We start from the raw sequence: 1,059,940 nt of genomic DNA, 5'->3' as shown, positions 1-1,059,940 counted from the left end.
AATACCATTGCATCACATCCTATTTTACTTGGAAGTCTGCTTCCTGAAGTCTTAACTTCACTGAACAAGATTTGTTCCAGATTCCTGTTTTTGTTCCTGGACTTGAGTGTCTTTGTTGAGGACCTGTCCCTCTCCCAGAGGACTGCGTTGAACCTGGTATCCCTTGAGATCCAAAATCCAACATTCACTGTTACTTTAACTTTCGAGCAACGTACCAGCAATCTGCTAGTATATCAGTTAGTTTTGAACTGCTTCCTTTACCTTCAGAACATAATCACCAACTGAACTAAGAACTGCTGTTCCGTCTCTCTGGGGTCCCTTCTCTAGACTCGTAGACAATAGCATAACTTTTTTCAACTTGCTTTTTTTAGCTTCAACTACTTTGATTCGTAAAACCTCATTACAAATGCAGCTATACAAACAGCTCCAGACCTGTTGTCTCCACTCTAAAATTAAACTGGACCCAGAATTCACCTTTGTAACTCACACGGTAGCACAGGAGTTAGCACAGTTGCTTCACAACTCCAGGGTCCCAGGTTCGAGTCCCGGCTTGGGTCACTGTTTGTGCAGAGTCCGCACATGCTCCCCGTGTCTGCGTGGGTTTCCTCCGGGTGCTCCGGTTTCCTCCCACAGTCCAAAGATGTGCAGGTTAGATGGATTGGCCGTGATAAATTGCCCTTAGTGTCCAAAAGGATTGGGTGGGGTTACTGGGATAGGGTAGAGGTATGGGCTTAGGTAGGGTGCTCTGTCCAAGGGCCGTGCAGACTCGATTGGCCAAATGGCCTCCTTCTGCATTGTAAATTCTATTCTATGAAACAAAGAATATCCAATTAAACTTCAACATAAAGCTAAAACATTTTTCTAATACTCACAAAAACAAACTTCCTAACAGTGTTCAGTCATCCACAGATGTATTATAATGGATGAGAAGGATGCCTTCATGAAGGGATACACCTGCAGACACAAAGACAGCTCCATGATATGCACAGACCCACTACTATCTAGGAGCTGCCTGTATTATGCCACTCTACCAGGACATATCAAAGACAATTTATTTTCAACATCTCTGCTCCTGGCAGGTGCAGTTACCAAGCTTATGCCATCTGTTGCAACAGATGACATGATACCAAGCTAGCAACAGAGACAGCATGTTTCTAAAATAGCAATCGTACCAGTCCACTGTGTGAATTCACTGACAGGTAATCCAATCTGCAGTTCATACTTGCATCAAGTGTTAGATTCATACAACACGAAAGGAAATCTAGCACTGTGCTGGCAGAAGTTCCTAGCCAGCGGCACAACTGTCAACAAACCGTGGTGATGTTGGACACTTTCCCCCTCTCTCTCCATCAGCAGCCACGACGCCGATTTCATGATTTTTAAAAGCATAAATGAACCACGCTATCGGGAACTCGACCCTCCTGAGGCGAAGAATCGCAGAGACCCCGGAAAATTCCAGGTCAGGCCTGCTAGTGATATGCAAGCGTGTTTACTGTGCGTGCATTCTGGACCGCATTGACGCCGCTGCCGAGGTGATGGAGAATTGCGGTTTGGTGTCAAATCGACACCCACCGCGATTTTGGCGTCAGAACCTATTCTCCGTCCAATCGCATTTCCCGATTTCGGCATCAGCCAACGGAGAATCAGTTTCTGTGATTCTTGTAAAAATCCTCCTCTGCATGTGTGAGTGGGTGGAATGGAAACTTGCAAACACTCCTTCCTCAGACTTTGCATGTGAAATAAGCTAACCAAGGCATTGGGAAAACACACCACCAAATACTTTCGAAACTTCAAAACACCTTCTGCTTACAGACAGGGCATAAGAGGAAATAGCTAGTTTACCTGTTCCCCTCCTTTCTGTGAAGGAAGCAAGCGACTAATGTCATGTTTGTCAGGGAAACCAATTTTATCAGTTTGAGCAGAGAATACTTTCACCTGTGTCATGATATGCATACACGCAACCAATGGGTCATCAGAACAGGACACAACCAATGGGTAATCAGGACACACAGAGGTGGCATTACCACAAGGGGGCACTACACGACCACTATAAAAAGGACAAGGCACACAGGCTCTGCCTCTTTCACCGGCAGAAAGCTAGAGAGCAAGACAGGGTTGTTTTTAAAAAATATATATTTTATTGAAATTTTTTTCCCTGAGCAACATTTTTCCCGCTTACAAAACAAGCGAAACGATAACAGTAACAAAACAGAAATTTTTAAACTTTTTAACAATAATAATAGTAGCAATAATATACAAGTAACAAAACCTCGTACTCTATTGCCCTATACTCAACTGCCTCCCCCCCCCTTCCCCCCTGGGTTGCTGCTGCTGGTCATCCGTCTTCCCTCTAACGTTCCCCGAGGTAGTCGAGAAATGGCTGCCACCGCCTGGTGAACCCTTGAGCCGATCCTCTCAGGGCAAACTTTATCTGCTCCAGTTTAATAAACCCCGCCATATTGTTTACCCAGGCCTCCAGTCCGGGGGGTTTCGCCTCCTTCCGCATGAGTAGGATCCTGCGCCGGGCTACGAGGGACGCAAAGGCCACGACATCGGCCTCTTTCGCCTCCTGCACTCCCGGCTCTTCCGCAACTCCAAATAGAGCTAACCCCCAGCCTGGTTTGACCCGGGCCTTCACCACCTGCGAAATCACTCCCGTCACTCCCTTCCAATACCCTTCCAGTGCCGGGCACGCCCAAAACATATGTGCATGGTTTGCCGGGCTCCCGCCACACCTCCCACATTTGTCCTCCACTCCAAAGAACCTGCTCAATCTTGCCCCCGTTATGTGTGCTCTATGTAGCACCTTAAATTGAATCAGGCTAAGCCTGGCGCATGAGGAAGAGGAATTTACCCTGCTTAGGGCATCAGCCCACATACCCTCCTCTATCTCCTCCCCTAATTCTTCTTCCCACTTTCTTTTTAGTTCGCCCACCGACTCCTCCCCCTCTTCCCTCATCTCTCTATAAATCTCTGACACCTTGCCCTCTCCGACCCACACCCCTGAAAGCACCCTGTCCTGTATCCCCTGTGTCGGGAGCCGCGGAAATTCTCTCACCTGTTGTCTAGTAAACGCCCTCACCTGCATATATCTCAAGAAATTCCCCCGGGGTAACTTATACTTTTCCTCCAGTGCTCCCAAGCTCGCAAAAGTCCCATCTATGAATAAATCTCCCACCTTCCTAATTCCCAACTGGTACCAGCTCTGAAATCCTCCATCCATTCTTCCTGGGGCGAACCTATGGTTGTTCCTGATAGGGGACCCCACCAGGGCTCCCCGCACCCCTCTCTGTCGCCTCCACTGTCCCCATATGTTCAGTGTTGCCGCCACCACCGGGTTCGTGGTGTACTTTTTCGGTGAGAACGGTAGCGGCGCCGTCACCAGCGCCTCTAGACTCGTCCCTTTACAGGACCTTCTCTCCAGCCTTTTCCATGCCGCTCCCTCACCCTCCATCATCCATCTACGTATCATTGCCACATTGGCGGCCCAATAATAATCTCCCAAGTTCGGTAGTGCCAGTCCTCCTCTGTCCCTACTGCGCTGCAGGAACCCCCTCCTTACTCTCAGAACTTTCCCTGCCCACACAAAGCTCGTAATGCTCCTATCTATTTTATTAAAAAAGGTCCTGGTGATTAAAATAGGGAGACATTGAAATACAAATAAGAACCTCGGGAGGACCATCATCTTAATTGCCTGCACCCTGCCCGCCAGCGATAAAGGCTGCATGTCCCACCTCTTAAAGTCCTCCTCCATTTGTTCTACCAGCCGTGTCAGATTAAGTCTGTGCAAGGTTCCCCAGCTCCTAGCGATCTGAATCCCCAAGTATCGGAAGTTTCTTTCCACTTTCCTTAGCGGTAAGCCTTCTATCTCTCTACTCTGGTCCCCTGGATGTATCACATATAATTCACTCTTCCCCATGTTTAACCTATACCCCGAAAATTCCCCGAACCTCCTCAAGATTCGCATAACCTCTATCATCCCCCCCGCTGGGTCCGACACGTATAGCAATAGGTCATCCGTGTATAACGAGACTCGGTGTCCTTCTTCCCCTCTAGTCACCCCTCTCCATTTCCTGGAGTCTCTCAGCGCCATGGCCAGAGGTTCAATTGCCAGCGCAAACAACAATGGAGACAGCGGGCATCCCTGTCTTGTTCCCCTATATAATCGGAAATACTCCGATCTATGTCGACCTGTAACTACGCTTGCCGTTGGTGCCCCATAAAGTAGTCTAACCCAGCGAATAAATCCGTTCCCAAACCCAAACCTCCTTAACACTTCCCATAAATACTCCCACTCCACCCTATCAAATGCCTTCTCTGCGTCCATTGCCGCCACTATCTCTGCCTCCCCTCCACTGAGGGCATCATTATCACCCCTAATAGCCGTCGCACGTTAACATTCAATTGTCTCCCTTTTACGAACCCTGTCTGGTCTTCGTGCACCACCCCTGGGACACAGTCCTCTATCCTCGATGCCAGCACCTTTGCTAGCAGTTTGGCGTCCACGTTCAATAGTGAAATAGGTCTATAGGACCCACACTGCATCGGATCTTTGTCCCTCTTCAAAATTAGCGATATCGTCGCCTCCGACATTGTCGGGGGTAGTGTCCCCCCTTCCCTGGCCTCATTGAACGTCCTCGCCAACAACGGGGCCAACAAGTCCACATATTTTCTGTAGAATTCCACTGGGAACCCGTCTGGCTCCGGGGCCTTCCCTGCTTGCATGCTTCCCAGTCCCTTAATAACCTCGTCCACCTCAATTGCCGCCCCCAGGCCTGCCACCGCCTGCTCCTCCACTTTCGGGAACCTCAACTGGTCCAGGAACTGCCGCATCCCCTCCTCTCCCTCTGGGGGCTGAGACCTATACAGTTCTTCATAAAAGGTCTTAAACACCTCATTTATCTTTCCTGCCCTTCGCACGGTGTCTCCCCTTTCATCCCTAATTCCTCCTATCTCCCTCGCTGCTGCCCTCTTTCGCAGTTGGTGCGCCAACAGGCGACTAGCCTTTTCCCCATATTCATACCTCCTCCCCTGTGCCTTCCTCCACAGTACCTCCGCCTTTCTGGTGGTCAGAAGGTCAAACTCGGTCTGGAGTCGTCTCCTCTCCCTGTACAGCTCCTCCTCAGGGGTCTCTGCAAATTCCCTGTCCACCCTTAAAATCTCCCCCAGTAATCTATCCCTTTCCTTGGCCTCTGTTTTCCTTTTGTGGGCCCCAATAGAAATCAGCTCTCCTCTGACCACTGCTTTTAGTGCTTCCCAGACCACTCCCACAGGGACCTCGCCGTCGTCATTGACCTCCAGGTATCTCTTGATACACCCCCTCACTCTTGCACACACTCCCTCATCCGCCATCAGTCCCGCATCTAATCGCCAGAGTGTTCTCTGCTCCCTGTCCTCTCCTACTTCCAGGTCCACCCAATGTGGGGCATGATCCGAAACCGCTATGGCTGAGTATTCAGCTTCTTCCACCCTAGAGATCAACGACCTTCCTAGAACAAAAAAATCAATCCGGGAGTACACTTTATGGACGTGGGAGAAGAAGGAATACTCCCTAGCTCTGGGTCTAAGAAATCGCCATGGATCCACTCCCCCCATTTGGTCCATAAACCCCTTAAGTACCTTGGCCGCTGCCGGCCTTCTTCCAGTCCTTGAGCTGGATCTATCTAGCCCCGGGTCCAGCACCGTATTGAAGTCCCCTCCTAAAATCAAATTTCCTGCCTCCAGGTCCGGAATACGCCCCAGCATCCGTCTCATGAACCCCGCATCGTCCCAATTTGGGGCATACACATTAACCAACACGACCTTCATTCCCTCCAGCCTACCACTCACCATTACATATCTACCTCCACTATCTGCTACGATGTTCTTTGCTTCAAATGCTACCTGTTTCCCCACCAAAATGGCCACCCCTCTGTTCTTTGCGTCCAGTCCTGAGTGGAACACCTGTCCCACCCATCCTTTCCTTAGCCTAACTTGGTCCGCCGCCTTTAGGTGTGTCTCTTGGAGCATAACCACCTCTGCCCTTAGTCCTTTCAAATGCGCGAGCGCTCGGGCCCTTTTTATTGGCCCATTCAGGCCTCTCACGTTCCACGTTATCAGCCTCACTGGGGGGCTACCTGCCCCCCTCCCGTGTCGACTAGCCATTACCTTTTGAAGGACTCCTCATGACAATCCCAGCGCATACATCACCATCATGGTACACTTCTTTCAAAGTAGTTTGCCTGTCAGTGCAGCTAATCCTGGAGTTCCCACAATGCTTGCAATCCACAATAGTGCCATTGTTTGACAGTGCAACAGTATACCTGATTGTTGAAGAACCTGTTAGTCTCCTTCACAACACTTCCCAATTAGAAACGGCAACACCGCAGTAGGGTCGAGCTCCAACCACGCTCGTGGCACCACAGGTCAATGTTGGAACACTCCATTTGAAAGCTGAATTAATAGTACTATTTACTGAACAAGTCAGATGGGATGCAACAGTATGGTTTACCTGAGCTGTGCAAAACCATTATTGCATGCTGCATCATTCCGAGGCGATTATATATGCTGCAGGCCCAGATCAAAAGGGAAAGAATGAGGCAAACATGTAGAATCATAATATTCTAGCAAATAATAATCTTTATTCTTGTCACAAGTGGGCTTACATTAATACTGCAATGAAGTTACTGTGATAGGGGCGGCACGGTGGCACTGCTACCTCACAGCGCCAGAGACCCGGATTCAATTCCGGCCTTGGGTGACCATCTTTGTGGAGTTTGCACGTTGTCCCCATGTCTGCATGGGTCTCCTCCAGTTGCTCCAATCCTCTCACAGTCCAAAGATGTGTAGGTTAGATGGATTGGCCATGCTAAATTGCTCTTAGTGTCCATAGATGTGTGGGTTAGGTGAGGTGATGGCAATAAGGCAAGGGAGTGGGCCTAGGTAGGGAGCTCTTTCAGAGGATCGGTGCAGACTCGATGGGCAGAATGGCCTCCTTTTGTGCAGTAGGGATTCTATGATGAACAAGTTGACAACCACTGATTGTAATTGACACTGATTTCCCATATCATCTTTCACTCAGCTATGATATCCCAAACACTGCTGACTGCATAACTCACACATTTTATATTCCCATATTACACTGGCAATTCCACATATATGCCTGCATTTGTGCGATCTGCTTTGTACTCGCCAAACAAAATCATAAAAATGTCAAACAAAGGGAAACAATGAACAGTTGATATAATTTATTGAAGTGTATTTTTAACATCCTCCGTTTGCTACACTAAGACAATTGTATAATGAGTGCAGTATCTGTTTCTTAATCTTAGAGTCACCTTACACATTGACGAAATGCTACCTGAGTTTCAATGTTGTTTTCCAATGAGAAAAATGACAGTGCTTTAAGGGAGAGCAATTATCCCTGGAGAGAACCATTTAAATTGATGATATCATACTGACATCCAATATGAGGAAGCAAGCATGACTCTTTCTCATAACATGCTCAAGATCACCCTTAAGATCAACAGATTCTTGAATTAAATTGAACCATCCAAGGAATTTTGAAATAATTTTAAAAATAATTTTTTTGAAGAATCATTACTTCATAATTCCTTGGATGGTTGCCTTCATAAGGCTAAAACAGATACTAGAATTCAAAACAACAGGAATAATGATAACAACATGAAAACCCTCCACTATTTTGAGTAAGGAGTTAACATTTTCAGAGCCAAGAAGAAACTGGATAGATCCTAAATCCATCAGTCATGGATTCACTGATTTTCTAAGGTTTTCTATATCTTCAACAGGGCTCACCACCTCGCTGTGCCATGCTGCGGTTCCAGTTGTCACCTTCATAGCTACACGAACAGAAACCTGAGAATAAACCTCCTATTGAATATCGGAATTCTTAGTAAAGGGATCAGAGGGTAATGGGAGAAGTCAGGAGAATGGGGATGAGGAACATATTAGCCATGATAGAATGGTGGAGCAGACTCTCACAATATATGGATATTGTAAGGAACATAAAGGGTTAAGATAATGTTACTACTCTAGTCACTAGATGGTGATATAGAGCAACAATATAAATATCACACGCCTCCTTGACTTCTGGGCGAGAGTGGAAGGGAGCCAGACTGAGTAGATGTGAAATAGCATAGTTTAGTATTGTAGAAGTGTAGTGTATTCCTTACTTATCTAATTCCTTAGCAAATGTTCAAATCCAATTAAGAGTAGTGTATTAAATTAGCTTTGTTTATTAAATCCTGCTTGCTGTTCTTTGTCAACACTACAACCTTCACCATCCTGAAGAACAATACAAAGAACACATCAGACTCAATGGGCCGAATGGCCAAATTCTGCTCTTCTATCTTATGATCTTTTCTTCCAGGCAAAGCAGAACTGGGCCTGGCATCTGCAAATTTAAAAAAAACATTCAAAAACATTCATTCTCTCACATTTGTCATGTCAGTCAGTGTATTGTAGCTTTCATTTTAGTTTGTGCCAGCAGCTAAAAAAAGCATTGCAAAAAGAAAACTTGTAACATAGCTGGCCATGAAGAGAGGAGGGAGGAAATAGTAGCAATTAAATTTGCAAAAAAAATCAAAGGGATACAACTACTTGAAGGTAAGTGACTGCATTTTAGTCTTCAATAAGATTGTAAATGTTTGTAATGTACAGTTCAGCCTTTTCAATGCTGTTCGGGAAAAATAAAGTGGCTGGAAAATGAAAGTAAAGGCAAAAACGGTATTTAGAATCATAGAATCCCTGCAGTGCACTCCACCACACCCACCCTAGGTTCCATGTGAAGCTTTTGAGGGATGTTTTCCGATGCTGAGAGCTCTAAGTAATCGCAAATAGTTGTGTGATTGCATGCCCGGTGCTAGTTTGGAAATCAGACCTTATCATAAAATCCCCACAGTGCAGAAGGAGGCCATTCAGCTCATCCACTGCACTAACCCTCCAAAACTGCACCCTACCTAGACCCAAACCCCTCTCTACCCCTGTAACCCCACCGAACATTTTGGACACGATAGGGCAGTTTAGCATGGCCATTCCACCTAAACCTGCACATCTTTGGACTGTGGGAGGAAACCGGAGCACCCGGAGGAAACTCGCGCAGATATGGGGAGAAACTGCGAACTCCACACAGACAGTGACCCAAGGCCAGTGTGGTGATCTCTATGTGTGCATGTACACAAGGGGTTAATGTGTGATCTGTAGCACCACATGATCACTAGAGGGCCGGACCAACAGGGGTATAAAAGGCAGCCACATTGGCTCTCTCTCTCTCTCTCTTTCTTGGGTGCACGGTGATCAAAGTAACAGCAGACTAGTTTAGATGACCAGTGCAGTTACGGATAGTTACCATAGTTAGATCTTGTTAACCTTATCATTAGTGTAAAAGTTAAAGTAAAGAATTCATGTAAATATTGTTTTTTTAATTTTTATAAATTTAGAGTATCCTATTCATTTTTATTCCAATTAAGGGGCAATTTAGCATGGCCAATCCACCTAGCCTGCACATCTTTGGGTTGTGGGGGTGAAACCCATGCAGACACGGGTAGAATGTGCAAACTCCAAACGGGCAGTGACCCAGCGCCGGGATCGAACCTGGGACCTCGGCGCCGTAAGGCATCAGGGCTAACCCACTGCGCCACCGTGCTGCTCCCTTTTAAATATTGTTGTAGTTACTCAATAAACCTTTTGTTACGATTGGAAGAGTTCAAATCTTCTTCATCAGGATTCAGAATACCTCATCACTAACCAAGGATTGTGTAGCACATGTTACCTACCAGACAGGTGACAAAACATGGTACCACTCGAGTGGCTTTAACAGAACTAGTTAGAGAAGGTTAGACAAAAAGAGAAGAAAAAGAGAAGACTGGACATTCGACTGCGGAGGACTTCGCAGCAAATGGATCCTCGACGACGAACTATGGGACTCATTGGACCTCTAGGGCAGCTGGAAACAACTGGTAATTTAAGTTATGACTGGAAAACATTTGCACAGATATTCCAAATATTTATCGCAGCTAATGGTTTAAGCACGGTCTCTAACACAATGAAAATAGCACTACTACTCTCAATAGGAGGGCATGTAGCTGGAGAAATCTATAATTGCTTTAATTAATTAGAAGGTGAAGACAACGCCAAAATAGAAGTAATACTCAAAATTTTTGATGAACACTGTAAGAGTCACTCTGGTGAGATGCTGGAAAGATTTAACAATTGTCATAAATGCCAGAGAAACGGAGGGCCCATCACTGATTTTATTACAAATTCAAGTTAATACCACAAGGCTGTGATTATGCTGATTTCAGAGACACTGTGATAATGAATCAATTAATTTCTGGACTATCTGATAAAAATTTGAGGGAAGAACTATCACAAAATAAGCATCTAACTCTAGAAATCGCTATACAAAAATGTCTTTGTTAATGACAAAAACAAAATCAATACTTTGAGTCTCTACAAAACAGAAGAATTATTTAGAAAAGAAAATCGGAACATACGGCGCCAAAACTTACCATGAGGCAGAGGCAGGGTTGAAACAGAAGAAGATGGAAGTTCTGAGCGGTAGTCACCTTGAGAAAGGAGCCGTACATGCGCAGTTGTGCAAAGATCGCACAGTAAAGGAAACTCGAATTGCGCATGCGCAACCGAGTCCAACACATGACGTCACGAGTGTCATGACGTCAGAGGACCAGGACCATGCCCACTTAAAAGGGAAATGCACAAAAATGAACAAAAAGAAATTTAAAGCTGCAAAACCCAATTTTTTTTACCTCAAAATACAGAACAATGCCCAAACTTACACCAGCAGTTGAAAATAACTCTCACAACACCCTGGAACAAGCAGCCTGCACCACCCAAAGTGAAGAGCATAATGAAAAATCCAAAACCAAAGATAATGATTTGTTCATTGAACATGAAGAGAACAAAAAGGGATGATTTGTCTATCGAACAATACACACAGTACTACTCAGACATGGCTGAGTTATTCGGAGATCCTGATCACAGCATCAGCAACACGGTTGAAAAGCTCAACACGACTCTTCTCATGGTAGATGAATCCAATACCATGGTACCATGGCAGATCGTCGATATATTGGATGACAGCAATACCCAAGACAAAGACGACGCTACACAGAGAGCACAGAACGACTCCGTTGAGAGAGCACAGATCGACGCCACAGCGAAAACACTGCACGCCTCCACAGAGAGTGATGACAGGCTCCACAGAGAGTGATGACAGACTCCACAGAGAGAGCGATGACAGACTCCGCAGAAAGAGCGATGAAAAACTCCACAGAGAGAGCATTGAAAAACTCCATAAAGAGAGTGACGCAAGCCTCCACAGACAGCTCGGTTTCAGACTCAAAAATGGAATCAAGCAAACACTCCATAACGAACGCCATGCATGAACAAGACCATGAAGATCTATCAAGCTTATTTGAGCCACAAGAAGAAGACTATGACAGTCTACCCAGCTTATTTGAGCCACCAGAAGACACTGAATGTCTACCCACTGTATGTGAGACAAGTGGTGAAGAAATCACAATTCCCATACAGGATGTGCAGGATCACAGCGAGACTGACATATCTCAGCTCGTCTGCACAGAAGCATTCAATAATCAGAGGACGGCCACCCATGAGTCCAGAGAGACCACGTCAATAGAAATCCTGAAGATTTTGACTCCAGAAGAGGAGCACCAAGAGTCCAGAGAGACCACGTCAATTGAAATCTTGAAGATTGTGACTCCAGAAGAGGAGGACCAAGAAACCAAAGGTGATTCAAATGAACCAGAAATAATTCCAGAAGAGGAGCACAAGGAGATCACAGATGATTCAAGTGAACCAAAAATAACTCTAGAAGAGGAGTACCAAGGAAGCAAAGCGGAGGAATCAAATCTACCACAAATGACTGATGTCACCAACATCAATGCAACATCAGATCATTCTCACAATTCTCAAGAAGAAACGCTCAATGTAACAGATACCACAAAGGACATTGACACCAATAACTGTGACAATGACTCACATCATCCACACAGAACACTCATTGAGCGCAACAGCAACAACAAAAACAACATGCAGCGCAACAAGAGCAACACCACAAAGCACTGCAGAAATAAGAACGACAGCAACATCAAGAACTACAAGCACAACAAAAACTACAAGAACAACAACAAACACAACACGAAGCATAACAAAAACAGAAACAACGCGCACAACAAGAAAAACAACAAGAACAACAGCAAAAACAAAAACAGAAACAACCAGCATGATGAAAACAACAAGAACGACAACAACAAGAACAACAACGAAAACGACCAAGCCAGAAACGAAAACAATGAAACAATGACCTGTACAACATGGTACAACTCTGCATATGAAGGACAATGCCACAGCACACTGCAAAACAATGGCAAAAGTACAAACATGCCATGGCATGGCAACAAATCTCATGAATTCACATTGGCTCCACAACAAACAAGCAAACCAGCTGTCAAGAAAGATGACATGCAGAATCAATACCACAAACACAAGAAAAAGTCCAGGTCAGACAACAAAGATGACATACAGAATCAATACCACAAACACAGGAAAAAGTCCAGGTCAGACAACAAAGATGACATACAGAATCAACACCACAAACACAGGAAAAAGTCCAGGTCAGACAACAAAGATGACATACAGAATCAACACCACAAACATAGAAAAGAAAAAGCAAGCATAAATCAGACAACAAAGTGATTCGACCATTTAAATACTCATTGATGACTTCTTGGCTACTTAAACACAGGAACACTGACAACGTTCACAAAGACATAACAACATTAATATCACCACTTCAACAACAGAAGACGAAAGCAACTCGACCGAACAAACTCATAAAGTATCGACTCACAAAAACTTTTTTAAAATTAAGATTGGACTCATAAATATTAATTGACTTTGTATAATCATCAAGATCATCACAACTTGTACCTAACATCATTTGTCTACCTAGTTCACGCAAGCAAAAAAAAACTTGAGACTGGATGTATCAATATTTGACAGACTAACCCGTTGATTTTATGTCATGCATTTGCAAACTGCATCCATTGGATTGGACTGGATTGGATTTGTTTATTGTCACGTGTACCGAGGTACAGTGAAAAGTATTTTTCTGCGAGCAGCTCAACAGATCATTAAGTACATGAGAAGAAAAGGGAATAAAAGAAAATACATAATAGGGCAACGCAACATATACAATGTAATTATATAAGCACTGGCATCGGATGAAGCATACAGGGTGTAGTGTTAATGAAAATAAGAGGGTCATTTAGGAGTCTGGTGACAGTGGGGAAGAAGCTGTTTTTGAGTCTGTTTGTGCGTGTTCTCAGACTTCTGTATCTCCTGCCCGATGGAAGAAGTTGGAAGAGTGAGTAAGCCGGGTGGGAGGGATCTTTGATTATACTGCCCGCTTTCCCCAGGCAGCGGGAGGTGTAGATGGAGTCAATGGATGGGAGGCAGGTTTGTGTGATGGACTGGGCGGTGTTCACGGCTCTCTGAAGTTTCTTGCGGTCCTGGGCCAAGCAGTTGCCATACCAGGCCGTGATGCAGCCAGATTGGATGCTTTCTATGGTGCATCTGTAAAAGTTGGTAAGAGTCAATGTGGACATGCCGAATTTCCTTAGTTTCTTGAGGAAGTATAGGCGCTGTTGTGCTTTCTTGGTGGTAACGTCGACGTGGGTGGAACAGGACAGATTTTTGGAGATGTGCACCCCTAGGAATTTAAAACTGCTAACCATCTCCACCTCGGCCCTGGTGATGCTGACAGGGGTGTGTACAGTACTTTGCTTCCTGAAGTCAATGACCAGCTCTTTAGTTTTGCTGGCATTGAGGGAGAGATTGTTGTCGCTACACCACTCCACTAGGTTCTCTATCTCCCTCCTGTATTCGGACTCATCGTTATTCGAGATCCGGCCCACTATGGTCGTATCGGCAGCAAACTTGTAGATGGAGTTGGAACCAAGTTTTGCCACGCAGTCGTGTGTGTACAGGGAGTAGAATAGGGGGCTAAGTACGCAGCCTTGCGGGGCGCCGGTGTTGAGGACTATTGTGGAGGAGGTGTTGTTGTTCATTCTTACTGATTGTGGTCTGTTGGTCAGAAAATCGAGGATCCAGTTGCAGAGTGGGGAGCCAAGTCCTAGGTTTTGGAGCTTTGATATGAGCTTGGCTGGGATTATGGTGTTGAAGGCGGAGCTGTGGTCAATAAATAGGAGTCTAATGTAGGAGTCCTTGTTTTCGAGATGCTCTAGGGATGAGTGTAGGGCCAGGGAAATGGTGTCTGATGTGGACCGGTTGCAGCGGTATGCGAATTGCAGTGGATCAAGGCATTCTGGGAGTATGGAGGTGATGTGCTTCATGATCAACCTCTCAAAGCACTTCATTACGACTGAAGTCAGGGCCACTGGTCGGTAGTCATTGAGGCACGTTGCCTGGTTCTTCTTTGGTACCGGTATGATGGTGGTCTTCTTGAAGCAGGTGGGGACCTCGGAGTGGAGTAGGGACAGGTTAAAGATGTCGGTGAATACCTCTGCCAGCTGGTCCTCGCAGGCTCTGAGTGCACGACCAGGGATCCCGTTTGGGCCCATCGCCTTCCGAGGGTTCACTTTCAGGAAGGCCATTGTTTTGTTCAATTTTCTTTACAACATACAGAAAATATGTAACACGAAAAAAAGGGGAATGTGGTGATCTCTATGTGTGCATGTACTCAAGGGGTTAATGTGTCATCAGTAGCCCCACATGATCACTAGAGGGCCGGACCAACAGGTGCATAAAGGGCAGCCACATTGGCTCTCTCTCTCGGGTGCATGGTGATCAAAGTAACAGCAGACTAGTTTAGATGGCTAGTGGAGTTACGGATAGTTACCATAGTTAGATCTTGTTAACCTTATCATTAGCATCAAAGTTAAAGTAAAGAACTCAGGTAAATATTGTTGTAGTTATTCAATAAACCTTTTGTTACTACTGGAAGAGTTTGAATCTTCTTCATCGGGATTCAGAATACCTCATCACTAACCAAGGATTGAGTAGCACATGTTACCTACCACACAGGTGACAAAACAGCCAGAATGGAACCTGGGTCCTTGGCGCTGTGAGGCAGTAGCGCTAACCATTGTGCCGGTCACTTACTGAAATTAAAACAGAAATCGCTGGTCAGTCTCAGCAGGTCTGACAGCATCGGTGGATGGCTCTTTGGCAAAGGGTTTTTGTCAAAGCTCCGTTCTCTCTCTCCATGGAGAAAGATGTCAGACCTGCTGAGATTGTCCAGCATTTTGGTTTCAGATTCCAGCATCTGCAGTCATTTGCTTTTAACTTACTGGAAATGATTAGTTCGCTGAAAGATTTTTTTCTAAATTCTGAATTGGGAAGGAAAGCAACCTGGGAGAGTGAGAGAGGGTTGGTGTTGCCTGTGAATAAGAGGTTATTTGGCTGTGTTTAAAAAAAAATACAGTTGTGGTGTGTGTGTGGGGAGTGGGGGGGGGGGGGGGGGGGGTAGAGGCTTTGCCTTTAAGAGCTGCTGCGTGTCTTCAGCAGCCAGACTGCGGAGTAACAACGGCAGCCGCTCCGCTGCCCAGGCCTTTTAATGTCAGCGCAAGGATCCCGCAGACAGGCAGCAGCAGGTAAGTTCAGGCAGCTCCCTGAGCCTCTCAGCATCCCGCCCATACACTGGCCAGGGAACAAAGGGGCTTGTACCTGCATTGCGCACCATTTCACCCAGTGCACGCACTCATTACAGCCCAATTGCAAATTCTGCCTCCTTCTCTGTCGTCAACGACAGTTTTTAATATCAAACTTTTCTGCTGCAGCGGCCCCGCTTTCGGCCCTGGGCGCTCAGTTCACCCTCTGCCAACGCGGAAGCGCAACAGCATAATCGCCTCGATTTAAAGGGGCAATGTTTCAATGTAACAAAATAAAAGGCGTTGGCCGAATTATATTTGGAAAGTAAGGGCACTGCTCGACGTGGACCCATTTCTCTCAGAGAGGCACCTCACATAAGTCATGCAATCCTGTAGTGTTTTTTTTAAACCGCTGAGTATATTTTCATGAAGGACTCTGGCTCTGACCATGTCTTGGATTTATCATCACTAAAATTCAAAGGCCATGTGGGTTCTTCGCTATCCAACTGACAGGAGCCATGAATAAATTGGAGGTATTCATCATGGGTTGCTTCGAGTATATATTCTAAACCTCTGGATTAAAGTTTCCTTCTGACCCTGAGGAATAACTGCTACCATTTACATAGAATGTACAGTGCAGAAGGAGGCCATTCGGCCCATGGAGTCTGCACCGGCCCTTGGAAAGAGCACCCTGCTTAAACCCATGCCTCCACCTTATCTCCATAACCCAGTAATCTCACCTAACTTTTTTGAACACTAAATGACAATTTATCATGGCCAATCCACCTAACCTACAAATTTCTGGACTGTGGGGGAAAAACTGGAGCACCCGGAGGAAACCCATGCAGACACGGGGAGAACGTGTAGACTCCGCACAGACAGTGACCCAAGCCTGGAATCGAACCCAGGTGCCTGGCACCGTGAAGCGACAGTGCTAACCACTGTGCTATTGTGCTGCCCCAAGACTGACTTTTGTCATGGCTTTAAGTGTTTTTTGAGTAACGGTGCCCTCACTTGCATCAAAAGATTGTAAAAACTCCTCTCAAGTAATTTTAGCGGCTTTTGCTGCAGCCATTTGTACTGTTATTGACTATCACCCTCAGCGAGAGGATGCACTGATAGAGCCATTGCAGCACAAAAATTGACCATTTGGCCCTTTGAGTCCATACTATCTCCCTGTATAGCAAGTGACAACCAACATTATAAATGAGCACACAAAAATGACAGGTGAAAACTTGCCAGCCCACATTCACATTGGCTGGAGTATGACCAATTTACAATGCTTACAGGACCTGCTTGCGAACCACAAAACATTGGGTATTCAGGATATTTGGTGTACTTTTTTTGTCTCAAGCTTTCAACCATCCTTATTTCATTTTTGGCTATCTTACTCTTTTGCTAACCACCTGAGAGATACCTTGGATTTGCTTTTGGGTACCTCTGTAGCAGAAATTCTGGAAACATTTGCATTAGCCGCTAAAGAACGTAAGCCCGCAGAAGGGGAGGGGACGGCAGAAGAGGCTATATTTTCACTGGGGACCTTTCCAGAGAAAAACCAGCGAGCTGCCATTCACTCGGCTGTACGCCAGAAATTCCCCTTCCTAAAGACTGTTACCAACAGTGCCGAAATACTTTTGCTAACCACCTCTGAGTAATTTTTCTTTTCTTTGCAGCTATCAATAAAGCCTTGACATGAAGGAATTCCCTGGTAGCAGAATGGATGGTTTACCCTTTCACTGGGTCAGTGATCACACCGGCTTCTGTGGCACAATTAAGAATTCTGCCAGTGACTTTATGGTAACTGAGATTGATGTGCACGGACAGCTAGTCAGTGATGCTGGATCTGACCGTAGCCAGGATTCTTGTGACACTGAATACGAGCAAGAAATGGTCCATCCATCATGCAACAAGAGACTGAAGAGACAAGAGAAAACACTGGAAAACTTTCCTGAATTGCCAAAAGTTGACAAATCCAAGGATGCTAAAGTTGAGCACAGCAAAATTAACCAGACTGCTGATCGAAATTTGTCAGAATCTTCACTGAACTCTCCTTCAGTGCAAGCATCCGAAACACTGGAAGATACCTTGGATTTGCTTTTGGGTACCTCTGTAGCAGAAATGCTGGAAACATTTGCATTAGCCGCTAAAGAACGTAAGCCCGCAGAAGGGGAGGGGACGGCAGAAGAGGCTATATTTTCACTGGGGACCTTTCCAGAGAAAAGCCAGCGAGCTGCCATTCACTCAGCTGTACGCCAGAAATTCCCCTTCCTAAAGACTGTTACCAACAGTGCCGAAATTCAGGCCATACCTGACCCTCAGTATTTAGAGCTCTGCCAGCTGGTGACTGAAGAAGAAGTCAATGGCCTTTTCTGTTTCTTGGATTCAAAAGATCGAAGTTCAAAGTTCATGTTTCATCCTGATGGCAGTAAGGAGCACCGGAAGGCCGTCCACCACCTTGTCAGCAAGTACTTTGGGAAACTGGTGGAAACGAAAAGTTTTTCGGCACAAGACGGCGACGGTCACCAAGGTGCAGTGATCACTGTGAGGTTTCGAGACAAAATTATATCCGGCAGGAAGCGACATGCCAATGATTGTGGGGCAGTGCCAATGATTTACACAGGTATTGGAGGTTACTTTGTGCTTTTGAACAACGTGTGACGCTGATCTTTATTTTCATGTGATATTTGAAAAAGTTTGCGCAAATTATTTTAAATATTTTAGATAATTTTAGAGGGAAAGGGGAGGGGAATATTGATTTTCTGAAGGATACGGAAACATCAGACGTTCTACAATGTGGATTGGAATTGAATTGAGATTGAAGGGGGTGAACGTTATCGTGAGGGCCACAAGGAGCTCAAATGAAATGGTTCTAGAGGCGTGAATAACAGCGGCAGAGACATTGATAAGGAAATAACAGGAAGACTTTATTCAGTCACCTTGTAACACAATGCATCTCCTCTGAGTCTAACACAAACACAGGAATATGAGTGTATGTTGATGGGGGCAGATGAAGAAGGGTGGCAGAAAACTTGCCTGGTGTACAAAATGTAGCGTAGACTTCGAGGTCAAATGGCCTTTTCTGTGCCTTAAATACAATGTAACAGGGCAACACGGTGACACAGTGGTTAGCACTGCTGCCTCACGTCGCCGAGGACCCGGGTTCGAACCCGGCCCCGGGTCTCTGTCCGTGTGGACTTTGCACATTCTCCCTGTATCTGCAGGGTAGGTGGATTGACTATGCTAGATTGCCCCTTAATTGGGAAAAAAAATGAATTTGGTACTCTAAATTAAAAAAAGAAAAGCTTGCAGTATTATAGAGCCTTTTACTCCCTCAGTACCTCCCAAGGCCCTTAGCAGTAAATGAAGGATATTTGCAGTGTTGTCACCGTTGTAATGAGGTTAGAGTTTGTGGGTAACCATAATTGAGATTGAGGCCAGTTGATTAACGGCCAGGGGTTGACAACAGAAGTTGTCCATATTGGACACAAATGGTGAGTGAGGGGCTGGTGTCTGCCAAGACCCCCTCACGTCTGCTTAGAATGCTGGAAGTATTAATTCAATCAAATTATTATTTTCTAGATGGATAGTTATCCAGGAGTGAATAATGAGGGGGAAGAATTTATAGTTATACCTGATGTGATTGGGCCGCAGATTAAAAAATATATATTTTGTACATTCTTGAAGCATTTACCCTGCATAAGGTGAATATGGAAACACTTGAGGCAGTCGCTTGCCTGGCCTCAGAACTTGGCGTGGTGCCATCGGATTTCAGCTACGCGGGTATCAAAGACAAGAAGGCCATTACTTCCCAAACTATGGTAGTGAAGAATGTGACAATCAACAGGCAAGTTCAGAATTCTGTTATTTTCTTAATTCATCCTCGGAATGCTGGTGCCAACGGCAAAGCTGACAATTACCGTCCATTCCTATGTGTTCTGAGAAAGTGATGATCAAATGAGTGATCCACTTCGGGGGGACAGTTGAGAATCACCAATGTTGATATGGGACTCGAGCCATATATAGGCCAGACCAGGTAAAGATAATCGGTTTCCTGGTCTGTCTATCTTCCACCCTCTGTAAGCTCATCCAACATTCTGCTGCCTGTGTTCTAACTTGGACCAAGTCCAGTTCACCCATTATCCTTGCACTTAATGCCCCGCATTGGCATTTGCCCATTTTGAAATTCTCAACCTTGAGTTCAAAATCCCTCTATGCCTTCACCCCATGCTATCTCTTTAACTCCCTGCGAAATCTGCATTCCGCCACCTCTGGCCTCTTTTACATCCCCTACTTCCTCTGTCCCACCATCGGCAGCCGTGCGTTTAGCGACTAGGCCCTAAGCTCTGAAATTCCCTCCACAAATCTCTTTGCTTCTCCAACTCCCTTCAAGCCCATTTTAAAAACATCTCATACTAAATATTTGGTCAGCTGTTCTAATTGGTTGGTTCAGTATCGATTTTTTGTCTGCTTCCCATCCTATAAAACACTGTTTTTCAAACTTTTTTTCCTGGGACCCACGTTTGCCACCGGCCAACCTTTGTGACCATGTCAGCCAGCCTTCGTGACCCACGCCGGCCGACTTTTGCAACCCACGCTGGCCGACCTTTGCGACCCCCGTCTTCTGACCTTCACGACAAACGCCATGTTTGCTTACCTTCAATGCGAAAGGCGAGCGTGCTTGGTCCTCACGATCCCATTCCAATCAGGTGCAAAAGAGGAGAGGGCATTGCATATATCAGGTGCAGTCTTCAGCCAATTCCTTTGTGCCGTCTAGGTCGTTGTGAAGGGCAATAGCAACAAAATGTGTGTTTTACTCAGCACTGGATACTCCTGGGAGATGCAAATACAGAATGCTGATGTCCTCACAAGCTTTTGACATGTTTTTAATGTTGGATTACAGGTTAGCTACAGCAGTATAGTCTTTTAATTTGGAGGACACTCTAAATTAAATAATAGTAATAGGGGACTCTATAGTCAGGGGCACAGATAGGCGCTTCTGTGGACGTGAAAGAGACTCCAGGATGGTATGTTGCCTCCCTGGTGCCAGGGTCCAGGATGTCTCCGAACGGGTAGAGGGAATCCTGAAGGGGGAGGGCAAACAGGCAGAGGTCGTTGTACATATTGGTACTAACGACATAGGCAGGAAGGGGCATAAGGTCCTGCAGCAGGAGTTCAGGGAGCTAGGCAGAAAGTTAAAAGACAGGACCTCGAGGGTTGTAATCTCGGGATTACTCCCTGTGCCACGTGCCAGTGAGGCTAGAAATAGGAAGATAGAGCAGACAAACACGTGGCTAAACAGCTGGTGTAGGAGGGAGGGTTTCCGTTATCTGGACCACTGGGAGCTCTTCCGGGGCAGGTGTGACCTGTATAAGATGTACGGGTTGCATCTAAACCGGAGAGGCATAAATATCCTGGCCGCGAGGTTTGCTAGTGTCACACGGGAGGGTTTAAACTAGTATGGCAGGGGGGTGGGCACGGGAGCAATAGGTCAGAAGGTGAGAGCATTGAGGGAGAACTAGGGAATAGGGACAGTGTGGCTCTGAGGCAGAGCAGACGGGGAGAAGTTGCTGAACACAGCGGGTCTGGTGGCCTGAAGTGCATATGTTTTAATGCAAGGAGCATTACGGGTAAGGCAGATGAACTTAGAGCTTGGATTACTACTTGGAACTATGATGTTGTTGCCATTACAGAGACCTGGTTGAGGGAAGGGCAGGATTGGCAGCTAAACGTTCCAGGATTTAGATGTTTCAGGCGGGATAGAGGGGGATGTAAAAGGGGAGGCGGAGTTGCGCTACTTGTTCGGGAGAATATCACAGCTATACTGCGAGAGGACACCTCAGAGGGCAGTGAGGCTATATGGGTAGAGATCAGGAATAAGAAGGGTGCAGTCACAATGTTGGGGGTATACTACAGGCCTCCCAACAGCCAGCGGGAGATAGAGGAGCAGATAGGTAGACAGATTTTGGAAAAGAGTAAAAACAACAGGGTTGTGGTGATGGGAGACTTCAACTTCCCCAATATTGACTGGGACTCACTTAGTGCCAGGGGCTTAGACGGGGCGGTGTTTGTAAGGAGCATCCAGGAGGGCTTCTTAAAACAATATGTAAACAGTCCAACTAGGGAAGGGGCGGTACTGGACCTGGTATTGGGGAATGAGCCCGGCCAGGTGGTAGATTTTTCAGTAGGGGAGCATTTCGGTAACAGTGACCACAATTCAGTAAGTTTTAAAGTACTGGTGGACAAGGATAAGAGTGGTCCGAGGATGAATGTGCTAAATTGGGGGAAGGCTAATTATAACAATATTAGGCGGGAACTGAAGAACATAGATTGGGGGCGGATGTTTGAGGGCAAATCAACATCTGACATGTGGGAGGCTTTCAAGTGTCAGTTGAAAGGAATACAGGACAGGCATGTTCCTGTGAGGAAGAAAGATAAATACGGCAATTTTCGGGAACCTTGGATGACGAGTGATATTGTAGGACTCGTCAAAAAGAAAAAGGAGGCATTTGTCAGGGCTAAAAGGCTGGGAACAGACGAAGCCTGTGTGGCATATAAGGAAAGTAGGAAGGAACTTAAGCAAGGAGTCAGGAGGGCTAGAAGGGGTCATGAAAAGTCATTGGCAAATAGGGTTAAGGAAAATCCCAAGGCTTTTTACACGTACATAAAAAGCAAGAGGGTAGCCAGGGAAAGGGTTGGCCCACTGAAGGATAGGCAAGGGAATCTATGTGTGGAGCCAGAGGAAATGGGCGAGGTACTAAATGAATACTTTGCATCAGTATTCACCAAAGAGAAGGAATTGGTAGATGTTGAGTCTGGAGAAGGGGGTGTAGATAGCCTGGGTCACATTGTGATCCAAAAAGACGAGGTGTTGGGTGTCTTAAAAAATATTAAGGTAGATAAGTCCCCAGGGCCTGATGGGATCTACCCCAGAATACTGAAGGAGGCTGGAGAGGAAATTGCTGAGGCCTTGACAGAAATCTTTGGATCCTCGCTGTCTTCAGGTGATGTCCCGGAGGACTGGAGAATAGCCAATATTGTTCCTCTGTTTAAGAAGGGTAGCAAGGATAATCCCGGGAACTACAGGCCGGTGAGCCTTACTTCAGTGGTAGGGAAATTACTGGAGAGAATTCTTCGAGACAGGATCTACTCCCATTTGGAAGCAAATGGACGTATTAGTGAGAGGCAGCACGGTTTTGTGAAGGGGAGGTCGTGTCTCACTAACTTGATAGAGTTTTTCGAGGAGGTCACTAAGATGATTGATGCAGGTAGGGCAGTGGATGTTGTCTATATGGACTTCAGTAAGGCCTTTGACAAAGTCCCTCATGGTAGACTAGTACAAAAGGTGAAGTCACACGGGATCAGGGTGAGCTGGCAAGGTGGATACAGAACTGGCTAGGCCATAGAAGGCAGAGGGTAGCAATGGAGGGATGCTTTTCTAATTGGAGGGCTGTGACCAGTGGTGTTCCACAGGGATCAGTGCTGGGACCTTTGCTCTTTGTAGTATATATAAATGATTTGGAGGAAAATGTAACTGGTCTGATTAGTAAGTTTACAGACGACACAAAGGTTGGTGGAATTGCGGATAGCGATGAGGACTGTCTGAGGATACAGCAGGATTTAGATTGTCTGGAGACTTGGGCGGAGAGATGGCAGATGGAGTTTAATCCGGACAAATGTGAGGTAATGCATTTTGGAAGGGCTAATGCAGGTAGGGAATATACAGTGAATGGTAGAACCCTCAAGAGTATTGAAAGTCAAAGAGATCTAGGAGTACAGGTCCACAGGTCATTGAAAGGGGCAACACAGGTGGAGAAGGTAGTCAAGAAGGCATACGGCATGCTTGCCTTCATTGGCCGGGGCATTGAGTATAAGAATTGGCAAGTCATGTTGCAGCTGTATAGAACCTTAGTTAGGCCACACTTGGAGTATAGTGTTCAATTCTGGTTGCCACACTACCAGAAGGATGTGGAGGCTTTAGAGAGGGTGCAGAAGAGATTTACCAGAATGTTGCCTGGTATGGAGGGCATAAGCTATGAGGAGCGATTGAATAAACTCGGTTTGTTCTCACTGGAACGAAGGAGGTTGAGGGGCGACCTGATAGAGGTATACAAAATTATGAGGGGCATAGACAGAGTGGATAGTCAGAGGCTTTTCCCCAGGGTAGAGGGGTCAATTACTAGGGGGCATAGGTTTAAGGTGAGAGGGGCAAGGTTTAGAGTAGATGTACGAGGCAAGTTTTTTACGCAGAGGGTAGTGGGTGCCTGGAACTCACTACCGGAGGAGGTAGTGGAAGCAGGGACGATAGGGACATTTAAGGGGCATCTTGACAAATATATGAATAGGATGGGAATAGAAGGATACGGACCCAGGAAGTGTAGAAGATTGTAGTTTAGTCGGGCAGTATGGTCGGCACGGGCTTGGAGGGCCGAAGGGCCTGTTCCTGTGCTGTACATTTCTTTGTTCTTTGTTCTTTGTTCTTGTAAAGTTAATAGCTGACTCTGGGGTCTTAACCTCAAAACTAATTTTTCACCCACCGCTTCTCTTTCAAAATCTGAAACTTCTCCTCTCATTTGCCAGTGCTTCCCTGCATATAACGCACATGGACTTTGCATCCTTATTTGCATTGGCACAATTGACAAAACCATACCTCAAGAAGAAATCATCTTAATACTCCTTTGTTCCCGAGTTAAGTTTCTTCTTTGTAGGCTGTTAATCAGAGGCCTCGGAGTTGTGTGTAGAACTGTGTGCACAGTTTGTCCTGTTCTGGACTCTCCTGAGAAGCTCTGACGAGCAGATTCTGTTGTAAGATCCTGTCCAATAGGTAGACTGTCTATTTGAGTCTCCGGCCGTCTCTTACTTTTAAGAAAACCATTCATCTTCAAAGTTCACTTGCCATGCTTGCCAGCAGCTGGAAAATGGAAGCAACGCTGTTCTGTGATTTGGCACCAAAAGCGCATACCTGGAGGGTGATTAACATCAAGTGTGCGTGCAGGACATGTAACCTGCTCCCTGCTGCCATCTCCTTCTGGAAAACTTCACACAGCCCAATGTATTTTCATTTAAAAGTTGGCAGCGGACGCTATTCTCTTTTTCTTTGTTTGCAATAAGTATTTTATTTTGCAGATTGGCACCAGAAAGCCCAACATAACCAATACTAAAGAGCACGATTTCAGATGGTATCACAATCGAGCTTTAAAAGTCCATCATTTTTCCAAAATGGTAAATTTCTTCAAGATAGCAATTTCAAATCGTGACACAGAAGTTTAATGATCGAGAACGTGCACCACTGAAGCCTGCATTCTCCAAACATTGTGATCTCCTGCTCGAATACCAAAATAAGCTAAACACTTTTCAGGGTTCATGTCCTTTTTCCACAAAAGTTCGGTTTTGGTTTATATCATAAGAGGGGAGTCCTTCTCAGTAGAGACAGGGACTTATTTTCAAAATGGGACTTCAGATACTAAAATAAAATGTAAAAAGCTGTGGACACAACTCCTGAGATTAATCACGCTGACTGTCATTTCCGAGCCCGGCACTCAGTGTGGCTCAGGGCTTTAACAAGTACAACCCCCAGCCCAGACCCCTCCCCCCAAAATAAATCCCGGTGCCCAGTAACCCCCAAACCCAAACCACAAACCAAGGCTGGGTCTCACCCCAAGTGGGGGGTGGGGGGGGGGGGGGGGGGGGGGGAGTGGGACCTCAGTCACCAGGGCCTGTCTCAACAGATGAACTCGGGCCTGCACAAGCCTAATTTGGTGGATAAATCACCAAGAGGAGCTGCTCCGGGGGCGAGGGGAGGGGGGGTGGGCGAGCAGCACACGAGCCTCGGGCACACGTGCACTGGGAATCGGATCAAAGCACTCGCAAGATGGCGGAATCTTCCTCCTAATAATAATCTTTATTGTCATAAGTAGGCTTACATTAACACTGCAACAAAGTTACTGTGAAAAGCCCCTAGTCGCCACATTCCGGCGCCTGTTCGGGTACATGGAGGGAGAATTCAGAATGCTTAAGTTACCTAACAAGCACGTCTTTTGGGACTTGTGGCGGGAAACCGGAGCACCCGGTGGAAACCCAAGCAGACACGGGGAGAACGTGCAGACTCCGCACGGTGACCCAAGCCGGGAATTGAACCTGGGACCCTGGAGCTGTGAAGCAACAGTGCTAACCACTGTGCTACCGTGCTGCCCCGACAGTGGGGTGGCTTCACCCCCCTCTCAATCACTGGGTCTCACTCACCCCGAACGCTCGGCACAAAATCTCCCGGACAACAGCCGACACTCGAATGTCTTGACACAAACCGGGGGGTGAGGCCCGAGCCCTGGACATTTAAGTTTCTCTCTCCACCCCGCTGACCATCCCCATTTCTGACTCGCCCATACCTCCGGAGCCGTGGACGTTTTCAAACTTTGTTGCCATTCTCAAAGTAAAAGACGGGCGTTCTTCCCGCGATCGGGACCACCGCAGAATCGGCGTGACCGATCGTTCTGCGACCCTTCCAATGACAACCCTGGATTGCGCTCTGACGTTGAAAAACCCTGCTGTAAAATGTTTGAGTAAGCAATTATATGAAAGGAAAGTTGTTGTTCCTTCCTTAATGGACATTAGTGGTTTTTTAATGATAATCTGTCAGATTTATCACCATTTATTCTGGCCTTGAAAAGCTTTAAATGAGTAACAAAAAGACTTATGAGAAAAGTATGGCACAATAGGCTCCTGTTTTCTCACTAGCAGCTCTGGCCTGGAAATGCCGCTGGCCCAGGGGTTAACATTCTGCACGTGCTTCTTTTTGCTGGTCGGAAAAGGAGCCATTGTAATCCTTTTCCTCTTGACTGGCCTGCTGCGTCTGCCCTCCTCGCCTGCAAAATCACCCTCGTCCCTATCACCCCAAGAAGACAGATTCCCAGGAAGTCTGGTAAAGATCAATCCTTTCAAGAATAATTGCGTGTGTTGAACTGTTAAACGGGTGAATATCCATTTACCGAATTAGGCGGCAGCAGAAGTTCTGATAGTTCACAACTGTTTTAATGCGACACTCTCGTTCTGCCTCTCCCTCCCCAGAAGCAACTACCGCAATGGGAGAAAACCCAGCCCCTAAGTCCAGGTTTCACCGACTCTCAATTCACTCTGAAGCTAGCCCTGGGCCACTCTTAACATTTCTCACATGGTCAGAACTGCATCAGGAGCTTTTTTTGCTTCGGGGATGAGACTTAAATCTAAATGAGGTTGATGTTTACGAGGACTGCGTTCATCTTTTGTGCCTTGGGCGCTCGTGACCTTGAATTCCCAGGTCTGCCGCATGTTGCCCTTGTTTAGTAACTGTTCAAAAAAAAAATATATATATATATTTCATGATCACAGATACCTTTTTAAAATTCTGTGTTTGTAAATTATGAGCTGTCCAGTTTTGGCATGATTTGATGAGGCTATCTCAATGTACTTGCCTCACTGACCCTGACCCCATGGACCTTCTTTCAAGGGCAGTAAACATGCTGCTATTGCTGTGGGATGGATGCAGTCCCAGTAGTGGCCACCACTCCCAGTGGCGCTGCTGGGACTGGCAGCCATCTGATTGGCCAGCAATTCTTGCCAGGGATATGGGGGCTGGATGAATCTCAAGCCTTAAAAGAGAGCATGATGTGAGGGGGTGGAGCAGCAATGAAGCAGTGTGTAAGGAAATATACCGGTTGGGGGATGGGAGATCGTTTTGCCAGATGTCACATATGCTATTCTTGGAACTGAATTTTGTCAGGGCAGCGGGGACTCCAACGGTGGGCTGGGTCATGGGGCACAGCCCAACTTGGCCATTTTGGCTCCTGTGGCAGTTAGGTAGCTGATGAATTGCTATTGGCAGATCCGGTCCCTTTTTTTAAGGGATGAAATCCCCCCCTTTCCCTTCCCCGCCCCTATCCCTCCCTCCCCACTCTTCCCGATGCTGGCTCCCTTGATAAGGCACTGAGTGCCTTTGGGTGAGGGACCACCCCTCACCGGCACAGTGGTTAGCACTGCTGCCTCACAGCTCCAGGACCCGGGTTCGATTCCGTCCTTGGGTGACTGTCTGTGTGGAGTTTGCACTTTCTCCCCAGGTCTGCGTGAGTTTCCTCTGGGTGTTCAGGTTATCTCCCACAGACCACAGATGTGCAGGTTGGGTGGATTGGCCGTGCTAAATTGCCTCTTAGTGTCCAAAAGTTTAGGTGAGGTTACTTGGTTTTGGGGATAGGGTGGAGGCGTGGGCTTAAGTAGGGTGCTCGTTCCAAGGGCTGGCGCAGACTCGATGGGCCGAATGGCCTCCTTCTGCACTATAAATTCTATGATTGTATGATTTACAACCCCCTCCTCGGGAGCCCAGAAGGACGTATTCCAGGATTTGCTTATCTTTCTCCCCCACCACTTGGTGAGCACCAACACCCACTGCATATTCCGCTCAGCCCCTCTCCTGCCTGCACTCACCTGTCCCTCCTCCATTCGAGGCCTCAAGTGGGTATCATACCGGCAGCAGCTACTGCCTCCTTGGTGCCCGCTGCTGAGTACGGAAGAGCAGCTGACCTCATTGGCTGGCAGCTCTCAGTGGGTGGGACCTCTGCCCTCAGGGTTCTTAATCCTGGGGAAGGCCTACTGCTGGCCTGTCAAGTGCCTGAATGCCATTTAATTTGGCAGAAGTTCCCAAAATGAGGCAACACGGGGCCCCTGATATCCATCCGGCAGGTGAGATGGTTGCCTTCATAAATACCGCCCTGCGTTTCACAGCATGATTTGGTGAATCAAGAACTGAATGAACTTAGAATCCATTACCATTTCATGGGATAATCTCAAAGTTACGCCAGAAGATCCTTTTTCTATCTAAAGGGCATCCATGGCTTTGATTCTTAAGGCAAGTTTTAAAACAAATAACAGCATACGAGTTCCTATGGCCCTTCTTCAGAGCTGGAGGGCTAGAAATGTGATGAATTATATTGCTGGAAAAGGACATTAAGTCAACCTATCCTTAATTATCAGATGCAATAATTTCCCTCTATCAGATGTTAGGCTAACTGGTGTATAAACATCCTGGGTTCTCGTTTTCACCTTTCCTAAATAATAGAGTAGCATATACAATTTTCTGATCTAAAGGAATGATTTTGAGAATCACCAGAACTTTCACCACCGGGCCATCTGGCACTTGTTCGTTTGTTTTGCCTTTATTGAGCACTGGCCTTTGTCCTCCCATTAGCACATTCTGGCACTATCAGCCTAATTTAGTTCTTAATGCTACCATTGAAGCTCCCTTTCTCTTGTGTCCATGACATCTTGGCCAAACTCTTCTTAGCTCCGACCGATCCCTGACCTATTCTGCCCCACCTCCTCCACCCCCTTTTCCAGCGATATAATTCAGCACATTTCTAGCCCTCTTCAGCTCTGAAGAAGGGCCACAGGGACTCAAAACATTAGCTCTGTTTCTCTCCCCATAGATGCTGCCAAACCTGCCGAGTCTATCCAGCATTTTCTGTTTTCATTTTGGAAGATTATAATTCGGGCATCTGCTATGTCTTCACTTCCTTCCTAAAATCATCTGGGATGGAAGCCCATCTGGCCCTGGCAACCTGGCTTTCCCGAGGCTATCGCAAACACAGTTGTTTGGGCCATCCTGCCTCCGATTCTGGTTCTTCACCTCCCCACAGCATTACGAGCCGTATGCTGTTATTTGTTGACAGTAACTTCAATCAAAGAACGAGGACGACCATACTAAAAGTCACTGATCTAACTCGGGTTACTTAAAACATTTTAGTTTAGGTTGGCAGTGTGTGTAAGAATGAAATCAATGTTTGCGCTCCACCCGATGAGCTGTGGTCATACGTAATAATTTGTTCCCCACATCAAGGTTAAAAGCGAAGCAATTGTCAATCCAGAGCAAAGGCTTGAAAGTGTATAATCTGCGCCATGCAACTCAGCACTTGCACATCGGTCAGCTAAAAGGAAACCATTTCAGCATCGTGATAAGAAACATCAGCAAGCACCAGGAAGACGATCCCGAGGCAAGCCTTGCTGATAGGGTGTTGGAAGCAATTGAGAAAGTCAAGGTAAAGTCCCATTAAATGCATTGAGTTTTAAACCACATTGTTGCATCATGAAGACTAAACGCCTGACCAAGTGATTGCTTTCTGAGGAGGAGATTAAAAAGTCATCACTATGATCATCTGGCAGCCAATTAACATTCATCTACCGACATTTTCCTTACTTCGTTTTTCCTTCTACAAGCTTGTCCTGTTTTTCCGATAGTGCTACATAATTCCACCTGCGTAGAACCATGGAATCCCTGCAGGGCAGATGGAGGCCATTTTGCACCGTTCTGAAACGGCACCCGACCTAGGCCCAGTCCCCCACCTTATCGCCGTAACTCCACTCCCTGGCCTCACAACAATGTTATCTTTAAGAAGGTTTCTTGTAACTGGCACATCATCCAACAGCAGTGATTATGCTGCAGTTTTTAAATATCTTGAGTTAGACATCTCACCCATCAAGTCTGTTGCCCATTAGCATTTGCGACCACACAAACAACAAGGCAAATAAAAAGGCTATTGCCCCATTATCTCCAGGTTAAGATGAGGATTCCAGACCATTACAGTTGATTTAATTTAAATTCTTATGTGAGACACCTAATAGCATAATTTTATTTTTTATTTATACGGCAAGTAGAATGCCCTTCTGCTGACACTGTGACATTAGTGCCGAAAGCTCCGTTTATAAAAGATCGTCGTGCTTTTCCACATCAATAAGTAAATTTAGTTCTTTTAACTACAGGAAAAAGGATTTGTGAACTATTACGGACCTCAGCGATTTGGCCTGGGACAGAATGTTCAGACAGATCAAATCGGTTTGGCTCTCCTCAAGGGAACATTGGTAAGGCTCCTTTCACATTAAGCATTCTATGACCTTAGCATGGACACGGGTCAGGAGCTAACAATGCTTTGTGCAGTTCTCGAGACTTAGTTCCTGCTTCTGTTGCCAGCCACGTACTGAAGTGTTCCCAAAAGGGCTGGGAGGTTGAGATTTTTAAAGCATCAATGAATCCTTATCACAGGCAACAGAAATGTGCAGCCAGCCTGAAACTAGAGTTAACATTTAACCTCTCTGAATGTTTCTGGAATGGCGAATGGTGTCATGTGATCAGTCAGTATCTTATCAGAGACTATGCAGAACTGAGTGTGCAACATTCCAAAAATAGTTGGCTTATTGTGTCACGAGGGGACACAAGTTCAAGGCGAGGGACAAGAGGTTTAGGGGCAATGTGAGGAGAAACATTTTTTACCTAGAAGGTGGTGACAATCTGGAAGGCACTCCCTGGGAGGCTGATAGAGGCGGGTTGCCTCACATGCTTTAAAAGTACCTGAATGAGCACTTGGCATGTCATAACATTCAAGGCTATGAATCATAAAATCATCATAGAATTTACAGTGCAGAAGGAGGCCATTCGGCCCATCGAGTCTGCACCGGCTCTTGGAAAGAGCACCCTACCCAAGGTCCACACCTCCACCCTATCCCCACAACCCAGTAACCCCACCCAACACTAAGGGCAATTTTGGACACTAAGGGCAATTTATCATGGCCAATCTACCTAACCGGCCCATCTTTGGATTGTGGGAGGAAACCGGAGCACCCGGATGAAACCCACGCACACACGGGGAGGATGTGCAGACTCCGCAGTGAGTCAGAGGGTGTTTTTCACATGTCAGTGCAGGCTCGATGGGCCGTAGGGTCTCTTCTGCACTCTGTGAGAAATTTATTAGGTAAGAGTTAATTGAGATGGTGCATCTGAAAAGTGCTACGACACCCTGGGCTAGTGCCGCGGTCAATTTCAGCCCCAACTTGATCTGGAGTCGCAACACTGTCTCTATTTCCGATTTTCAGCAACTGCGCTATTTTGCTTTTTGTATTGGAGAATAAACCCCATTGCCACTTCAGCGGAGGCAGTGTTTGGCTGATACTGTCAACCTCCCTGTGCCAGTGAAAAATGGTGCTTTTTCTTTTCTTGGCTTTTGGATCGAGAAGTTGTTGGTTGCCATGGATCTCAAGGAAAGAAAGAAGTTGTGTTTATATTTGGGCCTTTTGTGAGCCAAGGACACCCCACAGAGCTTAGCAATCAGTGAGGTACTTCAGTCACTGCGCTAATGTAGGCAAATTCAGCAGTCAGTTTGTACAGAAGGTTCCTACAAACAGGAATGAGATACGTAAGGAACATTTTGTTTTAGGGCTGCTGGTTGAGGTATAAATTTTCAGGCCGGACACCCTGCTCTTCAAGCCGTGCTGTGGGGCCTTTGTAGATGGGGCCTGGGTTTAATATTTACAATGCAGACAATTCAATATTACCACATAATTTGTTTCTTGTTTAAAAAAAAAAAAGAAACAACAGATCTGTTTTTTTTCACTGATAAGCTTCCTGTCATCTTCCTGTCAGTTTGCAGATAAGGGGTTGGATTACATTTTTTTTCTGTCAGTGACCCCTTGTGGTGCAGTACTTCAAACTTTTTTTCCAGGGACCCATTTTTTTCCAACCGGCCAACCTTCGGGAGCCATGCCGGCTGACCTTTGTGACCCACCATTTTCACTTACCTTTAATGCAACAGGTGAGCCTGCTTGGTCCTCACGATCTCACTTGCTTTGTTATTCAATGTTACATTTCTGTATGGGTTGTTCATCAGAGGTCGTGGAGCTCACACCAGCATTGCTTTGTCCTGTTGCGGACCCTCCTAAACAGCTCACACCACCACTGTTTTGTCCTCTGTGGATTTTCCTGAGGCACTTGTGGTAAATGTAAATACAGTTAATTCACCAGTTATGTTCTATGTTATTAACCCTGTGGGTTTTATCTGTGGGCCATCGTATGGCTTCACCCACAGGGGGAGATATTGGAGGATGTTGGAGCATGTACGGGCTCAGCCCATGGCTCCGCCCCTTTGAAGGAGTATAAGAATAGCTGGCTTGTGGGTCTGTCCTCAGTATATACCAGTCGCAGGCAGGCAAAGTTGATAGTTAATTAAAACCACTGTTTTACTCCGACACGAGTCCTTGAGTGAATTGATGGTCGCATCACCACTCTCCCCAGCAGATTTAATGATGTGATCCTGGCCTCTTTGTGTCTCTGGCCCTCTCTTCCTTACTACAAAACGACCCATTTTAAATTTTCAGTCCTATTGCTTGTTTGCTGCTGACAAAATGGAGGCATCGCAATCGCGCCCAGAGCACGTGACGTCAGTGTTCGAGGTGCATGACCTGCTCTCTGCTGTCGCTTCAGGCAGGAAGACTGCATTGAATTTAAAATAAACCGTCTCCTGGGTCAGCGAGCTGACGTCAGGAGGGGGCGAAGTTTCTTCAAGCAGGTGCATTGATGAATGGGCAGGCATGCGCAGCACGCCCGCATTCTGAAAGCCGGTCGCGGCCGTCATTTTTAAAGCCGGCTGCTCCGGGTCATTGCGCATTAATTTCCGTGATCGGGAACGCCGCGATGGATGGATCCACGACCCTCCAGACACCCACCCGCGACCCCGACTTTGAAAATGACTGCAAATTAGGAACTCTGGATTGGGGGGGGGACAGGAATAACAAGCCAGTTGTAGAATTGGCAGCTGCTTTAATAAATACAAAGTTTCAGTTACTAATAAAGGCTGCCGGGAACTTGCTCACTCACATTAATGGTGACTGCCAAGACAGCTGCGCATTACCTGGCTACCACTACAAGGTATAAATTAAGGGACAATGACCCCGAAGGAAAAAAACAAAAAAAAGGGAGAAATAAGGATACTGGTCTTAACTGGTCTTGTATACTTGACATGCCATCAATCAAGACGGAAATCGCAGAGTGAATTAACTATGCTTTAATTGACTTACAACAGAACTGGCAGCGTGACCCAGAATGAGGCAGTGTGAGAGGTCAGCAGCCTATATACCCGGGCCCTAGGGGGAGGAGCCACAGGCAGAGCCAAAACCGTACAACATGTAATATAGTGGCAGTACTGTACAAAACGTAATACTGTGGCAGCACAATACAACACAGTGGTTTCACCACATTCACCCCCTGTTTAAAAAAAAAAGTCCGGCGGGGGCGAAGTGAACACTGATGGGGTCTTTGATTGTCCGCCGTGACCACCTTAGTTCCGGCAGTGGTGTGGGCATTGGCGGAAGCGTTGAAGCCGGCATGTCCGGGAGCAAGACAGCTTCTGTGTGCCCAGACGGGTGGGCAGCAAGGGGGGAAGGGGGTAAAGGGTCGGGTCGAGTAGTAGTAGGGAGGGGAGGAATAGGGTCGGGAGCGCCGGTGACAGCCGCTGGGGAACCTACGGGTGCCAAATCTCGAAGGTCGGGTCGAGTAGTAGTAGAGAGGGGAGGAATAGGGTCGAGAGCGCTGGTGACAGTCGCTGGGGAACCTGCGGGTGCCAAATCTCGAAGGGAGACTGTGTCCTCCTGCCCGTCATGGTGAGCCACGTAGGTGTACTGGGGATTCGCATGGAGAAGAAGAACCGTCTCGACCAGAGGATCCGACTTATGAGTCCCCACATGCCGTCGGAGGAGGACGGGCCCCGGAACCGTCAGCCAGGTCGGGAGCGAGAACCCCGAGGTGGACCTTCTGGGGAAGGCAAACATCCTCTCATGGGGGGTCACATTAGTAGCGGTGCAGTGAAGCGACCGGATGGATTGGTGCGCCTCGAGAAGGACCTCCTGCCAGTGGGAGACTGGGAGACCTCTAGACCGTAGGGCAAGAAGGACGGCCTTCCAGACCGTCGTGTTCTCCCTCTCCACCTGTCCGTTCCCCCGGGGATTGTAGCTGGTAGTCCTGCTTGAGGCGATGCCCTTGCTAAGCAGGCAATGATGCAGCTCATCACTCATGAAGGAGGAACCCCGATCGCTTTGGATGTAGGTGGGGAAACCGAACAAGGTGAAGACACTGCTCAGGGCCTTGATGACTGTGGCAGAGGTCATGTCAGGGCATGGGATGGCGAAAGGGAAGTGTGAGTACTCGTCAAGGATGTTGAGGAAGTACACGTCATGGTTAGTGGAGGGGAGGGGCCGTTTGAAATCCACGCTGAGGCATTCAAAGGGGTGTGAGGCCCTTACCAAGCGTGCTCTGTCTGGCCGATAGAAGTGCGGTTTGCACTCCGCGCAGACCTGGCAGTCCCTGGTCATAGCTCTGACCTCCTCGACGGAGTAAGGCAGGTTGCGGGCCTTGATATAATGGAAAAGCCGGGTGACCCCCGGGTGACAGAGGCCATTGTGGAGGGCCCGCAGTTGGTCTACTTGTGCGCTGGCACAAGTACCGCGGGAAGGGGCATCTGGGGGCTCATTAAACTTCCCAGGACGATACTGGATATCATAGCTGTGGGTGGAGAGTTCGATCCTCCACCTCAGTATCTTATCGTTTTTGATTTTTCCCTGTTGTGCGTTGTCAAACATACAGGTTACCGACCGTTGGTCGGTGATGAGGGTGAACCTATCAGCTAGGTAGTGCCTCCAATGCTGCACAGCTTCCACGATGGCTTGTGCTTCTTTCTCGACAGAGGAGTGTCAAATCTCGGAAGCATTGAGGGTTCTAGAGAAGAAGGCTACTGGCCTGCCTGCCTGGTTGAGGGTAGCAGCCAGGGCAAAGTCTGACGCATCGCTCTCGACCTGGAAGGGGATGGACTCGTCAACCGCGTGCATGGCGGCCTTAGTGATATCGGCCTTGATGCGGCCGAAGGCTGAGCGGGCCTCAGCCGTCAGGGGGAATGTAGTAGTTTTAATAAGTGGGCGGGCTTTGTCCGCAGAGTTGGGGACCCACTGGGCATAGTAGGAGAAAAGCCCCAGGCATCGTTTGAGGACCGTGAGGCTGTGGGGAAGAGGAAGTTCTGTGAGGGGGCGCATGCGGTCGGGGTCGGGCCCTAGGACTCCATTTTCCACGACATAGCCGAGGATGGCTAGCCGGGTTGTGCGGAAAAAACACTTCTCCATGTTGTAGGTCAGGTTAAGGAGCTGGGCAGTGTGGAGGAATTTCTTGATGTTCACGTCGTGGTCCTGCTGATCATGGCCGCAGATGGTGACATTATCTAAGTACGGGTATGTAGCCCGCAGCCCGTACTGGTCCACCATTCAGTCCATCGCTCGCTGGAAGACCGAGACCCCATTGGTGATGCCGAAGGGAACCCGGAGAAAGTGGTAGAGGCGGCCAGCTGCCTCGAGGCCGTGTACTGGCGGTCCTCCGGGCCTCGAGGCAGTGTACTGGCGGTCCCCCGGGCGGATAGGGAGCTGGTGGTACGCGGACCTCAGGTCCACGGTGGAGAAGACTCGATACTGCGCAATCTGACTGACCATGTCAGATATGCGGGGAAGGGGGTACGCATCGAGCTCGTGTACCGGTTGATGGTCTGACTGAAGTCGATGACCATCCGGTGCTTCTCCCCAGTCTTGACGACCACCACCTGAGCTCTCCAGGGGATGTTACTGGCCTCTATGACCCCTTCTCTCAGGAGTCGCTGAACCTCCGACTTGATGAAGGTCATGTCCCGAGCACTGTATCGTCTGCTCTTAGTGCCGACAGGCTTACAGTCTGGGGTGAGGTTGGCGAAGAGCGAGGGAGGGGTGACCCTATGGGTCGAGAGGCTACAGACGGTGAGAAGGGGCAGGGGTCCATCGAACATCAGAGTGATACTCTGGGGGTTGCACTGGAAGTCGAGACCCAGAAGAATTGCCGCGCAGAGGTGTGGGAGGACAAATAGCTTAAACGTTTTGAAAGATACGCCCCGTACCGTGAGGGTCACGACACAATACCCACGGTTTTGAACGGGATGCGACCCAGAGGCCAGGTGGATTTTCTGGGCTGTGGGTAAAACGGGAATGGAGTAGCGCCGTACCGTGTCCGGGTGTATGAAGCTGTCTGTGCCGTCTCCTGGCCGTTGATCCGGACAGCCGTCGTAGATTTAGCGAGGCCGCGATTGGTCTAGGTGATGGAGGCGGCCACCGGACAGCGGGCTGGCTTCGGACGGCAGGCGGGTTTCGGACAGCAGGCGGGCCGGCCATGAGTAGTGGAGGCCAGCTGACGGACGGGCGAACCGGAGTTCCGGGAGGCGGCGGTGGATTTCAAAAATAGCGTCGAAGATGGTGGACCCCACGGGTCGCACATGGCGGGTGGCGTCGAAGATGGCGTCCCCCGCATCCCCAAGGGTGCCGCGTGGTCGGAGGCATAGGCACCCATGTCACGGAAGGCCACCTCCAGCGATTCAGCAAGCTGCACCGTTTCCCGGAGGTCGAGTGTCTCCCTCCCTAGCAGGTGCTGGCGAACGCAGTGTGAGTCAATGCCGGCAACATAAGCGTCCCGAATCAGGGGTTCGGTGTGTTTAGCAGCCGACACCGCCTCGCAGTTGCAGGCCCCGCCGAGCACCCACAAAACGCCAGCGACTCTCCTGGGCGCTGACGCCGTGTGGCAAGGAGGTGCCTGGCGAACAGTCCATTAATCCACTTCACATACCGTCCTTTCAAGAGAGTAATGGCTTCATCAAACGAGGCCGCGTCCCGGAAGATGAGAAAAATTTGCGGGCTCACCCGGGAGATGAGGACTCGCAGCTTGTGTTCCTCGGAGACGGCGACGGCAGCAGAATTGATGAAGGATTCTAGACAGCGAAGCCACTGTGCGAAGAAGACATCGGCGTCGGCTGATTGGGGGTCGACCTGCAGGAGGTCTGGTTTGAGACCCGGATCCATGTTAATCAGCTCTTTGATTTAATGTAAGTCAATTAAATTGACATGCCATCAATCAAGACGGAGAACGCAGAGTGAATTAACTATGTCTTTAATTGACTTGCAACAGAACTGGCAGCGTGACCCAGAATGAGGCAGTGTGAAAGGTCAGCAGCCTATATACCTAGGCCCGAGGCCAGGAGTGCAGGAGGCGAAAGAGGCCGGTATTCTGGCCTTTGCGTCCCTGGTAGCCCGGCGGAGGATTTTGTTACTGTGGAAAGATGCGAAGCCCCCAAGTGTGGAAGCTTGGATCAATGACATGGCAGGGTTCATCAAGCTGGAGAGGATAAAGTTTGCCTTGCGAGGGTCTGTGCAAGGGTTCCTCAGGCGGTGGCAACCGTTCCTAGACTATCTCACGGAGCGTTAGGAGGAGGTCAGCAGCAGCCCGGGGGGGAGGGGAGGGGGGGGGGGTTCTTTTGGGGTGGCGTTTGGGTTAAGGTGGGGTGTTTCCCTATTTGTGTTTTCTACTGTTATATGTGGGGTTATTATATCTGGGGGAAATCCTATGTATAATTTCTGCTTGTTGTGTTTTGTTTCTTTTTCTTGTTGGAGGGGGGGAGGGGTTAGTTGAAAATTTGTTGAAAAATTTGAATAAATATATTTTCCAAAAAAAAACAGGTCCTAGGGGGAGGAGCCACGGGCAGAGCCAAAACTGTACAACATGTAATATAGTGGCAATACTGTACAACACGTAATACTGTGGCAGCACAATACAACACAGTGGTTTCACCACAATACTTTAAAAGGGAAGACCAGTGAAACGGGGAAATAAGAATGCTGGTTGGAACTGCTTTTTAATATTTTCCTTCTGGGAATGTTTGTCCAGGGGAGTCTCCATCCTTTTTTGAAGTTTAAACACAAAAAGGGTCAAATGATTATTTGCCAAAACTCTGCCGCTGGTATTGAAACTTGTAACGAGTTTCCGCCACCCATCGTCTCCTGTGCTCCTGGAGCTACACTGGCGACTGGTCCAACAACACCTCGATTTAAAATTCCTTATCCTTGTTTTCAAATCCCTCCATGCCCTCTGCAATCGCCTGGAGCTCGAGAACCCTTCAGGACACCTGCCTCTCGCACATTCCTGATTTTCCCGGTTCCTCTTTTGGAAGGTGTGCCTTCAGTTGTCCAAGGCACTGAACTCTGAAATTCTCTTGTTAAACCCCTTCACCGCTTCACCTCTCCATCTCTCTCCCTCTCTCTCTCTCTCGCTCCCTATAACCCACTTAATATCATAGATTATCATAGAATTTACAGTGCAGAAGGAGGCCATTCGGCCCATCGAGTCTACACCGGCCCCCGGAAAGAGCACCCTACCCAAGGTCAACACCTCCACCCTATCCCCATAACCCAGTAACCCCACATAACACTAAGGGCAATTTTTGGACACTAAGGGCAATTTATCATGGCCAATCCACCTAACCTGCACATCTTTGGACTGTGGGAGGAAACCGGAGAACCCGGAGGAAACCCACGCACACACGGGGAGGATGTGCAGACTCCGCACAGACAGTGACCCAAGCCAGAATCGAACCTGGGACCCTGGAGCTGTGAAGCAATTGTGCTATCCACAATGCTACCGTGCTGCCTATGTTTAAGCATTTGGCTATTTACCCAAATATCGCCCTTTCTTAAGTTAATGTCATGGTGGCAGGGGCTGGTTTAGCACAGGGCTAAATAGCTGGCTTTTAAAACAGACCATGGCAGGCCAGCAGCGCGGGTTCAATTCCCGTACCAGCCTCCCCGAACAGGCGCCGGAATGTGGCGACTAGGGGCATTTCACAGTAACTTCATTTGAAGCCTACTTGTGACAATAAGCGATTTTCATTTCATTTCTTGGCGCCTGGAAATCACCTTGGGATGCGTTGCTGTGATACCAGTGCAATATAAATGTTAGTGTTGTTGTTGTCAGCGTACTGGATTATGGAATTCCTGTCCGGCCTTTTATATTTGTATTCTGTTTAGGTGAAGGCCGTGCATTTATTCTTTACACCCGAAGAAGGAAATGACCCTGTCAATAAGGCCAAGAGACATTTTATTCAGACTGGTAAGTGTCAGCAGCCATGATCAGAAATATTTCAGAACAATTTGGAACGTGATCTGCTCTTGTTTAAAGAACCAACTCGATATCAAACATATTATAAACAGAATCTTACAGTTTGGAGGACGGCTATTTGGACCATCATGCTCTGTGCTATTCATTTAGACCCACTGGCTGGGATTTCTCGGCTCTTCCCGCCTGCGGCATCTTTTGGTCCCACTGATAGTGACCCCGCCCCCAACCCACGGCGGTACAGCTGGTGAGCAACGCAAATGGCCATCGGCTTCAGCGGCACTGGAAGATCCCGCCAACAGCCAATGGCGGAAAACCTGCCGCGAGGGGGGGGGGGCAGAAAATCCCAGCCAGTCTTTTCCCATAGCCCTGTTAATATTTCCTTTTCAAATCTATATTGATCCATCTTAACGTTATTCACCATTGATGTAAGCAGTGCAGTCCAGATCATCATCTCATTGTATATTTAAACAAAAATATCTAAACTTTGGTTCTTTTATCAATTGCTTAAAATCTGTATCCTCTGGTTAACCATCCATATATAATGGATTGTTATCAGTCAGAAAAAAACCTATATTGAAACAGCATCTGACCTTCGGGATGTTCCAAAACTCAACAACCATTCCATCATTTCCATTTTTTTTTTTTTTGATCGTCCATCAGCTTATTCTGGAGAAAATGCACAACAATGTTCTTTAATTTACAAACAGCCTTGGCTTCCTTGATGAGTCAGTGTTAAGGTGTTTGAGGAGAAAAATTATTCAGCATCTTTTGAAGATACTCTGTTTCCTCCCATTGGTCAGAAGTTCATGTCTGAGTGCTGTCCCTCTGATTTCATTAACTTGAGCCGCTCGTCAAATGACGAAGGAAGCCAATATTTTTTTTGTTCTTAAGATGTGAGCGTTGCTGGCGTCTATCACTCATCCTTAACAGCTTTTGTGCAGGTGGTGGTGAGTTGCTCGGACATTTCGGAAGGCAGTTAAGATAACCATATCAGTTTGAGTCTAGATTTACATGTAGGCCAGGCTGGGTTAAGGACAGCAGATTTCCTTCCCTGCAAGGCATTGGTCAACCAGATGGGTTTTTACGATAATCTGGTAGTTTAATGATCATTATTAATGAAACTAGCATTTATTCCAGATTTATGAACTAATTGCCTGTTTTGGGATTTGAACTCCAAATACCTGGATTCCTCGTCTAGTAGCATTATCACCATGCTGCTGTCGTCTGGGCTAAAGCCTGAGACATTAATTGCTGGTGTTCTCGACACACACTGACTGACCTGTTTTGTGTTTCCAGTTTTTATTTTCTATTTTATTTGATGAATTTTATTTTGCTGTTTTTTTTTTTAATGATTGGTTCATTCATCCTAAGGAGCATCATATGTGGTTACTCAGCACTTTGTAAATGCAGCAAAATAAACCCCAGCTGAAAGTGTAACCACGTTTCTTGCAGGTGATACCATTGGCTCCTGAAATGTAGTACACAATAAAGTTTGCCAAACATGTCCACCCCCCCCTCCCACACACCACCACAAACCACCCAATCATGAAACCGCCCCTTTAATTATGTGGGGAACTTATTGTGTGCGCAAGAGCCCTGCACACACCTTTGTCACTAATTTGTATTATCCCCGTGCCAGAGGACGGTAAGTTCTTGGCTCACAGTGTGCAGTTATCCCATTGTGAAGAAATGCAGATGAGGATAAGGTTTCCTACACAAGATACTCAATCAGCCTCTTATTCAATCACTCACTCAGTCCAAGTTACTGTCCTTACCCAGTGGTTGGCAAGAGACAAGTTTTGCTGCGTTCAGGAAGCAAGTGATCTTTGTATTCATTCTACGGATGTGAAGGCATTAGAGCGACTGAAGAAATGGTTCATGGGAATGGTTCCAGGGATAAGTAACTTCAGTTATGAAGATAGATTGGAGAAGTTTGTTTTCCTTGGAGAAAAGAAAGTTGAGAGGAGATTTGATTAAAGGTATTCAAAATCGCGAGGGGTCTGCACAGAGCAGATTGGGGGTGGGGGGAGAAGAGAAGCTATTCCCACTCGGGAAAGGGTAGAGAATGAGAGGACACAGATTTAAAGTAAGTAGTAAATGAAGCAAAAGTGATGAGGAGAAGCTTTTCCACAGAGCGAGTGGTTGGGGTCTGGAATGCAGCCTACGATGACACCATTGTTTACTACCAGTAGCCGATAGTCTTGGACATTAGCGTGGGGTAACCAAGGGATCAATATCTGTTGGGTGTTTCTCACACAAAAGTTTAAATACCACTGGAATACACTCTGCCACTGAAAGTTCTTTGACATTATACCAATACTGTTTTCTCTTCTTCAGAGGATGTCAAGGGGACGCTTGCCCTGATGCCAGAGTACAAAACAAGAGAGCGGTTGGTGCTGCGCGCATTAAATCGCTATGGCAATGACCAGGAGGGTTGTGCCCGGGCTTGGTTTAGTTTGCCACACTCCATGCGTGTTCTTTACATCCATTCGTATTGCAGTAAGATCTGGAATAAAGCTGTCACTTTTCGCCTAGAGACTTACGGCTTGAAGGTTGTCGAGGGAGACTTGGTTACCTGTGATAATCCCGCGTGGGATCTGTCATCTCAAAATAACACGGTACGGTGAAAAATTTTCTTTTTACAGGTATATTTTTATTAGAATTTTTCCATTTTTTGGAAAAATGTTTTGATTACATTTTTTTTAAATAAATGTTTTTTATTGGATTTTTGAACAGAGTATATTTGCCGTTATGTACACAGGATATATATAAATTTCTAAGTAGGCATCTGTTTGTGCCGGCGAGACAATTCCGGAGGGCAATCCTTGAATAGGTCTGGTTCTGGTGTTGCCCCTCTCTTCTCCCGGACGGATTTCGCTGCCGTTGCCGTCTCGTGCTCGCTTCCGCTTCAGCCGGCCCTCCCGTCTTCCGCCTGGATTCTCCTTTTTCTCTGTACCTGTGGATGTCAAATTGGTTAACGTTTCCCTTCTCCCCCCCCACCTACCTCCCTGGCTCTCATCTATTGTTCCCTGTCTCTTCCCTCCTCCTCCTGCCCCCCCACCCCCCCTGTGGTTCGCCTTTCCTTCCACTTAATTGAGTACCGCCCCCCCCCCCCCCTCCCACCCCCACCCCCGGTCTATCTCTCCCTCTCATGCATTGGCTGCTTTCCCCTGGTTCTTGGCTACCTGGCTATTCTTCTGCTTGTTCGTTGGCCACAAACAGGTCCCGGAACAATTGCGTGAATGGCTCCCACGTTCTGTGGAAGCCGTCGTCTGACCCTCGGATGGCGAATTTGATTTTCTCCATTTGGAGAGATTCCGAGAGGTCGGACAGCCAGTCTGCAGCTTTGGGTGGTGCTGCTGACCGCCAGCCGAACAGGATTCTACGGCGGGCGATCAGGGAGGCAAAGGCAAGGGCGTCCGCCCTCCTCCCCAGGAATAGATCTGGCTGGTCTGATACCCCGAGGACCCTGAAGACCGCCACTTTCGGGCATGGCTCCACCCTTACCCCCATCACCTTGGACATTGCCTCGAAGAAGGCTGTCCAGTACTCCACAAGTCTCGGGCAAGACCAGAACATGTGGGCGTGGTTGGCTGGGCCTCCTTGGCACCGTTCACATCTATCCTCCACCTCTGGGAAGAACCTACTCATACGAGTTCTTGTTATGTGGGCTCTATGTACCACGTTTAGTTGCGTCAGGTTGAGCCTTGCGCAGGTGGAGGTGGAGTTGACCCTATGCAGTGCTTCGCTCCAGAGTCCCCACCCTATTTTGATCCCCAGGTCCTCCTCCCATTTCATTCTTGTTGCGTCCAGTACAGTGTCGGCCCCTTCTACCAGTACATGTCGCTACAGTTTCCTCTCTAATATGCTTGCGTCCAGTAACTCTTCCAGTAATGTCTATCTTGGCAGTTGTGGGTAAGTCCTTGTCTCCTTTCGTAGGAAGTTTTTGAGTTGCAGGTACCTTAGCTCGTTCCCCCTGGCTAGCTGGAATTTCTCCGTCAGTTCGTCCAGTGTCGCGACCCTGCCGTCCGTGTATAGGTCCCTGACTGTCAGTGTCCTTCTGTCCTATCCCCACCTTTTGAAGGTGGCGTCAGTCAGCGCTGGTGTGAACCTATGGTTGTTACAGATGGGAGCTTTACCCAACATTTTGATCAGGCCAAATTGCTGCCGTAGTTGGTTCCAGGACTGGAGGGTGGCTATCACCACCGGGCTGCTGGAATGTTTTTTGGGTGGGGATAGGAGTGCCGCCGTTGCGAGGACCCAGAGGGAGGTCCCCTTACAGGAGGCCTCCTCCGCGCGCACCCACTCGGCTTCTGGCTCCTTGATCCACCCCCTTATTCGCTCTGCCGTCGCCGCCCAGTGGTAGAATTGTAGGTTTGGGAGGGCTAGCCCCCCCCTGGATTTTGTTTTTTGTAAGACCTTCTTTGGGATCCTAGCATTCTTCCCCCTCCCCCATATGAACGCCATGATTAGTTTGTCGAATGCTTTGAAAAAGGCCTTGGGGATGTAGATCGGGATGGATCTGAATAGGAAGGGGTACCTGGGCAACACCTTCATTTTGATCGTCTGGACTCTCCCCGCGAGGGAGAGTGGGAGTGTGCTCCATCTTTGCAGGTCCTTTTTTACTTCCTCTTCAGACTGGTGAGGCTCCATTTGTGGATCCCTTTCCAGTCATGGGCTATTTGGATCCCCAGGTAGCGGAATTTGTGTCGGGCTTGTTTAAACGGCAGTCCGGTTAGTGCTGCCCCACCTACTTGTGGGTGTACCGGGAAGATCTCGCTTTTGCTCATGTTGAGTTTGTAGCCCGAGAAGGCGCCAAACTCTTTCAGGAGCGCGATGATTCCGTCCATGCTGCTCTGTGGATCCGAAATGTAGAGGAGCAGGTCATCTGCATAGAGGGAGACTCTGTGCTCTCTGCCTCCCCTTCGGATCCCCCTCCAGCTTTTTGCCGCTCTGAGCGCAGTTGCTAGTGGCTCGATCGCTAGGGCGAACAGCAGCGGGGACAGTGGGCATCCTTGTCTGGTGCCCCTGTGCAGCTGGAAGTATCGGGAGTTGGTGTTGTTTGTCCATACGCTCGCCATGGGAGCGTTGTATCGGTGTTTTGCCCAGCTGGTGAATCCTGTTGCAAACCCGAACCGCTCCAGTACCTCTATGAGGTATTTACATTCGACCCTGTCAAAGGCCTTTTCTTCGTCTAGGGAGACGATCACCTCTGGTGTTCTCACCGGATGGGGGTCATTATCACGTTCAGCAGGCGCCTAATGTTGGAGGTAAGCTGTCCACCTTTGACAAAGCCCATCTGGTCCTCTGTGACCACCTCTGGCACGCAGTCTTCTAGCCTTTTAGCTTGAATCCTGGCCAGTATTTTGGCGTCTGCGTTCAGCAGTGAGATGGGTCTGTATGACCCACATTCCGTTGGGTCTTTATCTTTCTTAGGTATCAGCGAGATTGAGGCCTGGGCGAGCGTGGGTGGCGGTGTGCCCCTAGCTAGCGAGTCTGTGAACATCTCCCGCAGGTGCGGGGCCAGTGCTGTCGCAAACTTTTTGTAGAAGTCCGCCGGGAATCCGTCTGGTCCCGGTGCCTTCCCCGCCTGCATGGAGCTTATACTGTCCATGATCTCTCCCAGTGCTAGTGGTGCTTCCAGGCCCTGTTTTCTGCCCTCCCCCGCGACTGGTATGTTCAGTCCATCAAGGAACCGTTTCCCCCATTGGGGGCTCTGAGGTGTACAGCCCTTGTAAAATTCCCTGAAGGCTTTGTTGATCTTTTCTGCATCTGTTTGTAATAAGAACATAAGAACTAGGAGCAGGAGTAGGCCATCTGGCCCGTCGAGCCTGCTCCACCATTCAATGAGATCATGGCTGATCTTTTGTGGACTCAGCTCCACTTTCCGGCCCGAACACCATAACCCTTAATCCCTTTATTCTTCAAAATACTATCTATCTTTATCTTAAAAACATTTAATGAAGGAGCCTCTACTGCTTCACTGGGCAAGGAATTCCATAGATTCACAACCCTTTGGGTGAAGAAGTTCCTTCTAAACTCAGTCCTAAATCTACTTCCCCTTATTTTGAGGCTATGCCCCCTAGTTCTGCTTTCACCCGCCAGTGGAAACAACCTGCCCGCATCTATCCTATCTATTCCCTTCATAATTTTATATGTTTCTATAAGATCCCCCCCTCATCCTTCTAAATTCCAACGAGTACAGTCCCAGTCTACTCAACCTCTCCTCGTAATCCAACCCCTTCAGCTCTGGGATTAACCTAGTGAATCTCCTCTGCACACCCTCCAGTGCCAGTACATCCTTTCTCCAGGTGTGGCCTCACTAACACCTTATACAATTGCAGCATAACCTCCCTAGTCTTAAACTCCATCCCACTAGCAATGAAGGACAAAATTCCATTTGCCTTCTTAATCGCCTGTTGCACCTGTAAACTAACTTTTTGCGACTCATGCACTAGCACACCCAGGTCTCTCTGCACAGCAGCATGTCTTAATATTTTATCATTTAAATAATAATCCCTTTTGCTGTTATTCCTACCAAAATGGATAACCTCACATTTGTCAACATTGTATTCCATCTGCCAGACCCTCGCCCATTCACTTAGCCTATCCAAATCCCTCTGCAGACTTCCAGTATCCTCTGCACTTTTTGCTTTACCACTCATCTTAGTGTCATCTGCAAACTTGGACACATTGCCCTTGGTCCCCAATTCCAAATCATCTATGTAAATTGTGAACAGTTGTGGGCCCAACACTGATCCCTGAGGGACACCACTAGCTACTGATTGCCAACCAGAGAAACAGCCATTAATCCCCACTCTTTGCTTTCTATTAATTAACCAATCCTCTATCCATGCTACTACGTTCCCCTTAATGTCATGCATCTTTATCTTATGCAGCAACCTCTTGTGTGGCACCTTGTCAAAGGCTTTCTGGAAATCCAGATATACCACATCCATTGGTCTCCCCGTTATCTACCGCACTGGTAATGTCCTCAAAAAATTCCACTAAATTAGTTAGGCACGACCTGCCCTTGATGAACACATGCTGCGTCTGCCCAATGAGACAATTTCCATCCAGATACCTCGCTATTTCTTCCTTGATGATAGATTCCAGCATCTTCCCTACTACCGAAGTTAAGCTCACTGGCCTATAATTACCCGCTTTCCGCCTACCTCCTTTTTTAAACAGTGGTGTCACGTTTGCTAATTTCCAATCCACCGGGACCACCCCAGAGTCTAGTGAATTTTGGTAAATTATCACTAGTGCATTTGTAATTTCCCTAGCCATCTCTTTTAGCACTCTGGGATGCATTCCATCAGGTCCAGGAGACCTGTCTACCTTTAGCCCCATTAGTTTGCCCATCACTACCTCCTTAGTGATAACAATCCTCTCAAGGTCCTCACCTGTCATAGCCTCATTTCCATCAGTCACTGGCATGTTATTTGTGTCTTCCTCTGTGAAGACCGACCTAAAACCTGTTCAGTTCCTCAGCCATTTCCTCATCCCCCATTATTAAATCTCCCTTCTCATCCTCTAAAGGACCAATATTTACCTTAGCCTCTAGTATCCCTGATTTGTGCATTTTCTCTGGTGGCTGCCTGCTTTCTCAGCTGGTGTGCCAGCAGGCGGCTGGCTTTGTCGCCGTGTTCGTCTCGGGTCCCACATGCTTGGCGGAGTTGAAGCACTGCTTTCCTGGTGGAGAACAGATCAAAGTTCCTTTGTAACTCTTCCTCTCCGCCAGGAGCTCTACGGTCGGGGTCTCGGAATATTTACGGTCTACCTCCAGTATGGAGTCGACCAGCTGCTGCCTAGCCACCCTTTCCTCCCTATCTCTTCGCGCTTTGAAAGTGATGATTTCCCCTCTTAGTATGGTCTTTAGCGCTTCCCAGAATGTGGAGGGTGAGACCTCCCCGTTCTGATTGTTCTCCGTGTATTCTGCCATGGCCCGCGATATCTTTTCATTGAAAGCCTTGTCAGCTAGTAGGGCAATGTCCAACCTCCATGTGGGGCGTTGGGCCCTGCCCGTCTCCAGCTTCACGTCCATGTAGTGTGGAGCGTTGTCTGATATCACAATTGCGGAGGATTCCACTTTGTCTATCCCCGGAAGCACCGTTTTCCCCACCACAAAGAAGTCAGTTCTGGTGTATATGTTGTATACTGGGGAGAAGAAGGAAAACTCCTTCTCCCCTGGGTGGGTGAACCTCCAGGGGTCCACCCACTCCCATCTGCTCCATAAAGTGACCGAGTTCCCTTGCCATGTTTGAGGTTTTCCCCGTTTTGGGGTTTGATCTGTCAGTCGTTGGATCCTGTACACAGTTGAAGTCCCGTCCCCCCCGTCCCCATGATTAGCCGGTGCGTCACTATGTCAGGGATTTCTGCCATGGTCTTCTTGATGAAGCTCGTGTTGTCCCAGTTGGGTGCGTACACGTTAACTAGTACTACCGGGCCCCAACCAGGGTCCCGGTAACCTTGACGTAACGTCCCCCTGGGTCCGTAACCATCTTTGACGCCCTGAACATCGTCCATTTGCTGATCAGTATTGCCATCCCTCTGGCCCTCGTCCCATAGCAGGAATGGTAGGTCTGTCCCACCCAGCCCTTTCTTACCCGCAGCCGGTCCTGCTCTCTCAGGTGCGTCTCTTGAAGGAAGATTATGTCTGCCTTCATGTTTCTTAGGTGGTTGAGGACTCTGGATCTTTACACTGGGCCGTGAGTCCCCTTACGTTCCAGGTGACTATCTTGGTGGGGGGCTTCTGTCCCCTCGCTCCCGTGGGATTAACCATATTTACCTGGTGGACACGCCCCTGCCCTCCAGGGTTCCCCCTTGTTAGGGGGCCTTCCAGGATGGCCGCTGTCACTGCTCTCTCCATGCGGTCAGGCCCCTGCTCTCTGGGGCTTCCCTCCGTCCAGGGGACCCCTGCCATGGTCGCCCGCTGGGCAGCAGCCCCGCGGGTAGCCCCATTCACTCTGGGGTCTCCCTTCGCCCAGAGGCCGTACTGGGTTGTTGCTTGCAGCGATTCCTTGTTCCGAGCCCTTGGTTGTGGCACTTTGTAGCCCTATTGCTATTCCTTTTCTAGCCTTGTTTGTCCCTCCGTCCCTGTGTTCCGCCCCCCCCCCCCCCCCCCCCCCCCCCCCCCGCCATCCCCCCCATGCCTTTTAGCATGTCCCCGGTGCTAGCTCTCTTGCTAGTGCGGTGACCCCTCTCTAGGGAGTTACTGTCTCGCTTCTCCACTGCCCAGCCTCTGCGTTTTTCTGCCCGCTCTTCCCCCATCCTACCCTGCGCTCCTCTCGTTTGCTCACCCTTCTCCGCTACTCTCGTGCCCTTGTGCTGGGGCCTGGTTTCCCACCTGTGGTGGTTCGTTGGGTAGCGGTTTGCTTTTTGTTCAGGGTGCGCTCGCCATGTTGGGGGTGGGGGTGGGGGGGCCTGGCATTGCCTCACCGCCTCCCCATCGGCATGTTGTTGCCCCTTGCCAGGGGCCCTGTGTTTTTACCCTCGTTGTTGGTTTTCCAGCCCGTGTTCCTCGATGAACTTGTTTGCGTCGGCGGGGGCTGTAAAGAAATACTCTCTTCCTTGGTATGTGACCCACAGTTTCGCTGGGTACAGCATACCAAAGCGCACCTTGTTCCTGTGAAGGGCTGCTTTCGCTCTGTTGAATTCGGCCTGTATCCTGGCGAGGTCTGTCCCAATGTCCTCGTAAATTCTAATGAGGTGTCCTTCCCATTTGCAGGTTCTGTTCTGCCTGGCCCAGCGCAGGATTGTTTCCCTGTCTTTGTACCGGTGCAGTTTGGCTATAACTGCCCTCGGGTGTTCCCCCGTCCTGGGCTTCGGGCACAGCGACCGGTGTGCTCTGTCCATTTCTGGTGGGTTGGGGAAAGTTTCCCTCCCCACTCAGTTGCCCAGCATCTCGGCCATGTATGCCATGGGGTTTCTACCCTCGATCCCCTCTGGTCGGCCCACTATCCTGACATTTTGTCTTCTTGTGCGGTTTTCCTGGTCGTCCACACTGCCCTTCAGGCTCCCCTGCGTTGTGCCCAGTCTCGCCACCTCCTTCTCCAGGGCTGTGATCCGGTCGCTCATGTCAGTCGCGGCCCTCTCCAGCTCCTTAATGGTCGCCTCTTGGGTTTCCAGTTTCTCCTCTTGGGCTTCCAGTTTCTTCTCTGCTCTGCCCAGGGCGAGCTGCGCCTCCTCCAGGGCCTTGGCCATTGCCGCCTGTACTGCGGCCTCTATGTCTGCTTTGGTCCCTGCCTTGCTTTCCTGCTGGTGTTCCCTCAGCTCCTCGGCAAAGGCTGCCTTCCAGTTCCAGTTCCCCTCTGGCCCAGGGGGGAAATACTCCTGTCTGCCCAGTTCATTTTATTGCGGCGAGGCTTCCGTTCCCCCGCTTTGTGTGTCGATTAGCTCGTCTCAGTGGGCTCGCATATTGCCAAGTTTGCTTTTGGTGCCCTTTCCTCCTCTGCTTTGGTTCCCTTCTGGCATTTTTTTTCTCCCCCCCCCCCCTTTTTAAAAAAATTTCCCCCCACTTTCTCTCTTCCCCCCCTTCCTTCTAAAAAGACTCTTTTCAGGTAAGTTTGGTTTTCTTTTTTGAGAAGCGAGGAAGGAGAGAGGGAATCTTCTGTTCCTTTAACAGTTTTCTTTTTTTAAGTCTTTCTTTTAGTTTGTTCTTTCCCCTCCCCTTCCCCCCCCCCCCCCACCCCCCAAAAAAAGAGAGAGTTCCTGTTTTCTTTTTCTCCTCCTCACTCCCCCTGGGACCAGAGAGAGAGAGAGAGAAAGGCTTACCATCGGGCCAGGAGTTCCCCTTTGTTCCGCCGCCTGCCTCGTGGTGGTTGCCGCAGGTGGGGGTGAGGAGGGGGGCGGGGGGGGGGGGGGGGGGGGGGGCCTCGTTGCTGGCTCGGACCCCGCTTTGGCTCAGGCCGCCGCTCTTCCTGCCCCGCGTTTCGCTGCCCCGCATTGTTGTCCCGTGCCTTGCTGCCGCGCGCGTGGGGAGGGGGAGGGGGGTGGCTCGGTCCCTGCTCCTGTGCTGCTTCTCCTCGGCCCCCCACGTTCTGCTGTGCAGGCGGGGGGGGGGGGGGCGGTGGTGGCTCGGTCAGTCGGGCCGGCTCGCAGGCCCGCGCTCCGATGCGCTGTCTCCGTTCGGGGGGGGAGGCTGCGGGGGGGTGACTCTCTCCGGCCACTTCCTGGATTCCGGCCCCGGCTCCTCTCGCACACCTTTCCTCCGCTCCCGATCGCCCAGGTCTCCGACCCCGCTCCGCCTCGGACTTAATTACATTTTATACAGAATTATAAAACATACAAACAAGTACCTTTAACCAAACACCAACCCCATACAAATCTCCCCCTACAGCCTTCCAACCCATAAAACAAAAACATAAAAGGAAAGATACCCATCAGCTACTCGTCCCCCCCCTGCCCCAACAGCTAACAGTGGCCAATTCTCTGAAATACAATATAACTGGCCGCCCTCTCAGGTAGAACCCTTCAATCGACCCCTCACGGTGTATTTGACCTTCCCAAGGTGCAAAAACTCCATCAAATCCCCTGGCAATGGCGAAGGACGCAGTGTTGCCAACTTACAGGATCCGCGTCACAAATGAGGCGAAAGCCAGGGCATCTGCCTGTCTGCAGCTGCAAACAACCAACACCCTAAAGATAGCCACCAGGGGGCAGGGCTCTAGCTCAATATTTATGATTGCCGACTTGGTGTCGAAAAAGGACCTCCAGAAAACCACCAGCTTCGAACAGAAACAGAACATATGTCCCCTAGAGCAATACTCGCAACTATCCTCCACCCCCTCAAAAAATGACTACCTTTAGCTGGATAAGGCTCAGTCTCGGACATGATGGCATAGCATTCACCCTCTGCATCCCCTCACTCCATGCCTCCTCATCCAGTATTGGCCTTAATCTTCCACCCATTTAATTTTCACGCCCTCCTCCGAACTCAACTCTTCCCCAACTATCCATGAATACATACCGGACCACCCTCCTCCAATCCTGAACGGAGAGAATCTTCTTCAAAAAGGAAGATGGCAGCACCACTGGGAAATCCGGGGCTAGGGTGCCGCCATCCAGAGTTTCACTGAAGCTCCTCTGCATGTCATTGTCCCAAAGCCCTGGTAAAGAGACACCTGCGCTGGAGGGTGGTGAAGGCTCATCCTGACAGTCCATCTCCAGCCCTTCTTGACGAACACCGAGGACAAAACAAAGTAAGACCAGTGGTCAAGCTTCCGACTGACCCCAGGCCTCGAAGACCGGTCCAACGCATTCTGTCGAACGCGAAACAGCCAGACCTCAAATCAAGATTGTGAAAGCATGGAAACCAATTCGCAAATTCGGCCTGAAGTTCACCCCAACTCCCCTCGGGAGACCGGGTACACGAGAACTCCTTCTCTGACCTCATGTTCCCGAATCAACCAGGATGTTCGACATGCCATGCATTCGCATTTCTAAGGACTGAAGGTGAGGCCCCTAGGGAAACTGTCCCATCGACCGACAGGATTCTCTTCTCCACTTCATCCATTCTCTTCAGGATATCTCCCAAGTTCTTCAACTTGAGCACCAGTAATTTGTGCCGGGGAGCCGAGACCGTTGTCCACAACTTTTCTCACAATGGCAGCCATCATCTCAATGCCAACTGCATCACCAAAATGCAGCCCCGTTCACCATTGAAACCCCTGCAACTGCGAACTGGGCCCCACAGTGGCCATCTTGGATTGTCTCAATCAACCTAGGATTTTAACTCTGCTCCCCATCGCCAAAAGTTATCCAGGATCTTTCAGGAACGTAGCACAGATCATACACATCTGGACCAGATGGTTACAGGTTGTGCATCAGGATTTTAAAAAGGATTAAAAGATGAGAGAACCTGCCAGAGCTCGCAGATATGCAGCACTCCCACGCTCACATCACGTGACCCCGATTTTATTCTAAAATTAGCGGAGCACTTTTATTTCAACAATTTCCTATTTTGTGGCAGTACAGAACTAGAGTATTGCCAAAGCTTTTCATCTTGCACTCATCAGAACATTTGCAAGAATATAATGTATGTCCTAATGAGTGCAAGATGAAAAACTTTGATGATAAATGTAATTTATTTCATCAATACTTAAAATCCTATTGCTTCCTGCTCTGCACCTACATTGCAGGAGATATTACTGGAACACCCAACGCTTTAAGAAACTGCAAGTATCTTAATCTTTTTCTTTTTGGGCTATGTATAAAAAAGATTGTTGATTTGAGTATCCCTGGTGATCATTCGCCATTGTCTGCTGCGCATTTATTCCCATCACAGGTTTGCCACCGCACACTAATTCTGAAAACATTTTAATCTTCTTTATAACACAGGGCAGGTACGCTTCCCCAGGCGTAAAAACAAACCTTTTGCGCGAACAATTATTTTTGCCTTGTTCACATTTCTTGGCGCTTTAGGCCAACCGGCCGATGAATGTGACCACTCCGACTCTACCCTGGTGTGCTGAACAAGATTTAATACAGAGATACGAAATAAATATGACACATGATCATTCTAACATCTAGGCCTAGCTCGGTGTGAATGAGCTGGAACAGGATGCACAGTTGGTCGCTGACGTCATGGTTTCATGTCTATATTCATCTGCAGTGTCTCTCATGGGGACAGAAAATCTCAGTCAGCGCAGTGGATTTCCTGAGGAGATGAGTTGTGACATTGTCATGTTACAATAAGCCTACGTGGTCAAACCGTTTCAACTTCTGGTTTTTAAACATATTTGATCAAAGCCAACCCATTCAGATCTAACTGATTGCAGCCCCTTCACTAATGCACATTGGCTCAGAAACCTGGTTGGAAAGCATCATCATTGGTATCTTGTGAGGAGCTGTGGAATGTGCACAATATCAGTTATTTCTGATGCAAATCAAATTTCTTTTGACAGGTTGAATATGGAAGTTAATTTCCCCCTGTGACTACAAGGCATGCTTCTTCCTGTGATCTAGCTTTCCCCTTGTGCCTCTCATCTCATTGTGTCCGTGTCCAGGATAAATAGTACTGTAGTTCATTACCCATACCTTTCTCCATTATGAAGACCTCCTACTTGAACCTCTGTAACATTGTCCCGTCTTGCTTCAGCTTGTTGGCTGTTGGAGGCCTTCATTCATGCCCTTTGAAACCTCCTGACTATTCAAATGCTTCCTGGCTAGTGTTCCACCTTCCTTAAACTTTAGCTCATCCAAAACTTTGCTCGTGCAGGTTTCAAATCCCTTATCCAAAATGCTTGGGGCCAAGTGTGTATTAGATTTTGGATTTTGGAATATACTGCGCAGGTGTGCTGTGCATGTGCGGAACATTGGGAACTGCACATGCGCGGCACGTGTTGGGAACTGCTCATATGAGGTGTGCTTTGGGAACTGTGCATGTGTGGAACATTGGGAACTGCACATGAGTGGTGCGTGTTGGGAACTGCTCATATGAGGTGTGCTTTGGGAACTGTGCATGTGTGGAACATTGGGAACTGCACATGAGCGGTGCGTGTTGGGAACTGCTCATATGAGGTGCACTTTGGGAACCGTGCATGTGTGGAACATTGGGAACTGCACATGCGTGGTGTGTGTTGGGAACTGCTCATATGAGGTGCACTTTGGGAACTGTGCATGTGTGGAACATTGGGAACTGCACATGAGTGGTGCGTGTTGGGAACTGCTCATATGAAGTGCACTTTGGGAACTGTGCATGTGTGGAACATTGGGAACTGCACATGTGCGGCACGTGTTGGGAACTGCTCATATGAGGTGCACTTTGGGAACCGTGCATGTGTGGAACATTGGGAACTGCGCACGTGCAGCGCACTCGAAAAAGTGCAGATTTTGGAATTTTCTGGTTTCAGAATTTCAGATGAGGGATGCTCCACCTGTATTCTTACCCGCATCACTTCTCGCTCGTTTGGGACGCCTCTGCTCGCTGTACCGCATTGGTTTCCAGTTCACCAACACCTGTTTTACCACCTTCTCAAGGACAGTCAGGGATGGGAAATAAATAGAGGCCCGGCCAGCAACGTCCACATCCCATGAACAAATTAACTCCCTCCCTCCCCCACCCCCCTCCTCATCTGTCATATGTCTTCACCCCTACAACCCTCCAGTAACTCCATCCCTTGAATTCTTAAAAAAAAAATTTAGAGTACCCAATTCATTTTTTCCAATTAAGGGGCAATTTAGTGTGGCCAATCCACCTACCTTGCACATCTTTGGGTTCTGGGGACGAAACCCACGCAAACACGGGGAGAATGTGGAAACTCCACACGGACAGTGATCCAGAGCCGGGGTCGAACCTGGGACCTCGCCGCCGTGAGGCAGCAATGCTAACCCACTGCGCCACCGTGCTGCCCTCATGCCTTGAATTCTGACCTCCTATCTGGATTTTCATCAATCATTGATTGATTGATATTTATTGTCACATGTACCAAAGTGCAGTGAAAAGTACTTTTCTGCCGCCAAGGGAACGTACACAGTACGTACATAGTAGACAAAAGAATTCTAAACTCTGAAATAACTTCCAAAATCTCTCGATCTCCAGCTCTCTTGCCTCTTCTAAACTCTCCTTGAACATTCCCGTTGAAGCCAAGTTTTAAGTCACCCATCCAAACATTCTTATGTTTCCCCTGTGAAGCACGTTTGTGAAGAATGTTTTACTGTGCTCTGTAAATGCAGGTTGTTGTTGAATCGGCCATGGATTAAATCATTGGGCCAGTTCAAGTGGCTCTGCCGGAAATCTCAAATGCAGTTTTGGGTACAATGCGACAGTAACCTATTGTCCTGCATGTGAGAGAGTTTCTGCCTGTGTGCTGCCAGTACACACAAACCGTGCACATTATGGAAATGATTCTCATCTGGCCTGTAATTTAAAATAATCCGCAATCTGCAACTCTCCAATTTCCCAACATGCGCTCACAACAGCTGCTGCCATGCCCAAGAGGCAAGTCTGCCCATGTATACCTTTTCTTTGGAGCAAGGTGAGATTGGCGCAAGCTTGTATTCATCGCAGATGCACTGAGAGCCCTATGCATATTCTTTTTTTATAAATGTTTTTTTATTGAGTTTTTGAACAAAGTATATTTACCGTTATGTACACAGAAAAAGGAAATGTATATATATACATATATAGAAGAGAAGACACACCTAAACATATCAAAAAAAAAAGTAATAATAAAAAATAAAATAAAAAATCAAATAGGATAACTGGTAGGGTATAGTGCACCAGCTCAACAGCAGCAACTCTGTACAACTGGCAAAATTATTTACAACACATAAGTAGGCGACTGTTTGTGGGGATGGGGGTGGAGACTGTGGAGGCAAATATACATTTGGGTGCCGGAGAAACAATTACAGGAGGCAGTACTCGAATGGATCTGGTGTTGGTGTTGTCACCTGCTTCTTCCGGATCTCGCTGCCGTTGTCGTCTCGCGCTCACCTCCGCTTCAGCCATTCCTCCCGTCTTTCGCCTGTATTCTCCTTGTTCTCTGTTCCTGTAGATGGCAATTTTGTTATCGTATCCTGTGCCCTACTTCCGGCTGTCATTTCCCTGCTTCCCCCCTCCTCCCTGGTTCTCCTCTCTTGTTCCCTGTCCCTTCCCTCTTCCCCCCCTCCCCCTCCCGCTTCTGCCCCCTCCCCCCGTCCTGTGGTTCGCCTTTCTTTCCTCTTAGGTTTAGCTGTCGTTTCCCCCCCCTCCCTGCCGCTTCTCCCCCCTTGTGGTTCGCCTTTCCTTCCTCTTAGATTTAGCTGTTCCCCCCACCCCACCCTCCTCCCCTCCCGGTCTATCCCTCCCTCTCATGCTTTGGTGACTTTCCCCTGATTCTTGGCTACCTGGCTATTCTTCTGCTTGTTCGTTGGCCACAAACAGGTCCCGGAACAATTGGGTGAATGGCTCCCACGTTCTGTGGAAGCCGCCGTCTGACTCTCGGATGGCGAATTTGATTTTCCCCATTTGGAGAGATTCCGAGAGGTCGGACAGCCAGTCTGCAGCTTTGGGTGGTGCTGCTGACCGCCAGCCGAACAGGATTCTACGGCGGGCGATCAGGGAGGCAAAGGCAAGGGCGTCCGCCCTCCTCCCCAGGAATAGATCTGGCTGGTCCGAAACCCCGAAGACTGCCACTTTCGGGCATGGCTCCACCCTCACCCCCACCACTTTGGACATTGCCTCGAAGAAGGCTGTCCAGTACTCCACAAGTCTGGGGCAAGACCAGAACATGTGGGCATGGTTGGCCGGGCCTCCTTGGCACCGTACACATCTATCCTCCACCTCCAGGAAGAACCTACACATACGGGTTCTTGTTAAGTGGGCTGTACCACCTTTAGCTGCGTCAGGCTGAGCCTTGCGTACGTGGAGATGGTGTTGACCCTCTGCAGTGCTACGCTCCAGAGTCCCCACCCTATTTCGATCCCCAGGTCCTCCTCCCACTTCTTTCTTGTTGCGTCCAGTACGGTGTTGGCCCTTTCTACCAGTCGGTCATACATGTCGCTACAATTTCCTTTATCTAGTATGCTTGCGTCCAGTAACTCTTCCAGTAGTGTCTGTCGTGGCGGTTGTGGGTACGTCTTTATCTCCTATCGTAGGAAGTTTTTGAGTTCCAGCTAGCTGGAATTTCTCTGTCAGTTCATCCAGTGTTGCGACTCTGCCGTCCGTGTATTGGTCCCTGACCGTCAGTGTCCCTCCATCCTGCCCCCACCTTTTGAAGGTGGCGTCAGTCAGCACTGGTGTGAACCTATGGATGTTGCAGATGGGAGCTTTGTCCGACATTTTGGTCAGGCCAAATTGCTGCCGTAGTTGGTTCCAGGACTGGAGGGTGGCTTTCACCACCGGGCTGCTGGAGTGTTTTTTGAGCGGGGATGGGAGTGCTGCCCTGGCGAGGGCCCGGAGGGAGGTCCCCCTGCAGGAGGCCTCCGCCGCGCGCACCCACTCTGCTTCTGGCTCCTTGATCCAGCCCCTTATTCGCTCTGCTGTCGCCGCCCAGTGGTAGAATTGTAGGTTTGGGAGGGCTAGCCCCCCCCCTGGATTTTGTTTTTTGTAGGACCTTCTTTGGGATCCTAGCATTCTTCCCCCCACCCCCCAATACGAACGCCATGATTAGTTTGTCTCGTGCTTTGAAAAAGGCCTTGAGGATGTAGATCGGGATGGATCTAAGTAGGAAGAGGTACCTGGGCAGTACATTCATTTTGATCGTCTGGACTCTCCCTGCGAGGGAGAGTAGGAGTGTGTTCCATCTTTGCAGGTCCTTTTTTACTTCCTCCGTCAAACTGGTATGTCCAGTCCATTAAGGAACCGTTTCATCCCAGACTCCCCCATTGGGGGCTCTGAGATGTACATCCCTTGGTAGAAGGCCTTGAAGGTTTTGTTGATCTTTTCTGGTTCTGTTTCTAATGGTTCCATTTGTGGATCCCTTTCCAGTCATGGGCTATTTGGATCCCCAGGTAGCGGAATTTGTGTTGGGCTTGTTTAAATGGCAGTCCCATTAGTGCTGCCCCGCCTACTTGTGGGTGTACCGGGAAGATCTCGCTTTTGCTCATGTTGAGTTTTTAGCCCGAGAAGGTGCCAAACTCTTTCAGGAGCGAGATGATTCCGTCCATGCTGCTTTGTGGGTCCGAGATGTAGAGGAACAGGTCATCTGCATAGAGTGAGACTCTGTGCTCTCTGCTTTTTGCTGCTCCAGGGGGATCCCCCTTCAGCTTTTTGCCGCTCTGAGCGCGATTACTAGTGGTTCGATCGCTAGGGCGAACAGCAGCGGGGACAGTGGGCATCATTGTCTGTTGCCCCTGTGCAGCTGGAAGTATTGGGGGTTGGTGTTGTTGGTCCGTACGCTCGCCATGGGAGCGTTGTATCGGAGTTTTACCCAGGAGGTGAACCCTGTTCCGAGCCCGAACCGCTCCAGTACCTCTATGAGGTATTTCCATTCGACTCTGTCGAAGGCCTTTTCTGTGTCGAGGGAGACGATCACCTCTGGTGTTCTCTCCCCGGATGCGGTCATTATCATGTTTAGCAGGCGCCTGATGTTTGAGGTAAGCTGTCTACCTTTGACAAAGCCCGTCTGGTCCTCTGCGACCACCTTCTCGCCTTTTGGCTAGGGTTTTGGCCAATATTTTGGCATCTGTATTCAACAGTGAGATGGGTCTGTATGACCCACATTCCGTTGGGTCTTTGTCTTTCTTAGGTATCAGCGAGATTGAGGCCTGGGCGAGCGTGGGTGGCAGTGTGCACCTTGCCAGCGAGTCTGTGAACATCTCCCGCAGGTGTGGGGCCAGTGCTGTCGCAAATGTTTTGTAGAAGTCTGCCGGGAACCCGTCTGGTCCCAGCGCCTTCCCCGCCTGCATGTAGCTAATGCTATCCATGATCTCTCCCAGTGCTAGTGGTGCTTCCAGGCCCCATTTTCTGCCCTCCCCCACGACTGGTATGTCCAGTCCATTAAGGAACCGTTTCATCCCAGACTCCCCCATTGGGGGCTCTGAGGTGTACATCCCTTGGTAGAAGGCCTTGAAGGTTTTGTTGATCTTTGCTGTTTCTGTTTCTAATGTGCTTCTGGTATCCCTGATTTGTGCACTGCTTTCCTGGTGGAGAGCAGATCAAAGTTCCTTTGTAACTCTTTCCTCCGCCAGGAGCTCTACGGTCGAGGCCTCGGAGTATTTACGGTCTACCTCCAGTATGGAGTCGACCAGCTGCTGCCTATGCATATTCTTGATTTGCGGTGCCATGGTTTCTTTCAAGCTCATGAGGTAAATACTGCATGTGGCAAATGGTGGTTGGGACTGGGTGACAATGAAAGAACCCCGGACTTATCAGTGTACAATTGTGAAACAAATGCTGCCAGGCAATGATTTAATTTATGGGAAGGTGGCATGCAGCCAGGTTAAGTAGTTCATAACATAATTGAGGCCCCATATGCCTGATCAGAGGTGTGGAAAAGATTCCATGGCATTATTCAAAGAAGAGCAGGAAATTCCTCCCATTTCCTGGCCAATATTAAATCCCTCAACCAACCAAACAATCAGATTATTAATCATTTATACATTGCTATTTGAGGGACCTTGGACACGAATGGAGTCGAGCGGTTTGAGGATGGGTAAGGATTCTGGAGTTGAGGTAGAAGATTAGCCGTGATGTTATTGGATGGCAGAGCAGGCTCAAGAGCCTGTGTAAGGCCTACTCTTCCTTCTTTCTCTTATATTCTTGCTGTCCATAAATTAGCTGCCGTATTTCCTGCATTGCAACAGCGACTAGACTTCAAAACTACTTCATTGATTGTAAAGGGCTTTAGCGCATGCTGAGATTGTGAAAAACACTTCATAAATGTCAAACCTGTGTTCTTTTTCAATTAACCCTTGTGTCGTGGCCAGATGATTTTATTCCGTGCACTCGTTTTGAAAGAACAAAACCGTGCCTCCAATGTCTATGAATTTAAATTGTTTTTGAACGTGCTTGCTTTTAGAATTTGACTTGTGGTGAACATCCACTGTGACACTGATAACTGAGGGAAACACTGATCTTAAAAAATACAACAAAATACAGCAGATGCTGGTAATCTGAAACACTACCAGAAAATGCTGGGGGAAAACTCAACGGGTCTGGCAGCATCTTTGGAGAGAGCAAACGTTTCGAGTCCGGATGGCTCTTCTAGAACGCAGATCCTGTTATTTTAAAATTAGCAGCTAAAACCTGAGCAGTGGTTTTGCACCGTACAACACAGGAAATAAGTCTCCGGATTCAGAGTACCAGCGACAGGACGAATTTGTACTCTGGAAAACATTTGTTCAAATTTAGCTGCGGGAAGAATTATCCATCCCAGGATCACAAATCCTTTTGGTGGAATGCGCCGTTAGTTTTCAGTCCACAAGCTACAGAACCATCGAAAGCAAGTTACACAAATCACTGAATTAAGTTGTAGAATGCAGCAGTTGGAGTTGACTTTGGTTTATTATCACTCAGTTTAATTTTGTACTTTTCCGCAACCTTAACTGTCCCTGAGCAACATTCTGTCACTCAGCACCTACGTAGGGCGCGATAAAAGTGACTTCACATCATTGCTGTGTTTAGAAAAAAATTTCAATTTTTACTGTTTAATTTCCTTGAGATTTACCTGTTAAAATGAACATCATTTTAATTATTATTTCCACCCAGCAGGTGCACGTTGTGACAGCTGAAGACCTGAAATCAAACGTTTACTCCGTTAACCAAGTAAGGCTTCTTCCTCAATGCTCATCATTAACTCATTCCTTTATCGTTCTGCCAGAGTACATTAGGCGCAAGTGTTCTTCAAGATGTTATTTGTTTTATGTAGAAAAATACTGATGTGCAGGTTAGTTGGATTGGCCATGCTAAATTCTCCTTAGTGTCCAAAGATATGTAGATTAGGTGGGGTTACAGGGATAGGGTGGGGGAGTGTGTCTAAGTAGGGTGTTCTTTCAGAGGGTCGGTGCAGCCTTGATGGGCCAAATGGCCTCCTTCTGCACTATAGGAATTCTATGGCTCAACTCTACTCTAAGGCCACTTTTTTTGCTTCCATCTTCCTTCTTTCAAGTTCAAGTCACATTTCAGGACTTGGACATGTTTACCTCTGCTGACCTTTCAGTGCAATGAGATTCAAACCACATCATAAGATCATAAGACATAGGAGCAGAATTAGGCCACTCGGATCATCAAGTCTGCTCCACCATTCAATCATGATCCTCCTTATTAATCCAGAACCTATCTATCTCTGTCTTAAAGACACTCAGTGATTTGACCTCCACAGCCTTCTGCAACAAAGAGTTCCACAGATTCACCACCCTCTGGCTGAAGAAATTCCTCTTCATCTCAGTTTTAAAGAATCGTCCCTTCAGTGTGAGGCTGTATCCTCGGGTTCTAGTTTTTCCTACTAGTGGAAACATCCTCTCCATGTCCACTCTTTCCAGGCCTCTCAGTATTCTGTAAGTTTCAATAAGATCCCCTTCATCCTGAATGGAGGAGAGTCTGTTCATGGGGTCGGGGCTGAGGGCATTGGCAACAGCGCCGCCGATGGCCCCAGGTAAATATTCTGGGAGTCCGGTGGTGGTGGCAATGCTGAAGATTTGGAGGCAGTTGAGGCAGCACTTTAAGTTGGGGGCTGAGTCAAGAGAGATGCTGATTAGAGGGAACCATAGGTTTGAGCCAGGGAAGTGGATGGGAGGTTTTGGAGATTGTAGGAGAGGGGAGTTTGGGTATTAAAAGACCTGTTCCTGGGAGGTCGTTTGCGAGGCTGGAGGGTTGGGGGAGAAATATGGACTGGGACAGGGAGAAGTATTTAGATATCTGCAGCTGCGGGATTTTGTTAAGGAGGTTCAGAGCTTCCCGATAGCGCCGGCCTCCACATTGTTTGAAGAGGTATTGATGACAGGTGGAATGGAGAAGGGGTGGTGTCGCTGATTTATGGGGAGGACAAGGTATCTTTTGAGGGGATTAAAGCCAAGTGGGAGGAAAAGGTGGGGGAGGTCCTGGAAGATGGTCAGTGCTGTGAGGTGCTCCAGAGGGTAAACGCCTCAAACACGTGCGCGGGGTTGGGGCTGATACAGTTGAAGGTGGTATATGGGGCGCACCGCACGAGGGCGAGGATGAGCTGCATCTTTGAGGGGGGTGGAGGATGTATGTGAGCACTGTGGGAGGAGCCCCGCAAGCCATGTTCACATGTTCTGGTGCTGCCCGAAGCTGGAAGGCTATTGGATGGAGATTTTAAAGGCCATCTCGGGGGTGGTACATGTGAATTTGGAGCCAGGGCCCCTAGAAGCCATTTTCAGGGTGTTGGACCGGCCCGGGCTGCAGGCGGGTGCGGGAACAGATGTCAGCCTTGGCCTCGCTGATTGCCCGGAGGCGGGTCCTGGTGGGGTGGAGGTCAGCTTCTCCGCTCTGTGCCTCGGCTTGTCAGGGGGGACTTGCTGGAATTTTGACGCTCGAAAAGGTGGCGATCGAGCTGAGGGGAAGGATGGAAGGGTTCTACAATTCATGGGCATTGTTTATCGTGCACTTTAAAGAATTGGATGCCATTGAACATTGGGGGGGGGGTTGCTATTGGTGTTGGGGATGACAGTGGACTCTTTTTTGGTCTGTTTTGTTTTGTTGTATTTGGAATGTAGGGGTGATGTTTGGGTTTGTATGATAAAGGGGATGCGGGCTGGGAGTGATATTGCATTTGTTATTGTTGGTTAACTTTTGTTGTATATTTGATATAAATGTGGAAAATAACGAGAATTAAAAATTAAATAAAATAAAAAACTCCCTCCTAATCCTTCTAAACTCCAATGAGTACAGACCCAGAGTCCCCAATTGCGGCTTTCTGCGGCAAAGAGTTCCACAGATGCACCACCCTCTGGCTGAAGAAATTCCTCCTCATCTCTGTTTTAAAGGATCGTCCCTTTAGTCTGAGATGGTGTCCTCTGCATCTAGTTTTTCCTACAAGTGGAAACATCCTCTCCACGTCCACTCTATCCAGGCCTCGCAGTATCCTGTAAGTTTCAATAAGATCCCCCCTCATCCTTCTAAGCTCCAACGAATATAGACCCAAAGTCCCCAACCGTTCCTCATATGACAAGCTCTTCATTCTTGTGAACCTCCTCTGGACCCTTTCCAAGGCCAGCACATCCATCCTTAGATACCGGGACCAAAACTGCTCACAATACTCCAAATGGGGTCTGACCAGAACCTTATACAGCCTCAGAAGTACATCCCTGCTCTTGTATTCTAGCCCTCTCGACACGAATGCTAACATTGCATTTGCCTTCCAAACTGCCGACTGAACCTGCACATTAACCTTATGAGGACTCCTATTTCCCTTTGTGCTTCTGATTTCTAAAGCCTTTTCCCATTTAGAAAATACTCTATGCCTCCACCCCCCCCCCTTCCAAAGTGCATAACCTCACACTTTTCCACATTATATTCCATCTGCCACTTCTTTGCCCACTCTCCTAGCCTGTTCTTTGCCCACTCTCCTAGCCTGTCCTTTGCTCACTCTTCTAGCTTGTCCAAGTCCTTCTGGAGCCCCCTTGCTTCTACTATCTGTCTCTCTGCATATCTGCCTCCTTAGTCATAAAGGATCCAGCATCATTCGGAAGAAGAGGGTGCAATTCTCTCATTGTCCTGATCAACATTTACCCCTCGGGCACGGTGGTCAGTGGTTAGCGCTGCTGCCTCATGACATCGAAGACCTGGGATTGATCCCAGCCCCGGGTCACTGTCCATGTGGACTTTAACACATTCTTCCCGTGTCTGCATGGGTCTCACTCCCACAACCCAAAGATGTGCAGGGTGGTTGGATTGGCCATGCTAAATGGCCCAATAATTGGGAATTTATTTTTAAAAGATCCAAAAACATTTACCCCTCAACCAATACCAGTAAAACTAATCAAATGGTCATTGTCTGCGGGGACCTCATTGCACCTTAATTGGCTGCTGAGATTGCCTGATTGAAATAGTGACTGAACTTCATAAGTACTGAATTGTGAAGCTCTTTGGGCCTTTAGGACTAATATAGAAATGTTCTTCCATTAGCAGAAATCGAATAGCACTCTTTTTGTTGGACTACAAATTCCCGTACTGCCTACATTCCTTTTTTAAACTGGCTCCTGTTTCTGCTAATTTCAGTAAGTGTTCATCCTTTAATGCCACTTGGTTTAATTGTGCCGTAATCAATGCTTCTTTTTAATTCAAGGTCGTCCTTCCGATGCCTGGTAACAATATCCAGTATCCATGCAACAAGCTAGCATCATGGTATCAGGAAGCTTTGGCGAGGGATGGACTGAAGGCGTGCAAGTTCAGAATCCCTGCCTTGCAGCTGAATATCCCTGGATGCTACCGACGGCTCCTCGCACAACCGCAGCAACTTGTGTTTCACTGGTTAGAAAGCAAGGACGTGCCTTCCACAGACAGAGATGGTGGCCTTGTTACCAGTGAATCCGAGCAACCTCAGCAAATGAGAGACTCTCTTTCTCTGTCCTTCAGCCTGAATTCCTCATGCTATGCAACAGTGTGCCTAAGAGAAATAATGAAATGCAGCGTCTAATTCTTTTCATTTTATTGTTTTATCAACCACCATTCCATATTATCACAGAGGGACAAAAGATTTTGGGCTCTTGATTGCTCACTTTTGGGAACAGGTGTTTATCTCTTGTGGCCATTCCGGAAAGAAAACACAACATAGATGTGTCCTATTCTCCATAGAATTTAAGCTGTTACAGATTGATTTGGTTTTACATGGTGGCAGCGTTGCCACACTCAAGAGTGGAATTGTGGTTAAAGACACTGCACGCTCGATCATCTGTGCGCCGGTGAGAAATCACACCGACCCAGAACATGTCTGGACTAACGTGGCGTGCAGAAGTCGGGACTTATCTCAAGGAGGCCCTGGGCAGCTGGCAGAAATGCAGGGAGGGTTTAGTGGGGGTTAAATGGGCAGAGGGAGCTGGTATTGTGGGAGGGTGTGATGGTGTTGTGTGAAGGGTTACCAAGGGGACTCAGAGACGGACATGGGCTCGGGCGGGAGGGGGTGCCGGTGGGGGGGTGCAGAATGAGAGTGGGCATCAATGGTAACAGAGTGGGGTTCTTGGGGTGGAAAGGGAACTCAGCGTTAATCTATACATTGTCAAAGGTGATGAGCGAAGGTTGAAGGACGATGGTGGGGCAGTCAAATGTTATACTGGGGGTGGGAGTCATCGGTTATGGGGTTAGGTTGTGGATGACTGGGTGAGGGGAGAAGGTGATTGGATCGAATGTAGAACAGCATTAACACCATCGCTGGCCTGGTCACATCTATGCAGAGCCTTGTGGTGGAGATTTTGAGATGCTGCTTGGGAGTTGAATCATCAGGGATGAGGGATGATGTAAGTCAGCTCAACCGGAGAACTGAAGGGGAAAATCAACGATTCTAGGGCCCTACGGCACATGAGAGTTTGAAGGCCAAAGGCTCAGTATGCGTGATGAGGGGGGGGGGGTTCTTGCACATGGTTCACGGGGGCCCCTGGCAAATACATTTGTCTCCCTGCAGATGCCTCGTTCTGGGTGATGGGGTGTCCCCAGGACAATGAAGCGGGTTGGGGGAGCTCTGAGCCTTAACTGAAACAACATATTAGGTATTATTAAAGTGAAAGTGAATATATTTACATAAGTTTGATATTTATGACGTTCAATAATGCACCCGTGCAACCAGTTGTGATTTCCTTCCTCTGCCACATCGCCGAGGTGCTCCCCCGATATCTGCCGCAGAAATGCAGGCAGCTTGCTGACCCATTGGCCCGATTGCCTTGGGTGACCTTGGCGGTCATCCTCTGGAGACGAGCAGCCTGGAGGGCCCCAGCTTACTGTGACTGTCCTGCTGTGGGGCAGCTGCTCCCTCTGCGGTGACTAGAGGGTGAAATGGTCACAGGCAAGTGGGATTTGAAAGGGCTGGAGAGCCTCAGAAAGTCCTGAGTGGAGTTCTCGGGGAGGGGGGGCGGGGGGGGGGGGGGGGGGGGGGTCCAATTGCTGCTGCTCTTCCCTTTCGGTCCCTGAGGGAACCTGCCTGACCTCTTGAGGGGACACGGCACCTGGAGGGAGATCAAGGTGCCCCGTCCCTCTCTCATGTAGCGAATGCAAAAGCTCTCCCATGGCTACCGTGGTGGAGTGCAGGTCTGCGTGCATCTCTGGCAGAATCTGCTGGACCAGGGTCTCCAAGGAGTCTGTCGTCTTCCTCATGGAGACCTCCGTGTGCACACATCACAGCATCACTTCATCAGCCAGCAGGCAGACAGTCTCCGCCATCTCATGTGCAACCTTGTTGCGAGCCGCTGACGCGTCTGTCTGGTTTTACCCTGCCTCTTGTTGCTTTTCCAACATCTCTTGGAATGCTAGTTCCAGAGGCCAGTCATCGGGCACAAACCTTGCCTCTTCCCCAGCTCTCCTCCAAGTGTTGATGAACTCTAGGGCTTGTGCTGGAGCTGAATCAGGCTTCTTGTGGCTCGGCCCTTGTCCCCTTCTGGGTATCGCTTGTAAGTGAGAGAGAGTGAGTATCCAAAGATGTACAGGTCAGGTGGATTGGCCATGATAAATTGCCCCTTTGTGTCAAATAAAGGTTAAGTGGAGTTACTGAGTTACAGGGATAGGGTGGGATTAAATAGGGTGCTCTTTCCAAGGGTCGGTGCAGACTCGATGGGCCAAATGGCCTCCTTCTGCACTGTAAGGATTCTATGAACTGCATCCTACATGGAGGCATCCTTGGCCCTGAGGTTTCTGAGCCATGCATTGGATCCTTATAATAATCTTTATTGTCACAAGTAGGCTTACATGAACACTGCAATGAAGTTATTGTGAAAATCCCCTAGTTGCCACATTGTGGCACCTGTTCCGGTACACTGAGGGAGAATTCAAAATGTCCAATTCACCTGACAAGCGTGTCGGGAATTGTGGGAGGAAACCGGAGCACCCGGAGGAAACTCACGCAGACACGGGGAGAACGTGCAGACTACACATAGACAGTGACCCAAGCTGGGAATCTAATCTGGGACCCTGGTGTTGTGAAGCCACAGTGCTAACCACTGTGCTACCGCGCCGCCCTCTTGGTTAGAACTCCACCCCTGCCAGCTGGCCTGCCCGTTCCTCGAACTCTGTCACTTTCTTCAGGTGTGCGCCCCCCCCGTTGCCATGCCGATTATGGCGGCTCAAAAAGAACAGAAAATATGAAACCTGTAACTATTTCACAATTCTTTCTCACGCTTCTCTTAGAAATAACTCACTGGATTGTGTGGCCAGTTATTGACGTGCTTCAGGTTGTCCAGCAGGATTCTGGGACAGCACCTGGAAGAATAGTGAGCCCATCCACACACCAGAATAAGGCTCAGAGAGCCTGTAATTTGTGGAGTTGCTGGTCCTCTCAATGGCCTCCACCCCGACCCACAGCCCACTTGTGGAAGGATGAGGAAGGGAAGGTGGCCTGTCCACCTGCAGAGTGGCTGAACTGCATTGGAGCCATTGTCCAGAACCTTGTGGCATTCCGACTGAGCCCCATGACCCCGGTATCACTCAGTGGTTAGTGTGAGCGGTCGAGGGTTCACTTACTCTGATGACACAGATGAGATCATTCATCCTATTCTTGGATTGGAGGGCAGACTGTGCTGGAGATCCTGGGCGGTGACCGCGGCAGCAACCAGTTCCCATGCAGGGTTGGTCAGCATGCTCAGCCACCTCCTCCCATCAGCTGGGTACAGGACGTCCCTCCTGTCCTCCACCTCGCTGACGAGAACGCCCAGGGATGAGTTGTTCGGTCCCTGCCCCTTGCCATTGCTTACCGGCCTTGCTGGTAAGCTGCTGTCTGGATGCCTTTTAAAAATGACACCTGGATATGACAGTCGGATGCACGCCTTCCAGCCCGCCCTGCGATATTTCGGGAAACCCTCGTGAAATACCGTGTAAATTCCTGGCAGCCTCTGAGGTGGGAAGGGCTCCTTGTCCCCTTCCCCATCCTCGCCACTGGACTTAGGGCTAGATGGGAGAATCCTGCCAAGGGACCTCACAGATTCTACCTCACAGATGGGCCTTTCTGAAGACCTGTTTTTTTGTCTGCCCGAGTTGCCCAACCTATGCTGGGCCTGCCTCTTATCCCACACTACTTCCAGGGTCGCCTGCCGTGGCTCTTATCAAAGCCCGCTCCACAGCCTGAAGATTCGAAGTTTGAGAGCTATTTTTATGGATGGTGGCTCTCTCTTTGGATACAGCAGAGTCCGGAGAGTTCCCAGCTGCGAGAGCCCACCATCCAGGGTTGCCGCCTCACAGGCAACCATGTGCGCGAGCCACCTGTAAATCGCAGCGGCGCTCCTGAGCGTGGCCCAGTCACAGCAGGCAATGGCTGGGAAAGTTGGCGGCATTGCCCAGGTGCTGGCTGATGTGGCGCAGATACAGAGGGAGGTAGCCCAGTCCCAGAAGGCCACAAGCAGGAAGATCCTGGTAGAGACCAGAGCGGGCTGCCAGGACTGGCAGCACCAGGTGGTAGGGCAGCCTCGGCTCGCATCCCTGTCCCATGGAGTAGCCAGGGGCCGCCTGGCACCCCGAGGAAGGAGGAGATGATAGGGCCCGTGCCGGTGACTCCCGCAGGGGAGGTGCTGGAACACCGCAGCACCTCCTGCCCCTGGAGCATCTGGTGGGCAGGGGGAAGAATAGGGCGGCACCACACCACCCAGGACACTCGAGATGCAGGCACGAACGCCACAGAAGACATGCGCCAATGGGGACCCAAGTTGCAGGGCGGGAATCGCAGCAGGATGCCACCAACCCTGCTGTCCCATCTGGGGATCCACCCAAATGTAGCGTTTGGGCCTGTAAGGCCAGAAAGTTAGACACCAGTTAAGTTGGCACTGGTGCAGGGCACAGTTTAGTTATAGGAGCAAGGGCATAAATCTGTAAATACGTTGTCACATTAAACACCTGTTCACACTGTTACAATCTGCCTCGATGCTCTGTCAGATGGGTGGGCTGGTCTGGGCTCTGATCACGGGAGGGGAGGAATGGGCAGACGTGGGTGGCCTGGGCTCCCCGGGCTCCCCACCCTCGCGCCTCAAAAGCCCCCACCTCCATCACCCCATGGAACTGATGGCACCGTATGATGGAATGGCCAGCTCGCATGCAGGGATCACCCAGGTGGACGGTGCAAAGTGCTACCTAGGGCAGTAGTCAGACGTTGTCAAACACTGAGGAGCAGCAGACTCATCGTAGAGCGGGTTGTCATCATTCTCCATCCCATGGACCAGACCCTGTGTTAGTGCCAACCCAGGGTCCACATCCTGTAGTGCGGCAAGTATGTATCATGGAGAGGTGGCCAGGTGGGGGAGGGGGGGGTGCGGGTGTGGGATGCGGTGTCTGTTACCTTGGCCAGTGTCTCCCCCCACCCTCACCCGCAGTCGGTGAACCTGGAGGCAATCAAGAGTGTCCCATACGTGTTGGCTCTGGCGCACACATCGTGTGGCCTCCTGTCCCTGCCGGGGCCCCATGTCCTGCCCATCCTCCCCCTTCCCTGATCCTCCTCATCAGACTAGGCCTGGCCTTCATCCTCCTCCAGCTCGTCACCCATCTGATGCGCGATGTTACGGAGGATGCAGCAGGCTGCCACAATGCGGACGCCCCTCTCCAGCATCATACTGGAGGGCCCCTCCAGAGCCAGCGAGGCACCTGAACCGCTTCTTCAGGAGATCGCTCGAACACGGACCTGGTCACTGTATGGGTGTCGGTGTAGTGGGTATCCGCATTGGTCGGTGACCTCTGGTCATCATCAGCCACCACCGCAGTGGATAACCCCTATCGCCCAGGAGCCAATGCCCCCCCCCCCACCCCCCTCTCCCCTCCTGGGTTTGGGGGGGGGTGCATCTCAAAAATGTCAGGAATCGTCAAGTGTGCTAGGATGAAGGCCTTGTGCACACTGCCTAGGTATCGGGTGCAGATGTATATGATGCGCCGTTGATGGTCACATATCAACTACACGTTCATCAAGTGGAACCCCTTTCAGTTTGTGACGATCAGCCTGTCATCTGCAGGTACCCAGAGAGGGACATGCATCCTATCGACCACCCCCTGGACCCGGAGCATGGTGGCGTTGGCCATGAACACCGCTGCCCGGGCAGCCTTGTGGGCTCGGTCCACATTGAAATGGATGTATTGAGTCACTTGTGCATGTAAGGCCTCCTTTACGGTGCAGATGCACCTGTGCACCAAGGTCTGTGAGATCCCAGACAGGTCCCCAGCTTGACGCCTGGAAGGAACCTTGGCATAAAAGCTCGGGCAACCATCACGTTGACGGCCATTGGGAGCGGGTGTCCTCCCCCATACCCCCGTGGTGGCAGGTGCGCCATAATCTGGCAAATATGTCGCACTGCCCCCCTGCTCAACCAGAGTCTTCGACGGCATGCCGGGTCACGCAGGTCCTTGAATGACGGCAGTGCCGGTAAACACGAGGCCTCTTGAGGCGCATCCTTGGTACCTCCTCCTCCACCTCCTTAGCATATTGGACGGCCGGCTCGCCATCCTGGGCACCTACCTCCTGTCCCTCTGCGGCACGCTCCGCTGCTGCAGCTTCCTTCTCTTTTTAGCAGCGCCCGCGCATACAGCTGCAGGGCATCCCCCAGGGCTGCGGTAACTAGCAGGGCATCCCCCAGGGCTGCGGTAGCTAGCAGGGCATCCCCCAGGGCTGCTGTAACTAGCAGGGCATCCCCCAGGGCTGCGGTAACTAGCAGGGCATCCCCCAGGGCTGCGGTAACTAGCAGGGCATCCCCCAGGGCTGCGGTAACTAGCAGGAAGGCCAACATTGCTGGTTGTATTCCAATATCCATTGCAGGGGGTGAACTGCTAGCATGTTAGCAGGGTGCATACCTCCATGCCAAACCTGGTCCAACGGGCTACATGGTGGCCCTGGTTGGCACTGCAGGTTCTGTCCCCGCATGCAACCCCATCTCCACACCCCTGGCCTCGTCGATGCCTGGCACTGTGGGGGCCTTTGACCCTGGCAGCGGTTCCTGCTGCCAGGGGTACTGTTGGCTGGTGCTGCCCTTGCCAGCGGTATGCTCTATGACCCACGCCCAGCACCCCTGTAGGGGCTAAAGTAGGCATTGCACTGGGTGGGTGGCCTTGCCGGCAGATGGCAGGTGGGTTGGGGGGGTTATGGTGGAGGGTGGGGTGCATGGGAACCCATATGGCCAGTGTCACTCTGCAGAACCAGGGGCCAAGGTGGGTGGTCAGTGAGGTGTGCAGCAAGATGGCTGCCTTGCAGGCCGTGGCAATGGCGTCCCATGACTGGACACTGCCCCAGTCCCGTGGGGAGCTACCACCAAGAAAGCACAACAGCGCTTATACTTCCTCAGGAAACTAAGGAAATTCGGCTTGTCCACATTAACCCTTACCAACTTTTACAGATGCACCATAGAAAGCATCCTATCTGGCTGCATCACAGCCTGGTCTGGTAGCTGCTCAGTCCAAGACCGCAAGAAACTTCAGAGAGTCGTGAACACCACCCAGTCCATCACACGAACCTGCCTCCCACCCATAGACTCCATCTACACCTCCTGCTGCCTGGGGCAGCATAATCAAAGACCCCTCCCACCCGGCTTACTCACTCTTCCAACTTCTTCCATCGGGCAGGAGATACAGAAGTCTGAGAACACGTACGAACAGACTCACAAACAGCTTCTTCTCCATTGTCACCAGACTCCTAAATGACCCTCTTATGGACTGGCCTCATTAACACTACACCCTGTATGCTTCACTTGATGCCGGTGTTTATGTAGTTACATTGTGTCACCTCGTCTTGCCCTATTTTGTATTTTCTTCATTTCCTGTTCTTTTCATGTACTTAATGATCTGTTGAGCTGCTCGCAGAAAATACTTTTCACTGTACCTCGGTACACGTGACAATCAACAAATCCAAATCCAAATCCAAACTGCGCTGCAGGTGCAGGATGCTTCTGACAACCCCTCATGTAGTCCCTGACTCTGCAGCTGCATCTCCACAATTGATGGGACTGTCCGTTTCAGAAGCCCGAAACCCGTCTGGATGGCAGCTAGTTCTTTCAAATGATGAGTTTCTTCAAATGGGCTGCTGAAGGTGAGACCCACTCATCAAACATGTAAAACTGTTGCTGAGAAATAGTTTAGAAAGTTCTAATTTTCCTCCATTCCTTCTCTACGAATTCAATTGGATTGCCTTCAGTGACCAAGCCTCCAGGTGAGGGCTGCAGAGGGAGCTGTACCAACAATGTGATTACGAATTTATATGATTATTCACTTCCTTGTGCTCTGTCTACATTGTCAAAAGGTTTTTCTCAATTTGAGCAATTCCTTGTTGAAGCAGGCAAAAGCTGGCAAAACCAGTTGAAACGTCACGTCTAAGGGGAACGCCGGAAGTGTTGGATCAAAAATCAGCCTTCATATCCGCTGTCAAGCACGAACGCCAATACTTTGAAGGTTTTGTTCAGTGCTGAATGATGGTGTGCAGCTTCTGTGTTATTCAGTGTTGTGACATTGTGAAACTTTTATTGCAGAGATTTCTGCCCTTGCAAATAGTTTTGTTTTTACATTGACTCAGAACCGGTGAGTGGATATTTTCAGAATTATGGGCGGGATTCTCCGACCTCCCCCACCGGGTCGGAGAATCCCCGGGGGGTGGGGGGGGGGGGGGGGGGGGGGTGGCGTGAATCCCACTCCGCCGCTCCGACACCGGCTGCCGTATTCTCCGGTACCAGTTTATGGGCGGGGACGGGGTTTATGCCACGCTGGTTGAGGGCCGTTGACAGCGCACCCACCGGCAATTCTCCGGACCCCGATGGGCCGAGCAGCCGTCAGTTCCTGGCCAGTCCCAGCGGCGTGAAATGGACATGGTCCCACATAGCAGGACCTGGCTGGCAGGCCGTCTAGTGGAGTCCTCGCGGGGGGGGGGGGGGTTGAGGGGGAGGTGCTGGAGGAACCGGCCCGGGGGGGGGGGGGGGGGGGGGCACGGTGGCCTGGCTCATGATCGGGGCCCACCGATTTGCGGGTGGGCAAGTGCCGTGGGGGCACTCCTTCCTTCTGCGCCTCTGTCGGGCCCCGCCATGGCCAGCGCGGAGAAGAAACCTCCTACGCATGCGCAAGAACACCGCTCCGGCCCCGGCATAGCCCCCGGAGGTGCAGAGGATTTCGCAACTTGCGGGTGGCCCGACGCTGGAGTGGTTCGCGTCGTTCTTGCCGCCGGCGTCGTGCCATCCCGCCGATTGCGGGAGTATCCATGTCTTCAAACTGAAAGACGTTTTGAACATTTTTCACTGTATATGTGGAATCTGGACAGTAGGTGGCAGCACCGTCCTATGGAAATTATAGTACTTTAAAAAGCTACAGTTGCTGTAGTATGGGGGTTGTGAGTGTCTGTGGGGCAGGGGGGACATAGCTGGGCAGTGCCCTAGCACTGGTCCCTGACCCTGCCCTGGCAGAGTCTGGGGCAGTAGTGTCAGGGGGCAAAGCCAGCGGCAGAACCCAGAGGCCGTGCCAGTGGGGCACTCTCTGAGGAGCTACATTGGGGGGCAGGGGGAGAGGTTGCCCCTGTGCGTATCGGGGGTAGGGTGTGTGGCTCTGTGGGCATCGTGGTGGTGGTGGGGTCATTCCGATTATTTTTAACTGGAGATCGGAGCTGGCATTTTCCGGCCCCGCCTGCCCTGCCAGCTTGACGGCATGGCCCTTTCCTCCATGTTTCTTCGCACGGACTGCTGCCCAATGTGGCGAGGAAGACGAGTATGTAGTCTGCGAGCTGCACGCCGGTTTCCTCGCCTCAGCCAGCGCTCTGTGCAAATAATGGAAAATTCCGTCATTCCGCCCTCAATCTTTCAGCCCTGCTGGAGCACAATCTGGTGGATGTTTCTGCATAGCTCACTGCTTGTTCAGTTTAAATTTCAATCAAACTATTAATAAAAAAAGCCAAAGCAATTGCTACAGAATCTTGTCACAACTTTGTACAAATTTCTACATTGAGAAATTTGATAAAAACCTTCTTTGAGGTGTCCGAATTGGATTAAGATAAAAGATGAGGTTGTTTTTAACGATCTTAAAGTGCTTTTACAAATTTAAGAGTGAGTTAAGAACTAATAAAGAGTGGGAGTGGAGTTGGGGGATGACACAAACCACGAGAACGCCTCAAAATTAGCTTTTAAATTCCATCCAAACCTATAGATGGAATCGCTGCATTTTAGGTAGGAGATAATTGTCAGAGTAAGTTATATGAGTTATAATTGTTTGACCTGAACTGAGAGATATACTGGTGCTTAGCTTTTTGTAGCTATTTACGTGTTAATATATTTACATGCACTGGGTTATGATTGAACCCCAACATTCACCCCCTAGCAGAAGCCTTTTTGAAATGGAAAATTGTCATTAAATGCAATGAGCCTATCCTTTTACTTATTGCAAAACAGGTCTACAACTTACTATCTTAGCACATCCTTCAACCATTATCTGTTCAATCTACTTACACTCTCTGGTTTATTCCTTATGTTGCTGATTGATTGTTACGTGGAGAATATTGAAGTAGCCTGTGTATTTCCATGGCCTGACGTGGCAGGCTCGAACCACGTCAGCGGTGCTTCAGAGTGGACTGGACTTGACTATGGACAATCTGACCAACCCAAAAAGGGAACTCTAATGTAGAAATGCAGAATAACCTAACGATGTTGGTTGCAGGTTGGAAGGTCTGCCAGCTATTTTGCCTTGCTTTGAAGGGGGAGCAGAGGGTGAGGGAATGAGTGGCTGGAAATGGCTCGACACAAACCCCTTTTATCGAAATTGTCCTGTGCAAATTTTTAGCCAGCTGGAGGAGGAGGAGGAATAATGAACCGAGCAATGTAGTCGGGAGCCATATTTGTGCGTCTTTATGTGCACGGAACCATATACAGTGTTGCAAATTTGAGGTTCAGAAGCATCCTGGATCAGTAGGAAACCGTATTTTGGGTTTGCACTGAAAGTGGACTGTGGTTTAGTAACAATACATTCAATATTTCTGGCGTTCCAATTGACCACACCTACTAGAAATGACTGCTGTTGTAAAATCGGTAGTGTCATGCCCAATACAAGCATGAAGATATCACACATTTTAAAGCTATATTTTAAAATGTGAACTCAAAAATGTTAACATGGCTGCAGAATGCCATGTGACTCTTGACATTTGAACTGTCGACAGCAGAGTCCGCAACCAACACCTGATTAAATATGGACCTGAGTGCAGGAACATCATAGCCACTGGAGAAATTTACACATCTCATTGTTTAAGGATGGACCAAAACCTACAAGCAATGTTGTTTGAAGACAACTCATCTCTGTTTTACCAGGGCCAAAAGAAAGATTAAAACTCGGTGGGTGTTAGATGAATGTGAAATGGATCCCATTGATCTTCCATTGTATTGTGATAGCCTCTTATCCAGGCATAAAGACCTCAACTGTCTCAAACTCTCAGGGTATGAAAAGCAACACCAGAGCATGTTTATTGGCCTAATACACCACCTTATTTGGAAAAGGAATTTGTAACAGGGCATATGGATAAGCCATGTTTGTTCCCTGCTTTTAAAATAATAGCAGAAGCTGCTCTGAGGAGAGAGACCAGCGGAAAACCATTGAACCGGCTACTGTAAATTAAGAAGCCAAGGTAATAAACAGTCATACCTTGAAAGTGGGAGAAGGATTCCCTCCAAACTGATCTGACTTCAAATTCACCTGAGAATCAAGCTCTCCGTTATAAGGAGCGGGATTCTCCCCTACCCGGCGGGGCGCGGGGGGGGGGGTGGGTCCTGGCGGGACAGAGTGGCGTGAACCACTCCGACGTCGGGCCGCCCCAAAGGTGCGGAATCCTCCACACCTTTAGGGGCTAGGCCCGCACCTTTAGGGGCTAGGCCCGCCCCGGAGTGGTTGGCGCCCAGCCGGCTGGCGTGGAAGGCCTTTGGAGCCGAAGGGACTCCGCTGGCCGGCGCAAGTCCACGCAGGTGAGGGAGCGTCAGCGGCTGCTGACGTCAGCCCCGTGCATGCGCGGGGTGTTTACCTACGCGTCGGCCATGGCGGAGTCTGATGGTCGGCGCGTAGGAAAAGAATCCCCCCCACGGCACAGGCTCGCCTGCGGATTGGTGGGCCTCAATCGCGGGCCACACCACCGTGGGGACACCCCCTGGAGCCAGATCACCCTGCGCCCCCCCCAGGACCCCGGAGCCGGCCCGCGCCACCAGGTCCCGCCGGTAGGGACCTGGTTCAATTTACGCCGGCGGGACCGGCTTAGAAGCAGCAGGTGTTTGGCCCATCGCGGGCCGGAGAATCGCATGGGGGGGGGGGGGGTCACCGACCGGCCCGATTCCCGCCCCTGCCGAATCTCTGGTGCCGGAGAATTCGGCGGCCGGCGGGAGCGGAATTCACGCCGTTCCCCGGCGATTCTCCGACCCGACGGGGGGTCGGAGAATCCCGCCCAAGAAGCCTCATGGTTCACGGAGAATTCTCTGCTTATAAAACCTTTACTTCAAGTAAAAGCATCAACTCATTTAAGAAATTACAGGCATGCCACGAGAGACTGAGACAATTATTGGTTGTAGTTGTATTGTTTCATTTTCTTACCTGTATCTAATCTTTGTGTCAATGATAATGTGGGTGAGTCGAGATATTTTAAACCTCTGGGGCAAGTGTACGATAAATAACCTTCTTTATTTTAAAACTCACCAAAAGGCTTGCTGCTGGGATTATTTAAATTGGGACAACCTCTTTGAGGGTAAAAATACACACACGTCACATATAAACACTTTACAGTCAATAGGAAAGTGCACAAATCCTGCCCTAGCAGTTGGAACAAAAAGGGCAATGCACGGGAGCATAGGTTGACTAGTACAGGTTGGCTAGAAAGGAGCGGAGGGCTATATCACGCTCACACAGATATATTATTTAGCTGTGATGATATCAGGTCACCTTCATCATCATGGCCAAAAGTGATAATACATTAAGCAGGGGGCCCTAGAAATTAGGAGATCACCCACCTTATTGAAATTCCATTTAATTGATTAGTTGCTTGTTAATGTTCCAGTTGACAGGAATAATGCATGCTGGGAGCAATAAAATACTAAGGTGTAAAGTCTGGTCCAGGATCAATTGGCAAAGCTCCTCCTTTAGACATTGTCACATTTTGTGACAGTCAGTGAACCTTCTGGTTTGCACTTCAGCCCCACGTTCCTGATTTATGGGCACCCATTACAGAGAGGGGCAGGGAAGGAGGAAGACCTCCTCATGAACCTGCTCCTGGGCATGGCCAAACTCAGCATCAACCTGCTCCTGGGCCAAACTCGGCATCAACAGGTCCAGGCATCGGGCGACCAAGGGGGCTGTCTGACTGACTGCTCCTCGACTGTGGCTGCGTTTGCAGCTGGATGTCCCTAGAGAGGGAACGCGTGGAGTCCACCAGTACCACTCAGGCCTTCCATGCCCAGTGGGCACCATGGGGACTGGGGTGCTTTATCGACCCTCTTAATAATGTTTTGGTGTATCAGTTTAATTTTAGTTTGTGATTTGCTTATTGTTTCAGGCAGTATCCCTTTAAGGGCTGCCCCTTTAATTTGCCCTGCAATTTATTTGATTTGGTGTAATTGGTTATTTAATTTACTCAAATTCAGGATAAAACACTTAAGAGGGTGTGAATCATGCTAGGTAAGAATTTCCTTTTTCTACTAAAAGATTGTGAGGGAGGGTTAAAAGTCACGAGTTTGACCTCAGCAGTGCTGTCAGTATTTACTATTGGAAGCTGTGTATCAAGGGGACATTTTTGTTGCTTTGAGGTGTCAGTTATCCCACAGAAAGGTACATTTAGACACTCCACTCTACCTCAACCTGTTTGGTAGTAAAATCATGGGGCTAGTGTGTCGGTGGGAGGCACATTCCCCCAGTGAGGGGGAGAGGAGGAGATTGAGAGGGAGTGGAACAAGGCCAGATGGCGAAGTTCATATAGAATTGTGGTGCTTGAGGGTCACAGACCACCACCAGAGCAAGTAGCTGAGGAGGAGATAATGCTGCAGTAATGGAGGATTTATGCTGCCAGTTGAGTATATAAGCAGAGAACCTTCAAATTTCTTTATCGCTCATGGACTGTGGGTGTTTCTCGCTGGCTGGGCCAACACTTATTTCCTACCTCAAAGTCCCTATGGACTGAATGTCATTTCAGAGGGCATTGCTGTGGATCTGGAGTCACATGTAGGTGAGACCAGGTAAGGATGGTAGATTTCCTTACCTAAAGAGCATGGCTGAACCAGATGGCACTGGTATGTCCATCAAATCTCCACACAACTCGCGCTGGAAATCCAGCATTGGCTGCCTCATGGACGACTCCAGAGGCGCATCATTCAACGTGGGCTCGGTCTCTAGATCACCCCAGACATTCCTCCAACCGCACACGGTCTGCGCCAACATACTCTCCAGTACCTGCACCTGTGAATGGGAGGTGCCCCCACCAGATTGTGCATGACACTTCCCGAAGCTCTAATCCCTGCCGAGGTGCCAGTATCTGCGCTGGTTCTTGGTGCAGAGAGTGGGTGTGAAGCTGTGCCCTGTGAGGCTTCTTCCTACTCCTCAGAGGTGAGTGTGGGTCCTACAGGGCTGGTGGGGTCGGCAGGCAGAGGTTCATTTGTGCAGGTCACACACTTCATGGAGTGTGCAAGATCACAATGTTCAACACCGTCAGTAACATGTGGATTATGAGATATGATGCCTTGCAACCATTAAACCACACTTGTAGCAAGCTCACAATGCTTCTACCAGGGAGCCTCTCACCCTTTAAATGCATAAACCACACATGTGCTATTTGTGTAAGTATACCAGACCCCAGTTTTCACGACGGCCCGGTAGTCCCAAAAAGGGACTAGTTGTATTTATGGACGACAAATGTCTCCATTATGATAAATTTCACAATTTTAAAATACATTTACAAAAGTTTATTTGTGATATTTTAGCTTCTACCTTAATCGTACATGTTTTCCTCAATAGTGTATTTTACTCCCTGTAGAATTTAATCAAAAATTAAGGATAATCAGCAAATTTTACTTCCTGGTTTGCTGTCTGTGAGAATACTTCGGTGTAATTGGCGTGTTACCTAGCTTGCTGATATCTCTGTTTTTGGAAGCCTAAAGATCCCCTTGACTTGTCACCAGATTCAAATTGATGTCGAAAGAAGGAATCTGGAACACAGCGATCAGTAAATTTGTATGTGCGCCATTTTCTTTGATATGAGCTACGAGCATCATTGCATCACTGCTGACTGCAACATCCAGGCCATTATCTCTCGGCTCCCTTTTAACCAATTCCTTACTAACATCTTTCCCTTTTGTGAAGTGCAGTCCTTAAGTCTCCTCCCTGCCCCAGGTTCTGCTTGTCCTTCACTAAATCATTATCCTCTCCTCTTAAGGGGCTCATCTCATTTTATCGATCTACTTGTAGAATACTTCACCCTTTAATATGTTTTGAGGTTCTTTCCTCTTTGCTTTCCTTAATACTCTCCTTCCTTATTTTCTTGTTGCCCCTAATTTTTCTCTCACTTTTATGTTCTCTGCGATTTTATACCTAATCTTTTTATTTATCCATGAAATTCATGAAACGTTTATAATGGTGTGTGTATAAAATACAGGATATACTTACATTTGAAATTAAATGATGGTTTTTGTCTTGGCTCACCTTTTTGTTCATCAATCATGCAGATGCATTCAAGTCAATGAACTGGATGCGTGAACTATGCAAACATATATTGAGTAGAACCATCACATTTCGCAATTAGAGTTTGAAGCCCAAAGTGAAACCTATTTTGAGGGGTTGTGGTTTGATACCACACCGAATCCCTCATGAAATAAACTCAACAGGACTTCCGGTGGAGGCTATGAATGAGTAACTCGCACATTTGGTGGCTCCCGCTCGGGTCGACCTTTTGGACCTTTTCCCCCGATTTGTTACCGGATTTGATTTGGAAAATCGATGATAGAGGCAATTGTGTACTGGATTCCCACATCGGTGCATGGAGAGGCGGACTAGGTGCTCGTAAAGACAGCAACAGACGGGCAGAGAAGTGGGAGATAGCATGGCAGGTGACCGGAGCTCTGGCTTGTCGACCCAGCGATCAACAGAGCAGCTGATGCAAGTTATCCAGGAGGGGTTCGCCAAATAGAAGCAGGACTGCTTGGACCTGATTAAAGAGTCAATTGGGCTGGAGCTTAGATTGGATGCCCAAGATGGGGCGATCCAGAAAGTAGAGAAGGTGCTGGCTGACCAGGAGGAACATCAAACTGCGGTGGAGATGGAAGTGGGCCTGCTGAGAGACCAGCAGAAAAGGCTCCTGGAGAAGGTAGAGGACCTAGAGAATAGGTCCCACCGGCAGAACTTGAGAATCGTTGGGCTCCCGGAGGGGTCCGAAGGAGCGGGTGCTGGGGCATACATAGCGGGCATGTTTGAGAAGCTGCTGGGGGAGAGGACATTCTCCCAACCCTTGGGGGTGGACAGGGCTCACAGAGCGCTCGCGAGGAAGCCGCGAATGGGAGACCCCCTGAGGGCAATGGTGGGGATATTCCACAGGTATTTGGACAAGGAGCGTATTTTATAGTGGACCAAGCAGACACGGAGCTGTAAATGGGAGAACAGTATCCTGCGGATCTATCAGGACCTGAGTTCGGCCAGGAGAAGAGCGAGGTTCAACCAGATAAGGCCAACCCTTTTCAAGAAAAAAGTGAAGTTCGGACTGCTGTATCCCGCCCGTCTCTGGGTCATGTACGAGGAGCAACATTTCTATTTTGAGTCGTCTGAGGAAGCGCTGGATTCGTGAAAAGGAAAGGGCTGGTGGCGGACTAAGAACTTTGAACTTTGCTGCAAAGTTATTGTTTAAAAAAGTTTCTCGTTTTTCATTCTGTGGACGTTATTTGTAATGCCTTCTATATTGATTTGGGGCCAGTTGCAGAGCTGAGTGAGTTAAAGTTTACATTTGCACAGTTGGGGGATGGAGGTGTGTTTGTTCGATGCTGGATCTTTTGCTTGATCTTTTTTTTGTTTAGTGGGCTTTTCTTTTGTCGGACAATTGTGTTGGGGTTGTCTTTCATTTGATTATGTGTGTATGAGTGAGGGGGAGGGTGGGGAGGGAACAATAGGTGGGAGAATGTCTGGCGCCAGGGGCGGGGGCCACCAAGCTGGCTGGGCGGGCTAGCTCACAGAAGCGCAGTGGGGGGTGAGCAGATGTTAGGCTTATTGAAGGGGTCGATTTACTTTGTGCAGTTACGAGGGGGGAAAATGTTCTGCTGACGAGGGAGGGACTTTTGCTGAGGGACATAGAGGAAGTCGGGGGCGGAGGCTGCCTGGGGGCGGGCCGGTGGAGGTGTGGGGCGCAGGCTGGAGACTGGCCCAAGAAAGGGGATGGTTGATTGGCGAAGGGGGGTGGCGATGAGACCCCCAACTAGGCTGATCACCTGGAATGTACGAGGGCTAAATGGGCCGGTCAAAAGGGCATGCGTGTTCGCACATTTGAGAGGATTAAAGGTGGACGTGGTAATGCTACAGGAGATGCACCTTAGAGTAGCTGACCAGATTAGATTAAGGAAGGGATGGGTCAGACAGGTTTTTCACTCGGGACTGGACTCGAAGACTAAAGGGGTCGCAATCCTGATCAACAAGCGAGTGGTGTTTGAGGCGGGAAGAATACTTTCGGATGTGGGAGGCCTGTACATTATGGTCAGTGGGAAATTGGAGGGGTGCAGGTGGTACTAGTAAATGTGTATGCGCCAAATTGGGATGATGTGGAGTTTATAAAGAGGATGCTGGAGAAGATACCGGACCTAGATTTGCATCGGTTCGTCATGGGAGGGGACTTCAACATATTTATTGACCCTGGTTTAGATTGGCCAAGCTCGAAATCGGGCAGGGTGCCAGCAATGACGAAAGAACTAAAAGGGTTCATGGGGTATGGGGTGGGGGGGTGGACCCATGGAGATTTGGGCAGCCGAGAGTGAAAGAGTTCTCCTACTCTCATGTGCATAAAGTATACTCCCGGATTGAATTTTTCCATTTTGAGCAGGGCTCTACTGACGGGGGTGGTGGACACGGGGTACTCGGCGATCACAATCTCAGACCATGCCCCGCACTGGGTTGACCTACAGGTTAGTAAAGACAGTAACCAGCGCCCGCACTGGAGGTTAGACGTGGGACTTTTAGCTGACGAAGAGGTGTGCGGGCGGCTGAGGAAATGATTTCAGAACTATCTAGAAGTCAACGACATGGGGGAAGTTTCATCAGCGGTGGCCTGGGAGGCATTGAAGACGGTGGTTAGAGAGGAGCTGATCTCGATACGGGCCCACAGGGAGAAGGCAGACAGGACAGAGATGGACCGACTGGTAAAGGAGATATTACAGGTCGACAGGAGGTATGCAGAGAACCCAGAGGCAGGGCTCTTAGGGGAACGGCGGAGGCTACGGGTGGAGTTCGGCTTGTTAACCACAGGGAGAGCGGTAGAGCAGCTGAGAAAGGTGAGGGGGCGATTTATGAGCATGGAGAGAAGGCCATCAGAATGCTTGCACCAGCTTAGAAAGAGGGAGGCAGCCAGGGAGATAGGGAAAGTAAAGGATGGGGACGGGGGCCTGGTTGGAGACTCAGCAGGGGTGAATAAGGCGTTTAAGGAGTTTTATAGTAAGCTGTATGGGTCAGAACCCCCAGTTGGGTCAGAGGGGATGAGGCACTTCCTAGGGGGGCTGAATTTCCTGAAGGTGGACGGGGAGCTGGTAGAAGGGCTGGGGGCCACGATCGGGATGGAAGAGATAGCAGAGGGTCTGAAGGTCATGCAGCCGGGTAAAGTCCCGGGGCCGGATGAGTACTCAGTGGAGTTCTATAAAAAGTTCTCTGGGATATTGGGGCAGCTGTTGATGAGGACATTCAATGAGGCAAGGGAGCGTGGGGTGCTTCCCCCCCGACGATGTCACAGGCCACAATTTCACTGATCCTGAAGCGGGACAAGGACCCGGAGCTGTGTGGGTTCTACAGGCCGATATCCCTATTGAATGTGGACGCCAAACTGCTGGCCAAAGGTTTGTCCTCTCGGATTGAGGACTGTGTGCTGAACATTATTGGGGAGGACCAGACGGGGCTTGTTGAGGGAAGACAGTTGGTGGCCATTATAAGAAGGTTCTTATGTGATCATGATGCCTCCGTAAGGTAGGGAGGTGGAGGTAGTGATCGCAATGGATGCAGAGAAGGCTTTTGATCGACTAGAATGAGAATATCTGTGGGAGGTACTGGGACAGTTCGGATTTGGGCGGGGCTTTATTGACTGGGTCAGGTTGTTGTATCAGGCTCCTGTGGCGAGTGTATGGATGAATAGGACATCGGGGGACGAGACAGGGAAACCCTCTCTCCCCACTGTTGTTCGCGTTAGCCATAGAGCTGCTGGCAATTGCACTGAGAGCCTCAAGGGGGGGGGGCTGAAAGGGGCTGGTCCGGGGAGGGGGGTGGGGGGGGGGGTGGAACACAGAGTCTCGCTCTACGCAGACGACCTTCTCCTGTATGTATTGGACCCAGCAGAGGGGATGGAAGAAATCATGAGGATTTTGGGGTATAAACTAAATGTGGGGAAAAGTGAGTTGTTTGCGGTCCAGGCAAGGGGACAGGAGAAGCGACTGGGGGAGCTGCCGTTTAGAGTGGTAGGGGGGGAGCTTTCGGTACCTAGGCATCCAAGTGACGTGGGAATGGGAACGGCTGCACAAACTAAATCTGGCCCGACTAGTAGACCAAATGAAGGCCGATTTCCGGAGATGGGACATGCTCCCGTTGTCATTAGCTGGGAGGGTCCAGATGGTGAAGATGACGGTCCTCCCGAGATTCCTGTTTGTGTTTCAGTGTCTCCCCATCTTTATTCCGCGGTCCTTTTTTAAATGGGTCAACAAAGTCATCACAGGCTTTATATGGGCGGGCAAGACCCCGCAAATAAAAAAGGGGATGCTTGAGCGGAGCTGGGGAGAGAGCGGGCTGGCACTGCCGAACTTCAGTAATTACTACTGGGTGGTGAATATAGCCATGATCAGGAAGTGGGTGGTGGTGGTGGTGGGGGGGGGGGGGGGGGGGGGGGGGGGGTGGAATCAGCATGGGAGCGTATAAGGCGGCTTCATGCAAGGGCACCAATTTGGGGCAGTGATAACGGCGCCTCTGCCATTCCCGCCAGCATGGTACTCCATCAGCCCTATGGTGGTGGCGGACCTGAAAGTCTGGGGGCAATGGAGGAGGAATGTGGGAGCAGAGGGAGCATCGGTCTGGTCTCCAATCTGTAATTTGCCCCAGGAAAGATGGATGGGGGGTTTCAGAAATAGCAGAGAGCAGGGATTGAGAGGATGAGAGGTCTGTTTATAGAGGGGAGCTTTCCTAGCCTGGAGCTGGAGGAGAAATTTGGATTGGCGAGGGGATATGATTGTAGGTACCTGCAGGTGCGGGACTTCCTACGTAGGCAGGTTTCAACCTTCCCGCTCCTGTAGATTCTGGAGTGTGGGTGGGAGAAGGGAAGGTCTCCGACATCTACAGGGAACTTATAGGGTCAGAGGGGACGCAGACGGAGGAGCTGAAGCGCAAGTGGGAAGAGAGTTGGGTGGAGAGATAGAGGATGGCCTCTGGGTGGATACGCTGTGTAGAGTCAACACGTCCACATCATGTGCCAGGCTCAGCCTGATACAGTTTAAGGTTGTTCACCGGGCTCACATGACAGTGGCCTGGATGACAAGTTCTTTGTGTAGAAGATAGGTGTGCAAGGTGTGCGGGAGGACCAGCGAACCATTTCCACATGTTCTGGACATGCCCAAAGCTTAGGGGATTTTGGTAGGGGTTTGCGGATGACATGTCCACAGTGTTGAAAACAAGGGTGGCATCGAGTCCAGAGGTGGCGATTTTCAGGGTGTCGGAAGATCCGGGAATCCAGGTGGAGAAAGAGGCAGACGTTCTGGCCTTTGCTTCCCCGGTAGCCCGGAGACGGATACTATTAGCTTGGAGGGACTCAAAGCCCCCGAAGTCAGAGACCTGGTTATCTGACATGGCTAGCTTTCTCTGTTTGGAGAAAATCAAATTCGCCTTGAAAGGGTCAATGTTAGGGTTCGCCCGAAAGTGGCAACCGTTCGTCGACTTCTTTACGGGAAATTAATCGTCAGCAGAAGGTGGGGGGGGGGGGGGGGGGCGGGTTAGCTTAGTTTAGTGTAGGGGGTTAATAAAGGTGGGACCTGTAAGGGAGGAAGACGGCTTTTGCACCATGTATATAGATTCATGTACATTGTTTATTTTATTGTTGTTGTAAAACCAAAAATATCTCAATAAAATGTTTATTAAAAAAATAAATAAATAAACTCAACAGCTCTGAACGCTAAAAAAGAAAATGTTGCCTCAAACCCCTGTGATGTGATGGTCTTCCTCAACAGTCCCAGGGTGAAGGAGTCGGCTCTGATGAATAACTTCTCATCAGATCTCTTGTGATCTCCTGCTCTGCTGTCCTGGCCTTTCATTGACAGGCCCCTTGAGCTTTCACAGGAGCATTTCCCATTTTTCATCTTGATTGCAAGGACTTCCAATTGGTTTACATTTGAAATGAAATGAAATTAAAATCGCTTATTGTCATAAGTAGGCTTTAATGAAGTTACTGTGAAAAGCCCCTAGTCGCCACATTCCGGCGCCTGTTCGGGGAGGCTGTTACGGGATTGCCTTGCCAGTGATTATTGCACCACAAAATGAAATCCTTATACGTAGTCAGCTTCGACCGCAGGGGAAACCAACTTATTATAAACTCAAGAGAAGTCTAGATGCCGAGTGGCTTAAATTAGGTATTAAATGGTCGCTAGCTTGATTAAACACTCAACAGATCTCTGACCTCCAGAATTGTGGTCGGTCATATTTTGTGCTATTGCAGGGAGGAAGCAGGAGCTAGAAAAGCTGGGGTATGAAACTTGTATGCACTTCTGAAAGGATTCAGAAAAACCTGAGGAAACCTTTCTCAATATGGTATCACAAGTATTTCTGATTGATTGCTGGAAAATGAATTGGCTGAGATTTTCTGTGTGATCTGCAGTGTTTACTTTGCTCATCAGATATGATTTACCAGACTCTGCTTTCACCAGCTCTTTAACAAGTGAGTGGACCTCATAGCCTGCAATGTGCCTGCACATACGTGGGTGGGCATATACAAATTCAATTAAAGGGAGATTAAGTCATGATTTTAATATTCAGTGTAGTTTCCTCTCGGTATTGGGGAGGTCAAGCTAAAATGAATTGCGGCAGTATTTTCAGATAATTGTTAGGTTATCTTGCAAGAATTTGACAGTGAGACTTTGCAAACTGCATCCAGATATTCGCAAGACATCCAAGTTTCCAATGTTTGTTGCCCTTTCAGTGAGTCTGGTGGTGCTCTAAGTTATTGCAACTCGTTAAAACACAGTTGGATAGCACTAATCCCACCTTATTATTTTGACCTGTGCTCGGTATCCATAAAGATCATCTGTTGTCACCCTCTTACATTGATTTCCAGCTCATATTTATTCTCTTCTTTTGCATCATTGGAACCAAAATACTTCATTCACAAATGGGCCCTGAAATGATGTTGTAGGTAGCTAGATGCATAGTTATTGGGATCATTTCAGTTCCTCTCTCCACTGTTATCAGTGAATATTAAAAGTCAATTCGTATTTGTGCAAATGTGGCAGGATTTCAGAGGAACATTTGCAGGATTAGAGTATTCCGTGAAGTTGTTTGAAGGCCCTCAAAGTTGTCTCAACATCAAGTTCAATGTGACTATTTTTGCTCGCTGCCAGTTCTGAAGGATAATACTGTATTGAGGCCATAATGTATTCACTCACTGGGCTTTGATATGTTTTCCTTTGCTGTAGATTCCACATCACTCACAGAAGCAGGCTGTTCAGCTTCTCAGGCCTATCTAATGTTTCTACTCCACAGGAACCTCCTTCCGTTCAATGACCTCTTTCCACCCGGGCCCCTTGTTAACTCTGTTCCCTCCTCCCTTGGATATGCATCAAACGCAATGCTATCTGCTTCAGCCGCACTGTGGTGGCAAGTTCCACAACTTCATCACTCTCTCTGTAAAGAATATGTGCGGGTTGTACTGTAACCTTTTAAAACATGTTTCGGTGGGGTTATAATGAATAGAGCATTTCTTATAGGCCTTCAAACATTGCAAATTTGTACCGGAAAGGGATTCAAACGCTTCATTTAGCTTTAATACACCTATCCCAGCATTAATAAATAGTTGTTTAATAAAGCCTGCACTATTCTACTTTTTAAACCTTTTAAGACAAGGACGATTTACATTTATCATTCACAGCTTGTGGACACCACAAAGCACATTGAAGCCATATTGTAATATGGGAATCACTACAGCTAATTTTCACGCAGCATATTCCTACAAGCAGCATCCTGATAATGTCCAGATAATTTCATTAAGATATTGGTTGAGGGATAAAAATTGGTCAGGTAATGCCAGAGACCTCCTGTTCCAGCTTCTAAAAGGTGTTGTGGTATTTGCCATTCGCCAGTTAGGTAAATAACAACTGCAATGTTCATTTACGGAAAATGACAAAGCAGAGGTTTGCAGCCTCGAACTGATACAGAAACTTGCGTTTGCTAGGGTTATCCCCACCCTCGTCCCTGATTGGTTACCTGGGTCACATGACACTCTCAGCAGATCACCCCAATAAAGGGGAAAAACACCACATCCCTCCCTGTCTATGTTCTTTCATACATCGCTAATAATTAGCAGTAATTGGAACATTAAACACAAACAATCACCCTCATAAATGGAGTCTTTCAGGTGGTTTCCGATTTCTAGTGGAGCGGTGTAACTGCTCTGTCCTAACTTCCACTAGGAACTTTCTGCCGAAACTACTATAACCGGCATCTCCTCAGGTACTGGTAACTCATCTTCACCTGTTTCCATGGGACGACAGACTCGCCTGCCATAGGCTGGCTTGGCACTGGGATAGTCAACAACGTTTCCTGTTGGTAACATGGTTTCAGTTGGCAGTACTGGATGTCGGGACAACTCTCGTCCTCATAAATGGTCTGCATGCTTCCTTCCGGACAATTCTTCCTTGTACATCCACTTAATAAGACAAAGGTCCTATTTTTGATTCAACTCCTCGGACCCAACGTGCACCGCTTACAAAATTTCTGACATACACGGCTCCCTCCACTGAAAATTACCTTGCTGATTTGCTTGAAACATGGGGCGCGATTCTCCACTCCCACGCCGGTTGGGAGAATCGCCTGGGCCGCCAAAATGTCCGGGGACGCCGGTCCGACGCCCTCCCGCGATTCTCCAAAGCGGCGGGAACGGCCCGGTCGAGTTTCGCGGGCCGCAGGCCGGAGAATCGCCGGAGACACCCAAAATGGCGATTCTCTGGCACCCCCGCTATTCTGAGGCCCGGATGGGCTGAGCAGCCAGGCCAAAACGGCGGGTTCCCCCCGGCGCCGTCCACACCTGGTCACTGCAGTCGTGGGTGGTGCGTGAACGCTGGGGGGGGGGCCTGTGGGGGGGGGGGGGGGGCGGCGAGGGGGGATCCTGCACCGGGCGTCACCTGGAATGTGGGGTGGCCCGCAATCGGTGCCCACCGATCGTCGGGCCGTCCTCTCTGAAGGAGGACCTCCTTCCTTCCGCGGCTCCGCAAGATCCGTCCCCCATCTTCTTGCGGGACGGATTTAGAGAGGACGACAACCACGCATGCGCGGGTTGGCGAGGGCCAACCCGCGCATGGGCGGATGACGCCCGTTATGCGGCGCCGGCCACGTCATCTATGCAGCGCCGCTTTTACGCGGGCGACAAGTCCTGGCGCGTGTAGATGACGCGGCCCCGATCCTGGCCCATTGTCAGGGCCTGAATCGGTCGGGACCAGGTCCGTTCCGCACCGTCGTGAACCTCGACGGCGTTCACGACGGCGCGGCCACTTCGGTGTGGGAGTGGAGAATCCCGCCCAAGATTTTCCTTCTGACTGGCCTCTACCATCCACGGCAAGTTCAGAAACACCAGGCTTAGTCTGGCCCTAAGACATCAGCCCATCAACAACACTGCTGGTGGCGATCCTGTTGAAGAGTGCGGAGTGGTTCTATAGTCTAGAAGGAATCTTGAGATGCTGGTCTTCAAGGTCACACCTGACTGCTTCTTAAGGCCTGCCTTGAAGATTTGGATTGCTCATTCAGCCAATCCATTGGATTCTGGAAGATAAGGCGCAGTCCTGACGTGCTTGACACCATTTAAGGAGGTGAAATTTTGAAATTCAGCACTCGTGAAAGCTGCTTCATTACCACAACTATGACTTCAAGTATCCTGTGAAAAACACAATTTCTCAATTGTGGCGTGCAATGTCTTAGACTTCATTTCAAACACTTCCATGAATGGGCATCAACAAGGAACAAAACCATTGTGCCCAAGAATGGGTCCACATAATCAACATGAAAGCGTACCCATGGCTGCTCCGGGAATAAAAAAAAACTGTTTCAGCAATTGGGTTGGTTTTGTAATGGTTCAGTTGGCATTTTCAAAATAAAGATTTATTATTTTTTAAAAACGTGTCACTTTTTGTTCTTTCGTTAACTCTCACTGATAATTAGCAGTTAATGAAAGTATTTCTGAGCTGTTCATATGCAGTCAAGCGGATACTGGGCGGTAGGTAAGTTCTCATTCTGGACAATCACTGGTTTCCCATTGAGATGTTAGAGCCCAAAGTTGACATTTCCACACCGGCTGGGTGCAAAACGTTTAAGTATACGGAAAGGTAGTGTTTCTTGTGCAACACCTTGTTGCAGGTGATGCCTTTCAGTTCACCTCTTACATCTTGCAAGAGATATTTTCCCCCCTGTGATGTGTCAGTAGTCTTCAGTCTTTTACTTTAACAGGGTTGATTGTGCACTAAACCATTACTGAAGCTGGTAAACTGCTGTTGTGAATATTTCTGTAGAGCTCTGTAAACATTGCTAGATTTACCCTAGGGTTTATTACACTTCAAAACTGATTTGCTCTGCAACATTTAACATTATTGTTTTAACTCTTTTCTTGCACACAAGGAATGTAGGGTTTTAAAAAAAAATTCTAACAAAAGCTGTGGGTGGTCTGACAGCTCAAGTGGCTTCCCAGGTAGGCAGTCTTGACTTCTGAATTCTCATCTTGACTGCCCACTTGAACTTGACCATCCCTGTTGGGTGACCTCCACTAGTTTTGAAGCCAGGTCTGCTGTAGCAAAGGAAGAACTATCGTACCTGTCTTACTTGGCTGTATGTGAGCCAGCAGCACTGACCACAGCTGCGGCCCTCCTGTCGCTCCACTCTCCGAGATGAAGGACAAAACGCTCGGATAATACGTAGGGAGAGACACACCTGACATTCCTTTCGATTTTTATTTCAGAGAATGCATTAGCTTGTTTAAAATAAACAGCAGGAGAATGAATTTCAGCCAGAGACACTTGTACTCATTAACCCACAGCCTAACTTCAAGGCCACAGAGGCCACTCCATTTTACGAGATTGTTCAGATAATGCAATCTGTTCCACTCAACAAGTTAAACAGCTTGTTGAACTGATGTTGTTCATTACTTATTGCCAAAATTGCAGTTGGGCAAATTGAGGCACATTAAATCATCCGGCAAGATGCTTTTGATTTCATGGCCCATAAGGAAAGGAGACAAACAGTCACTTTCTGCACTTCTGGTATAAGTAGTGGTGCCAAAATATGCAATAAGGCTGTCCCTCTAGCTTGGAGGGACTCGAAGCCCCCGAAATCAGGGGTTTGGGTTAGCTTGAGAAAATTAAATTCGCCCTGAGAGGAAAAATGTTAGGGTTCGTTCGGAGGTGGCAGCCGTTTATCGAATTCTTCGGAGAAAACTAAACTGGGAGCGGAGCAGGGTAAGGAGGGAGTTAGGCTATTTTGTGTTTAGCATGGCGGGAACAATGAGAGATGGAGGAATGTGTTACGCACTGAACTATGTTTACATTTGTATTTGTATCGTTTATTGTTATAAAATCATAAATGCCTTAATAAAATGATCTTTTAAAAAAGGCTCTCTCTCAAATCCTCCATAAAGAATTAATTATATGTGATTAATACTTCAGCGAAATAATGAAGGGAAATAAAATCAATGTAATATTTACCTCACAGATGGCACAGTGTTTACCCCTCATATCGTACAACACTAAGCCGCTACAGTCAGCTGTCCCCATCAGGATGTGGGGCACAGGCCTTCCAGTGTCATCACTTCTACAGGCATAGAATGACATCTCCATTTTTAACCTTGAACAGTGTTTGTCATTCAGATTTTCCCTTCATGCGCAAAGTGGCAAACCAGTATTAACAAGACGAATATTTTCACTAAGGAAGACCTCGTCTGGTAGCAAGCCATTCTTTTTGAATGCATTTGCAGTGTCACTACACAATGTGACAGAATAATTCCACCTCTGGGTGTATTATAGAAATGGACTTGGAAATATAATAATCTATAATAATCTTTATTATTGTCACAAGTAGGCTTACATTAACACTGCAATGAAGTTACTGTAAAAATTCCCTAGTCGTCACATTCCGGCATCTGTTCGGGTACACGGAGGGAGAATTCAGAATATCCAATTCACCGAACAGCATGTCTTTCGAGAATTGTGAGAGGAAACCGGAGCACCCGGAGGAAACCCACGCAGACACGGGGAGAATGTGCAGACTCCGCACAGACAGTGACCCTTGCGGAAATCGAACCTGGCGCTGTGAAACAACAGTGCTAACCATTGTGCTGCCATGCCTCCATTCCTTCACTGTTGCTGGGTCAAAATTTGGAACTCCTTCCCTATCAGCACTGTGGGTGTACCTACACCACATAGACTGCAGCAGGTTCAAGAAGGCAGCTCACCACCACCTTCTCAAAGACAATTAGGGATGGGCAATAAATGCTGGACTAGCCAGCGCACCCCACCTCCCTTGAGATAATGAATGTAAAAAGTAAAAAGGCATGAAAATCTGACGTAGCCCTATGAAGTTTGAGGTGGCGGTGGGTATTAAAGAACTGGGTCGTTTAATTTCTCATTGCTTTCAGATGAGATGTGTGTAATGATATGCACTCATGCATATAATGAGATACAGACAGGCAGACAGACACGCAGTACAGCCAATCAATACACAGGACAGAACACAACCAATCACCAGGCAGAACACTAGAAGATGGTCTCCCACTATAAAACACACGAGGCACCAACACTCTGCCTCTTTCCACTGGTGACAACTGTAGTGACAGTCAGTGTGCATATATCAGTTAGCACCTTCTACACGTGGCTCAGAGCTAGTCTTGTCTAGTTAGTTATAGATTAGTATAACTAACTTAGATTAGTAGAGTGTCAAACCCACAGCGAACTGTGTGCACTGCTTAACAAGTTCAATAAAGTGTATTGAACTAACATCAAAGTTTGGAGTCTACTTTCAAGTACAACTGCATCTAGTTGCAGTCTGTGTTACTCCAGGGTGATTAACATGACATGGTACCAGTAGTCTACTTTCTCGAAGTGGTTTACCTCGAGTGATTCTGTGACAACCAGCAAGTGCCTTCCAGCGGCATGGAGAAGATCCCAGCCCCTCCACAACTACGGATCTCCGGCAATCGCGGCGCCAACTGGCGGGTCTTCAAGCAAAAGTTCCTTCTCTACATTGAGGCCTCTGACCTCGAGGATGCGTCCGATGCCAGAAAAATCACGCTGCTCCTATCAACTGCGGTGACCATGCCATCCAGATTTTCAACTCGCTTAATTTTACCGACGGCCAGGACAAGACCAAATTCAAGACCATTTTAGAGAAGTTCGACAGTCACTGTGAAGTCGAAACAAACAAGAGATTTGAGCGCTATATCTTCCAGCAACGCCTTCAGGGTTAGGATGAACCTTTCCAATCCTTTCTAACTCATCTCTGTATATTAGCGCAGTCCTGCAATTATGGTGACACCGCTGATTTCATCATCAGGGATCAGATCGTGTTTTGGGTGCACTCCGATTCCTTGCGGGATCAATTCCTCAAAATTAAGCACATAACCCTGCCAGTCGCAATCGAGACGCGTATAGTGCATGAGCATGCGAGAAATCGGTACTCAAGTTTCAAATTGGCTGAATATGAAAAAGTTGCCTCCCACAAGGCAGAGAGTGTACAGGCCATCGCCCGGATGCAGTGCCTCAGTATCGATGAAAGTGGCCATTTTGCGCGCTTTTCCTGGGGTCCCACGCATGCGCAACATGAACGGGAGAACGAAGCGGCCGAAAACCAAACTGCGCAAGTGCGAACGTCGGCTGCCCGTATTGCGCATGTGCGACGACGCATGGAGCGTAACAACGTCAACGTCATGACGTGCCCGAACTGCGGCACCGCCCACTTAAAGCAGCAATGCCCTGCAAGCGGCAGGCGATGTTTAAATTGCGGGAAGCCTGGACATTATGCAGCCTTGTGCAGGTCTGCACCACCAGTCAAGGGCCAGCGCTCCCAATTCCAACGCAAGCGCGTTCGATGTGTACAGCAAGGTTTACTGGATTCTGATTCTGGTAGCACTACGGATCCAGAGGACGTCTGCCTGAAGTCCCCCTAGCTTGTGGGCATCATCACTACATGCGAGTATGCCTCCTCAAATTCAGCAAGACGCCTATCTATCCTCAATGTGGATTCCGCAGACGAATGGGGTGCTGTCTTACACGTAAATCAATGCAGCATCCAGTTCAAGCTGGACACTGGTGCTTCTGCCAATCTCATTTCTCAAGCTGATTTTGACCGCATTAAAAAGCAACCCAAAATTCTTCCGCCAGCCTGCCAGCTCCTCGATTATAATGGCAATGTCATAACTGCACTAGGATCTTGTCATCTACTCGTCTCCAACAAGAGCATCAATGTCACACTGCGATTCAAAATCGTCACGCCTGATAAGGCATCCCTGCTTGGTGCCCATGCATGCAAGCCACTCAACCTCGTACAGCGAGTCCATGCCATGTCTTCTTCTTCCAATGTGGATCTTCAGGCTAACATTGATGACATCCTTGCTCAATATCCGGATGTGTTTGATGGAATGGGCACTCTGCCATACTGCTACAAGATCCTACTCAGGCCTGATGCCACAAATGTAATCCAGGAACGTTTAAAGGCACGGCTACAGGAGCTCCAAGACCAGGGCATCATCTCCAAAGTGACGGAACTGACTGACTGGGTCAGCTCAATGGTCTGTGTGAAGAAGCCCTCAGGAGAGTTGCGGATATGCATAGATCCCAAAGATCTTAACCAGAACATAATGCACGAACACTACCCGATCCCGAAGCGGGAGGAGCTAACCAGTGAGATGCACATGCCAAATTCCTCACGAAGCAAGATGCATCACGTGGTTTCTGGCAGATACAACTGGATGTGTCGAGCAGGAAACTCTGCACGTTCAACACACCATTTGGCAGGTACTGTTATAACCGTATGCCATTCGGCATTGTCTCAGCTTCTGAAATCTTCCATAAGATCATGGAGAAGATGATGGAGGGCATTGAGGGTGTGTGTGTCTATGTAGATGATGTAATCATATGATCCACGCCCCCTGAGGACCACATATCTCGTCTCGAACAAGTCTTTCGACGTGTCCATGCAAACAGCCTCAAGCTGAACAAGGCCAAGTGCTCCTTTGGCTTGTCAACCATCAAGTTCTTGGGTGACCAGATATCCCAGCAGGGTGTGCGACCAGATTCGGACAAGGTCAAGGCCATTAACGCCATGAAGACCCCGGAAGACAAAAAGGCGTACTACGCTTCCTCGGAATGGTGAACTTCTTGGGAAAATTCATTCCCAACATGGCCTCACACACCACGGCTCTCAGGCATCTGGTGAAGAAGTCCACTTGATTCCAGTGGCTATCCACACATCAAGCAGAGTGGCTCGAGCTCAAAGCAAAGCTCACCACTGCTCCGGCACTAGCGTTTTTTGACCCGGACAGCGAAACAAAAATCTCCACGGACGCAAGCCAGGACGGCATTGGTGCGGTGCTCCTCCAGAGGTATGACTCCTCGTCCTGGGCTCCAATTGCTTATGCAACAAGGGCCATGACTCCTACTGAACAGAGGTATGCCCAGATAGAAAAAGAGTGCCTGGGCCTCCTAACCGGCATTGTAAAGTTCCGTGACTACATCTACGGTCTACCAACATTCACAGTGGAGATTGACCACAGACCCTTGGTCCATATCATTCATAAGGACTTGAATGACATGACGCCCAGGCTTCAGCGCATTCTCCTTCGACTCCGAAGGTACGATTTTGAGTTAGTATACACACCAGGCAAGGAGCTGATAATTGCGGATGCCCTGTCCTGCTCCATCACCTCGCCCTGTGAACAGGTTGACTTCATCCGCCAGATTGAGGCACAGGTGCAGCTGTGTGTCAGCAACCTCCCGGCCTCAGATGAAAGAGTGATCAGCATTCGTGAAGTGACTGCCAAAGTCCCTCTTCTGCAGCGTGTAATGCACCACCTTGCAAATGGCTGGCAAAAAGGGCAATGCCCTCAGTTCTTTAATGTGAAGGACGAGCTGACAGTCGTCGAGGGGATCCTCCTCAAGCTGGATCGTATCGTTATTCCTCACAGCCTGCAGAGCTTAGTGCTCAAACAGATCCACGAGGGACACCTAGGTGTCGAAAAGTGTAGGCGCAGGGCCCGGCAGGCTGTCTATTGGTCTGGAATCAGCCAGGCCATATCCAACATGGTCCTCAATTGTGTGACCTGCCAGCATTTCCAGTCTGCTCAAACAAAAGAAACACTCCAGCAACACAAGATCGTGACCTCTCCGTGGTCCAAGATGGGAATCAACCTTTTTCACGCCAATGGACGTGACTATGTGCTTATCATAGATTACTTCTCAAGTTACCCAGAAGTTGTGAAGCTGTCAGACCTCACATCAAGGACAGTCATCAAGGCCTGCAAGGAGACATTTGCCAGGCATGGTATTCCACTCACTGTCATGAGTGACAATGGTCCCTGCTTCCACAGCCAAGAGTGGTCCAATTTAACCAAGTCGTACCAATTCAACCACATTACCTCAAGCCCACACTACCCGCAGTACAACGGGAAGGTTGAGAAAGGCGTCCATATAGTGAAGCAACTGCTCTGGAAGGCCACGGACTCTGCTTCTGACTAAAACCTTGCACTGTTGGCGTACAGGGCAACCCTCTGTCCACCGGTATGTTTCCGGCTCAACTCCTCATGACCTGCGAATGACTGTTCCAGCCATACACTTACCAGACCTGGATCACCTCCCACTGCTGCAAAAGGTGCAGCAACTCAGGAACCGGCAAAGGCTGACGTACAATGCTCATGCTACCGACTTTCCTGTGCTATCTCCGAAAGATGCTGTTCGGATCAAGCTACCTGATGGAGGCTGGTCAGCTCCAGCTGTTGTTGTTCAACAGGCTGCTCCCAGACCATTTGTAGTTCGTATGGCTGATGGGTCCATTGACAGGCGCAACAGAAGGGCACTGCGCAAAGTTGCCTGCCCACCACCAGATCCTACTTTTCCAGATGTTGTTATGCCTCCTCTGGACACCACGCACCATGAGGCCACCAATCTGGCAGCAATCCCACCTGTCAAGGCGCCATCGTCCCCACCTCCACCTCTCAGGCAATCGACAAGGATCTGACGCCAGCCCCAAAGATTGGACTTATAGACATTTATCTTGTAAATTTTGTCTGTATCTGCACACTAGACACCTTTTATGTATATATTCATCCACTCGCCATTTAATGTAAATAGTTATACATGTAAATACAGTCGCATATGCTCCAAGCAACCAACATTTTTTTACTTTAAAAAAAAGGGGAGATGTCATGATATGCACTCATGCACATAATGAGATACAGATAGGCAGTGACAGACACCCAGTACAGCCAATCAACACACGGGACAGAACGCAACGAATCACCAGAACACTAGAAGGTGGTCTCCCACTATAAAACACATGAGGCATCAACACTCTGCCTCTTTCCACTGGTGACAACTGTAGTGACAGTCAGGGTGTATATATCAGTTAGCACCTTCTACACGTGGCTCAGAGCTAGTCTGGTCCAGTTAGTTATAGTAAGCAAGCTTAGATTAGTAGAGTGTCAAACCCACAATGAACTGTGTACACTGCTTAACAAGTTCAATAAAGTGTATTGAACTAACATCAAAGTTTGGAGTCTACTTTCAAGTACAACTGCATCCAGTTGCAGTCCGTGTTACCCCAGGGTGATTAGCACGACAATGTGGTTTGGGCTTTCCTCTGTAGCTGGTCTACTGGCAGAAGTACAACAGTGTCTCCTGCTGTTTTATGGGTTCTGTGCTAAACCTGGTTAATATTTCAAGTTCGAAGCTCGCATTTTAAATAGTTTTGTTGGCGATATTGCTGCCTGCATCTGAGAGCTTGACACTGAGGAAAGGGGATGAAAATGGGTGGCTTTGAGAGTCAGATAGCGTTCCAAGCCACCAAGTAAAATACCTTCAAAATTCCTGGATTGACGGTATTAAAGTCCTGCAGGCTTCTCCATTAAAAGCACTCACTGTGTCAATTCAGATTTACTTAAAGGCTTCAACACAGCTCTTTACTTGAGCACCATCTTGGCACTATGTCTTCAAAGATTTTATTCACAGCAACTAGCTGTGTTTTCAACTCTCTGATGCTGCCACTTCTCTGTGCTCTGACCTAAACATCAAGGGTCTTCTCATGCTATGGATCTAAGGCTGTACACCATGTCATGCCTGTATTTAACCTTACTGCCAGATAATGTTATCAGACCTTGAGCTTATTTGCTGTATTAGACACAAGGCATCAACCACTCATAAGGGATTGTTTACCCAAATTGTGAGGGAAACATCTTGTCCAGCTTATCATATATCAACCATCGTTCACCTCAAATTTCAAAAAAACTTGTGTGACTGCGCTTTGCTTTATAAACTAAAATTCAAAAAAATTAATTTGTTGGTTCATTTATTAAGACTAAGTACATGAAAACAGTTGAAAATACATAAGGCTTGAAGACATCAGAACTGTGCGTCTATGCTCGGTCCAAAGAGAAAGTGAAACGAAGACTGGATCACATGACACAGTTCCCTTCTGGCGATGCCATGCTGGAATACAGTTGTCACATTTCTAGGTTTTCTGACTATGTTTTCACAAAAAAGGCGTTGCAAACCAGTTGTTAACAAAATGTTGAGTTTATAAAGCAAAGCATAGTCACAGAACTTTATTGACAATAATTCTGAGGTGAAAGGTTGTTGATGTGCTAATAAGCTGGACAATATGTTTCCCTCAAAGATTGTTAACCATATGTCATTTAGTCAGTGATGCACGATCAATCACTACTGAAGCGAGATTGTAGCCCAATTGAAGGCTTTAACGAACAAGTAGTTAGCCCAGCAGCTCCGGGACAGAATGACTGCTGTGGGTGAAACACAGACTCTTATGCTCCGCCTGCTGGGCGGAACCAGCAGGCAGGTTCCACCACTCATGCTACAGTATAAGGTACATCCCAGCTAGGTAACCCGATACCCCTAATATAGCCTACATCAGTCAGATCATTCTTGGTGATTGGTAAATGCCTCCTGCCTCACACCCAATGTGTTGGGAAACCCCTGGTCCTGTGCGTTTGAGGTGGATTGTGAGACAGCCTTTCCTTTCTGGCTGTGATCGCAGGACTAACAAAACTAGAACCAGGAACATTATTGACAATCCAAAGCAGGAAAAAACTGCAGTCAGCCAGATTTTAAATAGCCAATTGCAAAGATAAGATTTGGTCAAACTCCCAGATAGAAAATGCAGGAAAATATTATTCCAATTCAAGGAAGGCAACTAACTCATTGATGTGGGAGGGTGTAGTGTCTATGATTGTTCTCATCATTACACATGGTATGCATAAAGTAACATGGAACATGTGAGAAAGAAATAAGTGTTCAGTTCAGATCACAAGGGAGTATCCCTGTTTAGACCTGCTCTTGCGTGCGAGAGGTGTGAGGCAGTCAGTGCAGTTGAAATCCAAGTAATAAATAAAGCTTTCTCCATCTTCTAAAAGTTAAAACAATTATTTGTGTGAACACAAAATAGTTGTCTGACGGTGTGCAATTTACTTTGTTTTCAACAATGAAATGACTAGCTTGCACTTCAAAGATTAAACCACGTGGAACTTGAAGACTGGAAGATTTATGTGGAAAGAAAAATAGGCTGAACTCCATTGTCTAGGGTCACAGGTTGAAAATGGCATTCTGGGAGAAGACCAGAATACTGCCAATGCTGTCTTCAGGTTGGTAAGGTGAGAAAACCGTTAAGGGGCAATGGCAATGGGCGGAATGGGGCGCGCAGTTGAGGTTGGAGGTTGGTGGGGTTGCAGAAAATGGAGGAAAAATGTCAAAATGACCATGTTACTCTTCCTTATTTTTGTTCTTTATTTTTACTCAGGAAGTGCTGTTAACTATCAATGTCTACTCATATTCCACAGTCAGATGTCTTCGTGCCAGAGTAGGAGAACACTTTGATTGGGTCATTCACCTGGATGAAAGGAGAGTTTTGGAGAGTTGGAAAGAGCAGTGAATGTGTAAAACTGTTCCTGACACTCCAGATTACAAGACACAATTATGGGACAACACTCAGGATAGATAATCATGGTTACTTCCATGATGATCCAAGGCTAGGCGTGCCAAGTTTGATTTAGAATTGTAGTGTAGTCTGCCTCCAGGAGGTTTAATCTAATGTTTTCTAATTAAGCTAAAGCTGAATTAAGTACAGTACATTCACCTCATTAAATCCATTTCTTCTTGTCAGCTTGTAATTAGCATCCTAGCCGTACAGTATTATAAAATGCCTCGTGCATGGATTGGTAATAATAATAATTGCTTATTGTCACAAGTAGGCTTCAATGAAGTTACTGTGAAAAGCCCCTAGTCACCACCTTCTGGCACCTGTTTGGGGAGGCTGGAACGGGAATTAAGCCCGTGCTGCTGGCCTTGTTCTGCATTACAAGCCAGCTATTTAGCCCAATGTGCTAAACCAGCCCCTGCAGGTAATGCAGGTTTTAGCACCCATAATACTTGTGGCAATAGAGGACTTGAGCATCAACTGTTAAAAATGATATTGAAGGTTTCCAAAATTAAAATCATTCACAATCAATCATTATTTTCCTGTTAATGAAGTATTGACCCAGGGGCTCCTTCTTAAGTTACATCATTTGGTTATCTAACTCTGCCTGAGATCTGGGATGGATTCTCCATTGCGAGTCTGCCCCCGCTGCTAGTGAGGATGGAGAATGTGGCTGGGCCATTCGCTGGGGGTGGGATTCTCCACTCCTGCTGCTTGTCAATGGGATTTCCCTTTGAAACACCCCACTCTGCCGGGAAACCTGGGGGCGGGGGTGCGTTACCGGCAGGGCCAGAGAATCCCCCTGCTAGCGAACAGCAAGAGAACCCACCCCTGATGTCCCTTATGTTGTCCAATCATTTTATGATTCGACAAAAGTTATTTTAAATATTGGGAATAGATTTAAATCACATGGTAAGTGTGTTTGCTAACAGATTCGATACAATGAGCTGTTCTACAGAAAATGATTCTACAGCAACGTACAGTTTTAAAGGTGGTGCAAGAACAGTGGTGAGATTCTCCGTTGCAGACACTAAATGTTGACACCGGGACAGAATCGGTGGTCTTCTACGACAGCAAAATTGGCACCAGTCCCGGAGTAATTCCGGTACCGTTAATGGGCTACCATCGGCGCCACATGGAACACGAGCGATTCCAATGAAAAACGGTGTCCGATTCTCCGGGGGTCGGGATTGCCACTCAAGAGGCTGATAAGCGGCAGCCGCGTTTTAGCAATCCACACCCACACTTACTTATTCAGCCAACAAGTAGACACTGCTTGCGCTGGAGCACATCCATTCTGTTGATGGGTCAGCTGGAGGCAGAGGATACCAGGGGAATGGGCTGGGGGACACCCATACAACCCATGGCACTAAGTTTACAGTGGGCAGTCAGCTGCATTCGCAGCTGCATGGCTGCCTTGCAGGCTGTGTCAATGGTGGTCTGTGACTGGTCACCCCCTCAGCAGCCACCATGCCTGTTTCCCGATTTTTAAAACCACAGATAAAACTCACCGTCGGTAATTCCTCCTGGCGGAGGCAGAGTATTGCGGGAGCCCCGAGAAATACTGGGTCAGGCCCGCTAACGATATGCCAACGGCGTTTACTGTGCATGCGGAGTAGAATGCATTGACACCACCGTTGAGGCACAGGAGCATGGCATTCTGTCGGGCGCCTGGTGCCAGCCACGATATTCACCTTATGCGCATAGTCGCGTTTCCAGATTCCAGCGTCAGCCATTGGAGAATCCCGCCCAGTGCGTGCAGAACAGGTTAACAAAGCAATCAGTAAAGCTTATGGCACCCTCGAGTTTTTAAATAGAGGCCTAGCGAACAAAAGCCCCAGCACCACTGTGAAGGCGTTTGCCAGTCATTCCAGCATGATTACATGAATGGCACCATTCAGTTCACTGGCGCCACCTCTGATAGTTTTGAGATCAAGAATGAGGTGAAACAAGGCTTTGTCTTAGTCCCTAACTCTCGGGTCCTTTCCTCTGTCCTAGTGATCTTTGCTTTCATCCACACATGATCAGATTGGAAACTCTTCAATCTATCAAGACAAAAGGCCAAGGCATAAGTGCATGTGGCATGTCCTGATCACAGAACATTGGTCTGCTGATGATGCCACACTAATTTCCCAGACAAGCTCCAAAGGTTCATGGTTCATGGGTCATCTATCCCTTAACGTGTCATGTTGTCCCCTTGCCATCAGTGCCAAGGAAACTTTGTATGGGATAGGGTGTTTTGTCTCCATCTGTGATCAGACACAACAAACCCCCACTGGAAGCAGTCAGCAAATTCTGTTCATGGACCTATGGTGACAGACAACTGCCCCTTCATGAAGCACTCAGCACACTGCCACCAACCTTAACCGACTAACAAAACAGGCATGGAGAAACAAAAACCTGACCCAGGGGGTCAAGATGCTTATCTATAAGGCCTTTACCCTTGCTATATTGCTGTATAACACCTAAGCCTGGAAAATCAATACCTATCATAGGATCTCTTATTCTATCTTCTAATAAGGGTCGATTATCCGGTTGATTGGAGATGACCAAAATACAACTTTATTGCTAATTAGTCACTTTAATATTGCATAAGAACTAAATCAAAACTTAGATCAAATAATACATAAACATAGCAAAAAGCATTAAACATAAAAGTATAAGAAAAGTATAAAGAAATCATTTTTAAACAAATGTAAATCGATATATGGTTCAAGAATTCAGGAAGGCACAAATTTGGAACAAACCCTTGACCATGAGGTCTTACTTTTAAGGGAATCCTTATCGATGGTCTAATCTGGAGCTGGTTTAGCACAGGGCTAAATCATTGGCTTTTAAGGCAGACCAAGGCAGGCCAGCAGCACGGTTCAATTCCCGTACCAGCCTCCCTGAACAGGTGCTAAAATGTGGTGACTAGGGGCTTTTCACAGTAACTTCATTTTTGAAGCCTACTTGTGACAATAAGCGATTTTCATTTCATTTTATCTCTCATTTACTCTCATTGGTTTCCAATTCTCAGCTGAGACCTCCTGATTTGTTCAAATAGATGTTTGTTACTTAGAGGATGATTTATTCATCAAACATTGACCATTATTTAAGATTTACTGATGTCCATCAAAGTCAATTCATTGTCTACATGCGCCACCTTACATGAATGGAATTCTCATGACGTGGCTAGCCATCAATTTTGCTGTAACTAATTATTTGTGGGTGGCATGGTAGCACAGTGGTTAGCACTGTTGCTTCACAGCGCCAGGGTCCCAGTTTCGATTCTCAGCTTGGGTCAATGTCTGGGCGGAGGCTGCACGTTCTCCCCGTGTCTGCATGGGTTTCCTCTGGGTGCTCCGGTTTCCTCCCACACGTTGCGAAAGAGGTGCTTGTTAGCTGAATTGGACATTCTGAATTCTCCCTCAGTGTATCCGAACAGGCGCCGAAATGTGGCGACTAGGGGATTTTCGCTGTAACGTAATTGCAGTGTTAATGTAAGCCTATGTGTGACACTAATAAAGATTATTATTATTACTAAATACACTGGAATACAATGGTCTATTCATTATATGAAACATTTGTTGAAACAATGTCTGAATTTCTGCAGACATGACCCTAAAGTTCAATAGTTTATTCATTATCTGAAACAATGACTATCTTTTAACTGTCATGGCCTTTTGAATAATTCCATTCTCTAGCTATGCACTCAATCAGTACCTAAAGACATCAAATAAATCAATGAATCAATAAATCAATAACATATCATCTGTCAAGAAAAATGGCTCAGCAACTTCCATTTCCAGTGTCCAGGATCCATCCTTGCATCTCATGGAAAAACAAAGTCACTAATGAAACAATCCTTTCTCGGGAAAACATGCTGGTGCTAATCAAGCAAAGGGTTCACTGGCTAGGGGTTGGGCACAGACTGGAAGATGCCCTCATCCCAAGGATAGGCTACATGGTGATGTATCCTGCACCAACGTGCCCAAAGTTACAGTTCAAAGATTCTGTTAAAAGAGACATGAAAGCCCTCCATCAATCATGACAAATGTAAAACTCATGCTAATGAACAATACAAATGCGACACTAGCTGTGGCAGGAGTTTGCCACCTTTGGTTTCAGGAACTCTGAAGCAGACTCCAGCCCTGCAAGCAAGATGTCAGCTTGCTTCACGTGTCAGACAACTTCACGGGAAGAATTTTGGCAGACTTCACCTTTCCAGAACTGGCTTGTTTAGCCATCCAAAGAAATGCAGAAGATGATCAAAGTTCTGTGGCTACATTTTCATCATTTATCATAGACGGAAGGGTACCAATAATTGCCACAGAACAGAAGCCAGGAACTTATGCTAGACTAATATCAAAAACCAATGCAACTCCAGCTAGAATATTGCATCAAATACGGATGCACCACACTTTGGGAAGGAGGTGAAGGCTTTGGAAATGATACAGAAGAGATTTGCTAGACTTGTTACAGGAGTGTGAGAGTACAGTGGCGTGGATAAACAGCTGGAGAATGTGTGATTGCCCTCTTTAGATCGTAGAAGGAATAGAGAAGATTCGAAAGAGGTATTTAAAAACATGAAGAGTTTGGATAAGAGTAAATAAAGAGAAACTGTCTCCAAAAGCTGAAGGGTTGATAAACAGGGGGCACAGATGTAAGCTAATTGGCAAAATGAACCAAAGGCGACATGAGACAAAGCTTTTTTAATGCAAATAATAATTATGATTTGGAATGCGCTGTCTGATAGGGTGGTGGATAAAGATTTGATAGTATTACAGCTTCAAAAGGGACTTGGAGGAGAAAAATCACAGCAATATGGGGAAGGAGTGTATCGTTGGTCTAAGGGATTGCTCTTCAAAAGAGCCAATGCAATCCAACCATGTGTGCTGATGACCTCATTTTGTGTCGTGCTACTGAATACTTCGGTTTTCCTGTCAAATAAAAGTAGCAAAAACATAAAAATTGATAACAATCGAACCACAAGTGATATCAGTCTGCTTTTGTAGAAGGAAGATTCAATTCTCCACTCTTCCAGATTAGTTTATGTTGGTGGTGGGGGCAAACCAAATGCCTACTTTTCAAATCAATTTGGTCACTAAATATTTTTTAATATAAATTTAGAGTACCCAATTCATTTTTTTCCAATTAAGGGGCAATTTAGTGTGGCCAATCCACCTAGCCTACACATCTTTGGGTTGTGGGGGTGAAACCCACCCAAACACGGGGAGAATGTGCAAACTCTACACGGACAGTGACCCCGAGCCGGGATCGAACCTGGGACCTCGGCACCGTGAGGCAGCAGGGCTAACCCACTGCGACACCGTGCTGCCCACATTTGGTCACTAAATTATGTGTATTTCGAATTTTCGGTTCCAGCAGGTAAGGCTCCCCACCAGTAACACAAACTCAGGCGATTGCTCTTTATATTTCAGACACCGTAGTATGGCTAAGGCAGAAATCAGTAGGAACATCTTTCAGCATTGCACACTTGTCGTGTGGACATTGTATCCTGTTCTTTTGATCTTGTCTTTTTGTAGTTGGGAGACTGATCCTGGCTGACTCAAAAGACAGCTCTTATTTGTGTTTTCTGCATACCTTTGAACTGTGTAACCAAAGCCTCCAGCACCCCAAGGTTTAATCTTTTAAGTGCCAAAATTGCGGCTTGCATACTTAACTCTTATCAGAGAATTTGTTTCCACTTTATTAACAAAATATCATCGAGACAGGAAGCAGTTTGAATCCCATCCTGACCTCATGTTTTAATTCTTTAGCAAGAAGACATGCGTTATCTGGAGAAATACTCAGAAAAATCCTGTATTATCGAGTATAAAATTATCTACACAGTCCTTGTTTAGATGGGCTATTAGTTTCTTATCCTCCTTCAACTGTGGCTGAAAATTTGGTTTCAAAACAAGCTCATTTAAAAAAACTGCCAGAATTTTCTAATGTGCCAGTGTACATTATATTGTCCTAATTCTCATGCAATGTACGTTTAAAGCTTAGATCCTGGTTGTCCAGTCCACAGGCATCAATATCTCGATTAAAAAACAAAAATTAGTTTAGAGGCAAATATTTTAAAGTGTCAATAGTAAGATAGTGGTTTATGGGTAATTTTCTTTTATTCCTAATAAATTGACATATGAAACAATTTCAAGATTTAAATCTAGCTTCAATACAAATAATTGGTGGTTTTGAGCATGATTTGAAGTCTTTGGCCGGGATTCTCCCGGAATCGGCGGGGCGGCCCGTACCGATGCCAAAGAGCGGGGCGCACCACTCCGGCTTTGGGCCGCCTGGAAGTTGCGGAATCCTCCGCACTTCCGGGGGCTAGGCTGGCGCTGGAGGGGTTGTCACCGCGCCACCTGGCGCTGAAGGGCCTCTGCCGGCCGGTGAGAATTGGCACATGCACAGGATCACCAGCGTGTTCTGGCGTATGCGCAGAACCGCTGGCATGTTTCCTGCGCATGTGTAGGGGGTTTCTTCTCTGCGCCGGCCATGGCGGAGCCTTACAAAGGCCGGCGCAGAGGAAAAGAGTGCCCCCACGGCACAGGCCCGCCCGCAGATCGGTAGGCCAGGCCACCGTGGCCCACCCCCCCCGCCCGTGGCCGGATCCCCCCGCACCCTCCCGAGGATCCCGCTAACCGCCCTCCAAGCCAGGTCCCGCCTGTCTGGTCCATGTCTAATCCACGCCGGCAGGACTGGCCGAAAACGGGTGAAGTTACTGTGAAAATCCCCTAGTTGCCACATTCCGGCACCTGTTTGGGTACACGGAGGGAGAATTCAGAATATCCAAATTACCTAACAGCACGTCTTTTGGGACTTGTGGGAAGAAACCGGAGCACCCGGAGGAAACCCACGCAGACACGGGGAGAACGTGCAGACTCCGCATAAGTGATCCAAACCGGGTTTGAACCTGGGACCCTAGCGCTATGAAACACCGATGCTAACCACTGTGCTACCATGCCGCCCATATCCGTAGGTGTTGAAGTTAATGAAATAAGTCCATTTGATATAATTTTCTTGAGATACAATTTCAGGCTTCCTCCAAAAACTTTGAACTTGTGATTAGGGCTTAAAAGAATTATTTGGAAGCAGTTAGAATGACCTCTGAACTGAATCCTGTATGTGTATTCCTGCATTATACAGGCTAACAAAGTCTGACCTACTAATCAAACGACACCTGGTCAATGTTAGATGTTTTAGTTGCTGTGAAATGAAGAGTCTAAAGTTCTTGTTCCTTTTCACCAAACACCATTTATTTCACTTCCACAGCCTCTACACAAAACTCTTAACAACACACCACCCTGACCTGAAGCCCCTTTGCATATCAGTGTCAATTAATGTATGCTTAACATAAATGAGACAAGTCTCCCCTTCCTCGTAGAAAAAAAAATTAGGTGAAAACAAAATTTAAAGAAACTCAAGAACACACACATGATTTCCCCCCCTCCTTTTTTTTTTGGACGAGAAATAAATAAAAAGCAGTCACAGAAACAAGCGCCCTTCATTAACAATATCCAAAAGTTTCTGTGAACTCGCCCCTCTTTTTGTAAAACAGTCTGACAGTTGATAGCTCCTGTTGACCCATTTAATTTTTGTTATTTCCCCTCTGTCCAACATCTGCTTCAAACTTGCGATGTCTATCCGTAACCTCTTTTCATTGACGCTTTTTGTAGAGTGCACATTTTCCCACAGGGATTTATTGTCAATGTGACAGTCAATAGATATATTACCCAAATCCCCTAATCCCAAAATTTCTGTCAATATCATACTTATATAAAAAGCCATATCAACCTCCTCCACAAGGCTTAATGTCTCAGCAGCCAAAGTGCTTTTTACCACTCTCCTTATTTTCTTTGTTTCCCACACAAGTGGGCAACATTTACCATTGTTCCCCAAAAGGAAAATTATAAAACCTCCTGCGCTTGAAACCCCATCACATAAATTTGCGTAGGACGCATCACTATAAACTATGAGTTTCAAGTGCTTAAGGTCACCTAAAACCGGGAACTTCAAAACACACTCCTGCATTTTTAGTTTGGCCAACGCTTTATTTGCTCTTATTATGTCTTCCACTTTGGGATCATTCATTTTTGTACTCAACTCTAAGACATCAAAACTCACGTCCGGTCTAGTCTGTCTATCTAACCAGTTCAGTTGCCCAATTAAACTTTGCAGTTGCTCTTTTCCTATCTTTAAAACCATTGCGTCTTTTTATGAAACTCGGCCACGACTAATTGCTATTGGGGTGATGCTTTCCAAATAAGATTGCTGACGTAAAGTTGCCCCTAACTTAGTCTGTCCAATTTCCAGTCCAATATATTTAAATGCACCGGAAGCCTGACTTCCAACCCTGAATTCTTTCCTCAAACTAGAGATTACAATAGCTTCAAAATCACTAGTCCCACCCCACAAAAAATCATCGACTGCATCATAAAAATTCCAGAACGATTTCCTTTATAGTGCCAGTAAAACATTGCAGGATCTGCTTTCAACTGGCAACAGCCTAACTTTAACAAAACTGACCTTACCGGAAAATACCAGACTCTAGATGCATCATTTAATCCATATACACATTTGTTCAACTTCCAGAGTACCCCTTCTGTGTTAGCTGCTTCTTTAGGAGGACGGAGAAAAATGTCTCTGGAGCTGATGCCCCTGCATAAAGGCAGCTTTTATATCTATAGATTTACATTCCCATGCCTTTGTGGCTAATAGTGCCAAGAAGATCTTTAAAATAACCTTTCCTGCTGTAGGTGAATCTACCCTTAAATCCTGATCTTCTAAGTTTTCTTCAAATCCCCTTGCCACAAGCCTGGCCTTTGCCTTATAAGTTCCAGCCGGAAGAACCTTCTCCGTGCAAATCCATCTGTGGGATAGAGCTCTTTGTCCCCTATCCTGTACTTCCGTGTATACCCCAAATTCACTCCAACTATGCAATTCTTGCTGTTTAGCTTCTTTAATAACTTTTTCATCTAATTTATTTGAAGCCACCAAAATCTCACGTGCTTGTGGGCTTCTACTCCTATTTGTATTCGTAGTCTTACTCATGTTCCGAGATCCTGACAAACTACGTCTCCTCTCCCGCCTGGTATCTTGTTCTGTACTGCTACTGCTTGATCTTTCCCTTCTGCTGTGGAATGTCCTTTCAATAGTTCTCGACCTTTTCCTGCGTATCTGTTCACTATCCAATGTACTATCGAACTGACACTGCGTTTCTGTGCCCTCCATTTTTTAAACTTTGTTTTCCCAATCCATTGTCTTGACTCCTTCCCCTGAATGCTGTACATTCAACCAATGTTTATACTTATCAGTGGCCTTCCCTGCTCTACTAATAACAGTTGCATCCTTCCATTGACTAGACCCTTCATGCAAGTATGTCACTTTTGTACCAACTTTTGGCAGTTGCCCTTTCAGAGAAATGGCCTGTTTTAATCCACCAGAAGTGTTGTGTTCCTCCACAGAAACCCTGTCTATATCAGTTAATTGGTACTCATAGTTCTGTAACACATGTGTACTAGATGACTCTGGTTCCTCGTCATGTCTGTCTGCTCTGTCTAAATTTGAAAATTTGTAATCTGTACCCATTATCCTTGATGAATGGAGCCTAACAGTTTGATTACCATGTTGCAAAATAATTGTTTTGCCATCTATGCCTATGATCTTCCCTGGGCCTTTCCATTCATTAGAATTGTCTCTCTTATAGTATACCATATATAGCCTCCTTGCTAAATAACGGCATCTGATGGCCGTACGTTATGTCTTAAAGCTCTGCGAATTCTTTCAGAGACTTCTGCTTCCAAAAAAGCCTTTCTACTGCTATGTAATGCATTTAAATGTTCTGCAAAACCAGAGCTAATTGTAGTCCCCTCCCAAGCTGGAGGCTGGTCATCCAAAATGGACGGAATTTTAGGATTTCTACCAAACACTAATTGATAAGGACTATAGCCCCCAACCATCTGCAATGAATTCTTTGCATGTACTGCCCACGCTAAAGCTGAATTTAGCCTGTAATTTGGTCGATCTGCCAAAATTTTCCGAAGCATGTCATCAATGACAGCATGATTTCTTTCATAGACACCATTACTCAATGGGCTTTCTGCAGCCGTATTCATAATTATATTATTCATGTTTTCACACATATCCCTAAACTCATCATTAGCAAATTCTCCCCCGTTGTCCGTAAGGAATTTTGCCGGTGGACCCATTCCTGTCCCTTTTCCACGATTTGATCCAGAATTACTCTCTTTTCTTTACTTCGTGCAATCGTTGATTGACTAAATCTGGTTGCTAGTTCTACAAAATGCAAAATAAATATATTATTTGCTTTATCCCAGATCTTAAGGTCCATGGCCACAATGTCGTTAAAATCCCTGGCCAAAGGTTGGGTTACTATCGGTTGTGCTGGTGTCCTTCTGTACTTCCTACAAACTTTACATCGGTCAATAACCTGGTCTATCAGTTTAGTATAGTCGTCATCCCTTATCCCTGCATCCTTTAATAAATTTTTCAGCCTCCAAGGAGACGAATGTGCAAATTGCCTATGCAGTTTTAATACCACAAGCTTTTTATCAGCTAAAGTCCCATTTTCAACTGCCATCAACACATCCTTAACCAGTCTACTTGAAAAATTATTTGTCAGTAATGGAATACAATAGTGTCAAAACCAGGAGCCTATCCATGTTGCTCACTGTAGCACAGTCAAGTAATTTAAAGGCCAACACAGACTGTGGAAATTCCAGATTGTGTTTCTGCAGCCTTTTATATAGCCTCCCAAATTCCATTATATAGTCTCCCATGGAGATATCCTCCATTTTCTGGAACTTATCAAAATCCGACCATACCTCACACGCACTTAACAAGTCATCTTTCTTATAAATCTTATCCATTTAATGTAATAAAGTCTCCAGACCTTCTTCTGAGTCTAACTCTTCCAACTCCAGCTCAGAAAGCACTTTGTTTTGGATTTTACTGCCATATGGTCGAGAAAGAGCCAATGCCATACCTTGTTTTCTCTTTCCCAAAGCAGTTACTTTAGTCCACATAACTACTGCACTTCTCCATTGGTCGTACGATTCCCTTTCAGAAAATATGGGAGGATAGTCATATCCAGCCATCTTTATCCTGGGTTCAGCAACGTATCTTTTTTTTTTTTCCTTCTCACTCACTCCTTGGTTTGATCAGGAAAAGTTGTATCTTTCAAACCTTCACATTTGCACAGCAACCATCCTCATTGTTAGACGTTTTAGTTGCTGTGAAATGAAGAGTCTAAAGTTCTTGTTCCTTTTCACCAAACACCATTTATTTCACTTCCACAGCCTCTACACAAAACTCTTAACAACACTCCACCTGACAGAGGCCACCTGAAGCCCCTTTACATATCAGTGTCAATTAATGGATACTTAACATAAATGAGACAACTAATTGCAATGTCTCTTAACCCATTACTTAACAGTCAAGGCATTGTGATACTGGGACATGGTGTGAACATTCGTATATTGTACCAAAGACCATTTTCTCCTGTTTACTTGCTGTAAATGCCATAATCAGACCTTTACATTCAGGTTAAAAATAATGTTCATGTTTCTTTGCAATAAGATGACTACAGAGGAAAAGCATGATGGTAAATTATTGATGGTACAAATACTTACAAAGAAATAAAGGATCAAAATACCTTTTGTAGAATACTTTGCTGAAATAATTTGTTACATGACAAGAATTGTAATGAACCTAATAGACTTTCACTATGTAAATGAAATTTCTACTTGCTTTTTAAAAATAAATTTAAAGTGCCAATTCTCTTTTTTTCCAATTAAGGGAGATTTGGCGTGGCCAATCCACCTACCCTGCAAATATTTGGGTTGTAGGGGTGAGACCCACGCAGACATGGGAAGAATGTCCAAACACCACATGGACAGTGACCCGGGGCCTGGATCGAACCCAGGTCATCGGCGCCGTGAGGCAGCAGTGCTAATTACTGCACCACCATGCCCCCTAAACATTCTACTTGCTGTATGAAAACCAGTTGACTATACTGAAACAAAGGGCAGAAGAGAAATTTCAAGTGTTTTATTCTCAATACGAATATCTATCTCTAAATAAAGAGTTATCAATCAGGCAAGTTGAAACATACATCGAACCATGCAAAGGAATTCTCAACACTTAGAGTTATAGAATCGTGGAGCTTTTACAGCACAGGAGGAGGCCCTTCAGCCTATTATGTCAGCACCAACCATCAAGCACTTACTAATCGAATCCCATTTCCCAGCACTCATGCTATGGCATTTTAAGAGCTCATCTGAATACTTTTCAAATATTGTGAGGGTTCCTGCCTCTACCACCCATTCGGGCAGTGATTTCCAGATTCCCACTAAGTGGAAATTAATTCTGTCCCTCAGAATGTTTTCCAATGGTTTCCCTACCAATGAAGTTAGACTAACTGGCCTGTTATTTCCTGGTTTTTCCCTACTTCCCGTCTTGAATAATAGTACCACATTAGCTGTCCTCCAGACCTCCGGCACTTCTCTTGTGGAAAAGAAGATTTGACAATTATCGTCAGATCTTCTGCAATCTCCCCCATTGTCTCACACAGCAGCCTGGGCTACATCTCATCTGGGCCTGGGGGTTTATCCACTTTTAAGCTTGCTAAAACCGTTAATATCTCCTCCCTCTCAATGTTAATTTGTTCAAATACATCCTATCCCCACCACCCTGATTTCCATACATACATTGTCTTTCTCCATAGTGAACACAGATACAAAGTACTCATTTAAAACCTCCCCTACGTCTTCCAACTCCACACAGATTGACACATAGGCCTCTAACGGGCCTGACTGTTTCCGTGGTCATTTGCCCATAATATTCTTTAAAAACATCTTTGGATTTTCCTTTATTTTACCTGCCAATATTTTTTCATGGCCCCTCTTTGCTCTATTAATTTATTTCTAAAGTAACCCTCTGCACTTTCGATACTCCTCTAGGAATTCCACTGTTATGGGCCTTTGGTATCTGCCATAAGCCTCCCTTTTTTCCCTTATCCAACCCTGGATATCTCTTGATGTCCATGGATGCCTGGACTTGTTGCTCCCACACTTCACCCTTACGTGAACATATTGGCTCTGTAGTCTCACTATTTCCTTTTTGAATGAATCCCATTGCTCTGATATAGATTTTCCTACAAGTAGCTGCTCCCAGTCGACATTGGCCAGATCGTGTCTTATCCGATTGGCCTTCCCCCAATTTAGAACTTTTATTTCCAGTCCATCTTTGACCCTTTCTACAACCACCTTAAATCCTACTGAGTTGTGGTCCCTGTTACCGAAATGCTCACCCAGTGAAACTTCGACCACTTGCCTGACTTCATTCCCTAAAACTAGGCCCAGAACCACCCCCTCTCTTTCTAGGAATAAAAAGCTCTCCTGGATGCATTTTATTATTAATTCTGCCCCCTCTAAGCCTTTCATATTTTGACTATCCGAGTTAATATTGGGGAAGTTTAAATCATTTAATATTATTACGCTATTATTTTTACATTTCTCAAAGATTTGCCTACATATCTGCCATCCTCTCTCTCCCTGACTGTTTGAGGGCCAATAGTGCATTCCCAGCAATGTGATTGCCCCCTTTCTGTTTCTAAGTTCTACCTCATTTGAGGAACCATCTAAGACATTATCCCTCCTCACTGCAAACATTGAGTCCTTGGACCAATATTGTGACATCACCTCCTCTTTTACACACTCTCTCCCCCGAAGATTCTCTACCCTGGAATATTGGGCTGCTAGTCCTGCTGCTCGCTTAACCATGCCTCTGTGATAGCAATAATATCATATGCCCATGTGTTAATCAACATCCTCAACTCATCTGCCTTACTCGCAAGACATCATGCATTAAAATAAATCCCATACAGCCTTATCAGCCTTGCACCTTCAGTTGTCTATAATCATTCGAACTTCCAAACTGACTAGCTTTTACTTCTATATTTGGCTCGACCTCCACTACCTCCACTCCATGTCCCATCCTCCTGCCAAATCAGTTTAAGTCTTCCCCAACAGCACCAGCAAAACTCCCGGCAAGATGTTGTTCTGGTCATTCTTTAATCTTCTATTTCTATTTCACATAATGCACCTGAATCTTGGCTGGTTTACAGATCAACAATGTTGCTCTGATCCATTATCGATTTGTCTCCAATCCTCAAAGTTGAAATGAGCAAGGGAAAGTTCGGGTTAGAGTTTGGTTCCAACGTCCACAGCTTCAGGACATTGCCTGTCACTGTCAATCAGACCCGGGAAAGGGGGTCCAGAAAGCTGAATTTTTGTTCTGGAGGGAGGGGGCTGAATTACAATTTGGGCCTGCCTCCCTCGGAATGATTGCTAAGGCAGGCTGAGTGGAAGGCCTGCTTCTGTGCTCCGGCACTTTGGGAAAATTATTTTTAAACTTATTATAACAAAGAACAGCCCTCACTCCTCTCATGCCTTCCCCTTCCCCACACACTCCCATGATAACCTATGCCACCTCATGGCCTCATCTACCCATGACCTCTCACCCTCCATCCCACCTTATGCCTCTATAGTGACCTCCATGGCCCCCATGCCCCTATTCTACCCTATTCTCTTTACCAACATCAATGGCCTATCAGACTCCTATGCCACCTTATGATCCTCTTCCTAACCCCCTCGAAGACCTCTAATTCTCCCATGCCAATCCATGCCCCACACTCACTCCCATGGCCCTTTATATCGCCTTTGCCAATTTAGTGCCAACTCATTCCAACCCGTGCCCCCACCCTTAAACCGTTTTCCTTTATCCCCGTCATACAAACTCACCTAATATCCACAATGGGGAAATCTCAGAAGCCAAGCTGACATAAAATAATTTAATGTGTCTATTAATGAGATCACTGTTTTAAAATAAAACATTCTCATTGATAAAAAAAAACCTATTTAACACACTGAAATTCCTTCAACTCATCTCTTATGAAAATAAATATTTCTATTCTATAATCACTTGGAGCTGTCAGTCAAACTGTTCACTCAACAGGCATCTGACTGTGATAATGTTTGGTACTGAAGTCAATCATGGGGCACAAATCCTATAATGACAACCCTCAGGCTCATGCCAACAGCCAGCGTGAAATAGCCCTTTTAAAAAATTCCATGCATTTACTTTAAATTTAAAGCCCTGCAGAGTTAAATCCTGACAGTTCTTTAATAGCTTGACAGTGCTTTAATAGTTTGACAGTTCTTTGACAGCTTGATAGATCCAATTCATTTTTTACACATTTCACATGCAATCATGTCTACTTTTAACAATCCCAAAGGACACCTGGCCTACCACAGAGGGTGCCTTACCTCTCCCAAAGGGCAATTGGTTTTTCCCCAAATTCCCAGGAATATCCAAAGGGATACCTTGCCTCACCAAAAGGTTACCCTGGCTATCCACATGAATGTACATGGTTCAGACTGTTCCTACCACGTCTAATCTTTATAATTCAGCTTTCAGGCATCTGTCTCACCAAAATCGCACAACAGGAGGCAGCTGCTGATTTAAATGGCAGCTGACTCCGTGACCAACCAATATGCGATTTATAACGCGCTCCCATTTCCCTTCCCTGCAAAAATGGTATTTTGGGGCAGGACGTCCAGATTTGGGTCTCTAGGGCATTTTCAATCAGTGTAAAAATTCAGGCCTTAGCTTTCATTTTAAATGTGTTTCAATTTTTGTATGAGATTAATTTTGTAAAGCAGAACAAGGGTGTTCCTTTTCCATTCTTGTCAACTGAAACCTCTTCATCAGATTAATGCTGCCCATTTGAAATGATTCCTATCTGTTACAGGAGGTCAGTGCTGCTTTCATCACATGATGTTCACTGAGACAAATCTTCCACTTGAGAATTTGTTTGGTGTTCAGTTCAGTTGTACAACTCTGAGCAATAGTTACTGGTCTTTCCAATGAAAATGCTCTACAGATGGAGTGAGGGGAGTGGGGCATGCACAAGAGGTCAGAATTGGAACGGGGGTTCAGTGGAGGTCAGAGTTTTGGATGAGCTTAAACTCCTGGAGATTGAAAGATAATTAGCTGGCCAGGAGACCATTGGAATCATCACGTCTACTGTTAACAAAAGCATTGATGAAGATTTCAACGACAAGTAAATTGAGGGGCAGAGACAGATAATATTAGAGAAGCATTTTATAATGATGAGGTTATAGTTCAATAAGTTCACTTCAGGGTCAGATATGCTGTTAGGTATAGAACTGCCTGGTAATGCTGGCTACAGCAGAAGGGAGATGGGATTGGAGGCAGAGTGAATGGAGTTTATGTTGGATCCTGAAGACATTTGCTTTGTCCTTGATGTTTAATTGGAGGAAATTACAATTCAACCATTACTAGACGTCACGATCTAGTCCTATAGGGAAAGAAATCTGCCGTGCTCACCTGGTCTGGCTTACATGTGATGCCAGATCCGCAGCAATGTGGGTGATTCTTAACTACCCTTTGAAATGACCCAGCAAGCCACTCAATTCAAGGGAAACTAGGGATGGGCAACAAATGGCGGCTGTGTCAGCAATGCTACATATGGGATTAACATATGGAAGCAGCAGTGGGGTTGAGAAAGCTGGTGCTGAGATAGAGATGGGTTATTTTAATGTATAACAAAAGAGAAAATGCTGGAAAATCTCAGCAGGTCTGGCAACATCTGTAGAGAGAGAAAAGAGCGAATGTTTCGAGTCCAATGACTCTTTGTCAAAGCTAACAGACAGAGAATGTGGGAGATAGTTATACTGTGTCTGGACAATTTCCAGCTGCGGAACACCGCCAGACAGATGAGACAACAATACTATGCCACCTATATGCACAACAAGAACAGAAAGCTTGAGAAACTCGGCATCACCACCAGCAGCAACCAAGCCACCCCCGGTACCACAGTAGAAAACAACTCAGGGAAATCTATTGTCAACTTGTCAGACTACACCCTTCAACCAGACAAAATCGAAGTCCTCAGCAGAGGGCTCAATTTCTGCACCACCACCAAAATGGACGCCATCAGTCTCACAGCAAACACGGAGGAATTCATCAGGCGAATGAGGCTCCGGCAATTCTTCCACAGACCCCAAGAGCCCAACAGCGAACCCAAGCAGACTACAAATGAACCGGAACAGCAGACCGAGAGATCTGCGGTGCGGCAACCGAAGAGGAAAGAGTCGAATTGGACCCCTCCGGAAGGCCGCTGCCCTAGACTCGACATGTATGCTCAAGCCGTCAGGAGTCGTGTCAATGCCAGATTCATCAGTTGCATTCACAAGACAGCCCGAACGTCACCCAAACACAACGCAATGCCATCCACGCTCTCAAGACCAACCGCAGCATCGTCATCACTAACAGTGGCCCCTGTTAGTATGACAGGGGCCACTGTCATACTAAACAGAACGGACTACTGCAAAGAAGTATACCGACAACTGAACAACCAAGAACACTACAGACAGTTACCCGCAGATCCGACCAAGGAACACATCCGCCAACTTAACAGACTGATCAAGACCTTGGATCCAGATCTTCAGAGCACCCTACGTGCTCTCATCCCACGTACACCCCGCATTGGAGATCTCTACTGTCTCCCGAAAATACATAAGGCCAACACACCAGGCCGCCCTATCGTTTCAGGCAATGGGACCCTGTGTGAGAACCTCTCTGGCTACATCGAGGGCATCTTGCAACCCATCGTACAAGGTACGCCCAGCTTCTGTCGCGACACAACGGACTTCCTACAGAAACTCAGCAACCATGGACCAGTTGAACCAGGAACATTCCTCGTCACAATGGACGTCTTGGCACTCTACACCAACATCCCCCATGACGACGGCATTGCTGCAACAGCCTCAGTGTTCAACACCGACAACTGCCAATCTCCAGACGTAATTCTGTAACTCATCCGCTTCATTCTGGATCACAACGTCTTCACCTTCGACAACAAGTTCTTCATCCAGACGCACGGAACAGCCATGGGGACCAAATTCGCACCCCAATACTCCAACATCTTCATGCACAAGTTTGAACAGGACCTACTCACCGCACAGGACCTTCAACCGACATTATACACCAGATATATCGATGACATTTTTTTCCTTTGGACCCACGGCGAAGAATCACTGAAACGACTACACGATGACATTAATAAGTTCCAGCCAACCATCAGACTCACCATGGACTACTCTCCAAAATCAGTTGCATTCTTGGACACACTCGTCTCCATCAAGGACGGTCACCTCAGCACTTCGCTTTACCGCAAACCCACGGATAACCCCACGATGCTCCACTTCTCCAGCTTCCACCCTAAACACATTAAAAAAGCCATCCCCTATGGACAAGCTCTCCGTATACACAGGATCTGCTCAGACAAGGAGGAGCATAACAGACATCTACAGATGTTGAAAGATGCCCTCGTACGAACGGGATATGGCACTCGACTCATCGATCGACAGTTCCAACACGCCACAGCGAGAAACCGCACCGACCTCCTCAGAAGACAAACATGGGACACAACCGACAGAATACCCTTCGTCGTCCAGTACTTCCCCGGAGCGGAGAAACTACGACATCTTCTTCACAGCCTTGATGAAGATGAACATCTTGCCAAGGTCATCCCCGCACCCCCACTACTTGCCTTCAAACAACCACGCAACCTCAAACAAACCATTGTTTGCAGCAAACTACCCAGTCTTCAGAACAGTGACCACACAACCCTGCTATGGCAATCTCTGCAAGATGTGCCAGATCATCGACATGGATACCACCATTACACGTGGATACCACCATTACACCACCCACCAGGTACGCGGTACATACTCGTGCGACTCGGCCAACGTTGCCTACCTCATACACTGCAGGAAAGGATGTCCCGAAGCGTGGTACATTGGCGAGACCATGCAGACGCTGCGACACCGAATGAACGGACATCGCGCGACAATCACCAGGCAGGAATGTTCCCTTCCAGTCGGGGAACATTTCAGCAGTCAAGGGCATTCAGCCTCTGATCTCCGGGTAAGCGTTCTCCAAGGCGGCCTTCAGGACGCGTGACAACGCAGAATCGCCGAGCAGAAACTTATAGCCAAGTTCCGCACACATGAGTGCGGCCTCAACCGGGACCTGGGATTCATGTCGCATTACATTCATTCCCCACCATCTGGCCTGCGAAATCCTACCAACCGTCCTGACTTGATACAATTCACACCTCTTTAACCTGGGGTTACTCCATCTCTGGATCTGTAAAGATTTAATCACCAGCTAATGCTCGCATTCCAAGCATTGTCTGGCATCTTTGAATTTGTCTATATATATGTTTCTGGAACATACCTCTTCATTCACCTGAGGAAGGAGCAGCGCTCCGAAAACTAGTGACATTGAAACAAACCTGTTGGACTTTAACCTCGTGTTGTAAGACTTCATACTGGACAATTTCCATCCACCACCACTCTCCTCCGCCTGGCTGAACTTGTTCTATCTCTCAACAACTTCTCCTTTAACTCAAACCATTTTCTCCAAATCAAAGGCGTAGCAATGTGTATCCGCATGGGTCCGAGCTACGGTTGTATTTTTATGGGGTATGTGGAACATTCCTTGTTCCAGGCCTACCCGGGTCCCCTCCCACAACTCCTTACCGATACATTGATGACTATTTTGGTGCCGCTTCATGCTCTCGTCCAGACCTGGAAAAATTCATCAACTTCGCTTCTGTTTCCCACCCCTCCATCACTTTCACCTGGTCCATCTCAGACACTTCCATTCCCTTCCTTGATCTTTCTGTCTCCATTTCAGGCAATAGACTATCTACTAATATCGACTACAAGCCCACTGACTCCCACAGCTATCTGGACTAAGCTCTTCGCACTCTACACCCCGTAAGGACTCCATCCCTTTCTCTCAACTCCTTCGCCTCCGTCGCATTTGTTCCGATGATGCCACTTTCCAAATTGATGCTTCGAAAATATGTTCCTTCTTCCTCAACCGTGATTTCCCACCTACAGTTGTTGACAGGGCCCTCAACGACTTCCGGTTGTGGCTATGCTGAGCTAAGTCGCACGTTCGGCAGCTCCCACCAGAAATTGACTTTTGGGCTCTTTTGAGGGGCCCCTGCGGCATTTGTTCGACGGCTGCCAGTGTGGGAAGGTGACAGTATGATTTCCCCGGCACTGTATGGATTGGGCCAGGAGTGGAGCGGTGAAAAAAGTAATTCTGGTGCAGCGAAAAGTGCAAGGGAGGAAAGCCAAGATGGCGGCGGGTGGAGACCAGGCAGCGTGGGCGCAGTGGGCGCAAGACCAGCAGATGTTTCTCAAGCGCTGCTTCACGGAATTGAAAGCAGAGCTGCTGGAGCCGATGAAGGCTTCGATCGACAAGCTGGTCGAGACCCAGAAGGCCCAAGGGGCGGCAATCCAGGAGGTGCGGCAGAAGGCCTCGGAGAATGAGGGCGAGTTATTGGGCCTGGCGGTGAAGGTGGAGGCGCACGATGCGCTGCATAAGAAATGGCAGGAGAAGTTCGAGGACATGGAGAATCGGTCGAGGAGGAAGAATCTGCGGATTCTGGGTATCCCGGAGGGAGTGGAGGGGTCGGATTCTGGAGCATATGTGGTCACGATGCTGAACACGTTGATGGGCGCAGGTGCCTTCCCGAGGCCCATGGAGCTGGATGGGGCCCACCGAGTCCTGGCGAGGAGGCCCAAGTCTAACGAGCCGCCGCGGGTGGTATTGGTGCGGTTCCACCGCTTGGTGGACAGGGAGTGTGTCCTAAGATGGGCAAAAACGGAGTGGAGCAGCAGGTGGGAGAATGCAGAGGTCCGTATATACCAGGACTGGAGCGCGGAGGTGGCCAAGAAGAGGGCGGGGTACAAATGGGCTAAGGCGGTTCTGCATTGGAAGGAGGTGATATTCGGGATGCTGCAGCCAGCGCAACTGTGGGTCACGTTTAAGGACCGGCACCATTACTTTGAGACGCCGGAGGAGGCGTGGACCTTTATTCAGGCCGAAAAGTTGGACACGGACTGAGGGTCGGTTGTGAGGGGAGGTTGCGGGTGTCTACTGTGGTTACTGTGCTTTGGGGGATGTTGAGGGATGTTCTGTTCTGTATTGTTTCCTTGGGTGCTGGGTGGGGTAGGGTGAATTAGTTCGAAGGGGGGGGGGGTTTGTGAGAGTATGGGCGTTGGTGGTTGGAAGGACGGGCCCCCATTGGGGTGAGGGGAGATGGGAGGCCCGAGGTGGGGGAGCTGGGATTAGGCCGCAAAAGGGAGGTGCGCCAGAGAGGGCGGGGCCGGTCTGATGGAAAGCGCGGGCTTTTTCCCACGCTCGGGAAGGAAGGGGGCAGGGCCGGGGGGGAAGGGCGGCGTTGGAGAGGAGCGCCTACTGATGGACAGTGGGGGAGGGGGAGACTACCACACTGGGGGGTCGATGGAGTGGCGGGAGTGGCGGGGGTCAGCAGGAGTCAGCTGATTTACGGGAGTGCTAATGGAGGGAGCAACGCAGCTAGGGGGGGGACCTAGCTGGGGTGGGGGGGGGCGAGGGGCGGAGGGGGGAACTGGGTTGCTGCTGCATTGGCCAAAGGTGAGCTGGAGCTCAGAGAGAGAGTCGGGGCGGGGGTCTGCCGCTGGGGGGAATGGAGAGTGCGGGAGGTGCGGGCACGTGGCTGGCCTAGAAAAGGGGATGGCTAATCGACAGGAAGGGGGGCCGGGAAACCCCCTGATCCGGCTGATAACTTGGAATGTGAGAGGCCTGAATGGGCCGGTCAAGAGGGACCATGTGTTCGCGCACCTGAAGGGACTGAAGGCAGATCTGGTTATGCTCCAGGAGACGCATTTGAGGGTGGCAGATCAGGTTTGGCTGAGAAAGGGTTGGGTAGGGCAGTTTTTCCATTCGGGGTTGGACGCAAAGAATCGAGGGGTGGCGATTTTGGTGGGGAAGCGGGTGTCGTTTGAGGTGCTGAACATCGTGGCAGACAATGGAGGTAGGTATGTGATGGTGAGTGGTAAGCTGCAGGGGGTGCGGGTGGTATTAGTGAATGTATATGCCCCGAATTGGGACGATGCCGGATTTATGCGGCGCATGTTGGGCCGGATTCCGGACCTGGAGGCAGGGAGCTTGATAATGGGGGACTTTAATACGGTATTGGATCCAGCATTGGACCGCTCCAGGTCCAGGACGGGTAAGAGGCCGGCGGGGGCTAAGGTGCTGAGGGGGTTTATGGACCAGATGGGAGGAGTGGACCCATGGAGGTATGTCAGTCCGGGGGCCAGGGAATTTTCTTTTTTTTCCCACGTCCATAAAGCCTACTCCCAGATAGACTTCTTCGTTATGAGTAGGGCACTAATTCCGAGGGTGGAGGGCACGGAGTATTCGGCCATAGCCATCTCAGACCATGCCCCGCATTGGGTGGAGCTGGAGCTAGGGGAGTTGAGGGACCAGCGCCCGCTGTGGCGCCTGGATGTGGGCTTGCTGGCGGATGAGGAGGTGAGCGGGCGGATCCGGGGGTGTATTGAAAGCTATCTAGAGGCTAACGATAATGGGGTGGTGCAGGTGGGGTGATCTGGGAAGCGCTGAAGGCAGTGATTAGGGGAGAGTTAATCTCCACTAGGGCCCACAAGGAGAAGAAGGAGAGGAGAGAGAGGGAGAGATTGTTGGGGGAGATTTTAAGGGTGGATAAGAGGTATGCAGAGGTCCCCGAGGAGGGACTACTCAAGGAGCGACGAAGCCTCCAGGCCGAGTTTGACCTGTTGACCACCAAGAAGGCAGAGGTGCAGTGGAGGAAAGCGCAAGGGGCGGTGTATGAGTATGGGAAGAAGGCTAGCCTGATGTTGGCACACCAGCTTCGGAAGCGGGAGGCAGCGAGGGAGATTGGGGGAGTTAGGGATAAAGGGGGGAACACGGTGCGGAGTGCGGTGGGAATAAATGGGGTATTTAGAGACTTTTATGTGGGGCTGTATAGGTCTGAGCCCCCGACGGAGGAGGGGGGGATGCGTCGATTTTTGGATCAACTGAGGGTGGAGGAGGAGCAGGTGGCTGGGCTTGGGGCACCGGTAGGGCTGGAGGAGCTGACTAAGGGGTTGGGGAGTATGCAGCCGGGGAAGGCACCGGGGCCAGATGGGTTCCCGGTGGAATTTTACCGGAAGTACATGGACCTGCTGAGCCCTCTATTAGTGAGGACTTTCAATGAGGCGAGGGACGGGGGGAGTGGGGGGGGGGGGCGGTGGGGGGGGGGGGGGGGGGTGCCCTACCCCCGACGATGTCCAGGGCGCTGATCTTGAAGCGGGACAAGGACCCTTTACAGTGTGGGTCGTATAGGCCAATCTCGCTCCTCAACGTGGACGCGAAGCTGTTAGCGAAGGTGTTGGCTACCAGAATTGAGGACTGTGCCCCGGGGGTGGTTCACGAGGACCAGACGGGTTTTGTTAAGGGAAGGCAGCTGAATACCAATGTGCGGAGGCTCCTTAACGTAATCATGATGCCAACATTGGAGGGGGAGGTGGAGATAGTGGCGGCGATGGACGCGGAGAAGGCCTTTGATAGGGTGGAGTGGGGGTACCTCTGGGAAGTGTTGAGGAGGTTTGGGTTCAGGGAGGGGTTCATTAGTTGGGTTAGGCTACTTTACGAAGCCCCGGTGGCGAGTGTGGCCACGAATCGGAGGAGGTCGGAATACGTTCGGCTGTACCTGAGGACGAGGCAGGGGTGCCCCCTATCCCCCTTGCTATTTGCATTGGCAATTGAGCCTTTGGCTATGGCTCTAAGGGAGTCCAGGTACTGGAGGGGCTGGTCCTGGGAGGGGAGGAACACCGGGTTTTGTTGTATGCCGATGACCTGTTACTGTATGTGGGGGGGATGCCGGAGGTGATGCGGATCCTCAGGGAGTTTGGGGACTTTTCCGGGTATAAGCTCAACGTGGGGGAAGAGTAAGCTCTTCATGTCACACCCAGGGGACCAGGGAAGGGGGATAGACGAGCTTCCACTGAAGAGGGCGGAAAGGAGTTTTCGGTATCTGGGGATTCAGTTGGCCAGGAGCTGGGGGCCCTACACAAGCTCAACTTGACGAGGCTGGTGGAACAGATGGAGGAGGAGTTTAAAAGGTGGGATATGCTGCCACTCTCCTTGGCGGGTAGGGTACAGGCAGTGAAGGTGACGGTGCTCCCGAGGTTCCTTTTTATATTCTAGTGCCTCCCCATCCTGATCCCTAAGGCTTTTTCAAGAGGGTCAATAGGAGCATCATGGGATTCGTGTGGGCGAAAAAGAACCTGAGGGTGAGAAGGGTGTTTCTGGAGTGGAGTAGGGACAGAGGAGGGTTAGCGTTACCTAATCTGTGTGGGTATTACTGGGTTGCCAATGTGGGTAATGGAGGGGGAGGGTGCAGCGTGGAAGAGGCTGGAGATGGTGTCCTGTGTGGGCACGAGTCTGGGAGCACTGGTGACATCACCGCTGCCGCTCCCGCCGACAAGGTACACCACGAGTCCGGTGGTGGCGGCGACTTTGAAAATTTGGGGGCAGTGGAGGTGCCACAGGGGTGAGGTAGAGGCTTCGGTTTGGTCCATCGGTTCGTCCCGGGGAGAATGGATGGAGGGTTCCTGAGCTGGCACAGGGCAGGTATTAGAAGGATGGGGTACCTGTTTTTAGCTGGGACGTTTGCAAGCCTTGGGGCACTGGAGGAACAATTTGGGCTTCCCCCCGGAAATGCCTTCAGGTACAAGCAGGTAAGGGCATTTGTAAGATGGCAGGTGAGGGGGTTCCCGCTGCTTCCAGCACTCAGGATCCAGGATAGGGTGCTCTCGGGGGTGTGGGTTAGAGAGGGCAGGGTCTCGGCGATCTACCAGAAGATGCAGGAGGAGGAGGAGACCTTGGTGGAGGAGCTAAAGGGTAAATGGGAGGAGGAGCTTGGGGAGGAGATAGATGAGGGTACGTGGGCGGATGCCCTGGGTCGGGTTAATTCTTCTTCCTCTTGCACCAGGCTTAGCCTGATACAATTTAAGGTTCTTCACAGAGCCCATATGACAGGGGCGAGGTTGAGCAGGTTCTTTGGGGTGAAAGACAGGTGTGGGAGGTGCTCGGGGAGCCCAACAAATCATACCCATATGTTCTGGGTGTGCCCGGTTCTGGATGGGTTCTGGAGGGGTATTGCGAGGACGATGTCTAAGGTGGTGAACACCCAGGTTAAGCCGAGCTGGGGGTTAGCATATAGAATATAGAACGATACAGCGCAGTACAGGCCCTTCGGCCCTCGATGTTGCACCGAAACAAAAGCCATCTAACCTACACTATGCCATTATCATCCATATGCTTATTCAATAAACTTTTAAATGCCCTCAATGTTGGCGAGTTCACTACTGTTGCCGGTAGGGCATTCCACGGCCTCACCACTCTATGCGTGAAGAACCTACCTCTGACCTCTGTCCTATATCTATTACCCCTCAGTTTAAAGCTATGTCCCCTCGTGCCAGCTATTTCCATCCGCGGGAGAAGGCTCTCACTGTCCACCCTATCTAACCCCCTGATCATTTTGTATGCCTCTATTAAGTCTCCTCTTAACCTTCTTCTCTCCAACGAAAACAACCTCAAGTCCAACAGCCTTTCCTCATAAGATTTTCCCTCCATACCAGGCAACATCCTGGTAAATCTCCTCTGCACCCGCTCCAAAGCCTCCACGTCCTTCCTATAATGCGGTGACCAGAACTGTACGCAATACTCCAAATGCGGCCGTACCAGAGTTTTGTACAGCTGCAACATGATCTCCTGACTCCGGAACTCAATCCCTCTACCAATAAAGGCCAACACTCCATAGGCCTTCTTCACAACCCTATCAACCTGGGTGGCAACTTTCAGGGATCTATGTACATGGACACCTAGATCCCTCTGCTCATCCACACTTCCAAGAACTTTACCATTAGCCAAATATTCCGCATTCCTGTTATTCCTTCCAAAGTGAATCACCTCACACTTCTCTACATTAAACTCCATTTGCCACCTCTCAGCCCAGCTCTGCAGCTTATCTATGTCCCTCTGTAACCTGCTACATCCTTCCTCACTGTCGACAACACCACCGACTTTAGTGTCGTCTGCAAATTTACTCGCCCACCCTTCTGCGCCTTCCTCTAGGTCATTGATAAAAATGACAAACAGCAACGGCCCCAGAACAGATCCTTGTGGTACGCCACTTGTAACTGAACTCCATTCTGAACATTTCCCATCAACCACCACCCTCTGTCTTCTTTCAGCTAGCCAATTTCTGATCCATATCTCTAAATCACCCTCAATCCCCAGCCTCCGTATTTTCTGCAATAGCCTACCGTGGGGAACCTTATCAAACGCTTTACTGAAATCCATATACACCACATCAACTGCTCTATCCTCGCCTACCTGTTCAGTCAACTTCTCAAAGAACTCGATAAGGTTTGTGAGGCATGACCTACCCTTTACAAAGCCATGCTGACTATCCCTGATCATATTATTCCTATCTAGATGATTATAAATCTTGTCTCTTATAATCCCCTCCAAGACTTTATCCACTACAGACGTGAGGCTCACCGGTCTATAGTTGCCGGGGTTGTCTCTGCTCCCCTTTTTGAACAACGGGACCACATTTGCTATCCTCCAGTCCTCTGGCACTATTCCTGTAGCCAATGATGATCTAAAAATCAAAGCCAAAGGTCCAGCAATCTCTTCCCTGGCCTCCCAGAGAATCCTAGGATAAATCCCATCAGGCCCTGGGGTCTTATCTATTTTCAGCCTGTCCAGAATTGCCAACACCTCTTCCCTACGTACCTCAATGCCATCTATTCTAATAGCCTGGGTCTCAGCATTCTCCTCCACAACATTATCTTTTTCCTGAGTGAATACTCACGAAAAATATTCATTTAGTATCTCGCCTATCTCTTCAGACTCCACACACAACTTCCCATCCCTGTCCTTGACTGGTCCTACTCTTACCCTAGTCATTCGCTTATTCCTGACATACCTATAGAAAGCTTTTGGGTTTTCCTTGATCCTACCTGCCAAATACTTCTCATGTCCCCTCCTTGCTCGTCTTAGTTCTCTCTTTAGATCCTTCCTCGCTACCTTGTAACTATCCATCGCCCCAACTGAAACTTCACACCTCATCTTCACATAGGCCTCCTTCTTCCTCTTAACAAGAGATTCCACTTCTTTGGTAAACCACGCCATTATTTGGGGTATCGGACGAGCCAGGAGTGCAGGAGGCGAAAGAGGCCGGTATTCTGTCCTTTGCGTCCCTGGTAGCCCGGCGGAGGATTCTGCTACAGTGGAAGGATGTGAGGCCCCCCGAGCGTGGAAGCCTAGATCAGCGACATGGCAGGGTTCATTAAATTGGAGAGGGTAAAATTTGCCTTGAGAGTGTCTGTGCAAGGGTTCTTCAGGCAGTGGCAACCGTTCCTAGACTTTCTAGCGGGGCGTTAGGAGGTGGTCAGCAGCAGCAGCAACCCAGAGCGGTGGGGGGGAGGAGGGGGGGTGTACTTTGTGTTTTCTACTGTGTTTATTATTGCTTAATGGGGGTTTGTATAGTGTGGGAATTTGTGATGTAGTTGTAAGATGTTTATTTATGTGTTCTTTGTTTTTCTTTTTTCTGTAAGGAGGGGTTTGTTGAAAATATGTAAAAATTTGAATAAAAATACTTCTAAAAAAAAAGACAGGGCCCTCAACAGTGTGCGGTCTATCTCCCGGGCCACTACCCTCCTTCCCAGAACAAGGACAGAGTCCCCTTCGTCCTCACATTTCATCCCACCAGCCACCGGATGCAAAGCATAATCCTCCGCCATTTTTGCCAAACGTCAGCGTGATGCCACCACCAAACACATCTTCCCTTCACTCCCTCTTTCAGCATTCCGCAGAGACCATTCCCTCCGAGATAATCTAGTCCACTCCTCCACCATACCAGTACCTCTCCCATCACCCATGGCACCTTCCCATGCAATCGCAGAAGGTGTAACACCTGTCCCTTTACCTCTTCCATGCTTAACATCCCAGGCCCAAAACACTCATTCCAGGTTAAGCAGTGTTTCACTTGCACCTCTTCCAATCTGGTCTACTGCATTCGCTGCTTCCAATGTGGTCTCCTCTATGTCAGAGAGACCAAACACAGACTGGGTGATCGCTTTGCTGAGCACCTTCGGTCTGTGCGCATTCAGGACCCGGACCTTCCCATTGCTTGCCATTTTAACAAAAGACCCTGCTCCCATGCCCACATGTCTGTCCTTGGCCTGCTGCATAGTTCCAGCGAAGTTCAACGCAAACTGGAGGAACAACATCTCATCTTCCGGTTAGGCACGCTACAGCCTTCCGGTCTCAACATCGAATTCAACAACTTCAGATGATTAGCTCTACCCCACCTCGACCCATTTGTTTTCATCCCATTTCATTTCTTACCATTTTTTTCTTTCTTGTCTTTCTTAATATATATTTAACCCCCCCCCCCCCCCATCTTATCCACCTTTCCTTACCCCTTCTCCCCTTTGCTTCTCCCTTACCCTCCCCCCACATCTACATCTGTCACAGTTTACCCTCTGATGTTAGTTTCTCTGCTGTTTGGCCTTTCACACCTTTTGTTCTCTATGGGGACTGCCATTAGCACTCTTTCCCCTTGTTTTCTGTAGCTATTAGCACCCCGTTTCCCTGGGTTTCTGTGGCTATGACTCATCTTTCATTCTCACTCCACAGTATAAATATTCCCCACATTCTCTGACTGTTAGTTTTGACAAAGCTTCATTGGACTCGAAACGTTAGCTCTTTTCTCTCCCTATATGCTGCCAGACTTGCTGAGATTTACCAGCATTTTCTCTTTCCTTTAGGATTCCAGCATCCACAGTAATTCGCTTTTATCCATATTTTAATGTAAATGTGGAAATTAATTTCATGCCTTCGGATGATGTCACCAAGAGGCAGGATGTAGATGAGAATTAAGAGCGATGTCCAGGACATAATCTCCAGAGATTATGGTGCAGGGCAGGAAGAAAAGCTTTGAAGGAGATTGGTTTTGGCTGCATTGGTAAGAGCGGAACCAGGAAAGGGCAGTGCCAATCAGCTGTGCAAAGGCAGAGAGCCATCATATCGGATATAAGGCACATTAACAGGCTCAAACAAACTCAAGCTTCCTCTCATCTTTTCGCGACTAAATCTGCCTTCTTAACCATGTATCCCCTTCTCCATCACAGACTTATCTACCTTTCCCATAAATGCTTCTACATCTTTTGTTTCAACCACTCCCTGTAGTAGCAAGTTCCATATCCGTATTACTCCAGGTAAAGATGTTTCTTCTGAATTCACTACTGGATTTCTTACTGACTATTTTGTATTGGTGGCCTCTAGTTATCTCTTTCCTGCAAGGGGAAGAATTCTCTCTGTATCAACTCTATCAAAACCTTTCTTATTAAGACCCCTATTAGGTTACCCATCAGCTTTCTTTATTCAAGAGAAAAGAGAATAAGCCTGTCAATACTTTCCTGATATATGCAGCAATTTATTTCTGGTATCATCCTTGTAAATCTTGTCTGCAGCCCTCACAATCTTCTACATCCTTTCTATAATATGGTGACCAGAACTACATTCAATACTCTCTAAGTCTGGTCTAACCACTGCTTGACATGGGTGTAACATAACCTCCCTACTTTTCAATTCCATCCTTCTTAAAATAAAACCTAATGCTTGGTTTGTTTTTTTATAACCTTGCCAACCCATTATTAGTGATGAATCTATTTGTACTCTGAGATCCCTTTGCCCCTCCATGTCATCTAGCCTTGTACCTTTGGAGTAATAACTCCTTATCCTTCCTACAAATATGTTCCAACCTAATATTTATCTGTATGAAAGATATTTGCCCATTCTGCTAATTTATTATGTCCTTCTGCAACTTGTTGCAGTCTTCATCAATTTAATGCTATTCACACATTTAGAAGCGGTCTTCTTAATTCCAAAGTCAAATTGTTAATGTAAATGAGCAGGGGCACGGTAGCACAGTGGTTAGCACTGTTGCTTCACAGCGCCAAGGTCCCAGGTTCGATTCCCGGCTTGGGTCACTGTCTGTGCGGAGTCTGCACGTTCTCTCCGTGTCTGTGTGGGTTTCCTCCGGGTGCTCCGGTTTCCTCCCACAAGTCCTGAAAGACGTGCTGTTAGGTAATTTGGACATTCTGAATTCTTCCTCGGTGTACCTGAACAGGCGCCGGAGTGTGACGAGGAGGGGATGTTCACAGTAACTTCATTGCAGTGTTAATGTAAGCCTACTTGTGACAATAATAAAGGTTGTTATGAACAACCGTGATCCCAGCACTGATCCTTGCGGAATGCCATTTCCCATCTTCTGACACTCTGCCATACCAAAAATGAAATTCCGACATCCATGCGTGCAAGGTGTAATATTGACCAAGACGGGATTCGGAAATCAGACTTCCAATCTTAAATTCGGATATTTAATCGTAGGATTTGTTTTCTTCCCAATCTCTGCTTTTTGTCTTGAAGCCAACTAGCAATCTATTTCTGCAACTTGTTCTCTGACTTCAAATTCTCTCAACCTATTCATCCCTCTGTTATAAGATCTTTGAAGGCCCTTAGGAAATCCAGATAAGTTACAACTACTGCATTCCCATTTTCTATTCTCTCTTCGTACCTCCTCAAAAACGTCAATATTGGTCAAGCAAAATTTTCTATTTCGAAATCATCGTTGACTGTTCTTATTACTAATTTCTAGATGTTCTTCTATTCTCTCCTTTAGTAAGGAAGATTCTGGTGTTTTTCCTATTGTCAGAAAACAGAAGTAGTTTAAATTAATCTATATTTATATTTGTGGATATTAGAAAGAACGTAAAGCTTTATGTAAGTTTAATTTAGTGTTTTTGTCTGAGAAAGGGTTAAAACTTTAGTTAGCTTCATGTTAAACAAAGGTGCCTGCATATTTGTGGGTTTTGGTCACTTTAAATTGTGCCTGCATTATAATTAAAGGGTTTACAACTTGAAATTAAATGGGGTTTAAAAGAAAACTAAGTTGTTACTTAGCAACCAGGTGCCACCCTAGGTTAGAAAGAGCTTTTGAGTTTAGTTTAAGCTGGACCCAAGAGAAGCTGGACAGGTCGAGGGAGCTGCAGGGAGCAGACTTCCCAAAGGAACAAAGATAATCCATAAACCAGGGAGTTGAGATAAAGATATGTCTCAGGCAGAGAATTAAATTAAAGGAACAAAGAACAATGTTAAACAAAGTCTTGTTGGGTGAAGTTAAAGTAAAAAACACAGCAAAGGGACAGCTGCAAGAACCAGATTCAGAATGAGAAGCCAGACATCTGAGGTAAATCAAAGGTTTTGATTTGATCAAATGATTTGATTTGCTTTGATTTGATCAAAGGTAACGGGCAGCACGGTAGCATCGTGGATAGCACAATTGCTTCACAGCTCCAGGGTCCCAGGTTCGATTCCGGCTTGGGTCACTGTCTGTGCGGAGTCTGCACATCCTCCCCGTGTGTGCGTGGGTTTCCTCCGGGTTCTCCGGTTTCCTCCCACAGTCCAAAGATGTGCAGGTTAGGTGGATTGGCCATGATAAATTGCCCTTAGTGTCCAAAATTGCCCTTAGTGTTGGGTGGGGTTACTGGGTTATGGGGATCGGGTGGGGGTGTTGACCTTGTGTAGGGTGCTCTTTCCAAGAGCCGGTGCAGTCTCGATGGGCTGAATGGCCTCCTTCTGCACTGTAAATTCTATGTTAATCTATGTTTGGTGACATCTTAATACAGCCTGTGAAACATAAATGTTCTGTTCGCATGGCTGGGTACCTAAGTGATTGTATGGAAGTTTGCAGCAGGTAGCAATCCAAGACAGAGGAATACTGAATGGAGAGATTGAAATGCTGGAAGTGGATTCTTGGAGAGAAAGCATTGTTTGGGAAAAGATTCCAAGGTGTGATTTTTTTGAGAGTGGAATTTGGAAACTCACGTGTGGAAGTCAGAGTTCCAGTTTGACCAGTTAGCTCACAATGTGACAAGCATCTGGGGGATTTGATGAAAAATCTACAGCAGTTTCATTGGGTGACATTTTCCACCTGGTTTCAGAGTGTGGTGTGTCTGACCACATTTTTCCTGTTGGTTTATATGGACTGTGTACTTACTGAGAACATTAGAGTATAAGACACCTTTGGTAACTTGTGTCATCCTTACAAATCTTTGTACATTTGTAATGATATAAGTGGGGTAAAGGAGAAGTGTATTGTTGTCAATGTTTTCTTGTTTAATAAATGTTTTATTAATTTTTAAAAAGTTAGTTGTTGCTGGACATCCATGTCTCTGAACAAAAAATAAAAGTTATTGGGTGGGATTCTCCGTTGGCCGACTTCGGAATCGGGAAACGTGATTGGGCGGAGAATTGGTTCTGACACTGAAATCATGGCGGGCACCAGTTTCATGCCAAATCGCAATTCTCCATTGCCTCGATAGCGGCATCAATGCATTCCAATATGCAAGTACAGTAAACACTCTTGGCATATCATTAGTGGGCCTGACCTGGTATTCACCAGGGCTTCTGTATTCTCTGCATCTACTGAGGCGAATTGACAATGGTGAGGTTCACTTGTGCTATTAAAAATTGAGAAACAGGCCCCGTGGCTGTTAAGGGGGAGAGGGAGGGTACGGAAAGTGTACAACATCGCCATAGTTTGCTTACAGTCATGCCGTTGGCCGGGGAGCTTCTGCCAGAGTTGGGGGTAGTAGCAGGGGGTGGCCAAGTGGTGGGCTGTGCGGCCCGGTGGATGGGCACTGAGCACCATTCAATGGACATGTTCCGTCTCTTTTCTTAAATATAGAAATGATATTAGCTACCTGCCAGACCTCTGACACTACATTGATTTTGAATTAATTCTTAAATTCTGCTACTACCTAGCCTGGGTAGAAATGCCTCTTCTATCCCATCCTTAGATTCTTTTAAAATCGGTGGATGCAATCCAACCGGACAAGGTTTTTTTTTCTCTGAATGTGTTTAGTTTGTTCAATGCTTTTTTCTTTAATTTTAAGTGTATTTATCTCAAGGCTCATCTCACCATTCAGTGTCATGTTCACCTGATCTATCTCTGAGGTGAATACTGAAGTGAAATAGTTATTAATATTTCTGCAATCTCTCTATCCTGTATCCATGTATGGTCCTGCCCCCATCACAGCCTTCCTATTTTTATTGATGTGCCTGTAAAGTATTTGACTATTTTGTTTTGTGTTCCTTGATACTTTAGTTTCATAGTTCTTCCTCGCCTTACTGAATTGTTTTTTAGACTTCTCATCTTCTCTCTTTGTAATCTCTCTTAAGCACTCTTCTGCTCTCTATGTGCTTCATGTATGTTTCTTTTCTGACTGTCAATTGTTATTTTGTGTCTTTGTTCATCCATGAATCTCACTAATGTTTGTTTGTTCTTTCCATTCATCTGAAACATTTTCTCTGCACTCTGTTGAACACCATTTAGATGTTTCTCATTGCTGTCCTGACTCGTTGTTTGCAACCTAGTGTCTCATTTTATTTTCCCAACTTCTAATCTCAGCCCCTCAAAATCAGCTTTTCTCCAATCTATTGACTTGGGTTATGCCACACTTATGTCCTTCTCTATCATCATTCTTGAAACATATTATATTATGGTCACTATTGCCTAAATGTTCCCATACTTTTACTTTTCTTATCTGCTCTGCTTCATTCCTCATTATGAAATCCAATAGTGAATCTTCCCTTATTGGTCTTTTTACATATTGATTTGGAGGAGGATGGTACGGTCAACTTTATCAAAGGTGGATCAGGGATGAGTGAGGTGTTCTTTGTGATTCCTGTTTTCAATGAATAGTGATAGTGCACCAAAGTTATACATAATGTCATTTATGATTAGTTCAATTCGTTCCAATCCTAATTGGAGAGGTTTGAGCTGGAAGTTGCAGAACTGAGCAAGGGTTTGGAAAGTAAAACACTTGTGAGAACTTTGGTAGAGGAAAGGAAAGTTGGGGGAGATGGTTTTCTGAGGTCAAAGATATTTAGTCAAACTCTGTTTATCTACAATATTCTTGTGGTATTTATCATGTTGATGTCTTTGCACTTTAAAAAAAGTTTCTTCTCTCATGGTTCTACATCACTAATCATCCCATAGGACAGGCAGCCAACACTCTTCCTGATGTTTGCCAATGTTATACTGTAATCAGTTTCTGGCCCTGCACATCTGAGTTAACTCACCATCTCTGTCTTATTCTGGTGTTTTTACAGTCCTGTGTATATTTCTGCTTCAACATAAGTAGCATTTTATGTAAGCTGGGTTTGTACTGGGTTTGTACATCGGTTTGTACTGTTGATAGAACAGGATTGTTGTAGACTTGTAGAGGTTTGCACAGCTTGAAGTCAGAAAGACAAAGTTCCCGCCTGAATGCTTTAACCATGGCTGCTATGTGCCACATAGTGTTGATCCATATTACAGATAGGCCACGCAGAAGATAAAACAGTTTTTCTGGCCTGTGTGTGATTCACATTTCAATTCCATTTAACCACAAGATAATTGAGATCTCTGGACTGGGTCTACATTACATAACTTGCGACAAATGTATGGCCATCATCCAATTGCTTCAGTTAAATTGGGCAGAACCCCAAGTCATGCATTATCCATAGTTGCCCTCTTGAACTGAAGCAGTGGCATTTTTATAATCTAACTTAATAGTGATGGAATACCGGATTGTCTTGAGATACTCTTTGTGGTCCTCAAATGCGACTGGAAATTATTCTTCAAATTGTTTAAAATCTTTTACCAATATATAATTTTATAAATGTTTTATTAATTTTTTAAAAGTTAGTTGTTGCTGGACATCCATGTCTCTGAACAAAAAATAAAAGTTATTGGGTGGGATTCTCCGTTGTTTAGAAGTAATAATATATATGAATCAATGGACTATAATTTAGCCTGAGTGAGCAACTTTAAAATTAGTGGGCAGAATTTTACCAAAGAATGGGAAAGTGTTAGCCCTGGCGAGAAAATCGGAGTGACACACATGTCACTCCTCATCCAGCTGAACTGGCAGGACACCCGCCCACACTCGCCACAGCTGTGTCTCCACAGGACAAATTCGAGCATAATCGGTGTGAGAGACATAGCCAATTGGTGACATGTGGGTGCTCCGGAACCTGACCCCATATGAAGAAAGAGCTGTTCAGTTGGCCAGGGAGGAGCCTGACTGTGCCTGTGCTGATGTCAAAGTGGGGGCAGTGAGCAAAAGTGGGAACCCTGAGGATAAACAGCCATTCCTCAAGCTTCACGTGAGTAAACATGTTGCATCATTGATCCTCCGGGATGGATTAATGCCATTTCCCTTCTCTTGCAGGGTAATTAGGACAGCAGCCCGGAACATCCTCGCACTCCTTGGAATCACCAGGCCTGAGCCTCTCTGAGGGAGACTTCTCGGAGATAACCATTGAAGAGGTGTCACGTCTGTCATGATATTCAGGTAAACATCATAGCACATACATACTGATGGTCAGATCAACGGACCAATCAACACACACCCAACACCACAGCCAATCACAGGCAAGAGCATACACAGTACAAAACAGGGAACACGACACTTCCTGAGCATTCCAGCAGGAGACAGCTCAGGCACAGAGCTCATAGCGAGCCACTCAGACATCCACCATGTGCTGAGTGCCACCACAAGATAGTATTAGGAATAGGTCCACAGAGTCTAGGGTTATGATCGAACCTCAGTAACCAGTTTACCATTGTAAATAAATGTTAGCAATAAAACTGAGTTGTACCATTTGCAACCGTGTTGGTTCATCTGTGTAGCAGAGTACCCAACACATCATAGTACCAGGAGTAACTGTGGGACCTACCTAGGGATCCTCTGGAATCTGCCATCCTGCGCCATGGACACAGTCAGCACACCGCAGCCGCTACAAGTCGCTGGAAACCTCGGCGTTAATTGGAAGCTGTTCAAACAGCGCTTCCAGCTCTCCCTGGAAGCCAACGAAAAGGAGAGCGCTTCGGACACCAGACAGATCGCCATCCTCCTCTCCATGGCAGGTCAACATGCCATCCATGAGTACAACTCCCTGGTGTTCGCGGAAGGTGAGACCAAGACCAAATACAAGACGGTCCTTCTCAAACTCGACCAACACTTCAACGTCGAGGTCAACGAGAGTTTCGAGAGGTATCTCTTCCAGCAGCGCCTGCAGGGTAAGGATGAGCCCTTTCAGTCATTCCTTACGCATCTCCGTATCCTTGCGCAGTCCTGCGGTTACAACACCACCTCCGATTCCATGATTCAGGACCAGATCGTTTGTGAGGTCACCTCGGGCACCCTACGCCAGCAGCTCTTAAAAATAAAATGCCTCACCCTAACGTCCGCAATCGAAGCCTGTGTCCTGCATGAAAAGGCGACTAGCCGCTACTCCCAATTTCAGGCGGCCGAATCAGCGCGGCAGGGGTCCTACGCGGCCGGATCGGCGAGGCATGCGTCCTACGAGGCCGAACGGGTCCAGGCGATCGAGTTCCTCCCGGCCCGCGGCCCGGACGAGGGCGGCCATTTCACGCGCTTTTCGAGGCCTCCTGCGTTTGTGCGCGCCAAAAACGATGTCGACACAGAGGGACGTGATGTGCAGACGCGTCGACGCAAGACCGAACTGCGCATGCGCGGTGGCGCAACGAACGCCATAACGTCACAACGTGCGGCAACTGCGGAGCCGCACATTTAAAGTGGCAATGTCCCGCAAGAAACCTACAATGCCTCCGCTGTGGCAAGTTGCGCCACTACGCTGCCTGCTGTCGAGCAGCTCAACCTGCCAATGTTCCCCAATTCCGACAACCTCGCAGGGACGTGCGGACCATTCAGCCTCCTTACTACGAGTCGTGCCCAGACGATATCCAGACCAGTGACACAGACGACCGGGACGCCTTCCGTGTTGCGGTCATTGATGGGAACCGGATGTCTCCAGCCAGGATCCACCAGCCGTTGCAAGTGAACACTGTCAATCCGGGTGATGAATGGTGTGCCACCCTAACGGTCAACCCAAATTTGTCGCCCACCTACTAGACTGGACTTATGAGCCTGTTTGTACATTGAACTCATAATACCACTGTGTTAATATGTTTCTGTTCTTCCTTGTCGTTACAGGAGTTCGTTTTTGTCGTTCAACATTTCCCTGTTCTTTGTTTATGGTACAACCTCGTTGTTATGTCGCACCCGATATCGCCCTTTGTATATAGTTTAGCCCCATGTACATGCTGTAGATATTGCACACATACACATTCAGCTGCACTCAGTACACATCTCTTTTTATAACTACATAGGCACATGTTCTTGTACAAAAGGGGGGATGTCATGATATTCAGGTAAACATCATAGCACATATATAGTGATGGTCAGATCAACAGACCAATCAACACACACACAACACCACAGCCAATCACAGGCAAGAGCATACACAGTACAAAACAGGGAACACAACACTTCCTGAGCATTCCAGCAGGAGACAGCTCAGGGCACAGAGCTCTTAGCAAACCACTCAGACATCCACCATGTGCTGAGTGCCACCACAAGATAGTATTAGGAATAGGTCCACAGATTCTAGGGTTATGATCGAACCTCAGTAACCAGTTTACCACTGTAAATAAATGTTAGCAATAAAACTGAGTTGTACCATTTGCAACCGTGTTGGTTCGTCTGTGTAGCAGAGTACCCAACACATCAACGTCTGTCACCCGCACCCAGCACCAGCGCAGATACTCACACCTTGTCAGGATTACCCAGTAGGCAGGTTTCTGGGACATTCACTGCTGAGCATCTCACAGCTGATGATCCACTGCTGGTAGAGGCAGAAACTTCCAAAGGATCCAGCACTTGGTGGGATGCTGCGACTCTGGACACTGCTGAGCCCCTGGCCGCTGACTGGTCCGGTCATCCCTGAGCTGATAAATCTGCAAAGGCAGAGCCGCAAGAATCATGCAGGGATCAAAGCATCCCACCTTGGACTACAACGCTGACTGGAGGAGTCCCATCACCTTCTGACTGAGGAGATGGTGCCATCAATCCGATGTAATGAGGCCAACACTGTAAGAGTGGTGTTCACAGTGGATGCCTTGGTGCAGAATTTTCACTCCATGGTAGGGGAATGTCCGTTCCATGGCTGAGGGCATGATCTCCATAGTTGAGGTCATGACCTCCATGGCTGAGAGCATCATCTGCACGGTGCGGTGGGAATAAATGGATCTCACTCCAGCTGCTCCTCAATCCCAAGGAGGAACACAGGGGCTCCTGGGCACCTGAAGGGAAGAGGATCTTCAGGAGTGCAGCCCAGACCCTCCCACCCAGGGGACCCTGGGGAGCCCAGTCAACCTGACACCACTTTCCCTGTGAGTGACATACCTCCAACCCACACACCGAGAAGGGCAGCACTGCAAACCCGTGCTGCTCGAGAGTACGCCTGTACTCTTAATGTCCAGGCCGCCCAGGGGGTGCCCGCCAAAGTCATCTCAGGCAGCAGGGCGTGTAAGGCAGCAGACCGCCTCAACCTCAGCTTTGGATCGTGGACAATCACCGAGATGTAATGTGAGGGTGAGGAAGAGTAAAAAACTAGTGGGCATGGGTGAGCAGGCATTAGGTAAGGTAGGTCACCACTCTAAACAGGCACATGCCAATAAACATCACTTTGTTCACCAGCAGATCCTCCACCCTGTCATTTTGTGGTGCCATGCCCTGAAAACCCCCACACACTGTCTGTGCTTCATCCCTCTGCACTGGTGTCATCAGCCACCTGCTTTCTTGAACATTCGTGCCTGGTGATTGTCGCGCGATGTCCGTTCCAGTCGGGGAACACTTCAGCAGTCACGGGCATTCAGCCTCTGATCTCCGGGTAAGCATTCTCCAAGGCGGCCTTCAGGCCGCGCGACAACGCAGAATCGCCGAGCAGAAACTTATAGCCAAGTTCCGTACACGAGTGCGGCCTCAACCGGGACCTGGGATTCATGTCGCATTACATTCATCCCCCGCCAACTGAAATCCTACCAACTGTCCTGGCTTGACACAATTCACACCTCTTTAACCTGGGGTTACCCCATCTCTGGATCTGTAAAGATTTAATCACCTGCTAATGCTCGCATTCCAAGCATTGTCTGGCATCTTTGAATCTGTCTATATGTATGTTTCTGGAACATACCTCTTCATTCACCTGAGGAAGGAGCAGTGCTCCGAAAGCTAGTGTTTGAAACAAACCTGTTGGACTTTACCCTGGTGTTGTAAGACTTCTTACGGAGCCAAGGAGGGAAGACATTGCCTTGGTGAAGATTTTGTAGTCCATGCTGAGGAAGGAGACCAGGTGCTAGTTTTTAAGTAGGAGGAGATCTCCCTTCTTGGTCAGTAGGTCAATAACAGTCCTGTGCCACGAGAATGGCATCTTCCCGGTCATGATACTCTCCCCGAGGAACCCCATATAGTCGTTCCCCAGGACGTCCCAGAATGCCCTGAAGAACTCCACAGCTAGACGTCCAATGCTGGGTTCTTGCCCCTCAAGAGCCTGTTGAGGGAGCTGGTCATCTCCCCCAGGCTGATAGGGGCTGCAAGTTTCTCAGCACCCTGCGAGCCGACCAGCGGCAGGTCCTCCCACAAAAGCATCCTAGCTGGGTGGATTCGGAGAGAAAAGTTCCAGACATGGACCCTGTTGCCCTTCGGATCCGAGGCAAGGGATCCGTTGTCGGCCAGCAGTGTAAGGAACTGCTGACGGAACCCGTGCCTTTTTGCCAGTGAGTAGAAGAAGAAAGGGGGGGCGTGGTCCATGCCCGTGAGGAGCTGGAACGCGAGGACCATGAGTTGAAATCCATCCCGAGGACGATGCACTCGCCAGCACTTGAACACTTGTTCAAAGAAAGTTGTTTGCTGCTGCCCCCTTCTCTGGCCTCCATAGAGTGGTGCTTCTTCTGGGAAAAGTGGGGAGTCAGGTTCCCCCTTCCTTGCTCCCCTCAGCCCGAATTTCTGCCCGCTGCGTTTGGGCCTTGTTTTGGTCTTGTTCTGGGCCCGGGGCCATGGGCCCCATTGCCGCCAGACCTGGGATCCCACGTTTTAACGGATCTGGCTGAGGGCCATGCAGAATCACAATTCCAGGTCCAGTATTTCCATTCCCTGCCCAAGCCGGTATGTTGCGGTGTTTAGGGATTGGGCCAGGGTTCAGACTCAGGGGCCACCTTGGTGTCGGAGGCACACTCCCCCAGGTTTTAGAATTTTCTTTTAAACAAGGGGAGGAATGTGGAAGGGAGAGAGAGGGGGAGGGGAGGGAGGGAGTCACAGGAGGGAGGAGGGAGGGTGAGGCACAAAAGACACCCCAGGTTAGGTGAGAGGAAGGGGTTGGCCCTGCAGGGTTTGTTAGGCAGTTGGTGGGTGGGAGTTCAGGGTCTTCAGCTCACGGGGGGGGGGCAGTAAAAAATCCATGGTGGTGTATTTTTTGTTTCACTTCCCACCCCTTATTGAGAAATAAGGCACCAACTTCCCCCTCTTTGCAGTTGCCTTCCAGTCCTCCTGCTCCTCCCTCTCCTACAGACAGTGAGGCTTCCAGGCTCCAGGCCTTAGGCCCCTGCAATGTTGAAATAAACAGTCCCAGCCTGTTACTCCTCCCTCTGTTGCAGGTTGAAGGTGTTGTTGACACGGGCAACCTCAAACTCAGGCCCAGGGATTCTCCTGCAGTCTGTTGAGTTGCCAATGATGGGTGAAATTTCATTCCAATCAATTGCATGCCTCTTGCGACAGATGAGGCACAGCTGATTGGTGTGAAGCATGCAATGACCATGACAAGCACAGCTAGACTCACTCTCCCATTTCACAGCCCTACACTCTTATTCCTGAGAGGCAAGCTTCCTAGACAAGTGCAATAGATATTCATTGGAGCTCTACTCGATCCTCAGTGCTGCCTGAGTGTGGGGTTCTGAACACAGATCAGTTGTGCTTCGCCAAGTGAGAGGGTCTTCATTACTCATGAGGCAAGGATAAAGTAAATCCTGAGGTGCTCACTCTGCCCTTGCAGTCTGGCTTCTCATAGGACCCAGTTACCTCACAGCCGCCCCAGTGCTGATCCCCAGTGTTCATCTCCTGCCACTCACTTTCCAGCTCCCAATAAGGACGGGCACTCACTCAGTAGTGAATTGGCCTCAAGTCCAGCAAGGGGGGTCACAGGAAACGATTCCTGCATACCAGCCTCCAGACCCCCTTAAACAAAGAGGCACCCCGAGGGCAGCACGGTGGTGCAGTGGTTAGCACATTCTCCCCGTGTCTGCGTGGGTCTCATCCCCACAACCCCAAAATGTGCAGGGTAGGTAGATTGGCTGCGCTAAATTGCCCCTTAATGTAAAAAGAGAAAGAGGCACCCCAAAGTGAATGGAAGCTAAAGCCTGCTAGCTATCTTTCCCCCTTAGAATGAGTGACTGACCCCAGACCCAGGCCCGAGTTGAACTTATCTGTATCCCCCATGTCCTCTAAGGTGTACCTTGAGCAGTGAAGAGCCTGGGGAATCATGGCTGCCTCAGCATTCATCTCCGATCTCCCCTTCGGTGATGAGGCTGCCAGGTTCACACTTTTGTAGACCTGTTGTAAATGACGCCAGGGTGACGTCACACTGGTGGTGGTGTTCCCACGTATCTGCTGCCCTTGGCTTTCTTGGTGGTAAATGTTAGGTGTTTCAAAAGTGCTGCTGAAGGAGGCTTGGTGAGTTGTTACTGTGCATCTTGTCTATGGTGCACACTGCTACCCCTGTGCATCAGTGGTGGGGGAAGTGAATGACGAAGGTAATGGGTGGGGTGCCGATCAAGCGAGCTGCTCTGTCCTGGATGGTGTTGAGCTTCTTGAGTGGTATTGGAGCTGCACTCATCCAACCTATTTGGGAGTATCCCATCACACTCCTGACTTGTGCCTTAAAGAAAATGATGGGCAGACTTTGACTCTCTGTAGAATTCCCAACCTCTGATCTACTTTGTAGCCAGCATGTACATAGTGGGGGAGTTGAATGCTAAGGGGTGATGTTACTCAGGTTCACTGCAAGTCCATCAGAAATGCTCCCTCCATATATTTAAATGTAGCTTCTGACTGCTGTTGAGTAAAGAGTCAAGACTTTTGCTTCTTTCCCAAACACCTTTATTTTCTTTGAACACACTCCATACAAAATTCCATCACCAACGCAAGTGCCACCTGCAACCCCTTTACATATCAGTGTCATTATTGGACACTTAACATCAATTAATATGTAATTGGAAGGTCTCTTAACCCATTCCCAACAACCTTTCCTATAATAATCTTGTTTGAATTGGGATTCCAGGACGGCAATTTCCAAATCCTGTGGCCCTATGAAAATTCTGTCCTTGAGCACACAATCCAGGCTCGGACGTCAGTGCAGCTTGGACGTCACTCCACACCTTCGCCGCCTCAGATATAACCTTTCCATCTTTTGGCAGGACCGGGTCACTGCAATGTTCTAATTCCATCTGCACATACTCATTTCTAAGCCAAAGTGTCGACGCTGGCTTGGCCACATTCATCGGATGGATGATATTGTACACCCAAAAACAGTCTGCACGATGAACAGGCCATTGTGTGCCCATACCTCCGCTACAAAACAAAAGGCAAGCAAGCTATGCCAATGACAGACATCGACACGGACAACCGGGAGATGGTTGTGACCTTTGGAGGCTGAATTTAGGAAGCAAACCAAGGGAAGAAGAAATGCAGTTGACTTAGAGCCTGGAGAAAACAGAGGCCTTCTCAGCCCACTGGCTTCATCTGCAGCAGGTTCGAAAGAGACGGCCGTGCGAGAGTTAGAGTCCTGAGCAATATTTAATACAGACATGACCATCAAGGCCCAAACCATTATCTCAGGAGAGAGAAGGTACCATTTTGAATGAATACCAGATGATTAAATGTGCCAAACACATGAAAGGCTGAGATAACATGGAAGGCTGGTTTAGGATGTGGCGACCAGGGGCTTTTCACAGTAACTTCATTGAAGCCTACTTGTGACAATAAACGATTATTATTATTACATGCTAAGTATGTGAAACTGGATATTTGGAGATGGATTCCCCCAGCCTTGTATTTCTCCGCGACGCTCCGATTGCTAGCGGCGGGATTCTCCGCTCCCACCGCTTGTCTATGGTATTTCACATTGAAGCCAGCCTACGCCGCCAGGAAATCCATGGATGGCGGTGCGCTACTGGCGGGAACAGAGATTCCCAACGGCCGGAGAATTCCAGCCTGGATCTCTTTGTCGCTGTTGTAAAAGTACCTTGTCGCAGTACAATGCAAAATTATTTCACACAAACCTTGATCTCGCTTTTGGCCTCCCTGAATTAACCCTGTGGTCTTCCCTTCCTGCTAATTATTCTCTGAATCTCTTATTATTTACTCCTCGAGCAACCCTACAAACAATGCATTCTGCCTTCATTTCTGTCACTGCTGGTCCTTGCATCCTCTGCAGTGTACTCTCTACAATCCCTCTCAGCTTTCTGACTATGGACGGGATTCTCCGGTTGCACCTGCGGCAGGATCCATTGCGAGCGAAAACGGAAACACAAACATCCAACCAAGGGCGGGATTCTCCAAATATGGGCTATGTCCCCACGCCCGCTAGAAAATGGGCGCGAATCACTCCAGACTTTTTCCTGAAAGCCCGGGGTGTTTCTCCACTTTTAAGGGAGCTTGCAGAGCCCCGGAGTGCTCCACGCAGCTCCTGCTGCCAAAATGGGACCCAGCACCTCTGGCCGCGGGTCCGCGCGTGCGCATGGCAGCCGCCTGCGGTGCCGACCCCGTGCGACATGGCAGACCCACACAGCGGACCGGCACAGAAGAAGTAGGCCCCACCCAGATTGCGCGTGCCTGCCGATCGGTGGCCCCCAATCGCGGGCCTGGCCGTCGTTGAGGCCCCCCCACCCCGGTGACGGATCCCCCCGTCCCCCACCAGGACGGCCACTGCAGTCGGAACTCCGAGCTCCTGCCAGGTGGAGCCATGTTAGAACCATGCCAGCGGGAACTCGGCCAGTCGGCCGCAAAGAATTGCCGTGGGAGCCTCTTTCAACGGCTCCCTGGCCGGCGCCGCGTCGTACACGCGCGTGCGACTGGCGCCGATTCTCCGGTCACCGGAGAATCGCGCGAACGCGTCGCGGGTCTGATGCCCCATTCTCCGCCCTAGTGCCAAGCGCGATCTTGGCGCAGAGGCTCGGAGAATCCCGGCCCAAAACTCCATTCACTGTCTGCGACACTGGAAAATTCCACCGGGGAACGAAAGACGTTGCCTTATGTGTTTGACACTGCTGCACTATGGCCTATTACATTTGTACGGTCCTCTGCACTTTGCAGCTGTGCACCTTTTAGCAACTGTTACATCGGAGAGTGTTACACCCTTTGCATCTCTAAATGGAGCTGGTTTTGCTTTTGCCACGAAATTGAGCAAATCTTCACTCCAGATCACATCTATGTTTAAGTCCCTCAAAATATTCCAAGCAGGAAGAAGCCAGAGTTCAAGGCAGTCTCTTTACTTAGATAGTTAACTTCCAATAGCAGCTTGAAACCCATCACCTGTATAAACAGATAAACTGAAGAAAAACGTTTTTATCTGTTGAACTGTCAGCATGGTGTCAGATAATGTGAGACAGCAGAACTTGATTGCATCATCTGGGATAAAGAATAATTAAAATTATGTTTGCTTCCCTGTGTGGACAAGACTGAACAGCCTCTTTTAATAGAAGAGTTTTCCATGATTGCTGATCGAACAGCTGTCGTACACATTTGAAGTGTTGGGGCCCACCCTTGTCGTCGAGGGACCATCATTTTTTTAATAAAAAAACTTGAATTGAATAGTATCTCTTCACCTGCTGGGAGGTCCTTACCCAGAAGCATTGCTTTTGTTTGTTCTCTCACTATAACTCACACAACAAACACAGAGCCTCACACAGCCCAAAATTAGTACGCTTGCACAGGGTCTGCATTTGTTTGGGTTACGGAGCTGGCACGCAACTGGTAGTTAGTGACATTCCCTTAGGACCCTTTTTGATGCTGCTCCAGTTGGAAAACTGAGAAGAGATTTGGCAACTTCAAAGGATAAGTGCACCCATAATACTTTTAAGTCTTCGTTTATCCGACAGCAGAAGTGTCATCCTTGGCAGGAAGCATCGAGGACAGGTCAAGCGTGTCCTGCATTTAGGTACCTTGCAGGGAAGGCTTTGCAAACATGCTCAGTAACTGAGCTGGAGCGCAGACTTGCTATCTGACAATGTTCTTTAAATGCCATTAAGTGCACATCTGTTCAAATGAGAACAACATTTCCTAAATTGAAGTCTCTCCAAACAGTTTGCAAGATCTTAAGGGGAAGCAGATTTTTAATTCGTGTCCTCTTTTTGTTTGTCATGAGAAATAGGCCTGGGCGGAATTCTCCGGACGTCGGAGTTCACTTTTCCCGCTGGCAGCACACTCCCCCACAGCGGGTTTCCCGGCACTGTGGGGTGTTTTCAATGTGTCCCCGACGCTGGCTCGCCGATTCTCTGGTGCCGATTTTCGGGCGCCCGAGGGATTGCCGCCGCGCCGGTCGTGGGCCGTTGAAAGCGCCCACCCCCCGGCGATTTTCCGGCCCTCGATGGGCCGAGCGCCTGCCAAGTTCGGCCGAGTCCTGCTGCCGTGGATTACGTATGGTCCCACCCGGCGGGACCTCGGGGTTATGCCTGCGGGGGCTGTCCTGGTTGAGGGGGAGTGGGGGGGATCCGACCACGGGGGGGGGGGGGCCTCCAAGGTGGCCTGGCCCACAATCGGGGCCTACCGATCGGCGGGCGGGCTGATTCCGTGGGGGCCTAAGTTCCTCCGCGCCAGGCTCCTGTAGGGCTCCGCCATATTGCCTGGGGGCTGGCGCGGAGACGGGAACCCATGTGCATGCAGAACTCGCGCCAGCCGTGGCGCGCATGTATGAACACGTGCCGGCCATGGCACGCATGCGCTAACATGCTCTGGCCGTGGAGCGCATGCGCGAACACAGGCGGTGGAGCTGCGGAGACCACTCCGACGCTGTACTAGCCCCCTGGGAAGGGGTGGATAGCTGCCAGGTGAGGCCCGTTGACGCTGGAGGGCATCTACAGGGCCATCTTCATGTGACCTATACCATTTGCTCATACAAAAACCTGGAAGTCATTGCCTGTGAAAGGGTGCCATTGACCAACACGATGGATTCTGGAAGTCCTTGAATAGCAAACACTCAGCTCAAAGCATCCATCATGGCTGCCAAGGTTGTGGTTCCCAACTCTTGAACCGATAGCCACTTAAAGTCGGCATCCACCAGAACTAAAAGCGCCTTGTCCATAAAATGTCCCACGTATACCCAGGTCCACTGGCGACCTAGCCATTCCCTAGGGCGAAGAGAGGCGGATGGAGGCAGGAACTGCTGCCTTTGACAAGGGTGGCATTGTTTCACTAGTTCTTCATTGGTTATATCAATGCCTGCCCACCAGATATAGCTGCATGTCAACATCTTCATCTTTGTCTGCCATATTCAAAATTTTTGAAAATTACCAGCCAACTACGCCTAATCTTCTGTAACCAGAAGATTCCCATCAGGCTGGGTCTGTGCCCTTCCAAGGGCAGATTAGCCTCCTGCCCTTTGTATGCTACGGTGGGTTGGTTCCCAAGGATTTTCAAAGTTTTCCCGGTGTACGTGGAAAGCTTGGCTGTAATACTATTCAAACTTAAAGGCTGAGTTCCAGCATGAAGATACTGGAAAGTCTGCTCTCCAACAATGGTCACTGAAGCCCTGGTGTCAACTTCCATATTTAGAGGTTTGCCATTTACCCTTAGGACAATTTCAATTGGGGCCTTCTTATTCAACTGGACTGCATTCAATTGATGCATTGCATGCTCTTCGTCAGAGCTCTCCTCCTCTATGTTCAGGGGTGTTGTGGACTGTTGCTGTTGTTTTATTTTGCAATGGTGAACTTTGAATTCTGTACCCTTGCTTTGCATCAGAAACGCACAAACACCCGAACGTGACAGGTCTCATGGGGATGGTCTTCCCCGCAATGATAGCAGTCCACTTCTGACTTGGGTTGATGCCCCATCTTTGTCCCTGGTCTTTTGACCCTGATCCGATCCCAAGATCCGTGACTGGTTTTCTACTGTGCTTGTTGCCTGGGCCATACCGCCTATACTTGGTTGATTTCCACTTCAACCACGCGTTGGAGCTCAGTACCGCTTTCTTGCCATACTCCATTGCCTGAACCACCTAATCGCTTTTTCCAATGTTATACTGCTTTCAGCCAGGAACATCTTCTGGATATTAAGGTGATGGATCCCACAAACCAGCCGGTCACGCAACATGGACTAAGCATGGTCCCGAATTCGCAATGCTCAGAAAACTGGCGAAGTCTGGCTTTGGAAAGTGAGACGGACTTTCCATACCAGTGCCAAATGGACGTTGCGGGTCTGCGCATGCGCGGTGCAACCGGCCCAAATGCGCGCATGCGTGCTGCGACTGGCACAAATGTGTGCATGTGCGGTAGCCTCCTTCTCCGCGCCGGCCCCGGTGCAAAATGGCATAGGGCTGCAGGGGCCGGCGGGGAGAAAAAGAGGCCCCCACCACGAGATGCCGGCCTGCCGATCGGTAGGCCACGATCGCTGGCCAGGCCACAGTGGAGGCCCCCCCCCCCCCCCCCCCCGGCCCAACCCACCCCCCGCACCAGGCCGCTCCAGACAGGGTGGATGCCGAGGTCCCGCTGGGTGAGACCAGATGCGAACGGCGCCGGCGGGACTCGGGTTTTAGGGCAGCCACTCGGCCCATTCCGGGTGGAGAATCGCCGGGGGGGCCGCTTAGAGTGGTCCCTGACCGACACCGGGCTGACCGCACCAGCGGCAATGGTGCTGATTCTCCAGTCATCGGAAAATCGGCGGACTGGCATCGGGGCGGCGTCGCGCGAATCGCGCCCAGCCCGGCGATTCTCCGACCCCGGGTGGGCTGAGAGAATCCCGCCCCTTTTTCATTGAGCTGGTATAGACAGGTGCAGTGGGGCAAATGATGTTTTTCTACAATGGATATTCTATTCTATATATGATGCAGGAGTGTCTGTCCAAAAATTAAAAATCCCAAGGATTTAAAACACCATAGAGGCACCTCTTAAGAGTAACAAAGAATTTTATACACTCTGCCATTTCCATCCCTCCCAATGCTTACAATTATAGGACCACTACAGTGCAAAAGGAGGCCAGTTGGCCCATTGAATCTGCATTGACCCTCTAAAAGAGTAGCCTACCTATCCTCCCTGTCCCATCCCTGTAATCCCATAACCCACCTAACCCGCACGTCTTTGAACTGTGGGAGGAAACCGGAGCACCCGGAGGAACCCCACACAGACACGGGGAGAACGTGCCAACTCCACAAAGACTGTCGTCCAAGGCCGGAATTGAGCCCGGGTCCATGGAGCAGTGAGGCAACAGTGCTAACCACCATGCCACCGTGCCCCGATCTTAAATGAAATTTCCCATCCTTATCCTGTTGACAGTTTTCTTTACTTGAATTGTCAGTCAAATATTGGAGACATAAATCGGGTTTCATTACCAGTTTTGGGGAAGTGTAAATGTGTGACCAACAGTCGAGATAGAACCAAAATGTCTACAAATGACATGGTTATGTCAGCTTTTGCACTTACCAAGCTAGCTTCCAATCCTCAGGCTCTGTATCGCCCAACCTCATTCTTGATGATATCATCAATCATGTTAAAAATGAAATGTAATCCAAAATGACAGAACAAAATATGAATTATAATTTTCTTTTTATCAAGGGTCTCTTTCAGAACCGAATGGCCAGTGGTTAGCACTGCTGCCTCACAGCTCCAGGGTCCTGGGTTCAATTCCGGCCTCCGGTCACTGTCTGTGCGGAGTCTGCACGTTCTCCCTGTGTCTGCATGGTTTTCCTCCGGGTGCTCCGGTTTCCTCCCACAGTCCAAAGATGTGCAGGTTAGGTGGATTGGCCATGCTAAAATTGCCCTTTAGTTAGGTCGAGTTACTGTGTTACGGGGATAGGGCGGAAGCCTGGGCTTAAGTAGGGTGCTCTTCCCAAGGTTCAGACTCGTTGGGCTGAATGGCCTCCTTCTGCATTGTAAATTCTATAAAATTATAGTCAAGCCATTTTAAAATCAAACCACACATATAAATTGAACAATATTGCAAGTATCTTTTGTACAATTTCAAACATTTTTGTTGGTTATGATTTCCGACCACAGGAAAGGCAATAAACATCAAATGAAATTATAAAATTGATCAAAACAGGAAATTAAAACCTCAATAACAATGACCCAGGAATGTGAGTTTGGTCAGTCTTTTTTTTGGGCTCATTAATACATTTTTCATTGGAAGAATAGTATTTAATTTGATATATGCAGCTGTAAATATGAGGGGGGGGGGATTCTCTGCCAGCGGGATGCTCCATTTAGCTGGCAGCCTGGGGGTTTCCCGACGGTGTGGGGCTGCCCCACCATGGGAAACCCCATTGACCGGCCGGCGGAACGGAGCATCCCGCCGGCCGGTCGGAGCAGAAATGTGGCGCGGCGGGGCGGAGAATCCCGCCGGCGGGTTGAGGCAGAAATGTGGCGGGGCGGGGCGGAGAATCCCGCCGAAGGTTTGCAAATATTTTTACTTAATTGCTTTTCCCATATAAATTGTTCAAGTAAAACAAGGGTCATTTAATTTAAAAAACGTATTTCAGGGCAGCACGGTGGCGCAGTGGGTTAGCACTGCTGCCTCACGGCGTCGTGATATCAGGTTCGATCCCGGCTCTGGGTCACTGTCCGTGTGGAGTTTGCACATTCTCCCCGTGTTTGTGTGGGTTTCGCCCCCACAACCCAAAGATGTGCAGGGTACGTGGATTGGCCACACTAAATTGCCCCTTAATTGGATAAAATGAATTGGGTACTCTAAATTTATAAAAAGAAACGTATTTCATTATCATTTGGCTTTTATCCATACGTTTATTTTTGTCCTAACTGATATTTATCCCTCAACCAATATTTCAAAAATAGATGACCTGGTTAATATATTATTAATCGTGGGACTTTGTTGTACGCACAGTAACTGCTGCCTTTCTCACTTTGATGACACATCAAACGTTCTCCATTGGCTGTGGAAGGCTTTGAAATGTCCTGACGTTGCGAATGGCGCCAAAAAAATGTATTTCTTTCTTTAGGTCGGTGGGCAGCTTTCACTTTTCTGAGTGGAATTATGGGATGTAAGTACCTTGGCCGGAATCCTCCGACCGTTCGCTGGCGCCGGGATTATCTGAACTCGCCAGCAGCACCCGAGGGTTTCCTAGCGGTGAGGGGTGGTTTCATGGGAACTACTCATTGACAACAGCAGGAACAGAGAATCCCAACAGTGGCATGGAGGCCGGAGACTCCCGCCCTTTAAGTTTTTTTCTTTCACTGGCAACTCCTCAGTTTTTATTATTTGCTCAAGTTACTGATTGTTGGTGGGGAAGCCAGCAACCCTCCCTCACCTTCGCCATCCAGAACTTCACCAAGTGTCAATTTGTCATTTGCAGTTCTGTACAATGAGTGTTGATCATCTATTTGGCAATGGGGGAGGATGCAGGGGATTGCTTCCTTACCCAACATCCACACACACATGTACTTTTCACAAACAGTCATGAGGCAACAACATGGAGCAGGAATTCTGACTGAGGTGAGTGTTAAGATCCGCAGGTGTGAGGTGCCTGACTGTCATGAACTTAGCATCAACCAGGTTTCAAACCCCAAACTTTATTTGTTTGCTTTGGCACCGGTGTGAATTTGTTTCAAGTTTTTTTTTCCAAAGGTCATGAAGTTTAGTCTGTCATGCAGCTGGTAAACTGAGTTTTGATTTGATGAATAAAGAATGATTAAACCGCTTCAAGAAGAAAGCCACAGTTTTAAATGCTGCCGAGCTTAATCTACAAACTTGCATTGGGTCACAGACAGACTTGTCTGAATAGTGGTGAGATGCAGTAGAAGGCCAGGATATAATTTAGTTTAGTGCGACAAGTCACTGGACACATGGGCCGGGATACTCCAAAGTTCCGGCCAAGTGTTGATGCCGGTGTCAAAACCGGCGCGAGCGACTCCGGCGGGAATGGGCCTCCAGGCCCAAGCATTTAGCCCTTCCTCGGGGGCTGGTACGGCGCCGGAGTGCTGTGTGCTCCACAGCTGGCGCGACATGGCTGACGCGGGTCCGAGTCCACCACAGAGCACAACACGGCTGCTGGAGGCCACTGCCGTGCGCATGAGCGGCCTCTGGCCTGGAACTGCAGGGGCCCGTATCTGCAGCAAAAGCTGCGAGATTCACTCCGGGTCCCCGGTAGCCCCTTGCAGGGCTATGAATTTGTCTAACTTTTTTCAAGGAATTTCGGGAGTAAGGGATTCTCCGACCCCTCCCCCACTGGGTCGGAGAATCCCTGGGGGGAGGCGCGAACCAACCCCCCCTCCCCCCCCCCCCCCACCCCCGCCGCCCTGACGCCGGCTGCCCTATTCTACGCCACCGTTTGTCGGGGGCCGGCGGGATTCCCGCCACGCCGGTCGGGGCTGTTGACAGCACCCCCCACCCCCCCTCGGCGATTCTCCGGCCCCGATGGGCCGAGTGGCCGTCCAGTTTTGGGCAGTCCCGCCGGTGTGAATTACTCACCTCACGCACGGTGGGTCCTGGCAGGGAAGTGGGTGGGGCAGTCCTGGGGGGGTGGGGCACGGGGGGATCCGACCCCGGGGGGACCCCACGGTGGCTTGGTCTGCGATCAGGCCCTACCGATCCTGCGGGCCAGCTGTTTCTTTGGGGGCCTTCCTTCCTCCGCTTTGGGCCCCTGTAGGGCTCCGCCATGTTGCCCGAAGACCGGCGTGGAAATATGTCAGCCGGTCTGCGCGTGCGTGGAAATACGCTGGCCGGTCCGCGCATGCACGAGATCTTGCCAGCTGATCCGCGCACGCGTGAACTCGCGCCGGCCCTTCGCCAACAGCTGGAGCACCGCCAACCCCTCCGGCGTCAACCTAGCCCCCGAAAATGTGGAGCATTCCTCACTTTCGGGATCTGTTGACACCTGTTGAATCCTGCCCCGCCACTCCGATGCCGGCTGCCGAATTCTCCGGCGCCATCTTTTTGGAAGGGGCGGGGATCGCGCCGCACCAGTCGGGGGCCGTTGGCCCTGGCCCCCCCAGGTGATTCTCCGGTCCCCAATGGGCCACCCGTTTTTGGCCAGTTCTGCCGGCGTGAATTACACAAGGTTTGTACCGGCGGGTCCTGGCTCTGAGGGCGGCCTGCGGAGTCCTCGGGGGGTGCTGGGGAATCTGACCCCGAGGGCCCATGATCGGGGCCCACCGATCTGCGGGCAGGCTTGTGCCGTGGGGGCACTCTTTCGCTCCGCACCGGCTGCTGTAAAGCTCCGCCATGGCAAGCACGGAGAAGAAACCCCTTGTGCATGCGCAGGAATCCCGCCAGCGGTTCTGGGAACACCCCCTGTGCATGCGCCAACTAGCGCCGGCATGCGCCAACAACCGCCGGTTGGAGCGGTGCCAATCACTCCAGCGCTGGCCTAGCCCCCGAAGGTGCAGAGGATTCCACACCTTCCGGGCGGCTCGACGTCGGAGTGGTTCACGCCACTCTTTGGCGCCGGTACGGCCCGCCCGCCGGATACCGGAGAATTCTGCCCATAGTCTCCAGAAGGGAGAATCCGTGGAGACATATGGAGGGATTCTCCCGTACCCGGTGGGGCGGGGGGGGGGGGGGGTCCTGGCGTGACCGAGTGGCGTGAACCACTCCGGCGTCGGGCCGCCCCAAAGGTGCAGAATCCTCCGCACCTTCAGGGGATAGGCCCGCCCTGGAGTCGTTGGCGCCCCGCCGGCCGGCGGGATGGGGGCCTGGCGCCACGCCAACCGGCGCCGAAGGGCCTCCACTGGCCGGCACGAGTCAGCGCATGCGCGGGAGCGCCAGCGCATGCTGGCATCATCCCTGCGCATGCGCATATGGAGTCACTTCCGCACCAGGAATGGCGGATGACCACAGCCTCCGGTGCGGAAGGAATAGAGTGCCCCCACGGCACAGGCCCGCCCGCGGATCGGTAGGCCCTGACCGCGGGCCAGGCCACCGTGGGGGCACCTTCCGGGGCCAGAATGTCCAATTCACCTAACAAGCATTTCTTTTGGGACTTGTGGGAGAAAACCGGAGCACCTGGATGAAACCCACAGGGAGAACGTGCAGACTCCGCACAGATAGTGACCCATGCCAGGAATCGAACCCAGGTCTCAGGCGCATTGGAAGAGATAATTATGAGCTGAATGATCTTTTATTTCCAACTTGTGGATCCCAGATGGCTGCGAGTTTTTGCATCAGACAAGAGTCAAGAGTCCGTCGTGTTCACTCAAGCAGCTAAGTGTGCCTACAATAGCACAGCTATTTGATTATGTCTGATGAGCTTTGTCTTCAACACCGAGACTTCACCAGTGAAGCACTCTTGGAACTGTGCCATGTATCTCAATTAGACGCTAAACCTCATCTTCGATTGCTGAAAGTCTGTTTTGAAACTGCGTGATGGAAGTCACTTTGATATCGACACCTTGGGCTCCTTCCAAGTTACCTTGGGTGACATCTGTCAGATCAGCTAGCCTGTGATTTATCACTGCCTATTTCCAGCCTCTGATGTACTGTTTGCTGAGGTAAAAGGCTTCTTCACATTTCTCAAAGAGAATGACTAAGAGCAAGTGCAGGCTTTACATTTTTTCTGAATTACTGTTTTAAAAAATTTATAGGAGCTCATGGCTAGAGGGACTCGTTCTTTAAAATATATTTTTATTAGAGTTTTCCATCTTTACAAATAAAGCAATAAATCCTCAAACCTGGTACAGGACAGCATGAATACTTCACCTTAAATGAATACAGGAAAAGATAAGAGGAGACCAACGTAATTGGTTAGCTCAATCATTATGTCCAGCACAAGAAAAAAAACATTGAAAGGACAGGTGAGAGGATGTGGGAAAAGAGGATAAAGCCATGAAAACGTAGCAAAATGGTCCACACTGTGTTGTACAGCATATTAAAGGAAGTGTTACAAAGCTTATGGACAACCTTGTAGGAGCAACTCTGACATTACAGAACCTATGTATTTGAGATCGGGGTCCCATACTTTTCGGAGTCATCTGATTTTGATTGGAGTACACAGGTTAGGAATTCCAGGGGGATACATTCCATATGAATTTTATTCCAATATCACTAATCCAGGAGCCTATTCTTCCATTCTCCAAATGTTAGGATATTGTTCAGCATTTTTTCATTAACGTCAATTATCGTTCTGTCTGGGAGCCCCAGAATTAAGAAAAAAAGGACCAGGTCGTATCAAATACCGTCTCAAGATCTTCAAGTGCACCAGACCAGTAGGATTTAATTTTGACACATGCAAACACAATGGGCAAGATTCTCCGCCGGCGGGATTCACCGTTGCGCTGGCAGTGCACCCCCGGCCAGAGAACGGAGGATCCCACTGCCGCTGAAGGGTGCACTGTCCAGGAAAACGCGGCTTGCGGACCGGAGAATCCCGCCCAATGTGTGTCGTCTTCCTCGATGACTTTACAGTTTTTGCACAGCTAGGTTATGATAGGGTCAAACCTGTGTCTTAAGCTTGGCGTGATATGCAGACAGTGTAACATTTTAAACTGAGTATCCTTTGTTCTATTACAGACTGAGATTCTATTTGTATTTTTCCATATATTACCCCAAGTCTCCTCATCAATATTCACTGCAAAGTCTTTTCCCCACGACCAGAGAGTCTCTAGTATATTAATACAGGATCTAGAACATAAAATGTCACAAACCTTGTTGAATAATTGCTTAGGTTCTGTTGATATCAGGATTTTTCCCACGGGGAGAAATTAGCGTTGAGATACAGAAATGTCTTATTCCGGTAAGGGGCTGGATTCTCTGATTCTGAGGCTATGTCCCCACGCCGCCGTAGGAATGGTGGCGTTTTACGACCGAACATTCGGTGTAAAACAGCCACCAGTCCTTCATTTGGCTGGGGGCTAGCAGCCGAGCAGATTAGAGCAACTGGCTCTAGCTGCCGATAAGGCCCGGAGAATTGCCAGGTCCGTGGCCGCGCACGGCGGCGGCCGCTCACGAACCTGGCCTGCAAAATAGTGCCCCCCCCTTTGGCCGGCTTGCATGCCGCAGATCACCCCACAACAGTGCCCCCAGCCCCTGACAAATCCCCCCTTCCCGTGGATCAGCCCTGGACTGAGTCCGTAGCCGCCAAGCCGAGATCCCGACGGATGATAGCACACGCGATCGACGCTGCCGGGATCTCGGCCGGTTGGGGGTATACGGCTTTGGAGGGGGGGCAGCATCACCAAAGCAGAGCCGTTCCCAATTTGGTCGGAAACGGGTATTCTCTGGCCGATCGCCGAACGCGATTTCGGCGTCACCAACCGGAGAATCCCGCCCAAAGTCTCTGAGTTGTAGACATCCAAAAAAGGAGTATTTTGGGACATCAGTGTTGACATAGTTTCTCAAAAGATAACAAGGAAGCACCACTAAACATATCACCCAGCCTACAATGACCCCTATTCCTCCAGATGCCAAACCCAAAGTCCATAAGACCTGGTGGGAAGTTTGGATTGCCCTGAGTGAGAGAGAGTGGATGTTTATTTATATCTCTGTTCCAGCTCCCAGACCATCCTCCATGCTCTCAGAGTGTTAATGATTATCAGATTTTTCCACTTGACATACACAGTCTTGAAATCCCTGAGAAACAACAGAGCCTGTGAGGAGAACACAGACTAGTCGGCTGCAATACCAAGCTAAATGGAGGAAGGGTCCTCTCTGACCCATTCTCATATAAATCTAAGATGAGAAACTAACTGATACATTTTAATATTTGGCACTCCTAACCTCCCATTTGAACTGGGAATCTGCAGTTTCGCCATTTTTAAGCAAGGTTCATTTTTGTTCCATATAAAAGAATTGAGCACCCTGTTAATTTCCTTTCGCACCTTAGCAGACAGCAAGATTGACAGCATCTGTAAAGGATACAATAACCTAGGCAGCGCATTCATCTTAATCAGTGCTATTCCTGCCCAACCAAGATATCGGCAAGAGGGACCAGCAATATAGGTCCCACTTGGTAGATGAAAGTAAGGGGAGGGTATGTTTGCCCCATATTAATTTCTGAAAGAGGGGAGTAACAAAAATACCCAAATAAGAAAATGGGGGCCATCTAAATGTGAAAGTAGCAAAGGGAGGAGGTCTCCCTCTCAGCGTTCGAAGAGGTATTGCCTCTGACTACTTAAAATTAATTTTATTACCCGAGAAGAGGCTGAATCTACCCACCACATCAATAATAGAAGGAACAGAAACGTCTGGCTTAGACCCACATAGCAACACATCATCCGTGTGTCGCGTAATCTTATGTTACTTCCCTCCACTCAATAATCCAAATATCGAAGGATCCTGTCTAATTGCCTCCGCCTGGGGCTCTAGAGCCATTGTGAACAATAACGGGGATTATGGGCAACCCTGCCTAATCCCTCACTGGAGACAAATATTCTCAGATCTATGATCGCCAGTAAAAGCTACTGCCAGTGGATTTTCATAAAGCACTTTAACAAACTCCCTTCCCAACCCCAACTTTTGCAGCATATAAAATAAATAATACCATTCCATCCGATCAAAAGCTTTCTCTGTATCCAAAGCGATCTCTAAATCGTCCAGCGCCTGCTTTTGAAAGACCTGAATGACATTTAAAAGTCTCCTGACATTGTTACATTAACTCTGGCCCTTTATGAACCCAGTCTGATTGCCCTGGACGATCATCGGGAAGATTCTTCCTTTGCACCAATACTTTAGATAACAATTTCAAATTTACATACAGGAGCGGGTTTGGCCTATGAGATTTCCTTCAAAATTAAGGAAATATTCACCTCGTGGAGCATCTGCCGCAGCAGTCTTGCTTCAAAACAATGGTGAGACAAACCAATCAAAGAATCTGTTCGCAAGTCTTTAAATTCCTTACAAAATTTACATCCAAAATCATCGGACCCTGGGGTCTTACCAGATTGAAGCTCCCTCAGGTCAAGAGCCGCCTCCCACCTAGAAATGGGAGCATCAGAATCGATTGTTGGTCATCAGAAATTGTTGGGAGTTGGGCAACACGGTGGCGCAGTGGTTAGCACTGCTGTCGAGGTCCCAGATTCGATCCCGACGCTGGGTCTCTGTCCGTGTGGAGTTTGCACATTCTACCCATGTTTGCGTGGGTTTCGCCCTCACAACCCAAAGATGTGCAAGCTAGGTGAATTGGCCACGCTAAATTGCCCCTTAATTGGGAAAAATGAATTGGGTACACTAAATTTAAATAAAAAGAAACAAGTTGTTGGGAGTTTAAGGGAGAAGAAGAAATGCTCCATAAGTGTCAATCCATCCCCAGACTGATCTGTTTTAGACAAGCCGGCATTAAAAATCTTTAAATGCCTTATTAATGTCCTCCGTTTAAACCATTCTATTATCGTTGGAGTCTAGCCCTTGCGTCTGCTCTCTCCTGAGTAAGAAAAGCCAGGTTATTTACTCAATTTGTTTCCAAACTCCTCTCAGCTGGCTGAGTCAACAAGGAGTATCGCACTGTTCGAATTGTATTAATTTATTTCAGCAATGAATGCCTGGGATTCCTGCCATACTCCCTCTCTGTTTCAGCCAATTTTACTTCCAACTGATATTCTCGTTCCAGAATTTTGCTGGCCGTAGACGAAATGGCCAAACCCCTGGTAAAGATCTTGCAGGTTTCCCACAGGATTGAGGGGCTTACATCAGGGAGAGAATTGACTGAGTAGAAGAGATCAAATTCAGCCTTAAAGCCCGAGATAAAGAAATCTTGGGCGAGATTCTCCGACCCCCCGCCGGGTCGGAGAATCGCCGGGAGCTGGCGTGAATCCTCCCCCGCTGGTTGCCGAAGTCCCCGGCACAGGATATTCGGCGGGGGCAGGAATCGCGCCGCGCCGGTTGGCGGGCCCCCCCGCTCGATTCTGCGGCCCGAATGGGCCGAAGTCCTGCCGCTAAAATGCCTGTCCCGCCGGCGTAAATTAAACCACCTACCTTACCGGCGGGACAAGGCGGCGTGGGCGGGCTCCGGGGTCCTGGGGGGGCGCAGGGCGATCTGGCCCCGGGGGGTGCCCCCACGGTGGCCTGGCCCGCGATCGGGGCCCACCGATCCGCGGGCGGGCCTGTGCCGTGGGGGCACTCTTTCCCTTCCGCCTCCGCCACAGTCTCCACCATGGCGGAGGCGGAAGAGACTCCCTCCACTGCGCATGCGCGGGAATGCTGTCAGCGGCCGCTGACGCTCCCGCGCATGCGCCGCCCGGAGATGTCATTTCCGCGCCAGCTGGCGGGGCACCAAAGGCCTTTTCCGCCTGCTGGCGGGGCGGAAATTCGTCCGGTGCTGGCCTAGCCCCTCAATGTTGGGGCTCAGCCCCCAACGATGCGGCGCATTCCGCACCTTTGGGGCGGCGCGATGCCCGTCTGATTTGCGCCGTTTTGGGTGCCAGTCGGCGGACATCGCGACTTTTCCGGAGAATTTCGCCCCTGATTCCTGAGCAACGACGCATCAAATCTTCAAGATCTAAATTGGGGGTGGGTCCCCTTGAATAAAAATTCCAGGAAGACCAGAAATCACAATACTACCCATAGAGCAGGAAGTCACTGAGTGTAGGATTGTTTTTGGTATGACATTGGTGGGGAGCAGAGAAGAAAGTGAACTCTTTGGTCGGAATTCTCCAGCCGTTGGGATTCTCTTTTCCTGCTGGCAGTGCACCCCATCCCAAAGGTTTTCCAGCGGAGAGAATCCTGTCACCAGCAAACGGTACGCCGCTGAGAAACACAAGGCTGGGAGAACAGGAGAATCCTGCCCTTTATCTTAGTGTTCTCCACACATCTAAATTCTCTATTTCCTTGCAAACCGATGCTAAAGCCTATGCTTTTTGGGTGGGGGAATTCCTAGTTACGGGAAATTTGTCCATCAATGGGTTAGGATGACGGTTGAAGTCAACACCTTGAAAGGAATTAATTGATGCCAATTCAGCAAAGTCCATGAAGACTTTTAAGAGCCCATCCTGTTGATTCCTTTTGGTCCTATTCTATTTTGTCTTTATTGTTTTTGGTCCATGGGTCACTAATAGAGACATATGTTTCAGTTGGGCAGAGGAAGCAAGGAACTCAAAGTATTAAGGCACTCAAAGTGCCATTACTGTGTTATGAAGTTTTGCATTTTGGGCAGAAGAACCCAGACTTTATGGTTTGTTTTGATTGGTTGGCTGGTGGCCAATGTATTGGCCATGGACAGAATTCTGCCTGGCAAATGACAGCAACTGGTTCTTGTCAGGTGGTGGTTTTCGGGGAGAAGCCAGGAGAAGCCACTGGACCCTAAAGGTGGAAGCAGCTCTCTCTCTGCTCTGCTGCCTATGGTCTGAATGCAGAAGCTTGTAGACCCTGAAAGAAGTTGTCTCTCTCTCTCTCTCGAAGACTAGCTGCCTGCTGTTTCTGTGAGTCTACAGTGAAAACCTATAAGCTGAAAGAAAAGATAACTATCTGAAAGCCTAGACTGAAGAAGAAACTAACTGGAAGGTGTCCATCTGAAACAAAGACTCTTATCTCTTTACTTTCATCATTATTTTCCACCTCTCTTTCTCTCTGTGTTTGTTTGTCTGTGTGTGTGTTTGTAGAGGGTTGGGTGAGTTAAAGTACGGCAGTTAGAGATTAGATAGTAGTTAACCAGTTACATTTGTTGCACATTTTATTATAGTTACTTTTAATAATAAAAGATTAATTGTGTTTACATTTACTAACCTGGTGACTGTAATTATTAGGCAGCCGAAGACTTTGGAAATTTTAAAATAAAAGTTAATTTCAACTGCGTTGCGAACCTGGGTCAAGTTGGGCTGGAATTGACCGTGTACTGGCCTAGAAAGTCGTAATAGACTATTTTATTAGAAACATGTGAAAAATCAGTAACATATACAACAACACACTTCACAACCCACAATTTTTAGAATTGTGCCTTTTTTACCCCTTACAATCCCCCCTCCCCATCCCCTGTGACGAACAGTTCCTCAAACAATGTCATGAAAAGCCCCCACCATCCCTTGAAACCCTCTTCCAGCCCCCGTAACTCAAATTTGATCTTTTCCCACCGGAGAAAGTCGTTCAAAGCCCCCAGCCAGGCCCTCACCCCAGCAGCGTATCTGACCTCCAATTCAGCAAGGTCTTTGTCGGGCAATTAGAGAAGCGAAGGGCACAACATCGGCCCCTTTTCCCTCCATCAGCTCAGGCTTTTCCGATACCCCAAAGATCGCCACCATTGGGTCCGCTCTGACATCCATGCCCCACAATTTTAGACAACATCCCAAATACCGTTTCCCAGTACCTCTCTAACTTCTCACAACCCCAGAACATGTGTGCATGATTCGCCGGCCCTCGCCTACACTTCTAGCACTCGTTGACCACCCCTTAAAAGAACCCACTCATCCTCACCCGAGTCATATGTACCCTAATCACCATCTTGAACTGAATCAAGCTCCATTCCATATAAGGGGAGGGATTCTCCACAATCGGCGCGATATCCGCCGACCGGCGCCAAAAACAGTGCGAATCAGTCCGGCATCGCGCCGCCCCAAAGGTGCGGAATTCTCCGCATCTTGAGAGGCCGAGCCCTCACCTTGAGGGGCTAGGCCCGCGCCGGACTGATTTCCGCCCTGCCAGCTGGCGGGAAATGCCTTTGGTGCCCCGCCAGCTGGCGCGGAAATGACTTTGCCGTGCGGCGCATGCACGGGAGCGTCAGCGGCCGCTCACGGCATCCCCGCACATGCGCAGTGGAGGGGATCTCTTCCGCCTCCGCCATAGTGGAGACCATGGCGATGCTGGAAGGAAAAGAGTGCCCCCACGGCACAGGCCCGCCCGCGGATCGGTGGGCCCCAATCGCGGGCCAGGCCACCGTGGGGACATCCCCCGGGGCCAGATCGCCCCGCGCCCCCCCCCCCCCCCCCCAGGACCCTGGAGCCCGCCCGCGCCGCCTTGTCCCGCCGGTAAGAGAGGTGGTTTGATTCTCGCTGGCGGGACAGGCATTCCAGCACCGGGACTTCGGCTCATCGCGGGGGGGGGCCTCAACCGGCGGGCCGCGATTCCCACCCCCGCCGAATATCCGATGCCGGAGAATTCGGCAACCGGCGGGAGTGGGATTCACGCCAGCCCCTAGCGATTCTCCGAGCCGGCGGGGGGTCGGAGAATCCCGCCCCTGTTTTCCCAAGGATTGCAAGACGGCCTCAGCCGAGGAAGTTGTGTTTCCGATAGTAAAGATTCTCCAGTCTGCATCATCGAGCCTTCTGCAGTTCAATAACATTTGTTATTCTGCCCTAATAAGCCGAGTTTCTCATCAATGACTTTGATATTTTTAGCAATCATCAGCTCTAATGCCTTCGGGAGTGTCGGATTGAGAGTCCGCTCGAGGATTAAGTCTCCATGTTGAGGAGTCGGCACCACCCTAGTCACTTCTGACTGCTCTCTTTGTCAACGATTTTCCGAGGATTTCTCAGCATTTTGACACCAATGTTTAGCCAGAAACATTGTACACACACAGTATAGACTTCTCACTTCTGGATTAGATAAGTATAGGTTGCTTGAGAGCGATAAACGAGAGGATAAAGAATGAGTAGACCACGAAAATATAACTATGCCCACGATCACATCCCTGACCCCAGAGGGACTCCTTTAAAGCAAGGAGTAGGAATGACCTAACTGTGACTCTTTGGGCAATCAAGAATCTATCCAATTGAGCCTTAAAATACTCAACAACCTCACCTACACTGATCTCGGAAGAGGTTCTTACTAACAACCTTCTGAGAGAAAAATAAATCCTCCCCATCTCCATCTTAAATGGGAGACTCCTTTAAACTGTGTCATGGAAGCTGTCACCAATAACTACAACACTCCACGTTCAACTCTTGCAAACAAAGTTCACCTCTCATATTCCAGGAAACCACCAGCTGAACTACAACAGGAGCCTCACAGAGTTTCGTCTTGTCCAAAGAATGTTTCCACTGTGGCAATGCTTATCCACACTGGATAGTCTTGAGCTACTGACAAACTAATTAAAGCTAGTGGAAAACTCAACCACTTTTCTCATGTTTGTCAGGAAAATCAACTTCTAAGACCTGTTCCAGAAGGGTGCTGCTTGCATGTAACCACAGCAATGCAGAGGTGGATGACCCTGCATCTACCTTTGTGCTCTCTTTTGGACACAATGATTACCTACGTGTGATCGCGACCATTGGCTATGCGGAAATCAGCGTTTTTATTGATACAACAGCATCTGTCAATGTCATCGGTGACAGAATGTTGAACAAACTTCAGGATTGCCTTCTTCTCTGCAAACCAGGATAAGTGGACATTTCCCCTTGCACAAACCGCTGAAAGTTCTTGGGACCTTTGAGTTCCGGTCTCATTCAATGACACCTGAATGAATGCCGGATTCTATGTCGTGTCTGAAGAATATGTCACTTAACGGTTTCCCCACAACACAGATCAGAACATGATTGTAGCTCCGTGTGCGGCTCCTATGCACACCGACATCATTCGGCACAGGGCTAAATCGCTGGCTTTGAAAGTAAACAAAGGCAGGCCAGCAGCACGGTTCAATTCCTATACCAGCCTCCCCAAACAGGCACCGGAATGTGGCGACTAGGGGCTTTTCACAGTAACTTCATTTGAAGCCTACTTGTGACAATAAATGATTTTCATTTTTCATGCTGACTGTTTCATTAGTGTCGGCAAACTGTAAAGGCCTACATGTAAACTGTATGGAGACCCTAATGTGCCCCCAGTCGCACATCAACAGTGACCATTTCAGGTCAGAAAGAATTTCAGTGCCTACTTGGCCATGCCATTATTGAGAAAGTTGAGAATACGATTACTCCTTGGGTCTCACCCTTGCAAGTCATTAAGAAGCCCAAGATTGAGAACCAGATTAGAATCTGCGCTAACATGTGGTCACCAAAGCAGGTCATAACTGAAAAAGAACCGTGATATCAACAATTAATGATATTATAGAGAAACTAAATGATATGACCATAAGACCATAAGACATAGGAGCAGAATTAGGCCACTCGGCCCATCGAGTCTGCTCCACCATTCAATCATGGCTCTTTCCCATTCTCCTGCCTTCTCCCCATAACCCCTGATCCCCTTATTAATCAAGAACCTATCTATCTCTGTCTTAGAGACACTCAGTGAATTGGACTCCACCGCCTTCTGCGGTAAAGAGTTCCACAGATTCACCACCCTCTGGCTGAAGAAATTCCTCCTCATCTCTGTCTTAAAGGATAGTCCCTTTAGTCTGAGATGGTGTCCTCTGGTTCTAGTTTTTCCTATGAGTGGAAACATCCTCTCCACGTCCACTCTATCCAGGCCTCGCAGTATCTTGTAAGTTTCAATAAGATCCCCTCCCATCCTTCTAAACTCCAACGAGTACAGACCCAGAGTCCTCAAATGTTCCTCATAAGACAAGTTCTTCATTCCAGGGATCATTCTTGTGATCGTCCACTGGTTCTCCTTTGTCTAACTTCCTTGTTACCTCCTCAAAGAACACTAACAGATTTGTCAGACACGACCTTCCTTTGACAAAGCCGTGCTGACTCAGTCCTATTTTACCATGCACTTCCAAGTGCTTCACGATCTCACCTTTAATAACAGATTCTAAAATCTTACCAATGACCAAAGTCAGGCTAACCGGCCTATAATTTCCCATCTACTGCCTCCCTCCCTTCTTAAACAGTGGTGTTACATTAGTCACCTTCCAGTCCTTTGGGACCCTTCCTGCCTCCAGTGATTCCTGAAAGATCATCACTAATGCCTCCACAATTTCCTCAGCTATCTCTTTTAGAACCCTGGGGTGTAGTCAATCCGGTCCGGGTGACATATCCACCTTCATACCTTTCAGTTTCTCCAGAACCTTCTCCTTAGTAATGGTCACTGCACTCATCTCTGCCCCCTGGTTCTCCTGGAGCTCTGGCATCCCACTGGTGTCTTCCACCGTGAAGACTGATGTAAAGTAACTATTCAGTTGGTCTGCCATTTCTTTGTTTCCTATTACTACTTCTCAAGCCACAATTTCCAGTGGTCCAATGTCTATTTTTGCCTCTCTCTTACCTTTTACATATTGAAAAAAATCTCTTCCTATCTTCCTTTATATTACTAGCTAGTTTGTACTCGTACTTCATCTTCTCCCCCCCTTATTACTTTTTTAGTTGTCCTCTGCTTGCTTTTAAAGGCTTCCCAATCCTCTGGTTTCCCACTAATCCTCGCCACTTTGTATGCTTTTTCTTTAGCCTTTATGCTGTCCTTGACATCCCTCGTCAGCCATGGATGCCTTGTCCCCCCATTAGCATGTTACCTCCTCCTTGGGATGAATTTCTGTTGTGCCTCCCTAATCATAGGCTATCATAGAATTTACAGTGCAGAAGGAGGCCATTCGGCCCATCAGGTCTGCGCCGGCTCTTGGGAAAGAGCACCCTACCCAACGTCAACACCTCCACCCTTTCCCCATAACCCAGTAACCCCACCCAACATTAAGGGCAATTTTGGACACTAAGGGCAATCTATCATGGCCAATCCCCCTAACCTGCACATCTTTGGACTGTGGGAGGAAACTGGAGCATCCGGAGGAAACCCATGCACACACGGGGAGGATGTGCAGACTCCGCACAGACAGTGATCCAAGCCGGAATCGAACCTGGGACCCTGGAGCTGTGAAGCAATTGTGCTATCCACAATGCTGCCGTGCTGCCCCCAAATACTCCTGCCATTGCTGTTCCACTGTCTTCCCTGCTAGGCTCCTTTTCCAATCAACTCTGGCCAGCTCCTCCCTCATGTCTTTGTAGTTACCCATATTTAATTGTAAGACCGTTACATCTGATTGCAGCTTCTCCCTCTCGAACTGCAGGGTAAATTCTATCATATTGTGGTCACTGCTCTCTAAGGGTTCCTTCACCTTCAGTTCCCTAATCAAGCCTGCCTCATTACACATCACCAAATCCAGAATTGCCTGTTTCCTAGTTGGCTCTGTCACAAGCTGCTCCAAAAAACCGTCTCTTAGACATTCCACAAATTCCATTTCTTGGGATCCACTACCAACCTGATTTTCCCAGTCCACCTGCACATTGAAGTCCCCCATGATTATTGTAATATTGCCTTTTCTATCTCCTGATTTATTTTCTGCCTCACATCCTGACTACTGCTAGGGGGCCTGTAGACAACTCCCATCAGGGTCTTTTTACCTTTGCGATTCCTCAACTCTACCAACAGAGATTCTATGCCTTCTGATCCTATATCGCTCCTTGCTGTCGATTTAAATTCATTCCTTACTAACAATGCAACCCCGCCCCCTTTGCCCATCTGCCTGTCCTTTCGATAGGACATAAATCCTTGGATATTTAGATTCCAGCCCTGATCCCCTTGCAGCCACATCTCTGAGATGTCCACAACATCATACCGGCCAATTTCAATGTGCGCAACAAGCTCATTTACCTTGTTCTGTATACTGCGCGCATGTAGTTACAACACCCTCAATCCTGCCTTGGCCACCTCCCTTTTTACACTCTCCTCAGTCACTGTACCCTGTACTGTCGCCCTTTTTGATTTTTGACCATGGCTTCTCTGCCTTACACTTTCCCCGTTACTGCTTTTTGTTTCCGGCCCTGTTTTACTTCCCTCCGACTTCCTGCATCGGTTCCCATCCCCCTGCCACATTAGTTTAAAACCTTCCCAACAGCACAAGCAAACACCCCCCCTAGGACATCGGTTCCAGTCCTGCCCAGGTGCAGACCGTCTAGTTTGTACTGGTCACACCTCCCCCAGAACCGGTTCCAATGCACCAGGAATTTGAATTCCTCCCTCTTGCACCATCTCTCGAGCCACGCATTCATCCTATCTATCCTGACATTCCTACTCTGACTAGCAATCCTGAGATTACCACCTTTGAGGTCCTACTTTTTAGTTTAACTCCTAACTCCCTGAATTCAGCTTGTAGGATATCATCCCGTTTTTTACCGATATCGTTGGTGCCTATATGCACCACGACAGCTGGCTGTTCACCCTCCCCCCCCCCCCCCCCCAGAATGTCCTGAGCCACTCCAAGACATCCTTGACCCTTGCACCAGGGAGGCAACATACCATCCTGGACTCTCGATTGCGTCCGCAGAACTGCCTGTCTATTCCCCTTACGATTGAGTCCCCTATCACTATAGCCCTGCCATTCATCTTCCTGCCCTCCTGTGCAGCAGAGCCAGCCGCTGTGCCATGAATCTGGCTGCTGCTGCTTTCCCCTGGTGAGTCAACTCCCTCAACAGTATCCAAGGCAGTATGTCTGTTTTGCAGGGAGATGACTGCAGGGGACACCTGCACTGCCTTCCTGCTCTTGCTCTGTCTTTTGGTCACCCATTTTCTGTCTTCGTCAGTAATTTTCACCTGCGGTGTGACTAACTCACTAAACGTGCTATCCACGACGTCCTCAGCATCGCGGATGCTCCAAAGGGAGTCCATCCGCAGCTCCAGAGCCATCAAGCGGTCTAACAGGAGCTGCAGCTGGACACACTTCTTGCACGTGAAGGAGCCAGGGTCAGTGGATGTGTCCCTGAGCTCCCACATCGCACACGAGGAGCATGACATGGGTCTGGGGTCTCCTGCCATGTGTCTTAAACCTTATACAACCACAATTCCCCCCAAAAAAGAAAGAAAAAATGAATAAATAAATAGACAAATGAAAAGAAAAGCTCCTTCCCAGTCGCTTACCAGGGATAAAATGCACCTCCTCCCCACCCAGCTTTGAATTCCCACCTAGCTTCAAATTCCCAAACTCACTCTTCGCTGTGCCTCACTCTGGCTGTGTCTTCTCTGGCTCACTGGGAGAACACACTGGGAGTGAGTGAAAGTTGCTTTGATAAAGAGTCATCGGATTCGAAAAGTTAGCTCTTTTCTCTCCCTACAGATGCTGCCAGACCTGCTTTGATTTTCCAGCATTTTCTCTTTCGTGAGTTAAAGTTTCTCTTTTTAAATTGACCTGAGTTGACCCCCTCCCCCGACCCCACCTGCTTTTAGATCAAAGTAGCTTAAGGTGACTGACACTTAACTGCCAACCAGTATATAAGCACTTTGCCTATTTGACCTCAATGCAGGCTACCATCAATGTGAGCTTGCAAAGGAATCAAGGTATCTTACAGTATCTCCACTCACATCAGACTTTTTCAATATAAGGGGATAAACTTTGGAGTCAATTCAGCAGCTGAAATGTTTCAGCATATGATCCAGTCTTCAGCTCAAGGACTTGAACCTATGCTGTCCATCAGTGATGATATTCTCATCTCAGTCACACTGAAAGGGAACTCGAGACACACCTACATGCATGTTTACAACATATTAGAGAATGTAGTCTCACCTTGAACAAAGACAAGTGCTTGTTCAGTGAAAGCAACATTGAGTTCTTCCTACATATGTTCAATGGTGAATGAGTATCATCCAATTCATGGAAGGTTGAAGACATTACAGACACTGTGGATCCTACAAATGTGCAAGAAGTCTGGGATCTGCTGGGACTGATAGCATACTATCTATTGTTACTTCATTCCTGACTTCATCATCTACCCTTTGCGCAATTTGACAAAAGAGATCACCGAGTGGTAATGGACTATAGGACACAAACAGGCTGTACATCAGATCAAATTATGGTTGTCAGCAAATTGTGCAAAGACTATTTCGACCATGAGAAAGTCACCCAGCTAACCATGAGTGCAAGCCCAATTGGTTCAGGTGCAGTTCTCATGCAGAAAGACAAGACGTAAGCCATCAATTGTTGCAATATCAAGCAGATGGTTCATGCCTGTAGAACAACGCTATTTGCAAACAGAGAGAGAAGTACTCTCAATTAAATGGGGTATCTTATATTTCTTGCTTGTATGGAAGTGAGTTTGAAGTAATAACTAATCATAAACCATCAGTAAGCTGGGTCAACAATTCACATAGAAAACCACCACTCGAATAGAGCATTATATACTTACATTGCAAGAGTATGAGCTCTGCGTTGAGTATCAGCCAGGCAAGCTCAACTCAACGGGTGACCTTTAGTGACATCCGTTACCAACAGGCAGTTCTACTAGTTAGGAAATGTGCCGAATAACACCGTAGCCATGTAAGCCTAAATGTGGTGCCAAAGTTGATAACATTAGTTGACATTAAAGTGCCAACAAAACAAGATGATGCAATGTAACTGTGTCACAGCTATAGAATTCCGAAACTGGGAAGACGTGATTGAGAGAATGAAATCGCTCACACATTACAAGATCTTCATAATATTAGAAATGAGCTCACTGTTACAACCACATCTGTTCTTATGCTGTGTAGCAGCTGCATTGCCATTCCACACTCGCTGAGGGAATGTGTTTGTCAATATAGCACATGAAAGCTCCCAGAGAATTGTCAAAACCAAGCAACTCCTTAGGGTATTAATGTTGAATTTCTGCTGCAATAGAACACATGCTTTAAGTTTATAATTAAGCACAGTTCTCCCCAATTGGGGAAGGGTGAGCAAATCAGTGTAAGAGTGTATAAACCCACCCTGAGTTCTGGGAGAAACTGGGAGAGTCTGTGTCTTTGCTGTCTTGGAAAGAAACCTGTTTTCAGGTACAGGCTGGCTTCAGAATCATTCTTCCTCAACATGCAATTATTGGAATTAACACAGGGAAAAGTATGATTCCCAGGGATTGGCTTGCATGGTGGAGCACAAAATCAACTAGTGTTTGCCCTGTCATGCCATCGCAATGTTCAATCTTTGTAATTTACCCCAGGGGCAGGATTCTCCGACTCCCGCTGGTTCAGAGAATCGCCGGGGGGCGGCATGAATCCGGCACCAAAAATTCGGCAGGGTGGGAATTGCGCCGCGCCGGTCGGCAGGCCCCCCCTGGCGATTCTGCGGCCCGCGATGAGCCGAAGTCCCGCTGCTGTCATGCTAGTCCTGCCGGCGTGAATCAAACCACCTCCCTTCCCAGCGGGATGGCGGCCCGGGCGGGCTCCGGGATCCTGGGGGGGGGGCGCGGGGCGATCTGGCCCCAGGGGGGTGCCCCCACGGTGGCCTGGCCTGCGATCGGGGCCCACCGATCCGCGGGCAGGCCTGTGCCTGGGGGGCACTCTTTTCCTTCCGCCTCGCCGCAGCCTCCGCGATGGCCGATGCGGAAGTGATCCCCCCCCCGCACATGCGTGGACTTCCGACGACCGGTGAAGTCCCTTTGGCCCCGGTAGGCGTGCCGCCAAAGGCCTTTCCTGCTGGCCGGCGGCGCACCAACCACTCGGGCGCGGGCCTAGCTCCTCAAGGTGAAATCCGCACCTTTGGGGCGGCCCGATGCCGGACTGGTTCCCGCCACTCCATCCCGCCGGGACCCTCCGCCTCGCCGGGTAGGGGAGAATCCCGGCAGATGTCTGAGCTACCTCAGGAGCATGGATTGGGGTTAGTGCTGATGACACAGATTTGCACATTGATGAACATCTGCTTGCTGTCACTGATCAGATTACGGCTAATTCCCAGTCGCGGAAATATGTACACCTACTTCAGTGACACCAGCCATCCGAAAGCTTGATCAGAACTTTGCAATCCCTCAAATAGTCAGAAGTGACAATGGAACCCTACTCAACGGTGGTGCACAGTAAACTGTGAACTGCCTGGTTTTCACTCATTGAACAATCACACCCCATTGGCCAAGAGGAAATGGAGAGTTGCGTGACTTATGTGTGATACATCCAGACCTTTGTTGCGACAAACAGTAAATGATCAAAGTGCAGCCGCAAATCATAACATGAAATGCAGCATTCTTCAATATATTGAAAACACAACGTGTAAGCAGTGATTCCGGAACTGACATCTCAGAGGAAGAACCTAAATAACTACACCTGATGTTAGATTATATCCTAATAGTGAGGAGAAACCATCCTCAATAATTAAGTGATTATGTAACAAAGTGGACTATTTTCAGTTGATGAACAAAACTTTTATCTCATTGTTAATGATTGGGTGCATTAAGTCAATACAAACATTAGAATGTGTACAAGTGTTAATGGTGAAGTTGAATGTTCAAGTTATATTTAAGTTATACTTTTGGAAACAAAGCATGAAGACATGCTATGCCTCTCATTTACTAAGAAGGGGAGCGATGTAGTGTATTGAAAATTGCATTGTGCATTTTTACCATTTAGGGCTACTATACTCAAATCAGCGAAGGGAATCTAGAAGGAGAATAAAGGATTCCATGTTTTAACAGGACATGCAGTTCTGCTCCTTTCCAAGAACTTCATAAGTGTTTTTTCAAGCATATATTAATGTTGGCAATGGCTCACACTTAACTCTATTGGAAGTCTTTTCATTAACAAGTATTTCTCAATTAAGCATTCGATTTTCATTGTAACTAAGATGAAAGAGTTCGAATGATAGCCACTGTACAGTGCATGACAATAACATCAAGGTATTTGAGATGAGCTGGAATCTTCAAAGATATAATGGGTTCTAGATGGGAGTACACAATCTGAGTTCAACAATGAAGACAATTAAAACCAACTATGCTGAAGTAATGAACTGTTGTGAACAATTGAGAGTGACTTCTCTTGAATGTAGGGAAGGATTGTAAGTGTTGTAATTTGGAGGAATTACATGAATAAGTAAATGAATGAATAACTGCTCCAGCGAATTTTAGAACTAATTGAATTTGACTCTAGACCAATACTACTTACTGCAATCCTTGTGATAAAACTAGTTTGTACAATTTTGTTACTTTCATTCTTTCGGTGTGTTTTATCCCTGAGTTAATTAAACAACATTGAGAACTGAATAATGTACACAAAGATAAAGCATGCTGGAGATTGCACTGTTTAATTTAATGAAGTATCATTGGTTAATCTGTCACCTATTCACAGGATGAGTAGCATTTCAAGGTTCTTTGTAATATCGTGCTTACTGGGATTGCACTGGTCATTTAACCAGGTCAACAACTCACCAAATTAATTTGTGCTTTGTCAGAAAACAAAAGCCTCTGTGATTTGATTGTTAAGTGGTGTAGAGCAATGGACAACAAATCAAACAATGTCTCCAGTGACATAAATGTTCACTTCAAGCTCAAGAAATAACAGAGGAGGGTTATATATAGAATTCATTTTGTCCATATAGAGGGTTGTGCAAAATGCAAATATGTATTGAATCAAAATCTATGCAACCTTTGAGAGATTTTAATAAACAATAAACAAGAGTTTTGAAAAGTGCAGGGGAATGGGGTTATAGGGGATGGTTCCAAAGTGGGGCCAGTGGGTGCAATTCTCCCAAAACGAGCACGATTTAATAGAAACATTTCTAAGTGGTGGGCTTTGCTGGGAGTTTCCTGCCATCTCTGCCGGCAAGTTCCTCACTGCTATCTAACAACACTTAGTGACTTTTTGGGGCCTTGGGGAATTTCTCACCGGTTTAGCCCACACTTGGGGCACGATTGAATGGCCATGCTGTGCCCGAAGAGCAGCGCAACGTGGCCGACAGAAGCCGGGAGACTCCGCTCCTGTGATCTACTCGGCTCATAATGCCTCGCGAGATTGCGTTAGAGCTTGTGAGACACTGCGATCTAAACCCTTGGCGCTGTCAGTCAGCAGAGCTAACCATTGTGCCACCACGTCGTCCCTCGCAGGAGGAACAAGTCTTGTTGGCTTCATCATTGTTCAGTAATGAATTTCTAACCTTTTTGCATATTGTCAATTCATGAGTTTGTGGTTTGGGCTTTGTTTAAGCATCTGGTGAAAAAAATTGCAACAGATCTTGCAATCTGAGGCTTGTTGGCAACTCCAATTTAAATTATTGCAGGCCTTCAGAAGATTGCCGATTCCGCTCTTCAGGTTTTGTTGATTTGGAGAAAGAGTGAATCGAGAGAGATGAAAGAGAAACCTACTTTTTCTCAACCAGGCTGCCTGAACTCATACTTACCTAACCATCCAAGTAATTTTTTTTTTTTTTAAATAATATTTTATTGAAAATTTTTGGTCAACCAACACAGTACATTGTGCATCCTTTACACAACATTATAACAATACAGATAATAATGACCTTTTTTATTTAAACAAGAACAAAAGAAAACAACAACAAATAAATAAATATTAAATAACAAAAAATAAAAACTAGCCCTAATTGGCAACTGCCTTGTCTCAGGCCACACCCCCCCCCTACCCCCCACACCCCAAGTCCTGGGCTGCTGCTGCTGCCTTCTTTGTTCTCCCCTATCTATCTTTCCGCAAGATATTCGACGAACGGTTGCCACCGCCTAGTAAACCCTTGAGCCGACCCCCTTAGGACGAACTTAATCCGCTCTAACTTTATGAACCCCGCCATATCATTTATCCAGGTCTCCACCCCCGGGGGCTTGGCTTCTTTCCACATTAGTAATATTCTGCGCCGGGCTACTAGGGACGCAAAGGCCAAAACATCGGCCTCTTTCGCCTCCTGCACTCCCGGCTCTTGTGCAACCCCAAATATAGCCAACCCCCAGCTTGGTTCGATCCGGACTCCTACTACTTTCGAAAGCACCTTTGTCACCCCCATCCAAAACCCCTGTAGTGCCGGGCATAACCAAAACATATGGGTATGATTCGCTGGGCTTCTCGAGCACCTCGCACACCTATCCTCCACCCCAAAAAATTTACTGAGCCGTGTTCCAGTCATATGTGCCCTGTGTAATACCTTAAACTGAATCAGGCTTAGCCTGGCGCACGAGGACGACGAGTTTACCCTGTTTAGGGCATCTGCCCACATACCCTCCTCAATCTCCTCCCCTAGCTCTTCTTCCCATTTCCCTTTTAGTTCGTCCATCATAGTCTCCCCTTCGTCTCTCATTTCCCTATATATATCCGACACCTTACCGTCCCCCACCCATTTCTTTGAGATGACTCTGTCCTGCACCTCTTGTGTCGGGAGCTGCGGGAATTCCCTCACCTGCTGCCTCGCAAAAGCCCTCAATTGCATATACCTGAATGCATTCCCTTGGGGCAACCCATATTTCTCGGTCAGCGCTCCCAGACTCGCAAACTTCCCATCCACAAATAGATCTTTCAATTGCGTTATACCTGCTCTTTGCCACATTCCATATCCCCCATCCATTCCCCCCGGGGCAAACCTATGGTTGTTTCTTATCGGGGACCCCCCCAGTGCTCCGGTCTTTCCCCTATGTCGTCTCCACTGTCCCCAAATCTTCAGTGTAGCTACCACCACCGGACTCGTGGTATAGTTCCTTGGTGAGAACGGCAATGGGGCTGTCACCATAGCCTGCAGGCTGGTCCCCCTACAGGACGCCCTCTCTAATCTCTTCCACGCCGCTCCTTCCTCCTCTCCCATCCACTTACTCACCATTGAAATATTAGCGGCCCAATAATACTCACTTAGGCTCGGTAGTGCCAGCCCCCCCCTATCCCTACTACGCTGTAAGAATCCCTTCCTCACTCTCGGAGTCTTCCCGGCCCAAACAAAACCCATAATACTCTTTTCTATCCTTTTGAAAAAAGCCTTCGTGATCACCACCGGGAGACACTGAAACACAAAAAGGAATCTCGGGAGGACCACCATCTTAACTGCCTGCACCCTCCCTGCCATTGACAATGCTACCATGTCCCATCTCTTGAAATCTTCCTCCATCTGTTCCACCAACCGCGTCAAATTTAGCCTGTGCAATGTGCCCCAATTCTTAGCTATCTGGATCCCCAGGTAACGAAAGTCTCTTGTTACCTTCCTCAACGGTAGGTCTTCTATTTCTCTACTCTGCTCCCCTGGATGCACCACAAACAGCTCGCTCTTTCCCATGTTCAATTTATACCCTGAAAAATCCCCAAACTCCCCAAGTATCCGCATTATTTCTGGCATCCCCTCCGCTGGATCCGCCACATATAGTAGCAGATCATCCGCATATAAAGATACCCGGTGTTCTTCTCCTCCCCTAAGTATTCCCCTCCATCCCTTGGAACCTCTCAGCGCTATCGCCAGGGGCTCAATCGCCAGTGCAAACAGTAATGGGGGCAGAGGACATCCCTGCCTTGTCCCTCTATGGAGCCGAAAATATGCCGATCCCCGTCCATTCGTGACCACACTCGCCACTGGGGCCCTATACAACAGCTGCACCCATCTAACACACCCCTCTCCGAACCCAAATCTCCTCAACACCTCCCACAGATAATCCCACTCCACTCTATCAAATGCTTTCTCGGCATCCATCGCCACTACTATCTCCGTTTCACCCTCTGGTGGGGCCATCATCATTACCCCTAACAACCTCCGTATGTTCGTGTTCAGCTGTCTCCCCTTCACAAACCCAGTTTGGTCCTCATGAACCACCCCCGGGACACATTCCTCTATTCTCATTGCCATTACCTTGGCCAAGACCTTGGCATCTACATTGAGGAGGGAGATTGGTCTGTAGGACCCGCATTGTAGCGGATCCTTTTCCTTCTTTAAAAGAAGCGATATCGTTGCTTCTGACATAGTCGGGGGCAGTTGTCCCCTTTCCTTTGCCTCGTTGAAGGTCCTCGTCAGTAGCGGGGCGAGCAAGTCCAAATATTTTCTGTAAAATTCAACTGGGAATCCGTCCGGTCCCGGGGCCTTTCCCGTCTGCATGTTCCTAATTCCTTTCACCACTTCTTCTACCGTGATCTGTGCTCCCAATCCCATCCTTTCCTGCTCTTCCACCTTGGGAATTTCCAGCCGATCCAAAAACTCCATCATTCTCTCCCTCCCATCCGGGGGTTGAGCTTCATACAATTTTTTATAAAATGTCTTAAACACTTCATTCACTCTCTCCGCTCCCCGCTCCGTCTCTCCATCTTCGTCTCTCACCCCCCCCTATTTCCCTCGCTGCTCCCCTTTTCCTCAATTAGTGTGCCAGCAATCTGCTCGCCTTCTCTCCATATTCATACTGTACACCCTGCGCCTTCCTCCATTGTGCCTCTGCAGTGCCTGTGGTCAGCAAGTCAAATTCCACATGCAGCCTTTGCCTTTCCCTATACAGTCCCTCCTCCGGTGCTTCCGCATACTGTCTGTCCACCCTCAAAAGTTCTTGCAACAACCGCTCCCGTTCCTTACTCTCCTGCTTCCCTTTATGTGTCCTTATTGATATCAGCTCCCCCCTAACCACCGCCTTCAACGCCTCCCAGACCACTCCCACCTGAACCTCCCCATTGTCATTGAGTTCCAAGTACTTTTCAATGCATCCCCTCACCCTTAAGCACACCCCCTCATCCGCCATTAGTCCCATATCCATTCTCCAGGGTGGACGCCCTCTTGTTTCCTCCCCTATCTCCAAGTCTACCCAGTGTGGGGCATGATCCGAAATGGCTATAGCCGTATATTCCGTTCCCCTCACCCTCGGGATCAATGCCCTACCCAACACAAAAAAGTCTATGCGTGAATAGACTTTTTGGACATAGGAGAAAAACGAGAACTCCTTACTCCTAGGTCTACTGAATCTCCACGGGTCCACCCCTCCCATCTGCTCCATAAAATCCTTAAGCACCTTGGCTGCTGCCGGCCTCCTACCAGTCCTGGACTTCGACCTATCCAGCCTTGGTTCCAACACCGTGTTAAAGTCTCCCCCCATTATCAGCTTTCCGGTCTCTAGGTCTGGGATGCGTCCTAGCATTCGCCTCATAAAATTGGCATCGTCCCAATTCGGGGCATACACGTTTACCAACACCACCATCTCTCCCTGTAATTTGCCACTCACCATCACGTATCTGCCCCCGTTATCCGCCACTATAGTCTTTGCCTCGAACATTACCCGCTTCCCCACTAATATAGCCACCCCCCCTGTTTTTCGCATCCAGCCCCGAATGGAACACCTGCCCTACCCATCCTTTGCGCAACCTAACCTGATCTATCAGTTTCAGGTGCGTTTCCTGTAACATGACCACATCTGCTTTAAGTTTCTTAAGGTGTGCGAGTACTCATGCCCTCTTTATCGGCCCGTTAAGCCCCCTCACGTTCCACGTGATCAGCCGAGTTGGGGGGCTTCCCACCCCCCCCCCTTGCCGGTTAGCCATCATCTTTTTCCAGCTTCTCGCCCAGTTCCCACGCGGCTGTATTTCTCCCAGACGGTGCCCCCCCGCCCATCCTTTCCCGCACCCACTCCCCCCTTTCCCCAGCAGCAGCAACCCAGTAATTCCCCCCTCCCCCCCCCGCTAGACCCCCCGCTAGCGTAATTACTCCCCCCATGTTGCTCCCAGAAGTCAGCAAACTCTGGCTGACCTCGGCTTCCCCCCGTGATCACGGCTCGCCCCGTGCGGCGCCCCCTCCTTCCTGCTTCTCTATTCCCGCCATAATTATCATAGCGCGGGAACCAAGCCCACGCCTCTCCCTCGGCCCCGCCTCCCATGGCCAACGCCCCATCTCCTCTCCCTCCCCACCTCCCCCCATCACCACCTGTGGGAGAAAGAAAAGTTACCATACCGCAGGATTAATCATACAATCCCTCTTCGCCCCCCCCCCCCCACTCGTCCCACCACTTTGTCCAAACGTTCATTTTCGTAGTCCAATCATTCCAATTTTTCTTCTACAATAAAAGTCCACGCTTCATCCGCCGTCTCAAAGTAGTGGTGCCTCCCTTGATATGTGACCCACAGTCTTGCCGGTTGCAGCATTCCAAACTTTATCTTTTTTTTGTGAAGTACCGCTTTGGCCCGATTAAAGCTCGCCCTCCTTCTCGCCACCTCCGCACTCCAATCTTGATAGACGCGGATCACCGCGTTCTCCCATTTACTACACCGAGTTTTCTTCGCCCATCTAAGGACCATTTCTCTATCCTTAAAACGGAGAAATCTCACCACTATGGCTCTGGGAGCTTCTCCTGCTCTCGGTCCTCGCACCATAACTCGGTATGCTCCCTCCACCTCCAACGGACCCGTCGGGGCCTCCACTCCCATTAACGAGTGCAGCATCGTGCTCACATATGCCCCGACGTCCGCCCCCTCCACACCTTCAGGAAGGCCAAGAATCCTCAAGTTGTTCCTCCTTGCGTTATTTTCCAGTGCCTCCAACCTCTCTACAGATCGTTTCTGGTGTGCCTCCTGTATCTCCGACTTCACCACCAGGCCCTGTATGTCGTTTTCATTCTCTGCTGCTTTCGCCTTCACGACCCGAAGCTCCTGCTCCTGGGTCTTTTGTTCCTCTTTCAGCCCTTCAATCGCCTGTAATATCGGGGCCAACAACTCTTTCTTCATTTCCTTTTTTATCTCCTCCACGCAGCGTTTCAAAAACTCTTGTTGTTCAGGGCCCCATATGAAACTGCCACCTTCCGACGCCATCTTGGTTTCTGCTTGCCTTCCTTGCCGTTGTTCCAAAGGATCCGCTGCAATCCGGCCACTTTCCTCTCCTTTTTCCATCCGTGTCCAGGGGGAACACCCTTCTGGTTTACCGCACGGTGTTTTCAGCCGTTAAAATTGCCGTTGGGGCTCCTATCAAGAGCCCAAAAGTCCGTTTCACAGGGAGCTGCCAAAACGTGCGACTCAGCTGGTCATCGCCGCACCCGGAAGTCCATCCAAGTAATTTTAATCCAACTCTTTCACTACCTCCCTCTTCCCTACCCACCCCCAGGCCCTCCAGCACTATGAAATTGCGTTTGGTCATATGAGAAAAGGCATGTGTGAAGCTGGCAAGTTTCACACAGCTTTTTCTGCCTGATCTAGCACTCAATGCAATTTTGGGGAAATCGCATCCATTATCTCCCTCTGAGCCCGTGAGGTGCCCAGGCCCCACTTGGATCTCTACCCACTGCATCTGGAGTCTTTGTCTATCCCCTCCCAGTAACCGATGTGGTATACCTCTGACACCCTTGTTTTTGAACCTTTCATGCAGCCTTGTCAGGATTCAGCTTCTCTCTTCTCTGCCTTCCATTGTTTGTCTTTTTCATCCATCACCTGCCTGCCATCGTGAGCCCTCACCTCCTCACCCACCCCCACCGCTATCTTTCACAGCCCTTTTTCCACATTGGCTCCCTCATGGCTTTTACAGACCATTGAGCGGCACGGTTAGACAGTGGTTAGCACTGTTGCTTCACAGCTCCAGGGTTCCAGGTTCGATTCCCGGCTTGGGTCACTGTCTGTGCGGAGTCTGCACATCCTCCCCGTGTGTGCGTGGGTTTCCTCCGGGTGCTCCGGTTTCCTCCCACAGTCCAAAGATACGCAGGTTAGGTGGATTGGCCATGATAAATTGCCCTTAGAGTCCAAAAAGGTTGCTGGGGTTTCTGGTTATGGGGTTAGGGTGGAGGTGTGGTCTTAAGTAGGGTGCTCCTTCCAAGGGCTGGTGCAGACTCGATGGACCAAATGGCCTTCTTCTGTACTGTAAGTGTGGTAAACCACTGTCGCACCTCTATTAGGTGATGTATGGTAGGACCTGTACTACAGGTACGTTGGTAGTCCATGCCTGCTGGCTCCGCCCAGTAGGTGGAGTACATGGAACATAGAACATAGAAAATACAGCACAGAACAGGCCCTTCGGCCCACGATGTTGTGCCGAACCTTTGTCCTAGATTAATCATAGATTATCATTGAATTTACAGTGCAGAAGGAGGCCATTCGGCCCTTTGAGTCTGCACCGGCTCTTGGAAAGAGCACCCGACCCAAGGTCAACACCTCCACCCTATCCCCATAACACAGTAACCTCACCCAACACTAAGGGCAATTTTGGACACTAAGGGCAATTTATCATGACCAATCCACCTAACCTGCACATCTTTGGACCATTGTTCCTCTGATTGAGTGGGCACCCAAAGCTAAGTATAGGCGTTAGCGTTAGAGATAGTTTAGTTTGTAGTACTTTGTGCATGAGTAGATATTACTGTGTGTGTAAATAAATAGTATTGACTTTGAACTAACAAACTGGTGTATCGGCTCTTTGATCAGTATTCGGGTTTGAACCTTGTGGCGGTATCCAAATTCGGTAGAGATCCCAGAGATAGCGATAGAAATGGCATTGAAGGCAATGAACGTCTTATGAACCCCCAAGAATTTGAGGTCGCAGCGACCAGTAGTGTAGGCCAGTGTCCCATATGGCAAGAGGAAATCAGAAAGTACCTCAAAGGGAAAGGATGGCCCCTTTGGAGTGAATTTTGAGTGAATGATGAAACAGGTCCCAGAAGTATACTTGGTGGGAGAACCTGACAGAGATCCATAGGAAGAGCTTAGCAAAAGCTCGCAAGCCGATGGCAATCGTGTCCTGCTTGGCACAATTGTGAGGCACAGAGGAGGTTGTAAGGACACTCCATAGAGAGATTGAGGAGCGAGACAAGATAGTGAATGAGACGTGAGTGAATATGAGAAAGAGAACAGGGAACTGAGAGAGCAGTTAGTGGCGAGGGACAAGGAGATTGCTGATGCCAAGCAGGCACACCAATCTTGTCTCGCCCATTTAAGCCGCTTTCAGTCGCAATACGACAAAGCCTACCAAGACACGCAACGCGTGGTGTTGGTAAGGGAGGAAACGGAACAACAAGTTGAGCAGTTACAGAAAAAGCGTAACAATTTAAAAGCAGCCCTACGAGCACTCCACACTTCCACGACGGAACACAAGCAAGCTCGGTAGACCACTCAAAGTGTCGGAAGCAAATTGCAGAACTGCAATCTCTGCTTTCTGTCCAGAATGGGTTCCAGAGCACTTTTGGACCCCAAGTAGACCAAGAAAATGGCCCCGATTGGCAGGAGTTAAATGAGACTGCCCATAGGTATGTACATGCCACATATACACAGGAGAAACCACAAAAGAGAAAAGCACCCCAACCCCCGACTGCACAGGCAGAACACAACCCTATGAACCTTGTCACCACACAGTGCAGGGCCACAACAGAAGGAGACCCAGATTTCCTATGCACCACCCCATTAACCGTCACTCAGTTACGGGACTCGTGCGATAAGACTACACCGTTCCTACCCACAGCAGACCCCACTATTACTTTGCAAGAGTAAAACAACAGGCGACCATGTACAGCCTGGATGAAAAGGCGCAAGTGAAGCTCAGATTTGAGCCTCGACCCTTCATTCGTGGCAGCCCTTCCTGACCCACAAAATGTAGGAGGAGGCACCCTCTAAGAAATGCACACAGCGATCCTAGATAACAAAGGAGACCCCGTAGAAGGCCTAAACAAATGTAGGCCGAAAAAGACAGAGCGCCCCACAGCGTTTGCTGGACGCTTGTGGATACATTTCACAGCGGTGTTTGGAGAGTTAGCCCGCGCCCATTTGACCCCAGATAATATGGCCAAATGGACCTGCATCCTAGTCCCTCATGCGACAGAGGAAGGACAGAGAGCTTGCACAAATTACGACCCCTCAGACGAGGCCCACAACGAAAAATGGGTTTTGAAAAGATTGTCCCGCTCTTGGGAACAGTCCATCCAAGGTAATACAGCTTATGGCAAAGCAGAGGAAGAACAGGTAGAACAGGTAGATGCGAACATGCATCCAGTTAGGACGCACCAGAACCTCGCATGGGTAAATGAGGGAAGAAACAGCCCACATCAAACCAAATCCCAGGAGTGTTATAATTGTGGCCAATTAGGACATTACGCACGAGAATGTCAAGCCCCCCAGAAGCAGCAGGGAAACCAACAGACAGGCACCCTAAATAAGAATAGGGCAAAGCCAATTCACAGTGTTAGCACCCGTTCTGATAACACAGATATGAACGCCACCGACTGACGGTGTTCGGGCTCCCCAACTTGGGTCTGCGACACCCTTTGGGACAAGTCTGGTAGACCGGTAGTGGCAGGCACAGTCCGGGGACACCCCGTAGAATTTCTTTGGGACACAGGAGGGTCCCGCACCACGCTCAATTCCTCCACGATGTTTCAGCGAGACACATGGCCCACCATGGATACCATTACTCTCAGCGGTTTTACTGGGCATTTACAGCAGGGACACATCACAGCCCCTGTAGCAATCCAGATAGGGAACATTAAGACTAAACACTCCATAGTTCTAGTCGACCTACCCCAGACAGCCGAACACATTTTATGTATTGATTTTATAAGCTCCCACAATCTATCATTCGATCCAGTAAACAAATTTATGTGGAGAATGGCAAAGGCAGCACGAGCCCCCGCCACGCTCACAGTTGGAGACCATGAAAATAGAATTAGCGCAGTAGGAGACTTCTGGTTCAACCCTCGAGCAATTAGTCAGAATAAAGAAGTTAGGGAAGTCCTCCAGCAACGCAAAGCAGCATTTGCACAGCACAAGCATGACTGTGGCAAAATCGCTGGCTTGGTGAACATTACAGGTCCCGACCCCAGACCCCAGAAGCAGTACGGTTTTCCCCAAGAAGCAGAGGGAGAAATCTCAAAAGTTATTCAGAGTCTGCTTGACCAAGGCGTACTTCGATCAGTAGCCTTAACGAATAATGCACCAATTTGGCCCATCAGGAAACCCGATGGATCATGACGACTGACCATTTATTACTGGGAACTAAACAAAGTAACCCCAGTAGCAGCCCCCACCATAGCCACGAGTCCCGAGACCATGCTCAAACAGGGACTACAATTTTTTTTTTCGGTTTTGGACATTAGCAATGGCTTTTGGTCCATTCCATTGGATAAAGCATGCCAATATAAATTTGCTTTCACCTTCCAGGGACAGCAATATACGTGGACGTGCCTTCCACAAGGCTTCCACAAGGCCCCTTCCATTTTCCACCGAAAGCTGGCAAATGGTTGAGCAACATTTTCCCGACCCGATTGTCTGGTCCAATATGTAGATGATCTGCTTTTACAGACGGACACAAAGGGAGAGCACATTTCACTTCTCGCCGAACTGTTAGGATTCCTTCAGCAAATTGGCTGTAAAGTGAACTCCAAGAAGGCCCAGATTGTACAGGAAAATGTGATTTACTTAGGCACAGTAATCACACACGGCAAACACGAGATCGAGTGGAAACAAATCGACTCGATCGTCAAATTACCCCTGCCCCATAATGTCACAGCCCTCCGGTCATTTCTAGAACTGGTTGACTACTGTAGATACCACACAAACGGTTTTGCCACAAAGGCAGCGCCCCTATCTGAACTTCTCAAGAAGCAGACACCTTGGGAATGGCTTCCACAGCACACGGATGCCTTGGATGCTTTAAAAAGAGCCCTCAGCACAGCCCCCGCATTACAGATCCCAGGTCTACTCTCCCCGTACGCAATTGAAGTTGCAACCACCGACCGAACCCTTTCGGCCATGCTCCTCCAAGAATGCCATGATCGATTAGGCCCCGTGGCATACGCCTCACGAGTATTAGATCCAGTGGAGCAAGGATGTTCTGCCTGCGAAAGGCACCTGCTCGCAGTTTTTTGGGCAGTACAATACTTCGCCTACATTACAGGACTCAACCCCATCACCATTTTAACTGAGCACACCACAACACAACTCCTACTTGATGGTAGACTTAAGGATGGCACAGTCAGCTAGATCCGTGCAGCCCGTTGGACCCTTCTCTTACAGGGACGGGACATAACAGTTAAGAGGACAAAAATCCACACTTTCCTCGCTGACAATTTACACTATGCAGGCACCCCATATGAGTGTGAAATAATATCCACCAAGCACAATACAGGACCCTGTCTACCGAAGTCAGCTCCCCCGAAACCAGGTTCTACACCCCAGAGACCCCAGCCCACAGACACATGCACACCCCTTAGGATCTATGTGGATGGTTACTCCACAGTTTTAAACGGAAAAAGGATTACCGGTTGCGGTATTTATGTAGAGGACGCGCAGGGACGCACCCAAGAAGAAATATCGTTGAAATTGCCAGGACATTTAGGCTCACAGGCAGCAGAACTAGCAGTATATTATAACTTGTATTGTAGAGCACCCCAACTCGTTCCTGACCCCAGCCGGACATATATTCGGACAGTTTATATGTCTGCAACAGTTTGACTGAATTCCTACCCCTGTGGGAATCTAGAGGATTTGTTTCCGCAGACGGAAAACCCCTACCCTCAGCCCCATTACTCCGGCATATCCTAAAGACAGCCAAAGATAGGAAATATGGCATTATTAAAGTTTGTAGCCACCATCGTTCTTCCCCCCCTGGTAATGTTAAGGCAGATGCCCTAGCAAAGGCAGGTTCCAGACATGGTCACTTTTGGAACCCCCCCGAGAGCACCCCAGTCCACGCGGTTCAGGTCTCACAGACCAACATTCAGGATTTAGCAAAGGCCCAAAAAGAAGACACACAGCTCAGGGAAGTTTTAAAAGGCAACTTCCCAGCCCCCTACGATAAGTACAAAAACACGTTGACAACACATGACGGTGTGATTTTAAAAGAAGGAATTTATGTAGTCCCCAGCCAGGACAGGAATCAGATTATTTGCCACTTACATGACAACCATGGACATCAAGGCATAGAAGCCACCCAGGCCCACCTCAGACCTCTCTGCTGGTGGCCCGATTTAAAAACTGATGGTGACTCATTACATCGAGAACTGCTTAATCTGTGCCCTGAACAATCCGGACAGATACGCAAGAAAAGGCCAGCTTAGCCACACCCGCCCCGTTAATGGCCCCTGGACGAACTTGCAAATTGATTATATAGGACCTCTACCCCCCTGCAGGAATGGTTTCAAGTATGCGTTGGTGGTCATCGACACCGTCACAAAATGGGTGGAAGCCTTTCCATCCAGAACAAACACAGCCAAAACGACAGCCAAAATCCTCACTCAGCACATCTTTACAAGATGGGGACTTCCCCGCAGTATAGAGTCCGATCAAGGCTCCCATTTTACAGGACGAGTGATGAAATACGTCCTTACAATTTTCGGAATCAAACAAAAATTCCACATTGCATACCACCCCCAATCAAACGGCACAGTAGAAAGAATGAACAGAACTTGAAAAGCGACCCTCAGAAAAATGGTGCAACAACACAACAGCACCTGGGACACAGTTCTCCCCTTTGCACTAATGTTCATAAGAAACACGGTATCCACGTCGACAGGATACACCCCCCACACCCTCATGAGCAGACGCCCCATGAAAGGGACAGAATATTTGTTAGAACTGGATTTGGCCAGCCCCGCAGTCATCGTCCTCACCCATGAGAAAGCAGTTCAACAGATTTTAGAAAATGTAAAAGCAGCCCAGCTTGCAGCAGCTGTTAGACTTGGGACACGCAAGAAGCAAAGCAAAGTGTGCTTTGATAAGATAGTACACGCCACAGAGTTTGTAGTAGGGCAGCAAGTCATGCTATCCCTATGCAACCCCAGTTCATTCCTTTCCCCCAAATTTGCCGGACCATATTCCATCTCTGATAAAGTCAGCCCCTCTGTATATAAAATCACATATCCTAATGGCAAGTCTGCCCCACGACGACCACAAATTCTTACCGTTCTTGCCGGTCACTCAGGCAGCGGAGAAACGGCACTGGTCCCTGCCCTGCATGAGGACTCCCATCTGGTCAGCTAAGCTCGGGTAGAGCATATACGGCACTGGTCACCGTCCTACCCGGGGATTCCACACATTCTTACCCGCCGCGGCCCATACGCACCCTATTTGGAACTTTTGGTTCAAAACTCTTTTGTTTGTTTTACCCTTAGGTTGCTTTCCATATGCTATTTACATCCTCAAACATTGGGATGGTACATTCACCGCATCGATCGCACAGGCTGCGAGATTGCTCGCGCTGTGTCAGTATTTTTTCTCGGCTGTCTTGTCCCAAATATTTGGTTTTAAGAAAAAATGAGGGAGTCACAGATGGTGACCAATTATAATGGGTATTTGGCAATAAAGTGCAGACAGACAGACATACAAGTCTGGTTCCACATAAACGAGCTTAAGGCTTATGGCTCGCAGATCAACCATGCACACCACATCTCGCTTGCAGCAGCAGATGAGCACGCCCCGCCCACGAACGACGTATTCCTACCCTCCCCCAACCTGTCCAGCCCATCCTCAGACACGACTACGACTCTACCCCCAGAGGCTCAACTCGGCCTCTACCTTCCTCCAACCAGCAGCGACAGCTATAGCGACAGCTATAGTGACAGCGATAGCGACAGCCCCAGCACACCACGCTACAATTACACCCCTGCACCAGGCCCCACTCCCAGTGACTCCGAACAAGATTCCAACGACCCCTTTGAGATCACGTACATTGAAGCCCCTGATCCAGACCCACTGCCCGACGATTACGGATAGCCCCCTAGCAGCTCCAGCCTCAACACGAAACATTGGCACCGAGACAATTCGTTCAGGCTCATCCGGAACAATGAGATGGACCCCAATTCGCCCCAAGCAGCTTTGGCACAATTACTCCAGTCACAAGTATGGCAACAGGGAGAAGATGATGACTTTGAGTCTGACTCTCACCAAACAAGCCCCTTTGCGACTCTGTTCGCTATAGAGCAATGAGGTATCCAGATGATGGTAAAAAGGAACTGATGGAGAGTTACGGTGTCCTTTCTGATGGAACGTGCACGATTTTTGTTATGTTTGTGTGTTACGGTAAATGTTTGTTACTGTGTATGTTAAATGTTGTTTGTTCATTTAAGGTTTTTCATGGCCCCACGCCACCACTCTTTTAATGCCCACTGGCAGTTAAAGGAACATGTTTGGCTGCAGATAACCGATCATAGCTACTCTTCTGCTTTGAAGGTAGAAGATAGCCACAAAAGGCAACCCCCACGACGACCACAGATTCTTACCGTTCTTGCCGGTCACTCAGGCAGCGGAGAAATGGCACTGGTCCCTGCCCTGCATGAGGACTCCCATCTGGTCAGCTAAGCTCAGGTAGAGCATATACGGCACTGGTCACCGTCCTACCCGGGGATTCCACCCATTCTTACCCGCCGCGTCCCATACGCACCCTATTTGGAACTTTTGGTTCAAAACTCTTTTGTTTGTTTTACGGCGACCCTTAGGTTGCTTTCCATATGCTATTTACATCCTCAAACATTGGGATGGTACATTCACCGCATCGATCGCACAGGCTGCGAGATTGCTCGCGCTGTGTCAGTATTTTTTCTCGGTTGTCTTGTCCCAAATATTTGGTTTTAAGAAAAAATGAGGGAGTCACAGATGGTGACCAATTATAATGGGTATTTGGCAATAAAGTGCAGACAGACAGACATACGAGATATAACAGGAATTATGCTTGTGTCCACAGAACTCCGGAACCACAGAAGCCTCAGGAAGATTACGAAAGAAAGAAGAACATGAAGACAACCATCATAGTCTACTTTTGGATCTTCGCGGGATCCCTACAGCTGCGCGCGGACGTGACCCCCCTGACCCCTACCACACAGGCCATGAATGTTTCCCATCCCTGCCACACACTGTACCCAGAGATAGCAACCGATACACAACCTGGTGTGACAAGTTCATTACTTGGTATTCCCTGTCCTACGTTGTAGAAGCACTATTAGTACTTGCAATACTCTGCCGTGTTGTTCAGACACTAAGTGGCGGAGGAAAGCCTCCCGCACTCCGGTATACACATTCAGATCCCTATTTTCAGACTTCAACAAACCCCCCACCCTCTTTAAATGAATTAAAGTGCATCGGCCGTTTTGTTTTGTGTTTGCTTGCTCTAATAAAAATGTAAAACTCTGTGCTTGACTGCCAAGCCAGAGAGACCTGTATTGCTGCTACTGTATAATTTAAAATGTTGTACATGCTTTGCATTGATTAAGGATAGTTAGGAGGTTCTCGTGTTTTTATTTTGTAATGCATGCCTGAATGTCATAGCGCCCCATAGAATTTTATAATGATGTGTGTACAGAAAGTAATTTAGGTAAAAGTTCCAATCCATAGGACAGAGTAGTGTAGAGCCTGTCCTTGCTTATGGGTGCCCGACTCAGGAGGAGAACAAAGAAGATGCAGTAATTTGATCCTTTATGCTTCACATTGAGGATCACAAGGAGGGGGTGTAGCCATCTGGGATGGCCACTTCCAGAATACAAAATGGATGCTCGCAATGAATGTAGGTCTTCTTTCCATCTCGCCTTGCTCACTTACTGCCTTTATCTCCCTATTTAGTTGGAAAAATGGACAAACATGTCTGTACTTCTCAAGTATGTTCAGTCTGAGCATCACTTATTGGTCAGCCGAGCAGGAAGTTCCAGCTAGGAAGCAAAGCAGGCTTGTACCTCAGATACGAGATGCTTTGCTTTCCTTTTAGATGTGAGTAAGTACAATGGAAATGTACCCAGCCAGATGTTCTGGCACAGGCTATTTATTATTCAGAGGGAAGGCCTGGACTTTCAGCACATGTGCGAAGCAAGCATCATGAGTTCTTTGCTACCAAAGACTTTATTTTAAGACAATGTTAGGAAAGCAAGCAGGCACAGAGCCTGTTTGCATATTGGAGAAACAGCTCCCAGACGGAATTGAAACTATAGGTCAATTAGCATATTGATGGCCCATCTCCGGGGACAAAGGAAAGACACTCAAGCAACCGATACTGCTCCAGACATCCCGGCGCCAGTTCCCTGAACCGAAAGCACAAACAAAGCCAGGCCAACGGCCCCCAAAGACACGCCCAGCATCAGGACACCCACCCCTTTATTGGTCAAGATCAATACCAGTGATCGAGAAGCGGCCCAATTAATTGGGGCCAAATTTAAGGCCCACCTAAAAGCGCGCGAAGCCCCTCCGGGTATAAGAAGGAACCCCCACGAGAGAATCGCTCTCTTGGACTTGGCTCTCAAAGCGGAGAGACCCGTCCACCAGCTGCACCAGAAGCAAGTAAGTCCAAGGTCAATGTTCGTTACCAGACGGACGATCTTAGCTGCTCCCCTGTACCACTTCGAACCCAACAACCTCAGATTTGAACAACGGCCATTGTTCCTCTGACTGAGTGGCCACCCGAAGCTCAGTATAGGCGTTAGTGTTAGAGATAGTTTAGTTTGTAGTACTTTGTGCATGAGTAGATATTACACACTGTGTGTGTAAATAAATAGTATTGACTTTGAACTAACTAACTGGTGTATTGGCTCTTTGATCAGTATTCGGGTTTGAACCTTGTGGCGGTATCGAGAGATACCTGGCGACTCTAAAGCATAAAACACAATTAGGATTAAGGAAGGCGACCATATTGACCGCCATATTTAGAACCAGAGCAACAACTATTACCAAAATAATGTACCAACATTACACTTTGTGTGAGTCCATGTACATGCAGCATGCAAATGGTTTCAAATGGATGATTAATGTATAAGATTAGAATTATATTTAATTCACTGGCGACAGGATTCTCTCTTCCCGTCGCTTGTCAATGGGATTTCCCATTGAAAGTACCCCACTCACCGGAAAACCTGCAGGCAGGGGAGCGTTGCTGGTGGGAAGAGAATTCCAGCCTTTAAGTGTGCATGTACACATTGGCTGAGTGTTTAATGTTCAGCTTCTGTGAAATTGTGTTAAGCTGATTGTAAACTCTTTAAACTACCTACCCTATGGCTATGTACTTTGAGCAGATAGATTATAGGCAGTCCTTCCTAGGTAATCGTCCTTTTATGAGTATTTGTCCCTCAGCAACCGATTAAAATGGGAGACTGATCAATTCTCTTGAACATCTCTGCTCATGCATTGAGAGACTTGTTTTCAATAGGAGGAGGATTCTCTGCTCCAAAGAGGGAAAGCCACCTTTCCTGCATTTCTTGGAGTAACAACTTGAGAACAATCATCCTCAGATGTATCAGTTTTGCTCACGTCCCTTCATTCTGCCAAAATATGGAGTGCAGCGACAATATGGAATACAGCCACCATTTAAATTTGAGTAGCAGCCCTCTATTATGGATGAAAGGACATTGTGCACAAAGATGCAGTGGGCTACATGCACTTGGGCCAAGGTTTATAGGGAGCATGTCTATTACTATAATGAGCTGGTCTCCCTACGTATCAAGATGTCTGCACCCCAGGTAAAATGACGTATTGTGATTTAATCCAGTCTTACTGGCACAGCAACAGAATCAGGTAATTGGGTTCTATAATATTGCCCTTTGCCCAAATTGATGGCATTCCCATATGTGCATGTGGGATACAAGATACCCAATTTCACAAAACGCTACTCCATTCAAAGGTGCGCAATGGCTTCACCATTAAATTCAATGAAGATGTGAAGCTGGACATTCCCTCTGTGAGAAATGTCGGGTTTGTTTAAGATCCTTGACCATATTGGAGTTTGAAAAATCTCCACCTCGATATGGAGTTCCTGATTATGAGAGTGTGGGATAAGCAGCGTTCATAAATACTTCTTAAGAGTGTTTATACTAATCTGTCATTACATTCTGCTCCAGAAGGAAATAAAATATAATCTGCACATGCTATTGTATGTGGAGGTCCAAATTGAAACTATACCCCTTCGTGTGGGGACTTTTGTGTCTCAACGTAACATGGTTTCACGCATCATCTTTCAAAAATGCACTTTTAATGAGTAAATGGACTAATGTTTCTCTATCGCTGAATGAGCAAAGATGGAGAGGTCACCGTCTCAGACGTGCTCTCATTATTACATCCCAGCAGTGGCTCCCGGATTAACAGTTTAAATAAAGGATTGAGCTGTGTTCAATACAGCCTCTCTTCTCTGTCATTCACACAAAACAAGATTAGTCATCATGATGTCATTGAGAGAGAAGCAGCGGGGTGGGGAGGGGGGTGCTGGCGGGGGGGGGGGGGGGGCGGTGGTATTTAAAATCTTGCTATTCATGGGTGACTTCACCCTTTTTATAAAAATGGTGCGCGAGGAATCCAAAGCATTTTCCCTTGGCTAATGTTTACTTGCATGGGAAGGCAGAATGTGGATGATGGTCTGTTGCCTGTGAAGCAATGGGGCTCATTCACATGATATCCTCAGAAAGAAAATAGCAACCAATTAAGTCTTTAAAGAAAGTCTTGACTTTCCCAGATAACAAGATAACCTGTCTTTAACTGCTTTATAGCATTGAAAACTCTTTTAACTCCTTGAACACCGGACGAATATAGTTACCTTTTCTGTTGCCTCGTGTATTCAGAAAAGATTTTTGACTTTGCACCCCTTCCATTGAACCGACCAGTTACTTCTCAATAGTTTACTTCAATATGCATTGACTTCAAGGAAGTGTCTACAGGGAAATGGGAAAACTACACTGACTAGCAAGTCCCACGTGTCTGCAGCCACGTTTGTTTTACCTAATCGTGGTTAAAGTGCATTTTCCACAAAGCGCAAAAGGACAGAGCTGGCTGACAATTGTATCAATGGTAATCGTCACAACGCCGATGGACAGAAAAGGAAATGCCTAACAAAGAATTGATCAAGGGGGCCACGGTGGTGTAGTGGTTAGCACTGCTGCCTCACAGCACCGAGGACACGGGATTGATCTCGGCCCCGGGTCACGGTGTGGAATTTGCATATTCTCCCTGTGTCTGTGTGGATCTCACCCCCACAAACCCAAAGACGTGCAGGGAACGTGGATTGGCCACGCTAAATCGCCCCTTAATTGGAAAAAAAAATATTTTAAAAAGTATATAAAAAGAAAACAGAGAATTCAATGTTCATTTCCTTGGGTTTTTAGTCCACAAACCTTAATGTAATTATCCAATTTTGCAACGCTGCAATTCATATCACAGATCTCTTGTATTGAGTCCAGTCATTTGCTTTGGAATCTTGTTTCCAATGCATTAGGTTTGATCTCTGAGTAACTTATATCGAAACAACCAGCATCAAGCTTTTTTTAATGTCAATTTCCTTCCACCTCTCCTGAATGCAGTGAGTCAACATGACCACAGTTCCAGCCCTGGGCAAAACTCTCCAAATCCTTTCCAGGAGACAGGTTTACAGGTGAGAACTTAAAGGCATTCCCAGCCAGAAACTTCAGCCTCTAGCAGCAACAATCCGGCTACACTCTCCATGTCTTCCTGATGAGTATTCCTGCTCACTGGGAGCAATTTTCCCGAAAAATGACTGAGTGTCATTTCTTGGTCAAATCTACAGACCACCATTTCGGAAGGCTTCAACACCATGGTGCAGACAATGGTGGGACCCCAGGACTGGCAGCACTGGGTGACACAGAGGCAACTGGAGCTCATTCCGGCTGCCGCTCTGTCCCGTAGAGTAACCCAGGGGCCCATGTGCACCCCGAGGGAGGAGGAAAGCTGGATCCCACCAAGGAGACATAGAACATAGAACATAGACAAATACAGCACCAAACAGGCCCTTCGGCCCACGATGTTGTGCCGAACCTTTGTCCTAGATTAATCATAGATTATCATAGAATTTACAGTGCAGAAGGAGCCCATTCGGCCCATCGAGTCTGCACCGGCTCTTGGAAAGAGCACCCGACCCAAGGTCAACACCTCCACCCTATCCCCATAACGCAGTAACCCCACCCAACACTAAGGGCAATTTTGGACACTAAGGGAAATTTATCATGGCCAATCCACCTAACCTGCACATCTTTGGACTGTGGGAGGAAACCGGAGCACTCGGAGGAAACCCACGCACACACGGGGAGGATGTGCAGACTCCGCACAGACAGTGACCCAAGCCTGAATCGAATCTGGGACCCTGGAGCTGTGAAGCAATTGTGCTATCCACAATGCTACCGTGCTGCCCTTAAGAACAAATTAATCTACACTATATCATGCTACCGTAATCCATGTACCTATCCAATAGCTACTTGAAGGTCCCTAATGTTTCCGACTCAACTACTTCCACAGGCAGTGCATTCCATGCCCCACTACTCTCTGGGTAAAGAACCTACCTCTGACATCCCCCCTATATCTTCCACCATTCACCTTAAATTTATGTCCCCTTGTAATGGTTTGTTCCACCCGGAGAAAAAGTCTCTGACTGTCTACTCTATCTATTCCCCTGATCATCTTATAAGCCTCTATCAAGTCGCCCCTCATTCTTCTCCATTCTAATGAGAAAAGGCCTAGCACCCTCAACCTTTCCTTGTAAGACCTACTCTCCATTCCAGGCAACATCCTGGTAAATCTCCTTTGCACCTTTACCAAAGCTTCCACATCCTTCCTAAAATGAGGCGACCAGAACTGTACACAGTACTCCAAATGTGGCCTTACGAAGGTTTTGTACAGCTGCATCATCACCTCACAGCTCTTAAATTCAATCCTTCTGTTAATGAACGCTAGGACACCATAGGCCTTCTTCACAGCTCTATCCACTTGAGTGGCAACTTTCAAAAATGTATGAACATAGACCCCAAGATCTCTCTGCTCCTCCACATTGCCAAGAACCCTATCGTTAACCCTGTATTCCGCATACATATTTGTCCAAAATGGACAACCTCACATTTTTCAGGGTTAAACTCCATCTGCCACTTCTCAGCCCAGCTCTGCATCCTATCTATGTCTCTTTGCAGCCGTCAACAACCCTCCTCACTATCCACAACGCCACCAATCTTCATATCGTCTGCAAATTTACTGACCCATCCTTCAACTCCCTCATCCAAGTCATTAATGAAAATCACAAACAGCAGATGACCCAGAACTGGTCCCTGTGGTACGCCACTGGTAACTAGGATCCAGGCTGAATATTTGCCATCCACCACCACTCTCTGACTTCTATCGGTTAGCCAGTTCGTTATCCAACTGGCCAAATTTCCCACTATCCCATGCCTCCTTACTTTCTGCATAAGCCTACCATGGGGAACCTTATCAAGTGCTAAGGTTCATGCACTGGGCAGTCTCCAGCCCTTCTGAATGCCGCCTTCCTGACACCAATGCTTCTCAGGGGCAGGGGGCGGAACAGGGTGACGCAGTTAAACCAGTGACACCCGGAAGTCGGGTGGATCCCTCCCGATGTTGGCTTTCCAGAGGATGCCCAATGAGGGCATCTCATGCTTCATGGAGGCCTGGAAGGCTTCATGGGCATGCAAGGTCGCAGGCCACCTCCACCTCTGATGGGCAACGTGGGGACCTACCTGGATGTAACAGTAGGCCTCGTAACATAAAGGAGTTCCAGGTGCACAGAGTGGCACTCGGAGTTAGGGTGCAATCGAAGTATCACTGTCACCACTCAGCAACTTAAACTATTTACTCTTCACAACCTTAAAGTCTCTGCATTTGACCCCTCCCCCACAGAGAAATGTCAGCTCCCCATCTCAACTCAGCTCCTTCTACAGGCCCTCCAAGCAATGCCAGCAGTGACGCCCAATGAGACCCACAATGACAGGCATCCTGGAATGACAGCCCCACTACTCACTGAACCCTTCATCTTACCCCTGTTCCCCCCTTGGAGGGGGAGGAACAAAGCCTTGAGCCCCCGGCCCCCACTCAGTCATGAGTCCGGGAGTCAGTGCACAGTCAGCTAATGGACAGGAGTCACATAAGCAGAACCTGAGGAGCTTCACAGCTTTCCTCACTGTGAGTTATCATCACCTTCCTGCCTTGACAAGAGACTCCAGCACATGGACAACCCAGGCTCATCACCGTGTTCAGGTGGCAGTCAACCCTTCAGGGCGGGTGGGCGATGTTGTGGAGCTGCTGGACAAGCAGCTCCTAATGGATGAACCTGGAGGCAATGAGGGCATCCCTGGTCCTCCTACCCTGCTGCACCCTGGCCTCTTCCTGACCTCCTTTCCCTGATTCCTCCTTGGGCTCTCCCTCCACATCCTCCTGCTTATCAGAGGAAGTAGCACGTTCCTCCTCCAGCATGTCACCCCGCTGGTGCCAATCTGTGGAGGGCACAGCACACCACGACAATGTGGGAGATCCTCTGGGAGTTGTACTGAAGTGCACCACCGCACTGGTCAACGCTGTGGAAGCACATCTGCAGGACCCCAGTGCACTGCGCTGTAACTGACTGGTGGCAGTGTGTGCCTCGTTATACTCCGCTTTGGTCTGAGGCCTCAGCGCTGATGTCATCAGCCATGACCTCAGCCGGTATCCCTTGTCACCATGGGCCATCCCGGAAACCTGGGGTGGTCCTCGAAGACACCAGGGACCTCGAGCGTCTGAGTGTGAAGCTGTCCTGCGCGCTCCCAGGGAAACATGCACAGACATGCATGATGCGTATACAGTTGTCTCGTAAACGTTGCACGTTCAGGGGGTGACAAAGGGCACTCCCTGATGTAACGTGATCTCCTGGCCACTTTCCCCCCATGGTGGCACAGTGGTTAGCACTGCTGCCTCACAGCGTCAGGGACCCAGGTTCAATTCTGGCCTTGGATGACTGTCTGTGTGGAGTTTGCATATTCTGCTTGTATCTACGTGGGTTTCCTCCGGTTGCTCCAGTTTCCTCCCACAGTCCAAAGATGTGCAGATTAGGTGGGGTTACAGGGTTCTGCTGATAGTGTGGGGGAGTGAGCCAGGGTGGGGTGCTCTTTCAGGGGATCAGTGCAGTCTCAATGGAACGAATGGCCTCCATCTGCACTGTAGGAATTCTATGATTCAATAAATGGCCCCCGGACCTGCGCCAGTCCAGCGATGAAAGCAAATCCCGCTGCCCTGTCATTTTGATGTGCCTGGTCGACACAGTCAGAGGCTCAGGCATACAGAGCAGCCGTGACCTCTCAGAAGTACTTCTGGACTGAGGATTCCGAGATCCCAAAGAGGTCGAACCCTGGAATGATCCCACGGCAAAAAGGTTCAGGGCTGCCATGACCTTCACGGCCACTGGGAGAGGGTGCCCTCCTTCTCCACAGGGCTGGAGGTGAGCTAGGATGATGGCAGAGGCGACATTCTATCTCCTTATTGAGACGGAATCTCCTGTGGCACATGTTGGGAGAAATTTAACAGCGCTGAGAAAGACACCGCTATTTAACGGCACTTTGCCGTATTTTTCTGGCCTTGACAAGGAATGCCCCATCGTGGTAGCACTTACATCATTCCCTACACTGACGAAATCCGCTCGCCAGTGCAGGAAGAGTATTCGCAGATGGAGGCGTCATTTTTAAATGTCGTGCCGATCTTTTGACCCCCATCAGCCACCTCACCATGGTCTCTGAACCGCCCCACTGCACCCAACTTATCGCTTATGGAGTCCACGAGCTCCCCCTCACCCCATCTATTAAGGGCAAGGCACTCCTGAGCTCTTTGCATGGGCAACCTGGCACCTGGACACGTTGTACTGCCAGCCTGGCACCCTGGCAGTGCCCTGCCAACCTAATAGTGCCACCCGGGCACTCGGGCAATGCCAGGTGGCACTGCCAAGGTGCCCAGTTGTCCAAGGGAGTGTGAGGGTACAACCCTGCCCAGAGCCCGGCCACCCAGGGGTCTCTAATGTCCTTGGAGACCCCCCCCCCCCCAGGTGCCATTACGGCTGGACCACTTTTGTAGAAACCAGTACTAAATAGTGTCAGCCCGAAGTCTCCAAGGCACAGTCGTAAGTTCCTAGGTCTTCGGCGAGTAACGCACAGACAGATTTAAATGAACCTAATGGCTCACTTAAATATGTTAATTTGGATCTCGCCCAGCGAGACCTCTTGTGAGAGAGGCCAGTTAATCACGCCCGTTGTCCGACAGCTCCAGGAACGACATACAGGTCCTATAAACCTGACACCTTTTTCCCGATGCCTTTGAACTCCCTCTTCAGCAAGTTGGGCAGCCGGCCCTTAAGTTTGTCCTGCAGCCCCCGGTTCTCCTGGCTCAGGCTCCTCCCTGGTTTGGGAATCTTTGAGACGGCGATGTCTATTTGCCTCCAATGCTGTGATGAGAATAATAGGCAACTTAACTGGCTCCATCTAGAATCACATTGGTAATCTGGGAGGGATGGGAGAAAGAGAGAAAGACAGTCACTTGGATGATAAATCCTGTTGCCCCGAACTCCTCCCAACACCCATAATCTTCCTGGTCTGGGAAGCTGACTATTCTACACCGTCTCCAGTGACCCGTGCTACCCAATTCTCTGCTGTCCATCACGCCATCTCTCCACTGACCACGGTCATGGCCCTCGCCCCTTCAGAGTCGCTTATGGGCTCACATCTGCCGTTTCCTCCCTTAATATCAGCAGAAGTGGGGTTCAACAAGTGTTGGGGAAAATGAACACCCACGTGAACCGTGAGGGCTGTGGGGTCCTCCAGGACATTTGAGTGGTCACAGCTGCGAGGCTCAACACTATCCTTCCCAATGCCCTGCACCCAACATTCATCCCTCAACACTTAAGGTTTCAATACCTCACTTTAAATGTGAGACTGTGGGCAGTTGACATTGGTGAGGGTTAAATAATGATGGCCAATTAATTGGACTCTCTGGAATGTTAGAGGGCACAACTACAGTAATAGGTGCAGTTCATACTCAGGCTTCATCAGTTTTTTTTATTCGTACTTGGGATGAGGGTATCGCTGGCTGGGCCAGCATCTGTTGCCCAGCCCTAATTGCCCTTGAGTGGCTTGCTAGGCCATTTCAGTTGGGACAGTTAAGAGTCAACCGCATCGCAGTGTGGGTCTGAAGTCACATGTAGACCAGACTGGGTGAGGATTTCCTTCCCTAAAGGACATTAGTGAACCAGATGGGTTTTTAAGACAATGGCTTCATGGTCATCATTATACTTTTAATTCCAAATTTTTATTGAATTCAAATTTCACCATCTGCCGTGGTTGGATTCGAACTCGGGATCCCAAAGCATTCTGCTTGGTTTCTGGATTCCTAGTCCAGTGACAATACCACCGCCTCCCCCTGTGATCTAATCCCATGATCTAATTGCTGTTATTCTTTAGCATTAACATTCCTTGGCAATCGCTGCATTATCTCCAAGTAAATACGCAGTAGCCCCCCCCCCCCCCCCCCCCCCCCACACCACACCCCTCCAGCCGCCTCTCCCCCTCCACGTGTTGTCTGTAGTGACTGGCTTCAGACCAGTAATATTGTACAGTAGAACACAAATTTAGACGGCAATCGCCAACATGGGCAGAGAGCACCAGCGCCAAGTAACATCTCGCCCTCACTTGACTCGTGAGGCGGGATTCTCTGAAACGGCGGCTAAGTGTTGACGCCGGCGTAAACACCAGAGCGTTTCACGGCGGCGTCAACGAGCCCCTTGGCCCAGCGATTCACTTACCTGAAGGGGGCCAGCAGAGCGCCGGAGTGCTGCTGCCGATACAGGGCCCTGCACTTCCGTCCGCGGGTCCGCGCATGTGCACGCCAGCCGTCTGTGGCGGCGACCCTGCACAACATGGCGGACCTACACAGCGAACCGGCCCCCACAAAATAGCACCCCCCAGATCGCGTGTGCCCGCCGATCGGTGGCCCCCGATCGCGAGCCTGGCCGTCCTGGAGGGCACCCCCGGTGAAGGATCCCCCCCGCCCCCACCAGGGCGGCCGCGGACTCAGCCCGCAGCCGCCACTCCGAGCTCCCGTCGGGCGGAACTATGTTAGAACCACGCCAGTTTCCAGAAGAGAATCGCCGCGGGGGCCTCTTTCAATGGCGCCCTCGACCGGCGCTATTGATGACCGGAGAATCATGGGTGTGGCATCGCACTGGATTTCGCCGTCAACACCCATTCTCCGCCCCCACGCCGAGTGCGATTTCGGCACGGAGGCTCGGAGAATACTGGCCAAGATCTATATGTGCACAATTCAACAGGAAGTATTCTGTCAGCAATGGCTTTTAATTAGTTCCTTTCCCTCATTGCCCTCTGTCCTCCCTGATCAGAAGTCAATTTAAAGCATCTCCGCAGTGAAAACGAATGTACCAGCACCACACCTCGTTGGGCATTTCCCGACTTGGATGTTGAATTTACTAAAAGATGAAAGGAACTGCTGCAATGGAAAGGAAAGCACTTTGCAGTTCGTCTTGTAAAGATGTAGCTTGTTAGCACCACAGCCATCGACTGTTCCCAGACTAAGTATGTTCGAGTGTTCAGGTCACCTAGACAATATTAGATAATTAACATTGTTGAAATAACATGCTTGAGATTTTCATCTTGATAAAGCGATGCTTCTGCAGCCCTCGAATAGTTCACATTGTCTGCTTGCTTCAGCATTTTGCGATAACGTCCAGATAGTCTGACCAAGAACTTCAGCAGACGTAGCCAGTTCTAAATTCCAATGTGCGTTCCCTCTGAGTAAACAGCATGTCAGCAGTGTGGTGCATTGGGGTTAGAAAGAACCATTTCATCCATTTTACCTCACACAGTACGTTCCTACACTTTGATGGGCTGTTTGAGCAGTATAATGTTCTTTGTGTTCATGGATGGCAATGTCTTTGTGGTTGAATCAATTAGAGAACATATGGTTTTGTTAAAGAACGAAACTATTTATTAACTAACTAAATGCTATAAAAGTTTCTACGATCTGAACGATAAGCACAATTGGATACTGTGGCTAAATACAAATAATTATGATTAACGAGTATTGATTACTATTGATTAAGGAGCTACTCGATATGCGACTGGCCTCTAAGCCTGCCATCCACGTTCTGCTGCACCCCTGTTGTGTTCCAGTAACGTTCCTTTATGCTCACGCCATCTAGTGGTCGGATGCTAGACTTGTAATCTATAAGTACACGCCCGATGTTTATATCAGTTTAGTTATTATATTATATGCACAGATGATAGTTCACATTTCATCACAAGCAGAATAACCAACCATCCCATGCTTTCCGGGATTGGCCTGTAATTTTACTGTTTCTCCCCTGCCCCGTTTTATGTCTTACTGAGATGCTGTTTGTCCTGTATAATTAGGGGATCTCTTGGGCAGAGAGATGGAGTCTCCTCTTTCTGTGCCTTTGTGTCTTTGGATTTTACATGCAGCTTGACTGGGCTCCTGGTGCTTGTCTTGAGGAGAAAGAACTACGGATAGTGGGATTGCAAGATCACCGGTGTAGAAGGCAACATCTTTCTTTTAGCTATCTGGGACAGATTCCTGCCCCTGTCCTCACCACTTTCCCCCCCACCTCCGTCTCACCACTCTCCGCCCTCCATTCTCATCACCCGCCCTCCACTCTCACCCCCTCACCACTCTCACCACATCCGTGGTCTCATCAACTCCTCTGCTCTCACAACTCCTGTCTCTCTCACTCCCTCTCACTAACACTCCCGCAGCTCTCATCACTCACTCAGTTCTCACCATCCCTGCCGCTCTAACCATCCCTCACCTATTCCCGCCACCCCCACTGCTTTCATCTCCCCTCATCCCCACCATCTCTTCCCGCCAGTCCCATGACCAAAGTCTCCCTTAATTTATTTCCTGAGAGTTGGTTACCCTGTATTTGAATGAGGTATCAAACAGAAGTGAGGCGACTCTTAAGGAAAAGGGAGATAAATGGTAGTCAACTCAACGCTGCACACTCTGAATTTGCTGGTTCAAAGTTTAATTGGGGGTTGGGAACGAATTGCCCATTGATTCATTTGGTTAGTTTGGGTTGTGTTGAGTGAGAACATAAAAGCGAAGGAGCAAATAATCTACAAGAAGGGAGATTTAAGAAACACATATTAATGCAAGACAACAGTCGGGGCAACATAGAATGGAATAGAACCATAGAATTGTTATGGTGCGGAAGGAGGCCATTCTGCCCGCAACCCCAGTCCCAGGGCCCCCCACTATTTCCCCACCATTGGTCAGGATTCGCACGCTCCCACATGATAGGCCCGAGCCTGTCACGTGGACCAAGAGGGCTCGCTCCTTAAAGGGGCCGCACTTTCACATCCCTAATATCTCTAGTGCCTCAATAATATATTTACAGAACAGGCTACATATAGTTGTGTACTACATACAATACAAAAGTTGAGAAACACCAGAGGAGAGAGCCCATAACAGTTTATCACAATGTCAACACGTAGGGGTATCCTCTGGGTCTCGAAGACTGCCTGAGTCCTCCAACCGGCTCCTCCCACTCTGAGGTAGCAATGTTGTCATCTGTGGAAGATTGTCTGACATTTGACAACTACAGCAAAATCTCCAGCTCCTTCGGACACCAGGGGAGTGGGGGAGAGGGCGGGAGGGTAGGTAGGGGATGGGGGGGGAGGTGAAGGGGTGTTCGGGAGAGTGGGGCATTCTTGGACACCTGTGAAACATTAAAAATCCTTCACCACAACCAATATGAAGCCTCTGTCACTTTCTTCCTGAATGCAAGCCGACCTCCGAACTCTTGGCCCATCTGTCCAGGCATCCCCTCCTCCCTGGGCAGACCGCGTGTAGGTGATGGGTGTGAGCGAGCACTCAGCAGAGAGGCCGGGGTCAGATTATGGCATAGATTGAGGTGCACTGGCACTCAGCTCTCTGCGGGTTATCATAACCCCCCCTGCCCTCGACAATGACCCACTGATGATGCCGCCACAGTCCCAGCACCCTGGAGTGATGTTACACAGACCCTCGGAGGATGGGAAATGTAGGGGGGGGGGCGCGGAAGGTCGTGCTGATGGACCATGCCACGTCCTAAGTGAAACAGGTGAGCATGAAATGAAAATGAAAATCGCTTATTGTCACAAGTAGGCTTCAAATGAAGTTACTGTGAGAAGCCCCAAGTCGCCACATTCCGGCGCCTGTTCGGGGAGGCTGGAACGGGAATCGAACCATGCTGCTGGCCTGCCTAGGTCTGTTTCAAAGCCAGCGATTTAGCCCAGTGTGCTAAACCAGCATGACGGCCTCCCTGGCCCACTGGCCTTTCTGGACTCTTGCCGCCTATCCTCCTGCCTCCGGCTGGTCTCCGTCCCGTCCCCGGACTTGTTCTCCAGCCCCTGCTGGTCCAGCTCCTCCTCATCATACTCGTCCTCCTCCTCCTCCTTGGAGGTGGGCACATGTTCCTCATCCCCCAACCTCCAACATGTCGCCCAGAGGCTGTGCCAGAACAAGCTACATATAGTTGTGTATTACATATACAATACAAAAGTTGAGAACCACAAGGGGAGAGTGTCTGGAAGACGCAACAGACCACCACAAAGTGGAAGACCCTCCGGGTGGTATACTGCAGGGCATCACTGGAGCGGTCGAGGTATTGCAACTGCATTTTGAGCAATCCGATGCACCGCTCAATGACTGAGTGGCCACATGGGACTTGTTGTATCGGGTCTCCGCTTCAGTCTCCGGCCTCTGGCCTCCGTACTGGCATCATTGCCAGGTCCTCAGTTGGTACCCCTTATCCCCCAAGAGCCAGCCGCCCATCTTGGGGTGGTCCTCAGAAAGGATGTCTGACTGTCCCAAGGTTTAGCTGTCATGCACTCCCCCTGGGAAGCATGCACACAGGTGCATGATGTGCATTTGGTGGTCACACATGAGCAGTATGCTCAGGGAGTGGAACCCCTTCCTGTTGACATAGGGCACTCCCAGATGGCCCAATTAGTGCAAGGCGACAAGTATGCAGTCCCTGAACCTGGTGCATCACGGCGCTGGTGGAGAATCCTGCTGCCCAGGCATCTTGTTAGACTTGGTCCATGTCAATGTTTATATAGTTCTCCGTCCGGGCAAATAGGGCATCCATGACATGTCGGATTCACCTATGCGCTGTGGCCTGCGAGATGCCACACAGGTGCCCGCTCGTGCACTGGAATGATCCCATGGCACAAATGTTCAGGACTGCAGTGACCTGGCCACTGGGAGTGTGTGCCCTCTTCCACAGGTGCTGCACAGTCTCCTTGTTGAGGCGGATCCTCCTGCGGCACGTGCTGTCCGTCATTTGTTCAAAGGACCAACGCCGCCTGTACACCCTGGGCTGCCGCAGGCCTCCTATTCTGTGTCTTACCCAGACCTGATGGGCGGCCGGGTCCTCAGGATGTGGGGCGGGGTCTAGCACATAGACCGCTGCCTCGAGCCTCTGCTGCTGCCGCTGCCTCTGGTGTCTGGCCGCCCGGCCTACCAACAGCACCACTAGGGCCTGTTCTGCGGTGTCCAAAATACCATCCATAGTCTTCAATATCTGCAAGGAATTGGGAGAGGGTGTTAGACTCACAAACAGCGGTGACTCCTGCCCCAGGACACTCCATTCCCCCATTGAACCCCACCCCCCTCCCTGCCTCCCCCACACCTGGAACGCCCTGCCCACGCACCCTGGGCCCAGCAGGCCCCCCTCAACGAACTCCAGACCCTGTACCCCTGACACCCACACATAACGTCACCTGGACCGGGCACTGGCCCCTCCCTATTGCACTCACCCACCCTCTGGTCGTGGACATGTCTCTGGAGCTTTGTCCCATCCCCAGGGTGTTCGGATGTTGTCTGCTGCGTGTGTGGTGTTGCCTCCCGCAGTGTTCAGACACAGTGTCTAGGCATCACGGTCTGTTTTGGATGCTAGGCAATGACATCCACATGCTACATGGCCCGTCCACCCACGGGAATGCAATAGGGTTGTGTGAAGTGATGTGTTGGGTGTTCTGGATCACATACAGGCCACCAACACTTGAAGTAGTGCAACACAATTTTATTAAAAGGTTAACTATTTAAACATACTTGAACTGTGGGTAAATACGATACCAGCTTTAACAAAAGACCTTTGCCTTGATCTAACCAGTTGATGCACTCAGCACATGGTGAATGTCTGTGTTGCAGGCTGTGAGCTCTGTGCTCCGAGCTAGCTGCTACTCGAATGAACGGGAACTCTGATGTCCCCTGTCTTTATAGTTTGTGTGCTCTCACTGGTGATTGGCTGTGGTGTTGTGTGTGTTGATTGGTCCCACTGTGTGCCCATCAGTGTGTGTCTGCACCATGATATACTGGTGTATATTATGACATCCCCCCTTTTATATAAAAAAATGTGCCTGCGTGACAATAAATATCGTGTAGTGAATGTTCCTGACTATGTGTGTGTGAAATATTTACAGGACTATGTACATAAAACTAAGCTATTTACATGGGAAGGTGCCTGGTGCAGAAAAAAACAGTGTGTCACACAAATAATGAGATGAACACTATATACAAACCACTTGAACGATTAAACGGAAGAACAGAACAGACCGGAGAGTCCATTGGTGCAAAGTTCACAAATTAAGTCTCTGAGGTGGGCGACGAATTCTGGTTGACCGCCTCAAGGGTGGGTCAGGAGCCACCAACGGAGGAGCGGGCTGGACTGCATCAGAGTGAGGAGGATGCAGAGTAACCGGAATCTCAGCATAGTCCAGGTCAGGGACAACAGGAGGGTGTGGCACTGGCAGAGGATCACGTAGTGAGCGCGGAACGAGACGAAGGGCACGCCGATTACGGCGCAGAATGGAACCATCCGGTAGACGAACCAGGAACGAGCGGGGAGCCACCTGCCGAAGAACCACAGCAGTTACAGACCAGCCACCATCCGGAAGATGGATGCGGACATTGCCACCTGGAGCCAGAGCAGGGAGATCAGCTGCACGGGCGTCATGAGCCGCCTTGTGCTGTGCACGAGACAGCTGCATTTGTTGAAGGACCGGAACGTGGTCGAGGTCTGGGACGTGAATGGACGGCAACCTCGTCCTCGGGGTGCGACCCATGAGCATCTGGGCTGGCGACAGGCCAGTGGACAGTGGGACTGAGCGATAGGCCAGCAGGGCGAGGTAGAAGTCGGATCGCGCATCGGCAGCCTTGCAGAGAGCCGTTTGATTATGTGGACGTCCTTCTCCGCTTTGCCATTGAATTGGGGGTACAGGGGACTGGATGTCACATGCACAAAGTTGTACCTCCTGGCAAAGTTGGACCATTCCTGGCTTGCGAACCAGGGGCCATTGTCCGACATCACACTGAGCGGGATGCCGTGACAAGCAAAGGTGTCCTTACAGGCACGGATGACTGCAGACGATGTGATGTCATGCAAACGTACCACCTCCGGGTAGTTTGAAAACTAGTCTACAATCAGAGCATAGTCCCTGCCCAGCGCGTGGAACAGGTCGATGCCGAGCTTGGACCAAGGGGACGTGACCAACTCATGGGGCTGTAGGGTTTCACATGGTTGGGCCGGCTGGAACCACTGACAGGTGGGGCAGTTGAGCACTGTGTTGGCGATGTCGTCAATGATGCTGGGCCAGTACACTGCCTCTCGAGCCCGTCGGCGGCACTTCTCCACACCAAGATGGCCCTCGTGTAGCTGTTCCAAGACGAGCTGGCGCATGCTGTGCGGGATAACAATGCGGTCCAGCTTCAGGAGGACACCATCGACTACCGCCAGATCGTCTCTGATGTTGTAGAACTGCGGGCATTGGCCCTTGAGCCACCTGTCTGTTAGGTGGCACATGACACACTGTAGCAGGGGGTCAGCCGCAGTCTCGTGGCGAATTTGGACGAGGCATTCATCCGTGGCCGGTAGATTGGAGGCCACAAAGGCCACATGGGCGTCAACCTGACAGACGAATCCCGCTGGGTCACACGGGGTTGACTGCCCTGGACAGAGCGTCGGCTATGATCAGGTCTTTGCCCGGGGTGTACACGAGCTGGAAGTTGTATCGCCGGAGTTTGAGAAGAATATGCTGGAGGCGAGGCGTCATGTCGTTCAAGTCTTTTTGTATTATATTGACCAGCGGGCGATGATCGGCCTCGACAGTGAATTGGGGAAGGCCGTACTCATAATCATGAAATTTGACGACACCGGTCAACAGGCCCAGGCACTCCTTTTCTATCTGCGCGTAGCGCTGTTCCTTGGGGGTCATGCCGTGTGACGCATATGCAACGGGGGCCCATGATGAGGCCTCATCGCGTTGCAGGAGCTCTGCCCCAATGCCAGATTGGCTGGCATCGGTCGAAATTTTTGTCTCTTTCGCTGGATCAAAAAAAGCCAATACCGAGGCCGTGGTAATTTTGGTTTTAAGTTCTGTCCTTCGCTCTCGTGGGCAGGAAGCCATTGGAAGTCTGTCGTCTTCCTGACCAGGTTCCTGAGAGCTGTGGTATGAGAGGCGAGGTTAGGGATGAACTTCCCTCGGAAGTTGACCATGCCCAGAAATCGGAGGACCGCCTTCTTGTCCTCTGGCTTTTTCATGGCTGTGATGGCAGCCACCTTGTCCGCATCCGGCTGCACACCCAACTGGGAGATGTGGTCCCTGAGGAACTTGAGTTCCGTCTGGCCGAAGGAGCATTTGGCTCTGTTGAGGCGTAGGCCCTGCTCCCGTATGCAATTGAACACGCGCTGGAGGCGACTGACATGCTCCTGCCGGGTGGTGGACCAAATGATTATGTCGTCGACATAGACGCGAACACCTTCAATGCCTTCCATCATTTGTTCCATGATCCTGTGGAATACTTCTGACGCCGATATGATCCCAAACGGCATCCTGTTGTAACAATATCTGCCAAAAGGGGTGTTAAAGGTACACAGTTTCCTGCTGGATCTGTCTAGTTGAATTTGCCAGAATCCTTTCGAGGCGTCAAATTTGGTGAAGAGCTTGGCCCGAGCCATCTCGCATGTGATCTCTTCGTGCTTGGGGATTGGGTAATGCTCCCTCATTATTTGCGATTCAGAACCTTTGGATCATTGCAGATTCGGTGCTCGCCGGAAGGCTTCTTTACGCACACCATGGAACTGACCCAGTCGGTTGGTTCCGTAACTCTGGAGATCACTCCTTGGTCTTGGAGGTGCTGCAGCTGCTGCTTGAGGCGGTCCTTGAGGGGTACTGGAACTCTGCGAGGTGCATACACCACAGGTGTGTCGTTCTGTTTGAGTATGATCCTGTAAGTATATGGAAGCGTGCCCATGCCTTCGAAGACCTCGCGGTGCTGGTCGATGATGGCATTGAGTTGCGCCCTGAAGTCAGCATCCTGGAAGGCAGATGTGTCACCAGGAGAGAGAGAATGAACTCTTTGAACGAGGTTGAGCAATTTGCATGCCTGTGCGCCAAGCAGAGAGTCCTTCGAGGAGCCCACGATCTCAAAAGGAAGGATGGCTTTTCGTGACTTGTGCGTCACTTCGAGTTGGCAGGAATGATGTTGCCATTGTAGTCAAATAGCTGGCAGGCCGATGGGAGAATGGTTGGTTTGAAAAGCAGACCAAGAGGCAGATTGGCGGAGGCACCAGTAACCAGGCGGAATTGTATTTGGGACCGGTTGACAGTCAGGGTGGCACACCACTCATCGCCTGGATCGATGCTGTGTACCAACAGAGGCTGGTGTCTTTGCTTCGGGCACAGCCTGTTTTTCGTTACGACACCGACTCGAAAAGGCGCCTTCGGGTCCTCGGTGTCACTGCTGTGTGGGAGGTCGGAATCGGACTCGGTGACCGTGGGTTGAATTGCCCGAACATTCCTGCGAGGCTGGCTGAAGCGATATGAATTGGAAGGCTGAGCTACTCGACAGCAGGCAGCATAGTGGCCAAGTCTTCCACATCATAGGCATTGTCGAGATTTTGCGGGGCATTGCCGCTTTAAATGGGCGGAGCCACAGTTGCCGCACGTCGTGACGTCAGCACGTTCGCTGTGCCACCGCGCATTCGTGGTGCGGTCCTGTGTGGTACGCGCCTGCGCATTATGTTCCTCCATGTCACCGTCCCCTCGTTTGGTGCGTACAAGCGCGGGAGTCCGCGAAAAGCGCGTTAAATGGCTGCCCTCATCCAGGCTGAGGCCCTGGAGGTGTTCAATCACTTGGACCCGTTCCGCCTCGTGGGGACCTTGCCGCGCCATTTCAGCCGCTTGTATATGGGAGAACCGACGGATGGCATTTTCATGTAGGACACAGGTCTCGATGGCGGTCGCTAGGGTGAGTTGCTTCACTTTGAAGAGCTGCTGATGTAGGGGGTCCGACTGAACACCGAAAATGATCTGGTCGCGTATCATGGAGTCGGAGGTGGGCCCGTAGCTGCAAGATTGCGCAAGGATGCGGAGGTGCGTTAAAAAGGATTGGAAAGGTTCGTCCTTACCCTGCAAACGCTGCTGGAACACGTGGCGTTCGAAACTTTCATTCACCTCAATGCTGCAGTGAGTGTCAAATTTGAGGAGAGCAGTCTTGAACTTTGTCTTGTCTTCGTCATCTGCAAAGGTGAGAGAGTTGAAAATATGGATTGCATGGTCCCCGGCTGTGGAGAGGAGAAGAGCAATTTTTCTGGTGTCCGGGGCGCCCTCCCTGTCCGTGGCTTCAAGGTAGACCTGGAAACGTTGTTTGAAAATCTTCCAGTAGGCCCGAGGTTGGCGGCGGTGCGGAGCGCCGGTGGCGGGCTGATGTTGTCCATGTTGCAGAATTATGGAATGCTGGTGGAAGGCAGATCACTTGCAGGTAGGTCTAAGAAGTGCTAGTATGCAACCACTCCTGGTATCATGATGTGTTGGGTGTTCTGGATCACATACAGGTCACCAACACTTGAAGTAGTGCAACACTATTTTATTGAAAGGTTAACTATTTAAACATACTTGAACTGTGGGTAAATACGATACCAGCTTTAACTAAAGACCTTTGCCTTGTCCTAACCAGTTGATGCACTCAGCACATGGTGAATGTCTGTGTTGCAGGCTGTGAGCTCTGTGCTCCTAGCTAGCTGCTACTCGAATAAGCGGGAAATCTGATGTCCCCTGTCTTTATAGTGCATGTGCTCTCACTGGTGATTGGCTGCGGTGTTGTGTATGTTGATTGGTCCCACGGTGTGTCCATCAATGTGTGTCTGCACTATGATATACTGGTGTATATTATGACATGAAGTGCTTACTTAACCATGGTAGGGAATTAGCAATAGCTTCAGCCACGCGGCCAGAGGCCTCGGCAATCGGTGGGGGTTATGGGTGGTCAGTGGGGCAGACAGGCAGGGGCTAGGGTTGCCCCCAGAATGGGTACACACGATCCAGGGGTTGGCATGGTGCCCCCCCAAGCAACTCCCCTCCTTCCCATGGCAGCCCACCTCTGCAGAGGCACCCTCCCCCACCCAGCCGAGGGTGCCCTACCCCCCAGCTGAGCACTGGAGCAGCAAGCACAAAGCCCCCGAGCTCTTTGCCTGTGAGCAAAGATGGCTACTCACCTCCTCGGCTCCCTACAGAAGCCCTTCTGCCAGGTTCACATTTTTAAAAAGGAGTACTAATCGGCGCCAGCCTGTCCACTTGCTGGGGAGGCCGCTGAATCACGGGAGGCCACTGGCTATGGGGTGGTTCCCGTTAATTGTATGGAAATAGGGCTTAAATGATTGTATTTGGTTTCTCGCCATGCTACGGCAAGATCCTGATTTCGCCTCGGGGAGCGGGCCGGTAGCATCCCAAACTGTTTGGGTTCCTGCCGCGGTTATCATTTTCGGACTCTCCCACTATTCACCAGTCTCATTTCACAACGAGGCCAGAGAATCGCACCCTTTAACTCTAACTGACCAAGTCCATCTGGTCTGTCTCCCATCATCATGGTAGTTTGTGTGCTGTAAGAGTAGCTAACTTGTAGATTATTTACACATCTGTAACCTTACTCAATTTCGCACCTGTCTCAGCTCATCTGCTGCAGCGACCTTAATTTATGCCTTTGCTACCTCTAGACTCAACTATTCCAACACATCCCAGGCAAGTCTCTCACATTCTACCCTTCATAAATTCGACATCCAAACCATCCATTTTGTTGACAACCAAAATTCGGAGAGGCTTTAATAGGGTTTGACATAAAGAAGATGTTTCCACATGTGGTGGGGGGGGGGGGTTATCCAAAACTCTGCTGCCCCTGTCTTAACCTGCACCAAGTCCCAGTCTCCTTTCATCGCTGACATACATTGGCTCCCAATCAAACTGCTTGATTTTAAAATTCTTATTCTTGTTTTCAATTCCCTCCATGCCGCTCCTCTCTGTCTCCACAATTTTCTCCAGCCGCACAACTGGGACCGGGGGGGGGAGCGGTTTATGGACATTACCGGGCAGTGCCCTGGCACTGGGGTGGGGAGGGGATTCAATGCCAGCAGTGGATGTGTGGGAGCAGGGGATGTGTGGGAGCAGAATTCTGACAAGGATTGTCCTGGGGGAGGGTGGGGGTGGAAGCCACGATACCTCAATGATGGGGGCTGGGGGCGGTTAAGCAGCAGTGCTGATCGGGGCGTCCTTTAAAGATGGCGTCCCAATATCTTTAGAGTTGGTTGCCGGCTCTATGAGGATCCCCTCTGTCAGAATGGCGGCGTGAACCATGGCCGCTCATTTTTCATTGTCTAAGAGGCTCAGGATTTGGTGAGAAAACTGGTCTGTGAAAACGCAGTTACACGCCAGTGTTCTGTCTGAGCCGGACACTTTGCCAAATTCTGATAAGATTCCGCCCAAAGAAGCGTTTCTGTTTATCAAGAGGTCAAAATGGGTCATAACAGAAGACAGTTACTTGATTTATCCAATTGGGGATTCAAGAGAACATTATTTACCCAGAGAGTAGTGAAAAAGTGGAACTGGCTGCCACATTCATTACGTTTGGGGCCTTCTGGTCTGTGGCAAGGTTTGCGTTGCTTGGTTCCTTTCTTCACTTATCTATTAATAAAAACTCTCAGGATGATTTCAACTAAACCGAAGGCTTAGAACCAAAGAATCAGATTCTTTCTGATTATACATAAAACACATGTGTAAGATCACCCATTTCCTTACAACCTTTGCAAAAAGACTTTAAATTAAGTCTATGTAGATTTTTCTCCCCCCAGATGATTTCTTTGTGCACCACACAAATATCTGCAATTTGTGTCTCCTGAGCTTCTCCAATTCATTTTCTCCTTCAAATACAAGGGCCGGGATTCCCCCAAATCCCGGCTAAGTGTTGATGCCGGCTTAAATACCGTCAACGGGCCTCTTGGCCCAGCGATTCAGTGGCCCACTGGGGCCAGCACGGCACCGGGAGTGCTCCACGCAGCTCCGGCACCAATACGCGGCCCTGCTCTGCCAGCGCGGGTCCGCGCATGCGCGCTGCGGCCATTTCTGCGGCCACACATGCGCATAATGGCCGTTTCTGTGCCGGCGGCGTGCAACATGGCGTAGCAACACAGCGGGCCCACGCGGAAGAAGGTAGGCCCCCCCAGATCGCGCGTGCCCGCCGATCGCTCGATCCTGACCGCTGGCCTGGCCGTTGTGGAGGCCCCCCTGAGTCTGACCCCCTGCCCCCCCTCCAGGACGGCCACCGCGGCCGCGGGTCCGAGCCCCCGCCGGGTGGTACCACATGTGAACCACGGCAGCGGAACTCGGCGGGAACTCGGCAGGTCGACCGCGGAGCATCGCCGCGGGAGCTTCTTTCAACGGCCCCGACCGGCGCCGTGTTGACCGCGCGCGTGCGACTGCCGCCGATTCTCCGTAGGAGCGGCGTGGCGGGAATTTTCGGCATCAACGCTGATTCTCTGACCCAGCACCTGGCCAAGCAATCACTTCCCAAATTTGCTCTGGATTCACCCAGATCCTATCTAATTACAAAGATTGACACAAAAGCCTTTCAACTGGCAAGTTGTTACCAATTGACTGAAGTATCTTTCCTTGGGGTAGAGATGAGTTTTCATTGAGATTAGATTGAACACGAATACCGACTGTCCGAATATATTTATTTAGCTCTTGCTTATGTAATGTTTTTCCTCCCAAACCTCCTTCCTCAGCTCATAATACCGACACTGGGCTGAATTTTACTTTGGGCGTGGGGGTCCCCTGCAGCCTGATGTAAGGGTCAAGAGTAATCTCAGCCAGCTTACCCTGCAGCCAGTTAATAGCCGTCAGGCCACTAATTGGCATGAAGTGGGACCTCCACGCCGACCTAGGAGGCGGTCCTACCTTCAGGAATCGCCAACCAATCAAACAGCCAACAGTTCTCTTGAGCCAGCAGCGCCACCACGAGCAGTGGCCACTCCTGGGACTACGGCCAGTGCCTTGAAAGAAAGTATCCATGGTGTATGTCAAAGGTAAGAGGAGTTGGGGGTATGGGGATGGGTTGAACAGGGTAAGGTGAGAAAGGTAATGCAGGGATACGGGAATATCTTGGGGAGGGCCTGTTTTGGGCAGCGGGAGAGGGGTATCCAAAAACGAGGCAGTCCCCCCCCCATTGTCGAGCAATCAGTCGGCAGGTTTGACCAGGTGCCCTTGGTGCCGACCTCCCCCCCACTGCAGGTAATTGATCAGTTAAGAAGCTCAGTTGGCCCCTGGGTAAACAGGTCAACCAGTGCCTTCTGCCATTGCTGGTAAAATTGTAGCAATTCCTTTTTTACGGTCCCCCCTCCACCCCTCCCTCCTGCCACCAATTGCCTGCCATTCAGCCCCGTGGGGCAGTAAAATAGCTTTTTGCAAATATGCGAATCAATTTGATTTTGCTTTGGCATATGCATCGTCCCATGCAAGTCAGAAAGGTATTGTCATGATATGCAGATACGCAACCAATGGGTCATCAGAACAGGACACAGCCAATGGGTAATCAGGACACCCAGAGATGGCATTACCACAAGGGGGCACCACATGACCACTATAAAAAGGACAAGGCACACCGGCCCTGCCTCTTCCACCGGCAGAAACCTAGAGAGCAAGACACCATTAACAGCAACATCACACCCTAGCATGTGGTCTAGAGCAAGCTTGTATAGTTAGCAGAGTAGACTGAGTTACTGGAGTCAGATTAGCAGAGTGTCGAACTCATTTAGGAGCATTGTTAATCGCTCAATAAATACGTTGAACTTATCTCAGAGTCTGGAGCATCCTTCAGCAAAGCCTACATCAAGTAGCAGCTAATGTTACTCGAACATTATTGTGTTGGGCAGCGGGAGAGGGGTATCCAAAAACGAGGCAGCACCTGGTCAAACCTGCCGACTGATTGCTCGACACTGGGGGGGCGGGGGGGGGGGGTGGTGCGGCGGGGGGAGGGGGGGGCTGCCTCGTTTTTGGATACCCCTCTCCCGCTGCCCAACATTAGAGTGAACTGCTCAATCTCCCTAGTTCAACTCAGTAAGGTCAGAGACAACCAGCTACCGAACCCAGGCACGATGGACAAGATTTAGGCTCCTCATCAACTCAGGACCACTGGTAAACTTCGTGCTAACTGGCGTTCCGTCAAACAAAAATTCCAACTATACGTGGAAACATCCGACCCAAATGGCGCGACCGATGCTCAGAAGATAGCTCTTCTACTGACCACCGCGGGTGACCATGCGATAGAGATCGTCAACTCCTTTCAATACACAGAAGGGCAGGACAAAACAAAATACCAAACCATCCTGGAAAAATTCGACAGCCACTGCGAGGTAGACACAAACAAAATATTTGAGCGCTACACCTTTAAGCAGAGGATGCAAGGCAAAGATGAATCCTTCAATAGTTATCTAACTAACCTTAGACTGCTAGCGCAATCCTGCAACTTCGGTGACATAATTGACTCCATGATAAGAGACCAAATCGTTTTTGGAGTCCACTCTGATCCTCTGCGAGAGCAATTGCTGAAAATCAAGCACATGACCTTAAAAGCCATTATTGAACCGTGTACTGTGAATGAGCATTCAAAAAGTGCTGAGAGTGAAAAAAACAAGCCTCCCACGAGGTGGGGAGTGTTCAGGCCATCTCCTGGATGCAGCGCCTCCACATCTCCGACGGCAGCCATTTCGCGCGCTCCTCCCGGGGCTCGGCGCATGCGCAATACAACCGGGAATACGAAGCGGCCGAGAACCGCACTGCGCAGGTGCAAACGGCCGGGAACCGCACCAAGCATGCGCAACGATGCACTAAGCATTCGACGTCATGACGTGTGCAAACTTTGGCACTGCCCACTATGGAAAATAATGCCCTGCAAGAGGCAAACGTTGTTTACACTGTGGGAAACGTAACCACTATGCAGCCCTGTGCAGATCTGCACAACAGGTCAGGAGTCAGCGACCACAATTCAGGCAGGATCTCATCAGAAGTGTGCAACACCGAACGCATGACTCTCATTAAGGTAGTGCTCCAGATCCAAACGATGACTACCTGGTTAACGCATACTGAGTAGGCAGCATCACGAAGTGCGAATACGCCACATCGGGCACATCGCAAGTCCGGTCAATCCTTGCCGTGGATTCCGAGGACGAATGGAACGCAGTGATGGATGTCAACCAATGCCCCATCCAGTTCAAACTGGACACAGGTGCCTCCGCCAACCTGATCCCGCAGTTGGACTTCACAAGAATCAAGAAGGCTCCCAAAATCCTTCTAGCTGCCTGAAAATTCCAGGACTACAATGGCAACGCAATTAAGGCACTGGGGTCCTGCCATCTGACAGTGTCCAACTGACACATAGAGATAAGCCCACGCTTCGAGATCCCTGTTAAGTGCGCACGCCTGCAAGCAACTTAACCTCATCCAAAGGGTCTACACCATGACGCCGTCTCATCCGGATCTTCAGGCCAGCATCGACGACATCCTGACCCAGTACCCAGATGTCTTCAGCGGGATGGGCACATTTCTGTACGAGTACAAGATTCTACTGGGCCTGACGCCAAACCAGAGGTCTTCGCACCATGAAGAGTGCCTGCTCCACTGAGGGAGCGACTGAAAGCAGAGATCACAAGCCTACAAAAGAAAGGCATCATCTCTAAGGCCACTGAACCAACCGACTGGGTCAGCTCAATGGTGTACGTAAAAAAGCTTTCGGGGGATCTACGCATCTGCATTGACCCCAAGGATCTAAATAAAAACATTATGCGGGAACATTACCCAATCTCAAAAAGGGAAAAAAATCACGAGTGGGATGGCACACGCGCGCTTCTTCACAAAATTGGATGCATCCCGAGGATTTTGGCAAATTCAATTTGAAGAATCCAGCAGAAGGCTTTGCACCTTCAACGCGCCTTTTGGCAGATTCTGCTACAACCGAATGCCATTTGGCATCATCTCGGCACGGAACAGATGATGAAAGGAATAGAAGGGGTTTGTGTCTACGTTGACGATATCATAATCTGGTCTTCAGTTCCGGAGGGACATGTGTTACGACTAAAGAGGGTATTCCGACGCATACATGAACATGGCCTCAAACAAACAAAGCCAAGTGCTGCTTTGGGACATCCACGCTGAAGTTTCTGGGTGATCAGATATCGAAACACGGTGTACGTCTGGACAAGGACAAAATAAAAGCCATCGAGCCAATGAAAGTCCCCTAGGACAAGAAAGCAGTACTGCGCGTTCTTGGAGTGATAAACTTCGTAGGCAAATTCATCCCGCATTTGGCCACAACACACAACGGCCGTCAGAAAACTGATCAAAAAATCAACTGCCTTCGAGTGGAAGACGGAACACCAGACAGAGTGGTTGGAGCTGAAGGCCAAACTCCCCACTGCACCCGTCCTTGCATTCTTTGACCCAGACCGGGAAACTAAGATATCGACCGATGCGAATCAGGATGGCATTGGGGCGGTGCTGCTACAAAAAAAAACGACACATCATCATGGGTCCCAGTAGCATACGCGTCACGGGCAATGACACTGACTGAGACCAGGTACGCGCAGATTGAAAAGGAGTGTTTAGGTCTTCTCACCGGCATCCTCAAATTCCATGACTACGTCTACGGCCTGCCGACATTTACCGTTGAGACGGATCACAGGCCTCTACTGGCCCGGCATCAACCAGGACGTCACAGACATGGTCCTGGACTGCGAAACATGTCAGAGGTTCCAAACAGCATAGAGCAAGGAGACGCACCAACAACAAGACCTGGAAACCTCTCCCTGGTCCAAGGTTGGCATTGACCTATTCCACGCGAATGGTCGCGACTACATCCTACTCATTGATTACTTTTTGAACTATCCGGAGGTGCTGAAGCTGTCCGACCTCACGTCAAGGACCGTCATCAAAGCGTACAAAGAGACATTCTCACGGCATGGCATCCCGAACACCGTCATGAGTGACAATGGCCCGTGTTTCCACAGTCGAGAATGGTCCACGTTTGCCAAGAGCTACAACTTCAGGCATGTCACCTCCAGTCCGCACTACCCGCAGTCAAACGGCAAAGTCGAAAAAGGGGTGCACATCGTCAAGCAACTCATCCACAAGGCCTCGGACTCCGCCTCCGACATGTACCTTGCACTACTAGCGTACAGGGTGACTCTCTTATCAACTGGCGTGTTACCAGCTCAACTACTGATGAACCGGGACCTGCAAACAACACTTCCAGCCCTACACCTGCCCAACCCAGATCGCCTACCGGTACTAAAAGATGCAACAGCTGCGCAACAGTCAGAAACAGAACTATGACGCACATGCCACTGATCTGGACGTGCTATCTCCAGCAGACACTGTCAGGATCAAGACACCTGATGGTGGGTGGTCTGCCCCGGCTGTCATCGTTCGGCAGGCCACGTCCAGATCCTATGCGCTAAAAATGTCTGACGGCACCATTGTTCGCAGAAATCGAAGGGCAGTGCGGAAAATCATACGCCCACAACCCATTCCCCCTCCACTTCCACCTGTTGAAGTGCCGCCTCCAGACACCACGAACCACGAGTCCACCAGTCGTGGCACCCACACACCTATCAAGACACCGGCATCCCCTCCGCCACCTCTCCGGCGGTCATCAAGGATCAGATGGAAACCCCTGAGACATGACTTATGAACATTTGTGTTTTTTAAAATTTTATTTATGTCCACTGTTTACACCAGTCATGCAGATCAGGTTGTTTTCTTTAACACTGTCAGCCATAGCTCCCGTGGCCACATTAGACAGACATATATACATGTATATATCTAAAAAAAACACAGGGGGGAGATGTCATGATATGCAGACACACAACCAATGGGTCATCAGAACAGGACACAACCAATAGGTAATCAGGACACCCAGAAGTGGCATTACCCCAAGGGGGCACCACACGACCACTATAAAAAGGACAAGGCACACAGGCCCTGCTTCTTCCACCGGCAGAAACCTCGAGAGCAAGACAGGGTTGATTAACAGCAACATCACACCCTTGCATGTGGTCTAGAGCAAGCTAGTATAGTTAGCAGAGTAGACTGAGTTACTAGAGTCAGATTAGCAGAGTGTCGAACTCATTTAGGAGCATTGTTAATCGCTCAATAAATATGTTGAACTTATCTCAGAGTCTGGAACTTCCTTCAGCAAAGCCTACATCAAGTAGCAGCTTATGCTACTCGAAGTAACATAACACAACAGGTATCAAAGGCTACCCCCGGTAATGTTGAATTTTGACAAATAGCATTGAGATTTGCAGTACCTTGCCCCACGTTCCTCGGTGAACCAGCCCCACTGAAAACTAATGAGCTCATTGTTCAGTTCGCGGGAGCCTTTATCCATTTAAATTGGCTGCTGTGTTTTCCTCCTTAGCAGCAAGTGAGCACAATTCAAAAGTAATTAATTGCCCGTGAAGTACTTAGTGATAACCCGAGGACATGATAAAACACCGTATGTCGATGTGAGGAAGAGAGGAAAACAAGACAGGTTTCTGCTCCTAATTATTGTCCAGTAAATTCTGCTAAATAGTGCACGTTATAGGGCATGAGGTAATAAACACCATCGGGCTTGCTTGTGTTTGAATAGCGTGCTGACATTTATAGCTCGTAAATCCACCAAGGCTTGCTTTAATCACAAGGGCACAATGTAGGTTAAAGTAAGTGAAATAAAAATGCCGAAGAGCAGATCTAATAATCCAGAAGGACATACACACACAGATGTGATACATGGGCAAGGTGATTGAAGTGAACTTCAGGCATTTGGACAGTTCAGGGATACATTACAATCCGGTCCAATTGTTTGACAAGAATTGCAGCATGGTGCCTGCTTCTGTACACTGGCAACAGCTGAGAGCCAGTATGATGGCATGGGGGGAGAGGCGAACGGGAAAGGCCTGTGCACATCAGCAAGAGAAGCTTCAATCTGAATAAGGAGAATAGGGGATCAGGCATCAATGGTCAATGTTGCATTCAAATACTACAGTCAGAATGGTTAATAAAACTTCCAAGTAACACAAGGCAAGTCAAGGTTCCTCACAATGTACGGTCCCCAAGATATTCCAAATTTCACACGCAACTGTGTTACTTGAGCACTTTCGAGGCAGCCAAAAGCCAACCGATTGTGGTTTTCATTCAGGACTGATGAGCATAGACATAGAACATGGAATTTGCACTGCAGAAGGAGGCCATTCGGCCCATTGAGTTTGCACCGGCCCTTGGAAAGAGCACCCCACTTAAGCCCACACCTCCACTCCACCCCGTAACCCAGCAACCCCACCCAACCCCTTTGGACACTAAAGCCAATTTAGCATGGTCAATCACCTAACCTGCACGTCTTTGGAGCAATATTAACTCAACCAAACACATTGCAGATCCCACTCTTAGGCTTGTGGGCATCGCTTCAAAGTTTACAGAAGACATGAAACTGAGAAATATGGTAGATACTGAGGAGGAGAGTAACAGGTTTCAGGAAGGCATCGACTGGTGACAGGGGCAGGCACATGGAAGTTAATGCAGGTAAGTGAGAAGTGACCGGTAGGATGAACGAAAGCCAATGAAATTACACAATTTTAAATTTTAAAGAAGGTGCAAGTACGCAAACCTTTGAATCTGGCAGAACAGGCTGAGAAGAATGCTAACAAAAGAAGTAATTAAGTTTTTACCTGCAAAGACTCGCATTCAAAGTATCATCTTGCATCATTTGGCTGTGTGTATGTATGCTGTGTTCATGTAACCTACCTCTTCACTCACCTGATGAAGGAGCAGTGCTCCGAAAGCTCGTGATTCCAAATAAACCTGTTGGACTATAATCTGGTGTTGTAAGACTTCTTACTGTGCCCACGCCTTGAGAAACACATGCTGTCTTGAGCTCTGGCATCAGGATGGCCGCCAGCTATCTGCTCTTAGAGGATATTTACAATTGCCTCTTTTGAAGTTGAGATCTCCACAGCCAAAGATTAATCAGTAAAAAAACAGGGGTTTTCAAACTGGGGACTGCAGACTCCTAGGGATCAATGGAGACTTTACAGGGGCTCTGTGAAACAATGTGTAAGTGTGGTGGTCAAGCATATTGCAAAGTATCAGCTGGTGGTATTTTTCTGCTCTCTCTTGCTGGACAGACACTGCAGGCAGAAGCAGGCGCACACAGTTTATTAATATCTGCCAGCCCATACCTGTATTTTATAAAGTATTATTCGAGCACTCTTTCAATGCAGCATTTTCATAGTGTGCATATTAAGAATAATTATCTTAATAATAATCTTTATTGTACAAGTAGGCTTACATTAACACTGCAATGAAGTTACTGTGAAAATCCCCAAGCGCCACACTACAACGCCTGTTCGGGTACACAGACGGAGAATTCAGAATGTCCAATTCACCTAACAAGCACGTCTTTCGTGACTTGTGGGAGGAAACCGGAGCACCCGGAGGAAGCCTATGCAGACACGGGGAGAACGTGCAGACTCCGCACAGTCAGTGACCCAAGCCAGGAATCGAACCTGGGACCCTGGCGCTGTGAAGCAAAGTTGTCTGGTACAACTCATCTCTCACCAGTCCTGTCAATACCGAGCTCAATACAACAGTGCGTATCATCTTGGGAAGGGTCCAGAGGAGGTTCACAAGCCATGCGAGGCATGGATAAAGAGGATGTTTCCACTTGTAGGAAAAATTAGAACCAGAGGACACAATCTCAGACTAAAGGGACGATTGTTTAAAACAGAGATGAGGAAGAGTTTCTTCAGCCAGAGGGTGGTGTATCTGTGGAACTCTTTGCCGCAAAAAACTGTGGAGGCCAAATCACTGAGTGTCTTTAAGACAGAGGTAGAGAGGTTCTTGATTAATAAGGGGATCAGGGGTTATGGGGAGAATGCAGGAGATGGGGGATGAGAAAATATCAGCCATGATTGAATGGCGGAGCAGACTCGATGGGCCGAGTGGCCTAATTCTGCTGCTATGTCTTATGGTCATACCCTCCCATTAATTTAACTCCCCTGTCTCCCAGATCCGAGCAACATCCTGCCCCCTCACATAGGAAGGGAGACTGCAACAGGAAAGCTCCTGGAGAAGGTTTACATCAACCCAAGGCCGCTGCTATACAAGGACTTTACCAATCCACCTGCAGCTCGCCTCCCATCATGCCAGGCTAAGACCACTCTGCCAAGGAATAACAGCAGAGGCCTTATGGCAGCAGGAATGGAACCAACACTCCACCATTAAAAACACTTCCTCATCTCAGACCCCACAGCTTGCCCACCCGGCTTCAACCTGCCATGCCAACGTTGGGCACTCCTCAATCTGTTTCCACACTGACAGGAAATTGGCACAAGTGGGGTCGTGCAGGGAACCCGGGCTGCAGCCCTGGTGCACCCAGATCAATGACTCCCATAATTGAAGACTGCCCACTGACAAAATTCAGCAGAGAGCTCAGAGACTTTAGTCACTTTCGAAGCTAATGCCTGGCCTGGGTATTTCTGCACACATTAAAAAAAGACATTCCTTTCTTATGGATATTTTTGGCACTGCTAATATACAGGAAAACAACTGAGTTGACTTTAGGCTCCAGCCAGCGATCTGAGCATTCATGAAAGCGGCTTTTATTTTTGCTTTTGTAACCGACATTGCTGAGGCCTTCAGTGCCATCAATGCCATCTGTATTTCCCCATGCTGTTTGATAGGTTGCAGTGCAAGTTCACTTGGGGTCAGGAAAACAGCCACTCTGAATCAAAGTGGGTTTAAATTGCTAATGTAATATTTTTAGTGATAATACTTAATGTAGGCATTGCTTTAATTATCTTGTTTGTTTTGTTATGTTTCCTTTGTAACATAAGCGGCTTCCTTGTGTTGCTTTTGTCAAGGAAGGTCGAGACGTGTAAATAACTTCAACTCATTTATTTACACTATGTACACTTTTATAACTTGAGTTCGACACTACTGCTAGTCCTATTGTAGCTACCTAAACTGACTAACCAGCTGCTGTCTTCCACGTGGTGGGTGTGATAATGGCTGTGCCTCTCCTCACTGACTGTCTCCACTGGCCAAAGGGGCTGATCATGTGTGTGGTGTCCTTTATGTATGGGTTGGTGTAATGCCCCCCTGTGGTCGTGTCACCTCCTTGTGTATCGTGAATGTCCATTGGTTGCCTCCTATCTAACTTATCTATTGGTTGAGTGTGTGTGTGTGATGTTTCTGGTGCTCCCTCTAGTGTCTGTCTAGCTTACATGTATTTACAGTGATGCACATCACCACATCGTTGTCATTTGAAAACAGTGTTCAAATAGATGTTGCAAATACCGTAATGCAAAGCGAGAAGGATTATATTACAATGCCAGAAGGAACCTCAAAGGGAATTTCTTTGGCCAAACTTGAGTGGTTTGCACTGGCCATTGGGTGGGGTGAATGTATAATTACTGATAATTCACCAGTGCACTGTGTTATGTTATTAACCCTGTGGGCTCTACCTATGGGCCATTGTGTGGCTTCACCCACAGGGGATATGTTGGGGCATGTACAGGCTCCGCCCATGGCTCCATCCCCTTTACAGGAAGTATAAGAGCTGCTGACCTGCGGGGCCGCCTTCAGTGTTGTACCGGTCACAGGCAGGCTCAGTTCTAATCTGATTAAAACCACGGTTTACTTCTCCACGTGTCTTCGAGTGAATTGATGGTCGCATTAATTTAATCAGCTTAAAATGCTACTATGGAATCAGCCCTCAAACCTGACAGACTGGAACTCGATCCACAGGCCGCGGAGGCGGAATAAATTTTTTCACATTGGCTTCGACGCTTCAAGGCCTATCTCGCCGCATCGTCTACGCCATCCGTCACTGATGAACAGAAGCTGAGCCTCCTCCACGCACGGGTGAGCCATCGCATTTCTGTCCAGCTCGACGAAGCCTCTTCCTATACAGTGGCCCTTGCACTACTCGAACGCCTCTATGTGCGGCCTGTGAACGAGGTATACGCGCAACATGTCTTCACCACTCGCCGCCAGCGCCCCTGGTAGTCACTAGATGATTACCTATGCGACCTCAAAGCCCTCGCGCGCAACTGTAACTACCAGGCCGTTACTGCCACTCAGCACATGGAGCTCGCCGTCCGAGATGTTTACGTGGCGGGGGTCCGATTGAACTATGTGAGACAGTGCCTGCTCGAAAAAGGGGCCCAGGACCAGGACGACACGGTAAAACTGGCTACCTCTCTGGAGGCCGCTTTTCAGAGCCTTACTGCATTCCCGGCCGATCACGCGACCTCCTCGTGGGCCCCCGACCCGAGACTACCCCAGGCCTGTGCCGCGCGGCCGCCCGCCCATCATGGGGGGCTACCCTGCTACTTCTGCGGCCAGGTCCCAACACCCCCGACTGCACTGCCCGGCCCGCAACGCGAACTGCAGCAGCTGCGGGCGAAAAGGACATTTCGCCAAGGTCTGCCTGGCCAGGTCTTAGAACACAATCTCACAGAACCGATCCACAGACTCACAGGCCCGCAGACCCCACAAGGTGGCAGCGTGTCTGCCGCCTCCGCCTCCGCATAACAGGTGCGACTCATGGGGGCCGCCATCTTGGCGATCCTACCCCACCCGGCCGGCCACGTGCGATCCATGGGGGCCGCCATCTTGGATGCCATCTTCCTCACCGCCCGCCACGCTCGACCAACGGGGGCCGCCATCTTCTACGCCGCTCGACGCGTACGACCTACACAGACAGCCATCGCGGGGCAGCCGCAGCACCTCCGATCACGCCGCCGGCTACCCACAACTCAACACTGTCACCCTGGACCAGTCGCGACCTAAGCACCTCTGGAGCTCCATGATGGCCATCCGGGTTAACGGGTACGAGACACCTTGCCTTTTCGACTCCGGGAGCACAAAGAGCTTCATTCACCCGGACATGGTAAGACGCTGCTCGCTCCCAATATTCCCGACGCAACAAACCATCACCCTCGCCGCTAGGTCACACTCGGTGCAAATCCAAGGGTGCACTACTGCAACCCTAGCGATACAGGGCGCTGAGTATGCTAATTTCCAACTATATGTGCTCCCAGACCTCTGCGCTCCTCTCCTTTTGGGACTCGACTTCCAGTGCAACCTCAGGAGCCTATCTCTTAAGTTCGGGGGGCTCTGCCCCCGCTCACCATATGCAGCCTCGCGACCCTAAAAATTGACCTCCCCCTCTTCACAAACCTCACCGCCGATTGCAAGCCAGTAGCCACCAGAAGCAGGCGGTATAGCATGCAGGACAGGACGTTCATTAGGTCCGAGGTCCAGCGTCTCTTGTGGGAGGGGGTCATAGAGGCCAGCAATAGCCCCTGGAGAGCTCAGGTGGTGGTCGTCAAGACCAGGGAAAAGTTCCGGATGGTGATAGATTACAGCCAGACCATAAACCGGTTTACGCAACTCGATGCGTACCCCCTTCCCCAGATTGCAGACATGGTAAATCAGATCACGCACTACCGCGTGTTCTCCAGGGTGGATCTTAAGTCTGCATACCACCAGCTGCCAATCCGCCCGGAGGACCGCCACTACATGGCGTTTGAGGCAGACGGCCGCCGTTTTCATTTCCTCCGGGTCCCCTTTGGCGTCACGAACGGGGTTTTGGTGTTCCAACGAGCGATGGACCGAATGGTGGACCAGTACGGGCTGCGGGCCACGTTTCCATACTTGGACAATGTCACCATCTGCGGCCATGATCAGCAGGACCACGACGCCAACCTCCACCGATTTCTCCAAACCGCCCAAAAACTCAACCTCACCTATAACAAAGAGAAATGCGTTTTCCGCACAACCAGGCTAGCCATCCTCGGCTACATCGTGGAAAAGGGGTCCTAGGGCCCGACCCTGACCGTATGCGACCCCTCCTAATACTCACTCTCCCTCACTGTCCCAAGGCCCTGAAGAGGTGCCTTGGATTTTTCTCCTATTACGCCCAGTGGGTCCCCCAGTATCGGCAAAGCCCGCCCACTATTTAAGGCCACCCTCTTTCCACTGGCAGCCGAGGCCCGCCAGGCCTTCAGCTGCATCAAGGCGGACATCGCCAAAGCTGCAATGCGCGCGGTGGACGAGTCCGTCCCCTTCCAGATGGAGAGCGACGCCTCAGAGGTCGCTCTCGCCGCCACCCTCAACCAAGCAGGCAGACCGGTAACGTTCTTTCCACGCACCCTCACCACCTCTGAAATTCGACACTCCTCGGTCTAAAAAGAAGCCCAAGCCATCGTGGAAGCCGTGCGGTACTGGAGGCACTCCCTCGCTGGTAGGAAGTTTACCCTCGTCACCGACCAACGATCGGTTGCCTTCATGTTTGACAATATGCAGCGGGGCAAGATCAAGAATGATAAGATCTTGTGGTGGAGAATCGAACTCTCCAACTATAACTACGATATAGTATATCGTCCTGGGAATCTCAACGAGCCCCCAGATGCCCCGTCCCATGGCACATGCGCCAGCGCGCACGATGACCGACTACAGGCTATCCACGTTGACCTTTGCCACCCGGGGGTCACCCAGCTCGCACATTACATCAAGGCCCGCAACCTGCCCTACTCCAGCGAGGAGGTCAGAGCTATAACCAGAGACTGCCAAATCTGTGCCGAGTGTAAACCGCACTTCTATCGACCGGATAAGGCCCACCTGGTAAAGGCATCCCGGCCCTTTGAACGCCTCAGTATCGATTTCAAAGGGCCCCGCCCCTCCAATAACCGCAACACGTACTTCCTTAACATCATAGATGAGTTCTTCCACTTCCCGTTTGCCATCCCCTGCCCTGATATGACCACCCCCAGTGTCATTAAAGCCCTGCATAGTGTCTTCACCCTATTTGGTTTTCCCAGTTATGTCCACAGCGACAGGGGCTCGTCGTTCATGAGCGACGAACTGCGTCAGTACCTGCTCAGTCAGGGCATCGCCTCGTGCAGGACTACCAGTTATAACCCCAGGGGAAACGGGCAGGTGGAGAGGGAGAACGCGACGGTCTGGAAGATCGTTCTACTGACCCTGCGATCCAGGAATCTCCCAGTTTCTCACTGGCAGGAGGTCCTCCCCCATGCGCTCTACTCTATTAGGTCCCTCCTTTGCACCGCCACAAACCAGACTCCTCATGACCGTTTGTTTGTTTTCCCTAGGGGAGCTACCTCAGGGGCCTCGCGTCCACCCTGGCTCATGACACTGGGTCCAGTCCTCCTCCGAAAACATGTTCGGAGCCAGAAGACCGAACCCCTGGTAGAGAGGGTCCAGCTCCTGCACTCCAACCCACACTATACGTACATCGAACACCCCGATGGCCGGCAAGATACCGTCTCCCTCCGGGACCTGCCGCCCGCAGGCTCCAACACCACTCCCACTACTGCATCCCCACACTATGTCCCGTCCAACCTCCCATGTTCAGCGCCCCACCCCTATATGGTTCCCGCGCTCCCTCCCACCCGCCGCATGGTCCACAGGAATGAAGCTCCGGAAGAGCCGCTCCCGGAGTCCACGCCTGTGCCTGCTTCGGACCCACTTCCACAGCCGGTCGGTCACCCCCGCCGGACTTCATTTTTAAACGGGGGGTGAATGTGGTGAATGTATAATTACTGATAATTCACCAGTGCATTGTGTTATGTTATTAACCCTGTGGGCTCTACCTGTGGGCCATTGTGTGGCTTCTCCCACAGGGGATATGTTGGGGCATGTACGGGCTCCGCCCATGGCTCCACCCCCTTTACAGGAAGTATAAGAGCTGCTGACCTGCGGGGCTGCCTTCAGTGTTGTACCGGTAGTGAATTGATGGTCGCATTATTGGGGAAGGCTTGAACACTGTCATTATAACAGACAGGTGTTCAGCAATGTTAGCTTTATCTTAAGTGGAATAAATACTGCGGTTAGTGAGATCAAATTGTGCTTATCACAGCAGTTTGAAAAAGGAAAACAATAAATTGTATGAAACTCCAGGCTGTATTTACACACCTACAATTATCTCGGTGCAATATGTTCTTGCTTTGTTCCAGAGTTAGGTTGGACCTGACTCCAGTTTTACACTCTAACTGTCGACTTGGGGCAAAGGGAGCTGTGGCGATTGTAAATGAAGCCTTGTGAAGACTTGTAGGGTGCCAATTGTCGATGAATTTACCATAAAATCATCAACCTTTACTCCTGCATTGTGTTTGTGAGTTTGTTAGTGGTCACCTTTGGTCAGTTAAGTAAGTTTGCTTTTGGGGCTGTCAGGAGCTGGTGGCCATTCCATTATTCTCAATGTAAATCCACTAAAGATTTTCACCTCAGATATAAAATAGTTTCTATTGCAGAACTGCTTCAGAAATAGTTGCGCAATGTCATTCAAGGCGTCTTTCGCTGTGGAAACCCCTCTGATATTGTAGGCAGTATTCCATGGCACCAGGAAACAGCTGCAAAATAAAACATTTACCGCTGCAGTTCACTTGTTCTTTTTGGCTGTCTGATTTCTTCTGATGACAAGAGAAACTACACACAGACCAGTGAGTGAAAGTCCCACAACATCGGTAGCTTATGCAAGCAGGCCGGACGACTTATTGCAGTCACATGTTGGCACAGAACCATGGAGTCCCACCTTGGTGGAATGGAAGGAGGGATGGAGATGAACAATGTTATGGTCGGTGAGGTTGACCCTCTTTGTGATGTAGAGGATAATGGAGCGTGAAACTGGGATCAAGTTTGAAAGGGCCTGAGATAGTGGCCGAATCGACCCAATGATGAGGGTGAGTTTGTGGCAAGGGCTGACGATAGTGGCTTTGGTCATATGAGTGTTCATCTGAAGCAAGTGGAAACTCAACTAAGGCTGGATATTGAGTGGGGGCACACTGATATCATGGAGGCAGAGATGGCTGAGAGCAGTAGAGTTGTGCGTCCTCATATATGTTAAAGCTGACTAGGTGGACAGGATGTTTCATCTAGGCTTCAGCACTGTGCGATCTGGCCCAAATGGGGGAGTCAGATGTCCACACTGATGAACAGTCACTCAACACGATTTTCTCTGGACTGGCCAATTAATGGCCAGAGGGCAGGCTCGTCATCCAATTCAGGACAGTGGATAAGCTCTCAAAGTTGGAGCGCCAACCAGCGACAGAGAATAGCAGCAGGATGCCATGGACGGAGGTGATGGGATTAACAGACTTTTGCACTGGAAGTGGAACTATAAACCGAGCCACTGTCTGAAGCCTAAAGAACCATAAAAAACATCAGCAGAACCTTCTTTGACATTATTTATATTCAGAATCCTTTCTCATGAACTTCTTTGGTGAATCATTATGCTTGTCAAGGCAGCCATGGCTAAATACAAAGTATTGCTGCTCTAAATTTTCACCTTTGCCCTATCCCTCAGAAGGAGTCGTGGTGTGGCGATGCCGGCGTTGGACTGGGGTAGGCACAGTAAGAAATCTTACGACACCAGGTTAAAGTCCAATAGATTTATTTGGAATCACTAGCTTTTGGAGCGTAGCTCCTTCACAGGTGAGTCCCTGGGGGGTGGGGAATTTAATTAGGCGTGAGGCAAAATCTTGCCTTCCCAACATTGGGTTGAATTTGTGAGATAAAGTGGGCAGTGTGTGGGTGATGCAGGGCCCATCATGCTGCCCATTGGCAGGAGCCTATTTACTATTCATTTGGATACCATGAATAATCATTAATTAGGAAACACACCAAATGAAATCGTACCTTCAAGGTCAAATCAGGCGTGCACAGGAAAATCATGCCTCCTGTCTCCTGACAGTTTAAAGGTGGCATCCACCAAGCGAGATGGTTCGATCTATGGTTCTGAGGTGATATTTTGCCATCAAGATGCATAGTCACCCTGAGTTATACTGTTGCGCCACCCTCAACATGTCCTCCACCGCGCGCCCCCCCCCCCCCACCCCCATCCCACCCCATCCGGTCCCTCATCCGGTCACCTCAATATGTTGTTCTAGAACATAGAACATTACAGCGCAGTACAGGCCCTTCGGCCCTCAATGTTGCGCCGACCTGTGAAACCACTCTAAAGCCCATCTACACTATTCCCTTATTGTCCATCTGTCTATCCAATGACTATTTGAATGTCCTTAGTGTTGGCGAGTCCACTACTGTTGCAGGCAGGGCATTCCACGCCCTTACTACTCTCTGAGTAAAGAACCTACCTCTGACATCTGTCCTATATCTATCTCCCCTCAATTTAAAGTTATGTCCCCTCGTGCTAGACATCACCATCCGAGGAAAAAGGCTCTCACTGTCCACCCTATCTAATTCTCTGATCATCTTGTATGCCTCAATTAAGCCACCTCTTAATCTTCTTCTCTCTAATGAAAACAGCCTCAAGTCCTTCAGCCTTCCCTCATAAGATCTTCCCTCCATACCAGGCAACATTCTGGTAAATCTCCTCTGCACCCTTTCCAATGCTTCCACATCCTTCCTATAATGCGGCGACCAGAATTGCACGCAATATTCCAAATGCGGCCACACCAGAGTTTTGTACAGCTGCAACATGACCTCATGGCTCCGAAACTCAATCCCTCTACCAATAAAAGCTAACACGCTGCAGCCCTGTCCCGATCAGTGAGTGGCACTGAGCCTGTGATGTGGGGAGCCTCTATCCTCACCACCCATCCTCGTCAACAAGGGTGTGGTGTTGGGCGTTCTGACACACAGATGAGCCAACACGGTTGTATATGGTACAACACTATTTTATTTAAACTTTCTATGTACAGTTTTGTCTTGATACTCTGCACGTGGGGATTCCCTGTTTGTGATCTTGTAACAGGTCTTGTCCGTGTATTTGTCCCCAGACCTACTGTCCACTAGGTGTCGTGCTCGTGCTTTTATGTGGTTGGTGTCCTTGTGTTGATTGGTTGTGGTGTTGTGTGCTCTGATTTGTCTGTTGGTGTGTCCATCATGATGTGTGTGTTTGAATATCATGACAAGGGGTACCAGTGCCAGCTTTCAACCCATGTCAGCGATTGGTTCTGTGGCCCCTGCCCCAGGTAAGGCTCGCCTGTGGGTGTCCTCATTAGGTGGGCCATGTGTTATTCCGCCAGCAGGGTGGTACCTGGCTGTGCGGTGGAGATGGTCACCATGAGCCACAAATAGCCTCCATGCTTAGAGGACTGTGCGTGGGTAGTTCCTACAGATGGGGATGAGCGAGGGAACTGTGTCTGCTCGGCACGGCGATGTAGTGTGATGTGGGTCCTCGATGTGACACACAAATTGTGACAACCTGACCAGGGGCAGGACGGGTGGGAGCAGGGGCGCAGTGGACAGGCAGGACCTTGAGACAGCTGTTGCTGCTGAAGCGTGAGCTAGCTGACAGCATCACTGGTGACATCTCTGCCTTGAGAGGGGCAGTGTGCCAGGGAGGGTGCCAAAGCCACATTGCATGTGTTCTTTGTTTGAGGTGAGCCTGCTTACGGAAGCTCGGAACAGGACAGGAATGTGAAATTTTGCTGCACAAATGCTCTCACTCTCGAAACGTGGTCAGAAACTAGTAATATTCCCATACGTATAAACAACTTATTTTGAGGTCCAAGTAAAAATCGATTCTTCAACTATAACAGTTTCACCCATTCCTTATCCACTTTCCTCCCCTCCCCCACATCCCCACCACCACAGCTGAATTAATGCAATATTGGGCTGAATTCTGCACCTCACAAGGCCAGAAACGCAAATTGCGATTGAGCAGAGATCGCAAATTATCCAAAAATCAAGGTTTGTGCCCAGAGCCAATTCTATTTGTGCTTATTACATTAAAAAAATAAAAATTCTGTCTGTACCAATCATTCAAAGATGACCAGTTTTCAAGTTTTGTTCAGGGTGAGTTAAAACAGATAAAAGCCCTGGTGAAAATGATGATCATTTTGTATTGGGTAGATATACACAATCTGCTTCATAATGCACATCACAAAATATTATCTGGAAACATTGCGTTCTTCTTGTCATCTCTTTTCTCACTCCTCACGCCCTCCCTGGCTCATGTACCTTCTGAAACCATTGTCTGATTTTGATCACTCCATCATTGTTGGCCATGTGGCACGGTTGTTAGCAGCGCTGTCTCACGGCGCCAGAGACCAGGGTTCGATTCCTGCCTTGGGTCACTGTCTGTGTGGAATTTGTACGTTCTCCTGTCTCTGTGTGGGTTTCCTCCGGGTGCTCCAGTTTCCTCTCACAGTCCAAAGATGTGCAGGTTAAATGGATTGGCCATGCTAAATTGTCCGTAGTGTCTAGGTTTGTTCAGGTTAGGTTATGGGGATAGGGCAGGGAGTGGACATGGGTAGAGTGCTTACCTTGAAGGGTTGGTGGAGACCCGATGGGCTGAATGGCCTCCTTCTGCACTGCAGGGATTCTGGGAATGCTTTCCATTGTGGAGTCACAAATCTCCCTCAACCTCTGTGCCTCTCGTTCCTCCTGCCCGATACGTGTTAAAATTGCCTCTTGGGCCAGGTTTTTTGTTATCTGTCTACTTTCTTCTTACATGTTTTGGTGCCAAATTATGTCTTATAATGTTCCTGCGAAGTTCCCTGGCATGTTTTGCTATGTTAAATAAGCTACATAAATGTGAGGTGTTGCTGTCATAATTTTTAGCTTGTTTGTCAGGAACCTTTGCTGGATCACTAAGCCGTACATGCAGATCTGTAAATCTATGGGGATACCGACCAGAGCAATTTTCAAGGATGCAATTTCAATGGGCTGTATTTTCCGACACGTCTCCCGGCGGGATCTTCTGGTCCTGCCAGTGGTGACCCCCTGCAGTGGGTTCCCTGGCGGTGGATAGTGCGAGCCAGGCAAAACGGCGCAGACATTGACGGGCTGGAGGATCCCACCTCCACCGCTGGGAAACACGTTGTGGTGGGCCCGGAACATCCTACCTGATGTCATTAGCAGCCAGGGCAACGTTTCTTTCTCGCAAGTGGATGAAAACAGTGCTGGTTTCAACCATAACTGATGAAACAGCTATTCTAATGATTCATTTTAATTATTGGTGTTCTATATTTTAAACTTCTTGTTACTTTGCCCAGAATTTAATGGAATTAATTAGAAATTGAATGGCATGTAAAAGTACTAACATCTGAGGGTCTTTAATGGTCATCTAAACCACACAAGACCAATAAAGTCACCCACTTAAATCTCTTTCATTAAGGTGAAAAATTAGGTTAAAATTATTCAAGGAGATTATTGGGACACTTTGATCTGTCTTTTCTCTTGCAGTTCCATTGTTGTAAAGGCAAGGTCGTCTTTTAAATAGTATGAATTCATTGGATGCATTGATTCTCTCTCTGCCAGAGACGACCAATTTAAGCGCAGTCACAAAAGGCCCACCAGGTTCCAGCCAGCCACAGATGTTATAAAGACAAAGCACTCAATCTGTTTGCGAGACAAAAGCATTTTCTGGACGGCTGAATGACATGATTAAGTAGGTCAGGCTGTGTTCGAGCTTTCAGTTAGATAACGACTTTTCCAATCCTTCCACTTTGACTGTTGTGACTCAGTGATTCGGTGGATTTCACCACTTGTGTGCAGCTATGGATCGTGTGTGAGCAGAGGTCTAAGTTTGAGAGCAAAAATCAACCAGCACAACTGAAAATGTAAGAAAACCGTGCTTCTTTGAAAATTCTGTTAAAATGCTGATTATTCACTAATTAGTCAATTATACCAAGAGCTTGGCTACGGTGGTAGGGCTTTCAATCCCCGGGAGCTGTGCCTTATTAAATGGACCATCGCGGCTTTACAAACCTAACAGGAATCCTGTTGACCTGTAGCCCACACTCTGTGAAAAAAGCCAACGTTCCCTTGTTTTCAGATCATAAAAGATGGCCCAGTCTAAGGTGGTTTTAGCACTAAGCTAAGCTGAAGTGATAAAGGTGAACCTTCTCCACACTTTTATCTCGATTACATTGATCTCCTCACCCCTCCAACTCTTCAGCCTCTCTACGTTCCACTTAGTGAGCACTCTGCGAATTACTCCTGGTTGTTACAGAGTATAAATCAAACCATAGGTACCTGCTCTTGAACTATTTAATAGCCTGTTGCCTTTTTTACCTGCTGTAAATATGGCAATCAATGAGGTTGCGCTTCTTTCTTTGGATATCGATATTATATTGCTCAGAGTCACCAGATATCAAATGATACCACCACAAGGTTCAACCGGATATCGATCAAAGAGCCAAACACCAATTAGTTAGTTCAAGATCAATGGTACTTTATTTACACACACACTTAATCATGCAACATAGACACTACTAGTTAAACTACACCTATCGACTATGACAACCTGTACTTAACTTCAGGCACCCGGCTTAGGTCAGAGGAACAGTGGCCGTTGTTCGAATCTGGGTCTATTGGGTCTGGAGAAGTAACTGCTGCTCAGCTGGGCTCATCCGTCTGGTAGCGAGCATTGAACTTGAACTTGCTTCTGGTGGTGCTGCACTTGGAAGTAGACGTTGCTGGAGCGCCAGGTAAAAGAGAGGCCGAACACAAGGTGGTCTCTCTTTTTATCCTTGGGGGTTTTCGCGCTCTTTTGGGCTCCACTAATTGGGCAATTCTTGATCACTGTGTTCGATTTGAACCAATAAAGGGGCGGGTGCCTTGATGGCTGGGAGTGTCCTATCGGTCATTGACCCTGTTGTTTACGCTTCCTGAGTACAGGGAGTGGCGCTGAAATGTTTGGGATTGTATCGGTCGTTCAAGTATCAGTCCTTTGCCTGACGGAGATGGGCCATCAAAATGCTAATCGGTTGGGGGTTTCGATACCGTCTGGATTCTTCGCTCACAAATATACATTCAGGCTCTGAGCCTGCCTGAACCTTGCATTGTCCATTTTTCCCATTATGCCTTGTGACCGTCCATGCTCCTTATTGTAAGTGGCCATCCCAGATGGCTACAGTCCGTCCTCTTGATGCTCAACGCGAAGCGTGAAGGATCACACCACTGAATCGTCTCCTGTTCTCTGACATGCCGGGTACCCTCAATCAAGGACAGGTTCTATCCTATTCTGTCCTATGGGTCGAAACATTTACCTACGTTTTCCCTAATACAACACATATCTCTAAAAACTCTAAGGGGGCACTATAACATTCGAACATACGCTTCAGTCTCTTTACACAAAAAGGGGGAACCTCTAACTGTCCTTAACTAAACTACACTCATGCTGCTATCTAATAACCAAATAACTTATATTACAATACAAAATAAACAATAGCAGCATCACATTCCCACTTAACACTAATGTCAATTTACAGAGAAAGTAACTATATTGAAAACACAAACCGCGGAATTTATTAGGGAGGAAAGGTTCAGAAAGAGTGTGGGGTTTGCTGGAGTCCGAGGAAAGGGGCTCCAAGTCTGTATACTGGAGGGCGGGAGGCTCTTCTTCACCATTTCCGAAGTCTGATCGTCTGGATGACACTGCAAAGTATAGCTGTAACCAATAGGGCTTCTACTGTGTACGAAAGGGAGTACCATTTTATGATATTCTCACACCATGTGGGGGTGTCAGTGGCTGTGTCTATGTGTGGTGTATGTCTGGGCTAGGGGTGTTGTGTTGGGTGGTCATGTTTAGGGCCTGTGTGGTGAGGGGTGTAGGGGTGGGTAACACGCACAACTGTATTGATCCAACGACGATCATGATGCAGATTATCAGGTTCATCTTCATCTTGTCTGTATCTTCCTCTGTCTTCTGGTATATTCGTATCTTTCTGGGGGTACAAGCATAATATCTGTTATTATCTTGTTGTTTAATATCTCGTTTGTCTGTCTGTTTCTCCTTAACGACAATTTCCCACTTAGAATCATCACCATATGTGACACCCCATGGCAAAGTGCATTCTTTCAACCACATTTAAAAAAAAATGAACAGCAAAAGAGTTTCGAAAATAATTTTCCGAATGGGGTGCGTATGAGCGGCGGCAAGGCAAGAATGGGTGGAATCCCCGGCTAGGGCGGTGATCAGTGCTGTTGCTCCACTACCCGAGCTTGGCTGACCAAATACATAGGGGGTCCTCAGGCAGGGCGGGGATAAGTGCCGTTACTCCACTACCTGAGTGACCTTACAGGAACGGTAAGAATTTGAATATTTATGGACTTTCAGCAAACTTGTGCCTTTAACTGCCATGTGGCGTCAGAGGAGTAGTCATAACTGTGTCAAGAAATGTGTCTGAGATCGACACACAAAGTCGTACAAGAGAGAGAACATTCAACATTAAAAACCAAACTAAAGAAGAAAGCGGGCAGGTTCCATCAGGGAGTAGGACACCGTAAATCTCAATCGGTTCCTTTCTCTCATCATCTGGACACCTCAATTCCATTCCAAAAAGGATCTCAAAGGGGTTAGCATGGTGGGAGTCAGACTCTGAGTCATCACCATCTCCCGGGTGCCAAACGTGCCTGGAGTTTCAGTGCCAATGCGGCATGGGCCGATGTGGGGTCCATCTCGTCGTTCTGTGTCAGATGACAGGAATTGTTGTGATCCCAATGTTTCATATTCTGTAGGGCGGTAGGGGGTGTCGCTATCGTCGGGTGGTGGGTCAGGTTCTGGTAACGGCAAATGGATTGTGTCCGAGGGGCCGAACATATCATGGTCGGTGTCACTGGGGCTGTAGTGACTGGGGTCTAGTCTGTTTTTCCATTTTCGGGAGTATCAAGGGCGTCCGTTGTGCTTTCGCTGTTGCTATCGCTAGCGGCCAAATCAAGTGTGAGGGTGAAGTTGGATTCTGGGGGCGGAGTCAAGGTCGTGTCTGTGGATGTGCTGTCCTGGCTGGGGGGGGCTGGATCGAGTTGTCAGTGGGCGGGTCTCCGTTGTCTGCCATTGCCAGTGAGAGGTGGTGTGAGTGGCTGCACTGCGTTCCATAAACCTTAAGCTGGTTTATATGGAACCATCCTGATTTTCCATTAGGATATGTGATCTTGTAAACTGAGGGGCTTACTTTATCGGAAATTGAGTAGGGTCCTGGAAATTTAGGGAAGAGGAATGAACTAGGATTGTACAGGGAGATCATGACTTGCTGTCCGACTGTATACTCTGCGGGTGCACTGTATTATCAATGATGTGGGGATGCCGGCGTTGGGCTGGGGTGAGCACAGTAAGAAGTCTTACAACACCAGGTTAAAGTCCAAAAGGTTCGTTTTGAATCACTAGCTTTCGGAGCACTGCTCCTTCCTCAGGTGAATGAAGAGGTATGTTCCAAAAACATATATATAGACAAAGTCAAAGATGCCAGACAATGCTTGGAATGCGCGCATTAGCAGGTGATTAAATTTTTACAGATCCAGAGATGGGGTAACCCCAGGTTAAAGAGGTGTGAATTGTATCAAGCCAGGACAGTTGGTAGGAGTTTGCAGGCCAGATGGTGGGGGATGAATGTAATACGACATGAATCCCAGGTCCCGGTTGAGGCCGCAATCATGTGTGTGGAACTTGGCTATGTTTCTGGAAAATACCTCTTCATTCACCTGAGGAAGGAGCAGCACTCCGAAAGCTAGTGATTCGAAACAAACCTGTTGGACTTTAACCTGGTGTTGTAAGACTTCTTACTGTCTTATCAAAGCAGGCCTTACTCTGCTTTCTTCCAGCGCCTAGTCGAACTTCTGCAGCGAGTTGTGCTGCTTTAATATTCTCCATCATGTTTTGGACCGCTTTTTCGTGGGTAAGGGCGGTGACTGTGGGGCTGGCCAAATCAAGTCCAAATAAATACTCGGTACGCTTCATGGGTCGTCCGGTCATGAGGGTATGGGGGGTGTAACCTGTCGAACTTGACACCGTGTTTCTAATAAACATCAGTGCGAATGGGAGCACTGTGTCCCATGTCGTATTATGCCGCTGTACCATCTTCCTAAGTGTTGCCTTTTGAGTCCGATTCATGCGTTCCACAATGCAGCTGAACTGCGGGTGATAGGCAATGTGAAACTTCTGTTTTATGCCAAAAATCATCATATCTATCCTCTAGATTCCCACAGGGACAGGAATTCTGTCAAGCTGTTGCAGACATACAAACTGTCTGAATATATGTCTGCTGGGTGTGGGAACAAATCTGGGTACCTTTAAGAACTGGATATTTAAGCAATGTACCTTTAAGAAAACAGTGATGTCAGAGAGTGGGTGGGGCTGGGCTTTAGGTCAGCCATTTTGCAGGTTTTTAGTTTCAGTTTAAAAAGCAATTTGATTTTGCAGTTGGGTTATGCAGTTAGTTTAAAAAAAGCCTGACTGGTTTTGCTGTGAGCAGTTTAAAAGTAGAAAGCCAGTTTGAGACAGCAGCTTGAGAAATTCTGGTTTGCTGTGAGTGCTTGAAGGGAGAAAGCCAGGTTTGAGAAAGCAGCTTGGGGTGTGTCTGTGAGCGTCCAGAGAGCTGCAGGAAGAAAAAATAAGGTGCTGGAGTTGAAGTCAACCAAGCTAATATGCTCTGCCATTCTACAGAAAATATATATATCCTTTACCCTGATGTGATACTGTTGAAAGGTGTTAAGTCTCTTGGAAGTTTGAAGGAACATTTTAAGAGGTTATTTACTATTGCAATATTTTCTGAGTTATCTTTGAAGTAAGGGGTGTTAAGAGATCCAATGTTTATTTAAGATGCTAAGTTGACTTCATGGAATAAACAGTGTTTTGTGTTTAAAAACCCACATGTGCATAATTGTAATCCCACACCTAGGGAACAAGCCGCGTGCTCGGAAAAGCAACAAATCCATTAAAGGGAGAGTTTGGTAGAACTCCATGATACATTTTGGGGTTCTGAAAACGCCTCGCCCATAACAGTGCTGGACAATGTATGCAATGACTGCTCACTCGGCTGCCTGCGAACCTAATGTCCAGCCAATTTTAATGAGATTTCCTCTAAAGCGCGTCCCTGCGCGTCTCTACATAAATTCCACATCCTGTGATCCCGTTTCCATCTAGAACTGTGGAGGAGCCATCTACATACCTTTTCAAAGCTTTGTCTGTGGGCTGGGTTGTCTGTGGTCGGATGCCTGTCTTTTTCGGCACCGACTTGGGAACAAAGGGGCCTGTGCTGTGCTTGGGTGCAATGATCTCGCACTCATGTGGGGTTCCTGCATAGTGTAAATTGTCGGCCAGAAACGTGTGCATCTTTGTCCGTTTTACCGTCATGTCGCGTCCTTGTAGCAGTAGGGTCCAGCGTGCTGTTTGAATTTGGATTACTGTGCCGTCTTTTAGCCTACCGTCTAATAATAGCTGTGTCGGGGTGTGCTCGGTCAAAATGGTTACGGGGTTGAGTCCTGTTATGTATGAGAAATACTGTACAGCCCAGTAAACTGCAAGCAGGTGCCTTTCGCAGGTTGAAAATCCCTGCTCTACTGGATCTCAAACATCGTGAGGCATAGGCTACGGGTCCTAAATGATTGTGCCTTCCCTGTAGGAGTACGGCCGAAAGGGTTCGGTCAGTGGTCGCTACCTCTATCGCATATGGGGGTGTGGATCTGGGGCCTGTAAAGCGGGGGCTGTGCTTAGGGCACGTTTCAATGTATCTACGGCGTCCGTGTGCTGTGGAAGCCATTTCCATGGGACCTGTTTCTGAAGGAGCTCGGAAAGTGGGGCTGTTTTTGTGGCGAAACCGTCTATGTGGTTCCTGCAGTAACCGACCAGTCCTAAAAATGACTGGAGTGCTGTAACATTATGGGGCAAGGGCAATTTTACAATTGAATCTATCCATTTCTGTTCTATCTCACGCTTACCATGCGTGATGACCGTACCTAAATAAATGACCTTTTCCTGGAGAATTTGGGCTTTTTGGGGGTTAATTTTGCATCCAATTTCTTTGTGCTCTTCCTTGGTGTCAGTCTGTAGGAGCAAGTCGGACACATACTGAACGAGGCACTCAGGTCAGGAAAATTTTGATAATCCGTTCGCCAATTGTCTGTGAAAAATGGAGGGGGAGTTGTGGAAACCTTGTGGAAGGCATGTCCACGTGTACTGCCGTCCCTGGAAAGTGAACGCAAATTTATACTGGCACGTTTTGTCCAGTGGAATGGACCAAAAGCCATTGCTGATGTCCAATACCATGAACATTTTGGACTGAAGTCCCTGTTTTAACATGGTCTCGGGACTCGTGGCAATGGTGGGGGCTGCTAACGGAGTTACTTTGTTTAATTCCCTATAATCGATGGTCAGTCGCCATGAACCATCCGATTTTCTTACGGGCCAAATCGGGGCATTGTTCGTTGATGCTATGGGCCGAATTACTCCCTGGTCCAATAAACTCTGGATTACTTTGGCTATCTCTCCCTCGGCTTGCTGTGGAACCCTATTGTTTCTGGGGCTTAGGATCGGGACCTGTAATGTTGACCACTCCTGGGATTTTACCGCAATCGTGTTTGTGTTGGGCAAACAATGCTTTATGTCTTTTCAAGTCTTCTCTAACTGTTTTGTCTGTGGTAATGGTTTGTGGAACCATTTGTGGAACTGAGCTAATCCTGTGCGTAGTCTCCTACTGTGAGCGTGGTGGGGGGCTCGTGCTGCTCTAGCCATTTTCCACACACACATTCATTTACGGGGTCGAAAGAAAGGTTGTGTGAGCTCATAAAATCTATTCCCAAGATGTGTTCTGCTGTCTGGGGTAAATCTACCAAAACGACTGAGTGCTTAGTTTTAATGTTACCGATCGGGATATCCACAGGGGCTGTAATGTGTCCCTGCTGGATATGACCTGTAAAGCCACTAAGGGTGATGGTGTCTTTAGTGGGCCATATATCTCACTGGTACATCATGGAGGAGTTTAATGTGGTTCGGGACCTTCCCGTGTCCCAAAGGAACTCTACGGGGTGTCCCCGGACTGTGCCTGCAACGACCGGTCTTCCGGACTTGTCCCAAAGTGTGTCGTAGACCCAAGTTGGGGAGTCCAAACACCGTCAATCGATGGCCAAATTATCTGCTCAGACGCGAACGCTGAGGATGGGTCTGGCATTGTTCCTTGGGTGGGCATTTGTGGGCTGATTCCGTCGCTGTTTTGGGGGGGCTTGGCATTCTCGGGCGTAATGTTGCTTCTGTCCGCAATTGTAGCATTCTTGCGCTTTAGGGTGCTGTGTGTTACCTCTGCCTTCATTTACCCATGCGGGGTCTTGGTGTGCCCTTACTGGATTCATGTTGGTGTCCACTCTTTGGTCTGTCTTTTTCTGTAGGGACTGTTCCCAAGCTCTAGATAATCGCTTCATTCCCACACTTCATTGTGTGCCGGGTCTGAGGGGTCGTAGTTGGTTCATGCTTTTTGTCCACTGGAGGCCAACCCTGCCACCAATGAGATGATGGCGGTCTCCAGTTCTTCCGAATTCGCCCCCCTCCTCATCCCCTCCTGCCACCACTGCATCTCAAGGGCAGAACAGGGCGGCACTGCAATACCTGTGACACCAATAAGTTGGCCGGGGCCTTCCAGATTTAGGACTGATTTAGGATTTCTGACATGGATTATTAATCTTGATAGCCTGCTTCTGACTAAGCCACTGAAAGAGGGATAGCAATCTTCCTTGACAAAATAAAGAGCAGTTCTCACTCGGGGCAGATTACTCTTCCAGCTCTGACATAGTTAAACAGCTTTCAGTCACTCCCTGATGGGGATTCCCCAGGTAAGAGATTGGCAATTGCAACAGGAGAAGGTCAGAGAGAGGCCATGGTTGACAGAGGGAAGGCCAAAGGCTTCCTTGGTTATCCTGCTCCTCCTGGCCCACAAGGAGTGCTGTAAAAAGCATTTACCTTCTTGTTCTTCAGTTCCCACCTCCTTTTTACCGTGGGTTTCCTGAGAATGTGAAGTGTGTACTGTCTGAAGGGAATGGCAGGAATGGAAAAATATGAGTAATATGGAGGAAAGTATGAAGCCTAAGAAGAATAAGTGTAGAAGTGAGAAAGTCAATGGTAGCCATGATGCGGAGATGCCGGCGTTGGACTGGGGTGGGCACAGTAAGACGTCTTACAACACCACGTGTGAGATACAAATCCCTTCTACACCATAGAAGTTCGGCATGCAAAAACCTCAGGCATTCTAAACCCAGTTTCTTTTGGGCAGCAGCCTACAGTTCATACAAGCTGAGAGTAAAATACATGTTGGCTGAGTGACCACAGAAGGGCTGATTATGGGAAATGAAACTGTTATTTTGCTCTCCCGATGAGGATTATGAACAGGCACAATAGAGGAAAATGCTACATTCCCAAATATTGGTGTTCTGGTGTTCTTTACCATCGTCGATTAAGGATGATGTATTAGGAATATTGTTGAGAAGAATTAAAATGCAGAGAATTAAATGAAAAGCAAATTTCCTTACTGAAGATAATGTTTTGGTACATTGGAGTTGAAATTATTGATTGCATGATATTATTCGCTATTACATTAATCTCCATTTGCTCAATTAATGAGAAGCTTGAAAAATACAATGGTGAGAGAATATTGAATTTATTAACTTCAAAGAGATTGTTTTAATTCCACTCAAAGAATACCCATCAACCAGTATTTTAACCATGTTATGAAAGTGATTATAGCTAATGAAAGTTTCCTACACCGTGAAAAATCTGTATTCTGATTTCTTCTTCACCAAGACATTAAAGATCTACACTTTCATGAACTTGGCTTTAAAATAGATGAAGTCACAAACCAGTAATTCTTCACTTGTTAATTACCATTTAACGCCACAGTGAAAAGAAACACTTTGGATTATTTGCATTCTTTACAAGGACTCTCTGGTGCTTTATAAAAACCATGTGAAAATAAATTAGCTTTACTGATTCCAGCCCTCTCTCCAATGGCTGATACTCTTGCTTAGATGCAGTTCTAATGAAGATACTTCAATATGTCATTATGGATGAGCTAGTTCATTTTGATCCATCTTAGATCGTTAACACAGATTCTAAAGTTTATATACAATTATTAAATGACTAGGATTTTGACCTCTACTCTATCTGTGAATCGGTTTGATTTATTTCCCACTCTGCATTATGAAAGATCTCCTAACATTAGTCCTAAATGTGTCTTTTTGTGACTTTGAACTTGTCCGACTCATGATTCAGTTTAAAATAATCTTCTGAATCTTTTCCGTGCTATTTACTGTCTTATGTGTCTCTTTATGGTCATCTCTTGAGTATCTTTTTTCAAGATTGAAAATCCCACATTTCTCCAATTTTTCCTCATAATCCAAATCTTGTGGTTCTTTCCTGTTCTTCCGTCGCCTGAATGTCCCTCTTGTGTCTTGGGGACAAGAACTGAACACCGTTTTCAAATTAAGGATCTGATTAGAATGATATGCAGTTTGATTGTGATGTCCTTTAATTTGTATTCTCATATCCTGGCGAGATATTTAATGTTTTATTTGCCTTGTTGATTGGTGCTCTGCATTGGTTGGACCTTTTGAGTGTCATGGAACGCCACCTATTGTTTCTTCCTATGTGCAATATTTCTACATTAAATTTTGTCTATCATTATTCTGTTCATTTGCACATTTTGTCCAACTTCTTGGCACCCACACCTTTTGGCCACTTTTCGTAAACATTAAAGCAGTCACCAAATAATGGAAACCGAACATAACCATCTTATAGCCCATGTACTGAAAACAAGGAATATAAATAGCCTTAATTCGAGCATTTTTAGTGATATTCCTCTGATGTTAAGATGGCAGATCAGGGAAACTTCCTGTGGAAATCCAACCCTCAGTTTTCCTGCCTCAACTGATACCAGCTGAGCTGAGTTCAACTTAAGCTGGGAATTGGAAATGGTACCTGTAGGAGTGTGACTTTACCGACTAGACCATAGGGGGAGCTAGATTTTTATTTTTCAAATGGAAGTCCATGGCAAAATGTTTGGCAGTAAATTCGTAGTGTGTTTTTATGTAAGATAGTGGAATTTGCTGTTTTATTTTCTCTATGTGATGGCTCAGCTGACAAAAGCAGTGTACAGCTTGCCGAATGCACTCCCGGATTTTTGTGCCATATTTTCCAGCACTTAGAAATAAACTGCTGGAGGCGTGTCCCACGCCATCACTGCCTCGCTGGCAATGTCAGCTTTCCAGAGACATAAAGGTGCCACATAAGAAGGTGCGAGGTCAGATGATCAAAAGCTTGGTCAAAGAGACAGGTTTCAAGGAGTGACTGAAAGGAAGAAGGCAAGGTAGAGAGATGTCAATGGGAGGATATTCCAAGCTTAGGCCTGGGCAACTGCAGGCACAGCCAGCAACGGTGGAGGGTTGTAAACCAGGGATGCTGAAGGAGCGCAGAGAGTGTCAGAGGGAATGAGAGTATAGAGAGAGGGAGGGGTGAGGCCAAGGAGGAATTCGGAAAAAAGGATGAGAATTTCAAAATAATAATAATCATTATTAGTGTTACATTAACACTGCAATGAAGTTACTTTGAAAATCACCTAGTCACCACACTCCGGCACTTGTTTGGGTACATTGAGGGAGAATTCAGAATGTCCAATTCACCTAACAAGTACATCTTTCGGGACTGGTGGGAGGAAACCGGAGCACCCTGAGGAAACCCACACAGGCGCAGACACAGGGAGAACGTGCAGACTCTGCACAGACAGCGACCCAAGCCGGGAATCAAATTCGGGTTCATGCCACTGTGCTACAGTACTGCCCAAATCAAGGCGTTGCTTGGCTGGGAACAAATGTAGGTCAGCGAGCACAGGGGTGATAGGTGAACGGGACTTAAACACAAGTTGAAACTGGAGCCGCAGCACTTTGAATGCCTCCGGTTTATGCAGGTTAAAACATGGGAGAACAGTCAACCCTGGAATAGTTACATCGACAGGTAACGACAAAGCTTGACAAAGGGTCATCTGGACTCGAAACATTAGCTCCTTTATCTACCTACATATACTGCCTGACCTGCTGAGATTTTCCAACATTTTCTCTTTGGTTTAAGAGAATGGTTGGCAGTACAGCAAAGAAGCTGGGCTTATCTTTTCAGCCTAACGGAATCTAAAAGTGAGAGTGTAAAACAATGAACTATAATGTTCAGCAGTGTGACTGCGTAGTGAAAATCTGGGCAATTGGAACAAGGAAGTGATCTGGATGAGAATTTAAGGGTGTGCTGTGGTCTGTTTTCTCTAACTGTTCTCAATGGGAGAATGGATAATTTGTCCCCTTGGCAAATGGTAGTCCAACTGTGGAAGTGACCCTAGAAATAGTAGATCCATTGGTGGTCATTTTCCAAACTTCTGTAGACTCTGGAATCATTCCTACAGATTGACGGGTAGTGAATGTAATCCCTTTATTCAAAAAGGGAGGTAGAGAGAAAACAGGGAACTATAGACCAGTGAGCCTAACGTCGATAGTAGGGAAGTTGTTGGAGTCCATTATCAAGGATTTCAGAGCACAGCATTTGGAAAGCAGCGGTGTAATCAGACAAACTCAGCATGGATTTACAAAAGAAAAATCATGTTTGACAATTCTTTGAAGATGTAACTAGTAGAGCTGACCAGGGACAACCAGTGGATGTGGTTTATTTAGACTTTCAGAAGGCTTTCACATAGTAGATTAATATGTAAAGTTAAATTATATGGGTTTACGGATAGTGTCTTGTGATAGATAGAAAACTGGTTAGCAGACAGGAAGCAAAAAGTTGGAATAAATAGGTCTTTGTCTGATTTGCAGGCAGTGACTAATGGGGTGCCGCAGGGATTTGTGCGAGGAGGCCAACTATTCACATTATATAGTAATGATTTGGACGAGAGAACTAAATGTATTATCTCCAAATTTGCAGGTGATACAAAGCTGGGTGGGAGAGGATTCAGAGGTGCTTCAGTGGGATTTGGGCAGGCTGAGTGAATAGGCACATGCATGGCAGATGCAGTATAATGTGGATAAATGTGAGGTTATCCACTTTGGTAGCAAAAATAGGAAGGCAGATTATTATTTGAATGGTTGTAATTTGAGAGAGGTGGATACTCAGCGAGACCTTGTTGTCCTCGCGCATCAGTCGCTGAAAGTAAGAGCGTATGTACAGCAGGTAATAAAGAAGATAAATGGTATGTTGGCCTTCAAAACGAGAGGATTTGAATATAGGAATAGAGATGTTGACTTCAATTATACAGGGTGTTGGTAAGGCCACACCTGGAGTATTGTGCGCAGTTTTCATGTCCTTATCTGAGGAGGTCCTTGCTATGGAGGGAGTGCAGCAAAGGTTTACCAGGCTGATTCCTGGGACGATGGGACTGTCATATGAGAAGAGACTAAGTTGGTTAGGATTATATTCATTGGAGTTTAGAAGAGTGAGGGGGAAATCTCATAGAAACTTGCAAAATTCCAACAGGATTAGACAGGGTAGATTCAGAAAGAATGTTTCTGATTGGACTCCAGAACTAGGGGTCATAGGGGTCATAAGGACCTTTTAGGACTGAGGCGAGGAGAAGCTTCTTCACCCAGAGAGTGGTGAATCTGTGGAATTCACTATCACAGAAAGTAGTTGAGGCTAAAAGTAGAAGGAATTAGCCCATGGGGCTAAAGACATCGAGGGATATGGGGGGGAATACAGGATGAAGGTATTGAACTTGATGATCAGCCATGATCAAAATGAATGGCGGAGCAGGCTCGAAGGGCTGAATGGCCTCCTCCTGCTTCCATTTTCTATGTTTCTATGTAACTACAGCACCAGCACTGCTGTCTGACTAAGGTCTGTGCCATCTTTGATCCATATGCCATGCGACTCTCCACAGGAGTCAATTCTAGAGTGGTAACTTAATGTGTCTGAGCCTGCTGTCTGATTCGAAAGGTTTTCTACAATCTCTTTTGGATTTGGATGATATTTCAATGGCTGAAAAGTGCTTTGAGATGTCCAGTGGTCCAGGAAAGCATTATAAATTTAGGGATTTCTTTCTTTGGTAGCTCTGCCTCTTTCTGGATATAATTTGTGCGTTCTCTGTATGTTTTTTTAAAAATCAGGCTTCCACCTTACACAAGCAACACCTACAACTGAAAGCAGTGAATTCCAGCTCAACTGCCTTTGGAAACATTGCTCGATCTTCACTTACGGAGAACCCGAGCTGAATTTGAATCGATTCAAATTCATTCCAAATTTACTTCAATGGACCTCGACAGACTTTATAATGAGTTTAAAATATCCAAACCAATGTACGTAATACCATGCATTAGAAAAACAAGTGAGTAGGTTCACCATTCACTGCGCCGTTGTGTGATATACAGTTACTTTGGGTGTCAGTGCCTCAGACGCTTAAATTGAAAAGTTAGGAAAAGTTGGGATAAACTTTCATCATCAACCATGCCACTCAGACTCAGCCCCGCCTTTCACACAGTCAACTGTAGCCACCTGAGTCGGCCACTTCCTGACTTAAAATGGAGAACCGCAAAGGCTGAAGGGAAATTCAGCCAACACAGGCAAAGACTAGCAAATACAGAAATCATGTGTATTGAAACCTGTAAGGAACCAGACAGCACTGAAACCAGCAGCCACCTGCATAGTAATACAGCAGCAATCTGTATAGTCATGAGCGATTCTAGGGCACAATGGCAACAGTTGAGGTGAATAAAGCCAAGCCAGACTCCTCGGCGCCAGCAGGAGCCCAGACAAAGGAAGGCCAACGGATATTTAGGGACTGCCCAACGATCAGGGAACAACGTCAGTATTGGAGAAATCGATCCAAGTGATCGGAAAGTAGTCCAATCACTTGGAACCAGGTACAGGGTCCGCCCCGAAAGGCAGGGAGCCCCTGGGGACTATAAAGTAAAGCCCCCAAGTTCAAATCATCCTTCTTTGGCAGGGTCACGCAGCAACTTGAACCAACATTTGACAGTGACCTGCCTCGCTGCCTCCAACCAAGTAATTCTCAAGTCAACGCTCGCTACGAGATAGGCGCTGCTAGCTACCAGTCCATACCAGCTTTTGAATCCTGCAGACTCAGGACCTGAACGAAAGGCCATTTGTTCCCCTGACCTGGTGGGCCAGTCCGAAGCTAAGTATAGGCCTTTTAGTGGTAGGAACAGCCTAGAAAGTAACGTTTATGCATGAGTAGTGATTTACTGTGGATAATAAATGTACTTTGATTTGAATCTTACTAATTGGTGTGTTGAGTTATTGATCATTACTTGAACTTGAACCTCGTGGCGGTATCATAAACATACCTGGCGACTCTAGAGCAAAGGTTAAACAAACAGAGCAAATTACGATTAAAGAGCCAACCAAAAGTTAGCGACACAACACATCTCAAAACCAACAGACCACTGAACTCTCCTTTGGGTGGCATTCAACCAGGATTTGCCGGCTGTTCAATGTGCTGCTCGGGAACGCATCGCCAGGGGGTCATCTTAATAATAATCTTTATTATTGTCACAAGTAGGCTTATATTAACACTGCAATTAAGTTACTACATGGTAGCACAATGATTAGCACTGTTGCTTCACAGCGCCAGGGTCCCAGATTTGATTCCTGGCTTGGGTCACTGTCTGTGCGGAGTCTGTATGTTCTCCCTGTGTCTGCGTTGGTTTCCTCCGGGTGCTCCGGTTTCCTCATGTTTGTTAGGTGAATTGGACATTCTGAGTTCTCCCTCAGTGTACCCGAACAGGCACTGGATTGTGGTGACTAGGGGATTTTCACAGTAACTTCATTGCAATGTTTATGTAAACCTTCTTGTGACATTAATAAAGATTATCTTCGATGGGACACAGTGATTCCACTCTCTATTTAGATCAGTAACGTTACTTAATCTAATGATATTCTGAAACGTGTTCCATCCTTAGAAGTAGTCCTTAGCTTCTTAACATTTCACTCTGTAACTCTGTCTCGTGATGTGATGAATAAATATTTTTCACTTGAAGTGCTGCTATCATCAGACATTGCAAACCATGTGGAATGCATCAAAAAGATAGATTTAAAGAGAATTTACAATTGTAGAATAGCCAAAGGAAATGGCATGGTCTTAGCTGTAATGTGACTTTATCCAACTCGATTATTTCTCGATTATACTCCAGGGAAAAGGCCTTGAGATTATAATTGCTGAACATGTTTTCTATCACTTGTCATCTGCATTTAAAGTTGAGAATTGCAAGAGTCAGGAACATTAGGAAGATATTCACATTTGCTGCCTCGGCAGTAATGTGGGTGATGTGAGCAGTATTCCTGTATTCATTCTCCATTTCATCGACTATAAGGGATCTACATGGGATCTCGTCGAAATCCAGAATTCAGTACTACCTTAGAATTTACCGTTTATTATCAAGTGTTCCTTTCTAATGCAATTTTGGTTACTTGTTTTTCACCCATTAACTGTCCTTTCTCAATCTTTAAAATCCCAAAGGCCGGGATTTTGCCCTTCCATTCGTATCGGGCCTGAATGGTGGCGGAAGCGGAACGGAAATGTTAAAATCGCGATTCATGGCAATGTTGTCCACATTCTTATCCCTGCTCTCCCCACCAGTGACGTAATGGGATTCAGGACACTGAACGTTGGGAACCCAATTCTAATAAATTCGAAATCTAATTATCAGGCCTCAACACCTAATAATCCACCTCCCCGTTAGAGTATCCATTACCGTTGACTTGAGGATACACTGATGTGAATTACGACTGGTCTCAAACTGCATTAACCTGGCAGGCAGACCAACTGGGGGAACTGATGTGAGTGCATCACTTGTTCGGGGGAGGGTCATACCTGGACACGGTCCTGTGGCATTTTCCCCCGACACTGCCCCCTGGCACTGCCCCAGTACTGCCTTTGTGCATTGGGGCAACCTTTAAAAATGGCGCCCTGATCTTTAAAAAAATAAGTTGCTGGCGAAGTCATTTTAAATTTTGATTACTTGTTTTTCTCCTGTTAATTGTTCGTTTCTGAATCTTTAAAAGCTTTACGCAACATCTGGGATTTTACACGCCTGTTCGCATGAGGTGTGAATGGCGATGGAGGCGGGATATCCAAATGGTGTTTCGCATTGACGTAAATCAGAGCCTGTCCTACCATCATGCTCTTGCGGGAACTGACCCTTGACCTTCTATTTTCTAAGTTGTTAACAATATGGCGGAGAAAGCTGCTGTTGGGACTGGCGGCTTCATCGGCAATTTTCCCAGCTGCAGTACCATTCTGCCTCCAAAAGACAACTTCTGCCCAACATTTTCAAACCCAGGTGAATTATCCTTATGCATAACCACCTCAAATAATTCCAGTAGATTGTTTTTTTTAAAAAAAAAATTTTATTCTCCTTTTTCACATTTTCTCCCAAATTTACACCCACCAACAATAAACAATAATCAGTAACAACCATGTCAATCCCCATATCAATGACAACGATCCCATCCTCCCACCAAACCCCAAACATTAGCCCACATGTTCACATAAACAAATGACAAAAAGGAATCAGGAATCACCCATAGTCACCATTAACACACATAGCCCCCCTCCTCCCAAACTCCCCCCCACCCCACCCCCCCAACTAATGTTGGATGTTATCCAGTTCTTGAAAGTGTAGAGTGAATAATGCCCATGAATTGTAGAACCCCTCCATCCTTCCCCTCAGTTCAAACTTAACCTTCTCAAGAGTCAAGAATTCCAACAGATCCCCCCGCCATGCCAGGGCACAGGGTGGAGAGGCTGCTCTCCATCCCATCAGAATCCTCCTTTGAGCGATCAACGAAGCGAAGGCTACAACATCTGCCTCTGCACCTGTTTCCAACCCTGGATGGTCCGACACCCCGAATATGGCCTCCTGGGGGGCCCTGGTCCAGTTTCACGTGCACCACTTTAGAAATTACCCTGAACACCTCCTTCCAGTAATCCCCTAGCTTTGTACAGGACCAAAACATATGATTAGCGGGCTCCCCCCCGCAACGTTCATACACATCTTCTACTCCTTCAAAGAATCGGCTCATCCTCGCCCTCATGAGGTGTGCTCTGTATACGCACGAGGTGGAGGCGCTCAGTCTCTGGAGCTCACACCAGAACCCCTCCTCCATATCCTCTCTGGAGCTCACACCAGAACCCCTCCTCCATATCCTCTCCCAACTCTTCCTCCCACTTCGCTTCAATCCTTTCCAGTGGTGCCTTCTCCTCTTCCAAAAAAGCTCCGTAAACCGCCGACAGTATCCCCTTCTCTATTCCCCCTGTCGTCAGCACCTCCTCCATTGATGTGGCCGGCTCCACCCGGAAGCTCTGTATCTCCTTTCTGGCAAAATCTCAAACCTGCATGCGTCGAAACTTTTCCCACTGCTCCAGCCCATACTTCGCTTCCAGCTGCTTCAATCCTGCAAACCGACCCCAAAGAAACAAATCCTTTAGTGTCTTAATCCCCTTCTCCCATTTCCGAAAATTTCCATCCCACTTCCCTGGCTCAAATCTCTGGTTCCCCCGAATCAGCATTTCCCTTGACCCTGCCCCCAACCCGAAGTGTTGGCGAAACTGCCTCCAGATTTTCAATGAAGATATTATTACCGGACTCCCTGAGTATTTCCCCGGGGCTATCGGGAGCGGCGCTGTTGCAAGTGCTTTCAGTCCCAACTCCCTGCACAAACTCTCCTCCAGTCTGACCGACTGGGAATCAACCCCTCTGACCCACTCCGCACCTTCTCCACATTCGCCGTCCAGTACTAGTACATCAGGTTCAGAAGACCAAAACCCCTGCCTGCCTTCCTCTCTGTAGCAGCACCGTTCTAACTCTGGCCACCTTCCCTCCCCATATGAACGATGTAATCTTTCCCTCAATCTCTCTGAAAAAAGTCTTTGGCAGGAAAATCGGCAGGCATTGGAAAATAAACAGAAATTGCGGCAACACGTTCATTTTAACCGCCTGTACCTGACCCGCCAGTGACAGGGAGACCATCCCACCATGCCAGATCAGAGCTTTCGCCATCCCCCCCAAACTAGAAATGTTGTACCTGCGGAGCCCCCTACACTCCCGGGCAACCTGCACCCTCAGGTACCTAAAGTGAGTCCCTGCCCTACGGAATGGCAGCCCCCCCACCCCTGCCCCCATCCTCGGCCGAGACACCACAAAATACTCACTCTTGTCTCGATTTAGTTTGAACCCGAGAAAGACCCAAACACCCAAAGCACCTCCAATATTCCCCCTATTGATACACGGTTCCGACACGTATAATAGCAAGTCATCGGCATATGAGGACACGCTATGCTCTATTCCACCCCCCTACTATTCCTTTCCAGACCCACAAACTTTTTAATGCGATGGCCAACGGCTCAATCACGAGTGCAAACAGCAGGGGAGACATGGGACATCCCTGCCTAGTCCCACGGTGGAGAGAAATGTATCTCGAGCTGATGTTGATTGTGCGGACAACCGCTCTCGGCTCCTTATATAGTAGCTTTTCCCAGTTCACAAATCTTGGTCCAATCCCAGACCGCTCCAGAACTGCCATCAATTATCCCCATTCTACCTGGTCAAACGCCTTCTCAGCGTCCAATGCCACAACCACCTCTCTTTCCTTCCCCTCTGCCGGTGCCATAACCACGTTCAATACCCTCCTAATGTTAGAAAAGAGCTGCCTCCCTCTCACAAACCCCATCTGATCTTCACCTATCACCTTCGGGAGGCACTCCTCCAGATTACCCGCCAGTACCTTCGCCAATACTTTTACGTCCACATTCAGAAGTGATATGGGCCGATACGACCCACACTCCGTCGGGTCCTTATCTTTTTTTAGCAACAGGGAAATCGATGCCTGCCCCAAAGTTTGTGGAAACATCCCCTTCCCTATCGCCTCCTCAAACATTCCCACCATCAGCGGTACCAGCTTATCCTTGAGTTTTTTATAATATTCCACTGGAAACCCATCCGGCCCTGCCACCTTCCCCGACTGCATCCTCCCAATCGCATCTTTTATCTCCTGCTCCACTATCGCTCCTTCCAATGTAGCCCTGTCCCCCTCCCCTAACCTCAGGTACTCCAACCCATCTAGAAATTCTTGCATCTCCCGGCCTCCCCCAGATGGCTCTAACCGGACAACCTATTATAAAATTCCCCAAAGACCTTGGGCGCGATTCTCCAACCCCCCACCGGGTCGGAGATTATGCAGGGGCGGGAATCGCACTGCGCCGGTCAGCGGAAATCCCCCGGCGATTCTCCGGTCCGCGATGGGCCGAAGTCCCGCCGCTTTCAACCCACGCCAGCCGGCGTGGATTGAACCACCTTTTGAACGGCGGGACAAGGCGGCACGGGCGGGCTCTGGGGTCCTGGGGGGGCGCAGGGCGACCTGGCCCTGGAGGGTGCCCCCACGGTGGCCTGGCCCGCGATCGGGGCCCACCGATCCGCGGGCGGGCCTGTGCTGTGGGGGGCACTCTTTTCCTTCCGCCTTCGCCATGGTCTCTACTATGGCGGAGGCAGCAGAGACCCCCTCCACTGCGCATGTGCGGGAATGCCGTGAGCGGCCGCTGACACTCCCGCCCATGCGCTGAACGGCAAAGTAATTTCTGCGACAGCTGGCGGGGCACCAAAGGCCTTTCCCGCCAGCTGACGGGGCGGAAATCAGTCCGGCGCGGGCCTAGTCCCTCAAGGTGAGGGCTCGGCCCCTCAAGATGCGGAGAATTCCGCACCTTTGGGGCGGCGCGATGCCGGACTGATTCGCGCCCTTTTTGGCGCCGGTCGGCGGACATCGCGCCGATTGCGGAGAATCCGGCCCCTTGTTAATCAGATCCGGAGCCACCACCAACTTCCCTACCCTGTCCCTCACCTGAACAATTTCCCTTACCGCTGCCTCATTCTGGAGCTGACCTGCTAACATATGCCCCGCCTTATCTCCATGCTAGTAAACCGCACCCCTTGTTCGCCTCAGTTGGAGCACCGCCTTCCTGGTAGATAGTCGGTCAAAGCTTGCCTGTAGTTCTTTCCTCTTTTCCAACTTCGCTGGGTCCCCGTCTTTTGCATAACTCCTATCTATCTCCAACATCTCATCTATTACCCTCTGCCGCTCCAACCTTTCCTCTTTGTCCATCCTGGCCTTAAACGAGATCACCTCACCCCTCACCACCGCCTTTAGAGCCTCCCAGACAACTGCCTTTGACACCTCACCCGTACAGTTGAAACCTACATATTCCTCAATTATCTTTTCAATTTTGTCACAGAACCCTTTGTCTCCCAAAAGTCCCACGTCCAGTTTCCACCACGGCCTCTGCGCTACCCCCTTCTCCAGTACCATATCCACCCAATGCGGAGCATGATCTGATGCTGCAATTGCCGAGTATTCCGACCCCTTAACCCAAGCCAGCAAAGCCTTCCCCACCACGTAAAAGTCGATCCGCGAGTATACCTTATGGACTGCCAAGTAAAACGAGTACTCCCATTCCCTCGGGTGCAGAAACCTCCAAGGTCCACCCCTCCCATTTCTACCATTAGCTCAGCCAACGCCTTCGCCCCCCTGACGGGACTAGCGAGCGCGGCCGTGACCTGTCCAATCTTGGCTCCTGCACCACGTTCCAGTCCCCCCCCCACTATCAGTTTGTGTGTGTCCAAGTCGGGGATAGCCCCAAACACCTTCTTTGCGAATCCCACATCGTCCCAATTGGGACCGTATACACTTAACAGCGCCACTAACCTCCCCTCCAGCACCCCTGTCACAATCACATATCTACCCCCCTGATCTGCCACCACATTCTCCATCTGGAAATGTACTCTTTTGCTGACCATACCGCTACCCCTCGAGCCCTTCCGTCAAATCCAGAGTGAAATACCTGACTAACCCAGCTCTTTTTAAGTCTCACCTGGTCCTTCACCCTCAAGTGAGTCTCCTGCAGCATTGCCACATCGGCTTTCAAACTTTTAAGATGCGCAAGCACCCTTGACCGGACCTTCTAACCCCCTCATGTTCCACGTGACTATCGTAACTGGGGGTCTCTCACCCCCCCCTCCTTCATATCCACCCCCCTCCTTCTTATCCACCATCACCATACCACTGGGTCCAGCCCCATGAGCCTGACCCGCCCCCATCCATTATTAACATCAAACCCCACCCCCCCTCCCAAAATCCCAAGAAAAAGAAGAAAAAACATTTCCTCTCAAAAAAACATCTCCCAGCATCAATCCCTTCCCAACCCCTTGCTCGCCTTGTAGGCCCATCAAAACCTGCTAACCAGGCTCCAATGTCTGCAGCCCTGCTCTCACCTCACCTCCATTCACTAGCCGACTTTAGTTAGCTAGCGCGGGTGGCTCCCCCCCTAAGGTATACCGTCCCTCCCACCCAGTCCCAGAGAAAAAAACAAAAACAACAATCCAACCCATACCATTCACTAGAATAAGATAGAACCGTCGCAACACAGAATGCCAATCAACCCAACCAATAACTTGAACTCTGTAACAATGTGAAGTGAAGTAAATTACAATATACGTCAGTAAAAAGAAAGTTATAGCATTTATACATTTTCCAGCACCCCAATCACAGTCCACAGTCTTTCTTCCAGCTCTGCTCCTCACGTCTGTCCCAAGCCTTCTGCCCTCACGAACGCCTCAGTTACCTCCACTGTCTTGAAATAAAAGTCTTTGCCATTATATGTCACCCTCAGTTTCGCCGGGTATACCATAACAAATCGCACCCCCTTTTGGTACAGTGCCACCTTCACTCGCCCGAACGCTGCTCGTCTTTTTGCCAACACCACCGTCAAGTCCTGGTAAATCCGAACTCCAGCACCATCCCACTGCACCTCGCGCTTCTGCTTCGCCCAGCTTAACACCTTCTCCTTCATGCAGTACTTATGGAAGCAGATAATTACTGCTCTTGGCGGCTCATTCACTTTAGGCTTCAGCCTTAATGACCGATGAGCTCGGTCCAGCTCGTACTGGGAGCGGTTCTCACCCTCCCCCATCAACTCTGCCAACTTCTTAGCGAAGTATTCTTTGGCCTTGGGTCCTCTGTTCCTTCGGACAAGCCCACAATTCTCAGATTGTGCCGCTTCGAGCAGTTCTCCAAGTCCTCGAGCTTTGCTCAGAGTCCTCTGTTGACCTCCACCACCCTCCGCAGCTCGTCGTCCATCGAGGTGAACTGGTCGCTGTGCTGCGACACGGCCTGTTCCACTTCCTTCATCTTCTCGCCCTGCTCTCTCACCTCGGCCGTTGTCTTTGCCACAGCTACTCTCATCGGGGCGATTGCCTCCTCCACCAATGACTTCAATGCGACCGCCATCTCCTTCCTCGCAAACTGTTTTTCCAGCTCCACAGCCATCACCTCGATCATCTTTTCCACCGTAATCAGTGCGGCCCCACCATGCAGTCTGGCATCCACCATCTTGTCAGCGCTTTTGCCGGTCCTCTCATTCAACGGCGAGCCCGCGTTTCCTCCCTTCTTCGATGCTGCTTTTCGCATCCTTTAACGACTTATTATTTTTCTTTTTTTTTAACCCTTCTTTCCTTCTTCAATCTTTTTTTTTAAAAAACAAAAAATTCTTCCTTCAAGAAAACGAAGAAGAAAAAAAAAAATTTCTTGCACAAACTTTCTTTAAAACTGCTTTCTCTTCTTTTTTGTATTCCTCAAGAATTCCCCTGGGAGCGGACTTCAGTCTTCTTGAAACATTCTAGGCGGGAGCCAGCCGATGTGGAACATCTCCACTACATCGCGCCCTGGCTTCGGGCCTGCCGCCTCGTCCTCCGTTTGGCTCCGCCCCTGTGGCTCCGACCACCGCGCTGGCTAGGCCCGACGCCTCAGCTCCAGCCGCCCGACGCCCGCACAGGGTTCCTCGCCGGTCTTCAAACCGGCCCCGCTTGACGCCTGTGATGGCCCCAAAGACCACAATAATCGGGGGGGGGGCGGAAGACGAAGAATCGTGGAAACCCCCGAAAGCGCAGCAAATAGTGGCCACCGGCGGGAGCTCCTCTCGATGTGGCCGACCCGCTCGCCAACGCCCATTCTAGTAGATTGTTGATCTGTCCTATTACTTGTTAAACTTTCGAAAGCAATGCTGTGTGCTGTCTGGGCACAATTCTTCCAAAATGTTTCTAAGTGTGGTTGCGAGCGGGAACTGCCGCAAGCTTCCTGGCGCTCGGCTCAGCGAAAGCGTCACCACAATACAACCTTAATTGGTCCGCTTATGGAGGCCACTTAAGGGGGGTAGGGTAGTGCTGATGGACTATTCCACATCCTATGTGAAGCGGGTGAGTATGAGGGCCTCCTTGGTTTTCCGGGCTTGCTGGATCATCGCCGCTTCCGCCTGTTTGCAGCCTCCGGCTGGTCCATCCGTACCTCGCAGGATCGTCCTCCAACCCCTGCTGGTCTGGCTATTCTTCGTCATCCTCGCCGTCCTCTTCCTCCTCAGAGGTGGCCACATTTCATCATCCTCCACATCCAGCACGTCGCCCCGCTGCTCCGCCAGGTTGTGGAGGACACAGCAGACCACCACGAAGCAGTCGGCCCGCCGGGGGGTGTACTGCAGAGCACTACCAGAGTGGTCGAGGCATTGCACCCACATTTTGAGCAGTCTGATGCACCGCTCAATGGCAGCCCGATTGGCCGCATGGGCCTCGTTGTATTGGGTTTCTGCATCGGTCTCCAGCCTCCGTACTGGTGACATTAGGCAGGCCCTAAGTAGATACCCCTTATCCCCCAAGAGCCAGCTGGCCATCCTGGGGTGGTCTTCAAAAGGTCGGTGATGTCTGACTGCCCCAGGATGTAGCTGTCATGCACACTTGCTGGGAAGCATGCACACAGTTACATGATCCTAAGGCAGTGGCTGCAGATGAGTTGGATATTCAGGGAGTGGATCCCCCTTCATGTTGACACAGGGCACTCCCACATAGCCTGGTGCATGCAAAGCGATATGTGTGCATTCTATCAGCCCCTGGACCTGGGACATCCTGGTGATAGTGCAGAATCTTGCTGCCCGGACATCTTGTTGGGCCTGGTCAACGTCAAAGTTGATATAATTTTCTGTTCGGGCTAACAGGGCGTCCATGACCTGTCGGATGCACCTGTGGGCTGTAGCCACACAGGTCCCAGTTCGAGCCCTGGAATGACCCGAGGCATAAAGGTTCAGGGAATCGCAGACCTTGACGGTCATGGAGAGCGTGTGTCCTCCTCCTCCATGTGGTGTCAAGTCCGTGAGGACATGGCACGGGTGCTGCACTGTCTCCTTATTGAGGCGGAGCCTGCTGCTGTCTATCATCTGCTCGAAAGACCAATGACACTTGTACACCCTGGGTCGTTTGTGGGCCTTCCCCTCTGGGACTGAATCTGACCTGATGGGCGGCAGGCCCTCAGGGTGAGGGGAAGGTTCTGGCACATGGCCCGCTGCCTCGTGCCTCTGTCAACACTGCTGCTGCCGCAGTCTCCGGTCCCTGGCTGCCCGGACTGCCAGCAGCACCACTAGGGCGTGATCCAAAATATCGTCCATATCGTTCTTTATCTGTCAGGAATTGGAGAGGGTGAGAGGCTGACAAACAGTGATGACTTCCACCCCGGGACCCTCCATTCCTCCATTGACCCCCCCCCCCACAGCTGGAACACATGGCCAGAGCGGGGGCCCCCGCTCACCGGACACCAGACCTTGTACCCCTGTCACCCGCACATAACGTTACCCGGACTGGGCGCTGGCCTCCTCCCCATTGCACTCACTCAACCTTCGGCCGTGGACATGTCCCCGGAGCTGGGGCCCATACCCTGGGCGTTCGGATGCTGGCTGCTGCGTCCGTGATATTGCCTCCCATGGTGTTCAAGCACAGTGTCCAGGCATCAAGGTGTGATTGGGGTGCAAAGCAATAACTCCCACATGCTACATGGCCCTCCCTTTCACGGGAATCCACTTGGGAGGTGTGAAGTGCTCACTTCACTATGATTGCCAATTCGCAATAGCTTTTAGTCACGTGGCCACAGGCCTCTGTGTTCAGTGGGGGTTATGAGTGGTCAGTGAGAGGCAGGGACCAGCGTTTCCCCTAGAACGGGTATACACGATCCACGGGTTGACATGGCTGAGCCACACACGGTTCCCCCCCCCCCCCCCCCCGTAGAGCACCCCTTCTCCTCCCTCAGCTCTGACCCCTCCCCTCCCTTGGAGAACCAGCCCAGTCGAGGGTGCACCCCCTACCCAGGTTGCCTCCCCCCCCCCACCCGCTCCGAGCACAAGGGCAGCAAGACCACTGGCCCCAGACTCATTGCCTGTGAGCGAAGATGGCTACTCACCTCCTCAGCTCCCCGCAGCAGCCCTTGCGGCAGGTTCACGTTTTTAAAAAAGTACAATTTGGTGCCAGTGTGAGCACTTGCTGGGGAGGCGGCTGGATCACAGGCCGGTGAAATGGAGAATCCCACTGGTGGAGAATTCAACCCATTGACTGAGCCTTCCTAACCTTTGCTCACATTTGTGTGTATTGTGTATTCAGCTGGTGAATGTTGACAGGTGGACAGGATAAAAGTTGACAGGAAGACCTGGATATTCAAAGGTGCGGTCCAGGTCAGAGGGATCCTATCTCAAGGGGCCAGGACCAAGCACGTTTGCTCCTTTTGACCCACAAGCGTGGCTTGTGACCTTCTCCCCGAAGCTGGCCTTGTCTCCGTTTCGCTGCCTGGTTTCCCGAGGTCTGGAAAGCCTGGCTGGCTACTGTAAAACCTGCGGAACAGTTGAAATCAGAGGCTCCCTCGGACAAAAGCAAAATGCTATGGGCGCTGGATATCTAAAACAAAAACAGAAAATGCTGGAAATACCTGACAGGTTAGACAGCATCTGTAGAGAAAGATTAGGGTTTACAAATTTTCCAGTTGGCAATGGGTCTTCTGCAGTGGCCTTAACCCAACCAACATAGGAGGTGGCCTCGCTATAGAATTTACAGTGCAGAAGGAGGCCATTTGGCCCATCGAGTAATCACCGGCTCTTGGAAAGAGCACCCTACCCAAGGTCAACACCACCACCCTATCCCCATAACCCAGTAACCCCACCCAACACTAAGGGCAATTTTGGACACTAAGGGCAATTTATCACAGCCAATCCACCTAACCTGCACATCTTTGGACTGTGGGAGGAAACCGGAGCACCCGGAGGAAACCCACGCACACACGGGGAGGATGTGCAGACTCCACACAGACAGTGACCCAAGCCGGAATCGAACTTGGGACCCTGGAGCTGTGAAGCAATTGTGCTATCCACAATGCTACCGTGCTGCCCCAGGATGGGGATGCGGAGCCAGTGCTCCATTTGTTTTTTCAAAATGGGCTCCAAGCCGCTTCCCCGCTCCAGGGCCACCCCCTTACCATGACCATAACTTATAAATGACCATAACTGTAGCTGCAGTTTGCCTGAGGAAGGGCTCGCCCTCCAAAGTGGCACTCTGGCTGATGATCCTCTTATGGAAATTTTATAAGCTGTGAGAGGGTGTCTCCATGCGAGGTTCCTTCTCTCTTTTTCGTTCTCCATCTCTCTCTCTCTCTCTTTCGTTCTCCCTCTCTCTCTCTCCCTGACTCTCTCTCTGTCTCTATCTCTCTGTCTTTCTCTCTCTCTGTCTCTCTCTTTCTCTACCTTTCTCTCTCTCGCTCCCTCTCTCTTACCTGCATTGGCAGCTTGGACAGTGGGGCTGCTGCCCTCTCAGTGCTGGAGGACATCTGATTGGGCATGCAGGCTGCTCTCTGCCCTCAATTGGATTGTGACATTTTGCTTGCATCCTGGCCGCTAATTGACCAACCTTCATACTGCAAACATTATAGTTCCACAAATGAACCATATATTCCCAATGTAGCCATCTAAAATGGCTGCCTGCAAAGGATCATGGGAATTGTGGTCAACTTGGACACAGACAAGTTAACAGCCTCTGTGTATTGCGCAAAGAAACTAGACCTGACCAAAACTTGCAACCATTAAAAGTCAATCACCATTTCCCCCAGGACAATAGAGTTTGAATCAAGGAGTTACAGCAGCAGCAGACTAAACGGCGCCACTTCCCCTTATTTGGAAAGGCCTACGTGCCTAGGACAATGATAGCTGGGTAAGGTAAACCCAAAAAAGGCACAGAAATAGAGGGAAAAGGAACTCTATTGAGGCACCGTTATCACCCACGGCAAACGCAAGATTGAACAGAAGCGAATCGACTCTATTGTGAAATTGCCCCTGCCTCATAATGTAAGTGCACTCTGTTCATTCCTATGTTTAGTGGGATACCGTAGGAATTACATAGATGGTTTTGCCACCAAGGCCGTCCACTCTCAGAGCTTCTGAGAAAGAACATCCCAAGGAATTGGCTTCCACAGCACACAGACGCCATAGACGATTTCAAACGCACTGTTATGGGCCAGGGTTTAGAGAACTCCAAAGTGTATCATGGAGTTCACCAGACCCACAACTTTTATTAGATTGTGGTATGGGGAGCACACGGCCCACTCCACAGGTGAGGTACAGCAGACATGGAAAGTATTTTTTAAAGCAAAACAATGTTTATTCTATGAACTCAAGTTAACCTTTTTAAAACATACAGTGAACATCTTAGCAACCATCAATTCAAATACAACCCCCAAAGACTACAACACTAAGTAAACCTTTAAGCTTTCCTTTTTAACATCCATACGACTTAAAATCAAAACCTTTATCAGAAGCACATCAGGTTAAAGTCACTACTGAAAACATTTATAATTCAGAATTCACCAAATGATCAAGAGATAGTCTTTTGATGGCAGAGAGAACAGCAGTACACCTGCTTGGTCTGGCTTCAGCTCCAACACTGAAAACAAAACTAAAACACACCCTGCAGCCTGCTCAAAAACAAATGTAAAAAGCTGACAGACAGCCCAGCTCCACCCAGTCTCTGACATCACTGCAGTAGTAAACACCCATTTCTTAAAGGTACTCTCACTAGAGATATTTATATACACACCCATTTATAAACACCCATTTCTTAAAGGTACTCTCACATGACACGCACCCTAGGCACTCCTCCCGCTTTACAAGTTCCTGACCCTGACTCGCCCTATGCCATAGAAGTGGCAACCACCGACCGAACCCTCTCAGCAGTGCTCCTACAGGAACGCCATGACCGATTAGGACCGGTAGCCTATGATTCTAGAGTTTTAGACCACGTAGGAAAAGGATTTTCCGCCTGCGAACGGTACTTGCTTGCAGTCTTTTGGGCAGTTCAGAATTTTGCTTATATTACAGGCCTCAACCCATTCACAATCTTGTTCGAACACCTCCCCCCACTCAACGTTTGTTAGACGGCAGACTAAAAGATGGTTCAGTTAGCCAGATCAGAGCGGCTCGCTGGACACTCTTACTATTAGGCAGGTATATTTCTGTGAAACGCACCAAGACCCACACATTCTCAGCAGACAATTTGCAATACGCGGGACCCCACATGAATGCCAGATAATTGCAGCCCACCCCCCCACAGGACCCTTTGTTCCCAAGTCACTGCAACCACGTGTAAACTGTGAGATACAAAGTTCCCAAGACACAGGGGACACAGTAAAAATCCATGTGGATGGCTCCTCCACTGTTGAGGATGGTGTAAGAATCATTGAATGTGGGATTTATATGGAGGATCCACAGGGACGCCCCCTGGAAGAGGTATCGTCAAAATTGCCCGGCCACTTAGGTTCGCAAGTAGCAGAATTCGCAGCCAGAGCTTATGTAGTTAATCACCCAGACACCTTTCCAAGGCCTGCGGACATACACTCAGACAGCTTGTATGTCTGCAACAGCTTAACAGAATTCCTCCCCCTAAGGGAATCTCGAGATTTTGTATCCGCCGACGGAAAACCCCTACCCTCCGCCCCTTTTCTTAAACACATTAAACAAGAAGCCACCGGCCGTACCTACGGCATCATTAAAGTAAAGAGCCATCACCGCACCTCCCCACCCGGTAATCGCAAGGCCGACGCCTTAGCTAAAGCAGGATCACGCAATGGTCACTTCTGGCAACCCCCCGAAGGCGACCAGATGCATTCAATCCAGATTTCCAAAACCAATATTGACGATTTATCCCAAGCCCAGAAAGCAGACGACTCCCTCAAACAGGTACTGAACGGCACCTACCCAGCCCTCTATGATAAATGGGAGGACACATTCACAATACGGACGGAATAGTTTTAAAAGACGGAACTTATGTGGTCCCCACCCAAGACAGAAACCAGTTAATCTACCAATTCCATGATGGACATGGACATCAGGGAATAGACACCACCATTGCCCATTTAAGACCTTTGTGTTGGTGGCCCGTATTGAAAAGCGATATCATACATTATGTTGAGAATTGCCTCATTTGCGCTCAGAACAATCCAGAACATTATGCAAAGAAGGGACAATTAAGACACACCCGACCTGTAGAAGGCCCCTGGACGAATCTGCAAATCGATTACATTGGTCCCCTCCCCCTACCCTGCAGAAATGGTTTCAAGTACGTGCTGGTTGTTACAGATACATTTACAAAATGGGTCGAAGCATTCCCCACACGTTCAAATACAGCAAAGGCCACCGCTAAAATTTTGACCCAACAGATCTTTACGCGCTGGGGTCTCCCACGCAGAATTGAGTCAGACCAAGGTTCCCACTTCACCGGCAGGATAATGCAAAACGTTATGACTATTTTCGGCATCAAACAGAAATTCCACATAGCAAACCACCCTCAATCCAGCGGCATATTAGAGCACATGAATCGCAGTTTAAAAACTACCATCAGGAAAACAGTACAGCAGAACAATACCACTTGGGACACAGTACTACCCTTTGCTCTCATGTTTATCAGGAACACAGTTTCCAGTTCCACAGGTTTCACCCCCTACACCCTTATGACAGGGAGACCCATGAAAGGCATTGAATATTTTTGCTCAATTTGGCGAATCCCGCAGTAACCGCTCTCACGTAGAAAAAAGCAGTTCAACAGGTCACAGAGAACATTAAAGCGGCACAGCTAGCTGCTGCTGTCCGACTAGGCGCTAGAAAGAAGCAGAGTAAAGCCAGCTTCAACAAAAAGGTTCACCCCATAGAGTACACAGTCGGCCAGCAAGTTATGAATTCGTTGTACAACCCCAGTTCCTTCCTATCCCCTAAATTTGCAGGCCCCTACTCCATTGCAGAGAAAGTAAGCCCTTCCCTGTACAAAATGATGTGGAACCAATGGTAAGACTGGTTGGTTCCACATCAACCAACTCAAAGTCTATGGATCACAACGTAGCCACGCCCACCACTTAAGCTTGACAATGGGAGAGGATGACGCTCTGCCGACTGACGATTCGGCCCGAAGCCCACTCCAACCTTCCCCCCTCATGACGACATCTATCCATCTATCCGCCCATTCTCACAGGCTTCAACCTCGCACTTGACTCTGATGAGGACCCCTCACATTTGACTGACATCCCTGACAACTGGCGTGATCTCTCCCTAGCCCCCGGAACTACCCTAGCCCCCGGAACGATGCCTTGAACCTCTTCGACCCTTTGAATGACCATCCCCACCCACCGACTGATCCTCTGCCCACCCCCAACGCCACTGCTTGCACTTCCAGTTCACCAGTCCCCAACTACCCTTCATCATGCCACTACCCCAAAACTCCTCTTTGGCACCGTGACAATTCCTGCAGGCTGGTAAGACATGACTAATCGGACCATCTGCACGCCTACGCGACTAACGCCTGAAATTTGCAGACACGTGTCTGGCAACTATGAGAAGAAAGCATTGAGCCCCTCTTGGGCAATGATTTAATGCAATTGTGCACACAAATATCTGAGGTTGTCCAGATGATGAGAAACGGACACCAGCTAAGAATTAGAGTGTCCTAATTTCTGATGGAACCTGCCCGTCTTCTTCTTTCTACCTTATCTTCCTTCTCAACACATGGTTTTAACTGACGTCAGCCTGACACCCGATTTCTTTATAGTCATAGTTACTCTTCTCACAGAAACACAGACGCGATCTACTGACCAATGGCAGTTAAATGCACACTTGTTCGATCTCACATGACTACAAATTCTTTCCGCTCATTTTGTTCACCCAGGTAGGAAGTAACGGCACTAATCCCCGCCCTACCTGAGGGCCCCAGAATTATCCGGCCAAATCAAGCTCAGGTAGTGGAGTAACAGCACTAATCCCCGCCCTACCTGGGGATCCCACCCATTCTTGCCCCGCAATGGCCCATACGCACCTCATGTTCCCTTCATGCTTCCTGGAATGGTTTACTACACGCTACAATGACCGGGACAGGTCTTGAATCTTCCTTTCACTCCACTCTCTAAACCCTTACTTCTTTCGTCTTTCTTTAGGCCCCTTTGGGTCTTTTCCACATGCCATTTACACTTGAAAACACAATGGTTGTTGATCACTGCTGGCACCTCTGAACCCCTGGGACGAAACTTTATGAAACTGGCCGCCCTAAAATTCGGCTGGTTAAGCAAAGCCTCAACCTCCCATGGTTGTTAGTAAAGATGGAGATTGGTTGAAGAAAGCAACCGTCCACTCATAGCATCAACCACACAAGCTGTGAGACACTTGAACGATTGCATTGCAGCACTTGAATTAGTACCATTCAAAAGCATTGAAAAAACAAAGCAAAATGGGGGAGTCACACATGGTGACAATCATAAAGGGCAATTGGAACTAAGAGAGAAAGACTAATACACACAGATATTAAGCAACGGTAATAACATGACACTATGCTTGATTCCCCAGGATTACACGGAGAACAGACACACCACAGGATGAATCCAAGAGACAAACTCTTCGCATGGATAATCGCTGGACTCACCGGACTCCGAGCGGAAAACACCAAAGACTCTCCACAGCCCGGCGACTTATGGTATAAACCCCCAAATGCAGGGTAATGAGAGGACGAAATACTATGGGTCAAGCCCAACAGAAGCATCTAATTTGGGTGCAATAAACAAAGAATCATATATCGAAAGTCCAACAGGACCACATCAGATTGTTACATTAGCACAACTGGGAAAGGAGATTGTTGGGAAATTACAAATGAAGGGTGCCCCGAAATTGGATGTTTAAAGAGAAGTACAGGAAACACGTTCGGAATCAGACAAAATTGCCCCGGGACACCCACTAAAGGTATTGACAGTCAGAGAGATCTTGGTGTACAGGTCCACAGGTCACTGAAAGGGGCAACACAGGTGGAGAAGGTAGTCAAGAAGGCATATGGCATGCTTGCCTTCATTGGCCGGGGTATTGAGTATAAAAATTGCAAGTCATGTTGCAGCTGTATAGAACCTTAGTTAGGCCACACTTGGAGTACAGTGTTCAATTCTGGTCGCCACACTACCAGAAGGATGTGGAGGCTTTAGAGAGGGTGCAGAAGAGATTTACCAGGATGCTGCCTGGGATGGAGGGCATTAGCTATGAGGGGAGGTTGAATAAACTCGGTTTGTTCTCATTGGAATGATGGAGGTTGAGGGGAGACCTGATAGAGGTCTACAAAATTATGAGGGGCATTGACAGAGTGGATAGTCAGAGACTTTTTCCGAGAGTAGAGGGGTCAATTACTAGGGGACATAGGTTTAAGGTGCGAGGGGCAAGGTTTAGAGGAGATGTACGAGGCAAGTTTGTTTACACAGAGGGTAGTGGGTGCCTGGAACTCGTTGCCGGAGGAGGAGGTGGAAGCAGGGACGATAGTGACGTTTAAGGGGCATCTTGACAAATACATGAATAGGATGGGAATAGAGGGATACGGACCCCGTAAGTGTAAAAGATTTTAGTTTAGACGGGCAGCATGGTCAGCGCAGGCCTGGAGGGCCAAAGGGCCTGTTCCTGTGCTGTACTTTTCTTTGGTTTTTGTTCTTTGTTACTTGGTAATACACACAATCAGAGTATAACATAGAACATACAGTGCAGAAGGAGGCCATTCGGCCCATCGAGTCTGCACCGACCCACTTAAGCCCTCACTTCCACCTTATGCTCGTAACTCAATAACCCCTCCTAATCTTTTTGGACACTAAGGGCAATTTAGCATGGCCAATCCACCTAACCTGCACATCTTTGGACTGCGTGAAGAAACCGGAGCACCCGGAGGAAACCCACGCAGACACAGGGAGAACGTGCAGACTCCGCACAGACAGTGACCCAAGCCGGGAATCGAACCTGGGACCCTGGCGCTGTGAAGCCACAGTGCTATTCACTTGTGCTACCGTGCTGCCCTAGGGCCGAGACGAACCTAGAGTAGGACACAAGCCAGTCCCAAACGCCACCACACAACAGACGACCTCCAGTCAGGATACCACCCAGCCACTGTTAGAGATCGAGACCAAAACCCCCGCTTGGTGGGAACACATTGCAAAATGGAACCCACTCTCATACATCGTAGAGGCCCTCCTCCTGATTGCAATAATACACATAGTCATCCTCACACTCCGACTCTGTAAATGTAAGGCAAAAGCCTCCCGCCCCCCTATATACACAGTTCAAGCCCCCTTCTTTGGAATTCAATGAAGCTGTCATCATAATGTTACTTACAATCAACTGTAACAACTGCTGCTAAAATGTGCCATTTGTGCCTCTGTACTGATGAAATAGGATAAGAAGGAATGTCGTGCTGCTGTTTTAAAATTTTTATATTGTAAATAAGTTTGTTAGAAGCAGCAACAAGAGTGTAGTTTAGAAAGTTTAGTTAGAAACCAACTGTTATATGTTAATTTAAGTTAAAATGTTTCATATGAATCCAATTTTAAAAATGAAAGAGCCATTAGTAGGGAATTGATTTAATGAATGTATGTAATAATGAACTAGGTAAGATTGTGCAATAACTTTAGGATAAAGCAGAGTAAGACCTTTACTGACCTAAAGGGTGACCAAACCAACAAGACAGATATGGGATGAATACTGTGATCCACCACGCTTCGCACTCAGGGTCAGGAGGACGGAATGTAGCCGTCTAAAATGGCCACCCGTAAAGGACCATGGGAATTGAGGTCAACTTGGACACAGACAAGTACACAGCCTCTGGGTATTGCACAAAGAAACCAGACCTGACCAAAACTTGCAACCATTAAAAGTCAATCATCATTTCCCCCAGGACAATAGAGTTTGAATCAAGGAGTTACAGCAGTAGCAGACTAACTGGCGCCACTTCCCCTTATTTGGAAAGGCTTATGTGCCTCGGACAATGATAGCTGGGACCCGCCCAACCACCGAGGTATCCGCCCCCTAATTGGCCAGGATCAATGAGGGTGATCGAAACTCTACCGATCCATTGGAGCTAGAGATAGGACCGGCCATAAGGGTGTGAAAGAGAAGAAGGATAAGGAGCCCTGCGCACTAGGGATCGGCCTCTTTTGGACCGACCTGTGTGCGACCAATTGAAGCATATCAACTAGCCAAGTTTCAGGACCCGTGATCGCTACCTGAAGGACGAGCCCAGCCGAGACGAACCTGAAGACTTCCAACTGACCCATGTGGACACAGATAAAGGACTTGGGTGGGATTCTCCGACCCTGTGCCGGGTCGGAGAAACCCCGGGGGTGGCGTGAATCATGCCCCGCTGCTCCGACACCGGCTGCCATATTCTCTGGTGCCGGTTTTGGGGCGGGGATCACACATCGCCGGTCGTGGCTGTTGGCAGCGGCCCCCTCGGCAATTCTCCGGGCCCCGATGGGCTGAGCGGCCGTCGGTTTCTGGCCAGTCCCGCCGGCGTGAAACTTTGAACTAATGTGTGATCATTCGGTCAATATAAGAAACAGATTGTGGTTCCCATGGAAATAAAGAAGTCAACACCAATTTGATCGATTTTGAGTTTATCCTCCATGAAAGTTAACACGGAAAATTCAATTAATGCATCTACCATTTCGTGACTTTGCCCATAATAGTCTAAATTTTCTGGATTTGAACCAACGGCAGGGACCTTGACAATCCTTTCCTACATTTCACCAGTCAATACGCTTTAAAATGACTTAATTGGCTGACAAGTGCTTTGAAGCATTCTGAGGTTATGAAAGTTGCTATATGAATGTAAGAACTTCCCTTTACCTATCCTTAATATTGAACATTTAATATTCAAATATGGGCAGGAGAAGTCCCTTGGATCCATCTTATTATCTGAAATCTCCTGGCCATTTATATATTCCAGCCATTATCTTAGTTATTCTCACTGTTTCATGGTCCTGTTGGAAGTTATCGGGTAAAAACTGACAAAATATACCAACAGATGAAAGTTTTTTTTAATGTAGTTGCATATATAATCATTCTAGGAGGTGAAGGCACTTTTCAGCGTACTACTGGCCAGGTTCGAATCCTGGACTGCTCGCACCCAGGGCACTGGACTTCAGTAAGAACGACCTCTTCAGTAAGGGAATGAGAAAAACTTTTGTTGGCCTTGAAGTACCTTAAATTGCAGCGTATGTATTGAACTGGGGATTAAGAAGGCCACAAGAATGATGTTTCAGCATATACTTGCCACCTAAGTCGACCTTCCCTTTTCAGCCATGCCATACCAAACTCGCAGTGGTTTCACCCCACAAATGCATATTTTACTTTAAAACTGGGCGCAAAGGGATCAAGCAGGCGATAAGGGCTATGCCGAAAGGTTGCACGGGAGTTTAAGACATGTCCACTCTTTGTGTCGGATGCCAATGACATTTCAAGATGGCGACCGCCCACACCCATGCCGGCGGTTTGCATTTACACTCAGTGTGTAAGTTGACCTCAGTTGTTGGGACTTTTCGACGTTTCAAAGGTTGACCAATATGCCGGAACCGATGGTACTAAGCGGCCCAGGATCTGCATTTTACTTTCACAGCTCCTGACACCATTCAGGACTGTTGTACATGCTCGCTAGGTGCGCACTGTGTTCACTGGTACACCTCGTGTGATTTCCCTGGTGCAGCTGTGGGTTGGATCAAATGTTCCTGGGGATCACATGTAGTCTGTGTGTTGTAGTTTGCCCAGGTCTGGTATAATCTATTTAAAGGAGCTGCTGATTTCAACTGTCTCTTAAACAACTTATAATCCAACTTTAGCCTGCTTGTTTTTTGCATGTTGCTTTGAACCAAGGCTTCCAATATTGGAAAAAAGCTCTGTAAATCTGTAGAATTTTGTGTCGGTGAAGCTTAATATAGCTTCTTGATGTTGTATTTCTGTGTAAGTGTTGAATGTGATGCCTTACATTTTAATTTAATGGCTACATTTTCTTTAATTTAATGGTTGGCTCTCACAGAGCTTTTTTAATGTATGCCTTTTGAGCTTTTCAGTCAATTCCTTAAATGACCATAAAAAACAGAGCAAAGAATTGCCACCATCAAGAGAATTTATGGAGTTGCGAGCTGAGTGTACAAGGGAAGGATGAAAAGAAGCCATTTGCCCTAATCTCTATTTTTTAATTTATTAGCTCTCCTATTATGGTATGGAATTGTATTTTGAATAACTCCAGAATTGATTTAGTTATTTACACCCAGCAATCAGGAGGGCGATGGAGCTGTTGGAGGTGTTGGTGCGGGGGTAGTCGGTAGGGAATAATTGACAATCAGCAGAATTGAGGGCAGACTGCAGATCAGAGTTGACGGAGTAGCGGCTGGTGGGAGGTTGGCGATAGAAGCTGGGGCAGACTGAAGGCTATCTTCACAGGCCTGAAGGAGGCCCTTGTGCTCCTCTTGGCCCACAAGGAGTGCCATTTTCCTGAGAGAGTCAGCAGCTCACCTCTCTGTTTCACTACTGCGTTTCCAATTACACTATGCGCGGCTGATTTAAATGCGTTAGTTAAATACCTGGCCACTTCACGGAGGAAGACCCGGACCCCCTGATGTCCACCAGCATAAAAGAGGCAGATGTGTCCTCAGGATATTGGGGTCACGTTCTGTGCATGTCACGCTCAAACCCCCAGGCCACACTCTCCCCCTTCCCCAACCCCGAGCCTCTCCTGCCTGCTGGGTGGTTATTCTCCAGGCCTTTGTCTCTGTTACCTTGTGTGATAGGTGATCCCAAATGTTTATCACTTTTAAGTAAAGAAAGATGGGTAGTCAAGAGAGAAAGCAAAGGAGCCTGAGCAGAGCTAAAGAAACATTTTAGTCAAGAGCAAACAATCTTTTTGGCCAACAAATTTATCATTGTTATTATCTGAGAGTCACGATACTGTTGAAATGTATATTCCTGTACATGCATCAGAACACTCCAGGGAACGGACTGCCAGCATCTGTCTGCCTATCAGGATTAAATACATAGAGCTTGCTCTATCCTGGCAGAGCTGTCAATGAAGGACAACAGTAAATTGCTTTAAGTAGTGTTCACATTGTGAAAGAGAATTCTGGTCATTAAGAGAACCTAATAGGTTGCATTCCACAATTGTGACTGCAATTTCTTGAAAAAGTTGTGCATTGGCTTTGTGCGATACAATGCGAAATGCAATGGCCAATCATATTGGAGTGGGTAATTTCAAGTCAAGGATACTAATGATGCTGCACTTACAGAACATTCAAGGGATGATTTACTTTGATAAAATACCTTGTCGGCAGAGGATTAGTTGAGAACGACAATTTATAAAGAAAAATGTTAAAATTCTTGGGTGGTGTAGCGCACACACTGTAAAGTTGTTCATCAACTGTAAAGGATTGGGTAAAGCTGGTGTGCTTTATTCATATATATATATATATATATATATATAATATATATATATATTAGGTGTCGCGTGCAATCAAAATTTTTAGGACAATCTATCTGCCTGTGTTTGTGAAGAAATCTCAGCCCTGATTTTGCTCTCCACTGCCACTCCTGGCTCCTATCTGTTGTTGTTGCAGATCCTCCAGATGTTCATGAATCACTGCCTGTGAAGGTAGGGCCTAGATTTTGTGTTTGGACTAAGGTGAGGCTGACAACTCTCACTGTTATCATGGGGTAAATCGAGGGCAGCACGGTGGTGCAGTGGGTTAGCACTGCTGTCTCACGGGCGCCTAGGTCCCAGGTTTGATCCTGGCTCTGGGTCACTGTCCGTGTGGAGTTTGCACATTCTCCCCGTGTTTTCGTGGGTTTCTCCCCCACAACCTAAAGATGTGCAGGGTAGGTGGATTGGCCAGGCTAAATTGCCCCTTAATTGGAAAAAATGAATTGGGCACTCTAAATTAAAAAAGAAAATCATGGGGTAAATTGAACAGAAACTGATGATACGGATTCACCAACCTCCCGCCGGGTCGGAGAATCCCCAGGGAGAGTGGCGCGAATCCCGCCCCGACACCGGCTGTCGTATTCGCCGGCGCCGGTTTTCGGGCAGGGGCGGGGTTCACGCCACGCCGATCAGGGGTCGTTGGCAGCGGCCACCCCCGGCAATTCTCTGGACCCGGATGGGCTGAGCGGCCGTCCATTTTTGGTCAGCCCTGCCGGTGTGGGTTGGACACAGTCCCATACGGCGGGACCTGGCAGGTAAGTCGGCGGGGGCGGTCCTCGGAGGCGCGTGGGGGGATCCGACACCAGGGGGGGCCCCACGGTGGCCTGGCCCGCGATTGGTGCACACCAACCTGCGGGCGGGCCTGTGCCGTGGGCGCACTTCTTCCTTCCGCACCGGCCCCTGTAGGGCTCCGTCATTTAAAAAAATATATATATTTATTCAAATTTTTCAACAAATTATTAACAAACCCCCGCTCCAACAAAAAGAAAGAAACACGAACGCAACAATCAGAAATTATACATTGGATTTCCCCCAAATACAATAACCCCCCCATATAACATTTAAAAACACAAAGAGGGAAAAAAAAACACCTTCACCCAAACGCCACCCCAAAAGAAACCCCCCCCCTCCCCCCCCGCCCTTGGGCTGCTGCTGACCTCCTCCTAACGCTCCGTGAGATTGCCACCGCCTGAGGAACCCTTGCACAGACCCTCGCAAGGCAAACTTTATCCTCTCCAGCTTGATGAACCCTGCCATGTCATTGATCCAAGCTTCCACACTAGGGAGCTTTGCATCTTTCCATAGTAGCAAAATCCTCCGCCTGGCTACCAGGGACGCAAAGGCCAGAATACCGGCCTCTTTCGCCTCCTGCACTCCCGGCTCGTTCGATACCCCAAATAATGCTAATCCCCAGCTCGGCTTGACCCGGGCGTTCACTACCTTGGACATAGTCCTCGCAAAACCCCTCCAAAACCCATTCAGCGCTGGGCACGACCAGAACATATGGACGTGATTTGCCGGGCTCCCCAAGCACCTCCCACATTTGTCCTCCACACCAAAGAACCTACTCAACCTCGCCCCTGTCATATGCGTTCTGTGAGTAACTTTGAACTGTATTAGGCTGAGCCTGGCGCAAGAGGAGGAAGAATTAACCCTACTCAGGGCATCAGCCCACAGACCCTCATCTATCTCCTCCCCAAGCTCCTCCTCCCACTTGCCCTTTAACTCCTCCACTGAGGCCTCCTCCTCTTCCTTCAGCTCCTGTTAAATCGCCGAAACCTTGCCTTCTCCAACCCATAGACCCGAAATCACCCTGTCCTGAATCCCATGTGCCGGAAGCAGCAGGAATTCCCTCACCTGCCGCCTCACAAACTCCCTCACTTGCATGTACCTGAAAGCGTTTCCCGGGGGTAGCCCAAACTTCTCTTCCAGCGCCCCTAAGCTCGCAAACATCCCATCGATGAACAGGTCCCCCATTCTTCTATTCCCTGCCCGATGCCAGCTCTGAAACCCCCCATCCATCCTTCCCAGGATGAACCGATGATTCTCCCGAATCGGGGACCAAACCGAGGCTCCCACCTCGCCCCTGTGTCGCCTCCACTGTCCCCAGATCTTCAGCGTCGCCGCCACCACCGGACCCGTGGTGTACCTTGTCGGCGAGAGCGGCAGCGGTGCCGTCACCAGCGCCCTCAAGCTCGTGCCCACACAGGACGCCATCTCTAGCCTCTTCCACGCCGCCCCTCTCCCTCCATTACCCACTTACGGATCATCGCCACATTGGCTGCCCAATAATAGCCACACAAATTCGGCAGCCCCTGTCCCTGCTACGCTCCAGAAACACTCTCTTCACCCTTCGGGGTCTTATTCACCCACACAAATCCCATGATGCTCCTGCGTACCCATTTGAAAAAGGCCTTGGGGATCATAATGGGAAGGCACTGGAACACAAAGAGAAACCTCGGGAGGACCGTCATTTTGACCGACTGCACCCTGTGGTAATACCAGGTATTGCAGTACCTGAGAGGTGGATGCCCATTGGCTAGACCTAGGAGTCTACCATTGGCTAACACACATAGTTCCGCCCTGAGAGGCGGGGTATAAGAACCAATGCCGTCCCAGCAGCCTTCACTTTCTATATCAAAGCTGCTGGGTACAGTTCTAGCTGATGAAAGCCGATTAGTATGACTCTCCTTGTCTCACGAGTAATTGATTGTGCATCAATTTAATCAGCTATTACTTCTGAAAGGATGGACCTCCGCATCAAGCCAGAGTGCCTTCAGCTCAGAACCCACGCAGACAACTCCGCTGCTATCTTCAAGCACTGGCTGGCGTGTTTTAAGAGCTTCGTCGACACAGCCGCCGACACCCCCACGGAAAGGCAGAAGATGCACCTTCTACGCTCCCGAGTCAGCCCTGCAATCTACCCTCTGATCGAGGAGGCGGAGAATTATGCTGCAGCTATCGAGCTGCTAGAAGGACATTACATCCATCCTCTGAACCAGGTCTACGCCCGTCACCTGTTGGCAACTAGAAGGCAGAGCCCTGAAGAAACACTGGAGGACTTCTATCGGGCTCTACTAGTGCTGGGCCGGAACTGCGGCTGCCCACCAGTCACGGGGAATGAGCACACTGAACTTTTAATTCGGGACGCTTTCGTGGCAGGTATGTCTTCCCCCGACATCCGCAGAAAGCTCCTTGAAATGGACACGCTGGGCCTCACTGAGGCACGGGCCCTGGCAGGGTCTATGGACGTTGCGTACAAAAACGCACTGGCTTTTTCTCCCGGGCGCATGGCGCCCCCCTGGGCTGCGTAGCACCCCTTCGCGGCAGCCCCCCAGACTTTCCCTCTAACCCCGCAGGCCTGCGCCGCTAGACGGCACGTTTTCACCGCCGGCCAACGCTGCTTCTTCTGTGGCCAAGCGAATCAACCCTGCGCACGCTGCCCGGCCCGTACCGCCACCTGCAAAGTGTGCGGCAAGAAAGGCCACTATGTCGCGGTCTGCCAGGCCCGCGCCGTGGCAGCGGTCGCCAGCGACTATCAGCAGCCTTTGTTCCAGGTCCCGGCCGTCCAATGCCCACCGCCGCCCTCCTACCCCCAGGCAACGTGCGACCCACGGGCGTGGCCATTTTGCCCCCCGGCCACCACGCTGGGTGGATGGGCGCCGCCATTTTGTCCCTCGCCGACGCCATCTTCTGTATCCTCGGACTCCATGTGCGACCCGTGGCTGACGCCATCTTGGATGGGGCCTAAGCCCCCAGCACTGCCGACTCCACGCTGCCTGACCAGAACCTCCCCTTGCTGCAACTGGCCTCCGTGACCCTGGACCTGAGTCGGCCCTGGACGCTAGCGAAAGCCACCACAACGATCGCCATCAACGGCCACGTGACGTTGTGCCTGATCGACTCCGGGAGCACGGAAAGTTTCATCCACCCCGACACGGTAAGGCGCTGTTCCCTTGTCACCCATCCCGTAAACCAACGGATCTCTCTGGCCTCCGGCTCACACGCAGTGGAGATAAAGGGGTTCTGCCTAGCGAACCTCACTGTCCAAGGCAGGGAATTCCGCAATATCCGCCTGTACATTCTGCCGCACCTCAGCGCAGCCACCCTTCTTGGGCTGGATTTCCAGTGCCACCTACAAAGCCTGACCTTTAAATTTGGCGGCCCTATACCCCCCCTTACTGTCTGCAGCCTCGCGAACCTTAAGGTCGACCCGCCTTCCCTGTTTGCGAACCTCACCCCGGATTGCAAACCCGTCGCCACCAGGAGCAGACGGTACAGTGCCCAGGACCGGACCTTCATCAGGTCCGAGGTCCAAAGGCTGCTGAAGGAAGGGGTCATCGAAGCAAGCAACAGCCCCTGGAGGGCTCAAGTAGTGGTGGGAAAGACCGGGGAGAAACATAGGATGGTCATCGACTACAGCCAGACCATCAAGCGGTTTACGCAGCTGGACGTGCACCCTCTCCCCCGTATAGCTGACCTGGTAAACAGGATTGCGCAATACAAGGTCTTCTCCACGGTGGATCTCAAGTCTGCCTACCACCAGCTGGTCCTCCGTCATGGGGACCGCCAGTACACTGCCTTCGAAGCAGATGGGCGGCTCTATCACTTTTTAAGGGTTCCCTTCGGTGTCACGAACAGGGTCTCCATCTTCCAGCGTGAGATGGACTGAATGGTTGACCGGTACGGCTTACGTGCAACATTCCCGTATCTTGATAAAGTCACCATCTGCGGCCATGACCAGAAGGACCACGACACCAACCTCCGCAAATTTCTCCAGACCGCGAACCTCCTTAATCTGACCTACAATAAGGTGAAATGCGTGTTTAGCACCGACCGTCTAGCCATCCTAGGCTACGTAGTGCGAAATGGAGTCATAGGCCCCCGACGCTGAAGGCATGCGCCCCCTCATGGAGTTCCCCCTCCCGCACTGCCCCAAGGCCCTAAGGCGCTGCCTCGGCTTCTTTAGCTATTATGCACAATGGGTCCCTAATTACGCAGACAAGGCTCCACCCCTGATCCAGTCCACAACCTTCCCCCTGTCGACGGAGGCCCGCCAGGCCTTCTGCCACATCAAAGCGGACATCGCAAAAGCCACGATGCGTGCCATCGACGAGTCCCTCCCCTTCCAGGTCGAGAGCGACGCGTCCGCCATAGCTCTGGCGGCCATCCTCAACCAAGCAGGCAGGCCCGTGCCTTCCTTCTCCCGCACTCTCCATGCTTCCGAAATTCGCCACTCCTCGGTCGAAAATGAGGCCCAGGCGAGAGTAGAAGCTGTGCGACACTGGAGGCATTACCTGGCCAGCAGGAGATTCACTCTCCTCACGGACCAACAGTTGGTGGCTTCATGTTTGATAATGCACAGCGGGGCAAGATTAAGAACGACAAGGTCTTGCGGTGGAGGATAGAACTCTCCACCTACAATTACGAGATCTTGTACCGTCCCGGGAAGCTGAACGAGCCTCCTGATGCCCTGTCCCACGGCACTTGCGCCACCGCGCAAGTGGACCACCTCCGAGCCCTCCACGAGGACCTCTGCCACCCGAGGGTCACTCGTTTCTTCCATTTCGTTAAGACCCACAACCTGCCCTACTCCATCGAGGAGGTCAGGACAGTCACCAGGGATTGCCGAATCTGCGCGGAGTGCAAACCACACTTCTACCGGCCAGAGAGAGCGCATCTGATAAAGGCTTCCCGTCCCTTTGAACGCCTCAGCATGTATTTCAAGGGCCCCCTCCCCTCCACCGACCGAAACACGTACTTCCTGAACGTGATTGACGAACACTCCCGGTTCCCATTCGCCATCCCCTGCCCGGACATGACCACGACCACCGTCATCATGGCCCTCCAGGGTATTTTTCACTGTTCGGTTTCCCCGCCTACATACACAGTGATAGGGGGTCCTCCTTTATGAGCGACGAACTGCGTCAATTCCTGCTCAGCAAAGGCACCGCCTCCAGCAGGATGACCAGTTACAACCCCCGGGGAAACGGGCAGGTAGAGAGGGAGAACGGAACGGTCTGGAAGACCGTCCTGCTGGCCCTTCGGTCCAGGAATCTCCCAGTCTCCCGCTGGCAAGAAGTCCTCCCGGTGGCCCTTCACTCCATTCGGTCGCTGCTCTGTACTACCACAAACCAGACACCTCACGAACGTCTCCTTGTTTTCCCCAGGAAGTCCTCCTCCGGGACCTCGCTCCCAACCTGGCTAGCGACACCCGGACCCGTCCTGATGCGGAAACATGTGAGGGCGCACAAGTCGGGCCCGTTGGTCGAGATGGTCCACCTGCTGCATGCCAACCCCCAGTACGCCTACGTAACGTTCCCCGACGGCCGCCAAGACACGGTCTCCCTTCGGGACCCGGCGCCCGACGGAGCCCCACGCGCACCCGCACCATTGCCCCCACCCCCACCCTCCCCGCAGCACCTGACCGGAGGGTCAGTACTGCCGCCGCCCCTACTCAGCGCCGAACAGGCACCGACGCCCCCTACAGGCGCCCCCCCCTGCCCACTTTTTGCACCAACAGCGCCGCCTAGGGGTGACGAAGCTGCCAGGGAGGAAGACACCACGTTCCCGGAGCCACAACCGCCGGGGCCCCCACCAGGATCATCGCCGAAGCCCAGACGCTCCAGAAGGACGACCAGGCCACCCGATCGTCTGATTGCTGCACCATAAAACAATAAAAACTTTCTCTGTTACCCTCGACATCACGGTACCTGCAATACCTGGTCCTACCATGCAAAAGGCGACAGTAACACTGGCCATCACCCCGCTGGGTCCTTTTTCAACAGGGGGTGAATGTGGTAATACCAGGTATTGCAGTACCTGAGAGGTGGATGCCCATTGGCTAGACCTAGGAGTCTACCATTGGCTAACGCACAAAGCTCCGCCCTGAGAGGCGGGGTATAAGAACCAATGCCGTCCCAGCAGCTGTCACTTTCTGTATCGAAGCTGCTGGGTACAGTTCTAGCTGATTAAAGCCGATTAGTATGACTCTCCTTGTCTCACGAGTAATTGATTGTGCATCACAGCCTACCCGCTAGTGAGAGTGGCAGCATATTCCATCTTTTAAAATCCTCCTCCATCTGCTCCACCAACCGCGTCAAATTGAGCTTGTGCAGGGCCCCCAACTATTAGCTGCTTGGATCCCAAGGTAACGAAAGCTCCTTTCCGCCCTCTTCAGCAGTAGCTCATCTACCTCACCCAACTGATGAATGCCTCCCCGAACCCAAACCTCCGCAACACTTCCCAAAGATACTCCCACTCCACCCGATCAAAGGCCTTCTCCGCATCCATAGCTGCCACTACCTCCGCTTCCCCCTCCACCGAGGGCATCATAATCACATTGAGGAGCCTCCGCACATTTGTGTTTAGCTGCCTACCCTTCACAAATCCCGTCTGGTCATCATTAATCATCTCCGGGACACAGTCGTCAATTCACGTAGCCAGCACCTTCGCCAGCAACTTAGCGTCAACATTGAGGAGCGAGATCGGTCTATACGACCCACGTTGCAGTGGATCCTTGTCCCGCTTGAAGATCAAAGAAATCAGCGCCCTGGACATTGTCGGGGGCAAGGTCCCCCCTCCCTCGCCTTATTAAAAGTCCTCACTAGCAACGGGCCCAGCAGGTGCATGTATTTCCTGTAGATATCAACCGGGAATCCATCTGGCTCCGGGGCCTTCCTTGCCTGCATGCTCCCCAATCCTTTAACCAGCTCCTCCAGCCCAATCGGCACCCCCAAACCAGCCGCCTCCTCCTCCTCCACCCTCAGGAACCTCAGCTGATCTAGGAATTGTCAAATCCCCTCCTCCCCCGCTGGGGGCTCAGACCTGTACAGATCCCCATAGAAGTCCCTAACTACCTCGTTTATTCTCACCGCACTCCGCACCGTATTCCCCCTCTATCCTTAACTCCACCAATCTCCCTCGCTGCCTCCCTCTTATGAAGCTGATGTGCCAGTATCCGACTCGCCTTCTCCCCATACTCATACGTCGCCCCCTGCGCTTTCCTCCACTGTGCCTCTGCTTTCCCCGTGGTCAACAGGTCGAATTCCGTCTGGAGGTTCCGTCGCTCCCTGAGTAGCCCCTCCTCGGGGGCCTCTGCATACCTCCTGTCTACCCTTAGAATCTCCCCCACCAACCTCTCCTTTTCCCTCCCCTCTCTCTTCTCCCTGTGGGCCCTAATGGAGATTAGCTCTCCCCTGACCACCGCCTTCAACGCCTCCCAGACTACCCCCACCTGCACCTCCCCGTTGTCATTGGCCTCCAAATATCTTTCAATACACCCCCGCACCCGCTCGCACACCCCCTCATCCGCAAACAGTCCCACATCGAGGCGCCACAGCGGGCCCTGGTCTCTCTCCTCCCCCAACTCCAGCTCCACCCAATGCGGGTCCGAGATGGCTTTGGCCAAATATTCCGTTCCCTCCACTTTTGGGATTAGCGCCCTACTCAAAATGAAAAAATCTATCCGGGAGTAGGCTTTATGGACGTGGGAAAAGAAGGAAAATTCCCTGGCCAGCGGCCTGACAAACCTCCATGGATCCACTCCCCCCATCTGGTCCATAAACCCCCTGAGCACCTTGGCCGCAGCCGGCCTCTTACCTAGAACGGTCCAGTGCTGGGTCCAGCACCGTATTGAAGTCCCCCCCCCCCATTATCAAGCTTCCTACCTCCAGATCGGGAATCGGACCCAGCATGCGTTTCATAAATCCGGCATCATCCCAATTCGGGGCATATACGTTCACCAGTACCACCCGCACCCCCTGCAACCTACCACTCACCATCACATATCGACCTCCATTATCCACTACAATATTCAGTGCCTCGAACGATACCCGCTTCCCCACCAGTATAGCAACCCCTCTGTTTTTTGCATCCAGCCCTGAATGAAAGACCTGCCCTACCCATCCCTTTCTCAGCCTAACCTGATCTGTCACCTTCAGATGTGTCTCCTGGAGCATAGCCACGTCTGCCTTCAGTCCCTTTAAGTGCGCGAACACTCGGGCCCTCTTGACCGGCCCGTTCAGGCCCCTCACATTCCAAGTTATCAGCCGGATCGGGGGGCTACTCGCTCCACCCCCCTGCCGATTAGCCATCTCCTTTTCTAGGCCAGCCACGTGCCCGCGCCTCCCGCACCCTCCAGTCCCCCAGGAGGCGGACCCCCGCCCCGACTACCTTTCCTACTTCCAGCTCCCTTTTGGCCAATGCAGCAGCAACCCAGTTCCCCCACCCCCCTCACCCCCTCCCCCCCTCCCTCCTCCCCCTCGCTAGATCCTCATCTAGCCATTTTGCTCCCCCATGACACTCCCGTAAGTCAGCTAATTCCTGCTCACCCCGGCCTCTCCCGCCATTCCATCGACCCCCCAGTGTGAGAATCCCCCCACCTCTTGGCAGTCAGTGTGCGCTCCTCTCCAGCACCGCCCTTCCCTCCCGGCCCCGCCCCATCCTTCCATAACATGGAAAAAGCCCATGCTTTCCTGAGCTGGCCCCGCCCCCTCTGGCGCAGCTCCTTTTTGCGGCCTTACCCCAACTCCCCATCCCCGGGCCTCCACTCCCCCTCCTCCTCCGTGGGGCCCTGCCCCTCCAACATCGACGCCCACACTCTCCCACAGCTCCCACATCAAATCCATTCACCCATCCCCACCCAGCACTCAAACAAAAAGAACATTCCCCAAACGCGGTAAACACAGTAAACATCCCCCCACGACCAACCCTCAATTTGAGTCCAACTTTTCAGTCTGGATAAAGTTCCATTCCTCATCAGGCGTTTCAAACTACTGGTGCCGATCTTGGAACGTGACCCACAATCGCGCTGGCTGCAGCATCCCGAACTTCCGATGGAGCACCGCCTTAGCCCGGTTGAAACCAGCTCTCTTCTTAGCCACCTCCGCACTCCAGTCGTGATAAATCCGGATCTCCGTGTTCTCCCACCTGCTGCTCCGCTCTTTTTTGGCCCATCTCAGGACGCACTCTCTGTCCATAAAGCGGTGGAACCTCACCACTACAGCCCTTGGCGGCTCGTTGGCTTTGGGTCTCCTTGCCAGGACCCGATGAGCCCCTCCAGCTCCAGGGGCCTCGGGAAAGCTCCCACGCCCATCAGCAAATTGAACATCGTGCTCATATATGCCCTGGCATCGGGCCCCTCCACCCCTTCAGGGAGACCAGAATCCGAAGATTCTTCCTCCTCGACCTATTCTCCAGGTCCTCAAATGTTTCTGCCCACCTCTTGTGCAGCGCCTCGTGCACCTCCACCTTCATTGCAAGGCACAAGATCTCGTCCTCATTCTCAGAAGCTTTTTGCCGCACCTCCCGGATCGCCGCCCCTTGGGCCTTCTGGGTCTCCACAAGCTTTTCAATCGCCGCCTTCATTGGTGCTAGCATTTCTGTCCTCAGCTCCTCAAAGCAGTTTTTAAGGAACTCTTGCTGCTCCTGCGAACACTGCGCCCATGCTGCTTGGTCTCCATCCGCCGCCATCTTGCTTTTCCTCCCTTGCACTTTTCGCTGCACCAGGATCACTTTTTTAACCGCTCCACTCCTGGTCCAATCCATATAGTGTCAGGGGAACCTTGCTGTCACCTTCCCACACTGGAAGTCGTCGAACAATTGCCGTTGGGGCCCCTCTAGAGAGCCCAAAGGTCCGTTCCCGGCGGGAGCTGCCGAACGTGCGACCTACCTAGGCATAGCCGCAACCAGAAGTCGTAGGGCTCCGTCATGGCCGGCGCAGAAAAGAGAACCCCCGTGCATGCGCCAAAACATGTCGGGTGGTTCCGCGCACACGTGGGATCACGCCGGCCCTTTGGCACATGCGTGGACTCGTGCAGTCCCTTCAGCGCCGGCTGGCATGGCGCCAACCCCTCCTGCGTCCACCTAGCCCCCAATAGTGTGGAGAATTCCGCACTTTCGGGGGCTGTTGACGCCGGAGTGGTTCGCGCCGGTTTTCCTGCTGGCGTGGGGACTTAGTCCCCGGAAAGGAGAATCCTGCCCATGGTATCCACACATGCACCGTTCAATGTGGAAATCTGAAATTTGCTGACTGGTTTAACCTGCTCCTCCAAAACTGCGCTACACTGGTACATAGAACAGTACAGCACAGAACAGGCCCTTCGGCCCTCGATGTTGTGCCGAGCTTTGTCCGAAACCAAGATCAAGCTATCCCACTCCCTGTCATTCTGGTGTGCTCCATGTGCCTATCCAATAACCGCTTGAAGGTTCCTAAAGTCTCCGACTCCACTATCACGGCAGGCAGTCCATTCCACACTTTAACCACTCTCTGAGTAAAGAACCTACCTCGGACATCCCTCCTATATCTCCCACCCCGAACCTTATAGTTATGCCTCCTTGTAACAGCTACATCCACCTGAAGAAATAGTCTCTGAACGTCCACTCTATCTATCCCCCTCATCATCTTATAAACCTCTATTAAGTCACCTCTCATCCTCCTTCGCTCCAATGAGAAAAGCCCTAGCTCCCTCAACCTTTCCTCATAAGACTCACCCTCCAATCCAGGCAGCATCCTGGTAAATCTCCTTTGCACCCTTTCCAATGCTTCCACATCCTTCCTATAATGAGGTGACCAGAACTGCACACAATACTCCAAATGTGGTCTCACCAGGGTCCTGTACAGTTGCAGCATAACTCCGCGGCTCTTAAACTCAAGCCACCTGTTAATAAATGCTAACACACAATGGGCCTTCTTCTCGTCTCTATCCACTTGAGTATCAAACTTCAGAGATCTGTGGACATGAACCCCAAGATCTCTCTGTTCCTCCACATTCCTCAGAACCCTGCCGTTGACCCTGTAATCCGCATTCAAATTTGTCCTATCAAAATGAATCACCTCGCACTTATCAGGGTTAAACTCCATCTGCCATTTTTCGGCCCAGCTCTGCATCCTATCAATGTCTCTTTGCAGCCTATAACAGCCCTCCACCTCATCCACTACTCCACCAATCTTGGTGTCATCAGCAAATTTACTGACCCACCCTTCAGCCCCTCCTCCAAGTCATTTATAAAAATCACAAATAGCAGAGGACCCAGCACTGATCCCTGTGGTACACTGCTGGTAACTGGCCTCCAGTCTGAAAAATTTCAATCCACTGCCACCCTCTGTCTCCTATGTGATAGCCAGTTACTTATCCAATTGGCCAAATTTCCCTCTATCCCACACCTCCTTACTTTCTTCATGAGCCGACCATGGGGAACCTTATCAAATGCCTTACTGAAATCCATGTATACGACATCAACTGCTCTACCTTCATCTATACACTTAGTTACCTCCTCAAAGAATTTAATCAAATTTGTGAGGCAAGACTTACCCTTCACGAATCCGTGTTGACTATCCCGGATCTTAAGCTGTATCTTTCCAAATGATCATTAATCCTATCCCTCAGGACCCTTTCCATTAACTTACCAACCACCAAAGTAAGACTAACCAGCCTATAATTACTAGGGTCATTCCTATTCCCTTTGTTGAACAGAGGAACAACATTCGCCACACTGCTCTGGCACTATCCCCCTGGACAGTGAGGACCCAAAGATCAAAGCCAAAGGCTCTGCAATCTCATCCCTTGCCTCCCAAAGAATCCTAGGATATATCCCATCTGGCCCAGTGGACTTGTCGACCCTCAGGTTTTTCAAAATTGTTAATACATCTTCCCTCAGAACATCTACCTCCTCCAGCCTACTCGCCTGTATCACACTCTAATCCTCAAAAACATAGCCCCCTCTCCGCGGTGAACACTGAAGAAAAGTATTCATTCAACGCCTCTCCTATCTTTTCTGACTCCATGCACAAGTTCCCACTACTGTCCTTGACTGGCCCTAACCTCACCCCGGTCATTCTTTTATTTCTCACATAAGAGTAAAAAGCCTTGGGGTTTTCCTTGATCCGACCCACCAAGGACTTCTCATGCCCCCTCCTAGCTTTCCTAAGCCCTTTTTTTTAGCTCATTCCTTGCTACCTTGTAACCCTCAAGTGACCCAACTGAGCCTTGTTTTCTCATCCTTATACACGCATCCTTCTTCCTCTTGACAAGACATTCAACCTCTTTTTTGAACCATGGTTCCCTCACACGGCCATTTCCTCCCTTCCTGACAGGGACATACCTATCAAGGACACGCAGTATTTGTTCCTTGAACAAGCTCCACTTTTCATTTGTGCCTTTCCCTGACAGTTTCTGTTCCCATCTTATGCTCCCTAATTCTTGCCTAATCGCATCATAATTACCCCTTCCCCAATTATAAACCTTGCCCTGCCGTATGGTCCTATCCCTCTCCATTGCAATAGTGAAAGACACCGAATTGTGGTCACCATCTCTGGTACCTCATCAACAATTTCAGCATTAAACCACATGCAATAATGTGAAATTGAAGTATATACCCATTGATTACCCACTAAGCAGATCAGGAAAGGTTAAGGCAGGTGCATTCAAGTGAATTTTTGACAGTGTAGTAAGTCTTAATTACTGCCAAATAGCCTCTTGGGCCCTGAAAATTTAATTTTACAAGTGTGGAATCTCATTCCTCGGAATTTAATTAACGTTTGAGATACAACAAAACTTTGTCTTGCTTTTACTTTCTGTCCCTTTTATCTCAATCTCTCAGTTTTATCTTTCTTCCACTGTTTGTTTTAGCTTTTTCTAAAGGAATTTACATTGAATTAAATATTCTAAATTACACTTCCCGGTTCAGACTCTGCATGTCTCAATGACAACTCTTCAGTCTGGTTAAGGAGTTGCTGGACCTACTCTCACACATTACAGAACCCCTGTAGAGGGCACCATGCTGAAAAATATCTCTAAATAACATCACTTGCACAAAATGCCTGTAGTGTAATAGGGCAGGCATTGTTCTCTCACCACTTAGCTCCAAGTCCAGCCTATTGGGTTTCATTCACCATGCAGTAACATTTTGTCCCCTGAAGGAATATATAACATAGGGACAGCAGGCCACTTTGCCCATCCACTGTTCAGCAAAATCATGGCTAATCTGTGACCTAACCCCATGTGATTGAATTTGCCCCGTATCCCTCAATACTTTTTGATAACAAAAAAAAAGATCATTGATCTAGCAACAATCGTTGTTTGCAGAAGAGGGTTTCAAACTTCTACCACCTTTTGTATGTAGAAATATTTCCTAATTTCACTCCTGAAAGTTCTTCCTCTATTTTTTAGACTAAGCCGCCAAGTCCTGTGCTCCCCAGCCAGCAGAAATAATTTCTCTACCTACCCTATCTGTTCATCTTAATTTCTTAAAAGCATCAATGAAATAACCCCTAAATATTCTAAATTTCAGGAAATGCAGCTCTAGTTTGTGGAATTCAACCCTTGTAACCAGGTATCAATCTGGTAAAGCTATGCTGTACTCCATCAAAGTATGTCCTCTCTAAGGTATGGTCCCCAGCTAAAGTAGCACAAGTAGGGAGTGGACAGGAGACACGGGATCAATGCCAGTGGTGTAGGGGATCAGGATAGCACAAACAGAGAAGGAAGAAGACTGCTTTCTGGAAATGGGGATGGGGCTGGAGGAGGATAGAACGCCTGGAAACTGATGGTGTATTAGAGCGAGAACATGTATTAGTGTGGATGTTGAAGAGAAAGAGTGTTTCCGCGAATGAGGCGGATGGCGAAAGTCACTGACTGCCAAGAGAGTTTATAAGAAGAGACCGGCAGGGAAGGGGCTTGGCGCCACGCCAACTGGTGCTGAAGGGCCGCCGCCGACCGGCGCGAGTTGGCGCATGTGCGGGAGCACCAGCGTGTGCGAGCATCATCCCGGCGCATGGCCATGGCGGAGTACCACAGCGGCCGATGCGGAGGAATAGAGTGCCCCCATGGCACAGGCCCGCCCGCAGATCGGTGGGCCCCGATCGCAGGCCAGGCCACCGTGGGGGCACCTCCCGGGGCCAGATCCCGCCGCGCTTCCCCTGAGAACCCCGGAGGCTGCCCACAGAGCTGGGTCCCGCCGGTAGGGACCAACCTTGTTTTACGCCGGCGGGACCCTCCTTACATGGGCGGGACTTCGGTCCATCGCGGCCCGGACAATTTGGGCGGCCCCGGAGCCCATTGAGTCGAGCCGGTCTCCGCCATTCTCCGAGGCGGGTGGCGCGTTTCACATCGGGGCGATTTTTGAGGGGCCGGAGAATTCGGAGGACGGCAGGGGCGGGATTCACGCCGACCCCCGGCGATTCTCCGACCCGGTGGGGGGTCGGAGAATCCCGCCCCATTTCTGTGAAGGGCAGCAAGACTGTAGCACTAGCCTTTGGCACGTAACGGTTTGGTTGGTTTATTGAGAATCCAAATGCCTCTTAATCCAGCAACTTAATCAACTAAATATTGCCTCAGTTCCTCAATTTGGAGGGCTGCTTCTGTACGCTAGTTCAAAATTCCAGTGGCTGGTGCATTGGACTTTCTTGTGTTTTAATCTCATTATGGCCTTGCCTCTCACTATCTCTGTAACCTCCTCTTCCAATATTATAATCCAGCCACCCTAAACTCTTGCTACCTCTTTGCTTTTGTTCACCATTAGTGATCCCTCTGTCATTCACACGGGTTCAATGCTGTTGGATTTCCTCTCGAAACATCCTCTCTCTTCACCTCCCTCTCCTACTTTAAGTCTCTCTCTAAAACCCCATCTCTTTCAAGATGACCCTGTGCCCCTCCTCGCAATTCAGCCACAATGAGTTGCATTGTTGAACAAAGCCAACACCTTTTTTTGACAGTGGCTGCTCTCCCCAATCCGTCCTCCCACTATCCCCAATTCCATTGATAACATTCCCTGTTCTTCTCAGGGATATGCAAAGGACACATGCAGATAAGTTGACCTTGCTTCTCAAGTGAGAAACCTTGACCGTCCAAAGATGTGCAGGTTAGTGGATTGGCCATGATAAATTGCCCCTTCGTGTCCAAAAGGTTAGGTGGGGTTACTGGGTTATGGTGAAAGGGTGGAGGCATGGGTTTAAGTAGGGGGCTTTTTCCACAGGCCCCTGCAGACCCGATGGGCCAATTGGCCTCCTTATGCACTGTACATTCTATGATCTATGCAGCGATCCTGGCTACCTTTTTGCCCTGAGCAAGGAACTGATCTTATTATTGCAATAAATGTCACAATGAAGAGTGGGCTTGGGGTATCTATGTGATATTTAAGGAATAAAGATATGTCTCTTCATAAAACTTACTCTAATCAATCCAATATGATGTGTAACGAAAATTAACATTAATCTTGGAAGATATTAAAATAATAAATGGCGCAGATTTAAGACGTGACTCCTGAATCAAAGGAAGCTAAGTCTGTTGTTAAACATCCAGTGAAGAGTGGGATGTTTGCATCTCATCCCATTTCATTATACTTAAGCTCTGAACAAAGGAAAGTACTACAGGACTGTTTACATTTTCAGAAGCAAGCGTTGCTGCTAACCACTGTATAAATTATAATTATACGTATTGGATTGGGGATAGAAATAGATCAAACAAACCTACTTCATCTGCAAAGTTAAATATGAAGACAAAACACGATACATCTGTCACCAGATTGCCCAAAGTTCAGAAATGTAGTCAGCCACTATCTTAAATGGTGTACTTAGCCCACAAAAACTTATTGTGGCAATAGAAGATCAATAGTGTTTGGAACCAACACTGGGTTTCTCATATGTTACCCAAAGAATAGGGCTGAAGTAACTCCTTTAAATAGTTTCTCTCTCACTCTTATGAACACAGACCCAGACACGCACGCACTTTGAACAGAAAATGTAATCATGGTGATGCCACTTCTTGTCAAGCCATTGGGCAAAGTTTTGAAAATGCAGCTGCATATCTGTCATAGTACATTAAACAGTAAGCTGCCGTGATTGTTTCCCGTACATTTTATACGTAAATCTGTTACATGGCTGACTGTTGGTTTAAATGTGGTCACCCTTTAGCACCCAAGGCTACCTACGGAACGATGAACTGCTGTATGAGGCTTGTTTAACCACCGATGGTTTCCCCAATGCAGGGGTTGAGCACTCTCTTCCTGTCAGACTTGCCTTGGGGTGCAGCATTGCAATGCCTGAGGCTAGAGCCATATCACATGCAATCCAAAAAAAGTCCATCAGTCCAACAAGCCATTGCCGATGTTTGTGCTCCACATGCGTCTCCCAGCTAACATCATGCAATCTTGTCAGAATATTCTTCTATTCCTTTTTCCCTTATGTACTTATCTAACGTTTTCCTGAAATGAACTGATGTTATGAACTCCAACCATTCTGTGTGATAGCAATTTCCAATCAACTTTCTAATCATTTAGTGAGTCAAAATGTTTCCCCTGAATTCCCTATTGCATTTATTAGTTGCTACCTGATTTTTATAACCTCGAGTTTTGGATTTGCCCCCCCCCCCCCACTCCCACCACCCTTACAAAACATGTATTTTATGCCAACTTTTACAGATGCACCATAGAAAGCATCCAATCTGGCTGCATCACAGCCTGGTATGGCAACTGCTTGGCCCAGGACCGCAAGAAACTTCAGGGAGTCGTGAACACCGCCCAGTCCATCACACGAACCTGCCTCCCATCCACTGACTCCATCTACACCTCCCGCTGCCTGGGGAAAGCGGGCAGCATAATCAAAGAATCAAAGATCCCTCCCACCCGGCTTACTCACTCTTCCAGCTTCTTCCATCGGGCAGGAGATACAGAAGTCTGAGAACACGCACGAACAGACTCACAAACAGCTTCTTTCCCACTGTTACCAGACTCCTAAATGACCCTCTTATGGACTGGCCTCATTAACACTACACCCTGTGTGCTTCATACCATGCTGGTGCTTATTGTGTACCTTGTGTTGCCCTATTATGTATTTTCCTTTATTCCCTTTTCTTCCCATGTACTTAATGATCTGTTGAGCTGCTCACAGAAAAATACTTTTCACTGTACCTCGGTACACGTGACAATAAACAAATCCAATCCAATCCCTATCAAACCCCTTCAAAGTTTCAAGGGTGCCTATCAGGTCATCCTTCAGCCTCTCACTTCTAAAGAACTCCTCACTGTTTCCTGAAAGTTATAACCATTTTAGTTTTGGTAATAATGTTTCTATCTGAACTCAGCTATAAGAGAGCAAAATCTGTCCATAGTGATGAATGGCGAGGATTGGACACATTGCAACCAACAATGAGTGGTGTAATGACACAAGGTGGCAAGTCATCGGGTCATAGGATGCGATTCAGCAGACTCGAGTTAAAGTCTGCTGAATGGTGAATTTAGAGGAATTTCCTGCTGGCGAGCTTCAGGAAAGGTTCCTTGCAGATCGGGGCGCTATTTTGTCCAGCAGCCTCGATCCCCCCTCCCACCCCTCCCTTTTGAGGCATCCCTGCTTTTTTGACCTCCTGTCACAACCTTGGGGAAGCCCCCGGGAATACGTCACCTCACTTCCCCTCTACCTGATAAGGTTCCCTGAGCCTGACCCCTGGCAATGCCAACCTGTCACCTGGGCACCCTGGCACTGCCTAGACAGGGTTTCACTGCCAGGATGCCTGGGGGGCACTACCAGGCTGGCAGTGCCAAGATGCCCATGTGCCAGGGGGAGTGCCAGGGTGTCACCCTACCCTGTCCCAGGCGGCCTGAGGGTCTCCAATGGCCTGGGCGGCCCCCCAGGTGCCACCTTGACTGATCCACATTTGTGTGGACCAGCGTTAAATGTAACCCTGCCGTGGTCTCCAAGGCTTGGTCGGTGAGTCCCAGGCGAATGGTTCGGGTATTTAAATGAGCAATAATGATCATTTAAACATTCAGATCTGGATCTTGCTCAGCGAGGGCGTGGTCCAGATTGCAGCGGGCAGAGTGAGTTGGGTGACTCACACGAGGTTTAGCACCCTGCGCAGTTTCCGATTTGGGGCTGTGGGCACTCGTTGCCCACAGATCAACATCCGGCGCAACGGAGCTGCTGAATTGCACCCAAAGAGACATTTACAGCACAGAAGGAGACCATTCAGCCCAAAGTCCACACCGGATACTGAACATAGAGTAAGTTCTCAAATAGCTGCAGTTCAAATTGCTGGCAGGCAGGCCTGTCTATACAGGATAGATCCTATTGAAGGAAAGATCCTCATTTTACTCAGGCAGCTTCAGACTTAAAATGCACTGATCACAAAATGTTAATTTTTTACAAAACATTTTAATAATAATTAGGAAGCAATCTTGGATGAAAACAATCCATCAGTATGAAATCAGCATATGGGTTATGGTACATAGAGGGGTTGGTTAGCTCAGTTGGCTGGACGGCTGGTTCGTGATGTGGAGCGATGCCAACAGTATAGGTTCAATTCTAAACCTGAGGTTCGTGACCCTCAGATTAAACCATCACCATTCAGCTCTTTCTCAAATATACAACTTTTGTGGAATTAATTTGATCATTCATTAATTTAAGAATATAAGAATCCTGGTGACCGTGAGTTATGTGAAGATTGGCTGAGAATACAGAATCATAGAAATATAGAATCCCTACAGTGTAGAAGGAGGCCAATCGGCCCAATCAAATGACCCTTCAAATGCCCACCCAATCTGCTGCCCCATTCCTGTAACCCCACCCTAAGGGGTAATTTAGCACGGCCAATCCACCTAACCACATCTTTGGACTGCGGTAGGAAGCCAGAGCACCAGGAGGAAACCCATGCAAACATGGGGAGAATGTGCAAACTGCACACAGTCAGTCACCCGAGGTTGGAATCGAATCTGGGTGCCTGGCACGGTGAGGCAGCAGTGTGCCAATCTGCTGCCCTGATATCTCTTAGATATCAAAATATCTCTGAGACAAAGTGGATTAGAGGGTTAAGCAAAGAGGGTAGGTTACAAAAACAATACTTCTATTTCCTTGAATATGGAAAACTGTGGGGTGAGCAGACTGAGGTCTTGTGATGAAAGACTTTGATGATAGGATAATGTTACAATCTCAGTAGTGGCCGACAGTATTTGAAGAGATTCATTTTCCAAAAGACTAATGGAAGTAACCAAAGGACAAGATTTCACATTTTAAGATTTACTGTAACAAACAAACTAAAATCAACATAGATCAAACAATAATTAACAGGAAACTAAAACATCAAACTAAAAAGAGATATTTTTACATTAACCAACTAATGCACCTTGCAACTCCTTTTGCACAGACTGTACTTCTGGCAAACGTGTAGCATTACAACAACAGGTTACTATTACTGACTGTCCAGCAGGCTGATTGCCCCCTGCCACCCAGGTTAAAACCTCCAGTGTCCTCTAAAAATCATTTCACTCAGTTTAAGTTTTCCAGATCTGACTTGCACTAGCAAGGTCCATCTTGGCAACTCCTTGTTCTTTAAATCTCCAAATATCTCAACTGTCCTGTTTCCTTCCTTTCGAAAAGAAAAAAATATCATCCGGGCATCCTGGTATCTATATTGCCTTGTTTCAGTATCAGTATCTCCCACTGCCTGTGTCTCACAAAAAGCAGCTGTCCCGTTTCGGTGAGGAACTGTATCAAGGTGTGTGGTGAATGTATTCACCATAATATGAACTGTCTGTATAGTACTGTGGCCTATGGCCAGGAAATGGTAATACCATCTACCACCATGTATTGTACTAGAGCCCTGGTGGGCTCCGCCCCCCCGGGGCTGTGTATAGACCTGGCCACCTGTGGGCGGCACTCACTTTTACTGAACTCACAGGCAGGCAAGTTCTCGGTTAATAAAGCCTCTGTTCACTCGTTCTCATCATCTTGATGGTACAACAATTTATTAACCGAAGACATCACTATGGAAGCCGCTCTAAAGCCTGATAAACTCGACCTCGACGCACGAGCAAAAGAAGCTAAGGAGATCTTCTCCCACTAGTTCCGTTGTTTCGAGGCCTACCTCGATTCCTCTGAAACACCTCCCTCCGACGCCCTCAAGCTGCGCCTCCTCCACGCCTGGGTGAGCCATCGAATCGCCATGATGATTGAGAAAGCTGACACGTACGATGCGGCTGGCGCGACGCTGAAGGAGCGTTTCGGGAAGCCTGTAAACAAGGTGTTCACGCGGCACCTTCTCACTACCTGCCGTCAACGTGCCGGGGAATCGCTGGATGAGTACCTGGAGAACCTGACCCTACTCGCCAGAAACTGCAACTGCCAGGATGTGAAGGCCGAGGAGCACATGAAGCTGCAGATCTGGGACACCTACGTGGCTGGGGTCCGGTCTAACTACGTCAGGCAGCGACTGCTGGAATACAGGGCCTCGGACCTGCAGGACACGGTAAAACTAGCCAACTCATTAGAGGTGGCCTACCAGAGCCTCAGCGCATTCCCCGCAGACCCAGCGAACCCCTCGTGGGCTCCACCGACATGGCCCTCACCAGGTCCGACTACTTCACAGGCTTGTGCCGTGCGGCTGCCCGTCCAGACTGGGGGTCCGCCGTACTACTTCTGCGGTCAGGGCCAACACCCCCGGCAGCGTTGCCCAGCCCGCACCGCAACATGCAGCGACTGCGGCAAAAAGGAACATTTTGCCAGAGTCTGCCTGGCCCGACATAAAGCCCCGAAGTCTAAAGCGTACCAAGCCCGATCCACGGACTCACAGGCCCACAGACCCCGCAATGTGGCTGCGTGTCGGCCGGGAACGCCCCGTTCAGACGCGTCATCCGCCTCGTGCAACTCGGGGGGGGGCGCCATCTTTCACGCAGCCCGACACATGCGACTCATGGGGGCAGCCATCATGGCCACCATCTTCAAAACCAACCGACACGTGCGACCGATGGCGGCGGCCATCTTGGTCACCATATTCAACTTAGCCTGACACATGCGACTCGTGAGGGCCGCCATCTTGTGACTCCGATACCTCCGACCATGCAGACTACCCGCAGCTCGGCACAGTCACCCTCGACCAGTTGCAGCCAAAGCACCTGAAAAATTCAATGATGGTCATCCGGGTCAACGGGCCCGAGACCCCCTGTCTTTTCGACTCCGGGAGCACAGAGAGCTTCGTCCACCCTGACACGGTAAGGCGCTGCTCCCTCCGCATCTACCCCGCGTCCCAGACAATCTCCCAGATCCGGGGGTACTGTGTCACGAACCTCGCGATACAGGGCTCAGAGTACACCCAATTTAAACTGTATGTCCTCCCTCACCTCTGCGCCCCACTACTGCTTGGACTCGACTTCCAATGCAGTCACCGAAGTTTGACCCTCAGGTTCGGCGGACCCTTACATCCCCTCACGGTATGTAGCCTCACGACCCTTAAGGTCGCCCCCCCCGCTCTTTGCGAACCTCACCCCCGACTGTAAACCCGTCGCCACCAGGAGACGGTACAGTGCACAAGACATGACTTTTATCAAGTCAGAGGTCCAGCGACTCTTGAGGGAGGGGGTCATCGAGGCCAGCAACAGCCCCCTGGAGGGCACAAGTGGCAGTTGTCAGGACCGGGGAAAAGAATCGGATGGTTGTGGACTACAGTCAGATCATAAACCGGATCACGCAACTTGATGCGTACCCCCTCCCCCGCATAGCGGAGATGGTCAACCAGATCGCACAGTACCAAGTGTTCTCCACGGTAGATCTGAAGTCTGCCTACCACCAGCTCCCGATCCACCTGGAAGATCACCACTACACGGCTTTTGAAGCAGCCGGCCGACTCTTCCACTTCCTCAGGGTCCCTTTTCGGTGTCACTAATGGGGTCTCGGTCTTCCAGAGAACGATGGACCGAATGGTGGACCACTACGGGTTGCGGGCTACATACCCGTACTTGGACAATGTCACCATCTCCGGCCATGATCAGCAGGACCACGACGCCAACCTTCAGAGGTTCCTCCAAACCGGCCAATCCCTCAACCTCACATATAACAAGGAAAAGTGCATTTTCCACACAACCCGGCTAGCCATCCTCGGCTATGTCATGGAAAACGGAGTCCTAGGGCCTGACCCCAACTGCATGCGCCCCCTCACGGAACTTCCCCTTCTCCACAGCCTCAAGGCCCTCAAACAATTCCTGGGGCTATTCTCCTACTATGCCCAGTGGGTCCCCAACTATGCGGAAAAAGCCTGCCCACTTATTAAAGCCATGATATTCCCCCTGACGGATGAGGCCCGCTTGGCCTTCAGCCGCATCAAGGCCGATATCACTAAGGCCGCAATGCATGTGGTGGACGAGTCCGTCCCCTTCCAGGTAGAGAGCGATACGTCAGACGTCGCCCTGGTCGCCACTCTCAACGAGGCGGGCAGGCCAGTAACCTTCTTTTCCCGAACCCTCAACACCTCCGAGATCCGACACTCCTCTGTCGAGAAGGAAGCTCAAGACATCGTGGAAGCTGTGAGGCATTGGAGGCACTACCTAGCCGGTAGCAGGTGACAGCCTTCTTCCCACCCTGGGGTACAGGGTAGCTGGCCCTCTTTCACGGCATCCAGCATGGTCTCCAGTCCGCGTCCAAAACCGGGCTGCCGCTCTCCGTGCTGCCATCTTGTTGGCTGGGATAAGTGTGTGTGTGGGGAGCGGAGGGCTAATATTGCGGCTGCAGCTTGTCAGCCTCTCGAGTGTCAATCCCGACTCTGGCGTATCCAACACTGTTTTTCATTGGAATTGCTCATGTTCCACATGGTCCCGGTGCTAGTCCATTAACGGTTGTGGAATTGCTCTGGGCGCGGCACCAATTTTGTTGTCATAGCAGTCCACCGATTCTGTCCCGGCAAGTCTCTGAAACGGAGAATCCCGCTCTTAATGCTTGTTGGTCCTATCCTCTCCTGGTAGTGTCTGATATACCCACTAATGAATCTCACTTTGAGCAGCAGAAAATGCCAATGAAAATTCATCTCCTTCCAAGCATCCCATGTCAAAGCATGAATCTCAACTTCTGCCGAAAATGCTGACTTTGCGAATCACATCACTGCAGGTTTTTGAATCATTAATGGAGCGGGCCACAGTTTAGGATGCCTCGGTCAACTAATTGTACTTGGATCTGTGTTGGACAGCAAGCTGGACACTTTTGTCTGCATATTACGGGTTTGGTGAAAGACATTGTAAACACATTCTGTTAAAGCATCATGTCAGGAAACACCCCTTTGGCTATCACAGTTAACTTGGTTTGATAAAAGGTTTATTGCAGTACAGTGTTGTAAATCTTGGACCTGGCAGTTCTGTCCTCGACAGCAGTAACTTAGGAGGGCTAGATCCCAGGCTAAATCAGTATCCTCTTTATCTTTACTCATCCTGAGCCTGAGTGACAGTGACTAAACCAATGTGTTAACAAGACCTTGGATAAGCAGCTATGTGGATATTTGGGTCACTACAGATGATGCTCCGACAGATGGGGTGAAACATTGAATTGGTGGGCTAGTTTTTTTGGTTTAAATAGGATAGTGGATTTGATTAATATCATAGAGGAATCATAGAATCTCGACCATGCAGAAGGAGACCATTTGGCCCATCGAATCTGCACCACACCTCTGAAAGAGCACCCTACCTAAGCCCACTCCCTGCCCTATCTCAATAACCCCACCTAACATTAACACCTTTGGACATTAAGGGGTAATTTAGGATGGGAAAACCACCTAAACTGTGCAGCTTTGGATTGTGGGAGTACCCAGAGGAAACCCACACAGACACTGGGAGAATGCTCAAGCTCTACACCAGTGTTTTTCAAACCCTTTTCCCCGGGACCAATTTTACCAACCGACCATCCTTCGGGACCCCCGCCAGCCGACCGTCGCGACTCACGCTGCCCGAACTTTGCGACTCACTATTTTCATTTAGAACATAGAACGTACAGTGCAGAAGGAGACCATTCGGCCCATCGAGACTGCACCGACCCACCTAAGCCCTCACTTCCACCCTACCCCGTAACCCAATAACCCCTCTTCACCTTTTTGATCACTAAGGGCAATTTAGCATGGCCAATCCACCTAACCTGCATGTCTTTGGACTGTGGGAAGGAACCGGAGCACCCGGAGAAAACCCACGCAGACACGGGGCGAATGTGCAGACTCCGCACAGACAGTGACCCAGCGGGGAATCGAACCTGGGACCCTGGCGCTGTGAAGCCACAGAGCTATCTACTTACATTTAATGTGACAGGTGAGCCTGTTTGATCCCCATGATCTCACTTGCTTTATTATTGAATGTTACATTTCTGTTAATGACTTTAGCTGAAGGTTTAAGATCTCACTGCAGCTGTTGATAAAGATCAAGAGGTTTGTCCTCGAACTCGCCATGCTTAGTCTTCAAATGTCTTCGAAGTTTTGAGGGTTTTAAACTTTCATTAGCCAGTGCTTCCCTGCATATAACACAGGTGGGCTTTGAATCGTGATTTGCAGTGGCACAATTAATAACCCATATTTCAAGCAATCATCTTTATTTTGTTTTACTCTTTTCAGTTCTTCTTCATGGGCTGTTGTCCAGAGGCCCTGGAGCTCACACCAGCACTGCTGGCAACTGCAAAATGGAGGAGTGTCTCTCGTGGCATGAACACGCGACGCCAGCCTAAGGGACGTGTGATCTGCCCTCTCCCGCCACTCTAGTCAGGAAGACTCCCAACGATTTAAAAAACAATATGCTCCTGGGTCAGCATGCTGACGTCTGGAGGAGGAGTTCTGCCCCGCTGGGCTCTGGGCCTGCGCACTGCTGAGGGGCACGCATACGTGGAACGGCCGGCATTCTGAAAGCCGGTCGTGGCTGGCATCTTTAAAAGCCGGTCGTGCCATTGGGCACTACTTCCCCGCATGGCCCTGCGATGGGGAACGCTGTGATGCATGGCCCTGCGACACTCCCGTCACCTGGCTGCGACCCAATAGCAGGTCGCGACCCTGGGTTTGAAAATGACTATTCTATACAGACAATCGCCCACGCCGGAATCGAACCTGTGTCCCTGCCGCTATGAGGCAGCAGTGTCGACCACTGTCCAGCATACAATATGTGTGTTTGCTGCCAACAAAACTGCTACAAATGTCTAGAATTCCACGGTGCTGTTTGCACATCACAAACTGTACCCAGAGAACAACTGCCAATGTTCATGGTTACTCTGTGAGAGAATTAAGTTCCAGTGTCCTGAAGTGATCTTTCTTATTCTCAGCAAATGCTTCTTTGACTTGGAACTTGCGGTAAACCCTGCCTTGGTTGTGACCCTGCTTTTTGCACACAGCTTTGAGTCACATTTTAAATTGGCATCACAGAACCTGAGTACAGTCACATCCATGGAGGGTTGGTTTAGCACAGTGGGCTAAATAGCTGGCTTGCAATGCAGAACAATGCCAGCAGCGCGGGTTCAATTCCCGTACTGGCCTTCCCGAACAGGTGCCGGAATGTGGCGACTAGGGGCTTTTCACAGTAACTTAATTGAAGACTACTTGTGACAATAAATGATTATTATTATGTGTCTCTTCTCATGCCTAATATATCCAGCTGGCTACAATTAGATCAGTATCTTATCTGTAAAAATAGACCTCCAGAGGACGAGGATGCACATAAGTACAATTTGCGTCCGTGCACCTCCCTCCCACAATGTTTAATTTGAGGGACAGAATCTGATGTGCATAGAGTGCTGTATGGCGTGCGGAGCTAGTTTACGCTTGAAAATGGATCCTGCTGTCGCATTCCGGGACAACATTTCTCTGCAATTAAAATGACATGGGCTGATACGGAGCTGCGAGGGATTTGAAAGAGTTTGAAATTCCTCTCAGTGCCGTTTTCACGGTTAACCAGGTTAATGCCAGTGTTAAAGGGGCAGAGGGAGGAATCCCTGGCAAAGGCATTTCTAAAAGGGTTGTATAGTAATCTCCCTGGGTGTAATTCTTGGGCCTGAGGGTGAATATATGGCAAAGGAAAAACTGCCTACTGGGTAAAGCTGTCTATTTGCTTACACCTGGCATTATCTCCCTCCTGTTGATCCCTGCCAACTCCAGTAAAACCAGCCCTGTTCGAGAGGAAAGATAGCTGGTTGCACATTTGCCCAGAGGGAACCTGATGGGCTGCTGCATAAACGATTTCCACCACTTCTGGCAATAGGTTCCTTTCTTTTCTTTCCTGTTTGTGCTGCCAGTGAACGTGGCGATGCCCCCACAGTGTGGTGCAACCCTGCGTCATTGTGCAGTGAGCCACACAACGCATGGCACATCTTTCGCGCTTTTCTTTTCTTTTTTGACATTAACACTGTCTTGCCGAAGAATATTGCTCGATGTTGGATGTGCTCGCTTTGCCTTGATCTTTAATTTTGCTACTTGCAGGCTGCAAGTTAGCGAGCACGCACATTCTCGGGGTCTCAGCTCTCGGCTTTGTGGCGTGTTCAGTGCTTTTGTTAAGAACAGAGGAGGATTGGAACCAAAAAGATGACTGAGCAGTGCAGTGAGCCAAGTGTGAAGTAAGGCACGACTTTGTAGCCCTGAGTATTTCTGTAAACAGCCGACAGAATACTAATGAACGGAACAGTGGAAGTACACAGTTCTTAAACGATTTCTGGAGCTTCACTAGGAAATCTGGACTTAATACTTTGTCTGTGTGGGTGGCAAAAATCTGCCTTTTCAGAGCCATTCATAAGGAAAATGTTGTCTTAAAGCAACATTTTATCAATAGCACGTATGCTTAAACCATCACTGACTGCAAAGATTGAGTTTGTTCAACACGTACTTTTTTCATTATATACCTCTTTGTAAAATGTCGATGTTGATTCAGTTCTCCATTGAAAAGCTGGCATTGTCAATAAGGAGAGAACACCAGCGTTACAGACTGGCTACGTTCTGACATACATTCACATTTTTAAATAAAGAGGGGTCACGAGATGTGAGCATGGGCGCGGTTCCGTTTTCGCGAGCTCCGACTCCGCTCATCTTTTACTTCATCTTTTCATCCTTGTGCACATTTGTCTTTGTCTTTTTCGGTTGACATCGTTTACACTGTGTTCCGAGTATTGTTGGTTGGTGTCGAGTTAGAATGTTTGAATCCTTGCTTTTCCGGAGTGACTGGAAGGATTTGGGGTGGGGCTCTGCCTTTAGTGACGCATTTGCTTTTGAGCGGGTTCCCGTCCTGACAGTGCTGGGCACATCGAGGGATTGTGGCTGCCAATGAACATGCTGTGCTGAAGGAAATATTGGGCGGAATTCTCCGTTGCCTGACGCCGATATCATAATTGTACGGCGCCGGTTTGACGTCGGTCAGCCATGCTCCGTTCCCTCGGAAATGGCATCATCGCGTTGCACGCCATGTGGCGTTGCAATGGCGTTGGCGCATCAGAGACTGGCCCTCCCGTGATGCTCTGCCTCCCATGGGCCTGGTTCCCGACGGCGCGGGACACGTGTGGTCTCAGTGGACGTGAATCCAGCGTGGCGACTGCGAACTGTCCACCACACTTGGCCGGGATCTATGCCGCTGGCCGGGAGGGCTTCTGCGAGGGCTGGGTGTGGGGTGGCCAGGGGGTGGCCTGTGGGGTCGCGGATGGCGGTCGGGTACGTGAACAGCCGGCGCCACGTTGTACGGCGCAACTGCTGCAGGTTGTAAGCCGTTCACATGCGCTGGCCATTCTCTGGCTGTTTTTGGTGCGGGAATCGGGAGTTTCACCCGGTGCCGTTGCTAGCCCCTCACCGGTCCTGGAATCGTAAACCTCCCGTGGATTCTCCGATCGACCCGGCGGGCACTTAGCCGCCTAAACGGAGAGTTCAGCCCCTTGACTCTGAGGTTCAGTTCATCACAGTCCACAGGGTATTTTTACGGAGGCAATCATGGTGCACAAGGATTTTCATGCAACAGAGAGCACTGTCCCTGGTGAGAGCCCAACTTCGTATGGGCGAGTTCCTGCTGCATGGCCTATCGTCCATCCTGATGGAGTCAGGAGGGAGAGGGGGAGAACAGGAGAGGAGTACTGCTGGGCTCAGCCCCCAAGGTGAAACGGTGGAGAGGTTTCCAGCTGAGTTCGAGAATTGGGTGCCACGTTTCGGGAATAATGACTTGGAGGCGAGGCAAATTAAATTTGATTGAACATCAAATCCTGGCTTTGAATCCGAGCATTGATGTGGCTTTCCAACCACTGGTCCTGTTGTGCCCTACTCTGAATGTCAGTCACAAGGGGTTGAGGTGGCTAATCCATTTGAGTCAACTCTCCACCCCCCTCTCCCCTCCCAGCCATTGCCTTTGTCGGTGACTGCCTGTGCTCCGGTGAGATAGCATAGTGGAAGTAATGATGTCTCCTTCTTCGAATGTTGGAATTCTTGAGAGATCCAAAGAGAGCTAGTTGAACCTGATCCTGCCTCATTCTTGATTTAGGCTTTCTCCGTGCACCAGTGAAGAAATCTGTATCCTGTGGACTGCCTTGCATTTATTCATCTAGGTTATTATGCTGGACTTTGCTCCATGTTGATTACGTTGTTGTCTGTTTGATGTTTTTCCATTTACAGGGAAGTGAATAATATCAGTACAATGGCCTGTCCCATTGATTATCCTGATTTAACAAGTCATCTTAAGCTGAATGTTGAATAAGCGATTTGTGAACAGGCTTTATTCTTTATCCCAAATGCATTTGGACCTTATATTGTTGTTAGAGTGGTCATGAAGGATACAATGGATCATCAATAGATCTCCCTGTGGGCTTCATGGAACATGAAATTGCCTATTAAGTGGACAGTAGCTTGCCTAATAGGAAATGTTAGGGGGAGCTTAAAACCCATTGCTCCAAACTCGACCAGCATCCCCGAAGGTCTCTGGGCTTGGACACATATGTTGTCAGTCTTTTGCACTACTTCAGTAAAGGGATTTGATGAAGACTGAACTTGGTAAAGTTATTACACTGGCGACGAGGAGTAAAAACACATTTTCCCAAGCAACCTTCAGAATCGAAAACGAGTAGCTTCACTGGTAAGAAAAAATATGCCTCTCTTCAGAAAACCCGAACCTTATGTTAACAGATAAGATTGGGCCCAATACACAGAGTGCATGCGTTATTTCTTCTGGGGTAATTACATTGTGCCTATGAGAAGCAGAAAGTAATTCTGCTGACAGCATGTGGGGCCCAACATTTAGCATGACGGGAAGTTTGACCTACCCAAATGCCCTGACTAGCTCACAAACCTAGTATGAAATCACAATGGCCTGAAACCCTCTATCATCCTCTAGAGATATCACTTTAACACTTCTTATAAAACGACTGAAGCAGAAAAAGTTGATCAGGATCACTAATCAGAACGATCTTTTTGGTTTGTTCAATTTGATAGTGCTTAAGGGAAGAAAGACTACCTCTGCTTTGAACTGCAGCGTGTCCATCCCACAGTACTGACATGTTCATTCCAATAATTCCCCGTCAGGTCACATCATAAAACATCAAATGGCAACCAGCAAATTCCCAACAATAAGTTGTGTAGTGACTTTAATACAAATCTGAAAGTGCTTCGCAGAAAAGTAGTCGAACAAAATGAACCAAACCAAAGAAGGGGAATTTTAATGTGGTGGCACTTTGGAAGTTAGTGGTGGGGGACCAGTAAAATGCGAGGGACCCGGAAGTAAGTGCAACGTATCTGTCAGTGTCCTTTATCCCAACCTATATATTTGCATTTGACTTCTGGGTTTCTCCAACAATTAGCGTGACTGGGTGTGTTGGTGACCCATATGGATCCATTTCAATGGAACTATTTGAAGGGATGTTGCAAAGATGGCAGTGAAGGATTATGGAGGTATGGGGATGTCCCGGAGGACTGGAGAATAGCCAATGTTGTTCCTTTGTTTAAGAAGGGTAGCAAGGATAATCCAGGGAACTACTGGCTGGTGAGCCTTATGTCAGTGGTAGGGAAATTACTGGAGAGAATTCTTCGAGACAGGATCTACTCCCATTTGGAAGCAAGTGGACGTATTAGCAGGAGGCAGCATGATTTTGTGAAGGGGAGGTCATGTCTCACTAACTTGGTAGAGTTTTTTGAGAATGTCACAAAGACGATTGATGCAGGTAGGGCAGTGGATGTTGTCTTTATGGACTTCAGTAAAGCCTTTGACAAGGTGCCTCATGGCAGGCTTGTACAAAAGGTGATGTCACACGGGATCAGAGGTGAGCTGGCAAGATGGATACAGAACTGGCTAAGTCATAGAAGGCAGAGAGTAGCAATGGAAGGGTGCTTTTCTGATTGGAGGGCTGTGACTAGTGGTGTTCCGCAGGGATCAGTGCTGGGACCTTTGCTGTTTGTAGTATGTATAAATGATTTGGAGGAAAATGTAACTGGTCTGATTAGTAAGTTTGCGGACGACACAAAGGTTGGTGGAATTGCGGATAGCGGTGAGGACTGTCAGAGGATACAGCAGGATTTAGATCATTTGATACTTGGGTGGAGAGAAGGCAGATGGAGTTTCATCTGGACAAATGTGAGGTAATGCATTTTGGAAGGCTTAGTACAGGTAGGGAATATACAGTGAATGGTAGCACCCTCAAGAGTATTGACAGTCAGAGAGATCTAGGTGTACAGATCCACAGGTCACTGAAAGGGGCAACACAGGTGGAGAAGGTAGTCAAGAAGGCATACGGCATGCTTGCATTCATTGGCCGGGGCATTAAGTATAAAAATTTGCAAGTCATGTTGCAGCTGTATAGAACCTTAGTTAGGCCACACTTGGAGTATCGTGTTCAATTCTGGTTGTCACACTACCAGAAGGATGTGGAGGCTTTAGAAAGGGTGCAGAAGAGATTTATCAGGATGTTGCCTGGTATGGAGGGCATTATCTATGAGGAGAGGTTAAATAAACTTGGTTTGTTCTCACTGGAATGAAGGAGGTTGAGGGGCGACCTGATAGAGGTCTACAAAATTATGAGGGGCATAGACAGAGTGGCTAGTCAGAGACTTTTTCCTAGGGTAGAGGGATCAATTACTAGAGGGCATAGGTTTAAGGTGCGAGGGGCAAGGTTTAGAGGAGATGTGCGAGGCAAGTTTTTTACACAGAGGGTAGTGGGTGCCTGGAACTCGCTGCCGGAGGATCTGGTGGAAACAGGGACGATAGTGACGTTTAAGGGGCATCTTGACAAATACATGAATAGGATGGGAATAGAGGGATACGGACCCCGGAAGTGTGGAAGATTTTAGTTTAGACGGGCAGCATGGTCGGCGCAGGCTTGGAGGGCCGCAGGGCCTGTTCCTGTGCGGTACTTTTCTTTGTTTTTTGTTCTTTGTACTTGGTGCAATGGAGCTCCGGCATAGCAAGGTTGTACCTTGGTTCACTGCTACCTCCTTGGTGCTGTGGTGCGTATGGACCTGCAAGGAGACACTCTTTTCTGTTGATGGGAGGCAGAAGCCTGCCTCAGAGAGCAAGAAAGCTTGACTAGAGATTGCTGAGTAGGTGGACAGCAGAATTGTGGGTACCATGTTCCTGGACACAGTTGTTTAATGACTTGATCCAGGCATACAAAGAACAAAGAACAAAGAAAAGTACAGCACAGGAACAGGCCCTTCGGCCCTCCAAGCCTGTGCCGACCATGCTGCCCGTCTAAACTAAAATCTTCTACACTTCCGGGGTCCGTATCCCTCTATCCCATCCTATTCATGTATTTGTCAAGATGCCCCTTAAATGTCACTATCATGATCATCTACATCCTGATATGTGTTTCACTGTAACTCACTCACTCTGCCTGTTAAGCCTACTCCTGTATATCAATCTTTGCTTTCCTTGCAAGCTAACCCACTCTTCTCTATCCATGCACTGATGTGTTGGGTGTTCTGGATCCGTGGAACACATACAGACCACCAGCACTTAAAATAGTGCAACACTATTTTATTAAGTTAGAAACTGTTGAACATACTTGCACTGTGGGTTAACACGATGTTAGATTAAACTAAAGACCTATGCCTGTCTGAACCAGTCTATGCACTCAGCACATGGTGAGGATCTGTGCTGTAAGCTCTGTCCTTGCAGGAGGCTGCATCCCAAATGAGCTGGAAATCTGATGCCTCCTGTCTTTATAGTGAGTGTGCTCTCACTGGTGATTGGCTGCGGTGTTGTGTGTGTTGATTGGTCCCGCTGTGTGTCCATCAGTGTGTGTGTATCTGCACCATGATATACTGGTGGATATACTGGTGTATATTATGACATCCCCCCTTTTATAAAAGAATGTATGTGTGTGGCAATAAATAATGTATGGTGAGAATGTTCCTAATTATGTGTGGGGTGCGAAGACATATTTACAGGACTACGTGCATGAGAACTAAGCTATGGGAAGGTGCCTGGTGCAGAGAAGCAATATGTAACAAGAATAACGAGATCAACACTATATACAAACCAGGGAAACGATCAAACAAAGCAACAAAACAATTCAGCGTCTATGAGTCCACAAAGTTCATAAATTAAGTCTCTGAGGTGGGCGACGAATTCTGGTTGACCGCCTCAAGGGTGGGTCGAGAGCCGCCGGTTCAGGAGCGGGCTGGACTGCGTCAGAGTCAGGGGGATGCAGAGTGACAGGGAGCTCTGCATAGTCCGTGGCAGGGTCAGCAGGAGGGCGAGGCGACAGTGGAGGATCACGTGGCAAGCGTGGAACGAGATGAAGGGCGCGTCGATTGCGGCGCAGAATAGAGCCATCCGGTAGATGAACCAGGAACGAGCGGGCGGGGCACCTGCTGAAGGACAACAGCGGTTGTCCAGCCCCCATCCAGAAGATGGACGTGGACGTTGTCATCTGGAGCCAGAGCAGGGAGGTCTGCACGGGGGTCATGAGCCGCCTTGTGCTGTGCACAAGACAGCTGCATCCGGCGAAGGACCGGAACCTGGTTGATGTCTGGGACATGGATGGACGGCACCGTCGTCCTCAGGGTACGAACCATGAGTAACTGGGCTGGCGACAGGCCAGTGGACAGCGGGGCGGAGCCATAGGCCAGCAAGGTAAGGTGGAAATCGGACCCAGCATCGGCAGCCTTGCATAGGAGCCGTTTGACTTTATGTACTCCCTTCTGCGCTTTGTCGTTGGATTGGGGGTACAGGAGACTGGATGTAACATGGGCAAAATTGTACCGCCTGGCAAAGTTGGACCATTCCTAGCAGGCGAAGCAGGGGCCATTGCCCGACATAACCGTGAGCGGGATGCCGTATCGAGCAAATCTTTCTTTACATGCACGAATGACTGCAGACGAGGTGATGTCGTGTAACCGTATCACCTCCGGGTAATTTGAAAAGTAGTCCACGATCAGGTCATAGTCTCTACCATACGTGGAAGAGGTCGATGCCCACCTTGGTCCATGGTGACGTGACCAACTCATGGGGCTGCAGGGTCTCACGTGGTTGGGCCGGCTGGAAGTGCTGACAAGTAGGCAGTTGAGCACTGTGTTGGCTATGTCCTCATTAATGCCGGGCCAGTACACTGCCTCTCGGGCCCGTTGGCGGCACTTTTCCACTCCAGGTGACCCTCGTGTAGTTGTTCCAGGACAAGTTGGCGCATGCTATGCGGGATGACAATGCGGTCCAGTTTTAGAAGAACCCCGTCTACTACCGTCAGATCATCTCTGACATTATAGAACTGAGGGCATTGGCCCTTGAGCCACCCGTCCGTTAGGTGGCGCATGACACGCTGTAGCAAAGGGTCAGCCGCCGTCTCGCGGCGAATTTGGACGAGGCGTTCATCCGTGGCAGGTAGATTGGAGGCCGCGAATGCCACATGGCCGTCAACCTGGCAGACAAATCCCGCTGGGTCACATGGAGTGTTGACTGCCCTGGAGAGTACGTCAGCAATGATGAGGTCTTTGCCTGGGGTGTATACCAGCTGGAAGTCATATCGCCGGAGCTTTAGAAGAATACGCTGGAGGCGAGGTGTCATATCGTTCAAGTCTTTCTGTATTATATTGACCAGCGGGCGATGGTCGGTCTCGACAGTGAATTGAGGAAGTCCGCAGACATAATCATGAAACTTAACCACACCGGTCAGAAGGCCCAGGTACTCCTTTTCTATTTGCGCGTAGCGCTACTCCGTGGTGGTCATCGCACATGACGCATATGCAATGGGGGACCATGGTGAGGCCTCATCACGTTGGGGGAGCACTGCCCCAATGCCGGATTGGCTGGCATCGGTCGAAATTTTAGTCTCCTTTGCTGGATCAAAGAAAGCTAAGACCGGGGCTGTCGTCAGTTTTGCTTTATCGTTCTCTCCATTCGCGCTCGTGGGCAGAGAGCCATTGGAAGTCTGTCGTCTTCCTGACCAGGTTCCTGAGAGCCGTGGTATGAGAGGCTAGGTTAGGGATAAATTTCCCTAAAAAGTTGACCATGCCCAGAAATCGGAGGACCGCCTTCTTGTCCTCTGATGTTTTCATAGCTGTGATGGCAGCTACCTTGTCCGCATCCGGCTGCACACCCAATTGGGAGATGTGGTCCCCGAGGAACTTGAGTTCCGTCTGACCAAAAGAGCATTTGGCCCTGTTGAGGCGGAGGCCATGCTCATGTATACATCTGAATACGCGCTGGAGACGACTAACATGCTCCTGCGGGGTAGTGGACCAGATGATTATGTCATCGGCATAGACGCGAACACCTTCAATGCCTTCCATCATTTGTTCCATAACCCTATGGAACACTTCTGATGCAGATATGATCCCGAACGGCATCCTGTTGTAACAATATCTGCCAAAGGGGGTATTAAATGGACACAGTTTCCTGCTGGATTTATCGAGCTGGATTTGCCAGAATCCTTTTGATGCGTCGAGTTTGGTGAAGAGCTTGGCGCGAGCCATCTCACATGTGAGCTCTTCGCGCTTGGTAATTGTATAATGCCCCCTCATGATATTGCGATTTAGATCCTTGGGATCAATGCAAATTCTCAATTCGCCGGAAGGCTTTTTTACACATACCATTGAACTGACCCAGTCGGTCGGTTCCGTGACTTTGGAAATCACTCCTTGGTTCTGGAGGTCCTGCAGCTGCTGCTTGAGGCGGTCCTTAAGGGGTGCTGGGACCATGCGAGGTGCATGCACCACAGGCATTCAGTTTTAATATAATCTTGTAGGTGTACGGTAGCGTGCCCATGCCCTCGAAGACATTGTGGTACTGGTTGATAATGGCGTCGAGCTGCGCCCTGAAGTCGGTGTCCTGAAAGGCAGACGCGTCAGCAGGAGAGAAAGAGAGTGAACTCTCTGAACAAGGTTCAACAGCTTGCATGCCTGCACGCCAAGCAGGGAGGCTTTCGAGGAGCCCACGATTTCAAAGGGAAGGATGGCTTTGCGTGACCTGTGCGTCACTTCAAGTTGACACGAGCCGCTGGCAGCAATGACATTGCCATTATAATCTAATAGCTGGCAGGCTGATGGGAGGATGGCTGGTTTGACACGAAAGATTTGGAGGTCAGCGCGCAATGAGATTGACAGAGGCACCAGTGTCCAGGCGGAATCGTATTTGGGACCTGTTGACCGTAAGGGTGGCACACCACTCATCGTCTGAATCGATGCTGTATACCGCTAGAGGCTGGATTCTTTGCTTCGGGGACACCCTGTTTTTTGTAACGATACCGACTCGAAAATGTGCCTTCGGGTCCTCGGTATCAATATCGGGTAGTAGGTCCGCGTCGGACACGGTGACCGTGGGTTGAATGGCCCGGACATTCCTGCGAGGCTGGCTGAAGCGATATGAGTTGGCAGGCTGAGCTGATCTGCATAAACAGCACAGTGGCCAAGTTTGCCACATCTCAGGCATTGTCGGGATTTGGCAGGGCATTGCCGCTTTAAGTGGAGGAGCCACAGTTGCCACACGTTGTAGTGTCAATACGTTCGCTGTGCTACCGTGCATGCGCGGTGCGGCCGTACGTGGTGCGCGCCTGCGCAGTACATTCATCAACATCGCTGTCCCCTCGTTCGGTGCGCACAAGCGCGGGAGTCCGCGAAAAGCGCGCAAAATGGCTGCCCTCATCCAGGCTGAGGCCCTGGAGTTGCTCGATTGCTTGGACCCGTTCTGCCTCGTGGGGACCTTGCCGTGCCGTTTCAGCCGCTTGGATGTGGGAATACCGACTAGTGGCGTGTTCGTGTAGCACGCAGGTCTCGATGGCGGTCGCTAGGGTGAGCTGCTTTACCTTGAGGAGCTGCTGGCGTAGGGGGTCCGACTGAACACCGAAAACTATCTGGTCGTGTACCATGGAGTCGGAGTTGGGCCGGTAGTTACAGGACTGCGCAAGGATGCGGAGGTGGGTGAGAAAGGACTGGAAAGGTTCATCCTTACCCTGCAAACGCTGTTGGAATGTATAGCGCTCGAAACTTTCATTCACCTCTCCGATGCAGTGAGTGTCAAACTTGAGGAGGACCGTCCTTGAATTTTGATTTATCTTCATCATCAGCAAAGGTGAGAGAATTGAAAATGTGGATGGCATGTTCCCCGGCCGTGGATAGGAAGAGACTTCCTGGTGTCCGAGGCATCTTCCCGGTCTGTGGCTTCCAGGCAGAGCTGGAAGCGTTGTTTGAATATCTTCCAGTTGGCCCCTAGGTTACCGGTGATGCGGAGCGGCGGCGGCGGGCGGACGCTGCCCATTTTGCAGGATGGCTGTATGCTGGTGGAAGGTAGATCACTTGCAGGTAGGTCTAAGAAGTTCTAATATCCCTCAACTCCTGGTATCATGATGTGTTGGGTGCTCTGGATCCATGGAACACATACAGGCCACCAACACTTAAAATAGTACAACACTATTTTATTAAGTTAGAAACTGTTGAACATACTTTCACTGTGGGTTAACACAATGTTAGATTAAACTAAAGACCTATGCCTGTCCGAACCAGTCTATGCACTCAGCACATGCTGAGGATCTGTGCTGTAAGCTGTAAGCTCTTTCCTTGTAGGAGGCTGCATCCCGAATGAGCGGGAACTCTGATGCCTTTATAGTGAGTGTGCTCAAACTGGTGATTGGCTGCGGTGTTGTGTGTGTTGATTGGTCCCGCTGTGTGTCCATCAGTGTGTGTGTATCTGCACCATGATATACTGGTGTATATTATGACATGCACTTCCTCACATCCCCAGCTAACCATCCACCATGAAACACAAACTGATCAAGCATGATCTTTGGGAATGGTGGAGCAGGCTGAATGGGCCGAATGGCCTATTTTCTTCTCCTATTTGTTATGTTCATAACAACTTGTAGATCAGTTCTCGGCCTGCAAGGGGCTTGGACTGGCAATCAATGTCAGGAACACCAAAGTTATGGACCAGGATGTAGAGATTCTGGGCGCGATTCTCCCAAATGGGAACAAAGTCCCATAGTGAGTGCGTTTAGCTGCGTGTTTCCCGGCGTTCGTAGTGCCGAGGAACACATAGCTATTTAACGCAACTCGCATTATATAAGGAGGCTGCACGGGAAACCTGTGGCTGAGGCTGCCCATAGGCCTGTTTAGTACAGTGGGGAGCTTCGCCCACTGGAACTCCCCAGTGTAGCAAGATTTGGACTGCATTTCAAAATGGTGTCTCGATCTCCGAGGCCCCCGAAGCGATCCCCAAACCCCCCACCTTCCTGAACGCACTATAGGAGGATCCTCCCCTATCTCCTCCCCAACACCCATGCAGGCATCCACAGTCTATTCATGAGCACCCAAAAAAATGCCAGCATGGCACCTTGGCAGTGCCAACCTGACAGTGGCAATGCCATTTGACTGCCACCTGGGCATCTTGGCAATGACAGGCTGTCACCCAGACGGCATTGCCAAGGTGCCAGGCTGGCACTGTTGGGGTGCCCAGGTGGCACCAGCAGTGGCAGCGCACCACCTTGTCCAAAGAGCACGCAGCTGAGAGCATCTGATCCTCTGGAGACCGGCACAAGTGCCATTCTGTCTACTCCCCGTTGGTGGGGACCAGTGCTGAACAGCGCTCGCCTGAAGTCTCTGAGGCGAAGGGGATGAATCCCAAAGCCTCAGGTATCTCTCGAATCTACACGTCAGAGTGAGGTTAGCTGCCTCACCCACTGATTCCGCCTACAATGGGCGGGATTTACATCGCAACGTCTTGCAAGATTGCATTGGATGTTGCGAGGTGTTGTGAGCCGAGTAAATCCCAGGACCGGTGTCTCCTGGCTTTTATCGGCCACGCTGCACTGCGGCGAGCTGCTTTTCCACCGCAGCATGGCAATTGGATCGCGCCCTTTGCCTTCAATCAACATCGATGACCTCATTCTGGAAGTCATTGACAGCTTCGCATATCTTGGCTCAATAAACTCCAGAAACCAGCCCCTTGATTCCAAAATCAGAAACAAGATTGCCAAGGCCACAGCTGACATGCAACATTGAGAGGGTGAGTGTGCACCAATGGTAAACTAACCAAAAATACAAATCTCTGTGTGTACCAGGCTTGTTCTCAGTACCCTCCTTTATAGTAGTGAGGCATGGACAACTTATGTCGGCCAAGAGGAGTGGCCGAATAGCTTCCACCTCTACTGACTCAGAATTTTGAGCATCCCATATGAAAATGGAAATCGTTTATTGTCACAAGTAGGCTTCAAATGAAGTTACTGTGAAAAGCCCCTAGTCGCCACATTCCGACGCCTGTTCGGGGAGGCTGGTACGGGAATCGAACCGTGCTGCTGGCCTGCCTTGGTCTGCTTTCAAAACCAGCGATTTAGTCCTGTGCTAAACAGCCCCTACCCTGTGCTAAACAGCCCCTGATACCATAGCAGATCAGAGTGACGAATATGGAAGTACACCAGTGTACAGGTATCCCTAGCGTGTTTGCTCTCTTGAATCAGTGATGACGCCATTAGCTGGTTCATGTGAGCCGAATCTGTGATGGTCGCATTGCCAGACACACTCAAATGGTGAGCTTGCTATCGGTACAAGGCCAACAGGTCACCCATGTCTACGATACATGAACATCTGCAAGCGTCACCTCAAGTTGACCAGGGTTGGAGTTAATGCATGGGAAGTCCTTGCTGCTGACTGGAATGCCTGGAGACAAGCAATCATGAAGGACAAAGAAAAAGCAGAGGGAAAAAAGAAATGGTGGAAAAAGAGAGTTCGCTGGAAGAAACAATCTTCAGTCAACCTTGGGCTAGCATTATTCATCTGTGCCAGTTGTGGGAGTCCGCCTCTCTACAGCCATGACAGATGATGTACAATGCTGTCCTTCACCTCTCAAGATACTACAGCCCAAAGGTTGGCACTGCTGTATTGGTATGTTGCTTAACTGTTGGTCTTCGCGTGTGATAATGAGTTTCAGCAGGGCATGAGACTGTGGTGGCCTCTTTGGCCTACCAGCCAGTATTGTGCCTGTGGACATTAAACTTCAGCAGGGGTCATTGGATGACAGTTGGGGGTTAAATTTTCAAACTTCCTTACCCTGGGAATGATGAAGCCTGTTCATCATAATCTACACTGCAGAGCTATTCCTAACAGATTCCAAACCAATTTGCTCCAGGATAAAAATAGATGTAAATGCAAATTTTTTTAACCATGTAAAAAGTTAGAATTTTATTTTCTGGGTAGTTTTACAAAATGAGATGATTTTCCCCTTTCCCATTTCACACAATTCGATTTGGATATTAGCAATTGATCATATCTGGTTTGATTTTAATTGAATGATTGTAATTGTTGAGGTTGTGTTTGTCACACATATCTGCAGCATGAAAAAGTCAGGATTATAACTTGTGTCTTAAAGAAACTGGTAATGCAGAGTAAAGGCTGTTCAGAGATCTTGAACATTTCAACCAGCAAAAAAACCACATTTATGTGCAGACTAATCTTTTGTCTTGGTGGTAGTTTTCTTTCAAAGGGTTTCTTTTGAGTCTGTGACCTGTGATTATTGTGACAGTGATCGTTCGAAATGATAAGGAGCTTTATCGTCAAAAAAGTTGACTTGGTAACTAAGCCAAAGGACAACAAACCAGTAGTTTCTCTAATTAACCATGTACACGTCACTCCCTCGCAATACCTTTCACAAAGCTCCAACCTTTTGGAAAACATTTTTTTTTACTGTTGGCAGCTTGGCAACGAGGGAAGGGAACTAAACCGCAAATAATGTGAAAGTTGGAAAGGTTGGACATTTTGGACCAGGCTTCCTCTATTTAGTGGTTGCAATGAGAAAGCTGATTTGGCTAAAATCTGCTGCATCATTAGTTTAAGTGCTAATGCACTATTCTTCCACTCATAATTCTCTTAGCTTGCCAAGAGTGGATTAGCAGACATAAGAGGCGAAACATTGAGATTTTGATTGACTTGTGCTTGTTAAGGCCTTGAAATTATCCTTAATTTAAAAAAAAAATGCACAAGCATTGCTCAACTACAATGAAATTGAAAGGTGATAGGTTGCCCCATTTGGTTCAAATCAGAGCTTCTGAACCAAACCGTTGAAAGTTTCATCACAGCAGGACTGAGTGGACATCTAAAGTGAGGATGTGGTTTGGTGGTGGGGCGGGTATTCTGAGGGGTTTGTCTGAATGCCTTGTTTTAAATGATGTTCATAAGAGCCATCAGAGGGAGAACAATTAGAGAAAAAACAACATTTTTACTTCTGTTTGAAAAGTGCATTTCCAATTAATGCATTTATCAAGATCTCAGGGAACAAGTCGAATGGGATTGCTGCCAAATTGCCTCTACTAATACAGATTTTGTCAACTAATCCCCAGCAGTACTTCTAAGCTTTACTTTCACTTGGTGCTAAGTATGAAACATCTTTCCTATAAAGATTAAGCTTTCCAAGTTTCAAACTAAAATCACTAGGAAAGCTAAACAAAAAGGTCTGTGTGCCCTCAGGTTTTGTGAATTAGCAAATGTATATTGTTCATTGGGAGGGAGCTGTGAGCAATACTGTTGGGGTCCATTATAAGGTGACTGGGAATCCAGGGACATCGGTACACGGCGGCCCAGATTTTCATCTGAGAGGTTCACGTTGTGGCAGAAATTTGGAAATGGACGAAATTGCTAAGTCCCACCCACGAATCCGGCATTTCCTCTCTTCTCAAGGCTGGGACAGGAGTCGGGCTAGGGTTCTCACATGTGTGAACTGTGGAGTAAGCTGGACATTTAAATCACCAGCTTGCTTCACTGATTTCCAATTTTTGTTGCATATATCCTGGACTGCACAGAACAGTCTACGTAAGAGGAGGTATGAACTTGGTGGATTCTTTGCATAGCTCTTCAGAGAAATAAGGTACTCCTTTTGGATAGGGTTCCGGAACATATTTGAGAAAGGTAAGACACCCTTTGGGAGAAGTTAGGCACCCTCTGGGAGAGGTTCCCGCACCCTTTGGGGTTGTTAATGTTAAATAAGATTATATACTTTTTATGCACAGACTCATTGGAACGGTTGAACTGCCAAGGAACTAGCCAGCTGTCAAGGAACTGTACAACTGGCAAGCAACTGTCCAGCGGTTACAGAAATGTCAAGAAACCGTCCAACTATCAAGGAGCTGTCCAACTGAGAAAGTGTCTAGGCTATCAAAGCTGTCGAAATAACTGTCAAAGCTGCCCAGGGTGTGCCAGTGCTGTCAGAGAAAATCCAAGGGTATATGATGAGTTGGTATGGAGGGAAGAAGAACAAACAATGGTGGGTGGGGAATAGGTTAGCATGAGTTGGCACAAGTTGGCAATATGTTGGCATAGGAGGAATATGAGGCCATAGGAAGTGGATAGAGGGGCATGAGTTGGAATGGGAGTGTGAGGGGCTGGTGAGCACAGTTGGTGTGGGAGGCCATGAGGGATGTGTGGGGCATGGCTTGGTATGGATGGGCCACAGGGAGTGTGCATGGGTGAGGGGAGTGAGGGGTGAGGGCAGGAGGAATGTGTTTTGTTTTATTATTTGTTTAATTTATTTAAACAGTGCTGGAACACAGCGACAGGCCTTCTACCCACCCCACCTCGATCGGCAGCCTCTGCGCTTGTTCCGGGGTTGGAAACCTTGATTCCTGTTTCAGACTAATGGCTGAAAATCTGACCTTTGAGTGGACCTTTTAAATGTTGGCTTCACTGACCTTCAGATTCGGTGAACACAACCCGGGGACAAAGATCTGGGCCTAGGATCTGCCATTACTCTCAAAAATTGCAAAATGTTCCTCTGATTAATCTGGTGTTTTACGCTGGGGGGGGGGGGTGCATTATGTTTGATTAATTGTCACTGAATTATTTTTCTAAGTACATTTTATTCATAGTTAATTGTTATAGATTCTCTTATTAAATAGCTTAATTGTTTCAATGGATTCTTATTCCAGGTGTGCTAGTAAACCATCATTTTAACCACACCATGTACTGAATCAACTATTCATGGCCAAAGCCTTCGAACTGGCAGACATCTGTAATACGAGGGAACTTCTACCACCACTGAAATGTGATCCCAATGGCTAATGATTTGACTCTGAAGTATTTACTGTGCTTCAGGCTGGCTCCATGGACCTGGCTGGGCCTAGCCTCAGCCTTTGCGTAAGAGGCCTCGATTTTAGCCTCCTTTGGGGTGGGAGCTAAAAATAGCTCCATTGGCCAGTGGGCCGATTTCCTGGCTCAATCCTGCCTCTGGACTATTTATGCAAAAGGCAGGATTGGGGGCAGCAAGGCAGAAAGGCTACCTTGGGTAGCCAATGCAGTTAGAAGCCGAACTAATCCGATCCAACTGGGTTATTCCAGTTGGGCGTTCAACTTTCCGCAGGTGGTGCCCTCCAATTTAGGCACCTGGAGGTGTAGGAAAGCTGGGTAGGGGAGGATGCTTGGAGGGGCAAAACTTCAAGCAGGTGTAGAGACGCTCCCTACCGGCTGGGTCCAGGAGAAGACACTGGCCATCCTTTGGAGGGGTTCCCCCACCCCCCACAGAAGTGAGCTTTCTCCCAAATCAATTTTTAAATTTAGATTTGGAAACGGAGAGAAGCTGCCTGCGTCTCTGACCTAACTTTCTATTCGTAGTCTGCAGATCCTTTTCTAATAATTGTTTGCGAGGGCAGCACTTTTGTCCATCCCTAATTACCCTAGAACCGTGTGGCTTGCTTGACCATTTCAGAGGGTCAGTTAAGAGTCACCATATTGCTGTGGGTCTGGAGTCACTTGTAGACCAGGCCGGGTAAGGGTGGCAGGCTTCGTCCTCGAAGGGAAAATAGTAAACCAGATTGGTTTTTACAACAATTGATGATAGTTTCATGGATAATTGTATATTCCAGAGATATTTGATTTATTTTAAATTCCACCAGCTGCCGTGATGGGATTTGAACTCGTGACCCCAGACCTCTGGATTACTCATCCAGTGACATTACAACTGTGCCACCATCTCCCCTCTCAAGCTGGAAGACCTCTGATGGGCCCTCCATCTTTGACAGTCTACCCGTTTTCATTGGATGAAAAGCCTGCGTCGAAGCCCCAACATGAAAATCACAGTAGATGGCAAGATTGTCCCTGGAAACAGTGCCGACCTGTTCCTTGTCCCCGGAGGGACAATCCTGCCTGGAGGCTTGTTGCACACTTGCTGCGATTGGAAGACGATGACGGAGGGAGAAAAAATCAGATTCATTCTTTTTGCAAATGTTATTTCGTTACTGCTCAGGCGAGTGTATGGATATGGATCCTTCTACCATCTTTGAAAACTGGTCATATTGAAGCTGTACAAACCCCGAGAATTAAATGGCAGGGTTTGATTTCCCATTTTCTTGCATAATTTGCAGTGCCCAATCACCCACACGGGTGAGCATCTTTCGAAATCGGGGCTGCTCTCCACAAAGCTGTGAGGTGGCGGAAGCTTTGAAATGTATCCCTGAACACAATTCCAGCCCAATTGTCCCTGATTCGGTGGAAGATTAACAAGCTGAGTGAAATAAGTCCATGGAGGGAGAAGTCCCTCCACCAGAATCCCTTTTATTAACAAAACCAACAGCAGCACAACCCAGTGCATTCAGCTTGCTGTCTACACTGGGAGCGCAGAGGATCTGACACTCCCGCTTATATTCAGAGAAAGGGCTTCCCTGATTGGCCCATTAATCAGGAAACTCGTATTCCAATTGGCCAATCTCAAAGGCCTAGTCTGAGTCATTACACTGAGGTCAGAGAGCAGAGGCCATTTTTGCCAGAAGACTTTTTATTCTAGGCAATTGTGCAAATAGTTAATTATTTTAGAATGATGGAGAGGTCATGGATCATTTTTCAATGTACTCAGTGACTGATTCATTCCCGCTACAGAATTGTAATTTCAGACAGGACACATTTCAAGACTGTTCGTTCCTGTATTTTTCAAAAAAGGCCTCATCTCCTTTTTTTCTGACAGGAGACAATATAGCCCCTAATTGTGATTCTTTTAAAGCTATTTCAGCAAACTCGACACAGCAATACCCTTGTGGTTTGAGTTTATGCCAATTCTGACTGAACCATTTTTTTTTTATTACAACATTTTTCAGCAATTATCCTTAACTTGCCTGACTTTGAGCAAAGTTATACCTTAAGACATATAATTTCACTGAGGTTTGCACAAAGACGATAAAAACATCTTAATGTCATTTATTAATGAAAGACATCTGTGCCAGAAACCACTTGGAAGCGCCTCTTTGCCAAGAGATTAGTCTTTTCATGTCTAATCTTTTTAGCCAATCCTCATTTCATGAATGATGACATTTTCTTGGGTTAGAGTTTTAAAGGGATTCTTTGATACCGATGCATCAGTAGCTTTACACTTGTATCTTGGACAAACACGGCCAACACTCCAGAATGCTTAATGATGAGTCATCGATTTCACCAGGTATGCCCTAATCGTACATAATATTTCACAATGTATGTTTCATGTTAAAATACGCATTGTATCGTGTTTCACAATGTATGTAGCAACCCACCAAGGTTCCTTAGACATCATCTTCCAATCCCATGGATTAAATCAGAATTGAATTCAAGGTCATCAAAACTAATTGTTAACTGTTCTGCTCTCCATAGATGCTGCCAGACTTGGGATGAATTTCTGGTAGTTTCTCTTGTCACAAATACAGGTTTTGGAATTTCTTACTGCTTGTGATCAGTGTGTTTTGTTTGTGATGGGTATGTGTTTTCTTACCATCAGAGTGCTGGTCCAAGTTAATAATTCCAGCAGCAACCTTTTCTGTGAGTTAGAAAAAATAAAAATTGTTTTTTTATTATTTGCACTGGATCTTTAAAATGTGAGTCTCACTCACTCGACTCACACCCACACACACACCGATTAGGTACAGATGAAAGTAAAACAATACAATTAGAATTTGAGCTTTGACAAAGGGTTATTTGGACTCGAAACATTCTCTCCCTACAGATGCTGCCAGACCTGCTGAAATTTTCCAGCATTTTCTCTTTTGTTTCAGATTCCAGCATCTGCAGTAATTTGCTCTTAATTAGAATTTATGATTGTCTCAGTCCCTTTTGTGAGAGGCCTGAATTTTCATAGATTAGTTGATGCTTTAGTTGAAGTGAAGGTCTTCTAAAGCAGAGGATTCTTGGTAAGCTGCAATTGTGGTCGAATTTCCATCAGATTGGTTCTCAGTTGAACTCGAAGTTCAACTTTCAAGGTTTTGTAAGGGCCACGAAGAATCCAGCACGAGTTTTAAGGATACAAAGTAATAACATTTATTTACTATAACATATATACATAACAGTAGCAGTAACTTCCCTTGCTACAAACTCCTTCCTGCCGGTTCCTGAACTGGCCAGCTTTATTTATACTAGGAGTTTAGAACATAGAACAATACAGCGCAGTACAGGCCCTTCGGCCCACGATGTTGCACCGAAACAAAAGCCATCTAACCATAGAACATAGAACAATACAAGTTTACTAGTGGTTTCTCCGCCCCCCTCATTGGGGAAGATCATACTCCCACAGGATTGTGGGATAGTCATTAGTCCCCAGCCAATGGTAAGTAGGCAGGTTATAACATCCCTCCCCCCCCCCAAAGTCCAAGGAATCCACCGAAGACCCTGGCGAAGGAGGGCGTCGGACTCGTTTGGCCGCAGGCCGGACACCATTTGCACGCGGCGCTGGATCAGGCGGCGTGTAACGAGACGGAGACCGGCGCTTCCGTGATGAACGGCGCGGTTGTACATCCACAGCCCGTGGACCCGAGGATTCCCCCTCTGATGCATCCTGTGTCTCCATCTCGGAGTCAGAGTCTGCTGCCTCCGTCATGTCAGCGTCTCTATCTCCATTCGGTCCCGTAATGACCTGCGCAGGCTTCGAGTGAGGCACCAGTAGAAGATTGTGAGGACTACCTTCCCTTGTCTCTGGTCTCTGCGGCTGTTGAAATGAGCTCCGGGGGCGGGGAATCTTTTGAGGGGATGTTCTTCTGGACCGAACGTGGTCTACATGTTTTCGCTGGAGACGACCCTGGGCTTGCACTTGGTAAGATATAGGGCCCGTTTGCCGAAAGATTACACCAGGAACCCATTGGGCACCACCAGCAAAATTCCGAATGAACACTGGGTCACCGGGCGTAAACTGCCGAATCGGCCGATGCCGAGAAAATCCCTGTCCCTGCCGTTCTTGTGTGCGGCGTACTTTTGCGCCAATGTCCGGGAAAACCATACTAAGGCGGGTGCGAAGTCTCCGGCCCATTAGGAGTTCTGCGGGAGCTACCCCAGTCACTGCATGGGGGGTGGTCCTGTACGTAAACAAAAAGCGAGCCAGTCTCGTGTTCATTGATCCGGAAGACTGCTTCTTTAGGCCTCTTTTGAATGTCTGCACTGCGCGCTCTGCCAACCCATTTGAAGCCGGGTGGTAAGGGGCAGTGGGGATATGGCGGATGCTGTTCATCTTCGTGAACCTCGCAAACTCCTCACTCGTGAATGGAGTGCCGTTATCCGTGACCAGCACCTCGGGGAGGCCATGCGTACTAAACGATAAACGCATCTTTTCAATTGTTGCGCAGGACGTTGTCCCCTGCATCTTATGCACCTCTAGCCATTTGGACTGGGCGTCAATTAGTAGAAGGAACATGGATCCATGAAAAGGGCCTGCGAAATCTGCATGCAAGCGTGCCCAAGGCCGCCCTGGCCATTCCCAGTGATGTAGGGGTGCGGCCGGCGGAAGCTTCTGATGCTCCTGGCAAATGGAGCAGTTTTGGGCCACCTTCTCAATGTCGGTGTGGAGGCCTGACCACCAGACATAACTCCGGGCCAACATTTTCATTTTGGTCACACCTGGATGCCCATTGGGCAAGTCTCTTAGTATCAGCTCCTGGCCTTTTTCCGGGACAATCACACGCGTCCCCCACAAGAGGATGCCGTCTTCCACGCTGAATTCTGACAGCTTGGAGGAAAATGCCCGCAACTCGCCTGGGAGCTGTCTATGCTGCCCACCATACAGGACTATGTGCCGAACCTTTGACAGGACTGGCTCCGTCTGGGTCCACTCACGGATCTGTGATGCCGTGACAGGCAAGGTGTCCATAAAATTTAGGGTTGCAACCACCTCACCGGTCGTGGGGGTCGACATGGGGCCGGTCGATAAAGGCAATCGGCTCAGTGCGTCGGCATTTGCTATCTGCGTATCTGGTTTGTGCTCCAGAGAATACTCGTATGCAGCAAGCAACAAAGCCCAGCGCTGGATCCGTGCAGAAGCAATGGGCGGTATTGGCTTATCCTCTCTGAAAAGTCCCAGCAGGGGCTTATGATCACTCACGATAGTGAAATGGCGGCCGTACACGTACTGGTGGAAGCGTTTCACCGCAGAAACCACTGCCAGGCCCTCCTTCTCGATCTGAGCGTACTTTTTCTCCGCTGCAGTCAATGTGCGGGAGGCGAAAGCTATCGGTCGTTCGGCCCCGTTCTCCATCTTGTGGGACAGGACGGCCCCAATACCATACGGGGATGCATCACATGTGACGAGCAAAGGCTTTCCAAGATCATAGTGGGTTAGTAACCCAGACAACGACAATTGTTGCTTTACCCGTCAGAAAGCGGTTTCTTGCGGCTGACCCCAAACCCAGGTGTGATTTTTCTTTAGCAGAAGGTGCAAAGGGGCCAGCGTAGTTGCCAGATTGGGGAGGAACTTCCCGTAATAATTTACGAGACCGAGAAAAGAACGAAGATGCAAAGTGTCAGTCGGGGCGGGGGCATGTTGAATTGCACGCACCTTCTCTGTGACGGGGTGCAGACCTTCGCGGTCCACCCGATAACCTAGGTAGACTACTTCCTTTGCCTGAAATACGCACTTTGTGCGACGTAAACGGACTCCAGCCTCCGAAAGGCGTCTAAGGACAGCCTCCAGATTTTCCAAATGTTCCTGCTCCGACGTCCCTGTAATCAAAACGTCATCTAGGTAGACAGCCACACGTGGTAAACCTCTCAAAATTCCCTCCATAACACGTTGAAAAATTGCGCAGGCAGAGGATACTCCAAAGGGCAACCGTGTATATTCATACAGGCCCCGGTGTGCATTAATCGTTAATTGGAGGCAGGGTCCAGCTCCAACTGCAGGTAGGCGTGACTCATATCTAATTTTGTGAACGAGAGTCCACCTGCAAGTTTCGCATAGAGATCCTCTATGCGAGGCATTGGATATCGGTCGAGTCGGGAAACCGTATTCACTGTAAGTTTATAGTCGCCACACAAGCGAACTGTGGCACCTGGCTTCATTACAGGTACAATTGGTGCTGCCCAGTCAGCAAAATGGACGGGCCTGATAATACCCAAACTCTCCAAACGAGTGAGCTCCCCTTCTACCTTCTCGAGCAAGGCGTAAGGCACTGGGCGCGCCCGGAAATAGCGCGGCGTGGCTCCTGGTTCAACTTGGATACGGGCTACGGCCCCTTTTATTTTCCCCAAACCAGGCTGGAATACATCTGGGTATCGTCCTAGCACCTCAGTCAACCCTTCAGAAACTGTTTGGAGGATGTGCTGCCATTGCAACCGCAAATGGCGCAACCAGTCCCGACCCAACAGGCTGGGCCCATGGCCGCGCACCACGATAAGTGGGAAACGCCCCTCCTGGCGTCCATAGACAACAGGGGTCATTGTAGTTCCTGCAATGTCCAGTGGTTCCCCCGTGTAGGTGACCAACCTGGCCTGTGAGTCGGTTAATGTAAGGGTCTGTATACCCTGCTTGATGCGGTCGAATGTCCTCTGGGCGATCACGGAGACCGCTGCGCCAGTATCCAACTCCATCTCAAGCGGGTGGCCATTGACCCTTACTGTCACCTTAATGGGGGCCACACGGGGAGCTGCCACACAATGCATCTGCAGGCAGTCGTCCTCCCTCTCCACGTCCTCAGGAGTAGTCGCCGCAGGTTCATCCACATGGAAGGTACGGCCTCTGGGCTGGTCCCAGTTACGGCCCCTGGGCTGGTCCCAGTTTCAGTCGGAACAACGGCGCCTCTGGCGCCCCCAGGACCGCCATCCGCGACGGGGTTGGCCCTACAAGTCTGACACGGACATGGCTCCTCATCCATTGGCTCTGGAGAAGGCTCCACGAAGAATCCAGCACGAGTTTTAAGATACAAAGTAATAACATTTATTTACTATAACATATATACATAACAGTAGTAGTAATTTCCCTTGCTACATACTCCTTCCTGCCGGTTCCTGAATTGGCCAGCTTTATTTATACTAGGAGTTTACTCGTGGTTTCTCCGCCCCCTCATTGGGGAAGCTCATACTCCCACAGGATTGTGGGATAGTCATTAGTCCCCAGCCAATGGTACGTAGGCAGGTTATAACACAAGGCATTGCAGTTTGTTACCTTGGCTGCTTAGAGGACTTGCAGCTGACTTTATGGCTATCTGATGGGACTCTCTGGAGAACTGCTTCTTGCTGATAATTTTAAAAGCAGAGAACAAAATGGCTTCTTCACCAATGTGATTTGTGCAAGTTCAAAGTCATTTTTCCACATCCTGTTTTGTTGTTTGACACCTTGAAATTCACGCCTCCTAGTTCGGATGTGGGAAATTATTATGATACAATGAAAGGTCAATGAGATTCATTCATATTTGGTGATGCTTCTTTTGTCCATGGTGAAACAGAAAAATGGGCTGACTGAAGTGCTAGTTCTTTCGTTGATGGTCCATCCTTAAACAAAGGGATGTGTGAATTCCCCAGATGGCTATGAATCTCCATAGTTGATTAGGCATTTGCTTGCGACTCAGGACTGTCTGGAGCTCAATATGTGAATGATAGTACTTTTGTGAGGGCCACGAAGAATCCAGCATGAGTTTCAAGGATACAAAGAAATAACATTTATTTACAATAACATATATATACACCAGCAACAACTTCACTTGCTGCTTACTCATTCCTGCTGGTTCCAAACTGGCCAGCTTTATTTATACAGGGAGTCTGCTAATGATTTCTCCGCCCCCCTCATTGGGGAAGCTCATACTCCCACAGGATTGTGGGATTGTCATTAATCCCCAGCCAATGGTAAGCAGGCAGGTTATAACACCTATCTTCAAAATTATTGACTGAAAATTCATAGTGTGCAGGAACATGGCACTCTTTTTATTTTAGATTTCCAGTAGCCACAGTATTCTGCTTTTGAAAATCACTGGCCCTGATATTATGGTGTGGAATATTATTTGGAAACTTGAGGAGGTGCTGAAAGTTCTTGCTGCTATGCGATTAGCAGTGCAGAACTCCTGCCTGCACTTTAGGTTAGGGACCTCACTCCAAATTCTGGGAGTGCTATTATTTTTATAGTTGGGGGATGGGTGGCTGGTGTTTACAAGGGTTATCTGTGACAGCTATGCCAGGCTGAGCCGATTGAGCCTTGAAAGAGGGGGGGGGGGGGGGGGAGGGCACAGCCTTCCAAAGGGCCAAGTGGTTGAAAAAGAAAAGTTATTATTTTCAAACTCTTCAGCTGCCACTGCAGCCATTCCAACTAAATAAAGGGAATCAACCCTCTCTAGAGTCAGAGTCGATGACCGCACTCCAGTAATGGCCTGGGCTCTTTAGAATGTTGCAGAGGGACATTGTGCCAGCTCCTATTTGGCACGAGACCTGTCAAGTGCATTAAAGGAGGGATTTCTCATTGATGTTGGGCAAGGGGAGTGGGTGAAGGACCTACCCGCAGCCACACCCAACCAAAATTTAAAAGATATGGCCCAGATGGGGTAGAATCCCAGTGTCAATGCAACTTATAGCTTTGGATTCTCAAACCTTTCTGCAAAACTGAATGTTTCCTGGAATGACGGGGAATTTCTACGAATCACGGGAGGGGATGGGAGGTGTGGGCGACGGGTGGGCTCCTATTTCAAGTGTTACTTCCAACAGCCCTCCCCACCGGATTTTAATGATCTATATACCTGGACAACCTCAAATTTCTTTGGACGTCCACTGGTTCTAGCTTTTCACCATTTAGAAGGTTTCCTGTTTTCTCATTTTTGGATCCAAAGTAGATGACCTCCCATTTGCCAACCTTGTAATCCATATGCCACAGTTTTTCTCATTCACTTTGTCCATCAATATCTCTCTATAGTTTTACGCTACCACCTGCACTGTTTGCAATTCCACCCATCTTTGTGTCACTGGAAAATTTGGATAGATGGCTTTCTACCCCATCGTTTAAGCTGTTAGTAACACAGTCAATAGTTAAGGCCCAACATAAATCCTTGCCAGACATGTAGCCACATTTGTCCAATTAGAGGACCTGCCCATTATCCCGACTCTCTGTCTCATTCCACTGCAGAGAACTGTGATCAGGTAGGATGGGATGCACTGGGATTGGGTGAGGGTGGAGACCCTTATAAATTATGGGTGCGTTGGGGGGGGTAGAGCGGGTATGGAGGTAGGGAAACATGGCGGGTTCTGAAATCAGGTTGGTAAGCCTTCAAATGGCCTCTCCAGTCATAGGAATTTCTGGGGCCAAAACGTTTGGTCTGACACTCCCTCCTCCGAAGCTAATCTGAGTTTCTGGTATATTACATCATAATATAGCATTGCTCAGGATCATTTACATGACATCCAATATACTTGACACGAAAGATTAGTCAGCCATTCAAGCATGAATATAATTACCCAGAAGATTGGCCTTCCATTGTCCTTATTGTACATGATGTATAATCATTTTAAAATCAGTCTCCCCATTCTTTTCCAGCGCAATTCACAGGTCTGGATTGGTGGATAGAAACCGTTCAAATATTTTTGGAATCTCAGGTCTTCTGACTTAAACATATCTGGAACTATTTGTATGGGGAAAAAATATTGTTGTTTGCTTCAACTGATTTAAGTGATAAAGCGCACTTTATGAATTCGGGCACTTGCTGCAGCTATCCCAAAGGTCTTGAGCTCTCATCCACGTATCTATTTTGATTTGGATAATTACACAGATTTTATCCACAATGCAAACCCAATTGTCCTGTCTGTGGTAAGGTTGTCATTTGATTATCACCATCCGATGCTGCGGCTTTTATTCTGTGGCCGACCTAGGTTTTAGCATAATTACTGCAAGTTTGTATTTTCTGCATTTAATTGAACGCAGATGCCAAGGGTTTGCCCGATAGCTTTATGAAGCATTGTGCAAGGTGGCACCAAGCCATATTGGCCAGGAAGATCCTTCTGTGTAATCCCAGAACTCTACTGAGTTAATCAGGCAGGCACTCCAATTAGTCTGTACATCCCTCGCCTCAGGATGCGTGCATGTCAGAGGGAGGGTAGGGGAGGACAGAAAAAGGCGGCAGGGGTTGGGGTGGATGTAGAAGATAGTGATGGGAAACATTTACTGGTAGAATTATGTTACATGCTACACTCATTTAAAAGAAGGAGATGACTGTATTGGTGTTAGAGAGCGTAAGAAAGCACCTGTTTGGAAACAAGAATTTTGATTATCCTGATGTAGACCGGATTTATATTGGTGACAGGTTGTATATGTGATGGAGTTCAGTGAAGTGTTTTCCTTTCAATCATCTGAGTTTGCTGCAAAGGAATAGACCATTTTGTCCATCTTGTTTGTGTCGACTGTGCTGCATCAGCTCTATGGTTTGTCACTGAACGGCAGGTTGTGCTGGTGATAGAAATGGGGACTAATTGTTCCCAGTGGAGATGTACTGCTCCTGTGGTGTTGAAGAGCTAGAGATTCCAGGAGATGCAGCTAAGGGGGACCGTCCCATTGGAGCTTAAATCACCTTCAGATGAAAGTAAACTTGTTCCGAAGAAGTATAAAAGTCACAATCCTACCATTAAAATCTGGAAAGGCTTTGTGAGCAGAGGGAGATCTGTTCAAGTGCATTAGTTACCAGGATTCTGGTAGGAGCAGTGCTGAGTGTGTGGTTATGAGGGGTTGTGGATAGCTGTGACAGAGACAGTGGGCGGGATTCTCTCAGCCCAAGCCGGGCCGGAGAATCTCCGGGACGGGCGCGATTCGCGCTACGCTGCCCTGACTCTGGAGAGCGGAGAATCGGCGCCATTGGCGCCGGCGCGGTTGGCATGGTGCCGGTCGGGAGTCACCGTACGCGCCCCCCCTAGCGATTCTCTGCCCAGGATGGGCCAAGCGGCCGTAAAAAAATCCGAGTCTTGCCGGCGCCGTTCTCATCTGGTCTTACCCGGAGGGACCTCGGCGTGCATGCATCCGGGGCGGCCTGGTGGGGAGGGAGGGGCGTCCGACCCCGTGGGGGGCCTCCGCTGTGGCCTGGCCCGTGATCGGGGCCTACCAATCAGCGGGCCCCTGTAGCCCTACGCCATGTTGCGTCGGGGCCGGCGCGGAACAGGAAGCCACTGCGCAGGCGCAGACGTGCGGCTGCCTCCTGACGCCGGCATCGGCAGCTGGAGCGGCGTGCGTCGCTCCAGTGCTGTGCTGGCCCCCCTGTAGGGGTCAGAATCCCCGCTCCTGAGGGCATGTTGACGCCGTCGTGAAACACGATGGCGTTTACGATGGCGTCAACAGATGGCCTCAGGATCAGAGAATCCCGCCCAGTGTTGGAGAACTGGACAATGGTGCACTGAGTTTCAGAATGGAAGACAAAACCAAACCAGGCAAATACGGTCCAATACGTTTCAAATGTCTGGCAGGGAAGATTTTAGCATCTTCAGTTAAAGCTGAAATTGCTAAGTGTCAAGATGAAGAGAAAATAATTTGAAAGAGTCAATCTGGATTTCAGAAATAATGACTATGGGTTGAATTTTGTCAGCACTGGGGAAGTCTCACTGCCAGAATGCGGGAATTAACTCTATTCCTGTGGCTGATGAGAGGTATTTTTCCAGCAGCAGCCAAGCAAGAGGCCACCACTGGGATCGTCATCCAATTGAGGACAACAGCACTTCCCAGAACTCCCCAGGGTGAAATTCGGAGGAAGCTCTCAATTGGTGAGGGGGATGAGGGTGGGAATCATATTCCTGGTGCCCTATCCACGGGGGATGGGTGCCATTACTGCCAGAGCTGAGTTGGCATTGAAAAGGCCAAGAAGGACATGTCCCCCCGAACCTCCCAGCCCCCTCCCTCCTCGGAAACCAATTCGGAAGTCACCAGCGTTTACCTGCCGATCTCCCCTATGTGGCAGCAGGCTGTCCCAATGCTGACAAAATGTTGGAGGGCGTGGGAAGTGACCCCTCACTGGCTGTATTGACTGCCTGATGGGTGGCCATTCTGCTAAGGTTCCCACTGCTGGCAGTGTGTCATGATAGAGGAAAGATATTGCATGCCCACCAGATTACCAGCATCCCTCCTCCCATTGCCTAGGGCTGGTCATATTCAGTCGTATGTTTGACAAACCTGGCATAGAGTTCTTTCAGGTGGAGACAAACATAGTCGGTGGGATGTGATGTGCAGCGACCTTTAGAAAATCTTTGACAAAGATTCACACAAAATTACTGGAGAAAATTAAAGTGTATGGAATTAGGGGAAGGTAGAAAAATTGGATTAAAAAATTGATTAAAAGGGTGGAAACAGAGTAAGAGTTAATGCCAGTTTCTCAGTGGTTGGAATGGATAATATCTCTTGGAATTCCCTCTGGGGCTGCTTACATTATTGTGTGGCCAATAATTTGGATATAAGGCTAATGGAAGTGGCGTCCAAATTGTAGATGATACTAAGATTGGAGGTGTGATTTAGGATGAAAGAGGATATTGAATAGAATATGAGAATGATTAAAAATGCAGGTGATGGAACTCATTGGTAGTAAGTTTGGAGTGGTGCATTTTGGTGCTAGAACTACAAGGAATAATGGATTGGGATGGTGGTGTGAAAGAGAGTTGGGGAATCATTCAGGTTCACAAAGACTTTAAAGCAGGACTTTCAGTGGATAAGGTCATAAAACAAGGATAATTGCATGTCGGTTTTATGGCACAAATGTGTTGACTCTAATGAAATATTTTAGTAAGACCATAGTTGAAGTACCGTGTGTCAGTTTGGGTGCCACATGAGAAAGATACTGAGACAATGGACAGAGCACACAGCACAGATTCACTGGAGGACCTCTGTTCAGAAGTACAAAGAAAGGCTTGAAAGATTGCATCCGTTTTCTCCACAATGGAGTGAAAGTCGCCACAGTCCCAGATGACCATAGACTGCTTTCCCCTTTCAGGATGGTGGTGATTTAACCTGAGGATCAGCACGCCTCAGGCGAGGTTGAGAAGGCGGGGCCTTCATAAATAACCTCAGCCGGCACGGGAATTGAACCCACGCTGATGGCCTTGCTCTGCCTCACGAACCAGTCAACTGAAATTACCAACCACCCAATGGAGGTGATTATTGAATGAATAGGAAGAGTTTGTCAAATATGTATTCAAGTTTATATATTGCATGACCTGTATGTAGGAAGTGTCGCGTAGGTCGCAGGGGAGTTCTGACCAGCGTGGATACAGGCACAGTGTGTAAGAGCTGCTGAAGATCGTAAACTGTTCAAAGTTGTAGGGCAAAATTCTCCGTAATCGGCGCGATGTCCGCCGACCGGCGCCAAAAACGGCGCAAATCAGTCCAGCATCGCGCCGCCCCAAAGGTGCGGAATCCTCCGCATCTTGAGCGGCCGAGCCCTAACCTTGAGGGGCTAGGCCCGCGCCGGACTGATTTCCGCCCCGCCAGCTGGCGGGAAAAGCCTTTGGTGCCCCGCCAGCTGGCGCGGAAATGACATTGCCGGGTGGCGCATGCGTGGGAGCGTCAGCGGCCGCTCACGGCATCCCCGCGCATGCGCAGTGGAGGGGGTCTCTTCCGCCTCCGCCATGGTGGAGACCATGGCGAAGGCGGAAGGAAAAGAGTGCCCGCACGGCACAGGCCCGGCCGCGGATCAGTGGGCCCCGATCGCGGGCCAGGCCACCGTGGGGGCACCCCCGGGGCCAGATCGCCCCCCCCCCTCCCCAGGACCCTGGAGCCCGCCCGCGCCGCCTTGTCCCGGCGGTAAGAGAGGTGGTTTAATCCACGCCGGCGAGACAGGCATTCCAGCAGCGGTACTTCGGCCCAATAGGGCCGGAGAATCGCCGGGAGGGGGGCCGTCAACCGGCGCGGCACGATTCCCGCCCCCGCAGAATCTCCGGGGCCGGAGTATTCGGCAACCGGCGGGGGCGGGATTCACGCCAGCCCCCGGCGATTCTCCGACCCGGCGGGGGTCGGAGAATTCCACCCGTAGTCTTTTGTCGTCGTTCCTACACCGCCCAGCAACTTATAGAGTTGTTTAAAATTATAAAGCAGTGGGGCAGAGTGGGTAGAAACAAAGTTTTCCCACTGACTGAGAAGTGCAGAACAACTAAGCAAACATAGACATAACATTACATGTAAGTGTTTTGGATTGAGAGGAGAAATTTCCTTTACACAGAGGATTGTGAGGCTGTCGGACTCAGTACCAGAGTTAATGGTTGAAACAAAAACTGGTACAAGTTAGATAAAAACTTGAATCTTCCCCTCCCCATCCTTTCCTTTATGATGCAGTTAATTTGGAAGCTTCTGAATGGGATTATGAGTGTGAATCACTCTCTTAGCAATTCATGACATACTATCTGCTGAATTCCTTCTCAGTCATTGCATATGAATTATCTTGTGCCAGAATTAGTACAAAGAACTAATTTTATTTTTTTCTACAGTGATACAGAATAGTGTAATTCTCGCTCTCTCTCTCTACCCAGACTTGCAAATGTTTCAGCAATAGGAAAATCTAAGTGTGAAACTCCTTTAAACTAATTGAAAAGGGCTCTGCTCCTTCCTGCTTTTAAATGTGGGAAAAGAATATTTCAGCAAGTACACGATTGCGCTGATTCAGGGGAAGATGGCCTTGATCAGCCAGCATCAATTCCATTTCACCATCTGAACTTTCGCCCTTCATAGCTCCCAGGGCTCACTAACATCTTCCTGGCTTTGATCGCAGTTTAATGGTTGACTGTCCCCTGACCTGTGGATGGCATTTGACACAGTTAACCATAAATTACTAATCAAAGAGCTTAAATTGTTTGCGTTCAGGCCTGAGACAATTTCCTGGTGTTAATTCATTCAAACGAGTAAGTTGTAAATGGTGTGTTATCTGCCTTTTTTGCAACACTGGCTAGTGCTCCCCAAAACTTAAATTTTGCCCCTCTGTCATTCAAGAATTGTCTGAATCATCTGCCAGTGCTTTGTTGCAAAGCGTGTTTATGAACCGTTTTTCTTTATTCTTCCATTGGGTGTGGGTGTCGCTGGTTGAGCCATTATTTGTTGCCCATCCCTCACTGTCCCTTCAACTGAGTGGCCTGCTGGGCCATTTCAGAGGGCAGTTAATAATAATAATCTTTATTAGTGTCATAAGTAGGCTTACATTAACACTGCAATAAAGTTACTGTGAAATTTCCCTTAATCGCCACACTCTGGCGCCGGTTCGGGTATACTGAGGGAGAATTCAGAATGTCCAATTCACCTAACAAGCACATCTTTCGGGACTTGTGGGAGGAAATCCGGAGCACCCGGAGGAAACCCACGCAGATACGGGGAGAACGTGCAGACTCCGCACAGACAGTGACCCAAGCTGGGAATCGAACCTGGGACCCTTCCGCTGTGAAGCAACAGTGCTAATCACTGTGCAACCGCGCTGCTCAAGTGACGTATTTTGGTTAAGATGTAAAACTTGAGGTCTCATTTGCTCTCTGATGTGGATGGAAGAGATTCTGTGGTTCCATTGAAAGAAAAACAGGGAGCTCTGATGAAAGGTCATTGATCTGACGCATTAACTCTTTTTCTCTCTGAGCGGCTGTTGAGTGTTTCCAAGCTTTCTCTTTTTATTTCAGATTTCCAGGGTCTGCTGTATTTTGCTTTTGCTTGAGGCGCTGTGAAAAAAACATTTTGTTGCAGTGTTTGTGGGATCTGACTCTGCAAAGATTGTGTCTGCCAGAATTAAAATTGTGGTCAGAGTTCATTACCCCTCATAAACTGATTGCAACTTCAGCAATGTAAGCAGAAATTGCAGGAAATGCTCAGCAGATCAGGCAGCTTCTATGGAGAGAGAAAGAGAGTTGCTGGCTTGGATGTTCCAGCCCTGCCGTGGAGGTACCTGCCATGGTGGATGCGGCAAACCATTCAAATGTCCATTCACGTCGGCAGGATTGGAAGACTCCGCTGGCGGGAAAGGGCGGAATGTTGCTGCTAATGTTTCAGGTCAATGATCTTCAATCCAATTCTGAAGAAAACTCAGAAAAAGTAAAAGTAAGCGCTGTTCGGGAGGAAATGAGAAGAGGGGGTAGAGTGAGGGGGTGTAAACAGTGTCAGGGCAGGGGTACAGTGAGGGGGATGTGAGCAGTGTCAGGGCAGGGGTACAGTGAGGGGGGTGTGAGCAGTGTCAGGGTTGGGGGGGTACAGTGAGGAGGTGTAAACAGTGTCAGGGCAGGGGTACAGTGAGGGGTGTGTGAGCAGTGTCAGGGTTGGGGGGGTACAGTGAGGGGGGTGTGAGCAGTGTCAGGGTTGTGGGGGTACAGTGAGGGAGTGTAAACAGTGTCAGGGCAGGGGTACAGTGAGGGGTGTGTGAGCAGTCTCAGGGTTGGGGAGTACAGTGAGGAGGTGCAAACAGTGTCAGGGTTGGGGGGTACAGTGAGGAGGGGTGTGAGCAGTGTCAGGGTTGGGGGGTTCAGTGAGGAGGTGTAAACAGTGTCAGGGCAGGGGTACAGTGAGGAGGGGGGTGAGCAGTGTCAGGGTTGGGGGGGGTTCAGTGAGGGGATGTAAACAGTGTCAAGGCAGGGGTACAGTGAGGGGGGGTGAGCAGTGTCAGGGTTGGGGGGGTACAGTGAGGAGGATGTAAACAGTGTCAGGGCAGGGGTACAGTGAGGGGTGTGTGAGCAGTGTGAGGGTGGGGGGGGGCAGTGAGGGAGTGTAAACAGTGTCAGGACAGGGGTACAGTGAGAGGGGTGTGAGCAGTCTCAGGGTTGGGGGGCACAGTGAGGGGGGTGTGAGCAGTGTCAGGGCAGGGGTACAGTGAGGGGTGTGTGAGCAGTGTCAGGGTTGGGGGGTACAGTGAGGGAGTGTAAACAGTGTCAGGGCAGGGGTACAGTGAGGGGGGTGAGCAGTGTCAGGGTTGGGGGGTACAGTGAGGGGGGGGGTGAGCAGTGTCAGGGTTGGGGGGTACAGTGAGGGGGGGGTGAGCAGTGTCAGGGCAGGGGTACAGTGAGGGGGGGTGAGCAGTGTCAGGGTTGGGGGGGGTACAGTGAGGAGGGTGTAAACAGTGTCAGGGCAGGGGTACAGTGAGGAGGGGTGTGAGCAGTGTCAGGGTGGGGGGGGGGTACAGTGAGGGAGTGTAAACAGTGTCAGGGAAGGGGTACAGTGAGGGGGGGTGAGCAGTGTCAGGGTTGGGGGGTGCAGTGAGGGGGGGTGAGCAGTGTCAGGGTTGGGGGGTACAGTGAGGGAGTGTAAACAGTGTCAGGGCAGGGGTGCAGTGAGGGGTGTGTGAGCAGTGTCAGGGTTGGGGGGTACAGTGAGGGGGGTGTGAGCAGTCTCAGGGTTGGGGGGTACAGTGAGGAGGTGTAAACAGTGTCAGGGCAGAGGTACAGTGAGGAGGGGTGTGAGCAGTGTCAGGGTTGGGTGGGTACAGTGAGGGGGGTGTGAGCAGTCTCAGGGTTGGGGGGTACAGTGAGGAGGTGTAAACAGTGTCAGGGCAAGGGTACAGTGACGAGGTGTGTGAGCAGTGTCAGGGTTGTGGGGGGGGGGGGTACAGTGAGGGAGTGTAAACAGTGTCAGGGCAGGGGTACAGTGAGGGGGGTGTGAGCAGTGTCAGGGTTGGGGGGTACAGTGAGAGGGGGTGAGCAGTGTCAGGGCAGGGGTACAGTGAGGGGGGTGAGCAGTGTCAGGGTTGGGGGGGGTACAGTTAGGGGTGTGTGAGCAGTGTCAGGGTTGGGGGGGGTACAGTGAGGGGGTGTAAACAGTGTCACGGCAGGTTTACAGTGAGGGGGGTGAGCAGTGTCAGGGTTGGGGGGGGTACAGTTAGGGGGGTGTGAGCAGTGTCAGGGTTGAGGGGGTACAGTGAGGGAGTGTAAACAGTGTCAGGACAGGGGTACAGTGAGAGGGGTGTGAGCAGTCTCAGGGTTGGGGGGCACAGTGAGGGAGTGTAAACAGTGTCAGGGCAGGGGTACAGTGAGGGGTGTGTGAGCAGTGTCAGGGTTGGGGGGTACAGTGAGGGGGTGTGTGAGCAGTCTCAGGGTTGGGGGGTACAGTGAGGAGGTGTAAACCGTGTCAGGGCAGAGGTACAGTGAGGAGGGGTGTGAGCAGTGTCAGGGTTGGGGGGGGGGGGGTACAGTGAGGGAGTGTAAACAGTGTCAGGGCAGGGGTACAGTGAGGGGGTGTAAACAGTGTCAGGGCAGGGGTACAGTGAGGAGGGGTGTGAGCAGTGTCAGGGTTGGGGGGGTACAGTGAGGGAGTGTAAACAGTGTCAGGGCAGGGGTACAGTGAGGGGGGTGTGGGCAGTGTCGGGGTTGGGGGGGGTACAGTGAGGGGGGTGTGAGCAGTGTCAGGGTTGGGGGGTACAGTGAGGGGGGTGTGAGCAGTGTCAGGGTTGGGGGGGGTACAGTGAGGGGGGTGTGAGCAGTGTCAGGGTTGGGGGGGTACAGTGAGGGGGGGTGAGCAGTGTCAGGTTTGGGGGGTACAGTGAGGGGGGTGTGAGCAGTGTCAGGGTTGGGGGTTACAGTGAGGGAGTGTAAACAGTATCAGGGCAGGGGTACAGTGAGGAGGGGTGTGAGCAGTGTCAGGGTTGGGGGGGTACAGTGAGGGAGTGTAAACAGTGTCAGGGCAGGGGTACAGTGAGGGGTGTGTAAGCAATGTCAGGGCAGGGGTACAGTGAGGGGTGTGTGAGCAGTGTCAGAGTTGGGGGGTACAGTGAGGAGGTGTAAACAGTGTCAGGGCAGGGGTACAGTGAGGAGGGGTGTGAGCAGTGTCAGGGCAGGGGTACAGTGAGGAGGGTGTGAGCAGTGTCAGGGTTGAGGGGGTACAGTGAGGGAGTGTAAACAGTGTCAGGGCAGGGGTACAGTGAGGAGGGGTGTGAGCAGTGTCAGGGTTGGGGGGTACAGTGAGGGGTGTGTGAGCAGTGTCAGGGTTGAGGGGGTACAGTGAGGGAGTGTAAACAGTGTCAGGGCAGGGGTACAGTGAGGGGGGGGTAAGCAGTGTCAAGGTTGGGGGGGGTACTGTGAGGGGGTGTAAACAGTGTCAAGGCAGGGGTACAGTGAGGGGTGTGTGAGCAGTGTCAGGGCAGGGGTACAGTGAGGAGGGGTGTGAGCAGTGTCAGGGTGGGGAGGGGGTACAGTGAGGGAGTGTAAACAGTGTCAGGGTTGGGGGGTACAGTGAGGGGGGGTGTGAGCAGTCTCAGGGTTGGGGGGTACAGTGAGGTGTAAACAGTGTCAGGGCAGGGGTACAGTGAGGAGGGGTGTGGGCAGTGTCAGGGTTGGGGGGGTACAGTGAGGGAGTGTAAACAGTGTCAGGGCAGGGGTACAGTGAGGGGGTGTAAACAGTGTCAGGGCAGGGGTACAGTGAGGGGGGTGTGAGCAGTGTCAGGGTTGGGGGGTACAGTGAGAGGGGGGGTGAGCTGTGTCAGGGTTGGGGGGTACAGTGAGGGGGTGTGAGCAGTGTCCGGGTTGGGGGGTACAGTGAGGGGGGTGTGAGCAGTGTCAGGGTTGAGGGGGTACAGTGAGGGGTGTGTGAGCAGTGTCAGGGTTGGGGGGGTACAGTGAGGGGGGTGTGAGCAGTGTCAGGGTTGGGGGGTACAGTGAGGGAGTGTAAACAGTGTCAGGGCAGGGGTACAGTGAGGGGGGTGTGAGCAGTGTCAGGGTTGGGGGGGTACAGTGAGAGGGGGGGTGAGCTGTGTCAGGGTTGGGGGGTACAGTGAGGGGGGTGTGAGCAGTGTCAGGGTTGGGGGGTACAGTGAGGGGGGTGTGAGCAGTGTCAGGGTTGGGGGGTACAGTGAGGGGGGTGTGAGCAGTGTCAGGGTTGGGGGGTACAGTGAGGGGGGTGTGAGCAGTGTCAGGGTTGAGGGGGTACAGTGAGGGGGGTGTGAGCAGTGTCAGGGCTGTCATGATATTCAAACACACACATCATGATAGACACACCAACAGACAAATCGGCACACACAACACAACAACCAATCATAGACAAGGACAGAGACAGTATAAGAGAAGAAACACGACACCTGGTGGCCAGTAGATCTGGAGACCAGGACAAGGACAGGACCTGATTAACATCACACACAGGGAGTCACCACGTGCAGAGTATCAAGACAGAACTGTAAATAACAAGTTGAAATAAAACAGCGTTGTACCAAATACAACCGTGTTGGTTCATCTGTACATCAGAACACCCAACACTACATGGTACAGGAGTGGATCGATACCTGCCGGCAAACCTGCCATCCTGAGCCATGGACATCACCAACAAACCGCAGCCGTTGCAAGTCGCTGGGAACCTTGGCACCAATTGGAAGCTTTTCAAGCAGCGATTTGAACTGTACATGCGAGCCAACGAGAAACAGAGTGCCTCGGACGAAACAAAGATTGCGATGCTCCTCACCACCGCAGGTCAGCACACCATCGATGTATTCAACTCACTGGTGTTCGCGGAAGGCAAGAACCAATCTAAATATGACACGGTCCTCCTCAAGCTCGACCAGCACTTCAACGTTGAGGTCAATGAAAGCTTTGAGAGGTATATCTTTCAGCAACGCCTGCAAGGTAAGGATGAGCTCTTTCAACCCTTTCTGACACACCTCCGCATACTCGCGCAGTCCTGCGGTTACGGCAACACCTCAGAGTCCATGATCCGGGACCAGATTGTTTTTGGCGTTGCCTCCAGTGGCCTACGCCAGCAGCTTCTTAAAATTAAAGGCCTGACCTTAGCGTCTGCGGTGGAAGCCTGTGTCCTCCATGAAAATCCGACCAGCTGCTTTGCCCAATTTCAGGCGACCGAGTCGGCACGGAGGGGGTCCTTAGCCGTCGAATCGGCAAGCCAGGCCGCCCACGAGGCCGAACACATCCAGGCAATTGATTATCTCCCGGCCCACGGCCCGGACGAGGGCGGCCGTTTCCCGCGCTTATCGCGGTCTCCCGGGCTTGTGCGCGCCAAAAACAATGGCAACATCGAGGGACACACTGCGTAGGCGTGCCCGATGCAAGACCGAACTGCGCATGCGCAGTGGCGTAACGAACGCTGTGACGTCATGACGTGCGGCAACTGTGGAGCTGTACATTTAAAAGGGCAATGTCCTGCTAAAAACCGACAATGCCTACGATGTGGCAAGATGGGCCACTACGCTGCCTACTGTCGAGCGGTTCAACCGATGGATCCTACACATCTCCGACAACCTTGCAGACACGTCAGGACCGTCCAGCCCGTACATCAGGACATCTATTTCACGCGCTTGGCATGGACTATATTATCATCATAGACTACTTCTCCAATTACCCAGAAGTCATACCCCTGCACGATCTGACGTTGTCTGCAGTCATCAGGGCCTGCAAGGACACCTTTGCTCGCCACGGCATTCCGATGACTGTCATGTCGGACAATGGGCCCTGTTTCGCCAGCCGTGAATGGTCGTCCTTTGCCGCATCATATGGTTTCACACACGTAACATCCAGCCCTCTACATCCACAGTCAAATGGAAAGGTGGAAAGGGGCATTCACATTGCCAAGCGGCTCCTCTGCAAGGCTGCTGCTGCCGGATCGGACTTTCACCTCACCCTGCTGGCCTATCGCTCGGCCCCGCTAGCCACGGGTCTCTCGCCAGCACAGCTACTGATGGGTTGCACCCTCAGGACAACTGTGCCTTCCATCTGACACCAACAACGGACCATGCTAAGGTACTGCACAAGATGCAACTGCAGCGTGATCGCCAGAAGAGTCTGTACGATACAAGGGCGACTGATCTTCCCCCCCTGTCCTCCGGGGATAAGGTCCACATTCATCTGCCCAATGGTGGCTGGTCAGCACCTGCCAAAGTTCTCTGACGTGTGGCTCCCCGCTCGTTCCTGGTACGCATGCCGGATGGATCAGTGCGTCACCGCAATCGGCGAGCCCTTCGCCGCCTTCCACGCTCGCAACCGAACAGTGCACACACGCCGGGTCCTCCACTAGTTCCCGAGGATGACTTCGTGGAGCTGCCATATGCCATGCCCCTTCCATCGCCACCCGTGGCCAGGCTCGCACCTCAGCCGGTGGTTCTCGTCCCACCCTTGAGGCGGTCAACCCGAATTTGTCGCACACCTACTAGACTGGACTTATGAGACTGTTCACACATTAAAGTTGAAACACTATTGTATTGTAACATGTTACTGTTTTATCATTCCAGATATCGTTTGACCGGACCACACTTCAAAGTTTTTCATCTTCCTGTTTTGTTATGGTACAACCTCGTTAGCATGACACACCCGACATCGCCCCATGTATATAGTTACGCCACATGCACCTGCTATAAATATCACGCACACACACTTTTAGATGCACTCACGACACATTTGTATTTATAACCACGTAGGCACATAATTTTGTAAAAAAGGGGGATGTCATGATATTCAAACACACACATCATGATAGACACACCAACAGACAAATCGGCACACACAACACGACAACCAATCATAGACAAGGACAGAGACAGTATAAGAGAAGAACCACAACACCTGGTGGCCAGTAGATCTGGAGACCAGGACAAGGACAGGACCTGATTAACATCACACACAGGGAGTCACCACGTGCAGAGTATCAAGACATATCTGTAAATAACAAGTTGAAATAAAACAGCGTTGTACCAAATACAACCGTGTTGGTTCATCTGTACATCAGAACACCCAACACTACAAGGGCAGGGGTACAGTGAGGGAGTGTAAAGAGTGTCAGGGCTAAGGGGGGTACAGTGAGGGGGGTGTGAGCTGGGTCAGGGGTGGGGGGGTTGAGTGGGGGAGGGTGTGAGCTGGGTCAGGGGGGTCAGTGTCAGTGAGGGAGGTGTGAGCTGGTTCAGGGGCTGGGGGGCAGTGAGGGGGGGGGGTGAGCCGGGTCAGGGGGGGGCAGAGGGGGGTGTGAGCTGGGTCATGGGGCGGGGGTCAGTGAGGGGTGTGTGAGCCGGGACAGGGGGTGGGGGTCAGTGAGGGGGGGGTGAGCTGGGTCAGGGGGTGGGGGGCAGTGAGGGGGGTGTGAGCTGGGTCAGGGGGTGGGGGGGCAGTGAGGGGGGTTTGAGCTGGGTCAGGGGGGTGTGAGCTGGGTCAGGGGCCGGGGGGCAGTGAGGGGGGTGTGAGCTGGGTCAGTGGGTGGGTATCAGTGAGGGGGGTGTGAGCTGGGTCAGGGGGTGGGGGGGCAGTGAGGGGGGTGTGAGCTGGGTCAGGGGGTGGAGGTGGTGTTGGGGGGGGGTGAGGTCAGGGGGTTTGAGCAGTGACAGGGGTGGTGTTGGGGGGTTGAGGTCAGGGGGATTTGAGCAGTGACAGGGGTGGTGTTGGGGGAGTGAGGTCAGGGGGGTTTGAGCAGTGACAGGGGTGGTGTTGGGGGGTCAGGTCAGGGGGGTTTGAGCAGTGACAGGGGTGGTGTTGGGGGGGGGTCAGGTCAGGGGGGTTTGAGCAGTGACAGGGGTGGTGTTGGGGGGTGAGGCCAGGGGGGTTTGAGCAGTGCAGGGGTGGTGTTGGGGGGGCGAGGTCAGGGGGGGTTTGATCGCCCCCCCCCCCGCCTTTCCCTCCCCCCCTCCCCGCAGCCAGGTGCCATGGGCTGCATGGTTGTGACTGTTGCCAGCTGGCACATGGCCAGGCAGACACCCCCCCCCCCCCCCTCCCTCCCTGGCATGTACCATCCCCCAAACCCCCCCTCCCCTCCCCGGCACGCACCCTCCCCAGCCTCACCGCATCTCCTCTCTGGCACGCACCCTCGCCATCACTCGCCGCCCCCCCCTCTCCTCCTTGGCACGCACCCTCCCCAACCCACTCCCTCTCCTCCCCGGCACGCACCCTCCCAACCCCCCCCCCTCATCCTCGGCATGCACCCTCCCCAACCACCCCCCCTCTCCTCCCTGGCACGCACCCTCCCAACCCCACCCCTCTCGTCCCCGGCATGCACCCTCCCCAACCACCCCCCCTCTCCTCCCTGGCACGCACCCTCCCCAACCCACACCCCTCTCATCCCCGACACGCACCCTCTCCATCACGCCCTTCCCAGCCCACCCCCCTTTCCTCCCCGGCACGCAACCTCCCCAACCCACCCCCCCTCTCGTCCCCGGCACATACCCTCTCCGTCACTCACCCTCCCCGCCCTCCCTCTCCTCCCCGGCACGCACCCTCCCCAACCCCCCCCCTCTCCTCCTCGGCACGCACCCTCCCCAACCCCCTCCCTCTCCTCCCCGGCACGCACCCTCCCCAAACACCCCCTCTCCTCCCCGCACGCTCCCACCCAACCCTCCCCCCCCCCTCTCGTCCCTGGCATGCACCCTCCCCAACTCAACCCCCCCCTCTCATCCCCAGCACGCACCCTCTCCATCACGCCCTCCCCAGCCCTCTCCCCTCTCCTCCCCGGCATGCACCCTCTCCATCACTCGCCCTCCCCCCCCCCCCCCTAACTCCTCCCCGGCACGCACCCTCCCCAAACCCCCCCACCCCACTCCTCCCCGGCATGCACCCTCCCCAACCCCCACCCTTCCCTCCCCAGCCCGCACCCTCTCCAACCCCCCACCCTTCCCTCCCCAGCCCCTCCCCCTCCCATCCCCAGCCTCCCTCCTCTCCAGCATCTCCCCCAGCCCCTCCCACCCCCCCAGCCCCTCCCACACCCCCATCCCCTCCCCCACCAGGCATCCGCTCCCCACCCCAGCCACGCCCCCCGCGACACGCACACTCCAACGGCTCCTGCAACCCCCCCATCACCTGCGGCCATGCCGTCACTTCTCCGGCGGCCGCTCCACGCCGACCCCTACCTCCGCGCTGGCTGGCGTCAACCATCACGACTGGTTGACGGCGTTAAATAGGTGGTTTGATTTACGCCGGCGTGACCCGTGGTCACGTCGGCGGGACTTCGGCCCATCCGACCCGGAGGATTGGGGCGGCCCCGGGGCCTGTGGCATAGCGCCGGTCCTTGACATTCTCCGAGGCGCGCAGCGCGATTCACGCCAGTGAATATCGCGGGGCGTCCTGGCGGGGTTTACGCCGCCCCCCCCCGGCGATTCTCCGACCCGCTGGGGGGGTCGGAGAATCTCGCCCGAAGTTTCTGCTGTGAAAAATTGTTAAGAAGATGCTAGATATTCGCGAAAGTTCTTTTTTGGGGACGATCATCTAGGAGTGCAGTCGAGATTATGTTAGCAAGTTCATTGGTGTTATCTGAGAACAAAAACAACCAGCATTCCAAACGGAGACAGTGCATGGGCTTGGAGTGCAAAACTATACACTTATGGAAGTTTAGATGTATTGTCGTTGATTTAAGCTGTTCCCATAGATGAGCTGGAGTTCTCACCAGAAACAAGAAGCAAACTGTGTAGAATAATCTTAACAGTAAGACCCCCTTTCACTTAAAACAATGCAACAAGTATAGAGGTTGACCCTGTTACCTCATTTAATACGTTCTTAACTATAGTATACCCATTTAACAAGATTTTAAAATGGAAATAAATATTGTTCTGGTACAATTTCCCTGTATTTCTTTTAAATAGTGTCTCGCACTGTCCTGGTTAATCTCTCCTTGGGATCAACTTCTTTTTGATGTTTGGCTGGTTGTAAAATATTTTTTTGAAACTAAATTGAAACGTGCAAGCAGCATGCCTGCAATTAGTGTTTCCCGCATACTTGCTTAGTCAAAGCAAGCTTTTAAATCCCCAGAGATCAGACAGATCTTTAAAATTTTCAATAACAAGGCTGCTTTGTACACCACGCTGGCATAATCGTAGGATCTCAGTAAACAAAGCTGCACTTGCTTTTCTAAACCCACGGCCCGAATTGTGTTGGGAAAGGGAAGCAGGCGCTTGCAGCTGGTTTTTGCTGTGATCTTTCAGTTTACCGCTGACATGTTCCAAAGGACCCGATTCGTATTCCTGAAATTGTTGCACTGCTTAGAAAATAAAAGTAACCGCTTGTTTGCACTCCACCATCCTGGAAGCAAGGCAGACATTTTCAAAGAATTTATATAGGGTCCCTCACAAACCCAGCACATCCCCAAAACACCTGACAACCACCTTACAATCCCAGCACATCTCAAAATTTCCAAAACACTTTACAAACGCAGCACATCCCAAAAACTCCTTTCAACCACCTTACAAACCCAGCACATCCCAAAAAACTCCTTTCAACCACCTTACAAACCCAGCACATCCCAAAAAACTCCTTTCAACCACCTTACAAACCCAGCACATCCCAAAAGCTCCTTACAACCACCGTACAAACCCAGCACATCCCCAAAACTCCTTACAACCACCTCACAAACCCAGCACATCCCAAAAAACCCTTACAACCACCTTACAAACCCAGCACATCCCAAAATTCCCAAAACACTTTACAAACCCAGCACATCCCAAAAACTCCTTTCAACCACCTTACAAACCCAGCACATCCCAAAAAACTCCTTACAACCACCTCACAAACCCAGCACATCCCAAAAACCCCTTACAAAGACCTCACAAGCCCAGCACATCCTAAAAACAACTTACAACCACCTTACAAACCCAGCACATACCCAAAACTCCTGACAACCACTTCCCAAATCCAGCACATCCCACAAATGCTTTACAACCACCTTACAAACCCAGCACATCCCCAAAAACTCCTTACAACTACCTCACAAACCCAGCATATCCCAAAAAAACCCTTACAACCACCTCTCAAACCCAGCACATCCCAAAAACTCCTTACAATCACTTCCCGAACCCAGCACATCCCAAAAACTCCTTACAAACCCAGCACATCCCAAAAACTCCTTACAATCACTTCCCGAACCCAGCACATCCCAAAACCTCCTTACAACCACCTTACAAACCCAGCACATCCCAAAAACTCCTTACAACCACCTCACAAACCCAGCACATCCCAAAAACTCCTTACAATCACTTCCCGAACCCAGCACATCCCACAAACTCCTTACAAACCCAGCACATCCCAAAAACTCCTTACAATCACTTCCCGAACCCAGCACATCCCAAAACCTCCTTACAACCACCTTACAAACCCAGCACATCCCAAAAACTCCTTACAACCACCTCTCAAACCTAGCACAACCCCAAAACTCCTTACAAACGCAGCACATCCCAAAAACTCCTTACAACCGCCTCACAAACCCAGCACATCCCAAAAACCCCTTACAACCACCTCACAAACCCAGCACATCCCAAAAACTCCTTACAAACACCTCACAAACCCAGCACATCCCAAAAACTCCTTTTAACCACCTTACAATCCCAGCACATCCCAAAAACTCCTTTTAACTACGTTACAAACCCAGCACATCCCAAAATCTCCTTACAACCTGAGGTACCCTCAATAATGATGCTTAGAGATTAAACTGTAAAGGAGGCTTTATTAGGCTAATAACTATGCTACAGATTTGGACGAGAGCTGACTGCTATACAGACCATGAGGCAGGCCTTTATGTATGGCTCCCAGATGGGCGGAGCCAGAGGCGGAGTCCCCAGGGTTCCAAGCCTGGTCTTAAAGGGGACATCACCTTACATGATGATAAGGCAGTAACCGTTCATCACACAACCACCTTACAAACCCAGCACATCCCAAAAACTCCTTACAACCACCTCACAAACCCAGCACATCCCAAAAACTCCTGACAACCACCTCACAAACCCAGCACATCCCAAAAACTCCTTACAACCATCTTATAAACCCAGCACATCCCAAAAACTCCTTACAACCACCTCACAAACCCAGCACATCCCAAAAACTCCTTACAACCACCGTACAAACCCTGCACATCCCCAAAACTCCTTACAACCACCTCACAAACCCAGCACATCCCCAAAACTCCTTACAACCACCTCACAAACCCAGCACCTCCCCAAAACACCTTACAAACTCAGAACATTCCAAAATTCCCATAACACCTTACAAACCCAGCACATCCCAAAATTCCCAAAACACCTTACAAACCCAGCACATCCCCAAATCCCAATAGCATCTTACAGCCACTGAAGTACTTTAAAGTATTGTAATGTAGGAATTGAAGGAGACAATTTGCTCACAACGATGTCCAACAAGCAGCAAAGTGAAAGGACCAGATAGTCTGGTTACTGAGTGTTGGTCGAGGAATAAATATTGGTCAGGAAACAGGGATGAACCCCCCACCCCCCTTGCTGGCCTTCAAATAGTCATAGGTTCTTTAACTCCCCCCTAGAGCAGATGGAGCCTTAGTTTGATGCCCCATCGAATATACAGCACTGCTGACAGTGCAGCACTCTCCCAGTGCGAAACGGCAATATCAGCCTGGATTATGAGCTCAAATCTCTGGGGTAGGACTTTAACCACCTGAGCCGCAGGTCTAGCCAGTGGAATGTTGCAAATTACATCTCACAAATCCCTGCCGTGTTGCTGAGGAACTGTTAATTGCTGGAACACTTGTGGCTGCAGCCGACAGTTTCAGCCGAGGCTGTCACTCAAAGCCCTCCCTGATAACTGTATCATTCAGTTTGTGCCCTGCTGATGATTCGCGCTGCCCGAACTTGAATAGGGTTAATCCGCTGAATCTCTGCAAAATCACGCAGCAGCAAAATCATAAACTAAACTGGCTGCCAACCAACCGATGGGAAACTGGTTGTGGGGGGGCTGATTAATCACAGTTACTGATTGTGGGAGTAGTATGAAGTGGGACCAGGTTTTCATTGGGCGTGGATGTCGCAGGAGCATTCAGTCTCCTTGTCCAGCACCAGTGGTTGCTCACTCTATTGCTTTATTGCACGTCTAGAAAATCACCCTGAGATATCGATTTACTGGTGCAATTTCAGGCTTGCGAAGGGTAGGCCTTTTCCCCAGTTGCCAACCTATAGGAGAGACCTGACTAGCCACTTATTTGCTGATCATCAAATTCAGAAGGAAGTCTATTCTTCGGTATTCTAAGGTGCTTCACTAGGTGACCAATATTTGTTACTGAACGACCATTATGTAAATCACTCACTACGAATGTTCCCTCTGTGTCTACGACTGGCCAAAAGAAATAAGGGACACATCGGCGTGCGAGTGAGAGCACAGGTTGAGGAGCTGGTGAACCCATAGCAGGTGGTGGCTGGGGTGTAAGGGGCGATGCCACATGGCCAGCCTCTATTCTGAGGCTGCCACCCCCTTGAACACCCACAGTGGAGTCGTAGACACAAACCATGAACCCTCCTGGCCCGATGAATGTAGAAAAGAAAAAGGTCTGCGAGACACCAGAAATCCCTGACAAAACACGTCCCGCGAATGCCTGACCGGGGATACGGACAAAAGGCTAATTACAGGGTGACCTGGAAAATCCGGGATGGGATTGGTCAACCTGCTCTCGACCGCAATCCCAAGGTTTTTACACAGGCTATGCAAATTAAAATTGGCCGCAAACTTAAAGAAATCACTGATGTGCTCCACAAAATAAATTTGAGGATGCATTGCCGAGTGCAAATCCGAGAAACCGGGGTTGGGTTCTCCGTTTTTGGGACTAGGTCGCCACGTCGTCGTGAAAACTGTGGTCTTTTACGCCAGGAAAACTGGCGTCAAAAGGCCACAGCTTCACCGTTTTGCTGGGGGCTAGCAGGGAGCTGACGTGCAGTCGAAAATGCCCCCAGCACTTCCGGGTCAGAGGCCGCGCATGCACACAGCGGCGGCCTGCAGCAGCCGAGCCAAGATCCATGGCGGACTCAGCCCACGGACTGGACCACCAAAATAGTGCCCCGCATCGGCCTATCCCGCGCACCCGGCCACCTGCACTCATTGCCCCTAGCCCCGAATGAAGCCCCCCTTTGCCTGCCGATCGGCCCTTCCCCGACAGAGTCCGCAGCCTCGCAAGGTTCCCAAACGGCTGGACCATGAGAGTCCCACGCCGTTGGGAATTCAGTCGGTTGGGATGGAGCATCACGGGGCGGTCCTCAAGCAATGGCCTGAGGCGGTGGATACTTGGCGCGGCGTACTCCGCGACTACGCAAATTTTGGGGGGGGCGGAGATTTTCGGTGCCAAAACGATTCTCCGCCCCGTCGCCGAGCGCGATTTTGGCGTCGGGGGCGCGGAGAATCCAGCCCCTGATCTTTTGACTAATTACCGAAGTCCATACCTTGACAGCCGTTCTGTGATTCCAAAATTGATCCTTCAGAGTGAAATATTGGTCCATAACCCCAAACATTTGTCGGGAACTCCCCCTCCGCTGCCTTTCACTACCCCTCCATCATCTCGCAGAGGTCCCCATGTAAAGAATTATTAGTAATTACCCAGGAAGTTCAAACTTCTTTTGGGCAATTGCCCTGAAATGGGAACCGTCCCAAAATATGATAAAAATCGCAAACTTCAGATTGTCTCACTGCAATAATTACCCAGAGAAATTTAGAAGAATTAAAACTACTTCTAATTTTTGGGTTACTTTAGTACTAATTCTCCCCCTCCACCCCCGAACACTCATGACCCCCCCATGGGACTCCCCCCATTCGTCCGAACCCCCCCTCAACTGGACACCCCAACTACAATCCCCACTGCCTTTTACAATGGGAGTCCCCCCACACCACCGACCACCCCCCCCAAGGGAATCCCTGCCTATCCCCCATCTAACCCCCACTTCCCCACCAAACCCCCCACCGACTACCCTCCCTTTCCCCCAAATACCTTCCCCATCCCCACTGACCACCTCCTGGCCACCTGACCCTCCCAATGACCAGCCAACTCCCTACCTCAACCAACCTGTCCCACTGACCAACCTCTCTCCTTGACTACCCGTACACTTCACTGTATTTCCATCTGTTCTGATTTACTCAGGAGTGTAGAATCATAGGATGATTGCAGCATGAAATGAGGCCATTTGACCCATCAGCCTGTACCAGCTCTTTGCAAGAGTAATTCACGGAGTGTCACTCTCTTACCTTTTCCCCATAATGGGGCAAAGGCAGGAGAATGGGGATGAGAAGCATATCAGCCATGATCGAATGGCAGAGAAGACATGATGGGCCGAATGGCAAAATTCTGCTCCTATATCTTATGGTAGCCCTGCACAGTTTTCCTCTTCAGATAATCATCCAATTCCCTTTCGAAAGCTACAATTGAACCATTCTCCACCACAGGCTGTGACCCTCACTTAACCATTCGCTGCGTAAACAGATTCTCCTCATCGCCACTATGTCTTATGCCAATCGCCTCGAATCGGTGTGCTCTCGCTCTCGATCTTCCGCCAATGGGAACAATTTCTTCATATCGACCCTGTCCAGACTCCTCATGATTTTAAATGCCTCTATTAATTCTCCTCTCAAAATCTTCCCTCTGCAATGAGAACAGTTCCAGCTTTTCAAATCTATCCTTGTAACTAAAAATTTCTCATTCCTGGAACCATTCTCCTGAATCTTTTCTTCAACCTTGTAGAAGCCAAGTATTTCAAATACAACTAGTATAGGTAAAAGATAGCTGTTTAAGCATAAATGTTGAGCCCCAGTTTTAAATACCCATTTATACAGCATAATTCACTTTTACTGAAGTCCGTTGTTCTGGCAAATGCATATTTTCAAGATAATTTGACACTGCTTGTGCTAATTGTCAAGGACAGGGACTGACTACACGGCAACATGAAGGCACCATTGTTCACAATGCAGATAACAGCTAGGTCAGAAAAGCTGATGTTGCACATTGAAGATGGACGGCTTGCCATCAAATCAAATGTGTTTGAGTCTAACCCAAACCAATTAGGATTATATTGGGGTGTGATTAGATGACTTAAGACAGATATGAAAGTGTATAACTGAAAAGTTTCCCCCGCCATTTTAGTTTAGTTTTTTCGTGTGTTGTCTGTGGTTTTATTGTCTTTGAAGGTGTGTTGTGCTGTGTTGTCTTTCTGTTAGTTTAGTCAGTTTTTGCCTTTGATTCTAGTCTCCAGTTGTAAATACCCATTTATACAGCATAATTCACTTTTACTGAGGTCCGTTGTTCTGGCAAATGCATATTTTCAGAGTCAGTGTCAAATTATCTTGCAACTGTGCTGTTTTAATGTCACACTGACTCTGAAAATATGCATTTGCCAGAACAACGGACCACAGTAAAAGTGAATTATGCTGTATAAATGGGTATTTAATTCAACATTTATGCCTAAACAGCTATCTTTTACCTATACTAGTTGTATTCGAAATACCTGGCTTCTACAAACCTCTACCAAAGTGTGGAGTCCACAACTAGACGCAATGCTCCAGGTGAGGCTAAACTAGCGTTTTCTACAGGTTTAACATAACTTTGTTGCTTTTGTACTCTATGCACCTATTGATAAAGCGCAGGATGTTGTATGCTTTATTAACCACTCCCTCAACTTGTTCTGTCGCCTTGATATATGCACATGTACACCCAGGTCCCTCTGCTCTTGCACCCTCTTAGAATTGGATCCCTTATTTTTTATTGCCTCTCCCCATTTTTAATATCAAAATAAATTACTTCATATTTCTCTGGTTTAAATTTCAACTCATAGAATCATAGAATCCCTACAGTGCACAAGGAGGCCATTTAGCCCATCAAGTCTGCACCGACCCTCTGAAAGAGCACCTATCCCTTGCCCTATCCCCATATCTCAGTAACGCCACCTAACCTTTATGGACACTAAGGGGTAATTTTATCACGACCAACTCATGTAACTTGCACATGGTTGCTCTGTGGGAGCAAACTGGAGAACTTGGAAGAAACCCAAGAGGCACAAGGAGAAAGTGCAAACACCACACAGGCACAGTCACCCAAGGTCAGAATCGAACCCGGGTCCCTGGCGTTGTGACCGCAGAACCAACCACTGTGCCACAGTGTTTACTTGTTCGCCCATTTCACCACCCTGTCTCTGTCCTTTTGAGGTTTAACACCATCCTCCTTATGTTTCACAATACTTCCAAGTTTTGTGTCATCCACAAATTTATAATTGTGCCGTGTACATCAATGTTTAGATCATCAGTATACATCAGGAAGAGGAAGGGTCATAATGTCCAACTTTGGGGAATTTCACTATTAATCTTCCTCAAGTCTGAAAAATAATCTTTAACCACTACCCTTTGTTTCCTATCAGTTTTGTTTTGTATCCATGCTGTTACTGTCCCTTATTCCATGAGCTCTAACTTTGTTCACAAGTCTGTAGTGCACTTTATCACATGCCTTTTGGAAGTCCATGTGCACCACATCAACAGCATTACCCTCATCAACCCTCTTTGTTTCCTCATCAAAAAAACTCAAGCACGTTAGTTAAACACGATTTTTGCTTAATAAATCTTTGCTGACTTGCCTTAATCAACCCACATTTGCCAACGAGTTATTTCCCTGATGATCATTTCTAAAAGCTGCCGAGGGTAAATTGGCTAGCCTGTAGATGCTGAAATTATCCTTATCCTTTTTTGGTCAAGGGATGTAATAAAGACTTTCCTTCATATGATGGAACAATATCTCTTGCCATTGTTCCTTGGCTTTATTTATGCTGACTTGTTAAAAATAGGCTACATGTAATGATAGCCAACCAGGATTGAGATGATTGGGGAATTCCCCTGTCAATTATGCCTGAAGATCACACTGCTTTAACACGCATATTACAGAACTAAATAATTATTTTCCACTCACTGAATTTTGCTGGAGAAATAATCCTGCTGAACTCCGGAGACTGTTTGCTGGAGTTGCAGTCATGAATTTGGTGACGATCAATTTAAACCACAAGCCATGCCACTTCTACAATTCTGGCTGACAGAGTGGTGTCAATATTCATATATCTTGTAGAATCCATCTATCAAATCAAATCAATCAGGTTGATTTACAGTTTTAGGATTTCCAGCAACGTCCTGCCAATTGTCTGGCAGATCTTGAGCAGATAGGGCTGGAAACGCAGGGAGAGCCAATTATCTGAGCTGATCAACAATGATACAAATATCGGGAAGGGATTCTCCACTACACGCCACTGGTAGCAGAGCCCCCATGCGGCGGAAGGTTTTGTGTCTGGCAATGGAATCGCTGCCCAATGCTCTGGTCCCTGCTGATGGCAGCATCAAGGTTTGCGCTCCACGCCAGCCAGAGAATGCAAATGGATCATTTGAACCCATTGATGTTTCTGTGATGCTCTGGTCCTCAAACCGGGATTCATGCAGGCATGGATTGGTGCAAGTACTTGTCAGCGTGGACACAGTGGACTTCATGGTGGGGCTAGTGGATATGTATTTAGCGTAGGTTCCCCCAAGCTTTATCATAGGACCTCCCTCCCAACCACAATGCAAATCCTGCCCTGCTCAGCTCCAGACCACCTTCAGAGACCTCCATCACAGACCTCCACCAGACCCTCCCATCAGACCCCCACCAGAGACACCCATCAGCGAGACTCATCAGAGACCCCGATCAGAGACCCACACGACTGTGATGGTGCTGGACACAGTCCGCAGCCGCCACACCCGGTTCCCTACCGCTGAGACCACTCGTCAATTGCGCGGTCGGGAACTCGGCCAATTGGGGGCGTAGCATCGGGGGTTGGTCTTCAGGTAACGTCCTGAGGCTGTCCTAACCGGCGTGCGGCGCCTGCCGCGACGATGTCGTTTTGGAAGGGGCGGAGCATGTGAAAACACATTCCATCGTGAAAACGGATTCGCTGCCCGATCGCCGATTACGAAATCGGGAACAGAGAATCCCGCCCCTGCTGGTCTCCCAAATGGAGAATCCAGTCCCTATTTTCTACTTGGTTGTGGTTGTCAGTGATGCTATCTCGACACTACTGGAATACATTCGAGAAGAATAAATGGGCCTTCCTCTGCTTCCTGCACTCCAAACATGCCCAAAATTGCAGACTCAGTGAAAAGGGGTCCACAAATCTGGCTTTGGGATAAGGAGCTGATTTCTGAGTTTTTAAATGTGAGGATCCAGTTGACAATAACTTAATTTTGTGCACACCAAGTCCAAGGGGGTTCATTGAGATGAAACTAGGGGTGTGATATAAGCACTGTGTTGCGGCAGGTGTGGATCGGTGCGCTGGGTAAATGGCAGGAAAGGCCAAAATCAAGATGCCCACCGCACGCCAACCAGTTTGTAGCCCGCTCCCGATTTCAAGTTCCGGATCTCGCTCAAAAATGGTGAGAATATCATTAACCCCCATTTGCATTCATTTGAATGACATTCGCGAGATTAAAGTCGAATGCAGCGGCCTCCTGGGAATTGCCCGACTCCTCAGCGGGAAGCCATGCGGCCGTTGTTTCGTGCTCCTTTTCAAAAACGTGAAGCTGCCGCAATGGATGTTGCGGAGAAGTGAGGAGGCGAGTAGCCGTTTCCATTCTCTGACATGCAGCTCAAGGGCACCAGAACTGCTGGGCATCAAATTTTTTCATCTTCAACCTGGACCAGGCCCACCAAGAAGCCTAGGCTGCAGGATTCTCCGTCATCACTGGGATGCCCAGGTCCAGGGCATCCTGGCACGCATGTCACCTTGCGCACAATGGGGCTTCAGTGATTGACCTTCATTAACAGGAAGCGCTTCCACTTCCTGAATGTTCAACCTGCGTGTGACCACCACCTGCGGACCATGTACATGTGTGCATGCTTCCCAGGCAGTGTGCATGACAGCTAAATCCTGGGACACTTGGATATCCCTGGCTTCTTTGAGGACCACCCAAGGATGACGGGTTGGCTCTTGGGGGACAAGGGATACCCACTGAGATAATGGCTGATATTGCCAATGCGGAGGCCTTAGACTTGAGACGGAGACCCGTTATAATGGGCCTGTGCTGCCACCTGTGCTGTCACTGAGTGGTGCAACAGACTGCTGAAAACTCAATTCCAATGCCTGGACCGCTCTGGAGGGGCCCTGCAGTACACCCCCAGATGGCCTTCGCTTTGTGGTCGGCTGTGCCCTCCACAACCTGGCGCAGCAGCAGGGTGAGACGCTGGAGGAGCAGGAAGAGGGACATGCGGCCTCGAGTATGGAGGAGGAGGAGGTGAGCCAGGAGGGACTGAAGGGCGAGCCTGGGCAGGGGCCGGAGGAGAGGCTGGAGGATGGGGGATGGAGATGACGGTGGCAAGTTCCAACACACCCGGAGGACCAGGGAGAACCTCATGCTCACCAGCTTTTCAGAAGACGAGGTGATGTCTGTCAGCTCAACCCGCCCATTGTCCTCCCTCTCCCAAATTCCTCCTTCCACCTCACCCAATTTCACTCTTTCCCTCCTCCCCCCAATCGCCCATTTTCCTCCTTCCCCAAATGCCCCCTCCCCAATCCCTCAAATCCCCCCTCCCTCAATCCCCCCCCATCACACTGCCCCCTCCCCGACCACCCTTTTCCACCCTCCAAGAGTCTGTGTAACATCACCCCCAGGGTGATGGGTCTGTGTTGACACTGTCAGTGGGACAATATACAAGGCAGCAGAGCGATGATAACTCACTGTGAGGAAAGCTCTGGTGCTCCTCAGTTTCTGCTAAAGTCTGATTGCTTCTTTCTGCTGACAGCGCGCTCACACTCATCCTCTGAACAGGGTCTGTATGGGGGCATGTGATCTTGGACCACTGTGTCTGGGGTAGGGGTGGGGGGGATTGGGGGGAGCGGAGGGCAACAGGCAGGCCCGCTGTGAAGATTAACATGACACTTCACATGTATCAGGTGTAAGAAGTCTTAATAGTGAATATATGACATTTCCATTCCCTCCAGTGCCCATTCAGTACTCCTCAATCTTCTTGATATTTTGTGGTCTACTGCTATGTCTAGATGTGTGTGCGTGCCCCAGGATGTACATCAGAGGTGAAGGCAGTCTACTGCTTTCCACACCCTGTGGCATTTCGTGCCCTTGGTGGATGTCCTCTGGAGATCCTGGAGCTGGAAGGCCCTGGCCAATTCACTGGCGTCGCCATGCCACCCTATTCTACCCACTACCCTTGATATGCACTGATATTAGGAGGGGGAGATACGGAAGAACTGGAGACAGCTGACGTCTCCTTGCTAGAAGGTCCCGGGTTGGCCTCCAGAGCTTCCTCCCCCCTGATGCTGCCTGTAGGGCCCTGGGGGACTCCATGGAACAAAAAGGCAACTGGAGTGTGCTCCAAAGGCCTCTGTCATCTGGCTCTTCCAGTCCTGGTGACTTCCCATTGTCCACACCATGGTATTGACGCCCTCAGCGATGCTCGTCAGTGACTGGGCCAGACTCTGCAGTGCCTCGGCAATGTCCACCTGCGTCTGGGACATGTCCTTCAGTGACTGGGGCATGATGTTGAGGACCTCATCCATGGTCGTCACAGACTGAGCCATGCCTTGGTCACGACCACTGAAGACGCGGACGTCGTGCTCCAGACTTTCCACTGTGGTCGCCACCCCAGCAGTGTTGGCCTCGGTGCCATGCATTGTCGGCACCAGCTCCAAAGCATTTGGGTCTCCTCCAATAGGCTTTGCACTCGTTGGAATGTACCTGACATTCCCCCCTGAATGTCACGGTTCTGGCCTATCAACTGTCTCAGCTCTGGGAGAACATTGTCCATAGGCTCGGCATCTGACTGGACGCAGCTGTGTCCTGGGATCCAGCATACCTCCGACTGCAGACTCTCTTGGATGTTCCTGCCTCCACCTGATGTGCATCAGAAAATGTGTGGTGCTCACCAGATTGTGCCCCAGAAGCCTGTCCACCATTGTCGCCCACCAAAGTGTGTGGCTCTGTGCTGGTGGAAGGTGGGGATGACAGCTGTGACACCGTGATGGTAGTCTTCTCGGAGCTCTTCTACGAGGTGGTCTCTTGGGTGTCATGGGGGGAAATGATTCCGGATGGCCCGGCCTGGTCAGATGGCGATCCTGCGAGACAATGGACATGTGGTCAGTGAGAGGGAAGGATCATTTTGTCTGACATGACATGTCTGGGGAACACCTCACTGACAAGACAGTATAGCCAACGGGAGCAGAGACAGCCCGGGTCCCTGGCTCTCAAGAGGACAGTTGGAGAACAGACACCCGCTGAGTCTGAATCCGAGTCTGATGATTAGACTCCTAAAGTGGTCGTTGCAAACATGCTGGAGATGCAAAGACAGGTGACGGAATGTGAGGCAGAGTTACGAGAGGCAGTCAACAGCAAAGGGTGGAGGGGTCCATCTGCATTCTGTCTCATGTTGTGGCTCTGACATGCAAGGACCTTGAGGTCTTCATAGGAAGGGTGGCGGATGCCTTGGAGACCCTGGTCCAGCAAGTTCTGCTGGATCTGTGATTGGACCTTCACTTCATCACTACAGGTATTGGTGGGATAAACCTGTGGCTGGGAGGAGCAGGGTGGCTGGGAGGAGCAGGGTGGCTGGGAGGAGCAGGGTGGCTGGGAGGAGCAGGGTGGCTGGGAGGAGCAGGGTGGTTGGGAGGAGCAGGGTGGTTGGGAGGAGCAGGGTGGCTGGGAGGAGCAGGGTGGCTGGGAGGAGCAGGCGGCTGCGAGGACCAGGGTGGCTGGGAGGAGCAGGGTGGCTGGGAGGAGCAGGGTGGCTGGGAGGAGCAGGGTGGCTGGGAGGAGCAGGGTGGCTGGGAGGAGCAGGGTGGCTGGGAGGAGCAGGGTGGCTGGGAGGAGCAGGGTGGCTGGGAGGTGCAGGGTGGCTGGGTGGAGCAGGGTGGCTGGGTGGAGCAGGGTGGCTGGGAGGAGCAGGGTGGCTGGGAGGAGCAGGGTGGCTGGGAGGAGCAGGGTGGCTGGGAGGAGCAGGGTGGCTGGGAGGAGCAGGGTGGCTGGGAGGAGCAGGGTGGCTGGGAGGAGCAGGGTGGCTGGGAGGAGCAGGGGGCTTGGAGGAGCAGAGGGCTTGGAGGAGCAGGGGGGTTGGGAGGAGCAGGGTGGCTGGGAGGAGCAGGGTGGCTGGGAGGAGCAGGGTGGCTGGGAGGAGCAGGGTGGCTGGGAGGAGCAGGGTGGCTGGGAGGAGCAGAGGGCTGGGAGTAGCAGGGGGCTGGGAGTAGCAGGGGGCTGGGAGGAGCAGGGGGCTGGGAGGAGCAGGGGGCTGGGAAGAGCAGGGTGGCTGGGAGGAGCAGGGTGGCTGGGAGGAGCAGGGTGGCTGGAAGGAGCAGGGGGGCTGGGAGCAGGGGGGCTGGGAGGAGCAGGGGGGCTGGGAGGAGCAGGTGGGCTGGGAGGAGCAGGATGGCTGGGAGGAGCAGGATGGCTGGGAGGAGCAGGATGGCTGGGAGGAGCAGGTTGGCTGGGAGGTGCAGGGTGGCTGGAATGAGGAGGGTGGCTGGGATGAGGAGGGTGGCTGGGATGAGGAGGGTGGCTGGGAGGAGCACGGTGGCTGGGAGGAGCAGGGTGGCTGGGAGGAGCAGGGTGGCTGGGAGGAGCAGGGTGGCTGGGAGGAGCAGGGTGGCTGAGAGGAGCAGTGTGGTTGGGAGGAGCAGGGGGTTGGGAGGAGCAGGGGGTTGGGAGGAGCAGGGTGACTGGGCACCTCAACCCACCAGCTGCCCCTTCTCCTCAGGGAGTAAGACAGGGGCCCTCAGGCACCTACAGGGAGGGCGACATGCAGTTGGATACCCCAGGACAATCTAATCGGGTGACACCGAGAGTATTCAGCTGATCCCAGTCTCTTCTGCCTCTGTCCCCATCACAACCACCTACACAGGCTGAGGAAGGCATACATACCTCACAGCAGGAGACCCAAAGCAAGCTGGGGCCCTTCAGGCCTCGGGTCCTCCAGAGGACACCCACCAAAGTCATCAAAGGCAACAGGGTGTAGTAATCAGCAGGCTGCCTCCACCCCTGCTGCAGATATCGGGGCTCCACAAAGGCATGGCAGCTGGGTTAGAAATATGAAGAAACTTTGATATCACTTCTGGGTTACGGGTGTTCAACCACTGTAAATGCCATGCACCTTTGTAAATGCATTTGCTGTTCTTGACAACGATCTCATCCTTGGAATGCCATGTGTATATGGATCTAAGTGGCATCTTATTGTGTGGGTGACCCAAGCTCCCACTCTGTGATCACCTCACTCCATAACCCTCATGCTCATGGGATGTCTAGCTGACTTGTGTTAGTTACTCACTCCCTATCTGATGTCAGGGAGATCTGTCAACCTCTTTATTAAAAGTGACTGCAAATTGCTTCGGAAGTGATTTTTAAATTTCACTTAATAATAATAGTAATAATCTCTTATTGTCACAAGTAGGCTTCAATGAAGTTGAAATGGAGTTGAAATCAGCCATGATTGAATGGTGGAGTGGACTCGATGGGGCGAATGGCCTTACTTCCGCTCCTATGTCTTATGGTCTTATGAAGTTACTGTGAAAAGCCCCTAGTTGCCACATTCTGACGCCTGTTCGGGGGAGGCCGGTACAGGAATTGAACCCGCACTGCTGACTTGTTTTGCATTACAAGCCAGCTATTTAGCCCACTGTGCTAAACCCACCCCTTTTTACTCAATGCTAGGTCAGCATTTGTTGCCAGTCCCTAATTGCCCTTGTGAAGGTGGTTTTGAGCTGCCTTCTTGAACTACAGCAGTCCCTATGGTCTAGTGTTTTAGGAAGGGAGTTCTATAATTTGACCCAGTGACACAGAAGGAACAACAAAATATTTCCAAGTCAGGATTGTGGTGTTCCCATGTATTTGCTGCCTTTGTCCTTCTAGCTGTTAGTGGTCGTGGATTTGGAATGTGCTGCCTAAGAAGCCTTGCTGAGTTCCTGTAGATGGTACACACTGCTGCCACTGTGCGCAGTGGTGGAGGGAGTGAATGTTTGCAGGTGGGGTGCCACTCAAGTGGTCTGCTTTGTCCTGGATGGTTTTGAGCTTCTTGAGTGTTGTTGGAGCTGCACTCACGAGGCAAGTGGTGAATATTCATCACACTCCCGACTTGTGCTTTGCAGTAGGTGGACGGACTTTGAGGAGTCAGAAGGTGAGTTACCAGCTGCAGGATTCCTAACCTATGACTCGCTCTTGTAGACACAATGGCTGGAATTCTCCAATCTGACTCCGATGTGAAAAGCAGCGCCAACCACTCCGGCGTCAACGGCCCTCGATCATTGGGTATGCTCCCCTTCCTACGGGACTAGGTAGGCACCGGAGTAGTCCCTGCAGCTCCAGCCGGCACGGCACGGCTGGCGCGAGTTCACGCATGCGCGCCACGGCCGCTGTGATTCCGCGCATGCGGACCACGGCCGGCTTGATTCCGCGCATGCACCTCTGCACCTCCGCGCCAGCCCCCAGGCAATATGGCAGAGCCCTACAGGGGCCCGCCGCAGAGGAACATAGGCCCCCACGGAAACAGCCCGTCCGACGATCAGTAGGCCCCGATCGCGGGCCAGGCCACCGTGGAGGCCCCCCCCCAGGTCAGATCCCCCTGTCCCCCCACCAGGACGGCCCCCGCACACAGAACTTACAGGTCCCACCGTGTGGGACCATACGTAACCAATGCCGGCAGGTCTAGGCCGAACTCGGCGGCCACTAGGCCCGTTGGGGGCCAGAGAATCGCCAGGGGGGCCGCTCTCAACGGCCCCCGACCGGCGCGGCGGCGATCCTGCGGGCGCCCGAGAATTGGCGCTGGAGAATCGGCGAGCCGGCGTCAGGGCAGTGTGGCGCGATATTTGTGCCAACCCGCGGGGTCGGAGAATCCCGGCTAATATTTACATGGCTAGTCCAGTTCGGTATCTGGTTAATGGTAACTGACAGGATGCTGATATTAATTAAAAGACACCATTGTAAAGGCACCAGCAATGATAGTACTAGTTGACCCAGAACAAATGGCCAAAGGCCTGATTCGGGGGCTGTGCTGAAAGGCATTGATCTCAGATGGGGCAGTAGTGCTGGCACTACCATTGGACTCAACACCCTTGAGATTGAGGAAAGGAAACAGTTCTGCTCCAGTTAACAGCCCAAAGAACCTGCTGTAGTGTGTACTTATGCATAGCAGGAGACAGAATAACCAGGTATGTTTGAGACACCTTTCACAGTCCGACCGTTTGCCAACATTCACTGCCGGGACTTTGTTATGATCCCTGTAGAGACAGATAACTTTTAAAAGAAAGGAATCCCTATGCCACCAAATGAAAATAAACCAATGGGCAAGATTTCATTTTCAAAAATGTTACTGTAACAAACCAATTAAAACCAACACAATTCAAACAGTAATTAAAAGGCAAAGGATATTTCAAATAACAAGGTAAATTTCAGTTTAACCTGTTGAGACAACAAGAGATGTGCTTCATGTTGTTACAAGCACTGGCAGGATTTCCCAACAGATGTGGCACCAAGTGCAATCTTACAAACTTTGCACCATAGCCTCTGGTACATAGGATTTCTCACTTCCCATTCCATGGATTTGGCCCTTGCGTCATTTTCACCAGCAGGCTTAGGTTAGGCTTCTGACAGGATTCCTGGCACAGAATCCCTGGAAACCCCTTGCTCCGATCCTTTTAAAAGTCCGATTAGCTGTAGCAAAACTGAAGTTGCAACAATAGGGTTCATAGAAGCCCTACAGTGCAGAAGGAAGCCATTCGGCCCATCGAGTCTGCACCGACCGTTTGAATGATCACTCTATCCATGCCCACTTACCCGTTCACCCCGCCCAATCCCCGTAACCCTATAACCTAACCTGCACATCCCTCGACACTAAGGGTCAGTTTATCATGGCTAAACCACCGAACCCACAAATCTTTGGACTGTGGGATGAAACAGAAGCACCTGGAGGAAACCCACGCAGACACAGGGAGAATGTACAAACTTCACACAGTGACCCAAGGCCGGAATTGAACCCGTATCGTTTGCGCTGTGAGGCAGCAGTGCTAACCACTGAGCCACCGTGCGGTCCTTCTTGCCCAAACCGTAATCCAAGTTCTTCCTGCTTTCAGATCTCTGTCCTTTTCAACCGCATAACACACAGTAACCCAGTCCCTGCTGTATTCTCAGAGTCCCTGCTGTATTCTCAGAGTCCCTGCTGTATTCTCAGAGTCCCTGCTGTATTCTCAGAGTCCCTGCTTTTCACCAGGATCTGTTCTCAACCCCGCAAGTTCAGAGATCAGCTGTAACTCATTCTCCAATCAGCTGTCAATTTACTCCTTGCCTTTTAGCGTTCATCCCCATGGCAACTTCGGGTCACATGGGCATTTCTCAGAAGTCGAATGACCCCCAATCCAGGAAATCTAATTCTCCCCCACCTTTCCTGAATTATCCTAGTTTCACTTTGGTCTGAAAGGGAGAGGTGGTCGTGTTGTGCTAACCTCATTGGGCGGGCAGCCCAAGGGCCCAATTCTCAGGGGATAAGGGTTCAAGTCCCACCAGGGCAGCTGGTGACATTCAAATTCAATCAATAAAATCTGGAAGAATTGGATGGAATTCTGGAACTGTGTTTGAGTCCGGCCTTCGGGACGCATGCTGCCCGGCCTTCGGGACCCATGCTGCCCGGCCTTCGGGACGCATGCTGCCCGGCCTTCGGGACCCATGCTGCCCAGCCTTCGGGACCCATGCTGCCCGGCCTTCGGAACCCACGCTGCCCGGCCTTCGGGACGCATGCTGCCCGGCCTTCGGGACCAATGCTGCCCGGCCTTCGGGACCCACGCTGCCCAGCCTTCGGGACCCACGCTGCCCAGCCTTCGGGACCCACGCTGCCCGGCCTTCGGGACGCATGCTGCCCGGCCTTCGGGACCCATGCTGCCCGGCCTTCGGGACCCACGCTGCCCGGCCTTCGGGTCCCACGCTGCCCGGCCTTCGGGACCCACGCTGCCCGGCCTTCGGGACCCACGCTGCCCGGCCTTCGGGACCCATGCTGCCCGGCCTTCGGGACCCATGCTGCCCGGCCTTCGGGACCCACGCTGCCCGGCCTTCGGGACCCATGCTGCCCGGCCTTCGGGACCCACGCTGTCCGGCCTTCGGGACGCATGCTGCCCGGCCTTCGGGACCCATGCTGCCCGGCCTTCGGGACCCATGCTGCCCGGCCTTCGGGACCCATGCTGCCCGGCCTTCGGGACCCATGCTTCCCGGCCTTCGGGACCCACGCTGCCCGGCCTTCGGGACGCATGCTGCCCGGCATTTGGGACCCATGCTGCCCGGCCTTCGGGACCCACGCTGCCCGGCCTTCGGGACCCATGCTTCCCGGCCTTTGGGACCAATGCTGCCCGACCTTCGGGACCCAAGCTGCCCAGCCTTCGTGACCCACGCTGCCCAGTGTTCGGGACGCATGCTGCCCGGCCTTCGGGACCCACGCTGCCCGGCCTTCGGGACCCACGCTGCCCGGCCTTCGGGACCCACGCTGCCCGGCCTTCGGGACCCACGCTGCCCGGCCTTCGGGACCCATGCTGCCCGGCCTTCGGGACCCACGCTGCCCGGCCTTCGGGACCCATGCTGCCCGGCCTTCGGGACCCACGCTGTCCGGCCTTCGGGACGCATGCTGCCCGGCCTTCGGGACCCATGCTGCCCGGCCTTCGGGACCCATGCTGCCCGGCCTTCGGGACCCATGCTGCCCGGCCTTCGGGACCCATGCTTCCCGGCCTTCGGGACCCACGCTGCCAGGCCTTCGGGACCCACGCTGCCCGGCCTTCGGGACGCATGCTGCCCGGCATTTGGGACCCATGCTGCCCGGCCTTCGGGACCCACGCTGCCCGGCCTTCGGGACCCATGCTTCCCGGCTTTTGGGACCAATGCTGCCCGACCTTCGGGACCCAAGCTGCCCAGCCTTCGTGACCCACGCTGCCCAGTGTTCGGGACGCATGCTGCCCGGCCTTCGGGACCCACGCTGCCCGGCCTTCGGGACCCACGCTGCCCGGCCTTCGGGACCCATGCTGCCCGGCCTTCGGGACCCACGCTGCCCGGCCTTCGGGACCCACGCTGCCCGGCCTTCGGGACCCACGCTGCCCGGCCTTCGGGACCCATGCTGCCCGGCCTTCGGGACCCAAGTTGCCCGGCCTTCGGGACCCACGCTGCCCGGCCTTTGGGACCCACGCTGCCCGGCCTTCGGGACCCACGCTGCCCGGCCTTCGGGACCCACGCTGCCCGGCCTTCGGGACCCACGCTGCCCGGCCTTTGGGGCCCACGCTGCCTGACCCACCATTTTCACTAACCTCTAATGTGACAGGTGAGCCTGCTTGGTCCTCACGATCTCACTTGTTTAGTTGTCCAATGTTACATTTCTGATAATGACTTCCATTGATGATTTAAGATCTCACTGCATCTGTTGAAAAAAAATAAAGATGTTTGTCCTCAAACTCACCATGCTTAGTCTTCAAATGTCTTTGAAATTTTGAGGGTTTCAAACTTTCATTTGATAGTGCACATAGCACACATGGGGCTGGATTCTCCGCAGCCCCGCGCCGAAACCTCGCCCGGCGCCGGAGCAGAATCCAGTTTCACGCCATAATCGGTTCGGCGATTCTCCGGGCACTGAAAATCGGCTTCGCCGCGGAGTACGCCGTGCCGCTGGGGAGCCATGGCCAGAGGCCCGCCCAGCAATCCTCCGCTCCCGACCGGCCGAGTTCCCGACGGCGTGAAACTAACCACGTATTGCCGGTCGTGATGCTGGCGTGGCGGCTGCAGACTCAGTCCGCGGCCCCCCTCGTCGGGGGCGGGCGAATTGGAGACCGGGGGGGGGGGGGCCTTATAGGCGGCCGGCGATTAAATGTGCGGGGTTTGAGGCTCGGGCGCGCAGCCGATCGTGGGGATTTTTTTTTGTCTGGCTCCACGGTCCAAGTCCACCATAGAGCACGACGCGGCTGCTGGAGGCCACCGCCGTGCGCATGCGTGGCCTCTGCCCTGGAAGTGAGGGCTGCAAGATTCACTCCAGGTCCCTACTAGCCCCCTGCAGGGCTATGAATTCGTCTAACTTTTTTCAAGCAATTTCTGGAGTCCAACTCCATGTTTTTACACCGGCGTGGGGATATGGTCTCATTTTGGGAGAATCCAGCCCATGAACTTTGAATTCTGGGGCGTCATTCTCCGACCCCCCGCCGGGTTGGAGAATGGCCGTTGGCCGCCGTGAATCCCGCCCCCGCCCCCGCCGAAGTCTCCGCTCCCGGAGATTGGACGGGGGCGGGAATCCGGCCGCGCCGGTTGGCGGGACCCCCCGCTGGATTCTCCGGCCCGGATGGGCCGAAGTCCCGCCCAGGAATTGCCTGTCCCGCCGGCGTAAATCAAACCTGGTATTTACCGGCGGGACCAGGCGGCGTGGGCGGGTTCCGGGGTCCTGGGGGGGGGGCGCGGGGCGATCTGACCCCAGGGGGTGCCCCCACGGTGGCCTGGCCCGCGATCGGGGCCCACCGATCCGCGGGCGGGCCTGTGCCTTGGGGGCGCTCTTTCCCTTCCGCCTCCGCCACGGTCTCCACCATGGCGGAGGCGGAAGTGACTCTCCCCACTGCGCATGCGCGGGAAACTGACAGCGGCCGCTGACGCTCCCGCGCATGCGCTGGGAAACTGACAGCGGCCGCTGACGCTCCCGCGCATGCGCCGCATTTCCGCGCCAGCTGGCGGGGCAACAAACGCCATTTCCGCCAGCTGGCGGGGCGGAAATCCCTCCGGCGTCGGCCTAGCCGCTCAATGTTGGGGCTAGGCCGCCAAAGATGCGGAGACTTTTTGCCGGCGCAATGCCCGTCTGATTTGCGCCGGCTTTGGCGCCAGTCGGCGGGCATCCCGCCGTTGGGGGAGAATTTCGCCCCTGATTTTTAAAAGCCAGTCGCGCCGTTGAGCACTTCCTCCTGTGATTGGGAACACCACGGCACAGGACCCCGTGACCAGGGGTGCCCCGCGACCCTCCCGATACCCGCATGCATCCCACCCACAGGTCGCGACTCCGGGTTTCAAAATGACCCGGTTTCAAATCCCATCATAGCAGATGGTGAAACCTGAATTTCATTTAAAAAATCTTGGTTTTGAAAGAGTCATCCGGTTTTTACCTTCAAAAGACAAGGGTCATCCCAGGGAATGACTGTAGGTGAGGCTTCTGTGGATTGGAACATCAAAGCAACTTTTACCAAACAGTTGATATCTTTTCAAGAGAAGAGGACATTCGGGGGATAGAGATTGCTGTCTTACAGGAACTCATTTTTTTTGTGCCTGATACTATACTCAGGTTTTTTGTGAAATGGCAATGACGCACTCCCTATCAGACTGAAATTGATCCACCCATTGGGCACAGAATTTAAATAAAGTTCATTTTAAGCTACAGAAGAAGGTTGAAGCGTGTAGGATTGTTTCATCTGGGAAGAGAGGTGCTCAGGAAAGATATTATTCATGACCCTTAAGAATATGCAAACAATACTTTCAAGATTATTACAAACTCTAGAACCAGGGTTTGTTGTAGGGTGTTGGTTATAGCTCGGTAGGTCTCAAGCAGTCCTCATAGTCTTACGTGGGTTAAGTGTAAATCTTTATTGATTCTTAGAACTATTTACAAATATACAATTAAAGGTACAAGCTAGTAATGGTCTCCATGCTTGCTGGTACACACGGCTCTGTCCAGCACTAGGCAGACCCTGGGTATTGGGTCATGTACTCTCTTACATCACTGTGTGGACGGGATTGCTTAGAGTCCCACATTAACCCTACACATGTCGGATGCTTATATTACAGCCGCAGATGGCAGTAGAGGCCAAGTCGCTGAGTATCTTTCAGAGAGAGATAGATGGGCTCTTGATTAATAAGGGTATCAGGAGAGACGGAAGGGGAATGGGGATGAGAAACATATCAGCCATGATTGAATGGTAGAAGGCAGCACGGTGGCGCAGTGGGTTAGCCCTGCAGCCTCATGGCGCCGAGGTCCCAGGTTCGATCCCGGCTCTGGGTCACTGTCCGTGTGGAGTTTGCACACTCTCCCCGTGTTTGTGTGGGTTTTGCCCCCACAACCAAAAGATGTGCAGGATTGGCCAGGCTAAATTGCCCCTGAATTGAAAAAAATGAATTGGGTACTCAAAATTTCAAAAAAATAAATAAATAAAAATGATTGAATGGCAGAGCAGACCCGATGGGCCGAATAGCCTGAGCCCTCTGCTGCTCTATCTTATCGTCTTATGGGTCATGGGCTGAATTTTCAAAAAAAAAGTAAAGTGTACAGGACAGCTCAAGGTGACTATGTGGAAGAGACAATCTATTGCAGTGATTCTCAAACTTTTATATGTCATGCCACACCTCAATGCTATAAAAACAGTTTGAGGCAGACCTCCTATTTTCTCTGTCTTCTTCTCTTCCGAGGACCATTGTTTTTAAACTTCTCCCTATCCTCTCTCCTGTTCTATTATAATCTCTGCCTTTCTCTCTTACTTCTCCTGGGGTACCTGCGCCCTTTTTGAGGTTCTGCTTTTTCTGTGGGCACAAGGGGGTCATGCGCATGGTCCTGACCAACATAAACAATCTAAACCATGCCCGTGCAGCACTTTCTCGGCCGGTCCATGTGCGGGAGACCCAAAAGTCATCGGGTCTTGGAGATGCCAACAGCAAAGCTGAAGTTGAAGATTAGTTTTAGTTTAATTACATGAATTTTGAATCATTTTGAATCTTTTTTTCGCAGCGCGAAAAAGGGGGACGGTCTTCACATTTCGCTTTAACTAATACAATTAGTTAGCTCCGGCATAAGAATCCCACTTCAAATCCAAGAGGAAGCACACTGATTGGGAACCACTGATCTAAGGAGGCAGTTGGGAAAGTAAGTGTTGATATAAACCGAAGAGAAATTGGAAAAGTATTTGAGGGAGTGGGAGATTAAGTTATTAGGTTTGAGTGCCGGCCAGTTCCGGCTTGGGTCACTGTCTGTGTGGAGTCTGCACGTTCTCCCCGTGTGTGCGTAGGTTTCCTCCGGGTGCTCCGGTTTCCTCCCACAAGTCCCAAAAGATGTGCTGTTAGGTAATTTGGACATTCTGAATTCTCCCTGTGTACCCGAACAGGCCCCTGAGTGTAACAACTAGGGGATTTTCACAGTAACTTCATTGCAGTGTTAATGAAAGCCTACGTGTGACAATAAAGATTATTCTTATTTAAAATATTGCCCATGATCTTTCTAAGAGTAATATGTTGGAAGTTTGTGGGAGCCTCTGAACCTTTGACGTTGCAGCCAATCTGCCGTCCCAGAAAGGCAATGAGGATGAGGGCCATTAGATCACCAGTAGTCACTCTGTATGGTGAAGAAGGATCGGTAGTATTAGGAAGGCCCTTCAAAGAAAGAAATAAAATAAATAAAGAATCTTTATTGTCACAAGTAGGCTTACATTAATACTGCAATGAAGTTACTGTGAAAAGCCCCTAGTCGCCAAATTCCGGCACCTGTTCGGGTACACAGAGGGAGAATTCATAATTCTCAGCTGGTACGGGAATTGAACCTGCGCTGCTGGCTTTGTTCTGCATCACAAACCAGCTGTCTAGCCCACTGAGCTAAACCAATTAAGCTGAAATGGTGCACATTTCACCTTTACTAATACAATTAGTTACCTCCGTCACAATCATTCCATTTCAAACCCGAGAGGGAGCACGGTTCGGATATTTGATCCCAGTCACACAGCAATTATTTTATTATTATTGCAAAGCAGCTTTACACCAGGATATTGTGACGGAAATTTCAATCTTGGGTCAGAAAAGACGATGCAGATTATCAAAACAAGTTACTGGCTATAAAGAGATCTTACAACTGCAAAAATGATGCTGTCGTCAGTACATAGAACCATAGAATGAAGCAGCACAGAAGGGGGAGGTCAGCCTATCTTGTCCATGCTGACCCAATGATACACAGATGCCCTTTTGAATCCACCTTCCTGCACACGGTCCACAGCCCTGTAGTTTACAGCACTTCAGGTGCAGATCCAGGTACTTTTTGAAAGAGTTTAGGGTCTCTGCCTCCACCACCAACTCAGGCTGCGAATTCCAGGCACCCGCCACCCTTTGAGTAAAAATGTTTTTCCTCATGTCCCCTTCAATCCTACTTTTTTTTTTCAACGCATTTTATTACAAACTTGTATCAAAGTAGGTTACAGCAAATAAACACCCCGGGAAACATTCTTCCCAACAATCAACTATACAGTTTGTACAGATTTTTCTCTTTTTCACCCGCTCCCCGCCTCCCCATCACCCATCCCCCACCCCCCTGCGACGAACAGCTCCTCAAACACGGTCACAAACATCCCACATCTTTTCTCAAACTCCCCTGCTGAGCCCCTTAACTCATACTTTATTTTCTCTCGCCGCAGGAAGTCGTACAGGTCACCCAACCATGCTGCTACCCTCGGTGGGGATGCCGAACTCAACTCCAGCAAAATTTGCCGCCGTGCAATCAGAGAGGCGAAGGCCATGACATCGGCCTTCCTCCTCTCCATGAGCTCCGGCATTTCCGAAACCCCAAATATCGCCACCAAAGGATCCGGGTCCACCTCCTCCTCCACTATCCTGGCTAAGACCGCGAACACTCCCGCCCAGAATCTTTATCCTTCTGCCACTTAGCTTAAATCTCTGACCCCTGGTCTTTGAACTTTCTGCCAAGGGAAACAGGTTTCTCCTGTCTACTCGATCTCTACCCCTCACAATTTTGTATCTTACTGAGGGCCACAAGACCATGCTGAATTCCAACCCACCAATGCATTGTTCAGAGTGGAAATTGATCGATCAATCAACTGAATGACCAGAAGGCCGCATTGTGGTGCAGTTGAAGTTCAGGGAACACCAGCAAGTACTTGGGTTTGTGGTCACGAATTTGGAGTTTCAGTCCGCATGTTAGCATCTGATCTGAAGGGATTGACTTCCTGTTGAGAGCCACACGACCACAGCCGTGCTACCGCATACAATGCAGCAGAATGCACTGTGCAGTAATGCAGACAACAAACAGTAATCACAGCTGCACATGCTTTAGTTCAAGGATTCCATCCAACTGTATCTAAAACCCAACTTGAAGATTGAAAATAACTTGGTGGACACTGCTGGGAAGAGTCAATTCCTCCTCTGACTGAGAATGGTGGGAGCTGCCAGACAGATCTCTGCAATGCGCAGCGAGCTAATGTCCCCTACAATTGGGAGAAGTTGTCTGCACGCAGTTTAACTCCATTCCGTCCTCACATCCAGGTCACCCATTTGGAATGTAAAATCAATTGGTATTGCTGGATCAAAATGCTAAACACTATTCCTAATGTTATTGTTGGAACAATTAGCCACGCTGATTACAGCAGTTCAAGGGGAAGGCCCACCACAGCACTATTAATGGCGATTAGGAATGGCCAATTAATGCTGGACATGCTCGAATCCCATATTCTGAGAATGAATAATAAAAGCACGGCATGATTCCCGAGTAGGATATTTGTCTTTACAGTTCCGTCTGGAGCTTGCACACACACACAGTTCTCCGTGTAATTACGAGTCTGAAGTAACGTACTGAATCAAACAGAGGAAAATCAGATTGTTGGAATGCTTTGCCTGGACAGACAATAGATTAATCAGGATTCCTACTCCAATCCAGGGTATTTGGCCTCCCTGTTTATATTGCAGGCAGTTTGCTGAATGAGGGGAAATATGTCGCACCTTTCCTATTTATGTGGGCTGCTGCATAGGGCCTGATTTTCGGCAAGAGAATTTACATATTGAGTGCAAGCATACGTTTATCAACGCAGGTATTGTGTCAGTAGTTGTGATTTTGACTCCTTACTACATTGACCTGACACACTGCTACGGTACTGAGGGAGCGCGGCATTGTCAGAAATGCCCTCCTCATGTTTTGACTGGAGTAGGGATGTCTTACTGCAATTATACTGGGACTTGGTGAGGCCACACTTGAAATATTGTTGCAGTTTTGGTTCCTTATCTGAGGAAGGATGTTCTTGCGATAGAGGTTTCCCAGTGAAGGCTTCCCAGACTGATTCCCGGGATGGCAAGACTGATTTATGAGGCGAGATTGAGGCGGTTAGGATTGAATTCGCTGGAGTTGAGAAGAATGAGGGGGGATTTCATCGAAACCTATAAAATTCTAACAGGACTAGACAGGATAGATACAGGAATGCTTTTCACGATGGCACAGCAGTCCATAACCAGGGGACACAGTCTGAGGATACGGGGTAGACCATTTAGGGCTAAGATGAGGAGGAATTTCTTCCCCTAGTGAGTAGTTGGCCTGTGGATTTCGTTACTGTCGTGTTGGGTGTCCCAATACACAAACGAACCAACATGGTTGTAGCTGGTACAACTCTGTTTTATTATTCTGTACAATAACAACTGTTAACGCAGCACGGTAGTATTGTGGATAGCACAATTGCTTCACAGCTCCAGGGTCCCAGGTTCGATTCCGGCTTGGGTCACTGTCTGTGCGGAGTCTGCACGTTCTCCCCGTGTGTGCGTGGGTTTCCTCCGGGTGCTCCGGTTTCCCCCCACAGTCCAAAGTTGTGCAGGTTAGGTCGGTTGGCCATGATAAATTGCCCTTAGTGTCCAAAATTGCCCTGAGAGTTGGGTGGGGTTACTGGGTTATGGGGATAGGGTGGAGGTGTTGACCTTGGGTAGGGTGCTCTTTCCAAGAGCCGGTGCAGACTCGATGGGCCGAATGGCCTCCTTCTGCACTGTAAATTCTATGATAAATCTAAACTTCTGGCTGTGGTTTGTACTTCACCAGCTAACCTGTGGACTCAGCCCTAGCACTATCTTAGAGAGGCACTCAGCACATGGTGTATGTCTGAGTGGCACATTGAGCTCTTTGCTCTGAGCTATCTCCTGGTGGAATCAGCGGGAACTGTGATGTCCCCTGTTTTATAGTGCGTGTTCTCTCACTGGTGATTGGCTGTGATGTTGTGTGTGTTGATTGGTCCGTCTACCTGTCCATCAGTGTGTGTGTGTGATTGCACCATGATATGTTAATATGGATTTCATGACATCCCCCCTTTTCAAGGATATGTGCCTACATGGTAATAAATATTGGTGTGCTGAGTGCAATATTTACAACACGTACATGAGGCTAAACGATATACATAGGAAGGTGTCAGGTGCAACAGAGCAACGAAGTTGTACCACAAACAAAACCAGTGCAATCATCAAATATCTAAAGAGAACTCCTGGAACGACAAAAAAAAAGGAACACGTTAACAGTATTGCACAACATTTCAGTGAGTCCAATGTGCAAACAGGCTCATAAGTCCAGACTAGTAGGTGGGCGATGAATTCGGGTTGACCCCCTCAAGGGTGGGTCAGGATCCACCGGCTGAGGAATGGGCAGAGTGGCAGGAAGCTCCACGAAGTCGACATCAGGGACAACAGGAGGGCGTGGCACTGGTGCATGATCACGTAGCGAGCGCGGAAGCAGCCGAAGGGCCCGCCGATTACGCCGGCGAATGGAGCCATCAAGCATGCGAACCAGGAACGAGCGGGGAGGCACGCGGCGGAGAACCTCGGCAGTTGCCGACCAGCCACCCTCTGGTAGGTGTATGCGGATGTTGTCTCCAGGCGCCAGGGCAGGAAGATCAGTTGCCCGAGTGTCATGTACCACCTTCTGCTGAGCACGCTGCTGTCGCATCCTTTGCAGTACTGGAGCATGGTCGGGTTTAGGAACATGAATGGACGGTACAGTGGTCCTGAGGGCGCGACCCATCAACAGCTGGGGTTGGTGAGAGGCCTGTAGACAGTGGGGCCGAGTGATAGGCCAGCAGGGCTAAACAGAAGTCAGATCCGGCATCAGCTGCCTTGCAGAGGAGACGCTTCACAATATGGACGCCTTGCCATTCGACTGGGGATGCAAAGGGCTGGACGTCAGGTGTGTGAAGCCGTATGAAGCGGCAAAAGAAGACCATTCTTGGCTCGCAAAACAGGCCCATTGTCCGACATGACGGTAAGCGGAATGCCATAGCGAGTGAAGGTTTCTTCATGTAAAGTCGTGCAGGCGTATGACCTCCGGATAATTGGAAAAATAGTCAATTATAATGACGTAGTCCCTGCCGAGCGCATAAAAAAGGTCCACACCCACCTTCGCCCAGGGGGACGTTACCAACTCATGGGGCTGAAGTATCTTAGGGGGTTACGCCGGCTGAAACCTTTGGCAGCTGGGGCAGTTGAGCACCACGTTGGCGATGTTGTCGTTGATGCCCGGCCAGTACACAGCTTCTCGGGCCCTCCGCCTGCACTTTTCAACCCCGAGATGGCCTTTGTGCAATTGTTCGAGGACAAGCCGGTGCATGCTGTGTGGGATCACAATCCGGTCCAACTTTAGGAGGACACCATCAATGACGGTCAAGCCGTCCGGACATTGTAGAATTGTGGGCACTGCCCTTTGAGCCACCCTTCCGTCATGTGGCGCATCACACGTTGCAGAAGGGGGTCAGCGCAGACTCACGGCGAATGTGGGCCAGACTTGCATCAGTAGCCGGCAGATTGGCCGATGTGAAGGCTACTTGTGCGTCGACCTGACAAACGAACCCCCCTGATTCGGGCGGTGTGCTCACTGCTCTGGACAGGGCATCCGCGATGATGAGGTCCTTGCCCGGGGTGTAGACAAGTTGGAAGTCGTACCTCAGGAGCTTGAGCAGAATGCGCTGGAGGCGAGGGGTCATCTCGTTGAGGTCCTTTTGTATGATGCCGACCAGGGGGCGATGGTCGGTCTCCACGGTGAACTGCGGAAGACCATACACATAATCGTGGAATTTATCTATGCCGGTTAACAAACCCAGGCACTCCTTTTCAATCTGTGCATAGCGCTGTTCTGTGGGCGTCATGGCCCGCGAGGCATAGGCGACCGGGGCCCATGATGCAGTGTTGGCCCGTTGCAGGAGTACCGCCCCAATGCCGGCCTGGCTGGCATCAGTCGAGATCTTTGTGTCTCGAGTAGTGTCAAAGAACGCCAATACCGGGGCGGTGGTGAGCTTGATCTTGAGCTCCTCCCATTCCTTCTGGTGTGCGGACAGCCACTGGAATTCCGTAGTCTTCTTTACCAGGTGGCGAAGAGCCGTTGTGTGCGAGGCAAGGTTGGGAATAAACTTCCCCAGGAAGTTGACCATCCCGAGAAAGCGTAGCACTGCCTTCTTGTCTGCCGGCTGCGGCATAGCTGCAATAGCGGCCACTTTGTCGGCATCTGGACGCACCCCTGACCGGGATATGTGGTCCCCCAGAAACTTTAGCTCAGTTTGGCCAAAAGGACACTTGGCTCGGTTGAGGCACATGCCGTGATCTCGTATCCGAGCAAAGACACGCTGGAGACGACTGATGTGCTCCTGTGGTGTGGTGGACCAGGTGATGACGTCGTCAACATAGACGCGCACCCCTTCGATGCCCTCCATCATTTGTTCCATGATTCGATGAAACACCTCGGATGCCGAGATGATGCCAAACGGCATCCTATTGTAGCAGTATCTGCCAAAGGGAGTGTTGAAAGTGCACAGCCTCCTGCTGGACTGATCCAGCTGAATCTGCCAAAAACCCTTTGAGGCATCAAGCTTGGTAAAATTTTTAGCCCGGGCCATTTCGCTTGTGATTTCTTCCGGTTTGGGTATGGGGTAGTGTTCCCTCATGATGTTATTGTTCAGGTCTTTCAGGTCGATGCAGATCCGGAGTTCGCCAGAGGGCTTTTTTACGCACACCATGGAGCTGACCCATGGCGTAGGCTCCGTGACCCGGGAAAGCACTCCTTGGCCCTGCAGCTGCTTCTTGAGGCGGTCCTTGAGTGGTGCTGGGACTCTACGAGGTGCGTGAATGACCGGGGTGGCGTCCGGTTTGAGCTGTATTCTGTAAGTGTAGGGCAGTGTGCCCATGCCCTCGAAAACCTCCTGGTTGTGGGCGAAGAGCGAGTGGAGCTGCGCCCTAAAGTCTGCATCCGGGAAATCGGACGTGCCTTCTGGAGACAGAGTGTGTACCCGCTGAACGAGGTGGAGGATCTTGCACACCTGTGCGCCTATCAGAGAGTCCTTCAAGGATCCAACTATCTCAAAAGACAGTGTGGCTGTGTATGAATTGTGTGCAACCTCGAGCTGGCAGGACCCCATGGCCGGGATAACATTACCGTTGTAATCAACCAACTGACAGTGGGATAGCCAAATCGGTGGTTTGACCTTCAAGGTGTGGAAGGCTGACCATGCAATGAGATTGGCGGAGGCACCAGTGTCTAAGCGGAATGTGATTGGTGATCGGTTGACCGTTAGGGTGGCACACCATTCATCGCCCGGATTAACGCTGTGCACTGGCATCGGCTGGTAGGTCCTACTTGGGGACATCCGATTTCTGTCTATTACCGCAACGCGGAAGGGTTCCCGGTCGTCGGTATTACCAGTCTGTACGTCGTCAGAGGGTATGACTTGGTGTATGACTTGGAGGCTGAATGGCCCGCACGTCCCTGCGAGGCTGGCGGAATTGCGGAGCGTCGGCAGGTTGAGCTGCTCGACAGCAGGCAGTGTAGTGGCCCATCCTGCCACAGCGGAGGCATTGTCGAGTTTTGGCTGGACATTGCCGCTTTAAGTGTGCGGATCCACAGTTGCCGCACATCGTGAAGTCATGGCGTTTGTTGCGCCACCGCGCATGCGCGGTGCGGTCCTGCGTAGAGCGCGCCTGCGCATCACGTCCCACTGCATCGACGTCCCCTCTTTTGGCACGTACAAGCCTCGGAAAGCGCACAAAATGGCCACCCTCGTCTGGGCTGCGGGCCGGGAGGAACTCGATCGACTGGACCCGCTCGGCCTCTTAGGACCCCTGCCATGCCGATTCAGCTGCCTGGAATTGGGAGTACCGGCTGGTCGCATTTTCGTGGAGGACGCAGGTTTCGATGGCGGTGGCTAGGGTGAGGTGCTTTATTTTGAGGAGCTGTTGGCGTAGGGTGTCCGAGGTGACCCCAAAAACTATCTGATCCCGAATCATTGAATCAGAGGTGGCCTCATAGCTGCAGGACTGCGCGAGGATACGGAGGTGTGTCAAAAAAGATTGAAAAGGCTCATCCTTACCCTGCAGGTGAGAATATGGACAGGCGCTGCTGGAATAAGTACCTCTCGAAGCTCTCATTCACTTTGACGCTGAAGTGTTGCTCAAATTTTAGAAGGACCGGCTTGTACTTCGTCTTGTCCTCGCCTTCCGCGAATGCCAGGGAGTTGTAGATGTGGATGACATGTTGCCCTACCGTGGAGAGGAGGAGGGCTATCTTCCTGGTGTCCGATGCATTCTCCATGTCTGTGGCAACTAAGAAGAACTGGAAGCGCTGTTTAAACAGCTTCCAGTTGACGCCGAGATTACCAGCGATTTGGAGCGACTGCGGCGGGCTGATGGTGTCCATGGCGCACGATGGCGGATCTCTGAAGACGTGCAGGTAGGTCTCACAGTCGCTGGCGAGTTTCCAGTCCTGGTATCATGTCGTGTTGGGTGTTCCGATACACAAACGAACCAAAATGGTTGTAGATGGTACAATACGGTTGTATATGGTACAACTCTGTTTTATTATTCTGTACAATAACAACTGTTAACTTCTGGCTGTGGTTCGTACTTCACCAGTTAACCTGTGGACCCAGCCCTAGCACTACCTTAGAGAGGTACTCAGCACATGGTGTATGTCTGAGTGGCACGCTGTGAGCTCTGTGCTCTGAGCTATCTCCTGGTAGAGTCAGCGGGAACTGTGGTGTTCCCTGTTTTATAGTGCGTGTGCTCTCACTGGTGATTGGCTGTGATGTTGTGTGTGTGTTGATTGGTCCAGCTACCTGTCCATCAGTGTGTGTGTGTGCGATTGCACCATGATATGTTAATATGGATATCATATTATGGACAGTTACCACAGGAAGCTGTTGAGGCAGTTGAGACTAAAATATTTTGTTTTCAGGAAGCAGTTAGATGTGGCATTTGGGGCAAAGGGGATGAAAGGATATGGGAGGATGCGGAACAGGCTATTGAGTTGGTTAGTCAACCATCATCACAATGAAAGGCGGAGCAGGTTCAAAGAGCCGAATCGCCTACTCCTATCCCTAATTAAAACGATTTTATTTAAATGGAAGCCCTATCTTTCTGTTTAGTTGATGATTGAAATTGCCATGGCACACCTTAATGCTCTCCTGGTGCCCTGGCTGACATACCCCGCTCAACAGATCAGTTAATCCTCTGCCTATTGCTGTTTGTGGGGGTGTTGGTTATTGCAAAATGGTTGCTGTGTTTCAAAGTCACTGGAGCTCCGAGGAGCAATTTGAGCAATTTTGAGAGTTATGTTGAAGTGTTGTGCAAATGTATTTCTTTCTTATGTTTCTAGCGTTTTGTGATGTAGACATTTTTAATTATGCTCACAGTGTACCTGTTAGTCTTTACACCTTTTCTTTATAATATGATGTGGTCCATTCTATAGTCATCAAAACATACTTGTGTCTTGGTCCCTTTGGTAATGATTTACTTAGAACACAATTAATCTGTTTTTTATTAATTATGCACAAGCAGATGGGTCCAATGACCTGCACTATGATCATTTCTGCTTGTGCACACTGGAATTCCAGAATCCCTACAGTGCAGAAGGAAGCCATTCAGCCCGTCCAGTCTGCACCGACCCTTTGAACGAGCACCCTAACCAGGCTCCCCCTCATCCCTGAAACCCCATAATCCCAGTTCACCCGCACAGCCACGGACATTAAATCATGGTCAATGCACCCAGCCAGCATATTTGTAATGTGGGATGACCCCGGAGCACCCGAAGGAAACCCATGCTGACATGGGGAGAAAATGCAAACTCCACACTGACAGTCACCCGAGGCTGGAATTGAACCCGGGTCCCTGTCGCTGCGAGACAGCAGTGGTTAGCAATGCGCCACCCTGTAGAACTTATTGACTTGAATTATAGAAACAAGATTTTCTGTCAGCTCTGTTGCAGTCCAGTCAGCACGAAAACACATTACTTTATAACTTATTTTCCCCTCATAATATTTAATTTCTCCCCCCCCCCCCCCAAAGTTTGGAAGTGATGATAATAAAGTGCTTGGTGCTAACAGAGAATGCTCTTTCAGACCTCAAATGAAATATGGAAAAGCTCTTGTGTGTTAACAATCGGCAATCTCTCAACGCTGCAGTGCCAGAAGACAGGGAATATGATAATATAGGCTGACTTAATAGTTTCTAAAACAGACTGTAGATGCCTTTGAGACGAATCATGCACTTGAGCGGTGCAGGACACAGCAGCATTTCTAACGGCAATGCTGGCACTATGACGGAATTTTAAACTGTGGCTCGGCACTGATATTTATAAGCTACCCTCAGCGGCATGCCTCACAGAAGAGCGGTACTATGATCCCATTGTGCCCGCAATTGTTGTCCATTTAAAGCTTAGAAATCTTCCAGCCGTTTTAAAAGCTAATTTTCTTTTTATTCCCCCTCACATTAATTCTCAGGCTTTTTAAAAAAATAATGTGCCTGCACCTAATTGAACCCCAAAATGCAAAACGTTTGTTGGAATTTATGGTAATGCACAATGACTTCACCACACATGAATATGTGTGGAATTCCCATGTAGGGGCTGGCTGCTGTGTACATTTAGACTGATTCATAAAAAAGGCTTTTGAGAATTTTTTTTCAAACAAAGCACTGCTAAAACTGCTTATTATGGTCGGAATTTTTTTTAATGTATCGCTTTCTGTCAGGAATTCCAATCAAAGAAGCTTATGTTTAGATGTTATGCTCTCGAATCATATTGCTGTGTGTGGCTTTTTGACAGATGCATTAATCCATTAAATATCTGTGTAAGTTGTGCATATGGAGGAATTTAAATTCAATTAACTCAATAAATCTGGACTAAAAACTAGCCTCAGTGAAGGAAAACATACTGGATTGTTGTAAAAACCTATCTAGTTCACTACTGTCCCTTTGGGGTGGAAACCAAATGGACCACCCGGCTTTGACCCAAGCATTGGATATAACAAAGGCACACTTTGGCCAGTCGACACTGCAAAGTCCTTTTGAATAACTGCTGGGGACATGTGCCAAAAAGGTTGTGAGGCCTGTCAAATAACAGCCTGACATAGTCAGGCTACAAATCAGTTCGAGACACATGGATAAATGATAGCCATTCTCCTCAGAGGAGAGAAGGTTCAGAGGAGTTTTAATAGCGGTGTTCAAAATCATGAGGGGTCTAGACAGAGTAGAGGGAGAGAGAGAGAGAGAGAAACTGTTCCCAGTGATGGAAGGATCGAGGACCAGAGGATACCAGTATAAAGAGAATGCTGGAAGAACCAAGAGCAACTTGAGGGAAACCTTTTTTCACGTTTTGTGGTTAGGGTCAGGAATGCCACTGCCTGACAGTGTGGTGGACGCAGATGCAAAGCTTTCAGAAGTGAATCAGTTAAGGACCTGTAGAGAGGGGATTTGCAGGGGTCTGGGGAATTCCAGTTAAAACATCGTACAGCATAATGTGCGGAGTGAGACCAGCTGGATTGTCCATGTCGACATCCGCCATAGACATGAAGGGCTAATGCCCTCCTTTTCTGCTGTAACCAGTCTAGGATTCTAGGTGGAAATGCAGAACTGTGGCGTTAAATGCTTGTAGGTAAATTACATCACTGGGGTTACTCACCCAAGTGTTAGCAGGAATAGCTCTTTTTGTCAGACAGCTGTGCATTCAAGTTGGGGATTGAGCACACAATCCAGGCTGACACTTGGGGCGAGATCTTCTGGTTGTTCATTCCGGCGAGACCTTCCAGTCCCGCCAAGGGCTCACTCCCCGCTGTGAGTTTCCCGGTGGTGTGGGGGTGGACTCAATGGGAAATTTATTTAATTGCTTGCAGCGTACAAAACGGCTGATACATTTCCTGACATTAAAGCATTGATTGCACTTCTGGTGCTATATAAATTCACGGTTCCTTTTCTTTAGCATTGCAATTCGCCTAATTTGTTGTTCACTAGTATTTTAATTACGATACGCCCCTGGTTTTCCCATTGTATACACATTATGTTGTAGGAGTTTTACCTGGAATTTTTTCCAAGTCATCTTGTGCCATAAAATACTGGAAATATTCTCTGATGTTCAACTATTTTGCCCCACAAGGGGGCAATAAGTGTAATCTATTCGGGTGCTTAAGTCTTCCACTGAAAAGGAAAGTGCAACTTTGAGAATGGAATATGTGCCAGCAGCCCAGACCCGCCGGTTGAGTGGACCAGGAGGCTTGATGTTTAGAACTGGTAATCACAATTATTTTATGTGTAATGCATATAGAATGTTGTTTTTCTGTGACAAGGTTTATTAGGCACAAATAGCTTGTGCTTCAGTCAGTATCATTTACCATACTTAGCCCAGTGAGCAAAATGTTTGAAAACCTGACTTTCAGAAGTGTTTAATGACTGCATTTCAAAATAAAAGCACCTTGGATGTAAGTAGATTGTGGAAGACGTTACAATCTTCAGAGTTAGCAGAGAAAACAATGGACCTGAGTCACAGTGAAGTCCACAAAGCCACTCATTTTCAAATGTCTAATAGGCCTCTAGTGCTGCTCATGTCAGAAGAAATCAAAACGGGCGGGATTTTCTGTTTCTGAGACTAGGGCTGGATTCACCGTTTTTGAGCCTGTGTGGAGGATCTGTGGCGTTTTACCTCAAACAAATCGGCACCAGTAGGGCAGCACGGTGGCTCAGTGTTAGCATTGCTGCCTCACGGCGCCGAGGTCCCAGGTCCGATCCCGGCTCTGGGTCACTGTCTGTGTGGAGTTTGCACATTCTCCATGTGTTTGCGTGGGTTTCGCCCCCACAGGGTAGGTGGATTGGCCACGCTAAATTTTTACCCCCTTGATTGGAAAAAATGAATTGGGTACTCTAAATTTATATATTTTTTAAATCGGCACCGACCCCTCACCGATCCTGCGATCGGTGAGGGACTAGCAGCCGCACTGCGTAAAACTCCCGCCTCCCATGATAAAAATGGCTGGGTCCGTGGCCACGCATCTGCACGGCGACGACCAGCAGCGGTCGCACCGTAAAACATGGTGCCGGCCGTATACGGACTGACCTGCCAGATATGCCCCCCGGCCACTCCCTGGCCACCCCCACCAGCCCCCCTCAGCCTTGCGGAATCCCCTCTCCCGGCCAGTAGAACGGCTCCTGCCCGACTATGGAAGCACTGGACACAGTCCGCAGCCGCCACGCCGGGTTCCCGACCACTGAGAACACGGGCGAGATTCTCTGACCCCCCCACCGGGTCGGAGAATCGCCGTGGGCCGTCGTGAATTCCGCCCCCGCCACCCGCCGAATTCTCCGAAGGGAGAAAAGTCGGCGGGGCGTCAATCACGCCGCACGCCTCGGAGAATGGCACGGGTGACCATGGGTCACGTCGCTGTAAATCAAAACACCTTTCAATCGGCGTCAACCAGAGCTCAAGGTTGACGCCGACCAGCGTGGACATGGGTGACGGCCTGGGGGGTTGGCCGCTGAAGAGGTGATGGTGTGGCCGCAGTCTGTATGTGTGGGACAGAGGTGTGTGTAGGATTGTGTGTGTGTGTGCGGCGGGGGGGGGGGTGGCTCCGTGCCGGGGAGGGGGACGGGGGGGATCCGTGCCGGGGAGGGGGACGGGGAGGTGCGGTCCGTGCCGGGAAGGAGGACGGGGAGGTGCATGCCGGGGAGTGGGGCGGGGGACGGGGCGGGGGGTCCGTGCCGGGGAGGGGGGGGTCCGTGCCGGGGAGGGGGACGGGGAGGTGCGTGCCGGGGAGGGGGGATGCGAGGGCAAGTGAGTTGGTCCACCTGGCCAGGTGCCAGCCTCCAACAGTCGGACCCATGCGGTCCATGCCACCTGGCTGGGGGGAGGAGGGGGTATGGGCAATGATGACATGTCGTCCCCCACCCACCCCACCCACAGGCCGTCATGTTTTCCGGTCAGCCAGCGATGTTGGCCGCCGTGGCGGCAGCCGCTAATGTCTATGTTGCCCTGGATGAGGAAGAGGAGGAGGAGGAGCGTGCCGGAGAGGCGGCGCAGGCTGCCGCAGAGGGGCAGGCGGCAGCCGACCAGGCTGGAGGGACACCTGACCGACAGGACGAGGAGGGGGAGGAGGACGTCGCGGCCCCATGGCAACGGAGGCACCCGAGGACGCCCCGTGTGTACCAGCCCCGGCTGTCGTACCAGGACCTCATGGACCGGGAATGCAGGAGGAGACTCCGGATGAGCCGGGAAACCGTGGCACACATCTGCCACCTGCTGGCACACCTGTCACCGCGTGGCACTGGCGGGGGATACCCTCTCCCCGTGTCCGTCAAGGTTACGGTGGCCCTGAACTTTTATGCAACGGGGTCATTCCAGGCACCGAGTGGGGACCAGTCCGGCATATCGCAGACATCGGTGCACCGGTGCATCCGGGCAGTGGCAGGTGCCCTATATGCCATTGCGCACCGCTACATCCGCTTCCCTGTGGACCAGGCCAGCCAAGATGCCCGGGCCGTGGGCTTCTCTGCCGTGGCCGGGTTCCCCATGGTCCAGGGCGCGATTGATGGGATGCACGTCGCCGTGCGGCCACCTGCAGATAATAGGGCCGTGTTCACCAATAGGAAGGGGACCTATTCGATGAACATACAGGTGGTCTGCGACCACCGCATGATGATCCTGCATGTCTGCGCCCATTACCCGGGCAGTGTACACGACTCATATGTGTTGTCGCGGTCATACATCCCCGGCATGTACGAGGGACGCCATCCCCGGCTGAGGGGCTTGTTGCTGGGCGACAGGGGCTACCCATTACGATCGTGGCTGATGATGCCTATACGGAGACCACGCAATGAGGCGGAGAACCGCTACAATGATGTCCATGTAGCGACAAGGGGAGTGATCGAGAGGTGCTTTGGCGTGCTGAAGATGCGTTTCAGGTGCCTGGACCTCTCTGGGGGCGCCCTTCAGTATCGGTCAGATAGGGTCGGCCGCATCATTGTAGTGTGCTGCGTCCTGCACAATATAGCCCAGCAGAGGGGCGATGTGCCGCAGGCAGAGGATGGCGGAGTGGAGGAGCAGCAGGAAGAGGCACAGTCCTCCCCAGATGAGGGGGATGAGGGCAATGGTCAGGGCAGACGGGCTAGACACGGGCGGGTGGCTGTCCACCGTTACCGGCTGGGCCAGCGGGCACGGGACAGACTGATAGACACCCGCTTCACAGACTAGATGGGCGTGGGAATCGGGTAGTATGGCCACAGACCGCACACCATGGCAACACCCGACCACCCACAGCCCCCACCCATCCACCCACCCAGCACCCTCACCCCCATCCCCAACCCCCCCACCCCACCCGCATGCACACCACCTCCCCATTGCCGATCCACCTGCGGCATAACGGCCGGGCTCACACAGTTGCCGGTGGATGCGTGTCTATTGCAGGCCGTGGAGGATGATGACAACCCGCTCTGCGATGAGCTCCTGGCTCCACATCGTTGGACGATGTCTGACCCATGGCCACAGTACCACCATCCACCCGGACCACCCCTGCATGCGGCTGTGACACTGCAGCGCACGGTCCCGTCCTCTGCCCGGGGGGATGTTGATGGCGGCCCAGGGGGAAGGGGGCAGACTCACCTGGGGCTGAGGTAAGACCACCTCTCACACACACACTTGCACTCAACGTACATGACACCCCCGCACGCTTTGGACAGAGCACAAAGGCAGCTTCTGTAGGTGTAACATTGACTTTAATAACCAAATGAGTTCATGCACGTGCCCTAGCCCCTAAAACTCATCTGTGCCCTGCACCCGTGCCAACTTACTCACTGTCTAATTGTTTGGCCTTACGAGCCCTTTGACTACGCCTAGGTGGTTCCCCAGACGGTACAGCAGAACTGGAGGTGGACTCCTGCGATTCCTGCCCTCTGACACGGGATCCCTTTGGCGGCCGTTTCCTGGGGCGTCCTGGCCTAGATAGGCCGGGCTGCGGCCCGGGTAACTGGGATGGCGAGCTGCCAGCCTGTCCTGCCCGTTGCCCACCCGATGCACCTGGGACGGAAGGGGGGAGCCCGAGGTGTTCCGGGACCTCCCCTACAATGGGACCCGGAACGGGCCCCAGCACCTCCTCCTCCCTCGGGGTGCCCGATGGCCCCCAGGCCTCTACATGGGTGGGGGATGCGAACGGACTGGCCATCCGACGCCCCCCCCCCGACATCTGGCGCTGCCAGTCCTGGAGGCATGTGCTGGTATCGACAGGGGTCTGCAAGTTTGCAGCCATGGAGCTCAGGGGGTTGGCAAACCCTGTCTGTGACTGTGCGACGCCGGCTCGCACATGGGCAATGGTGCCGATGCCCTCAGCGATGGCCTGCTTAGACTGGGCCATGGCCTGCTTAGACTGTGCCATGGCCTGCTGAGACTGGGCCATGGCCTGCAGAGACAGTGCCACGGAGTTGAGCCCCTCTGCCATCTGCCGCTGGCACTGGCTCATGGCCTCCTGTGAGAGGGCAGCCATGTCCTGGGCCACAGACGCCGCCTGCACGGAAAGGCCCAGGCCTTGCAAACCGCTTCCCATGTCTGACACCGTCGCACCCATTGCCTCCAACGCGGACGCCACCTGTGCGGTGTCGGCCTGGGTGTCACGCATGACCGGCACCACTCCCAGCTCCTGGACGCGGGTGGACTCCTCCACCTGCGACTGCAGCCGCCGCAAGCTGGCCGTCACCCTCTTCGCTTGTCCCAGGTTCGGTGGTTGCATCGGACCTATGGGTGGGTGTGGTAACTCCAGGAACCCGGGATCCATCTGGGCGGCAGATGTTCGCATGCGCCGGGCTGCCCTCCGACCGCCAGGCCCCTCTGCTGCTCCTACCTCCACCTGCTGTACCGGGACAGCTGTGTTGTGCGCACCAGTGAGTGTACCAGACGCCTCATCACTAAAGTGCCCAACCGAGGTGAGCGTCTCTGCGATGGTGGAGGGTGTTGGTGACAGCAGTGGCGTTGTGTCGTGCTCTTCGTCCCACTCTGAGTCCATGGCACTTTGGGGTGGCAATTCGTCTCCACCCATCCAATCTGTGTCACTGTCCTGTATTTCAGTTTCCTGGGTAGGGGTGTCCTGGGTAGGGGTCTCCTGGGTTGTGGTTTTGTGGCTCGGCTGTGACAGGGGCCTGTGGCTGCCCCTCTCATCGCTGGGTGGCACACGCCTGCGTCGCCGCACCCGCATGAGATGGGGGCGCCATCTCCCTGTTGCTCCAGATCTCTCCGTCTCCCGTGGTCTCTGAGGGGCATCCTGCGGGCGTCGCATGCCAGAGGGTCCGGGTCTCTCCGTCTCCCGTGGTCTCCGAGGGGCATCGTGTGGGCGTCGCATGCCAGAGGGTCCGGGTCTCTCCGTCTCCCGTGGTCTCCGAGGGGCATCATGCGGGCGGTCTGCATCTGCGGGGATGGGTGCCTCGACGTTTGCTCCTGCGATACACAATGAAGCATGCATGGTTAGACACGCAGGCAGTGATCAGGTGATATGGGGGAGGGGGGATATGGGGGAGGGGGGATATGGGGGAGGGGGGATATGCGGAGGGGCTGTCGGTGGCTCACTTGCTGGTGGGCCCCCGACCTCTGCATCAGCAACCTCCCGGTCCTGAGGTCCGCCAGCCAGTTCCTTGGCCCTTTCTTCATGTTCGGTCAGTGGCCTCTCATCCGCTGGGCCTCCTCCAGTCCTCACATGCTCCCTGGTGTTGTGTGCGCGCTTCTCCTGTGGGGGTGGTGGCAGGGGTAAAAGGCAACAGTGTTAGGCAGGTATATGAATGCACACCATCGGTTGCGCGTGTATTGCAGAGGTTAAGGTTAGGGCTGGATTCACTTGGGGATATGGGGGAGGGGGGATATGGGGGATATGGGGGAGGGGGATATGGGGGATATGGGGGAGGGGGGATATGGGGGATATGGGGGAAGGGGGATATGGGGGGATATGGGGGATATGGATATCGGGGGGGGGAGGCTCACCCTGCCTGCTCTGACGAGGTCGTTCACCTTCTTGTGGCACTGGGTGCCTGTCCGTGGTGTCAGGGCCACAGCGATGACGGCCTCTGCCACCTCCCTCCACAGACGCCGGCGGTGGCGCGGGGCGACTCTGCGGCCGTGTCCGGGATACAGGGCCTCCCTCCTCTGCTCCACTGCGTCCAGGAGCGCCTCAATTTCACGGGACCGGAACCTCGGGGCTGAGCGGCGGGCGGCCATCCGGTCGGGTCTTCTGGTCGGGTGGGGGGAGCAGCGCGTGTTATGAGCCGTCACGCCGTGCGGCGTGAACCACGTGAGCCAGCGCGGATAGCGTCACATCGCTGCTAGCCCATTCCGGGCCGGAGACTTTGCGACGTTTGGGGCGGCGCGATGCAGGTGGGATTTGCGCCGTTTTGGGCGCCGGTCGGCGACATCGCGCCGATATCGGAGAATCCCGCCCCACATGTTAGCGGTGCGGTTCGGAACTCAGCCCATCGGGGGGGAGCATCGGGGGAGGGACTTCAGGTGACGCGCTATACCTATCCTAACGGTGTGCGGTGCGCAACATGATGCCATTTCAGAGGGGGTGGAGGACACAAAATCTGCGTCAAATAGGCACCGCCCCCGATTTCAGCGTCAGAAGGGATTCTCTGCCTAATCGCAATTCCGAAATCGGCATTGGGGAACGGTGAATCCTGCCCTAAGTGTTAACGCTAATGCAGTATCCGTGGACTTTTACAGCAGACAAAGGGCGCCGCACTGGACCGGTTCTGCTACCGTTGAGGGGCTGGCACTGGTGCCGCGTGGAACACAATCGATTCCAATGAAAAACGGTGCGGGATTCGCCGGGTCCGTGATCGACACTCGGGAGACTGACAAGCTGCAGCTGCACATACACATTACACTCCCCACACAGGCCAGCCAAAAAGGTGGCACTGGTTGTGCTGGAGCGCTCCCATACAGCTGATGGGTCAGCTGGGGTCAGAGAGCATCCAGTGGGTGCACTAGGGGAACAGCTGTACGACCCGTGGCACTAGGTTCAAAGTGGGCTGTTAGCGGTGTGCGCAGCTGCATGGCTGCCTCGCCGGCTGCGACAATGGTGGTCCTTGCCCGTCCACCCCGACTCCACAGCCCACATCCTAGCTACCCCACACTACTCCCCCCAGCCCTGGCAGAAGCCGCCAGCCAGTGGCAACTGTCAGCAAACTATGGCGATGTTGGACACCTTCTGTACCCCCTCTCTCTCCATCAGCAGTTGCCACGCCGGTTTCACGATTTCTAAAGGCACAAGTGAACCGCGCCGTCGGGAACTCGGCCTACAATGATATGAAAACGGTGTCTACTATACGTGCATTCCGGAACGCATTGATGCTGCTGTCGAGGTGCTGGAGCAATGCGATTTGGCGCCAAATCGGCACCTGCTGCGATTTCAGCATCAGGACCAATTCTCCGCCCAATTGCCTTTCCCAATTTCGGTGTCGGCTAACGGAGACTCCTGCTCAACATGTCTGACAAGATATCTGTCAGAGTTTCCAAGAGCATCATAGTCCACCACCATACTTTGTAACTTTGCTACTCAGAGAAGCACAAGCATTGAGCCAATGGAAGAGGATAATCACTCCCACTAAAGCAAAAGAAAGATGAGACGGTATTTCTGGTTAAACCCCCTATTCATTGGCTGTAAGGGCCTGTAGAAGGCCATCCAATGCACGAACAGTCCTCCCCATGTGAACAATGCAGTGGCCAAAATATACCCACATCATCAGTCTCCACATAAGCTCACCTTTCACAGATTCTATTCCTTTCATCTGTACTACTGTCTTTTCCACGCCAACCCAAGAGAACTCTCACCTCAGTTGAAATGATATGCAACTAGATTTAACATCCTGTGTTATTTGCAAATATGCCTAGTGTTGGTAACCTTGGTGCTTTCCCTTGGTGACAAAGTCTCTTCTGTGTGCTCTATGTCCAAACCAAGTGCCCCTCCTAAGTGCTCCCTCGATGGCAGGGGTAAGTGAGACAACTGGCTACCATGTGTAATTGGGAGGCTCCGAGGACTGAGGAACTGATGCTCTATCATGAGGAGGTCATGTACATTCCACTGTCATTTGAATGGAAAAAGCATCAGACTGAGGGCTAGCAAGCCTATTTGTGCCAGTTGCAGCCATGGCACTGCCACTGGGTACCTCAACATTACCATTGACCTGTGTAGGAACAGAATCCTGGGCAATAAGGCAGTGAAGCCCAGTATATTGTTCCTACCCACCCAGACTAAAATTGGTGAAGACATAGTTGCTGATTAGGACACAAGGCTGCTATTGTAATGTCTCAACATGGAGAGTAGATACTTCAACAGGACCTAGGATATCTGTCATGACTAAAGTACTGGATAGTGACACAATAACTGCCACAGACAAAGACATCCAAAATCTCTTGGCAATACACAATAGGTGAAGTATTTAAAAGACAGCCACTGGAGAGAGATTGCAAGTAACACAGGATTTAAAATTTTCATTCAAAGAACGTGGGCTTCGCTGCTAGGCCAGCATTTATTGCCCATCCCAGAGGCACCTGCAAATTTGCCATTTGCTCATGATATACTGGAGTATCAATGAGCCGTCATTCGCAATTGCTCAGTTTCAGCAAGTGGACTCTTTGACACTTAAATCATCCTGGATAACGGGCACATGCCTGAATAATTTCTGATATTCAGGTAACATTGCTGTTTTATAAGCTGGCTTCATGAGTCCCCAGACTTGGATTCTACAACTAAAAAAAAAGATACGAGTCCTTTGCAACTCCAGACATCCCAAGGTGCTTTATGCTCAGTGAAGCACTTTTTGAAGTGGAGTCACTGTTGTTATATTGGAAACATGGCACTCAATTTATGGACAGCAAGCCCCCACAAACAACAATGTTATAATGACCAGATAATTTGTTCTTGTGATGTCAGTTGAAAAATAAATATGAGGCCGGGACACTGGGGAGAATTCCACTGCTCTTCTTCATCTTTTTCACCTGAGACAGCCCCTCAAGGGCCTCGGTTTAACCTTACCTCCGAGAGAGCACTGCACCGGAGTGCCAGACAAGATTGTCATGCTTCAAAGTCATTTTTCTGCGATGCAATCTTCCATGATTTGAGACCAAACTGTGTTTGGCGTGAATGAAAATAAGCTGAGGGAACGGTTGCTGAGGAATTTGGAGTTGTCTTTGGAACACGAGCTAGCAGCACAGCATTGTACAATGTTTTTCAGTAATGGCAGCGTCTTCTTGGAGGCACTCCAGTTGCCGCCCTTTTTCCAAAAAGGCGGGAAACTTCTGTAAAAGGCAGGAAAGTTCCTGCAGCTCTTCGCACACCAACAAACAGGTTAAATATCAGGATGAAGTGTTCCTGTGTAAAATATGTGGTCAAAGGCACAAATGAAGGCAGTGTCGAGCGTTTGGCAAGTTTTGTTCCAGATGCAAAGGACAAAATCCCTTTGCTCAGAATTGTTACTCATAGCTCAACCCCAGATCAGTCAGCACAGTGGAAGACACAGTCTCCAGTTGGAGTAAAAACAGAGAAGAAGAATTTTTTCGAGACATTAGAAAATTCTCCAGCACTTAAAAAAATGCAGTAACAAAATAAATGCAGTTGATGAGGACAAATGGCTGTTACCACATGAAGTGAACGGTACAGTGGTCCAATTGAAGTTAGACACTTGTGCCAAAGCCAATTCAATCAGCATGACTGATTTAAAAATCTAAAAATTCAGCCGATTGGAAGAAATCACAAAATACCTCTGAAAGATTATAATGGTTCAAGCATTAAATGTTATGGTGCTTGTGACCTGAGTGTGGAGGTGAAGAACCCAGTTTATTCTGTCCCATTCTGTATTGTTTCCGAGGGCTTGGATTCATTATTAGGTGATCAGTCCTGTGAAGAATTGGGCCTAGTGCAGTTGGTATACAGCATCCACACAGGATTGGATCAACACTCCAATGATTCTGAGAACATTATCAGCAAATTCAGCAATGTGTTCACTGATTTTAGTGCACTACCATTCGCCAACGAGATCCAATTTAAAGAAGATGCATTATCTAAACTATACAAACTATTAGTAGTGAAATTGCTGAAGATGTAGATCTGCATGTCAATCTCATTTCTACCCTACCATCTGTATCAGATACAAACCACAAGTTAGCAAGAAGATAGAATAACCTACCAATGGAGTAAATTCCATGGTATGGGTGAAAGAAAAATGCTGATGCTTGTGTAGGCATGGATCCCAAAGATCTTAATGAAAATGTGTACATATTTTAAAACAATCATTACAGAAAGCAATGGACAGCCAATCTGATCCATATCTCGCAAAATCACGTTACAAAGCGTTACCATTGTCACATGGTAGATCCCAGGGCGGAAATGACAATTACAAATGGGCACAAGTTCAAGATGAGGGGGGGATAGGTTCAGTGGAGATGTATGGGGGAAGTTTTTTTACACAGAGGGTGGTGGTAGTCTGGAATGCATTGCCAAGTGAGGTGATTGAGGCAGATACGTTAGTGACCTTTAAGAATTATCTGGAAAGAAACATGAACCTAAACGGGGTATAGAAGGATATAGGTGGTTGGTCTAGATAGGACATGTGATCGGCGCAGACTTGGAGGGCCGAAGGGTCTGTTCCTATGCTGTACTGGTCTTTATTCTCTGAAAAAGGATGTAGTGATATCATGGTTATGTTGAAATTCACTGACTGACCACTAGGCGTTTCATTAGTATATAAATGAATGTCAGAATCAGGTGACCTCAGACTGACTAGGGAGCAAACAGTGCATGTTCATACTGCTATTCACCTATTGTTTTGAATATATTTGTCCCACAGTTAATGTCAGTAAATCATTTATAGCTTTAGCTACAAGTGTTCTTGTAATATTAATCAGGCCATCTGACAAGAGCATTACAATAGTCTTGTGACAGCGCATGCATCTGTTGTGTTGGTATTTGCTGCAGCTGTAATAAGCAATACTGAATGCTGTCAGGTGCTAGCTTTATGGTGCTCTCAGGGCCTGTAGCTTGTTTTTGAGGGACACTTGGGAAAACATGTCAGAATAGTGGATGAGATGCACATCCAATCAAACCTCCATAGTGTGTCATTTAATGTTTTGAGTGAGGACTGAGTAGCAGTAGGGATAATGAGAAAAGAATTATAATTAATTACAACACAGAAGTATTTTTGAGATGTCAGAAGTCTGAGAACATATAGTCCAGTAAAAGCACTAACCTCACTGCCCAGTTACAGCACCGGCCTCACTGCCCAGTTACAGCACCGACCTCACTGTCCAGTTACAGCACCAATCTCACTGCCCAGTTACAGCACCAACCTCACTGCCCAGTTACAGCATCAGCCTCACTGTCCAGTTACAGCACCAAACTCACTGCCCAGTTACAGCACCGACCTCACTGCCCAGTTACAGCACCGACCTCACTGCCCAGTTACAGCACCGGCCTCACTGCCCAGTTACAGCACCAACCTCACTGTCCAGTTACAGCACCGACCTCACTGTCCAGTTACAGCACCGACCTCACTGTCCAGTTACAGCACCGACATCACTGCCCAGTTACAGCACCAACCTCACTGTCCAGTTACAGCACCAACCTCGGTGCCCAGTTACAGCACCAACCTCACTGTCCAGATACAGCACCAACCTCACTGTCCAGTTACAGCACCAACCTCACTGCCCAGTTACAGCACCAACCTCACTGCCCAGTTACAGCACCGACCTCACTGCCTGGTTACAACACCGGCCTCACTGCCCAGTTACAGCACCCACCTCACTGCCCAGTTACAGCACCGACCTCACTGCCCAGTTACAGCACCAACCTCACTGCCCAGTTACAGCACCAACCTCACTGCCCAGTTACAGCACCGACCTCACTGCCCAGTTACAGCACCGACCTCACTGTCCAGTTACAGCACCAACCTCACTGCCCAGTTACAGCACCAGCCTCACTGTCCAGTTACAGCACCAACCTCACTGCCCAGTTACAGCACCAACCTCACTGTCCAGTTACAGCACCAACCTCACTGTCCAGTTACAGCACCAACCTCACTGCCAGTTACAGCACCGACCTCACTGCCCAGTTACAGCACCAACCTCACTGTTGATTTACAGCGCCAACATCACTGCCCAGTTACAACACCAACCTCACTGCCAGTTACAGCACCAACCTCACTGCCCAGTTACAGCACCAACCTCACTGCCCAGTTACAACACCAACCTCACTGCCAGTTACAGCAGCAACCTCACTGCCCAGTTACAGCACCGACCTCACTGTCCAGTTACAGCACCAACCTCACTGCCCAGTTACAGCACCAACATCTCTGCCCAGTTACAGCACCAACCTCACTGCCCAGTTACAGCACCGACCTCACTGTCCAGTTACAACACCTACCTCACTGCCAGTTACAGCACCGACCTCACTGCCCAGTTACAGCACCAACCTCACTGTTGATTTACAGCGCCAACATCACTGCCCAGTTACAACACCAACCTCACTGCCAGTTACAGCACCAACATCTCTGCCCAGTTACAGCACCAACCTCACTGCCCAGTTACAGCACCGACCTCACTGCCCAGTTACAACACCAACCTCACTGCCAGTTACAGCACCAACATCTCTGCCCAGTTACAGCACCAACCTCACTGTCCAGTTACAGCACTAACCTCACTGTCCAGTTACAGCACCAACCTCACTGTCCAGTTACAGCACCGACCTCACTGCCCAGTTACAGCACCAATCTCACTGTTGATTTACAGCGCCAACATCACTGCCCAGTTACAACACCAACCTCACTGCCAGTTACAGCACCGACCTCACTGCCCAGTTACAGCACCAACCTCACTGTTGATTTACAGCGCCAACATCACTGCCCAGTTACAACACCAACCTCACTGCCAGTTACAGCACCGACCTCACTGCCCAGTTACAGCACCAACCTCACTGTTGATTTACAGCGCCAACATCACTGCCCAGTTACAACACCAACCTCACTGCCAGTTACAGCACCAACATCTCTGCCCAGTTACAGCACCAACCTCACTGTCCAGTTACAGCACCGACCTCACTGTCCAGTTACAGCACCGACCTCACTGTCCAGTTACAGCACCGACCTCACTGCCCAGTTACAGCACCAACCTCACTGTCCAGTTACAGCACCAACCTCGGTGCCCAGTTACAGCACCAACCTCACTGTCCAGGTACAGCACCAACCTCACTGTCCAGTTACAGCACCAACCTCACTGCCCAGTTACAGCACCAACCTCACTGCCCAGTTACAGCACCGACCTCACTGCCTGGTTACAACACCGACCTCACTGCCCAGTTACAGCACCCACCTCACTGCCCAGTTACAGCACCGACCTCACTGCCCAGTTACAGCACCAACCTCACTGCCCAGTTACAGCACCAACCTCACTGCCCAGTTACAGCACCGACCTCACTGCCCAGTTACAGCACCGACCTCACTGTCCAGTTACAGCACCAACCTCACTGCCCAGTTACAGCACCAGCCTCACTGTCCAGTTACAGCACCAACCTCACTGCCCAGTTACAGCACCAACCTCACTGTCCAGTTACAGCACCAACCTCACTGTCCAGTTACAGCACCAACCTCACTGCCAGTTACAGCACCGACCTCACTGCCCAGTTACAGCACCAACCTCACTGTTGATTTACAGCGCCAACATCACTGCCCAGTTACAACACCAACCTCACTGCCAGTTACAGCACCAACCTCACTGCCCAGTTACAGCACCAACCTCACTGCCCAGTTACAACACCAACCTCACTGCCAGTTACAGCAGCAACCTCACTGCCCAGTTACAGCACCGACCTCACTGTCCAGTTACAGCACCAACCTCACTGCCCAGTTACAGCACCAACATCTCTGCCCAGTTACAGCACCAACCTCACTGCCCAGTTACAGCACCGACCTCACTGTCCAGTTACAACACCTACCTCACTGCCAGTTACAGCACCGACCTCACTGCCCAGTTACAGCACCAACCTCACTGTTGATTTACAGCGCCAACATCACTGCCCAGTTACAACACCAACCTCACTGCCAGTTACAGCACCAACATCTCTGCCCAGTTACAGCACCAACCTCACTGTCCAGTTACAGCACCGACCTCACTGCCCAGTTACAACACCAACCTCACTGCCAGTTACAGCACCAACATCTCTGCCCAGTTACAGCACCAACCTCACTGTCCAGTTACAGCACTAACCTCACTGTCCAGTTACAGCACCAACCTCACTGTCCAGTTACAGCACCGACCTCACTGCCCAGTTACAGCACCAATCTCACTGTTGATTTACAGCGCCAACATCACTGCCCAGTTACAACACCAACCTCACTGCCAGTTACAGCACCGACCTCACTGCCCAGTTACAGCACCAACCTCACTGTTGATTTACAGCGCCAACATCACTGCCCAGTTACAACACCAACCTCACTGCCAGTTACAGCACCGACCTCACTGCCCAGTTACAGCACCAACCTCACTGTTGATTTACAGCGCCAACATCACTGCCCAGTTACAACACCAACCTCACTGCCAGTTACAGCACCAACATCTCTGCCCAGTTACAGCACCAACCTCACTGCCCAGTTACAGCACCGACCTCACTGCCCAGTTACAACACCAACCTCACTGCCAGTTACAGCACCAACATCTCTGCCCAGTTACAGCACCAACCTCACTGTCCAGTTACAGCACTAACCTCACTGTCCAGTTACAGCACCAACCTCACTGTCCAGTTACAGCACCGACCTCACTGCCCAGTTACAGCACCAATCTCACTGTTGATTTACAGTGCCAACATCACTGCCCAGTTACAACACCAACCTCACTGCCAGTTACAGCACCAACCTCACTGCCCAGTTACAGCACCAACCTCACTGCCCAGTTACAACACCAACCTCACTGCCAGTTACAGCAGCAACCTCACTGCCCAGTTACAGCACCGACCTCACTGTCCAGTTACAGCACCAACCTCACTGCCCAGTTACAGCACCAACATCTCTGCCCAGTTACAGCACCACCTCACTGCCCAGTTACAGCACCGACCTCACTCTCCAGTTACAACACCAACCTCACTGCCAGTTACAGCACCAACATCTCTGCCCAGTTACAGCACCAACCTCACTGTCCAGTTACAGCACTAACCTCACTGTCCAGTTACAGCACCAACCTCACTGTCCAGTTACAGCACCAACCTCACTGCCCAGTTACAGCACCAGCCTCACTGTCCAGTTACAGCACCAACCTCACTGCCCAGTTACAGCACCAACCTCACTGCCCAGTTACAGCACCAACCTCACTGTCCAGTTACAGCACCAAACTCACTGCCCAGTTACAGCACCGACATCACTGTCCAGTTACAGCACCAACCTCACTGCCCAGTTACAGCACCAACCTCACTGTCCAGTTACAGCACCGACCTCACTGCCCAGTTACAGCACCAACCTCACTGCCAATTTACACACCAACCTCACTGCCCAGTTACAGCACCGACCTCACTGCCCAGTTACAGCACCGACCTCACTGCTCAGTTACAGCACCAGCCTCACTGACCAGTTACAGCACCGACCTCACTGCCCAGTTACAGCATCAACCTCACTGCCCAGTTACAGCACCGACCTCACTGCCCAGTTACAGCACCAACCTCACTGCCCAGTTACAGCACCAACCTCACTGCCCAGTTACAGCACCGACCTCTCTGTCCAGTTACAGCACCAACCTCACTGCCCAGTTACAGCACCAACCTCACTGCCCAGTTACAGCACCGACCTCACTGCCCAGTTACAGCACCAACCTCACTGTCCAGTTACAGCACCGACCTCACTGCCCAGTTACAGCACCGACCTCACTGTCCAGTTACAGCACCAACCTCAGTGCCCAGTTACAGCACCGACCTCACTGCCCAGTTACAGCACCGACCTCACTGCCCAGTTAGAGCACCGACCTCACTGCCCAGTTACAGCACCGACTGTCATGATATTCAAACACACACATCATGATGGACACACCAACAGGCAAATCAGAGCACACAACACCACAACCAATCACAGACAAGAACACCAACCACATAAAAAGCACGAGCACGACACCTGGTGGTCAGTAGGTCTGGGGACAAAGAAACAGAGAAGAGCTGTTACAACATCACAAGCAGGGAACCCCCACGTGCAGAGTGCAAAGACAAAACTGTACATAGTAAGTTTGAATAAAATAGCGTTGTACCATATACAACCGTGTTGGCTCATCTGTGTGTCAGAACACCCAACACCACATGGTACAGGAGTGGATCGATACCTGCCTACTAACCTGCCATTCTGGACATGGACCGCACCGACAAACCGCAGCCGTTGCAAGTCGCGGGGAACCTAGGTACCAATTGGAAGCTCTTCAGGCAGCGATTTGACCTGTACATCCGTGCCACCGAAAAACAGAGTGCCTCGGATGAAACGAAGATTGCAATGCTCCTCTTCTACGCAGGTCAGCACGCCACCGACGTCTTCAACTCACTGGTGTTCGAAGAAGGCGAAAACCAATCCAAATATGACACGGTCATCCTCAAACTGGACCAGCACTTTCAAGTTGAAGTAAATGAAAGTTTTGAAAGATACCTCTTTCAGCAACGCCTGCAAGGTAAGGAGGAGCTTTTTCAACCCTTCTTGACGCACCTCCGGATTCTAGCGCAGTCCTGCGGTTACGGCACCACCACAGAGTCCATGATCAGGGACCAGATTGTTTTTGGCGTTGCCTCTAGTGGCCTACGCCAGCAGCTTCTTAAAATAAAAAGCCTCACCTTAGCGTCTGCTGTGGAAGCCTGTGTCCTCCACGAAAATGCTACCTGCCGTTTTGCCCGATTTCAGGCGTCCGAGTTGGCACGGAGGGGGTCCCCAGCCGTCGAATCGGCAAGCCAGGCCGCCCACGACGTCGAACGCATCCAGGCCGTCGATTACTTCCCGACCCACGGCCCGGGCGACAGCGGCCGCTTCCCGCGCTTTTCGCGGTCTCCCGCGCAGGTGCGCGCCAAAAATAACGGCCACAACGAGGGACGCACTGCGCAGGCGCGCCCACCGCAAGATCGCACTGCGCATGCCCAGTGGCGCAACGAACGCCGTGACGCCATGACGTGCGGCAATTGTGGAGCTCTACATTTAAAAGGGCAATGTCCTGCAAAAAACCGACAGTGCCTCAGATGTGGCAAGATGGGCCACTACGCACCCCACTGTCGTTCGGCTCAACCCATGGATCCGGCGCATCCTCGACAATCTCGCAGACAAGTCAGGACCGTCCAGCCCACGCATCAAGACTTCCAGTTAAGTGATGCAGATGACCAGGATGCCTTCCGCGTTTCCGTCATCGATGTCAACAAGGTCAATGCCATCAATCCAGCCGATGAGTGGTGTGCCACCCTGACGGTCAACCGATCGCGCGTCGCCTTCCGTCTGGACACCGGCGCATCCGCCAACCTGATTGCATATTCTGCAGTCCAGGCCATGAAGGTCAAACCACCCATCACGCCATCCCGGCTCAAGATGGTTGACTATAACGGAACGTCATCCCGTCCATAGGATCTTGCCAGCTACAGGTAACTCACAAGATGCACACGGCCACACTCCCCTTCGAAGTTGTCGGCTCATCAAAGGACTCGTTACTGGGCGCACAGGCGTGTAAGGTCCTTCACCTGGTACAGCGCATTATGTCTCTCTCTCCAGATGAGATATCCGACTTCCCGGATGCTGAGTTCCACGCAAATCTCCATTCCCTCCTTGCTCACAACCAGGAGGTTTTTGAAGGCATGGGGACATTGCCATACACGTACAAGATTCGACTCAGACCGGACGCCATGCCTGTCGTTCACGCACCTCGCAGGGTTCCTGCGCCACTCAAAGACCGCCTCAAGGTACAACTGCAGGTTCTTCAGGACCAAGGGGTCCTATCCAGGGTCACGGAGCCCACGCCATGGGTCAGCTCCATGGTCTGTGTAAAGAAGCCCTCTGGCGAGCTCCGTATATGTATAGATCCTAAAGATCTGAATAACAACATCATGCGGGAACACTATCCCATCCCGAAACGAGAGGACCTCACCAGCGAGATGGCGCGAGCCAAAATATTCACCAAATTGGATGCGTCCAAAGGATTTTGGCAGATCCAACTGGACCCGGCCAGCCGAAGGCTATGCACATTCAACACCCCTTTTGGCAGATTCTGCTACAACTGGATGCCATTCGGCATCATTTCAGCATCTGAAGTTTTCCACCGCATTATGGAGCAGATGATGGAAGGCATCGAAGGGGTACGTGTATATGTGGACGATATCATCATTTGGTCCACCACTCCGCAGGAACACATGCATCGTCTACGACGTGTCTTCACCCGCATACGACAAAATGGCCTGCGTCTCAACCGTGCGAAGTGTGCCTTCGGCCAGACGGAGCTGAAATTCCTCGGGGACCACATCTCAAGGTCAGGGGTCCGTCCCGATGCAGACAAGGTTAGCGCCATCACAGCCATGCCACGACCGGCTGACAAGAAGGCTGTCCTAAGATTCCTGGGCATGGTCAACTTCCTTGGGAAGTTCATTCCCAACCTGGCTTCTCATACAACAAATATGCGCCATCTCGTAAAAAAATCGACAGAATTCAACTGGCACCAATCGCATCAGCGGGAATGGGAGGAGCTCAAGCACAAACTGGTCACGGCACCAGTGCTGGCCTTCTTTGACACGACTCGCCCTACAAAGATCTCAACAGACGCCAGCCAATCTGGTATTGGAGCGGTACTCCTGCAAAAAGACAGCACGTCGTCATGGGCCCCGGTTGCATATGCCTCACGAGCCATGACCCCTACCGAACAGCGCTACGCGCAAATCGAAAAAGAATGCCTGGGCTTGTTAACTGGACTGGACAAGTTCCACGACTATGTGTATGGCCTGCCACGATTTACGGTCGAAACTGACCACCGCCCCCTGGTCAACATCATTAACAAAGACCTGAACGACATGACTCCTCGCCTCCAGCGCATCTTACTTAAACTCAGGAGGTACGATTTCGAACTGATCTACACTCCGGGGAAGGATCTCATCGTGGCGGACACTCTTTCCCGAGCAGTGAGCACACCACCAGATGCGGAGGGGTTCGTGCGTCAAATTGAGGCACACGTAACTCTGACAGCAGCAAATCTGCCAGCTGATGATCCTAGTCTGGCCCACATACGCGCAGAGACGGCGACTGACCCCCTTCTGCAGCGAGTGATGCGCCACATGACGGAAGGGTGGCTCAAAGGGCAGTGCCCCCAGTTTTATAATGTGCGAGATGATCTTACCAACATAGACGGGGTCCTTATGAAATCAGACAGGATCGTTATTCCGCACAGCGTGCGCCAGATGATTCTTCATCAACTACACGAAGGCCACTTGGGCGTCGAAAAATGCAGACGAAGGGCCCGGGAGGCGGTATATTGGCCGGGTATTAATGAAGACATAGCCAACATGGTGCTCAACTGCACAACCTGTCAGAGGTTTCAGCCGGCGCAACCTCCGGAAACACTTCTACCACACGAGATGGTGACGTCCCCCTGGGCGAAGGTGGGTGTTGACCTATTTCACGCGCTCGGCAGAGATTACATCGTTATTATAGACTACTTCTCAAACTACCCGGAAGTCATGCCTCTCCATGATCTGACGTCGTCCGCAGTCATTGGGGCCTGCAAGGAAACATTTGCTCGCTATGGCATTCCAAGGACTGTCATGTCAGACAATGGACCCTGCTTCGCCAGCCGTGAATGGTCGTCCTTTGCCGCAGCATATGGTTTCACTCATGTGACATCCAGCCCTCTACATCCACAATCGAACGGGAAGGCTGAAAAGGGTGTCCACATCGCCAAGCGGCTCCTGTGCAAGGCGGCTGCTGCCGGATCGGACTTTAACCTTGCCTTGCTGGCCTATCGATCGGCCCCGCTATCCACGGGTCTCTCGCCAGCGCAACTACTAATGGGTCGCTCCCTCAGGACGACGGTACCTTCCATCCTGGCACCAACAACAGACCATGAGACGGTTCTTCGGAACATGCAAATGCAGCGTGATCGCCAGAAAAGTCGGTACGACACACGAGCGACGGACCTGCCCCCCCTGTCCTCCGGAGACAAAGTACGCGTCCATCAACCATATGGTGGCTGGTCAGCACCGGCCGAAGTCCTCCGACAAGTGGCTCCCCGCTCGTTCCTGGTTCGCATGCCGGATGGTTCAGTGCGTCGCCGCAATCGGCGCGCCCTTCGCCGACTTCCACGCTCACAGCCACACAGTACGCACACGCCAGATCCTCAACAGGCTTCCGAGGATGACTTTGTGGAGCTGCCGCACATCACGCCCTTTCCATCGCCACCCATGGCCATGCCTGCACAGCAGCCGGTGGTTCTTGATCCACCCTTGAGGCGGTCAACCCAAACTCGTCGCAAGCCCATTAGACTGGACTTATAATACCGTTCATATGTTTAACAAGTTGCACAATTTTACATGATAACCTGTTGTTGTTTATCGTTCCAGATGTCGTCTGACTGGACAACTGTTCAAGTTTTGTTTTTTTCTTCTTCTCTCGTTCGCATTTATGTTATGTTATGGTACAACTTGGTTCATGTGACGCACCCGACATCGCCCCATGTACATAGTTCCGTCATATGCACATGCTGCACACGACACACACACACTCTTAGATGCACTCACGACACGATCATATTTATTACCACGTAGGCACATATCTTTGTAAAAAGGGGGGATGTCATGATATTCAAACACACACATCATGATGGACACACCAACAGGCAAATCAGAGCACACAACACCACAACCAATCACAGACAAGAACACCAACCACATAAAAAGCACGAGCACGACACCTGGTGGTCAGTAGGTCTGGGGACAAAGAAACAGAGAAGAGCTGTTACAACATCACAAGCAGGGAACCCCCACGTGCAGAGTGCAAAGACAAAACTGTACATAGTAAGTTTGAATAAAATAGCGTTGTACCATATACAACCGTGTTGGCTCATCTGTGTGTCAGAACACCCAACACCACACCGACCTCACTGCCCAGTTACAACACCGACCTCACTGCCCAGTTACAGCACCGACCTCACTGTCCAGTTACAGCACCAACCTCACTGCCCAGTTACAGCACCAACCTCACTGCCCAGTTACAGCACCAACCTCACTGCCCAGTTACAGCACCAACCTCACTGCTCAGTTACAGCACCAACCTCACTGCCCAGTTACAGCACCAACCTCACTGTCCAGTTACAGCACCGACCTCACTGCCCAGTTACAGCACCAGCCTCACTGCCCAGTTACAGCACCAACCTCACTGCTCAGTTACAGCACCAACCTCACTGCCCAGTTACAGCACCAACCTCACTGTCCAGTTACAGCACCGACCTCACTGCCCAGTTACAGCACCGGCCTCACTGCCCAGTTACAGCACCGACCTCACTGCCCAGTTACAGCACCGACCTCTCTGTCCAGTTACAGCACCGACCTCACTGCCCAGTTACAGCACCAACCTCACTGTCCAGTTACAGCACTGACCTCACTGCCCAGTTACAGCACCGACCTCTCTGTCCAGTTACAGCACCAACCTCACTGCCCAGTTACAGCACCGACCTCACTGCCCAGTTACAGCACCAACCTCACTGCCCAGCTACAGCACCAACCTCACTGCCCAGTTACAGCACCGACCTCACTGCCCAGTTACAGCAGCAACCTCACTGCCAAGTTACAGCACCGACCTCACTGACCAGTTACAGCACCGACCTCACTGTCCAGTTACAGCACCAACCTCACTGCCCAGTTACAGCACCGACCTCACTGCCCAGTTACAGCACCGACCTCACTGACCAGTTACAGCACCGACCTCACTGCCCAGTTACAACACCGACCTCACTGCCCAGTTACAGCACCGACCTCACTGCCCAGTTACAGCACCGACCTCACTGCCCAGTTACAGCACCGACCTCACTGCCCAGTTACAGCACAAACCTCACTGTTGATTTACAGCGCCAACATCACTGCGCAGTTACAACACCAACCTCACTGCCAGTTACAGCACCAACATCTCTGCCCAGTTACAGCACCGACCTCACTGCCCAGTTACAGCACAAACCTCACTGTTGATTTACAGCGCCAACATCACTGCGCAGTTACAACACCAACCTCACTGCCAGTTACAGCACCGACCTCACTGCCCAGTTACAGCACAACCTCACTGCCTAGTTCAGCACTATCCTCACAGTTCAGTTTCAGCACCAGTTTCTGAAACTAATTAGAAAACATTCTAGAATATTCCTGGAGACAGGAAGATGAGGAATGTCCTGGTTTGACCATAACCTGTACGAAACCAGAGCAGCAACAATAAAATATTCTTTCATTCATCATACATTGTAAAAACAGTTTGATTTTAAGTGTTGAGCTCTTGGACATTTTCAGATGTCACAAACTACACTACTGGTCGTTCATTATTTTGTCACTTTGCAAATTTTCTTTTCTTTCAAATCGCCTTTTCAGTTCCGATGACTCAGTGGAAAAGTTTTTCAATGTTCTGCCACACCCTGTCCCCACTGTCACAGTTCCCTTAGCTCTCAGCTTTCATTAAGACTTTGCAATTTGATTTCTGGGCATTGTGGAGGTTCTTTTTCTTCCTTTCTCACTTTTACTTGCTGCTCCAGTTTTATTTTGGCCCTTTTATGGTCAATCTCAAAGACCCTCTCTGACCCTGATCATGAGCTGAGGGATACAACAAAAAGGCTCTTAATACTCGGGCGTGGAAGGTAGGAGGGGGGTTACTGGCGAGGGATGCTGGGTAGACTTGGGGGTCCTGTGATTGTTGTTTTCTCTGCCTGGCAGCGTTAGCTATATTTCCACTGATATACGAATCACAAGGAATAACCTGCATGCGGAAATAAGATTTCCACCATCTTTTGGCGGAAGTTACAACAATGGAATGGGAAGCAGCTCTCCAGCCGCTTATTTTTTTAGTTACGGAAATTATAAAATAAATGAGTGGGCTCAAGGTTACAGTTTAAAATTACATTACATAGAATTGACAGCACAGGAACAGTCCATTCAGCCCGTCTGGTTCATGCTGCTGTCTTTACTCACATAGGCCCCTTCCCACCCTCTCCACTTAAACATATGTAGAGATCCTTCTATCCCATTCCCCCATCATGTTCTTATCCAGCTTTCCGTTAAATTCATCAATTTTTTCATCTCAACTGTTCCACCCCGGGAAAGATCTTTCTCCTGAATTCCTTGTTGATTTATCAACAGCCATTATATTTAAGGCCTTCTCATTCTGGATTTGCCTACAAGTGGATACATATATCTATCCTATCAAGCCCCTTCATAATTAGGTTACTACTTAGCCTTCACTATCCTCCCGAGAATAGAGCCCCAGGCTGCCAAGTCTTACATGATAAGCAGAACCTCGCAGTAATGATAGAAACATAGAAAATAAGAGCAGGAGATGGTCATTCTGCCAATGAGCTTTCCCGCCATTCAATATCATCATGGCTGATCCTTTATCTCAACGCCATACTCCCCCTCTCCACCCCCCCCCCCCCCCCATATCCCTTGACACCTTTAGAGTCCAGAAATCTATTTCCTTGTTAAATATATTCAGTAAATTGGCCTTCAAGTCTTCTGTGATAGAGGAATCCACAGGCTCACCACCCTCAGAATGAAGAAATTTCTCATCTCAGTCTTAAATGACCTACCCTGTTTCCTGAGACTGTCCCCCTTTTTCTAGACACCCCCAGCCAGAGGAAATAACTCTGTATCCAGTCTGCCCAGCCCCGTCAGAATTTCATACGTTTCAATGAAATCTCCTCTCATTCTTCTAAATTCCAGTGAATACAGGTTTGCTCGACCCAATCTCTCCTCATATGACAATCCTGCCTTCCTTGGTATCAGTCTGGTAGACGTTTGTTGCACTCCCTCTACAGCAAGTAATATCCTTTCTTAGATAAGGAGAGTAAAATTGCACGCAATATTCCAGGTGTGGTCTGACCAAGGTGTTGTGTTATGCTTCTTCACGTAGCATAAGCTGCTTCCTTGATGTATACTCTGACAAAGGAAGGTTCAGACTTGGAGATAGGTTTAACACATTTATTGAACAGTTCAAAATTCTCCTACTTGGGTTCGACTCTCCTGCTAATCCTACTATAGTAACTCAATCCAACTAACCAGTCTGCTCTAATCCATGCTCTGGGTGTGATGCTTCCTGATTTGCCCCTGTGTCTCTGAGTGTCGCCTATGGAAAGAGAAAGAGCATGTGTGCCCTGTCCTTTTATATGGGTAGCCCCCTTGTGGTAGTGTCACCTCTGGATGTGTCTTGGCTGCCCATTGGTCATGCCCTATCTTACTGACCTATCGGTTGAATGTCTGTGTGTCATGATGTCTCTAGTACTTCCTCTAGTGTTTACTCAGTTGCAGTGCTCCTACATTAACCCCTTGTGTATTTACAGTGATGCATATCACCACATCCCCCTTTTTTTGTGTTACATATTTTCTGTATAGTATTAAAGAAAATTGAACAAAATAGGTAGATAAGTAATGACATGTACAAATCATGATGACTGTGATGACGATACAATACCAAATAATATCTATGAGTGAGTCCAAAGTTCATGAATTAATATGGTCGAGTGGCTTTCTTTTGTCGTTATTGAAGTGTCGCTGTCGACGTTGTCATGTCCTTGTGAACGCCGTCAGTGTCCCTGTGCTTAAGGAACCAAGAAGTGGTCAAATCACTTTGTTGTCTGAGTTGGACTCTTTTTTTCTATGCTTGTGGTAGCGATGCAGTATGCAATCTGTGTCGTCTGACCTGGACTGTTGCTTGTGATTGCGATATTGATGCCGTAAGCCAGCGGCCTTGAAAGCTGGTTTGCTTGTTTGTAGTGGAGCAAACTTGGATCAGTGAGATTTGCTGTCATGCCATGGTATGGCTGTACTCTTGCCAGTGTTAGGAGCTGTGCTGTCACAGTGTCTTGCATTTGCAGAGTTGTACCACGTCGTACCAGTCATTGTTCCAGTGTTGTTGTTTTTGTCATGCTTGTTGTTGACGTTGGTGCCTTTGGTACGCCTCTTGTTGTTGTCTTTGTTGTTGTAGGTTTTGTTGTTGTGTTTGTTGCGCTCAATGACCACACCGAGTGGAGAAGTCGAGTCCTTCACTCACAAAGTTACTTGTGTCAGTGTCCTTTGTGGCATCTGCTGTTTCATTGAGCGTGCCGTCTCTGATTCCTCGGTGCTCCCCATCAGGAGTCACGTCCGGTTCACTTGAATCATCTTTGGCTTGTCGATGCTCCCCGTCTGGAGCCCTTTCTGGGTCACCTGTGTCAGCTGAGGTTTCTTGATGCTCCCCGTCCAGAGTCATTTCAGGTTCACTTGAATCTTCTGAGGTTTCGTGATGCTCCACATCCAGAGTCAAAACATTCAGGAATGCATTTGCTTGTGGAGAGGCTCGAGCGGATGAGGTTTGAAGGTTTGAATTAATGTGGTGTCACCGGAGTCACCAGTAGTCTCACTGTGAGTGTTGAGTGCCTCTGTACACACTAGCCGAGGTCTGTCACGTTGCACATCTGGTATGGGAAGTGGGATGCCGTCGTCACTTGTCGCACATACAGTGGGTAGAGCCTCGGTGTCTTCTTGTCGTTCACTTGAGCTGGGTAGACTGTCAGAGTCTTCTTCTTGTTCACTGGAGTGTGGTAGACTATCATAGTCTGCTTGCTGTTCACTTGAGGTTGCTAAACCTTAATGGTCTTGTTCATGCAAGGACTGCGCTCTGGAGTCTTGCGTTGTTTCCATTTTGGAGTCTATCACCGAGCTCGCTGTAGGGGGCTTGTATCGCTCTCTCCGTGGAGTCTGGCATCGTTCCCTGTGTGGAGTCATGCATTGGTCTCGCTGTGGAGAGTCATCACGTCTTGTGTGGAGGCTGGGAGCCTTTTGGTGCGTGGACCACTCCCTGTGCGGCAGCAGGCCACTCTCTGTGGGCTTGTACCGCTCTCTGCCTCTTGGCGTCAGGCCGCAGCATAATCCTGCACTCACGAGTCGGGATGTCATATATGCTGGGCTGAAGATCCACAAACCCGAAGAACTCATCCATATCTGTGTCGAATTCTTCACTGTACAACACATCGCATTGCGGTTTGGATTTGGTACTGGCGTCGCCATCTCCAAAGATGAAATCTTTGTCTGAGCCGTAGTCTTCAAGGACCATATCATCACTTTTTGTGTCGGAGCTGTCATTGTGCTTGCGATGTCCAAAGAAGTAATCAACGTCTGAGTCGTAGTCGTCAAGGACTAAATCATCTCTTAGGGCAGTGCTAACTGCTTGTTGTAGGGTTCTGCGGAGGTTACTTTCAGTTACTGGTCGAAGTTCAGGCATTGTGCTGTTGTTCCAGGTGAAAGAATTGTGTTTTCCGGCTTTAAATTTTTTAAAAACTGTTTTGGGACATTTCCCCTTTACATGGGCATGGCCCGGGGCCTCTGACGTCATGACGCTGGTGACGTAGAGCGTAGGAATAGATCACGCATGCGCAGATCGCTTTTCCTGTACTTTGCACTCTTTGCGCAACTGTGCATGTGCGGCATCTCACGCGTGTGCAGAACACTGTTTGGCCGGTTCTCGTCTTCTGGGGAACTGCGCATGTGCAGCTCCTTTCTCAAGATGGCTGCCAATCAAAACTGCCATTTTCTGCATTTACAGGCCTACCTTCACCTCGTGGTGAGTATTTGCGCCTCTTTTACTGTTCTTTCTTGTGTGTTCCTCGCAGTATTCTTGAAACTTGTCCAGGGCTGTCTGGCAGTCTCTCTTTTCTTGCCCTTTGGAGTACTTGAAGGTCTCGAAGATTTCTGCTGCTCTTGCACCCGCGATGGTGAGTAGCAGCTTTATTTTCTCTGCATCCGCCACGCCATCTAGGTAAGACGCTACCAAGTAGATCTCGAATCTCTGCCTGAACGCACGTCAGTTTGCACTGAGATTGCCGTGGTGCCTGAGCTGCTGTGGAACCGGAATCTCGAACATCTTGCCTGGGTGCTGTTGCTGGTAGTCACGGATTTGTTGAGTTGAACTATAGGGATTTAACAGGTCACTAACCAGTACCATGTTGTGTTATGCTTCTTCATTTAGCATAAACTGCTTCCTTGATGTATACTCTGACAAAGGAAGGTTCAGACTTGGAGATAGGTTTAACACATTTATTGAACAGTTAACAATTCTCCTACTTGGGTTCGACTCTCCTGCTAATCTTACTATAGTAACTCAATCTAACTAACCAGTCTGCTCTAATCCATGCTGTGGGTGTGATGCTTCCTGATTTGCCCCTGTGTCTCTGAGTGTCGCCTATAGAAAGAGAAGGAGCATGTGTGCCCTGTCCTTTTATATGGGTAGCCCCCTTGTGGTAGTGTCACCTCTGGATGTGTCTTGTCTGCCCATTGGTCGTGTCCTATCTTACTGACCTATTGGTTGAATGTCTGTGTGCCAATATATTACCCCCAATCCAATGTGTTTTAACTTTGCACATTAACCTCTTTAGAAAAAGTTTTCTGAAAATCCAAATACATCATATCCATGATCTATACTGCTTGTTACGTCCTCAAAAACCTTCAGTAGGTTTGTCAACATGACTTCCCTTTCATAAATCCATGTTGTCATTGTCTAATCTGGTTGATATTTTCTAAGTGTCCTGTTATCACATCCTTTATAATTTACTCCAGCATTTTCCCTACTACTGATGTTAGGCTAACCGGTCTATAATTCCCTATTTTCTCCCTCCCTCCGTTTTTAAATGGTGGAGTTACATTTGGCACCCTCCAATCTGCCAGGACTGTCCCAGAATCAACAGTATTTTGGACAACCAACATAGCCATTATTTTGATACCCGCCTTCTTTAGCACACGGGGTTGTGGATTACCAGATTATGGGGATTTATTGGCTTTCAATCCCATTATTTTCTCCCGCACTATTTTTTTTCAGCAATAGATCTTTAAATTTCCCCCTATCACTAGACAATTGGTTCCCTAGTATTTCTGGAATGTTATTTGTGACTCCCTCCATGAAGATAGAACTAAAGTAACTGGTCAATTGCGCTGCTTTTTCCGAGTTCTCTATCATAATTATCCCGTTTTGGACTGTAAGGGAAATTTGTCTTCACTAATGTTTTTATTTTTACATACTTAAAGAAGCTTTTACAGTCTGCTTTATTGTTCCTTACAAGTTTACTCTCAGACTCTATTTCTCCCCTCTTAATCAGCCTCTTGGTCCTCCTTTGCTGAATTTTAAACACCTCCCAATCTTCAGGTTCAGGCTCCTTCTTCTCGCAACTTTAAGTCATCCGTGACTCGGAGGGACTGACTAAGAAGAAGAAGCAAGTTTATATGACACCGCTTTGGATCTAATACTACCCCTAATTTCTTTTGCTCACCATGGTGGGGTCACTTTGCCTATTATGTTTTTACACGAGAAAGGAATGTATAACTGTTGCAATGCATACAATCATTCCTTAAATATTAGCCATTGCAATCCTTTTAATGAAATTCCCCATTCTACCTTAGCCAACTCAGGCCTCGTACCTTCGTAGTTTCCTTTGTTTAGATTTAGGATCCTAGTTTCAGATTGGACTTCTTCACTTTTCATCGTAATGAAGAATTCTATTATGTTATGGTCATTGTTCCCTAAAGGATCCTGCACAACAAGATTATTAATTAAACCCTTCTCATTGAACAATACCAAATCTAGGATAGCATGTTCCCTCATTGATTCCTTGACAAGCTGCAAGAAAAGAACACCTTGTACACACTCCAGGAATTCCTCTGCCACAGTATTATTGCTAATTTCTTTTGATCAGTCTATATGTAGATTAAAGTCTCTCTTGATTACTGTAGCACCCTTGTTACATGCATCTCTAATTTCCTGTTTAATGCCATCCCTTACCTTCCTGTTTGGAAGCCTGTAGACAACTCCAAGGAATGTTTTCTGTCCCTTCTTGCTTTGTCGCTCGACCCAGACTGATTCTACGTCTAGATTTTCTGAACCAATATCCTCTCTCACTATTGCACAAATTTGCATGTCCTTCCTAAATAGCGAGTACCCTGGGATATTCAGTTCCCCATTTTGGTCACCCTGTAGCCAAGCCTCTGTAATCACACTCATATTGTACTTGTTTACATCCCCTGGAGCTGTTAATTTGTCTACGTTATTGTGAATGATCTGTGAATTCAGATACCGTGCCTTTAGACTTGTCTTTTTACATATAACCTGGGCTTAAGCAGGTCTTGGGACACTAATGAAACCTTAAACAGGTCATGGGACACTTATGATACTGGGGGATTAATATTCCCAAAGGACTATGGGGAATAAGCAGTCTCTCACTGAGGGGTGAGGCGCCCGCTTCTACATCCTGTATAAAAACGGAGAGCCATGAACTGTGAGCTGGCTCCTGCAGTAGAGTAATTGCTCTGTACTCTTGTTCTGTTGCATTTAAACTTTTTTCCTTTTTATTAAACCTGTTCAGCTTGGTGTGGACTCCTTTCCGGACCTTATAGTTGCCTTATTTGCTGCTAGCCCCTGTTTCCTCTACTGTTTCTACTGTTCTGTCTTTTATCTCTACCTTTGTTTCCCTCTCTTGTGTCTTCCTGCTTAGGTTCCCAAATCCCTGTCACTCTAGTTTAACCCTCCCCCACAGTGAATAGCCCTGTGAGGATATTGGTCCCGGACTTGCTGGAATGCAACCGTCCAGCTTGTACAGCTCCCAGCTTTCCCAGAATTGGTCCCAATGCCTCAGGAATATAAATCCCTCCTCCATGTACCATCTCTTCAGCCATCCATTCATCCGGTCTATTCCCATATTCCTCGCTATCATGTGGCGCTATGAGTAATTCTGAGATTATTACCTTTGAGGCTCTGCTTTTCAAATTATTTCTAGCTCCCTATATTCTGCTTGCAAGACCTCATTCCTCTTTTTACCTACGTCATTGGTACCAATGTGGAGCACAACCTCTGACTCTTCCCCTTCAGAATGTCCTTGCAGCCTTTCAGCACCATTCTTGACCCTGGCAGCAGGGGAGCAACAGACCAACCTGGTGTCACATCTGCGACCACAGAAACGTTTATCTGATCCCTTTATGATAGAATCCTCGAACATTATTGCTCACCCACTCTTTTTTCTTCCCCCTCCATACCTCTTCCCCATGCAGCTGAGCCACTCATGGTGCCACAGGTTTGTGCCAGAACTGGCACCAAATGGAACACAAACGATTCCAACGAGAAGCGGCCCCGGATTTCGCCGGATTCGCGATTGACACTCAGGAGGCTCTACCCCTCACAAGCAAAAGCAGCCTATGGTCTTCTGAGTCTCGGGCAACTTTACTTTTTACTTACTATCTACAAAATAAATCAGCTTTTGATTTGAAACTAGAGTCATATTGACGGTCTTTTTCAGTCCATCTGCAAAGGGGAAAATTGATAGTAGTAAGTGAAGGGGGTGCCCAGAGATGAGACCGCTTTATACTTGATAGCTAGGATAACACATAGCTCTACATAAGTTAGTTTATTGCGGATTGAAACTAATCATAGAAAGTATACCCAGTATTCATTATTAACCATTAAACATGAATTCTTAGAACATAGCAGTAACAAGCATTTAAACTCTTGCTAACAGCAGTTGCTGCAATGTATGATGGGATTTAAGCTAGCTAACTTGCTTAAGATGAACAGAATCAGACAGAAATAATGTGGTCAGCAATAATATAGCCAGCTCAATAAGCAGTTCTTAACTGTAGCCCCAACATCCTGTGTTCAAACCATAGTACAAAGAGGAACCAGCTTCAACATCCTGCACCCAGACAAACAATGATACAGACAAGAATCACTGAGATAAGGGAAAATGGGAGCAGGAGAGAACAAGAGGTAAAGGATACAAGAATCCTGGAAAACAACAGATGAACAAGGAATAGGATGGGGGTTAAATCATGATCTGATCATTCAGTCAACATGCTGTCGAAAGTAAAATTCATTGGTCAAGGTAAAATCGACAACTACAAGGATTGGATGGAGTCCAACTGGGGTGGACTACTGATTTTTGAAAATAGTATAACTGTTGCACCTGAAACAATATAAAGTAGAGTCTTTGATTTCTGGAGAGAAATGCAATGCGCATCATGGCCAGTGTAAGATTAATGAATTGAGCCAAATGTTCCCTTAATTGGTTTCTTGCAGGCACTTAGCAAGGCAAACAGCATGTTTGCTACAACAAAAGATTATTTTTCAGAAATTTGGGGAAGTTCGATGCCCACAATTTTACGAGAAACCTACTGATTGAATGAAGCTCTAATATTACACATCAGTAATGCAAAAGAAATTCCGGCTTTCAGCAGGAAAGAATGATTTCTAGGTCAAAATGCCTTGGTCAGTCAAGTGAAAACTGTAAACTTCTAAATTGAACAATTTTAATCCTTTGTTATCACCTCTTACTTAAAAGGCAAAGTCTTAGATACAATTAACGATTACTGTTGCAGGATGTAATTCTCATGAATAGTCCTTTATTTTTAATGTTTTTTTTGCCATTCTGGACATTAACATCAAGTGCCGTTCTCCACTGTCACTACAGATGCCAAGTCTTTGCTGTGACTTTCTAGAGCAGAAACACAATGGAGGGGGGAAATTTACAATTTAACAATACCAGGGCCCAAATTTTCATCACGACGGATAGCCTTTACATTTTGGCGAAAATGGTGCGAAAATCCGGACACCCTAAGTCCTACCCCTAAACGTGGCACATCCAATTTTTTTTTGGGGGGAGACACTGGAGTCGGGCATGGGTGTTTGACATCACCAGTTGCTTCCACTGAAGTGGGATTTTGGTAGGCCAGGAGAATGAAACCCAAAGTGTGCAGATTAGAGGAGTCAGGAGAAGGTCTGAACTTGGTGAGTTCATTTGAATACAAGGGCATTTCTTTGGAGAGCTATGGTACCACTTTGGATATGATCCCTTTGGGTGGAGTAATGCACCCTTTGGGACAGAAATGCGCACTTTGCGAGATGTAGCCCACTTTTTGGAAGAAGTGAGGCACCCTTTGAGATTGTTAAATTTAAACATAAAATGTGCATAAAATGCTCAGAAACACAAAGGAACTGTCAAAGCTATCAAAGAACTGTGAAAGAATGTTAGGTAAGTTGGCATGGCAGCAAGTGGTGTGGGGAGCATGGGTTTGCATGAATTGAAACTACGTTCGCATAGGAGCTATTAAAGGACCATGTGGATGTTGGGGCATAAAGGCTATGAGGTGCCATGGGGTTGGGTAGAGGGACGTGGTTTGGCATATGGGTTATGAAGAGCCATTGGGAGTGGGTCAAGGGTATTGGCTTGGCATAAGGGAAATGAAGATCCATGGAGGTGGATAGAGGAGCATGGGTTGACATAGAGGGTGGGAGGGACCATAGGGGTTGGGTGGGGAACATGAGCTGGCATAGGTTGGCCCGGATGGAGCCAGGGGAGTGTGCGGATGGGTGAGGGCTGTCTTTTTGTTTTAATCATTGTTTTATCCAGGAATCCAGATCCAGGAATTTTCCCATCTCTGTGCACCCAATTCGGGAGCGAACATCTGGGCCCAGATATCAGAGATTTAGTAGGGCTTGGTGAGTGAGAGGAATAATACTGCCCTAACCTGTCCCTGACTACCCGGGGGATTCCAACAGCCTCCGAACTCCCCTGGAGCCATCATGTCTGGTCTCTGCTTGTGGAGGTTAGTACTAATCGGTGCCCGGGCATGGCCTCGCCTGTGCGGCCAGTGACTCCCGGGTGCCGGGAGAATGCCGTCCAAAGTAGGTTGTGCATATTAAATTAACAGGGCGGTGGGGGGGGGGGGGGGGGGGGGGGGGATTGCGAAGTTAAACTAGAATGACGAATGGGAGATTTACATTAAAATGTAAGTAACAAGTACTTCCATACTTCTAGTACAAATTCCATTGACAGCTAGCTGCCTATGCTCTAATATTGGGGTTTATTGTGCTTGAATGAAAATCTGATCAGGGATTCTTGGAATCTGCATGAATTCTGCTTAGGTCAATACTTGCATAAAAATATATGTGAGCCTAATTCAATTTTCAGATATGAAATTTGCCAATAATAATTTCCAGCCTCTTCTCATTAACACTGGTAATTTTACTGAAGTTCAGGTAACTCTGTTATCATTTTTGTAGCAAACAGCAAGTGATTGGTATCAGTTTTGATGGGCTTTGTTTGATGATAATGGCCTCAAAATTCACCTGGTAGCCTTACCACCCCATTAACATCGACAACGACCAGCTCCAATTTGACAGAGGCCTGCTACCAGGTTTCCGCAGTACCCATCTGTGTCAGGTGACAAGCCGCTTTTACTTTGGAATTTGAATCATGTGTCATAAAGAGGATCCCAAATGCCATTTCAGGTCATAACTGGCTGCAGCCCACACCTCTTTACAGGTGATGAAGCCAAAGAGGACAGGTGTCAAAATATTTAGTGATCCTGTGAGTCTGGCGTCCAGGCTCACAAACAATCTGAGCAACTGCCACCCGAGGAACCTGACTGTTGCTGCCCCAGCCTGATTTGGAGGCCTCAAATCAGTAAACTGCTCCAAAGGGCCCGTTTGACGCCCCACAAATTGTGTACAAACTTAAATGAAGCCAAGGCCTTGAAATAGTGAAGGCTTCTTTGCCACCGTAATAGATTGCTGGCCAAGGTGTTCAACTGATCAGTCACCCAAAGGGTCGAAGCTGACCTCCTCGTATTTATACAAAGCTAAATGTTCCAGTTCTGGTGCTAAAAACATGGCAGCTGGTAGGTGAGCTAACCTCAAGAGATTTTTTGGGGCCAACACTGCTGGGAGCGGAAGGTCAGGATACTCTGCAAACCAGCAGCGCTTTAAAGGCTGTTTCAAAAAATTTAAAGGGATTTATCTTGTCCAAGGTAAGTGGTCCTATGTGCGTTCAAAAAGAATACAAATTCCTTCCATAAGTTACAATTTAATAATAATTTTTATTAGTGTCACAAGTAGGTTTACATTAACACTGCAATGAAGTTACTGTGAAATTCTCCTAGTCGCCACACAACGGCGCCTGTTCGGATACACCGAGGGAGAATTCAGAATGTCCACTTCACCTAACAAGCACATCTTTCTGGACTTGTGGGAGGAAACCGGAGCACCCGGAGGAAACCCACACAGGCACGGGGAGAATGTGCAGACTCAGCACAGACAGTCACCCAAGCCAGGAATCGAACCCGGTCCCTGATGCTGTGAAGCAACTGTGCTAACCACTGTGAAATTAAGTACCAGGTATGGCTAGTGTGGTGTTAAATGATGTAGGGCATCTGGTTCAGTGGGTGAACAGTTATCAAAGGGATGGAATTGGTGACAAACGTCTGGAGTTTTTGGTGTGAGCCCAAGAAAAAGCAAGCAAAACAAAACGAGCAGAGTACTCCCGAAAATCAGGTGTTATTGAAGATTCCTGAAGCATTGCTTGATGAAAGACTTGGATGCAAAGAAAAATATGTTGTGTGGGGCATGGGTCCCCACTGATCTTATAAGCCTGCCCTATAATCTTGTCATTAGTCAAAGAAAATCCACAGAAGCTTAGCGTAAGTCTGTCAACCTCTGCAGAGGGAAAAGGCAGCCTTTAACATCCTGGGTGTGCACAATTCACCAAAATCTGACAATATTTTGCAGCACAGTTTTCAGCAGAAAGTGAATGTGAAATGCCAGTCAAAGACTGAATGGGAACAATGCATATTTATATATCTGACGTACCAGGAGCAAATGTGCTTAGAATAGGAAATATCTCAGAACGCTGAGGAGACGGAATATTGTTTTGTTCACTGAGAGAATTCCGGAACAATCTGGTAGTCTTACAACTTGCCACCTCAAATGGAATTAAATGAAAAGGGTTGGTTTCTTTAGCGGGCGGTTTCAGTAGTGGCGAGCTAATCCGTGGGGCAAGTTTTATTTGTGCAATATGTTGAAAATGTAATAATAGTTAGTATAACAGTTAGATAAATAGTTAAGTAATATTTTATGACTAACATTTACGTTTGTCAATGTTCTTCCTTGCACATATTTACAAAGAATCTATGACTGCTAAGTGGACTGGGGCATCTTATTTTACCCTTTGGCAATGTACCAGGAGATAATTTCTTTGGGCTCTCAAATTGTAAACGTGTTGGGGGTGGCACGGTGGCGCAGTGGTTAGCACTGCTGCCTCATGGCGCCGAGGACCCCGGGTTCGATTCCAGCCCCGAGTCACTGTCCGTGTGGAGTTTGCACATTTTCCCTCGTGTCGGCGTGGGTCTCACCCCCACAATCAAAGATGTGCAGAGTAGGTGGATTGGCCATGGTAAAATTGCCCCCTAAACAAAAAATTGGAAATGCGTTCTTTCCAAACAGATTTACCATTTCACGACTCAGAAGGCACAAAGAGGAAATGTTCCTGTCACAGGCTGCAACTCCGTCATTTGTGAATGGCACCAAGATGATTTTACAGCAGCACCTGAATACAATGTGATCACAATTAGCTCCCCTACCAAACATCGCTGATCCATTCGGATATGTTTTTTCCTGTGTTATTTAGCTTTGCAAAATGAACAGACACAAACATTTTATACCGACAGCTCCAGACAACTTTTCAATTCATGTTTTCAGTGAAATGCCAAGAGGCAGATTTTTTTTTTCCTGCTTACTTTTTTAATAGATCTTTAAACTTGCTGAACCCAGCTCGTGAGAGGGGATTAAAGGTTGCTTGGAACACTTATGGCATATTTTTGTGGGTTTTTGTTTTAAATTGTGGGTTCTGTGTTCTATTCCCGGCGAGCTCGGCGGATTTGGACATTCGATTCAGAAATTACAGGTTTATATCCGCCCGAACATAAGCCAACATATACTGGGAAGGACGATAAAGGCTGCAATTCAATCTTGGAAATTCAGATGCTGTATGACAAGCTGGAGAATCACCCTTATGGATTATGATAGGGCCCCTTGGATTAAATTACAGCTTTGTAAATGTCTTCAGGGTAACTTTAATGATTAACATGTCAATCTTGACTCAGTGGTGGCATTCTTGCTTCTAGGTCAGCAATTTGTAGGTTCAAATCCCACTCCAGAGCAGACGCATGAACAATGCTAACTCTCCAGTACACGACAGAGGTTGGAGGTGCTGTCTTTTATCATAGAATTTACAGTGCAGAAGGAGACCATTCAGCCCATCGAATCTGCACCAGCCCTTGGAAAGAGCACCCTACCCAAGCCCACACCTCCACCCTATTCCCGTAACCCAGTAACCCCACCCAACCTTTTTGAACACTAAGGGCAATACTAAGGACTTATCGTGGCCAATCCACCTAACCTGCACATCTTTGAACTGTGGGAGGAAACCGGAGCACCCGGAAGAAACCCACACAGACACAGGGAGAATGTGCAGACTCCTCACAGACAGTGACCCAAGCCGGAAATCGAACCTGGGACTCTGGAGCTGTGAATAAACTGTGCTAACCACTGTGCTACCGTGCTGCCCTCTTTGGATGAGATGTTCAAGCCTGGCTGCCCCCTTAGGTGGACATAAAAGTACCATTGCACTATTTTTCACGGTAGAGCAGGCAGGTTCAGACTGGCCAATATTTATCCCATAACCAATATCTGAAACATGGGCGTGATGGCCCGACACCGGTGCCAAGAACAGCGCGAACCACTCTGGCGTCGGGCCAACCGGAAGTTGCGGAATCCTCCGCACTTCCGTGGGCAAGGCTGGCACCAGAGGGGTTGGCACTACGCCAAAATGCGCCGAAGGGCTGGCGCAGGTTGGCGCATGCACAGAACCGCCGGCGTGGTTTCGCACATGCGCAGACCGGCCAGCATGTTTCCTACGCATGCGCAGGGGTTCTTCTCTGCGCCGACCATGGCGGAGCCCTACAGAGGCCAGTGCAGAAGGTAGGAGTGCCTCCATGGTACTGGTACGCCCGCAGATCGTGCCCAGGGTGGGCCACGATTGCGGGCCAGGCCACCGTGGGGGCTCCCTGGGGCCGGATTGCACTGTGCTCCCCCTCCACCCCCCCTACAAGCCAGGTCCCGCCATGATGGACCGTCCATTTCATGCTGGCAGGACTGGCCAAGAGCCGACAGCGGCTCGACTCATCGGGGCCCGGACAATTGACGGGGGGGGGGGAGCCGCTGCCAAGGCCCCCGACCGGCATGGCATGATCCCCGCCCCCACCCGAAAACCGGCACCGGAGAATAAGGCAGCCGGCGTCGGAGCGGCGGGGCGGGATTCACGCCACCCCCCGGGATTCTCCCACCCGACAGGGGAGGGGGGGGGGGGGGGGGAGGGGGTCGGAGAATCCCGCCCCATGTTTTTGTCAAATGACTGTGTGAGGGAACTTGCTGTCCACCATCTGACTGCTGTATTTTACACAATAGTGATAGCACTTCAAAAGTATTTCAATGACTGTGAAGCACCATTACGACATCCTGGGATTGTGAGAGTTGGTGTATCAATGCAAATCTTACTTTTTGTCACCAAAATAATTTGTGTGCAATGTGACAACCGTGCGAGTTGAATTGCCCGATGTGTACACTGGTAAACTCTGAGAAGTAAGCATTCCCACTGTGATCAATTGAACAAATAATTTTTCAAACTGTCGCTTTACAAATCCCGTGGATGTGCAAAAATATGCACTATTCCTAGTGACTTGTTCAAATTCCACCCAGAACCTCATCAAAGCAGCGATCCAATTTTGAAGAAAGCAATTGATGCCATTAATTGACACACAGAATTTTTAAAATCCTAAATCATTCTGATTTTCAAAAGTTGTAACCGGACATCGGGTAATTCTATCTTACCTGTGCAGGGGTAGTATCTTATATGATGAAGTGATGCCTTTGTTCACACTCTGTCCTTTGCAGACTGAGCTATCGTTTTGAGTCAGTGCTGTTCCTGGGAGATGGTGATTAGCTGTTTGTGCCTCCTCAGACTCAGTCATTTTCAATTCGCAAATATAATTAGATTAGGCCACAATAGAAATTCACAATATAATTATAGACATTAAAATGTCATTGGATGTTCTCTATTGAGATGTTTAAAAAGGGTAGATATTACACAACAAGAAAGGAACATGACTAAACTAGAGATATTTTTTGTAAAAATCGAAACGATGTAGGTGAAATAAATGGCAACATTTTCCATTTGGGAGACTAAAGAGCGGGATTCTCCGGCCACGTTCGCCCGGCGTCCGGAGAATCCCGCTCGAGGTCAATGGAGTTTTCCATTGTCCACGTCTTGTCCGTGCCGTACTTGGGGCGGGTGGGGCGGAAGAATCCCCCTCTTAAGTGTTGATGCCGGGACTGAATTGCATGTGGTTCGTCTTCCCGTTGGGGGTGCTATTTGTGGAGCAAGTCAAGACATGCTAATGGACAGCACTCTGCTGGTGCAAATTCTGAGCAATTCCCAGCCCCAGCGGGCATTCTAACTGCTGGGGTCGGAGTTAGCACCACAGAGCCTGGCAGTTGGAGCCGCCTTTAAGTGCTCCATGTACCACACACTCACTGCAGCCACCAAGGTGGCTCAGAGAACACCTGGCCCCTAAGGTCAGGTGTTTGAGGTGGACCCACAGCTCCGTGCCAGTGAGGAATGGAGGGACATCCTCTTCCCCAGTGTGGGTCGCAGATTCAAGCATGCCCTCCTGAACAGTGCCTGGGAGGTGATGGCAGACGCAGGCAATACTGCCAGTCTCACCAGGAGGAGGCAGCTGGTGATCCGGAGGGGTGGGCATCACTTGTGAGTCCTCTGCCCTGAGAGGGGCAGAGAACCAGGGAGGGTTCCATAGGCCATGGTGCAGGTGTCCTCTGGGTTGGAGTGAGCTCTGCTGATCCCCTGCTTCCTCTGCGATGGGGCAGCGCCCCTGAGGAGTGCCAACACCTGATGAGCCCCTGATTAAATGTGGCCCTTGATGATACAGCTGGGGTATGAGGGTGTGCAGAGGAGCAGCCTGGGTGGGCTCCCAGATGGCCAGAGTGCTTTTGAGCACTTAAAGGACACAGGCAGCATTCAGCAGTGTGAGCAGGCAGGAGCCTGGAAATAGCACCAAAGAACTGCAGCAATGGTGGTCTGATCCAGGCCACTCCGACCCTGACAAGGAATCCCAGGTCCACGGGCTTGGCACCAAGTCATTACCTGCTATTGCCCCGGGCAGCCATCCACCATCAAGCCCGACAATTTTCAATGTTCTTTCCATGTTTTTTCAAACTCCCGCTTCTTTTCTGCTGCCATGGCGCCCAGTCCACATTTGTAAATACTTGTAGTAATTCACGCCTGCGAGATGTCCGCCTAAGAGGAGCAGAGCATCATGGGAGGGTGGGAGCATAATGTGTCCAACCCACTAATCACATTCAAATGCATTCAAATGCCAGTTTTGCATGCCGCCACTGGCACGTGGTGCTAACCTCGTTATCGCTACCAGTGAGGGACCGGATCGGCCGATTGCCCGATTCGGGGAATCGGCACCGGGCACAGGCCTCGATTTTAGCCGGAGGCCCAATTCCCCGCCCAATCACGTTTCGTGACATCACGAGGTGGAGAATTTTGCCCAAAGAGTGTTCTCAATGAGCAAGTGATCAATCTATATAAGAGACTCCCTAGGGAGGCAATGAGAGCAGTTAGCAATGATTTATTCAAATTTTTTTCAAATTCAGAAAATAACATTTTGACTGACAGCACGTGAATAATTTGAGACATGTAATTTAGTAAGTGTTTGATGCTTGGAGGAAAAAAGATAGCTTGGGTCCATGGTTCCCAAAACATTTAACCATTGGGGTTGTCCTCACATTGTGCATTGTAGACTAATTGATAGATACTGATTGCTGGAATTGTCAGAACTCCTACAAAATTAACTTTGATGGACTGGCCATTGTGTCTGCGTGGCTGAAAATTGTCTTCCCCATCAGGTCCTGTTTTCTCAGCTCTCAAATGGTCAATGGGAGGATAAAGAAAACTCCTTGAAGTGTAGCAGCATTGGAATTAATGACTACGAGAGATTTGCTACCAATCACTCAGAATGGTGACAACTTGTCCACCAAGTTGCAGATGCCCTTCCCCCTTCATTCCTTCCTTGTGCCATCTTTCAAAGACATGGCAGAGATTTGGAACTCAGCAATGTGGGGGAACTGCTGGTGTAAAAGTAATCTCAACACTGCCTGCTGCTGCCTTTAATAAACTGCACCATTGTTGTGCCATATTTGACTATTGGATTGACTGTTAGTTTCATTTCTGGAACATTACAATGCGAGAAACGCTGTACATTTTAAAGAAGCAAGTTCAATTCTCTTGCCCTTCACCCTGTCAGTCCTCAGGTATTGACACCTAATGTGCAGTTTTCACATGAGTAAAAGTCATAGGAACCCTGGAACAGGAGTAAACCATTCAGCAATTTGAGCCTGTTTGTTGTATAATTAGATCCTGGTTGATCTGTACCTCACTCCATTTACCTGTCTACTTTTGCTTCACAAAAACATTTAATTCTTCATCTTGAAATGTGAAACCCCTCAGAGCATTGTGAGTGTGCATGCACCACAGGGACTGCAGTGGCTCAAGAAGACAGCTCACCACCACCTTCTCCAGGGTAATTAGGGATGGACAATAAACATTGTCTTAGCCAGCGACATCCACATCCCATTAATGAATAATAACCGTAACAGGTTTTTTGGGGACGAAGGGGTTCCAGATTTTCACTGTCTTGTGTGTGAGGATGTGTTTCTTGTCTGCACTCCCCCTCAGCAGAGGGCATTGGTTCTACCTACCTTAGTCATTTCTTTAGTCAACTTAAACACCTCAATTCGATCACCCCTTAGTCTTCTGAACGTAAAGAAATACAAGCCTGGTTTGTACAACCTATCTTCGTAAGGTGACCATTTTAGCCCAGGTATCATTCTGGTGGTCATATTTCAACAATCACAACAGCTCACCATGCCAGAGTCTAAATTGTCCTTTTGAAACCATTTAATTGAAATGAAAATAATGGTTTGGAAAAATAAGAGGAATAAAAACCGAGGAGGAAGAATCATAATGTTACATCATTATTATAACATTCATTGCTGAAATTCTATTTATGGCTATAGTACATAGTACAATTACCTTTCAAGAAAATGAGATCGGAGAAATTTAGCCATGCGTAATTTTCAGGAGAGGAAATGAGAGTAAATTGCCTGAAAGTAATTTGCCTCAGGAACAGAGATAACTTTCTCCATTGGGCATTATCTCCCTTCTTTAATTTGTGATCTTTCAGAATCCCATTCGGGCTGGTTATTCAAGACAATGGCTGCTGTATGTGTGGGGACAGTGAAATAACTTTCCATATTGCTCTTTTCACTAATTGTGGACAAACGGGGTATTGTGCTGTTAGTATCAATTGCATTTACTTTGGTAATAATATTTACTGATCTAAAGCATGTTTTTATTCATTTGTCTTGTTGGTTAATGGTGGCCCTGGTTATCTTGTTGTACGGATGCTGGCACTCATCTGTTAGTCTGCAGTTGCTGCTGCTTTCCAGTATTCTGCCCGGTGACCTGGCCCGTACTCAGATGACTAAGTCTTGCAGAATTCACCATTTTGCTGAGAAAATTGATTTTAGCCCAAACAATAATCCATTTACTCAACTACATGAGAGATGATGCAATCTAGTTGCATAAATGTTACTCCCTATTGGAACAAGCAGGCTTAAAGTTGGTGCCGTTTTCCGGAGAACTGGAAACATTCATTAACTTCCAATTTTCACTCTATCCTCTCCTTCACATCGTTCACCTACAACCTTTTGCTTCCCTTCCACAACTTCACTGTCTTCATTCTGGGCAAAGACTCTATACTGATATCCATTATAATCCTATAGACTCCCATAGTTACCTTGACCACACCTCCTCCCCCCCCCCCCCCCCCCACTTGCTCTAACAACTTTATTTCCCACCATGGTTGACAGAGCCCTTGAGTTCCAGTTGCCATGTTTTTGCTTTCACCCTTTCCCTTCTTTTCTAGAATAACAATAGGGATTCCCTTCTCATCTTCCACCCCTCCTGCCTCCACATTCAATGCATCATCCTCTGTCATTTTGACCACCTCCAGCGTCATGGCACCACCAGGTATATATTCCCATCTCCTTTCTCTGCATTCTATAGGGACCATTCCCTTTGCAGAACTCTGGCCCATTTCTCAGTCACCCCCATCAACCTCTCACTTACCCACAGCACCTTTTCGTGCAAGCACAGGAGATGCAACACCTGTCTTTTCACATTCTCCCTTCTCACTGTCCCAGATCCCAAACACTCCTTCAAGGTGAACTCACAATTTACTTGTACTTCTTTCAATTCAGTATTCTTTATTCACCCATGGCCTGTTCCATATTGGGGAGTTCAAACAGGGGCTGGTTGATTTCATTAACAAATAAGTGTGACCCTGATGTCATAATATACATATCAGTATATGATGGTGCAGAGACACACACTGACTGACACACTGCAAGACCAATCAACACACACAACACAGCAGCCAATCACCAGTTAGGGCACGGTCACTAGAAAGACAGGGGGCACTAGTTTTCCTGCTCATTCGGGATGCAGCCTCTGAGACACACAGAGCCCGCAGTCAGTAGCACAAACATCTACCATGTGCTAGCAGTATAGGCTGGTCAGGTTAGACATAGGTCTTCAGTCAATCTAACATAGTGTCGACCCACAGTGCAAGTATGTTTAACAGCTCTTAGTTAAATAAAATAGAGTTGTACTATTACGAGTGTTGGTAGCCTGTCTATGTTAGTGCTAAAGTAAACGCAGTCTCCACAGATCCAGAGTACCCAACACATCACCTGAGTTTCTGGTCAGCTGTCATTTTAATTCACCATCCCATTCCCACCCTGACCCCAATGGCCTCAGCTTCAGCAGGTGACGATTCTGTTTTAGCCATTTACACCTTCTTTACTTATCCCGCTGCTTTCTCCTTTGCCTTGCACCATCATCCCATTTGTCATTACAATTCGTCCACCTTCCATTATCACAGACCTTTTGCTCTCCCTCCCCCACCCCCGCCCCCACAACCGCTCCTCCCTGTCTCTACACTTGCTTAAGACCTGCGCTGTCCCTGACTTTATCAAGTCATGACGAAAGTTCACCAAACGGAAAGGTCGAGTCCCTTCACAGCTGCTGCCTGACTTGCTGACGTGAGAAGACATTGGGCCGTGTCCCGACATCAGGGTGCCCTCGCGCAAGATTTCGGCAGACGGGTGCACGCGAGAGTCGGAAGGGCACCCGCCGACAATTGAAAGGACAATTAAGCCCATTAAGTACGCAGTTGACCCTAATTTTACACTTGCTGCATGGGCCGATTGGCCAGCCGGTGTTTATGTTTTTGGTCACCATTCCCGATCCATGGCAGGATAACATGTCTGGGATGAAATAGAAGAAAGAAAATGTTTGACGGTTGAGGTGTTATGTGTTGTGCTGCCAGTTGCTTGAGTTTGCGTGATAGAGAGAGTTTGCAGCTTATATTTGGTGCAAATATCACTGGAACAATATTGCAGCTCCCTGAGGCAGCTGTCAGCCTTCAAGGAACTTGTTGGAAATGCCCACTTCTCTTGTCACCTGCCCGCTTCCTACCCTCCCTCGCAGCGCTCAGCCTTTCAGAGTGGCGTTCATGCTGCCCATTAATTGTGTTAAAGATATTAGAAAGATGGGTTTTCTGTTTGTTATCTTGGATACACTATCAAACATATCTTGGCATCAGAGTAAATGTAAGTACTCTTCACTGTGTAGGAAGAAGTAATGCGTCACCCATGAGACACAGAAAACAAAATATCGGGTCAATAGGATTAAAAAAAATAATCAGAAAACATAGACATCTAACTTTTAACAAAACTAACTGCAAACCAGCAGGTGCTACTAGAACTGGCATAAACCTAATGAAAAATTAAATTGGGCACTAAATGAGTGAAAATCTAACATAAAAGATCTCTGCAAAGTTTTTTTGACTTGTGACTCCCACTTTTTTGGCCTGTTAGTCAGCTATAATGGTAGATTGGTTTGAGTGATTATAAACCCCACATGACGACAACTTTCTTGTAATTTATTTACGAGGAATCGTTATCCTCGTGATTTTTACCTTTATGGATTATCTAATGTCAAACTGTGGTTCCACAGCCCATCAAACTTCAAAGCCTTTTGTTGTAAGTTAATAACGTCTAACATCAGACGCACTATGGGCCTATCTGATTGTCCATTGATTAGGCGGGACTTTTGAAGCCTAAGTGCAAATGATAACGATAAATCAAATAATTTTAATAGTTTACCAGGGTAAGACTGATCTGTACTGCGCACGACTTTACCTGAGGTTTAAGATTTATATAGACTCATCATGACATTTTGGCTTATATTTTCTATATCATGAATAATCCCTTAGTTCTAATGAGCTTCAATGTAAAATGGACTGTTTCAACCTAAAACGGTCTGACAGAGAAACAAAAGTATAGAAAAGTGTGAGTTAAACGGCTGGAGAGATCAATGAATTTGCATCCCTCAGACAGATTATTCAGGTAGCCTTCACTCATGTAGGGAAAGCAAATTATTCTCTGTTCTGGTCCAAGCATTTTATTGAGTTTGGGGTGTTACCTGAAGCTGGTAGTGTACAGATACAACACAGATCATGTTGATCCTTGACTCGGTTTTGAGAAGTCTGAGAGCGGTTTTATTAGTCAGTGAGACTTGCTGAGGTTTAGAGGTGAAGACTTCAGCAACAGTCCATTCACAAATTCTAGTACAGTCTGAGGAACATTTCAACAATCCTTCCTCCCAGCGGGGACCTGCTCTGGCAGAGAGGCATGTCAGACATTGGCTACAATTCTGTAGAGAAGTGACTTGTATTTGGTGATCTCAGGACAGCACAAAGTGCTTTGCAACTAATGAAGTAATGTTGAAGTGTCGTCATTGTTGTTGCATCACTAATTGTTGCCCCAATCACAATCCAGCAAACAACCCATGAGGTGTGATCACCATGCCAATTCTCTATTCTATAATAAAACTTTTTAAAAAATAAATTTAGAGTACCCAATTTACTTTTTCCAATTAAGGGGCAATTTAGCGTGGCCAATCCACCTGATGTGCTCATCTTTGGGTTCTGGGGCGAAACCCACACAAACATGGGGAGAATGTGCAAACTCCACACGGACAGTGACCCAGAGCCGGGACTGAACCTGGGACCTCGGCGCCGTGACCTACAAATAAAACTTAAAACATAATAGACAAAAATAATCCAATAATTCAAACAAAAATAACAAGCTTCTCCATCCTACTGTCAACATCGCCCTCTTTCCCACTCGCACACAGATGTCAAAACCCACCTCCAACCATCCTCTTTCCCCTCCCCTCTCCCCCGCCCCTGCACCTACCCCTCCCCCTCCTCTCTCCTTCACCTACCCATCCCCCTCCCCCTTCCCTACCCCTCCCCAACCCCTCCCCCTCCCCATCCCCTTTCCCTCACTTCCCCTCCCCCTCCCCTCCTCTCCCCCTCTCCTCCCCTTCCCCCTCCTCTCCCCTCCCTCCCCGTCACCCTCCCTCTCCCCCTCCCTCCCCCTCCCTCCCCCACCCCCACCTCCTCCTCCTCCTTCCCACTCCCTCTCCCACCCCCACCCCCTCAATCCTCCTCCCTCCCCCTCCGTCCCCCTCCCCCACCTTCCCCCCTCCCACACCCTTCCCCTCATCCTCCCTCCGTCCCCCTCCCTCCCCTTACCCTCCATCACCCGCCCTCCCCCTCCCCCTCACCCTCCCTCCTCCTCCCCCTCCTCCCCTCCCCCTCCTCCCCCTCCCTCCTCCTCCCCCTCCCTCCCTCCTCCTCCTGTCCCTCCCTTCCCATCCACCTCCCTTCCCCTCCCCCTCCACCTCCCTTCCCCTCCCCCTCCCACTCCCTCCCCCTTCCCCTCCCACTACCTCCCCCTCCCTTCCCTTCCCCCTCCCTTCCCTTCCCCCTCCCTCCCCTTCCCCGTCCCTTCCTCTCCCCCTCCCCGTCCCTTCCTCTCCCCCTCCCCGTCCCTTCCCCTCCCCCTCTCCGTCCCTTCCCCTCCACCTCCCCGTCCCGTCCCCTCCCCCTCCCCGTCCCGTCCCCTCCCCCTCCCCGTCCCTTCCCCTCTCTCCCTTCCCGTCCCTCCCCCTCTCCGTCCCTCCCCCTCCCCGTCCCTCCCCCTCCCTTCCACTCCCGTGCCTTCCCCTCCCCATCCCTCCCCCTCCCACTCCCTCCCCCTACCCCTCCCACTCCCTCCCCCTCCCTTCCCTTCCCCCTCCCCGTCCCTTCCTCTAACCCTCCCCTCCCGTCCCCTCCCCCTCCCCGTCCCTTCCTCTCCCACTCCCCGTCCCTCCCCCTCCCCCTCCCAATCCCTTCCCCTCCACCTCCCCGTCCCGTCCCCTCCCGCTCCCCGTCCCTTCCCCACCCCTCCCCGTCCCTCCCCCTCCCCATCCCTCCCTCACCCTGTCCCTCACCCTCTCCGTCCCTCCCCCTCCCCGTCCCTTCCCCTCCCCTCCCCGTCCCTTCCCCTCCACCTCCCCGTCCCGTCCCCACCCCCTCCCCGTCCCTTCCCCTCCCCTCCCCGTCCCTCCCCCTCCATCCCCTCCCCCTCCCCGTCCCTCCCCCTCCCTGCCCCTCCCCCTCTCCGTCCCTCCCCCTCCCCGTCCCTCCCCTTCCCATCCCTTCCCCTCCCCCTCCCCCTCCCCGTCTGTTCCCCTCCCACTCCCCGTCCCTTCCCCTCTCCGGCCCTTCCCCTCCCCATCCCTCCCCCTCCCCGTCCATTCCCCTCCCCTCCCCGTCCCTTCCCCTCCCCATCCCTCCCCCTCCCCGTCCGTTCCCCTCCCCCTCCCGTCCCTTCCCCTCCCCTCCCCCCTCCTCCTTCTCCACCCCCCATCACCCCTCCACCCCATCCCCCTTGGTGGATTGGCCATGCTAAATTGTCCTTTGTTGTCCAAAGATATGCTGGTTAGGTGGGGTTTTGGGGACATGGAGGGGAGTGGGCCTAGGTTGGGTGCTGTTTCAGAGGGTCGGTAATGGCTTCCTTCTGCACTGTATTGGTTCCATGATGCCTCCCTCCGTTAATAGATCAAAATATGGTTGAGTGCTTTCACTATGATTTATTTACAACTTCTGCCTCGAATATGTACGTGTTTAATTTTAAAACACGAAGGAGGTTACCAGACACAAGGTTGATAGAAATGTGGAATTCTCCTCTCCAAAAGGCTCTGGATTGTGTGACCATTGGAACTTTCAAAAACAAGACTGACACATCTCGGTTGGGTAAATCTATCAGAGATTATGAATGTAAGCTGGGCAAAGAGAATTGATGTTCGGATGAGCCAAATCTGTTAGAGTTCTTTGAGGAGATAACAAGCAAGTTAGACAAAGGAGAACCAGTGGATGTGATTTATTTAGATTTCCAGAAGGCCTTTGACAAGGTGCCGCATAGGAGACTGTTAAATAAGTTAAAGGCCCATGGTGTTAAGGGTAAGATCCTGACATGGATAGAGGATTGGCTGACTGGCAGAAGGCAAAAAGTGGGGGTTTCAGGATGGCAGCTGGTGACTAGTGGTGTGCCTCAGGGGTCTGTGCTGGGACCACAACTTTTTACAATATACATTAATGATCTGGAAGAAGGTTGCTAAGTTTGCAAATGATACAAAGATCTGTAGAGGGACAGGTAGTATTGAGGAAGCAAGGGGGCTGCAGAAGGACTTGGACAAGCTTGGAGAGTGGGCAATGAAGTGGCAAATGAAATACAATGTGGAAAGGTGTGAGGTTATGCACTCTGGAAGGAGGAATCTAGGCATAGACTACTTTCTAAATGGGGAAATGCTTCGGAAAGCAGAAGCACAAAGGGACTTGGGAGTCCTTGTTCACGATTCTCTTACAGTTAATGTGTAGGTTCAGCAGTTAAGAAGGCAAATGCAATGGTAGCATTCATGTCAAGAGGGCTAGAATACAAGAACAGGGATGTACTTCTGAGGCGGTATAAGGCTCTGATCAGACCCCATTTGGAGTATTGTGAGCAGTTTTGGGCCCCGTATCTAAGGAAGGATGTCCTGGCCTTGGAAAGGGTCCAGAGGAGGTTCACAAGAATGATCCCTGGAATGAGGAACTTGTCATATGAGGAACGTTTGAGGACTCTGGGTCTGTACTCGTTGAAGTTTAGAAGGATGAGAGGGGATCTTTTTGAAACGTACAAGATACTGCGAGGCCTGGATAGAGTGGACGTGGAGAGAATGTTTCCACGTAGGAAAAACTAGAACCAGAGGACACCATCTCAGATTAAAGTGATGATCCTTTAAAACAGAGATGAGGAGGGAGGGAGGGTGGTGAATCTGTGGAACTCTTTGCCGCAGAAGGCTGTGGAGGCCAAATCACTGAGTGTCTATAAGACAGAGATAGACAGGTTCTTGATTAATAAGGGAATCAGGGGTTATGGGGAGAAGGCAGGAGAATGGGGATGAGAAAAATATCAGCCATGATTGAATGGCGGAGCAGACTCGATGGGACAAGTGGCCTAATTCTGCTCCTATGCCTTGTGGTCTTATAGCAACAAGAGCAGGAGTTGGTGTGGGTGCGGGCGTGTGGGACAAGTGTGTGAGGGAGTGGCACAGTGGTTAGCACAGCTGCCTCACAGCATCAGAGACCGAGGTTCAATTCCAACCTTGAGGTCTGTGTGGAGTTTGCAAGTTCTCCCCGCGTCTGCATGGGTTTTCTCCGGCTGCTCCAGTTTCCTCTAAAGATGTGCAGGTTGGGTGGATTGGCTATGTTAAATTGCCCCTTAGTGTCTAAAAAAGTGCAGTTCAGGTGGCTTGATCAATGCGAAGGGTTACAGGGATAGGATGAGGGAGTGGGCCTAGGTAGGGTGCTCTTGGGCTGGTTTAGCACGGTGGCCTAAACTGCTGGCTTGTAATGCAGAACAAGACCAGCAGCGCGGGTTCAATTCCCGTACCGGCCTCCACGAACAGGCGCCGGAGTGTGGCGACTAGGGACTTTTCACAGTAACTTCATTGAAGCCTACTTGTGACAATATGCTATTATTATTCTGGAGGGTCAGTGCAGGCTCAATGGCCAAATGTAGACATTCTATGGAAGCTCAAGGCACTTCTATTCCTTGCTCATGTGCTAGTTAAAAGAATTGCAGCAGCAATCAACTTTCCAATCTACATTTTATATAATTAGTACTGTAACCTATAGTCTAGATTCTACATTTGTAGCCTCCAGGTGCATTCATAGTCCACATATTTAACATGTATCACCCAGGATTACCGGCCCCATCAGTGAACAGAAAGCAAAGCCATGCTGTGTCCAAATGGCCAACAGTTAGTCCCAGGCAGATGAAGATCCTGCTTCAAGATGCTGAGGATGAACATTGGATATTATTCCAGCACTCAGTCCAGTGAGACACCAATGGCAACATAAAACTCCCAATTAGATTTATGAGCTGGTAAACTCTCAAATACTGGCTACACACTCTCCAGCCCCATGTCACATGAAGAATGCTCTTTGACACAGTCATACACTGTGACCCTTGATTGAACGGCTGACTCCTGTTCCCCCGTTCAGGTGAAAAAATATATATTTTTATAAGCAAACAAAGTTTCCAATCAATGGGAGGATCACAAAAGGATGATCTCACTTGGAGTACAAAATTAAACTCAAGGTTGCAAACCAAATCTTAGGAGAGAGGAAACTGCCCAAGAAGAGAGAGCTGTGGACCTGTCCTATCAGGAGGAAAAGTAGATAGTGTTCCTCTCCTTACAGTTAAAATTCACAGTTGAGAGCAGACACAAGATGGTGTCGGCGTTTTGTTTAAATGTTTAAATCAGCATCAGATAAATGCAGCCAAGTATCCACGTGACACAAGGCAGCTGAGCTCTTTTTGAACTTGGAGCTTTGCTCCATGCAGTGTCCAGGCGAAGTGGTAAGAGTAACTTCAGGTCCCGCATTCTTTCTTTTCAACTGGAGGGGTTGGGGCAATGACTTTACATTTAAATAAGTCATTTTAGCATTTCTGCAGAGTGGAATATTGCTTTGCAGTGATGCCCAGACATTGTTATTTCAGTTGTACATTACTTGCAGTTATTCGGTACTTTCATATAGATTTGGTGTGGGTGGCAGCCAGAAGGTCGCGGGTTCATTCCCACTTCAGACACTTGAGCCAGTGATTCTGGCTGACCTGCAGTGGGAGTGCAGCACTGTTGGAAGTGCTGTCCCTTGGATGGGATATTAGAACTGAGGCTCTGTCTGGCCTCTCGGGTACATGCAACAGATCCCATGGGCCTATTTCAGATAAGTTTGGAATAGTGATAATGATAATCTTTATTGTTGTCACAAGTGGACTTACATTAACACTGCAATGAAGTTACTGTGAAAAGCCCCTAGTCGCCACACTCCAGTGCCTGTTCGGGTACACAGAGGGCGAATTCAGAATGTCCAATTCACCTAACAAGTATGTCTTTTGGGACTTGTGGGAGGAAACCGGACCACCCGGAGGAAACCCACGCAGACATGGGGAAAACGTGCAGTGACCCAAGCAGGAATCGAACCTGGGACCTGGTGCTGTGAAGCACGGTAGCACAGTGGTTAGCACAGTTGCTTCACAGCTCCATGGTCCCAGGTTCGATTCCCGACTTGGGTCATTGTCTGTGCGGAGTCTGAACATTCTTTCCATGTCTGCGTGGGTTTCCTCCGGGTGCTCCGGTTTCCTCCCATAGTCCAAAATTGTGCAGGTTAGGTGGATTGGCCACGCTAAATTGCCCTTAGTATCCAAAAGGGTTAGTGAGGTTACTGGGTTACAGGGATAGGTTGGAGATGTGGGGTGTTCTTTCCAAGGGTCGGTGCAGACTCGATGGGCTGAATGACCTCCTCCTGCCGTGTAAATTCTATGTCTATGTCTATAAGCAACAGTGGTCCAGGGCAACATCTGTCCCTCAACCAACAACACTGAACTTCAAAAATATATAATGATTTGGTGAATTTGGCGATACAGTTGGTCGCCGTGATTCCTACTTTGTAATTGTAACTATTCTTCAAAAGGACATCAGCAGCTTAAAACTCTCCCAAAGTATAAATGCAACCTCTTTCTGTTAACTGTGCACACCTGGGGAGAACAATCCTCCTGCATTGTAACAGTGACATCTCACTCAGTCAGGGCTCCCGGGGGTAAGTGTCAGGAAGGCTGTTCTTCAAAAAAATTCTTAAAGTTACAAAGCCAATGTGCAGAGTGGACCGGGCAAAATGTAAATCCATCTAATTTCTTGCTCCAAAAACCAATTCAAATTGAATCAAATCCATGATCTCCACAAGAGATGATGTGGAGATGACGGTGTTGGGCACAGTAAGAAGTCTTACAACACCAGGTTAAAGCCCAACAGGTTTGTTTCGAATCACTAGCTTTCGGAGCACTGCTCCTTCCTCAGGTGAACTCCTGAGGGAGGAGCTGCGCTCTGAAAGCTCGTGATTCGAAACAAACTTGTTGGACTTTAACATGGTGTTGTAAGACTTCTTACTCCGCAAGAAAGACACACAAGATCCAAGCTGTCAAGAAAAGGCTTTCCACCCGATCTGGGGTTCGATCTGACACTTGGGATGAGTCACACCATTGGCAATTGTCATTGTGGGATCCTAGACTCGCTCCCTGAGAATCTTCCTTGGTGTGTTTGTAACTCACCTGCATTCACCTGAGGAAGGAGCTGTGCTCCGGAAGCCTGTTGGACTTTAACCTGGCGTTGTAAGACTTCTTACTGTGCCCACCCAGTCCAACGCCGGCATCTCCACATCATTTGTAACTCTTATTCACAGGGTGGTCACCCAAATAAACTGATTTTAACAAAAGATGTAAGTGCTTCAACAATAAATTTAGCTTCATATGAATTGTCCCCTCCTTGTAACCGTTAATCGCCCGTGCTTAGTGGATATTAATGGGGCTGGTAGATTGTTTGGTAGATCAGTTCCTTCCGCGAAACCCCAGCAAACGCTGAATATACTCAGTATTGCTCACGGCGCAAAGAGCGGCGCTTGGCTTCCCAGAGCCCCGGAGCAGCCTGGAAAGGGTTAAGGCCGCCACTCGTGGAAGTGAGTGGAGTGTAGCGCCAGTCTCTGGTGGGTAGGGGCGGATTAGTTAGGTAGCAAGGCAAAGAGGCGGGTCCCCGGGCGTTTGATGTCGGCTGACCGAAAGGATCAATGGAGCTGGAGGGGGGAATGAGCACCAATCGCCTGCTGCCCGGCCAGTGAAACAGCGAGCAGGGGAGGGGGCAGAGATGCACTGAAGGCTGCACAGGGATAACTGGGGTGGCGAGCTCTTCCCCTCGCCGGAGGCTGCCCAAATCTCTCCATGTGGGCAACTGAGCGTTCGGGGGCTCATGCGGCTGTTCCTCCTCTCCCTCCCTCCCTCTTTCTGTGTGGATGTTATTGCAAATGACATTTACGTAACCGGCAGCCTCCTGCCCCTGCTCCCACTCCTGCTGCTGCTGCCAAGTCTCGGCTGAGTGTGCTTCGTGTTACACTGGAGAAGGTGGTGGCGATTTAAGTGCCTGCTTGGCTCAGGAGGGGGGCGGGGGGGGCAACCATGCACTGGATGATTTGGGTCGAAGGGCTCCTGTGTCAACTGCTCCTATTTCTACCTCCTTCTCAGGAATTGCGTTTACATCCCAAACAAGGTAGTGTGTGTGTTTATTATGGGAGAGTAAAAGTTTAAATTTGTCCTAGATCCGGACAGGAAATGAATAAACTGTATGTAGGTATAGAATATATATGCATATATCCTTGTATCTAGAATGCATATTTGAATATAGAATAGATTTGAATATATATATATAAATAAACATATAGAATATAGTGTGTCTGCATCTATATAATGTAAATTGTATACACTGGATGTAACAATTTTGTTTAACATTTATTCTAAAATTGTGAGAGAATAACGTTTGAAATTGCATGGTTTGTGAAATTGACTTGCGTGAAGTTGTGAAATGACACGCTTGCTTCTCTGTTTCAGAGAACTTTATAAAACAGCTGAGATCCTATGAAATAATCACACCGACGCGGGTGAACGATTTCGGAGAGGTCTTTCCCCACACTCATCACTTCAGGAGGAGGAAGCGAAGCTCTGACTCGGAGCCCTGGGCTTCCCGGACTCACTATCAGATCAGTGCCTTCGGCCAGTCCTACCGGCTGAATCTGAGCGCCCACTCCGACTTCATCGCCCCCGCGTACCGAGTCAGCCACTGGGGCAGGGGGGGACCCCCGGGGCTGCAGCCGGACCTCAGGCACTGCTTCTACGTGGGACATGTCAACTCTGAGATGGAGCACACCGCCGTTGTCAGCCTGTGCACTGGCCTTGTGAGTATTGTGTACCTGTTATACACCCTGGACAAATCCAATTCCGCTGGGGTGGTGATGGTGGCGGACAGCTGACTTCAATGGCCTGGTATCATCCTTACAGGTAGCTGAGCAGTGTGGAGGGCAATTGGGATGGGAGGAGGGGAGTGGGCAGGAGGGAGGGAGCAGGAGGGAGAGAAGTGGGACAGGAGGACGGATGGGCGGAGGGATGGGAGGGGGCAGGAAGGATGAGAGGGGGCAGGAGGGAGGGAAGGCAGGAGGGAGAGAAGTGGGAAAGGAGGGGGGATGGGAGGGGGCAGGAGGGAGGGAGGAGGAGGCAGGAGGAGGGAAGGCAGGAGGGAGGGAGGAGGAATAAAGAGGAAGGACGGAGGGGGCAGGAGTGAGGGGGCAAATGGGAGGGGAGGGAGCAAGCGGGAGGGGAGGGGGCAGGAGGGAGGAAGGTGGATAGGAGGGAGTGGAGGGGCAGGAGTGAGGGGAGGGGGGAAAGGGGAGGGAGGGGCGGGGGCAGAGGGGACGGAGGGGCAGGGGCAGAGGGGAGGGGCAGGAGGCGGGGCAGGAGAGAAGGGAGGAGGGAGGGAGGGAGAGGGGTTGGCATTTTGATCCATTGACAGTCAGGTAATCGAGATCTCTAAGGATTTTGCTATCACCTCGATTCAGAATTATTATCCGGTGTGATCTCTATGGAAGGATAGATTGCATAGAGTGAGTGCCATGGCTGTTTTCCTCACGTGTTTAAATGTCTGCTTTCCTGATTTCCAACACCTTTCCTGAAAAAAACGGAATTTGGCATCTTGTTGCGCTGTCACTTGATCTGGGCTGGTTGCTCTGTCGCCGAGCATCCGGCAGGAGGACACTGGTAACTCGCGGAGGGAGGGAGGGAGATGCACAGTCAGGAATTAAAGTGAGCAAACTGTGTTCAGCTAATGGAGCAAGCAGATCCCGGGGGCCGCACAGTGCAGACATCCCCTCCCCGGGAATCGCAACAGCGTCCTGGGGAATTCTGAAGATTGCCCAGAATTGCTCGGCAATTTGCACAACAAGGAGAGCAGTCCCATTCTCAGCCTTCTCAAATGTCTCATTGCCTGTTCTGAATTAAACATGCTGCACGCTTTGAAAGTATGCACCACTCTCACTCAGCAGCTCGCTCAACCACTGGGAAGCCCAGGACATTGGCCAAGCCCCAGGAGCCAATCCTGGCAGTGGGCCTGACCCAGTAAATCTCTGTCCAAGTGCCATGGCCAAATGGAAGGATCAACCGAGCAGGAGTTTCCAAATTGCCAGGAGTGTGCTTGAGATAAAGCTTCAGTCAGGCTTTATTTCTAATTACATTTATAGTGATCATTTGTAAAACAAAAACTCAAGAGGAATCTTTCTTGGGAATGGTACCTAGTAGTTAATGTATTCAGCACTTTGGTTCTAGGTAGGCCATGACATGGTTTGCATTTTCATAGAACCTCTACAGTGCAGAAGGAGGCCATTTGGCCCATCAAGTCATTACCCTACCAAGAACCACTCCCACACCCTATCCCCATAACTGGCCATATAGGGCTGGTTTAGCTCAGTGGGCTAGACAGCTGGTTTGTAATGCAGAACAAGGCCAGCAGCGCGGGTTCAAATTCCCGCACCAGTTTACCTGAACTGCTGCCGGAATGTGGCAACTAGGGGCTTTTCACAGTAACTTCATACTTGTGATTATTAACTCCACCTAACCTGCACAGCTTTGAACTGTGGAAGGAAACCGGAGCACCCGGAGGACATCCACGCAGACGCAGGGAGAAAGTGCAAACTCCACACAGTCACGGGTGGGAATCAAACACCGCTCCCTGGCACTGGGAGGCAGCAGTGCTAACCACTGTGTCACCGTGCATAGGAACATTTTGCAGAGGACCATTTTAACGGTCATATTTATCCATTTGTGCATCCCAGGATTAGCAGAACATAAGGATCTTTAGTAACCACTGAAAGGTGACTAGCCCACAAATGCTCACAGTGATTGAGCTTGGACGCTTAGAATCATGAAAATATCGAATTATACAGAATGGATTCCATTGTGTCCATTCTGGTAAAAAAATATCTTTCCAGTTTAACCCCACTTGCCAACTCTTAGTCTGCAGCCCTGTAGCTTGGAGCTGAGTACTTTATCAGTGTGATTAAGGTTTCAGTCTCTAGCCCTGTTTTGGGCTGTGCATTCCAGACCCCTTGAAACTCTGGGTGACAAATCTTTTCCTCAACTCCCTTTCTGATCTTTTTATCAATACATTTAAATCAATACCTCCTGCCCCCACTGGTTATTGATCTCTCTGTTAAAATAAATAAGACTTTCCTATCCACTCTATAAAGCCCCTCATAATTTTATACACGTCAATTTAATCTCGACTCGATTTCCGCTGTTCCAATTCCGGCTCCCAGCCCATCCAATGTTTACTCCTTGTTGCAATTCTCTATTCCTGGCAACATCCATGACCCAAGAATAATGGGAAAATCCGTTTGTTTCCTGCTTCAGTAATGGGGTGTAGGGGGGAGGGGAGATAGACCTGCCCCCCCCCCCCCTCCACCACCGGATTGGGTTTAATTGGAAGTGGTTTACGTGAGTTGGCACACCTTCTTGTCCAGCCATGCAGGAGCTATCGGCAGGAGAAGGCAGGATAACTGGTGAATTTCCGGGGCAGTGATGGAGTCAGAGCATTGGTCATGTGGCTCGGAACTGGACAGTGTGCAGCCAGCATCTGTGAGCTTAACCAGATCCATAAACCTAAATGGGAAGCTTTATGTGGGCATTCGTGTCTCATTTGCCTTGAGTGAGTGCGAGAGAGATGCATATTTTTTCATCTTCAGCATCTGGAAGCAAGAACTTCATCTGGGGAACCCAGTGTTGGATATTTGTTCATACCCACGTCTACATTTGCTGTCCATTAATGGACAGATAATCCTGGGAAATATATGTCAAATTTGTGAACCATGTAATTGAAGCTCATGTACCTGTATACTAAAGATAAACATTTAGAGCATAAGTTGCAGTACGAATTGTACAAAGTGTAGTTTGGGAATTTAATTGCTGCTCCATTTACTTATCCTTTGTTCGGTAATGGTGTGGAGGACAAAAAACATTCAAGTCTTGGCTCATGACACCAGTACAGAGGCCGGAGACTGAAGCGGAGACCCGTTACAACGAGGCCCATGCAGCCACTCGGGCTGTGATTGAGTGGTGCGGTTCCGATGTCTCAACCTCTCTGGAAGTGCCCTCCAGTACATCGCCGGAGGGTCCCCCGCTTTGTTGTGGTCTGCTGTCTCCTCCACAAGCTCGCACAGCCGAATGGCGACGCGCTGGAAGCTGGGGACGAGGAACATGTGGCCAGCTCGGAGGAGGAAGAGGAAGGCCTGGAGGAGGAGGCCGGGGAGGAACCTGAGGCCCAGCCAGAGGCTGCAGGACAGGTGGCAGTGGTGTGGGTCCGTCAACCCGGAGTGCCAGGGAGGCTCTCATATTCGCCCGATTCACTAAGCACGTGGCCTGGTCCATGGTCGCATCCACACCCACCCACCACACCCATTTCCAGCGCTTCAAGTAGGCTTCAATGAAGTTACTGTGAAAAGCCCTTAGCCGCCACATTCCAGCGCCTGTTCGGGGAGGCCGGTATGGGAATTGAACCCATGCTGCTGGCCTTGTTCTGCATTACAAGCCAGCTGCTTAGCCCACTGTGCTAAGGTTGTGCACAGGGGTGTTTATTGTTCAATATAGGTTCCCACTCTCTCGATGGTGCAGCCCCCCCCCTCCTCAGCCCCCAGTTCTCCCACCTCCCCCCCGGTGCCCTCATTGATCCTCGATGTGCCTGGCCCTCCTAGCTCTATCACTACGTCTAGGTGTCTCCCCAGGATGCACATCTGAGGTGGAAACAGCCATCTGCTTACATCGTCCCGTGGCCTTCGATGCCCCTGGCGGCATCCTCTGGGCTGAAGGGACCTGGCTCACTTGTCAACGGAGCATGCACATCCGTGGCGGTTCACCATAGTCCGCACCATTGTGCTGACACCCTCGCGATGATCCTCAGTGACTGGGACACATCCCCCAGTGACCGGACCATGCTCTGCAGTGCTTCAGCCATGCCCAACTGAGAGTGGGACAAGCTCCGCAGCACCTCGGCCAGTCCCATCTGACAGCGGGACATGTCCCGCAGAACCTCAGCAAGATCGGCCTGGTACTGGGTGACATCCCCTAGCGAGGCAGATAAACTGACGAGACCCTGAGCCATGGCCGTCACTGACTGTGCAACGCCATGGACACCTTCATTCATGGTGCCGACGTCGTGCATCAGGCTCCCCACTGCGGTGGCCATCCTAGCAGTGTTGGCCTTGGTGCCACACATTGCTGGCGCCATCTCCTGCACCCGTAGCCTTTGGGACTCCTGCTATCGGCTATGGACCTGCTAGAGAGATGCTGACATCTCTCTCTGAATGTCCCGGTCGCACCCTAACATCTCCATCAGCTCCGGATAACCCTATTCCAGAGGCTCAGTATCAGGCCTGGGTCCTGGGATCCAGCAGACTTCCAATTGCTGTCTTCCCTGGAATCTCCTGCTTCCACCAGATGTACATCATCAGCAGTGCGGTGCTCACCAGATTGTGCCCCAGAAGCCTGTCCACTAACATTTCCCACCGAGGTGTGTGTGTCTGCGCTGGTAGAGGGTGGGGATGACAGCTGTGCCGCGACTATAACTATTGCATCCTTGGAATTCTCCTCTGAGGTGTTCTCCTTGGGGTTAGGAGAGGGTGCGGCCCGGGATGGGCTGGCACTATCAGCTGCTGGACCTGAGGGAGAATGGTCATGTGGTCAGTGGGAGGAATGGGTCAAATCAGTAAGGCAATCACTACTCACGTTTGACAGGTCCTCCAGGTGGAGCTAGGTGGTTCCTCACCAATGCGGCGTTCGCCAGCGTCCACGTTGGTGACCGCCCTGTCCCCGATCACACCAGTCACCTCCTGGGTCAACTCCCCGAAGGAGGTGAGGATGCCAGTCTGGACCCACTCCTGCCAATTATGGGAGAGCTTTTCCCTAAAGAGACGCAGCGAGGGCATCGTTAGCCACACGCCTGGTTCACAGTTGTGCGGGGGGATGGTGTGAAGGGAGGGTTGGGGTGGAAGGAGGGTTGAAGAGCTGGGTCGAGGGAGGATTGAAGGGGGAGGGGGATGGAGGGAAGGTTGGGGGCCGCCTGGGGGCATGCTTCCTTGGGGGGAGAGGGGGATGGGGTGGGGGGGGGAACGTTGGTGTCTACTCACTTGTGCTGCCCGGTGTAGGTCATTGACCTTCTTCCAACACTGCAGGCAGTCACACTGCCTGAGCTGACTGCTGCCGCCACCTCATCACAGCAGCAGTGCCTTGTGGCTCAAACTCCGGTGTCCTGGGGGAACAGGACATATCTCCTGGCCTCCACTGCACCTAGGAACCTCCCCATGTTAGCATCCCCGAATCTTGGGGCTGGTCGCCTCGGTGCCATTGTTGCGAGCTGGCTGGGGTTGGCTGGGCATGTGCCGCTTACGTGCTGCTCGACCTTGTTAGCGGGGGGGCTGGCGAGAGCGGTCACGCGAATCAGCTGGCGAGCAAGCATTCGGGGCGTTAAGTGGTTCGCTGGCCTTGCTGGGCCGAGCGCCGGGAAATCCGCAACATATCCTGCTCACTAGCACACTTAGAAATTGTTCCAGAGAATCATGCCCTATGTCCCTTTTCCTGGATTCCCTCCCATTGGAGCAAATAGTTTCTCCCTATTTACCCTGTCAAATGCATTTATTATTTTAAACAGTTCAGGTAGATCAGCATTCTAAACTCAAGAGCATGTAAACCAATTCTATTCAGCCTGGCCTCATTCATTTAACCCTTTAAGCTCCAGTATAATTCTGATGAATGTTGAGACTTTGGAAGTTTCCCGAGGACCCTGAATATTATGTGTTGTTATGAATGGTTAACTGGTGACTAACTATAAAGGATTGTGCAAGAAAACATAAAAGCCTATTTACAAAATCCATCTTATGATGGAAAGAATCCTTTGCTGTTTGGTGTTTTTTAAAAATAAATTTGCTCTTATAGTTGAATCATTCTGCCTAATTTGTCTGAGCCAAGAGGATCATGGCGAAATCCAAGTTTCCCCCGACATGCATCTTCCTTTTCTGGCTGAATATGCACTGGGCACACTCCACATGCAATTGCAAACACTGCACAATAACTGCAGAAGCTGTACTGAAGTCAAGGGCATTAGACAAATTGTAGCTTTCGTCAGCTCCGACACCTTGTGCTTCTGACTGTGATAACGTGTCTGTCCTTTCTCGGCAGCGTTTGCTTCTCAAACACACAATCAGAAGACGACCTTGTGCTTTCCGACACTGCCATTCATTCTTGTCGTTGTGGCTACGTTAAAAGACCAACTTTGCAAAGTGCGTTAAACTCTTTCCAGCTTCCTAGACAAAACACATTTGCAAGTCCACACCTCTAGCCTAGAGTCCATTACTATCCGCAACTAAGTAGTTTTGGAGTAACCTTCTTATTTTTCAACTTGCAGCTTGTTTGCCCCAACTTGTCCTTGACAGCCAGTTGTCACTGTGCATCCTCCTTCATTTGGAAGGCATGATTCCACGCTGTGGGCTATTCCCAAGGCTTCTATTAATGTTAACTTCTGATTGTTAGGCGGGAAGTGTAGTGTGCTTGCAGTGAAGTGCCATAGTTTGTCAGCCTGGTGTAAACTGAATGAGAAATTGCAATGGGCTTTTGCCTCATTATCAAAGAACAAAGAAAAGTACAGCACAGGAACAGGCCCTTTAGCTCTGCAAGCCTGCGCGGACCATGCTGCCCGTCTAACCTAAAACCTTCTACATTTCCAGGGTCCATAACCCTCTATTCCCATCCTATTCATGTATTTGTCACACCGCCTCTTAAATGTCACTATCGTACCTGCTTCCACCACCTCCTTCGGCAGCGAGTTCCAGGCACCCACTGCGTTCTGTGTAAAAAAAAACTTCCCTCGTATATCTCCTCTAAACTTTGTCCCCTAGTAATTGACTCTCCCTGGGAAAAAGCTTCTGACTATCCACTCCGTCCATGCCCCTCATAATTTTGTAGACTTCTATCAGGTCACTTCTCAACCTCCGTAGTTCCAGTGAGAACAAACCGAGTTTATCCAACCTTTCCTCAGAGCTAATGCCCTCCATGCCAGGTAACATCCTGGTAAACCTCTTCTGTACCCTCTCCAAACCCTCCACACCCTTCTAGTAGTTTGGCGACGAAAATTGAATACTATATTCCAGGTGTGGCCGAAGTAGGGTTCTATATAGCTGCAGAATGACTTGCCAATTTTTATACTCAATGCCTTGGCCGATGAAGGCAAGTATGCCGTTTGCCTTCTTGACTAGCTGTTCCACCTGCGTTGCAACTTTCAGTGACCTGTGGACCTATACACCCAGATCCCTCTACCTGTCAATATTCTTAAGGGTTCTGCCATTTACTGTATATTTCCCATCTGTATTAATAAACAAATTGGGCACTCTAGATTTATTGGAAACAAAAGTCAAGTGAGAAAATGTCAGGCGTAAATATCATGTGCGTGATTTGAAGTTGAGCGTGTGTCTATAATTTTGAATACACTGTTGACCATACATGGGAAAAACACTTTTACTCTTACACTTTAAGTAACAATTGGGTGTTCAGCTTACAAGAATTCCAGATAAAAGCGACATATTTGATTCATTTTAATTGATCCAGCGAGAAACATGCAGCAGCAGCTTCTTCAATGATCTGAGACTTTAGCCTCCACTGTTCTATTTGGAAGATTATTTCACATGTTGATCATCAGTTGTATGAACAGGAATTCATTATATTTGTAATAAAGTTACCTACCTTTTACTTGTACGGACGTGTAATATTCTGGGTTTACTTCTATCATTCTCTTAACAAACATTTGCGCCTGAGATCACCACTTTAAAGTCTCCATTTTAGGTTAAAGAGACTATGGGCGCCGGGCTGGAGAATCGCCGGAACCGCACCACGCCGCCCTGACGCTGGCGTGCGATTCTCCGGGGTGCGGAGAATCAGCGCCATTTACGCCAGCGTGTTTGACGTGGTGCCGGTTGCGGGCCGCTGTCTGCGACCGGGCCGCCGATTCTCCGGCCCAGCTGGACCGAGCGGCCGCGCGGAAATGGCGCTGATTCCCGCCGGTGCCGTTCACCCCTGCTTGCAGCCGGTGGGAACTCTGCACGTAGGGTCGGGAGGCGGCCGGTGGGGCGGGGAAAAGTGCTCCTTCATTGGGGGGGGCCTCTGATGGGGTCTGGCCTGCGATCGGGGCCCACCGATTGGCAGGCCGGCCTCTCCCCCCCCCGGGCCTACTTTGTTGCGCGGCCGGCCCCTGAACCCCGACACCATGTTGCATCGGGGCCGGCGCGCTGAAGAAGTCCCCCTTGCATGCGCGGGTTGGCGCGGCCCAACTGCGCATAGCGGGTTGGTGTGGCGCCCATTTGGCGCCGGGACGGGAGGCTGGAGCGGCGTGAACCGCTCCAGTGCCGTTCGGTAGTTCCCGCGCCCGTTTCGCGCCGTTGTGAAACGTGACGGCATTCACGATGGCTCGAACACTTAGTCTCCATTTCGGAGAATCAAGCCCATCGTTTCTCCAGTTTCTTTCGTTGGTTCCTTGCGGCACTGCCTCCAGTGCTTGAGAATCTCTCTTGTTTTTTTGCCAACTGACTAGAGCCTGTCTTGTATTAATATGGCTTTGATTCAATGGTCCATTAACTTTATTGATTTTTCTCTAAATTGGTATCTTTCAGCTTCAACGCCATTCCTGAAAGTATGTGTGTAACCCATTTGTCTTTCTAATGTGCAAGCCATTGTTATGCTCACGTGAATATATTGTTCAATTCATTCTGAAATTTATTAGCTGCCCCTCCTATTTCCACTGTTTCTCGTTTGGTACCATCTGCAAATTTGACTGCTATGCACGGAGTTTCAGAGTCCATGTCCTTTTGTGTAAATGAGACACCCAAAGTCAGCCCAACACTGAACTTTAAGACACCCATTCAGCACTGCCCCCTCCTACCCCTGCCCATAACTTCTCAAATTAACAACTAATAACCATTCATGTGAAGCTGCCACAAAAGTCTTTGGAAAGTTGAGGTGCTTTATCGCAGCTTAGCGATTTCCCCAGTCCACATAGGTTGTCATTTGCTCAAAGAAGATGAGGAGGTTGGTCAGACAGGACCTTCCCCGTCTACATCCCTGAGAACTGCTGTTCACTAGATTATTAGTGACTACTCAATTCTGTTATCTTACATGGAAAGGAAGTGAGATGAATGGGCCTTTATTTTTGGTTTGCCTCCAGGACTTGAGCACAAAAACCAAGGCTGATACTCCAGTACAGTGCTGAGGGCGTGTTAATTGCCTCCCTAATGGCAAGTATTTCCAATCTACTGTACATCACATGTGACCATTATAATAATTCTCAGTGCCTCTCAATTGTCATCCCTATTATCTCTCAGCACTCTTGCGTAGTACAATCTATCCCTGGAGATTTATTTGCTATGAACCCTTTTAGCTATACTCAGATTTATAACTTTTTTATCAAAAGATTTTTAATTATATAGCACCTTTCCTGGCCACAGGACATCCCAAAGCACTTCACAGCCAATAAAGTATTCTGGAAGTGTAGTTACTATCATAATGTAGAAAACATGGCAGATAATTTGCACACAGTAATGTGATAATGATTGGGCTATCTGTTTTATGGTGTTGGTCAGGATACCAGGTTTAATTCCCCTCTGCTTCATCAAAATGGTGCCATGAAATCACCTGTGACCACCTGAGAGGACATCCAAGGCCTAGGTTTACCATCTCATCCAAAAGATGGATAGTGCAGCACGCCCTCAGCACTGTACTGGAGTATCAGCCTTGGTTTTTGTGCTCAAGTCCTGGAGTGCAATTTGAAGCTACCATCACAAAACTGAAGCCATTGATTGGACAATCTGTTTGTGGAGCATATATTTCTCAGTCTTTCATTCCTGAATATTCGGAGGAAGTAATCATTCAGAATAGTTACTATTTTGTGCTGTCTTAACGTCTCCTTTGATCCAGTGTTCGTTTTTGTATGGTTATGCTCCTGTGAACCACCTTGAGGCATCTAACCATGTTAAATGCAAGTTACTGCTGATTTGCACAATTATGCTTTGTGCATTATGCTTTCAAACTTGTACTTGACTGGCGTGAGAGAATCATAGAATCCCTACTTTACAGAAGGAGGCCATTCAGCCCATTGCGTCTGCACCGACCCTCTGAAAGGGTACCTAGGCCCAATGACTCGTCCTATCCCCATGATAGATTAGAATCTATCATCAAGGAAGAAATAGCGAGGCATCTGGATGGAAATTATCCCATTGGGCAGACGCAGCATGGGTTCATAAAGGGCAGGTCGTGCCTAACAAATTTAGTGGAATTTTTTGAGGACATTACCAGTGCGGTAGATAATGGGGAGCCAATGGATGTGGTATATCTGGATTTCCAGAAAGCTTTTGACAAGGTGCCACACAAAAAGTTGCTGCATAAGATAAAGATGCATGGCATTAAGGGTAAAGTAGTAGCATGGATAGAGGATTGGTTAATTAATAGAAAGCAAAGAGTGGGGATTAATGGGTGTTTCTCTGGTTGGCAATCAGTAGCTAGTGATGTCCCTCAAGGATCAGTGTTGGGCCACAATTGTTCACAATTTACATAGATGATTTGGAGTTGGGGACCAAGTGCAATGTGTCTTTTGAGAGGGCCACGAAGAATCCAGCACGAGTTTCAAGGATACAAAGAAATAACATTTATTTACAATAACATATATATATATACAACAGCAGCAACCTCGCTTGCTGCTTACTCCTTCCTGCTGGTTCCAAACTGGCCAGCTTTATTTATACAGGGAGTCTGCTAATGGTTTCTCCGCCCCCCTCATTGGGGAAGCTCATACTCCCACAGGATTGTGGGATTGTCATTAGTCCCCAGCCAATGGTAAGCAGGCAGGTTATAACATCCCTTCCCCCCAAAGTCCAAGGAATCCACCGAAGACCCTGGCGAAGGAGGGCGTCAGACGTGTCTTTCCGCAGGCCGGACAACATTTGCATGAGGCGCTGGATCGGGCGTGTAACGAGATGGAGACCGGCGCTTCCGTGATGAACGGCGGAACGGTTGTACATCCACGGCCCGTGGGCCCGAGGATTCCCCCTCTGATGTGTCCTGTGTCTCCATCTCGGAGTCAGAGTCTGCAGCCTCTGTCATCTCGGCGTCTCTATCTCCACGCGGTTCTGTAACGACCTGCGTAGGCTTTGAGTGAGGCACCAGAGGAAGATTGTGAGGACTACTTTCCATTGTCTCTGGTCTCTGCGGCTGTAGAAATGAGCTCCGGGAGCAGGGAATCTTTGGAAGGGATAGTCTTCTGGACTGAACGTGGTCTACATGTTTGCGCTGGAGACGACCCTGGGCTTGCACCTGGTAAGATATAGGGCCCGTTTGGCGAAAGATTACGCCAGAATTGGCCGATGCCGAGAAAAATCCTGTCCCTGCCGTTCCTGTGTGCGGCGTACTTTTGCGCTAATGGCCGGGAAGACCATACTCAGGCGGGTGCGAAGTCTCCGGCTCATTAGGAGTTCTGTGGGAGCTACCCAGTCACCGCATGGGGGGTGGTCCTACACGAAAACAAAAAGCGAGCCAGTCTCGTGTCCATTGACCCGGAAGACTGCTTCTTTAGGCCTCGTTTGAATGTCTGCATTGCGCGCTCCGCCAACCCATTTGAAGCCGGGTGGTAAGGGGCAGTGTGGATATGGCGTATGCCGTTCACCTTCATGAACCTCGCAAACTCCTCACTGGTGAATGGAGTGCCGTTATCCGTGACCAGCACCTCGGGGAGGCCATGCGTACTAAAAGACAAACGCATCTTCTCAATTGTTGCGCAGGACGTTGTCCCCTGCATCTTATGCACCTCTAGCCATTTAGACTGGGCATCGATTAATAAAAGGAACATGGATCCTTGAAAAGGGCCTGCGAAATCTGCATGCAAGCGTGCCCAAGGCCGCCCTGGCCATTCCCAGTGATGTAGGGGCGCGGCCGGTGGAAGCTTCTGATGCTCCTGACAAATGGAGCAGTTTTGGGCCACCTTCTCAATGTCGGCATCGAGTCCTGGCCACCAAACTTAACTCCGGGCCAACATTTTGGTCACACCTGGATACCCGTTGTGCAAGTCTCTTCGTATCAGCTCCTGTCCTTATTCCAGGACAATCACAGGCGTCCCCCACAAGAGGATGCCGCCTTCCACGCTGAATTCTGACAGCTTGGAGGAAAATGCCCGCAACTCGCCTGGGAGCTGTCTATGCTGCCCACCTTACAGGACTATGTGTTGAACCTTTGACAGGACTGGCTCCGTCTGGGTCCACTCACGGATCTGTGATGCCGTGACAGACAAGGTGTCCATAGAATTTAGGGTTGCAACCACCTCACCGGTTGTGGGGGTCGACATGGGGCCGGTCGATAAAGGTAATCGGCTCAGTGCGTCGGCATTCGCTATCTGCAATCCTGGTTTGTGCTCCAGAGAATACTCGTATGCAGCGAGCAACAAAGCCCAGCGCTCGATCCGTGCGGAAGCAATGGGCGGTATTGGCTTATCCTCTCTGAAAAGTCCCTGCAGAGGCTTATGATCAGTCACGATAGTGCAGTGGCGGCTATACACGTACTGGTGGAAACGTTTGACCGCAAAGACCACTGCCAGGCCCTCCTTCTCAATCTACGCATACTTTTTTCCCGCTGCAGTCAATGTGCGGGAGGCGAAAGCTATCGGCTGCTCGGCCCCATTCTCCATCTTGTGGGACAGGACGGCCCCAATACCATACGGGGATGCATCACATGTGACGAGCAAAGGCTTTCCAGGATCATAGTGGGTTAGTAACCCAGACAACGACAATTGTTGCTTTACCCGCCGGAAAGCAGTTTCTTGCGGCTGACCCCAAACCCAGGTATAGTTTTTCTTTAGCGGAAGGTGTAACGGGGCCAGCGTAGTTGCCAGATAGACTACTTCCTTTGCCTGAAAGACGCACTTTGTGTGACGTAAACGGACTCCAGCCTCCGAAAAGCGTCTAAGGACAGCCTCCAGATTTTCCAAATGTTCCTGCTCCGATGTCCCTGTGATCAAAACGTCATCTAATTTGACAGCGACACGAGGTAAACCTCTCAAGATGCTCTCCATGACACATTGAAAAATAGCACAGGCAGAGGATACTCCTAAGGGCAAACATGTACATTCATACAGGCCCCGGTGTGTATTAATCGTTGCATATGATCGGGAGGCAGGGTCCAGCTCCAACTGTAGGTAGGCGTGACTCATATCTAATTTTGTGAACGAGAGTCCACCTACAAGCTTCGCGTAGAGATCCTCTATGCGAGGCATTGGATATCGGTCAAGTCGGGAAGCCGTATTCACTGTAAGTTTATAGTCGCCGCACAAGTGAACTGTGGCATCTGGCTTCATTACAGGTACAATTGGTGCTGCCCAGTCAGCGAAACGGACGGGCCTGGTAATACCCAAAGTTTCCAAATGAGTGAGCTCCCTTTCTACCTTCTCGAGCAAGGCATAAGGCACCGGGCGCGCCCGGAAATAGTGCGGCGTGGCTCCTGGTTCGACTTGGATACGGGCTACGGCCCCTTTTATTTTCCCCAAAACCGGGCTGGAATACATCTGGGTATCGTCCTAGCACCTCAGTCAACCCTCCAGAAACTGTTTGGAGGATGTGCTGCCACTGCAGCCGCAAATGGCACAACCAGTCCCGACCCAACAGGCTGGACCCATGGCCGCGCACCACGATAAGTGGGAAACGCCCCTCCTGGCGTCCATAAACAACAGGGCTCATCGTAGTTCCTGCAATGTCCAATGGTTCCCCCGTGTAGGTGGCCAACCTGGCCTGTGTGTCGGTTAATGTAAGGGCCTGTATACCCTGCTTGATGCGGTCGAATGTCCTCTGGGCGATCACGGAGACTGCTGCGCCAGTGTCCAACTCGATCTCAAGCGGGTGACCGTTGACCCGTACTGTCACCTTAATGGGGGCCACACGGGGAGCTGCCACACAATGCAGCTGCAGGCAGTCGTCCTCCGTCTCCATGTCCTAGGAGTAGTCACCGCAGGTTCATCCACATGGAAGGTACGGGTCTGGGCTGGTCCCAATTTCGGTCGGAACGACAGCGCCTCTGACGCCCCCAGGACCGGCGTCCGCGGCGGGGTCGGCGCCTACAAGTCTGACATGGACATGGCTCCTCATCCATTGGTTCTGGTGAAGGCTCCCTTCGGGGAGGAATGTCCGACGGCCTATGGTGTCGATCCAGAAGTCGCCTCGCCCAAGGTACCGCAGGAGTGCGGGGGGACATTTTCGGACAAAAGGGGTTGCGGCCCAAGGTATGCACTTCCATTCCCTGTATCTCCTGCACTCCTCGTTCTGCACTCTCTTGGGACTGGGTCTGTTTAGCACAGGGCTAAATCCCTGGCTTTGAAAGCAGACCGAGGCAGGCCAGCAGCACGGTTCGATTCCCATAACAGCCTCCCCGAACAGGAGCCGGAATGTGGTGACTAGGGGCTTTTCAAAGTAACTTCATTTGAAGCCTACTTGTGACAATAAGCGATTTTCATTTCATTTAATTTCATTTCCATAGTATTTGAATGGCCTGTTGAAAAGTCAATGTTGGCTGAGCTAACAACTTTCTCTGGGTGGCCGCATTGTTAATACCGCAAACCAAACGGTCGCGTAACATTTCTGATAAGGTTTCACCATAGTCACAGTGGTCCGCAATCCTGCGTAGCCTGGATAGAAAGTCGGCAAGGGATTCTCCAGGGGTCCTCTCAGTGGTATTAAACCGGTAACGTTGGACTATCATGGACGGGGTTGGGTTAAAATGCTGCCCCACTAAATTCACAAGTTCATCAAACGTTTTGGTGTCCGGCGCAGTTGGGTACGTAAGGCTCCTAATCACCCCAAACGTATGCGGGCCGCAGGCGGTGAGCAATATGACCACCTGGCGCTCGTTTTCGGTGATATTGTTTGCCCGGAAATAGTAACGCATCCGTTGTGCATATTGGTTCCAGCTTTCCAGCGCAGCATCAAAAACATCCAAACGTCCGTACAGAGGCATGGTGTAATCGAAAACAACTTCCAACCTGTATCCAACAAAAATCCAGGGAGGTGGCTTCAGCAGTGTAGACAGCTATTCACTTTAACCCTCGTCGCCAGTTTTAAGAGGGCCACGAATATTCCAGCATGAGTTTCAAGGATACAAAGAAATAACATTTATTTACAATAACATATATATACAACAGCAGCAACCTCGCTTGCTGTTTACTCCTTCCTGCTGGTTCCAAACTGGCCAGCTTTATTTATACAGGGAGTCTGCTAATGATTTCTCCGCCCCCCTCATTGGGGAAGCTCATACTCCCACAGGATTGTGGGATTGTCATTAGTTCCCAGCCAATGGTAAGCAGGCAGGTTATAACAGTGTCCAAGTTTGCAGACGACACGAAGATGAGTGGTAAAGCAAAAAGTGCAGTGGATATCGGAAGTCTGCAGAGGGATTTGGATAGGTTAAGTAAATGGGCTCGGGTCTGGCAGATGGAATACAATGTTGACAAATGTGAAGTTATCCATTATGGTAGGAATAACAGCAAAAGGGATTATTATTTAAATGATAAAATATTAAAACATGCTGCTGTGCAGAGAGACCTGGGTGTACTCGTGCATAAGTCGCAAAAAGTTGGTTTACTGGTGCAACAGGTGATTAAGACGGCAAATGGACTTATGTCCTTCATTGCTAGAGGGATGGAGTTTAAGACTAGGGGGGTTATGCTGCAATTGTATAAGGTGTTAGTGAGGCCACACCTTGAGTATTGTGTTCAGTTTTGGTCTCCTTACCTGAGAAAGGACGTACTGGCGCTGGAGGGTGTGCAGAGGAGATTCCCTTAGTTAATCCCAGATCTGAAGGGGTTGGATTACGAGGAGAGGTTGAGTAGACTGGGACTGTACTCATTGGAATTTAGAAGGATGAGGGGGGATCTTATAGAAACATACAAAATGATGAAGGGAATAGATAGGATAGATGCGGGCAGGTTGTTTCCACTGGCGGGTGAAAGCAGAACTAGGGGGCATAGCCTCAAAATATGGGGAAGTAGATTTAGGACTGAGTTTAGGAGGAACCACTTCACCCAAAGGGGTGTGAATCTATGGAATTCCTTGCCCAGTGAAGCAGTTGCGGCTCCTTCATTAAATGTTTTTAAGATAAAGGTAGATAGTTTTTTGAAGAATAAAGGGATTAAGGGTTATGGTATTCGGTCCGGAAAGTGGAGCTGAGTCCACAAAAGATCAGCCATGCTCTCATTGAATGGCGGAGCAGACTCGAGGGGCCAGATGGCCTACTCCTGCTCCTAGCTCTTATGTTCTTATGTAACCCCATCTCGGGGTAATTTAGCATGGCCAATACACCTAACTTGCACATCTTTGGACTGCGGGAGGAAACAGGAGCGCCCAGAGGAAACCCACGCAGACACGGGGAGAATGTGCAAACTCCACACAGAGAGTCACTCTGGGAATTGAACCCGGATGCCTGGTGCTGTCAGGCAGCAGTGCTAATCCCTGCGCTGCCCTGTTGAATAACTTCCTGATTTAGTTGTTCTTTTATCTCATTGGATTTAGCCTTTTGAAGTTATGTATCTGAATGAAATGAAATGAATGAAAATCGCTTATTGTCACAAATGAAATTACTGTGAAAAGCCCCTAGTCACCACATTCCGCCGCGTGTTCGGGGAGGCTGGCGCCCAGTCTTTGGCATTCCTTAAATCAGGTTACACTTGATCATTTTCTGTTCATTGTCCTCAGGAACACTGCAATTCCTATTTCATATCCAGCCTGGAACTCAGATATACAGACCTCATGACTAACCTAATTTAAAATGTATTTTTCTAATTTATATGATGCAATGTAAACATGTGGCCCCATGTTCGTGATTGGGAGAGAACAGGAGGATGTGTAAAAAAACTTTTTTTTACAAGAAATTAAGTCTTTCCTTTATATAGTAGTTAATGTTTTCTCAGAAACATTGCAAAGCACTTTAAATATGATTTTGTACTTTTATTAGTGTTGTCTAACCAGTCAGGGTCTTGCTTTGGTAGAGGGGATTGGGGTGGGCTGGTTAAGGAGGATGATTTTGATTTGGTTTGATTTAGTATTGTTTCTTGCATGCTGTACAGGCAATGCATACTGTATATAGGTAAGGAAGGAGAAATTACAGAATGTAATGTTACAGTCATAATGAGGGTGTTGAGAAAAGATCAGCTTAATACAAGGTAGGGTCCATTCAAAAGTCTGATGGCAGCTGGGAAGAAGCTGTTCTTGAATCGGATGTTACGTGACCTCAAACTTTTGTATCTTTTTCCTGACGGAAGAAGGTGGAAGAGAGTATGTCCGGGATGCGTGGGGTCCTTAATTATGCTGGTTGCCTTTCTGAGGCAGCAGGAATTATAGACAGAGTCAATGGATGCGAGGCTGGTTTGTGTGATGGACTGAGCTACATTCAAGACCTTTTGTAGTTTCCTGCGGTCTTGAATCCAAGCTTGTGAATGTAATGACGAGGACATAGGGAATCTGCCATCCCCATGTTTCTTCTTTTAATATAAATAGCCTATATTGTTGGCAGCTTGGGTTGGATTTTATGGGGGGCTGTATTCCCCATCTGGCCCAACTTAAAAAGTCAGCAGGGAGCCTGACTGCCAAATAGTCGACTGCCCCTTATCCATTTTACACTGGTAACAGGGTAAGTGCGAGACCTCAGCACCCATCGGGAGAGGAGGTCCCCGCCTTCAAGAGCTGTCGGTCAATCAAAACCGGCCGACAACTCCATAGTCCCAGCGGCACCAGGTTCGAGCTGTGGCCACTGCTGGGACTACAGGAAGTCCCTGAAGAAGAGAAGGCTATGCAGCCGGATTTAAGTAAATCCGGATTATCGGCGGGGCCTAACTGGCAGACATTAGCGATGAGGGGTTGTGGGCCGGATTTGAGGGCCCAGGGAGGGGAGTAGACAAAAGGAGGTGATGATGAGAGACGTTTTTATTTCACATTTCCAGCATTCTCAGAGAACTGCTTTAAAGTTGATATAAAATTACCTTGAGCCAACCAAATCAGGTTTTCCTCTTAAATAAAAATTAAAGCGTAGATTACGGAACTCTGGCAAAATGTTCCAACTATGTTTCAGCATCTTTGCAGTGAATGGTTTCTGTGTTACTATCAGCCCAGAAAGTTGGCTGAATGTCCATATATGCGTCACCATGGCATAATGTCATTCTCTCCACCAGTTAATTCAAATGTCACCACCCTGTTGCACTAGGTGGAAATGGCATCTTGGACTTTCTACTGCTTCAAATTAATCACTAAATTCAAAGCGATGAATAAAAAATATACAGTTGTGCTGCACTATAACGCATTTGGATTCGGCTCGTAGGTGGCAATGCATATCATTGTGTATTGAATGACTCTTCCCATAGAGATCATGAAACAAGGGGCTTTCACAGCATAATGTACGGGGGTGTTCCATCTGAAGGAGGCTGCTAAAAGGTTTTTTTTCCCAGAATAAGGCAGGCTTAAGTAAGTAATGAATACACTGATAGCACAGCTGTACTGAAGCAGGCAGGGATAAATGGTGGATATGCCAGCTGTGAGTTAAGGGTTGAACGAGAGTTGAAGTAAATCAGTTTGGAATGAACTTGATATATCAAGTAATCAATTAAAATTTGGCAGATGGCCATAATGTTTGATAGGGCAACAGTCCAAAAGTTGAGTTTTGTGAAGAATGCAGTAATGTGCTGTCTTTCTGTAGCGCGGGATAGCAAAGTCAGTAGCATAGAAACATTCAACTCTTCTTTTCTTTTTCTTTGTTTTAAATAATCATGAACTCTACCCAAAGCGTGCTTGAAAGAACATTTTCATTAACAATTTTAAAAAGTGTAAGTTCGTTTGTGTGCTACAACACAGCAAAGTTATTCCGTGTCATATGGTGACGTTATCCAGTTGCCCCCCACAAGTCCCGAAAGACGTGCTGTTAGATAATTTGGACATTCTAAATTCTCCCTCTGTGTATCCGAACAGGCGGCGGAGTGTGGCGACTAGGGGATATTTCACAGTAGCTTCACTGCAGTGTTAGTGTAAGCCTACTTGTGACAATAATAAAGATTATTATTATTCTGTGGCAGTCACTGGACATTGGAAAGGTATCAGTGGATTGGGAATTGGTCAACCTTCCGAATGTGTGCGAACGGTATAGTTACACCAGTTTACCAACTCTGCTAGGAAGTGCTCCTAGGGGCCGCACGGCGGCGCAGTGGTTCACACTGCTGCCTCACGGCGCCGAGCACCCGGGATGGATCCCGGACCCGGGTCACTGTGTAGCGCACAATGACTCACGAGAGACGAGAAGTGATGAAGTCGATCCAGGCTTTATTAAGCGATGCTTGTCCCCAGCAGCTCAGCAACAGAATGAAACTGCGGGGAGAAGCTTGGGTTCTTATACTCCGCCTTCAGGGCAGAGCCAGGAGTCGGCAGCCAACCAGGACACGGGATCTGTCAGCCAATAGCATCTCGGCTTCACAGTCCCACATGACCCCTAATACATACCACCACACACTGTCTATGTGCAATTTGCACATTCTCCCCTTGGCTGCGTGCATCTCAACACCCCACCCTCCCCAACCCAAAGATGTGCAGGATAGCTAGATTGAGCATGCTAAATGATTAATTCCTTAAAAAACACCTTAATTCGGAAGAAGAGAATTGGATACTCTAAATTTAAAAAAAAAATGAAGTGCTCCTGGAGGTTTGATCACATGACATTCTGATCAAATGATCCCTGCTTCAGCGTTCACTTTATAAAGGTTGTAGCTGGACCCTTGTTCATGGTTTTCCCATCCCAGAAACATGGGGCTGGATTCTCCAATTTTGGGGCAATGGGAATGGGCCAGGAAAACTGGCGCCAAAAGGCCACCGATTTCCCGTTTTGCTGGGGGCTAGCAGGACGGCAGCGTAGAGCACCCAGCTCCAGCTGCCGATATGCCCCGGAGAATTGCCGGGTCATGGCGGACGTGAAATAGTCCCCCCCTTTGGCCGGCACGCACGCCCCAACCACTCCACCACAATGCTCCCAGCCCCGAATAATGTCCCCTCTACCGTGGATCGGCCCTCCCCTGACTGTGACGGAGCTGGACTGAGTCCGCAGTCGCCACGCCGAGTTCCCAACGGATGAGACCACACGTGTCCCGCGCCGTCGGGAACTCGGCCGGTCAGGGGCGGAGCATCGGGGGGCGGGCCTCAGGCACATTTAACAGTGCAGTACTCCTTCAGTACTGCAAGGAGGAGACATGCTCAACCTATGTCGACAAGGTGGTACAGCACCGGGACCTGGGTTCAATTCCAGTTTGTGTGGAGTTTGTACGTTCTCCCCATGTCTGCGTGGGTGTCCTCCAGGTGCTCCCATTTCCACCCACAGTCCAAAGATGTTCAGGTTAGATCAGTGATTTTTAAAGTCACGGTGGGTCGACGGAGGGCCATTGGTCGCGGCATTCCCCATCGCGGGAAGAAGTGCCAACGACCTCGACTGGCTTTTACAAATGCTGGCCGTGATTGACTTTCAGAATTCTGGCCTTCCCGCGCATGTGTGCAGCCTCAGCAGTGTGGAGGCCCGGAGCCCAGCGAGGCAGGCCGCCTCCTCCTGACGTCAGCGCCCTGACCCAGGAGCAGATTCTTTAAAAAAATCGATGGAGACTTCTCTCCCAAAGCTGTGGCAGAGAGCAAGTCACGCGCCCTGTAAACTAATGTCATGTGCTCTGGGCATGAGAGAGATTCCCCCATTTTGTAACTGCAAGTGCTGGCATGAGCTCCAGGACATGGGTTGCAAAGGTTGGCCGGTTGGTAAAAATGGATCCTGGGCAAAAAGTTTGAAAAACACTGGGTTTAGATGGATTGGCCAGGCTAAATTGCTTCTTAAGAACATAAGAATTAGGAACAGGAGTAGGCCATCTGGCCCCTCGAGCCTGATCCGCCATTTAATGAGATCATGGCTGACCTTTTGTGGACTCAACTCCACTCTCCGGCCCGTACACCATATCCCCGAATCCCTTTATTCTTTAGAAAGGCATCTATCTTTTTCTTAAAAACGTTTAAAGAAGGAGCCTCAACTGCTTCACTGGGCAAGGAATTCCAGAGATTCACAACCCTTTGGGTGAAGAAGTTCCTCCTACATTCCGTCCTAAATCTACCTCCCCTTATTTTGAGGCTATGCCCCCTAGTTCTGCTTTCCCCGACCAGTGGAAACAACCTGCCCGCATCTATCCTATCTATTCCCTTCATAATTTTATATGTCTCAATAAGATCCCCCCGCATCCTTCTAAACTCCAATGAGTACAGTCCCAGTCTACTCAACCTCTCGTCATAATCTAATCCCCTCAACTCTGGGATCAAACTAGTGAGTCTCCTCTGCACTCCCTCCAGTGCCAATATGTCCTTTCTCAGGTAAGGAGACCAAAACTGAACACAATACTCCAGATGCGGCCTCGCCAACACCTTATACAATTGCAGCATAACCTCCCTAGTCTTGAACTCCATCCCTCTAGCAATGAAAGACAAAACTCGATTAGCCTTCTTAATCACCTGTTGCACCTGCACACCAACTTTTTGGATTCGTGCACTAGCACACCCAGGTCCCTCTGCACAGCAGCATGTTTTAACATCTTACCGTTTAAATAATAATCCATTCTGCTGTTATTCCTCCCAAAATGGATAGCCTCACACTTGGCAACATTGAATTCCATCTGCCAGACCCTAGCCCATTCACCTAACCTATCCAAATCCTTCTGCAGACTTCCGGTATCCTCTGCACTTTTTGCTTTACCGCTCATCTTAGTGTCGTCTGCAAATGTCTTAAGTGTCCAAAGATGTGTAGGTTAGGTGGGGTTATGGGGATGGAGCGGGGATGTGGGCCTAGGTAGGATGCTCTTTTTGAAGGTCGATGCAGACTCGATGGGCCTTCTTCTGCACTGTAGGAATTTTATGGGTACGTGCTTCCTCTCTGAAGTCAGTGTGCTGGGTCAAAAGATACAAATATATTTCTAGAACTGCTAACTTTCTGTTATCAATCTCTCCAAACCTGAAGCTTGAAGGAGATCTTGCCATAATGGCCCCTTTAGGCTTCATGTAAAAGTGATTCTATCCTAGTGTGTGGGTTTTTTTTGCTTGTTGAGGGTTGCTATTATGCTTCCCATGCATATTCTACACTCTTCTTTTTGGTTTATGTGAAGCTAAGGTCATGTTTACGTATTCCAACAACCAATTTTTGTACACATTTAGTGGTATTTTTCGGCTTCAATTTATCGTGACAGCAAAGTAAACAAAAGATTACATTTTCCTTAGTTTGCACTTTTAGTTCTCTAACTGTTACACTGCTGTTTCACAGCAGTGTTTGTCTGTATTAACCTAATCTCAAAATCCTTATGTTAGGATCTTGAGGACGGACAGACCAGTTTAAATGGTGAGAGAATTTCTTGCATGTTTGAGGCTAATCAAATATCATAGTCGATTAATATGTTTTCATCCAGTGCCAAATTGATAAACAAATCTGAAGACATGAAACAGTGTGTCACCACAGTCATGTAGCAATATCATTTGGTTGATTTACCTTGTGCACGAAATGGAAAACACCTCTAAAAATGTGTATTTGTAGGTACTGATATGATATAATAAAAGAATGTTCAATAGATATGAAATAGATTAAGTGATTTATCAAGTGCCAAACTGAATGACCTCCAGGATGTTAATTATGCTTAATTGTTTGCAGATAGTGGTTAACTGAGGATTCACTTGCCTCCTTACACAGAGACTTAAACTGTGGTTGTTGGTTTAGGAGGTCCGCGCTTGTACTTTGGCTCTGTGTAAATAAATGCTTATAAAATTTCTTAAAGATAGATTTGCCAAATCTTTCACCAGTTGGTTTTGTGGATGAAAACTCTGGTCCGGTTGCAAAGGGTGTATCTAATGTTGTCAGCAGTTCTTTGCACCCTTGTTGAACTGGGAAACGATAAGTATTTTACAAAGTAAATTAACCTGTGTTCTTTCCATTTAATCAGTGGCTTGTGATACTACTAGATTCAGAAAAATTGATACATTGTATACAATGGAATGAGTGCAGCAATTCCTTCATATATACTCCCCCAACGTGTCTTCATATGGAGAAAGAAAAATTGAGCCGAATGCTATAGTTTTACGAGATGTAGGTCACAGTGAATCACGGCTCTGTGTTTAGATTAAGAATCGAATTGGAACTCAAGTTAAATGTTCAGTTCCATTGCCAAGTAATTGATAAAATGAAACAAACTCTACCAAAATTAGATTTTGAGCCATATTTATTGAGCCTTTTGGAAGAAATTGCTGATTAAGAGTGTACATTGAATGTAGTAGGTCTACTGATGTGTCTGCATACAGATGGTAGGACCTTGTGTTCAGTCCGATATATCTAAGTTAACTAGTCTCAGTAGGGGCAGTGGGTGGAGGTCAGACTTTCCGTGCATATCCAGCATCTCATCGCCACCACATGCTGATGTCGAGGCCACACTGCTGAGGAAGAGCCCTCTCCCCCACCTCCTGAAGGAATATGCATTTGCAAAAAAGAAGGTCTGAAAGGAAAAGAAGTGTTTTTTTGTTGAGCTTCACCTTGAGCAGCACCATAATGCAGGACTGTTCCCGGGAATGTTCACCAAGACAAGTATCAGCTGCTGCTGGAGGCCGTCAACTTGGTGAAAGCCACTCTTTGGTTGTTGCTTTTTCAGTGTAAGGATATGCCTGTGATGTAGTGTTGCAGACTGGCACACCCCAAGGTCCAGGAGTACATACTGACCAATGTATTGAAGTTTGGTGCAGCGGCTGCAAAGTGGGAAATACTATAGTTTCGGACCTTCCTGCTGAGATGCTGTATATAATAATAATAATATTAGCTTATTGTCACAAGTAGGCTTCAATGAAGTTACTGTGAAAAGTCCCCAGTCACCACATTCCGGCGCCTGTTCGGGGAGGCTGGTATGGGAGTATGAACCCGCGCTGCTGGCATTGTTCTGCATTGCAAGCCAGCTATTTAGCCCACTCTGCTAAACAGCCCCTATCTCCCTGACTCTAAGTAGCAGGTAATCTTTATGTGCTCTATATGTTGATGAAATCTGCACTGTAAGCAGGAGTAGGCATCCCAGAGTGCCACCGAAATTAGGAAGATTTTCTTGGACTGCAGCAGCTCACCCTCACCTTCATGAGGGATAGGTAATAATAATAAATAATGTTTTATTGTCACAAGTATGAAGTTACTGTGAAAACCCCGAGTCGCAACATTCCCGGCGCCTGTTCGGGCAAGCTGGTATGGGAATTGAACCCACGCTGCTGGCCTTGTTCTGCTCACCAACCAGCTGTCCAGCCCACTGAGCTAAACCAGTCCTTCAAATACTGGCCCAGCCAACGACGCTTGCATCCCACTAACAAATATTTTTAAAATGCTCAAGTCTGAGTCCCTTGGGATTGAGGGTGAAAATTAGAACAATACTGAGGGAAGAGATTACAAACTTTGCTGAGGACAAAGGCATCAAAATTGGGGGTGTGGAGGCAGAGCAAATTAACAGCTATGATGGTGAGTGAAGGCCAAAGGTGAGGCAGACAGAAGTTCGAATGTGTAGCTGAAAATAATTTGTGGCAGAGGCTTTTCCTGTAAGTGATGCAGAATGAAGTGTGGTTGGAAGAGGGCTGTGGCTGGTGAGGGATAGTAGGACTGAGTCAGCGATGGCCTGGTCAATGATTGAGGCCATGGGATATGGCAGGGGTGGGGGGGGGAACAGTTGCGAATATGGTAAAGAGTGATGTTTATCCCTGTCCTTTCTGGTAATAATCTCCTTGTAGTTTTTAAATGCTGACTAATTACAGATCAGTTCTAGATTCTGCTACTGGATTTCTGTTCTGACTTAGCAAAGTCTTTATAAAAAAATAATTATTTATGGGATGTGGGCACATTGGCTAGGCCATCATTTGTTGCCCATCCCTAATTGCTCTTGAAAAGGTGGTGGCGAGCTGCCTTCTTGAATCGTTGCAGTCCCTGTAGTGTGTGTACACCACAGTGCTGTTAGGGAGGGAGTACCAGGATTTTGACCGAGCGATAGCGAAGGAATGGCGATATGTTTCCATGTCAGGATGGTGAGTGACTTGGAGGGGAACTTCCAGGTATCTGCTGAGTTTGTCCTTCTAGATGGTAATGGTTGTGGGTTTGGAAGGTGCTGCTTGAGGAGCCTTGGTGAGTTCTTGCTGTGTATTTTGTAGATGGTACGCACGGCTGCGACTATTTAACTGTGATGGAGAGAGTAAATGTTTGTGGAAGGGGTAGCAATAAATGGGCTGCTTTGTTCTGGATGGTGTTAAACTTCTTCAGTGTGTTGGAGCTGTACTCATCCAGTCAGACAGAGAGTAATCCATCAGATTTCTGACTTATGCCTTGTAGATGGTGGTGAGGCTTTTGGGAGTCAGGAAGTGAGTTACTCGCCGCAGGATTCCTAGCCTCTGACCTACTCTTGTTAGCCCAGCGTTTATATAGCTAGTCCAGTCAGTTTCTGGTAACCCCAGAATGGTACCAGTAGCTGACTGATGCACCTATTTAACTGACTGCTTTGCAGAATTGGCTGTTTGTCCAAACAGTGCCAAGTGAGGAAAAATAAACCCCTGTGTATTGAAGGGGCAGATGGTCAGGGAGAAGTATGAGTGTCCATGAAGAACCTTGGTGGTTTCAATGTGAACTTGTACCACACAGTAGCATAACATGAACACAGCATCATGCCTTCTCTAGCCCTGTGATGCTTATCATCTTGTGCAGGAATACTATGACAATGCAAAGGCTGCACGGTGGCACAGTGGTTAGCACTGCTGCCTCACATCGCCAGGGACCCAGTTTAATTCCAACCTTTGGTGACTGCCTGTGTCAAGTTTGCACTTTCTCCCCGTGTCTGCATGTGTTCCCCCCCCCCCCCCCCCCCCCCCCCCCCGCTTCCCTCCCCACCCCCCCACCACAGTCCAAAGATGTGCAGGCTAGATGGGTTGGTCATTCTAAGTTGACCCTTGGTGTCCAAAATGTCAGGCGTGGTTATGGGGATAGGGCGGGGGATTGGGGTGTTCTTTCAGAGGGTTGATGTAGATACGATGATCCAGATGGCCTCCTTCTGCACTGTAGGGATTCTATGATTGGATTTTATGATTCAAAGAGAAACCAAAGATGCGCAGGTTTGGTGGATTGGCAATGATCAATACGTAGGGTTACGGGGATGGGGCGGGGGAGTGGTCATAGGTAGAGTGCTCTTTCGGAAGGTCGGGGCGGACTCCTTCTGCACTGCAGAGATTCTATGGATTTTAACAGGAAAACATTTTTGGGGGGGGGCTGAATCTCAAGTCTTGTAACTTTTGTGTGTTCATATGGTTTTGTTGAAGGGCGATGTTGGGGATCAAAGAATAATATATGTGAATATCCTATTTTAGACTAGAAAAATGGTTTCTTTTAATGTTATCTGAGCCTCTGCTACAGTTGAATTGATATCTGACCAGTGCGTTTATTCAAAGAGTTTTATTGACCTCATGTGCTGCACTACATTTGAGAGGGGTTTCTGAGAATGTGCACTTGGGAATATGTTCGTAATTCCTGTGTAAATACATTTCTTTCTGACTAACATTCACTTTAATCTGTTTAAATGCTACCTTTTAGGATTTTAGGCAGTTTAGCACTGATCTTTATTTGTTTTGGTTGACTTTAAGTTGGACAAAGGCATGAGTGAGCAATTTAATCTTTATATTGTTTCTTGCCAGTATGACAAAGGCAATGAGGGAGAAAGCAGAACAATATCCAACTTAGCACTGAGCACAAAGGAATGCAGTGTCATGGTTTGTTTGAAAACCTGCAGTATAATTGGACAGCCTGAACCAGGGCCTGTTGTGTTCTGAGCTGACATATGGGTATGACTATGATGACTATGTACCAAGACACCTGGGCTGCTAGTGGGAGTAGAACCAAAATATTGTGAGACATCAAGTGACGGGCTGGAGGGCGGAAAGACTGGTGACATCATCACAAGCTTACCTTTGAAGTCTGCTGAAGAATTCTTCAGAACAAAACTGTCCCAGCTGTAACTGAAAGCTTGAGGTTACGGATTTTAAGTGGTGCCAAACTCATTTCACCTTATCTGGAGCTTGTGCGACCATATCCTTTATTAAGGGAATGTTAGGATTAATCAATATGGTCAGAATAAATTAGCATTTTTTTCCCCCTCTTATTGAACATGGGTACATACATATCATATATAGGTGTGTCTATTAGTTATGAGAACCTGTTGAGAACATTTGCTCTGAATTGGGTTTGATAACATTTGGATTTTGCCCAAATCATATTTTGAAGGTGTTTGCTAATAGGTAGGATACAGCAACTAGTAAGATCAATTAGTAAGTATTAATTTTGAATGTTTGTTTTAATATAATTGTTAATTGCAAGTTATTTGAAAATTTTAAACTCAATATCATCTCCAATATAAATAGTCAACAACAACAAAACCTCCACAGGCTTTGTGTGTATCTTACAAAGTATTTGTTGCATTTTTAACTTCATCATAGTGATTGGAGCCAAATGTCACTTTGGGTGATGGGAGTTCAATACAGTGGAATGTAACGTCTTTTACTGTTTTGGTCATAGAGGAGATTATAAACACAAGGCTGTACTTCAGCTACAGTGAATGAGCTGGAATCCAGGCTCATTGTCCTATATCATGTCTTATTTTCCGACTCGCATTCCTGTCAGTTTGGCCTGTGCTCCACAAGTACAGCTTTTCTAATGTTCCCCAATGCAGCCTTTAATGATTTCAAGCGGAATTTTCCGGTCATTGGCAATCACTCCTCCTGCCGGCATACATCCCCGCCTATAAGTTTCCCAGTGATGAGGGTTGGTTTCAATGGGAAATCCCATTGAAAAGCGACGGGAATATAGAAACCCACTGCTAGTGAATGGCGCGCTGCCGAGAAACACGCGGCTTGGGGATCGGAGAATCCCGCCCTTGATTTCCCATCGGCCGCAATCCCATTGCGGTAAACATCTTGCGTTAATATGTTACGTTTCTGCACGTGTTGTGGTGGAGAAAAATGATGATGTTTGTCTCTTAAACAGAATTGTTCACCATTTTGATTAAACAACATGCTTGGTGTTAAGTCCTTGTTTTTATTACCTGTGACAGGTCGGCACCTTTCATACGCGGGATGGACAATATTTTTTGGAACCTCTCCTGAAACCAGATGGAGGTCAATATGAAGATGAACACAATAAACTGCACCTCATATATCAGCATGGAGCACTGAATAATAATGGCTTAGGGAAAAAGTCTCATCCGTGTGCAACCTCTGGTAGGTGGGAAGGCTTCACTTTCTTTTTAAGGATGCTTTGCTGAAATGTTCATACTTCTCTTTCTTCAGTATCGGTGCACTGACCGAGTGAGGGTGATACTTAGTCAACTGCACCTTTTGGAGTTGTTCTAGGCAAGTCTGGAATCATCTGCACTCTGCATCCATTCTTGTGCACAGCCAGCAGAGTTGTTTCATCGTGATTAGGAGTGGAAACCCTGGCCTCTATTCTGCTTCCTGACTCTGGAACATTAAAGTTAGCTTTTCTTGGTCGATTTCATCTTTTCCTTGAATCCTCCCACCACTCTCTCTCCCCCCCCCTCCCCCCACCCGCCCCCTCCCACTAGCTATGATTAGTCACTTAGTTACTGGAAATACTTGAGACCCCCAGTCAGTTTGGCATAGATACCCTGCTGGAATCATTGAGAGTACATACGAACCTGTGGAATAGGAGCAAAAGCAGGCCATTCAGGGTGGCAAGGTGGCACAATGGTTAGCACTGCTGTCTCACACCGTCGAGGACCCGTGTTCGATCCCGGCCCCGGGTCGCTGTCCGCGTGGAGTTTGCACTTTCTGCTTGGTCTCACCTCCACAATGCAAATATGTGCAGGGTAGGTGAATTGGCCACACTGAATTGCCCCTTCATTGGACACATATTTAAAAAAAAGTAGGTCATTCGTTTTCTGTGCCCCACTTCAAATGTGTATTAGCCAACATTTTTAGATGTTTCCATCATGCATGGAGGCAAGACTGGGCCTATGATAATTATAAAGAAACAACTGGCCTGATCATGTAACCCTACCTGAATGTCACATCAGTCTGTAACCTCTTGGATTATTAAGTGTTTAATCCTGTGTCCCATTCTGTGCCTTGGCACAAGAAAAAGAATGTTTAAGCGAAAGACATAAGTTATCACCAATGGTTTTACAGGTAGTTTGGACGCAAGTTAATTTTCTCTCCATCAAAAGATCATAAGACCACTTTGAATTTGAAAGGCCTTTCAAGTTGTAATCAACCGACAGATTAAACTGAGCAAATACAGATTATTTATATAGGTTATTTGTTGACTTTGGGTTTGGAATTACTTTACAAATGATGAGTTATGGATTTTAATACATGTACTCTTTTGACGATGACCAAACATTTACCGACAAGACCTGAATTTGCAACCTGAAAAAGTGTTTGAAACCTCGAGCCTTTGAGATTACAATAGAATGTAACTTTTACTTTAGTACAGGAAGGTTAAAACATTTTGAGGTAGCAGATCACTCATTTCGAATTGCCACATGTTGTATTTTATTTACGAGTCGCTCGAACAATCCTCTTCATGTTTGAACAGAGTGTTTAAGATCTTTACATCAGGCGTGTGGATAAAATAAATATCTGCAATTGATTGACACAGAATTTTCTTTGGTTATTTTTCACGTTTGGCAGGAAAAGGATTTTTGAAGGAATTTTAGACATTTTCCTGGGAATTAAACATTTACCAGTTTTGATTCAACCGTACCTATAAAATCCAGTACAGGCATGATGGGCCAAATGGCTTCCTTCTGTGTTGTAAGTACCTATGAACCTTTTGCGATTAGCACAAAGTGGCCCGTTTGCCATGTGTGAGACACAGTGCAAAGATACCGACTGCCACACTGATTAAACACGTGAATGGGAAATTTGTGCTCATGGTCAAGCTAAACTGAGACTTCTGGGGGATGAGGCAGTGACAGGACTATCGGCAAGTTTTTGGCGATGACCAAAGACCCTTCCAACTGTCTGGAAAGGAGGAAGACATGGGAAGTGGGGGTCCAGTGGTTGAACGAAATTGGAAGAAACTTGGAAAAGAATTAATGCCATTGAGTGAGTTGCCAAATAAACAATTGTATTTAATCACTGAGCTGGAGGTGCAACTGGACTGAAGCAGGATCAAAGACTTCAGATTTTAAGTGCAGCTGAGGAGAAAGTCCTGCAATGTTTCCTCTCGGGCACGGCAGAGTGTGGGAAAATAGTGTAACAGATTCTGGTAAGTGTCTCATTTTTGATATTGTGGAATAATGTTACTTTTTTGAATTCAAGAGATACAGTACATGCAAGTGTTTGCGATATAAACCGTGACGATGTTTATCAATATACAGTTCTGTCCATCTCTGAAGGATAAAAAAAATTAACAAAGTGGTACAATGCCACCTTTGGGGGTATTTTCTTCAGTTTAGAGAGACTTCTTATGCTTCTGGTTGACCCAATGTCACTTAATTGTACGCGGCTGGTATTCCAATGTTCGAGTTGCGAGAACCACATTCATCGCCAACACTGGTTAACTTCCAAACACAAGCTCAGGGAAATAGACCAAACCAACTATGCCAATCTATAACTGGAGAAGTCCATTGGAGAGAGCAACCCTTCGAGTTGAGAAGTGTCTGTTCAGCTCTCAGGGAAAGAGTGTTACTGTAGCTCCAGTAAATTTGCTGTGTGATAGAGCACTTCCAAGTCTCAAAGGACATTGAGCATTCAGGCTTTGATTTGCATTGGGTGCTAGGCTCCAATATCATTCAAGCATCAAAAGTGTCTTTTGCAGATTACTTTGGTAACCCATTGGGACTTGGGAGATGGGATTTGCATTTTTCAGAACCAGTTTCACAGCCCACCTGGTTTACGAAATCTGAGGGGAGTCAGACTGGTTTCAGTGATTCGGATGGCCAGGTTGAGATATCGGAGTTAAGGGGCGTCATTCTCCGACCCCCCGCCGGGTCGGAGAATGGCCGTTGGCCGCCGTGAATCCCGCCCCCGCCCCCGCCGAAGTCTCCGAAGGGAGAAAAGTCGGCGGGGCGTTAATGGCGCCGCTGCCGCGGAGAATGTCACGGGTCTGCGCAAGGCAGCCGATTTTCGGCCTGCCGATATTCTCCCTTCCGGATGGGCCGAAGTCCCGTCGACGTGATGACCGTTCACGTCGACGTGAATCAAACCTCCTTTTCATCGGCGTGACCCGGTGCTCCAGGCTCACGCCGACCAGCGAGGAGGTGAGTGACGGCCTGGGGGGTTGGCTCTGGGCAGGAAATGGCGTGGCCGCAGACTGATTGCCTGAGGAGAGGTGTGTCTCGGCTTGTGTGTGTGTGCGGCGGGGGGGGGGGGGGGGGGGGGTGGTTAGAGTAGGCTGGGCTCCGGGGGAGTGCCGGGAGGGGGTCCGTGCCGGGGTGGAGGTTGGGGGTTGGGGAGGGGGTCCGTGCCGGGGTGGAGGTTGGGGGTTGGGGAGGGGGTCCGTGCCGGGGTGGAGGTTGGGGAGGGGGTCCGTGCCGGGTGGAGGTTGGGGAGGGGGTCCGTGCCGGGGTGGAGGTTGGGGAGGGGGTCCGTGCCGGGGTGGAGGTTGGGGAGGGGGTCCGTGCCGGGGTGGAGGTTGGGGAGGGTGTCCGTGCCGGGGTGGAGGTTGGGGAGGGGGTCCGTGCCGGGGTGGAGGTTGGGGAGGGGGTCCGTGCCGGGGTGGAGGTTGGGGGTTGGGGAGGGGGTCTGTGCCGGGGTGGAGGTTGGGGGTTGGGGAGGGGGTCCGTGCCGGGGTGGAGGTTGGGGGGGGGGGGGTCCGTGCCGGGGTGGGTGATGGGAGGGCAAATGAGTTGGTCCACCTGGCCAGGTGCCAGCCTCCAACAGTTGGACCCATGCGGTCCATGCCACCTGGCTGGGGGGAGGAGGGGATATGGGCAATGATGACATGTCGTCGTTCCCCTCCCCCCCACCAGGTCGTCATGTTTTCAGATCATCCAGCGATGTTGGCCGCCGTGGTGGCAGCCGCTCATGTCTATGTTGCCCTGGATGAGGAGGAGGAGGAGGAGGAGGAGGAGGAGCGTGCCAGAGAGGCGGCGCAGGCTGCCGCAGAGGGGCAGGCGGCAGCCGCCCAGGCTGGAGGGACACCTGACCGACAGGACGAGGAGGGGGAGGAGGACGTCGCGGCCCCACGGCAACAGAGGCACCCGAGGGCGCCCCGTGTGTACCGGCCCCGGCAGTCATACCAGGACCTCACGGACCGGGAATGCAGGAGGAGACTCCGGATGAGCCGGGAAACCGTGGCACACATCTGCCACCTGCTGGCACACCTGTCACCGCGTGGCACTGGCGGGGGACACCCTCTCCCCGTGTCCGTCAAGGTTACGGTGGCCCTGAACTTTTATGCAACGGGGTCATTCCAGGCACCGAGTGGGGACCTGTCCGGCATATCGCAGACATCGGTGCACCGGTGCATCCGGGCAGTGACAGATGCCCTTTATGCCATGGCGCACCGCTACATCCGCTTCCCCGTGGACCGGGCCAGCCAAGATGCCCGGGCCGTGGGCTTCTCTGCCATTGCCGGGTTCCCCATGGTCCATGGCGCGATCGATGGGATGCACGTCGCCGTGCGGCCACCTGCAGATAACAGGGCCGTGTTCACTAATAGGAAGGGGACCTATTCGATGAACGTACAGGTGGTCTGCGACCACCGCATGATGATCCTGCACGTCTGCGCCCGTCACCCAGGCAGTGTACACGACTCATTCGTGTTGTCGCGGTCATCCATCCCCGGCATGTACGAGGGACGCCATCCCCGGCTGAGGGGCTGGTTGCTGGGCGACAGGGGCTACCCATTGCGATCGTGGCTGATGACGCCTATACGGAGGCCACGCAATGAGGCGGAGAACCGCTACAATGATGCCCATGTAGCGACAAGGGGAGTGATCGAGAGGTGCTTTGGCGTGCTGAAGATGCGTTTCAGGTGCCTGGACCTCTCTGGGGGCGCCCTCCAGTATCGGTCAGATAGGGTCGGCCGCATCATTGTGGTGTGCTGCGTCCTGCACAACATAGCCCAGCAGAGGGGCGATGTGCCGCAGGCAGAGGAGGGCGGAGTGGAGGAGCAGCAGGAAGAGGCCCAGTCCTCCCCAGATGAGGGGGATGGGGGCAATGGTCAGGGCAGACGGGGTAGACACAGACGGGTGGCTGTCCACCGTTACCGGCTGGCCCAGCGGGCACGGGACAGACTGATAGACGCCCGCTTCACTGACTAGATGGGCGTGGGAATCGGGTAGTATGGCCACAGACCGCACACCATGACAACAGCCGACCACCCACACCCCCCACCCATCCACCCACCCAGCACCCTCACCCCCCTCCCCAACCCCACACACCCCACCCGCATGCACACCACCCCCCCACTCCCAATTGCCGATCCACCGGCGGCACAACTGGCCGGGCTCACCCCGTTGCGGGTGGACGCGTGTCTATCGCAGGCCATGGAGAATGATGACAACCCGCCTCCGATGAGCTCCTGGCTCTACATCGTTGGACTATGTCTGACCCATGGCCACAGTACCACCATCCACCCGGACCATCCCTGCATGCGGCTGTGACACTGCAGCGCACGGTCCCGTCCTCTGCCCGGGGGATGTTGATGGCGGCCCAGGGGGAAGGGGGCAGACTCACCTGGGGCTGAGGTAAGACCACCCCTCACACACACACTTGCGCTCAACGTACATGACACCCCCGCACACATTGGACAGAGCACAAAGGCAGCTTCGGTAGGTGTAACATTGACTTTAATAACCAAAGGAGTTCATGCATGTGCCCTAGCGCCTAAAACTCATCTGTGCCCTGCACCCGTGCCAACTTACTCAGTGTCTAATTGTTTGGCCTTACGGGCCCTTTGACTACGTCTACGTGGTTCCCCAGACGGTACAGCAGAACTGGAGGTGGACTCCTGTGATTCCTGCCCTCTGACACTGGATCCCTTTGGCGGCCGTTTCCTGGGGCGTCCTGGCCTAGATGGGCCAGGCTGCGGCCCGGGCGACTGGGATGGCGAGCTGCCAGCCTGTCCTGCCCGTTGCCCACCCGATGCACCTGGGACGGAAGGGGGGGAGTCCGAGGTGTCGCGGTGTACCGGGACCTCCCCTACAGAGGGAGCCGGGACGGACCACACCACCTCCTCCCTCGGGGTGCCCGATGGCCCCCAGGCCTCTACATGGGTGGGGGATGCGAACGGACTGGCCATCCGACGCGCCCCCGACATCTGGCGCTGCCAGTCCTGGAGGCCCGTGCTGGTATCGACAGGGGTCTGCAGGTTTGCAGCCATGGAGCCCAGGGGGTTGTCGAACCCTGTCTGCGACAGTGCGACGCCAGCTCGCACATGGCCACTGGCGCCGATGCCCTCAGCGATGGCCTGCTGAGACTGGGCCATGGCCTGCAGAGACTGGGCCATGGCCTGCAGAGACTGGGCTATGGCCTGCTGAGACTGGGCCATGGCCTGCTGAGACTGGGCTATGGCGTTGAGCGCCTCTGCCATCTGGCGCTGGCACTGGCTCATGGCCTCCTGTGAGAGGGCAGCCATTTCCTGGGCCACAGACGCCGCCTGCACGGAAGGCCCCAGGCCTCGCAAACCGTTCCCCATGTCTGACACCGTCGCACCCATTGCCTCCACCGCGGACGCCACCCGTGCGGTGTCAGCCTGGGTGGCACGCATGACCGGGACCACTCCCAGCTCCTGGACGCGGGTGGACTCCTCCACCTGCGACCGCAGCCGCCGCAAGCCACCCGTCACCCTATTCGCTCGTCTCCGTGTCGGTGGTTGCATCGGATCTATGTGTGGGTGTGGTAACTGCAGGAACCCGGGATCCATCTGGGCGGCAGATGTTCGCTTGGCCTGGGCTGCCCTCCGACCGCCCGGTCCCTCTGCTGCTCCTACCTCCACCTGCTGTACCGGGACGGCTGTGTTGTGCGCACCAGTGAGTGTACCAGACGCCTCATCACTAAAGTGCCCAACCGTGGTGAGTGTTTCTGCGATGGTGGAGGGTGTTGGTGACAGCAGTGGCGTTGTGTCGTGCTCTTCGTCCCACTCTGAGTCCATGGCACTTTGGGGTGGGGGTTCGTCTCCACCCATCCACTCTGAGTCACTGTCCGGTATTTCGTCTTCCCGGGTAGGGGTGTCCTGGGTAGTGCTGTCCCGGGTAGTGCTGTCCCGGGTAGTGCTGTCCCGGGTAGTGCTGTCCCGGGTAGTGCTGTCCCGGGTAGTGGTGTCCCGGGTAGTGGTGTCCCGGGTAGGGGTGTCCTGGATAGTGGTGTCTTGGGTAGTGGTGTCCTGGATAGTGGTGTCCTGGAAAGTGGTGTCCTGGGTAGTGGTGTCCTGGCTCGGATGTGACGGGGGCCTGTGGCTGCCCCCCTCATCGCTGGGTGGTCGCTCCCGCATGTGACGGGGGTGTCGTCTCCCTGTTGCTCCAGGTCTCTCCGTCTCCCGTGGTCTCCGAGGGGCATCCTGCGGGCGTCGCATGCTGGAGGGTTCGGGTCTCTCCGTCTCCCGTGGTCTCCGACGGGCATCCTGCGGGCGTCGCATGCTGGAGGGTTCGGGTCTCTCCGTCTCCCGTGGTCTCCGAGGGGCATCCTGCGGGCGTCGCATGCTGGAGGGTGCGGGTCTCTCCGTCTCCCGTGGTCTCCGAGGGGCATCCTGCGGGCGGTCTGCATCTGCGGGGATGGGTGCCTGGACGTTTGGTCCTGCGATACACAGTGAAGCATGCATGGTTAGACATCAGGCAGTGATCAGGTGATACGGGAGAGGGGGATATAGGGGAGGGGGGATATGGGGACGGGCTGTTGGTGGCTCACTTGCTCGTGGGGCCCCGACCTCTGCATCAGCAACGTCCCGGTCCTCAGGTCCGCCAGCCAGTTCCAGGGCCCTTTCCTCGTGTACGGTCAGTGGCCTCTCATCAGCGGGCCCTCCTCCAGTCCTCACATGCTCCCTATTGTTGTGTGCGCGCTTCTCCTGGGGGGGGGGGGGAGGGGTGGTGGCAGGTGTAAAAGGCAACAGTGTTAGGCAGGTATATAAATGCACGCCATCGGTTGCGCGTGCATTGCAGAGGTTAAGGTTAGGGCTGGATTCACTTGGGGATATGGGGGATATGGGGGAGGGGGGATATGGGGGATATGGGGGAGGGGGGAATGTGGGGGATATGGTGGAGGGGGGATATGGGGGATATGGGGGAGGGGGGATATGTGGGAGGGGGATATGGGGGAGGGGGGATATGGGGAATATGGGGGAGGGGGGATATGGGGGAGGGGGGATATGGGGAATATGGGGGAGGGGGGATATGGGGGATATGGGGGAGGGGGGATATGGGGGAGGGGGGAATATGGGGGATATGGGGGAGAGGGGATATGGGGGAGGGGGGAATATGGGGGATATGGGGGAGGGGGGATATGGGGAGGGGGGATATGGGGGAGGGGGGATATGGGGGATATGGGGGAGGGGGGATATGTGGGAGGGGGGATATGGGGGAGGGGGGATATGGGGAATATGGGGGAGGGGGGATATGGGGGATATGGGGGAGGGGGGGATATGGGGAATATGGGGGAGGGAGGATATGGGGGATATGGGGGAGGGGGGATATGGGGGAGGGGGGAATATGGGGGATATGGGGGAGGGGGGATATGGGGGAGGGGGGAATATGGGGGATATGGGGGAGGGGGGATATGGGGGAGGGGGGAATATGGGGGATATGGGGAGGGGGGATATGGGGGAGGGGGGATATGGGGGAGGGGGGATATGGGGAATATGGGGGAGGGGGGATATGGGGGATATGGGGGAGGGGGGATATGGGGGATATGGGGGAGGGGGGATATGGGGGAGGGGGGATATGGGGGATATGGGGGATATGGGGGAGGGGGGATATGGGGGATATGGGGGAGGGGGGGATATGGGGGATATGGGGGAGGGGGGGATATGGGGGAGGGGGGATATGGGGGATATGGGGAGGGGGAATATGGGGGAGGGGGGATATGGGGGAGGGGGGAATATGGGGGATATGGGGGAGGGGGGATATGGGGGATATGGGGGAGGGGGGATATGGGGGATATGGGGGAGGGGGGATATGGGGGATATGGGGGAGGGGGGATATGGGGGAGGGGGGATATGGGGGATATGGGGGAGGGGGGATATGGGGGAGGGGGGATATGGGGGAGGGGGGATATGGGGGAGGGGGGGATATGGGGGACGCTCACCCTGCCTGCTCTGACGAGGTCGTTCACCTTCTTGTGGCACTGGGTGCCTGTCCGTGGTGTTAGGGCCACAGCGGTGACGGCCTCTGCCACCTCCCTCCACAGACGCCGGCTGTGGCGTGGGGCAACTCTGCGGCCGTGCCCGGGATACATGGCGTCCCTCCTCTGCTCCACCGCATCCAGGAGCGCCTCCACATCGCGTGACTCGAACCTCGGGGCTGAGCGACGGCCAGCCATCAAGTCGGGTGTTGCGGTCGGCTGTTCCGGTCGGGTGGGGGGGAGCTGCGCGGCCTTATGAGCCGTCACGCCGTGCAGCGCGTATGACGCTGCACGGCGTGAACCACTGCGCAAGCGCGGATCCCGTTACGTCGCTGCTAGCCCATTTCGGGCCGCAGACTTTCGGCCCATTTTTAGGACGTGACGCAAGTGGGATTTGCGCCGTTTTTTGCGCCGATCGGCGGAGTTTCCGCCGATAACGGAGAATTTCGCCCAAGATACAGGACGTACAATGGTGTAGGGATTATGTTCCTGGATTGGTTGGGTTAATGATTGCAGCAAGCGGGAGTTCAAATCTCACAATTGCAGTTTGACGATTTAAACGCAACTTCAACTTAATTTGATATTAACGATGAAGATGTTGAATAATTATTAAAAGCAAGCTCACCCATGCATTTTAGGTAAGGAAACCTGGGGTGGGATTCTCCGAACCCCCCGCTGGATCGGAGAATCGGCGGAGGCTGGCGTGAATCCTGCTCCCGCCGGTTGGCGAATTCTCTGGCACCGGATATTCGGCGGGGGTGGGAATCGCGCCGTGCCGGTTGGCGGCCCCCCCCCCCCCGCCGTTTCTCTGGCCCGTGATGGGCCGAAGTCCCGCTGCTGGAATGCCTGTCCCGCCAGCGAGAATCAAACCACCTCTCTTACCGGCAGGACAAGGCGGCGCGGGCGGGCTCCGTGGTCCTGGGGGAGGCGCGGGGCCATCTGGCCCCCGGGGGTGCCCCCATGGTGGCCTGGCCCACGATCGGGGCCCACCGATCCGTGGGTGGGCCTGTGCCCTGGGGGCACTCTTTTCCTTCCGCCTTCGCCATGGTCTCCACTATGGCAGAGGCGGAAGAGACCCCCTCCACTGCGCATGCGCGGGGATGCCGTGAGCGCCCACTGACGCCCCCGCGCATGCGCCACCCGGCAAAGTCAGTTTCGCGCCAGCTGGCGGGGCACCAAAGGCCTTTCCCGCCAGCTGGCGGGGCGGAAATCAGTCCGGCGTGGGCCTAGCCCCTCAAGGTTAGGGCTTGACCCCTCAAGATGCGGAGGATTCCGCACCTTTGGGGCGGCGCGATGCCGGACTGATTCGCGCCGATTTTGGCGCCGGTCAGCGGACATTGTGCCGATTGCGGAGAATCCCGCCCCTGGTGTCCTAACCAAGTCTGGCTAATATGTAACTCTAGTCTCACACCAACATGGTTGACTCTTATTTGCCTTCAAAGTGGCCGAGATGACCACTCAATTGCACCAAACAAGGGAACTAGGGGGAGGCAATACCTACTAGCCTGGCCAGCGCACCTGTGTAGCAAGGTAGAATAGATTTTAAAATGTGCTCATGCCAGTCATTCTCAAACATGAACATCACCATATCGAATCTGACCGGGATTCTCCGTTGAGAGTCCATCCCTTTGCCGCCGCTAGCGAGGTTGGAGAATTTGGCCGTGCCATTCGCTGATGGAAGAGATTCTGTACTCCTGCCACTTATCACTAGGATTTCCCATTGAAACCAGCCGGGAAGCCACAGACGGAACTGTGCTGCCCACGGGAACAGAGAGCACCGCTGTCAGCTATCGGCCAGAGAATCCCTCCCTCTGTCTGTGGCTGATTCAAGATGGATGTCCTGATGCATGATCAATGCTTCCGATGAAGAATTAAATAGTTTTTCCCCCGTATAGAATCATGACTCCCAATTGGAAAGGCACTGTTAGTAGTAAGACGAGAAATAGGAGCAGGAGTCTGCACCAGGACTGACCATCAACAGCACGGTAGCATTGTGGATAGCACAATTGCTTCACCACTCCAGGGTGCCAGGTTCGATTCCCGGCTTGGGTCACTGTCTGTGCAAACATTCTCCCCGTGTGTGCGTGGGTTTCCTCCGGGTGCTCTGGTTTCCTCCCACAGTCCAAAGATGTGCGGGTTAGATGGATTGGCCATGCTAAATTGCCCATAGTGTCCAAAATTGCCCTGAGTGTTGGGTGGGGTTACTGGGTTATGGGGATAGAGTGGAGGTGTGGACCTTGGGTAGTGTGCTCTTTCCAAGAGCCGGTGCAGACTCGATGGGCCGAATGGCCTCCTTCTGCACTGTAAATTCTATGATCTATGATCTATGATCTACTCCACTTTCCCAGATAATCCTCGTATCTTCGTATCTCTTGTTAGTCTTCGAGAGTCTAAAGATCAATCGCCCTCGACCTTGAATATATTCAATGACTGGACATCCACAGTCCTCTGGGGTAGCGAATTCCAAAGATTTGTAACCGACTGAGTGAATAGCTCCCCAACTCCGCATTAAATGACTGACCTCTTATCCTGAGACTGTGCTGCCTAGTTCTAGACTCTCAGCCACAGGAAACAACCTTTCAACATCCACCTTGTCAAGTTAGCTTCGGACTTTTACACATTGCAATGAGATCACCTTTCATTTTTCTAAACTCCAGGGAGTACTGGCCCATTGTATACGATCTCTCCTCACAGGTCAGCACCCTCATCCCAGGAATCAATCTAGCCAATCCAAACCATTCATCAAGTGACTACTATGATAAGCCGTAAGGGCAGAATAGGAATGCTCAAGTGGAGCAACACATATTATAAACCTGTAAATAAATAAATTGCTTCGCCATACCTCGCATTCGCTTTCACCCAATCTTTAAGATCTGTCGAACGTAAGTGAAATTATTTATTTTCATGCAGCTTATTTGAATGGCGTATTCCTATTTCCGTGGTTTAAAAGTATTGGAAGATTTAGAAAACTTGTGCCTGCTGCGAACCCCGTTTGCTAAAGATGATCATAAACGATAACATATAACGGTGACAAGTTGGGACACAATTGGATAGTTTGAAAGGTTTGCTAAATGAAAACATTTCAATTGCCACAGTGTCGACAGGAATCAGGCAGGTGGCAGGTTAAAATGGAGTGGGCGAAATGCAAAGCTTTCCCACCTGCCACCTCCACCCCCACCCCCCCCCCCCAGTCCTCTGAATTAACAGCTGTCCTTGCAGTTGGCTATAGTCTCAATAATTGGTGTGTTGCAGCATTTAAATAGTTGTGTGAAATCCCGGGATTTCAGCTAAATCAACATTATTACACGATGTGCATGGCAAATGCTGTGGGTATTTAGGAGCAGGATCCATGTCAAGTGATGTATATCTATAGACGTTGAGGAGGCCCCTATTTCAATATGTATGTGATTAGCCACACTCACTTTGTTGGGAAATTGAACTAGTGTGTAGAATTTCTGCTGTCTTCAAGTTTCAAGAACCTGCCATTAAGGCTTTGCTAACTTGTATGCAATATGACATTGAACTCTGTGCAATCCTGTCTAATCTTTCTCAGGAGTTTGGAAGGATGCCATGACAATGAAATTTGCAGTTCCCTTAACTCTCGTGGTACAGTAGATATGTTGGGGTTAACTGAGCCACTGACAGAATCTGGAGCAAATTTCACTGACCTGTCAAATCTCTCATTAGCTTGGTTGAGAGGAATGGTGAGTAAATTGGGGTGTGGTAGTAACAAATGACTGCACCACCTACTTTATGCCCTACCTAATACTGAAACCCTAGGAGTTAAGAGCAATTTCTCAGAGTAGTTAAAAGTGGATAACTCTATTCTGGCACTGCTCCAGTTCATTGTGTACATCAAAGCATTGGTTATAATTCCATGGGAACCAATAGTCCCCTGACACCTCATCTAAGTGTGAGTCAAAATAGTTGAGTTTGGCCTCCCTATTCAGCTCTGGACATGGTCTGATGAATCTCCAGCAGAATTAATGTGGTGTTAAAGTGTTGTCTAATAACGTCCCTGTGAGTACCTTGGGTAATTTATTACATTATTTAAGGTGCTGTTCAGTGTAAAAGCTAGGAATAGGAATTCTGGTTAATATTGTTTTCCCTTTGTCTAGATCATGGGACCGTGATCCATGGGATCAAGGTATTGAACTTGATGATCAACCATGTTCATAATGAATGGTGGAGCAGGCTTGAAGGGCCAAATGGCCTCCTCCTGCTTCTATTTTCTATGTTTCTATGTATAGTAATTTGACCCATCTAGAATTTCATCAACAGATTGTCCGGTAGAGCTAGATTAGTGAACTTGGCACAGACGGGACACTGAGGGTGGGATTTTCCAGTCCCACCCGCTGTTGGAAACACCGGTCCCATCGAATGTAGTGGACTTCTGGCTGAGGTGTCGCAGCCCCCATGGCGAGTCTCTCAATGCTGGGGCTTGAAAATACCAGCCTGAATCTCGGCCTTTACTAATCTGTCATTCCAATATTTGGGTGATGTATTTTCCTGCCGGGCCCGTTACTGTCCCAGTTATTATTTTGTAAAGGTTTCACCACCTCTCCACGTGGTTTGTTTCTGCAGGTGAACTTTGGATCTATATGTTGATAGGGGGCTTGTATAGTTCCAGGCTCATCAAACTGTCTTGTTTGGATCTGCAGAGCACTATATTTATGCAAACACCTGTAATGTGATAGTGTAGAACTGATGTAACTGGGGAAAGAAACGCAGAAATGATATATGGTGCGATTGACACCTCAGAGCAAGAAAAGATCATTATTTTTGTCTTAAAAGTAATTTTACCTATTGGTTCATTTTAATTACAAGAATACTTGCATGAAAGTTTTATATAATTGCAAATTTTGCAAGGTTTCTTGATGTGAGTATGTGTTGGTAAAATTATGGGCAGCTTACTTTTTGCAAAGAGCAATTTTATTTTTTAGTTCTTCGTTTAGTTAGGCATTGCTGGCAGGGCCACCATTTATTACCATTCCTATTTGCCCTTGAGAAGGTGGTGGTGAGCAGCCTTCTTGAATCATTAGAACATAGAACATAGAACAATACAGCGCAGTACAGGCCCTTCGGCCCACGATGTTGCACCGAAACAAAAGCCATCTAACCTACACTATGCCATTATCATCCATATGTTTATCCAATAAACTTTTAAATGCCCTCAATGTTGGCGAGTTCACTACTGTAGCAGGTAGGGCATTCCACGGCCTTACTACTCTTTGCGTAAAGAACCTACCTCTGACCTCTGTCCTATATCTATTGCCCCTCAGTTTAAAGCTATGACCCCTCGTGCCAGCCATTTCCATCCGCGGGAGAAGGCTCTCACTGTCCACCCTATTCAACCCCCTGATCATTTTGTATGCCTCTATTAAGTCTCCTCTTAACCTTCTTCTCTCCAACGAAAACAACCTCAAGTCCATCAGCCTTTCCTCATAAGATTTTCCCTCCATACCAGGCAACATCCTGGTAAATCTCCTCTGCACCCGCTCCAAAGCCTCCACGTCCTTCCTATAATGCGGTGACCAGAACCGTACGCAATACTCCAAATGCGGCCGTACCAGAGTTCTGTACAGCTGCAACATGACCTCCTGACTCCGGAACTCAATCCCTCTACCAATAAAGGCCAACACTCCATAGGCCTTCTTCACAACCCTATCAACCTGGGTGGCAACTTTCAGGGATCTATGTACATGGACACCTAGATCCCTCTGCTCATCCACACTTTCAAGAACTTTACCACATTCCTGTTATTCCTTCCAAAGTGAATCACCTCAAACTTCTCTACATTAAACTCCATTTGCCACCTCTCAGCCCAGCTCTGCAGCTTATCTATATCCCTCTGTAACCTGATACATCCTTCCACACTATCGACAACACCACCGACTTTAGTATCGTCTGCAAATTTACTCACCCACCCTTCTGCGCCTTCCTCTAGGTCATTGATAAAAATGACAAACAGCAACGGCCCCAGAACAGATCCTTGTGGTACTCCACTTGTGACTGAACTCCATTCTGAACATTTCCCATCAACCACCACCCTCTGTCTTCTTTCAGCTAGCCAATTTCTGATCCACATCTCTAAATCACCCTCAATCCCCAGCCTCCGTATTTTCTGCAATAGCCTACCGTGGGGAACCTTATCAAACGCTTTGCTGAAATCCATATACACCACATCAACTGCTCTACCCTCATCTACCTGTTCAGTCACCTTCTCAAAGAACTCAATAAGGTTTGTGAGGCATGACCTACCCTTCACAAAGCCATGCTGACTATCCCTGATCATATTATCCCTATCTAGATGATTATAAATCTTGTCTCTTATAATCCCCTCCAAGACTTTACCCACTACAGACGTGAGGCTCACCAGTCTATAGTTGCCGGGGTTGTCTCTGCTCCCCTTTTTGAACAGAGGGACCACATTTGCTATCCTCCAGTCCTCTGGCACTATTCCTGTAGCCAATGATGACATAAAAATCAAAGCCAAAGGTCCAGAAATCTCTTCCCTGGCCTCCCAGAGAATCCTAGGATAAATCCCATCAGGTCCCGGGGACTTATCTATTTTCAGCCTGTCCAGAATTGCCAACACCTCTTCCCTACGTACCTCAATGCCATCTAATCTATTAGCCTGGGGCTCAGCATTCTCCTCCACAACATTATCTTTTTCCTGAGTGAATACTGACGAAAAATATTCATTTAGTATCTCGCCTATCTCTTCAGACTCCACACACAACTTCCCATCCCTGTCCTTGACTGGTCCTTCTCTTTCCCTAGTCATTCGCTTATTCCTGACATACCTATAGAAAGCTTTTGGGTTTTCCTGGATCCTTCCTGCCAAATACTTCTCATGTCCCCTCCTTGCTCGTCTTAGCTCTCTCTTTAGATCCTTCCTCGCAAACTTGTAACTATCCATCGCCCCAACTGAAACTTCACACCTCATCTTCACATAGGCCTCCTTCTTCCTCTTAACAAGAGATTCCACTTCCTTGGTAAACCACGGTTCCCTCGCTCGACACCTTCCTCCCTGCCTGACCGGTACATACTTATCAAGAACACGCAGTAGCTGATCCTTGAACAAGCTCCACTTATCCAGTGTGCCCAACACTTGCAGCCTACTTCTCCACCTTATCCCCCCCAAGTCACGTCTAATGGCATCATAATTGCCCTTCCCCCAGCTATAACTCTTGCCCTGCGGTGTATACTTATCCCTTTCCATCATTAACGTAAACGTCACCGAATTGTGGTCACTGTCCCCAAAGTGCTCTCCTACCTCCAAATCCAACACCTGGCCTGGTTCATTACCCAAAACCAAATCCAACGTGGCCTCGCCTCTTGTTGGCCTGTCAACATATTGTGTCAGGAAACCCTCTTGCACACACTGTACAAAAAACGACCCATCTAATGTACTCGAACTATATCTTTTCCAGTCAATATTTGGAAAGTTAAAGTCTCCCATGATAACTACCCTGTTACTTTCGCTCTTATCCAGGATCATCCTCGCCATCCTTTCCTCTACATCCCTAGAACTATTTGGAGGCCTATAGAAAACTCCAAACAGGGTGACCTCTCCTTTCCTGTTTCTAACCTCAGCCCATACTACCTCTGAAGATGGGTCCCCATCTAGCATCCTCTCCGCCACCGTAATACTGCTCTTGACTAGCAGCGCCACACCTCCCCCTCTTTTGCCTCCTTCTCTGAGCTTACTAAAACACCTAAACCCCGGAACCTGCAATATCCATTCCTGTCCCTGCTCTATCCATGTCTCCGAAATGGCCACAACATCGAAGTCCCAGGTACCAACCCATGCTGCCAGTTCCCCTACCTTATTTCGTATACTCCTGGCATTGAAGTAGACACACTTCAAACCACCTACCTGAACACTGGCCCCCTCCTGCGACGTCAAATCTGTGCTCCTGACCTCTATACTCTCATTCTCCCTTACCCTAAAACTACAATCCAGGTTCCCATGCCCCTGCTGCATTAGTTTAAACCCCCCCAAAGAGCACTAACAAATCTCCCCCCCAGGATATTTGTGCCCCTCAGGTTCAGATGTAGACCATCCTGTCTGTCCCACCTTCCCCAGAAAGAGCCCCAGTTATCCAGAAATCTGAATCCCTCCCGCCTGCACCATCCCTGTAGCCACGTGTTTAATTGCTCTCTCTCCCTATTCCTCATCTCACTATCACGTGGCACGGGCAACAACCCAGAGATAACAACTCTGTTTGTTCTAGTTCTGAGCTTCCATCCTAGCTCCCTGAAAGCCTGCCTGACATCCTTGTCCCCTTTCCTACCTATGTTGTTAGTGCCAATGTGGACCACGACTTGGGGCTGCTCCCCCTCCCCCCTAAGAACCCGGAAAACACGATCCGAGACATCACGTACCCTTGCACCTGGGAGGCAACATACCAAACGTGAGTCTCTCACGCTCCCACAAAATCTCCTATCTGTGCCCCTGACTATCGAGTCCCCAATTACTAATGCTCTGCTCCTCTCCCCCCTTCCCTTCTGAGCAACAGGGACAGACTCCGTGCCAGAGGCCCGTACCCCATGGCTTACCCCTGGTAAGTTCCCCCCCCCACAAGTATCCAAAGCGGTATACTTGTTTCTCAGGGGAACGACCGCAGGGGATCCCTGCACTGACTGCTTTTTCCCAGTCCCCTTGTGTCATTGTGGTCCATATGGCATATGTACAACCACAGTGCTGTTGGGAAGAGTTCCAGCATTTTGATTCAGTTACAAAGAAAGAATGATGAAGTATTTCCAAGTCAGGATAGTGTGTTACTTGAGAGGGAACTTGAAGATGGCGGTGTTTCCATGTGCCTTCTACCCTTTTGGATGGTGTGTTATTATCACAACTGGGCTCTCGCTGCCATTGACAGAGGAGAGCTGGGAACCATGCTGTTAGAAATTAGTGAACATTCGTTGAGTATTTACTTTAACAGGACTCCAATAAAACCTTCTTCCCTCAGTTACACGTGAGCTGATGTTACTGATGATACATTCTAGTTATTAGCATAAAGCTATCATTCCCTTCCACTCTTTCCCAAAAGAATAAATTATGGCCTTGAATGTCACCTTGCTGCTGGTCACCTTTGTTCTTCTGCGACTGGGAAAATGAAGAAAATGTGAAGTCAAACAAACTTCTCTGCTCAATGAAGAACGATGTTGACTAAGAATGACATACCATTATGACAAAATGTAGCCGTCATCACTCCTCAAGTGGAATACCACTTGCACCGTGACGTTAAATGGTAGACAACAGGAGAAATTCAGACTTCAGCCATGCTGTGGTATCCCAAAGAATGGACACTGCTGCTCCTGTGACCAGTTTAAAATTTAGTCATCTGGCCAATAGCTGGGTTATCTGCCTACCAGGAATACTCTTGCAGTTTTGTCATTTCATCTAAGAAGAATACATGCTCAATATCAGCTACTTCTTGGGCACTTGCCAATTGAAAAGATTTGTCTTGAAATGTTTGATCAGTGAATTGAAGTGTTGGGCTGCTGTGGCTTGCGGCAGGAGTGGCGTTTTACATTAATGGCTGGGCAGGCTGTATTCCCACCACAACATGGCCATGGAAGAATGGTGTTGGCCACGCCCTCTTTACACTGGCTCTGTATTTTTGTTGTCGGGCTCGTAGCCCATTGCTTCATGAATTGGACCGAGCTGGTGGCCGGGGATGTTCTCCATTGGGCGGCACGGTGGAACAGTGGTTAGCACTGCTGCCTCACAGGGCTAGGCACCCGGGTTCGATTCCAACCTCGGGTGACTGTGTGGAGTTTGCACGTTCTCCCTGTGTCCGCATGGGTTTCCTCCGGGTGCTCCGGATTTCTCCCACAGTCCACGTTAGGTAGATTGGCCATGCTAAGTTGCCCCTTAGGGCGAGGTTACAGGGCGGGGGATTGGGCCTAGGTAGGGCGGTCTTTCGAAGGGTTGGTGCAGACTCGATTGGCCGAATGGTCTCTTTCTATGATTCTATGATCACCCCGGATGAATAGCCTGTTCTGCTTGTGAAGTTGAACTGCCAGGCTGACATAAATGCTCATGGATATCTGGACGAATGTCAGTTCTCAAAACTCCTTTGTACACGAGCTGCACCTGTTTAGAACTGGGGTGAGGATATACCTCTTACAATAGGAAGGCATTGCAGGGGATTCAGGTTAGAATAGTCTCTTGTGTAGGTTTTGACTGTTTAGATGGGTTATAGAAGAATTTCCCAGATTTCTTTTCCTCAGGATTTTAAAGTCTTTTTTGTTTTGTTTTGCTCAATCTCAAGAAATCAGATGTCTTGAGTAGAGTGCAGAATATATATATTGTGTGACACAAAGTATCTATATCCGATGGGATATGTTGGATCAGAGGATTTTTACCTGCTGGTCATTGTTCATTTATTTGAAATGCCTCTCAATTTAAATCCTTTCATTGTTTTATCACTCATTACCTTTGTAAGCTCCCCAGTCCCACAACCTCTTCCCTCCTTCACATCTCCTTGCCCCCCAACAGAAGAAGATTTACTCTTTGCTTCTCACTCCTCTTATAGTCCACCAATGATGGCCAAGCCATCTTTTGTTGATAGCTTCAGCCCTGGAATCCTTTCCTGAAGTCCCCTTATCTCTCCTCTTTAAGCTGTTCCTTCAAACTGACCTCTTTGACCAACCTCTTGAATCATTTCTTTGCCTCAGTATCCATTTTGCTTCCAAAGAAGCATTTTGGAATATTTTTCTAAGTTAGCCACACTGTATAAATGGAAATGTATTTCTTTCAAACACTGCTATTGCTCAGTGCCACATTGCTCGTTGACATTTCCAACTATTTTAGACAACACAAATAACCAAGTAAACTAAATCAAATAAACTGAGGGACAAATTAAAGGGACAGTCCTTTAAAGGGAACCTGCCTTAAACAAAAAGAAAATCACAAATGAAACTTAAACCATGTGCAGCAAGTTCCTAAGAGCAAGCCAATTAGCTGCAAATGCATTTTACATCCAGGCAGCATTGATTTTAACCCTCGCTGTAAACAGCTGATTTAAAAACTAACAGCTCTTTTACTTGCCTGGGACTCTACCTACCTGTGCTGTTTGTCATTTTAACTTGCAGGGTACTGACAGGTGAAGTGCTCAGCAAAGCTAATAGGACATTGCAAGTTTGGGCACGAGAGAACCTGCTACCCAAGCAGGGAGGTTAAGGTTTACCTCCTGCCAGGGTGAAGGAGGTAGCAAACGTCCACCATGCTCCGCCCCCACCAAACTGCTGTCATCGTGATGTGCATCGCATGTCGGTTCAACTGCATTGACGCTTCATCGGCTGGTCCACCCGCGATGCTTCACCCCCGGTGGCCGAGTTCCCGAAGGCGCGGACCACGTGTGGTCCCAGCTGTCGGGAACCCAGCGTGCCGGCTGCGGACTGTGTTCAGCGCCGCCATATTTGGCCGGGATCTGTGCCGCTGGCCGGGGAGGCTTCTGCTAGGACTGATGGGGGGTTACCGGGGGTTGGGCTGTGGGGTTGTGGTTAGCAGTTTGAGTTTACGCATGGCCAGTGCCATATTGTACGGCGTGACCACTGCAAGTAGTCAGCCATGCGCATACGCGGCCCGGGACCCAGCCATTCTCCAGTCATTTTTGACATGGGCAGCGGGAGTTTCAGTTGGCGCCGGTACTAGCCCCTCACCGGTACCGGAATGGATACACCTGCTGCACTGGCATCAGCACGTAGTCTCAGGAACGGAGAATCCAGCTCCCTGTCTATAGGGTTGCCAAGGTCCTTTTTTAATCATCCCTATTGATAGCTACTGCACCTTCTCTTCCAGTCCGTTCTTTGCGTTGTCGAAATAAATACTTTCAAACCTAAGCTTAGCTCATTCAAAATAGAAAAACAAGCTTCTGAAATTTATTGGGCGCGATTCTCTGAAATGGAGACAGAGTGTTCGCGCCGTCGTGAACACCGTCGAGGTTCATGACGGTGCGAAACGGCACCTATCCCGACCGATTCAGGGCCCGAAAATGGGCTAGGAGCGGCGGCGCGTCATTTACGTGCGCCAGGCCTTGGTGCCGCGTAAAGGCGGCGCCACATACATGATGCGGCCGGCGCCGCATAACTGGCGTCACCCGCGCATGCGTGTTTGCCGTCCTCCCCGAGTCCGCCCCGCAAGCAGATGTCCGACAGATCTTGCGGGGCTGCGGAAGAAAGGAGGTCCTCCTTCAGAGAGGACGGCCCGACGATCGGTGGGCACCGATCGCGGGCCAGACCCCATTTAAGGCCCCCCCCGGTGCAGGATCCCCCCTCGCTCCCCCGCAGGCTGCCCCGCGTTTCCGCGCTGTTCCCACCGGCAGCGACCAGGTGTGGACGGCGCCGGGGGGAACCCGCCGTTTTGGGCAGGCCACTCGGCCCACCCGGCACTGAGAATCGTGGGGGTACCGGTGAATCGCCATTTTGGCTGTCTCGGGCGATTCACTGGACCGAGCCGTGCAAAACGCGATTGTGCCGGTCTGGCCGCTTCCATGAATCGCGGGAGGGCGTCGGACCGGTGTCGTGGGAAAATTTGGCGACCCAGGCGATTCTCCAAACCGCCGCGGGAGCGGAGAATCGCGCCCAAGGAACCACAGGATCAATAATTATTTCCCTACTCAGTGCAGAATAGCGACACGTCCGGTTGTTCCTAAAAGGGAAAAATATTTTCAGCTTTGTTGCAACCCCTGATTTATGTTGGCATATAAATCATGGCAATCTTTCTGTCAAGTGAGTCAGAGAACAAGGATACTGCTCAATGGGATTGAAGGAAAGATAGATAGATGGATGGATAATGGCAATTGCTTTATTGGCAGCTTGGCCCTCTTTTGGATCGCGGTTGAAAACAGAGTGACAGGTACGACACCTGCAGCCGCCATCCAAGAGCAAAATTTACTCCAAAAAAAGGACTCCGGTTGCCCAGAGTCAGCGGCCTCAGACCTTTTTCCAAAAGATAGCATCTGTTTTAAGATGAAATCGAAAGATGGCTTTGAAAGAACGAAGAGGAGCTCTTCCCTGTAATTGCCATCAGACTTTCCAACCATTGTTTCAGAGTTTGCGACTGAGGCTCTAGTCCTGACCTTTGACTTGCTGTTTGCACAGTGATCCTTATCTGAACATGAGGGTTCCTCTTTTTTTTCCGCTTCTCAGCAGGCGTAACAAAACATGGAAACGATAAGAAGTTTGCTCACGTCTACCTAAACACAAAATACTTCAATGAAACAAATTTGAAACGCGCTGTGCTCCAAGATATGTAAAAAAAAGTATTTACTGTTCAACTAGCAACTTGTGAATAATCACCAACACATAACAGCTCAGTTGATCCTTCAATAATTACACAACTTATAGTGATTGAGATTTCTAAAAACCTTTCTGATTACATAGAGTACATGTTTACAATTCGTAATGGCTCAATAGATAAATGCAACAACTGCTGGGCAGCTAGCCTCGATTATTCTGGAACTTTACAGCATCCATGGTGATGCGACCATCAATTCACTGAGAGACACGTTGAGAAGTAAACCGTGGTTTTAATCAGCTTACAACTGAGCCTGCCTGTGACCGGTACAACAATGAATGCGGCCCCGCAGGTCAGCTGCCTTTATACTTCCTGTAAGGGGTGGAGCCATCGGCAAGCCCGTACATGCCCCAACATATCCCCCTGTGGGTGAAGCCGTACAATGGCCCATAGGTGGAGCCCACAGTGTTAAACACATAACGTAACACGATACAGCAGTAACATGATATCACAGTGCACCGGTGAATTAACAGTAGTTCCATTCACCACACATGGTAAGTAGGGAGGAGTGCTATTTTGTTTTAGTGGAACGTTGTATGTACTGGGAATATACTGGTCTCATATTGAAATAGCTCTGCGCAGAAATTTCCTCAATCATTTGCCTTCTGAGATATTTCTGCGGAGACTCTCTGCTGTTCAATTATATATCCACCATCCATGCAAAATGCAGGATTTTCCTGAGTTTACATCAGTGAAGTGCTGGCAGATGAGGACCTGCCCACCTCCGCCCTGATTAAGTCTGTGGTGGGAAGAGGGCGGCACGGTGGTGCAATGGTTAGCACTGCTGCCTCACGGCGCTGAGGACCGGGTTTGATCCCTGCCTCGGGTCACTGCCTGTGTGGAGTTTGCACATTCTCCCCGTGTTTGCAGCGGTCTCACCCCCACAACCCAAAGATGTGCAGGCGAGGTGGATTGACCACGCTAAATTGCCCCTTAATTGGAAAAAAAGAATTGGGTACTTTAAATTTATTTTTAAAATTCTGTGGTGGGAAGACGCGTCGACGGCCTACCCACCCTATCACCAATTGAGGCTTTTAAGCCAGCAATCAATGCCCACTTAAGGGCCTCATCCTGTTGCGACTGGTATTATCCCAATGGAGGGTGGGATCACTATATGGAGAGCATGATAAGAAAACCAATGTGGCTTTCTATCAAAGGCACAGTGCCTGATTGAGGGGACCTGACTCCAGGAAGGGAGGGGTCCTGCTGAGAGCCACTCCTGCCCCTGATATGGGATGGTTCTCACCTACACCCCTCACCCCACAACCCCACCCCATCCCTCACCTGGGGCGAAATTCTCCGGAAACGGCGCGATGTCCGCCGACTGGCGCCCAAAACGGCGCAAATCAGACGGGCATCGCGCCGCCCCAAAGGTGCGGAATGCTCCGCATCTTTGGGGGCCGAGCCCCAACATTGAGGGGCTAGGCCGGCGGCGGACGAATTTCCGCCCCGCCAGCTGGCGGAAAAGGCCTTTGGTGCCCCGCCAGCTGGCGCGAAAATGACATCTCCGGGCGGCGCATGCGGTAGCGTCAGCGGCCGGTGACGGCATTCCCGTGCATGCGCAGTGGAGGGAGTCTCTTCCGCCTCCGCCATGGTGGAGACCATGGCGAAGGCGGAAGGGAAAGAGTGCCCCCATGGCACAGGCCCACCCGAGGATCGGTGGGCCCCGATCGCGGGCCAGGCCACCGCGGGGGCGGGATTCACGCCCGCCTCCGGCGATTCTCCGACCCGGCGGGGGGTCGGAGAATTTCGCCCCTGTGACCTGTGATCCAAAACAGATTCTTGGCCTCAGGTAGGTGTCATAACCAGCAACATCTCCTGTGGTGCTGCTGTTCTACAGAGCTGCCAACCTCTGATTAACTGGCAGCTATTGGTGGGCTGGACTTCCATTCCTGGGGTTCTAGACCTGAATGGAACAAGATGTGGCGTGCCTTCCCACAAAGGGGAAAACGGGGCTCCCACCAGCACTCCAGCTGCCGGCCGAGACCCCCGTCGCTTCCACAGGATTTCACCTGAAATTTTTGGTATCTGTCTGCACCGATTCCCCAAAAGGGCACCTGACCTAGGCCCACTCCCTGGCCCCATCCTAAGGGGCAATTTATCATGGTCAATCCACCTAACCTTCACATCTTTGGACTGTGGGGGGAAACCGGAGCACCTGGAGGAAACCCACCCAGACATTGGGAGAATGTACAACTCCACACCCAAAGTTGGAATCAAACCTGGGGGCAAAATTCTCCGGAAACGGCGCGATGTCCGCCGACTGGCGCCCAAAACGGCGCAAATCAGACGGGCATTGTGCGGCGGGGGGTCGGAGAATCTCGCCCTGGGTTCCTGGCACTGCGGGGCAGCAGTGCTAACCGCTGTGCCACAGTGCCTTATTCATGCCTTTGAGATTTAGTGGCAAATAGTAAGATTTTTGTCTTTGAGTTGGCTAATAAGTTACTGGCTGCAATTACTAAATCAAAATCATGCTGATAAAACAAAAGAAGCATGTAAAATCATAAAAATGACAAATAATAACTTGCTTTTACATTGCATCTTTTAATGTTGAGAAATGTTCGAAGATTTCGAATGTCCGAGTGAAAGTTTTAAAGAGGATTTGGAAGCTCGTGAGGCCTTGCAATATGGGTACTTAAGGGAGAAGTTGTGCAGGAAGGCTATATCACCAATGATACAGTGACGGAAGAGATGGTATCAATTTAAACCAGAGTTGGAGTAGAAGGAGCACTCGGGGACATAAGGTTGACCCAGATTTCAATGGTGAGGAGGGGGGGGTATCATTGAATGGATAAGGATTTTGAACTCAATGCTTTTTGAACTCAATACAATTATACTCATTGTATGTTGAGTGAACAGAATATAGAGCAGGATTAGATTTTTTTCAGGGAACGTGGGCTTAGTCTCAAGGCCAGCATTTATTGCTCATCTTTAAATGTCCCTGAGAGAGTGTTGGTGAGCTGCTGCCTTGAATACAACTAAGTGGCTTGCCAGGGTAGTTAAGAGTCAGTTACTTTGCTGTGGGTCTGAAATTAACTTTCGGTGAGGCTGGGTAAGGATGACAGGTTTCCTTACTACTAGGACATTAGATGGAATCTTAGAATGGTTACAGCATAGGAGGAAGCCATTCAGCCTCTTGCATCTGTGCTAGCCCTCTGCGAGAGCATCTCAGCTAGTGCCACTCCCCCTCCATTTCCCTGTAACTTTGCAATTCCTTTCTCTTTGGGTGCTTATCCAGTTCCCTTTTTGAAAGCCGCAATTATATCTGTCTTCATCTCGCACTCTCGGGTAGTGCATTCCAGATCCTAACCACTTGCTGTGTAAAAAAGGAATTTCCCCATATAGCCAGCCTCTGGTTCTGTTGCCAACCACCTTAAATTGATGCCCACAGGTTTTTTGACCCTTGCACTAATGGGAAGTCAGTCATGATTATTGAACCAGATTGTTTTGTAAGAAAAAACTCACCATTCGTCCCCATCACTGCTACTGTGGTTGGAGTCTGGAACTTACTGCCTGAAAGGGGTGGGGATTGAGGGGCGCGGGAGTGGGGGGGGGGGGGGGGGGGGGCGGTGCGGAGCGAATTGTTGAAGACGCAGAAACCATCCGAACATTCAAAATACACTTTAGTGTGTCGATACCTACAAACCAGGTGCCGTCAGACTCAAAGCCCCTTTTCAGCTGCTATGGATACGGTGGGCTGAATGGCCTTCTTGGCTGTGAATCTTTCTTAACGATTTTTATTCCGATTTATTGAATGGAATTTCCCAGCTGCCATAATGGGTTTCACCTGACGGCTTCAGAGCCTTGGTTGAGGCTACTGGATTACTGGTCCAGTACCGTGACCATTATACCACCAGTGCCTGTGTAACCAGTGAAGATCGGGATTAGTTAGAATGTGCCTCGGATGGATCTACAGTGCGAAGGACATTGGAAAAAAATCAAGTTTGGAGCTGAAAATGTGTGGGTGAGAATTAAAAGAATAAGGAAAATGAGAGGTGGGGGATACAAAATAAACACAGGAGATCACTCCTTCAATCTATTTAAACACCTTTGCATCATGCTGTGGCCACAACGAGACTTGTTTTGTGTCAAAGCACCATTAGGCATGAAATGTTGGCAGATGGACAATAGTTCTTCCTTAGAATTAGGTGACTGACGGTCAGAAAGTCTGCATGGCCAGTTTCATAATCCCCACCCCAATCCTATGCTAAAATCAATGGAGCAGGTTTGAAAATCTACCTCTATATTTCGCCCATTTATCTTATTACGTCTAAAGATTTCTTTCAGGGGTGGTTTATAACTTGCCACTATAGGAATTAGGGCTTCTGACTTATTATTAATAGTCTCTTGGGAATGTGCTTGCCCTTTATTCTAGGTTTTCTTACAGCAGGCAGCCAAGACTGGAAGCTTGCCACAAGATGAATTGGCGCAGTCTCCTGTTCCCCCACTGGGTAATAGGAATGCCTGAGATCAAATATGCTGGCGAATATTAAATTTTGATCGCGGAGTGGGGGGGTGGGGGGAGAGAAAGAGAGTTACAAACAGCAGTGTTGGTTCCATGAGATAACATAGATGTCATGAAGCTTTGCAATAGGCGTTGAGTACTAAATTAATATTCCCCCTGAAGGGAAATGGGTGTTGCAGGAAACCATATACCTGTCTGCTTCCTTCTCTCAAACAGTTCTTGATTAGAGGCCAGTGGACTATGATTATAATACTGAGGCGTGTTTACACCCTAAGGTGCTCTCTGTAAATGACTAATGTTACTTTAGTCCCAGATCTATTTTTGAGGGCTGAAGTGCAGTTTGAGACTTTGCAGCCAACATGATGTATTTCATGGTATTTTTTGTCATTCTTTCTTTATCATTATTAGTTTAACCCAATTAATTTCTTAACTGCTGTCTCCTGTAAGATGATGAACGTTTTAACATATGAAAGTCCTTGTACTCAGTATTTCCAGAGCAACACCCAATCTCCACTTCAGAGAGTGTGCAAATGATTGAACACATTGAAGCAAATAAATATAACCATAGTCACTATTCACCAATTGGGGTCTTGCTGAGAGCTGAACCCTCAGTGATTAGATCTGATAGAACAACATTCCAAGGAAATTATTTGCAATGTGAGCAATCATTCATTTCCTGAATACTCATTATCGAGTCTTTCTGGCATTTTGCAAAGCAGAATTAATCTGAGATTTTGTCTCCCATCTCTAAAATCTCCTCCAGACTCTCTGAGAGATCTACATTCCTCCAATTCTGGCCCAGTATGGGTCATTCTCTTCCCTTGTTTAATATTGGCACCTACCTGGATCCCAAGCTCTGAAATTCCCACCGTTCACTTCTCCAGTTCTTTTTCCTCGTTTTGTTTTATTTTGTCGGGCTGGGAAGCAGTCATAGTTCAACATCAAGTTTAACAATCTATTCAATGGCTTCAGCTGGTACAATGAGAATAGTTGTGATGCCACCAGCAATGGATCTCTCAGGGCAGAAGTTCAGTAGGTAACCGATGGTCTGTATTGGATGGCCACAGTCATAATTCCAGCTGTTCCTTATGTTCCACTTGTGGAGCAAATGGCCACATCTTCCCTTGCCCGTCATCAAGTGGTTGAGAATAGTCCAGCTTTTCCATGTGAGGTTGAAAACTGGAACATCATCACTTGCCTTGGCTCCTGGAGGTGTTTCCCAGTCAGTCAATGTTCAATCAAAAGTGATGCCTAGATATTTTGACACTGGATCGTGAGTGGTTGGCCACAAAGCTGGACATGGAAGTTCTTCCCTGGTTTTTGAGGTGTTCAGGTGGAAAGCTGAAACTTGGCTGTGTTTGGTAAAGGGCCCCATTTTCTGAAATCAGTGCCCAGAAAACGTGGATCGTCAGTGAGTGTTTTCTCAATGTCCTGGAGTTCTTTAGCCTGGAAAATCAGGGCCAATTTGTCAGCATTTGCAAAGAGCTGTGATTTTGTCGGAGAGAGGTCACTGGTGAAGAGCACTGATCCTTGCGGGAGTCCATGGTCGTTTCTGGGAGGGTGGCTGATTTAATTTCCAAGGTGCACACGGAACTGTCAGTTGCTGATCGTTGAGTGGATTAGTTGCAAGATTTTCACAAAGCAGATGATTTTAGAGAGTTTCTCCTGGTTTAAGATGCTACTTAAAAATCTACCTGTTTGACCAGTCCAAATGGCTCCTCCTTTGCCTCAGCCAATTGATGTACTTCTCAGAAGCAGCTTGAGACATTTTACTGTATTAAAGGTGATCTATGAAAGCACTGTTATCGAATTATCAAAATTTATAGCACAGGAGGAGGACAATTGGCCTATCGTGTCTGTGTCGGCTGACAAGTAGCCATCCAGTTTAATCCTGCGTGTCAGCTCTTATCCAGAGCTTTGGGGGTTGCTTTAAGGGCATATCTGAGTAGTTTCCAGGCTATTGGCCTTACCCTCCTTTCAGGCAATGAGTTCCAAATCCCCATAACCCCCTGAGTAAAAAAACAAACTTCCCTCAAGCCCTTTAAACTGCTTACTTTTACCTTAAATCATGGTTAGGGACCCCTCAACTAAGGAGAAAAGGAGCTTTTCTATCCATTCAATCCAGACCCCTCATCATTTTCTACACTTCTATTTCCCCATGCCTCCTCTTTTAAAGAAAACAACCATAGCCTATCCAGTACTCCATAAAATTTCCCCAAACTTATATCATTGTAAATTTCCTCTCTGTCCTCTCGAGTGAAATCACATCTTTCCTACAGTGTGACGACCGGAAATACATGCAGTACTGCAGCTGTGGCCTAATTGGTGTTTCATAGTGAACAATGAACTGGGAAATAGTGATCATAATACAATTGAATTCCACATTAAGATTGAAAATGACTTCAATCACAACCAAGAAGCTTAAACTAAAAGCAAATTATATAGGTACGAAAGGAGAGCTGGAAAAGGTCGATTGGGTAAGTAGTCTAAATGGTATGATGCTAAATAAATAGTGGGAAACATTTAAAGAAACAATTCATAATGTTCAACAAAAATGCATTATGTTGAAAACCAAATGCTGTGAGAAATATTCATCTATGCCTTATTAAGGAGGTTAGGAATTATGTCAGGTTCAACGAAGAGGCTTATAATGTTGCAAATATATAGTGGCGAGTCTGAGGGTTGGGAATGGTTTTGAAACCAGCGGAGGGCTACCAAAAAGTTGATAAAAATGGGGAAGAAAGAATACAAGAATAAACCAGCCAGGAATATAAAAAAAAGACTGTAAGCATTTTAACAAGCTTCTAATAAAGGAAGAAAGTAGTTAAGAGGAGAATTTCCCTCACGGGGAATCTAGAACTAGGGGCCACAGTTTAAAAATAAAGGGTCCTGCCACAGGACCAGAAATCTCTGCAAAAAAAATCAATGGGCTTTTGACTGGACCGTCAAATTTTCCGTCCTGCCTGTAGTGAGAATCGTCATGGGTGGGACGGGAAAATTCTGCCCAGTGTTTTAGGTAGGTGACCTTTCATCAGAACCTGTTGCCTCGCTAATTATTTCCAGTTTTCAGCAAAGGAAAAGCAGCAACTTCCAAACCCACTACCGCAGTATATACTTCCAGTGAGGACAGAGTGATGCTCCTCTTCTCCTTGGTGAAATGCCTGACTCCTGCCTGAGAGAGAGGTGAGTACGGCCTGCCACTGGACAGGGTGATCTAGGTGCCCTGAGAGGCTGAGTGACACATCTCAGCTGCTACTGCCTCCTCCAAAGTCAGGGGTCCCGGTGTTTCACAATCTATTGACGAGGTGGATAGACTCATACCTTTTCAGCTGATGGCATTGTCATTACTAGAGATTGCTGGTAGGCATGGGAGGACTGAGCGTTGCTGTGTGTGGAGGGGCACTGGTGGGACTATGTCAGCAGTGACGTAGCTTTACAGTGTCATCAGTGTGGGAGGTGGGAGAGATATAGTGCTGCCATTCTTATTCTGCACAGGGAGGAAGCATGGAGTGTGTGCGGGTGTTAGTGGAGCACGCCGCCATGACATAACAGCGTGGAGGATCCATATGGGTGAACAAAGTGATTTTATTACAAATGAGTTGTTACAATGATGACTTATCTCTATTAGTGCCTAGGTTCACCCGTGCCCACGAGATACCTATCATTTCCTACTCTTGCTCACGGTTACGTCTAGGTGTCTCCCCAGGATCCACAGCTGAGGTTGAGGCGGCCTGCTGACAGATGTCCCCTGTTGCCTGAGATGATCTTGGTGGGTGACCCCTGGGTGTCTGGACCTTGAAGGCCCCCGCCTGCTTTTGGGCTGCACAGGCGCTGCCCTCCTCGTTGTGCGGATTGGAGATGTGTCACTCATTGGGAAGAGGGGTTCTGATGGGCTGGACACCCCTAGGATCTCCTGAGTGGAACACTCCAGGCTGCGCTCCTGCCAATCATCCTCCCTTTGGATGCCCGGGGCTCTTGGGCTCCTCCATGGGATGGAGGGACAGCTGAAGTGAGATCCAGAAGTACCATCATCCTCTGGTGCTGACACTCATGGATTCCCACGAGTGCCTGCACCATTCTGTTGATGCCTTGCACACAGGAGATCATGCCCTCAGCCATTCAGGTCATGACTGAACCATGGAGCGATTATTCATCACCATGGAGAGCATGCCCTGCGCCAAGGTCTCCACTGTGGAGACTGCCCTCGCAGTGTTGGCCTCGTTGCGTCGGAGTAACAGCACCATCTCCTCAGACCTGGCCCCTCAGACCCAGGTGATGGGACCCCTCCAGTCGGCATTGCAGTCTGAGTAGGGCTGCCATCATCCCTTCCTAATGCTTGCAACTCTGCCTTTGCAGCTCTAGCAGCTCTGGGGTAACCATACCCAGGGGCATGCCATTGGCCGGGCCTCAGCAGAGTCCTGAGCTCCGGCATTCCTCCAAATGCTGGATCCCTGGGACACTTTTATCTCTTGACCCATCTCGTCCTCTGCACAGGTGCAGTCCTGCTCCCCACCAGCCAGCTCAAGGACTCATTTCTCAAAGAATGTTAGGGTTTTCAGCTCGGGCATGACTCCGCCAGGCTGTGCCTCCTCACACCAGTTGTGCTCGAGTTTGTCCAGCAATGAGACAGATGGGGAGGATGTAGGCGGGTGTCCTGTCAGGTCGGCTGGCGATGAAGTCTGGCATGGGTGGGAGGCTAGTGGGAGTGTGGATGTGAGGAGCAGAATAACTTCTGGGTAACCATGGGGAGTGTGAGGAACATGGGACTGGTAGGGGGGGGGGAGGGGGACGATGCCATACCAAGTGTTGGAACCCTGTGAGGTGGCTGGGTGAGAGATCACCATGCCGGTGTGGTGGGTGTGTTAAGGGATGCCACGGGAGACATGAGGAGGAAGACTTTCCCTGGCTGCATGAAGAGGATCATTCAGCTTCTCTCGACAATGTAGCTCCGTCCTCTTATAGAGTGAGCTGACACTCACTATCGCGGCCTCCCAGGAGGGGTTGGTGAGCATGCTTAGCGGACGTCTGGCCAATTGCTGCTCGAGAATGTCACGCCTCTGCTCAAGACCAACCAACAGATGTTTGCTGAGAGTCCCTCTGTGAAATGTGGTGCTGTTTTCCTGGCAGACATTTCCCCCAGACTGGACTTAGAACGAGTGCGGGGTGGCATTTAAAAGGAGTGACCCACTCATTACAGAGATTAAGATCAGAAGCATGGCGTGAAACATGTGGAAAAATAATTATTAAAGAGGCTGAATACACAATATGTTTTCCCACTGGTGTTGGAAAGATTCTCCCTCGGTTTTCTCATCGGGACCAGCACTTTGAAAAAATATCGGAAAATTCCACCCACGATCATATTTGGAAAATAACTTTGGACTTGTAACCGGTCATGTGGGTTTGTCTGCTTTGAAAACAGGAAGAATCGATTCTACGGAGAAAGAGGGAGCAACAGAAAGCCATCTAAACGGTTGTAGTCGACCAAGCCGGCAAGGTAACCTTGAAAGCCATACTTTGAAAGTGGGACAAGGACTCTCTCCAACTTCCAAGTTCACCTGAGAACCACCACTTGGCAATTCAACTGCAAGAGGCCTTGCAGTTTACTGAGATTCCTCTATTTTTCAAGACCTTCACAAGACCAAAGCATCAACTCATCTAAGGAACAACAGGCCTGCTATATAAGTGACTGAAATAATCACAAGTTGTAAATATTGTTTTCCACTTCATCTGTATAAAATCACTCTGTGAATGATAGTACATCAGATGGTTTTAAAATATTTGGGGTAAGAGTGGAATAATAAGTAGGTTTCCTTGTTTTTAAACTCTCAGAATAGATGGAATGATTTAAATTGGGACAATTGCTCTGAGGGTGAGAAAACACACGCACCTCACACACAAATGCTTTGATCACAGATAATACTAAAATCCATAAATTCCGTCCATGGCGTGTGTTTTAGTTGGTTTATATGGAACAGTCGTTTGAAGGAAAACGCAAAATGCTCCAAAATCAACATTCTGGGCAGAATTCTCCATGGTGGGGTTTCCCGCGGAGGAGGCGACTCATCCTCGGCTGCCAGCAGGATCTTTTGGTCCCGCCAAAGTCGATGGCGATTTACATTCCTCACCCATGCTGCCGTTGGGGAACCCATGGTGGGGGTTGACTTCGGTGGGACCAGACTAGCCTGCCAGCGGGAAAGGCTGGAGAACTCGGCACGCTGCTTAAAGCACAACCTGCAAAGAAAGTTTCATTTCAGTAGAAAATCCTTTCAGGGGCATCAAAACAACTGCAGAGCATTCACTTCACACCACTCCTTGGCAAATGTTTGTCTGGGTGTTAACCCTGACCGCATGCTCAATCTGGGGCATTTAAAAGAGCAGTTTCATCACTGAAATAATGTATAATTATAGAAACACCAATTTGAAATCTATTTAGGTTCTGCATGAACACTTAAAAATGCTATCAACACCCAAGTACAATAATTCTTTCAATAGTAGTCATTTTTTTCAGAGTTTTAAAGGTTAGGCGGGTAATGATTGAGTTTCTGATCTGCCTGATTTGCAAATTGCCTGAATTAAAAAGCAAAAGATAATACTGGTAATCCCAGCTGGGATGTAAGGGTCCAAAATTAAATTAATATTTTGGCGCCTGACTGATTTACCTGTATCGTTTGGAACTTGCTCTGATTGTTTCAACTTTACTCATGATTTTTAAATGGTTGACATAATTCCCAACATGTATCTTTGTTTTAAATTATATAATGTTGCCTTGCCGTGATATTGCTCTGCCGCACGTGGCACAGTTTTTAGCACTGTTGCCTCACAGCGCCAGAGACCTGGGTTCGATTCCAACCTCAGGTGACTATCAGCGTGGAGTTTGCTCTTTCTCCCCTTGTCTGCGTGGGTTTCCTCCAGTGCTCTGGTTTCCTCCCACAGTACAAAGATGTGCAGGTTAGATTGGCCGTGCTACATTTGCCCGAGGTGGGGTTACAGGAATGGTGTGGGGTTTGGGCCTAGGTAGGGTGCCGTTTCAGAGGGCTGGTACAGACTCGATAGCCTCCTCCTGATCTGTAGGGATTCTATGATTCTATGTGATATGGGTTATGCCTTAATAGACACTGGAAGAGCGATACAATAATAATAATCTTTATTATTGTCACATTATAGGCTTACATTATCACTACAATGAAGTTACTGTGAAAATCCCCTTGTTGCCACACTCCGGCGCCTGTTCAGATACACAGCGGGAGAATTCAGAATGTTCAATTCATCTAACAAGCATGTCTTTCGGGACTTGTGGGAGGAAACCAGAGACCCGGAGGAAAATCACGCAGACATGGGGAGACGTGCAGAGTCTGCACAGACAATGACCCAAGCAGGAATCGATCCTGGGACCCTGGTGCTGTGAAGCAACAGTGCTAACCACAATGCTGCCATGCCGCCCACAAACACAGGAGATCTAGATGCTATAATTTTTCTTGAATTATTGTCTTTCTCTTTTTCCCCAAGGCAGAAAATCTAGGCATTAGGGTTTGTACCTCACGACCCAGAACTTTATTTTCTCTCTGACGATGCTTCCTTTCCACTCTCACGTGGGGAAAGTGGAGCATCTTGGGGACAATTATTTTACAGTGACACAAATTGTTGTTGCTTCTCCTCAGCTCAGTTGGCAGTCAGTGGATGAATATGAAGGTAATTGGGAGGTCAAGTCGCTACAGGTTGGTGGTGCCAGTAATTGCCTACCACGTTGCTTTATTACTACATACAAACCCTGTGGGTAAGACCCTGTCCAGGAGAAAAGCTGAAGTGAACTGAACAAATTCTCTTTTGATGTTTCATTTGGGGAAAATGCCAGGGCTAACGCACAGTGGGCAGCACCAATTAAATGAACATTTGAGAATACAGGCAAATGCTTTCATTTTGAGAAGGGAAAATAAAGAGTCACTCTGACTGCATCTCTCAGCCATGCATTTACATGAAAGAGAAATGGCAAGGCAAGTTTTCTGATCCCACAACAAAAGCAGATAAGACGTGGGTGCAAGGGCCATTGAAAAAGGCGATAGCAAGCTCTTGGTCTGAACTGGCCTATCCCTGCAGGGGTTCATTGTCACCTGGGCTGAGGAATAACACACAGCTTGCAACTCTGTGAGGCTGCAGTTGCTACTTAAAGAGGCCTGCTGATGGGTGTGGCAATTGAAACGGCTGCAGAACTCCTCCAGGAGGCATTTGGAGGTGCTCGTAGAATTAGTACAACCAAGAGAGGTTGTCCGTCCCAGGTCACCTGCGTCACAAAACCAATGTCTAAATTTCATGGATGATCATTGCCACCAAGGTTGATGCAGTATCCAGGAGATGAGGGATCAGAGGAAGGCGGTGTTAATTAGCCACATTTTGTCCTCTTAAGATCAGGCCAACCAACTGTGAACCCTATTATAGTGGATTGAGGTGCCTGTCTCTTTCAGGCAGCATAGCAGAGGAGGGGCACATGGCTCCGGGGACCAATGGGGACCGAGAGCAGGTGATGTCGTAAAGATGTAAGGCTGGAGTTTAGGGCAGTGAGACCAGTAGCTTCTATACTATTGTTCCTTGTTATCAATATGTTTTTACAAACAAAGAGCCTCTGCTTCATTGCTGCCAGGCCGTTACACCTATCACATAGACAGACAAAGTAAAGCAAGTGTTATGGGCCAGGGTTTAGAGAACCCCAAAGTGTATCACGGAGTTCACCTGACCCACAACTTTTAATAGATTGTGGTATGGGGAGCACACGGCCCACTCTTCAGGTGTGGTACAACAGAAATGGAAAAGTACTTTTTAAAGCAAAACAATGTTTATTCTATGAACTCAAGTTAACCTTTTTAAAACATACAGTGAACACCTTAGCAACCATTAATTCAATTATAACCCCAAAGAATACAACACTAAGTAATCCTTTAAGCTTTCCTTTTAACATCCATAAGACTTAAAAACACAACCTTTAACAGAAGCACATCAGATTAAAGTCACTAATGAGAGCAGTTATTAGTTTTAAATCACCAAAGGATCGATTTACATTCTTTAGATTACAGAGAGAGAGAGAGACTAATACCCCTTCTGGCTGTGACTGCAGCTATCCAGCTCTGAAAACAAAACTAAAACACACCCTGCAGCAAACAGCCTAAAACAAAAGTTAAAAGGGTGACAGACAGCCCAGCTCCACCCAGTCTCTGACATCACTGCAGTAAAAACACCCTTGTCTTAAAGGTACTCTTACTACAGATATTTATATACACACCCATTTATAGACACCCATTTCTGACATGACACGTCCCCCCAAGAAAAAAAAAACCATCAACTTCAAGATGGTTTCATTTTTCACCTTTTCACTATCCTTTAAGAAATGCACACAGTAAATATACTTTTTCATTTCAAAAAAACAACACACGCAAACAGGTACAATAATATAGTCCAGTTCTTTTTTTCTTCTTCCTCCAACTGGAATCCTTCTCAATTGACAGTCTCTTTGAACAAGAAGGTCTCTGCATGATCAGTCCATTTCTCCGCCTCGGCATTTTTCTTTAAAGTCAGATACTTTAGTTCAATCTGATCACAGAGTCCCTTGTAATTCTCCAACACAGGAGCATTGGTTATCACAGCTTTCAGGCAGTCAAACACCTGTTGAAAGTCCGCTGTCCGCTGAAATTTTCGACGTTTCTTCAGCAAGTCCATCAGTGGAGCAACCACGCTACAGCAACTTTTCACAAATCTTCGATCAAATCCACTCATGCCAAGAAATCGCATTATTTCCCTTCGCCTTGAGGGTATCGAAAACTGTTGGTTTCACATCCCTGTGACCATTTAACCCTGTCCGATTGTATGGCCAAGGACAGTGACTTGGCTTTTCCAAATTCACTTTTGGCCAGGTTTATCACCAAACCTGCCTCCTGAAGTCGATTGAATAACTCCATCAGATGTTTCTATGTCTGGCTGAAAATTACCAGATCGTCGATTTATACCGCACAATTGGGTAATCCTGAAACAACTGTATTAGTTAACCGTTGAAATGTGGCTGGGGCGTTTTTCATGCCAAATGGCATAACTTTGAATTGGTATATACCATCTGGAGTCACAAAAGCTGAAATCTCCTTCGCCCTTTCGGATAAAGGTACCTGCCAGTAACCTTTGAGTAAATCCAGTTTGAAAATAAAAGCTGATTGTCCCACTTGCTCAGTGCAATCCGCCAAACGTGGGATAGGAATCCTCCAAACGTGGGATAGGATAAGAGTCCGTTCTTGTAACTGCATTAATCTTTCTATAGTCCACACACAACTGTTGGGTGCCGTCTGGTTCAGGTACCATCACTATGGGTGAGCTCCATAGGCTGCAACCCACTTCAATTATGCCATTTTTAAGCATACTCTGAATCTCTTTGTTAACCTGTGCCAATTTTAAAGGGTTAAGTCTGCATGGATGTTGTTTGATTGGAACAGCATTTCCCACATCTACATCATGTATAGCCATTTTAGTACTTCCCAGTTTATCTCCACAAACTTGCCCATGTGATATCAATAACTCTTTCAGGTCAGTTCGTTTTTCCTCTGGAAAGCAACTCAACAATTTATCCCAATTTTTAAGAACATCCTCATTTTCCAATTTAATTTGAGGTATGTCAAATTCACAGTCATCTGGATTTGGTTCGTCACTTTGAGTTAGAATCGTTAAAATCTCTTTTTTCTCTCCTTCCCTTTCAAAGTACCTTTTAAGCATATTCACATGACACACTCGGTGAGTCTTCCTTCTATCTGGTGTTTTTACCACATAATTCACCTCACTTAATTTACTTTCAATCTGATAAGGTCCACAAAACCTTGCTTTTAAAGGTTCACCTACCACTGGTAACAACACTAAAACTTTAGCTCTACTGGCAAAACTACAAACTTTGGATTTCTTGTCCCCTACCCGTTTCATCACATTTTGTGCAACTTTCAAATGTTGTCTAGCCAATTCACCTGCTCTATTTCATCGTTCCCTAAAATTTGACACGTAATTCAATAATGTAATTTCCGATTTCTCACTCACCAATTTTTCCTTAATCAATTTAAGTGGTCCTCTTACCTCATGTCCAAAAATTAGTTCAGAAGGACTGAATTTGGTTGACTCATTAGGTGCATCCCTAATTGCAAACAGTACGAATGAAATTCCTTTCTCCCAATCCTCTGGATAATCGTGACAATAAGCCCTCAACATTATCTTTAATGTCTGATGCCACCTTTCTAATGCTCCCTGCGATTCTGGATGGTATGCAGTTGCTTTAAATTATTTTATTCCTAAGCTATCCATAGCTTCTTTGAATAACTTTGAGGTAAAATTTGATCCTTGATCCAATTGTATTGTGGGTAGTCCATATCTAGTAAAGAATTTAAGTAACTCCTCCACAATCTTTTTAGCTGTAATATTATGTATTGGAATGGCCTCTGGAAACCTAGTAGACACATCCATTATAGTCAAAAGATATTGAATTGCACTTTCTGTTTTAGGAAGCGGTCCTACGCAATCATATAGGACCCTTGTAAAAGGTTCCTCAAATGCTGGAATGGGTATTAAGGGCGCTGGTTTTATCACTGCTTGAGGTTTCCCTATCACTTGACATGTGTGACATGATTGACAAAATGTAACTACATCTTTATGTAGTACAGGCCAATAAATATGTTTTTGGATTTTAGCTTGAGTTTTTCTTATTCCCAAATGACCTCCCACTGGTACCTCATGTGCAACTCACAACACCTCCTTTCTATATCCTACCGGCAATACTACTTGATGAACTTCTGTCCACTTTTCATCCGCCTAAAGGTCTCCATTTTCTCATCAAGACATTACTTTTACGGTAATAAACTCTGGTATACATTCAGGTTCCTCTTCCGTATATGTTTTCTGATACATCCATTTTATTTCTACATCTTTCTGTTGTAACTCCGCCAATTTTCCTGAACTAAAAATATCTGCCTCATCCTCCACCTGTTCTTGTTCTTTTTCAACCATCGGATCAAAAATCGTTTCTGATAATTGCACTTCAACTTCATCTTCACTCTTTGATTTCCCCTCTTGTCTTAACCTGTGACTTTGCGACCTTGTTACTACACAATCCGGAAAAATCCTAGGATATTCGTCCTTCAACACTTCAGTTGTCTGATTTTGCACTGGCTTATCAACCACAGTAGGCATCAATCCCACCTGTGATCCAACTAAATCATTACCCAAGATAAACTGTATTCCTGGTCAAGATAGTTTCTCTATTACTCCTACTACCACTTCACCACTCTTCACTGGACTTTCCAACCTTACCTTATATAATGGAAAACTACTCCTCTCTCCCTGAATTCCACATATTACCACCTTTTCTGGCAACATTCTTCCCAGACTACATAACTCCTCATCTCTTACCATTAAAGATTGATTAGCTCCCGTATCTCTTAAAATTGTGACGTCTTTACCTGCTCCTCCTGATACACATGAGTAAACTTTACCCACACAAGTAAATTCTTTAAAGAAATCTGGCACTTTCTTATCAATCACCTCTTGATCAGGCTGTACAATCTTTTGCACCTCCTTCACTTCACTTGGGCTTTCCTTTACCACTTTAACAAACCCCACTGTCTTATCCTGTTTTACCACATCAGCCTTCCCAATGCTTTTCTTCAACCACCAACACTGTGACTTTACATGGCCTAGTTTATTACATTTGAAATGTTTCATGTCTTTTCCACCCTCCTGGATTTCTTTTTTAATCTGAGGTACACTCTCCTTATTATCTCCCATCAGATCACCTTTACCTTCACCACTTGAGTATTTCTCATGTCCCCAGTTTCTATCCCTCACCGGCTGAAACTGATGTCGGAAACCAAACTTTGATTTTTGTACTAATTCATAATCATCTGCCATTTCTGCTGCTAGTATTGCAGTTTTAACCCTCTGCTCTTCCACATAAGTTCTCACTACATCAGGAATTGAATTTTTAAACTCTTCCAAAAGTATAATTTCTCTGAGAGCTTCATATGTTTGGTCTATTTTCAAAGCCCTTATCCACCTATCAAAATTATTCTGTTTGTTCCTTTCAAACTCCATGTATGTTTGACCAAATTCTTTCCTTAAATTTTTAAACCTTTGTCTGTAGAATTTAGGCACTAGTTCATATGCACCCGAAATGGATTTTTTCACCTCCTCATACGTCCCAGATACCTCCTCCGGCAGTAGTGCAAACACTTCACTAGCTCTGCCTATCAGCTTTGTTTGAATCAGTAATAACTACATGTCCTGTGGCCATTTCACTTGTTTATCTACCTTCTCAAATGAAATGAAAAAGGCTTCTACCTCCTTCTCATCAAACCTTGGCAATGCTTGGACATATTTAAATAGATCCCCACCAAGTCTTTGACTATGACACTCTTTCTCACTATCCTCATCACTATCATCCAACTGTACGTTTCCCTTTACGCCTGCCAATTTTAACTGACTGTCATGTTTCATGGCCATTTTCTGAAGTTCAAACTATCTCTGTTTATCTTTTTCCCTGATCCGTGTCTCCCTTTCTCTTTCTTTTTCCTCTCTCTCTCTTTCGTATTCAAGCTGTTTTAATTCTTTCTCATGTTCCAATTGTTTAATTTGTAACCGAATTTTAGCCATTTCCAAAGAGTCAAACCAAATCTCAGGCAACTTTAAATGCTTTGCCACTGCCATAATTACCTCATCTTTTCGCATGTTGTCAGGTAATGTTAACTGCAATGTTTTTACCAAATCTAACAGTCCTGCTTTTAGTCTCTGTCCGTAAGGTACTGCATGTGACCGTCTCCACCCCCAAAAACACCTGAGCCTCTGAAAGGGCCATTGTCCACAACACACTCCCTACTTAAACTGGAATACCACACCTGAACAGCAATCACAATATGCTCACCCCTCACTGTCTTTAAGTTTACTAAACCAATCCAATAGATAGACGTTTATCCCGGACGAGCCCCCAATTTGTTATGGGCCAGGGTTTAGAGAACCCCAAAGTGTATCATGGAGTTCACCTGACAACAACTTTTAATCGATTGTGGTATGGGGAGCTCACGGCCCACTCTACAGGCGTGGTACAGCAGAAATGGAAAAGTATTTTTTAAAGCAAAACAATGTTTATTCTATGAACTCAAGTTAACCTTTTTAAAACATACAGTGAACATCTTAGCAATCATAAATTCAAATACAACCCCCAAAGAATACAACACTAAGTAATCCTTTAAGCTTCCCTTTTAACATCCATAAGACTTAAAAACACAACCTTTAACAGAAGCACATCAGGTTAAAGTCACTACTGAGAGCAGTTATTAGTTTTAAATCACCAAAGGACCGATTTACATTCTTTAGATTACAGAGAGAGAGAGTAATAACCCTTCTGGCTGTGACTGCAGCTATCCAGCTCTGAAAACGAAACTAAAACACATCCTGCAGCAAACAGCCTAAAACAAAAGTAAAAAGGCTGACAGACAGCCCAGCTCCACCCACACTCTGACATCACTGCAGTAATAAACACCCATTTCTTAAAGGTACTCTTGCATGACACAAGGAAGAAAGACTTGCATTCATATAGCACATTTCATGGCCTTAAGCTGTCCCGGCATGCTTTAAAGCCAATGAAATAGTTTTAAAGTATAACTACTGTCAAGATCCATAAGCAGCAATGTGATGATGACCAGGTATTCTGCTTTTGCAATCTTAGATGGGAGATAAATATTAGTCAGGGCACTAGGGAGAATTTACCTGCTCTTCAAAATATTACCGTGGGATCATTTATGTTCCCCAGAGAGGACAGGTGGGGCCTCAGTTTATGGTTTCCTCTGAATGATGGCACCACTGACAGTGCAACACCCCCTAGGTACTGTCCTGGAGTATCTGCCTGCAATCTGTGCCCGTCTCGAGACTAATGCTTTCTAACCACTTTGCACAATTAGACTGAGGCTGTTTACTAACATAACTCATTCTAAACTGAACGTTTATGTGTATACTGCAGGAAAACGCAATAAAAACACAGAAACCGCTGGGAATACCCAATGAACTTGGCAGCATCTGAGGAGAGATAAACGGGAGTGAACTTCAGAATTCATTTCTACCACTTTCAATTTGGAAAGCTCATTCCCACAAAGTCCATAAATAACCTGTATGATACTGCATGGGGAAGAGTGGAGACTAATTGGATAACTCTTTCAAAGACCTGCCTTGGGCACAATGGGATGAGTAGCCACTTCCCGTGCTTTTAGGTTCGGTGAGGAATTAACCTCAGGTAGTCTTTATTGGATTGTTGACGCAGCTGTTTGCAAGCAAATCTTCTATTGGGCATTTAATCTCAACAGTTTTCACATCTTTTCTGAACTGGGCTATAAATCAATTAAAAAAATAAATTGCAGTACTCCGTACAGATCAGCATTAAGTTTTATTGGGGCAATTAGTTCTGATAGTGGAATTTCCTCTGTCCTCCCGAGCCACGAAATACAATGTCCCCAATTTAGTGCCTAATTTGCACGTTCCGAATCCTGCAGGAGAGCGAATTTGGAAATTTGTGACTGGATGTATGAAATGGGCATTTGAAAAATGTATTGCCCCTCTTATTCACGGCAAGCGATGCTGTAAAATCTCAGTGTACCCGTCAGATCGAATTACAAAATCAGCAAAATAGTTAGAGGCAATAAGATATGTATGGATATAAAGGTAAATTACTGCGGATGCTGGAATCTGAAACAAAAACAGAAAATACTGGACAATCTCAGCTGGTCTGACAGCATCAGTGGAGAGAAAAGGAGCTCACGTTTTGAGTCTGGAAAGCTTTGACAAAGAGTCACCCAGACTAGAAACATTAGCTCCCTTTTCTGTCCACAGAAGACGTGTATGGATTTCTGGCAGCTGAAGTACACCGATATTGCCACTGTCATATGGCTACGAATTATATTTAAAGTGTGAATTCAGCGTAATTCTTTGTAAAGTGATGGTATAACTTAGAAGATTGCTGAGCACTAAATCTGGCGAGGTAAGGGGCGGGATTCTCCCATCCCACGGCAGAGTGTCCACGCCGTCGTAAACGCCGTCGTAAAACCGTGAACGAGCCACTGCCAGGAATACTTCTGGCCCCTACAGGGGGACAGCATGGCACTGGAGCAGTTCACGCTGCTCCAGCTGCCGATTTCAGCGTGAACTGTGCGCCGTGGGATCCACGCATGCGCAGTGGCACCAGCCCCAACGTGCGCATGCGCGGTGGCCTTCTTCAGCGCGACGGCCCCGACGCAACATGGTGTAGGGCTACAGGGGCCGGTGCGTAGCAAAAGTGGCCGGGGACAGAGAGGTCGGCCCGCCGTTGGGTGGGCCCTGATCGCGGGCCAGGGCGCATCGGAGGCACCCCCTGGGGTCGGAGCCCCCCCCCTCCCCCTACAGGCCGCCACCCGACCCTTGCACGCAGAGTTCCCGCTGCGAGCAGGTGTGGACGGCGCCGGCGGGACTCAGCGTTTTAACTGCGGCCCATCCCGGGCCGAGAATCGGTGGACCGGCCGCGTAGACCGCCAAACACGCTGGCGCCAATGGTGCCTCTGCGGGGGCTGAGAGAATCCACCCCCAACCTCATCCCCGACAGCAGCTCTCATTTCATGCCCAGTGCAGTCTTAGTGTTCTGGAAGCTGAGGGTTAAAACTCCTCCGGAAGATATTTAGAAGGAATTGCAAAATTGACAAGGTTAGCTGTTTGAAAGCAGATGGTGTATGTTTCACCTCACAAAAAAAATGCACATTTAGATAACCGAGAGTTTGGGAATGTTTTGGTATTCATTCCTTTTATCTTTTGCCTCCTTTATTCTCCTATCTCGTTCATGCTGTCAAATTCAGGTGGAGAGAATCCAGCAGAGATTCATTTTAATGAAGACTTGGCATTGTTAGCCCTTCCCTCCCACTAACTATCAACAGCTTCACTGGAATGAGAGCAGTGCAGTATAAATGTGTCCCTGCTCTTAAATTGCAAGGGAGTTTTTAGTCTTGCACCGTGTCTCATAGTAATGGAGTAAATTATTTAAAGGTACTAATCTAAACATAGTTATGCTGAATGTTTGGAAAAGCTTCATAGCTGTGTAAAGTTGTTAATCATTTGCCACTTACAAAATTTACGCTTTATCTAATGAGGGTAATGTTTTATAATGGTCACAATGTGTCACCAATAAAATGGATATTTTAATACATTTCTGTCCATTCAACTAACTATAACAAAATGCGTGGATTAACAGGTAAAGTGTCTTTTAAACTGTAATTAGCAGTTCTGTAACCTACTGCTTTGCATGTATAGCTATAGCTGGTGCCTTGCTGTGGAACTTGAGGTGTCTCGAGTAACACCAGGTCATTCAGATTTTTGCTATCAACTGACTTCCGAATGGGCTAAATTAGGAATTTGGCAACGATGTGCCATATAGCCCTTACTTTATATAGCTTTCAAAGATTAGCTGTTGAAATTCATCTTGTGTGCTGCTCCTGTTCTTGGTGCAGAGCCATTGAATCTTTCGGAAACCTGTTTTTCCAACCCATTAAATTTATACTGATTGGCAGAAGATCCTGTTTATTGGTCACACTTCAAGGATCGCAGAATGAAACTCTGCCTGGAGGTGTGACTTTAAGAACAGTTTTCAAGCCACTTTATACAAATGGATCTTTTTCAGGTTGACGACCTGTAATGAGTGAAGCGTCACCGGGATCAATGTTGGGCCCCAATTATCTACAATCAATATTAGTGACTTGGATGAAAGGACCAACTATATTGTTGCTAAATTTGCTGATGATACAAAGGCAGGAAAGCAAGTTGTGAGGAGGATATAGTCTTCAAAGGGATATAGATAGGTTAAGCATTTGGGCAAAAATTTGGCAACTGGATTATAGAGCGGAATTCTCTGATCCTGAGACTAAGTGTTGATGCCGTCGGAAACGCCGTCGCGTTTCTTGACGGCGCCAACATTTGGGGCAGCACGGTAGCATAGTGGATAGCACAATTGCTTCACAGCTCCAGGGTCCCAGGTTCGATTCCTGGCTTGGGTCACTATCTGTGCAGTACCTGCACGTCCTCCCCGTGTGTGCGTGGGTTTCCTCCGGGTGCTCCGGTTTCCTCCCACAGTCCAAAGATGTGCAGGTTAGGTAGATTGGCCATGATAAATTGCCCTTATTGTCCAAAATTGCCCTGAGTGTTGGGTGGGGTTACTGGGTTGCTGGGTTGTGGGGATGGGGTGGAGGTGTGTACTTGGATAGGGTGCTCTCTACAAGAGCCGGTGCAGACTCGATGGGCTGAATGGCCTCCTTCTGCACTGTAAATTCTACGACTAACATGGCCTCAGGATCAGCAATCCTGGCCCCCACAGGGGCACGGCACGGCACTGGAGCAACCCACGCCGCTCCAGCTGCTGATCCCGGCGTCAACTGGCCATCGTGGGGTCCGCCCATGCGCAGTGGCACCGTCCCCAATGCGTGTATGCGCAGTGACACCCTTCTCGGCACCAGCCCCGACGCAACATGACGTAGGGCGAAAGGGGCCGGCACAGAAGAAAGGAGGCCCCCAGCCCGAGAGGCCGGCCTGCCGATCGGTGGGCCCCAATCGCGGGCCAGGCCACAACGGAGGCCCCCCTGGGGTGAACCCCCCTACCCACCCCCCCACCCCCACCCCCGCCAGGCTGGCCCCGGACCCTTCCACACCGAGCTCCCGCCGGCTAAGAGCAGATTAGAACAGCGGCGAGAATCGCTGGAGGGGGGGGGGGGGGTTGGCGGCGGTAGAGCGGCCTCCGACTGGCACCAAGAGAGGAGAATCGCGACCCGGCATTGGGGCGGCGTGGCGTAATTCGCGCCGGTCGCGCCGGTTCTCTGGCCCGACTCCGGGCTGAGAGAATCCCGCCCATAATGCTGGATTATTCACTTTGACAGGACAAATAGAAAAACGGAATGACCCAGATGTTCTGGTCTCCGGATCATTGGAGATGTATAACTGACTTATGCGCATCGGGACCCCGTGGAAATCCTGACGTGTAGACCCCACGTGGGAATTGTCCGTGGAGTTTGAACTTCAGTGGACAACTCCCCTTGCTCTCTACACCCTCAGTCAATATCTCCAACTGTGAGCTGAAGACTTTGAATAATTCCTCAGTATTTACCTGAATAGTTCTCAGGAAATGCTTCGACTGATTATAACCTAGTCTAACACCCAAGCAACTACAGAACTGACCTCTCCAATCAATCTTGATTTCCCCCGACTACCTGTCGGCTATCAGACTACCCTCGCAACCTGGTGTGACTACCGTCCAGACTACTTAACTACTCTAGACCTGGCCTAAGTTCCCTCCCCGACCCAACTTACCCCAACCTAATACAAGGGATGTTGTGCTTTGCATTTTTGGGAACGCCAGGCTTGGAAATCCTGGTAGAAATGTGCAGCAGCATTTGATTTGGGGACTTTCCAAATATAACGGCAGTCAGACAGTCATTGCCGATGCTCAGACTATCTGGGCCTAAGTGGAGAGAGATGGCAGCTTACCACAGTACAGAGAGATCTGCATATTCTAGTGAATGAATTGCAACATGCAGGTATAGCAAGTAATTAGGAAGGCAAATGGAAAGTTTGCCTTCATTGTAAGGGAATGGGTAAAATAAGGAAGCCTTGCTCCAACTATGTAGTGCATTGGTGAGACCAAATCTGGAGTACTATGCATAGTTTTGGTCTCCTTTCTTCAGGAGGGAGACACTTGCATTGGGAGCAGTTCAGAGAAGGTTTACTAGGCTGATTCCTGCAATGAAGAAATTGTCTCATGAGGAAAAGTTGTCAGGTTTGGCTTATACTTATGGCATTTACAAGAATGAGAGGTGATCTTATTGAAACATAAGATCCTGAGTGGTCACTTTGGAGTTATGCCTCGGTTTTTTTTGCAGCGATATTTTCAACTGCGATAATGAAAGAAATTCCAATCAGAACCCTTTCTTTTTGAGTTTTTAGAGGGGCAAGGAGAGGATGAAAGGAGGGATAAGTATAAGGCAGAGATTACACCAGAGATAGTCTGATCTTTCCCACTCAGCTCTGTCTTTGGAAAACCTGCCAGTGTCCTGAAATTCAGACTTGACTTCACTGAGGAGGCAGTCATTGAAATGTGGTGTGAACTTGTTCTGCTGACAACCTTCCCCTGTGGCAGTTAACCCCAATCATAGTCTCGAATTACTCTATCTGAAATCTCCTTCGAATCAAAAGTATAAAGCGTATGAAGCATTCCCAACCACAGCAAACATTCTTTCCCTGGGCAACATCTGAAAATAGAGGTGCATTATTGCATCATTGGCCAATTGTAGTTTTCTGCCCAGCAACAACTGAGCAGAAATCGGCTCAGGGTTGGAGAATCGCCGAGGGGCCGTGCGAATCGCGGCACGCCGCCCCGACGCCGGGACGTGATTCTCCACAGAGAGGAGAATCGGTGCCATTGGGGCCGGCGTGGTCGGCACGGCGCTGTCTGGGGCCGTTGTCCCGCCCCGGGTGAGCCGGGCGGCTGTAAAAAAATAAACCTGGTCCCGCCGGCGTCGTTCTAACATGCTCTGAGCCGGCGGGGCCTCAGCGTTGAAGGGTCCGGGGGCGGCCTGTGGGGGGAAAGGGGGGTCCGACCCCGGGGGGGCCTCCGATGTGCCCTGGCCTGTGATCGGGACCCACCGATGGGCGGGCCGGCCTCTCTGTCTCCCGGCGTCCTTTCTTCCGCGCCGCCGCCTGTACTCCTGCGCCATGTTGGGTCGGGGCTGGCGCGGACAAGGGAGAAATCTCGCATGCGCGGAAATCGCACCGGTGGGACTGCGCTTGTGCGGGTTCGCGCCGGACCCACTGTGCATGCGAGCATCCCCCGGCGCCCATTCCACGGCCGGATCAGCAGCTGGAGGGCGTGAACCACTGTGACAGGGGCCAGAATTGCTGACCCTGGGGCCATGTTGACGCCATCGAGAAACGCGACGGCATTTCCGATGGCGTCAACACTTAGCCTCAGGGTCAGAGAATCCCGCCCTGATGCGGCGGGATGGAGAATCCTGCTCCATGTATATGTCTGCAATTTCTTTACCCATCAATCTTATTCCTTGTGATGTGTTGGGTGCTCTGGATCCGTGGAACACATACAGGTCAGCAACACTTAAAATAGTGCAACACTATTTTAGACGCATTAGAAAATACATAGTTTACACTCCAGTTCGGGTTTCCACCTTATTAGCTTTTATTGAAACATCAAAATCAGAAACTGTTGAACATACTTTCACTGTGGATTAACACGATATTAGATTGAACTAAAGACCTATGCCTTGTCCTAACCAGTCAATGCACTCAGCATATGGTGAAGATCTGTGCTGCAGGCTGTGAGCTCTGTCCTACTAGGAAGCTGCAGCTAGAATGAGCGGGAACTCTGATGCCCCCTGTCTTTATAGTGCGTGTGCTCTAACTGGTGATTGGTCCCGCTGTGTGTCCATCAGTGTGTGTGTATCTGCACCATGATATACTGGTGTATATTATGACAACCCCCCTTTTATAAAAGAATGTATATGTGTGGCAATAAATAGTGTATGGTGAGAATGTTCCGAACTACGTGTGGGGTGTGAAGACATATCTACGGGACTACGTACATGAGAACTAAGCTATTTACATGGGAGGGTGCCTGGTGCAGAGAAGCAGTATGCAACAAGAGTAACAAGATCAACGCCATATACAAACCAGGTAAACGATCAAACAAAGCAACGAACCAATTGAGAAAGTCTATAAGTCTGCAAAGTTCATAAATTAAGTCTCTGAGGTGGGCGACGAATTCTGGTTGACCATCAGGGTGGCACACCACTCATCGTCTTGATCGGTTGTGTATGCCGATAGAGGCTGGATTCTTTGCTTCGGGGACACCCTGTTTTTTGTAACGTTACCGACTCGAAAAGGCGCCTTCAGGTCCTCAGTGTTAATGTTGGGTAGTAGGTCCACATCGGACTCGGTGACCGTGGGTTGAATGGCCCAGACATTCCTGCGAGGCTGGCTGAAGCGATATGAGTTGGCAGGCTGAGCTGCTCTGCATAAGGCAGCATAGTGTCCAAGTTTGCCACATCTCAGGCATTGTTGGGATTTGGCAGGGCATTGCCGCTTTAAAGGGGCAGAGCCACAGTTGGCGCATGTCGAAGCGTCAGTACGTTCGCTGCGCCACCATGCATGCATGGTGTGGTCGTACGTGGTGCCCGCCTGCGCATTACGTTCGTCGACCTCGCCGTCCCCTCGTTTGGTGCGCACAAGCGCGGGAGTCTGCGAAAAGCGCGCGAAATGGCCGCCCTCATCCAGGCTGAGGCCCTGGAGTTGCTCGATTGCTTGGACCTGTTCCGCCTCATGGGGACCTTGCCATGCCGTTTCAGCCGCTTGGATGTGGGAATACCGACTCATGGCGTTTTCGTGTAGCACGCAGGTCTCGATGGCGGTCGCTAGGGTGAGCTGCTTTACCTTGAGGAGCTGCTGGCGTGGGGGTCCGACTGAACACCGAAAACGATCTGGTCGCATATCATGGAGTCGGAGGTGGGCCCGTAGCTACAGGACTGCGCAACGATGCGGAGGTGGGTGAGAAAGGACTGAAAGGTTCATCCTTACCCTGCAAACGCTGTTGGAATGCATAGCGCTCGAAACTTTCATTCACCTCTATGCTGCAGTTAGTGTCAAACTTGAGGAGGACTGTCTTGAACTTTGTTTTATCTTCATCATCCTCAAAGGTGAGAGAATTGAAAATGTGGATGGCATGGTCCCCGGCCGTGGATAGGATGAGAGCGATCTTCCTGGTGTCCAAGGCATCCTCCCGGTCTGTGGCTTCAAGGTAGAGTTGGAAGCATTGTTTGAATATCTTTGGCCCCTAGGTTACCGGTGATGCAGAGCGGCGGGCAGACGCTATCCATTTTGCAGGATGATGGTGTGCTGGTGGAAGGCAGATCACTTGCAGGTAGGTCTAAGAAGTTCTAATATCCCTCAACTCCTGGTATCATGATGTGTTGGGTGCTCTGGGTCCGTGGAACACATACAGGTCACCAACACTTAAAATAGTGCAACACTATTTTATTAAGTTAGAAACTGTTGAACATACTTTCACTGTGGGTTAACACGATATTAGATTGAACTGAAGACCTATGCCTTATCCTAACTAGTCTATGCACTCAGCACATGGTGAAGATCTGTGCTGCAGGCTGTGAGCTCTGTCCTACCAGGAGGCTGCAGCGAGAATGAGCGGGAACTCTGATGCCCCCTGTCTTTATAGTGCGTGTTCTCTAACTGGTGATTGGCTGCAGTGTTGTGTGTGTTGATTGGTCCCACTGTGTGTCCATCAGTGTGTGTGTATCTTCACCATGATATACTGGTGCATATTATGACACCTTGTATCAGGCTTTTACAATGAAAATCCCAGAAGTCAATATCTCTCAAAGCAAAACCTGCTCTAAACATTCATAATATGGGACTTCACATCAACGTTTTAATACCGATAAGCCAATCTCGAGCAAAATTCCGAACCTTTTCCTTAGTAACTGAAATGTCTACACCTAAAATAAGGTCTTAAATAAAAATTACAAGAGAATTAGACAGTTCAGATTAACTAGATTAAATTTATCCATGAATTATCCTTTGTGCCTTTTCACACCTGTAGTAAAGTTGTTTTTTTATTTAAGGCCTCAGCTTCTCCCCAAAGCCAGACCTAGAAATTATGCTTCTGCCCAAAACTGACGGCAGATCCTGCAGTCTCCCAATTGTGCACAGTTTTCAAGGAAGCATCAGTTGCAGTGAGATACCCTCACAATGCGCTGTTTCTGTTGCATTCTGTAATAAAATCTGTTTGGCTAGTTTCTTCAAAATTATTTGAAAAAGAGTTCAAAGACAAATATGCAGGTAGAGATTAAACATGACAGTCTGCACTGATGCCCAGCTCTTTTGTAAAACAACCAAGTGTATTTTTGCTGAAAAATTAAGTCCTATTTAAATTTTTTGCCAGCATAAATTTTTCATTACATACACAAGTTTCCCAAAGCAAATCTGGCTTTCCTGTAGTTTTTATTCGTTATCTTCAATGCTTGCTTGACTGAAGTTGTATAAAAGAGAACATTCTCCACAGGAAACTGAGTTCTCACTTTCTCCTTGTGATTGTGTACAGTCTGTAATGTCTTTGAGTCTTTTACCATTATTAAAAAAATACTCTGCATATGTAGACGTAAGTTATCTGCTGGTCTTTGAAGCTTGCCATACGATTGTTCATGTGGCCTGAACAATGGCCCATAGTAGATAGTAAGATAGATTTGTGCATCTTTGGCACCTTGGAGCAGGGCAATGGTTCACTTGATTCAGTGCCTGTGGCGCTTGGCAGTAGAAGCATCGTCATGCTTTTAATTTTGTTGATAGAACACAAACCACCAACTAAGCCTGGGGTTGAGCAAGAATGAGAGTACAGATACGCAGATTAACACCACAACAAAGGATAGAAGTGTTGGCTAATGCTGACTGAGCTTGCACCTCTAGCTGTAATGCTGCTGTTAGAATTATCATTTCAGTTTGATTGCAGGTGAAGTTTCAAAAAAAGGTTTTAAAAACAGAGAGACGCTTGTGCGTGTCGAGTCTGTCACGTCTTGAGGATTTTCCAAACTGTTTTGTTGCCATTGAAACCAATAAAATATTTTTGTCAGTGTTGTAGTGTAGGAACAATTACAGCTGATCTGCATAACAGCAAGGTCCCTCAAACAGTAATGTGATAATGATGAGGTATTTAACTGAAATAATGTTGGCTGAAAGAAACGTATTGGCCAGAGGGCCAGTGAGATTTCTGCATCTCTTTTTCACAATATGTCCACCTGGGAGGGCAGGTGATTTAACCTCTTGTTCAGAAGGCAACACCTCCAACACTGCACTTGAGCTACTGAAGTCAGCCTATTGTGCTCCAGCCCCTGCAATGGGGTTTGTATGGAAAAGAGTTGCTCCTCATCGCTTTCTTCCAAGTGATCTCTCTGCGGAGGTCGTTGTTTGCCAGGGTTCGGGTTCTGGAGTCACATTGTTTATGCTTTCAATTCTACTCCGTCTGTGTCAATAAAGTGAATGATCCCATTATCACTCGGAACCAGAAGTGATTTGGAAGTGACCGAGAATTATGTGATAACACTTAATCAGCTATACATGCTCTTCTCTTTCAAGGGTTTGGAGAGACGAGGGGGTGGGGGGGTGGGGGGGGGGGGGAGGCTGAACAGACTTCCACTTCACATGATCAGTTTTGGAAGGCAGTGGTTAGAAACATGAAGTATTCCAGTGAGTGAACGAGTGTTCAATCCATAAAACAGACTCGCTTGGGAGACAATAGAAGCAGTCAATGTTCATTCACTCACATGCAAATGTATTTTACTCAGAAAATGATATTCTGGGCTATATGGGGCCCCAATCTCCATGTGAGTGAATTTACATAGAAACAGACTAATTGGGAGTAGGAGAAGGCCATTCGGCCCCTCGAGTCTGTTCTGCCATTCAATAAGATCATGGCTGATTAAGGTCTCAAGCCCAAACCTGCCTAGCCCGATAACCTTTGTAAGTCAAGAATCTTGTAAGTCAAGAACCTATCTACCTTAAAATTGATAATTGGCCCGACCCCACCGCTCTCTGGGGAAGAGAGGTTGAATTTCACAACCCTCAGAAAAAAAAAATCTTCTCATCTCCACCTTAAATTTTTTAACTGTGTCCCCCAGTTCTAGTCTCTCCCATCGACTCCAGCCCTGACTCTAAATGCATGGTTTCCAGACCTGACAAAGTCAGCAAGGTAAGGCTGTCGGCCGTTGCCGAAGTATGTTGGCAGCTTTCTGTGCCACACTGTATTTCTATCACTCTGATTATCTTATGGCTCTTTGAACACTGGCCATGCCCGTTCCTTCGACAGCAAACCGCACTTGTAACATTGAGATGAGTGATGCACTATCTTAAAAAGGCTTCACTCAAACCACAATCCTTTTTCAACAAAGTGTCACTACCTGATAAATGGAATTACACTGATGGTTTCTGGTCGCCGCCAGAAATGGCCTCAAAATCCTGCCCATATGTTTATTGCCATATGAACGCTGTTTGAAACAACGATGCTCTGTCAGCATTCAAATGTATCTTCGACCTTCTCTGCAGATGTGTTCCCTAGATTTCAGGTTGTCGTAGCACCCTGCTTCACTCACTGTTGCAAACACCGGTTCATCCGGGGAGATCTACTCAGTGAGCTTGAGGAGAGAGCAGCAGGTGAATCGCTCACAATGAGTGAACAGGAACAGGTGATGGCAGCAGAACAGGAGCCTGACACGTGGCAGTTGGGTGTTTTCAGCTCATGAACCCAGGATGAACAGCAAAGGAGGTTTGAATATCAAATAATTCTGCTTTTTGGAGTCAAACGGAGGCTTTTGCATGCAAATAATAAGTTAAAATTTACTACAGGAAGAAACCTTTGACTATGGGCTCGATTCGCCCAAAGGTTTTCTCAGTAAATTTGTGGCGGGTTTTTCAGGGAGTTCCCCGCTATTCAATGATACTTTGGGCTGGATTCTTCCATCCCGCCCGGCGCAAGAATTGAAGTGACTGGAGAACCTAGGCATTATATGTTTGGTACAATTCGCAGAATGGGCTGTGCCAGTGGTCCAAGTATTGAAGCCTGATGAGTCAGTCTACCTTTGCGGTGACTATAAGATGACCATCAATGGAGCCCTCTGCCTAGACTGGTAACCCATGCCACGCATCGAAGACCTCTACGCAAAACTGGCTGGAGGCCACATACTCACAAAACTAAACAGGAGCCATGTATTCTTCCAGCTGGAGCTTGTTGTGGCTTCCAGACAATATGTCACTATCAACACCCACAATGTACTCGAATATACTCATCTCCCTTTCAAAGTATCATCAACATGCGTTATTGTCCAGAGGGTGATGGAAGACATACTTCTAGGATTGTCCTTTTGTATTGGAAATAAACTACATTAACCTTCCTGTTCGTATCTCCTGGATTATCACACTAACTATAGATTATACTCTCCCAGGCACAGAAACATTGGGCGTGATCGACTGGTCACGTTGCGCTCTTGCTTGAATACAGTGCTGCCGGTGAATGCTGGGAGAGCTCTCTCGCAGGTTTCCTGGACGTTTTCATGCCTTGCTGGATTCACCCAAGTCACGCGAGGCGTCAGAGTCAGAATCCCGGCCATAGGTCGGGGGGGGGAAGGGAATCGGCTTCGACAAACCTACCCGGGATCCAACGGCATCGCAGGATCCACCAGCAAGGCCGCAGCTGGGTGCCGTTCAGCACTGGTCCTACAAACATGGACCAGGTGGAACAGCACCGGAGAATCTCCCGAACCATTAGAGACCCCTGAGTGGTCAGGCTCAATGCAGGGTGGCCCCCTGCCCCTCCCCCTGGAATGTGGGCACCTTGGCACTGCCCAGATGGCACCTTGGCACTGACAACCTGGCACTGCCAAGATGCCCAAATGGCACTGCACTGAAGCCAGTTTTATACCAGCTTAGGTGAACTTATCCGGTATCCGTGTGGGCAGCACGGTAGCACAAGTGGCTAGCACTGTGGCTTCACAGCGCTAGGGTCCCAGGTTCGATTCCCTGCTGGGCCACTGTCTGTGCGGAGACTGCACGTTCTCCCCGTGTCTGCGTGGGTTTCCTCCGGGTGCTCCGGTTTCCTCCCACAGTCCAAAGACGTGCAGGGTAGGTAGATTGGCCATGATAAATTGCCCTTAGTGTCCAAAAAGGTTAGGAGGGGTTATTGGGTTACGGGGATAGATTGGAAGTGGTTTGGTGCAGACTCGATGGGCCAAATGGCCTCCTTCTGCACTGTATGTTCTGTTATATCCAGCGGCAATGTGGGATCCACCGGCCTCCTCAGCGAGCTGCAGCCGGGCGCCGTTCAGCACTGGTCCACACAAATGTGGACCAGGCTGAACGGCACCCAGGGGGCCTCCTGTGATATCGGAAACTTGGTAGTCAGGGTCAGCGGAGGTGGCCCCCAGCCCTCCCATGATGCCCAGTGGCACTGCCAAGCTGGCAGGAGCATTGCCCAGGGGCCAGGGTAGCAGTGGAAGGGTCCCTAAGTCACAGGGTGGCACTGCCAAGGTCAGGGAGCAAGGAGGGCCATGCCCATGAAAGGAGGGTGGTGGGGGTTGAAGAGCGGGGGGGTGGGGGGTGTAGGGCAGGTGGGTAGTGGACTCTTGACGGTTGGAGGGGTGATGGGTGGGAGTCCTGGAATGGAGGGGGTGCTGTAGGGCGCTTGGGGTAGGCCTGAAGAGAGGGGCCCAGGGACCTCATAGCGGGGTGTCCTCACTTGGGGGGCAGGGGGTAGTGCCCATATGTGTGTGGGGCTGAAATTGTCCATGGGTTGGGGACCCACAGGGTCACTTAGAGATCGGGGCACCTTTCAAAATGACGGCCCGACCTCGGAGTTCAGCTCCCCAGTGCTAAAGGTGCTAAAGTGTGGGCCAATCTGATGAGAAACTTCCCAGTGCCCAAAAAAGTGAATAGAAGTGGGGCTCTGCCGGCGGGAAAACTCCGTGAGAAACCCGCCACAAATGTGCTTAGAAATTATTCCGGACAACCGCGCCCATTAAATTATACGCACATAAAACTATGAATTTGAAGGGCCCCCCACCCATGGACAATGTCACTCCCCACACATCTGGGCATTAACCCCCCAACAAGTGGGGGGCTGGATGTTCAACCCCAACCCGCTGTGTGTTTTCCAGTTGCAAAGGCGGCTCACCATTGGTCACCGCAGAACCTTCAGATCCCGACGATGTCTGCGCTGTTTTGCTTGGGTCGCCCGGCCTGTCGCTGGGAGGTCACCTTCAGAAGGACAGAAAGAGATCCCGATGGGAAGGATGAGAGTATCCCACACGTGGTCTTTGCAGCATTGCTGCATTACAAGAAAATCTATTTAAAATTGCTGTGCGTCACTGTGAATATACGGAACATCGTGGTGTGCAAGACAATGAAGATATGTTGTCAACATTGCATGGCCTTTACAATTCAGTATATGGATGTTTGCAAATAATGAATTGATATATTAGTGGGATATGTTAGCCCCTGTTCATTAAATATTGGTGAAAGAATTGAATAGGAACCCACTTTATATTCATGCAAACGTTCCCATTATGGAACAACAAATGAAAATAGTTAAGGGATAATTACATACATACCACTTACTGATATGACTGGACGCTGCCGTTTCATTCTTCCATATATCCTATATGTATGTGCTTTGTTTAGGAATGTCTGCAGTTTAATTCACTTGCAATGGTAGTTGCTCGGCAAACAAAAATAGCTGATTTTTTTTCCATTACGAAAACAAAGGCATTCTGGAGGTTTAAAGCTAACATCACATGTTGAGGCGATCTGATAAAATGTAGCTTCCACTTGGGAGAAAGATCTGTAACTGCTGAAGTATGTGGTAAGTCTCACTGGTGGGATGTGATGCTTAAAGGTGCACTTTTCCTTGGGGAATTCCTCCAGGCCACTGAAGATTGGCCAAAAGCTTTGAAAAGAATGTTGACATTTCCACAAAGCTTAATTGCTGAGACTTCCTCAGACATCCAGTTATTTATGGTTAGTTTGGTGGATTTGGGATTTTTGTTGTCACCCATTTCCTGTGCTGGATTGCTGCACAGGATATAATTAGCACTTCTCTGCATCCTGTATGTCCAAATACATCCATAATCTGTCATTGTGGTGATAAAGGCAGTTTATGTGATCAAAGATTGCGCTACAGGAAATGCAACATCCTAATTGTAAACACAAAGGTCATCTTTTGTTATCAGGACAGCAAAGAGGCTCTTGCTGTAGCTCTGCTGTGGATCCATTTGTAGTTGATCTAAGATTGTGAATTCTCTAGAATGAATTCCTCTCACATAAACAGGAGACTGGAGTAAAGACGTAACAGTACTGCTAACAGCTTTGCAAGTGGCCCCGAATCTATCTGCTTCAGGATCATCTATGGGAAGCACAGTGGTGCAGTGGTTAGCACTGCTGCCTCACAGCGCCAGGGTCCCGGGTTCGATTCCGACCTCGGGTGACTGTGTGGAGTTTGACTTTCTCCCCCTGTCTGCATGGGTTTCCTCCGGGTGCTCCGGTTTCCTCCCACAGTCCAAAGATGTGCAGGTTAGGTGGATTGGCTATGCCAAATTGGCCCTCTGTGGAGTTACGAGGATAGTGTGGGGGTTGGGCCTAGAACGGGCATTCTTTCAGAGGGTCGGTGTAGACTCGATTGGCCGAATGGCCTACTTTTGCACTGTAGAGATTCTATGATTTTAAGCTTGGAGCAGGCAACATCTGTGTCACATACCCCAGTTTACCATCTGCTTCTGCATTACGGTAGTCGCGGACATTCTTTATCCCAGGTGATGAGTGTACATTGTGTTCTCTCAGAGTAGAGAGGTGCATATGGAGTGTGCACACGGCTTCGTCATGACTGGCTTCCCCATGGCGCGGGAGACCATCGACTACAGGCAGACTCTGCGTCTAAAATCTGGGATGTCCCACAACTGTAAAGGTTACCATACATGCACGGGTCATCGTAAAAAAAAAAGAAATCACTCTGCAACTTGGAAACAGTAGGAATGGTTATGATCTTGACTATCAGCTCTCCTCCTGAGAGTATGGAACGCCCTGGTGAGCAATGTTGCAAAAACTGTCCGTGGCCTGCATGCTGCCAGATAAAATGGTGGCCTGAAATGTAAATTACTCTCGATTCATAGCTTCCTCCATCAGGTTGTGGAATTATACAGCGTAGAAGAAGGCCATTTGTCCAAGCATGTCTTTTCTCTCCATTAGATGGATGGATGGATTTGTTTATTGTCACGTGTATCGAGGTACAGTGAAAAGTATTGTTCTGCGTGCAGTCCAGACAGATCATTCCACACATGAAAAAAAAACATAGGGCAAACATGAAATATACAATGTAAATACATAGACACAGGCAAGGGTGAAGCATACAGGAGTGCAGTACTACTCAGTAGAGAAGATGTGTGACGAGATCAGACCAGACCATAAGAGGGTCATTCAGGACCCTTGCTTCAGGTAACAGCGGGGAAGAAGCTGTTTTTGAATCAGTTGGTGAGTGTCCTCAGACTTTTGTATGTCCTGCCCGATAGAAGAAGTTGGAAGAGTGAATACGCCGGGTGGGAGGTGTCTTTAATTATGCTGCCCGCTTTACCAAGGTAGCGGGAGGTGCAGACGGAGTCAATGGATGGGAGGCGGGTTTGAGTAATGGACTGGGCTGTGTTCACGACTCTCTGTAGTTTCTTACGGTCTGTAGTTTCTTACGGTCTTGGGTCAAGAAGTTGCCATACCAGGCTGTGCTGCAGCCAGATAGGATACTTTATATGGTGCATCTGTAAAAGTTGGTAAGTGTCAATGTGTGCATACTGAATTTCCTTAGTTTCCTGAGGAAGTATAGATTAGAAGGCCACTAAAAACTTTCACAGTACCTGTAGTTTTGACACTCAATAGTACGGTTTCTGTTCCAAATGCAGGGAGGTTGGTAGGGTGAGTGTCGGAAGCTCCTGCTGGAAGTATGTAGACTGAGGATATTGTAATATCGCCTGCGGATAATAGGTACTTGACACCAGCGCTGCTGTTTCATACTGTGTTGCTTCAGCTAGTGACCTCTCTTAAACAATCGGAGCTGAACATTAACTCAGCAACACGAGGGAGTTAGCGGCATTAGTACTTTAAAAAAATGATCAGCTACTACCTTTGGGTTTGATTGCTGATTCAGGTTTGATTGCTGATTCATTGCTACTGGCTGTGTCTGAGCTTGTAGCCATAGTTAGTATTTACAGAGCTCTTTAAAGCTGGGGATGGTGACAGGTAGTGTTGCTACATATGGAGAAGGCCTTGGCTTTTACTTCAAGGGTTCTGTGAAGGTCACGAGCTTCCAGTGATGGATGCTGGAGTTATCATCCCCCCTTGGTCTAAAACATGAGAGGAAGATTGAACAGCATACTGCAAAAAAATAACAAGCTGCTCACAGAGTGAGGTGGAGCAAGCAGTAAAGGCTCTCCAGAAGCAGCAGGCCTTATCCACCCTGGGTCTTCTGACCTCCACAGAAGCCAGGAGGAGTGCTTGTGCCAAGTCTGTATTCCGAAGGAGCTGCTCACAGAACTCTGCATCATTTTGCTTTGATTAAAATCTTTGGTTATTATCATGCAAGCTCAATGCTGCCATCATGAGTACATATATCAATGCTCAAGGGAGCTTGCAGAGCATCACAACACCTGAGCAAACTGTCCTCCAACAGATTACTAGGATTTCCAGGGTGTGCACGAGCTGGTGGTTCCATGGTGCTTGAAGAAGCTGCTGCCTTCTCTATGGGTGACAGCTTTCATGCTCTCATCACTGCTTCGCTGTCAGTGCCCTTGCTGTTGCCTGTCAGCCAGCCAGCGCACATTGCCACCGATATTGAGTCAGTGCAGTCGGAAACCAGGCCCTCAAAGAAGGCTGCTCGAGGTCATTCTGCAAGGCCATTTGCAGTCTCCAAGTGAAAGACAGCAGCCTTCCATCAGCCATTCTGCAGGCACAGAGTTCTGGGAGTTGAATATGCAAGAGTGTGGAGTTTTTCTAAGGGATAGACAGAAAGGAGAAGGAGGTGGTGTAGCTTTGATAGTAAAGGAAGGGATCAGTGCTGTAGTGAGAAAGTGTATTGGCATTGGAAATCAAGATGTGGAATCAGTCTGGGTAGAATTAAGAAATAGCAAGAGAGGAAGTCATTGGTGGGAGTAATCTATAGGTCCTCTAATAGTAGTTTCACAGTCGGACACTATAAATCAGGAAATATTGGGGGTTTGTAAGAAAGGTACAAAAATAATTGTGGGTGATTTTAATCTACATGTTGACTAGATTAGCTGTCGGGGAGAGTTCATAGAGTGTGTTAGAGATTGTTTGAAACAACGTGTTGTCGACCCAGCCAGGGAGCAGGCGCTGTTTTGGATTTAGTATTGTGTAATAAGATGGGATTAATTAATGCTCTTGTAGTAGAGGATCCTCTAGGGAAAAGTGATCATTACATGGTTGAATTTCAAATTCAGTTTGAGGACAATAAACCTGAAACCCACACTAGTGTTTTGGTGTTAAACCAAGGCAATTACTTAAGCATGAGGACAGATTTGGCCCGAGTGGACTTGGCAGAAAGACTAAAAGGTTGGACAGTTGATGAACAGTGGCAGACATTTAAGGAGATGTTCAATTCCTCCCAATTAAAATATATTCCATAAAGGAAAAAAGATTGCTAGAGGGGGAAAATGCATCCGTGGCTAAGCAAGGAGGTTAAAGATAATATAAAGGCAAAGACGAAGGCATACGATATTGCAAAGACCAGTGGCAGGATGGGGGATCGGGAAACTTTATAGATAAACAAGGGTGACCTAAAAAGTAATAAAAAGAGCAAAGGTAAATGATGAAAGAAATCTAGTGCAAAATTTAAAGACGCATAGAAAAATATCCTATAAGTATATAAAAAGGAAGAGAGTAGCTAACATCAACATTGGTCCCTTAGAGGACAAGGCAGGGGAGTTAATAATCAAGAACACAGAAATGAAAGAGACACTAAATTAATATTTTACCTCAGTTTTCAGGATGGAGGACACTAGAACCATCCCAATATTACAGGTAATGCAGGGATTGTTGAAAAGGAGGAACTTAAAACAATGCCATCACTGGGGAAAAAGTACTGAGCAAACTATTGGGATTAAATGCAGTCAAAACACCAGGGCCTGGTGGCCTACATCCTAGGGTCTTAAAGGAAGTGGCAGCAGAGAGTGTGGAGGCATTGGTTATAATATTCCAAAATTCCCTGGATTCTGGAAAGGCTAATGTAATGCCCCTTTTCAAAAAGGAAAAAAGGCAGAAGGTAGGAAACTATAGACCAGTTAGTTTAACGTCTGTTGTTGGGAAATTGTTGGAATTCATTATTAAGGAAGTAGCAAGGGGACATTTGGAAAGTCAAAATGCAATCCATCTGAGACAGCATGGTTTTATGAAGGGTAAATTATGTTTGACTAATTTGCTGTTCTTCAAAGATGTAACAAACAATGTGCTTAGATGTCGTGTATCCAGAAGGCATTTGATAAGGTACCACACAAAAGGTTAATACACAAGGTAAGATCTCAAAGGTTTGTGAGTATTATATTAGTTGTCAGAGTACTAACCAACATAAAGCAGAGATTGGGGATAAATGAGTCTATTTTTGGTTGGCCAGCTGTAACTAGTGGGGTGTCACAGGATTCGGTCCTTAGGCACCAACTATTTACAATCTATATTAATAACTTGGATGCAGGGATGGAATATTATAACCAAATTTGCAGCTAACACTAAAATAGGTAGGAAAGCAAGTTGCAATGAGGAAATCAGAAATTTACAAATGGATATGCGTAGATTAGGTGAGTGGGCCAAAATTGGGCAGATGGAATTTAATGTGAATAAGTGTGAGGTTATCCATTTTGGTTGGAGGAATAAAAAAGCAACTTATTATCTAAATGGAGAGAAACCTCAAAATGCTTCGGTGCAGAGGGATCTGGGCGTCCTTGTGCATGAATCGCAGAAAGTTAGTATACAGGTGTAGCAGGCAGTAAGGAAGGCAAATGGAATTTTAGCATTCATTGCTAGAGGAATAGAGTATAAAAGTAGCTGTAACTGTATCGGGCATTGGTGAGACCATACCTGGAGTACTGCACACAGTTTTGGTCCGTTACTTAAGGAAGGATGCAAATGCATTAGAGGCGGTTCAGAGAAGGTTTACTGGATTGATTCCAGGGGTGAAGTACTTGTTTTATGATGAAAGATTGAGAAGTTTAAGCCGCTACTCCTTGAAGTTTATAAGAATAAGAGGAGATCTAATTTAGGCACATAAGATGGTAGAGATTCTCCATCCCGCTGCACCAGTTTTCCATCCAGCAGTGGGATTCTCTGTCCTGCCAGCCTACCAATGGGGTTTCCCATTGTGGGCAGCCCCACACCGTGGGGAAATTCTCAGGCGTGGGTCCACTGCCGGCGTAGCGAAAAATCCTGACAGCGGAGAATCCAGCCCCATAGTTTCAGGGTAAGGGATGGCAGATTTAAAACCAAAATGAGGAGAAATTACTTCATTCAAAGGGTTGTGAATCTGTGGAATTCTCTACCCCAGAGTACAGTGGACGCTGGAACACCAAAATTTAAGGAGGAGATAATTATTAGCGGGATGAGGGGTTATGGGGAGCAGGCAGGAAGGTGGAGATGAGGCCAAGATGAAATCAGTCACGATTGTATTGAATGGTGGAGCAGGCTCGAAGGGCTGAATTACTTAGTGCTGCTCCTGGTTCTTATGTAACACTCCTGCACAGCGTAAGACGGAGAAAGGCAGACAGATATTAAGCGATTGCACAGTGATGAATCTGTACGGACTATTGGATATCTCGTTGATAAAGTTGCTTTGGTATGGTTGTTTCATGGTGGCTTTTAGTTTCACATTTATCAAAGCTCAGGAGACCCGAGAAGGTAAATACAAATGGCAATTTATTTTCAGCCATAAGAAAAGGTCACAGCGCGGCATTCAGCACAAACGTCCGAAACGGGACTACCGATAATGCCAGTCCCTATCCGGGCCGGCTTTTAACAGGTGATTCTATGAGCCCAAGCTGATGAGCCTCTGCCCATTAGTGGAGGAGTTTCTATTCCAAGAGCCCCACAGGGAAATCAATCGAGCCCCCCCCCCGTAGGGCTTGTGAGAGCTATTACAACATTACATCCAAGTGAATGCCATGATGGTCCAAGGGATGGTAGAGAATGGCACTGGCGTTGAATAACAATTTTGGATTGTATTTAATGGAAACGTAGTCAAGTGAGCCAAGCAGAGGCCTCCTGGTTGGAAAAGGAATGTGTTTGCTCCCTCCTTCTTTCCTCCTCCACCAGTTTCACAGCAGCCCCTGGTAACAAGAGCTGTGCCCTCACGATGGTGGGATCGTGAGGGCACATTAGGCCACGACAAATTGAGCGACACGCTCCGCCGGGTACTACAGGGTTCCTCCTGAGCTGATTAGGCAGTAGAATTGTTGCTTGCCCAATAACTCAATCTTCCCTATGATGTTTTGTGTAGTAGTATGGTTCTCATTAAATACTTGCTGGCCACATGTGGTTAGGTTCTGCAGTGGAGCCTTTGTTAATACAAGACAACAAATTTCCAACTTCGCATATTGTGTTTTAAATTATGTGTTCACAAAATATTGTTTCAACCTCTTTTTAAATCTGGGTCTGAGGATCCAGATTGCCAGTTTGGGCTGGGACAGGTACATGTTGCCATAGGCGATGAAGCAAGAGAGACCCATTGAAGATAAGTTTAGAATTAATTTTGTAGGAGTGTTCCTCTGGACCACACAAAATTACTGTGTTACTGCTGATTTCAAACCTCTGGGCTCACTGGGGCCACACAATATTAGCCCTCTGAACCCACACTAGAGCTATACAATATTAGTCCTCCAAGCTCATTAAGGCTGCATAATATTGGCCCTCCACCCTCACGCTAGAGCCACACAATATTACCCTGTATCTCCACGCTAAGGCCACACAATATTACCCTGCATCCCTACGCTAAGGCCACACAATATTATCCTATATCCTCTTGCTAAGACCTCACAATATTACCCTGTATCCCTAGGCTAAGGCCACACAATATTATCCTGCACCCCCACGCTAAAACCATACATTATTAGCCTTCTGTCCCCACACACTATTAGCCCTCTATCTGATGAGTTACATTCAGGGGATGCACTGTCTGTTGACTAAAAGTCAAATTGACCAATACTATGTGGTATGAAATATTATGTGGGTGGCATGGTAGCACAGCGGTTAGCACTGCTGCTTTACAGCGGCAGGGTCCCAGGTTCGATTCCCGGCTCAGGTCACTGTCTGTGCAGAGTCTGCATGTTCTCCCCGTGTCTGCGTGGGTTTCCTCCGGGTGCTCCGGTTTCCTCCCACAAGTCCCGAAAGACGTGCTTGTTAGGTCATTCTGAATTCACCCTCTGTGTACCCGAACAGGCACTGGAATGTGGCGACTAGGGGCTTTTCACAGTTAATTCATTGCAGTGTTAATGTAAGCCTACTTGTGACAATAAAGATTATTATTATTATTAGGAATGTTTTCTCCGCACAGAAGGGCTGGCCAGAAGTAACTGAAGTGAAGTTTGAAATAGGAGTGATTTTAACACAGGCAAGCTTGAATCATGGTTTCAGATTCTTCAAAGTTTAAGGATTTCAAGTACTCCAAGGTGTTTGTGTGCTGATCCTTTTCTGTACAATATATAACATATTCACAAGGTAGCATCTTTTTACTGCTGTTCTGCCCTATTGATCTAACTTTGCCATTCATTTTGTTCCATTCAATGCTCGTAGTAGTGATGAAGGCCTACTACCATGGATGACAATGTACAAAAAAAGAGTCCAGTGTCTTGTTACAATGGGCACATCATATCTACTTACGCTGCAGCAGATCTTGGGAAAGATGCATCGTGCAGAACGCACACTGCTAATTGCAATACTCTTATGATCTGGCAAGCACTTTTATGAGTATTTGTTTGACTGTCAACCAATCAGTTTTTCAGTGTGGAAGTGGCTGTCATTATCCATAGCTATTATAAAACAGTAAAGGCAGAATTTTAAGTTCAAAATAGTTAATGGAGGTGACCCTGAGTTTCACTTCTGTTAAGGTAAAGCCTTGACTGTTGCCAGTTTTAAAAAATCGTCTGATGGGAAACTGCATTCAGCGTGCAATGATGCTTTGAAAGAGAATATAGCCTCAACTATTTGATGTTCGCTGATTAGGTGTCAGATTAAATATTTGCTTCCAGTGGCATTGTCTATACATGTAACTATAATGTTCGCAGTGTGGCACAAAGGTTTATCTTTGAATCTTTTAAATTTAATTTTGTTTTCACCTTTTGAATGAAAAAGTGATATAAAAACAAAGCTACAGAAGCAAATATGATCTTATTGTGATGTTCTCTGGTTTCTTTGTCTGGATGTCTTGAATGCGTAATATTTAACAAAGAACATCAAGCTATGTGAATTAACAAAGCTGATTTATTGACACTACTTAAACTAGTATTCATAAGTAACAAGGTTGTTAAAATAAACTATGCTAAACTTTGACGACAGAACTCTCAAATACACAACTACTCACTCATGCCTAAACACCTTCCCCTTGAATCAAGGGTTGTCACATGATATATATGTGACTGCTCTTGATCACCATCTGGTGGTAAGATGTATTTACATTAAATTGTTAACCCTTTATCTCCCATACAATATCCATACTGTTACATTTACTTCCCCTGCATTTTGACTCTTTCTCCTTATTTTCCTGCCCTCCATCCCCACTTCCATCGAGTCATCCGAAAGATGCATTATGGTATGGCACCTCTGGGCTTAGCAGCATCTGGTATCTTGCGCAAGTATCAGTTCTTTGTACATTAAGGCTTTTCCACTGTGGTGGGCATCTTCCAAGGCTCACTTTCCAACAAGGGACGATGGTTCATCGTTAGGAATGGAAAACAATCATTAGTATTTCTCCTTTCCCGGCAGAAGACGCACAAATCTGCACCAACCAGGGAACTGCATGATCTGTAGAGCTCAGAATCTGAAGCCACTGAATTATCAAGAAAGCATATTCCCCTTGACTGTGTTGTAAAGTAGAATTAATGCCATATGATTTCCCCGATTGTGAACTGGTGCAAACTGAGGGTTTATTTAGTATGACAGTGCAACAAAAAAATCATTATGGTGTTGTTGGTCACCTGATAACTTCTGTGGATAATCTCTCCTTCAATTCTTGTGTGTAAATGTCTATTAGCATAGCCACAAATATTCAGCCCTGTTTTGATATCTGCAAGCAGAAATAGCAAAGGCAGATAATGTTTGCGAAGGAGGCACGTAAGTGGAAGTATCCCCCATAATTTGTAGGTAATTGTGTTCTCCAGCCACTTCCTGGCCTCTTACAGCCAGCTGGTCAGCAGTGGTTGGTCCTGTTCTGTCAGGTTTGACTGAACAAAATTATTTGTCTTTCAGCGAAACTGTATTAGTGCTGTGATGCAAGTTTGACTGTTTCAAAATGTTCTCTGTATCAGGCACCGAAAAGATGCACCAAAGCATTTTTGTTTTACACACAAGAGCAATTTCCATGCTTCCAGTGGGAAGATTCACTTGGAATTCATGTGTGTGTCTTGGTGATGGATCTTCAACGCAGCTCAGTGTAAATTCATGGAAATTAGATGGCAAACTACAATGGCCAAATGACCTCCTTCTGCGCCATAACAACACTGTGATGTATTCTGATAATCTCTCCTGCACTACCATTCTGGGATGATCAAGCAGTCCCAATAATAATCGCTTATTGTCACAAGTAGGTTTCAATGAAGTTACTGTGAAAAGTCCCCAGTCGCCACATTCCAGTGCCTGTTCGGGGAGACCGGTACGGGAATTGAAACCGCGCTGCTGGTCTTGTTTTGCATTACAAGCCAGCTGTTTAATCCACTGTGCTAAACCATCCCTACCTTGAGTCCTGGAGCTGACTTCACTGGGAAGCAATTTATGAGCAGCCCCTGCCTCCCTGAAGATTGGGGAACAATTATTTTGCTTTAACATTGTTACAAACTTTAATAAAGGCACGGGGGGGGCGAAGTCTCCCAGCCCTGGGCCGGGCCGGAGAATCCCCGCGACAGGGCCACGCCGCCCCGACACCGGCACGTGATTCTTAGAATATACAGAATATAGAACGTACTGTGCAGAAGGAGGCCATTCGGCCCATCGAGTCTGCACCGACCCACATTAAGCCCTCACTTCCACCCTATCCCCGGAACCCAATAACCCTTCCTAACCTCTTTGGACACTAAGGGCAATTTAGCATGGCCAATGCACCTAACCTGCACGTCTTTGGACTATGGGAGGAAACCGGAGGACCCGGAGGGAACCCGCGCAGATACGGGGAGAACATGCAGACTCCGCACAGACAGTGACCCAGCGGGGAATCGAACCAGGGACCCTGGGGCTGTGAAGCCACAGTGCTACCCACTTGTGCTACCATGCTGCCCATAGCTCCTGCAGTGCGGAGAATCGCCGCCATTGGCGCCGGCAAGGTTGGCACGGCGCCGATCGCGGGCCGCTCTACGCGGCCGGGTAGCCGATTCTCGGGCCGGGATGGGCTGGACAGCCGTCGTGGAAATGCTGAGTCCCGCCGGCGCCGTCCACACCTGCTCCCAGCCGGCGGGAACTCAGCGTGGACGGGTCGGGTGGCGGCCTGTTGGGGGGGGATGGGGGCCCACTGATCGGCTGGATGGCCTCTCTGGCTGGGGGACTCATTTCCTACGCGCCGTCCCCTGTAGTCCTGCGCCATGTTGCGTTGGGGCTGGCACATTGAAGGAAGCCAATGTGCATGTGCGCGTTGGAGCCACTGCGCATGTGCCCGTTGGAGCCAGCGACATTGCGCATGTGCAGATCCCGCGGTGCCCAGTTCGCGACAGGATCAGCAGCTGGAGCAGTGTGAACCGCTCCAGCGCTGTGCTGGCCCCCTGTAGGGACCAGAATTTGCCCTGGGAGCGGCCCGTTCATGCCGTCGTAAAACGCAATGGCGTTTATGACGGGGTGGACACTCTGCCGCGGGATGAGAGAATCCCACCCGAGGTGTCCAAGGCGAGTTGTAGAGAGGTTTATAAACACTACATTATATACATGAGGCCCGGCTACAGCTTACCGGGTCCTCTAACCTTCGGAGTCAGCCTCACACTGGCTTATCTTTTATGCCCGTGCTAGTAAGCTACCCCACACCTAAGTGGGAGGGGGGGTGGAGCTTGCATTCCCAATGAGCACAGGGAAAGATTACGGACTGGTGGCACAGTGGTTAGCACAGCGCCAGGGACCCAGGTTCAATTCCAGCCTTGGGTGACTGTCTGTGCGGTGTTTGTACGTTCGCCCCATGTCACCGTGGGTTTCCTCCGGGAGCTCCGGTTTCCTCCCGCAGTCCAAAGATATGCAGGTTAGGTGGATTGGTCATGCTAAATTGCCCCTGCAATTGCAACTGATTGGTTGACAGTCCACAAGGTTAGGTGGGGTAACTGGGTTTATGGTGGGGACAGGGGCCTAGGTAATGTGCTCTTTCAGAGGGTTGGGCTGAATGGCCTCCTTCTGCACTGCAGGGATTCTATGATTCTGTGAAACAATCATCCTCAATTGGATGTGTAATGTGTAGATTATTACACGTACAGAACAAATGCTCTTCCATTTTCCTTTATCCAAATAATAGTCGGAAACTGCAAAGATGTACACTCTGAGATAAATTAAGAAAGCGGGGTGTGGATTAATCTTATTGTTATAAACTTGTCCGATCTAGGCAAAAATCCTAAGCAATACATAGCATATTCAACAGCTCAGTTAGAATCATAGAATGGCCCATCCAGTCAACATTGGATCTTTGCAAGAACAATTCAGCTAATCCCGCTTCCCCATAAACCTGCATATTTTTTTAAACTTCAGATACTTATCCAATTCCCTTTTCAAAGCCACAATTGTGTGCCTCTACCACATTGCACATTCCAGATCCAAACCACACACTGCATAAAATAATGTTTTCTCATGTTGCCATTGCTACTTTTTGCCTTCAATCTGTGTCCTCTGGTTCTTGTCCTCTCTGCCAGTGAGAAACATTCATCCATATCTACTTAGCGAAGGCACCCCATGATTTTGAACACCTCTACCAAATCATCTCTCAACCTACTCCAAGAAGAACAACCTAACTTACTTCAATCTATCCTCTTATCTTAAGACCCTTATCCCTGGAACCATTCTCATAAATCTTTTCTGCACCCTCTCTGTAACCTTCACATCCTTCCTAAAGTTTGGTGCCCAGAATTGGGTATAATACTCCATTTGAGGCTGCACCACCATTTTATAAAGGCTCATCATGACTTCTGTGCTTTTATACTCTGCTTCAATTTAAAATAGTCCAGGAGTTTGTATGCATTTATTACCACTTTCTCAACCTGCCTAGCTGCCATGTTGACGATTTGTGCACCTTAACCCCTAGATCTCTCTGTCCCTGCACCCCTTTTAGAATTGTGCCCTTTGTTGTATTTTGCCTCTCGTCATTCCTCCTACCTAAATGAATCACTTCACAGTTAAAATTCATCAGCTGATTCCACTAGACTGTGTGTGTCGTTTTAAGTCTAACACAATCCTCCTCACATTCACAAGGCTCCTAAGTTTAACATCATCTGCAAATTTTGGAATTGTGCCCTGCACAAGTCAAGTTCATTAATAAAGCTCTAGAAATGCAGTGCTCCTAGTACCAGCCCTTGGGGAACCTCATGCTATACTTTGCTCCAGTCTGATAAACAACTGTTTACCATTACTCATGTGTTCTATCATTCGGCCAAATTCAAATCCATGCTGCCACTATCCCTTTAATTCCAAGTGCTTCAACTTTGCTGACAAGTAAATGTGGCACTTTATCAAAGGCCTTTTGAAGTGAATGCATACCTTAACAACCATATCACCTTCATCAACCCTCTCTGTTACCTCACCAAAAAACTCAATCAAGTTTGCATTTAACAGATCCATCCTGGCTTTCCTTAATTAATTCCCCTTGACCAAGTGGCTATTAACTTTGTTCAGGCCTACCATTTCCAAAAGGTTTTCTAACATATAAGGGCAATATTCTGAGGAGTAGTTAAGCTGTGATATCAGAGAATTTACAGTGCAGAAGGGGGCCATTCGGCCCATCGAGTCTGCACCGGCCGTCGAAAAGACCTCCCTACTTAAGCCCACACTACCACCTTATGCCCGTAACCCAGAAACCCCACCTAACCTTTTTTTGGACACAATTTAGAATGGCCAATTCACCTAGCCTGCACATCTTTGGACTGTGGGAGGAAACTGGGGCACTCGGAGGAAACCCAAGCAGACACGAGGAGAACGCGCAGACTCCGCACAGACAGTCACCCAAGCCAGGAATTGAATCTGGGACCCTGGAGCTGAGAAGTGAAAGTGCTAACCACTGTGCTACCGTACCGCCATGAATGGGTAAGTGGCGTGAAGGCCGGGATAGGCCCATTTCAACTAGAACCGTGGAAACTGGTCAAGAACCAACTGTCTCTCCTTATAGTGAACCTTGACCCTATGCTTTCCGTGGAGCTGGTTGCAAATTAATGGCACTTGTTGAATAAAGAGTTGCGGATGACTGTTCTATCAGACCTTGTTCACAGCCAAGGTAATGACTGAGGGCAGTTTTTAACATACTTGTGACCAGCACCTAATAGTTATCCTAGATTCTGCCATCCCCTTCATATCCTTATTCATCAAATTGCCCTCATTTGTTTTAACTCTCTCTGTCTCCTTATATTGTTTGATATCAATGATGAAGGTTAATGGAAAACCGATGTGATGAATAGAGCCAAGTCAGCCATTGTTGACATGAGCCATCACCAACTGCCAGTCCAATCCTTCACCCCTTTCTATCCATTCAGGACAGCACATACCACAATTCAACTACTCCCCAGAACATCAAACCTTTTGTGGTGGAAAGGGGAGGATTGTGATTTTCTACAATTTGACTTTCACACATGGGAGAGGATAAGTTAACTGACCTCGGTCACAGATGACCCTTGGGTTGGAGATGAATCTAACTTCAGGTGGCGCTTTCTCCTTGAAAGTGACCCAAAGGTTTTTGTAATTGGCACAGAAAGATATCTACAGGATAGGCTGTCCATCCTTCAGATCATTACACATATCTGACCAAAGAATTAAGATGAAATGGTTGTTTGGGACCAACGGCCTGAGGTGATAATCGTTTTCTAATTTAGATAACAGCAATACTGGTAAAGGTATTGGGCGCTATCTAACAACACCGGGAACAACCTCGTATCTAACAGCACTCACTTTTGCTTTAGCACCCTGATGGGGAATCCCCCCCTCCCCTGAGGCTGCACTCAGCGTCATTTCCTGCACTGAGGAGCTCTGAACAGATCAAACGGCACCCTGATCTCTCAATCCCGAACGCAACCCCTAAACCCCCCAAACACCCAATAGGGGGTCATTGAGCTGCATCACACCTCACACAGGTAGGGAAACCCTGGGCCTGATCCCTGTGTGTGCAAAATGCCAGCTTGGCACCTTGGCACTGCCAGCCTGGCACCCTGGCAGTACTCCTGCCAGCTTGGCAGTGAAACCTGGGCACTCTGGAAATGCCAGGCTGTCATTTGGATGTCACTGCCAGGATGACAGTGTCAGGGTGCCACCCTGTCTGGAGACTGACAACCTAGGTACCCCCGATCACCTGGGAGACCCTGCTCTAGGTATTGTTCCGCCTGACCGCTGTTTGTAGGGACTAATACTGAACGGCACCCAGCTGGGTCTCCTCGGCGAGGCCACTAGATGCCGGCTGGCCGTTAGATCCGGCGTGAGCACGGCTAAGTGGGTTCTTAAACCCACTTTAAGAACTGGGTCCCATTCATTGTGGGCGGGACCCTTAGATCTCAGAAGGTGTAACGGCCATCAGGAATCCCAGGGGAGACCTCTCCCAGTATCTACCGTCCCAGTTCCGATGGGACGCGGCCGGTAGATCGCGATGAGATTTTACATTGCCTTTTAATGACCAGTTGCTGCAAGAAGAAATAAAATTAATTTTGAAGGATTTTTCTGACAAAGGAACCAGCACAAAGGCAAAATGCAACTGCGGAAAATAGTGGTGCAGCATCATGAACGTCCTTATGTGACAAATCCCACAAACTCATCAAAAGGAAGAAGTCTTACAACACCATATTAAAGCCCAACGAGTTTGTTTCAAATCACTACCTTTCGGAGAGTAGTGAATGAAGATTCACCTGATGAAGGAGCAGTGCTCTGAAAGCTAGTGATTCGAAACAAACCTGTTGGACTTTAACCTGGTGTTGTAAGACTTCTTACTGTGCCCACCCCAGTCCAATGCCGGCATCTCCACATCATCAAAAGAAAGGTTCATAATCAGAACACGTCAGTCAGGAGGATTCATTTACGGCTCACTGAGGAAAGCCAGTTCAATAAATGAGACGTAGTTATGCTCCAGCCCTGACGTAGTTATGCTCCAGCCCTGACGTAGTTATGCTCCAGCCCTGTTAATTCCAAATTACTTAACTCGTATTCAATTTGTACTTTTTTTTAAACACATGAGGCTGATTTATCAGGATTATCAGACCTGCCAATTTGAATTGTATTCACTTGATGGAAGTCTGGTATAGGTCCGTAACATACCTTAAAATAATCCCATTCTAAAGGTGAGAAAACTCCAACTATCAATGAAGGAAAATGTCACATTCTAAAATCCTGTTTCTGTTCAATTTTTGTATATGTTCCCAGAAATCGGTTTAGTTATTTTACAGTTTTTTAGTCTTTTCCCGGAAGAGGTAAGTGATGCTGGTTTAGCACAGTGGGCTAAACAGCTGGCTTGTTATGCAGAACAATCCCAGCAGCACGGGATTCAATTCCCGTACCGGCCTCCCCGAACAGGCGCCAGTATGTGGCAACTAGGGGCTTTTCACAGTAACTTAATTGAAGCCTACTTGTGACAATAAGCGATTATTATATTATTATTATTTTTCATGCAGACCACTGGTCTTTGATTGCATCCACTTTAAGATGTCCACGTGCCTATTAAACCCGGCTTGTTGGGCTAGGACATGCATTGTGCAGTGCTATGAGAAATCTGGGAGATCTATCGATGCAGTTGCCCTGTATCTTTCTCTGATCCCGATATCCATCTTGCACAATTATGGGGAACATGATCGACTGCCTTTTCACTCAATTTTATCCCATTTCTACCAGTGTCCTGCCCAATTTCAGGGCAATACCAGAAAATTCCAGCTCCCTGTATTGATCATACTCCTGAAAATAAGACCCCCATTGTGTTTATACAGCACTGAGCTATGAATAAAAGTAAGTAGGACTGAACTTTCTTAACGGTTTCTTAAAAGCTTCTGTAAGCCTTTGCAGCTATCTTTGCCATTTGTTTGGTACATCATAGATTTTCAAGCCAAGTTGAAGAATGAAGGGGTTAGAACGTACGTTTGTGTTGATAACAGATGTGATCTAGATTTGACCAAACTATCCCATTTCCCATCAGTAACTGTGCAGGACACATTTGTTTATCCAAACTGTTGTAAATGGAAGTAATTGCATTAAATAAATGTTTAGAATAATTACGTTTACAGCAAAAGGACTTAAATGAGCAGCATTTTTGGATAGTGGCTATAATGTGACTTGGGAAAGGTAAAACTCACTGTTCTAATTTACTGTTTTATTTATACATATCCTGCTTTCCAAGTGAGGGTTTCTTATTTCTCCTCACATTGCATCTTCCACCCCTAACCATAAAACAGAAGTTCTGATTATATCAGTTTGGTGCAATGGTAAATGGGTGTCAGAAAAGTTATAGACCCTCATCAGTGTTGTGATATGACTCCACTACCAGGAGTCACTTTTGCTGTGAGATAGCTGTGATATATTTGTAATCACCCCGCCCCTGGAAAAACCTATTCCCATCCAGAGTGAAAGGCAGAAGCCTTTCCTCCGACCAGCTGGTTAAGGCAAAGATCTTATGCTATGTTCCAGGCAAGTTAGGGCAGCACGGTAGCATTGTGGATAGCACAATTGCTTCACAGCTCCAGGGTCCGAGGTTCGATTCCGGCTTGGGTCACTGTCTGCACATCCTCCCCGTGTGTGCGTGGGTTTCCTCCCACAGTCCAAAGATGTGCAGGTTAGGTGGATTGGCCGTGATAAATTGCCCTTAGTGTCCAAAATTGCCCTTAGTGTTGGGTGGGGTTGCTGGGTTGTGGGGATAGGGTGGAGGTGTTGACCTTGGGTAGGGTGCTCTTTCCAAGAGCCGGTGCAGACTCGATGGGCCGAATGGCCTCCTTCTGCACTGTAAATTCTATGATAATCTATGATAAGTACCCACGTGCAAATAAACCTCATGTCTCTCATCTTTGGAGTTGACCAAAATAACTGTGCTAATTTGCTGAGAAAGCAATCCAACTTACACTGGTATGGCATCTTTTAATAATAATAATATTTATTATTGTCACAAGTAGGCTTACACTAACACTGCAATGAAGTTACTGTGAAAATCCCCCAGTCACCACACTCCGGCGCCTGTTCGGGTACACTGAGGGAGAATTCAGAATGTCAAATTCACCTCGCAAGCACGTTTTTTGGATTTGTGGGAGGAAACCCGATCACCCGGAGTAAACCCACACAGACATGGGGAGAACGTGCAGACTCCACACAGACAGTGACCCAAGCCGGGAATTGAACCTGGGACCCTGGCGCTGTGAAGCAACAGTGCTAACCACTGTGCTACCGTGCCACCAATAGATGAGTAATCAAAGAAAAATTGATGCTGAGCTAAAGAAAGAGGTACTAGACAGTCAAAAAGGTGTGGGGCTTTAAACGGAGTCACTATCAAGACTTGCCCAGGAAGTGTCTCCTTGCAAGATTCGCAATGGGCCAATGCATTGGTTTACATTTTGTCTAAATCTTGCTGCCAGCGTTTCAACTTTGCATTAAATAATATTGTGTAGAAAAAGTCACATTAAACACTGTTACAGGTGTAGCTTTCCAGCAATCAGAAGACAAAAAATAAATTACTGTCATGATGAGTGTCTGTCACATGCACATTTGTGCTTGGTATAAATCCAGATGTAACTCACAATATTGTTTCACTCCAGTCGTGGTAGACTGTTTGAAAAACAGTGACCTTTTAAAAATAAAATGTTCTTCCACCGGGCACACTTGGTCAACAGGGATTAATAAGCTAACCTGACATTCTGTAAATGCAGCAGAATTGATGCACATTATCCATTTGTATCTGTATACACCTGCTCTATGCAGTGTGCCTCCTTCATAGGGCTGAATTGAGAATGAGTTCTGGATCTGTTTGGACTGATCCACCCATTTGCCAGTACAGCAGTTTTGAAATATATTTCTGAGAAAATCCTACGCAATATCGAGAATGATACTGAGATGCTTTGAAGCTGGGAGCTTAGTGTAATCCCTCGCACTGAATTTAGGATGTAAAATAATGTGTTGTTTTCTTATAATTTGTTTCAATTGATAGTTCATAAAACATGAAAGGGAACCCAAAAAAAGCCTTTGCTTTCGGTTCATGGACTATTGCCATCCTGGGGGCATTCCTGTTTCCCTTTTAAAATTACAGATGATTCAAGGATGATAGTGATACAAGTACATTTTTACATTGGGTGTGGTGTAAGATCTGAAATTACAGTATTAAGTGGTTTTTAACAACAAGCCAAGTGGAAGCAATGTTAGCTGCCCTCACATGTCGAAGACCACACAAGTACTGCCGTGTGAGAAATGAGTTGCTATAAAACATTGATCCAAGTAGACAATGTCTGACTGACTAAAAACCTCCTTCAGCACTAATGTGTAGTTCCCACAGTGCTGGAACTGCGACCCACCATGTGGAATACTGAGACCGAGTGCATGTGACCATGCGTAAATATGTTGTCCCCGTTGTTCTTTAGAACTTGCTGTCTCTTTGCAGAGAGTGTGAATACAAGCCTGAAAAAGAGGGAGACGTTTGTGGAGAGAAATATTATCAGGGAAACAAGGGCAGCAGTGAAATTCTCCTTAGTGAGCCAAAGGGGTGTGATCAGTGAAATACAGGAACCTCCTGCCCTCAGTAAAGAAGAGTTGAAAGGAGGGGGTGAGAATTGGCACATAGTTATTTAATTTGAGCCTAGCTACTAAAATTCCCAATAAAGGTCTTCTGCTCTTTTCCTCACACTCCTTTGAAGCATCTTTGGCAAGACCGTGGGTACTAGTCTATGAGTACTAAATGCATCTGTACGGAATATCTTTAACTGGATGTTTTAATAGAAAGATTAACCCAACAACATCTTCCACTAAAATAGCAAAAGTGATTTCATTCATTATTCACATGATGGTACCAGGCCCCAATTCTTTAATGAGTTATTAAGTTGCAGAAGTTATTATTGGATATTTTTCAGGCAAGATTTTTCTTCGCAAATGAGACATTACATAACATAAACTCAATTATTTGCATGTTCTGTATGAGAATCGTGTACATTGAATCAAATATTCTAAGCCATCCCATTATGTTTTTAAGATCTTTGCATTAAGGATATGAGTGTAAGATCCTCTTTGTATGCAAGTGTATGTTAACTGGGCTGAAGGGGATTTAGAGATTAAGCAGCTTTTTTTAAGGAGATATTTTAATAATCTGAGCCTAATTATAGTTTTATGGTGACAGCTGAGGAGAGGCTGTTCAAGCTACAGACTTGCGATGACAGATTGCATATGTGTTATTAATTTTGAGCTTTAAACGGCTTTGGTTGAGTTTGTACTGAGAATAATCCGTTCGAAAGTGAGAGCATTACCAGTAATGATCACCAAAAGTAGCTGCACCTTTGGCTCAGATGCAATCGCCGCCAACTTCATGTGGGTTTTCAGCAAGAAATTGATTTTTTAAAAAGCCAGCACATCAGTAATGTTGAGTTTTCAATCAAAAGATGTCAGCCCCATTCCAGTCCCTGGTTAAAAATTCCATTTTACATGCTGTATTATCCATGATATATTGATATTTAGTACGTCAGACCAAGATACGAATGCAATACAATTTTTCCCTACTACAGCTGAGGATTTGAAATCACGAGCAAAACTTGCTCCTTGACATAAGTATAACAAAATGCAAACTGATTTATAAAGCAAACAAATTAAGCACCCCAATAAGTTCGATGAGACAAATCCAGGGTGAGAAAATGCTCGGAGGACTGCAGCAAGTTAAATGACCAAATAGTCGGTTTTAGTTGAGGAACCAATGTTGACCAACTAATTGGAAAAACTCACTTTGTCTGTCTTCTCTGGTTGGTGGCATGGAATATTTTATGTTGACCTGAGGGGCAGCGGTAAGGTTAACTTTAACATCCTGTTCAAAGGTTGGCACCTTAATAGCGCAGCTGTCTCTGTACTGCATCGAGATGCAGAGAAGAAAATTAGAAGCATTCAACGTGGGTCCCTAAAAGGATGATTGTACTTGGCAAAACTGAGGCAGGGATTCTCCAAAAATACAGCTAAGTGTTGACGCCGGCGTAAACACTGGAGTGTTTCACACCGGTGACAACAGGCCTCTTGGCCCAGCGATTCTGTGGCCCACAGGGGGCCAGCATGGTGGTGGAGTGCTCCGCTCTGCTCCAGCCACTGAAAAAGCGGCCCTGCACTGCTGGCCGTGGGTCCGCACCAGCGCTGCGTGACATGGTGGAGTCACACAGCGGCCGTCGCGGAAGAAGGTAGGCCCCCCCCCACAGATCACGCTTGCCCGCCGATCGGTGGCCCACGATCGCGGACCTGGCCGTCGTGGGGGCTCCCACCGGAGACTGATTCCCCCCCCCCGCCACCCACCAGGACGGCCACCGCAGCTGCGATGGCGGGCTCCCACTGGGTGGAACTATACGTGAACCACGCCGGCGGGAACTCAGCTGATCGACCGCGGAGAATCGCCGCGGGGGCGCATTCAACGGTCCCTGACCGGCGCTGCGTCGACCAAGCGCGCACGACTGGCGCCGATTCTCCGGTCACCGGAGGTTCGCGTCCCAGGGACCGACCCGATCGTGGGTCCAACGCTCCATTCTCTGCCCCCACACCGAGCGCAATTTCGGCGCGGAGGCTCGGAGAATCTCGGCCTGAATTTTTGAGTTATTTGACGAGGTAACCAATATGGAGTATATGGGTTCAGTTTTAGGTACCACAGAGGTTATTAAAGAAGCATAAAAAATATGGAACTGACAAGAGCTACTACTGTCACTTTATTAGTCTCACAATAAGAACCCTTGAAAAGGTTGCTTCTCATTAAATGAGGTGTAACTGGATTTTCACCTGCATTATTTGTTTGTAATTACCGCTGAACAACCTCTTGGCCCTGATCGTATGTTTGTGGAATTGTCAAATCTCTCCATTACGATCAGAATTCTGCAAATTTTACAAATAAGTTTCTGAAAATTTGTTTGTAATATTTCAGCTTCTACCTTCCCATATGTGTGTTCAATCTATGTATTACCCTCTATAAATTGGTTAAAAAGTTAAGGATGATCAGTGCATTTTCCTTCCTGGTTTGCTGTCTGTGAGAATTCTTCAGTGTGATTGGCTCTTTGCCCGCTTGAACGTATCACTGTTGCTGGATCCCTGGACATCTCCTTGATTGGGTGCCAGATTCAAAATAGCATCTGAAAAGGCGAAGTCCATGCCATAAAAAATGCCAGGTCTTTGAGGGCAGTTTTCTTCGAGGTCAGTAATGAGTGCAGTTGCTATACGCTGACTACAAATTACAGGCCAACATACTGTCAAAGTATTTTCTGATAGATATTGACTGTGTGTGGGGTCCACCCCCTACCCCGGCAACAATGCACATTCACAGCTAATTTATCCTTCAATACCCAGCAGTGTGAAAGTTCTCAGCCTTGCTAATTTTAGCAAGTACAAAGTTGTTCGGAGCACAAAGTTATGACTGCTTTCCACTCAAATCAGCTTTATAACCAAAATTTTCATCCTGTCAGTGGTCTTTTATGAACAGCATGGTCAACTTGCTGTACCAGAAATGTTTCAAGTCTACCAGCAAGAAATTTGATTTCCGAATATCTTGTCATTCTTGGAAAAGAAATGTACATTCTTAATCTTCATAAACTACTAAGACATATTCTTACTAAGCATCCTGGACAGGTTCCTTGAAGTTTTCCATCCTAACCCACCTTCTTGAGAAATATTTGAGAGCCTGTGACAACAGGGAAGAATTTCCGTCCAAGCTTAACCCATATTTGACTGAAATCCCCTGTCCCAAAACTCAACTCTTAGTTTATCATCTATCATGTGCCTCTTTTTATTAATGCAACAGAAAAAATTTAATTTGACAATTCTTTGTGCTTAATGAATGATTGAGGAATACCTTTAAAAATCCATTCGATCTTACACAGGATAATAAGTGAATAGCCACTTTGTGGCATGTTAAGTTAATAAAAGAATCATCTCAATTATTTATGGTTTTATCAGCAATTAAATGCACTGTACTTTGGGGAATTTAATCCTTGCGAGACTTACTGAAGCTCACAAAGGTCTTGCTTTAACTATAATTTTGTCTAGCTAAAACATTGCAGCTGTTTTTCAAGGGCATGTTGCTTGGCTGTTAAACTAGCTGACCTCTGTTCTTAGTTCAAAACTTTTTAAAGGAAATATATTGAGCAGTGTTATTGTACATGAGCCGTCTGGACCTGGAAAAATGTATCCCATCTGACCTGGGAAAATGTATTAATTTTGCTTCCAATTCCCACCCCCACTATCACCTTCACATGGTCCATCTCCGAAACTTCCCTTCCCTTCCTTGGCCTTTCCATTTCAATTTCTGAGGACATACTGTCCACAATATCCATTACAAACCCACTGACTCCCACAGCTACCTCGACTACAGCTCTTCGCACCCCGCATCATGCAAGGACTCCATCCCATTCTCCCAGTTCCTTTGCCTCTGTCGCATCTTTTCCGACGATGCCACTTTCAAAAACGGTGTTGCTGACATGCCTTAATTCTTCCATAATCGTAGTTTCCCACCCACTGTGGTCGACAGGGCTGTCAACCGTGTCTGACCCATCTCCTGCACCTCTGCTCTCACCCTCTGCCTCCCAGAACCAGGACGGGGGTTCCCGTTGTCCTCACTTTTCACCCCACCAGCCTCCATATTCAAAGAATCATCCTCCACCAGTTCCGCCAACTTCAGCATCATGCCATCGTCCCCTCACACCCCCTGTGCATTTCGCAGGTCCATCCTCTATCACCCCCAACACCTCATACTCCTCCCACAGCACCTTCCTATGCAATCGCAAACGGAGTAATACCTGCCCCTTTACCTCCTCCCTGCTCGCCATCGCAAGCCCTACACACTCTTTTCACGTGAGGCAGCGCTTCATGTGCACCTTCTTCAATCTGGTCTATTGCATTTGCTGCTCCCAATGCGGTCTACATTGGAGAGATTAAACACAGACTGGGTCACTGCTTTGCAGAACACCTCCGGTCCATCCGCAAACAGGACCCAGACCTTCCTGTCATTTGCCATTTCAACTAACCGTCCTGCTCTCAAGTCCGCATGTCTGTCCTTGGCGTGCTGCAATGTTCCAGTGAAGCCCAGTGCAAAATGGAGGAACAGCACATCATCTTCCGATTCGGCATGTTACAGCCTTCCGGACTTAACATTGAATTCGACAACTTCAGATTGTGAACTCTCCTCCACCTTCACCTCATTTTTATTTCCATCCATTTATTTTCATTCCTTCCATTGACCTATTTTTCCCTCACCATTGTTCCCCCCTCCCCTCACCCCACTTGAGCCACCTTTTCCTAGTTGCCCTTTGATACACCGTTCACTTACTTTTGTTCTGTCATTCATACATTCTAATCTCTTTTTGTGCCACTAACAGCACCCTTCTTAGCCTTAATCCCCCATTTACATTCCCTTTGTCTTTCTGTCCACGACATCTTTGTCAATCTCCATCTATCACTGGCCCCTATCCAGCCACACCGCTCAATGACACCCACAACAGTATAAACCTGACCCTATTTCCAGTTCTGTCTAACTTTGACAAAGAGTCATCCAGACTCGAAACGTTAGCTCCCCTTCTCTCTCCGCAGATGCTGTCAGACCTGCTGTGATTGTCCAGCATTTTCTGTTTTTGTTTCAGAATCCAGCATCTGCAGTAATTTGTTTTTATATTGTTGTACATGAAATTCAGGTTGTATTCACTGGAGTGAGAGGATTAAAGGGAGAATCTAATAGAAACATTAAAAAAGGGAGTTGAGGGACCAAAATCATAGAATCCTCACAATGCAGAAGGAGGCCATTCGGCCGATCGAGTCTGCACCTAAATAGTGAAAAATAATTTACGATAGTGAATTGGTAGCAAAGAAGCTTGGACTAATAGATGTTTGTGTGAGGTTGCAGGCTATAGGTTATTAGAAGCATTTCTTCACGCCATTAGGGTATGGACTGCAATACCACAAGTAGTTATTGAAGCCAAGTGCACCACAGCATTTAGATAATTGCTTGTAGGATAAACATATTGAAGTATACAGGGATTGGGTGAGGAAATAGGATTAGAATAGTTGGCTCCAATCTGGATTTACCACCAATATGGGCACAAAATGAATGGCTCCCTCCTGTGCTAAATTTTCTCCAACTATGGTTTGAAATATGTCTTCATTGACCCAGGTCACAGTTCAAACATTAGTGGCAGCTAATTTTGTTCCTTCTGCTTTGAATGACACTTAAGCATTGACACCAGCTCTGTGAATGGAAAGAAGAAAATAACTTGTTACTAAAAGCAGTGGCTGCTGGGCAAAGGCAGGCATCTGAAAGCGGGGTTGGGCTGTATCAGCAGATCAGCATTTGAAGTGCGCAGTCTTAAGACTATAAAGGTGGCTCTCTGAGCTGGGGCTTGGCCTGCAGGGTCAACAGCACATCTCAGTGATTCTATCTTTGGAGAACTATGCGGAAAATAAACTTATTCATGGTCTCACTTTGTTTTCTTCAATGGCTCAACTCGGAAAGATGTCCAGGCAAAATGTTCAGTGTGGTGGAAGGTTTCAAGTAACTGGAGTCGCATGTTTAAAAATAAAACAAGCGAGGGTCTAAGACGGGGTCAGATTTTGCCTTAAGCAGTGATGCAGAAAATGTGACCCGATGCTAACATGTGGCCTGTGAGCCGCAAGACAGGCAGCTCATCAGGAGAACTGTTCTATTTGAGTCTATAATTCCGACCCTTATCCATATGGATTTTGTGGGCCTGGAGATTTGTGAAGCACCATTACTAGCGTTGCTGTAATGTTGGTGGATAAATTAAAATATATACAGGGAGAAGAGTCTCATGAGATTTTACCGCCTCATAGTGTCCTGAGGTGCGACGAGGCTGATAGATCGCTCCCTTTATACCCACATCTTCAGACAAGTGAACCGATTGTATTTTGGCAATGGAAATATCCTTATGCATTGAGTATTTGCCAATGAAATATGGTGAAGTGCATCCAATGGCACCTCAGTTTTGCCCTGAGTAACATGAAGTATTGAAAGCTTCCTCGGGTAGATCTCAACTACTTTTAGTGGCATTACATGACTGATGGCATACCAGAGTGATCACAGTCTGCTCTATCCTAATTGGTTGCATCCATCAAAACACTGTCAATCATACGTGCTGATCCTAGCATACCCACCTGGGAAGGGCTGAGGGGGCATAACCGTAACAGATTATGAGTCTGTAGAAAGCCAGATTCGGAACTGTGCCAAATGCTTTGCCTGCAGCCACTGAACAGTATAGGGCAGACGCATCCATTGACTTGACAGTCAAACACTACTCCCTTCTGTTCTGCAATGCTGAGAGTGCCAAAGAAGACAACCTACCTGACAAGCACTTCCTGCAGTTCTGCACCCCCTTTAGTAACCATCACGAAATAGTGCTAGATTGCAGTGCCTTTTCCTTAGATTTTGTTCCTCTGTCAGTTCTTGCTCCATGCATTATCAATCTGGGGGTGCGATGTTAACAGGTTGAGATACCTTCAGGGGCTTTCTAAAGGCTGAATGAATCTTGGCCTCCTTATCCACATCGATTGCCCCCTTTCATTTAAATCCACCATATGCAACTTTCCATACTCGTCACTTGTATGCTGCTTATAGGAAGGAAGAAAAGTCGCCATAGTCCCAGAGAGCCATAGACTGCTTTTCCCTTTGAGAGAGAGAGAGAGCTGACTGGTGGTAATTTAACCTAAGAAACACCACACCTTAGGCGAGGTGCTTATAGACATCCAGGGCAGGATTCTCCGTGTGGGAGATTATGGTCTCCGGCCGGAGCTGAATTGCACCTGATTTGTGCTCCTGCTGGGAGGACAAATCGGGAAGTGATTCCCAATCCTTAACCATGCAAATGTTTGGCCCAGCGCCGATTCTGTTTTCTCCCCAACGCTGGATTCTCCGCTGCATCGGAAACTCTGCTACCGGCAGCGGGAGGAGGAGAATCCAGCCCCCAATCTGCACCTGAAGCTGAACAGAATAGGTTCTTCTAAAATACCTTCTTCTAAAACCTGCCACCTGGTCCTGGAGCTTTGCAAGTTTTCTTTCTCGGGGCTTTACCTATTGACTGAATTGTCTTTTAATTTATTTTTAAAAGTCAGTTTAAACGGATAGTGAAAACATTCGCATCTTCATTTCGGGCCTAGTCCCATTGTATCTTTTTAACATTCCAGCAAATCCCTCTGGCAATCGTATTCGGTACTGGTTCTGTAATTCGGGAAGTCCTATTTTGGCGTCTTGTGTAGGTTGCAATCAGTTAATACTTGTGAGCGGGGATAGAGCACAGACTCTATGGTTTGTGTGGTGCTGCTGCTAAACCACTTGTGTGGATTGAGTTTCCTCTGTGCGCTATTTTTAGCTGCTCTACCCGCTACTGTATTTTTCAAAAATGTCAGTCTGCGCTGTTTCATGGCAGTCACTTAAAACAGGCTGCCAACTGTGTGAAATTAGCACAGGCAGCAATCTATGTGAACATGTCGGAGCATGCAACAGAAATTAAACACACCGAGGAGAGGGGAGGACCCTGTTCTCAGGAGAGGCAGAGGGAAGCAATGGAAAAGCGATTTGCTTCTCAAATGGAAAGGCTGGGTTTCAGCTGAGCGGGATCCTTTCCATCACCATAGTGAACCTTGGCAAATTACTGACCAAATCTACTTGGCAAATCTACAGGACAGCAGAGCAGGATCTGCATGTTATATTTTGTTCAGAAACCACAATCCAAATTATGTTCTGCAAAAAAACAAAACTTGTGTACTCCAATTACAGTGACAGCGTTTATTTGCTTCCTCCTTATCTTCTTCCAGGTTTGGATGTGAGCCCAACGTCTTAACAAAATGCCCCTCTGGTTGTGTGCTATGCAGTCAATCGCAGCGCACAGTCGAATCTCTCATCGCTCTGCTGCTACAGTATTGCATTACAGTAATTAGCCTGCAAATTTAGCTTGGCTCTGGCAGAGGTCACTTGCTAAAGGTGTTGAGCTTATAGGGGGGGTTGGGGAAAGGGAACCGAATTGCTTCCTCAGGTAAAACACATCAATTAAGTCCTGTCCGGTTGCTCCATCTGAATCATAATGGGCTGCCAGGTTGATGAACAAATCCCTGAAAGGATGCTGAATAACTAGAAATGAAAGAAAGACATGGGCTGAATTTTCCAGCCCATCCCATCCGGTCCGGGGATCTTCTGGTCCTGCCGAAGACAACCCCGGGTTTCCCAGCAGCGCTGCTAGCGAGCAATGTAAATGGCCATCGAACTTTCCCATAATTTGTCAGTATTGGGTTCTGACTGAAAATCGACATGTATCTGTCAAGGTGAACTGCAGAGTTTTCAGAACAGATGTTCTGACACTCTGACTAAAAAACGTCAGGGGGCTGGATTCTCCGTTCCTGCGGCTAAGTGCTGACACCAACGGAGCATCCGTGGTGTTCCACGACAGAAAAATCTGCGCCACACCCGCACCGATTCCTTACAGGTCAGGGACTATCACTGGCGCCGCGTGAAACACCCACGGAACGTGCGTAAAACAGTGGGACAATCGGCAGCTTGTGCTGGCCACACGCAGGGCTGACAAGCTGCAGGCGTGCGTACGCTTACACCACCCACACATGAACCAATCATGCCCAAAAAGGTGGTGCCAGATGTGACCACATGTGGCCCTGCTCTGTTGTGCCCATTGGAGGTTGAGCATCGCGGGTGGGCCCGATAATGTTATGCAAATGCGGTTGCGACTTTGTGCGGTGCGCGTCACAATGACACCGATTTGGAGGGTGCGGAGCATCATAACCCGGCGTCAAACAGGCGGCAGCCGTAATTTCGGTGTCGGGAGCCATTCTCCGCCCGATCGGCATCCCCGATTTCGGCGTCGAGCAATGGAGAATCCTGCCCAGGGTGCGTGGTTTACACAGTCAGTCTACCTCCGCGGGGCAAGTCCTGATAGAGCCAGCAAGGCATGCTCCACATAGATCGGGGTGCCATCTTTAACGTCCGCTCCAATCAGAACTGACCTTAAACTCCGCCCAGCCCCCCCCCTCCCACTTCCCCCCGCCCTGACCACTGTACAATTATTGGGGGTGCCCTCACCCCCACGGCACGATTATCAGGGGCTCTTCCCCTCCCCCCCCCCATCAACAACTACCATGCTGCTCCCCTGCCTGCTTCCCCTGTCACTGCAAGGTCCTCCCCTCAACAACCGCTTCCCCACTCATCATTGTGAGGCTTCTCCCACCTCAATACCTCTTCAAGTTCCCCCCCCCTCAATGGCTGCTCCCCCCTCACTGTCAAGTCTCCCCCCCCCAATCAAAAACTTTGGTGCTCTTTTCCTTACCACTCGCCTCTCAGCACATAATGGGAGCCAACCCCAATTGGTCTCCACAGAAGGCCCCCCAGCATTGCCCCTTGACACAAGTTGGCACTGCCACGTTGGCACTAACATGTGGAATCCTCCCGACTTTTTCCCATCTTCCTAAAGCTGTTGTGAATATTCAGTAAGGGGGGGAAATCATGCAGTGTGTGGGCCCTTTCATTAGGGCCCACATTTGGGGCAGTACGGTAGCCTTGTGGATAGCACAATTGCTTCACAGCTCCAGGGTCCCAAGTTCGATTCCGGCTTGGATCACTGTCTGTGTGGAGTCTGCACATCCTCCCCGTGTGTGCGTGGGTTTCCTCCGGGTGCCCCGGTTTCCTCCCACAGTCCAAAGATGTGCAGTTTAGGTGGATTGGCCATGATAAATTGCCCTTAGTGTCCAAAATTGCCCTTAATGTTGGGTGGGGTTACTGGGTTTTGGGGATAGGGTGGAGGTGTTGACCTTGGGTAGGGTGCTCTTTCCAAGAGCCGGTACAGACTCGATGGGCTTAATGGCCTCCTTCTGCACTATAAGTTCTATTCTATTCTATTATATGTAGATATATGAAAATGTATTAAAATGATCTACGTCACCGGTGAGGGGCAAGGATTATCAGGAAACGAGATCTCGCTGGCGAGAATTTTGATTTGATTTGATTTGATTTATTGTCACATGTACCGAAGTACAGTGAAAAGTATTTTTCTGCGGCCGAGGAACGTACACAGTATGACAATAGCAGACACAAGAATAATCAACAGAGAACATTGACAAATGGTACATCGACAAAACAGGGGTTGGTTACAGTGCGGAACAAGGGGTCAAACAAAGCAAATACATGAGCAAGAGCAGCATAGGGCGTGTGAATAGTGTTATTACAGGGAACAGATCAGTCTGAGGGGGTCGTTGAGGAGTCATGTAGCTGTGGGGAAAAAAGCTGTTCCTATGTCTAGATGTGCGAGTCTTCAGACTTCTGTACCTTCTGCCTGATGGAAGGGTCTGGAAGAAGGCAATGCCTGAGTGTGAGGGGTCTCTGATAATATCGTTTCCCCACTCTCGCAAGATTTTGAGCCTATGTCTCCGTTCTCGCTGATGGCGAACATTAGCTCCCAAACACTGGATGCCGTGCAACTCTTCCTGGTAATGCAATACCTTGTCCTGTGTAGTGTCATACAGCAATTAATAATGACAAGCTTTCCTTTCACCTGATTCGTGGTGTGAATTTTTTCAGTTCACTATTTTACACCTTAATAACAACATAGTTTTAAAAAGAAAGGCTGAGTGGTGACCGAAGAGGGATTTTCAAAAGTTTTGATAGAAACAGAGTGAACGTTTCCCTTGGTGGGGAAAAGCCTAGCCTGAGGCCATCGTTATGAGATAGTCACCCGATAGGGACTTCAGGAGAATTTAACCGAAGAGAATGTGGAGCTCACTACCAAAGACCTGGGGCGGGATTCTCCGACCCCCCCTACCCCGCCGGGCCGGAGAATAGCCGGGGGGGCGGCGTGAATCCCGCCCCTGCTGGCTGCCAAATTCTCTGACGGTGGGGTGGCCTGGCCCGCGATCGGGGCCCACCGGGAATAGATTGGAAGGTTACGATGACATATTTAGATGAGAAAAAATGGGAGGATTCTTCATTGGAGCATAAAGACCATCTTGAACGAGTGGCGCTAAATAGTTTCTGTTGTTAATCCTATGGGATTGTTTGTGGAATGGCATTTTTGTAATGAATTTTTAGAAAATTGTGTTTGCACTGGGAATTTTCATCGATTTAATTTCTTTCCAAAGCTCATGTTCGACACTGCAGCTGTTCTTAATATGTCTCTTTAATAAGCTGGAAAAAATATTAAAGCTGTTTGACCCTTTTCAGTGATGGCCCTATTTTGTTGGGGTGGGGAGGAGGGGCTGTGGTTGTGGGGGTTGTGGTGAGGGGAAGGTAATGATGGTGAACAATGAGCGTTACCCCTCTGAAACAGACCACAGCATTAGGATTAGCAGATTAATGTGGAATTTCTGAAGTTGTGGTCTGTCACTCAGTGCTCCCACGGGTTGAGCTCTGGATATCCCAGAGCCAGCAATCATTGAAATCAGTGGAATTTCCCCATTTCCACGAGTCAGAGCAGTGTTTGAACAAGGTTTGGCTTTCTCTAGGGTTTCTATCAGGTGCAACGGTTTTTTTTTTAACAATGATGCGAGCAATGGCTAGTGCTGAACAGCAGCACTGTCCCTGAAAAAGTAATTTTACATTCATGGAAATCTAATTTTTCCATTACCATTAATTAGTCTAAAAAATGTTTTTCCAGACCATTTCACCTTCTACACTCATCCCACAAGTCTGTCTCAATCTTTAATCTTCTGTAGGTAAAATTAGATTTTAAATTTTTTTATTTGTGAAGAGACATGCAAGCAAAGCTTGTCATCTTCCACTCATCAGGATAGCTCACAAAAAATTATGAACAGTATTAGGGGAGAAACAATTTATACTGCAGGAGAAGAGAGTGCTAACTGGTTGGCAAGTGGACTCTGGTGGGTGTGTTGCAATGGAGAATGCAACATGGAACAGTTAAGTGCTCAGCTTTGTTCAAACACCAATTGGGAATTGATTGGTCAAGGCATTGCCTTTTTGAATTTTTATGTTTTGAGTTTTGAAAAAACGAGCTGGCTGGGGACAGTTAGCCAACTTTCCATATCCATCACTTGTCTGCTATTTTTGATACGATATGCCAGGCATTGAGCCATACAGCCCTGCGCTGTATCACCCCTGCGCTAAAATTCGTAGACAACATTACTTATTTGTGTGGCAGGTAGAACATCTTTTTGGCTCGATGGCAGCACTCTATTAGTGGCAAATGCCCCTCGTGTCGCAACTGCGTGTAATGGCTAGCTTCACCTATTGGTCAAACCTTTGAGGCACCGTACCCTTCCAGTGTAATATAGAGTAGTCTGAAAGTGATGGCCTTGTATCCAGTCGTGAGTTTGGGTGATAAGCAGCGAACGATGCTCAGATCAGGGTGGCCATTATCTTACAGGATGCCTTTGATGGGCTCTGTTTCAGCATCAGGTTCGCAGGGTGATCAAATGGCTGAGGCCCTATTTGACGTTGCAGATAAGACCAATATTGTAACGGGTAGAACTGCAGGAATACCAACGTGTATATTGAGTGTGAAGAGAGGAATGCAGTAGACAATGTAGAGAACCAATTGGCAAATTTCTCAATCAGCACATTGAGGAAAGGAAGATTGTTTGACTGCTCCATTTCAAAGATGAATCGCGGGACAAAAATATGAGCAACATATATATAGCGAGCCATTGTACGCTGTTACTATTCAGTAGCAACACAAATGGTGTTCTCCACTAACAGGATGCTACCATCAAGCCAAAAGGAGGTTCTGCCTGTTGTACAAATGAGTAATGTGGTATATAATTTTCGATGCCGGTGTGTTGCTAGGTATGTAGGTTGCACATTCGAATGATTGGGGGACCATATCAACAGTCCCTTCAACTGTTCGCAACATGCAAAGTACTGACGTACCCAACCAGCTTACAAACCTCAAAAGATAGTGTGATTCTGCAATTAGACAACACCTGCTGAACAATCCCGATTGTGCTCTGAATTACACAGAAAAGGATTTTAAGATTGTCAGTTGGATTCGCAGTGTGACTCACTTGCACATACTAGGAGCCACATATATGTATAAAGAGGACCTTTGCAGACAGAAGGGTCATGCCCACACATTACACCTTTTCCAACTCAACAAAGTCTTGGGGAACAGTCATTTCCTGGTTCATTGCCCAAGGCAATGAATTGCCCAATCAGAGTTGACCTGCCCGGTTTGAATTTGAAAAAAAAACGGGCAGTTAATTGTACCAAGCTGCATTCTCCACGGCAATGCTCCCACCAATCAGAGTCAACTTGCCACCCATTCTTGCTTTGGCGACATTAGTCCCAATGAAAGCACACTCGCCATCACTACATCTTAAATTGCCTAACTCCTCTTAAACATTGGCGGGAATTCTCCAGCCATTCGTGGGCAGCAGGATTCTCTGAACCCGCCGACAATGCACCCCTGCAGTCATGAAAGGTGTTATATAAATGCAAGTTTCCTTTCTTCACGATTGCAGTCTTTTTAATGAAAATTTCATTGTCATACGTTTAAGGGATTCTGAACTGTCGTCATTTACAAAACCTTGTGGAATAACATTTTTGTTTTATTAATTGGCATTCATAAATGAAGTATTTTTTTGAGTGTTTGACAACAGTCAGCATATTTTTGTCAAGCATCATTTTACAGTTTTTATAAAAGGCACACCATATTTTCCACAGCTCTGCAATATTTATAAATAACACTCTTTAGTATTGGCTGCTGAGAATGTTCCACTGGACGGGAAGGTGGGGGGGGGGGGGTTCTGAGTTGTCACTCATTCATTTCCAGTACTTGGGCTGTCATGAGATCTTGTGACAAACGTTCTGTGGATTGCTGAGCCTCACAACTACCCCTTCCAATGTACAGCAGTGCCTCTGGTCTGCTATTATTGTCCGTTGAATCTTTAAGCCTGTGTCGTGGCCAATACTGACATGTCATATTCTGAACTTCAAACTTATTTTATATTTTAAAACATGATGCAAAACATCTGGAAAAATAGTCGCCCACGGCCACCTGATTTACTTTGTGGATTAGAACCACTCCCCTGTCTCAAGGTGAATAAGAAGAATTTTCCAGAGTAATTTGAGCACATCGTTCCTTGAAACCACTCAGAAGGGTATGATCTGATTTGAATGGGTCATTCTAAAACAAAGACGCTGACTGTCTTAAACCATCAAAGGTGTTGGATAATCAGCATGAACACTCCACCTTATTTGGAAAAATGCTTTGATCTTGTGAATAGCCACGTGGAGACAACCATGTTATCTTAGTCTGTATAAAAGGTCAGCTGGGAAGCTCTGAGCAGGCAGGCAGTTCTATCAAAGCCATCAGAAACTTCAGTTCAGCTGATCTGTCAAGCAGATTCATAAACAAGCTGCGAGACATAAGTACGATTCATTCTCTGCCCTCGTTGCACTCTCGCTCGAGCGAAACGAGGCGGTGAATAGTGAGGGAGGCTGGAAATGAGAACCACGCCACCGGCCCACTCCCTTAGGCAAAATCGGGATCTCGCTCTTGGTGTGACGAGAAACCAATTATCACCACTTAAGCCCTTAATACAATTAACGTGAGCCACCCCTTAACCAACGGCCTCCCATGATTCATCGGTCTCCCCACCAAGTGGTCATGCTGGCGTCGATTAGTACTCATAGAACATACAGTGCAGAAGGAGGCCATTCAGCCCATCGAGTCTGCACCGACCCACTTAAGCCCTCACTTCCACCCTATCCCCGTAACCCAATAACCCCTTTTTTTAAACCGTGAATCTGGCAGAAGGGTTTCTGTGGGGAGGCGAGTAGCCACCTTTGCTCAGAGATAATGAGCCCGGGGGCGCTGGGCTTGCTGCCCCAGTTCTCGGCGAGGGATGGTGGACCATCGGCTGGGGGTAACACCGGCTGGGTGTGGAGGACCCTCCGCAGCGATGGCCCACCATTGGAGTGACTCATGGGGGCAAGCGCACATGGCACAACCATGCCAACCCCTGTATCGTGTGTATCCGTCCCAGAGCAACCCTTGTCCTTGCCCGTCTGGCTCAGCGACCACCCATAACCCCCACCGACTGCTGCGGCCTCTGGCCATGTGGCTGAAGGCTATTGCTAATCAGGAATTGGCAAGCATGGTTAAGTGAGCACCTCACACAACCCAAGTGGATTCCCGTGGGTGTGCGGGCCATGTAGCATTTGGGAATCATTGCCTAGCATCCCAATCAGACCGAGATTCCTGGACACTGTGCCTGAACACTGCGGGAGGCAACACCACACAAGCAGCAGCCAGCATCCGAACACACAGGGGATGTGACACAGCTCCGGGACATGTCCACGGGAGGAGGATGTGTGAGTGCAGCGGGAAGGGCACAATGTCCAGGTCCAGGTGACCAATGAGCAGGTGTCCTTGGTGCAGGGTCTGGGGTCCGGTGAGAAGGGGGGCAGCTGCGGCCAGTAGTGTGTGGGTAGAGAGTTCCGGATGAGGGAAGGTGGTGTGGTATTATCATACATTAAGGTAATGTAAGGTTTAATGAAATGTATACAGACAGCCACCAGAGGGAGCTAATCCTAGAGGTATATAAGGAATGATGCTGAGCCTTGTGGGACAGAAGGTTGGAGTAGGTGGTAGGAGCAGGAGCTGGCTAGGAGTACTGAAGATAGTGAGAGAGCAAGAGAGTAGTTAATCTGTTAGTGAGTTAGATGTTAGATGAATATAGTTATGTGTGTTTAATCAACTGTTTGTTTCTTAGGGATAAGCTTTGACTCCAATTAGTAGTATTAAATCAATAGTTTTGTTAGTTTACAAGACTCGTTGTTCTCTGATCAACACTACACATGTAGGTCGGTAGGTCGTTGACCTTTTTCCGGCACTGGCGGCCAGTCCTCCTGGACATGCTCCCAGAGCTTTCAGCAGCTGCCCCAACTGACCTGTGGCTCACCCTCCAGGACCCGTGGGGGAACAGGACATCTCTCCTGGCCTCCACTGTGTCTCGGAGCTTCTCCAGATCTGCATCGCTGAATCTTGGGGCTGGTCTGCTCGGTGTCATTGTTGCGAGCTGGCTGGGGTTGGCTGAGCGAGTGCTGCTTAAGTGCTGCTCGACCTTGTTAGTGGGGGGATGGGGGGGGGGGGGGGGTGGCTGACGAGCACGGTGTCGGCGAATCAGCTGGCAAGCCTTCTATTGCGGCAGAGGCCCATGGGGCCTCGACCAATTAACATTGAATAGCATTGCCAGCCTCACTGGGACGAGCGCTGGGAAGCTCAAGGCAGTTCCACTCGCTACTACACTCAGAAATCTTTCCGGTGAATCGTGCCCTAGGTAGCCAGAATACATACTCTGTTTCAGTTTACAGTTTACTTGAATCCACCTCCTTAAAGTTCAACTACAATAAACCTCCCAGCTTTGAGTCCTTTGCTTTGCAAGACCCTCTTTCCAACTTCAAATCATCAACTCTATTCAAAAGACGACAAGCCTGCCAAGTGGGAGACAAAAGAGCATAAATCAGAGACGGAGATAACCTAACCTGTGAAAGTGCATAGCCTTTAGCTGTTGTTTGTGTGTGTTGTGTGTTGTGTGTGTGTGTGTAATTCTGGGTGAGAAACATAATCTTCATTTTTTAAACTCACAAACGTTTGCTGCTGATAATTGAATTGCAATACACACTACAAGGGTAAGAAAACACATACCTCTTTCCATACAAAACATATTGATGATGGCCAGTCTGTGACACATGCCAATACTATTGGACGGATACCTTTGAAGACATCTTTGGTATGGTATTCAAGGCAGTGGGAGAGGGAATAAATGAGCACCTTCAGAGAACATGTTTTCGACTCCCTGATTTTTTAGTTTTACCTATCAACAGATAAAATGTGAATCATGTAAAAAATCACTTGTAGCTCTTGCACTTGATATCTTCAATTTTAAGTTGATCACACGCTATTTCAAGGTATTTATAGATCAGAAAAGACTTTGGACCTATTTTGGTTTGTTCATCCATAAAGACAGTAAGGACCCCCACTGTAGTATCTAGGGTACAAATAAAAAAATTTTAAAAATAATTTTTATTCAAATTTTCACAAAATATCAACAACAAAATACAGAAAGAAAAGAACAACCCCCCCCCCCCCCCCATATACATAAATAATAAATTAACAGCCTTCATCAACACAAAGGCAAATATACACGCCCACTCAAGAACAATGAACCAGCACCACCACCCCCGCCCCCCCCCCCCCCCAAACCCGGGTTGCTGCTGCTGACCATCTTCTAACGTTCTGCCAGAAAGTCTAGGAACGGTTGCCACCACCTGAAGAACCCTTGCACCGATCCCCTTGAGGCAAATTTCACCCTCTCCAATTCAATAAACCCCGCCATATCCCTGATCCAGGATTCCACGCTGGGGGCCTCGCATCCTTCCACTGAAGAAGAATCCTTCGCCGGGCTACCAGAATTCCGGCCTCTTTCACCTCCTGCACTCCCGGCTCCTCTGCAACCCCAAATATTGCGAGCTCCCGGCCCAGCTTGACCCTGGAACCTACCACCCTCAACACCGTCCTCGCTACACCCTTCCAAAAGTCCTCCAGCGCTGGGCACGCCTAGTCTAGGGTACAAATTAACAGAAATGAATCAGAGTCCTGTGTCAAGGCTCACAACAGGATGGCATTGCCAGGGTGCCTGGGTGGCATGCCAGGGCACCAGGCTGGCAGTGCTAAGGTGCCCAAGTGACATCAGTGCCAGTGTGCCACCCTGCCCAGAGGCCACCCCCTCCCCTCTTTACTATATTGTATACTTTTTGTAAGTCAAGCTCTCGTAGAGACAATTTCTGAGAGCAGTACATTCTGGTGCCAACCAGTAAGCAATGTATTTTATACATGTTAATGTGCAATAAGACAGGATTAATTAGTGACCTCATAGTAAAGGGGCTTGCAGGTAACAGTGACCATAACATAATAGAATTTCACATCGTGGTTTGAGAGTGAGTAGTGTTGGTCTAAAATCCGTGTCTTAAATGGAAATAAGGCATTTGCAAGGGTATGAAGCCAGAATTGACTAAATTGAACTGGAAAAATTTGTTTAGAGGTAGGACAGTAGAGAAGCAGTAATAGACATCCAAGGAGATATTTCATAACTTAGCAAAAATTGACTGTATGTGAAAGATACACTACCCATGGCTAACCAGGGAAGTTAGGGACAATGTCAAATTAAAGAAGGAATAAAATGATACTTGACAAAACTATTGTTGAGCACCCAGAAAAATATTTCATTTATGAATGCCAATTAACAAAATAAAAACATTATTTAAAAAAGGATTTAGTGAATTACTGCAATTCTGAATCTCTTAAATATGACAATATGCCAAGATCAATGGTAGGTCACAAAATTGGACTGATTTTAGAAACCAGCATAGATTGACTAAAATTAAGATATGAAACCCTGATCGGACTTGGAAGGGTGGATGCTGAGAGGGTGTTCCCCTTGTACGGGAGTCTAGAACGAAGTGATACAGTTTCAAAGATATGGGTCTCCCATTTAAGACTGAGATGAGGAGATATCTTTTCTTTGAGGGCTGGTTATCTGCAACCTCCTAGCGATCAGTGGAGGTTGGCTCACTGAATGTACTCAAGGCTGAGTTAGATTTACAGTCGACAAGGGAATTAAGAATCTGGTTGGCAGTCAGGAAAGTAAATTTGAGGCAATAATCTGGCCAACCGTAATCTTAAACAATGGGGGAGCAGGCTTGAAGGAGTGAATAGCCTACTTTTGTGTTCTTGCATCTTCTTGGGTGCCTGATTTTGAGGCGGAATAGCCAAAAGTTCCTCAGTTGTATGCTTGGCCGTACTCCTTTTCACTTGCTAACATCCTCCCCACCAAACAAGATAAAGTTTGTGTTGGTGTCTTGTTAGTAGAAGATGATGAGCTGGATTCTCCATAACCTTGGCCGAAATCATGATCGGCGATCAGGCGGAGAATGGATTCCACGTGTGGTCCCAGAGGTCGGGAAACCGGCGTGCCAGCTGCGGACAATGTCCAGCGCCGCCACAATCGTCGGGATCCATGCCGCTGGGCAGGGTGGGGGAGAGTGGGGAGGGGGACGGTGGTGTTTGCTGGGGCTGGGGGGGGACTGGTGGGGGGTGGCCAGGGGTGGGCTGTGGGGTTGCGGTTGGCGGGTGAGGGTTCCAGCACGGCCGACGCCATGTTTCATGGCGCGACCGGTGCAGGTTGTCAGCCCTGCGCAGGCGCAGCCTCGGACCCAGCCATTCGCTGGCTGTTTTTGGCACGATCTGCAGGAGTTTCATGTGGTGCCGGTGCTAGACCCTCACTGGTAGCAGAATCAGTGAGGGATTCATGCCGATTGTCCTGTCGTGAACCTCCCGTGGGTTCTCCCCTCGCGCCGCCACTTAGCATCAGAAACGGAGATTTCAGACCAATGAATCCTGTCACTTTGATACATTTGGGTCCTGATGACTCACATTACTTCAATTTATGTTAAAATACTGCATTTAAGGGGCGGCACGGTGGCCCAGTGGTTAGCACTGCTGCCTCACGGTGCTGATGACCTGGGTTTGATTCCGGCCTTGGGTCACTGTCCTTGTGGAGATGAAAATTCTCCCCGTGTCTGTGTGGGTCTCACCACCACAACCCAAAGATGTGTCGGGTAGGTGGATTGGCCACGCTAAATTGTCCCTTCATTGGAAAAAATATAAATTTTTTAAAAATACTGCATTTATAAAATGGCCCTAACCTGAGGAACACTTTCCAAAGCACTTAACAAATCAGAGAGTGAAGGTCAAAAGGGTCGATGAAGTGATTCCGTGAGGTGGGTCAAAAGAAGACAAGTATTAGGGAGGCAAATTCAATGACAACCAGAACAGAAGCAACAATTGCTTTGTGCAATTAACCAATAACTGTGGCTTCTAATGCAGGCAGTACATGGTAATTTCATGCTGCCCATTAATTAGTATGATTTCGATATGCAGCCACTATGAAATGTACTGTTGAAGTGACTGCTTCACTCAGGGGAGGCAAAATTTGTGCAAGACCAAAATGTCATCTCTTAAAGGGAAGGTACATTCTGGCTGGAGTAAGTGCTGAAAATGACTGGGGGAAAGAGAGTTTAATCAAAAAGAAGAGTGACTTCTGGCACAACAGAGAAGAAAGGGAACCCTGAGGTTTTCTGTGAAAGCATTGGAAGCCTTGGAACAGGAGGTGGAGAGAGGTGTGGCTGGATTCTCTGGCAGGATCCTTTACTTCGCCAGCAGCGCACTCACGCCCGCAGATTTCCCAACGGTGTGGGGGTGCCCAAAATGGGAAACCCCATTGGCCGGCTGATGGGTCGAAGGATCCGTGCGCGCCGCACCAGAAAACGGAGGCGGCCGGACGTAGAATTCCGCCTGTGATCTTTCATCAGGAGTCGAGAAAATACTAGAATCTGCAACAAAAGATGTGATGACAGGACAGAAAATAATGGCAGGATTGGACAGGGAGAACACAGTGTTAGGAAAACAAAAGCAATTTTAGGGGATTGATATTTGTACTGGTAAACATTAGAAATAAGGTATCATTTTAAGTGGATTCAATTTAATGTTTCTGTGCCTGGAAGGGTAAAACCTAAGGTTAGATTCATGCTGGACAAAGATACTCATATGTGTGGAGGATGGTTAAGTTCCAGCTGTATTTCTATTGTGCTTAGAGGGCTGCAGCATGATGAATAAATGAACCAGCAGTGGTTATTAGCATCTAGGACCTTGTATGGTAGAGAAGCTTCTAAGTTTTAATCTAGCTAATTTGATTGCAGTTGGAGATATGTAATGAGAGGGAAGTCGGCTCTTAAACCCTGCTAGAAGCAGTTGGCTTAGAAGGCGAGAGTGGGAATATCTCTCAGCCTTCCTAGAAGAAAATCCATACCGTGGAGTAATGGTTAAGAAAACATGTTCAGAGATCTGAAGAGTAGCTAGTTAAGGAATCTAGAGCAATGAAGAGAAATCTCCAGGAAGTCAGAGGTTAAGGGTCCTGGAACAGAGCACTGTTTAGTAAAGACAGACAGAGCTGAGAAGAAGGCTGAGGTGCCAGAAAGATATCTGAAGTGATTTTCAGTTTTGTGAAATTTTATTACAGCTTGTGGAATGTAGGTTGAAATAACTACAGAAATTGATGGCTGAAGTTTGTGTAAAAGCAGTTAAGACAAAGGAATCCTAAAAGGCGTGGTGTAAATCCTGGACTGGGTTCAATGTTAAAAGTGGAGCAGAAGCTTACGTTAAAAGATTCATTTGTAAAACCCGGATTGGATTTCAGAATGCAAACTGCAAAGGGAAAGCATAATTATGAGAGAAAATTTTAAAACGTGTTTTGGGGAGTGGAGTTTAGGAACTTTCACGTGACATTCATCTGCGGATTCTGACTTCAAGTTTGAAGTTGAGAGTTTATTTGTCCACAGCCATCCTGAGTGCCTAAAAGGGACTTTAGGATATCATTGTGGGTTAAGATGTACTTTGTAATCCATGTTAATCTTAAAACCTGTGTGTAATTATTAAGCTAAGGGGAGAGTAATGGTGTATTGTATCATAATCCAATTTGTTCATGTGTAATCATTTTTTATTCTTGTTCAAACTAATTAGCAGTCCTATGACACTGTTCCTCCACTTTTTAATTTTTTAAAAGATATGCTGCAGGTTTCTCCGACCCCCCGCCGGGTCGGAGAATCCCTGGGGGGGTGTCTTGAATGCGCCCCACCTCTCCGATGCCGGCTGCCATATTCTTCACCGCCGGTTTTCAGGCGGGGGCGGGGATCACGCCTCGTCGGTCGGGGGCCGTTGGTAGCGGCCCCCCTAGCAATTCTCCAGGCCCCGATGGGCTGAGCGGCCGACGGTTTCTGGCCAGTCCCGCTGACGTGAAATGGACATGGTCCCACACGGCGGGACCTGGCTGATAGATTGGCTGGTGCGGTCCTTGGGGGGGGGGGGGGGGGGGGGGGGGGAGGGGAGGGAAGGGGGGGCGCGCGGGCGGATCCGGCCCCGGGTGGGTCCCCACGGTGGCCTGGCCCATGATCGGGGCCCACCCGATCTGTGGGCGGGCCTGTGCAGTGTGTGCACTCCTTCCTTCTGCACCAGCCTCTGTAGGGCTCTGTCATGGCTGGCATGGAGAAGACACCCCACTGCGCATGCGCAAGAATACGCCAGCCGGCCTGCCTATGCGCAGAACCACGCGGGCGGTTCTGCACATGCGCAAACTCACGCCGGCCCTTCGGCGGCGGTTGGCGTGGCGGCAACCACTCCAGCACCAGCCTAGCCCCCAGAAGTGTGGAGGATTCCGCACCTTCCAGTTGGCCCGACGCCGGTGTGGTTCGCGCCATTTTTTTACGCTGGCGTGGGGCCATTGGGGGATTCAGGAGAATCCTGCATTTGAGCCAGGGTCCCATTCGGGGATCTTTCTGTCCAGTAATAACATCAATTGGATTCATAACATTGGATTTATAAAAGGGAAATGATGTTTGAGAATCTAACTAGTGGAATAGATAAGGGAAACAGGTGGACGTGGCATATTTAGATTTTCAGAAATCTGTTGATAAGGTCCCATACAAGAGGTTAGTAAACAAAATTAGAGCACATGGGATTTGGAAGTAGTTTTCTGGTATGGATTGAGAATTAGTGAATGGACAGAAAACAGAGTAAGAATAAATGGGTCATTTTCAGGTTGGCAGGCTGTGACAAGTGGGGTGCTGCAAGGATCAAGTTCCAGCTACTCACAATCTATATTAATCTTTACAAGTTTGCAGATGACATAAAACTTGGTGAAAGTGTGAGTGGCGCGTAAGATGCAAAGGTGCTTTCTGGAGTTTTAGGCAGGGTAAGTGAATGGGCAAAAATTTGGCAGACGGATTAAGATATGGAGAAATGTGAGCTTTTCCAATTTTGTAGAAAAAAACAGAAAGATAGAGGATTTCCTAAATGGTGAATAGAACATACAATGCAGAAGGAGGCCATTTGGCCCATCGAGTCTGCACTGACCCACTTAAGGCCTCACTTCTGCCCCATCCCCGTAACCCAATAACCCCATCTAAACTTTTTGGTAACTAAGGGCAATTTATCATGGCCAATCCACCTAACCTGCACATCTTTGAACTGTGGGAGGAAACCGGAGCACCCGGAGGAAACCCACGCAGACATGGGGAGAACGTGCAGACTTTGCACTGACAGTGACCTAGCGGGGAATCGAACCTGGGACTCTGGTGCTGTGAAGCCACAGTGCTAATCACTTGTGCTACCATGCTGCCCCTATGGTTGGGAAGTGTTGAACTTCAACAGGTACTTGGATGTCCTTGTTCATGAGTCAGTGATATAGCAAGCAATTGAGAAGGCAAACGGCATGTTGGCTTTTATTACAAGAGGATTTGTGTATAGGAGTAAAGATGTCATACTGTAATTAAATGGAGCCTTGGTGAGACCGCACTGGGCGTATTTTGTACAATTCTGATATCCTTGGGGAGCATGAACCTACATGACAATATTCGTCCTATCATGTCCGCCACTCTACAGTGCTCTTACCCAGACTCTTGCCACCCATGGAAAGATGGTGCAAGTGAGAAGCCAGGAAGGGAGAGTCCTGCATCAGATGATCCTGCAAGTCCATCCATAGATCCTTCGTTGAAAGTCAGCAGACTTTCATCAACCATGCTGCAGCTACTGGGGTAGCACTGTGTAGGAGCACAGGGACAGGCAAAGACACAGAGAAATCGGGCACTGTGCAAATGCACTATGATGATTTGTTGACATCTGGATGCAATGGGGCATGGTTGGCAATTTGGTTTGGAATGTACATTTTATCGTGGTTGTTATTTCAGTCTTGTGGCCAAATGAATGCTGCGATGGTCAGTGACAGAGGGAAGGTAAAGTGTGCGACCGTCGGTGAATGGGAAATTGAGGTTGTGTTTCCTGAAATCACAACTGATGGTGTTGCTCACAGAGAGCCGGCTCCTCCTTTGCAGCTGTTCACTCGATAGCTGGTGGTAAGTTCTCTGACCTCATTATGTTGAGGTTGGGCAGTATGCAAAAGATCACACAGATCCTGCCATGTCCTCACGTACAGGGTCTTCCAGAGTGTTCACGGCAGTGGAAACATTATTCAAGTACCCCAATGGTCTGTCTATCTAATTTATTATAATAATACTTTATAGGCACGCTGCCCACCCATGCATGGCATGTCATTGGTGGATTGCCCGAGTGCCAACTCAACCTTGCTGTGGTTATTCAAACGTAGATGACACATTGGGTTGCCACAAAATGAAGGCATCATCACAGAATGAAGGAATTGTGCAGGGCAGCACAGTGGCACAGTGGTTTACACAGTTGCTTCACAGCTCCAGGATCCCAGGTTCAATTCCCGGCTTGGGTCACTGAGCAGAGTCTGCACATTCTCCCCGTGTCTGAGTGGGTTTCCTCCGGGTGCTCCGGTTTCCTCCCACAGTCCAAAGATGTGCAAGTTAGGTGGTTTGGCCATGCTAAAATGCCGTTAGTGTCCAAAAGGTTGGGTGGGGTTATTGGGTATGGGGATAGGGTGGCGGTGTGGGCCTGGGTAGGGTGCCCTTTCCAAGGCCAGTGCAGACTTGATGGGCTGAATGGCCTCCTTCTGCACTGTAAATTCTATGATGACAGCTGCCAAAATGCAGCATTGATCTGCTGAGGGAGTGAAATCCGGTTTTGGTGGTGGCACATCGCAAAGATACATCCGGTGCAGTGCAGTCAAAGACACTCTGCATTCCCAGGAAGCCTACATTCCTCGTATAGCCACATGATTGCTCCATCTGCTTCTGTCTGACGAGAGACAATAAAACGTCTTCAACTGTCTTTGAAAACAGAACCGCAGTCAGCTCCCTTATATGCGACGGGGAACTGGGCCATGTTGCCTGACCCAGGCTGGAAGAAGCCCGATGTTTAAAGGTTCATCGCCATGGTCACCTTCACAGCTATTGGCAGTGCTATCCTCGCCCTACTCTGAGGTTATATTTGTGGCTGCATCAGGTGGCAGATTTCAATGAGGATATCCTGATTGTGCCCAGCCCAGTCCAACGCCGGCACCTCTGCATCTTCATATCCTGAAGCACAGCTTTAAGTAGCAGAATTGCACTCGGAAGATCCTATCTGGATATGACCTCGTTCTCCTTTTCCCCTATCTCCTCCCGCACCACCTTGCCAACAGTTTGTTCTGTTCTGTGTTGTCTCTGCTCATTCTTCTTGTCATGCCCAAGGAGAAGGCATACTGCTGTCTGCTTATCTGGAAACAACTAGTTTGTGCAGAATCCGTGAAATCAGGACCAAATCTTTCTTGCACCTGCCCAACGCTCCCTGTAGACTTGAGTAACATTACCCAGTTCTAGAAACCACCAAACACTTCCCGAATTAAAGCAGCAGTCTGTAGAAATTAATCAACAACAACCTGTAAGCTCTGTTAGTTTGTTCTTCCTGTTGCTCAGCCATGGGTATTTAAGGGACGGCATGAGCTGGAGTGTTTGAGGTCCAAAGTGGCAGTTAAACCTGTGTTAAACTCTGATTGACGCTACAACCTTCATACTTCTGGAAATTGTTCCTCACAAGCACATGAACTCCCTCACCAAGTAATATCTCGAAGTGGGCGCATGTTGGAGAAAGTGGTACTTGTCACACTGAAAATCAGGGCAGTACAAAGCTGATTTGTTGCTGGCTTAGGACTTTGAAACCAGGCAGCAATTTTGGGAGATAGCTGTCCAAAATGTAGTGACTGAAAAAGCCACCCCCCCCCCCCCCCCACTCCTACCCCCACCTTTGAATTACAAGACAAGAAAACCTTCTTAACTTAATTTTTTTCTGTCTCTCCATTTCAGAACAAAACCCTCAAATGAAGAAAAGACTTGTGAAGATGCACAATGCTAGCAGTATCAGGGAGCACCTCGATATCTTACAGACTGCAATTAGACCGACTCACCCTCCCAGCCAAGGGCCAAAACCGGGCAATGCAACCCAGCAGCATTCAAGACAAAAACGCTTTTTGTCGTATCCAAGAATTGTCGAGGTCATGGTCACTGCTGACATCAAAATGGTGCAACATCATGGGAGGAATTTGCAGCACTACATCTTAACGCTTATGTCAATAGTAAGTAAGCATCAGCAAATGGTGGCATGTGTTTATGTAAATGTGAGCACCAATACCAGTGGAAATAAGTAATTTGTACTCTTGTCAGCTTTACAATTGCTTCCCTTCCCAGTGTCTGATATACTGCGCTTGGTTGTAAAGTGAAGCAAGTAAAAGGCATCCGGTGGAAAAAAACATTGTAAAAATTAGTCAAGCTCAAAACATAATGGAAACAATCAATGTGAAGAATTATTGTTTCAAGATTCAGAGCTCACCAAATTTAGTATACAGTTTGAGTTTTTTTTATTCATCTATAAATTCTATGTGGGCATCGCCGGCTGGGCCAGCGTTTATTGCCCAACCCTACTTGACCCTGAACTGAGTGGCTTGCTAGGCCATTTCAGAGGTTATTTAAGAGTCAACCACATTGCCGTGGATCTGAAGTCACACATAGGCCAGACCAGGTAAGGCCGGCAGATTTATTTCCCGAAAGGATATCAGAGAACATAGTGAATCGGTATCAAAGCCAGGCATTATGTAATAAAATCACATTGGAACCTCCATACCACTTGCATCATTAGCGCGTGAGCAATGAATTGACAAATATACCAATCTTGATGTATTCTAAATGCCCAACATTAGTTTTGCTCAAAGTTGAAGTTATTATTTATGGAAAGATAGTAATAAAAATAACTACTTATATTTTGATAGTATTTTTAATGTAATTAAAGATTAAGGCACTTTCAGGAGCATTATAAAACACTGAGCTACATAAGGAGATATTAGGTCAGGTGTTGAAAAGCTTGGTCAAAGTGGTAACTTTTAAGAAGTGTCTTAACAGAGGAATGTGCGGCGGTGAGGTTGTAGGGAGGTTATTCCATAAGACCATAAGACATAGGAGCGGAAGTAAGGCCATTCGGCCCATCGAGTCCACTCCACCATTCAATCATGGCTGATTTCAACTCCATTTACCCGCTCTCTCTCCATAGCCCTTAATTCCTCGAGAAATCAAGAATTTATCAACTTCTGTCTTAAAGACACTCAACGTCCCGGTCTCCACCGCCCTCTGTGGCAATGAATTCACCACTCTCTGGCTGAAGAAATTTCTCCTCATCTCTGTTCTAAAGTGACTCCCTTTTATTTTAAGGCTATGCCCCCGGGTCCTAGTCTCCCCTGCTAATGGAAACAACTTCCCTACATCCACCCTATCTAAGCCATTCATTATCTTGTAAGTTTCTATTAGATCTCCCCTCAACCTCCTAAACTCCAATGAATATAATCCCAGGTTCCTCAGACGTTCATCGTATGTTAGACCTACCATTCCTGGGATCATCCGTGTGAATCTCCGCTTATCTATTTTCAGCCTGTCCAGAATTGCCAACACCTCTTCCCTACGTACCTCAATGCCATCTATTCTATTAGCCTGGGGCTCAGCATTCTCCTCCACAACATTATCTTTTTCCTGAGTGAATACTGACGAAAAATATTCATTTAGTATCTCGCCTATCTCTTCAGACTCCACACACAACTTCCCATCCCTGTCCTTGACTGGTCCTACTCTTACCCTAGTCATTCGCTTATTCCTGACATACCTATAGAAAGCTTTTGGGTTTTCCTTGATCCTTCCTGCCAAATACTTCTCATGTCCCCTCCTTGCTCGTCTTAGCTCTCTCTTTAGATCCTTCCTCGCTACCTTGTAACTATCAATCGCCCCAACCGAAACTTCACACTTCATCTTCACATAGGCCTCCTTCTTCCTCTTAACAAGAGATTCCACTTCCTTGGTAAACCACGGTTCCCTCGCTCGACGCCTTCCTCCCTGTCTGACCGGTACATACTTATCAAGAACAGGCAGTAGCTGATCCTTGAACATGCCCCACTTATCCAGTGTGCCGAACACTTGCAGCCTACTTCTCCACCTTATCCCCCCCAAGTCACGTCTAATGGCATCATAATTGCCCTTCCCCCAGCTATAACTCTTGCCCTGCGGTGTATACTTATCCCTTTCCATCATTAACGTAAACGTCACCGAATTGTGGTCACTGTCACCAAAGTGCTCTCCTACCTCCAAATCCAACACCTGGCCTGGTTCATTACCCAAAACCAAATCCAACATGGCCTCGCCTCTTGTTGGCCTGTCAACATATTGTTTCAGGAAACCCTCCTGCACACACTGTACAAAAAATGACCCATCTATTGTACTCGAACTATATCTTTTCCAGTCAATATTTGGAAAGTTAAAGTCTCCCATAATAACTACCCTGTTACTTTCGCTCATATCCAGAATCACCTTCGCCATCCTTTCCTCTACATCCCTAGAACTATTTGGAGGCCTATAAAAAACTCCCAACAGGGTGACCTCTCCTTTCCTGTTTCTAACTTCAGCCCATACTACCTCGGAAGAAGAGTCCCCATCTAGCATCCTCTCCGCCACCGTAATACTGCTCTTGACTAGCAGCGCCACACCTCCCCCTCTTTTGCCTCCTTCTCTGAGCTTACTAAAACACCTAAACCCCGGAACCTGCAACATCCATTCCTGTCCCTGCTCTATCCATGTCTCCGAAATGGCCACAACATCGAAGTCCCAGGTACCAACCCATGCTGCCAGTTCCCCTACCTTGTTTCGTATACTCCTGGCATTGAAGTAGACACACTTCAAACCACCTACCTGAACACTGGCCCCCTCCTGCGACGTCAAATCTGTGCTCCTGACCTCTATACTCTCATTCTCCCTTACCCTAAAACTACAATCCAGGTTCCCATGCCCCTGCTGCATTAGTTTAAACCCCCCCAAAGAGCACTAACAAATCTCCCCCCCAGGATATTTGTGCCCCTCAGGTTCAGATGTAGACCATCCTGTCTGTAGAGGTCCCACCTTCCCCAGAAAGAGCCCCAGTTATCCAAAAATCTGAATCCCTCCCGCCTGCGCCATCCCTGTAGCCACGTGTTTAAATGCTCTCTCTTCCTATTCCTCATCTCACTATCACGTGGCACGGGCAACAACCCAGAGATAACAACTCTGTTTGTTCTAGTTCTGAGCTTCCATCCTAGCTCCCTGAAAGCCTGCCTGACATCCTTGTCCCCTTTCCTACCTATGTCGTTAGTGCCAATGTGGACCACGACTTGGGGCTGCTCCCCCTCCCCCTAAGGACCCGGAAAACACGATCCGAGACATCACGTACCCTTGCACCTGGGAGGCAACATACCAAACGCGAGTCTCTCACGCTCCCACAAAATCTCCTATCTGTGCCCCTGACTATAGAGTCCCCAATTACTAATGCTCTGCTCCTCTCCCCCCTTCCCTTCTGAGCAACAGGGACAGACTCCGTGCCAGAGGCCCGTACCCCATGGCTTACCCCTGGTAAGTCGTCCCCCGCACAAGTATCCAAAGCGGTATACTTGTTTCTCAGGGGAACGACCGCAGGGGATCCCTGCACTGACTGCTTTTTCCCAGTCCCTCTTACAGTTACCCACCTATCTCCAATCTTTGGTGTAACTAATTCCCTGAAGCTGCTATCTATGACCCCTTCTGCCTCCCGAATGATCCAAAGTTCTTCCAACTCCAGCTCCAGTTCCCTAACTCGGTCTTGGAGGAGCTGGAGATGGCAGCACTTCCTGCAGGTAAAATCAACAGGGACACTAACTGCATCCCTCACCTCAAACATCCTGCAGGAGGAACATTGCACTCCCTTCCCTGCCATTCCTCTAACTTTCTACCAAGATCTGGCTAACAACTAAATTAAATTTTTATAAAAAATAATAATAATATAATAAAATATGGTACTTACCTCAGACCAATGGGTTTTATTATTAGGTTAGAGGAGGAGGGTGGGTGGGAGACACTACACGTGTAGTGTCTCGGGTTTCCTCTCCACCAGAATTTATTGGTGAGGGTCTTCCCAGACGTCCGCGGGTTGACTTCCTGTTCCCGCCTAAAAAACTAATTTAAAAAAAAAAGAAAAATTCTCAGCTCCTGCTGAAATTGACTAACCAGCCAGCTCCACTCCCGCCGAAATCGACTGGCCTGCCCCTGCAAAGACAAGTGCTTTTAAAGGTTGACTTACCTCCCAGCAACCTCCTTCCGCAATGCTCCCGCTGAAACTGACTCACCAGCTGTTCTCACGCCGAAATCGACTGGCCTGCCCCTGCAAAGACAAGTGCTTTTAAAGGTTGACTTACCTCCCAGCAACCTCCTTCCGCAATGCTCCCGCTGAAACTGACTCACCAGCTGTTCTCACGCCGAAATCGACTGGCCTGCCCCTGCAAAGACAAGTGCTTTTAAAGGTTGACATACCTCCCAGCAACCTCCTTCCGCAATGCTCCCGCTGAAACTGACTCACCAGCTGTTCTCACGCCGAAATTACAGAGATATGAAGGAGAGAGGCCATGGAGGGATTTGAAAATCAGGAAGAGAATTGTAAAGCATAACCGGAACTCTGCCTTGTGTGAAAAGAGTCATAGGGCGCGATTCAGCGGACTAAGTTAAAGTCCACTGACAGGGGTGACGCACCGGGGTGTTTCTCCGTGGCTGCAGTGCCGAGAAGCATCCCGCTATCCAATGGCACTTTGACGTTTTTCTGGCCTTGGGGAGATTCTCTCTGCTGAGGCCACACTTAGACTGAATTGCTGCTGGCGAGCTGAAGCTTGCCAGCAGGGAAGGCTGCTCGCAGATCAAGGCACCATTTTGTCTGGCAACCCTGATCATTAACCACCCCACTCTGTTTTGGGGAACCCCACTCACCCCCCCTCCACCTTGGGGAGGCACCAGAGAATCCCCCTCACCACCCACTACCTGGCAAGGCTCCTGTGATCTTGACTCGTCAGTGCCAACTGGACACTTGGGCACCCTGGCACTGCCAGCCTGGCACTCTAACAGTGCCCCTGTACCTTGGCATTGCCACCCAGGCACCCACACGGTGGCAGGCTGGCAGTACAGGCTGCCTAGGTCCTGGGGGACTGCCAGGGTGCCACCCTGCCCTCCCAATCTACCGGCAGTCTCCCAAACGCCTGGGAGACCCCCCTCCGCCACAGGTGCTGTTACATCTGATCCATGTTTGTTTGGACCTGACTGGGTCTCCCAGGCATGACTGTTGGATCCAGATTGTGCTGAGCGGAATGAGTCATGTGGTTCGTGATCGGCCCCGTGCCTGGTGCGGAGCCTGATTTTGGGATTGTGCACAATTCACTCGCTGTGCCCTGCTCCTCACCGGGCACAGCCGGTTGCTGAATCAAGCCTATAGGCTTTAGATATACAATAGTCGCAACACTTAAAAGAAAACTAATTAATATTATGCCATGAGCTTTGAAACATTCTTGAGATGTGACAAGGCACTTAATAAATGAAAACTATGACTTCCAAATCTCACCGATACTTAAAATATCTCTGAAAATTCCATTAATACTGCAGCCAAATGAGATGTGCTTCCAACCATATAGTTGCATTATAACAAAGACTGTTTACTTCCAACTCATAATATCGTCGACTCCGTCCAGCCTTGCCTCAGCTTCAGCCATGACTTAGTTACATCTAGACTTGACTATTCCGATGCTCTCCCGGCCAGTCTCCCATCTTCTACTCTCTGTAAACTTAAACTCCAGGGGCAGGAATCTCCGTCCAGCCGCACCCATTTCTGATGTGGCGCGCCCCTGCCTGCAACGGGATCCTCCGTCCCAGCAGCCGGCCGATGGGATTTCCCATTTTGGGCACCCCCACTCCGTCGGGAAGTCCGTGGGCGTGAGTGCGCTGCCGGCGAAACGGAGGATCCCGCTGCCTGAGAATCCAGCCCCAAAACTCTGCTGCTCGTCCTAACTCACACTGAGTCACACTCACCAATCACCCATTTAGCCTCTGATAATTGCACAATGTTCAGCAGCATTCACAACTCCTCAGATACTGAAGCAGTCCATATGTCCAAATACATCAAGATCTGGACAAGTTTTAGGCTTAGGCTAATAAGTGGCAAGTAACATTTGTGCCACATAAGTGCTAGGCAAAGACCATCTCCAACAAGAGAGAATCTAACCACCTCCCCATGATATTCAATGGCATTACCATTGCTGAATCCCTCACTGTCCCTCACTGGGAATTGCCATTGACCAGAACTTGAACTGGACCAGACATCTGACATCTGACCTGCAAGAGCAGGTCAGGGTTGGGAATAACACCTCCTGACTCCCCAAAGCCTGTTCACCATCTACACGGCACAAGTCAGGAGTGTGATATAGTACCCTCCACTTGCCTGGATAAGATCAGTTCCAACAACACACGAAGGACGAAGCAGTCCACCACCTCTGGTTGGGCAGTCCTGCCATTGGGAGAAGACATACTCAGGGTTGGTGATGGTGGTGTCTGGGACATTGTAAGGTGTGTTTCTGTGAGTATGACTGTCAGGCGTGACTAGTCTGTGGGACAATTCTACCAAATTTGATCCAAGGTGTTAGTAATGAGGACTTTGCAGGATTGACAGGGTTAGTTTCTGTTACCTGGGTGGTCTGTCTGGTTTCATCACTTTACAAGTTTGTAGTAGTTTGATACAATGCTAGGCCATTGCTGTCACATCAAGGCCAGCAGGGCAAGGCTTTCCTTCAACCAGATGTTTTTTTACGATAGCTGACAATTTTCATGGTCACCATTACTAATGACTAGTTTTATTAATTGAATTTAACTTCCACCAGCTGCTGTGGTGGGATTTGAACCCATATCCCAGAGCCAGGACCTCTGGGTAACTAGTCAATGACATTACCACCAGGCCACTGCCTCTCTTACATAAAGCAATAATAGTGGGGGTGGCCAAATCCTTGGTCAATGTAAGTTTTAGAGTCACAAAGGAGGAGGGTGAGGTAGTGAAAGAGAGATATAGGAAGGAAATTCCAAAGTTTAGGGTCTCGGCAGCCGAAGGCATGCTGGTAATAGTGGGGGCAGAGAAAATTGGGATGTACAACTGGCTAAAATTGGAGGAATGGGAGTGCTGAGGGACTGGAGAGATTACAGGAGCGGCAAAGCTATAGAGGGATTCGAAAAGAAGAATGACATAATTAGTTCCCCAAGATCATTTTCAGTATAAACTGGTAGGGGGCCAAGATTCTGGCTAATAGTGCTTCTTTGGTATTCAATGTGTACACGTCCAATATTTGAAATGAAGACGTTTTAGAGAATAGTGATATCAGGTGATGTTGCCAGCAGTAACTAGCAGTGCTAAGATTTATTTGTCCTTGTATTACGCAAAAGATCATTTTTGATTGACCTATGTAGGAGAAGCCCCATGATGGTGCGACAAGGCCAGAGTTTATAGTCTGCTAATTGGTTTCTGTCAATGGAGTGACATGTAGATTGCAGCCTCCGAGCAACAAGGTGCTAAAACATTGTTTGAAAGATCTTTAGTAGGTACTTTAAGATTTGTGGTGTTTTTAATGTGATATGTGCTGCATAGTGTGATACTGGATGAAAAATGATGATTTTTTTTTGCCTGACTTTCCACAGTGCTTCCCTGAATCCTCACACTGGGTGATAATTAACAGGCGTTTGTAGCTGAACCCAGTTGATCAATCTGTATGAGTAATTAGAGAGGCAGGGAGAGTTGCTGTGAGGGGGATTAGGCAATTGGCTTGTGAGGAGTTTGGGGACGGGGAGTTGGTAATGGATGGTCAGTCTGGGGCAGTGTGGTGACAGATCTGGTGGGGTGAAATGGGAATTAAAAAATATATATAAATTTCAAGTACCCAATTCTTTTTTTCCAATTAAGGGGCAGTATAGCGTGGCCAATCCATCTACCCTGCACATCCTTTTGGGTTGTTGGGGTTGAGACCCACACAGATATGGGGAGAATGTGCAAATTCCACACGGACAGTGACCCGGGACAAGGATAGAACCCGGGTTCTCGGCGCCGTGAGGCAGCAGTGCTAACCACTGCACCATCGTGCCACCCTGTGAAATGGGAATGTTGATTGGGTTGTCGAAAGGAGGGAGTATCAGATGGGAGATGGGCGGGAGTAGTGGGTATTGGAGGGGAGGGTGCGGACTTTTGTGGTGGAGTGACAGGTTGGCAGCTGAGAGTGGGAGGGTCCTCTCTGTTGAGCTTCCAGTCGGATGTGGTAATAATGGATAGGCTCTCAGTGCTGCTGGGAGTTTTTTGGGGGGAGAGTGTTGATTGGCTTATTGTTGGGGGGAGGGAGGGGGGAGGGGGATGGCTGATAGGCTGATGAAGGAGCTGCGCTCCGCAAGCTAGTGATTCCAAACAAACCTGTTGGACTTTAACCTGGTGTTGTAAGACTTCTTACTGTGCCCACCCCAGTCCAACGGCGGCATATCCACATCAAGGCTGTTTTGAGGCAGGGGAGTTGACGGATAGGCTGACGGGCGGGCTGATGGTAGGTAGGTTATCAAGGGAAGGTTGGGGTATCGGGATGGAGTGGCGAGTGCACAATCTGCGGAGGGAGGGTGGGTGGGGGTGGGGGGGTGATGAAGGATGGTGTGTCAGGGGCAAGGGGTTGGAGTGAAGGATGGTTGGCCTCCCATGTTGAATGGGGTGCCAGGCAGCGGTGGTGTCAGTGTTGGTCGGTTTGTCAGTGATGGGAGGGGCAGTAGAGTATAGCATAGCTGCCGAGAGTAGTATTGGTAAGGAGCTGGTTTAGCTCAATTTGCTGGACAGTTGGCTCATGATGCAGAGTCGAGGTCAACAGCATTCAAATTGAATAGAGTTCAATTCCTGTGCTGGCTGAGGTAATTAATGAAGGCCCCGTCTCCTCAACCTTGCCCCTCACCTGAGGTGTGGTGACCCTCAGGTTAAAATCATTACCAATCATCTCTCTCTCAAAAGGGGAGAACAGCCTAAGGTCCTTGGGGACGATGGTGACTTTCAGTAGGGGTCTGGTTTGCAAACCATGTAGATTCCTTTCCCCTACCTCTTCTTAACTCAGGAACAATGAACTTGTGTCACCCACACCAATGCCTATATTGAAATCTGGTAACTCACCATACAATGGGAACTTGAGACTGTCACACGAATTTGCACCCATGGGCATCCACATGCTTACACAAGCATTCGAGCTTCTAAAAATTCAATGCATTTTGTATTTTGCATTGGTACTGTGAATATTGGCATTGCCTTTGGATTGATACATCAATCTGCATCCCTGTCTGTCTCTCAGGGTAGAAACATTTGTACTTATTTAGCAGTTTTCATGACCACTTGTTGTTTCAAAGCACTTTACAGCCAAAAGCACTTTCTGAGGTGCAGGGACTGTTATAAATGGAACAGCCAATTTGCATTCAGCAAGCTCCCAAAAGCGGAAATGTGATAATGACCAGATAATGTGCTTTTTGTGATGTTGGTGAAAGATTAAATATTGGCCTGCACACGGGATAATTCCTCTCTGAAATGGTGCATCCACCCAAGCAGGTAGATATGGTCTTGGTTTAATGTCGCACCTGAAAAACTGCACCTCCAACAGTGCAGCACTCCCTCAGTACTAGAATTTTGAGCTTGAGTCATGGGACTTCAACCTGGGACCTTATGATTCAAAGGTGGGCGTGGTGCAAATCAAGCCATTCAAAGAAGAGTAGGGTTGTCTGGAGTCCTGGCTACACTCTAATCCTGACATCATTTGCTGTTTGTGGTGTCATGCTGGTCACAAATTAGCTGCCATGTGTGCTTAATGCAAGTTTTTTCTGTGAGACTTTGAGACAATTTGCGACCCTTGGGACATGCTGTCCCTGAAGTAGTTCCCAGTGAATTCTTAATAACCTTTAGCATAATCCTTCACTTTTAGCACCTGGTTAAACCATTATGCTTATAAAGCTTCTGTCTGGTTTGAAGGTCCACATTACTCTACATCAGCAAGCAGGGAATTTTGCCTTTATGGGCTGGGATTGGTATCTTTGCTGACTAATATTACCACAGCTTGACACAGGGAATTTAACCATCACCTCCCAAAGATAAATGAGCTTTTTGAAAAGTACATTTTTCTGGTATTGTCTAAGGGGATTGTTGCGAGGAATCAGGTATGTATTGTCATGTGCTTCAATTGCTTTGCTGGTCTTTTTAATAATGAACATGTCAGCAGTTCCGACAGCCCTTTTTTTGATCTCAACAGTTCTCTTTTTCACTGAAGTTGAAGTGTTTTTTGTGCCAGTTATCGTTATTGGAATGTTACTCCTGAAACCCTATTTTATCATCCTATCATCAAGAGCACTGTTGGCGGCAACGCTGGCATATAAATCTCGCAGTGGGGGTTTCACTCTCTCTGCCTGAGTGAGAGAGCGCCGAGTACCAAGCTACAAATATCCTATTGGCATGGGCGAGTTTTCTGTTTATGGGCTGACATCGGCACGGTAGCACAGTGGTTAGCATTGTTGCTTCACAGCTCCAGGGTCCCAGGTCCGATTCCTGGCTTAGGTCACTGTCTGTGCGGAGACTTCACGTTCTCCCCGTGTCTGCTTGGGTTTCCTCCGGGTGCTCCGGTTTCTTCCCACAGTCCAAAGGTGTGCAGGTTAGGTGGATTGACCATGCTAAATTGCCTTTAGTGTCCAAAAAGGTTAGATGGGGTTACGGGGATAGGGTGGAGGTGTGGGCTCAGATAGGGTGATCTTCGCATGGGCCTGTGCAGACTTGATGGGCTGAATGGCCTCCTTCTGTACTGTAAGTTCTATGATCTATGATCACAGGGAGGCTGACTGTGTGCTTGATTGGCCAGTACCAACCTCTCCCAATATCGGGAAAGGTCCCGGTTGGTCAAACTTGAAATGACAGCTCGAGAATACATGACATTGCTGTAAAGTCTCATTTGTGACAACCAATCAGCTGCAAACGTACCGGTCTTCAATATGTGGAATTCGCGGAGTTCTCCCAGCATTATAAATTGACTAAATGTTGTCACTGATGTGCAATGCAGCAGCGTCTGTTATTGTGCTTTATTACTTTATAAATAAATCACTTGTCGATTTGTTGCCGATTATGTGGCCCTGTTCTGTTTCCCTCCTCCACCATCACTCTTTTCCAAAGAATGCTTACGTTTTTAATTAGTTTGTCTTGAGCTCTGCACTCAGCACGTTACTCAACCTTTGCATCTAGATAAATTATACATGATTTGTTGAAAAGCCAGTTCTAATTGGAAAAAGCTCGTGTTGAATTACTAACATTTTTGTTATTGTAGTGGCAGGTGCATAGCAACTTGTTAACCCATCAAATACTGAGATCGTTCCCAGTGTTGAAAACTGGATCTTTCTTTTGCCAAATACACCAAAATATTTTGACATCAGAGTAGTTTGTTGAATCAGAGAAACACTGGTTTTGAGCCAGTTTGATTTTAATTTTAGAAGCTTTGGAAATCAAAGAAAAGTTTCTTTTGCAACATTTTCTGAACGAATGAGAGATTCCCAAGGGGCCTGGGGATAGAGCGGGTGAAATCTGCTCTCACTTGGTCAGGGAAGGAGCATCCAGGAATATAACCATTTACAATGGCTGTGCCCAATGTTGGCATCCTTTTTTCCAAGCAGACTTCACATGGTGAGAGGGGCGAAAGTTAAACAAATAGGAAAACCTTTACATTTGTCAAGGTTTAACAGTGCCCCCAAAGTCTCTCTGTAGACAACATGGGCTTACCATATACACAATAATGCTGTTTTGTGGTTTGAAATTAATTTATAGTCAAGGAGCGCTCAGCTACACTTGCACTGATCCATGTACAAGAGGCAGTGGAGTGTTTAACATTACTGACGAGAGTGGGTTCTTTTTCATTTTCGTTAATGCGATGTGTGCATCGCTGGTCCAGCACTTATTGCCCATCCCTAAATTCCCTTGAGACCACTGCCTTGAACCACTGCAGTTCCTTAGTTGTAGGGACACCCACAGTGCTGTAAGGGAGGGAGTTCCAGGATTTTGAACCAGTGTCAGTGAAGGAATGGTGATATATTTCCAAGTCAGGATGGTGAATGACTTGGAGGAGAACTTGTAGGTGGTGGTGTAACATCTGACCTTGTCCTTCTAGATGGTAGCGGTCGTGGGTTTGGACGTTGTTGTCTAAGGAAGCTTGATGAGTTGCTGCAGTGCATCTTGTAGGTGGTACACACGGCTTCTATTGTGTGTCGGTGGTGGAAAGAGTGAATGTTCATGGATTGGGTGTCCATTAAACGGGCAGCTTTGTCCAGGATGGATCGAGCTTTTGTTGTTTGAGCTGCACCCATCCAGGCAAGGGGGGTGTATTCCTTCACACTCTTGTCTTGTTCCTGTTAGATGTTGGAAAGGCTTTGGAGAGTCAGGAGGTGAGTTATTGGCCACAGGATTAGTAGCCTTTGACCTGCTCTTATCACAACAGTATTTATATAGTTATTTCAGTTCAGTTTCTGGTCAATGGTAACTCCCAGATGCTTGATAGTGGGGGATTCAGTAATGGTAATGACAATGAATGTCAAGGAGCGATGATTAGATTCTATCTTGTTGGAGATTGTCGTTGCCTGGCACTTTTGTGACACGAATGTTACTTGCCACTATCAGTCCAAGCCTGGATATTACATAGTTACATAGTTACATATAGTTACATAGAACATACAGTGCAGAAGGAGGCCATTCGGCCCATCCAGTCTGCACCGACCCACTTAAGCCCTCACTTCCACCCTACCTCCCAACCCAATAACTCCTCTTAACCTTTTCGGACACTACGGGCAATTTATCATGGCCAATCCACCTAACCTGCACGTATTTGGACGGTGGGAGGAAACGGGAGCACCCGGAGGAAGCCTACGCAGACACAGGGAAAACATACAGACTCCACACAGACAGCGACCCAGCGGAGAATCGAACCTGGGACCCTGGTGCTGTGAAGCCGCAGTGCTCCGTGCTGCCCTGGATATTGTCCAGGACTTGCTGCATATTGGACGGCTTCAGCATCTGAGGAGTCGTGAATGATGCAGAATGTTGTGCAATCATCAGCGAATATCCCCACATCTGACCTTATGATGGATGGAATATCAGTGAAGAACCGGCTGAAGATGGTTGGGCTGAGGACTTGAGGAACTCCGGCAATGATGTCCTGGATTGACCTCCAACAACCACAGCCATCTTTCCTTGTGCTGGGTATGACTCCAACCAGTGGGGAGTTTTCCCACTGATTCGCATTGACTCCAATTGTGCTACGGATCCTTGATGCCGTACTCGATCAAATGCAGTCACTCTCACCTCACCTCTGGAGTTGAGTTCTTGTCCATGTTTGAACCAAGGCTGTAATGCGGTCAGGAGCTGAGTGACTCTGACGGAACTGGAACCCAAACTAAGTGCCAGTCAGCAGGTTATTGCTCAGTAAGTGCTGCTTGATATCACTGTTGATGCTCCCTTTCACCACTTTACTGATGATCGAGAGTAGACTGACAGGGCGGTAATTGGCTGGGTTGGATAGATCCTGTTTTTTTTGTATACTGGACGTTTTTGTGAACTCGGCAATTTTCCATATTGCTGGGAGGATGTCAGTGTTGCATTTTAACTGTGCAATTTCTGTCTTTCTTGGCATGTTCACTGTTTTAATAGATGTGCAAACATTTTCACTCTGGCTTTTACCTGCAGGCAATTGTACATAGGGTGTAGAAAGTAGTCTGCATCTATCAGTAAGGCAGTGACTGCCTGAACCAAGGGGTGTGAGCATCCAATAGATGGGGGCATGGTAGCACAGTGGTTAGCACAGTTGCTTCACAGCTCCAGGATCCCAGGTTCGATTCCCGGCTTGGGTCACTGTCTGTGCGGAGCCTGCACGTTCTCCGCGTGTCTGCGAGGGTTTCCCCCGGATGCTCTCGTTTCCTCCCACAGTCCAAAGGTATGCAGGTTAGGTGGATTGGCCCTGCTAAATTGCACTTAGGTTAGGTGGGTTACTGAGTTACAGGGATAGGATGGTGCAGGCTTAATGAGGTGCTCTTTCCAAGAGCTGGTGCAGACTCGATGGGTCGAGTGGCCTCCTTCTGCTCTGTAAATTCTATGTTGGCCCTTGGATCTCACCTGTGTATTTGGAGAGCTGCTGGCCCAATGGTTTTTACTTCCAAAGACAGGTCTCAACTAATTTAGGATCACTTCTGCTCACAGGCAGCAGTTCTAGGGTAAATTCTGGGAGGTGGGGAGGAATGATAGGGATCTCTGCCTAAGAGTCACAGGTCTTTTTATATTACGACAGATTCAGAAAACCAACGTGATATCTGTGGACGATGTTGGGTCCCTGAGATTACCCCTGGAGTTTTCTAACTTTACAAAAAAAAACAATGAGTGCGCTGGAGGCTGATTGTGCGACCAGCTGTGAAACAAAAAATTATCAACCTGATCTTTCAACGTTACCATTGCCGAGAAAATAGTTGGAAATGGTTCTCATGGTGCTGAGGGAGTGCATCACTGTCACAGGTGCCGTCTTTTGGATGAGACATTAAACCAAGGCCCCATCTGCCCTCTCAGGTGGATATGAAAGATCCCATGGCACAATTCTGAAGAGAAGCAACTTTAATTACCTCGGAGCAAGGATTTGAGGCTGGGAAACCCTGGGGAATGGTTTTCTCTCTGATCCTGCTGTTACATTTGTAGTGATCTGCATATCTGTATGTATACAAGGAATTAATGTTTAGAAGTAACGGTAAATAATCACTAGATGGCAGCACTAGAGACGGGTATAAAAGACAGACTCAAGCCGAGTTCTCGCCTCTTCATGGATGTAGTGACTAGTAACCAGAGGTAGAAACAGATAGCTCAGAGTGTAGGTCCGGGCGCGAATCGCGTGCTGCCGCCCCGACGACGGTCCGCTGATTCTCCGGTGAGCGGAGAATCAGCGCCATTGGCGCCGGTGCGGTCGGTGCCGGTCGGGGGCAGCTCTATGTGGCCCCCCCCTGCAATTCTGAGTGACCGCCCAAAAAAGCTCGAGTCCCACTGCCACCATTCACATCTGGGGCGAGATTCTCTGCCCCCGCCGGGGCGGAGAATCGCCGGGGGCTGGCGTGAATCCCGCCCCCGCCGGTTGCCGAATTCTCCGGCACCGGATATTCGGCGGGGGCGGGAATCGCGCCGCGCCGGTTGGCGGGCCCCCCCCAGGCGATTCTCCGGCCTGGATGGGCCGAAGTCCCGCTGCTAGAATGCCTGTCCCGCCGGCGTGGATTAAACCACCTCTCTTACCGGCAGGACAAGGCGGCGCGGGCGGGCACCGACGTCCTGGGGGGGGAGGGGGGGCTGGGCGATCTGGCCCCGGGGGGGGGGGGCCCTGGCCAGCGATCGGGGCCCACCGATCCGCGGGCGGGCCTGTGCCGTGGGGGCACTCTTTTCCTTCCGCCTTTGCCACGGTCTCCACCATGGCGGAGGCGGAAGAGACCCCCTCCACTGCGCATGCGCGGGGATGCCGTGAAAGGCCACTGACGCTCCCGCGCATGCGCCGCCCGACAAAGTCATTTCCGCGCCAGCTGGCGGGGCACCAAAGGCCTTTCCCGCCAACTGGCGGGGCGGAAATCAGTCTGGCGCGGGCCTAGCCCCTCAAGGTTAGGGCTCGGCCGTTCAAGATGCGGAGGATTCCACGCCTTTGGGGCGGCGCGATGCCGGACTGATTCGCGCCATTTTTGGCGCCGGTCGACGGATATCACGCCGATTGTGGAGAAATTCGCTCCGCGGGACCTCGGCATCCATCCTGTCTGGGGCGGCCTGTTGGGGGGGAGGGGGCCCGATCTGGGGACGGGGGGGGGGGGGGGTGGGGGGGGCGCCACCGTGGCCTGCCCCGCGATCGGGGCCTACTGATCGGCGGTCCGGCCTCTCGTGGTGGGGGCCTCCTTTGCTCCGCGCCGCCCCCTGTAGCCCGACGCCATGTTGCGTCGGGGCCGGTGCGGAGAAGGAGACTACCGCGCAGGCAAATTCGCGCCGGTCGCAGCAGGAATGCGCAGACCCGCGGCGCCCAGTTGACTCCGGTATCGGCAGCTGGAGCAGCGTGGGCACCCCAGTGCCGTGCTGGCCTCCCGTAGGGCAGAGGATCGCTAAACATAGAGGTCCGATGACGCCTTTGTTAAACTCTCCAGATTTTACGGCGGCGTCAACACTCTGCCTTCAGATGGGAGAATCCCGCCCAGTATATATTCAATCTTGTTTATTTAATCTCTAGTATAGTTGTTGAAGAGAGAACAAAATCAGTTTATTTGTTTACGTTACTCAATAAATAATTTGCTTTGACTGGAAGAGTTCGAGTGTTAATGAACATCGAATACAGGATCATCTTGGTAAGAAGGTAATATAACAACACTTGTCAGGAGATGGATTCTTTTTTCATCTCATTCAGTATTTAGCTGAGTTTTCTACTTCGTTCCCGTTGGCCAGACCCTGTTAACAGCACAGACCACTGCAAAGTGTAAAGACCCATCACATGGTGCACTTACATACTTAACCAGGTCCTGCATGTTTGATTGCCTGGTTTTCCGTTGGATAGCTGCAGTTGTTGGCAAAACAAAAATCTTTTGTTGATGCTTGACTGAAATCAGGCAGTCACATCTTGAAAGAGGATGGTTTGTATTCCATCAAATGGAGCAAACTGGGGGGGTGGGCACTTTTTGAGTGGTGGGATATAATCCATTTGGGGAAAACAAAGACTACTATTGGCTCATTAATTCAGGTATTTAAGGGAGCAATTTGGGCCGGTGAAAGTTGTTTGCCAATTGCCTGAAGATTATTGCCCCCTGGAGTTAACTTTGACCTTCAGGCAAAGAAATGTCTACTTAAGCAAGCTTCATGGGGTCGAAGTTTGGTGACGGACCCAGCACCAATTGATGTCTCTCCAACACTAGTGGTTTGTGTCTGCGGGAATGCAGAGCTCACTTACAGCTCAGCAAATAACCTTTCTAAAATAACTTGTTCTCCACAGATTAGATATTGAAATGTGCCTCTGATTATTTACTTCATTGTCCTCCTTTGAATTCAACAGCAGTTCTTTTTCTTTTTCTTCTGGTTCCAGTTTACCACTGGCGGTTGGGCAATTTCGTCGCAGGTAATGAATAACTGCGATTTTTGTTTTGAGAAAAGTAGGATACTGGTTAGCCAACGCTGCATTACTTCCCACAATTATTATTGTAATAATCATCATTACTTTCGAAATCATAAGGGTTCATGAGGAAAATTCCTTTTTGAAGTTCCAATGACCTGTGGTAAAATCCAGTAATTATAGGCCCTACCTTTTGTGCATGCTTTTATGTCCTCTAACTATAGGGATATACTGAGGTAGCTTTAGTGTAGTTTTCAGATAGTTGAAACTCAGTCTTTTGCCGCATGGAGTTATTTATTCACTGGCGCAAAGTAATAGAGAATTGGTTTTACCCTTGGCTGCAGTTTTTCTAAAGTGCACGTTTCTAAATGGATTTAGAAATTTACTGTATATTCTGAGCAATTCTGGAGAAAGCAATCCTATTGTGTCTTCTGGAATCCCAGTACCTTTGGGTTACTAGAAAAATATGGGTAACTGGTATGTGAGTCAGAATGCACCTGCGAGCATGCTGTTCCAGGAGCTAAACATCCAGGTAACTAGTTATGGATTTTGCACTTGGGGCCATAGCAATGTGCAGGATAATCATTTACGAAATGGACGGAAAACACAGAGGAACTCAATTGCAAATCACAAAGGCATATTCACTCTCTGGGGAAATGGTGGAGCAAGCCACTAATGAAGTGGATAGTGAAGGCCATTGCATGGGGGAAAGAGAGGAGTAGAAATGAAAGATCCGAGGCTGGATTCTCCGCAGCCCCCTGCCAAAATCGTGTTTGGCATGGGGGTGGAATCCAATTTCACGCCGAAATCGGGCTGGCGATTCTCCGGGACCCGAGAATCGGCATGATCGCGGAGTACGCCGCGCGGCTAGAAGCCCATTGACAGAGGCTAGCCCAGCGATCCTCCGCTTCCTACTGGCCAAGTTCCCTACAGCGTGGAACTAACGCTGATATTGCCGGTCGCGATGCTGGCGTGGCGGCTGCGGATTCAGTCCGTGGCCGCCCTGGTTGGGGGAGGGGGGATCGGACATCGGGGGTGTCTTATAGACGGCCGAGATGTCAAAATGCACGGTCAAATCCTTGGGCGCTCGGCTGATCGGGGGTGGTCTAATTTTTCAGTCTACCTCCGTGGTCCGAGTCCGCCATGGCGCTCGGCGCAGCCGCTGGAGGCCGCCGTCGACACATTCGCGGACTCAAAACCGGAAGTGCGGGGGCTCGTGTCCACTGCTAAAGATGCCTGAGTTACTCTTGAGTCCTTGCTAGCCCCCCGCAGGGCACTGAATTTGCTGATCTTTTTTGCAGGAATCTCGAGAGTAAAATGCCAGCGTTTTTACATCAGCGTGGGGATATAGTCCCATTTTGGAAGAATCCAGCCTCTGGAAGAAGGTCTGACCCACACTGAGAAACTGATTAGACTTAATCAAATTGACTCCATAGAACCTACAGTTAAATGCAAGGAAGGTAATGGCCGAGTTTGAGATCTAGCTCAGCAGGTTCTGAGCAGGGGAGCCCAGAATGAGGCAGCCAGAAAAGATTAAAGTTTTGTTCTGATTATTCATCCATACAGCTAACAACTGCAATACATTTATTCAACTATCATATTCTCACCAGATGTTTACAAGTAAACTTTGCTATCTGTATTCATGATCACCTCTTGACCGTGCCATCTCCCATGACCCCAATGTTTTGGTTACTGACCAGCCATCTCAAACTGCTTCTTTCAATCCTTGGCACGCACATCCCAGTATTTTCTCCAACCCTGACCTCCACCTGCATCCCCTTCAGGAAAATAAATCTCCCCCTAAATTACTAACAATTGACCTTTGAGCTCTCAACTAGTCAGCCTTTGGTTGTCCATTTTTCCCACAATATTTCTGTACTTGTCAGTCTGCTTAACTACTCCCTGACACCCATCCATGATGCCTTTGTCCCAACACAACCCACACATAACCTGGCCTTACCTCCACCTTCACTCTCTGAAGTCTAAGCCCTCCAACAGGGTTAGATCTGGTTGGACCTTGGATGGCACGGTGGCGCAGTGGTTAGCACTGCTGCCTCACAGCGCTGAGGACCTGGTTCGATCCCGGCCCCAGGTCACTGTACGTGTGGAGTTTGCACATTCTCCCCATCTCTGCATGTTATTAAACATGAAGGCAACCGACCATTGGTCAGTGAGGAGAGTGAATCTCCTGCCGGCCAGGTAATGCCTCCAATGCCGCACAGCTTCAACGATGGCTTGGGCCTCTTTTTCGATAGAGGAGTGCCGAATTTTGGAGACATGGAGGGTGCAGGAAAAGAATGTCCCGGGCTTGCCTGCCTGGTTGAGGGTGGCGGCCAGAGCGACGTCTGATGCATCGTTCTTGACTTGGAAGGGGAGCGTCTCGTCGACCGTGTGCATTGGCGATGTCAGCCTCGGTACGGTTACAGGCCTGGTGAGCCTCGGCCATCAGAGGAAAATCAGTGGATTGAATGAGTGGGCGGGCCTTGTCCGCATAGTGTGGGACCCACAGGGCGTAATACGAAAAGAACCCCAGGCAACGTTTGAGGGCCTTGGGGCAGTTAGGGGTGGGGGAGTTCCATGAGGGGGTGCATGCGATTGGGGTCGGGCCCCAGCACTCCGCTCTGGACCACATAGCCGAGGATGGCTAAGAGGTTTGTGCTGAACACGCACTTCTCCGAGAAGAGTGGCGGTGTGGAGAAATTTGGCAAGGTTGGCGTCATGTTTCTGCTGATCGTGGCCGCAGATGGTGATATTGTCCAGCTACAGGAAAGTGACGCCGAAGGGAACCCTAAGAAAGTGGTAAAGGTGGCCGTCTGCCTCGAAGGCAGTGTATGGGCGGTCCGCCTTGCGGATGGGGAGCTGGTGGTAGGCAGATTTCAGGTCTACTGTCGAGAAGACCAGGTACTGTGCAATCTGATTGACCATATCAGATATGCGTGGGAGGGGGTACGCGTTGAGCTGCGTGTACCGATTGATGGTCAGACTGTAGTCAACGACCATTCTGTTTTTCTCCCCAGTTTTGACCACTACCACTTGGGCTCTCCACGGGCTGTTGCTGGCCTCGATGATGCCTTCCCGAAGCAGCCGCTGGACTTCAGACCTGATGAAGGTCCTGTCCTGGGCGCTGTACCATCTGCTTCGGTGGCGACGGGTTTGCAATCCGGGGTTAGGTTTGCAAAAAGGGAAGGCGGGTCGACCTTAAGGGTCGCGAGGCCGCACATAGTAAGGGGTGGTAGGGGCCCGCCGGATTTCAGGGTTAGGCTCTGGAGGTAGCACTGGAAGTCCAGGCTGTGTGGCAAGGCAGCACAGAGGTTGGTGAGGACGTAGAGGCGGAAGCCACTGAACTCCACGTCCTGGACAGTGAGAGTGGGGATGCAGTACCCCTGGATCGTCACGGAGTGGGACCCGGAGGCCAGGGAGATTCTCTGGTTAGCGGGGAGTACCGCGCGGGAGCAGCGCCTTACCGTATCGGGGTGAATGAAGCTCTCCGTGCTCCCGGAGTCCAGCAGGCAGGAGATCTCGTGCCCGTTGACCTTCACTTTAGTTGAAGCAGTCGCGAGGTTGTGTGGTCTAGACTGGCCAATCGTGACCGAGGCGAGACGCGGCTGGTCGTTGGCGGTTGCAGACGATGAATGGCCGGATGAGATGCCAGACGCGCACGGGTCCTGAGTCGGGTAAGATGGCGGCGCCCACGGGCCACACGTGTCGTGGGGGAAGCAAGATGGCAGTGCCCGTTTGTCCTGGGAGCAACCACGGGCCGCACGTGTTGCAAGTCGGGCAAGATGGCGGCATCCAATGGCCGCACATGGGGGGCTGCCGAGACAATAGCGGCGATTGAGCGGGCCTGGCACACTGCAGCGAAATGTCCCTTCTTGCCACAGGCCTTGCAGAGGGCGCTCCGCGCCGGGCATGCTGTCGGGGGTGTTTTGACTGCCCACACAAGTAGCATTTGGGCCCTCCGGGGTTAGTTGGCTGCCGCACGGCACAGGCGTGGGATTGGCTGAGGGCAGTCGCTGATGGGGTCCACGATGGGGCGGCCGTCTGCGGAGTCCACGATACACAGGAGGGGTGGGCCGCGCGGTCGGGGGCATAGGCCTGAATGTTGCGTGATGCAACCGTAAATGAAAGCGCTAGTTGTTTGGTCGCCGCGAGGTCGAGCGTGGCCTCCTCTAAGAGGCGCTGGCGGATGTAGTCAGACCCTATGCCTGCAATGCGTCTCTCATTAGCAAATTCGAATGTTCCGTGGCCGAAACGGCCTGACAGTCACAGTCTCTAACTAGGGGGAGCAGGGCCGCCAGAAATCTTCCACCTACTGACCGTGAAGTTGACGCCGCGTGGAGAGGAGGTGCCTGGCGTAGAGTGTGTTAGTCCGCTGAGCGTAGTTTTCCTTCAGTAGCGCCATGGCCTCTGCGTAGGTCGGCGCCTCCTGGACAAGCGGAAAGAAGTTGGAGCTCAGGCGCGTGTAAAGGACCTGGAGCTTCTGTGCTTCTGGAATTCTGTCTGGCGCAGACTCGATGTTCGCTTCGAAACAGGCTAGCCAATGTTGGAAGTCCTTTTTGGCGTTGTCTGCTTGCAGATGCAGCTGCAGGCAATCTAGCTTCATGCGGAGGTCCACCTTCTGAAAAACTCAGTGTAATAAATTGATGCGCGATCAATTACACAAAGACGAGAGTAGGATGTAATCGGGGCTTTAATACATTGAGATGTGTGGCCTCCTACAGCAGCTGACGAAATGGCTGCTGTACTAGGAGCACACATATTTATACTCCGCCTACTGGGCGGAACCAGCAGGCAGGGATCTACCCCCGTACCTGTAGTACAGGGGCCTTGCCGTAAAGCACCTATATCAACATCCTATATATGCAATTTATACATCAGTAGTGACTACCACAACACCACAACCCAAAGATATGTAGGGTAGGTGGATTGACCCTTAATTTAGCCACGCTAAATTGACCCTTAATTGAAAAAACTTTGTAAAAAAAAAAAAGATCTAGCTGGACCATATTCAGCTCTATTCATTCTCTTCCCCTCTACCAAAGCCACCCACTATTCTTGGATCACCCTGGAGAGCTAACAGAACCTGAGTAACTCGCAAATGTTTCTCCCTTCCACCTTCAGCATAAGGAGCTAATGGATCTTTTTATGAACAAGCCAGAGCCAATGGCCTAGATTTTCACAGAGCCACAGAAACTGTATCCAAACTCTGAGTTCAAACAGGCAGGAACTGAGGAATTATCGAACAGCAGTTCAAGTAGACGCTGTTGTAAGGAAAACATATGCAGTGCTCTCCTTCATTGGCAGAGGCATAGCATATAAAAGTAAGGATTTGATGTTGGAACTGTATAAAACACTGTTGAGCACAACTGTAGTATTGTGTGCAATTCTGGTCACCACATTACAAGACATAATTGCTTTGGAGGGAGTGTAGACGGGGGTTACAAGAATGTTGCCAGGGCTAGAAAAGTGTAGCTACTAGGAGAAATTGGATAGGTTGGGGTTATTTTCCTTGGAACAAAGAAGGTTGACGGATGACTTAATTGATGTGCAAAATTATGAGGGGAAGTGATAGAGTGGACTGGATAAAATTCTTCCTTGGTGGAGAATTCTAGAACCCGGGGACATAGATTCAAGACAAGTGGCAGAAGGTGTAGAGGGGACATGAGGAAGAACTTTTCTACGCAGAGGGTAGTGGGAGTCTGGAATTGGCTGCCTGAATTGGTGGTGGAGACAGAGACCCTGAACTCTGGATCTGCAGCTTAATTGCTGTAAGCTGCAGGGCTATGGACCAGGTGCAGGAAGGTGGATTCGAAAGGGCACGTGGGTGTCCTCAAGATGGGCCGAATGGCCTCCTTCTGTGCTGTAACTTTTCTATGGTTTCTCGGAGCAGGAGTAGGCCATTCAGCTCCTTGAGCCCATTCCGTCATTCGATCCGATCATGGCTGATTCTGATTGTAGCCTCAATTCCACTTTCCTGTTTGTCTCCTTTATTCCCTTGCTGATTGCAGATTTATTTAAGTCAGCTTTTGAACATAATCAATGACTCAACGTACACTGCTCTCTGGGGAGCAGAATGACCCTCTCAGAGAAAAAAATTCTCATGACCTCATTCTAAAATGGGAGATCCCTAACCGTAAAACTGTGTCCTCTGGCTCCAGTTATTGCTTCTTAAGTAAGGAGACCAAAACTGTCCACAATTTCCCAGATGTGATTTCAACAACACCCTGTACCAAAACTTCCAACTTCTATATTTGATACCTCTTGCAATGAACATCAACATTCCATTTGCCTTCCAAATCACTTGCTGCACTTGCATACTAACATTTTTTGATTCATGTACCAGGACACCCAGGTCCCTCTGTGCCACTGAATTCTGCGGTTTCTCTAAATTAAATAGTCTACTGTTTTTCTATTTTTCCTGCCAAAATGGACAAGTTCCCACATTATACTAAATCTGACAAATGTTTCCTTGCTCACTGAATCTATCGATCTCAATCCCATTTTTACCTACTCTTGACAAATCTCTTTCCTACCTATCTTTGTGTCATCAGCGAATTTAGCTACCATTCCTACATTCAAGTATTGATGAAGATTGTAAATAGTTGAGGCCCCAGTACTGATCCCTGTGACACTCCACGAGGAACAGCTTGCCAACCCGAAAATGGCACACTTATCCCTACTCTCTGTATCCCGTTAGCTAACCAATTCTCTATCCATGCTAGCATATTACCCCCTCCACCATGAGCCCTTATTCTGTGAAGAAGCCTTTGATGTGGCACCTTGTTGAATGCCTTTTGGAAATCTAAGTGCACCACATCTACAGCTTCCCCAATCGAAGTTGCTTGCTACTTCCTCAGACAACTCTAATAAATTTGTCAAATATGATTTTCCTTTTACAAAGCCACATTGACTCCCCACGACTTCTTGGATACTGAAGTAGTCCATATCAATATGCCTCAAAATCTGGACAATATCCAGACTTGGGCTGACAAGTGGCAAGTAACATTTGTGCCACACAAGTGCCAGGCAATGACCATGTCCAGCAAGAGAGAGTCTTGCCATCTCCCATGACATTCCATCACTGAATTCTTACACTTTAAACTTCCTGGGGGTTACCATTGATCAGAATCTAAACTGGATGTGGCATCTTAATACTGTGCCTGCAAGAGCAGGTCAGAGGCTAGGAATTCTGTCGAGAGTAACTCACCTCCTGACTCCCCAAAGGTTGTCCACCATCTACAAGGCACAAGTCAGGAGTGTGATGGAATACTCTCCACTTGCCCAGATGAGTGCAGCTCCAACAACACTCAAGACGGTTGACACCATCCAGGACAAAGCAGCCCGTTTGATTGGCCCCCATCCACCAACGTAAAGGTTCATTCCCTCCAACACTGACACACAGTGGCAGCATTTTTTTACCATCTACAAGATGCACTGCAGCAATAAATGCTGACTTAGCCAGCAACGCCCATACCCTATAAATGAATTTTTAAAAATAAAGTTTTTTTAAATGGCGTCCCGATCTCCGAGGCTCCCCAAGCGATCCCCATCTTTGCCCCACCCCTGCCCGAACACACTATGGGAGGCTCCTCGGCCGCCCGTACCTCCCCCAACACCCACATGGGCCACCCCCAGCCCGATTGCACGTGTGCAAAAAATGCCAGCTTGGCATCTTGGCAGTACCAACCTGGCAAACTGACAGTACCCATGCAATCTGGGCACTGCCAGTGTGTCCAGGTGGCACCAGAAGTGCCAGGGCACCACCCTGCCCAAAGGGCATGCAGCTGGAGCTCTCCAATCTCTTGGGAGACCCCCACAAATGCCGTTCCGTCTGGTCCACATTTGTGGGCACCAGTGTTAAACGGCGCTCGCCCAAGGTCTCTGAGACGAAGGGGTGAATCCCAAAGTCTCTGTTACCTCGGGGATCTGCTGATTGGAGTGAGGCTTTTGTGGGCCATCTACTGGGAACTAAGGGCTGGACTCTCTGATTCTGAGGCTAAGTCACCACGCCAGAGTGGGAACAGTGGCATTTTACGACTGAAAATTCGGCGTAAAATAGCCACTGATCCTCCATTTGGCTGGGGGCTAGCAGCCGAGGTGTGTAGAGTACTATGAGCCGATACGGCCCGGAGAATTGCCGGGTCCGTGACCTGGCCTGCAAAATAGTGCCCTCCCCTTTTGGCCGGCTCGCGTGCGCAGGACCACCCCCCAACAGTGCCCCCAGCCCCTGAAAAAGTCCCGCCTGCCCACGGATGGGCCCTCCCCCGACTGTGGCGGCGCTGGACTGAGTCTGCAGCCGCGACGCCAAGTTCCCGACGGATGATAACACACGCGACCGAGGGTATCGGGAACTCGGCCGGTCAGGGGCGGGGTATCAGGGGTGGGCCTCAGGCAATGTCCTGAAGCCTTCGATACGCCGCTTTGGAGGGGACGGAGCATTGCGAAAGCAGCACCTTCCCCAATTTGGTCAGAAACGTGTATTTTCCGGCCGATCGCTGAACGCAATTTCAGCGTTGGTGACAGGAGAATCCCACCCTAAATGTTCAACCTGACTGCTTTGTGGTTCCTGAACGGTCACCAGTGCGCCGAAAGAAACTTGATATCTAATCAGTCTGAGTCAGATTTGAATGTGGCCCTAATGGTGAAAGGACAGTATTCTGATCTATTTTACCACCCAGGCCCATTTAAAATAAATCTACTTTAATTTACTTCCTCCTTAGCTTATACTGCTGCCCTTTTCAATGACCCAGCTGACAAGAGTCACTGATTTATTAAAATAGTTGAGGAACATATTGAAGACAGTGTACTGATTTTTGCCCCTCAATATATTGTCTCCAAAATTGTATTTGAGAATCTGGAGAAGTAATTACATCTAATTTATCAACCCTCATGAAGTGCAGAATTCCGAAATTATAGAATTCCAAAATAAATGGTTAACATTTTAAATTTTGATACAAAAAATTAACTTGGTCTTATGAGCTTAATGCTGCAGATGTGATTATTTCTTTTTTTTTAATTGAGTGAATAAAACATTTTGTTGTCTAATTTCATTGGAAATAATCTACACGCATATAGGGAATCAATTTTAAAAATAGTAGTCCCAGTGAGTGAGGAAGCAAAAGTCCGCAGCTCCTTTATCTAATTGCCAGCACATCGTCCGACAAAGGCAGCAGCTGAGCAAACCTCAACTGCAGCAATGCCAACAAGACGTTGCCAATATTTTAATGGACACTGGGCCATCTGTGTAAAAGACGTTGCTCTTCAAAGTCACTAGGATACTGCAGAATGCTTTTCAAATGGGATTTTCTCTTAGATGTAGCTATATTAGTTGTTGGGGCTCAACGCCATAGTAACTTGGGAGCGTTCCCATGAGAATGCACATGTCCCAATACAGCTTGACCGCTTGCTTCCAACCGTGACCCTTCTTACTTCTTTGCCAGACCAATTGACCAATTGGTGAAGCGTCTTGGAACATCAGAGACTTCAGTGTGTAGAAAGAAAAATCTGAAAAACAATAGATGAGCCCACTATTTGGTGAATTGGACATCAGGGGCCATTGAATTGAATTAACTTTGTAGAGTTGAGGCATAAACATCACCAGATCAACTGCAAATGCCGACACATTGCTGTAAATTAATATGGTTGATCTGGGGAGTTGGGTACATATCCTTAAACTGGAAAGAACATGGCAACCAAAATGAGGACGGGGGCACCCACTGGCTGCATCTTTGCAGGTAACCATAATCCCAAACATAAACAAAAGGACAAAGTAACACAAGGGCAGCTAACGATATCTGGAAATAAGCTATTGGAGATTGCTAGTGCTGCATATTTATCAAGTTTTCAGAATAATTCTTCCCTACTTTCTCAAAAGAAAACTCCCCCAAACTCGGGTCGAAGGTGTTGACTTAATTTCTGGTGAACCAGAATGAAATTATGTTGATTGTGTAAAGCGCAACCCATTAATTCCATGATGCACAAGTTTAAACAAAAGTTCCATCATTGACAATCAGTTTATTTTCACCAAACATGTAGTACTGGACAGCAGCTCAGCACTAAAGGATGACGTTCATTCCTTAGTGAGAAAACGTTCAGATGAAACGTGGACATAGAACATAGAACATACAGTGCAGAAGGAGGCCATTCGGCCCATCGAGTCTGCACAGACCCACTTAAGCCCTCACTTCCACCCTATCCCCGTAACCCAATAACCCCTCCTAATCTTTTTGGTCACTAAGGGCAATTTAGCATGGCCAATCCACCTAACCTGCATCTTAGGACTGTGGGAAGAAACCGGAGCGCCCAGAGGAAACCCAAGCAGACAGAGGGCGAACATGTAAGCTCCACACACACCGTCCCCAAGGCCAAATTTGAGCCTGGATCGCTGGTGCTGTGAAGCAGCAGAGTTAACCACTGTCATCATGCTGCCCTACTGTGAAATGGTCAATTTTGGACATTCAGCATGTCTGATCCACAAGTGTGAACTCTCTGGCCTGGATTTTTGTTACGATGGGAGCATCCATTCCTTTTGAGCTCTCTAGTGTAAACGCATGCACTGAGTCATGTAAAATGTAAGTAAATATATTCCAAAAAATCTCAAATGTACTGTGTACAATGTGAAACGTGTAACCAAGTGATGCCACTCGGTGAGGAGGTGCTCTTCACTCTCACACATAGCTATGAAGTCCCCACCCCTCACCCCATCCCCCGTCACCCCGTCCCCACCAGTGTTGTCTCAGAGATCACCACTTTGTCTAAATGTCAATGAGGAGTTGTGGGCTAGCCTCCATTTGGGAGTTCCTTCAGACTGCAACTTCTGCATCTCTCTCTAGGCAGCCGGCAGCATGACACATGTGCAGCATACGAGGGCTGTGGAGGAGGGAGTGGGGTGAATGAAGATGAGGGTGCTGAGGATCTCTCAGTACCTTCACCCTCTTCAGTCACCTGCATCAGCCTGGGTTGGCTTTCAGGTGGAATGATGGGGCTGGCTGCTGGTATACAGTAGTTGACATTTCCAGCAGCCACTGTGCCAACAGTGTGGCCACCCTGTTAATGGTAGGCAGTTCCTCATGTATTCTGTGGATGTCAGAGCTAATACTCGGAGCAGATAAATCCAGGCTATTGAGGGAGGTCTGCACCCTTTCCTGGCCGAGATGCTGCTCTGCATCTACTCTGAGCACTGCTGCATGCGTCTCTTGATTGGCCAATCTTTTCATGGTCAGAGCTCATGTGGTTGTGCCCCTCAGGACGACGTGGAGCCCATGATGGTGATGAACTCCCTCTTTCGTATTCCTAGAGCTCCCACTGTTTCAGGGAACTCTGTCAGATGTCCACACATTTGCTGATTATTTAAATATTGTGCCCCATGAGGTAACTCCCAAGGCTCCATGTTCCAGTTGTTATGGGCGAGGCGTTTTCAGAACCCCAAAATGTATCATGGAGTTCAACCAACCTCTTCCTTTAATGGATTTGTTGCTTTTCCGAGCAAGCAGCTTTTTCCCGAGGTGTGGAATTACAATTATGGACACGTGGGTTTTTAAACACAAAACACTGTATATTCCATGAACTCAACTTAACATCTTAAATAAACATTGGATCTCTTAACACCCCTTACTTCAAAGATAACTCAGAAAATATTGCAACAGTAAATAACTCCTTAAAATGTTCCTTCAAACTTCCAAAAGACTTAACACCTTTAAATAAAATCACATCAGGTTAAAGGCTTCACTATTATAAGTTTAAATCGCCCAAATGATCCAGAGATGGTCTTTTATGGCAGAGGTGACAGCAACTCCAGCTCACTGCAAAACAAGCTGCTTTTCAAAACTTGCAGCTCTCTGGAAACACACAGACACACACACACTGCTTTTTAAACTGAAACTAAAAACCTGCAAAACCCAACTGCAAAATGGCTGACCTGAGCTGAGCTCTACACACTCTATGACATCACTGTTTTCTGAAAGGTACATTGCTTAAACATCCAGTTGTTAAAGGCACTCTCGCATGACACCTCCACCCAAGAAGAAAAAACTATCAACTTCAAGATGGTTTCATTTTTCACTTTTGCACCATCCACTAAGAAATGTACACAGTAGACTTCCGGGTGCGGTGATGTCCAGCTAAGCCGCACGTTTCGGCAGCTCCCGTTGGAACGGACTTTTGGGCTCTTGATAAGAGCCCCAACGGCAATTTTAAACGGCCAAAATCACTGTGCGGTGAAATAGAAGGGAATCCACCCAGACGTTAATGGACAAAGGAGAGGATAGCGGCAGGATTGCAGTGGATCCTTCGGAGCAGCGGCAAGGAAGGGAAGCTCGAAGCAAGATGGCGTCGGAAGGTGGCAGTTCGATATGGGGCCCGGAGCAACAAGAGTTCCTGCGGCGCTGTGTGGAAGAGCTGAAGAAGGAGGTGTTGGCCCCGATGCTACAGGCGATTGAAGGGCTAAAGGAGGCGCAGAGGACCCAGGAGCTGGAGCTTCGGGTCGTGAAGGCAAAGGCTGCTGAAAATGAAGATGAAATTCAGGGCCTGGTGGTGAAGACAGAGATGCACGAGGCGCAGCACAAGAGGTGTGTGGAGAGGTTGGAAGCCCTGGAGAATAATTCGAGGAGGAAGAATCTAAGAGTCTTAGGTCTTCCCGAGGGCGTAGAGGGGGCGGACATCGGGGCATATGTGAGCACGATGCTTCACTCGCTAATGGGATCGGAGGCCCCGACGGGCCCTTTGGAGGTGGAGGGAGCTTATCGAGTTATGGCGCGAAGACCAAGGGCAGGAGAAATACCTCGAGCCATAGTGGTGAGGTTTCACCGCTATAATGTCAGAGAGATGGTCCTAAGATGGGCGAAGAAAACTCAGAGCTGCAGGTGGGAGAACGCGGTGATCCGCGTATACCAGGATTGGAGTGTGGAGGTGGCGAGAAGGAGGGCAAGTTTCAATCGGGCTAAGGCGGTGCTTCACAAAAAGAAGGTGAAATTTGGAATGCTGCAACCGGCGAGACTGTGGGTCACATACCAAGGGAAGCACCACTACTTTGAGACGGCAGAAGAGGCGTGGACATTCATAGTGGACGAGAAGCTGGAATAGTCTGGCGAGAGAAAGAGTTTCTGGGGCAAAGTGGTGGGGTGACTATGTGGGACGAGGAAGGGGGGGGGGTGATTTTTCAATTGTTAACTCTTTAATCCTGTAAATTTTCTCTCTTCCCCTCGTTTGGGGGGGGGTGGGGGGGGAGTATGAGGAACTGTGGGCGCCGGTGGGTAGGAAAGCGGGGCTGAGTGGGAAACGCGGGCCTCGTTCCCGCGCTATGGTAATTAAGGCGGGAACAGGGACGCAGGAAGGTGGGGGCCTCGCACAGTGAGAGGCCGAGGGTAAACGGGGAAGCCGAGGTCAGCCAGAGTTCGCTGACTTCTGGGAGCCACATGGGGGGTGTACTTACGCTAGAGAGGGATCTAGCGGAGGGGCGGGAGGGAGCTAACTGGGTTGCTGCTGCTAAGGGGAAGGGGGAGCTGTTATGAAGCGGGGTGGTCGAGGCGGGAGGGCACCGTCGGTGGGATATACGGGTACGTGGGAACCGGGTGAGGAGCTGGGGTAAAAAAGCGGATGGCTAGTCGACAAGGGGGGTGGGTAAAGAGCCCCCCAAACCGGTTGATCACGTGGAACGTGAGAGGGCTGAATGGGCCGATTAAAAGGGCGCGGGTACTCGCACACCTAAAGAAATTAATGGTAGATGTGGTTATGTTGCAGGAGACGCACCTGAAATTGACAGATCAGGTCAGACTACGTAAAGGATGGGTGGGACAGGTGTTTCATTCGGGTTTGGATGCGAAGAATAGGGGGGTGGCTATTTTAGTGGGGAAACGGGTACTGTTTGAGGCAAAGACCATAGCGGCGGACAGTGGGGGTAGATACGTGATGGTGAGTGGCAGACTGCAAGGGGAGGCGGTGGTTCTGGTGAACGTATACGCCCCAAACTGGGATGATGCAAACTTCATGAGGCGTATGTTGGGGCGTATCCCGGACCTGGAGGCGGGAAAGTTGGTAATGGGGGGAGATTTCAATACAGTGCTTGATCCAGGGCTGGACCGGTCGAGGTCCAGGACCGGGAGGAGGCCGGCAGCGGCCAAGGTGCTTAAGGACTTCATGGAGCAGATGGGAGGAGTAGATCCTTGGAGATTTATCAGACCTAGGAGTAAGGAGTTCTCATTCTTCTCCCATGTTCACAAGGTATACTCACGGATAGACTTTTTTGTCCTGGGAAGGACACTGATTCCGAAGGTGACAAGGACGGAGTACACGGCCATAGCCATCTCGGACCACGCTCCACACTGGGTAGATCTGGATGTAGGAGAGGAAAAGGAACAGCACCCACTCTGGAGAATGGATATGGGCCTGTTGGCGGATGAGGGGATATGTCTAAGGGTGAGGGGGTGTATCGAAAGGTACTTGGAGCTTAATGACAATGGAGAGGTTCAGGTGGGAGTGGTCTAGGAGGCGTTGAAGGCGGTGGTCAGAGGGGAACTGATATCCATAAGGGCACATAAAGGGAAGCAAGAGAGTAAAGAAAGGGAGCGATTGCTGAGAGAACTTCTGAGGGTGGACAGGCAATATGCAGAGGCACCGGAGGGGGGACTGTACAGGGAAAGGCAAAGGTTACATGTGGAATTTGACCTGCTGACCACGGGTAAGGCAGAGGCACAGTGGAGGAGGGCACAGGGAGTGCAGTATGAATATGGAGAGAAGGCGAGTCGGTTACTGGCCCAACAATTGAGGAAGAGGGGAGCGGCGAGGGAGATAGGTGGGGTGAGGGATGAGGAGGGAGAGATGGAACGGGGAGCGGAAAGCGTGAATGGGGTGTTTCAGACATTCTATGAGAGGTTGTATAAGGCTCAGCCCCCGGAAGGGAAGGAGGGAATGATGCATTTCCTGGATCAGCTGGAATTCCCGAACAGGAGAGGGCGGGACTGGGAGCACAGATGGATGTGGAGGAGGTGGTAAAGGGGATTGGGAGCATGCAGGCGGGGAAGGCCCCGGGACCGGATGGGTTCCCGGTGGAATTTTATAGGAAATATATGGACCTACTGGCCCCGCTCTTGACGAGAACCTTTAGTGAGGCCAGGGAAAGGGGGAAGTTGCCCCCGACTATGTCTGAGGCGACAATATTGTTACTTTTGAAGAAGGATAAAGACCCGCTGCAGTGTGGGTCCTACAGGCCCATTTCCCTTTTGAATGTCGATGCTAAGCTCCTGGCCAAGGTAATGGCGACGAGGACAGAGGATTGTGTCCTGAGGGTGGTCCATGAGGATCAAACTGGGTTCGTTAAGGGGAGACAGCTGAACACGAACATACGGAGACTGCTAGGGGTGATGATGATGCCCCCACCAGAGGGGGAGGCGGCGATAGTGGTGGCGATGGATGCCGAGAAAGCATTTGACAGGGTGGAGTGGGACTACCTGTGGGAAGTGTTGAGGAGATTTGGTTTTGGTGAAGGGTTCATTGGATGGGTACAGCTGCTATATAGGGCCCCGGTGGCAAGTGTGATCACGAACAGGCAGAGGTCCGACTACTTCCGTCTTTATAGAGGGACGAGGCAGGGGTATCCCCTGTCTCCGTTACTGTTTGCATTGGTAATTGAGCCCCTGGCCATAGCACTGAGGGGCTCCAGGAAGTGGAGGGGAGTACTCAGGGGAGGAGAAGAACACCGGGTATCATTGTATGCAGATGATTTACTGTTGCGGACCCGGTGGAGGGGATGCCTGAGATAATGCAGATGCTCGGGGAGTTTGGGGAATTCTCGGGGTACAAATTGAACATGGGGAAGAGTGAGTTGTTTGTGGTACATCCGGGGGAGCAGAGCAGGGGAATAGAGGATTTACCGCTGAGGAGGGTAACAAGGGATTTCCTGTACTTGGGGATCCAGATAGCCAGGAGTTGGGGAACCTTACATAGGCTGAATTTAACACGATTGGTGGAACAGATGGAGGAGGATTTTAAGAGATGGGACATGGTGCCCCTGTCACTGGTGGGGAGGGTGCAGGCGGTCAAAATGGTAGTCCTCCCGAGATTCCTTTTTGTGTTTCAGTGCCTCCCGGTGATGGTCACGAAGGCTTTTTTCAAGAAGATCGAGAAAAGCGTCATGAGTTTTGTGTGGGCTGGGAAGACCCCGAGAGTGAGGAGGGGGTTCTTGCAGCGTAGCAGGGAGAGGGGGGGACTGGCACTACCGAGCTTAAGTGAGTACTATTGGGCCGCCAATATTTCAGTGGTGTGTAAGTGGATGGGAGAAGGGGAGGGAGCGGCGTGGAAGAGATTGGAGATGGCGTCCTGCAAAGGAACCAGCTTACAAGCACTGGTGACAGCACCGCTGCCGTTCTCCCCGAAGAAATACACCACAAGTCCAGTGGTGGTGGCAACACTGAAAATTTGGGGGCAGTGGAGACGGCATAGGGGAATGACGGGAGCCTCGGTGCGGTCCCCGATAAGAAATAATCATAGGTTTGTCCCGGGGAGAGTGGATGGGGGATTTGGAGCATGGCAGAGAGCTGGGATTGTGCAACTGAGGGATCTGGTCCTGGACGGGACGTTTGCGAGTCTGGGAGCGCTGACGGAAAAATATGGGTTGCCCCAAGGGAATGAATTTCGATACATGCAACTGAGGGCTTTTGCGAGGCAACAGGTGAGGGAATTCCCGCAGCTCCCGACGCAGGAGATTCAGGATAGAGTGACCTCGGGGACATGGGTGGGGGATGGTAGGGTGTCAGATATATACAGAGAAATGAGAGATGAGGGGGAGAACATGGTGGATGAGCTGAAGGGAAAATGGGAGGAAGAGCTGGGGGAAGAGATTGAAGAGGGGCTGTGGGCAGATGCCCTACGTAGGGTAAACTCTTCGTCCTCGTGCGCCAGGCTTAGCCTGATACAATTTAAGGTTTTGCACAGGGCACATATGACCGGAACAAGGCTCAGTAAATTTTTCGGGGTAGAGGATAGGTGTGGGAGATGCTCGAGAAGCCCAGCAAACCACACCCACATGTTTTGGTCATGCCCGGCACTGCAGGGGTTCTGGGTGGGGGTGGCGAAGGTGCTTTCAAAGGTGGTGGGGGTCCGGGTCGAGCCAGGCTGGGGGCTGGCTATATTCGGGGTTGCAGAAGAGCCGGGAGTGCAGGAGGCGAGAGAGGCTGATGTTTTGGCCTTTGCATCCCTAGTAGCCTGGCGAAGGATACTGCTTATGTGGAAGGAAGCCAAGCCTCCGGGCGTGGAGACCTGGATAAACGACATGGCAGAGTTTATAAAACTGGAACGGATAAAGTTTGCACTAAGGGGTTCGGCTCAGGGGTTCACCAGGCGGTGGCAACCGTTCATTAACTACCTCGCAGAACGATAAAGGAAATGGGAAGGTAACAGCAGCAACCCAGGGGGGAGGGGGGGTGGGGGAGAGGGGGAGGGGGGAGGGGGGGCCCAGGTGGGTCCTCAGGGGTGTTTTTGTAAAGATATTGGTACTTGGTTATGTATATTGAATTGCTGATTTTATTATTTGGGAGAGCTATTACTTTTGTTATGGCAGTTGCCATTTAGTTTATATATTATTTATTTATTTGTTAAAATACGGTCACGGTTATTTATATTGTTTTGCTGTTATAAAAAGGGGAAAAACCTTTGTACTGTTTTGTTTGGCCGAAAAAGTTGAATAAAATATATTATTAAAAAAAAAGAAATGTACACAGTAAATATACCTTTTCGTTTTTAAAAAAAGCAACACATGCAAAAAGGTATAATTATATAGTCCATTTTTCTTTGTTCTTCTTCCTCCAACCGAAATCCTTCTCGATTGACAGTCTCTTTGAACAAAATCTCTGCACGATCCATCCATTCCTCTACTCCTCGGCTTTTCTCTTCAGAATCAGATAATTTAATTCAATCTGACCACAGAGTCCCTTGCAATTCTCCAATACAGGAACATTGGTTACCACAGCTTTCTGGCAATCAAATGCCTGTTGAAAGTCCGCTGTCCGGTGAAATTTTTTAGGTTTCTTTAGCAAGTCCATCAGTGGAGTAATGACGCCACAAAACCTTTGCACAACTGTTTGATCAAATCCACTCAGGCTAAGAAATCGCATTATTTCCCTTTAGTCTTGAGGGTATCGGAAACTCCGCAAGGAAAGTGATTCGGGCTTCTCCAAATTCACTTTCGGCTAGGTTCATCACCAAACCCGCCTCCTGAAGTCGATCGAAGAACTCCATACGATGTTTTAAATGTTCTTTCCATGTCTGGAAGTTGGAAATAAAAGCAGATTGTCCCACTTTCTCAATGCCGTGACTCTGAGGGGGACTGTGCACAAATGTCTCGTCTTCGTCACCTCCTGATTTTGGTGTGGTGACTTTCACCCTGAGCCACCTCCTCTATGTGTGAGCTGCATCCTTCAAAATGCTGGTTCCTCTGCTGGTGGAGTGTGATGCTACCCCCTCGGATATCTCTTCCTTCATGTCCCAGGGTTAGGAAGCAGAGCTGAGTTGTGTGAGATACAAAAGGAGTTATTTAGGTATAGGCCTTCTCATTGTGAATGCAGTCTCTGATGCACACCCTTGTCTTAACTGCGTTCTGCGCAAATGCTTGTTGCCATGCATGTTGTGGCTGTGACTCCAAAGTAGCGCACTGTGCTTCAGAACCACTGACAGCACTATTGGTTTCCCCCCTCTTTGCCACATTTTTATGCCACGACAATGTGATGCTGGGAGGGACCTGGTCAAGGGTCAGCAGCGTGGACACATCCTGATAGGTGGGTAGGATAATGAGCAAGGCACTGTTCACCTTTCACCCATCCACTGAGACTTGGTGGCGAACTACATGACTGGATAATATCTGTACCAGATAGTGATAAAAACACAGTGCCACCTCCATGGCTTGTGAATCCACTTAATGCTTTTAGTGGTTCAGTAGAGCACACTTTGATTAGGCAACAACAATGACATTCTCTCACAGGCAAAGCCCATGATGGGCCATCAGCTACAGGGTCAGCTAATAGTTGGAGAGCACTTATAGCTTGGACACTCAGTGATATCTCATTCAAGACACAGGAACTTTGAAGACCTGCTTTTTACACCTGAGTCATTAACCCGCCCTGGGCATGCCCCCGACTCCTTCCAGGGTCACTCGCCCAGAATCCTATTCCAGTCTGCACCCTTCTCCCACCTCTGGCCTGGAAATCCGATGCTGGGGCTGCCATTTTTAAAGGTTTGGTTCACAGAGCTGTGAATTCTCTCATCTCTATGCACTCAACCTGGGAGCGAAACTCCAGCCCTCTGTTGGAATTCCCTTATTTGTCAGCCATTCTCTGTCTTATAATGTTCAATAATTGAACATAATCGGGAGATGTGTATGTGATTTTGGAAACAGTCAGGATTTAGTGTTTTCAATAGATTGTTTCAGAATGTTCATCATGATACAAGATTCATTTGAACTGCCAAATGCTTCAAAGTGTTTACTTCCTGGTAGCTAAATGCGTCTGAGTCCCAGGTCCTTGCTGTTTACATTCATCCAATTGGCTTCAGCAAGGGTGGGGAGTTCAACAAGTGTCCCAGCTCTTGACGGATATTCTGTGGACATGTCGACATGTTAAGAAGTGTAAATGTCAAGTAAGGCCAGGACCAAGCTTAAAGCCTTCAATCAAAGAAGGTGGAAAGAGGGATTGCACAAGACGTGTTATCGAAGGAGCGCCCTATTGATTTAGCCCCCCTTCATGTTCATGGGATTTGTCGTTTGGGGCTGCTCATTAGATAACACATAACACACGTTGGCCAAATCCCTGGTTCACTGATCTAGAGTTAAGATCACTTGTTCATATTTTATCAGTATTTATGGTGCCATTGTAATAGAAATGTCTGCTCATAAGCTGTTAATCCACATCCATACGAAGCAGGAAAGACAGGTATCACTAAGCATACACGTTTCTCCCTTTGTAACATTTATTATTTTTTTTTTTGTATGGAGGTCCCACTCACTGGGCACATCATTTATTCTACCTCAGGTTCTATTAATATTTCAACACTGAAAGAATGCGGAACAGTCAGTTCTTTCCATACAGGAGAAAAAGGCAAAAGTTACGTACAGTCATAGTAGTCCCTGCAGCACACCACAAGCATCACAAGGGTAAACTATCAGAGCTTCACTTTAAAAGAAACAGCTAGGGCAAAGATGTATCGCAGAATTCCTTAGGTAGTTAGATGCAGATTCTTGCAGTCACCCAGCTCAGGGAATCAGGATTTAATTCCTTAGCCACAAGTGATGGACTAAATACTAGTAAAAACAGTGAATTTTGAAAGGAATTCCGTACTTTAATGCCACAATTCATTTAGTCATTTGGGATACAGCTTTATTAAGATCACAACTTTATGATCTGAACAAAAAGTTAACAAAAAAGTAGGAATAACATTAACATACAACTTGAAACGATGTATATTGTGATTCTACCTGTATCATAAATTAAATTATGCATACACTCCAATGTTGCAGTCTATCAATACAGTTTTAGTATCAAGTACACAGGTCCAAGTGTGAATAAAATTGTCATACTGCACACAATTCACTCCCAATTACAACTCCTTTAGCCCCTAAAGATTTAAAGATTATAAGCAGTTCTGTTCAGCTAATTAACTGGCAAACACGCTGCATCACAGGACAGCGGCCTATAAAACTAGGCTGCTGGTGCTCAACTCCAGCCAGGAATTCACAGGTCATCATCTTCGTCTGGCAAAGCAGTGCCTTGAGCAACCTTCAGGTCTTCCTCGTACTGTGCTGCTAACGCAGGGTCCATCTGAACCTCTGGAGGTGCCAAACACCGGCATAGCAACAAACTCCAAATTGGGATCTCCAATAAGTTTCCTGGCAAGCCACAGGAATGGCTTCTCAAAGTTGTAGTTGCTATTGGCAGAAATATCATAGTACTGAAGATTTTTCTTCCTGTGGAAGACAATAGATTTTGCCTTCACTTTTCTGTCTTTAATATCAACTTTGTTGCCACACAACACAATGGGGATGTTTTCACACACTCGCACCAAGTCTTGGTGCGAGTGTGAGACTTTGTAACATTTAAGATCATGAAGTAATTCAGTGAAATACACTTGACCATTATTGAACTATTGCACCTAAAAGTTTGTCCTATTAAGTCTCTTTTATTTGCATCTAACATCTAACTTGATATCTGACATCTATAACTGTGAGTGTTTAACTGGATTTATGATCTCTCTAACTTTCCATTAAAATTTGGACGTTCTGTATAAATCCTAAAGACAAGACATATCCCTATTTTTAATCTGTGTGTGTTTTAGGTAGCTGCGATTTATCGAGATCCAAGTGTTGGAAACCTCATCAACATCGTTATAGTGAAGTTAATTGTGATCCATAATGAACAGGTAAGTCCAAATCTTTGCTAACAATAGCGATTCATTACCGAACACTTTGCAGTATTCTAGATCAAATACAGATGACTATCAGAAGATACCCGATCTGAATTGAGCACTTTTCTTTTCGATTTGTATTAAGTCCACTTTCAATGTTTTCAAATCTTTATATGTGGGACGTGGCTGATGCTGGGGATGGGAACTTGTTAATGGGCCTTCTCCCAGTACTTCTGCACAATTTGCAGTGATGATACTGCCACAATTCAGCGTCAGGTTACCAGCCTTTCAGACATCATACTCATCACCTCTATTCTGTTCAAACAGAATGATAAAGCCCATAGAATCCCTACAGTGCAGAAGAAGGCCATTCAGCCCATCAAGTCTGCAACAGCTCTCGGAAAGACCCTATCTAGTCCCACTCCCCTGTCTTCTCCCCATAAGCCTACCTAACTTGCAAATCTTTGGACACTTAAGGGAAAATTTAGCATTGGATTGGATTGGATTGGTTTATTATCACGTGTACCGAGGTACAGTGAAAAGTATTGTTCTGCGTGCAGCTCAAACAGATCATTCCATACATGAAAAGAACATGCAAAATAGGACAAACATAAAATGCACACCTTAATCTGCATATCTTTGGACTGTGGTAGAAAACCAGAGCACTCGGAGGAAACTCATGAAGACACGGAGAGAAAGTGCAAACACTGCACAATGACCCAGGGCCGAAATTCAACCTGGATCATAGAATCATGGAATTTACAGTGCAGAAGGAGGCCCTTCAGCCCATCGAGTCTGCACCGGACCTTGGAAAAAGCACCCCATTTAAGTCCACACCTCCACCCTATCCCTGTATCCCAGTAACCCCACCTAGCCTTTGGACACGAGAGCAATTTTGCATGACCAATCCACCTAACATGCATATCTTTGAACTGTGGGAGGAAACCGGAGCTCTCGGAGGAAACCCACGTGGAGAACGTGCAGACTCCGCACAGACAGTGACCCAAGCTGGGAATCGATCCTGGGACCGCGAAGCTGTGAAGCAGCAGTGCTAACCTCTGTGCCACCCATACACTTCCACATCCCACTTCATGTACCAGGCTTCAGTGCCACATTTGATTCATTCACTTTGATTGTCCAAATTATGGAATAATTTGCACAATCGGTCACACTCATGTGTCATGTTCAGCGAATGGCATTTTGGCGTAGCAACAAAGTAGAACCAAAATGTACCAGTAAAACAATGTGGAATCCAAGGCAGTCAAAATCGATCAAAGGAAATTGGTTGTGACTGAACTTAGCCATCAGAATTCAACAACTCCAAGCTAAACAAAATCTACCAATAACAAGGTCAAAAACTGACTCAAAACAATCAAATCACAAGAATAATTTTGGAAACTTTTTTTTGTGACATTTTTTCTTTAATCTGCCAAATGTGCAGATATTTAAAGAAAAACGCTTTGCAAAAGCTCAACTAATACCAGAACGTGCAAAAAAAGTTTAAATTTGTCCATAAAATAGCCCGATTCTTGTCAGAAATGTAGTTATTAAGATTTGACCCCTGAATCCTAACCTCTGCCAAGTCTGTCCTGTTACTGAATACGGCAGCAGAAGGCATTCTGATCAGGGCCAGTTTAGGTCAGTTGGCTGGACAGCTAGTTCGTGATGCAGAGCCAAGGCCAGCAGCGTGGGTTCAATTCCCATACTGGCTGAGGTTATTCACAAAGACCCCACCTTTTCAACCTTGCCCCTTGTCTGTGGTGTGGCGATCCTCAGGTTAAATCACCATCAGTCAGCTCTCCCCCTAAAAGGGGAAAGCAGCTGGGACCATGGCGACTTTACTGCTTCCCATTCACCTCTTCTGGATCCTCTTCCTGTCCAGAAGGGGGAAAACCAAGCTATTAAGTAAAAGCTGCAATGAGAATCGCCTGCTCTCTGTTCACTCTGAAGCTAGTCCTGGCTTACTCTTAATGGCCCACTGAAAACTGGCAAGCAATGTTCTGGCGCTTCACCAGACTGCCTTGAGCTAAACCTGTTACTTTCTGTCAGGTTCCATGCTGAACAAAAAAGCAATGTTTTGCCAAGTCTCTATTAGGCCTCAGCTGTACTGATTATGGAAATCGCACCTCAGAGAAGATTTCAAGGTTTTGGAAAAGATGCAGAAGTGATTTACCAGACTAATGGCAGGGATGATGGACTTCATTATGTGTAGAGACCAGAGAAGCAGGCATTGTTTTCCTTAGAGCAAAGAAGGTTAATGGGAAATTTAATAGAGGTACTAAAATTGTGAGGGATTTTCTTCATAGCTCACAATAATAAAACAACTCATTGGTCATTTGTATGTTACTCATAGAGATATGCTATCTACAACTGGTAGTAATTTTATAACCCACCAACATTCACCCAATAGTTATAAACAGAATTCCCCTGCACTGCTCTAGGTGTGCCCCAGTGAATCCTGTCAACTCTACCTTTAAAAGGTCGCTTCTCTCCCTCTAGCTCATTAACCTGTGGTTTCAGGTGTCTGAAGTTGACAACTCGGAACTGAGAATCTCATACTACTGTCATTCTTTTTTTCCTGTCCTGAGATCCATCTGAAAATTTTTCTCCCACCATCTCCGATCACCAATTATTCCTCCCCTCAAATCAGGCATCCAAGTCACTGTTCCATTGTTCCCGTCCCCTCCCATCCAATCCAGTCAGGAAACTCTCTCTGCTCCCTCTCCCTTTTCTTTCCTTGCTCATCCCAAAATACCTGGATGTTTCCCCCCTATCCAGTCTTCCTTCTGGTCACTCCAAGCTCACAACAGTGGTATCACTGAGCTGGACGTATCTCTGTACTGTGGAATTTAAAAAGACAAGGGGTGGCATTCTCCGTCCGTTCATGGAGCGGGATTCTCCAGACCCGCTGCAGTGAATGGGGAATTTGGCTGGGCACCAAACTCTCCGTCCTCGCTAGCAACGGTAGTAAGGCGGACTCGCGATAGAGAACTCTGGCCCTTCCCCGGACCACTAACATTGCCACAGGAAGGGATTCATTCCAGACAATTTGGGAGGGTCGAGAGCCCGAATAACATTGCAAATGTTCTGAGTTTAAGTTCAGTGATATGCTTTGCCATGTTTGGTATAATGTGAGTTAGATATAGTACAATGTGAGGTAGGCCCCTCTGTCTGACAATACTTGTCTCCAGAGGCCCAATTGTGTTGTGTTGTAGGTGGTTTTCATTTTGCTCTGGACCCATCCTCACTGGGAACTGAGTGGAGACCATCCAAACTCATTCTTTTCAAAGAAAGAAGACTGAAGCTGGGATGCACCTAGGCTAAATGTGCCACCTCTGGGTATATTCCTGGAAGCTTCATTACATGTCTTACTACCTCTGATCACGCTGTCCTGCTAAACAGCCTTTTTTTCTCCCCAGCCCCAAAGTTTTGTACAACAAAGGAATGCAATTGTTCAGATGAAATGAAAATGCGATTTATTTTAATGCCCATATGATTTTGTCTTGGGCTGCTTTCAGCAGAGTACTAGTGATTAGTCTGGGCTGGATTCAGGCCTCAGTCCAGGAGGTGAAAGGACAGTTTGCTAGACAACTGCATGGCCAAGTAATGCACATCAAGTATGAAAGCAAATTTGTGTAATTATTAAAGCAGATTCTTTTAAACTAAATACATTAACATTCTTTTTGAGTTGAAATTTGTTCGGAATTGTGGGTGCTTTCTTAAATATGTGAAATATCGCTTACCTGGCTTGAATTCAAATGGAATAGATCTGATATAAAAAGCAATGTTGCTTTCAGAAGCAGTATGAATGGCGTATCCATTACAGAGGTCACCATGAACATTGCATTAACGCCAGTGATTAATCCCACTGTATGTGCTCCAGCACTTGGCTTTATTCTGGTGTACAGGAGAATGCAGTGAATTGAAGTACAATTTGTGCCAGATTGTCTGTGGAGAAGCAGCTAGCCTATACCCACCAGCAATATAACTAAAACAATATAGAATAAATCATTTTAAAAAAATACTCTGACTGTGAAGTTTTAGTTTCACTGGTCTAATCCTGATTGGTTACGCTCCCCTGATTTCGGAGAAAGCTCCCTTTGTAGGGAGCTGACCTTTGGAGTCTATTTTGGGGCAAGGAAGACGTGCAAAGTACAGAGAGAAGTTTCATCTAATAGGCAAATTAATACTTTGAAAACTAAGGGCTGTTTGAATATCAGCGCTGGTTGGACTCACAAATGCTTTCACACAAGTAAAATATGTAGCCAAGGTAACAGAACAAAAAACAAACTTGTCCAGCGCTGGGTCAGTCCATATGGGGAATTAGGATCACAGTTACATTCGGCCCTTTTCCCCGGAAGGTTTGTTGACAGTACATGCAACTAAAATATTCTTGGGAGAAAGGTTATTATTGCTACATAACTTTTAATATGCCACCACGGAAGTTTCCCGTCTTGCAAGTCTACTCCCATCTGCTCATCCACCGAAAGAATTGCTCAATTGAAAATTGAAATGCAGATGAAGGATCAAAGCCTCAAAATGCAGGACACGACCCAAGTTAAACAAAATGAAGAGACTTGGCAAAGCCAGAAAACGTGTTTAGATCAAAAGCAGAATGTTGGCGGATGTTGGCAATCTGAAATAGTAACAGAAATACTCAGTAGGTTTGCCATTGACATTTCAGGTAATGACCTTTCATTACAACTGGTTAGACGATGCCCGTGTTTGTGGTTTAAAGACTGAAGGTTGTAGGACAGAAGAGCTGTTGGAATTAAGGAGTTCCTTAGCCTTGAGGTTGCTAGAAAGGATGAACGGGTGCAGGAGAATATGTGGTGACTCTCAATTCCAACACAGGGATATGAAGAGCAGGGGTAAATGGGTGGATATAGAATATTTTTACAAATAAATTAAGAGTTCCCAATTCTTTTCCAATTAAGGAGCAATTTTAACATGGCCAATTCACCTACCCTGCGCATCTTTTTTGGGTTGTGGGGGTGAGACCCACGCTGACACAGGGAGAATGTGCAAACTCCACACGGACAGTGACCCGGGTCCGGGATCGAACCTGGGTCCTTGGCGCCGTGAGGCAGGGGTGAATATAAAATATAAAAACATAAAATGCTGCGTAAACTCAGCAAGTCTGGCGGCATCTGTGGAGAGAGAAAGAGTTAACGCTTCGTTGATTTGAGGGTGACATAGAGTTTGGAAGGGACAAGATTTAGAGCAACATTAACCTAGGCAGGATATTGATTAACGAACAATAACAAAGGTTGACAATGAAGATTAAACTTACTGGAGTGTGGATTTCACAGGCACGAGTGAACTGCAGCCTGCAGATAATGTTCTCAAGTGCCCATTTTTCTTATGTGAGCCTTGGTATTGAGTATTGGCAGGCCATTTGACCACAAGGGGGCATCATAGCCAAACCCAATCCTATCCTCATGATAGATATCTGCAGAAGTCTGACAGCACTATGTACAGCAATCCTCATTGGAAGTTCAGGCCCAATTTCCCTCACCTCCAGTCCAGTTACACTGAAACCAATTGCAACTCCTACATTCACAAACTGTCACCTGTAGGATTGTTTTCTAAAAATAACGCGGCACGGTGGTACAGTGGTTTGCACTGCTGCCTCACAGCGCCAGGGACATGGGGTCAATTCCAACCTTGGGTGACTGACTGTGCTCTCCCCATGTCTGTGTGGGTTTCCTCCCGATACTCTGGCATCCTCCCACAGTCGAAAGATGTGCAGGTTACGTTGACTGGCCATGCTAAATTGCCCCTTAGTGCAAAGATATGCAGGTTAGGTTGGGTTGCGGGGTTGGGACGGGGAAGTGGATCTAGGTAGGGTGCTCTTTCAGAGGGCTGGTGAAGACATGATTCCTTCTGCACTGTAGGGATTCTATGAGCGTATTCCAGTTTCCTAATTCATTCATCCATGGTTTTGGTTTTACGATTTTAGAAGTACAGTGTTTTTATCCAAATAATTGAGGCAAGTAACAGTTTAAACTCTGGTCTTCAGGTACACCGCAGTGTACACGCTCTGATTATTTCTGCTGGTAGCAATAACATAGGATGGATGATAGGCCTCGGGAAACTGGATGGGAAAACTGGGTCTCTGGTCTAGAATGTGCCCAGAGAGGGTAATGAAGGTAGACAGAGATCATGGCAAAATAGAAAAGAGCTCTGTTACAACATCAAGCCCTTCCCTGGAATTTCCCATAATCTTAACTGGTAATGTATTGCACCTTGGCCTCGCTTGTATCAAGTGACCATTGCAGCTAAGGCCATTCTGAATTGATGCAAGGTCAGGATTTAAAAGGAAGTTGTTAGTTTTAATTGCCCCATTTTCCAAACTGCCATTTAAGAGTAATTTTATAATGCTGGTTGTTTTGACAGCTTTTTGCAGGTTTCTCAGCCAAGCTTCCAGTTGGTCACTTTTCAATTGTTCCAATTATAACTTGGAACATGGGCACTTCAGTAGAAATCCTGTTTCTTGAAGGAGGAAGAGGAGAAAAGAGAGAGGAATGGCAGGCAAATGAGTCCGCATCTTCTGTGGATGGTTTGCACCAACTAGTACCCATGCATCACTCCAGTCATAATACTGGTCATCGTATCCGCATAATTCATTGATCGGTTTGGAATCCAAGCACTCCAAAGCAGCAATATGAACATTAATTAGGCTTAACAACTTTGTCCTTGGAGGCTCTGCTGTAAATCTCTTGCTAGTTACCACATGCTCCATGGTTTACTTTAGTTACCATAGGCAATTGTGCACGAGTGTACAAACGAGGGCAATAAATTCTCATAGGATTGCTGCGAATGCTTCAACCTTGTGGTGCTGGACTCCTCCATCATTGAGGATGGGGACATTTGTGGACCCTCCTCCTCCAGTGAGCTATTTAATTGTCCACCACCAGCCCTGCGATTTCCAGGGCCCATTCCTCATTGGGGGTGAGGACTCAGATCTCTGACATTCCAACCCCGGTCTTGGCCCTTTTCCACTCATTATGGGCTATATTCTCCCGCGGGAACAAAGAAAGAGCATTGTGCGCCGCATGCTTGATGGGTCAGGAAGATTTTTAGCAGATGGCATGTGTGGGCACTATACCTGGACATGAAGGGGTTAAGCTGGCGGGTGCCAAGGGGTGGTGAGGAATAAGCATGAAGATCTGATGTGGGGAGGCTGCGACGTGTCAGCTAGTGATTTGTGGGGTGATATACCCTCAATTACGACTCAGGAGAGAAGATTGATAATTCAAAGGCTTTAATTACCAGAGAACCAGACAGCTGCTGAGAAGTGTGCTCACTGCACGCTGCCTACTGAATGTAACCTTATATACAGTTCCCTGGGGGCGGAGCCAGAGGCAGAGCCCCCCAGGGTTCCAAACCCGGTCTTAAAGGGGCCTACGCATGAAAGGTACATGTGTATACAGATATCATTCATCACATTCACCCCCTGTTTAAAATAAAATGCATAGTCCGTCGGGGTGAAGTGGAATTACATGTTCAGTCTTTTGGATAGTTTAATTGTCCGCATCGACCTTCTCAGCTCCGGTGGTGGTGCAGTGGATACGGTCGTCTTCAGTGGTGGTATATTCGGGAGCACGGTTGTCTGAGCCTTTGCCCGCGTTGGAAAGGGGGGGTTTCCAGGGTGACTAGGGTGATTGGCGCCGGCTGAGGGGAGGGGGATGCTATGGAGGGGGCGCTGTCAGAGTCGACAGCCGGTGTGGGGAGGGGAGCTTCGGTAGAAGGGGGGGTGTTGGTAGGCAAGCCAGCGGGTGCCAGGTCTCGCAGGGAAACGGTGTCCTGCCTGCCGTCGAGGCGCTCGATGTAGGTGTATTGAGGGTTTGCGTATAGTAGTTGGACCCTCTCGACCAGCGTATCTGTCCTGTGGCTCCCCACATGCCTCCGGAGTCATCAGCCAAAGTGGAAGCGAGACCCCAGAGGTGGGCTTCCTGGGGAGACAAACAAACGGTTGTGAGGGATCTCGTTCATGGCCGTACAGAGGAGCGACCTAATGGAGTGTAGGGCATCGAGTAGGACCTCCTGCCAGCAGGCGATTGGGAGATTTCTTGACCGTAGGGCTAGAAGGAAGCCTCCCAAACTGTCACGTTCTCCCTCTCCACCTGCCCGTTTCCCCGCGGGTTATAGCTGGTCGTTCTGCTCGAGCCGATGCCCTTGTTGAGCAGATATCGACGCAGCTCATCGCTCATGATTGATGTACCCTGGTCACTGTGGATATGGGGGGAAACCAAACAGCGTGAAGATGCTGTACAGTGCCTTGATTATGGAGGCCGAGGTCATATCGGGGCAGGGGACAGTGAATGGGAAGCAGGAGAATTCATCGATGACAGTGAGGAAATAAACGTTGCGGTTGGTGGACGGGAGGGGCCCTTTGAAGTCCACGCTTAGTCGCTCAAAGGGCCCAGAGTCCTTTACCGGGCGGGCCCTGTCTGGTCTGTAGAAGTGTGGTTTGCACTCCGCGCAGATCTGGCAAGCCTTGGTCATGGCCTTGACCTCCTCGGTGGAGTTGTGGAACTTGATGAAATAGGCAAGCCGGGTGACCCCTGGCTGGCAAAGGTCATCGTGGATGGCCCTCAGGCGGTCTTTTTGCGCGTTGGCTCACGTGCCGCAGGACAGGGCATCTGGGGACTCGTTGAGCTTCCCAGGACGATATGTAATATCGTACGTGTAGGTGGAGAGTTCGATCCTCCACCTCAGAATTTTATCATTCTTTATTTTGCCCCGTTGTGCATTATCGAACGTAAAGGCGGCCGACTGTTGGTCGGTGACGAGGGCGAACCTCTTACCGACTAGGTAGTGCCTCCAGTGCCGCACGGCCTCCACTATGGCTTGTGCCTCTTTCTCGACTGCAGAGTGTCGAATTTCCGAGGTGGTGAGGGTCGGGAGAAGAACGCTACTGGTCTGCCCGTCTGGTTGAGGGTAGCAGCCAGGATGACGTCTGATGCGTCGCTTTCTACCTGGAAGGGAATGGTTGCGTCCACCAAGTGCATGGCGGCCTTGATGATATCGGCCTTGATACGACTGAAGGCCGACTGAGCCTCAGCCGTCAGGGGAAAAACCGTGGTCTTAATGAGTGGTTGGGCTTTGTCCGCATATCTGGGGACCCACTGGGCATAATAGGAAAAGAGCCCCAGGCACCGTTTGAGTGCCTTGAGGCTATGGGGGAGGGGAAGTTCCTTAAGGGGGCGCATGCGGTCGGGGTCTGGGCCTAGGACCCCGTTTTCCACGACGTAGCCGAGGATGGTTGGCCGGGTTGTGTGGAACATGCATTTCTCTTTGTTGTATGTCTGATTGAGGGCCCGGGCGGTCTGGAGGAACTTCCTCAGGTTTGCGTCGTGGTCCTGCTGGTCATGGCCACAGATGGTGACATTGTCCAAGTACGGGTATGTAGCCTGTAAGCCGTACTGGTCCACCATTTGATCCATCGCCCTTTGGAAAATGGAGACTCCGTTTGTGACGCCAAAAGGGACCTTGAGGAAGTGGAAGGGCCGACCGGCTGCTTCGAAGGCCGTATAGGGGCGGTCCTCTGGGCGGGTAGGGAGTAGATGATAGGCAGATTTTAGGTCGACCGTGGAGAATACCCAAGACTGGGCGATTTGGTTCACCATTTCTGCTATGCGGGGAAGTGGGTACGCATCGAGTTGCGTAAAGCGGTTTATGGTCTAGCTATAGTCCACCACCATACGTTGTTTTTCTCCGGAGCGGACTACCAGTACTTGTGCCCTCCAAGGGCTGTTGCTAGCCTCTATCACGCCTTCTTTTAGTAGCCGCTGAACCTCTGACTTGATGAAAGTCATGTCTTGGGCACTGTACCGCCGACCCCTGGTGGCGACGGGCTTACAGTCGGGAGTAAGGTTCGCGAAGAGGGGAGGTGGTGCAACTTTGAGTGTCGCCAGGCTACATACCGTGAGTGGGGGCAGGGGTCCGCCGAACTTCAGGGTCAGGCTTTGGTGGCTGCACTGAAAGGCCAGACCGAGCAGCAGGAGGGCACAGAGGTGAGCAAGGACATAAAGTTTAAAACGGGCATATTTGGCGCCTTGAATAGCGAGTTTCGCGACACAATGATTTGAACCGAATGAGACCCAGATGCGAGGGCAATAGTTTTGGAGGCAGGATAGGTGTGCAGGGAGCAGCGTCTTATCGTGTCTGGATGGATAAAACTCTCCGTGCTCCCGGAGTCAAAAAGGCAGGGGGTGTCGCGGTCGTTGATTTGAACCTGCATCATTGAGTTTTGCATGTGCTTTGGCCGAGATTGATCGAGCGTGATTGCTCCTAGTTGCGAGCAGTCAGAATCCTCGGTTGAATCGGACTCGCAAAATGGCCACTGCCGTTGGTCGCACATGTTGGGTTTTGAAGATGGCCACCGCCAAGATGGCCGCCCCATGACTCGCACGAGGCCGATGACGCGTCTGAAGTAGGCATGTCCGGCCGCCGTGCGGCCGCGTTGCGGGGCCTGTGGTCCCGGGAGTTCGATTTCTGGGCCTGATGGGACTTTTGTTTCTGGCCTTTGGGCCCAGCCAGGCAGACCTTCGCGAAGTGCCCCTTCTTTCCGCATTCGCCGCAGATAGCGGAGCGGGCCGGGCAACGCTGGCGTGAGTGCTGGCCTTGCCCACAGAAATAGCATGGGGGGCCCCCGGTGTGAGCAGGTCACCGCGCTGCGCAGGCCTGTAGCGTGGCTGAGTCTGGAGGGGATCGAGAGGGGTTCGCAAGGTCCGCGGAGTACGTGCGTAGATTATGGTGGGCCGCTTCCAGAGAAGAGGCGAGGTCCTTCTAGAAGCCACTGCCGGATGTATGTGGATCGGATACCGGACGCAAAAGCATCACGAATATGTAGGTTCATGTGGACTTCTGCCGTCACCTCTTTAGGTCTCAGTTCCTGGCGAGCGCGGTGAGTCTCTCCAAGTATTCGTCTAGCATTTCCCCGGAGCACTGGCGGCAGGTCGAGAGCAATTGTCTGGCCTGAACCTCATTTATCGGCTTTACGAAGCGCTTCTGTAGGATTTCAACCGCCGTTTCGTACGTCGTAGCTTTCTCGATCATGGAGGATAGTCGGTGGCCCACCCGGGCATGTAGTAAGCTCAGCTTGCGAGGTCCGCCAACTTCAGTCTCTGAGGAATTCAGATAGTCCTCAAAGCACCGGAGCCAGTATTTAAACATTTCAGTGGCTTCCGGCGACCGAGCGTCCAAATTGAGCTTCTCTGGCTTTAGACCGCTGTCCATCTTGATATAGTCTGGTAATTAAATTGAGATACCCTCAATTACAACTCAGGAGAGAAGATTGATAATTCAAAGGCTTTAATTACCAGAGAACCAGACAGCTGCCGAGACGTGTGCTCACTGCACGCTGCCTACTGAACGTAACTTTATATACAGTTCCCTGGGGGCAGAGCCAGAGGCGGAGTCCCCCAGGGGTCCAAACCCGGTCTTAAAGGGGCCTATGCATTAAAGGTACATGTGTATACAGATATCATTCATCACATGGGGAAAGGGGGGGGTTGGGATTTTGAGGGATGGTAGGTGGAACTAATGCGAGGAGAGAGGTGGTGACCCTTGCAGCTCATTGAAGGTAGTTGGTTTTCTTCCTACATTGGTGTTCCTCGTCATGCTGCCCACACTAACAGCCGCTTCCACTGCCTCCCAGGCGGCATTGCAGACCCTGCTGCTGGTCCTCCAACCCCCTCAGGGGAACAGGGTGGCCCATCTCTCTCATCGATGGCATCAAGAAGACTGGCCAGTTCGGCATCGCCAAAGCTAGGAGCCAGTCTGCGCACTGCCGTGTTGTGTGTTAACTGGGAGTGAGTGGTGAGGGTACGTTTAAAAGCAACTTCCTCTTGTTAGCAGTGAGAAGCTGAGGTGCGAGTCAGGCGAATCAGACGGCGAGGGAGCCAGTAATGGTGAGAGTCTTGTGGGGGCTCATTTCTGGCACTAAGTGCCATTGAATATAGGCCGAGATCTTGCCAAAGTGGCTGTCTAGAAACACTCTGCCAAACGCATCCAAAATGATACTTTTTCTGTTGAATCGCATCCACACTCTGGGACGCGAGAGTTAAAGTAATTGTGACCAATTTGCACAGCAGTAAAAACAAAGAAAGTGCCATTTGTAAAACCTGGACTGGATTTTGGAATGCAAACCACTAAGGGAAAGCATTGTTATTCTGAGAAAACATCCTAAAGCGTGTTTTTGAAGTAGAGTTTGAAAAGTCTCATCTGGAGGGTTTCTGAGGAGAAACCCACAGATACTAATTTGGGTTCAGAGCAAAGTGCGAGTATTTGACCACAGGCCCCCTGTGTGCTTAAAATAGACTTTGTGTCAATGAAACCATTGTGGATTAAGATGTACTTCGTATTCTATGTAAATCCTAAAACCTGTGTGTAACTATAATGGCAAGGGGAGAGTTAAGGCGTATTGTATCATAGTCCTATTTTTACATGTTGATTAAATATTTTTATCTTGTGAAAGCTAATTAATCGTCAAGTTACTCTGTTCCTCCATGTTTTATAAAAAAAGTGTAAAAGTTACAGTTCCATTCTGGGATCTTCCTGCCCAGTTACAACACCAACTGGGATGGTAACATTCGCTCACTTAAATTTGGGATTATGGCTCTTTAATGGTTTGAGTGTATTAAGAGTGTAGTATAGTCACTGCTGCTGCAAAGTGTGTCCTCCATTCAGAACAAACCAGTATTCAATGGAAGGTAAGGTGGTGTAAGAAGGAAAGGCGAGTTTTGCAGCATGTTCACCTGGTTTACTTAGATTAAGATTCTATATTTTGCTTCTTTGGTAAAGCCCCTGCCTTAGAGTAACCCTACATTCCAATAATGTACCGCTCCACTTGCTCTTGTGCACTCTACAGCTCGCTCATGTGGAATTTGCTTTGGGTGTTCAACAGGGTGACCCCCCCCCCCACCCCATGCACTCGCCCCCCCCCCCCCCCCCCCCAAAAGCATTATGGAAATTGCAGCATTTAGCATTGTTGCTTCACAGCGCCAGGGTCCCAGGTATAATTCCCGTCTTGGGTCGCTGTCTGTGAGGAATCGGCACATTCTCCTCGTGTCGGCGTGGGTTTCCTCTGGGTGCTCCGGTTTACTCCCACAAGACCCGAAAGACGTGCTGTTTAGGTGAATTGGACATTCTGAATTCTCCCTCAGTGTACCCGAACAGGCACCAGAGTGTGGCGTCTAGGGGATTTTCACAGTAACTTCATTGCAATGTTAATGTAAGCCTACTTGTGATAATAAAGATTACTATTATTATTAAAGGCCATGCTAGACCTCGTCTTCACCTTCCTGATTTATTTATTACAATCTAGAAAACTAACAACAGCTTCAGAAAAGCTGGCACAGTCTCCTGGAAGCTGACAACCCAACAATGACCCTGATTATAAACCTGCAACATGAGTAAACAAGCAAGTTACATGGGTTTTGTAAAATAAGCTGTCGATATATCCAACATTTTTGCATTTGGAGCAGGAAACTCGTTCATTGATTAACCTGACAGTTTTCACCCCATTTACAAACCTCAATCACCTCAGTTCATACATTGCTGCCTTCCATTTCCTATTTCCTGCTTCCAACTCTTCCCTTCTCCGTATTCTTCGTTTTCATCCATTTGTCTCCTTCACTCTCCTCAGTCCTGTACCTACCTGACCGCTGCCACTAATTGACTTGTGTATTTGGGTCCTGTTCCGAATGGGTCTGATTGGACCAACCCTGAAAGAAATCCGGCTATTGCAGTACTCCGAGCGGAAACTGTTGTTCCCATAGGAATTCCCACCTGTCAGATGCCGTGGCTGGAGTTCCTTTCTTTTAGCGGTGTGAGTGGCACCGAGGACCAAGGGATTCAGCCCAGTCCAAACCATGAGCAGCCAGTCCTGAGTAATTGTGAGTCTGAGGAGAGAGGGGCCTGACGCGGTTCAACCTGTTGTCACTCAAATTAAAGGAAAATACCGTGGATGCTGGGAATCTGAAATAAAAGTGGAAAGTGCTGGAAATACTCAGCAGGTCTGGCAGTGTCTGTGGAGAGAGGAAAACATCGGGCAGGATTTTCCAGTAGCGCCCGCTACCCCTTAACACCGGAAATTTCCGCCTGAACGGTACGTCAAGTTTTCCGTCTCTCCCGCAACGGTCCCTGCAGTGGACGGGGCCGCAAAATTTACCACAGAGTTTACATTTTCGAATCGAATATGTTGGAATGATATTCGGCGCAAAATGCTAACTCTGTTTCTCTCTCCACAGATGCTGCCAGACCTGCTGAGTATTTCCGACACTTTCTGTTTTTATTTCAGCTTATTATCAGCCTGACCTGAGTCGAGGGGAGGTGAGGACAGAGGAACCTGAATTGAGTAGCTATGCGAGTAAGGAGGCAAGAGCCCAATTTCCACTGATATTCCCTCAGCAATCTCTGAATGTGCCAATGTGTGATGCCAGTGAGGAAAGCTGGCGGTGGGTACGAATGCTGGTTGCGCTGATTTTTCTGTTGTTGTTGTTGACAAAACGGACCTTCATTTTAAATTGCTGTGGCTGGGGGGGGTGAAAAGTCTGCTGGGGGGTGAAAACCAATAAATCCCATTCCGCATTATTTTATTTTTAAAATAAATTTACAGTACCCAATTCATTTTTCCAATTAAGGGGCAATTTTAGCGTGGCCAATCCACCTAGTCTGCACATCTTTTGGGTCGTGGGGAAGAAACGCACACAAACACGGGGAGAATGTGCAAACTCCACACGGACGGTGACCCAGAGCCGGGGGCAAACCTGGGACCTCGGCGGCGTGAGGCTGCAGGGCTAACCCACTGCGCCACCGTGCTGCCCTGTCATTCCACATTATTAATGCTTTTCATTCTTCACCTATTCAGGAAGGACCATCCATCAGTTTTAATGCAGCTACAACTCTTCATAACTTCTGTGTGTGGCAGCAGACACAGAACATTCTGGATGATGCCCACCCATCTCATCATGACACCGCGGTCCTCATCACTAGGTAACTGTTGCTCGTGAACCTGTGTTTCCAAATGACCAATTTCCACACCTATTGCTTGATCCTAGATTGTTACCTTGATTTCTTTATTTGATGGTTTCCGAGATAAATATTCTGCAATCTGTTAACTGCGAATAAAATGTGAATTGCTACCAAAATTGCTGAAAAGCAAAACAGGAAGAGTTGCTCAATTGGCCTGATCAGGGGTAGGAATTTTGTTTAGAATCTGTCAATGCTGTTCAGCTCACCAACTGGATTCTCGCACAAAGCCAAAGGTGCAATACATTGTTTGCAACATCAGTTCAGGGCAGATGATCAGAATCAGCAACTTGCAATGAGGAAAGTTGTAAGTGGCTGTTGATTTGACTGAAGGCAAACAAAACTGTGCTTCCCCGTTAATTATCATTGCCACTTCCAAACAGTAACAACAAGAGGCCAGATTAAGCTTGACGTCATACTGACATATTCAGTTAAATCTTTGGGTGTGCTGAATTCCAAATTTGAGCAACACGGACAAAAGGAGGAAGAGATCAGTCTTCACCTGTCCGCGACTTTGATTTGTACTCACTGACCCTCCGGGTCCAGGATCAAATTCCCTAATAATAATCATCGAGCGACTTTTTTTACCCACTTACCTTTCCCTACCCCAAGGCTGTACTTTAATTTCCTCTGTCAGTGCTGATCAGAATTTCATTCTTTATTAAAAATTCTTATCTAGTTTAATTTGTTTGATTTTAGGGAAGACATTTGTAGAGCTAGAAACAAGTGTGATACTTTGGGTAAGTGAAACAGAACAACTTTCACAGCTAACCATGCAGAGTGGCCTTAATGTACAAGATTCATGCTGAGAAAACTGGATTGATGAGATTCGAACTGTCTTTCATTGTCTTAGCGTAAGAAATAATGAGTAAATCTTGCTTGTTCAGTCCTGTTATCACGAAAATGCAGTTCTGATGAAAGGTGTGGATGTTTCACAGAGTTGCTTCTCTAAAAATGCAGATACTATAGCTGTTGTTTTATTCTAATGCAATGTCTGCGGTCTTTTTTGCATGGAAATGTCATCATTGCAATGTGTAGCTTCTCTAAAGATGTTGTTGCCACTTTTTTGAAATTAATTACACTTTCGTTCAGCCAATCTCCCCCCTCCAACCAATCTCGTTCGCTGTCTCAATTTTGTTCTATGTCACCATTTAACTTGTACCGTTCCTCTCTTTCTCTCTCTGCCTCTTTTCTACTCTCTTTTTTTTATTGTTTCTCTTTCCAGCTTTTCTACCTCAATCTCATTCCTCCCTTTATTACTCTGTCTTTGATGTGTAGGTGCCGGTGTTGGACTGGGGTGAGCACAGTAAGAAGTCTTACAAACCAGGTTAAAGTCCAATAGGTTTGTTTCAAATCACTAGCTTTCGGGGCACTGCTCCTTCCTCAGGTAAATGAAGAGGTAGGTTCCAGAAACATTGATATAGACAAAGTCAAAGATGCAAGGCGATACTTTGAATGCAAGCATTAGCAGGTAATTAAGCCTTTACAGAACCAGAGAGGGGTAACCCCAGGTTGAAGAGGTGTGAATTGTCTCAAGCCAGGATAGTTGGTAGGATTTTGCAAGCCCCGGTCAGATGGTGTGGGGGTGAATGTAATGCGACATGAATCCAAGGTCCCGGTTGAGGCCATACTCATGTGTGTGGAACGTGGCTATAAGTTTCTGCTCGGCGATTCTACCTTGTCGTGCGTCCTGAAGGACGCCTTGAAGAATGCTTACCCGAAGATCAGAGGCTGAATGCCCTCGACTGCTGAAGTGTTCCCCGACTGGAAGGGAACATTCCTGCCTGGCGATTGTCGCGCGATGTCCATTCATCCATTGTTGCAGCGTCTGCATGGTCTCGCGGATGTACCACGCTTCAGGTGTACCACAGGGTCCCATTGCCTGATACCGTAGCACGGCCTGGTGTGTTGGCCTTGTGTATTTTCGGGAGGCACTAGAGATCTCCAACACGGGAAGTATGTGGGATGAGAGCACGTAGGTGCTCTGAAGGTCTGGATCCAAGGTCTTGATCAGTCTGTTGAGCTGGCGAGTGTGTTCCTTGGTCGGATCTGCAGGTAACTGTCTGTAGTGTTCCTGGTTGTTGAGTTGTCGGTACACTTCTTTGCAGTAGTCCGTTCTGTTCAGTATGACGGTAGCCCCTCCTTTGTCTGCTGGTTTGATGATAATGTTGCGGTTGGTTTTGAGAGCCCGGATGGCGTTGCGTTGTGCTTAGGTGACGTTCGGGGCTGTCTTGTGAATGCGACTGATGTATCTGGCATTGACGCGACTCCTGATGGTTTGAGCATACATGTCGAGACTAGGGCAGTGGCCTTCCGGAGGGGTCCAATTCGACTCTTTCCTCTTCGGTTGCCGCACTGCAGACCTCTTGGTCTGCTGTTTCGGTTTATTGGTTGTATCCCATCAGGCAATGTGTGAGAACCTCTCTGGCTACATCGAGGGCATCTTGAAACCCATTGTAAAAGGAACGCCCAACTTCTGTCACAATGCGGCAGAATTCTTACAGAAACTCAACACCCTTCGACCAGCTGAACCATGAACATTCCTCGTCACAATGGACTCTCGGCACTCTACACCAGCATCCCCCATGACGACGGCATTGCTGCAACAGCCTCAGTACTCAACACCGAAAACTGCCAATCTCCAGGCGCAATTCTGCAACTCATCCGCTTCATTTTGGATCACAACGTCTTCCCCTTCGACAACAAGTTCTTCATCCAGACACAAGGAACAGCCATGGGGACCAAATTCGCACCTCAATATGCCAACATCTTCATGCACAAGTTTGAACAAGACCTACTCACCGCACAGGACCTTCAACCGATGTTATACACCAGATACAACAATGACATTTTTTTCCTTTGGACCCACGGCGAAGAATCATTGAAACGACTACACGATGACATCAATAAGTTCCATCCCACCATCAGACTCACCATGGACTACTCTCCAAAATCGGTTGCATTCTTGGACACACTCATCTCCATCAAGGACGGTCACCTCAGCACTTTGCTTTACCGCAATTCCACGGATAACCTCACGATGCTCCACTTCTCCAGATTCCACCCTAAACACATTAAAGAAGTCATCCCCTACGGACAAGTACTCCATAGACACAGGATCTGCTCAGACGAGGAGGAGCTTAACAGACATCTACAAACGCTGAAAGATGTCCTTGTACGAACGGGATATTGCGCTCGACTCATCTATCAACAGCACAGCAAAAACCGGCACCGACCTCCTCAGAAGACAAACACGGGACACAACCGACAGCGTGCCCTTCGTCGTCCAGTACTTCCCCGGAGCTGAGAAACTACGACATCTTCTTCGCAGCCTTCAACACATCATCGATAAAGATGAACATCTTGCCAAGGTCATCCCCACACCCCCACTACTTGCCTTCAAACAACCGTGCAACCTCAAACAAACTATTGTTTGCAGCAAATTACCCAGCCTTCAGAACAGCAACCACAACACCACACAACCCTACCATGGCAATCTCTGCAAGACGTGCCAGATCATCAGCATGGGTACCACCATTACACGTGAGAACACCACCCACCAGGTACGAGGTACATACTTATGCGATTCGGCCAACGTTGTCTACCTCATACACTGCAGGAAAGGATGTCCCGACGCGGGGTACATTGATGAGACAATGCAGACACTGCGACAACGGATCAATGTTTCTGGAACCTACCTCTTCATCCTGAGGAAGGAGCAGTGCTCCGAAAGCTAGTCATTTGAAACAAAGCTGTTGGACTTTCACCTGGTGTTGTAAGACTTCTTACTGTACTCTGCCTTTGCCAGTGGAATTGCTATTTTGTGAATTAAACCTGGTTGAATCTAAACTAGTTTAATAAAGGTGATCTATACAGTGTCTTTTCACATACTCTGAATGTCCAAATGTGCTTTGCAGTCCAACATACAAAAGTTATTTCATAATTTATGGTCTACGCACTCCAACAGCTGAACATTCCTTTCTGGTGTAAAAACATGAGAAAAGTGGGGCAACCATGGCTAACAAAATTTTTTTTTTAAATTTGGAAATCTTTATTGTCACAAGTAAGTTTACATTTACACTGCAATGAAGTTACTGTGAAAAGCCCCTAGTTGCCACATCCCCCATGTCTGCGTGGGTTTCCTTTGGGTGCTCCGGTTTCCTCCCACAAGTCCCGAAAGGCATGGGGTGGGATTCTCCGTGAACCAGCGGGGCGGGTCACTCTGGCGGCGAGGAGTGGCGTGAACCACCGGTAGTGGGCCGCCCCGGAGGTGCAGAATCCTCCGCACCGGGGCTAGGTCGGTGCCGGAGGGGTTGGCGCCACGCCAACCGGCGACGAAGGGCCTCCGCCAGCCGGAGCACCAGCGTGTGCTGGCACGCGCAGGGGGTTTCGTCTCTGCACCGGCCTTGGCGGACCGTTACCGCGGCCGATGCGGAGGGAAAGAGTGCCCCGATCACGGGCCAGGCCATCGTGGGGGCACCCCCTGGGGCCAGATCCCCCCGCGCCCCCCCAAGGACCCTGCAGGCCGCCCGCAGAGCCATGGCCTGCCGATAAGGACCTGGGGCGAGATTCTCCGACCCCCCACCGGGTCGGAGAATCGGCGGGGGCTGGCGTGAATCGCGCCCCCGCCGGTTGCCGAATTCTCCGGCACCGGATATTCGGCGGGGGCGGGAATCGCGCCGCGCCGGTTGGCGGGCCCCCCCGCGCGATTCTCCAGCCCGGATGGGCCGAAGTCCCGCCGCTAAAATGCCTGTCCCGCCGGCGTAGATGAAACCACCTACCTTACCGGCGGGACAAGGCGGCGCGGGCGGGCTCCGGTGTCCTGGGGGTGCGCGGGGCGATCCGGCCCCGAGAGGTGCCCCCACGGTGGCCTGGCCCGCGATCAGGGCCCACCGATCCGCGGGCGGGCCTGTGCCGTGGGGGCACTCTTTTCCTTCCGCCTTCGCCACGGTCTCCACCATGGCAGAGGCGGAAGAGACTCCCTCCACTGCGCATGCGCGGGAATGCCGTCAGCTGCCGCTAACACTCCCGCGCATGCGCCGCCCGGCAATGTCAGTTTCACGCCAGCTGGCGGGGCACCAAAGGCCTTTCCCGCCAGCTGGCGGGGCGGAAATCAGTCCGGTGCGGGCCTAGCCCCTCAAGATTAGGGCTTGGCCCCTCAAGATGCGGAGGATTCCGCACCTTCGGGGCGACGCGATGCCGGATTGATTTGTGCCGTTTTTTGCGTCTGCCGGCAGACATCGCGCCGATTACGGAGAATTTCGCCCCTGGTCTAATTTACGCAGGCGGGACCAGCCGAAAATGGGCGGACGCTCGGCCCATCGCTGGCCGGAGAATCACCGGGGAGACCACTGCCAGCGGCCGCCGACCGGCACGGCACGATTCCCACCCCCGCCAAAACCCCGGAGCCAGAGAATTCGGCAGCCGCCGTCCGGGCGGTGGGGCGCGTTTCACGCCACTCCCGGCGATTCTCCGACCCAGCGGGGGGTCTGAGAATCACGCCCCTGCTGTTAAGTAGTTTGGACATTCTGAATTTTCTCTCTGTGGCGACTAGGGGCTTTTCACAGTAACTTCATTGCAGTGTTAATGAAAGCCTACTTGTGACAATAAAGATTATTATTATTATCAGAAATTCTTGTGTGGAATATTGTTCATTGTCCTTTTGAAGTTGAACTGCACCAATTTGTAGAGTTTTCTATAATTAACCTGAGAGGTCATTCATGTAGGAAGTCAATATCGGAGATTGTGGCATAGTGATAATGGGTGGGATCCTCCGACGCCCCGCCGGGTCGGAGAATCACCGGGGGCTGGCGTGAATCACGCCCCCGCCGGTTGGCGCATTCTCCGGTACCGGATATTCGGCAGGGGTGGGAATCGCGCCGCGCCGGTTGGCAGGCCCCCCCGGCGATTCTCTGGCCGCGATGGGCTGAAGTCCCGCTGCTGGAATGCCTGTCCCACCGGCGAGAATCAAACCACCTCCCTTACTGGCGGGACAAGGCGGCGCGGGCGGGCTCCGGGATCCTGGGGTGGGGGGGGGGCGCGGGGTGATCTGGCCCCGGGGGGTGCCCCCACGGTGGCCTGGCCCGCGATCGGGGCCCACCGATCCGCGGGCGGGCCTGTGCCGTAGGGGCACTATTTTCCTTCCCCCTTCGCCATGGTCTCCACTATGGCGGAGGCGGAAGAGACCCCCTCCACTGCGCATGCGCGGGGATGCCGTGAGCGGCCGCTGATGCTCCCGCGCATGCGCCGCACGGCAAAGTCAGTTTCGCGCCAGCTGGCGGGGCACTAAAGGCCTTTCCCGCCAACTGGCGGGGCGGAAATCAGTCCGGCGCGGGCCTAGCCCCTCAAGGTTAGGGCTCGGCCCCTCAAGATGCGGAGAATTCCACACCTCTGGGGCGGCGCAATGCTGGACTGATTCGCGCCGTTTTTGGCGCCGGTCGGCAGATATCGCGCCGTTTGCGGAGAATCCCGCCCAATGTCACGAGACTGGTAATTCAGAAACCCGGCCCATGCTCTGGAGATCTGGCAGCTAGTGGAAATTGTATTTAGTTAATTGATAAATTCAATTAATTGAATTAAAAGAAAGTCTGGAATAGAAAAGTAACAGCACGATGAAAGTATCATTGATTGGTGTAATTGATTCACTGATGCCCTTTAGGGAAGGAAATCTGTTATTTTTACCTTGTCTGGCCTACATGTGACTCTAGACCCACAGCAATATGGTTGACACTTGGCTAAAATGGCCTAGCAAGCCACTCGGTTCATGGGATGGTTTCACCAGCGTCCCATGAGAGAATATTTAAAAAATCTTTGCCTTCTGAATCCGTATTGGGTGGTTTCCGTTGGTTTATTACAATACAAGTATTCCTCAAGTCTAGGTTGATTCACCAAACCCATGTTACATGAAGTTAAGGGAATGCTTGTTGCCTCGGTCTGTTTAAATTATATTTATTGCAATAGTTTTGCTTGTTTCCGATTGACTGAAACCTTAACAGTACTCCTATTGACTCTCAAATGTAACACATGTCTCTTTTAGTACCATCCAACTCGAGAACTGTTTGTTTTGAATCTTTTAAACCATTTTTTAAACTTTCACTTCAACTGTGTGAAAATTCTTAATTCTCTACTTGCAAATGCAGCAGAAGTCTGTGCTTCTATCCAGAGGCTACTGTGGAATAATACCATAGAATCATACAATTTGCAGTGCAGAAAGAGGCAATTTGGCCCATCGAGTCTGCACCGGCCCTTGGAAAGAGCACCCTACTTAAGCCCACACCTCCACCCTATCCCCGGAACCCAGTAACCCCACCAACCTTTTTGGATGCTAAGGGCAATTTAGCATGGCCAATCCACCTAACCTGCACATCTTTGGATCAATTGTTCATACCACTTTCACCTCAAGGACGGCATAATCTGCAACAGTGCACTACTCTAAGTGTTTCTTTGCCGCTGGATTCTGCCAGACAGCCTTAAATGGCTTCTATCACATTGGTCGTAGTTTATTGTCCTTCCTTTGGAATCTGCAAAGCCAAGAAAATGAGCACTCCGACTTTGCTGATTGGTAGAGTTCTTACAGCTGTTAGAATTGACAAACTATTACAAACATCTGGCATTGAAAGCTTCACACAACAACCCCCAAATTTAATTATTTACAGTTCTATTCTGTAAGCTTTTATTTAGTCTTTGATACAATTCCTCTTATATAGCCTAAAGCCATTATTCATGAAGCTGTCTTGCCACGTTTGTCAAGCAACAAATCACCATCCCAGCCTGGGTGACTCAGAGGCATGCTTCGGGATGATTATCTCCGCTAATCCTGGTCTGACTCCAGTAAGGCATCTGCAGATATAGTGGGAGAGGAAAAGGTGGAGGGACTAGAATAATTTTAATAGAGCAGCGTACAGACTTAAATCTGGTAAAATCCTACTTACACCCCAATGGGTGCCTCCCAATTCATTTGTAGGAAGGATTAGCCAATAGTGAAGATCAAGGAGAACATAGGAACACTGGAGCAGGAGTAGACCATTCAGCCCCTCAAACTTGTTCCACCATTCAACTAGATCATGACTGATCTATGTCCATTTTATGGGCGCAATTCTCCGACCCACCAGCGGGTCGGAGCATCGCCGGGGGCTGGGGTGAATCTCGCCCCCGCCATGTCCCGAATTCTCCGCCACCAGAGATTCGGCGGGGCCGGGAATCGCGCCGCGCCGGTCGTCGGAAATCGCGCTGCGGCGTGCCCACCCCCGGCGATTCTCTGGTCCGCAATGGGCCGAAGTCCCGCAGCTGTCAACTCACGCCAGCCGGCGTTGATTGAACCACCTTTCTTACCGGCGGGAGCAGACGGCGCGGGCGGGCTCCGGGGGGTGTCCCCACGGTGGCCTGGCCCGCGATCGGGGCCCACCGATCCGCGGGCGGGCCTGTGCCGTAGGGGCACTCTTTTCCTTCTGCCTTCGCCATGGTCTTCACTATGGCAGAGGTGGAAGAGACCCCCTCCACTGCGCATGCGCGGGGATGCCGTGAGCGGCCGCTGATGCTCCCGCGCATGCATCGCCCGGCGAAGTCATTTCCGCGCCAGCTGGCGGGGCGGAAATCAGTCCGGCTTGGGCCTAGCCCCTCAAGGTGAGTGCTCGGCCCCTCAAGATGCGGAGAATTCTGCACCTTTGGGGCAGCGCGATGCCGGACTGATTCACGCCGTTTTTTGCGCCGGTCGGCGGACATCGCGCCAATTGGGGAGAATCTGCCCCATATGTCCATTTTTCTGCCCTATCTCCATATTCCTTGATGTCTTTAATATCCAGAAATGTATCGATCCCTGTCTTGAATGTACTCAATGACTGAGCCTCCACAGCCCTCTGGGATAGAGAATTCCAAAGATTCACCGCCCTCTAAGTGAAGATATTCCTCCTCATCTCAGTCCTAAATGGCCTACTCCTTAATCTAGATCCCTAGTGACCCACTCCCGTCGCCAGCCAGAGAGAACATTGTTTCTGCATTTACCCTGTTGAGCTCCAAGAATGTTGTGTGTTCCAGTGAGATTCCCTTACATTCTTCTAAACTCTAAAGATCTCAGTCTCCACAATCTCTCCTCATAGGACAATCCTGCCATCCCAAGAATCAGTCTAGTGAACCTGTGTGTCACTCCCTTTATGGCTGCGATACCCTTTCCTGCAATGCGAAAACTAAAACTGTACACAATACATCAGGTGCAGTCTCACTAAGGCGCAATAAAATTGCAGTAAGACATCTTTACTCATGTGATTAAATTCTCTTGCAATAAAGGCCAACATGCCAGTTGCCTTCCAAATTGTTTGCTGCATCTGCATATTAGCTTTCCGTGAGACATCAACAAGGACACCCAGGTCGCTTTGGGCTCAACATTTCCCATCCTTTCACCATTTAAGAAATACTCTGCATTTCTGTATTTCCTACCAAAGTTGATAATTTTCCATTTTTCCATATTATATTCCATCTGCCTTGTCTGCCCATTCACTCGGCCTATCTAAGTGCCCTTGAAGCATCTTTGCATCCTCCTCACAAGCAAACTTGGAACTATCACATTTGGTCCCACATCCAAATCATTGATGTAAATAGCTGCGGCGCAAACACTGATCCTTATGGTCCCGACTATTCACAGCCTGCCAACCTGAGAATGACCTGCTTATTCCTACTCTCTGTTCTTGCTCCTTTAACCAGTTCTCAATCCATACCAGTATACTACCCCCAACCACACGTGCTGCTCTAATTTTGCTTCCTAGCCTCCTGTGTGTGACCTTATCAAAAGCCTTCTGAAAATCCTAGTACTCTACATCCACCGGTTCCACCTTATCTATTCTGCTAGTTACATCCTCAAAAATCTCCAACAGGTTTGTCAAACATTACTTCCCTTTCATAAATCAGCCCAATCCTACCATTATTTTCCAAGTGCCCATTTATTAAATCCTTTAGAATAGTTTCTAACATTTTTCCTGCTACTGATGTCAGGCTGACAAATCTCTCGTATCCCAGGTTTCTCTCTCCCACCTTTCTTAAATAGTGGGGTTGCATTTTCTACCTTCCAATCTGCAGGAACCAGCCCAGAATCTATAGAATTTTGGAAGATGTCCAACAATGCACTCACTATCTCCTCAGCCTCCTTGTTCAACCGTGGGATGTAGATTGTCAGGGTCAAGGAATTCTATTAGCTTTCAGTTCCATTTCTCCCGTACTATGTTTTATTAACGCTAATTTCTTTCAGTTCCTCATTCTCAATAGTATTTCTGGGAAGTTTTTTTCCTCCATGAGAGCAGACATCGAATATATGTTTAGTTTCTCTGCCAGTTCATTTTCCCCATTACAAATTCGCCTGTTTCTCCCCCCCTCATCCCTCTAAACTCCAGGGAGTACAGACTTAGAGACCTCAAAAATTCCTCATACGTCTAGCGCTTCATTCCAGGGATCATTCTTGTGAACCTTCTCTGGACCCTTTCCAAGGCTAGCACATCCTTCCTTAGATACGGGGCCCAAAACTGCTCACAATACTCCAAATGGGTTCTGACCAGAGCCTTATATAGTTATACTGTTCCCCCCACCATAAGCAGTTTCTCTCCCATCTGAATTCCCTCTTAGGTACCCCCACGCACAACACATCCCCAAATTACCCCAACAATTAAAAAAAAAAATTTAGAGTACCCAATTCATTTTTTCCAATTAAGGGGCAATTTAGCGTGTTCAATCCACCTACCCTGCACATCTTTGGGTTGTGGGGGCGAAACCCATGCAAACTCCACACGGACAGAGAATGTGCAAACTCCACAGGGACAGTGACCCAGAGCCGGCATCGAACCTGGGACCTCGGTGCCGTGAGACTGCAGTGCTACCACTGCGCCACTGTGCTGCCCTTAGTTCCCCCAACAAAACTAGAAAACCTACCAGCCTCCCCGAACAGGCGCCGGAACGTGGCGACTAGGTGCTTTTCACAGTAACTTCATTTGAAGCTTACTTGTGACAATAAGCGATTTTCATTTTCAAACCTCCTAGTGAGGATATTGATTCTGGCCTTATAAAGGTGTAACCCGGTTACCTGAGAGCCAATCCCAAAGACTCAGAAATCTAAAGCCCTCCCTCCTGCAACCTCGATGCCCATGTGTAGATTGCGTTTTGGGGATTGGGTGGGAGCATGGTCTAAGTAGGGTGCTCTTTTGGAGGGTCGGTACAGATTCAATGGATAGAAGGTAGGGATTCTATGATTCTATATCAAGAGGAGGGAAATGGGTGGAGAGTGATAACCATCCACCTGAGCTAACAAAATGAGACAAACACCGATAAATGGATGCTTTCACTGAATAAAAGTTGCTAAAGTGAATAACATTTCTTCCTACCTCTCCACTACCTACCAGGAACAATCATATCAAAGTTTTCCATAATTTGCCTTCCATAATGAAGAAGTCACACACATATTGTCATCAAATCCACTAATTTTTATGCCTACACAGAAGTGGATATTTACTCGGTCTTCCTTACGTGTTTTAGTTTTCAACATGTTATGAAGAACATCTATACAAAGCTAAGAATGGATTCCTTTTGGTTCTTTTGAGGATACAGGTGACTGCCCTATTAGTCAAGCTTTTGACTTTAAGGGACGCTTTTCCATTTGCCTTTCTCCAGCCTTACCAAAAGGAAATGTACCCGGACCTTGCATTGCAGGGAACTTTGAAAAAGTAGTTACACTGTCACTATAATAATGAGAGATCGCAACATCTGATCCTACTCTGTGTTTTCCACCAGGTTCTTTTTTTAAATTCAGCTTTCTTATCCTGATAAGTTATACTTATACTGAGACCCGCTGTACAAAGGGACCCCCCTCCCCAGAGCTCCCTAAATAAAGGGACCCGCTCCGCCCGAAAAGAACCCCCTGTCAGAAATCCTCTCGGAAAAGAGTCGCCTGTCAGGAAGCCCTGCAGAAGACAGACTCCTGTCCGGAAGCTAGAGAGCAGTCGGAACAGAGGCAGTGAAAAACATTACTGCTTTAACACTCACCTGGGTAATACACCTGCTGGCTCAGACACAGGAAGCACCATGTGTCAATTCCTGGAAAGAGAAAAGAGTCAACTGTGTTCAAACCACCTCAGATCTTTGAGCTGCAAGCCATTCATGCATACCTCTTTGATACTAATTTTCTATAATGTGGAGATTCCGGTGTTGGACTGGGGCGAGCACAGTAAGAAGTCTTACAACACCAGGTTAAAGTTCAACAGGTTTGTTTTGAATCACTAGCTTTCGGAGCATTGCTCCTTCCTCAGGTGAATGCATTCACCCGAGAAAGGAGCAGCGCTTCGAAAGCTAGTGATTCGAAACAAACCTGTTGAACTTTAACCTGGTGTTGTAAGATTTCTTACTGCATTGATTTTCCAGGCTGTGATTGGCCACGTCCACATGTCCCAGATGTCAGCATTGCTCCATTCATTTTCCTTCATAGTTGAGTGCAATTTAGCTCCGGCCATCGGGATTCACTTTCCTCATTGGCAGCGTAGAATCCCCCCCGCCAACGAACGGCGGGCAGCTGAGAAACATGCGGCTGGGGGAACCGGAGAATCCCACCATAGTCTCCCAAACAGAGAATTTTGCCCATTAACTCTGTTTCACTCCAAGATGCTGTCTGGCCTGCTGAGTATCTCCCACATTGTCTATTTTTAATTTGGATTCCCAGCATCTGCAGTATTTTGCTTTTGTATCTTCATCACTTCCTCCATGTAGAATGATTTATTTTCTCCATTTATTTTAATTTCTAATAAATTTGTCAGCCCATTGAGTGTCAAGCTACAGTTTGTTAACCCTGGTTTGTGGTTACCCTGCATGCTCAGTATTTTATGTCTTTAAAGCCCTGTTACTTGGTGTCATTAAACAAATATCACTTTTACTTAAACGCCGTTTATTCGTCTTTTGAGGCCAACCCAGTTTATGATTAAATGTTCTTGGTTTATGATCCTTGCTTTTTTCTGAATTCCAGAATACGTTTGTTGGTTTTCTGTAGCTGCTCGGTGCCCCAAGGGAGCTCCTGTTCTACGTATTTTACACAATGTTGGAAATTAAAATTCTTCATTTGTAATGGGACCTACCATTTTAATTTTAATGCTGAGGATCAAGTGTTAGGAAAAGAAAGGTGGTTTTAAGGGATTTGTATTGGTAAAAATAAGATGTAACTTTAAGTAGTTTTAATTTAATGTTTCTTTGCCTGGAACAGTAAAACCTATAATTAGATTAAGGTGTATGTGTGGGGGTTGGTTTCTATTCCAACTGGGTTTCTATTGTGCTTAAAGAGGTCTATGGTGTGAATTTTTTTAAAAAAGCATAAGCATGTCGCCATTGCTTAGCAACTGAAAGTCCTTATAAGATAAAAAACTTCTAAATTTTAGTTTAAGCAATTTGAGATCAGTTGGAAACTGGGACGTCATTCTCCGACCCCCCGCCGGGTCGGAGAATGGCCGTTGGCCGCCGTGAATCCCGCCCCGCTCCCGCCGAAGTCTCCACTCCCGGAGATTGGGCGGGGGCGGGAATCGGGCCGCGCCAGTTGGCGGGACCCCCCGCTGGATTCTCCGGCCCGGATGGGCCGAAGTCCCGCCCAGGAATTGCCTGTCCCGCCGACGTAAATCAAACCTGGTATTTACCGGCGGGACCAGGAGGCGTGGGCGGGCTCTGGGGTCCTGGGGGGGGGGGGGCGCGGGGCGATCTGACCCCGGGGGGTGCCCCCACGGTGGCCTGGCCCGCGATCGGGGCCCACCGATCCGCGGGCGGGCCTGTGCCGTGGGGGCGCTCTTTCCCTTCCGCCTCCGCTACGGCCTCCACCATGGCGGAGGCGGAAGAGACTCTCCCCACTGCGCATGCGCGGGAAACTGACAGCGGCCGCTGACGCTCCCGCGCATGCGCTGGGAAACTGACAGCGGCCGCTGACGCTCCTGCGCATGCGCCGCATTTCCGCGCCAGCTGGCGGGGAAACAAACGCCATTTCCGCCAGCTGGCGGGGCGGAAATCCCTCCGGCGTCGGCCTAGCCCCTCAATGTTGGGGCTAGGCCACCAAAGATGCGGAGCCTTCCGCACCTTTGCGCCGGCGCGATGCCCGTCTGATTGGCGCCAGTCGGCGGACATCCCGCCGTTGGGGGAGAATTTTGCCCCTGATCTCAACTCTGCTGGAAGAAAGACTGGACAGGACAGGACAAAGAGGCAGGTTTCCTAAAGTACATGTTACAGCCCAGATAACAGGGGACTGGGACAGAAAGAGTGTCAAAGAAGTCTGGAGTTAAGTGAACAGAGACCGAGGTATTGTTCAGAAGAATTCAAGGAAGAGTACACAAAGTGTTCTGAGTTAAAGAGACAATCGCAGTAATTAGATTTAAAGTGGGACAGCAGACTTCAGGGATAGATAAAATGCCTGATACTATTTTAATACCACCTAGGAATATAAAGTTAAAGCAATTGTGGGCAGGCTGCACAGCAGTCAAGACAAATAAATCCTATTTCTACGCGTTTATTCCTAGATAGGGTTCGCTGTTAAAAGTGGGGCGGAAGCTTTGTTTAAAAGTGTCATTTGTAGACTGGATTCTTAAATGCAAACAACCAATGGAAAGCATTATTATGAGAGTGATGTACCATCAATTGACGACAGACGAGGAGTCGGGAGAAACATGTGGCTTTAATCAGCTTAAAGACACCTACTGGCAGCTGGTCCCAGAATGAGGGCAGGGCTGGAGGTTGGCCACCTTTATATATGAGCCCGAGGGGAGGAGCCACAGGTGGAGCCAGCAGGGGCAAGCCCAGGCATGTAACAATACAACAGTACAATACAATACAATACAATACAGTGGTTTACCACATTCACCCCCTGTTAAAAAAAGAATCCGGCGGGGGGGGGTGAAGTGGACGGGTTGAGTTATAGATCGAGTCTGTCGGGGCTTTGACTTTTCACTGTGACCGTCTCAGTCCCGGCTGTGGTGTGGATATTGGTGTTGGATGAGGTGTTGAGGCCTGCGTGTCCAGGAGCGTGTCGTCTTCTGCGTCTTGTAGTAGATGAGTAGCAATGGGGGGAGACAGTGTAGGGTCGGGGATAGTGGTGATGGTCACTGGGGAACTTGTGGGTGCCAAATCCCGAAGGGAGACTGTGTCCTCCCGCCCGTCATGGTATGCCACGTAGGCATACTGGGAGTTAGCATGGAGGAGAAAGACCTTTTCGACCAGTGGATCTGACTTATGGCTCCTCGCATGCTTCCGGAGGAGGACGGCCCTGGGTACGTCAGCCAGGACGGGACCAAGACCCCTGAGGTGGATTTCCTGGGGAAAACAAACATCCTCTCATGAGGGGTCACATTGGTGGCGGTACACAGGAGCGACCAGATGAAGTGGAGCGCATCGGGAAGGACCTCCTGCCAGCGGGAGACAGGGAGACCTCTAGACCGTAGGGCAAGAAGGACAGCTTTCCAGACCGCAGCGTTCTCCCTCTCCGCCTGTCTGTTACCCCGGGGGTTGTAGCTGGTAGTCCTGCTTGAGGCGATGCCCTTGCTAAACAGGAACTGACGCAGCACATCACTCATGAAAGAGAACACCCGGTCACTATGGATATAAGTGGGGAAACCGAACAAGGTGAGGAGACTGTGCAGGGCCTTGATGACTGTGGCAGAGGTCATGTCAGGGCATGGGATGGCAAAAGGGAAACGTGAGTACTCATCAATGATGTTGAGGAAGTACACATTACGGTCAGCGAAGGGGAGGGGCCCTTTGAAATCGACACTGAGGCACTCGAAGGGGTGGGAGGCCTTTACCAGGTGTGCTCTGTCTGGCCGAAAGAAGTGTGGTTTACAAACCGCGCAGACATGGCAGTCCTTGGTCATGGTCCTGACCTCCTCGATGGAATAAGGCAAGTTGCGGGTCTTGATGAAGTGGAAGAACCAGGTGACTGCTGAATGATAGGGCATCTGGGGGCTCATTGAGCTTCCCAGGTCGGTACAAGTTATCATAATTATAGGTGGAGAGTTCGATCCTCCACCTTAGGATCTTGTCATTCTTGATCTTGCCCCACTGTGTGTTATTGAACATGAAGGCTACCGACCGTTGGTCAGTGAGGAAAGTGAATCGCCTGTCGGCCAGGTAATGCCTCCAATGTTGCACGGCTTCCACAATGGCTTGGGCTTCATTTTCATGGAGGAGTGTTGAATTTCGGAGCCCTGGAGGGTACGGGAGAAGAAAGCCACGGTCCTGCCCACCTGCTTGAGGGTAGCGGCCAGCGCAAAGTCGGACGCATCGCTCTCCACCTGGAACGGGATGGACTCGTCTACTGCGTGCATCGCGGCTTCAGCAATATCTGTTTTGATGCAGTTAAAGACCAGGCGGGCCTCAGCCGTCAGTGGAAAAAGGGTGGATTTAATGAGTGGGCGGGCCTTGTCCGCATAATTGGGAACCCACTGGGCATAGTAGGAGAAGAGCCCCAGGCATCTCTTCAGAACCTTGGGGCAGTGGGGGAGGGGAAGTTACAGGAGCATGCGGTCGGGGTTGGGCTCTAGGACTCCATTTTCCACAATGTAGCCAAGGATGGCTAGGCGGGTTGTGCGGAAATCGCATTTCTCCTTATTGTATGTGAGGTTAAGGAGCTTGGCGGTGTGGAGTCGAGAGAAAACTGTGGCTGTAATCAGCTTAAAGACACCTGCTGGCAGCCGGTCCCAGAATGAGGGCAGGGCTGGAGGTTTATAAATGAGCCCGAGGGGAGGAGCCACAGGCGGAGCCAGCAGGGACAAGCCCAGGCATATAACAATACAACAGAACAATAAAATACAATACAATACAGTGGTTTACCACAGAGAGAAGAATTTAAAGTATGTTTTTGAGAATGGAGTTTGGAAATTCTTATGTGACATTGATCTTGAGGAATTCCGAAGAGAAATCCACAGATGCTAACTTGATTTAAGAGTGGAGTGCGTGTATTTGACCACAGAAATCTTGTGTGTTTAAAAGGGACTTTGTGTATCAATAAGACCATTGTAGATTAAGATGTACTTTGTAATCCTTGTTAATCATAAAATCTGTGTGTAATTGTTAAGTTAAGGGGGAGTGAAGGAGTATTGTACAATAATCCAACTTTTCTTGTTTAAAAAATATTTTTTTTATTGTTGTTAAAACTAATTAGTCATCCTGTGACTCTGTTCCTCCACACTTTATAAAGGAAAATAAAGATTATGGTCTTATGAGCCAGGGTTCTATTTTGGGATCTTCCTGTCCAGTTATAAAATCAGCTGGGATCACAACACAAGGAAGAAAAAGTTTTAAATTACCCAAGTGTTATTTGAACTTTGAACAAATTTTGATAAAGTACAGTTGTGCTCTATTAATGTTTGTCATTTTAAATCCAAGCTGTAATTGCATATTCTAAAATAGGCCTGAGCCTCAACATGAATTCTCTTAATTTTTAAGCTCTAATGTTCAATTAAGTACTGGAGGTTTCTTTTGGGAAAATCCACTAGTACCTAGCCCAAGTTTTCAAGTAAAATAAGTTTTTTGGTGGAGTGTCACTAAGAATATTTTCTATTCCTAGTTAATATTACAACTCTGAATCTGACAGTTTTACTGTAGTAAAGCTTTGTATTCGCTGTCACATGACTTTAAACTGTGTATTCCCATTCTTTTCAGGATTAGCAGAGCTTGGTACAATGTGCGATCCATATCGCAGCTGCTCCATTAGTGAAGAGAATGGTCTAAGTGCAGCTTTTACAATAGCGCATGAATTGGGACATGTGTAAGTAACGTTGTTGCCTATGGAGCTCTCTCTCTGCTAAGTGTGCTGTTCATGTCATGGTGTTTTGCAACTTTATATGATCTGGGAAGTTTTCCGACATAATATGAAATTATGTTTACCCGAATGACATTTACGCAGCCAATCTTCCCGCTGAGACCTATTTTTATTTTGTTCCTTTACTTTGCAGTTGCACCTGCCAAATTACAGGCCTGTAACCCACTGATCTTTCCAATTTAACTTGGAGTTTCTCTGTTATTTTATTTTCTATCCTCTCAGCTGTAATGTGGTAATTATATAGTTCTGAAACAGGTTCAACGAGAAAATTGGGTGTTGATTGAAGAACTTTGGGTACAGGAAACAACACTTTAACCTTTACTGTTTTACATATTGCCATATTTATTAAATAAACCACTAAAGAAGGTTTCTTTCTTACGTATGTGGATGGAGCAATGTGTAACTGAAGGAAAACTCAAAATTATACTGAGCTGTGGACAGATTTATTAATCGGGGAAGTGACTTGCCCATATGTAACCCCCATGTCAGATTTATTAATGCAATGCAAATCTTAACTAAAGGTCACTGGGTTCTTCTGTAGCTATTATTTCCTCTGATTCATCATCCCTCAGCAAATGGTTTGGCCACCTGATCTGTTCTCACACCCCTGCCAGGGGATATATGCCTTGTTTGTGAAACCTCTGTTTATAATCTAACCTGTGAAACTTTGAGAACATGCTGGTGCCTTTGCACTGCATCCTTCCAAGGCCAGTACTCTAATGTGCTGTGCACCTAACTGTCCACTTTACTCCAGATGTGGGCCAACCAAAACTTTGCAAAGCTGTATATTCCTTCCCACCATATACTAATCTTTCAGTTCTTGAGGCTAACATTTTAAAGAACAAAACAAAGAACAAAGAAAAGTACAGCACAGGAACAGGCCCTTCGGCCCTCCAAGAATGCGCCGACCATGCTGCCTGTCTAAACTAAAATCTTCTACACTTATTCCCATCCTATTCGTGTATTTCTCAAGATGCCCCTTAAATGTCACTATCGTCCCTGTTTCCACCACCTCCTCCGGCAGCGAGTTCCAGGCACCCACTACCCTCTGTGTAAAAAACTTGCCTCGCACATCTCCTCTAAACCTTGCCCCTCGCACCTTAATCCTATGCCCCCTAGTAATTGACCCCAAAAGGACTCGAACGGGATATGAACCCGGGACCTCTTGCAAACTTCGACAACGAAACACCCAAAGCGAGAATCATCCTCCTCGACCAACGAACCCCTTTCATTAGCCTTTTCGATTTTCTTTGGTTTAACCTGTTAACTACTCTTTAGCGATAGGATCTTAAATCACTCTGGTTTGTTCTTAACATTTTATCATTTAAATATTGTTTGGATGTATCCTTTATTTCTCCAAACCTCAATCCTGCTTGCGTCAAAATCCATCTGCCCCAGAATTGCCATCAATCTTGTGTCATCAGCAGAAGTGGACATATGGCTCACTTTTGCATTATCTAAGTCATTAATTAATAAGGGTACCAAATCAGGCTGGACACGTTCCGGGTGATTTCGGCAAAAGTAGCATCATGTGGAAGGGGGGTTGTGCCTGCATGGTAGTGGGGAGGGGAGTGGACACTTAGAATGGGGAATGGTGCCCCAATGCCACTGGGGATGGGAGGTGGCATCAGGTGACCCTGACACTTGTGTAGTATGGGACTAGTGGGGGTGACCTGACCATTGGTGGGGAGGAGGTTGGACCCCTGTGTTGGAGGATTGGGGGTGTTACATTAACGCTGCACTGACTGAATTAATACAGCATTAACACTGCACTGACTGAATTGATACTGCATGAAAACAGCATTAACACTGCACTGACTGAATTAATATTGCACCAACTTTTGCAACAACTGCAGCTGATGTGATTATCATAGAATTTACAGTGCAGAAGGAGGCCATTCGGCCCATCGAGTCTGCACCGGCTCTTGGAAAGAGCACCCTACCCAAGGTCAACACCTCCACCCTATCCCCATAACCCAGTAACCCCACCCAACACTAAGGGCAATTTTGGACACTAAGGGCAATTTATCATGGCCAATCCACCATCCTTGGACTGGGAGGAAACCGGAGCACCCGGAGGAAACCCACGCACACACGGGGAGGATATGCAGACTCCACACAGACAGTGACCCAAGCCGGAATCGAACCTGGGACCCTGGAGCTGTGAAGCAATTGTGCTATCCACAATGCTACCATGCCGAAAAAGGCCCCATCTAACCTCCCACTTCAGTGATATTAGTAATTAAACCAGTGCCTTTAACTGGCAGATAGATTGGCAGAATGGATACTGAAAGCTCCATCGGTCTATCCCACCTCCAACAGATCTACTCAAACTGAGATGTGTTTGAAATGTTGATATTTTAATGTTGATGTTTTAATCTCGTGCCGTAATTACGGCACAAACTGCGAGAGCCGCTCCACCAACCACCATTTGCAGAACCCGGACGTGTTCCATGCATGAATCAAGTCCACAGTGCAGCAGCCTTTCAGAACTGTGGTCCTGTCCTGTCAGCCTGTTCTGCAGGGTCTGTCCATGTTGTGTTCACTAATCTGAGATTTTCTAAGCACCAAATGTGGTGAATTATTACATTGTATAAACGTGTGCTGTTCGCAAGATGATCTTGGGAAACAATCCCAACCACCTGAAATTATGTTTATGTCATCAGTTTGTTCATTCTTTTTTCTTGTGACAGGTGCAAGGCGGGATAAAAGTGAACATTTTGCCTTTTAAAATTTTCCAAATTGCTTTTAAAAGCCACCAGGAGATTAATGCCGATTGCAGGAGACTCCAGGCCATTCTGGGATTGTTCGCTACCCTCTAATACCGTGCCTGTTTGAGGCCTAAATACAGATCACTGTGAAACCCTACTAGTCACATCCTTCCAATGCGCCAATTATCCCAACTCTGCTTTCTACTGCCCAACCAATCTCATAACCAAGTCTTTAATTGAATGAGCTTTAATTTTAACTCTTATGAAGAACCTTATTAAATGCCTCGGGAAGTCCATATAACCTACTTCTTTAGGCATTCCCCTGTCTACTACTTTAATTCTACGTGAATCCTGATGAAGGGTCATCGACCTGAAACATTAACTCTTGTTTCTGGGCAAAGCGTTTTTATGAATATTTATCGCTGCAACAATTTCCCCCCAAACCTCAATAAATGAGAGATGTCTTGCAATTCCATCTGTTGAATAAACTATTGTGCAGGTGCTGAAAGCTGGCTGGCTTGGTTAGCTGGATGGGTGGTGTGGATCAGATTGGTGCCAACAGTACATGGTTCGATTCCCATTCCAGTTGGGGTAGGTGGTGAATTCAGGACCTGCCTCCTTGACACACCCATTGTTGAGGTTGTGATGTTGTCGGACCTGTCTTTGGGCAGAGAACCAAAGAAGAAGATCTCTTCCTAAACATAAATTCAAGAACTAGTTTGAATCAGTTTTCTGATTGTTCCATTCAAAGATGGAACACAGGAGGGTCAAGCACTCATAATCTGTAGATCCTGAACAAAAAATAAACTTAACTGCAGTTTATTAATTGCAGTACATTCATTTTATATGTAGTTACAAGGTGTGGCCCTAGTCTTAAATATGAATCACGGTCTCCTCCAAAACTATGGCAGTAGCTTTGTCAATGTTGTCATTGCTGGATTATACCCAAGCGTCCTCTCAATCTTTTAAAAAATAAATTTAGAGTGCCCAGTTCATTTTTTTTTCCCAATTAAGGAGCAATTTAGCATGGCCAGTCCACCTCCCCTGCACATCTTTGGATTGTAGGGGCGAAACCCATGCAAAGACGGGGAGAATGTGCAAACTCCATACAGACAGTGACCCAGAGCCGGGATCGAACCTGAGACCTCGGCGCCGTGAGACAGCAGTGCTAACCACTGTGGCACCGTGCTGCCCTATCCTCTCACTCTTACTGGAATGTTCCTGAACTTCAAATCAACATAAATCAGTGGAAATAGGCATGGGACATTGAGACACAAAGAATCCACATCAGAATATTTAATAAACTTGTTAAACCATCATTCAGCCGTAGATCATAATAAATAAGAGGAGAATGCCATTTGGCCCATCGAGCCTGCTCCATCATTCGAAAAGATCAGGGCTGATCTGATTTGGGCTTAACTCCAAAGAACAAAGAAAATTACAGCACAGGAACAGACCCTTCAGCCTGTGCTGATCCAGATCCTTTATCTAAACCTGTCTTCTATTTTCCAAGGATCTACTTCCCTCTGTTCCCCGCCCGTTCATATATCTGTCTAGATGCATCTTAAATGATGCTATCGTGCCTGCCTCTGCCACCTCCGCTGGCAAGGCGTTCCAGACACTCACCACCCTCTGCATAAAAAACTTTCTACGCACATCTCCTTAAACTTTCTCCCTCTCACCTTGAAATCGTGACCGCTTGTAATTGACACCACCACTCTTGGAAAACCTTGTTGCTATCCACCCTGTCCATACCTCTCATAATTTTGTAGACCTCAATCAGGTCTCCCCTCAACCTCCGTCTTTCCAACGAAAACAATCCTAATCTACTCAACCTTTCTTCATAGCTAGCACCCTCCATACCAGGCAACATCCTGGTGAACCTCCTCTGCACCCTCTCTAAAGCATCCACATCCTTCTGGTAATGTGGCGACCAGAACTGCACGCAGTATTCCAAATGTGGCCTAACCAAAGTCCTATACAACTGTAACATGACCTGCCGACTCTTGTACTCAATACCCTGTTCGATGAAGGCAAGCATGCTGTATGCCTTCTTGACCACTGTATTGACCTGCGTTGCCACCTTCAGGGTACAATGGACCTGAACTCCCAGATCTCTCTGTACATTAATTTTTCCCAGGACGCTTCCATTGACCGTATAGTCCGCTCTTGAATTAGATCTTCCAAAATGCATCACCTCGCATTTGCCTGGATCGAACTCCATCTGCCATTTCTCTGCCCAACTCTCCAATCTATCTATATTTTGCTGTATTCTCTGACAGTCCTCCTCGCTATCTGCAACTCCACCAATCTTGATATCATCTACAAACTTGCTAATCAGACCACCTATACCTTCGTCCAGATTATTTATGTATATTACAAACAACAGTGGTCTGAGCACGGATCCCTGTGGAACACCACTAGTCACCTTTCTCCATTTTGAGACACTCCCTTCCACCACTACTCTATGTCTCCTGTTGCCCAGCCAGTTCTTTATCCATCTAGCTAGTACACCCTGAACCCCATACGACTTCACTTTTTCCATCAACCTGCTATGGGAAACTTTATCAAACGCCTTACTGAAGTCCACGTATATGACATCTACAGCCCTTCCCTCATCAATTAACTTTGTCACTTCCTCAAAGAATTCTATTAGGTTTGTAAGACATGACCTTCCCTGCACAAAACCATGCTCCCTATCCCTGATAAGTCTATTTTCTTCCAAATGTGAATAGATCCTATCCCTCAGTATCTTCTCCAACAGTTTGCCTACCACTGACGTCAAGCTCACAGATCTATAATTCCCTGGATCATCCCTGCTACCCTTCTTAAACAAAGGGACAACATTAGCAATTCTCCAGTCCTCCGGGACCTCATCCGTGCTCAAGGATGCTGCAAAGACATCTGTTAAGGCCCCAGCTATTTCGTCCCTCGCTTCCCTCAGTAATCTGGGATAGATTCCATCCAAACCTGGGGACTTGTCCACCTTAATGCCTTTTAGAATACCCAGAACTTCCCCCTTCCTTATGCCAACTTGACCTAGAGTATTTAAACATCCATCTCTAGCCTCAACATCCGTCATGTCCCTCTCCTTGGTGAATACCGATGCAAAGTACTCATTAAGAATCTCACCCATTTCCTCTGACTCCACGCATAAATTCCCTCTTTTGTCTTTGAGTGGGCCAATCCTTTCTCTAGTTACCCTCTTGCTCCTTATATACGAATAAAAGGCTTTGGGATTTTTCTTAACCCTGTTAGCCAAAGATATTTCATGACCCCTTTTAGCCCTCTTTATTGTGCGTTTGAGATTTGTCCTACTTTCCCGATATTCCTCCAAAGCTTCATCAGTTTTAAGTCGCCTAGATCTTATGTATGCTTCCTTTTTCATCTTAGCTAGTCTCACAATTCCACCCGTCATCCATGGTTCCCTGATCTTGCCATTTCTATCCCTCATTTTCACAGGGACATGTCTGTCCTGCACTCTAATCAACCTTTCCTTAAAAGACTCCCACATTTCAAATGTGGATTTACCCTTAAACAGCTTCTCCCAATCCACATTCCCTAGCTCCTGCCGAATTTTGTTATACTTGGCCTTTCCCCAATTTAGCACTCTTCCTTTAGGACCACTCTCGTCTTTGTCCATGAGTATTCTAAAACTTACGGAATTGTGATCGCTATTCCCAAAGTAATCACCGACTGAAACTTCAACCACCTGCCGGGATCATTCCCCAATACCAGGTCCAGTATGGCCCCTTCCCGAGTTGGACTCTTTGCATACTGCTCTAAAAAAACTCTCCTGGATGCTCCTTACAAATTCTGCTCCATCTACGCCTCCAACACTACATGAGTCCCATTCAATGTTGGGGAAGTTGAAATCTCCCATCACGACCACCCTATTGCTCCTACATTATTCTATAATCTGTCTACATATTTGTACCTCTACTTCACGCTCGCTTTTGGGAGGCCTGTAGTAAAGTCCCAATAATGTTACTGCACCCTTCCTATTTCTTAGCTCTACCCATATTGCCTCAGTGCTCGAATCCTCCATCGTGCCCTCCTTAATCACAGCTGTGATATCATCTCTGACCAGTCATGCAACTCCTCTACCCCTTTTACCTCCCTCTCTATCCCTCCTGAAGCATCTATACCCTGGGATATTTAGTTACCAGTCTTGCCCTTCCCTCAACCAAGTCTCAATACCAATAACATCATATTCCCAGGTACGAATCCAAGCCCTAAATTCATCTGCCTTACCTACTACACTTCTCGCATTGAAACAAATGCACCTCTTCCCACCTGTCCCTTTGTCAGCGTTCTTCATCTCTTCCCTGTCTACTTTTCCCCTTAGTCACATTGATTTTATTATCTAGTACCTTACTGGCTTTAGTTGCTGCCTCTTTACTGACCTCTAACTTCCAAATCTGGTTCCCATTCCCCTGCCACATTAGTTTAAAACCTCCCCAACAGTGTTAGCAAAAGCACCCCCTAGGACATTGGTTCCAGTCCTGCCCAGGTGTAGACCATCTGATTTATAATGGTCCCACCGCCCCCAGAACCGGTTCCAATGTCCCAAAAATCTGAACCCCTCCCTCCTGCACCATCTCTCAAGCCATGCATTCATTCTGACTATTCTTGAATTTCTACTCTGACTCTTCCACTCTCCTGTCTGACCCCCATAAGTCTCTGTTGATCAAAAATCTATTCATATTTGAGAGCCTGCAATCAGGGAAACTTTGGCCACAAGAGAATCGGGTCGGTTTAAAATGGGCCATCAATACACTCTCAACTATTTTGTTCTCCTGCTGAAGACCAATTTCTGTTCCACGTTGTTGTCTTACTGGAATAAACTGTGTGAATACTGTAATCCTTTAACATCAGCAAACAGCGGGCGTGATCTGGAAATAAATAAACAGAAAGAGAAAGAAAAAGATGAATCACGCAGTGTCTAATCCTCCTTTAAAAGTGACATTGGGGCAGCATTGTGGCGCAGTGGTTAGTACTGCTCTCTCAGGGGCCGAGGTCCCAGGTTCGATCCCGGCTCTGGGTCACTGTCCGCCTGGAGTTTGCACATTCTCCCCTGTTTGAGTGGGTTTTGCCCCCACAACCTAAAGATGTGCAGGGTGGATTGGCCACGCTAAATTGCCCCTTAATTGGAAAAATGAATTAGATACTCAAAAAAAATGTTAAAAGCGACATTGGTGCAAATTCCGCCAGCATCTCTCAGTTGAAAGATGAGACTTTTAATAAAAATGCTGACAACGTAACTGGTGCATATTCTAGCAGCTCTAATACAACTGTTTGTCCTCAAGGATATGTTTTTACTTTTCTTATGGTTAACATGAAGACCTTAGACTGCAGCAACAGAAATGTTCACACAACCCATTTATTAGTTGATCACAGAAGAAGCACTAGTTCCACAATGCCACTCTCTCAGTGGAGAGCAGTACTCATGTAGGATAGAAACAGAAAGCATTGGACATGCTCAAGTCTGGCAGCCTCTGCGGGGAGAGAAACAGAGTTAACGTTTTAAGTCCAATATGACTCTTCTTTGGAACTCAAATGCACTCATATCGAGACGTGGTTGGGTATTTTGGTTACAGTTGCAGTTCTGTCTCTAACCCACCCTTCCTGAAAGTGTGGTGTCCAGGATCATGAAATCAGCCAGAGTTGGTCTATTTGGAAAACACTGCACAATACCAAAACTTAAGTAATTTTTATTACTGATGGTATTTTCAAGGGCAGCTAGGGGTCGGGAACAAATACCGGCTTTGTCAGTGATGCTCACATCCCATTTAAAAAAAACTGTGGGCTGAATTTTCCCAAAATTTGTCAGAATGCCAGGCACAGACTGAAAACTGCAGTGGGTATCTCTCCAAAAACACAGCCGAGTTTTCAGGTTAAGTGCCAGAGAATCTGGGGGCTTGGTTCGCGCCATCACTCTGACAGGATGAAACCTGAAAGAGGCAGTAAGGCCAGCTTGACAGAAGTTGGGACGCCATCTTTAATGGGCGCCATGATCTGCGTTCGAAATATACTCACCTCCCCACCCCACCACGGACAAGGAGGTCCTCCCACAAGTATTGGGGCAATCACCCGTCACCACACAAGTATCAGGAAGCAACCTGTCACTGCCTGGCCATGCCCCTAAACACCTGGGGCTATACTCTATATCCCCAGCGTGGTCATCACGGCTGGTCTTCGTTTTTGAAAACCAATAATAAGTTGTGCCAACTTGACGCCAAGCCAGCTGGGGGGGAAGATACGATGAGGGTTGAAGTAGCGGCATTAGGCCCTCTAACTATATTCAAATTTATTTTTAAATGGGCTAATCAGGCTCGCGCCCTTCCTGAGTGTCAACCTGATCGTGTCATTGGAGGGGGACTGGGAAAATACCAAACTGAAATCTCGCCGGCGCAAATTCCATTTTTGATCTCTCGCGTGATTTAGTGCCGATAATGGGATTTGTGCCTGTGGCCAATGCGGCCAGTAGATCACGGTGTATCTGTTACAGCAGCTATTCTGTGGCAAACTGCCTGTTGGCTGCTATCACCATAACTTTCCAACTGGTACATAAAATGAGCCTCACTGAACTGGTTGGCCATTTTGACCTGAACAGCCAAACGGTCAAAATCAAAACTCTCTAAAGTTTTTATGTGGCTCGACGGTGTTCTGGTATCTGCCAGTTCACCCTCAAAATGCCTTCAAATTCCTGTCCATTAAACTATCATCCTGTTTCTGCATTTGGGTGGATGGCATTATTTATTGTCTTGGCTAAAATTATTTTTTACATAACAAGAGTGATTGTACTTCAGAAATCAAATGTTATTTGTAAAATCCAGGGGTTGTGAATGATCCTATGTAAATATAAGTTATTTTCCTCCAGGTATTGTGGAGTATTGCTTTTTTGTTGCCTTTAAGAAGCTATTTGAACCCCAGAGAATTCATTTTTGCATATCACATATGGCTTAATGTTCTCAATGGCCCATTGTAATTGTTACTGGTTTATATTGGTCTCCTATTCTGGTGCACTAATGTACTGAGGTAAATTAGAAAAATATAAGTGAAAACTGAAGAAGTTGATCATTAATCAGTCGAAAAAGGGGTGATGACAACAAATTAAATTTCTGGAAAATGAAGGAAATATTGGTGTTTCTGGTGTTACAATTGATGAATATCCTGATATTCGAATGTACTGTTTAAAAAGTATGTTCTTAATCTATGGCTGCAATGATAACCTAACCTAGCCCATACAGTCGGAAAATTCAGATTGGTACAAATTGACTTTTGGCAATGCCATAAACAGACCGCCTGCTCTATGCCATGCCCAATATTCAGTCCCATTTACTTCAACAGAGCGCAGTGCCAGGTGGAACATATAACAGGCATCATGTGTGATACCGTCCCTTTTATGCTATTTCTCAAGATGACCTTCCACCTCTCTTGGTTTTATAGGGACAGGACGGCATAATCACAACTAAACCAGAATAAAACTCAGACTTTTGATGCCCCTGAAATAAAAGTAAAGTACTGCAGATGCTGGCAATTTGAAATGAAAACCGGAAATACTGGAAAAAACCAGCAGGTCTGGCAGCATCTGGGAAGAGAGAAACAGAATTAACGAGCTGGAGATTTCAGCTGCCCCCACCGCAAGATCGCAATGGACGGGACAGGAAAAGGACCATTGACCTCGGGCGGGAATTTACAATCAACGGGTTGGCGCGGTCGAAAAATCCCGCATGTTTCCAGCCCAGCATGACTCATCCTCTTCTGAAGAGGAAGACTCTGTTTCTCACTTGACTGATGCTGCCAGACCTGAGTATTTCCAGCATTTTCTGGTTTCATTTAATGCTCCTGCCCTTGTAAAACAATATCTCATTTGACCTATGAGTATCAACTTTATATCTATAATAATTACTACATGTTACTTATATTGCCCTGTCTTTAGGCATTCACGTCATTAAAAAATGCATTAAATCATTGGAAATAAATTCCTTGTCCATACCCTCCTCTGCTAACAGTTTGGTGCATGTTAATCATTTTTCCAACTGTTACATTTTAATGATTTATGTTTGTATTGATACCCAGTAAGTCATCGTTTAAATTCTAGGTTCAACATGCCACATGATGATAGCTTCAAATGCAAAGAGGCTGGAGTGAAACACCAGTACCATGTGATGGCGCCAACCCTGAACTACCATACCAGCCCATGGACCTGGTCAAGGTGCAGCCGCAAGTACATCACCAACTTTCTAGAGTATGTTTGTTTCAGTTACTTGTTCCAATTTAATATTCCTGTGTGCTGTAATGATACGTACCACATGAGGTGCAGTGTGAGATCGACCTGAGTGAGCACAGCTTATTTAACTGTTTGCAGTCAGTGGAACCTGCAAAGTGCCTCTGAAGTTGTCACACATATTTACCAGCGATGGCTTTTATCTTGACAAAATGATCTCTATTCCTTTGCATATTTTTCCTGAGATGGAAGTATCGTAGGCAACCACAGCTGTGGATTTTGGTTGCTATGAAGTTGAATGGTGACCACAAGCTGCCCTAAAAAAGCCTCTTTTCAAGATGGGAAATGTCACTTATAATTAGATTTTCCCCAGACATGACCCTCTGATCCTTTCCCCACTGGGCTCTGTTGATTGTGAACCTTTTATAAAAGCTGCCCTTGCTGATGAGGGAAACTTAAGCATCACTTCATTCCTTGGTAGGTCGATGGTAAGTTCTTTTGAAACCCTGGGCATTGGAGAGCTGAGTAACAATTAAAGTACAACAGAACGGCATGCAAAGAAAACATTGATGTTTGCCCGTAAACTGATGGCCTAGCATCTCGGCTTTTCTCTAAATTATAGCAGGGAACTGCACAGACTGAAATCAAAAAGGAGAAGGGGAAGTGACCTGTGGTCAGGCATCCAACGTTGCTATTGTGAAGAGATTGTAAGATTATGCATTATTTAAGCCCAGGGTTGACGGCACTTTGACGAATACCTGCCCCCTATTCTCTCAGTGGAGAATGAGGTAACTTATAATCATCATTTTTTCACTGTGATATAGCTAAGTTCAGGAACTCTGGGTAACATAGCATTGTTGGTGCGTCGCAGGTAACCGCTCTGCAGCATATGGTGCTATCATGTTCGACTTCCGTTTTTTTACTTAAAACAAAACATTCTCTTTTTACCTGCTATATTTCCCGAGTTCAAAAAGTGATCTTTTTCTCTCCATTCTTCACCTGAAGATCTGAATCAAAATAGATAGGGGCACCATGTTCCTTCTGGCTCTTTCGCCAAGTCTCGATTTCCGACCTGAGTCAGTGTCGGTGTCCTGTTTGACCTTGAAGCGCATTCTGCCGAACCTGATATTTCTTGCCCCTTGAGACCAGTGCCCACGCTCTTTACAAACGGAGTCAGTGGATATCAGTCAAAAAGTGGGGACCTTCAATCCATTTCTCTTTCCCCAGCTTAGGGACATTAATAACACTTTGTCTGAGGTTACCTGACTCAGCAGTGCAGTTAAACCAGCGGCTTTCGATTTACTGTGCTTGATATTAGTCAAAACTGTGTCTTTAGCCTTCTGGGCAATTGAGGTTTGTTTTCCTAAATGTTTCCTTATTAATTCTAATGTGCCCCGCTGCATGTAAATAAGAATCAGAAAACTATTAACTATAATTGGAAATGTATCTAAATGTGAGACATTCAAATTATTGCAGACGTTATAACAAGGAAGCTAATGCATAGTCTGTGCAATTCCGGTTGTTGTTTTAGAATCTTCCCATTGTTCCCATGAGAGATATTTTGAAGTAGTAATATCAGCCATACAATCTACCCAGATGAAAATCAATAGTTCCACCATTCAATTGAACAGGCGTTATCCGGCATTCCCACATAGAGAGCAGTGGCAAAATGCACCATACTTCATGGCAAGATCTATAATACCATACTCTCAATTGTCATGTGAGAGTACCTTTAAGAAATGGTGTTTATAAATGGGTGTGTATTTCAATATCTATAGTGAGAGTACCTTTAAGAAATGGGTGTTTATCAGTGACGTCAGAGTGTGGATGGAGCTGGGCTGTCTGTCAGCTTTTTACTTTCATTTTAGGCTGTTTGCTGCAGGGTGTGTTTTAGTTTAATTTTCAGTGTTGGAGCTCTTGATCATTTGGTGAATTCAGAATTATAAATGTTCTCAGTAATGTGATTCTGGTAAAAGGTGTTTTAAGACTTATGGATGTTAATAGGAAAGCGTAAAGGATTACTTAGTGTTGTATTCTTTGGGGGTTGTATTTGAATTAATGGTTGCTAAGATGTTCACTGTATGTTTTAAAAAGGGTAACTTGAGTTCATAGAATAAACATTATTTTTCTTTAAAAAAATACTTTTCCATTTCTGCTGTACCACACCTGTAGAGTGGGCCGTGTGCTCCCCATACTGCAATCTATTAAAAGTTGTGGGTCAGGTGAACTCGATCACACACTTACAATGAAGCCAGATTGTCCGCCTTGAGGTGTACTCTATGGATAACACTGTACAGAGAAAGCCTGTCATGGCAGAGCTGGATATGGCACCCCAGGAGTTGAGCAAAGCTATTTGGCTGGATTCTCCTCAGCCCTGCGCCAAAATCGCAACCGGAAGTGCGGGCACCCGTATCCACAGCTGAAGCTGCGAGAAGCACTCCGGAGCCCTGCCAGCCCCTGCAAGGTAGAAGAATAGCTGTAGATTTTTCTGAGGAAAGTCAAGAGTGAAAAGCCAGCGCTTTAACGCTGGCATGGGTGTTGCTAACTTTTGGTTGGTTCAATTGGCTCTGTTTTCTAACCTTTGTTCTAGCGTCGCCAGGTATCTTTATGATACCGCCACAAGGTTCAAGTTCAAGTAATGATCAATAACTCAACACACCAATTAGTAAGATTCAAATCAAAACACATTTATTATACACAGCAAATCGCTACTCATGCATAAACTCTACTTTCGCGGCTATTCCTATAACTAAAAGGCCTATACTTAGCTTCGGACTGGCCCACCAGGTCAGGGGAATAATGGCCTTTCGTTCAGGTCCTGAGTCTACGGGATTCAAAACCTGGTGCTAGGAGCGACTATCTTGTAGCGAGAGTTGACTTGAGACTCACTTGCTTGGAGGCAACAAGACAGGTCAAGGGTTAGTTCAAGTTGCTGAGTGACCCTGCCAAAGAAGGACGATTTGAACTTGGGGGCTTTACTTTATAGTCCCCAAGGACTTCCCGCCCTTTGGGGCGGACCCCGTACCTGGTTCCAAGTGATTAGACTACTTTCTGACTTTCTGATCACTTGGATCGATTTTTCCAATGCTGGAGCGGTTCCCTGATCGCTAGGTGGTCCCTAAATGTTCGTTGGCCTTCCTTTGTCTTGGCTCCTGCTGGCGCCGAGGTGTCTGGCGTGGCTTTGTTTACCTTAACTGTTGCCATTGTGCCTGGGAATCGCACATTACTATGTAGATGGCTGCTGCATTACTATGCAGATGGCTGCTGGTTTCAGTGCTGTCTGGTTGTTTTGCAGGTTCCAATATACATGATTTCTGTATTTGCTAATCTTTGCCTGTGTTGGCTGAATTTCCCTTCAGCCTTTGCGGTTCTCCATTTTAAGTCGGGAAGTGGCCAACTCAGGTGGCTACAGTGGGGACATAGCCCCATTTTTGGCGAATCCAGCCCATTGACTCGCTTGTGATGGACAAAGTTCCAGATGCTGATGCTATATCGTCTAAACTCATCAAGCCCAGGAGGAGACTGACACTGCAGCATCTGTATGAACTTCTCTTGTCTCTACTTCAGGGAGGGGGCAGTGCCAGAGGAAACGCATGATGTAAAACCTGTGATCCTATACAAGAACAATGACAAAATCAGCAATCGCAACAACTATCAAGGCGTCTTCCTCTCCAAACATTGTGGGGAAAGTATTTTCCCACATTTCCCTGCAGAACCTGAACACATCTTACCCGAATCCCAGTATGATTTCAGAACTTGGATAGTTTACAATTGACATGAATTTTTAAAAATTCATTTTTACGGGATGTGGGCTTCGCTGGCTCGGCCAGCATCTGTTTCCCATTCCTGATTGCCCTTGAGAAAGTGGAGGTGAACTTCATTCTTGAACCTCTGCAGTCCATGTGGTGTAGGTAGACCCACAATGCTGTGAGGGAGGAAGTTCCAGGATTTTGACCCAGCGACAGTGAAAAAATGATGATATATTTCCACGTCAGGATGGTGAGTGACTTGGAGGGGAACTTCCAAGTGGTGGTGTTCCCATGTATTTGCTGCCCTTGACCTTCTAGATGGCAATGGTCGTGAGTTTGGAAGATGCTGCCTAAGGAGCCTTTGTGAGTTCCTGCAGTGCAGCTCCTTCCCTAACACTGCTGCTACTGTGCACCGGTGACGGAGGGAGTAAATGTTTGTTGAAGGATACCTATCAAGCGGGCTGCTTTGTCCTGGATGGTGTTGAGCTTCTTGAGTGTTGTTGGAGCTGCACTCATCCAGGCAATCGAAGAGTATTCCATCACACCCTGATTTGTGCCTTGTAGATGGTGGACAGGCTTTGGGGAGCCAGGAGGTGAGTAACTCCCCACATGGTTCCTAGCCTCTGACTTGCTCTTGGAGCCACGGTATTTGTATGACTAGTCCAGTTCAGTTAGTGGTCGATGGTAACCCCTAGCATGTTGATAGTGGGGGGTTCGGTGATGGTAATACCATTGAAGGTCAAGGGCCAATGGTTAGGTTCTCTCTTATGGAAATAGTCATTGCCTGCACTTGTGTGGCGCGAATGTTACTTGCCACATGTCAGCCCAAGCCTGGCGAGCCGCTTCCTCACCTCTTTAGAGCCTGATGTGTTCGTAAAAAAAATCTCTCCTGCTGTCTCTACGCATGTCAGGCTGGGTCTGTGTTGTGCAGCTGTCTGCTGCATCGGTCAGAGAATAGAGCATGCTAGTGAAAGTATGGTCACAAACCGGTGACTTCCGTCACGTAGGAGGACAAGGGCAGCGGCTGCGTGGACACACCATCACCTCTATCATGACCCTCTGGATCTTCTTCCCTAACAGCACAATGAGAGACTTATCGCCACGTTGACTGCAGCAGTTCAGAAAGAAGTTTCACCAAAACCTTCTCGAGGGCAATCAAAAGCTGGCCTTGTCAATAATACCAAAATGCCCAAAATAAATATTTTTTAAAAATCTGATGCTTTGTAGTGGCTATCATCCTGGATATCATCCTATTTGGTTTTGTCTTTTTTTATTTGAATGCAAGCTGTTAAAAGCAGAAATGTAATGATTGCAATAGCTTGCACAGCAGGTTATACTGCGACAGATGTTGGCACGGGTTACGAGGTGCTTTTAAATTCAGAGGAGCAGACTCTTTCTGACATTTGGCATGCAGGTTTAGCACGGATCAGCTGGCAATCAGAATTTTAAATTGGACTCCCCAATCTGGGCAGCACATGATTTATTATATCATTAAGTGTTAAGGCATTTCTGTCCTCCAGTCATCCCAGGGGATGTACTTGAAGAAAGTGGGCTACATTGGGAAGAAAACCCAGGAGATGGTGTGTATTGCTTGTCCAATATGTTTCTCTTTCCCCTGATACCCCCATTGCACCCATAGATCTGATAAATAGTAATGGCATTTGACTATAAAAGCTGACAGACTTTTCCTGTATATTTCTAGCACTGGATATGGGGAATGCTTGCTTGACGAGCCAGTAACAAGGAGCTATGACCTTCCAGCCCAGTTACCCGGTCAGATTTACGATGCAAACAAGCAATGTGAACTCATGTTCGGCACTGGATCACAAGTCTGTCCCTACATGGTGAGTTATTTCATAACCTTTCGCCGAGAGAACGTGTGACTGTTTTATGCACTGGATAAAACTGCATAAAGGTTGAGGAGGAGGGAAATGGATACATTTTTGCATGATACAAAGCTGGGAGGTGGGGTGAGCTGTGAGGAGGATGAAGAGATGCATCAGCGGGATTTGGACAGGCTGAGTGAGTGGGCATATGCATGGCAGATGTAACATAATGTGGATAAACGTGAGGTTATCTGCTTCGGTAGCAAAAATAGGGAGGCAGATTATTGCTTGAATGGGTGTAAATTGAGTGAGGTGACTACTCAATGAGACCTTGGTGTGCTCGTGCATCAGTCGCTGAAAGTAAGCGCACAGGTACAGCCAGCAGTAAAGAAGGCAAATGGTGTGCTGGCCTTCATAGTCATAAAGTCATCGATGTTTGCAGCATGGAAACAGGTCCTTTGGCCCAGCTTGTCCATGCCACCCAGCTCTATCACTAAGCTAGTCCCACTTGACCGCATTTGGCCCATATCCCTCTATACCCACCCTGCTCATGTAACTGTCTAACTGCTTTTTAAAGGAAAAAAATATACCCGCCTCTACCACTGCCTCTGGCAGCCTGTTCCAGATGCTCACCACCCTGTGTGTAAAGCAATTTTTTCTCTGGTCTCTTTTGTAGCTCTCCCCTTAAACCTATGCCCTCTAGTTCTAGACGCCTCTGCCTTTGGGAAAAGATGTCGACTGTCTACCTTATCTATGTCCCTCATTATTTTATAGACCTCTATAAGATCACCCTGAAGCCTCCTACGCTCCAGGGAAAAATGTCCCAGCCTATCCAGCCTCTCCTTATAACTCAGACCATCAAGTCCTGATAGCATCTGCGTAAATCCCCTTTGAACTCTTTCTAGTTTAACAATATCCTTCTTATAATAGGGTGACCAGAACTGAACACAGTATTCCATGTGTCGTCTTACCAATGTCTTGTACAACTTCAACAAGGCGTCCCAACTCCAGAGAGGATTTGAGTGTAGGAGGAGGGATGTTTTACTGCAAATGTACAGGACATTGGTAAGGCTACATCTGGAGTCTTGTGAGTAGTTTTGGTGTCCTTATCTGAGGAAGGATGTTCTTGTTGGAGATGGAGTGCAGCAAAGGTTTACCAGGTTGATTCCTAGGATGCAGGATTGCCATTGAGGAGAGATTAAGTCAGTTCGGATTATATTCATTGGAGTTTAGAAGAGTGAGAGGGGGTATCATTGAAATTTAGGATTAGACAGGGTAGATTCTGGAAGAATGTTCCTGATGGTGAGGAGTCATAGTTCGAGAATAAGGGGTAAACCTTTTGTGACTGACGGGAGGAGAAATTTCTTCACCCAGAGAGTGGTGAATCTGTGGAATTCACTACCACAGAAAATAGTTGAGGCCAAAATGTTGTGTGATTTCAAGAATGAATTAGATGCAGCTCTTGGTGCTAAAGGGATATGAGGTGGAAGGCAGGATCAGGGTATTGAACTTGATGATCAGCAATGATCATAATGAATGGTACAGCAGGCTCGAAGGGCCGAATAGCCTACTCCTACTTCTATTTTCTATGTTTCTATCTCATCACCATGCAGGTGACAGGTGGCATAATGTGAGTGGGATTTACCTCTGTGGCACCTTTGACACTTTGTTATATATTAATATTATTTCCAGTAGGAACAGTTGTACTGTGCCACACATGCAGAATGCAGAATCCCTAGAGCTACTTTGTATGGCTAAGTTATGCATGTTCAGTTGCTACCAGAAAATATATTAAGAACTGCAGGCAAGTGAATGAATGCAATTATAAATCTCAAGGTTAACCTTGATTCCGCCATTACACCCATTCACCTTCTCAGTAGTTTCAGGGATGACTGATATCCTTGATCACGTGGCCACCTAACTTAGTAATGGAATGCGTGCCATCTCATCTACTGCATCTTTATTGCTTTTGTTTCATCTAGTTTTGCCATCTCATCTACTGCATCTTTATTGCTTTTGTTTCATCTAGTTTTCTCTTCACTCCCCCGACCTGATGTCATCACTCTCCCTGAGCAGATGCCTAACCCACCAATTTAAAGAAAAACTCTTTGCTGGGATTCTCTGCTGCTAGTCCACCTCATTATTGCTGCTAATGAGGACAGAGAATTTGGCCACGCCGTTCGCTGGTGACAGGATTCTCCACTCCTGCCTGTCAATGGGATTTCCCATTGACAGGCAGCACAGTAGCATTGTGGATAGCACAATTGCTTCACAGCTCCAGGGACCCAGGTTCGATTCCGGCTTGGGTCACTGTCTGTGCGGAGTCTGCACATCCTCCCCGTGTGTGCGTGGGTTTCCTCCGGGTGCTCCGGTTTCCTCCCACAGTCCAAAGATGTGCAGGTTAGGTGGATTGGCCATGATAAATTGCCCTTAGTGTCCAAAATTGTCCTTAGTGTTGGGTGGGGTTACTAGGTTATGGGGATAGGGTGGAGGTGTTGACCTTGAGTAGGGTGCTCTTTCCAAGAGCCGGTGCAGACTCGATGGGCTGAATGGCCTCCTTCTGCACTGTAAATTCTATGATAATCTATGAAACCTGACCAGACCATCAGGAAATCAAAGGGCGGGGATGTGCTGCCGGGAGGACTAGTGAATCCCATCACCAGCAAATGTCCAGAGAATCGTGCCCTTGGTCTAAGAACCTATCATATATACCTGATTGATACTGCTTAAAAAACCAACCTTGAAACGCTTGACAGGCAATCCAATCTCAGACAGCATTGCAGTCAGGCTCTGATCTGACCTGACCTTGCAGCTATATATAATATAAATACGTTCACTCCACAACAAAGATCATCCTTTGTCTTCTGGACCAGGGTTCCTTGCTCATTTCTCCTTCTCTCCACCTGACTCCTTTTTGCTACCGTTCCGCAGCGGCTGAGGCCAACTGCAGTTTCCTAGTTGTTGCCCCAGCTGAGATTAGCTGACAAGGACCATTGTTTACTGGTATGAATCATTGCCTTCGGCCACCCGGGATGCAATTTAATGCCTCCCCGTCACTCTCCCCGAGGTGCGTTCAGGGGCACAGGAGGCCATTTGATTGGGTGAAAGGGTGCAGGACAGGGACCCAACTGCCTTCCGAACTCTTGCCCTCAAGCACCAGGCTGGAAAATGGCTTTTTTGCCAGGGGTTCAATTGAGGCCTCTAATTAGCTTCTGAGGAGCCTCGTCCCTCCGCCATTTGTATTCAACCAGCAGCAAGCGGAGGACTCTCTAGTGGGCAGGTCACCGGCAAACGTTGTCAGTTTGTCTGAGGCGCACCCATTGGTATCTTATTCACAGGCCGCTGTGCCAATAGAGGGACCAGGCATTGGGGAGGGGGGGACTTGCTGAAAACTACCTGCCTGCCCTTGCTTCCGAACTCCCTCACAATTATCCCCCTTCCACCTCACCAGCCATTTGCATCCTGCCTCCACTCATCTCTATCTAGGGATGCATCCTACAGGCCTCAGTGTACAACAAGCAATGGCCAACAACCATTGGCACTGCCAGTACTGAAGAGCTGACAGACTCTGATTAGTTGGCAGCTCTGGAAGGTGGGGGTTTCATCGAGTGGGAGATTTAACATTCTCCAGCTTACATGATAATTGTGTTTGGCCTCCCGGAGAGAAGAAACAGTGTTCCCAGCAGCTCTCCAACCAGTGGGCAAGATGCCTGATACACAAATTAGATTAATAGAATCCCTACAATGCAGAAGGAGGTCATTTGGCCCATCGCGTCTGCACCGACCCTCCGAAAGAGCACGCTACCTAGGCCCACTCTCCTGCCCTATCCCTGTAGTCCCAGCTAACCTGCATACCTTTGGACACTAGGGGCAATTTAGCATGGCCAATCTACCTAACCTGTACGTCTTTGGACTGGGAGGAAACCAGAACACCCAGAGGAAACCCACGCAGCCACTGGGGAGAATATACACACGCAACACAGACATTCCTCACGAGGACTGTAGGTGGATTAGCTCCTGCAGCTTCCTTCATGATCTGGATTGTTTGACTCTTGCAGTACCCCAGGCCTGCAAGGATTGCATTGCATTCAACAATTAGTATTGCATTAGCACTCTCACATCAGCCACATTCAGTACTGCAGACTGTCTGGGTCAGTAACTTATTTAACAATGACTGATTCAAGCAGTCTTAATAGGATAAGAATGAATAGTTCCTACATCTGTAATAAATGAACTATTTGCAACCCCTATCTTTCTCTTACGCTCCAGTTTCTTCTTACAATAATAATATTAATAATAATCTTTCTTGTCACAAGTAGGCTGCAATGAAGTTACTGTGAAAATCCCCTAGGTGCCTGTTTGGGTACACAGAGGGAGAATTCAAAATGCCCAATTCACCTAACAGCCCGTCTTTCAGGATTTGTGGGAGGAAACCGGAGCATCCGGAGGAAACCCACGCAGACAGAGGAAAAATGTGCAGACTCCACACAGCACACAGACAGTCACCCAAGCCTGGAATTGAACCTGGGACCCTGGAGCTGTGAAGCAACTATGCCAGAGCAGACTTGGGGAGTAACTGATGCAGAGGACAAACATCTACATCAGCAATTTAAGAGCACTTGTTTCAATTGGCTCAGTGGCGACACATGTGGGCAGCATGGTAGCACAGTGGTTAGCACAGTTGCTTCACAGCTCCAGGGTCCCAAGTTTGATTCCCAGCTTGGGTCACTGTCTGTGCGGAATCTACACGTTCTCCCCGTGTGTGTGCGGGTTTCTCCCCATATTTGCATGAGTTTCCTCCAGGTGCTCCGGTTTCCTCCACAGCCCAAAGATGTGCAGGTTAACTGGATTGGCCATGCTAAATTGCCCTTAGTGTCCAAAAAAGTTAGTTGTGGTTCCTGGATTACGGGGATAGGGTGGAGGCATGAGGCTTAAGTAGAGTGCTGTTTCCAAGGGCCGGTGCAGACTCGATGGGCCGAATGGCCTTCTTCTGCACTGTAAATTCTATGATTCTATGAGATCCTCTCTAAGGGGTTGTAGGCTCAACTTCCAGTCTGGAAGCTGAGCACCAAATCTTGGCTGGCGTGTTCAGTGCAGTATTGTGACAATTCTACACTGATGGAGACGATGCTTTTAAGATGAGGCATAAAACCGACACCCTACCTGCCCCTTCAGGTTAGTGTAAGGAAGAAAATTTCCATGGCATTATTGAAGGAAGAGCAGGTGAGCCCTCTTGGTATCCTTAACGAGGATTATCCTCCAACCAACACTTCATGCAGTTTACCTGGCTATTACTTCATTGCTGTTTGTGGGATCCTGCTGTGCACAAATTCAGCTGCCAGATTTCCTTTATTACAAAAGTGACTGCACATCAAAAGTGCTTCCGTTAGTTGCAAAGCACTTTGGGTTTGTAATAGGTGCGAGATAAATAAAGTTTGTTCTTTATTGCTTTGCCTGCCGGCGATGAGGCCTTGAGCTATCTGCACAGGTTAGGTGTACAAATTCAGCACAACCTTACTGACCGTTCCATAGTATTGGAAGAAACAGCAGCTACAATGAGGGACAACAACTTGCATTTGTATAACGCCGTAATCAGACTGAAAGATTGACACAAAGCTAAAGAAGGAGTTATAGGGGAAGCGGCCAAGGGGTTGACCAACGAGATAGATTTAAGGAGCATCGTAAAGGAGATAGAGCAGCAAGAGGATTAAGGAGGGAATTTCAAAATTAGGGCTTGGTGTCAATGGGAACAATTCTAACTCTCAAAGAGGACTGGGTTTGAGTCAGGTCAGGATAAAGTTCAAATCCAACCCACCTTGAAACTCACCAACTTCCAGTTTTAATGGAGTGTGTCAATTTAGGGACAGGTGACCAATCAGCTCTCAGGAGGTAGGTCTGCCATTCAAATTTGAAGGAAGCTGTGTGCCTCTATTTTAACAACTTTCTGAATTTAACTGCTGTGCTCTGTGTTTCCTGGACATGTGGAAATACAGCAGGGGGGGTTGGGGGGGGGGGCCTGGATTCGTAAGGGGTGGCATGGTGGCACAGTGGTTAGCACTGCTGCCTCACATCTCCAGGGTCCCAGGTTCAATTCCGGCCTCGGGTGACTGTGTGGAGTTTGCACTTTCCCCCCCCGTATCTGTGTGGGTTTCCTCCGCGTGCTCTGGTTTCCTCCCACTGTCCAAAGATGTGCAGGTTAGGTGGATTGGCTATGCTAAATTGTCCCTTAGTGTCCAAAAGACTAGGTGGTGTTTACTGGGTTACGGAGAGAGGGTGGATACATGGGCTTAATCAGTGTGCTCTTTCCAAGAGCCGGTGCAGACTCGATGGGCGAAATGGCCTCCTTCTGCAAAGGAAATTCTATGATCTATGATCCAAGGTTGGGGCTTTTACAGCATTGCTTGTGGGCTGAAATGTACACGAGTGTATATCAAGAATGTGCAACAAGCTAATCCTGCAAAATAGCCCCTTTTCAATCCATTCGGCCTATCCTCACAATCTCCCACGCGATCATCCCTGATCCCTGCAATTACCAACCCCCATCTTTCCCCGCCATGGTCTTACTCGGCTCCCCACGATCACTGACCCCTCTCACCGTACTCCACATCCCCCCCCCAGCAATCTCTACTGCACCCCTACCCCTGCCATTTAAACCGATCTATGAGCTGTAGCCTTATCCACTCGACAGGCAGCCAAAGATGTTAATCGAACTGGGTGTTGGACAGGGACTCTGAAAAAAACAAATTCAAGCCAGCCTTGGAGTTAAAAATCCCGGCATTGGGTGAAACCCATACTTGCATCCAAAACTCCTCCCGCTCTGAAACGTCACTGCAGTAACTATCAAGGCCATTGTTACCGTTGGAAGCATTTCTACAGTGAAAATGAGTCAAAGAGCTATCATAGACTCAGGCTTTCCCCGCTCCTTAGTCAGGAAAACTATTTTCCTCTGCAGTCCAATGAATGGTTTTCCCGCAGAAGTAATTAAGTCATTTTGCAAGTGCTTCTTTTTGTATCACGGGTGCTAAACAATTGGCTTTGGCACAAGGCTTGGAAAGAACAAATATGGACCAAGGCCCAAATCACAGACACCAGCTTCAATGCATTCGACCAAATCAAAAACTGAAATGTGATCTATTTGAGGTCACTGTGAACCACACTTTTGTAGATGTTTCTTTACGGAACCAACAGCTCAATTAAAAAAAAAAAAAAATAGTTTGTAAACTATTATGAAAAGTGTGTGCTCAGATTTCTATCTGGAGGAGTTTCGGATCCAGCTGCCGTCTGCTGGCAGATTTCTATCTGGAGGGGTTTCAGATCCAGCTGCCGCCTGCTAGCACATGCAGAGGTGCTGTGAGATACAGGATCCCTGCTTATTAAAATGGTGGGATTAATGGTGTCTACTGTAATTAAGTTGCTCCAGCCACACATCCCACATGTTAGTGATTTTGTTGTGGATTTTGATGGTGTTTGTGGCAATTAAAGTCACCTCCGGTGGGTGATATCATAAATTAAACTAACAATTAGGGTTTTTTTGAAGTGGTATTTTCAGAACCTGGCACTAAACACTGGTGATAGTGTTAATCCATTCTATTAGTGGTAGGTTATCATCAATAGTGTAATAAATTGAACTGAAGCCCCTTTCAGATTGATATAATAATCACTTATTGTCACAAGTAGGCTTCAATGAAGTTACTGTGAAAAGCCCCTAATCGCCACATTCCGGGGCCTGTTCGGGGAGGCCTGTACGGGAATTGAACTTGCGCTGCTGGCCTTGATCTGCATTACAAACCAGCTGTTTAGCCCACTGTGCTAAACCTTGGATAGTGCCCTGACACAAAGCTAAAGAAGGAATTATAGGGGAAGTGGCCAAGGGATTGAACAATGAGGTCAATTTAAGGAGCAACGTAAAGGAGATAGAGCAGAAAGAGGATTAAGGAGGGAATTTCTAAATTAGGGCTTGGTGTCAATGGGAACAATTCTAACTCTCAAAGAGGACTGGGTTTGAGTCAGGTCAGGATAAAGTTCAAATCCAATCCACCTTTAAACTCACCAACTTCCAGTTTTAATGGAGTGTGTCAATTTAGGGACAGGTGACCAATCAGCTCCAGGAGGTAGGTCTGCCATTGACATCTTTGAAGGAAGCTGTGTGCCTCTATTTTAACAACTTTCTGAATTTAACTGCTGTGCTCTGTGTTTCCTGGACATGTGGAAATACAGCAGGGGTTGGGGGGGTCTGGATTCGTAAGGGGTGGCATGGTGGCACAGTGGTTAGCACTGCTGCTTCACAACTCAAGCGTCCCAGGCTAACTGTGTTGAGTTTGCACTTTCTCCCGGTGTCTGCGTGGGTTTCCGTTGGGTGCTCCGGTTTCCTCCCACTGTCCAAAGATATGAGAGATGTTGTGGAATTATTCAGAAAGTGGGTGTTCTCCATGGATTTCTGGCTGTTATTTTCCCCCAAATAATATCATTATTGTTTGCTCATTTGTGGGATCTTGCTGATCCCATATATTTGTTGTTTTCCCCTACATTAGAACAGTAATTACATCTTAGGCATGCTTCATTGACTGTGAAGCACATTGTAATGCTGTCAGGTTCTTTAAGATGCTTAATAAGTATAAGGTCTTTGCTTATTTCGTCAGCTCCTGAAGATACTGGGCACGAAACTAACCATTTTGGGTGGTATTAGAGGAGTTGTTCTGGGCGTTTGTAACGCCGGGAACGTCCCCACGATCTAACGGCACTCGTTTTTTTCCAGCCAAGGCCTCACTCAGCCGCAGGAGGAGAAATACCGCCCTGATCTCTTGACCTCCCAACACAACCCCCAGACCCCCCAATGCCCCAACTCACCTATTGGGGAGTCCTTGAGCCCCCAACACCCCACTTCACATGGGCAGGTCACTCCAGGGCCCGATCCCTGGTGTGGGCAAAATGCCACTTGGGCATCTTGGCACTGTCAGCCTGGCATTGCCACATGGGCACACTGGTAGTGCCAGACTGGCACCTGGATGGCACTGTCAGGATGTCAGGGTGGCAGTGCAAAGGTGCACAGGTGGCATCAGCAGTGTCAGGGTACCACCGTGCCTAGATACCAGCCATCCAAGTGCTCAGACCATCTGGGAGGCCCCCCAAACATGCCATTCTGCCTGACCCCTGTTTCTGGGGGCCAGTGCTAAACAGCTGGGGTCTCCTCAATGGTTCCTGAGAGTCGGTTCAATCTGGCGTTGGCAGAGTTTTTTTTAAAACATTTTATTAAGGCATTTATGATTTTATAACAATAAATACAAATGTAAACGTAACTCAGTTATTAACACCCCCCAACCAACAACTATACACAGCCAACATGACTTATACCCACAAATCCCCAGTCCCTTCTCCTCCTCTTGCAGATCCTGCCTAAACTAAACTAAACTCTCCCCCTACCCCGCTCGCTATTGTACCTGCTTAATTTTCCCCGAAGAAGTCGATAAATGGCTGCCACCTCCGGATGAACCCTAACGTTGATCCTCTTAGAGGGCGAACTTGATTTTTTTCAAGCCTGAGAAACCCGGCCATGTCGTTAACCCATTTTGGGGGCTCTGAGTCCCTCCACGCCAATAAGATCCGCCTCCCGGCTAACAAGGAGGCAAAGGCCAAAACGTCAGCCTCTCTATCGCCCCCTAGACTCCCGGGTCTTCCAACACTCCAAAAATCAGCACCTCTGGACTCGGTGCCACCCTTGTCTTTAAAACCGTGGACATGACATCGGCAAATCACGGCCAGAATCCCCTAAGCTTCGGACATACCCAAGGCGTCGGCAGAGTGAAGTGAGCTTTTAAACTCACTTAACTCTTCAAGTCAGGGTCCTGCCCATTGTGACAATTTGCAACACCTCACGAGAGGATCTCACAAGGCGTGACGACCGACGGGGCCATTCCCGGGATCCACTGGCCATATCCTGTCCCAATTCCGGCACTCCACATGCATTATTGCCATACCCTGGCAGTTTGTTACTTGAACTAATTGCCCAAATTCTTGTTTTGAAATGGTTTTCCTCATGCTTTCAAAAGAAAAGCAGATGAAACCGGTGGAGCCAAATTAAAATTCAAGTACAGAATGTGAATCCTGGAAATCTGAAATAGACGCAGAAAATGCCGTTAATACTCCGCAGGTCAGGCAGCATCTGTGGAGGTGGAAGCCATTATAAAGTTTCAGACTGGCAACCTTTGATCTGAAAATTCAAAGTGCTGTAAATGTTTCATGCTGGGATGAAGTACAAGAGTGATATGAAACTTGTCTTGGGAGGTCTGATGACATTTTAAAAATGAGCATTAATTTTCTTGTCACCTGACCAGCTCCATATGTTGCAGCTAAGTATAACTTTGAAAAGAAAACATAGCTGAAAAGCCCTTAAACACCTGTTCTCTCCCATCCTTGCACCTGGTAACGAGAGTGCATTCATGTTTGTTTTTAATGAACTGAAAAATAAAGAAGGTGAGTTTGCACAATGTATCTTTGCGTTATAAAACAAAATGGAGAGTTACCACATGACAAATCAACTCATTCTTCACGCAGAAACAATGTAAACGCCTGTGGTGCACGAGTGTGGAAGGGGTACACAGGGGCTGCCGAACACAGCACATGCCGCTGGCTGACGGGACTGACTGTGGCCATGGAATGGTAAGCTGCAGAATTTGTCTGAAATGGCAGGATGTCTGCCCAGAGGATTTGAAGTGTTTTTATATCTGACACTTGGGTTCAAGAGAGACTGAAGTCTGTGAGCTGCTGATACACTGAGGCAGGACTTTACATCCCTGTTCATTTGGATAGGCCGCTGGTGCAAATTGGTGGAGGCGGGCTCATTTAGAGTCTAAGATGGAGCTGAGAGTGAGAGACTGGAGTCCCTCCATCAGCAGCACTGACAGTGTATCTAAGGGTTCACAGAATGGTTGAATGTATGTCTGTTATACATGATGAATATGATCATAGTGCACTATATTTATTAAAACAATGTGTTTTTAAAGTATGTCAATGCTTTTTGACTGGCCAAGTAAGGGGACAATTTGTGTTGACAAAATCTATTATTGTTGCAAAAATTAGTGGGTTGGATCCTCCGTTTGGGAGACTGTCTTCCCGCTGGGACTGAATAACGTGCGATTTGCATTTTCGTTGGGGGTGCTATTCGTTCCGCGATATACAAATGGACCAACACTCTGCCGGTGACAATTGGAAGCAAATCCCAGCCCAGTGGATGGTGTAACCACTGGGGCTGGAATTAGCGCTAAAGAGCCTGACAGCTGTAGCTGTTTTTAAGCGCTCCACTCACCACACACTCACTGCAGCCACGAAGATAGCTCAGAGAAAACCTGCACCCCCTGCCCCACCCCTCCACCCCCAATTTTGGGAGTCTGATGTGGGCGCACTGCTCGATGCCAGGGGAGAGGGGGAACACCCTCTTCCCCAGGGTGGGCCGCTGATTCAAGCCTAAACAGCGCCTGGGAAGTGGTGGCAGAGGCAGTCGGTGCTGCCAGCCTCACTAGAAGGAAACAGCTCGTGATCCTGTTTGACCATGTGAAGAACCCACCCTCCTTGGCCATCGTCCCGGGGTGGGGCTCAAGCCCAGAGCCTCTGGCTCAGAGGCAGGGATGCTATCACAAGACCTCCTGCAAAGATAGCTCTGAAGCTTGAAAATTTGTCGAGAACAGCGCATTATCACTTGGTGTTGTTCTTGTCTGCACCAATGACAGTGCTCTCTGCCTGTCCTTCAGGGCCTGTGCTATCTGTCTAACATAGCCGACAGTGACAGTGTTGCCATCTGTGGGACCTACACTCCCAATGCTGCTGCCTATCCTATAGACCCACAGACAGCTGTATATCTAGCTGTGATTGCAGAACTCTGAGGTACTTTGGGATCTGGGTGTGCTGGTACAAAAAATCAATATACAAGTGTGGCAAATGATAATGAAGGCAAATAGAACGTTGTTGTTTATTGCAAGGAGAATGGGATACAAAAGTAGGGCTGTTTCAACTAGGCAGGGCCTTGTGAGCCCACATCGGTATAGTTTTAGCTTTCTTGTTTGAAAGAAGGAGATAATGCATTAGAAGCAATTCAGAGTCGGTCCACCGATTCATTCCTGGGATGAGGGGTTTTTCTTATGAGGAAAGGATGAGCCAATACCCACTTGAGTTCAGAAGAATGAGAGGGATCTTATTGAAAAATGTAAGATCCCGAGGGGACTTGATAGTGTAGATACTGGGAGGCCGGTTCCACTTTTGGGAGAGACTAGTGTCGTGTTATGTACTCTGGGATAACACAGGCTGCAACTGGATGCAGCTTTAACCAAAAGATACTCCAGATCATGGAGTTAGTTCAATCTGATTTATTGAACCAGTAGCACAGTTAGCACAGTCCTCTATGAGTTCGACTCTCTGCTAACCTAAGTGTGGTTACTCTGTCTGACTGAACCAGACTAGCTCTTAGCCACGTGCTGGAGGTGTGATACTGTACATACACCCAGACTCACTCTGTAGATATTCATCAGTGGAAAGAGGCAGAGTGTGAGTGACTCGTGCCTTTTATAATGACATACCACCCCTGAGTGTCCTGCCTACTCATTGGTCATGCCCTGTTCTCTGTGTTCATTAGCTGCCTGTCTGTGCCTGTCTGTATATCATTATCTGCATATCTGCATATCATGACATCGCCCCTTTTTAAAAATGTTTTGTTGGCACATGGGAACATACTTACATGTGGTGGCATATATTAACATATTTACAAGCGACGGTATATGTGAATGTATTTACATGTGAAGACAGCTGTCTAATGTGAGAAAACAGAGCATTGCAAACAAAACAAATGTTCATAAGTCCAGCCTCTGGGACTTGCGTCTGATCCTTGTCGACCGCCGGAGAGGTGGTGGTTAGTTAAGTTGGAGTTGAAAATTCATCTTTACCTTGTAGACGCTGTTTGAATATGTAGCGCTCGAAGATTTCATTGGTGTCCACTTCACAGTGAATGTCAAACTTGTCCAGGAGGGTCTGAAACTTTGTCTTGTCCTGGCCTTCAGTGAAGTGAAAAGAGTTGAAGAGTTTGATGGCTTGATCACCCGCTGTTGAGAGGAGAAGCGCGATCTTCCTTGCATCAGACGCACCCACGAGATCTGAAGCTTCGATGTACAGCAGAAACTTTTGCTTGAATGTCCGCCAATTGGCACTGAGATTGCCAATGTCCTGAGCTGGTGAGGAGCCTGAATCTTCTCCATGGTGCCGGGATACATTCGCTGGTCATCACGGAACGGACTGAGGTAAACCACCTAGATTAAGCAGTCTTCTGGTAGCATGTCGTGTTATGTACTCTGGGATAACACAGGCTGCAACTGGATGCAGCTTTAACCAAAAGATACTACAGACCTTGAAGTTAGTTCAATCTGATTTATTGAACCAGTAGCACAGTTCTCTATGAGTTCCTCTCTCTGCTAACCTAAGTGTGGTTACTCTGTCTGACTGAACCAGACTAGCTCTTAGACACGTGCTGGAGGTGTGATACTGTACATACACCCTGACTCACTCTGTAGATGTTCATCAGTGGAAAGAGGCGGAGTGTGAGTGTCTCGTGCCTTTTATAGTGAGATACCACCCCTGAGTGTCCTGCCTGCTCATTGGTCATGTCCTGTTCTCTGTGTTCATTAGCTGCCTGTCTGTGCCTGTCTGTATATCATTATCTGCATGTCTGCATGTCATGACAACTAGAACCAGGGGACACAGTTTAACAAGAAAAAGGTCTCCTTTTTCAGATGAGGATTTTGTTCCCTGAGGGTTGTTAGCCTGTGGAATCCTCGTCCTCACGAAGCAATGGAGGCTGAGTCATTGAATATATGTTGAGCAGATTTTTCATAGACAAGGGAATTGAGGGTTATGGAGGACAGAGGGCAAAGTGGATTAGAGCCCACAACCAAATCAACCACTATCTTATTGAATTGTGGAGCAGGCTGGAAGGGCCCATACTCCTGCTCCCAAGTCTTGTCCCTATGTCCTATGTTCCTTTGTTCCCATGCCTGTTCGACAGTCACGGTGCTGCTGCGTATCTGACAGTAACAGTGCTGACTATTTATCATGCATGCTGACAGTGGCAGAAAAAGGTACTCTGGTGAGGAACTGCACAGTCTGGGCAACCGCCCAAACCATTAAAGGATATACAGCTGTTGCACTAAACTTCAAAACCCTGTTAGTTAATTGCAATCACCAAACAAAATAATTGATGCAACTGATGGGCCTGAGGAAAATATACAAACATTTTTAAAACCTAAAATTCAGCATCAAGTTCCAATAAGTGGATCTGTAAATGTCCATTGGAATTTCTGACAAAGTTCGGGTACAAAATAAATAAAATGCATACACAATTAAACGGAGCTTCTTTATCAAAGTTGTCACTAAATGTCAGCTAAAGGAACACTTTTTTTGGTAAGGGAAGCTTTAATATCTCTGCAAATGTTTGTTTCGAAGAAGCATGTCACCTGTGAATCTCTTCAGTCTCTCAAGACTGGCCATGTTTGGGCGAAAAGAATTGGAAAGAAGCCTTCTGCCAATGGTGGCCATATCAGTCCAGATCAGCAACATTGCTGATTTCCGATGCCAATTGGTGATATCAGCAGTTCAGTACTGAATACTCAAATCACATTTGTCTCTGAAGCATTGCGGAGATCGAACATAAACATCTATCATCTCGTTCCGTTTTTCACATGAACACAAATCACAGTAAATGATGGGATCCTTTCTGGACTGGTCATCTCTGATAAATCATTGACTTCAGGCACTGAATAGCTGAAATATTCTGACTGGGGCATCACCAGTTCACTGGGCTGGGCTGAGTTAGTTGATCTGACCTGCAACTGTGCTGGGGTGCTACAATTGGACAACCGATCTGTAGCTCGCAGTCTGGATTTGCAAGTGGTCTCCATTGGAAATGTTTTTGTGCGCCAGTTGAAAAGTTGGCTGCGATCTTCTTGTGGTGGAGTTACGTTTCAGCACTCACTGCTCTCATGCGAAGTTTGTCAATGTATCAGCAATCTCATGCCTTAGCCATTACATTGTTAAGCCAATTGCATTCTTAAAAATAGGTGACGATCATTGGCTCAGTCTCCAAAAGATTATAAATAGACACAGCGGGTAAGTTTGTGGGTTGGGGAACCATTCGACATTTACAACTCTACTGAGCTGCATGAAGAATAAACTTGCTAAGGGTAAAAGACAAGCTGCTGTATTATTCCTCCATCATTTCCTATTATTGATCTTAACAAAGTTGGCTGTGATGGCAGAGGACCTCCAATGGAACCATCTGTCACTTAAGATATGGCATGAAGGCAAAAGGTCAGAACATTAGATACAGCCATTAGTGCAATGTACTACAGCAGTTTGCGTTCATATGGTGCTTTTCGTGGACTGAAACATCCCAAGACACATCACAAACATTGTCAGACAGAATTTACTACCAAACCACATCAGATCGTATTGGTACTGGTGACCAAGAGTTTGGCTAAAGGACGAGAAAGAGGTAGGCCAGAATAAAGGATGGCATGGTAGCACAGTGGTCAGCACTGTTGCTTCACAGCGCCAGGCTCCCAAGTTCGATTCCTGGCTTGGTTCACTTTCTGTGCGGAGTCAGCACGTTGTCCCTGTGTCTGCGTGGGTTTCCTCCGGGTGCCCCGGTTTCCTCTCACAAGTCCCGAAAGACGTGTTGTTCGGTAATTTGGACATTCTGAATTATCCCTCTGTCTACCCGAACAGGGGCTTGTGGCGACGAGGGGCTTTTCACAGTAACTTCATTGCAGTTAATGTAAGCCTACTTGTGACAACAAAGATTATTGTTATTATTATTATTAATAAATTCTCTGGCCATTGGCATTTCCTGTTCCCACTGGCAGTGCACCCCCACGCGTGAGTTGTCTGACTTCAATGGGAAATCCCATTGACAAGCAACGGGATTCTCAGCGAGCGGCAAGTTGCTGAGAAACACGTGACTGAGGGACCGGGGAATTCAGCCTAGTATTTTATAGAGGGAATTGCAGAGTTTAGGGCCTGGACAGCTGAAACTAGTGAATTGTTGGGGTCAGGAAATCGGAGATGGAAGCAAGCAGAATTCTCAGAGGGTACAGTGCTGGAAGAGCTCACAGAGATCAATGTCCTAACAGGCAGTCAGTGCATTAGAGAGAAATGGCAAAAGTTGGTATTATACCGTCAATTCACTGTGAGACCGTGAGAACGAGTGAACATTAGGCTTTATTATCCATGAACTCGCCTGCCAGTGTCGGCTGTACAAATGAGGGCCACCCACAGGTGGCCGGCCTATATATTGCTCCGGTGAGGGCGGAGCCAGTCAGAGGGGGTTCCAGTACAGTACCTGGAAGTAGACCGTATCATCATTTCCAAGTCATAGGTCACAGCACTATACAGACAGTTCATACTTTGGTGAATGCATTCACCCCCTATTAAAAAATCCATCCAGCAGAGGTGACGTGGGGTCATTAAATATTCAGTCTGTCTGGAGGCCGGATCGTTCTTTTAGACCTCCTCAGCTCTGGCGATGCGGCGGGCACGGTTGTTGCAGGTGGTGACTCCGGGGGGCGTTGTGTCTGGAGCTTGAGCTTCAGTCCGGTGTGTCGGAGACAGTTGAGGGGTGTGGGTAGGCAGGGGGATGGTGGGTTGCGGCAGTGCCAGCGCGGGACAATATAGGAGACCAGGGGGGGCTAAGGCGCGCTGGAGGTGGCGGTAGGCAGCGGCTAGGGAGGCGCATTGGCAGGGGTACCAGCTGGCGCCAGGTCTTGTAGGGAGACCGTATCTTGCCGTCCATCCTGGTGCGCGATGTAGGCATACTGGGGGTTGGCGTGCAGCGGCTGGACCCTCTCGACCAGGGGGTCATTCTTGTGGCTCTTCGTATACCTCCAGAGAAGGACAGGTCCCGGAGTTGTCAGTCAGGATGGAAGCGAGACTCCAGAGATGGACTTCCTGGGGAAGACAAACAAACGGTCGTGAGGGGTTTCGTTCGTGGCTGTGCAGAGGAGTGATCTAATGAAGTGGAGGGCGTCGGGGAGGACCTCCTGCCAGCGGGGGGGTCGGGAGACTTCTCCACCGGAGGGCCAGAAGGACGGCCTTCCATACCGTCGCGTTCTCCCTCTCCACCTGCCCGTTTCCCTGCGGGTTATAACTCGTAGTCCTACTCGAGGCGATGGCTTAACTGAGCAGGGACTGACGCAGCTCATCGCTCATGAACAATGTGCCCGGTCGCTGTGGACGTACGCAGGGAAACCGAACAGTGTGAAGATGCTGTGCAGTGCCTTTATCACAGTGGCCGAGGTCATGTCGGGGCACGGGACAGCGAAGGGGAAGCGGGAGTACTCATCGACGACGGTTAGAAAGTATATATTACGGTTGGTGGAGGGGCGGGGCCCTTTGAAGTCAATACTTAGGCGCTCTAAGGGCCGGGGGGCCTTTACCAGGTGGGCCTTGTCTGGCCGGTAGAAATGCGGTTTGCACTCCGCGCAGACCTGGCAGTCCCTTGTCATGGCCTTGACTTCATCGGTGGAGAAGGGCAGATTGCGGGCCTTAATAAAGTGGGTACGCCGGGTGACCCCGGGTGACAGAGGTCATCGTGGACAGCCCAAAGTCGGTCATCTTGCGCGCTGGCGCATGTGCCACGAGACAGGGCATCTGGGGGCTCATTGAGCTTTCCAGGACGAAACTTGATATTGTAATTGTAGGTGGAGAGTTCGATCCCCCAACTCTAAATTTTGTCAGTTTTAATTTTGCCCCGTTGTGCGTTGTCAAACATGAAGGTGACTGACCGCTGGTCGGTGGCGACGGTTAACCTCCTACCGGCTAGGTAGTGCCACCAGTGCCGCACAGCTTCCACTATGGCTTGTGCTTCCTTCTCGACCGAGGAGTGTCGGATTTCGAAAGCGTGGAGGGTTCTAGAGAAGAATGCTACTGGCTTGCTGCTGGTTGACTGTGGCGGCCCGTGTGACGTCTGACGCATCGCTCTCTACCTGAAAGGGGACGGACTCGTCCACCGCGTTCATTGCGGCCTTGGTGATGTCGGCCTTGATGCGGCTGAAGGCCAAGTGGGCCTCAGCCATCAGGGGAAATGTGGTGGTTTGAATCAGTGGGCGGGCTTTGTCCGCATAGTTAGGGACCCACTGGGCATAGTAGGAGAATAGCCCAGGCATCGTTTGAGGGCATTGCGGCTGTGGGGAGGGGGAAGTTCCGTGAGGGGACACATACGGTCGGGGTCGGGCCCTAGGACTCCGTTCTCCACAACGTAGCCGAGGATGGCCAGTCGGGTAGTGCGGAAAACGCACTTCTCTTTGTTTTATCTGAGGTTGAGGGACTGGGCGGCCTGGAGGAACCTCTGAAGGTTGGCGTCATGGTCCTGCTGATCATGGCCGCAGATGGTAACATTGTCCAAGTACGGGTATGTAGCCCGCAAACCGTACTGGTCCACCATTCGGTCCGTCATTCTTTGGAAAACCGAGACCCCGTTAGTGACGCCGAAGGGGACCCTGAGGAAGTGGAAGAGTCGGCCGGCTGCTTCAAAGTCAGTGTAGTGGCGAACTTCCGGGCGGATCGGGAGCTGGTGGTAGGCCGACTTCAGATCTACCGTGGAGAACACCCGGTACTGTGCGATCTGGTTGACCATCTCCGCTATGGGGGGAGGGGGTACGCATCCAGTTGCGTGAACCGGTTAATGGTCTGGCTGTAGTCCACAAGCATCCGATTCTTTTCCCTGGTCCGGCCGACCACCACTTGCTCTCCAGAGTCTGTTGCTGGCCTCGATGTTCCCTTCCCTCAACAGTTGCTGGACCTCCGACTTGATAAAAGTCATGTCTTGGGAACTGTACCGCCTGCTCCTGGTGGCGATGGGCTTCCAGTCGGGAGCGAGGTTCGCAAAGAGCGAAGGGGGGGAGACCTTGAGGGTCGCGAGGCTGCATACCGTGAGGGGAGCAAGGGTCCGCCGAACTGAAGGGTCAGGCTTCGGTGACTGCATTGGAAGTCTAATCCGAGCAGTAGGGGGGCGCAGAGGTGAGGGAGGACGTACAGCTTAAAACGAGCGTATTCGGCGCCCTGCATCACGTGATTTGCGATACAGTACCCCCGGATCTGAACCAAATGGGATCTGGAGGCAAGGGAGATTGTTTGGGATGCGGGGTAGATTTGAAGGGGGCAGCGCCTTACCGTGTCAGGGTGAACAAAGCTCTCCATGCTCCTGGAGTCGATAAGACAGGGGATCTCCTGCCCGTTGACCCGGACGACCATCATTGAATTTTTCAAGTGCTTTGGCTGCGACTGGTCGAGGGTGACTGCGCCATCGGCGGTATCGGGGTCACAAAATGGCGGCCCCCATGAGTCGCACGTGTCGGGCTGGATCGAAGATGGCGACCAAGATAGCCGCCCCCATCGGTCGCACGTGTCAGTCGGTGCCGGAGCCAACGGCCAAGATGGCAGCTCCCACGAGTCGCACGTGTCGGCTGTGTTGGAGCTGGCAGCCCCCACGAGTCGCACAAGGCTGATGACGCGTCTGAAGGGAGCTTTCCGGGCAGGCACGTAGCCACATTGCGGGGTCTACGGGCCTGCGAGTCCATGGGTCGGGCCTGGTGAGTTTTCGATTTCTGGGCTTTAGGTCGGCCCAGACAGACTCTGGCGAAGTATCCCTTTTTGCCACAGTCGCTGCACGTCCCTGTGCGGGCTGGGCAACGCTGCCGGGGGTGTTGACCCTGACCGCAGAAGTAGCACTGCGGTTCCCCGGTCTGGACTGGCAGCCGCGCGGCACAGGCCTGTGATGTAGTCGGGTCCGATGGGGGCCGCGACGATGGTGTCCACGAGGGGTTCGCCGGGCCCGCGAGGAACGCACTGAGGCTCAGGTAGGCCACCTCTGACGAGGTGGCTAGTTTTACTGTGTCCCGCAGGTCAGAGGTCCCGTTTTCCCGCAGGTGCTGCCTGATGTACTTCGATCGGACCCCAGCCACGTAGGTGTCCCGGATCTGTAGGTTCATGTGTTCCTCCGCCGTCACAACCCAATAGCTGCAGTTCCTTGCGAGCAGAGTCAGGTTTTCCAGGTACTCGTTCAGCGATTCCCTGGCGCGTTGACGACGAGTAGTGAGAAGGTGTCGGGCGAACACCTAGTTTACGGGCTTCACGAAATGCGTCTTGAGGGTTGCGATCGCCGCCTCGTACGTGGCAGCTTTCCCTATCATCATGGAGATTCGATGGCTCACCCGAGCGTGGAGGAGTCGCAGCTTGAGGTTTTCCGTGGGAGGCGTTGTGGAGGGCTCGAGGTAGGCCTCGAAAGAGCGAAGCCAATGTTCGAAGATCTCCTTGGCCTCTGTCGCTCGCGCGTCGAGTTTGAGCTTATCTGGCTTTAGAGCAGCTTCCATGGTGCTGTCGATGGATAATAAATTGTTATACCATCAATTCACTGTGAGAACGAGTGAACATTAGGCTTTATTATCCATGAACTCGCCTGCCAGTGTCAGCTGTACAAATGAGTGCCACCCACAGGTGGACGGTCTATATATTGCCCCGGTGAGGGCGGAGCCAGAGGCGGGCCCACCGGGTTCCAGTACAGTACCTGGGAGTAGGCCGTATCATCATTTCCAGGTCATAGGTCACAGCACTATTCTGACAGTTCATACTTAGGTGAATGCATTCACCACATTTGGTGGAAAGTAAAAGTAAAGCATCATTGTCTAGCAAGCAACACTGCAGGTTTTTTTTACGTTTCTAACCCCGTGGAGAGAATTAAAATAAAACCTGCACTGCTGTCTTATTGCCTGGACACGAGGGGGGGATTGTTCAAAATGTTCTGAAACAACAGCTCCTGATAACCTGCGAAGTCCAAATGCTACTGAAGCCAATGAAATGGGACAGATTTGCTGGAACTCTCAAAGCTCAGATGGGTTGCAACAGCCTCAGTTGTAACAGCAAGAAAAAGTGGCGGCAGGCTTTCTTCTGCTGCAGGTCTGTGACCACCAGGAAAGCATGTCAGCAAGCATGGTGATGTCTGGAAAATAAACATAAACCACTAAGCAAAACATTGCTGTGGAGTGGCCTTCAAAAGGATAGAGACGCAAACAGCTCTCCTCATAGACTAAAATTATGTTAACTTTTCAAACTGTTGATGGGTTGATGTTTCTCTTATCTTTTCCCCTTTGAGATATGATACGCAGAATGAATAGTGTGTTTGTTGCTGGCTCATCTCAGTGCAGTGTAGTTCGGTTCAGTTAACACTGCTTTATTTACCTATAATTTATTGTTTGTCAAGGTGTACATCTTTGATATACATTGTTCCTTAGTTTGCAGATAATACCTGGCTACTTTATTCTTTTTAGACGGTTGCTAATCTTCGGATAATTCAATCAGTAATAAGTTCCAGATTCTCATTGGGCGGGTCACTGGCCTTTTACAAAAAGCTTTTTTGTTTAAAATGGAGGTAAAGTATTTTTACACGGACAAGAAGAAAGACAATTATCCACCTAACCCTTCATCCCTGGTTTAATGTCCAACACTTTGAGGGCAACCAATTGAAATAAGCATTGGCACAGAGCTCGACGATCACTAAAGGCTGGTAAACAGGTACAGCAAGTAACTAGGAAAGCTAATCGAATGTTATTGTTTATTGTGAGGGGAATTGAATATAAAAGTAGGAATACTTATACGGGGCCTTGGTACATCTGGTACAGTACTGGTCTCCTTATGTAAGGAAAGATGGAAATGCATTGGAAGCAGTTCAGAGAAGGGTTACTGGATTAATGTCAGGGATTGGCGGGTTGTCTTATCAGGAAAGGTTGGACAGGCTGGGCTGGAGTTTAGAAAAGTAAGAGGGTGACTTGGTTGAAACATATGAAATCCTGAGGGGGCTTGACAGGGTAGATGTGGAAAGAGAAAATGCTGGAAAATCTCAGCAGGTCTGGCAGCATCTGTAGGGAGAGAAAAGAGCTAACGTTTCGAGGATCATGAGCCTAGGAGCTCTCTTCCTCAAAAGGCAGTGGAAGCAGAGTCTTTGAATATTTGTAAGGCAGATCTAGGTAGATTCTTGATTAACAAGAGGGTGAAAGGATATCGGGGGGAGGCAGGAATGTGGGGTTGAAGTTGCAATCAGATCAGCCATGATTTGATTGAATGGTGGAGCAGGTTCGATGGGGCAAGTGACCTACTCCTGTTCCTAATTCATATGTTCAAAACCTTGGCCAATCTGAAGCAGCGATATAAATTTCACATTGTTGAGTGTGGTTGAGGTTGATCTAATGTATTATAAATAATTCTACTAATCATAATCAGCTAACACTGTTTGCAGATTTTGGTGATGCATGTGCAAGGACTTGGATTTTATTGTTGTCATTTATATGAATGGAATGCATAGATTTCTTCAATTTACATACCTAAGAGGCACCATAATGACATGTCCATTTATCCCACTTAGGTGGATATCTTAAGTATTCAGTTTTTATCTTAAGATACAAGAAGGCTGGCCTATTAATCTGTATTAGGGGAGGTTTTGTCGAGTGTGCAATAATAAGTAATCATGGTATTATTTTGCAATGCATACCTATGTTCCAAAAACTGCACATGTTAATATACGCAACTAACTGCTCGAAATGAGTTTAACTGGTCCAAATGAATGTCTGAATGTTCAAATCACTAAGCACTTGAAGCTTCCCCAGATAATGTGCTTCAGTTCTAAATATAACGGGCGCGATTGAACGGGACAAGTTCAAAGTGCCATAGCGAGTTAGGTTTCCCGCGAACTCCTCGACGGACGCGTTGGCGAGCTCCTGGCTGCTTTCGAATGGCATTTAGTCATTTATTTTGGCCCCTGGTGAGTTCCTCGCTGGGCAAGGCCACACTTGGAAATATTTTCAGCACTGAGGAGTTGAGCACGCTGGCCAGACCGGCTTCTCGGAGATTGGGCCGCCATTTTGGAAGGGTGTCCCAATCTCAGAGTGAGTTTCAGGGTCCTTCACACACACAGGCAGTGGCACCCCTGCACAGATGGGCATTACCCCCCCTGCACCCAAATCACCCCCACCCCCCAAGTGAGGCCACCCCACCGTGAGGTCGCTGAGCGCCCTACTTTTCAGGCCATCCCACATCGCCTTTAGCCTCCCCCTTTCCGGCACCCCACCTTGCACCCCTCCAACATTCTGGATGCGATGCATGCCTGCCCTTCAACCCCCACCCTTCATCCCCCCCACTCCAGCCCTTCTTTCATGGACATCACCCCCCTTGGGCCCCGAACCCTGCCAGTGCTCCTTCCAGCCTGGCAGTGCCACCCTGGCACCTTGGCAGTGCCAGGGTGCCAACTGGGCAGTGCAAGTGCCCGGGTGCCCGGGTATCACCCTTCTATGTCCCAAGGGCCTCCAATGGCCTGGGAACCCCCCCCCCGCCCCCCAGGCGCCTGTTGTTCATTTGTGTGGACCAGTACTAATCGTCACGCACAGGTCTCTGACTGATGAGCCCGTTTGATTCTTATAGAGGCCGTTAGATTGGGTGGCCATCTTGTTAATGAGATGGAGATTGATTTTAATATTGATTATTGTTTTCTCGCTGCCCCCTGGGTGAGTTCTGGAATCTGCCGTTGGGAACACCGCTTGGTAAGGTTCCTGATTTAAGCTGCTGCCGCGATCTAACCGACTCACATGGATTTTCACATCAAGGCAGCTAAATCGTGCCCAACATAGCACTTTTCCAAGTGGAGGCTCTGAATTGCAGCATACATAATGAGGCCTTTCATTAAGAAGTTATCTCAGAGAATTCCAATTTCTCTCCAAACAATGTCTAAGGATAAAATGTACAAAATTGTGCTCCTGCCAGGGACCTCTGCCCATTGGAAGTCACTATCAGGAATTCAGGAGTGTAGGTCAGTAGGTCAGCTGGCCTCCATATCGACATTCCCAATATTACGACAGGCCTTCAGCACTTTACCACCATGTAAATTTAACAAAACAAAAAGCATGCTATGCTTTTAAATAGTGCGACAATCAATTGAGTTAGGCTCTCTAGATAACGGTTCACTATTGCTCCCTGAAATAGTTTAAGCATATGTGAAGCATAAATGTACGCATGTCAAATATGAGCTGACTTTTCTAAGGATTTCCATGTTTTGATGCTGCGGTCCCAACTTGTGGAATGTTGAAGATGAACCACTACCAATAGCGATAAAATGATGTGAGGAATTTTATTTTACCCAGAGGGTTTTTGGAGTCCAGAGCAAACTTCCTGAGAGGGTTGTGGAGGCTGGTTCAATCAAGTTTTTCAAAAGGGGATTGGATTGTTAACTTAAAAAAACTAATGTGAAAAGTTAGGGGGATAAAGCAGGGAAGTGGGATGCGGCAGCATGCTCTTCAAGAGAAGTACTACAGACTTGATGGAGTGAAGAGATTCTGTGATCATTTGTAGCTGTCTTTTAGTTCAAAAGACAATGAAGCATAAAAGCTATTAGTTCAAAATAATAATCTGACCCTTTTATTTTTGTCATTAATGTTAAGAACAGTTTATGATAACAAGATGTCCTTTTTAAAATCCAATAAGAAATTCAGGAACAGTCTTTTTACTCATGGAGTAATGAGGATGTGAAGCTCGCTGCCACAAGGAATGGCTGAGGCCAATGGCATTGATGCATTTAAGGCAAAGCTAGTTCATGTAATATTAAGTAGAATATACAGCACAAAAACAGCCATAAAGTCCAGCTACTATGTGCTGGTATTCATATTCCGCACAAGTCTCCTACCATTCCATCAGTTTTATCTCAGTCTTTCAATGTATCTTGCTAAATGCCGAGTATTCGTTATTTGAATTCGCCAGGGCCAATCGTATTTTAAATTTCAGGCCATTTTGATTTTCGGATACTGCCTTTAAGATTACAATAGCCTACTTGAATTACAATAGGCTAAGCTGAGGCTAGCTATAGTCTTAAGTAAATAAAATGGTAAAAACGTAAGATGTGCCACTGAATAATAAATACAGTGTACCTGGTTTGTGTCAAGTGCGGGCAAACAACTAGGCTTCCTAAGCTAAACGTCTGGTATGGTCAGCAAGATTTGTGTTGGCTTGGGTCACACATGGGCCCTGGGGTTCCTATGCTAAAGGTCTATAAGGTTCAAAAAAAGTGGATGTGTTCAGTTTTCCTATTCATGGATAAAGGATCCTCAACCTGTATTCGCTTTTTCTCATGTATTCATCCAATGGATGAAGGAGAAAGGTTGGGGTTAGATGGAGTAGAGAGGGAGGACCTTTGAGTGGTGCATTATCACCAGGATAGAATTGTTCGATCAAATGGCCTGTTTGTGTGCTGTAGGATTGATGCACGATCAATTGCAAAAAGACTAAATTTGGGTACAACTGTGGCTTTATTACAGTCAGATGCGTGGCCTCCTGCTGCAGCTGGCAAAATGGCAGGGCACTGGAGGTCATGCATACTTATACAGTTCTCTGTGGGCGGAGCCAGCCGGTAGGAGCTACCGGCGAACCTGTAGTGCAGGTCCTACCTTACATCTCCTATTACAGTGGTTCACCACAAGGATTATATGCAATTCTACGTAAAAGCTATGTTTGAAACTGCACTGACTGTACAAACTGTTTTGTTTGTTACTGCTTCCTGAACATTTCAGTGACCTGCAGCTTTGGATGTTACAAACACTTTTTATTTAAAGTACCCAATTTTTTTTTCCTCCCAATTAAGGGGGGATTTAGCATGGCCAATCCTCCTAGCCTGCAGATCTTTTTGGGTTGTGGGGGTGAGACCCATGCAGACACGATGAGAATGTGCAAACTCCACATGGACAGTGGCCCGGGGCTGGGATCGAACCCGGGTCCACGGCGCCATGAGACAGCAGTGCCACCCCTGGATATTGATATTTCGGCACATGCTGCAACATTTCCAGCGATGTCAAATATTCTTGATTTTATTATAGTTGGGACGATCTTTCATCGAATAGAATTCCTAATAGAATAGATGGAAGTTATTTGTCCCGTTGAGTTTGCACCAACCCACTGAGAGAGCACCCCACCTAGGTCCATTCCTTCGCCCTATCCCCGTAACCCTCATAATCTTTGTACCCTAAGGGGCAATTTAGCATGGCCAATCCCCCTAACTTACACGTCTTTGGGCTGTGGGAGGAAACCCACACAGACACGGGGAGAACGTACAAACTCCACACAGACAGTCACCCAAGGCCGGAAATGAACCTGGGTCCTTGGCGCTATGAGGCAGCAGTGCTAACCACTGTGCCTCTTGAATGACTAAAACTGTAGTTGTCTCTTCAGATTCAATAACAGTTTCAGTTACAACTTCTTTTTATAAATTTAGAGTACCCAATTCATTTTTCCAATTAAGGGGCAATTTAGTGTGGCCAATCCATCTAGCTTGCGCATTTTTGGGTTGTGGGGGCGAAACACATGCAAACTCCACACGGACAGATAATGTGCAAACTCCACATGGACAGTGACCCAGAGCCGGGATCGAACCTGGGACCTTGGCGCCATGAGGCCGCAGTGCTAACCCACTGCACCACCGTGCTGCCTTTCAGTTACAACTTCTGGAGCTCACTAATGCTTTTCTCCTGTTAACTCTGGTCAATAAGAGATTGGAAAACACTTCACTAACTACTTCTGTTTTATGGATTAGTCCACGTTGATGTCTCCTGGCTCAGTGTCTCACGATGACTTGATCAAAATTTAGAACATTTTCCACTTGCCAATTGCCATGGTGTCAGTTTGATTCTGGCTTTAGTGAACTGGAATCCATGAGGCAACCCTAACTCTGCAGCTGGCTAAGAGTATCAGTGCCCATTGAACTTATTTCACATTGGGCCATATATTAGTTGAATTATTGTACAGCTCACTTCAGCGCTGGTCCTTGGGCTGCACTTGAAAACATTCAGTCTGTGCAGTTAAACCAAACATGATTGCGTGTTTGACGAAGCAGTAATCCCAGGGGAATTTGTGGCTTGGAAGGTGTACCGGCTGCTCCTCTTATCTTGTTGCAGGTGTGGTTAAGGTGGCTCCTTGTTCTTTCTGCTTTCCCCCGTAAAGGTGTTCAATACTGACAATAACTTGGCAGATGCTTCCTAACGCAAATATGATCACTAGGTTTTTGTAAATAGCAATTTTCTCTTCAATCACTTGTTGAAAGCATTTTGTGCCTTTAAATGCAAGAGCCCAAATTTTCAAGTCACCCAAATCACCAGCCTGAGCTGATGTCTGTGAGGAGTTGGATGATCCCTTTGCTCTCACTTTGCTGACTTTTAAGAAACAAAATATAAAATTCACTACTTCAGACCAAGGTAGAATGCATAGGTAGGGCCCTGGATTTAAAGTAATCTATGGAATGATTAGAGGATGGCAGAGGTTTGGAATTCCCTGCCAGGGAGGATCGCAGAGAGGCATGGCATTCCAAAGAATTACTTGGTTATGCGTTTTGCGGTGCCGTAACCTTACAGGGCTACGGACTAAGCTGGTTAGCTCTTTTTCAGGCATCATATATATATACACACACACACACACACACACACACATATAATATGATGGGTCAAATGACTTCTTTCTGTGCCGTGAGGTTTTTTTGTGTGTCTATAACATATAAGATTTTCTGTCACATTTGTAACTGCGCTCAGTTTTAACCACAAGGAGGATTATTGGGATGAAAGTAAAGCCTTGTTCAAGCAAGAACAAAGAACAATACAACACAGGAACAGGCCCTTCGGCCCTCCAACCCTGTACTGGTCATGATACCACCCTTGGCCAAAGCCCTCAGCACTTCTTCGTGCCGTATCCCTCTATGCCCGTCTCATCCATGTATTTGTCGAGATGCCTTTTGAATGCCGTTAATGTATGTGCTTCCGCAACCTCTCCTGGCAACGTGTTCCAGGCACTCACCACCCTTTGTGTAAAAAATCCAGCCTCGCACATCTTCTCTAATCATTGCCCCACAGACCTTAAACCTATGCCCCCTAGTGACAGATCCCTCCACCCTGGAAGAGAGTGCCTGCCCATCCACTCTATCCATGCTTCACATAATCTTGTCGACCTCTATCAGGTCACGCCTCAACCTCCATTGTTCTAATGAAAACAGTCAAAGTCTATTCAGCCTTTCCGCATAGCTAAGACCCTTCAGACCAGGCAACATCCTGGTAAACCTCCTCTGCACCCTTTCCAAAGCGTCCACATCTTTCTGGGAGTGTGACAACCAGAAATGTGCGCAATATTCCAAATGCAGCCTTACAAAGGTTCTATACAACTGTAGCATGACTTGCCAGTTTTTATACTCGATGCCCCGTCCAATGAAGGCAAGCATTCCGTATGCTTTTTTGACTACCTTGTCCACTTGTGTCGCCACTTTCAACGATCTGTGGACCTGCACACCCAGATCCCTCTGACTTTCATATTCCTAAGAGTTTTGCCATTTACTGTATTTTTCTCCTCTATGTTAGACCTACCAAAATGCGTTACCTCACATTTGTCTGGACGAAACTCCATTTGCCGGTTCTCTGCCCAAGTCTCCAACCTATCTATGTCCTGCTGTATCCTCTGACAATCTTCAGCACTATTTGCCACTCCACCAACCTTGGTGTCATCCGCAAACTTACTAATCAGACCAGCTACATTCTCCTCCAAATCGTTTATGTATATGACAAACAACAGAGGCCCAAGCCAAATCCCTGTGGAACACCACTAGTCACAACCTTCCATTCAGAAAACACCCTTCTACTGCTACCCTTTGCCTTCTGTGACCGAGCCAGTCCTGTATCTATCTTGCCACCTCACCTCTGATCCCGTGTGACTTCACCTTTTGTACCACTCTGCCATGAGGCACCTTGTCAAAGGCTTTACTGAAGTCCATGTAAACAACATCCACCACCCTCCCCTCATCAACCAGCTTTGTCACCTCCTCAAAAAACTCGATCAAGTTAATGAGGCATGACCTCCACTTCACAAAACCATGCTGTCTATCACTGATGAGTCCAGTTCTTTCCAAATGGGTCTAAATCCTGTCTCTGAGAAGTCTCTCCAATAATTTACCTACTACTGACGTGAGGCTCACCGGCCTATAGTTTCCTGGATGATCCCTACTACCTTTCTTAAACAAAGCAGTGTAATGGCATTTCTTGGTATGAAAACCCGGGGTGGATGATCCAGAGTGAATTTATAATGGAACCCTACTAGTTGCTTTATAACAGGACTCGTAGCTTTGCGTGGAGGAAGTGAAATAAATATGCGCACAATAGCTGTGATAGTGGCAAAGGGATATGATAGGTGTTGGGTACTGTGACTGCTTGTAATCAGAATTTAATCAGGTCAGTTTTGTTTGATGGGTACCTGAAATTGTTGAAATAACCTATGCAGCCTGAAACTCGGGAAGTAAGCATAACTAATTGTTTGTGATTGCTGCAGTCCGTAAGAACTTGTCATGAAAATTTCAATGGGCTTTGTGCCAGGATTGACTGCTGGTCTGGTCTTTGATTGAGAGACCTTTGATTGAGAGATATATTTTGACTGTCTGCCTGTTGAGAAATGATGGGTGGAATTCTCCCATGGCCTCAGTGGCGGGCAGGTGGGGGTGGTGGTGGTGATGGGGGGGGAGGGGGGCAGTGGTGGTGGGAGAGAATTTAGCAGTTGTTCATAAATCGGTTTTACACCAGCATGAATTTCCATGGTATCTTCTACTGGTTCCCGCCATGGTAGATCAGAAAACACACTAGAGGCCTGCGTAAAACTGATTTGCATCCCACTAATGTGATGCGGATAAAGGCCTGCCCAGAATCTTCCACCCACTCTTGTTTCTCCACGAGGCCAGTGGGAAAACTCGCTGGTCCAGAGTATGTCTGGAACAACATGGCGTGCAGATGTCAGGATTCACTTAAACAATGCCTGTATCTGCTGCTGGAGTTTAGAATGGAGGCCACCAGCGACTGTGAATTCCGGACCACCGTAGCATTGGGTGGGGGAACATCTACAGCTTGATCTTCCAGATTCAGTGTCATGTGGAGGTCCATCTTCCGGCCTCAGAATGTTTCCAGAGATCCATTTTTCTTTCTTAGCAGTCCATCTTCTCTCATCAATTGTGGATCAGTGATGATGGGTGCTTTTCCAATATGGCATCCAGATAGAGTGGTGAACTACGCCACACAACACGGCACAAAATACCTGACTGAATAAGTAATGAGGTCAGGGCCGGAAGATTTGGTGTGTTTTCCCACTGGTCTCTGCAGCGGGAAACACTCCACGTTCCTGCCACAAGACTTTGTCCCAGATGGGAGAATTCTGCCCCAATGAGTCTCCTTCGGGAAACACAGAGGGAAGAATCCAACTGTAATAAAACATTTTTTCTTTGTTCATTGTTTGTGGGCATTGCTGGTTAGACGAGCATTTCATTCCCATCCCTATTTGCCCCTGAGAAGGTGGTGACAAACTGCTACCTTGAACCGCTGCAATCCATGTAGTGTAGGTAAACCCACATTGCTGTTAAGGAAGGATTTCTAGGATTTTGACTCAGTGACAGTGAAGGAATGGTAACATAATTCCAAATCTGGATAGGGAGTGACTTGGACTGGAACCTCCAGGTGATGGTGCTCCCATGTGTTTTCTGCCCTTGTCCTCCTCAGTGACAGAGGTTATTGGTTTGGAAGATGCTGTCGAAGGAACTTTGGTGAGTTGCTGCAGTGCATTTTGTATGTAGTTCACACTGCTGGCAGTGTGTCATTGGTAGAGGGTGTGAGTGTTTAAGGCGGTGAATGGAGTGCCAATCAAGTGGGACCCTTTCAAATGACTCATGAAACCCACCAAGGGCCCTCTCAGACTGAATTCTGCTCCTCCGATAGGTGTAAAGAATCACATGACATTAATCAAGGTTCTTGGTGTTTTGAGCATTGTACTCATCCAGGCAAGTTCAGAATATTCCATCACTTGACAATTGCACCTTGGAGATGGTGGACAGGCTTTGGGGAGTCAAGAGGTAAGTTACTCTCTGTAGAATTGCCAGCCTCTGACCTGCTCTTGTAGCCACAGTGACTGGTGCAGTTCAGTCTCTGGTCAACAGTAACCCCCAAGGATGTTGATAGCAGGGAATTCAGTGAGGATAATATCATTATATGTCATGGGGGCAATGGTTGGATTCTCTTTTGTTGGAGATGGTCATTGCCTGCCACTTGGTTGACATGAACTGCCTCAGTATCTGAGGACCCACGAATGGTGCTGACATTGTGCAGTCATCACTGAACATGCCCACATCTGACCTTTATGATAGAATGAAGATTATCGATGAAGTACCTGAAGAGGTTTGGGCCTAGGACACTACTCTGGGAACCTCCTACAGTGATGGCAAACAACCATAAGTACCTTGCTTTATGTTAAATAAGACACCAAAAAGTGGAGAGCTTTCTCCCTGATTCCCATTGACTTTAATTTTGCTGGGACTCCTTGATCTCACACTTGGTCAAATGTGGCCTTGGTGTCAAGGGCAATCATTCTTGTTCAAATTGATTGAAGAATTAAGCCTTACTCCAGAGATTTCAGTTCACAATCTCAGCTGTCACTTTAGTGTCATACTGAGGGAGAGCTGCACCATTGCTGAGGGTCCCTTTCAAATGACTCATGAAACCCACCAAGGGCCCTCTCAGACTGAATTCTGCTCCTCCGATAGGTGTAAAGAATCACATGACATTAATCAAAGAAGTGCTATAGAATTCTCTCAGTGTCCAGGCCAACATTTATTCTATGGCCAACACAACTAAAACAGCTAAATTGGGTCATTTACCTTGGGCGAAATTCTCCGTTATCGGCGGAAAGTCCGCCGATCGGCGCAAAAAACGGCGCAAATCCCACTTGCGTCACGTCAGAAAAATGGGTCGATAGTCTCCGGCCCGAAATGGGCTAGCAGCGACGTAACGGGATCCGCGCTTGCGCAGTGGTTCACGCCGTGCAGCGTCATACGCGCTGCACGGCATGACGGCTCATGAGGCCGCGCTGCTCCCCCCCACCCGACCGGAACACCCGACCGCAACACCCGACTGGATGGCTGGCCGTCGCTCAGCCCCGAGGTTCGAGTCACGCGATGTGGAGGCGCTCCTGGACGCGGTGGAGCAGAGGAGGGACGCCCTGTATCCCGGGCACGGCCGCAGTTGCCCCACGCCACAGCCGGCGTCTGTGGAGGGAAGTGGCAGAGGCCATCACCGCTGTGGCCCTGACACCACGGACAGGCACCCAGTGCCACAAGAAGGTGAACGACCTCGTCAGAGCAGGCAGGGTGAGCCTCCCCCATATCCCCCCCTCCCCCATATCCCCCCCTCCCCCATATCCCCCATATCCCCCATAGCCCCCCTCCCCCATATCCCCCATATCCCCCCTCCCCCATTTCCCCCATATCCCCCTCCCCCATATCCCCCCACCCCCATATCCCCCTCTCCCCCATATCCCCCTCCCCATATCCCCCCTCCCCCATATCCCCCCTCCCCCATATCCCGCATATCCCCCCTCCCCCATATCCCACATATCCCCCCTCCCCCATATCCCCCATATCCCCCCTCCCCCATATCCCCCATAACCCCCCTCCCCCATATCCCCCCCTCCCCCATATCCCCCCTCCCCATACCCCCCCTCCCCCATATCCCCCATATGCCCCCTCCCCCATATCCCCCCTCCCCCATATCCCCCATATCCCCCCTCCCCCATATCCCCCCTACCCCATATCCCCCCTCCCCCATATCCCCAAGTGAATCCAGCCCTAACCTTAACCTCTGCAATGCACGCGCAACCGATGGCGTGCATTCATATACCTGCCTAACACTGTTGCCTTTTACCCCTGCCACCACCCACCCCCCCCCCCCACAGGAGAAGCGCGCACACTGACCGTACACGAGGAAAGGGCCCTGGAACTGGCTGGCGGACCTGAGGACCGGGAGTTTGCTGATGCAGAGGTCGGGGGCCCACCAGCAAGTGAGCCACCGACAGCCCGTCCCCATATCCCCCCTCCCCTATATCCCCCTCCCCCGTATCACCTGATCACTGCCTGATGTCTAATCATGCATGCTTCACTGTGTATCGCAGGACCAAACGTCCAGGCACCCATCCCCGCAGATGCACACCGCCCGCAGGATGCCCCTCGGAGACCACAGGAGACGGAGAGACCCGCACCCTCCAGCATGCGACGCCCGCAGGATGCCCCTCGGAGACCACAGGAGACGGAGAGACCCGCACCCTCCAGCATGCGACGCCCGCAGGATGCCCATCGGAGACCACAGGAGACGGAGAGACCCGCACCCTCCAGCATGCGACGCCCGCAGGATGCCCCTCGGAGACCACGGGAGACGGAGAGACCCGGACCCTCCAGGATGCGACGCCCGCAGGATGCCCCTCGGAGACCACGGGAGACGGAGAGACCCGCACCCTCCAGCATGCGACGGCCGCAGGATGCCCCTCGGAGACCACGGGAGACGGAGAGACCCGGACCCTCCAGCATGCGACGCCCGCAGGATGCCCCTCGGAGACCACGGGAGACGGAGAGACCTGGAGCAACAGGGAGACGACACCCCCGTCACGTGCGGGAGCGACCACCCAGCGATGAGGGGGCAGCCACAGGCCCCCGTCACATCCGAGCCAGGACACCACTACCCAGGACACCACTACCCAGGACACCACTACCCAGGACACCACTACCCAGGACACCCCTACCCGGGACAGCACTACCCGGGACAGCACTACCCAGGAAGACGAAATACCGGACAGTGACTCAGAGTGGATGGGTGGAGACGAACCCCCACCCCAAAGTGCCATGGACTCAGAGTGGGACGAAGAGCACGACACAACACCACTGCTGTCACCAACACCCTCCACCATCGCAGAAACACTCACCACGGTTGGGCACTTTAGTGATGAGGCGTCTGGTACACTCACTGGTGCGCACAACACAGCCGTCCCGGTACAGCAGGTGGAGGTAGGAGCAGCAGAGGGACCGGGCAGTCGGAGGGCAGCCCAGGCCAAGCGAACATCTGCCGCCCAGATGGATCCCGGGTTCCTGCAGTTACCACACCCACACATAGATCCGATGCAACCACCGACCCGGAGACGAGCGAAGAGGGTGACGAGCGGCTTGCGGCGGCTGCGGTCGCAGGTGGAGGAGTCCACCCGCGACCAGGAGCTGGGAGTGGTCCCGGTCATGCGTGCCACCTAGGCTGACACCGCACGGGTGGCGTCCGCGGTGGAGGCAATGGTTGCGACGGTGTCAGACATGGGGGACGGTTTGCGAGGCCTGGGGCCTTCCGTGCAGGCGGCGTCTGTGGCCCAGGAAATGGCTGCCCTCTCACAGGAGGCCATGAGCCAGTGCCAGCGCCAGATGGCAGAGGCGCTCAATGCCATAGCCCAGTCTCTGCAGGCCATGGCCCAGTCTCAGCAGGCCATGGCCCAGTCTCAGCAGGCCATGGCCCAGTCTCTGCAGGCCATGGCCCAGTCTCAGCAGGCCATCGCTGAGGGCATCGGCGCCAGTGGCCATGTGCGAGCCGGCGTCTCACTGTCACAGACAGGGTTTGCCAACACCCTGGGCTCCATGGCTGCAAACCTGCAGACCCCTGTCGATACCAGCACGGGCCTCCAGGACTGGCAGTGCCAGATGTCGGGGGGGCGTCGGATGGCCAGTCCGTTCGCATCCCCCACCCATGTAGAGGCCTGGGGGCCATCGGGCACCCCGAGGGAGGAGGAGGTGGTGTGGTCCGTCCCGGCTCCCTCTGTAGGGGAGGTCCCGGTACACTGCGACACCTCGGACTCCCCCCTTCCGTCCCAGGTGCATCGGGTGGGCAACGGGCAGGACAGGCTGGCAGCTCGCCATCCCAGTCGCCCGGGCCGCAGCCTGGCCCATCTAGGCCAGGTCGCCCCAGGAAACGGCCGCCAAAGGGATCCAGTGTCAGAGGGCAGGAATCACAGGAGTCCACCTCCAGTTCTGCTGTACCGTCTGGGGAACCACGTAGACGTAGTCAAAGGGCCCGTAAGGCCAAACAATTAGACACTGAGTAAGTTGGCACGGGTGCAGGGCACAGATGAGTTTTAGGGGCTAGGGCACGTGCATGAACTCCTTTGGTTATTAAAGTCAATGTTACACCTACCGAAGCTGCCTTTGTGCTCTGTCCAAAGTGTGCGGGCGTGTCATGTACGTTGAGCGTAAGTGTGTGTGTGAGGGGTGGTCTTACCTCAGCCCCAGGTGAGTCTGCCCCCTTCCCCCTGGGCCGCCATCAACATCCCCCGGGCAGAGGACGTAACCGTGCGCTGCAGTGTCACAGCCGCATGCAGGGATGGTCCGGGTGGATGGTGGTACTGTGGCCATGGGTCAGACATAGTCCAACGATGTAGAGCCAGGAGCTCATCGCAGGGCGGGTTGTCATCATCCTCCATGGCCTGCGATAGACACGCGTCCACCCGCAACTGGGTGAGCCCGGCCCGTTGTGCCGCCGGTGGATCGGCAATGGGGGGGGGTGGTGTGCATGCGGGTGGGGTGGGTGGGGTTGGGGAGGGGGGTGAGGGTGCTGGGTGGGTGGATGGGTGGGGGGTGTGGGTGGTCGGATGTTGCGAAGGTGTGCGGTCTGTGGCCATACTACCCGATTCCCACGCCCATCTAGTCAGTGAAGCGGGCGTCTATCAGTCTGTCCCGTGCCCGCTGGGCCAGCCGGTAACGGTGGACAGCCACCCGCCTGTGTCTACCCCGTCTGCCCTGACCATTGCCCCCATCCCCCTCATCTGGGGAGGACTGTGCCTCTTCCTGCTGCTCCTCCACTCCGCCCTCCTCTGCCTGCGGCACATCGCCCCTCTGCTGGGCTATGTTGTGCAGGACGCAGCACACCACAATGATGCGGCCGACCCTATCTGACCGATACTGGAGGGCGCCCCCAGAGAGGTCCAGGCACCTGAAACGCATCTTCAGCACGCCAAAGCACCTCTCGATCACTCCCCTTGTCGCTACATGGGCATCATTGTAGCGGTTCTCCGCCTCATTGCGTGGCCTTTGTATAGGCGTCATCAGCCACGATCGCAATGGGTAGCCCCTGTCGCCCAGCAACCAGCCCCTCAGCCGGGGATGGCGTCCCTCGTACATGCCGGGGATGGATGACCGCGACAACACGAATGAGTCGTGTACACTGCCTGGATGACGGGCGCAGACGTGCAGGATCATCATGCGGTGGTCGCAGACCACCTGTACGTTCATCGAATAGGTCCCCTTCCTATTAGTGAACACGGCCCTGTTATCTGCAGGTGGCCGCACGGCGATGTGCATCCCATCGATCGCGCCCTGGACCATGAGGAACCCGGCCACGGCAGAGAAGCCCACGGCCCGGGCATCTTGGCTGGCCCGGTCCACGGGGAAGCGGATGTAGCGGTGCGCCATGGCATAAAGGGCATCTGTCACTGCCCGGATGCACCGGTGCACCGATGTCTGCGATATGCCGGACAGGTCCCCACTCGGTGCCTGGAATGACCCCGTTGCATAAAAGTTCAGGGCCACCGTAACCTTGACGGACATGGGGAGAGGGTGTCCCCCGCCAGTGCCACGCGGTGGCAGGTGTGCCAGCAGGTCGCAGATGTGTGCCACGGTTTCCCGGCTCATCCGGAGTCTCCTCCTGCATTCCCGGTCCGTGAGGTCCTGGTATGACTGCCGGGGCCGGTACACACGGGGCGCCCTCGGGTGCCTCCGTTGCCGTGGGGCCGCGACGTCCTACTCCCCCTCCTCGTCCTGTCGGTCAGATGTCCCTCCAGCCTGGGCGGCTGCCGCCTGCCCCTCTGCGGCAGCCTGCGCCGCCTCTCTGGCACGCTCCTCCTCCTCCTCCTCCTCCTCCTCCTCATCCAGGGCAACATAGACATGAGCGGCTGCCACCACGGCGGCCAACATCGCTAGATGATCTGAAAACATGATGGCCTGGTGGGGGGAGGGGAACGACGACATGTCATTATTGCCCATATCCCCTCCTCCCCCAGCCATGTGGCATGGACCGCAAGGATCCAACTGTTGGAGGCTGGCACCTGGCCAGGTGGACCAACTCACTTGCCCTCCCATCACCCTCCTCGGCACGGACCCCCACCAACCTCCACCCCGGCACGGACCCCCTCCCCAACCTCCACCCCGGCACGGACCCGCCCCCCGCAACCTCCACCCCGGCACGGAGCCCCCCCCCAACCTCCACCCCGGCACGGACCCCCTCCCCAACCTCCACCCCGGCACGGACCCCCCCCCCAACCTCCACCCCGGCACGGACCCCCCCCCAACCTCCACCCCGGCACGGACCCCCTCCCCAACCTCCACCCCAGCACGGACCCCCCCCAACCCCCAACCTCCACCCCGGCACGGAGCCCCCCCCCCAACCTCCACCCCAGCACGGTGCCCCCTCCCCAAACCTCCACCCCAGCACGGACCCCCCCCAACCCCCAACCTCCACCCCAGCACGGACCCCCCCCCCCCCAACCTCCACCCCGGCACGGACCCCCCCGACCCCCAACCTCCACCCCGGCACGGACCCCCCCCAACCCCCAACCTCCACCCCGGCACGGACCCCCCCAACCCCCAACCTCCACCCCGGCACGGAGCCCCCCCCCAACCTCCACCCCGGCACGGACCCCCCCCCCAACCTCCACCCCGGCACGGACCCCCTCCCCAACCTCCACCCCGGCACGGACCCCCCCCCCAACCTCCACCCCGGCACGGACCCCCTCCCCAACCTCCACCCCAGCACGGACCCCCCCCCAACCCCCAACCTCCACCCCGGCACGGACCCCCCCCCAACCTCCACCCCGGCACGGACCCCCTCCCGGCACTCCCCCGGAGCCCAGCCTACTCTAACCACCCCCACCCCCGCCGCACACACACACACACAAGCCGAGACACACCTCTCCTCACGCAATCAGTCTGCGGCCACGCCATTTCCTGCCCAGAACCAACCACCCAGGCCGTCACTCACCTCCACGCTGGTCGGCGTGAGCCTGGAGCACCGGGTCACGCCGATGACAAGGAGGTTTGATTCACGTCGACGTGAACGGTCATCACGTCGACGGGACTTCGGCCCATCCGGAAGGGAGAATATCGGCAGGCCGAAAATCGGCTGCCTTGCGCAGACCCGTGACATTCTCCGCGGCAGCGGCGCCATTAACGCCCCGCCGACTTTTCTCCCTTCGGAGACTTCGGCGGGGGCGGGATTCACGGCGGCCAACGGCCATTCTCCGACCCTCTGGGGGGTTGGAGAATGACGCCCCTTGTTCCTGACTCAGATCTTGCTGTGCGTAAATCGGCTGATTTGTTACCCGAGGTTACAAAATGATTACACTTCAAAAGCAAGTTACTGAATTTGAAGTGCTTTGGGGTGTTTTTAGGTTGTGAAGTCTGAGGTAAATGCAAATTATTTTCTCCCCTTCGTCCTTTGAAGGCAGCACACTGTTTATCAGTGTGAAATTTAATCTGCCGTGTGTCTGTTCAATTGTACAACCCAATTTAAATCCTTTTGCAAATCTATTGATTCACCCCATGCCTATTCTACTCTCCCTATATTAGTTATTTTGAAAAGAAGGCAGGGGTACCAGCTTAAAAGATGTTACCATAGCAATGGCTGGAGCTCTGAAACTTCCAAACTCGCCTATACATGACCACTAAATTGACAAAGAAGCTGTGTGGACCTGACTATATGGATCTGACTATGAAGGTCTGAGACAGGTTTCCCATTTGTTCCACCCCTGCGTTGCTGGCTGTAACAACTGGAAAGAAATATCCATATCATTTGAAAAAATGATGAATTGTTGATCATGGAGTTTCAGTGTTTTTCCAGTGCCAGTTAAGGGATGTAACTCATTTTATGTTTTGTTAAGTGAAAAAATCAACCCCTCATCAACAAGAAAAGTCCTCAAAATCACTTAAATGGATGCAACAGAGTATACCTTAATATTCAATGATGTACCAATTCTTGATTCATGTTCAACATCTTGACCTAAGCCTCATATCTGACAACTGGTATTATCTCTGAACATGGCTAATATGGCACCTGAAGCTGACCCGAAAGGTGAGGAGCGGCGAAGTGTCCATTCCATTTCTCACTGAGGATTGATATGACATTAAATACACTCTGAGAATGCCATTCCCCATGACTAAAATAGCCAGATGGTCATCCTGCCCCTACTTTGAAGCAAATGTGAGTAGGGCTAGACTCTGCTGCCCTGTGACAGCAAACTTACAATTACGAAGGCAATCGTACATACATATTCTTCCAAAGGGGCCTTGCCTTTGCATTGATAGTGGTCACTTCAGTGCATGGCGGAAACATTGGCCTGAACAAAGCAAATAGCTATAAATTGATACAAGCCACACAACATTCTTTATATCTCTAACTCAGTTACCAGCAACAACACGGTCACTGTCACACCAACCCCACCATCATTGCTATTAGGGGGAAATATACTGAAATGTATGGACCTTAGTGTCTCAACTTTAAAACGGGTTACCTTTATTTTAAAATAACCTAGGAATTTTGCAGCAATGTGAGTCTGAAGTGGAGGGGAAGAAATTAAATGTTTTCGTATTTATATTCTTTATCATTTTAAGAACAAACCAATTTCCATTGTTTGTGACAATCTTTTAAAAAAGGAACCGATTCCACTCCCTCATTTCAGGGCTGACAATGCTCTCGCACCGTTTATCAAAGCTGCATTGACTCATTCAATTAATTATTTTCTGCAAAAGTTTATTGTAACCCAACAATAGTTTAAAAGTTCGATCATGGCAGAAGTTGTCATCTTCTTAGCTTCAAACAGTTTGGGATCTTTATTAAAATACTTCTCATTTTTTTTCCACCATTGATGGATTGCTCACCTAATTTAAGGAATTCATTAAGGTTGTGACATAAAACTATAGTCTTATTAAGCATTAATTCTGAGTGCTGAGATTTGTGCAATGTGACTTCATCCTTAAGTACAAGAGCACATGCTTCTGACTATGATAGTGTCCAGTCAGTCAAAGTTGCTTTTGTCTAGGGTGGCACAGTGGTTAGCATTGCTGCCTATGGCGCTGAGGACCCAGGTTTGAATCCCGGCCTTGGATCACTATCCATGTAGAGTTTGCACATTCTCCCCGTGTCTGCGTGGGTTTCACCCCCATAATCCAAAGATGTGCAGTGTAGGTGGATTGGCCATGCTAAAATTGCCCCTTAATTGGAAAAAAAAATTGGGTAAAGTTACTTTTGTCTAAATGCTTGTGGAATCGGCTTCAAGAAAGGCCCGAGCATTTGTTTGACAGTTCTCCTATTGAGTTTAAAAATAAAGAAGCTTGTTTATAGTCACACGCTTACCCCAAATTAAATGCAACATCAGACACACTTATTCTCACAAACACACAAAGATTACATACAGAAAAAGACCATCCACTTTTGCAGAGTACTGGTATCTCAGTCTTTGCTTTGCGATCTCTTGTCTCCTGTGTGACAGGCCTGTAGTTTCTTGTACGGCTTTAATGCTTTAAATTGGAAGGGAGGGTCTTGTAAAGCGAAGAGCTCATGGACGGTTGTGAGGTTTCTTGTTGTCAACAACTAGTTGGTTGGTTCTCAGGCGAACGTTAAACTGGAGCAGGTTTGTGGGAGTATTGGTGATCTTCATCTCAGTTGGGATCTCCAGCTTTCAAGGTATTGTTGTTAATTATCATGCAGCAAGTTCATGGTCTGGCTTTTTGACCAACTGATGGCCACCTGCAAACAGCTCTTAGCCGGTTTCAAAAACAGATAAAAACATGGCTGCACCTGTTTTGTTATGCTCTTGACGTAGCATAAGCTGCTTCCTTGATGTGCACTCTGACAAAGGAAGGTTCAGACTTGGAGATAGCTTTAACATGTTTATTAAACTATTAACAATTCTCCTACTTGGATTCGATGCTACTGTTAATCCTGCTATAGCTACTCAGACTGACGAACCAGTCTGCTACAGTCCATGTGGTGGGAGTGATGTTCAATCAACCCTGTGTCTGTACTCACTGAGAGTCTCCACTAGAAAGAGGAAGATCATGTGTGCAGTGTCCTTATATATGGGTTGGTGTAATGCCCCCCTGTGGTAGTGTATATCGTGAATGCCCATTGTTTGTGTCCTATCACACTGACCTATTGGTTGACTGTCTGTGTGTCATGTCTCTGGTGTTCCCTCGAGTGTCTAGCTAGGTGCAGTGTATGTACATGAACTCTTTGTGTACTTACAGTGATGTATATCACCACAGCACCATGTGGCTTTTCACAGCTTCAAGTCCTTTTTGAAATAAGGGGCGGGGGCATTTATGTTGAAGTTCTGAAGTGGAGTTTGCGGCACGTACGCACACTGCTGAAACAAAAAGGGGCCTGATGCAGCGAGGCACTGCTGATGGAATTCCTCTGGCATTCTTCGCTGCCACTGATATTGAGTCCGAATCTCACTGCAATACCGGAGTGCGGTAACCACAGTGCGGTAACTGTTCTGTACACTCACGATATTCCAGGACTCATGAGTACAACTTCTTGTGGCTATGTTAGAATCAGACACCTTGGAATTAGTGAGCTGAAGTCTGCATTAGGGCAAAAACATCTAATGTATTATAGTCTTTGAGTGGAAATGAAACCAATTGGATTAAGACTTGTTTATTCATTCAGCACCCATTGACCTCTGCTAAGACATTCCAATGTACAGTATGTAACATTTCAAGTACTGAACTCCCTGTTTTCAGTTGTGCGTCTACATAACATGCTCAAATTGATTTTGAAACATTTCTAAAACTGAACAGTCTACCCCTGTAATTTTACCGTTGTTGTTTTTGAGAATGATGGGGCTCAACTGGATCCAACTGAGAAATGAAGACTGTAATTGCCTTGACAGGGAAGTGGATGCTCTTTGGGGAGATGAGTGTATCAGTTTCATTTACCCCAATTGATCACTTGGTCTGACTTTCATACGGAGGATCAGCGAGCCTTCCAATCTCCCTCCCTCAACCTGCGAACAACTTCAGCTCATATCCAGTGAGTTTGGGGAACTGAGTTGGGGCTTTAGCACATATTACACTCTGTAGGTCCATAGCTGACACTGATCCAGGAAGGACCTTCCATAAGCCCAAGCAGGTTAACAAGTAGAGGCCACAGCGGGTAGCACTGTGGTGCAGTGGTTAGCACTGCTGCCTCACGGCATTGAGGACCCGGGTTCGATCCCGGTCCCGGGTCACTGTCTGTGTGGAATTTGCACCCCCACAACCTAAAGATGTGCAGGTAGATGGATTGGCCACGCTAAATTGCCCCTTAATTGGAAAAAAAGAATTGGCCACTTTAAATTTACTTTTGAAAAATGTAAAAAAAAAAAAATGTTTTTTTTAAAAAGGAGAGGCCACTGATTACCTGATTGGCTGCATTTCCTCTCAGGAAATGGAAAGAAAAAAAATCATGGGATAGAATTGAGGGCTTGAATGTCCAGACTTGATGCTATGCAGGGAAGTGTGCCAGAATGTATAGACGTAATGATGGTAAGAAGTTGAGCTTCAAACGCCATGAGATGCTAGCGCCGAGCATAACTTTTCAGGGACCTCCCATATTGATAAAGTCAAAAATTGGGCCACTTGCCTTGTCAGCAACAACCCAAAGGTCTGTCTTCTGCGGGGGATGGAGATTGAGGCAGTGATAAGCAATGATTCTGGAGTTCAAAAAGAAGGCTTTTTATTGTTTTGGAAAACCACTACTTTTCTTTGATGACAATGGGAACTGTTCAAGTTTACTTTAACCTGCCAAGCCATGCCCCTGCAGTTTAATGAGGTTGTTTTGTCCATGGAGCGTGGACATCCCCATAAGGGAACAACAGTAAAACGGGGAACTGAGAATACTGATCTGAACTGTTTTTGTCACTCTGGGTGGCAAGGCCAGCCTTCACAAAGAACAGTACAGCACAGGAACAGGCCCTTCGGTCCTCCAAGCCTGTACCGGTCATGATACCACCCTTGGCCAAAACCCTCAGTACTTCCTAGTGCGGTATCCCTCTGTACCCATCCTATCCATGTATTTGTTGAGATACCATTTGATCGCCGTTAATATATCTGCTTCCACAGCCTTCCCTGGCAGCGCATTCCAGGCACTCACCAAACTCTGTGTAACAAAAACCTATTGTCTATCCCTAATTGGCCATGCACGTGGTGCTGAGCTGATCTCCTGAATATAGCTGAATGGCTTGCGTGAACATTTCGGAGGGCATTTAGCAACCAACTACATTGCTCTGGGCCTGGACTCCCACACAGACCAGACCAGGTAAAGATGGCAGCTTTCCTTCCAAAAAATACATCAGTGAACCAGGTGGATTCTTCTGGCAATCCGATAGAGTTTATATTTTCATCTTGCAACTGATTGCGCCACAACTACAAAGGAAGTGTAATTGTACCACCAAAACGGTATTTCCATCTACTTCTGCCATACCATTGCCGGCAACACAAACCTGAAGCAGTGACTGTCTTTTTTGGCTTGTGCACTAAGCATTTGAAGTGCTCCAATATACAAGCAAGAAAAGTGCTTTTGCTATTGCTGACTGGATAGCAATCCTCCAGATAGCCACTGTTTAGAACTTTACCTTTGTTTTAAAGTGAATCCATCTGCTATAAAACCACCCTCACAATGAGGTTTCCATTGCAGTAGGGCAGGCAGCCAATATCAGGGAATGGCTTCAAACAACAGCTCATTTTTGTTTCCATATCTTCACATTCTTCCTTTGAAAAAAAGTGTGTAGTGGAAAGATTTGCAGGCTGACAAGCGATGTGACAGGCCTTGACACGAACCCTCGTTCCAAGGCCGTCATCATCTTTACACCAGCCGAAAAGATTGTTAATCCTATGGCGTGAGAGGGCTTTACACACTCCCACAACCTATGCATTGGAAAGGGTCGTTCTCATCCATTGGACATGAGCCAGCTGAAGATTGAGAGCTGGAGTTCTGGGTCTCCGCTCACTAAAAATGTCTGGGGTTCGAACCTGGCGACATTAGAGCTGAGAGTTGGCAAAGTTGAAGTCTCCAGCGCACAGATTCATCTGTCAGTGCCTTCAATAACTCCAAGACCCGTGAGCATGATGAAGCATCTTGTTTGAGAAATAGAAGAGCTGCGTTTCCTCCAGTTTCCTCCGAAACAGTGTGCTCAAGAAATTGGTGGATGCAAAGGTAAAGTGGCCTCCCATGCCTTGTTCCCATCCTCCACCTGCCACAACTTTCATGTATTTTCCTAATATCTGTTCCTGATTGTGCCTGTGGTGCAGCAAAGTAAATTCCATAAAAAAAGAAGTTGGGAATTTTCAGACAGATTTCCAAACATACAAAAAAATGACAGGCAGGAAAAGACCAGGGGCGAAATTCTCCGTTATCAGCGGAAAGTCCGCCGATCGGCGCAAAAAACGGCGCAAATCCGACTTGCGTCACGTCGGAAAAATGGGTCGATAGTCTCCGGCTCGAAATGGGCTAGCAGCGACGTAACGTGATCCGCGTTTGCGCAGTGGTTCACGCCGTGCAGCGTCATACGCGCTGCACGGCGTGACGGCTCATAAGGCCGCGCTGCTCCCCCCCACCCGACCGGAACACCCGACCGCAACACCTGACTGGATGGCTGGCCGTCGCTCAGCCCCGAGGTTCGAGTCACGCGATGTGGAGGTGCTCCTGGACGCGATGGAGCAGAGGAGGGACGCCCTGTATCCCGGGCACGGCCGCAGAGTTGCCCCATGCCACAACTGGTGTCTGTGGAGGGAAGTGGCAGAGGCCGTCACCGCTGTGGCCCTAACACCACGGACAGGAACCCAGTGCCACAAGAAGGTGAACGACCTCGTCAGAGCAGGCAGGGTGATCCTCCCCCATATCCCCCCCTCCCCATATCCCCCCCTCCCCCATATCCCCCCTCCCCCATATCCCCCCTCCCCCATATCCCCCCTCCCCCATATCCCCCATATCCCCCCTCCCCCATATCCCCCCTCCCCATATCCCCCCCTCCCCATATCCCCCATATCCCCCCTCCCCCATATCCACCCCTCCCCCATATCCCCCATATCCCCCATATCCCCCTCCCCCATATCCCCCATATCCCCCATATCCCCCCTCCCCCATATCCCCCCTCCCCCATATCCCCCCTCCCCCATATCCCCCATATCCCCAAGTGAATCCAGCTCTAACCTTAACCTCTGCAATGCACGCGCAACCGATGGCGTGCATTCATATACCTGCCTAACACTGTTGCCTTTTACCCCTGCCCCCCCCCCCCCCCACAGGAGAAGCGCGCACACTGACAACAATAGGTAGCATGTGAAGACTGGAGGAGGGCCCGCTGATGAGAGGCCACTGACCGTACACGAGGAAAGGGCCCTGGTACTGGCTGGCGGACCTGAGGACCGGGAGGTTGCTGATGCAGAGGTCGGGGGTGTACTAGCGAGTGAGCCACCGACAGCCCGTCCCCATATCCCCCCTTCCCTATATCCCCCTCCCCCGTATCACCTGGTCACTGCCTGATGTCTAACCATGCATGCTTCATTGTGTATCGCAGGACCAAACGTCCAGGCACCCATCCCCGCAGATGCAGACCGCCCGCAGGATGCCCCTCGGAGGCCACAGGAGATGGAGGGATCCGCACCCTCCAGTATGCGACGCCCGCAGGATGCCCCTCGGAGACCACGGGAGACGGAGAGACCCGGACCCTCCAGCATGCGACGCCCGCAGGATGCCCCTCGGAGACCACGGGAGACGGAGAGACCCGGACCCTCCAGCATGCGACGCCCGCAGGATGCCCCTCGGAGACCACGGGAGACGGAGAGACCCAGACCCTCCAGCATGCGACGCCCGCAGGATGCCCCTCGGAGACCACGGGAGACGGAGAGACCCGGACCCTCCAGGATGCGACGCCCGCAGGATGCCCCTCGGAGACCACGGGAGACGGAGAGACCCGCACCCTCCAGCATGCGACGCCCGCAGGATGCCCCTCGGAGACCACGGGAGACGGAGACACCCGCACCCTCCAGCATGCGACGCCCGCAGGATGCCCCTCGGAGACCACGGGAGACGGAGAGACCCGGACCCTCCAGCATGCGACGCCCACAGGATGCCCCTCGGTGACCACGGGAGACGGAGAGACCCGGACCCTCCAGCATGCGACGCCCGCAGGATGCCCCTCGCACACCACAGGAGACCTGGAGCAACAGGGAGACGATACCCCCGTCACGTGCGGGAGCGACCACCCAGCGACGAGGGGGGCAGCCACAGGCCCCCGTCACATCTGAGCCAGGACACCACTACCCAGGACACCACTACCCAGGACACCACTACCCAGGACACCCCTACGCGGGACAGCACTACCCAGGGCACCCCTACCCGGGACAGCACTACCCAGGAAGACGAAGTACCGGACAGTGACTCAGAGTGGATGGGTGGAGACGAACCCCCACCCCAAAGTGCCATGGACTCAGAGTGGGACGAAGAGCACGACACAACGCCACTGCTGTCACCAACACCCTCCACCATCGCAGAAACACTCACCACGGTTGGGCACTTTAGTGATGAGGCGTCTGGTACACTCACTGGTGCGCACAACACAGCCGTCCTGGTACAGCAGGCGGAGGTTGGAGCAGCAGAGGGACCGGGCGGTCGGAGGGCAACCCAGCCCAAGCGAACATCTGCCGCCCAGATGGATCCCGGGTTCCTGCAGTTACCACACCCACACATAGATCCAAGGCAACCACCAACCCGGAGACGAGCGAAGAGGGTGACGGGCGGCTTGCGGCGGCTGCGGTCGCAGGTGGAGGAGTCCACTCGCGTCCAGGAGCTGGGAGTGGTGCCGGTCATGCGTGCCACCCAGGCTGACACCGCACGGGTGGCGTCCGCGGTGGAGGCAATAGGTGCGACGGTGTCAGACATGGGGAACGGTTTGCGAGGCCTGGGGCCTTCCGTGCAGGCGGCGTCTGTGGCCCAGGAAATGGCTGCCCTCTCACAGGAGGCCATGAGCCAGTGCCAGCGCCAGATGGCAGAGGCGCTCAACGCCATAGCCCAGTCTCTGCAGGCCATGGCCCAGTCTCAGCAGGCCATGGCCCAGTCTCTGCAGGCCATCGCTGAGGGCATCGGCGCCAGTGGCCATGTGCGAGCCGGCGTCTCACTGTCACAGACAGGGTTTGACAACCCCCTGGGCTCCATGGCTGCAAACCTGCAGACCCCTGTCGATACCAGCACGGGCCTCCAGGACTGGCAGCGCCAGATGTCGGGGGGCGTCGGATGGCCAGTCCGTTCACATCCCCCACCCATGTAGAGGCCTTGGGGCCATCGGGCACCCCGAGGGAGGAGGAGGTGGTGTGGTCCGTCCCGGCTCCCTCTGTAGGGGAGGTCCCGGTACACCGCGACACCTCGGACTCCCCCCCTTCCGTCCCAGGTGCATCGGGTGGGCAAGGGGCAGGACAGGCTGGCAGCTCGCCATCCCAGTCGCCCGGGCCGCAGCCTGGCCCATCTAGGCCAGGACGCCCCAGGAAATGGCCGCCAAAGGGATCCAGTGTCAGAGGGCAGGAATCACAGGAGTCCACCTCCAGTTCTGCTGTACCGTCTGGGGAACCACGTAGACGTAGGCAAAGGGCCCGTAAGGCCAAACAATTAGACACTGAGTAAGTTGGCACGGGTGCAGGGCTCAGATGAGTTTTAGGGGCTAGGGCACGTGCATGAACTCCTTTGGTTATTAAAGTCAATGTTACACCTACCGAAGCTGCCTTTGTGCTCTGTCCAAAGTGTGCGGGGGTGTCATGTACGTTGAGCGCAAGTGTGTGTGTGAGGGGTGGTCTTACCTCAGCCCCAGGTGAGTCTGTCCCCTTCCCCCTGGGCCGCCATCAACATCCCCCGTGCAGAGGACGGGACCGTGCGCTGCAGTGTCACAGCCGCATGCAGGGATGGTCCGGGTGGATGGTGGTACGGTGGCCATGGATCAGACATAGTCCAACGATGTAGAGCCAGGAGCTCATCGCAGGGCGGGTTGTCATCATCCTCCATGGCCTGCGATAGACACGCGTCCACCCGCAACTGTGTGAGCCCGGCCCGTTGTGCCGCAGGTGGATCGGCAATGGGGGGGGGGTGGTGTGCATGCGGGTGGGGTGGGTGGGGTTGGGGAGGGGGGTGAGGGTGCTGGGTGGGTGGATGGGTGGGGGGTGTGGGTGGTCGGCTGTTGCCATGGTGTGCGGTCTGTGGCCATACTACCCGATTCCCACGCCCATCTAGTCAGTGAAGCGGGCGTCTATCAGTCTGTCCCGTGCCCGCTGGGCCAGCCGGTAACGGTGGACAGTCACCCGCCTGTGTCTACCCCGTCTGCCCTGACCATTGCCCCCATCCCCCTCATCTGGGGAGGACTGGGCCTCTTCCTGCTGCTCCTCCACTCCGCCCTCCTCTGCCTGCGGCACATCGCCCCTCTGCTGGGCTATGTTGTGCAGGACGCAGCACACCACAATGATGCGGCCGACCCTATCTGACCGATACTGGAGGGCACCCCCAGAGAGGTCCAGGCACCTGAAACGCATCTTCAGCACGCCAAACCACCTCTCGATCACTCCCCTTGTCGCTACATGGGCATCATTGTAGCGGTTCTCCGCCTCATTGCGTGGCCTCCGTATAGGCGTCATCAGCCACGATCGCAATGGGTAGCCCCTGTCGCCCAGCAACCAGGCCCTCAGCCGGGGATGGCGTCCCTCGTACATGCCGGGGATGGATGACCGCGACAACACGAATGAGTCGTGTACACTGCCTGGGTGACGGGCGCAGACGTGCAGGATCATCATGCGGTGGTCGCAGACCACCTGTACGTTCATCGAATAGGTCCCCTTCCTATTAGTGAACACGGCCCTGTTATCTGCAGGTGGCCGCACGGCGACGTGCATCCCATCGATCGCGCCCTGGACCATGGGGAACCCGGCCACGGCAGAGAAGCCCACGGCTCGGGCATCTTGGCTGGCCCGGCCCACGGGGAAGCGGATGTAGCGGTGCGCCATGGCATATAGGGCATCTGTCACTGCCCGGATGCACCGGTGCACCGATGTCTGCGATATGCCGGACAGGTCCCCACTCGGTGCCTGGAATGACCCCGTTGCATAAAAGTTCAGGGCCACCGTAACCTTGACGGACACGGGGAGAGGGTGTCCCCCGCCAGTGCCACGCGGTGACAGGTGTGCCAGCAGGTGGCAGATGTGTGCCACGGTTTCCCGGCTCATCCGGAGTCTCCTCCTGCATTCCCGGTCCGTGAGGTCCTGGTATGACTGCCGGGGCCGGTACACACGGGGCGCCCTCGGGTGCCTCCGTTGCTGTGGGGCCGCGACGTCCTCCTCCCCCTCCTCATCCAGGGCAACATAGACATGAGCGGCTGCCACCACGGCGGCCAACATCGCTGGATGATCTGAAAACATGACGGCCTGGTGGGGGGGAGGGGAACGACGACATGTCATCATTGCCCATATCCCCTCCTCCCCCCAGCCAGGTGGCATGGACCGCATGGGTCCAACTGTTGGAGGCTGGCACCTGGCCAGGTGGACCAACTCACTTGCCCTCCCATCCCCCTCCTCGGCACGGACCCCCCCCAACCCCCAACCTCCACCCCGGCACGGCACGGACCCCCCCCAACCTCCACCCCAGCACGGACCCCCCCACCCCAACCTCCACCCCAACCTCCACCCCAGCACGGAACCCCCCCCAACCCCAACCTCCACCCCGGCACGGAACCCCCCCAACCTCCACCCCAGCACGGAACCCCCCAATCTCCACCCCGGCACGGCACGGACACCCCCCACAACCTCCACCCCAGCACGGACCCCCCCCAACCTCCACCCCGACACGGACCCCCCCCAACCCCCAACCTCCACCCCAGCACGGACTCCCCCCAACCTCCACCCCGGCACAGACCCCCCCCAACCCCCAACCTCCACCCCGGCACGGCACGGACCCCCCCCAACCTCCACCCCAGCACGGACCCCTCCCAACCTCCACCCCAGCACGGACCCCCCCAACCCCCAACCTCCACCCTGGCACGGCCCCCCCCCAACCTCCACCCCGGCAGTGACCCCCCAACCTCCACCCCGGCACGGACCCCCCCCAACCCCCAACCTCCACCCCGGCACGGCACGGACCCCCCCCCAACCTCCACCCCAGCACGGACCCCCCCCCAACCCCCAACCTCCAACCCTGCACGGACCCCCCCCAACCCCCAACCTCCACCCCGGCACGGACCCCCCCCAACCTCCACCCCGGCACGGACCCCCCCTCCCAACCCCCAACCTCCACCCCAGTACGGACCCCCCCCCAACCCCCAACCTCCACCCCGGCACGGACCCCCCCCAACCTCCACCCCAGCACGGACCCCCCCCAACCTCCACCCCAGCACGGACCCCCCCCCAACCTCCACCCCAGCACGGAACCCCCCCAATCCCCAACTTCCACCCCGGCACGGCACGGACCCCCCCCCCCAACCTCCACCCCAGCACGGACCCCCCCCCAACCTCCACCCCGGCACGGACCCCCCCCAACCCCCAACCTCCACCCCGGCACGGCACGGACCCCCCCCCCCCAACCTCCACCCCAGCACGGACCCCCCCCCCCAACCTCCAACCCAGCACGGACCCCCCCCAACCCCCAACCTCCACCCCGGCACGGACCCCCCCCCAACCTCCACCCCGGCACGGACCCCCCCCAACCTCCACCCCAGCACGGACCCCCCCACCCCAACCTCCACCCCAACCTCCACCCCAGCACGGAACCCCCCCCAACCCTCAACCTCCACCCCGGCACGGAACCCCCCCAACCTCCACCCCAGCACGGAACCCCCCAATCTCCACCCCGGCACGGCACGGACACCCCCCACAACCTCCACCCCAGCACGGACCCCCCCCAACCTCCACCCCGGCACGGACCCCCCCCAACCCCCAACCTCCACCCCGGCACGGCACGGACCCCCCCCAACCTCCAACCCAGCACGGACCCCCCCCAACCTGCACCCCGGCACAGACCCCCCCCAACCCCCAACCTCCACCCCGGCACGGCACGGACCCCCCCCAACCTCCACCCCAGCACGGACCCCTCCCAACCTCCACCCCAGCACGGACCCCCCCAACCCCCAACCTCCACCCTGGCACGGCCCCCCCCCCAACCTCCACCCCGGCAGTGACCCCCCAACCTCCACCCCGGCACGGACCCCCCCCAACCCCCAACCTCCACCCCGGCACGGCACGGACCCCCCCCCAACCTCCACCCCAGCACGGACCCCCCCCCCAACCCCCAACCTCCACCCCGGCACGGACCCCCCCCCAACCTCCACCCCGGCACGGACCCCCCCTCCCAACCCCCAACCTCCACCCCAGCACGGACCCCCCCCCCAACCCCCAACCTCCACCCCGGCACGGACCCCCCCCAACCTCCACCCCAGCACGGACCCCCCCCAACCTCCACCCCAGCACGGACCCCCCCCCAACCTCCACCCCAGCACGGAACCCCCCCAATCCCCAACTTCCACCCCGGCACGGCACGGACCCCCCCCCCCAACCTCCACCCCAGCACGGACCCCCCCCCCCAACCTCCACCCCGGCACGGACCCCCCCCAACCCCCAACCTCCACCCCGGCACGGCACGGACCCCCCCCCCCCAACCTCCACCCCAGCACGGATCACCCCCAACCTCCAACCCAGCACGGACCCCCCCCAACCCCCAACCTCCACCCCGGCACGGACCCCCCCCCCAACCTCCACCCCGGCACGGACCCCCCCCAACCTCCAACCCAGCACGGACCCCCCCCAACCCCCAACCTCCACCCCGGCACGGACCCCCCCCAACCTCCACCCCGGCACGGACCCCCCCTCCCAACCCCCAACCTCCACCCCAGCACGGACCCCCCCCAACCCCCAACCTCCACCCCGGCACGGACCCCCCCCAACCTCCACCCCTCCACAGACCCCCCCAACCTCCACCCCAGCACGGACCCCCCCCCAACCTCCACCCCAGCACGGAACCCCCCCAATCCCCAACTTCCACCCCGGCACGGCACGGACCCCCCCCCCAACCTCCACCCCGGCACGGACCCCCCCCCAACCCCCAACCTCCACCCCAGCACGGACCCCCCCCAACCCCCAACCTCCACCCCCACGCCGTGGGCAGCCCCACGCCGTCGGGAAACCCCCGGGCGCCGGCAAAACGGGGAATCTCGCCGGTGGAGAATCCCACCCATGATACTTGGAACATCGTGATGAGATACATCATGCTCCTCAGTAACTATGTAACAATGCTAACAGTGCTGGGTGCTGATCTGGGGCAAATCACCTCCGTAGAAATCTCCTGGTATGGGTGTCAGTGATTCTGTGGGGAGAACTCCATTTGTGGCGGTGCTCTGTAGACATATGACAAATCACTCGGGACGGACAATACTGTGGCCTGCTACCTGAATGACATTCTTCAGTGATATCATGAGTGAAAGACATAGGTGCTGTCTGTATAATGGCCTGCAGCTCAGTCTTCTCTCGGGGTAGCAAAATCATATGTAAACTGATATCTCTTCCACCTGTCACGAGAGATCACTTTGGATCTGCTTTGGCGATATGGCTTACTCGGATGTAGAGAAAGGGATAATACCATCGGCCCCATTGAGAGCTGCTGAATTAATTTGCCTAGCCCTCTCACCACCTGTATCTCTACCCCAAGATGGTGGTTAGCACTGCTGCCTCACGCTCGGCTTCAATTCCGGCCTTGGATGACTGTGCGGAGTCTGCACGTTCTCCCCGTGTCTGTGTGGGGTTCCTCCGCGTGCTCCTGTTTCCTCCCACAGTCCAAAGATGTACAAGTTAGGTGAACTGACCATGCTCATTAGTGTCCAAAAAGTTTAGGTGGGGTTATGGGGATGGGACAGGGGAGTGGGCCTGGTAGGGTGCTCTTTCAGAATCAATGGGCTGAATGGCCTCCTTTTGCACTGAAGGTCCGATATGCAATTCCTTTCACATCTTGAGGCTCCACTTTTCTTCATTGGAACCTCCTTGCCTCTGTTTTTTTGGTGCTGTAATTAGCGCTCCATTGAACTCTCTCTCGTTAACACCTAACTATAAATTGTACTGCTTGGCATGTTCCTCCTCCACCCCGCATCCTCACTGTGTGATAGTGAACTCTTGCTCGAACCAGCGCGAATCGCGCCACACCGCCCCGTCATCGGCAACGATTCTCCACAGAGCGAAGAATCGGCGCCATTGGCGCCAGCGTGGTTGGCGTGGCTCTACGCGGCCGGCCCGCCGATTCTCGGCCTGGGATGGGCCGAGCGGCCGTTGTAAAAATGCCGAGTCCCGCTGGCGCCATCCACACCTGCTTTCAGCCGGCGGGAACTCTGTGTGGAAGGGTTGGGGGGGCGGCCTGTGGAGGGTGAGGGGGGGTCCGACCCTGGTGGGGGGGCTCCTATGTGGCTTGGCCAAGATCGGGGGCCCACCGATCAGTGGCCAGGCTTCTCTGGCTGGCGGCCTCCTTTCTTCCGCGCCGGCCCCTGTAGTCCTGCGCCATGCTGCGTCGGGGCCGGCGGGTTGAAGGAAGCCCCTGCTCATGCACGCGTTGGCGCCGGTGCCACTGCGCATGCGCGGACCCCGCGGCGCCCAGTTCACGCCAGCATCGGCAGCTGGAGTGGCATGGATCGCTCCAGTGCTGTGCTGGCCCCCTGTAGGGGCCAGAATTGCTGATCCTGGGGCCATGTTGACGCCGTCGAGAAACGCGATGGCGTTTCCGACGGCATCAACACTTCGCCTCAGGATCACAGAATCCCGCCCGTTAATCTGGGTCTTGCCCAGTGAGAGCGAGATCCAGATCACGACGCTTCACGAGATCTCATTAGCCACTAGAGTACACTACCCAATCCACACCTCCACCCCCGTAACCCAGGAAGCCCACCCAATCTTTTTGGACACTAAGGGCAATTTATCATGGCCAATACACATAATGTGCACATCTTTCGACTGTGGGAGGAAACCGGAGCACCCGGAGGAAACCCACGCAGATACTGGGAGAAGGTGCAGACTCCGCCCTGACAGTGACCCAAGCCAGGAATCGAACCTGGGACCCTGGAGCTGCGAAGCAACAGTTTAAATTACTATGCTAAATGTAGAGTGTGCTTTGAGAGATGTCTCAGCAGCAAAATAAGGTTGGAACAAATTCCATGTTTCCACAAAGCTTTCGGAAAGGTTTGACTGTGATAAGAACAAGATAAAGACAGAACTGAGAAACTCCCTTTCAGCATACCAAAGCTCTCCCAAACTCTCTCAAAATTACATCAGACCCCTTTTGAATAAAGCCAGTGAATATTCCAAACCTTACCATTCTTTTGAGTCCTGACTTCTTCCTTCACACTCGATTGTTACTTCAGGTCAAATTATTTTTAAAACACCGTTGGTTTATTTTGAAGGAATTCTCAGGTTAACCTCAGCTTTTGAAAAACATATCAGCCAAGATTGAATGGCTGAGCAGACTCGATGGGCCGAATGGGCTGCATCTATGTCTTACGGTCTTTAATATTTCATAACCTTAATAATTTATATCCGTCACTGCAGTTTGCCCTTCAATAGCTTTCTCCCTTGATTGTAAATATTAAAGCTTCTGTAATAGTTTCTAATGTAATTTTGTTCTGAATCTATCGTGGATTTAATCGTCGGGCCACGTAGCCTAGCACTGTCTAGAGGCAGCAGGCTACTAGGTTGCTGCTAGTGGCATTAACAGCTGCATGAGAGCAATAAGGATGCTGCAGCTTCCGTTCCCTCAACTCCACTCCCTCATCCTTTGGCCCCTTTTAATAGAGACCATGGTTTGCTGATGGTGCCTTTTCTGAATGTCCAGTGGAGATGAAAGAGCCTGTGTGGGGTTTTGTGAGAACATTGTCATCCCCTTCCACTCCCAATGCACAAGGAGCTGGATTGGATTGGATTTGTTTATAGTCGCTTGCACCGAGGAACAGTGAAAAGTATTGTTCCGAGTTGGGGGACAAATAATAATAATCTTTACTTTTTAAAATAAATTTGGAATACCCAATTCATTATTTTCCAATTAAGGGACAATTTAGTGTGGCCAATCCACCTACCCTGCACAACTTTTGGGTTGTGGGGGCAAAACCCACTCGTGTCACAAGTAGGTTTGCAATGAAGTTACTGTGAAAATCCCCTAGTCGCCACACTCCGGTGCCTGTTCGGGTACACAGAGGGAGAATTCAGAATGTCCAATTGACCTAACAGCACCTCATTCTGGACTTGTGGGGGGAAGCCCACGCAGACACGGGGAGAACGTGCAGACTCCGCACAGACAGTGACCCAAGCCGGGAATCGAACTTGGGACCCTGGCGCTGTAAAGCAACAGTGCTAACCACTGTGCTACTGTGCCGCCCTGAATAACAGCAACTTGTGTTTCTTGTCATAAATAGTCCAAGGCGCTTCCTAGGAACGTTGTCAAACAGAATTTGACTGTTGTCAGCCGAAGTGTAAAAAGTTTGTTTTTAATGTTTTCCATTGGCTTCTGAAAGCGAGTTGCAGTAGAAGCCTCGGTGTGTCCTAATGGTCCATTTTCCAAGACCTTGTGCTGACAGATTGGGCCCTCGTGTATCTCAGTCACATGATCATTCCATTTGATTTTCATCAAATAATATTTTAAAATTCTAACCACTGTTAGGATTTGACATCTGACCACGAAAATGTTTCTTGCAGAGTGAGGACTCTGTGTTGCTCATTACTGTGTTTGTGAAGGGATGGGTAAGTTACTGGAGCAGCAACACCCAACTCTCAATTAACAAAACTATTATTGCAAGAAAAAAATCTATTACCTGAGCATCAGATCATTTGCAAAGCACGGGCTCGTAAATTGGAGTCACATTCCTGTGAAACTTGATCGAAAGGAATGCAAATCTGAGGAATTTATCACTTAGGTGATCTTCTAACATATATAAACAATCTCCACTGTTAGTCACAATTGTTTATTGAGACAGTTAAACCAGCTGGCGGAGGTACTTCTCCCCAATCTTGATGTTATGTGATACAGATAACGCTATCTGCAGAATCGTAGAATGGGTTCAGCACAGAATGGAAACCACTCTGTCCATTATGTCCAGGTTGTGATGATATGCATAAGGCAAGTTTGTATATCATGTTATGCACGACCTTTGACCACTAGGTGGCATTGTAAACCCCTCACGTGACTCTGTGATCTGGCAGTTGGGGATTGGTCGTGCTGGGAGATAGATGTATTTGCAGTAATTCCACAATAGTTGTTCAGTATTAGTTGTTCATTATTTAATTTAACCTAGTTATCTTATCATGCAGTTGTTCTACAATAAATTATTTTGAACTACATGTTCTGTAGTTCATCATTCACATTGGCCAGTCTACAGAACATGACACAGGTCGACTCTCTGCAGTCTGGTTCCATATCTTATAATCCATTGGGGATTCAGTTCCAGTGGAAGCTACTCTGCAATGGGAATGATCCCACTTGAAACGATTACCTCTACACTACCGGGCATACTTGTCACACAAGAAGATTTGCCGCATTCAGGGACTATAGAGCCATGTCCATGGCGGGTTGCAGATTATCTTGTCCTGTGAGTTGGGATTTCCTGGCTTACTGACACTGATCTGAGTATTCACCACACACAATCTGCCATTTTGTACCCTCCTTCCGACTCATCTGTCAAATGATGCTAAGTGCAATATTGCTGTATTTGGTGCCAATATTCCACGGAAACTTCAGTCATGAGGAGAGGACTGCTGTCCTTGGAGAGAAGGCTAAGAAGAGATTTGATAGAGATGTTCAAAATCATAAGGGGGCTGGTCAGAGTAGTTAGGAAGAAACTGTCTTCCCACCGCCCTCCCTTTTGTAAAAGACACAGGTTTAAAGTGATTTGCAAGAGTAATGTGAGAAAAATCTTTTTCACACAACGAGTGGTTTGGGTCTGGAATTCACTGCCTGGAAGTGTGATGGAGGCAGATTTAATTGAGGCATTATAGAGGGTGAAGGGGCACGGGGGAAAGGCAGGGGAATGGAACTAAACCATGATACTCGTTTGAAGAGCCGGTGCAATGGAATGAATGGCCTCCTCCTGTGCCATAATAAGTCTGTGATTGGGGGTGATTCCAGTTCAATGGAAGTGACTGTCTCTTGGACTGTCAGTGTGCGGTTATTTACAGTCAGTAACTGTATGCCATGACTATGGACAAAAATGAAATTCTGAACTCTGAAAAAGGTTAATTATCAAGATCCCACACTTCCCCAAGGCTAGTAAATCATGATTAGAGTACTGTAGTCTTATCCCTAACCTGTGCTTCTCATTGACTCGCTATGAACAGAGGATGGATTGATTCACTCATAAAATCAATTCTGCCTGACAGCTCAGGTGTGAAGAGAGTCAATTTTAACTCATGGGGAAGGAAAACAAAAGTATATAGGGCTAGATTCTCCAGTCCCTCAGCCATGCCTTGTACGCTGGTGGCGAGATTCTATCTTCCCGCCGCTTGTTGACCGGATTTCCCATTGAAACCACCCCACGCCATTGGGAAACCAACGGGCGCGGGTGCGCCGTCGGCAGGAAAGGTGAATCACAACGGCCGGAGAATTACGGCCAATGTCTCTTTCTGTATTCAAAACGTTCTCTTGTTAACTGATTGCGCAGCGGAATTGATAATGATTGTCAATGGCCCATTGTCCAGGTCCCCTCCATACATCCAGGTGTGCTTGTAGTATGGATGTGTAACAGTGAAGAAAAATGCAGATAAAAAAGCAATTATATCTTCATGAGGTACAGGTGGGAATTCTCAGGCCATTCACTGGCGGCAAGTTTCTCTGGTGCTACCGGCAGCTCAGCCCCGCCGGCAGGTTTCCCGGCGGCGTGCGGTGGCTTCAATGGGAATTCCCGTAACAATTCTGTAATTCAGTGATTCTAATTCAATGGAAGTGAATGTCTCTTGGACATGTCAGTGTGGAATCGTTCTGTGTGTTTATTCACAGACAGTAACTGTATAGCGTCACTATGACAAAAAATAAATTCTGACAAGGTTTAATGACCAGGATCCCGTGCTTCCCCAGGCTAGAAAATCAGGGTTACAGATCTGTGGTCTTATCCTAACCTGCGCTTCCCATTGGCTATAGCTCTCGCTAGGAACACTGGATGGATTGATTCACTCATAAAAGCAATTCTGCCTGACAGCTCAGGTGCGAAGAGCTTCTCAAGCCCAGCTGACTAGTCACATGTTTGAGTCTTCAACGGTGCCTGCTGAACAGCGGCGGGAACAGAGAATCCCGCCGCCAGCGAACTATGCGCTGCCGGGAAACATGTGGCTGGGGGACTAGAGAATCCCACCCACAATAAAGCTGGAGAGTTGAAGATGCTCCGTGCTTGTTACACTGAATATCACCGAGACAGCAAGAAATGTACCCAGCGTTGGGAGAATTCCCAGTTCTGCCAACCCTGACTCATAAGTTCCGACTTTTGTTCTGGGATTCGGGGTGGAACTGGAGATGGACTTGTGCCCCCGAAACAGTTGCACAGGGGCTTTCAGATGCAGAGGCAAGAGGTGTGGAAGGTCAGCATTGGTAGTCCAGCCCTTTGTCCCAGCTGTAAATATTCAAAAGAAACACCCCTCACCCGCTCACCCCCCCCTACACATACTTCCCATGTCACATTAATGCCACCTGGTGCCACCCGCACACCACCAGACTGCTCATACCAACCATGCCAACATCTGCTGCTCTATCTGCCCCCATGGCCCTTTATAGCACCTATGCCAGTCTATGTGCCTCTATTCTTCAAAGCCCCTATGTCAATCTATGCCTCTTACCCAACCCCCAGGACCTTTTATAATCTGAATCCCAACCCATTACCCTCTACCACACACATATATGCATACACACACATACAAATGCACACAGACACACACATGGGCACACAGACACACATATATGCACACAATTGTACACACGTATACACTTATAATAATAATCTCTATTAGTGTCACAAGTAGGCTTACATTAACACTGCAATGAAGTTACTGTAAAAATCCGCAAGTCGCACGTCTTTCGGGACTTGTGGGAGGAAACTGGAACATCCGGAGGAAACCCACGCAGACAAGGGGAGAACGTGCAGACTCAATACAGGCAGTGACCCAAGTGGGAATTAAACCCAGGTCCCTGGCGCTGTGAAGCAGCGCAAACCACTGTGCTACCGTGCCACCCAAAACACAGACACATTGCAGTAGTTCAAGGAGGCCACTCACCACCACCTCCTCCGGGGCAATTAGGGATGGGCAATAAATGCTGGCCTAATCTCGCGCACGCACACAAATGCATACACATACTATAGATTACAGATTGGTGAAGGGGAGATTGGTTAAGTTAGAGCCCAAAGATAAAATGAAAGAGTGTACAGTCTAGTTTGGCGACTCAGATGGCGTCAGATTTAATTTCATAGTCTTGATGTTTCCGATTTAAAGATGGAGATGGATGAGTTGGTTGTTGTTTGGGACAGCTTAATCTGGATGGAATTCTATTAAGAAATCTGCGTCTGCATCAGGGTGTCCCTGGATGATTGTAATCAGCAAACAGAGCTCGAAGCTTACCCAATGGATTGGAGAAAAAAGGGGGCAGAAAGGACCCCATTTAGGTCTTCTCCTTCAGCTGGTTGTCCTCATTTCTCCTGAGAAAATATCTGTTTGAAATATACAAAGGGTTGACTTGTTGTGTGACCTCCCTTTTACAACTGACTGGAGTTTTTAAAAAAAGACAGAGGGCAAGATTTACCGGCCTCCCCGCAATATATTCTCTGGCAGCGGAGGCAACCTGTCATCGGCCAGCGGCGAGATCATCCGGTCCCACCGATGTCTACATGGTTTGGTGTGCCCTGTACCCGCTGCTGCCGGGGAACGTGCTGCCGGGGGTTGTTAATGGCGGGACTGGAACATCCTGCTGCCTGGAAGGGTTGGAAAATTTCAGCAATATAGTCTGTATATTCCAAAGGTGACTTGATTACTGGAAGCTAATTGAGCCAATGTCCCCATATCCAAGCAATTAGTCTTACTGGCATTGTCCAATAGTTGAACACCTCAGGTGGTTTCCCGAGATGCTTTTTATAACAATAGGAGACTAAGTCTTTTAAGTCCATTCTTTTCAATTCTTTTCAATTCAGCTTTCCAGTTAATGGATTAAAATTCATTGTTTGACATTAAGCGCGTCTTTTTTAAACAGCGATATTCCATTAAGAGCGGTGTTCTCTCAGCCACTGCGTACTGGTTCAAACACAGTTTTTATTTCATTTGATGCAGAATTGTCGGCATGGACTTTGTGTGAATAAAGAGATGGCAGCAAGACCAGTAGATGGAGACTGGGGACCCTGGGAATCGTACGGACCGTGCTCAAGAACATGCGGAGGAGGGATAAAAAGTGCAATAAGGGACTGCAACAAGCCAGAGTAAGTTCCTCTTAATCGTCATTGACCGGTTGGTATAAAAGTGATTTTCTGTGGGAGGCTACTAGTGCCAGTCAGTTCAGGTTGCTAAACTGTACATGTACGGCGAGCAAGTCAAATCTAACACTGCTGGGAATATATCCCAAGACAAGCTGAATGGAAGAACTTTTTAACTAATCTTCCAGGCCATCAATTTGGGTTGCCACTGGCTGCAGAAGATCACAGTTTCAGAATCACTGTGCACTGAAACATTAGGAAAGTAGCTAGGAAGCCATTTTGTTTCCCAGCTTCTAACAATCCATTATTTAGCACCTGAAACTAAGGCTGTTGACAAGATGTTTATTGCAAGCTCTGGGCTTCTCAAATAAATGGCAAAGTTGACAAGATAGTCCTTCTTTTGGGTCAATGTCTGTGCAGTTTGCACTTTCTCCCCGTGTCTGCCTGGGTTTCCTCCGGGTGCTCCGGTTTCCTCCCACAGTCCAAAGATGCGCAGGTTAGGTGGATTGGCCATGCTAAATTGCCCTTAGTGTCCAAAGGGGCTGGGTGGGGTTGCTTAGATGCGGGATAGGGTGGGCGTGTTAGGTAAGGTGCTTAGGGCTGGTGCAGACTCGATGGGCCGAATGGCCTCCTTCTGCACTGTAAATTCTATGATTCTATGATTCTTTGTTCAACCCCCATACACAAAAATAAATATTCAGTCAGCCAATGGGTCAGGAGTAGCTAGCTACGGGCAATTTTTTGGGGGAGTTCTGTCCCATGTGAGGTCACTTTAACCACTGTGATGTTCCCTAGTGTTTATTTTCCTCCATGGTTGTAGCAATCTGTTTGCTTTCCTTTTCTATTTTTAATTTGCATTTATGTTTTAAAAGATCACCGTTCTGCAGTACTTTCTTTTCCAGAGAATTGAAATTTAACAACATTTGCGGTACTTTAGAATTAAAAAGAAACCTTCACATATTGACTCAAACATCCCTGTGTGAATTTTGTTGTCCATTTTGGACTCGGTTTTCCAAAGCATTGAAAGACTTGTGTTATAATGGAATAGAGGTTCTGCTCCTCCGCTGCCCACATTATCTGAGAGTGTACATTTTGAGGTTGATCACCTTAATTTTCCAAATGTTAAAATTGATGGAGGGAAAATCACGGCATGCCAGCGCATGATTTCAAGGTGTCTGATTCCTGAATTTGTTACCCCATGGTTTTGATTTTAAAAGTTATGTATGTTTCCCAGTGACTGTCAACCATCCATGTGTAGCCTGTTGCAAAATTGCCAGATGTACAAAATCTGCCCCAAACTCTGTTCATGTTGATCAATAAATTCGTGGAAGGCTGTCATTACCCCAACGAGGCCAACAGGGGTTTCCCCATGGGGGTCATGGGGTACAAGCTTCACAGGCTCGTTAGAACTGAAGCTGAAAACCGGCCCGAGCAGGGACCGGCATGTTGGTTGTTCCAACGGGAACTGTAGTCGTGGATAGTTACTGCCGAGAGCAGACTATTGTACATAGTAAATAAATCTTTTTCTTCCTACCATGGGCTTCCTTGCTTATTCAAAAGGCAATCTTCTGGAATAGAATAGCCTGCCTAGAATGTGATGAATAAAGTAATAGGCCAAAGCAAAAAGACCAAGTGAACAGTGACTGTACTGTAACAAAATAACACAGTGGAGACAACTTGACATTTCCGTGGTCCAGTGGGAAACCTTGCTAAATCAAAAGGCTTGGCAATAGATGACTGAAGGCCACAGGAATAATCGTGGAATGTTGCAACGTCTTTGCCTTTGATGTGGAAACAATCTATTTTCACAAATATCGTTCAACAATGAATGTCTGAATAGAGTAACATTGCAGCAAATAGCGAGCTTGAACCTGGTTGCTTCTGAAATAGATACTTGGAAAGAAACAGCAGAGGAGGGAATTCAGCCCATCGTACTTATTCTGGGGTCTTTGAGAGAGTTATCCAATGAGTCTCACTCCCCCACTCTTTCGCCATAGCCCTCTACATTTTCTCCCTTCAAGTATTTAACAAATTCCCCTTAGAAAACCATTACTGAACCTATCTGGTTTGTGATGCAGAACAAGGCCAGCAGCGGGGGTTCAATTCCTGTGCCAGCTGAGAATTCTGAATTCTCCCTCCGTGTACCCGAACAGGTGCCGGAATGTGACAGTAAAGATTATTTATTTATTATTTATTTCTATGTCCAACACCCTTTCAGGCAGCACATTATTAAGAACACGCTGTGGAAGATACATTTCCATCATCTCAGCTATGGTACATTTGTCTGTTATCAGGGGCGAGATTCTCCGACCCCCCGCCGGGTCGGAGAATCGCCGGAGGCTGGCATGAATCCCGCCCCGGCACCGGAGATTCGGCGGGGCGGGAATCGCACCGTGCCGGTTGGCGGCCCCCCCCCCGCGATTCTCCGGCCCGGATGTGCCGAAGTCCCGCTGCTAGAATGCCTGTCCCACCAGCGTGGATCAAACCACCTCTCTTACCGGGGGGACAAGGCGGCGCGGGCGGGCTCTGGGGTCCGCGATCGGGGCCCACCGATCCGCGGGCGGGCCTGTGCCGTGGGGGCACTCTTTTCCTTCCGCCTTTGCCACGGTCTCCACCATGGCGGTCATGGAAGAGACTCCCTCCACAGCGCATGCGCGGGGATGCCGTGAGCGGCCGCTAACGCTCCCGCGCATGCACCGCCCGGCAATGTCATTTCCGCGCCAGCTGGCGGGGCACCAAAGGCCTTTTTCGTCAGCTGGCGGGGCGGAAATTAGTCCGGCGCGGGCCTAGCCCCTCAAGGTTGGGGCTCGGCCCCCCAAGATGCGGAGGATTCCGCACCTTTGGGACGGCGCGATGCCCTTCTGATTTGCACCATTTTTGGCGCCAGTCAGCGGACACCGCGCCAATACCGGAGAATTTCGCCCCTTAAGTTATTTTATTTATCATAAATCTTTGCCCTCTCTTTGCTGACTTTTCTGCCTCGAGAAATCATAAAATCATAGAATCCCTACAGAGCAGAAGAAGGCCCTTTGGCCCAACGGGTCTGCACCAATGCTCAGAAAGAGCATCCTACCAAGGCCTAAACCCCCACCCTATCCCCATAACCCAATAACCCTACTAATCTTTTGGACACTAGGGGGAAATTTGGCATGGCCAATCCACCTAACCTGCACATCTTTGGGCTGTGAGAGGAAACCGGAGCACCCGGAGGAAACCCACGCTGACACGGGGAGAAAGTGCAAACTCCACACAGTCACCCAAGGCTGGAATTGAATTCCGGTCCCTGGCGTTGTGAGGCAGCAGTGCTAATCACCGAGCCACCCCATGGTTTATCCTCGTTTACTCCAACAAGATCCTTCATTAATTTGGAAAACTCAATGTCTCCTCAACCATTTCTGCTATTTGGTGAACAACCCCAGCTTCTCTAGCAGCCCATGTAACATCCTCCCAATTAGATCGGTTCCCAACTTCCAGTAGCAGAAGCATATGCATTTTTGGACTGCATTCACTGAGAGGAATTCATATGAAGTGGGGCAGCAGACGGTGACAGAGAATGGCCTGTGTGTGCCAGCCAGCCAGCCAGGCATGAACTGAAATGATAATTAAGACCTATTTAGTACAACCTGTGAAGTTACAGTAATGGCCATGCAGCCATTGGTCATCTAAACATCAAGTGTACCACAGAGCAAAGGAAATCTGACACATACTTCCCAAGACACAGCTGGCTGATCTAAAATGAGCCAAAAGAAAAACAATAGACTTGAGACTTTGTTTACTGACCAGGCTATTTATGTTTTGCTCACCTGTTTGCTTTAACCGTAAGTATATTGTTTCTTTCATGCTATTTAGGCCCAGAAATGGTGGAAAGTATTGCGTGGGTCGCAGAATGAAATTCCGGTCCTGTAACACGGACCCTTGTCCAAAGGGAGAGAAGGATTTCAGGGAAGAGCAGTGCTCGGAGTTTGATGGGAAGCATTTCAACATCAACGGTTTGCCGCCAAACGTACGCTGGCTCCCAAAGTATAGCGGCAGTAAGTATTCGGAAATGATTGCAGTGTATCGCGGCAGGACCCCCTGACGTTTGGAGTCAGTATAAGTGTGTGTATTCTGTTGCAGTTCTGATGAAGGATCGGTGTAAACTTTTCTGCCGTGTGGCTGGGACCACAGCATATTATCAGCTCAAAGACCGCGCCTCTGATGGTACTCCTTGTGGGCCTGATACGAATGATATCTGTGTGCAAGGCTTGTGCAGGGTAAGTTGAGAAATGACACAGGGGAAGCCTAATGCATTTTACTTCTTTTCCCGATTTGAAGTTGGAGTTGGGCGGTAACGGATCAAACACCATTGAAAGTGGACAGCGTGTGAGGTTTGATATGGTGAGGTTGGGAATCATGCAGTTGGCGAGGAGGCCTGAGATATGAACTGCGTCTATGACATCAGAACTTCTGCTTTGGTTACTCAGCAGTAACTGGATGAATGCAGCTCGAACAACACTCTAGGTTCGACACCATCCAGGACAAAACAACCTGCTTGACTGGCAGCCCATCTGCTACCTTCAACATTCATTCCCTCCACCACCGACGCACAGTGGTAGCAATGTGTATCATCTACAAAGTGCATTGTAGCAACTCCCAAACCTCCTACAGCAGCAGCTTCCAAACCCACAGCCTCTGCCATTTAGAAAGACAGGGGAAGCAAATGGGTGGCAACACCATCGCCTGCACAATCCTCTGCTAGTCACACACCATCCTGACTTGGAACTATATTGCTGTTCCTTCCCTGTCAATGGGTTAAAAATCTGGAGCCAACTTCCTAACAACACAGTGCGCGCCTATAATCACATGGACTGCAGTGGTTCAAGAAGGTGGCTTGCCATCACCTTCTCATGGGCAATTAGGGATGGGGAGCTATTCTGACCTTGCCAGCGAAGTTCACAACCTGGGTCCACTATAATGCTATAACTTTCTTGGGTGGTGTTTCTGCACTAATAGCCAGGAAACCGCTTGCTTAGATGTTGGGCCTCGAAGGCTGATGTCCTCATATGCTTGTATGCCAACCTCCCTCTGCATGTTCTGTGAACTTGTCCTGGTATGAATATGGTTCAATAGGTTATTTAATTTTTGGTGTGTTGGAGGACCTTCTGTGATACTCCTAGGCTTCAATTAATGATGTTCAGCAGTGAGCCTAGTTGTGCGGGGCATTGGTGGCCTGCCAAAGGTTGAACATCTGGCCTTGTTCATGTCTGGTGCTGGTGTCACCATTTGTCGCCATCCAATAGGATGTGTTACATGTTCATTGACAAGCTTACCTTCTCTCCCAATTAATAATAATTTATTTGGCAGATTATGGAAACTGTTATTTGCACATCAACTATGCATTGAGAGATTGCATTTAATCCCTAATTCCCAGTGCTTCTCTTCCAGCAAGCTGGATGTGACCACGTACTGAATTCCAAAGCAAGGCGGGATAAATGTGGAGTGTGCGGTGGAGATAATTCGTCGTGTCGGACTCTGGCCGGCACTTTTAATAATGCACAATATGGTAAGTTCTGCTCAGCTGATGTACAGTGAAAAAACAGCCAAACCAACGAGGAGAAGAGGTTTTTTGTTTTAAGTGAGAAAGTTTTATAAAGAGGGTTCGTTCTTAAAGCAATATTTATTTAAAAAAACATATATTTTAAATTACGACTTCACTTTCTTGAACATAATATTAGAGTTTTAGTTAATAACCCAAAATTATCTTCAATTATTGACAGTAAAAGTATGGGAAAATCATACAGAAAAACCTAGTACTGGCAGGAATGCTGTGTGTCTAGTTGATGCAAGTGAGGATTAATGATACTGTCGTGGATGCAGTGATCTGCTGTTGAATAAGTGAAATTAATTTATTATTCATATGTTTTTAGACATATTGGCCCAGATCTTGTAGTCAGCAACTTGCCACTGATCTAAAAACAAAACTATCCACAAAGATCAACAGTTCCGGAGTGTTAATTTTCTCTATTCAAATATGACTTTGAATCTGGTCCCATGTGGTGCCTAGCAACAGTGAATGCATCTTGCACTGGATTATCAGCCAATCACAATGAAGAATGTTCACAGGCTACAAAGAAGAAATTAGCAAGCAGGGATTATAATTCACATTTTAAGATATTGTAGCAAAACAAAATAATTGGAACTTACATGTCCAATTAAATTGGAAGCTAAAGTATCATAAATTTTAAAAAGGTTTGTTATTTTAATAAACGCATTTTAAATGTTCATTTGAGGGATTTTTTCAGATCTAAAGGATGTTTAGCACTGAGTATAACTTAGTACATAACAAAACTCGGTTGTGTCTCATTCAACAAGGCTTTCATTCTCAGTGATTTATATAGCAAAAATAGTGTGTAAAGTTGAAGTTCATATCAATTCATTGATTCTATGTTGAATGCATCTCTGAAGACTGCAACAGGGTATCACTGACAGCAAACTCTGGATTTTCACTTTAACTGAGTATGTGTGTGGGCGCCAGAAGTTGCTGTCAGTTTTACACATCAGTGATGGTGAGCATTGACCATTTTGCACCCGCAAAGTCTGGGCCAACAAGTTTCTAAATGGACTTCAGCTAGTTGCTTTTTTGTTTAGAAAACAAGACTTCCTTTGTCTTGGTATCTGGGCAAATAATGTACTAAACTGGCTGGAGGCATTTATATCTTTGGAAGGGTTATCTAGTCCAGCTGCTTTCCTAGAGTGATGTTTGCCTGTGCTCATTAAGTCATTAGCATTTCCGTTGTCTTTGAAATGAATGTGCAAGTAACAGCCAGCCAACAACTTGCATTTATATAGCACCCTTAACGTTGCAAAATGTCCCAAGACCTTTCACAGGAGTGCTACGAAGCCACATAAAGAGATATTAAAACAGGTAGCAAAAGCATGATCAAAGAGAGAGGTTTTGGGACCATCTTCAAGGAAAAGACAGCTGAGAGGAGAGATTTAGGAATGAAATTTCTGAGTCGGCACTTTGAGAATGCTCTCAGTTGCAGCTGATGGCACGATAACAGCCAACGCTACTGATACAGAAATCAGGTGTGAAAAAGATAAATGACTCATCGAATGGCCGGAAGTCCATTATCTGCAGTGAATTGATTTGAACAGTGGAACTGATTAATAACGTGATTGCCTACCTGGTTCGAAATAACTTCTTTGATCTGTTGTGTCAAAGCCTGCTCAGGAATGCTGTAAGTGCTGTTGCTTTACCCTATCCCCAGTTCTCTATCTGCCAGTCTGTCGCAACAGAGCGGCTCCTTTGGAGCTTGGAAACCATGTTTCAGTCATAGAACATAGAATGTACAGCCAGAAGGAGGCCATTCGGCCCATCGGGTCTGCACCGACCCACTTAAGCCCTCACTTTCACCCTATCCCCGTAACCCAATAACCCCTCCTAACCTTTTTGGACACTAAGGACAATTTAGCATGGCCAATCCACCTAACCTGCACATCTTTGGACTGTGGGAGGAAACCGGAGCACCCGGAGGAAACCCACGCACACACGGGGAGGATGTGCAGACTCCGCACAGACAGTTACCCAAGCCGGAATCGAACCTGGAACCCTGGAGCTGTGAAGCAATTGTGCTATCCACAATGCTACCGTGCTGCCCTTCTTATGTTGTTGGAGCCCTTCTTAGTTTTGATGGTAGGCTGGATGGAGGAGATGGCACCCTCCTCCAATTGGTCTTGTATGGTGCAGTCGGATCTTCCATGGACTGTTGGTGTTTTTGTCTTCATTGAGGAAGAGCTGCTCTGCCCCCTAGTATCCTTTTTGTAATGGCGTACAGTGCTGGTCTGTGTCTGACATTATTCGGTTAATCCAGGCGTTCCTCCCTTATGGGGGTTTCTTCTCCGTATCTGGGTGGCAGCTGTTGCAGGGCCCAATTTGGTCTATTGGGTTACAGGGGGTTTCCCTTGTCGTGTGGGCTGGGGGTGGGTGGGCTGGGGAGGGGAGAGAGGATCGGTCTCCTTCCAGGAAGCCCAGTTGACGGGTGTTCTGATGATTCTTCTCCTCAGTGGTGGGGACTCCTCTGTTGCGGAGGATCGGCTTTTCTAGTGGTGCGCTGGTGTGTTGCCTTGGGTGTGGTTAGTGAGGCCAACTGGGCGGTGAGTCTTGGCATGTGCTGGATATTCTGGGGATAGTGACTCCCATTTGTAAGAGTGTGCCAGGTTAGGCCAGCACTGTGGATGGAATCCTGTTTCCCCTTATACCTGGGGCGTTCCTTTTTGAAGGCACTTCGTAGGAATGTCCTAAGAAGCTGAATCTTGACATGTGCGGAGCATCCTTGGTTTAAGGACTTCCAAGTGCCCGAGGGTGTGGGATCGGGCCAGGTCTAGTGCTGTGGTTGCTATCCTGTCGCCCCCTTTTGTTTCGGTCGTTCCTTGTTAACCAAGATGCTATGAGAGGCTGAGTGAGGTTTGAATGAGCAGTTTTTTCTCCTCTTTGTCGGATTTTATCTGTAATATCTGTAATATTTTATTTCTGTTACGGTGGGGTTAAAGAATCTGTGGTTGACTCCTGCAAGGATACAGACAGGTCTGATATCCAGGAGGACTTTACAGCGAGTTATGAGTGCCTCTGTGTGGCTGGAATTGAGGGAGATATGTTCCGGTCCGCGCCCGAACATGGCACAAAGAAGTTATCCTGAATTCTCGTGGTCTTTGCGAGCAATGCACCATTTTACCGTGTTTTCATGGCCCTATCCTCTCTCTCCCTTGTTCTCTGGTAATGCGTATGGAGGCAGCAAGTTAAGTTTAGTGATTGTACTGGGCCAATTATATTGCTGCTCTTCTGCCCTCCTCCCTATCTACGTATGTTGAGACATTTTTGCTATGCTGTACCATTCCTGTGGTTTTGTTGCATTATTTGATAAAATAGAAAAACTTCAATAAAAATACTTTAAAAAATAAAAGTACTAGAAAAAAGAGTTCTAGGGCGGCGCAGTGGCTAGCACTACTGCCTAACAGCTCTGAGGGTCCGGGTTCAATCCTGGCCCCGGGTCACTGTCCGTGTGGAGTTTTCATATTCTTCCCGCGTCTGTGTGATTCTCACCCCCACAACCCAAAAGGATGTGCAGGTTAGAGGATTGGCCATGCTAAATTTCCCCTAAATTGGAAAAAGAAATGAATTGGGTACTCTAAATTGAAAAAGAAATGACTCCTTGGGTGACTGAGGAATCCAATGCCCAGGAGACCTACAGTCTCTGTCACAGGTGGGGCAGACGGTGGGGCAGAAGCGGGTGGGGTGCCCGGGTTACAGTGCAGTCCTTTCACTGTCGAGGTTTGGCTTCAGCTTGCCCTCGGCGATGAAACTCCAGGTATTCAGCTCCTTCCCGGATTCATTTCCTCCACTTTGGGCAGTCTTGGGCCAGGGATTCCCGGGTGTCAGTGAGGATGTTACACTTTTTCACTGAGGCTTTGAAGATGTCCTTGAAGCCTTTAAACTGTCCTCCTGGGGCTCGCTTGTCGCGCCGAAGCTCTGAGTAGAGTGTTTGTTTCAGGAGACTCATGTCAGGATTTTGACAACTGAGTTGCAGTGTTGTGTGGCAGGGACAGGATGGTAGAAGACGATTCTTTTAAAGATGTTTCGTGTAAGGCCCATGCTCTCGTATGCTTTGGTGAAGATGTGGGCGATGGCTTGGAACTTGGCCTCCGGGTATGCGAGTATCATCTGCATACAAGCCCAGTTTGGACGTGAATTGGATCTGTGGTAGATCGGTTGGTCAGGATCACGGTGTGCATGGTATCATGGAACAGGCAGAGGAGAATGGTGACAAACCTTTCGGGGAGCAGAAAAGAGGAGGACGCTCCATAATCCCGTGTGGTTGAGAATGCTGAAGGCCTTTGTGAGGTCAAAAGAATGCCATCTACAAGGGTTGGTGCTGTTCCTGCATTTCTCGTGAAGTTGCTGCATGGTGAAGCTCTCATCCGCATTGCCACTCTGTGAGGAGCTCTTCAGCCAAAGGGGGAAGGCAATTAAGGAGGGCTCTTGCGATGACCCTTCCTAGCAGGGAAATTCCTCTGTAGTTACTGCAGTCAGACATGTCACCTTTCTTGAACATGGCCACGATTTCAGCGCCTCTGAGATCCCCCGGGCATGTTCTCCTCCTTCCAGATGAGGGAAATGAGGTCATGTATTCACACCAATACTGTTTCCTCGCCATGTTTTATAACAGGAGTTGGGTTGTATTTCAGCACATGGCTGGAACATTGCTGGTGTCTGTGTGCATTCCCGAATACAGGGTCTAGGTTTAGTGGATATTTATCAATGACGACTATATTCCAGCTTTATGGAGGCTTGCAAATTGAAATCATTCAAGAGCATTATGATTTGCTCCCTTTTTCTCCTGAAGGCCTCTATGTTTTGCTACTGTACACCTCCACAGACACTGTCACTCATTCACTATGAACCAAGGTGGCCATTATAAGGGTCTATGCAGCTGCTGGACTGTTTGATTTTTCAAAGGATTAACACTGAACCTGATTCTCTCCACAGTCATGTGCCATGCTTTAGACATGAGGGCTTGGAATGTCGCTGGTTCATTCCCCCCATCCTCCCACCCACATCATTTCTAACCCAGAGGTACCCAGCTCAATTAAAGTGGCCAAACCACTGACTTGCTAGATACTGGGAATTAAGATGGAGGTGGGAGGGGTGGAAGTGAGCAGTGAGCAGTATGGATATGATTACCAGCCTTATAGATCTCAGAACGTTGAAGCGAGAACTCATCCCAGCACTCTGGAGAGAACTGCCACTCCTGGATCCCATCCAAGTGATGTGTCCCAGAGAACGTACACTGATCAATGAGGGTCAGGAATAGGCACGGGGGGATTCTAATAAAGAGTGCAGCCCTTCATATCTCTTTAGAAAAATGCTTGACCTTGGATTATGCTGCATGAAATGCTGTCCCCTATAACAACCACCTCCTATTATAACGCCCCAAAATGTTAGAGGCGACAATAATAGTGTTGTAGCATTTGCTTTGCTGATTTGTGATCCTCAAGCGTTTACAAAGGTTTTGGCGCAAAATTGGCCTTTTGATTTTTCTTTTTTGTGAAGAATTTGTTTAATGAAGTTTTATGTAATCACCCCTTCTGCTCGCCACTGAGGTTTTGAGTTTAGACAGATTGTCGCCCCCAAGTGGTGTTGAACATTATGACAACAACTTGATCTTTTTCAAAATAAATTTTGAGTACCCAATTTTGTTTTCCAATTAAGGGTCAATTTAGTGTGGTCAATCCGTTTAGCCTGCACATCTGTGGATTATGGGGGTGAGACCCACGCAAACACGGGGAGAATATGCAAACTCCACATAGACAGTGACCCGGGGCCGGGATTGAACCCAGGTCCTCAGTGCCGTGAGGCAGCAGTGCTAACCACTGCGCCACCATGCCGCCCTAACAACTTGATCTTGAGACTTAACTGAAATGTGCATTTAAAATACCCCATTTATGATCTTAAGGAAGTACGATTGGTCAACACTTAGTATAATTAATTCCCCCAAAGAAAATTTGAAAAATTACAGAGATATTTAAGATGTGGGCGCAATTTCAGCATTTGGTGACCGAATATCATTCTTTAGACCATTTTAAATGATTTATTACATTCTGCACCCCCTACCCCATCATCATTGAACAGTGTCAGTATCCCTCCAAGTATCGCACTAAGTTTGCCATCCTGGATAGTTACGTTGAAAACACGAGAAATGCAAACACACTCGTTATCTAAAATAAAAATAGAATGCTGCGGATGCAGGAAATCTGAGATAAAAGCAGAAAATTCTGGGAAAACCCCGAATGTCTGGCAGTGTTTCTGGAGAGAGAAACAGAGTAAACGTTTCGCATCCTTTTGACTCTTCTCATGATCTGCTGCCGACACACATGGATAGTCACTGAATAGCGATCAGTGTGGGGATCAGGAACCTTGGCTGATATTTGAATTTACTTATCAACAGGGTGACCAACTAATTTGAATGGCAGAGTTTTGTTTTCTTTCTTGTGGGCATTGCTGCCAAGGTCAGCATTTGTTGCCAATCCTGAACTGCCCTTGAACTGAGTAGTTTGCTCAGCCATTTCAGAGGCCAGTTGAGAGTCAACCACATTGGTGTGTAGGTCTGGAGTCACATGTAGAGCAGACTGGGTAAGGATGGCACTGCCTCCATGGGTGGCTTACTGCTCCATCATTTAGATAGCCACAGACCAGTGTACAAAACTCCACTTTTAATATATATAATCTTTATTGTCACAAGTAGGCTTCTATTAACAGTGCAATGAAGTTACTGTGAAAATCCCCTAGTCGCCACATTCCGGCGCCTGTTCGGGTACACAGAGGGAGAATTCAGAATATCCAATTCACCCAACAGCACGTCTTTCAGGATTTGTGGGAAGAAACCGGAGCACCCGGAGGAAACCCACAAAGGGGCTGTTTTAGCACAGTGGGCTAAGACAGCTGGCTTGTAATGCAGAACAAGACCAGCAGCGCGGGTTCAATTCCCGTTCCAGCCTCCCCGAACAGGCGCCGGAATGTGGCGACTAGGGGCTTTTCACAGTAACTTCATTGAAGCCTACTTGTGACAATAAGCAATTGTTATTATTATTATTAATATAAATAAAGACACGGGGAGAACGTGCAGACTCCACGCAGACAATGACCCAAACGGGAATCAAACCTGGGACCCTTCGCTGTGAAGCAACAGTGCTAACCACTGTGCTACCGTGCTGCCCTGGGGGAAACAATGGAGAAACAAATTTTCCGGTTCATACTTTTGCAGAAATGACACTGAAATTTACGCCAGTCGGTGCACCAATCTTACCAAATTACCTGCTGAGCTGATTTCCCGAAGCTGGAATGCCTGGGGCTGGCCTGATGTAAATATAGGCACTCAGTGCTCCTCACAGGAAAAGGCAAGAATCCAATTAACCACAATAATTGCTAGATTTTCCAGCTCCAGTCCCAAAGAGTGGAGTGTGTGCCCGCATGCTGCGTCCACTGGGACTAGTCCTTGAGTGGCCTAACCACCATTCCTTATGGGAACTGCTGGAGGCCATTCAGAAAAACACCACTCATAAAAAAATGTTATTTTAATTTCTGTAGGGTTAGAGTGTGCAGGAATGGTCATCCTCGTCACACAATCATATTGGGACACACAGCAGTTAGAAGACAGGGTGGGATATGGAAGGAAGTAATGAGAGAGAAAGAGGGCAAAAAACAATTGCAGAGAAAGGTAAAGAATCATTGAGCTAAACGAGATTGAGAATGAAAACAAAATGGTGGAATGGGGAGACTGGGAGAAAGGAAGTAACATTGACAGTAACAGAGTATTCGGAAAACAAAGGTAGTTTTAAGGGATTTATATTTGTATTGGTAAACATTAGAAAGAAGATATAGTTTTAAGTGGGCTTGATTTACTGTTTCTGTGCATGGAAGGGTAAAACCTATAGTTCAATTCATGGACGGGTGTTTGTATGTGTGGGGGTTGGTTAAGTTCGAACTGTGTTACTATTGTGCTAAGAGAGGGCTAAGGCGTGAAGAATAAATAAATCAGCAGTGTTTGCTTAGAAACTGGAACCTTGTAAGGTAGAGAAGCTTTTAAGATTTAGTTTAAGTAATTTGATTGCAGTTGGAGATAAGTAGTGAGAGAGAAGGCACCTCTCACAGCTCTGGTGGAAGCAATTGGTTTTAGAAAGTTTAGTAGTCAAGGAGGAATCTGGAAAGGAGAGTCAAAAGAATGGTGTATTACCAGAAGTAAAGTATTTGTAAGTACAGTTCCAGTCCCAGTCAGGATTACTCTTCAATGTGGCTCCCAACTGGGCTGATATTTAAGGAACTGAGAAAACTGACCCGCCGAGGGGCCTCCGCCCCTCATCGAAGTATCTTTACTCTATGGGGAGATTATGGATCATGGGGACATTAGTTGGGACATCCCTGTGGATCTCGTGGAGGTTATAACAACCCTCTCTCCCCCCTCACCGAAATCCGGAAGTCCTTCCGAAGAAGGTGGAGCAGGAGGGCGTCTGCTCCTCTTCGCCCGTGGCTGTACTTCCAGTGGCTGCGGGGCTGGTTTGGGGGTGAATAGCATGACGGGGAATGCCGCTTCCTCCATGACCGTTGGGAGGGTGGGGGTGGGGGGGTAACCCAACCCCGCAGCCCACCTCCTGGCGACACCCCGCTACTCCCCCGGCCCTGGCAGAAGCCCCCAGCCAGTGACACAACTGTAAGCACACACTATGGCGATGTTGGACGCTTTCCATACCCCCTCTCTCCTTCAGCAGCCATAATGGCAGTTTCGCAATTTTTAAAAGCACCAGTGAACCGCGCCGCCAGGAACTCAGCCCATCGGAGACAGAGAATCGCGGAAGCCCCGGGGAATACCGGGTTGGGCCTGCGGTTAGTGTTTACTGCATGTGCATTCCGGACCGCATTGACGCCGCGTGTCATTGGCGGAGAATTGCAATTTGCCGTCAAATTGGCGCCAGCCGCAATTATGGCATTGGAACCTATTCTCCGCCCATTCGCGTTTCCAGATTCCTGCGTCAGCAAATGGAGAATCCCGCCCTTAGTCTCCCAAATGGAGAATCCAGCCTTCTATCACATTTTCCAGATACATCTGTCAGGATTCACTCATAGCCCAGGACTGGAAATGATCCCTTTCTGGGAAATACAAGGGAATTTTCACCCATAATTCCTGATTCTGATCGCTAAACTGTCCAGCAACTCCTGCTGGAAAATATACCTTTGGTGTGAGGCTGAGGTCAAGCTCTGTGGTGATGTGTCTTTGTTTAAATAGTTTGCTGAGGCTCAAAGCCTCAACTCACTGTTGAGGTACTTAAGAGCTGCAAGTTCTGAAATAACCGTGGGGCGGGATTCTCCGTCCGTTCATGGCAGTAGGATTCTCCCGTTCTGCTGCAGTGAATCGTCAATTTGGTTGAGTGACAAATTCTCTGGCCTCTCCAGCAACGGTAACGGGACGGACTCGCAACGCAGAACACTGGCCCATATCTTGAAAAGAATGAGGTCTGTCAGAATAGGGGGTTCTGCTGGATCTTCTCTCCGAGGATGGGAAATAGAAGTTGGACTGTTTCCAGCTCCCAAAACTTCACGCTCCGCCTCTGCCCCCCCCCACCCCCCCAACAACCCTGGGGGGAAACAGTCACTCATTGGGATTTTCAAGGTGTCACCCCTTAACTGGCATGGAAAGTGGTTCTCTGTCTAATTAAGAACAATGTGTGGGCTCTGGAAGTTGGAGAGGCAATCAGGTGCCTGCCAACTTGAGAGGAGAAACAGGCTGCAATGTGGAGTAGTGACTGTGAGGGTGTTTCAAAATGGAGGAGTTCTCTCCCCCACTGTTTAACATTCATTAAAAAGTACTCAGCAGCCAAACCACCAGCGAGGGCATGAAAAGGGGTTGCGGAACCTATTTCTTGTTGTAAGCTTGTTTGGTGCCCCACTAGGAGATCTGGAAGCTTTGTGGCTGAACATAAACTGTTTATCGTTACAGACAGATATATACATAAATCCAAGCCCTAACTAGGTTCTATCTTCAGGCAAAATTCTGTACAGAATCTCTCCGTACACAATTTGCTATTATGTGAATCTCTACATCATAATATGGGTGGTACCCACCTGAACCCTTACTCACCCGAATATCCTAATACTGCACCCTCCCCAAGTCCTTACCCAATATACTTCCACTATAATATTTCCACATCACCCCTTCTTCTCCCAAGTCTTTGGCTTTAAAATTCCGATGGTCTGGAGACTTTGCAATTGTTCCAGATCCCGTTCTCTTCCTATTTGGAGAAGTGGTAATCTCAGTTACTTCATATTGTCTTTGCTAGTTCGGAGTTGGAATTGTCGCACTTGGTTTTTCCAAATGCTGAAGTTCCAACATCTGGGGCGTTCCCCCAGCCGTGTATTTCTCCGCGGCGCTCCATTCGCTGGCGGCAGCATTCTCTCTTCCCACTGCATGTCAGTGGGATTTCCCATCGAAGCCACCCCACGCTGCCGGGAAACCCAATGGTGGGCCGTGGCTCTGCCAGCGGGAAACGAGAATCCCAACGACGGGAGAATTGCAGCCCGGGTTTGCCTCTTTGCCCTCTTTAGTGTTATTGTCGATCATCTGCTGGCTTTGATCGGATGCCACGGGCCTATCCTGTTCCTTCTGGAGGGAATGTTCACTCCATTCATTCATAGAGTGGAATCTGATTTTCTTTTCCTGTAGAGTTCTTTCTGGAAGTTGGCATTTCAAAAATGGAATCTTTATTTCCACTTGTTTCACACGTTTGTTTACTCTTTTTATCCAATTCTTCTTCAAGCCTTTCATTCTGCTCAGCAACTACTCTGGTAAGTCCAGTTGTCTTTGGGTGGAATTCTCCCATCTGGGCCTATGTTCTGTGTTGGGGTGGGGGTCGGAATAGGCAGTGCTTCCCGCTACCGAGGCTGGCGGGAAACCGCGCGATATCTTCCGGCACTGACCTAATTAATTATGTAGCCAGAGGTGTGCGCCGTATTCTGTGGCAGGGTGGGCATGATGGCTTGAGTCCTGCCATCGTATCTGGGTGCCGTCCTGAAAAGGCGGCGAACATCACTGACCCAACATTGAACAAAGAAGATGGACTTCCCGAGAGAGAAGATGGATCTCCCGAAACATTCTGAGGCTGGAAGATGGACTTCCCTGATGATGCTGAATCTGGAAGATCCATTGTAGGTGTACAGGGTTGCTGCCGGCCTCCACCTCAAACGTCTGAGTCAACCCCAGGCATTGTTCAGGTGAGCCCCGACTTCAGAACGTCACGTTCACACATGTTCTGAACCAACATATTTCCCACTGGCATCGCAGAGAATTGGACGTGGGTGGAAGATTCCTGTCGGGCCTGCATCTGCATCCCATTAGCAGGATGCAAATCAGTTTCATGCATAGCTCTAAGGTAAAGCACTGTCCAGATGCTGTGACCATGCCAACTTTTCTGACTCTCTCTACACAAACTCTACCATCATGTGACTCAACATGGGCAGCACTGTTTCCCCACTCTCACCGTCACCCTTACTAACCCAAACACCCTTACACTACACCTGTGTAGGGATACCTGTTGCAGTTCCTGCGCCTAGGCGTGTAAGGAGGGCCTCTAGCCCTCCTGGAGGGCGAACCTCGCCCCCCCCCCCTCCATCCCTGGCCCTGCTTCCAGGTGCCCACCTCTATTTTCTCCATTAGTGCGGGAACCTGGTGGCTGACTGGAAAGTTCTGATGGCCTAATTTAATTGGCTTCAGTTAGGCCCTTAATCATGCTGATTGGTGACCCATTGTGTGTAGGTGCACAGCCCTACAGACCCAATTCCGCCTCCGCAAAATGTCCCAGAGGCAGGATGGAGCCAAGGAACTGGCACACTGGCCAGCAGTGCACATTTCTGGCCCCGCCCTGCCTCCAGTCCTAGCCGTAACGAGCTCAAAGATCCAGCCCAAAGGAAGTTGTCGTGTTTTCTGGTGCTATCAGTGAGCATCATTGTGTGTGGAAAAACCAAATTAATCTGGATTGATTTTATCCTCTGTTTATACAACCCTGTAGCTGTGTACAAAAGCAATTTATGCCTGGATTCCCATGCGTAGGATCCAATCATGTGTAATGCAGTTAAGTATAATCAGAGCTATTACCCATAGTTATGAGCAGAACCCAATTCTTGTTCCCATCTGCTGCTGTGAGAGCACGTGGAGGGTCACGGAAAGGTCAGCGTACACACTGATTGGATGTAGTTGTTTCAAGGAAAAGTAAAGATGAGGTGGCTACAGTGTTAGAAGACGTGTTTAGCCACTTTGGGAATGGTTTCCCTACCTTGAAATGGTGATGCCTAATGGTTTCTGTCAGTGTTTACTAATGTTTTGATTAACATGATGCAAAATAAGCATGAAAACATGGAGAGTTTCAGAAATAATTGTACGCGACGTGTTGTTTTTATTGGTTTAAAGTTTACAGAATTTTTCAATTCACTTTCTTCAGTTTCAGTTCATAGGTTTCTTAATAGTTACTCATATTAACATTGAGTGCTCTGCAGTTATACATATTACTATGAGAGGCTGCTGGGAAGAAAACCAGAATTAAATTGTTGGCCATAGTAATGCCTTGTGGGTGGAGAAGGTGCCATATGACATAGAACATAGAACATAACAGCGCAGTACAGGCCCTTTGGCCCTCGATGTTGCGGCAACCTGTGAAACCACTCTAAAGCCCATCTACACTATTCCCTTATCGTCCATATGTCTATCCAATGACCATTTGAATGCCCTTAATGTTGGCGAGTCCACTACTGTTGCAGGCAGGGCATTCCACGCCCTTACTACTCTCTGTGTAAATAACCCTCCTCAGACATCTGTCCTATATCTATCTCCCCTCAATTTAAAGCTATGTCCCCTCGTGCTAGACATCACCATCCGAGGAAAAAGGCTCTCACTATCCACCCTATCTAATCCTCTGATCATCTTGTATGCCTCAATTAAGTCAGCTCTTAACCTTCTTCTCTCTAACGAAAACAGCCTCAAGTCCCTCAGCCTTCCCCCATAAGATCTTCCATACCAGGCAACATTCTGGTAAATCTCCTCTGCACCCTTTCCAATGCTTCCACATCCTTCCTATAATGAGGCGACCAGAATTGCACACAATACTCCAAATGCGGCCGCACCAGAGTTTTGTACAGTTGCAACATGACCTCAAGGCTCCGAAACTCAATCCTTCTACCAATAAAAGCTAACACACCGTACGCCTTCTTAACAACCCTCTCAACCTGGGTAGCAACTTTTAGGGATCTATGTACATGAACACCGAGATCTCTCTGCTCATCCACACTGCCAAGAATCTGACCATTAGCCCAGTACTCTTGTCTTCCTGTTATTCCTTCCAAAATGATTCACCTCACACTTTTCTGCATTAAACTCTATTTGCCACCTCTCAGCCCAGCGCTGCAGCTTATCTATGTCCCTCTGTAACTTGTAACATCCTTCCGCACTGTCCACAACTCCACCGACTTTAGTGTCATCTGCAAATTTACTCACCCATCCTTCTACGCCCTCCTCCCGGTCATTTATAAAAATGACAAACAGCAGTGGCCCCAAAACAGATCCTTGTGGTACACCACTAGTAACTGGACTCCAGTCTGAACATTTCCCATCAACCACCACCCTTTGTCTTCTTCCAGCTAGCCAATTTCTGATCCATACTGCTAAATCACCCTGAATCCCATGCCTCCGTATTTTCTGCAATAGCCTACCGTGGGGAACCTTATCAAACGCTTTACTGAAATCCATATCATAGATTATCATAGAATTTACAGTGCAGAAGGAGGCCATTTGGCTCATCGAGCCTGCACCGGCTCCTGGAAAGAGCACCCTACCCAAGGTCAACACCTCCACCCTATCCCCATAACCCAGCAACCACACCCAACACTAAGGGCAATTTAGCATGGCCAATCCACCTAACCTGCACATCTTTGGACTGTGGGAGGAAACCGGAGCTCCCAGAGGAAACCCACGCACACACGGGGAGGATGTGCAGACTCCGCACAGACAGTGACCCAAGCCGGAATCGAACCAGTTCTGCGTGGATGATGCCATTGGAGTTTGACATAATTCCCTGAAGATCAATACCTGCAAGAATAACCCGGTCACTCATTTGAAGCTCAGGTGGAGGCTGAAATGGTCCATTCCCACCCTCTGTGGGAGGGGGAGGTGGGGACAATGCGGCGAGAGTACAAGAAATGGTTTCCCATCAGTGTAAAGTGTCGGTGGGATCGTCTGCTCCCGGCCACCAATGCAAGTCGCAATTCCCACCAGAACGGTGCGAAATCCATTTACATCTCACTAATTCGATGCCGATGAAGGCTCGACCGGAATTGACCCCACACCGCTAGTGGGAAATCATGCTGGTCCAGAATATACCTGGACCAACGGGTGATGTGTAACAGTCGGCACTTGAGGCACGATCAATTTGACTGGAGACAAAGTTGAATCCAAACTGAGGCTTGTATCAGATGTGTGGCCTCCCACAGCAGCTGACGAAATGGCTGCGAGCTGGAGGCCACGCATATTTATAACCTGGCTCCTGCGCGGAGCTAGCATGCAGGGGCCCAGGTGAACCTGTAGTGCAGGTTCTACCGTACAACCCCTAATATCAGAACACAGTGGTTTACCACAGCACTTAACCTTGAGAAAGCCTGGGCTGGCTCTCAGTGATGAAGAGAAGATGGAGGCCTTCAGCGTCCGGACCCTGGAACAGCACATGTAGTACTGGGTGGGCGGAGCATCAAGCACGTGGATGTTCTTCACGCAGCAGCATCCAGTAGGTAGTTGTTCTCAGCACAGTAGATTTGCCCAGAGATCAAACCATCAACCTGTTTGAGGGTTCAAATCATCAAGCTGCAGGTGGAAGGTTGCAGGATGTACTGCTGGGTGGCGAGGTATGTTGTGGAGATGGGAGGAGAGGAATGAAGAGGTGTGGCAGGTGTGCAGAGGGGGTGGGGGGGAGGAGGTTGGGGGTGGTATGGTTAAGAGAGGGATTCAGCAGGGGTTTTGTAATGGGCGAATTGGAATGGAGCAAGAGCCATGTTAGGGGGGTGTTTCTGTAGTTGTGAAGGGACTTGGGGAAACTGCCAAGGTGCCTGGGTGCCAGAGGGAGAGCCAGGGTGCCACCCTGCCCTAACCACTCGAGGGGCTCCAGTGGCCTGGGAGAACCATATGACTCCCTGGCGAGGTCCCCCCAGGCGTGTCCATTGAGTCCCAGGGGCCTGGTGAATCCGGCATATATTTTAATTATCTGGGTCACGCCCAGTGAATGTGAAATCCAGATTGCGATGTCTCACGAGATTCAACGGCTTCGTCCCGAACCACGCTGGGTGAGACAAAGCTGTTGAATCGCTCTTGTAAGCGTTTGTTTTCTATAAAAACAAGTTATTGCTGTTGTTGAGTGAGTTACAGCAGCTTGGAGCATAAGATTAAAAATACATCCAGAGTGGAGTCACGTCAATTTGTTAGAAATCAAATCTTGTGTTGTGGATGTTAATAGATTATTATTTACCTTACATGCATTAATATTATTCATTTATTTTAAGGGTATAATGTTGTAGTACGAATACCTTCAGGAGCGACTAATATTGATGTACGGCAGCACAGCTATTCAGGGAAGCCAGAGGATGACAACTATCTTGGTAAATATTTTGAGAAGAATTGGTTTATTTATTCAATGCCTCCAGCTCCCTGGAGTCGAATATCCAGATGCACTTTACCTCTTAACAATTCAGCCAACTCCCATTCACAAAAAACATCCATTCAGAGATTCCAATCTTGGAAAAAGGTTGACATTTTCTGTATAGAGTTTCTTTCGAAGCAAAATGTACTTCCTCCTTTGAAATCTGAAATGCAGGTTTGGTTTCTAAGAGTTTTCGATCTCCCCAGTTTTTGTTTTCTGTTCTTCTGAAAAGAAGCTCTGATAGGGTAAAAGGCCTCACACCATGATGTGCACTGCCGAATACAACTTTTTTTCTAAGTTCACAAAGTGTAATCCATGGTATTTTTTTTAAAGAAATCATGGATATGTCAGCAATATCCACATCCCATGGTATGCAGACCTTCATACATTTCCATTCATATAACACACTAATATAAGCAGAATGCAGCTGCCAAGCCAAGCACAATGCAATAAACCAGATTTGAGAAGAAATGTTGGAAATGTTGACTGCGAGAGGGCACCAGGAGAACACTCTGCTGTTTTTCAGCTAAAGCTGTACAATTATTTTTTAATCAACATGAACAAGCAGACTCAGCCACAATTCAATGGCTCATTGGTATAGTGGGTGCTGTCTCTTTGCAATGATTACCAGAGGGAGCTGGGCTGGCCCTTGCATCATGTGAAAGGGACTTCACGGATAACACTCGGCCCATGATCTCCTGGATTGGTTTCAATCACCTGAGAGGATCCGAGAGGAATTTTCCAGAGTATTATTGGCCCTGGGTTTTTAGTCTGGAACGAGAGACCCCGAATACAAGTTCTGAACTTACGCAAGTTTATCTGGGCAGAACCTTTCAGTAACATTAATTACTTCACATAAATTGGACTGACAATTCGCTGCAGTGCTAAAGGAGTGCGACACCAGCAGAGGTGCTGGTCTTTTGATGAGATGTTAAATCAAGATCTCAAATGCCTGTGCAGTGGTTCATGTGGATATTGAAGATCCTTTGTCACCACAGGTGATGCAGTCAACATTCCTCCCAAAGGTAGCATCGACCATTAGTTTCTTAGTTCACTATTACTCCTGGGTATCACCATACATAAAATGGCTTCTGCATTTACCTATATAACTATGGTCACTGCTCTCCCAACACAATTATTTGTGTGAAAAACACTGAGCCATTTTTGAAATATGTAGCAAGGACCTCATTCATGTCATGGAGGCTCAACATGTGTGGGAGAAAGTAATGAAATCTGACCTTTGTACCATTTGTAATCGATCTGCTTAAATCGACACTACTTTCCCTAATGGAATATTTCTGATCTGTGTTTTAGCGTTATCTGACAGTCAAGGGAATTTCATCCTTAATGGAAACTTTGTGGTGAGCATGTTTAAACGAGAAATAACCGTGCAGGGAGCCACGATTGAATACAGTGGCTCAGACAATGATGTGGAGCGCATTAACTGCACTGATCAAATTGACGAAGAGCTGATTTTGCAGGTAGAATCTATTTTTTTGATCAACACTATGCTGCCTTTCTTACTTTGGAATAATAATTTTCTGCCTCCATGTTTCCGGAAAATCATTTCCTCTGCCAAGCAGATTCCATTTTCCCAACCATTATGTTAGGATGATTAATTGTAACAATAATAATCTTTATTAGTGTCACACTACAATTAAATTACTGTGACAAAGGCCCGTAGTCGCCACATCTGGCACCTGTTCGGGTACACTGAGGGAGAACTCAAAATATCCAAATCACCTAACAAGCATGTCTTTCAGGACTTGTGGGAAGAAACCGGAGCACCCGGAGAACGTGCAGACTCCCCCCAGACAGCGACCCAAGCCGGGAATCGAACTCGGGTCCCTGGCGCTGTGAAGCAACAGTGCTAACCCCTGTGCTAGCATTCAAGTTGCAAGGCACAGCAGCTTCACCTTTGTTGATATTCACAAATTGCTTTCTTTTGAATCCTGCTAGGTTTTATCTGTTGGAAATTTATACAACCCCGATGTGCGTTACTCTTTTAATGTTCCCATAAAGGACCAACTGGAGCATTTTGTTTGGGATCCGTATGGTTCATGGCAAGAGTGCAGCACACTGTGTCAAGGTAAATTCCAAGTTGTTACTTCCATTGCATTTTTGTATCTTAAAGTACGTTTCATACAGAAATAATGCTTAAGCTGATGGTGTCGGAATTGGTCTGCTTTTAGGCAATCTAACAGTTCACAGCATTTCCATGGAGCTTCCAGCAGGCTTCTGTTGGAGTTATCACACCAGGGGAAACCCCCACCGCTCAATGTACTTCATTTCAGTATGACTTTTCTGTGACACTTTCTCATGAAGCCAATTCTCCTTTAAATTTGATCAAAGGGCCAGGAGATAAATATCTTCATGCCTAAATTGCACTTCTGACAACTATTGAAGGCCACTTCTGAAATTTGCAGGCAAACTAGGAGCATCCCAGTGATCCAATTTGCTCGAATCAGTCAGTGCCGCTTTCTTCCCCCACAACGAGATTTTGAAGGTGTAAAGTAGCTGATTACTATTCCGCTGTCAGCGTGGAGACCAGCAAAATGCTGCAGATGCTGGAAATCTAAACGAAAAGCAAACAAAGTGCTGGAAATGCTTTGCGGGAACCGTGATGAAAGGTCATCTCAACCTGCAGGGTTGATTCCAAAAGTAGGGAAGTTATGCTTCAGTTGTACGGGGCTTTGCTGAGACCACGGACAGGATTCTCCGGTCTCCCAGCCGCGTGTTTCTCGGCGGTGGCCATTCGTTGGTGGCGGCATTCTCTGTTCCGCCGCTGACAATCGGAATTCCCATTGAAGCCACCCTACGCCACCGGGAACCCCGCAGGCAGAGATGCTGGCGGGAATAAAGAAACCCGCACCAGCAAACATCTGGAGATCCTACCCACATCTGGAGTATTGTGTGCAGTAATGGCCTCTTTATCTAAGGAAAGATGTAAATGCATTAGAAACAGTTCAGAGAAGGTTTACTGGACTAATAATAGGAATGGGTGAGTTGTCTTATGAGAACAAGTTGGAGAGGTTAGGTTTGTATCCACTAGAGGTTGGAAGAGTAAGAAGCAATTTGATCAAAGCCTTTAAGATACTGAGGGGTATTGACTGTGTGGATATGGAGAGGATATTTATTCTTGTCGGAGAATCTAGAACTAGGGGTCACTGTTTAAAAATAATGGGCCTCTCATTTAAGACCGAGATTAGGATAATTTTTTCCCTAGAGGGTTGGGAGTCTCTGGAACTCTTCCTTAAAAGGTAACAGAGGCAGAATCTTTGAATATTTTTAAGGCAGAGCTAGGTAGATTCTTGATTAACAAGTGGGTGAAAGGTTATTGGCGGTAGGCAGGAATGTGAGGTTAAGGTTACAATCAAATCAGCCAAGACTTATTGAATAGCGGGGCAGGCTCTGTGACAATACGTCCATTATAAGAATAATGAAGGATTAACAATTTACTGTAACTACACCCAACCACTAGATGGCGATCAAGCACATACTCGTGGATCACGTGATACTCTTGATTCGGGGAGTAGGTTGTTAGGCGAGATAGTGAATAGTCGTGTTAGCAGGGGCTCTGTAGTTAGTATCATAGTTTTAGTCAATCTGTAATCTTTCATATCTTAGAAGCAAGACAAATCTATCTATTTGTAATGTAAACAAATTAGCTTTGTTCAAAACATAGATTGATGTTCTTAGTGAGATATTACACTTCGAAGATATCCTCATTAAGAAATCAAAGAACATCACAGGCTCGAGGGGCCGAGTGGCCTACTCCTGCTCCTAATTCATATGTACGTTTGTAACACTGCTTCCGTCTACCTTTGCTACCTGTACATGCTCAGCATTTTCTGCTTTATCTCCATTGTATCTCGAATTGATTAACTTTGAATTTATTTGCAGATTTGCCAGCAGTATTGCAATGAAGGCAGTGCAGCAAAGACTAATCTTAGCAATGCCATACTTTTCCTGTCCTCTCTTGAAAGCAATGATTCCTTCCTGGCTACGGTTGCAAAGAAATCTGCCAATTTTCCGTACCTTACCCCTGTAATCATTATTCATGTGCGACCCTTCACTCGAGTACTGCTGGGCTATTCAATAATAGGGAGATTCTCTCCTCACTGAATGCTCACCCAAATTAACCTTCCAGCAGGAAGAATCCTGACAGAATCCTTCCTCAAAAACCAGGAATCTTGAGGCAAATGTGATAGCCTTGACACAGCCCTGATGGGGATCGGCTAATTGGGATCAAACTTGGAATTTGTCTGACCTGTATGAAGTAGGTTACACACCAAAATACCACCTTCTTAAAAGTCTACTCAAAAATGTTGGAAAATGGACTTATTAGAATGCCCAAAATATTTTTGGTGGAGGAATGGTATATCTCCAGATTGTTTGAAGGTTGCAGATTTTATCCCTGATGTGTAAACACTTCTGAAACTGTCAGCACATCATTGATTTTTCTCTATTTATACTGTACTCAATTCCCCTTGACATTGGGGAGCAGTCAGCTTCATTTCTCTGCAGTGCATCTCAACTTTGCTGCAACCAGATGATGGTTGTGTATCTCAGAGCCCAGATTTGAAAACAAACGGTCATCTTCAGAGACCGCACCAGCCATATTTTGCAAAGTAAAGCATAGACTTGTTTTGGGACAGGAACTCGATAATGAGTGCTGATCAGCTTCCATGTCTGTTGTAGGGGAACGGAGGAGAAAGGCTGTCTGCGTGCGTAAGAGTGACCACTTGGTTGTTTCTGAACAAAGATGTGAACATTTGCCTCGCCCAGCTGCAGACAGTGAGCCGTGCAACACAGACTGTGAATTAAGGTAAAACGCAGTATTTTACTTGATCTCTTTGAAACAGAGTTTTCAAAGATTCATTCGTGATTTCCGCCCAAAGTCACTAAGCCAGAGTGTATGCTGTGTTGGAAATCAAGGGGAGCGAGTAAACGTTCAAATGTGCTCTTCTTAAAAGAGCTGATGATCCAGTCAACAACCCCTAATGGTATTGAAAGATTAAGAGTCATCAGTGGGGTAGGTTTTATGATGCAGAGCAGTGGGTGCGTCCGACTCGATCGCCTGGAAATTTGTGGCGGAATTCTCTGTATTCTTTTCAAGGCTTTGGAGTGAAAAGCGATGTGCAGCTCGCTGGCGTTTCTGCCATATTTTCAAACACTTTGAAGAAAATGCTGGCGTCGTGGCCCACGCCGTCACACTAGTGGTAATCTCGTGTGAGGCGAGATTGGGCTGCCCGCCCTGATCACCCCGACGAAAAAAAGGGAACAACCCCTCACACGCGGAGTTCCCCTCCCTCCCCAGGTACATGAAGGCCCTACCATGGACATGGGGAATGAGTAACTCCGCCCCCCCCCTCCACCCAAGAAGATGAGGAACACCCATAGAATCTCTACAGTGCTGAAGGAGGCCATTTGGCCCATCAGACTGCACCAACTCCCCCGCTCTATCCACATAACCCATCTAACCTGCACACCTTTGAACACTAAGGGACAATTCAGCATGGCCAACCCACCTAACCTGCACATCTTTGGACTGCGGTAGGAAACCGGAACACCCGGAGGAAACCGGCAGTCACGGGAAGAACTGGTAAACTCCACACAGACAGTGACCCAAAGCTGAAATTGAACCTCGGTCCCTGGCGCTGTGAGGCAGCAGTGCTAACCACTGTGCCACCCATCTTGGATCAGAAGAAACTCCCCTCCCCGCCCTCACTCCCACCACCCCAATGGCGCTCCCCAGAGGGTCCCTCCAATACCGCCTCGTGGCACCCTGACACAGCCCCCTTGCACTGCCTGGGTGCCAAGGGGTACTGCCCGGGCATGCACCTCTCCCTGCAGGGGTTTTACTGTGCACCCCCCCCCCCCCCAGCAAATTCCCTTCGCCTGGTTCACGCTTTGCAAAACTGTTGAAAAACCTCATTGACACCACGACACCTAGGAGAAGGGGGAACTCCTAATGTGGGGGGACAATTCAGTTAATTTTTTTAACTGAGGTTCTCGAACATCCTGGGTGAGAACCTCATTACGTCACAGGCAAGGGGTGGGGAAAATAAGATCTTGCTGACGGGATTCTCATTTCCTGACTCTCGTGGGAGTTTGCATCCACGCTGCCATTTTCGCTCGCAGTGAATGCGGGTGCAAAATTCCCGCTATGGGAATGGACTGTCTTTAAAAAGCCGGCCGCACGGTGATAATATGTTGACAGAGTAAATGGGTTCAGGGTCCAACTACGCGCTCTGGTGGCCCATCTGTTGTTAACAGTCGAAGCAATTCATTTGGCAGGTTAAGGCCTAGGGGAAGGTAGCCTAGTGGGTGTATTAACCAAGCTCTATGCTTTGGGGCCTAGGTCAGGGTGGGTGGGAAGGAGATGGCCTGAGGACCCAAAATATTTAACCTGCCTCTTCCTCCCCTCACCCCGACCCACAAGCTCAAACCCACCACCCAAAACACGCCTGGCAGGAAGCATTAAATCCAGCCCAGTATTTTTCTTAAAGCCCACTGCTTGGTAGGCTGCTAGGAAGAGCAGCGAATCCGTTGTTGTTATAGCAAATAAAATTACACTTTAACACTATTATGTTAATGTTTAATTTGCACTCCCAACATGCACTAGGAGCACATGGCAAAATTTCAATGCCCTTTCTCCCCTCTGCCCCATGACCCCTGCTCCCTTATTTCCCACATCTCTTACCTTCAGGCCAAACATAAACAGGATTAAAATCTCAGCCAAGTCGTTAGTTGAAGGTCCATGTTGTGAGAGGAATTTGCATTCAGTGCACTTGATCATTCAGGGAATACGTTGATGTGTTGAGAGGGAAATGTTGCTCAGATTTATTAGCATTCTGGAAACCCATGTCATGCCCGAGAGGTAGTTGGCTGGCAGTGGAAGGCCATGGATGGCAGGGCACCTCGGTGACCAGATGCCCACCTGATGCCATTTTTGTTTGGGTCCGGAGTTTACTGACCCTGAAAATTGTTCAGGCCTTCTGATTTTTGGGCAGGCATATCGGCCACTCACATGGGTAGCATCCTTGCCTCAGAGCCAGAAGCTCCAGGTTCGAGTCCCACCAAAGGACTTGATGGTCAAGGAAGGTTCGTTCATAACGTGGTCAAAATGGTTGAGTGTGTCAACCTGTAGATTCTTCAAAACGTGCCAGTGGCTGGCAGTAAGTGCGGGAGAGACGCCTAGTTAGCCCCGCTTGATGTGGAGTGGCACCCCTCAAGCTATAAGCTCTTGGTGAAAGACTAGCGCCCTTTTCCGGGAATTGCCAGCTATGGAAAGGGCAGAAAGTCTGCGGGAAGAGAATGGGTATATTGGCCACTCAACTGACACCCCCTGCTCATTTTGAGCAGATTTAGAAAATCTCCCTTGCCCCGCCGATACCTGGGTGTTCTATCAGCAACTGCTCAATGCTAACATGTGGTGGAACTAAATGAAAAAAAAATTACTTTTTCCACACAGTCCTCTCTTCGATAAGCACCAAAATAAACCCACCAGGTCAGAAAAATATGTCACAAAGCTCTTATGGATATTCCAAAGAATGAATGCATCTCGATGGAAAGATAAACGATTGACTTTAAAATATAAATAGCTCTGCTCTGATTCTAGGTGGCATGCAGTAGGTAAGAGTGAATGTACAGCACAATGCGGACCGGGGTACAGAACACAAGACATTCACTGCATGAAGTATACCCACGGTAAAGGACCAAATGAGCCCATGGACGACAGATACTGTAGGAATCAGCCAAAACCTCCCAACAGAGAGACTTGCCATGGAGACTGTCACAGGACTAGTTGGCATTACACATCCTGGTCGCAGGTAATGGTTAGAGTGAGCAACGTAACTGCCTCACCCAATAGACAGATGAGCCTGGATTTTGTGATCAGAATTTTTTAACACCAGTGCTAACACATATATTGAAAGTGTTGCCACCAGCATTCAAAGTATGATGATCAGGAAATCCATGCTCTGGAGTCAGTATTTTTCTGAAAATGTGCACTTCGAAAGGAGACTCACGCCTGGAATGTGTTAAACAGTGCATGCGATAATTTCTCTATGTATTGAAATGAAGTCCAGGCAGAAAGATGGGTAAAAGGAGAATAATACTGTATTTCCCATTCAGATTTCAATCCCATTGTGCATTCCTCTGCATACAACCTCACTGATAGATCTTCTGATTTTCTCAGTGTTCGAAAACCTGTGGCGGTGGAACAAGAACTCGGGAGGCATACTGCATGAACAACCTTGGCAGACACCTCGTTAACCAAGAGTGCAATGAACATCAGAATGTCATGTCTCAGAGATGCCATGAATTTCTCTGCCCTGAATGGACAGCCAGTGAATGGAGCGAAGTGAGTAAATCTGTAAGGGGTTGACAGCATGATGCAAACGACCAAGCAACAGCCTCCCGTAACAGCCTCCCCGAACATGCGCCGGAATATGGCGACTCGGGGCTTTTCACAGTAACTTAATTTGAAGCCTACTTGTGACAATAAGCGATTTTCATTCATTTTTCATTCATTCAACTGTCGATGCTGGTGCAAGGAATGCCTCCATCAGTAAAGCAATGTGCTGCAGCACAGCGCTGGGGCTGGTGGAAATCCATGACTATCGGTGCTGTTGGGTTTGGACCACCAGGCAATACCTAGACACTGTAGGGCTGGATTCTCTGGTCCTCCAGCCACATGTTTCTCGGCGGTGCACCGTTCGCTGGGAGGGGGATTCTCTGCTCCGGCTGCTGTCAATGGGATTTCCCATTGAAGCCACCCCATGCCGGGGGTGTGCTGCCGGCAGGACCAGAGAATCCCAACAGCCGGAGAATTCCGGCCTGTATCAAAGAGAGGGGAATACCTGACTGTGGCCTACTCAGGGGTGCTCTTCTATAAAGAATAGCATTGGCTGAGGCCGGGGAGCCTGTAATTTCCTTGCTCCCGAGGCCGAGTGGTACTATATGACCTGTGGAAAACTGAAAAGTATTCATAAATAAATAAAAGTGCACAAGCACCATCCTAGAGGATTTGATATTTTTTCAAATTGTCCATGCAATTTTGAAATTTATATGGCTATATTAGCGATGTACATATGTTTTATGAAGCAAATTGGCATGAAAACTGTCAGAATAAATGCAAAACTTGCAAGAGGAACACAAGAACTGGAATAGATCATCCCTGCAGTCTCTTGAATCTGCTCCACCATTCAGTTAAATCACAGTTGATCTTCATCTTAACTCTATTTTTCCACCTTAGCTCCACAATCACTTGATATTGTCACCCAACAATCATCTCAGTCTTGAAAATTCCTATTGATCCAGCAACTACATCCTTCGGGGGAGATAGTTTCATATTTTCACCACCCTTTATATGAAGTATATGCTTCACTCCTGAAAGGCCTATTGCAAATTTTAAGTTATTATTCTGGGTTCACCCTTCTGAGGAAAGAGTTTCTCTGAATCCACCATATTGAATCACATTATCATTTTAAATACCTTGATTAAATCATGCTCACATTTCTAAACTCAACAAGAATACAAACCACCTTCATGCAATTTGTTAACATAACTGAACCCTAAAGTTCACTCTTGTTCCAGTGAATCAGTATATCCTTCCCAAGGCCATTTTATCTTTCTTCAGGTCAAATGACCAAAACCAATCATGCTTATCCAAGATGGGATCTTCTCTCTTTCAGGGCAAGTATTCCTATATTGACCCAGCAATTTTGACCCTTTGCCGCTTATACCACTGAAACAAATCAGACTATCTTAAACCTGTATCATACTTGGAAGGATGCTTTCCTGCCTGATGACTTTGCTGCAGCCATTTGTTCTTATCCATCACAGGACAGGGCTCAAGGCCGTAATGGATGCTGGAACTATACAACCTGCTCCTTGGCTCCATTTGCTCCTTTCATCACTAACTATGTGCTGGGATTGCTGTGACATTATGAAAGCACTTTATCTTTTCATTATATTGGTCAACTCTGAGCATCAAAAATGCTTCCAGTAACCAAAGCACATTGACCCTTCACCATTAACCATTATAGGCTCATTGTAGCTGTGACCCTATATATGTAAATCTATATAAGCCTTGCATCAGTTAACCTGGAAGTATTTGAGTTGTGAAGCAAGGTCGTACAAACAGCACTGAGATAATAACACCAAGGAATACATTTTGGCCAGGTCATCTCTTCTCTGAATACTGTCATTCCTCATCCTTATCAGCCTTGGCTCATTAGCAGCACTCCTACATCCGAGTCAGAAGATTGTGGGTTTGAGTCACATTCCAGATTCTTGATATAACCTGGACGTCAGTCCAGTACTGCCCTGTTCTGCAGTCTGAGATGTCATTTTTCAGATAGGCTCCATTCGCCAGGGTGCCTGGCTGGCACTGCCAAGGTGGTCAAGGCCAGGGGGAGAAGCAGGATGCCACCCTGCTCTGTCCCCTACCACCCGGAGGACCCCAATGGGTGGGAGACCCCCCCCCCCCCCCAGGTGCCGTTATGACCGGTACACATTTGTGCGAACCAATACTAAATGGCTCCCTGTCGAGGTCTCCCAGATGCAACTGTTGGCCTGGGCGCGGGGTGAATCTGGCATCTGGGTATTTAAATGAGCAGGAATGATGAGAAGTACTGCTCATTTGAATATGCTGATCTGGATCTCTCCCAGTGAGGGCGAGATCCAGATCACGCCAGACAGAGCGAGTTGGGTTACTCGCGTGGGTTTTTGCGCCCGGCATGGAGCCCGATTTGGGGCTTGAGCATGATTCACCCATTAATAATAATAATAATAATCATCGCTTATTGTCACAAGTAGGTTTCAATGAAGTTACTGTGAAAAGACCCTAGTTGCCACCTTCCGGGGAGGCCGGTACGGGTACCCAGATCCACACTGGGTGCAACGGGGTGGCTGAATCGCACCCTGTGACTTTCAGGGTTGCAATTCAGTGACAATCTGTGTTGGCTGCTGGAATCTCTCATTGTGCCTTTGCTTCATAAGAGATGCACTGCGTGATTCCAAGGCTAAACACATTACTTATTGAGAAGAGGTATTCTCTTGAGCATAACAAATACAAATTTGATCTAACTGAGATGTTTTTTTACAAGGAGGGTAATTAAAAAGGGACTTGATAAGATTTTTTTCACATTTTCTCTGTCTTCGCTGGTGGGGAAAATTCAGCACAAGGTTTAAAAAATTAGAGCTCATCAATTTAGATGTTGTGAATGGCACTTTATAGATGTAACTTCTTTATTTCTTTCATCCTGATAAACAAATATATGAGCAGTTCCCATTTGAGTTGAATTTTCTGCATTCGCTAAATGACCACATGTATTATTTTAGTGTCACGTAACATGTGGAAAGGGCACAAGACATCGGCAAGTATCATGCCTGCTGAATAATGAACATCTGAGGGATGATTTTTGCAACCCCAGTACGAAACCACAAGCTGCAGGGACCTGTGAGCTACAGGAGTGCGCTTCATGGCAAACTGGACCATATGGCCAGGTGAGTGTGGCTACTGATTTCCATTTGGCCACCTTAGCTTTATCTGCTTGTGAACACACTCGCAAATATACAGGATTAGGCGCCTACCATGACAGGATTGCACTTCCAACAGAGAGAGCCATTTTCACACCATTCAATGGGGGAATGATGTGTGACCATGCTGTAGTTAGGAGAATGTTGGCAATGTACTCAAACACATTATGGCAAGATATACTTCTCATCAGGCAGATTGTGAGGAGTTCCTTGAACCTATTTTCCTCCAGCATATTAAGCTCCCGGACCAGACCCCTGTGGTTGCTAGTATACCAGACAGAAACCCTGATATTTTGTCTTAACTTTGAAAGATTGTGAGGAAAGGATACTTGAGTGATTTCATGCACAAATAGGGATATGGTATATTGAAACAAACTTTATTATTAAAGCAGCATTGCTAAGTTTAACATCATAAAGGCAAATACTTTTCAATTGCTAGTTAAACAATGCTTAAGAATGCAATGAAACAATCCAACTGCTATCGTTATCTCCACTCGAACAAAACACATCTCAGGTCACAATCCACTCTTAAATACAGTTAGTAGACTCAGTAATGCTTGCTTTAAAGAGATGTCTTGGATAAACCACTTGGAGAAAGGGAGATCATTCAGGACCCAGCTGCAGATTCTTGCCTGTTCAATCTGTTATTTAAACTGCCAGCCTGAGACACTACTTCTGTCCTGACAAAGGCAAATCTTTAACTCACTGTCTGGAGAAAGAAGCTAATCTGTTCACAGACAGATCCAAACTCAGCTCCCATTAACTGCGTAGTCTTACTAAGCTGAACACAATGGGCTGGATTCTCCGATTTTGCAGCTATGTCCGGAGGAAGCGTCTGGTCTTACGAGCAAAAAGTCGTCCCCCCGCAATAATGCCCCACCTGGTGGTGGGCTAGCAGCCGCACCATGTAAAGCCCCTCTTTACCTACAGATAAGAACAGAGAATGGCTGAGTCTGTGGCCGTGCATGCGCACAGTGGCAACCTGCAGTGGCTGAGCCGTACAACATGGCGCCAGTTGTGTGCGGACCCGGCCTACGAGATAGCACCCCCCCGTAACACCCTCACCAGCTCCGGACCACCCCCACCAGTCATCCCAGCCTCTGCCAAAGCCACCATTGCCAGTGGAACAGCTCCCCCTCCAACTGTGGCGGCACTGGACACAGTCCGCAGCCGCCACGCCTGGTCCCCGAGAACTGAGAGGACACGCAACCGATGCCATCGGGGGCAAAACATTGGGGGGGGGGGCCTTGGGTGACGTACGGAGGCCGTTCCGATGGCATGTGGCGTACTCACCAATTAATCTGTTTTTGAGGGGGCGGAGCATCCAAAAACTGGCGCCACTCCCGATCCGGCATAAAAAGGATTCCCCGACCAATTGCAAAACACAATTTTGCCGTCGGCAATTGGAGAATCCAGCCCATTGTAATTATCTATTCCCCAGGAAACCCTCACAATTTGAACAAAATTCCATAGCACAACTTTTTACGATGCTTTAATTGCACTTCTGCAAGCCTATCTGTCATGCCAACCAGGATTTTTAAAAAACATGACTGCAGCAGTCATACACACACTCAGCAAGGCTTTTAACCCTTACTGCACCAAATACATATAATACAATAGGTCTGAAATCCGGCATTCCTCACAAGCAGAGCTCAAATATGCACGCATCTGGGCCGGGATTCTCCGAAAATGTCCCCACGCCCACCGGAAAACTGGCGTGAATCACTCCAGATAGCAGGGCCCCGGCGTGCGCTGCACAGCACCTGCTGCGCATATGGGGCCCTGCACCTCCGTCCGCAGGTCCGCGCATGCGCCGACACCCGCACGATATTGCGGAGCCACACAGTGGGCCAGCGTGGAAGAAGATAGGCCCACCTCGGATCGCGCCCGCCCGCCAATCGGTAGCCCCCGATTGCAGGCTTGTCCGTTGTGGAGGCCCCCCCCTCCGGAGTCTGATCCACCCGCCCCTCCACCAGGACGGCCAGTGCGGCCTCGAGTCCGAGCTCCCGCCGGGTGGAACCAGGTTGGAACCACGCTTGCGGAAATCGGCGGGAACTTGGCGCATGCAGCTGCTGGCGATTTTCATGTCCGCGGAGAATCTCGTCCCGGCACCGCGGGTCGGAGACCCCATCCTCCGCCCCCATGCCGAGCGTGATTTCAGCGCAGCGGACTCGGAGAATCCCAGCCCTGTTAGAAAAAGAAGAAGAAGAAATCGCTTTTTGTCACAAGTAGGCTTCAAATGAAGTTACTGTGAAAAGCCCCTAGTCGCGTTCAGGATGAAGTGATTATTCTCCTTGGCAGCAGAGAGTGAGGCTGGGCTTCTGCTGTGATAAAGTAGCTCCAAGATGGCACACTTGCAGGTGAAGGATTGGAACAAAGGAAACCACCTGGTGGCTGGAACCAATAATCTTATATGTGAATGTAGCAGTTGTACAATTCTCTTCAGCTGTTTGTGACCTACGAACCTGACTGGCATGTTGGTGGAACTGGGAGGGGTAGATGTGTTTAATTCCAGATTACTTGGCAAGGCAGTGCCCTACGTTATTTGTAAGTTATTTTGTTCTCATACACCTGAGAGAAAAAAAAATAGATTTTCCTTGAATGTATTTTCATTGAAAAACGACTAACCTTCTATCCTGCTGGTTTCTACTAGTGCACTGTTACCTGTGGTCATGGATATCAAATGCGTGCAGTGAGGTGTGTAGCAGGGTCCTACGGTGCAGTTATAGATGACAGAGGATGCAATGCTGCAACCCGTCCAAGGGATAGCCAGGTAAAGAGAAAAGACTTTCTTCCCCTTCATTATAATAAATTATGTTAAAACAAACAATAGATAAATAAATCATTGAGATTCCTGCCTTGAAGGTTTTGCTAATATAACAATGGAATAAGTTTCAGCTTTTCACATGTGTATAAATCTGGCATCGTGGATCACCTACCACCCCACCCCCCCCCCCCCCCCCCACCTCCCCGCCCCGTTACTGAAACCCCCAATTTACATTCCGCACTATACGGATTGAATTGTTGTTTTATTTTTGATAAATTTCAACCCAGGACTGTGAGATGCCTCCTTGTTTAGAACTACCAAAGATAGTCACGACCGAAAGTCCCACCATTCAGAGAGGAATGATGACCCAGTGGAGATTTGGATCATGGACTCCTGTAAGTGACTCTATTTTCACAAGAAACTAGATCAAAGACCTCATGTTCTGCAGTGTCTCCTGGGATAAATGATAAAAAGTTGAACATGTCTGGTGCAGTATTGACTGTGTGCTGTTGTTAGCTTATGTCTCCATTTATCCCTATCTATGGGCAGAAAGTAAGTGATGATAACTAGGTTAAATGTATGTCACCGTATACCCAAGGGAAGCACTATATGAAAGTTAAATTCAGGGATGGACCGCAGGCTGATTGTGCTGGTGATAAGGGAGCCAGTATGTTACCCTCCAGCATCTCAAATTACTATAAAAATATATATCAATTGTGTATGCCTCTGAAAATGTGCTTTACATTATAACCTCAATGTTCATACACAGCCAGCTAAAATTGACAGCTCCTGACCACATCAAAAGCAGCTAAGTGCTTTCAGCTGAGAAAAAGAGTTGGTGAAAGCACTTAGCTCCAAAATGTTTATAAATATTGAGGTTAGGTTTAAAGCAGGGCACTTGAGATGCATTCAAGCATGAAGAGAAACGAAAATAAACAATCCAGATCCTTGGCTGTCTGGAAGCTATTAGCTTGCCATTTGCAGCCTACTGAAAACCTTTTGTCTTTGAAAGTGAATAAACGCCTGGCAGATCAAAGGTTCTGATAGGTGCTTAAAGTCTTTTGAACTGGTTTTGGATTTCTATGAAGTCACAGGTGCTGCTTTATACACCTCTGTCTGAGGTTGCAGGTTTAAGAGACAGATGGGTGTAAAAGCAGTGATTCTTCACTGTCCTTTCCTGGACTGCTCTTTAGCTTCAAGGCAGGGGTGACTGATTGTAGGTGGGGTCTCTTATATGGGGGGTACCTTTGAGATGAGGTAGGTATCTCTGATGGGGTGGGTATCACTGGGGGGTGAATCTGGTGGGGGGATCTGGTGGGAGGTCTGAGAGAGGGTCTCTGCTTATGGGTCCAATGGGCAGAGGCCTGATGGGGGTAGTCTGGTGTCAGATCTGATGGGGTCTCTGGTGGAAAACGCATGATGGATGTGTCTGGAGGTGGAGTGCGCAGGACTTTCATTGAGGAGGGGCCCTTCGATGGACCTTGAGGGCATCTATGATAAATATTTAGCCCTTTGGCCCACCACAAGGTCCCCAGGTCAGAGTGTTATGGGCCAGGGTTAAGAGAACCCCAAAGTGTATCATGGAGTTCACCTGACCCACGGCTTTTAATAGATTGTGGTATGGGGAGCACACGGCCCACTCTATAGGTGTGGTACAGCAGAAATGGAAAAGTATTTTTTAAAGCAAAACAATGTTTATTCTATGAACTCAAGTTCACCTTTTAAAAACATACAGCGAACATCTTAGCAACCATTAATTCAAATACAACCCACAAAGTCTACAACACTGAGTAAACCTTTAAGCTTTCCTTTTTAACATCCATACGACTTAGAAACAAAACCTTTATCAGAAGCACATCAGGTTAAAGTCACTACTGAAAACATTTATAATTCTGAATTCATCAAATGATCAAGAGATAGTCTTTTCATGGCAGAGAGATCAACAGTACACCTGCTTTGTCTGGCTTCAACTCCCACACTGAAAACGAAACTAAAACACACCCTGCAGCCTGCTCAAAAACGAAAGTAAAAAGCTGACAGACAGCCCAACTCCACCCACTTTCTGACATCACTGCAGTAGTAAACACCCATTTCTTAAAGGTACTCTCACTACAGATATTTATATACACACCATTTATAAACACCCATTTCTTAAAGGTACTCTCACATGACACCTCCCCCAAGATGGTTTCATTTTTCACCTTTTCACTATCCTTTAAGAAATGCACACAGTAAATATACTTTTTCGTTTCAAAAAACACACGCAAACAGGTATAATAATATAGTCCATTTTTCTTTTGTTCTTCTTCACCCAACTGAAATCCTTTCAATTGACAGTCTCTTTGAACAAGAAGGTCTCTGCACGATCCGTCCATTTGTCTACGCCTTGGCATGTCTCTTTAAAGTCAGATACTTTAGTTCAATCTGATCACAGAGTCCCTTGTAATTCTCCAATACAGGAGCATTGGTTATCACAGCTTTCAGGCAGTCAAATGCCTGGTGAAAGTCCGCTGTCCATTGAAATTTTTGACGTTTCTTCAGCAAGTCCATCAGTGGAGCAATCATGCTACAAATCTTTTGCACAAATATTCCATCAAATCCACTCATGCCAAGAAATCGCATTATTCCCCTTTGTCTCGAGGGTATTGAAAACTCCTCAAGGAAAGTGACTTGGGCTTTCACTCCCACCTGCAATCCAGCTATATTATTACCCAAGATAAACTGTATTCCTGGACAAGATAGTTTCTCTATTACTCCTACTACCACTTCACCACTCTTCACTGGACTTTCCAACCTTACCTTATATAATGGAACACTACTCCTCTCACCCTGAATGCCACATATTACCACCTTGTCTGGCAACATTTTTCCCAAAGTACATAACTCCTCATCTCTTACCATTAAAGATTGACTAGCTCCCATATCTCTTAAAATTGTGACTTCTTTACCTGCTCCTGATACACATGAGTAAACTTTACCCACAGAAGTAAATTCTTTAAAGAGATCTGGCACCTTCTTATCAATCACCTTCTGATCAGGCTGTACAATCTTTTGCGACTCCTTCGCTTCACTTGGGCTTTCTTTTACCACTTTAACAAACCCCACTGTCTTGTCCCGTTTTACCACATCAGCTGTCCCAGTGCTTTCCTTCAACCACCAACACTGTGACTTTATATGGTCGAGTTTATTACAGTGAAAACATTTGAAACTTTTCATTTCTTTTCCACACTCCTGGATTTCTTTTTTAATCTGAGGTACACTCTCCTTATTATCTCCCATCAGATCACCTTTACCTTTACCACTTGAGTATTTCTCATGTCCCCAGTTTCTATCCCTCACAGGCTGAAACTGATGCGGAAACCAAGCTTTGATTTATGAACTAATTCATAATCATCTCCATTTCTGCTGCTAACCTCGCAGTTTTCACCCTCTGCTCTTCCACATGAGTTCTCACTACATTAGGAATTGATATTTTAAACTCCTCCAAAAGTATAATTTCTCTGAGAGCTTCATACGTTTGGTCTACTTTCAAAGCCCTTATCCACCTATCAAAATTACTCTGTTTGGTCCTTTCAAACTCCACGTATGTTTGACCAAATTCTTTCCTTAAATTTCTAACCTTTGTCTGTAGGCTTCAGGCACTAATTCATATGCACCTAAGATGGATTTTTTCACCTCCTCATGCGACTCAGATACCTCCTCCGGTAGTGATGCAAACACTTCACTAGCCCTACCTATCAGCTTTGTTTGAATCAGTAATACCCACATGTCCTGTGGCCATTTCATTTGTTAATCTACCTTCTCAAATGAAACAAAAAGGGCTTCTACCTCCTTCTCATCAAACCTTGGCAATGCTTGGACATATTTAAATAGATCCCCACCAAGCCTTTCATTATGACGCTCTTTCTCACTATCCTCATCACTATCATCCAACTGTACGTTTCCCTTTACGTCTGCCAATTTTAACTGACTGTCATGTTTCATGGCCATTTTCTGAAATTCAAACTCTCTCTCTTTAACTTTTTCGCTGATCTGTATCTCCCTTTCTCTTTCTTTTTGCTGGGGCTATTCTTTCTGTTTTCCTTTCTTCTCTCTCTTTCTCTTTTTCCTCTCTCTCTCTTTGGTATTCAAGCTGCTTTAATTCTTTCTCATGTTCCATTTGTTTAATTTGTAACTGAATTTTTTGCCATTTCCAATGAGTCAAACTGTATCTCAGGTAACTTTAAATGCTTAGCCACCGCCATAATGACCTCACCTTTTCGCATTTTGTCAGGTAATGTTAACTGCAATGGTTTTGCCAAATCTAACAGTCTGCTTTTAGTCTCTGTCTGTAAGGTACTGTGTGTGACTGTCTCCACCCTCAAAAACTTCTGAGCCTCTGAAAGAGCCATTGTCCACAACACACTCCCTACTTAAACTAAAATACCACACCAGAAAAGCAACCACTATATGCTCAGCCCTCACTGTCTTTAAGTTCACTAAGTCAATCCAATAGATAGATTTTTATCCCTCTCGAGCCCCCAATTTGTTATGGGTCAGGGTATAGAGAACCCCAAGTGTGAACCTCTATGCTGACCCACAACTTTTACTAGCTTGTAGTATGGGGAGCACATGGCCCACTCTACAGGTGTGGTACAGCAGAAATGGAAAAGTATTTTTTAAAGCAAAACAATGTTTATTCTATGAACTCAAGTTCACCTTTTTAAAACATACAGTGAACATCTTAGCAACCATTAATTCAAATACAACCCCCAAAGACTACAACACTAAGTAAACCTTTAAGCTTTCCTTTTTAACATCCATACGACTTTAAAACAAAACCTTTATCAGAAGCACATCAGGTTAAAGTCACCACTGAAAACATTTATAATTCTGAATTCACCAAATGATCAAGAGATAGTCTTTTCATGGTAGAGAGATCAACAGTACAGCTGCTCTGTCTGGCTTCACTTCCCACACTGAAAATAAAACTAAAACACACCCTGCAGCCTACTCTAAAACAAAGTTAAAAAGCTGACAGACAGCCGAGCTCCACCCACTCTCTGACATCACTGCAGTAGTAAACACCCATTTCTTAAAGGTACTCTCACTACAGATATTTATATACACACCCATTTATAAATACCCATTTTTTAAAGGTACTCTCACATGACAAGAGTCACACTCGCAAATATTAACACCAATCCATGCCTGGGTGAATTTCGGTGCAGAGGGCTGGAGCATTACGGAGTGTAGAGAATCGGGGGTCCTGCCCAGTACAATGATGCAAATGGATTCAAGTGACCCATTTGCTTCATCCTACTTGTGCGGGGTGTGAACCTCTATGCTGGCACCAGCGGAGGACCAGAGCATCGCGAGGGGCATCAATGCCGTTTTTTGCCTGATACGGGATTCTCCGCAGCATTGGGAACTCCGCTACCGATGGTGGATGGCGGAGAACCTACTGCACAGAGATCTGTAGCTAAACCTAGAGAACGGGGTAAGTACTGCTAAAGTTTTGGTAGCCCTTCTATGGTGTCAGCAGTTCCTTCCAGGAAATTTGCATGTCACTGCAGCCTCCTGTCCAGAGATGTAGATGTAGGTGACTCGTGCAACTTACTCTGTTGTCTCTCATTGACTCCTTAACAATCTGCATCCCCAGTGGAGATCCAGCTGGTATGATGTAAATGCAGCAATGTTACGGTGGTGCAGTGGTTAGCACTGCTGCCTCATAGCGCCAGGGACCCAAGCTCAATATAGGCCTCGAGTGACTGTGGAGTTTGCACTTTTCCCCCCGTGTCTGTGTGACTTTCCTCCGGGAGCTCGGGTTTCCTCTCACAATCTAAAGATGTGCAAATTAGGTGGATTGGCCATGATAAATTGACCCTTACCATCCAAAGGGTTAGGTGGAGTTACAGGGATGGGACAGGGTTGTGGGCCTAGGTGGTCTTGCTGATGGTCGGCATGGACGTGATAGGCTGAAAGGCCTCCTTCTGTACTATTGGGATTCTATGTTCTAACTAGCAGATTAGATGTCAATTACATTGAAATGCCGCTTTAAAAAATGATTAGGTTTTTCTAGTTTTATTTAATTCTGTATTTCAACATAATTATATATTACTGTTCATGCAAACATCAAGGAGACATATTGTAGGTGACATTTATAAGTTCTTGTAAAGTTTATGAGGCCTTTTCCATGAGTCCTAGCCAATGTAAATGCACTCATTTAAGATGTAGCCTTTTTTTTGTATTTCCCTCATGTCTCAAAATTTTAAAAGTAACTTTGAGGCTACAATGATTTGTTTCTTGAACTTTGGAAACCCATTGTTGTTCCAGTGTTCTCTTACTTGTGGGAAAGGAGTGCGTGCTCGCTACGTCAGCTGCAGAGATGCTCAGGGTGGCATTGCCGATGAATCGTTCTGTGCTCACTTGCCCCGCCCACCTGAGGCGTCGACGTGCTTCAGCCCATGTGGACAATGGCATGCTGGGGAGTGGTCATCCGTAAGTGATCCAGCTTATGACATTCGAGAACATTATTGGAAAGCCTGCGCGACATTTTATTACAGGCAGGTCAAAGCTTGACACATATATAACCGTGGCAATTAAAGGTACTATTCCACATTCCCATTGGGCAGGTTTGTTCACCTAGAGTTCTGGTGAGGGGATGGAGCCAACAATATTAGCGCCCTGTCGTTGACACCATTTTCTTGGCTGGAGCTTACACAATCACTGTCCTTTCCTCAAGATTTTAATGGTTATAGAGGAACCTCAGGACACATCAGGAAGAGGATGGAAAGGCTATTTTCAGCAGTAAAACATTTCTGATTTTAGGTGCCAGCTTCGTGCCACCTTCACTTAAACCTGTTTTGATTCAGGACTATATATGTGAATGGTTGTGCTAATTTCTTTTCCCATTGCCTCCAAACATTCCCTTTTCTTTCCTGCTCCTGAATGTGCTAAAATGAATGTTGCCGGGATTTGGTTTCCTTTACCTTCTGCTCAAACGGTCATTCTCTATTACTGAGGCTAGAAGATGGCAACAGCTGGCTATATTACATTGGAAGGCATCACAAATGAGTACAGTTACATCCAGACAGAATGGACATATGCAGTGGCAGCAGTTTCTGGGCAGTTTTCAGGAGCAAAAGCTCTGGGTTAATGCTACTTTTTCTGGCTTAATGGCATTGAGGCCATTTGTAGCACTCTAAAGGTTTCCGTTAACTCAGCCTAGATGAAGAACCGGACCTGCGACCTTCTGTGCATGGTTTAGTGTAGAATCTTAAACATAGAAGGAGGTTATTTGGTCCATCCTGCTAGCTCAGCTGGATCTTTGGAAGAGGTACCAATTAGTCCCTCTTCTCCCATTCTGTCCACATAGCTCTACACATTTCAAGTAGATATACAAAGCCCCTTTCCTTCTGTATGTAAGAACGGAGCTGGAATAAAACTTGGGAACGATACACCAATCAACTTTACATCAGTGATAGGAAAAGTGCTGGAAGCTATTCTCTTTTTAAATTCTTATATGGGATGTGGGCTTCGCTGGCTGGGCCAGCATTTATTGGCCATCCCTAATTGCCCTTGAACTGAGTGGCTTGCTAAGCCATTTCAAGAGTCAACCATATTGCTGTGGCTCTGGAATCACATGTGGACCAGACCAGGTAAGGGCGGCAGATTGCCTTCCCAAAAGGACATTTGTGAAACAGAAGGGTTCCTGGTCACCACTGGGATTTTGATTGCAGATTTTTATTGAATTCAAATTTCAACATCTGTCATAGCAGGATTTAACCCCAGATCCCCACAAAGTTTTGCTCGGTCTCTGGATTACTAGCCCAGTGACAATACCACTACTCCACCATAGAGACAAAAACATGATATTTTTAAAAAGTCAACATATTATTCCAAAAGTCTAACTCATCCTTAACTAACCAGGTAGAATTCTTTGTTGAGGTAACAGAAAAAGTAGACACACATAATGCTGGATTCTTGTATTTAAAAGGGCCTTTGGTAAACTTGGGATAAAGCTTGAGGGATAAAGCACATAAAAATATGAAGTCAAAGGACAAAGAATTGAATAGATGGCAGAACCAGCCAAAGCAATAGAAAGTGGAGAATCAGGGTAAAGGGTAGTTTGTAGAAAAATAGAACGTGGTGTTCACAGTTATTCAAATTTACACTAGCGTTTTGGATTTAGGAGTAGGCAGCTCAGTATCAAAATTTGCAGATGATACCAATAAACTGGGGATCAGAGCTAACATTGAAGAAGAATGCAGCATAATACGAATGGACATTAGAGAATTTGCAGTAAAGTGGCAAATAAGCTTTAACATAAATTAATGTGAGCTGATGTACTGCTGACGAATAAAACAAAAACATCACCTGCATCTCAGGAACTAAGAAAGTAAAAAGGGTAAAACAAAGTCATAGAGATGCAAGCGAGTAAATCACTAAAAACAAAATATCTCAGTTCAGTAAAGAAACAAAAAGCGAACAAACCACTTAGATTTATTTAAAGGGTTATAGATTTTAAAACTAGTAAATCTATGTTAGACCTGTATCGGACCTGGTCAGACTTTACTGGGTATACTATGCACAGTTCTGGCCTACAACCTATAAATAAGACATCAAAACCGTGGGTAACGTGCAAAAAAGATTTACAAGAATGGTTACCAGAACTAAACGATTACAGTTATTGGGACAGATTGAGCCTGTTGGGGCTTTTGCTTTTAAGAAAGAGGGGCATGGTGGAGTCCTAATACAGGACTTAAAAATTATGAATGGGTTGGACAGGGTAGAGGCTGAGACTTTTACTACTTGTGAGAAAATCCAAATCCAGGGACCATAAATGTAAAAATATGTCTATTTTTATTAACAATTTTTTTCATTTTTAACAATAACAATATAACCATAAAAACACAGATGTTAGAATTTACACAATAAAAGAAACACAACCAACTGTATGGATCATATCCAAGAAAACCTACCCACCCAAACATAAACAAACTCCCCCTCCACCCCCCCTCCACTTCCCCCAACAACTGACGGTAACTAACTTTTAAAAAATGGCTGCCATTTTGGGAAGAGCCCTCAACTGACCCCTTGACAATGTATTTGACCTTCCCCAACTGCAAAATTACAGGAGGTCACCCAACCAGACCGAAGCTCTGGGAGGAGTCGGATGCCTCCACCCATGCAGAACTCCGGGAGTCTGTTAATGAGGGAAAGGAGAGAACATCCGCCTTCACCCCCATCCAGGGGCCATAAAGAAAGATAATTATGAATAAACTCAATGTGGAAATGAGGATATGTTTCTTCACTCAGAGAGTAGTTAGAGCATGGTTGAAGGTGGGTTTGATGTTTTCAAATGGAAACTAGACAAGTACATGAGAGTAAGGGATTGGTAATATATGTTAAAAAACTGAGATTGAGGCAGATGGAATGGAGGTGGCTGCTGTGGAGTCCACAGAATGGGCACTTTCTGTGTGTGATTCTGTGAGAATTACTAAAGAATGTGATTCCATCATCCCTGCATTACAGATCTTCACACAACATGGGAGCTCAGCTCTCTTTGTTAATGCACTGACGTTGATCATTGCTTCTTTCTTCCATTTACCTGCAGTGTTCTGCCAGCTGTGGTTCTGGGAGGGTAACCCGTCAGGTTGTCTGCACAAGCTACCACCATCAAATCACAGAAGAGAGTGATTGCAGTGTCATGAAGAGGCCACACCAGGAGCAAGAATGCAGTATGCCCCCGTGCCCCCGGATATATCACCAACACGATTACCCTGCACACTTCCCACAGCATGACTACCCACAGCCCCATGTGGACTATCCCTCCCAGGATGTGACCAGTCAGAATATGTGGAACAGCCCATCAAGGGGGAGTCAGTGGAGGACAGGACCTTGGGGAGCAGTAAGTGATGTGCATAACTAAAAGGCACTTTGTTGAACCGAGTCGCTCATCAGTTCTTTATTTTTCCAAGAAGGCGCTTTGTGTAAAAAAAATGAAATTTTAAAACTGAGATTGATAGATTTTTATTCGGGAAGGCCATTAAGAATTACAAAAGCAAAGCGAAAAACAGAGTTAAGGTGCAGATCAGCAGGGCAGCACGGTAACACAGTGGTTAGCACTGCTGCTTCACGGTGCCGAGATCCAGGTTCAATCCCGGCTCTGGGTCACTGTCCATGTGGAGTTTGCACATTCTCCCTGTGTTTGAGTGGGTTTCGCCCTCACAGCCCAAGGATCTGCAGGGTAGGTGGATTGGCCACGCTAAATTGCCCCTTAATTGGAAAAAATGAATTGGGTACTCAAAATTTTTTTTTAAAATTCCGATCAGCTATGATCTAATTAATGGCGGAACAGGTTCAGGAAGCTGAATGGCCTACTCATGTTTCAATGTAAACACAGTGCTGCAAGAAGCAAATGATAATGAGTTCTCAAATTATAAAGTCACCTCCAAAACTGGGTGAGCACAGAAATTGTCAGGTACTGCTTTTTCATTCACAATATCCAGTGTTTCTAAAAGCATTTAATGAAAGTTTATACAAGCTGACTTCTGCCTCGAGATAGAGTCATAGAAAATGAAAACGGTTGGAAGGATTTTGGACCTTTTCCGAGCATCCTTGACCTAACCTGAATATTTAATTCACAGCTCTGGGACTAGACATTTGTCCATCTGTCCCTAATATCTCCATGTGGCTTGATTTCAACTTCACAAGTGCCTTAGATGTTTTACTATTTTAAAAGCACTACATAGATCCTAGAATTTACAGTGCAGAAGGAGGCCATTCGTCCCATCGAATCTGCACCGGCCCTTGGAAAGAGCACCCTACTTAAGCCCACACTTCCATCCTATCCCCGTTACCCAGTAACCCACCAAATCTTTTGGACACTGAGGGTCAATTTAGCCTGGCCAATCTCCCTAACCTGCACATCTTTGGACTGTGGGAGGCAACCGGAGCACCCGGAGGAAACCCACACAGACATGGGGAGAAAGTGCACACTCCACACAGTCACCTGAGGCCGGAATTGAACCGGGGACCCTGGAGCTGTGAGGCAGCAGTGCTAACCACTGTGGCACCCTGCCGCCAGACCACGGCACCACAAAGGTAATAATCTCCACATTACTAACTGAGCCACGAGCTAATTGGTACAGGGTCAATACGATTAAAGAGGTAAATGCGTGTTCAAAGATTGGTGTGGGAGAAATGGGTTGAGTTCATGGGACATTGGCACCATTACTGGGGAAAGAGAGTTTTTCCATTGGGACGGACTGTAACTCAGACTTTAAACTAAATAATGGTAGGGTGGCATCAGTTGCATGCAGATTTTAAAAATCAAAGTGTAAGGAGAAGGTAAGAGTGCAGGTTAATGATAAGGCTAATTGTTACCAGATAATGAAAAGAAGGGACAGAACATGCGGACGCCATATTATATGAGGGAATCATAGAAGAGTGGGAAAAATTAGTAATAGGACAAACTTAAATGCACATAACATTCAAAATCAAATTAATGAGTTAGCTGCGCAAATAGAGACAATGGAGTATGGTTTAGTAGTAATTACTGAGACATGGTTCAAGGAGACCAGGTCTGAGAGTTGAATATCCAAAGATACTCAGTATTTCAGAAGATTAGACAGAAATGAAAAGGAGGTAGAGTAACTTTTTTTCATAAAGGAATGGATCAGTGGTGTAGTGAGAAATTATGTCGGCACAGGAGATCAAGATGTAGAGTCAGTCTGGGTAGAAATAAGAAATAGCAAGGGAAAGAAGTCCCTGGATCTACAGATCCCTAATAATAGTTCTACAGTATAAACCAGGTAGTACTGAGGGCTTGTAAGAAAGGTACAACAATAGTCATGGATTTTAATATGCATATAGACTGGGTTCATGAAATTGGCAAGGGTAGTCTTGAGGGAGAGTTCATAAAGTGTAATAGAGATTGTTTCCTGAAGCAATATATTGTCAGACCAACTAGGGAGAGGCGCTGTTTTGGATTTAGTATTGTGTAATGAGTTGGGATTAATTAATGATCTTGTAGGGCAGCATGGTGGAGCTATGGTTAACACTGCTGCATCACGGCGCCGATGACCCAGGTTCAATCCCGGCCCCGGGTCACTGTCTGTGTGGAGTTTGCACATGCTCCCCGTGTCTGTGTGAGTCTCCCCGCACCACCCAAAGATGTGTAGGGTAGGTGAATTGGCTACGCTAAATTGCCCATTAATTGGAAAAAAAATGAATTGGGTACTCTAAATTTAAAAAATAATGATCTTGTCGTAAAGGATTCTCTAGGCAAGAATGATCATTGCTTGAATTTCAAATTTACTTTGAGGGCAATAAACTTGAGTCTCACACCAGTGTTCTGGTGTTAAACCAAGGAAATTACATAGGCCTGAGGACAGATTTGGCCCTCGTGAACCAGGCAGAAAGACTAAAAAGTAGTACAGTTGATGAACAGTGGCAGACATTTAAGGAGATATTCATTTACTCCCAACTAAAATATATTCCAGAGAGGAAGAAAGATTGTAAAAGGAGGAAAATGTATCCATGACTAAGAAAGGTGGTTAAGGATAACGTCAGGCAAAAATTAAGGAATGCCATATTGCAAATATCAGTGGCAGGCTGGGGGATTGGAAAACTTTTGAAGTCCCACAGAGGGTTACTAAAAGTCTAATATAAAGAGCAAAGGAAAATTCAGAAAAATTTAGCAAAAAATATAAAAACAATTAGTAAAAGATTCTGTAATAAGTATATAGAAAGGAAGGGAATAGCTAAAGTCAATGTTGGTCCCGTAAAGGACGAGACTGGGGAGTTAATAATAGGGAACACAGAAATGGCAGAGACACTAAATCAATATGTGCCTCGGTTTTCATGGTGGAGGACACTAGAACCATCCCAATATTAACAGGATTTGCAGAGGTTGTGGAAAATGAGGAACTTAAGACAATCACCATCGCTAGGGAAAAGTACTGAGCAAGCTATCAGGATTAAGGGCAGACTAGGCCCCATGGCCTGGTGGCCTACATCTTAGGGTCTGAAAGGAAGTGGCAGCAGAGATAATGGAGGCATTGGTTATATTATTCCAAAATTCCTTGGATTCTGGAAAGGCCCCAGTGGATTCGAAAAAGGGTGATGTAATGTCCCTGTTCAAAACTGAAAAAGTCAGAAAGTAGGAAACTATTTGCCTGTTGTTGGAAATTCATTAGAATTCATTAAGGAAGTAGTAATGGGACATTTGGAAAGTTAAAACACCATCCATCAGAGTCAGCATGGTTTTATGAAGGGTAAATCATGTTTGACTAACTTTCTGGAGTTCTTCGAAGATGTAACAAGCAAAGTGAATAATGGGGGTCCTGTAGACTTAGTGTATCTGGGCTTCCGGAAGGCATTTGATAAGGTGCCGCACAGAGGATTAATGCACAAGGTATAATTCCAAGGGGTTGGGGATAATATATTAACTTGGATAGATGATTGACTAACCAATAGAAAGAAGAGAGTGGGGATAAATGGGTCTTTTTCTATTGATAAGCTGTACCCAGTGGTGTGCCGCAGGGTTCAGTCCTCAGACCCAAAGTATTAATGACTTGAATGCAGGGGTAGAATGTATCATACCAAATTTGTAGACATCACTCAAATAGGGGGGAAAGCAAGTTGTAATGAGGAAATACAAAATTTACAAATGGATTTGCATAGGTTAGGTGGATGGGTCATTTATTATTTAGGAAGTAGTAATGGGACAGATTTGCCAGATGGAATTTAACGTGGATAAGTGTGATATTATCCATTTTGGTTGCAGGAATAAAAAGTCAACTTTTTATCTGAATGGAGAGGAACTTCAAAATGCTTCAATGCAGAGGGATCTAGATGTCCCTGTGCATGAATTGCAGAAAGTTAGTTTGCAGGTGCAGAAGGTAATAAGGAAGGCAAATAGACTTTTGGCATTCATTGCTAATGGAATAGAGGATAAAGGTTGTGAAGTGCTGTTGCAGCTGTAAAATGCATTGGTGAGACAACATCTGGAGTACTGCACACAGTTTTGATCTCCTTTTGAGAAAGGATGTAAATGCATTAGAGGCAGTTCAGAGAAGGTTCACTAGATTGATTCCAGGGTTGAAGTATTTGTCTTATGAAGAGAGATTGAGCAGTTTATATTCGCTGGAGTTTCGAAGCATAAGAGGAGATCTAATTGAGGGACATAAGATACTCGAGGGGATTGACAGGGTAGACGTGAAGTGGATGTTTCCTCTTGTTGGACATTCTAAAATGAGAGGCCATAGTTTTAGGCTAAGGGATGGTAGATTTAAAACAGAAATAAGGAGGATTTACTTCATTCGGAGGGCTGTGAATCAGTGGAATGCCCTACCCCAGAGTGCAATGGATGTCAGAAAACTAAACTAATTTAACAAATTATAGCTTTTTAATTAGTAGTGGGATGAAGAGTTATGGGAACAGGTAGGAACAGAGATGAGGCTGAAATCAGGTCAACCATGATCGTGTTGAATGGTGGAGCAGGCACGAGGGGTTGAATTGTCTACTCCTGCTCCAAGGCATTGGGTAGTAGTTCTTGTTGTCAATCCGTTTCCCAATTTTTTATTTTACAAATTTACAGTACTCAATTATTTTTTTCCAATTAAAGGGCAATTTAGTGTGGCCAATCCACCTAACCCACACACCTTTGTGTTGTGGGGATGAAACCCACGTAGACAAGGGGAGAATGTGCAAACTCCGCACGGACAGTGACCCAGGGACGGGATTCGAACCCGGGTCCTCAGCGCCATAGGCAGCAGTGCTAACCATTGCGCCGCCATGCTGCCCTGTCCTTTTCCTAATTTGCCATGCATTAACTAGTTGACTAAAGAGTTTGTAAGGACGATAAAGCATATTCAATCTTTGCTCTTCAAAACCACTTTATAATGAATCAACAATATTGAATAACAGAAAATATCTCCATATGTGTTTCCATGAGAGGATAATTCCCGAAGGTCATACTAATGGTGAGAAGCCTCACTGGCATTCCAAATATCCAGAAGTGGGAGGTGTACTGCCATGTTAGTTTTTGAGTGGGAAATCATGGGTAGTGTATGCCACATTTCCATGACGCACAGATCAGCCGATTTGTGTTCCCTCCATCAGCTGAAAACATAAAAATAACATCCTAATTGTTTTAAAATGTCTACGTTCAGGTCAGGAATCTTAAGTCCATTTGGAGTAAGAATTCATCTGATCCTGATCCGACCCCCCACGGATAGCATGGAAGCACAGTGGTTGGCACAGTTGCTTCACAGATCCAGGGTCCCTGGTTCGATCCCCGGCTTGGGCCACTGTCTGTGCAGAGTCTGCACGTTCTCCCTGTGTCTGCGTGGGTTTCCTCTTCAGAGACTATTTCCTCCGGTGGATGTAGCTGTTACAAGGGGGCATAACCATAAGGTTCAGGGTGGGAGATATAGGAGGGATGTCGAGGTAGGTTCTTTATTCAGAGAGTGGTTAGGGTGTGGAATGGACTGCCTGCTGTGATAGTGGAGTCGGACACTTTAGGAACTTTCAAGTGGTTATTGGATAGGCACATGGAGCACACCAGAATGACAGGGAGTGGGATAGCTTGATCTTGGTTTCGAACAAGGCTCGGCACAACATTGAGGGCCGAAGGACCTGTTCTGTGCTGTAATGTTCTATGTTCTATGTTCCGGGTGCTCCGGTTTCCTCCCACAGTCCAAAGATGTGCAGGTTAGGGGAATTGGCCATGCTAAAAAGATGGGGTTACTGGGATGTGGGGATAGGGTGGAGGTGTGGGCTTACGTAGAGTGCTCTTTCCAAGGACTGGTGCAGACTCGATGGGCCGAATGGCCTCCTTCTGCACTGTAAATTCTACGATTCACTGTTGTCAGAGAACTCAGCCATTGATTTAAAACCCTAAACTTAAATGGTTTTCCAAAGATACTTATTGACAAACAATATTTCAGTGCTCTAGCACTTGCACAGGTGGATTTCAGCGTCGAGTGGTTGTCTGCCAAGATGCAGAAGGACGCACTGCCAACTACTGTGACGAGAGAGCAAAACCTGCAGAGACCAGGCATTGCGACGCTGGAACCTGTCCTCATTGGAATTACGGGAACTGGGGCGAGGTACATATTCTGAGAATTGAATTGCATTTTCTAAAATTTACACCAAATCCTTTCAGTTCTGTGTCGAAGTACTTTTTATTTACAGTTTAAGTTTTCTGAGTGTGACTTTTCATGAACAATACAATTGATCTCAATTGGCACATGGTTATCATAAATATTATCCTTACATTCTGCCCTTGTGCTTAGTACTTGTGTAGTTGCGGCCAAGGAGCTGGAGCAATGGACTAGAAATGAGTCATGTTCCCCCACATAGATTCGACTCCCACAAACTAATTGTAACGTTTGGCTGCTCACGACCCAAACCCATTCACGTCTGCATTTAGGAAATCATTAAAATGTTCTTACCGACGCTCCAGTCAGTTGATATGATGTTAACATTTGTTTGTGCCTTTAGCTTTTAAACAGCTGCTTGTAAACAACGAGGACACATGTTATTTTTAAAATCTCCTATTCAGTTCACTTGCTTGCTATTCTATTGATGACATCGATAGTCTCTTCAGTGGATTCTACGCACAACACCATCTTAGTTATGAAGGCAGATATTCTGGCACGGATCTGTCTGAGCCATGATTTTCTCAGACTATCAAAGCTTTAAAATGGTTGGGTTACACAATCGTGAAGTAGTCTTCAGATTCCTTGACCCTAAAAGCTCTGGAATTCCTTCCTCAATCATCAAAACACTTCTTGAATCTGTTTGACCAAGCCTTTAGTCGTCATTCCTGTAATGTTCTTGTCAGATGGCCTGATTTATTACAAGAACACTTGTAGTCAATGCTGTAAACAATTGACTTTAACTGTGAGTAAACTCTATACAAGAGAACAAATGGAAAACAGTAAAATCATGCACAAGCAGCCTCTCTCTTTGGCGTCCTCCAGCCAGTCTGAGGGGTCAGCTGACTAACATTCACTTGTATACTAGTGAGACTCCTAGTGGTCAGTCAGTGAATTACAACAAAACCATGATATCCCTACATATCCTCATATCTCCTTGGGTGGCTCTTGTCAATGTGGTTGTTTGATAAGGCTCCCGTGAATGGCCTCCATTGGAAAGTTTTACAAATTTAAAGGAGCTTGTATAGATTCTGGTTGTTTGCGTCAATGATTTGTGTTGTGTGTGAAAGAACCGCAGAATCTAATATTCATCTTTTTGCATTATTCCCTCAAAGTCAGTATTTGATGATTGCAACATTTTGTTTCCAAGCATAAAAATAAAGTTGCTGACTCCACAACAAAATTCTACAACCAGAAAGCCAGCAGTGAGCCAGTAAAGTCTTAATTCCAGGACTAATGGCTGATTGAAGTGTATTAAAGGTCGTGCAGCCTTGGCTACATGTTATGAGTTTAGCATGTTGAGATACTTGCGATCGCATCCCATTTGGCTGCAGTCGCCAGTTAACCTATTGTATGCCCAGGTCTCATTATGGTTTCTGATTGCTGTGCAGTGTACACAACCATGTGATGGTGGAACAAGAACGAGATTGGTTATCTGCCAACTGCCACATGGGCAAAGACTGAGTGACCAAAACTGCGACATCTTGGAAAAGCCTCCTGATAGGGAACAGTGCAACATGCATCCTTGTCCTGGTGGCGTTTCATGGCATCGAGGACCATGGAATTCGGTACGATAGTATTCTTTCTCTTTTTCTCTAGTATTTGTATGAATCTACTCAAAATCATCGTACATTTGTGCTGAGTTGCAGCGAGATGTAATTAATGTTGTTCCTGAATGTAACATAAGCAATAGCCAAACAAGTAAATGTTTATGAGGAGAAGGGAGGAGGTAGAAGGCAAACTGTTGCCAGGGATTCAGTTCATGTAGCTGTCCCATTTTCAGGTCAAGAATTAAATTAGTGCTTCATGATGAATAAAAGGCATTATTAAAGTCATGGTAACTAACAGCCTTTGAAGAATTTGGCATCAATAGCCACATATGGCTAATTATAGAACTAAATAGCTGGCTGGTTTTAGATGTAGAATGAAAGCATTTTTATACTGGAAAAAATAATGGTATTGTATAACTTGTTTTCCATCGGTTTCACTTGGTTAATGGTTACCCTGTAATCACCATGAATAATTTGTAAATTTGTGTATAGGGAGTTCTTTATTAATAGCAATGGATCAAAACGGCAACACATGGAAACCAGATCATTTGTATAATAGTGTAATTTTGTACAGTCTGTATCTTTAATGTTTGTTTTAACTATGAATGCAACGAGGAAACTCTTTGTTATGCACATTTTTTAATGCTATTTTTTTGACGGGTGCTGTTAATATCCACAGACACACTTTAGGGTCTGTATGCAAAAAAAGCAACAAGAACAAAAATTGCACAATGGAAATGATGTGGGATTTGCTGTAATAAACCCTCTTCTCATTTCAGAATCTAATGCAATGTATAACAAATACAGATTGTACGTGGATGGCAGAATATTATTAAAATAACTTAGCTCTATTATCTTATATATGTAAAATACATCACATGGAAGATGAGTATTTATCTCATTATTGATGAACACTCTAAGTTCATCAAGGAGTTGGTATCCATTCTTTGGACCTGTTCCTTGCTGGGGAGACCCAGTCACAGTTGGTGGATGCGCCAGTAGTGTCCGAGGCAATATGGGCAGTGGCCCATATACCTACACGAGGAAAGCTGTAAACATCACAGGTACAAAAGTACCTGATATTTGAGGGCATTTGATTCATTGAATTGAAGAGAATCAGACCAGCGCTGTAGCGACTATTCTTTTTAACTACATTGGAAATGACTTGCTGACTGCGAGTTTCATTGTGGTTAGTTGTTTGTAGCATTTAACAGATGATTACCTCAAAACATGCTGATCCAGGTGCAATAGAACAAATTGCAAAATACCTCCATTCACTTTCACGGTGATGCAGCTTTTGATACTTAATTTGTTGGCAACATTGTGCAAAAGTTTAACCATATCTTTGTGCTTCCGGTCGACGCTCAGCGCTGCAGTGCTTCGGATTTCTACAGATTACAGGCAATGGATCCTTTCATTAAACTAATTGGAAGTGTTGCAAAACTTTTCTTTTCCTATTTTGCCTTTTAAGGTATATAGTTATAATGCCAATATTGCATATTTATTTATACAGATGATGGGAAAACAGTTGGATAATCACTCATTTGGTTTGTTTATATTGGTGACATTGGTAAAGTCACTCTGTGCATTGGTTGCGGCAAGTTTCTTTTACTGACAACTTAACACTTTACCTTGGTGGTCAATGTGTCATTAACTTTTAACTATGACCAAATAAAATGCATTAAAAAATGCTTCAGGTTTGCTGTATTTATATCAAACTCTGATTCTCGAAATGAATTGACTACATTTTTAAGTCAAGGGGTAATATTTTTACTTAGGGCGGGATTTACTGAGCAACCCGCTATGTGTTTTTCAGCAGCGGAGGTGGGATTTTCTGCTCCCGCCGTTGTCAATGGGATTTCCTGTTGACTCCACTCCTCGTCACCGGGAAATCCGTGCGCCGTCAGTGGGACAGCAATATTCCGTCGGTGTGATCAGCGGTAAATTCTACCCTTAATCTTTGATTAGGTTCCTTCCCAAACAGATTTTTAAAAAATCCTGATTGCCCCTTATCCTGAATATAACTATCTGACCCCTGTTCAGGATCCCTTTAAGTCAGTCACTTTAATGTTAATTTTTAATCTCTATTTCTTCATATACCCAATTTAAGTCCTCTTCCCTCTCAACAATACAATTGATGTGGCGATGCCGGCATTGGACTGGGGTGAGCACAGTAAGAAGTCTTACAACAGGTTTGTTTCAAATCACTAGCTTTCGGAGCACTGCTCCTTCCTCACCTGAGGAAGGAGCAGTGCTCCGAAAGCTAGTGTTTGAAACAAACCTGTTGGACTTTAACCTGGTGTTGTAAGACTTCTTACTGAACAATTCAATTGCCATCTCTCATCAGAGTAAGCAGAAGATATCACAGTGTGCTTGGACTTTGATCATGAAATCAGAATGTTAGAGCCCTTTACGGACATTGAGAGCTCAGTTTAAATTTATTGGGAAGCTTCTGAGATGTTTGCTGCATAGAAACTGACCTCTTATTACCCATTCATAGGCCAGCTTTGTGAAGGGCATTGAGGACTCAGACAGATTATTTTACTCCCCTTGAATGAGGGAAGAAGTTTAGTAATATGCAGCAGCAGTAGCGACCTTCAGAGGCTGGAGAAGAATATCAGTAAAGACTTGGCCAAAGTATGTGCCAATCTTTATTTAACTGAAATCAAGTGGGATGAGTTTGGTAACCAACAAAAGTGACACTTTTTCTCATATCAATCAAAATAAGAACCAAAAATATCTGCTCAAAGTATTCCAAGAAAGGACATCATTTTCATGAAAATAATTTTGACCAACCTTTCTAATTATTTGCTTCCACACATGATATAGATTCTGTCATTGTAGCTCTTGTTTTTGGTGTGTTTATGGTGAAAATGATGTGACGCTCTCCTCGGCCCAAATGAAAAGGATTAAGAAAATGATTTTCAACAATGGCACCGTTGCTTTACGTTTTATTCTATTGAGCGGATGTAAAAATAACTTGAACAAGGCACATTGCCCACCAGGTATCATGTTCGAGTCGCCAGAAAAAGTCACTTTCCCTGTCAATGGTAGTTTGCAAATAATGTCTATTTGTCCATTCAGCAAGTGTGATTTGCATTTTGATTTGCTTTTTTGTCAGTTTGTCCTGTGTTTCTCCAGTCAAACATGTGGCCTTCCTGTTTTCTGTTTGCTAACATTTACTTGTTCACGATGCAATTCATCTTTGTTCGCCTGTGCTTCTGTATAATACACCCATTTTCTTTTTGTTACTTGCCAATTGTGATGCACGATTTGCCTTCTGCACTCTGAGCAAGGCCTCCATGGATGAGCTCATCTTTGCCCATCCAAAATAACCAGTATGCTAAAATGAATGGGTTGCAGTGAATGCTGCATCATCAGCGCTGAAGACACTTAAAATCTTTTTTCTTTTTAAAGTGTATTTATTTTTACATTCTTTCAATGATAATATTTATTTTAGATGACATATAAAAAATAATTACCTTGTTCACAAACTTATTTTCAAATTGTAAAATATTAAAGAGTACAATATTGTAGAATCTATCTGGTGTGTTTATTATGGTGTAAACTATTGAAATCTTTACTGAGTCATTTGTTGAAACTATTTTCATTAGAATATGAAAATAGCCTGTTGTTCAATGGTTTGGTCTGTGCCCCAGTTAGTAGAAGCTGATTTCCCATAAGCTGTTGGTCTTTCATTAGTCTCCAATTAGAGCATCCTGGGTGAAAGCTTCCCCTTTATGAAATGCCCTTTTGCCTGCCAGCTCTTCCTCCCATTCCTGACATACAGTCACTTCTGTTTAAGGGGCCACATCCTTTGATTTTTGTGCAACACCTCTGCAAGGGCTGCCTGCTCTGCATTCAACATTATGGGCGTGGCACATAGCTCAAGCAACATACTGAGTTGCCTCCGAGTTCAGTTGCCTCCTCAACAGGAGTCGGGCAGCTTGAAACCAATGACAGACCCGTGCCATCTGTGTGGAGACCTGCCGCCAATGTGCACCGCAGGGATGGTACTGCCAGTGGCAATCACTGTGGGACTGTCACTCCCCATAATTCTTCCACCTTTGTCTCTTTTTAAAAAAATTTAGAGTGCCCAATTATTTTTTTTGTTCCAATTAAGGGGCAAATTAGCGTGGCCAATCCACCTAACCTGCACGTCTTTGGGTTGTGGGGGTGAAACCCAAGGAGACACGGGGAGAATGTGCAAACTCCACACGGACCCAGGGCCGGGATTCAAACCCAGGTCCTCAGCGCCATAGTCCCGTGCTAACCACTGCGCCACCGTGCTACCCTCCTTTGTCTCGTCTGTCAGATGGCAGCATTACTGACTGCTGTATTCCCAAATTATGAGGGGGTCATTGATGACAGCCACGTGGCCATTCGGGCATCAGGGTCTTCATCTTTAGCCGCCGCCATTTCCTCAGCTGCGCACTGTGATTATACACAGATACGGAAATGATGGATAGGAAAATACTAACTGATCCTTCAAGTCTGCCACACACTGGTGCTGATGACCAAACACTTCCTGTCATCCAACAGCCATACAACTGCCTCGGAGAGGTAAGAAATTGAAGAAAATCCCAGCGCCAGTAAGAGGAAAAAAAGCTGCTGTGGAAAATTGCTCTCTGGCCCCTCAGGTGGTCTAAACCAATCCAGGAGATTAGACGTGATACCTGTAAAGCCGCTTCCCTTCTATGGGAGGTAATATCTGCCCCAGTGAAGTCGAGGTGAAGGTGTGCAGAGAATCGCCATTTGCCACCCAAAAAAACACAAGGCTCTCTTAATCCTGGCCTCCTGAAGCTTAATAGCTGGTTTCAGTGTGGTAAGTGCAGCAGTGTTAATGTTTGCAAATGATGAGCCGGACAGAGAATACTGAGGATTCTGGGCCACTGGCTGTTTTCCAAGGCCTAGAAGTGTTGACGAGGTGCACCTTAAAGTAGCACTTGTGTTAATTGATACTGTGATGTTTCTCTGGTTATGCGCATACCTGTTTGGAAGTGAGTGACAAAGGAGATGAAGCATTGTAAATTGACAGGTTGTAAGTTGAAGGAGCACCTACTTTCCATGACTAGAGTCACAGAAAGAAGAAGGCCATTTGGCCCACCAAGTCTATGCTGGCATGATGGGTGGCCAGCTGCTAGTGGATAGGCTGGGCAATCTGCAGCCCTTCCACGAAAATCAAAGTGGCATAAATACACGGGACGTCCTCTGAATGTATCAGTAGCCCAAATCTGTAAAAATGTAGGTTACAGCCTGAACATATTGGAGTGTGATGGTATTAAAAGGGTTGTAGCGTTGTGTAATGTTAATTATACCATTTGAAGTTAAGTATATACAGGTGGAGAACTTTGATTGGATGATTACTTGAGCCCATATGAAGTGACACTTACTAACACAAGAGTAGAATGTAGTCGGGAGATAAATGCCTGCAATATTTCACTCTGTGAATAAATCTATTACAATTAACGATTGGGTTTGGATTCTTCCTTCACTAACTGGTTATGTTTGTCATACTTTTGGGGGATGTGAGTGTCACTGGTTAGATCTGCATTCATTGCCCACCCATAATTGCCCTTGAGAAGTTTCTATCAGGGGTATGACAATGTGAGAGGTTAGTAATGGCCAGCAGTAAATGTAGACCATATTAGTAGGCAACACTTTGTGGCATGCCTTACTTGTGTCTTTTATCTGGTGCCAGAAACATAGTCTACCCTTGTCGTGACAGCTTTCTTAAGCTGTGCTACCTTTTTTTCCATATCTGTTCACAAGTCATATGGGTGGCAAACACGTTAAATTGTTACCATCTGGGGAAGCACCCTGGAATGCATAACAGGTCACTTACACCGATACCCTCCCATTACCACATGCCAACCAAGGGTTTGGTTGGAAGTTGCAGCCTGAATCTCTTAAATGAGGAACCACAGTTCATCAAAATGTAAAGCCTGCATGTTTTAGTGACTGGAATGCAGTTACTTTTGTGTGGCACTCTAAACAACAATAAATTCAGAGCAGTAAACAAATGCTATTTCTAAACAGACTTGTGTCACAAATGTGCTTTGTTGACTTGTGTTGAAATTTGGCCCTGCTTTCCGTTGGGTGGGACCGCTCTGCCAAAGAGGCCAGCTCCTATAGCAAGGTCTGAAGATAAGTTAACTTCTGGGCCTCATTTCTTTATCGACTTGCCAACTCCCACCTCAAAGCTGACAAATCCCTAGGTGGCAGGAGTGGGAATTAAGCTCGCAGGAGATCACTGCCAGTGACCATAGGGACTGATCCCAGTAGTTAGTTAAGTGGTACGTAGGGGTGGGGTGGAGTGTCACTCAGGATTGAGGTAAGAGGGGAAGGGGAGGTGGGGCGCGGGAGGGGGGGGGGGAGGGGGGGATGTGGTGGGGGAGGGGAGGTTTCCTTGTGGGGTCCTAAGGAACAATCCTGTTCTTCCTGGCCCTTAAGGCAACCTGGAAAAGTTTTTAAAACATATTGCTTGGACCTTTTCGGGCCAACAATCCCTCTGCTGGCAAGTTGGGCCTAGTAGAGAAACCCTCACTGCTCCCCACCAGAGCTTCAGTTTAAATGACAGATCAGGATCCCCTCCCCAAATCCTCCCCTTCATTGCATCATTGGAGGCTGATGTACATATTTAAAGTGGACCCCATTGGTTGGGGGTGGGTATCCTTTCCACCTGCTTGCGTCCTCCCTAGTTACTTTGCTGGACTTAATTATCATAGATTATCATAGAATTTGCAGTGCAGAAGGAGGCCATTCAGCCTGTCGAGTCTGCACCAGCTCTTGGAAAGAGCATCCTACCCAAGGTCAACACTTTCACCCTATCCCCATAACCCAGCAACCCCACCCAACACTAAGGGCAATTTTGGACACTAAGGGCAATTTAGCATGGCCAATCCACCTAACCTGCACATCTTTGGACTGTGGGAGGAAACCGGAGCACCCGGAGGAAACCCACGCACACACTGGGAGGATGAGCAGACTCCGCACAGACAGTGACCCAAGCCGGAATCGAACCTGGGACCCTGGAGCTGTGAAGCAATTGTGCTATCCACAATGCCCTCCAGGACAGCACCAGAGCCAGTTGGATTCACTCCTGCCCTGTTACCGATAAATGGCCTCCGGAACTTCGGCTAGTCCCTACTCTCAAAACTCAAAACGACCAAATGAGGGCAACAGGCCAATTAGCTGTGGTCTAACCGAATGAGACCTGTGCAGCACCAGTATCGCCCTGTGATTCAGGCCCCAGTATATTTCTAGGCCAAAGTGTGGAAACTGCAGAACGACGAAGTGAAGCACACAAAATGGCTGGGTAGGTAATAATAATAAATGATCTCCATTAATAGGAATTGACTTGTGAAGTCCAGGAAAGACATCGTACCAATGAAACTTCTGTTTCATTTATAACTGGGACAAAAATGTCAAGCAGAAAATTTGACTGATCTGGCAATATTCAGGAAAATATGGCATTTGTAATGTTGTCTTTAAATAGATCATCTCTTTTGGTGTGTTATCAATTACATTATTTTTTTTTGCTGTAACTCAAGAGAGCTCAATACATCATAAACGCGATGAATACGGCTGGGAATTTGATATGTGATTCTCTTAAAATGAGATGACTGTTGAAAAATATCCACCTTCTCCAAATGTCTGCTGAGGAAAATTGCTCTGAACCATGATAGAAACATAATGTGAAACACTTGTTTGTCTTCAGATCATTTAAAATGGTCGTCTTGTTTTGTTCTGACAGTGTATAAGAGGGAATTACTGACTACAGCAGACGAATGAAGCTGTAAATCTCTGTGGACACAATCCTTCCCCCTCCCTCACAGCTACTGGTCAGTCGTGTCTCACTGAGCTTTAGGGATGTTAACTGAGGACAAGTAGGGCTGTGGAAGTGAGGGAGACCCCCACCCGCACCTCACACCTCCCCCACTGTGGGAAGTGCAGCTTGAGGCCTGGGCCTGAATAACTGAGAACGGTTTCTCTCCTGATGCGGGTGGCAGACTAGGAGCAAGATTTGGGTCAAGACCCAAGGGATTGATGTTCAGCATGCTTAGCATCTGGCAAGGGGCTTTGCCAGGTGATAATGATGCCAAGAAAGGGCAGACAAATCCAGAGCAAGTGAGGTCCAACAGCACCTTGCAAAGTCTGTGAGGAGGGGAGATGTTGCTGGATGGCACTTCAGCTCTTACTGGCCCACAAGAGCCCAATGAAAAAGACATTGGGGGCTATTCTCCGAGCTCCGCGCCGGACCGGAGAATCGGAGTAACCGTGCCACGACGCCCCGACACCGGCGTGCGATTCTCCGAGGTGCGGAGAATCAGCACCATTTGCGGCGGTGCATTTGGCACGACGCCGGCCGCTGGAATTGGCGGGGCTGCCGATTCTCCGGCCCGGATGGGCCGAGCGGCCGCTCCGACACGACAAAGTCCCGCCGGCGCCGTTCACCCCTGGTCACTGTCGGCGGGAACTCTGCAGGAACGCTCGGGGGGTGGCCTGTGGGAGGGGGAGAGGGTCTCCCCGGGGGGGGGGGGGGGCCTCCGATGGTGTCTGGCCCACGATCGGAGCCCACCGATGGGTGGGCCGGCCTCTCCCGCCCGGGCCTACTTTCCGGCGTGGCTGGCCCCTGAACACCATGTTGGGTCGGGGCCGGCGCGCGTAAGAAGTTATCCGTGCATGTGCAGGATTGTGCGGCCCAACTGCGCATGCACGGGTTGGTGTCGCGCCCATTTGGTGCTGCGTACAGAGGCTGGAGAGGCGTTAACCCCTCCAGCGCCGTGCTGGCCAATAGGTTGTGCCCAGGCCCTGTTCCCGCCGTCGTAGAACGCGACGGCGTTCTCGACGGCGTGAACACTTGGCCGCCGTATCGGAGAATTGCCCCCATTAATTTGAAACAGTTCTTCGCCTCTCATGACCATTTGGACGCTCCAGCCATGGCTCAGCTGCCAGTGTTGCTCTTGTGTGGGCCTGGTGAATGGAGGTTAAATTGTCATTATAGCCTTGATGTTACCATTGGGCCACAGCTTTTAGATTTAAATTATGCCTCACCTTCCAACAGTGAGAGCTTCAAATTTGGTGAAGGTAAAATGACACTAGGTGGATAATTAGACTGTATTGATTTTAGCCCCCTTTACACACTGTTTCCATTGAGTGGTGAGGGTTACAATGCACCGCACAACATTTCAAACAATGTACGTCAGGTTAGTACCACTACTTCATGGATTGTTTTGTGTAAAGATTCTTCCAGTCAGAGAATGGCACAGAAGAATGCTATTCAGCCCATCGAGTCCATGCTAACTCTCTGCAGGAACACTTTAGCTAGTTCCACTCCCCTGCCCTTTCCCCAGGGCACTGCTAATGTTTTCTCTTCAGGTGTTTATCCCATTCCTTTTTAAAAGCCTCAATTGCACCTGCTTTCACCACACTCTCAGGAAGAAATCCGAACCATTTTCTGAGTAAAATGTTTTTCCTCATGTTGGTTTCTTTGCCAATCACTTTAAAATGATATCCTTTGGTTTGTGACCCTTCCACCAATGGGAACATATATTCTCTAATTTCTCTGTCTGGAGCTCTTGTAATTTTTGAACACTTCTATTAAATCCCTTCTCAACATTCCCTACGGAGAACAACCCCACACGGTTGCGAATGGTACAACTCAGTTTTATTACTAACATTTATTTACAGTGGTAAACTGGTTATTGAGGTTCAATCATAACCCTAGAATCTTTGGACCTATTCCTAATACTATCTTGTAGTGGCACTCAGCACATGGTGGATGTCTGAGTGGTTTGCTATGAGCTCTGTGCCCTGAGCTGTCTTCTGCTGGAATCCTCAGGAAGTGTCATGCTCCCTGTTTTGTACTGTGTATGCTCTTGCCTGTGATTGTCTGTGGTGTTGTGTGTGTGTTGATTGGTCCGTTGATCTGTCCATCCGTATGTATGTGCTATGATGTTTACCTGAATATCACGACATCCCCCCTTTTGTACAAGAACATGTGCCTATGTGGTTATAAATAGAGATGTGTACTGAGTGCAGCTGAATGTGTGTGTGTGCAATATCTACAGCATGTACATGGGGCTAAACTATATACAAGGGGCGATGTCGGGTGCGACATAACAACGAGGTTGTATCATAAACAAAGAACGGGGAAATGTTGAACGACAAAAACGAACTCCTGTAACGACAAGGAAGAACAGAAACATATTAACACAGTGGTATTATGAGTTCAATGTGCAAACAGGCTCATAAGTCCAGTCTAGTAGGTGGGCGATGAATTCGGGTTGACCGCCTCAAGGGTGGGTCTGGATGCTCCGGCTGAGGAATGGGCCAGGCCACGTTTGACGATGGAAGGGGCATGGTGGCAGGAACCTCCATGAAGTCGAGATCAGGAACAACAGGAGGGCGCGGTGTCGGTGTAAGTTACCGTAGCGAGCGTGGAAGTAGGCGAAGAGCCCGGCGATTGCGCCTAAGAATGGAGCCATCCGGCATGCGAACCAGGAATGCGCGGGGAGCCACGCATCGGAGAACTTCGGCAGGTGCTAACCAGCCACCTTTTGGTAGGTGGATGCGGACGTTGTCTTCAGGCGCCAGGGCGGGAAGATCAGTTGCCCGTGTGTCATATGCCATCTTCTGGCGAACGCGCTGCTGTTGCATTCTGTGTAGTACCGGATCATGGTTGGTTGTGGGTACCAGAATGGATGGCACAGTGGCCCTGAGGGCGCGACCCATCAACAGCTGGGCTGGTGAGAGGCCAGTGGCAAGTGGGGCCGAGCGATAGGCCAGCAGGGCTAGGCAGAAATCCGATCCGGCTGCAGCAGCCTTGCAGAGGAGCCGCTTGACTATGTGAACGCCCTTTTCCGCCTTTCCATTGTACTGGGGATGCAGAGGGCTGGACGTCACGTGTGTGAAGCCATACGAAGCAGCAAAGGACGACCATTCCTGGCTGGCAAAACAGGGCCCATTGTCCGAATGCCAGTAATCGGAATGCTGTAGCGAGCGAAGTTGTCTTTGCAGGCCCTTATGACAGCGGACGATGTTAAATCGTGCAGGCGTATGACCTCTGGATAGTTGGAAAAGTAATCAATGACGATTACATAGTCCTTACCAAGTGCGTGAAAAAGGTCCACACCCACCTTCGCCCAGGGGGACGTCACCAGCTCATGGGGCTGAAGCGTCTCAGGAGGCTGCGCCAGTTGAAACCTTTGGCAGGTGGGGCAGTTGAGCACTATATTGGCAATGTCATCACTGATGCCCGGCCAGTATACCACCTCTCGGGCCCTCCGTCTGCACTTCTCGACCCCCAGGTGGCCTTCGTGTAGTTGGTCGAGGACCAGCTTGTGCATGCTGTGCGGAATCACAATCCGGTCCAGCTTTAGAAGGACACCATCAATGACGGCTAAGTCGTCTCGGACATTGTAGAACTGCGGGCACTGTCCTTTGAGCCACGCACCCATCATGTGGCGCATCACCCATTGTAGAAGGGGGTCAGCCGCAGTCTCCCGGCGAATACGGGCCAGACTGGAGTCGTCAGCTGGCAGATTTGCCGATGTGAAGGCCACCTGTGCTTCGACCTGACAGACGAACCCCTCCGAATCGGGCGGTGTGCTCACTGCTCTGGATAGAGCATCCGCGATGATAAGGGGCGTCATTCTCCGCCGGCGGGAGTCTCTGTTTTGCCGGCGCCCGGGGGTTTCACGACGGCGTGGGGCTGCCCCACAATGGGAAACCCCATTGACCGGCTGGTGTAATGGAGCATCCCGCCAGCGGGTCGGGGCAGAAATGTGGCGGGGCGGGATGGAGAATTTCGCTCCAGGTCCTTTCCCGGGGTGTAGACCAGTTGGAAGTCATACCTCCTGAGTTTAAATAGGATGCGCTGGAGACGAGGGATCATCTCGTTCAGGTCCTTACTGATGATGCTGACCAGGGGGCGATGGTCAGTCTCAACGGTAAACCGGGGGAGACCATACACGTAGTCATGGAACTTGTCTATTCCGGTCAGCAAACCCAGGCACTCCTTTTCGATCTGCGCGTAGCGCTGTTCTGTGCGGTCATGGCCCGCGAGGCATAGGCGACCGGGGCCCATGATGCAGTGTCACCCCGCTGTAGGAATACCGCCCCAATGCCAGACTGGCTGGCATCAGTCGAAATTTTAGTGTCACGAGATGTGTCGAAAAATGCCAATACCGGGGCTGTAGTGAGCTTAATTTTGAGCTCCTCCCATTCCTTCTGGTGTGTGGGCAGCCACTGGAATTCCGTGGACTTCTTGACGAGGTGGCGCAGAGCCGTCGTGTGGGAGGCAAGGTTGGGAATGAACTTCCCCAGGAAGTTGACCATGCCTAGGAAGCATAGCACTGCTTTCTTGTCTGCCAGCTGCGGCATGGCTGTAATGGCGCTCACCTCGTCTGCATCCGGACGGACCCCTGACCGGGAAATGTGGTCCCCCAGGAACCTCAGCTCGGTTTGGCCGAAAAAACACTTGGCTCGGTTGAGGCGCAGGCCGTTTTCCCATATGCGCACAAAGACGCACTGGAGACGATTGATGTGCTCCTGTGGTGTGGTGGACCAGATGATGACGTCGTCCACGTAGACGCGCACCCCTTCGATGCCCTCCATCATCTGCTCCATGATCCTGTGAAAGACCTCAGATGCCGAGATGATGCCAAATGGTATTCTGTTATAGCAGAACCTGCCGAAAGGGGTGTTGAAGGTGCACAGCTTTCGGCTGAACTGATCCAGATGGATCTGCTAAAAACCCTTCGAGGCATCCAGTTTTGTGAAGATTTTAGCCCAGGCCATTTCGCTCGTGATCTCTTCCCGTTTGGGTATGGGGTAGTGTTCCCTCATTATGTTGTTGTTGAGGTCTTTTAGATCAATGCAGATCCGGAGCTCGCCGGAGGGCTTCTTAACACACACCATGGAGCTGACCCATGGCTTGGGCTCCGTGACCCGGGATAGCACACCTTGGTCCTGGAGATCCTGCAGCTGCTGCTTGAGGCGGTCTTTGAGTGGCGCTGGGACCCTGCGAGGTGCGTGAATGACCGGGGTGGCGTCCGGTTTGAGCTGAATTTTGTAGGTGTAGGGCAGTGTTCCCATGCCCTCGAATGCCTCCTGGTTGTGGGCGAGGAGTGATTGGAGCTGTGCCCTGAATTCTGCATCCGGGAAGTCAGATGTGCCTTCTGGAGACAGAGTGTGGACTCGTTGCATGAGGTGGAGAACCTTACATGCCTGTGCGCCTAGCAGGGAGTCCTTTGATGATCCGACTATTTTGAATGAGAGTGTGGCCGTGTGTGTGTTGTGTGTCACCTGGAGCTGGCAGGATCCCATAGCCGGGATAACGTTCCCATTGTAGTCGACCATCTTGCAACGGGATGGCCGAATTGGTGGTCTGACCTTCATGGCGTAGAAGGCTGACCATGCTATGAGGTTGGCGGAGGTGCCAGTGTCCAGACGGAATGTTATCGGTGACCGGTTGACCGTTAGGGTGGCACACCATTCATCACCTGGATTGACAGTGTTCACTTGCAACGGCTGGTGTGTCCTGGCTGGAGACATCCGGTTCCCATCAATGACCGCAACACGGAAGGCGTCCCGGTCGGCTGTGTCACTGGTCTGGATATCGTCTGGGTACGACTCGTAGTAAGGAGGCTGAATGGTCCGCACGTCCCTGCGAGGTTGTCGGAATTGGGGAGCATTGGCAGGTTGAGCTGCTCGACAGCAGGCAGCATAGTGACCCATCTTGCCACAGCGGAGGCATTGTCGGTTTCTTGCGGGACATTGCCGATTTAAATGTGCGGCTCCGCAGTTGCCGCACGTCGTGACTTCATGGCGTTCGTTGCGCCACCGCGCATGTGCAGTTCAGTCTTGCGTCGAGCGCGCCTGCACATCACGTCCCTCTATGTCGACGTCGTTTTTGGCGCGCACAAACGCGGGAGGCCTCGAAAAGCGCGCGAAATGGCCGCCCTCATCCGGGCCGCGGGCCGGGAGGAACTCGATCGCCTGAACCCGTTCGGCCTCGTAGGATGTCTGCCTCGCCGATCCGGCTGCATAGGATCCCTGCCGCGCTGATTCGGCCGCCTGAAATTGGGAGTAGCGGCTAGTCGCGTTTTCATGCAGGACACAGGCTTCGATTACGGACGTTAGGGTGAGCCCTTTTATTTTTGAGTGCTGCTGGCGTAGGGTGCCCGAGGTGACCTCACAAACAATCTGGTCCCGAATCATGGAATCGGAGGTGGTGTCATAACCGCAGGACTGCGCGAGGATACGGAGATGGGTAAGGAAGGATTGAAAAGGCTCATCCTTACCCTGCAGGCGCTGCTGGAAGAGATACCTCTCGAAACTCTTGTTGACCTCGACATTCAAGTGTTGGTCGAGTTTGAGAAGGACCGTCTTGTACTTTGTCTTGTCCTCACCTTCCGCGAACAACAGGGAGTTGTAAACATGGATGTCGTGTTGACCTGCCATGGTGAGGAGGATGGCGATCTGTCAGGTGTCCGAAGCGCTCTCCTTTTCGTTGGCTTCCAGGAAGAGCTGAAAGCGCTGTTTGAACAGCTTCCAATTAATGCCGAGGTTTCCAGCGACTTGTAGCGGCTGCGGTGTGCTGACGGTGTCCATGGCGCAGGATGGCAGATTCCGGAGGATCCGTAGGTAGGTCCCACAGTTACTCCTGGTACTATGATGTGTTGGGTACTCTGCTACACAGACGAACCAACACGGTTGCGAATGGTACAACTCAGTTTTATTGGTAACATTTATTTACAGTGGTAAACTGGTTATTGAGGTTCGATCATAACCCTAGAATCTGTGGACCGATTCCTAATACTATCTTGTAGTGGCACTCAGCACATGGTGGATGTCTGAGTGGCTTGCTATGAGCTCTGTGCCCTGAGCTGTCTCCTGCTGGAATGCTCAGGAAGTGTTGTGTTCTCTGTTTTGTATTGTGTATGCTCTTGCCTGTGATTAGCTGTGGTGTTGTGTGTGTGTGTTGATTGGTCTGTTGATCTGTCCATCAGTATGTATGTGCTATGATGTTTACCTGAATATCATGACAGTGGGAGGTGTAGATAGAGTCAATGGATGGGAGGCAGGTTTGTGTGATGGACTGGGCGGTGTTCACGACTCTCTGAAGTTTCTTGCGGTCTTGGGCTGAGCAGTTGCCATACCAGGCTGTGATGCAGCCGGATAGGATGCTTTCTATGGTGCATCTGTATAAGTTGGTAAGAGTCAGAGTGGACATGTCGAATTTCCTTAGTTTCCTGAGGAAGTATAGGTGCTGTTGTGCCTTCTTGGTAGTCGCATCGACGTGGGTGGACCAGGACAGATTTTTGGTGATGTGCACCCCTTGGAATTTGAAGCTGTTAATCATCTCCACCTCAGCCCCGTTGATGCTGACAGGGGTGTGTACAGTACTTTGCTTCCTGAAGTCAATGACCAGCTCTTTAGTTTTGCTGGCATTGAGGGATAGATTGTTGTCGTAGCACCACTCCACTAGGTTCTCTATCTCCCTCCTGTATTCTGACTCGTCTTTATTCGAGATCCGAACCACTATTGTCGTGTCGTCAGCAAAACCTGGAGATAGAGTTCGAACCAAATTTTGCCACGCAGTTGTGTGTGTACAGGGAGTATAGTAGGGGGCTAAGTACACAGCCTTGCGGGGCCCTAGTATTGAGGACTATCGTGGAGGAGGCGTTGTTGTTAATTCTTACTGATTGTGGTCTGTTGGTCAGAAAATCGAGGATCCAGTTGCAGAGTGGGGAGCCAAGTTCTAGGTTTTGGAGTTTTGTTATTGATGTTCAATCAATAACTCCAGAAGCGAGATTGGAGACAATTGAAGGCTTTATTACACTAGATGTTTCCCCCAGCAGCGCAGGTACAGAAGGCAGCTGCTGAGGCGACTTGGGCTCTTATACCCTGCCTTGCTGGGCGGAGCCAGCAGACATGCTTAACCAATGAGAACAGAGTACCTTCTACACCAATAGTCTTCCGGCATTACAGAGTACAGTAATACCTCTAATACTGACTACCACATTCACCCCATTAAAAAAATGTCTGGTGGGGGTGGTGGCTCCGGCGAGGGTGGTGGCCTCGCATTACAGAATGGTAGAAGGTAAGGTTATGAAGGTACCTGGTATAACTCCGTAAGTGTTTCGCCTCGTTACATCGCAACTATTTACAACATTTATTTACATTTCATAATGAAGCGATTAGTCGATCGGGGGCCCTGGTCGTCCTCTGCGATCGTCGTAGCTTTGGTGGTGATGCAGGCGGCGGCTCGGGTGTCTGTGGCTCCGGGAGCGTGTCTTCGGCTTCTTCGGCAGCTGCTTCATCACCCCTCGATGGGACCAGTGGGAGAACCGATCCACCTGGGAAGGGGGCAGCTATGGGGTGCGCCGGTGGGAAGGAGGGTGGGACTGGTGGGGGTGTGTGTGGGGATCCAGCGGGCAGCAGGTCCTGTAGGGAGACCGTATCCTGTCGGCTGTCGGGGTATGCCACGTGGGCGTACTGAGGGTTAGCGTGGAGGAGATGCACCCTCTCGACCAATGGGTCCGATTTGTGCGCCCGCACGTGTTTGCAGAGCAGGATGGGTCCAGGAGCTGCCAGCCAGGTCGGGAGCGAGGTCCCAGAGGAGGACTTCCTAGGGAAGACAAGGAGACGTTCGTTAGGTATTTGGTTGGTCGTGGTACACAGCAGTGATCGGATGGAGTGGAGGGCATCCGGGAGGACCTCCTGCCAGTGAGAGACTGGGAGATTCCTGGACCGTAGGGCCAGTAGGACGGTCTTCCAGACTGTTCCGTTCTCCCTCTCTGATTGTCCGTTTCCCCAGGGTTGTAACTGGTCGTCCTGCTCGAGGCAATGCCCTTGCAGAGCAGGAATTGACGCAGTTCATCGCTCATAAAGGAGGACCCCCTATCACTGTGTATGTAGGCGGGGAAACCGAACAGGGTAAAGATACTGTGGAGGGTTTTTATGATGGTGACTGCGGTCATGTCGGGGCAGGGGATGGCGAATGGGAACGGGGAGTACTCGTCAATCACGTTCAGGAAGTACGTGATGCGGTCGGTGGAGGGCAGGGGGCTTTTGAAGTCCATACTGAGACGTTCAAAGGGCCGGGAAGCCTTTATCAGGTGTGCTTTCTCTGGCCTGTAAAAGTGCGGCTTGCACTCCGCGCAGATTTGGCAGTTCCTGGTGACTGTCCTGACCTCCTCGATGGAGTAGGGCAGGTTGCGGGTCTTGATGAATTGGAAGAATCGAGTGACCCCCGGGTGGCAGAGGTCCTCGTGGAGAGATCGGAGGCGGTCCACTTGTGCGTTGGCACAGGATAGGTCATCAGGAGGCTCCATTAGCTTCCCAGGATGATATAAGATCTCATAGTTGTAGGTGGAGAGTTCGATCCTCCACCATAAGATCTTGTCGTTTTTTATCTTGCCCCGCTGTGCATTAACGAACATGAAAGCAACCAATCATTTGTCAGTGAGGAAAGTGAATCTCCTGCCGGCCAGGTAATGCCTCCAATGCCGCACAGCTTCTACTATGGCCTGGGCCTCCTTTTCAACTGAGGAATGGCGGATTTCTGAGATTGGAGACAATTGAAGGCCTTATTACATTAGATGTTTCCCCCAGCAGCGCAGGTACAGAAGGCAGCTGCTGGGGCGACACGTGCTCTTATACCCCGCCTAGCTGGGCGGAGCCAGCAGACAGGCTTAACCAATGAGAACAGAGTATCTTCTAAACCAAGGGTCTTCCGGCATTACAGAGTACTGTAATACCTCTAATACTGACTACCACAGTTATGAGCTTGGCTGGGATTATGGTGTTGAAAGCGGAGTTGTAGTAAATAAATAGGAGTCCGATGTAGGAGTCCTTGTTGTCGAGATGCTCTAGGGATGAGTTTAGGGCCAGGGAAATGGTGCCTGCTGTGCATTGCCTCTCATTCTTTCTCAGAAAATGAATAACTTCACATTTTATCTGAAACGTGTTTGCTCTTTCTGCCAGCTTGCTTATGTTGCCTTGCAGTGTCTCAGCATCTTCCTCAATGATCTTCTCAGCTTTATGTCATCTGAAAATTTTGAAATTGCACCTTTACACCTAAGTCTAGGGCTGCGATTCAGCGACCCCCATGTGCCATGTGCCAATACAGGCACAACAGGCCAGCCCTAAATCAGGCCTGAGCCAGGCACAGGATGATCGTGAGTCACTTGACTCGCTCCATCCAGCGCGATCAGGGTTTTGCCCTCACTGGGCGAGAACCAGATCTGAATATTTAAATGAGTTCATTGAAATACACGGATGCCGGATTTACCTGGTGCCCGGGACTCAAAGGCCATGGTGATGAGGCCTTGCCAGGGCGCTGTTTAGTATTGGTTCACACAAGCATGGACCAGTCATAATGGCACATGGGGGGTCTCCCAGGCCATTGGAGACACTAGGATGGTCGAGGAGAGGGCAGAGCAGCACCCAGGCACCTTGGCACTGTCAGCCTGGCAATGTCTCCTGGGCACCATCAGGGTTCCCAGGTGGTGTTGCCAGGATACCAAGCTCACTGCCAGGCTGGCAGTGCCCAGTATTAGGTTGGCACTGCGAGATGTTAGACCTGGGGAGGAGGGGTGCCTTTTTCAGGTAGAGGGTCTGAGAAGGGATTCCCAGGGGCCTCCCCAAGGTTGGGAGTTGAGAGGGGGGTCCCAAATACAGAGGGAGTTGAAAGATCAGGGCAGCTGGTCAAACACACCAGTGGGAAATCTCTCTAAATGCTGCCTCAGCGGTGAGAATATCTCCAAAGACAAAATAAACCAGCAAAGTGCCGTTGAAAAGTGGGCAGCACCGAGAAACACCCCACTAAATACGCCGTTCAGCGGACTTTGCTTTAAATCTGCTGAATCACGCCCTAGATCTTTAATATATATCAAGAAAAGCAGTGGTTTTAGTACCTGGGGAACCCCATTGTATATCTTAGTCCTGTGCTAAAAATAACAATTGACCACTACTTTCTGTTTTCCGTCACTCGTCCAGCTTTGTACCTGCCATTGTCCCATGGGTTTCCACTTTGTTGACATGCCTATTACATGGCATTTTGTCAAATACCGTGTAGAAATCCATGTAGAATTCTCCGGCCATTGGGATTTTCTTTCCCCTCTGGCAGCACACCCGACGGATTTCCTGACGGCGTGGGGTGGCTTCAATGGGAAATTCCATTGACGAGGCAGGAAGAGAGAATCCCACCACCAGCGAGCACTGAGAAACGCACGGCTGGGAAACCGGAGAACCCCGCCCCACATCGACTGGATTACCCGGAACAATTCCCTCTGTTAACAGGAGTTGCTTTTAACAAATCAGTGCTGTCATTCCTTAACTAATCTACACTCATCCAAGTGGTTGTTAATTCTGTCCTGGATTATTGTTTCGGATAACTAAAGCTTTCCCCGACTGAGGTTAAATTGACTACCTGTGGTTGCTGGGTTTGCCCTTACACCGTTTTTGAACAAGGGCATAACATTTACCATTCTCCATTCTCCAGTCCCCTGCACTACCCCATATCTATGGAAGATTGGAAAATGGTCAGTGCGCCTGCAATTTATGCTTTGTTTCCCTCAGCATTCTTGGATACATCCTATTCAATCCCAATGACTTCTCAACCTATATCACTCATAATCTTTCCTCATCAATTTTTAGTCCACCAGTGTCTCAACTACCTTCTCTTTCACTGTATGTCTTTGGTAGCATCTTCCGCCTTTGTAAAGACATTTGGAATATTTTAGTTGGGGAGTTTATAGTCCGTATAAGCTGATCTAAAATATTTAGAAGTCATGAATTAGTACACGTGCAATATGCTCACAAACGTATTCAGTTACAAAGGGTGGAATCATCCTGTCCCGCCAGCAGTGGGAAATTTAGTAATTCTGATCCAGGATATTAAAAGTGGCTTCAAGGTGGGTCGAGGTCCCCGATGAATGCTGACAGGAAGTTCTTGTTGACACATCACGCATGCTCAGTAAAAGACGACCTTGGGCAGCATGGTGGTGCAGTGGTTAGCACTGCTGCCTCACGGCGCCGAGGACCCGCGATCGATCCCGGCCCGTGTAGAGTTTGCACATTCTCCCCATGACTGCGTGGGTCTCACTTCCACAACTCAAAAGATGTGCAGAGTAGGTGGATTGGCCAAGCTAAATTGCCCCTTAATTGGAAAACTCCCCAAAAAGGTAAAAGACCACCTTGCCAGAATTAAGTTTCCCCCTCCAAATTAAGTTCCCCGCCAGCGAGATATTGGAATGTTCACTTTTACAGCAACTGACATGCACCTGACGAGTTTTGACTTCTTCCACAACTTTGAGGTGAGCAGATGCTGCTTTCATCTTCTTGGGGACCAGTCACAACTTGACTCATATCGGGTACCGGTAACTCAAGTCGTGTCAAGGCTGGACACAAGAGGCAGGCAAAGGGGAGAAGGGAGGAAGGGAGGCTGTCAAGGTGCCCTTTAAATATGGCACTGGGACCTTTGGCCCCATGAGGCAATGGCGGGGAGGGTGACTTCCTGCCTGCCCCACTACAAGATTCACGGTGCTCCACACAGATGCACATCTCATGAGCTGGTCATCGCAAGATCATGCATGGTCAGCTGACCCCCGATGGAAAACACAACTGACCTCCATTCTTTCAGACTTCAGAATGGAAGATTCCACCCAGAGAGGGAGCTTACTTTGTAAATGAAATCTAAAATATTTGAAAGAAAAATTGATGAATAGCAGGTGCAATTGATGTTTTTTCCCAATTTGCCAAAAAACAATTTTGCATCTCTGAAAATTAAACATGCGATTCTTGACCACCTGGAATTGACATATTGATCTGACTATACTCAATATTCCAGTAATGAACAGGAGTGCTGTGACATTGCAGTAATGTCAATATGGTTGTGAAGTTACATCATCTTTAAGATGAGAAGATGTGCAAACTACATTCAATAGAACACATTTATCTTGGCCTTCTGCACTCAAAATTTCATTCTTCAATCAGGCCATACTTACCTGGACTGAACAAATACTTCTTGTGAACAGACAACCCATATATTGTTGTGGTGTTTCTTGATCTTATAGCTCAAGATACCTGCAAATTTTCTCTTAGAGATTGATAAGTTACCATTTGCCCTGCCATTGGCAGCTATGCCTTTGGCCATTTAAGTTCTGTGCTCTAGAATTCCTTCTGTAAACCTGTCCCCCACCCTCTTCTCTTTTATACCTTACTCCATTACCCACTGCAATGCCAAAACTTTTATTCACACTTTCTTTTTGTACGATTGCACCTCTGTGAAGTGTCTTGGGTATTCTTTGGCGTGAAAAAGATGTTTGAAGGCAAATTACAATCGCTGACTTACTGAAATTTCCTTTCTGGCCGAGTCTGTTTTAACTCATGTATTAACTCTTCTAAGCTATGAGGTGAATTCACATGGAAAGCTCTTGTTCTTGAGCATCGAAAGAAAAGAAAGGGTTGCGTTTATGGAGCATCATTCTTGGTCTCAGGACATGTTAAAGTACTTTACAAAAATTGAAGTACAGATTGTGCACAGCAATGTCTCACAAACAACAGTGTGATAATTTGACAAGGCAATCCGTTTCACCGATGGCAGTTGATAGATGAATGTTAGCCAGGACACCAGAGATAACCCTCATGCTCTTGTTCGAATAGTGACACGAGATCTTCCACATCCACTTGGAGAAGTCAGTTTAGCACCACATCTGAAAGATAGTCTCCCCAACAGTGGCATCGGGAGAGTACAGATGGAAGATAAACGTTGTTTAACAACGAGGAGAAATCAGAAGAACATTCTTTCAACCTGCCTCGAGCAGTTGGTTTAACAGTTGCATTGGCAGAAGACTTCCAGCCAAGAGGGACTGTGCGCCAATGGGGAGCCTAAAAGATTAGAGGAAAACGGCTCATAAAGATTATCAAAGTGAATTCATTTCCCAACATGGTACGCTTCTCCCTTGATGATTGTGTAGTTTAGGTGTGTACAGCATGTAAGTTAAAACAACAATATTCTGAGATATCTGAAAAACGTTAGTCGGCTGCCAGGTTAAATGGATTTTTTAGTCGTTTTTTGGAAAGTTTGGTCGTAATTTTTAAAAGTGAATCCCCTTCAGTTCGATTGCCAACCCTGCTCCTCTCTTGCCATTAGTGCCACGTTTCACTGTTAACGGCAGCTGTTGAATTTCAGCTTTTCCCTTTCCACTTCTGTTGTCCTTTTTGACCCCATCCATCAGAATTAATTTAACTGAAGAAGAGAAGAGAGTAGTTTGCACTAAGTGAGGACGCAGAGGTTCTGCTGGATCAGAGTCAATGATTAATCAGTTGTCAGAGTTTAGTGAAATTTGAACTTGGGGACGACCTTTGATGTTTCACTTTTTAAACAAAAGTGCCTTGAGTTAAATTGTGGATTTTGCCGCTGAGTGTGCATTACAGTTCAACTTCAAAATGTTATATATTTCTGTTGGAACAGAGGCGGGGAGATTTAAAACATTACGAGGGGACCCGATTCAGGGATTCCAATTTTTACTAGCACAGGATAAGGGTTGGATAGTGGGCCCAAACCCTGCATTCCCGACCCTGGCTGGCTCCATTGTGGAGTGTAGACAAACCAGTCCCTCCACCCCTTGGAATTTTCATGAGGGTCCTGCCAGCTTCTCCAGGACTTGCGATTCCCAGCTCCTCAAGAGGAGTTGTGAACCATTTCTGGATTCAGGAACCTTTTTACAGGTAAGTTTAAAAGATGTTACTCGTTTCACCTCATATTGTCATTAACCTCCCTATGATCCATATAGTAACAGTAGCAACTCTTTGAAATGTTAACGAGAAACAACACTCAATGAACAATCTGCTTTGGCCATCTGGTCTGTTGATACAGTTGACAGATGGCCTCATTGTAAGTGCTTGGTTGAGCTCCAAGACTCACTGATGAAATTAGCTTAGTAAGGGGTCTGTTTAGACAGCTTGAAGATGAGAGTTTTGATTGACATGTTTATGAGCTTATAATTTACACTTCCTTTGATGTGATTTTTAAATGTCTATATGTTTATTTGGACAAGATTAAGGGTGCGAAGTGAATAAAGCTTCTGTTATTGATAATATGAATAACTGTCTGATTGACACTTTTGTAAGCTAGTAAGAACACCAGCTTTTATAAAAGGAAATTTTTGAATTTTTCTTTCAGGAGAATTTCAAAGGCTTGCTACTGTTATTATGTGCCTCATTAGTTTTATACATAGTTCATATTGGGTGAAGGCGCATGGAGGTGACTTGGGATACAAGGGGATATGAAGGGGACATGGGAGTGTGTGAGGGATGACGAACAAAGGGTCTGCCATGTTTAATACAACTGGGATGAAGTCCCAGAGGACCATGGCAGGCCTTCTAATCAGCCACCTCAACACTCGCCCTCATCTGCGGCTACTTCCGAATTGCTTCCAGAGGCCTGGCTCCATCCACCCCTGCGATCCCCGGAATTAGAATATGACTGACGGGAACCCTTTTAAAGCAGAAATGTCTGCCGAGTCAGGAAACTTCCTGACTCTACCTTTATGCCTCCTCCACGGAAATCCAGCCCTGAGTGTGCACTGATCTTTTTCTGAAATCAAAATTTTTCTATGTAGCGGTATTATGGAAGTGATAGCTTTATTAAGTAAAGGTACTATTTCTGTTTATATAGAATGAAGAAAAATGCACTGAATTGAATAACTGATACCATATTGGAGGCTGCACAATGAACAACGATTAGATTATTCGCTGGTGAAAGACATCTTGCTGCCCATAAGAAATCAGAGCAGATGTGACACATCAAAGATCTGTCTGGTTTCAAATTATATGAATCTTTATATTTTGCCTCTATATATACCTCTGAGAGATCTGCAGTCCTCCAATTCTGGCCTCTTGCGCATTGTCAGTTTCTATTGCCCTGTCATTGGCAGGAGACCCTCAGCTGCTTTAGCCCCAAGTTCTGGAAACCACCCTACCACTCCCTCCTACCACCCCCTCTCCCCAAACCTTTTTGCTTCTTTATTTCTCTTTCTTTAGGATGCTCCTTAAACCTTACATCTTTGACCAAGCTTTAAGTCATCTCTCCTAATGTTTCTTTGAATAATTTTATTCTCTTGTGAATAGGAGTAGCTATGTTGTAGGAGTAGCTATGTGGGGCTGGTTTAGCACAGTGGGCTAAACAGCTGGCTTGTAATGCAGAACAAGACCAGCAGCGCAGGTTCAATTCCTGTGCCGGTCTCCCCGAACAGGCGCCGGAATGTGGCCACGAGGGGCTTTTCACAGTAACTTCATTGAAGCCTACATGTGACAATAAGCTATTATTATTATTTTCTGTGGGTGCGGAGCCTTACTTGATAGAGGAAAAAGACAACAATATCACTGCCCTATCTCCTATTTTGTCATTTCTACCCAGTTGCCCCTATAGCTTGGATTGCAAAATTCGGGTTAATTAGGCTTGACCCTGAAGTGCATAAATTTTGGTAGGTGTATCAGTGTACTGCTACACAGTAAACACATATTGTTATTTTTGTTCATTGAATTTTCTTGATAATAATAATTTTTATTAGTGTCACAAGTAGGCTTACATCATCACTGCAATGAAGTTACTGTGAAAATCCCCTAGTTGCCACACTCCAGCGCCTGTTCGGGTACACTGAGGGCGAATTCAGAATGCCCAATTCACCTAACAAGCACGTCTTTCGGGACTTGTGGGATGAAACCGGAGCACCCGGAGGAAACTCATGCAGACACAGGGAGAATGTGCAGACTCCGCACAGACAATGACCCAAGCCGGGAATCGAAACCGGTTCCCTGGTGCTGTGAAGCACTGTGCGACCGTGATTTACTGGCTTATACTGGCAAGGCTGCCCTGTTGCCTTTAAGGCCCATCTTTGTTTGACTGCAATGTTTAATTGTAAAAGATACCTTTTTTTCATCAGGTTGGCAGCCCTTTCATAGAATTCCTACCATGCAGAAGGAGGCTAGTTGGCCCATCAAGTCTGCACCGACCCTCTGAAAGAGCACCCCACCTCGGCACCAGCCCCTTGTCCCATCCCCATAACCACCTAACCTTTGGACACGAAGGAACAATTTTGAATGGCCTATCCGCCTAACAAGCACATCTTTGGACTGTAGGAGGAAACCGAGCACCCGGAAGAAACCCACGCAGACACGGAGAGAACGTGCAAACACCATACAGTCACTCAAGATCGGAATTGAACCCCGGTGCTGGCGCTGTGAAGCAGCAGTGCTAACCACTGTGCCACCGTGTCGCCCTTAATTTCTAGTCCCTTGCTTGCTGCATGCTTTTGAAACTGTAAAAGCACAACCAGGAGTTGCCTTTCCCACTTTTCTTTCCTCGCTGCTTACCTTTTCGAGAATAACTGTGACTTTGGAAATTTGGTTCTCTAAAGTAGTTTTATCATTCTGTTGATAAAAAGGGCATTCTTGCACTGCACTCAGTCTCTCGAGTTATCTTGATCAATATAATTCTTAATAAATGCAGTTTAGTAGGTTGTGACCTCCGATATGTAGTCTAATATCTTACTTTCCAAATGTTTCCAAGAGTTATGGGGTAATTCTCAGCATATCCAGCATATGGGTGAAATTTAAAAAAGTCTATTCTTCATCCTTGGACACCTTGTACTTGAGTTACTTTGGCTGTATGGTCAGGTTTCTGATCAAAGAGAGTGTAAGCTCCTTTGTGGTAGCTGGATTTAGCATTGAGCACATTTAAAGCAATTGGGGGAGAAGTCCAGTATAGTTATTTGTTAAGCTTCAGGCATTCCGTGGCTGGATCAGTGTAGGGGCCACTGAAGGTGAGAGGGAACTGTGTGAATGTAGAAATTGTTATATATTATATTTTATATTTATGGCAGTAATGTTATTAAAAGCCTTGGTCAAGGTATTTGTTGCAGTAATATTATTAAAGCACCTAGGTTAAGATATCCAGACTATGTGTCTGCTAAAGCTGTAATTAAGGAGTCGTAAAATGTGAAGTCATGCTTGATTCTAACCATTTTCTTGTTTACATATAGAGGACAAATGGAACATTGTTATGATTGCTGGAGATTTCTTGGAGAGTAGATAATTTATGAGGGGTTGTATTTAGTCCTAGCTGCACAGGTCATGTGACACCTTAATTGGATGCAAATTATGTAATTAATGGGAGGAGCCAGGTCTGTCTGTAATTTGCCATAGAATTTGAGTCTGACAAGATAGAAGGATTTGACGTTGAACTGCAGTTTTGCCCAATGCTGCCAGGCTGAGCAGAAGCGTACTGGTTCTGCTCCTGAAATGGTCGGTCGTTCTCCAAAATTCTCTCCACACTATGCCAGTCATTTATTTGTTAACTTTACAAGTGGTATTTGAACTTGTTTAGTTAGAGCTAGTAGCAGCTATAGATAGTAAGTTTTTTTGTGTGTTTAAGAACTATTTAACTGATCATTATAAAGCTATTTTCTTTGATATTAATGTGGTTAATTCTGTGTTTGAACATAAAAGATACCTGTTGGTCACAGTCATCACTGCTAGGGTGAAGTATTATTTTTTGAAAATTAAATAAAATTGTTTGGGGTTATTGTCTGGTATTGTAACGCATGTTGGAGTCTGGCCTGATATCCTAACAGGAACCAAGGACCAGGAGTAGTTGCAAGCTTAAGTCTCAGTCATCTCTGTTCCTGATCTGAGACATGCCAAGTTCAGACTGTGGCACTTTTCCAACATGGGGATGGGATGGAATATGAGAGGAATAAGTTATGTCTCGGTGATCTTTGGTTCCTTTTGTGTTACAGGAACATTAGTAGTATCCTGGAAACACATTATCCATTCAAACTCAGCTGCATGTGCCATGGCCAACTTGGTGAAAAAGAAAAGTGAATAGTTATCCAAAATAATCCCATTTAAGATTCCTCATCACTTACCAAACCATGCCACATGGCTACCGTCAATTCCATGTGCTCACTTTTTTGCGAATAATCTCTTTGTGTGATCCGTAACAGATACTGTCTGGCGGTCTGCATGAATAACATCCAGAGACACTTCCCTGTCTACCATGAATTTTTTTTTCTTTTTTTTTAAATTTAGAGTACCCAATTCATTTTTTCCAATTAAGGGGCAATTTAGCGTGGCCAATCCACCTATCCTGCACATCTTTGGGTTGTGGGGGCGAAACCCACGCAAACACGGGGAGAATGTGCAAACTTCACACGGACAGTGACCCAGAGCCGGGATCGAACCTGGGACCTCTGCGCCATGAGGCAGCAATGCCACCGTGAGCCCTATTGTCTGCCATGGTAATGACCTCCTCAGAAGTGTGGCTGCATCATTCAGACATGACCAACAGTTCACAAATCCAACTTAACTCTCTTTTGATCAACCGATACCTGTCCAAGTATTCAGCTGCTTTGTCTGTGACAGATCTGTAATTAGCTGGCTTCTCGGCCCTTAACTACTTAAACAATGGAGCAACTTTTGCGATAGGATTCAACTCAAAAACAGTTATTCATTTTGGACTGCTTTGGAAAGTTATGACCAGCACATTTGTAAATTCCCCACGTGCTTTTAAACCTGATATGGAAACATCAGGGACTGGATTCTGCACCTCGCGACGCCAGAAAGACGAATCGCGATCGGGCGGAGAATCGGGCATCTGGCAAAAATTGGGGTTCGCACTCAGCGCCAATTTGGGTGCAATGGCACGCCGGCAGGGACATGCAAAGCTGGCATTTGCATTCATTTAAATGTATTCAGCGGGTTGGACCCTGTATGCTCCCTGGTTCTGCGACGCTCCGCCCCTCTCACCCAGGTGACCCCTTCATGTGTGCTGGTCGTTCCATCTCACAGGCCCATGGATTCTTTGGGGTGGTAGTGGTGGTGGAGGGAGGGGGGTGGTTATGGAGATCGTGAGCAGTGATGGGTCACTCACTGGGTGAGCTGTCCTACAAGGCGGCCTCACACTTCTGGCCTCATTCCCTGCCACCTCTGAGTGTGAACCCAGGAAGAATGTTCAAGTGTCCTGGGAGCCCTTACTCAAGCCATTCTCCAACACCCACACAACAACCTTCCACACACCCCAACTGGCACATCCTCTACACCCAGCCTAGGCCATCGCTCAGACACTTCAGACGAAGGATTGAGGCAGGTCAGAGTGTTGGTGAAAATGTGTTTAATGGTGACCATATACATTGATCTGCCCTGACTCCTACCTCCAATCTTAGTGCTGCACCCGTGCCAACTTAACTGGTGTCTAACTTTCTTATCTCACGTGGCTCCCGCTCTTTCTAGGTCTGACCCCAGACAGCACATCAGATGTGGAGGTGGCCTGCTGCATTTCTCACCCTCTGACCTGAGATGCCTTTGGCGTCCATCCTCAGGAATGCCTGGACCTGGATTGGCCCGGCCAACTTTCGGGTGTCACAGGTGACGAGGTGCCACCTTTTTCTGCCAGCTGCTCATCAGATGTCCCAGTGTCAAGTGGGAGGATTCGGAAGCTCTGACATGTTCCAGTGCCTCCCCTGCGGAAGGCACCAGCATGTGCCCCTTCATGTCCTCCTCTCTCAGGGTGCTCGGTGGCCCCCAGGCTACTCCATGGGATGGAGGTGAGGCCAGAATGAGCTCTGGAGGCTCCACCGTCACCTGGCAGTGTACGTCCTGGAGGCCCTCCCTCGTCTGAACCGGGGTCGTGATGTCCTCAAATATGGAGCACTGATCATGACCTCACTGCCTCGGTCATGTCTCTCTGGGACTGTGCCATGTCCCTCTGTGACTGGCCCAGGACAGTCAGTGCCTCGCCAATCCTCTTGATGCAATCAGCCATGACCCTTTGAGAAACGGGCCAAGCTCTGGAGCGTCGCAGCAATGTCCATGTGACTGGGCTCCCCTGCTCTGAACTTCAACCATCAACTGCACAGTGTCCCCAAGCCTTGTATGTCTTGACCCAAAGCTCTGTCTTCTTGCCCCAGGCTTTCCACCGCAGACACTGCCCGTCCAGTGTTGGCCTGGATACGATGCATTATCGGCCCGATCTGCTGCACCTGAAGGCGGTTGGACTCCTCCAGCCGCACTTACAGGCGCTGGAAAGTTGCTGACTCCCCCTACTGAAAATTCTGGCTCTGCATTTGCATCTCCACCAGTGATGGGATCATACTTTCCAGAAGTGCAATACCTGTCCGAACCGCAGCTGCTTCCTGGGATCGGGCAGCCCTCTGTCTGTCCGCTCACTCGGGTAACCATACCTCCACCTAATGTCCTCTCCTGAAGTTCACCGGCTAGCTCCAGTATCCTGAGGTCCAGGAATACCCCTCCGGTCTTCTCCCACTCCTGGTGATTTTGGGCTGCCTTTTCCTAGAGGACACATAAAGGACTTGGTGAGACGCATGGAGGCGAGTTCCATGGGGGCTCTGTAGCTGATGGCATGTGTGTACATGGCACCTGAACAAAGAGGACAGTACAGTTGTTGGGGTTTGGTGCAAACTGGGGTGTCAGGCAGATGGATTTTAATTGTCTCTAGGTGAGTGGGGGGGGTGGGTGATGTGAGGAGTGAGGGACAGGAGTGATGCCAGTGGAACAGAGATGGTGGCTCACCTGAGCTGCCCAAAGGAGGTCATTCATCTTCTCACGGCACTGTGTGCAGGTCTGCTTGGCAAGGCTGGTAGCACTCACCGCCTCAGCCACCTCCTCCCAGGCCCGGTTCACAAGCGCAAGCTGGAGCCTCCTGCCGCCCTGGGGAAAAGGGTGCCTCACCTCTCCGCCATTGCATCGAGCATCCTATCGAGATCCAAGTCCAGGAGCCGGGGGTCCAGTTTTGCTGCAGCCATCTTCGTGGCTGGAATGAGAGTGTTTAAAAAAAGATATTTGTAAAAACGAATTGAGAAATAAATTACATAAATAAATAAAATGAGCACTTGCGTGCGAAAGTTTGCCCATTGCCGCACCCCCTCTCTCTCTCGCCATAGAGGCCTCTTCTCTTCCCCCCCACTCCCCGCCCTTCCTCAGTGTCTCTTGCTCTCTGTCTTCCTGACCCCACTCTCTCTTTCTTTTCCCCCCAACTCTTTCTCTCTACCTTCCTTCCTCTCTTCCTCGCTCTCTTTCACAAGTTCCCTGTCTCTCTCAGATGCAGGCGGAGTGACTTTAGTTGCATTGAGCTGTTATTACCTTGTCCCTCTCCCTTTAAATCCAGTGATGGTGATTCTGAGATTCCAATTCTCTTATTTTCTTTTATATTGAAATAGGAGGGTTTTTGTAACTGGTAGATGGTTGGGCTGGGCGGGGTGTGGGAATTGTTTATTTATAAATTGTTAAATAAAAGACCCACTTCAGTGCTTCCTCGCCAGCAGCTCCTACAAACCACACCCTCCCCCTCAATAAAAAGACTCAACTCTTCAGAGGATTGTAAAAAAAATAATTCCATAGAGAGGAAAAAAGCACTGGCTATCCATTGACTCCCAAGTTCTGAGGCCCTGCTCTGAGGAGATTTGTTTCTGTCTCTTTCTGTTGCTCTCTCTGCAACTTGGAAAAGAATGTTTTGCTTTCACTCCTCCTGTCTCTCCCATGCTGCTGTCCCAGCTCCTCCAATCGCAGGTTTCCTCCCGCCCACCCTCGGTTTTCATCCAATCATGGGTTCTGTCTCTGAAGGAACGGCAAGAGTGTGAGGGAGGGAGCCCGTGATTGGAGGAACTGGAGCAGGGCGCATAGGAGAGATATGTATCCTGCTCCTCCAATCAAACTCTGCATGTTTTCCCACTCTCAACAAGAAGCCTGCACCCGCAATTCTTCTGCCTTGGATGGTGGAGGAGTCACATTATAAATTAATATTTTATGGGGGCAAACGTTCTTGAAATTTACTCCGCAGCCTTTGCTTTTTCTCGGGCTACCTGTGGCATATCGAGGTCAAATTTTCCCGCCACCCAAGGGTATTTTTAATCCTGCCTATCCGTGTGTAAGTTCTATGACAATGCCAGCACTGCTCTGTAAGATGTGCATAATGCTTCATCCTCAGAACAATTAAACATTACACAATTCTTTATAGTAGAGGGAAAGATGGAAGCCTGACTTTGCTAAGACATCAACCCTATAATGCAGTGTGCCTGATGTACATTCTCCAAACCGAACACAAAGCAGATATCAGCAAGATGCAATGAGGGCCATTGTTGAACTGACATTTGAGACGTTGAGCGAAAGCTTTAAATGTTTGGGTTGAATCAGTTTGCAAAATAATGAAAATGCTGCACACTGCCTGGTATTACTAACTGTCAACTTGGATAACAAGCCATAGAAGACAAGTGGACAATAGTATTTAATCACTACCTGAGGCAGGGAGATATGTGTATATAAGTTTCCTTTCTAGTGACCCCTACAGTTGAAATCATTTCTTTCCATTTGACATTTTTATAACCAACCGAGTTACTTCCATTATTTTTTTTTTTCTGTAATACTATTAGCTTGACTTGGGATAAATGATTACATCTTTTCTACACGATAAAAGAATAACAAAGGACTAGAAATAATGGACGTGAATAAATATTGTAAATGTGATAGGTGTGTTTCACATTATATGTGCTGTAGTTGAATTTCCGCTTTGGTGTCACCTGGATGTTGATTTTGAATACATGTTTCGTGGGTTTCCTCCGGTTGCTCTGGTTTCCTCCCACAGTCCAAAGATGTGCAGGTTAGGTGCATTGGTCATGGTCAATGCACGGGGTTATGTGGATAGGGTTCGAAAAGTTGGTGGGCCAAATGACCTCCCTTCTGCATTGTAGGGATTTTATGAATATGTTTCTTCTATGCTCCCTACCCCCATCTCCCCAGTTGATGGAAAGCCAATAGTTGCTGAGTACTTTGTCTCCTAATGACTCAAATTTGAAATGTATTTGTTTTTAAATCCCTCCTTATCTCTGCAACCCTCGCCAGACTTACAGATCAATTGCTTCTCACTCCTTGTGAAAACCCTTCTTTTTTCACCCTAGCATTGAAAGCCAGGCTGTCATCTATCTAATTTCCTCTCTCTTTTTGAACAGGCATGTGTGAAATATTTGAATTCCATCTTATTGCCTCTAACGAGTAACTGAGAACCTGTAAGATTTGCATGACTGCATCTTGGAGTTGATTGTCAAGCTCTCTGATGCAACAGTGGAAACAACAATTAGGTGTTTAATTAGGAGTCAGCTACATGCGGATCAAGGCAAGCTGACTTGAAGTATAGAAGTTCCTTCCTGCAATACACTTCCTTTCCCATTGAAGAGTATGTAACATAGAGTGCAATCTTCCATCCCGCTGCACCGGAAAAGCACTTCCTAACGCTGCAGCGTGGCCGATGTAAGCCGGGAGACCCCGTTCCCGGATCTACCCGGCTCGCAATGCCTCGCGAGATTCAATACAATCTTGCGAGACATTGCACTGGGAATCCCGCCCACAACGGGCAGGATCAGTTTTTGCCAAATTTGCATATTAAGAGCGAGGCAGTAAACCTTACTCTAATGTGCAGATTCCTGTGTTACCTGAGGCTTTGGGATTCAATCCCTCTGCCTCGAGGACCTCAGGCGAACACAGTTTGGTACTGATCCCCATAAACAGGGACCAGATGGAACAGCACGTGTGGGGGTCTCCAAGGGGATCGGAGGGCCCCAATTGCATGCCGTTTGGACATGGTGGTGCCCTGACATGGCTGGTGCCACCTGGGAACTCTGTCACTGTGAGACTGACACCCTGACACGGCTGGTGCCACCTCGGTGCCAGCCTGGCACTGACAAGGTGCCCAGGTGCCACTGCCAAGCAGGCATCTCTTTGCGCACAATTGGGCCGGGGTTGCCCTCTGGGTGCTGAGGGGTCTGGGTGTGGTGTGCCATGGGACATTCCCATGTTGCGTTCGGGCTGGGGGAAGGTCGGGGATTTTTTTTGTGGGCCTCGGAGGTCGGGACGTCATTTAAAAATGGCATCCCAAACTCTGGCTACAACAGCGAGCGGAGATCCCAATTGTAAAAAACGGGGCTATGTGTGTCCTCGGCCGCACGTTCCCCATTTAAACTCCTTATTCTAAGCAAGTTGCCATGTTGAATAGCCATGTGTTTCTTGGCACTGCACCATTTTGGGAAGATGGCACTCGTAAAATTTTTATTTTCACTATTATTTCAGTAGCTGCATAGCCTTGCCAATATTTCTCAGTAAGCAGTTTTCACTTGCATCTTTAGCAATTCCTACTCTTTCTAATGTCCAGGTATCTCCAGTTCCTTACATTATTAATAATAGTCTTGCCTTAACTTTATGTTCTGACACCTATCAACTGAATCATCTGGAGATGGAGTAGCTTCTATCTGTAGCTTCTTGCCATGTTTATGACTTTCTTGGCATTCATGCTGGCCATCCTTCCTCACCAAATGTTTCCTTTTGTGACTCCATTAGTGTGACGACCGTGGCCTAGCGTGTAAAATAGGATGATTTTCTTTCTCTACAGCTGGACAATGAACGTGTCAACCCTTCTGCTGCTCAGTGGTTGATCAGCTGCTTAATTGAGATGTGTTCCAATTTTAGGCATGGCTTTATCAAATGCTGCTTAATATTGAGATGATTACAGCTGCCAGCCCAGTCTAGATGAACAAAATGCAGCATCGAAAATGGCTTAAACTTGAAATTTGTGGAAGTATCTTAGGAAATAATATTTTGTTCATAATCACAGATGGCTTATGATTGGCTCTTTCATTTGCAATGCCACAAATAAGCTTGCATTCTGGAGAGAGTAAATTCCACAGATTTGTTATGGGAACACATGTGCTAATGATAAATGGGCATATACACTATTCCTGGAGACAGCTGGAAGTATTTGCAAATTTAAGGATTATGTCCCGGTGGAGACAGGAAGGAAAATAAATACATATCAACGTCAACCGGACTACTCTGAAAAAAATTATCATTCTCATTTTAAAAATGCTTTTAAAATTTTATTTTAAATTTAAAATCTCATTTTAAAAGCTTTATCCTGACTAGCTATGCCTCATACCAAAGGAATTTTGAACCTTCAGACAAACCATCAGAAACTCCAAAAGGAATTGGTGCCAATGCCCCTTCCTGGAACTGCACAAAACCGCTTTACATTTCCGAAGCAGAATTTTAGTTCCAGATAAGCTGTGTCCCCAAAGGATTTGAAGGGCCGAATGGCATCCCTGCTTCTACTTTCTGTGTTTCTAAAAACAAAAGGAATCCTGATACCGACTAAATACCTCAAGATTCTAAACCTGGGAAAATACATCCCTTGTCCAAAGTCCAGGAAAATGATGGGAGGCATGTCACATGACCAGGCCAAGCTGCTCGAACCTGTGCCCTGTGGACCTGAACCCAGGCAGTCACTGTCTGACCTCCGAATGAAACAGTAACTTCAGGCAACAGCCTGCTCTGTCTACCAGCTTACCATCCAACAGGTAGCGGCAGGAGGAGCTCTGTTCAGGTACAGTTGTCTGGCCCTCATCTAAACTGCAAACTACTGGAACAGTGGAACTGGTGCCTTGAAATCAAAATCAACCCACATGCCTGTTGCCCTCGTGGAAGACTTGTTCCTAGTAAGACAGATCACCTACAACAGTCAACCTTCACACTGAAGGAACATTCCATTAGAGTTCCTATTCTGGACCCTGGGCACACGTAAAATGCTAACTTGCACTTTTACCGTGGTCTTGCCATAAACCCTCTTCCTGCCCCTTCTCCCCCTTTTATCATGTGAGTGTAAGAAGGCACGGATGTTGTGAAACCCCTTTCGGCGATTTACGTGAGTGTAAAATACGGCAGCTTTTATTTTTTGATTTTATAATTTTAAAGTATCCAATTTTTTTTTGCCAATTAAGGGGCAATTTAGCGTGGTCAATCCACCTACCCTGCACATCTTTGGGTTGTGGGGGTGAGACCCACGCAGACACAGGGAGAATTTGCAAACTCCACACGGACAGTGACCCGGGGCCGGAATCAAACCCTGGTCCTCGGCGCTGTGAAGCAGCAGTGCTAACCACTATGCCACCGCGCTGCCCCTAAATACACCAACTTATTATTATTCTTTATCTTATCTCACCTTGGGTTTGCTGTGCGAGTTATTCATGGAGGATTGGAACCCTCCTAATTTAAGGGTTGGGGAAAATGTGCCGTCACTTATAAAGGGGGAATTCCTTTCTGTTTGCAGATGTGGGGTCTTAAACCCCCCCTCCCCCTGCTGTCCGCAACAATTAACAAAATGATGAGTGGGCTCAGGACTCAGTCCCACCCTTCCATTATGGATTGGTGGGATGGTAAATGTGAACATGCATTGTTATTTAAGTGACATTTGTCTTAAATTTGTTTATCAAAAGTACATTGCAATGGAATTTGAAGTATGGTTGTTCTTCTCAACCTCAAAGATTAGCAATTCGAATTGGCTGGATTTCCCAGTTCAAATTGGCTTGATTTCCCAGTTCAAACTCCGGAAAACTGCCTTTTGCAAGAATTCCTATAATCCCCAATTGTCTGGTGGCTAACTAACGTGGATCAAAAGGGAGAAAGCATTGGATTTTGTTCATTGCTCTACAAATTTCTGATTAATCTTGAGATGACTACAGCTGCCAGCCGAGGCTACATAACCACTGTGCAGCATCCAAAATGGTTTAGACTTGAAATCTGCGGACGTATCGCAGGAAATAATTTTCATTGCTTTCATTCTTCTCCCAGATGTGTTCCAGGCCTCGAGCTCTGAGATATGGCTGTCCCATAGATAGTGAAATAACATGTGGAATCACTCTTAAATGTTGGAAGCAGAAGTAATTCATTTGTCATGCCCGATGAAAATTAGATGGGATGTAACAATCTGCTGTGCAGGAGGATAAGTTGAGGAAAATTGTTTGGAATGAATCAGTTTGAATGGAGCATTTTTCTCCGACATTCGGAGAAATGGCCTTTCGCCAGGGGTTCCACGTTCAAAGGTGGAGCAGGGTTTTGGCTGCAGATTGCATGGCGGAGGCAAACCCAACTGTTCCTGTCATGTACTGGAATTCATACTGCTTCTCTCTGATATCTTTCTGCCCAATTTTCTCCCCCTGCTGATAGCATTAACTCCCTGGATTTGATCATGATCCTACTGGCTAAGGTCACCCTCTGAGATGAAGGTTTGCGATTGACTGAGGCAAGCAAACATTCAACCATATTCAAAGTCAAACCCAGAGCAGGCCTCAATCAGTGTGTATACAAATGGGCACACACAATCTCTTCTGACTTGATCTGCAGAATCTAGGGCCGGAATTTGCCAGTCGTGAGGATTCACTTTTCCCGCTGGCAGTGCACACCCGCCTGCGAGTTTCCCGTGGGGTGGTTTCAATGGGAAATCCCACTGACAAGTGGCAGGAGGATACAATCCCGCCGCCAGCGGACAGCCCTCGGCCGAGAAATACGTGGCTGGGGGAATCAGACAATCCCGCCCCAGGACCGAGTTCTATGGTTTATTTTGCTTATTCAAATGGTGGCACATTGAATGAAAGTGGAAATCATGTTTAACTAACTTGCTGGAGAATTTGTGAAGGGATAACAGAAAGAACCAATGCGGGTAATGCTGTTGATGTGGTGTACATGAACTTTCAAAAAGCATTTGATACAGTGTCACACAACAGACTTGTGAGAAAAGTTACAGCTCATGGAATAAAAGGGATGGGAGCAACGTGAATAACACATTGGCTGAGTAATAGGAAACTGTGAGTAATCACAAATGGATACTTTTCGGGTTGGAGGGAGTTTTGTTGTGGAATTCTTCCGAGGTCGGTATTGGGACTCTTGCTTTTCCTGTTGTACATCATCTAGAATTTGGTCTACGGGAACAATTTCAAAGTTTGCAAATTATACAAAATTTTGAAACATTGTAAACTGTGAAGAGGCCAGTGTAGAACTTCAAAAGGATATAGACAAGTTGGTGGAGAGGGATGAGAGGTGACAGAGGACGTTCAATGCAGAGAAGTGTAGGGTGATTCATTTTGGTAGGAAGAACATCAATATAAAATAGAGGGAAAAACTCTAAGGAGTGTGCAGAAGCAGTGGGACATGGCTGTCTATAGGGGAGGTGGTGGCATAGTGGTATTGTCATTGGACTAGTAATGAAGAGATTCCGAGTAATGCTCTGGGACCGGGTATCTCAGCTATGAATACACTTGAGAGCTATTTTTCTACAGGTGTTAGCCCATTTACTTTGAATCTGTCTCTGAGGTCATCGGCCAGTGTGTGTATTTCTACCTGAATGACATATTTCACTAGTATCCCAAAGAACAGAACCACACAACAGTCACCTGTGACTTTGTATCTGTGAACTCGCACTGTGAATGCTGCGTACCTCTTAAATGTTCAAGCTGAGCAACAGTGATATAATTGCAATTTGTTGTTTTTGACAGAACATTGGAGCAGGTTGTTTAGCCATTGGCCTCAGCTGGAGCAGAGTATGAAATGAAGCCTAAAGAGGGAAGAAAGATATAATTCTAAAATAGGTTGAACAAGAACAAAAAGCAATAAGAACAATACAGCTTATGAATAGGCCCTTCGGCCCTCCAAACCTGTACCGGTAATGATACCAACCTTTGCCAAAACCCTCAGCACTTCCTAGTGCCCTATCCCTCTATACCCATCCTATCCATGTATTTGTCAAGATGTCTTTTGAACACCGTTAATATATCTGCTTCCACAACCTCCCCTGGCAACATGCCACGCACTCACCACCCTCTGTGTAAAAAACCTGCCTCGCTCATTTGCTCTAAACTTTGCTCCTTGGAACTTAAACCTATGACCCCTGGTGGCTGACCCCTCCACCCTGGGAAAGAGTGTCTGCCCATGCACTCTATCCATGGCCCTCATAATTTTGTAGACATCTATCAGGTCACCCCTCAACCTCCGTTGTTCGAATGAAAACAGTCCAAATCTATTCAGCCTCTCTGCATAGCTAACGCACTCCATTCCAGGCAACATCCTGGTAAACCTCCTCTGCACCCTCTCCAAAGCCTCCACATCCTTCTGGTAGTGTGGCGACCAGAATTGTGCACAGTGTTCCAAGTGCGGCCTTACCAAGGTTCTACACAACTGTTGCATGACTCGCCAGTTTTTATACTCGGTGCCCTGCCCAATGAAGGCAAGCATTCCGTATGCTTTTGTGATGAACGGTTACTGCCTTATCATCATGTAAGGTGATGTCCCCTTTAAGACCTGGCTTGGAACCCTGGGGACTCCGCCTCTGGCTCCGCCCACCTGTGAGCCATATATAAAGGGCTGCCTCATGGGCTGTGCAGCAGTCAGCACATGTCTCAGCTCTAGCATAGTTCTTAGTCTAATAAAGCCTTCTTTACCGTTTACACTCTAAGTGTCGTTATTGAGGGTATCTCAGCTTTCTTGACCACCTTGTCCACTTGTGTTGCCACTTTCAAAGATCTGTGGACCTGCACAGAAATCTGAACTAAACTTAAAATGTAGAAGGCGGGATCTTCTGGAACCACTGAGGGTGCACCCTCCGCCCCGGGTTTCCCGCCGGTGAGGGGTGGATTCAGTGGGATTCCCCATTCAGTAGATCCCGCTGCCGGCCCATGGCGGTCCGCCTCACACTGCCGAGAAACACGTGGCATGTTAGCCAGAGAATCTCACCCATGGTTATTATATTTCAGTACTTTCTGTGTTAATGTTTAGATTGTGCATTACCCCTTTATGCTCTGGATCTCATCAGCAGAAATTCGGTTTTAAACTGTTAAATGACAATAATATTTGTGTCACAAAAATGCCATGCTATTACCATCTCCAACAAGAGAAAATCTCACCACTTCCTCTTCAAAGTCCGTGTCATTACAAATGCTGAATCCCCTCCCACCATCAACATCCTGGGAGTTGGCAATGATCAGAAACATATCTGGGGCAGCCATAAAAATACTGTGACTTCAAGAGCAGGACAGAGGATGTGATTCTCTTTGGTGAGTAACTCACTGACTCCCCAAAAGCCTGACCACCATTTACAAGGCACAAGTCAACAGTGTTGTGTTGGGTGCTCTGGATCCATGGAACATATACAGGCCACCAACACTTAAAATAGTGCAACACTATTTTATTAAGTTGGAAACTGTTGAACATACTTTCACTGTGGGTCAACACGATGTTAGATTAAACGAAAGACCTATGCCTGTCCTAACCAGTCTATGCACTCAGCACATGGTGAAGATCTGTGCTGTAAGCTGTAAGCTCTGTCCTTCTAAGAGGCTGCATCCCGAATGAGCGGGAACTCTGATGCCCCCTGTCTTTATAGTGAGTGTGCTCTAACTGGTGATTGGCTGCGGTGTTATGTGTGTTGATTGGTCTTGCTGTGTGTCCATCAGTGTGTGTGTGTCTGCACCATGATATACTGGTGTACATTATGACAAGCAGTGTGATGGAATACTCCTCATAGCTCAAACAACACCTTAGAAGCGTGCCACCATCCAGAACGAAGCAGCCTGCTTAGTTTACAGCTTAGCCACCACCTTAACCATTCACCAGTACACAATGGTGTGTACCATCTACAAGATGCATTGCAGCAACTCACCAATGCTCTTTCAATAGGGTCATCCTAACTAGTGACCTTTATCATCCAGAAGGATAAGGGCAGCAGGTGCTTGGACACTCCGCCACTTGCAAGTTCCACTCCAAATCACATTTCATTTAACTTGGAAATACATCGCTATTCCTTCACTGTCACTGAGTAGCAATCCTGGAACTCCCTTCCTAACAGCTCTCTGTGTGTTTCTACACCACCTGAACTGCAGTGGTCCAAAAAGTGGCTCACCATTGCCTTCCCAAGGCCATTCATGCATGAACAATAAATCCTGACCTTGCCAATGATCAAAAGCTTTTTCTTTAAATTAGTAATAATAATAATCTTTTATTGTCACAAGTATGAAGTTACTGTGAAATGCCCCGAGGTGCCACATTCCGGCACCTGTTCGGGTAAGCCGGTACAGGAATTGAACCTGCGCTGCTGGCCTTGTTCTGCATCACACTGCAACTGTCTAGCCCACTGAGCTAAACCAGCTCTTCCTACTATTTCCTACAGGAAGGTTTAACAAAATTGACCACTTTGAAGCCATTATGTCCTTGAATGTGTGTACAAAAAAACACACTTTAGATCTGAAATATTTAGGAGTTGAAATTAGTCTTTGTATTAGTGGAATGGCAGAGCATTTTACACATTGTCCAAATTTATTTTGCTTTGACTTTCAGAGAGAATTGTGCAGGGTGCGAATGATCTACCAACGTCATGCCCTTAGATTCACCTTGGTATTAACGGCAGCAATGGGGGCTGGTTTAGCACAGTGGGCTAAACAACTGGCTTGTAATGCAGAACGAGGCCAGCAGCGCGGGTTCAATTCCCGTACCAGCCTCCCCGAACAGGCGCCGGAATGTGGCGACTAGGGGCTTTTGCAGTAACTTAATTGAAGCCTACTTGTGACAATAAGTGATTATTATCAGGGGCTGATTTAGCACAGTGGGCTAAATAGCTGGCTTTTAAAGCAGACCCAGGCAGGCCAGCAGCACGGTTCAATTCCCGTACCAGCCTCCCTGAACAGGTGCCAGAATGTGGCGACTAGGGGCTTTTCACAGTAACTTCATTTGAAGCCTACTTGTGACAATAAGTGATTTTCATTTTTCATTTCAGCAGATACTGAGAGTACAGCAATAAAAGGAAACTGTAAATTGGGGGAAAACTGAAGTAAATTCAATAAGAGATAAGAAAGGCTGAAATGTTGAGTGAATACCTTTGGCAAAGAGTCACGATCAGGAATGTTAAACTATCTTCACTTTTGGAAAAGCTGACTGCCCCTTGGTGCGCTTTGAGGATCTTCGATTTCTATTTCTCATGAAAACCTGACTTTGTGCTTGTGGAGGTGAAGATAGGCATGAACGTCTGCAGACATATGTCTCTGCCAAGCTAACAGTTCGTAGCGATCTTTAACCTTCAGCACTGAATGACCTTTACAAATTGTTCAAAAAAATTCCTCGGCGATGACCCCCATTTCTTGTCTGCTCGAATTAGCGGAGTAAATAGTGAAATGCAACGGGGAAAAGCTGAGGAGAGAAAGCTCCAGTCAGCAGTAAAGTTCAAGTGCATGGTGAAGCGCTGTAAAAAATATTAAATAAGTAATAAAACTCGTCACTAAGTTCAGTAAAGATCTCTTAGATGGGTTACAGGAACAATCAAAAAATAAATCAAAAAGCTTATGAGAAATCAATGTAGTCCATAAATTTTATTGCTGAGAGCGTCCCTCTGCTTGAAAAGGCAAGTGATGATGTGTGATATCGCTCAGCAGAACCTTCTTGGCAACAGATAAAAGTGTGAAAAGCAAAACCAGAAATTCTGTAATCCACCATAAATCATTGCAGTTCCTGACTGAGCTCGGACCATGTTGAGCAATGGAGAGTTTTAGTGTTTCCACATTTAAAATATATATATATATATTCCATTTTAATCAACTTGCTGTTTTAGTTGAGCAGCTTCTATTTGAATTTCAGGAAGTCTGATTGTTAATGATTTTTGTCAGGTTTCTCTTTGCTGTAAAATTTTAATATATTGAGCCCATAAATCAAAAAGCATGCCCTTGGATAAGAGAGTGTCTTTTGGTCAAGGTCTTGAAAATATCTGGAAATTTAGGCAGTTTGCACAGAGCGAGAGGGCCCTCTGAGGGGTGCTCCTCTGCTCCCAAAGCTCTCATCAAATTACTAACTGTTTTTTTACAGCAGGCATTGACTTTACAAAAAGTAAATGAGTACCCTGAAAAGATGGTCAATTGCAAAATTTCCCCCCTGGACTTCTCTCACCGGAAGCTGAACTGACCAAGTTAGAGCTCATCCAGTGGCCAATGTTTTTACTGCAGAAACACTCAGCTGTATTTTATGCAACGGTGAGTAGTCCAGCTCCCATCCGATTGAGGACAGCAGCCAAGTCTCCAAGAGAGGGCTGGCAGCATTTTAGCCATGGCAGCGCCGCCGTTAGAGGTTGCCACTACTGATGCTGCTGGAAGAAGGAAAGGGTGCCTCTATATCAAGGTACCCTCAAAGTCAAGGCAAGTCTTTTTTCTCCTTTTGCAGGAAGGCAGGATGGCCCTGATAAGTGTACGGTGTGCACCTTCCAGCTTCAGTACCATAGCCACAGGGGTGACCACTACTGCCAGGGGACCCCTCTGTGGCCCATGGAGTGTCCATAATGGTGGGAATCCCACCCTGGGGAACCCACTGCAAGTTCGCCATGGTTGAGACTTCCGGTGATGGCGGGCGGGAGGCAGCCGCGCGTTGGAGGGCTCCCGTTCGGGAACGGCATTGTCGGGGAGTAACGCCCGGTCCTAGGGCCAGCGACGGCAGTAAAAGTCGGGAGACAGCGCACAGAGAAGAAGGATGTCAAAAAACACCAAAAAAACGGCCGTGAAAAAAGCGGCTGAAAGTCCGTTGGGGAGTGGAAAGGTCACCGCGGGGTCAGCAAAGAAAATGGAGGCTGGAGCACCAGGGGAGGCCGCAGTGCTTACGGCTGAAGAAATAACTAAGGTGATGGCTGCGGAATTCGAAAAGCTGTTGGCGCAGATTGCGAAATGCATGGAGACGGTGAGGAAGGAGATGAGGGAGGTTTTGAGTGCACTGGTGGAGGAGGCGGTTTCCCCGGTGATGACGGCGGTGGTGAGCGCAGTGGCGGAGGTGCGAGAGCAAGGGGAGGCGCTGAAGAAAGTGGAGGAGATGTTAGTGCAGCACGGTGATCAACTTGCCTCGATGGGGAAGGAGATGCGGAAGGTGATGGACACTAACAAGGATCTGCGAGGAAAAATGGAAGACCTGGAAAACAGATCCAGGCGACAGAATTTGAGGATTGTGGGGCTGCCCGAAGGAGTTGAAGGACCGAAGCCGACTGAGTATTTTGCCGCGATGCTGGCAAAACTATTGGGGGAGGGGGAGGATCCCTCCCGATATGAACTGGATCGGGCTCATCGGTCGTGGAGGCCTGTACCAAAGGCGAGTGAGCCGCCAAGGGCAGTGACTCTGTGCTTCCGTAAGTACAGGGTGAAGGAGAAGGTCCTGAGCTGGGCCAAGCAGAAGCGGGTGGTGCAGTGGGCTGGAGCTGGTATACGTGTATACCAGGACTTTACGGTGGAGCTGGCGAGGAGGCGGGCTACCTTCAACCGGGTGAAGAGGGCCCTGTACATTAGCAAGGTGCAGTGCGGCATTGTATATCCAGCGAAGCTGAGGGTGACTTATAAGCTCAGGGACTTTTATTTTGGAACGGCGGAAGCAGCGGAGTTTGCGAAGGCAGAAGGACTGTGGCAGAACTGACAAATTGAGGAATGGCCTTGTGCCGATGTAACCTCATGACTGTATTTTCTTCCTTTTTGTATCACTGCGTAGAGGCTAAAGGAGCCAATGTATATATTTGGACAAGGGACGGGACTTTCACTCAAAATGAGGGCTCTTTGGGGTGTAGGTGGATATGCGGGGTTTGTGTGCTAAAAGGGGATCTTTGGGCTTTCCTAGGGCCGGGAAAGGGACCCGGGCAGGGGCCTCCACGCTGGCCGGTTTAAGCTGGCCAGTGAACGGGAGTGAGGTGCGGGGAGGGGCTGCGGCCATCGGAGCCTGGCAGAACAGGGTCCGAGTGGTCTAGCCGGGGTGGAAAGTTGGGGGGAGGGAACCGAGGTTGGGAGGAGGAGTTTTACAAGAGGCAGTGGACGGGAGGAGCTGGAGACGTGGGGGGGGGGGGGTACAACTCTGGGGTATCATGTACGGTACTCTCTCAGAGGCTGGATGGCGTTGGTTTGGGGGGTGCGTGGGGGGGGGGTGGGGAGCTGTGTAGATTAAGGGTGACTACGGGTAATCCCTGATTCCTTCTTGTCATTTGTTTATGTAAACATGCGGATTGAGGTTTGGGGGTTGGTGGGCGGATGGGATCGTTGTTATTATGGGGATTGACATATCTTGCTGATTATTGTTTACTGTTGATGGGTGTAAAGGTGGGAGAAAATGTGAAAAAGGAGGAGAATAAAAAAAAATTTTTTTTAAGTTTGCCATGGTTTAATCTGCCAACACGGCAGTCACCCCTCTCCTTGCCGGTAAAATACCAGAGGTAGGGTGGGAAAATCTGAGGCTTCCAGTCCTCTTTAGACATGTGAGTGACACCAGAGGATTAACAATGTTAAAACTCTGTTCATTTTACCTTCTAATAAGAGTCGGTAGTCCGTTTGGTGGGCGGAGTAAAAAAAAAGACTTTATTATTGTTAATTACTCACTTGAAAAAGAACTGAATAAAAACTTAGAAACAAAATATTCAAACAATACATAAAAAAGTCAAGCACATGGCAAAAAGCATTAAGCACAAAAAGAAATCACTTTAAACACAAACAAACACATAGATAATTCAAGAATTCAGGAACAAAGACCTCGACCATACGGTTCTATTTTTAAGGGAATTCTTATCTCTGGTTTAACTCCTCATTTACTTTCATTGGCTCCTAATTCTCAGCTGAGACCTCCTGGTTTGATCAAATGAACCCTACTTAGAAGATGATTTTTTAATCAAACATTGGACATTACTTAAGATTGACTGGTGCCTATCAAAACTAGCTTAGCATCTGCATGCACAGTCTCAGGAAAAGTACTCCATATGTTTTCTCACATTTTGTTATGTCTCATAGCTTGGTAGAGACCTTAAAATTGATTAGTCGATTAGACAGAGAACAATACGTTCTCAGTGCTGAATACATTGGAATACAATAATTAATTCATTATGTGAGAGACTGACTGAGTTTCCACAGTCAAGACATTTTTAATATTTACCTTCATTTAGCTATATGCATTCAACTGGCACCTATATGAATAAAACTATGAATACAACTATACTTTAACAGGGATGAGGGATAAACTTTGCAATTGCAGACCAATGGTGGTGGTGGAGTGGGGGGTGAGGGGGCAGGTTGGGGAGGTATTTTGAGGAATATTCATCTTGGACAAAATCAAATGGCATTTGGAAAATGGTGGGTGAATAAATGCAATTCAGCAATGGATTAGTTAAAATCAAATCGTGTTTGACTAACTTGATTGAATTATGTTGAAAATATCAGCGAGGGAAGATGAAGATAGCGTGATAAAGAGATTTCATGAAGGGAAATATGATGGACTTGTTAGCAAAATCAAAGCTATAGGACTAAAAGGGCTTCATTATAACCTTGGATAAAGGTCAAAATGTAGAGAGGTGGCAGTTGTTTTTCAGGTTGGAAGGAAGTGACATATCCCTGGCATTAGGAACACTGCTTTTATTGGTATATATTAATGACCCAGACTTGTGTATAAGGGTATAATTTTAAAGTTTGAAAATGAAATTGGACTTGGAAACATAATAACAAATTTGGAGAACACAGACAGACTGGTGAAATGGCTAGGCACAGCAGATATAAATTAATGCAGAGCAGTAGTAAGTGATGTGTTTTGGTAAAAATCTATGAAGAGAAGCAATGTGAGCTAAATTGGACAATATTTGAGGGGTTGCAGGAACAGAGAGACCTGGGTATGTACATAGATAAATGTTTGAAAGCGGAAGGACAAATGGAGAAGACTGTTCAGAAAATGTATGGGATCTTTGGCTTTACAACGGACTTAGAACAACGGACTTAGAGCGCCAAAGCAAAGAAGCTTCACTAAACCTTTATGAAACACTGGTTAATCCCCAGCTGGTGGATTATGTCCAATTTTTGGCATCAAGGAACAAGGCCTCAGAGAAGGAAAGGAGGATATTTACTAGAGTGGTCTTCAGCTATATAGAGAGAACAGAGAAGTTAGGGCTGTTCTTCTTAGGGAAGAGATAGTAAAGGAGAGATTTGATCGAGCTGTTAAAAATCATATGAGACTTTGATATGAGTAAGTGAGGAGAATAATTTCTGGTGGTAGAAGAACCAGAGGACACAGATTAATGATCATTGACAAATGAGCCGGATGCAAGATGAAGAAGATTAATTCCACGCAATGAGTGTGAGTTGTTCTGATCTGGAATGCAATGGCTGGAAAGTTGGTGAAAACAGATCAATAACTTTCAAAAGTGAATTAGACAAAATGTTCAAAGTGTAAAAAAATTGCCGAGCTATGGGGAAAGGTGCATGGATATCTCTTTCTGAGATCTGCAACAGACATGATGGGCTAAATGGCTATATCATTCTGTAATATATGAATTCTGAGGTCCGAGTTGCACTCCACACCAAACTGATAAACGTCTCCCTCCCGTCCTCTCTTTTTATAGGTCATATGCAGAAAGAATTGGGACAACCCCAGCCAAGGGATGTCAGGGGTGCTACAGAAATGTAAATTGTTTTTGTTTCCACCCCTCCCCACTAACTTCCAGTGACACTTCTCCTAGTCACATTGTTTTGCATTCCCAAATAGCCCAGTGGTGAGCTAACAGTTTCCCATTGGAAAGCCTTGGCCACTAGGCTACCCTGGGTTTTAGGAACATAAGAATGGTCGAGGATGCGAAAAAGCCATCCTGCCTACCGAGACTGGTTTTTCGGGTAGATAATGACTACCCTAGTCTCCAATCAACTGCATTTTAAATGCCGTACGGTCTGTATTTTCTACTACCATAGTATTCTTGACATATATAATCCAAATAGCTCCTTCTATATATACAATTTGAATTAGATTTCTACTAGTTTAGACATATGGATTATAATCTTCATTTTATAATACTCTGGAATTATGATTTTTGCGATTTGTTCTTGGAATGTGGACCACAGAATCGTAGAATGATTACAATGCCTAATTCTTGTGTTATACACTTGGCCCATTGTGTCCATACCGGCTATCAAAAGAACAGCTCAGCTAAATCTACTCCCACAACTTTAGCCCGTAGTCCTGCAATATCCTTCTCTTCCTATCATGACGCCATTCCCTTTTGAAATCCACAATTGAATCTGCCTCTGTCACACTCTAAGGCAATGTATTCCAGATTCTTAAAGGATGAAAATGTTTTCCCTCATGTCGCATTTGGCCTTAAATTCACCTTAAATTGGTGTCCTCAGATTCTTTTTTTTAAATTAAGGGGCAATTTTAGCGCGGCCAATCCACCTAAGCTGCACCTCTTTGGGTTGTGGGGGTGAAACCCACGCAGACATGGGGAGAATGTGCAAACTCCACACGGACAGTGACCCAGGGCCGGGATTCGAACCCGGGTCCTCAGCGCTGCAGTCCCAGTGCTAACCACTGCGCCACATGCCGCCCATGTCCTCTGATTCTTGATCCTCTTCTCCAATGGGAATAGTTTCTCCCTGCCTTCTCCGTCCTTACCCCTCATGATTTTGAACACTTTTATTAAACCTCCTCTCAAGCTTCTCTTCTCAAAGGAGGACAGCACAGCCAAGGGTAGTAAATGCACAGCAACTCCACCAGAAGAGGCTCTGCGTGGTTTGGGAGACTTCAAAAAGGGGCCAGATGAAATGTATCCCAGGTTGCTGAGTGAGGCAAAGGAGGAAATAGCAGGGGTGCTGGCAATACTTTTCAATTCCTCTGGCCACAGGAGAGGTTCCAGAGGACTGGCGGATAGCCAATATGGTTCCATTATTCAAGAAGGGAGGAAGCGATAAACCAGGAAGCTATAGGCCAGTCAGTCTCACTGCCGTGGTGGGAGCAATTCTGAGAGATAGAAATAATCTGCATTTGGAGAGGCAAGGGTTAATCAGGAACAGTCAGCATTTTTTGTTCAGGGAAGGTCTCATCTGACTAACCTGATTGAATTTTTTGAAGAGGTGACCAGGTGTGTAGATGAGGGAAATACATTTGACGTAGTCTACTTGGACTTCAGTAAGGCTTTTGATAAGGTCCCACATGGGAGACTGATCCCATGGGATCCAAGGAAATTTGGCAAATTGGATGCAAAATTGGCTGAGGGGCAGGAAGCCTTTTTCTAATTGGAAGCCTTTGGCAGTGGGGTCCTGCAGGGATCAGTACTGTGGCCTTGCTGTTTGTGGCTTGATATAAATGATTTAGATTTGAATGTAGGAGGGCTGATCAGTAAGTTTGCGGATGATTCGAATATTGGTGGGGTGGTAAATAGTGAGGAGAATAGCCTTTGATTTCAGCAGGACATAGATGGGCTGGTCAGATAGGCTGATTTGTGGTAAATGGAATTCAATTGGGATAAGTGTGAGGTGATACACTTGGGCAGGACAAACAAAGTGAGGGAATACATGATAAACAGCAGGAACCTGGGATGCACCGAGGATCAGAGGGACCTTGGTGTGCATGAACACCAGTCCCTTAAGTTAGCAGAGCAGGTGGATACAGTGGTTAAGAAGGCCTATGGTATACTTGCCTTTATTAGCCAAGGCATAGAGTTTAAGAGCAGGGAGGTTATGCTAGAACTGTAGAAAACGTTAGTTAGGCCACAGCTAGAGTACTGTGTGCAGTTCTGGAATCCACATTACAGGAGGGATGTGATAGCACGGAATGGGTGCAGAGGAGATTTACCAGGATGCTCTCTGGGCTGGAGGGTTTCAGTTATGAAGAGAGATTGGATAGACTGGGGTTGCTTTCCTTGGAGCAGAGGAGACTGAGGGGGGACATGATTGAGATGTACAAAATTATGAGGGTCAGAGATAGTGTCGACGGGAAGAAATATTTCTCCTTGGTGGAAGGGTCAATGACCAAGTGGGCATAGATTTAAGGTAAGGGGCAGGAGGTTTAGAGGGGATGTGAGGAAAAACATTTTTACCCAGAGGGTGGTGGGAGATTGGAACTCGCTACCTGAAAGGGCGATGGAGGCAGAGACACTCTTAACACTTAAGAAGTACTTAGATGTGCATTTGTGATCCCAGGGCATACAAGGCTATGGGCCAAGTGTTGGAAAATGGGATTAGAATAAGTTAGGCGATGGGTTTTGGCCGGTGCGGACACGATGGGCCAAAGGACTTTCTGTATGACTGTATGGCACCTGCAACCTCCTCTCAAGCTACACCTTCACAGTCGCTGTGTCAAAACCCTGGGACTCCCTCCCTAACAGCACTGTGAGTTTAGTAGTGCAGTATGGACTGCAGCGATTCTAAAAGGCAGCTCACCAACACCTTCTCAAGGGCAATTAGCGATGGTCAATAAATGCTGGCCTAGCCAGCGACGCCCACTTCCTATGAAAGAATAAAAAACGTCCCAGCTTTTCCAATCTATCCTTGTAAGATAATTGAAGCCCTTCATCCTTAGAGCCATTCTGTAAATCGGTTCTGCACCTTCTCTAATGCTTTCACACCCTTGCAAAAGTGTGACACCCAGAACTGAAAATGAGACTCCATTTGAGGTTGACTTACAAATGTTCACAGCAACTTCTGTGCTTTTGCACTCTTAAGCCCCTATTTATAAAGCTAGGATCCCAGGCTGCCCTGCCACCTATACCCACTGGTCCTCTGCTCTTCAATTCCCGTTAGAATTGTGTCCTTTTTTGCATTGTCCTTCTGCAGTTGCCCCAAGAACGTGTTGTGGACCTTTTTGAACCACTGTTTTTTGGTTGATGATACTTCCATTAATTGTTTATTTACTTTAACTTGGGTATGAAATTGCCTCAGGAGTAGGAAGCAGAGAGTATCGTTGAACTGGTGTTTTCAGATTGGAGGGAAGCCCATTGTCCCCCGGAGATCAGAGCTGGACCATTGCTTCTCTTGTACATAAATGATTTGGTAGAGGGAGCAGAGTTTCAAAGCTTGAAGGTGGCACAAATCTTGGAAACAGGTGGTACATGAGCCGAATAGTAGCAAGTCTCAGCAGGATGTAGACTGACGTAATGGACACAATATGCATCCATGCACATCATGAGGTAAAAACAGGCAGTGACAGACACCCAGGTTAGCCAATCAACATACAGGACAGAACACAACCAATCACCAGACAGAACACCAGAGGGGGGCTTCCAACTATAAAACACACGAGGCATCAGCACTCCGCCTCTTTCCACTGGTGACAACTGTAGTGACAGTCAGGGTGTATATATCAGTCAGCACCTTCTACATGTGGATCAGAGCTAGCCTGGTCTAGTAAGTTAGAGTTAGTACACAGAGTAGTAGAGTGTCAACCCACAGCCAGCTGTGTGCATTGTTACAGAAGTTCAATAAATCGTATTGAACCAACGGCTACGTTTGGTGCCTGCTTTACAGTTCATCTGCATCCTGTTGCAGTCCGTGTTACCCCAGGGTGAATAACACAACACACGGAAGGTGTAATTTAATGCAGGTACATTTGGAGCGATGCACTGCATAATTGCTCGCAGGTGACACGTTGATAAGGAAATTATAAAAATGTAGAACACTTGGCTTTGTAAACAGGCGCATTGAATACAAAAACAAAGAAACCATACTGGACTTTGCTGCTCAGTGGTTAGGCCTCAGCTGGACTGTTTTTGCACAATTCCTTTTGTAAAAATAAATTTAGAGTACCCAATTCATTTTTTCCAATTAAGGGGCAATTTAGCGTGGCCAATCCATCTACTCTGCACATCTTTGGGTTGTGGGGGCGAAAACCCACGCAAACACGGGGAGAATGTGCAAACTCCACATGGACAGTGACACAGAGCCGGGATCGAACCTGGGACCTCGGTGCCGTGAGGCAGCAGTGCTAACCACTGTGCCACCGTGCTGCCCAGGTGTTTGCACAATTCCAGGCACCACACCACAGGAAGGTGTTCAAGGAGGACCCAGAGGAAGTTTTCCAGGATCATACTGGGAATAACGGACATCAGTTGAATAAAAATAATCTTTATTGTCACAAGTAGGCTTACATCAACACTGCAATGAAGTTACTGTGAAAAGCCCCTAGTCGCCATATTCCGGTGCCTGTTTGGGTACACAGAGGGAGAATTGAGAATATGTGGAGAAGCTGAGATTGTTCGCTGTAGAGGAAAGGAAGTTAAGGCAAGACGTAATAGATGTGTTCAATATATGAGGGGTTTTGATACAGCGAGTTGGGAGAAACTGTTGCCTCTGGCAAGTGTTTGATAACCAGGGGTTATAGATTTTAAATAATTGGTAAAATTACGAGGGGAAATTAGGAGAAATTATTTCACATCAGATTCTTATGATCTGGTGCACACATTAAAACGAGACCGCAGATTCCCAGAGTATATATAACATTGAACATACAGTGCAGAAGGAGGCCATTCGGCCCATCGAATCTGCACTGACCCACCCAAGCCCTCACTTCCACCCAATCTCATAACCCAATAACCCCTCCTAACCTTTTTGGACACTAAGGGCAATTTAGCATGGTCAATCCACCTAACCTGCACGTGGCCAGATTTAGAAAGGTGCTCCTACAGAGAGGAAGGCAGGCAGGGGTTTGGGTCTTCCGAACCTGATGTATTATTACTGGGCGGCGAATGTGGAGAAGGTACGGAGCTGGGTCAGAGGGGTTGACTCCCAATGGGTCAGAATGGAGGAGAGTTTGTGCAGGGGGTTAGGATTGAAGGCGCTAGCAACAGCGCCGCTCCCCCGGGGAGATACTCAGGGAGTCCGGTAGTAATAGCTTTGTTGAGGATTTGGAGGCAGTTTCGTCAGCTCTTCGGGTAGGGGGCAGGGTCAAGGGAAATGCCGATTCGGGGGAACCATAGATTTGAGCCAGGGAAGTGGGATGGACATTTTCGGAGATGGGAGGAGAAAGGAATTAGGACACAAAAAGATTTGACTGCACTGTATGTTCTATGTTCTATGTTCAATTTGTTTCTTGGGTGTGGGTTTGCGGGATTGAAGGAACTGGGGGCTGGAGCAGGGGAAATATTTAGATACATGTAGGTTTGAGACTTTGCCAGAAAGGAGATACAGAGCTTCCCAGAAGAGCCGGCTTCTGGAAACCCCCAAACATTAGCCCACATGTTAACATAAATAAATGACAAAAAGGAATCAGGAATCACCCATAGTCACCATTAACACAGAGCCCCCCTCCCCCCAACCATCCCAGCACCCCCCCCCTAATGTTCAATGTAATCCAATTGTCGAAAGTGCATAATGAATAACGCCCATGAATTGTAGAACCCCTCCATCGTTTCCCTCAGTTCAATTTGACCTTCTCGAGCATCAAGAATTCCAGCAGGTTCCCCCGCCATGCCAGGGCACAGGGTGGAGAGTTGATCTCCACCCGAACAGGATCCGCTTTCGGGCGATCAATGAGGTGAAGGCTACAGCATCTGCCTCCGCGCCCGTTTCCAACCCCGGCTGGTCCAACAACCCGAATATGGGCGGGATTCTCCGAGCCCGGGTTGGGTCGGAGAATCGCTGGAGGAGACATTGCTGGAGGAGGTGCTGATGACAGGGGGACTGGGGAACGGGGTAGTATTGGCGGTTTATGGGGCTATTTTGGGGGAGGAGAAGACGCCGCTGGAAGGGATCAAGGCAAAGTGAGACGAAGAGTTGGGTGAGGGTATGGAGGAGGGGTTCTGGTGTGAGGTGCTCCAGAGGGTGAACGCTTCCACCTTGTGTGCGAGGTTGGGGCTGATATAGCTGAAGGTGGTGTATAAAGCACACCTCATAAGGGCGAGGGGGAGCCGGCTCTTTGGGGGGTAGAAGATGTGTGTGAATGTTGCGGGGCGGGCGCTCCACAAACCACGTTCATATGTTTTGGTCCTGTCCAAAGCTGGAGGATTACCTGAAGGAGGTTTTTAGGGAAATCTCTAAAGTGGTGCATGTGAAACTGAAACGGGGTCCTCGGGAGGCCGTGGGCGGGATTCTCTGATCCTGAGACTACAACGGCATCAACAGGTTCCTAGAAGCAGCGATCCTGCGCCTCACAGGGGGCCAGCTTGATACTGGAGCGACTCACACAGCTCCAGCTGCTGAGACCGGAGTCAGAACGGGCAGCGTGGGTCTGCGCATGCGCGCTACGGCCAGTGCGAATTTGCGCATGTGCCCTACGGCCGACATGAATTTGCGCATGCGCATGGGATGCCTTCTCCCTGACGCAACATGGCAGAGAGCTACAGGGGCCCAGTGCGGAGGAACATAGGTCCCCACCAGGACAAGCCAGCCTGCCGATCGGTAGGCTTCGAACGCGGGCCAGGCCACCGTGGAGGCCCCCCCAGGGTTGGATCCCCCCGCCCCTCCACCAGACCGCCCCCCGGAGGATGAACGCCGAGGTCCAGCTGGGTAGAACCACACGTGAACGGCGCCGGCGGGACTCAGCCTATCTCGGCGGCCACTCGGACCACTGTGTGCAGAGAATAGCCGACTGGCACTGCCCCGGCGCCAATGGCAGTGATTCTCCGGTCGCCGGAGAATCGGCGGACCGTCGGCGGAGCGTGAATTGGGCCCCCCCCCTCCCGGCGCTTCTCCGAACCAACCCGGGCTTGGAGAATCCCTCCCCATACTCGGGGTGTCGGACCAACCGGGTTTGGAAACGGGCGCGGAGGCAGATGTTGTAGCCTTCACCTCATTGATAGCCCGATGGCAGATCCTGTCAGGGCGGAGATGAACCTCTCCACCCTGTGCCCTGGCGTGGCGGGAGGAACCTGCTGGAATTCTTGACGCTTGAGAAGGTCAAATTGAACTGAGGGGAAGGATGGAGGAGTTCTACAATTCATAAGAACATAAGAACTAGGAGCAGGAGTAGGCCATCTGGCCCCTCGAGCCTGCTCCACCATTCAATGAGATCATGGCTGATCTTTTGTGGACTCAGCTCCACTTTCCGGCCCGAACACCATAACCCTTAATCCCTTTATTCTTCAAAAATCTATCTATCTTTATCTTAAAAACATTTAATGAAGGAGCCTCTACTGCTTCACTGGGCAAGGAATTCCATAGATTCACAACCCTTTGGGTGAAGAAGTTCCTCCTAAACTCAGTCCTAAATCTACTTCCCCTTATTTTGTTTGAGGCTATGCCCCCTAGTTCTGCTTTCACTTGCCAGTGCAAACAACCTGCCATCATCTATCCTATCCACTCCCTTCATAATTTTATATGTTTCTATAAGATCCCCCCTCATCCTTCTAAATTCCAACGAGTACAGTCCCAGTCTACTCAACCTCTCCTCGTAATCCAACCCCTTCAGCTCTGGGATTAACCTAGTGAATCTCCTCTGCACACCCTCCAGTGCCAGTACGTCCTTTCTCAAGTAAGGAGACCAAAACTGAACACAATACTCCAGGTGTGGCCTCACTAACATCTTATACAATTGCAGCATAACCTCCCTAGTCTTAAACTCCATCCCTCTAGCAATGAAGGACAAAACTCCATTTGTCTTCTTAATCACCTGTTGCACCTGTAAACCAACTTTTTGCGACTAACCCCGGTAACTATAGACCAGTGAGCCTTACGTCTGTTGTGGGAAAAATCTTGGAAAGGTTTATGATAGGATGTATAATCATCTGGAAAGGAATAACTTGATTAGAGATAGTCAACACGGTTTTGTGAAGGGTAGGTCGTGCCTCACATACCTTATAGAGTCCTTTGAGAAGGTGACCAAACAGGTGGATGAGGGTAAAGCAGTTGATGTGGTGTATATGGATTTCAGTAAAGCGTTTGATAAGGTTCCCCGTGGTAGGCTACTGCAGAAAATATGGAGGCATGGGATTCAGGGTGATTTAGCAGTTTGGATCAAAAATTGGCTAGCTCGAAGAAGACAAAGGGTGGTGGTTGATGGGAAATGTTCAGACTGGAGTCCAGTTACTAGTGGTGTACCACAAGGATCTGTTTTGGGGCCACTGCTGTTTGTCATTTTTATAAATGACCTGGAGGAGGGCGCAGAAGGATGGTGAGTAAATTTGCAGATGACACTAAAGTCGGTGGAGTTGTGGACAGTGCGGAAGGATGTTACAAGTTACAGAGGGACATAGATAAGCTGCAGCGCTGGGCTGAGAGGTGGCAAATTGAGTTCAATGCAGAAACGTGTGAGGTGATTCATTTTGGAAGGAATAACAGGAAGACTGAGTACTGGGCTAATGGTAAGATTCTTGGCAGTGTGGGTGAGCAGAGAGATCTCGGTGTCCATGTAAATAGATCCCTGAAAGTTGCCACCCAGGTTGAGAGGGTTGTTAAGAAGGCGTACGGTGTGTTAGCTTTTATTGATAGAGGGATTGAGTTTAGGAGCCATGAGGTCATGTGGCAGCTATACAACACTCTGGTGCGGCCGCATTTGGAGTATTGCGTGCAATTCTGGTCGCCGCATTATAGGAAGGATGTGGAAGCATTGGAAAGGGTGCAGAGGAGATTTACCAGAATGTTGCCTGGTATGGAGGGAAGATCTTATGAGGAAAGGCTGAGGGACTTGAGGCTGTTTTCGTTAGAGAGAAGGTCAAGAGGTGACGTAATTGAGGCATACAAGATGATCAGAGGATTGGATAGGGTGGACAGTGAGAGCCTTTTTCCTCGGATGGTGATGTCTATCACGAGGGGACATACCTTTAAATTGAGGGGAAATAGATATAAGACAGATGTCAGAGGTAGGTTCTTTACTCAGAGAGTAGAAAGGGCGTGGAATGCCCTGCCTGCAACAGTAGTGAACTCGCCAACACTAAGGACATTCAAATGGTCATTGGATAGACATATGGACAATAAGGGAATAGTGTAGATGGGCTTTTGAGTGGTTTCACATGTCGGCCCAACATCGAGGGCCGAAGGGCCTGTACTGCGCTGTAATGTTCTATGTTCTATGTTCATGCACTAACACACCCAGGTCTCTCTGCACAGCAGCATGTTTTAATATTTTTTAATTTAAATAATAATCCCTTTTGCTGTTATTCCTACCAAAATGGATAACCTCACATTTGTCAACATTGTATTCCATTTGCCAGACCCTAGCCCATTCACTTAGCCTATTCAAATCCCTCTGCAGACTTCCGGTATCCTCTGCACTTTTTGCTTTACCACTCATCTTAGTGTCGTCTGCAAACTTGGACACATTGCCCTTGGTCCCCAACTCCAAATCATCGATGTAAATTGTGAACAATTGTGGGCCCAACACTGATCCCTGAGGGACACCACTAGCTACTGATTGCCAACCAGAGACACACCCATTCATCCCCACTCTTTGCTTTCTATTAATTAACCAATCCTCTATCCATGCTACTACTTTCTCCTTAATGCCATGCATCTTTATCTTATGCAGCAACCTTCTGTGTGGCACCTTGTCAAAGGCTTTCTGGAAATCCAGATATACCACATCCATTGGCTCTCCGTTATCTACCGCAATGGTAATGTCCTCAAAAAATTCCACTAAATTAGTTTGGCACGACCTGCCCTTTATGAACCCATGCTGCGTCTGCCCAATGGGACAATTTCCATCCAGATGCCTCGCTATTTCTTCCTTGGTGATAGACTCCAGCATCTTCCCTACTACCGAAGTTAAGCTCACTGGCCTATAATTACCCGCTTTCTGCCTACCTCCTTTTTTAAACAGCGGTGTCATGTTTACTAATTTCCAATCCGCCGGGACCACCCCAGAGTCTAGTGAATTTTGGTAAATTATCACGAGTGCATTTGCAATTTCCCTAGCCATCTCTTTTAGCACTCTGGGATGCATTCCATCAGGGCCAGTAGACTTGTCTACCTTTAGCCCCATTAGCTTGCCCATCACTACCTCCTTAGTGATAACAATCCTCTCAAGGTCCTCACCTGTCATAGCCCCATTTCCATCAGTCACTGGCATGTTATTTGTGTCTTCCACTGTGAAGACCGACCCAAAAAACCTGTTCAGTTCCTCAGCCATTTCCTCATCTTCCATTATTAAATCTCCTTTCTCATCCTCTAAAGGACCAATATTACCTTAGCCACTCTTTTTTGTTTTATATATTTGTGGAAACAGTTACTATCTGTTTTTATATTCTGAACAAGTTTACTCTCTTAATCTATCTTACTCTTCTTTATAGCTTTTTTAGTAGCTTTCTGTTGTCCCCTAAAGATTTCCCAGCCCTATAGTATCCCACTAATCTTTGCTACTTTGTATGCTTTTTCCTTCAATTTGATACTCTCCCTTATTTCCTTTGATATCCACGGTCGATTTTCCCTCTTTTTACCGTCCTTCCTTTTTGTTGGTATAAACCTTTGCTCAGCACTGTGAAAAATCCCTTGGAAGGTTCTCCATTGTTCCTCAACTGTTTCACCATAAAGTCTTTGCTCCCAGTCTACATTAGCTAGTTCTTCTCTCATCCCATTGTAATCTCCTTTGTTTAAGCACAAAACATTTGATTTTACCTTCTCACCCTCCATCTGTATTTTAAATTCCACCATATTGTGATCACTCCTTCCGAGAGGATCCCTAACTATGAGATCCTGAATCAATCCTGTCTCATTATACAGGACCAGGTCTAGGACCACTTGTTCTCTCATAGGTTCCATTACATACTGTTCTAGGAAACTAACACGGATACATTCTATAAACTCCGCCTCAAGACTGCCTTGACCGACCTGGTTAAACCAATTGACATGTAGATTAAAATCTCCCATGATAACTGCTGTACCATTTCTACATGCATCAGTTATTTCTTTGTTTATTGCCTGCCCCACCATAATGTTACTATTTGGTGGCCTATAGACTACTCCTATCAGTGACTTTTTCGCCTTACTATTCCTGATTTCCACCCAAATGGATTCAACCTTATCCTCCATAGCACCGATGTCATCCCTTACTATTGCCCGGATGTTATCCTTAATTAACAGAGCTACACCACCTCCCTTACCATCCACTCTGTCCTCCCGAATAGTTTGATACCCTCGGATATTTAACTCCCAGTCGTGACCATCCTTTAACCATGTTTCAGTAATGGCCACTAAATCATAGTCATTCACGATGATTTGCGCCATCAACTCATTTACCTTATTCCGAATACTACGAGCATTCAGGTAAAGTACACTGATGTTGTTTTTTTTTAACCTCTGTTCTGAATCTTTCCTAAGTTATATTACCTCTTAACTTTTCTCGTAATTTTCCTTGTCGTTGAACACATATCGTCATGTAACAACAGCCGCGTCGCTTACCATTAATGTTTTTACTTCCCGTTTTATTCCTTTTAGTATTCCTGGTCTTATTCACTGAGCTCCCCTCAGTCACTGTAACTTGTACTGTCGCCCTTTTAGATTTTTGACTATGGCTTCTCTGCCTTACACTTTCCCCCTTACTGCCTTTTATTTCTGTCCCTGTTTTACTACCTTCCAACTTCCTGCATCGGTTCCCATCCCCCTGCCACATTAGTTTAAACCCTCCCCAACAGCTCTAGCAAACACTCCCCCCTAGGACATCGGTTCCAATCCTGCCCAGGTGCAGACCGTCCGGTTTGTACTGGTCCCACCTACCCCAGGACCGGTTCCAATGCCCCAGGAATTTGAATCCCTCCCTCTTGCACCATCTCTCGAGCCATGCATTCACCCTATCTATCCTGACATTCCTACTCTGACTAGCTCGTGGCACTAGTAGCAATCCTGATATTACTACCTTTGAAGTCCTACTTTTTAGTTTAACTCCTAACTCCCTGAATTCAGCTTGTAGGACCTCATCCCGTTTTTTACCTATATTGTTGGTACCACGACTGCTGGCTGTTCACCCTCCCCCCCCCAGAATATCCTGCAGCCTCTCCGAGACATCCTTGACCCTTGCACCAGGGAGGCAACATACGATCCTGGGGCGTCATTCTCCGACCCCCCACCGGGTCGGAGAATGGCCGTTGGCCGCCGTGAATCCCGCCCCCCTCCGCCAAAGTCTCCGGTACCGGAGATTGGGCGGGGGCGGGAATCGGGCCGCGCCGGTTGGCGGGACCACCCGCTCAATTCCCCGGCCCGGATGGGCCGAAGTCCCGCCCAGAAATTGCCTGTCCCGCCGGCGTAAATCAAAGCGGGACCAGGTGGCGTGGGCAGGCTCCGGGGGTCTGTATGTGTTAATGGTGACTGTGGGTGATTCCTGATTCCTTTTTGTCATTTATTTATGTTAACATGCGGGCTAAAGTTTGAGGGTTTGGTGGTAGAATGGGATTGTTGTTATTGATATGGAGATTGACATTGCATTCGTTACTGATTATTGTTTATTGTTTATATAAATTTGGGAGAAAATGTGAAAAAGAAGGAGAATAAAAATATTTTTTACAAAAAACTATGTGGAGTTGGGAAGAAATCCAACATCGATTAAAAAACAGACAGAACTTCAAGATTTGGAAACCTGATTTAAAGCATAAAACGCTGGCTGCTGCATGGCATGTCAATCAGCAAAAGGCAGGTTAAAGCACCAGGTGTAGCCTTACCGTCAGAACTCCAAAATCAAATACTATTTTTTACCTGAGAGCGAAGGGTCGATCCTGGTCCTATAAGGGTGCGTTTTTCAGAAGCATTCCTGCCATCCATGGTTCTGCACTTGCCAGAAGTGCATATCAGGAAATGGGGTAGCCACAACCTATAATTTTCTTCTGCCAGCCACAGGTTGCTGGTTTGCAATGTTGGGGTGTTCTTTCCCGATGTTTGCAGATTCAGTTTGCAACTCCAAAATTTCCACTATAGGCTTTTTGTAAAAAAAAATCCAATATTTTTTCTGAAAAGGCAGAAAAAGACAATTTAATACCAGGAACCTGAGATCTGTGTCTCAGGATGAATAATAATTATAGAAAAACTGTTTTAATCACATGCACAGCAACTTAATTTTGGGTGAGATTTTCCTGCCATTCCTCAGGATCTGGAGGTCCCACCGACAGTGACCCACTGCCACAGGGCTTCCCGGCGGCAGAGGGTGTGAACAGCGGGAAACCCTATTGACAAGCAGAAGTGGAAGAGACCGACGTTGGTCAATGATGAGCCATCGCTGTCGGGAGTGGTGGGAGGAGGGGCTAGAAATCCCTCACAAAGATTGAATGAGCTGATTAGTGTGATTTTTTTTAATTTAAAAAATATATATTTTTATTCAAATTTTTTACATATTTTCAACAAACCCCCTTACAGAAATAAGAAAAAACAAAGAACACATAAATAAACATCTTATAGCTATGTCACGTATACCCCAATATACAAGCCCCCCATTAAACAATAATAAACACAGTAGTAAACACAAAGTCCCCCCCGCCCCCCCCCGGGTTGCTGCTGCTGCTGACCACCTCCTAACGCTCCGCTAGAAAGTCTAGGAACGGTTGCCACCGCCTGAAGAACCTTTGCACAGACCTCAAGACAAATTTTACCCTCTCCAATTTAATGAACCCTGCCATGTCGCTGATCCAGGCTTCCACACTAGGGGGCTTCGCATCCTTCCACTGTAGCAGAATCCTCCGCCGGGCTACCAGGGACGCAAAGGCCAGAATACCGGCCTCTTACGCCTCCTGCACTCCTGGCTCGTCCAATACCCTAAATAGTGCGAGCCCCCAACTCGGCTTAACCCGGGTGTTTACCACCTTAGGCACCGTCCTCGCAACGCCCCTCCAGAACCCATCCAGCGCTGGGCACTCACAGAATATGTGGGCATGATTTGCTGGGCTCCCCGAACACCTCGCACATCTATCCTCCACTCCCAAAACCCGACTCAGCCTTGCCCCCGTCATGTGCGCCCTGTGCAGAACTTTAAATTGTATCAGGCTAAGCCTGGCGCAAGAGGAGGAAGAATTTACCCTACCCAGGGCATCCGCCCACGTACCCTCGTCTATCTCCTCCCCCAGCTCCTCCTCCCATTTACCTTTCAGCTCCTCCACCGAGGCCTCTTCCTCCTCCTGCATCTCCTGATAGATCGCCGAGACCTTGCCTTCTCCAACCCACACCCCCGAGAGCACCCTATCCTGGATCCTACATGCTGGCAGCAGCAGAAATTCCCTCACCTGCCATCTTACAAACACCCTTACCTGCATGTACCTGAAGGCATTTCCAGGGGGGAGCCCAAATTTTTCCTCCAACGCCCGAAGGCTCGCAAACGCCCCATCTATAAACAGGTCCCCCATCCTTCTAATACCTTCCCTGTGCCAGCTCAGGAACCCCCCATCCATTCTCCCCGGGACAAACCGATGGTTTTCTCTGATCGGGGACCACAGCGAAGCCTCTGCCTCTCCCCTGTGGCGTCTCCACTGCCCCCAAATTTTGAGGGTCGCCGCCACCACTGGACTCGTGGTGTACCTTGTCGGCAGGAGCGGCAGCGATGCCGTCACCAGCGCTCTCAGGCTCGTGCCCACACAGGACGCCATCTCCAGCCTCTTCCACGCTGCCCCCTCCCCCTCCATTACCCACTTGCGTATCATCGCCACATTGGCAGCCCAGTAGTACCCACACAGATTAGGCAACGCTAGCCTCTGTCCCTGCTCCGTTCCAGAAACACCCTTCTCACCCTCGGGGTCTTTTTCGCCCATGCAAACCCCATGATGCTCCTGCTGGCCCGCTTAAAAAAGGCCTTAATGATCAGGATGGGGAGGCACTGGAATATAAAAAGAAACCTCGGGAGCACCGTCATCTTCACTGACTGTACCCTACCCGCCAGGGAGAGCGGCAGCATATCCCACCTTTTAAACTCCTCCTCCATCTGCTCCACCAGCCTCGTCAAGTTGAGCTTGTGTACGGCCCCCCAGCTCTTGGCCACCTGGATCCCTAGGTACCGAAAACTCCTTTCCGCCCTCTTCAGTGGAAGCTCGTCGATTCCCCTTCCCTGGTCCCCTGGGTGTATCACGAATAGCTCACTCTTCCCCATGTTGAGCTTATACCCGGAAAAATCTCCAAAGTCCCTGAGGACCCGCATCACCTTTGGCATCCCCCCCACCGGGTCTGCCACATACAGTAACAGGTCATCAGCATACAACAAAACCCGGTGCCCCCCCCACCCCCCCGGACCAGCCCCCTCCAGTTCCTGGACTCCCTCAAAGCCATCGCCAAAGGTTCAATTGCCAATGCAAATAGCAGGGGGGATAGGGGGCACCCCTGGCTCGTCCCCCGGTACAGCCAAAATATTCCAACCTCCTCCGATTTGTGGCCACACTCGCCACCGGGGCTTCGTACAGTAACCTAACCCAACTAACAAACCCCTCCCCGAACCCGAACCTCCTCAACACTTCCCACAGGTACCCCCACTCCACCCTATCGAAGGCCTTCTCCGCATCCAGAGCCGCCACTATCTCCGCTTCCCCCTCCACTGCAGGCATCATGATTACATTCAGGAGCCTCCGCACATTGGTGTTTAGCTGCCTTCCCTTCACGAAACCCGTCTGGTCCTCGTGGATCACCCCCGGAACACAGTCCTCAATTCCGGTAGCCAACACCTTCGCTAACAGCTTCGCATCCACGTTGAGGAGCGAGATTGGCCTATACGACCCACACTGTAAAGTGTCCTTGTCCCCCTTCAAGATCAGCGAGGTCAGCGCCCTGGACATCGTCGGGGGTAGGACACCCCCCTATCCCTTGCCTCATTGAAAGTCCTCACTAGTAGTGGGCCCAACAGGTCCATATACTTACTGTAAAATTCCACCAGGAACCCATCTGGCCCCGGTGCCTTCCCCACCTGCATACTCCCCAGCCCCTTAGTCAGCTCCTCCAGCCCTACCGGTGCCCCAAGCCCCGCCACCTGCCCCTCCTCTACCCTCGGGAACCTCAGCCGGTCCAGAAAACGACACATCCCCCCCTCCTCCGTCGGGGGCTCAGACCTATACAGCCCCTCATAGAAGTCTCTAAATACTCCGCACCGTGCTCCCCCCTTTATCCCTAACTCACCTAATCTCCCTCGCCGCCTCCCGCTTCCGCAGCTGGTGTGTCAGCATCCGGCTAGCCTTCTCCCCGTATTCATACACCGCCCCTTGCGCCTTCCTCCACTGCACCTCTGCCTTCTTGGTGGTCAACAGGTCAAACTCGGCCTGAAGACTTTGTCGCTCCTTGAGTAGTCCCTCCTCGGGGACCTCTGCATACCTCCTATCTTCCATTAAAATCTCCCCCACCAACCTCTCCCTCTCTCTCCTCTCCTTCCCCTCCTTGTGGGCCCTAGTGGAGATTAGCTCTCCCCTAATCACCGCCTTCAGCGCCTCCCAGACCACCCCTACCTGCACCTCCCCATTATCGTTCACCTCTAGGTATCTTTCAACGCACCCCCGGATCCGCCCGCTCACCTCCTCATCCGCCAGCAAACCCACCTCCAGGCGCCACAGCGGGCGCTGGTCCCTCTCCTCCCCTAGCTCGAGCTCCGCCCAGTGCGGACCATGATCTGAGATGGCTATGGCCGAATACTCCGTGTCCTCCACCCTCGGGATCAGCGCCCTGCTCAAAACGAAGAAGTCAATCCGGGAGTATGCTTTATGGACGTGGGAAAAGAAAGAGAATTCCCTGGCCCCGGCCTAACAAACCTCCATGGGTCCACTCCTCCCATCTGGTCCATAAACCCCCTCAACACCTTGCCCGCCGCCGGCCTCTTACCCGTCCTGGATCTAGAGCGGTTCAATGCTGGATCAAATACCGTATTAAAGTCCCCCCATTATCAAGCTCCCTGCCTCCAGGTCCGGAATCCGGCCCAACATGCGCCACATAAATCCGGCATCGTCCCAATTCGGGGCATACACAGTCACCAATACCACCCGCACCCACTTCAGCTTACCACTCACCATCACATACCTACCTCCATTGTCTGCCACGATGTTCAGCGCCTCAAATGACACCCGCTTCCCCACCAAAATCGCCACCCCTCAATTCTTTGCGTCCAACCCCGAGTGGAAAGCCTGCCCTACCCACCCCTTTCTCAGCCTAATCTGGTCTGCTACCCTCAAATGCGTCTCCTGGAGCATGACCACATCTGCCTTCAGTCCCTTCAGGTGCGCGAACACATGGTCCCTCTTGACCGGCCCATTCAGGCCTCTCACATTCCAAGTTATCAGTCGGATCAGGGGGCTACCTGCCCCCTCCCCCCTGCCAATTAGCCATCTTCCTTTCTAGGCCAGCCGCGTGCCCGCGCCTCCCGCACTCTCCGTTCCCCCCAGCTGCAGACCCCCGCCCCGACTCTCTCTTCAGGCTCCAGCTCCCCTTTGGGCAATGCAGCAGCAACCCAGTTCCCCCTCCCCAGCTCCTCCCCTTAGCTGTGTTGCTCCCCCCCATAGCACTCCCGTAAGTCAGCTGCCTCCTGCTGACCCCGGCCGCTCCCGCCACTCCATCGACCCCCCTAGTGTGAGAATCTCCACCCCCCCTCCTGTCCATCAGCGGGCGCTCCTCTCCAGCACCACCCCTCCCCCTGACCCCACCCCTTCCTTCCCTAGTGTGGGGGAAAAAAAACGCGCTTTCCACCAAGCCGGCCCGCCCCCTCAGGCACAGCTCCCTTTCGCGGCCTGATCCCAGCTCCCCCACCTCGGGCCTCCCCTCGCCTCTCCCCCTCAATGGGGCCCCCTCTTCCAAACACCGACGCCCACACTCTCACCAAACCCCCTCTACGAACCATTTCACCCTGCCCCACCCAGCACCCAAAAAATAAACAGTACCAAACAGAACAGAACATCCCCCCCAAAACACAACAATCACATCAATCCCCTCTCAACATCCCCTCGCAACCGACCCTCAATCCGAGTCCAATTTTTCGGCCTGGATAAAGGTCCACGCCTTCTCCGGCGTCTCGACGTAGTGGTGGCGGTCCTGAAAGTGACCCACAGTCACGTCGGCTGCAACATTCCAAATTTCACCCCCTTGCGATGCAGAGCCGCCTTAGCCCGATTGTACCCGGCCCTCTTCTTGGCCACCTCCGCGCTCCAGTCCTGGTATATCCGGACCTCTGCATTCGCCTACCTGCTGCTCCGCTCCTTCTTTGCCCACCTTAGGACACACTCCCTGTCCACGAAGCGGTGGAACTGCACCAGAACCGCCCGCGGCGGCTCGTTGGGCTTGGGCCTCCTCGCCAGGACTTGGTGGGCCCCCTCCAGCTCCAGGGGTCCTGGGAAGGCCCCCGCGCCCATCAATGTGTTCAGCATCATGACCACGTATGCTCCAACATCCGACCCCTCCACTCCCTCCGGGAGACCCAGAATCCGCAAGTTCTTCCTCCTCGACCAGTTCTCCATGTCCTCGAACTTCTCCTGCCATTTCTTATGCATCGCCTCGTGCGCCTCTACCTTCACCATCAGGGCCAAGATCTCGTCCTCGTTCTCCGAGGCCTTTTGCCGCACCTCCCGGATCGCCGCCCCTTGGGCTGTGTGATTTTTTTAAAAAGTATTCCTGGTAATATTAGCCGGAATTCTCCAGCCGTTGCGATTCACTTCTCCCGCCGGGCGCACGCCCCTGCCGGTTTCCCAGTGGCATAGAATAGCTTCAATGGGAAATCCCAGAAATAAGTGCACCGCCGGAACACTTGACCTTATTTTCGACCCGGGGGAAGAGCAGTGACATTGGCTGGTATTTTCATAGAACCCCTACAATAAGCAGGCATACAAAATAGGAGCACCTTACCTAGGCCCGCTTCCCCCGCCCTATTCCTGTAACCTAACCTGTACATCACTGGACACTCGGGGTACTCTTTCAAAGGGTCGGGGCAGCCTCGATGGGCTGAATGGCCTTGTTCTGCACTGTAGGAATTCTATAGTTCTCATGGCAGATGGGAATGAGGAATTCAAAACACAAACAGCCACAATCCTACGAATGGCAGAGAAGGCGTGAGGGGCTCCTATTTTGTGTCCTTGGGCGGAATTCTCCGGTATCGGTGCGATGTCCGCCGACTGGCGCCCAAAATAGCGCAAATCAGTCGGGCATCGCGCCGTCCCAAAGGTGTGGAATGCTCCACATCTTTGGGGGCCGAGCCCCAACCTTAAGGGGCTAGGCCCGCGCCGGACGAATTTCCGCCCCGCCAGCTGGCGGAAAAGGCCTTTGGTGCACCGCCAGCTGGTGCGGAAATGACATCTCCGGGCGGCGCATGCGCGGGAGCGTTAGCGGCCGCTGACGGCATTCCCGCGCATGCGCAGTGGAGGGAGTCTCTTCCGCCTCCGCCATAGTGGAGACCGTGGCGAAGGCGGAAGGGAAAGAGTGCCCCCACGGCACAGGCCCGCCTGCGGATCGGTGGGCCCCGATCGCGGGCCAGGCCCCCGGGGCCAGATCGCCCCGCGCCCCCCCCCCCCCCAGGACCCCGGAGCCCGCCCGCGCCGCCTTGTCCCGCCAGTAAGGTAGGTGGTTTAATCTACGCCGGCGGGACAGGCATTTTAGCAGCGGGACTTCGGCCCATCCGGGCCGGAGAATCACGGGGGTGGGGGGGTGGGGGGGGTGGGGGGGCCCCGCCAACTGGCGTGGCGCGATTCCCGCCCCGCCGAATATTCGGTGCCCGAATATTCGGGGGCGGGATTCACGCCAGCTCCCGGCGATTCTCCGACCCGGCGGGGGGTCGGAGAATCTTGCCCCTTGTATGCGTGCTTATTTCTACCCTCTCAGTACTGGACCTGTTCTCTGCTAATTCTGTTGCTCCCTGCAAGCTACTGATGAAAAAAATAGGCTCTGATAACTCACAAACATATTGATGTAGAAGATTCTGAATCTTTTTTTTTAAAGTTTGACATTTTGAAATATTTCTTTCATATTTGTATCTCGTTTCTTTCTTACTGATGATATTTGTGGCTTCCCAATGGCTTTTAATGAGTGAGAGCCCTGCCCAATGTACTACACTAATGGGACGGTCCGACGCAGCAGTGGGGGAATATGACCGTTGACGATTCCACCCTTGGGTCAGGAAGAGGGAAAATCCACAGCGTTCCTGGTCTTGATTACAATGCGGTTTCTGCTGCCAAACTGTGCACATGAACACATCAAGTTAATGTGGGATCAGTAGGTTCAGTTGTGATGTCTTCCAGAGGAAAGGGTTCTTTTTAAGCCTCACAATACTCCCCTGCATTCTGCATCAATTATATCCACTATTAATGAATGCAGTGAGTAATTACAAGTTATTTGTTTAAAATGTTAACTGACAGATTCCAGGCAGTTCATACGAAAGATTATTGTCGGGGTTATGGTACTGGATTAGCACTCCATAGAACATAGGGGCCAATTCCTTCAATAAATTGCTTATTGTCTCAAATGAATATGCAGAATTACTACAAGTATTAAATTCTGTTCTGTCTAGTCTGAATGTCCCGTTTATGAGATAATGCACCTTTTTAAAAAAAATGCACAGTAGTTTAAAGGTAAATAATTAGTATTTCTGGCATCCACGTCGGTTCGAACACTTAAACACATCTGTAAATTATAACATCGCACCTTAAATCTCCTTACTTGCCTTGTATTTGGAACTTTTTGCTTTTTTCCATTCCCCGTAAATATGAAACCAATTTATTCCTAGCTTTTCACAAATGTTGCCTTCTGATGTAAAAGGCATGTCTAATTCAGATAAGGGCTCCGCTTTTGTCTGAAACCTACTCTGTAGTAACTCTTGTTCCCAGGTACCTGCTGCTGTTTGTCTTTAATCGGCAGGAGATGCGTGTCTGCAAATTGAAGTTGGGTTGACAGATGTTTAGAATTGTGAAAGAAAAATAAATCGTGCCAAATGTGCTTCAGTCCGGCCTCTGTTGTACAATATTACTTGCAGCATCTTTCATTAACCCCCTGATAATGGAGTCATTGGGCACAATCCTGTGTTCTTCCCTGTGGCGCATTTGGTGGCATTTATTCGGATGGGTGATGACTTCCGCCCCTGGGGTTCTTGATCTTAGATGAAGGTCGATCGCTGACCTGCCATGGGCCTGGCTGCCATAGGTTGTGACTGCCCTTCAGATAAAGAGGTGACGCTGGGTTCTCACTTGCTCTCCAACCAATGGCCAAGAGCCCGGACTTCCCCTCCCTGTGCTTCACACACATTATTGATCATAATTTCTCTGTATGTGTCTACTGTGTAAAGAATCAAACTATCTTTCTTGATTTAATGTCTTCCTTTGCAATTTCAAAATGATTGGAATGGTACATGGATTATGGTAAAATGATATAGTGTAGATTTATTTGTTCTCAAGGGCAGCACGGTAGCATTGTGGATAGCACAATTGCTTCACAGCTCCAGGGTCCCAGGTTCGATTCCAGCTTGGGTCACTGTCTGTGCGGAGTCTGCACGTCCTCCCCGTGTCTGCGTGGGTTTCCTCCGGGTGCTCCGGTTTCCCCCCACAGTCCAAAGATGTGCGGGTTAGGTGAATTGGCCAATGATAAATTGCCCTTAATGTCCAAATTGCCCTTGGTGTTGGGTGGAGGTGTTGAGTTTGGGTAGGGTGCTCTTTCCAAGAGCCGGTGCAGACTCAAAGGGCCGAATGGCCTCTTTCTGCACTGTAAATTCAATGATAATCTATGATTAATCTAGGACAAAGGTTCGGCACAACATCGTGGGCCGAATGGCCTGTTCTGTGCTGTATTTTCTATGTTCTATGATTCGAGAATAGATGTTTTTAGTCACTAGTGCCTGTGGATTGGATGTGACTAAAATTGTGAGTAACACATTGGGAAATACTGAAAACGTTTTAAACTGCAGGGGCTCAGGGATGAGCAAGAGTGGTGGAGGGGGGAATAGAATCATACAGCACAGAGGTTGCTCACACTGTCCATTGTGTCTGTGCCAGCATTTTGAAAGAGCTATCCAATTAGATTCACTGACTTGCTCTTTCCCCATAACCCTTTACTCTTCAAGAAAATATCCATTTCCGACTTGAAAGTTGATGTTGAATTTCATCCACCGCTCCTTCAGGCTCTGCGGTCCGGATCAAGACCCGGTGCACTGATTTTTAGTATTGAATCCTGGAGATGAAAACGAAAGCTTGTCTCATCCCTGATGATACCTGGGTGGCAGCTCAAGCTCGCAAATGTGACCCAGTGTCCATTTTTCAATGGTCGATACCTGGGGAGACTTCTAGGCATAGGCTGTCATACCTCAGGGACTGCAGCGGTTCCCCTTCTGAAGGGCAACTAGGGATGGACAATAAGTGCTGGCCTAACCAGCGTTGCCAACATCCCGTAAAATTAATTTTTAAAAAAATATTCCTCTTCATCCCACCTCTCACCAGGACCTAGTTGGGTAGAGCTAAAAGGATCCTAACATATCTGTATGGCCATGACATCAATGTGGCTGTGGCAAGGCCTGGGGTGCGGGGAGTAGGGGGGGAGGAATATGTCAATTCCCTTTTTGAGCTTGGGTTTTGATGAATGCCCCTTGCAGAGACTTGATGCCAGATTCTCCTGGTCAATTGTGCATTCAGCAAACCCAGCAGCCTCAGAGGCAATGAGGGGCAAGGCCTGGTTAGGATCCTTCCATCTTATTTGCATGACTCTCCCATGCTTGTGCTGTTGCCCCAGGCACAGAGGAGAGGGAAACACATTTTTGTAGCTCACAAGTAAGTTCCTCATACCTTCATCCCCGCCCTTCTGCTGAATGCTCTTGCAATAGGAAATTACCTAATGCCCCTTTGGCCTACTGTAGTTAAGTTTGTGATCATTTGATTTTTCTGTCAGAGTAGGTTATTCTCTGGTCCTTTCTCCTAGCATTATCAGACTTTCCTGGCCTATATACCCCCTATTGGAAAGAAGCGGGATGAACATCTACTCTCAGAACTGTTGTCTATATGATGATCTAGTATCATGCACCAGGGTGTGCAAAGTGCAGTCCAATAACAACATTCCTTATTGTGGGGCGATATTTGACCTCTGCTTAAGATCAGACAGCAGATGGCAGACATTTCATCACTGTGGGGGAAATACTCAGGATCTCCCACTTTAGCCTATCTTAGATAAATACTCCTCAACGGTCAAAAGCCCTCTCCTCTACCGTGACACGATAACCTCTGAATGCCTGTGAAGGTATCGGGAATGGCTTGGAAGCTGTGGACACCAGGGGCTGGATTCTATGCCACATTTCTGCTCCGACCCGTTACGTCGGCCGGTCAATGGGGTTTCCCATTGTGGGGCAGCCCCACGCCGTCGGGAAACCCCCGGGCCCGGTAAAACAGAGAATGCCGCCCCATATTTCCCAAGCCATAAGCATGTTTTATTATGTCCATAAGACCCATGGGAGCTTTTGGCCCATTGAGTCTGCTGCACAATTCAATGAGATCAAGACTGATCTGATGTGATAAACCTCAACTCTATTTCCCCGCCTTATCCCCATTACCCTTAATTCCTAACTGATCAAAAGTTTATCTCTGCCATGAACATACTTAACGACCCAGCCTCTACAGCTCTCTGTGGTAAAGAATTGCACAGATTCTCTACCCTCTTGAGAGAAGAAATTCCTCCTCGTCTCTGTCTTAACTGGGTGACCCCCTTACTCCGAAATAATGCCCTCTGGTCCTAGACTCTCAACATCTACTCTGTCAAACCCCCTGTGAATCCTATACATCTCAGTAAGGTTGCCTCTTATTCTTCCTTTGGTTAAAAGCAACCTTTACAGATGCAGCATTTACATCAGAGGGAAAGGCACCTTTGCAACTTGAATTCTACAATCTTCTGTATGCATGCCTCTTCCATCAATGGAAAAATAAGAATTCCATCAGAAGTAAGTTTTACATGTGTAAGTCTGGCCCCAGCATTTCTGTATTGTGGGAGGACATATGCTGGAGTGCAGCCAGAACTCGAGGCCTAACCTGGTTGCTCTGGACAGCAATATCTTGAACTGAACAGTGGGGATTTTTGTGGAAGTGTCTCCAGGTGTTCCTGGGCTACCTTAAGAATTCTATCCACACCAGTAGAGCTGATATAGGTCTCACTCTGAGCTTTACTGCCAAAGATACTTGATCCTGACAGTGATTGATTAGCTTTGCAATAATTTCATAGAATGTATAGTGCAGAAGGAGGCCATTTGGTCCATCGAGTCTGCACCGGCTCTTGGAAAGAGCACCCTACCCAAACCCACACCTCCACCCTATCTCCATAACCCAGTAACCCTACCTAACACTAAGGGCAATTTTGGACACTAAGGACAATTGAGCATTGCCAATCCACCAAACCTGCACACCTTTGGACTGTGGGAGGAAACCGGAGCACCCGGAGGAAACCCACGCACACACGGGGAAGATGTGCAGACCCCGCACAGACAGTGACCCAAGCCGGAATCGAACCTGGGACCCTGGAGCTGTGAAGCATTTGTGTTAACGACTATGCTAGCGTGCTGCCTATGTTTCTCTTTGGGAAATTAAAGAATGTTCTCTCTTTGATCTATGGGAGCCATCAGAGCAGCAAAGTATTGCTCCAACATTCAGGCCGGCAGTCGGAGCTGTGGCCTCTGCTCAATTCACACAAGATTGATCTGTTCATCATGACTCTTGACTCTAACCCCAATTTGAGCTGGGGCCATGGTTTCAGCTCCAAGCACACATTCGCCAAGAAGCTGTGGTGTCTATGTAAAGAATACATATATTTACAGATAAAGTTACATATCGCTATTCTTACAGCATCTCTATTATTTTACCTTTTAAATAAATCTAAACAGGCAGTTTAAACCTGGGCACAGTTGTTTAAAAGTGTGGTATTCTTCCACCTTCTGTGCTGATTGGAGAAAATGGAGGGTTTCTCACATGTAGGGTGCGATCTACCGGTCACATTGCGCTCGGACGAGAGGGCAATGCGACCGGTAGATCCCGGAAGACACCTCCAGCTGGATTCCCGGCAGCCTTTACGCCTCGCAGGGTATACCCACGTCCCGCAAGACATCGGAATCAGAATCCCGTCCAAAGGAGGCGTAACCAAATGGCGCACGCCTAAATAGGTTTTAAACCTACTCAGGAATCTACTGGGATCTACCAGCCTCCCCAGCGAGGCCACACCCGGGCGCCATTCAGTATTGGTCTACACAAACGTGGACCAGATGGAACGGCACCTGGGGGGTTTCCCGTGCCATTGGACATCCCTGAGTGTCAGACATAGTGCAGGGTGAACCCCGGGCCATTTCCCCTGGAATGTGGGCACCCTGGCTCTGCCCAGATGGCACCTTGGCCCTGCCACCCAGGGTGGCACTGTCAAGCTAGCAGGAGTACATGACAGGGTGCCATGGTGGCAGTGCAAGGGTGCTCATGTGGGCCCAGGGTGGCACTGTCAAGGATCAGAGCCCAAGGGTGGCCATGTCTATGAAAGGAGGGTGGAGGGGGGTATGAAGGGTGGGGTGTGAAGGGTAGGTATGTAGGGGCCCCTGGGAGTTTGAGGGGGGTGATGGGTGGGGTTCCTGGACTGGGGGGGCTGTAAGAGAGTGTGGGGGTCCTGAAGAGGGGTGAGCCCCCAAGGACCCCATAGCGGGGTGGGGGGGGAGGGGGTGGGGGGGTGTAAGGCTGCACATAGCCCCGTTTGTACAGTGGGGAGCTTTGCTGCCTCTCCGAGGCCCCAAAGCGATCCCCAACCCTCCCCGTAGCCCGAACGCACTATGGGAGGATCCGCAGCTCCCCCACACTTCCCCAACAGCCATACAGGGCACCCACAGTCCGATCACGCACACACAAAATATGCCAGCTTGGCACTTTGGCAGCGCTAACCTGGCACCATGGCAGTGCCCATGTCAGCTGGCAGTGCCCGAGGTCTCCGAGGCAAAGGGAATGAACCCCAAAGCTTCAGATACCTCTGGAATCTGCACACTAGAGTGAGGCTAGCTATCTCGCTCTAATACACAGAATTGCCAAAAAGAGATTCCACACACAATGGGCGGAATTTACATTGCAACGTATCCCGAATTCGTGTTAGATATTGTGTTGGATCTCGCGAGGCATGGCAAGCCTTGTAGATCCCGGGAGTGAGGTCTCCAGGCTTTTATCGGCCATGCTGCGCCACAGCGAGTTGCTTTTCAGGCACAATGTGGCCATTAGATCGCGCCTGTGATTTCAGCACTCCCAAAGTCAAAAATGTACTTTTATGTTTCAACCACACCTACCTGTGAACTAGCAATATTTTACTTAGTGTTCTGCTGACAGTTTCTCTTCTGTTTTCCCATCAACATCCGTTTTGGCCAGGTACAAGGAAAATCACTTTATTGTATGTTCACATCTGCAAAATATGAAGCTTTACCTTGATATTCACATGTGTACATCACATACAATACCCTAGTTGCTAAGAAGCCATATGATAGGTTTATTTGATATCGTGTAAAACTGACGAGGATCTACCTCATATGGTCAGCTAACATAGAGTTGACAACCTACATTTGAAGCCATCTATCTTCACCAATGCATAGCAAATGCCACTATGGCAGTTTGAGAGTTTCAATTCAGTTTGGAAGATAAAAAGCTGGCATTAGTATAGGTGACCACAAAGCTGTTGGATTGTCACTGTGATCAAATCCTGTCTGGTTTACTTTTGCCCTTTAGGGAAGGGCATCTGTCATCCTTACTTGGGGCTGAATTCTCACCTTTGAGGTAGGAAGCCCGAGCCAGAAGATTTCCTAACTCGACAGAGCCATTTCCTTTAAAAGGACCCGACCCACCACATTTTCATTCTGGGGAGGTGGGCATGGGATGAAATCCAGCCCAATGCCTCCATTGGCATTGGCAGTTTGGAGGCAGCCATAGAGGTGGGTGAGTATCAAGACCAGCTGGTTAGAGGGCCCGCCCCAGTTTACTGGGACATCAACCCAGTTGTATTAAAGGGTTTTGGAGCCTTTAGTCCTCACCTCTCACACCCCTCACCTCCCTATCCACTTCTCATGCACCCCGGATATCCCTTCCATGTCCTACGGCCCCTTCCAAAGTTCCCCTGGTACCAACCCTGTAATTCACCGTGCTCACTGGCCCATTAAGCACCTTACTATACCAATAAGCTATATAATAACAATGCCAAGACTTGAAATGCACTTAAAAAACACCCACCCAGAAATCTGCTTTGAAAAAACTGCTCCATTTACATCCCGAGAAAAGGAGTCATTGTAGATCACTAACAGAAGTTTTACCTCACTTCATTCCTCTTAATGTTGTCCAAATAAACATACAGACATTGAAAGAAAGAGTTTAAAGAAATATTAACTTCCTATAAGCTAATAAAGATATTAGTCAATCAGAGTAAATACTCCACTTCCACTGAAAACAGACCTCTGCTGAGTTAATCCATTTGTGAATTTAAGAGCTCAGCCAAGCATTCATAATGAGGCCATCTGTGAACTGTATTAACATAAATATAGATCTGTTTCTTCAGATGGCTATATTAATTCAAAAATAATAATAAAATGATTATCAATTTGCTCTGTTATTTGATGTGATTTATATATCTTAATTGCAGCTTAGATATTACTTAATAGGATGAATACTTATCTCAAGTAACAGTTTTTCCATGCACAACAAATTTGTACATCTTAATCTATTGTGCTGCATTATGGTTGGTTCCATTTTGTATTTACTGGATATAAATGTTGCTTTAAAGTATACATTTGTTATCCATAATTGGTTTCGCTGAGATGGTGTCATGGATCTCCTTGGCTACTGAACTCCTTGTGATGATGGCGCTCCCAAAGTGGTATCAGGTAGGGAATTCCAGGATTTGAACACAGTGATTATGGGAGAGTGGTAAAATATGTCTAAGCCAGGAAGGCATGCAGCTTGGAGATGATGATGATGTTCTGATGACATTGCTGTTCTTGTTCTTCTCAGTGGTAGCGGTCCCTGGACTGGGAGGTACTTGAAGTAAACTGGGTTTGTGCTGCTGCGTAACACAGAATCCCTATAGTGCAAAAAGAGACCATTCAGCCCAGTGGGTTTGCACTGACTCTCCGAAAGAGCACCACTCCCCTGACCTATCCCTGTAACTCCACCTAACCTGTACATCTTTGGACACTTAAAGGGCAATTTAGCATGGCCAATCCACCTAACCTGCATAATCTTTGACTGTGGAAGGAAACCGGAGCACCCGGAGGAAACCCTCACAGACATGGGGAGAAAGTGCAAAATCCACACCGTTACCCAAAGCTGGAATTGAACCTGGGTCCCTGGCACTGAGGCAGCAGTGTAACCACTGTGCCACCGTGCCACCCAGTATATAGTGATAGTCTATACTGTAGCCACAGTGCACCAATGGTAAAGGCATTGAATGTTGCATTTCACAGGATTATAGAAGTAATAGTTACTCTAGTTACTTTTTCTTAGCAACTCTATAATTGTATCTAACAGATGTGGACATAGTGCAAATGTTAAGCAATACCTGTGCATTAGGAAAAAAAATGGAGCTTTATTTGAAGAAAAGTGTGGAAATTCTCCTAATGTTGGTGACTAGCATCTATCCCTTAATGAACAAAGTAACGTCTGGCCATTTATCTCATTGCTGTTTCTGTGCAGTTTGAATGCTGTGTTTGCCTACACTTCTAAAGTATTTCCTTGGCTATGCAGCACTGCAGGACATTGTTAGAATGTGAGGGTAACTATGTAAATGCAAGTTCTTATTTCAACAAAAGCCATTGGAAATTGTTGAGTTATCTCATTGATGTTCATGGGATATTGCTGGGATTAAACAGCTGCTGCATTCGTCAGCATAGTACACACTGCACTTCAATGATAATTCATTGCATATGAAGTACTTTGAGATATTTTAATGATGTGTTAAAAAGCCCTATAAATGCAAGCCTTCTATAATTATTATAACATTTCCTCCATGGAGCCTTGATATCACTGTACAGATATGTGATACTAGAAATGGTTCCTGCAAAACAGCACCCCACAAAATCACAGCATGATAAAGTTAAAGATTCTAGCGATGTAATGTAGTGATGTGAAAAGGAATGGCATTTGTTATATGCATTAGATATTTCACTTTATACAGTCACCCAGCACTTTCTTCTTTATCTAGTTTTAAAACTTTTTAACATTGTTACTTCTTCACCCTCCCAAATATGATTGACGAGTTATAGTTTGCATTTCGGTTTGTTACAGACAGTAAGCTTTCAAGAGGTTAAAATATATAGAGCAAAGTTTATTTCTCTCTAATCGGCTGCCAAAAAATCTTGCGGTCATCAAAGCAATATCACAATCTCACATAATGTTAGCTTGTTTAATTCACATACAACGCATCAGCAATAAGTAAAGTTAGAAATTAAAGTTATGAATTAAACAATTGCCATTGGCTTTAAAGCTCTATCACCAGGTCTTTCTGATATTCATGCTTCAATATCACTGTTTGACTTCATTAGATCCATTCAATTGAATCACTGCTTTGTACCTTACTGTTAGCTATCCATTATCCTGTATATATTTGCCAGGACATGGTTTTTGTTTGATGAAAGGGTGTAATGACTGAAGAGGGTAAACCCCTTCTTGTTCCAAAGTTTTTAAAGGATGTAGATTTCCTGCTGATATGCAATACTTTGAATCATTTTAGATCCCCTTTTTAAAAATCACTCAACTGAAAGCTTCGCCCAAAACTCCAGTTAGTCACAGCTCTCCATTTCCCATGTTAAACTGCAGCAGCCAAATTTGCTGGATTGTTAGTTGCGTGCAAATTATGTTGGAGCAGGGGAACAAATCCAGAATTGGACAGAGAAGTCTTTTATGTTTTTACCACCTTTACTTCTCAACATTCTCCTGTGACTTAGAGTCAATATTTCTAATCCACAATAATTAATAGCTGATGCTTTTTACGTACATTGAAGGCCCTTTTAGGAGCAGGCAATGATTGTAGGTTGCACTTGGCTTACCTTGATACAAGTCCGGGCATCATCTCTGCAGAAGCACATCAAGCAATCATTTCTTTGCCTTTGAAGAATGTTTGCAAAACAGCTTTGAGATAGTAAACGTGTCTCCGCCTTGTTGAGAAGCTGTGGTTATGAGTATAGAAATCACTTGGTTACGCTACTGAAATGGGATTAACTGTGCACTGCAGCAATTTACCCAGCACCTTGAAGGCGGTGGAGAGAGCTTTCACCTCTGCACTTCAAAAGCATCTTCCCAGTGTGTGATTGTGCTCAGCTGCTTGTGCAAGCAAATAGTTAGCCTTGGATACAGACTAAATAGAGCGGATCTGGAGGAAAGGTCATGCTCCCACGAGAAGATTAAATGTGTGGATTGAAAGGGCACTGTTTACCTTTAGTGCTGCCTTAGCTGGCCAGTGCAGCTAGGTTGTCCGGTTGAATATTTTTGGAAATAGCTGGACACTTTCCTTGTGATTTGCATTAATTGTCAACCAATCTGGTGTTTTAAACCTTATTGATATGCTTGTAGGACTCCATGTATTCTCACTTGTAGGCGGCAAATTTTCCAACATTAAATATTTGGGAACAGTTGCAATGTTCCTGCAGCAAAAGCACAAATCTTATTTCAGAACCATTGTGGATTTAAATCAGCACTGTGCCGCCAGGTATTGCATTAAGGTCTGCTTCATAATGGCAACAAGAGTTTCAGTGAAGGGATGGTGAAACCTTTAATGTTTGAGCTGGTGTACTATGGCATCCAATTGACGTGTCATGGGTGTGATTTAATGGAAACGTTTCTAAGTGTTATTTGTGGCGGATTTTCTGGGAGTTTCCCGTCGGCTCTGCCGACAGGTTCCCCACCGCTATCTAACGACATGTAGTCACTTTTTTGGGCCCTGCATAGTTTCTCACTGGTTTAGCCCAAGCTTAGTTTTTTTTTCATCACTGGGAGCTGAACTCCATTTTTAAGCGGTGTCCCAGTCTCTAAGTGAGCTCGCACTCACCACCCATCAGCATATAATCCCCCCACACACATGGGCACTAATCTCCCCCCAAGTGAGGACACCACGCTATGGGGTCCTTGGGTGCAACCCTCTTCAGGTCTCCCAATGCCCCCTTACAGGCCCCCCTTTCCAGACTCCCACAAATCATCACCTCCCCAACTTCCCAGAGGCACCTACTTACCTGCCCTTCACACCCCCACAGTTCATAAGCACCTCCATCCTCCTTTCATGGACACGGCCCTCGCCTCTCATGGCCTGACTCTTGGCAGTGCCACCCTGGCACCCAGGCACCCTTTCACTGCCACCCTCGCACCCTGGCAGTGCTGCTACCAGATTTTCAGTGCCACCCAGGCACCCACCTTGGCAGTTCCAAGGTGCCTGTGCGAGGATGCCAGCCGGCCAGTGCTAAGGTGCTCGTGCTCCATTCCAGGGGGTGGGCCAGGGCGCCACCCTGCACTATCCCTGACCACCAATGGGCTGGCATTTGTGTGGACTGGTACTGAACGGCGCCCGGCTGCCACCTCACTCGGGAGACTGGCAGATCCTGTGAGGCCTGTAAGTAGGCTTTAAGTAGGTTTAAGACCTACTTACGCGAGCGTGGCTTAGTCCCACCCATTTTTGGCAGGTTCCTGATCCCAAAGCCTTGAGGGACTTGGGTAGATACCTGCAGGAGGCTTCACCCGGGATCTACCGGCCATGCCGTGCTCCGATTGGGTGCGACATGGCCAGTAAATCGCACCCATGAAGTGATAGGGATGAGCCCATAGGCAGCGTTCAGGCCTGTGGGCTATTCCGGTCCCATGCTGGCCCATGTGTTTCCCGGCAACGAGGGGTGCAGTCAACAGGAAATCCAATTGACAAGGGCGAGGTCAGTAAATCCCACCTCTCCCACTGAAAAAGACATGGCAGGTTGGTCGGTAAATCCTGCCCGTTATCTCATTTTCACCTATTCCAGAGACCCCTGCAAAATGGCAGGTGTACTAAAGGCCAAGTCTATCCTCACAGGGTGGGACGGAAAATCCAGGAGATAAATTGGTGCCTTGAGCAACTATTCAACAGAGATTTCAGGGCTGGCTGGTATTAAAGACTCGAGGGCCAGTTGTCTGCCCATTATATTCATCTAGGAAAAGATGCATACAATTTAATGGATATGAAACAAAACTTTGAGAACAAGTAAACCCCAAAAGAATTCTAGTGTTTGTACTTATCACACATGTGGATGAGATTTGCATATCAACCTGACTGCCAGGGGCAGCTGCTCTTGGCTGATGAGACTCTGGTTTCCACAGATGTTAGATGTATTAGGTACATCCTTGGGTGCAAAATTCGTCACCCGTTTACATTTCCCACTTGTAATTTATCCTCCATTGTGTGTGCTTGAATTGAAACAGAACATCAGATGATTAACTAATTTTGCTGCTACTGGCTTCCTTTTGGAAATAAGGATTTGGTGCTTGTGAGCTTGCTTGCATACATTTCATATCTGTTATTCCTCGAATACCTGGGATTAGTTGAACACTTGATTGCATTTTAAACATCGTCATTAGACAATAGAAAGCTGTTAGGTTTCATAAGAAGCTTCGACATCCTAATTAAATGAACACATTTTAGCCTGTGCTGAATTAGTTGATCTTAGTTGAGAATACTGTAATTACGAACATAAGAAATAAGAGCTCAAGTGGACCACAGCCCACCGAGCCTGCTCCGCCATTCAATATGATCATGGCTCATCTTGTGCTTCAATTCCATTTTCCTGCCCACTCCCATAACCCTGAATTCTCTGAAAAGTCCAAAATCTGTCTGTCCCAGCCTTAAATATGTTCAGCGATGGAGCATCCACAGCTGTCTGGATTAAAGAATTCCAAAGGTTCACAACCCTTTGTGGTAAACCACTGTTGCACCTGTATTAGGTGATGTAAGGTACGACCGGTACAGGTTCGCCGGTAGTCCCTGCCTGCTGGCTCCGCCCAGTAGGCGGAGTATAAATATGCGTGTCCTCCATTCAGCAGCCATTTCGCCAGCTGCTGTGTGAGGCCGCTCACCTTAGAGCAATAAAGCCTCAGTTGTATCCAACCCTAGTCTTTGTTCAATTGATCGTGCCTCACCCTTTGAGCAAAGACATTTCTCCTCATCTCGGTCCTAACTCATCTGTCCCTCACCTTGAGACTGTGTGCTCCGTGTTTTAGATTCTGCAGCCGATAGACCAATCTCTCTGCGTCTACCCTTTCAAGCCTCTTCAGAATTTTGCACGTTTCAATGAGATTCTCTCTTATTCTATTAAACTGCAGAGAGTCGAAGCCCAGTTTACTCAGCCTCTCATGATAAGACAACCCCTTCATCCCAGGGTCCAATTTATTGAACCTTGGCTGTACCGCATCCAATGTATCTCTTAAATGTGGAGACCAAGACTGCACGTTGTACTCCAGTGGGCATCAATGTTCCTGTGATAGGGTCGAGAAATATTAGTCGAGGCTTCAAATTCTGACCGCAACCTTTGCTGGATGTTGTCCACAAATGGTCAGGATTGCGATGTGATCCCTGTGAAAAGGTCCAAACTTGCATGTGAACAGCAGTGGGTCTAGAATGTCTGTGTCACTAACCTTCAAGAGAGGAGGGAAGAATATTCAGGGAGAAAGGAAAAAACTGTCCATGCCGCAAGCGTTATAATGTTTGTACCCTACTTCTCAGTTCAGAACATAAACTTTCTTGTCCCAAAGCCCCCAGTTTCTAATTGCATGCTTCAATTTCTAACACTTGCTCTTATCCGTCATATGAATTATTACATTTGAATGCATGCTCGCTGCAGCAATTGGAGGATTATTTAGCAGTAGGTTCACGCCTCAAATCACAGAGGTCAAAGAGGTTTCTAAGTGAGCCACCTCAGGAAGGAAAGAGTTGGCAGAGCTTCCTTTCCAGATGCATCACCATGACCCAAATGCATACAAACATACAAACTATGAGCAGGCCACCCAGCCCCTTGCACCTGCTTCGCCATCAAATGAGATCATGGCTGATCTGATTGTAGCCTCAACCCTGTGATGATACGCATAAAGCAAGTTTGTACATAATGATATGCACGACCTCTGACCACTAGGTGACAGTGCAAACCCACCATGTGACTCTGTGGCTGGGGAGTTGGGAGTAGGTCGTGCTGGAGGATAGACGTATTTTGCAGTAGCTCTACAATGATTAATTAGTGTTAGTAGTTTATTCTTTTATTTATCCTAGTTATCTTATCACGCAAGTTGTTGCATAATAAACTATTTAAGCTAGATGTTCTGTCGTTCATCATTCGCTTCGGCCGGTCTACAGAACATGACAAACCCCACATTCCTACCTACCCCCGATAACTTTTCAACCCCTTCCTTATTTTCTTCCTGAAAAAATAATGAAAGACTCGACCTCCACCGCCTTTTGAGGAAGAGAGTTACAAAGCCTCTCAACCCTCTGAGAGAAATTTGTTTTCCTCATTTCTGTCTTAAGTGGGTGACCCCACTTTTTAAACAGTGACCCCTGGTTCTGACAGAGTGCGGGTGGGAAACCAGGAGTGAAGAAGATGGGAGATGTTCTGCCGTGTGGTACTTGGGACACCAATATATTGTACATATGCGGTTTCCTAATTGCCTAGAAGATGCAAACGGGAGAAGGAAGGGGGTGGGGTGGGGTGTGGAGTTATGAAAATATATCAAATGTTTGTCTAGTCAGCGGTGAATTCTATTTAATGAAAGGACATTAAAATAATTAAGGTTAGCAGCTAGCTACATGAAAGCAAGTGAGCCAGTTAGCCAAGAGTAAGTATAGCTCACAGGCACCAAAACAGTGCAAATTATTAGTGAACATCGATTGTTACATTCAAGGAATTATTTTGCAATGTCTGATTTACAAAAAAGGTCTTGATGATTATAAATCGATCATTTAATGTTGCAGGTTGGGCGGGGCTACATTCTACAGACCCTCCGCTGCATGTTTCTCCATGGCAGGATATGGTGTGCTGTTCACTGCTGGTGGGATTCTCTATGCCTGCCACTGTCAATGGGATTTCCCATTGAAGACATCCCATGCCACCGGGAATCCCACAGGCAGGGATGTGCTGCAAGCGAACGGCCAGGGAATTCCGACTGGGATTGTTCAGATTAAAAATACACATAGCACGTTTTACTTTTAAATAATGACTTTAAAAAGTCTGTTACCCATTGCAGTACCTGTATGTAGGAACATTCATGATTGATACAATGCTACTGTTATCTCCCTGAGTGAACTTTGCTGAGATTTGTATCACTGCTTATAACAGTTCTTGGTCACATGGGTTAGCAGCATTACATTACATTCATCAATCCTGATAGCTATCTACATTGATGATAAAAATCAAATTTACCTGCAAGCAGCTTTTTAAAATATTATTTTCACTGGACAGCGAGTGTTGCTGACAAGATCTGCATTTTTTAATTGTCCATTCTTGACTGCCTTTGAGCCACCATCTTAAACCACTGCAGGCCATGTGATGTAGGTACACCCACAGTGCTTTTGGGGAGGGAGTTCCAGGATTTTGACTCGGTAACAGTGAGCACCGATATATTTCCAAGGAAGGTGTGTGGCTTGGAGGGGAAACTTGCAGCTGGTGGTGTTCCCGTGCATCTATAGCCCTTGTCCTCCTAGGTGGTAGAGATTGCAGGTTTGCAAGTTGCTACAAGGGATTTTGCAATTCAAGCAATTTAATTGTCGGCTAAGGTGTTTCATCCAAGCAGCAGTATCAACGACTTGGAATTAAATTCAGTGTGGTAGAAGAAGACCGCTCACCACATCGCTCACCATTCTTGAGGATGGTTAGGGATGGGAATCAAAATATTGACCTTGCCAGCAATGTTCACATGTAAAATAAATTGTTGAAACTGTGAACCATAGCAATAAGAAATGGGTAACGGACGTATAAAAGAATATCTTTCTTGTCGTGTGATAATGTGTGATCATTTTTGTACGTCATAACCTTATGAGTTGTTTTGCTTTCATGCTCGAGAAATAAACCAACATGCCCTAACCTGTGTGCAGTCATGTGCATCTAACAGGCATGATAGAATCAACATATTTCCAGCAATTTCTGTAGCTATGACTGTATTCTTTTATACTGATATTCTGTGTGTGCAACAGTCTCTGAGGATTACCTGGAACAGTGGGTTTGCAGGATTCTCTCATAGGACTGATTCTGGGGGGAACCTGAGGGCATGGGGAGGGCTGATGGGGTGGGGGCCTTTGGTGACCTCTTAGTGGGTTGTTAATCGCTTAGGGGGGGGGGAGACTGATGACAGCGATTGGTGGGGGGCCTTTGCTGGTGATTGGGGGGGATGGTTTCCGTAGTGTTGTCTTAAGATCAGGGCAGATGTCTTTAGGCCCCGCACACCTCATTCATGGCACAAATCACCCCAACCTCCAAAACATTGTCTAAGTGTGGGCGGAGTGCAATCTGGATCATGTCGAACCATCCACTGGGAATCGCACTGCGTTTCCCGCCGGAGACCACAAACCTTGAAAGGTTTTGGGAGATTTGCACCCACCCTGTCCGGCTTTCTGAGTTATGAATGTACTCCGATGAAAGTCAATTTTTGGGGACCCATGTTTTTAGGCAAAAGATAGGCATCGATTTTTACACAAATAATGTTTTTGAGGGTCTTATTTTCAACTAAAAGTAATGGGGGAAGCCATTGCTGATATGTACAGAAACATACAATTAGCACTCTCATCATTTGAGTACATGTCTGTGAACAGTCATAAACCGACCTTATCTTTGCTTCCAAACACAATGCCAGGGCTTAAACTGTCCATAAAGAATCTTTTTACCTGCGGCAGCACGGTGGCGCAGTGATTAGCACTGCTGCCTCACGGCACCGAGGTCCCAGGTTCGATCCTGGCTCTGGGTCACTGTCCATGTGGAGTTTGCACATTCGCCCCGTGTTTGCGTGGGTTTCGCCCCCACAACCCAAAAGATGTGGATTGGCCACGCTAAATTGCCCCTTAATTGGAAAAAATGAATTGAGCACTCTAAATTTTTTTTTTAAAGAATCTTTTTTCCAGTCCCATGAACTTTGAACTGGACATGGAGGTCCTAATCTTTCAAGTAGCATGGCACTCGGAACCAGATTGATCCGCTCATTAGGTGTTAGGTGAGCATTACGACCCGTCAAGATGGCACTCCCACCAAAAGCCCACTGAGACATCAAACTTGAGCCTGTCACTCCCTGATGCAGGTTCATTAGGCTGTACTCCCACTGCAGGGAGACTGCCCATGCCTCCACAGGCTGGGAGAAGAAGACCTGCACTTTCAGTACTGCTTGGGGATCAGGGATTAGAAAGCAAAGGGAAAGGCCGCACCATTGGAAAATGTCACACAATTACTATATTGTTTTAATAAATAGAAATGGGGAAGGGGGAGGTGTTCACCTTTACAGGAGATTGACTATTACTCACATATATATGATGCGTCAAGTTCACAGGCTTACCAGTACGGATCCAATTTAATTTTCCTGTCAATTGGAAAGTCAGATGCATGTTGAGGAGGCAGAAAAGCCAAGCAACCAGTCCTTTAATGCATTCATTTTGCCAGTCTCCTTGGCAGGATGGTGGGCATTAGCATTGCCAGCTGCAACAGAAGATCACCAATAATTTGTCACTCGGAGTAATTGGTACTCCAGCTGGAACAAATGTTAAATTGAAAGCAGAATTTCTTTTGATTAGAAGCATGCAAAATGAAGTCATCACGCTGCATGGAACACAGCAATGTAACAAAATATAACCACATGCATGTTGACTTGCCCTGCTGAAGCTTTTCACTAATCTGATAAAATGCTGAGTGAATGGACCTTTCATAATTGTTGAATTTAAAATGTTGGGCAGAATCTTGTCAGATTTGTTTGAAGTGTCAGACTCGGACTGAAAACTGACTTGTTGCTCTCCAGTTGCACAGGGCAGTTTTCACTCCAGTTCTTGAGCCAATTCAAATAAAAAGAATGAGTGGGCGTGCTTTAGGCCGTCACTCTGGCTGGGCGGGTCCCGATGGAGCTAGCACCTGGCTTCTCGGAGATAAAGGTGCCAACTTTGAAGGTGCCCAATTAGAAGTGAAGTTTTACTCTATTTCCTGCCCCCTCCCACTCCGGACAATCACCGTGGATGTATAGTGGCGTTCCCCCCCACCCTCAGTGGCCACCCCGCCTTGTCCCTGAAAGTCCCCCCTCACAGCGCATTGTCATCTTCATCCCCCATGAATGAAAACCTACCCCAACAGTGGGGCTAACACGAGGGCCCGCCCCCGCATTACCCCTGGCATAGGGCAGAACTACCAGGTTGATACTGTACCAACCTGGCAGTGTCAACCTGTGCCAGGGTGCGTGCTCTGGCATTTCCCTCCCCCCCAGGGGCTAGACTTACCTCTGTGTCTTGACAGGGACTCCTTTGATGAACCGTATTGAAAAACTATCGGCAAGGTATGAATATTTAGTGTGGAGTGGATCATGTTGCGGGGAGGCCTGTTAATATTAAACTTTATTAGAATCCATTTAAATGAGGTCCCCGCCCTTCGTGGGCCTGAACCCCATGACATCGCCGGCGAGGGGCGGGGAACATCTGGAAACGCAATCCCCCTGACGGCGATCGCAATCTGAGAATCGCTCAGTTGGTGTTTAAGTTGAATGATTTCTCATTATGTCATTAGACCCAATGTACGGGCAATTGATAAAAATGTTCAAGTTTATCTTCCTTCAGCTCTCAGTTCCCAAATGGCTCTTTTAGTTACTGATGCAATGAATAGTCTTCCAAGTGTTTCAAGCGACATGCTGATTATTTAAATGTACTTACTAAGGTAAGCTGATGCGCATGGTTGCTGTGACAACAATTGAATCTTGAAGCTCAAAGAAATCGAATGAATACCAGGTTATTCATGCCAGTTTGTTTCTTGTAGATTCAGGCCATGAACATCTGGTGCAAATCAGTTTATCCTTTTGTTTAGACATGTGAGAAGTTATTTTGTGTCTCTGCGACAACAGAAAAGACTCTTCAGCCTGTTGTCTGTTTTGGATGAAGTGACCAGCTAATCTGGTCTGGATATTGTGATTCATAAAAATCCCAACACAAATCTCATTTATGAACAATCAATTATATGATCCACAAGTGGATGAAGGAACATGAGAGACTGATAAAACATAAAAGAAATAGGTGGACATTAAACGTGGTGAAGACACCAATTTGGAGGGGGATACTGAGAAGGACGGCTGAATGGACTCATAATTGAAAAATGAAGTTTAAGACAGAAATGTGTGCGAAAGTATATTTTGGTCGGAAGAATAGGGAGGTCATACCACTTGGTACTTGGAAGGTGCAAGCCTAGGTAGGAAAAAGGAACAAAGAACAATGCAGCATAGGAACAGGCCCTTCAGCCCTCCAAGCCTGTACCGGTCATGATACCAACCTTTGCCAAAACCTTCAGCACTTCCTTGTGCCGTTTCTCTCTATACCCATCCTATCCATGTATTTTTCAAGGTGCCTTTTCAATGCCGTTAATGTAACTGCTTCCACAACCTCCCCTGGCAACGCGTTCCAGACACTCACCACCCTCTGTGCAAAACACCTGCCTCACACATCTCCTCTATACTTTGCCCCATGGACCTTAAACCTATGCCCCCTGGTGACTGACCCCTCCACCCTGGGAAAGAGTGCCTGCCCATGCACTCTATCCATCCCCCTCATAATCATGTAGACCTCTAACAGGTCACCCTTCAACCTCCGTCTTTCTAATGAAAACAGTCCGAGTCTATTCAGCCTCTCCGCATAGCTAACGCCCTCCAGACCAGGCAAACTCCTTGTAAAGCTCCTCTGCTTCCTCTCCAAAGCCTCCACATCCTTCTGGTAGTGTGCCAACCAGAATTGTGCGCAATATTCCAAGTGCAGCCTTACCAAGATTCTATACAGCTGTAGCATGACTTGCCAGTTTTTATACTCGATGCCCCATCCAATGAAGGCAAGCATTCCATGATCCCTGGGTGTTCAAATACACCAATCACTAAAAGCTATGACACAGGTTAGCAGGGCCATGAAGAAATTAAAATAAAGCGACATACAGTTCTGACTGCCATATTATAAATAGGATGTAGAGATGCTGGGGAGGGTGCAGAGATGTAGTTTGGAATTCTCCACCCGACGGGATTCTCCTGTCCCGCTGCAGTGAGTCGAGTTTCGGCTGAGCGCCAAATTCTTTGTTCTCGCTGGCAGCGGCGGAGGGGCAAACTCGGATCGGAGAATCCCGGCCCCACAAGGAGGATACAGAACACAAACCCATCCCCCGGCACCCACTAACGTCCTACCATATGCCTTCTCAACCACTGTATCTACCTGTCTGCCATCTTAAGGGATTGATGTACATGCACACCAAGGTCCCTCTGATCCTTGGTGCTTCCCAGGGTCCTGCCGTTCATCATGCATTCCTTTACCTCCTTTAGCCTGCCCAGTGCATCACCTCACATGTAGAAAGTTTAGGTTCTGTATTGTTTAGGTTCAATATTGTAGCTGTGCTTAAATATGATTCGCGAGATCTTCTTTCTGTTCACGCCAGTGCAATCTTCTGCCGACGGCGCACCCTCACCACCGGTTTCACGGTGGCATGGGGTGGATTCAATGGGGAATTCCATTGACATCGACGGGACCAGATAATCCTGCCGTTGGCCAATGGTGGGCCACATCTCGCCACTGAGAAACACGCCGTGGGGGGAGGCCAGGGGATCTCACCCGAACTGTTGCTACCCTAGATGGTAATGAGCCATCAGGATAGGACAGTTGTTGGCTTGGAATTAATGTTTCCCCATGACTACATATGCTTGGTATTTGCATTGAACTGAAGGGTGCCCTGTTGGTTGAAACGCCAGTACCTATGGAACAGACATAAATAGGGAACAAGGAATCTAATTGAACAGTTGAGTAATAAGAACATAATGCAGTCATTTGAGCTAACAGTAGTATCTACCTGGCAGCTGGTCGTTCTTCACCCAGGAACTCCAATGTTATTGGAACTGCTCAATTTTCATTCCATTGAAATGAAAGGAAATGAAAATCAAGGCGGGTCTATATTGGATAATCAAACCTCAATGCTAGTTAACCGCATAGATGGTGAAGCTGAGGATCACCTCCAGAAAACCTTCCAGCACTAAACCTAAAATATGAAGGGATTACGTGCTTTTTTCCTGCAATTTGTTATTTCGGAACAGATAAATGGAAGTTGTGGCAGTTCATTATGCTAATCGACTTGGATTACCTGTAAAGAAATTCCCAGATGGAATGTAGCCAGTCTGTTTGGAATCCATATCACTGTGGCTGATAGTTTGGGGGTGTTTTTATTGATAATAATAATAATCATCATTATTGTCACAAGTAGGCTTACATTAACACTGCAATGAAGTTACTGTGAAAAGCCCCTAGTCACCACATTCAGGCGTCTGTTCGTACACTGAGGGAGAATTCCAAAATGTCCAAATTACCTAACAGCATGTCTTTCGGGACTTGTGGAATGAAACCGGAGCACCCGGTGGAAACCCACGCAGACACGGGGAGAACATGCAGACTCCGCACAGTGACCCAAGCCAGGAATAGAACCTTGGACCCTGGCGTTGTGAGGCAACAGTGCTAACCACTGTGCTATTAGTTTTATACATCTTCTGTGAGATTCCCTAAATGCACCTGCAAATGCTTATCCTAATGATGTGGCTTCAGCGTCCATAGAGAAGAAAAAGCAGAGAGAAAACACACCCGCGACTTCCGGCGTGTTCCACCGGCCATCACGAAACATGGTGGAGGCCTAGAATCAAGTTGCTTGACTGACCTCTGACTCTGGTTGATGCATCAAACGAGGGAAAGGAAAATTTTCTGTAAAAGAAAAGTAATATATTCTGGAAAATCAGAGAAGCTGTTGACAATCGATGTGTGTCACTTTACAAAAAGATTGCTGTATTCTGGAACATTCATTTCTATGTTCTCCATGAACATGGAACAGAACGTAAACACAGCACTATTTCCTAAACGTTTTAATGTAAAATTAAATTGCAAACTGATAATGGTTTGCTTTTAGCATCATCTCCCCCTTACCTTTGGGATTAACTCTGCCTCCGAACGGTTGTAATAACTGATGCAATGGGTCTGACGATAGCATTTGTTTAATAGAAGTGTTGCATTAATAAAGATTTCACTTTGCCATTTCAATTTTGCAAGGAAATCTTTATGGCTGGCAATGGAACATAGGAATTAGGAGCAGAAGTCGGCAATTCAGCCCTTCAAACCTGCTCCGCCATTCAAACAGGTCGTGGCTCATCTCTTCCTGGTCTCAAATCCACCTCCCTAACTGTTCCCCATATCCCTTTAACCCGTTAAAATCAGGAATATATCTATCTTCTTGAAACCATTTTACAGCTGAGGAAAGGAATTCAAATTTACTGTCAGTTTACCAAAGCTGCTTTTAATGCCTTGATTGTGGGGATGAGCACTAATCTGGTTAATATTTATCCCAAAGATCAGAAAAAATGTGTGCTATAATTACAATAATGCGATGTAATCCAAAAGGAGAACACTGGGCGGAATTCTCTGATCCCGAGGCTAAGTGTTGATGCCGTTGTAATCACCATTGCGTTTCTCGACGGCGCCAACATGGCCTCAGAAGCTGCAATTCTGACCCCTACAGAGGCCAGCACGGCACTGGCGATCCCCAGCGTCTGATGGGTGCCGCGGGTCTGCGCATGCGCAGTGGGACCGGCGCCAATGTATGCATGCAAAGTGGCTCCCTTCTCCGCGCCGGCCCTGACGCAACATGGCGTAGGGCTAGAGGGGCTGGCACAGAACAATGGACCGATCGCGGGAGGTCCTCCCCCCGGGGTCAGACATGCCCCCCCCCAACCGGGCCACCCCCAGATGGATCCACGCCGAGGTCTCGCCGGGTAAGAGTAGGTGTTAACGGCGCCGGCGGGACTCGGCTTTTTTGGCGTAGCCGCTTGGCCCATGCCGGGTGGAGAATTGCCGGCGGGGCCACGTAGAGCGGCCCCTGACCAGCGCTGTGCCGACCGCGGCAGTGCCAATGGCGGCAATTCTCTGCTCTCCAGAGAATCGGTGGACCGGCGTCGGGGCGGCGTGGCGCGATTTGCACTCGTCCCGCCGATTCTCCGGCCCGGCCCCGGGGTGAGAGAATCCTGCCCAACATGTTTCCACTGTGCCAAAGGAGTAAAGTGACCTTGTCCAATGTGCAGCAATTCTCACCAAACTTTGTGTTGCGCATTGGATGGGGGGGACTGAGTGAGGTTAGAATCAGGAACTTTGTTTCTGCATCTCCCGTTGGGACCTTCCTTGACGGATTTTGGTGGTGGGAAGTTAGTTTATTATTTATGAGAAAAGGCTTGAAAGCAGCATCTGAGGTGGAGCACATGAGTTTTTGTTCACATTGGTATGGAAAATGAGGAAGAGGTTAAAAATAAAAAGTTGATTTGTTTCATTTAATAATAGAACTGGCAGCCTCCTTGTGTTTATTTATTTAATTGATGAAGGGCGTTATTCGTCCCCTCCCCACGCCGGGTGGGAGAATCGCCGGGGTGCCCGCGAATCGCGCCACGCTGCCTGACCCACGCACGCAATTCTCCCATCCCCCGGAAACCAGCGGCGCGCGATTCGCACCGGGCCGCTCGGAGAACCGGCGAACGGCGATTCTCCGGCCGGATGGGCCGAGCGGTCGCTACGACACGAAAGGTTCCTGCCGGCACCATCCACCCCTGGTCGCTGCCGGCGGGAACTCTGCGGGAACGCTGGGGGTGGGAGGGGGGTGCGGCCTGTGGGGGGGAGGGAGGGGGACTCCTTCACCGGGGTGGCTTCCGATGGTGTCTGGCCCTCGATCAGGGCCCACCAATCGGCGGGCCGGCCTCTCCCCCCCCCCGGGCCTATCTCCTTCCGCGCACGGCCCCAGAACACCAGCTCCATGTTGGTGAGGGGCCGGCGTGCGGAAGACGTTCCCCACGCATGCGCAGGATGGTGTGGCCCAACTGCGCATGAACAGGATTGGGCTGCCCCAAATGAGCATGCGCGGGTTGGCGCGGGGTCCATTTTGTGCTGCGTAAAGACGCTGGAGCGGCATGAACCACTCCAGCGCCGTGCTGGCCCCTTGTGGGGGCCAGAATTGGTCGTGTCCGGGCCCTGTTTGCGCCGTCGTGAAACGCAACGGCGTTCACGACGGCGCGAACACTTGGCCTCAATATCAGAGAATTGCCCCCGAAGTGTTTCCCATTTCCCCTCACATCGATCTTTCTGCTGTAGGAGATATTTTAACGAACAATTCTTGTTAACCCTTTCCAAGAAGTTGGTGCATTCCCTCAGCCCCAAACCCCCCTCCCCCCACTCTTCTCTCTCTCTCCCCCCCCAACCTTCCCTCCCTCCCCACCCCCCCCCCCCCACCCCCCCGACCAAAGCCAGAAATGGGCTTTGATGTTTTCAATGCAGTAGCAGAGATTGTTATCTGACTGGATGAATGTGGTTTGAAACATCAAAGATTGATTTCGTGATTGCAGAATATGGGCGGGATTCTCCCCTAACCGGCGGGGCGGGCTGTACCAGTGGCGAGAAGTGGCGTGAGCCACTCCGGCATCGGGCTGCCCGGAAGCTGCGGAATCTTCCGCACCTTCAGGGGCTAAGCTGGCGCCGGAGGGTTTGGCGCTGCGTCAAGTGGCGCAGAAGGGACTCCGCGAGTTGCCGCATGCGCGGGAGCGCCAGCGTGTACGCAGGGGGGGTCTTTTCCATGCCGGCCATGGCGGACCGTTACAGCGGCTGGCGCAGAGGGAAAGAGTGCCACAGCACAGGTCCGCCCGCGGATTGGTGGGCCCCGATTACGGGCCAGGCCCCCCCCAGGACCGGGTCCCCCCGAGGACTCCGCAGGCCGCCCACAGAGCCAGGTCCCGCCGGTACGGACCTGGTTTGATTTACACCGGCGGGACTGGCCAAAAACGGGCGGCCACTCGGCCCATCGCGGAGCAGAGAATTGCCGGGGGGGGGGGGGGGGGGGCACTGCCAACGTCCCCCGACCGGCACAACGCCATTCCCGCCCCTGCCGATAAACCTACACCAGAGAAGCCGGCATCGGGGCGGGATTCACGCCGCCCCCCCCGGCGATTGTCTGGCCTGGCGGGGGGGTCGGAGAATCCCGCCCATGGTCTCATGTACTGTTCAACTTTATGTTATTCGGCAACTTTGTTATTTTGTATTGAGCTTCAGCCAAAATGGGATTCCTTTGTTTTTCTTATGTGGAATCAATGAGAAAGGTTGAAATTAAAAATTTAGACATTTAACACATTTTATCTCTTATTGCATTCTTCCTTCATGCTATACATCAGCTGGAAACGGCAGGGGTGAAGGGTCAAGATGGCGCAGTGATAGATTTTTTTGCATATCCAGCGTTACTGCTACTGTCTGAAATGGAATGCATTCTTTAGCTGTGAGGAATACAGTTCATCGTGGGGGGCTTGTCTACTCCAATAATAATCTAGCATTTTGCTTTTGCCAGGTGAGTTTTGGTATCCTTCAGTGTCTAGGCCCTTCAGGATACCATTCAAAAGTATATTAATGCAGTCCAGCGGCCCAGTTAGTATGTTACTGTTTGCTCACATAAATGAACAGGATGTTCCATTAACCATTATTTTCACAGGAACACAAATAGTCCACTAATCCCTTTGAGCCTGCTCTGCCATTCAATCAGATCATGGCTAATCCTTATCTCCACTTCATTTACCTATCATTTCCATATTCCTTGATACACTTACCTAACAATAATTTGTTATAATTCATTTGGGCGTTGCATGTTAGGCCAGTATTTATTGCCCATCCCTAGTTGCCCTTCAGAAGCTGGTGGTGAGTTGCCTTCTTGAACTGCTGCAGTCCTTGAGGTGTAGGTACACCCACTGTGCTGTTAGGGAGGGAGTTCCAGGATATTGCCCCAGCGATACTGAAGGAACGGCGATATATTTCCAAGTCAGGGTGGTGAGTGACTTGGGGGATCCTTCAGGTGGTGGGGCTCCCAGGTATATGCTGCTCTTATTCTTCCAGATGGTAGTGGTCGTGGGTTTGGAAGGCACTGTCTAAGGAACCTTGGTGAGTTACTACAGTGCATCTTGTAGATGCTACACATGGCTGCCACTGTTCATCGGTGGTGGAAGTTTGAATGTTTGTGCAAGGGGAGCAATCAAGCGAGCTGCTTTGTACTGGATGGTGTTGAGCTTCTTGAGTGTCGTTGGAGTATCACTCATCCAGGCAAGTGGAGAGTATTCCATTATACTCCTGACCTGTGCCTTATAGATGGTGGGCAGATTTCGGGGGGTCAGGAGGTGAGTTACTGACTGTAGGGTTCCTGGTATTTGACCTGCACTGGTAGCCACAGTATTAATATGGTGAGTCCAGTTCAGTTTTTGATCAATGGTAACCCCAGGATGTTGATTGTGGGGGATTCTGCGATGGTAATACCATTGAATGACAAGGGGCGGTGGTCTGATCATTTCTTATAGGAGATGGTCCTTGCCTGGTACTTGTGTGAAGTGAAAGTCAGAATTTGTTGGTTCTGCAACTTGAGGAGTTGACTAATTTAGAGATGTTGCCATATTTGTCGACCAAGATTTGCCATAAGTCGCACAAAGGTAAACCAAATGACACATCTGACAGAATCTTCCAGTCCTGCCGAAGTTGATTCCCACTGTGGATTCCCAGTGGCGTGACTGGTGAACTACAGAAATTTCCATTGACTTTGGTGGAACTGGACGATCCCGCTGGTGGTTAATCAAGCCAAAGGAAAACCTGCCACGGGGGGGGGGGGGGGTACATCGACCCGTTGGTTAGGGCTGGAAAATTCCGACAATTGCCAATTTGGAAAATGTTGATTATTAAATTGTTACACGAACACAACAGACAGGAAATTGTAGGCTGTTGCAAACATCGAGACTTTGCACAACAAACAAATAGAAAATATCATACAACGGTTGTTGAAAGTTGTTTCTTAAATCTAGCCCTATGCTTGATATTACATAGTGAAAAGTTTAAAAAAGTTGCACTCCAGTTTGGTGAATCATGTGTTTCCTCAAACTGTTTTAAATTGAACTGTTGACGATGAGAAATCTGGGCTGAAACCTTCCAGCCGCTCACATCAGCGGGATTTTCCGGCCCTGCAAAGGGCACACCCCCGCCGTGGGTTTCCCAGCAGCGAGGGGTGCATTCAACAGGAAACCCCATTGACAACAGCAGGGCAAGATGAACATGCCGCTGGCCAATAGCGGGCTGCCTTTTTCACAGTGGGTTGTGTGGAAAACACCGCCCCTAATGTCAACCTTTTATCCCAGTATCGGCCATTATCAGGTTAGACACAACACGAGTCAGATAAATACAAGATAAGCTTGCATTTCTCTCCTGCCCTTCACAACCTCAGGGCGTCCGAAAGTGGTTTACAGCCAGGGAAGTGCTTGTGAAGACCTGTCACTGTTACATCATGGGCAGCATGGCAGCCAGATCGTGCATAACCAACTCCCACAATCTGAAGTGTGAGAATGAACAGATACTCTGTTTTAGTGATATTGACTGGGGGATAAATATTGGCCAAGACACAGAGGATAACTCCCTTGCTCTTCTTTGGAAAAACGCCATGGAATCTTTTATGTCCACCTGAGCGGGCAGTCTTCCGTTCGAAAGATGGTACCTCTGACAGTACAGCACTCCCTCAGCACTGCACCAGAGTGTCAGCCTAGATAATGGTGCTCAAGCCCCTGGCATGAAATTTGAACTCACAACCTTTTTGACTAAGAGGAACGATTGCTACATTACGAACCAGAGCTGATACTCAACCAGAAATGAAGGTGGACAATAACATCTGATGAAAAATTCGTGGGATTCCTGGGACGTTCCTATGTCTTAAGACGCACATTCAAATAGGCACTTTAAACTTGAGGTAACTCATATTGCTTTAATGGCAAACCTACTATCATCTGTCAATTCCAACCTGTATAGATGTTACTAAAATGGAACTCTGCTAGTTGTAACAGTGGTATTAACTCATTCAGTTTCATAGGACTGGAGCATTCGCTGAAATAGCTGACACCAAACAAGTCACACCAGCACATTAATCCTTCTTTGGAAAACCTAATCACCAACAAACATTTCTAGATTTCAAACTCTACCCCAATAATCTCTGGAACAAAAAGAATATTTTCAACTGCAACATTGCGATATCTCTCACCAGCCACTCTGTGGTTTCTTGACATAAGATTTCATGTCAGATATTACTGAGCTAAATTTTCTGTGCTTCCATCCACTTGGAAATTTCATTAAATCTGACAAGATCAATTCCTTGAACTGGCAAAAATATTAGGCTGTGCAGGATTCAAGCTCTGGTATCAGTGGTGAATGGACAGTGTGCTAAAGTGCTGTTCTGCTCAAACCCTCGAGGACAGTTGTTCTTCAAACAAACTTTATACTTTTGTAAGATTAAAGACCTTCCAGATCTGATCCCTGTCAATTGATTATCATTAACAGCTGTGCCACAGGTAGATCTTTAAGAAGCCAAGATGTAGACAGTATGAAGCTTGGCGTCTGTTTCCACTGCTGTTTAATTTATTGCATGGGATCAATCACATTTTGCATTGGTGTTTATATTTCTGTGAGTCAGATACATGTGAAGCTGATTTAATCCATGACATAAACTAAACTAAATTAACCAGATATGACTTCCCCTCGACCAGTTGTAATATGAGCTGATGGTTGAAAGTGTTCGTAGCCAATGCCCTGGAATAGTGTCACATTCTCGCTTCCTGACTGAAACTCAGGAACTGGCCGAGGCATGGAACAGCTCTTATTAAGAGATAAATCCAGAATATGAATGAGCGCGACGAAAGGAGCAGCTTTTCAAAGTAAATCTCCCAAGTGTTACCCTGCTGCGTGAGATTGAGTGCAGCTATTGTTCAGGTTGAAAAGCAATTTTTTGTCTTTCTGCTAAGTGAACAAGGTCTGATGCATTTTAAAACTAAGACTCATTTGTACCTCGTTGTTTTCTAAGAATAAACATTTTTTGTGCTCCCCATTAGTACTGTAAGTATTGAATGAAACTCATTTTATGCTGCTTGGAGCCTATCTGCAAAGTGTTAAATACTTCATACTTTGGCATATTTACTGGGAGGCGGTGGTGTAATGGAATTGTCACTGGATTAGTAAACCCAGAGTAATCCCAGGTTCAAATACCGCCACTGCAGGTGGTGAAACTAGAATTCAATAAAAATCTGGAATTAAAAAAGTCCAGTGGGAGGGCAGCACGGTGGCGCTGTGATTAGCATGCCTGCCTCACGGCGCCGAGGTCCAAGGTTCGATCCCGGCTCTGGGTCACTGTCCGTGTGGAGTTGGCACATTCTCCCCGTGTCTGCGTGGGTTTCGCCCCCACAACAAAGATGTGCAGGGTAGGTGGATTGGCCATGCTAAATTGCCCCTTAATTGGAAAAAATATATTGGGTACTTTAAATTTAAAAATAAAGAAGAAGAAAAAAGTCCAATGGTGACCTTGAAACTATTGTCGATTTGGCGTAAAAGAAAAACACATCTGGTTCGCGAATATCCTTCAGGGAAGGAATCCTGTTGTCCTTACCTGGTCTGGCCTCCAAGTGACTCCAGACCCACAGCAATGTGGTTGACTCTTAACTGCCTCCTCAAGGACAATTGGGGATGGGCAATAAATGCTGGCACAGCCTGCGATGCCCATGTCCCATGAACAAATAAAAAAAAAGTGACTGATTGGGTAGATGAAGGGATTGTGATTTTTAACCACATTTCGTTGATAAGGTGTCCGACAGAAGGTTGTCAACAAAATTCAGGCAAACAATATAGGAGGCAATGGCGCAAATGTATAAAAATTTGGTTACTGAACAACAAATAAATGGGAAGCCTGACGATGTACATTACTCCAAGTTGGAGGAGGGTTGCCAGCTTACATCCCAGGAGTCTGTTTTAGATCCAGATTTCTTCTCCATTTACATCAGGATCGCATTTATGTAAATTGTTAACATGACGAAAGTAAGGTTGGAGAATGATAAGATGTGGGGCTGATTATTAGGGTCGGTGGGGTGAGGGGCTGATAATCCCCCTGCCCTGGTAGAAAGGTTGGGGTGGAGCCAACCTGCTCCATGCTAGCCTGCCCCATAGCAACACCATGCGGAAGGTGGGCTAAACAGGGCCATTGTGAGACTTCCACTCCTCTCGAGGGAGGAGATTACATCCTCGGGAGCTGTCAGGATGGCAACGAGGAAGCAGAGGAAGACCCACAGCACCCTGGAAAGTCTTGGGCTGGAAGGGTTTGAGCAGGTTTTAGGGAGAGGGCTGGGTGGATTAGAGGGGGTGGGTTTAAGGCAGCAAATGGGTAGGGATAAAGTTGGTGGGGGGGGGGTTGGTTTCTATCTTGGGAGGCTGCCTCCTGAATTGCGAAGGGCAGCCCCCGAAGATAGAACCCCGCTTCCTGCCATTAGAAAAAATTGGGCTACCCACTCCCATCTGGCCATGCCAAGCGTTTTATGGTGTGGACAGCATATTATTGGGGTTAATTGGCTTGGTGACGAGCATAATTGACCCTTGATTATTTGTTTAAATATGGTGAGTAGGGAATGGTGGCAGAGTGTTAATGCCACTCAACTGGAATCTTGAGACCCAGGGGTCACAAGTTCAAATCCCACAACAGCAGCTGCTGAAATATAAGCGGTGGCTCTGTGGCACAGTGGTTAGCACTGCTGCCACACAGCACCAGGGACCGGGTTAGATTCCAGCCTTGGGCGACTGTCTGTGTGAAGTCTGCACGTTCTCCCCGTGTCTGCGTGGGTTTCCTCCGTGTGCTCCGGTTTCCTTCCACAGTCCAAAGTTGTGCAGGCTAGGTGAATTGGCCATGCTAAATGGAGCTTCATCTAAGATTAATATACTAACGTATCAATATATATGCGAAGCCTTGATGGAGTATCTATTAAGCATTTGAACCATCAAACTATTATGCATTTCCATTTACCAGGTGCCCCACTGGGTCTTTAGACTGGTTTCGGTTTCAGTTGTGTTTTTATTTAGAGGCCCATTGACCTTTAGTATATGTTGGTTTTTTTTTGGCCCATTGAGGCTTTTGCCTGTCACTCCAACTGGACACTAGCTGGGATGTTTAACGAGACAATGATGATATGGTGGCACCATAAGTAAAGCTTCTTGTCATTATCGCCTTAGCAATGAAGAATATCAGTGAGGATAAATGTTCAAAGGGCTGAATCAGGATCAATGGTGAGTGGAGAGAAGCAGGTCTGCCGTGCTGAATTTTACCCCCAATAATTTTTCTTCTTGCTCTTCAGGGCTGCTTCCCCCTCCCCCATAAAGTTGCTGCAGATACCGTTGCTGCCGTAAAAATGACCCCTTGTGCATCCTGACCCCAGTTTGGGTTCTAAGCACAACTGGGAAAAGCGGCAGAATATTTTCAAAGGACTTAAACGAGGATAATGGCAGCTAGACCTGAAGAGTGGTTGGTTTATGGCCTTCCTCCTCTGGATCTCATTCTGGGGAGGAAAGTTGAAGGCATGATATCATGTTTAAGAAGTATTTGGGGCAGTGTTATTTTTTTAACACCCCCCTTTTTTTCCCCTTCCTCTTCTGAAGACAACAGCTCTTGAAATGAAAATGAAATGAAAATCTCTTATTGTCACAAGTAGGCTTCAATGAAGTTACTGTGAAAAGCCCCTGGTCGCCACATTCCGGCGCCTGTTCGGGGAGGCTGTTACGGGAATTGAACCGTGCTGCTGGCCTGCCTTGGTCTGCTTTCAAAGCCAGCAATTTAGCCCAGTGTTGATGAGGTACAATCCAATGGTAGTCAACCACTCATACGTGTGACCTCCTTCATGTGTAGGCCTGAATCAGGAGTGTCCAATCTTTTTGCGTGAAGGGCAATGTTTTAATTTTTTTTCTCAATTACAGGGCAGGTGATTTGTGGAAAGATAAGACAGTAGGGGCTCAATTCCCTGGTCCCCAAGCCACGTGTTTCTCGGCGACGCATTGTTGACTGGCAGCGGGATTCCCTCCACCTGCCACTTGTCAGTGGGATCCCATTGAAGCCACGCTGCCAGGAAAAACACGGCTGGGTGTATGCTGCTGGCGGGAAAAGAGAATCATAATGGACGGAGAAATCCGGCCTAGAAATCTAGTCATAGAAATGGCAGTTGGCCATTCAGCCCCTCATCCCTATTCTATCATCTTAGCTGAAATTGATCTGAGATGATCTGTACTGCCCCCCGCATCCATCGACTTCCGGGGAATGAATTCCAGATTTCCACTATCTTTTGTATGAAAAAGTGCTTCCTGATTTCCCCCTAAACAGCTTTGCTCTAATTTTAAATTCATGTCCCCTTGTTTCTGGATTCTCCTACCAGAGAAAATAGTTTCTCTACACCATCAAACCTTCTTGTTATAAAATCTCTGCGGTTATTTATCTAATCGATTGCTGTCAGTGTCACGGATCAGCCTATTCTATAAATCAAAATAAATGACTTGCGCAAAATTTTACAAATTGCAATTCTCAGAACAGCTGCATAACCCAAGGTGTTATACATGGGTGATTATACAGTAGAAACTACAGAATTGAAGGAGATTGTTTCACTATCAAAATCACAAGTAAGGTAGTCAGTTCTTCATTTTTTTTACATAGATTGACATGTTGCCGTTTTCTCCTATGATTTCCTCCAACTGCATTTATCCTTCCACTTATCTGTCACCAGTTAAGCACATAGCTCTCTTTCAGATTATTTTCTATTTATACCAGTTCCCCCACTCCAACCAAATGTCTTGACCATTGATAATGTTGATCTTACGTCACTTCCCGGGAGTGCTGGAGAGAGGGATAACCCTCCAATTCCCGTGGTGTTTTCGCTTGGTAAAACCTCCTCGGGATGTCCATGATCGGCACAGCCCCACGAGCCCCTTCCAGACAGTAAGAGCACTTTGATTTCAGCTCAAAGTCAGAACCCATTATCTGTGGTGAGGATGCTGTCCATTACTTGTCCTTCCAGGGTCACATCGTCAATCTCTTTGTCACCAGTGGCGTTCAGTCTGTGGATATGGTGTCACTTGTAAACCTGTCAGGGGATCTGCTTGGTGATCCTACCTCCCCAGAGACATTGAACCTCGTTGAATATTGCCAGCAGTCAACCCCTCCCTCACCACCTCCCACTCTGTAGCCCCTCCCTCGCTGCCTCACACCCTATAGCTGCTCCTTTGCTATCTTGTCCCCCTGTTGCCACACTCACCACCACTGATCTGGTCCTCAGGGTTCAAGCTATACGCTGCTACTTACCTTCCCAATGCTCGCTGCTCCTCCAATCAGAGACTGTTTCTCTCCCATGTTTGCTGCTGTTAGGCTCATGAATGTGTGAGAAACAGCCTGTGATTGGTGGGGAAATATCCTTCCAGAATATGTCACTTCCATTTGCTTCTACTGGCGTGAATTTTGAACATTGGTTTGCAGGATCAGATGGAAATCTTTGGCAGGCTGGACTCTGGCCCACATGCCTGTATGTTGGGCAACCTTGGCCTAGATAGTTTAGATCAAACTGTTGAACTGTGGGGGGCATCAGAGCAGACTTATTCCTGTCCCCTCCTGTTTGCAGGAGAAAGGGAGGGTCTACAGCGGGGTGGGAGATGGCATCTTTAGCAATTGCCGGGCAACGCGCATGGATGAAATACTCATCCTAGGGCAACTAAGCCATTATCATCTCCTGTTGAGTTTAACTCTATCAGTAAATGCAAGCTTTTGAATGAATGCCGTAGGCCTAATGTTGCAATGGTAGATGCTTCAGTCCTCTTGGTCCTGGTAAAATACACCAACATTAATTTCCAAAAAAGTAGAAATTATTTGGGGGCTAATCATTGCTCGGTTGTGAACACTAGATAACAATACAATTATGTCGATGATGATTTCATAAACTGTGATGGTGAATCCTGAACCAGTTTTGTGATTACCTGGCTCTGAGGGTGACATTCCTGCCCGTGAGCCATCCCCATATGAATGTTGGCAGATATCCAGTGGCTGAGCCAAATGATTTTAGAATGATATGGATGTTGTCAGCAAAGAGTGATGAGAGTGATACAAGAAGTGGGTGCTGCCAGTAACACGTTTCCTAGATTATATATATGTGTACATAAGAACAGGTCATTTTAATTTTGCTGTCTTTTGGGAAGATTGACACTGTAAAATGAAATGGCTGCAGCATAATTACGACAAGAAAATAAATGGATATAGATTGAGTTTGATTGTTCAACTTTATTCTAATGCTATTCCTAATGCCTGTAGTTTCTCTTGTTTGCATTTGTTAATAATCTTAGCTGGGGTTCGGTGAATGTCCGCGTGGTCACATTATATTCTACTTGGCTTTCAAACAAAGCATAGGCTGACAAGATGAGAGGCCGCTGATAGAACAGGTCCTGCTGGTGCTGTGGACACCTTTCAGGGATTATGTCAATTGGCAATAATAATTGAGTTCCCTCAGTATACCTCAACTCAATAACGCCTGCTAAAGTTATTATTTAACTGAAGACAAAATATACAATGATCACCTGAAAATGAATTAAGGGTGTAATCTGATAAATCCAGATAATCACAGACTGCTCGGGTTTAAATTCAGTCACTTCATGATGTCATCTGAGCTCTTGGTGCAGATCACGTTATGACCGCCTGTGTGTGTCTATTGAAGTTTTGTCAGCTAAGAATGTTTGCAAAGAACAAAATGCAAACAATTTTTGCAAAGTAGAGTATATATAAAATCTTTCTTTTTAAATGCCTGCACTTCAAAAAGTTGACCAGGTTCAACACTGAAAGGAATTTGTTGTTTTGAATGTGCTTCCTTTTTGCTGCATTTAATGCCTCGTGTTACAGCTGAAAACTAATGATCCATTGTTTGATGGAAAGTCAATGAGAAATATTTGTTCACTTTGTAGTTTGTTACAATATCATTTTGATTACTCCTGTGAATTACATTAAATGTGTGTTACAATTTGTATGATGTGTGCACCATCTACAAGATGCATTGCAATAACTCCTTGGGCAGCACCTTCCAAACCTACGACCACTACCATCTAGAAGGACAAGAGCAGCAGATACCTGGGAGCCCCACCACCTGGAGGTTGCCCTCCAAATCACTCATCACCCTGACTTAGAAATGTATCGCCGTTCCTTCACCGTCGCTGGGGCAGCATCCTGGAACACCCTCCCTAACAGCACAGTGGCTGCACCTACACCCCATGGACTGCAGCGGTTCAAGAAGGCCACCTTCTGAAGGGCCACTAGGGATGGACAATAAATGCTGGCCTAAACAGCAACATCCAACATCCCGTAAATGAATTTAAAAAATGATACTTGCTCGCAATCTTTCAAATAGCAGCTCAATTTTCATAGACATTTTGCAATCATGCAAATCATTTTCTACATTTTAAAAAGTGCAGTTGTTTTCAACCAAAAGTTAGACAACAGAGAATTCTAACTTTTGCTCATTGGGGATATACTCTTAGCCTTAATTTTTCTCTGTATAAATGCGGAATACAATATAGGAAAGCAATGCTGAAATATGATCCTACCTTGGTGTTGACTTTTTCCTTGTGTCAGTTCACAGGCTGAAGCTATTTCTAAAGTGAGAGCTCTTGGAGTAGCCCTCAGATATTAGGAGTACATCAGCAAGAGAGAGAGGAGTGCCTTGGTTGTCGTTCTGTTCTGTCTGAAAGGATTAACAACTTTGATTAACTCATGCCTAGTGGATGAAGCTTTTATAAAAAGGAGGGATATTTTGCCCACATGGATGTGGTATCCCACTGTGAAGGAACAAGTGCTGGATGGTTGAGTGACGTAATCCAGGACGCACAGTTATGTGCTATAAAGTCTGGGCTGCAAAAACAATTTACAGAGATAAGGTATCACTTCCTCATGCACTTAGTATTTTTTGTGCACTGTGCTATCTTCAAAGGCTCTTAGAGCAGAAGCACTCATTATAATGAACCAAACACTCACATTGTGGGCATTCAGGTTGAGATTTTCTCAAAATGCTTTGAACTCCAGCTCTGTGTCTTACTTTGTGTTTGGAATGCCTGCGTAATTACAGTGTTTATGGAAGTTACAGGATGCCAAATATAGTACAGCCAGGACTAGAATTTAAGTGAAAGAGTTGCTTCAGTGGGTCATATTAAATTGTTTCCTGTTGTCCCAAAGCCGACAGATAGATTAATGTCATGCTCCCCTTAATGACTTGAATTCGAAATGTACGAAAATTAATTGTGTCGTCACCCAATAAATGCGTGCCTTTTGCAAAGTGGCCAACCAAATTGCCTTGTATTGCCTTACCGGACAACTTATAGCAGGAATGGCCCCTTGCTGTTACTGATGTAAATTGGGGATTGGAACGTCTTTGCCAACCATCCTTTCCCAGTTAATGGCTTTATGTCATAGAGTGATATATTTCAAAGTTAGTGCATAATACTGTATAATTTGAAAATAAGTTGTTACCCTCTTCTAAATTCTGCAAACAAAGCATTAGCATTATTCTGCTAAATTGCTCCAAGCGTTAGTGCCAGTTACAATTTAAATGTTGATTCTCTACTTAACAAAAATAATCTATATAAACATAGGTTTATCAAACATAAATAAATTATAGTGTGCAATTAGCACTGAATATTAGACTAGTACAATACTATAAGAAAGGTTAGTGAAAAACAAATTGAGCTAGATGCACCAAATACGAGTTTTGTTTGCACTGAGTGCTGAATTTGGTGCTTTTTGAGTACTATAGTAAGAGTTTGGTGACCGAGGGAGTATAAGGCTTCATTTTTATCTAAAGTTTAGTCTTTCTTTTATTTAGTTAATTAACTTAAAAGTTGCTGTTTGGTTTAGAAGAAGGTGAATTTTCAATAAGCTTTAAACAGGCTTCTACTTGTAGGCACTTGCAGCTGGAGCTTGTTAATTAGTTAATTGGATTAGGCCAGTTTTCAGAGGCTAGATTCACAGTATAAAAGTGATCCCTGCACTGAGTGCTGAATTTGAGTGCTATAGTAAGAGTTTGGTGACCGAGGGAGTTAGGTGAGGAGGGAGTAAGGTGCCCCTTTCATTTTGTTTCCGACATTTCCGCAAAGAATGCGAAGAGAGCCAGGAGTTTACAGAAAATGTAGCTGACTGGGAGCAGAGTCGGAGGGCGGAGATCTAGTTAGTCCACAGGGCAGCTATATTCTGTCAGGTAAGAAGGGATGGAGGCTAGGCCAGTTGCATGCTCCTCCTGTAGGATGTGGGTGGTGAGGGATACCACCGGTGTCCCCGCTGACTATACCTGCGGGAAGTGCACCCAACTTCAGCTCCTCAAAGACCGTGTTAGGGAACTGGAGCTGAAGCTGGATGAACTTCGGATCATCCGGGAGGCAGAGGGGGTGATTGAGAAGAGTTACAAGGAGGTAACCACACCCAAGGTACAGGAGAAGAATAGCTGGGTTACAGTCAGGGGGAAAAAAACAAACAGGCAGACAGTGCATGGATCCCTTGTGGCCGTTCCCCTTCAAAACAAGTATACCGTTTTGGATGCTGTTGGGGGGGATGACCTACCGGGGGAAGGCCCTAGCGGCCAGGTCTCTGGCACTGAGTCTGGCTCTGGGGCTCAGAAGGGAAGGGGGGAGAATAGAAAAGCAATAGATGTAGGAGATTTAATGGTTAGGGGAATAGACAGGAGATTCTGTGGTCGCGAGCGAGACTCCCGGAAGGTATGTTGCCTCCCGGGTGCCAGGGCCAGGGATGTCTCGGATCGTGTCTTCAGGATCCTTAAGGGGGAGGGGGAGCAGCCAGAAGTCGTGGTGCACATTGGTACCAACGACATAGGTAGGAAAAGGGGTGTGGAGGTAATAAACAAGTTTAGGGAGTTAGGCTGGAAGTTAAAAGCCAGGACAGACAGAGTTGTCATCTCTGGTTTGTTGCCGTTGCCACGTGATAGCGAGGCTAGGAATAGGGAGAGAGTGCAGTTGAACACGTGGCTGCAGGAATGGTGTAGGAGGGAGGGCTTCAGGTATTTGGATAATTGGAGCGCATTCTGGGGAAGGTGGGACCTGTACAAGCAGGACGGGTTGCATCTGAACCAGAGGGGCACCAATATCCTGGGAGGGAGGTTTTCTAGTACTCTTCGGGAGGGTTTAAACTAATTTGGCTGGGGAATGGGAACCAGATTTGTAGTCCAGCAACTAAGGTAACCGATATTCAGGATGCCAAAGCATGTAGTGAGGCAGTGGGGAAGGGAATACTGACAAAGGAGAGTACTTGCAGGCACGGAGATGGGTTGAAGTGTGTATACTTCAACGCAAGAAGCATCAGGAATAAGGTGGGTGAACTTAAGGCATGGATCGGTACTTGGGACTACGATGTGGTGGCCATAACGGAACCTTGGATAGAAGAGGGGCAGAAATGGTTGTTGGAGGTCCCTGGTTATAGATGTTTCAATAAGATTAGGGAGGGTGGTAAAAGAGGTGGGGGGTGGCATTATTAATTAGAGATAGTATAACAGCTGCAGAAAGGCAGTTCGAGAAGTATCACCCTATTGAGGTAGTATGGGTTGAAGTCAGAAATAGGAAAGGAGCAGTCACCTTGTTAGGAGTTTTCTATAGGGCCCCCAATAGTAGCAGAGATGTGGAGGAACAGATTGGGAAACAGATTTTGCAAAGGTGCAGAAGTCATAGGGTAGTAGTCATGGGCGACTTTAACTTCCCAAATATTGAGTGGAAACTCTTTAGATCAAATAGTTTGGATGGGGTGGTGTTTGTGCAGTGTGTCCAGGAAGCTTTTCTAACACAGTATGTAGATTGTCCGACCAGAGGAGGGGCAATATTGGATTTAGTACTGGGTAATGAACCAGGGCAAGTGATAGATTTGTTAGTGGGGGAGCATTTTGGAGATAGTGACCACAATTCTGTGACTTTCACTTTAGTAATGGAGAGGGATAGGTACGTGCAACAGGGCAAGGTTTACAATTGGGGGAAGGGTAAATACGATGTTGTCAGACAAGAATTGAAGTGCATAAGTTGGGAACATAGGCTGTCAGGGAAGGACACAAGTGAAATGTGGAACTTGTTCAAGGAATAGGTGCTACGTGTCCTTGATATGTATGTCCCTGTCAGGCAGGGAAGAGATGGTCGAGTGAGGGAACCATGGTTGACAAGAGAGGTTGAATGTCTTGCTAAGAGGAAAAAGGTGACTTATGTAAGGCTGAGGAAACAAGGTTCAGACAGGGCATTGGAGAGATACAAGATAGCCAGGAGGGAACTGAAGAAAGGGATTAGGAGAGCTAAGAGAGGGCATGAACAATCTTTGGCAGGTGGGATCAAGGAAAACCCCAAGGCCTTTTACACATATGTGAGAAATATGAGAATGACTAGAGCGAGGGTAGGTCCGATCAAGGACAGTAGCGGGAGATTGTGTATTGAGTCTGAAGAGATAGGAGAGGTCTTGAACGAGTACTTTTCTTCTGTATTTACAAATGAGAGGGGCGATATTGTTGGAGAGGACAGTGTGAAACAGATTGGTAAGCTCGAGGAAATACTTGTTAGGAAGGAAGATGTGTTGGGCATTTTGAAAAACTTGAGGATAGACAAGTCCCCCGGGCCTGACGGGATATATCCAAGGATTCTATGGGAAGCAAGAGATGAAATTGCAGAGCCGTTGGCAATGATCTTTTCGTCCTCACTGTCAACAGGGGTGGTACCAGGGGATTGGAGAGTGGCGAATGTCGTGCCCCTGTTCAAAAAAGGGACTAGGGATAACCCTGGGAATTACAGGCCAGTTAGTCTTACTTCGGTGGTAGGCAAAGTAATGGAAAGGGTACTGAAGGATAGGATTTCTGAGCATCTGGAAAGACACTGCTTGATTAGGGATAGTCAGCACGGATTTGTGAGGGGTAGGTCTTGCCTTACAAGTCTTATTGAATTCTTTGAGGAGGTGACCAAGCATGTGGATGAAGGTAAAGCAGTGGATGTAGTGTACATGAATTTTAGTAAGGCATTTGACAAGGTTCCCCATGGTAGGCTTATGCAGAAAGTAAGGAGGCATGGGATAGTGGGAAATTTGGCCAGTTGGATAACGAACTGGCTAACCGATAGAAGTCAGAGAGTGGTGGTGGATGGTAAATATTCAGCCTGGATCCCAGTTACCAGTGGTGTACCGCAGGGATCAGTTCTGGGTCCTCTGCTGTTTGTGATTTTCATTAATGACTTGGATGAGGGAGTTGAAGGGTGGGTCAGTAAATTTGCAGACGATACGAAGATTGGTGGAGTTGTGGATAGTGAGGAGGGCTGTTGTCGGCTACAAAGAGACATAGATAGGATGCAGAGCTGGGCTGAGAAGTGGCAGATGGAGTTTAACCCTGAAAAGTGTGAGGTTGTCCATTTTGGAAGGACAAATATGAATGCGGAATACAGGGTTAACGGTAGAGTTCTTGGCAATGTGGAGGAGCAGAGAGATCTTGGGGTCTATGTTCATACATCTTTGAAAGTTGCCACTCAAGTGGATAGAGCTGTGAAGAAGGCCTATGGTGTGCTCGCGTTCATTAACAGAGGGATTGAATTTAAGAGCCGTGACGTGATGATGCAGCTGTACAAAACTTTGGTAAGGCCACATTTGGAGTACTGTGTACAGTTCTGGTCGCCTCATTTTAGGAAGGATGTGGAAGCTTTGGAAAAGGTGCAAAGAAGATTTACCAGGATGTTGCCTGGAATGGAGAGTAGGTCTTACGAGGAAAGGTTGAGGGTGCTAGGCCTTTTCTCATTAGAACGGAGAAGGATGAGGGGCGACTTGATAGAGGTTTATAAGATGATCAGGGGAATAGATAGAGTAGACAGTCAGAGACTTTTTCCCCGGGTGGAACAAACCATTACAAGGGGACATAAATTTATGGTGAAAGGTGGAAGATATAGGAGGGATATCAGAGGTAGGTTCTTTACCCAGAGAGTAGTGGGGGCATGGAATGCACTGCCTGTGGAAGTAGTTGAGTCGGAAACATTAGGGACCTTCAAGCAGCTATTGGATAGGTACATGGATTACGGTAAAATGATATAGTGTAGATGTACTTGTTCTTAAGGGCAGCACGGTAGCATTGTGGATAGCACAATGCTTCACAGCTCCAGGGTCCCAGGTTCGATTCCGGCTTGGGTCGCTATCTGTGCGGAGTCTGCGCATCCTCCCCGTGTCTGCGTGGGTTTCCTCCGGGTGCTCCGGTTTCCTCCCACGGTCCAAAGATGTGCAGATTAGGTGAATTGGCCAATGATAAATTGCCCTTAATGTCCAAAATTGCCCTTGGTGTTGGGTGGAGGTGTTGAGTTTGGGTAGGGTGCTCTTTCCAGGAGCCGGTGCAGACTCAAAGGGCCGAATGGCCTCCTTCTGCACTGTAAATTCAATGATAATCTATGATTAATCTAGGACAAAGGTTCGGCACAACATCGTGGGCCGAAGGGCCTGTTCTGTGCTGTATTTTCTATGTTCTATGTTCTATGTTCTATGAGTGCTTTAATGATGTTGGGCTATTCAGTGGAGTTTGCAGTTTCGCTGCATTCACACAGAATGAATTATCAATATCAAAATGTTCTTCTTGAATTTTTGGATTGAAAAATAAGCACATCTTGCAGCAACTTGCACTAGGTAAAAATTATAAATAAGTCACAAACAAGCAAGTTTGGATTATTTTCATTCTACCTCGGGATGTGGTCATCACTGGCTCGGCCAGAATTTATTGCCCATCTGTAAAGGAATCCTTTGTTTGGGTTCCTGACATTGTTAATGTGCAAACCATTAAAAATTGGAACATTGAGACTAGTAGACTCCGGTGGATAGACCTGGCTTCTTAAATGTAGATGCCATTTGTATAATTTCCTGGCTAACTCCTTCAGCAATATCTTGGGGTTAAGATGATTGGCCTCTAACAACTACACCCTTTGTGCCAGGTATGATTCCAGCCTGTGGCAAGTTTTCCCATTAATTCCCAATGACGCCAGTTTTGCTAGCACTCCCTGATGCCACACTGTGTCACATGGCATCCTGACATCAAGAGCAGTCACTCTCACCCCATCTCTTTGTTCATGTTTGGGCTAAGACTGTAATAAGTTCTGGAACCAAGTTACCCTGGTCAAAGCCAAACTAATCAATTAGCAGGCTATTGGTGAGAAAGTTCCACTCGCTAGCAGTTTCGATGGCACCCATCATCACTTGGCTGAAGATTGAGAGTATATAGGCTGATAGGGTGATAAGTGACTAGTTTGGATTTGTCCTGCTTTTTATTGGACAGGACATACGTGGGCAAAATTCCACTTTGCCGAGTACAAGTCTGCATTGTAGATCTACTGGTATAATTTGGCTTGAGTATTCAGCACTGCAGCCAAAGATATTGTCAGGGCCCTCACTCTTTACTATATCCAGTGAGCTGAGTTATTCTTTGACATCACAAGGAGTGAATTAAATTGATTGAAGATTGTCATTTGTGATTTTGGGGACTTCGGGAGGAGGCTAAAATGGATTAATCCAGTGTTTTTCAAACTTGGTTGCCTGGGACCCATTTTTACCAACGGGCCATCCTTCGGGACCCACGCCAGCTGACATTCAGGACCCACGCTGGCCCATCTTCGGGGCCCATGCTGGGGGCAGCACGGTAGCATTGTGGATAGCACAATTGCTTCACAGCTCCAGGGTCCCAGGTTCGATTCCGGCTTGGGTCACTGTCTGTGCGGCGTCTGCACATCCTCCCCATGTGTGCGTGGGTTTCCTCCGGGTGCTCCGGTTTCCTCCCACAATCCAAAGATGTGTAGGTTGAGTGGATTGGCCATGATAAATTGCCCTTAGTGTTGGGTGGGGTTGCTGGGTTGTGGGGATAGGGTAGAGGTGTTGACCTTGGGTAGGGTGCTCTTTCCAAGAGCCGGTGCAGACTCGATGGGCCGAATGGCCTCCTTCTGCACTGTAAATTCTATGATAATTCTATGATCTTCGCAACCCATGCAGGCCAACCTTCGTGATCCATGCCGCCCGAACTTCACGACCCACCATGTTTGCCTATCTTTAATGTGAGGGCTGAGCCTGCTTGGTCCGCACGATCTCACTTTGTCATTCATTGTTAAATTTCCACTATGGACTTCAGCTGATAATAAAAGTTCTTACTGTATCCGTCAAAAAAATCAAAAGGTTTGTCCTTGAACTGCTCATGCTTACTCTTCAAATGCCTTTAAAATTTTAAGGGTTTTAATCTTTCATTTGCCAGTACTTCCGTGTATATAACGCACATGAGCTTTGCATCCAGATTTGCATTGGCACAATTAATAAACGAATACCTCAAGAAATCATTTTTATACTGCTTTAATCCTGATTTCAGCTTCTTAATGGGTTATTCACCAGAGGCCCTGGTGCTCACACCAGCACTGCTAGCAGCTACAAAATGGAGGAATCCCTCTCATGCCTAGAGCACGTGACGTCAGTTATGGGTGCGTGAGCTGCTCTCTGCTGCCGCCTTTGGAGAGAAGTCCATCAATTTTTTGAAAGAATCTGCTCCTGGGTCAGCATGCTGACAGCAGGAGTAGGCAGTCTGCCTCGCTGGGCTCCAGGCCTGCGCACTGCTCAGGGGGCACGCATTAGCGGGACTCCGGCAATCGGAAAGCCGGTTGCGGCCGGCAATTTTAAAAGGTGATTGTGGCTGTTGGGCACTTCTTACCTCGATCGTGAAGGGCTCGACTGATGGCCCGCGATCCTCCTTTGGGTGGATCGCGACCCTGTGTTTGAAAATGACTGGGTAATCACTTGTCACTACTGGCTGAAGATAGCTGAGAATGCATCAGCTTTGTATTTTGTACAAAGATGCTCAGGCAGATTACTTACTAATGACGGCTTTTATTTTGAGATTTGTGTATCAGCTTGATATAAAAAGTCATAATGTACATTCCAGCAGGCATTTTACTTTTGAATTCATTCCAATGTAGTTTCATTACAGAGACATGGAAGGCAAATATGCTGTAACTTTTCTAATCTGATAAGTGTGCATTTTTGTTTCCTTACAGTTAGTGAGACATAACATCTAAAGGAATGTGTAGCTATGGGTTGTTAGAATCTAACCTCTTGTGCTTTGTTCCTAGTGTTCTGTATCCTGTGGCAAGGGCACCAAGCAACGGGATGTCTACTGCATTGATATGCGGCAAGAACCTGCGGATAACAAGCACTGTCATCACTTGAAGAAGCCTCGAATATATAAACAGTGCAGAGCAGGCCGATGTCCATCCTGGAAAGCTACTCGATGGAAGGAGGTATGATCTAATGCAATTCTTTTTTTTTATTCAGAGTACCCAATTAATTTTTTTTCAATTAAGGGGCAATTTAGCGTGGCCAATCCACCTACACTACACATCTTTGGGTTGTGGGGCAAAACCCACGCAAACACGGGGAGAATGTGCAAACTCCACACGGACAGTGACCCAGAGCCGGGATCGAATCTGGGCCTCGGCGCCGTGAAGCAGCAGTGCTAACCACTGCACCACCGATCTAAGCAATTCTAAACCTTTTTAAAAACATTTTAAAATTAATTTATGGAATGTGGGTGTCGCTGGCTAGGCCAGCATTTAAGCGTTTATTGCCTATCCCTAATTACCCTTGAGCAGGTGGTGGTGAGCTGCCTTCTTGAACCACTGCAGTCCCTGGGGTGTAGGTACACCCATTGTGCTCTTGGGGAGGGAGTTTCAGGATTTTGACTCAGCGACAATGAAGGAACTCAATATATTTCCAAGTCAGGATGGTGAGTGACTTAGAGGGAAACTTCCAGGTGGTGGTGTTTCCATATATATGCTGCTCTTGTACTTCTAGGTGTTAGTGGTCAAAAGTTTGGAAGGTGCTGTCTAAGGAACCTTGGTGAGTTCCTGCAGTGCATCTTGTAGATGGTATACACGGCTACCACTGTTTGCCGGTGTTGGAGAGTTTGAATCCTTGTGGAAGGGATAACAATCAAGTGGACTGCTTTGTCCTGGATGGTGTTAAGCTTCTTGAGTGGTGTTGGAGCTGCACTCATCCAGGCAAGTAGAGAATATTCCATTACACTCCTGACTTGTCCTTATATATGGTGGACAGGCTTTTGGCAGTCAGGAGGCGAGTTACTCACCGCAGGATTCCTAGCCTTTGACCTACTCTGGCAAGCACAATAATTATGTGGCTAGTCCAGTTCAGTTTATGGTTGATGGTCACCCTCCAGGATGTTGATAGTGGTTTCAGCAATGATAATGCCATTGAATGTCAAGGAGCGATGGTTAGATCCTTTCTTATTGGAGATGATCATTGCCTGGCAGTTGTGTGGCGCGAATGTTACTTGCCACTTGTCAGCCCAAGCCGTGTCCAGGTCTTGCTGCATTTGCACGTGGACTGCTACAGTATCTGAGGAGCCGCGAATGATACTGAACATTGTACAGTCATCAGCAAACATCCCCACTTCTGACCTTGTGATAGAAGGGAGGCCATTGATGAAGCAGCTGAAGTTGGTTGGGCCTACGAGTAATTTTAGACTTATTATTTTATTATTTAACGCTATTATTTTCTTGGGGCTGACGGGGCAGAGGGGATGGTGGTAATAATGAAATCCCATTCAATCTATATCTGGCTGCCAGCGAGGACCAGTACTTGACTGCTGCAAGTATTATATTATCCATACTTGAATATGTTCCAATAATTGCAAATACTTCAAATCCTCAAACGTGACAAGGCCCACTCTAGATTCCAAGATTCTCATAGATGAGGGAAGGATATTTAGCTCATCTTGATGATTCACCTAGAAAGGCCCTCTACCCCACCTCTATTGACATCAGTCCCTATCTTTTACTAATTTTAACCCGTGCCCTTTGTCCTGCTCACACAGTTTAATTTAAATCAGTTTTCTGTATTATTTCCTATCTCAATATCTCAAAGTTCACATCTCGCGTGCTTCCTTACCAGGCTGATGATCTAGATTTCTCCAGCCAGTCATTATAATTTATACCCTCCACATCAAGGGGTAGCCTCTAGATTTTTCGCTTCATTGCTTCTAATGTGTGTGTCATAGTGTTACAATCCCCAAAGAGACTGATAATTTTTAAACAGAGATGGATTTCCCCAAACGACCAATGGAAATAACCGAAGGACAAGGGGCGCGATTCTCCCAAAGGGAAACAAAGCCCCGACGCCAGAGTGAAAACTGGAGTGTTTCACTCCAGCCCCCTATTCTCCCGCCCCCGCGGGGCTATGAGCGGGGTCGCTTATTTTACGCGCGCTGGGCCTTGGCGCCGCGTAAAAAGTGGCGCCGCATAAATGACGCGGCGGGCAGCGCGTAAATGAAGTCACCCGCGCACGGTTGTCGTCCTCCCCAAGGCCGCCCCGCAAGAAGATGGCGGATGGATCTTGCGGGGCGGCGGAGGAAAGGAGAATAGCGGGGGTATCGGAGAATCACCGTCGTGAGTGTCTCGGGTGATTCCCCGGCTCGCGCGGCGCAGAACTCGACCGAGCCGTTCTCGCTGGTTGGGAGAATGGCGGGACGCCGTCGGACCGGCGTCACGCGATATAATGGCACAGCCAGCGATTCTCCCAACCGGCGCGGCCTCCGAGAATCGCGCCCAAGATTTCCCATTTTAAGACTTTTACTGTAACAAACAAACTAAATTCAACAAAATCAAACATTACTTAATAAACAACTAATACATCAAACTAAAGGGAAGGTGCTTCCACATTATTTAAGTAATGCAATTGAGCTATGTCTTATAACCCCTTTAGCTGCACCACACTTCTAATGGATGTGTAGTGTTAAAATAGTAAGTCTAAAGTCATTCCTGGCTCTCCAGCAAACTCACTTCTATATGTCACGCTAGGTCAAAATTTACAGTGCACTTCAAAGGTTGTTCAACTTAGCCTGAGTCTTTCAGATCTGACTTTCACCAGCAAAGGTTGCCTCAATGATTCCTTTTTTCCTGAAATCTCTAATTGTTTCTGTCCTCTTCCATTCAAATAGAAAACCAACTCTCACAAGCATCCTGTTTGTTTATTAATACAAAACAATCCTTCTTTGCTTTTCATACCTGCATTGCCTCTCTTATTTCTTGCTCTGTGTCTCACAAAGCAGTGGTCCCTTTACTGTGAGTCAATGTGGAAAGGTGTGGAAATTGTCACATGGTATTTCAATAGGTTTCTGTTTAAGTTTCTCTTCCATTGTGTCCAGATCACATATCTCTGAGATGGGATGATTCTAAAATTCCCAATTTAATCTTATGTTAAAGAAGACATTTTAACATTTTACATATTTAGGAACTACAGTTTTTTTTTAGCTGTGACTCTTCAAAGCATCCACTGGAGTCCCCATAATGGACCAGATTTCAGCGCAATGGCAAAATTGGCAAATCCATCATCATCTCACCATTGGTAACCGTAGTGATCTGTATATCTGTACATACATCTGCACACACACCAGGGACTGCAGATAGATGTAACAGCCACACCATCACTAGAGGGCATCAGAGACAGGTATAAAGGGTCCAACCCAAAGTAGGATCTGCCTCTTTCAGAAGCACAGGGCTAATGAGCAGCAGCACACACAGACAGCTCAGCATAGGCAGCTTACCTTAGCTTCACTGGTTATACCTCTTGACTGTTATATATAGTTAAGCTCTGGAAACAGAACAAACCTATTGAATAAAGTATTTGTATTAACTGGAAGTCTACAATCTTTATTCAGACTTAGAGAATAACATATGATACCAGGAGCGATTTCAGAAAGCTAGCTAGACACCAGCAAGAGAAGAAAAACTTTAAAACGGATATTCGACTGTGGAAGACTTTGCAGCAAATGGATCCTCGATGACTAACTGATTCGATGGAACTTGCTGGAACTCCATGGCAGCTGGAAACAGCCAGTAATTTCAGTTATAACTGGAAAATGTTTGAACAGCTGTTCCAAATATTTATTACAGCTAATGATTTAAGCACTGCCTCTGATGCAACGAAAATAGCCCTACTACTCTCAACAGGAGGGCATGAAGCTAGAGAAATCTATAATTGTTTTAATTACTTTGAAGGTGAGGACAACACCAAATTAGAAGTTAAACTCAGAAAATGCGATGAACGCTGTAACAGTCCGTCTGGTGAGATGCTGGAAAGATTTAACTCTTGTCAGAGAAACGGAAGGCCCATCTCTGATTTTATTATAAATCTCAAGTTAATACCACTGTGATTATGCTGATTTCAGAGACACTGTGATAATGCATCAATTAATTTCTGGACTAGCTGATAAAAATTTGAGGGAAGAACTTTCACAAAATAAGTATCTAACTCTAGAAATCGCTATACAAAAATTCCTTGTTATGAACAAAAACAAAATCAATACTTTGAGTCTCTACAAACACAGAATTATCAGTTAGAAAACAAAATCGGTAAAAATGGCGCGAACACTCACCTCGATGCGGAGACAGGGTTGAATCGGAGGAAGTCGGAGGTTCTGAGCGGTGGCCATCATGAGAAGGGAGCCGAACATGCGCAATTGTGAAAAGAGCGCACAGTACAGGAAACACGGAGTGCGCATGGGCAATCGAATCCTACACATGACGCCATGAGCGTCATGCCATCAGAGGACCAGGACCACACCCACTTAAAAGGGAAATGCACGAAAATGAACAAAAAGAAATTTAAAGCTGCAAAACCCAATTTTCTTGCCTCAAAAGACAGAATAATGTCCAAACCTACACCAGCAGTTGAAAATAACTTTCACAACACCCTGGAATAAGCAGTTAGCACCGCCCTAGAAGATGATATGGTCCTTGTAGACTACGACTCAGACAGATTTCATCTTGGGAGATGGCTACCCCAGTACCAAATCCGAACCGCAACTAGAGGTGTTGTACCGTGAAGACCCCGACGATGGATTCTTCGGATTGGGCAATCTTCAGCCCAGCATATATGACATCCCGACTCGTGAGTGCAGGATTATGCTGTGGCCTGACGCCAAGAAACAGAGAGTGGTCCACGCATCATGAAGGGTCCCAGCCACCACACAAGAAGATGATTTGTTCATTGAACTTGAAGAGAACGATCACAACTCCGAAACAAAAAGCGATGATTTGTCCATCGAGCAATACACACAATATTACTCAGACATGGCTAAATTATTCAGAGATCCTGATCACAGCATCAGCAACACGGTTGAAAAGCTCAATATGACTCTTCTCATGGTAGATGAATTCAATACCATGGTGCCGTGGCAGACCGTCGATACATTGGATGACAGCAATACTCAAGATGAAGACGACACCACACAGAGAGCACAGAACAACTCCATTGAGAGCACAGATCGACTCTACAGCGAGAACACTGCACGATACCACAAAGAGAGCGATGACAGACTCCACAGAGAGAGCAATGAAGGACTCCACAAAGAGAGCGACACAAGCCTCCACAAAGAGAGCGATGCAAGCCTCCACAAAGAGAGCGACGCAAGCCTCTACAAAGAGAGTGACGCAAGCCTCCACAGTCAGCTTGGTGACATACTCAAAAATGGAAGCAAGCAAATACTCCATAGCGAATGCCATGCATGTACAAGACCATGAAGATCTATCAAGCTTATTTGAGCCACCAGAAGAAGACACAATGTCTACCCATTGTATGTGACACAAGTGATGAAGAAATCACAATTCTCATACAGGATGTGCAGGATCACAGCGAGACTGACATATCTCAGCTCGTCTGCACAGAAGCGCTCAATAATCAGAGGACGGCCACCCATGAGTCCAGAGAGACCACGTCAATAGAAATCCTGAAGATTTTGACTCCAGAAGAGGAGCACCAAGAGTCCAGAGAGACCACGAAAATAGAAATCTTGAAGATTTTGACTCCAGAAAAGGAGCTCAAAGAGATCACAGATGATTCAAATGAACCTGAAATGACTCCAGAAGAGGAGCACCAAGAAATCAATGATAATTCAAGTGACCCTGAAATGACTGCAAAAGAGGAGCTTGGAGAACTCAATGATAATTCAAGTGAACCTGAAATGACTCCAAAAGAGAAGCACCTAGAAATCAATGATGATTCAAGAGAACCAGAAATGACTCTAGAAGAGGAGTTCTAAGTAAGCAAAGAAGAGGAATCGAATCCACCACAAATGACTGATGTCACCAACATCAATGCAACATCAGATCATTCTCACAATTCTCAAGATGAAACACTCAATGTAGCAGATATCACAAAGGACACTGACACCAATAACTATGACAATGAATCAAATAATCCACATGGCACACTCATTGAGCGCAACAAGAACAACAAAAACCACAAGAAGCACAGCAGAAGCAAGAACAACAACATGCAGCGCAACAAGAACGACAAAAGCAACAAGAAGCATCCCAGAAACAACAAGTATGACAAGAAAAAGAACAGGAATAAAAGCAAAAACAATGAAAACAGAATCAACAAGCACAACAAAAAGAACAACAAGAACGATAACAACAAGAACGCCAACAAAAACAACCAAAACAGGAACAACAAAAACACCAAGACGACAACGAAAACAACAAAGACAGAAATGACAGAAACAACAACAATGAAACACCGACCTGTACAACATGGTACAACTCTGCACGTGAAGGACAATGCCACAGCACACTGCGAAGCAATGACAAGACTACAAACATGCCATGGCATGATAAAGAATCTCACGAATTGACATCTGCTCCAGAACAAACAAGCAAAACAGCTTTCACGAACGATGACGTACAGAATCAAAACCACAAACACAGGAAAAAGTCGAGGTCAGACAACAGTGCGACACAGAGTCGCTACCCACAATCAAATGGAACAGGGGGAAATGTGTCCACATCATTAAACGACTCATCAGCAAAGCAGCCGAGTCACGTTCCGACATCAACCTAGCTCTGTTATCGTACCGAGCAACCCCATTGAGCTCAGGACTGTTGCCAGCGCAAATGCTCTTCGGCAGAGACATCCAGACAACCCTACCGGCAAAGCAATTCCGAGACCCCGGTAACACACCGGTTCTCGACGACATGCGGGCACTATGCTCCAAACAAAAACTATACTACGATCAACATGCGATCCCACTCAAGCCACTGACAATAGGTGACACCATCAGAATCAGGGACCCAGAAGGCAGATGGTCTGAGTCAGCCACGGTGATCAGGCAGGAGGGTACATTGTCAAATCGTCTGCGAGAGTATTTATTTGCCGTAACCGCTGGGATCTATTAGAGATTCGACCTACAACGCCAGTATTTCCCACACTGGACTTGACCAAGTCCATTTGTCCACAGGATGTTCCTCGCCACACAACGCCAGACAGTACTCTTGATGACATCAAACCATCATCCCTACTACCAGCGTTAAGATGCTCCAGCAGAAGCCGTAAGGCACCCGACCGGCTAGATTTGTAACGACACTTCAACACACGCACAAGATGAATATGGACATTTCTCACAATGGACTCACAACACAGTCAATTGTTTCTGTATTACTTTTATAATTTTCACAGTGTGCAAATGGCGGAGGGTTTGCAAGCAAAAATCAGTCTCTTCATTATCGATCCCGCAGTAGACCTGTGCCAGCAACCATCATATCACCAACACCCGAAACATGGGGTGCAATCCAATGGCTCCACCCGAAAAGCAGCTCGCTGTGGCACACCTGGCTTTGCTCATTGGATCTACCCGGCTCGCTACGGCTTGTGAGATAACACAATCTCGTGAGATGTTGCGATGTAACATTGTGGGCGGGATCACCTTTTGGCGAATCTGCATATTAAAGCAAGATGGTTAGTCTCACTTTACTGTGCAGATTCCCGAGGTACCTGAGGCTTTGAGATTAATCGCTTTGCCTCAGAAACCTCGGGCGAGTGCCGTTTGGTATTGGTCTCCACAAACATGGACCAGACGGAACGGCACTCATGAGGGTCTCCCAGGGGATCAGAGGCCCCAAGCTGCATGCCCAGGTGACACTGCTGGTGCCATCTGAGCACCCTGGCAGTGCCCCTGTTCCTGCTGTTGTCAAGGGTGTTTTGTGTTGTTTGCCAGCTGTGCTGCCGGGGAACCCACCCGAGGGAGGGGGAGGGGGATGGTTTACCATTGGCGGGACCAGAAAATCCTGTCAGCAGGACGGGTCAGAAAATTCCCACTCTTAAGTATCCAAAGGCTTCCTACTTAAGTGCAAAATTTCCTTTCTGCGCCGTTTTATGTTTGTCTATCTGCTTGACGATATTTTAGTCCTGTTAAGACTGACCTTCCTTTTAATTAAGAGTTGGGAGCTGATAGTGCAAGTTCACACAACATATTGTTCTGTATAATCATGTATAACATTATTTTAATGAGCTTTTTGAAGTGCTTCGTCCATCAATACTTTCTTGATTCACTTTTTCATTTCTTCTTCCACCCACCATTGCCCATTTGTATTTTGAACACAACCCTGTTTTATTTGCTTTTTATTCTCACCGGATGCATTGTTATGTTCACCAGAAATACTTGTTGCTTTCTCAGTTGGGTCTATTCCTTGCATTTTTAATAGGTTCCACCAGAGCTGTTTTCAATTTCATTTTGGCGTTGAATTTTTAATTCATTTACAACCAACCTGTATTGGGACTCCTCGCCAATTCAAGCACTGAAAAAATAATTCTAAAATTGATTTAATTCTTACATATTACCAAGATATTGGAAACATTCACACATTTATAATAACCAGGTTTGAATTCATTTGGTCTCTTTGGCTTCCTGGTTGTGCTTTAATCCCACTAAACTGTTCAAAGGAATTTCATTTCTGACTCGAAACCTCCCCAACCGCCGGTGAGCTACCCTTTTCTAATTTAATTAAATCTAGCTACTTCTGTTTAAAAGGTGCAACTGGTGACCTTCATGCAATCATAACAAGATCTCCCTCCCCCTCAGCCATCAGAACGGAGAGGCCTAGGGAGTGTTTTATGATCCTTGAGACTCCCCATTAGTGAAACGACAACCAAAAGGCATAGGTGGGAGAAGAGGACAGGGGCAGCTGTATTTTGGATGGAGTTGATAAAATATCTACCACGCATGCCAAGAACAATTGAACCATTCCCAGAGCTTATGTAGAGTGGAGCGTGGGAGACCGAATGAACTATACCAAGGAGTCCGATTTGAATACGTTAGTGAGTATGGAGGTAGAGTCAGGTTTGGTGGGGTTGGATAGCTGGGGTGTGAGATTGGTTGCATGGCATACACCTCAGCCAGTAACAGAAGAAATAGTGTATGTTGTACAATGGGAAGCCCTGATGAAATTGAAAGTTACTCTCAAAGACTTCAGATTCAAAATCAAGTGGTCCATCCAGCTTATTTTAAAACAAAACCTTTCTACAATACTTGATCTAGGTTTGGTGATACGGAATATCGGATATATGTTATTTTTTTTAATGAATTTACGGGATGTGGGCGCCAGGAACTAGGCCAGCATTTATTGCCCATCCCTAGGTGCCCTTCTGAAGGTGGTGGGGAGCTGCCTTCTTGAACTGCTGCAGTCCATGTGGTGTGGGTACACACACGGTGCTGTTAGGGAGGGAATTCCAGCATTTTGATCCAGAAACAGTGAAGTAACGAGGATATGTTTCCAAGTCAGGATGGCGAGTGATTGAAGGGGGGATTTCCGTGGTGATGGTGCTTCCATGCATCTGCTGCTCCTGTCCTTCTAAATGGTAATGGTCGTGTGTTTTGAGGGTGCTTTCTAAGGAACCTTGGATAGTTCCTGGAGTACATCTTCTAGATGGTACACACGGCTGGCACTGTTCATCAGTGGTGGAGGGATTACATATTTGTGGAAGGGGTAGTAATCAGTGGGCTGCTTTGTCCTGGATGGTGTTGAGCTTCTTGAGTGTTGTTGGACTACTCCTAAAGGCAAGTTGATCACACTCCTGACTTGTGCTTTTTAGACAGTGGACAGGCATTTGGGGTGTGAGGAGTTGCGTTACTCGTCGCAAGATTCCTAGACTTTAACCTGCTATGGTAGCCACAGTATTGAAACGGCTAGTCCAGTTCACTTTCTGGTCAGTGGTAACGCCCGAGAATGCTTGGTCACGTAGAATGTCATATGTAATATATGTCGTGGAGATGCCGGCGTTGGACTGGGGTGAGCACAGTAAGAACATAGAACATAGAACATTACAGCGCAGTACAGGCCCTTCGGCCCTCAATGTTGCACCGACCTGTGAAACCACTCTAAAGATCATCTACACTATTCCCTTATCGTCCATATGTCTATCCAATGACCATTTGAATGCCCTTAGTGTTGGCGAGTCCACTACTGTTGCAGGCTGGGCATTCTACGCCCTTACTACTCTCTGAGTAAAGAACCTATCTCTGACATCTGTCCTATATCTATCTCCCCTCAATTTAAAGGTATGTCCCCTCGTGCTAGACATCACCATCCGAGGAAAAAGGCTCTCGCTGTCCACCCTATCTAATCCTCTGATCATCTTGTATGCCTCAATTAAGTCACCTCTTAACCGCACCAGAGTTTTGTGCAGCTGCAACATGACCTCATGGCTCCGAAACTCAATCCCTCTACCAATAAAAGCTAACACAAGTACGCCTTCTTAACAACCCTCTCAACCTGGGTGGCAACTTTCATGGATCTATGTACATGGACACCGAGATCTCTCTGCTCATCCACACTGCCAAGAATTTTACCATTAGTCCAGTACTCTGTCTTCCTGTTATTCCTTCCAAAATGAATCACCTCACACTTTTTTGCATTAAACTCCCTTTGCCACCTCTCAGCCCAGTGCTGCAGCTTATCTATGTCCCTCTGTAACTTGTAACATCCTTCTGCACTGTCCACAACTCCACCGACCTTAGTGTCATCTGCAAATTTACTCACCCATCCTTCTACGCCCTCCTCCAGGTCATTTATAAAAATGACAAACAGCAGTGGCCCCAAAACAGATCCTTGTGGTACACCACTAGTAACTGGACTCCAGTCTGAACATTTCCCATCAACCACCACCCTTTGTCTTCTTCCAGCTAGCCAATTTCGGATCCAAACAGCTAAATCACCCTGAATCCCATGCCTCTGTATTTTCTGCAGTCGCCTACCGTGGAGAACCTTATCAAACGCTTTGCTGAAATCCATATACACCACATCAACTGCTTTACCCTCATCCACCTGTTTGGTCACCTTCTCAAAGAACTCAATAAGGTTTGTGAGGCACGACCTACCCTTCACAAAACCGTGTTGACTATCGCTAATCAAATTATTCCTTTCCAGATGATTATACATCCTATCTCTTATAAACCTTTCCAAGATTTTGCCCACAACAGAAGTAAGGCTCACTGGTCTATAGTTACTGGGGTTGTCTCTACTCCCCTTCTTGAACAAGGGGACAACATTTGCTACCCTCCAATCTTCTGGCACTATCCCTGTAGACAAAGATGCCTTAAAGATCAAAGCCAAAGGCTCAGTAATCTCCTCCCTAGCTTCCCAGAGAATCCTAGGATATATCCAATCCGGCCCAGGGGACTTATCTATTTTCACACCTTCCAGAATTGCTGACACCTCCTCCTTATGAACCTCAAGCCCTTCTAGTCTACTAGCCTGAATCTCAGTATTCTCCTCGACAACATTGTCTTTTTCCTGTGTGAATACTGACGAAAAATATTCATTTAGCACCTCTCCTATCTCCTTGGACTCCACGCACAACTTCCCACTACTGTCCTTGACTGGCCCTACTCTTACCCTAGTCATTCTTTTATTCCTGACATATCTATAGAAAGCTTTAGGGTTATCCTTGTTTCGACCTGCCAAAGACTTCTCATGTCCCCTCCTGGCTCTTCTTAGCTCTCTCTTTAGGTCCTTCCTAGCTAACTTGTAACTCTCGAGCGCCCTAACTGAACCTTCATGTCTCATCTTTACATAAGCCTCCTTCTTCCTCTTGACAAATGTTTCGACTGCTTTAGTAAACCACGGTTCCCTTGCTCGACCACTTCCTCCCTGCCTGACAGGTACATACTTATCAAGGACACGCAGTAGCTGTTCCTTGAACAAGCTCCACATTTCCATTGTGCCCATCCCCTGCAGTTTTCCTCTCAATCCGATGCATCCTAAGTCTTGCCTCATCGCATCATAATTGCCTTTCCCCCAGATATAACTCTTGCCCTGCGGTATATACCTATCCCTTTCCATCACTAAAGTAAACTTAATCGAATTGTGGTCACAATCACCAAAGTGCTCACCTACATCCAAATCTAATACCTGTCCTGGTTCATTAACCAGTACCAAATCCAATATGGCCTGACCTCTCGATGGCCTAACTACATACTGTGTCAGGAAACCCTCCTGCACACATTGGACAAAAACGGATCCATCTGAAGTACTCGAACTATAGCGTTTCCAGTCAATATTTGGAAAGTTAAAGTCCCCCATAACAACTACCCTGTTGCTTTCGTTCCTATCCAGAATCATCTTTGCAATCCTTTCCTCTACATCTCTGGAACTTTTGGGAGTCCTATAGAAAACCCCTAACAGGGTGACCTCTCCTTTCCTGTTCCTAACCTCAGCCCATACTACCTCAGTAGACGAGTCCTCATCAAACGTCCTTTCTGCCACCCTAATACTGTCGTTGACTTTAAACCACCTTCCTGCCTGCCGGTACACTCCTGCAACTTTGAAACCTTACTCGTGACCTCACTACTCTCAACCTCCTGTATACTGGAGCTACAATTCAGGTTCCCAAGCCCCTGCTGAACCAGTTTAAACCCTCCCGAAGAGCATTAGCAAATTTCCCCCCCACCCCCAGGATATTGGTACACCTCTGGTCCAGGTATAGACCATCCCGTTTGTAGAGGTTCCACCGACCCCAGTATGAGCCCCAATTATCCAGAAATCTGAAACCCTCCCTCCTGCACCATCCCTGTAGCCACGTGTTCAACTCCCCTCTCTCCCTATTCCTGTCTCGCTAGCACGTGGCACGGGTAACAACCCAGAGGTAATAACTCTGTTTGTCCTAGATCTAAGTTTCCACCCTAGCTCCCCGAATTCCTGCCTTACATCCCTATCCCTACCTATGTCGTTGGTACCTATGTGGACCACGACTTGGGGCTGCACCCCCTCCCACTTAAGGATACCGAAAACACGATCCGAGACATCATGCACCCTGGCACCTGGGAGGCAACACACCAACTGCGAGTCTCTCTTGTTCCCACAGAATCTCCTATCTATCCCCCTAACTATGGAGTCTCCAATCACTAATGCTCTACTCCTCTTCCCCCTTCCCTTCTGGGCAACAGGGACAGACTCTGTGCCAGAGACCTGTACCCCATGGCTTACCCCTTGTAAATTCCCCCCCCCCCCCCAACAGTATCCAAAGCGCTATACTTGTTACTAAGAGGAACAACCACAGGGGATCCCTGTACTGACTGCTTCCTCCCAGCTCCTCTCACCATCACCCATCTATCTTTATGCTTTGGAGTAACTACATCCCTGAAGCTTCTATCTATGACCACCTTTGCCTCCCGAATGATCCGAAATTCATCCATCTCCAGCTCCCGAACATGGTTTCTGTGGAGCTGGACTTCTGTGCACTTCCCACAGATGAAATCAGCAGGGACACTGACGGCGTCCCTCACCTCAAACATTCTGCAGGAGGAACATTGCACTACCTTCCCTGCCATCCTCTCTGGATAAAAAAGAAAAAGAAAGAAAGAGCTTACCTGTTATTCACTCCCCTTCTCAGCAAGCACTCACTCAGCAGCCTCTGCACACCGCACGATAACACCTGAGGGAAAATAAAAGAAAGACTACTTACCAGTCACTTGACAACAGCTCCTCCACAAACCAACTTCCAAGTTAGGGTGACCTCAATGGATATATGCAAATTTCTCCCGCAACAGCCAATCAGCAGCTCTGCTCTACTGCCCTCTGCTGGATGCTTGTCTTCAGTTGAACAGCTAGGGACTCTTGCACAGGTACACCTTCAAGTTAGGGTGACCACAATGGACGTCTGCAAATTTCCCCCTCAACAGCCAATCAGCAGCTCTGCTCTACTGCCCTCTGCTGGATGCTTGTCTTCACTTGAACAGCTAGGGACTCTTGCACAGGTACACCTTCAAGTTAGGGTGACCACAATGAACGTATGCAAATTTCCCCCGCAACAGCCAATCAGCAGCTCTGCTCTACTGCCTTCTGCTGGATGCTTGTCTTCACTTGAACAGCTTGGGACTCTTGCACAGGTACACCTTCAAGTTAGGGTGACCACAACGGACGTATGCAAATTCCCCCCGCAACAGCCAATCAGCAGCTCCGCTCTACTGCCCTCTGCTGGATGCTTGTCTTCACTTGAAGAGCTAGGGTCTCTTGCACAGGTACACCTTCAAGTTAGGGTGACCACAATGGACGCCTGCAAATTTCCCCCGCAACAGCCAATCAGCAGCTCTGCTCTACTGCCCTCTGCTGGATGCTTGTCTTCACTTGAACAGCTATGGACTCTTGCATAGGTACACCTTCAAGTTAGGGTGACCACAATGAACGTATGCAAATTTCCCCCACAACAGCCAATCAGCAGCTCTGCTCTACTACACTCTGCTGGATGCTTGTCTTCACTTGAACAGCTAGGGACTCTTGCACAGGTACACCTTCAAGTTAGGGTGACCACAATGGACGTCTGCAAATTCCCCCCGCAACAGCCAATCAGCATCTCTGCTCTACTGGATGCTTGTCTTCACTTGAACAGCTAGGGACACTTGCACAGGTACACCTTCAAGTTAGGGTGACCACAATGAACGTATGCAAATTTCCCCCGCAACAGCCAATCAGCAGCTCTGCTCTACTGCCTTCTGCTGGATGCTTGTCTTCACTTGAACAGCTAGGGACTCTTGCACAGGTACACCTTCAAGTTAGGGTGACCACAACAGACATATGCAAATTTCCCCCGCAACAGCCAATCAGCAGCTCTGCTCTACTGCCCTCTGCTGGATGCTTGTCTTCACTTGAACAGCTAGGGACTCTTGCACAGGTACACCTTCAAGTTAGGGTGACCACAATGGACGTCTGCAAATTCCCCCCGCAACAGCCAATCAGCAGCTCCGCTCTACTGCCCTCTGCTGGATGCTTGTCTTCACTTGAAGAGCTAGGGTCTCTTGCACAGGTACACCTTCAAGTTAGGGTGACCACAACGGACGTATGCAAATTTCCCCCACAACAGCCAATCAGCAACTCCACTCTTCTGCCCTCTTCTGGATGTAAGAAGTCTTACAACACCAGGTTAAAGTCCAACAGGTTTGTTTCAAACACTAGCTTTCGGAGCACTGCTCCGTCCTCAGGTGAATGAAGAGGTATGTTCCAGAAACATATATATAGACAAATTCAAAGATGCAAGACAATTATTAGAATGCAAGGATTTGCAGTTACTTAAGTGTTTACACATCCAGAGGTAGGGTTAACCCCAGGTTAAAGAGGTGTGAATTGTCTCAAGCCAGGACAGTTGGTAGGATTTTGCAAGCCCAGGCCAGATGGTGGGGGAATGAATGTAATGCGACATGAATCCCAGGTCCCGGTTGAGGCTGCACTCATGTGTGCGGAACTTGGCTATAAGTTTCTGCTCGGCGATTCTGCGTTGTCGCGCGTCCTGAAGGCTGCCTTGTAGAACGCTTACCCGGAGATCAGAGGCTGAATGCCCTTGACTGCTGAAGTGTTCCCCGACTGGAAGGCAACATTCCTGCCTGATGATGTCCGTTCATTCGTTGTCGCAGCGTCTGTATGGTCTTGCCAATGTACCACGCTTCAGGACATCTTTACCTGCAGCGTATAAGGTAGACAACGTTGGCCGAGTCGCACGAGTATGTACCGCGTACCTGGTGGATGGTGTTCTCACGTATAATGGTGGTATCCATGTTGATGATCTGGCACGTCTTGCAGAGATTGCCATGGCAGGGTTGTGTGGTGTCGTGGTCGCTATTCTGAAGGCTGGGTAGTTTGCTGCAAACAATGGTTTGTTTGAGGTTGCGCGGTTGTTTGAAGGAAAGTAGTGGGGGTGTGGGGATGACCTTGGCAAGATGTTCATCTTCATCGATGACGTGTTGAAGGCTGCGAAGAAGATGTTGTAGTTTCTCCGCTCTGGGAAAGTACTGGACGACGAAGGGTACTCTGTCGGTTGTATCCCGTATTTGTCTTCTGAGGAGGTCGGGGCGTTTATTTGCTGCGGTGCGTTGGAACTGTCGATCGATGAGGCGAGCACCATATCCCGTTCGTACGAGGGCGTCTTTCAGTGTCTGTAGATGGCTGTTACGCTCCTCCTCGTCTGAGCAGATCCTGTGTATACTGAGGGCTTGTCCATAGGGGATGGCTTCTTTAATGTGTTTAGGGTGGAAGCTGGAGAAGTGGAGCATCATGAGGTTATCCGTGGGCTTGCGGTAAAGCAAAGTGCTGAGGTGACCGTCCTTGATGGAGATGAGTGTGTCCAAGAATGCAACTGATTTTGGAGAGTAGTCCATGGTGAGTCTGATGGTGGGATGGAACTCATTGATGTCATCGTGTAGTCGTTTCAGTGATTCTTCGCCAAGGGTCCAAAGGAAAAAAATGTCATCGATGTATCTGGTGTATAACATCGGTTGAAGGTCCTGTGCGGTGAGGAGGTCTTATTCAAACTTGTGCATGAAGATGTTGGCAAATTGAGGGTGCAAATTTGGTCCCCGTGGCTGTTCCGTGCGTCTGGATGAAGAACTTGTTGTCGAAGGTGATGACGTTGTGATCCAGAATGAAGCGGATGAGTTGCAGAATTGCGTCTGGAGATTGGCAGTTGTCGGTGTTGAACACTGAGGCTGTTGCAGCAATGCCATCGTGATGGGGGATGCTGGTGTAGAGTGCCGAGACGTCCATTGTGACGAGGAATGTTCCTGGTTCAACTGGTCCATGGGTGCTGAGTTTCTGTAGGGGGTCCGTCGTGTCGCGACAGAAGCTGGGCGTACCTTGTACAATATGTTTCAAGATGCCCTCGATGTAGCCAGAGAGGTTCTCACACAGGGTCCCATTGCCTGAAACGATAGAACGGCCTGGTGTATTGGCCCTGTGTGTTTTCGGGAGGCAGTAGAGATCTCCAATGCGGGGAGTACATGGGATGAGAGCACGTAGGGTCTTGATCAGTCTGTTGAGTTGGTGGGTGTGTTCCTTGGTCGGAGCTGCGGGTAACTGTCTGCAGTGTTCCTGGTTGTTGAGTTGTCAGTATACTTCATTGCAGTAGTCCGTTCTGTTCAGTATGATGGTGGCCCCTCCTTTGTCTGCTGGTTTGATGATGATGTTGCGGTTGGTCTTGAGAGCGCGGATGGCATTGCGTTGTGCTTGGGTGATGTTCAGGGCTATCTTGTGAATGCGACTGATAAATCTGGCATTGACGCGACTCCTGACGGCTTGAGCATACATGTCGAGTCTAGGGCAGCGGCCTTCCGGAGGGGTCTAATTCGACTCTTTCCTCTTCGGTTGCCGCACCGCAGATCTCTCGGTCTGCTGTTCCAGTTCATTGGTAGTCTCCTTGGGTTCGCTGTCGGCCTCTTGTGGTCTGTGGAAGAATTCCCGGAGCCTCATTCGCCTGATGAATTCCTCCGTGTCTGCCGCGAGACTGATGGGGTCCATTTTGGTGGTGGTGCAGAAATTGAGCCCTCTGCTGAGGACTTCGATTTTGTCTGGTTGAAGGGTGTAGTCCGACAAGTTGACAATAGATTTCCCTGCATTGTTTTCTACTGTAGTACCATGGGTTACTTGGTTGCTGCTGGTGGTGATGCTGAGTTTCTCAAGCTTCCTGTTCTTGGTATGCATATAGGTGGCATAGTATCGTTGTCTCATTAATTTGGCGGTGTTCCGCAGCTGGTCTGCTGCGTCCTGAGCGCAAGTTGAGAATATGGCCTCTATCTTGGTTTCCAGGTTGCGTCGTCTGCTGTAGAGCTGGCATACGAGGTGGTTGAGGAGTGTGAGAGAGGTGCGACGGCAGCGTCTCTCAGCGTAGTCTGTGTTGCAGGTCGACTTGAGGGGGTTTATGATCTGTAGCCCTTTCGGGATCTTGTCTGCCAATCTCCAGACGCAATTCTGCAACTCATCCGCTTCATTCTGGATCACAATGTCTTCACCTTCGACAACAAGTTCTTCATCCAGACGCACGGAACAGCCATGGGGACCAAATTTGCACCTCAATAGGCCAAGATCTTCATGCATAAGTTTGAACAAGACCTCCTCACCGCACAGGACCTTCAACCGACGTTATACACCAGATACATCGATGACATTTTTTTCCTTTGGACCCACAGCGAAGAATCACTGAAACGACTACATGATGACATCAATAAGTTCCATCCCACCATCAGACTCACCATGGACTACTCTCCAAAATCAGTTGCATTCTTGGACACACTCAGCTCCATCAAGGACGGTCACCTTTGCACTTCGCTTTACCACAAGCCCACGGATAACCTCATGATGCTCCACTTCTCCAGCTTCCACCCTAAACACACTAAAGAAGCCATCCCCAATGGACAAGCCCTCCATATACACAGGATCTGCTCAGACGAAGAGGAGCATAACAGACATCTACAGACACTGAAAGATGCCCTCGTACGTACGGGATATGGCACTCGACTCATCGATCGTCAGTTCCAACGCGCCGCAGCAAAAAAACGCACCGACCTCCTCAGAAGACAAATACGGGACGCAACCGACAGAGTACCCTTCGGCGTCCAGTACTTTCCCGGAGCGGAGAAACTACAACATCTTCTTCGCAGCCTTCACACGGCTTCGATGAAGATGAACACCTTGCCAAGGTCATACCCACACCCCCACTACCTGCCTTCAAACAACCGCGCAACCTCAAACAAACCATTGTTTGCAGCAAACTACCTAGCCTTCAGAATAGCGACCACGACACCACACAACCCTGCCATGGCAATCTCTGCAAGACATGCCACCCATCAGGTACACGGTACATACTCGTGCGACTCAGCCAACGTTGTCTACCTCATACGCTGCAGGAAAGGATGTCCTGAAGCATGGTACATTGGCGAGACCATGCAGACGCTGCGACAACGAATGAACGGACATCGCGCGACAATCACCAGGCAGGAATGTTCCCTTCCAGTCGGGGAACAGTTCAGCAGTCAAGGGCATTCAGTCTCTGATCTCCGGGTAAGCGTTCTCCAAGGCGGCCTTCAGGATGCGCGACAACGCAGAATCGCCGAGCAGAAACTTATAGCCAAGTTCCGCACACATGAGTGCGGCCTCAACCGGGACCTGGGATTCATGTCGCATTACATTCATACCCCACCATCTGGCCTGGGCTTGCAAAATCCTACCAACTGTCCTGGCTTGAGACAATTCACACCTCTTTAACCTGGGGTTACCCCTATCTCTGGATATGTAAACACTTAATTAACTGCAAATGCTCGCATTCTAAGCATTGTCTTGCATCTTTGAATTTGTCTATATATATGTTTCTGGAACATACCTCTTCATTCACCTGAGGAAGGAGCAGTGCTCCGAAAGCTAGTGTTTGAAACAAACCTGTTGGACTTTAACCTGGTGTTGTAAGACTTCTTACTATATATAATATAGACTTGGTGATCGAGAATCTCATATATATAATACAGGTTTGGTAATTATGCAGTTTGGGAATTATGTACCAAATCTAAAGCACTGCATCCAACTCCCTGGGAAAACATATTGCATACAAAGTACAGCTTGGTTAGATACAAACACTATTCAGTCTTGTGATCTGAAATACTTTTGAACCATACATGTCATCTTCAGTTGAGGGGTGTTGACGATGGGCACACCTACTAACCTTCTGAGCCTCTTGGATCAGTACCAGCTGTTCTGGATTCTACCTTTAAGTACTAAATAATGACGCTGATCCAGCCTTTTATGAACTGCTTAACATGATTAAGGGCAGGATTTTTTAATTTTCCAGAAAGCTTTTAATCAGTTGGGTTGGTTCCCCTGAAACCAACACTTGTAAAAACAAACTCCACAGAAATTACCGCTGTTTTTTTCCCGTCCTGATCTTGGATTATAATCTCTCTAATTCAATCCATTCCCATTTCAGTTTCGGTAGGTCCCGTGCAATGCTCGTAAATACATGTCTACTTAAAAAAACCCTAATGAACATTTTATTGTATTTGAAGGGAGAACAGCTAAAATCGTGAATATTCTACGCATTAGATGTGATCATCTTTCACGAGAAGGTTGGTTAGATCATGACGATAAAGCGTGTATAGATTGTATGGTCACCCCCCTGAAAATATTTCAGTCGTGAAGATTAAACATGTCATTAATCCGAGATTCAGAACCCATTTCTTTCTTGAATGGAGGGGGTGAAGTTCATGCAAATTGTTTAACTCTGTTTACCTCTGAATCCCATGGCTTGAACTCGTTGAAAATGTATCCACATGTCAACCAAATGCCAAGATGGGCTCTTGCTGAATTGCATCTTTGTAATTGATCCATAAAGGTTGTCCCAGTGAATCTAATGTGTGCTGTTTGTTTTAAGGGGCCACAAATAATAAAATAAATAAAATGTAAAGTCCAAATTTCAATAGAACCAAAAGGAAACTTAGGAAACTAATGTAACTGAATGTGTCCATTAGAAACTCTGGGCTCGATCAAACGGCCTCGTCGCGCCCGAATCAGTGACGCGATGAGGCTTCACTCGAGATTTACTGACATCTAATCCTATTCTCGCCCTCGCTGGCCACGATCGGGATATAGCAGTTTGACTTGCTAAAATATGTTGGGCCCAATATTCCCGAGGTCCGGGAACAAACACCAGTGCCTGGAAGACTTTACTGTGGCGCCATTAGGACTGGTCTGCACAAATATGGTCCAGGCGTAACAGCACCTGGGGAGGGATCTCCCAGGACATCAGAGGCCCGGATGGTTGGATTCTGGGCAGGCTGGTACCCTGCTACTCCTGCTGCCACCCAGGCACCTTGGCCAGCCTGGATCAGCCAGGAAACCCAGGTGGCACTACCAGGCTGGCAGGGGCACTGCCAGGTGGCAGTGCCAATGTGCCCAGGTCTCAGGTTGTCCATGTCAGGGATCGGGCCCGAGTGTGCCCTGCCCTTATGAGGTGGGGTTCGTGGACCCCCGAACAGGTAGGTTGGGGCGTTAGGGGGGTCCAGAGATTGAGGTGGGGATGCTGAGGAGGTTCGAGAGATCAGGGTGGCATTTAAAAATAGCATCCGATCTCTTCCTACACTGACGAGCCTCGCTGAGGCTAAAAGTAAAACCAGAGGCACGTTTGATAGAGGGGCAGCGGCAAGAAACACCCTGCTAAACGCACCCACAACTGTTAAATCCCACCCTCTATTCCCTGCAGTGCCCACCAGTCAGAGAAGGCCTTAATGAGCAATGCATACTCCAATCAAGTGCAGATGATCTATTTTTGCTAATGATGCTGTTTTATATTTAATGCTGCATTACTGCAGAAGCACTGCTCATTTGAAGAGAGGATTTTGTTTAGGTCAGTGGAACTTGAAGTGAATCCATATTTCAAATTGAAATCTTTGAAAAGAAAATGGTCAGATTTATTTTTAAATACAAAAATCCTGAAGTGCACAAACTGATCTACCAGCCTCCGAGATAAAGATGTTTCAGATGAGACCTGTCACCGGAACAGACTGAACAGACAGTGTGCCTGTCAACTCGGCGCCTCAGAGAAGTGTTAAACGTTGAAGGAGAACTTTGAATTCTGTGGAGTTACCAATAATGTAGCACTACAACTTGGGCAAGAGACCAGCAGAAGCTCTGAGAAATGGTGTGAATGGCGTGATACCAGTGCTTGACTCACAGTTTCTGGGCCATTTACTTTGGGTGGAGAGAGGATGCAGAACACACCTGTGTATCCCTCTGATACATCCCACGAAATAAGAAGCATCTTCTATCTGTATTGTGCAGGTAACTTTTGCCATATAATCCAATTAGAGCCAAGGAGACAATTTAATGGATAATATATTTGTAAAAGTGCAGCTACACTAATATGAATTATACAAATGTATAATTCAAACTTTATATTGGGAAGTATCAGAATTGTTTCTTTTTTTGATTGTTTTACGAAAATGTTTCAAAATGGTGATGAGAAAAAGAAATGAAATAGAAATTGCTGGAATTTCTCTTCATTTCCAGCAGCATCTGGCGGGAGAAATTGGGCCAGTTAGTGCTTTTGATAAAAAACCTGTTGTCAGACCACGCAAAGAAAAGCAAAATACAGAAATCCAATTGTGAAGTAGCAAGGCCCATTGTAAAAACAACGCGCTCATGTTTACTGAGAATAGGCATGCTGCCAACATCTGTGTAAAAAATTGTTTTGTGCCCTGCATTATTAAAATCATAAATCTCTATAAGAACCAAATAACCAAAATATTTTGCACTGTTCGAAGCACAGCAATTCCACCCTGCTTAATCTCTTGAGAATGCATTTTGTGTAATTAATTTTAAGTACTTTTTAATTTAAAAACAAAATCACATCACTCTATGCTTCTGTGCCATATATCTATGGAATGTGAACTGGAACAATTACTGAAGCTTGCTTGCTGTCAGTTTATTACATTGCAATTAGAACAAGGCAATAGACAAGAGACCATTTTCCCCCTTTTTATTGATCAATTCCACATTTCACCATATCTCTCAGCATTGATCCTCCTGAATTCAGTGTCAGAAGAAATGGATTATTGCGGACCATTTAAAAATAGTGGCTTTGCAATGCCTCATATTCCGCCCTTTCCAGCATTGAGATTCCAGCTCTTTATAAAATATCTCCATTCTAATTGGCAAGGTAGGTAGCCCAAATCTCTGGGGCATCAATATGGTCATGTGGGGAGGTGGTGGCGTAGCGATATTGTCACTGGATTAGTAATCCAGAAACCCAGAGTACTGCCCCGGGGTTCCCAGATTCAAATCCCGCCACTGCAGATGGTGAAATTTGAATTCAATAAAAATCTGGAATTAAAAACCTAGCGATAACCATGAAACCATTGTCGATTGTCATAAAAACCCATTTGGTTCACTAATGTCCTTTAGGGAAGGAAGTTTGTCCTCCTTACCCGGTCTGGCGTAACAAACGTAAATCCCTTAAATCTACTTTTGTTTCCCTAACAATTAGCAAGACAGCAAATGAAAGCTAAGGAGGTACTTGTTACATTTTATGGCAAGAAATAGGTTCCTTTTTCAGAGTACAACAGCTATTCAACATTTCCATCAAAATGCAATGTCCAAAATCTTAATGAATTTTGTTTTGACTTCAATCAATAATCATAGAATACTGTCATCATTCTGACAGACAAACTGGATAAGTACACTCTTCTTGAAAAGGTTTTGATTATCCCCTATAGATCTTACACAGAAACTAAAAAGACTGAAGTTGTATACTACTATAGCTGTAAAGAGTTGTGGAAAATTTCATAATTGTTGTATTTATATTTTAAGAATCTATTTTGAATGTAAGTGTTGTGGCAGGACTCCGTAACTTGGGAGCCAGTCCCAATATAGAGAGATGCCAGCTAATCTAATTGGTAGGTAGCAGTGTAGTCCCATTACTGCCACTGGGAGCAGTAGTCTCAATTCAGCCTACATACATCCCACTAATCTAAGTGTCAGGAGCACCAGGGCCAGCTATGTACATGGCTCCCATAGTGGGGACGAGTTGGAAAGGCTAGGAGGTGTATGGAGCACCTTGGCAACCCCTCCGATCAGGAAAGGGGGCCAAAGAGGGAGGCGCCCACCCACATCCCCACCTTTCTGGCCCAAGCAGGGTAACTTGCAGGGCTTCCCCTGTCCCGTCCTTGACTTCCTCCCACCAGTCTCAGAACTGTGGGCAGGCAGGAAGTGACCTTTGAATGGCCACTTAAGGTCCTCAATTGGGGCGAGGGCAGGTTGGCTGCCCGAGGCCCTGCCTGTCCTGCATAAAATACAGACCGGTCAGGGAGGGCAGGTAGGCATCGGGAAGGCCACCCCTGCAATTGTAAATGGCCACTCTGCCTGCAGACCCACCAGTGTAACTCCATAAAATTTCGCCATGGTAAAATATCCCAGGTTGCATCACGGGAGATCTGCCAGACAAAACTTCTCACCAAGCCATCGAGAGAAATATTATGACAGGTAACCAAAAGCTTGGTCAATGGTAGGTTTTAAGGTGACAAGGTGTCATATTAAGTTCAATGTCCAGTCAACAGAGAAACGAGACTGTCTTCTCACGAGTTTGTGTTGGATTCAAACTTGAGTCCCAGATTTGAGAGGGTAACACGGTCAAATACTCTGCCAATTCGTTTGCTTATCAAGCTCTTTCTTTTTAAAATTAGTTAGAATTTATTTTGCATTGCCACTATTCTCTAAGGTGCATTCTTCCAAAGGCTAATAAATTAATCAATTACATTATTAATTTTATGTCTAGTTTTGTAATTACAGTGTAAGTTAAATAGTATATACATGCTTATTTATACTTAAAATGTGGATGGCATTCCCGTTTAACTTAAATTCACTGAACTTCTGGTGGCGGCTATGGAGGAGTAAGTCGCACATTTGGTGGCTCCCGCTCTGGTCGGACTTTTGGACCTTTCCCCCGTTTTTCTACCGGACTTGAATTGTAAAACGGATGTTAGTGGCAATTGTTTACTGAATTCAGTGCATGGAGAGAAGGACTAGAAGTGTTCATAAGGGCAGAAACAAAAAGATAGAGAAGGCTTGGGCTATAGCTGCAACAGAAGACAGCATGGCGGAGGTTCGGACCTCTGGCTTGTCGACCCAGCAGTCTATGGAGCAGCTGATGCAAGTCATTCAGGAAGGCTTTGCTACACAGAAACGTGACTGCTTGGACCCGATAAAAGAGTCGCTTGAGCGGTGGGAACATAAATTGGACGCCCAGGATCGGGCGATCCAAAAGGTGGAGAAGGCACTGGCTGAGCAGGAGGAAATCAGACTGCGGTGGAGCTGGAGGTGCGAATGCTGAGGGACCAGCAGAAGAATCTCCTGGAGAAGGTGGAGGACCAAGAAAATAGGTCCCGCTAGCAGAACCTAAGAAACATCGGGCTCACAGAGGGGTCTGAAGGAACGGACGCTGGAGCATTCATCGCTGACATGTTTGGACTTTGCGAAAAAGAAAGGGCTGGTTTTGGTAAAAAGTTTCTCGTCTTGCGTTTCATGGAAGATGTTTGTGATGCCATTTGCATTGATTTGGAACCAGCGGTGGAGCTGAGTGAGTTATGGTTTTCATTTGCACTGTTGGGGGATGGAGGGGTGCTTGTTTTGATCTTGGTGTTTTTCGGTTGAGCAATTGTGTGGGAATTGCTTGATGTTGGAGTATGTTTGTATGAGCAGTGGTGAGGGTGGGGAGGGAACAATAGGTGGGAGACTATCTGGTGCTGGGGATGGGGGCGACCAAGCTAGCTGGGTGAGCTAGCTCTCAGAAGCGCAGTGGGGGGTGTGCATATGTTTGGTTTAGTAAAGGGGTTGGGTTACAGGATGTCGTTACTGGGGGGAAGGGGGTCGAATGTTCTGCTGACGAGGGAGGGACTTGGGCTGAGGGACAGAGAGGAGGTTGGGGGCGGGGGCTGCCTGGGGATGGACCGGTGGAGGTGTGGAGCACGGGCTGGTGGTGGACCTAAAAAAGGGGATGGCTGATTGGCGGAAGGGGAGCAATGAGCCCCCCCAACTAGGCTGATCACCTGAAATATTCGAGGGTTAAATCGGCTAGTCAAAAGGGCATGTGTGTTCGCGCATCTTAGGGGATTGAAGGCGGACGTGGTAAAGTTGCAGGAGACGCACCTTAGAGTAATGGACCAGGTTAGACTGAGGAAAGGCTGGGTCAGTCAGGTCTTTCACTCGGGACTAGATTCAAAGACTAAAGGGATCCCGATCCTGATCAATAAGCGGGTGGTGTTTGAGGCGGGTAGAATAGTCTCGGATGTGGGAGGTCGGTACATTATGGTCAGTGGGAAGCTAGAGGGGGTGCAGGTGGTGTTAGTAAATGTGTATGCGCCAAATTGGGATGATGTGGAGTTCATAAAGAGGATGATGGGGAAGATACCGGACCTGGACTCACACAGGTTGGTCATGGGAGGGGACTTCCACACAGTTATGGACCCTAGCTTGGAGCGGTCAAGCTCGAGAACGGACAGGGTGCCAGCAATGGCAAAGGAACTGAGGGTTCATGGAGCTAATGGGGGGGGGGGGGGGGGGGGGGCGGATCCATGGAGATTTGGGCAGCCGAGGGTGAAGAGTTCTCCTTCTACTCACATGTGCATAAAGTATATTCCCGGATTGATTTCTTTATTTTGAGCAGGGCCTTGCTGGCTGGAGTGGTGGACATGGGGTAATCGGCGATTACAATCTCAGACCATGCTCCACACTGGGTTGACCTGCAGGTTAGTAAAGACAGTAACCAGCGCCTGCACTGGAGGTTGGATGTGGGACTTTTGGTGGGATAAAGGGGTGTGCAAGCGGCTGAGGAAATATATTCAGAGCTACCTGCAGGTCAATGACATGGGGGAAATTTCAGCAGCGGTGGTGTGGGAGGCACTGAAGGCGGTGGTCAGGGGGGAGCTGGTCTCGATCCAGGCCCATAGGGAGAAGGTGGGCAGGGCAGAGATAGACCGACTGGTAAAGGAGATACTACAGATTGATAGGAGGTATGCAGAGACCCCAGAGGCAGGGCTTTTAAGGGAACGGCAGAGGGCCAGCAGAATGCTTGCACAGCACCTTAGGAAGAGGGAGACAGCTAGGGAGATAGGGAAAGTAAAGGACGGAGACGGGAACCTGGTTGGTGATTCAGCAGGGGTGAATAAGGCGTTTCCCTATGGGGCCGGAGGGGATGAGGCACTTCTTGGAGGTGCTGAATTTCCCAAAGGTGGGCGGGGAGCGGGTAGAAGGGCTGGGGGCCCCAATCGGGCTGGAGGAGATAGTGGAGGGCTTGAAGGCCATGCAGGCGTGTAAGGCCCCGGGTCCTGACGGGTACCCAGTGGAGTTTTATAAAACGTTCTCGGGGATATTGGGGCCGGTGTTGTTGAGGATTTTCACCGAGGCAAGGGAAAGAGGGGTGTTGCCCCCGACAATGTCACAGGCAACGATTTCGCTGATTCTTAAACGGGACAAGAACCTGAAGCTTTGTGGGTCCTACAGGCCGATCTCCCTGTTAAATGTAGATGCCAAGTTGCTGGCCAAAACCTTGTCCTCCAGGATCGAGGATTGTGTTCTGGACGTTATTGGGGGGAGGACCAGACGGGGTTTGTTAAGGGCAGGCAGTTAGTGGCCAATGTAAGAAGGCTGTTAAATGTGATCATGATGCCCCGGAAGGTAGGGAGGTGGAGGTAGTGATCGCAATGGATGCAGAAAAGGCTTTTGATCGGGTAGAATGGACTATCTGTGGGAGATACTGGGACAGTTCGGATTTGGGCGGGGCTTTATTGACTGGGTCAGGTTGCTGTATCAGGCTCCTGTGGCAAGTGTACGGGCAAATAGGACAACATCGGACTATTTTAGACTGCACCGGGGGGTGAGACAAGGATGCCCCCTCTCCCCACTGTTGTTTGCGCTGGCTATAGAGCCGTTGGCAATTGCTCTGAGAGCCTCTATGGGCTGAAGAGGACTGGTCCGGAGGGGGCGGGGGGGGGGCGGGAGCACAGGGTTTCGCTCTATGCGCATGACCTGCTTCTGTATGTTTCGGACCCAATAGAGGGGATGGAAGAAATCATGAGGACTCTAGGGGAATTTGGTCAGTTTTCGGGGTGTCAGCTTTATATGGGAAATAGTGAGATGTTTGCGGTCCAGGCGAGGGGATAGGAGAGGTGACTGGGAGAGCTGCCATTTAGGTTAATAGAGGGAAGCTTTAGGTACCTAGGCATCCAAGTGGCGCGGGAATGGGACCGGCTGCATAAATTGAATCTGGCCCGGCTGGTGGACCAAATGAAGGACGATTTTCGGAGATGGGACGCGCTCCCGTTGTCTCTGGCTGGGAGGGTGCAAACGGTGAAGATGACGGTCCTCCCGAGATTCCTATTTGTATTTCAGTGTCTCCTCATCTTTATTCTGCGGTCCTTTTTTAAGCGGGTCAACAGAGTGATTACGGGCTTCGTCTGGGCGGGCAAGACCCCACGAATAAGGAAGGTAATGCTTGAGTGGAGTCGGGGGGAGGGCGAGCTGGCGCTGCCAAATTTTAGCAACTATTACTGGGTGGCTAATATAGCCATGATCAGGAAGTGGGGTGGGGGAGGGGTCAGCATGGGAGCGTATGGAGGCGGCTTCATGTAAGGGCACCAATTTGGGGGCGTTGGTAACTGCGCCTCTGCCGTTCCCGCCGGCACGGTACTCCGCCAGTCCAGTGGTGGTGGTGGCCCTGAGAGTTTGGGGCCAGTGGAGACAGCATGTGGGAGCAGTGGGAGCATCGGTCTGGGCCCCAATCTGTGATAATCACCTGTTTGCCCCGGGAAGTATGGACGGAGGGTTCCGGTTATGGTAGAGAGCGGGGATTGAGAGGATGGGGGATATGTTCATAGAGGGGAGCTTTCCGAGTATGAGGGTATTGGTGGAAAAATTTGGGTTGGCGAGGGGAAACAAATTCAGGTATCTGCAGGTGCTGGACTTCCTACGTAAACAGGTGTTCAACCTTCCCGCTCCTACCGCTAAGTGGGATTCAGGACACGGTAGTTTCCAGAGGGTGGGTAGGAGAAGGGAGTGTCTCGGACATTTATAAGGAGCTTATGGGATCGGAGAAGACGCAGACCGAGGAACTGAAGCGCAAGTGGGAGGAGGAGCTGGGAGGTGAGATAGAGGATGGTCTATGGGCAGACGCGTTGAGTAGAGTTAACACATCCGCAACATGTGCCAGGCTCAGCCTGATACAATTCAAAGTTGTTCACCGGGCTCACATGACAGTGGCCTGATGAGCAGATTCTTTGAGGTGGAGGACGGGTGCGCAAAATGTGTGGGAGGGCCGGCGAACCATGTCCACATGTTTTGGACATGTCCAAAGCTTAGGGGATTTTGGCAGGGGTTTGCGGACGTCATGTCCACGGTGTTAAAAACAAGGATGGCGCTGAGTCCAGAGGTGGCAATTTTCGGGGTGTCGGAGGACCCGGGAATCCAGGAGGAGAAAGAGGCAGACGTTCTGGCCTTTGCTTCCCTGGTAGCCCTGAGACGGATACTATTAGCTTGGAGGGACTCAAAGCCCCCGAAGTCAGAGACCTGGCTATCGGACATGGCTAGCTTTCTCTGTTTGGAATCAAGTTCGCCGTGAGAGGGTCACTGTTAGGGTTCGCCCTGAGGTGGCAACCGTTCGTCGACTTCTTTGGGGGAAATTAATTGTCAGCAGACGAGGGGGAGGGGGGGGGGAGAGTAGTTTAGATTAGAGTCGGGGGTCAATAAGGGTGGGACCTGTACGAGAGGTAAATGGCTTTTGCACTATGTTTATGGTTTCATGTATATTGTTTATTTTGTTGTTACTATACCAAAAATACCTCAATAAAATGTTTATTTACAAAAAATTAAATTCAGTGAATAAGTCTTTATAATTTGTAACACGAAGCCCCAATTAATTTTGATTTTGTTCAATGAAAATTCACTCCTACCTATTTGCATTTTTCGAAGTCGATTGCCAAGAATTAACCACGTGATAGCAACAATGAGTGACACTGCGTTAAAAATATGTCTTGATTTGCAATGAAATGTCTATTGAAGTGTAAATATGCTGCATCACTGAAGCTGCATCAGAGAGGTCAATCATGGCTTGATGGGTTTGCCTCTGGTCCTACCACAGCGATTTGAGCACAAAATCTAAACTGCTTCAAAGCTGAGGGAGGGCTGCAGTGTTGGAGGTGCCACCATTTGGATGAAACTACAAGGCCGTGGGCCTGTCTGTCATTTCAAGGGACTGTAAACGAGCCTATGACAATGTTTTGACAAAGAGCTGGGAAATTCTCGCCAGTGTCCAGGCCAACAGTTATAGCTCAACCAACATCACTAAATGAGATGGTCTGGCCATAGTGCAATTTGTGGGATCATGCTGTGTACATATTAACTGTTGCATTTCCCACATTACCACAGGCCAAATTTTATGGAGTCCTGGGGGTGGAAATGGCAGGCAGCGATGGGGTGCCACAATTGTGCCATTCTCAGTACCTGCCCACCTGCCCCCCTGCAATTGTACATCTGGCGGGCGAGGAGCTGGGCTGACTGCTCCATGAGGGCCAATTGAGTCCCTCAGGTAACCAATTAATGACCACTTATAGGTCTTCACCCACCACCGCTGGGAGTTTACTAATAGCAAGGGGAGGCAGTCACCAAGCGTTAAGCATGCCCAAGACCTGATAGGCTAATGGTCAGCTGAAGATTCCAGCTTCCTTCTGGGCCGGCTTTTATCTCGAGCAATTAACAAGCCCCGCCAATGGGCCTCCGCCTCTCAGCCGGGGAGCTTATATTCAATAAGCCACAAGGGGTGATCGATTGGATCGTCCTCGTGGGGGTTACAACAGCTACTAACCATTTGATTGGCCAACAGCTATTAGAGGTGGGACTTCCTCCCAATATGGGTTGAAGTCTTGCCTCTCACGATTAGCCCAATGGCCGGGGAATGTCTGCAGGGTAAACTGGCCATACTGGAGGCAGGCTTAGCAACAGCTTTTATACCGGGGCGGGTGGGGGTTGTGGGAACCCCTCCCCCAGTGTAAAGTTCAACCCAACAGTGACTGCACTTCAGAAAAAAGTTTCAATACCACAGACAAAATACTACAGCTGCTGGCAATCTGGAAAGTTCTAGAAAAACTCTGCAGACCAGGCAGCATCTTTGGGGGCAGAAACAGAAAGTTTCAGATCTTTTGTCAGAGCAGTACTGCTGAGAAACTCACATTTGTATTGATGCTTCAGAAGTACTTCTTTGGCTGTCAAGCTTTGTGATGTCCTGAGTTTGTGAGATCAATAAATACAAGTCTCTTTTTTATCACCCGTTTGGGGATATTCAAAAGAGATACTTAAATGATAATGAAGTAAATGTTAAGATACAAAAGTACAAAGAAACAAACCAACTTAAAAAGCCATCTGAATGAAGTGAACACCTAGATCATTGTGTGTCAACCGTGCCTAATGAAACAGTTTTATGATCATGCCTTAAAATGGGGACATTTCAGCAGCGTTTGGATGCAGCTGTTAGAGAGGCGCTACCCCATGTAAAATATCTGGAGTATGGCCTGACTGAACTCAACAGCTGCTCTTTATTTTGTGGTTGGATTTCCCATGGAATGCAAGTCTGATGGCGAAGTAATTGCTCTGTCAAGTTTTTACAAAAACTTCTGTCTCACTCTTAATCGACAATTCATACACCATTTGCTCTGTAAGTGAAGTCTCAGATCACTTAAGTATATCAAACAAAGTCAGTCACACAGGCAGGCCATTAATTATTGCTAAACGTGTCTCCAATTTTTGCCTTAGAAGGCATTTCTAAGGACTCGAAAAAACCAAATATATGAGACGGATATATAAATTGGTCATTTTAACATTGTTATCTAATGCATTCTTTACCTTCACCTTTGTTCCTCTCTGTCCCTTTTTTTTGGTGCTAGTGTTCAGTGACCTGTGGAGTAGGATTTCAGCAAAGGGAAGTGTTCTGCCGGCTGAAGGGCGCAGGTCGAATAATTGAAGAGACGTGCAATCCATTCTCTCGCCCAGCCAGCACACAGCAGTGCCGGCTGCCTGACTGTCTGCGCTATGACTGGCTCGCAGATGAATGGGAAGACGTAAGTATGGCCTGATAAGATGAAAAAGTTAACGTCAAAAATGACAGAGGGGCTTCTTTTATGGGGCTTCCTCTCGAGTAAGGACTTCAAATAAATGTTTGCATGTTCCGGCATAAATAGTGCCTACAGTTATTTGACCAGATGCCAAACCAGATATGCATGGGAACTCGAAAGGAAGCCGCAAACTGTGTCTCCAGAAATCCAGACAGTATTGTTTAAATGTTCCCTTTTTTTCATGACGAGAACTTTAACCCTGTAGCATGGCTGTTTCATTCATTTATACAGAGTCAGCGACATGTTACTGCATTGTCTTTGCATTTTTTATAATATGTTATATTCCTGCTCTTTGCTTTTTGACTACATTTCAGTCATATCAATTTTGAACATCCAAATGCTTACTAAGATTTTCATTCTAGGATTTAGTTCTTTGGGTGAATATGTATTTTGCCATCAATTCTTCTAAAACTCTCTGCCCTTATTTGCAAAATCAATTCTATCTGGTCTGCTTAGGTACTTTCTTCTGTTTGTTTATGTTACTCATCTGACACGGTGGCACAGTGGTTATCACTGCTGCCTCACCACGTCAGGGACCCGCCTTTGATTCTGACCTCAATTGATTATGTGGAGTTCGCACCTTCTTCCCATGTCTGTGTGGGTTTCCTCCGGGTGCTCCAGTTTCCTCCCACAGTCCAAAGATGTCCACAGTAAGAAGTCTTACAGCGCCAGATTAAAGTCCAACAGGTTTGTTTCAAATCACTAGCTTTCGGAGCACTGCTCCTTCCTCAGGTGATTGATTCACCTGAGGAAGGAGCAGTGCTCGAAAGCTAGAGATTCGAAACAAGCCTTTTGGACTTTAATCTGGTGTTGTAAGACTTCTTACTGTGCTCACCCCAGTCCAACGCCGGCATCTCCACATCAAAGATGTCCACGTTAGGTGGATGATAAATTGCCCCTTAGTGTCCAGAGGTTAGGTGTGGTTATGGGGAATGTGCGGGGGAGTGGGCCTAGGTAGGGGGCTCTTTCAGAGGGTCGGTGCAGACCCGATGGGTCAAATGGCCTCCTTCTGCACTGTAGGGATTCTATGGTTCTTCAAATGTTCTGAGAATCTTACTTTGTTTTGCAATGCCTTCTCTATTCGTATTATAGCAGAATTTAAGATTAAAACAAGAAAATTCTCTTGCGATCTGGACTGGCTATTCATGTATTTCACATCAATATCCCTGAAGGCAAATGCTTGAGAAGATGAAGATTGATATGAATCCTTAAACTGTTTTATATCAGAGTAGCTGAACATACAGAGCAAAAGTTGTAGTCAAATTAACTTAGTTTAATTAGTACAATTTATCTTCATAGAATGATACCAAATAAAGGACGTGCTGTAATTCTTCAGTTCAGCAAGTCACCTTATTGGACTTCATAGATGTGTTCCTCTAACATTTATGACATTTTGGGCAGTCTTAAAGTTTTCACAGTTGTCTCCATTAAGCCTGACTGTGCCCTTGTAATCTACCTATCCACCTCCACACAGGTAGGCAGAGATCAAAAGATTTTCCAAGTCAATTAAAGGAATGTTAACCGAGGACAAAGGTTCGGCACAACATCGTGGGCCGAAGGGCCTGTTCTGTGCTGTATTTTCTATGTTCTATGTTAACCCTCACCATGGGTGGGACAGGAGCAGGCGGGTAAGGTTAAAACTTTAAAAACCTGAAATCAAACTCCATCACATCCTAAAAATGCACACTGCCAGTTTTAGCAGATGCATCTTTTGTTGGGATTGGGGGTGGAGAAAGTGGTTTGGGTGGGGTCAGGAAACTAACCTGCTCTCAAAAAGCAGGTCAGTTACTTAGTTATGTATGTTTTCAAGGCTGCATGCCTTACATTTGACAGACATTTACAATGAATGGCTGTGGACCAAGCTTTACCATGGTTAGGAAAACCTGGCAACTGAAGGGAAGCAATAATGGCAGGGACCAGCAGTTAAGTGTCTCTCTGGCTTGTGGGCCAGGCAGAGCAGGTGCGCATCCTCCTCCCGTTTCCCCTCCAAGCAAGCCGACAACCCATCTTGTGATTAGCCATTCCCTCCTTCATGATCCAAGGCTCTCGCAGTCAAAAGGCTCCCGACCACGACCAACAAATTCTTCTATTTCCACTCCCACAATCTCTTTTGTGTCCACCTGCTATCTCTTCAACGCCATCCCCCCCCCCCCCCCCCGCCCACCCAAGCTGGATCTGCAATATATGTTCTCTGGCTACAACCTTCTTGTGAAAGTCTGCAAGCCTGGCTGGCTGAAGCCTCTACAACCTCCATCTGTTTCGTCCTTGTAGCACCGTCAATATGACGCGAGGCAGGTTGAGATAATGTCAATTGAAGGCTTTATTAAGCAGAACTTTATCCCCAGCAGCGTGGTTACAGAATGCAGCTGCTGAGGGAAATGGAGGGAAAACTGGGTTCTTATACCAGCATTTCTGGGTGAAGTCCAGTAGGTGGCAGATCCTATCAGGACCTGGCATCCCTCCACCAATAGCCTGTCGACACGTGGTGTACCGTATTACCCCTAATACATACCACCACAGTCCTCACCTCCCCTTAAGTATCAGGGCCAATATTTCTGAGGTATTTTGCAATTGCCTAGATAAGCAAACAAATTGCTAGTTAGTTAGTCAATAGGGAAAGTAAATTCCATTTAGCATTTTAACTATATAATCGCTTATTGTCACAAGTAAGCTTCAATGAAGTTACTGTGAAAAGCCCCTAGTCGCCACATTCCGGCGCCTATACCTTACATCTCGGTACTTTTTAAGCTCTGAGACTGTATTATACAGTCACACTTCTTTATGAATCAGGTCCTTTCTGCAGAAAGACCCCTACATTACAGTCCCATTACAGTCCAGTTGGTTTGCATTTCTAATATAGTTTAAAATGGTGATCTAGTAGATGTTGAATGTGCCGTACCTCGATATCCTTTCAAGTCCGAAGGGTGCACATTTTGAAACCCTCAATCCTTTAGTCTTGGGAATGAACCTCTGGGACTTCTTTTCATCATTTCCAAGACTTAATATTACCCTTGTAGCCTGGCAACCAGAATAGGGGCCACACAGTGGTGAGCACAGTTGCTTCACAGCGCCAGGGTCCCAGGTGATTCCCAGCTTGGGTCACTGTCGGTGCGGAGTCTGCACGTTCTCCCCGTGCATGCGTGGGTTTCCTCCGGGTGCTCCAGTTTCTTCCCACAGTCCAAAGACGTGCAGGTTAGGTGGATTGACCATGCTAAATTGCCCTTAATGTCCAAAAAAGGTTGGGTGGGGTTACTGGGTCACGGGGATAGGGGGGAGGTGTGGGCTTCGGTAGGGTGCTCTTTCCAAGGGCCGGTGCAGATTTGATGAGTCGAATGGCCTCCTGATTCTATGAATGCTGTGCTCAATGTACAGCATGACTAGAGCATTATATAGTAGTTTCAGAATGATGCTTTTGAACTTGTACTGGTTACATGGTATATATTTTTTGCTGAATGCTTTCTATAATGACTCAATTTGATAACACTCATCGGAGTTCTAAGATTCTGGCCTGTGCTCTATTTTCCATAACCAGTCAAAGGTCACGTCAGAAATCAGTCAGTTAATAATTGCCAAACATTCAGAATATGTTAGGGGGGGCAGACACATTCAATGTTCCAAGCATTTAAAAACAATTGTTAGAGAATTTGAAGCACTAACGAGGACAAGTTATAGTAACTATGACAAAGATGCTCTGTGACCTTAATATGCCAGGTTATAATAACATTTTCAGGAGAAAAAAACAGGAAAACAGAGGTGGAGTTACTAAAAGATTCTATAGTTAGCTAGAACATGAGTATATCTCTGTGTACATGATTATGTCTGTAGGTAGTTACATTAATACAGAATCCTAATTAATAGCATTGGAACTAGGAAAGCAAATGGTACAATTCTGGGTGTGCATTACAGACCAGTAAATAGTGAAGATGAAATGGAAGATTAGAAACGGGATTGTCCGGTCCCCCAGCCGTGTGTTTCTCGGGGGCGGACCGTTCGCTGCAAGCGGGATTCTCTCAGCCACTAGGAAACCCGCAGGTAGAGGTGAGCGGCCAGCGGGAACAGGGAATCCTAACAGCCGGAGGATTCCGGCCAAGATCAGAGACACATGTAAGAATAACAGGGGAATGGCATGGAGTGACTTGAACTGTCCCTCCATCAAAAGGTTAAAGGTTATTTATGTGGTTAACGTTGGGAATAAGTTGCAAAATGCATCCAAGAACACTTTCTACAACTCAATATTTCGAGTCCAACATGTCATGATATTCAGATAAACATATCATGGTGCAAACACACATACACACTGATGGACAGATCAACAGACCAATCAACACACACGCAACATCACAGCCAATCACCAGTGAGAGCACACGCACTATAAAACGGGGAACACCACAGTTCCCGCTCATTCCAGCAGGAGACAGCTCAGGGCACAGAGCTCACAGCGTGCCACTCAGACATACACCATGTGCTGAGTGCCTCTCTAAGATAGTGCTAGGGCTAGGTCCACAGGTTAAAGGGTAAAGTACGAACCACAGCCATAAGTTTACAGATGTTGTTATCAAGAGTAATAAAACAGAGTTGTACCATCTACAACCGTGTTGGTTCGTTTGTATAGCGGAACACCCAACACGACACAACAAAAGAAAAACATTGCTTAATGTAGTTCCAGGACATGAAGAAGGAGAATTAGCAGATGTGTGAGTTTGGAAACAATTGGAAACTAGTTAACATAACATAATTAGCTTCATTGTAAAAATAGAGAACGAGAATGTAGAATCAAAGTTAAGGATGCTGGACTGGCAAAAGGTGAAGTTGAATTATTAACCATGGAAAAGGAGGTTTTTCCAAAAGAATTAGCAGAACTTAATGCTACTCAGACACCGGATGCTGTAGAATCCATCCTAAACTGTGAAAAGAAAAGAAACCTTTTCAACCCTACTTGAATGTAGAAATATTGCTGTTGGATTGGAGGAGAGATCATTTAACACCTTTGCTTGAAAAGGGATAGGACAACAAATCAGCTATTCTGGAGATTTCATCACTCTATATGATATTGGCTTTTGAGATACCCTATTCCTTAACTTAATAGGTAAACTTGTCAATGTGTGGAGGAGTACGTCACCCAGCACAATGAGTGCTGGTTTAATTGAAGAATGGTACATTTTAGAGAGATTCCTGATGCAGCAGGGAGTATAGAGATCTGAGTTTGAGATCAGAGGAAGATGAAAAATTGTCAGCGTAGGTCTTGAAAGAGTATCTAAATAACAGGGCAAGCTGAATGGACTAAATTTATCATTGCACTCAAAAAAAGTAATTCATTCTGTCAACTACATTGTGACATTCAACGATAATGAGGTGATACATGCATGACCTTCTCTTTCGTCTGTTATTAAGTGGCCTTTTCCCTTTGATATATATTATGTTCTTTATTGAATGTAACACAAAAAAACAACCTGGGTGTCCTGCAAGTGACGTGGTCATCTCTTTAATTCCACATATTTGTAAGTTTATTTCTACCTCTGTACAAAATCCGCCGTCTGTAAACAGTCTACCCATGCCTGTATCATGGGTTGACTGTTCCATTATACAGCAGAGCCACAGAGCGTAGGCCTCTATACATTGGTTATTTCAACATTCTACTCGGAGACCACAGTGGACTCCAATTTACATTGTGGTGAAAACCATATGGGCTGCAATTCTAATTTTTAATTAAGATAAAACCAATTGAGCCCTGAATGTTTCTTGTTAATTTAAAATGATGAGTGCATTGAGTAGTGCATCAAATGCAATAAGTGCGTATTTGCAGATTGAATGGGGCTGGTTTAGCACACTGGGCTAAATCGCTGGCTTTTAAAGCAAACCAAGGCAGGCCAGCAGCACGGTTCAATTCCCGTACCAGCCTCCCCGAACAGACGCCGGAATGTGGCGACTAGGGGCTTTTCACAGTAACTTCATTGAAGCCTACTTGTGACAATAAGCGATTTTCATTTCATTTCATGTAGTAGTTTGTAATTCAAATCTTTTCCAGCATCTTTGAAACCTAATGAAAGGGATCTTTTTTTTTCTCTCCGATGCGTAGTATTAATAGGACTGTTGGAAATGTTGTACATGCCCCAGATGACTTACTAAATGCAATTAGAGCTGAAGACAGCCAGCTGGTATAATAAAGTAGTTTTACATTTATGGTCCATTGTAGGTAGAGTCTCTGTGGTCACTCCGTTGCAATGCAATTTTAACACTTAATGTGAATTACTGTGCCACAGGTTTAGATGTCGAACTATGAAGGAGAACTGTTGGGTAAAGTGAGCTTTGACGGAAAGAATATGAAATGAAATTAAATGAAAATCGCTTATTGTCACAAGTAGGTTTCAAATGAAGTTCCTGTGAAAAGCCCCTAGTCGCCATATTCCAGCACCTGTTCGGGGAGGCTGGTACGGGAATCGAACCGTGCTGCTGGCCTGCCTAGGTCTGCTTTAAAAGCCAGCGATTTAGCCCAGTGTGCTAAACCAGCCCCTATGCGAGGGAGTTTAGCATTCAGCCTATTAGTATCCCATTTTACATGTCATTTTATACAAACAGGGTTAATATGCTGCAGATGGTAGGAATATTAGGCAGTGTACATGTCCGAAAAGTACACTGTATACATTCTGTGCTACGGAGCAATAAGCACCAACCTTCAACAGGGTTGAATCTGAGTTGAAAATAATCCCAAATTTTCTTGTAGATTTCACATGATTACTGCACAAAATTGAACAGAAATTAAAGGACCAGAGCCATATTATTATCTGTCTGGAATCTTTGTCTCTTAGTAAATACTGGGGGACTGAAGGCAGTGTTTTTGGTACCTACTCCAAACTCCAGTCGCCAGCTAACAACCTCATCCTTCGCTCTGGCAACAGTCTTGCACTAAACCAGTCAGCTTGCAAACTTAATGGGGGGCACGGTGGTGCAATGGTTAGCACTGCTGTCTCACGCCGCCGAGGATCCAGGTTTGATGCCAGCCCTGGGTCACTGTCTGTGTGGAGTTTGCACATTCTCCCAATGTGTGCGTGGGTTTGAACCACACAACCCAAAGATGTGCAGGGTAGGTGGATTGGCCATGTTAAATTGCCCCTTCATTGGAAAAAACTGAATTGGGCACTTTAAATTTATTTTTAAAATGCTTGCAAACTTGATGTCACATTTGAACCCAGAATGAGCTCTCACCATATATTCGCACCATCTCTGAGACTGCATATCTCTAGCTTTGTACTACCCAGAGGAAACCCTCGCAGACACGGGGAGGATGTGCAAACACCTCACAGACAATCAACCAAGACCGGAATTGAACCCAGGATCCTGGCACTGTGAGGCAGCAGTGCTGACCACTGTACCACCCCACTCTTGGCCCGTTAACACACCAGAAGCATCTTATGTCTACGGGAAGGGCTTCTTTTAGGTACATCAGCTGCTGGCTGTCTCTTGCAGCAGAGGGGGGGCATTTCAAATTGGCACTGAGGAACTAATGGGGTGCCACAGGGATCAGTGCTGGGACCCCAGCTATTCTCAATATATATTAATGATTTGGATGAAGGAACAAAATGTAATATCTCAAAGTTTGCAGATGATACAAGTGGGTGGGAGGGTGAACTGTGACGAGGATGCAGAGATCCTACAGCATGATCTGGACAGGTTGGGTGAGTGGGCAAATCAATGGCAGATGCAGTATAATTTGGATAAGTGTGAGGTTATTCACTTTGGAAGCAAAAACAGGAAGGCAGATTACTACCTGAATGGTTGTAAATTGGCAGTGGGACCTGGGTGTCCTTGTGCACCAGTCGCTGAAGGGAAGCATGTAGATCCAGCAGGTGATAAAGAAGGCTAATGGTATGTTGGCCTTCATTGCGAGAGGTTTCGAGTACAGGAGCAGGGATGTGTTGTTGCAATTATACAGGGCCTTGGTGAGGCCACACCGAGAATATTATGTGCAATTGTGGTCTCTTTTGCTCTCGAGGGAGTGTAGCGAAGATTTACAGACTGATTCCAGCGATGACGGGACTGTCATAAGAGGAGAGAATGGTCTAGATTAGGGTTGTTCTCGCTGGAGTTCAGAAAAATGAGGGGGGCATCTCATTAGAAAATTCTAGCAACACTAGACAGGGTTGATGCAGAGAAGATGTTCCCGGTGGTGGGTGTGTCCAGAACCAAGAGTCACAGTCTGAGGATTCAGGGTAAACCATTTCGGACAGAGGTGAGGAGACATTTCTTCACCAAAGTGTGGTGAGCCTGTGGAATTCATCACCACAGGAAGTAGTTGATGCTAAAACATTGAATATATTCAAGAGGCAGCTAGATATAGCACTAGGGGCGAATTGGATTAAAGGTTATGGGGAGAAAGCAGGATTAGGCTATTGAGTTTGATAATCAGCCATGATCGTGATGAATGGTGGAGCAGGCTCGAAGGGCCAAAAGGCCTCCTCCTGCTCCTATCTTCTACGTATCCATTATCAATTCAATCCAGGCTTCACGTATCCTTGAAATTTTATGTGATTCTGTACTCAACATTGTGATCTGCAAAAACTGTTAAGAAATCCCACATTTGTGCTTACATGTGTTTTGGTTGCTGCTTCTAGTGCTCTGCACCATGTGGTCCAGGTGTGCGAAACCGGAAGGTGTTCTGTGTCAACCATATCCAGAAGCAAATGGAAGCAAGTTACTGCAACCATTCAACAAGACCTCGTTCTGTGCAAAGCTGCATCATTGCACCTTGTGAAAACATCTGGATAACAGGGGAATGGTCAGAGGTAATGATTATTCAGAATCCCGCTCTTGAAAATTATGATTTTATTTGTGACATTTTTAACATTTTCCATCCATAAATATGTAGTTCAGGTTTCATCGGGTTGTCATGATTGCAACCCGACCCTCTGAAATTCAGTGGTGGTCACAGAGTAATACCTTTGCTCAACAACAACTTGCACTTACAGAGCACCCGTTAAAACATACAAAGCGATTTGCTTTGACATAATCATATTTCTCTGGAGAGACGGTGGCAATAATGCTAATCCAGAGACCCAGGCTAATACTCTGGAGACACAGGTTCAAATCCCACCACATCAGCTGAAAAGACATCTGGTTCAGTGATGACCTTCAGGAAAGCAAATCAGCTGTGCTTACCTGGTCCGGCCTACGTGTGACTCAAGACCACGGCAAAGTGGTTAACATTTAACTGCCCTCCCCGTTGGGCCGGATAATCTGGCATGTGGCAAAACCAGTCCCGCGGGCACTAACCCGAACATTGCGCTCCAATCCCTGGAATTGGGCACCTGTGGGAGCATGTAAGTGAAAGCAAATGGGTCTTAATGCTCGGACCCTCTGTGATTCTTCGGTCCCCTGGGCTGGGAATCACATGGGTACGGCTCACTTCAGGGGCGTCATTCTCCGACCCCCCGCCGGGTCGGAGAATGGCCGTTGGCCGCCGTGAATCCCGCCCCCGCCGAAGACTCCGCTCCCGGAGATTGGGCGGGGGCGGGAATCGGGCCGCGCCGGTTGGCGGGACCCCCCGCTGGATTCTTCGGCCCGAAGTCCCGCCCAGGAATTGCCTGTCCCGCCGGCGTAAATCAAACCTGGTATTTACCGGCGGGACCAGGCGGCGTGGGCGGGCTCCGGGGTCCTGGGGGGGGCGTGGGGCGATCTGATCCCGGGGGGTGCCCCCACGGTGGCCTGGCCCGCGATCGGGACCCACCGATCCGCGGGCGGGCCTGTGCCGTGGGGGCACTCTTTCCCTTCCGCCTCCGCTACGGCCTCCACCATGGCGGAGGCGGAAGAGACTCTCTCCACTGCGCATGCGCGGGAAACTGACAGCGGCCGCTGACGCTCCCGCGCATGCGCTGGGAAACTGACAGCGGCCGCTGACGCTCCCACGCATGCGCCGCATTTCCGTGCCAGCTGGTGGGGAAACAAACGCCATTTCCGCCAGCTGGCGGGGCGGAAATCCCTCCGGCGTCGGCCTAGCCCCTCAATGTTGGGGCTAGGCCGCCAAAGGCACCTTTGGGCCGGCGCGATGCCCGTCTGATTGGCGCCGGCTTTGGCGCCAGTCGGCGGACATCCCGCCGTTGGGGGAGAATTTCGCCCCTGGTCTCTACCAGCATGGCTCTGGCATGGTGGACCTCGCGGTGGGCCAAGGAGTGCCTGCCAACACCCCCCTCTACCAACCCACCCCATCCCCCGAACCCTAGTAATAGGGGAATTTCTCCCCCCACCCCAGGACCCCTGTAAATAGGGAGACCACCCCAGGGACCCCTGTAATAGGGAGAGCCATACCCCACCCACCCAGGGATCCCTTGACTAACGTGAACCCTCCCACACAGGGTCGGGGCTGATTTAGAACAAAGAACAAAGAAAAGTACAGCACAGGAACAGGCCCTTCGGCCCTCCAAGCCTGCGCCGACCATGCTGCTCCTGTAAACTAAAATCTTCTACACTTCCGGGGTCCGTATCCCTCTATTCCCATCCTATTCATGTATTTGTCAAGATGCCCCTTAAATGTCACTATCGTCCCTGCTTCCACCACCTCCTCCAGCAGCGAGTTCCAAGCACCCACTACCCTCTGTGTAAAAAACTTGCCTCGTACATCTACTCTAAAGATTGCCCCTCGTACCTTAAAACTATGCCCCCTAGTAATTGACCCTGGGAAAAAGTCTCTGATTATCCACTCTGTCTATGCCCCTCATAATTTTGTAAATCTCTATTAAGTCACCCCTCAATCTCCGACGTTCCAGTGAGAACAAACCAAGTTTATTCAACCTCTCCTCATAGCCAATGCCCTCCATACCAGGCAACATCCTGGTAAATCTCTTCTGCACCCTCTCCAAAGCCTCCACATCCTCTGTAGTGTGGCAACCAGAATTGAACATTGTACTCCAAGTATGGCCTAACTAAGGTTCTATACCGCTGCAACATGACTTGCCAATTTTTATACTCAATGCCCCGGCCAATGAAGGCAAGCATGCCGTATGCCTTCTTGACTACCTTCTCCACCTGTGTTGCCTGTGGACCTGTACACCAAGGTCTCTCTGACTGTCAATACTCTTGAGGATTCTACTATTCACTGAATATTCCCTACCTGTATTAGACCTTCCAAAATTCTCACATTTGTCCAGATTAAACTCCATCTGCCATTTCTCCGCCCAAGTCTCCAAACGATCTGAATCCTGCTGTATCCTCTGATACAGCAGGATTTGTGGTGTGGGGGCGGGGGGAACATTGGCCGGCCATGGGACATCGCTATCGGGCCACCCGCTCAAAAGGTGACTCGATTGTAGGATTCCTTCAGGAATCCCTCATATTTCACGCCATGAATAAATGTGCATGGCAAGGAACACTGAATTGCTTGCCAGTTTGCACTCCCATGGGTCACTAAACTGTTGCAATTCACCTCCGTTGGGAGATTATAGGGCTGGATTCGCTGATTTGGATTCTAAGTGCTGACGCCGACGTGGAAACTGTGACATTTTACGACGCAAAAATTGGCACCGAACCCACACCGATCTAGCGGTGAGGGGCTAGCAGCTGCACCGAGCAAACCCCCTGGCTCCCATGGCAAAAGCAGCTGGAGATTGGCCAGGTCCATGGCCGCGCATGCACATGGTGATGACGTGCAGCGGTCACGTGCCGTAAAACATGGCGCTGGCCGTGCACGGACCCGACCTGCTAAATACACTGCCCCCCTGGCCATCTCTTGGCCACGCCTCGCCAGTCCCCCCAGCCTTCCCGGAAGCCCCCCCCCCCACCCCGGCCAGCAGCATGGCTCCCGACCAAGTTCCTGACGCCGGGTTCCCAGCCGCTGAGACCACAAGTGTGTCAAGCCGTCGGGAACTTGGACCATCGGAGGCGGTGAATGGCAGAGGCCCTGGAGGATAGAGAGTCAGGCCCGCTAATGATATGCTAACGGTGTTTAAACGGCTTGCGGCGAGCGTTTCGTTTACGCCATGTTTTGGGGTGCCGGAGGATCCCGATTTGGTGTCAAACCAGCGCCTACCCCAATTTTGGCAATTTTGGGTGGGAGGCTATTCTCCGCCCAATCGCGTTTCGCGATTTCGGCTTCAGCCGACGGTGAATCCCACCCATAGTCTCCCAAACAGAGAATCTCGCTCTATATCTTTCTATAATATGGAGACCAGAACTATGCCAAGTATAGTCTCACCAAGGTTCTATCCAAGTTTTACATAACTTCCCTGCTTTCTAATTCTCTCTCTGAAAGTGATCCAGAATACTTTACCTTCTTTGGCCTAAATAGATGGGCAGTGTCACAGTACCTGCTCTCACATTGATGTCTAACTTAATAATTGTGTTTCACTTCACAGTGCAGTTGAGGATTATTGTTTTGCAATTCCTTGATGATCTTTCCCCACAGATGTTCCCCCCTCAGTGTCAAAAAGCCTGTTCGTCCTGTTAAATTCTGAAGTGCATCATGCGATAATTGCCTTGCATTTCATGCAATGTCACATCATATGGAAGTATCTCATTGAGCCACCCTCAATGACTTCATGGTGCCCATTGACAGGGGCACTCAATAATTTTCAACAGAAATATGTTACTAGAAGGAAGAGTTTGATATAAAGGAACTTTGTTGCCTCTAAAATCTCCATATTTGAATGAGGCTGCTGCTATTTACAGAGACCAACTGAAGACATAATGGTGAAATGATGTTTCCCAACCTCCCTCACAAAGGTCCCACCAACCAAGTGAGAGATTAACTGTATCCATTCAGAAAGACCCCAGTTAATTAAACGGATGGGTTCAGAAAGGATTTCTGGGTTTTAATGTAAATGTGAAGCAATGAACATTGACAGACAACACAAAACAAATACAAAGAAGGGATCTCCAGCATCAAAGTTGAAAAAGTGAAATTATTTGTGTATAGTTAATTGAAAATATACAGTTAATATGGAGATTAATCCTGAAAAATAGTCTGAGGGCAGTTTAGAGTTGGAGAACTGGTGCCGCGGCCAATGGGGATAATTTTAGCACCCAACCGTCTCTGATCCCAGCCCCAGCAGAACCCAGAAATCAAACCCCAAAATGTAACAAATGCAGGATATACTTTGCATAGAAAATGTTAACTTTTGTACCAAGGTTCTGCATAGATTCCCTAGTTTTACAATTTGTGTTGTACAGTGTAGAACATACTTTCAAAAAAGGATGTTGAGAGACTGGGCGGAAATTCCTTGGGAGCTACTTCCATTGCAGCTTTGTAGTTTCTTCATTCTAACTCTAAAACTATTCAGAGCCATATGGTGGTGTGATTAAAACTGGGAATGCTCAAGATGCCAAAATTGGCAGCACGGTGGTACAGTAGTTAGCACTGCTGTCTCACAACGCCAGGGACCTGGGTTCAATTCCAACCTTGGGTGACTGTATGTGTCGAGTTTGCACATTCCGCCGCCCGTGCCTTCGTGAGTTCCAGGTGCTGCGATTTCCTCCCACAGTCCAAAGATATGCAGGTTAGGAGGTTTGGCCATGATAAATTGCCCCTTAGTATCCAATGATGTACAGGTTAGGTGGGGTTATGGGGAGAGGGCAGAGAAATGGGTCTAGGTTGAGTGCCCTTTCGGTGCAGACTCGATGGGCCGAATGGCTTCTTTCTGCACTGTAGGAATTCTGTGTTCTATGGAAGAGTGGAGATATCATAGATTATCATAGAATTTACAGTGCTGAAGGAGGCCATTCGGCCCATCGAGTCTGCACCGGCTCTTGGAAAGAGCACCCTACCCAAGGTCAACACCTCCACCCTATCCCCATAACCCAGTGACCCCAGCCAACATTAAGGGCAATTGTGGTTACTAAGGGCAATTTATCATGGCCAATCCACCTAACCCGCACATCTTTGGACTGTGGGAGGAAACCGGAGCACCCGGAGGAAACCCACGCACACACGGGGAGGATGTGCAGACTCCGCACAGCCAGTGACCCAAGCCGGAATCGAACCTGGGACCTTGTGAAGCTGTGAAGCAATTGTGCTATCCACTATGCTACCGTGGTATTACAGGGTTGTATAGCTAAATTAATTTTCAAAGTTTTCTTGAGTTGTCTAATCAAAGCTTTATAAAATTCTCCACCAAAGTTGTAGTTCCTTGCATTTAACAGCCCTTGCAAATAAGGGAAAGTACTTCAAATTTAAAGTGTTGTTGACCTAGGCACCAATATAGGTCCATTAACACAAGGGTAATGGGTGACTGGGACTTAGTGCAAGTTAGGACATGGGCAGCAGAGATTTGAATGAACTCAGGAGGGTGGGAAATGGTGCTCTGCCAACAAAGCATTGGGACAGTCGAGTCATAGAATATCATAGAATTTACAGTGCAGAAGGAGGCCATTCAGCCCATCGGGTCTGCACCGGCTCTTGGAAAGAGCACCCTACCCAAGGTCAACACCCCCACCCTATCCCCATAACCCAGTAACCCCACCCAACACTAAGGGCAATTTTGGACACTAAGGGCAATTTAGCATGACCAATCCACCTAACCTGCACATCTTTGGACTGTGGGAGGAAACCGGAGCACCCGGAGGAAACCCACGCAGACACGGGGAGAACGTGCAGACTCCGCACAGACAGTGACCCAAGCCGGAATCGAACCTGGGACCCTGGAGCCTATCAAATAAAGAGATCAGTACCTTCGGGAGAGGATGACAAAATCTGGCAAGAAAGGAACCAGAAAAATGTATTTCATTGGTCTGTCGGTTTTATATGATGGAAGAAAACTGCGTATTTCTAAAACTTGAACATCTCTCTCAATCAGCCCTTCATTCATGCGCATGTACTGCAAACTTGAACACAGGTGCATTCTTGAGTTGGAGGCTGCCATTTACAATAGTTTTCTCAACTTGCAGATAGAATTTTACTTGTCGACTAAAGAATCAGTGCCTTAAAAACAAAGTTAATGTTGTAAATAAAGCCACATGAGGCTCCTCGATCTTTCAAACTACAAAGATGAAATGATCAATGATTTGGCTGGGATGACAAGAAATTTCATGCTGAAACAAAAAAAAATTAATGAATAAAAAAAAAACACTGGCAGCATAATTATTGCTTCAAGCACCTAACAATCAGAATCTGTCTTATAAACACAAAATTTAAAGTCCTTTGAATGGAGCAATAATATTTCATTCCTGTATTTGAGGTGAAACATCCGGCAACTATTTCTGAGACCTTGAAAAACAGGTTGGATCATATTATTTGGTCAGTGTACCCCGTATGGTGGAATTGATTGATGCAACACACAGCGCAGTGTGGCGTTATTATCAGTCTCAAGCTGAAGCTGGACATAATGCCTCATTTCCTGAACAGTTCAGCAGCTCTTGTGGAGTTGTTCGTTTCTGTAAAGCAGGAGAGGAGGCTGGTTAAACATGAACTAATTTAAACCAGATCTGAACAGTGAAGGAAGGAACAAAATCTGGAGTGGAGTAGGTGTGGGATCACGAGCAGAAGAAAGGAAGAGACCAGAGGTACTGCAATAAAGAGTGATTGATTGGGCAGCAATATATCACAGGGTTTGGCTTGAAGATGGGAAATTTGGCAGCAACATATGTCATTGAATATTTAAGGTAAACACAGGCTTGTTAAGGGACTGATTGGATTAAAAGAGACCCAAACTGGTTGGAGGCCATCCAAAATGAGCCATCAATATATAATCCATTCAGACGTAGTTTGCAGAGCTTTTGGTTTCATTTTAGATCAATTCCAATTGTTCTCCACATATGCAGGGCACGACATTTCTGTACAGATTAATAATTAATATCCTAAACATGAAAATGCTGCTGTTTGCCAAAAATGGCGCTGTCTGCCATCTCGTTCCCTACATTTGAAGTGATTACACTTCATTGAAGAAGGTCATTGCTTACCAGCACAGCACTCTGAAGAGTCCTAAGATCACAAAAAAATGTTTTCTGAATTCAAGTTCTGTTTTTATTCTACATCTCACTGACTGACAATTCCTGACCGACAGTTGCTGATATGGGTCAGTAAGACTCTCCACTGGCACCAGGTACTCAGAAAATCAGTCTTCCCAAGGTCAGCTCCTTTAAAGTAATAAAATAAATACGAAGACTGGCCCACACTTCCAAAGAAAAAAACCACCATCGTAATACAACATGAATATTCCGTAGACTTTGTCTATCCTATACAAGCCTGAAATGCATTTTGTGACTTAACATATGTCTGTTTTCTTTTAATGCAGCAACTTGTGGGAAATTCCCTCCGAAAAAGTCAGAATGCCACTTCAAAAAAAATTGTGACTTTTAATGTGCAGCTTCCAATTAAAATCTGAAAAATTTCAGCGCTCATGTCACTTTAAAACTAATGTCAAAGATTAATGTGCATTAATGCGTAATTTGTGTTGCTTCACCATTTACCTTACAAAGAAAGGCATCTCCTCTTCAATCGCCTCATGGGTTTCATGAGTTTTCTGCATTTGCGATTAGATGCCAATTAAACTCACTGTAGAAAATTAAGACTGGTACTTAACACTGTAATTACCTTCTTAACTTAAAATTTTTTATGTTCTGGCATTATCTATCAACCTCTCCGACCCAGAAAAGGAACAATTTAAACTGTAGGGTCTCATTCCAATGGGTAATCAATAGTTGTTGGAGATGTTTTTCCGACTTTTTTTTGCCTTGATCTCTTTATTTCTTCTTCTGTCTCAGATTTGACTCACATTTACTGAGATAGAATCCTTACAGTACAGAGGGAGGCCATTCGGAACATTGGGTCTGCGCTGACCCTCCGAAAGAGCACTCTATGTGGGCCTACATCCCTGGCCTATCCCCATAACCCCGCACATTGATCATGGTCAATCTACCTAATTTGCACATCTTTGGATAATACGGCTTGTCCCATGATTCATCAAGGCTCCAGATGTTCAGATCACACTATTACCAGATTTTACTTGCAGGAAAACTTGTACTAATTTTCTGACAGAGTATATTTTTCAGCTTCAGATATAACACAGATCTACCCTCAATGAAGTTTGTTGGGGGAAATCTATGAATCTACTAATTTAATAATAACCTTTATTAGTGTTACAAGTAGGTTTACATTAACACTGCAATGAAGTTACTGTGAAAATCCCCAAGTCGCCACATTCCAGCGCCTGTTCGGGAACACTCAGGGAGAATTCAGAATGTCCAATTCACCTAATAAGCATGTCTTTCGGGACTTGTGGGAGGGAACACATGCAGACACGGGGAGAATGTGCAAACTTCGCACAGACAGTAATCCAAGCTGGGAATCGAACCTGGGACCCTGGCACTGTGAAGCAACAGCGCTAACCACTGTGCAACCGTGCCACCTTTACAATGATATTTACTTTTTATCAGAAAGACTGAAGTTGCCAACTTCAAAGTGATAGTTGGTAAGGCAGCTTCTTTATTCCTCCGATACATTGGCCAGGATGGTCTGATGCTCTCTGCAACCTGCTAAAAGGTGGACGGTGGGGACAAATGCGGCAGCAAGCCCAAAAATCGTTATCGCACCAGCGTGAAATAACGGCGTGTTCATCTGTTATTGACTGACATCATGGGTCACCTTTCCCACCAGAGGCCATCGTGAAGCCAATTTGCATCCCACTAATGGGGGGTGGGGGGGTCGGGAGGGTTTGTAGAAATCTGAAAGGGCATGGGTGATGCAGATGTGTGAAGGAGCTCACAGAGAGTGGCTGGTGAAGTCAATAGTAGACTCCTGGGTTGCAAACTGTGGAAGGAGGCTATGTGAGTGTTACAGAGGTAGAGTGAGACCCAGTGGGAGGGTGAGGGTGCATATATGTTGGGTAAAAGAGCACTGAGGAGTTTGGTAGGAGTCTGATGCACCCAGATTCATGCGCGGGAAGAATGTGGACGGGCAAATCAACAGGATTCTCGGAGAGGGCGAGCAATTTGACATTAATCTGCATATTTCTGAATGCAACGGGTTGTGAGGATGTCGAACGTTATACTGGAGGTGGGGGAATCAACGGGTATGGGGGTAGGCTGTGGGTGACTAGGGAAAGGAAAAGTTGGATTGAACGTAAGACTTCACTGCCACCATTACTGAGCTGGCCACAACTATGCAGAGTGTCATGATGGAGATCTCGAGATGCTGCAGCGGAGCTGGGTCATCAGGTCTAGATGGAGACAACTGAAAGGAAGCCCCAACATGTAGTCTTCAAAACGTTAGGGACTTGAGACACACGAGTGTCTGAAGGCCAAAGGCTCAGTATTTGTGGGGAGGGCTCCTTGCACATGGCCCACAGGAGCCCTGACAAATACATTTGTCTCCCTGCAGATGCCTCGTTCTGGGTGATGGGGTGTCCCCAGGAAGATGAAGGGGGCGCGGGTTAGCACAAAGTCTTAAGGATTACATCTGAAACAAAACATTAGACATCATTAAAGTGAATATATTTGTAAAAGTTTGATATTTGTGACATTCAATAATGCACGCGTGCAATCAGTTGTAATTTCAGTGTTTCTTAATTTTATTTTCCTGCCAGTTTACCTCAGCTTCTCCCCCAACATCTACAGCAGGGGTGGAGGCAGCCTGCTGACCAGTTGCCCCTATTGCCTTGGATCACCCCTGGAGACCCGAGGAACGGAGGGCTCTGGTTTACTTTGCTGCTGCCCCATCTCTCATCCAAATTCCGGTGAGCTCAGCTGAACCTTCCTCTTCCTGCTGCAGAAATGTGTCCTTGCGGTGCCCACCTGAGCATGGACTCTCCTACTCTAGAGCTAAGACCCACTGAGGTGTGTGTCTCTGGCCTGGTGGAGCGTGCAGGTGTCTGATGTGATGCCTTTACAATTGCATTTTATTCTTCCGTGATCTCCTCTCTCCACTCCAGTTTTGGGCTTGTATTGGAGCTGAATCGGGCTTCTTGTGGCTCGGCCCTTGTCCTCTTCTGAGCATCGCCTATAAGTGAGAGAGGAGAGAGAGTGAGTGACGGCATGAACTGCATCCAACATGGAGGGCACCCTTGGCCCTGAGGTTTCTGAGACATGCATCGGTCCTGACTGATTAGAGGCCCAAATCCAGTATCCACATCTGTAATGACCCGGTCCCACTCCACCCCTGCCAGCTGGACTGCCCACTCCTCAAATTCTGTCATTTCCTTCAGGTGTGGCCAACCGCCTCTCGTCTTTCCCCCTCGCCGGTTCTGGTCTAGCTTCTGACGGGGTTGAGAAAAATTGTATTGAGCATCATTTGTATGTAACTATTTCACAATTCGTCTCATGATTCCAGTCTTAGAAATAACTCACTGGATTGTGTGGCCTCTCGTTGATGGGCTTCAGGTTGTCCAGCAGGATTCTGGGCCAGCACCTGGAAGAATAGTGAGCTCATTCACGTACAGGAATAAGGCTCAGAGAGGAATGTAATTTGTGGAGCTTGCTGGTTCTCTCAATGGCTGAGCCTATTCCTAAAGCCCCTTCCCCTCCCCCCAACATCCCACTTGTGAAACGGTGAGGGTGACAGAGTGGCCTGTCCTCCTGCAGAGTGGATGAACTGCATTGTACTAATGAAGGTGAGAGTGAGGTGAAAGTTGCTTCACAGCGCCAGGGACCTGGGTTCGATTCCCGGCTTGGGTCACTGTCTGTACGGAGTCTGCACATTCTCCCCGGATCTGCGTGGGTTTCCTCCGGGTGCTCCGGTTTCCTCCCACAGTCCAAAGATGTGCAGGTTAGGTGGATTGGCCATGCTAAATTGCCCTTAGTGTCCAACCATTAGGTGGGGTTGCTGGGTTGTGGGGTTAGGGCGGAGGTGTGGGCTTGTGTCGGGTGCTCTTTCAGGGGCTGGTGCAGACTCGATGGGTCGAATGTCCTCCTTCTAAACTGTAAATTCTTTGGGCGGGATTCTCTGACCCCCTGCCGGAGAATCCCCCGGGGGGCGGGGGGGGGGGGGGGGCGAATCCCGCCCCGCTGGCCCGACGTCGGCTGCCGCATTCTCCGGCGCCATTTTTCGGGCGGCGGTGGGCTTCCCGCCACGCTGGTCGGGGACTGTTGACCGAGTGGCCGTCCAGTTTTGGCCAGTCCCGCCGGCCTGAATCCGTCAACTCAAGCACCAGCGGGACCTGGCAGGTGAGTATGCGGGGGCAGTTCTCGGGAGGGGGATCCGACCCCAGGGGGGGCCCCACGGTGGCCTGACCCGTGATCAGGACCTACCGATCTGTGGGCGGGCTTGTTCCGTGGGGGGACTTCTTTCTTCCGGGCCCCTGTAGGACTCCGCCATATTGCCCGGGGGCTGGCGTGGAGAAGAGAACCCCCCGCGCATGCGTGAAAATACGCCGGCCGGTCTGCGCATATGCGGAATCACGCCGGCCGTTCCGCGCGTGCGCGATCTTGCTCTGGCCCTTCGCCGCCGGCTGGGTGGCGCCAACCCCTCCGCCGTCAACCAAGTCCCCGAAAATGTGGAGAATACTGCACTTTCGGGGGCTGTTGACACCGGAGTGGTTGGTGCCTGTTTTTCCGCTGGCGTGGGGACTTAGTCTCCAGAAGGGAGAATCCCGGCCCTTGATTCTATGAAAATGTAGCAGGTAAAGATAAATGAGGGGGAGAATATCTCTATGCATGCCAATGACTAACAAACTCCTGTAGCTACTTCCCATTTTGTTTCTCCCACTTCAGAACACTGTAAAGCAGGAGACTTCTAGTGTCTTATATTTTGCTATTGAAGCTTAGAGTTGAATTAAAGTTCTGGTGATATTAATGAAAACGCATGCTTACAGAATGTACATTATTGCAGTCTATAATTCTGAACAACAGTGTCCATTAGAACATGTTCATTTTAATTACTTAGTGTTCAGCAAGCTGTGGCCCAGGATATCAGCAAAGGATGGTTTACTGCACCGAGGTCCACTCTGACCAAGACCATTATTCATATGATCCACCATCACCATCAATCAGTGACTGTCCTGATCCACCACCCATCAATATTGAAGAATGTAATGTCAGAGAGTGTCCTCCATCAGCCAGCTGGAGAGTGGGAGCTTGGAGCAAGGTATGTTGCGTTTGCAAAACTGCACTTGTTGCTCATCCACCCTGACTGATTTTTACTTTCCATGTCCACTAAAAGGAGTAAATTGACTCACGATGATGTGACTTAAAATGTTGAATGAATGTGATTTTTTTTGGTAGTTTTAGTACTAGATCGGTGCTTGATGGCCGGTGCAGACACAGTGGGCCAAATGGAATCTTTCTGTGTTGCAGACCTCTAATTCCAATGGGAATACACGGGCGTTCTCCGCCTCCTAATGATTCAGTTCAATCTTCAAGTAACTGAATTATACAGACAAAAAAAAGAGTTCAATTCTTGACTTGTACCAAGTTAGTTGAAACAAGCCAGAGTGACACTAGAGATGCTAGAGTTTGCTCCGGAGAGGAAAATAAGTTCAGGTTCACATTCCTGAGCACTACCCAGCAAAGCTTGCCTGGAAGTGCAGGTGTGTGGGTATTATTTGAGGGCACAGTCAGTGTTGTGGCCCTTTTGATCAGATTTCAACACCCGCTTTCAAGGGCAACATATGAATATTCGGCAGATTTCCCACTCCCGTTCTTATTGGGCGGGTTTGACGACGGAGTGGAAAATCTCACAAAAGGCCCAAATTATGTTCCATGCCGACAAAACAGTGTGAAGTCATTGTGTCCCCTCCCACCAACCACCCCCCCCCCCCACACTCCCACCAGTGATGTAATGGGAATCTCACCGTTAGTTATTATAATGCCTGGTGAATGCATGTGAACTGGGATGGCCTTTAGGAATCTTTCAAGATCTTTCCAGAACAAAGTTGCGAGAGGCGAGCCCACCCCACAAGTGTGATAATGTGGGATCCGTCACTTGATGCTCCTATGCTCCCAAAAGATATGACGGAAAAAGCCACCGTTGATGCCGACAACTTTGTCACCACTTTTCCCGCCCGCTGTTGCACTGCCAAATACAGGTAAAATTGCACACATTGTCTCCTTGCGAAGCACCAGAACCCAGGTGACAACCTCTGGGCTTGAACTCCACAAGGAGTCAATATGCCCCAGGGAGAAGAGAAGGGAGGAAAATTGGCAAGGGATGAGGTAATATATTTCGATTAGAGCCGAATAAGCAGTGATATCTGGTTTTACCACCTCGTAATCAGTTGCTAATAATGATTAAAATCTGCTTCAAAACCTTAGCCCATCTCGTATATCATTTTGCAATCATTCATGATTTTTCAGTTGTATCAATCTTTTTAGTGGCAGACTCCCATTACTGAAGAACAATTGTGCTGGAGCTGCAGGAATTTGAATGAACCCAGATGTTTACTAAATTACTATATTTACTGGCGCACAGATGGATCCTGAGGGTAACATAGTGAGCAGTCTTGCCTCAGTGCTCACACATGAGAGGTCTTCGCAGGTGGACAGAAAAGATCCCATGGCCAAAGGTTTATTTCCCGGGGCACTAGAACAGCTTCCCTGCTCTTCGAATAGTGTTAAGTTCTCTTTTACACCTGCCTCTGATGGCACCTGGGTTTAACTTCTCTTCTGAAAGTCAAGCAGCCAGCCCCTCAGTACCGCACTCAAGTGCCAGCCTACATTGTGCACTCAAGTAGGCTTCAGGCGTCCATAACCTGCAAGCGAAACCACAGGGCTAATGCTATCACAAAGGCTAAACAAGGAAATTGATTCTGTCAACGTTTGTGATGTTTCAATACTGGCTAGCATTCTTTCTTTGACCAATTGTTGACTTTTGGGGGGGGGGGAAGAGAATTTATTTTGTGTTAACATTGACTTTGTTTGTCAGTGCAAAGGCCGGAAGAACTCAGAGTTAACAACAGTTCAATTAACCTGAGGAAATTTAAAAGTCTCGTACAATTACACAGCAATGAACAAGCTGCATTATCAGTTAATAATGCACTTAGCATCAGCTGCATAATGAAGTGAATGAATATCAAATATCAATGCTTATTTAAATGCATTGGAGTGAACATAAATCACTTGTTTTTATTCCTCACTAAGATAGTTATCCACTTATTTCAGTGCTCAGTGACCTGTGGTGTTGGGATAATGGAGAGAAATGTGCAATGCCTGACTGATGACAGTCACCTTAGTGAACTGTGCCTTTCAAACCAGAAGCCACAATTTCAGACCCCATGCTTCAACAATGTTTGTAAGTAATCTGATTTCAAAGTGCTTTTAAACGAAAAGTATGTAATGAACATAATTGTACATACAATTTCATCAGTAATCATCTGTGTGTCACCCCATCAGAGAATTTAAGTCCTCCTTCCCCTCCGTGTTGTGGTGAAAAACTTTCGAGCAATACCACCCGAAACCTTATTGTATAAAAAGACCGCACAGCGGAAAACGATTGGATTTTTTTTTTCCACAACTCGCTGCCAGGGGATTGACAAAGAGAGGAGTCAACCCGTCGCACTCCCTCCCAACTAAGAGCCAACTGCCCCCACTTCAGTTCTTCAAGAGAATGTCAGTGTTCCCTCTTGGGCAAACTGATTCAATTCACATGGAGTCGGGCAGACTGAAGTATCAGGATGAGCTCATGGAAGTGCTGCCAAGCTGCAGCCCCTCAATACTGTTAACTCGGCAGCTGACAATGTGAGGGAATTCCAGGCTCCAGTGATTTTAGTTCACACGTTGTGATGCTGAAACCATTCCCCAAGAAATGGCAGTCAAAAATGCAACTCGAAAATCAGGCTCCACGATTTGCCAAGCAACCACTCCCTCCGAGCAAGTCTCCTCGCTTGATGGGACCAATTTTAAAATTGGCCCTCACGCCTGCTTTTGTCCTCTTTTACTGTTCATTATTTTTACTAATTTAACTTTGATAACGCATCGGGCTGTGTTTATATATTTTTGTTCTCAAAAGTTAGAAATAATCATACTTCAGACTGAATATGCTGGATCTTATTCAAGTGTATCTCCTGCATCTCTCCAAATGGGCGGCATGGTAGCACTGTTGCTTCACGGCGCCAAGGACCCAGGTTCGATTCCCGGCTTGCGTCACTGTCTGTGTGGAGTATGCACTTTCTCCCCGGATCTGTGGGTTTCCTCCGAATGTTCCGGTTTTCTCCCACACATCCCAATCCTAATTGGGTTGTCCAATTAGGTGAATTGGACAATCCAAATTCTCCCTTAATGTACCTGAATACTAATAACAATTATTATTATTATGTGGCTGGTAGTCCGATGGACCAACCCATTTTTACTCGCCACAGACTGTAGTGAACGTGGTACTCCAGGAAATTTATTCACAAAACAATTAGTTGCTGGCTCTTCGGTGATAATGGCCCGAATACCCGAGAAGTGGCAATCGCCAGACTGTCCCTCCACTCAAAACTTCCACCGCCTCGACGCTGCTCCTCGTGTCTGGCGGGGTCCACCAAACCCGGCTTTACCAGAAATGTGGAGTGCAAGGTTCCCCCTGAGAGCTGTGTTGCAGCTCTGTAAAGCGGGGAGAAGACAGGACATGGTCCCCTTTTTACAGCACTAGATTCTGTGTGGTAAGTCTAAAGATCCGGCATGAATGTTAGCGAATGGGTTGGTTGGTGTGAGGTACGTCGGTCGGTGGGTCAGATGGTTGAGGTGGCAGATGGGTGAGGTGGGTAAGTGGGTGGGGGATTATTCGGATAGGTGAGGAGCTGTCAGTCTGGTTGGGTGGATAGTGGGTTGGCAGCATGAGAGCATAGTCAGGGGGGGTAGTCAGCTCGGGATGATTGGAAAGCTAGTTGGGGGATATCGGGGGGGGGGGAGGAGCGGGGGGGAGGGGTTAGTCAGGATTCTGGGAGGATAATCTGGGGTTCAGAAGGGAGTTGGGGTGAGGAGAGGGGGGGGGACATCAGGGATGGTCAGTTCTGTAGTTACCCAGGAGTTAAACTCAATTTTATTTGACTAACATTTCCTGGATAACTATTCAGGTAAGTAAATTAGAACTGTCTGAAGTCTCCAATTCTAACTCGGAGTCAGAGACATTTGTGGAAGGTCCCGGTAGAAGGGGAATTGCTTTTTGGATGTTGACATTTCTCGGACAATTCCCATAGAGATCAGCGTGTCAGGACTTCTCTCGTGTCATGTGTCGGGTCTCCGACGATCTGGAGGCCAGTGGATTTGGGTCAATATAACAATATTCCATTTAAGCGGTGTGGCGCACAAAGACTCCGAGAGACGAATAGAGTGAAGTCGATGAGGCTTTATTAAGCGTGTCTGTTCCCCCGCAGCTCGATAGTAGAATGGCCTGCGGGGGAGGACTCCGGCTTCTTATACTCCGCCTTCAGGGCGGAGCTAGAGGTCAACGGCCAACCAGGACCCGGGATCTGTCAGCCAATGACATTAGGGCTTCCAGTCCCACATGACCCCTAATACATACTACCACATTCACCCCTTGTCAAAATTGAACCCGGCGGGGTGATGCTTCGCATGGTGGTAAGGGTTTACAGGGCTGGTCCTGGGAGGAAAAACATTCATATGGTAATACAGTATGTACAATTTTGTCCTGTTTCAACTATTTACAGAAGGTATCGGGAGAAAAAGCAAAATGTTCTTGTGAAAAGTCCATATATTGATTTAGATCGACGCCACGAGTCGGTCGGGCGGTCTGGTCGTCCGTGTCGATCGCCTCGGCCCCGGTGGTGGTGGTGGTGCTTGTTCCGATGTTGTCGTCTCCGGGGGACTTACGGTTTCAGCTTGGGCTTTATTCTTGGTCGGGCCTGAGGGGAGGGGAACCGATCCTCCTGGGAAGGGGGCGGTCGCGGGGTGCGGCGGTGGCAGGAAGGGGGGGGTTGGGTGAATGGTGTCGGGGGGGTGTGTGTGTTGCCGGCGGGCGCCAGATTACGCAGGGAGACCGTGTCCTGTCGGCCGTCGGGGTACTCCACGTAAGCGTACTGCGGGTTCGCGTGGAGGAGGTGAACCCTTTCGACCAACGGGTCCGTCTTGTGTGCCCGCACATGCTTTCGGAGCAAGATGGGTCCTGGGGCCGCCAGCCAGGTCGGCAGCGACGTTCCAGAGGAGGACTTCCTAGGGAAGACAAGGAGACGCTCATGAGGCGTTTGATTAGTGCTCGTACACAATAGCGACCGGATGGAGTGGAGAGCTTCCGGGAGGACCTCCTGCCACCGTGAAACTGGGAGGTCCCTGGACCGTAGGGCCAGTAGGACGGTCTTCCAGACCGTGCCGTTCTCCCTCGCTACTTGCCCGTTCCCCCGGGGGTTGTAGCTGGTCGTCCTGCTTGAGGCTATGCCCTTGCTGAGCAGGAACTGGCGCAGCTCGTCACTCATGAAAGAGGACCCCCTGTCGCTGTGGACGTATGCGGGGCAACCGAACAGTGTGAAGATGGTGTTCAGGGCTTTAATGACTGTGGCCGCGGTCATGTCAGAGCAGGGGATGGCGAATGGGAAGCGGGAGTACTCGTCCACCACATTAAGGAAGTATGTGTTACGGTCGGTAGAGGGGAGGGGCCCTTTGAAATCCAGACTAAGGCGTTCAAAGGGGCGGGAAGCCTTAATCAGGTGCGCACCATCCGGCCTGAAAAAATGCGGTTTGCATTCTGCGCAGATGTGGCAGTCCCTTGTGACTGTACGGACCTCCTCTAAAGAGTATGGGAGGTTGCGGGACTTGATAAAGTGGAAAAACCGAGTGACCCCCGGGTGGCAGAGGTCCTCGTGGAGGGTTTGGAGGCGGTTAATTTGTGCGCTGGTACATGTGCCGCCCGATAGGGCATCGGACGGCTCGTTCAGCTTTCCGGGACGATACAAGATCTCGTAGTTGAAGGTGGAGAGCTCGATCCTCCACCTTAAGATCTTGTCGTTTTTGAGTTTGCCCTGCAGTGCATTATCGAACATGAAGGCTACCGACCGTTGGTCGGTGAGGAGAGTGAATCTCCTGCCGGCCAGGTAATGCCTCCAATGTCGCACAGCTTCCACTATGGCTTGGGCTTCCTTTTCCACTGAGGAGTGGTGGATTTCTGAAGCGTGGAGGGTTCGGGAGAAAAAGGCCACGGGTCTGCCCGCTTGGTTAAGGGTGGCCGCTAGAGCTATGTCGGAGGCGTCGCTCTCGACCTGGAAGGGGAGGGACTCGTCGATGGCGCGCATCGTGGCCTTTGCGATATCCGCTTTGATGCGGCTGAAGGCCTGGCAAGCCTCTGTCGACAGAGGGAAGGTCGTGGTCTGTATTAGGGGGCGGGCCTTGTCTGCGTACTGGGGGACCCACTGGGCGTAGTATGAAAAGAACCCCAGGCAGCGTTTCAGGGCTTTTGGGCAGTGCGGGAGGGGGAATTCCATGAGGGCGCGCATATGTTCGGGGTCGGGGCCTATTATCCCATTGCGCACTACGTAGCCCAGAATGGCTAGCCGGTTGGTCCTAAAAACGCACTTGTCCTCGTTGTACGTGAGGTTCAAGGCTTTGGCGGTCTGGAGGAATTTTTGGAGGTTGGCGTCGTGGTCCTGCTGGTCGTGGCCGCAGATGGTTACATTGTCGAGATACGGGAACGTGGCCCGCAACCCATGTTGATCAACCATTCGGTCCATCTCCCGTTGGAAGACCGAGACCCCGTTTGTGACGCCAAATGGGACCCTTAGGAAATGGTATAAGCGCCCGTCTGCCTCGAAGGCTGTGTACTTGCGGTCACTTGGGCGGATGGGGAGCTGATGGTAGGCGGACTTGAGGTCCACGGTGGAGAAGACTTTATATTGGGCAATCCGATTGACCATATCGGATATGCGGGGGAGAGGGTACGCGTCTAGTTGTGTGTACCTGTTGATGGTCTGGCTATAGTCTATAACCATCCTTTGTTTCTCCCCTGTCTTCACTACTACCACCTGTGCTCTCCAGGGACTATTGCTGGCCTGGATTATGCCCTCCTTTAGTAGTCGCTGGACTTCGGACCGAATGAAGGTCCGGTCCTGGGCGCTGTACCGTCTGCTCCTAGTGGCGACGGGTTTGCAATCCGGGGTGAGGTTCGCAAACAAGGACGGGGGTTGCACCTTGAGGGTTGCGAGGCCACAGATAGTGAGTGGGGGTATTGGGCCGCCGAATTTGAACATAAGGCTCTGTAGATTGCACTGGAAATCTAATCCCAGTAATGTGGGGGCGCAGAGTTGGGGAAGGACGTGTAGTTTGTAGTTTTTGAACTCCCTCTGTACGGAGTGGGATCCTGCAGCTAGGGAAATCTTTTGTGCGCTGGGATAGGTGGTCAAGGAACAGCGTCTTACCGTGTTGGGGTGGATAAAGCTCTCCGTGCTCCCGGAGTCGACTAGGCATGGTGTCTCGTGCCCGTTTATTAGCACTGTTGTCGTCGTCGTCTGGAGTGTCCGGGGCCGAGCTTGATCGAGCGTTATTGAAGCGAGACGTGGTTGTAGTAGTGGAGCGTCTTCCTCGAACCCCGTGGAGCCGTCGACACTGGGGTCCGTTGTTGCCGTCCAAGATGGCGTCGGGGATGAACAAAATGGCTGCCCCCATACATCGCACATGGCTGGGGGGTCACAAGATGGCGGCGGGGGTGGACAAAATGGCCGCCCCCATGCGTCGTACAGGTCTGGGGTGGTCCAAGATGGAGGCGCCCTTCCTCCCCTTGTGGTGGCCGGGACCCAAAATGGCGGCGTCTGCTGGTCGCACATGGGGCGCTGGGGGGGTTGGGGAGCGTTAGGACCGCGCGGGGCTCCCTCATCTCTGGGGACAGCTGTGGTCGGGACCCAAATTGGTAGCGCCGGCGGGTCATACGTGGGGACGGGGACGGGGGGTTGGGGAGCGTAAGCGGCGTACAGGGCTCCCTGTTCTCCCGGGACCGCGGTGGTCGGGACCCAGAGTGGCTGCGCCTGCGGGTCGTACATGGGGCGCTGGGGGGGTTGGGGAGCGTAAGCGGCGTGCAGGGCTCCCTGTTCTCCCGGGACAGCGGCGACCTCGCGTGACCGGCACACAACCGCGAAATGGCCCTTTTTCCCGCAGCTCTTGCAGATTGCTGCGCGGGCCGGGCAGCGCTGCCGGGGGTGTTTCGCCTGGCCGCAGAAATAGCAGCGGGCGCCCCCGGTGCGACTTGGCGTTTGGGCCGCGCAAGCCTGTGGGGTGTCCGGGGGGGGGGGGTGGGTTTGTCGCGACGGGTACGTACGGAGCCCAATGGGCTGCCGCGCGGTCGGGGCCGTAGGCGTGGGTATTCCGCGCGGCCACGTCTAGGGAGGCTGCTAGGGCCCGTGCCTCTGAGAGTCCTAGCGACTCTTTTTCTAGAAGTCTTTGGCGGATTTGGGAGGAGTTCATACCTGCCACAAAAGCATCGCGCATTAACATGTCCGTGTGTTCATTTGCGTTCACCGAAGGGCAGCTGCAGGCTCGTCCCAAAATCAGCAGCGCGGCGTAGAATTCGTCAATCGATTCTCCGGGACTTTGCCGTCTCGTCGCGAGCTGGTAGCGAGGGTAGATTTGGTTAACTGGGCGGACATAGAGACTTTTCAGTGCTGCGAACGCCGTCTGGAAATCCTCCGCGTCTTCGATGAGGGAGAAAATCTCCGTGCTTAACCTCGAGTGCAGGACCTGTAGTTTTTGGTCTTCTGTGACCCAGCCGGTGGCCGTTCTGAGGTAGGCCTCGAAACAAGTCTGCCAGTGCTTGAAGGCTGCTGCCGCGTTCACTGCGTGGGGGCTGATCCTCAGGCATTCCGGGATGATCCTGAGCTCCATAGTCCTTTTTAGGCACGCTTAATAAATTGTGGCGCACAAAGACTCCGAGAGACGAATAGAGTGAAGTCGATGAAGCTTTATTAAGCGTGTCTGTTCCCCCGCAGCTCGATAGTAGACTGGCCTGCGGGGGAGGACTCCGGCTTCTTATACTCCGCCTTCAGGGCGGAGCTAGAGGTCAACGTCCAACCAGGACCCGGGATCTGTCAGCCAATGACATTAGGGCTTCCAGTCCCACATGACCCCTAATACATACTACCACAAGCGGCTCGCACCACTTTAGTTTTTTGGGGCGACAGCCCTTTAGTTATCATGAGGCCTGACTTCTGCCCCTCTCCAGGAGGATGTCCTGCCTCGTGGAGCTGCTGGCCAATTGGAGACTGGCAGCTCTGCATACAGGAGAAGCAGTGACCTCTGGCAGTAGGCCAAGAAGAATGTGTTTAGCGATTGGCCCTGATATTCAGGTACGTCCCAAATCTCGCTGAGGCCAGGCTGACAAACACCAGTGGAGAATTCTTCTTTTCTGGACTTGATCGGTGTGGGGGAGATTTTCTGCTGCCCTGATTGGTTAGCATTTCAATGCCCTGACTGGCCATTTGGTCACAACACTCGGATTGTTTAATCAAATATTCCAGGGACCTGCTCAGTGTGGATGCACATTTGTGACAAAGTGGAGTTATCCAGTTAGAAGAATCACTTGGAGAAAAATTTAAACCCAACACAGAGTAAAACACATACAGCAAACTGCACAGAAATTACCCAGAAAAGTAAATGGTGACTTGACTTTGAATGGGAAATATTTCTGAAAGAGTCAGGGATAAAGTTGATGGTCATAGAAATATTTGGAAGTCACCCAAAAGAGAGAAACAGAGTGGGCAAGGGGAGAGAGTGATGGAGAGAATGGGCAAGGGCAGAGAGTGAGGGATGGAGTGGGCAAGGGGAGAGAGTAAGGGACTGAGTGGCAAGGGGACAGAGTGGTCAGGGGAGAGAGAGAGGGAAAGTGTGAGGGACGGAGTGGGCAGGAGGAGAGTGAAGGATGGAGTGGGCAAGGGGAAAGAATGTGGCACTGAGTGGGCAAGGGGAGAGTGTGAAGGACAGAGTGGGCAAGGGGAGAGAATGAGGGAGAGAGTGGACAAGAGGAAAGAGTGAGGGATGGAGTGGGCAAGGGGAGAGTGTGAGGGATGGAGTGGGCAAGGGGAGAGTGTGAGGGATGGAGTGGACAAGGGGAGAGTGTGAGGGACAGAGTGGGCAAGGGGAGAGTGTGAGGGACAGAGTGGGCAAGGGGAGAGTGTGAGGGACAGAGTGGGTAAGGGGAGAGTGTGAGGGACAGATTGTGAGGGACAGAGTGGGCAAAAGGAGAGTGAAGGACGGAGTGGGCAAGGGGAAAGAATGTGGCACTGAGTGGGCAAGGGGAGAGTGTGAAGGACAGTGGGCAAGGGGAGAGAATGAGGGATGGTGGGAAAGGGGAGAGAATGAGGGATGGAGTGGACAAGGGGAAAGTGTGAGGGACGGAGTGGGCAAGAGGAGAGTGAAGGATTGAGTGGGCAAGGGGAAAGAATGTGGCACTGAGTGGGCAAGGGGAGAGAGTGAGGGGCAGAATGGGCAAGGGGAGAGAGTGAGGGACAGAGTGGGCAAGGGAGTGTGTGTGGGACAAAGTGGGTAAGGGGAGAGGGTGAGGGACAGAGTGGGCAAGGGTAGAGAGTGAGACACAGATTGGGCAAGGGGAGAGTGTGAGGGACAGAGTGGGCAAGTGGAGAGAGTGAGGGACAGAGTGGGCAAGGGAAGAGAGTGAGGGACAGAGTGGGCAAGGGGAGAGAGTGAGGGACAGAGTGGGCGAGGGAGAGTGTGAGGGACTGAGTGGGCAAGGGGAGAGTGTGAGGGACAGAGTGGGCAAGGGGAGAGTGTGCGGGACAGAGTGGGCAAGGGGAGAGAGTGAGGGACAGAGTGGGCAAGGGGAGAGAGTGAGGGACAGAGTGGGCAAGGGGAGAGAGTGAGGGACAGAGTGGGCGAGGGATAGAGTGGGCAAGGAGAGAATGTGAAGGACAGAGTGGGTGAGGGATAGAGTGGGCAAGGGGAGAGTGTGAGGGACAGAGTGGGCAAGGGGAGAGTGTGCGGGACAGAGTGGGCAAGGGGAGAGAGTGAGGGACAGAGTGGGCAAGGGGAGAGAGTGAGGGACAGAGTGGGCAAGGGGAGAGAGTGAGGGACAGAGTGGGCGAGGGATAGAGTGGGCAAGGAGAGAATGTGAAGGACAGAGTGGGTGAGGGATAGAGTGGGCAAGGGGAGAGTGTGAGGGACAGAGTGGGCAAGGGGAGAGTGTGCGGGACAGAGTGGGCAAGGGGAGTGTGAGGGACAGAGTGGGCAAGGGGAGAGTGTGAGGGACAGAGTGGGCAAGGGGAGAGTGTGAGGGACAGAGTGGGCAAGGGGAGAGTGTGAGGGACAGAGTGGGCAAGGGGAGAGAGTGAGGGACAGAGTGGGCAAGGGGAGAGAGTGAGGGACAGAGTGGGCAAGGGGAGAGAGTGAGGGACAGAGTGGGCAAGGGGAGAGTGTGAGGGACAGAGTGGGCAAGGGGAGAGTGTGCGGGACAGAGTGGGCAAGGGGAGAGAGTGAGGGACAGAGTGGGCAAGGGGAGAGAGTGAGGGACAGAGTGGGCAAGGGGAGTGTGAGGGACAGAGTGGGCAAGGGGAGAGTGTGAGGGACAGAGTGGGCGAGGGATAGAGTGGGCAAGGGGAGAGAGTGAGGGACAGAGTGGGCAAGGGGAGAGTGTGAGGGACAGAGTGGGCAAGGGGAGAGTGTGAGGGACAGAGTGGGCAAGGGGAGAGTGTGAGGGACAGAGTGGGCAAGGGGAGAGTGTGAGGGACAGAGTGGGCAAGGGGAGAGTGTGAGGGACAGAGTGGGCAAGGGGAGAGTGTGAGGGACAGAGTGGGCAAGGGGAGAGTGTGAGGGACAGCGTGGGCAAGGGGAGAGTGTGAGGGACAGAGTGGGCAAGGGGAGAGTGTGAGGGACAGAGTGGGCAAGGGGAGAGAGTGAGGGACGGAGTGGGCAAGGGGAGAGTGTGAGGGACAGAGTGGGCAAAGGGAGAGAGTGAGGGACCGAGTGGGCAAGGGGAGAGTGTGAGGGACAGAGTGGGTAAGGGGAGAGAGAGTGTGAGGGGCAAAGTTCACTTTTGTCCTGCAGGAAAGCATTGTTGCTAATTTGCACACAGGTGATTCCACAGTCAGCAGTTAGGCAATGACCAGACAATCTGTTGTTAGTAATTTTGAATGAGGTATAAAATTGGCCAGGACACTAGGGTGATGGCCATTGCTGATCTTCCAATCGTGTCAAAAAATCTTTTGTTTCTACCTCGGAGGGCACACGGTTAAATGTCTGGTGTGATCCACTGCACGTCTGGTGGTGTATTTACAACTGTGTTGGTGCGAGGCCTGAACTCACAACCTGCTAACTGAAGAGGCTGAGTATTCCCACTGGGCTGAGCCCAACATGGGACCATATAGCTTACCCCATGGATGATATGCTACATATAACCTTCGATGTTTTAAAGGTGATGTTTCAGCAAGTTGCAGTGATATCCAGAAGACAAAAGAAGTGCAAACGGATGGGGAGTACCTGCTCAAAATTGAAGGCAAAGTGATCCAGGTACTGTGCTCCCATACTGCATTCTGTTTGCTCAGAAACGTAAGTGTTGCATCATTATATTGATACTTTGGTTTGCAGATATATTGCGCAGGAATGCATTCTGATTATCCCAGGGAGTATGTAACTTTATCCAGTGGGGAGGCAGACAACTACTCCGAAGTCTACGGATACAGGTAAGTCATTTGCTGGCAGAATATTAAATAGCCGCCTTATTCATTGAGTCTTGCTCGCGTAAGAATTACAGTTTCGGACATTTTTCCATTTAAAAAGAAAAAACTTGCGCTAATGTCTCCACCGCTCAGATATTCAGGACTCCCCCCAATGTCTTGCAGGCAATTCATTACTTTTTGAAGTGCAGTCATTTTTCTTTCACAGATAAATGTGGTTGCTTTCACACAACAAGATCCCACAAATTGCAAGTGAAATAAAATAACCTGTTTTGTTGAGGGATATATATTGCATAGAGTCCAGTTTTTAAAAAAAAGATAATGCTATGGTATCTATTGCACCCGCCCAGACAAACCACACTTGGCATCCATTTAACATTTGAAAGTCTCCCTGCAAAGACAGCATTTCCTTCACAGTAAATCTCAGCCTAGATCATGTTCTACAGACTCTGGAGTTTGAACCAACTACTTTCCGATTCCAAAGGCGAGAGTGCTATTCCAATTAGTTAAAAATGAAAGGTTTCTGCTGTATTTTTGATCGTAAATGAGAGTTTTTTCCATCATTCAATTGCACTCGGCGAATGCCACTCGCTCAGCATTCTGTAAGGAGGTTTGAATTTTTCCTTAATTCACTTGTAAGTTAAGCAAACTTCTAAGAGCACAAAACCTGACTGATGGAACAGTTATCAGCTCAAGGACAGTTATCAATTCACAGAACAGTTATAAATTCACAGACGGTTATCAGTTCACTATGTATTGCTTCTACACCTGGGGTAGGTTAGAAACTTGTGGACAAGACACCAGTAACTTTCTCACAGTGACACCCAGCAGTCAAGGCTTCCTTTCCACAACACATGCAGATATTTGGCCCAATAATGTTAATATGCATCTCCCCAGTTGGAAGTATTTTCTCCCGCTGTCAGATTAGCTCCACGGCACAGCAATAGCATCATTTTGCAAAGCCTTCCCTGGAGCAACCTTCAAATGGGATCGATCCGTTCAGTGTCGCCTCATTTAGCAGATTCACATTTTCAGGAAGTCTTCTCTTCGTAGGCTGTCCCTCGGAGTCCAGGATGTCTTACTTCCACACTAAAAGTGAGTTTTCAGGTGACTGAGGAATCCAATGCCCAAGAGAACTACAGTCTCTGTCACAGGTGGGGCAGACGGTGGTTGGTGGCGTGGGTGGGTGAGTGGGTGGGGTGCCCCTTTCACTGTCGGCGTTTGGCTTCAGCTTTCTCTCAGTGATGAAACTCCAGGTGTTCAGCTCCTTCCTGGATGCTTTTAATCCACTTTAAGCACTCTCAGGCCAGGGATTCCCAGGTGTCAGTGGGGATGTTGCACTTTTTCAAGATGTCTTTGAGGGTGTCCTTGAAGAGTTTCCTCTGGCCTCCTGGGTCTTGCTTGTCAGGTCTAAACTCCTGTTTCAGGAGTCTCGTGTCGGGCATACGGATGATGTGTCCAGTCCAGCGGAGTTGATCGAGCCTGGCCAATGCTTCGATGCTGGGGACGCTGACCTGAGTGAGAACACTGACGGTGGTGCGTCAGATTTACAAGATCTTGCGGAGGCAGCGCTGATGGTAATTCTCCAGAGTCCTGAGGTGCCTGCTGTACATAATCCATGTCTCTGAGCCACATAGGAGGGCTGGCTCCACTTTGTAGACCACAAACTTGGTGCTGGGTCTGTGATCCTGGTCTTCAAACACTCTCTTTCTCGGGTGAGTGAAGGCTGCGCTGACACACTGAAGGAGATGCTGAACCTTGTTGTTGATGTCTGCCCTTGTTGACAATAGGCTCCCAAGTTGGAAGGTAGACCACATTGTACAAGGCCTCATCATGGATTCTGATAACCGGGGCAGTGCCGTGAGGAGGGGGCAGGTTACGGATGTTTAGTGTCAGGCCCTGCTCATGTACCCCTGGGTGAAGGTGCTGATGATATCTTGGAGCTCGGCCCCAAGAAGCAAACAGCATCTGCATACTGTTGTTCAATGACAGACAATAGGACAACCTATGATCAAATCACCAGGGTACATAGATTTAAGGCAAGGTGCAGGATGTTTAGATGGGGATGTGAGGAAATCTTTTTCACCCATAAGATTGTAGGAGTTTGTAACTCATTGCCTGAAAGGGTAGTGGAGGCAGAGACCCTCAAAACATTCAAGAGATATTTAGATGTGCACTTGAGATGCCAGGGCATGGAAGGCTGTAGGCCAATTGCTGGAAAATGGGATTAGAATAGGTGGTTGTTTATGACCGGTGCAGATGCCATGGGGCAATGGGCCTTTTCTGTGCTGTAGACCTCTGTGACTTTGGATCTGGCCAACCGGTGGCGTAGCTTGAACAGATTCCCGCTTGATCGGTTGTTTAGCTCCACTCCAGCGGAAGAACTTGCTGAGGGTGAGATGGAGATTTGTAGCAAGGAAGATCGTGAAAGCGCATTGGTTGCTTGACCCCAGTCCGAACTTGAATTAGGTCTGTGGTGGACCTGTTGGGCAGGATCATGGCTTGCATGTCATTGTGGAGCAGGCAGAGGATGGAGACAAACCTTTGGGGGCAGAAGAATGTTTCATAATCCCTCATGATTTGACAGTGTCAAAGGCATTTGTGAGGTCAAAGAAGCCCACGTACAAGGGTAGGGTTGGTGCTGGTCCCTGCATTTCTCTTGTAGTTGCCATGCGTGAAGATCACGTCCGCTGTGCCCCTTCGTGGGAAACATCCGTATTGCAATTTTGGGAGGAGCTTTTCAGCCACAAGGAGAAGGCGAGTGTGGAGGAATCTTGTGATGGCCTTCCTGTGGCTGACAGCAGGGAAATGCCTCTGTACCTACTGTCAGACCTGCCACCTTTTTTAAAGATGGTCAGGATATGTTGTTTCTGAGATCTCCTGACATGATCTCCTCTTTCCAGAGAAGGGAAATGAGGTCATGTAGTGCTTCTCCGCCATGTTTTAGTGCTTTTCTGGCATCTGCCTCTGATGTCTTATCGTCCTTTCACTGTCAGATGGCCTTATCCATCTTGTGCCGTATTAGGGTTCTGCCGAATTGGTGGTGGGTAGCATGCTGCGAGGTAGAATTGAGAACACGCGAGTTGAAGACAGAATCTCTGTTGAGGAAGTCTTCGAAGTGCTCCTTCCGGCAGGCGCTGACTGTCTTGCTGTTCTTGATGAGCAGCTCTCCATTCTTGGCCAGCAGGGGGGGTGGGGTCTTGGGTGTTTGGGCCATAGGTAGTCTTGACTGTGCTAAGTAAACCTCACACATCATGGTTATTGGTTAACTGCTGGATCTCCCGCTCTTTCGCCACCCACCATCTATTCTTTAGGTCATAGGTTTCTTTAAGTTATATGACCTCAGCCTTCAGACGTCTGCAGAGCTACTTTCTTGCTCTGGAATTGAGTTGCTGTTTCAGGTTCAGGAAAGCCTTGCATTTGTGACTTATCATCTCCTGGTCATTCTCATCAAACGAGTCTTGGTGTTCCTTAGTCGAGTGACCAAGCATCTCTTCACAAGTACTGATTATGGAGGCCTTGAGGGCAGACAAGGATCGGTGGACACTCTGTGTCTCTGGGTCACTGGTAGTCATCAGGTTGGCAGTGAGGTGCTGGCTGAATAGGACTCTCTCATCTGGGTCTTTGAGTGCCTCAGCGTTGATTTCCTGTGGCATTGTTCCTGTTGCTGTCACTGCTTCGGGGCTACATTGATGTTGATCATAGAGTGGATTAGGCAGTGGTCCATCCAGCAGCAATGCCTCCTGTCATGGCACAGGTAATACGAACGTCTTTGTGGTCAAGCAGGTGCCAGTGTTTGGAGCAAGGTTGTTGACATGGAGCCTTGTACTTTACACTCTGGTGGAATAATGGGTCGGTTATGATAAGGCTGTATTCGCAACATTTTGTGCAGGGTACAGTTGGCGTTGGATTACCCCACGCTTTCTCTGCTGATTACAACTCCCCAGAGATCTGTGCCCTTTTCAACTCTAGCATTGAAGCCACCAAGGAGGATCAATTTGTCGCCTGTGACTCCGGCCAAGGATTGTTCGAGGTTGAAGTGAAAGTGTTCTTTGGACTCAACTGTAGCTTCCTGTGTTGGGGTGTACACACTGAGGACTGTAGCACGCTAGTCCTGGGCTAGGATGAGCTGAAGGGCCTTGCGGTGTCCATATGTCTCTCAAGGGGAGTTTCTGAATGGCCAACTGGTTTATTTTTAATGGCAAAGCCAACCCACTGGAGGTGACGATCTTCTTCTGGTTTACCTTTCCAGAACTAGGTGAAAGCTCCATCTTTTCCCTTCAGTCTTCCCATGCCTGCCGGGCCTCACTTATTGTGGTGATGTCAGTGTCGAAACGCCTGAGCTCCTGGACAACCATCGTCGTATGCCGTTGCAGTCTGTCACTTTGGGGGTTGTCCATGAGGGTCCCGAACTTCATCTTTTAAAAAAAAAAAAATTTAGAGTACCCAATTCATTTTTTCTAATTAAGGGGCAATTTAGCGTGTTCAATCCACCTACCTTGCACATCTTTGGGTTGTGGGGGCGAAACCCACACAAACATGGGGAGAATGTGCAAACTCCACACGGACAGTGACCCAGAGCCGGGATCGAACCTGGGACCTTGGCGTTGTGAGACTGCAGTGCTACCACTGTGCCACCGTGCTGCCCCCGAACTTCATCTTAAGCAGTGGAAAATTTTTATGCGTGAGTTCAGGGGACAGCAGTTCAAACTTAGAAAGCTAAGCTCTGCAGGTTGGAAAAGTCAACAGTTTACATATAAGATCAAGAGCACTGGTTTAAAACCTATTTTAACAACATCTCAATGCAATAGGAAAGCAGCTCTTGCCCTAAAGTCTCAGCCTAAGCAGCAGATGTTCCCAAATGTCTTGTAGATAAACTTCGATATCCCATGTAATTATTTTCATCCACTGCCCAAGCCTTAATGTGACGTCAGCCATTGTGGGAGGAAGAGCATCATCCCATAGGAAGGATAGGAAAATGAAGTTGGATAACAACAGCACAAAACACCTTTACATAAGAGCAGTGTTTGTAGAGAATTGGAAAGAGTTGGCTCAAGATCCTAAGGACAGTACCCAGGGAGGGGGGTAAAGTAAATATTAAAAATTATTGCAGAGAGGAAGATGAGGGGACGCATCAAGGACTTATGTAATAGACATTGATTAGAGCGGTATTGTTCGGATTGGAATTTCTACAAAATATTGTTTTTGTCTAGGCTGCAAAACCCTTACGAATGCCCTTATAATGGAAACAGAAGAAAAGACTGTGCTTGTAAAAATGACTATCTCGCTGCTGGGTACACTGTGTTTCACAGAATACGCTTCGATATCAACACAATGCAGATTATCAGTAAGTTCTTTCCTTATCTTGTTCAGGGCTGGATAATATTCTGCATTGCACAAATCAAGGGACATAATGGGTTCGTTGTTAAAATCGTAAAGGGCGCAATAGACAGCCAGTGATCAATCACATGGTAATCAATAACTGCAGATTTTAAGTTTATCCTAGTTCCATTTTATGCAGGGCTTTGTGAAATATAATAGATATATTTCCAATAAGTCAATCTACTTTGTTATTTTTGTTGCCACTATTTTGCATAATGGATTTTTAGATTGAATTGATAAAGAGAGATGAAGTGGTTATTGGTAATGACAACAGATGGCATATAATGTTATGGTTGCAGCAAATTTGGAGAGGAAAATAGAAAAAATCCTTGGCCCGGATTTTTGTCCCCGGTTTGTGAGCAGAGAGTCAGAATATTTCCCAGCTCCGCAAACCAGACTTGGTGCCCCAGAAGTTGGAACTTCCATTCCGGGTGACAGGCTTCTCTGGGAGTAGGGTGATGCCGGAATGAGCACGGAGTCTGCCGGGCGTGGAGGTGGGCTTGACAGGAGGCCTGTGCTGGTACAACAACACTTTGTCAAAGATTGTTTTTTAAAAGCAAAAAACAAAAAACTGACCTCACCCTTCAGACCTTCTCACTAACCCATCCCCCTCCCCCCCCCCCCCCCCTCACACACTCCCCATTCCCCAACAATGCCAACCTGTACCGCTTCATGCCCTCATCCACCCCCATGGCTCCTCATACCCTCATTACCAACTAACCACAATGCTTATAAGCATTCTTGTTATATTGACAGCTCCCGACTAACTCAACAGTGCTAAGTGCTTCCTGAGGTTAGAAAAGAGGAAGTGAAACAACTTAACGGCATGGATGTGGTCCGGAGTTGTCAATCATAACAAGAATGTTTAAAAACATTGCGCTGAGAATCAAGGGGTACTTCAGATCCATTCAAGCCTGAAGTGAAAGTATTAAGCTGTCAATCAAAGGCTAGTGTAAGCTACTGCTCTGTGAAATTGAATGAATGCTTACCGTTTCAAAGGATCTCAGGGTATTTGAGCCTTTTGAAGTGTAATGGGCTTTCTCAGAACGCAGCAAAATGCAGCAGTTTTAAAATGAGTGGTCTGAGGGAGCAGTTGTGAGGAAAGGAAAAATATTTTTGGCTTGAATCTTCAATGAACTGTCCAATCTGCTCTCCATCTATCAGGCAGAGCAGGTCAGAGTGAGAAGGCCACTTCAGTGTTTAAGCAGATCAGACCACAACGAAGCATTTTAACATAGGGTTTCCTGAGATCACCATGCCAATAGTGATCTTCAGGCTTCCCGGGGCTGGAAGCGACAGTCCAGACCCTGGACCCCCATCCCAGGGAGGGTCCTGGGCTCCACCCCTTACCCACAACGCGAGCTTACTCAACCCCCAGAATCCATGGAAGACCCCCCCCTTGCAGCCTGGCAGAGGAGCACGGGAGTTTTGGGATCACCCCCTTGACCCTACTCGGGGTCATCATGCTAGGCTAAGATGTCACTGCCAGGGTGTCAGTGTCATGGTGCCAGGGGAAAATGCACCATTGGGTACTGATGGGGGGCGGGGGGGGCTGAAGTGGGGTCTGGGGGAATTAGGAAGAATAAGTCCAACTCTTTTTCTGATATCATGGCAGGCAACACATCCTCATATCTATCAAGCCATCATTACTCTTAAAGCAGAAATCGAAAACAGTGCATGTATTGTGGGCTATGTTTCCGACATCTCAATTTTTCCAGTTACAGACTTACATTTTGCTCAGACAGTACATGGGAGGGCAGTGCCATTTGCAACAGCAGGAGATTGTTACAGTGCTGCCAAGTGTCCCCAGGTAAGAAATCATCTATTTGAATGGAATTTATAAACCGTTTACTTTTCCAGTTTAAAAAGTGCTCAATCATAGGACTGAGTATGCATTTGCAAAAGAGAAAGGCGGTCACAGATTTGCACAGTATCATCTGTTTTTATTTATTATTTCCTCACAAACACCAAGAGCTCATCACATTTCTTTTGGACGGGGAGGAGAGGGGTGTCCCATACTTAGGTGTGACCCACTTTTAGCAAGTGCACCTCATCTCAATTCAGATTATTTTAACCCAGATTCCCCTGGCTGAAGCTGAAAAATAAATATTTGTAATGGTTCATTTTAGATATCCGATGGAGTGAAAGATGAAGTTTACAAGCAAATGTGTTTTTGATTCATTATATTTTTGCACAAGGGCAGCACGGTGGCGCAGTGGGTTAGCCCTGCTGCCTCACGGCACCAAGGTCCTAGGTTCGATCCCGGCTCTGGGTCACTGTCCATGTGGAGTTTCCACATTCTCCCCGTGTTTGCGTGGGTTTAGCCCCCACAACCCAAAGATGTGTAGAGTAGGTGAATTGACCATGCTGAATTGCCCCTTAATTGGAAAAAATTAATTTGGTATTTAAATTTATAATTAAAAAAAGATTAAATTTTTGCACAGTTAGACCTATACATTCCATGCAGAAATAGGTTTTGTACCAAACGCTTTCAGAATGTAAATGAAACTTCAGCACTTAATGCTGGAAGCGAATGTATGTAGGAAATAATGCGGTAACATTTTACTGCTGATTCACTCTTCACTGATAGCTAATATACCCTAATCTTTATATGTGGAACACAATAATCCACTTCCAGATTTTGCAGCCCACACAACATGTAGAGACTGTTCTCAGCAGGACTGGTGCACACGGATGCCACAGGCCACAAACTCTGATGATCCCCTGGATGCACAACTAACAATACTGTTTACATGATGAAACAGATAACGAAAGGAGGGTTGACAGAGTTGTTCTTTAACTTTGTAATGAGAATGGCAAGACACCCGTTGGGGCCTCTAATGAATGGCAGGTTTTTTTGAGATTGGTAGTTTACTGCCTACGGGGGGGATGACCTAATGGTGTGTTCAGGCTAATGTCAGGTCACCAAGTAAACACCCCGCAGCATAAAGTGTCATTTTTGCCAGTTCAGTGGAGCTCCCAGCATCACGATAATGGCCAGGTTGCCAAATGACTGCAGTTTTGCAGAAAAATATCATTTTTTGTAAAAATGTTTATTTGCCCTTTTCTCTCGAACTGCTGACTCTTCCGGTAGATTATGTGGTATCAGTTTTGTTTGATGTTATCGGAAAACAATAGCATTTGGCATTCATTTGTATAAAGTAGCTGATTGCAAATTCATCAACGACTTACATAGCACCTTTTATGTAATGAAACGTCTCAGGAACATTACAAAACCTAGCATTCACGCACCCTCTCATTTTGTCATCGTCGGTGGGATTTTTTTTCCAAACGTGAAAGTACGGTCACTTTGATTCTAAATGGGATAAATAAACCATCGCTGTTAATACTATTAGATTTGACCCTGAGATTCTCAGCTGCAAACTCCTGAGAAACTGGCTGTTTGAGTGTTTTCCCAGGCAGTCGCAAATACCCTCACTTCACACATAGGTGCCTCTGAGAACGCCCTAATCTCTCAATTGAATGCTGGGTTTGTTAGGTACCAGTTATGGTGTTCTGAACATTTCTCATTGCATCTTGTCACAGAAAATCATGTGTCCCATTTACACAAATAGCTCAGTGACCAAACGTTCTCCCCAAGTTAAAGTCAACTAACATCTTTAGGGAGCAGAAAGTTCTTACTGAAAAAATATGTGCAAATGTGCTGTACATGTTTGGAATAACACCAGTTTATTTGATATGCCAGTATTTCAGATGCTACTTTTTGACGGTTTGGTTTATCTAAGAGCGATTGACAAGGTTAGCAGCCCAATGTCATACTGCCATGAACGGCAGCTTATGTTTTGTAACTTTCTACTCTGATTGTAGAAACAAAAGTACACCCCGATAGTACAAAATGAATTTGAGGACTGTGCAATTATTCCATTGTTCTATGTAACAATGAAGTAGCTACTCACCTTTCCCTGTTGTCTGGATTATCATTTCATGAAATAACAAAAAAACTCTTTAACAATCCCGCTCACCAAATCGAATGGTTTTTTTTTTCTCCAATTAAGGGGCAATTTAGTGTGGCCGATCCACCTACCCTGCACATCTTTAGGTTTGTGGGGGTGAGACCCACGCAGACACGGAGAGAAGGTGTAAACTCCACATGGGCAGTGACTCAGGGCTGAGGTCGAATCCGGATCCTCGGTGCCGTGAGGCAGCAGTGCTAACCATTGCGCCACCTTAGCACCCTCCAGAATCAAATGAGTTGCCCATGATACCAGATCTGGGCATCAGAAACAAGAATCTGACGAATTGTAGCTCCATTTTAGTGCCTTTCCAGGTTGAACAAGAATGATGAACGAAAAGGGCAAATGAGTTTGTTTTTGTGTTCTATCCGACTTATTTACATTAGATCCGTGATTAAGTGATGTCGGGCCGATTTGTGCACATTACACGTTTCTTCCTCTCTGATGTAGGATTTTTATTTTGGGCATATCATAACCATGTAGAACTTTCTGATCTCTCTCATGTGCATTGTTAAGGCCCCTGTCTCACCGCCATATCCATTGTTTGACTTGCTTTTTTTTTTCATGGTACTTAATTGCTGGGAGGTACATTCACATAATCCACCGCATGTTCAGTGTCCACAAGTGAAAAGCATTATTTATGCCTGCCCGCCCCTGCATAAAGGCTAACCCCAGTGTGAGACAAACTCTTTCAAACCCTGCTTACCTGCAGATAATGGTTTCCATTGTAATCAACAGCATGCTGGCTGAGCAGCAGATATGTGGAGCTCTCTCCTCGGATAAATTTAGGCTGTCAGATGCCACATTTTCAAAGTGGAAGTGTAGAGGGAATCCATGGGCCAGTTGCAAGATTAATTCAGACCAGTAGGTCAAACATAGCATTGGCATCAGTAGTTTAGCATCAGTAGTTTAGCTTTGTTTTGAGTTGTTTGTTTTTGAACTGAACCAAAATAAAGACACAGGAATTTCTGTCTAGTTCCGATCATTTGGTTTAGATATTGTGGTCTTAGGCAGCACGGTGGCTCAGTGGGTTAGCCTTGCTGCCTCATGGGGCCGAGGTCTCAGGTTCGATCCCGGCTCTGGGTCACTGTCCGTGTGGAGTTTGCACATTCTCCCTGTATTTGTGTGGGTTTCGCCCCCACAACCCAAAGATGTGCAGGCTAGGTGGATTTGCCACGCTAAATTGCCCCTTAATTGGAAAAAATAAATTGGGTACTCTAAATTTAAAAAAAAGATATTGTGGTCTTTTGTTTAAAAACAAAGGAAGTGGATCACAATAATTTGTATACAAAATGATAGTTGTCACAATTTCTGTTACTTTTCTGCTTGCACAATCCCAGTTTACAGGGTTTCAGCCACTATGATAGGTGTTAGCTGGAGAGGAGGCTTCAGATAGCAAACAGCAAGTTATTTCCAATTGCAACTATCACATTCTCATGGTTGATTGAGAATATGACCTTTGGCTGTGCTAGTTTAACCATAGTTAAAAAAACATAAAATCCCTACAGTGCCGAAAGAGGCCATCGAGGTCCATCGAGTCTGCATCGACCCTCTGAAAGAGCACCCTATCTACCAGTCCCCCATCCTATCCCCGTAACCCCACCTAATGTGTACATCTTTGGACACTAAGGGACAATTTTGTCGTGGCTAATCCAGCTAAGCCGCAACCTTTGGACTGTGGGAGGAAACCCACATCGTGAGTCTGGCTGAGCTGGTGGTTCAAGGAGAGGTTCTTCCCTGAATCTGATTGTCTGGAATTCAAGGTTTCGTCTATGATTAAAAATCTGAAATCCAAATTTTTATGAATGCTCCTTCCTACTGTGCTCAGATTGCCTTTAAAAATGAACTGAATTCAATTTAGATCTGCTTTGGGTTGAGGGAAAAAGCCTAGACGAGCCACTTTCTATTCCTCTTGTAAAGGCAAAACTAAGTTAAAAGCAGATCCAAACTAATTCTTTGTGTTCTGGAAATTACAGAACTAAATGCCAGCTTGACATGGCAAGTAATGTTTGTTATGTCTAGTTGCAATTCAGTGTCACTGAATAAATGAACATTTGCACGTGGATAAGAGATGCAAACAAGTGTTCTAAATGTAGAATTCCCAGGTCAATGCCAATTTATATTTATATATTATTCTTTTCCCCATTAGAATCTATAGCAACCTTTAAAAGAGAATTAATAAACATTTTGACTCCATAGAATCCCTACAGTGCCATTCATACAGAGGCCTTTCGGCCCATCGAGTCTGCACTAACCCTCTGAAAGACCACCTCACCTAGGCCCACTGCCCCACCCTATCCCTGTAAACCCACTAAACCATCACATCTTTTTTGGACCCTAAGGGGCAATTTAACATGGCCAATCCACCTAACCTGCACATCTTTGGAAGGTGGGAGGAAACCGGAGGAAACTCCACACAGCCACCCAAGGCTGAAATCGAACCTGGCGCTGTAAGGCAGCAGTGCTACCACTGTGCCACCTCTGGCCCATCTTTACAAAAGAGACATTGAAATGGGAAATGGTTCATATTGGATAGTCCTTCTAGAAAGCGAGCGCAGACACTATGTTCTGCTAGGAATCGTTACATTTTGAAAACTAATCGCCGGGAGGGAGATTCAACAAGGCTGTGAAGTCCCAAATGCAAAAATCCATTGATTCAGAATTAGTGTGGAAGTTAAGAATTCTGCAATGAAGGACCAATAAAAATGTAACTTACTTCTCCCGAAAATTTCTCTGACTTATGATGAGATTCCAATATTCCAAGACAGGAGAAAAACATTATGCAGGCCTGGATCAGAGGTTTGCTGTGAATTAATTCCTCTGCATGGCTCGCGACAGTAAATTCTGATTTAGAAGATGGATTTCTAACAAAGAAAATACTTCTTAAGAATTACAATTGTTTGGGACACAATATTCTGAATAAAATGCCTTTGAGGAACGCTAAAACTGTTGGGCGATTTTTAAGTAAAGGATTAAAAGTTTTATTGTTAAGTTTGATTAGCAGCTGATTTAGTGAAATTCTCATTACACTGATACATTCTTATTGTATTGATGCTTTTCAGGGACAATTTAGCATTAACTTAAGTGGGACTGGGCTGAAGATATCAGAAGCATCAGGATGGATTGCACAGGGAAACTATGCTACAGTCAATGTGCACAGGTCACAGGTATGCGAGTTTGAGACCAGAAATAGCCACACAAGCTGTATTTTGTTGAAACAACAGTAATGAGGAGCTGGAAACCCTGACTAATTTTCATCTCCTAACATGAAGAGTGCTGAGGCCGGTTGTAGTGACTGTACGACTTTGGTTGCGATTGATGCACAGGAGATTGAACAGGCAGTCTTCATAATCAGGGGATTTAGCCACTAAATGGCTGACCTCGTAACTACTGGTGTGTGAGCTCAGCTATAGTACATATGTATGCAAAGTTAGTGAGGGCTAAACTAGAGAGATCTCAAATATGAGTGTTTAACTCTTGCCTGTTAAATGCTGTGCAGGAAAAATAGTGGGCGGGATTCTCTGTTTGCCGATACCAAAATCGGGAAACAATATTGGGCGGAGAATAGGTTCTGACGCCAAAACCGTGGCAGTCTCCGATTTGACACCAAATCGCAATTCTCCGTCACCTCGGCAGCGGCGCCAATGTGGTCCGGACAGCACGTACAGTAAACACCCATCGTATATCTTAGTGGGCCTGACCCGGTATTCGCTGGGGCCTCCGCGATTCTCTGCCTCCGATGGGCTGAGTTCCCAACGGCGCGGTCGTAAAACCGGCATCATGGCTACTGAGGGAGAGAGAGGGGATACGGAAATTGTCCAACGTCACTATAGTTTTCTGACAGTTGTGCTGCTGGCTGTGGGGGTGCTTCTGCCAGAGCCGGGGGAGTAGCGGGTGGCCAGGAGGTGGGCTGTGGGGGCTGGGTGGACGGGCACGAAACACCATTGGCCCAGCCAGAAAGGCAGCCATGCAGCTGCGCATGCCTCTGACAGCCCACTGTGAACTTAGGGCCACGGGTGGTATAGGTCCACCCCTCGGGAACTCCCCTAGGACCCTCTGGCCCCAGCCGACCTATCAGAGGATGGGTGCGCTCCACCGAAAACAGTGCCACCGTGTTAGCTGGGATGAGTGTGCGTGGGGATTGTAATGTGTATATACAGCTGCAGCTTGTCAACTTCCCGAGTGGCAATCGCACCCTGCATTGTTTCTCATTGGAATCGATTGTGTTCCACATGGCCCTGGTGCTAGCCCCTCCACTGCCACTGAATCGGTCCAGGTTCGGTGCCAGTTTTGCTGTCGTGGAAGTTCATTAATCCTGCCCTGGCGTCAACACATAGGGCCAGATAGCCCGATTGCCAACACCAAAATCGCATTCGCCGATTGGCCGGAGAATCCGTTTTGACGCCAAAGTCGGAGGCGGAGCCTTTTTTCGGAATCTCCGACCCCTCAAAAACGGTGTCATCGATGAGTACATCGCACGCCATTGGGACGGTCTCAGGACAGCACCTGAGGCCCTCCCCCGATGCTCTGGCCCCGATGGGCCAACTTCACGACGGCTTGGGACACGTGTGCTCACAGTTTTTGGGGACCTCGCGTGGCGGCTGAGGGCAGTGTCCAGCGCCACCACAGTCAGTGGGGGAACCGTTCCGCGGGCCGGGCTTCGGCCGGGGTTGGGGGGACTGGTGGGGGGTGGTCCGGGGGTGACGAGGGGGGTTCCAGGAGGGAACTATCTGGCAGGTTGGGTCCGTGCACGGCTGGTGCCATGTTGTACTTCGCTGATGTTAGGAACGGAATTCCAGGATTTTGACCCAGTGACGGTGAAGGAATGGCAATATCGTTCCAAATGAGGGTGATGTGTGGCTTGGTTGAGAATTTCAGGTGGGAATGACTAGGACACTACCCGGAGGAACTACAGCAGTGACATCCTGGAACATCCATGCAGATGCATAGAAGTAACTCAAATTGTTAAATTCTCTTGCCATGTTTGCCAACCATATTGTTAAAAAGGATACAGTATGCCTACATATCATTTGAATTGAGCTAAATTTGCCTGTGATAAAATCTCACAATTAGGCCCACTCCCATTCATTCAAATATATGCAGCATGATCAGATCCTAAGCCACAGGGTGAACTGCAGCATCATTAGTTACTACTAACTCGTCTATGAACTTCAACTGAAGCCACATTCTGCCATCTATCTGAATCCGATTCAGCTTCCTGGGGTAATTGTTATTTCATCAATTCATCTGTCACAAAACAATCGGAGACTATTTTTAATGCAAATAAAGCACTGTTACCATTACAAAATAAGTTTATGATGCCATTTCTTGAGCATGCCAAATCCAGCAACATAACGACACCATTTGATTACTTTCGTAACAGAAGAATATTTTACATAGTTGAATGCATTGTGCGTGACCTTATCACTGCAGAAATGGTACATAGATATTCTGCTTGTGAGTTGAAGTCCCACTCTAGAGACTTGAGCTCACTCGAGGGTGGTACAGAGGCTGTCAGAGATGCTGCTTTCTTTTGGATGAGATGTTAAGCCGAGGCTCCATCTTCACGATTAGGTGGATGTGAAAGATCCCATAGCACTATTTCGAAGAGCAAGGGAGTTAGCCCCAATGTCCTGGCCAATATTTGTCCTTCAAGCAACACTACAAAAACAGTTTATCTGGGCTGTTTGTGGGAGCTTGCTATTAGTGCCTCATTTTCTACATTACAGCAGTGATTACACTTCATTGGCTGTAAAGCGCTTTGAGACATCCAGGTGGTCATGAAGAGCACTATATAAACGTAAATCTTAATCCAGGCTACCACTCCAGTGCAGTAATGGAAGAGAATGCGGCTCTGTCTGAGCGCGCCATCTATCAGATGCAATGTTAAAACATCTGCCCTCTCAGGTAGATATAAAAGATCCAAGAGGACCATTCGAAAAGGAGCTGATCTCTCCAGTGTCCTGGTTTACTTATCTCTCAATCAACCCCTTAAATTAGATTCTCTGATCATTTATATGATTGCTGTTTGTTGGGAGCTCGTTATGTGTAAATTGGTAGCCACATTTCCTGCATTAAAACTTTTGGCTAAGATAAGTGTCAGGTGTAATGCCTGGATCTGGTATGTCTCTCTTGTGGGGACCATAAATTGGATTCATAGAATCATAGAATTTACAGTGCAGAAGGAGGCCATTCGGCCCATCGAGTCTGCACCGGTCCTTACAAGAGCACGCTACTCAAGCCCACGTATCTACCCTATCCCCATAACCCCCACTTAACCTTTTTGTTGGACACTAAGGGCAATTTAGCATGGCCAATCCACCTAACCCGCACATCTTTGGACTGTGGGAGGAAAGCAGAGCACCCGGAGGAAACCCACACAGACACGGGGAGAACGTGCAGACTCCGCACAGGCAGTGACCCAAGCCGGGAATCGAACCTGGGACCCTGGAGCTGTGAAGCAACTGTGCTAACCATTATTCTACCGTGTGCTGCCCATTCATTTTGAATTGGTTTTTGGAGCAGACAAGGAGCTGGATTAGTGAGCTCTGGCTTTGTAACTCTGATAAAGTTTTTTTTAAAAACAGTGACAACATTTCATTCAATGTAAAGCGCTTTGGGACACCCACTGGTTGTGAAAGGTGCTATATAAATGCACTTTTTTTCTATTTAAAGGATGGCACAAAGATATATGGACGATGTGGAGGCTACTGTGGAAAATGTGTTCCTCAAACAAGCACTGGTCTTCGAATGCAAGTACAGTAGAGACTCTGGTGTGACATGAAGTATGCAGCAGTTCAAGGAATGATGAAATTACCCTGTGGAATGGGACCTGCAATTTCTAACAATGGAGATAATAACCACTCCAAATTCCAGCAATCTCTGGGATAGTGTTCACTCTCTTATCAATGGCAGCTAATGCAACGATTGTTCTGTAACTTAATTAGCTTGCAGTGTCCCTTTCTTGTTAAAGTTCAGGACAGACAGGTTAAACACCACGAAATAGCCCAGATCATTGATATTCCCCCAGTGTACATATTGCATGCTAGGAATGGAAGATTACTAATGCCATAGCTTCAATCAAGAGTCAAAACTCAGCCGACGCATAAAATCTTGCAATGATTGTCTGGGCAGATTCACTTTTCCACTCCCTTTCGTTGTTCGTGAACATCAACCCCTCTCTGTTGATTCTGAAACCAGTGAGGAAGTAGAACGGACAGAATATCACAACAGTGACAATGTCATAACGCCACTTGGAAAATATATTTCTGAATGAGAGAAACTAAGGCAATGGTTTGAGGTTTCACCTGAATGTCCAGAGCTCTGATAAACATTATTAATTATAATGTTCAAATGGAAAGTTATGAATAAGTATTTCTTAACTAAAATTAAAATAAGTACTGCATGGTACAACAAATTGTAACATGCTGCATGACATGGATACATCACTGGTGCATATGTTAAAGTTATGCATGAACTCAGTACTGTCACTTGCGCCTTAATACAGATCTATTTTCTGTCTTTTTGCTGAATGCAGAGATCTGTAACCTATGATGTCCCAGTTATACTGCTACACGTGTAACAGCTTTCACTGTTTGGAGAACTGTGAATGCTTTGCTTCCTTAAGATGAAATAGGCAAAGTAAAGCTTCTCACTCAACGTGAAGTATATGTAGCTCTGCACACCGGCCCGACTGCCAGTTCAATTAAAAAAAACCTAAATGTCAACGTGGTGAAGCACATCACCTGAACACGTGCTCATGACAGAAAAGCTGGCTCGATATGAACTTGAGTCTTTCTGATGTGGAAGTTGGCATTTCCACACTGGGCATACAGATTCGCTGCACCGTCCCCAAATGCACCGCGTAACTGCTATGTTCATCTCTTCCTTGTTACTGCGTGAAAATACTTCATGCGAGGGAACCAAGTTACTTTTATTTTGCCGATGATGTTCAAAACAGTTCTGGCTTTTGCCAAAATTACATAGATCCAAAGCAAGAAATCCCCTGTCAATGGAAGAAGACGAAGATCGGTGATTCCAAACTATTTGTGGCAAAGAAACAGGCCATTTAGCCCAAGTCCATCCGTGCTGGTGTTATGCTCTTTGTGGGCCCTCTTCCACCACTCTTCATCTAACCCCTTCACTTAAGTGTGCGCGGCAAGGGATTTCCTTTTGTTCCCTTTGTGGATGAAATGTGATTCCTTATTTGGTGATAGCCCTGGGTACCTGATTTGGAGGGAGAGTGTAATGGAACCAGAATAGTAGTATCTCCTTGCAATCTCATGTGAAAAATGGCCACATAACCGCCCTGACACAAAGTTTAGACTTCAATCTGCTCTTTTGTAGCTCAGATCGTCAAACGCAAAATTGTTTTTTGGACTATTGTCTGCAAGAGTTTTCTTTGTGATTATTAATAACTACTTTGTACAGAAGAACTTCAACTCCATTCTGTTTACTTTTTAATCACAACTCTGGTGTCAGAGACATGTAGAGACTAATCTTATTAACACTGAATGCATGAAAACATTGAACACATTTTCAACTTTAAGAGATTACTGAACCCTTGGCATAATTTGAAATTGCCCTATTCGAGTTAAAACAACATTATTTTATTGGAGGATACAAGGCTGGACAGCACCCATGTTCTTCTGTTACAAACAAAATAACTGATGTTGCACTACTGGGCATGGTCCACAGTTTGCATAACACCAAAGTAATTCAAACTTTCATGCCAAAATAGTATTTAACGCCTCCAGTTGAATAGAATAGTTGTAGGCAGAATGCCAAAGCAATCAGAGTCTGTAGTGAACACTGGCCTGAGTGGAAAAGCTACCTCTCTTAGCAAAGGTTGTATATAAAAAGAGATATATTTTATTATGTTGTAAAATATTTATGCACTGTCCTATTTATTACATGATATTTTTGTACATATGCATTTAACTACTAAAATTGTGTTAGCTATCTTATACTGTCCTGTTAATCGCCATTGCTTAGTCTATAAGTTATTAGATATCTGCATGCATGGTTTAAAGGGGAGGAATGTGGCATTGTCACCATTTTGTGGATGGCCGTTGAACAGGACAGTTATAAAGAACATGTTACAACATCATGATGAGCTGCCATAATTACAAGTCGGCAATGCAGTGACATTTTCCAACATAAATGACACACTGTAGTATCTTTACATAAAAGGAAGCTTAGCAAATTAATTTTCAAGGGCAGTACTACTCTTTAACAAAAACTCATGTCAACTGAACTATTCAGAATAATAAGGTGCTATTGTTGCTGCTGCCTTTGGAGATCTGCAATTGTATTCACATTGACATCAAGTGTTCGTAAGCTACATCAGCTGTATGAATCTACTGTAAAATGCTGAAAAAGACCCGTATTTCTTCTAATACAGTCCAGTGGGGGCAAGACTGAAATGATCAAAGATAGATCAATAAAATATGTCTTCCCAGTTTGCATTGAGAAATTCTATAGTGATTTTCGCATGGATTCTATTTAATTTCCCAATCAATAATGAAGTTTGGTACAAAGGCACCATTATCAACCTTCTGACCTCATGCTTTATACCAATATCACACTGATATTGGTCCAGTATACCCTGGATTTGAAATATTCAAGTAATTCCAGTGCATTGACATCCATTTCTGTGAGATCAGAGGTACAGTGCAGTTTTTGAAGTTTTCCAATGGTCAGATTCATAACCTTTACCCCCATACGGAAACATAATTTGTTTTAGAAGACTGCACCTACCCTTTTATCAGAATAGTCATAGAGTAACAGAGGTCTAGAGCACAGAATAAATGCCCAAAGCAATTTTTTTAAAGGTTCATCCTTCTTGCAGGGGAATGGATGGCCCAAGGTCCACACTTCACATGTCAGCCAAGCTGGCAAATGTCAACAGGTTATTTAACCATGGAGGTTATAAAAAGCAAATCTACTTATGCCCGCATCTTAAAAGAGACCCAGATGTACATCTCGGCAAAGGTCACTTTATAGTAAGCAGGAGCCAACCCAATCATAACACACACTATGGCTCCCTCAGCTGTAATTGACAATGTGGGGCTTGGTACCACTTGAATTAATTGGGAGATACATTGAACTTTAACCTGTGCCTGACGTCTATTCAATAGAAATTCAGTATTGGCTTTGATCCTGAGAGCTCTAAAGTTTTTATTTCTGTGAGCAAAATAGGGCATTCAGTCTTTTTAAGAAACTTGTTTTACTGTTCTAACCTCATACTTTATTGTATGTTAATAAGCTGATGGCTAATGATGATCTCTGACCTCTGAAATGACAAAAAGACTTTAATTAAACAAGGCAATAACCAATATGAAAAAATCTACACTAAAACAGATTTAACAGGATATAAATCCAGTGCAGCTAACTGAGTTAACAGCTCAGGTTTAAAAAACAGAATTTTTGATAAGGATGTTGTGTTTGTGTTTACACAATTGGATAAAATAAAAAAACAGGATTTTTTATACATATAAAACTGGAAAAGAAGGAGTAGAATCGCTTAAAATTCTGTTACAGTAACCTAACTCAAAGTTGTCCCCTGCCTTTTGGAGCATAATTGTAAATGTATCGCCCATTGAAAGTTATACATCACAAATCACCATCATTCCAATGGAGTTCAAACTTCAACTAAACAGGATATTCAATAGTAACAGTGTCTGTTCCCCATATCATTAAAATACCTAGTTCTGAAGTAGATTAACCTTCTATTAACCATACTGATCTATGTGAAAGAAAAATAAAAGTTGTGACCGCTTGAATTTCTCCAATTATCCCATCCTAATTTTGTTTTTAGCGCTTTTCAAATTTATTTTGTTGCAATCTATTTTAATCACTCTATTGGATGCCTAGTTTATCATGAATTCTGGCGTCTGATCTGAAAAAAGCATTTGAAAATATGTTTGCTCCATTTAGGATAATTCTTCAGAATTTTCTGGCTAATGATCTTGACAGCTTTCTAGCATCCATCCCAACGTTTTGTTTCAATCACATGTAAACCAAATCCAACAAAACCTGTAAGTAACCAATTGACTAAACACAAGTTGTAAAGAATGAAAATAACTTCCCTTTAAAAAGATGCATTTTGGAACCATGAAGCAAGTCACTAATCAGGCTTAGCACATGTGCTTGAAACAAACATCTAGCAATAAGGACAATATCAAGAACAAAAGTACAATTTGCACTATGTACCATGAAAATAGTTGTAAAATTATGCTATGTACTACTCTTAATTATTGTTTTTACATAAAAATACAGCTTATTGACAATTTTATGAGATAATGACAGGTACTTGAAACTTTGTAGCATGGCTATTGCCTTTAGCGTTTGTTTTCATTAATTCCTTTTTACTGAGCAGACGAAGAGAAGATTTGCAAAGCTTTGAGCTTGTGCTGCTGCAGTCTCCAAAGAAATTAGTGCATTTGTAACAAAAAAAATATTGTCAAGGAAAACAGCTATTAAGTAGGTTTGGTGCTATATCTGCGTATCTACTGTAACGCTTCATTGTTTATCTTGTGATGTATTGATTCAAGTCAGAATTATGACTTTAAAACTGCAATATCCCCAAAATAAAACTATTGTTTCATTTAGTATATCTTTCTCTAATTATTTTCCCTCTTGATGTTTTCAGTTATCGCACAACTATGAGTCCAACACTTGATATTATGGCCGGACTTCCCCAGCCCTTGGGATTTTCTTTACCCCCCCCCCCCCCCCCCACCCCCGGCAGCGCACTCCCGCCTGCAGGTTTCCCGGAGGCATGGGGTGGCTTCAATGGGAAATCTGATTGACAAGCGGCGAAAATAGAGAATAGAAAATAGCCGCCACCCAACGGCTTGCTGCCTAGAAACATGCGGCTGGGGACAGGAGAATCTAGATCTATATTGCTTCCGAGGAAACAAATTGTGTGTTGCATGGAATGTGTTCTAGTGCAATAATGACGAGTTTATAGACCACAGTCAGAATAGGGCAACTTTGGGGAATCACGGCACTGCCATTGATCCGTCACCTTTTTTTAAAATAAAATCTTTTTATTGGCTTTTCTCATATTTATAAATAGTTGTTGTGTATATACATTACATTTTTATTGCCTGCGCTAATTTACTTTATTTTACAGAGAGGTTTGTTTTGTCCTTCATTTAACTAACTATGTACATTTTGTTGCCCTCTGGATCGGTGTATGATTCCCCCCCCCCCGCCCCTTCCTTCCCACCTCCCCCCATCCCCACCCCTCCCCCACCCCCCACCCCATTGGCTTCAGCACCCTTCCTCTTCTCTTGTGGTTTCCCCACCTTCCTTACGCACCCCCCCCCCCCCCCCACCCCCCCAATCCCAGGTTGCACAGTCATTTGGTTCCTCACCTTTCTTTCTTAACTCACTCCTCGTTGCAGGCCTTGAACAGGTTTTGGAACAGGCCAACGAACTGCCCCCAAGTATCCAGGAAGCCTTTCTCTGACCCTCAGATGGCATACTTAATCTTCTCCAGGTGGAGGGAAATTCCGAGAGGTCAGCGAGCCAGTTTTGGGTGGTGCTGTTGATCACCAGCCGAGCAGGATTCTCCGGCGTGCGATTAGGGAAGCAAAAGCAAGGACGTTGGGCCCCTTCCCCATGTGTAATTCTGGTTGCTCCGATACCCCGAAGATTGCCACTATTGGGCATGGCTTCACCCTCACCCCCACAACCTTGGACATTGCCTCGGAGAAGGCTGTCCAGAACCCAGCAAGCTTGGGGCAAGCCCAAAACATGTGGGTGTGGTTGGCCGGGCCCCTCTGGCACCGCTCACATTTGTCCTCCATCTCCGGGAAGAACCTGCTCATTCGGGTTCTGGTCATGTGCGCTCTGTGCACCACTTTGAGCTGCATTAGGCTGAGCCTTGCGCAGGAGGAGGTGGAGTTCGCCCTGCTCAGTGCTTCGTTCCAGAGTCCCCGTCCTACCTCTGTCCCCAGTTCGTCCTCCCATTTTTGTCTGGTCTTGTCCAGTGGTGTTCGAGCTCTGTCCAGTAGCTGTCTGTATATGTTCCCACATAACACTCCCTTCTCGTTGCTTGTGCCTATCAGGTCCTCTAGTAGTGTGTTTTCTGGGGCCCTGGGGTACCCTACTGTCTCTTTGCAGAGGAAGTGTTTTATTTGGAGGTGTCTCAATTCCTGTCCTTTTGCTCGTTTCCACTTCCTCGTCAGTTCGTCTAGTGTCGCCAGTCTGTGCCCTACGTAAAAGTCCCCGACCGTCAATATGCCCCCGTCCCGCCTCCATCTTTTGAAGGTGGTATCCAGCATGGCTGGGGGCCATGGGGGACATTTTGGTTATCCCGAAGTGCTGTCTCAACTGGGTCTACGTTCTCAGCATGGCCGCTACCGCAGGGCTTCTTGTGTATCTTGTTGAGGAGAATGGGAGTGCTGCTGTGGTCAGGGCCCAGAGGGTCGTTCCTTTACAGGATGCCTCCTCCATTTGTACTTAATCTGTGTCGGGTTCTTGTACCCATCCCCTCACTTTTTCTGCCGTTGCTGCCCAATGGTAGTAATGGCAGCACGGTAGCATTGTGGATAGCACAATTGCTTCACAGCTCCAGGGTCCCAGGTTCGATTCCAGCTTGGGCCACTGTCTGTGCGGAGTCTGCACATCCTCCCCGTGTGTGCGTGGGTTTCCTCCGGGTGCTCCGGTTTCCTCCCACAGTCCAAAGATATGCAGGTTAGGTGGATTGGCCATGATAAATTGCCCTTAGTGTCCAAAATTGCCCTTAGTGTTGGGTGGGGTTACAGGGTTATGGGGATAGGGTGGAGGTGTTGACCTTGGGTAGGGTGCTCTTTCCAAGAGCCGGTGCAGACTTGATGGGCCGAATGGCCTCCTTCTGCACTGCAAATTCTATGATCTATGATATTGTAGGTTCGGTAGAGCCAGGCGCCCTCTGACTTTTCCTCTTTGCAGTGTCGGTTTGGGAATTCTTGGGTTCTTATCCCCCCCACACAAACGCCATGATTAGACTGTCTAGGTTTTAGAAAAATCCCTTGGGGATGAAGATAGGGATGGATTTAAACAGGAAGAGGAACCTTGATAGTTCGTTCATCTTAATAGTCTGCACTCTCCCCGCCAGGGAGAGTGGGAGTGAGCCCTACCGTTGAAGATCTCTTCTTACTTCCTCCACCAGGCTGGTTAGGTTCCACTTGTAGATCTGTGTCCAGTCTCTGGCTATTTGAATCCCCAGGTAACGGAATCTGTTCTGGGCCATTTTAAATGGGAACCCCTTCAGCTCTGTCCCTCCCCCTTTAGGGTTCACTGGGAATGTCTCGCTTTTGCCCAGGTTAAGTTTGTAGCCCGAGAAGGTTCCAAACTTTCAGTATTTGCAGTATTGCCTTCAGTCCCTCCTGTGGCTTCGAGACAGAGAGGAGCAGGTCATCTGCATAGAGTGAGACTCTGTCTCTCTGTCTCCTCTCCGGATTCCCTTCCAGCCTTTTGCGTCCCCCAGGGATTTGATTGCTAGCACGAACAAGAGTGGGAACAAGGGGCAGCACTATCTTGTTCCTCTCTGTACCTGGAGGTATTCAGAGCTGGTGGTGTTAGTTCGGACACTTGCTTTGGGAGCGTTGTACTGGAGCCTCACCCAGGCGGTGAATCCCGTTTCAGTACCTCGAGGAGGTAGTTACATTTGACTTTGGCGAAGGCCTTTTCTGGTATTGTCTCCCTGGGGCGGGGCAGGGGTGGGGGTGGGTGGGCGGGGGTGGGGGGGGGGGGGTGGGGGGGGGGGGGGTGGGGGGTCCATTATCACATTCAGCAGACGCTTGATGTGAGCTGTGAGCTGCCTACCCTTGGCAAAGCCCGTTTGGTCCTCTGCTACCACCTCTGGTACACAGCCCTCCAGCTTTTTGGCCAGGACCTTTGCGAGTATTTTCGCATCCACATTCAGCAGTGAAATGGGTCTGTATGATCCGCATTCATTCAGGTCTTTATCTTTTTTGGATATCAGTGAGATTGTGGCCTGAGCTAGCATTGGGCAGGGTGCCCCTTGTCAGTGAGTCCACAAACTGTCACTTAGGTGTGGGGCTAGGACTGGTGCAAATTTTCTGTAGGAGACTGCCAGGAACCCATCAGGTCCCGGTGCCTTCCCTACCTGCATGGAGCTGATGCTCTCCATGATTTCTCTCAGGTCTATTGGTGCCTTCAGCTCCCCCACAACTGGTAGTTCCAGTCTGTCTTGGAACTGTTTCATTTCCGCATTCTCTTTGGGGGGCCCGGAGGTGTACACTCCCTGGTAGAAGGTCTCAAATGCCAGATTGACCTCCTTTGGCTATGTTACCAGTCTGCCTCTGCTATCCTTAACCTGCACTATTTCCCTCGTGGCTGCCTGCGATCCCAGCTGGTGAGCCAATAGGTGGCCAGCCTTGTCTCTGTGTTCGTAGAACGTCCCCCGTGTCTGGTGGAGTTGCTTTCCTAGTGGATAGCAGGTTAAAGTCCATTTGCAGCTTTTTCGTCTCCGCCATCAGCCCTACGGTCGGGGCCTCGGAGTATTTTCTGTCGACTTCCAGAATGGAGCCCACTAGCTGTTGCCTGGCCACCCTCTCTACCCTATCTCTACTTGCCTTGTAGGCTATGATCTCTCCTCTGATCACAGCCTTCAGTGCCTCCCAAAACATGGAGGATGAGACCTCCCCATTTTGGTTGTTACTAACGTAATCGCCTATGGCCCGCAATATTTTTTGGCACAAAGCCTTGTCGGCCAGGAGGTCCGTGTCCAGCCTCCACATGGGACGCTGGGCCCGGCCTTTCTCCAACCTCACATCCATATAGTGTGGAACGTGGTCGGAGATAACGATTGCGGAGTAGTCCGTTCCCGTGATCCCTGAAAGCACCGATTTCTCCGCTTCAATGAAGTCGATACGGGAATATACCTTTGCACCTGCGAAAAGAACGAGAACTCCTTTTCTCCCGGGTGAAGGAACTTCCATGTGTCCGCTGCCCCCATCTGTTCCATGAAGGCTCCTGGCTCCCTAGCCATGCCAGACTTTTTCCCCATTCTGGGGTTTGATCGGTCGGTCAGTGGATCCAGCACGCAGTTAAAGTCGCCCCCGAATCAGTCGGTGTGTGTCAAGGTTGGGGATTTCCGCCATGGTCTTCTTTATGAATTCTGTGTCGTCCCAGTTGGGAGCGTACACATTTACCAGTACGACAGGTGCCCCTGGGTCCGTGACTCTCTTGGTTTCCGGAAAACTCGTCCTTTTGCTAATTAATATTGCTACCCACCCTAGCCCTTGTCCCGTAGCAGGAATGGTATGTCTGTCCCACCCAGCCCTTCCTTACCAGCAGTCGGTCCTTCTCCCTCGGGTGCATCTCTTGTAGGTAGATTATGTCTGCTTTTAGGCTTCTTAGGTGGGCGAAGACTCTGGATCTTTTCACTGGGCCGTTGAGTCCCCTTACATTCCAGGTAACAACCCTGGTGGGGGGTTTCTGACCCCCCCCCCCCCGGTCTTGCGGGATCACCCATACTTACCTGGTGGACGCGCCCCTGCCCTCCGGGGTTTCCCTTTGCTAGGGGGCCGTCCAAAATGGCCAGGGTCGCTGTTATCACCATGGGGGTCGGGCCCAGCGCTCCAGGGTTTCCCTTTGTCCAGAGGGCACCCAATGTGGCCACCAGCTGTGTGTGCGCCACGTGGGTGCACCCCTGCACTCCGAGGTCTCCCTCCGCCCTGATGCCTTCCGAGTGGCTGTTTGCGGCGCCCTCTTGGTTCCTCGCCCTGCTCCATGCCCGCCGAGGCCTATGTCTGTACTGCTTCACTATCTCACCCTTCTCATTGCTTCTCTTTTGTTTTGCGCTCTCCCCCTGTGTTCTCCCCCCCCTTCTGCCCCCCCCACCCTCCCCTCCTTGTGCCAGGTGCTCCCCCTCCCCTGAGAGGCTCGCCGTGGCCCTCCTGTTCCGTCACCTTTTAACCTGCACAGACTTGCTGCTCACGCTCTCTCCAAATCTTTGCCCTCTCCATTTATTACCCAACGCTATCATCTCTTTGAAATTGTCCTTCCTTCAGCTACTCCAATAACACTCAAGAAGCTGGACACCATCCAGGAAAGAAGCCTACTTGATTAATACCAGCCCCCACACCTTCCACATTCACTCTTCTCTCCCCCACCAATGCAGAGTGGGCAGCAATATGTACCATCTACAAGATGCACTGCAACAGCTCACCAAGGTTCCTTTTACAGAACCTTCCAAATTCACAGCCATTACCACCCAGAAGGACAAGGGCAGCAGATGTATCGGAACACCACCATCTTTAGTTCCCCACCACACCACACGCCACCATTACGTGGAACTATATTACCTTTCCTTCACTGTCGCTGGGTGAGAATCCCTTCCTAAGAGCACTGTGGCTGTACATATGACACATGGCCTACAGTCCTTCAATGCCTTCAATTCTCTTCAAGTTACAATGAAATCAATGATGTGCCATCAATTAACACAAGACGAGTAGTGAACAAAACTGTGGCTTTAATAAGCTAAACAGAAAACCTCCTGGCCACTGATCCCGAACTGGGGCAGGGCCGGAGGTCAGTCACCTTTATACCGAGCCCGAGGGGAGGAGCCACAGGCGGAGCCATCAGGCAGTGGTTTACCACAATACATGTAGTACAGTAACAGTTTACCACACTACATATAATACACTAACAGTGGTTTACCACAATCACAGAGTGAACTGTAACGTTGTAATTTAATCAAAGCATCCAGTGATTTCCCACGGTACAAAAAGCTGTAGATATTATAAAAAGACCAGATTAAAACAATCCCATGCATTCCTACACTCCTATATGTTTGTTATGATGTGCATTTGTTACCTTTTTGACATACCTAAACTAAATTACTGGGCTGTTGCATCAGATTTGTATATTTATAATTGTTTTTGTTACATTTACTGCAAGTAAGTTGACAATTGAATGTAGTTAGTTTTTTAAAAATGAATTTAGAATACAGAATTATGTTCTTCCAATTAAGGGGCAATTTAGCGTGGCCAATCCACCTAACCTGCACATCTTTGGGTTGTGGGGGTGAGACCCATGCATGCACTTCGAGAATGTGCAATTTGTGTGAAGTTAAGTCGTGGGAAAATTTCATAAATTTTAACAGCAAACCATCTTGGTCTTTTTTCTTAATACACTAGTTTGTAAGGTTAGAAATGTCAAGGACATGAAGTGAAACACTGTCCCATTTTAGACATGCGCTATCAGTGTTAAATATTCCCAGTTTAAGCATGCCGTGGAACATTAGAGAAAATCAAATGAAACAGATTTGTTTTAGAATTCATCTGTGATCAAAATATATATAAATGATTTCATAGAATTTACAGTGCAGAACGAGGCCATTCGGCCCATCGAGTCTGCACGGCCCTTGGAAAGAGCACTTTACTCACACCTCCACCCTATCCCCATAACCCCACCCAACATTTTTGGACACTAAGGCCAAATCTAGCATGGCCGTCCACCTAACCTGCACATCATTGGACTGTGGGAGGAAACCGGAGCATCCGGAGGAAACCCACGCAGACACAGGGAGAACGTGCAGACTCCGCACAGACAGTGACCCAGCTGGGAATCGATCCTGGGACCATGGAGTTGTGAAACAACTGTGCTAACCACTGTGCTACCGTACCGCCCAATTTTGGCAAATAAACGGCGGCAATCTTGTGATTGAAGTTGTGTATTATTTTGTTGCCAGATTTTACTAAATTTCTTAATGTAAATGCGCTTGAACCCCAGTTGGAATACTTTACATCCATTTTAGTTTTAGCGGGCCCCTTGCTCTTTTACCGCTCAAGATGGCGGACATTAAGGTGTCCGTTGCTGATCAATTGAAAGACTGAAACCTCCTCAGCACATGCACAAGTAAGCTTATTTGGTGGACGAGCGAGAAAGTCCCAATGCCGATTTGTAAAGTATGTGATGTGCCTAGGTTTGAGGATAGCGGAAGATGAAAGGGAATTTTATCAGGCTGTCCATTGAACAACTAGCAGATGTCAGAGCCAGTGAATAACAGGGAGCAGAAAGTCCTGGTCACTGAGAAGGAGATGCCATTTTTGAAAGGTAGGCAACACACTGCTGTAAAGCAGCAGGGGCTGGGGAGGCTTAAAGGCAAGCCCGATATGGGTGGCAGTAGTGCACCCTACTGGAGACTACCGATCCAACGGCCACGCTGCGCCTGAAAAGCAGCTCACTACGGTGCAGCGTGACCGATAAAAGTCAGGAGACCCCGCTCCTGGGATCTACCCGGCTTGCAACATCTCACGAGATCCAATGCAACCTGGCGAGACATTGCGATTTAAATCCCGCTCGGTGTGGAAAATCTGTATATTAGTGTGAGATAGTTAGTCTAATGAGCAGGTTCCCGAGGGATCGGAGGCTTTGGGATTCATCCGCTTCGCCTTGGAACTTCAGGCGGGCGCTGTTCAGCACTGGTCCCCACAAAGAGGACCAGATGGAACGGCACTCATGGGGGTCTCCAAGGGGATTGGAGACCCCAACTGCATGCCCTTTGGGCAGGGTGGTGCCCTGGCACTGCTGGTGTCAGCTGGGCCCCTGGCAGTGTCACCTGGGTGCTGGCCTGGCACTGTCTAGTTGTTCAGGTGGCATTAGCAGGTTGGCAGTGCCATGCTGTCATTTTCTGTATGCACGCGATCAGGCTGGGGGTGTCCTACGTGGATGAGGGGTGGGAGGGGCCAGGGACCCTCTCATAGTGTGTTCGGGCTAGCGGGGTCAGGGATCGCTTCGGGGGTCTCCGAAATCAGGACGTCATTTAAAAATACAAAACGTGGCTATGTGCGGCCTTGTATAGCCATCTGTTTCTCGGTGCTGCAATCTCGCAAGGCGTCATGATCAGAATCCCGCCCGCAATGGGCGAAACCCAGACTCGCATATTTATGTGAGCTTAAAGGCCCACTTAACTAAGTCTATGCCTGATGGAATGGTCACCCGGCATCTATCTGGCTCAGTGAGGAGGCCGCAGCCAGGCATCGTTTGGCACGGAACGACACTTGATGGGAAGGGGAGACCTCCAGCTGATCAGAGGCCTCTGGGTGGTCGGCCTCTGGGCAGGGTGGCACCCTGGCACTGCTGGTGCCACCTGGGCACTTTGTCACTACCAGCCTGGCAGCTTGGCAGTGCCACCTGGATGCCACCATGACACTGCCAGATGATCAGGTGGCATTGCTAGTCTGACAAGTCTCTGTCGGGGGGGGGGGGCAGGCTGGCAGTGCCAAGGTGCAGGCTAGCATTTTGCCCGCACCAGGGATCGGGTCCTTGGGTGCCCTGCCTTTGTGAGGTGGGGTGCGGGAGGTCCGAGGACCTCTTATCCACTCATTTGGAGCTCCCCAGTGTGTGAAATAATGCTAAATGTGGCCTTGGAGGCATGGGAGGGCGGGGGACATTCCCCACCGCGGACCAAAATAGCAACAAAATGCTACAAGCGCCAGGAATAACTTCACTAATCCTGCCCAGAACGGACTCTGATTATTTTTATGGTTACAACATGTCCGTTGTCTTCTGCCCTGACGCGTTCCCCTGCCAGTTTGCCAGCTGAGTCTGTCACTGGTCTCAGGAAAAGTCTGCCCGATGTGTTCAGGTCTGAGGAGCGGGGCTCAAATCCACAACCTTCTGACTGAACAGCAGGAGCGAGCTTTTGGCACTGAGTCAAGTTTGACATGTGAAACTGTAAATCAGTGACTGAATTGAGAATAATTTGGCTGCTCTGTCAGGCAGTCAATTAGAACAAAGGTCATTATTGCAGTTAATAGTCTGCAATAAATAGTATAAAACATATTCCTCAATAATCAAAGCCAAATGATTGATCTAGAAGCACAGGCATGCATGTACTTTCACAGATCTCACAGTCAGAGACCAAAATAATTTGTGGCCCATCAACCAATCTGAAATTAACTAACACTTTTGACAGCATTGACTTTCTGAAAGGAAAGCGATCATCCAACTATGTGCTCTATCCTTACTGAAGCCTTCTAACCCAACCTTATCTCTCTATAGAATCAACATGCCCTCCATTAGTTCCGAAGAGCAGGATTTTGAACCCACTGCTGTGTCCGGGATCGAAGGCAGTGGGAACTAGACACGACTCATTAAGAACCTATTAAAGTCAACAGAAGGAGGCAGACTGGGATTTTCCAGTCAGCCTCCAGGTCCACACAGACAGCAGGGGCCAGCTTAAGTGCCTGGAGGTAGCCTTCAGCCGCAGAGCAGGAGGCCTGTGCTCTAATCAGGTCTAGAGGTGTTCCCAGCATGGGTGCTGAAGCACAAGAGGCCATGTTATACAGTGGCTCTGACTACTCCCCCCCCCCCCCCCCCCCCCCCACCAGTAGTGGCCTGGTGGCAAATTGTGTTTTAGATCTGTATCTATAGTTTTAAAAAGTTGAAGAGAGGTGTGGTGAATGTATTCACCTAATGCAGGATACTGTAACCTATGACCTGGAAGTGGTGATATGAGCTGCTTCCAGGTACTGTACTGTAACCCCGGTGGGCTCCGCCTCTGGCTCCGCCCTCGCTGGGCTATATATAGATTGGCCACCTGTGGGTGGCACTGATCTATACAACCGACTCCGGCTAGGCAAGTTCACGATTAATAAAGCCTAATGGTCTCTCGCTCTCTCTGCCTCTCGGTGAATTGAAGGTATATCAATTTACTAATCATAGACAGCACCATGGAAGCCGCTCTAAAGCCAGACAGGGTCGATCTCGACGACCTCGCTTCTGAAGCCAAGGAAATATTTGAACATTGGCTTTGATGCTTCGAGGCCTACCTCGACTCCTCCACAACACCTCCCATGGAGACCCTCAAGCTGCGACTCCTCCACGCTCGGGTGAGCCATCGAATCTCGGTAATGATCGAGAAAGCGGCCACCTTACAGTACGAGGCGGCGGTCGCAACTCTCAAGGCACACCTCCTGAAGCCCGTAAATGAGGTTTTCGCCAGACACCTCCTCACTACTCGCCGTCAACATGCCGGAGAATCGCTGGACGAGTATCTGGAAACCCTGACTCTACTCGCGAGGAACTGCAGCTATCGAGATGTGACGGCGGAGGAACATATGAACTCACAAATCCGGGGGTCCGCTCAAACTACATCACACAGCGCCTGCTGGAAAATGGGACCTCCGACCTGCGGGACACGGTAAAGCTAGATACCTCGCTTGAGGTGGCCTACCAGAACCTCAGCGCGTTCCCCGTGGGCCCAGCGAACTCCTCATGGACACCATCGTCGCGGCACCCATCGGACCCGACTACGTTGCAGGCCTACGCTGCACATCTGCCAGCCCAGCCCGGGGAACCGCAATGCTACTTCAGCGGCCAGGGCCAACACCCCCGGCAGCGTTGCCCGGTCCGCACAGCGACGTGCAGCGACTGTGGGGAAAAGGGGCACTATGCTAGAGACTCTCTGGACCAACCTAAGGCCCAGAAATCAAAAATGCACGAGGCCCGACCCATCGACTCGCAGGCCCGCAGACCCTGCAATGTGGCTGCGTGCCTGCCCGGAACACCCCCTCCAGATGCGTCATCGGGCATCGTGCGAATCGTGGGGGCCGCCATCTTGGCTGTCGATCCCAACACCGACCGACACGTGCGACCGATGGGGGAGGCCATCTTGGTCACCATCTTCGACCCAGCCCGACAAGTGCGACTCATGGAGGCCACCATCTTGTGACTCCACCGACCACGTAGGCTACCCACAGCTGGGCACAGTGACCCTCGACCAGTCACAGCCGAAACAGCTGAAGAACTCCATGATGGTCGTCCAGGTCAACGGGCACGAGACCCCCTGCCTTTTCGACTCCGGGAGCACGGAGAGCTTTGTCCACCCCAACACGGTAAGGCGCTGCTCCCTCCACACCTACCCCACCTCCCAATCTCCCTTGCCTCTGGGTCCCATTCGGTTCAGATCCGGTGGTACTGTATCGCCAATCTCGCGATGCAGGGTGCAGAGTATACTCGTTTTAAGCTCTACATCCTCCCCCACCTCTGCGCCCCACTACTGCTCGGATTGGATTTTCAGTGTAATCATCGAAGCCTGACCTTACAGTTCGGCGGAACCTTGCCCCCCTCATGGTGTGCAGCCTCGCGACCCTCTAGATCTCCCCCCCTTCACTCTTTGCGAACCTCACTCCTGACTGTAAGCCCATCGCCACTTGGAGCAGGCAGTACAGCTCGCTAGACATGGCGTTTATCAAGTCGGAGGTCCAGCGACTGTTGAGTGAAGGCATTATAGAGGCCAGCAACAGCCCCTGGAGAGCGCAAGTGGTGGTCGTCCGGACCGGGGAAAAGAACCGGATGATTGTGGACTGCAGCCGGACAATTAACCGGTTCACGCAACTGGATGCGTACCCCCTCCCCCGCATTGCAGAGATGGTCAACCAGATCACGCAGTACCGTGTGTTCTCAACGGTCGATCTGAAGTCGGCCTACCACCAGCTCCCAATCCGCCCGGAAGAGTGCCACTACACTGCCTTTGAAGCAGCCGGCCGACTCTTCCACTTCCTCAGAGTCCCCTTCGGCGTCACTAACAGGGTCTCGGTCTTTCGAGAACGATGGACCGAATGGTGGACCAGTACGGTTTGCGGGCTACCCAACCGTACTTGGACAATGTGACCATCTGCGGCCATGATCAGCAGGACCATGACGCCAACCTTCAGAGTTTCCTCCAGGCCACCCAATCCCTCAACCTTACATACAACAAAGAAAAGTGTGTCTTCCGTACTATCCGCCTGGCCATCCTCGGCTACGTCATGGAGAAGAGTACTAGGGCCCGAGCCCGACCGTATGCGCCCCCTCACAGAACTCCCCCCTCCCCACAGCCTCAAGGCCCTAAAACAATACCTGGGGCTGTTCTCATACTACGCCCAGTGGGTCACCAACTATGCGGACAAAGCCCGCTTATTCAAACCACCAGTTTTCCCCTGACGGATGAGGCCCGCTCGGCCTTCAGCCACATCAAGGCCGACATCACCAAGGCCGTAATGCACGCGGTGGATGAGTCCATCCCCTTTCAGGTAGAGAGCGATGCATCAGACGTCGCCCTGGCCACCACCCTCAACCAGGCAGGCAGGCCAGTAGCATTCTTCTCTAGGACCCTCCACGCTTCTGAAATCCGACACTCCTCGGTCGAGAAGGAAGCACAAGCCATTGTGGAAGCCATGCGGCACTGGAGGCACTACCTAGCCGGTAGGATGTTCACCCTCGTCACCGACCAGCGGTCAGTCGCCTTCATGTTTGACAATGCACAACGGGGCAAAATAAAAAATGACAAAATCCTGAGGTGAAGGATCGAACTCTCCACCTACAATTACAATATCAGGTATCGTCCTGGGAAGCTCAATGAGCCCCCAGATGCCCTGGCCCGCGGCACATGCGCCAGCGCGCAAGATGACTGACTTCGGACTATCCACAATGACCTCTGTCACCCGGGGGTCACCCGGCTTACCCACTTCATTAAGGCCCGCAATCTGCCCTTCTCCACCCCGAGGAGGTCAAGGCAATGACCAGGGACTGCCAAGTCTGCGCTGAGTGCAAACCGCACTTCTACTGGCCAGACAAGGCCCGCCTGGTAAAGGCCTCCCGGCCCTTTAATCACCTAAGCATTGACTTCAAAGGGCCCCTCCCCTCCACCAACTGTAATATATACTTTCTCACCATCATCGACGAGTACTCCCACTTCCCCTTCGCTGTCCCCTGCCCCGACATGACCTCGGCCACTGTAATAAAGGCACTGCACAGCATCTTCACACTGTTCGGTTTCCCAGCCGAAGTCCACAGCGACCGGGGCACATCGTTCATGAGCAATGAGCTACGTCAGTACCTGCTCAGCAAAGGCATCGCCTCGAGCAGGACTATGAGCTATAACCCACAGGGAAACGGGCAGGTGGAGAGGGAAAACTCGACGGTATGGAAGTCCGTTCTTCTGGCATTCAGGTCTAGAAGTCTCCCAATCCCCCGCTGGCAGGAGGTCCTCCCTGACGCCCTCCACTCTATTAGATCATTCCTCTGCACAGCCACGAATGAGACCCCTCACGATCGTTTGTTTATCTTCCCTAGGAAGTCCATCTCTGGGGTCTCGCTTCTATCTTGGCTGACAACTCCGGGACCTGTACTTCTCCGGAGGCATATGAGGAGCCATAAGACCGACACCCTGGTCGAGAGGCCAACGCCAACCCCCAGTACGCCAACATCGCGCACCAGGACGGACGGCAAGATATGGTCTCCCTACGAGACCTGGAGCCAGCTGGTTCCCCTACCAATGCGCCCCCCTCCCCGCTGCCTGCAACCACCCCCAGAGCCCCGTATGCTCCCCTGCATCTCCTGTACTGTCCCACGCCGACACTGCCGCCACCCACCACCCCCCTGCCTACCCCCACACCCCAACCGTCTCTGACACGCCGGACTGAGGCTCAAGCTCCAGACACAACGCCCCTGGAGTCACCACCTGCAACAACCATGCTCGCCGCACCACCAGAGCTGAGGAGGTCGAAGAGAACGATCCGGCCCCCAGATAGACTGAATATGTAATGACCTCACGTCACCCCCACTGGACTTGATTTTTTTAACAGGAGGTGAATGTGGTGAATGTATTCATCTAATGTAAGATACTATAACCTATGACCTGGAAGTGGTGATACGAGATGCTTCCAGGTACTGTACTGTAACCTCGGTGGGCTCCGCCTCTGACTCCGTCCTCACCGGGGTTATATATAGATCGGCCACCTGTGGGTGGCACTCATCTGTACAACCGACTCTGGCTAGGCAAGTTCACGATTAATAAAACCTAATGTTCACTCGCGCTCTCTGCCTCTCGGTGAATTGAAGGTATATCAAGAGGCCTCCTCCATGTTGAAGCATCTCTTGCCTTTCCCGCCTTGTCATTGCAACCCACTGCTCTTTCCAAGCTCGCTGATTGGCCTTTCAGCATCGACAGCCAATTAAGCGGGAGCCCCCATGATAACCAGGATTGGCAAGCATTTCGCCCTCATACCATTCAGGACATGGGAACACAGGCCCAACCTCTATTTTGCACCCACTACCGAAGTGAAATTATTGTCCTGAATGTAATTTTATTGTTGCACCTTTGCAAAATTCGTCTTTCAATACCTGTGCTTCTTGCTTCCCTGTATCACTTCATCATACTGTTATTCTTCATTGGAACTTTTAAAAACTTTTATTTGAGGTTTAGGTGGATCCATCAGCGTCAAGGTGTTATTTCCTCATGCGTTCTTGTCGTGTTCAGATCAAAACCTTGCTCCAACCCCAGAACCTCAAAAGTGGATCCGTCCTCTGCAATCTCTTTTAAGTTCTCAAGACTCAAACCACTGCTTCTCGATTTCTTACAACTTCACCAGGCTTGAGAAGGACACTGAGAAGATGCCAGTAAAACCCGACACAACGGGGTAGACTGCCAACCTTTTTGCCTGTTGTAAAACTAACATTGCGGTTCAGTCACCATAATAGAAACTGCCCAGCTTTCGACTCCATTGATACCAATGCAAACGGAAATTGTGCATTTTCCAGAGTGCCAGCATTGCACCTGGGCAGCAAGCAATGGCTCCTTTAATTTCCCGTTGGTTTGCCTGACCTGTTTTTTGCCCTGCACAGCCCCATTAAAATTGACACACAGTAACACATGTGCACATCTTAAAGGGACCGCTGCTTGTGCGCTGCCCATCCATTTCCTGCGTGGTGCGTTCCTGATTGCCGCATAGCTGTGGACTTGTGCAGCATCGAGGGAACATTGGCCGCAAGTTCGAAACTCCAGTGTTTCTTAATTAGCTACAAATCATTGATTGACATGGTTGCAGTAATGTAGCTGTAATGAATTCCCTGTGAATTCCCTCATGAAAAAAACAGGATTTACATTGCCAAAAAACAAAAAAGAAGCAAAGATGAGAGCTACATAGGCTTCAAACAGTTCAATACCATGGTTTGTTTCAAAGCTGTCGTCTTACTTTGGAAAAGCAGATGAAGGTTATTATGCACTTGGCTTTACTCAGTTTTTAGACCATCTATTTGATTCGAACCTTGGAACCATTCCCAGATATCCATTTGCTCTCCCATATTTTTCTTGCTACCAAGTCTTGATGCAGGACTTCATTTTCTCACAGCTACAAGCAATTAACCCTTAACCTGCTTGTAGGTGTGGGTCAATGGTAATCTACCTGGGGTAACTATTTTTTGAAGTTTGGTGTCACTGATACATCAGTATTACAGAAATATAGTTACTGAAATGTTAACTGTAAACTGCAAACCAAAATTTCAAATCAAAGTTATCCGTTTATTACTCTTCACTCTGGGTCCCATTTTGCCTTCTTGATTCTCTTATATTTATTATTTCAGCTTATTTCTACCTCTTGCACCTTTTGAAAACTTTTGCCTGCTTGCTTCTGTAATGATATGTATATTGTCAGTATAGTGAAAGGTTAATAATTACATCTATGTGTAAATCAAACACTAGAGGGCGTTACTAATTCACTGTATTTAAGACAGCCTCTCTAGGAATTCTGGGAGAAGCGGCGAGGAGAAGCTGAAGAGAACATGGAGAGCAGAGTGAAAGTTGATTAGAGATATATAGCATAAGGTCAAGTTATATTGTAGTTAGTAGTTAGATAGAATACTGAATACTGTAGTACAGATTCAATATCATTTGTTTATCATTTATAACTCAGTATCAGTACTTCATTTATTTAGTAGTACAATAATAAATTAGTTTATTTCAATCTTTTGATTGCTATATTCTTTGTCAACACTACATCGGGTCATTCTGGAGGAAAAGACAAAGAATACATCTCATTACCAGTCATGGTAATATAACAACGTCTGTCCAAAATAGTACTTTGATTGGTTGAAAATGACAACAAAAACTACAAGAACAACAACAAAAACAACTCGAGGACCCGGGTTCAATCCCGGCTTCGGGTCACTGTCCGTGTGGAGTTTGCACATTCTCCCTGTGTCTGACTGGGTCTCACCACCACAACCCAAAGATCTGCAGAGTTGGTGAATTGGCCATGTTAAGTTGCTCCTTAATTGTAAAAAAATTCTCATCATTCTAAAATTAAAAAAACAAATGCTCGCTGGATTGATCTGGGAACGGCATCAATTTTGCTGTTGTAGAGCACCCCCGATTCAGTCCCGGCGTTAGCCCTGCAGACTGGCTGACCGACCCATCAGAATTCCTCCAAATGGAGAAAAATTCGCCATCCTTGGGTCAGAAGATGGCTTCCTCAAAACATGGGAGCCATTCGCCCGACTGTTCCGGGACTTGTTTTTGTCTAACACATAAATAAATAACTAGCCAGAAGCCAGGGCTAAGAAGCCTGGGCAAGACAGGGAAGTGAGGGAGGACCCGGGGGGGGGGGGGGGGGGGGGGGGGGCGAGCACAGGAGGTCGCCAAACCCAACAGGAAGGAAAGGGGGTTCCAGAGAAGAAGGGGGGGCAGAGGGAGGGATGGGGGGGGGGGGGCATGGAGGGAGGGGGGAGACAACAGAGGGGAGCCAGAAGGGGGAAAAGATAAGGGAACACAGATTGGGGGGAGAACACAGGGGAAGACACGGCCACAACAGCTGCAGCAAAGCGAGAGAAAGTAAGACATAACTGGAAAAAGAAATGAACAATGGTGGAGGCCAAGGCAACTCCACCGAGAAATGTAAATAGCATTCGGGGTACCACCTTCTCCCTGTTTGGTTGTTTTGTAAAAAGAAGAAATAGAAGAAAGGGGGAGGAAAAGACCCCCTTTCCTGTTACGTGTTTCCGACTTCCTTTGTGTTTTGTTTTTCTGTGTATATATCTGTATTTATAACATGTACAAAACCCAATAAAAACATTTCAAAATAAAATTAAAGAATAGATTCTCATCATTCAGTTTATCCTGTTTTTATGTTGCTTCATTTTAAGCTATTTTTCACATTGATATTGTTTAATAACTCTCATTGTTTCAAAATTTAATTATTTTCCAATTTCATGTCAAATTTCCCAAAGTAATTTTGTTTTAAGTACCAGTAAAGTAGCTGTTACATTAAACCGAGTGATATACTTGGGCAATTTATTTTTAAACTATATCTCTTGACAAGTTAAACGATGCACTGTTTTTAAGAAAACCTTACCAGTTAATACATACTGCTATTGGCAAAGTGGAGTGTGGCCCTTTAAAGCCACATTGTCTAATTGCTGTAAATGGTGACATTCTTGAGCTCACTAACAAACATGTTCCTCATAGGCACATCTCGAGGTTCGGGTGAGGATATTGGGGCTGAGAATGTGATCTGAAAATGATCTTCAACAATTTCAGCAGGCAGGAATCATGGAAAAGGCAGAATTTTAGAATTTTCATATTCAAAGTAACAGAATTTTTAAAATACTAAAGAAATTCTCACCCAGAATGAAAAGCTAACAACTGAGTATAATGGATACAACCGTTCTAAATTATCCTCAGTCAAACTTCAGTCATTAAAGTTATGGGCCTACAATTTATTGTTTGTCCCTTTTTCAGTTGGAATCTATATACTTGAAATTGTAGATAAAATAATGCAGAGCCTGTGTGCAGATATATCGGTGGAACGGTGGCACCGTGGTTGGCACTGCTGCCTCACAGCACCAAGGACCTGGGTTTAATTCCGACCTTGGGTAACTGTCTGTGTGGAGTGTGACATTCTCCCCATGTCTGCGTGAGTTTCCTCCGGGTGCTCTGGTTTCCTCCCACAGTCTAAAGATGTGCAGATTAGGTGGATTGGCCATGATAAATTGCCCTGTAGGTTGGGGTGCAGGACGGGGGGGTTGGAACTAGGTAGGATGGTCTTTCAAAGTGTTGGTGCAGACTCGATGGGCCAAATGGCCTTTTGATGCATTGATTTGATATTAACATTGAACACTGTTGCACATCTGAACGCACATCCTGTCACATCCTTCGACACCGTGGTCTTCAAATAGGGTTGCCAACTATGATTAAATGTATTCCTGGAGATCCAGCTATTCGTCAGCCAACACCATCCTTGTGACGCATTGCCTCCCTACACCAGTTCCTACACCAGTTACCAGGCTCATTAATTGTATGATGCTTCAGATTTTTATATCAGGAAACGAGAAATTTTCAAGGAAAATGACAAAACAAACACAACCTTTTGTATGTCCTGATGATTTGTTTCCAGGTTTGAAGATTGATCTTCAATTCCTGGAGATGCCAGGCCAATCCAGGGGGGTTTGGCAAACATAAGTACAGAACGCCTGATGCACCTGAAATGTGATAAATGACACCAGAAGTGCTTGCTTGCTTGTGTTCATGGTTCATTGTATTCTCAAAATATTTAAATTCAACCTATTTCATATAATGCCTTGAGTATCTGTGCTCCAGATGCTCTGGTGTCCATACCAAATTAATATGTGAACAGAGACTAAGTCACCATGAGGGCATGGGCTCATTATCCGATTTCTGCAAACACGTAGTTGATTCAAAAAAGCCTGCTGTAGGGTTTACATGTAATCCCAGTCCCACACCAATGTGGGTGACTCCAACTACCCTCATTAGCCATGAAAGCCATTCAGTTGCTGCAAACTGCTACAAAAGATTATAAGGAAAACTAAACGTCTCACGGTTTTGGGTGAAATATGAGCAAGAAAACCTGCTTCTGATTATTATAAATCCAGGTATCATGACAGCAGGCACAGGTACACAAGAACAGCATCTCTATCCAACTTTGATATACCATCCTGACTTAGATCTACATCCCTGTTCCTTCATTGTTGCTGGGTTAAAATCCTACATAGCAGCACTGTGGGAGCCCCTTTGCCAGATAAACTGAAGTCTAATGAAATGAAATGAAAATCACTTATTGTCACAAGTAGGCTTCAAATTAAGTTACTGTGAAAAGCCCCTAGTCGCCACATTCCGGCACCTGTTCGGGGGGGGGGGGCTACGGGGGGGGGGGGGGGGGGGGCGAGGGCTGGTACTGGAATTGAACCGTGCTGCTGGCCTGCCTTGGTCTGCTTTAAAAGCCAGCTCTTTGGCCCTGTGCTAAACCAGCCCCTAGGTTTACATTCCCTACAATTCATCCGTTACCAGTCTTCTTTGGGCATAAGGTTTCAGAAACTAGTCAAACTGCAGATGCACATTCTGAGCCCCCAGCAAATAGAAATATCGAGAGCAAAAAAACAGTCCGGGGGCCACTAGAAATTCTCATCAAAATAAGCGCGCATTGACTTCAAATGAAAATATGCCCAAACGATTCAGCGTCACTTGAATATTTTGAGTATTTAATGGATACTTGAGCATTATCCCACTTCTAATGACTGGGTCTAGTTTGACTACTTGCACTGAGATTAAACATTGTGGTGTTCATTTCATACATTGGAGATACAAAATTTCACATTAGCAAAATGATGATTGAATAATGGACACCAGATGGTTGAAGAAAATATCTAACCTGCATGGTTCCAATTTGCTTTAAATTATACCCCGTTTATGTCATTCATCAGGACTTAAATTAAAATTTGTGGGAAAGGCTTAAGATCTTGTTATTGAACCCAGTTAACGTGACAGTATTTCAATAAGAGTTTTCATATGTCAGCAAGTATATAAGTTTCCATTTTTAAAGCGAGTTGCCCTCTATCATCAGTGAGTTCTCCTGATTTATCCTGCTCAGAATAGTAATGAGTAAAGATCTTAGTGAAATTCTGTTCAAAAAGAGTAGGAGAAAGACAAACAAAAAACCATGGTTGTGACTTGGGGACAATAACAATGGGGTTTAGAAATGTTGTAGATTATAGAGAGAACACTTGAATTCCATAGTTTCCAAGTCTTTCGAATGTATGAGTAGGGGCTGGTGAATGAAGCAAGCAACAGATTAGAAGAATGAACTGGCTGATGTTTGAATTAGAGAATACATTCTCTCTTAAAAGAAATAAGAGATCTACGGCCAGATTTCTGTCTCCCAGTGGAATTAAAAACAGCTTGCTAAACCCTGAACTTTAATCTATTTTGCTGTAAAGACAATTTTTCTCTGCCTTGGCCGGCCTCGCACGATGTTTGTGACCATTTTCATGGGGCAGAAAAGCGTGAGGCTCAAACACACAAATGCACGACTTTGTGAGGTCGGGATCCCCTTTGTGAGGGCTACGGGAAATTTGCATTTTGTCCAGCACTCAAATCTTGCATCCTGGTGTGTGTTTTGATAGCTAGGTATAAGATGGTTTGACACCTTCAAATGTCACCAACAGATGGCGTATTAATTTTATTTGTTCATGGGACATGAGTGTCACTGGCTAAGCCAGAGGTTTTTATTGCCCATTCCTAATTGTCCTTGATAAGGTGATGATGAGCTGCCTTCTTGAACCTCCGCAGTCCATGTAGTGTAGGTCGGCCCACAGTGCTGTTAGGGGAGGGAGTTCCAGAATTTTGACCCAGCGACAGTGAAGAAGCGCCAATATATTTCCAAGTCAGGATGGTGTGTAGTTTGGAAGGGAAATTCCAGGTGATAGCTTCCACACACATCTGCTGCCTTTGTCCTTCTAGGTGGTAGAGATCACAGGTTTGGAAGGTGGTACTGAGCCTTGTAAGTTGCTGCAGTGCATCTTGTGGATGATATAAACTGCTGTCGGTGGTGGAGTGCGTAGGTGTGAAAGGTGGTGGATGTGTTGCCAATCAAATGAGTTCCTTTGTCCTGGATGGTATTGAGCTTCATGAGTGTTGTTGGAGCTGCACTCACCCAGGCAAGTGGAGAATGTTCTATCATGTTCCTGACTTGTACCTTGTAGATGGTGGTCATTCTTTGGGGAGTCAGGAGATGAGTTTCTCTCTGCAGAATGCCAGGCTTCTGACCTGCTCTGATAGCAGAGTATTCATCTGATTTGTCAAGTTCAGTGACAATTGTCATAAAAACCCATCTGGCTCACTAATGTCCTTTAGGGGAAGTAAATCTGGAATCCTTACCTGGTTTGGCCTACATGTGACTGCAGACCCACAGCAATGTAATTGATGTAGGTGGGCAGCACGGTAGCACAAGTGGATAGCACTGTGACTTCACAGCTCCAGGGTCCCAGGTTCGATTCCCCGCTGGGTCACTGTCTGTGCGGAGTCTGCACGTTCTCCCCGTGTGTGTGTGGGTTTTCTCCGGGTACTCCGGTTTCCTCACACAGTCCAAAGACGTGCAGGTGAGGTAGATTGGCCATGATAAATTGCCCTTAGTGACCAAAAAGGTTAGGGGGGGTTATTGGGTTACGGGGATAGGGTGGAAGTGAGGGCTTAAGTGGGTCGGTGCAGACTCGATGGGCTAAATGGCCTCCTTCTGCACTGTATGTTCTATGTTCGATTACTTGTAACTGCCCCTCAAGGACAATTAGGGATCGGCAGCAATGGTAGCTCTGTCAGTGACACCCATGTCCCATGAACAAAAAAAAAGTTCAGGTCCATGGTAACCCCTAGGATGTTGATAGTTGGAATGATGGTAATGCCATTAAATGTCATGGGGAGATGGTTGGATTCACTGCTCTTGGAGACGGTCATTGCCTGGCACTTGTGCGGCATAAATGTCATTTGCCATATTTTAATGCTGTGATTCAGCATAGCGATCTTTCCTGCAAAGCTAAATTGACACTTACATTAGTCAGCATTGTGCAATTGCTGTCATGCATTAGAACACTTCTCCAATTGTCAATGTAAAAAAAATGTCCTGTCAGCCTCTGCTGAAATGTTTTGTGTTGGATTTAAATACATTTCTAGCTCTAGCTGTTAAAAAAACTGCTTTTGGAACAAAGAACAAAGAACAAAGAAATGCACAGCACAGGAACAGGCCCTTCGGCCCTCCAAGCCAGTGCCGACCATGCTGCCCTACTAAACTACAATCTTCCACACTTCCTGGGTCCGTATCCCTCTATTCCCATCCTATTCATGTATTTGTCAAGATGCCCCTTAAATGTCACTATCGTCCCTGCTTCCACCACCTCCTCCGGTAGCGAGTTCCAGGCACCCACTACCCTCTGCGTAAAAAACGTGCCTCGTACATCTACTCTAAACCTTTCCCCTCTCACCTTAAACCTATGCCCCCTAGTAATTGACCCCTCTACCCCGGGGAAAAGCCTCTGACTATCCACTCTGTCTATGCCCCTCATAATTTTGTAGACCACTATCAGGTCGCCCCTCAACCTCCTTCGTTCCAGTGAGAACAAACCGAGTTTATTCAACCGCTCCTCATAGCTAATGCCCTCCATACCAGGCAACATTCTGGTAAATCTCTTCTGCACCCTCTCTAAAGCCTCCACATCCTTCTGGTAGTGTGGCGACCAGAATTGAACACTATACTCCAAGTGTGGCCTAACTAAGGTTCTATACAGCTGCAACATGACTTGCCAATTCTTATACTCAATGCCCCGGCCAATGAAGGCAAGCATACCTTATGCCTTCCTGACTACCTTCTCCACCTGTGTTGCTCCTTTCAGTGACCTGTGGACCTGTACTCCTAGATCTCTTTGACTTTCAATACTCTTGAGGGTTCTACCATTCACTGTATATTCCCTACCTGCATTAGACCTTCCAAAATGCATTACCTCACATTTGTCTGAATTAAACTCCATCTGCCATCTCTCCGCCCAAGTCTCCAAACAATCTAAATCCTGCTGTATCCTCTGACAGTCCTCATCGCTATCTGCAATTCCACCAACCTTTGTGTCATCTGCAAACTTGCTAATCAGACCAGTTACATTTTCCTCCAAATCATTTATATATACTACAAACAGCAAAGGTCCCAGCACTGATCCCTGTGGAACACCACTGGTCACAGCCCTCCAATTAGAAAAGCATCCTTCCATTGCTACTCTCTGCCTTCTATGACCTAGCCAGTTCTGTATCCACCTTGCCAGCTCACCCCTGATCCCGTGTGACTTCACATTTTGTACTAGTCTACCATGAGGGACTTTGTTAAAGGCCTTACTGAAGTCCATATAGACAACATCCACTGCCCTACCTGCATCAATCATCTTAGTGACCTCCTCGAAAACTCTATCAAGTTAGTGAGACACGACCTCCCCTTCACAAAACCATGCTGCCTCGCACTAATACGTCCATTTGCTTCCAAATGGGAGTAGATCCTGTCTCAAAGAATTCTCTCCAGTAATTTCCCTACCACTGAAGTAAGGCTCACCGGCCTGTAGTTCCCTGGATTATCCTTGCTACCCTTCTTCAACAGAGGAACAACATTGGCTATTCTCCAGTCCTCCGGGACATCCCCTGAAGACAGTGAGGATCCAAAGATTTCTGTCAAGGCCTCAGCAATTTCCTCTCCAGCCTCTGGGGTAGATCCCATCAGGCCCTGGGGACTTATCTACCTTAATATTTTTTAAGACACCCAACACCTCGTCTTTTTGGATCTCAATGTGGCCCAGGCTATCTACACACCCTTCTCCAGACTCAACATCTACCAATTTCTTCTCTTTGGTGAATACTGATGCAAAGTATTCATTTAGTACCTCGCCCATTTGCTCTGGCTCCACACATAGATTCCCTTGCCTATCCTTCAGTGGGCCAACCCTTTCCCTGGCTACCCTCTTGCTTTTTATGTATGTGTAAAAAGCCTTGGGATTTTCCTTAACCCTATTTGCCAATGACTTTTCGTGACCCCTTCTAGCCCTCCTGACTCCTTGCAGACTTCGTCTGTTCCCAGCCTTTTAGCCCTGACAAATGCCTCCTTTTTCTTTTTGACGAGGCCTACAATATCTCTCGTTATCCAAGGTTCCCGAAAATTGCCGTATTTATCCTTCTTCCTCACAGGAACATGCAACGATCCTGAATTCCTTTCAACTGACACTTGAAAGCCTCCCACATGTCAGATGTTGATTTGCCCTCAAACATCCGCCCCCAATCTATGTTCTTCAGTTCCTGCCTAATATTGTTATAATTAGCCTTCCCCCAATTTAGCACATTCATCCTAGGACCACTCTTATCCTTGTCCACCAGTACTTTAAAACTTACTGAATTGTGGTCACTGTTACCGAAATGCTCCCCTACTGAAACATCTACCACCTGGCTGGGCTTATTCCCCAATACCAGGTCCAGTACCGCCCCTTCCCTAGTTGGACTGTCTACATATTGTTTTAAGAAGCCCTCCTGGATGCTCCTTATAAACTCCGCCCCGTCTAAGCGCCTGGCACTAAGTGAGTCCCAGTCAATATTGGGGAAGTTGAAGTCTCTCATCACAACAACCCTGTTGTTTTTACTCTTTTCCAAAATCTGTCTACCTATCTGCTCCTCTATCTCCCGCTGGCTGTTGGGAGGCCTGTAGTAAACCCCCAACATTGTGACTGCACCCTTCTTATTCCTGATCTCTACCCATATAGCCTCACTGCCCTCTGAGGTAGCCTCCCGCAGTACAGCTGTGATATTCTCCCAAACCAGTAGCGCAACTCCGCCTCCCCCTTTACATCCCCCTCTATCCCACCTGAAACATATAAATCCTGGAACGTTTAGCTGCCAATCCTGCCCTTCCCTCAACCAGGTCTCTGTAATGGCAACAACATCATAGTTCCAAGTACTAATCCAAGCTCTAAGTTCATCTGCCTTACCCGTAATACTTCTTGCATTAAAACATATGCACTTCAGGCCACCAGACCAGCTGTGTTCAGCAACTTCTCCCTGTCTGCTCTGCCTCAGAGCCCCACTGTCCCTATTCCCTAGTTCTCCCTCAATGCTCTCACCTTCTGACCTATTGCTCCCGTGCCCACCCCCCTGCCATACTAGTTTAAACCCTCCCGTGTGACACTAGCAAACCTCGCGGCCAGGATATTTATGCCTCTCCGGTTTAGATGCAACCCGTCCTTTTTATATAGGTCACACTTGCCCCGGAAGAGCTCCCAGTGGTCCAGATAACGGAAACCCTCCCTCCTACACCAGCTGTTTAGCCACGTGTTTAGCTGCTCTATCTTCCTATTTCTAGCCTCACTGGCACGTGGCACAGGGAGTAATCCCGAGATTACAACCCTCGAGGTCCTGTCTTTTAACTTTCTGCCTAGCTCCCTGAACTCCTGCTGCAGGACCTCATGCCCCTTCCTGCTTATGTCGTTAGTACCAATATGTACAATGACCTCTGCCTGTTTGCCCTCCCCCTTCAGGATGCCCTCTACCCGTTCGGAGACATCCTGGATCCTGGCACCAGGGAGGCAACATACCATCCTGCAGTCTCTTTCACGTCCACAGAAGCGCCTATCTGTGCCCCTGACTATAGAGTCCCCTATTACTATTGCTCTTCTGCGCTTTGACCCTCCCTCCTGAACATCAGAGCCAGCCGTGGTGCCACTGCTCTGGCTGCTGCTGTTTTCCCCTGATAGGCTATCCCCCCCGACAGTATCCAAAGGGGTATACCTGTTCGAGAGGGGGGCAACCACAGGGGATTCCTGCACTGACTGCCTGCCCTTTCTGGTGGTCACCCATTTCTCTGCCTGCACCTTGGGTGTGACCACATTTATATAACTGCGATCTATGATGCTTTCCGCCACCTGCATGCTCCTAAGTGCATCCAATTGCTGCTCCAACCGAACCATGCGATCTGTGAGGCGCTCCAGTTGGGTGCACTTTCTGCAGATGAAGCCATCCGGGACACTGGAAGTCTCCCGGACTTGCCACATCTCACAGTCAGAGCACTGCACCCCTCTAACTGACATTGTGTCAATTAATTTTTTTAAAAATTAAAAAATTTATATATTTTTTAAATTTTTTCAAAGTTACTGTTAACTATCTGTTTCCTAGCACTAGATTTCTAATATAAATGCGAAAGCTAAATATAGTACTCTCCGATCTCTGGCTTAGATACCCCTCTAAATTATAATTAAGTAATTATGTTTAATTAGTTACCAATGCTTAATTTTTAAATTGAGTGTAGATTCCCAACCAGCCACTCAGGTCACAGCTTTTCTGTGATGTCACTTCAGTTTCCCCCGAGACACACAATTTGAAAAAGGTATAAAAGCAAAAATGAGTAAAAATCACTTACTTGCCTTCTTACCTTCTGAGTGTCTTAGATGTTCTCAGGTTTTCTCCCTGACAGAGACTGCTCCTCCTCCTCCGAACGGCTCCCGAAACTAGGCCGCGATTTTTTAAAATCTCCGCTCATCCTCAAGAAGTTCATCGAGAATCATAAAATCATAGAATTTACCGTGCTGAAGGAGGCCATTTGGCCTATCGAGTCTACACCAGCCCTTGGAAAGAGCACCCGACCCAAGCCCACACCTCCACCCTATCCCCGTAACCCCACTTAACCTTTCTTTTGGACACTAAGGGCAATTTAGCATGGCCAATCCACCTAACCCGCACATCTTTGGACTGTGGGAGGAAACCGGAGCACCCAGAGGAAACCCATGCACACACGGGGAGAATGTGCAGACTCCGCACAGACAGTGACCTATGCCGGGAATCGAACCTGGGACCCTGGAATTGTGAACAACTGTGTTAACCACTATGCTACCGTGCTGCCCATTATATTGAGCAGTAAGTTGAAAAAAATCTCTTCATTGATTGAAATGGAAATGGAACACCTCTCTGTTCTGTCAGTTTCAGGTAATGTAGCTGGATACTTTTGATATGACAGCTGTGGCTATCATTAATGCTCAGTTGGGTTTCAAATCTGATACTGGCTTCAGATCAGCAGGTGGTCCTATTGATCAAAGAATGATTGACACTTTTGAGAAGCTGAAATAATGGAAGAGACCTTTGATGTGTGTTTTTTATTTACAAACCTAATAGGCATATTAAGTATTACAAGTTTTTTATACAGTGGAGTCGTTTTTCTTTCTAGTATTAATGATAATGGGTTTGAATATTAAATTGTTAGAAATGTATTTTGTTTTCCAATGAATTTGAAATAATTCCTATTGCTATTGCATGGCTCCTAAGGCCTGTAAATAGTGAATATTGGGTATGTGACTATGGAGGGTACATGGGACACATCAATTTGGCATGGGTGATTTGATGGGGCATGGGTGGCATTGGTGATCTGAGGGTGAATGAGGCAGCATGATGATGTCTTAACCAAACAGATTGCAAATAAAACGATAGTTAAACATATATATGGGGAAATCTATCTCTCAATACTCAAAACAATGAATGCCCAATAAGGTGGAGATAACTGGCAGCAGTCCTGGTTCCTGTTCTCAGCTACACAACTATTTTATTTTTTTAAAATAATTTTTGTTAAAGATTTTCATAAAATATCAATAACAAAATGAAAAAGGAACCCAACAGGGTTAAGTACAAAACACAGTCCAGAAAAACAACCCTCCATACCCCCTCCCCCCCCACCAAGTACATAAATAATAAATTAACATTAACACCCTGACTTAATACAAGTATATACAACCCCTCAGACCCTCCAGTGTAAATAACAAAAACAAAAAATAATAAAGTGACCCCCCCCCCCCGAGTTGCTGCTGCCATTGACCAATGTCTATCGCTCTGCCAGGAAGTCTAAGAACGGTTGCCACCGCCTAAAGAACCCTTGTATCGACCCTCTCAAGGCAAATTTCACCCTCTCCAACTTAATAAACCCCGCCATATCGTTGATCCAGGATTCCACGCTTGGGGGCCTCGCATCCTTCCACTGAAGAAGAATCCTTCATCGGGCTACCAGGGACGCAAAGGCCAGAATTCCGGCCTCTTTCGCCTCCTGCACTCCCGGCTCCTCTGCCACCCCAAATATTGTGAGCCCCCAGCCCGGCGTGACCCTGGATCCTACCACCCTCGACACCGTCCTCGCTACGCCCTTCCAAAATTCCTCCATCGCTGGGCATGCCCAGAACATATGGGTGTGATTTGCTGGGCTCCCTGAACACCTAACACACCTGTCCTCACCCCCAAGAAACCGACTCATCCTTGTCCCGGTCATGTGTGCCCTGTGCAGCACCTTAAACTGTATGAGGCTGAGCCTCGCGCACGATGAGGAAGAATTCACCCTCCCCAGGGCATCTGCCCATGTCCCTTCCTCAATTTCCTCTCTCAACTCCTCCTCCCACTTCCATTTTACCTCCACCACCGAGGCCTCCTCCTCCTCCTGCATCACCTGGTAAGTTTCCGAGATCTTCCCCACTCCCACCCACCCCCCCGAGAGCACCCTGTCCTGTACTGTGTGTGGCCGTAGCCGCGGGAATTCTGCCACCTGCCGTCTGGCAAACGCCCTTACCTGTAAGTACCTGAAGGTGTTCCCCGGAGGGAGCCCGTACTTCTCCTCCAGCTCACCCAGGCTCGCGAACTTCCCGTCCACAAACAGGTCCCCCAACTTTCGTATCCCTGCCCTGTGCCACCCCGCAAACCCTCCACCTGTTCTTCCTGGGGCGAACCGGTGGTTCCCGCGTAATGGGGTCCCCGCCGAGGCCCCCACTTCCCCCCTGTGCCGCCTCCACTGCCCCCAAATTTTGAGGGCAGCCACCACCACCGGGCGCGTGATATACCTCCTAGGAGGGAGCGGCAGCGGCGCCATTGCCAGCGCTCCCAGACTCGTATCCACACAAGACGCCGTCTCCAGCCTCTTCCATGCAGCCCCCTCTCCCTCCATCACCCACTTGCGCACCATCGTCGCATTGGCGGCCCAGTAGTATCCACAGAGGTTGGGCAGCGCCAGTCCCCCCCTACCTCTACTCCGCTCCAGGAACACCCTTCTTACCCTCGGAGTCCCTCACGCCCGCACAAACCCCATTATACTCCTGTTAACCCGCCTGAAAAAAGCCTTCGGGATAAACACGGGGGGGCACTGGAACAGGAACAAAAACCTTGGGAGCAGCGTCATTTTGATTGACTGCACCCTACCCGCCAAGGACAGCGGCAACGCGTCCCACCTCTTGAACTCCTCCATTTGCTCCACCAACCTTGTAAAATTAAGCCTATGCAGGGCCCCCCAGCTCCTGGCCACCTGGACTCCCAGATACCTGAAGCTCCTCTCCGCCTTTTTTAGTGGGAGCTCGCCAATCCCCCTCTCCTGGTCCCCTGGATGAACTACGAACAGCTCGCTCTTCCCCATGTTGAGCTTGTACCCCGAAAAGTCCCCGAATTCCCTAAGAATCCTCATTACCTCTGGCATTCCTCCCACCGGGTCCGCCACATACAGCAGCAGGTCGTCCGAATAATGTGACACCCTGTGCTCCTCCCCACCACGCAACAACCCCCTCCAGTTCCTTGGCTCCCTCAGAGCCATAGCCAGGGGTTCAATCGCCAGTGCGAAGAGCAGGGGGGATAAGGGATACCCCTGTCTCGTCCCTCGGTACAACCGAAAGTACTCGGACCTCCTCCTGTTTGTGGCCACACTCGCCATTGGGACCTCATGCAACAGCCTAACCCACCTGACAAATCCCTCCCCAAACCCGAACCTCTTCAGTACCTCCCACAGGTACCCCCACTCTACCCTATCGAAGGCTTTCTCAGCGTCCATCGCCACCACTATCTCCGCCTCCCCCTCCCTCGCCGGCATCATGATAACGTTCAAAAGCCTCCGCACATTCACGTTCAACTGCCTCCCTTTCACAAACCCCGTCTGGTCTTCGTGGATGATCTGCGGCACACAATCCTCAATCCTCATGGCTAAGACCTTCGCCAGCACCTTGGCATCTATGTTTAGCAACGAAATCGGCTTGCAAGACCCACACTGCAGGGGATCCTTGTCCCACTTCAGGATCAAGGAGATCAGTGCCCGGGACATCGTCGGGGGCAAAGCCCCCCCCTCCCTTGCCTCATTGAAGGTCCTAACTAACAGCGGGCCCAACAGGTCCATATATTTTTGATAGAATTCGACCGGGAAACCGTCCGGCCCCGGTGCCTTCCACCCTGCATACTTCCTATCCCTTTGATCAGCTCCTCCAGGCCAATCGGGGCCCCCAATCCCGCCACCAGTCCCTCTTCCACCTTTGGAAACCTCAATTGGTCCAGGAAGCGGCACATCCCTCCCTCCTCCTGTGGGGGCTCGGATCGGTACAATTCCTCGTAGAAGTCCCTGAAGACCCCATTGATTCCAGCTCCACTCCACACCACACTCCCTCCCCTGTCCTTAACTCCCCCGATCTCCCTAGCTGCGTCCCGCTTCCGAAGCTGATGTGCCAGCATCCGGCTTGCCTTTTCCCCATACTCGTAAATTGCCCCCTGGGCCTTCCTCCACTGCACCTCCGCCTTCCTGGTGGTCACCAGGTCGAATTCGGCCTGGAGGCTACGCTTCTTCCTCAACAATCCTTCCTCGGGCTCCTCCGCATACCTCCTGTCTACCCTCACCATCTCCCCCACCAGCCTCGCCCTCTCCCCCTGCTCCCTCCGCTCCTTGTGGGCCCTAATGGAGATCAGCTCTCCCCTCACCACCCCGCCTTCAATGCCTCCCATACCATCCCCACTCGGACCTCCCCGTTGTCGTTGGTCTCCAAGTACCTTTCTATACTTCCTCGGACCCGCTCGCTCACCTCCTTGTCTGCCAACAGCCCCACCTCCAAGCGCCACAGCGGATGCTGGTCCCTCTCCTCCAAGTCCACCCAATGCGGGCGTGGTCCGAAATGGCTATTGCCGAATACTCAGTATCCTCTACTCTCGCTATCAGCGCCCTACTCAAGATGAAAAAGTCAATTCGGGAATAAGCCTTATGGACATGTGAAAAGAATGAAAATTCCCTAGCCCCAGGCCTTGCAAATCTCCAAGGGTCCACCCCTCCCATCTGGTCCATAAACCCCCTCAGCACTCTAGCCGCCGTCGGCTTCCTACCCGTCCTAGACCTGGAGCGATCCAGTGCAGGATCCAACACCGTGTTAAAGTCTCCCCCCATTATCAGGCCCCCCACTTCCAAGTCTGGGATCCGACCCAACATACGCCGCATAAAACCCGCATCGTCCCAGTTCGGGCATACACATTGACCAGTACCACCCTCTCTCCCTGCAACTTACCACTTACCATTATGTACCTGCCGCCATTATCTGCCACAATGCTCGACGACTCAAACGACAGCTTCTTTCCCACCAAGATCGTCACCCCTCGAATTTTGGCATCCAGCCCCGAGTGAAACACCTGACCTACCCACCCTTTCCTCAATCTTACCTGGTCTGCCACCTTCAGGTGTGTCTCCTGAAGCATAGCCACATCCGCCTTGAGCCCCTTCAGGTGTGCGAACACGTGGGCCCGCTTAACCGGCCCATTCAGTCCCCTTACATTCCAGGTTATCAGCCGGATCAGGGGGCTACCCGCCCCCCTCCCCCGCCGACTAGCCATGATCCCTCCTCGGCCAGCAACGTGCCCGCACCCCACACACGGGCCGTTCCCCACAGCGGCATACCCCCGTCTCGACCCCCACACTCGCTCCAGCTCCTCCTTGACCATAGCAGCAGCAACTCGATTCCCCCCCACCCAACATCCCACCCACCCCGGCTAGGACCCATCCTAGCTGATTTATTCCCCCCATTGCACTTCCGCAAGTCAGCTGATTCCTGCTGACCCCGGCCACGCCCGCCTCTCCTTCGACTGCTCCCATTGTGTGGCACACCCTCCTCTCCCGTCCCCATCCATAGGCTCTCCCCTTCCCCCTTCCGTTCTAAGTGCGGGAAACAACTCTCGCTTCCCGCCCCCTCCAGTCTTCAGCACGGGAAAAACCCCGCGCTTTCCACCTACCAGGTCCCGCCACCTCTGACGCAGCTCCTTTTACAGGCCCCGTCCCCTGACCCCTGGCTCGGGCCACCCCCTCCCCCCGCAGGCCCCCATCTCACCTCGAAGAGCCCCCCCCCCTGATCAACCCAACCAAAACAGTGCCCAACCCGCCCCAGCCACCCTCACCAACCCAAATGAGGAAAAAACACAAAAAAAAAGAAACCCGGAGCAATACAAAGGCCCCCCCCCTTGAAACAAAAATAAACATAGCATATCAACCGCAGTCCCCAATCGCCCGTCCCGACCCTCAATCTGTGTCCAACTTCTCGGCCTGAACAAAGGCCCACGCCTCCTCCGGAGACTCAAAGTAATGGTGCCGGTCCTTGTAGGTAACCCACAGTCGCGCCGGCTGCAACATGCCGAACTTCACCCCCTTCCTGTGCAGCACCGCCTTCGCTCGATTGTACCCGGCCCTCCTCTTCGCCACCTCCACACTCCAGTCCTGATATATCCGAATCTCTGCGTTCTCCCACCTGCTGCTCCTCTCCTTGGCCCATCTGAGCACACACTCCCAATCGACGAACCGATGGAACCGCACCAGCACCGCCCGGGAAGGCTCGTTAGCCTTGGGCCTCCTCGCCAACACTCTATGGGCCCCTTCCAGCTCCAGGGAGCCCTGGAAGGACCCTGTTCCCATCAGCGAGTTCAACATGGTGACCACATAGGCCCCCACGTCCGGCCCCTCCAGCCCCTCCAGGAGGCCCAGAATCCGCAGATTCTTCCGCCTCGAACGATTCTCCATCTCCTCGAACCGCTCCTGCCATTTCTTGTGGAGCGCCTCGTGCGCCTCCACCTTTACCGCCAGGCCTAAGATCTCGTCCTCATTGTCAGAGATCTTTTGTCGAGCCTCGCGGATCGCCACTCCCCGGGCCGTCTGTGTCTCCAGCAGCTTATCAATAGATGCCTTCATCGGCTCTAGCGGTCCGTTTTAATCTCTCTGAAGCAGCGCTGGATACCCTCCTGCTGCTCTTCCGCCCACTGCATCCACGCTGCCTGGTCTCCGCCCGCCGCCATTTTGTCCTTCTTCCCTCACACCTTCTTCGGGTCCACCACTACCTTTTTTGTCGCCCCGCTCCTAGTTGAAGCCATATACTGACGGGGAGCTGTTGTAGACTCCTTCCCACACCAGGAAACATCAAAAAAGTGCTGTTGGGGGCCCTGAAAAGAGCCCAAAAGTCCGTTTTTGCGGGAGCCGCCGAATGTGCGACTTAGCTCTGCATAGCCGCAAAGTCGCAGCTACGCAACTATTGACTCTAACCCTCCAGCCCTCCAAAGTCTTCATGTTCTCTAATTCCAAACAAGCAAGGTTAGTTGTTAGAAAAAAACAGTATTCAAGCCAATGACAAAAATCATAGTCCCAATTGCAATGAATAAAATAGAAAGAAAAAGTTAAGCAGCTTTAGCAGTGTAGGTTCCATGCAAGATCAGAGAATGTAACAAAACTAAAAATATCAATAGGTGGAGGAGTAATTTGATGGCACAGAACTTGAGTATTGCTGACAAAAGAGACATTTGTCGAAGCTTTTTATCTTGCACTCATCAGGACAATTCACATGAGTACCAATGTAAAGGAAAACAACAAATTTATACTGTTTGAGAGGAGAGTACTGATTGGTTGGCAAGTGGACTCTGATTGATAGAGGTGCTTTAGAATGTGGCATGCAAAACTCCCAACAGATATTAACGCCAATTCAATCAACATTAGAAAATTTAATAAACACTTCAACAAGAACAATATTGGGACATGCAAATTGCAAGTTAATTAGATACATAGAACATACAGTGCAGAAGGAGGCCATTCTGCCCATCGAGTCTGCACCGACCCACTTAAGCCCTCATTTCCACACTATCCCCATAACCCAATAACCCCTCCAAAACTTTTTTTGGGGGTACGAAGGGCAATTTATCATGGCCAATCCACCTAACCTGCACGTCTTTGGACTGTGGGAGGAAACCGGAACACCCGGAGGAAACCCACGCAGACACGAGGAGAATGTGCAGACTCCGCACAGACAGTGACCCAGCAGGGAATTGAACCTGGGACCCTGGCGCTGTGAAGCCACAGTGCTAATCATTGGGTTACCGTGCTGCCCATTGTCCTGCTCTTAATCACATGCATTTCAGATACAAGGAGCTCCTTCTGTGCTGATTTTTAAAAAAAATTAAAACTGTTCTTATCCTAATTTTTGACTTTATCTCCATTTAGAATACTGTGAGCAATTTTGGGCCCCACACCTCAGGAAGGATATACAGGAACTGGAGAGGGTCCAGCAGAGATTCACACGGATGATCCCAGGAATGGTAGGCCTAACATACGATGAACGTCTGAGGATCCTGGGATTATATTCATTGGCGTTTAGGAGGTTGAGGGGAGATCTAATAGAAACTTACAAGATAATGAATGGCTTAGATAGGGTGGACGTAGGGAAGTTGTTTCCATTAGCAGGGGAGACTAGTACCCGGGGGCACAGCCTTACAACAGAGATGAGGAGAAATTTCTTCAGCCAGAGAGCGGTGGGTCTGTGGAATTCATTGCCACAGAGGGCGGTGGAGGCCGGGACGTTGAGTGTCTTTAAGACAGAAGTTGATAAATTCTTGATTTCTCGAGGAATTAAGGGCTATGGAGAGGGAGCGGGTAAATGGAGTTGAAATCAGCCATGATTGAATGGTGGAGTGGACTCGATGGGCCGAATGGCCTTACTTCCGCTCCTATGTCTTATGGTCTTATGCTACCCTTAGCTACAGCTCCATTTACCAAAGAAAAATTGAACTTAACTCACATTTATTATTGAGCAGTATTTTCATCAGGTTTTGCATACCTCCATCCATCCAGTGTGAGTAAGAGATCAGTATAAATACAATTGTACACAAATAACATGATAAAGAGTGAATCCCCAGGGCGAGAAGGACTTCCATGACCATCCCACTGTCCATTCCGATCTGTACTCACCAGCCTCTGCTCAACACCTTTGTGTGTGCCGTGGAGAGTGTAGTTGATGGCTGCTCATTTAATCTGTGTAAGAAAAGCAAATTAAACAGTAAGCGATCAAATTAAATTCATACAAAATGAAAAAAAAAATAGGGAAAGGAGGCTAATAGGCTAAATCGTTCTCTGGGTTCAGAAAAAAAATTAACCTAAACACTTTCAGCTTGCAAACCACAAACCTCATCCATTCAAAGACCATTTTTTGTCTTTGCACACCAGGGTCTGGTTCGCAGTGTAGTTTGCAAGTCATGAATCAGGGTGGGAGTAGTATGGCCGCAGCAGCGGCCTGATTAGAAAGCATGCCTTGGTTCTCTAACACACTATCTAAATTTCCAATCATGTTTAAAGACACTCACCACTCACCTCCATTAGTCCCCCCAACCCCCATGTCTGCCCTTGCCTCCTCATATCATCCATTCCACCTCAATACCTCCTATGTATCCTCCTTAGCCACTCACCCAGTATGCATTATGTGCCGATCTCAGATTCCGTGCAATGTCAATGGTAAATTTTACATTCCTTGGAGGAAAATTATGCTCTCATTGTCTGATGAAAGCCTCCATAACATTGATCCTGAGTGAAAAAATAACAGCAATCTGCCGTGTGAAAAAATATCTTTGTAATATTTTCAATCTATTAGTTTATATCAGCAAATCAGAAACCATATCAAAGGCACAATATGTTATGACAACTTTATGGAACTGTCATTCATTCTCAGATAAATGAAAACAACCTACTGTGCTGAATCCATTAGCACTTAATACTCAGCGTTGATAATAGCCACAGCTGCCCAAATAATAGACTTCTCTCTCGGAGGGAAAGAATAGGTGCTCATTTCAAGTTCAAAACAAAGTGCTTGTCAATCAGTGTTAGAAAGCAGATGGTTAGATCTTTCTCAAGTGTCAAAACCAATCCATTTTTAAAAATCAGCCAGAGTTATTTAAATTACAGTAGAAAGGATGATAGCTGATAGGGTATTTTGTAACATTTTTCACTGCATTGCAGCGCTTTCTTTTCACTTTTGAGAAAGGACTGTTATGCATGTGAACAAATAGGCAAGGTTGGTCCCTATGATAAATCACTACCTTAAAAACACATCTAAATTACAATGCAGCACCTAATAATGACATTTGAAGGTATTGAAAGATTTTACACTGAACTTTCAAAATGTTCATGACTCTTGTCATGTTTCTCCAAAATATAGCTTTCTGTTTTCTCCATGAACTGTCAAATCTGGCATGTTTTTCATGGGCTTTCAAAATCCTGCACCACCAGTTGAAGATTGTGTGCAGGAGGAAATCTGGTACGGCACTCCATTGAGATTCACCATTTCGCCGGCTGGTCAATGTGGTGTCCCATTGTGGGACAGCCCCGTGCCGTCGGGAAACCCCCGGGCTGCCGGAAAAACAGAGAAACCTGACAGCGGAGAATTCAGCACCTGAGTTTGGGGCCCATTTAAAATGGGGAACAAGACCAGTGGGTCAAGTGTGCATTTTGCATACTAGGCATTCCCGATCTACAAAAAGACCACAGGAAAAAGGTGCAAAGTCAGGAATGCTGAGGAAATTTATATTTCTTCCAAAAGAATCCATGTCGCCATTCATTCACTGAAATGCACCTCCGAACCTTGACAAAAACTTGGCCCATTATGTCAGAATAAGGTTAACTCAGACAATTGCCAAGGGGAAGGGGGACATCATGTAATCAATGAGTCAAGACAGATAAGGCCCAATTTTGGATTCACTGTCAATGCTGAGTTAACCAATGATAGTCAAACAGGCTCAACAGTGTTGACCCATATAGTAAGCAGTTCATTGACTGGTTCATTGGCAGGTAATGTTTATAGGGCTGTTCAGGTGACTGTTGTTTATAATAATAATCTTTATTGTCACAAGTAGGCTTACAATGCAATGAAGTTACAGTGAAAAGCCCCTCGTCGCCACATTCCGGTGCCTGTTCGGGCACACAGAGGGAGAACTCAGAATGTCCAAATGACCTAACAGCACGTCTTTCGGGACTTGTGGGAGGAAACCAGAGCACTCGGAGGAAACGCACGCAGACACAGGGAGAACGTGCAGACTCCGCGCAGGCAGTGACCCAAGCCAGGAGCCGAACCTGGGACCCTGGCGCTGTGAAGCAACAGTGCTAACCACTGTGCTACCATGCTAACCACTGTGCTACTGTGCTGCTGTACTGCATTTGTGTAGTCTTTCTTTAATAAATTTAGATCACCCAATTATTTTTTCCAATTAAGGGGCAATTAAGTGTGGCCAATCCACCTACTCTGGGGGCGAAACCCACGCAGACACGGGGAGAATGTGCAAACTCCACACGGACAGTGACCCAGAGCCGGGATCGAACCTGGGACCTCAGCAACGTGAGGCAGCTGTGCTAACCACTAGGCCACCGTGCTGCCCCGCATTTGTGTAGTCTTAAAGTCAGTGAGAAGCTAAATGTTTTGAGGAGGGGAGAAAAGAGGAACAAAGGAATGAAGAGAAAGAAAAAAATGGGAAAAGTGGAAATAGTAGATTATATTCTGCACAACAAGTACCTTTTACGAAGGTTTGCACATAACCGATAATTGGCATAAACTCCTTGAGAACCAATTTGTTGTATAATAATCAGAAACAATGGCAATCAGCATGGGGGAATTTCCTTAACATATCCTTCTCCAATTCCCAATGACTAATGAAAGATATATTTCTAAAGAAAGTTGTTCAGTTAAAGCAACAGAAGCACACTTTGAGAGAATAGGCCTGGTGACATAATTGTCAGTTTTGATATAATATTTTAGAATGAAGGTGGCTTGCTATGGTGCTTGTCAAGCAGAAGTACTCGGGATTTGTCTCCTGTTTTTGGGGGGATATTACTGACTTGGATCCTGACTTTTGTGGTGCCTGTTTCAAATATCAGCTATGCCTACTGTCTGTTCAGTGAGGGAGGTATTTAACAAAAGCCCAAGCAAATTTTCAAAATTGCTCGGTCCTTTCCTGGCTCCTGATAAAGTTAATATGTCACCAATTCCAATTACCCAGTATTGTCAAGAGGACAAACTGTGAACTTAAAGAAATGCTTCTCATCCAAATACTTTCATTTTCTCTAATGTGAGTGATGCACAATCAATTGCACAAAGACTAAGGTTGGCTACAACTGTGGCTTTATTGCAGTCAGATGCGTGGCCTCCTGCTGCAGCTGGCGAAATGGCAGCTGAATAGAGGACACGCATATTTATACTCCTCCTACTGGGTGGAGCCAGCCGGCAGGGGCTACCGGCGAACCTGTAGTACAGGTCCTACCTTACATCTCCTAATAAAGGTGTACAGTGGTTCACCACAGTGAGTTTTTGTTTTCCTTTCCTCCCTTCCCTCTTCCTTTTCTGAAAATGTGAAAACATGCACGGATGGACGCCCACACTCGGACATACAGATACCCAAAAACTCTCTGGTGTCTCCCGCAAGTGGTCACGCTAATTATGTGAAGCTGGACACTGGGTGCGCTGGGATATTTGGTGATTGGTGTGTCACAGCTCAGTCTAATCCACTCCCATGGATCCAAAGAGCATTAACCATTGAAGTGTGAATCCTGGCTGGTTGTTATCCCTTACCCCTGATTGTAGGATATCATTATTCTTCCATCTGAGATCAGTTAGCTCAGCACAGACCAAAGGTCAAACTTGGGATTTCTTGATGTGTATGCTTCAGGACTAAAGCAGATATATGTTCATCCTTGTATGCAAATAGTTTAATTGCCTCATCACTCCCTACTCTATAACATCTGCCTGCCCTACAGTCTTTGTGATTTTCTTCAAGGCAAAGCTACCAATCATCCACAATAATTGGTGAAATAATAATGTGTGTCCTTTGTTTGAAGATAGTATTATATACAGATGTTTAGATGTACTAATATGTACCAGCCGTATATTAGACGTACTACATCAATAAACCTGATCTCTGCCCTGCCCCTTGCTGGCTGCCTACAAGCCATGGGACTAATACATCACATCCTGTTGATGTGATATTGATTGTCAGTAGTTTAAGATATCCGCCAATCCTATCACTTCAATCTTCGAAGAGCTATGCATTTCTCCAATTCAGGCCTCATGTGCCACCCTGATTTCCTTTGCCCCACTATCAGAGGCTGTGCCTTCAACTATCTGTTCCCTAAGCTCTGAAATTCCCCTCCTGAAATCACTCCTCTTCCTGACCATCTATTTCAAATATCAGCTATGCCTACTGCCTGTTCAGTGAGGGAGGTATTTTATGTGAGTTTTTGTTTTCCTTTTCCTCCCTTCTCTCTTCCTTTTCTTAAGAAGTCTTACAACACCAGGTTAAAGTCCAACAGGTTTGTTTCGAATCACTAGCTTTCAGAGTACAGCTCCTTCCTCAGGTGAATGAGGTTTCAGATTCACCGGAGCTGTGCTCCGAAAGCTAGTGATTCAAAACAAACCTGTTGGACTTTAACCTGGTGTTGTAAGACTTCTTACTGGGCCCACCCCAGTCCAACGCCGGCATCTCCACATCACATCTATTTCTTTGACATATTATTTTTCTTCTGTGGCTCGATCTAGAAATTTATTTGAAAAACATTCATGTGAAATGCCTTGGGAAATTTTACTGCATCAAATCTGCCACATAAATACAATTGCTGTTATTGTTGCGGTACATTTATTTACTGGGCCAGTCTCAGAATACATCAGTTAAAGCACATTTTGTGCTCTTAAAAAATTGATAATGAATGCTGACTGTAATATCCCGTATGGGATTTATGGCCTGGGAATGATTATAGTTCCTGTGGTTCTCGCGGAGTATGAGCTCCCTCACTGAGTGACGGGGGAACTCCATACTCCGTGTTACAGGTCAGCCAGTAAGGCACTGACCGAGGGGAGACCCGGTAAGGATCTACCAGGAGTTGTATATCACGAAATTGTAAATAAACCAAAGTATTTTATTCTAACTCTGTGTGGGATCCCCATATCCTTATTAAACTGACATTTATATTGAGTCTAGAATGTGAAGCATATGCAGAATGTGTTCAATTCAGATAATATAAAACGGAAATAAAAGGGCATAAACAACACTTTCTCATCCTCGAAGCGTTAACTGAAAATGAAACCAGCAAATCAAAGCCGATATTAACAGGTAAAATTAACGATTGAGGTCTTTATTTTCTTTAACTGAATTAGGCTTTAACTTTTAACTAATAATAGCTGCTTGGTGTTTAAAATAGTTACTCTGAAATTAAGAAGTGGTTTTTGCCTTCTAAATCTTTCAGAATAACTTTGAGGGGGTAACACTGGAGGAGCCATCCAGAGTTAGCGATTTAAATCATTTTGTCAGATGGTTCTCAGTGCAGCGCAATTGTTCGAGATTTCGAAATCTTCCTTATTCCCTCCTAGCGCTTCCCTAACCCTCCCCCACCCCCCTCCAAAATCGCAATCAACTTTGCTGACATAATCGCAGTTAACTTTTCTCAGCCCAGCTTATCTAACTTGGCCGACCTTTTAAATTTATATTAACTGAAGCAACATGTGTACTGGCATAATTTAGAGGACTTGATGAGAACCAAAACGCAGGTGGCCATATAATTCAAAGCTGTTTGGCTATGTTCAGCTTCTCCTCCAGGTGTTCCTGGTTAACAGTGGCTTTTCCCACACGTTCACTGGGAGAATATGCAATCATGAATACTAAGCAGTCATAATGAGCTGGATCATAAGTAAGATAGGTTACACATTTACTGTATATTGGCTGTCGGGCAAGTTCTTCAGCTTTCAAATGTCAAATGGATTGAAGTATAAAAGTAATCATCTCATTACAGTGGCATTTCCACTATGAGGGAAAAAAATGGGCGTAACTTCTGTATCTATCCTATCAGACTGTACAATTAGAAAATTGCTTTTATCAGTTAAGGGAGGTGTGTTACTTTCCTGATTCCATAACTTTCTGGCTCCCCAGCATGGATTTGAGGGTACCCCAATGATGCGCTAGAGAATCCCTCTTGGACGTTTCCAGGTAAGGGCTTACGTGGCAATTATCCAGAAGCGCTAACTTCCCTCGCACAATTGTGCTGCGCTAAGGACCAACTGACAAAGTGATTTAAATCACTATCTTCGAATGGTTCCATCAGTTTTAACCCCTTAAAGTTACTCTGAAAGAGTTAGAAGGCAAAAAAGCACTTCTAATTTCAGAGTAGCTATTTTAAACACAAGAACGAACCCCGGATGGGACATCCCCCCACATCCCTGGCCACCCAAAGGGTAAGGTCCAGATGCCCAACTCCGAAGTCTGAGTCCTCACCCCACGCCCCCAGATGCCCAGAACCTCCATCACCCATGATATCCGGACCCCCAACCCCAAATCACATTCACTTATCTTCGAAACTTACCTTCTCCCTTTCAATGGGACCTTTAAGCTCACCTGCTTTACAGCAGCTAATGCCATCCTCCACTCTGCTACTTTTGCACATTGGCAGTGGAGCCGGGATTGCCTTTCGCTTCTTCAATCTCACCCGGGGAGAGTCAGGAAGGTCAGGCGAGACAAGACTTTATAATTCAAGCGTGGGTAAGTCGCTATGGAATGGCAATCTGCCGCTGATTGGCACTCGGGGGAAGTTACAGAATTGTGTTTGACCCTCTTTGTCCATTTTATTACATTTTCTATTCTGCGTTCTCATGATACCTGGTTCTCTTAGGCTGGTTTGTGTTTCTTTAACCCCCTCTACTGTCTATTTATCAAAACTTAAAGGTTAAGTGATGACTGAAGTGTATTTGTTTTGTAGTTAAGTCTCATAACACTTGGGCGACACAGTGGCGTGGTGGTTAGCACTGATACCTCACGGCGCCGAGTTTCCCGGCCCCGAGTCACTGTCCGTGTGGAGTTTGCACATTCTCCCCGTGTCTGCGTGGGTCTCATCCCCACAACCCAAAGACGTGCAGGGTAGGTGGACTGGCCACGCTAAAATTGCCCCATCATTGAAAAAAAATAAAAGAATTGGGCACTTTAAATTTTAAAAAGTCTACCAACACTTGGTTACTGTGTTTTAGCATTTTGCCAGAGCTACATGCATCTGCAGAGATTTACCGGTGTAAAGAATGTAGCAGGAGGGGGCGAGGAGACAAAGAAGCATAAAAACAGAAAATGCTGCAAATACTCAGCAGGTCAGTCAGCATCTGTGGGGAAAGAAATAGATGTTAACGGGGGAAATTTTCCACCCCTGTGGGTGGGAAGGCAGGAGGCGGCAAAGAATCCAACGGGAGACCCCAAACGGCATTTACGCTGGCGGGATTTCCTACTGAGATTGTCCCCGCCCCCGCCAAAGACATAATGGGGTTCAAACCATGAAACGTTGGGAGCACCATTAGCAAACATTTACATGTCATTAGCAGCCCTCTCCGCTTTATCATCCCCCCCATGTCGGGCCTACCCCTTGTCACCGCCGCCACCTGTTGACGTGATGTTATGTTGGCAGGATTTAAAACAGCTTTTGACAAATGGGGACCTGGCGAATGGAACCCCCTGGAAGCATACAGGTAAGTACAGCTCCCAAAGGGGAGAAGGTCATGCCCAGGCAGTACCTGGGCAATTCCCGGGCACTGCCGGGGGCACTGCTGGAGGGCCGTCCGCTGCTGGGGAGGTTTGGTGTGGGGAGTTCCCTGTAGCCACGCTACCGTGGGTACCGTGTTCGTGAATAAGGGGTTCCCTGGGGGATAGAGTCCCTGGTGGGTGTTTCTCTGGAGGGGAATTTCCTAGGGGATGAGGTCTTGTCCATTGTGGGAGAGGGGAGGAATCCTGAGCCTTTGGGGGTTCCGTGGGTGTTTCTGTTTTTTTTTTTTACTGTTTTCAGATGGGAAGTGCACCCCAATCTGTCATGGACCGAGGTTGCTGGCGGGCAGGGTCATTCAGAGTGCAAGCTGCCAGCGTGATGCAATGGGACCTGCCTCGTGGATTTTAAAAGCTATCAGTGGAGCCAGGGGGCTACACCCTGCTTTTTCCGCCTGAGTTGAAACATAGGGCGCGATTCAGTGGACTAAAGTCCGGTTTTGAACCTGTTTGGCGGGAAAAGCCTCCAAGAGCTTTACGACATTACTGGCACCCTCGCTGATAGATTTGCCCGACTTGTGCCTCAGCTGCTTGCTGCCAACAAGGGGGAGGTGCTTTTAAGCGCTCCCTCACCACTCACTCCCAGTCAACACAGAAGCATGGCAGTGTGCACACCTGCTCCTCACTTTGGGGCTGCTTACCTCACAAGGCTTCCTGACGCTGCGGAGGAGAGGTGGGGCACCCTGTTCCCCCGAGGGGGTCAGAGGCCCAGCAGCAGGGTTACTAATGCCTTCTGGGAGGCAGTGTTGGCGGCTGTCATTTTGGGCAGCATGCCAAGGAGGACCACTGTCCAATGTTGGAAGCAGACCAACGACTTTGAACGAGCTACCACCTCTCTCCTGGCGTCAGCCCTGCCTGTCACTACTCAAATTCCAAAAGTTCCCCTCCTTCCCCCACGCTCAATCGACTCGCACCCTCCCCACATTCGATCTTTGTGCTTGTTCCTAAAATCCACCTGGACGCACCCACACATGCCACCTGCGAAATAATTCCCCCCCCCCCCCCCCCCCCCAACCCAGCAAGCCTGCGGCTCACACTGATCTCTCTTTGTCACCAAAGGAGATGATAGCGCATAATAAACAGGAAAGGGGTAAGACGGGGGTGGAGGGTGGGAGGAATCTCAGAGATTCGAGTCCTCACACCCTATGAGGAACAGGCCTTGGAAATCATGCGGTTGCCCAAGGAGAGAGCAGTCACTGACAGTGAGGTTGGCCGCGCCAGAGAGGTGAGGTCATCTGGCGCAGGCATTACACCCTGGAGTAATGTTACATTGATCCTTGGAGAGGGGAACAGGTGCTCTAGGAGGGGGCAGAGTGATTGGGGAGGAGATGGTGGGTGTTGAGCTGATGGACACAGCCTCGTCCAGGAGAATTGAGGCGTTGAGGGTCTTCCTGATCCTCCTGGCATGTCTGACTTTAGCCGCCGCCTGTCCTCCATCCTCTGGCTCCTCCTTGAGCTCGTCCTCCAAACCCTCCTGATCAGCCTCCTCCTCCTCAGACAAGGCCGTGTGTCCGTCCTTCTCCTCCTCCTCCTCAAGCATGTCGCCCTGCAGCTGTGATAGATTGTGGAGGGCACAGCAGGCCACAACAAAACAGGAGATCCTCTGGGAGGTGTACTGTAGAGCCCTGCCAGAGCGGTCCAGGCATTGGAACCACATCTTGAGCAGCCTGATGCACCGCTCAGCATGGGTGGCAACAAGGGTCTTATTGTATCAGGTCTCTGCCTCAGTCTCAGGCCTCCGCAACGGCATCATCAGCTATGACCTCAGCGGGTTTTCCTTTTCTCCCACGAGCCAACCCATCATCCTGGGGTGGTCCTCAAAGACACTAAGGATCTCTGAATGCCCCAGAATGTAGCTGTCATGCACCTTCCAAGGTTAGCAGAAAAGTGGTGGCATAGTGGTATTGTCATGGATTAGTAATTCAGAGATCCAGGATAATGCTCAGGGGTCAAAGGACAAAGAACAATACAACACAGGAACAGGCCCTTCGACCCTCCAAGCCTGTACCAGTCATGATACCAACCTTTTGACCTTGGCGAGGAAAGCCCCCACTTTCCTCATTCCCTGCGAAGCTCGCCAGCGAAGCTGATCATGGCGCCAATTTTAAATGCTGCCCTGATCTTTCTTCCTTCGCCCAGCCACCCCACCACAACCTCCGGGACCCCCCCCTCCCCCTCCCCCCCCACCTCCCCTGCACCCAACCAACCTCTCCTCGAGCAGCCCCTCACTCCAAGGCACCCCTGGGCCCAAACCACACCCTGGCTGTGCCCCTGCCAGTGCCAGAGTGCTGAGGTGGCAGTGCCAAGGTGCCAAGCTGCCAGTTCCAGGGTGCCCAGGTGCCAGCAAGTGCCAGGGAACCGCCCTGCCCTCAGCCAAACCACCCGGGAGTCTCTAATGGCCTGGGAGACCCCCACCCCACCCCAGGCGCCTTAAGCCTGGTCCACGTTTATGGAAACCGGTGCTAACCGGCACCCTGGTGAGGTCTCCCAGATGAGGCCCTTAGTCCCCATGCCCCGGGGAAATGCGGCGCAGTTTCCTTGCCTAATGGCTCATTTAAATATATTAAACTAGATTTCGCCCAGTGAGGGAGAGATCTCGTTAAATCTCGTGAGGCATTTCAAACGTCGCGGATCTCGTGAGAGGCTGCTTGCGAGATTCAACAGCCTCGTCACATCACCGAGGCAGGTGCGATGAGGCCATCAACTTGCACCCACAATGCTTGAGGGCGGGTTTTTAAATCTTTGGCCATTTCTGAAACTGGCACCACGACGGAGAAGCCAAACTCTGGGTCTACAAAATTATGAGGGGCATAGACAGATTGGATAGTCAGAGAGTTTTTCCCAGGGTAGAGGGGTCAATTACTAGGAGGGCATAGGTTTAAGGTGCGAGGGGCAAGGTTTAGAGGAGATGTACGAGGCAAGTTTTTTTACACAGTGGGTAATGGGTGCCTGGAACTCGCTACCGGAGGAGGTGGTGGAAGCAGGGTCGATAGTGACGTTTAAGGGGCATCTTGACAAATACATGAATAGGATGGGAGTAGAGGGATACGGATCACGGAAGTGTAGAAGATTTTAGTTTAGATGGGCAGTATGGTCAGCGCAGGCTTGGAGGGCCAAAGGGCCTGTTCCTGTGCTGTACTTTTCTTTACTCTTTGTTCTTTGTTCTTTGCCAAAACTCTCAGCACTTCCTTGTGCCGTGTCCCTCTGTACCCATCCTATCACGGGCGGCACAATAGCACAGTGGGTCGCACTGTTGCTTCACAGCTCCAGCGTCCCAGGTTCAATTCCCAGCTTGGGTCACTATGTGTGGAGTCTACACGTTCTCCCTGTGTCTGTGTGGGTTTCCTCCGGGTGCTCCGGTTTCCTCCCACAACTCCCGAAAGATGTACATTTAGGTAATTTGGACATTCTGAATTCTCCCTCAGTGTACTCGAACAGGTGCCGTAATTTGGCGACTAGGGGTTTTTCACAGTAACTTCATTGCAGTGCTAATGTAAGCCCTCTTGTGACAATAAAGAATATTATTATTACTGTTATGCATGTGTTTGTCAGGATGCCTTTTGAACTTTATTAATGTATCTGCTTCCACAACCTCCCCTAGCATCGCATTCCAGGCATTCACCGCCCTCTGCGTAAAAAACCTGCCTCGCACATCTCCTCTAAACTTTGCCCCACGGGCCTTAAAACTATGCCCCCTGGTGGCTGACCCCTCCACCCTGGGATAGAGTGCCTGCCCATCCACTCTACCCATGTCCCTCATAATCTTGTAGACGTCTATCAGGTCACCCCTCAACCTCCGTATGTCTAATGAAAACAGTCCAAGGCTATTCAGCATCTCCACATAGCTAAAACCCTCCAGACCAGGCAACATTCTGGTAAACCTCCTCTGCACCCTCTGCAAATTCTTAACATCCTTCTGATAGTGTGGCGACCAGAATTGTGTGCAATATTCCAAGTGCGGCCTGACCAAGGTTCTATACAACTGTGGCATGACATGTCAGTTTTTATACTGAATACCCCATTCAATGAAGGCAAGCATTCCGTATGCTTTCTTGACTACCTTGTCCACTTGTGTTTCCACCTTCAAAGATCTGTGGACATGCATGCCCAAATCTCTCTGACTCTCTATATTCTTAAGAGTTTTGCTATTTTCGTATATTTCCCCTCTATGATAGTTCTACCAAAATGCATTACCTCACATTTGTCTGGATTAAACTCCATTTGCCATTTCTCTGCCCAAGATTTTAGATTTTGGTAAGATTTTAGAGTCTGTTATTAAAGATGAGATTGCGAAGTAATTGGAAGTGCATGATAAAATAGGACTGAAGCAGCATGGCTTTGTCAAAGGGAGGTCATGTCTGACAAATCTGTTAGAGTTCTTTGAGGAGGTAACAAGGAAGTTAGACAAAGGAGAACCAGTGGACATGATTTATTTAGATTTCCAGAAGGCCTTTGACAAGGTGCCACATAGAAGACTGTTAAATAAGTTAAGGGCCCATGGTATAAGGGTAAGATCCTGGCATGAATAGAGGATTGGCTGCCTGGCAGAGAGTGGGGATAAAGGGTTCTTTTTCAGGATGGCAGCGGTGGCTAGTGGTGTACCTCAGGGGTCTGTGTTGGGACCACAACTTTTCACAATACACATTTTGGATCTGGAAGAAGCAACTGAAGGCACAGTTGCTATGTTTGCAGATGATACAAAGATCTATAGAGGGACAGGTAGTATTGAGGAAGCAAGGGGGCTGCATAAGGATTTGAACAAGCTAGGAGAGTGGGCAGTGAAGTGGCAAATGAAACACAATGTGGAAAAGTGTGAGGTTATGCACTTTGGAAGGAGGAATTTAGGCATAGTCTATTTTCTAAATGGGGAAATGCTTAGGAAATCAGAAGCACAAAGAGACTTGGGAGTCCTTGTTCACGATTCTCTTCAGGTTCAGTCGGCAGTTAAGAAGGGTTAGCATTCATGTCAAGAGGGCTAGAATACAAGACCAGGGATGTACTTCTGAGGCTGTCTCAGGCTCTGGTCAGACCCCATTTGGAGTATTGAGAGTAGTTTTGGGCCCCATATCTAAGGAAGGATGTGCTGGCCTTGGAAAGGGTCCAGAGGCGGTTCACAAGAATGATCCCTGGAATGAAGACCTTGTCGTACGAGGAACATTTGAGGACTCTGGGTCTGTACTCATTGGAGTTTAGAAGGATGAGGGGGGGAATCTTATTGAAACTTATAGGATACCGCGAGGCCTGGATAGAATGGACGTGGAGAGGATGTTTCCACTTGTAGGAAAAAATGGAACCATCTCAGACTAAAGGGACGATCCTTTAAAATAGAGATGAGGAATTTTTTCAGCCAGAGGGTGGTGAATCTGTGGAACACTTTGCTGCAGAAGGTTGTGGAGGCCAAATCAGAGTATCTTTAAGACAGAGATAGATACGTTCTTGATTAATAAGGGGATCAGGGGTTGTGGGGAGAAGGCAGGAGAATGGGGATGAGAAAATATCAGCCATGATTGAATGGCGGAACAGAAGCGATGGACCGAGTGGCCTAATTTTGCTCCTATGTCTTATGATATAAGTCTCCAACCTATCTATGTCCTGCTGTACTATATCCTACTCTTTGCCCAGTCACTTCATTGAAGCCTACTTGTGACAATAAATGATTATTATTATTATCCTCTATGACAATCCTCAACACTATCTGCCACTCCGAGAACCTTGGTGTTCTCCGTGAGCTTACTAATCAGACCGGCTACATTTTCCTCCAAATCATTTATGTACACTACAAATAACAGAGGCCCAAACACAGATCCCTGTGGAACACCACTAGTCACAACCTTCCATTCAGAAAAACACCCTTCTACGACTACTCTTTGCCTCCTGTGACCAAGTCTGTACTGTATCCATCTTACCACCTGACCTCTGATCCCGTGTGACTTCACCTTTGTACCAGCCTGCCATGAGGCACCTTGTCAAAGGCTTTACTGAAGTCCATGTAAACAACATCCACCTCCTCAAAAAAACTCGATCAAGTTAGTCAGGCACGACCTCCCCTTCACAAAGCTATGCTGTCTTATCGCTTATGAGTCCATTTGTTTCCAAATGGGTATAAATCCTGTCCCTGAGAATTCTCTCCAACAATTTACCTACTACCAACGTGAGGCTGACCGGCCTATAGTTTCCAGGATTATCCCTGCTACCTTTCTTAAACAGCGGTACCACATTAGCTATTTTCCAGTCCACTGGGATCTCATCTGTATCCAATGAGGATACAAAGATGTCAGTCAAGGCCCCAGCAATTTTCTCCCTTGCTTCCTTCGGTATTCTGGGGTAAATCCCATCCGGCCCAGGAGACTTATCTAGTTTAATATCTTTTAAAAGACCCAATACCTCCTCATTTTTTATCTTAACATGAACCAGACTGTCCACACACCCTCCTCAAGAATCATCTTCCACAAAATCCATTTCTTTGGGTCCCGGGTTCGAATCACACCATGGCAAATTTGAATTCAATAAAAATCTGGAATTAAAAGCCCAATGATGACCATGAAGCCATTGCCGATGTTGTAAAATCTCACTAATGTCCTTCAGGGAACAAAATCTGCCTTCCTTACCCGGTCTGGCTTACATGTGACTCCAGACCCACACAGCGGTGTGGTTGACTCTTAACTGTCCCCCACTGAAATGGCCAAGCAAGCCACTCAGCTCAAGAGCAATTAGGGATGGGCAACAAATGCTGGCCCAGCCAGCGGCGCCCACATGTCGGCAATGGTGGAAAAACCTACAGCCCGGGCAACTTGGCAGGGCTGGTGCAGGTCGATGTTAAAATAGTCGGGTGCCCAGGCATAGAGCATCCGTCAACTCACGGATGCACCTGTGGGCTGATGACTGCAAGATGCCACACAGGTCCCCGCTGGAGCTATGGAATAACCCGGTGGCATAGACATTTAGTGCGGCAGTGACAGTCATGGCCACCAGGAGTGGGTGTCTTTCTCCTCCATGGGGTGTCATGTCTAGGAGGACATGGCACAGGTGCCACTGTCTCCCTCTGGATTTGCAGTCTTCCGCAGCATATGCTGTCTGTTAGCTGATGGAAGGACCAACAAATCCTGTACACCCTGGCCTCCCCTTCTGAGCCTGGTGGGTGGTTGCATCTTTAGGGTGTTGGCAGCCCCTGCACAACTGGTGCTGCCTCCAGCCTCTGATGGCCCTGCTGTTGTCTTTGGCAGCTGCCCGCCTTGGCTGTGACAAGTACAACAGGGGCAGCCTCTGCGGGATTGACACCAGCAAAAAAATTTGGATCGGGAAGGAATTGGGGAATAGATACCAACAATCCTCCAGCTCCCCAAACAAGCCCAATCCCCCCTGAAGGGCCACCCCACCACCCCACCCCAACCCCCTCCCCTCTGAGCACTGGGAGCTGCATGCCAGTAAATGGAAAGGGCTACCATAAGTAATCATTGCGCCAGATTCCCATTTTTGTAACGGAGTACTAAATGACACCTGCATGGCGTCTCACTGGGAGTCAGTTGACTCCCGGGAAGCTGCTGCATTAGAGTTCAATCTCATTAATCCAGAACTTGTCACGGAGAGTGGGCCAGGTGAATTGTAAAATGGTGCGCGCGCCGCAAATCTCAATTTTGGCCTCTTCCACGATTCACTGAGCGTGCCCGGATCAGTACCAGACATAACCACTGTGTTAAGTTGTACCCTTATTCTAGGTTAATGGCTTCCTTCAAAGTTAGGATCCAAAGACTGCCATTATTTCGTCAGATGACAATAGCTCAGAATTTTAGTTCCGAAGGATGGGGGAACAAATGCCTGAGATGCCCCCAAGTTCTGCTGGGGGACTCCTGGAAGCCCCCCAAGCAAGGACTACACAGTAACTGGCTGGGAATTTAAAATTTCCGATGGGCCAGTACCCTGCGTTGGAAACCATCTGATGCTCTTTTGATTAGAGACTTAAGATTTTTCTAACTTGCTGAGCAGAATAATTATCAAAGAAATTTTAGGACTAAAACCGTTTCACTTGGGTAACAATGTTACTCACCTCTCCCCATCGGACCTCTCGACTAACCTCTGACCACTCTTCCCAACCCCCTTCCCAGCTATCTACCCTACCCTTAATCAAGCACTCCAGCCCCGTTTTCTCTTCCCCCCCCCCCCCCCGATAAAATCAGATTCAAAGGGCTGTCGAGTGCATTTTTTAAAGTGATGAAACCTTGTCATTCGGTAAATAATCAATGTAGCAGTTCCTCCTACCTTGGCTAAGACATTCGGGACATTTTGAGCTGCGTTTGGATACTGTGATATTGTCTAGAATTGTGCAGTGGTAAAGCATGCAAACAAGCCCAGATTGTCCAAACATGTACTGGTAATTTACTTTCTCAATGTCTAAAGCTATGATATTGATAGTCAGTTGAGCTAGGTTAAGGATCTGACTAAACAGTGCCCCCCTGTGTCAGTTTTTTAAAAAGAATCCCATCATGGGAATTTGGCATCAGTGGTATTTGTTGCCAATCCCCAATTGCCCTGACGAAGATGATGGTTAAGAGATCAGGTAATCTCAGGATTACGATGAAGAGGGAATCCAGGAAATACATTAAAAACCCTCGACTATCAAACCAAATCGCAAGTTTGTTCAATCTCCATGTTAACCTACACACAAAAATCTGACTTTAAAACAGAAGATGAATTCCTGGGGGTAAAGATACCCACAAGTGTTACAATAGTAAAAGAAAGGTAACTCAAAAGAGCGGTAGGGAGGTTTTAGCTTAAGTTCCAAAATTATAGGAGTAGTCCTGGGAAAGACCAGTTTTGGTAGTCTAAGCCATTTAAGTTTCATTTTCAACAGTGGGAATGCGGGAAAAAAGACGATCGAAGGAATGATGACAGGAGACTTGAGATTGGCTCGAGTTCTATTAATAAACAGACAGACGAGAAATATAACAGATTGACTTGACTGTTTGGAAAAACTCTAACTTCATATTCATTTATTTAATTTGATTAAGGACAACCTTAAATTTCCATTCATGAGAAAACTAGAGAGGCGTTCATCGTGCACCATAGAAGGTACAGAATTAATTTGCCACACGACAGTTCAGAAAAGTTTGTGATGCTAACAAAAGCTGGATCTTTTAACATGCCACCTGCAAACAAAACCTTCAATGTTGGGATGAGATGGGGTAGAGAGAGATGAGAGCAAAGTTCTTAAAAAATGCTAATAATTATCTGGAGTCCCAAAAGACTAGTTTAAAATGCACAAGAAAATGTTCTTGAATTTCACATTCTACTGGACTACGTCCCGAGGAGTCAAGATACTGCAACTAATCCAAGCAATTTGTTGAGAACCTCTTGAATGCGATGTTATTCCAAAGGAAAAGTTGACCATGTGTCACAATGACCACTTACAAATTGAAGCTTCATTAAAATTACAAAAGCAAAATATAGGTGCTGGAAATCTGAAATAAAAAGACAAAATGCTGGAAATACTCTGCAGATAGGGCAACATCTGCAGAGAGAAACCTTTCAGGTATATGACCCTTCATCAGACCACTGATAAAGGATCATCGACCTAAACATGACTTTGTTTTTTCTCCACAAATCCTGACAGGCCTGTTGAGCATTTCCAGCATTTTCTGACTTTGTTTTTTTTTAAAGTTGAGGTTTAGAGGCAGTGCCATGAGCAAACTAATACAAATCAATCGGGTGTGGAACAGGTGAACTAAACACGTTTCCAATCAGCATCCTCTTAAAACAATGGTTAAATGTTCAAACTTGTCCCAGAAGGCACATGCTATAAAAGCTTGAAGCAAAGAGCAATACGTGAAGTGCTCACTTCACACAAATAAATTACAAGCAAAAAACAGCAAAGGGATTGGGGAATTTAGAGTAGAATCAAATCTCTCCACAAGAGAGATGCCCACAGTTTGAGAAAGGCAACAAAACTCTGGGAACCTTACCAATGTTAATACTTTGATTTGATAGATTCATCATAGCTGGATAACTTGTGTACTTAAGTGTTAAAATATATGGTGATGTAATTCAAATCATCACAAACTCAAAACCCTTTTTTGAGATTCCGCACAACAAAATGTACCCAGCAGAGATGCAACGCAACAGAATGGTCTGCTGCTATTATGGTTCCTCCTGCTCAGCGAAGTTGACTAACTAGCCAGTTTATTCCAAATATATACAGGAGTCATTCAAATGGTGAATTTTTATCTGAGGTTTACTGTTATAAATAAAAGTGAACTGCTGATATTATGTGTAAGGAGAATAATTTCACCGTACCAGAGTTAGAAGCTGCAGCTTTTAATCTTGGAAGTGATTCTACCTACTATAGCTTCGACATTCCAGAAACCACCCCTTGAACAGTTGTGTGTCGCAAAATGCACCATTGCACTTTTTCTCGTCAGTCAAGTTAGAAACAGCTACTGTTTCTTCACTAAGGAAATTCCTCCCCTCCTAAATTAGCTCACATTTGCAATATTTTTCCTTTCCCAGAACATTACACAACTTCAGGTGCAGTGTCAAGTGTACATAGTGATGTATACGTGGGACAGGCTGGATGTACCAGTGGATTACTACCTGTCCATGATTTTCACAAGTTTACAGCACATAAATAAAAATTCTTCAGGCGAGGGTGGGATGAGGAGAGAAAGGTAAGGGGGAAAAGATCACCCCAAGGTCCCTGCCTCTTACTGCTACTCAAATGATTCACACTGATAGATGGAGCGAACTGACACATGGAGAACTTTGCACTTTGCAGCGGTATCCTGCATATTTGACTTTGTTCAACACTGACAAATGATCACTTGCCGTCGACTGCCTGCACTCAAGTGAAATATACAGCAAGGTGAGGCACTCCAATTTTAAGCAACTTGGAGAAAGTAAGAACAAAACAGCACGGAAAAATTGAGAATGGTTTATAATTTGACCCCAGAATGCATTTCTACCAATGCTGGATGGTTCTTAATTAGTTGATGAGCTTCTGTGGTTTTATTAGTAGAATGGCTAAGAATTTATCTAGAATATCACTCAGAATAAAACAGCACAATTCTTTACAACAAATATATATTTGTTACCAAATATTAAGAAGCTTTTTCCAACTTAGAGCAATCAATTTAGCAATTGAAAAAATGCACATCTGATACTCAGCCACCATGTTCCACAATATTTCAGTTAAAAATGAGTTTCCAAGCAGTCATTTAAAAGCAAGGTCCCATAAAGAATTCAGGGATCTTCTTCGGCATCATCATCACTTCCATCGATGCTGCTGTCCGTTGATAAATTTTCCTCATTCCATGCTTCTTCAGCCTCTTCCACTTCAGACACAGCATCGATCACATCTTGTCCTTTACTGTTTCTGGAAGGGGCTTCATTGTCCACTGATGCTTTGCTATTGTTCTCTGAAGGTGTTGGACTGTCCACTGATGGTTTCCCATTATCCTTTAAAGGCGTTACATTCTCCACTGACGATTTTCTATTATCCTCCAACAGTTTTGTACTGTTCTCTGGGGGAGCTGGGATTTCCACAGACACTTGACCGATTGCCTGTGTGATCGTCTGTTGATCGGCAGACTTAATGGAGGATGGGTTAGCTTCTAAAAATGACTCCCACGATTTCAATCGATCCTCTCTCTCTTTCACAGTTTCTTCAATCTGCAAGTTCAAAATGATATATAAACAGGTTATTTATTACAGGTTAGGTGGATTGACCATGTTAACTTGCCCCATAGTGTCCAAAGATGTGCAGGTTAGGAGCGGTTACAGGGATCTTTCGGAGGGTCAGTGCAGACTCAATGGACCGAATGGCCTCCTTCTGCACTGTAATTTGATTGATTTTTTAAAAAGTGCTTCATAAACATGCTGTCCTGCTAGAAATGGGTAAACATTTTGCTGCTTAGATTAGGCAGAAGCAGTAAAGTTCTACACCTTCTAGGACAGGTAGTTTCACTGCAAGTTAGCTCAATTCTTAAAAATAACAAGTGTATTAAACCCCTTTATTTGACCATATTAAAACATGCTGTGTAAGTATACATTTTGACTGGAAAGACCCAAATGCCCTTCTTGAGTAAAGTAATCCTCAATCTTTGATTATAAAGGGCAGCACGGTAGCATTGTAGGGGCAGCACGGTAGCATTGTGGATAGCACAATTGCTTTACAGCTCCAGGGTCCCAGGTTCGATTCCTGACTTGGGTCACGGTCTGTGCGGAGTCTGCACACCCTCCCCGTGTGTGCGTGGGTTTCCTCCGGGTGCTCCGGTTTCCTCCCACAGTCCAAAGATGTGCTGGTTAGGTGGATTGGCCATAGTGTCCAAAATTGCCCTGAGTGTTGGGTGGAGTTACTGGGTTATGGGGATAGGGTGGAGCTGTGGACCTTGGGTAGGGTGCTCTTTCTAAGAGCCGGTGCAGACTTGATGGGCCGAATGGCCTCCTTCTGCACTGTAAATTCTATGAATCAAAGTTAGTCTTGTCATTAGTTTAACCGAAAGTCAGAACTCCCAAATGGGAGAAGCTTGCACCTATAAGAATTTTAAACATGTCACACTTGAATTGAATATGAAGGAAACTGACTCGATACATGCTCATTAGGGATATTTAAGCGACTTTTGGACAGGCACAGCAGTAAATTGAAGGGGTGTAGGTCAGGTTGATCTTAGATTAGGATAAGTGGCTGGCACAACATCATGGGTCGAAGGGCCTGTACTGTGCTGTACTGTTCTATGTTCTAGGCACTCATTATAACCAGCCAGCACATTCCACCTTCTGTCCACAACATAATATTCAAGTCATACTCAGCCTCAAGTTCCTATTAAAACATTGACAGGTAGGTGACAATGTTTATTGAAAATGCATTTGAAGTCCCTAAATAAAATGTCTTAATGTAATTTTATATATGATTTGCTTACAATACTGCCAGATGACAAAAGTTTTGCTCACACCAAATTGTTTAACTACCGTAAGCTGTTTTTTTAAGATTGAAAGTTAGTCTACTGAGGAATCAGGTGGTTCTACACCAATATATCTGAAATATCAGTAAGGTATTCTCATTATCTCTGGTTTGACATGTCAACAACATTGCAATTTATTTCAATTATGCTCACACCATTTTTAAACCAAGTTCAGACTAGGAATTGCCTTGCAGGCTTATTCAATACAACCTATTCAGTTAGCAATCACCAGCACTGGCCCTACAACGGAGTAAATATCCTTGCTCCTTCCCACCATGATTACTCGTTATATTTTTAAACTTTCTGACCCTCTGCCTAATTCCTAAATCTTCTATCTACTTTTTTAAAAATAAAATTTTAGAGTATCCAATTCATTTTTTCCAATTAAGGGCAATTTAGCGTGGCCAATCCACCTATTCTGCACATCTTTAGGCTGTGGGGAAACACAGGGAGAATGTGCAAACCCCACGGACAGTGACCCAGAGCCGGGATCGAACCTGGGACCTCGGCGCCGTGAGGCAGCTGTGCTAACCACTGCACCACCGTGCTGCCCTATCATCTATCTATTTAACAGCTCACCATCCCTCCAATTTGAACCACTGCTGGTTTTGCGACAAGTATCACACTCCGCCAAGACAGGTACCGGACCTTCTCTGGATGCATCACTGTAACATGAGGCTGCTGATGCAGCAGTGTGTCTGATCCAGTACCTGAGTGGAAGTACCACATTTATTTTACAGGGCAACAGTCAGTCCTTGTGGCCTCAGTTCGTAGTATACATCAATCCAGAGAGTGGTCAGTGTCTCCCTCAGCACCAAAGTTTTAGTATGCATTTCCTCCGTTCCGATTAACAGTTTTTCCTAAAAATGAGCCATGGCAGTGAAACGGCAGTGCCACAGAAACTTGTTAGCATGCAGCAGCTAGCCCCTCAATAGCAGAGATCATCTCATTTGCTTTGAATTATTTAAGTGGGGCAGTGGGAGCTGGGTTGCAATTTTCCAAACGCCTTGCCCTCAGGAAAGGAATCACATTAAACAATGAAAAAATACATAACTGTCTGTTTTATGACTGACATCGGCTCATTTTTAGGAGAAACTGTTAATAGGAACGGAGGAAACGCATACTAAAACATCGGTGCTGAGGGAAACACTGACCACTCTCTGGATTGATGTATACTACGAACTGAGGCCACAAGGACTGACTGTTGCCCTGCAAAATAAATCGGCCTGGCTTCAGCCACCTCCAGCTCTTGAAAAACTCCAAAACAAGCTCTCACAAGGGGAAATTTAGAGAATTTAGAGCTTTTGTACACCCTCGCGACATGCTGAACTGAGGGAGTAGCTTCAAATATAGGCTGCTCTAGTAGTCCCCTCCCCTACAGATGGGTATTCCATCTTGTCACAGGCAGCACTTGTGGGTGAGGTTGTCGGAAAGAAATTGCTTTGTAGCACTGTTCTCCTTAAGAATAGGGGGCTCTTCAGACAGATGGCTCATTCAGCAGCACTAGCTGAAGTCATCGAGTAAAATCTTGAGTAGTGTGAACTACAAACATAGCTGCAGAAATTAGATCAACAAATTTTAAATAACATTTCACTGATACAACTGGCCAGCCTATAAAGAGAAAATCAGACACCAGAATACTGCAATCATATTCAACTACAGACTGCCCTGCCTTTAACTGCCTGGAACAATGCCTCTAAAAATAGCAACTCTTATCTGAAGTATAGCTGGAACTTCTTGCAATCGGTTATGATGCCCTAAAAAGGGCTGTGGTTGATTCTGTATTTGGGTACATTCCACCGGCTGAGCACAGTGGTCTTGCTTTCCACTGGCTTGCTTGTAATAAAACAAAGCAAGACACTTTTATGCAAGCTGAGTTTGTTGAATCCTGATACCATCATTCAAACAAGGCCGCAATTCTAGAGTAAGGAATTTTTAAAAAAGTCACTTTTCTCTTCTTTTTCCATGTTGAACTGCAGTAGCTAGAAAGAGCCAAGAATTACACACCATTGAAATAGCAACAGTGAATCATTCGGCAATAGAACTAAAAAAATACATGAAACCAAAGTGATGATGGTTAGTTATTACTTGGACTTTATTATAAATGAATTTAAATAAATTAGGTTTTCATTTCCCCTAGATCCACATATCAATGATAAACGAAAGATCGCTTTAGGCTGGTTGAGGAGAGAGACAAAGGATCAATCAAACCAGATAGAGCAAAGAAGAAAACATAAAGCCTTGTGTATTTAGAAATTTTCTAAATGGCAGAGTTCCTGCTCTTCCCTATGCTTTGATCCCCATTAAGTATTAATTTGATCATCACAGAATCTTACAGCCAGAAGTAGGACATTTAGCCATCACTTGTGCCCGCTGTTTGGTAAAGCTGTCTAATTAGTCTCACTCCGCTGTTCTGCTCCTTTATCGCCTGCAATTTTTTCCTTTGAATATACATCCTATTCCTTTTTGAAAGTTATTTGAATCTGGTTCCATCAACCTTTCCGTGTGTTCTACGTCACAACACTTTGGGTGTGTAAAAGGAAAATGCTTCTCAACTTTTCCTGGTTTTTGACTATTGACCTTTCTGCCACTGGAAATAATTTCTTCTGAGTTACACCATCAAAATCCCTCATAATTTTGATTATCTCTATGAATAGCTCCTCTGTTCTTAGCAGAAAAATCCATACTTCTCTCATTTCTCCACATTAACTGAAGTTTTGCCTCCCTGGCACCATTCTATTAACTCTACACGTTACTGCAGGGTGCCACAAGGATCATCAATTGGACCTGGGTTATTTATAATCTATATCAATGACCTAGATGAGTAAAGGAAGTGGAATGCATCCAACTTTGCTGGTGATATAAAGCTAAGAAGGGAAAGTAAGCCATGATGATAACAAAGAGAAGTTGCAATGGGATGCAGACCAGTTAAGCAATTGTGAAGTAAGATGGCAAATGAAGTACAATTTGGGGAAGTGTGTAATTATCCACATTGGTAGGAGGAATGCAAACACAGAACATTTTTAGAATGCGTGTGACCCGTAAATGGTGGTTGCCAAAGGGATTGGGGGCTTCCTTTATCTGAATCACAGAAAATTAACAATCACAAAATTAGGAAGGCTTGGAGTGTAACAATAAGGTCACCTTGCTGCAATTGTATAGAGGTTTGGTGAAATCACACGCAAGTACCGTGTAATTTTGGTCTCCTTCGCAAAGGAACTATACTTAGCTTGGATAGGGTATAACAAAGGATCACTAGCTTGATTCCTGGGATGAGGGCTGCTCTATGAGGAAGAATTGGTATAATACGGTCTACAGCTTTGAAAAATGACAGGCGAGTTCATCAAATCGATAAATGGTAGACACTAAGAAGCTGGAGAGTCTAGTAATAGGGAGCTTAGTGTCAGGATAAGGGACAACCATTTTAGATTGAAATTAAGAGAAAGAATTTTCATTCAGATGGTTGTGAATGTTTTAAATTCTCTATTGTAAAGATGGGAGTTAATGTAGAAGTTCAGTCAAGATTTTACTGAGTGGCAAGTGTCAGGAAAGCAGAGGTAACTTTAGGTGATCTATAGTTGCATTGTTAAATATTAGAAATAAGGTATAGATTTATGTGAGTTTAATTTAGTGTTTCTGTGTAAGGGTAATACCCTAGTTAGATGTTAGACAAAGGTTTTGCATGTGTGGGGCTTTTGATTCCAAGTCAAACTATTGTATTTAAGAGTTTATGGCCTGAAAAGTACTCAGAAGCTTGGATAAGGTATGAGTGGTTGCTTAGCAACCAGGGTCACCTTTAGGGTGCGATTTGCTTAATGAGTTCATAGAAGTTTGAGGGGACACTAGAGGGTGAGCAGCTCTTAACTTTGTGAGAAGAAAAAACATAGTAAAGAAAGCCAGCTAGTTAAGGAAACTAAAGAAATGAAGGAGTTTCCAGGAAGTCTGAAGTTAAAGGAAAAGAGGAAACTGGAACTAGAAGAGGATGCTGTTCAGTGAAGTTACAGATATAGTTGAGAAGGAGTTGGCTAGTAAGAAGCCAGAAAGATATGTGACGTAGTTCTAAGGTTTGTGATACCTTACTACAGTCTTTGAGGTTAGTTGAAATAAACCGCTGATTGATGCAGGTAGAGCAGTGAGTGTTGCAGATGATTGATGCAGGTAGGGCAGTGGATGTTGTCTATATGGACTTCAGTAAGGCCTTTGATAAGGTCCCTCATGGCAGACTGGTACAAAAGGTAAAGTCACACGGTGTCAGGGGTGAGCTGGCAAGATGGATACAGAACTGGCTAGGTCATAGACAGGCAGCTCGGTAGCATTGTGGATAGCACAATTGCTTCACAGCTCCAGGGTCCCAGGTACGATTCCGGCTTGGGTCACTGTCTGTGCGGAGTCTGCACATCCTCCCCGTGTGCGCGTGGGTTTCCTCCGGGTGCTCCGGTTTCCTCCCACAGTCCAAAGATGTGCAGGTTAGGTGGATTGGCCATGATAAATTGCCCTTAGTGTCCAAAATTGCCCTTAGTGTTGGGTGGGGTTACTGGGTTATGGGGATAGAATGGAGGTGTTGACCTTGGGTAGGGTGCTCTTTCCAAGAGCCGGTGCAGACTCGATGGGCCGAATGGCCTCCTTCTGCACTGTAAATTCTATGATAATCTATGATAGAAGGCAGAGGGTACCAATGGAAGGGTGCGTTTCTGATTGGAGGGCTGTGACTAGTGATGTTCCGCTGGGACCTTTGCTGTTCGTAGTATATATAAATGATTTGGAGGAAAATGTAACTGGTCTGATTTGTAAATTTGCAGACGACACAAAGGTTGGTGGAATTGCAGATAGCGATGAGGACTGACAGAGGATACTGCAGGATTTAGATTCTTTGGAGACTTCGTCAGAGAGATGGCAGATGGAAATTAATCTGAATGTGATGCGAGGTAATGCATTTTGGAAGGTCTAATGCAGATAGGGAATATACAGTGAATGGTAGAACCCTCAAGAGTATTGACAGTCAAGAGATCTGTGTGTACAGGTCCACAGATCACTGAAAGGGGCAACACAGGTGGAGAACGTAGTCAAGAAGGCATACGACATGCTTGCCTTCATTGGCCGGGGCATTGAGTATAAAAATTGGCAAGTCATGTTGCAGCTGTATAGAACCTTAGTTAGGCCACACTTGGAGTATAGTGTTCAATTCTGGTCGCCACACTACCAGAAGGATGTAGAGGCTTTAGAGAGGGTGCAGAAGAGATTTACCAGGATGTTGCCTGGTATGGAGGGCAATAGCTATGAGGAGAGGTTGAATAAACTCAGTTTGTTCTCACTGGAACGACAGAGGTTGAGGGGCGACCTGATAGAGGTCTACAAAATTATGAGGGGCATAGACAGAGTGGATAGTCAGAGGCTTTTTCCCAGGGTAGAGGGGTCAATTACTAGGGGGCATAGGTTTAAAGTGCGAGGGGCAAGGTTTAGAGGAGATGTACGAGGCAAGTTTTTTTTAATACACAGAGTGTAGTGGGTGTCTGGAACTCGTTGCCGGAAGAGGTGGTGGAAGCAGGGACGATGGTGACGATTAAGGGGCATCTTGACAAATACATGAATAGGATGGGAATAGAGGGATACGGACCGCGGAAGTGTAGAAGATTTTAGTTTAGACGGGCAGCATGGTCGGCACAGGCTTGGAGGGCCGAAGGGTCTGTTCCTGTGCTGTACTTTTCTTTGTTCTTTGACTCAATCTCAGACTTTGTGTAAAAGAATTCAAGACAAAGGACTCCTGAATCCTGGAGAGAATTGGAAAATCTGGAGTCAAAAGGACAGTTGGAAAACCTGGAGGCAGATTCTTGTTGAAAATAGCTAATTTTCATAGAATTTACAGTGCAGAAGGAGGCCATTCAGCCCATCGAGTCTGCACCGGCTCTTAGAAAGAGCACCCTACCCAAGCCCACACCCCCACCCTATCCCCATAACCCAGTAACCCCACCCAACACTAAGGGCAATTTTGGACACGAAGGGCAATTATAGCATGGCCAATCCACCTAACCTGCACATCTTTGGACTGTGGGAGGAAACCGGAGCACCCGGAGGAAACCCACGCACACACGGGGAGAACGTACAGACTCCTCACAGACAGTGACCCAAGCCGGGAATCGAACCTGGGACCCTGGAGCTGTGAAGCAATTATGCTAACCACTATGCTACCGTGCTGCCCTAATGGAAATCATTATTTGAAAGAAGATTTTAAAGATAGTCTTTCTGAGGGTGGAATTTGGAAACTTCTGTGACAATCATCAAGGAGGAATTAGAGGAGAAATCCACAAAAGAATGAATTAAGTGGCCTCTGTCATTTGCTTTCAGAGTGGGGTGTTGTTCTTAAATCTGAGTATATTTGTGAAGATAAAGGGGTGTGAAGAAGTATTGTATTATAACCAATCTTTTCATGTTTCATAAACATTTTTTGTTGTTGTTAAAAACTAATTGGCAGTCCTGTGACTGTTCCACTACGTTTACGAAAAGAAAAGTCAAAATTTTGATCTTTTTGAGCCAGGGTTCCATTCTGGGATCTTCCCAATCAGTAGTAATGTCAACTGGGAATGTAGCAGAGTAGACTCGAGGAGTCTTACGACTTACATTCAACTTATTTTGTTCTGTCACCTTCAAAGGTTTGCCTCTATCCTTTGTCCTGATGTCCCTTAAAATTGTACCACTGAATTTATATTGCCTCACATGGGAACAAGGAGAAGCCACTCAGTCCCTCAAGCCTGTTCTTGCACTGAATGGGACTACTCTAAATGTTCCCTAATCATGTTTACAAGAGGATAAATTGCCTGATCCTAAGTATGTACGTTTACTAAACCATTCAAATTAAGAACTGGTCAACAGAAGTAACGATACTATATTCCAAGAAGCATTTCATCCCAATCTTTCCTTTGTACCTGGTAATCAAAGACACCATCCCATGTTTCAGCAGTTATTTGGCGTCCACCAAACCATCTTCCATTCAGCATCGATACACACATATCTGCTTGTTCTGGCTCTTTAAATGCCACAGAGGCTACACCATTAGGGTGTCTCTGGAAATTAGAGAACAGATTCAGCATTAAAACATGTCTGCATTAAAAAAAAAATCCATACATATGATCCATGTCACATAGTAAATATGTCTGATTTTTTTTTGAACAGCAAAAATTCTTACATCAAATAGAAGTACTTTCTTGACTTGACCGAATTTTTCGCATTCCAGCCGAACGTCATCTCGGATCTCATTCAAAGCCAATGGCTCCTCCTATAAATAAAAGTTTATTAAGCTTTGAACACGGGCCATAATATTCTGAGTGTGACATTATCTCACGCTGGTTTGAGCAGCCTTGCTGCAGGAAATGAGACAAGTTAAATCCTACTGAGACAGTGAAATCCTACTATTGGGACTGTTTCTCGATCTATGTGAAACCAATGCTTGAGTAGAGAATCTGACGTTCTAACAAGTTAGCATTGCTGCCTCGGGTGACTGTCTGTGGGGAGTTCGTACGTTCTCCCCGTGTCTGCGTGGGTTTCATCTGGGTGCACCGGTTTCCTCCCACAGTCCAAAGATGTACGAGTTAGATGGATTGGCCATGCTAAATTACCCCTTAATGTGCAGATTAGGTTATGGCATTACGGGGTTTGGACACTCGTAAAATGAGCAGGATGCTTATTCGAAGAGTCGGTGCAGACTTGATGGGCCGAATAGCCTCCTTCTGCACTGTAGGGATTCTATAAAACTAATCCCCTGCCAAGAACTATTCTGTAATCCCAAATCACTGTAATGATAAAGTATAGTGTGCCTTACCATTCCTTTTCTTCAGTCTTTACATTAATTTGAAACGTAATAAAGCTACACTATCCCATCTCATACATGAGAATTTCAAGTATGTAAAAAATGAGTACACAGATGATATTTAGTTTATGTTCTCCAATTGATAATGAAAATATTGCGATTTTTTTTTTTAAGCTGAGACCAGGTACCACGGTCATGCAGGCTATTGAAACTTGGGATAAAATTTTGATCATGTGTCGGTGCCCAAGTTGACAAAGAATCATCATAAGCTCAGTACATTTCATGGTTTGGCAATTTGTGACGTTTAAACTTTCAGTCTCGTAACCAGAGGAGCACTGACCATGGATAATAATTCTCTTATTGCCACCATATTAATTTAATAGTTAAAGATTAATACAGAACGGATTCAAACTAAAACAGGTCAGCATGAAAACTCAGGGGTTGAAAACAGCTGCAAAATTCAGAGCCCCTAGGAGTAAACTGTCTTTTGCAGATTCACCAATCTGTCCAGGTCTTAAAACAGCCTGGAAGATTTGCTGTGTGTGCTTCCCAGGTAGGTAGACCATTTTAATGCAACTTCTGGTACAATTAGAGCAAAACCTGATTTAATCTTGATACATAAATGGCTTTAGAGAACACGGAGAGTAAACCTGAAAAACATATGTCAATGCATACTCCATTTGTGCCTTGACCTACCTCAAAATCCTTCGGATGAAACAGGTTCTTAAGAATTACAACTCGTTCGAATCGCAATCGTGAACTGCCAGCTTTTCTTTCTGGTCTCCAATCCAGCTGCCTAACAACAAGGATGCGGGTTTGTTAACAGAAAGTTCCCCTTAAAATTAAAAGCTTCTAAACAAGCGGAGTTCTGTATATGCAGGAGTCCACACCTCAGCATGGCTTTCGCATAACGTTATGAGACAAATAAACACTTACTAGCAGATCCGTTGGTGTTGCTCATGGTATATCATGCAACAGAAGATTATTCTGCTGTTGTTTGTAACCGTTTCACATTCTTTTAGGGCTAAAATATTTAATTACATGGTAAAGCGAGTCAGAAGACAGTATAGGAAATGTTCCTCTGTAGATAGGCAGACTCTTGTAAATTCCCAACTCCTCCCCCAAGCCAGAGGAAACCTGGAGCAAATTTCTATTTCAAATTGATGCAATGCATTCTCTCATCTGATGCCCATTAGGTTCACATGTTGTTTATTCATTGTGAGTAGCCAGAAATGATGTCTTTAAACCTACACATGGGAGAGGTATGAGGAACTGCATGAGTTAAATGGTTATATTGGCAGGCCTATTAACATTTTTAAAACATTATTTCGCAGAATGTGGGTGTCAGTGGCAAAGCTAGCATTTGTTACCCATCAATTCCATTTGAGATGGTGTGATGAGCCACATTATTCATCTGCTGTAGCCCATGTGGTGTAGGTACACCCACAATGCTAATAGGGAGTATCAGGATTTTGACACAGCGAAAGTGAAGGAATGATGAAATGGTTCCAAGTCAGGATGGTGTGGGGCTTGCAGTGAAATTTGCAGGTGGTGATATTTCCATGCATTTGCTACCCTTGTCCTTCTACGTGCTACAACTTGCAGTCTTGGAAGATGCTGCCGATAGAAGCCTTGGTGAGTTGATGTGCTTCTTGCATGTAATACATTGCCGCCACTGCATGTCCTGCATGTAGAGGGAATTAATGTAGAAGCTGGTAGATGGGATGTCGATCAAGCGGGCTGCTTTGTCCTGGATTGTGTCAAGTTTCTTGAATGTCATTGCAGCCTCACTCATCCAGGCGAGGGGAAAATATTCCTCACACTACAGGTCTTTGGAGAGTCAGGAGGCAAGTTAGCATCCCTCCCTCCCCAATTCCTTTGGACCTCAGTTTTGTTAGGACCCCTCGTTACCTCGATCTCAAGGGCAGTCTCTCACTTCCTTTCCGGAGTGTAGTCCATTCTTCAGGTTTAGACCATGGATATAATAAGGTCAGGAACTGGCTCCAGCAGAACCCAATCCGAGCATCAGTGAGCAGGTAATTGCTGTACAACTAGCACCTTCCATCGCTTTTCTGATGATCGAGACTAGTGGCGTGGTAATTGGCTAGGTTGGATTTGTCCTGCTTTTTGTGGGCAGGGCATATCTAGACAATTTTCCACATTGTTAGGTAGATGACAGTGTTATGACTGAACTGTAACAGCTTGACTAGGCAGCACTAGTTCTGGAGCACAAATCTTCAGCACTACAGCTAGATCACCACCACCAACGCTATCCCTGTCCCATCGGCAGGACAAACACAGCAGAAGTGGCAAAAGGTGGTATAGTCAGGAGGAAGTTGCTTAGGAATCCTCAACATTGCCTCAGGAGCCACGACGTCCCATGGCATTAGGTGAAACATGGATAAAGAAATCTCCTGATTACCACCGACTGCCTTCCCTCGGCTGATGAATCAGTGCTCCTCCATGTTGAACACTAACTGGAAGTAGCACGGAGGGTGGCAAGGCCACAAAATGTACCCTGGGTGGGGGACTTCAATGTCCATTGCCAATAGTGGCTTGGTAGCACCATTATTCGACTGAGTTGGGCCAGTGGAGGTGGTAAGGGAACTAACAAGATGGGAAAATCTACTAGACCATGCCTTCACCAATCTACCTGCCATAGAGGCACCTGTAGATGACAAATAGGATGTGATTATCGCACAGTCCTTGTGAAGGCACTGCAGAGGTAGCACTGGACACATCTAAAAATGAAGTGGAGTGTCAATCTCAACACGAGACTACTTGCATATCAAACAGCGAAAGCATCATGCGAAAGACAAAGATAAGCGATCCCATAACAAATTGATCAGATCCATCCAGTCGCGAATGGTGGTGGAAACTTAAACAGCTAACAGGAGGAGGTGGTTCCACAAATATCCTCATCCTCAACGATGCGAATCCCAGCACATCAATGCAAGAGACATAGAACATAACAGCGCAGTACAGGCCCTTCGGCCCTCGATGTTGACCCGACCTGTGAAACCACCCTAAAGCCCATCTACACTATTCCCTTATCGTCCATATGTCTATCCAATGACCATTTGAATGCCCTTAGTGTTGGCAGGTCCACTACTGTTGCAGGCAGGGCATTCCACGCCCTTACTACTCTCTCAGTAAAGAACCTACCTCTGACATGTGTCTTACATCTATCTCCCCTCAATTTAAAGGTATATCCCCTCGTGCTAGGCATCACCATCCGAAGAAAAAGGCTCTCACTGTCCACCCTATACAATCCTCTGATCATCTTGTATGCCTCAATTAAGTCGCCTCTTAACCTTCTTCTCTCTAATAAAAACAGCCTCAAGTCCCTCGGCCGTTCGTCATAAGATCTTCCCACCATACCAGGCAACATTCTGGTAAATCTCTTCTGCACCCTTTCCAATGCTTCCACATCCTTCATATAATGTGGCGACCAGAATTGCACGGACCTGAAGCATTTGCAATCAATCTTTGGCCAAAGTGCTGAGTGGATGATCCATCTCTGCCCCATCCCAAGGCCCCCAGCATCACAGATGTCAATGAATCAATCAATCAATGAATCTCAATGAATCTCAATGAATCTCAATGAATCTCAATGAATCTCAATGAATCTCAATCAATCAATGAATCTCAATGAATCTCAATCAATCAATGAATCTCAATGAATCTCAATCAATCAATGAATCTCAATGAATCTCAATCAATCAATGAATCTCAATCAATCAATGAATCTCAATCAATCAATGAATCTCAATCAATCAATGAATCTCAATCAATCAATGAATCTCAATGAATCTCAATCAATCAATGAATCTCAATCAATGAATCTCAATCAATGAATCTCAATCAATGAATCTCAATCAATCAATCTCAATCAATCTCAATCAATCAATCAATCACAATGAATCTCAATGAATCTCAATCAATCTCAATGAATCTCAATGAATCTCAATCAATCTCAATGAATCTCAATGAATCTCAATCAATCTCAATCAATCTCAATCAATCTCAATCAATCTCAATCAATCTCAATCAATGAATCTCAATGAATCTCAATGAATCTCAATGAATCTCAATCTCAATGAATCTCAATCAATCAATGAATCTCAATGAATCAATCTCAATGAATCAATCAATCAATGAATCTCAATGAATCAATCAATCAATGAATCTCAATCAATCAATGAATCTCAATCAATCACTGAATCTCAATCAATCACTGAATCTCAATCAATCAATGAATCTCAATCAATCAATCAATGAATCTATCTATCTATCTAAAATATATATATTTGGGCAGCACCGTAGCACAGTGGTTGGCAATGTTGCTTCACAGCTCCAGGGTTCCAGGTTCAATTCCCGGCTTGGGTCACTGCACGTTCTCCCAATGTCTGCGTGGGTTCCCCCGGGTGCTCCGGTTTCCTCCCACAGTCCAAATATGTGTAGGTTAGGTGGATTGGCCATGCTAAATTGCCCCTTAGTGTCAAAAAGGTTTTATGGGGTTAGGGGACAAGGTGGCAGTATGGGCTTAAGTAGGATGCTCTTTCCAAGGGCCGGTGTAGACTTGATGGGCCGAATGGCCTCCTTCTGTACTGTAAATTCAATGATTCAATAATATATACCAGAGTATCATATGTCATGTATAAGTCAACCATAGTTTTTGAGGACTATTAGAACATGCATTTTCTGTTTCAATGGTATAGTGTATAAATAGTGCAACACAAGTTATATTGGCAATTATAATTTCCTGATATTATACACGTTTTTTTACTATTCGTTCACCGGATGTGAACACTGCTGGTTGGGCTCATCCCGAACTGCCCTAGAACTGATTGAGGACATTTAAGAGTCAACATTATTGGGAATCTAGTCACATGTAGGGACAGCATATGGTTTTGCAGTCATCATGAAGGCTTTTAATTCCTGACTTTTATTCAATTCACCACTGAACCTGGGTGCCCAGAGGATTACCCTGGGTCTCTGGATTACTAGTCCAGTGACACTATGACTATGCCATTGCCTCCCCCATACTACAAATATTATTAAATTGCTACACTATAATCATATCTTCTGGTACTACGCTCACATCTTATAAAGCTATTTGAGATGAGAAATACTGCTTGTTATGAATCGCGACCAATAGTGTTGCCAGGTCAGCAATTCGATAACAAACAACAAAAATACTTGTTATCACATCTGCCTCTACCATGATTCACATTACATCTCAGCAAACTGTTTAAAGGAGAAATAAAGTATTGTCGTTTGCTACTTTTTGGCTTGTTTTGGGGGAGGAGTTAGCAGGAATAGTCCTCGATCTGGTAAGTCTGCTATCAGCTGATGCACCGCTGTAACTAGAAAGTCAGACAATGGGAGAGGATGGGACTACAATTAGCAAAAATTAAAGTGAGAGATAAATCTTTATTTGTGGATGGAGATTTAGTGTAGTTTTTGGCCTCATGGATGTTTTTCCTCTTTTTTGAAATTAGTTCATGGGATGTGGGCATCACTGGCTGGCCCAGCATTTATTGTCCATTCCTGACGGCATTTAAGAAGTCAACCACATCGCTGTGGGTCGAGTGTCGCACGTAGGCCAGACCAGGTAAGGATGACAGATTTTTTCCCCCCCGAAGGGACATTTGTGAACCAGATGGGTTTTTAACAATCAACAACGGTTTCATGGTTGTCATTAGACTTTTAATTCCAGATTTTTATTGAATTCAAATTCCACCATCTGCCATGGTGGGATTCGAACCCGGGTCCCCACAGCATTACTCTGGGTCTCTGGATTACTAGCCCAGTGATAATACCATTATGCCACTGCCTCCCAGGATGAAATCTCGGTTGTGGTTACTGATGCTTAGCCTACTGAAAACTTGGGTGTAGCTCACTAGTATTAGTAAATTTTCATGTTTTAGGATAACAGTTATCCAACATGCATGGATTACAACCACTCATAAATTTTTCTCTGTTTAAGATTTGGTCTAAAAAACTTGACTTTTACACAAGTATGTTTGCTATTATTCTGCTGGTTCTCAAACAGAATTCTCGGAATTAAGGTTAGATCTGATTATATTAATTTTACAGCATGTTAAAAGTGCTGTCGAAGTAAGCAACTCAATGAATCATACCCCACTGAGCGGTCTTTGAAGAGACTGGAGAAACACACAAGTGAGCAGGTCATAAACACAGTAACTGTTTAGAGCACAAGGGTTCCTACTTTGATGTTTCCTGGTAAAACCTCGGTATCATTAGGTATTAGACAGTAGAGGCACATTCCTGCAGAATAAAGCTTTTGATCCCTATTCTTTATACCCTTTGGCTGACCTGGAATTCTTGGGTGTCGATATTGAGCAGCAAACATCAGATTGTTACTAAAGCAACTTACAGCAATTGCACAGACCTAATATTACAAAAATGAAATTAGAATCTCCCAAATCAATCAAGCAAAATTAGATTTGAACGCACTTTTTTTGCAGAAGCAACTTCTTCTTGTAATCTTTGCTTTTCTTCTTCTTTTTGCTAGCATCATATCTTCCTTTCATTTCGAACTTGGCAGCTTCCACGTGCAGCTTATATCCCCTCATTTCAGTTTCATCTAAGAATCTGAGAGCAAGGTCAATAGATTCTTTCTGGAATGCAGAAAAAAATATTTTTGTTAAAGACAAATGGTTTGATGGTCTTTAGTATAAGGGTACTGGGGTACAAGAGTAAAGACGCATTTTACAATTAAAAGGACCGCCACATAAGTGTTGTGTCCAATTTTGCATCTCCGTACCCAAAGAACAAAATTCTTGCCATGGATGGGAGTGCAGTGAAAGTTTTGTGAGGATGAATAATGGAATGCAAGATTGTCCAATGAGGTGAGTATTAGGCCTAAAGTTAAAGTTAATGATGAGATGTGATCTAATTAAAGTACATGACATTTTGAAGGGGCATAACAGAATAAATACTGGGTGGATGTTTCCCCTGGCTGGGAAGTCCAGGGCCAACGATTGGGGCCACCCTTGCAGATTAAGGGCTCGGTTATTTACGGCTGCAATAAGGATACATTTATCCACTCAAAGAGAGTGGTGGATGCTCAGTTGTTGAATATATTTAAGGCAGAGATTAATAGATTTTTGGGTATGAAGGGAATTAAGAGAGAAAGGAAGGTGGAGCTGAGGAATGGTGGAACAGGCTCAAAGAGGGCTACTCCTGCTCCTATTTAGTTTGCTCTTAAAAGGAGCGCAAAAGAGGTTTCAGAAGGGAATTCCGAGCCTAGACAGGTGAAAGCATGGCTGCTAACAGCGGGTCAATTAGTTTCAGGGATGCACAGAAGGGGAAAAGATTGTCACGTTGGAGAAAGTTACATGACTGGTTTCAAATATTTCAGTCAATGACAGTGCTAGATAGAAATAACTAGCAGAAACCCTGCAATATTATTGACTCTGAATCAGAGGATATGTTAGAATGTGGAGAAAAATCCAGTGAAATCAATTGTGATTTTTTTTGTTTTATTTTTTCCAAATCAAATAAGTGGATGCAATAGTTTCCTTTGTATTTTAAATTTCTGTCAAATTGACAAAAGCAAGCTTGTTCCACCAAGTATTTAAAGTTTGCAAACAAAAAGTTATAACAGATCACTCATGGATCTCTCATGCATTGCTCGCTTAAAAAGACAGAAAATGCTAATCTAATAGCAGGAGCATTATACAAAATTATGCACAAACTAGGTGGAGCTGTGTACTTGCAAACTCGTAACAAGTGAGGTACACTGCAGCCCGCCCACCATTCCAATAGTTCTCCCCCAACAACTCAACACAGATAGTGCTGGGGAAGGCGGTTAGGGAGTTGGGGGAGCAGGGGAGGGGGTGGGGGTTACAGGAGGAAGGATGACCTTGGAAGTTGTGGTGACGATGCCACCAGGGGACCAATAAAGGAGAGCTTCCCCTGCCACTTGCCCCAACAGTAACTCATGCAGCTAAAGTTGCCGGGCTTCCCACATGGCTTGGGCCTCCCCTGCCACAGGTAAAATACCAGCAGAGCTCAGATGAGTATCTCAATAGGGTTGTTGGGCCAACTGACACCTCCCCTGCCCATTGTAAAATTGCAGATAGGTCAAAGAAGGTGTTACGGCCATCTGTTAGATTTCATACGACACTTCATCTTCAAACCTGCTGGTGGGGGAGTTTAAAACCCCACACTAGGTTATTTATTGTTCACTAATCTATCAGAGAAGTAACCTGGTAATTAACTATTATTTATGCACCCAGTACTGATTTGAAACCAACACACCCAAGTTACCTGCATTGTTTCTTCCCACCAGTTTTAATAATGGGAACCACATTCATCTATTCTTGCATCAGCCTTGGCTCAGTTAGTAGCACACCCGCCTTTGAATCACAAAGCTCTGGATTCAACCCTGCTCCAGGGCTTGAGCGCAAAAATCCGAGGCTGATACTCGCATGCAGCACTAAGGGCGCATTACACTGTCAGAGGTGCCAGCTTTCAGATGAAGCGTTAAACCGTAGCCCCATCTACATATTTGATGGATGTTAAATACCCAATGGCACCATTTCAAAGAAGAGCATGGAAATTATCCCCAATCTCCTGGCCAATATTTATTCTTCAATCAACATCACAAAAAACAAATTATCTGCCCACTGTCACCTTTCTGCTTGGACGAGTGCGGTGTGCAACTTGGCAGCTACATAGAACAGAGAATTCCTACAGTGCAGAAGGAGACCATTCGGTCCATCTAGTCTGCACCAACCCTCTGAAAGAGGGTCAGGCTCCACTCCCCAATCTCCATAACCCCACCTAACCTGCACATCTTTGGGCACTAAGGAGCAATTTTAGCATGTCCAATCCATCTAACCTGCACATCTTTGGGCACTAAGGGGCAATTTTAGCATGTCCAATCCATTTAACCTGCACATCTTTCGACTGAGAGATCGGAGCACGGAGGAAACACACGCAGATACGGGGGGGGGGGGGGGGGGATGTGTGGAGTTCGCACTCGCACCCAAGGCCGAAAGTGAACCCGGGCCCTGGCTCTGTGAGACCGCAGTGTGCCACCGTGCCTTCTCTTGTGAGAGAAGATTTTAAAGTGTGTTTTTCGGGATGGAGTTTGGAAACTCTCACATGACAATCATATGGGGGGTGTTCTGAGAAGACATCCACAAACATTCACCCGAGGTTCAGAGCGGAGTGTGCATTTGGGACATCCGGTGGCTGTGAAAAGTGTGAAATAATGGGCGAGATTCTCCGACCCCCCGCCGGGTCGGAGAATCGCCGGGGGCTGCCGTGAAACCCGCCCCGCCGATTGCCGAATTCTCCGGCACCGGATATTCGGCGGGGGCGGGAATCACGCCGCGCCAGTTGGCGCCCCCCCCCCCGCGATTCTCCAGCCCGGATGGGCCGAAGTCCCGCCGCTAAAATGCCTGTCCCGCCGGCGTAGATTAAACCACCTACCTTACCGGCGGGACAAGGCGGCGCGGCCGGGCTCCGAGGTCCTGGGGGGGGGGGGGGGGGGCGGCGATCTGGCCCCGGGGGGTTCTCCCACGGTGGCCTAGCCCGCGATCGGGGCCCACAATCCGCAGGCGGGCCTGTGCCGTGGGGGCACTCTTTCCCTTCCGCCTTCGCCACGGTCTCCACCATGGCGGAGGCGGAATAGACTCCCTCCACTGCGCATGCGCGGGAATGCCGTCAGTGGCCTCTAACGCTCCCGCGCATGCGCCGGCCGGAGATGTCATTTCTGCGCCAGCTGGCGGGGCACCAAAGGCCTTTTCCGCCAGCTGGCGGGGCGGAAATTCATCCGGCGCGGGCCTAGCCCCTTAACGTTGGGGCTCTATTTACCATGCTAGGATCTCCATCTGATTATCATAAAAGTGCTAATTCTATCTTGCTAATGACTTGCTTGTGAATACTTGGTGGAATAATGACTTGGTATAACCAGATAATTCAAAACAGGGAGGGTCACATTTTAAATATCCATTACAGATGAGCAAATATGCCAACTGGAATTAAATTCCCAGTCAATCACCAAATAGTTGTGTACCTTTAAGAAGCAGCAGAGACCATCTCCCTTGAGATTTCCATCTTTGTCCTTGTACAATTTAATCTTATATTCTTCTGTTTCAGGGTTTTGCATGATAATCCCAAATTTTGACATGAGCTCCACAAATTCATCGTTTGTAATGTCTGGAGGCAACCCTGAAAATAGAAAATAACTAACTTAAAACAAACATCAAGCTGCTACTTCAGGAATTCAAGGTGCAAGTAATAATTTTGACTGACCAAGAGCATTTTCCTTAAACCACATGGCAATACACTTGAATAAAAAGCATTCACTCCATGTGTTTTGTGGTAGAAATTGTGGAAGAATTCTCCTTGGAAGTAGTCACTTGATCATCAATCAAGGACAATATCAACAGGATATTTCAGTCCAGCTTTATGATATTCCCAAGATAAAAAACATGGAGAAAGTAATGGACAACCATCTCATCCCTTAAAAACACCATTTGGTATCTACAGAGAAGCTCTATTGAAACGAATCAGAGACTGTATTGGGTCAATTGGCCATGGATTCACATTCTACCTCTAACTTGGAGAACAAAATTTGGGTTGATACTCCACATCCAAGCCAAGGGACTGCTGCACTGTCACGGGTATTTCCATTTAATGATGCATTAAAACAGATGCAGTAGTGCGGAGCTGCTGATTGGCTGTTGCGGGGAGATTTGCATACGTGCATAGTGTTCACCGTAACTTGAAGGTGTACTTGTGCAAGAGACCCTAGCTGTTCAAGTGAAGACAAGCATCCAGCAGAGGGCAGTAGAGCAGAGCTGCTGATTGGCTGTTGCGGGGGAAATTTGCATACGTGCATTGTGCTCACCGTAACTTGAAGTTGGTTTCTGGAGGAGCTGATGTCAAGTGACACTGGGTAAGTAGTAAAGATTGAAATTGTTTGCGCAGGCCCATAACAGCTGATTGCTGTTTTCGTGTGGGACGCAGTGGTTGCTGGTTTAGTGTTTTATTTTTACCTGTATTTAAGTTGGGCAGTTTCTAAACCCTAGACACTACACTTGTAGTGTCCCCCACCCACTTCCCTTAACCCAAGGGGTAGAGTGAATAACAGGTAAGCTCTTTCTTTCCTTTTCTTTTTTTCTTTTCAAGAGGGGATGGCAGGGAAGGTAGTACAATGTTCCTCCTGCAGAATATTTGAGGTGAGGGATGCAGTCAGTGACCCTGCTGATTTCATCTGTGGGAAGTGCACCCATCTACAGCTCCTCAGAAACCGCGTTAGGGAGCTGGAGCTGGATGAACTTCGGATCATTTGGGAGGCAGAGGTGGTTATAGATAGAAGCTTCAGTGATGTAGCTACTCCGAAGAATAAAGATAGATGGGTGACAGTGAGGGGGGCTGGGAGGAAGCAGTCAGTAAGGGATTCCCTGTGGTCGTTCCCCTTAGTAACAGGTATACCACTTTGGATACTGTTGGGGGGGGGGGGGACGACTTACCAGGGGTAAGCCATGGGGTACAGGTCTCTGGCACAGAGTCTGTCCCTGTTGCTCAGAAGGGAAGGTGAGAAAGGAGTAGAGCATTAGTCATTGGAGACTCCATAGTTAGGGGGATAGATAGGAGATTCTGTGGGGACAAGAGAGACTCACGGTTGGTGTGTTGCCTCCCAGGTGCCAGGGTCCGTGATGTCTCGGATCGTGTTTTCGGGATCCTTAAGGGGGAGGGGGAGCAGCCCCAAGTCGTGGTCCACATAGGTAGGGATAGGGATGTAAGGCAGGAATTCAGGGAGCTAGGGTGGAAACTTAGATCTAGGACAGAGTTATCATCTCTGGGTTGTTACCCGTGCCACGTGCTAGCGAGACGAGGAATAGGGGGAGAGAGGAGTTGAACACATGGCTACAGGGATGGTGCAGGAGGGAGGGTTTCAGATTTCTGGATAATTGGGGCTCATTCTGGGGTCGGTGGGACCTCTACAAACGGGATGGTCTACACCTGGACCAGAGGGGTACCAATATCCTGGGGGGGAAATTTGCTAATGCTCTTCGGGAGGGTTTAAACTAGTTCAGCAGGGGATTGGGAACCTGAATTGTAGCTCCAGTATACAGGAGGTTAAGAGTAGTGAGGCCATGAGTAAGGTTTTAAAGTTGTAGGAGTGTACCAGCAGGCAGGAAGGTGGTTTAAAGTGTGTCTTCTTCAATGCCAGGAGCATCCAGAAGGTGGGTGAACTTGCGGCATGGGTTGGTACCTGGGACTTCAATGTTGTGGCCATTTCGGAGACATGGATAGAGCAAGGACAGGAATGGTTGTTACAGGTGCCGGGGTTTAGATATTTCAGTCAGCTCAGGGTAGGTGGTAAAAGAGGGGGAGGGGTGGCATTGTTAGTCAAGGACAGTATTACGGTGGCAGAAAGGACGTTTGATGAGGACTCGTTTACGGAGGTAGTATGGGCTGAGGTTAGAAACAGGAAAGGAGAGGTCACCCTGTTAGGGGTTTTCTATAGGCCTCCCAAAAGTTCCAGAGATGTAGAGGAAAGGATTGCAAAGATGATTCTGGATAGGAACGAAAGCAACAGGGTAGTTGTTATGGGAGACTTTAACTTTCCGAATATTGACTGGAAACGCTATAGTTCGCGTACTTCAGATGGATGCGATTTTGTCCAATGTGTGCAGGAGGGTTTCCTGACACAGTATGTAGATAGGCCAACGAGAGGCGAGGCCATATTGGATTTGGTACTGGGTAATGGACCAGGACGGGTGTTAGATTTGGAGGTAGGTGAGCACTTTGGTGATAGTGACAATTCGATTACGTTTACTTCAGTGATGGAAAGGGATAGGTATATACCGCAGGGCAAGAGTTATATCTGGGGGAAAGGCAATTATGATGTGATGAGGCAAGACTTAGGATGCATCAGATGGAGAGGAAAACTGCAGGGGATGGGCACAATGGAAATGTGGAGCTTGTTCAAGGAACAGCTACTGCGTGTCCTTGATAAGTATGTACCTGTCAGGCAGGAAGGAAGTGGTCGAGCGAGGGATCCGTGGTTTACTAAAGCATCGAAACACTTGTCAAGAAGAAGAAGGAGGCTTATGTAAAAATGAGACATGAATGTTCAGTTAGGGTGCTTGAGAGTTACAAGTTAGCTAGGAAAGACCTAAAGAGAGAGCTAAGAAGAGCCAGGAGGGGCATGAGAAGTCTTTAGCAGGTAGGATCAAGGATAACCCTAAAGCTTTCTATAGATATGTCAGGAATAAAAGAATGACTAGGGTAAGAGTAGGGCCAGTCAAGGACAGTAGTGGGAAGTTGTGCATGGAGTCCAAGGAGATAGGAGAGGTGCTAAATTAATATTTTTTGTCAGTATTCACACAGGAAAAAGACAATGTTGTCGAGGAGAATACGGAGATTCAGGCTACTAGACTAGAAGGGCTTTACGTTCATAAGGAGGAGGTGTTAGCAATTCTGGAAAGTGTGAAAATAGATAAGTCCCCTGGGCCAGATGGGATTTATCCTAGGATTCTCTGGGAAGCTAGGGAGGAGATTGCTGAGCCTTTGACTTTGATCTTTACATCATTTTTGTCTACAGGAATAGTGCCAGAAGACTGGAGGATAGCAAATGTTGTCCCCTTGTTCAAGAAGGGGAGTAGAGACAACCCCGGTAACGATAGACCAGTGAGCCTTACTTCTGTTGTGGGCAAAGTCTTGGAAAGGTTTAGAAGAGATAGGATGTATAATCATCTGGAAAGGAATAATTTGATTAGAGATAGTCAACACAGTTTTATGAAGGGTAGGTCGTGCCTTACAAACCTTATTGAGTTCGTTGAGAAGGTGAATGAGGGTAAAGCAGTTGATGTGGTATATATGGATTTCAGTAAAGCGTTTGATAAGGTTCCCCACGGTAGGCTACTGCAGAAAATACGGAGGCATGGGATGCAAGGTGATTTAGCAGTTTGGATCAGAGATTGGCTGGCTGGAAGAAGACAAAGGGTGGTGGTTGATGGGAAATGTTCAGACTGGAGTCCAGTTACTAGTGGTGTACCACAAGGATCTGTTTTGGGGCCACTGCTGTTTGTCATTTTTATAAATGACCTGGAGGAGGGCGTAGAAGGATGGGTGAGTAAATTTGCAGATGACACTAAAGTCGGTGGAGTTATGGACAGTGCGGAAGGATGTTACAAGTTACAGAGTGATATAGATAAGCTGCAGCGCTGGGCTGAGAGGTGGCAAATGGAGTTTAATGCAGAAAAGTGTGAGGTGATTCATTTTGGAAGGAATAACAGGAAGACAGGAAGGCTAATGGTAAGATTCTTGGCAGTGTGGATGAGCAGAGAGATCTTGGTGTCCACGTACATAGATCCCTGAAAGTTGCCACCCAGGTTGAGAGGGTTGTTAAGAAGGCGTATGGTGTGTTAGTTTTTATTGGTAGAGGGATTGAGTTTCGGAGCAATGAGGTCACGTTGCAGCTGTACAAAACTCTGGTGCGGCCGCATTTGGAGTATTGCGTGCAATTCTGGTCGCCGCATTATAGGAAGGATGTGGAAACATTGGAAAGGGTGCAGAGGAGATTTACCAGAATGTTGCCTGGTATGGAGGGAAGATCTTATGAGGGAAGGCTGAGGGACTTGAGGCTGTTTTCATTAGAGATAAGAAGGTTAAGAGGTGACTTAATTGAGGCATACAAGATGATCAGAAGATTAGATAGGGTGAACAGTGAGAGCTTTTTTCCTCGGATGGTGATGTCTAGCACGAGGGGCCATAGCTTTAAATTGAGGGGAGATAGATATAGGACAGATGTCAGAGGTAGGTTCTTTACTCAGAGAGTAGTAAGGGCGTGGAATGCCCTGCCTGCAACAGTAGTGGACTCGCCAACACTAAGGGCATTCAAATGGTCATTGGATAGACATATGGACGTTAAAGGGAATAGTGTAGATGGCCTTTAGAGTGGTTTCATAGGTCGGCGCAACATCAAGGGCCGAACGGCCTGTACTGCGCTGTAATGTTCTTCTATGTTCTATGCCTTGCCTTCCCTCTCAGGTCACCATAAAATACTATTTTGAAGAAATGCAAGGGTGTTCGCTCCCAGTGTCCTGGCCAATATTAAAATCACATTATATTGTCATCATCACATTACTGCCCCTTGGCAAGGATGCTTCTGTTTCACCTTGGGAACAAGTGTTGATAGTATGATCAGACCAGACCACTGCGCTTTTAGATGGAGGTCTTGTGCTAGCTGCTGAGAGTAGAACACCCAACATTGAACTTCAACTTCATATAGTGGACACTTTCTCTAATTGACTCGATATTTGCTTACAGCAAAGAAACCCTATATTTCCTTATTTTTGCTTGTAATTTGTAGCTGGGGCATAAAGTCTGTCAGAGGGGGTTATCTATTCATCAGTCTGTAGAACATATCCAAGATATTTTCAAATGGGTACACAGTAAAACAAGATGCATCCAGTATTGACTCTGCAGTCTTCTATCCAAGACTGCTTTCCATATAGGGCCATATTGCACTTGTAGGCAATGGGGGCTGGCCTGGAAAGTGGACCTTTGAACTGGACACCTGAAAAGCATCTGGATTTCACCAGAATTATCTCATCTTGATTTGTAAGGGGAACAGGGGTTATGGGGAAACGGCAGGAGAATGGGGATAAGAAACATATCAGCCATGATTGAATGGTGTAGCAGACTCGATGAGCCAAATGGCCTACTTCTCCTCCTATGTCTTATGGTCTATCATGGTGAAACCAATCATACCAGATTCATTTTTAACTCTAACATATTCCACAGCCTAGTACTCACCAGACACATACACACTTGTGTTCTTCTGCTCCTCAACATCAATCCAGCCTTTAAAAAAAAAATACATATTTGCATTGTTAAACAGGAATGAAGCTACAAAATACAGATGAGATATACAAAATTATACATGTATCTTTACAACACTATAAACTTCCTAAAGATCAGAGTAGAATCAGATCGAGAAGTAGGAAAACAATGTACCCTTGCTCACAGTATTAATTGAGCAGCCTTAAAATTAGAAAAATCATAAAATCTATTATCTTGAAATGCACGTTGGAATAAATGATTAGTTAATGTGGCCAACAATTATGACATCACATGGAAGTATGAACAACAATATAGGTTACAACATCAAAACCGCTAATTTTTCAAATTGCTCATTTAGGTAAGGAAATTTTCATTTAACCACAAGAAGTTGTTGGTAGACCGTAGCCTTGCCTGCTGCTTTACAGAGATTGTTTAATTAAATATGTATCCACGGTCAAATGACAAAAGACAGCAATACAAATTGTGACAAGCCAGCCTAAAAATGATTTGCCATTGTGTTTTTTCTAAAACTGCTAGCAGTACCAAAATAATTACAAGGAGCTGTTCCAGTAGTTTTGTTCAATGTGTTATCAGCAATGTCAACATTGAGATTACTGAAATGCAATTTGATAATCCATCAAGAAGCACATAAGAAAGCACGTGCATTAAATATAACGGCTTTCACGACTCACAGCTAATGTAAAACTTTGGGGATATAGTTGCTATTGTAACATGGGTTCTCCCTGGGTTTGCGTGGGTTTCCTCCGGGTGCTCCGGTTTCCTACCACGAGCCCAAAAAGACGTGCTGTTAGGTAATTCTGAATTCTTTCTCTATGTACCCGAACAGGTGCCAGAATGTGGCAACTAGGGGCTTTTCACAGTAACTTCATTGCAGTGTTAACGTAAGCCTACTTGTGACAATAAAGATTATTATTATAGGGAAATACAGCAGTTATGCTGCACAAACAGCAATGGGCCAGATTTAAACTTTGTACCATGTTAAAGGGATCTCCAGGCATCCAGCAGCAGTGATGTTACATTTGCGCCACAAAAGTGTCAGGCAATGACCACCTCCTACAAGAGAGGATCTAACCACCGCCCATGATATTCAATGGCATTACCATCGCTGAACTCCCCCACAATCAACTTCCTGGGGGTTACCATTGATCAGAAACTGAATTGGACTAGCCATATTAATACTGTGACAACCAGGGGAGGTCAAAGGCTAAGAATCCTACAGCAAATAACTCATCTCCTGACCCTCCAAAGCCTGTCCACCATCTACAAGGCACAAGTCAGGAGTGCAATAGAATATTCTCCACTTGCCTGGATGAGTGCAACGCGAACAACACTCTAGCAGCTCGACACCACCCCGGACAAAGCAGCCCACTTTGCTCCGCCTTCCAAAAACATTCAAACCCTCCACCACTGACGAACAGTGGCAGCCATGAGAATAATCTACAAGATGGGCAATAAATGCTGGCCTAACCAGCAACCCCCACACCCCGTAAATGAATTAAAATTTTAAAAGATATTAAGCACGGTAAGCAGCTATTCACAATTATGCATTCTCACAATCAACCAGAAGCTAAAAGCATTGAATCATTTCACATTTCACTTTGAATTTTCAATTTTATGGGTAATAAAATAAATAATTGGCACATACACATGCGATTAAGGTACAAGAATAAAATATCACAAATAAGCATTTATGTTAAAAATGTGGAATTTATCATTCGAGAAGAATTTCGGCATAGGCATAAAAAATGAGAGCCAGTGAAGCAGTAAATATGAACTTTATACGCAGTTGAAACCCACTTATACCTAATTCTACTAGTTGTAACTTATTCAAGGGTTTTTCCAGCAAGATTAAGAGTGTAAGAGTTGAAGTTTGTGTCAGGTCAATCATTTCTAACTGATTGCTCTCCGAGGAGACCGAACCACACTCTGAAAGCAGCTTCAAATAATCTTGATTTCTCTCCAGAGGTTGTAGTCAGTTTCAAAGGATTAATGACATTGAACAGCCACAGTTCCACCTGCTTTACTACTGCAAAATCCAGGGCAATGAAATAACTATGTTTTAGTGATAGTTGACAGATAAATGCTGGCAAGGAGATTTGGGAGAAGTTTCCCGATTATCTTTGAATAGGGACAAGAGATCTTTTGTGTCTACCCGAACAGGCAGACAAGGCCATGCTTTAACATCTCATAGTGCAGCACTCTCTTAGTATAACAATGTAGTGTCAAGGCAAATTATATTCTGAAATCTCAAGAGTGGAATTTGAATCCATAAACGTCGGACTGAAAATTGAGGGCCCTCCCACTGAACCATATGTTTGACTGACATCTACAGTGTTTGTTATTTCATAAGAAATCAAAATAAACTTTCAACTTGCTGTCGGATCAGCACACATTAATGTGGTGCACTAAACGTCAACATTAGAAAGAATTGTGAAAAAACTGACAATAAACGAAGCAGAAGTCATCACATTGTTCAGATGTTTCCGATTGGTTTAATATTTGAAACCCACATTGATTATTGTCTGCTATTACTCAAAAGTATCTATTAATCACTACTATATTCACCATGGGGCAACACGGTGGCACAGTGGATAGCACCGCTGCCTCACAGCACCAGGGACCCAGGTTCAATTCCAATGTTGGCCGACTGTGTAGAGTTTGCAAGTTCTCCCCGTGGCTGCATGAATTTCCTTCGGGTGCTCATGTTTAATCTCACAGTCCAAAAATGTGCATCTTAGATCAATTGGCCATGCTAACATTGCCCAAGAGGTGAGGTGGGATTACGGGGATAGGGACGAGGGATTGGCCCTAGATAGGGTGCTCTAAGAGAGCAAGAGCCCGTGCAGATTCGATGGGCAATATGGACTACTGCACGGTAGGGAATCCATGACATAAAGGAAGCTTGTCATTTTTACAAAGACCACACGATTTGCCAAACTGAAAGAGAAAGACTTCCCATTGCCTATTAATTATGATATGGTCCAATGACTCATCATGGCAATCAATCTCAATCAGTTAGAATCCATCACACCCAGACAGGAGGCAAGGAAATCCACCCCCTTCCCCCAAACATCAATGTAACAGAGAGCCCATCTGCACCCACCCCAGCACCTGCCAATGATCCCATCACTCATGTGCCAGCCTAGTCCTTAAACAAATTAAGGATATTCAAACAAAAAATAACATCCTGTGGATATTCTACAAATTTTCACGATATTCAGAAAATAACATTACCTGCATCAGCTTTTCTCTTCTCTCCTTTTTTAGGGTCTAACTGAGGTGCTTTATTCTGAGAAGACTTCTTCAGAATGGCTGCTTCCTTCTGGGCTTGAGTACCAGTATCTTCAATACCAGGACTTTCTTCAACATAACCATAGTTTGCATGATATGAGGCCAGGAAATCTTCAGTGATCTGAAAATAGATTTCAGAATCGTTAGTATCCAATAAGCTGGAGTTTGGTGGGGGGGGGGGGGGGGGGGAAGAAGAAGAGCGGTGGCTACGCCCCGGGGCAGGGTAGGTGTAGGGGCAGGGGGCCACTGGCCCCGGGCAGGGGGAGGGGGCCGCCGGCCCCGGGAGGGCGGGCACGGCCCCGGGCAGGGGGGGCGGGCACGGCCCCGGGCAGGGAAGGGGCGGGCAAGGCCCCGGGCAGGGAAGGGGCGGGCAAGGCCCCGGGCAGGGGGGGGGCGGGCAGGGGGGGGCGGGCACGGCCCCGGGCAGGGGGGGGCGGGCACGGCCCCGGGCAGGGGGGGCGGGCACGGCCCCGGGCAGGGGGGGGCGGGCACGGCCCCGGGCAAGGGGGGGCGGGCACAGCCCCGGGCAGGGGGGGGCGGGCACGGCCCCGGACAGGGGGGGCGGGCACGGCCCCGGGCAGGGGGGGGGAGGCACGGCCCCGGGCCAGGGGGAGCAGGCACGGCCTCGGGCCAGGGGGAGCAGGCACAGCCTCGGGCAGGGGGCACAGCCCCGGGGCAGGGGGCACAGCCCCGGGGCAGGGGGCACAGCCCCGGGGCAGGGGGCACAGCCCCGGGGCAGGGGGCACAGCCCCGGGGCAGGGGGCACAGCCCCGGGGCAGGGGGCACAGCCCCGGGGCAGGGGGCACAGCCCCGGGGCAGGGGGCACAGCCCCGGGGCAGGGGGCACAGCCCCGGGGCAGGGGGCACAGCCCCGGGGCAGGGGGCACAGCCCCGGGGCAGGGGGCACAGCCCCGGGGCAGGGGGCACAGCCCCGGGGCAGGGGGCACAGCGCGGGGATACTGCACTCACCAGATGGGGGAGGACCCTCCCCGCGGCCCCCTCCCCCTGGCCCGGGTCTGTGGAGGACGCCTCTGGCCCTGCGCACTCACCTTGGGGAACCAGGCTTTCTTCTCGCCGTCCCACTCGAACTCGGTGCCGTCCTCGTCCACGAAGGTGTTCGAGCGGCCCCGCGCCGCCTGGGCCTCGCCTCCCTCCCCGTCCTGGAGCCGCTGCAGCCGGAGCTGCTCATAGAATTCAGCGTTCACCTCCGTCCCGCTCATCTCTCTCTCTGGGCGGGCGGGCGGGCCGCGGGGATTAATCGGCGAAAAATAAATAAAATCAACAACACCGCTCTTAAAGTCACCTTAAAGCATGTCTCGCGGAACCCGCTTGTGCGCAACTTCCTGTTGTTTGCCTCATTTCCGAGTGTCTGTGGTGGGCGGGGTTCCTCTCTAGCAGTGGGTGTGGTTTGGATGGGGAGCTGGGAGGTGTTTCTCAGCACAAGAGGGGAAAAGAACAGTATCCGGGGTCAATCCACACTGGAGTGAATCATTAAAAACATACAACCCCAGAAATGACACAGCACAGCAGGGAGATATTCGGCCCATCTTGTCCATGCCGACTCAAAGACACCCATGTGCCCTTTTTCATCCCATCTTTCTGCAGCCGATCCATAGCCCTGCAGCTAACAGCGCTTAAGGTGCAGATCCATCTACTTTTTGGAAGAGTTTAGGGTCTCTGCCGCCAACACCAACTCAGGCAGCCAGTTCCAGACATCCACCACTCTGCGTAAAAAAGGTTTCTCCTCATGTCCCCTCTACATCTTCTGCCACTGAGCTTGAATCTATGACCCAGGGCTTTTGAACTTTCTGCCAAGAGAAACAGGTTCTTCCTGTCTTCTCTATCTCTCCCTCTCACAATTTTGTATACCGCAATCATGTCACACCTCTGCAGCATTCTAGTAAATGTTCTCTGCATTCTCTCCAGAGCAATTGCATCCTGTAATGTGACCAGAACTGCACACAATACTCCAGTTGTGCCCTCACCAGTGTCTTATAAACTTCCATCATTATAACCCTACTTTTGTATTCATTTTCCTCTACCAATGAAAGCGAGCATTCCATATGCCTTCTTTACAGCCTTATCTACCTGTACTGCGACATTTAGGACCTATGCACTTGCACGCCAAGATCTCTCATCTCATCTACCTCTTTCAGTATATTCCCATTTATTGTGTATTTGCTTTTACTGTTTAACCTCCCTAAAAGCATTACCTTACATTTCTCAGAGTCGAACTCCATCTGCCACTTTCCTGCCAACTCCACGACCCATTTCTATAATTTTGGAGCTCACAGCTATCCTCCACACTCTCCACTACATGGTTAATTTTTATGCTGCTTGCAAATTTCCCACATTCAAGTCCAAATTGTTAATATATAAAACAAACAGCAGGGGTCCCAACACCGAACCCTGCGGAATGCCAGTTGAAACAGATTTCCATTCGCAAGAGCAGCCATCGACCATTACCCTTTGTTTCCTGTTACTAAGCCAACTTTCAATCCAATTCACCACATTACCCTGTATCCCATGGGCTTTCACTTTTTTGATCAGCCTATCATGTAGGATTTTGTCAAATGCTTTACTAAAATCCATGTGGACAACATCCACTGAGCTACTCTCATCAATCATCCTTGTCACTTCCTTGAAGAATTAAATCAAATTTGTAAGGCATGACCTTCCCTTAACAAAGCAATGCTGGCTATCCCTGATGAGTCCATGCCTTTCTAAGTGACAGTTTATCCGATGTCTTAGGATTGATTCTAACAATTTGCCCACCATTGAAGTAAGACTAATTTACCGATAATTGTTTGAAATTCCCTTATTACCCTTCTTAAACAACAGAACCACATTTGCATTCCTCCAGTCTTCTGGCACCTCCCCTGTGTCTAGTGGAGATTGGAAAATAATCCTCAGAGCATCTACTATTTCCTCCCTGACCTCCTTCAACATTCTGGGTATAATCCACCCGACCCTGGCGACTCATCCACTTTCAAGGATTTCAACACTTCTAACACTTTGTTGCTTTTTTTTAACCTGCTGTAAATATGGCAGTCGATAAGGTTGCCTTTCTTTTATATGGATATGAATATGATATGCTCTCAGGGTCGCCAGGTATCAAATGATACTGCCACAAGGTTCAACCGCGTATCGATCAAAGAGCCAAATAACCAGTTAGTTAGTTCAAGATCAATGATACTTTATTTACACACAAGATTAACTTACAGATGTAACATAAACACTACTAGTTAAACTACACCTAATAACTATGACAACCTGTACTTAACTTCACGCACCCGACTTAGGTCAGAGGAACAGTGGCCTTTGTTCAAATCTGGATCTACTGGGTCTGGAGAAGTAACTGCTGCTCAATTGGGCTCATCCATCTGGTAGCGAGCGTTGAACTTGAACTTGCTTCTGGTCGTGGTGCTGCAATTGGAGATGGACGTTGCCGGAGCGCCAGGTCCAAAAGAGATCAAACACATGGCAGTGTCTCTCTTTATCCTTGGGGGGTTTCGCCCTCTTTTGAGCGGTCCTTAGGTTTGGACCCCACTAATTGGGCAGTGCTCGATCACTGCCTTCGATCTGAGCCAATAAAGGGGCGGGTGCCTTGATGGCTGGGCTTGTCCTAAGCGGTCATTGACCCTGCTGTTTACGCTACCTGAGTACAGGGAGTGGCGCCAAAATGTCTGGACTTGTATCGGTTACCTGAGTATCAATCCTTTGTCTTACGGAGATGGGCCATTAAATGCTAATCGGTTGGGGGTTTTGATTCTGTCTGGATTCTTTGCTCACAAATATACATTCAGGCTCTGTGCCTGCCTGAATCTTAAATTGTCCATATTTCCTGTTAGGCCTTGCGAACGTCCATGTTTCTTTCTTGCTGTAAGTGCCATCCCAGGTGGCTACAACTTCATCTCTCATAATGATTATTTTATCCAATATTTCACACTGCTCCTCTTGGATTACTATATCCACATTAGTCCTTTCCTTTGTGAATATGGAGACCAAAAAGTTGTTTAAAATTCTTCCCATATCCTCTACATCTTCACACAAGTTCCCTTCTTCAACTCTGATTTTGTCACACATTTTCCTTAACTATCCTTTTGCTCTTTATACACTGGCAAAACATCTTTGGGTTTTCCTTGCTAATATTTTTTCATGCCTTTTCTTTGATTTCCTTTTTTTGTAACTTGATTCCTATACTCTCTATACTCCTCTAGGCTACCTGCAGTGTTGAGTTTTATGTGACTATCATAAGCTTTCAGTTTCTCTTTAATCTTCCCCTGTATTTTGCTAGACAACCATGTGGGTCCAGATTTGGCAGTACCATTCTTATATTTGGAGCGGACATGTCTGCTTTACACCTGTGCTAAACCACTGTTGCACCTCTATTAGGTGATGTATGGTAGGACCTGTACTACAAGTACGTTGGTAGTCCCTGCCTGCTGGCTCCGCCCAGTAGGCAGAGTATAAATATGTGTGTCCTCCATGCTGCAGCCATTTCGCCAGCTGCTGTGGGAGGCCACACATCTTAGAGCAATAAAGCCTCAGTTGTACCCAACTCAAGTCTTTGTGCAATTGATCGTGCATCAATTTATTGCTGTAAGATTTTCAAAAGGTATCAAACCGGATCTCCTGCAGCTGGATCCGCATTCAAGCGACGCCAAAAAGGACTTTCAACTGGCTAGCTTGCTTCGAGGCGTACATCAACTCGGCATCCACCCCTGTCTCGGAGGCTCAGAAGATACAGATCCTGTACTCAAGGTTGAGCTCCAGCATCGTTCCGCTAATCCAGGACGCGCCGAACTACACGGAAGCCATGATGCTTCGCAAAGAAAATTACGCTCAGAAGACGAACATGCTCTTCGCCAGGCACGTACTCGCCACTCGCTCTCAACTCCCTGGTGAGTCCATAGAAGACTTCTGGCGGGCCCGAATCCCACTCGCCGGGACTGTGACTGTCAGGCCGTTATGGCCACTGAACATTCGAAGCTCCTTATGCGGGACGCGTTTGTTACGGAGATTGGGTCGGACCTCATACGCCAGCGACTGTTAGAAGGGGCCACGCTCGACCTAGCAGAGACAAAGAAACTAGTGCTCTCTATGACGGTTGCCTCGCGCAATGTTCAGGCCTACACCCCCAGCCGCACGCCCCATCCCTTCTATGCATCGTGGACCCCACTGATGGCCGCGGGGGCCTTACCCAGCCAATACGCCTGCGCCACGCGCCAGCCAGCGAACCCTGGGGGTCCCCGATGTTACTTTTGCGGCCAGCAGAAATACCCCCGCCAACGCTGCCCGGCCCGGCTGCCCTGTGTAAGGCTTGTGGCAAGAAGGGGCACTTCGCCGCGGTGTGCCAAGTCTGTGCAGTCACCGCTATCGCCCCCACCCCCCTTGTTTACGGACAATGGGCGCCGCCATCTTCACCTCTCCGGACCACGCGCGGCCAGTGGGCGACGCCATCTTCCCCTCCGAGCAATACGTGTGGCCCATGGGCGCCGCCATCTTGTTCAACCCTCGCCACGTGCGGCCCATGGGTGCCGCCATTTTGTCCTCCTCAAGATCTTCAGGCGCTGCCATCATGTCTCCCCCATGGCACATGGGCACCGCCAGCGTTCCAGGACCTGTGCTCCCCGGGCTCCCCATCATCCGACACCAGCGACGACCGTTAAAATCAACAGACACGTGACCTCTTGCCTGCTGGACTCCGGGAGCACCGAAAGCTTCATCCACCTGGATACGGTAAGGCGCTGCTCCCTCGCGGTACATGCAGCTCGACGCGTACCCCCTCCCACGCATATCTGATATGGTCAATCAGATTGCACAGTACCAGGTCTTCTCAACGGTAGACCTCAAATCCGCCTACCACCAGCTCCCCATTCGTAAATCGGACCGTCCATACACTGCCTTTGAGGCAGACGGTCGCCTCTATCACTTCCTCAGGGTTTCCTTTGGTCTTCCAAAGGGAGATGGACCGAATGGTCGACCGCTATGGTTTGCGGGCCCCCTTTCCGTACCTAGACAACGTCACCATCTGCGGCCATGATCAGCAGGACAACAATGCCAACCTTGCCAAATTTCTCCACACCGCCACTCTCCTAAACCTCACCTACAACAAGGAGGAGTGCGTGTTTAGCACAACCCGCTTAGCTATCCTCGGCTATGTGGTCCAGAACGGAGTTCTGGGGCCCAATCCCGACTGCATGTGCCCCCTCATGGAGCTCACCCTCCCCCACTGCCCCAAGGCCCTCAATCGCTGCCTGGGGTTCTTTTCGTACTGATGCATGATCAATAACCTCAGAAACGAGACTGGGGACAATTGAAGGCTTTAATACGCTAGATGTTTCCCCCAGCAGCGCAGGTACAGAAGAAAGCTGCTGGGGCGGCAGGGGCTCTTATACACTGCCTTGCAGGGTGGAACTAACATACAAGCTTATCCAATGGGAACAAGTGCATTCTCCACCAATGGTATTCCGGCATTACTAGGTACCGCAATCCTCTTAACACAGACTGCCACATTCACCCCCTGTTAAATGAGAGTCTGGCGGGGGTGGTGGCTTCATATTACAACGTGGTAAAAATGGTAGTAGTTACAGTTATGAAGGTACCGTGATGCCTCCGTACAGCGCTTTGCCTCATTACAACTATTTACAACAGTAATGTACATTTCAAAGGGAAGCAATTAGTCGATCGGGGGCCCTGGTCGTCCTCTGCGATCGTCGTAGCTTTGCTGGTGATGCCGGTGGAGGTTCGGGCGTCTGTGACTCCGGGAGCGTGGTTTTGGCTTCTGTGGCAGCTTCATCACCCCTAGACGTGGCCGGTGGAAGGGCCGACTGACCTGGGAAGGAGGCGGCTGTGGGGTGCGCCCGTGGGCAGGGCCTAGATGGGGCCGGTGGAAGAACCAATCCACCTGGGAAGGGGGTGGCTGTGGGGTGCGCCGGTGGGAGGGAGGGTGGGACTGGTGGCGGGGGTGTGTATGGGGATCCAGCGGGCGCCAGGTCCCGTAGGGAGACCGTATCCTGTCGGCCGTCGGGGTACGGCACGTAGGCGTACTGAGGGTTAGCGTGGAGGAGATGGACCCTCTCGACCAATGGGTCCGATTTGTGCGCCCGCACGTGTTTTCGGAGCAGGATGGGTCCGGGAGCTGCCAGCCAGGTCGGGAGCGAGGTCCCAGAGGAGGACTTCCTGGGGTAGACAAGGAGACGTTCATGAGGTGTTTGGTTAACAAAGAACAAGCCCGTGCCGACCATACTGCCCGACTAAACTACAATCTTCTACACTTCCTGGGTCCGTATCCTTCTATTCCCATCCTATTCATATATTTGTCAAGATGCCCCTTAAATGTCCCTATCATCCCTGGTTCCAGGCACCCACTACCCTCTGCGTAAAAAACTTGCCTCGTACATCTACTCTAAACTTTGCCCCTCTCACCTTAAACCTATGCCCCCTAGTAATTAACCCCTCTACCCTGGGGAAAAGCCTTAGTTAGTCGTGGTACAGAGCAGTGATCGGATGGAGTGGAGGGCATCCGGGAGGACTTCCGGCCAGCGGGAGACTGGGAGATTCCTGGACCACAGGGCCAGTAGGACGGTCTTCCAGACCGTTCCATTCTCCCTCTCTACTGGTCCGTTTCCCTGTGGGTTGTAACTGGTCGTCCTGCTCGAGGCAATGCCCTTGATGAGCAGGAATCGACGCAGTTCGTCGCTCATAAAGGAGGACCCCCTATCACTGAGTATGTAGGCGGGGAAACCGAACAGCGTAAAGATACTATGGAGGGCTTTTATGACGGTGGTTGCGGTCATGTCGGGGCAGGGTATGGCGAATGGGAACCGGGAGTACTCGTCAATCACGTTCAGGAAGTACGTGTTGTGGTCAGTTGAGGGTGGGGGGGGGCCTTTGAAGTCCATACTGAGGCGTTCAAAGGGACGGGAAGCCATTATCAGGTGCACTTTCTCTGGCCTGTAGAAGTGCAGCTTGCACTCCGTGCAGATTTGGAAATACCTGGTGGCGGTCCTGACCTCCTCGATGGAGTAGGGCAGGTTGTGCGTCTTGATGACGTGGAAAAATCGAGTGACCCCTGGATGGCAGAGGTCCTCGTGGAGGGCTCGGAGGCGGTCCACTTGTGCGTTGGCACATGTGACGTGGGATAGGGCATCAGGAGGCTCATTTAGCTTCCCGGACGATACAAGATCTCATCGTTGTAGGTGGAGAGTTCGATCCTCCACCGCAAGATCTTGTCGTTTTTTACCTTGCCCCGCTGTGCATTATCAAACATGAAAGCAACCGACCGTTGGTCAGTGAAGAGAGTGAATCTCCTGCCGGCCAGGTAATGCCTCCAATGTCGCACAGCTTCTACTATGGCCTGGGCCTCCTTTTCGACTGAGGAATGGCGGATTTCGCAGGCGTGGAGGGTGCATGAGAAGAAGGCCACGGGTCTGCCCGTTGGTTGAGGGTGGCCTCCAGAGCTACGTCGGACGTGTCGCTCTCGACCTGGAAGGAGAGAGACTCGTCGATGGCATGCATCGTGGCCTTTGCAATGTCTGCTTTGATGCGGCTGAAGGCCTGGCGGGCCTCTATCGACAGAGGATAAACTGTGGATTGGATCAGTGGACGGGCCTTGTCCGCATAGTTGAGGACCCATTGGGCAAAGTAGGAAAAAAAACCTAGGCAGCGCTTCAGGGCCTTGGAGCAGTGCGGGAGGGGGAACTCCATAAGGGGGCGCATGCGTTCAGGGTCGGGGCCTATCACTCCATTACGCACTACGTAGCCGAGGATGGCTAGGCGGTCTGTGCTGAACACACATTTATCCTTGTTATATGTTAGGTTAAGGATTTTTGTGGTTTGGAGGATTTTTCGGAGGTTGGTGTCGTGGTCCTGCTGGTCGTGGCCGCAGATGGTGACATTATCGAGGTACGGGAATGTGGCCCATAAACCGTACCAGTCAACCATACGGTCCATCTCTCGTTGGAAGACCGAGACCCCGTTAGTGACACCGAAGTGGTAGAGTCGCCCATCTGCTTCGAAGGCAGTGTATTTGCGGTCACTAGTGCGGATGGGGAGCTGGTGGTAGGCGGACTTAAGGTCCACCGTGGAGAAGACCTTGTAATGCGCGATCCTGTTGACCAGGTCGGATATGTGGGGGAGAGGGTACGCGTCGAGCTGCATAAACCTGTTGATGGTCTGGCTGTAGTCGATGACCATCCTATGCTTCTCCCCGGTCTTTACAACCACTACTTGAGCTCTCCAGGGGCTGTTGCTAGCCTCAATGACAGCTTCCTTCAGTAACCGTTGGACCTCTGACCTAATAAAGATCCGGTCCTGGGCACTGTACTGTCTGCTCCTGGTGGCGACAGGTTTGCAATCCAGGGTGAGGTTCACAAACAGGGAAGGCGGATCGACCTTGAGGGTCGCGAGGCTGCACACAGTGAGGGTGGATATGGGGCCGCCGAATTTGAAAGTTAGACTTTGGAGGATGCACTGAAAATCCAACCCTAGGAGTGTGGCCGCGCAGAGGTGGGGAAGGACGTAGAGTCGATAGTTATTGAACTCCCTTCCTTGGACTGTGAGGTTAGCTGCACAAAACCCCTTGATCTCTACTGAGTGAGATCCGGAGGCCAGGGACATTTTTTGATTAACAGGGTGGACGGGGAGAGAACAGCGTCTTACCGTGTCGGGGTGTATGAAGCTCTCCGTGCTCCCAGAGTCGATTAGGCAGGACGTTTCATGCCCGTTGATAATCGTCGTAGCAGTCGATAGTGTTCGGGGCCGAGACTGGTCCAGGGTCACCGAGGCTACTCGTGGCAGCAGTTGAATGTTTTCTTCGGGCGGTGTGTGGTCAGCCGAGCTGGGGTCCTGGGAGCCTTGTCGCTAGCAGATGTCGGGCGTAGACCTGGTTTACAGGGCGAATATAATGTCCTTTCAGCAGCTCCATTGCTGCATCGAAATCATCGCGTCCTCGATGAGGGTGTAGATTTCTGGGCTCACCCTCGTGTGCAGGACTTGAAGTTTCTGTTCTCTCAAGGGTGTGTTTTTGGCCGTTCCGAGATATCCATTGAAACACGCCAGCCAGTGCTTGAAGGTTGCCGCTGAGTTTGTCGTGTGGAGGCTGAGTTGCAGACACTCCTGCTTGATTCGGAGCTCCATTCTTTTAAATCTAGCGTATTAAATTGATGCACAATCAATAACCTCAGAAACGAGATTGGAGACAATTGAAGGCTTTAATACGCTAGATGTTTCCCCCAGCAGCGCAGGTACAGAAGAAAGCTGCTGGGGCGGCACGGGCTCTTATACCCCACCTTGCAGAGGTAAATACAAGCTTATCCAATGGGAACAAGTACATTCTCCACCAATGATATTACGGCATTACTAGGTACTGTAATCCTCCTAACACAGACTACCACACGTACTACGCTCAGTGGGTCCCAAACTATGCGGACAAGCACGGCCCACTCATACAGTCAACCCATTTTCCCCTGATGGCCGAGGCACAACAGGCCTTCGCCCGTATCAGAGCCGATATTGCCAAGGCCGGGATGCACACAGTAGACGAGACACTGCCCTTTCAAGTAGAGAGCGATGCATCAGACGTCAATCAGGCAGGCAGGCCTGTGGCATTCTTTTCCCGCACCCTTCATGACTCAGAAATCCGGCATTCATCCGTCGAAAAAGAGGCCCAAGCTATCGTTGAAGCTGTGCGGCATTGGAGGCATTACCTGGCCGGCAAGAGATTCACTTTCGTCACTGACCAACGGTCGGTAGCCTTCATGTTCAATAACACACAGCGGGGCAAGATCAAGAATGATAAGATCTTGAGGTGGAGGATCGAGCTCTCCACCTACAATTACGAGATTTTATATCGCCCCAGCAAGCTCAACGAGCCTCCAGACGCCCTATCCCGAGGTACATGTGCCAGCCCACAAGTAGACCGACTCCGGGCCTTGGACGACAGCCTTTTTCACCCGGGGGTCACATGGTTGTACCATTTCATAAAGGCCAGCAATCTGCCCTACTCCACCGAGGAAGTACGGACAATCACTAGAGGCTGCCAGGTCTGTGCGGAGTGTAAGCCGCACTTCTACCGGCCGGACCATGCGTGCCTGGTGAAGGCCTCCCACCCCTTTGAACGCCTCAGTGTGGATTTCAAAGGGCCCCTCCCCTCCACCCACCGTAACACATATTTTCTCAGTGTGGCCGATGAGTACTCCAGATTCCCCTTTGCCATCCCATGCCCCGATATGACGTCTGCCACCGTCATCAAAGCCCTCAACACAATCTTCGCTCTGTTCGGTTTCCCCGCCTACATCCACAGTGACAGGGGATCCTCCTTCATGAGTGATGAGCTGCGTCAGTTCCTACTCAGCAGGGGTATCGCCTCCAGCAGAACGACAAGCTACAACCCCCGGGGAAACGGACAGGTAGAGAGGTAGAACGGGACGGTGTGGAGGGCCGTCCAACTGGCCCTACGGTCCAGCAACCTCCCGGCCTCCTGCTGGCAGGAGGTTCTCCCTGATGCACTACACTCCATTCGGTCACTACTGCAGGGCAGCATGGTAGCATGGTGGTTAGCCCAGTTGCTTCACAGCTCCAGGGTCCCAGGTTCGATTCCCGGCTTGGTTCACTGTCTGTGCGGAGTCTGCGCGTTCTCCCCGTGTGTGCATGGGTTTCCTCTGGGTGCTCCGGTTTCCTCCCACAGTCCAAAGATGTACAGGTTAGGTGGATTGGTCGTGCTAAATTGCCCTTAGTGCCCAAAATTGACCTTAGTGTTGGGTCGGGTTACTGGGTTATGGGGATAGGGTGGAGGTGTGGGCTTGGGTAGGGTGCTCTTTCAAAGAGCCGGTGCAGACTCGATGGGCCGAATGGCCTCCTTCTGCACTGTAAATTCTATGTCTATGTCTACTGTGCACCACCACTAACAACACACCCCATGAACTTCTCATTGTCTTCCCCAGGAATTCCACATCCGGCGTGTCGCTCCTGACTTGGCTCGCAGCTCCAGGACCCGTCCTACTCCGTAGGCATGTCCGACTCCACAAGGCGGACCCGTTGGTGGAAAGGGTGCAATTGCTCCATGTAAACCCCCAGTATGCCTACGTGGCATTCCCCAACGGCCGCCAGGATACTGTCTCCCTCAGGGACCTGGCACCAGCAGGTTCCACACACACTCACACACACCCAGGCACCACCTTCCCCTCCCCCGCCGCTCGCAGCAGCAACTCCCCCGGGACCATCCGTCTTCCCCCTGCCCATGCCCGAGAATGAAGAGGATTTCGGCATGCTCCCCGAGGTACCGGACATCAGACCAGCATCGACATTGCCGCCACCACTACGTCGCTCCCAGCGGCACATCAAGACCCCGGACCAGTTAAACCTCTAACTGGTCCACTGGACTTCAAAAGACATTTTCTTCTCTCTATCAAATATTGTAAATATAAATGTAAAAAAGAAAACCATTTGTCGTTATATAGTTCTCCTCCACCCCCGCCGGACTCAATTTTAACAGGGGGTGAATGTGGTAAACCACTGTTGCACCTCTATTAGGTGATGTATGGTAGGACCTGTACTACAGATATGTTGGTAGTCCCTGCCTGCTGGCTCCACCCAGTAGGCAGAGTATAAATATGTGTGTCCTCCATGCTGCAGCCATTTCGCCAGCAGCTGTGGGAGGCCACACATCTTCGAGCAATAAAGCCTCAGTTGTACCCAACTCAAGTCTTTGTGCAATTGATCGTGCATCAGTACCCTAAGAACCTCACTTGTGCTTCCCAATGGTTTACCACTGATTTATCCTTTAACGTCTGGTCCAGCCCACCTCAGCCAAATCACTTCTCAGTGTTGTAAAATTTGCCTCCCCCAGATTAAAACTTTTACTCCTAATTTACCTCAGTCCTTTTCCATAATAATACTAAATCTAACTGAATTGTGGTCACTTCACCCACTTGCCCATCTTCATTACATAAAACTTAACCCAGAATTGTGTCTTCGCTCATTGGGCTTGTCATGTATTATTAAAAAATTTGTTCCTGGACACAGTACATGCATTTTTCACCCTCAAAGCCCTTGATATTGTTTGAAACCCCAGTTGATATTGGGATAGTTAAAGTCTCCTACTAATATTGCCCTTATTCCTCAAAGCAGAAATCTGTCTGCATATATCTTCTTCTATCTCCCTCTCACTATTTGGGGCTTTTTTATTCATAAAAACCCATATAACCTCATTTGTTAACCCGTTTGTATATCATTCCTTCTCACAACTGTAATTGATTCTTTAACCAATAATGCTACCCACTACTTTTTTGTCACCAATCATCCTGCCTGAAAACTCTATGTCCAGGAATGTTGAGCTGCAAATTTTGCCCCTCCTTTAGCCAGGTTTCCATTATAGCATTGCCATCCTGCTGCCATGTGTCTATCTGTGTCCTTAGTTCACCTGCCTCGTTTGTAATACTCCTTGCATTGAAGTACAGACAGTTCAACCCCATCAATTTCCATTACAGGATGCTTTTTAACCCTGGTTTCTTTTGTCTTTCCGAGTCACTGACTAATGTTCTTCCTCCCATTTCTTGATCTGAATTTGACGCATCTAAGCCGACCCTTGGGTTCCCATCGACTGCCTTCAGAAACTGTTTTGTTCCCTTTACTGGCAATGTATTAATTGGTGGAAAACATATTTTATTCTTTTGTGCAATTTGAACACCTCTGGCCAGGACAGAATTTGTTACCAATCCCTCATGGCCCATGAGAAGGTGGCGACGAGTTACCTTCTTGAACCGTGACAGTCCATCTACTGCTGGTAAATCCACAGCACTGCTGGGAAGAGAGTTTCAGGATTTTGATCCCACTACAATGAAGGAATGGTGATATAGTTCCAATTCAGGATGGTGCGTAGCTTGGATGGGATCTTGCAGGTAGCAGTGTTCCCATGTGTCTGTTGCCTGTTATATTGCTTTGTGCAATATAAGTTACTCATTTGCTTCTTGCCAGGATGATCTTTAACTCGATGTTGATTAACACTTGTAGTCTTCCAATTAGAGCAAATACTTTATTGAGCAACGTTAACAAATAAACTGAGTTCGCTCTCTCTCCAACACATACTAGATGTTAAATAAACAAGATTGAATAAGAATTAAATATGATTAACAACACTTATACTGACTTCCGGTTGCGGCGGGGATGAGCTAGCCGCACGTTTCGGCGGCTCCAGCTCCGACGGATCTTCGGGCTCTTTTAAGAGCCCCAACGGGGACTTTGCCGGCCGAAAAACCCGGTGTGAGATGCGTGGGAAGGGAGTCCCCCCCGAACGACGGAGGGAAAAGCCGGCAGCGGCGGCTGCAGCCCGAAGAATCTTCAACCACAAGGTCAGAGGGAGTGGAGAACAAAATGGCGGCGGAGAAATCGCAGGCGACATGGGGGCCTGAGCAGGACGAGGTTGTGAGACTGACGAATGTGATATAAAATAGTTACTTTAGAGATACTAGTTAATGTAATGTAGAAATAAGCCACTTTGATTCTTGCAGTTAGGGACAAAGGAATTTGGGACCGCATGGAAAAAGCAGGAAGAGGTGTGTCTATAAGAGTGAGGCTGCATTGATAGGGGCCAGAGAAAGGGATTGGAAGTGAGCCAATCAGAATAGATTAAACAGGTCAGGAGGGACCTAGGCTGACCTATGTCCGTCGAGTATGTGAAACTTGATACCATTTGAACTGATTTTGCAGAGATCCCTTTGTCTGTTAGTTCAGTCGTTTTCTGGAGTGTAAGAGGCTGGATGTCCTGTTACATTTCTGGAAGATGATTAAGCTTGCAAGCTAAATAAATAACTTCTGTTTACGTGCGAATCCGTCTCAACTTTTATTGAGGCCAGACTGACAGAGAAAGAAATTTGGAGATCAACATTTGGTGCCGAAAACCGGGATTTCTCAGGGCGATCCTGTTCCAACTGCGAAATCAGAATTAGACTGATTATGAACAGGAGGACGGGGAACAAAGGGCCCTCAATGTAGAAATGGAAAACGACCAGCATTGATTGTTCCCCTCTTCTTATCGTCTGATTAGTCTGGTCACTCGCGGTTGGCACAGAAAGACCGCCTCGACGAAATCACAGGTCAGTCTGGGGATAAGCACTTTAATTGTGAGTTAATTCGGCTGGGGAAGGCTATATTGTTGATGTAACATTTAAGATAAATGGTTCAACTTTAATTGTGAGTTAATTCGGCTGGGGAAGGCTATATTGTTGATGTAACATTTAAGATAAATGGTTCAACTTTAATTGTGAGTTAATTCGGCTGGGGAAGGCTATATTGTTGATGTAACATTTAAGATAAATGGTTCAACTTTAATTGTGAGTTAATTCGGCTGGGGAAGGCTATATTGTTGATGTAACATTTAAGATAAATGGTTCAACTTTAATTGTGAGTTAATTTGGCTGGGTTATGTTATGAGAGGTAGATGTAACATTTGAAATTGAAACAAATGGTTCACCTCTATATGTCTGTGTGTTAAAAATATAGTTGATTAAGTTAAAGAATTTTCCTTGGACTGTAGTGGCGAAAAAACGCAGTTCCAAGGACTAGTTGAGATTATGGGAAATTCCTTGGATAGCACAAATGATCCAGGCATGCCACTGCAAATATTATGTGATAAGTATCCGGACAAAGCTAAAGACTTTAGAAAATTGTCAGCACAGTTAAGAACTAAAATGGGAGATGAATGGCCACTAGGGGGAACCAAAGACCTAGAAATGGTTAAGAAAATCCAGGGACTGATATGGAAAAAAAATCAAAGTATGAAAACTAAAGAATTAATTGGATTATGGAGGCAATATTGTCAAGAGGAAAAAGATAAGATTATGTTGTCCAGCTGGCAGGATAATGCACTTAAAATGGGGATTTCAATTAGTGAACAGGGTAACCTAAAAACATTACAAATCTTGAAAAAGGAATGTGCATTTAAAAAAAGAGCAAATAGAGACAGGAAGGACCCGGGTCACACAAGAGGTGAACTACGTAGTTCAATGGCTGGCCTTGAATTGTCAGAAGAAGAAAAATTCAATAAGTCGGAAAAGTCAGTAGAAATTCCGTCTGCACCCATAGTATGGTCTGCGCTCATTCCAGAACCACCAGAGTACAATAATATATACCCAGCCATTGCTCCCCAGATTTCAAATATGCCAGAAACTCAAGCCCTTTTGGGTGATAGTGTGGGTCCTGTTTTACCAACTTCACAACCGAAAGAGCAAAAGGAACTTTGTCCCACAAGCCCAGTTAGCTCTAGGACAAGATCTCGGACAGCAAGAGAGGGGCTTGAAGCTCACCAGAAACAATTAAGCATATCACCTCAGTCTCCCCAAACTAAGGAGAAATCACAAGAGTTGGGAACAAAGAAAGCTGAAACAACTTCGGTTGAAGAGAAAGAACTCCCCCTAGTGACAGGGAGAGACGTTGAAGTCTTGGAACAACCAGGGGAAATACCTAGAGTGCCCCCTGGTGACATTCGGAGACAGTTACCGATTAGGAAGATGAGAAACCCCGATCCAGGGACGGCGGCTGCAAACCCCACAATAGACGTTTACTTCCCATGGACACCCAGTGAGATGATGGCTATTATGACTACAATCCCAGATAGAAAAAAATCTCCTGCTGCCTTTGTGGATTCATTGAGAACTACTATCTCAATTTATCAAGCTGATTCAAGGGACCTCTGGGCCCTAGTTCAGCAGATTTTAACCCCAGCAGAGTACCGCACTTGTCTTAACCACCTGAATTATGCTAGTCATGCCGCACTCCAGCAGGCCTATGCGTTAGACGACGATAGAAGGACACAGATCTTAAATGCGTTGAATAGCACATTTCAAAGGCCCATAAATCTTTCTGTTATCTTAGACCTAAAACCTAAGAAGAATGAAGACCCAGAGGAATTTCTGGGGCGTTTTAATGAAATCTACCGGGGGCAGTCAGGCGATTTGCTGTATCAAAATGGTCAGAATTCCCCTCAATACTGTGCTATGTTAATGCATTGCCTACCACCTTCTGTGGTTACTGCTGTGAAATGTAATAACATGAATTGGACGGAGAACGACCCTTCCCAGATGGCAAGGGCAGTCAGATTTTACTGGAAGGAGGGTGTAGGCCCAGAAGGAGGCTCAGTTACAAAGGTTAAGACTGAGTATGTAATGAAAAAGGATGATCTGCGACCCCAACAAGGGGCAGAAATGGTAGTTTACCAGCAGGAGCCCCAATATAGTGACTTTGGGTGGGTGGATCAGCGAAGAGGGGGATACCAAACCCACCCAAAAGGACCCTCACCCCATTTTTATGGTCCACTGAATGAATCAACAGATCTACAACCGCAGCCCCCTCTGAGGGGCCATTGGTCTACTGGAAGACGAGGCCGGGGCAGATATAGAGGGAACAATGGATGTTTTAATTGCGGCCGTGTAGATCACTGGCAACAGGAATGCCCCTTTAAAAGACAGACAGTAGAAGGAGATTATCCGACCCAAAGGAGAGGGTACCCACCAAGGGGAGGACAGATGAGATACACTGACTTCTCCCAGGAAAACCCTTTCCCAACACAGGATTGACTAGCTAATTTAGCCATAAGGACTCTCCAATCCGACAGGGAACCTATTATCTCTCTGCAGATAGGAGATCAACATCACTCATTTGTCATCGACACAGGGGCAGCGATGTCTTCTGTGCAATCAACACTTAAATTACCAATATCCGACCACACGCAGCAATTATCAGGGTTCCAAGGACAGGTGTGTGAGTATCCTATTTCTGAACCTGTGACAGTCACTTACGAGAATACGTCTGCAGAACATCAGTTTGTAGTGACTACTGGATTGGACTGTAACTTGTTGGCCCGAGATTTACTGTGTATCTTCCAGCTACAGCTAGAATGCGGAGATGAGGGGGTAACGGTTACATCATGGAGGATGAGACAACAGTGCTATATTTCTATCACCCCCCAGTGGTGGACGTTAGACATTGAACAGTCACTGCATCACGTTACCCTGGCCTATGACAGAACTGGACGAAACAGGGAGTTGGAGGACAAATACCGGCCATTACTTGAGACCGAATGGCCAGTCAAGGTTACAGCCACAGTCACGGGAAAAGAAGGTACAGCCGATTTTGTTACAATATCACCACATTTATGGCCACAGTCAGCTTCGGTAAGCCCTCACATTACACGTCAGGTCTATGACCCGTACCATGCCAGGGATATGGGACGAATGGTCAGGAGGGCAGTGGATCATTCAGATCCAACAGACTACGCACTTCAAGCCATGCCAGACGGCACTACCATAAAATATTTTGAGGTCCCTGAAACGATTAACACTCGACTGCAGCATCACAGGGGACATGATGTGTTGGAATATGTCAATCCACAGGTCTGGGCGGAATACCCATCACAAGTGGGAAAGACAAATGTTACACCTATCAAGGTAATGATTAAGGATCATGCAAAGCTACCTTCCATTCGGCAATACCCCCTCAAATCTCAAGCTGCTCCATCAATAGATAAATTAATTCAAGAACTATTGAAACAGGGTATTTTGGTCCCTTGCCAATCAGAATGTAACACCCCCATACTTGCTGTGCCTAAACCAGCCAAACCAGACCAGTACCGATTAGTACAGGATTTACGTTCAATCAATGCCATCGCACAGCCGTTACATGCTCTCGTCCCTAACCCTGCCCACATACTGGCTCAAATTCCAGCACAAGCCCGGGTCTTCGCCGTAATTGACCTTCAGCACGCCTTCTTTGCCCTCCCACTTGCGACTGAAAGTCAATATTTGTTTGCCTTCACTTACAATGGGCAGCAGTATACCTGGACCCGACTGCCACAGGGGTTTGTCAATTCCCCTACACTCTTCTCCAGATGTTTGCAGACCCAACTCCAGGCCTTGACATTGGAGCATGGTTCTACTCTAGTGCAGTATGTAGATGACATATTGGTGGCAAGTCCTGACGAGCCCAGTAACAGGGATGATGTGATCCAATTACTGAACCACCTATCCTCGTTGGGTTATGTTGTTTCACAAGCAAAGGTCTTGGTGGCTCAGAGAAAAGTTAAGTTCTTAGGAGTTTTACTTACAGCCACAGAAAGAAGTCTCGACCCCAGTAGGATTGAACCAATATGCCAATTCCCTGCCCCTACAATAGCCAAAGAGGTTCGTCATTGGCTGGGTATGGTGAATTATTGTCGGCAGTGGATACCAAACATCGCTGTCTATACAAAGCTGCTGACACCTTATACGAGTAAAGAGGGAAACTTTACTCTCACCACCGAGGCAGTCGAGGCCTTCCGTTGCCTGAAGCAGGCCTTGCTACAAGCACCGGCCCTCGGTAGGCCCCTATACGACCGACCATTCCAGATATACTGTACCGTTCTGGAAGGATGTTCAACAGCGGTACTCACTCAGAAACATGGGGACAAGCACCGGCCCGTAGCATATTACTCTTCCAAACTCGACCCAGTGGCGTTGGGTCACCCTGTTTGCACCCAGATCCTGGCAGCGATATACAATAGTTTGCAAGCTGCTGCCAACATCACTCTACAACAGGATATTATGGTGTATAGCTCCCACTCGGTAATCGCACTATTGGGGCAACTGCAGACTCAGCATCTTACCGCAGCTCGTCAGAATAGGTATGAAATATACCTTTTGAACAATCCACGTCTGACATTTAAATATTGTACCACTATCAATCCAGCCTGTTTTCTTAGCGGTCCCCCGGTCCATGAGGATGCGCCTGGTCACGACTGTTTAGCCTTGATTCAGGAAACTACAACAATAAGGGACGATCTGAGTGATATTCCGTTAGAACAACCTGACATGATTATGTATGTTGATGGCAGTGCATTAGTAAGCCCCACTGGCCGGAGACTGTCCGGTTATGCAATCATAGATCAGGATGGTCTGATTCTAGAAGCGGCAGCTTTCCAGACCCCTTACTCAGCACAACAAGCTGAACTTTTTGCCCTCACCCGTGCATGTATACTTGGGGGAGATCGCCGGGTAAATATCTACACTGACTCCCGATATGCTTTCGGGGTAGTTCATGACTTCGGACAACTCTGGAAGAATAGGGGATTCCTTACCTCGGCTGGTACAGAAATATCCAACCGGGGTTTAGTTAATGACCTACTGCAGGCCCTCCTTCTGCCAGCGCAGATTTCCGTTATTAAATGCGCTGCCCACACGAATGGTACAACCCCAGTTGACGTTGGTAATGAACGAGCAGATCGTGCAGCGCGCACAGCCGCACAAATTCAGCAAGTGATGGTGCCTAAAATGTTAAGTCAGACTAAACGATCTACTATGAATGTGTCTGCTTCTGACAAGCCAATGCCAACCATCCAAGACGTCATAAGGTTACAGGAGGACGCTCCTGAGAGTGATAAACAAATGTGGAAACGGTTAGGTTGTACATATGATTCTGTTTCCTCTTTATGGACCACGCCTGCACATCAGACTTGTATGTCTGATGTGCTGGCTTTATGGGTCATCGAATGTGTACACTTTGCAACTCATTGTGGGGCTCGGGGGACTAGTGATTTGTTGCTGGACACTTGGTGGCACCCTAAAATGCAGGGGTTGGCCCAAAGTATCAGTAATCGGTGTTTGATTTGTCAGCAATATAACACCGGAAAAGGTATCCCTTGTGGGAAGGGGCAAACCCCGTTGCCCAGTGGTCCCTTTGAGACGCTCCAAATGGATTACATTGAGTTGGAAAGGTGTCAATGTTACAAATATGTTTTGGTCATTGTGGATGTGTTCAGCAGATGGGTCGAGGCGTATCCGACTATCGATAATAAAGCTGCTACTGTGGTTAAAGTCTTGATGAGGGAAATCATTCCCCGGTACGGTATACCAGCTCAGTTAAGTTCTGATAATGGGCCTCATTTTATTGGACAAATTAACAAGGAGTTTTGCTCCCAGTTGGGCATACGCCAGCAGTTACACTGTGCTTACAGACCGCAGGCAGCCGGGTTGGTTGAAAGACACAATCAGACCCTCAAAACTAAATTGGCTAAATTAAGAGCAGACACGGGACTGACATGGCTTAAGTTGCTCCCCGTTGCCCTCTTCCAGCTGCGGGTTACACCTGCGGGACCAGCCCGGCTCTCTCCCGCCGAGATTCTCTATGGCAGGCCTCTTAGAACTCCTTGGAGCCTGCAGGTTCCCAGACGGGTTCAGTTTCATCAGATGACTGAGGAAATGACCACCTATGTTCTGGCCCTTACGCAAGTGCTCAAGGAACTCCATGGCCAAGTCCGCGCGGCTCACGAGCCATTGCCCCCAGTACCTAGCTCACTTTCAGTCCAGCCCGGTAGTTATGTAATGGTCAAAAATTGGACTAGGAAGGGGTCGGAGCCGCGATGGGATGGGCCCTTCCAAGTTCTCCTTGCCACCCCCACAGCAGTTAAAGTGGAGGGGCGAAGTGCTTGGGTCCACCTACATCACTGTAAATTGAGCCCATCTCCACTACTGTAAAAGGTCGGATACTAACCTGCCTCCCTTCTCCAGTGCTATTTTACAGGTGTGGAGCATGATGGAGTGGCTACGCATCGTCTGTCTGATATTTGGCCTCACTTCGCTTGGCGTGTTATTGGCGATGGACATGGAAAAGGGGAATATTATGTATCTGTGTAGCCCCAACCAATCTACAAGGATACATCACCTATGCACAGGTGATGTTCTTCACTGCCCCCATATACGAGGACATGGTATCGACTCATGGAAGGTCATCAAAGTTAAGGAGAATGCGGGAGTCATGAAGCAGCTGCACCGGTCCCGGCGATGGGAAGGGAACATTATATGGACATTGCCTTGTTTTTGGAATACATGTAAATTTGATTTTGGATGTGTTAAAAGTGGTACAATAAAGGTAACATCAAGCTGTCAGAAGAGTGTAGGAAGAGACCATGAGAAAGAGAAAGGGACTAGAGAGAGGACGGGGCGTGTGAGAAGGGAAGTACAGCTAGAACGTAGGTTACCGGGAGATACACTTAAGTTAATTAAAGGCCAAACTGAGGAAAACCCGGGTAGTATGAATCTCTTCTACCAGATTTACCACCGTCTGTATGGCCAGGGACGGGTTGTCTGCTACCCAAACCCCGCAGCGGTGTCTCGGTTATTTTCTGTTTCACCGCTTTGGGGCACTCCCCAAACGGTGGTTCATTGTCAGCGTTCCGAGCCATTGCCCGAGCACGTCACTCTTCCTTACGATCCGGATTCAGCACCACCGGCTATTTGCCTTCCCCTCCCTCGGGATAATTCCCATTCACAGTACGATAGGCTGCGACGGTGGAGGGCGTACATACCTAGCCACTTCACTCCCAATAGGGATTCCCGGTCGTACGAGAATTGCTTCAGCAGTGAAGGATATGGCTGTTTGCTGGTAGAGGTGGACACAAATATAACATGTCTGTTTCCCACCTGTACGGACAGGAGGTGCCATATCACCCAGGCGTCTGGCCAATGCGTTTGTTATAGCACCACTTGCGTTCCATTGAACGCTGGCCTCCAGCTCCTTTGTGGCTGGGCGAATGTCTCTCATATCACTGTCGGGAATAGGGCTTTCCGCATTGCTGGGCGGCCCGAATGGGCATTTCAAAATTGGATAAACTGGGCTACTGGGAGGTCCTTACGCAACCGATATACTGATTGTGATGCTAGTCTCCACACGGAACAAGGATACTACTTTTTATTTAATGGTACGGCGACCAACGTTTTGTCACCCCCATTTCCCCGCCGAATTGCTACAGGGACTCTAGTCCCTACCACAGTCCCCTGCCCTTCGGCGTGGAACCTGCATAATCAGTTAGCACGCCGGGCAGTCTCTGCTGAATTTTGCGAGAACTGGAAAAAACCTCAGGTTCTTGCACCCAACCGGGGCCACTCAGCCGGGTGGGGCATTCTGAGCGTATTGACACTGGGAGGTGTGGGGGGTTCCTTGGCTGTTAGTGATCGGAATTATTTTATTTGCGGCCTTACCATTTTGGGAAATGAAACCTTGGGAGCCCTCGGGGCAATAACTAAGGAGTTGTCTCAGCTACGGTTGTTTGCAATGCAGAACCGGTATGCTCTTGACTATCTTCTGGCCCGTGAGGGTGGGGTATGCGCCATAGTACAGGGCAAGTGTATTATGGGTGTTCAAGACTTGACCGCTAACATCACTAAATTTATGGATCGCATACGGGATCACTTGGACGGGATGCAGGATCCTGGCTCTTGGGGTAACTGGGGATTTGGAGGATGGAAGGACTGGTTGATAAATATGGCCATGTATCTAGTGGTAGCTATCAGCTGCATCTTTGTGGGCCTGGCCATCCTTAAATGTGTGATGGGTAAAATGCGGGGTGCACTGGATCAGATCACCGCCCCAATCACCGAGAAAAAAAATTTAACTGTTAAAATCCATGAGGGTGAAGCAGATGAAGGGGGGCTAAGACAGGAATTGGAAATGCAGCGACGAATCTTTTTAGATGAGGAACCGTAGCTATAGATTGGATAGTTCGGTTA

General features: G+C 48.2%; 3 protein-coding genes across 6 annotated transcripts; 2 read left to right on the top strand and 1 right to left on the bottom strand.

Moving 5' to 3' along the window:
- Positions 1-15,528: 15,528 nt before the first annotated feature.
- Positions 15,529-65,555, top strand: pus7l (pseudouridine synthase 7 like). 2 transcript variants are annotated; one of them, XM_072484412.1, is made up of 9 exons: positions 15,529-15,656; positions 17,327-18,273; positions 19,338-19,497; positions 29,512-29,710; positions 30,432-30,530; positions 39,351-39,432; positions 41,779-42,059; positions 60,578-60,631; positions 64,113-65,555. In XM_072484412.1, the coding sequence occupies exons 2-9, from the start codon at positions 17,346-17,348 to the stop codon at positions 64,461-64,463; spliced, it is 2,154 nt and encodes a 717-aa protein (XP_072340513.1). In that variant the 5' UTR covers positions 15,529-15,656; positions 17,327-17,345; the 3' UTR covers positions 64,464-65,555. The 2 variants fall into 2 exon arrangements, with proteins under 2 accessions (XP_072340513.1, XP_072340512.1); XM_072484411.1 differs by having other exon boundaries at positions 60,575-60,631.
- A 358,336-nt stretch (positions 65,556-423,891) lies between these two features.
- LOC140396161 (A disintegrin and metalloproteinase with thrombospondin motifs 20) lies at positions 423,892-953,860 on the top strand. 3 transcript variants are annotated; one of them, XM_072484408.1, is made up of 39 exons: positions 423,893-424,379; positions 424,718-425,061; positions 453,411-453,576; positions 555,412-555,680; positions 593,940-594,023; positions 608,890-609,014; positions 609,750-609,790; positions 626,700-626,805; positions 637,678-637,824; positions 643,255-643,396; positions 653,930-654,034; positions 703,671-703,816; positions 707,660-707,841; positions 707,927-708,063; positions 709,235-709,352; positions 724,932-725,027; positions 726,383-726,549; positions 727,028-727,157; positions 729,770-729,896; positions 732,693-732,903; positions 733,272-733,436; positions 736,421-736,585; positions 739,272-739,391; positions 739,673-739,780; positions 745,701-745,865; positions 748,984-749,277; positions 755,324-755,485; positions 756,928-757,104; positions 867,768-867,935; positions 899,216-899,389; positions 908,053-908,223; positions 920,241-920,441; positions 922,454-922,583; positions 932,631-932,725; positions 932,804-932,898; positions 938,106-938,239; positions 939,993-940,084; positions 945,311-945,415; positions 948,924-953,860. In XM_072484408.1, the coding sequence occupies exons 1-39, from the start codon at positions 424,289-424,291 to the stop codon at positions 949,011-949,013; spliced, it is 5,745 nt and encodes a 1,914-aa protein (XP_072340509.1). In that variant the 5' UTR covers positions 423,893-424,288; the 3' UTR covers positions 949,014-953,860. The 3 variants fall into 3 exon arrangements, with proteins under 3 accessions (XP_072340510.1, XP_072340509.1, XP_072340511.1); XM_072484409.1 differs by lacking the exon at positions 945,311-945,415 and having other exon boundaries at positions 423,892-424,379; XM_072484410.1 differs by lacking the exons at positions 423,893-424,379; positions 424,718-425,061; positions 453,411-453,576; positions 609,750-609,790 and having other exon boundaries at positions 555,612-555,680.
- Positions 953,861-1,005,470: 51,610 nt separating this feature from the next.
- On the bottom strand, positions 1,005,471-1,037,752 carry htatsf1 (HIV-1 Tat specific factor 1). The gene is made up of 9 exons (XM_072484407.1): positions 1,037,453-1,037,752; positions 1,036,348-1,036,525; positions 1,033,066-1,033,113; positions 1,027,307-1,027,461; positions 1,023,733-1,023,896; positions 1,017,946-1,018,045; positions 1,016,629-1,016,718; positions 1,016,369-1,016,506; positions 1,005,471-1,008,156 (listed from the first exon to the last, which is right to left on the bottom strand). Exons 1-9 carry the CDS (start codon positions 1,037,621-1,037,623, stop codon positions 1,007,728-1,007,730), a joined length of 1,473 nt encoding a protein of 490 aa, XP_072340508.1. The 5' UTR covers positions 1,037,624-1,037,752; the 3' UTR covers positions 1,005,471-1,007,727.
- Positions 1,037,753-1,059,940: the final 22,188 nt, after the last annotated feature.

Source organism: Scyliorhinus torazame, chromosome 19 (genome assembly GCF_047496885.1).
Source record: "Scyliorhinus torazame isolate Kashiwa2021f chromosome 19, sScyTor2.1, whole genome shotgun sequence".
Classification (NCBI taxonomy): Eukaryota; Metazoa; Chordata; class Chondrichthyes; order Carcharhiniformes; family Scyliorhinidae; genus Scyliorhinus; species Scyliorhinus torazame.
This window is presented reverse-complemented; position numbering and strand designations above follow the sequence as displayed.

Excerpts from the sequence above, each read along its gene's own strand:
- pus7l (XM_072484411.1), top strand. The coding sequence starts at position 17,346 with ATGAAGGAATTCCCTGGTAGCAGAATGGATGGTTTACCCTTTCACTGG. Across the intron at positions 30,531-39,350 it reads CTCTCCTCAAGGGAACATTG|GTGAAGGCCGTGCATTTATT; the intron begins GTAAGGCTCCTT and ends TATTCTGTTTAG. Across the intron at positions 42,060-60,574 it reads TGTCATCTCAAAATAACACG|CAGGTGCACGTTGTGACAGC; the intron begins GTACGGTGAAAA and ends ATTTCCACCCAG.
- htatsf1 (XM_072484407.1), bottom strand. The coding sequence starts at position 1,037,623 with ATGAGCGGGACGGAGGTGAACGCTGAATTCTATGAGCAGCTCCGGCTG. Across the intron at positions 1,036,526-1,037,452 it reads AGAAAGCCTGGTTCCCCAAG|ATCACTGAAGATTTCCTGGC; the intron begins GTGAGTGCGCAG and ends ATCTATTTTCAG. Across the intron at positions 1,008,157-1,016,368 it reads ATGGTGTCTTTGATTACCAG|ATTGAAGAAACTGTGAAAGA; the intron begins GTACAAAGGAAA and ends TTGAACTTGCAG.
- LOC140396161 (XM_072484408.1), top strand. The coding sequence starts at position 424,289 with ATGCACTGGATGATTTGGGTCGAAGGGCTCCTGTGTCAACTGCTCCTA. Across the intron at positions 425,062-453,410 it reads TCAGCCTGTGCACTGGCCTT|GTCGGCACCTTTCATACGCG; the intron begins GTGAGTATTGTG and ends TACCTGTGACAG. Across the intron at positions 736,586-739,271 it reads AAACTGGACCATATGGCCAG|TGCACTGTTACCTGTGGTCA; the intron begins GTGAGTGTGGCT and ends GGTTTCTACTAG.